Here is a 1153433-nt window from a genome sequence, read left to right as displayed (position 1 = left end):
AAGAAGCACACCAACCTGTGTGATCATGAGGTGTCGATGGGATCAGGTATCAGGCATCAAAGACCACAAAAAAAATCTTATCATGTGAATGAGAGGGAGTGCAGAGTGGAGACCCAAAGCCCATCTGTAGGCAACTGGACATCCCCTTAAAGAAGGGTCACAAGGAAGAGATGAGCCAGTCAGGGTGCAGTATAGCACTGATGAAACATACAACTTTCCTCTAGTTCTTTAATGCTTCTTAACCCTCCCCCCCCCACACACACACACACTATCATGATCCCAATTCTACCTTACAAATCCGGCCAGACTGGAGCATTTATACTGGTACAGATAAGAGCTGGAAACATGGAATCCAGACAGATAAACCTCTCAGGACCATTAATGAAAGTAGCGATACCAAGAGGGGAAGGGGAAGGTGGGGGGAGAAAAGGGGAACCAATTATAATGATCTACATATAACCCCCTTCCTGGGGGATGGACACCAGAAAAATAGTTGATGAGAGACATCAGTAAGTGTAAGACATGAAAAAATATTAACAATTTATAAATTATCAAAGATTCATGAGGGAGGGTGGGGGTGGGAAGGGGAAAATGAGCTGATATCAAGGACTAAAGTAGAAAGAAAATGTTTTGAGAATGATGATGGCAACAAATGTACAAATGTGCTTTACACAATGGATGGATGTATGGATTGTGATAATAGCTGTATGAACCCCCAATAAAATGATTTTCTTAAAGTAGTTACTTAGAGTTATGGCAAGGGTGACTGAGCCTAACTGGGAAGCTAATGATGACAAAATGCTCTGAAATTGATTGTGATGGTGATTGCACAAATCTTCCTCATATGATTGAATGATTAAGTTGTATGGTATGTGAGACATATGCCAATAAAACTATTAAGAATTTTTAAAAAGGATTCCATACAAGGAGAGAAATAGGAGATGGAGCAGATGGTAGAAAGTATTGGCTTAGAAAGAGAAGTGTAGTAACTAGTCTACCGGCCCCCTACTCCAAGGCACAAGGTTCTTGAAAAGACATTCAATTGACTCTTGATATCCATTCTCCCCTCCCCTTTTTTTTAAATGATCAAACTCCCCAAATTCTGGCAGAGCAGTGGCTGCCCCCCTAAAGGTTATCTTTCATCCACAACTCTGGCAGTAGCAAGCCTCTCATTGATCAGAGTCTGATCAATGAGTGTAAGCCTGAGTGCTGTGTGAAACTTGTGGGTGACAGTTCTAAAATGAATCTACTTGCCCCACTGAGGGCTGCTCTCTCACTGAGGACTGGATGTGGGACTGATGGGCCATGTTTGATAATGTACATCCAGATCCTAACCACACTTGAGAAGGAGTATGGGTCTCTGGACTAAGACACAGAGCAAAGGCAGGTGCCACTCTGGACAGCCATACGGTTCAGACTTCCATATAAAAGATAAATCATCTCTCTGACATAAACCTCTTTTTTTTTTTTTGGTTCCCATTAAAACCACCACACCAATATACTAACTAATGAAAGTGCCCTCCAATTAAAGTGTTCTGCAAATCCAGGTGATCCACTCCATGTTTGGCCTTCATACAGAGGAAGTTCTTATAATATTATCAAAGTCAACAGTAATTTCACTTATCTATCTATCTATCTATCTATCTATTTATTTATTTTCTAACAAAAGATTCCTTGTCCTACAACTCTGGAGGGCGGGTTAGGAACACTTAGAAGAGCCTGAAAGCTTTTTAAAATATTTTTTTTAAACCAGGCTCTCCAGATAAGTCTGATTATAACACATATCCCAGGTAGCTACCCAGAATGCTCTCTCACTACCTCCCTGCTCTCCACTCCCTGTGTTTCCAAAGTGTCGACTAGCTGCCAATGGGGTCAATTTTGTCTCCTAATAACCTCTGAGTTTCAGCATAGAACTGTTACATGGGCTTCTCAATGTCTGAGTTTGGGGCATAGATTGCCAGGCCTTTATTCTGAGGTACTTTAAGATGGACTCAAACCTTTAACTTTCAATTAGCAGTTGAGCTTGTTAGTTGTTTGTACATCCTAGCAGCTCCTCCCCAAGGGTATGTTTAGCATCAGCTTCTGCTTTGCTTCTCTCTTTGGGGGTATGTTTGGGTGCTGTCCTCTGGCTTATTGTTCTTTACTTTCTACTTGCCTCTCAACAATTTCACACCCTCCCCAAAGGTTCCATCACCTACATAATCAAATAAGAGAGCTTCCCCCACCCCTGACAACAGCCTCAGCCTCTCCCTACGCAGGGAAGCCAGTCCCCCTGCATAGCGCCAGCCTCCTGCCAGGAAGACTCACATGCCTGAGGGGACAGTGAGAGGGAAAGCCTGAGGCAGATGACTTAGCACTGGTGATGGTAACCCAGGGTGGATACAGTTTATCACGTCCAGAGGGAGCCCAGATGGAAGTTAACCATGGATCATCTTTCATGGTCAACCCTTCCATCCCACCTCCTTGACTCATGCAGAAGTCCGTATGGCCAGGTGATGATTTGTCAATCCAGGCTAGCCAAAAGGGCAAGTTTATTCTGTCTTGTAGGGTTGCTATGAGTCAGAATTGACTCAATGACAGTGAGTTTGGTGTGGGGATTTTAATATGCTTGGCTGATAAAGAAGTCTACTCATAGAATTTCGAAACATCAGTCATTGAATACCCTATGGAGCACAATTTCACTCTGATACACATGGGTCACTTGTTTTACATCTTAGAGATGCCTGAGCACAGAACACCAAGGAATGTCTTTAAGTTGGTGTTTTCCTCAGAATCATCTGGAGAACTGGTTGAAACACAAATGGCTAGACCCCCAGTCCTAGAGTTCCATGTGTAGTAGTTTTGGGGGTAGAGCCTGATAATTTGCATTTCTAACAAGTTCCCAGAGGAGTCCAGGCAGTGAACTTCCTGACACACTGAGCTAACAATAAGGTCAGCAGTTCAAAACCGCCAGCCACTCCTGGGGAGAAAGATGAGGATTTCTATTCCCAGAAATAAATTAGTCTTTGAAACCACAGGAGCAGTTCTACCGTCTTACAGGGTTGCAGTGAGTCAGAATGAACTTGATGGCAGGTGTGTGTGCGTGTATGCCTGCGTGTGTGTGTGTTTAATAAGTTCTCAAGTGATCTCAAGGCTGCTGGTTGAAGGGACCACTCAAAGAACCACAAATCTTAATGCCTGAAGATGATGGCAATGGAGGGAACTTGTTAGACAGTTCATAAGATTTAGAAAGAGTCATTTTATACCTATGTAAAGGATAAAGCAGAGGAAAGGGAACTGAGAACAAAAAACAATACCATACCACAGACTATGGCTTTTGAATCTGATTTGGTGCTAGACTAGTTGGTAGTAAGGGTCAGTTACCAAATTTTCTAATCTCAAGTTTTCTTTAAATCATTCCCTTCATCCAATCTAACTTCAGTCTTAGCAATTTTCACACTTGAACCACACCATTTGATAGGATAGGTGTGAAGATTAAATGAGATCGCTTCCATGAAGCTCCATGTCTGGCCCAAGTAAACAGTAGGTGCCCAGCTCATTGGAAATGATACTTCCACCTTCTGCATCAATTAATCATTCGATACACAGTTTTATGACATTTTCCAGGAAATACCAAAGCACTGGATGCCAGATCCAGATTGATCCCTTTTGCATCACTGAGCCCCAAATTTAAAGCAAGCCTCACCTCCTTAATTTACACTGTGAAATTCTGTAAACATTATTTTCCACTTTATTTCAAGAGCTTCATGTAATCAATTCACCCACTAGACAGAGAAAATTAATTTCCCTTTCTCTAAAATTGTGCAAAAAGGACATCCAGGATGATGCCTTTAGAGTGGTTGGAATTTACCTCAGCAGCGTGCTTGCCAGGTGGGGAGTATAAGACATCCTTTCCAGGGTCTCGAGGAGGAGATGAGCCAGTCAGGGTGCAATATAGCAACGATGAAACATGCAACTTTCCTTTAGTTCCTAAATGCTTCCTACTCCCCCACTATCACGATCCCAATTCTCCCTTACAAATATGGCTGGACCAGAGGATGTACACTGGTACAGATAGGAACTGGAAACACAGGGAATCCAGGATGGATGATCCCTTCAGAACCAGTGGTGTGAGTGGCGATACTGGGAGCGTAGCGGAATGGTGGGTTGGAAAGGGGGAACCGATTACAAGGATCTACTTGTGACCTCCTCCCTGGGGGGATGGACAACAGAAAAGTGGGTGAAGAGAGACATCGGACAGGGCAAGATGTGACAAAATAATAATTTATAAATTATTAAGGGTTCATGAAGGAGGTGGTGGCAGAGAGGGAGGGGAAAAATGAGAAGCTGATGCCAGGGGCTTAGGTGGAGAGCAAATATTTTGAGAATGATGAGAGCAATGAATGTACAAATGTGCTTTACACAATTGATGTATGTATGGATTGTGATAAGAGTTGTATGAGCCCCTAATAAAACGACTAAAAAAAATCCTTTCCAGTGAAAAAGTGCAGAGAAGTAGCTCACGTCTGTATAACTGTAGAATCAATATGACCTAGTAGTTTCAAGTGGCCTGCCAGCCTTCCCTCCTGAAATATTAAAACAGGTGGCTCAGTTGTCTCTCTCTGCTGAACTCCCTCCTCGCTTCTGCATGTGCAACCTTCTAGTTACAGGGCATATGTTTCTCAGCCCTTTGGAGTGGACAATATGGTTTGTGGACTAGTCAATTCTTTGTTTTCACTCTTTCTTTACCTGATGAGATAGTTAAGATTATTGTGAGAACCTGGCCGACCAACACATGTGGGATTAATTGAAGGGCAGAGGGATAAATGGCTCAGTGAGCCTCACCTTTCTGTTTTCTCGGGTCTCTTGCTCTCTGATGGTTGGACTAGGATGCAGCTGCCCTAGCCAGTTCCCTGCTTCAGCTGGCAAGGCTCACTTCCTGCAAGACATCCCTGAGGAAAAGCCACATGGACCTACCGGATGCAGCCCTGGGTGCTGGAGCAGCTGTGTGGAGACCCTGCCAGCACTGAGATGCTTACACACTCACTGATTTGGCTTTCCTCCTGCAGTAGACGTCATTGTGTGTGCTTTGTGAGACGGAGGATTTTGTAGATTGGTGTTGGCCATGTGGGCTAATGTTGGACTTATGGGCTTGGGCAACAGTAGTTTAGGAAGCTTTCTTAATGTACACTTACTCTTTATATAAAACTCTCTCTTATACATAAGAGTTTCTGTGGATTTGTTTCCCTAGTTTACCCAGACTAACACACTTGGTAATGAACTTTTTCTTGTTCTGTTAAGAACAAATAATCAAAAATAATTAGTGTGGTGTTTTGTTCATAGTAGACTCAGTAACATCACAGACTGACTGAATCATGTCTTCTGACATCCTTTCAGGCATTTCTCCAGGGAGTAATAAATAACGAAAAACACCAAATAAAAAGAAACTCAAAACCCTCGGTGCATGTTAGTCAACGGTGATACATGTGTGAGAATGGATATGAGTATGACAGTTGGAAAGATTGGTGCTAATGACTTAACATCCATGTTGAAGTTTACAAGACTAAACCAGTTCTTCCCTTGCCACCATTGCTGGACTGGGACTTGATAATTTCGCACTTCTCCCAGTCGTTTTACCCAATGGTTTACCCTGTACTGATCAACTACCAGTTTAGGAACCTTTGTTTGTTTTGTTTTGTTTTTTGGTCAGAGTAGGGTTCTGAACCATAGATTGATCCTTTGTGAAGAAGAGTGCACGTGGAAATAACAAAAGTGTGGTTATTTGGAGGCAACAGAGGCCAGAAATGGATTAATCATAAGCATCAACCAATTTCCAGTGTTTTCTATCTCAGTGAATTATACCATCAACCAGTTGCTGAAGTTGCTGAGTGATTCCTGATACACCCTGCTTTTCTCATCCACCACCCACATCCAATCTAGTGTCATGCCTTACCAATTTAACCACTTAAATATTTCTCACATCTGTTCCATTTTCCCTACTTCCATGCCACCCCAGTCCAAGACACCACCATCTTTCATCTAGAAATTGTGGTAGCTGTCCATCTGTCCTGCCTGCAGCCATGCTGACTATCCTCCCCTCCCCTCTCTCCACACACATTCCCACAGAGTGCCAGCTGATTTTGTGACACCTCTTTTTGCACTGTTCAGTGGCTTCCACTTGCTCTTGGGATGAAGACAAAATGTAACCTGTCAGATACCGCCTGGCACCTGCCTCTTCAATCTTGCCATTTGCACATTGCTAGGTACAAAGTGCAGCTACAGAGTCACTGTGAGTTGGAATCAATTTGATGGCAGTGGGTTTGGGGTTTTTGTTTTGGGCTTTTAGGGATGTAGACTCATGAGTCAGAATCAACTTGATTTCAACAAGCTTGTGGTTTTAGAGGCATATAGGAGGTATATAGACCTTGAATGGCACAAATTGTTTGTCCCCAAACACTAACCAAAAGATTGACAGTTTGAATTTACCCAATAGTGCCGTGGAAGTAAGGTCTTGTGACCTGCTTTATATGATTATAGCTATTTCTCAGGACCGAACCTTGTGGCATTTCAAGTCTCATTGGTATATGATAGTCCACAAAAACAATGTTCTATATCCTACTTTGCTGAGTAGTGATTAAGGTCTTAAAGTTTGAGAGGGGCCATCAGGACTAGTGGACCATATGAATCCCAGTTTCCATAACACTGAAACCCGAACAACTAGATAGTGCCCGGCTACAACAGCTGACTATTCTGAAGGGATCACACAGGAAACCCTTGATAGAGTCAGACAAAAACATACAGCAAAACTCAAATCATAAAAAGAAGATCAGCTTTAAGGATCTGATAGACACCGGTGGGGCCCCTGTGACTATATGGCCCTTAGTCACTCTTCAAGCTTGGAACTGAACTCATACCCCTGCTCAATGTCACCCAAATGATAGAGAGGCCTATAAAGGCCAATGATACCGGGAGGTACACACTCCTTAGACCAATCAGACACACAAGCTCTAAAAGGCAGCATTAGTCCAGGGATAAACTCCAGACGGCAGGAAGAGACAGGAAAGAAAGACAATGGCAATGGGAAGCTAAGGTAGGAAGTGTACAGAGTGATGTTGCATCGTGATAGTTGCAATACATGTCACAAAACAAAATGTGTACCAATTAGGGAATTGAAAACCAATTTACTCTGTCACCTCTCCCCCAAATCACTGTAAAAGTTTTGCTTTGTTTTAATTGCACCCATTAAAAGCCCTTTGAAATAGTTCTACTCTGTAACACAATGTGTCAGGGAAAACAAAAATCCACTGCCATGGTGTCAACTTCAACTTGAGTGATGACTATACTACATCTAGCTTCAGATTAAATGAATGAATTTATGAACGAACATGTGAGTGAATAGACTATGTTCCCCTTAGGACTTCACAACATAACCTATCTGGTCGCTTTTGGCAGGGTGGCACCTCGAAGAGGTCTTCCTACAAGGCTCTAAAAGTTAACTTCTACTGTGATCCACTGTTCTAGACCTTTGTGCCCCTTTCACAATCCTGTATGTATCTGACTCCTGGATTCTCGTTTCACAGTGCCCCCCTCCACCACCCCTCAGCCATTCTATTATCTCATGAACTCATCTTGATCCAAAACCTGTCTCGGTTCCTCCGCCCTCAGCTGGCCTCCAAACCTGTTTTCACTTCTCATTGCAGCTCAAACCATTCAAAGGGCACTACTAGGAAGGGCCCTCGAGTACCAGTCATCTTTTGCATCCTCCTTTTCTTCCTCCTACGTGGGGAACCACCACCTGCTCTGTCCTATACTTACAGGAAACCACTAACTGAGCCGTAAACCTTTCAGACTGCTGGGCCCCAAGCCCAGAGACACTAGTGCAGTGCCTTTGGGAAGGAATCCAGATTCTGCATTTTAATGAACTCTCTAAGTAGACTATGCGGTCTCTGGGTCATAGCACCAGCCTTGGGTATTTTCCTAGACGCGCCCTCTGCTGGTGGGCAATGGTGGTTCAGGGGTAAAATGCTAGCTTTCCACAGGGGTCAATTCCTGGCCAGTACCCTCAGGTGCAGCCATCACTTACTTGTCATTGGAAACTTGTGTTTTAATGACACTGAAAAGGTTTCAGAGGACGTTACAGATTAAGACAAAGAAAAATATCTTGTACGTATACTCCTGAAAATCAGCCAATGAATTGAAGGCGAGGAGGGTATAGAACACCTGGGAGGGTTTGATCTAGTGCAATGTAGCCGAGAGGAATCACTGAGAGCCGAATGAAGGTTGAACATGTGGTGGGACAGGAAAAAAGTAAAAGCAAATAGAGGAAAGAAGTAGGAGGCAAAATATGCATAAATATGGACATGTATATATGTAAATATATTAAAATATAACGATAGGGTTATAGGTCTATATACATATTTATGTTAAGCATCAAGGTAGCAGATGGACATTGGACCTCTACTCAAGTACTTCCTCAATGCAAGAACACTTTGTTCTAATACCCTGGCATTTGGTGATACTCACCTTCCTGACATCATCACTGAAGTAAAAATGGGTACGTAAGCAAATGTGGTGAAGAAAGCTGATGGTGCCCAGTTATTAGAAAATATAGTGTCTGGAATCTTAAAAGCTTGAAGTTAAATAAGTAGGCATCTAGCAGGGGAGCAACTAAGCCCACATGGAAGAAGCACACCAGCCTGTCTGATCATGAAGTGTCATTGGGATCAGATACCAAACATCAGAAGACCCAAAACAAACAACCATATCAATGCAAACAAGAGGGGGTGGGTTGGAATGGAGACCCAAAGCCCCATCCTCTTACAGAAATGTCACAAGGAAGAGATGAGCTAGCCAGCATGCAGTGTAGCACTGATGAAACACACAACATTCCTCTAGTTCTTTAATGCTTCCTGCCCCCCCCCCACTTCATGACCCAAATTCTACCTTACAAATTCGGCTAGATCAGAGCATGTACATGGGTACAGATAAGAGCTCTCGACACACAGAATCCAGGACAGATAAACCCCTTAGGAACAATAAGGGGAGTAGCGATACCATGAGGATAGGAGGAATGTGGAGGGAGAAAGGGGGAACTTTTGCAATGATCTACGTATAACCACCACCACCCCCTACCAGGGGACGAACCCAGAAATGTGGGTGAAAGGTATGAAAATAATAATAATAATATATAATTTATCAAGAGTTCACAAGAGTGAGAGGTGGGGGAGGAGAAAAAAGAGTTGATACCAAGGGCTGAAATAGAAACTGTTTTGAAAATGATGATGGCAACATATGTACAAATGTCCTTGATACAATTGATGTATGGATTGTTATAAGAGCTGTAAGAGCCCCCAAGAAAGATGATTTTTTTTTAAAAAAAAAGAAAGAAAATGACATTGGACTGATGGTGTTTTGTCTCATTGTGTATGGAGTTGCCGTGAGTCGAGGGCTGACTAAACAATAGTTAACAGCACCAACAGCCCTCCGCCTCCTCTTGGCTCTCAGCTTCCATGCTTCCAGGCCAAGATGCCACCATTTCCCTCTGTCTGAATAGGAAAGGGGTAGTCCAAAGAAAGAGGCACCCATTCAGTTCAGTACTTCTAGAGACACCAAGGTGTTACTGAGCTGAAATTTCATGGCTAACTGTGGGGTACCAGCCCCACGATCGAGCGAGTCCAAGGGGTGGCTATGTAATTGAGGGGTAAAATTAGAGACATAAGACAATATAAGGCATGCAATTGCTCACCTCAGGATGGCCATGATCTCAGCAGCCAGGTCCACACAGAGAGCAAGTATATATATTTCCAATCATGGCTTATATTTAGGGGACATGCAAGTCACCCTGATTACAGGTAACCACATGCGGGAAGGGGCTGTACAATAGGCATACACAGGACATGAGTGGGACAAGTTAGCGGTGTACCCCAAATAGGAAAGGGAGGTATTAGGGTACACATGTGACAAGAGGGGCAGACCCTAGATTCAAGATGGCAGCTTAACCCTGGTCTTCATTGAGTTGGCTTGACCTTGTCTCTGGGCTCTTCTTCAGGGAAACAATCCACGATCCTTATGAGCAGGGAGTGGGACCTACTTAGGATGGGACAGACAATAGGGTCTTCTTGCTCTAGATGGTTCATAGCCTCAGGGAGATAACCTCTAAGCAGCTGACCTCCAAGTGTACAGTCATTTACTATGTGTCATATAATATGGGGGGGATAACCGAGGCAAAACCTTTCTCTATCCCACAGATAAGGTAGTCTAAATTTGAGTATTGGCCTAGAATTTTAATAGGACCTGAGAACAACAAGGCTCCTTCAGACCAGACGCCCATTGTTATAGGATGGTTGCTTGATAAGTTTATATTTTTTAAACTCGGGGTATTGGTCTGACACAAGTAGTGCATAGCAAATATAGGAGTTTTTTTCCCCTATTTTTAAAAATCATTTTATTGGGGAGCTCTTATCACAATCCATACATCCATTTTGTCAAGCACATTTGTACATTTATTGCCATCATCATTTTCAAAACATTTTCTTTCTACTTCAGCCCTTTGTATCAGCTCCTCATTTTCTTTCCTCCCTCCCCCACCCTCCATCCCTCATGAACGCTTGATAATTTATAAATTATCATTATTTTGTCGTGTCTTACACAGACCGATGTCTCCCTTCACCCACTTTTCTATTGTCCGTCCCTCTGGGAGGGGGTTATGTTGATCATTGTGTTCGGTTCCCCCTTTCCCCACCTCACCCCCTTCCTCTTCCTCTCCTAGTAGCACTACTCTCATCATTGGTCCTGAGGGGTTTATCTGTCCTGGATTCCCTGTGTTTCCAGCTCTTATCTGTACCCATGTACATGCTCTGGTTTAGTCAGATTTGTAAGGTAGAATTGGGATCATGATAGTGGGAAGAAGCATTAAAGAACTAGAGGAAAGTTGTATGTTTCATCAGTGCTATACTGCACCCTGACTGGTTCTTCTCATCCTTGTGACCCTTCTGTAAGGGATGACCAATTGTCCACAGATGGGCGTTCGGTCTCCACTCTGCACTCCCTCTCATTCACATTGATACGATTTTTTGTTCTGGGTCTTTGATGCCTGATACCTGATACCATCGACACCTCATGATCACACAGGCTAGTGTGTTTTTTCCATGTTGCTTCTCAGCTAGATGGCAGCTTGTTTACCTTCAAGCCTTTAAGACCCCAGACCCTATATCTTTTTATAACCGGGCACCATCAGCTTTCTTCACCTCATTTGCTTATGTACCCATTTTGTCTTCAGAGATTGTGTCATGAAGGTGAGCATCATGGAATGCCAGGTTATTAGAACAAAGTGTTCTTGCATTGAGGGAGTATTTGAGTAGACAAAGAAACTATTCCAAATTATCTTTTTTCACCAAAAAGCATCTCTCCACTATTTGTATTGCTTTTTAAATCATGACAGACAATCCTATAGATAGATGTACACATAGGTGTGTTCTCACTTTACTTATTTGCATGTTGAGTCTCCAAATCCAACCAATTAAATCCTAGCTGACTGAAAGCAACATTAGTGGTTGAGTTTAGTGAATGGACTTCTATGGAGATGACCTATTAATTAGAACAATTGATTAGATTTTGACATTATCTCTTTTTGTACATTAAAATACATTTAAAAATCTCATGACTTGCACATTTTATTCTGAATGTCTTCCCAATCAAATATTAGAACTGCCTTGGTTTAAGTCAAATTTCATAATTGTAAAGACAAATGACAATATGTTAATATTGAAAAATAGCAAACTAGCACAGCTGCTGATGCCTCTGAGTCTCACCCTTGGTGGAGGCACCCCAGAAGAGATGGGAGGTTGGGGTTGAAGGACCACGAAGCTGAGCTCAGCAGGGGGTAATGGGGTCCAGGGTAGGAGTGGGCCACAGGCTTTCTTCTTTCCAGTTGTGCCCTTTGCCCTCACTTGCACACTTCTTAGTGATCACTTTGTACAACAAAACTAGCCCAGCACCACTTGAAACTGAAAGGTCATATCAGGACAGCATCAGTACCTGCTGCAGCTATGAGTCCAGGCAGGCTATCTGGACTTGGAGCGTCTTCTCCCTGATTTCTAAAACCACCTTCTCTGGGACAGAAGGACTAGGAGAGTCCCTGAGAAACATGATGTCTAGAGCAAGGAAAGCAATGAGTGACCGAGCAGGAGTGTAATACAAGGTATCCTGCCAATCACCTTGAGGAGCAGCCCCCAGGACTGAAAACTAAACTAGCCTGGAAAGCACAAGCAAGCCTTTCTTCAACACAGTGATAGATAATTCCATTGAGATTCCCAGTGGAACAAAAAGGTGAACTCGTGGGGTAGGGGTGGGGGTGGGGGTGGGGGTGGGGGTGGGGGTGGGGGTGGGGGTACCACGGAAAGTGAAAGGAAAGGAAAAGAAAACAAGAATTTTAAGTGAACACAATAAATAGTTCCACTGTAAAGGAGGAGGCTGTGTACCTGTAAGAGGGATGATGCTCTTAGTCACAGAATAGCTAAAGCAAATGGAAGAAATGATGAAGTCAAAGAGTTGAATTGAAAATTTCACAGGGCAAATTGAGAAGACACAGTAAAATATTATAATGAAAAGTACAAAGACCTAGAGTTAGAAGGCCAAAAAGGAAACACACTCTCGGCATATTGTAAGCTGAAAGAACTCCAGAAAATATTCAAGTTTCAAGTTGCAATTTTGAAAGCTTCTATGGGCATGATATTGAATGACCCAGGAAGCATCAAAAGAAGCTAGAACGAATATACAGTCACTGTGCCAAAAATAACGAGTTGATATTGCACCATTTCCAAAGGTAGCATATGATCAAGGGCCAATACTGAAGGAAGAAGTCCAAGCTGCACAGAAAGCATTGGCCAAGAACAAGACTCTAGGAATGAATGGAATAACAATGGAAATGTTTCAACAAGCTGATGTAACACAGGAGCACTCACTCATCAAAACCAGGAAGTTTAGAAGACAGCTACTTGGCCAGCTGACCGGAAGAGATCTTTTTAAAAAAACAAAACATTTTATTAGGGGCTCATACAACTCTTATCACAATCCATACATATACATACATCAATTGTGTAAAGCACATCCGTACATTCTTTGCCCTAATCATTTTCTTTCTTTTTTTTTCCTTTTCTTTTTTTACATTTTATTAGGGGCTCATACAACTCTTATCACAATCCACACATATACATACATCAATTGTATAAAGCACATCCGCACATTCCCTGCCCCAATCATTCTCAATGCATTTGCTCTCCACTTAAGCCCTTTGCATCAGGTCCTCTTTTTTTTTCCCCTCCCTCCCCGCTCCTCCCTCCCTCATGTGGAAGAGATCTATATTTGTATCCACTCCAAAGAAAGGTAACCCAACAGAATGATCAAATTATAGAACTATATCATTAATATCACATAAAAGTAAAAATTTGCTCAAGATCATCCAATAATGGTTGCAGCAGTATTCTGACAGGGGCTGCCAGAGATTCAGGCCATTCAGAAGAGGATGTGGAATAAGATATCATTACTGACATCAGATGGATCTTGACTGAAAGCAGAGAATGCAACAGAGATGTTCATCTATCTGTGTTTTATTGATTATGCTAGGGTGTTTTGTTGTGTGGGCCATAACAAAGTTTAGATAGTCTTAAGAAGACTTGGAATCCAAGAACTCTTCATTATACTCATGCAGTCTTGTGCGTGCATCAGGAGGCGGTTGTGTGAACAAAATAAGGAAATATCCATGGTTTAGAATCAGGAAATGTGTGCAGCAGAGTTGTATCTTCTCACCATAACTATTCAATCTGTCTGCTGAGTAAATAATCAAAGAAGTTGGATTTTATGAAGAAGAATGCAGTATCAAGATTGGAGGAAGGCTTAACAACCTGTGACGTGCAGATGACACAGCCTTGCTTTCTGAAAGTGAGGAGGAACTGAAGCACTTGCTGATGACGATCAAGGCTTGCAGCCATCAGTATGGATTACACCTCAATGTAAAGACCCAAATCCTCACAACTGAAGCCAATAAGTAATATCATGATAAATGGTGTGTGGTAGTTACATAATTTCATGTCAACTTGAAGATAGACATATAAAAGTGTAGGGGTGATATGCAACTTGTCAATCAGGTCGCAGTCTGATGTTGCCTTCTCATAAGGAAGGTTCTAGGATCCTCCCCCTCTCTCTGCCTTCACCTTCCTCCTGGCTGACCCGGAATGCTGCCAGAGCCCTGTGATGCGTCCACCACCATTGGATCCACAGGACTTTGCACCCATCAACCTGGGATCTTCCTGCATTCTGCATCATTGCTTGTGACTGCGTTTGAGCCTGAAGAGGGACTTGTGGACTAGTACCAGACTTGTGGTCTTGAGTTGGACTAGGCTGGGATGCTTTCTGGATCTATAATTACTTCTTGATATAAAGCTCTCTCTTACACATATATGTGTCACTGGATTTGCTTCTCCAGTCAACTCAGCCTAACACATATTTTACCTTGTTGGCTCCACAGTTTCATAGAAGAGATCAAACAAAGCATTGCATTGGGTAACAACTGCTGCACAAGACCTCGTTAGAGTACGGAAAAGCAAAGATGTTACCTTGACGACAAAGGTACACCCAATCCAAGCCATGATATTTTCAATTGCCCATATGTATGTAAAAGTTGGACACTGAATAAGGAAGACCGAAGGAAAAGGATACATTTGAACTATGATGTTAGAGAAGACTCTGGAAAGTACCATGGACTGCCAAAAGAACAAACAGATCTATCTTGGGAGACGTACAACCTGCATGCTCCTTAGAGGCAAAGATGGCAAGACTTCATCTAACGTACTTCGGACATAGTGTCAGGAGGGATCAATTCCAGGAGGACATAATGCTGGTAAAGTAAGAGGCAGCAGTAAAGAGGAAGACCCTGGGCAAGATGGATTGACACAGTGGCTGCCACGATGGGCTCAACCTAAGAACCACTGGGCAGACGAGCATGGTCAGGCAGTGTTTTGTTCTGGTATACAAAGGGTAGCCGTGAGTTATAACCTTCTCAATGGTACCTAACAAGAAAAGATAAACAAGTGAATATAAAGACAACATTATTACATTTACTATACGTAGGAAACTGCAATTGTTCAAATACAGAATGTTATGAGTTGGTTAAGTATCAGAATGGATATGTCTGACAAAAGAGTTTGTAGTTTGGGAGATCAGGTCAAGGAATTTTCAGAGAAAGCCTCAGTAAAGAAAAAACTGAGAGATAACTTTAAAGGTATAGAAAACAGAAGTTAGGCCCTGACAGGGTCAAGGGTTAAGGAACGTGTTGGAGTCTGGAAGAGAGAGTGGAGCACATCCTGGCCCACCAAGCCCTGAGGACGATATTCCTGCTCAGAGCAGCCAATGCAGAGAGGACCATAGGGTCAGCCCCACCATGAGACAGGACAACCCTCACTGACCCATAGAGCTATAGAGGACAACACTGGAGACATAGTGCAGAAATGGTGCCCGATCTGACCCTACCACACCGAGGTGAAACTCTAAAGGTATACAACAGAACAGCAAGGGGTGCAGAGCAATGAAGTCCCCAGCAAATACCAAAAATAAGATTTGGAGGCCAGGACATGGCACTCCATCAAACTTGACTGGAAAACACTCATAAAGATCAACAAACAGACTTTGAAATATTTATAGGCTTTTCTTTTTTATGTCGTTGGTTTTTTATTGTTGTTGTTGTTGCTTTGTTTTGCTCTGTCTTGTTTTTTTGTGAATATTATTATTTCTGCATGTCTATGTAGATAAGATAGGCAAGATAAGCAATCTGGAGGAGAAAACTGGGGTGAAATAGTTAAGGTTATTGTGTCAACCTGGCTAAGAAACACATTGAAAGGCAGAGTGATAATGGCTTGGTGAGCCTTGCCTTTCTAGTTCTCTGGTCTCTTGCTCTCTGATAATCAGACCAGTGTGCGGCTGCCTTGGCTAGTTCTCTGCCTCAGCTGGCAAGACTCACTTCCTGAGAGACATCCCTGAGGAGAAGCCACATGGACTTACTCTGATGCAGCCCTGGGTGCTGGAGAAGCCGTGTGGAGATCCCTGCCAGTGCTGAGATGCTTACACCTCCATTGGATTCAAAGACTTTCTATCCACTGCATTTGGCATAATTCTGTGTGGTTTGTGAATTTGAGGAGAATTTTGTAGTTCAGTGTTGGACATATGGATTAATTTCCAGCTTATGGGCTTGGACTGGATGGGATTCAGATGCTTTCTGAATGTACACTTACACTTTATATAAAACTGTCTCTTACACATTTATGAATGTCTATGGATTTGTTTCCCTAGTTTACCCAGACGAACACATGGGGGGACATGGGAGAGGGGGAGGCTGGGGAAAGGAAGTGGGTATAAACAAACCCAGAAACAGGGAACAATAAGTGATCTAAAATTGATGACAAGGAAGGTGTAGGAGGCCTGGCAGGACTTGATCCAGGGCAATGTAACCGAGAGGAATTACTGAAACCCAAATGAAGGCTGAACATGATAGTGGGACAAGAGGAAAGTCAAAGGAAATAGAGGAAAGAACTAGGAGACAAAGGGTATTTATAGAGATATAAATACAGACATGTACATATGTAAATATATTTATGTGGGATGAAAGGGACATAGATCTATGTGCATATATGTATAGGTTTAGTATTAAGGAAGAACATGGACATTGGGCCTCCACTCAAGTACTCTCTCAATGCAAGAACACTTTGTTCTTTTAACCTAGCATTCCATCATGCACACCTTCCTGACACGATCGATCACTGAATATAAACCTGATGAGAGGCAACAAAGCCCACGTGAAAGAAGCACACCAGCCTGTGTGATCACGAGGTGTCAATAGGATCAGGTTTCAGCCATCAAAACCCTAAAAATCATGTCATTGTGAGTGAGGGGGAGTGCAGAGTGGAGACCCAAAGTCCATCTGAAGGCAACTGGACATCCCCTTACAGAAAGGTCATAGGAAGGAGACCCGCCACTCAGGGTGCAGTATAGCACCAATGAAACATACAACTTTCCTCTAGTTCTTTAATGCTTCCTCCCACTATCATGATCCCAAATCTACCTTTCAAATCTGGTTAGACTAGAGGATGTACACCAGTACAGATAAGAGCTTGTAACACAGGGAATCCAGGACAGATAAACCCCTCAGGACCAGTATTGAGAGTAGCCATACCAGGACGGTATGAGGGGGAACTGATCACAATGATCTATCTATATACCCTTTCCAGGGGGGATGGACAACAAAAAAAAATGGGTGAGGGATTCATCAGTCAGTGTAAGACATGAAAAAATAACAATGATTTATAAATTCTCAAGGGTTCATGAAGGAGGGAGGGTGAAGAAGGGAGGACAAAAAAATGAGGAGCTGATACCAAGGGCTAAAGTAGAAAGAAAATGTGTTGAAATGATGATGGCAACAAATGTACAAATGTGCTTTACACAGTGGATGGATCTATGGATTGTGATAAGAGTTGTATGAGCCCCCAATAAAATGATTTACAAAAATAAAGAATTTACAATACACACACAAGGGAGAACTAAAAACCACAATGAGATTCCATTTCATTCTCACTAGGATGGCTAAGATCAATAATAGTAATAATAACATTATGTGGTAGTTACATAATCTGTTGTCAATTTGAGACTTAAGAGTGAAGGGGTGGAGTTTAGCCTGTCAATCAGGTTGCTGCTTGATAACCTCATTTGGAGGCACTAAGGAGATAAATAGCTCATTGGAGGCAGGACACATGCTCCCTCCCTGGGAAACATCACAGCTGACAAGATACATGGAGCTACCCTAGAGCCCTGGAGCTTCAGGACCCACGTGGAGACCCCTGCCAGGGCTGAGATGCCTCTACCACCACTGGATCCACAAGACTTTCCACTCTGTGATTTTCCTGCATTTGGCATCATAGCATGTGTTTCATGAATCTGAAAAGGAATTTGTGGATTGGTATCAGACATATGGGCTAATGTCTGACTTATGGACTTGATCTGGACTGCGCTGGTATGCTTTCTCAATATTCAATTGCTCTTGTATACAAAACTTTTTCTCATACACATATGAGTGTCTATGAATTTGTTTCCCTAGTCAACCCAGACTAACATACATTGTTCTCCCTTTCAGAACAGTCAGCAGTGGTAGTCATCTAGTTCTTCTGGACTCAGGGTTGCATAGGACAGGATTCACTTGGTTCATGAGTCCTGTGCACTAATTGTTCCCTTGAGTCTTTAATTTTCTTCACTCTTCTTTGCTTCAAAATAGGAGAGACCATTAATTGCACCTTCGCTGGCTGCTCACAAAGCTTTAAGACCATAATGGCTATTCACCAAGTAGGATGCAAAACTTTGTCTTTGTGGATTGTTAAGCCAAATGACCTTGATGTCCCTTGAATCTTCAGGTCCAGCAACTCATTTTCTCAAGATGTTTGGTTATAGCTAAAACATTTTTGTTATTTTGTCCCTGTATGCTCTACTATATTCGTTGTGATATTTGCAGCACATATAAACACATATGTAAAAATATCCTTGTTCAGACATATGTATGTTCATGTATGTAGATCCATTTCCCTTCCCTCTCTTGCTTATCTGAGAGTGTCTTTTTTATGTATCCACTCATAGAAAAAAATGTGGAACAAAGCTCAAAATATTTTTAAAACTTACTGATCTAATAGAGGATCCCTGGTGGTTCTACCTAGTAAATGTTGGTACATGCCAAAAGGTCAGTGGTTCAAGTTGAAAGATGAGGCTATCTGCTCTCATGAAGATTTACAACTTTAGAAACCTCTAGGGTCACTGTGAGTTGTGGCAGTGGTGATAGTCTTAACCCAGATGGGTAGAAACCCTCAGGTTATGGGTGTTACATGCACGGAACCACCTTTGATGCTCAACTTTTAGCCAAGCAATATTGTTACTGCTGTTAGTGCTGTGTTAGTCTGGGTTCTCTAGTCAGGTTTTGTTTCAACCTAACTGGGTTCTCTAGAGAAGCACAACGAGTGATATATATATATATATATATACCAGTGAGATATATATCTATCAACCAGTGATATAGATACCAGTGAGATATGTATCTATCAACCAGCGAAATATATATATATATAGATGTGTGTGTGTATGTATACTTGGCTGGTCCAGGAGATGTACATATATACATATATATACTTTAGATATATAAGATTATATAATTTATATATAATCAGTTCTTTAGATATATAAATTATATACATCTCCTAATCCAGCCAAGTAGATACCAAAACCTAACTATATCACAGGTGTACTGAAGGGTTTTTTTCCCAAATATAGTGAACCACTGGCCAGTCCTGCATCTCCTCACAACCATTGTTAAACCTGAGCCAGTTGTTAACAAGCATTATGTCAATTCACCTTATCAAAGGTCTTCTTATATGCCAAACCTCCACTTTACTAAGCAAGCTGTCCGTTTCCCGAAGCTGGCCTCTCCTGGTAACATGTTCAAGGTACACAAGAACACGTGATGCATTCCTGCAATGCTCAGGCCAAAGAGCACCCTGGGCGTACTTCTCTCAAGATGGGGTGTTCTTCTGGCAGTCCATGACATTTTATGTTCCTTACCATGAAAGGCAGGACAGATGGAAGACTGGTCTTTGATTCTTGTTAGCACTTACTTCATGTCTTCCTCGCTTGCAGCAAGGAAGATTGTGTCGTCTTTATATAGCATGAGCCTTTCTCCATTCCTGATGCTGCATTCTTCTTCATAAAATCCAACTTCTCAGATTATTGGCTCAGCATATGGATTGAATAAGTAGGGTGAGAGGATACAACCCTGATGTGCACCTTGCCTGATTGTAAGCCATAAATTATTTTCTTGCTCTGTTAAAACTACTGCCTTTTGGTATATGTAGAGGTGTCTCATGAGCATCAGGCAAAGTTCTGGAATTCCCTTTCTTCTCAATGTTACCCAAAGATTGCTTTGATTTATGTAGTCAAATGTCTTTGCGTAGTCAATAAAGCACAAGTAAACATCTTTATGGTATTCTCTGCTTTTGCATCCTCTTCTGCAGCTCCTTGCCAATTAACTGCTACAACTGTTGTTGAATAATCCTCAGCAATATTTTACTTGGATAGTATATTAATGATAATTCTTGATAATTCCTGCATTCTCTTAGGCCACCTTATTTTAATTGGGCACAAATATGGATCTCTTCACCTCGTTTGGCCTTCCCAATTTTTGGCATAGATAAGTGAGTTCTTCCGGTGCATCATGAGCTTGTTGAAACATTTTATTTTTAATGTGTCCTAGGCATGAAACAGCTCTGGCCACGATTTAGGCATCAAGCTAGGATGAACAAAGGGCTGCCAGTCTACTCTGCCCCTGACTGATATAAGAGCACCACCACCAATCAGGTGTCTCTTGCCCATAGCCAAGGGTAATTGTTGAAACATTTTAATTGCTATCTTGTCAATTCCTAGTCTTGGTTTTGCTACTGTTCTCACTGCAACTTGGACTTCTTCTTTCAATAGCACTGATTCTTAATTATAAACTACCTCTTTTTTCTCAAGGATTATAAATTATATAATGCAAGTCTGAAGGAGGGAATGGTATCAGAGCTTAAATTGTGAAATTCTGGTTTGCAGAAGATGGATAACAGTGAAAGCCCAAAATATATTTGCAGTACCTCCGCATTGAATAAGCCTCCGGTGACTTCCCTCTGACCATAATTGAGGGTGGAAATAACCTGGTGATCCAACAGAGAGTATGGTAGAGATGATTATAGTAGATTAAAATGATAACTCTGACTTGAATGGTTAAAACCTTGTCATTTGATCTCCTTTTTGATATACTTTGAGCTTGATCTGGTTTTCAATATTTTCATTTGTTTTCTCAAATTGGAGTTTATCTCTGCTTTGTTTTGTTTTGTTTTGTTTTTTTTTTGCTTTGTTTTGTTATTGTTGGTAGCCTTCTTGACTCTCTGTTAGGTATTTTTCTATGTTTTTTGGTACCATATATACTCGAGTAGAAGCCAACCCGAATATCAGCTGAGGCTCCTAATTTTACCACAAAACTTCATTAAAGATGTACTGAAAAATTCAGCTTAAGCAGATGGACATTGGGCCTCCACTCAAGTACTCTCTCATACAAGAATACTTTGTTCTATTAAACTGGCATTCCATGATGCTCACTTTCCTGACACGATTGCTGAAAACAAAGGGTGCATAAGCAAATGTGGTGAAGAGAGTTGATGGAGCCTGGCTATCAAAAGATATAGTATCTGGGGTCTTAAAGACTTGAAGATAAACAAGCGGCCATCTAGCTCAGAAGCAATAAAGCCCACATGGAAGAAGCACACCAGCCTGTGTGATAATGAGGTCCTGAAGGGATCAAGCATCAAAGAACAAAAAATCATATCATTGTGAATGAGGGGGAGTACGGAGTGGGGACCCAAAGCCCATCTGTAGGCAACTGGACATCCCCTTAAGGAAGCGTCATGGGGAGATAATCCAGTCAGGGTGCAGTGCAGCAATGATGAAAAATACAACTTTCCTCTAGTTCCTAAATCCTTCTCCCCCTCTCCCCCCCAGCCGACTATCATGATCCCAATTCTATCTTACAAATCTGGCTGGACCAGAGGATGTCCACTGGTACAGATAGGAACTGGAAACACAGGGAACAGATGACCCCTTCAGGGCCAGCGCTTGGAGTGGCAATACCAGAAGGGTAGAGGGAGAGTGGGGTGGAAAGGGGGAACTGATTATAAGGATCTACATATAACCTCCTCCCTGGGGGATGGACAACAGAAAAGTAGGTGAAGGATTATGTTGGACAGTATAAGATGAGACAAAATAATAATTTATAAATTATCAAGGGTTCATGAGGGAGAGGGGAACAGGGAGGGAGGGGGAAATGAGGAGCTGATACCAAGGGTTCAAGTAGAAAGCGTATGTTTTGAGAATGATGATGGAAACAAATGTACAAATGTGCTTGACACAATGGATGGATGTATAGATTGTGATAAGAGTTATATGAGCCCCCCAAGAAAGTGATTAAAAAAGAAAGAAAATGCAACTTATACATGAGTATATACGGTATATGAAACCCAGGATCTGTCAATCTAAAGCGACAATAACTAGAATAAGATTTACTGGGGATACAGCAGGGGAGGTTGGGGGGGGATAGTAAAGGGGAGCTGATATCAAGGAGTATAAGAAGGAAGAAAATGTTTTAAAACTGATTGTGAGAGGGAATGATTGTGCAATACTGTTTGATTTCACTGAACAATTGAATGGTATGATGTCTGGATTATTTCCTAATAAAATAATTGGGAAAAATAGCATCTGGAGTCTTAAAGACTTTCTGAAAACAAAGAGCCATGTAAGTGAGGTGTCAGCTGAGGCCACGTGGAAGAAGTACATCAGCCTATGTGAACACCTCTTTTGTACATCTACTACCTGTTGAAATGATTGAATATCATCCAATTATTTTTGGTAGAGTGATTCTTTGTATTCCTTCCATCTTCTTTCAATAATTTGCCCATGGAATCCTTCAATATTGCAATCTGTTGAGAATCCTCCCCCAGTTAAGCTGAAATAAAACCTGGCTATTACAGTATGGATCAACACTATTAAAACCACAACAGAAATCCTTACAAATGTACCAATAGAAAACACCACAATAAAACAGAGAAAAGATTGACATTGTCAGGGATTTCATCTTGTTTGGTCTACAATCAATGCTCATGAAAGCAGCAGTCAAGAAATCAAATGACAGTTTGCATTGGGCATATCTGCTGCAAAAGACTTCTTTAAAGTGTTGAACTGCAAGGACGTCACTTTGAGGACTAAGGTGTGCCTGACCCAGGCAATGGCATTTTTTAATTTATAGGCATATGAAAGTTGGCCACTGAGTAAGGAAGACCGAAGAATAATTGATGTATTTGAATTATGGTGCTGGCAAAGAATAAGAAACAAACAAATCAGTCCTGGAAGAAGTACAGCCAGAATGCTCCTTAGAAGCAAGGATGGTTAGATTTCCTCTCATGTACCTTGAAGAAACTGCCAGGAGAAACCCATCCCTGGAACAGGATGTCATGCTTGGCCAAATGGAGGGGTACTGAAAAGAGGGAGATCTTTAAAAACAAACAGTTTATTGGTATATAATGCACATATTATATCATTCAATGGTTAAATCACATCACGAGGTGTTAAATAATCATCACCACAATCAGTTTTAGAACATTTTCTTCATTTTTGTCCTCATCATTATTAGCTCCCCTTCCCCAGCCCCACCCCCTAACCACTGAACCTCCCCTGCCATACCCTCAAGAAATGATTGATCCAGTTACTGAATCTATAGACTTACCTATCCTGGATTTTATATACATGAAAGCATGTTTAACTAACAACAGCAACAAAGTCAATCAGATAAAAATCTCAATTAAGAGGAAAGCTGAAAACATTAAAAACTAGAGCAAATTTAAAATGGATCATAAAAAAAACCCAACTCAGTCAATACTGATTCAAAATGGATCATAAAGGAGATCAAATGATAAGGTGCCAGAGTTGAACCTAACTGCATCTGCAATCATACACTGTAAAAGAGGAAGACCTTGAATGAGATGTATTGACACGGTGGCTGCAACAATGGATTCAAATATAACAACCGTGAGGGCAGGGCTGAACCAGTCAATGTTTTGTTCTGCGGGCACAGGGTTGTTATGAGTCTACATGACTTGAACAGTATTTAACAGCAGCGTAAGTCAGGATCAGCTCAATGGCCATAGTTTTGTTCTTAATAAAATCTTATTGTGTTTTCAGTGAAAGTTTTCACCGGTTTTCATTTAAATGGGTTTGGTTTTATATGGGATCAGGGGGGCATCAGGAACTCAAACAATTTTGGAGGAAACTGAGGGGGCAGTGAGTTTATGCTAGTGAGGGAGAAGCAACTCAGAAAAGAAGGGTGGCAGTGGTAGCCCAACTTGAAGAAGATAATCTACATTGTAAATGTAGAGACTATTGAGTTGGTGTATGTGCTGTTGTATAGTATCAAAAACAACAATAAAAATAAAATCAAGTCTCTTGGACTTAGGTTGAAACTCCCTAGTGTGAGAAGAATTAGATGACTGCTAATTCAAGGGCATGGAACTGGTGGGGGTTGGACTTTGGTTTGAGTCTCTTGCTTTGAGGGAGCTACCATGACTCACTACATTAATGCCCGCCTGGCTTCACTTGGCACGCATTAAACTGGTGGTCACGGCTTACTGCTGTTGTGAATGGGAATTATTGCAAGTTCTGCCCTATCACCAACACCTATGATTTGTGTAGTGTTGTGGCAGTCACCTAAATGGTGTCAATTTAAGGATTAAGAGTGTAGGAGTGGAATCTAGGCTGTCAATCTGGAGATAGCCAATGAGATTTCTGTGTGGGCATGGCCTTCTGAGAATTCTGAGAAATCTGGTACTTCTTTCTTAGAGACAGATGACTTTCTCTCTCTCTCTCTCTCTCTCTCTCTCTCTCTCTCTCTCTCTCTCTCTCTCTCTCTCTCTCTCTTTCTCTCTCTCTCTCTTCAACTCCCTGGGAGACATTGCAGAAGACAAACCACGTGGATGCAACCAGATCTCTGAAACCTGCCAGCGCTGAAATGCTTACAACACCACTGGGTCCTAAGACTTTCTACCCACTGGCTTGTGATCTTCTGCATTTGGTGTCATTGCATGTTTTTTGTGAGTCTGAAGAGGACTTTATAGATTGGTATCAGACATATGGGCTAATATCAGACTTATGGCCTTGGACTGGACTGGGTTGGGATGTTTTCTCAATGTTCAATACCTCTTGTATATAAAACTCTTTCTTATATACATATGTGTGTCCATGGATTTGCTTCTCTAGTCTACCCAGACTAACACAAGTGTCCAGGGGTTTCTGTGTTTCATTTGTACAAGGCAACAATTCATCTTTTTCGGTGTATAGCTGGCCTATATTCACATAATTTCCTTTTCTCAACAATGTTTTAAATTCTATATCACTGAGTAAACTAATGACACTATCAATCTGTAGTGGTTATCCATTGGGCCGCTAACCACAGGTCAGCAGTTTGAAACCACCAGCCAGCTCCTCGAACGGGGAAGGATGACACTTTCTACTCCTGTGAATACTTGCAGGCTTGGAGACACGCAGGGGCAGTTTTACCCTGTCCTATAAAATCTCTATGAGTCAGCATTGACTCGATGGCAGTGGAAGTGATGGCCAAAGGGCATAATTGATAAGGTTCTCTAGCATATAATGACAATGATGTTTCTAATGTGAACCAGAGACATACGTAAACCATAGATACATGGCTGGATTTGGGGCTTGCGTATAATTCTATCCCCAAACTCAAAACAATTCGTTCCTTTGGCAGGACCCTGCTTGATATTTTCCCTCATGAAGAGGTCACTGATGTGGGTGCTATACCAAAGTGTGCTGAAGAAACCAGATGATGCTCAGCTATCAGAAAGAATAGCATCAGGGGGTCTTAAAGGCTTGTCTTCAAACAAGCAACCATCTAAATGAAAGGTCATCTAAACCCACATGGGAGAAGCACACTAGCCTGTGGGACCCAGGGATGGTAAATAATAAAATCCAAAACCAAAGGAGGGAATATTATCAGAGCTTAAATTGTGAACACCTGATTGGGAGAAGGTTATGAGTGACACTGGATGACCAAAATCCATTTGCAGGGTCCACACGTGGATTAAGCCTCCGGAGAATTCCCTCTGATCACAGTGGAGGGCTGTATATAGACTCGTTATCAGACAAAGAACAGGTAAACTCGATTATGGCAGATGTTAAATGTACTATTTGATGGTTTGACCTCCCTTTTGACCAAGTCTAAAGTTGTTTCAGTTATTTTTTTTTAAGTGAAGGGGAAATCATGGGGATTAAAGCCTCTGGTGAATCCCCGGGACAATGGATCAGGGATGTAAGTACCCTTGCTATCACCCAGAAAGCATTGGGAAGTGGGTTGTTGAAAGTGCAGTTAGGTTAAAATTTAGCACCTTCTCACCTGGTCCTCTCTATGATCCATTTTTAATTTGTTCCAGTTGTTAATATTTTCTGCTTTCCTTTCAGTTGAAGTTTTCATCTGTTTCACCTTGTTATTCTTGTTAGTGCTTAAAAGAATGCTTTTCTGTATATGAGATCCAGGATAGGCAAATCGATAGAGAGAGTAACTGGATAAATGGTTTCTTGGGGCTACGGCAGGGGCAATTGGGGGGAAACAGGGTGTTAATAATGATGAGGGAAAGAATGCGGAAAAGGTTCTAAAAGTGATTGTGGGGATGATTGTATGACTCTTCTTGATGAGACTGAACTATTGAATTGCATGATATGTGAATTATTTGCCAATAAAACTGTTATTAAAATAAATTGTGTATATTAAAAGATGAAGGAATGTGCTATTCAATGTCTTATACGTAGTTGTCAGACTTGGAAATGAATCCAGAAAATCTGGTTTCACGATGAGCTTTTGGCCATTACGTTCTACTATTGACCAGGAAGAAATCTGTGCCACCTGTAGCTGTGTATACGTGAATGTGTGCGTGTCCATACAATATCTGAATGAGCGGGTTTCAATCTATGAACAGTAATAGCCTCTGAGAGAAATGTCTCTGAAAAACATCTTTTCACTTAGTGCAGTTTTATTCTATTTGAGTGTTTGCTTGCTTGTTCATTTTGCAGTGAGCTATGTTGGAAGTAGCATCCCTGGGGGTGCTTTGAGTTAGGTGTTGGGCTGCTAATCACAAGGTTAGCAGTTCAAACCCACCAACCACTCCATGAAAGAAAAGCGAAGCTGTCACAATCAACTAAGGCAATAAATAGGTTGTGCTTGATTACCCGGTGCAAGAAAGGGGTCTTTGTGGCACAGTGGTTAGGTGCTAGACCACTGACTTTCAAGTCAGTGAGATGAACCTACCAGCCACTCCTCATAAGGAAGATGTAGGCATTTGTATTCCTATTTGCAGCCATAGAAACCACAAAGGGCCAGCCTATTCTGTTGTATAAGCCACTATGGGTCAGTACTCACTCGCTTTTTTTTTTTAATTTTAACAATTTATTGGGGCTGATACAATTCTTTTCACAGTTCATACATATACATACATCAATTGTATAAAGCACATCTGTACAGTCTTTGCCCTAATCATTTTTTTCTCTTTTCTTCTTTTACATTTTATTAGGGACTCAAACAACTCTTACCACAATCCATACATATACATACATCAATTGTATAAAGCACATCCATACATTCCCTGCCCCAATCATTCTCAAGGCATTTGCTCTCCACTTAAGCCCCTTGCATCAGGTCCTCTTTTCTCCCCGCCCTTCCTCCTCATTCCCCCCTCCCTCATATGCCCTTGGTAATTTATACCTCGTTATTTTGTCATATCTTGCCCTATCCGGAGTCTCCCTTCCCCCCTTCTCTGCTGTCCTTCTCCCAGGGAAGAGGTCACATGTGGATCCTTGTAATCAGTTCCCCCTTTCCAACCCACTCACCCTCCACTCTCCCAGCATCGTCCCTCACACCCTTGGTCCTGAAGGTATCATCCACCCTGGATTCCCTGTACCTCCAACCCTCATATGTACCAGTGTACAGCCTCTGTCCTATCCAGCCCTGCAAGGTAGAATTCGGATCATGGTAGTTGGGGGGAGGAAGCATCCAGGATCTGGGGGAAAGCTGTGTTCTTCATCAATACTACCTCACACCCTAATTAACCCATCTCCTCTCCTAAACCCCTCTATGAGGGGATCTCCATTGGCCGACACTTGGGCCTTGGGTCTCCACTCTGCACTTCCCCCTTTATTTAATATGATATATATACATATATACACATACATATATACATATACACATACATACACATACATACACACACTTATATCTTTTTTTTTTGCATGATGCCTTATACCTGGTCCCTTGGGCACGTCGTGATCGCACTGGCCTGTGTGCTTCTTCCATGTGGGCTTATTTGCTTCTGAGCTAGATGGCCGCTTGTTCACCTTCAAGCCTTTAAGACCCCAGACACTATCTCTTTTGATAGCTGGGCACCATCAGCTTTCTTCACCACATTTGCTTATGCACCCATTTGTCTTCAGCGATCCTATCATGGAGGTGTGCAGTCAATGATATGATTTTTTGTTCTTTGATGCCTGGTAACTGATCCCTTTGGGACCACTCGATCACACAGGCTGGTGTGTTCTTCCATGTGGGCTTTGTTGCTTCTGAGCTAGATGGCCGCTTGTTTATCTTCAAGCCTTTAAGACCCCAGTCACTGTCTCTTTTGATAGCCGGGCACCATCAGCTTTCTTCACCACATTTACTTGTTCACCCACTTTGGCACCAGCCGTTGTGTTGGGAGAGTGAGCATCATAGAGTTCCAATTTAATAAAAGAAGGTATTCATGCATTGAGGGAGTGTTTGAGTAGAGGCCCAAGGTCCTTCCGCCACCTTAATACTTGACCTATAAATATAGACACATAGATCTATTTCCCCATCCTCCTATATATATTTGCATGTACATGTCTTTGTCTAGACCTCCATGAATGCCCTTTGACTCCTAGCTCTTTCCTCCATCTCCCTTGACCTTCCTCCTGCCCTACTACCATGCTTCATCGCCACCTGGGCTAGAGTATACCTCTTCTCTAAGCAACCTTACCCTTGATCATTTCCCACCAGGCCTGCCACTCCCCCTTCTCTACCATTTGGGGTCCCATGTTTTTCCCTTGTCCCTGGGTTTGTTAACACCACTTCCTTACCCCCCCTACCCCCCCACCCCAAGTCCCCCCGGAACTGTCGGTCCCGTTGTTTTTCATCCAGATAGTTCATCCAGCCTGTCCTATTCAGACAGACCTGTGGAGTCACTAACATGCACGAAAACTAGACAGAGGAACACAAAGCAACAGTATACAACCAGACAACAAAACAACCAAAACAAACCACTGAAAAAGAACAGAACAAAACAGTTCACAAGAGAAAAGCTTGTAGTTAGTTCAGGGATCGTTTGCTGGCCCTTAGGAGCGTTTTCCAGTCCAGTCTGTTGGGGCACCACGCCCTGGCCCCAAAGTCCACTTTCAGCATTCCCTGGGGACCTTGCCACTCCATTCCCTTGCTGTTCCGCTGCACTCCCCCAGTGATTTGCCTCGGTGTGGTGGGATCAGGTCAGGTGCAATTCCCACACTGTGTCTCCGGAGCTGTCCCCTGTATCGCCCTTAGTCACTGAGGGGCATCATGTCTCATAGTAGGGCCAGCCATGTTGTTCTCTCTGTGGACTGGCTGCTCTACTCAGGAACATCATCATCACGGCCTGGTGGGCCAGGCTGTGCTCCACTCTCTCCTCCTGCCCCTTCATCTGCTCCCGTGTGCTCTGATCAAATATGTCCATCTCCCATAGCTGCAGAGTCAATGCCGTCCTTTGGAACAAATTCTTTTCGGGGGAGGGGCAGTAATCCACTTAATTTATGGTGCTGGGACCAGCCTCCCAGACCTCTCCACCGGTTCTCTCCTCCACGCCGGGATATTGCATTCACACCTACTCATTCGCTTTATTATGATTTTTTATTATTATTGTGTTGCAAGAGAAAGAGAGAGAGGGGAAAGACGGTGGGCGTGATGGGAAGGAGAAAGGAGAAGAGGGGAGAGTACTTAACTATGAATGTCAATGTAGCATAAACTTAAAGTAGTAAAAAATCATCTGACTGTTTCTAATTGCCCTCTTCCTAGTTTTCTTTTGATAGTAACTTGCCTTAAATTAACAGTTGAAGAAGCATATTTTATACGGATAAATATGGTCACCTGGAATGTGACTATAAAGTGTTTTCTGATTAGCCCCACCTACTGGGAATGCAGTTACCTGGGATGATTGTTCAGCTGGAGGCAGATATCTCAATATCAGTAGGAGAGACAGGAAATCTGGGAATGCTAGAGTCCCTGGGCACAAATGGTGAACTCGCTGGCTGCTAAACGAAAAGGTGGAGATTCTAGTTCACCCAGAGGCACCGGCGCAGAAAGATCTCTCAATCTACTTCCCCAAATATAAGCCACTGAAAACCCTATGGTGCACAATTCTACTCCGACACGCACGGGTCACCATGAGTTGGAATAGTTACCACGGCGATTGTTTGTTTTTTAACAAGCCTACAGCATCTCAACACATATCACAGGGAGTGTAGTTGCTCCATATGCTAACCTCACAGATTAAGAATGGCTCCAAACTTATCTAAATTTCACTTTAAAATGCACTATGGGTTCATCATCATAAATGCATCTGAACCCTTCATAAATTTAGAGTTCTCTGCAATTGCCAGGAAAATGAATTTGTATACAATAAATTCACTTTGGGAAATAAAAGGATTCTTCACTTATACAAAAAACAGGGTGGAATTTCTTTTAAAATGGAATTTTAAAAAATCGCTTATACGACAAATCTATTTATACCCATTTTCCTGAGAAAATATAATCCTTCAAGTGAGTCACTGTATGCATATTATATGTAATACATATTAATATATTAAGTATTTTAATTATGTAAAAACGGTGAGTGAATGCTCACTACCACAGTTTTACATGTCACGCATGCATGTTACACAAAGAAAGCTGACGTGAAAAGGAGTTGCATGGTTTGCAAAATATGCATAATCGCATTACCTGTGGAAAGCTAGAGTACTTCACTGAAGGAAATGAAAAGAAATTTGCTTAATTACACGAGGAAGGACTTAATGCAGGCATAAGAAAATGTACATTGATATTAGAGGCAATCATAAGCACACACAAAATTAACAATTAAATGTTATGTGAAAACCTTAATAGAAGGACAATTAAAACTACCAAAGTAGTCCTCTGACTCTTAGTGAGTTTGAATATTTTTTTAAATTGTAAATTGGGTGAAGATTTTCAAAGAACATCAATTTTCCATTCCACAATTCTTACACATTTTGCTTCATTTCACTGATTGCAATCCTCACACTATAACTTCAGTGGGTTATTTTGAAATCAAGAGGATAAAAGAATTAATGATGGTTCCCTGATATGTGTGATGTCAATATTTCACAAATGCACTTCAAATCTAGTTATTGCAAAATTTTAAATCTGAAAGGAAGCCAACTGATTATTTCATTACACCCAGGGCTGGAATCCAATTCTCCCAAACACCATTCTGATGCCCTTTGTAACACGTTGCTTTATTCCCATCTTTTTCCTCTTTTCATTCCTGTTTCTTTGTTCATTCAGGTAGGTTCTATGTATTAGATCCAAATTGGACCAAACACCTTTCTTTTCCAACACTGTGGCTTAAGAGCAATGTTACCTCACTGGTTGGTACCATTTCATTTTACTTTGCTGAGATAATAGTTTTACAGGTAGGGGTCCCATCTTCTCCAATATTACTCTTAAGAGAAAATATATTCTGTCAGCTCAATCATAATAGTCATAATTCGGTATGCTAGTAATAAGGTGTTGCAGGTATAAATTATGACTTTTTCTAATGAGACCTTCAGTGTTAGGAATCGGAAGAGGGATGCAGAAAAATATTCTCACCACTGGGTTTTTAAAATCACGTTTTCACAGGGTTTGCAAACAGGGAAATATTTGTGGTTTTGTCTCATATGTTTTGATTTTTTTCCTTTTTGGCAAAAGCAAAAGGCAGTTTTCTTTGCAATGAAAGCGGCCTTTCGTTTTTTCGCCAATGCTTCACATCCATTTTTGCCAAGCAAAAAGCTGTTTTCCCAGGAGAAAACAGCTCAAGCTGAAATAAAAGTGGAGCACAATTTGTAAAATTCACTCTTTGAAAACAAAAATCACTTCACTCAATACAAATGCCATCTAAGGGGTCTTACAGAGAGAAAAGTAATAGGAAATTCATGTTAAAATATATATATATATCTAAACAAGCTTATGTAGTACATATAAAAATAACTCTGAAGTCATATGGACAGAGATTTTAAAATCATGCTCAGAATTTAACACTAGGAATCCAGTTTTCACTTCTGTAATACAAAAAGTCCTCAAGAATAATGCTTCAAACCCTTTTTACCATGCTTGTTCATTTTATAATACCATTTTAATACTTAATAAAACCCTTCACATTAAGAAGAGCAAACATTCTTCCCATTTTATGTAAGTCCACCAGATATTTAGAAAGACAATTGAAATGTAATTGCTGGTGACTTTTAAAAATTATTATTATTAAAGCAAAAACTGTGCCCAACTTTGAAACACAAATTGTAAACAGATAACAAACCACCCTAAACTCTTTGTTCATTTAAAATAAAATTTTCTTCATTTGAGAATTTCCCATTTTTAGAGCTGTTTTATAGTGTCTTGTCTCAAGCAGTCAGAAGAGACAAGAATAAATATTTTGCACCAATTCCCCCCAAGATGATGGCATTCCGACAGATAGCTTGCACGCACATCTTAACTTTTCCCATTTCTATGCAAGTCCTAGCCATCTGCTTTGAACATGAACCCAGGTCACACTTCCCTGGAGGGCATTACCTTTCTCTGACCTTCCATCTTTCCCAATTCCGATATCTTTTTTAGTCTACGCCACAAAATTAACCACTTAACTATGGTATTGATTAGCTTGTTTACACGTGTACATGAGGTCCTCCTAGTAAGACGGATGATAAGTTTCCTAAAAGCTGAAACCACGTCTGGAACTTTTCTAAGCCTCTCTCAAGCTTTATATCAGTGCTACAGGCAGTGTATAATGTATTAATAATTATTGATTGATTCAGAAGTACTTTCATATAGCAGGACACACAGTAATTTGATGCTTCCCTTAAAGCTTAAAATACATATTTGGAAGACACCCACAAGGAAAGTCACTAAACCTTAACTTTCAGCATTTTATCTAAAAAAATTTCCATGAATGCTTCTTAATCTCTTACTTCTTTGTCGATAGAAGAAAGATTGACCGAAGCAAAAAATGGAGCACTCTCTGGTAGTAGGCAGAAATTTGTAGTCATTACATAGGATGTGGTGCCTTGGACAGCGCCCTGCGTTGTATGATTCATCACTCATTCAATTTGCTGAGTAGGATATTTGATTAAGAGAGACGTCAGCAAGCCAACAACTAGGGAAAGAGGAACAAGAAGGGATGGAAGCAGCATGCCAGACAGCAGAACAGTGATACTCAATTAGTCATTAGTGCATCTCAGAAGCCCAGTAGCATCACTGGGAGCCTTGGGCTTCCTGTCTCTGTCTATCATGGGAAGCTGACTGCGTGAGTTAACGACGTGATCAGGAGAGAGTGGTCTCTGGAAAAGGGCCGTACTTGGTGCAGTAGAGGGGCGTTGAAGAGAAGGAAGGCCCTCAACAAGATAGATTGACCCAGTAGCTGCAACAAGGGGCTCAAACATGGAAATAATTGAGACAGCACAAGGCCAGCCATTGTTTCACTCTGTTGTGCAAAGAGTCCTATGAGTTGGAATCAACTCAACAGCACTTAACAAACAGCAGATCAGCCGATGATGGCAGGGCATCTGGGGCATGTCAGTCCATGCCAAGTTGTCCCTAACTCGATGAGGGAGGGGAGGCTATAGGGTATGTAAGTAACTCACCCTTCACTAGGCACCACAAAAGGGCCTTCAGTCCGGTGAGGGTAGGATCAGCATTTGTCACCCAAATTGAGTAGTCTCCAAATTGAATGTTGCGAAACTGACATTTATCAAAATGAACCAACACCTGCTGCCCCTGCGTCCTGCGCTGCACACACAGATGCACACAAGAGCGACTAGCGAGCTCGTGGGGAGAACCAGAAGCTCCTGGTACCGAGTCCCTCCACCAGGAAGCTTTCATCCCACTGTGCAAGGCATTTCATTAAAACCAGTGAGATCCCTACAGGAGGGGAATCCTGGTGTCCAGGATCTTACTTTAGGGAAGCAGAGGTGAGTAAATGGATGCAAGTTCCTTCCTGAGATATGTCAGTATGTCCCAGAGCCTGTCTGTTGTTCCTTATTTCTCATATACATACAGCAGTTCATTTATATTCCACTGGGCTTCTGCTTCATCTCTGTGTGGGTGGAAGTAGCCCCAACTTACTTCTGTGCTGTTCACAGAGTTATTTTCATTATTGGTACATCATGTGCTATCTCTGTAACTCACTGTACTTGGAGAAACAAATGTTGAACTCTGGGTAAGATCTAGTTTAATCGTCTTAACTCTCTTGTTGCCATCAAGATAAGCATTGTTTTCCAGCACCTCTGATCTAATCTCTGTATTACCAAACTTGGACCTACACCTTCAACAATAAAGCTGGGTGGATTCGGTTTGTTTGTGCTAGTTTCCATCAAGCCTAGTGTGGCAACTCCGTATGTGCGTGGGACTGTCTTCTACAGGACTTTCAAGGGGCGGCCTTTGGAAGTGGATTGCTAGGTCCACCTTCCAACAAGCCTCTGGGTGACTTTAAACCACTTTCTTTCAGCTAATGGTCAAGCACAGGGCTGCTTCCACCACCCCAGGCTTCCTGAGAGACTTGCAATTGTCATCCTGGCCTGTCATTGCCATCACACGATAGCAATTAGTAGGTCAGTCTTGATAGTGGTATTTGGCGCATTTCATAGCCCTGCTGAAGAACTTAGTCTGTTGTCATTTCAGTGATCTATCGCTAAGGGTTTGGGGGAGATGCTTTCCATGTGCTAGGTGCTTTTCACAGCCTTTATTTCATTAATTATGCTCACAATAGCCTTCGAAGGTAAATATCACTAACCTCATCTTGTGCGTGAGAAGACTTGAGCCATAGGGAGGTTAAATACCTTGCCCACAGCCACACAGGGAATAAACAGAACACTCAGGATTTAAATCTAGGTTTGATGCGTTCCAGAATCTTTTTTTTTTTTTTTCAGTTCCACTGCACTGCCCCTTAATGAGTGCAGGACCAGGGGGACAAGTGCTGAGTCCAAGCATCAGCTGTGAAGTAAAAGCAAAAGTTGGTGGACCTTTTCCAGGGAGTACTAAATGCTTGCCGTTCTGACCTGTAGGTAATGTGGGGTCTCCTTTTCATCAAACCCCTTCGAAAGTAACTGAGGCACAGCTGCATCCTGCACATCCATTCCATCCCCTATCTCAGGAGTACTAAGGTTGGAGGTTTGAGTCTACCCAGAGATACCTTGGGAGAAAGCTCTGGCAACCTGCATTCAAAAGGTCACCACAGTAAAAACCCAGTAGGGCATAAATCTACTATGCCACACCTGGACTCACCATAAATGGAGTCAATTTGGCAGCAAGCGGTTTTTATTTTTGATGTGGGGGCGTAAGTCGGCACCCGTCTGTCAGTAAGTAGGTAATGCTGTGATGGCTTGCATGATGCTGGAAGCCACGTCACTGATGTTCCAACTACTAACAGGTCACCCATGATAGATAGGTTTCATTGGCATTTCCAGATTAAGACAGACGATGGAAAACGTGATGGATCACAACATAACATTGTCTGATATAATCATGGAAAACTAGCCTCCCAGATCGGAAGGCACTCCACATGCCCAGTGGCAGCAATAATGGACTCAGGTGTCCCAATGAGCATGAAGACGACTCAGGAGCGGGGCAGCATTGTGTTCTATGAGACCTAGCCTACTCAGTGGTAACTAAGAACAACAAAGACTTAACTTAGGCATTAGTTCCTGACTCTGGTTTTCCTACTTCCACAGGTAATCCAATAACTTGAATTGGATGCACACTCAAAAAAACTCTCTTTTTAAAAGCAAGCTCTCAGAATAAACAGCTTGAGAGTTCCTGGTTGTCAGAGGCTGGGTCCAAATGACAGTTCTGCCTCTTAGTAGCTGACTGGTCTTAGATCAGTTACATCTCCTCTCTGTGTGTATTTCCTCCTGTGTAAAATGGAGGTAAGAACAGTACTCACATTGCAAAGTTGTGGAGGGAATTTAAGGGACTACTATATCAAAGCACTGAGAATTATTCCTGGCCCTTAGTAATGATCTATAACTATAATTGCCCCATAGGCAAATTTTCTCCCTTGCACTTGTGGCAATGACTCACAAACTCACTGCCACCAAGTGGATTGAGACTCACAGAGACCTTGTAGGGTGTAGTAGAACCCACCTTTGGATTTCTCAGACTTAAAAGTCTTTATGGGCATGAACAGCCCCATCTTTTTCTTATGGCACCGCTGATGGGTTTGAACCACTGACCTGGCAGTTAGTAGCTCAATCTGTAGGTCTATGACTGGCATGTTTGAACTAAGCATTGTGCTCCTCCACGGATGAATGCAAAGAGTAAAGCAGGTAAGCTCACAGTTCTCCTCAAAGGTGCACTAGTGAAGGAAGCAGTCGATGAAAAAGGGACCCAACAAGCAGGGTATTATTAAATTTTGTTGAATGCTAATAATCCCTAGTGGTGCTATTGGGTAAGCATTGGACTGTTAATTGTAAGGTCAGCAATTCAAACCCATAGCTGCTCTGAGAAGAAAGAGGAACTATTTGCTCCATTAAAAAAATGAAAGCCTTAGAACGCTTCTGTTGGGTCACTGTGAGTGGGAATACACTTGATGGCAGTGGATTTCATTTTATGGAAAAAGATGAGAAGGAGGGGAAGGAAAGTGCGATAAGGAAGAAAGGAGAAAGCACAAGGCAATATGATCATTCAAGCCGTAACATTACACCCTTTGACAACCAAACCTTCATGCCCTTGCCACATGCAAAACACATTCACCACATTACATCATCCTCAAAATCTAACTGCCAAAATCTCATCTTCTGGATCATTTAAATAAATATGGGCGAGACTTCATGTTTCATCTAAGATAATAGATATTTTCTCTATAGGTTTCCTACCTTCCTCTGAAGGCCTCACCAGAATTGCCTTTGATGGCCATAATTCTACCAACGCTTCACCGTAGTCTATACTTTTGCTATTGGACACCGTAGAACTCTTCCAACCTCTATCCAATTCCAATTCCAAAGCAACATCACATTATAGGTATCTACTAGAGCAGCACCCCACTCCCAGTACCAAATTCTACCCTAGTCATCTGGTGCTGCTGTAACAGAAATTACACAGTGGGTGGCCTTATGGAACAGAAATTTATTTTAAGAAGCTAGCCTGAATTCATGATGCTGACTTTGAGGGAAAGCTTTCTCTCGGTGTCTACTGAGCAGGAAGTTCCACGTCCCTTTGGGTTTCTGCTTTTGGGTGATCTTCACATAACTTGGCGTCTCTATTTCCCAATCTCTGCTTTCTTGTTGAATCTGTTTTATAAGAGATTGACTCAAGATACATCCTACACTAACCCTGTCTCATTACTATAAAAGAGAACACATTCCCTAATGGGATTATAACAAAAGGCATAGAGGTTAGGCTTTATAACACATAATTTGGGAAGGCATTATTTAATCCATTATCTGAGATTGGGTAAGTGGTAAAGTTCTTTTCTAAGCAGTGGCATTGAAATTGAGACCAGAGAGGAGAGAGCCAGACAGTTAAAGAGTATTCTTGGCAAAAAGAATAGAAAATGCTAAGGCCCTGAGTCAGGGAGAAAAAAAACCAAAACAAACAAAAAAAGCAGTCCACTAACAAAAATAAATAAAACTAAATTAAAAAAAAGAAAACAACAACAACAAAAAAGACAAAAAAGCAGCCCGACAGACATGATATTCAAGCCAGAGTTAATGTATGTAATGCATGTGGAAAACATCCCATGTGGCCGAAGCTTAGTGAGCTAGGAAGGAATGTTGTAAATTGGAGATGCAGACAGTTATCAGGTCCACCAGGGCCTTAGAGTCATTTTCACTTGACCGAGAAAGCTTGGCCAGCATGTTAACCCCTCATACGATATACTAGGCTAGGCTAGGCACTAAGATATTTCCTTCCTTTGATGTGCTATATTATTTTCCCAATTTTAATAGCAATTTGCTAAGCACGGGATTTTTCAACAACGTGAAGAACCACTTAAAGGCTCAAACTCTGGAGAAACTGCCAGCTCTGAATGAGAAGGGAAGAATGATCTTTAGTCCAAGTCACTCTGCTTTGTTTCTCAGGCTGTGCTGGCCGTCATCAGGTCTGTTGTGAAGACAACGTTGGGCGGTAAACAGCAATTTAACTTCCTGTGAGTAATATCTTCACTGCTTTAAAATGAGGTGTTGGTAACAGAAATGGTAAAGTGTTTCTTTTATTGACGCATTCAAAATCCTCGACACACACATCGATTTATTCATCTAAAAGGACATTGCTTTTTCCTTGTTACTGTATCTGAACTTAAATTGAAACAAGCCTGGGGAAGTCAGAGCCCTGATTTCTCTATTATGTGCTCATAAACAAAACCCATTGCCAGGAAGAAAAATCTAGGGTAGCATAAGTCCTTACATAAACTATATATTAAACTAGACTTTAGATAGATGCTTGGTATAATTTATTTTAGGAATTAAGAGTATCTATTCTTCTCGAAAGTGGTCAGAGTTGTTATTTTAAATAACTAGTCAAATAACATTTAGTAAATTAATGCCATTCATATTTCAAAGTCTTTCTGTTACTGTTGGATTTGATTTATCTGAAGATACTGCTCTACTTTTTGTAACACTCAAAAAAAGAGTAAGAAAAATTCTTCTTCTATTCTTCTATAATCAGACCACATGAGAACAATCCCCTCTCCACACTTTATTAGTGAGCAGAAACAAGAGAAACCTTAAGAACTTTCTCTCAGACAGATTTAATCAAATATATAGATATGAATTTGTCAGTTTACTATTTAATTACTTTGAAAGCAATACATGTCCCATATTTACTTTCTAGATGAAAAAAAATGGAGAGTTATAAGATTTTGGACATAATCTCTAGGACAATACATTTCATACTTTACTGTCAGGAAGACATCAGCTCACTCTTTCTCTTCCTCATCAAACTAATGCTCATCATTGTCTTTCCATGCATTTACAGCAAAGAAGTAGAGCTCTCCCTGAATTAAGAGAATAAAATTGACTTTTCTAAACAGATCCTTTTAGAATGGGTTCCAATTTGCAAAATTAAAAAATATATACAGCATACATCTTTTCTCCATATTTATATCTTCTGTATTTACATCAGAGTGAATTTTAATTTAGGAAGCAAAGCAGCTTGTATTTTAAGAACAAATTAGCTTCATTAGCTCATACAAAATGCTGTTCCTCCAGCTATCATTTTAAGATTTTTTTAAATTAGATTCATTTTTCCTTGCCATCTGAAAGCCATCCTCAAATTAAATGACAACCTGCAGTCACACATAGATAAAATGTGACAAATGCTTTGCTGCTTCTGATCACTGCTTTTGCAAACACGAGGAGCAACCCAAAAGATGGAAAAAAATCACCATCTAACACCAGCTTTATATAGGGTATGTACTCAAAGCAAATTGAAAAGTGACCACCCCTGAGTGGAATTTTGTAGAAGAACAAGCATTCAGGAAAATGTCTGGGCTTCTAACAGATATGCAGTTTCAGCTAATTTTTCAGTGATAAATGGTCAGGGCCTAGATAAATTTATTAAGTTTAAAATAAAAAGCAAGGCAATCATGTAAGCTAATATTTTAACCACATGAAAGGCTCTCCTTTCACACAGCTAAAGATATAATTTCATAACCTCGTAGCTTTTATGGTCTGAAGTTTTCCTTCTTGAAATGTTCATCCTCCACATTAAACGATCGTCTCCACCACTCATCTGTCAATTGCTGTTCTGTGGGGGTTGCTATGAGGCTGGAAGTTATGCCGCCAGTATTTCAAATACCAGCCTGGTGGTCGCGTTTCCGTGACGCTCCCAGATGACGATAGTCTGCAAAGAAGGCCCTGGTATTCACCTCTTGAAGGGGGAAAATGGGCCATGAAAAGCTTCGGGGCAGCGGTGGAATATTGCAGATGTCTGATACAGTGCCAGCAGGTGAGCCCCTAAGGTTGGAAGGAACTCAGAACAGAAGTGGAGAAGAGCTGCCTCCTCAACGTAGAGCTGGCTTTACTACATGATGAAGTAAAGCTGCCAGGCCCTCAGTGGTAACTGACAGGACTCGGAAGAAGAAAGGCATGCAGTCATCCCTTAATAATCAGGATGTGGGCTGCATGAAGTACGAATCAAAGAAAATTGGAAGTAGTTAAAATGAAATGAAATACTTCAAGATCTGTTTCCGAGTACTCGTGCACTGAAATGAGCTGGTATTGTCCATTTTAAGCCAGACACTCCTATGGTCTAATATGCCAGGAATGACAAATTAGATAGGAATAGCATCGCACTCATCATCAAAAACAACATTGTAAGTCCCATCCAAAAGCACAATACTGTCAGTGATAGGCGAGAAACAGTATGCTTACAAGGAAGACCAGTTAACATGACTGTAATGTGACTAATTTCCAAATTTACACATCAAATCAAGCGTTTCATAAATTATTAGAGTGTTAAATTGATTAACCACATAACCAAAATTCACTAATAATGACTAGTGACTGGAATTCAGAAACTGGAAACAAGGAAGAAGGGCCAGTAGCTAGAAAATGTGATCTTGATGATAGAAACAACAGCTAAGATCTCATGATTTAACTTTGTGAGACCAACAGCTTATTCATTGCAAATACCTTATTGTAACAACATGAGTGTGTACTTTATTGAATATAATATACAGGAATCAAACTGACTACATCTGTGGAGACACTGGTGCAGTTCAATATCATCAGGAGCAGACAAAGCCAGGAGCTTACTGTAGAACGGACCATCAATTTCTCTTATGCAAATTCCAGTTGAAACTGAACACAATACTAGTTTGCAAAAGCAAAGTACTACCTTAAATATATTCTTTGAATTTAGAGACCACCTCAAGAATAAATTTGATTCACTGAACACTGATGACTGAAGGCCAGATGAGTTGGGGGATGACATTAAGGACATCAAACATGTGGAAAGCAAAAAAAAACATAGAAAATATGTCTGGGGGACGAAGAGAAAGTGGAGTATATCCTGGCCCACCAAACCCTGAGGATGATATTCCTGCTCAGAGCAGCCCATGCACAGAGAGGGGCTGTGCATTGGAGGGCCGGCTGCCCTACGAGACACGATGTTCCTCACTGACCCATAGTGCTACAATCACAAGGATCTGCACATATCCCCCTTCCTGGGGGATGGACAACAGAAAAGTGGGTGAAGGGAGACATCAGTCAGTGTAAGACATGAAAAAATAATAATAATTTATAAATTATCAAGGGTTCTGGAGGGAGGGGAAAATGAGGAGCTGATACCAAGGGCTCAAGTAGAAAGCAACTGTTTTGAGAATGATGATGGCAACACATGTACAAATGTGCTTGACACGATGGATGGATGTATGTATGGATTGTGATAAGAGTTGCATGAGCCCCCGAAAAATTAGTTTTTTTAAAAAAAGAAAATATGTCTGAAGAGACTGTGAGACATGCTCTTGAACAGAGAATAGCTGGAGAAAACTGGGAGAAGGAATTATGACGAATGAGAGCTGAACAGAAGATTTCAAAGGGCAACTTGAGAAGAACAAGTATTATAATGAACTGTGAAAGGACCTGAAGTTAGAAAACCAAAAGGGAAGAACACGCTCAGTTGAGTTGCAATACTGAGGGAGTCTGTGGGCAAAATAGTGAACAATGCAGGGAGTGCCCAAAGAACATGCAGAGGATACATACTCACAGGACCAAAATGACTCCGTCTATCTCCAACCATTTCAAAAAGTAGAATATGATCAAGAACTGATAGCACTGAAGGGAAAAGTCCAAATTGCGCTGAAGGGATTGGCAAGAAGCACAGTTCAAGCAATTTACAGAATACCAATTGAAGTGTTTCAACCAACAGCCTAGCCAACTGACTGGAGGAGATGCATACTTGTGCCCATTCCAAAGAAAGGCGACCTAACTGAACGTGGGAATTATCAAACAATATTATTAATATCACATATAAGTCCAATTTTGCTGTACATAATTTTTAAAATGACATTAATTGGGAATTGTCAGAAATTCAAGCGGGATTTTGAAGAGGATGTGGTACAAGTGATATCACAGCCAATGTAAAGTGGATCTTGGCTGAAAGCAGAGAATACCAGGAAGATGCAAAGGCAGTAGACTAAATGGATTCATAACAGACTGTGAAGGAAAACCATTTCAGATCACCTGTGCTGATGAGAAACCTACACATAGACAAAGAGGTAGGTGTTTGAACAGAAGAGCAGGACAGTGGTGGCCTAAAATCAGGAAATTCCTTCAGGGTTGTATCCTTTCACCCATTGTTCCATCTGTCTGCTGAGCAAATAATCTCTGAAACGGATTATATGAAGAAGAACGTGGCATTCAGATTGGAGAAAGGCTCATTAACAGCCATCAATCTTCACATGACAAGCGTTGCTTGCTAAAAGGGAGAAAGACTTGAAACACTTAGTGATAAAGAGCAAAGGCTCTAGTCCTCCATGTGGATTTCATCACAACATAAAAAACAATCTCAAAAACATCACGCTGGACCGATAACGATGGACTGAAAAGATTCAAGTTGTCAAGGATTTCATTTTACTTGGATCCATAATTGGCACTCACAGAAGTTGCGATCAAGACATCAGATGATGTACTGCATTGGACCAGTCTGCTGCAAAAGAGCTCATTGAAAGGTTAAGGAGCAAAGATGTCACATTGAGGACCAAGGTAGACCTGGCTCAAGCCATGGTGTTTTGAATCACCTCACGTGCATGCAAACACTGGATAACGCATACGGAAGACCCAAGAAGACATCATGCATTTGAAGTATGGTGTCGATGAGGCATATATCTTGGATGACTAGAAGAGTGGACATAACGGTCTGGGAAAGAGTATAGCCAGAATGCGTCGTAGAAGAGAGGAAGCCTAGATCTTGTCTCACTTACTTTGGACATTATATCAGGAGAAAATAGTCCCTGAAAAAGGATGCATGCTTGGTAGGAGGTCAGTGAAGAAGAAGAAAAGTCTCTAATGAGATTGTGAGGTTGTCCGGGGACCGAGCAGTGTCCTTCCTGCTGTATTGATTTCTCTGAGTTAGGATGGCCTTGCTGGTCTTGCTGGAAGAGATGGTTGTCTAAAAACATAACATCTTTGGTCATTTTTCCCCCGATGGTATAGAGTGGCGTCTTTTCTCATATCAAAGAAAATTTTGCACACACCATGCCCGGTGTTAGCTTATGTGGGGACGGGGAACCTACTGCATTTCTCTTGCCTGACATTAGGATTATTGCTGGGTTGTAAATACCCATGTAACCAAAGTTTTCTGACTCTATCTTCCAAGTTTCTGCAATGGGAGTCTGAAATGTTTGAAATGACTAATAGTCTGTGGAGGTGCTAAGAATACTCACGGCCAACATCTAATCTTTAGGGGCCCAAAGAATTGTTTTTATTTCCACTTTCATGTTTCTACACAGCAAACCATCCAACTGCTGCCATATGGTGCTGCTGCCTCTGTAAGTCTTCCTCCATCCTATGAGCCTGATTGACTCACATGGTCAAGATTCTAGGGGAAATTAAGTAATGCTAATAGCATTTTCAGACTCTAAATCTCCTAGTTCCTTTAGGCTGCATCTTAAAATTCGAAGGAAAATATCCCCGTGTAACTTTAGATTTTCTTTTTCTTAAGAAATCTCTAGCACACTGAATTTAATGATAACCCTTTCTATGACTCCATCTATTTAAAAGACAAAGTCCAAAAAACTGAAGTTTCCTTCCTTCCCCTAAACTTGTACATTGGATGTTGGGTTCCTGATATAGTGTTTACATGAAGGGTTTATAAACACCTATCATTCTCAATGGAGTCCCTGCTAACCAAAATGTTGGCAGTCAAATGAAGGGTTACTGGTTCATCTTGGGGGGGGGAAATGTCGTTTTGGGGAGAGAATCAAATAAACTACCCATTTTACCAGTCCTCTAAAAGAGTTGATGGCATAGCTATCAGTTATTGTTTTTGAATCAGGGAGGTTTCATCCCTCCCTCTCCCTCAGGTGCCTTCCCTGTAATTAGGATAGATCGCCTCTAGGTGGCTGATGATGCCTTGTTCAGATGGTGAAACATAAATCATGAATTTTGCCCAAAATTCATCCCCCTTTTCCCGTCCTTCCTCCCTCCCTTCTTTTCTCCCCTGCAATCCTAAATTAACTAATATTAAAACAGATAAACATATTGTTGGTGTTAGGTACCATCAAGTTGGCTCCAACTCACAGCAACCTAAATCCAGCAGAATGAAACCCTGACCAGGCCTGCATCGTGCTCACGTTGTGGTCATGTTTGAACTCAATGTAGCCATGGGGTCAATTCAGCTTGTTGAAGGAGTTTCTCTTTTCACTGACCCTCTGCTTCACCAATCATAGTATCTTTTTCCAAGTTTCTCTTGATAACATGTCCAAAGTGCATGAGAAAGTCTAATTAACCTCAATTCAAAGAAGCAGTCTGATTGTACTTCCTCTAAGATGGATTTGTTTGGTCTTCTGGAAGCCCATGTGCATGATATGCTCAATATTCTTCATGAATACCGTAATTCAAATACATCAGTTCTCTGGTCTTCTTTATTCCTTATTAATTGTGGCAGGATCATCTCCTTTGAGCTCAGAAGAACTAAATGTTGTCTGACTTCTACCAACTGTTTAGCAGGGGAGGAGGGGTGTTGAGTCAATCTCTTGGAATATAAAGAATAGGAGAAAAATTGGAATAAAACTCAAATTCTTTAAAAGCTCAGAGTTACTAGACCAGTAGAGACTAAAGGATTCCCTAAGATTATCGCCCTGAGACACTCTTTCAAATGTGAATACAAACTATCCTGAGATCACCTTTTACATGGCACACAAAATTAAAAAAAAAACAAACCCTTTATGAGACCAAAAGGTCAACGTTTACTATGCTTTAGCAATGATGAAAATAGGAGGGGCTGGAAAACTAGAGTTCTAGAAATAGAACAATCAGAACACAGAAAGAATGTTGACACACTGTAAAAAAATGTAACTAATGTTCCTGAACAACCTGTATGGACATTGTCAAGGGAGAACCTATTGTACCATGCAAACTATCACCAAAGATACCATCAAATATTTTTTAAACCAACAAATACATTATATAAATAAATAGTCATTCAATCTCCAAATAAATAAATAAAACAGCCCCCAAATACAAAGATAGAGAGCTATTCTAGATTAAGATACTAAAGAGATGGGATGCTGAACTACAATAAGGGTGTAGACTCCTGGAGAGGGGGAACATCTCTAAAGAACATTTTTATGAATAATTGGGGGGATTTGAATGTGAACTATTTATTAAATGGCAGTGGAGTCCTGCTGATTTTCTTAAGGTGGGGCAACAGTATTATGACTGTCTGGAGGACATTTTTTCTTAAGGATACAAGACCAAATATTTAGGGTTGAAATTGCATGATGTCTTTAATTTTCAAATGATTCTCAAGAAAGAAAACTTAAAGAGAAAGCAAATGTAGCCAAATGCAGACAATTTTCAGGTGTAGATAAGTGGGGTTTGGATATTCATTATGACAATTTTCAATCTATTTGAAATTTTTCAAAGTAAAAATTCGGTTGGCATTGCTTCTGGAACCCTAAGATTGTGCTAAGGTTGATGGGAAAATTTCTAAACAGATTATAATGATGGTGAAGCAGCATGATGGACATAATTAATGTTCTCCAAAGGCACATGTTACAAATGTTGAATGGGCAAATGCTTTGTTGCATAGACACAAACTAGTTCAAATGAAAGTGCTTTAGAAACAAACAGGAAGGCCGCCCTCTCTTTCATGAAATAGTCACCATAGAGGAAAGTTGCTTTAGTTAATATCCAGAATAAAAGACGAGAACAGCATAACTGAATAATCGACGAGAATAAGTTAAAATCGTGGAAATCTTTATTAAACAAAATGTTAAGCTATTGTGTCTTGATATTCCCTCCATCTAAGTCTAGACACTTCTGAAGTCAGTGTTGTCTCTTTAGTCTTTCCCTGGAGAATTCTGAAATTCTACTTAACATCAAAACAGCAGTTTGAGGAGCTCTGTGTTCTTTGAATTTGGAATTTGGAGTACAAAAAGCATATCTGAAGGGGTATGATCAGGGCTGTAGGGCGGATGGAGTAAGGTTGCCAACATAGTCTCACAGGACAGCCCTTGCTACCCTGCTTCCGGGGGCTGAAATTCTGTGACACAATTTTCCTGGCCTTTTTCTCACAAATGTAGTTTTCTGTTTTCTTAAAACCTCTTCCAAAATGCCCCCTGATCATCCCGTGTCCTTTGACAAAATCAGTTAAGATGATCCCTTTGGAATTCAAAACCATGACCACTAGAACCTTCTGAAATGACCTTTCTGCCTTGGATTTAAAATCTAACTGGCCCGGCGGATCCCCTCAGATCCTCTTTTTCACTCTGTTTGAAGGTGCCCGATGGAGACTAAGACAAGGATATTCCCGAGAGAACTTGTTTGCGGCGATCCAATGATCCCAAAGACATGATCATATATTTTTGATTTCGAATAAACTCCTGTTTATATAAACTGGAACCCTATTAGCAACACATTTTTATTTCCCCTCATGTACACACACAAACAGACACACACACAGGTATTTATTCATTTATACTACTGGTCCATAAAATCCAGATATCTGGAGCGTGCTGCTCCAATGTTTGGCCTGTGTTATTCCATGTTCTCCAACATTCTTCATGCCACGGCACATATAGAAAATGGTCATATTTGTGTGGTTCATGTGGAGAGATTCCTTATGCGTGGCAGCAACTAGCTCAGAAGTGCTCCCAGAATGGAGGAAGTCAGCCTTGGGACACCCAAACAAGTGCCCCGTGGTCCGTGGGTTGAGGAAATGCTCCCATGCATAAAACAGCTTTTGGCGTGATTTTAAACATTAGCTTAAGAGCTATAGAGTAGACAGCGTGTCCAACACACTATGAATTCATATTTACAATATTAGGAGTGAGGCGTAGGTATCACAGCGTATTTATGATAGCGCTAACACTGTCACCGTGACCCACCTCTCTAACATGCTTCTGTCTGGGGTGTCACTCAGCACAGCACTTGTTTGGATGAATTTGAGTCAGAGCAAGGTTAACAATGAGGCAGCCTCCTGCAGGAACATATGGAGCAAGCTCAGGAGTTGATGTTCTCTCTCTGGCTGCTGCGATTCAGTCCAGCTTGAATGTACTGTGCTGAAGCAAGATGTGGTTCTGAAAACAGATGCCTAGAAAGGGAATGTTCACCCGGTTTAACCCCAAACCCCATTTCATTTCATGTCTGAAGCTCAAATTTCTGAAGTTTGAAATAATAAATGTAAGTTTATGTGCACCTCTCTTTTCGGAGGCCGCCTTAGGGAATGACTTAGCAACCTAGTTCTTTACCCTCCCAGTGCTTCAGAAAAGCCAGGTGAGACTCTTCCCCACCAGATGCTCATTCTGCTGGTCGGGCATCTCATGTTTCCAAAGCCCTTGCACCCAGGTCATTTCAGTGCACCTGCCAGGCCAAGGACCACTCCTCTGGAGTCAGAGGATGATAGAAAATAAGTTGAAATGTATAAAGTGCTTTACAAATTTAAGGCTAGCGTTTTATTATGTAACTACTATAATTTTATTTCTGTCTTTTCCTCCTAATGTCTCAATGTAACTACTATAATTTTATTTCTGTCTCTTCCTCCTAATGTCCCAACATGGTTAACTCGTACCATCTGAAGAGTATATATTTTTTCCTGTCTGGAATCCCCATGACCTCCTTCTTTCATTTCTCAGTGAAGGCCCAGGTACCGGTGAGCGGCACATAAAAGGTAACTGGAAAGTGACTGCACAAGTATTTGTGCGTGTGCTACCAACTGAGGGTGGACTTGCCAGATGCCACTGTTTGCTTGTTATTTACTGGTCTAACAGTCAGGCTTTTGCTCCATTCCTTTGCTTGAGCACCTCAGCTCTCTGCATTGACCTGTCTTGTGTACCAAGTAATATACAGAAAATCAAGTCCATGAAATTGGGTCACTCATACTCTCATTGGCTATTTTACCAAACATGATAACTTCCTCTTGCAATTGATCCCAGCCAATGCCATGCCCAAAACAAGCATGCAAAAAAAAAAAAAAAAAGTTCTGCTGTAATCTGCAAGGCTTTCTCGGCTAATTTTTAAAGTAGATCACCAGGGATGTCCGCCTTGACGGTCAGTTTGGAAGCGCCCACTGAAACCGCCCACCCCGGGTGACTGCTGGAATTTGGAATACCAATGGCATCACTGCCCGCATCACAACAGTCAAGCCACCACCACGGTACAACAAACTCCCAGGGTGGCATGGTAGTATAACCCTGGGTCACAGAGTAAGTAAAACTCACGCTGAGATTTCCATGCCTTTCCAGTGTGATTCTAACCAAAATGAAAAAAAAACTCACTGCCATCGGGTCAATGCCAACTCATAGCAACTCTATAGGACAGAGTAGACGTGCCCCTAGGACTTTCCCAGACTGCCACTGTTTACGGGAGTAGTCGCCCCGTGATTCTAGACAGGTATAACTTACTCAGGCTCACGCATCCTAATGATGGTGATGATAACTAGCACATGGCATCGACTCTCTGTGAGACGTTGTTCTAAGTGCTTTACACCGCTTGACTCGTTTAGTCGCCATAACAACTCTCGAGAGCAAGCTCTATTGCAGTCGCTCGCCTTTACAGAGGAGCAAGAGAGAGCAAGCTCTATTGCAGTCGCTCGCCTTTACAGAGGAGCAAGAGAGAGCAAGCTCTATTGCAGTCACTCGCCTTTACAGAGGAGCAAGTTGAGGCATGGACAGTCTGGTTCTATGCGTCATTTTGCTCGTTCCGAATTTAGGGCTGTGGAGAAGTCGTGCAACCTCTCCGGACCACCCTGTTCCCTTGCAATTTAATGGCTCATTTAGTTTGTGAATCAAGATTTCCTGGTGAACTTTCCTCTCATTAGTTTATCTAATTACACTCTCCACCCATTAATTTTCTTGATTAAGTATAGTTATTCATTCTTTTTTATCCATTGCCCTACTTTGTTTACGCGTAACTTCTTTCCCTGCTCTCTCAAACTCTTCTATGTTGAGATAAGTTCCAGTTCTCAATCCGAACGCCCATTTGCTGTGAAAGTCGCTGAAGAGCTTACTTACATACAGCAACACTGGAATTTGGGGACTGCCACTTAGGAGCTGAATGTAAATCTGGCAACATTAGTTAGTCAAGTAATGTCATTTGCCAGAAAATAACAGCGGATAGAATGAGTGAGAAAACTGTAGTAAGTGAAGTGCCACTCGGGCCATGGTGCCTGCGTGAATGCTACTGCCACCTTTTAGACTACTTTCATGAATGTTGGTCAGACATTTGCTATGTTTGTGATTTCAAGAATGATACTTAAGAGTGTTTTAGTGCATCCCAATAACGCAGCAGCTAAAAAGCTTAGAGTTCCGTTCCCTTTTCAAATTGTGGAATTTTGAACAGCGAGATTCGGAAAGCAGGCAGAAAAATATTCAGGAAATCTTACATAGTGTAGAATACTGTTTCTTCCAAATGGCTAGGGCCACTATGCACTCTACTCTCCTGAAAAGTGACTCACTTATTCCAGGCTAGCAACTACTGAAAAAAACAAACGAACCTCGTCATCACAAGTTCGTTCTGACTCATGGCAGTGCCATGTGGTACAAGATAAGCCTGTCTTCCAGAGGCTTTCTTTGACTCTGATCTTGATGGAAGCAGAGCACCAGAACTTTCTTCTCTAGGGCCACTGTGTGGGTTCCAAAGCACCGGGTCTTTTTCTCTGCTTTGCCATTGGAACCTTAAAATGGGTGTGTTTTCTCCCAAAATCCACTGGCAGACTCCACACATGGATAAAGCCGCCAGTGAATTCCCCCTGACCATAGTCAAGGGAAGCGACGAGACTTGTTATCAGAAAAAGAGCATTGTAAAGTCTCATATGGCAGATGCAGTTAGGGTACAACATAATACCTTATCATTCGATCTCCCTTTAGACCCATTTAAATTTTGTTCTGGTTATTGATACTTTCTGATTTCTTTTTGACTGAGGTTATCCTGTTTTACTTTGTTACTGTTGTTGGGTTTCTGGTTGTTGCCACGGTTGTTACTGTTGTTTTAGATATGTTTTCTGCATATTAAATGCAGGATAACTCTACAGACTATAACTGGACCAATGGTTTCTTGGGGATATGACAGGGGAGATTGGGGGAAATAGGGAACAAATAACGAGTGCGAGAATGAAGAAAATGTTCCAAAGTTGATTTCTGTGACGATTGCACAACTTTAAAAAAAATACTTTATTGGGGGCTCTTAACAATCCATGAATAAATTATATCAAGGAAATTTGTACATATGTTGCCATCACCATTTTCAAACATTATCTTTCTACTTTAACCCTTGTTATCAGCTCTTTTTTTCCTACCCTCCTGCTCTCGTGAATCCTTTATAAAATTATATTTTTTCATATCTTACAACTCTTTTTCATATGATACAACTATTGAGTTGTGTGCTATGTGAATTATGTGCCAGTAAAACTATTTAAAATGTTTTTCTATCTTTATTTTCAAGTGTAATGGTTTGCATGCTCACCACACATTTGTTGGGAACTCATGAGAGCAACCAGTTACATAATGAGGCCTATTTCAGCTGTGAATGCCTACCTGGTCATTCTAAACATTCAATTCTATTTTATAGGAAACTATGAAATTTGTGGATTCCTCCAAGTATTCAAGTGACTCACATCAATGAAGGCGGTAAACATGTTGGGCCAAAACACCATTGGAAACATCTTTGTCAGCAGGGAGCAGAAGTTATATTAATTAAAATGTTCTGAAAATGTACAGGGTGCACTCCAACGAGTCACATAACTATTTTCATCCTAATTAAGGATGTTCCTTCCTGGCATCTTGCAAAGTAGGCAATTGGAATTTTAAAATCCATGGCATTTCTAGAAGTAGGGTCAATAGACCCAGCTGTATCCCTCAAGCTGGGAATGGAATTTGATAGAAATTCTATCATATTTTGATAGAATTCTACCATTTCATTAAAACTCTCATGTTCAAGAAGGATTAGGATTAAATGTGTGGCAGGAGACTGAGATTCTTCAGAAGCTAGTGAGAAATAATCACTGATCCGCTAAAGGAAAAGTATGCTTCAGGGGAAGACATCCTCCCCACATAGCAATGCAGTCCTGGATTGACAATGTTGTTTACCATCAGCATCTGAAGCCTCTCCATAAAGACCATTTGCTCTGGGAAGATAGGACTTCACTAAGACTTTCCATCTAATATCATTGATGTTAGAACAATTTCTTGGCTCACTATGGAAGCTCGGTGGTTTGATTTATCAGAAAGACCTGCTGATCTACTAAGAATTCATTTCAGAAGACAGCACTGGAGCTACAACTCAAGGAGAGGGACGTGTCTGATCAGAACACACAAGAGCAAATGAGTGAGGAGGAAAAAAGAGTGAAGCACATCCTGGCCCACCAAGCCCTGAGGACAATATTACTGTTAAGAGCAGCCAATGCACAGAGAGGATCATAGGGCCAGCCGCATCACTAGACATGACCTTCTTCACTGACCCATATCACCACGGGGGTCACTGGAGACACACAGCAGGAATTGTGCCCGTCCTGATCCCACCACCCCGAGGCCAGACACTGGGGGCGTGCAACAGAGCAGGAGGGGGAGCAGAGCAATGAAGTCCCCAGGGAACACCAAAAATAGACTGTGGGACCAGGGTGTGGTGCCCCATCAGACTCGACTGGAAAACACTCATAAGGGACAACAAGTAGACCTTGAACTGTTTATAGGCTTTTCTTTCTTCTTTTTTTTGTCATTGCCTTTTTGTTGTTGTTGTTCTAGCTATTGTTTTATTTTGTATTGTTGCTTTGTTGTGCTCGGTCTTGTGTTTGTGCATATTGTTGTCTCTGCCTGTCTATCTGGATAGGATAGGCGGGATAAACAAGCTTGAAGAGAGAACAAGACGACAGTTCTGGGGGACATGTGCGAGGGGAGGCAGGGGAGAGGAAGTGGGTGTGAACCAACCCAGGGACAAGGGAACAATAAGTGATCCAAAATCATGGTGAGGAGGGTGAAAGAGGTTTGGTAGGGCTTGATCAAGGGAAATGTAACCAAGAGAAACTACTGAAACCCAGATGGAGGCTGAACATGCTAGTGGGGCAAGAGGAAAGTAAAAGGAAATAGAGGAAAGAACTAGGAGGCAAAGGGCATGTATAGAGATCTAAATACAGGCATGTATATCTATAAATATATTTTATATGATGATGGAGAAATAGATCTATGTACATATATTTATAGGTTTAGTATTAAGGAAGCAGATGGACATTAGGCTTCTACTCAAGTACTCTCTCAACACAAGAACACTTGGTTCTAATAATCCAGCACTCTGAGGTGCTTACCTTCCCTGCACCATCGTTGAAGATAAAATGGCTGCATAAGCAAATGTGGCGAAGAAAGCTGATGGTGCCCAGCTATCAAAAGATATAGTGTCTAGGGTATTAAAGGCTTGAAGATAAACAAGTGGCCATCTAGCTGAGAAGCAACAAAGCCTACGTGGAAGAAGCACACCAGCCTGTGTGATCATGAGGTGTCGATGGTATCAGGTATCAGGCATCAAAGACCCAGAGCAAAAAAATCATAATGTGAATGAGGAGTGTAGTGTGGAGTGGAGGCCCAAAGCCAATCTGTAAGCAATTGGATATCTCCTTATAGAAGGATGGTGGGGAGAAGACGAGCCAGTAAGGGTGCAGTATAGCACTAATGAAACATACAGCTTTCCTCCACTTCTTTAATGCGTCCTCCCCCCACTATCATGACCCTAATCCTACCTTACAAATCTGGCTAGATCAGAGCATGTACACTGGTACAGATAAGAGCTGGAAACACAGGGAATACAAGACAGATAAACTCCTCTGGAGTAGCCATATCAGGAGGGTAAGGGGAAGGTGGGGGAGAAAGGGGGAACATATCACAATGCTCTACTTATAACCCCCTCCCAGGGGGATGGATAACAGACAAGGGGGTAAAGGGGAGACATCAGACAATGCAAGGCATGAAAAACTAATAATAATTTGTAAATTATCAAGAGTTCATGAGGGAGGGAAATGAGGAGCTGATACCAAGGGCTCAAGTAGAAAGAAAAGTAGAAATAAATGTTTTGAAAACAATAATGACAACATATGTATAAATGTGCTTGACACAATGGATGGTTGTATGGATTGTGATAAGAGTTATACAAGCCCCCAATAAAATGATTTTTAAAGAAACAAAACAAAAAAACATTTCAGATTGGTACCAATAAATAAATAAAGTTGTTGAGACATGCCCTTTTGGTATCTCACCACATCACAATTATGAACTTTTGTTTTCTCCATTGTTTAACAAGCAATTCATCATTCTCAAGCACTTTCTTTCATGAACATTCAAGAATGGTTGTCAATGTCATCAGTATAAAGGACAAGTTAAATAGACCCAGGTTGAATAAATCAGAGGTAGATCACCTTCTATTGAGCTCACACGCTTGGAAAGCCATCACTTTTGAAATGCGAGCTGCTGGACTCATCTTCCACATCTGAAAATGATTTAGAAGAAATTGGTTTAAAAATGAGGCTCTTAAAAAAAAACCTTTCTCAAGTGGTTAAGGGATGATGAGGAAAAAAAGAAAGACATTATTTATTTACTTTTATGATTGTGATGCTGTAGATATTGAGGTTAGGGGTATGATATTTCCGCTTTTCAATTTTAAAGCTGAATAAGAATAGGAATAAGAATGGTTTGTGTTGGCACCAGCAGAACTGACATTTGGAGAAACAAGAAGAAAAACTAGGTTCTAGCTGAAGACCCAGCCCCTTAGCTTGCTTCATTCTCCCACGTATCCACAAATGCACTAGTCTGATCCTCCCACCTGTGTGCACCCTTGCTTAATACTCTCTCGAGCGGAACCCAGAAAATGAGAGTATTTGAAATGCATATTGATCTGCGTGTATGGTTCTGTCAACTACAAGACTAATAAATCAGCAGCTTAATAGAACATTATGCCACACGTTAACCTGTTCAACATATTGATTTTAATCATTTTTTTCAATTTGTTTATCAGGACAAAATTTACTCTTTTTAATTACTCTTCCAATTCATTGCTGAGTTTCATCACTCTTATTTGCCCCGATGTAGTTGTACATGGTAGGAAATACTCTCTCGCCATTACTGTTGAACTGGTCATCATGAGCAAGGATAAAATATTTTCAAAATAACAATGGCCTACTTTTGTTGTCAGATAAAGTTATGATTGCCAAAAGATGGATATGTAGATGTAGAAATGTATTAATGGGGGTTTTTCCTGGTTTCCATCGAAATACATCTCAAAAAATTGTAAAATAGAATCTACCAGCTAAAACTAATGAGCACAAAACTGCATTGATTTGGCCCACAGTGGACAAATAGAACATCTGGCATCTTTGGCACCAATGACACAGCTGGCATTGTTGGAAACGTTTCTGCAGAAGGTGCAGATGCAGAAATGGGAGAATTGGTACAAACAGTGCAGATGGAGCAGTTGGAACAGATGACAGTGGGCAGAGCTGGCGATGCTGGCACAGGTGTCATAACCTCAACAGCTGGCACAAGTTGTGACAATCCTGGGATTTCTTAGTACAAGGCACATGTTCATTTTGGCTTTGGCTGCAGAGAGATAAGAGCATTTTATAATTAGTAAATGTGCCATTTAAAAAAAAACTTTTTTTTCCCCTCCATCCTTAAGGACATCCACCTCCAACTGTTAAAGCTTGGAATATGGAGCATTTTTGCAAATTAGAATTTCCCTGAGAAAGCCATAATTGATAAATACAGATTTCATAGAAGAGGCAATTAGATATTTTTGTTCTGATATAGATAAAATTTGTGAATGGGATGTCTTCATAGGAGTTTCGTGGGAAATAAAGGTCGGATTTTTGGAAGTCAAAGTACACTTTATGCGTGAACCAAAATTTATTTGCGGTCAAATTAGAGGGTTATTTTGGAAGCACAAGGGACATTTCTCAAATACATGAAATTTCATATAGAATTACACTTGGAGATATGGTACAGAATTGGAAACGTAGCTACAGAACAGGTTGGGAAAAGAGAAAAATGCAGGAGTATGAAATATGGAGAAATCATGATACTGCCACTTCAAATACCACTGGAACTTGGCTCTAATTTAATCTAAAATGCCATAATTTGGCTTGAATTAAAAATACAATATACTATAATCTCATAGGCAACTACATTTAATAGCAGATGAAAAGTTGAACGAACAAAGTAACTTGCTTGTTCACTAACTAGAAATCACGATTTCCTTCTACGTCTTTACTCTAATTAAAGTCTTCATGTATTGGGAAAGCCAAAACTATGAAAAACTATTAAATATTATTATGAAAACATTGATTATTTTATTCAAATACTGGAAACATTCAAAGGTTAAGTAATGAGTTCTGAAATCTATGAGTACATTTCCTTGACTCTAGTAGGGGGCTGAAAATTCTTCTTGAATAAATGTCTATAGTCTAACAGATAGTAACATTCAGAATTATTAAAAACATAAATACCATGCTCAATATTAATGACTATTTTTTTTCATGACGTGGAATCAAAGCAAACCAAGCCAGCTTGTAAGCATTCAATCTGACCTATGCATACTGGTCAACTTCCTCCCACCAAGAGAAATCATAACTGGAAAAGATTGTTTGGATATAACCTATTATCTGTTAGCAGATAAATCCAAAATTCTTCAGGTTTCTCTGTTTATCTTAAAACTAAAATCAACATGATCAGTCAGCTTCTCTTCATACTCAACCGTGAATGTTTTATATGTGTTTTAAGATCCTTAGTGAAACATTACGTAAGGGTTCGTCAGTTTTCACTGGATGTGAAGTTCTCACCTCTTGAAAACATGCCATCCTTGTTCCCACAAGTCCCACATATTGTTACCTATAGTAAAAATAGCTGCTTGGAGTCATAAATATACTTGATTTTAGCCTTGTCATTACTCCTGCTCTGCTATAACCTCACCTTGAACCCTACTAAACTATTCCTATTATTCAGAACTTAATTCTATCATTTAACTTTGCTTTGTTTCCTGACTGAAGTGACAAAGATGTTTCTGTGTAAAATAGATAAAATACCTTACCTTGTTAACCGTACTGTTGTGTCACAGAGCTAGAAGGAGAGCTAAGCGAGCTTACTGTCCCTTTGAGCATAAAGATGATGGCAGATGATTCTGCTAAGATGAACAGTCTGAAACTGTCCCCTATGCCCAGATGTATTCTCATGGTTTGAAAGATGCTCTTGTAGGTAAGGTTGCTTAGAGAAGAGGTATACTCTAGCCCAGGTGGCGATGAAGCATGGTAGTAGGGCAGGAGGAAAGTCAAGGGAGATGGAGGAAAGAGCTAGGAGTCAAAGGGCATTCATGGAGGTCTAGACAAAGACATGTACATGCAAATATATATAGGAGGATGGGGAAATAGATCTATGTGTCTATATTTATAGGTCAAGTATTAAGGTGGTGGAAGGACCTTGGGCCTCTACTCAAACACTCCCTCAATGCATGAATACCTTCTTTTATTAAATTGGAACTCTGTGATGCTCACTCTCCCAACACAACGGCTGGAGCCAAAGTGGGTGAACAAGTAAATGTGGTGAAGAAAGCTGATGGTGCCCGGCTATCAAAAGAGATAGTGACTGGGGTCTTAAAGGCTTGAAGATAAACAAGCGGCCATGTAGCTCAGAAGGAACAAAGTCCACATGGAAGAACACACCAGCCTGTGTGATCAAGTGGTCCCAAAGGGATCAGTTACCAGGCATCAAAGAACAAAAAATCATATCATTGACTGCACACCTCCATGATAGGATCGCTGAAGACAAATGGGTGCATAAGCAAATGTGGTGAAGAAAGCTGATGGTGCCCGGCTATCAAAAGAGATAGTGTCTGGGGTCTTAAAGGCTTGAAGGTGAACAAGCGGCCATCTAGCTCAGAAGCAAAAAAGCCCACATGGAAGAAGCACACCGGCCAGTGCGATCACGAGGTGCCAAGGGACCAGGTATAAGGCATCATGCAAAAAAAAACAACGATATAAGTGTGTGTATGTATGTGTATATATGTGTATATGTATATGTATATATATACCATATTAAATGAAGGGGGAAGTGCAGAGTGGAGACCCAAGGCCCAAGTGTTGGCCAATGGAGATCCCCTCATAGAGGCGTTTAGGAGAGGAGATGGGTCAGTCAGGGTGCGATGTAGTACCGATGAAGAACACAGCTTTCCCCCAGATCCTGGATGCTTCCTCCCCCCAACTACCATGATCCAAATTCTACCTTGCAGGCCTGGATAGGACAGAGGCTGTACACTGGTACATATGAGGACTGGAGGTACAGGGAATCCAGGGTGGATGATACCTTCAGGACCAAGGGTGTGAGGGACGATGCTGGGAGAGTGAGGGTGAGTGGGTTGGAAAGGGGGAACTGATTACAAGGATCCACATGTGACCTCTTCCCTGGGAGAGGGACAGCAGAGAAGGGGGGAAGGGAGACTCCGGATAGGGCAAGATATGACAAAATAACGAGGTATAAATTACCAAGGGCACATGAGGGAGAGGGGAAAGGGGAGGGAGGGGGAAAAAAAAAAAGAGGACCTGATGCAAGGGGCTTAAGTGGAGAGCAAATGCCTTGAGAATGATTGGGGCAGGGAATGTATGGATGTGCTTTATACAATTGATGTATGTATATGTATGGATGGTGATAAGAGTTGTATGAGTCCCTAATAAAATGTAAAAAAAGAAAAGAGGAGAAAAAATGATTAGGGCAAAGACTGTACAGGTGTGCTTTATACAATTGATGTATGTATATGTATGAACTGTGATAAGAATTGTATGAGCCCCTAATAAATTGTTAAAATTTAAAAGAAAAAAAATTTTTATCTTTAGTAGCTTTATGAATCACACTTTTGCCAATTCAATTTTTTTCACGTATTCAACTTTATTGACAGCAATTACGTCAATCAGATGTGCAACCTTAACCTTAAGGAATGCATATTTTCCATCACTATGAACTAAAACTCAGTACTCGAAGAGTCCTTCTCTTGGCTCTGGTAACCATTAATAAACTTTGGTCTCTCTAAAAAAAAAAAAAAGATGCTCTTGTAGCTGAAACCCATATAAATATTGCTTCTAACCAACAAGTACCCTGTGAAAGCTGATCGATTCTGGAGAGTAACAAGACATTTTGCCAGGCTGTGGCATCTGAGAGCTTTGCAACGTTTTTCTGAAGGATGAGGCTTAGGGTGAGTCATTCCTTTGAGCCTCTGCCTCCTTCAGGAATTAAATGAAAATTAAACAGAAAGATGCAATCTGCTGCAGCAATTTGCCTCCTCTTTCATTGTCCCCACCACTGTCTATTTCTAAGCACATTGAACTTTCCAGTTTTTTGGCATCTCCTCTTATGTAAATATCCCTTTCCTTCTCTGAGCTCCAAGACATCAGGACGTGCTTGCATGCCACCCTTCCAACAGTTGCTCCACAGTATGTCTTGCTCATCCCTGAGGGACTTCGGAGGGCTGTGTGGGCTGGGATTGTTGGCCAGGGGATCTTGAGTGGCTCCCCTTCTCCAGACATTGCAACCTAGGGTATAAGTACAAAAAGCAGAAAATCAATATATTGTCACTTAGAAGTAGCTTTCCTGTATTCTCCTGTAGGTCAGCTATAGGCTTCTAGGAAGATAGTTAACACGCTCAGTTGCAACCCAAAGGTGCCTCAGAAGGAATGTCTCGTCACCAACTTCCGGAAAATCAGCCACTGAAGCCCTGTGGAGCATAGTTTTACTCTGGCACGTATCTGGGGAGTTGGAGTTGACTCAATGGCAACTGATTTGATGAACTTGACCCTTGTACTGGCTCCTTTTTAGAGTTATGAACATCAACTCAAGCCCTGAGTAGAGAACCAACCTGTGTGTCAATGCCAAGGCTGTTTGTGTGAGGGCCATGCCTCTCCCCGCATGATGTGAGGTGATAAGCTCTAATCTTTGAAGGGGTTAAAGTGGGAGCACCATCCTCACTCAAGTCAGCCCCACATGATGTAAAGGGAGTTTCCTCAGGGGTCTTGTTTCCATCCAATCCATATGGATATCCTGCGAAACTCTCCAGTTGTTTTTGCTGGTCGTGAATCCTGGATACCCAGCTCTTAATATCTGACTCCAGTTCTTGGAAGTTTGGGCAGCAACCTGCCATGTTGCCTGACAATCTTGGATCCATCAGCCTCTGCAACCTGTGCTGCTATCTGACCTGTTACCTTGGGTTCTGCAGTCTCTGAGGTTATAGGAGTCAGCCTTCTGAGAAGTTTCCAATTTGACAGCTGACTCGTGGACTTGGGATTTACCAACCTTAAACCACCATGAGAGCCATTTCCTTGAGGCAAATCTCTCTATATAAGCTTCACTTATGTTGTTTTTCTAGAGGATCCAGTCTAAGACACCCTTTGGCAATTTCCACAAAAAAATCAATCGATCACATAAATTCAATTCTCCACATTTTGTCGGCCTTCTCATTAATTGTGTTCTGGCTGTTCCATTTCCAGTACTCTCTGAGTCTTTATCTTCTCTTTGGTTTGGTTCCCCTTGCTTTGGTTCCACCGTTGACCTGTTGAACTCATATAGATATTTTTTGTTTGTTTAGTTCTGTGGTGTGTTTGCTTGTTTCAATATAACACTGGTTTAATGGATAATATCCTTTATTCTGCGTGTCACTCTGCTTTTCTGTTAGGAGGTGAGGTCAAGTATAGCTTTGATTCAAAGTTTTAAGAGTGTTTCACAGTGATAGTCTTTAGAGTCCTCTGGACTCAGGTGGCCAATTAGTCTGGTCATATATAAGAATCGTGGTGGGGGGGATGTTCTGAATTTTCTTCCCATTCTAACCAGGATCATCTATTGTGCCCACCTCAGTTTTCATTTGGGTCAGTGGTGGTAGACAGGTACCATCTGGTTCTTCTAACCTCAGGAAAATTGAGGTCATGGTTTATGTATGCATATGATTGTTATTTCTGTCTCTTATCCTATATGTATACACTTATATCTACCTGTATCTATATATGACTATATCCATTTGTTTATAATCCTAGACTTGTTTTTTTAATTTTTGTTGCATCTATTGCCCTCTAATATATGTCAGATTCTTTAGTATAGAGGCCCTTTTTATCACAGATGCTTCTTAGGTGCCTTTACTTTTTTTCCCATAAAACCAGCTTTTGTGGAGCTAATACGGATATCATTCCATAGTTCAATCAGATCAAGCAGTATTGTACAATTGCTACAATAATCCATTTCAAAACTTTCTCTTCCCTCTTGAAGTTCTTGATATCGGCTCCCCTTTACTGGCCCCCTCCCCTGGTGTACCCACCAAGAACCCTTACTCTACTCACTGTCTCTATAGGTTCATCAATCCTGGGTTTATATACCAAGACCAGAAAAGCATAGAACCAAAATTCAAGAGGGTTGCCTGCGGTGTTAGGCCGGGTTGACTAGAGAAACAAATTCAGTGACACTCATAAATGTGTAAGAGAAAACTTCATATCAAGAATTAATTATATATCAAGCAAACATCCCAGTCCAGTCCAGATCAAGGCTATAAGTCCAACACTAGTTCATAAATCTCTCTTCAGAGTCATGCAGCCACAATGATGCAATGATGCAAAATGCTAGAAGATCCCAGGCCAGTGGGTGAAAAGTATTGTGGATCCAATGGCAGTGGATGCATCTCCAGGGCTTGCACAGATCCCCAGCAGGTCTCCAAGTGACTCACCAGCAGGTAGGCAAAGCAGAGAGAGGGGGGGGGGGTGGGGCACAGGCTCCAGGGAGCCATTTATCTCAGTTGCCCTCTGATCAAGCTTTGACCTAATTGACACCTAAACTCTGCCCACATGTTCCTCTGGGAGCCATGTTGACATACACAAAAAAAACCTATCACACTCCCAATGACAAAATACATCTGAGATAAACCCTAATATGAAAATACACACACACACAGAGCAAATCTTGAAAACCATATCAGGCCCAATGTGCATCAGACAAAGTTTTAACCCTTCAAATCAGGTTTCTTATTTTGATGTTATAGTCATCTCTCCAATGCAGTTTAGTAACAGGGTTCTTTCAATCCCTGTATTATGGATAGAGGGAAGCCATGAGGTGCTGTGTAGATGTCATGAATGTATCTTGGGCTTCCACTGTCATCCATAGACTTCTGTAAACCAGAATCTCACAATTTAGGCTCTGCTACTGTTCTTTCAACTTCAGATTACATGATTTATAATTCTTCGATCACTGATGTTGATGTGCTCCGTCCATGTGGAGTTAGTAGACATCTCACTCATAAGCCTGCTTGTTTGGAAACAAGCCTTTAAGACCCCAGATGCTATTTTATCTGATAGCTGGGCACCATCTGATTTCTTCACACACTTCACTATAACACCCACATCTTCTGTGTTCTCTTCCTGGGGGAACGTATTGAGCAGGGCCATGATGTAAGAACTAATTGTTCTTAAATTGGAGCTAGGATTTAGTAGGAGTCCAAAACCCATTCCTGAGTCTGTTTTTTTTTTTTTTAATCTGCCCTTGGCTCCCTTTAGAGACCCTCTTGTTAATTGATTGTAGAGAGTCTGATCGATCATCTTCCAGGAGCATAAAGAACTTCTGTTAATATTGCCATTGATTAGTTCCTGGTGTTAACTTTTTAAAACACAATTGAGAGGGGATATTGGGGAAATGTGGGCTAACTCCATCTCCTAATACCTGAATTATTCACGTGTACAGAATAAACCCTTTCCTGGCTAGACAGCATTGACACCACCAGTGGGGGTTGGTTGTCAGGGAAATGTTACAATAACATTAACCGAGAATGTCAGACACAGGATTGCCAGAATAATATGTATCATAATATAGTATCAAGGGCATTGATGCAGTAAGTCAATGGTTGTTTGCCTACCAACAGTTCATTATTCTTTTAAAAAATATGAATTTTCATCTTAAGTCCTCAGGGTACAAGTGTGCTTAGAGTCCAGTTCATCCAGTGGGGTTTCTGCATCAGATCTCTCTGGAGTGACCTTTGGAGCATGTAGTGACCTTGGAGATCCAGAATACCTGTGTCTTCTAGGGCACTTGGCCGAGATCCCCAGGATGTGTACAGAAACTTGGGCCAGTGTGGCTTGTTCAGTGCATACTACCAGGAGAACTCCAACTTTAGGGGCCTTAAAAGTAGTTTTATACATCTTTCCCTCTACCTAAAGGTTGGTCTTCACCCTTTTTCAACCAAAGGTCTTGCACTTGTGTTCTCCAAGATGTATCTGTTCCCTTTCCCCTTTCCTGACTTGACTTTCCCTCATCCCTCCTCCCTCTGATAAGGATGTCTACCTTCCCCAGGGGGACCTTATCATAACTTTCCACTCACTCAGTAGTCAGCATCCCCTCCCCCTCCCTGGACAATTTGATCCCAGCTGATATGAGGAATCTTCCACCAAAGTGACCTTCAAGATACAATGGAATGGCCAATAGAATCCAACAACCTATCAAAAAAGTAGTACACTGTGAGCAATATCTAGAAGGAATGTGTACTGTCCATTGGCAGCATTTTTTATTCAATACCTACCTACAGTTAGATTCTCTACCAGACTGTCTGGCTACCTGGTCAGCTGACTGGATGCCCTGTAAGCCTGAGCTTGTACCCATCCTGTTGCTTGTCCCTACAGCAGTGGACTCAGCCAGTATTTGTCCTTTTGTGACTGACTAGCTTCACTCAGCAGAATGTTTTTCAGATCCCTGTGAGCTGTTACATGGTTTCATCACTGTTTTTTAGGGAGGTGTAGTGTTCCATTGTGTATCTATACCAGAGGTTGTTTGCTTTTTCTTTTATCCAATTTTCTATCGCCGGGCATTTAGGTTGTTTCCAATTTCTTGCTATTGTTGCTGTGCTGCTGTGAACAGGGGGAGTATACATCGGTTCATGATGTGTTTCTTATTTCTTTGGGGTATATGCCCAATAATGGTATTGCTGGATAATGTGGTATTTCTATTGTCATCTGTTTTAGGAACCTCTGTGTCACTTTCCACAGTGGCCGTATATATTTACAAGCCCGCCAGCAGAGTTCCAGTCTCTCCATGCTCTCTCTAGCATTTGTTGTTCTCAGATTTTTTTTAATTGGGCTACAGCTATGGGGTCAACTGGTATCTCATGGTTATTTTGACTTGCATTTCCCAAATGGCTAGTGAACAAGAGCAATTCCTCATGTGTTTATCAGCCATTTGTGTGTCATCCTTTGTGAATCGTCTGTTCAGGTCCTTCCCAGAGGGTTATTAGCGTTTTTCTTGTTGTAGGCTTGTAGTAGACCGTAGATTTTAGTAATGTAGATTTGTATACTGTAGATTTTAGTAATGAGTCCTTTGTCCATTATGTCATTGCTAAACTTTTTATCCCAGTCTGCGGGCTCTCCTTTAATGAAATCTTTAAGTGTACACCAGTGTTTTATTTTTAAACATTTTATTAGGGGCTCATACAACTCTTATCACAATCCATACATATACATACATCAATTGTATAAAGCACATCTGTACATTCTTTGCCCTAATCATTTTCAAATCATTTGCTCTCCACTTAAGCCCTTCGCATCAGGTCCTCTTTTTTACCCTCCTTCCCCACTCCCCCCTCCCTTATGTGCCCTGATAATTTATTGATTATTATTTTGTCATATCTTGCCCTATCCAGCGTCTCCCTTCACCCCCTTCTCTGTTATCCATCCCCCAGGGAGGAGGTCACATGTAGATCCTTGTAATCAGTTCCCCCTTTCCAACCCACTCACCCTCTACTCTCCCAGTATCGCCCCTCACACCCCTGGTCCTGAAGGTATCATCCACCCTGGATTCCCTGTGCTTCCAGATCGGCTTTCTTCACCACATTTACTTGTTCACCTGCTTTGGCTTCAGCAGCTGTGTCGGGAGGGTGAGCATCAATGAATGGCAATTTAATAGAAGAAAGTATTCATGCATTGAGTATACTGTTGCTTTGTTTTCCTCTGTCTTGTTTTTGTGCATGTTATTATCTCCACAGGTCTGTCTAAATAAGACAGGCTGGATGAACTATCTGGAGGAAAAACAATGGGACCGACAGTTCCAGGGGGACTTGGGATAGGAGGAGGTGGGGGGGGGGGTAAGGAAGTCATGTTAACAAACCCAGGGACAAGGGAACAACATGGGATCCAAATTGGTGGTGAGAGGAGAGTGGCAGGCCTGGTAGGGGATGTAAGGTAACGTAAAGAAGAGATATAGCTGTAACCCAGGTGGGGACGGAGCATGATAGTGGGGCAGGAGGAAAGTCAAGGGAAATAGAGGAAAAAGCGAGGAGACAAAGGGCATTTATAGAGGTCTAGACAAAGACATGTAAATGAAAATATATATATGAGGATGGGGAAATAGATCTATGTGTCTATATTTATACATTTAGTATTAAGGTGGCAGAAGGACCTTGGGCCTCTACTCAAGCACTCCCTCAATACAGTGCTTTATTTTTAAGAAGACTCATTCATCTATTTTGTCTTCCATGGTGTGTGCGTCCTTTGTTATAGCTGGACCTGTATAGGGGCCTTAGATTTGTTCCAATTTTCTCATTGATGATCCTGATAGCTTTTGGTTTTACATTTATGTCTTTGATCCACCTTGAGTTTGTTTTTGTACATAGGGTCTGTTTCATTCTTCCACAGATGGATATCCGGTTTTCCCAGCACCATTTATTGAAGAGGGCATCCCCTTCCTATTTAATGCTTATTGGCCCTAAAGAGTCCCCAATACAATTATTTTTTTAAATCAGTTGTTTGTATGTGGATACAAGTATTAGCCTGTTTTGATGGACAACTGTGGCCATGTAGTAGGTTTAGGTGAATTATTCTAGAATATAGAAAGGGACAGAAAACTCCCAAACTCATCTTATGAAGCCAGTATAACCTTGATACCCAAACCAGGAAAATCCCTAAAAAAAAAATTAGAAAACTACAGACCAATATCCCTCATGATCATAAATGCAAAAATTCTCAACAAAATCCTGGCCAACAGAATCCAACGACATACCAAAAAAGTAATACATTGTGACCAAGTGTGATTCATACCAGGGATGCAAGGATGGTTCAACATTCAAAAACGATGTAATTCCCCACACAAACAAGAAAAAAGGATAGGAACCATATGATCATATCAATTGAAGCAGAAAAAAAAAACAGTTGACAATATCCAAAACCAATTCCTAATAAAAGCTCTTCAGAAGATGGGAATAGAAAGGAAAATCCTCAACACAATAAAGGTCATATATGAACAAATCAATCGCCAATATTACACTCAATGGAGAAAAGCTGAAACCATTTCCACTGAATAAGGGAATCCAGCAAGGATGGCCCTTAGCCCTACTCTTATTCAACACTGTGCTGGAAGACCTAGCTGGAACCGTCATACACCAGCAAGAAATCAAGGGAGAATAATTGGGCAAGGAAGTTTTATGAAAGCTATTTGTATAGCCATGTCTACAATTGATAAGCTTTCCCTTACTCCTATGATCTTTCAAGGATTCACTTCAGACGATTTGATTGATAATGTGCTGCAAATAGTTGCTGCTCCTCTAGTCTATTAATTTTTAAATATACGAGTAGCTGACACACACAAAAATCTAACCATCACAGACGGGTTGGCACAGCATCTGCAATGATGGACTCAACGTAACAACAATTGTGAGGATGGCACAGGACGGGCAGTTTCTCATCCATTGTGCACAGGGCTGCTATCAGACAGAACAAAATCAATGGCACCCGACAACAGCAACTCTTGATCTTTAAGACTATTCATCTAGTCTCTAGTCTTGTTTTTTTTTTTAAGTGATGACTGTACAGCTCTTTTTAATGACTGGATGATTGAATTGTACAATATAAGAATTATAAGTCAATAAAACTAGTTTCTTTTAAAGCATTGTCGTTTAGAGAAAGTTTCTCAGGCACTGCTACCTACAAACTAGGTCTTCTGTGAGTTCTTTTTACAAACCTGATATTTTAAAATTGTATTTATGAGACACATCAAGCCAATAAACCTTTGCTTTCAGTGGCATAACCCCCTGTAGGATACCTGATACCTACTTTACATGTAAGTTTTGCTTCTGTCTCCCTCAGCACACAAACCTCATGAACATAGAGTTAAATCCATATTTTCCAAAATATAAAACTATTGAGATTGTCAAAACAATACACACCTATTTACTGTGTAAATAGAGATTGTGAATTTTGTCTCAACTTTTTTCCTAGTCACCTAAATACCCATCAATTCTGGAGAAAAATGTGTATATATGTTGATATTGATATTTACCATTGCCAATCTCTGGTAAAGGAATTGTTGTTGTTGTTGTTGTGATGGTATGTAAGAGCCCTGGTGGCACAGATTTGAGACTTGGCCTTTTAACTACAAGGTCAACAGTTTAAATCCACCAGTTCCTTCTCTGGAGAAAGGCAAGACTTTCTACTTCCGTAAAAAAATTACAGAAATCCACAGAGGCGGTCTACTCTCTCCTGGAGAGAGTAGTTGATTTGATGGCAATGAATCTGAGTTTTTGTTTGATGTCTGTATGTAGTTGTTGCTATCAAGTTGATTTTAATTGATTGCATCTGACTGTAGCTTTTTATGGGCGTAGAAAGCCTTGGCTTTCTCCCTTGGAGATTACTACTGAATAAATAAAATTAGAAATGTATGCAATTAAGTATTTTTAGCATTTCAAGTATATTATTATTTTTCATATGTATCTATTATCTAGTCTGTTCTAAAATTAAAGCATTAATATCCCTGGTCAATGATTAATGAATATAAAATTGAATATCTTTCTGGTGGTTATTAATATTAATGATAAATATTAGTAGTAGTAATTAAGTACTTCAAGGTTTTGTGGAATTTTAATGTTGAAAAATGTCTTATTTCTGTATGGAATTTGAAGTTTCACTTGGACCGTTTCTAATGATCATTGCTAGATCCTGTGTGAGAAGATACTTGAACAGTAGGGAAAGCTCAAATGGCATCTTCAAATTCCCACAGCCAATAAAATAAAAGCCAGTGGTATCACTGCTGAATCCACTTTCAACTCACTGCATTCTGCTATAGAAAGAAATAGTTCATTTACTTTTACTTAGGGGACTTCAGGTATTCTAAAGTGTTGGTCCTTCTGAAAGCATTCTGGTAACTTTGTTTTCTCGTGCCCTTCTTGCTCCAAGAACCTTTGGTGTCAGAGACTTTGTGTGAACTATTTTCAATTTACTTGACAAAGGACCCTTAGCTGCCTTCATAATTCTCCTGGGAGATCTCTATCTAGAAATGTTTTACTCCTTTTTCACTCACAGGAAAACTGGGCTCTCGCCTGGTTTCCCCCTTTGTCTTTCCTTGTTGTGTAAGGACAGCAAAAGTTGGAGAGAAACAATGTACAGTACTTAGAATATATAGTCATATGGCCCTCTATTGTCAGCTGTGATTCTCTTCTTACCCCCAACTACGAAAAAAGAAAAAAACGCCCCAGGAGCCATTCTTCTAGTTAGTTTCTCTCTCCTTCTGATGCATGTTAGCATCCACGCTGAGAAGGACGTCTTTACCGAGCTCCACCAATTTTTAACGTGGCTTCTTCTGACCAGATTTTACTGCCATTTTTATTCTCCAAGGACCATAATAAAAAAATTAGAAATCATTCAAATTGAGATAGCAGTTGTTTCATCCCTATGATACTACTTATCAGTCTACAGCCATTAAAATAGGAAAAATTAATATTTTTTCATTGTTCATTATCTGCCCTCCCACAAAAACAAAGCAAAACAACCCTGACCACCAAGCAGGCTTGATGCCTCTTCCTAGCGACCTCACAAGACAGAGGAGAACGACTGTAGGAGTTCTCAAGAATATATGATGTTCTTGAGATAACTGGCTAAGTGGATTTTGGGAAAGAGCAATAATTTGGAATTAGTGAACTTGAAGAAGAAACAGTAAAGAACATCTCTTAAAACCCTGTATCCTTGGTATTCATGGTTTAAAAGTCATTTTATTTGCTTTAAAAGGCAAAGTGAAATACTTAAGTCATTATAAAACATCCAGAGATGGAAGGGAACACCTTAAGAATAATTGTTTAAATATCAAAACATGAGTTTAAGAAACGCTTGGAAGCTTTAGAATGACACACACAAAAATTACTTTTTGAAGGACCAGCGGATCAAGAGATGGGCTGGAGGCTTAAGGAACCAGGTGTATCTTTTTAGCAACCAGAATTTAGGAGTCTCGTTGCTTTCCAGAGTTCCCCACTTTGTACCCATTCCCTCTATGGGAATCTTTTTTTAAAATCATCTGCCTCTAAACTTTGGGCCAGTTCTTATTTCCTCTTCCTCCTCTCAAGCTCCGTCTTCACAATGACAGGCTGCACTCAGTAATTGCTGTCTTTTGGAATTGTTCTAGCTCCAAACTGGCTGATTATGGGAGAGCCACAGCTGTCGATCAAAAAAGTGTAAAGTGGCTGAAGCAGCCATCCCCGGAGCTGGAGAAGTTCATTGCACTTTCTGAGGTTATCCCAGCGGACAAGAGACTGAGAAGGACTCTGGGAACCTGCAGACTCATACTTCCCTCTCTCCCCCACCTCCCCTCCCCCTCCCCCGCCCCAGCATGTCCATTTGTAACATAAGGGGGGAAAATTGTAAACAGCATGTTAATTAGATTTGCAGTTGAAATTAAATCAGGAAGCATTGGAAACACCAGTGAATGAAGAGAAATGTTACACAGGATTTCTGAGGTTAAAAAGAAGTGATCAAACACAATGAGAATTAACGCAAACAGGTGTAACCCCAAAGGTTTGGGTCAGGGGAGAAGGTCAAGGGAGCTGTAAAGGTAAGCAACAAGAGAGAAATGCAGAAAACAGTAATGGCAGAGAGTCCAGGGGGAGAGTGGACAACAAATTAGCTGTGTTTGCAATATGCCATGGAAGCTAATGTGACCTGGAACTCTGTGTGCAGAAGCCTGGCATCATGTGGACGAGGAGGAGTAATTTAGTGCGTTTGGCAGAAACACACCTGGAATATTATGTTCAAGTCTGAGCATCTTGGGAACAGACAGATATAAAGGAAATAGAGGGAAATCAGCATAAAGAAATAAAAGTGATTAACAAGTGATGGACTGATTGATGAGAAACAATGGACTGTAATTTGACTAAATGAGTATTAAGGATGGACCATTTAATTTTGTTAAGAGTGTTTTTCTGATCCCCCATCCCACCCTGAGTAAAATCCAATGTAATTGCCACAAAGTATGTGTTGCTGCTGCTGCTGCTGCTGCTGCTGTTGTCAGGTGCCTCTAGCTTCGCCCTGACAGTGTTCTGCATAGCACAAACTAAACAGCACAAAGCATGACCTGCAATAAGGCACTCCAGGGTGGAATTTCCCCTTAGTCATCTCTGTACCCCCTGGGCCTAACTCATTGTCTGACCCTTACTAACAGTATTGGATCAGTGAAAACAATTCTAGAAAATGTAGTCTATGAAGCCCTTACAATAAGAGTATAAATTCTCATTTTGCAGTTTATCAAAGTACTTATCTCACAAGTCACTAAAGGAATGAGATGTGATTGATTGGGTGCAAATAATTCCACAAGAATAACAGGAGTAATGTTAAAGCTTGTAGATCTAGTAAGGAAAAGTATAGGTTTAACAGAAAATGTCAGTCAACTGGGTAGGGTGAGGTTTGGGTGGGTGTGGCTGGTCTTTAGAACTAGCTGAGGATACTAGGAGCTTAAAAAGTAGGCTGAGCAATGCATAGAGAGGACTATAGGGCCAGCCCCACTATGAGACATGATGTCCCTCACTGACCCATAGCACTAGGGGGACAACACTGAGACAGTGGGGGACCTGTGCCCGACCTGACCTACTACACCTAGGTGAAACATTAAGAGTGTGCCACAGAACAGCAAGGTGAGCACAGCAATGAAGTCCCCAGGGAATACCAAAAATAGACTGTGGGGCCAGGGCCATCAGACTCCTAAAAGTCAGAAAACCGACCTGGAACTGTTTATAGGCTTTTCTTCTTTTTGTCATTGTTTGTTTTTCTTTGTTGTTGTTGTTTTCTTTTGTTGCTTTGTTTTGCTTTGTCTTGTTTTTGTGTATATTATTATCTCTGCATGCCTATCTAGATAAAATAGGCGGGATAAATAATCTGGAGGAGAAAACAGCAGGACCAACAGTTCTGGGGGGACATGGAGAAGGGGAGGCAGGGCAAAGGAAGTGCATGTTAACAAACCCAGGGGCAAGGGAACAATAACTGATCTAACATCGACGGTGAACAGGACATAAGAGGCCTGGTAGGGATTTGTAACTGAGAGGAATAACTGAAACTCAAATGAAGGTTGAGCATGATAATGGGACAAGAGGAAAGTCAAAGGAAATAGAAGAAATAACTAGAAGTCAAAGGGCACTTATAGAGGTCTAAATACAGGCATGCACATATGTAAATAACTATATATCATAATGGGAAAATAGATATATGTACATATATTTGTAGGTTTAGAATTAAGGTAGCAGATGGGCCTCTGTAGTAGTATTGGGCCTCTCTACTCAAGTACTCTCTCAACGCAAGAACTTTGTTCTATTAACCTGGCATTCCATGATGCTCACCTTCACAGCATGATTGCTAACACGCTCGCTAACACGATCGCTGAAGACAAATGGGTGCATAAGCAAATGTGGTGAAGAAAGCTGATGGTGCCCAGCTATCAAAAGATATAGTGCCTCGGGTCTTAAAGGCTTGAAGATAAACAAGCCGCCATCTAGCTGAGAAGCAACAAAATCCACGTGAAAGTAGCACACTAGCTTGTGTGACCACGTGGTGCTGATAGGATCAGGTATTAGACATCAAAGGCTCAGAACAAAAAATCTTATTATTGTGAATGACGGGGAGTGTGGAGTGGAGACCCAAAGCCCATCTGTAGGCAACTGGACATCCCTTTACAGAAGGGTCGTGGGGAGGAGACAAGCCAGTCAGGGTGCAGTTTAGCATTGTTGAAACATACTACTTTCCTCTAGTTATTTAATGCTTTTTCCCCAACCCCCCTCACTATCATGACCCCAATTCTACCTTACAAATCTGGCTAGACCAGAGCATATACAGATAAGAGCTGGAAACACAGGGAATCCAGGACAGATATTGAGATTATCTCAGAACAATATTGAGAGTAAACCTACTAGGAAGCTAAGGGGAAGAAAGGGTAGATAGGGGGAACCGATCACAATGATCTACATATAACCCTCTCCCAGGGGGATAGACAACAGAAAAGTGGATAAAGGGAGACATCAGTCAGTGTAAGACATGAAAAAATAATAATAATTTATAAATTATCAAGGGTTCATGAGAGAGGAAGGGTGGAAGAGCAAGAGGGGAAATAAGGAGCTGATAAGAAAGGCTCGAGTAGAAAGCAAATGTTTGGAATGATGATAGCAACAAATGTACAAATGTGCTTGACACAATGGATGGATGGATGGATTGTGATACATTGTATGAGACCCCCAATAAAATTTATATATATATATATATATATTCCCATTTGTTTAAGGAAGTGCCATACTGCTTTCCACAGTGGCTATACAATTCTACAATCCCATCAGGAGTATATGAGAGTAGCATCTGTACATTCTCCTCAGCATTTGCTATTTTCTATTGGTTTCCATTTTGCTATTGATGCCAATGTGAGCTGATATTTCATTGTTGTTTTATTAAGTTGCATTTCTTTTAAAAAAAAAAAAAAGTAGGCTGAGACTTCATGATAGGGGAGGAAAGGGACATTGAGAACAAACATTTGCCCCAGGACGATGGGATCCTAACATGCTCTCTACATTGTGCCACCTAAGATATTACTTAAAAACAAAAACAAACAAACCAAAAACCGTTCTATTGAGCCAATCCTAACTCGTAGCCTGAGGTATATCTAAAAAAGGGTTGTTGTATATCTAAAAAAAACAACAACAAAAAAAAAAACCCCACCACTTCTGACTCATAAAAGTGTTCCCACTCCCATGTGTCAGAATAGAACTCCATAAAGTTTTCAATGGCTGATTGTTTTTCAAAGCAGATCTTCCAAAGTGCTTCTGGGGGACTCCAATCTCCATTCCTTCCTTTAGCGCCAAATGGCTTAACCATTTGCATCACCTAGCTATACTTATCTTATGCTAATTATTCGTGGCCTGAGTGGCCAAGGTTTCCTGGCTGCCATTGAACAGAAAAGGCTGGAGTTGCTCATCACTTGTTGGCTTGATGCTTTCTCACCATCCTTCCGCTGTGACTTTATCTCAGGTTTATCCCAGTGGCTGGCCACTCTGCTCCACCACCAGAGCTCACTACTGATCTTGCCCATAGGCAGAGGTAATGTGAAGTGAGTGGTTAAAATCCAAGACCGCTCACTTGCCCAGGTCTCTTCTAAGGCTCTGGTGTATTCAGAAGTGTACTTTCACTCGAGTTACCTCTGGGTGGGTTCAAACCAGCAAATTCTAGGTTAGTAGTGAAGCGCTTAATTATTGTACCCCATTTTTACGTGTGTAATCCTGTGAACTTTAGCCCCTACACAGGGCTTTACCTAGTCTCAGAGGTGGGGCCTTCAGAAAGTTTGCAGGGGCAGGGAGGGTGGGGCCTGGAATGAAAAATAAATAAATAAAAGTTTTCCACAAACTTTTTGAATCTTTCATATAAAAACAATCAGAGCCCTTTTCAGACTAACTAAGCTGTGAGCCTGGCCTGGCCTAGAAAATTCCATTCTCCAAATCTAATCCCCCAGGCTCTTTTTAGGCCCCACCTCTGACCTCTCAGTCTCCCCATCTGCTTATCATAGATTACAATTTAGCTCTGCTCTCTCCGGGCTTTTCTTGACCAGAATCTGGAGCTGTGTAGATAAGACCTTTGTCTCTGTCTTGGCTTGCTTCTTTGTTGTTTTATTTTTCCCTAAGACTTGCTCTTTCTAGTCACTTATATTTCCACCTCAATGTGAACATAGCTTTCTTCTGCTCTTAAAGGCGCAGGTCATAGTGCCAATAGAATTCTAATTCCAAGCAAAATCACAGCCCTACTTGAAGTCTTAATGTAAAAGGAGGCATCAGTCTGATGAGATCGATTCCTAAGCATTTAGACCAGAGGTTCTCAACCTGTGGGTCTCAACCCTTTTGGGGGTTGAACAACCCTTTCATAGGGATCATCCAATTCATAACAGCAGTAAAATGACAGTGATGAAATAGCAACAAAAATAATTTTGTGGTTGGGGGGTCACCACCACATGAGGAACTGTATTAAAGGGCCACAGCATTAGGAAGGTTGAGAACCACTGATTTAGACTTTCCTTTGATCTATTCCATGTTAACTTGGATTAAACTAGTTAACTTCAGTCTCATGTGCAGGGATTGCCCATTAGTCCATCTTTATTTGGGCCTTTCTCCCTGTTGTTTTGGGATTTGGGGAGGCAATTCTCATCACCTCATCTTACAGAAGCTTTCTTCGTGTTCTTCAAGAGCAAGCTCTCGCCGACCTCTGGTCATTTTTACCTCTTGTCTAAATCGTCTTCAATGGGCTAATTTTTTCATCCTTCGTAATCCAGTGCGGTTGAGTCAAACCTAACTCACAGTGATCCCTTGTGTCATGGCTGATGCTTTTTTTAATAGCCTTTCTTCTGAAGTCCTCCTGGACGGACTCAAACCTCCACACCTTTGATGGGCCGTCCTCATTGTTTGCCTCACCCAGTGATTCCCATCCTTCATAGTTCAGAATTAAGTATCAGCTCTTAAAAGAGGTGTCCCCGAAAGCCCTCTCATTAAAGTAGGTCCTACCTCTCCTACTGTCCCTCTATTGAAGCTCAGTTTGTTTCCTTATCGCAGGAGGTAATTATATATTTATTTATTTCCTTCTTATTAGTCTCTGTTTCTTATTTTCTTCTTCCTGTCACCCTTCAAACCACAAGTTCCATGAAGGCAAGAACTATGTCCATCTTTTTTTTGGGGGGGGGCGGTTTTGTTTTGTTTGGGGTTTTTTTTGTTTTAAACGTTTTATTAGGGGCTCATACAACTCTCATCACAGTCCATGCATATACATACATCAATTGTATAAAGCACATCTGTACATTCTTTGCCCTAATCATTTTCTTTTCTTTCTTTCTTTTTTTTCCCTTTTCTTTTTTTACATTTTATTAGGGACTCATACAACTCTTATCACAATCCATACATATACATACATCAATTGTATAAAGCACATCCATACATTCCCTGCCCCAATCATTCTCAAAGCATTTGCTCTCCACTTAAGCCCTTTGCATCAGGTCCTCTTTTTTTATTCCCCCTCCCTCCCAGTCCATCTTTTTTACAATCGTATTTGCAGCACAAAACACAGCGCCTCGCCTAGCCTAAACAAACAAACAAACAAATGCACTACCCTCAAGTCCCTTTCGACTCATAGTGACCGGATAGGACCGGCAGAACTGCCTGTGGGTTTCCGTAACTTTTGATGGGAGTAGAAGCTTCATCTTTCTCCTGCAAGGGGCTGGACAGTTCTAACTGTTGCCCTTGCAGTTAGCTGTCCACTGTGTAACACGACACCATCACTCCTAGTCATCCTGAAGGCTGACTACTGTGGCCATTGACAACAAACCGGGTCTCCTTGCTTGTCCTGGCTTTTCTCACAATCCAGCTACGAGAAGCACAGAATACCTTTCCCAGGCTCCTGGCAGAACCTGCTAAGTCGACAGGAGCGAGGGGATTCAGCTATGGTCACGATCTCTTACCGAGCTCAGGAGTTTCCCTTTGGCAGTTTTCTGGCCATCCTGTGGCATCTCCAAAGCCTCTATTTCCTTCCCCATCCAGACTAGCTGACAAGCTGGCTGTCTTGCGCTCTCACAGTGACTCATAAAGGGTAGGGGACATCATGCGGGACTGAATAGGTTTACCAAGTTCCATGTTCGGGCAACTCTCCACTTTGGGCAATGCAGTTATCTAGAGAGAAGGGCACTGTTTACACACTCCTATAAAAGAGCAGGCCGTGGGCGACTTCCGTCAACACCAAGGACAACTCTGCGACTGAGGGAGGCAGAGGGTCTTCTTTTTCTATGCAGGTGTCGAACAATAACTCAAAGCCATTGAGACAATGCTCATTTATAGTGGCCCTTATAGGCCAAGGCAGAACTGCCCCTGCGAGTTTCCGACTGTAACTGTTGATGGGCGTAGAAAGCCCCATCTTTCTCCCGGGTGTTATACAAGGTTTCTGGAATTCATTCCCCAGCCCCATGCCTGCTTTTGTTACATTGCAAACCACTATTTCTTTGTCCTAACTTTAGAGGTTCACTGAAGGTCATTTGAAGGTTGTACTGGGCTCAAGACCAGGTTTCCCTCAGCCCAAGAGCGCAGGGACTTTCCTCTGGAGTTCTAAAAGCTGCTGAGACTTCTACCTGATACTGTAGGACAGGCAGGAGGGCAGTGAGGAGAATCCCAGTGTGTACCATCCGGAATTTACAATCCAGTCCCGTCTGGGTTAGGTTTGGCAAAGTATCAGCTCAAAATATCTTGGTTCATGTGGTTTTTCTTTTTTACCATGCCTATAGAATCGGGACCTAAGTGAAAGCTGGCTCAGGAGACCTTCGAAACTAGAGTTGACTTCTCACACTAGAGGTGGAACAATGTAGAATCCTCAAATTTCCTGGAAATCTCCAGGACCCAAGTCTTCCATTGATCTTTATAGATGTGGACATCTCAGAGACTTGGATTTGTACTTCCTTATTCCTATGCTATGAGGAAAAACAAAATTTCTATTTGTTACCACCCTAGAAGCCCAGGTGGCATAGTCATTACTCATTGGACTGTACCCTTCAAGTCAGCAGTTCAAAACCACCAGCCACTCCTCAAGAGAAAGAGGAGGCTTTCTACTCATATAAATAGTTACAGTCTCAGAAACTCCCAGGGGGTAGTTCTACCCTGTCCCAGAGGGTCACTGTGAGTCAGCATTGACTCAATGGCAGTGAGTTTGGTTTTTTATTTTGAAAGCCATCCTGAAGGTGCGTTGGTGGTGCCAACAGGTGGCAATTTGGACTCATTGGCCATTCTATGGGAGAAGATGTGGCCGTCTGTTTCCATAACGACTACAGGAAAAAATACCCAGCGAAGTGTCACAGTCGATGAGGAGTGGATTGCTCCTTAGGAGTTCTGCACTGGCACCCAAGGGAGTTAACTGACTAGTGAGCTCAGGTTAGTGAAGAAAATGACTGCAAACCAGGCCAACTTGATTCTCACCATTGTACTGCCTTGTATTTATGTTTTGGAATTTGTTGATAGAGAAGATCCATAATGGCAAAAAGAGACGATGAATTCCGTGATGCTTTTAAATGTGTTGGCATCTAATTAAATCAGGTGCAGAAGCGCCTACCCACATTTTAAAAACATGATATATGTAGTTACAGAAGACATTGCACATTCAGTGCAGGCAAGGCTCAGCGGACGTAAGGGTGCCTCAACCTCTTGCATCCCGCTGACACCACACAGGCATCTATAGCTCTAGCCATCAGTCCAAACTACAGTGTCAGAAGGCCCTGTCTGCTCGGATATTATGCTGACTGTCGTCAGTATGATGACTAAGCCAGTCGGTAGTTATGTCCTCAGGAATCGGAAACCAGGGGACACCGAGGTAGATGACCAGGGTATAGTACAGTCCAGGGAGGAGGGCTGACAAAAGCCACAGAGTCTCTACTGTTCCTTATAACTAAAGTGCTTAGAATTCAGGGCACATCCTACAAGGGTAGGGTCATGTTAACATAACAAACGAACCTCAGTACCATACAAAATTACACTCATAGTATAAGGATTAGGATGCCAACATTTATTTTAGGATGATACAATTTAGGTCATACCAGTGAAGAGAGGACTCAACATCTATTTCTGAAACTCAGCCAATGAAAAGCCTATGAATGACAACGGTCTGATCTTCAACCCACTGTGGAGATGGCTCAGAACCAGGCAGCAATTTATTTTGGTGTGCATGGGGTCACGACGAGTCAGGCACTACTTTGGCAGCAGTGGCCCACAACGTGAGCTAGATGCAGGGGACTGCATGAGGCAGGGTGTTGGTCTAATGAATGAAGTGTCATGGGGAGAGGGAGAAGAGGGTAGGCAATCCCTGGTGAACTGACCTCCAGTATACTCACTCTTGGGCCTGACTGGAAGTGTTTGGTTTAATTCTCAGAGCTACTAGATCAGTGGTTCTCAACCTTCCTCATGCCGTGACCCTTTAATTTAGTTCCTCATGTTGTGGTCCCCTCCGACCATAACATTATTTTCATTGCTACTTCATCACTGTAATTTTGCTACTGTTGTGAATCACAATGTAAATATCTGATATGCAAGATAAATTTCATTGTTCCAAACTGAACATAATTAAAGAATAGTGATTAATCACAATAACAATATGTCATTATATATTGTGAAATGTTTATTTCTAATGACAAATCAGTGACATTTTGTCGTGTAGCATGGGTAACAATCTTCACACCGGGTACTCACATGTAGGCATATGTGCATGTGGGTGGACCTGCCTGGAGACAGGATAGAGGAGCGGTGTCTCGGTTCCTTAGGCGACCCTGGTGAAAGGGTCCTTCAACCCCCAAAGGGATCATGACCCACAGGTTGAGAACCGCTGTACTAGATGGTAGATAAATACGGCTGAGATGGCAGTCGGGTGGATTCAGGACTTGCGACCTGACCAGGTGAACCAGCAGGGACATCAGAACACTCAGCAGCAGGCACTGAGACAGCAGTACCACAGGCAACAAGCCTGTAGAAATTACAGGACACCCCAGCCTCAAAACTCTGTGCACACTCCCCAAAGAGTCTGAGGACTCAATGAAGTTATTAAAAAGAGGGGGGAGTGGCAAAAAATGGAATACCTTCTTAGCCTCCCTCTTTTTTGCACTGTACATGCATAATTACATTCAGTGGGGAAAACATTAATGCATGGAGAGTCACATTCAAAAGAAAAAAGGGAAACAGCTTTATGGGCAGAATCCTTGTGGGCTCTGTAGATTCAAATCCTTATTGTAATTCAGGAGCCAAAAGCGTTTCCACACCGCCCCCACACCTCAGACTAAAGCTGCTTCTCCAGACTGCCAGGCTGAGCCGGGAGGCAGCCCCCTCCCCGAACCTTTCCAGAAACGGTTCTCGTCTTTTGTCCTTGCTTGGAAAACAGGATGATTCATGGAGATGGTGCTGATGCTTTCAAAAGCCCACTGAGACCCAGGGACAGCATCTAACTGCAAGTTTCTCCAAAATGCTTTTCACCCATCTCAAAGCACACCCCATGAAACACCCCCAGAGGAGCAAACCAAGGAAGGCCAGGACAATCCATTGAGATAAGTGGTGTTCAGAATAGCTAAATAGCTCTAGGAATGGCCTGTAGTCAAAACAAGGCATCTTGGCAGGGATTCTGTCTTGCGACCAGCATTCTGGTAATAAATGAAAACTTGCGAAAGAAGGAAGGCACAGCCCAAGACTAGCGCATCTGTGTGGCTGGTTGTGAGCCTCGTTATCACTTAGATATTTGGCACGTTCTGAAAACCCACCTGAGTAGAGTGACTTCCTATCAGGAGAGTGTAATGGTCAAGTCAGGAAGAAATGATCAAGCGAAGCCTCCAGTCTCTTGCCCTGTGCTATTCCAATCCCTTTGAAGCAGGAAGGATCCTTCTAGTGGTGGAGTTAATTGTATATCCCCAAGGTATGTGTTAGGTGCCTAGCCTGTATAGCTGTGAGTGAAATCTGGTCTAATATAATCAACTTCCATGTTGCATGCCATCAGTTAGTTGAGGCCATCATATACCAGTGTCGGGCAGATTCTAACCCAAAATAACTTCTGAGTTCTATAAACAGTACCCTGGGCACATAAAGATGCCAGGGGAGGATCACCTGTACCCTGGGCACATAAAGATGCCAGGGAGGATCACTATGAACCCAAGAAGCAAGGAATACTCAAGACTCCCTCCAAGGAAGGAAACTATCTGGCTGAGACCCTGATTTGGACTTTGGTCTCCAGAACCATGAAAAAATAAATGCCTATTTTATAAAGCCATTCACTTGAGGTTATTTGTGTTTCAGCAGCACTAGAAATGGAGTCACCTACTGAGACTCACATTGCTGGAAGGTGGTACCCAGTTCCATCCTGACCCTGATGCAGGCAACCCTTCTACAACTCGGATGGGGAAGCCTCCCGAAGGAATATAGAGAAAAATCTCACCCTACCCAACAGCCTGTTGTTTTTCCTGGCCAGGCCACAGGAGGCATCACAGGCCTTCTTCTCCATCCTCGGCTCACTTCCCTACATGGATAGAATTCAAAAGGTAGAGTGCCTCCCACAAGTCACCAGGCTTTAAGAGGTGGTAATAAGAATGGGGAGGCTTGGGGGCAGTGGCGGTTCAGTGGTAGAATTCTCACCTTCCGTTCAGGAGATCTGGGTTCAGTTCTCAGCCAGTGCCCCTCATGCCCAACCACCCTCTATCTGTCAGCTTGTGCTTGAGTGTTACTGTGCGGTCATTTCGGCAGAGCTTCCAGACGAAATACAAACGACAAATCAAGGCCTGGTGATGTTCTCCTGAAAATCTGCCAGTGAAATCCCTGTGGGGATGACACAGGACCAGACAACATTTCATCCCATCCTACATGGAGTGGCCATGAAGCAGGAGCCAACTAGAGGGCAGCTAAGAACATGGAGAAGATCAGGGCCAAGATCCATCAAGTATTGTCTACCACGTGCTTTGCATATGAAGTGTGGCAGTCTAATGGACTCTGGTGTGCGAACTCATTTGGTTGCGGACCTAGACTAATCACTCCTCCCTTTTTGCTTTCTAATTCAAGCCTGATCAAGTTCCTTCCCCATGAAGTAATACCTGGGAAATTAACCTCATCCCTATCTGAAGCTATAGGGACTGGTGGTCTAAATATAAATTCCCAAATTTATTTTGGCAACCACCATCTTTGAGGGAAAAATAAATTACTCAGTCACCTCCTGGTAGCTAAAAACGTTTGGACTATAAACTATAATCCAGGGTAACATATACGTATCTGCAGCCCTCCTGGATCATACTAGTGTCCCCAGGGTTGGTATCATCCACGTTGGGAAACAATGTTCTAAATGAATCATAGTAAGCCCATTCTGCTGGCCAGTCATTGGTTCAGGAATACACATACAAACTTATGGCATTTAGTCTGTGTGGGCCACCTAATCTAATCTTGTCTAATCAACCTGGAGGAGGAGGGCTTTCAACCTATGCTGCTGCTTCTCTCTCCACCTGGATAAGAACTGCTTGTTGCTGCTAGCTGTCATCTCGGGGCCAGGAGGTAAGCCATCACAGAGAAGTAGAACCAGAGTCCTAACATAAGACACCTGGAACCTGCTCTTCTTCAGAACTTCTTGATATGTGTAACAATAAATGTCCTAATGGTTTAACACAGTTTGAGTCAAATGCTCTGTTAGTTGAAGCCAAAAACATCCTATTTGATGTATTTAGAGCAAAATTCTTTCTTTCTCTCTCTCTCTCTCTTTCTTTCTCTCTCTTTCTTTCTTTCTTTCTTTCTTTCTTTCTTTCTTTCTTTCTTTCTTTCTTTCTGTCTTTCTTTCTAGGTGGCAGGATAGCCCTGCTAGCTTTTCAGTTGCATAACCTTAGGCAAATCCCTCAACCTCCTTGGTCTTTTGTTTCCTCATATTTAATTCTTATAAACCATTGCCATCAAGTCAATTCCAACTCATAGTGACCTTTTATGGGATGTCCTGGGCTGTAACTCTTTACAATAGCGGTCAACTTCATCTTTCTTCCAAGAAGCAGCTAGTAAGTTTGAACCATTGACCTTGAAGTTAGCAGCCCAATGTATATCTCACTGGGCCACCAAGGCACCTTCTAATTAATGTAAGATCCCTTTAAAGTCTAAAAATTATTTCATAAAGGTGGTATTGTGGTTCTTTTTGTTGTTAGGTCCATCAAGTAGATTCCAACTCGTCAATGATGAGTGTAACAATGCTTCTTAAAAAAAGCAAGCATCATACTAAGTGGAAAGTCACTGAGATTAACTCAAAATAAAAGGAGAGTTCAAGTTGAAAGCAGAGTTGCCAAGGCAGAAAAAAAAAATGGCTCTTGAAGACATGAAGCAACCTCCAGTAAACAACAGACTTCAAGTCAGTGAGGCGAAAACCATGTGCCCCTGAGAAGGAATGAGGTGAAAATAAATTGACCACAAGTCATGTTCCTTTTTATACTCAGCTAAATAAAAACTATATTCCCAATCGCTCTATTATGCCTCCTTGCTCTTGTCTACCAAAGAAGACAAGGAGAACGAGCCCCAATGTCTATTCGCGTGGAAAGCACTGGCATGACTGGGGAAAGAAGGAATGCTATGTGGCCAAGGGCTTAGAGGGAGTGTTGCCTTTTACAGTCTCGTGGATGTGATGATCATTTAGAGTCTCCACTTATTGTGTCCTCAATGACCAAAGATCGTCTCAACTCAGAGTAGTTTTGCCCCAATAAAGGATTGGTGAAGAAGGCTCCTTGGCCCTGTATGTTTCTAAGACTTGGATGCAGCAGGAGACTCATGAGCAGAAAGTATTGGATGGCAGACAATTTGCATATAACAAGGGCATGCAAGACATCAAGGACTCAGGATTAAGCAGGACATTCAATGCCCCTCAGGGAGCAATGGCAGTGAAAGCTTAGGGAGCAGAGTCTTTGGTCCTTAACTGGAAAAGGGAAGAAAATAATTAGTTACATTGTCTGGGATACCGCACAGTGAAAGTTGTCCATCCTTTAGCGTGGTTCTGGCAGGGAAAGCTCTACAAATAGTTGTTTCATTGATGAATACATTGGGTGAACACACACCTAAGTGAATGAAGGTACTTTATGGGTAATGAGACGTGGGGATTGAACAAAGGTAAGAGTACTTTGGGATAGTGTCTGGAAGGTATAATAAAAGGGGGTTTGGTATAGCAGAAAAAGATGTTTATACTAGGGGGTCTCAGCATTGGTTGCATTTTAAATTACCTGGAAAATTAAAGGCAAAAGCAGCAAATAAACTTGATAATTGCGTACCTCTCTAATAAATTTGGAGTGGAATAAAATTGGGCCCACTGGAAGAAGTGGTTAGACCATTTACCACTTTGATCGTTTCTAAGTGTATAACTTTGCAGTATTAAGTACATTTATCAAGTTGTGCAAGCATCACCACCATTCATTTACAAATGTTTTCCTCCCCCAACTGTATTGCCTTTACACTGCTCACCCCTGGCAAACATTAAAGTAGTTTACATAACTAGATCATGTGATATGGATTTCTTTGTGTCCAATTTATTTCAGTTTCCGTAACGTTCTCAAGGTTACTCTATGTTCTCAAGGTTACTCTATGTTGCCACATGCATCAGAACTTCATTTTCTTATGATGGCCACATATGTACCCATGAGCTTGATACAATGGATGAATGGATTGTTATAAGAGCAGTCAGAACCCCCAATAAAATGATCTTTTAAGAAAAATAACTTCATACTTACCTGGCAGGGGAGATACCATAATCACGAAGGTGGTTTTCCCAGGGCGAGGCTTATCCATTGCACTCCGGATGTGCTGAGCCCTGCGATTTTCCCAAATGTGGGACACTCCACTGCATCATTGGTGGCAGTGGGGGCTGCGTTCGCGCTCTCCCCTGAAGAAAAAAAAGCAAAAGAACTTCATTTTCTCTTTATGGCTGCGTAATAGTCGATCCTATGTACGTACCACGCTTTGTGTCACCATTCACCTGCTGATGAACCCTTGGGCCATTTTCACCTTTTAGCTGTTGTGAATCGTTTGCTATGAACAATCCCAGACTATATTCTGTTGGAGTCCTTTCTTTCAAATATTTTGGGTCCATACCTAGAATTACAGAATCATACGGCAGTCCTAAGTTTAACTTTCTGAGGACTCAACAAACCGTTGATCATAGTAGCTACATTTTCATTTCTGCCAGCTTTGGGTGAGGGTTCCAATTTCCCAGGAAGAGTATTTTTATGATAGGAGCACATCTATACTTTTGTCTCTACTACTGCACACGACTACTTGAATGCCTTCCCGCATGACCGTAACAGTCCCCACCGCCAATGTAAAACTCTATAAAAATTAACAGCTTTCTTATAACTTCCCTCATTTGTAACTCATCAACAATGACCCCATTCTTCGCAAGTAGATCTGTCCCAGGGAAATTCCTGAACTCCAGAAATAAAACTTAAGGAGAAAAATACTTTCCAGAAAATGGAATTATGAGCACAAACCAAAGTTGTCTTTCAAATGTGCTGCAAAGAAAATAAATACAGAAACAGATGGATTGAAAGATTCCTCTCTTGATAAAGACATCTAGAGGGGGGGGGTCTAGAAAAGAAGAGCTGAAGAAAGATCATTAGATTCTTGATTGGCAATCAGCTGAGTGGATAGGAAGCTAATTTCCCAGAGGCAGACTCTCTTTAAGGTCATTATAGTTTATTTAAAAATTGTTAAAGCGTTTTATCAAGAGCATTAATTTCTTCCCAGAAGGAAGTTAGCAAACAAATTGAGAAAATAAATTTTTTTAATTCAGACCAGATCTGGGGCAATTCTTCTTTTACAAGAGAAGCTTACAACTCTCAAACAGAATACTCCTCTTATGAAACCTAATAATTGATGTTATCACCATCTCACACTCGATATATGTAATGGTTATGAACTTTGAGCCTAACCCAGAGATTGGTGGGTCACACTGATCCTTCAGAGAAAGGTGGGACAGTCTAGGAAGAGATTATAACTTAAGAAACCCTGTGGGGCAGTTCTGCTCTGTTCTAGTTAGTTGCCATGAGTTGGAACTGACTCCATGACAACACCTTTGGTGTTGGATTTTCAGACTCAATCCTCAAGCCAGAGGACAACGAGCAATGTTTCTAGGCTGTCTACAGAAAAGTTATCTGATCTAAGATTTCTATGTTACTGTGTAGCGTCAACTACATCATGGCATATAGTGATCCTGTTGGATAAAGCCCATTGGGTTTCCTAGTCTTTAATATTTACAAGGGTAAAATAACGGGTCTTTCTGCCCCCTGAGGAGCCACTGATGGGTTTTGACTCTTGACTCTTCTGCTAGCAGTTGAATATTTAACTGCACTATTAGGATTCCTAAGATTTCTATACCTGACAATAAATCACTGAATTTTTAAAATTTAAAGATCATTTTATTGGGGGCTCTTACAGCTCTTATAACAATCCATATATCAATTTTATCAAGCATATTTGTATATATGTTTCCATCATTATTTTCTAGATATTTACTTCCTATTGAACTCTTGGCATCAGCTCCTCTTTTTCCCCTCCCTCCCCACCCCCACTTCTACCCTGATGATTCCTTGATAAATTATAAATTATTATTATTTTCATTTCTTACACTGACCGCTGCCTCCCTTCCCCCGTGGTTTCTGTTGTTCATCCCCCTGGAGGGGGAGTGTGTGGCTCTGTGTCGATCACTGCAATTGGCTCCCCCTTCCTCCCCTCCTCTCCCCACCTTTACCCTAGCCTTCTGGTGTCACTACTTCCATTCCTGTTCCGGATTCCGTGTGTCATGGGCTCTTATCTCTTAGCTGTGCCTGTGCACATGCTCCCGTCTAGCCTGCAGTGACAAGCAGTACTGGGGTCAAAATAGTGGGGGGTGAGGAAGCCTCAAGGAATCAGAGGAGTATGTTGTGTTTTATCGGTGCTTTACTGTGCCAAATCATTGAAATTTTAGGGCAAAATAAAAATATTTACTTTTGTTAGGTAAAAATTCTAGATGGATCCCACTTCATTGTCTTCCTGAAAGGCTCATTCAAGGAAGTCCTCTAGCAGAAGAAAAATTAAAGTGCAACAAAATTTTCTAGCAAGAGGAAAGTAAACGGAGAAGTAGCTTAAGGGGTTTATTACGAGCATTTATTGTTAAATAAGTGAGACAATGTTATGTACGCACAGCAGATAGGAAGAAACAGCAACACCACACCCTCCATTAGCTATTGTGTTATCATTCCTTCTCTGCCATTTTGCAGTAAGGCAAGAGGGGGTAGAGATAGCAACTCATGCATCTACTTCCTGGCCCAGTAAACGTTTTTTCTTAGCATATTGATCTTAGCTTTTATCAAAACGCCTCTTCCCTCAAGTGGCACCAAAGTTTGAGAGGTTCTTAACTCTCTCTTAAGCATGGCGCTCCTTAAGAATAACCCTTCGAAGAAATCAGATGATGCCCCGCTATCAGAAAGAAGAGCATCTGGGATCTTAAAGGCTTATCTTTACAGCAAGCACCCCTCTAAGTTCAAGGTCAGCTAAATCCACATGGAAGAACCACCCCCACCTATATAGTCCAAGGATTGTAAGAAATAAAATCCAAAGCCAGCAGAAGGAACTGTATTACAGTTTAATTCCTGAGCCCTTTGTTTTCAGAAAGCTAGCTCAGCAGTTCAAAACCACCACCCACTCCTTGTGAAAAAGACAGGGCTTTACTCCGGTAAAGAGTTACAGTCTCAGAAACTCACAGAGGCAGTTCTACCCTGTTATATAGGATCTCTTTGAATCGGAATCAATGGAAGTGAGTTGGGGAGTTTGGGATGGATGATAGTGGAGCCCAAAATCCATTTTCAGGTTCCTTATGAATACTGAACCTCCAGGGAATCCCCTCTGACCAATGCTAGACTTATGTAATCCCATGAGTCATGTTCTCAAAATCTCTCTACATATTCATACATAGCTTCACTGTCTTCTGTAAACATGTTTGACTGCTAATTGAAAGGTTGGCAATTCAAGTGCACCCAGATGTGCCTTTGAAGAAAAGCCTGTGTGTTAGTCCAGGTAGACTGAACAAACAAAACCATAGGAACTCATATGTGTATCAGAAAGAGTTTTATATAAAGGGTAACTGTGCTTTAAGAAAGCATCCTAACCCATTTCAGTCCAAGCCTGATATTAGCCCATATGTCTGATACCAAACTTTTCAGACTCATGAAACACATGCAATGATGCTGAATGCAGGAACATCACGGGCCAGTGGGTGTAAAGTCAGTGGCAGTAGAAGCATCTTAGTGCTGGCAGGGGTCTCCATGTGGCTCCTCTAGTTCCCAGGGCTGCATCAGGGTAGGTCCATGTGGCTTCTCTTCAGGGATGTTTCGCAGGAAGTGAGCAGAGAGAGAAAGTGTCTCCCACCTCCAAGGAGGAAATCCAGGAATTCTCAGAATCCTTAGGGGAAGGCCATGCCCACACAGAGGCCTCATTGACTATATCCCAATTGACGCCTAGACTCCACTCCTACACTCTTCTTCTTCTTCTTTTTTAATCATTTCATTGGGGGCTTATACAATTCTTATCACAATCCATACATTCATCCATTGTGTCAAGCACATTTGTACATTTGTTGCCATCCTCATTCTCAAAACATTTGCTCTCCACCTAAGCCCCTGGCATCAGCTCCTCATTTTTCCCTCTCCCTCCCCACTTCCCCCTCCCTCATGAACCGTTGATAATTTATAAATTATTAGTTTGTCATATCTTACAGTGTCCTGTCCGATGTCTCCCTTCACCCACTTTTCTGTTGTCCGTCCCCGAGAGAGGAGGTTATATGTAGATCCTTGTAATCGGTTCCCCAACTCCTACACTCTGAATCCTCAAATTGACACCAGCTTATGTAACTACGACAGCATGGTAATCTACTTCACCAAACAGCAGCCATTGAAAACTCTACGGAGACTAGTTCTATTTAGACACACGTGGAGTGGCCAAGAGTTGGAGTCTACTGTATGGCAACTGCTTGTAAATATGAAATGTTCCAGAGCAAACTCAAGAGTCTCTTCTGGCATATGTTGTATATGTTTTTTGTTTGTTTTGTTTTCCTCTCTCTCTTTTTCTTTAATCATTTTATTGGGGGCTCTCGCAACTCTTATAACAATCCCATACATATATCCATTATGTCAAGCACATCTGTACTTATGTTGCCATCATCTTTTTCGAAACATTTTCTTTCTACTTGAGCCCTTGGTATCAGCTCCTCAATTTTTTGCCCTCTTTTTAAAAATATGATTTTACGTGGATCCATGAGCAATGCTTCTGGAAGCTGTCAAGAAAACTCACGGCTCTCTAGTCAATAGGCTGACTCCTTGCTCATGGAAGCAGCTGGCAAGAAATCAAATGACATTGGATAAATCTGCCACAAAAGACCTCATTAAAGTGTCAACGAGGAAAAACTGTCACATTGAGGACTAAAGTGTGCCTGCCACAAGCTATATGCTTGCACTCATATGCTTGAGAAAACTGGACAACAAATAAGTAAGACTAAAGAAGAACTGATGCATTTAAATCAGGGTGCTTGCGCAGAATATTGAAAGTCCCATGGGCTACTATAAGAACAACCAAATCTGTCTTGGAAGAGGTACAGCCAGAATATTCCTTAGAAATGAGGTTGGAGAGGCTTCATATCTATTGGGCACACTGTCAAGGGGGATCAGTCCCTGGAGAAACACATGATGCTTGGTAAAATATCATTTAAAAAGAAGATCCTTAATGAGACGGACTGACACGGTGGCTGCGACAATGGGCTCAAACATAACAATTGTGAGGATGATGCACCACTGGGCAGTGTTTTGCTCTGTTGGTCATAGGGTTACTACGCTTGAGAACCAACTCGGCAGCAGTCAACAATTGTGAAACAAGAAGCCTTTTACGCAGCGTGTTTCAAGTGCTTGCATGCTAACCTAGAGCCGGTGCTTGGAACCCACCAGCCACTCAGCTGGCGAAAAATGTGCAGTCGGCCTCATAGAGATACAAGCAAACACAAAAGAAACATGCCCCTGCCATCAACTTGATTCCAACTCATCAATCCTGGCGACGTAGTGGGTGGTGCATTGGGTTGCTAACCACAAGGTCAGCCACCAAAACCACCAGCCACTCTTTGGGAGAATGGTAAGGCTTTCTGTACCAGTAAAGATTTACAATCTTGGAAGCCCACAGGGGCAGTTCTACTCTGTCCTGTAAGGTCACTATGAGTCCATAAAGATTTTAGCCCTGGAAATTGAAGCAAAATGGCAGGGCAGTCTACTCCATCCTATAGAGTTGTGGTCAATTAGAATGGATTCAGTGACAGTAAGAATCCCCAACCGTGGAGTGAAGTTCAACTTCTCCAAAGCACCACCCACAGAGCTCCAAGGGGGAAATGACCTGACACCAAAAAGCAATGCTTTTTTTCTTTTCACTTTTTGAGAAAATAAGTAGAACTAACTTAGCTGATTTATCTTTCTACTGGAGGACATTAATAAGGAAGGATATGGTAAGTGATTATAAAGATAGCTTATTTACCTGTCTGATCAGAAATCATAAGATTTGAGAGCAAAGACAGGGGGACATCCGTGCTCTGGACAGTTAAGGTCTGGGGCGCGCAACGAAAGCGTGAACTCCTGATGGGTAATACAGAGGAAGGCTAGAAGATTTCTGTTCAGAAGTATACCCAGTGCCACACTGGGGAAAGATGGGGACAAACACAAGACTGCCAAATCTACATGGTGTGCTTGGGCCGAAGACCCACCAAGCTCCTGGATTCACTTACACGGATGCCAATAGAGTAAAGGTATCTGGGAGAGGGCACACTGATGGAGTATTTGGAGAATCCCAAGAAGTACATCCCTGGGTGTACTTTGCCGGCACTAAGAAGGGAGAAAGGGCAGATTTGATAGATTTTTCTCAAGAGAGCTACTAACGAGTAATAGTTGGCCACTGCCATGTTTATTATAAAATAAGAATGTTTAGTGACTTTTTAAAAGCATATTTAAATTGATCTCATACACCAGAAATCAGATCAAGAATGACTGAATAAGAATCTTTTGTTTGGACAGTCTTAAATTAAAAATTGGTTGTGGTTAAATGACTCTGATCAAACTTTTGAATTTTTGTTAGAAATTTCTGTTCCACAAGTTGTTAGCGCTGCTTTTCCCTAAGGTGTGATTGGACTTTGGATGCTAGGTCGGATTGGTAATGCTGAATTTTTCACAAAGATGGTGAATGCCATCTTATAACCTACGATAGATTTTTTATTTAAATTTCTGTATCTGATTATATGAATATATTGGAATATTGGGAAGTCTCTACACTGCCTCATGGAACAGAACAGAGTAAGACATACCTACTTCAATTTGTATTCATGAGCCTGTTTAAATGCAAGGGTTGAAGATAAGGTAGCAATGGCCACTTTATCTTTTCGCTCGTAGATGTGTTAATCTAATGAAAGTTTTCTGTCTAAAATACTGTCTTTTACTTAACAAAAAGCATTTCAATGTGATTTGTGCTTGATATCAAATAAAGAATATCTAACACTTAAAAATTAATGTTTGAGATCCAAGACTATATTCATGACCACATATTTACGAGCTGTAGAGAACCATTGTGAGCTCTGAGGAAATCCAATGAGCCAAACAGAGATGTCTCCTTCAGGTTCTGTGCTCCTAACCCATGGGTGACTCAGGAGGGGTGGGGCAGGGCTGCCCCCCAGAGTGTCTGAGACTGTTAAGTTACCAGAGCAGCCAGCCTCACCAGTCTTGGCGTTAGCAGCCCAATGTGCCCTGAGGGCTCCTTTGGGGTTTGCATTTCTCAAGTTTATCCCAGTGGAACAACGTAGTAAGTCCTGCTCTGACATAATTCATTTTAGCAAATGCTTTTTGAGGCCATATTCAGTGCAAATGTAGAGCTGGGAACTTAATCACGTCATGTTTTTGAACTGTGCCCACATATGCCTAGTCGTCGGAGCCTCTTAGAACCTGCGAAGGTGGAGGTGAGATGCAGTTGGGCAAGTATCTTGTCCAGGGTTATTCTGTAGACCCAAGGTTAGAGGTGGAGTTTGGGCGCATAGTCTAACAGTTAGAAGGAAACTCAATGAACAGAAAGCTGTACTTGAGTGACCCAACTACCCAGAGACCCAGGAAGGCGATCACAGAACTTCAAATGCATGCACGCTCACTACATGCCTCAGAACCTGAAACTCGCCTGAAACTGGAATCTAATGAACAGCTTTGCACATATTATGTTCCAAGCACAAAGTCATAATTCCATCAGCATTATCCCCATTTAAACTGATCATCCTTTCCCACCTGTGTTCTCCAGGTTCCTTTTGTGTAATGCTCTTCCTTTCTTTATTTTTTGTTTTAAATTCTTTTATTGAGGACTCTTAACATCTCTTATCACAATCCATACATTCCTCCAGTGTGTCAAGCACGCTTGCACATATGCCACCATCATCATTTTCAAAGCATTCTCTTCCCACTTGAGCCCCTGATATCCGCTCCCCATTTCTTCCCTCTCCTCCCCCAGCCCTCCTTCATGAACCCTTGATAAGTTATAGATTATTTTTTCCATATCTTACCTCGTCCTCTGTTGACCCTCACCCACTTTTCCATTATTCATCCTTCTGGGGGGGGATCAAGATTGATCCTTGTATCAGTTCCCTCTTTCTCTCCCCCACCCCAACCCTCCCCTAATCCTCCTGGTATCTCTACTCTCCTTGTTGGCCCTGAGGGGTTTATCTATCCTGGATTCCCTGTGCTGCGGGCTCTTAGCTGTAGCAATGTACATATTCTGGTCTAATCTGATTTGTAAGGTAGAATTGAGGTCATGATAGTGGGGTGAAGGAAGCACCAAAGAATTAGAGGACAGTGGTATGTTTCATCGGTGCTATACTGCAGCCTGACTGGCTCATCTCTTCCCTGTGATCCCTCTGTGAGGGGATGGATGTCCAACTGTCTACAGATGGGCATTGGGTATCATTTTATTCTGGATCTTAGATGCCTAATACCTGATCCCATTGACACCTCATGATCACACAGGCTGGTGTGCTTCTACCATGTGGGCTTTGTTGCTTCTCAGGTAGATGGCTGCTTGTTTACCTTCAAGCCTTTAAGACCCCAGACACTATATCTTTTGATAGCCGGGCACCATCAACTTTCTTCACCACATTTACTTATGCACCCATTTTGTCTTCAGTGATTGTGTGGGGAAGGTGAGCATCACAGAATGCCAGATTGTTACAACAAAGTGTTCTTGCATTCAGGAAGTACTTGAGTCGAGGCCCAATGTCCATCTGCAACTTTAATTCTTAACATATACCTATGAGTACATAGTTCTATTCCCCTCTCATTATATATACATTTATATAACTCATTATATATATGTTTATTATGTACATGCCTATATTGGGGCCTCTATAAATGTCCTTTGCCTCCTGGTTCTTTCCTCTATTTCCTTTTTACTTCCCTCTTGTCCCATCATCATGTTTGGCCTTCATTCAGGTTTAGTAATTCCTCACTGCTACATTGCCCTTGATTGAGCCCCACTAGGCATCCTACAACCTTTCTTCCATTGATTTTAGTTCACTCGTTGTTCCTTTGTGCCTGGGTTACCCCCCTCCCCTCCTTTCTCCCATCTCCCCTTCTCCCGTATCCCGTATCCCCCCAACCATTGGTCCCGTTCTTTTCATCTCTGAATTATTTTCCCACCTATCTTATGTAAGTAGACATACAGATACATTAATAAGTGCAAAAAACAGGTACAGCCAAATCAAACAACGAAGGAAGTCAAAACCAACAAAATAATAACAATAACAACACAAAAACAAAATAACAATAACAAAAAGAAAGCCACTGACAAAAATTGAAAAGCTATAAATAGTTCAAGGTCTGTTTGTTGGTCTTTAAGAGTGCTTTCTAGTCGAGTCTGATGGGGTGCCACACTCTGTCTCCCAAGTCTATTTTTGGAATTCCCCGGGGGTTTCATCACTCTGCTCCCCCTGCTGCTCTGCTGCGTGCCCTCAGTGCCTCGTCCCAGCGTGATGGGGACTGACCGTGCACTATTCCCACACTGTGTCTCCAGTGCTGTCCCCCACAGCGGCATGGTTCAGTACAGAACACCGTGTCCCATGGTGGGGTCAGCCCTATGGTCCTCCCGTGCGTTGTCTACTCTGAGCAGGAACATCATCCCTGGGGCTTGGTGGGCCAGGATGTCCTCTCCTCCCTCTCCATCCCTTTGTGTTTCTCCCGTGTGTACTCTAATCCAATGTGACTCTCTCCCCAAGCTGTAGCTCCAGTGCTGTCATCTGAAGTGCATTCTTCTGAAGGGAGTGAGTGAGGGGTGGGTGTCCACACAGTTGGAATTGGGGCCAACCCTGCAGACCTCTCTATTGGTTCCCTGATACATGCTGGTATATTGTATTCTCGTCTTGGTGCCTCAGGTTGAAGACTGGTCTCTCTCTCCCTTTCCCGTGGAAATATAAACAATACCCTGTCCTTGGGTGGATTAGTGCTCCCCCTCTACCCATGTCTTTCTCTCTCTCTCTCTCTCTTTCCCTCTCTTATTTAGTTGGCTGCCATATGTATCCCTGGATTGGGTTTGGCCCCTGCCAGAGTTGCTGGACCTCAACCCACGGATATACATATATAGTAGCTTTTCCCCTATCCCCCATTTTGTTTGTTTGTTTTAACTTCCCTCAGTGGACTCATGTTGTACTTGGCCTTTTGCGCTTGACTTACTTCGCTTAGCATGATTTCCTCCAGTTCTTCCCATGAGGTGATGTGCTTCATACGTTCATCACTGCTTTTTAGTGATGCGTAGTACTCCATTGCATGTATGTACCACAGTTTTTTAATCCAATCATCAGTTGATAGAAATTTGGGTTGTTTCCAACTCCTTGCAATTATGAACTGTGCTACAATGAACATTGGAGCACAGATGTCTGGCCGTGGTTTGTTTCTTGCCTCTTCTGTGTATATGTCCAATAGGGGGATTGCTGGGTCCTATGGTAGCTCAATCTCCATCTGTTTTAGATATTGCCAGATCGATTTCCATGGTGGCTGTACATACCTACAGGTCCACCAGCAGTTGATGAGAGTTCCTATTTCTCCACAGCCCCTCCAACACTTATTGCTTTCTGATTTTTTGAATTGGGCTATCTTTGAGGGTGTTAGGTGGTATCGCATTGTTTTAATTTGCATTTCTCTTATGGCTAATGATCAGGAACATTTTCTCATATGTTTATTGGCCATTCGGATTTCTGCCCCTGTGAAACTTCTGTTCAGGTCCTTTGCCCACCTCTTTAGTGGGCAGCTAGTGTTTTTCTTATTGTAAGCTAGCAGAGTACTGTAGATTTTAGTAATAAGGCATTTGTCTGGTGTGCAATTGCTAAAGATGTTTTCCCAATCTGTGGGCTCTCTTATTACTCTCTTGGTGAATTCTTTTGATGTAAATAGGTGTTTTATCTTCAGTATATCCCACTTGTCCATTTGTGCCTCCTCTGTGTGTGTGTCCTTTCCTATTGTTACCTTCTCCTTGGAATGACCCCTAGCAGACACAGTTCTTAAGTATTTGGGCCTCAGGACCCTTTACTATTAAAAGTAGACAGAAATGTTGTATATAGGTCAAATACATTTGATATAAAAATTTAAACGGAGAAAATGTGAAGGTATATATTCATATTAATTTAAATATGTTCATATTAATATAAAATGTTGAGGTATGTATTCATATTAATTTAAAATAATAAATGCATTATATGGTATTAAAAGATTTTCATGGAAAATAGTTTTATTTGTCCAAGACAATCATTGAGAATAATGGCATCAGTTTCCGGTGTGATTCTCTTTCATGTCTAGCTTAAGGGTAGACAGCTAGATTCTCCTATCACTTTCACCATTCAGTCTGATGGGATTTATTGTTTTGTTCGAGGTACATAAAGAAAAACTGGCCTCATGAAGTTTCATAGTTGGAAAAAGTAAGAGGATGGTCACAGCCTTTTCATATAGTTGCTCATATTCTTTGTTGTGATACCAACATTGACTATGTGATGTGGCCAGGCGGGAGCTCTGGTGGCACTGTGGGTTAAACGTTGGGGTGCTAACAGAAAACCCAGTTCAAACCCACCAACTGCTCCACGGGAGAAAAAATGTGGAAGTCTGCTTCCATAAAGATCTGTAGTCGTGAAAACTTTATAGACAGTTCTATAAGGAGCCCTGGTGGTGCCGTCTAGTTGGACTGCAAACTGCAAGGTCAGGGGTTCAAACTCAATAGTCTCTCCCTGGGGAGAAAGATGAGGCTAGCTGTTCCCATAAAGATTTGCTGTCTCAGAAACCTTCTACATAAGGTTGCTATGAATCAGAGTCAACTAGGTGGCAACGGGTGTAGGTATTTTGGAAGGCTAAGATTCGAAACAGCCTCCTGCTAACTCTTATTTCCTCCATAAACAACATTAGGAAGGAGCTGTCACAAAGTTCAGAGTTCTGATGGTGCTGTCAGGTAAATGTGGAACAGCTAGTTGTAAGACGTGAGGCTCAAGACCACCAGGTGCTTCTCTGATGAAAGATAAGGTTCTTTGCTCCCCCAAAAGCCTTGGAAACACTATGTAGGATTGTTAGGTAAGCTGGTAGGGAGTTGTCCCTCTCTATGTCAAAGCGCCCCCTAAAGGAGGTGGCTGCAGAGAATCAGGTGAGGCCAGTCAGCCATAAAGGTTAGAGGGCATGCACAAATCCAAGCCTTTGAGACAGGAAACCTATAAAGGCTAGAGGGAGGGCATGAACAAATTCAGGTCCGTGAGCCAGGAAGCAGGTACACTTAGGAGGGCCTAACCTAGGCCAGGTGGGCTTAATTCAGCCAATGGGGTCAACCAGTACCTTCGACCACACCTCCCATCAGAGGGCCCTGAAAAGCCAGAAACTTGAAGACCCTCTTTCCCAGGTGTTCCTCAGCAGTGCTGTGGTTTCTCTGGCCTGAGGTCGCCAAGTGCGGGGTGATATAGGGAGTGGGTGGGGGGATGCAGTGCCCTGAGGATGCCTGTGTAAAGCCTGGAACTGCTTCTCTCCTCTTCAAAAACTCCCTTGGATCACACCCCAGGCGTTTGAAGCAAAGCACTGAGGTATTTCTCACCTGAGAAACTGAACAGGATCCCCATGAGTGGGAATCAACTTGATGGTCATGGGTTTGGGGTTCCGCAAAATTGAATTCAATCCCTGGCTCCAATAGAGAGCAGATTTCCATAACTGCAAGACTTCAGTGATGACTTCGTGACTTTTGCTTTAGCTTGGCCGCTGTTATGATAGGAAGTGTTTTCATGCCAGTCAGAAGCCCAGGTTTTCTCTTCTGAGTAGCCTGGAACAGAGATGTTTGGGTAGGAAGAACAGGTGGGAAGAAGATGGTTAGGTTCCGGGACTGAAAAGGTTGCATCTCCACCCATCAACATTTAAACTCAGCCCCGTCAGGGCACACACAAGCTCTACTGGCCACTGTTTACAATCACCTGTGCTAGCCAAAAGGGAAATTTTCTACTGGCATAATGGCTAAGCACTTGACTGCTAACCAAATGGTCAGTGGTTCAAACCCACCAGTGGCTCCACAACTTGGCCATCTGTTCCTGTAAAGATTGCAGCTCAGGAAACTATATTGGGACATGTCTATGCTGTCACGTGAGGACACGATGTGTTTTATAAGGTCACTAGGGTACACAAGCTAAAGGGAATGTGACACTCAGCGGATCTCCGGGAATGCAGCCATAGAGGGAAGCTACCAAGTTATCTTTCTTCATACCATGCACAGGCATTTACTACTCCCTCCCCAGTAAAATATTCTGTTCCAGAGTTTTGAATGACCAAAGGTTACACTGACAGAGTCACAAAGTAATCTAAACTCAAGTGCCTCTGGGGTAAAGAATGTACCCAAAGAATGTAGTCCTTGGATCCTGAGAGATAACCTCTAAAACCTTGCAATTCCCTCCCACCCCCACAGAGACTGAAGCCTCTTTGATGAAGCCTCCAGGCCACCCCTGAAGGTTTATGCTAATACAATGGTTCTTTGGGTAGGAGCTGTCCTGACCGAAAGACCCACCCTGTGATAGGAGAAAGAACACATGACTCCAGGGGAGAAGTACATGATTCAAACTATCACTCCCTGCCTCCAAGTCAATTCTGACCTGTAGCAACCTTCAATGGGGTTTCCGAGACCAAAAAGCTTTACTGTATCAGACAACCTCATTTTTCTTCCTCCAAGTGGCTCAAAAAAAAACAACAACATGAAAAACAACCAAACTCATTGCCATGGAGTCAATTCTGACTCACAGTGACCCTATAGGACCAAGTAGCACGGCCCCTGTGGGTTTCCGGGACTGTAAATCGTCACTGGAGTGGAAGGCCTTTCTTTCTCCCTCAGAGTGGCTGCCGGCTTTGACTTGCTGGAGGGTAACAGTCCTGTAATAAGGCCCCACCGAAGGCTCTGGAAGAAGCCTCCTGGGCTCCCTGGCCGAGGAAGGACATCACGCACATGGGAGGGGAGTGAGTGCCTTTGTGAGGCGTGGAGGCTCCTCCTGGAGCTCCCAGACCTCCCCTTACACATTTTTTGGATATCTTTTTTTTCCTGTCATAAACTGTAGTCATCAGTCTAGCACATTCCTTGAGGTCTGTGAGTCATTCTAACAAAGTATCAACCCAAGGTAACAGTAGGAGCCAGCAATTCAGAAAGAAGGGGAGCCTGAGGACTCCCCCGCTTACTGGAAACTAAAATCTTGGGTGGATTTGGCAGTCTGGTGGGTTAGGTCTTTCCAATTTTGGAATCTGACTTAGTTCCAGGTGGTCAGATTAGAAAGTGCTTGTTAAGGTAGTTGAACGGGGACTGAATTGAATCGATTGGAATTGCACCTGATACGGTTTCCTTCCAATGGCCAGTGTGCAAATTCAATATGTTAGTAGGTGTCAAAACTCCCAGTCGCCCTGCGGGAGAAAGACAGGGATTTCTACTTCAATCGTTACTTCCAGTAAGAACTATGCTTCAAGATATCAAAAAAAAATTATGAGAAAAAAAATTATCTCTATGGACGCATTCCAGCTAGTAAATAAAGATATGGTAATTTTTTAAAAGTTAGGGTAATACTGCTTTACAAATTCATAAGCAAATTCTGGATCTGGGAAGTAATTACCAGGAGTGGCTAACATTACAGAAGTGGACAACAGGACATGATGCATCTCTTAATGAAAGTATAGAGAACAATCTGTAACAAACAGTGTGGTCAAAAATACAAACTGAGTCTAATTGATCCAACCACCAGTACCTGGAATACATAGACTGAAGGAATCAGTTTTTAAAGAAAGGAAATGTAATCAGTCATATGCAGAAAGCATGAAAAAATTATCAATGAAAATAAATGAAAAAAGAGTTGTTGATTCTACTTCGTAGGGATATTGGACAGAGAACTGGCCCATGGGATTTCCTGGACTATAATCTCGATGGAAGAAGACTGCGGAGTTCTTCCTCCAATGGCGGAGCCAAGCCATGGACTTTTCAGTCAGCAGCCCCGTGCTTTACCACTTCCGCCACAGGGATCCTTTGAAAGGGAGAGTAACCTATAAACTACGCTTTAAATTTTCTACATGTGCACCTGTTTGGATCCTGATTAAAACAACTCAACAACATAAAATAAGCAAATAAAACATGTGGTAGATCCCACCCCCAAAAAAGCACTACCTGTCAATCTCAGACACTCACAGGGGCAGTTCCACCTTGTCTTGGAGGGTCGCTATGAGTCAGCAGTGAGAGGAGGAGAGTAGCAGGTGTCCAATAGCCCCTAAAGGAGGCCTGGTGGCGCAGTGGGTAAAGGCCTGGGCTGCTAACCCAAAAAGCTGACAGTTTGAGCCCACGGGCCATGCAGTGGAAACCCTATGGGTCAGTTCTACGCTGCACCGAGGGTCGCCATGAGCACGACAGAAGCCACCACAACGTTGGGGCCGGTTCTAATCCTTCCTCCGGCTCACAAGGACCGGCCGCTGCGTGTGACAGCACAGTGACTGCATTTTCCCCAGTCAGTGCTCTTATCTCTGAACTGAGAGCATCTCTATACAAAGTGCTTTCCCTCTGGAATCACTCCAAGGTCCGCTAGCCCAGGGAGAAGACTGAAGGCGCTCTTACTGTCAACTCAGTCTGCATATTGAGAAGATCCAAATGCACACTGGGCATTTTCTCCCTCTACCTCTTTCAGATTCGGTTCTCCATAAACATTCAGCCGTTTATCTGCTATGTCCCTGTAGCTAACAGACACAGTTAAGAACTCAGGAAGAAAGAAAGAAACAAGAAATTAGCCCATGGCTTCCCTCCCACTTGCACTGGGGCAGTTTCAGGCCTGGAGGGCTGGGCAGAGGCCTGGGTGCCTGGGTGGGGAGCCCCCTGTCCTCGGGCTCCACAGCCCACCCCCCCACCCCCCATCCACACACCCCCACCCCACCTCCTGTGGGTCTGGCCTGGTGCTTGCGCTGCCTTTGGGTAGTTGTTTGAGTCGCCCTGCTCAGCACCAGGGAAATCTTCAAAGGAATGAGAAGAATGAGCCGAGGTTACAGCAGTGCATTATCGGCCTTTCACCACCACAGTCATAATCCCCTCTTTGTGCTCTCAGCAGGCACCCAGTCATTGATAATTTCTCTCCCTTTTCCAAGTGCAAAAGAGGCTCCGCAGATCAGCCTGGCTTGTGCAGCAGCCTCGAGCAAGCTGCCGGCAAGCGGGTGAGCGGCAGATTCTGCCTGGTCTTCCAGTGTCCTGTCTCCTCCAAAGCACCCAGCCTGGTCCCTGCTTCCCACACTGCTGGGGAGGTGGGGGGGGGTGCCTTCAGATGAAAGGAGAGCCTGCCCCCCTCGGAGGACGCTGAGGTGGAAGTCTCCAGACTGCCGCCCCTGGCTGGCCCTCTATTCGGGACTCTTAAAAGTGAACATGGTTCTGCTTAAATTTTTTTAAAATTCGGAATCCTTGCTCACAGGTCCCTGGGGAATGGGTTTGTTTTAGCTCTGTTTTTCCAATCCACTGAATGCTCAGGAAGCTAGGAATGGGTCCACGTTGTGAGGTTGGAGTAGATGGGAGACCTGGGAACAGAGTTTTCTGCTGTCGGGTGACTGTGGGTCTGTGTTGTCCTATCTAATGCTATAAGGTAAAATGTGGTTACAACTCAGTCGTTAAGAGCGAGCTCAAGAGCACTCTGCTAACAGAAGGCTGCCTGGTTTGCGCTTCCCTGGAGAAAATTGAAGACTCACTTACCATGGAGTCCTATCTGGCTCATCAACTCTCACTCCTAAGCCAGGACAGAACTGCCCCAGTGGGCTTCATAGACTGTAACTCATTCATGGAGTAGAAAGCCTCATCTCTCTACCACAGAGGAGTTGCTGGTTTCCAGCTGCTGACCTCGTGGTTGGCAACCCAACAAGAAACCTGGCTGGCTACCAGGGGTCCAGTCCACTGTCAGCAGGGGCAGTCAACCTCAAAACCAGACTTCCAGAATTGCTCCTGTGGAGGTCCAGGACTGAAACTGCTTTTAAATCCCTGATACTTTCCGTCTTTGTGGTAATGGGCAATTTCACCTTTCACCTGGGGAGCACCTGGCAGGCTCAAGTGCTGGTCTTGTAACCAGCTGGTCTTGTAACTGCATCGTCCGTTAGACCACAAACTCAAAAACCACGCTCAGGGCTGTCATGTTCATAATAACTCACAGCTACCCTACACTACAGGACAGAATTGCCCTTATGGGTTTCTGAGACGGTAAATTTTTGTAGGAGTGGAAAGCTTCATCTTTCACCAGTGAGGCAGCTGGTGGTTTTGAATTGCAGACCTTTCAGTTAGCAACCCAATAGGTAACCTGCTAAGCCATCAGGGTTCCAGTCTTCTGTAAAGATAACACCCTTGGAAACTACCCTGAAGGGGTAATGTTGACAGACTGATGTCTGGGTTTGTCTATACACTAGGTGCTAGTCTAAACTGCACAAACACAATAGATTATTCAATCTTATAACAGTTTCTATGAGCCTGACATAGAAAAAAGTTATCCCCACTTGTAAACAAGGATTTTGGAGCACAGCAGTGTTAAACAACCTGCCATTGAGTGGACATTTGTACCCAGACAGTCGAGCTCCAGAGCTAAAGGAAACTTCCCTGAGTATTGTAGGCCTGCAAGAATTTACATGGTTCCAGGTAAATTCTAGCTCTATTACTTAATATCTCTGAGTCTGCTTCCTTATCAGGAATAAGGGCAACAATTCTTAGCTTTTCGGGAATGTAGTGAAAATCAAATGGCATCATGTGTTTCTGGTTACCTTGTGAAGTAAAAAAAGCATTACTTTTACTTTCATCAGTAGCCAGGAGCCCTGGTGGCATAGTGGTTACTTGTGGGGCTGCGAACCTCAAAGCTAGCAGATAGAAACCACCAGCTGCTCCTCAGGGTCAAGATGAGGCTTTCTACTGCCGTGAAGAGTGACCGTCTCAGAAAGCTCTACTCTGTCCAGTAAGGTGGCTGTAAGTCAGAATCAACTGATGGCAGTGAGTTTGGTTTGGGGAGTTTCCTTGAGTGAACTCTGACTCATAGCAACCCCACGTGAGTCACTGCAGATCTGGGCTCCATGGGGTTTTCCATGGCTGGGGTTTTAAAACTAGACAATCAGGTCTTTCTTCTGTGATGCCTCCAGGTGGACTCTAGCCTTTTGGTGACCAGCAGAGTGCATGAACTGCTTATCGACCCAGGGACTCCCAAAAGATGGCGTCTACATTATCCTTGGCCATCTCTGAAATGGAGGCCTTAAAAACATCCCCCGAGAAGGACGCCCACGGAGCCCCTGGGTCATACAAGGAGTTAACGGAAATGAAAGCGTTAACTACTAAATGAAAGGCTGCAGCTTCCCGTCAACCCACAAGATGCTGGCAATCTGCTTCCAAAGGGGTGGGAATCAGCTCCACACTGATTTGGGTGTTTTGTCCAGGAAACTTAGATCCAAATTTGTCAGTTTCTTTGCAGTTTTAAGGTTTATGACCTATATGGTAGGGTTGCCATGAGTCAGTGTCAATTTGATGGCAGTATGGTATTGTTTTGACCATTATAATACCACATTTTCTTGGATCGAGGTCTTCTGAGCCTATTGTTATTTTCCATAGCCCTGATTCTATATTTGTATTTCCTATTTCACAATACGTATTCTAGATACTCTATCTAATCCATTGTGGACTGGGGTAAGGAATATACATGGATAAATGACGCTTGCTCAAACCCTGTAGCTGGTGCCTACTCATTAATACACATCACCTACAGGACAGCTGCCTGGTGACCAGGAGCTTGGCCTCTCCTTTGCCTGTGAAGACACTGACTTACAGGCGTTCACTAAGAACTCAGCAGAGAGCAGTGCGAGAGCACTGGCAGCTGTTCCAGAAGCAGAAATGGTATCAATAAAGCCACAGCCACGAAGGACGTTAATATTCTTCTGGAACAGGCAATAGTTCGGCTCTAGGGGAGTATTATCGCCCTCACCCCAGCCCCACCCTGCTCTGCTCCTTCCACTCACCCCACTTCCAGAGTTCCTAGGACTTTTCTCCCACAAGATTTTTTTCAGAACAACTTGCAAAATTGTCCTTTGAGGTTCTAAATTCAGAATACATAAGTGGCCAAGCCTAACTCCAATGATCAGACCCCATATTTGTTTTTATGGCAAGGATACTGGAGAATCTTTGCATTTGTTTTGTAGCAGATTACAAACAAGAAAGTTCTACTGTCCAAATATTTTCCATTAAGGTGGCATGAGATCAGACAGCACCAGGGCTGATGCCACCTGAAGCTCAATTATCCCTTAATATACATAGAGAGCAGCTAATGTCCAGAAGTCAGCATCGAGCTTCTTGCTAGCATGATGAGCAATGGCCATCTGTCCCCACAAAGCCAGGCAGCGTGACCTTCAGTCCCAGGCAATGCTAGCATCACTCTTTCCAGTGATGATGCACGAGAGAAAGAAATGCTCTAATAACTTTGTTATAAGCAACCACGCACACAAATGCTTGTCCCTATTTTTATATCAAATATCCTCTTAAAAAGAAAAAATAGGAAGAAGTAAACAAAGCCTGCCTGGACAGCGAGTTAAGGTGTGTGTGATTCAGAGTTGTGTGTGATTCTATTTTCTTAGAGGAAAGATGTATGCATGTAATTAACATGCAATCAAAGAGCAAAGAAGAGCACATATATTAAACTAGAAATTCCTTCATGTTTTATTAAGCTAAACTATATGAGAATACCTAGCTGGAACAAAAGTCACGGCTCAAAACCTAAGGCCGCTAGGTCTCTATTGACAAACAGCAATAGTCTCACTAATCTCTCGGACTATTGCTTTTGGCATAGAGAAAATAAACAGGAAAAGAGGTAGGTAAGAACAAATCACCACAATGATAGAGCCTTGCCAGTGAGGGGTTTGTCATCTTGACTAACTCATTAAATCCTTATGTGAATTGAATGCATTCCCCCATTTGTCTCCTGCATTCTTTCCTGTGTCTGGCATGCAAGAGATCTTTAGCATCATCAGAAAGAAAAGGGAGGGGGGAGGGGGGCATAAGCTAGCGGCTGCTTCTCAGTGGGAATCCATCATCTGACAGGGAGTAAGACAACCAAGTCCAAGATCAACATTGTAAAATGTTGCTCTAAGCCTGAGTGGTTCTCATAATATCAAGCAAATATGTATGTGTGTGTTATTTTAGTCAAGAATTCCATCTTTCTATAATCTTTTACTTAGTTTCAGGATTACAAATTTAAAAGTTGTTTTATGGTTTTATTATTTTTTGAATATGTCATTTCCTAAAAACTTGGTTTAATAAAACACTCAAAGCAGTGGTTCTCAACCAGTGGGTCGTGACCCCTTTGGGGGTCAAGCAACTCTTTCACAGGGGTTGCCCGATTCATAACTGTAGCAAAATTACAATTATGAAGTAGCAACGAAGATAATTTTATGGTTGGGGGGGGTCACCCCAACATGAGGAGCTGTATCGAAGGGTCGCAACATGAGGCAGGTTGAGAACCGCTGACTTAAATGAATAGGAGATGCACACGCAGGAGTTGGCTGGCATGTGTGCTAGCATGAGTTTGACTCTCTTTAAAGGACACAGTAACCAGTTACGACTGAGACCATAAGTGTGTTTGTTGGAGGTGGACGGCTCCAGGGTAGGCCAGCAGCTCAAGGAGCATCTCAAAGGCCGCAATTCTTTCCATCCCTCTGCGTTGCACTCTCCGTACATTGGCTTTCATTCTCGTGTTTGCCATCTCCAAATGTGTCCGGAGATGGCTAAGAAAGCTTCAGACACCGTCTCTCACTGGCATCCCAAAAGGGACAGGACCCAGAGGCAATACATTTTATCCTTTTCGTTTACGGAGGACAACCCAGTGGAGACTCCCCCTTACTCTATATAGTATTGGCAGAATGGAGTTTCCTGTCCGTCCCTAGACCACTCACTTGTGAAAATAAAAAACATTAGTAGAGGATGCTTAGAACCAATCATGATCCACTCTCCAAAATGATTTCTCTGCAATGCCTGCAAGCGGAGCTTGTAGGGAACAGCTTGCATGGCGTTGACTCAACTTCACGGTGAATACATGTGTGTCCGAGTAAAACTGTGCTCTGTGGGACTTTTGATGGCTGGGTTGTCAGAAGTGGGTTGCCAGGTTTTTCTTCCTAGGTGCCTCAGGGTGAACTTGAATCCCCATCCTTTTGGTTAACAGCAGCCAAGCACTTTAACCAATTGCACCATCCAGGGAGAGGCCAGTGGGACACTATCGGAATGCGGGCTAACCTGAATGGCTAAGTCTCTCCCTTCACCACCAGTTTCATGAATTCAACCATTAAAAGGAATGTCCCCGGAGCTTCTCAAGAACCACCTAAAATAAAATGTAAAAGTAAAATTAAAGAGCTGCACACCATATCTGGTATTATATTAAATATGTGGGGTTTTTTTTAGGTCTTTCTAGGCATTTTCCTAATAATGTTTCACTCTTCTATTGGTCTAGCTATGTGCTATTTATTACTCTTTATGTGGTATTTGGGTCTCTTCTATTTCCTCCCAGGTTAGCATAAACCTTACACGTATCCATTAGTCCAGTCACTGCTATTTTGCTTTAAAAATTCAAGTAACTATGTAAAATAAGCAAATGTATACCGTATACCAACCACAGCAGATACGTGGTTCCCAGGAGTTGGGGGGAGGAAGGAATACAGAGTTGGTTGCTCCTAGGGTTTGGAGTTACTAGTTAAGGGTATGCAAAGGTTTGGGTTGTGGCACAACATGAATGTAATTAATTTCTCTGAATTGTGAACTTAAAATGACTAAACTAGAAAGGGTTATGGCGTATGCTTGGTAGAGAGCCAGAGAAAAGGAAGCCCTTCCCCTAGCTAGTCTGATGGGGTCAAACATGGCAGGAGGATCCAGTATTTCTTTCTGTCGCACACAGAGTTGCTGTGAGTTGGAGCCAACTCAGTGGCACCTAACAACAACAACACATAAGAAAACTGAAAACCAAATAAACACCCAAAACCTTGGTGAGTGTGCCTGCAGACCAATAGGTGTCCATTGTTGCTGCTGTGACTTCAGCTTCAGATCAGCGCTGACGACTGAGAGGCATGATTCTGGCTCACTTGGACAACGTCCTTAATTAGAAGCAGAGACAAAGGCAACCACGTAGACATCAGGACTCACATAAGGACACCTGTGACTAAGCCGAGAAACTCATAACCCCTTGGTCACAAATGGTTCTTCCATCAGCCAATAGAGATCAAAACCCAACCTTCTTTAAAAGAAGAATTCCTGGTTGTCCTATCCAGTTACCAATGTCTACTTTCTGCTCTCCCTTTCAGGGACAAACGGCACCAAGTCTAAGGAAGGCCATACATAACCAGCCCCACTCCAGGTGCCATGGTTCAGTGTAAAGGTACCCTCCCCTACCCCCACTCCCAATTTTTAATCAACTCCCTCTTTTGTTGTAAGACTGAAATAATTAGATGGTTTTGAGTTACTGCTCCTGAATATTTTGATAAAAAGGTGCAATAGAAGGATCCTGGTCAAAAGGGAGAAATGCAGAACTTCAGCTTCTCATGGAATCCAGACTCTGTGGAGGTATGAAAGCTGGATACACCCCTGAAATGATTGCCCTGAGATAACCTTTAAACCTAAACCCAAAAATATCTCTTGAGGTTGTCTTAAAACCAAACAATAGAAAAAAATGCTAATTAGAAAAAAAGGTCTGCCTTGAGCATGATGCCTTTTGGAGAACTACCTGCATGAAATCAGCCTGCCAACAGCAAGTCTAAAGATTAGACAGGAACCCGAAGGGCAAGGAATTTGTGTTCAGGGAGAAAAGAGCTCAGTAAAACAGGGTGTAAGTGGTGGCACAACTCAAAGAATGAGATCAACGTCACGGAATTGTACGTGTCGAAATTAAATTGGTGAGTATTTTGCTGTGTACATTCTCAATGAGAGCAACAATAAAGTCAGTCTCTTTTTTTCTCCCCCTTGAAGAGAGAAACTCTGCCCTAGAGAAAAGCATGAGTCCATCTTTGGAGGGAAAGTGGGCCACTATGAGTTTGGTTCCGCCAGTATTACTCCATCAGCTCCCTGGAGGCTCACAGGGACCTGAAAGAGGGGTGAAAAGGATGGTTCCTTAGAACACCAGTGATGATCCTGCTGTTCTTGGGAGAGCAGGGGCCAGTTCCTCTCTCTTTAAGCCGGAGTCCCACCCAGAGCCAGCCTCTAGCACAGAGGTGACTGCTCCTGTGGGTTTCCGAGGCTGTACGTCTTTGTGGGGGCAGGCAGACTCGTCTTTCTCCCTAAGCCTGAGTAGGACAGGTGTTAAGAAGCCAGTGATGAGTGTGAGCCCTCTGACATTCAGGGGAAAGAAGAGCTCTTACAGAGTGGAAATCGAATGTCAAAGGCAGACGAGAGATGACAGAGCAGAGAGGAAGGACTGCATACTGGACGGCTACCAACAAGAGATGTCAGGGGATTGTCTTTCTAAAAAAGTCACAACATGCTCTTTGGGGACAGACTTCTCCGCCACGGGAAGAGGAGATCCTGAGCACGATGAACACATGAGCAAGAAACAGCAGTGGAGAGGAGATGCGTAGTCACAGACAGAAATCCCAAGAAGCAATTTCTGAAGAACCCAGGAAGAACAAGGGATTTGGGACACAGAGAGGCCCAGTGCCACTGTCAATGGCGTCTCTGTAGCTCTCCTCCTTCAGCCCCAGGCTTGGACGTAGATGAACCCTAACCACCGCCGCGGAGTGTGAGGAGATTCGGAGAGGCTTACTTTTAAGTGTCACCTTGGCTGGGCTACAAAACGAAAGCAGATTGTCCTCACGTGGATTCCAACTTATAGAAACCCCGTAGGGCAGGTTTCAAGCCCAGCCAAACACACTGCCATTGGGTCAACTTTTTTAAGACAGTAAACCCGTTCTGTGGGGCTTCAAGGGCCCTCGTTTCCACAGAGGCAGGCTGCCATGCTTGCTCGTGCAGACAGGCTAATCTGTTTCAACTGCTGCCCTGCAGGTTAGCAACTGAGTGCTTACCCACTGCTCCACCAGGACACGTTTCCAAAGGCCTCGGCATGCCCTTAGTCAATGTGGAGGTACTTGGCAGATGTGGTTAATACCTACAATCAGTTGGCCTTAGGTAAAGAAGATGATCTTCAGTAATGTGAGCTGCCCTTGTTGGAAAACCTTGAGAGCAAAACCAAGGGTGTCCCGAGGTAGAAGCAGTTCTGCCTCACTTCATGACTGGAGCTGCAGATCGATCGGTGAATGTGGTCGAGCGTACAGGGGGCAACATGATGAGAACATCTTAGATACAACCAAACACCCAGTCACTGGACCTGGAGGCTCAGGACCATTGCCTCAGAAGACACCAAGGTCTTACTGAACAGGTTGAGACTGGTGGACCTAGAACCACCACGCGGACTTCTCAGCCATTTCAGATACCGAGGGTAGCATTTACCCACGGACAAAGTGCAGAAGGGTCAGGAAGTAAGGAGAAATGGCAACCGGGATGCAGGGAGGAAGGAGGACAAATGATGATATTTTGGGAGGATTACAGTGGAGGAGTTTGAGCAAAATGTGTACGAATTGTAGAATGTAAAACTGATGATCGATCTGCTTGGTAAGCCTTCACCTAACTCACAATTTAAAAGTTTGAAAAACAAAATAAAGGGGCGAAAGCAAAGGAAAGAAAAAGGGGTGCAGCTTCACCTCCTGCTTGAGTGTTTCCAACCCCCTGATCTGTCCTCTTTCCTTCAGACTTGCCAGACCCCACAATCACATGGCCCATTCCTGATAATCAATCTCTGACTGATTTACTGATTTAGGTGAAACAAGGAAAGGGAGAACAAGCCATCCCTGGCCCTGCCCTACAGGTTAAGTGAGAAGGAAGCTTGAGCTGCAAGAGGGGGGTGTTGTTAAAGCACAAAAATGTGGCATTGTGCAATGACACTAGGCTGGTCTGGAGACGTGCTCGTTTGGGTGGACTGGTTTGGGTTATCTAAGACAGTCATCAGTGTATGTGAGCTGAAGATGATTTCGCCCAAAGGGCAGGGAAGGATGAGCCATAAAGTCAGTTTAATGGCGTCAACAGGAAAAATGACCAAGCCAGTTTTTACCTGCACCCTGGGAAATCTCAACCTGTTCATATACCTGTGACTTCTTTTTAAACCCCTGCCACTGTCTGTACAGGACCTCAGTCACCTTGAGTCCAAGCCGCCCTCTCTGTTGGTCTCAGACCTACCTTCTAGTTCTGATGTCTGAACAGGACCTGCATGTCCTTGGATACTTGTCCTGACCGGCGCTGAGCTCATGAAAAAAACCACATTTCTTCCCCCCTCCCCCCCTCCCAGGGCTGAGGCCTTGTGCTCTGGGCTCAGCTGGGCGACTCTATTCCATTTCTATTTCATACAGTGGCACACACATCTTTGCAGACAAACACATCTGGGGGCACACAAATGCATGTCTGTTGGTAAGAAAAGAGGGAGGACTCACTTCCAGTTGGGGGGAAGAATGACTGGAAGTGCTTTTGGGGACACTAGTGGGGGAATGTCTTTGGTGATATGCACCGAATGGGCCACATTGACCTGGGCTTCTGGGTGCATCCTGGGCACCCAGGCCAGGTGCAGTGGATCCTGGAACACTGAATCCTGGATCTTCAAGGAGCACAGCATGCTCCAGAGGCTGCATCAGTGGCAGGCATCCCTTGCTTCCAGAAACTCCACTGGGTGAACTGGACTCTTCCTTAGACACCCTTGTAACTTGAGGGTTTAAGTTGGAAAATACATGGTGTCGGAGGAAGTGGAAGGCAGCTGCACTAAGATTGTTGAACTGTTGGTAGGTGGACAAATGGGGCCTTGCTGTATCAATGTCCTATATGCTGTATTAAGATATGTATTATTTCAGCCAACTGTGACAGACATTCTGTTCTATTTTGTTTTTGTTTGTTCATATAAGGGTGCTTCTCAGAGGTGTTATATCATTGAGGGTCACCCTCTTAAAGTTGTGTTATGTGTTTTTCAGTAAATGAAACTCAGGATTGATGAAACTATAGGAACAGCAAACAGAATAAGGGTTGGGGGGGGCAGATAAAGTACAAGGATGGTGGTTGGGTAAAAGGGGGGCAATGGTAAGGAATCCAGGAAGAAAAAGTATGTTTGGAAACGGTGGAAGCAATTATACAATTCTTCTTGATGTGATTAAGCTATGGAATGATATGATATACGTAATAACTCCCAATTAACAATAAATTTAAAACAAACAACAACAAAGACATCGATCCAGGAATGGGTTTTGGGCTTACACTAAATCCTAGCTCCAATTTCAGAACAACTTGTTCTTACATCATGACCCTGCTCGATACTCCCCCTCAGGAAGGGAACACAGAAGACTGTAGCAAAATGTGCTGAAGAAATTAGATGGTGCCAACTATCAGATAAAATAGTGTCTGGGTCTTAAAGGCTTGTCTCCAAACAAGCAGCCATCTACGTGAGATGTCAACTGAGGCCACATGGAAGAAGCACACCATCAACAGTCACCGAAGGAGTATAAATCATATAATCCAAAGTCAAAGGAGGGATCAGTATCAGAGACTAAATTGTGAGAATCTGGTTTGCAGAAAGCTGTGGATGACAGTAGGAGCCCAAGATTCATTTGTGGGAAGGACAGGAAATAAGCCTCTGGTGAAACATATCTATCCACAGTTGAGGGATGGGAGGAAATTGGTTACACAGTGCATTGGATAAATAAATAGAAATAGAAATAAATATAGAAGATCAAAGGTCTAAGTCTGACTTGAACAGTTAAAACTCTGTCAGTTGATCCCTCTCTGATGCATGTGGACCTGATCTGGTTTTCAACATTTCCTTTATGAGATAGTTTATTTTTGTTTGTTCATATTAGGGTGTGTGGTAGTTACATAATCACCTGTCAACTTGAAGGAAAGGGTGGAGTCTAACCTGTCAATCAGTTCATAACCAATAATGCCGCTGTGTGGGCATGGCCTTCTCCTGAGGATTCTGGGAACTCCTGTCTTCATCCCTGGAGGCAGGACACACACTCTCCCTGCTACACATTCCTGTTGACGAGCCACATGGAGCCACACTGATGACAGCCAGAGACCTGGAACTGGAGGAGCTACATGGAAACTCACACGAGTGCTGAGATGCTTCCACAAGACTTTTCATCCACTGGCCTGTGATCTTCCTGCTTTCTGCATCATTACATGTGCTGTGTGAATCTGTAGAATTTATGGACTGGTATCAGACATTTGGGCTAAAATCGGACGTATGAGCTAATATTGAATTTATGGATGTAATCTGGACTGGGCCGGGATGTTTTCTTAATAATCACTCTTTGATGTAAAGCTGTCTCTTATACACATGAGTGTCTCTGGATTTTTTTTCTCTAGTCAACCCTGACTAACACAGGGTGTATCTCAGAGCTGTTGTGTAATTGGAGGTCACCCTCATGAAGTTGCGTTATATATTTTTATGTGTTTCAGTATATGAAACCCAGGTTTGATGAACCGATAGGGACAGCAAGTAGAATAAGGGTTTCAGGGAGACCTAAAAAGAGACAATGTCAAGGTGTCCAGGAAGAAAAAGAATCTTTGGGAACTGACTGTGGTAGCAATTATACAATCTGTCTGACATGAGTGAACTATGGAATGATTTATGTATTACTCCCAAGTAATAATAAATTAAAAATATAAATTAAAAGACCGTCAGATGACTGAGAACTTTTCCATGTACAAATCTGTGAATGAGTTTCAGGAGTGATACATGAGCTTTATTATCATTATCATTATTTTGGTGGTAAAATCTCTATCACCAAACAACTGCCATTTCAACCATTTTATGTTACATTACTTACGTTCATCGTTATCCATTTCTCCCTCCCACCTTCCCCTGGTAACTCTGCTGTACTTTTAAAGTCACAATGATAGGGGAACCCCTTTGTCATGTGGGGTCAGGAACCACGGAGAGTACCTAACAGAAGCAGTCCCTAGAGGCACAAAGGATTAAAGCACTTGGCTGTTAACTGAAAGGTGGGCGATTGGAGTCCATCCAGAGGAGCCAACTCATGAGTCTAAGTGGACTCCACAGCAGCAGGTCCATTGAAGCTAACATAACCCCAAACACCAAGCTCACTGTCCCTTCTGACAGGGTAGAACTACCCTGAGAATTCCCCAGACTGCAAGCACTTTATGGGAGTAGAAAGCGTCATCTTTCTCCCATGGAGCTGCGGCCTGAAGGGAACCCATGGACTTTCAATGCATAGGGCTTTTTTCTGATCCTACCTGAGCTGATTATAGGGAAATACACAAGGAGGGCTTCAAACGTTTGTGTGTGTGTGTGGGGAAATTTCATATTTTCATGAACTTTTTGAAATTCCCTTGTGTATGTGTATATAATTCGGCTCTAATGTCCAGCCAAATAAAGTGCTCCCCAGTGCCACATATATTCATATGTTTACTAGGATGCTTTCAGTTACAAGAAGAAAAAAAAAAAAAGAAAGAAAAGTGCTTTGGTCTGGATTCAAATCCTGACTCTGCTACTTACTAGCAAGGAGCTTGAACTTGAAGTCTTTGTGCTTCAGATTTTTCACCTGCAAAGTATACAGTTGTTATGGAGCTAAAGCACTCGGCACAGAATAGGTCCCTGGGCTCTGCATGGCTCTGGCTTACTTTACATGTCTTATTATCCGTCTCCTTATGACAAAAACCAGTATCAATCAACCTCTGGGGTATAGGTGATTCCATTGATAATATGAATAATTCATCCAATGGCACAGAATTTAAGATACTGCTGAAAAGAGGAAGTTATTTGAGTATAGTTCACTGCAAACCACAACCCATGAGTTGTGAATTTGTACAGATTGAATTATTTTTATTATTCAATACTTTTATTGGTGGCTCCTACATCTCTTATCACAATCCATCCATCCATCCATCCATTGGGTCAAGCACATTTGTAGTACATATGCTGCCATCATCATTTTCAAATCATTTTCTACTTAAGCTCTTGATATCATCTCCTCCCCTTCCCTCCCCCACCCTCCCTACCTTATGAACTCTTGATAAATTATAGATTATTATTTTCATATCTTACTTCGTCCTCTGTGACCCTTCACCTACTTTTCTGTTGTTTGTCCCCCTGGAAGGGGGTTATATATGGATTCTTGTGATCTTTTCCCCCTTTCTTCCCGCACCTGCCCCTTCTCCTCCTGGTATCCCTATTCTCACTGTCCTGGATTCCCTGTGTTGCGGGCTCTTATCCGTAGCACTGAAAACATCCAGGGAAACTAGGTTTGTGGTGATGTTCTGAAGGGATCTAGATGTTTGGAATTTGTCGAACCTTCTCTCTTCCACGTTTCCTCGTTGACAGTAGCAGGTCACCCCCGTGTCTCGCCTAATTCAGAGTCAAATGCCCAGAAAACTTTCCTTTTCTTGTTGACCAGGAGTGGGGGGGGGGTTTACCGCATTAAGAATTCACCAACAGCGAACTTCTAATTATGAAAATTGCAGCCTGGAGATCCCAGGTTCTGAAACATATCAAGGGAAGGGCGGGAGGAACGTGTAATTTGGGACTTCCACAAACAACATAATACGCTTGTCATTTTCTGAGAATTAGCTGCTCAATTAGATGTGTCTGGAAAATTGCCTACTTGCAATCTTCGGAAAGCCCCGCCAGTGTACGGGAAGGCAAAATGGTCGAGGGAGGAAAGGAGACCTCACCCGGGGAGAGCTGTGTGTAAACAAACACACTCCCCACTCCCGAGGGCTGAGTGTGCGCCTATGGGAGGCGTCTTCCGCAGCACTTGAGCCCAGGCTGCGAGGAGAATGACTAAACGGGGGGCACCGTGCCCTCTGCAGAAGGAAAGCGACGTGAGAAAGAGCAACGCGGCGCGGACGTAGCTGTTTAGGCATGCCTGCATCGCCGTCCTTGACCAGCGCAGGGCTGCAGCCTGGGCGTTCGCGCGGTAAACAGGAGGATTAGAGCGACCCCCGCCCAAAAGACGGGAGCCGTCCGGGGGAAGCTCGGGTTACCGTGCCTCCTGAGCAGCCTGCCCGGGGTGACAAATGGTCCCGATTCGGGCATGCTTTTGTAGTGCGTGGGAAAGCGCGGCTAATCCGTGCGGCCCCGCGCGCACAGCCCGGCTCCATTCAGAAGGCCCGCACAATGCGCTGGCCAGCCTCCCGGGCCCCCGGCGCCCACCGCCGCCGCCCCGCCCCCGCCCGCGTCGCCCCGCCCCCGACCGCGGCGCCCCGCCCCCGACCGCCCCGCCCCGCCCCCGACCGCGGCGCCCCGCCCCCGCGTGCGCGCCCGCCGGTGGGGCCTCGGCCCAGAGCGCGCGTGGGGCAAGTAGAGCGCAAAGTAGGCGCTGCATTCCCTTCTGGCGGGCGGGGCGGCTGGCTTGAGACGCTAGAAAATACTGGGAGGGGTCCCCCTGACTCCTTTCTCCGTCCCACCGGTCCTTCACCCCACTTTTTAAGACTGTCCTTCCCTCGGGGCCCGTCGCTTCTTTGCCATGCTCGTGGTTCCGTTAGCGCCTCGCAAGCGCCCGGTTCTGTCCGACGAGCCTTACAGGGAGACACTGACTGCCCACCGGGAACCACGCGGTGGAGACGCGCTGCTGCTGCGACGCACGCGGGAACAGCCCCCGCGGCCCGAGACGGAGGCCAGGCCCGAGCGCAAGTTGTGCACCGCGCGGCGACGCAGGCCCGCCGCTACTGCCAGCTTAGCTGTGCCACCTGCCCAGGAGTCGCCGCAGTGCAGCGATTTTGTTTGGGAAGTTCCGCATCGGTTAAATGGAGACGAGCTGGCAGGAGAGGCTGGGGAAGCCAGTTACACGGCATTTTCCACGAAGAAGCTTGGGCATTGGGTGGCGAGTTCTTTCCGCTGGAAGGATGCAGGTTTAATGAGAGCCTGCTCGCAGCAGCAGCTCCACTTCAACATTTAAGTCAAGGGGCAACATCTGAGACCACCACCACCGGTTGCAATCAGTGGATTCCGACTTATGGGCACCTCATGTAGGTCACGGTTGAAACTGAGCTCCTGGGAGTTTTCAGTGCCTGTTTTTTTAAAAAGATAGATTTCCAGACCATTCTTCCCAGGAATCTCTGGGTTCACTTAGCAACTGGATGTACTGAACTACCCCTCTGAAAAATTAAGTGTAAAAACACAGCCAAATGCCCCGGGCATTTTTGGTTAGGTAGGTAAAAAGAGAGTCAGGGTTTGCAACAAGTGGATGCCTTGAGATGCTGAAAAGTTCCTGAAACATTATCCTAGATACATCATTGGATAATTTGGGAGATGGCAAGGCCGCCAACAAAATCTGAATCTCCCAGACACATTTGTTAAGGTGTCGGGTATACTATTGTACCTACTGTAGGGATGATATTTGGAGGGAGGAGAGGGTGATACAGTTTCAATACCTCCAACGCAAGCCCACTGGTGTAGTCAAGTGTGACTCACAGCAACCCCATCAGACAGAGTGAAAACGCTCCTTGGGCGTTCTGAAGCTCTGTTCCGGGGAGCAGAAAGGCATCTCTTTCTCCCAGGGAGTAGCTAATGGAGTCAAACTGCTGAACTTTCAGTTAGCAACCCAACGTGTAACCCAGTCAATAGTGATGAAAAAAAAAAATAAACACCCAAGGAGATACAAAATTTTACCTCTTAAACTGGCAAAAAAATATGATGCATAATAATGTAAAGTATACTGTCTTATATTCTGTTATATACTGTCTTATATTCCAAATCATTTCTTGTAAATTTGCTCCAACTTGCTCTATTGGTATACCGTCTTCCTTGATGAGATTTCTTTCTCTGAATCCAAGATAGCTCTTATTCACAGAGGAATAGCTTTAATGGAATCGTGGTTTTTGTCTTTCAGCAAAAATATGAGGTAGTACAAAAAAAGTAATTTTTTAATCAAAGCTATATTTTTAATTTAAAAAAAGACATAAAACCTTATCACCTTCAAAGTACTCTCCATTACCTGTAAAACATTTGTCAAATCTCAGATTCTACCCTTCAGAATCATCTGTTTGGATGGCTGACAGCACCTTCCTCCTTTTTTTCTTCACCTCTTCTACAGCCTCAAATTGCTGTCCTGTCATGTTCCTCTTCATTTGTGGAAACAAAAAGAAGTTGCACGGAGCGAGGTCTGGTGAGTCAGGTGCGTGGGACAAGAGAGACATGTTGTTTTTTGCCCAAAACTGGCTTACTGAAATGGCTGCGTGAGCAGGTGCATTGTCATGGTGGCAAAACCAGTGCCCTGTCTGCCACAAATCAGGCCTTTTTGTTGCACACTGTTATATAATCTTTTAGAACTTCTAAACAGAAAACTTGATTAACAGTCTGACCTGGTGGAACGAACTCCAAATGCACTATCCCCCTCACATAAAAAACAAACAAACAAATGAGCATCAGCTTTGGGGGATACCCCCTCATATTCCAAAGGAAACAAGGGTAGTGATTTGGTTCACACCCTCTAATGAGCAGACTCAGAATACCTCTGACCTTAATCCTGCCCAAAAGCATAGCAGAGAACTCCAAAATGGGATTAAAACCACAGGCACAGATGCTAGGATTTATGTTACCATATAAGGAAGAAAAGCTAGAAGGCCTGTAGTAACTAACTACATCTCATATAAAAGCACGGAGACTGGCCTAGATGGAAAAGCTAACAAATGCTCGTTAGTTACTCTGTTCTGGTTCTCATTCAGTCCAGCTGTTCTCCAAGGGGCTTTCAGTGGCAGATGTTTCAGAAATAGATCGCCAGACCTATCTTTTAAGGAACTTCTCGGTAGACTTAAATCTCCACCTTTTGGTTAATGGCTGAGTGCGTTCACTGTCCATCAATAACACCACTCAGGACTTTCTCCACTAACATGCAGCTGCCTAAATACTTCTAGTAGAAGCATTCAAAGAAAAATGCCCGTCAACAAAAACAAAGACAGCGTTGTCTTGTCTGTTTGGATTCCCAGTAAACCGATGTGTGTCAGGGTAGAACTGTGCTCCCTAGGATTTTCAATGGTTCATTTTTTTAAAAAAGAGGATAAAAGCGCATTTCAATAGAGCATGCAATATCATAAGATCATGGTGACATTTAGATAGATAGGTAGTATTGTCTGGAACAGCGCACACATTTTTAAGTGTGCTCTCCTGTAATGGAAAAATGAAAGCAGCCTCTGATTCACATATTGGACAGTCCTCCAATCAAGAGAGAGTTCTCATCAGGCTTTATAATTTTCATGATGGAATGTGAATTTTGTCACATGAGTGTGGTACCCAAGCGTAAGTATACCCTTCAGCCAATAATGTAGTGCCCAGGTCATAGGTTCTCACCAAGGAATTTAACAGAAAAGTGTTGTTATCCAATGCTCGGTCAATGGCTGTTCAACAGAGGTGATATTCAAAGAAGACAGGATAAGGGACTTGCTTGTCACCAGATCTTGGAGGCATTCAATTGATACTATTTATGAAGTGGCAAAGGACTTGTCTGAATGACATTCAAATGTTTGGTGGAGGGTGAAACTTTTAAGCAATAAACTTGACTATCTGGCAGATAGACTTCTAAAGAAGATCTTAAAGGGGCTGTGTAGTTTATCTTCATCTATAGTGAAATTTAGGAGGAAAGAGATGGACTTAAAGAGATTTCTACATGAAACCAAAACTAAATCTTCCCCAGCTACTACTAGCAACTACTTTGGAAAGGATCACATTAGACCCTCCTGGGTAGAGTGGGAGAACGATTTGGAGCAAAACTCAAAATATCAGACTTACTTTGTCCAATGGAGACTGGTAGAAACCCAATACTATGGTTCTTTGTCACCCTTCACATCTGGAACTTAAGTAACTCACCCTTGTGGCTCAAGTTTCAGCCAATCAATAGACATGTTTATATGGGGAACAAATAATAGTCATGAAGTATGCACACCTTAGACAAATCAACTGTGTAAGATCCAAAGGGCAACATTTACCTAAGCACCAAGTTCAGAGCACGAGGAAAGAAGAAGTAGAAAAAGGAAACACAGAGAGGAAGTGAGTTAAGGGATGGGACATTACAGGGATTGCAATCAATGACACGCAACAAAATGTGAATGTTGGTTGTAAAACTATTGATCTTCTCTATGCAGCTTCACTCAATTCACAACAAAAAGTTGTTTTGTCTTGAATGAACTGAGCAAAATAAAGACAGAACTTAAAGAGCTGGAAAATTCTGTTGTACAAACTAAGACCACATTTTCTAGTGTGTTCACCAACAACATGCTGCATGATGTTTTGTTAAAGAGAGGAAGACTGAGACTGATGAAGCTAACCCACTACCATAGTGGAAAGCCCATCAGCCTAGATCGAAGGGGACAGAGAGAGAACACTGCTTACCTCTTGGAATTCTACAGGTAGGACACAGCCCAGGAGCCTCTCTGTTGTCCTTCAAGAAAAGAAAGGTCTATCCCTGGAGCAGCTCAGATTCCAGCAAAATTGTTCGAACGATCACAGGCCTTCTTGGCTTCAAAGGGGGGAGCCACGACCTCCTGGGTTTCACAAAGTTACATCTTCTACTGAGGTCCAAAGTATGGGGCTCCTGGAAAGCTGTGCTTGGAGGATGGGGCTGCCACCCAAACCGGAGGGGGCAAAGCTACTGCAAATGGCAAAAGAACAGAACCTGTCAAGGCCTATGGGGTGCGGTTGCCACTCAGATGTGTTAGGACAGTGTTGTCACGCAAACCCGAGTAAGCAGAAAATGGGGCTGAAGTTCAGGGCCAAAGGATCTCCACTGAAAAGCCAAAGAGCCCGGCCGACACCCGAAGTCTAGAGGTCAGGGCCAGTCTCAGAGAACAGAATTCTTGTTAAGCCTTGACTACTAAAGCAAATTAGTCTATTGGGCTTTAGACTTGCCTGGTTATACCTTCTGTTATACCTTCTTTCCCTTCAAATTCACACATTTGTAATAGAAATATATACTTGTGTCTGTTTCACCATTGTATTTTGGAAGATGATCACCTGGATTCTAGAGTTCACAGTTTCTCAGATAAGGGAATTTTGCTCCAGGGTGGACTATGCCTAACATCTCACTCATATTTAATTTAAATGACTCAGAGATGAGATTTTACACTTGGAGTTGATTTAAGACTTCAGGGGTGATGGATTGGAGTGAAAGTGCTTTGTATGTAGCAAAGACTTGAATTCTGGAGGGGGAATGTTATGTATTAAAATATTCTCTCAAAATACATGTTGTAAATCCTGTGTTCATAATTTCACTTGAGAACCTGCTGTGTTGATATTGAGATAGGCATTCGGTAGGGTGTGTCTTGAGTCCCATCTCTTCAGAGATGTCAACAAGATTAAACACAAGCTAGCCTGGAAAGACAGGGGAAGGGAAATGCCTAGCACATGAACATGATCCAGGAGAAGCAGCTTAGGAAAGACAAGGGCCTTCCTCTGAGCTCCCAGAGAGAGCCTTCCTCCAGAGCTCGTATTCTGAATTAGGATGTCTAGCTTCCTAAGCTCTGAGAAAACAAACTTCTCTGTGAGTCATCCACTTGTGACATTTCTGTTAGTAGTATTAAATAACTAAGACATACAGAGAATGATTCTGGAATAAATTGGATATGAATCCAGGAAATGTTTGTTGCTCTTGAAAAACCTTTATGTATCTATTTCTGAAATTGTTAGGCTTGCCTAAAGCTATTTTTTAGTTTTATTTATTCTGAATACCAGGAAACCCAGATACGACTAGTTATGTTGTCCTAATTTCTTAGTATCTATAGTTTTCTCCCTGATTTTGATTTTAAAATTATATAATTTGTTCATTTGCTTATTAGCTATTTATTGAAAGCTTCCTATATTTGAAAAAGTACTAGGTTAGACACAGGAAATCAATAATAAATAAAGCAGACACACTTACTTCTCTTACTCAGGTCTCATTATTTTTTAACTGAAAATTTCCTTTACTTCTGTCTCAAAAAAACCCCCACCAAACTCACTTTCATCAACTCAATGCCAACTCATAGTGCCCCTATAGGGCAGGGTAGAATTGCCCCTCTGAGTTTCTGACTCATTACAGGAGTAGAAAGCCCCGTCTTTCTCCTTTAATTCTGTCTATAAGTGGATAAATTAGCATATTAGGAGCAATTAGAGAAAAACAAAGGAGTTTATGAAAAGAAAGCACGATTGAATGCAATATTATTGATAAACAATAATTAGTGGCCTCACACTACTAATTTTTAGAAAGCAGTGTTTGGCACTCCATAACTAACCTCTGCAAAGATGGGCTAGTCTAGGGGAATAAAGCAAGCAATCCATTAAAACAAACCTCGAAGCCACATCCATGAACACAGGAGTGAGGCAATCCTCAGGGCTGATAGACTCAACAATTTGGATTCCAAAGTCCCTGGTCTGACTACAGAGCCCACTTGCACCTTTTCATCATCTTCTTCTTCATCCACTAATATCTAAATGTATGTATATATGTATATATATATATATCAAGCCTATTATTTCAGTATTGTCCTTGACAGAAAAGGGCATCACCATCTATAATATTATAGTTTCCAGAATGGTCTAGTAACTTATGGTGACCCCATGTATGTCAGAATTGACTGATGTCCTGTAAAGAATCGAGGTTTATTCTTTTAGGGTTGAGTATTTTTAATAATTTATTTTTTGTTGTTAAAAATATACACAGCAGAGCATACATCAATTTGTGCATTGTCATAGATTAAATTGTATCCTCTGCAAACCCCTGCCAAAATGGTTCAACTCAACTAGGCTATGATTCCCATTTGTTTGGCAGGTGAGTAATGAGGTAATTTGGTAGTTAAGAAATAATATAATCATTCTACTATGTGATCTTATGTACTATCTTCCATTTTTGAAGTGTTATAAATCCTGATTACTCTGGGTGAATGAAGAAGAAAGAGGCTATCAGAGGAATTAGCCACTAAAAACCTTCTGGATAACATCAAAACATTGTGAGATACTGAACAGCTCGTGCATAGAAGCAGAATGTTGTCAGAGAGTGCCAGAAGATGAGCCCCTGAGATCAGCAGGCACTGAAAATCTGACTGAGGAAGAGCTGCCTTCTCAGAGTAGAGTCCATAATGATGATGTAGATGGAGGAAAGCCTTTGGACTCTTCCTTTGCTGCTGGGGCAGGACTCAAAATGAAAAGAAACAACTGCAGACATCAATTAATAATTGGAACATGGAATGCACAAAGGAGGAATCTAGGAATGCTGGAAGTTGTCAAAAATAAAATCGAATGCATTAAGAGTGACATCTTAGGCATTAGTGAGCTGAAATGCACTGGTATCAGCCATTCTGAATTTTAAAAATCATGTGATTAACTATGCTGGGGATGACAGATTCAATAGAAATGGTATTGTGTTCATTGTCATGTGTGAATGAGGCAGAACTGTTGTTGTTGCTGCTGCTGCTGCTGTTGTTTTTACATCCATCAACTCACCTTCAGCTCATAGAGACCCGCTGCACACAGAATGAAACACTGCCCAGACCCGCACTATCTTCACACTCATTGGTATGTCTAAGCCCGTTGCTGCAGTCCCTGTGTCGATCCATCTCAGTGAGGGTATTCCGCTACTTTGCTGACCTTCTACTTTATCAAGCATTCTGCCATTCTCAAGGGGCTGCTCTCTTATAGCATGCCCAATGTACTTGAGATAAAGTTTCATCATCTTTCAAGGAACATTCTTCATGTACTTATTCGATGACAGACTTGTTTCTTCTCCTGAAAGTCCATGATATTTTCAATATTCTTTACCAACACCATAATACAAATGCACCAATTCTTTCAGTATTCTTTACTCATTGTCTAACTTGCACACACATAGTGTTATTGAAAATACCATGACTTGGCCAAGTTCACCTTAATCTTCAAAGTGATATCCTTTCTCTTCAACACTTTAACCAGGTCTTGTGCAGCATATTTAACTAATCCAATGCCTTATTTGATCTCTTGACCGCTGCTTCTAGGGGCATTGATTGTAGATCCAAGCTAGATGAACCTCAACAACTTCAATCTTTTCTCCATTCATCATAATGTTATACCTATTGGTCACGTGAGAATTTTGGTTTTCTTTTTGCTTTGTTTTTTTAAATCATTTTACTAGGGGCTCATACAACTCTTATCACAATCCATACATACATCAATTGTGTAAAGCACATTTGTACATCCATTACCCTTATCATTCTCAGAACATTTGCTCTCCACTTAAGCTCCTGGCATAAGGTCCTCATATTTTCTCCTCTCTCCTACCACCCCCTCCCTCATGAACCCTTAATAATTTATAAATTATTATTTTGTCATATTGTCCCACATCTCCCTTCAACCACTTTTCTGTTGTCCATCCCCCAGGGAGGAGGTCACATGTAGATCCTTGAAATCAGTTCCCCCTTTCCAACCCACCCTCCCTATGTCCTCCCAGTATCACCACTCACACCACTGGTCCTGAGGGGATCACCCACCCTGGATTCCCTGTGTTTCCAGTTCCCATCTGTACCAGTGTACATCCTCTGGTCTAGCCAGACTTGCAAGGTAGGATTTGGATCATGACAGTGGGGACGGAGGGGTGGGGGGGAGAGGAAGCATTTGGGAACTAGAGTATTTTTCTTTACATTGAATTGTAAACCACATTGAAGGCTGCAGTCCTTGACCTTCAGCATCACATGCTTTGGTTCCTCTCATTTTCAGAAAGCAAGATTATGTCACCTACATATTGCAGGTAGTTAATACGTCTTCCTCCAATCCCACGGCCACGTTCTTTTTCATCTAGTCAAGTTTCTCTGATGCTTTGCTTGACATACAGATTGAATAAGTATGATAAGATGATACAACCCTGACACATACCTTTACTGATTTTAAACCAATATTGTTCCATTCAAACAACTGGCTCTGGATCTGTGTATAGATTCTGCATGAGTATAACTAAGTATTCTAGAATTTCTCTTCTCTTAATATGATACATAGTTCCTTAGAAATTCTACTAATTTCTTAATTTGAAATTGATCAAACATGCAATCAAGATGCATTGATGATTATTGGTGATTAGCATGTGAACGTTGGAAACAAAGAGGAAGGATTAGTGTTTAGTAAATACAGTCTTGGTGAGAAAATGCAGCTGGAGATTTTGTGATAGGATCTTTCAAGACCAACAACACTGTAAAAACCTTTTTTCAACAACATAAATAATGACTGTACACATGGACCTAGTCAGATGGAATACACAGGAATCAAACTAATTACATTTGCAGCCAAAACAAGGCCAAGGAATAACCCATCAATTGCACATATGTAAATCCAGGTTGAAATTGAATAAAATTAAAGCACGTCCACAAGGACGTATTTTCCACCTAAATTTTGAGACCATGTCAAGAACAGATTTGATCCATTGAACACTAATGACAGAAAACCTGATGAACTGTGGGATGGCACCAAGAGGCAGAGTGAGGTAACATTAATGACTAGATTATGTTATAGTAAGGTTGTTATGTTAGTGAGGGAGAATTGCGTAGTATGAAACACCCCTGCATCACATTGTGGCCTGCATCACATTTTATCTTACACATGACTAAAGTTGATAGAGGTGAGCAGAGAAGAAGGAACGTAAGTACACCAAGAAAGAAGAGCCAGGAGCAGAGAGTGCTTTGGACCCAGGTTCTCTGCACTGAGAACCTCTTAGACTCTAAGAAAGGTTTATGGCAAGATGCGTGGGATGTCCATGTGTTTCTGTTATAGTAACATTAGAAAACTAAGAAACACATATGCAATTTCTTGATATTCATTAAATTCTTTAAGTTGTATAACCATTCTCATCCTTTTTCTGAATTATGCCTGCCACATCAACATAAATTCATTGCTTCCCAGTTTCCTACCTGACCTTTGAAGTTGCTGTTGTCAATTTGACCAAATAGAGATTTTTAAGAGTACAACGATGTTCAGGGCAGACACTCTTTGTAATTTTGGTTCAGGATTCACAGAATATCACAGGGCAATAGTGACAGGAGTTTATATGGCATTAACAGTTCTAGTATATCTGGATTTCACAAGAATTTAAAATTTGATCCTGCATTTCCCTTCTGTTGATCAAAATGTTCAGTAATGATAGTCGAATATCATCTAATTCTTCAGGTCTCATGACAAAGGAGATATGTATTAGAATTAAACCACATAGTTTAATTCCTCCTTCTGTTCCTGATTCTTCCTCTTCCTCTACATCTCCAGTTGAATAGAGACCAGCTGTACCTTGGATGACCTCTTGCAAGCATTTAAAACCCCAGGCATTACACAACAAACTAGAGGGCATATCAGAAGCAATAAGCATAATATTAGGCAGTTAACTGGTATATACAATGAAGCCATGACCCTAATCTCCAAAACAATGCCTCCTCCTTTCCCCTGCCCGTCTCCCACCATCTCTCCTCTCTTCCACCCTGTCCTCTCAGTATTCTTTCTATGTCATATCTTAGGGTTCTGTAAATTGCTGCGACATTTCATAGAGCCCAACTGTCACAGAAATGAGTTATGGAAGCTGAGACATCAGGTACAGGATCCAGAGAATTAGTGAAGACTTTGCCAGGATGATCTCTCAGGTCTCACTAGGCACTGCTATAAAGAAACAAAATGGCTGAAAGTGAAAGAAGTTCATACTTGGTTGGCCAAGCAAAGGAGTGCATGCAGACTTATGCTACAAAAATGACTTTCCAAATCCTGGGCCAGGGTTTTTTTAATTAGAGCCTACTAGGGATTGCAACTCAATGTTAAGAAAACCAAAGTCCTCACAACTGGACCAATAGACAGCATCATGATAAAGGAAAGAGTGACACTGCCAAAGCTTTCACTTTACTTGAATCCACAATCAACACTCAAAAAATGAAATGATGTAAAGTGTTAAAGAGCAATAATGTCACTTTGAAGACTAAGGTGAACCTGACCTAAGTCATGATATTTCTAATCCATTATATGCATGTGAAGATTGGACAATGAATGAGAATGGTTGAAGAATCGCTGCGATTGAATTATGGTGCTGATACAGAGTTTTCAAAGTACCAGGGACTGCCTGGTAATCAACAAACAAATCTGTGTGGGAAGTACAGCCAGATTTTTTGTTAGAAGTGAGAATGGTAAACTTCATTTCACGTACTTTGGACATATCAAGAGAGACCAGTTCCTGGAAACGTACATTATGCTATATAAAGTCCACACACAAAAAGGAAGACCATCAAGGAAAGGGAATAACAGAGACTACAGCAGTGAGCTCACACCTAACAACTGTGAGGACAGCGCAGGACTGGGCAATGGTTCACTCTGTTGCACATTGGGTCACTGCATTAGACTCTACGCATAGTGGTTTTCAACCTGTGGGTTGCGACCCCTCTGGGGGTCGAATGACCCTTTCACAGGGATTTTCCAATTCAAACGTAGCAAAATTACAGTTATGAAGTAGTAACAAAATTAATTTTATGGTTGGGGAGGCCACTACAACATGAGGAACTATATTAAAGGGTCACGGCATTAGGAAGGTTGAGAACCACTCCATTATTAGAGCCAACTCAGCAACACCTAACAAGGACAACAGGATTGTAACTGGCACCTGATGTTTATTATGGTGATTCAGCCCCCATTTGGACGCGACTGAATAGGTCACAAGAATGGCATTTTGCTCACCTCTGGGACAATAATGGAGGTGTATTTTCAGCCTTGTGTTATGAAAATGTCAGGTAGAGCACACATTGGTCATTGCTGCAAATGTTAGGTAAGCCATATCTGCTCGCTGGCCGTCCTTCTTCCAAGATCAAACTTATTTGTTCTTCTGGCAGTCCATCAACTTTCAAAATTCTTCACCAATACCTCCACTCAAATGAATCAATTCTTCTTCAGTCTTCCTTATTCATTGTCCAACTGTCACATGCATATAAATTGATCCAAAAAGTCATGGCTTGGGTTGCTCAACTTAATCCTCAGTGACATCCCACTAACTCAGCCTTCTGTGTTTCTTAATTAGGCAGGAAGCTGGTGGTTTGCCTACTAAGGGAACAGCTTAAAATAGGAAGTTATTGTTTTAATGCAGATATCAAAGAGGATGGCTAATTTGCAGACCACATCTCCACAAAACTTCTAGTAAGGCAAGGACACAAGGTACGTAGTATCTTAACCCTGCTTATTAACATAACAAATAATTTACCCCAACATGGGACCTTACCCACAGGCATAGAAGCTGGGAAATCCAATATACCAGAAAATGGGGGACTATGGCTAGGAGAACCATCACACGACTAATAAAATTTGATCCCTGAACATAAGCCTGTTCCTGTCTTTAATATAAGTGAGATCCCACAATATTTGTCCTTTTGTGGTGACTTATTTCACTCATCACGAGGTCTGTCCTCAGTAGATTCATCACTGATTGCAGTACGTATGGGCCTTTGTTTCTCTTTCTGCCTGAGCAGTATTCCACTGTAGGTATGCATCACACTTTGGTTATCCATTTACCTCTTGATGAGTATTTGGGTTGTTTCTATCTCTCGATCATTGTGGGTAATGCTCCAATGAACATTGGTGTTCACACCAGTATGAGAGTTCATGTCAGAGCTTTCAAGTTCTCTGATTAGCATTTGAATCTCCTCATGAATGAAATGTCTAATCCGACCTTTCACCCATTTTTATTTATTAGATTCTTTGCCCTTTCCTTCCTAAATTATTGAAGTTTTCTATGTATTTTGGATATCAGATTACTTTATGTATTACATTAAGAACCAATACGATTGAAGAAAGAAGTCTAAGTTGCACTAAAGGCATTGGAGTAAAACGAGGCTCCAGAAGTTGACAAAGTGCCAATTGAAATGCTTTGGCAAGTTAATGAAACCCTGGAAGTACTCACTTGTCTGTGCTGAGAAATTGGGAAAACAGTGACTGGCCAACCAGAAGAGCTCCACCTCTATGCCCATTGCAAACAAAAGTGACCCAACAGAATACGGAAATCATCTAACAATATCATTAATAATACATGCAAGTGACATTTTACTGAAGCTCATTTTTTTTAATAGACTTTTTTTTAAATTTTAACAATTTATTAGGGGCTCATACAATTCTTATCACAGTTCATACATATACATACATCAATTGTATAGAGCACATCTGTACAGTCCCTGCCCTAATCATTTTTTTCTCCTCTTTTCTTTTTTTACATTTTATTAGGGACCCATACAACTCTTATCACCATCCATACATATACATACATCAATTGTATAAAGCACATCCATACATTCCCTGCCCCAATCATTCTCAAAGCATTTGCTCTCCACTTAAGCCCCTTGCATCAGGTCCTCTTTTTTTTTCCCCTCCCTCCCCTTTCCCCTCTCCCTCATGTGCCCTTGGTAATTTATACATCGTTGTTTTGTCATATCTTGCCCTATCCGGAGTCTCCCTTCCCCCCTTCTCTGCTGTCCCTCTCCCAGGGAAGAGGTCACATGTGGATCCTTGTAATCAGTTCCCCCCTTCCAACCCACTCACCCTCCACTCTCCCAGCATTGCCCCTCACACCCTTGGTCCTGAAGGTATCATCCACCCTGGATTCCCTGTACCTCCAGCCCTCATATGTACCAGTGTACAGCCTCTGCCCTATCCAGTCCTGCAAGGTAGAATTCGGATCATGGTAGTTGGGGGGAGGAAGCATCCAGGATCTGGGGGAAAGCTGTGTTCTTCATCGGTACTACCTCACACCCTAATTAACCCATCAAGGGAGATGGAGGAAAGAGCTAGGAGTCAAAGGGCATTCATGGAGGTCTAGACAAAGACATGTACATGCAAATATATATAGGAAGATGGGGAAATAGATCTATGTGTCTATATTTATCGGTCAAGTATTAAGGTGGCGGAAGGACCTTGGGCCTCTACTCAAACACTCCCTCAATGCATGAATACCTTCTTTTATTAAATTGGAACTCTATGATGCTCACTCTCCCGACACAACGGCTGGAGCCAAAGTGGGTGAACAAGTAAATGTGGTGAAGAAAGCTGATGGTGCCCGGCTATCAAAAGAGATAATGACTGGGGTCTTAAAGGCTTGAAGATAAACAAGCAGCCACCTAGCTCAGAAGCAACAAAGTCCACATGGAAGAACACACCAGCCTGTGTGATCGAGTGGTCCCAAAGGGATCAATTACCAGGCATCAAAGAACAAAAAATCATATCATTGACTGCACACCTCCATGATAGGATCGCTGAAGACAAATGGGTGCATAAGCAAATGTGGTGAAGAAAGCTGATGGTGCCCGGCTATCAAAAGAGATAGTGTCTGGGGTCTTAAAGGCTTGAAGGTGAACAAGCGGCCATCAAGCTCAGAAGCAAAAAAGCCCACATGGAAAAAGCACACTGGCCAGTGCGATCACGAGGTGCCAAGGGACCAGGTATAAGGCATCATGCAAAAAAAACAACGATATAAGTGTGTGTATATATGTGTATATATGTGTATATGTATATATATACCATATTAAATGAAGGGGGAAGTGCAGAGTGGAGACCCAAGGCCCAAGTGTCGGCCAATGGAGATCCCCTCATAGAGGGGTTTAGGAGAGGAGATGAAGCTCATTTTTAAATGGTTGCAACAGCACATCAACAGGGAGCTGTCAGCAATTCAAGGCAGACTCAGAAAAGGATATGGAATAAGGGATATCATTGCTGATGTCAAATGCTGGCTATCTTGGCTGAAAGCAAAGAATACTAGAAAGATCCGTACTTGTGTTTCATTGACTATGCAACGGTATTCTACTGTGTGGATTATAACAAACTACACATAACATTGAGAAGATTGAGAATTCCAGAACACTTCATTATGCTCATACTTTCTACATAGACCAAGAGGCAATTGTTCAAACAGAATAAGGCAATGCTGCATTGTTTAAACTCAGGCAAGGTGTGTGTCAGAGTTGTAGAATTTCACCATATTTACTTGATCTGTGTGCTGAGTGAATCATTTGAGAAGCTGGACTACATGAAGAAGAGTCCAGCATCAGAATGGAAGGAAGGTTTATTAACAAGCTGCAATATGCAGGTGACACAATCTTCATTGCTGAAAATCAGGAGAACTTGAAGTACTTGCTGATGAATATTAAAAAACTACAGTTTTCAGTGTGGATTGCAACTCAGCATAACCAGAATCCTTACACCTGGACCATGAGACAACATCATGATAAATGGGGAAAAGTTTGACATCATGAATTTCATTTTGCTTGGATCCACAATCAATACTCATGGAAAAGGCAGTCAAGAAATCAAACGGTGATTTGCATTGAACAAAACTGCTGCACAAACCCTCTGTGAAGTGAAGTACCATGGACTGCCAGAAGAACAAACAAATCTATCTGGGACGAAGTACAGCCAGAATGCTCCTTAGATGTGAGGATGATCCAACTTTGTCTCATGTACTTTGGACACGTTATCAGACACGTTGTCCCTGGAAAAGGGCAACATGGTTGGGGTGAATGAACAAGAGAAGGCACTTAATGAGCTGGAGTGACACAGTGACTGCAGCAATATTCTCACACATAAAAATTGTGAGGACGGTACAGGATGGGGCAGTGTTCCATTCTGCTGAACATCGGGTAACTATGTTTTGGAACTAACTCAACAGCACCCAACAACATCAGCAGACCCTTGTTCAGTTATATGGTTTCTGAAGTTATTCTTCAGTAGCTTGTAATTTCACTTTTTTGGTAACATCTTTGAATAAAAGTATCTGATTTGGGGTTACAGTCTCAGAAAATCAGAGGGGCAGTTCTATTCTGTCCTATAAGGCTGCTAAGACTTGACATTGATTCGATGGCAGTGAATATTTGATTGTTATGAGGCTCTATTTTTTGCTGCTTATACTTTTGTTATTGTATTAGATATTCTATATTTTAAATTTCTATTCTTAAAAACTAGGTCAGATATCCTTGGCCCTACATTTTCTTCTAAGAAGGTAATGATTTTTAAAAATTTAAACGTAGGTCTTTAATACATTTTGAAGTTGATTTTGTGTATGGCGTGAAGCATCCATCCTGCTTCCTTTCTGCATGTAAAAATCCAATCTTCCCACACCACTTACTGAAGAACCTCTTGTTTCCATAGATGTGCTCTTTCGGGTTTTTAATGGCTGATTTTCTAGAAGTATATCATCAGGTCTTCCTAGGTGCCTCCTGACAGACTCAAATCACCAGCTTTTGGTTACCCTTCGAGCATTTTGACCATTTGTATCAAGTGTTGTACTGGTACTACATTTCTCACACCTCGTTGCCCCTCTTTTCCATTTCTGCTTTCATCCAATAGTTTTGTTTTCTTAGAGAAATTAGAAAATGCCAAATCTATCCATGCTTTAATCAGTATCTGTCTTGCTGTTTCTCTAGTTGTAATGGAAGAAGTGCCCTCCCCTGCTCTTAGAAAATTCTTACTCTGGAATCCAACAGAGCTCTGTGGAGAACATTTGGGAGTTTTTTCAACTTTTAGATGAAAAATAATACATCGTAATTTTCACTAATTGAACAAACGAGTGTATTATTTACTTTTAAAAAATCATTTTGTTGGGGGCTCTTACAACTCTATCACAAACCATCCATCCATCCCTTGTGTCAAGCACGTTTGTACATTGGTTGCCATCATCATTTTCAAAACATTTGCTTTCTACTTGAGCCCTTAGTTTCAGCTCCTCATTTTTTTCCTTCCCTCCCTCACCCTCGTGCCCTCCCTCACCCTTGATCAAACTGTAGTGTATTAGCAATAACTTTTTTCTTTTTTTAAAGACTTTTATCTTTATCAGCAATAGAAATCTCAGTTGTTATATGGCATTATAGTTTTTCAAATATCTTAAAATTATATTTATGCTTTATCACAACTTCAGAGTTACAGTCATTATTTGAATACTGTTAGATCTTGTAACTCAATGCATTATGAATTTGTAATATTTTTTACTATTCTGACAATTATATTTCACTATAATTGAATTTTCTTAGTAATACTATGTACTTTATGTTATGCATGTAAAAGCATTACTATGAGAAAGAGCCAATAGAATCCATCTGCCATCTGCTTGAGACATTCATAAGCTAGAAATCTTTTGGTCAAAGACAAATTATTTTATTTTGGTCCCCTCTCCTCACATTTTCATAAGGCCCATGTAATGAAGTAGTCCTTTTTTCCCCCAGAACTATCAAAGTCTCCCTCATTTTAACCTGTGTTGTTTCCATCAGCATTCAAAGCTATCATATTCAGTCTTTACCAACACCGCCAAGCTTCAGTCTTTACCAACAACAACAATACCCCACAACCACCTCCAGTAAGCACCATCTTTTCTCTTTTCCTTTATAATAAAAGGTCCTTAGTTGCTATGGCCATTGCTGGTACTTCCTCACTTCAGGTGCTTCTATCCCCAGTTTATGACATTGCACTTGTTTTGATTAAGGGTCTTTACCCATGTTGCTGAGGTCAATAGATCAGTTTTCTGTCCTTATCTCCCTGGGATTCTCCAAGCAGTGAAACAGCTGAGTTTGTCTATTTCTTGAGACAATGCCCACTCTTGGCATCTTTTATGGATTGAATTTTGTCCTCTATCATAGCATGCATTGTAATACTAATGCATATTCTCGTAGATGTAATCTAATCTACTGTGATTACTGTGTCTAATCTCATGACCTTCCTTAATGCAATTAAATATAACTCAATTAATTAGCTTAGGCAAACCAGTATTGAGTGGATCCTAAACCTAATAATTTCTGAGTTATATTAAGAGCAGCATAAACTCATACCCAATAGAGTGTAGGGGAGGCAAATGCCATTTGAAGGTTGATTAAAGTCAGGGAACCAAGGAATGACCAATACTTCTTGTAAGGAAGCAAGCAATAGGCTAAGACTCTGATTTTTACTGCTGATATTCAGAATAGGTGAGAAAGTCAATTCTGATGTCTAGTATTTGGGTTATTGCAGCACTAAGAAATTAGAGTACCAGGTAACCTTCCACTTCACTGGCTCTATCTTTTGGGTCTACTTTGCTGGCAGATCTCAGAGAATCAAAGCCTTTCTACTCATCATGCCACTTAAATACTGGCTTTAAATATCATCTACTTGTTAATGATTCTAAAGTTTCTCTCCGTTTTAAATCCCTTCCCTGAGCTCGGTATTTGTCGAGTTAATTGCTTTGTGTCATCTCCATTTGTATGTCTAAGAAACAATTCAAAATTAATATATCCCAAATATAGCTCTTGATTTTCCTCGCCACACCTGTTGCTCTCTTGGTCATCCACATCTCAATAGATGACACCACAACCTATTTAATTGTATATGTCAAAAACATTGAGATTGAACTTCACTTCTCTCTTCTCTCTCAGTCCCCGTTACCTAGCACTGTAAATGTTATCTGTGGTCCTTCTGGATCTTGACACTCCAGTTTCACTGCAGATCTCTTTGTCTCCCGGGTCTTACAGGTTTGCTCTCCTCTTGGGACCTTTATCCTCCTGTTGTTCTGTTTGCAAATCCAGGCTGGTCCCTCCTTATCTTTTGGGCCCTACATGCTCATATGTTCTTCACTTGGTTTTTCCCTGTCTCCTCTATAGAATAGGAGCCCCACAAGAGGAAGCATCTTGTGTGTCTCATTCATTACTGTATTCCCAGAACCTGGACACCGACTACATGTAGGCAGTCCCCGGATTACAAATGTAGAACATATATATTTATGAACCAGCCTCCATAAAACCTATTATGTTAAAATTTCAAGGTATGTACAATAATAGCAAATAGGTACTACTTTGTAATGCTCATCAAAGAATTATTATAATAATAATTATTATTATATTATTTTGTCAAAGATGTTTTGGCACAAGTGCTTTTCTTTCTTTTTTTAAGTGTTTTCTTTTATGTTTTCAACATTTAGTAAAGTCACTATACTATACAGTAAGATAAATACTGGTGTGAGATATAAACGGTACCTAATTACTCTGACTTGCATACAAATTAAACTTTAAAAAATATTAAGTTTTATTGATTAATAATTCACATACTACATTGTCCAATGGTTTAAATATATTGGAAAGAATTGTGCATTCATCAACACAATCCACTGTAAAATATTTTCTTCATTAGGACTCTTAAGTTAGGACTTATGGTTAAGTGCGAGCTCAATTCCGTTCATCTTTCTAAGATTTATATCTATCCCTAGTCCACTTTAGTAAAAGCATTATCAGTTTTTTGAGAGCTAATATAAGTAACCTTTATGGGAACTTTGGTAATTATTATAATTATCATTTAAAATTTTCTAACTTACCTACTTTCAATTGGATGGAGGTTTTTCCGTGTCTTTGTTTGTTCATTTTTGTATGATTTTCTTTATATGCAATCCAGGAGAGGTAAATCTATGGAGACAGCAACTAGATTAATAATTTCTTAGAATTATAGCAGGGCAGGTTGGGAGAACAGGGGAGCTAATTATGATGAGGGTATCATTAAACTATCCAATGGTATAAAATTAAAAGTGCTATTAAGAAAAGGGGCATATTTATATGTAGGAAAGTTCCTTAGGCTAAAACACTTGGGATGTTAACTTCTATATATTTAAAATTTTAAGTGACAGCATTCTGTTTAAGAAAACAACAATGGTTAGACACAGGACACAAAATTCAGTAGCACTTATCCGTGCACCACAACTGCATCTGCAGAACTTAGATTTGTTATAAAAGCTACGGAAATATGAAAGTGTCTAATATACAGTAGTCTTATGTTGCCTATTATTGAACTATTGAGAAATCTCAAAAACAAGAGGCTTGAACCAAAGTCTGATGACTTCTAAATCCAAGACCCGTGGTAGGAGTTCTGCTGTTCTCTCAAAAGGGCACCACAGTTTTAAGTCCAAAGGAGTCGATCAGTTCCTTTAATCTACAACAGGTATGTTTATGGTAAAGTCCAGTTCCCCTAGTGGATTGCCCAACTCAGATCCTTCTGATGTGGCCTACATACAAATCAACTTAACGACACATTTAAGAACAGAACTCACTCATCATCTGCAATTACTTGTAATAAAAACCAGCTGACATGTAGACCATTTAGACACATGGTGACCCTGTGTGTCAGAGTAGAACTTTGCTCCACAGGATTTTCAGTGGCTGATTCTTCAGAGGTAGATTACCAGGCCGTTCTTCTGAGGCACCTGGGTTGGATTCAAACAGCCAACCTTTCTGTTAGCAGCCTTAGTAAGCCGAGTGCATTAACCATTTGCATGCCCAGGAATATAAATTAATTTTAAAGTATATTAAATGACGAAAGGCTGAATCCATTAATTACCAAATGGTTATTATGAGGATTAACAAAAATAATGCAAGTCTATCACTCAGAATGATCCCATTGTGTTGAGAGTGTTCAATCAACTTTCCCCAGTGAGCCTTGCTCTCTCACAATAATGCCACCCTGGGGATGATCCATAAGGCTGGTGTGACAAACATGTCCTCCAGACGACACAGACAGAAAGCTGGAAGTAAATGTCAATCAAAGAGGAGCACACTGTGTGCACCAATAGAATGTATTCGGACAAAATTAAAATAAATCCAAGGTGTGTCAGAAGAAGTACAGGCTTTGGAAGTAAGTGGTCCTGGATTCAAGGCCCTGTTCCTTTCCTATCCATGCCCCTGACACTCTGTTCTTACCTATAGTCATGTCTCAGGATAGTAATATATCCCTCACAGGTTTGGAGAGCTGAATGAGTACTTGATATATAGCAAACCCTCTCTACATTATCATTTTTATTTACCACAACAGTGAATCCCCTTAAAAAAAAAAGCAAGTGTTTAGAGTTGGAAAAAACCCAACAGAGCTCCTAGTTTGCATCACGTTTTGGTCTTTAATGTCAGAGATAATGAAGACTATTTAAAACAAATTCACAGATGTCACAATACAGGCTCGTGCAAAAAAGGAGAATATACCAAGTATTCCTTCATGCCATAAAAAAATATGTTTCTCCCTTGCCAGTGTTGCATTTGAATGCACCCTTTCCACGGTGATGACACTGACACGGTCTCATATCTGTATTCAGCTGAAACTCCCACTGTGCTTTCAGGGTAATTTTCAAATCTTTCCATAAACACCAGCATTCCGTTCCCATTGATAAATAACAGGCTCGGTGCTTTTATTTTCTGAACACTATTTTGATAAATAACCACCCTGAAGAAGTTTTTGTGTTTAAGAAAAGTAATTTCTCTAACAGAAGAGGGTATTTCCCAACCACCCTTCTCAAACATGTCAAACAGCAAGAATTAAGGAAGAAATGAGTTTTTGGAGTAAAAGAACAACAACAAAAAGAAAACATTGGAATAAAAGAAATTTGAGTCACCAAGACTAGAAAGGACCAAGTAAGACAACTTAAAAATGAAAACTAAAATCTAAACATGTATTGGAAGTAGGAAAAGAAATTGTAACGGCATTCTTATTCAATAGCAAAAGTGTTGAAATGATATAAAATGTTAATGAAACAGTGGACGTGATCTTTCAAGTCAGAAGTTTCACACTTTGAAAAACTGTCTAGTTAGAAATGTCAAGATAATGAGACCCAATTGATAGCACTAATACACAGACATAAGTTCTTCATTGTCAGTGATTTTCCATTAGGAATGTTAATGAAATTTGTTATAATTTCAAATAAATAGAGCTAAGAGGTCAAGTCATACTCTAAGCCCTGACTATACTGAAATGTGAAATCTGAACAGAATGAGGAACCAGATCATTTGTTGGCATGCTGAGTAAAGGCTTAAGTCCGACATCAATTAATCCTATACACTTTTGGCCTGCAGCTCTTGATCTTATACACGACGGTAAGGTGTTCTTGTTTTTGTTTGTATTTAAGGAATCCAATATGGCTGTTGACTTTAGAAGAGAGTTTCTTACTTATCAAAGCCCTTGAAACCAGTTTCTTAAATAAATGGAAACCCTGTCCTCAAGCAATGCCATCATATTTTATGTGAATCTATCCTAAACTTTCCTTTTTTAAAATCACTTGTTGTCCCAATGTTTGTTTGTTATTGTCTTCAATGTTTGTTTGATTCTATTGTGGATGCTGTTCCACATTCGACTCTCTGTACTGCAAATAAATTACCTCTCTATTGTAGACACCCTCTCCTATCTATGGGAGTAAACTAGGACTTGCCTCCCAAGTATCCCATTGCGGCAGCATTAAATCTCCAGGCTCAGTTCTCTTTGTACATGTTGGTGGTGGCGGCTATGACATTGATTCCAACCTATGGTGACCTCATGTGTGCAGAGTTGTGTTTATAAGGCTGTGACCTTTCACAGGCACATAGCCAGGCCTGCCTGCCAAAGCCCTTCTGGGTGTGTTGGAGCCATCAGACTTCAGATTGGTTGTCACATACTGTGTAAGACAGGATTCCCTAGAGAAACAAAACCAGGACATTTATGATTATAGATATAGAGATAGACAACACAAAGAAATATAACAGCTAATTAGTCCACAAAGCTATACAGAGGGCTCAGTTCACTCACTTCTTTGAAACAGTTAATATACTGGAAGCCCTTCAATTCATCAGGACTGCTTGGTCCAAGGTCAAGGAAGCAGACAACTGAGTCTTCTGTAGAGCAATGCAGGCAGTCCAGCCACCAGCAGCAAACAACAGGGCGGGTCACACCTGTGTACATCCAAAGAATTCACCAAGAGAATAATAAGAGAGCCCACAGACTGGGAAAACATCCTTAGCAATGACACATCAGACAAAGGCCTTATTACTAAAATCTACAATACTCTGCTAGCCTCCAAAAAGAAAAAAACTAATTGCCCACTGAGGAGGTGGGCAAAGGACCTGAACAAGAGTTTCACAAGGGCAGAAATCTGAATGGCCAATAAACATATGAGAAAATGTTGCTGATCATTAGCCATAAGAGAAATGTAAATTAAAACAACAATGAGATACCACCTAACACCCTCAAAGATAGCCTAATTCAAAAAAATTAGAAAGAAACAAGTGTTGGAGGGGCTGTGGGGAAATAGGAACACTCGTCCACAGTTGGTGGACCTGCAGGTATGTACAGTCATTATGGAAATCAATCTGCCGACATCTAAAACAGATGGAGATTGAGCTACCATAAGACCCAGCAATCCCCCTACTGGGCATATACCCAGAAGAGTCAAGAAACAAACCACGGCCAGACATCTGTGCTACAATATTTATCGCGGCACAGTTCACGATTGCAAGGAGTTGGGAACAACCCAAATTTCCATCAACTGACGATTGGATTAAAAAGCTGTGGTACATACATGCAATGGAGTACTACACATCACTAAAAAGCAGTGATGAATGCATGAAGCGCATTACCTCATGGGAAGAACGGGAGGAAATCATGCTAAGCGAAGTAAGCCAAGCACAAAAGGCCAAGTACAACATGAGTCTGCTGAGGTAAGCTTTAAAATGCAAAATGAGCATAGGGAAAAAGCTACTGTGTACAATCATTCCTGGGATGAGGTCCAGGTAGTATGGCAAGGGCCACACCAAATCCAGGGTTACAGATGGTAGCCAACTATAAAGGAGAGGGAAGAAAGAAAAAAAAAAAACAAGAAAACAAAACAACATGGGTAGCGAGGGAACAGGGAACAATACCCAAGGGGAGGATATTGTTCATATCTCCACAGGGGAAAAGGGACCAGACTTCAACCAGCATGAAGCAGGGAACCAATAGAGAGATCTGAGGGGCCGGCCCCAATCCAACTATGTGGGCAGCTCCCCCTCCCCACAGAAGAATTCACACCAGAGGACAGCACTGAAGCTACAGCTCAGGGAGAGGGACATATCTGATCAGAGCACACAGGAGCAAATGAAGGGAGTGGAACACATCCTGGCCCACCAAACCCTGAGGACGATATTCCTGCTTAGTTCAGCCAATTCACAGAGAGGACCATAGGGCCAGACCCACTATGAGACACAATGTCCCTCAATGACCCATAGCGCTAAGGGGGATAACACTGGAGAGACAGTATGGGAATTGCACCTGATCTGACCCCACCACACTGAAGCAAAACACTAAGGGCGTGCAACAGAACAGCAAGGGGAACAGAGTAATAAAGTCCCCAGGGAATACAAAAAATAGACTGTGGGTCCAGGGGGCACCCCATCAGATTCCACCGGAAAACACTCCTAAAGGTCAACAAACAGACTTTGAACTGTTTATAGGCTATGTTTTCTCCATTGGTTTTGTTGGTTGCTTTGTTTTGCTCAGTGTGTGTGTGTGTGTGTGTGTGTGTGTGTGTGTGCATATTATTTCTCTGCAGGTCTATCTAGATAAGATAGGCAGGATAAACCATCTGGAGGAGAAAACAACAGACCAATGGTTCTGGGGGGACATGGGAGAAGGGGAGGTGGGGAAAAGGAAGTGGGTGTTAACAAACCCAAGGACAAGGGAACACCAAGTGATCCAGAATCAATGGCAAGGAGGGTGTAGGATGCCTGGTAGGGCTTTATCAAGGGCAATGTAACTGAGAGGAATTACTGAAACCCAAATAAAGGCTGAACATGATAGTGGAACAAGAGGAAAGTAAAAGAAAATAGAGGAAAGAGCTAGGAGGCAAAAGGCATTTATAGAGACTTAAATACAGGCATGTACATATGTAAATATATTTCTATATGATGATGGGGAGATAGATCTATGTGCATATATTTATATCTTCAGTATTAAGGTAGCAGATGGACTTTGTGCCTCTCTTCAAGTACTCCCTCAATGCAAGAACACTTTGTTCTATTAACCTGGCATTCCATGATGCTCACCTTTGCAACAGGATCTCCGAAGACAAAGCATGTGCATTAGCAAATGTGGTGAAGAAAACTGATGGTGCCTGGCTATCAAAAGATATAGCATCTGGGGTCTTAAAGGCTTGAAGATAAACAAATGGCCATCTAGCTGAGAAGCAACAAAGCCTACGTGGAAGAAGCACACCAGCCTGTGTGATCACAGGTGCATATAGGATCAGGTATCAGGCATCAAAGAACAACAACAACAAAAATCTTATCATTGTGAATGAGGGGGAATACAGAGTGGAGACCCAAAACCTTCTGTAGGCAACTGGACATCCCCTTACAGAAGGGTCACAGGGAGGAGACGAGCCAGTCAGAGTGCAGTATAACACTGATAAAACATGTAACTTCCCTCTAGTTCTTTAATGCTCCTTACCCCCACACTATCATGATCCCAAGTCTACCTTAAAAATCCAGATAGACAAGAGGATGTACACTGGTACAGATAAGAGCTGGAAATACAGGGAATCCAGGACAGATAAACTACTCAGGACCACTAATGACAATAGATATACCAGGAGGATAAGAGGAAGGTGGGGGAAAACAGGGGAACCAATCACAAAGATCTACATGTAACCCCTTCCCTGGGGGATGGACAACAGAAAAGTGAGTGAAGGGAGACATCAGACAGTGTAAGACATGACAAAATAATAATTTATAAATTATAAAGGGTTGATGAGGGAGGGAGGGTGGGGCAGGGAGGAGAATAAAATGAGGAGCTGATACCAAGGGCACAATAGAAAGCAAATGTTTTGAGAATGATGATGGCAACAGATGTACAAATGAGCTTGACACAATGAATGGATGTATGGATTGTGATAAGAGTTATATGAGCCCCCAATCAAATGATTTTTAAAATAATAGTCAAATCTAAATAAAGTAAAAATTAAAAGTGCACCTTTACAACAGCTATATAGACCTTCAGGATCTCTAATGGTTTAATGGGTTAAAAATTGGACAGCAAATTGAAAGGTTGGTGCCTCCAACCCACAAAATATTCTGCAGCTGGAAGGAAAGCCTGTCTGCTCCTGAGGAGGGTTAGACCCCAGGCCCTCAGGAGCAGTTCTGCCCTGTGCTGTAGGTTTGCTCCTAGTAGGGATGGGTTGGGTAGCAGGGGGTTGGGTGGTTTTGTGAGATCCAATAATCTGAGAGAAAACCCAACAGCCATGTCAGACTATAAAGCAATAAACTGAACCGAAGCTTGGAGGTTTTAAAAAAATAATATTTAAAGATCCGAGTGTCAGATGCAGGAGGATCATATTGATACTACTATCTCTATGTAGTTTATAGTTCTCACAAACAAATGATTTTTATAACTAACATCTATTAGTCGAAACTGATTTCTACCATACACAGTGATCTTTTCTATAAAATTATTTCAGTTGGCCCTAAGGCACAGTGCAATTAGATAGATTACCACAGAAGTGGCTGGAAGAGTGTAGATGCCACTCAGTTCTTTGTGGGGAAGCAAGTGGAGACATTTACAAACAGGAAAGGCAGACACGAAAACAGACTAGTTAGGACCAGTACTCATTAGCATCAAGAGTTTATAATAGGATATTTTTAAGGACACATAGACCTCAAGGATTCTGTATCTGTAGTATGCATGTATTGCTGAAGTACCACATTGCAATTTAAAAATTAAATTATTATTTTTTATTATCATTTTATTGCATGCTCATACAAGTCTTATCACAATCAATCCATCCATCCATTGTGTCAAGCATATTTGTACATTTGTTGCCATCATCATTTTCAATATGTTTTCTTTTGTTTTTTAATCGTTTTATTAGGGGCTCATACAACTCTTATCACAATCCATACATACATCAATTGTGTAAAGCACATCTGTACACTCATTTCCCTCATCATTCTCAAAACACTTGCTCTCCACTTAAGCCCCTGGCATTAGGTTCTCATTTTCCATCTCCCTCCCCATACCCCTCCCTCATGAGCCCTTGATAATTTATAAATTATTATTTTGTCATATCTTGCCCTGTCCTACGTCTCCGTTCACCCACTTTTCTGTTGTTCCCCCCCCGCCCAGGGAGGAGGTCACATGTAGATCCATGTAATCGGTTTCCCTCTTTCCAACTCACTTTCCCTCTACATTCCCAGTATTGCCACTCACACCACTGATCCTGAAGGGATTATCCGCCCTGCATTCCCTGTGTTTCCAGTTCCTATCTGTACCAATGTACATCCTCTGGTCTACTCAGACTTGCAAGGTAGAATTCAGATAATGATAGTGGGGGAAGCATTTATGAACTAGAGGAAAGTTGTATTTTTCATCGTTGCTACATCACACCCTGTCTGGGTTTCCTCCCCGCGACCCCTCTGCAAGGGGATGTCCAGTGGCCGACAAATGGGCTTTGGGTCTCCACTCTGCACTCCCTACCTCATTCACTATGGTAAGATTTTTTTTTTTGTACTGATGATACCTGATATTTTCAACACCTCATGATCACACAGACTGGTGTGCTTCTTCCAAGAGGGCTTTGTTTCTTCTGAGCTAGATGGCTGTTTATTTACCTTCAAGCCTCTAAGACCCGAGACGCTATACCTTTTGATAGCCGGGCATTATCAGCTTTCTTTTGCGACATTTGCTTATGCACCCATTTGTCTTCAGTGATCTTTTTTTTTTTCTCTTTTCTTCTTTTACATTTTATTAGGGACTCATACAACTCTTACCACAATCCATACATATACATACATCAATTGTATAAAGCACATCCATACATTCCCTGCCCCAATCATTCTCAAGGCATTTGCTCTCCACTTAAGTCCCTTGCATCAGGTCCTCTTTTTTTCCCCCCTCCCTCCCCATTCCCCCCTCCCTCATATGCCCTTGGTAATTTATACCTCGTTATTTTGTCATATCTTGCCCTATCCGGAGTCTCCCTTCCCCCCTTCTCTGCTGTCCCTCTCCCAGGGAAGAGGTCACATGTGGATCCTTGTAATCAGTTCCCCCTTTCCAACCCACTCACCCTCCACTCTCCCAGCATCGTCCCTCACACCCTTGGTCCTGAAGGTATCATCCACCCTGGATTCCCTGTACCTCCAACTCTCATATGTACCAGTGTACAGCCTCTGTCCTATCCAGCCCTGCAAGGTAGAATTTGGATCATGGTAGTTGGGGGGAGGAAGCATCCAGGATCTGGGGGAAAGCTGTGTTCTTCATCGATACTACCTCACACCCTAATTAACCCATCTCCTCTCCTAAACCCCTATATGAGGGGATCTCCATTGGCCGACACTTGGGCCTTGGGTCTCCACTCTGCACTTCCCCCTTCATTTGATATGATATATATATATACATATATACACATACATATATACATATACACATATATACACATACTTACACACACTTATATCTTTTTTTTTTTGCATGATGCCTTATACCTGGTCCCTTGGGCACCTCGTGATCACACTGGCCGGTGTGCTTCTTCCATGTGGGCTTCTTTGCTTCTGAGCTAGATGGCCGCTTGTTCACCTTCAAGCCTTTAAGACCCCAGACACTATCTCTTTTGATAGCCGGGCACCATCAGCTTTCTTCACCACATTTGCTTATGCACCCATTTGTCTTCAGCGATCCCATCATGGAGGTGTGCAGTCAATGATATGATTTTTTGTTCTTTGATGCCTGGTAACTGATCCCTTTGGGACCACTTGATCACACAGGCTGGTGTGTTCTTCCATGTGGACTTTGTTGCTTCTGCGCTAGATGGCCGCTTGTTTATCTTCAAGCCTTTAAGACCCCAGTCACTATCTCTTTTGATAGCCGGGCACCATCAGCTTTCTTCACCACATTTACTTGTTCACCCACTTTGGCTCCAGCTGTTGTGTCGGGAGAGTGAGCATCGTAGAGTTCCAATTTAATAAAAGAAGGTATTCATGCATTGAGGGAGTGTTTGAGTAGAGGCCCAAGGTCCTTCTGCCACCTTAATACTTGACCTATAAATATAGACACATAGATCTATTTCCCCATCCTCCTATATATATTTGCATGTACATGTCTTTGTCTAGACCTCCATGAATGCCCTTTGACTCCTAGCTCTTTCCTCCATCTCCCTTGACTTTCCTCCTGTCCTACTACCATGCTTCATCGCCACCTGGGCTAGAGTATACCTCTTTTCTAAGCAACCTTACCCTTGATCATTTCCCACCAGGCCTGCCACTCCCCCTTCTCTACCATTTGGTGTCCCATGTTTTTCCCTTGTCCCTGGGTTTGTTAACACCACTTCCTTACCCCCCCTTACCCCCCCACCCCAGTCCCCCCGGAACTGTCGGTCCCGTTGTTTTTCCTCCAGATAGTTCATCAAGCTTGTCCTATTCAGACAGACCTGTGGAGTCACTAACATGCACGAAAACTAGACAGAGGAAAACAAAGCTACAGTATACAACCAGATAACAAAACAACAAAAACAAACCACTGACAAAGAACAGAACAAAACAGTTCACAAGAGAAAAGCTTGTAGTTAGTTCAGGGATCGTTTGCTGGCCCTTAGGAGCGTTTTCCAGTCCAGTCTGTTGGGGCACCACGCCCTGGCCCCAAAGTCCACTTTCAGCATTCCCTGGGGACCTTGCCACTCCATTCCCTTGCTGTTCCGCTGCACTCCCCCAGTGATTTGCCTCGGTGTGGTGGGATCAGGTCAGGTGCAATTCCCACACTGTGTCTCCGGTGCTGTCCCCTGTATCGCCCTTAGTCACTGAGGGGCATCATGTGTCATAGTAGGGCCAGCCATGTTGTTCTCTCTGTGGACTGGCTGCTCTACTCAGGAACATCATCATCACGGCCTGGTGGGCCAGGCTGTGCTCCACTCTCTCCTCCTGCCCCTTCATCTGCTCCCATGTGCTCTGATCAAATATGTCCATCTCCCATAGCTGCAGAGTCAATGTCGTCCTTTGGAACAAATTCTTTTTGGGGGAGGGGCAGGAATCCACTTAATTTATGGTGCTGGGGCCAGCCTCCCAGACCTCTCCACCGGTTCCCTCCTCCACGCCGGGATATTGCATTCACACCTTGCGACACTGGGTTGAAGTCTGGTCCCACTTTCCCTGTGGATCTTTTTTAAAAAAATATTTTTATTGGGACTCATAAGGCTCTTATCACAATCTGTACGTACATCAATTGAGCAAAGCACCCTTTTACATTCGTTGCACTCGTCATTCTCATAATTCACCTTCCACTTGGGTTCCTGGAATCAGCTCGGTTTCCCTTTTTTCCCCCGTTCCCCTCCCTCCCCGATCCCACCTCTGGTCCCTTGATAGTTTATAAATAATTATTATACCTTATCTTACACTCCCCGGCGTCTCCCCTCACCCGCCTCCCCATTGCCCATCTCCCAGAGAGGAGGTTACACATAGATCTCCGAGATCGGTTCTCCCTTTCTACACCCTCTTCCCTCCTGGTGTCGCCACTCCCACCGCTGGTCCTTCACTATTTAGATTAAACAAAAAATAATTAGGTATCTGGAAACATCATTTAATGCTATGAAAATGGAAACAACTAAAGTGTATTAGTTAAACCTTGCCAGCCTTCCTGCCTCTTGATAGTTAAGGAATACTCTCTCACTGAAGTAACTAAAAATCTATTGAGTATTTTCTTTCTTGATGGAATGGCATATGTCATAGTCTAGAGTTTCACTAACAAATTCTGCCACCTTTATGTATTTTTGTGTTGTTGTTTTTTTGTTTGTTATTGTACTCATGGTACTATACTGTTTTAGGTTGGGTTGTCTAGAGAAACAAAATCAATGACACTCATATATATTGGAAAAATTTTTGTATCAATACATAATCTTATATCCAAAAAATTATGTTAACCTAGTCTAACTTAGTCTATGGGCCCAGTGCTAGCTGGAGCCTGATCCAGCCTCAGGGTGCTGCAGGGTGATGACTCAGAAAGGTGAACTGAGATGCAGGAAGATCACAAGCCATTGGGAACAGTCTTGCATGAATCCAAGGTTGGTGGAAACATGTCAGGGTACTGACAGCTTTAAGGTTCAGGTGGGGCCACTCAATGAAGTCCCAGTGAGGAAGAAGGTGAAGAGGCAGAAAGAGGAAGAGAAAGAAGGGGTCCCCAGGTCCTATATCAAGGTCTCCCTGTATGCATCATCAGGCTGTGACTTGATTGGCAGCTTGGACTCCATTCCCCCATCAATGCAAGTTGACATAAAATCGAATTACCACAAAGGGTAAGTTGTATACAGTAACACTTGAACATGTCTGCCTATGTATAGTAGAAAGCTGTCAGAGAAGGGAAAATATTATCAACTTAAAATGAGTGACAGAGAAGTGAAAAGGTAAGAAGACATGGAAGAATGGATGGATTTGAATTATGGCCTTGACTAGAAATATTGAAAGTGCCACGGATTGCCAGTACTAGCAAATCTGTCTTGAAGATGCACAGCCAGAATGCTCCTTAGAATTGAAGATAGTGGGACTCATCTCATGTGCTTTTGACACGCTATCAGGAAATCACAGTCCCTGGAAAAGGACATCATGCTTGGTGAAGTGTAGGGACAGTGAAAAAGAGGTCCCTCACTGAGGTGGACTGAGACAGTGGCCGCAACAATGGGCTCAAGCCTGACAACAATTGCCAGGATGGCACAGGCGTGGGCAGTTTCCATCATTGTACCTAGAATTGCCATGAGTCAGCGTCCACTCAATGGCCCTAACCACAACATATAGACCTAGCACATTATAATTACCAAGTCATCTGTTGGGTTATTGCCACAATTTGACTATCATGAGTAGTGCTGTAGTGAAAATTAACGTGCGCATATCTGTCTGAACCCCTGCTTTCAAATATTTCGGGTATGGAGTTGGTGGTAGGATTAGAGTTGCTATGTCATATGATAATTGTATGTTTACTTTTTTGAGGAACCACCAAACTTTTACACAGCAGCTGAACCAGTTTACACTCCCACTAGACATGGATAAAAGCTTCGATTTATCCACATCCTCAACAGCACTTGCTATTTTCCATTTTATGGTAAGAGCCATCCTAGTGGGAATGAAGTGATATCTCTCTGTTGTTTTTATTTGCATATCTACATAATTTACGTGCCTGATAATCATTTGTTTATCTTCTTTGGGGAAAATGCTTGTTCAAGTCCTTCACCCGCTTTCTGGGATTCTTATCTTCTGGCTTTTGAGTTGTACAAGTGGTTTAGATATTACTGATACTAAGCTTTTATCATGTATGTACATCATTGATCCATTTTGAGTAAATTTTCATTTGAGGTATGAGGTATAAATTCAATTATTAAGTTCAGCTTAATTCTTTGCATGTGAAAACCAAGTTGTTTTACCCGAATTTGTTAAAGAGATTATTATTTTGTTCCATTGAATGTATTTGGCACTCTTTGCAAAAATCAATTTATTATAGAGATAGATACAGATTTATTTGTGCACCTTCAGTCCAATTCTGTTGGCCTATTTGTTTGTGTTTACACCGGTGCCATAATGTTTTGACTACTGTAGCTTTGCAGTCAGTTTTGTATTTGGAAATATGACTCTACTATGTCCTTGAAAAAGATCTTTTTTCCTATTCCATATCCCTTGTGATTTCATGTAAATTGGAGAATTTGTGTGTCTGTTGTCTGACAAAAGGCTGTTGGAACTTTGATCGTAATGGCACTGAATCTGTAGATCGCTTTGGATAGAATTGACACCTTAACAATAGTAAGTCTTCCAGTCCACGAACATGGATGGTTTTCCATTTAATTGAGTGCCTGTTAGCTTGATTATTTTCCTCTTTCATTTTGAAATATCTCATTTTCATCAGTCTCTCTCTCTCTTCAGTAACAATCATCTTAAGGCTGTTTTGTTGTTCGTTTACATTAATAGGCTTTATTTTTCACAGCAGTGATAGGTTTAGAGAAATTGGCCACATACTACAGAAGTTTTCATATTCTTTCTCTGTTTCACTCAATTTCTCTTATTCTTAATATTTTACATTGGTGTGGTACATTTATCATAACTGATGAACCAATGCTGACACTTCATTATTAAGTTCAATCCTTTTTTTTCTGGGTAGCTTGGATGTCTTTCTACCTCTTTTTTATATAATTTTATTAGGGGATCATACAACTCTTATCACAATCCATACATCCTTCCATTGTGTCGAGCACATTTGTACATTTGTTGCCATCATCATTCTCAAAACATTTGCTTTCTACTTGAGCCCTTGGTATCAGCTCCTCATTTTCCCCTCCCTCCCCACTGCCCCCACCAAAGGTCAATACTTTAGATTATGGTTTACTCAGTGTTATACTTTGAGTTTTGATAAATGCATAATGCTATGTGTTCACCATTACAACATTGTAGAATATACTTTTACAGCCCTAAAAATATCCTATGTCCCATTAATTTATATTTCCCCCAGTCTCCCCTTCCACTTGCAACCACGAATATCTCTTAAGTGTCTCTATAGTTTTGCCTTTTCCAGAATGTCATATACTAGGAACCATATCTTATGGAGCTTTTTCAGACCGGCTTCTATAATTCAGCAGAGGCTCCTCAGTGTCATTTCCATGCTTGAAAGTGCATTTCTTTGAATCATCTAATAGTATTCCATTGTGTGAATGTATTGCCATTTCTTCTTCCACTCATCTATTGGGGTGCATCTTGGTTGCTTCTAGTTTGGGGCAATTATTAATAAAATTGCTACAAGCGTTTGTGTGCAGAGTTTTCTGTGGACATACGCTTTCAATTCATTTGGTTAGTGCCTCGCAGAGGATACGTGATGGTGTAGCGGCTCTTCATAGGGGCTGCTATCTGAAAAGTCAGCAGTCGAAACCACCAGCCACCCCATGGGAGAAATACAGGGCTTTCCTCTACTTTAAAATGCTACAACCTCAGAATCCCACAGGGGCAATTCCACCCTGCCCAATAGAGTCACTATGAGTTGGAATTGACTTGATGGCAGTGTGTTTGTTTGTTTGTTTGTTTGTTTGTTTTTTCAGACTACCCAGCAGAATGATTGCTGGATCATATGGTTAAAACTCTGCTGCACTTTGTAAGAAACTGTTAGACTATCTCTCAAATTGGCTGGACCATTTTACATTTTATCACTTTAAGAAAAAAAATGCTACTAAACTCAAACCATGCCCACTGCCATCGAGTTGATTCTAACTCATAGTGTTCACATATAGGATTTCCAAGAGCAGGTGTCTTCACCATTCTTGCCTAAATGACTAATAGGAGCTAATATGTGTTGAACACTCAGTACATTCCAGGTATGGTGCACTAATTACTTTCACTCATTCTCTTACTCTCACTGCCATTGCATCCATTCCAGTTCATAGCATCTTAGAGGATCGAGTAGAACTGCCCCAGTGGGTCTCTGAAATGGCGCCTCTGTCCAGGAGTAGAAAGCCCCATCTTTCTCCTATGGAGTAGCTGGAACCACTTGGAACCACTGCTCAGTAATCCAATGCATGATCCACTAGGCCACAAGGGCTCCTACTCAAAACTTCAAATGCACTTCTTTTTCACCTATTATAGTTTCCATTCACAAATAAGAGGTCAAAGGTGTTTAGAGAGTAAATCAATTGTAATGGTTACCAGCTTTGAAATGATGGAATGGGGATTTGAGTCTCTAGTGAGATTCTTAGCTTCAAATAATTGAACTAAAACTGGTTTTAGTAGGGTAGGGGATGATATTGAAATGATATCAGGCTACTTATTTAATTTCCAGGATGGCTACAGAAACAGCTACAAGGAAATGGGCGGGAGCAACGGGAAGCTTGTGAGTAAAATAATGCCACCTAAGCAGCTTGGTTGAATCCACTCTGCAGTTCCATTAGGTATGAGCCACAGCCACTTGCACTGCTGCTCCTGTAGCTCTTAGAAATGAACTGTGTGGCTACTACCATCACTTTCTTTGTTTTTTTTTTTTTTAGATTTTTATTACCAGATCCTGACCAGAAATCTGTGCTGGGTGAGTTGAGCTGGCCAAGTCTGGGTCATGTGCTTGGGTTCCAGCTGCTAGGGAAGTTGGAGATAAGCAGCCTGGTCCTCTTAGCTTCAATAGTGACAGGCTGGCTTTTTCTTGTACTAAGATTTCTATGACCAAAAAATCCAGAGGAAAAGAACCATGTCTTTTCATTCTTCACTCTATCTCAAAGCACTTAGTGATTCAACCAGTAAAGCGTGTGTGAAATGAAACGAACAATGGCTCAGTAGCCTCGTGGAAGGCGCATGCAGGAAAGCAGGAAGATGCTATCAATCGTTACGAGCACCGTGAAAATGGGCACACAGTAGAACCACATTTGAGTGAACGGCCTGGATAGTAGAGGAGTCTGGATGGCACCCCTGCTCCAGAACAAGAAATTGAAAATAACCAGATGGAAGCTGGACTGCTTCTTCACTCCTGGGATATATCATCTCTCTGGGGATCCCAGATCCCCTATCATGGCAAGAGAAAAAAAATATTTTTTTAAAAAACCCTTAAGTACTGGTGACTGTAGAGATGGCCAGCTATGTCAGAAAGAGTTTATTAGCAAGCCTGGAGAAAGAACTGAGTGCTTAGTGTGTGCTCAGAATTACGTCTACACTGTCTCCCAGAGTCAGCACAACAGTCCTTTGTAAGAGTTACAGTCTCTAGTGACATATACAGAAGGGAAGAACTATGCTTTAGGGAGTTTGACTTGCCCAACGTTTTATAACTAGCAGCAGGCAGAGCCAGGCTTTGAACTCATGTCTTATAGACTCCCATCCACCCTCCTGTAGGTAATTATAGAACTGATTTCTGTTACAAAACTTACTAGCTTGCCTGTCAACTTATTCCATTATTTCTTATTTCACATTTTAAACAGGAGAAATTAATCTACACTTGAGCTGGCTCCAGTGAGGGAAATGGAAGGGCTGTGCATGCTGCTCTCCAAGGTTCTGAAAACCAATGTTTGAAATTTAAAATTTAACTGCCAGAGTAAAGGTAACATCACTTTATATTGGCTCTTCAATTTTTACACTCAGGGCACAGCCATCTGTGAGCAGATGAAAATGAAATAATTATGAAATTTAGGCAGTTCTTAAGAAATTTAAGTTCTCAATACACCCACATCCATTCACTAAAATTAAGGGATATGAACACTGAAAACAGACTTCCTTTATACATTTTTTTGGCTTCCCTCCATAGTTATGAAAGTCAATCCACGCCAGTAATGTCTACAATCACGATGGGGATTTTCTGAGTGCTGCCGCAAACCTCTTCTCTGGGATATGCATCAGCAGTCCTGGAACGTTGGTGAGGCCAGGGTTAGCATCTGGAAGCAAGATACCTGGTGGCACAGGCAAGAAAGAGCCAGTGGGCTGAGGATCCGAGCTAGTGCTTGCAGCCAGAGAGTCTGGAATATGAGAGAAAATCAAAAGGAAAGAGGAGGAAAAGAGGAAAGGTCGTAAATAAGGATGAGGGAAATATAAAAGCTAAAAAGCTTGAATGGGGCCAGTCCGAAAGGAGATGAGGCTTTGGCCAGTGGCATGTCATGGCTTTCACTTCCTGGGGAGAAGGTCTCATCTGGTGTCTCTTTACTCTGATACCCACTGCAGTGAGGCTGTTTCCTTCCAAGTCTTTCGACATAGCTCCACGGGGGTTGACATTGGGCTGGACTGACATCTGCTGCTACTTCTTGCTGCATTCTGTGCTATTTGGAGATACTCTATTGATATCATCCTTCCCTGACCTTGCTTCACTCTCCCCCTCCCAGCTCTCCTTCCGCTGTCCTATTTGTAGCAACCGCTTCAGCCCACTCACAAGGGTCCTTTTATCTATTGGTCCTGCTCTCGCTTTTGTTTCGCTTGTCTATTTGGAGTTAGTTCCTTGATAGAAAGCCAGCACGGATTCTCTGTCATCCTTGGGAAACTGTTGAACGTGGCTGACTCATTAGAACCAGCAGGTAGAAGTAGTCTCTTGAGTAGTCTGAAACTTTAGCAAATAACCATTTTCCTCTGCAGAAATTGATGTTCTGCCCTTATCATCACAGTCCCAAGCCAGTGCATTACGGAGACCACCTGTGTTTAGAATAAATAAATACAAAAAAACGGGGCTTCTGTCATATGGACCCTGGCGTGGGCTGTTTGGATCCTGCCCTAGCAGCTGATGATGGGCCGCTGCTTACAGAATACCAATTGCCATCCTTTTCTGGACTGAGCTCTTGTGTGGAAGAAAAACTATGAGAGAAAAGCTTATTCGAGGTTGGCCACTCAAAATCATAAGCTGAGTTGGGAGAAATGTTATGTGTCACCAAAAATATAATATATATTTTTTCCAAATTAAAAAAAAATTGTGTGTGTGTGTGTGTGTGTGTGTGTTTCAGAATTGAACTGAGATGGTTCCTTTCGGGTGTGTCTAATGACTTTTTAGCTATGATTTCATTTTTGTGTGCTAACTTTCTCACCACAGTCAGCCAGTCACAGTCATAGGCTCAGAGGGCTCATCATTTCAGAGAAGAGTAGAGGGTCTACCTTATTGTTTGTTTGACTCTATTTAGATTAAATGAATTGATTGAAAGGCCTGTTGAACCAGAGATTTGCCATTGATCGTGTATTCTTGGAAATCCCTTTTCTTCGGTCGCTTTAACTTCACATCTTTGCAAACTTGAAGATAAGAGGGGAAGTGTTAATCCGCATACCTAGACAGGGATTTTTATAGTGTGGTAGAAAAGCTGCACATTTGGAGTCAGGGAGCTGGGACTGAAGAGTGACCCAGACACTTACACGTTCCCTAACTGGGAGCAAGTGACTTATCATCTAGTTCAAGTTCACTTATCCTGAAATAAAGTCAGCACAAAATACTGCCCTGCCTACCTTGGAGGATTGTTGTAAGGATTAAGCGAAGGCATAATGTAAACCAGTTGTCTAAACTGTAAAATACAAAACCAGAGAATAATTACTATGATAATAATTTAACAGTGTGCCTAGGAAGTGGGGCAAGCTATCAGGATTAAGGGTTACAGTTTAGAAGATGGCCACTTTCAATTATTGTCAACTTATTCACACCAAGTACAAGTTCATGCGTACTGCTATAATAAATTCAAAATGTGCATCAGTATTCTCCTCACTGGATTTTCATTCCATTTGACTGGTTCTACACAACTGAAATATCATTAGGGGAGCCTGTAATACAATTTGGTTAAAAGAAAATCTTCATTTTAATAATACTCTTTTATAATTCATATCCTGTAAGGAGAAAATGCCAAACCAGTTGCCACCCAGTCAGTTCTGACCATGGAGGCCTCCTGTGTGTCAGAGTTGACCCGTGCTCCGTAGCATTCTCAATGCTTGTGATCTTTCAGAAGGGGATCACCAGGCCTTTCTTCTGAGGAGCCCCTGGGTGAAGTTGCAGCTTTGGGCTAGCTGGTTGTTTCACTATTTAGTGCCATCCAGGGAACTAGCTGGAAATGAGGCTCCAGTCCATCAACAGTACCTTGGAATAAAAGTGTGGAATTCTATGTCCAAAACTCAGCCATTGAAAATCAATGGAGTGCAGGTCTACTCTGACAGATAGGGGGTCACAATGAGTGGAGTTAACTCAATGGCAACCATTGATATGTTTTATGAACTTGTTAAAATAATCTAGAATCTGTCTCTGTAGCTCTCTGTCTCTCTGTCTCTCTCTCTCTGTCACACACACACACACACACACACACACGAAGCAATCCTACACCTGTTCTAATTAGTTACCTCATCTAAGCACCAAATGTGTAATAAACCCTGGCGGTGACTTCTCGAGCCCTTCTCAATGCGGACGGAGCATTCTAACATTCTCAGCACCTGTACACAGTGCTCTGAGGCCATTCTGAGACCATTCTCTTCAACCGCTCTTACTCCAGGAGCGCGCACCTTCTGTGTTTCTGGCAGTGATCTGGCAAAGCCGAATGAATTTACTGCAGAAGAAATGAGGAGGGCATTCAACTTCTATACTGAGGTTTGGACAAGGCCTGTGGCTTCCAAATTAGGGTTGCCAATATTTCTCCCCAAGTTAAAAAAAATATGTACCATGCCTTCATTTATCAAAAGTAAACAAGGTTATCTTACCCCCAAAGAAGTGAGATCGCTATAGTGGCAGGTTAGAAAAGCAGTCCTATAAACATAATATTTAGCTTATTGGGACAACTCACTACATTAGTCTTTTTAAAATCACTTTATTGAGGGCTCATACAACTCTTATCACAATCCATACATCCATCCATTGTGCCAAGCACATTCGTACATTTGTTGCCATCATCATTTTAAAAACATTTTCTTTCTACTTGAGCCCTTGGTATACTACCTTGTTCTTATAATCATTTCACTGTGAACCAGCAAGGTTTTCTGAGACCAGTTTTTGGGTCAATATGTGGAAATAAACAAGGAGTACATTTTCAACCGTGAGCTACTAAGAACACAAAAGCTTTTTAAACTCAAAGTCGTTTATTAATCTCCTAGAACACCCCCTCCCCGCCCACTTTCTGATGGAGATTATGCGTGCCAATTTGTAAAGCTATGGGCAATTTCAAAATTTGGGAACACTTGCCATTACTCTGAGTTTCAATGATTTGATATTTTTTGTCACTCAATTCTGGTCACTCACCATTATCCCACTAACTCAGTTAAATTGCTAGCAGAAGTACAGGAAGAGAAAACCTAAGGAGAAAAAAAAATCAATGGCAGAGTTTCTGAAATGATAAAATTGCACAAGCTGTTCAGATATTGTAAGAGAGTGTATTTGACATTTCCCCCCCAGGTGCAAGGAGGTGGAACGTTCATTTTCTCAGGATGTTGCACCAGTGATTTCAGTTGCTCTTTGCCAGGGGCGTAGGATTCGTCTGTTATTTTCTAGTTCTATTATCTGTGAGTTTCTCCTAATTCAAGTTCCTTTTGGGAACTTGACAAAGTTTAGCTCGTGTCGGGAAGAGCAGCTCCCACTGATAAGGTATTAGTGGTTCAAGGCTGGTGACCCAGGTTTCTGAAGACTATTAGCTCTGCTGTGTAGTTCACAAAAAAAATAAAAATAATCCATCTATCTTTGTTAGGAACCCTGGTTATGTGTTGAGCCCCTAACTACAAGGTCAGCAGTTTGAAATTACCAGCTCCTCAGAGGGAGAAAAATGAGGCATTCTACTCCCATAAAGAGTTACAATCTCAGACCCCTCCAGGGACAGTTCTAACTTGTCCTCTCGGGTCACTGTGTGTCAGAATGGACTTGATGGCAGTGAGGTATGTCTGGATTATCCCTAGCCACAAACTGCTATTCACTAAGCTGAGCCAGGAAGCTCAAGAATCAGAATGAATTGTTTCTTAAGAGAGTAGGAACCCCGAACAGAACACAGAACTTTTTTTTAAGTGATATATTTCTTACAAATGGGATGAACAAGATTGTGGCTGTGTAACAATATGTCAACACTTTAAAACATGCTACATATAGAAGTTCCATTGAGTATTTTGGCTATCCTCTGCCCAGTCGTTGGCTGAAGTGCATAATTGTTTCTGTCAACATCAGATTCCTGTGTATAAAGCTCCTGAAGGCATGGAGTTGGTTTCCTGTCCTTATTTTACCCCCGCATCACAGCCTCTCCCGAGTAACAGCAAAGGTAAAGTAATTCGTTCTGGGGATTAGCCGGTACTGTATTAACGCTAAGTACAGGAAGACAGGAAAAGAATTGGTGCACTCAGAACCTTAAATGTGCTATGGACTTCCAGCAGAACAGACAAAAATCAGTCGTAGAAGAAATACGACCAAGATTCTCCTTGGTCATGTGGATGGTAAGATTTTGACTTGCGTACTTTGGACTTGTCATCGGGAAAGACCTAGGACTGGGCCAGGATATCATGTTTGACCAAGCAGAGGGTCAGCAAAACTGAGGGAAATACTATTTGGGATGGATTTATGTAAACATGCAAGAATGAGTTCAGGCATGAAGATAGGGCAGAACTAGGCCACAATTCATTGTTATATGTGTCAAAATGTGTCCATGAGTCAGAGCCAACTCAATGACGGCTACCAACAACAAACAACACACTTGGGCTCATACACGCATTCACATACTCCTTTATTCGACATAGTTCCTGAGTGTCTACCCCGTGCAAGATGCTATGCTAAACCCTGGGCTTACTAAAATGGGGAAACATGTGATGGGGTCCTAACTCAGTGTTTACCAATGGTTACCAACCTCAAAGTGGTCTAGGACAGTGTTTTGAAAAACCAAAACTTTGTTCTTCCTACAACCCATAATAGGGAATACATTTTACTTACAACTCTGTACTCATGTACACAAACACCCTCCTGCACCCCACATGCTTGCAAAAATTCAGGCATCTAACATTGGACTGAGCCAAAAAATTCACAGTACAAGTATACCCTTTCTACATGCGATACCCTGTAATATTTTCCTCTTTGGTTTAGTTTATTGATTTATCTTTAAAGGGCTGATAGAGCCAACTAAATTGCTTCACAGTTTACTATATGGACCACAGCCTGAAATTTGAAGGATGGTGGTTGAGAGTCTTCCTGTCACTCAGGATAGGAACAATTTTATCCAGAAAGTTGTTAAGAAGGTTATCTATAAAAAATAACAACAATAATACAAAAGGCATTGCTAAAATAGCATTGGGATATTTAGGATGCTGTACCTACAGAAAGATATTGACCAAAGGAAAATATAGGACACGCTACTTTTAGATCTTTGTGAGTTCCTGTGTATAAAAACAGAACAAACTAGTGGCAGTCTAATTGATTCCAACTACTGGTTACCTCATGTGTGTCAGAGGAGAATGGTGCTACGTAGCGATGGCTTTTGGCAAGTCGATTGCCAGGTCTTTCTTCTGAGGCACCATTGAATAGATTTGAACTGCTAACCTTTCAGATAGGAGCTGAGTGTTTAACCATGTGCACCACTCTGGGACTCCATATTACTTTGTAAAGGGTAATAAATTTAAGACCTTGATTGCACCCCAAAATGATGACAGATGTAGAAAAAATGAATAGCTAAAATATACTCAACTTAAAATATCCATACATTGCACACTACATCCTTTATAGTGCAAGGGAAGACAAACAGATTCCTGAAGCCAATTTAAAAAGTGTTTTATGCCGCAAAACCCCACACCCTGGACTCAGCAGATGAAAGAATTAGACCCAAGGGGGAGGTCCAGCATTAGAGACCTGACCACCCAGGGCTCCACACCAGAAGGAAACTGGCAACCAGTCAACCCCAGCGCCCCCCCTCCCACTCACCTCCCCCTCCGGGAGCAGAGAGAGCAGAGAAGCTGTCAGCAAGCAGTGGCAGAAACAAGGCCAGAGAGCAGCTGTGACCAAGATCCAGAGCTGTGTGACACGGGGGACAGTGCGGCTCCGGTTTTCATGAGGTCTGCCTATGCAGTGGCTGGGGTCATTTTAGGTCTTCCCTCCATTCCCCATAAATATTTCTAATCACCTTCCATGAACGAAGTCAGTATATTGCTTAAAAATTGGGCAAGACCAGCACTCACTCACTTGAACCAATTCTATTTCTCAAATGGCAAACGAGTCTCCAAAATACATGCCTCGTTACCCAGTTAGACAAAATCCTAAAGCCGTAATTCTAGTCTGTCTGAACACATCTTTTGTCCATGGACCTCAGATTCTGTCTATGAACCAGCCCAGGTAAGCTCTAGTCTGTGCTATGTTCTCTCACAGGGTCGAACTACTTCCCAGACCCGCACCATTCCAACAGACAGTTTGGGGTGTTAGGCCATTGTGATCCATGGAGCTTTTAGGGGTTGGCTTTCAAGGCCTCTCTTCCTAGTACATCTGAGTCTGGAAGTTCTGTGGAAACCTGTTTGGGACATAGTCTCCACTCACAGGTGGTGGCTACGCATGAGGTGCCTTGGTCAGGAAACACACCCAGGTATTCCCGCATAAAGGTAAGAATTCTAACTCTGAAGCACCACTTCTCATGACTTCTCACATTCAGACTCAAGGTGTCATGTTCCCTCGGCTTTAATCGCACTCTGGTGTCCCTGAGACATTCCTATCCATTTGTCATAGTTCACACACTTTCCCCCCAAGTCGGTCTCTCCTGTCTTCCAGACACTGCCTTCTACAAACTTCCACTAAAGCAGTCATCATGGGGATTTAAAACATGCGCTACGCTGTCTCTCAGCGAAGCCCGTCTTTTAGCTTTTGAATTCTGACCAATCCTTGATTCTTTTTTTATCGTTTTATTAGGGGCTCATACAACTCTTATCACAATCCATACATCAATTGTGTAAAGCACATTTGTACATTCATTGCCCTCATCATTCTTAAAATATTTGCTCTCCACCTAAGCCCCTGGCATCAGCTCCTCATTTCCCCCCTCTCTTCCTGCTCCCCTCTCCCTAATGAACCCTTGATAATTTATAAATTAGTATTTGGTCATATCTTTCCCTGTCCGACGTCTCCCTTCACCCACTTTTCTGTTGTCCGTCCCCCAGGGAGGAGGTCCCATGCAGTACATCCTTGTAATTGGTTCCCCCTTTCCACCCCACCCTCCCTCTATGCTCCCAGTATCGCCATTCACACCACTGGTCCCGAAGGAGTCATCTGTCCTGGATTCCTCGTGTTTCCAGTTCCTATCTGTACCAGTGAACATCCTCTGGTCTAGCCAGACTTGCAAGGTAGAATTTGGATCATGATAGGGGCGGGGGCGGGGGGAAGGAAGCATTTATTCTTTCCTTTATTGAGCAAAGATGTATTAAACACCTACTGTGGACTAGTACTATGTACTCTGAAGATCTAACAATAAACAAGGTAGGCATAGCCAGTGTCGGATTGCCCAGTAAGCAAGGTAAACATAGGCTTATTTATACTTACTACTCTGTGGTAACTACCATGTTCATGATAGGTTAATAAGCAAGTACAAATAAGCCTACCCTATCTTGATTATTGAATAATCTGACAGTGAAACTCTTCACTACAGTGTAGCAAGTAATCACATATAAGTCCATACTAATCTTGTTTACTGGGCAATCTACCCTATATCAGTCTACAGTTAAGTGCTCAACCAACCAAGTTCCAAATTGTCACAGCCTCGTCTGCTTCCAAAAGGTCATGGGCTTGAAAACCATAAGGGGCTTAGTTCTACCCTGTACATGTGAGGTTTCCAGGCGGTGGAGTCAATTCACTGGCAACTAACAACAAAAATCTATAGCTCTAGGCATCTGAAGTAAGAGGCTTCATGGTGCAGTGGGTTTCAAGTTGGGTTGCTAACCACAAGGTTGTCGGTTGGAAACCAACAGCCACTCCACAGAAGAAAGATGAGACTTCATAAGTGCATTAAGAAATATAGTTTCAGAAAACCACACAGGCAGTTTTCTCCATCCTATAGGGTTGCTATAAGTCAGAATTGGCTAGATGGTGGTGAGTTTGAGATATTCTAGGTATCATAAACAGTTTGGCCCACTAAGCAGAGACACCTTAGAAGATAGGTCTGGCTGGGGATCTGCTTCCAATCACAGCCATTGAAAACCCTACTCAGAAATACATGGGACCACTATGCGTCAGAAAGTTCATTCACTGGCAACTGAGTTTTGGGGTTTTATAAAAAGAAAAAATGGTTATCTATCTATCATCTTTCTATCTATACAGACACGTATATTTTCTGGTGATTCTGCTCTCTAATTAAGCCTTGACTGATTCAGTAGAAATTGAGAAAGAGATGCAAATGAACAATAATATCTATGTTTCAGATTTGGGCAAATACGTGGGTGGCTATGTCATTTAGTGATATAGGAACCCTGGATGAAGAACATATGTAAAGGAATGTTGAAGAATGTCTTTTGAGACAAGTTGAGCTCAAGGTACTTGTGAGATAATCATTTCCTCAGCTAATGGAACAGGGCATAAGACTTAGGCTTAGAGTATCAAAATACCCCATTTCAATAGCAGAATTCCAAACTCAAAAGAACCCAACCCGCAGACTTTTTAATAAAATGTTGAAAAATTGAAAGGTGCACTTAGTGCTTTAGATCACCATAATTGTGCTTAGTTTGTTATTAGGTATTAAGAACCCAATTTTTTCATTTTCATAATTTACCAGAACACACATCTATTGAGTTTACAAAAATCATATCAATTTTCACATTTACTAAATAATAGCATTCCTCTTCCCTGACGAGTTAGAGTCTCAGAAACCCACAGGGTAGTTCTACTCTGTCCTGTAAGGTCATTCTGAGTCAGGCTCAATGGCACTGAGTTGTTTTTTTTTTTTAATCACCCTTCTCTCTCATCAATAGGTCCATGGGTAGCTCGAACGATTTGTGCTTGACCACTAACCTGAAGGTAAGTGGTTCAAGCCTACCCATTAGTCCCACAAAATAAAGATATAGCGATTTACTTCCACAAAGATTACAGCAAAGAAAACCCTGTAGAACATAGCTCAACTCTATACATGGGGTCATCCTGAGTCAAGGTCAAGTCTACAGCAGCTATTATGGTTTGGGTTTCGCGATCCCAAACCAATCTTTTTTTTTTTTAAAGATCATTTTATTGGGGGCTCTTACAACTCTTGTTACATCATCATACATCAATACACCCATACAACAATTATATCCAACATATTACTACATACAGTCCATCGTTCTTTTCTAGACATTTACTTTCCATTGAGCCCTTGGGATCTATCAGCTCCTCTTTTTTTCCCCTCCCTACTCCCCATTTCCCACCCCCCAAACCCTGTAGGCCCCTTAATAGATTATAGATTACTAATTATTTTCAAATCTCACACCGACTGCTGTCTCCCTTCCCCTCTGGTTTCTGTTGTTCTCACCCCTGCATGGGGGTGCGTGGTTATCTGCCACTCATTGCAATTTCCCCCTTCCCACTACCCTTTCAGTATCGCTATTCCCATTCCTGTTCTTGGGTTCCATGTGTTGTGAGTTTCCTGTCTTGCCTACACCTATGTACGTGCTCCTATCTAGTCCAGAGTGGGAAGCAGAACTGGGGTCACGATAGCAAGGGGCTGAGGAGGCCTCAAGGGATCAGAGATATATTGTGTGATCCATTGGTGCGCTACTGTATCCTGATTGACTCATTGCTTCCCTGCGACCCCTCTGTGAAGGGACGTTCCATTGGCCACTAATGGGCTTTGGGTCTCTGCTCCAACCCCCACCCCACCCCCATTCTCACCAATACATTTTTGTTTTTTTTCACTGTTTGTTGTGAATCTTCTGATGCCCTTTGCCCAGTCTTGATGACACCTCACAATTGCACTGGCTTCTGTGCTTCTTCCATGTGGACTTTGTTGCTTCACTGTTGGATGGCCACTTGTTTACCTTCAAGCCTTTAAGACCCCAGACGCTATATCTTTTAATAGCCAGGCACCATCAGCTTTCTTCCCCACATCTGCTATACACCCACTGTGTCTTCAGCGATCATATGGGGTGGGGAGGGAGGATGCAAGGTGACCATCACAGAATGCCAAATTGGTAGAACAAACTTCCCAACAAATCTTTTTAACTTCATCATGCTCTTGTTGATCTCAGGCCTTTTCCAAGTGACAATAATAGCCCAGCAATCTAGATAACTTACTCTGCCTTTGTCAATGTGCCCCTCATTCTAAAGGAATAACAAACACTTGGAGAACGTGTCTTATTATAAACATGCTCTTGAGAATAGTTGTATGGTTCACATTTGCACATACATGTGTAATGTCAGGATTCCAATATAAAAATAACACCACTTTAATACATTTAAAAAATTTATTCAATTTTAACGTTAATGAATTTTAACAACCACTTCAATAAATTTTAACAGTTCTTTACAATATAAACCTGAAGGCATAGGTTTTTCTTCTATGTTTTTCAGAGTAGAAATACTGTATGATCTCAGTATATGTTATAACAGTTATGTGGTTTATTAGTCAGCACCTTGTTGCCCAAGTAGCACAAGGGCTACGCTAATAATTCAAAGGTTGGTGGTTTGAACTCACTCAGTGGCTCCATAGAAGAAAGACCAAGAGATCTGCTTCCATCAAGATTTCATCAAGAAAACCCGGGGAGCAGTTTGTCCCTGTCACTTGTGGTTGCTACGCATCAGAATAGAAGCAATGGCACCCAACGCCCACCAGGAACACACGGAAGTTAGGTGACAGGAGGTAACAATATAAGCAGCTGTGTCAAAACTTGAGCGTTTAAATCTCAGGATCCAGGACATTCAAGCCATAGTCATGCAAATTCTACTTTTCCTGTAATAAATGTTCAATATTGTTATATATTTGAATTTTATACTAAAGTCTACTATAGAATTCTGTTTCCCATTTCAGTGGTAAATTGTAAAGCACAATCCAGGATCATGAAAATTAAAACTATAGATAATCTCTTTACAAGTTGCAAATGGCTAATTGAACCAAGAAAGAAGGTAAGGTCATCTTGTTATTGAATGACCACCCGCAGTGGTTTGAAATAGGGATCTTAATAATCAATCCCATGTTGCCACTCTAACCTAGCATTTATTTTAAGGGATGCCTTGTTTTGAACCATCATTTTAAATCCTAGTAAACTGAAGAATTAATTAGCAACTACGGAGGCTCAGCAAACTAATGCTTTAGTCTGTCAAGCCATCTGCTCAGGAGCACCCTCCTCAAATCTTGGCATTATTGAGGATGGAGGAGCCAGTACTTTTGATTCTTAAGCAGGCAGATAAGTTGCTTCTTCATGTTTAATCATTCCATTTTGCAAATACACATGAAGAAAGTCAGTCTGAAAAACAAACTCATAAATGTTCCTGGTCCCTTTTTATTAAAGTCAGACCACAGTGAGGCCACACTTTCTGTAAGAGCAACAAACAGATGGAAACTATGCTGGCTTATATATTGTCCTTTTCAACAGTGGTGCCTTGGAAATGTCTATTCTTTACATGGTAATTGTTCTATTCGGGTAATTCTTAAGATTGAAGTTTGCAATTTCTTTAATGGCTTTGGGCATATTGTTTGGCATTTTCAGTCTCAAGCACTGGAAAAGAATCCTCATCTATTTAATAGGTTGGCTATTTCTTTTAAAATGTGACATAACTATACATGAATTAGGTAAATTACGCTTTCTGGCTTTTAAACAGACTTGGAATACAATTCAAACAGGCATTCTGGAAAAGGTGGAGTGAAAGGTGGCACGAATTGCATACACATACTGCTTCCTAGGGGCTCTGCTCTGATGGTGGCAGCTCACGTTTGTGTGTAAAAGATGGGTTAAAAAGCAAAAACCTCACTGGCATCGAGTCATTTCTGATAGAAGCCCAGTGGGCTTACCACAGGGATATACTTGCTCTAAAAAAAAACATCAAAAGGATATTATCTCTTTACAGAAGCTCAATAGATGTACCAACTGAAGTGTGGACCTTTTGCTTGTCTACCACGCATTTATGCTTCCTTCTACTATCATGCCAATGAAATGCAGTAGCTGAAATACTGGGAGAGCGAGGCGTGCCTTCTTTTGGAGATTCCGAGGATGTCAGTGGATAGCTGCCTGGAGCCGTCAAACCGAGAGAGCTTCCCTGAAAATGAAGAAGGAGCTGAAAGATGGACAGAATGAATCCCGAGGCTATCAGCTCTGTCTGAAGCTGAACTCTGAGCTTAATGAAATTTATATATGCGAATTACTTTATTTTGTCTTGAGATGGGTTTTCACGTGTCTGAATGCAGCCCAGGGAAAGCATCACAATTGAAGTAGGCAGTGTCATAGCTTACTTATATACCAATATAATGTTCATTCTGTGTTCAAGGAGCCAAGGGGGTCCGATCATTAAGACCTTGACTGCTAACCAAAAAGCGGGTGGTTCAAACCCACTAAAGGCCCCATGGAAGAAAAGGCTCGGCATTCCACCTTGGAAACCCTAAGAGGCAGGTCTACTTTGTCCAGAAGGTCACTATGAGTCACAATCTACTTGGTGGCACACAAGCACAGTGCCTATCTCCCTTGTCTTTAAGTTTTAGTTTGAAATCTTTTTTGGTACATTTCATCTTTCAATTGCATAGCTACATGCTACGTCTTTAATATTTGTCCCAATTGGGTGGGCACGGAGTGGGGAAAGTGATTCATCTCTGCAGTTATTTTCACTAGTGAATCCTTCACGTCCGCCTTTTAACAGTGTGCTATACAAGGGGGCTTTAGAAAGTTCATGGGAAATTGGAATGAAAAGATAATAAAATATTTCCCACAAACCATTTGAAGCCCCCACTTCACTCAGTTTCAAGTACGATATCTCCCCGCCCAGCAATAATATCTTAAGAGAATGTAAACCAGACATCAACCCTGACACGTAGCTCCTGTGTGTACCCTCCCTTTGCCTTGCAAGTTAGCAGTCCCTTGGCATTTCTCTGGCAGGCTGATTCTGGGGCTCTCATAAAGGCACCCCCAGTCTATCATATTCCAGCACAGTGAACCCATTACAAGGTGTTTTTCTCTGAAAATCTGGAAAATACATTGCTCTCCCCAGGAGAAGAGAAAGAGCCAACAGTAAGTCCTGATAAGCCTTTTCTGCCTTGCTCATTTCCTCAAATGCACATGACACACACTTACTACTGTATCCTCTGCTATTAGAAAGTCTATCTTGAGAAAAACTAAGACCTCTAATTCCATCCAGCTGCAAGCCATGTGCACCACCTCATCCCTGATGGTTTTTGTTTTTTCATCAAAACCACTAAGGAAGCATCCTGTCTCAGACATTTGAAAGTGAGCTTCTCCATCCTGAAGTTGGAGTCCAGAGGAAGGGGAACAGGTTGCCTTTGGGCAGTTTACTTTTGAGCTCCTGTAACTCATACCATGTCATTGCAATACGCTCTCTCCTCCCAGAGGATGCCAGTTCCCATTGAAGGATTAGCTCAGGAGTTCAGCACCACATCCTAAAGTCCCTCGGAGGAAAAATTATAATACCCTATGTTGCAAGCCCAAAGCACTAAGAGAAAATGGCAAGGAATCAGAAGCATTGTTCTCCCAGCTCTTAGGGCCGACTTGAAACTACACAGGAAGGTACAAAACCTTGAGGTACAGATGCAACGATCCACCCATGATTTCCATCTTTTCCCCTTTTCTACCGGAAACTCGATCTCTTATTTATCGATTGGTTGGTGAAAGTTGCTCCTCTTTTCTTTCTCTCACTTCGCGTCTATAGCGATATTTTGGCTATTGATGCCTTCTGAGATGCCAGAGCACTGAATAATTTTTGGACACTTTTCAAAAAGAGTGTTCTGGAACCTTAGTGAAGCAAGTTTTGTGAAAGGATATTTCAACCATTAAAGTTTTAAAATTTTAATAGCTTCATTGGCATCTCATTCACACATCCTACAATTCAATACTTAATCATACTAAAAAGACTTGTGCAATCGTCGCCACAGTCAATTTTAAAACATTTTCTTCCTTCTTGTATTCATTGTTGTTAGCTCCCATTTCCCTCTCAACCTCCCCTGCTATCCCCCTAGCTAGATATTAATCTAGTTACTGTCCTGATAGATTCACCTATCCTGGATTTACACACAGAAAAACAAAAAACAAAAATAAGAAACAAACAAATCAACAACAACGATGAAATAAAACAGAGAACATCTCAATTGTAAAGAAAACAGAAAATATTAAGGACGAAAAGTTTTTGCTTAAGGGGCATTGTGTTGTTCTTTTTTAAAAATCATTTTATTAGGGCCTCACGCAACTCTTATCACAGTCCATGCATACATCAATTGTGTAAAGCACATTTGTACATTCATTGCCCTCATCATTCTCAAAACATTTGCTGTCCAAATAAGCTCCTGGCATCAGCTCCTCATTTTCCCCTCCCTCCCAACTCCCTCATGAACCCTTGATAATTTATAAAGTACTATTTTGTCATATCTTTCCCTGCCTGATGTCTCCCCTCACCCATTCTTCTGTTGTCCGTCCCCCAGGGAGGAGGTCACATGTAGGTCCTTGTAATCGGTTCCCCCTTTCCAACCAACCCTCCCTCAACCCTCCTGGTATCGCCACTCACACCATTGGTCCTGAAGGGATCATCTGCCCTGGATGCCCTGTGTTTCCAGTTCATATCTGTACCAGTGTACATCCTCTGGTCTTCTAGCCAGATTTGTAAGGTAGAATTAGGATCATTATGGGGGGGGGGAGGGAGTAAGCATTTAGGAACTAGAGGAAAGTTGTATGTTTCATTCTTGCTACATCACACCCTGACTGGATCATCTCCTCCCCGAGACCCTTCTGTAAGGAGATGTCCAGTGGCCTACACATGGGCTTTGGATCTCTACTCCGCACTCCCCGCCTCATTCAATATATGATTTTTTGTCTGATGATGCCTGATACCTGATCTCTTCGACACCTTGTGATCGCACAGGCTGGTGTGCTTCTTCCCTGTGGGCTTTGTTGCTTCTGAGCAAGATGGCTGCTTGTATACCTTCAAGCCTTTAAGACCCTAGACACTATATCTTTTGATAGCCAGGCACCATCAGCTTTCTTTACCACATTTGCTTATTCACTCACTTTGTCTTCAGCGGTTGTGTCAGGAAGGTGAGCATCATAGAATGCTAATTTAATAAAACAAAGTATTCTTGCATTGAGAGAGTACTTGAGTGGAGGCCCAATGCCCTTCTGCTACCTTAATACCAAACCTAGAAATATATGCACAGAGATCTATTTCCCCATCCTCATATATAAATATATTTGCATATGTACGTGCCTTTATTTAGATCTCTATAAATGTCCTTTGCCTCCTGGTTCTTTCCTCTATTTCCTTTGACTTTCCTCTTGTCCCACTATCATGCTCAGTCTTCATTTGGGTTTCAGTAATTCCTCTTGGTTACATTACCCTTGTACCATTGATCACACCCTACCAGGCCTCCTACACCCTCCTCACCACCAATTTGGATCACTTGTTGTTCCCTTGTCCCTGGGTTTGTTAACACCACTACCTTTCCCCCCATCTCCTCCTCTCCCATGTCCCCCCCGGAACTGTCAGTCCCATTGTTTTCTCCTCCAGATTGTTCATCCAGCCTATCTTATTTAGACAGACCTGCAGAGATAATAACATGCACAAAAACAAGACAGAGCAAAACCAAGTAACAATATACAACAAAACAACAACCAAGGACAAACATACAAAACACAACGAGAAAGAAAAGCTTGTAGTTAGTTCAAGGATTGCCCGTTGGCCTTTAGGAGTGTCTTCCAGTCCAGTCTGTTGGAGCACCACGTCCTGGCCCCAAACTCCACCTTCAGCATTCACTGGGGATCTCGCCGCTCCATTCCCTTGCTGTTCTGTTGCACCCCCTTAGTATTTTGCCTCGGTGTGGCGGAATCAGGGCACAATTCCCACACTGTGTCTCCGGTGTTGTCCCCTGTAGGGCTATGGGCCAGTGAGGGACGTCATGTCGCATATGGGGCCGACCATGTGGACCTCTCTGAGGACTGGCTGCTCTAACCAGGAACATCATCTTCAAGGCCTGGTGGACCAGGGTGTGCTCCACTCTCTCCTCCTCCCCCATCATCTACTCCTGTGTGCTCTGATCAGACATGTCCCTCTCCTGGAGCTCCAGATACAATGCTGTCCTTTGAAATAAATTCTTCTGGGGGGCGGGGAAAGTGTCCATGTAGTAGTTGGGATTGGGGCCGGCCCCTCAGACCTCTCCGCTGGTTCCCTACTGGAGCATTGAGTTTATAACGGTGGAATAACTTGGAAAAGGCTATTAATAATGGAGAGTATAATCAATGGCACTGAATTATTCATGTGAATTTGTTGAATCAGAGAATGTTTGTCGCATGTATTTTTGCCACAATAAATAATAAATAAATACTTAAAGATGCTGTAAAAAAACGAACAAATTTAAAATGGGTCAAAAGGGAGATTCAATGAAAAGGTGTTCAATTTTTTAACCTAATTACATCGGCCATAATCAACTTTACAAGGCTCTCTGACTGCCAGCAAGAGTACTCATATACTTCAGCCATGATCAGATAGGAGTCGTTAGAGGATTAATCCATGTGGAACTGAAAATGGATCGGGTGCTTCCACTGTATTCACAACCTTCTGTAAACTGGGTGTTCAGAATTTACGTTCTGATACCGTTCCCTCCTCTGGACTTGGATTTTATTATTTATGATACTTGAATCACTCAGGCTGGTGTACACTTTCATGTGGACTTAGTTGATGCCTCACTTAGATTGTTACTTATTTAAAGACAAGACTCTAAGACCTCAGATGCTATTCTTTCTGATAATTGACACCATCTGGTTTCTTCTGATTTCTTTATCACACTATAGCACCCATATCTTTAGTGATCTCTTCATGAAGGCGAGTTATCGATAGGGCGATACCTAGTTTGTGCTTAGGTTAGTGCTAATAGTGTCCATGAAGCATGTATCACCTCTTTATTTGTACATCTTAAAAACCACTTCAAGAGAAAACCCTCACTTCAGCTGGGGTCAGTTTCTCAAGATACAGGGAGAGGGAGAAGACCAATCTGTTCCCGTCATATAACATTGTGCCATGGTTGCCCCCAAATTGACAGACACTCCTACAAGAGCTATTAGTGAGCCTTGCTGGAAATTCAAGTCAAGAGATGAAGGGCATGTCTGTCTCGGAGATGGTGATTACACTCTTTTGTTTGTGGGTAATCTTGTAGGGCAACCTGTCATTGGGGAAAATATTTATAATAATTTATATAGACCCAAATGGGAGAATGTGCCTGGCATTATGTTATTAATTGGACACTTCGACCTAGCTTCTATGCAGCCCTTGGTGACATAGGCCATATACTATAGACAACTGGGACTTTACTCTGTCCTTCCAAGGTGCACAATAGCCTTCACAGGCCGTACCTATGAGAACTGGACTTTAGCTTAAACTCACTTGTAGCAGATTTAAAGAACCGACATATACCCTTGGGCTTAAGACTACAGTTTTTTTATATGAAGAATGTATCCAGGTTCTTGCTGTTCCTAAGTAAGCAGTTGCCATGGCGTCACCGGTGTCGGAACAGAACTATGCTCGATAAGCATTTTGCTTACTTTTGTTTTATTATTGTACGAAGATGCATAACCCATTTGTCAGATCAAGCTAGTTTTTCATACGTAAAATTTAATGGCATCCGTTACATTAATCATGTTGTGCAATCGATAGAGTTTTCAGTGATTGATTTTTCTGAAGTAGATCTCCAGGCCTTTCTTTCAAGGCGTCTGTAAGTAGACGCAAATCTCTAACCTTTCAAGCTTAGCAGGCAAGCCCATTTACAATTTGCACCACCCCAAGTAAGATTACGTTAAAGGAGGGTCTGACTGGTTGGAAGAAAAATAAGTAGAAGGGAAACTGCTGCTTCTGCTTTGGAATAATCACTGGCTGTTTGAATAAGATTATAGCTGGCTGAGGCAGATAGTAATCTCAGGGAAGTTTGAAAAGGGCAGGATTTTTCTAGAACACCCTTTTCCCTTTGAAATCTATTTTGAAGAGAGCATGAAGTGGGGTGGTAAAAGTTTTACTAAGAAAGTGGACAGGACCTGATGCAGAGGGCTTAAGTGTCGAGCAAATGCTTTGAGAGTGATTAGGGCAAATGTGATAAGAGTTGTATGAGCCCCTAATAAAATGTAAAAAAAGAAAAAAAAAGAAAATGATTAGGGCAAAGAATGTACAGATGTGCTTTATACAATTGATGTATGTATATGCATGGATTGTGATAAGAGTTGTATGAGTCCCTAATAAATTGTTTTAAAAAAAAGTGGATATTGGTAGAAAAAGTTGTTAGGGAAACATTGCTTAGAGGAAAAGATGCTCCTTTATTTTCAATTCCATTTAGAACAAGTTTCTCTGTTTAAGATATGCAAAAGGAGAATCCCCAATAAAATGATCTAAAAAAAAAAATCTACGAAAGGAAATAGTTGGTTTGAGCTTTCTTTTGCCATGGGGTCATTTCCTACTTTGAGGAAAACACTAGAATGTATTTGTGGATAGTATTTGCAAGGTATGTAAATAGAAAATATAATAGACCTTTTTCACATCATGTAGCATGTGTTCTTTTTCAAATTAGTAGAGGAATTTAGAACTGTGACTCAGTGAGTACTTCACTCTGAGGAACAAAAATGTACGTTTCCCCCAGATGGCCTGTGCTTTAATTTAAAAATATTTATTAAAATGTATTTGATTTGTGTGTAGAATTTGCTGCTAGTTCTACTCTATATGCAATTAAACTGTTCAGTATGCTGTAGTGCTTATTTTTTAATTTAATTGTATTTATTTTTAATTTTTTATTAATTGGGTTCTGATACATATATCAAAACCTTCTAAAGTTCAGTCACATTCTGTAGAATTGTACAATTTCTACCACGGTCAGTTTCCAGACACTTTTTTCTTCCTGGACTCCTTGACATCATCTCCCTATTATCCCCACCATCACTGTACCCCTCCTACCGGCACTTTTAATTCTGCTTACTATCCCCACAGGTTCATCCATCCTGCATTTTCTGTACTGGAAAACATATAATACAGCTTCAAGAGGGTGACCTCCAATGACATAACACCTCTGAAATATGCCCTAGTATGTACAAACAAAACATTAAAAACCAAAAATACAGAAAAACTTGGAAACCAGATCAGGTCCAGCTGCATCATAGGGGAAATCCACTGACAGAGTCTTAACTGTCCACGTCAGCTTATGCCCGTGCTCTTCTATCCTCATCTCTCCAAAGCTCTCTGCTTAGCAGCCACTTCCCTCCCATCCCTCGGTCGCAGGTAGAGGGAATTCTCTGGAGGCGTATTATCTCTGTAGTCCTACCAATGAATCCTGGGCTCCCACTCTCACCCAGAGCCTTCTGCCAACTGGATTCTCCCCAGTCAGGCTCTGATACTGATCCCTCCATCGACTTTGGATGATATGAATTACAATTCTTTGGTGACTGATGATGGTTGCAGTGGTTATTGTATAAGGGATCCAAACTCATTATCTTGTCAGGCCCAAGAGAAAGAAATGAGTCTGTGCCAGGCACACTTTTATGTGTGGAAAGAGCAGGCTCTGCCTTCACGGAGGTGTAGCAGAGTGAGCCATGGCCACGCAAGCAGCTGTGGTCCTGGATCATTCTGCTCAGAAGGAACAGCTCTGATTCAAAGGTCAAAGTACTAAGCGCTAGAGAGACTGGCCGAGTCTCCTAGTGCAACCCTCCCAAAAGTCATAATGCAAACAGTTCTGCGGTGAGAAGTCCACACAGGCCATTAACTGTGCCAATACCTTCTGAGGATCTGAGAGAGAAACTGTCCCAGCTCTCTCCCCTAGCTTCTAGCTAGACGTCTGCCTTCCTCCGGTGTATCACTCTTTTTGTGTTAGTTTGTCCCTTTTAGGAAACACTTTCAGAAAGGATTGAGATTAGGACCCATCACACTCTGTTATGGCCTAGCTCCACTGAACTGATAGTCAAGGAAAAATGCTATTTCTGAATAGCATCACATTCACCACCGGTACAGGGGTGAGGACTTCAAAATATTTGGGGGAGAGGGGCACAGTTCAGTCAATAAGAGGGCCAGTAGGACCAATTTTTTAAAAAAAGAAATGCACCGAGATCCTTGTGACAGACATGGAGATTAATGGTGTTTCCACCATCTTGCCTTAATCCTTTCAAGGCTATATTATCGTCGACTTTGATTTTTTTTGAGTGTGAAATCATGTATTTTCAGTAATGAAAAGCATTTTAAACTAAATGAAAAATTTTCAAAGTAATATGGGTTTTCATACAATTAATGGGACACATATGTTCAAGAGATCTGGTAGGACGAGGCCTGTTTCCTCGGATTTACACAGTTATTCAGGTGGGCTTTGTATCACAGGTTCAGTAGTTTGAAGCCACCTGGTGTTCCAGTGGAGAAAGCTGAGGCTTTCTATTCCTGTAAAGATGTATCGTCCCGGAAACTCACCGGGGCACCTCTAGCCTGTTCGTTAGGGCTGCAGTGAGTTTTTCAGCCAGCCATGGCGGCATGCACCAAAAGGAGAATGGAAGCTGCCCACCAAATCCCGAAGGCAAAGTTGTAGGTGGGCACTATAGATCCCAGAGGTTGGTGAAGGGTTAAAGAGAAAAGTTGACATCCAGAGGGAAAGATGCTCCAAAATCTCAGGGAATTATTTTAGAAGCAAAGTGAAGGAAAACCCGAGAAAGCATGTAACTAGCACTATGCAGGAGCCTGCGGGGACGTTAGCTCCAAAATTCAGGAGCTGTATAGAAACTCAAGTAGATTCCACACTTAAGTAGATGAGAGCAGTAGACTGAAGAGAGTAATACAGACACCTTTTCATTAGGACAGCTGAGGATTGGGTAGCCCAGAAACCTTTTCCTGCAGGCCTGGCGGAAAGTCTCAGAACTCTCTTAGAAGTGGTCTCATTCCAAAAGACACGAAAACCGTTTGAGGTCCTTTGTTTTATTACTGGTTGAATCCTAAAGGGAAACAGAATGGGACAAATAGTGATTGCAAACAGATCATAGGAAGGAGTTACATTTCCTTGGGTATTTAAGATATCTTTAATTTTTACTTTAATGCAGCCCGGTTAAATGCACTGTTTTCATGTACATGTCCAAAGTCATTGCTATAAAGAAACTCATTTGTATAAAAGTACGTGATTAAGACTAATGATAACTCTAGTTATGTTTATGGAGTGCTGTATCTTTGGATCATAGTATCAGAAATCAACACCCCCATCTGCACGCACATACAGCCAGCTAATATTAAATGCAGGCCGGATAAGCAACAGGAACACTTAATACTAATTGAATTTTGCTCTACACCAGACACTGTGTTAAGTATTTTGCATGTTGTATTTGAATTCTCTCAACTACCCTACAATTAAGGAACAATGTGAAATCCATCTTATATAAAGGAATAGGGTCCCTGAATGGTGCAAATGGTGTGCGTGCTTGGCTGCTCACCAAAAGGTGAAGGTTTGCATTCACTCAGAAATGCCTTAGAAAAAAGGCCTAGTAATCCACCCCTGAAAACGGCAGCCATTTGAAAACCCTGTAGAGCGCAGTTCTACTCTGATACCCGTGGGTTCACAATGAGTCAGAATCAACTCTGTGGCATACAACACTCATATAAGCAAGAGGGAATTTTCCCAAGGTTGCATGGGCGGTAAGTAGAGAAGCCAGGCATATAGGCTAGAAGAGATCTGGCCCCAGAGCCCACCCACTCACTCCAGCCCATGCAACAGAGACTAGTCTCCAAGTCTGGGCAATAAGCAGTAGATTGGTGCTGTCTATTGAGGAGTAAAGAAATGAGAAAGCAAATAGGGGGTTAGTAACCTGTGTTAGTCTGGGTACTTTGGAGGAACAAATCCACAAAAACTCATGTATAAGAGAGAGTTTTATATAAAGTTTAAGTGCACAACAAGAAAACATTCCAACCCAGTGCTGCCCAAGCCCACAAGTCCAACATTAACTCATTAACCCTTATGTCCAACACCAATCCACTAAATCCTCCTCCATCTCACAAAACATACGCAATGACGCTGACTGCAGGAGAAAAGATGAGTCAGTGAATGTGTAAGCATCTCAGCGCTGGCAGGGGTCTCCACAGGGCTACTCCAGCACCCAGGGCTGCATCGGGGTAGGTCCATGTGGCTTCTCCTTGGGATGTCTTCAGGAAGTGAGCCTTGCCAGCTGGAGCAGGAAACTGGCTAAGGCAGCTGCACCCTGGTCTGACCATCACAAAGCAAGAGACCTGAGAACTTAAAAGGCAAGGCTCACTGAGCCATGTATCCCTCCGCCCTTCAATTAACCCCACATGTGTTTATGGGCCAGGTTGGCACAATAAACTAACTACCTCATCGCCTAACGTGAAATAGGAATGGAAGTCATGAAGAATAGAGTGACCAAGAATAAAAATATTAAAAGTAAAATAGTCCAAATATGGTCACTGCCAATAACTGTAGGGAGGCTTCTCCTGACCACCTTACTCCCTTCTCTCCTTATGTCCCATCCCTGAACTCTCTTCATTCTCTTCAAAACATTTACCAATTTACCACCTTCTGCACTTTCTCATTTTAACCTGGAAAGCTTGCGTCCAGTAACGTCCATATAAGCCAAAGCAGTGTCTATCACATAACAGGCAAGCAAAAAACAACATTAATGTAATTAATATTTGAACCAATTCAGTGAACAATGTAATTTTCAAAATAGGAAATTAAGTTCTCAATAACATTTTCTGCTGTGTGTTTGCTTGTTTGTTACCACCTGCTAAGAATCTTTGCTACTCATCATGGGCCACATGCTCTTGAACATTGTCGTGGACTGAGTGGGCTCATGATTCCTACTGCTTAGCAGCCAAGACCAGGAAACGAATGGAAAGGGGGGATTGTGCTTCAGGGGGCGAATACGGATCTCCTGGAGATCAAAGAGAGACTACTTTGAGCAGTAGATTCTGTGCTGCATGCATTTGTAATGAAAGTTGTTTCGGAATTGCCCTCCCAGAAGAGGAGAGCATTTGCGGAGGAAGATGTAGGAGAAAGGTGATGGCAGATGGAGCGGAGAACGTGGTTCCACCACGTAGGGCCATGTGGAAGCGCATGAGGAGGTGGACGTATAGGGCAGAGTGGGAGCAGTAAGCAGTGGCGATGGAAGAAAGTGGAGGTAGCAAATGTGGGAAGAGAAGGAAATGACAGCGCTCGGTTGGGCAGTGGGTTTAGCAATCTGGCAATAAACTGGGCGCTAACAAGGCCCACCTGGAGAGGTTAGTGACAAAAGAAACATTCGTGGCTCGCAAGAAGATTTAATTGAGGAGAAAATAATATGTTTGACTAGCATGCGACTCATGCTGTAGCTTGGACCTGACTTCTTTTGGAGTTTTTTAATAGGGAAGAAATGGCAGACACGTGTGTGTTTCCGGACTGAAAATTCATTTCTTTGGTGATGTTTTTGTATCGATGCCATCTTATCATTATTTGTTCCGCAGTGATTTTCATCTTGACGTGCATGTTTCTTAACATGAGCCATTTATTATTACTATCGGCCTTATTAAAATTGTTTCATTATGTTTTTTGATTAACTTCTTGGCACAGATATACGTCTTGATGCTAATCATAGACTGCTTCTGTTTCACTTTTTAGTTTGCATCTCTTACATGAACTTTGCTTAGTTATTCAACTTTGCATAGTTATTTCTTTTGCCATAAACCTGTCTTCCATTTTTAGTCAGAAAGGATTCATTCACCTTTTAGATTCCAGTATTCATTTTCTTTAAAGCCTACAGTCCATCTGTTACCAGCGTCTCAGATATTAAATTTTATTACCCCTTGTTGCTGCCTCCAGCTTTTGGCAGAGAGACCATTCTCCAATAAGCCCACTTGTTTTGTATGACAAGAAACGGATCAAGAACTTGTCAGTCTTTGCTGCAGACAAATCATTAAGCATTCTCATAAACAAAATGTTTATACTTATGTCCCAGATCCACAGTGTAGGCTGGACGAGATGGAGATCACAGATTGTGTAAAGAAAAGATGTGTGAATGTACAGCAATATACCACGAACTTCAGTGGCTTCAAACAGCATACATTTCTGATCTCGCAGTTCTGTGTGGGTTCCGAAGCCAGGTGTCCCTTCCTCAGAGCTGCGCGGAGGCTGCAATCAAGGTTCCCGCTGGGTTGTGTTCCTTCCTGGAATTTAGGCCTCTTCTAAGCTCATGTGGTTGTTGGCAGAATCTGCTTTCTTGCAGCTAGAGGATCGAGGTCTCTGCTTTCTTGTTGACTGTCAGCAGAGCTGCTCACAGCTCCAGAGGTCACGAGCATCTTCCTGCCACTTGTTTCCCTCAAAGACCCTCTTCCAACATAGCAGCTTTCCTCTTCAAGGAAAAGCAGGGGAACGTCGTGTCATTCAAATGAGCCAGCGTCTTCTACCACCTAACACAATCCCAAGAGTGACCACCATTGTCATCTTTACCATATAACGTCATGTGATCAGGAGAGCGGCGCCCAGATCAGAGAGTGAAGATGATGGGGCGTCACAGAATTTTGTCTACACAATGCCCATAGAGGGAAGAGGCTGGCAGTACCTAAGGAAGTGTCAACGAGACCTAGAATTAGGCTCACAACATTTTACAGCAGCAACAGCAACAACAACAACAACAAAGTGCCATCAATTTCATTCCCACGAATGGCAGCTCTGCTGTTGCCGAATAGGACAGCAGTTCATAGAGTTTCCAGTGGCTGTGATCTTTCAGTCTGATTTCCCCTACACCTCTGCGTGGGTTCAGGTCGCCAACCTTTAGGTAAATAGTTAAGCACAAACTATTTTGCTTAATAGGAACTCTTGCAGCAAACAACTACAAAAATAGGGTAACATTAGCAATTATAATTCAAAAAGAAGTGTTTCTTGCTCCCCTAACAATTCTTAATAGGTGTCTCTGGTTGGTGGTAGCCTTCACCAAGTGAATCAGGAACCCAAATTCTTTTCAGCTGTGACTCGGCTCTCCTCTAAGGGTTCCTGCACTTCAGCAACTCTCTGCCTTCGAGTCAATGGCGGTTTCTGAGACTAACTCTTTACAGGAATAGAAAGCCCACCTTTCTCCCGTGGAGCTGCTGGTGGTTTTGAACTGCAGGTCACAGTCACCGCCTAACCACTGAACCACCAGGGCTGTTGAGAAAACACTCTTAACTGCGTTGGCTGAGAAGGAGTACTCATCATTTCCACGCATGTCTCAGCAGTGAAAATTAATTACATGATACCTACAGACACAAATATAACCTAGAGCCCTGCTGAGAAGCTGCTTCCATACAGCCCTGCAGTGGAAGGGGAAGCATGCCTCTGATTATCGCTACCCCAAATCTTTGCAGAAGGTCGCCATGCTTGATGAAGCAGAGGCTCGGCACAAAAGAGGAAGACCCTCAACTAGCTGCGTCGACCCAGTGCCTGCAACAAAGAGCTCCAACAGAACAGTAATTTCAAAGGTCAGCGGTGTTTGTTTGGGGGTTTATATCAATTATAGACATATACAAGGAAAAATATGCTATGCATAGTTGCCACACCCATTGAACCCAAAGTAACAGCACCCCAGTAGCCTACCCCCATCTGACCCCACGTGTATGTGGCTCTTAAAGTCCTTGCTGTTTTAAATCCTTGCTGAGCCCATGTTGCAGTCACCATTGTCAATCCATCTCATTAAAGGTCTCCTTTTTTCTTTTTCTTCTTTTTTTCGGACCCTTCACTTTACCAGGCATGATAGTCTTCTCCAGGGACTGATTATTCCTGCTAACATGTCCAAAGCATGTGAGACAAAGTCTCATCATCCTGCCTCGGTTTCTTCCTGTACTTCTTCCATGATGAAAAGATACAAGCTTTATGCACACATTTCCTGATGTTATTTATTTTAAAAATCACTTTATTGGGGACTTGTACAGCTCTTATTACAATCCATGCATACACCCATTGTGTCAAGCACATTTGTACATTTGTTGCCATCAACATTCTCAAAACATTTTCTTTCTACCTGAGCCCTTGGTATCAGCTCCTCATTTTTACTCCTCCCTCCCTTCCTCATGAACCCATGATAATTTATACATTATTATTATTTTTCATGTCTTATATGGATCAATGTCTCCCTTCAACCACTTTTCTGTTGTCCATACTCCTGGGAGGGGGTTATATGTAGATCATTGTGATTGGTTCCCTTTTTGACCCCCCACCTTCCCCTTACTCTCCTGGTATCCCTACTCTCAATATTGGTCCAAAGGGAGTTATCTGTCCTGGGTTCGCTGTGTTTCCAGCTCTGCTCTGTACCCGAGTAAATGCTCTAGTCTAGCCAGATTTGTAAGGTAGAATTGGGATCATGATGGTGGGGGAAAGAAAACATTAAAGAACTAGAGGAAAATTGTATGTTTCAATGGTGCTATACTGCACCCTGACCGGCTCGTCTCTTCCTTGTGGGCCTTCTATAAGAGGATGTCCAGTTGTTACATATGGGCTTTGGGTCTCCACTCTGCACTCTCCCTCATTCACAATGATATGATTTTTTGTTCCGGGTCTTTGATGCCTGATTCCTGATCCCATAGACACCTCATGATCACACAGGTTGGTTTGCTTCTTTCATGTGGACTTTGTTGCTTCTCAGCTGGATGACCGCTTGCTTATCTTGAGCCTTTAAGACCCCAGATGCTATATATTTTTTAATTTATTTTAAATTTTTTGCACTATATCTTGTGATAGCCGGACACTATCAGTTTTCTTCACCACATTTGCTTATACACCCATTTTGTCTTCAATGATCATGTTGGGAAGATGAGCATCATGGAATACCAGGTTATTAGAGCAAAGTGTTTTTGCATTGAGGGAGTACTTGAGTAGAGGCTCAATGTCTGTCTGCTACCTTAATTCTAAACCTATAAATATATGTACATAGATCTATTTCCCTATCATTATATATAAATATATTTACATGTGTGCATGCTTGTATTCAGACCTCTATAAATGCCCTTTGCCTTCTTTGCTCTATTTCCTTTTACTTTTCTCTTGTTGCACTATCATGTTCAGCCTTCATTCGGGTTTCAGTAATTCCTCTCGGTTACATTGCCCTCGATCAAACCCTACCAGGCCTCGTACAACCTCCTTGCTATCAATTTTAAATCATTTGTTGTTCCCTTGTCCCTGGGTTTGTTAACACCCACTTCCTTTCCCTCTACCCTCCCCCTCTCCTGTGTACCCTCCAGAACCATCGGCCCAGTTTTTTTTCTTCTCTGGATTGTTTATTCCCCCTATCTTATCTAGACAGACATGCAGAGACAATAATAAGCACAAACACAAGACAAAGCAACAAAACAACAACAACAACAAAAAAGACAAGCCTATAAATAGTTCAAGGCCTGTTTGTTGACCTTTAGGAGTGTTTTCCAGTCGAGTCTGATGGGGTGTCATGCCCTCGACTCACTGTCTATTTTTGTTATCCCCCAGGAACTTCTCCTCTTGCTGTTCCGTTGCATGCCCTTAGTGCTTTGCTCCGGTGACATTTCCTAATTTTCAGCCATGTAGTGTCCCCTTGTTCTGCTAGAATGATTGCCTCTTGGTCTATGTATAGATTCAGCATGGGCACAATTAACTGTTCCAAAATCCCCATTGTTTGCCATGTTATTCATAATTTGTTATGATCCACACAGTTTACTGCTGAGTTAAAATTATTGAATTAGGCATCATCAGAAGTTTTATAGAGCTTTTCTCTTTCTCCTCAAAATTGTCTTATCACAGATGAGCCCTTAGATAACATTGCGATAATCTTTGTTTTTAAGTACTTAATGATAGTTTTATTTTTAACATTTTATTGGCATATAATTCACATACTATACAATTCAATAGTTTAGTTATAGTAAAAAGAGTTGTGTGATCATCAGCACCATCAGTTTTACAACATTTTCTTCATTCTTGTACCCCTTAATATTATTTATCTTGTAATTCCCAACCTCCACTGCCATAGTCCTAAGAAACTATTAATCTATTCACTGTCTCTATGGATGACCTATCCTGCATTTCATGCATAGTTACAAGCTTTGAGGATTCTCCCTGCATTAGGATTTGCTCCTCTAACTTTTATCATTCCGACCTTAATGAGATAAAAGTTTTCAGTTAACTCATTCATCAAAATATTTTTCAGTTCTGGAGTTTTGAGAACTCAGTCTTCTTCATATGCTGTCATCTACTACTCCATAAAGCCTTCACTGGGGAGTTCTTTTGTGTGTGTGTGTGCAGTGGATGTTTTTTTTTTTAATTTTATTAGGGACTCATACAACCCTTATCACAATCCATATATACATCAATTGTGTGAAGCACATCTGTACATTCATTGCCCTCATCATTTTCAAAGCATTTGCTCTCAACTTAAGCCCTTTGCATCAGGTCCTCTTTTTTTCCCCTCCCTCCCCATACCCACCTCCCTCATAAACCCTTTATAATTTATAAATCATTATTTTTTCACATCTTGCCCTGTCCGACATCTCCCTTCACCCCTTTTCTGTTGTCCATCCCCATTGGGGAGTTCTTTAACAGTGGAATCTATGACTTCATTTTCACTGATGTCTAATTGTAGTTGACTACCAATATTTACCTTATTTCATGATGTCAACTCTACACCCCTGAAAAGCATATGCAAATGTTACTTTCATATTTGACTACTTCACTTCGTCCTAAGCCCCAGCAATATTTTAAGTGGTATCTTAATGTTATAATTCCTCTAGATTTCCCTTAAACTAAGTGCATTCTCTTTGGTAGCCCTGTCTCCTTGTGAGAAGTCTTTGAAGGATTCCCTGAGCCATTTGACTGAAGTAGAATTGACTTTTACATTGAGGTAAAGATCTTCAAGAGGGCTTAGATGTCCAGGTGTATTGTCAAGCCCAAGGAGAATCTTAATAGGAATTTTTGGGTCAGGCAATAATTTTCAATAGCAGGGACACAATTATTAAAGAACTAATATTCCTAAACGGTTATTATAACTCTAGCCTTTTCATTTGCCTTCTAAAAAAATCAGAAAACCTTCCTAATGATAAGGAGACGTGCCTTCAGATGTAGGATGTGATACAGAAACAAAGGTTTGAACTTGAACCCCTGTATGCATTTCCCCCAAGTAATAATGTTAGCCTATCCTTCCATTCCAATCACCTCATATACATGTGAAAGTTGGACATTGAATAAGGAAGACTGATGAAGAAATGATGCATTTGAATTATGGTGCTGGCCAAGAATATTGAAAGTGCCATGGGCTGCCATAAGAGCAAACAAATCTGTCTCGTAAGAAGTACAGCTAGATTGTTCCTTAGAGGTTACATATAGTGAACCTTCATCTCACGTCCTTTGGACATGTTGTTGGAGAGAGACCGGTCTCTGGAGAATGACATCATGCTTGGTAAAGTAAAAGTGTTTCAAAACGAGGAAAGCCCTCAATAAGATGGTTTGGCATGATGGCTACAACAAAGGGCTCAAACATCAGACCAATTGTGAGGATGGTGCTGGACCAGGCTGTATTTAGTTCTATTGCACATAAGGTTGCTGTGAGTGGGAACTAACTCCACAGCACCTAACAACAACAAGAACAACATCTTTTTATGCATTTTTCATCTTTTGAAGTGAAGGTCCTTTGAGAGGGTTTCCAAAAACATAAAATATAATAAGCCAGGCTTGTGTACATTAAATATTTGGTCTGACAAATAACTCCCTTCAGAATTTTCTTCCAACATTTCAAGAAAAATGTCCACTGCATTTTCGCTGACACTAGCTATTTCATCTTGTACTTTTCTATTGTGCAAATGTCCCCTCACTTTGAAACAATTGAATCAGCCCCTACTTACAGCAAAGTCTTCATAATAATCACCTTTACTCGATCTATGCACAGCCTTTAAATCACTGAAGACGCTTTCAGACTTTCCTTGCACTGAAATAAGGCTAATAAACATGTGGTGGTTACATAATCTGGTGTCAATTTGGGACTTGAGAGGATGAAGAGTGAAGGGGTGGAGTCTAGTTTGTCCATCGGGTTGTAGCCAATGAGGCTTCTGTGTGGGCATGGCCTTCTCCAGAGAATTCTGGGAAGGCCTGTATTTTCTCCTTGGAGGCAGGAGACACTCCTCTCTCGGCTCACTCCCTGGGAGACATTGTAGCTGACAAGGCACATGGAACTACGCCCGTGCCCTGAGCTGGAGAAGCCACATGGGCCTACCCTGATGCAACCAAACCTCTGAAGGCAGAGAAGTGACAGAGAGACCCTTGCCAGTGCTGAAATGCTTACAAGGCCACTGGATCCAAAGACTTTCTACCCACTGGCCTCTCATTGCACAGGCATGTGCAAATGTGTTTCATGAGTCTGAAGAGGACTTTATAGATTGGTATTGGACATATGGGCTAATAGCGGACTCATGGGCTTCGACTGGACTGGGTTGAGATGCTCTCTTAATGTACAATTAGCCTTTATATAAACCTCTTTTCATACACATATGAGAGTGTCCATGGATTTGTTTCTCTAGTTTTCCCAGACTAACACACATTATAATGATTTTGATCTTCTAATGAAATGATCAATGTCTTTTCCTCTTTGATAATTAAACCCTTGCATTGCTTATTAACAGTTATCAGTTTTATCAGGCCCGGCCTTTCACATGCTCCAGTATGTTCACTGTATCCTGTAAAATTATTGTGATCCTTTTCTGATCCTTTGTAATGGACGGTGGCATTTTACTTCTTTCTGATTGCTCTATCGTTTCCACTTTATTTTCAATTGTGATCATTTTCTCTTTCTTTGATGCGTCACTATCCCTTGCCTGGCACATAAGAAGGTAAATAGAAAGAAACTGTATGCCAACTACACACTACCATGCTAAGTACAGTATTCGATGCAATGTGCTCTCACTTTAAACGGCTGTGCTCTTTTTCCATGAATTGAGGGCCCACTGAAGCCATGAAGTATTCTTGTGAGTGCCACAAGGCAGGGCATGTGTTCATTATTATGAACCACTGTATTGAGCAAAAATTCCGTACAACAGATTTTATGGCAGTCCATTGATAAATACAATTTGTCCATAAGTCAGATGTTCTTAACCTAGGAAGTTAGGCAGGGTTATCTAGAGAAACAAAACCAGGACACTTATGAATATATGTACATATATATTTATATAGCAAGAAGGACTGTAACATCTAATTAGTTCATATAGCAGTTCAGAGGACTCAGCTTAATTCACTTTTGGGAACAATTAATACACTGAAGGTCCTTGAACTCACTGGGGATGCTGGTCCAAGTTCAAGGAAGCAGACAGCAGTCTGCCCTCAGGGAAGACAAGCAGGGTGGGGCAGCAAGAGCAGGAAAATGAGAAGTTGAGGCATAGCAGAGGCCTATGCTCCAGTGATCCGATGGATCCTCAAGAAGCTTGGTGACAAGGAGGGTGTAAGATGCCTGGTAAGGATTGATCAAGGAAAGTATAAATGAGAGGAATTACTGAAACCCAAATGAAAGCTGAACATGATAGTGGGACAAGAGGAAAGTAAAAGGAAATAGAAGAAAGAACTAGCAGGCAAAGGGCATTTATAGAGGTCTAAATACAGGCATGTGCAAATGTAAATATATTTATATATGATGACGAGGAAATAGATCTATGTGCATCTATTTATAGATTTAGTATTAAGGTAACAGATGGACATTAGGCCTCCACTCAAGTACTCCCTCAATTCAAGAACACTGTTCTATTAAATTGGCATTCTATGATGCTCACCTTCTTGACTCGATCGTTGAAGACAAATGTGTGCATAAGCAAATGTGATGAAAGTTGATGGTGTCCAGCTATCAAAAGATATAGTGTCTGGGGTCTTAAAGGCTTGAAGTGAAACAAGCAGCCATCTAGCTCAGAAGCAACAAAGTCCACATGGAAGAAGCATACCAGTCTGTGTGATCATGAGGTGTCGAAGAGATCAGGTATTAGGAATCAAAGAAGAAAAAAATCACATCATTGTGAATGAGGGGTGTGTGAAGTGGGGACCCAAAGCCCACCTGTAGGCAACTGGATATACCCTTACATAAGGGTCGTGGGGAGGAGACAAGCCAGTCAGGGTGCAGTGTAACAATGATGAAACATAGAACTTTCCTCTAGTTCTTAAATGCTTCCCCCCACCTCCACTATCATGATCCCAATTTTACTTACAAATCTGGCTAGACCAGAGGATTTTCACTGATACAGATAGGAACTGGAAACACAGGGAACCCAGGACAGATGATCCCTTCGGGACCAGTGGTGAGAGTGGCAATATCGGGAGGGTGCAGGGAAAGTGGGGTTAAAAGGGGGAACCGATTACAAGGATCTACATATAACCTGCTCCCTGGTGGGGGTGGCGAACAACAGAAAAGTGGGTGAAGGGAGACATTGGACAGTGTAAGATATGACAAAATAATAATTTATACATTTTCAAGGGTTCATGAGGGAGGGGATAGTGGGGAGGGAATGAAAAAATGAGCTGATACCAAGGGCTCAAGTAGAAAGCAAATGTTTTGAGAATGATGAGGGCAACAAATGTACAAATGTGCTTGACACATAATGGATGGATGTATAGATTGTGATAAGAGTTGTTTGAGCCCCCAATAAAATGATTAAAAAAAAAGAAGCAGCTTGGTGAAGCAGGTCTCGATGGAACCTCAAACTCTAGGATGCATGGCGACACAACCCACGGGTTGCCTCAGTCCACAGTAGCACAGCACACAGTTGAGGCAAAGGACTAGCTCAGGCAGCAGAGCACTGGTTCAGTCACCAAGTATAAAGAGGGAAGGGGACTGGCCATGCAGAGCCATTTATCTCATTGCTCTCCAGTCAAGCTGCGACATAATTAAACTCTGCCCACATGTTCCTATGGAAGCCTAGTTGGCACAATAAACTTAACTGTCACACCTGGAACTTACTGTATTATCATTTAATTCCATTTTCCCATGAACTTTTTGATGGTATCTTGTATATACAGTGTATTTCCTGACCACAGTAGAATCAAAATGGAAATCATAGCAGAAATGTAACAGAAAAATCACCAAAAATTTGGAAAGTAAACAACACACATTTAATAATCCACGAATCAAGGGGGAATCTCAAAAAATTAAAAATACACAGAGCTGAGTGAAAATGAATGTACAACATATCAAATCTATTGGGACATAGCTACAGCAATGTTAAGAGGGAAATTCATAGCATTAAAATGATTACATTTTTAAAACATCTCAGATGGATCTAAGATGCTATCTTGTGATGGTTAATTTTCTGTGGTAACTTGGTTGCACTAAAGTTTGTTGGGAATGTGTCCTCCCTCCAGAATATAAATGGGTATTCCCACATAGCTCATTCTCTCATGACCCTAAGCTCTTCTTTTTGCCTGACCATCAGGTTTTGATTTACCTGTCTCCACGATCTTGCAAGTCAGCAGAGTTATTCAACCTGCTACCTGTTTGACCCATGAGTTTGGGTATTTCCATCCTCCAGAGCTGAATGACTCATTTCTTTGAAGTAAATCTGAATCTCTCTCTCTCTCTCTCTCTCTCTCTCTCTCTCTCTGTCTCTCTCTCTATCTCTATCTCTATCTCTATCTGTCTAGTTTTGCTCCTCTAGAGAATCAAACCAAATTACATCTCAAGACACTTGAAAACAAAGAACAAAAAACAGAAAAGAAAAAGAAACTATAAATAGTATATAAATAAAACTGGATAAAGAAAAGCAATAGAGAAGAAATCAAGGAAACAAAGCTATCGTGACCCCAGTTTTACCTTACAAAACCCAGCTAGACTGTAGCATGTACACTAGTACAGATAATAGCTCTCGACACATGGAATCCAGGGCAGATAAACCCCTTAGGAACAGTAACAGGAGTAGTGATACTATGAGGGTAGGGGAAATTATGGGGGAAAAGGGGAGAGATGGGGAACCACCTACAATGATAGACATATACCATGCCCTCCCCTACCAACAGCAGAAATGTGGGTGAAGGGAGACCACAGATGGTGTAAGATATGAAAATAATAATAATTTATAATTTATCAAAGGTCCATGAGGGTGAGAGGGTGGGGGAGGGAGGGGAAAAAGGGGACCTGATACCAAGGGCTCAAGCAGAAAAAAAATGTTTTGAAAATGATGATAATATATGTATAAATGTGTTTGATACAGTTGATGTATGGATTGTTATAAGAGCTGTAAGTGCCCCCAATAAAATTATTATTTTTTAAAAATATAATGCTTCTAAGTACAGGTAGATATATTAAATATAAAAATATTTGGACAAAGTGAATGAAAAGTTATAGGAATATTGGTTCCAAGTCTTGCTCAGAAAAATCTAAAATATCTCTGTGTGTCATAAAATATCAAAACCATCGGGAGCTCCAGTGGCATAGGGTGACACACTAGCCTGCTCACCACCCACAGTACCAAGGATGAATGGGATCATGTCAAAAGGAAACAGAAGCGATACTGAATGTGTTTCTGCAGGTATAGCAAGTGGACAGAGAAATAATGAGCAAGAAAATAGCACCGGAGGAAGTCTAGCTTTTAATCTCCCTAAAGTCTTCCATGAAAAACAGTGTATTAGTCTGCGTACTTTAGAGAAACAAATCCACAGAGACTCATGTATAAGAGAGTTTTATATAAAGGTTAAGTGTCCATCAAGAAAACATTCCAACCCAGTGCTGCCCAAGCCCACAAGTCCAACATTAACTCATATGTCCAACACCAACCACAAAGTCCTACTCCATCTCACAAAACACACACGATGATGCTGACTGCAGGAGTAAAGCTGAATCAGTGAATGTGCAAGCATCTCAGTGCTGGCAGGGGTCTCCACATGGGCTGCTCCAGCACCCAGGGCTGCATCAGGGTAGGTCCATATGGCTTCTCATATGGGATGTCTTGCAGGAAGTGAGCCTTGCAAGCTGAAGCAGGGAACTGGCTAAGGCAGCTGCATCCTGGTCCAACCGTCAGAAAGCAAGAGACCTGAGAACTCCAAGGGTGAGGCTCACTGAGCCATTTATCATCTCTCCACCCTTCAATTAACCCCACCTGTGTTTATGGGCCAGGTTGGCCCAATAAGCTTAACTAACTCAAATAGGAAGAGAAAATGGAATAGCAAAACAAAAGACTCATGCACCACAAACCTAGCTCTACTGCACACAACATAGTGTGCTTTTACAGATTGAAGGTTTGCGGCAACCTGGTGTCACGCAGGTTTGTTGGTGAAATTTTTTCTAATAGCATGAGCTCACTTCATGTTTCTGTGTCACATTTTAGCAATTATCCCAATATTCCAGATTTTTCATGTTATTACATATGCAATAAACTAAAGCATAATGTAAACAAAACTTTTATTTGTACTGAACTCACTGCCATTGAGTCAACCCTCACTCACAGTGACCCCTGTGAGTTTCCAAGACTGTAACTGTTTACAGGAGCAGAAAGCTCAGTCTTTCTCCCACCGAGCTGCTGGTGGTTTTGAACTTCTAAGCATACAGATCCCAGTGATCTGCACCCTCACCCACAATATCTCTAAGGCCTGTCTGAACCACAAGTCCCCAAGTACACAGCACCCTCTCCTAAAAAGGCTCGAACACTATCAGATCAGTGTGGGAGGAAAACTAGAAATGAATGAGTTTCTAATGGCCCCTGAGACTTGGAGAAACCCCAATATCCGTCTGAGACCAGCTGACACTGAGGAGGTTTCACAGGATAAAATTCATAGATGAGTTCAGGGAAATTACACTTGCAAAAGGACTAATAGTGTAATAAGGTCTAACAGATCAGTTGGACTCCACAGGCATTCAAAATTAACAAACCAAATCTCCTGTCTAAGCGGACCCTACTGAAAGGAGAATCCAAACTAAGTCGAGGGCAAACTATAAGATATAAAAGATAAACATAAAAATTCAGTTGATTCCCAAAGTTATTTATTTTTAAAGAGAGAATAAGTGTAGATTAATAACCTTCTAGACAAATAAATCATTCCAGGAAAACTCATTTCAAGTGTGAAGGTCATAGATACACTAACATGGGAAAGCTCACAGAATACTGTTCTTCTGAAGACTTCTGGAGGATTGGCTTGAACTTAAAAGATAAACCTCAACCTAGAGTGACATTAAGACAAGGACTCGGGCTGAGCATTAAATAAATAGTTACTTTCCTGTAGTTCTAAGACATAAGAAAATACCTCATAATATTAAAAACTAAAAAAAATATTAAAAGCTAAAATCACAATGAGGAGAGAAGCATTTATATACTCAATAAAACTGCAATAATGTCTATGGAGCAGAAATTTCTCCCAAACCAAAGTTCCTTTACTTAGGAATTTCTTAATGATTTCTCTCACTTCCTATTTAATAGGATTACACTTTCTTTTATGTCGCATGCTGTCAAATAAGTGTAACATGATAGTTTAGGTTCTAACCCACATGATTTTCAAAAAACATAAAAACCAGAATGAAACCCATTGCCATCTAATCTATTCTGAGTCATAACAGCTCTGTAGGACAGCAGAACTGCGCCAAAGGCTGTCGAAGATCGCAATCTCTTTAAAAACAGATAGCCACATGTTTTTCCATGAAGTAACTGGTGAGTTTGAACCATTGTCCTTGTAGTCAGCAGCGTTTAATAAATGCACCAGCATAAGGAAGTATAAAATACTACATAATTATTTTTTTATCTTCAGGAAAAACACTACTTCTCTATACTATACTGATGAAGGCAAGCCGCTTGTAGTTACGTATCAAATGGCAAAATAATATTCATTAATAAGGCAAATATAACAATTTATCTGTAAATTGTTATGCTCATAAATATGTATTTGCATATGTGCTGCAGAATTATTTTACTCACAACACATTTAGAACTTGATAGCATGTATATTAAAGCTCTGAATATATTTCTTTGTAAGAAGTATTAATCAGTCTAGAAAATGCCAAAAATGTCTTCTGATATGAAATACAAATATACCAACAGAAGTTCCAGTTTGTGGTACAGATGGATTGGATTATTTGAATTGCATACAGGAGGACAGCGAAGGTGAACACACATGGATAATTCCATTTCCAGCTATTTATCCCCAAAGAAATACATGCATACAAGGGAGCTTCAAAAACTTCATAGGGAAAATGGATTTAAAAGATAATGGGCACACGATCACTGAAGACAAAAATGGGTGCATAAGCAAATGTGGTGAAGAAAACCGATCGTTTCCGGCTATTAGAAGATAGAGCGTCTGGGTCTTAAAGGCTTGAAGGTAAATAAGTGGCCATGTAGCAGGGAAGCCACAAAGGCCACATGGAAGAAGCACACCAGCCTGTATGATCACGAGGTGTTGGCAGGGTCAGGTATCAGGCATCAGAAAACCTAAAACAAACAATCATATTGATGCAAATGAGGCGGGTCAGAATGGGGAACAAAAGCTCATCTGTAGACAATTGGACACCCCCTTACACAGGGTCAGAAGGAAGGAACAAGACAACCAGGATGTAATATGGCACCAAGGAAACACACAACATTCCTCTAGTTCTTTAATGCACCTCCCACCCACCACTATCATGACCCCAGTTCTACCTTACGCATCTGGCTAGGCATGTACTCTGGTACAGACAAGATCTCTTGACACACAGAATCCAGGACAGATAAGCCCGTCAGGAACAGTAATGGGAATAATGATACCGTGAGGGTAGGGTAGGGGGACAGTGGGGAGAAGGAGGAACCTATCACAATGATGAATGTATAGCCCACCCACCCCACCCGCCAGGGTGACAAACACCAGGAACATGGGTTAAGGGAGACAGCAGATAGTGTAAGATATAAAAATAATAATACTTTATAATTTGTCAAGGATTCACAAGGGTGGGAGGTTGGGGGAGGGAAGGGAAAAAAGAGGAGCTGATATCAAGGGCTCAAGTAGAAAATGTTTTGAAAATGATGATGGCAACATATGTATAAATGTGTTTGACACAATTGATGTATGAATTGTTATAAAAGCAGTAAGAACCCTCAATAAAATTATATATAAAGATAACGGGTGTTTGAAACCGAATCATATGTACACTTAATGGCATACAAGGATATTCATACAGGTAATATTTATAAAATCTTGAAAATGAACACAATCCAGCAAGAGTAGCATGAATTTTTTAAGTGACATATCCATCCAATGGGATACAATATGGTGATGGAAATCAATAAAATGCCGATAAAAGCAGTATAACACAGATAAATCTCACAAACATAGTATTGAGAGAAACAGACCAGATTTTAAAATACCATGTAATCTCCCTCACAGAAACTTAAAAAGCAGGCACAATGAATTTATGATGTTAATCGTAAGATCTTGTTACCTTTGAGGGGAAAGGTAGGGAGTGCTGGTAATGCAGCACGTTGTCATAAATTATTATGCAGCATCTTTGGTAGGTGTAATTTTCTCTAAATAGGTTGCATTTTTTAATTTCAAAAAGACATTTCAGACACATGAAGTGGTGTCTGTTATGGGCAGATCCTCAGCTCAGAAAGCATCCAGGCAGTGCTATTCAAAGTGAAGTCCATGGACTAATGACAGTATACGACACGAGTGTACGCCACCGGGGCGGGTAGGAGAAGTTCAGAACTGAGCACTTCACTTCAGACAATGTTACCGTGCGTTTGACACAGTCTACGGAATCTAATAATAAAAACATGGGACTTGCATTTTGTATGTCTCTGGGTATTTTATTTTTATTTTTTTTGGAATTCATTTTATGATACTGTATAAAAGCATGCATCTGTGATGAGGCCAAGGAAAACAAGAGTATGTTCTTCCCCATCGATCATTTGAGTAGCATTGTTCTAAAGAAGGTCCTGCAGGAAGAAGGAAGTGATACGATGTGGAAAATCCAAGATGCACAAATGAATGGAGAGAAAAGAAAGTGGCAAATAACATTTGCATCCATAGAGATATCTCTGACTTTATAGACATTAATAGTAATCATTAATATTAATATCTTATGGAAATTTTATTTTTAAACTCTATTTAGTTTCGATACACACTGTCAAAAGCACATTCAAATGTTGGGTGTGAAGGAAATGCAGTTCCAACATTGTTTTTTATTTGTTTTTCTATCACCCCACGAGGAAGGGACAAGTACTGATTACCTTCAGATTCTGATGTGTTATTTTTGCATATGGTAAGTTCTACAGTTATTATAAAAATAATAGACAAGGAGACTGATTTCCATACCAATAGATGCCATGAATAAGTGGGAAATAATAATCAATAGTAATAAAAAAGAAAGGTATTGGCAAAGTATCCTGCACACATTTGAGACATATGCCACTGGTACTGCAGAAAGTAAGCTTAAAGTCTTGTTTATTAGGCAAATTTTTAGACTGAGAGCAGCTGAGACAGATGGGTCCAGTTTCTCCTTCTCCCACATCTAATTCTCCTTGAGGAACAGAGCCCCAGTAGGAGGACCCCGATCTGGACTTGTCTACATTTCCATGGGGGACTGAGATGAGGTCGTGGATTTCTAGCAGCGGGCACCTCTCTGTGAAGAAAGGAGGAGTTTCTGAGCCTCGGCTATTGGCATATGTCACAGACTGTGTGTCTTTCCATTGAGCTAAGATCGCTGAGTCAGCTTCTTGGAAAGTGTCAGAAAGTGAGGGTGAAAATCAGGGCCATATCTTTAATTTAATTTCATATTTTACTTTAACAAACAGGAATTTATTTTCTCACAGTTTGTCCCGTTGTCATAGGAATCATACATAAGGTGTCTGAGACTGTAAGTCTGTATGTGAGCAGACACCTATCTTGTACTAGGCAGCTCACTGCCTTACCCACATTGTCTCATAGTTGTTGTTGGGAGGCAGAATACAGTCAATTCCAAGTGCAACTTCCCAGTCCTGGATTTTGAGGTGCTCATTATGTTTGTTTTGTTTGACTTGGTTGGTGGTCACCTAAATGTTTGCTTTAAAATTACCGGTCAGTCTGTACTTATGCATTTTATAGACTCCGTACATAAATATTTCTCAGTTTAAAGAAGAAAAACTAAATGAAGATAAAAATTAATGCTGTGATAAAGAGAAAGACATGAGTTCATTCTTTACTTCACACAACTGTTTCAATCTCACTCTCTCAGGCCAATATAATATGGGGCATCCTCTAGCTAATGCCCTCTAAGAAAAGCACTGGAGCTTTCCTTTTGTCTCCTCTTGAAATTAGAACTTCAGTGATCATAAGATAGTGCATACCAAAGGCTTATCTTTTTAAATTTTTTTTGCTTTTATTTATTTATTTTTATTTTTAAACAATTTATTAGGGGCTCATACAACTCTTATCACAGTCCATACATATACATACATCAATTGTATAAAGCACATCTGTACATTCTTTTCCCTAATCATTTTTTTCTCCTCTTTTCTTTTTTTAAATTTTATTAGGGACTCATAGAACTCTTATCACAATCCATACATATACATACATCAATTGTATAAAGCACATCAGTACATTCCCTGCCCCAATCATTCTCGCAGGATTTGCTTCCACTTAAGCCCCTTGCATCAGGTCCTCTTTTTTTTCCCCTCCCTCCCTTCTCCCCCCTCCCTCATGTGCCCTTGGTAATTTATACATTGTTATTTTGTCATATCTTGCCCTATCCGGAGTCTCCCTTCCCCCCCTTCTCTGCTGTCCCTCTCCCAGGGAAGAGGTCACATGTGGATCCTTGTAATCAGTTCCCCCTTTCCAACCCACTCACCCTCCACTCTCCCAGCATCGTCCCTCACACCCTTGGTCCTGAAGGTATCATCCACCCTAGATTCCCTGTGTCTCCAGCCCTCATATGTACCAGTGTACAGCCTCTGCCCTATCCAGCCCTGCAAGGTAGAATTCGGATCATGGTAGTTGGGGGGAGGAAGCATCCAGGATCTGGGGGAAAGCAGTGTTCTTCATCAGTACTATCTTGCACCCTAATTAACCCATCTCCTCTCCTAAACCCCTCTATGAGGGGATCTCCATTGGCCGACATTTGGGCCTTGGGTCTCCACTCTGCACTTCCCCCTTCATTTAATATGGTATATATATATATATATATACACACACACACATATATATACATATATATACATATACACATACATACACACACACATATATCTTTTTTTTTTTTGCATGATGCCTTATACCTGGTCCCTTGGCACCTCGTGATCGCACTGGCCGGTGTGCTTCTTCCATATGGGCTTCTTTGCTTCTGAGCTAAATGGCCGCTTGTTCACCTTCAAGCCTTTAAGACCCCAGACACTATCTCTTTTGATAGCTGGGCACCATCAGCTTTCTTCACCACATTTGCTTATGCACCCATTTGTCTTCAGCGATCCTATCATGGAGGTGTGCAGTCAATGATATGATTTTTTTGTTCTTTGATGCCTGGTAACTGATCCCTTCGGGACCACTCGATCACACAGGCTGGTGTGTTCTTCCATGTGGACTTTGTTGCTTCTGAGCTAGATGGCCGCTTGTTTATCTTCAAGCCCCAAAGGCTTATCTTAACCTAAGGAAGTCCTTTTAATAAAGACAACAAAACTCATATGCTAATTTACAAATATGTAAATATCACTAGAAGTGAAGATATCGACACTCAGCCTCGTGTACTTTGAAGAAATCAATCTCTGGAAAAGGCCCTCATACTTGGTAGAGTAGATGGGCAGTGAAAAAGAGATCGGCTTATAAGAAAGTGACAGAGAAGTGTAATACAGCTAAGGAACACCAAAGAGCATCCATATGGCCCAGACCATGAGAGAAGGATGATACAGACTAGATAAGAAAGAATCTTATTTTAGCCACACTGGCTATGCATTTACATCAGTTCTTTAATGCAGAGAAGTTGGGACTTAATATGAAACCTCTAATATATGTAATTTATCGTGATAGTTGCTGTTACATGCTGTTGAGTCAGTTCCAACTCACAGTGGTGTTATGTACAACCTAACAAAACAACTATATCAACCCATCTTTGCAAGGGCCTACATATTTTTCAGTGCCCCTCTTTCCAGAGACTGGTCTCTCTTGATGACAAGGCCAGAGGTCACTAGTCTGTCTTGCCATCTCTGCTTCTAATAATATTTACATATGCGTAAATCAACAATGGTTTTTTTATTGTCTTTATAAACTATTATAGATGATTCAAAGACTAAGGTATTCTAGAAATCTCTTAAACTGAAGGTTTAAGTAAAGAGTAGATGTAAAATCCTGGTCCCCCTGACATCTGACTCCTTGGCACTTCCTTGTCAGTTCCCTGTGGGCTTCCCACTTAACCCTATCACTTTCACAACATAGTCCCACAGCACTCTCACTGAACATTTGGGGTTTGCTTCTGTGCACATTTTCATATATTAAACATTAATTAAATTGGAGAAAGGCATCAGGCTAATCATGAAGAAAACTGAGAAGTATATACATTGATAAAAATGTCTCATTTACATATGTTTATGGTTGACACATAAGTCAGATTATAGGTCTCGATTTCATGGCACACAGTCCTGTATTTTCTTTCAGAACATTAACCATGTAGCTGGTAAATGGACTCGAAAATTAGTCTGTGGTTAGGATCAAACAAATTTTTTTTGATGAACATAGAACCAAGGAAAGAAAAAGTGAGGGGAAAAGATTCCAGTTTTAAACATGGCTTTTTTGATAAGAAAGGATAACTTGGGACGGCAGCTTTCTAAGCAGTCGGTACGCAGCCAGAGGAGTATCTGAAAGCATTTCGTGACAGTGCGAAAGGACCTCTGGAATGCTCAGTGAACTGAGGTTCATATGGGGAAGCAAACTTGTCTCCTTCAATTTTCCACAGTGCCAGGATGTTCATTTAAGACTAACTGGTGATGGATTCAGTATTATTATTTAATTTATAATGATTCCTTACAGAGCTGCTAAGTAGCTTGTGTATTAGACATGACCTCTTGCTCTTTCTGAAGTTAGGATAGTGTGATCTGGAAACACATTGAATTTAGAGCAGGACTCAAAGGCGAGCAGAAGCTAACACAAAATGGATGGGTTGACAAATGAGGACACCGTTACCAGTTTAATCCCCATATGAGCCAATTAGTTTCACATAGAGAAGAACTCTGTTCCAAAGCCACAGATTGCACCATTAACCCCAGTCAGCCGTCTCCAAATCGTGTGTCATTGATCACAAGAGGCCCAGGTATGAATGTCAACAGCTCAGAACAAACCCATCCCCATCTCGAGTGCTGTTATCGCATACATTTTCCATCTCGTACAGGACAAAGAATGTTACCGTGGGATAATACAGTTGAAGTTCTCCCTGTGCCCACACACTTCTCAAACACTACCATCTGATTCTAATAAAAACAATTGCAGAGCTCCCTATCTTGTTTAAAATCTGTATGCTTTAGAATAAGCCAATAATAGTCTTATTGATAAGCAATATCACTGACGGACAACAAGTGACTTACAAACTCCCTTCATCAATACTTAATAGTACCTTAGGAATTCCAACACTGGCCCAAACAGAAGATAAACATCAAATACATATTTTCTCACTTTTGTAATCTCTTTACTCTGATTAGTTTATGGAGAAATAAAAATGATGAGCATTAGGATCATCTTGAATGTGAAATCTGTAAAAGCTGACACCTGAAGCGGGTCTTAAATATACATTTTTATTCATCTACAACCCAAATTTTGCTTAATCTCTCTCCTTTAAAAAAATCATTTTACCTGGGGTTCTTACAGCTCTTATCACAATCCACACATACATCCATTGTCTTGAGCACATTTGTACCTATGTTGCCATCATTGTTTTCAAAGCATTTTCTTTCCGAGCCCGTTGTATCAGCTCCTCATTTTTCACCCTTTCTCCCCCTCCCTCCCTCCCTCATGAACCCTTGAAAATTTATAAATTATTACTATTTTTTCATGTCTTGCACTGTCCGATGTCTCCCTTTAGCCCCTTGTCTGTTGTCCATCCCCCTGGGAAGGGGTTATATATAGATCATTGTAATCAGTTCACCTTTTCTCCCCCTACCTTCCCCTTCCCCTCCTGGTATTGGTACTCTCCTTATTGATCATGAAGGGTTTGTCTGTACTGGATTCCCTATGTTGCCAGCTCTTATCTGTACTAGTTTGCATGCTCTGGTCCAGCCAGATTTGTAAGGTAGAATTGGGGTCATGATAGTGGGGTGGGGGGGAGGAAGCATTAAAGAACTAGAGGGAAGTTGTACATTATATCGGTGCTGTACTGCACCCTGACTGGCTCATCTCGGTTTTTTACTTAATCTCTTCCCATTGAAAATGTTTCAGAGGCTTCCCTAACTTGGGAATAAGCCTTAAAAATTATCTCAGTGGGTAATTTGGGGGGAAATGGGGTCAAAATAATTTTAAAATAAACATTAATAAAAGTTGTCACCTTACCATCGCTTCTGAAAATCAATAATAGATGTTTTCATATGTGTATTCATTTAACATACTTATCATTTTGGTAATAAAATGTAATTAAGTCGATGCTAAAACTGATTTTAGCAAAAAGCTAAAGCAGTTCTTCTTTGTAACAGTGCCAACATTCTTGCTTCTTTATGCACCTTTTGAATTGAGCCCAAAATCTAGAGAATAAAGGAACAATGATCTAAATCTAATGACTAGGAGCTTGGGTAGGTTCCATGAGGGACTGGCACACACTGCTTCGCATACAGGATTAGAGTTCATGGACATTGTCTGAACACTGGAGCCATTACAATTTCCTTTATTTCATAGTCCACATCGTATTTAATGTTATACACGTTCCCATGCCTTAGTGGCCATTTTCCACCCTAACTAGATGCAAATATGCACGGTGCTCATTTTCCTCCCCAAATACTAGAGGGGAAGAGGTTGCAGAGTTCCTGAGTGGCGCAAACGCAGAGAGGTTGGTCATCTGAGTTCCTCCAGAGGCATCTGGGGAGAAAGAATGGCAGAATCGGCCCCAGACCATCATCCCTACAGAGCCCAGAGCTACTCGGACACAGGGGCTCGCCATGCAAATGAACTCCTTGATAACAGGCTTTTAAAGGTCCCAGAGGGTAAAATAACGCCTTTCCCTTCGTGGATTTAAATTCAATTTGAGAAATAAAATGCCAAAAAAAAAAACCATGGGAAAAGAAAGTATCAGCTGAAAAGCTGAGTTGGAAAATATGCACTTAGTCTTGCAGACAAGTGGACTTAACTTAAAACACTGTCCAGAAAACCAAAATCAAACTCACTGTCCTCAAACTGATTTCAACTCATAGCAAGCAGAGTAGAACGGTCCCTGAGGGTTTCCGAGACTGTGATTCTTTGCAGGATTCCAAAGCCGCAGTTGGGAGTAAAATGCCTACTCCTCTCCCACAACACCACCTGACTCCCAGAATCTAGCTGCTATACTCACTTATGGCCGTCAGTCCTTTCCGATATCACTGGCAAGCCCCGAAAAGTACCTGCCACACCCAAGGGACAGGCCTCTTGTGGCTTGCCAGAGTGCATGCATTCAGCCAAATATCTAAATGGGGAACCCAGAATGGGCTAAGTGCCCAGTTACTTCCCCTGCCCCTCAAAATCCTCAATCAGATAAGCCCTTAGGAGGAAGAAGCAAAGGACAGAGAGAGGTCAGAAATCTAACTCTAATTCACATGGGAACACGAGGGCAGGGAGCAAGGCTGTTGTGTCACCACAGCGCTGGTCTTGGACTGACTCATCCACCCACTCTCATTTCAGCCCACAGCGTGACCGTGCTTTCAGGTAACTTACACTCCTTACCTTTGTGTCTTTCTCAGGTTGCATTCCCAGTGAGGCAGACTCTGAGATAAACTGGTTTGCTGGAAGTTTATAGGGAATACTCTCAGAGAAGTACTTGTGGGGCAAATGAGGAAGCAGGATGTTGACCATGGCGAAACGTCTGTAATCACAATAGCCTCAACCCGCCCTATCAGCAGGGCTGGAGGGGAGGTCCAAAAACATGGGGTCTGAGTTGGAGGTAGGATGAATTTGCAGACATGTCCTGAACTCGGGCAAGGGGCTGATGCTACACCCGGGATTGGACAGTCATCACAGGCAAGTTGTGACTGGAAGAGGGGGGTGCAAACTGGAGTAAAATGTTCTCTTGTTGTTCGGCCCCACTGAGTAAACTTTGACACATAGTGACTGAATAGAACTGCCCTATAGAGTTTTCTTGGCTGTAGTCTTCATGGAAGCTAGGTCTTTCTCCCATGAAGCTATTGAGTGGGTTGAACTGCCAACCTTTCTAGTCACAATTGTTTCACCAGAGTCCCTTAAAGTGACTCTCCTAGAAAAGGGCAATTTGTGGACAGGGGACTTAATGAAGAATCATCAGCAACCCCCAAGCTGTAGGAATGCCTGCTTTAGTCTTGGGTGGTGGCTGATTTTGACAGTCACTGTGGCATACACTACAGTATGGAAGGAACTCAAATGCAACACATTATGACTCGGACTTCATCCTACACATATGCTACTGTGGCAGTGACATTATGTCACGTCAACTTGAAGATATATGAAAGTGTGGAGGTGGTGTACAACCTGTTGATCAGGTCACAGCCTGATGGTGCCTCCTTGCTGGCATGGCTTTCTCATAAGGAAGGCTCTGGGAACCTCCCTACCTCTCTCTGTCTTCACCTTGTTGCTGGTGAGCCACTCTGGGACCTGCCAGAGTCCTGGAGATGCGTTCTCGGCCATTGGGTTCACAAGACTTTACACCCAGTGGCCTGTAATATTCCTGTGTTCTCATTGTTGCACGGGTTCCGTGAGTCAAAAGAGGGACTTTTGGACCTGTGTCACACTTATGGACTTGCGTTAGGCTGGGATGTTTTCTCAAAATATAATTACTTCTTGATATAAAGCTCATTCTTACACACAAGTGTCACTGGATTCGATTCTCCAGTTAACTCAGATGAACACACCTATAAACATTGCCACTTCATCCTTCTTCCTTCATGCTATGCCAAAGGGAGCATGAATACTATTAGATTTCTCCTACCTGCCTACAAACTTCTATCGAAGTCATTTCTTTGTATTTTTTCTCTTATCTTAGGAAAGTAATTACATTCTACACAAGGTTTAACTCTTTATGTAATTATTTCCCCTCTGCCCTCTCCCCATTTATCCTGCAGAATTCTTCCTCAATAAATCTACTCTTTCCTTCTCAATCTCTTAGCTTAACTGAAAATGCTTCAGCAAACTGATACAGCACTGTAAGTGCTCACTCAATAATGCCAAGAAATTTGGAAAACAGTTATCTGGCCCAAAGACAAGAAGAGATCCATATTTGTGCCCATTCCAAGAAAAGGTAACCAAACAGAATGTGGAAGTTATTGAACAATATCACTAATATAACAAGCTAATAAACTTCTGCTGGAGATAAATAATAAACAGGAGTACATTGACAGAGAGAGAGAGATCCAAGAAATTCAAGCTGGACTCAGAAGAGGACAGGGAATGAGAGATGTCAGATGGATCTTGGCTGGAAGTCGAGAATGCCAGAGAGATGTTTACTTGTACTTTATTGCATATACAAAGGCATTTGACTGTGTGGATCATAATAAACTATAGATAATATTGAAGAGAATGGAAATTCCACAACATTTAAGTATATTCTGCAGAACTTGTACATAGCATTTGGACAGATCAAGGGCATGCTGCATGGCTTAACACTGGCAAAAGTGTATGTATCCTTTCACCATACTTATTCGATCTGTATGATGAACAAAGAATTTGAGAACGTGTACTATATGAAGAGCATCAGCGTCAGGATTGGAAGAAGGCTCCTTAACAACCTGTGATATGAAAAGGACACTGCCTCACTGCTGAAATCAAAGAGGACTTAACGCCTTCCTGGTGGCCGTCAAAGACTATAGACAGCCATTTGGATCACACCCTCATGTAACTTCTCACTGCCATTGAGTCAGTTTTGACTCATAAATCCTCAAAGTTGAACCTATAAATAGCATCATAATACACAGAGAAAGTCATGAAGTTGACAAAAGCAATTTATTTTCTGGATCCACCATCAACACTCACAGGAGCAGTAGTCAAGGCATTAAATGATGTATTGCATTGGGGCCTAATGTTAGGAAGAAGATAATTTCCTGTGCTCAGAAGAGTTGAGCTGATGTACAGATGTGTTTGATACAATTGATACAAGTGATGGCTGGAATGTTATGAGAGCTCTAAGAGCCCCCAATGAAATGATTTTAAAAAAAGAAGAGCTGAGTTGTGAGGACAGAGGACACCTATATCCCACTTTCTAAAACAGAACAAATTAATGCATACATACTTTGGCACCTGTAGGTGTACTTTACCTGGTTTATTCCTTGCATAGAATGAAACATATTTATGGATTTTCCCCCACCATGGTCTGTAAAATGAGCTTGCACTTGGACTCGAGCAGTCACATAGTGGAAAATAAACCATAAACGTTGCTGTAAAAATTTAAATAAATAAAGGATGTATTGCATTGGGTAAATCTGCTGCAAAAGGTCTCTTGAAAGTGTTAAAGAACAAAGGTGTCACTTTAAGGACGAAAATGCACGTGACCCAAACCATGGGATTTTCCATCGCTTTATATGTGTGCGAACTCTGGACAATGAATAAAGAAGATCAAAGGAGAATTGATGCATTCGAATTACTTGCTGGTGAAGATTATTGACTATACCAGAGGTAGCTAGAAAAAGGAACAATTTATCTTGGGAGATAAAGAGTCCGAATGTTCCTTAGAAGCAATGTTCCTTAGAAGTCTGAATGTTCCTTATTTGCTGGTGAGACTTTGCTTCATGTGCTTTGGACCGTCAAGATGGACCATGGCTACAACAATGGGCTCAAGCATAGAGCAACTGTGGGGATGACACAGGACCGGGCAAAGTTTCATTCTGTTGTGCGAAGGGTCCTTATGAGTCAACACATGTAGCAACAGCCACAATCTCGACTGGTCCTTTCCATTTTCTCACTGATCTCATCTAGTTTTGCCCATTCTAAAAAACAAAACCCAAACCTCGCATGTCTCTCTTTTCCCAACTTTTTTTTGGAAAGAGTGAGGTGGAATAGTTGGCTGTAGCGTAAGACAGGGTGTATGTAGTGTGAGTCCTGGCTTTGCCAAATGGTAGAGAGACATTAGTTAAGTCCAATGGTAGAATTCTCCCTTTCCAGGTGAGAGACCTGGATTTAATTTCCAACCAATGAATTTCACATTCAGCTTTCACCTGCTTTTCAGTGGAAACTGGCATATTGAAGGAGTTTGCAGCCTAAAGTGGACTAAAGAAAATGGTCAATCACTTCCCAAAATCAGCCAAGGAAAAGCCTATGGATTGCATCAAATCAATCCACCATAGATTATGGAGACGGTGGAGCACCAGGCAGCATGTCTCTGTGGAACCACATGAGAATGAAGGTACAAATCACTAGTACATTGAGCTGCTAACCAGAGAGTTGGCGGTTTGAGACTGCCCCAGAGGGACCTGGGGGGAAGGCCTGATGAGCTACTTCTGGAAATCCTACGTGGCCCAGTTCTGCTAGGGCTCTCATAGGCCCATCATGCGTTGGAGCAGACTCGGCAGCAAATGTCATCTGGATTTCAAATATGGGGATATTAATTTCGTATTTATGACGTCATAATTAGAATCAACTGTCATTTATCACGGGTAACTCAAAAATTCACTGCCAACAAGTTAATGCACTCATAGTGACCTGATAGACTAACTCTTCATGAGAGTAGAAAGCCTCTTCTTTCTCCCATGGAAGGGTTGGTGATTTCTAACTGCTGAGCAGCCCCACACATGACCACATGCCACCAGGGCGTCCTGAACATGGAATAAGCATTCATGTAATTCCCCAATCCAAGTGTATATACAATGTAACTTTAATTCTACCACTCAGGCTAATTTCTGTTTTGAGTCTCCATTTAACTGTATTGGAAATTTCTGCTTGAGCTGGAAAAGAACGCGAGTAGTGAGAATAGTGTACACAGGAGCGAGTCATTAGGGAAGAGAAGGGCGTAGGGACTGTTGTCATGCACACAGAGATGTCAGTCATCTCCAAGGTCCCTTCATTGCTAGTCCTTGAAAGTTACTGTTGAGCTCTCTCTCAGGCCCTTTGGTGCCATTTGTTGATGCCCTGAAATCCCAGTGCTGACCCACATCAGAGTTGTTGGTAGGTGCCTTCAAGTTGGTTCCAATTCTTAGTGACCTGATGTGCATCACCAAGGTTAAGCAGGGGGATTTCAGAAGTTGCTAATTACCTCCCACCCCCGAATCCTGATCACACAGGGATCATCGGTCTGCTGTCCACATCCCACTGGGTCCCTGAATGCAGAATAACCATAGGAGAATGTCAACTACTGAGCTATAGATTGCTAGAATGAACAAACCTCACACAGAAAAGCAGGACAACTTCTTTCTTCCTTTGGAATCCTCAAACCTACTCATCTTGCTCTCTCTTTTTCCCCCTTGAACTGACTCCCTGGCATAGGACATAGGACTGACCCTGCCCAGAAATTCACCTACTTCTCTACTCTCCTTTACCTCCAAACCTGGAATATCTTCTAGCTATGAGAGTGGTGCAGTGAAGCTTTGTTCTTCCTGCATCGCGCATGCTCCCAAAATCTACTGTCATTTCCTAAACGGAGTTATTTCCATTTTTGCCTGAGGGTTAGACTTTTGAAACTCAAAAGCCAGGAAAAGAATCCTTATCTCCTTAATAGTTCCTCCATCTTTTCCTTAGGCAATAAATTTCTGGTTTATTTTGGGTTTGTGTAAAGAACCTGCAGGAAACCGTGCAGGGGCCATAGCTGCCTCCGCCTGGCTTCCCTATGGCCACAAGGCAGGGTCAGGCTGCTTTCATCCTTTCTACCAATCCTGACATCAACCATTCCTTCCACGACGCTCTCCATCGTTGCTGGATTTGACCATTCTTTGCAATGCAGCACAGAACTCACAGAGAGTACTTGAAATTAAGGGGCTTCCCTCCCCTACCCTCCCACATCCCGTTTCTCTCTGCCTCACAGTCTCAGCGCTGTTCCTTCTGTTCTGTCCCGTAGCCTTCCATGCCACAGTCTCAGGTGCCTCTAAACTCAGCTTCTGTCACTTCAGACAGAGATCTGGAACATGCTTTTCAGATGGTCTTGGGCGTTCTTTCTCTGCTCCTGCTTCAAAGATGGCTCGTCCTTATAGTCAGGGGACTGGTAACTAAAACGGACTAACCCCCTCTATTAGTGCTACACACGCCCTGTTTGCATAGCCCCACCCAATCATTTGGTGGTAGTTATACAAACATGCGTGGAAGAGCCATATGGAGAATTTCCCCACTATCGCAGAGCCCTAGTGGGTTCCTAATTTGGCTGTTAATAGCTAAATCAGCAGTTCTAACCCACCAGCTACTGTGCAGGAGAAAGATGAGGCTTTTGGCTCCTTTAAGGATGTACATCCCCAGAAAACCCACAGGGGCAGGTCTACTCTGACCTCCAGGGTTGCAGTGAGTCAGTCATTGGCCATGAGTTTGACAGGACTCCATGGCAGTGCCTTTGATCGTTGAGGACTGGAGGGAATCAGAAACACCTGTGCAGCAAAAACAACAAGGTAACGAAGTGAAAGAACGTGGTATGGCTCTTCGATCCATAGTCTTTGTAACTCTCACCAAATGATTGGGTGAGAGCACGCAAACAGGGCAACTGTCATATGAGGGGATTGATCAGTCTTACTATTCCACTGGGTATCAAGGGAGCCATGTTAGAGGTTGGACGGGCGAATCTCAAGACCATCAAGACAAGCCTTGAGTGGAGCACGTCCAAGACCCTGTGCAGAGACACGGCAGTGATGCGGCCGAGACAGCCGAGGTGGCAGCACTGAGATCATGAGACAGGGCAGCAGATCCCCCAGCCCGTAGAATGAGTAAAGCTGAGTGCCTTCAGACAGAAAATCCTAGTTTCAGTGTTGGGTGCCATTTGGACCCTATCACTTTATGACATTTGCCTGAATAGGGCAGAGGCCAAAGGTGTATATGGCTGAAGCCATGAACCATAGAGAGATATGCCTCCTAGAGACCTACCTTTGACCACGACTGAGAAGAGGTGCTGTGGACAAAAACAACAACCAAAATCTGTATCCTTAACACTTTTGGTTCCTGCTTATAACCACTTAGCTTCCCTAATAAAATGCATTATCATGAAAATTGCATTCTTTGTCAGTTAAGTATGGTTATTGCAATAGATGCTTGAACTCAGCAGAGAAGTAGGGTGCTATGGGAGGGACTGTTGGTGGCAGAATAGGGTAAAGAAGGTGGAGGCATATCTGACCCCTGCCTAGGGGAATCAACCTTGGGCTAGTGATTTTCTTATTTTTCCCTTGTGAAGGAGGAGGTTAGATGTAACCCCCATACCATTCCAGCAAATAGCTATGTCCCCAGAGAGTATCCTGCCACTGCCTTCAACAGAGGGCCAGCAGAGAACTTAGCTGATGGTACCAAAAAAACAAGCCAAACTAGTCACTGTGGTTGAGTTGGCTCTGGCTCATAGTGATTCTCTGGGTGCTACGCTGGAACTGTGCTTTGTTGGGCAGTGCAGAAGCAGATCACCGGGCATTTCTGCTGAGGTGCCTCTGGGTGATTCAAACTGCCAACCTTTTGATTAGCAACTCACTGTGTGAGCTGCTTTCATTCATGGTCCAAACCAAACACAAACCCATTGTTGTCTGGTCAATCCCGACACATATTTACACAGACACAATGCCCCAGAAGGTTTCCAAGGTTACGAATTTTTTTGGAAGCCGTATCTTTTCTCAGGTAGAATCACCTGGAATAACCACTCTTCAAGTTAGAAGTCCAGAGCTTAACCACCGTACCACCAGGATTCCTAGATCATAGTAACCAAAAGAACCCACTGCCACCAAGTTGGTTCCCATTCCCAGGACCCCTGTAGAACAGAAGAGAATTGCACTTTAGGATTTCTGAGATTATACATCTTTATGGGAGCAGACAGTCTCAGTTTTCTCCAGTAGTTCATAGTAGGGCTTGAGAAATATTTGCTCTCCTCGATCCCTGCTCCGATCATTCCACTGTCCCCTTTTCCTCAATGTGTAATTTTCTCCTTAATTCACGTTATTAAAATTAATGTTTAAATCCTATTGCATCATTAAATGACTAGCACCAGTGCAAAAACAACCAATGCCGTCTCACTGGCAAAATGCAACAGGCACGGAGGAGAACCTGTCATTTCTTTGGCCTGTGGGCAGCATTTCACACTGTGGAACAGGTTTTCCTTTTTGAAACTCAATTCTACCTTGACTTTCATAAGACCTTTGCTTCTTTCCTTAACTATTTGACTTTTTCTTCCTCTTCCTCTTCTTCTGCTCTCTACTGTTAGTGCTCCCCAAGTTCATTATTTCTGTCAGCGCAGATATTGCTGTTGAGTACCACTGCATCATGCTCTGCATGTGCAGACCACACTTTCCAGGCAGACTTCTCATATCTCTAAATACGTCTGGTATTAAGTCAGCTCATTCCTATAGAGCAGCGCTTTTCAACCTGTGGATCGTGACCCCTTTGGGGATTGAACGACTCTTTCACAGGGGTCACCCAAGACCATTGGAAAACACATAAATATTTCATAATCTATAATTACAAATTGTTTTGTAATTAATCACCATGCTTTGTTTGTGTTCAATTTGTAACAATGAAAATACATCCTGCATATCAGATATTTACATTACAATTCCTAACAGTAGCAAAATTACAGTTATGAAGTAGCAACAAAAATCATTTGATGGTTGGGGGGTCACCCCAACATGAGAAACTGTATTAAAGGGTCGCTGCATTGGGAAGGTTGGAACCACTGATATAGACTCACATTTCTTCTCACAAAAGTCATCGCTCTCGCTTGCAGCTCAACTATCCTTGTCTTCACTGGATGATGCCCTGCATACACTTCTCTTCTTGGAGACGAGGTTGTAGCTCTATCCCTCCTTTTCTCTGTGTTCCTCTCACTTCCCCGTCTGACCAATTTCTGTCCTCATTTCAAAATCCATAGAAAATGTCACTGACTTTTCTTTAGGTTTACCTGAGACTTTCCCGCTCATCGCTGAATTTCTCTTGGAATGTGTTCTCAAACCTTTTATACATACATCTCATGTAGTACTTTTTTTGTACTATAGTTGCTTATTTATTCTTGACTCCCAAGTAGGTAGGCCATCTTGAAGCTAGACACCACGATGTCCTTATATCTCTCTAGAAACCTCTTTATATAAAGAGTCAATAAGTGTTAATGGAATCGGATACTAAAATGTGAACACTATTACCTGGGACTTAAAACATTGTATCAGGAATAGATGACTAGGTAAATACACTAATATATATGCCTTATGAAAACTTGGTTCGATCTTTGAGAAGAAATGTGAGGGTAGCCAGGCACCATCCAGTTCTGCTGTTCTCATGGCAAAGAAGATAGCTATTCATGGAGGCAATCAGTCACACATTCCTTCTTTTCCTCCTATTCCCGACCCTTCTTTCTCTGTTGCTCCAGGTGGTGAGGGGCCAATTGTGCCTTGGATGGCCCATTGCCAGCTCTCGATATGAAACCGACTAGGCACTATGGGACAGGCTGGGAGGTAGACCAAAAGTACTAAACACATTGTGAGGCCACTGAACTGGAATATTCATGACCCTAAATCTCCAAATCAAGGAACCAAATTCCATGAGGTGTTTGGTGGTACATAAGCAGAAGCAGCCTCAGCAGCTTCTTTGTGGGTGTGTTTCTTGTAAATTTATATATCAGGGAACCTTTGCCAATTCAACTGTGTAAAACTTATTGACAGCAATTACAATACTGTGTTGTGCAAACCTACCCTTGATGAATGCAATTTTCCCATCAGTGTTAGCCCTTTCTCCTTTCCCTCAGACTTCTGGTAACAACTAATAAACTTTAGGATCTATGTACTTGCCTTTTCTTATCTTTTATGGAAGTGAATCCACGTAGTATATAATGTCCTTTCGTGTTTGACTGCTTTCACTCTGTATAATGTCTTCAGTCTCCATCCATATATAGTATGTATCAAGAGTTCATTTCTCCTTCTGAGTAACATTTCATTGAATGTATGTACTACCCTTTTTAAAAACAGTTTATCAACACTTAATCCACATATCACACAAGCCAATAGTTCAATCATATCGAGAAGAGTTGTACAATCATTACCACAATCAATTTTCTGTCCTGCCCTCCACCCTCACCATGGTTAAAACACTTTTAAAATGAGTTGTGTAATCATCATCAGTTCTAATGACTGCTCCCTCCTCCCTCCTACATAGATTGTTTGTTCCCCTAACCCCTTCACCCTCCCTGTCTCCACTCCCAACCCCTGCCTCCCCGCTCCCCCCTTGGATTAGTTCCTATCTCTGTGCCTTACTCTCGTTTCTATAACTGGAAACCCAACAGAAACAAACAAACAGAAGAAAAAAAATAAAGTGGTAAAGATAAAATAATAATAAGAGATAAAAATACAAATCGTAAGAAATAAAAGACCACCATAAATATTTAAAAGGCAAAGTAAGATGTTTCTGTCCTGGGACAAGCAAGAAATATTTGCACCTAGAAAAATCATATGGGGATCTGCCAGCAGCTTAATCAGGCTAGATACTCTGCAGATGGGATTTGAGCAACCACTGTCCTCCAGAGCTTTGTACAAACTGGATGTTCATAATTTAGTCTCTGATACTTTTCACTATGTCATATTTAAAGTTTGATACGGTCATCACTGGGTCACACAAGCTGGTGTGCTTCTTTAATGTGGGCTTAGGTGACTGCGTATTTGAATACAAGCCTTTAAGACTCCATATACTATTCCAATCGATAACTGGGCGCATCTGCTTTCTTCACCACGTTTTGCTGTAGCACCCTTGTCTTCAATGAACATTTCATGAAGGTATCAGTATTGAGCAGGGCCATGTTATCAGAACTGTTCTTGGATTAGGACTAGATTTCAGTGGGGGCCCATAATCTATCTGCTTGTCCCTAGGATATGTATGAGTCAGGTTTCCTTTGGCAGTTATATTATGACAAATTCAAAACCCTGTAAGACCAATACCCCATCAAAGGCAACAAACCAACTAACAGAAAGCAAGAGACAAACAAACAAAACCAAGCAAACAAAAGGCCGGGAAACAAAAACCCCATAGAAACAGAAAAGTAAATCATTGTTAATCATCCCCTTGGGGTAAAAGGCGATTGCACTTGCAACATCACCCATTTTCCCAATGACACATCACTCTGGTCACTGTAGGTCTGAGATGTCTATAGCAAGTACAAATCCACCGGGAGCCGCAACCCCTGCGTCGTTGCTCCCCACACTTTGCTATTCACACATCTGTTTATGGGTATTTGGGCTAGTTCCATCTTTGGGCTATTATGAATAGTGCTGCAATGAATATTCGTGTACAAGTCTTTTTTTGACTCTCTTCTTCCAAGTCTTTGGGATCTAAACCTAGGAGCAGAATTTCCGGATCATATAGCAGTTATTAGTTTGTTGAGACATTGCCCCACTGGCTTCCGCAGGGGCTGGACCATTTTGCCAGTTTGCTTTCCTCCCAGCAATGGATAAGGGTTCCAATAGCCTCACATCTTTGTCAAAATTTGTTATTTTTGGTAGGAGTTCACTTTTCTTTTTATCTTCGCCACCCTAGTGTGCCTTTCTCCTAACTCTTTAGAGGTTTTCCCTAATGAATTATCTAAAGAAGCTTTGGTCACAAATAAGATGCACCTTGAGGACTTTCTCAGATATTTAGAAGACCACTGTAAAAAGAAGTAACTTTTAAAGGACGAGGGTAAAAATAGATCTTAAGTAACTGAGTATGACATGCATTTAGTAAATTATTATTCTCTGACTTTATGCTGAAGGTTCACAATAGCACCTTGAATGGTTCTAAAGAAAAAGTCAAGACATTTAAACTACCAACCCCAATCCAGTCGTTTTTTTTAAAAATTATACTTTAATTTATGGATTTGTCTATTTCTCTCTTTAGTTTTGCTTTTAATCATTTTATTGGGAACTCTTACAGATATCATAACATTCTATAGTTCAATCACATCAAGCAGTCGTGTACAATTGCTACCACAATCAGTTTTAAAACATTTTCTTTCTTCTTGAACTCCTTGATATCAGCTGTTCTTTATCCCCACCCTCCCCCTCCCAGAGCCCCAAGAACCCTTAATTTTTTTCTATTATGGGTGTGCTTTTTTTGCCATAGAAAAAGTTATACTCTGATATAAGGTAAACAAAGGCAACTCCCCTTTGGTAATCACAGACTTTAAAGGGAAATCAAAGTCGCATAAATATAGAGAGATGATGGTAGCTAGGTTAATGGACCCCTGGGGGTATGGCTAGGTGGTACGTGGACGGAGAAATGGGGAGCTAACAAGTACAAGAAAAAAGAAAATGTTTTAAATTTGATCGTGGTTATGATTTGATTGTACAACCCTTCTTTGTATGATTGAACTATATGATATGAGGTTTATGTGCCAATGGAAATGCGGTAAAACAAATTCCATCTGATTTGTGGATTCAGAGTTGTATAGGGAGTTTTCATGGCTCCACGTAATCTTTGTCCAAGTGACTGACTCAATACAAATGACATTTCTTTCTTTTATTCTTGATTTTGTGCCACATTTACATCTCAAAGGATCTCCAGAGATAAAATAGCAGTGTTCAATTCTTAGTGTAAAAAGTAAATAAATTTTAGGAGCTAACCAAGGGCAAGAATATTTTAAAAATTTAACATCATTAATACAGGCAATAATGTACATAAAAGGCAATTTGTTTGGGCACATATTTGTCAAACAGAAATACAAACATATGTAGAGATGATACTATTTAATATTGTACCATAAATACCTGTTAACCTAAATATATTTTATTGCCAATAGCTGATCATTTTTCCCCACACGTGAGCACATTTTGAAATAAGAAATGGAAGATATTTATGCTTTAGAGTGAAAGTGCTTTGCAATGGGACTTTTAAAATGATGTTTCACAGAGGCACAATCTAGGAAGTAAATCTATGGATAGAGGTCTAAGCATAGGTGTGTACATATGTAAATACATTAATTTATAAAAATAGAGGTGCACATATTTACATGGCAATACACTGAAGTAGTGGACAGACTTAGGGCCTCTGCTCATACCCTCCCTCAATGCAAGAACACTTTGTTCTAACAACCTGGCATCTGTGATGCTCACCTTCCCAGCACAATCGCTGAAGACAAAATGGGTGCATAAGCAAATGTGGTGAAAAAAGCAGATGGTGCTGAGCCATTAAAAGATCTAGCATCTGGGGTCTTAAAGGCTTGAAGTTAACCAATGACCATCTAGCTGAGAAGCAACAAGGCCACATGGAAGAAGCACAGCAGCCTGTGTGATCACGGAGTGTCATCAGGACTGGGTAACAGGCATCAGAAGACCACAAACAAACAAAAAACATATTGTAAAGAACGAGGAGTTCAGAGCAGAGACCCAAAGCCCGACTATAAACAATGGGGCATCTCCTCTTATAAGGGTCACAAGGAAAGAATGAGTCGAAGGCACAGTAGAGCACCGATGGAACACACAACACTCCTCTGGTTCCGTGAAGATTCCTTAGCCCACTATCATTACCCCTGTCCTTTCACTGTGGGCTAGACTGGAACATGTATACAGGTACAGATAAGAGATATGAGCTCACAAAACACAGAATCCAGGAACAGGAATGGGAGTAGCAATACCGGAAGAGTAGGGGTGAGGTGGGAAAGGAGGGGAGGAAGGGGGGACAGGTCGCAATGATAGACTCATTACCACACACACTCCTCCAGGGGGACAAACACCAGAAAATGGGGTCGGTGTAAGATATGAAAATAATGAAAAAGTGGTCGGTGTAAGATATGAAAATAATAATTTATGATTTATCAAGGGGTCACTAGGGTCAGGGGGAGGGAGGGAAAAACGAGGAGTTGATATCAAAGGCTCAATAGAAAGTAAATGTCTAGAAAAGAATAATGGATACATATGTAGAAATATGCGTGATACAATTGATGTATGGATTTTTATAACAGCTGTAAGAGCCCCCAATAAAATGATCTTTAAAAAAAATAAAATGGACGTTTCAGCTGAGGTCCCCAAGATACAAAAAAAGTATAGCCTTTCCATGAGGTCATGATGAAGGACTAGTCAAAGCCTGTTCTGTAATGTGAGTGCACTCATCTACTTTAGGAATACAAAATAGTGGAGACAGCACGAGTGAGAGATCTGGGAAGTGAATATGGAGAGACCTGGGATCTCTACTCATCAGCCTGGGTGGAGGGCACTTTTTCATCTCATGTCAGGGGGTTTTCCTTGATCCAGAGGGGAGTATGGAATGTGTTCCCTGCAACTGGGGGACGCTGTGGACTACGGGGTCTGAGTTCTCCTCAGCGGGTAGGGAAGCAGGCTGCCCCACTGCTTTGGCAGAGAACTGAGAGACAAGTCTGCAAGGAAAGCCCTGTGGCAGCGACAGAGCTGGCTTAGGACCAGGCTGAGTTGTACCTAAGAGACTGTGTGCCACCGAGTGAGAGGCCTTCAATCTGGAGACTCCATAGCACTGAGCAAACAAGCTGAGGGGTGGTCAGGGGAACCAAGAAGTGGTTTTCCTAAGACCCTTCGAGAATCTTCTAACATGGGCCAGCAGCTCCAGGGGCCTGCAGCATGCATAACTGTATGAGGTACTGGGCGTGGCTTACTTTTCTAGTGGTACTATGGATTAGGTGCTCAACTGCTAATTTCAAGGCCAGCTGTTCAAACCCACTATCTGTTCCGAAGGAGAATGATAAGGCTGTCTGTTCTAGCTAAGATTTACAGTTTCAAAAACCCTATATGTGGACACTGAGTTGATAGAGAATCGGGATGGGCAGTTGAAACACTTGTTTTCCAAAATAGGGAGCGATGAGGGCATAGGGTAAAACTGCCCCTGTGAGTTTGTGAGGCTGTAACTCTTTGAAGGAGCAGAAAGACTAAGCTCCTGTTCACAGATTTAACATGGTTATTTCAGAAACCACGTGCAGTGTAACCTGGCTGGCCGGTCAGCAAACATGCTTTCTTTTCTTCCTGGGCTAGACCTCATTTCTTGTTGTCTTGTTAGGTGGCTGGCTAGTCAGTGAAATGTGAGTGGAAGTGATATGCATAAAACTTTCCGTTGGAAAATTTCCCTGTCTTTTCTTTCTGCCAGCTTGATGATGTTTCGAACATGTCAGAACTTTACAGAATCCCTGGGCCTTTGAAGAAATGCTTACAGGAGACTTGTCCACAATTCAGGATTTATGAATGAGAAATATACTATTGTTTTGTGCCAGTATATATTTTTGGATTGCTGTAGCAAAAAATGTTTGTATTTCATAGCTAACTGCTTAAATATACCTTTACAAATATATTTGCATTGTGGTAAAAGAAAAAAGAGCACTGGGGAATAGTAGGTTTCATGTAGGCGTGTTAACTGCAAGGTCAGCAGTGTGAAACCCACCATGGGAGAAAGATGAGGCTTTCTACTCTCTTAGGGAGTTACAGTCTTGGAAACCCACAGGGACCGTTTTACTTTCTTAAAGGGTCGCTCTGAGTCTAAATCGATTTGATGGCAGTGAGTTTGTAGTCCTGAGTTGTCGTAAGGGAATTTTAGTTGGTTTACAAATTTAGTTTGCTATGTTTTCGATACTAGCTAATATTTAACTTTCCTATTAACCTGTTGCTGTAGCTGGAATGGCCATTATACAAACGAAGAAATGAAGGTTTATACAAGTTAAACAATTAGTCTTGATGAAACAGTCTGCGAATTAGCAGAGAGAGGATTTGAATTTAGGTATGCAAAGCGCTAAGCCTCATTTGTGTTTTTTAAAATAAACTTTTATTTCATCTCAAGAGGAAAGTACTGTACAAACTGTTCTTTAATTTATTAAACTAATATTCATCCTGTGCTGACTTTGTGCCATCTCTTATCCTAGGCATTAGAGATAAGATATTCTATTACGATAGAGTAGTAATTTAATTGTTGTTAAATGTCTTGTAAAAGTGCAGTGATTAACTTCTTTGCCTGTTAACCAAAAGGTTAGCTGTACTGTGGGAGAAAGATGTGGCTTCATCAAGGTTCCAGTTTTAAAAATCATAAGGGACAGCTCAACTCTGTCCTACAGGGTCACTGTGAATAGGAATTAACTCAGCAGCAACAGGTTTTGAATGACCTAGAAGTCTAAGTGTACTTTCTAGTTTGTTATGATCAGAATATGGTGGAAGTATTCAGAAATAGCTCTTATTTCTAGTTTATGCATAATTTACTAGGAACCAAACAGTTACAGAGCATTCCTACATTACTGCGACTGAGAAATGTTAGCCTTAGGAATAGCTTGCTTAATGAAAAATGAGGGATTTCTCTCTGAAATTCCCATCAATGAGTAATGCAAATTCTACATTCTGATTGGGAATATGACACGGACAAGAGTTGTCTAGTGAACACTGCATTGTTGTCATACTATAACTGACAGATTCTGCCAAATCCATAGTAGCACAATCTCACAGAAAGAACTATGATATTTAAATACGAGTACAATGTGCTAACATCGTACAGAAGAGCAAACACGAGCCAAAAAAAACTTAAAATTTTTCAAATACACGAATAGTTTTGTGATATACTTAGATATAGGACTCCATCTATTTAAGATTTAATATAATTTTATGAGATCAGGAGATATCTTCAACGTTAAACTTGGAAACGAAAAAAGATTCCATTTGGTCAGAGATATCTTGTAATTCGAGACACCACTGAAATTCTGAGTTAAGTTTTTAAAAGTGTTGGATTGAGTTGCTACAGAACACAAATTTGACCCTGTTTTGCGTTTTATACTAAACAAACTGCTACTGAATAATTTTACCAAGGGCTTTTATAAATCTGACAATTATGGGAATCACTTATTTCATACATGGAGAGGGAACAGAATTAGGGCAGGGACAATGTTTATTTATCAATTCACGACTTACTGGAAAAAAAGGAAAAAGAAAAGGCAGCAAACAAGGACTTTACTCTGATGTTTTCTTAATGTGGCAAATTTGATTTTGGAATGGCTGGAGAAACATGAGTTTCCCTCCCAAATGGAAAAAAAATGACTTAAAAACATCTTTCCTTTATTTCTTCCCTACTCTTGTCCACAGTTCCAATAGCTGTGCATTTATCAAAGACTTAGACATGTATATATGTGACACGTATGTATAAATACAATACAAACCAGTGGAAATAGTATTAAAGTCAGTCTTGAAAATATTTCGTAAAGACTTAAAAATTTTTTTTCCACTCCCCCGGCATGGCATTGAGCTTAAGGACATGGAAAAGCAGAGAAGGAAGTACATGTCAGAAATAGGAAGTGGCATCTCCTACAGAAAGAAGCCAAAGTCATTCAACAGTAATTTTGCTTTGGGAGTAAATAACGGTACTTCAACAAGGCTAGAGCCACGGGGCAGAATAATAAAAAAGGACGGCCAGGTCCTTCCAGGACCGACAAAATATGGTATCAGTCAATAGTAAACTTCTTCTTTGAGAACTTTCTGAAGTGTGATGCAGGGTAAAGAAACACTGCCATTTTGCAAACACCGTCTCCACCGCAGTTGTTTTGAGGACATAGGCATTCAAACAGAAATGGAATAAGGCATGGCTTCCCCAAAGTCGGTGAAAACGAATGCTTTCCATAAAGCCTGTAATTGTAAAGCCTGCATTCCGCCCCCCACCCCGCGACCTGTCTCCTAGGTGGGCTGCTGGTCTGAAAGGTGTTCCTGGGCTGCAGGACCACGTCTTCCAGGCTCCTTCGATTGGTTCCAGGATTGGGTAGGGTCGGGAGCCCAGCTTCCAGAGGCCCCCCCCGGGGGGCATCCCTGGCGCAGCCTCAGTTCCCCCGCGCCCCCTCCGTCCCGCTCGGCCCAGCCCAGGGGTTCCCAGGGGTGCACGCGCCCTCCCCGTGGGAGCCGCGGTCGTCGCGAGGAGCAGCTGTGCCCCCGCGCGCGGCGGCGGCGCGGCAGCAGGGGGCTCGGGCGGCGCGGGCGCTACACCCGGAAAGCCGCCCGCCCGGAGGGGTGCCGCAGCCTCTGGGCCTCGGGTGCCCGCCTGGGGCCACGAGGGCGGCGGGGAAACCCTGAACTTCCCGCTCGGGAACGGCGGCCCCGCTCCCGGCCCTGGCTGGTTAGGGGGATGTTCTCGCGAGAGGAGAGGGGGCGCCGGGGCGCGCGGGCTCGGGGGGCCCGGCCCGTCGGGGAGTAGGGGCGGCGGGCTGGACCCGGGGCGCGGGGAAGCCGCTCCCGCCCGTCGCCGAGACCCAGCCACTGACGTCAGGAGTTTTCCTCAAAGTCAACAACTAGCCCTGCGGCGGCGGCGGCGGCGAGCGCCTAGCGGCTGCTCGGACCCAGCGGGAGAGGGGGGCGGGGAGGCGGCGGCGGGGTCCCCCGGGCGAGGCCCGGCCCAGCCCCGGAGGCCGCCGACCCGCCGACCCCTCGGGGCACGCGCCTCGGCGCCCCGCCGCCAGCCCCGGCCCCCGCCCCCGCCGGAGCGCTGTTTGTGGTGATGAATCGAATTTGTAGTCAAGATCCGATTCCCACGTAGAGTCTCCGCCTCCTCCTCCCCCCGCCGCCGCCCTCCTCGCTCTCCCGGCTCCCTCCTCCCCCCGCCGCCGCCGCCGCCGCCGCCGCCTCCCGCTCCAGCTCCGCGGCCCGGCCGGGCCGGCTCCCTCCCGCCCACCCCTGCAGCCCTCCTCTGGCCCACCCGCCGGCCGCCCCGGGCTCCAGGGGGGCCAACGGCTCTGTGGGGTGGGGGGAGGATTGGAGGGGAGGAGGAGGGAGGGGGGACCCCCGAGTCGCCCCCTCTCCTCCCCCCGCCCCCCCAGCTCCATCCTCCGCCGCCGCCCGAGCAGCTGCGGGGCCGCCACCGCCGCCTTTGCAGGTAACAGCCACCGCCCCCCACTCTGGCTCCCCTCTCAGCATCTGCTGCGCTCCCTCCGAGCCCCCGGCCCGGTCCTCCTTCCCCGCCCCCCTCGAGCCGGGGCTGGCGGCGGGGGCGTCTGGGTTGTCACTGCGCCGGTGAGGTGGGCGCCGGAGGCGTGGGCGGGGGCTGGGTCCCTGGAGGCTTGGGCGGCGGGGGGGTGTCTCTGGTGGGGAGGCCCGGGCGCGGCCGGCGTGGATGACACTGGCAGCCCCTCGCTTTGCGGGGGGAGCTGGGGAGTAGCTGTGCGCGGGGGGCCGGGGGAGGGGGTGTTCCTGGCCTAGCGGTACCGTCCGCGTCTGCACCGCCCCGGCCCCGGCGCCTCCGGTCTCTGCGCAACTCGCGCTCCCGGCCCGCGCCCCTCCCCGCCCGGCCGGGCTGTGTGGGGAGGGGGCGCCGGCCTGGCCCGGGGTGCGGCGAGGTTACGTAACGGGTAGAGCTCCCGGGGTCCGTGTGTTTGGGTTTGGGGGGAGGGGGCTGTCTGAGCCTTCGGGGCGGGGCGGGGTGGGGTGGGGTGAAGGCGAGGATGCACCGGTGTCCCTCGGGTCTCCTTCCTCCCCACCCTACCCCGCGGGCGGCGCTCAGGAAAAGACAGCCCTGGTGGGGTGGGGTGGGGTGTGTGTGGGGGAGGTGGGTAACGTGCTTGTCTGTGTTTTTAATAGTAGTGGGGTTTTGATCCGCTTGGGAGTTGTGTGCTAAGAATAGAAATGTGCGGAAGATGCTGGGTTTGGCTGATCCAGAGATGCTGTCGCTGCTGGCGGCCGCGGCTCTGGCTGCAAGTAAACAAACCAGCCTCTTCCTAGTCCACCTCCTGCGCATCGGTCTGCATCAGCCATGATGCTGATGGGGCCCTTTAGAGGCAAAGTTAAAGCACAGCTGGCCGCTGTGCTCCTCACTCCTGGAAGGGTCCCCCCTTGTTTGGACCTCACCAGCAATCCACAGCTAGGCATGAGAGGAGGACTTCTTTTGGGTGGCAGGTTTTCAAATACCAGACAGATTGTTTGTTTATATTCTGGAAGCAGAGGAGGGGCTTATCCATAAGTCAAGGTTAACATGCATACATTTTGATGCTTACATCAAAGTAGGGTATTATGAGAATAAAATTTAATTCATTTCACCTGTGTGGTCTTTTGGTCGACAGTCCAAAAGGTTAATTGACGAGCTTCCAAATAGAAATTGCACATCGGAATCTATGTATTGATTAGTTTCTTCTAATAAAACGTTCGAACTTTGTTCATTCATCTTGGTGCTAAAGAGTATAAAATGATTATTTTTGCAGTTAATACCTTGGCAGCTGTTTGCAATAATCTGTTTAGGTGTGTTCCATATTTGATGGCATGGGTGTATTACGTCTTTCAGTAGGGTGATAAATTATTTAGACAACCACTGGATTTTATTTTTGATAGAAGCTTCTAGGATTAGGTTATACAATTAGGAAATCGTTGAAAAGGCTAAAGCTAGAAGGGTCCAGTAAAGGTGATTTAGGGCATAATAAGAATAGTCTTTAAAACTTGAGTGTCATTTGTGTTATATATATATCACATATCTCAAAGGTGGTTGTCTACAATATGAAAATATTTTGATCAAAATATCTGGAAGGCTACTAGCTTTTTAAGTTATACAAGGACCCCAGTGTCTTTTATTTGAACTCATTTTGAAATGAGAGTGCATATATCACATGAATGAGACAAACATAGGAATTTAGAGAAGTGTAGGATTTTTAACTTTTCAGATATGTTTTCATTTTGTATTTGCAATAGCAAGTTTTCTAAAAGTATTTCTTACACTGTTTTAGGTAATTCTGCAACAAAAACAAAAAAAGCCAACCCAAAAAACTTCGAAGAATTTTGCTCTCATGCAGTCCCTTCTTTTTACTAATTCTTAGTTTGTGACTTTTTTTTCCAATTTAGAATTATTTTAATTTTTAATTGAACAATTTTGACATTGACTCTTAGTTTAAGTTATGTCTCACCTTCTAAGGATACTGCTTTGGCTTTTGTTTTTATAATCATCTAGCTGCAAAATACTTTGAAATAAGGTTTCATTCATTCATTTTGCGTGAACTGTGTTCGGATTTGAATAACAACTTTTAATATTTCATTCAGAAGGTCAAAATCATTAAGAAGAGTATTTGCTTTCAGAATTATTGGAAATCCAAGCATGTTATAGTTAAATTTACTATCAGATAACTGCATCAAGCTTGGAGTTTTGTGCTAAGTACAGACTAAATCTTTTAAAAACCTAATTTTTGATTTAAACATTTAAGAATTTTCCTTAAAACATTAAATAGAAATTTTCCATTATTAGGATTTCTTTTAAAAAGAGAACCTATAGTACAAATTGAGTTGGTAGAAGTTGAAAGTTTACTTAAACTTTGCTTTGTGAAAGGGTAGCTACCCTAACTTTGGTTGTTATACAGAATTCAATCATGAGAAGTTCAGACAATTACTGTTATTAATTTTTTTAAAGTAAAATTGAATGAGGCCTTACCTGTGTAGTATGTTTAGCTCTCAAGTATTAAAAAGATAAAATTATTGAAATTTCAAAGCATTTAGTTTTAAATAACATGCCGGAATAAGGAAGACAGCCTTTTTCATTTTGATTTGACCAAACCAGTCTTGCAATTGGATTTACATGGTCATTTAATGTAAATTAATGCACAACATTAATTTTGTATAACATTTTAAGAATATGTAAATCATTTAAAATTACTGTGTTCTTAACCCCAGATACGAGTATACATCAGTATTCTAATTTCTGGCATCACTTTTCTATAGTTAGCTGAAGATTACCCTGATACTTTATCGTCAGTTTTATGTATGGTAGGCAAGATTCAGTTTCACGTTAATTAGAACTGATATAGAACAACTCCTGCTCACTTTGAAAGTGATTTTCACATAAGGAAAAAACACTTATTATGAAAATGCACTTTAGGTTACCTAATTTTAAAACGTTTCTTAAAAATTTTAGTTTTTTCTTCATAGCTTGATTGTACCACACTTAGAGTTTGCAATAACATTGCTAAATTTAGATAACAGTGCAATAATTTCTAGATTAAAATAAATACAGTAAATGAAATATCTTGAAACTGAATACTGATATATTAATATTCTTTTTTCTGTTATTTCAAATGTCAAATGCATATTTTATTATAGTATTCCATCTGAATCTGATTGGATGTAATCACATTTCCTTTACTAGGTAACCATCAAATTGTAGTCAGGATACACTTCTTGGCCTATAGATTTGTTTTCAGCTGCCTTGTTTTATACCTTGTTTACATTTATATATTTATCAGCAACTATAGAGATTTTACACGGAGTCCAGGTAGCCACAAGGTCAGCAGTTCAAACTCACCAGCTACTGTGTAGGATAAAAATGAGGCTGTATGCTTTTGAAAAGATTTAGCTTCTGAAACCCTAAGAAGCAGTTGTAACTCTTGTCCTATAGGGTCCCTGTCAGTCAGAATCTGCTCCTTGCCAGTGAAGTTGGGGTTCATAGATTTCACATACCTAAATAACTGTATTTTACTAATATTAAGGGGGAAAGTCAAGAAAACAAGATTTTCACATGAGGAATTTCACCTCTATACTTAACAAAGCCTCTAAGTCTGTTTTATTGGTGGTGAGGATGTGATGAGTGTTTGGTCGACAGCTCGAATTTTATCTAAGTTGACTTGTTTGAATTTTTAATCTCAATTATATATTAAACCTTGAGTACAGGAAATATGTATAAAGGTGATAATAAACCTACAATGCTATCTATACATAAGGTAGATTCAGTAGATTTTAGCAGAGACACTTAAATACTAGCTCTGGAAGAGCTGTAGAACTTTTTGGAGTTCATCTGATTCTCTCTTCTTTATTGCTAAGGAAACAGGCACGGAGTTCAAGTGATCATTTAATACATTCACCACTCCGAGTCAGAATTAAGAACAAAGACCCATGCTTCTTGACCCGGCTAGTGCTCATTCTCACATTATTACCACTGCTTGAATGTTGCTATAGAATTACTTACCTACTGGCTAGTTGTCAGTTTCCCCACTAACATTGAGTCAGTTCTGACTCAGCAACCCTATATAGGGTGTACATTTTTATGGGAGCAGACAACCTCAGTTTTCTCCCACAGAGCAGCTGGTGGGTTTGAACTAGGGCTCCTTACAGGGCCTAAAATCTGTCAGGCTTATTTTATGGGCATCTAATGGACCATATATTCATATTGTATTTTGTGTGATGTATTTTGTTTTTATTTTGTAATCAGGGAGTTCTCCAAAGCAGATTTTAGAAAGATTTCACATGTGCATCAGTAAAATATTTCCAACTATGCAGCCAGAATCCTTTTAGTTGTGACCCTTACCCTGTCCAGATTGTTGCAGGAGCAACCACACAGGGACAAATCAGACTTACATGAGAAACAGAGTGGATTTATCATTAGCTTAGTGTCAGTAGTTTAGGTGAACCAGAGCATACCAATGAGTATTTTCCTATTAGATTCAGATTAGGACATTAAATATGTCATCCAGCCCACATTGCTATTTTTAATTTGATCAACTAATGAGCTGAACTGGAACACAAATGACCCCAAACATCTGTAGGGAAATGGAGAAAATAATGCTTTATGTTATTGTACATATTTTAAAAAATTTTATTATAGCTGAATTAATAGAATTTACTTGGCAATTTGGAAAAACTAGTGTTTTGTTTGAAACGTAAAAGTTTTCTCCTTATTAAGTTTCCTTGCCATAGTGTGAAATTCAGCAAAGATGACCCATAGAAAGGGTTTTAAGAATCAGCTTGCAAAGTGCATTAATGTACTATGAGGAAAGGAATCTATATCTAAATTATGAACTGACTCACTTCCATGTATGACGTTTTAAACAGCATAGTGCTCTTTAAAGGAACAGACTGATGTAGAACAATTTGTCCTGAATTTCTCTCTTTTCCTCAGTGCTTTTCTTCTGCAAGCCCTGTTTACAAGTTTGATACAGCCCCATGTCTTAGTTAGGAAGGTGTTGGTTTCACCTATTTCTTGAAATCAGCAAGTACCATAGAATTGTATAATGGATGTCCTGGATGATCATTTATATTTCAAAGTACTAACATTCTACAGCTCACAGAGGTCATCAGTTTTACGTATAGAAATTTATACACATACATTTGAATATTAGTTGTCTTTACTACAATTTGGTGAGCATATTGAAAACAATATATTCGACACCAAATTATTTATTGCAAGAATTTATATTTTACAGAAAGTTGTAGTTTAGAATTATAGTGTGCTTTTAAGATTAAAGTATAAAAAATTATTACCCTTTGAGTTTTGTTCTTATTTTCAAAAATGAATTATTGCTGGAGTGCCTTTTAATTTTTATAGTAAACTGCATTTAATCATCTGTTGTTTAAATTGAGTGTATAATGTGCTAGTATTTACCTTTTGCCTTATTTGATAGTAGTGTGTTTTACTGTACTGCTGGGAACAAAACATGACACAGGAAGAAGTGTTGAGAACGATTTGAAATGTTAACTATATGTTTTGGCGAGCCCCTAGTATGATCCTTGGTAGAAAGTACCCCGGAGTGACATGTAGGAAGTTACTCAGCCATTAATTTGCTATCGTAACTTTGGGGGAAAAGAGAGTAGGTAAAAAAGTATAACTATAAGCATTCTGGTTCTTACAAGCAAGGGTTTATGCCAAACAAAACATGTTTTAAAATATTTCTCTGTGACCAGTGAATGACTACAGACAAATTCTGTCGGTAATATACTTGTCTTCTTAAGGTACCGTCAACATTTTTTTTAAACAAGGATACTATTGTGCATTATTAGATATAGTTGGGGCTTATATCAAATTTTTAGCAAAGCTCAAGTGGATATCTCCCCAAATTAATAAAAACTAGCAAGAATCTTTCGGGAATGCTCCCCACATGAAATGGCAGTTTTTAGATGGATCAATAATTTTGACAGTCAGGAAGACCTCTCAGAAGACTATGGCAACTATCACCTTGATAGATTTTTTCCAAGGAGACCAGGAGGATCTTGGGGGCTATTGAGAAGCTCTAAGAAAATGGAAAGCTGTGTTGGAAAAGAAAAGGCCAAGCAAATTGCACTGAGGGTTCCCCTTACCCCACCATGACAGTGTATTCACTCATTCTTTGAGGATTGTTCTATGAAAATTTTGTTGGAAAACCATACCCCATCCACCCTACAGCCTTGTTCTTGCCTCTTTAGACTACTTTTTGTTCCTCAGGCTTGAAAACATTGAATGGGAATATGATTTGAATCCCTTGACGCCCAGATTGCTGTTTTGAACTGGTGTGATTCAGAGAGTGCAGAACTCGTTAGGGAAGGGCTGTTGTTGTTAGGTGCCATTGAGCGACAGACAGAACACTTACCTATCATGCATCCTGCTCACAGTTGTTCCTGTGCTAGAGCCTGCGGTTGCAGTCATTTTGTCAGTCCAGCTTGTTGAGGGCCCTCCTTTACCAACCATGATGTCCTTCTCCAGGGATTGGTTTTTCCTGACATGTTCAAAATATGTAAGACAAAGTCTCACTATCATCCTTGCCACTGCCATACTTGCAACAATTTGGGAAAATTAAAAAAAATGTATATTGGATGACAGCTCAGAGATCATCAGTTTTAATTTAACAATTCATACAGATTGTCTTAAAATTGTGCTTTCTGTGAAGGTTTACAAAGCCGACGAGGCTTTCATTTTATCATTTTTTATACAGCTTGTTCAGTGACATTGGCCACACTTTTTTTACATTCCAAAAGAAAGCTGAAAATAATAAACAATAGGAAAAATTAAAAATGAATTAAAAGGGAAAAAAGGAGATACTAGATTTAACCCAACTCTTTCTGTGACGATTGACTCTGATGAACTTTGTGGGCAGGGCTTTCCCCTCCCGGTCAGTGCTCCAAGGGGCTGCAGGGGAGGCTTTCCCCTTGTGGGCTCAGCAAACAGGCTGTGGCTTTTGACTGTCATCCAGAGCCTTCTGCACACTGGGTGCTCAGAATTTAGTCTCTGTATTTCCTTCCCCTGATCTTGAACTTTGTTATTTACAATCCTTGGATTATACAAGCCCATAGGCTTGTGAACTTAGATGGCTGCTTGTTTTAATACAAGCTGTTAAAACTCCAGTTGTCATTCTTTCTGATAGCTGGGCACCATCTGCTTTCTTCCCCACCCTCTGCTGTGGTGCTCTGATTCTTAGCATTCATTTTGTCTTATCTCCATCATTTTAACCTCCTGTTTCCATTCCTTCTTTCCTGACCCTTCTGAACTTGGCCCTTGGGTAAATGCTGCCCTTTTAATCTTAAATAATTGATTATTCTAAGGGGTGTATACCTCATTAGTGTTACTATTCCTTTTATAGACCTGTCTGTTTCTTGGTTGAAAATTGATCCAAGCGTGTGTTTAGCTTTAGATCTGAATGATGACTAAGGTCTGTTCTCACAGTGGTGCCACAGGCTTTAATTTGACCAGGAAGTATGGTGCCTCTTAGGACTTTGTGTTTTGTTTCACATTATTTCCCACTCTCCCCCAAACTTTTTAATGTGATCCTTATCAGCGCAGTTGATAGTGGTATACCAGCGCCATGTACTTCTTGTCTCAGGGTCATGAAGACTGATGTTTACTTGGTCTATTATTTCATTGGATTGTTCCCATGTTTTTGATTTTCCTCATTCTTCTTTCCTCCAGACAGGGAGAGATCACTAGTACCTTAGGTAACTGCTCATCAAGATGTGTTGTATCACATTGTCTTTATGAGCCAAGTGAAGGTTATGCTTATTGACCTTGGTACCTCCCAAGACTGTGTTCCCGAAATCCCAGGTCCATTTAATCATTTCTTTATGGTATTTGGTTGTATTTTAAGAAGTTTGCATAACTTTGACCCCTGTGTGCTTCACCACATTCATGGCTATGTTTGCAGCAAAAGTAAATAGACATACACAAACCAAAACAAACTCATTGCCCTCTAGTTGGTTCTGACTCATAGGATGTGATAGTATAGTAGAACAGCCCCTGTGGGTTTCTGAGACTGCCCAGTTTTCTTTCACAGGTAATGATAGCCGCTGCTAAACTGATGTATCTTTGTGGATATGCTCCCACTCTTCCTCCCACAAAAATCATTCAGCATGCACATCTATCCGTGCATCTACCTTGGAGATCACTGCTATACATGTACCTGACAGTGTCTACCTTTATTGCCTTTAAATCTTGCACTCCTCCCTGGTTCTATCATTTTTTGCCAACCTCCCTCTTACTGTCTATTTCTTTCCTCTTCACGCAAATTAACGTGTCTACCCACTAGCCAGTAATTTAACACTCCTTGATAACTATCAAAGATTATGTATGTATGTGTGTATATATATGTATACATACACACACATATATCTATATATATATGTGAAACCCTATTCTTGGCATTTTGCAATAGTGGTTCCATAGAAAATTTATCCTTTTGTGATTGGATAACTACACTCAACATAAGGTCTTCCAGGTTCATCCATGTTAAGATGTTTTGTAGTTTACTCTTTGAAATTGTGCAGTCTTCCATTGTATATATGAACCAAAGTTTGTTTATCCATCCTTCTATTGATGGCCATTTAGGTTGTTTTCATCTTTTTGCTGTTGTGAATAGTGTTGTAATAAACATATCTATTCATATTGTGACTCATACTTCTATGTAAATTAAAGATATTGCTAGGTCATATGGTATTTCTATTCCCAACTTCTCAGAAAGCTCCATACCATTTTCTATAGTGTTTGCATCATTTTACCCTCCTACCCACAGTGTATAAGAGCGCCAGTCTCTGTACACACTTGCCAGCAATTCTTGTTTTCTGTTTTTTTGAGATTTGCTATTGATGCTGAGAGAGATAGTATCTCATTGTTGTTTTCATTACATCTCTAATGAGTAATGATCATGACCATTCATATATTTCTTGGCATATGTACAGTGAAGTATCTATTTATGTCTTCTTGCTTTTATATAGAATTTTTACCTTTTTTCTGGATAAGACGTTGAAACTTTCTATAAATTTTGGAGATTATTCCCTTTATATTTCTTTAAAAATTCATTTTACTAGGGGCTCATCCAACTCTTATCACAATCCATACATACATCAATTGTGTAAAGCACATTTGTACATTCATTGCCCTCATCCTCAAAACATTTGCTCTCCACTTAAGCCCCTGGCATCATATCCTCATTTTTCCCCTCCCTCCCCGCTCCCCCCTCCTTCATGAATCCTTGATAATTTATAAATTATTATTTTGTCATATCTTGCCCTGTCCGACGTCTCCCTTCACCCACTTTTCTGTTGTCTGTCCCCCAGGGAGGAGGTCACATGTAGATCCTTGTAATTGGTCCCCCCTTTCCAACCCACCCTCCCTCAACCCTCTCAGTATCACCACTCACACCATTGGTTCTGAAGGGATCATCCACCCTGATTCCCTGTGTTTCCAGTTCTTATCTGTACCACTGTATATCCTCTGGTCCAGCCAGATTTGTAAGGTAGAATTGGGATCATGATAGTGGGGGTGGGGTGGGGGGAGGAAGCATTTAGGAACTAGAGGAAAGCTGTATTTTTCATCGTTGCTACATCGCACCCTGACTGGCTCGTTTCCTCCCGAGATCTCTCTGCCAGGGGATCTCCAGTGGCTGACAAATGGCCTGTGGGTCTCTACTCCACACTCCCCCGCCTCATTCACTATGGTAAAATTTTTTGTTCTGATGATGCCTGATACCTGATCCCTTTGACAACTTGTGATTGCACAGGCTGGTGTGCTTCTTCCACGTGGGCTTTGTTGCTTCTGAGCTAGATGGCCACTTGTTTACCTTCAAGCCTTTTAAGACCCCTGATGCTATATCTTTTGATAGCTGGGCACCATCTGCTTTCTTCGGCACATTTGCTTATGCACCCATTTGTCTTCAGTGATAGCATCATGGAAATAAGCACCCATGATATGATTTTTTGTTCTTTGATGTCTGATAACTGATCCTTTCAGCACCACGTGATCACACAGGCTGGTGTGCTCCTTCCATGTGCACTTTGTTTGCCTCTGAGCTAGATGGCCGCTTGTTTACCTTCAGGTTTTTAAGACCCCAGATGCTATATCTTTCAATAGCCAGGCACCATCAGCTTTCTTCACCATATTTGCTTATTCATCTGCTTTGTCTTCAGCGGTTGTGTCGGGAAGGTGAGCATCATAGAATGCCATTTTAATCGAAGAAAGTATTTTTGCATTGAGGGAGTACTTGAGTGGAGGCCCAATGTCCTACTGATGCCTTAATACTAAACCTATAAGTATATGCACATAGATCGATTTCCCCATCCTCATGTATAAATTTATTTGCATATGTACATGTCTTTATCTAGACCTCTATAAATGCCCTTTGCCTCCCAGTTCTTTCCTCTATTTCCCTTGACCTTCCTCCTGTCCCACTATCATGCTCAGTCCCCACCAGGGTTTCAGCAATTCCTCTTGGTTACATTACCCTTGATCATGCCCTACCAGGCCTCCCATACCCTCCTCACCACCAATTTGGATCATTTATTGTTCCCTTGTCCCTGGGTTATTCCTTTTGCCAATTTTCCCTCTGGTCTGTGTTTTATCTTTTCCCGTGTTTAGTGCAATCTTTGATGGATGCAAGTGTTTAATATGTAGGAGATCCTATCCTTTAGTTTGTATTTTCTGTTTGTTTACATAGTATATTTATACAAGTATTAGGTATCCTAAATTTATCCCTATTTTTCTTTTAAAAAATCACTTTAGTAGGAGCTCGTACAACTCTTACCACAACCTGTATATCCATCCATTGTGTCAAGCACATGTGTACATTTGCTGCCCTCATCATTCTGAAATTCTATTTGAGCCCTTGGTATCAGCTCCTCATTTGTCCCCTCCACTCTTTCTCCCTCTTGAACCCTTGATAATTTATAAATTATTATTTTTTCATGTCTTACACTGTCTGATTTCTCCCATCACCCACTCCTCTGTTTTCCGTCCCCCAGGGAGGGATTTATATGTAGATCCTTACCCTCCTGGTATCTCTACTCTTATTATTGGTCCTGAGCGGTTTATTTGTTCTGTATTCCCTGTGTTTCCAGCTCTTACCTGTACCAGTGTACATCCTCTGGTCTGGCTGGATTTGTACGGTAGAACTGGGATCATGATAGTGGGAGTGGGGGAAGGAAGCATTAAAGAACTAGAAGAAAGTTGTGTTTCATCAGTGCTATACTGCACCCTGACTGGCTCGTCTCCTCCCTGCGACCTTTCTGTAAGGGGATTTCCAGCTGCCTACAGATGGGCTTTGGGTCTCCACTCCGCACTACCCCTCATTCACAATGATATGATTTTTTTGTTCTGGGTCTTTGATGCTTGATACTTGAACCTATTGGCACTCTGTGATCACACAGGCTGGTGTACTTCTTCCATGTGGTCTTTGTTGCTTCTCAGCTTGATGGCCACTTGTTTATCTTTAATCCTTTAAGACCCCATATGCTATATCTTTTGTTAGCCGGACACTGTCAGCTTTCTTTACCGCATATGCTTATGCATACATTTGTCTTCAGCGATCATGTCAGGAAGGTGAGCATAATGGAATCCCAGTTTAATAAAATGTTCTTACATTGAGGGAATACTGAAATAGAGACCCAATGTCCAACTGATACCTTAATACTAAACCTATAAATATATACACACAGGTCTATTTCCCCATTGTATGTAGATATATGACATTCCTTTATTTAGACCTTTATAAATGCCCGTTGTCTCCTAGTTCTTTCCTCTGTTTCCTTTTACATACTTTCCTCTTGTCCCACAGTCATGTTCAATCTTCATTTGGGTTTCAGTAATTCTTCTGGGTTACATTGTCTTTGATCAAGCCCTACCAGGCCTCCTCTACCCTCCTTGTCATTGATTTTGGATTACTTGTTATTCCCTTGTCCTTAGGGTTGTTAACACTCAATTCCTTTCCCCAGCTTCCCCCTCTCCCATGTCCCCTGGAACCATCAGTCCCGCTGTTTTCTCCTCCAGATCGTTTATCCTGCCTATCTTATCTAGATAGACCTGCAAAGATAATAATATGTACAAAAAACAAGACAGCAAAACAAAACAACAAACCAACAACAAAATATTTAAAGAAAAGCCTGTAAATAGTTCAAGGTCTGTTTGTTAACCTTTAGGAATGTTTTCCAGTGAAGTCTGATGGGGTGCCACGCCCTTGCCCCAAAGTCTATATTTGGTATTCCCTGGGGAATTTATTCCTTTGTTCACCTTTTCTGTTGCACACCCTTAGTGTTTCACTTCAGTGTTGTGGGGCCAAATTAGGTGCAATTCCCACACTGTGTCTCCAGTGTTGTTGTCCTAATGCTATGGGTCAGTGAGGGCTGTCATGCCTCATAATGAGGCTGGCCCTATGGTCCTCTCTGTTCTTTGACTCCTCTGAATGGGAATATCATCTTCAGGGTTGGTGGGCCATGATGTGCTCCACTCTCTCTTCCTCCCCCTTCATTTGTTCCTGTGTGCTCTGATCAGACATGTCCCTCTCCCTGAGCTGTAGCATCAGTGCTGTCCTCTGAAGTGAATTCTTCTGTGGGGAGGGGGAGCTGCCCACGTAGTTGGGATTGGGGCCGGCCCCTTAGACCACTTTATTGGTTCCCTGCTTCATGCTGGCATGTTGCATTCATGTCTTGGAGCACTGTACTACTATTTTTCATTGATCTTTACAGTTACAGGTTTTATAGTTTGGCCTTTGATCCATTTTGAATTTATTTATGGTTTCAGATTGGAATCTTGTTTTATTATTCTGCAAATGGATATCTAGTTTCGCCAAGACCGTTTGTTAAAAAGACGAAAGAACTCTTCCTCATTAAAAGCATTTGAATTTTAGTACATTGTTCAAAGATTAGGTATCAATAAGTAGATAGATTTATTTTGGGTTTTCTTGGTCTGTGTGCTTATTGTTATCCCAGGCCATGTTTGCATACATCTCTGCACATAGAATTTTACTCGTTTGCCAATTTGATTATCCTCGATTTTCTTTTCATGCCACTTAGCTTTTGCTAAGACTTCCTGCACAATAGTGAATAGCAGTGGCATCTTTGTCCGGTTCCTGTTCGAATGGGGGATGCTTTCAGCTTTCTTCCAATGATAGTAATGGTGACCATTGTGGGATACTCTCTCTCTCTGTTACCTTGCCATAGTTGTGGTGTGGAATTTCTATTCTTATTTTGTTATATGTTTGTATCAGGAATGGGTGTTGGAATTTGTCAAAGGCCTTTTCTGAATGGATCAAAATGATCATATTTTTTCTCCCTTTGTTGTATTTATGTGATGATTTATACTGAGGTTTTTACCCCCCTAAGGGGCCCTAGTAGCCCTATTACTACAGTGGTTACACATTGGGCTATGATCTGCAAGGTCCACAGTTTGAAACCACCAGTTGCTCCCCAGGAGAAAGACAGGTTATCTATTTCTGTGAACAGTTAAAATTTTGGAAACTCATGGGGCAGTTCTGTGTCCCGTAATGGTTGCTATGAGTTAATATCCACTCTATGGCAGATGTTGAACCATCTCTGCTGCAGCAATGTGAAATTACTTGTTATGGCTCTTGTATCTAGTCTTTGTACGTCCTACTAAATGACAGGGTGGGACCATGTAAATAAGGTGGAGAGAACTCTAAGGAAAGGATTGGTAATTTTTGCCAATCCACTGGGTATAAAATGAGCCCTCTCAAAATCAAAAATGGAGAATCCCAGGACCATTAAGAAGGAAGAGCCTTGAATGAAATGTATCCCAGAAGTAGTAGAGGAGCAGTAACGAGACTGTGAGAGGCAGGGCAGAGGAGTAGCATCTAGACCAGTGGTTCTCAACCTGTGGGTCACTACCCTTTTGGGGCTCGAATGACCCTCTCACAGGGGTTGCCTGATTCATAACAGTAGCAAAATTACAGTTATGAAGTAGTAATGAAAATAATTTTATGGTTGGGGGGGTCATCACACATGAGGAACTGTATTAAAGGTTCACGGCATTAGGAAGGTTGAGAACTACTGATCTAGATTATGAGGTAATGTAGAGGATTTCCCAGGTCAAAGAATTAGTAAAACTAAGTGCTTTCAAATAAGAGCCTGGATTGAACAGAGGGGTGCTTTTTTGACTTGGTCAGTGCTGAAGGAGCTTTGTAATACTTGCTTGAGTAGGGCAGAGAGAGGCCCAACAGTCATGTTGCTGAGGACCCGGATCAGAGAGAGATGTGCCTGCTAGGTGCCTGAGAAGACATTCTGCAGATACAAGAAGTAGATTCTTACTGTCTAATCCTGACATAACTTGCTGACTTTCTGTAGTAACCCTCATAATTGTGAGCAATATCTGTGACTTCTCTGTGGTCATTGCCATGGATTATTGAACCCAGCAGAGAAGCAGAATGTTTAGAGACAGATAAGGTTAGTGTCAGAATAGAGTAAAGAAAGTTGGAGGGTGGAGGCATGCCTGACCTCTGCCTCATAGGAATCAACCTTAGACTGGTAAAGAGTTGGATTCTTATGCTTATTGAAGCTTATTAATAGCCTCCATGCTATTTCCTCACTTGCATGCCTGATATGAACCCAACTTGGCCACAATTTTTGTTTTTGTTATATTGTTGGAGTCTGCCGTCTGTGAGTTTGTTGAGAATTTTTACATTTATGTTCATGGTGTATATTGATCTGTAATTTTCTCTTTTTAGTGATGTTTTTTCTAGTTTGTGGACTGTGAAATCTTAATGTTGTCCATTTTGCCTATCGGTTTCTAATATCCTTTGCAATGGCTACAAAGAACTCAGACAAAATTCATGATTAAAGTGTTTAAGTTAACAAGTTGTAATACCAGTGAGAAATTTTCAAGGTTGAGTTGTTTATCAGAATATGTTACAAAATTCTGTCAAGTCTGCTAATAAATGCCAAAAGGCATATTGCTTTGTTATAAACTGCAACATGAAAGCATACAGATTGAGCTCCATGGGTCAGCAAACCCAGCTCCCTGAATTAAATGCCCAAAGGCATCCCCCTCCAGTAAGCTTCCTCACAAAGGCAATCAGCTTCACTTCCGTGGCTCAAGGAGTCCAACTTCCCCAATTAAATGCCTAGAAGCACTGTACTCTGCAAGCCAGCCTCCCACACCAAAAAGCTCTCAGCTTTACTTGATCCTTGGGTTGGGGAATCTATTACTCAGTTCCATGCACTGGCTCTGCTGCCACTCTCCAATGGTGTAACCGTCTTCTGAATCCAGGAGGTTCACTGTGCAAAGATCTTGGGTCCAGGGGTTGTGCTCCACACCTGCCTTTTCTTAATAATGAAATTCCTTCTCAGAGGGCTCATTTTATACACACAGCAGGATGGTGCTCTAGGGAATCCTTTTGAAAATACTCAGGTGAATCCTATCAGTATCTTTCCCACCTTCTTTCCATACCCGTAGGGAACGGTCCTTTGCTGGGAGACTTTGTCTAGAAGCGACACATTAAATAATTCACTGCCCATGCAGGGACCAGGGTTACACGTACTTCATAAAATGAACTCCAGAGTTTTCTGTTCTTTTCTGTACTCTAGTTTTGAGTAAAATTTGTGAGCATTCTTCTCTGCATGTTTGATAGAATTCACCAGTGAGGAAGTCTGGGCCCAGACTTTTTCTTGTTAGGTGTTTTTGAATGACCCGATCAATTAATTTTTTTGTTAAAGGTCTGTTCATATTTTCCACTTCAGCCTGTGGTAGTTTAGGTACGCAGTGTGTTTCTAGAAATATGGCCATTTCTTCTAGGTTTTCAAATTTATTGAAGTATAGATCTTCATAGTGTTCTGTTAATTATCCTTTTAATTTTAGTTGGATCTTTTGTGATATTACCCATTTTATTTCTTATCAATGATAATTGCATTTTCTCTTTTTTATTGGTTACATTTGTTAGTGGTTTGGAATCTTCTCAAAGATTTGTCTATGTGCCGCTCAAGCAAGCACTAAAGAACTACTTGTCTGTTGAGTCTTTGTGTTGTTTTTCTGTTTAATTTATTGCTGTCTGAGTTTTATTTTTATTTCCGTCTTATGGTTGTAGGTTTATTTTACTGCTTTTTTTCTAATGGCTGGAGATGTTGAGATACGGATTTGGTTTTTCCTTTTTTGTTGATGAGTGTGTATATTGCTATAAAGTGCCCTCTGAGCACTGCTTTTGTCATAGCCTAAATATTTTGGTATGTCGTATTGTTAACATCATTTAATTCAAGGAATTTTTTGTTTTTATTTTTTATTACCCATTAGTTTTATGAAAGATGTTATTTAATTTCCTCTATTTCTAATTTTGTAATATTGTGATCTGAGAAGATGTTCTGTAATATTTCAGTGCTTTAAACTTTACCAAGACTTGCTTTGTGATTAACATGATTAATTCTGGAGAATGTTGCATGTACACTAGAAAAGAATATAGATTGGCTCCTTTTGAATGGAATATTGTTGAGTTTCCCTCTGAAAGTGATGTATTAAAATCTTCTATTTTAGAGTTGTCTGTTTATTCAGTACTTTAAAGTTTTGTTTTATTTATATATTTTGAGGCTCTTTCATTGGGTGCATAGTTATTTATTATTAGTAGTATTTTTGTTCATTAGACCCTTTAATCTTTCCTTGTCTTTTAAGTTAACTTTTGCCTAAAAGTCTGTTTTATTAGAAATTAATACTGTCATGCTTTCTCTTATATAATTGCCAGTAACTTGACAACATCTTTTTTTTTTCTGTCCTTTGCTTTTTAGTCTCTTTTTGTCTTTGTGTCTAAGATGTGTTTCTTTTAGAGAGAATTTTCATTGGGTCCTGCTTTATTATTTGTTCTTTTTTATCTACACTCTTTCTCCTGCCTGGTGCATATAATCCATTTATCATTCAGTGTAATTATTGGTAGGTCTGAATTTATCAATGCACGTAGCTGCGGGCTTTTTGATGCTACTGGCATCCTTGTTCCACATAATTTCTGAATTCATTTTGCTTGTGTGCCTCTTTTTAACTTTTTGTAGATTTTTAATTGTAAAATGTGTTTTATATTTAAGTTATATACACATTTTGTTTTATCTAATTCATTGCAATCCTATTAGTATATCCTCACCTACTCCACTTCCTTCCTGTATTCCTTGTTTGCATTCAGCTTCTTTTCTTAACTCTCTTAACTTGAGGTAAACATCACTCTTTTGGTCTTAAATTTGGGTGAGTTCAGTTCCAGGCCTGAAGGGTGACTAAAGGCTATAGTCCTGGGGGTTTCATTTTCCTCTTTTCAAATAGTAAATAGGTTTCGTTTATGATTTTGAATTTTGTTCCACATTTTCCTCCCACTCTATGTAGGACCTTATAATGGGATCCTTTTCAGAGCAGTTGGTAACATTAAATGGGCACCATCTAGTTCTTTTGGTCTCAAAGTTATGGAGACTGATGTTTGCGTGGTCCATTAGCCAATTGGACTAATTCTTTCCATATGATTTTTGATTTTCATGACTACCCTTTCCTCTGGATGGAAATGGCTGCTCACGAGCTTTTAAGACCTCAGTTGCTAACCACCAAAGAACATTGTCTTTGTAAAGTATATTATGCCAGCTGACCTCGGTATCTTCTGTTAGGTCTAAGACGTATTCATGACTTTCTCTATATATTTCAACACATTAATTAATTTGTTTTTGTGTAAGTGGGTGGGGGGAGTGGGGATTTAATAGACTTTGTTACTATTGACTTTGTGTTTAGACATCTTTTAAAATTTCTTTTTCCATTTTGAGGAGGAGGTTTATTTTCTTTGAGATTACTCTGTAATTTATTGATTCCCCCCCCCCCCCCGAAGTTTAAAATCATCTGTTTTATCTCAAAATTGACTTCTCCATTTGGAATTTCTGTATCCACACTGTTCCTTCTTTTAAATTTGTAATTGCCTTACAAATTGATATGTCTTTGATCCTGTATTTTAACTCTAGGCTTCTTTTACTTTGTATACTACTATATTTGAGTTGATTCTGGGTGATGTTATGGTGCTACTCACAGGTTGTTGTCTATTATTGGTTCTCAATTTAAATAACTCCTTTAATAGTTCTTTTTTCTAGCTGCTGTTTTTTTAAAATCATTTTATTAGGGGCTCATACAACTCTTATCACAATTCATACATATATCAATTGTGTAAAGGACATTTGTACATTCATTGCCCTCATCATTTGCAAAACATTTGCTCTCCATTTAAGCCCTGGCATCAGCTCCTCATTTTTTCCCTTCCCTTCCTGCTCCCCCTTCCCCTCATGAACCCTTGATAATTTATAAATTATTATTTTGTCATATATTATACTGTCCGACGTCTCCCTTCACCCACTTTTCTGTTGTCTGTCCCCAGGGAGGAGGTTATATGTAGATCCTAGTATTCGGTTCCCTCTTTCCAACCCACCCTCCCCCACTACCCTCCTGGTATTGCGACTCTTACCACTGGGTCCTGAAGGGATCATCTGGCCTGGATTCTCTGTTTTTCCAGTTCTTATCTGTACCAGTGTACATCCTCTGGTTTAGCTAGATTTGTAAGGTAGAATTGGGATCATGATAGTGGGGGGGGGTCATTTAGGAACAAGAGGAAAGTTGTATATTTCATCGTTGCTACACTGCACCCTGAATGACTCATCTCCTCCCTGCGACCCTTCTGTAAGGAGATGTCCAATTGCCTACAGATGGACTTTGGGTCTCCACTCTGCACTCCCCCTCATTCACAATGATATGATTTTTGTCCTGATAATGCCTGATACCTGATCCCTTTGACAACTTGTGATCATACAGGCTGGTGTGCTTCTTCCATGTGGGCTTTGTTGCTTCTGAGCTCGATGGCCGCTTACTTACCTTCAAACCTTTAAGACCCCAGACACTATATCTTTTGATAGCCGGGCACCATCAGCTTTCTTCACCACATTTGCTTATTCACCCGCTTTGTCACAGCGATTGTGTTGGGGTGAACATTATGAAATGCCAGTTTAATTCAACAAAGTATTCTTGCATTGAGGGAGTACTTGAGTGAAGGCCCAATGTCTATCTGCTACCTTAATACTAAACCTATGCATATATGCACAAAGATCTATTTCCACATCCTCATATAAATATATTTATATATGTACATGCCTTTATTTAGACCTCTGTAAATGCCCTTTGTCTCCTAGCTCTTTCCTCTATTTCCTTTTACTTTCCTCTTGTCCCGCTATCATGTTCAGCCTTCATTTGAGTTTCAGTAGTTCCTCTCAGTTACTTTACCCTTGGTCATGCCCTACCAGGCCTCCTACACTCTCCTTATCACCGTAATATTTCTTATAAGGTTGGTTTGATATTTACAAATTGATGTAATTTCTCTGTATCTGGAAATGTTCTGATTTTACCATTGTATTTGAGGGACACCGTTACTGGGTATGTGATCTTTAGTTGACTTATTTTCCTTTCAGAGTTTCCGTATATGTCATACCATTGCTTTCTTGTTTGCATGGTTTCTACTAAGAAATCAAGAGTTTAGTCTGGCTGGTTCTTATTTGTAGGTAACTTTTTTGCCTTTTGTGAATTTCTTAATGGATTCTTACCTTGTCTTTGATTTGAATATGTTTGATTATGATATATGTTGGTGATTTTCTTTTGGGGGACTAATGTTTCAGAACCATTCAACTTCCAGAATGCGTACCTTTCAGTCAGCCATGATGTTAGAGAAGTTTTCTTTAAAAAAACCTCTCTGACAATTTTATGTGTGTGTGTGTTTTTCCTTTCTAGTTGTCGAATTCTGGGGACATGTAAATTATTCCTCTATATCATTGGTTCTCAACCTTCCTAATGTTGTGATCCTTTAATACAGTTCTTCATGTGTGGTGACCCCAACCATAAAATTATTTTCATTGCTACTTCATAACTGTAATTTTGCGAGTTATGAATCAAAATGTAAATATCTGATATGTAGGATGTATTTTCATTGGTACAAATTGAACATAATTAAAGCATAGTGATTAATCACAAAAACAATACATAATTATATATTATAAAATATTTATTTCTAAATACAAATAAATGAATTTGGGCTTGAAGCATGGTATAGCATGGGTGCCAATCTTCACCCCAGGTTTTCTCTGTGGGTGTATCTGCATGTGGGCTGCCCTGCCTGGAGACCGATAGAGGAGACTATGGTAAATATGTGTTTTCCGTTGGTCTTAGGTGACCTCTGTGAAAGGGTCATTAGACCCCCAAAGGGGTCGTGACCCACAGGTTGAGAACTGCTTCTCTAGATGGTATCCCACATACTTTTTAGATTTCCTTTAGATTTATTTTTAATTTATTCTTTTAAAACAATTGTACCTCTAGCAGATTAGTAATTATTCTTTTAGCATTGAGATTCTTTATGCTCCCTAATCGAACTTTTATTTAATTACTTTCTACTCCTATATCCTTTCAATATATTATCTATAGTATCTGTTTCTGAAATGTTAGTGCTAATATTCTGGATTCCTATTTGCATTTTTTTCAGTTTCTATTTTTTCATTTAGTGTTAATTTGTTCTTGTAGTTTTTTCCTGATTTTTAAAAAATAGGAATTTATTTAAATTCAGGACTGTAGTGGTTTATCCTAAGATCATCTATCCAGCTGTCTGCAAAAACAAAGATACCTGGTTTAGTCATACATATTGATACCAACTTTTAGTTTGTTTATTGTACACAGAATACTAGATCCTATTATCAGGTAATTTCCTGAATTCTTGTAAAGTTTTGCCTGTTTTACCTTGATTTGTCTGTAGCTTTTTTGATCGTTATCTCAATCCATGGGCAGTACCTACGTATCATTCTTTATAATTTCTCATCCAGGAGTCCTTATGGAATTTCTTAATAAGATTGGTTTCCTGGTTTTGTAATTAAGCCACTTGTTTGAGCCACTGCCTCGTTTATTTGTGTGAACTGAAACTGTCTTTTGTCTGAGTTATTGTGATGTTATATTTGTATTTACTTGATGAGATTATATTCCTGCTACTTAAGGCATTCACCACCTGTCTCTTGGTGGGTAGGAAAAGAATGTAAGCATGTACGTGTTTCTGTTAGCTCTTCATGCGGCACATTTGAGTGATGGTTTGGCTGGTGGCTGCTGGTGGTACAAGAGACTATTCTTGTTGGCTGGTGGCAAACAGGAAAGCAAATGGTATGCCATATACGAAACTCTGAAAGAGAAAAAGTCAACCAACGATCACGTACCCAGCAGTAGGCAGTGTTAGCCTTTGCCCAGTTGTTAGTTGTTGAGGCTGCAGGAGACAGTGATATGGTTAGGCTGTGTGGGCAAGTTGTTAACTCCCATTAGATGTGTCAAGAAAAAAAAAACAGCAATAGAGAGAAAAACGAAACCATATAAGAGCTAAAAAGGAAATATTAAAGATAAAAAAAACCAAGTGGAGGAGGCAGGTAAACAGTGTTGTTGTTAGGTTCCATGAAGTTGGTTTCAACCCATAGCGACTCTATGTATAAAAGAACTAAACAGTGCCTTGTCCTGTGTCATCCTCGACATTATTCCTATGCTAGATCTTATTATTTCAGCCACTGTGTCAATTCATCTCATTGAGAGCTTTCTTTTTCACTGCCCCTCCACTTTACCAAGCATCATGTCCTTCTCCAGGGACTTGTCTCTCCTGACAATGTGTCCAAAGTATATAAGACTGTGTCATAGTATGTAAGACTTGGTCAAAGTATATATGTCTCTCCATCCTTGCCTCTACGGAGGCTCTTTGGCCTTACTTCTAAGAAAGATCAGTTTGTTCCTTTAGCAGTTCATGGTACTTTCAATATTTTCTAGTGCCACAATTTAAATGTATTTTTTTGGTATTGTTTTTAAAGGTCAGGGAAGAAGTTTTTGTCTTGGAACAAGCAAGAACTATTTGTACCTAGAATAGTTTCTGGTTGGGCCAAGGAAGTGGTGAACTGACCAAGTATCAAATTCAATCAAGTATAATCACAATTACAACAATCTCTGTCTAAAGTAAAGCTGTTTGAGACCCTTGCCTGTGGCTCGAGGGGATCTGCCAGAAATTTAATCTGATGAAATGCTCTGCAGGTCAGTGTTGGACTCCCACTGTCCTCGATAGCCTTCTACAAAATTGGTGTTTGCAATTTAGACTCATATATTTCCCTTTGTCATAATTGAATTTTGTTATTAAATTTTCTTTGGATCACACAAACTGGTGTGCTTCTTCCATGTGGATGATTGACATTCAGATGCATTGATTCTTTTTCAGTCTTCCTTATTCAGTGTCTAACTTTCACATGCATTTGGGGGCAATTGAAGAATACTATGGCGTGGGTCAATTGCCCCTCAGTCCTCCATGTAGCATCCTTGTTTGTCAATACTCTCAAGAGGTTTAGTGTAGCAGATTTCCCAGTGCAACTTGTCTTTTAATCTCTTTACTGTTGCTTCCATAAACATTGATTGTGGTATTTTGGTTTTTATATTGAGTTATAATCCACACTAAAAGCTACAATCCTTGATCTTCATCAGCAAGTGCGACAAGTCTTCACTTTCAGCAAGAAGATTGTGTCATCTGTAATAAGCCTTCCTCCAATCTGAGGCTTAATTCTTCTTCATATAAACCGGCTTCTCTGATTGCCTTTTCAGCATACAGATTGAACAAGTATGGTGAAAGGACATAACTCTGACACACACCTTTCCTGATTTTAAACCATGCAGTATGCCTTTGTTCTGCTAGCACAACTGCCTCCTGATCCATGTGCAAGTTCCACATAAGGATTATGGAGTGTTCTGGAATTCCCATTCTTTTCAAGGTTATCCATAGTTTGTTATGATCCACACAGTCAAATGCTTTGGCACATAGTAAGTAAAATACGAGTAAACATCTTTTTTGTATTCTTTGCATTGAGCCAAGATCTGTCTGACATCAGCAAGTGGTATCTCTTGTTTCACATTCTTTTCTGAATCCAACCTTCAGCTGCAATTATTGTTGGATGATCATCAGAAAATTCTACTTCCATGTGACATCAGTGATACCATTCTATAATTTGAGCATTGTGTTGGGTCGGTCACCTTTTTTTTGGAATTGGTACAGATATGGAACTCTTCCAGTCAGTTGGATGAGTAGCTGTCTTCCAAATTTCCCAGCATCCACAATTAAGTGCTTCCAGGGCTTCATCAGCCTGTTAAAACATTTCAGTGGACATCCCTCACAGAAGGGTCACAAGGAAGGGGGACGAGTCAGCCAGGGTGCAGTATAGCACCAAGGAAACATATAACATCCTCTAGTTCTTTAATGTTTCCCCACTCCAACCCCTGACTATCACGATCCCAGTTCTACCGTACAAATCTGGCTAGACCAGAGCGTGTACACTGGCGCAGATTAGAGCTCTCGACACATGGAATCCAGGACATATAAACCCCTCAGGAATAATAATGGAAGTAGTGATAGCATGAAGGTAGGGGGAACATGGGGTGAAAAGGGGGCCCCTATCGCAATGATTGACATATAACTCCCCCCACCCCCATCCAGGGTGACAAACAACAGAAACATGGGTGAAGGGAGACAGGGGAGAGTGTAAGATATGATAATAATTTATAATTTATCAAGTTTTCATGAGGGCAGGAGGGTGGGGGAGGGAGGGGAATAAAAGCTGATACCAAGGGCTGAAGTAGAAAGAAAATGTTTTGAAAATGATGATGGCAATATATGTATACATGTGCTTGACACAATGGGTGTATGGATTGTGAGAAGAGCTGTAAGAGCTCCCAATAAAATGATTATAAAACAAAACCAAAAGCATTTCAATTGGTATTCCATCCTGGAGCCTTGTTTTTGGCTAATGCTTTCAATGTACCTTGAACTTTCTTCAGCACCATTGGTCCTTGCTCATCTGTTACCTCTTGAAATGGTGGAATGTGGAATACTTCTTTTTGATACAGTGGCCCTGGGCTCTATTTCCACAGTCTTATGACGCTTCCTGCATCATTCAATATTTTTCTCATAGAATCCTAAAATATTGCAACTCCAGGTTTTAAATTTTTCTTTTTTTTCATGTTATTTTAAATTTTATGTTTCCCATCATTTTATTGGGGGCTCTTACTGTTCTTATAACATTCCATACATCAATTGTATCAAGCATATTTGTACATATGTTGCCATCTTCATTTCCAAGACATTTTCTGCTTGAGCCCTTTAAGTTTTTCTTTTAAGATATACTGAGTGTGTTCTTCCATTTTGATTCTAACTCTACATCTTTGCATATTTCATTTTAATGTTTTATTTTGCCCTTATAAACTGTCCTTTGAAAATTTTTGTTCCTATATTCTTGTATCTTGTGTTCAGATCTTCATCATTTCTTGTATTTGCCTTATCTGTTCTGTAAGAGCAAGTTTCACAGTCTCTCCTGACATCCACTTTGATCTTTTTTTTTCTTATATTTTTAATGACCTTTTGCTTTCTTCATAAATGATGTTCTTGATGTCCGCCCATAGCTCATCAGGTCTCTGTTATTAGCGTTCAATGCATCAAATCTGTTCTTGAGATGATCTTGAAAGGTGGGATGAATTCAAGGTCATATTTTGGCTCTTGTGGACTTGTTTTGATTTCCTTCAGCTGTAACTTGAACTAAAGAATGAGTAATTGATGATCTGTTCCACAGTCAGCCTGTAGCTTGGTTTTAGCTTCTGATATTGGGCTTCTCGATTATGTCTTCCCACAGATGTAGTCAGATGGATTTCTGTGTTTTCCATCTGGAGAAGTCTACATGTATAGTTAACTGTTTGTGTTGTTGAAAAAAACAACAAAATTTTCTGCAATCAAGTTGTTAGTTTTGGAAATTTGTAGCATGCAATCTTCAGCTTTGTTTCTGTCACTAAGACCATATATTCCTTCCTCGTTGTTTCTAACTTTTGCATTCCAATCACCAGTAATTATCACTACATCCGATTGCATGTTTGATCAATTTAAAACTGAAGACACTGGGGAATTCTTCAGTTTCTTCATCACTAGCTTTGTGGTTGTTGCATAAATTTGAATAATGGTTATATTGACTGGGTTTCCTTGAAGGCATATAAATGTAGCCCTTGTACTTCAAGACAGATTTTGAAATGCCCTTTTTGACAATGAATGCAATGCCACCCTTCTTGATTGTGTCATTCCCTGCATAGTAAATCATATGTTTTTTGATTCAAAATGGCCAATACCAGTCTATTTCAGCTCAGGAATGCGTAGGAAGGATATTGATCTTTATGCATTCCATATCATTTTTGACTTCCAATTTTCCTAGATTCATACTTCATACATTCCAACTTCTGATTATTAGTTATTTACAACTGCTTCGATCTGATCCCACCTTTCTCATCCACTACCTCCTGTGTGTTTTTGTGTTGTCAGGTATCTGTCTTCAACTAATGCTACTTTAAAAAGTTAAAGATGCCCTGTCAGGCCTACTAACATTTCACCTGTCTCATTGCATTTGTTCAACTTCTTATCCTAATGAATATTTAATCTACTTCTCTATCCTTTTCTCTGAAGATCAATGTTCCAAGATTGTCATCTATATTTGTTTCAGTCATCTCTTGTGTCTTTGTTATTCTGCTGGTATTTTCAGATTTGGTAATTTTTTAAATAATAACTTTGTTTTGCTCCCTTCTCTGTACACTAAGTATAGTCCTTGTTACAGATTACACAATCAATACATATTCATTGACCGAATAATCATGTATATATGATATACCTTTTTTATAGCATTGTTTCAAAACAATGGTTATAAAAGTCTTATTTATTATTTAAAATTGAATGGTTAGCAGCTATAAATAAATGTTTTGGTTTTTAATTCTTAAAACTATCATTAAGAAAATATGACATTCTTTTCCTCTTATTTTATAGTGGAAATTTTAGTAATGTTAATACATGTATTATTTTAGATTTGAAACCTAACATTCTCAATAGGCAGCCAGAAAAACTGAATATTTAGAGCCCCCAACTACAACAGCACCAAAAATAAACAACAAGTAAGGAGGCTACGTATGTACAACCAAACACCTTATGATTTTTGGTGCTGATGTTTGGTTCCTGGTTTCATGATACTTTCCTACTTAATTGACCTAATACCGCTTTATAGTGCTCTTGTTCTCTCTCTGCATTGTCTAGTGCCGAGGGTCTTAAGAGCTTGTAAACAGCTGTCTAAGGTAAATAGTTGGCTTCTGTTCTGGGAAACAGGAAAAAGGAGAATCAGGCAGGACTAGGCAGAGGATCTACAGTGCATGGTTAATCGCCTCCAGGAAACTTGACTTCTTGATCCTTTTCTGGTTCATAAGCATGAGGATTGGGTCTTCACGAGTCTGTGGTATGTGCCTCCCTTAATCCTTGTTATGACTCGGCACATTACCCGTCTGACACGGAAAAAAAGAAAAAGAAAATTGACTTCTTTGCTCTGAGACCAATATAGGATAGCATTATTGAACATTTTGATTTGAAAGATGGAAAATGTATAACAGTTTTAATTTCTCATAGAATTCAATCATTCTGGATTTCTGGAGGTTGGATGAACTTCCTGGAACGCCCTCAGATAATCTTTAAATCTTCAGCCTTAATTATTCCCTATGAAATCTCTAAACCAGTCAACACAACAAAAACCAACCCAAACTCACGGCCATGTAGTCATCAACAAAAAACCAACCCAAACTCACGGCCATGTAGTCATCGCCGACTCATAGTGACCCTATATGACAGGATAGAACTGTCCCTGTTTCCCAGATGGTAACTCTTTAATGGGAGTAGAAAACCCATCTTTCTACCTCGCTGTGGCTGGTGGTTTCAAATTACTGACCTTGTAGTTAGAAATCCAATGAGTAAGCACACACTACACCATCAGGGCTCCTAACAATACCCAGACATTAAGACTGTCTGCCTGGAACATTGAAATCTTTTAGGAGTTATCTATATAGAATAAAATTGACCGCAGCCATTTGAAAGATTAGATTGGAAATTTAGGGGGTAGTGAGTTAATGTTACTGTTAGGACGAACAATGCAGAAAAGGAGGATGTGAGCAATTGCTTAACTTGAAGAATCATTGTCCATAAACTACATGTAGACATTGAATTAGTGCATGTTCTGTTATATTCACAATAAAAAATAACGTAAGAACAAACACAAACAAGTCAAGAATGTTGAGGGTAAAGAACATTTTATGTGTTGCTCTCTTTGGAGGCCTACAGGAAACATAGTTTAATCGCTAGGAAAGGATATTTATTGTAATTTTAATTATTTAGCTTAGGTACTTCTCTAAACCTTAAACTTAATTTTGTCTTTATGATTTAACGCTATTCTCTGCTGACTTACAATATTGCTTTGCCTGTTCTTTATTAGTTGTAGAAAGCTGCATCCTTTTTCTTTCATTCATTGATTTATTTTTACTGACTTGCTCAGAATCTTTTTTTTTCTAGTTCTTTTTTTAAATAAATCATTTTATTGGGGCTCATACAACTCTTATCACTCAGAATCTCTTACGTGCCAAGCATTTGTCAAATTGTCTGCCTAAATTATAATGAGACTGAATGAGGTAAATGATGTGAAAATGTTTTGTAAATTCAAAATGACATTGAAATGCAATTATTATCAAATAATTCTTAATGAAGAATCAAATCTGCCAAAGATTTTGTGTGAAATGTTTTATACAAGTGTACAAAATAGATGACTGAATATTGAAATGGTTAATGGAATAGGCTTTAAAGAAAAATGAATCAGATTTTGTCTGTTATGGCTTATTGGATGGAGTACAATTCCAGAGAAGTTAGGACTGTAGGAGTTGAAATTTACTCTACCTGAGGAAATATTACAAAGTTAATATCCATTTTATCATTTTCCAAAGACAAGTAGTATTTTTGTAAAGACAGTGGAAGTGATTCTCAACTTTCCTAATGCTGTGACCCTTTAATACAGTTCCTCATGTGGTGATGACCCCCAATCATAAAATTATTTTTGTTGCTACTTCATAAGTGTAATTTTGCTGCTGTTTTGAATCTGGCAACCCATGTAAAAGGGTCGTTTGACCCCCAAAGGGGTCACGACCCACAGGTTGAGAATCCATGCTGTAGGTACCCCTGAGTTGAGAGAATATATAGCTATATAATTTTTCTGGTTACCTAAAATTTATGCCTGTACCTCCTGGACCATCGTTTTGGATTCCCTTCTATGGAAATGATTGAACTCAATTGTATATTGCCATTTTGTTTTTCGTTTGCTCATTCCATTTGCGGGTGTTTTGAGGATTTTAATACACATCTCCAAAACAGTTGTTTTCCTTTTGAGCAACTCCCTTTCGCCCCATTTTAAATTATGAATACCGGAAAAATGGAAATTGGATTGTCTTAGTTGAAATTACTCTGTCTTTCTGAAAGCTTTGGGCCAGATTCGTGGCCCTCCTTTTACAAATTCAGGCTCCCTGGCGGTGCTGCGAGTTAGGCGATTGGGTTTAGGACTGCACGGTGGGCTGTGCAAATCCACCAGTCAGCCGCGTCTCAGGAGTAAGTGGTTGGCTGCTTTCGGAAAGATTTACTGTCCCGGAAATCGAGCCAGCAGTTCTGCTCTCCCCTACGGACTCGCCGAGAGTCGGAATAGATTCGCCAAGGTAGACCGCGTGCGTGCGTGCGTGCGTGTGTGCATGTGTGAGATGATTTCACAAATATGTAGCCTCTCTCGCAACTTTTTTCTTAAGGCGGTATAATTTTAGCTCAACAAGACCTGGAGTCCGACAGTCTGGGTTCCGATCTTGGCGCCATCTTTGGGCGTCCAGATTGGGCAAGTTGGTTGATCTCCGGCAAGCCAGTGGTTTCAGGAGAGCTAGGGGTGGTGGCCTGCCCTAGGGACATTGTCTGAGGAGGCGACATCAAGATGACCCCAAGGTCCATGGAGATGGACTGACAGGCGCCACAAGGGGAGTGGACATTTTTAAGAGGCTTGGTGTCACCTGTTATCCAGTGCAGACATCTGCAGGGGTAACTGGCGTGCACGGCCTCCGCCGCCGCCAGTCTGGCTACAGTAAGTAATGCTGCACGTCCACAGCGGGCCGGCGGTCTCTGACCAATGGGAGCCTTCTGGTGGTGGCGACTGCCCCGCGGGCAGTGCAGCAGTGGACGTTCTGGTCCCTGAGTGGAACGCTTAGGGTACAACTGGCCGCTCCCTGACCTTCGGCACCCTACGTGACACCAGGAGTTACTACCCTGGTGACGCCATTATTGCAAGCCTCAGATTTTGCTCTATGGAAAATGGAATTAACAGTGCACACTTAGAATAGCCAACATAAGAGAATAATTGATGAAAGCCCCTATAGCAGGTCTTCCTATATCTTGAATACTCATTTTTTCCGATGGCATTCCCTGTATTTTATCTACTTAAATAATTGATTTTGTATTATGTATTTATTATATCTGATCTAAAATATGTCTTGGGACAAGGCAGTGTAGAAATACTTAAATGTTGGTTTCTTGGCACAACATAATTTACCTAAAGTATGAACATTAAAAGGATTCATAATTGCTTTACCATAATTTTTTGAAAATACGCATATATGAAAATTTACTTTCAGACCATTTTCATCTCAAACATGTATCACTATACAACTAACTGTTCTATACAGGTAGGTGTGATTGGTTTTCTTAAGATATTTTCTGTTGCATTCTTTTTTCCGTAAAAGTTTTGTTATCATTTGAAAACTGTCACAAGACTAGGGAAGAGCATTCCTTATAGAACTATTTAATAAATAGGTCCCCCAGTTTGAAGAGCTAGACTTTTATGTGAGGTCAGGCCAGTTGAAGACATTTACAAAGAATCAGTTGTTTGTTATTGCTATGTGAGTTGCAAGAATGGAAAAAAAAAAAAGAAATTCTTTCTTCAATACTTCCTTCCAGGCTGAGTCATCACTGAGGAGTGGGAAGGGCAGCAGCAGCAACAGCAGCAGCAGAAAGCAGCAGAGGATCCAGACTCCAAAGCTGATTATCACAAAGTACCATTTCTCTAAGTTGGGGCTCAGAGGGGAGCCATCATGAGCGATGTTACCATTGTGAAAGAAGGTTGGGTTCAGAAGAGGGGTAAGTGTCCAACAAAACCAAAAATCATGTGGTTGGTAAGAGCACTAATAGTGGTGGTCTGAAAATGCACGTTTTTAGGGTGTCTGTGTATTGTTGTGTTAGCAAAGTAAATTGTTACATGTTATGTCCCATAAGTGTGCATTACTACTTAGGAGTTTTTTATAATGATCAATTTTAATAATTGATAAGTCCGATTTAACTTTTGTTACATGTGTGCATGCATGCTGTATACTTAGGGTAGTCTTTTTCTGTGGTACATACATATTCTATAATATGAAGCTGTATCTTAAACATGATTTACAATTTAGAAAAATATTTGTATGCCTTTCAAAACTTGTAATAAATGCATAAATAAAGGTTTTCTGTTACATGAAGCTTATTTTCGTGGTGACAGGGGCAGGCATTAAGTAGTAAAGGGTGGAAAGTTTGCCCCCAAATTTGTAGATTAAACTATTTGGTAAATCAGGTAAAGTCCTATAATAGAAAGCCAGATGACAAATAATTTTTATTTTAAATATATGTTTTAAGGGTATTTTTTATAATCTATTTTAGAAATTTATTATTCACTGTTTCGATAACTCAAATGCTTCTTTTTAAAAGGGGTGAATTCTCCGATACATGGCTTACTCTGTGAAACCACCTGCTTATGTGGTCAATGTGTTTATTAGAAATCTGGAGTTCAGACTAGTAGCTAGGCAACTACTGTTTACCCAAATGGCCAAATTAAATAAAATGAAGACTGTTTCATTACCTGTACATGTATTGTCTGGTTAAAAGTTACGTTTTAGACATTTGTTTTAATAATATTCAATTTTAAAATAATTGTGAACAGTTCACAATAGTTAAATGTGATTATTACATTTTTCAAAATCAACTAATGGTATTATTTACTTAGAATAAAATTGACCAATTTTAATTCTGCACTTTGATGAACTTTTGGTCTCCGTCTTACCTCAGCCCTAATAAGCACTGCTTTCTGTTACTATACTATTATTTTTCGAGAATTCCACCTAGAGGGACTCCGTACATAGTGTTTTGTGTCTGGTTTCTTTCACTTAGAATAATACTTTTAAGATACTTCCGCACTACTTATTTAAAGACTTAGTTCTCTTTTTGTTGTTAACTAGTATTCCATTATCTGGATATACCACAATTTGTTTTTTTCATTTACTAGTTGGTGGACGTTTGGGTTGTTACTTAATGGTAAAATGTTTTCAGTTTTTGACTTTTCAATAAAGCTGCTCTGAACATTCAATTACACATCTTTGTATGCTGGGCTGCATAGCATATATATGTTTAACTTTGTGAGATGTGTATGTTTTAATGTAAGGAGAACTATTTTTCTGTTTTGCTGGAGGAAGATGGGGCTTTCTACTCCCGTAAACAGTTCAATCTCAGAAATTCACTGGGGCAGTTCTTCCCTGTCCTGTAACGTTGCTATTGAATGGACATCAACTCAGAGGTAGTGATATGGTTGCTTTTGTTGTTGTTTTTCTTTTCCCTTAGAGTTACAGCCTTGGAAACCCACAGGGGCAGGTCTCATCTGCCCTATGGGGTTGTTATGAGTCAGCATCAGCTCAGAGCAGTGAGTCGTTTGAGTTTACCAAACAGTTTAGGAGTACGGGTGGTGTAGTTATGCATTAAGTTGTGAGCTGTGTCCTCTGGTGAACAACCGAGTTTTTTGTTTCTATGAGGAGTTACAGTCTTGGAACCTCACAGAGGCAGTTCAATCCTTTCTTGTAGGGCTAGTATTAGTTAGCATTAATTGGATGGCAGTGAGTTAGATGTTTTGTTTTATTTTTCTCCTAATTTTAGTTCTACTTTTGGAAAGAGCTATAGTCTCAGAACCCCACAAGGGCAGTTTTACCTTGTCCTTTTAGGGTTGCTGTCAGGAGACCGGGTGATGTAGTGAGTGTATAGGTTGGACTATGATACACGTGGTTGGCAGTTTGAAACCATCAGTAGCTCCATGGGAGAAAGATGGGGCTTTCTCCTCTAGTAAACAGTTACAGCCTCAGAAACTCCCAGGAAGGTTGCCATGAGTTGGCATCAACTTGGTGGTAGTGAGTTTTGAGTTTTTTGGACCAAACTATTTACTCAAGTGGCTGATAGTATTGGCTTTCCTTTGGGAAGCATTTTCAGATTTTCATGCCATATGATGTTTTGTTTTGGTGGTGGTGATTTTTTTAACTCGTCTAGTTTTATTTTTCCTCCTCTGTTTTATTGGAGAGGTGATAAATCACATGAACTTTTTAGAATGTACTTATTTCTAAAATCTGGTCTCACAAGATTGTTGTTAGGATTACATGAGCTAATAGATGTGAATATACTCTGACAATTCAAACACAAATATAAGTCACATCTCCACATCGTATCAAATGAGTAGGGTGGCTGTTGACTCTGATTGTGTCTGGACTGACATACTGGAACAGAAGGTAGCGATTAGTGCATGGGATACAGAAAGGGGAATAAATGAACGAGGATTTGTTGTGTTTTCTGCACTAGTCAAAGGTGTGTGTGTAATGATTTTGTGAATGTGTGGATGCGTTTAGAGACTTAGTGGCCATATAAAAATTCAAATATCAGTAATACACAAAAGTATAAAATGATAAGAAGTCTTTCTACTCTGTCTTTTCTAGTTTTATTCTTCAAAGTGTACAATTTTAGACCTTTTCCATGCTTAAATGCTTCTGCTATTATCTTATTTATATATAACCTTCTAAACTTTGTATTTTGACTAATCCATTTTAATCTAGTGTTTTCTCTGCTATGAACAGTGGATTTAACTCTTAATATCTTCTCTATTTTATCTCAACACTTTTTGGTGTATTGTTATTTTTGCTGTTTTATTTTTGTGTTGATTACCTTCAGAAGTTTTGCTTATTGTTAAAACTCTAGTTCTTGGACAATTAACTTTAGAAAGTATTTTGTTGCCATCTTTAAACATTCCATTTTGTAAACTGAAGAAATATCTCCCTTGAATTCCTCACATGCTTTTGCTGATTTATATCAGCTGTAACATTTATTTAATATTGTCAACATTTATCATAGTTGCATTTGTTGAGCCCCAAAAGCAGTGAGGAATATTATGATTATATAAGTAATTCATAGTCAGAAATCCCACTGGCATGCCACAGGTAGATTCTGACTATATATAGGGTTTTTAAGGCTATAAATCCCTATGGGAACAAACAGCCTCATTATTCTCTCTCAGAGGCTGATGGGTTTGAACTGCTGACCTTACGATTAGCAGCCCAACACTTACCTGATAGCACCACCAAGGCTCCGTTATCTAATTGTTACTGATACATAAAGTATTATGATGAGATCTACAATGAATTTCTTATGTTGTTATTCAAGATTACCACATACCTTAATTGGGTTCTAGTTTAGCCCATGACTTTATTTTTCCTAATTGCGATGTTAAAAAAATTTTTTTTCATTAATGGTAGAAAAATATATGCCTTCTTTAACGTATCACTTGCTTATCTGGCTTCTAAATCATAGTATTTATAATGACCGATGCACAGTATTATGCTATTTAATTCCATCCTTAGACAAGCTGTATGCATTCTTAGATCTCATCTTTTTGTCTGTATTTTCTTCTGGATTTCTTTTTCAGTTTTTCTAGAGTAATACTTGAAATATTTTTTTCCAGAAAAAATGTGTGGGTACAGCTTTTGAAAATGTCTTTTACACTTTCATACCAGATAGATTCCTTGGTTGGGGAAAGAATTCAAGGTTAAAATAGTTCAGAATCTTAAAGGTTGCATTCCATTGCCTTTTAGTACCCATCTTACTTATATGTTTGATGTCAGTATGAATCATCTCTTTGTAAATAATCTGTTACTGTTTTCTGTAAGCTTTTAATATCAGTGAATTTTGAAGTTTAAGGCGGGTGAGTTAAAATTGTTTTGTTATTCACAGAGTAAAGCATTGGCAGACCCTTTAAATCTGATTTTTTTAGTTCAGGGAAATCTATATTTCTTTTATAATTTTCTGTCTCTTCTACATTTTTAATATTTTTTTCTTCCTCAAACTTTTCGTGTTAATCTTCTTTTTCTTAATTTAAAATTGTTCCCCATGCATTTGTGTTTTTTTCACTATGTCCTAGAAGAGTTGCTTGACTGTTTCTTCTAGACCTTTATTCAATTTTTTGTTTTAACTATAACTTTATATTGCAAGGAGCTCTTTCTAGCTAAGAGAGTGCCTGGCTTGTGCAAGCAGTTCAGACTCTTAATGCTGACTTCAGGATTGGTGGTCCAGCTCCATCAGACAGAGATACCTTGAAGGAAAGGACTAGAGGGCTCCTTCCAAAAATCATCTGCTGAAACCCCTGTGGAAAATGGCTCTACTCTGATGCACAGGTGGTTGCCATGAAATGAAATGGGGCTGACAATTTCCCCCTCCCTTTTCTACTCACCTCTTACTTGATAGACACAATATATTCTTGAATCTCAGGACACTAACTATATTTCAACTTTTTTTTCTTTTTGAGAAGAAACTTTTGGCAACATGCTCCTTTCCCCCCACCCCTTGTGTTTGACTTGTGTCTGTTTATATTTATAAGTGAAGGAATGATTTTACCGGTCGCTTCCTCTTCTGTTAGGTGGGTCTTGCTACCAGCTCTGTGCATCTTTTACCTACTTTTACAATTTACTTATATTTCCTTCTATGTTAGACAACTTGAATTTAGTAAATGAGGATTTGTGATGCTAATATTTATGATAATCTTTAACCCTACTCTTCAAAACATTAATTGAAATAGGAGGAGGAAACCTAATTTGGCATGTTTTATTCTCCAGCATCCTATAATTTATTCCTTTTGCAGTTTTCAGTGTTATTTTGATGATTCAAAAATATGTGTAAGTGTTGCTTGACTACATTTATATCAAAGAATTTTCTCATAAAAGCATTATTATTTACTGCCTGTATAACCAGAGCATTTACTGTTACCTGAACTTTGGTGTATTCCTTTAAAAGAAGTATGGTAATTAAGTACCTTTTGTGGCCGCGTCTGAAAGTGTTTCTGAACCATAATGTGTTTAATCACTAGACAGAAAGCAGGCAAAGCAAGCTCATTACCATCGAGTCTATTCCAACTCATAGCAACCCCCTTTAGGGGTTTCAAGCCTGTACGTCTTTTTGGAACAGATGGCTTCAACTTTGTCCTGTGGAGCTACTGATGGGCTTCAATTGCTGACCCTGGGGTTAGCAGTCCGACATTTACTCTACTCCTTACTTTTATCAGAAGATATTAATGTGAAGATCACACACACACACACACACACACACACACACACCCCTGGTTTGAATATTAGTCTTATTTTTTTTAGTCTATTTTCTTAAACCCTGTATTTACAAATGAGTTCTTAGTAGCTCCTTTTTAGATAAAATCTCACTTTATTTTTACTTCTAGTATGAATAAAGTACTTTTCTGTTTCTTAGATAAATATTGATTTTGTGTAGAACATAACCTTGCTTATTAATGATATATGAAAAATATAAAACTATTTCCATTTCTGTACTGGTTGGAAAACAGTGAGCAATAATTGAGATAACACATTAGCCTAGTATTGTTAGAAATAACAATGATTGAAGCTTCAGCTTAATGAGCTTGGAGTACTGGTATTGTTCTAGATTCCTCTCCTTGATAGACTCAAAAGAGCATTTCACTCAAGAGTTTGGCTGACTGTGTCAGTAGAGATGTCCAAGGCCAGTCTGTAGGTCTACTCTATGTTGCTGTCACTCCCTAAACTAGATGCCAAAGTTTTATTCTCTTATTTGTTTCTCTATAGAGAGTAGTGATTTTGCTATGCAGAAATTATTTCATTTTTCCAAATATGCATTTCGATCTAAGGCTTTATCAATATATTAATAATGTGTGATTTTAACGGGTTTAAAAGGTCTGCACTATGATCAGTATGCTGTAATACTGTATATGAACTTAATTGTAATTTATAACATTTAATTTATTTGATAAGACTAACTTTAAAAACTAAGTTTTCGCTTATAAATGTGAGAAGCCAGTTTCTTCATAACAATTCAAATTTATAATGTATTTAAAAAATAATATATGTATATTCTGTAAACTGAGTCATAGTAAAATGTTAAAAAATTTAATGGAATTGGTTAAGTACAATTAAAATATTATTATCTTGAAATCTATTTAAGTATAAGATTTGAAGTTAGCATTAAGAAGATCCTGAGTGATGAAAGTACTGCAAGCATGTGTTCATTTTCTTTTTAAAAAATAATTTTATTGGGTGTGTTCATTTTCTATAGACTTTGTTGCATTACTAGTGAGTGAAACTTTTGTGTCTGTTTTGTGTAGCCAATTGGTACTTTTAAATAATTTTTACTTAGCCTGCCTTATGGTTACCATTTCTAGTTTAGTGACGTGTATACTTTTTGTTGTACATTCTATCATATAATGTGCTTAGATGAACTAGAGTGGTGTTTGGTATTCCCTTGTCGATTCCAATTCAAAGTGAATTAAGCAAAACAGAGAAAAATGCAGACTGGTCCTATGCCTCCTCACAATCAAGGCTATTTTTGAACCCATTGTTACAATTAGAAGGTTGTTTTTAGGTGATGTTGAGTCAGTTTTGACTCACACTTTCCAGTCCTGCGCCATCTTTTTAATTGTTATATTTGAATCCACGGTTGCAGCCAGTATGCCAATCCAACTCATTGAAGATCCTCCTCTTTTCCCTGACTTTCTACTCTACCAAGCTTGAAGTGCTTTTCCAGAGACTAATCTCTCTTGCTAATATGTTCCAAGTATGTGCAGCAAAGTCTCTTCATCTTCATTTCTAAGGAGCAGATTCTAGCCGTACTTCTTTCAAGACAAATTTGTTCTTTTGGCAGTTCATGATACTTTGAATGTTCTTCAACACCATAATTCAAATGCATCCAAAACCAAGCCAAACTCACTGCCCTTGATTCAGTTCTAATCCAAAGTGACACTAGCTCAATTTCATAAATCTGTGTGATATCCTATAAAATAGCTTAATCTTTTTATGAACAATACATTTAAAAATGTAAAACTTGTGAGCCATTTGTATTTTATTGAGGGATAGTTGTGGTTTAGTCAAATTTTATAAGTTATTATAGATAACAGAATATATTTCCCCCACCCCCCCAGTCCTTACTTAGAAACTCAGGCCTTTTTTCTCTTTTACTTCATATGTACGTTCTCATGTTTTATTCACAGTGTGGCTTTAGATATAAATTATACAGTGGCTCAGGAGACAGAAAATGACTATGATTTCCTGTTGACTCCCAGCAGCAAGCGTAAAGGACTGTGGTCGTGACTGTGTAAACCACATGAGAGATTACAGACACTCAACTTTACTGTGGATACTATGAATGAAGACTAAATGTGGACGCTTTATTTTCTAATGGCTCTGAAATTTAACTGTTGTTTTTGCTATAATGCAAAATTGGTAGTTTTCATAATTTCAGTATATTTTCCTGAAGCATTTTAACCAAAAGAGCATCTAATGAGGAGAGCACCATCACATAATGACAAGCATTCAAAAGTTATATAATTTTTTTAGTTCAATCATTTTATTGGGGACTTTTACAGCTCTAATAACAATCCATATATCCATTGTGTCAAGTACATTTGTTCATGTATCGCCATCATCCTTTTCAAAACATTTTCTTTATATTTGAGCCCTTGGTATTAGCTTGGTTTTTTTTTTTCTCCCTGCCCACTCTCCCAACCTCATGAACCCTTGATAAATTATAAATTGCCGTTTTCATATCTTAAACTTCCCGCTGTCTTCCTTCACCCATGTTTCTGTTGTTAGTTACCCTGGGGGTGGGTGTTATACATGGAGCATTGCAGTCAGTTCTCTCTTTCTCCCCCAACCTTCCCCTTCGCCTCATGGTACTGCGACTCCCATTATTGTTCCGGAGGGGTTTATCTGTCCTGGATTCCATGTGTCGAGAGCTCTTATTTGTACCAGTGTACATGCTCTGGTCTAGCTGGATTTGTAAGGTAGAACTGGGGTCATGATAACGGCGGGGAGGAAGCATTAAAAAACTAGAGGAATGTTGTGTGTTTCGTAGGTATGTTACTCTGGGTAGTCTAGAGAACCAAATTCATAAACATGCATATGTGTATAAGAGAGTTTATATAAAAGGTAATTGTACATTAAGAAAATATCCCAGTCCAGATCAAGTCAAGTCAGATATTAGCCCATATGCCCGATTCCAATCTATAAAGACCTTTTCAGACTCACAAAACACAATTGGACGATCACAGGCCAGTGGGTAGAAAATCTTTGGATCCAGTGGCAGTGTAAGCTTCTCAGTGCTGGCAGGTGGCTTCTCCAGCACCCACGGATGCAACAGCCTAGGTCCATGTGGCTTCTTCTCAGGGATGTCTCTCAGGGAGTCAGCCTTGTCAGTAGAGTGGCTCCAAGGGAGTGAGCAGAGACAGAGAAGTGTCTTCTAGAATTCTCAGGAGAAAGCCATGCCCACACAGAGGCCTCATTGGCTATGACCTAGTTGACAGACTAGACTCTACCCCTTCACTCTTAATCCTTTTAAGTCCCAAATTGACACCTGATGATATAACTACCACAGTAGGTGAAGGTGTGATACTGCACCCTGGCTGGCTTGTGTCCCTATCTCTGAGGGGATGACCAATTGTCTACAGATGGGCTTTGGGTCTCTACTCCGCCCCCCTCATTTGCATCATTATGATTGTTTTGGGTCTTCTGATGTCCGATACATGATCCTGTTGATGCCTCATGATCACATAGGCTGGTGTGCTTCTTCCATGTGGGCATTTTTGCTTCTCAGCTAGATGGCCACTTGTTTACATTCAAGCCTTTAAGACCCCAGTGCTGTATCTTCTAATAGCCTGGCACCATCAGCTTTCTCCACTACAATTGCTTATGCACTGCTTTTGTCTTCAGCAATTGAGTCAGGAAGGTGAGCATCACAGAATGCCAGGTTTTTAGAACAAAGACTTCCTGTGTTGAGGGAGTACTTGAGTAGAGACTCAATGTCCATTTGCTACCTTAATACTTAAAATAAAAATATATGTACATAGACCTAAACCCCTATCATTATAATATTAATATATTTACATATGTTTGTGTCTGTATTTATACCTCTATAAATGACCTTTACTTCCTAGTTCTTTCCTTTATTTCCTACAGAATTTGAAGTTATTGTCTTACATAATACCTTTGCCCCTTTCCAATCAACAACTTTTTCATTTATAGATCTTGTATATTGTAACTTTAAACATTTTTATTTAATAGTTTAATTTTAGTAGTTACTTTTTAAAGAAATGTAGTCTAGTCATCTGCAAAGAGCAACAATTCTGGTTTTTCTTTTCAATCTTAGACCGTTAGCATTTTCTGTTCTTATTTCACTGACTATGACCTCTGGTACATTGTTGAATACAAGTAGTGAAAATAGGTGTTTTCACATTATTTCTTATTTTATTGGCAGCATTTAATACTTAACCACTCAGAAACAAAATATCATTTAACTATAGGTTTTCAAAGCAGGAGCAAGATGGGGCTTTCTATTACCATAAAAAAATTGTCATCTCAGAAACCTACAGGGCAGTTCCACCCTATGCTGTAGGGTTGCTATGAGTTGGCATTGACTTGATGGCAGTGAAGGCTTTTCATTACTGGCCTCCATCAGGTTGAGACATTTCCTTCTATTTCTGTTTAATTCAGGGTTTTTATCTTGCATGGATATTGGATTTTGTAAAATGATATCTTTCACCCATATCTGTTGAAATGGCCATTTGGTTTTTCATTTAATTTTGTTGCTATGATTTTGTTTTATTGCTAGAAAAATCTCTTTTGGTCATCATATAGTATCAACTTTTTAATGTATAACTAGCTTTGATTTGCTAATACTTTGTTTTTTTCATTTATAATTTTCTTTCAAGTTTGGATATCATGTTTATCATAATTACATATTATACAGAGATTAGAAGAGCACCCACTTCCTTTACTTAAAATTATATAAAACCTGATTTTATGTCCTTCGATGTGTTTCATAAAATTCACTGATGAAGCCATCTGGGTTGGAGACTTTTTGTGGAAAGATTCTTAAATTGATAATAAAATTCAATTTTAAAAATAGAGAATGGGCTCTTCATTTGGATAAAATATAGATTTTTAAAGGAGTGTAGTGCTTCATTCAAGTTGTTGGCATTATTGGACAAGGCATTAGTTCTTTCTTTAAAAAATCATTTTATTGGAGGCTCATACCACTATTATCACAATCCATACATACTTCCATGTGTCAAGCACATATGTACATATGTACATTCGATGCCCTCTCAAAACATTAGTTTTCCACTTAAGCTCGTGGTATCAGCTAAAGCATTAGTTCTTAATGTTCCCTGACCCTTTTGATGTTTATAAGATCTGTAATAATATCCCCTTAAGAAATTCTGATAAGCGTATTACAATAACCTTTCATTAAATATTGGTAATTTCTATATTTTTTGTTTTCCATGATCAAACTTGATAGGGATTTGTCTATTAATCTTTTCAAAGAACTCTTTAGGTTGTTAATTTTCTTCATTGTTTGTTTTCTATTTCAATACTTTTTGTTATGTTTATTTTTTCAACTTTGGGTTTAAATTGCTTCTCTTTTTCTGACTTCTTAAGTAGAAATACACAAAATTGATTTTGATTCTTTTTTCTTACTGTACGTATTTAAGGTATGGGTTTCTCTTACTATACTGCGTAATTCGATCTCTTAAGTTTTGATATAATGTGTTTTCACTATCATTTAGTACAAAATGTTAAAAAATTTTCCTGTGATTTAAAAAAAAACTGGTACAAATGTTATTCAGAGCAGTGTTTTTTTATTTCCAGATTTGTGATGCTTTTCTAGGTATATTATTTACTTTATTTATATTTATTTTTAGTTGAATCTATTTGTGGAACATAAATAGATTTCAGTCTTAATGAAAAAAATTGTTCCTTTTTATGATCTAGCATATAATTTATCTTGATTTTTATTGTGGGTGTGATGCTTTATAAATTTTCAATGATGGTTGTTAATTTTTCTTTCTCCTTTTTAGTTCTACCTATTTTGCTTTATAAATATATAAAATATTAAAGCTGTTATTAGGTGACGATATTGATGCCTATTGTCTTGATGAGTTGCATGTTTTATTTCATGAAATAGTCATCTTTAATTTGATAATAATATCTTTCTTTCTGCATTTCTGATATTAATATAACCACTCCAGGTTTTTTTTAAGTTTACTATTTATTTGCACATCTTTTCCAAACATTTTTCTTCAAGTCTGTCTATATCTTTTAAAGTGCCACTCTTGACTCTCTCACTATCTCAGTCACTCACTCCCTCCTTCCCTCCCTCCCTCCCTCCTTCCCTCACTCACTCATTCACTCCCTCACTGACTCACTCACTCTCTCTGTCTCACTGACTCACTCACTCACTCACTCACTCACTCACTCCCTCACTGACTCACTCACTCACTCACTCACTCACTCACTCACTCACTCACTCACTCACTCACTCACTCACCCACTCACTCCCTCACTGACTCACTCACTCTCTCAAAAAAAAAAAAGTGCCACTCTTGATGGCAGCATATTGTGGCGGTTGTTACTTTTTCTTTTAGAAGATGTTTTATTGTTTTTTAGGTGAAAGTTTGTAGCTATTGCCACCAGGGTTGAAGGCACTTTTCCTGGTAGGTAAGATTATGAAGACGAAGAAGGAGGCTTTCAGAATAGGCACAGGGGAAATTTATTAACGAAAGATAGCCTGGCAAGAGGGAGATGATGGGCCGTAAGGCTACCTAGTCCATGTTCTCCACTAGGCACTTTGCTATTAGAACAAAGCAGCCTGGTAGTTACTTTAAGAGCTGGGGAATTTGATAACAAAGATGTGAAATTATTTTGAGGGGCTTATAATTAGAGGAGGAATTTGGAGATTAGGTGCACTGGCAGTTGGTCTTCTAAGATGGAGTCCATTGCCAGAGTCTCTGGGAGGGACGATGTCACTATTATGAGATAGCACCTACCTGTTGGACCAGATTCCTGGGTTTGAATCCCCAGTTGGTTACAGGAATAAACTCCAACTCAAACTAACCTCAGACTTTAGCCCTTCAGTATGAGGAAGCTTGGCTAAAGATACCAAGTTATTGGCTTAAGATAATGGAAAAACAGTATGAAGTAGGAGAGTAAAATGTCACAAGATAATAAAATGGCAGAGTATGTACTTTTTTATTTTATTATATAAATCTTTTTATTGGAGCTCATATAAGTCTTATCACAATCCATACATGCATCAATTGAGTGTATGTACTTTTTAAACAAAATAATAATCTTGACAATTTCAAAATCCATCTTCAGTGTCTCTTCTACTCTACCTCAAGTTTTTATAGCAAATTTGATCCCACTTAATAATTTTTATACAAATTGTACCATAACATTGTACGTTGTGTTCACAGTGTGTCAGTCTTCTCATTAATTCCATTCTGTTTGTTCTGTTTCCATTGATCTACCCGATAGGTGAATTTAGGCTTAATAATAATTATTTGTTAACTTATTTTTTGTGTTTCATTAAAAAATGTTTATCCTTTCTTGTCTTTTATAGAATGAGTTATTTTAGAATTCTGTTTGAATTCTTCTATTAGCAAGCAGTCTCAATAAGTTGAGATCATCCCCCAAGGGGCAAAAATTGGTTGGTGGGGAGCTGCCCCTTTGGTTTCTGAGGTTGTCAGTCTTCGTAGGAGTAGAAAACCTCATCTTTCTCTCACAGTGTGACTGTTCGGTTTGAACTGTTGACCCAGGGCTCCTTTGTGGGGTGGTGGTAAAATATAAAATTAAGATATTTTAGTTGTTTGTGGCTTTTCAAGGACCTTATTATGTAAGGAGATTCACGGTATTATATAAACAGATAAATGGTATTTTATATGGGAGCAAAATGAGTAGAAATAAAAAAGTCTAAGAAAGCTCTTTAGCTGAATGGTAATGGAAAAAAGGTTTTAGAAGCACAGCCTTTGTCATCATTTTAGCTATAATTCTGTGCTTGCTTTTTTAGTGTTTGTTCCAGAGAAGTCATTTTCACCCCAGGTTATTTGCTCCCAAGAGGATGTTTGGCAATACCTAAAGAGGGTGTGTTTTGTTGAGAGTGGGCACGCTGCTGGTATCTAGTGGGTGAAGTCACAGGAGATGCCCTCATGGGTTTCAAGTGAGCATCATTCAATTATTATACTGTATGTAAGGTTCGTCTGAGGGGCTTTTAGAAGTTCATGGAAAAGTGGAATTGAGGTGATGCTATTTTCCCACGAACTTTTTGAATCTTCCTTGTGTTGTTTCATGTAAAATCTAAAATCTTTTTGATACTACAGATATTTTACTTCCCAAATCTTACAAACCCTAAATCCTTTGTGCTGTTCTTAACTCAAATTGAAAGGACTTCAACAATTATACCGAAAAACTAATTTTATTTTTCCATGAACTTTTTGTTGGTCCCTCATATTTTGGAGATCCTGGCTGTATTATACATTTCTGCAGAGGTTGTTTAGCTGGTTAAATCCCAAAGTTTGTTTGTTTGTGTGATTTTTCCCCTGTTGTGGGAAGCAGTTGGAATGCCTGCATTTTTCTCCTCTGTGGCATTTTTCTTGTGCAAGCGGGGTTCAGAAGTTAGCCAAGAGAAAGGTAGAGTTTATATGTAGACGTGGGGGCTTTTCTCATGTATGTCTCTCCTTTGTGGGATATCCTTTTCACTTCTCAGCAATCAACCATGCCCTTAACTACACCTCAGTCCCTAACACTAGAAACCTGTGACTGCTGCCTGCCTTCTAGTTCTGCTTCCCTAATCTTAGGGGATGAAGGAGTTCCTCAGGCACAAAAGCCAGATAAATGCAAATCTCACATAGTGTATTTGTCTTTCTTCAAGAGTCATCTTATGTCCAGCTTCTATCCGCTTTCAGATAATTTCCACTGCCTTCACTTAGTTGTTTCTATATAGTATACAGACTTTATAATTTTATATATGGGAGGGTTAACTTAATGTAAGCTGCTTTACTGCTCATTATATGTTTTACCGTATAGGTATGAACTTTTGTTTAAATTTGTTTGCAGTTTGTGAATTGTAAAATTCACATTGGGTTATTATTTTTATCTAATGCTCATAACAGGCTATGAGGACTTGGCTTTACTCTCTGTGCAAACTAGTCACCGGGGTTTTCCCCTGTGGTTCTGGACATTAAAACCAAACCGAACAAAACCAAAACAACCCCAAGTTTATTACTGTTGAGTGTATTTCAGCTCATGACAATCCTATTGGACAGAATAAAATGCTTCACGAAGTGTTTGCAATGCAGTCTTGATGGAAGCAGGCTGCCACATCTTTGTCCCAGACTGGCCAGTGGGGTTAAACTACTGACCTTTTAGGTGGCAACTGTACGATGAACCACCCTGCCACCAGTGCTTCCTGTTGGACATTACTCTCAAAAAAATAACAGCAACCCAAAACCCAAACCCTAACTCACCACCATTCATTGATGTTTGTTAGTGATGTTTAATTTTTTTAAATAAAAAAATTTTATTGGGGACTCTTAAAGCTCTTATAACAATTCGTACATCAGTTGTACGAAACACATTTGTACATTTGTTGCCATTATAATTTAAAAAACATTTTCATTCTACTTGAGCCCTTGGTATCAGCTCTTTTTTTCCCCTCCCTCCCCCATCCTCCCACGCTCCTGAACCCTGGATAAATTATAAATTATTATTTTCATAGCTTACACTGTCCACTGTCTCCCTTCACCCACACTTCTGTTGTTCAGCCCCTCGGTGGTGGTGGTGGGGAGGGTGATGTTTAATTTTTGTGTTAATGCTTTTTAGCATTTTTTCCCCTCAAATTAACAGTGCGTTTTTGTTCTAAGTCAAATATCTTGAGTCAGGTTTACATAATTGTATGTTGTTTATTTGTGAACTTTTTGTGTATTCACAATACCTTTGTTCTTTTTTGCTGTGACTGCACATATTTTTCCCATTTGAATATGACTTTTGACTTTTTGGTACTTTTTTCCATATAGACTAGTTTTTAATTCTTATGTAATACATCCTGCCCAAGCAGGCCTTAGAGCTTATCCTCAGAAATACTTTTTCTGACATTTTTCGGCCTCTGTCTTTATGCTTTAACTATAGTGTATCGCCTAAGTAATATGAGAGATATAAAACAGTTCACAGAAAGTGGAGCTTTAAGACAACGGGCTCTTTCCTGGAAGTCCTGGTGGCTCTGTCAGCGAAGGGTTGAGCTGTTAACCACAAGGGGTTCAAGCCCCAGCTGGTCTGCTGGAGGAAGGTAAAGCTGCCTGCCCCTGCAGAGATTCCCAGTCTCTCAGAAACCCTATGCAGGGTTGCTATGAGGTGGCAGTGACTCTAGGGCAGTGGATGTACTTTGGGTTTGGAAATCTTTACATGAACCTCTTGAATCTGCTTGAATATGAGTTTCCTTTTTAAAAAACGTAATCTGTAAATTAATATTCAGAGAAAATTGTGACTTCTTCACTCTGATTTTCTTTCTCAGAAATAGCCACCGTTGAATGTGTTGTGTTAATACAAAGGTAAGTAAAAATATAAAAATAACAGGAAAGCCAGAGCGAATGATCCCTTCAGGACCAGTGATGAGAGTGGTGATACGGGAGGGTGAAGGGAGGGTAGGGTAGAGAGGGGGAACTGATTACAAGGATCTACATATAACCTCCTCCCTCGGGGGTGGGCAACAGAAAAGTGGGTGAAGGAAGATATTGCACAGGGCAAGATATGACAAGATAATAGTTTATAAATTATAAAAGGGTTCCGAGAGAGGGGGAAGTGGGGAGGGAGGGGAAAAATGAGGAGCTGATGCCAAGGGCTTAAGTGGGGAGCAACTGTTTTGAGAATGTTGAGGGCAATGAATGTACAAATGTGCTTTACACAATTGATGTATGTGTGGATTGCGTTGAGTTGTATGAGCCCCTAGTAAAATGACTTAAAAAGAAAACAAAAACAAAGAAATACAAAATTAAAAAAATATTGTTTCTAAATCATAGAAACCTTTATTAAGTATAAATGTAAAGTTACTGTTTCTTGACATATCCATCTAGGTTTATTCTAGAGGTGCCATTTTCCATCTATGAATTCTGTGGTCTTCAATTTACACCATGTCAGAATGGCAGTTTGGGCATCCTCCAAATTTGAGGGGAACAAGAAATATGACAATGTAAGATCAGGACTGTGAGGTAGATGGAGTAAGCATTCCCAACAAAAATTTGTAGGACAGCCTTTGCTACTGTCCTGAAAGAAAGAGCAAGCACATTGTTGTGATGGGGTTAAACAACATGTGAGTGCAACTTTCCTGTTTTCCCCCCTCCCCTATGAAGTTGATTTTCCTAGAAATTTCTTGAGTAAGCGTCTGTGGTCTTATTGGGTCCTTCAGGAAAACCTATTGAAATTATTCCTTAAAAACCCCAAGAAACGGTTGCCATAACCTCGTGACCTCATCTCTATCTTGAATATTACGGGTCCCACAGATCTCTTTGGAAACCATTGTTTTGATTAGACTTTACTCTCTAGATTGTATTGAAAGATCCATAACTTTTGTAGCACACAGTGTCCTTTTCTCTCTAATAAGACTGCAAGGCAAGTGAATTGATGCGAGAACTTGCCTTTAGCCATTTAGTAATTGTAGGGACATGTTTGGATACATTTTGTTTGGAATTAAACTGTGTATGTATGGGCTGGAATATTAATATATTCTAAAGTGAATTTATGACTTTCATAGTAAGGAAAAATAGTTTTCCACAAATTTTGCCTCTTGGTTGTTAGAACAAGTTAATAATGCATGGTTTAGAATTAGGAAAGTTGTATTCTTAAATGATACTTAGTCAATCTGTATACCGACAAATAATCAGAGAATCTAGGCTATATGAAAAAGAAGGCAATGTTCAATATTGAATGAAGATTCAGTAGCAAATGACACCACTTTGCTTGCTGACAGGGAAGGCTTGAGACACTTACTGATGAATATTAGACTGCAGCCTTCAGTATGTGTTACAACTCCATGTAAAGAAAACAAAACTACTCACAATTGGACAAATCAGTAACATCAAGCCAAGAAGACTGGTGTTGTAGATTTCACTTTGCTTGGATCCATAATAAATGCTCATAAAAGCAGCAGTCAGGAAATCAAGTGATTGCATTGGGCAGATCTGCTGCACAAGATCTTGTTAATGTGTTAAAAACAAAGATGTCACTTAGAAGACAGGTGTTCACACCTAAGCCATTGTCTTCTTAGTTACTTCATGTGCATGTGGAAGTGGACAAGGAGTACAGGACACTGAAGAATTACTGTTGCCACTGCATTGTGGTGTTGGTGAAACACATTAAATCTACCATGGACTTCCAGAAAAGAGAACACATTTTGTTGGAGGAAAACAGCCAGAATGCTCCTGAGAAGTGACGTTGTTAAGGCTTCATTTTGCTTACCACCTTTGGAATTGGTATTCACAGGGACCAGGACATGGAGAATGTCATTATTGCTGGGTCAATAGAAGGGTCAGAGAAACGAGAGAGGTTTGACAGCGTCTGCGACAGCAGATGTACACGTCTATGACGGAGGGCACTGTGCAGCACTGGCTGCTGGTTGGCTCCTTCTGTTTTACATAAGGTCACTGTGAGAACACCTAACAAAGAACAATTTTTTTGCATACCTTTATTTTTATGTATATATGTTTTATTGTGCTTTATTTTTTTAATGAAAGGAAATATTTACCATATTTCCTAAATGCTGTATTAGTAAGACATAATTCTGGTAAAAATGAGGGGGGTGAAAAACCCCAGCTAAAAGTAACCGAATGAGTGCAAGTTTAATAGTTTCCACATAAGAAGGGGAAAGACAGACCTTTGCTATTAGTTAGCAGATCAGGATAAAATCATCAAAGCATAAAACTTGCTCTGCTTTATCACCCTTTTTACTGTGTTAACTTTGTTATTCTTTCAAGGTTTCAATAAGGTTGTAACAGCATTTCCTGTTTGCAAGGCATACAGATGGTAGATGGGTGATTTGAGTGACAATTTCTTTTTATTAGGAAAGCAAAAACTTTCTTAGAAGCTCCCTATCAGACATCTCCTTATGTCCTGTTGTCCAGAAGTAGGTTATGTGGTCACTTGTAGCTATGAAACAGTGGGTATCTGGCTTTTTAGTTTCCTAGTGGTTTCTGTAGTTGTCATTTGGATATTTATTTATGAACTTCAGCATTAAAATGGTACTTAATGAAATGGTGCTCTTTAATTAGACTTGTTTATAAAACTTTAGGTCCTACTAATTCTATGAATAAACTTTATACGTGTGTAAATTTTTTTACCATTTATTTACAATAGTTTATTTAGCACTAAGCGATTTTTTTCTTAGTTCAAAAAGGTAAATTGACTTATACTTAGATGAATGAAAAGTTGTGCTTTGAAAAAGTAAAGAAACATAAAACTATGTATTCATAGAACTTAGATATGCTACTCATTTTATTATCAAGAAATACCTCCTGTGCTATGGAGGATGTGCAGATGAAAAGAAGTCATCTGTTCTCATGGAGCCTTGAGTGTACAGTACCCTTAAAGACTCCTTCACCACTCTCAGGAAAACAGGGTCTAAAGCTGAAACTGAAGGTACAACTTTAAAATCCTTTAAGATTTCAGAGAGTTCCAAGGCATTACCTCTTAGAACTGTCCTACTATAAGGGCTTTCAGAACTTTGGTAGAGTTAAGCCTCAGTAGTCTCAGGAGAAACTCAAGATAGAGAAGAGCTTGAAGAGATTATGGGTGTGGGCTTTGTGTACTCGAGTAAAGCCATTTGATTCACCTGAGATCTACATAAGTTTTTTCCCTTTAATCATTTTATTGGGGGCCCTTACAGCTCTTATAACACTCCATTGGAGCGACAAGGTCCCCAGGGAATGCTGAAGGTGGCCAGGGCGTGGTGCCCCAACAGATTGGACTGGAAAACACTCCTAAAGGTCAACAAACGATACTTGAACTAACTATAAGCTTTTCTTTCTTGTTGTGTTTTGTTCTTTGTCAGTGGTTTGTTGTTGTTGTATATTGTTGCTTGGTTTTGCTCTGTATTGTCTTTGTGCATGTTATTATCACCCCAGGTCTGTCTAAATAAGATAGGCTGGATGAACAATCTGGAGGAGACAACAATGGGATCGACAGTTCTGGGGGGACATGGGAGAGGGCGATGTGGGAGGTAAGGCAGTGGTTTCAACAAATCCAGGGGAAAGGGAACAACAAGGGAGTTAGGAAAGGAGGAAGGGAGAACTGATTTCAATGATGGATGCATAGCCCCAACCCCGGGGTGGACAAACAACAGAAAGGAGACAGCGGTATTATAAGACATGGGACAGGGGGAGGTGGGGGGAAAGGTAGTGGTGTTAACAAACCCAGGGACAAGGAAACAAGTGATCCAAATAGGTGGTGAGGTGGGCGTGGGAGGCCTGGTAGAGCATGATCAAGGGTAATGTAATCAAGAGGAATTGCTGAAACCCATGTGGGGACTGAGCATGATAGTGGGACAGGAGGAAAATCAAGGGAAATAGAGGAAAGAGCTGGGAGGCAAAGGGCATTTATAGAGGTCTAGATAAAGACATGTACATATGCAAATATATTTATATATGAGGACGGGGAAATAGATCTATGTGCCTATGTTTATAGATTTAGTGTTAAGGTGGCAGAAGGACATTGGACCTCCACTCAAGTACTCCCTCAATGCAAGAATACTTTATTCTATTAAATTGGCATTCTATGATGCTCACCTTCCCAACACAACCGCTGAAGAGAAAGTGGGTGAATAAGCAAATGTGGTAAGGAAAGCTGATGGTGCCCTGCTATCAAAAGATAGAACTCTGGGGTCTTGAAAGCTTGAAGGTAAACAAGCGGCCATCTACCTCAGAAGCAACAAAGCCCACATGGAAGAAGCACACCAGCCTGTGTGATCATGTGGTTCCGAAGGGATCAGTTATCAGGCATCAAAGAACAAAAAAATATCATTGGGTGCACACCTCCATGATATGATCACTGAAGATAGATAGATACATAAGCAAATGTAGCGAAGAAAGCGGATGATGCCTGGCTATCAAAAGGTATAGCGCCTGGAGTCTTAAAGGCTTGAAGGTACACAAGCGGCCATCTAGCTCAGAAGCAACAAAGCCCACATGGAAGAGCAACAAAACCCACACAAGCCTGTGCGATCATGAGGTGTCGAAGGGATCAGGTATAAGGCATCATCAGAACAAAAAAAAGTCTTACCATAGTGAATGAGGGGGGGAAAGTGCAGACTGCAGACCCAAAGTCCATTTGTCGGCCACTGGAGATCCCCTTGCAGAGGGGTCTAGGGGAGGAGACGAGCCAATCAAGGTGCGATGTAGCAACAATGAAAAATATAACTTTCCTCTAGTTCCTAAATGCTCCCCCCTCCCATCCCCTACACTATCATGATCCGAATTCTCCCTTGCAAGTCTGGCTAGATCAGAGGATGTACACTGGTACAGATAGGAACTGGAAACAGGGAATCCAGGGCGGATGATCCCTTCAGGACGAGTAGTGAGAGTGGCGATACTGGGAGGGTAGAGGGAGAGTGGTTTGGATCTATATGTGACTTCCTCCCCGGGGAACGGACAACAGAAAAGTGGGTGAAGGGACATGTTGGACAGGGCAAGATAGGACAAAATAATTTATAAATTATCAAGGGTTCATGAGGGAGGGGTAGCGGGGAGGGAGGGTGAAAAATGAGCTGATGCCAGGGGCTTAAGTGAAGAGCAAATATTTTGAGAATGATGAGGGCAATGAATGTACAGATGTGCTTTACACAATTGATGTATGTATGTATTGTAATAAGAGTTGTATGAGCCCTAATAGAATGATGTAAAAAAAAAAAAAGAAAATCAAAAGACACATGGAAAAAGAAACATTCCATACATCAATTTTATCAATAATATTTGTATATATGTTAATGTCATTTACTTTGTATCTGAGTCCTTGGTATCAACTACCCCCCTACCCCTTGTGACACTTCGAAAAATGATAAATTATTATTTTCATGTCTTACAATACCGCTGTCTCCTTTCTGTTGTTTGTCCACCCCGGGGTTGGGGCTATGCATCCATCATTGAGATCAGTTCTCCCTTCCTCCTTTCCTAACTCCATCTTCTCTGTACCCTTCTGGTGGTGCTATTCCCATTTCTGTACCTGAGAGGTATCTCTGACCTGGATTCCTTGTGTCGTGAGCTCTTATCTGTACCAGTATATAAGCTCCGGTCTAGCCAGAACTAAAAGGCAGGACTGGGGTCATGGTAGTGAGGGGTGAGGAAGTGTCAGAGAACCAGAGGGATATTGTGTCTTTCATTGGTGTTATACTGCGTCCTGGTTGACTCATCCCTTCCTTGTGACCCTTCTGTGAGGGGATGTCCTATTGTCCACAGATGGATTTTGAGTCTCTGCTTTGACTCCCCTCGTTCTCAATAATATGCTATGTTTTTGTTTGTTTTTAAAGATAACTGGATTGGCAGAAAAGCTGCCAACTGGGACTGAAAGGGAAAGAGATACTAAAAAATAAAAAGCAGTCTTTGGAATCCCACAGTTCTGGAGGTGGGGAGCTGTCTGGCAAAACTACAATTTCAAACATGGGCTATGCTTCATTAGAAAGCAGAACCAAGAGCCCAAAGGCTTTTAGAGATAAGCCTTGAATCGCACTTAGTAAAGGAATTGTTGATTCTCTGCTGGTTATCAGAATTACTGTACACAAGTGACTCTCCTTGTGCCACTCCTGTTTTTTTTCCCTTTTTGAATATGAGTATATGCGTAGTTGCTTTCTTAGGCCTTTCTTGCCATTGCTTCTGAAATTGCTGACCAATAGAAATGGTGGGATAACAAGTTTATTGTTCCTTTGAGTAACATTTTATTAGGGACTCATACAACTCTTACCACAATCCATATGAGTAAATAAGTCTTATGGTAATTTGTTATGCAATAGTAGATTGATGACATTTAAGATGAAGTTTGAAGATTTAGAAGAGGACACTACAAAGAAGGCTGGTCGTGTTGGTTGGGGAGAAGAAATGTGAGGCCTCTGATTCAAAGTTCATGAATTTTAGCATTGTGAGAGAGCTGTATATGTTTAAGAAAAAGATGTACACATTTTCTCTACATTTACTTTTTTTTTCTTGTTTGAACCATTTAAAAGGAAGTTGCATGTATTAATGCTTAATTCCTAATCCTACCAGCATGATTTGCCAAGAATAAGATATTCATAACTACAATATCATTAACACAAAACATTCCGTACTGTTCAATGAAACTTAATATGACAATAAAAAAGTATACATTTTAATTTTTGTTCAGAATACAGGTTTCATACAATGTAGTTGGTTTTAGCTTTTTAGTTTCTGTGTATATTTTAGAACATAAAAAGCTGACATTGCTTTTCATGATAATTTTTCTGGAGTTTTAGGTCAGTTTCCTTGTAGATTATCCCATATTCTGTATTTTCCCTAGTTTTCTTCTTGATTAGTTATAGGTTGAACCTTTTTGTGGGAAAGAATATTCCCTAGATGATAAAGTATTGGGTCATTAAGGTGAGTGCTAGATCTGTGTATTGTAGAGGTATATATTTTTTCATTTATAAATCTGTGGAGCTGATAATTCCCAACAGCCTTTTACTTTAATTAAAAAACCTCTATTTATGATTCTTGCCTGCATTACATTGCCATTGGTTGGGAAAAAGCTTTTTAATGGCCATGTTTTTGAAGAAAAAATCCACATTTGAATGAATGAATATTCATTTTCATTAATTTGAAGAAATTTATTGAGTCTTATGTGTGCTTATATTTCTTAATGATTAATTTTGATAAATTTATTGAATTAAAAAAATAACTGTACATTTAAAATAGTAAGTTAGTACCCATTTTATTTTATTTTATTTTTAAGAACCCTGGTGGCTTGGGTGCTAACTGTAAGTTTGAACCACCAGCTGTTCCACAGGAGAAGAATGAGGCTCTCTGCTTGCATAAAGATACATAGCCTCAGAATCCCACAGAGCTAGTTTGCTTTGTGCCCTATAATGCCACTGTGAGCCACAGTCAGCTCAATGACAGTGAGCTTGGTTTGGGTTTATCCATTTTTTAGACTTCCTCATAGTGATTATTCTGAGCCAGTCCAACTATTTTTCCTTGCTTAGTAAGTTCAAGGAATCATTTATGTTTAGCTTTTTCAACTGTGTGCTTAAGTCAGGAGTGGGGAACCCAGTCTCTGTGCTATGAACACCCTTTGAAATCATTGATACCAGTTAACATCACTTAACTAACTAAAGATAAGCAATTCCAGCTATCACATTAAAAACTCACGGACACTGAGCCAATTCTGACTCATATCAACTGTATAGGACAGGGTAGAACGTGCGTGTCTGAGACTGTAACTCATTATAGGATTAGAAAGCCTCATATTTTTTCTCTGTGGCGTGGCTGGTGGTTTCAAACTGCTGATCTTGAAGTTAGCCACACATGTAACCACTACATGAGTTAAATGAATGTTTGACCAGTATGGCCTGTGGATGATATTATAAATATGCAAATGGGCCTTGGCTGATAAAAGGCCTCTCACTGTTGCCTTTGCCAGTTAAGGAGAGGCACATACTATTTTTCTTATGAACATTTTGAAGCCCTCATAGTGACCATAGAAGAATACTTGTAGCCCGAAGCTACTATTGCTGAATAACTGGTATAGTCAACTTTTTCCCCAGTGTTTAGAAAGGTATTACTTTGACCCTTGATATGTGCAAAATAGCCCAATTGTTTTAAGTGGCTCAAGATATCACTGACAGACTGAACCTGAGCATTTTACACATTTTTCTACTCTGTATCTAGTGTTTACCATGTTTGAACAGCCCAAGAAACAAAAGTAATGCCCCTTACTCCTAAAACATAGCTATTGAGTGAATGGAAAACACAAAAATGTATACTATATAATATTATACAAGTATTATAGTAAAGTCATCTACTTGGTGCCACGATTGTATAGAAGAGGAATAGGAATTCCTTTTCCTTGGGCAGTGGGTTGTGACAGGAAAGACTTACAAAGGGGTGTTATTTGAATCTGATAAAACTTGTTTAGGGTGAAGATTTGAAGAAGATTCTACTGAAACAGAATAGACAAAAATGTGCAAAGCTGTGATTGTACATGTCATAGTTTTCAAGCAGTAGTGCAGCCTTTTCAAATCTCATGATTTGAGGAGTGATGATAGAAATAGTTATTCATCAGTTGCAAGTAAGAATTGAACTCTGGAAGATTTATTCGGAGGTATGTGTGCAGTTTTTTTCTTACAGTGCAGGAAAAATATAATCTTCATGTCTCTTTCACATTTTGGTAATTCTAACAATACTTCAAATTTTTTCATAATGCTATTGTACACTTAATAGATTATGAAGCCAAATCAAACCCAGTTCCATTGAGTGGATTCCAATTCATGACAACCTGACAATCAGCCTTCCAGGGAAATAAATTTTATAGGAACAGACAGCTTTATCATTTCTCATGGGGCAATTTGTGGGTTTGGACCACTGACCTTGTGATTAGCAATCCAAAGCCTAACCTGAAGCACTACCAGGACACCTTTCTATAGACTTTTATATGTAAGGGAAAACAACAAAAAAAGTGACATCTTTATATTGTGATACTTGCTTTATTACAGTGGTCTGGAACCCAAGCAGCAGTATCTCTGAGGTCTGCCTGTATAAAAAGACCCTTTATGAACAATGAGAGCTAAAATATTTGTGTCAATACAATCAGTGATAAGTGCGATTACAGTAAGAGTGTTAATACTATTGTATCTAATAGATTAAATAAAGGAAATGAAGACTTAAAGTCATTGTGATTTCGGTTTCAGTGGTTTGGGGGAAAGTAGAGAACCCAGATTTCTAGGGAATAAGGTGAGAGTGAATGATGCTTAAATATCAGATTTAGACCATTTTGGGGGGACAAATTGGCAAAAGTAAGATAGAAAGGGAATAAGGGCAGCAGAGTGTCAAGTAGTGTATTATAAATGTTAGAGAAAACCTGTGTTATATATGTGGCAGCAGAGGGAGACAGGCTGCTATCCCAGTGATGAGCTGGCCCATATGGTTGCAGTGGCTGATGAATCCAAAATCTGCAGGCCAGACAGTAGACCAGAGGTCTCTGTTGGCTTACATCGCAAGGTCAAGAAAGTAAGAGCTTTACCAGAATCGGCACTGGAGGTGCGCCAGACTCCTAAAGAAACTCCCTTTCCAGCTGAGTAAGCTGCTCCCAACAGATCACCAACTGAGAGATAATCACACAATGTCTTGCCAAACCACTGAGAGTACTAGCCAGGCCAAGTTGACAGTTCCCATTAGCCGTCACAGGGATGATGGGCGTGTTCATTTTTGGATTATCTCTGAGAAAAACTAAATAGTACGCTTTTAAATAACAAGAACCCAACTTAAACAAGCTTAGACCATGAAGCAGATTTTCTTTAAGGTTATTTTATTTGATGATGTAGCTGGAGAGCAACAGCTGAACTGCTCTGAGGCATGCCTGAACCCTAAACCTCCAGTGATGACATTAGGAGCGTCACCTGCTTCACTGACTTCTGCTATTACATCCGAGGTTACTGGCAATCCTAGAGCAAACTCATCATGGACACTTTTCCTTCAGCCATTTAGTAAATATCAGGTTGCTTCTGTTTGTGATTTTTTTTTTGGTATGCCTTTTTCCAACTTTGTCTAGCCTAGAAGATGAGGTCCCCATGAGTGTGAGTTGGAGGAGTCATTGTTCTTCAGTACAATTTAGCGTGCCTTCTCTGAGAGGAGAGATTTCCTATTTCAGGGCTGGGTGGTGGGAAAGGGATACAAGGGAAACAAGGGTGGAAGGAAAGTGGGAACATGAAAAGCAACACATCTCCTTGGATGGTGCAAAATGTTGGATGCGGTGATGAGTATGGACTTCTTGGTGATGCAAATGGTTCAGTGTGCTTGGCTCCTTTATGAACCATTGCCCAAAGTACCTCGGCTGGAAGACCTGGTGACTGACTTCTAAAAAGCCTCAGGGACAAAAACCCTGTAGAGCAGATTTTATTCTGAAAGAGACTGCAAAAAATGAAGACCGCAGTGGCATGTGGATCGTAGCTTTAAAGCTAGCTCACGTGTGTATCCTGATACTGCAACATCCAGAAACTGAGAGACAGGCAGAACAGCCACAGAAAGTACCACGAGAGGTCAGAGAGAACACTACTGTGTTGATACAGTGAAGAAACTGACCTTGAAATACCATTTGGGCAAGGGAATCTAGGATAGCAAGAAGAGGACCAGTAACTGATTTGGAGAGGAAGTAGTTGATTTGGGCAAGTAATTATTTCAATGGTATAGAAGGAAGAATGGTAGGTAGAAAAGTTATACTATTAAGGGAGGGAGACTACACATGGGAATCTTGTTAATTGGCGTCAAGTTTGCTTCCACTCATGGCACCCTTCTGTCTGCATAACAGAATGCAATATTTCCCAGTTCTACTACATTTTCATTGTCAATATTTTTGAACCCATTGTTGAAGCCACTGTGTCAATTCCCTCATTTCTACTGACCCACTACTTTACCTAATGTAGTGCTCGTTTCTAGTTATTGGTCTATCCTGGTGATATGTTTAAAGTAAACAAGATGGGAATCTGGCCATCCTTGCTTGAAAGGAGCATTCTGTTTGTCCTCAAAATTTGACAGTCCATAAAATAATCAGTATTCTTCAACACTTCAATTTAGGTGCATCAATTTAATGCGATAACTGGACCCAGTTAGTTGTCCTGCTTTGGTTTCAATTAATTGTATGACGATTAAAATTAACAAAGTTATGTGAAGGAAAGAACCATAAATCAAATGGTCTCATTGCGACTTAAGTGCTAAGTGGTTGAGGAGGATAGTAAAAGAATTGAGAGGAACAATCAGGACCAAATTCTTCATTGTTTATTCAAGTAATGGAGATGATGGTACTGGAGGAAGGTGAGGATTTGGAACAAATTATTCAATTGTATGGCTCAATTTCCCATAATGAGAAGCAAGATAGCCCGCTCAAGTAGTATATAGCGATTTTCAAATGCTATTTCTGAAGCTTATCATAATTAATAAAGATACTAAATCAGAGCTTAAACCTACAGTGATACTGATTTGAATCATCCCAAATCTATTGATCATGGATTGCAGAAAATATAATCTTCCTATTCTCCTCTGGTTTCCTACTCTACACCTTTACATCTGACTTTGAGAACGAACTCAAGATACTTGTTATCATTTGCTGTATTAAGCATAACATTTTATAAGTTGTTGTTAGGTACCATCAAGTTGTTCCAACTGATAATGGCCCTTTGCATAATGAAAAAACACTGCCTGCGCTTCGTGGGCCACTTTCACAATTGTTATATGCGAGTCAGTTTAGCCATTTTACAAGTCAGAAAAGAATGAATGCTACACTTAGGAAATTTAAAACTCAGACTCACTGCATGGAGTTGATTCTGACTCATAGTGACCCAGTGAGTTAAATTGCCCCTGTGGGTTCCCAAGACTGTAAATTCCAGAGGAATGGAAAGCCTTACCTTTCCCCTAAGGAGCACCTGGTGGTTTCGAATTGCTGATGTTATGGTTAGCAGTCAAACACATAACTCCCTATGGTACCAAGGTTCCTTAGGGAATTTAAATAAGGTTAACGTCTATATAGTATGGAAGAGACAAAACATAATATTTTTGAAAATGTTAATTAGAAACATTTGTTTTTTATTTAATTTACATAATTAGAATGCTTGGGTATATAGAAATAATTCCATTTCAACCTGTCAGATATATTGTTTACAGAATATGTAAAATTTTGAAGTAGTTTAACACACACGAATGATATAGTGGTAGATTTACATCTGTTACCCTGGTATGAAAAGTGGTATAATTGGTTTCACTGCTTGGTTTGTATTATCTTTTAACAGCTGAAGATAGGTAAGCTTTTTAAAATTGCTTGCTGTTTTCGGATAATACAACTTGCAAATACGGGCTTTCTGTCATGTGTGAGAGTAAAAATCATGAGATCTTTAATAAAAATATCAAAATGTGACATTGTTTTTCAACATATATTCCTTCTAGATCTTTATACCTATGTAAGTCATGCTTCCATTTTAAACACTTCCCTCAAATTTCATGCTTTTTGGTTTACAAAATGGCAATTTGGGCATCCTCAAGGGACTCAGTCATGTTTTTGGTTTTGTTTTTCCTCCTCAGTTTTCTTTGAGTTTTAGAAACAAGACGTTTGAAGGGGCAAGATCAGGGCTGGAGGGTGGATGGGGGTACGTTTTCCTAAGTAACCTCGATGAATGAGCTGGTGCATTGTGGTGGGGAATATTTCCACAAGCAACTTCTCTGGCCTTTTTCCTCACTGATGCTGTTTTCAATTCTATTGACACTTTTGCCCAATAAACCCTGCAATCATCTTGTGCTTTTCTAATAAATCCGTGCATGAGAATTGCAGGATTTTTATTCATTCGGTGTTTGTTGAAACTCAAAAATAGTTAAATCATTTATTAAGAAAAAAATATATTGAATGCTTTCTTATCATATTCTTATTTTGCCATATTGTGTACATATTATTAGAGGATGACCCAGGTGCTTACTCTGTGGTTAGAGGCCAGGTACACGAAACAAGTAGTTAAGATAATGTCATATAGTGATACGTTCTATGGAGAAAGAGAAAAATAGATATCCTGGCAGGAGAGGGAGACAGCTTTTCAGAAGGTCCTCCTAGAAGGACTCTTTATAAAGAGGTAACCTTAGAGATCAGACCTGATCAATGACAAGGAAACAATGACAGCTTCCAATACATACTTGCTTAATGAATGAATTAAATTGCTTCTGAGTCTCAACAAACCCACTACATGAAAATTCCTGCAGTTCTTACACATGAATTTATTGCAAGAGAAAAGTTGCTATTTATGGCCCAAATAGTACCTTCTAGCTCGTGACAATTTGATACATGTAACCTTTATAATATTCTCTTCACTTGCCATTAATGACCTATGTGCTTTTGATTGAAGAGTTAGACAATAAGTATGAACAAGGTGAGTTTTTAATATGAGGATAAGTTAACCAGAGGAAAGAGCCAAGTGTAAAGGGAGAGGTTAAAATAAACTTGATATATTTTTAAAACAAGATGGAAGGCAAGGCCAATACAGTCAGGAAATAGTAGGAAAGTGGTGAAAGGGACAGGAAAATTAAGATTAAATAAGGTCTGTTGACAGGCAAGTCATGCCTGATTTTGAAAGCTCTTGGGTTTTATTCTAAGTATAGCAGGAAGCTACTGAATAGTTTTAAACAGGGTAGTGACTCAGTTTGATGTTTAGTGGGTGAGCATCCCAGCATCCCAGTGGACCCTGATAGAGGCCTGTGGTCACATTTTGAGAAGCACTAATCTAGACCTTGTAATGAGCTGTCTCAAAGCTCTGTCAGGGCTTCTGACTAAAAATGACAGATTGACTACACTTTTGTGGCATGTCTTTCCTCAAGCTGTACTGAAATGGGAGAAAAACAAAGAAAATATAACAGGAGAATAGAAATTGCTGTAGTTTTTGTAATAAAGCAGATGAATCAGTGGCAGCTGATAGAGCAGAGAGGAAAAATTACAGCGTGTCTATAGTGCATAACACCTCTAACAAGTATGATGCTCTGTCTTTTTGAAGCTCTCAAGAGATTCAGCATTTTGAAACCCCAGAAAATAAGGAAAATGGGGGTCTGAAGGGATTGGAAAATCTTTGTACACTGATAGGTTGAATCCTCAGGGTCTTTCCTGTGTGTCCTTGCACAGAGGTCACTTCCTCCATCACTAAACCCCCGGCCTCAGGAAACCAAGGCTTAATTTTTTTTAAGTACAAAAAGAGATGCTTGGTCTGGGAAGTCAGAGACAAGGAAAGGCTATTGGTGTAGTATAGTTTTTCGAAGCTATGTATAAGGTTTTCTTGCTTGGATCCATAAACAATGTTCATGGAAGCAGCAGTCAAGACCTCTTTAGAATATTGAAAAGCAGGGCGTTACTTTGAGGACTAAGGTGTGCCTGACCCAAGCCATGGTATTTTCAGTCGCTTCATATGCATGTGAAAATTGGACATTGAATAAAGATGACAAAGACCAGTGAAGAATTGGGGTATTTGAATTATGCTGAAGAATATCTACAGTACCATGGACTGCTAAAGAGACAAACCAATTTGTCTTGGAAGAAGTATGGCCAGAGTGCTCCTTAGAGTCAAGAATGGCCAGGCTTCATCTTACATACTTTGGATTTGTTGTAAGGAAAGACCAGTCCTTGGAGGAGGACATCATGCTTGGTAGAGAGGAAGCAAAAAAGAGGCAGGCCGTCAAGGAGATGGCTGGTGACTGACTGCAACAATGGGCGCAAGCATAGGAACATTTCGGAGAATGCCAGAGGACAGGGGATTGATTGTTTTCTTCTGTTGTGCATAAGGCCAGTATGGGTCGGAACCAATTTGATGGCACCTAACAACCACCACCACTGTAACACATGAACTGTAGGGGCAAAATGAACTACTTTTATAAACAAGCAGACAATTTTGAAGTCAAACTTTGCCTCTACCATTTTTCTCCTCTGTGACCTTATTTAAATTATTTAATGTTTCTGAGTCTCAGGAATGTGAACTTAATATTAACTCAAAAGATAGTGTGATGACTCAGTGAAGTTAAAGTAAGTAAAACAATAAATAATAGTTTGTTTCACTTTCACCTTTCTGTGGCAAGAAGAAAATGTTGCTTTTCTAGAATTTAGGGCATATTCAGAGCAACTTGGTGATGCTCTCTGTAACTATTGGACTGCTAATTGCAAGAACAGCAGTTCAAAACCACCAACTTCTCCAAGGAAGAAAGATGAGCCTATCTGCCCCTCCCTCCCCCCAATGATTTATAGCCTCAGAAAACCGTGTGTGTAGGGTCACTGAGAGTTGTAATTGACTCAATGACTGAGGTTTTTTTGGTTTTTGATGTGGCTTGTCATTGGATCTCTCTCTTCCCAACCAGACTGAACATTCTGGGAGGGCAGTGACCACACCTCCTTTGGCTGACTTATTTCTATAATGCCTGGCACAAGTTGGCATTCAGGACCATATTTTTTGAATAAATGAGTAAACATTGCTTTACCATAAACAACAGATGATAGAAATATAATGGTAAAAAGAAAACCGCATGCCATTGATGGGCTGGCGAGGAGAGGCCTTCACACAGGTTTCTTCCGTTCGCCCCTTTTGCTAAGAATTTGCCTCTCCAACCCAGATATACTGAATCAATCTACATTTTAACAAATCCCCAGCTGATTTATGTATACATAAGAATCACTTGGAGATCTGAAAGTATCACATCTGAATGTAGATTCTGATCCAGTATATGTGAGCTGTAAAGGCACATTCTAGCAGTGGTTTGGTTACTATTATAGTCTTTACTATAAACAAACAATGAATTTAAAAGCAAAGAATAATCAAGGTGGTTGCATAAATGACTTTTATTATTGTCTGTGTAAGAACAGTGAACATTCCCTGGTACAGGAAACAACTTTTTAAAACTTCTGGCAGAGCTAAGATGTCAAACTGACCTTGACCCTCACATCAAATGTTTTAGAACTTTTGAGTTTCCTTAACTCTTCTTCAGCTGAGTAATAAATATTTTGACGTGATGAAAGATTTTATTCTATTAATTTTTGGTCGTCATAAACAAAGAACTTGCCTACAAATACTCCAAAAAAAAAAAAACCCTTTAAAAGTTTTACTAGTTCCTAAAGAAAAAAAAAGTTTCCTTTCAAGTACATAACACTTTAATATGAGCTCAGCTGTATTAGCAGATAAACATGTTGATTCATTTGACTCAAAGCTCCTGAATGAAGCCCGGAGGGGCACAATTTGTTCTTACCCTGCCCAGTGGCAGAGTGTTTTTCTTCCCCTCCTCCCTTTTGAAGGAAGAGGATTGGAATAGCTGACTCCCTGTATTTAGGGCCACATAAATTGGGTAGGAGGGAGGGAAAAGGTTTATTTACTCTCACTTCTCCTTTTTAAAAAGTGTTTGTTATTAACACTGTAGTGAGCATGTTGAATAATAACTTAGTGTTACATATGAGGAGCTTAAAAATATGTTGGAAATTTGAAGTACTCTGTTTTGAGTAATAGGAACCCTGGTGGCATAGTGGGTTACCTGTTGAACTGCTAACCACAAGGTAAGCAATTCCAGGTCACCTGTCTCTCCATGGGGAAAGAAGAGGCTGTCTGCTGCTATGAAGATCTATAGCTTTGGAAACATTAGGGATCATTGCTACTCTGCCCTTATAAGGTCTCTCTCAGAATCAACTTTATAGCAGAGGGTAAAGCAACATAAGGAACCCTTGTGGTGCAATGATTAAGTACTTGGCTGCTAACTGAATGGTTGGTGGATAAAACCCACCAGATGCTCCTAGGAATAAAAATAGTGAGATCCTGTACAGGTAAAAATTATAGCCTTGGTGATACCAGGAGGGGAAGGGGAAGGTCGGGGAGAAAGAGGGACTGATCACAACGATCTACATATAACCCCCTCCTTGGTGGGTGAACAACAGAAAAGTGGATGAAGGGAGACATCAGACAGTATAAGGCATGAAAAATTAATTTTAAATTATCAAGGGTTTGTGAGGGAGGGATGATGGGGAGGTAGGGGACAAATGAGCTGATACCAAGGGCTCAAGTAGAAAGAAAATGTTTTGAGAATGATGATGGCAACAAATGTACAAATGTGCTTGGCACGATGGATGGATGGATGGATTGTGATAAGAGTTGTACAAGCCCCCAGTAAAATGATAAGAAAAAAAAAGAGCTATCTCAGAAGCAGGAAGGACATCGATCTTACAACCAGCAAGAGAGAAGGGCCAGGAGTGGAGTACATCCTTTGGACCTTCAGATCCCTGTGCATTGAACCTTCTGGATCCACCAACAGAAAACTGTGACATTGGAAAATGACAGAGGAGTGGAAGCAGTCCAACTGGGAGACAGCTCTAGACTTCCCAGCACACTGAATAATTGAAACTGCGTGCCTCTGGGCTTGTGTAATGGAGTGCCTCTCAGCTAGTAGTTAAGGGAACTAGGGCTGACCCATGGGGCTAGACCTGCAGGTTTATGGTGGAGTGATGTGCCCTTTGGACATTTATTGGCAGCCCTTAAAGTGGCTTTGAAATATTGCCGAAATAGGAGAATGGCCAGGCCAAGGGCTACCTGAGGGCACAGCAGAGAAAAGACTGTCCTGTCTGAACAACTGTATTCAGAGCAAGTAGATGGACACAGTAGCTGCGAAATGGCTCAAACCTAAGAACTACTTAATTGTGATAACGGTGCAGGATTGGACAGTGTTTCATTCTGTTGTTCATAAGGTTGCTATGAGTGGGACTGACTAGAGGGCACCTGACAACAACTTGCCTAATAAACCCCATAATTATATGTATCAGAAAGACAAAAACAAAACCAAAAAAAAGACGACAGCTCAGAAGCCCTGTGGAACTGTTCTACTCTGTTCTACATGCTTGCTACAAGTCAGAGTTGACTAGATTGCAACAGGTTGTTTTAGTTTTTGAAGGCACCAGTCAGGTGTCATGAGGTTTATTGTATTTTGAGGTTGGAGTTAATTTTGGAAGCAAAAGTAAATATTCTATGGTTAGTGGGATTGGATAATAACAATGTTCACATTTATAGTAGAGGTTTTGTAAGGTATGCATTTTTATAATAAACTTACAGAGAGACTTGGTATTTTGAAATAACTTAGATCTGAATGCTGTCTCAGAAGTCTAGCATTTGAAAAATCTATGTGTTTTAATCTTTTATTTATAGGGTGAGGGGACTTGGTCCTTCTGATTGAATTATTGAAAGGAGATAATTAAATATGAAAAATGGCAGTTGTTACAACAGATCAAGACCAATGATTTCTTCCAATGCAGTTGTACATTCTAGCCTTTTCTTTCTTTTTCTTTTTTTTTTTTTGATTATGTGGTTTCATCTTTTCTAGGTACTTAGGTTTGAGATCAAGAGCCCTGGTGACACAGCGTGCTATGTGTTGGGCAGCTAATCACAGGGGCATCACTCTGAAACCACAGCTGCTCTGCTGGAAAAAAATGAAGCCCTTTAATCCTGTAAAGCTTTACAGTCTCTAAAACCCAGAGGGATGCTTCAACTCTGTTCTACAAGGCCACTATGAGTTGGATTCAACTCAGTGCCAGTGAGTGACAGGTGTCTGTCTTGTAGGAAGAAGAGGTAGCAGTTTTGGTTAACACATGTCAGTTTAAAAAGTGCTTAAAAGCTTGGATTCTGAAGTTAGACAAACCTAGATTTTAATTCTGGCCATATTATTAAGCAGCTTATGTGATCTTAGAAAAATTACATATATTCTTATCTTGTGATATTTAGTAAGATTATGGAGGTAAAATGTTTAGGTTAGTTACTCAAATCTTATTACCACACCATCTTCCTCAGTGACATGTGCCTCTGTTAAATTTTAAAATGTCTACGGAGTTTCTTGTGTCATGATTTCTTTGCCTTTTAGTTGATAATATGGTGAGAACTTTTATGAGATCTCTGAAGTTTTGAAGAGATTCACCCTATTTTCGGAAGGGTAGAAGATACAAGTATGGAAAATTTCTCAGAAGTGGAGCAAAAAGAAAATTATGGATATAAGAGAAAAAGTTAAGACAACTAGAAGATGCCACCCGTTGTTCCCAATATCAGAATGTTTGACGTTTGGTGTTATTCTTACAGATCATTCTGAAATTTAAGAAGTAGACCACATGTAAAAGGTTAGGAATCAGAAGAGCTTTAGATTATGCAACAACAAAGAAGCAGGAAGACAGAGCAGCACTGTCTTCAAAATTCTGATGAAAAATTATACCCCAAATGATCTAGGAGCTCTATTAACCGAGTTGAAGGGCAGAATAAAGATGTTCTCAGAAAGATAAACTCTAAAAGAATTTAACTCCCACAGACCTTTGTTAAGAAAGTTGGGGGATAGTTTTCATCAAAACAAGGGAACTTATATCAAATAAGAATATCTGGGAGAGGAGTTTTATGTCTTGAGGTGGTATGATCAGAGAGTTCAGAATTCTCCAGGGAAGTAATAGATAGATAGAAACACTGCTTTCAGATGTATACAGACCTAGATGGAGGATATGTCAAGAAACAACAGTTTTTGATAATTCTGTTTAATAAAGATTTCTATGATTTTGTAGCAGCTCTTATTGACTTAACCTCATATATAGAAAATTAACAAGTGAGAAATTTGGGTTTTCTAAGGAAAGCAAAATGTTATGCAGGAAAAGAAAGGTAATCATTGTTTATTACTTAACGCTTATTATATAGCCACAATAAGAAAACTGAAGTGAAGATCACTTGGTATGGAGTCTGTTCCAACTCTTGGTGACGCCATATGTTACAAAGTAGAATTGCTCTGCTGGGTTTTCTTGGCTGTGACCTTTGGCAAGCAGATTGTCAGGCCTTTTATGACGTCAATGAATGTGTTAGAACCACCAACTCTTATGTTGAGTGCTTAAACAAGTATGCAGGGACCTGATCATAGTAATAAATGCTTTAAATGTTTAATTGAAACTACAAGAGAACTGTTGAGAGGATGGAGTAAGAAGGGTGGCAGACCTAGGAAAGGTAGTTAAATCTTAGAATTACTCAGTCAGTCTGCAGATAATACTCTAAGCTGAATGTTTAAGAAGGAGCAATACAAACACAAATTATTTGGAGATAGAGAGGCCCATTCTAAAACAACTAGCTAAAGTTTTTGGGGAAAGGACGTATTTGTGAGGGATGCTGTAGACTAGTTCTTAGCAAGTTTTATGCATCCAGTACATTTTGAAAAGCTACATATACACATGTAACAATGGGTATAAATAAAACCTGGAAACAACATCAGCACAGTGATCCTACTCGATTTCTGAAGCCTTAGATAGTTATGTTCTATAGTGTATAACTGAACTTGAAACAGTTAAAATCAACCTTGTTTATAATCTTCATTATTAAGCTATGAAGGTCCTTATTACTGGGGGAGATGGCTGGCTATTCTTGCACACCAGTACTCTTTGTTCTGGGGCATTGAGTTGCTTCCAACTCAGAGTGACCTGTAGGACAGAGTAGAACTGCTTCACAGGGTTTTTAAGACTAAAATCTTTACAGATGCAGATTGCTACAGCTTTCTGCTGTGGAGCGGCTAGTGCATTAGACTTTTGGTCAGCAACTCAGTGCTTAATCATTGTGCCACCAGGGTTCCTTCCTTCCAACCACTCGAGTGTGAAAATGTCCCATATGAAATTAGCCTTACAGTGCTTTCATTCTGTCTTCCAATCGTAATTTATTTATTCTATTTGAATTCTACTCTTCTGTACATGTTACTTTATGCTGTAAGTGTTCTCAAATGGAATCCTGCATGGACTTCTTTTTCTTTCTTTGTTTTTTTTTTTTTTTTGCCTTAATTTCCTTTTCTTTAGTATTTCAGTAGCAGGGATAACTGTGTGGTGAGAAGCTGCTGTGCTCCTCTCATGACACCTCTCTCCAAAGCATGGATTGAAGGGCAGAACAGGAGACCTGTCTGTGGGTGAGTTGCAAGGGCGGAGCAATGCCGGCCACCTCCAGCATGTCTGGTTCAATAGCTTCTAATCGTTCTTGCCATCTCCACTCTCAGTGCTTTTATTAATTTCAAGATTCATGATTGACTGGTTTACTATGATTTGCTTATCACATGCCTACTAGGTTCAGAGTTCTTCATTGTTAGTAAACATGAAGATAGTAGCTAGCAGAAAGAGGATTCATTAATGATAGAGAGGTTTTTCTGAAATCAAGAGCAAAGGGCAAGCTGTCATATTTGGTGCCTGGGAGTGCCCCCATTTCTGATAGATTTGTAGAAGAATACTTCAAACTCAGTATCCTGTATTTTTTTGAAGGTTGCTTTTTTTATATGACGTAACTGTTACACTGTTTTGATGCTAAACATAAAAGGTGAGAAATTATCAGGATCCCAACCCACAGCCCCTGTCCGGTGGAGTTCTTTGGGGTAAATGATGGCAGTACCGGATGTGTATATTCTGAGGTTTTAAATCCAGAGATAGGGATAAATAGGAAATGCAAAAGTACAGGAGATAAAAGCATCACTTGGTTGACTCTGTGCTTGGAAACCACTGTCTGAGTAGTTAAAAGAATGGCCTTATGCCATTGCACTTCTCAGGCGTTGTTGAAACATAATTCCTACCCCCTGATTGAAACCTACAATGGTGTTCTGACTCATGTAGAATCAAAACCAAATTTCTTTTGATAGTCTTAAGTTTCAGAAGTACCTGGATAGAGTTACATTCCCAGTCTCTTTCCAAGGCTTGACTAATTGGTTTAAGGCTCCTATAGTCCCCACTTTGACTTCCTCCCTGTCACACTCCCCGTCCCATTAGGTGAGCACAAGCATTTGGAGTGGCCACAGGCATTTTTGGAGTCCTGAGGAGAGGTGAGTGGGATTGGTGGGATCCACTTATATAATTTGCAATTTCATGTATGGTTTAGTAATTGCCAGCTGACCCAGTATAGGAATATTTCCCACGAATCTTTTGACTGCCTACTCTGCCAGCTCAACTGACATTGTCATATGAAGGTGCGGGACCAAGTGTTGAATGCCAATATAGACTTGTCCTATGGCACTGGATAATGGAGGAGAAAAACAGTTTAAGATGGGTTGAGCCATTTGAAATTTTATTGAATATTTTCATATGTGAAGGAACTTTGAAAGAGCTTTTCACAAATTTAATATTTTGAAATATTTGCATGACAATAATAGCAAGTTATGAAGATGAAAAGAAACTTTAAAAAACTAAATTGTTTTAAAAAACAAAACAAAAACCACATACCTATTTTTTAGATGAAATATCTATCTTGTCAGTCCTTATAAAATATTATTAGGAAAGCATCCAAAATATGTAGGCAAATTAAGGTTAAGAGTTATTTTATTTAATATATGATTTACTTTGGGTTCTTTGATGTGATGCCAACTTTTAAAATTTGTAATTTTTTGGTATAATTTCCTTCTCATTCTAATTACCCAATTTTGAACCTAATATAATTTTCATAATTTTATGTACTTTCCTAAAGAGGACAACCAGTTATGTAAACTTCACGTTCCTTTGAGACCCTTGGGTTTTCACTTGTCTGCCTCTTTAAGCTTATCTCATATACTCAACCTCCTCACTGATTACCATCCAGTCACAGTAATATTTTTCTCTTCCAATGACTTATACTTACTTTCATATTAGGACTTTTGCAAATGCCTGGTACATGCTTCTATTCACCTTCTTTCTTTATTATTTTTAAAATTTAAATCATTTTATTAGGGGCTCGAATAACTCTTATCACAATCCATATATTCATCCATTGTTGTCAAGCACATTTGTACATTTGTTGCCCTCATCATTCTCAAAACATTTGCTTTCTACTTGAGCCCTTGGCATCAAGGGCTCCTCATTTTCCTCTCTCCTTCATGAACTTTGATAATTTATAAATTATTGTTTTGTCATATCTTATACCGTTGGGCTTACCTATTTGACTAAGTATTTACTAGTGTAATTTCTTCATGTATAAGTTGTCTTCTTGTGTCATTTGTGTAATTTACTGGTTAGTCTTACTAATGTTCCTAACTTTCTTTTTGCTTGTTTGTACAGTAAATATTGGGCAATATATTTGAGTCAGTATTTCCATAGTTTAGCAATTAGAAAAACAGTAATGAAATGAATTCCTATGCACTTATCCCCTACTTTCGTCATACAGCAGCAGTAGTTTGACGGGTAGTTGTTGACTCTGTCGGCCTTTAGATTGCAAGCAGGTTTAGGTTCATTGCTGAGGTACTGTGCTGACTTCTCTCCCCTCCGGTGTTAGGATTGAACGTGCCCCCCACCCCCACCCCAATGTGTGTTGTAAATCCTGACCTGTGCTTATATCTCATTTGGTCATGGATTGATTGTCTTGTGTTATGTTGATGAGACAGGGTGATGTAGGGTGTGTCCTCAGTCAATCTCTTTTGAGATATAAAAGACAATAAGCAAGCAAATGAGAGGCAGAGGTGGGGGAAGAGAAATGCCAAGCTTCATGAAAGTTGTTGCCCAGGAGCAGAAGCTCAAAGAGAGAAGGAGACTTCCTTCAAAAGTCTTTAGAGAAAGTGCATCTTCCCTAGAGCCAGTACTTTAATGTTGGACTGTAGCCTCCTGAACTATGAGAAAATGATGTTTTGTTTGCTAAAGCTACCCACTTCTGCTACGTCCCTGATAGCACTAGATAACTAAAAGCTCACTGCCATCGAGTTGACTCTGGCTCTTAGCACCCTGTGGGGAGAACGATGGGGCTTTCTACTTCTGTAAAGATTTATAGTCTCAAATCCACAGGGGGCAGTTCATCCCCTCATAGGTCTCTATTAGTCATGAGTTTGGTTTGGGTTTTGAGTAATAATTTCAGCACTGGACTTAAGGGCGCTATCTATGCATATAAGATTTACATAGGGAACTATGAGTCAGAGCTGACTCAGTGGCACCTTACAATAGATAAGACACTGGATATCTCCCTCACCCTTATTGGCTCTCTACCCCACCAAACATGGTGCCATTCTGTTGTACTTGACCCTTCTAGGTGATGTTTCTAAAGCACAGAGTCATGTTTTTCATGTGCTAACTTTCAGAAGTAGATTGCCAGGCTTGGTCTGGAAGCGTCACGGAAACCCGTGCACCACGGGTAATCCTGCAGGCATATTAAGTACTAGCAGCATCACTTCCAACAGCACAGCATCCCACAAGCCCAACTGACCAATAGTAGATTTCAACAATAGATGCTTCCTTAATTACCAAAAAAATTACAAGACTTTCATTCCCTAGGGAGGTTGCATGTTCTTTTAAATATGTTTACCGGCTATTACAATTTAGTTTATTTTTGTTGTTGAGAATATATATTGCAGAAGATACATTTCTACATATTGAACAAATTCTACATGTACTATGTAGGGACATTCCTTACATTCTTCCTACCCTCCCTACTTCATTGTTCCTTCCTGATCATCATAAACTTATTGTTCCTTAAACATCCCTATCTAATTTTTGAGTTGTCATTGTCATTTTGATCCCATTCTTAAAAGGACACATGTTCTAGGTAGATATTCTTTACTAGTTAAGCCAAACTATTGTTTGGGTTTAAGAAGACTGGGGGTATTTTGGGTTCACATGGTAGATTGTCAGAGATTATCTCAGGGAGATGCTTTCAGGATTTATCCAACCTCCAAAGCTCCAGAAAGATTGAATTCCACGAGAATTGAATATTTTGTTGTAAGTTTTCTTCCTTTTGATCAGGATTCTCCTATAGCAGTGATTCTCAACCTTTCAAATACATGGCCCTTTAATATAGTTCCTCACGTTGTTGTGGTGACCCCCAACCATAAATGATTTTTGTTGCTACTTCATAACTAATTTTGCTACTGTTATGAATCGGAAAACCCTTGTGAAAGGGGTCACGACCCACAGGTTGAGAACCACTCCACTATTCTATAGGATCTTTGATCAGAATGTTTCATAATAGTAGCCATCAAGACCTGCATGGCAAAGGAGGAAGTTTTTCATGGAGGTAATTATCTACAGGATCCATTTTCTCCTTCTAGTCCTGATTGTCCTTTTCCCTCTGTTGTTCCAGGTAATAGAGACCATTTGTTGTCCCTTGAATGAGGACTTGAAAGCTTTTAATACCCCAGGAACTATCTGATAAGATATGAGGTAGAATGGTAGTGCTGAACACTTTATTAGGCTAATTAGCTTGTATGTTCCATGAACGGATCCCCCTAAACCTACAAACGAAGCAATCAAATTCTGTGAGGTATTTAGCTGTACAAAAGAAGCCCCAACAGCTACTCTTTGTTGTTCTCATTGTAAATGACATTGATGTTATAATTACAACTTTTCCAATTCAGCTTTTTATAGCTGTATAACCTGCATCAGTTACACTAATTGACTTTATAGCTGTATCCTTAATGTGATTTTCCCATGTTTGTAACTGAAATTCAGTACTCCATAAATACTAACTTCCATTTACTTCCCCCATCTCTGATAACCACTAATAAATTATGTTCTCTGTATATTTGCCTATTTTTGTCTTTTTATATAAGTGCTTTAGTAAAGTATGTGCCCATTTGTGATTGACATATTTAACTCTTTAACTGAAGAGTAAATGTCTTCAATCTCTCTACCCATACTGCAGCATGAATCAAGACTTCATTTCTCCTTTTGGCTGAATAGAATTCCATTTTATGTATATGTCTCATTTTATTTATTGCTTTTTATACATTTAGGTTGTTTCTACTTTTGGGATCTTGTGAATAGTGATGCAGGGAACAGTCTTAACATAAATAAATAAATAAATAAATAAATAAATAAATAAATAAATAAATAAATAAATAAATAAATAAATAAATAAATAAATAAATAAATAAATAAATAAATAAATAAATAAATAAATAAATAAATAAATAAATAAATAAATAAATAAATAAATAAATAAATAAATAAATAAATAAATAAATAAATAAATAAATAAATAAATAAATAAATAAATAAATAAATAAATAAATAAATAAATAAATAAATAAATAAATAAATAAATAAATAAATAAATAAATAAATAAATAAATAAATAAATAAATAAATAAATAAATAAATAAATAAATAAATAAATAAATAAATAAATAAATAAATAAATAAATAAATAAATAAATAAATAAATAAATAAATAAATAAATAAATAAATAAATAAATAAATAAATAAATAAATAATATATATATATATATATATATATATATATATATATATATATATATATATATATATATATATATATATATATATATATATATATATATATATATATATATATATATATATATATATATATATATATATATATATATATATATATATATATATATATATATAGTAGTTAGTTCAAGGATCATTTGTTGGCCCAGAAATACATATTTGAGTCTCAGCTTTTAAGGCTTTTGGTTATATACCTAGGACTGGAATTTCTGGGTAAAATAGGGTAAAAATAAAGTAATTCTACTTTAGTTTATTTTTAGAAACTGCCACACTTTCCAAAATGTTGATACCTTTTTGCATTCCCACCAGCAGGGGATAAGGGTTTCGATTTCTCATATCCTCACCAACATGTGTTGTTTTTCTAGTGTACTAAAAAGTTGAAGTGAAATCTTTTTTCATTATGGCTTTGATTTACATACATCTGATAGCTAATGGCATTGAGACTTTTCATGTCCTTACTGTGGACATGTCATCAAGAATAATCAATTGCTAGCAAGGACATTGTGTGTGGTAACATACAAGGTCAGAGAAAACAAAGGGCCTTCCATGAAAAGGAGTCATTCAGTGGCTATAACAGCAGACTCGAACAAATGAGGATGGTAAAGGTCTTGGTGAAGGTGCATGGTGCAGGTAAGATATCATTTGGTTATATATAAGTTGAAGCTGACTCACATCACCATGAATAGTGTGTGTGTATGTGTATGTGAATCAATCAAAAAAGGAATGGGGAAATAAGTGCATCTGTGTAATTCCAAGCAGTCATTAAAAATGTGTGTTATTCTGTTATATGTTAACACAGAAAAATATATAAAGCATAATGTTGAATGAAATATGTAAATTAAGGGATGTTTTAACATAATGCATTTATATAAAAATGAATACACATATTCATAAAAATATTCTCCAAGTCTGTGTGTACATCTATTAAGAGTAGTTAGACAAAGGACTAGGGTATGTAAGAGAAGAGACTTTAATTCTGTATTATTTGCATTTTATTTTCAAAAATCATGTGTTTCATACATAGAATGAAATATGACAGAGTAATTGCTCATTAAGTGTTAACTGCTATCATCATCACCATCAATATCATCTGTTTTCTCCACATTTCTTCAAACCCATTAATAAGTTTTTAGTGTGGTTTTAATATTCTAATTAAAAGACGTATTATGATTCTACTTGTTTTCTTATTGTTAGGTGAGTATAATTTTTCACCATTGTGTATGTGATATGTTAAGAAATAGATTAAACTTACTATAGAACATTTATGTGATAAAGTAATATATGTATATATCATTTCTGAAAATTTGAGGAATATGGAACATTTTTTCAGTAGAAAATAAGAGTTACCTAAATGCTTCCCCAAGCATAACAACATTTTATTGGATTTCCTGTGGGTCTGCACCTATTTTTTGATAACAGCTTTATTGAAACATAATTCTTGTACCATTTAAATCGTGCAGTTCATTGACTCTTCGTGTATTTATAGAGTGGTGCAGCTATCACTGGGATACATTTTAGAACATTTTCATCACCCTAGGAAGTAGCCCTCTCCCCTTAATAGCAGGTACCCTCTCCTTCATCACTGTTTCCTCCAACTTCCCCAAGTTGAGAGCTTATTACCAACTCTCAGTCTACTTTGTGCCTACAGATTTCCATCTTGCGAACATTTCATCTAACTGTAAAAATACAACGAATAGTCTCTTTTTAACTGACTTCTTTAACTTTCATGTGTTGCATAGTGTTTATTAGCACTTTTTGTTTATTTCCAAATTTATTGCATGCTGTAATAAATTAGCACAGATTTGGTGGCTTTAAACACAGCTTTATCATATTACAATGCTGTAGGCCGGAAGTCTGAGATGGGTCTCACTGGGCTGGATTCCTTTCTGGAGGCTGTGGGGCAGCCCTTTCTAGCTTCTAGAGAGCACTTGCATTATTCCACTTGTGGCTGTCTTCAAAGCCAACAATGGTGGCTTGAGTCCTTCTCAGATCACGTCACTTTGATCTTGTGTTTCTCATCACATCTCTTTTATCTGACTCTCTTATACCTCCTCTACCACTTTAAAGAACCCTTGTGGTTACATTGCACCACTTGGATGATCCCAGTTTTAATATCAGTTGATTTGTAGCCTTAATTCCATATGCAAACTCAGTTACTTTTTGCAGAGTAAACTAATGTCCAGGTGTTAAGGGTTAAACAATAGACATCTTTTGGGGGCCATTACTCTTTCCATCACATAGGGATACAGGGTAAGTCAAATACTGTAGAGTTGTGGTTTAAACATTTAAAAAAAATGTACTGTAGTAACCTTTCTGCCTTTGAGTCCATTCAACTCAGAGTGACCCGTAGGGTATAGTAGACCATCTCTTTGGGTATCTGAGACTGTAAATCTTTAGGGAAGTGCAAAGCTTTATCTTCCTCCTGCTGAGTGGCTGGTTGTTTATAACTGCTGCCTGTGTAACCCACTGCCATCAGGGTTTATTTCAGACAGTGTGTAAACATGCCTGCTATCAGTGGATGGGTGCAGGCAGACAAGTTCTTTCAGGTTTTAGTTTGGTGCTATTCAATAAAGGATTAATGAAAACAGCATCCGAGTCTGTTAAATTCAATGCAGAAGTCAGTTCAGAGGTTGCGGCGACTGCTTTTAGTATTACTTTTCTAAAGGTCGATTTTGGTACATTTTTTCAAAGGAAACAAGATAATCATGGGTGCGTATTAGGAAGAAGTAAAGAAAATTTAAAATTTCATTGGCTAGGAAAGTTGTACTGAAGACTGTCCTATGAATATATTATAGAGAAATCTTACTTCTCTCCCTCAGCCCTGATCTTAACTGTTTAGGATTCTTACTGTTCCGCAAACTCAAAAAACACTGAAAAGGAATATGATTTGAATCCCTCATAGTTACCAAAACTGCAATTTTTGTGTTATAAGTTGAAGAGTGCAGAATTCTTGGGGGAAGGTTTAGAGAGATGGCACCTTCAGAAGTGACTAGAACTAGGTGGAGGATATGCTGAAAATCAGTAGCTTCACATTTTGTTATTGCTGTCTAATGAAGGTTTTCTATCATGATATTTTTTGAGTCACCCTTGTACATACCACATTTTATTTATTTATTTATTTATAATCAACTGGTGGACATTTGGATTGTTTCAGATCCCCACACCCTTTTAATGAAGAAAGAAAATAGTTGTTGTAATATAAAATAAAGTATCATTTTTGGTATGACTAGTTAAAATTAGAAAGCATGCCATAATTTCTTCATACTTTCATGCACAAGATACAAATAATAACCATTTTATTTATACCCTTAGAAAAATTCATTTGAGGTAGAGAATAATATTAGTTTTTGTATGTACATGCATATATAAATGCTTTCCTATAAGGAAGTATACTTCCTTTAAAATTTTCTGTTCATATCCTTTGTATATTTGTCACTAACATTTATTTCTAGGCTGTATTTGCCATAATGATTAGTACTTTATTACTATTGCTGTAAATTCTGAATTTTTTATGTACTTTTGTTTTGAGTTTAGGTACCGCTTTTTGGCCTGTGAGCTTCTTTCTTAGTCTAAAGAGCTTGCCTTTGTGTGGCACATCTGTTTTAGTTTCCTTCCTTTCCCTCTTCCCTTTTAACAGGCATGCCCTGGGCTATGAATGAGGGCCGTTCCTAAGTGTATCTTTAAGTTGAATTTGTAGGTAAGTTTTAGCGCAAAGACTCCAAGCACTTTCAGTGACTTAAAAGTGCAAATGTAACAAGTGGAAATGATTGCTAGAGAAAATTTGTTCCAAGTAGGGGTTGATTCACTTGTTTCAAAATTAGGACAAATTAGCATAAAAGGTGAATTGTCTATAATTTGAACAAAAAGTTCATAACCTGGGCACTTTATCACCCTGAAATCTGCTTCTTACATTTAGTCAGAAAGTCTTTTCTATTTCTGAATGATTTGACAGCTATTTTTACTGTACCATACTGTGCTTTTAAAACATGGGTTTTCTTTTATATTTTAAAGACATTTTGTGAATAGTGAGTTGTGTCATCCACCTGTCTGTCATTTGGTTATAATGTGGTGCCTTGCATGTTGCTGTGATACCAGAAGTTCTGCTGTTACTATTTCATGTATCAGCAGTGTCATCTTTGGTAGACAGCAGAACATCCAGATTAAAACTAGGAAGAAGGACCAAACGGTCTACTTCTAAAAAAAAGTCCAGTGAAATAGTGTGCATCAGGATTGTATCATTTTAGCATACTTATTTAGTCAGTATGCTGAGCAAATAATCTGAGAAGTTTGTGAAAATAATCCACTGTCTTTTAATTCCATTATTTCACAAACCCTTTGAAGTCTACTTGTATATGAAGCATCACATATTAGTGTTGGAGAGACACTCATTAAGAACATGTGATGTGTAAAAAATGAAGACGTGAAGCACTTACTGATGAAGATAAAGACTAGAGCCTTCAGAATGGATTGCACCTCAACCCAAGGTAAAGAAAATCCATAACCTGACCAGTAAACAGGAAAGGCCTTCATTCTACTTGAATCCATCATCAATGTCCATGGAAGCTGCAGTCAAGAAATCAAATGGCATATTACATTTGGAAAATTTGCTGCAAAATTTTTTTGAAGTGTTAAAAGTGAAAATGTGACTGCTGCAACTGGTGCAAGCTGTGGTATTTTCAGTCACCTCGTGTGCATGGGAAAGCTGGATTATTGAGTCAGGAAAACCGAAGACTCCATGCATTTGAACTCTGGTTTTGTGAAGAATATTGAATATTTCATGGAATTTCAGAAGAATTAACAAATATGTCTTGAAAAAGTAAAATCAAGAGAATAGTCCTTATCTAATGGACTTTAGCCCTGTTATCAGGAAGCCCCACTCCTTGGAGAAGGACATTGTGCTTGGTCAAGGAGAGGGTCTATGAAAAAGGGGGAGGTCCTTGAGGAACTGGATCGATACAGTGGCTGCAGTGGTGGCTCAAACACAGTAATGGTTTTGAGGATGGGGCGGAACCAGCCATGAGTTGGACTCTTACTTACTCCAAGAATGATTCCTGTAAGGCAGAGTTCAAACATGGTTCCACCATCCAACCTTCTTCATCCTATTCTGACACCAACCACCTCTCCCATGGCACTCTACTTCTCTGAGTGGTTTGATAAGTCATTGCACTGGCCACGCTGAACCAGTAGGCATGTCTCTCTGGTCCACAGCCTTTCAGCCACATTGTCCCCTGTTGTTCTGTCTCACAGACTTAGGTTGACTCATCTGTTTGTCTCATGCTCCTTGTGTTGTGCGCTTTGTTTCCTCTCTGCCTCTACCACTTCAGGCAAGGATTTCACATGCACTTTGCTCAGGGTTTCCTTCTTGATGATTATAAAATTCTCTGTTCCTGCGTCTGAGTTGGCTCATATTAAGCCAATCGAGAGGCAGAACTGAGCAAGCCCTGTGTTAGGGTCCTCTGCCTCTTGCATGATCCCACCCAGTCATTTGGTGGGAATTACGAAAAATTGAATCCAAAAGCCATATCAAGTAATTCAGTTCACTACAAGGCCTTTCTTTGACTGGGTGGAATCAAACCTCCAACCTTTTGGTTAGCAGCGTTCTGTGTTAACTATTTACAACACCCAGAGTTCTGTGCCCTCTAAAAACCCATATTTCCCTCAATTTCTTTGAATGTTGATTAATTATCCTTTGGATTCTTCTACCATTAAGAGTTTAAAGGGTAAAGGTCCCTAGAATTTGTACCCTTGTTCTGAAGAACCAGGTATTATTAGGCAGTGCTGGAGGGGAATCTAAATTGGTTTTATCCTTCAGGGTCAATTTGGCAAAATACAATGAAATTATAAGTGTATATAACCATTCCTGTGAATGTATGCTATTGGTGTATTTCTACATGTTCCTCATGATGTATGGGACCTTGGTGGTATAGTATTTATGTGTTGGGCGAGAATCCACGAGGTCAGCAGTGCAGATCATCAGCTAGCGCGTCGGGAGAAAGATAGGGCTTTTTATTCCCACTCGGGGGAGTGCTGCCCTGTCCTACAGCGTTGCTCTGAATCTGCGCCAACTCTATGGCAGTGGGGTTGTTTTGGTGTAATGATGAGTAAGCTTACTCATAGGAGCTTTACAGTAGCACACAGATTGAAGATTATCCACAATACAAATAGTTTGTTAATATGTGAAAGTAGGTAAAAAAAGTATTTCTCTGAGAATTACAGTGTATACTTAAACCAAAAAGCCAAACTCACTACCATGGTGTTGATTCCAACTCCTCGTGACCCTATAAAACGGTAGAAAAACTCTTGAGGGTTTCTGACCCTGGAACTCGTTATGGGAGTAGCAGCTGGTGGCTTTGAACTCCTGACCTTGGGTTTAGCAGCCCAGCCCATAACCACTGTGCCAACAGGTTAACATACATGGTGTATTACCCAAAAACACAACATTTTGAAAAGTCTTAGATATCAGCGGATGGTTATCAACGAATGCTCTCACTAGTACGCTGGTCTCAGTCTTGTTAGAATGTCTTAAAAAACAAATCAAAACAATCATTTCTGCGAAAATCTGGTGGGCTAAAAGAGAAGTCACTTTAGAAGGTGATAGTAATTTTTTATTTAGGTCCCAAAGGATAATCTTGATTGATCTGAAATCCATAGGATAATTACAGGGTCTGACCATGAAAAAGGAGCTCTGGTGGTGTAGTGCTTACATATTGGGTCACCATGAGTCGGAATGAACTCGATGGCAGTGAATTTGATTTTGGGTTATTATGAAGAAACTTTAAGATTGAAGACTGCATGGGTGAGAAAAAATCCAGGAAAGTTGTTGTGAGAATTATTCTTCCATCGCCATAATGTACCTCTTCATTTTAAAAAAGTCTCAAGGACTACCCTACTTCCCCCATTAATTATGATCTTACTCCTTCAGATTTCTTTTTATTCCCCAAACTCAAGAACATTGAAGACAATTTGAGTACCTTGATGATACAAAAATTCCCATTTGACATGGTGTAAATGAAAAAGTGAAGAATGTTTTGAGATAGAGTTAGAAAGATGGAAAAATCACCTTCAGCAGTGTATAGAACTAGACTTAGATGGAGAATATGTTGAGAAACAGTAGCTTCACATTTTTATGTTTTTGTTTAATAAAAGGTTCTGTGATCTTGCAGCAATACTTTTTGACTTTCCCTTGTATTATGTTTGTCAACCAAAAGAACATATTGCAATCCAGAAGGGAAAACCTGAAATAGGAGATTGACTTAGTAAGTTATGATACAGTACATGGTGGAATATTAAGCTGTTAAAAAAGAATTGGAGGGGGAAAGCAGGTGGTATTGACCAACCCAGGGACAAGGGGACAATAAGTGATCCAAAATTAGTGACAAGGGCGATATGAGAGCCCTGGTAGGGATCCATCAAGGGCAATGCAACCGAGAGAAATTACTGAAACCCAAATGAAGGCTGAGCATGATAGTGGGACAAGAGGAAAGGAAATAGAGGAAAGAACTTGGAGGCAAAGGGCATTTTTAGAGATCTAAATACAGGCATGTACATATGTAAATATGTTTATATAGGATGATGGGGAAATAGATATACGTGCATATATTTATAGGTTTAGTATTAAGGCAGCAGATGGACATTGGACCTCCACTCAAGTACTTCCTCAATGCAAGGAACATTTTGTGCTATTAAATTGGAATTCTGTGATGCACACCTTCCTGACACGATCGCTGAAGACAAATGTGTGCATAAACAAATGTGGTGAAGAAAGCTGATGGTGCTGAGAAAGCATCTGGGGTCTTAAAGGCTTGCAGGTAAACAAGCGGCCATTTAGCTGAGAAGCAACAAAGCCCAAATGAAAGAAGCACACCAGCCTGTATGACCACGAGGTGTCGAAGGGATCAGGTATCAGGCATCAAAGAACAAAAAAAAATCTATGATTGTGAATGAGGGAGAGTGCAAGGTGGAGACCCAAAGCCCATCAGCAGGTAAAGGTACACCCCTTTACAGAAGGGTCGCTGGGAGAAGATGTCAGTGTGCAGTGTAGCAACAATGAAACATACAGCTTTCCTGTAATTCTTAAGTGCTTCCTCCCCACACTATCATGATCCCAGTTCTACCTTACAAATCTGGCTAGAGCAGAGGATGTACACTCGTACAGGTAGGAACTGGAAACACAGGGAATCCAGGACAGATGACCCTTTCAGGACCAGTGGTGAGAATGGTGATACCAGAGGGTAGAGGGAAGTTGGGGTAGAAATGGGGAGCTGATTATAAGGATCTACATAAAACTTCCTCCCTGGGGGACGGACTACAGAAAAGTGGGTGAAGAGAGACGTCGGACAGTGTATGACATGAAAAAAATAATTTATAAGTTATGAAGGGTTCCTGAGGGAGTAAGAATGGGAAAGGAACGGGGAAAATGAGCCGACACCAACGGCCTAAGTGGAGAGCAAATGTTTTGAGAACGATGCGGGCAACGAATGTACAAATGTGCTTGACACAACTGATGGATCTATGGATTGTGATCAGAGTTGTACGAGCCCCCAAGAAAATGATTTAAAAAAAGAAAGAATTGGAAATGCTTTTATTTACTTATTATATATTTATTTGGAAAAGTCACCATCATAAAGCCGGAAAAGAGCAAGGTATAGATCATATTATACATTTTGCATAAGAGGGGAGAAAAGATTATAAAATTGCATTTGTGTGCACAAAAGGGACTTCAGAAAGTTTGTGTAAACATGAAATGGAAAGGGAATGGATTTTTTCCATGAGCTTTTGAAGCCTTTTTGTATTGGCATAAAAGGACTATGGAAGGGTAAACAAGAGATTACTAACTGCAGGAAGCAGTCCATGAACTTGGCAGGATGAGAGTAGACTTTTAAAATTGCTTTTATTTTTGATATATGTATAATTAAATGTTAAAAATGAGTTTCAGGTAGAGTTGAACCTGTTTTGGTGTAACATGCGTTTTTCTTTGTAGTTCTTGTCCACAGGCTCACCATGTCTTAACACAGTATATAAAGCTCACTCTTTTCAGCCTCACACTTGGCCATGTTCAGGTTCCTATTCTCTATTCTAGCAACATCACATAAAGCAGTGGTTGTTCTTTGTTTGCGTTTTGTTTATAGCTTCTTCACAGTCTTGTAAGAAGGAGTTTGTGTGGTCTTTGATGGTAAGTCATCCGGAACTTTCGTAGGCTGAGTTGGGTAATGCTCTCTCAAGAGTACTCTGTTTGTGTCTGCTATGGCTTCTGCCATGCTGCATTGTAATGATCAGTCTTTCTAGTACCTAGCCCTAGTACTCAGAAAGTTTCTGTAATGCTTTGTCATTTACCTGTAAGGTAGGGGTCATCTCTCAAATAGCTTCTAGTCAGCAACAGAGACAGATAAACCACAAATGTAGATTACATAAGACAGAGTTTAATAGGTCAGATAATAGGAATATGGAAAGGCTGTATTTCCAAGGGAAGTCTTTGACATGTGTCTTTAAGATGGGCCAGAGTCCAGAAGCTGCAAATAATCTGACATAACAGTGTAGAAGAATCACGACTCAAAGTGCATCAGGGGAAAACAGGGGCAGAGTGTGAGAGGTCGAGTCTTCCAGTCTAAGGAATTTTAGTAATAGCTTGTAGGCAAACTAGTACTGTTGAATGTTTTTGAAGAAAGAATCCGCAGGTTAAGATCTCTGATGTAGTATGATTACATTAATGTTCTATGTAGAGTGGTTTAAAAAGACAAATGGTTAAAGTAATCTAGTCCCACTTAAATATGGGCGTAAACTACATTGTTGAATATGGGATTTAAAAATACCCAGCAAGCTACATTTTCATGCTGCGTTTTTTTGGTTCCATTCAGCCCCCAGGCATTCACAGCGTGAGATCCCATCAGTCTTTGAAGAGAGGGCTTCTGTGTTAGATCCACTAATCTTATAAGCAATAAACTTCTTTTCAATTTTCATAAATTTTATATTCTTAGGACTGAATTCCATTTTCATTTCTCTTATGACTTCATATACACTCTCTTGTCTTATGAGTTATTGCCTTAATCAGTTCCAGGATTAATTATTCTATCCTGGAAATATCCTAACATCCCTGTTACATTATATAACAGTTACCACTCATATAACAGTTACCAAAATGTAATACTATGTTATTTAAAAAATTTATTTCGGTGAACATTTCTTGGGTGCCAGAACTTGGAAAATAATATGTTTTGACTGTCCATCCCTGGCAGTTAGGGTGTTTGTACTATAAGATTAGATGGGTAATTTCCTTGAGGGACAATCTATTTTTACTCCTTATATTTAGCACAGTGATACATGTACACTGCACATACAAGAGTGAGAATTATATCTGTGGACTAGTAATGGTTAAGAACTATTAACAAGGGCTTTAAGCCCATTTGTCGGCCACTGGAGATCCCCTTGCACAGGGATCTAGGGGAGGAGATGAGTCAGTCAGGGTGCGATGCAGCACCGACGAAGAATACAGCTTTCCTCTAGTTCCTAAATGCTTCCTCCCCACCCCACCTCCCACTATCATGATCCAAATTCTACCTTGCAAGTCTGGATAGAGCAGAGGTTGTACACTGGTGCATATAGGAGCTGGAGGCACAGGGAATCCAGGGCGGATGATACCTTTAGAACCAGGGGTGTGAGGGGCGATACTGGGATGGTAGAGGGAGAGTGGGTTGGAATGAGGGAACCGATTACAAGGATCTATATGTGACCTCCCTGGGGTATGGACAACAGAAAAGGGGGTGAAGGGAGATGTTGGACAGGGCAAGATATGACAAAATAATAATTTATAAATTATCAAGGGCTCATGAGAAAGGGGGTAGTGGGGAGGAAGGGGAAATAAAAGAGGACCTGATGCCAAGCGCTTAAGTGGAGAGCAAATGCTTTGAAAATGATGAGGGCAAAGAATGTACAAATGTGCTTTACACAATTGATGTATGTATGGGTTGTGATAAGAGTTGTATGAGCCCCTAATAAAACGTTAAAAAAATTTTTAAAATAAATAAATGGCTCCCTCCCCCCCAAATAAAACTACGGGGCCCACTACCTTCCAGCTTTAACTGGAAACTTAATTAATTTAGAATGAAAATAAATAGATTCTAGGACCAAAAAAAAGGGGGGGGCGGCTTTAAGCCAGGTTTAAGTTTGGCTCTACCACTGAGGGCTAATTAGCCATCATGTTCTCAAGTGGAAACTGGGGAAATAAGAGTACCTTTCCTGTATGGTAGTTTTGAGGATTACATAATTCACTGAAAGCACTCATCCATCTGCTTGGAACATAAAAAGTGCTGTGTTTATTTAACATTATTTGGACTTGGCATACATTTTACGTATGATAATAGAAGAAAATTAGAAATAATTTAGGGATTTTGATTTTTGTTGACAGAGTTGGTGATTAATTAAGAGAAAGAGAGGAAGAACAGTAGTGCATTGTGCTGTTGACAGATGCTTTCTTAGTTGTAACAGAAGAGACTGTAGATGTAAATGCTAGTAGGCTCATAGATGCGTGTGTAGATACATTTATAGAAAATAGGATAGAATCCTATGTGAGCATGGAAGAATTTCAGTACCATTTAGATATTTTTCCACATATATGATCACATTACTTTTATTTCAAACATTGCTAATCATAGGCATATTTGCTATTTTGAAGTTGGAGCAAAATCTGTTCCTGTTCCATAGATGTTGAGTTTAGGTTTTCTCCTTTGTAGTTTAATGAATCCAGGGCTTATTTTGTTAGCCTTTCAAGAATAAGAACTCCTAGTTATTTGATGTTTGGCAATAATTATCTCCATATTTACTTTATAGAATCTTGGCAGAATAAGAATGATGTTAGTATGAGAATATGGTTCATGTCTTAATCTTTATATTTGTCATTGTGATAAACTTAGACTTTGCTTTTGCGTTGATTCCCACTTACTGTGCCATAGTTGACAGAGTAGAACATCTCCCTAGGATTTCCTAGGCAGGCATCTTTAGGGGGAGGAGCCCTGGGCCATAGTGATTACGCATTGGGATGCTAACCATAAAGTCAGCAGTTTAAACCACTGGCTGCTTATGAAAGAAAGACCGGGCTTCCTACCCCTATCAAGAGTTATAGTCTCACTGAGACTCACGGAGGCAGTTCTACCCTGCCTTGTAGGATTATTATGAGTCAGTATGGACTCGATAGCAGTGAGTTTGGTTTTCGGTGTGGAAGCGATGAGCGAATTTGAACAACAGACTGTATGGGTAGCAATGGAGTTCTTAACCAGTGTGTCATCTAGAACTTCAACTTAGTAAAACTCAACACAGCCAAACTCTTTTAATATATTGTAACGCACTCCTTTCGCCTTTTGGACGCAGCTATACCCAGGAACACTGACTACTACAGAATGCCTGCTTGTTATTGAAACATGCCTCTCCCCCGGCTTCCCTGACATTTGGCTTTCTAGGCACAACTTGTGTTTTTAAAATCAAATTGTATTGGTTTTAAATCAAATAAAAATAGTTAATTTTATTTTTTTGCAATGTTCAAGGTGATATTTATGTAAATATTCTCAGTCACTTTAAATTATTTTTAAAACTGCTGGTAACATGTAACGTTTTTAGAAGTGAAATGTTCCCTTTAGGTTTCTTTTTAAAATTAACTTTTATAATCATTAGTTTTATTTATTATCAAAGTAATATCATCTTAATTTTTTAAACTTTTTATAGGTTAAAGAGAATTAAAAGTATTTTTCTTTGTGGCCTAAATGCAACTGCAAAATTGAATACATTATTAAAAATATTATACCAATATGTGGTTTTTTATCTCAGATTAGCTTTTTTTTATGATTAATAAACAACTCTACACCAAAAGCAAATACGTGTGTAAATGATATTACATTATTCAGAGTTCTAGAATTAGACATCTGTGTAACCAGTGCTGTTCTGAGTGCTGCTAAATGATTAGCAGTAATTAAAAGGTTAACTATCAGCTCAAGAATGCTGCAGATTTTGAAATGTTTGCACAGCTAGTCATCTGACTGATGCAGACGTTTTTGTCAAAGTTGAAAAAGTTAGAGCTAATTAATTTCTTGGGAGACATATGATGAAATTATAGGTGTGATAACATATTTGAGTAACATATGGTAGTTATGGGGCACCTTTCTAATGACTGAGCAGCCAGTTAAATATAGACTTTTTTGGTTTCTTTTCTTTCATTACAATTCTTTGTTACTTTGTATTTTGAAGCTGATTTTATTCCTTAGGAGTCAGTAGTTAGAATTTAATGGTTTGTATTTAAAACGTTAGTATGGACCTTTAAAAACCATTATAAATTAGCACAAATTTAATAAAAATTTTCTTTAAAATATAGCCAGTTAATTTTTCCCTTAGCCATATAAATTATTTCTGTGATTAAGTCAAATATAGAGGGCATTGTACTCTTAACATCCAACATCAATTTAGTCTTATTATACTTAAAAGAAACAAAAAATGAAAATAGTAGCTATAGTTAAATATTTTAAAATTATTTTCTTTCTATTTGTATTTTGACTGATTTCCACATTGTCACCTTTTCTTTATAAAGTTACCATGCTACTTCCTGGAATATTGTTTATTTATGGCAGCAGATTAAAAGGAGATTCAAATTACTTTCACACCAATCTGTTACTAAAATAGTATGTGCAGCATACATAGAGAAAATTGAGTCTTAATTAAAAAGTAAGGCAAAGTTGCTAATGCGCAATTTAAAATAATGATCTAGTACTTATATTTGCATATTTTAGATGTTATATTTTCCTCCTATAGTTTAAGATTGTAATCTGGAATACAAGTCTCAAATTCACTGTCATCCCAAAGTACCCACAGTGAAATGAGCTCAGGATTCGAATGATTTCTCTTGTGCTGCAGAACCGTCCACTGGAGGGTGTTGAAGTTAATTTCTTAGATTCTCAATATTCTGCTGGCTAGATTGATGAAATTAAGAAGTAAATTTTACAGTCTTCTGAAATTAAATGAAAACATAAAAGTAGTGCTTGTGCTTCAAATAAAAATAAATGGAATTTTAAACCTTAAAGAAAAAAATGACAAATTCTAGAATTATGAAGCAGGTAACTATAATATTTCTTTGGTTTCTACCCTACGTTACTACTCAGAATAATACTGTATTTTAAAATATGCTTACCTTTTTAGGTTTTACCAAGTGTACAAAGACTCAGAAATTTGCTAACTTTTTTTATGTTGTCAGAATTGTTTTCTTTTTTAAAACTTTATTGTGCTTGAAGAGAATATTTACTTGTTTTCCATTAAACTTGAGTATCCTACAAAGCTTTTTGATATGGCTATCTTTGATAGGATTCCTTCATCACTGTAAATATATTTTTAATATTTCTGTGTTAATTAATGATGCTTTTAGCCAGTGGTCTTAAATACAAATATCCATGAGGAATTGTTGGAATATTTTTGTCCCATTTGGGCTTTAAATTCAGCCTTAAATTAAATAATAGAGGGAAACATTGAAATGACGACTTCTTTATATTATAAAATTTATAGAATGTGAACTTTTACGAACTTAACTCTCCAGGAGCCCTGGTGGCGCAGTGGTTAAGTACTTGGCTTTCATGCAAAAAGTCAGTGGTTTGAACCCTCCAGCTGCTCCATGGGAGAAGAAACAGTCAGTGCCTGTAGCGAGGGCAACCTGGAAATCCTGTGCAGCCGTTCTACTCTGCCCTCGTAGGGTCACTGTGAGTCAGAGTCAGCACCAATGGGCCTTTCTGAACTGCGTTCCTAACAGTGTGCCCTGAAAGAAAAGTGTATCTGTTTGAAAAACGAACTGTTAAGTTTTTCGTGGGGTTATAAACTTCAAATAATTTAATTGGTAAGATTGTTCTATAATGATCTGGATTTCCAGAATCGATGTGTTTTTAGAAGGCCATTTATTCACTTGAAAAGACTATTGGGTGTTTTTAGTAGAGCAAAAATAATAATTTTGAGTTTGGCTGCTATAAGTTATTAGTTACCAACAATAATATAAACTTTGAAGTGGGTCATTAAACAATTATGTACTATGTCATATAAAACAATGTGACTAGTAAATGGCAATATTTAATGAAGATTGGAAAGATGATAAGTTTTCATTCAACACAAACATTTGATTTATAGCCGAGTAATAGCACTTACAATTAGCAGTTTTTTGCTTTAATTAGTTGTTAAAATATTTTCTATTAAGATTAGTCTGTCTTTATGTCATAAATTAAGTAAATAACAGACACCAGACCTATAAGCCAACATTTAAAATGTAATATAAAAGCTTGCCTCAATCCTGAAAGCTGTGGTTTGTTTTAGAAATGCTTCTGGAACAGTGGGTGTATGATTTTGGAAGATTAGAAAATTTAAGTACAGTGTCAATCATCTTTACCTTGCAATGTCAGCTATGTTAAGACCATTTATATTTTAACAAATCGTTTATTTGTCTTCTGAAATCACCTAATAAGTCTTGAAGGAATTCAGGATAGAAAAGAATTTTGGAGCAAGTATGTTGCTATCTTATTAATAGTCTAGAAAACTTTTAGTTTGTGGATCATCATGCACTCTTGTCATACGGCAAACAGTATTTCTGTGTGTTTTCTTACCTATTTGCTGTGGCTAGATCATTAATTTTACATCAGTCAGATAAAAAGGTAAATTTGACATTCTCTTTCTTTTACTAAGTACCTTTTTACTTGAAAATGTTTTAGTTTAATCAAATCATTACTGAGAAGTTTTCAAAGGAGGACAGTTAAATATTGTGCTATTTTATTAGTGTTTTCTGTTGACATAAAACCTTTAAGAGGAGAAAATCAGTAGTCTATCCTGTGAATAAGTCGTTATTTTTTGCCTCATGGATGGAAAGATTAATTTTAATAAACATGGCTGAATTTTACCCACTTAACATTCTATTCCAAAACTTTTCTTCAGAACTCAGAATGACTATTAAGATTCTAAACTTATTCTTTAGGAATTTGGGAGCAGTACTGATTCATTTATAATTGCTAGTCTGAACAAAATCCATGTTTTTGATGAAAGAAACTAGCATCATAATTTTTATGGGATACTAGATTTGTATTAATAACAGTAGTTGAGCCAAGTAAAGCGATTTTTGGACAAAATGAACCGAAGCTTTGTTCATTTTGCTTCAACACAAAACATACTGTATTTCTTAAAATGTACACATACATATTGTATTTATTAAAATATATTCATAATGTTTTTCTAAAACACATTTAGTATTTTCAAATTGGCATTCATCTTCCCAGATAATATTGGTTAAATCTTTACTATATGTCAGTGATAACATTTTTCATGTAATATGCCATTTAATGTGTTTAAAATGGCTAAAGATAGAGCAAAGGTCATTATATCCCTAATTATAGTCACGGAGATGGTCTGACATGCCATCTCCAGATGACCCAGGCATCCAGGTAACTTCATTGGAGCTTGCTGAATGTTGACTCTGGAGTGGACAAAAAAGCGTGGAAGCTTATTTCAATTATTTCTCCTTGCTTGTCTGTGTTTTCAGGAACAGGAAAGATGCTACAGAAACTCCTAACTAATAAAACTCAGTTGCTGGAATGCAGTAAGTCTTTGAGAGAGGTGATGAGAGTTAAAAAGTTGTGTGCTGGGTGTTGTGGCTGAAAGTTGCTTGTGGAAATTTGAAGCCTTGGCTAATGCTATTCCCCATCCCACCCCATTCTCCAAGTGGATTTTGCTTTGTCTGTCTGTCTGTCAGATGTGCTGGGGGCATTAGTGGTCTAGGACGTGGCCAGTAATCCAAGCCTGAGATTTTCTGATCTCCACTGATCACATGAAGCCAGATGCAAACCTAGGCAAGATCTAGATTACTTTTTGGCTCCCTGTTCACATTAGAAAACAGCTATTGTGACCAAGCTTAAAGTGGAGCTGGTTTATCAGAGCCCCCTATTTTGTCGCAAGCCCCTGGGTGGTACAAATGGTTAATGTGTTGAATTTCCAACTGTGAACTGTATGAGGTTTGCATTCTCCCCGAGGCACCACGGAGGAAAGGGTTGGTAATCTACTTCTGAAACTCTATGAAGGATCTTTGTTCACTTTGACACACAGGTCACCGTAGTTGGTATCAATTTGAGGTCATGTGGTATTTTTTTGGTTTTCATTTTGTTCAATATGTTAAGTTGCTTTCAGTATGGTGTTCTTCGGAATTATCTGATCTGATAGCTATGGAAGTAAACTCTCTTTCCCTGCCTCTTAATTTTAATGTCTCCTGCCTTCTTCCCATGGTTACCACATTAGCACTTTCTTTACTTTTGCTCTGGTTTTTGAAATGTTCAGTTTAATATATCAGATTGAGTGACTTTAATCAATTAGGGACTTTTTTGAGCATCATGCTAAATTGTGTTTTGTAGTTTGTTTTAGTAATTTTAGAAGTAAACTTCTTGATTAAAAAAATTAATTTGGGCGTCAGAACAGGAAAAACAATTTAAATTCACGGTAAAGTTAATCTTCAGCTTCCTTATCAGTTTTGAAAAATATATATAGAAAATAGCTAGCTGAGTTTTCAATTAAGGCTCTACTGTGTTTTATCATAAGTGAATGATAACAGAAATTAAATTTGATTAATGTTGTGATAGCTTTCTTTCTTTTCAGATCTGCCTTTGCTCCTCGTAACTAGATTATCAAGGCTAGACACACCATGCCCTACTAAATGAGAATGTGACTCCTCGCTCAGGTGCTGCGATTCTTCACTCAAAAACCTCTCCTGGTTTCCCATCTCACACAGAGTAGAAAAGACAGTCTTTGCTTTTTCCCCTTTCTGAGTTGTACAAGCCTCCTGATGCCCTGGCTCCTCCTCCTCGGACCTTCTTTCCTGCTGGTCTCAACTGTGTTTCCTGTGCCAGCCATTCCAGAGCTTTTCCATGCCTGGCAAGTGTCAGCTGTGCTCCCAACTCAGAGCCCTGCTGCTCTCTAGGCCAAGGAAGTTCTAGCTTTATCATGTTTTTGGAATCTTCCTTAAAAGTCACCTTTTCATTGAAGCTTTCTTTATCTGAAACTTCTGTCCCCCCATTTTTTGCTTTGTATTCATAATTTTAAACTTTTTAAAAAAGTCCTAAGAATAATATATGTTTTTCCTGCTTCATTTGACAGTAATATGCACCATTATTGTTGAATACAGTAGTGTATTTTTGTTTCAAACAAGGGTACTCTACTATGTAAGGACAGTATAGCTATTAAGTCAAGACCTTAACATTGATATGTGACTAACTACCATCAGACCTCATTCAAATTTTGACAGTTTTCCCAATAATGTTGTTTTTTTTAAAAAAAAGTTCGGATCTAGAATCTTATTGCATTTGGTTATAAGGCCTATTTATCTGGAATGGGTCCACTTGTTATCTTTACTTTTATAGCCTTGAAGATTACCTCTTTCTCAATTTGTGTTTGTCTGATGTTTCTTTATGATTAGAGTTAGATTGTATGACTTTCTAGCAACATTATACCAAGCAATGGTATAGTCTCATTGTATTTGATGAAGTCGCATTCTGTTTTGATTCATTATGTTAGCAGTTGAGATAGTTTATTGTGCCAGCTTTGCCTGTAAACACAAGTGGGATAAATTGACGACCCGAGAGATAAGTGGCTCAGTGAGCCTTGCCTTTCTTGTCTCTCGCTCTTTAATCATCCGACCAGTGTGCGGCTGCCTTGCTTGTTCTGTGCTTCGATTTCCAGGCTACACTACCCACGTGGGACGCCTAGCCTGTGAACTGTGTCACTATAAGTTGAGGTCCCTTTAAGACCACACGATTGGAATTTACATCTCTGGAGCTGGGGACTGACAGTTGGTAACCTGACTGACTGTTGGTGACCTGCCTTGCTGTTTGCTGCCTGTGCTGGGATAGCCTAGCTCTATCTACAGAGGACTACCTGGCGGCTCTCAAGACTTGAAGGACAGCTAGTGTCTCACAACTCTCACGGGAGTTAACTGTTAAATGAACTTAACTGTTCATTTCTTGTGTTATATATCTTTGTAAATATATATGTAAAATTATCAGCAGTCTGGTTTTATCTCCCTAGAGAACCCTGTCTAGCACAGCAGTGCTAGCTAACCTTGTTGGTGGGATTAAGGTGGTATCTGCCACTTTTCTTCACTGGAAAGTATTCTTTTCTCTCTTGTTCTGATTAAAGTTTTATAATGAGATAATTTTTTATGTCAACTTTTCTATAGTTTATGGGTCAGAACCAACTCGAAACACAGTAATAATTTCCAATTTAATTACGGCATAATTATGAGTAACATGGGTACCAAGTGGTGATTTTCTGACTTCATTATCATTTTTGTTTTCAAAACCATTTCATTGGGAGTTAATACATTATATCTTCATATCATTCCATAGTTCACTCACATCAAGAAATATTGTACAATTGGTACTACAGTCAGTTTCAGAACATTCTCTTTCTTCCTGAATTCCTTGACATAAGCAACCTGTTACCCTCCCCCAGCCCCCCCTCACCTAACTTCATGATTTCTGCTACATTAGTTGCAATTCTACTCTAATGTGTCTCCCCATTTATCGATCAATTTATGTATATCATATGCACTCAAATACACTTGTTTTATTTAGTGTATTCACAATCTTTATGTATCTGTTCTGAAAAACATTTTATCATTCACACACATTGCTGTATCTCTTTAGTTAATTTTAAGGATAATTTAAAAAATAGATTTTGATATTATGTTTATTAAAAAGGGAGGAAAATGTAAGAAGCTAAAAAGTTGACTTCAGGTCAGGGTTGAACTGTTTTTACAGGAACCTTTCTTTTTTTTAATTATTTTATTGTGGCTTGTCCAATTCTTACCATAATCCATACATCCATCAATTGTGTCAAACACATATGTACATTTGCTGCCATCATCATTCTCAAAACATACACTTTCTACTTAAGCCCTTAATATTGGCTCCTCCTTTTTCCCCTTTCCCCTCCCCCCTCCCTCATGACCCCTTCATCATTCATAAATTATTATTACTTTGTCATATGTTACACTGTCCGACATCTCTCCCTGCCTTCTTCTCTGCTATCCATCCCCCAAGGAGGAGGAGGCTATACGTAGATTCTTGTTATGGGTTCCCCTTTTCCACCCAACATTCCCTCCACCCTCCCGGCATCGCCACTCTCACCACTGGTCCTGAAAGGGTCATCTGTCCTGGATTCCCTGTTTTTCTGGTTGCTATCTGTACCAATGTTACAACCTCTGGTCTAGCCAGATTTTTAAGGTAGAATTGGGATCATGATAGTGGGGGGAGGAAGCATTTAAGAACTAGAGGAAAATTTTATGTTTCATCGTTGCTACCCTGCACCCTGACTGACTCATCTCCTCCCCACAGCCCTTCAGTAAGGGGGTGTCCAGTTGCCTATTGATGGGTTTTGAGTCTCCACTCTGCATTCACCCTCATTTACAATGAGATGATTTTTTTGTTCTTTGATGCCTGATAACTGATCCCTTCGGCACCTTGTGGTTACACACGCTGGTGTGCTTCTTCCATGTGGGCTTTGTTGCTTCTGAGCCAGATGGCCGCTTGTTTACCTTCAAGCCTTTAAGACCCCAGATGCTATATCTTTTGATAGCTGGGCACCATCAGCTTTCTTCACCACATTTAGTTGTTCGCCCACTTTGTCTTCAGCGGTTGTGTCGGGAAGGTGAGCATCATAGAATGCCAATTTAATAGAATAAAGTATTCTTGCATTGAGGGAGTACTTGAGTGGAGGTCCAATGTCCCCCTGCTACCTTAATAATAACTCTATAATATATGCACACAGATCTATTTCCCCATCCTCTTGTATAAATATATTTGCATATGTACATATCTTTATCTAGACTTCTATAAATGCTCCCTGCCTCCCAGCTCTTTCCTCTATTTCCTTTGACTTTGCTCCTGTCCCACTATCATGCTCAGTCCCCACCAGCATTTCAGCAATTCCTCTTAGTTACATTACCCTCGATCATGCCCATATAGGCCTCCCACACTCAGTGGTGAGAGTGGCGATACTGGGAGGGCATAGGGAGTGTAGGTTGGAAAAGGGGAATCGATTTCAAGGATCTACATGTGACCTCCTCCCTGGGGGACAGACAGCAGAAAAGTGGGGGAAGGGAGACATGGGACAGAGCAAAATATGACAAAATAATAATTTATAAATTATTAAGAGTTCATGAGGGAGGGGGGAATTGGGAGGGAGGGGAAAAGTGAGGACCTGATGCTAGGGGTTTGGGTGGAGAGCAAATGTTTTGAGAATTATGAGGGCAACTAATGTACAAATGTGCTTTACACAATTGATGTATGTATGGATTGTGATAAGAGTTGTATGAGCCCCTAATAAAATGATTAAAAAAATAGAAAAAAAGAAGAAAAAGTAAAAAAGCTAATCAAGTGAAATTTTAAAAAGATACATAGATGCTTAAAATGTATTATTGTGTTACTTGCTTCTAGAAATTATTTCTTCTCATTAGTTATTTTTCATTTTTGAAGTATTTAAAATTATATCCAGTTTTGTGTAAATTGGAAATATAAATTGTAGAACAAATTTTACAAGTTAATTTGGGTCAGATAGAATTAGAAGCTAGATTTTTTTAAAATGTGGCATCACCATTATTACAGGTCCTATATTTGATTATGACATAATAGTATCACTCCCAGAAGCTAAAATAAAAGGAATGTCAGTTTTCCTCCTCCTTGTTCCTTAAAAATTACTTTACTATTTCTTTTTTTTAAGGAATTGACCAATTACTGAAATATTATTTAGTCTCAATCAACAAACGTATACAAAGAAACTACCTAAAGAGTAGTATCTTCAGATTGCAAGCATTTCGAAGCAGCTGATTGGAGGCAAGGACATTGCTCTTATATCACTTGTAATATAAACAGAGATGGAGACGAGAGAAGAAGAGAAAGGAGGAAGGGGACAATGAGGGAAAGGAGGGAAGGCTGAGAGAAGAAAGGAAGAAACACACGTGAGGGTGGGATATATAGGACTTGTGCAAGTAGACCTCAAATTGGGAAGACCCAGATAACAGCTAAAGATTATTTAAATCTATGCTTAGAATTTGGCTTATTGGAGACAAATAATTATGATTGGAAATAAGCAGGAAAAGTTTATTGAAAATTTAAAGCAGAATTTTTGCAAGAAGGGAGGATAGATTAGCACAGTGTAAGTTTGAGCCAAGTATTCAGGCCAATTAAATCCCACTTATTAACTGAATCGATTGTTTTATTACAACAAAGCTGTTGTCTCATTATTTTAGTGGTATATATATGAAGCCATTTATATTTAAGGGAAAATTTTTGATGAAAACAAAACAAAAAAGGTTTTGTTATAGTAGCCAAGAAAACATTTTTTATCATATTTTGTATTGATTTAGAACAATGAGACCTGGGAAGGGATCATTGCTGACTTCACTAGTGACCTTCTGCAGATCAGTTTTAATAGTGATGATAAATGTCAAATTTTAAGGAGTTGAATAATTAGTGGATATTGAAGAAGTGGTGAAAGTTTCTATATTATTATTTTGTGTTCTGTGATAAAAGAAAAAAATGGGTTGCAGCAATTGTGGATGTTTTAAAAAGTAAGTGAAGTTTTCCATTTAACCAGATTACAATCACCACAGTGTAACATTACTTACCCAGCTTCTTCCCTTTGCTTCCTAATTCAATTCTTCATCCTTTCTTAACCCTTCTGTACTTTATCCTTGGAAAAATGCGATCCCTTTGCCTCAATTGGTTGATGATTCTAAGTAGTGCATACCTCTCTATGTCATTGTTCACCTTTTAGACCTATTTTTTTGGCTGAGAATTGAACCCAGAGAGGTGAGTTCAGTTCCAGACATAAGCATGATCAAGGGCTTGAGAGGGCCACTAGTCTACCCAGACTAATAAGCCCGGCCTTTTAAAAATGGAGTTGAGTTTTCCTCTCACATTCTTTCCTTTACTCCATCCAGAACTTTCTATTATGATCCTTTTTAGAGCAGTTGGTAGCTGTAGCCAGACACCAGCTAGGTCATGAAGCTGAGGTTCATGTATACATTAGTCATGTGCCCATTAGTTCATCGGACTAATTATTTTCATGTGTCTTCAATTTTTTCATGCTTCTTTTGCTCCAGAAAGGGTGAAGCCAGTAACTGTACCTTAGATGGCTGCTCACAAGCTTTTAAGACCCCAGTTGCCATGCACCAAAACAGGATTTAGAACTCTGTCCTTGTGGACTCTGTTATTCCAATTGCCCTTAGTATTCTGAGCCCTGTAGGTATTTGATGATTGCTAAGCCATTTTCATAACTTGGCCCTTGTATCCTCTCATATAGGTAGCTGATATGTGATAGAGGTGTGTTGAACATTTTCAGAGGTTATCAAGAAGCTGTCACAATACAGAGGGAAAGTTTGAAGATCAAGAGAGATGTAATCATTACTGTAACCGAATCTTAAGAGTTTGCAGTAAAAGTGGGACACCAAACAAAGGGACCAGCCTTTGAAAAAGAATGGTGTGTTACTCTCTTTGTAATACGGAAAATAGAGTATGCTAAATAAAATGTTTCAAATGGAGAGTTGAGAAGCTGGAGTTACTAACATTCAGTGGTTCCCCTGTTCTCCAGGAGACAAGATTGTAATAGAATGAGAGCGAGAATTAGAGGTGAAGGTTGAATAAAGAGTTGGCATGATTGCCTTTGTAGGTAATCATATGGTCAAGTCAATTAGAGATAGATAAAAAGTTAATTCCAGTAGTGCATGGATTATGGTGGATTCATTGGGCTTACTTAAAAGATTTAATGTATCACAGGATTTTGGAAAGCAGATTTTATAATATATTTAGGATGAAGTTGGATAAAATCTGGACAATGAACGAAATAGATAAAAAATAGAGGCTAATTCAAGAGAATGAGATAAGCACGTGAAGATTGGGAGAATCTGGAGAGAGCAAAGGCTTAAAGGCTGTAAAGAAAAGAGGAATTTCAGTAGAGGTTAATGGAAAGGAAACCATTTTTGAGTGCCTTCCTTGTGCTAGGTACTATTCATTTGTACCAAGTTCATACTGTTCCGTGGATTTGCCACTAGATGTCACTCTGACTCATATGGCAAGACTAACCTTGACATATTCTTAAGATAATATGGTTTTGAAAATCAGACTTTTATAAACTGGCAAATGTTCAGGACTGAAGCAGATTGATTATTCATTTATACAGAAATTCATGTGATTATTATGTCTTAGCGTCTATTTTCTTTGTTAACCACACTAAATATTAGTATTCTTCTAGTGAACTTAAACATTTTCTGAAAGTCTGACTAAAATTTTTTGAAGTCACTTTCTTCTCTTGATATTGTTTTATCCACTTGTGCCCTAAATTGTCTCTAGTTTTGGAGTCACTTATTTTTTTGTCCACGTTAATTAAGTTGCTTATTTCTAGTGGCCAACGAAGTGCCTAGCAACAACGTAAGTTTTGCGTCCCTCTAGTTTATAAGTACTCAGCAATACAGAAGAGCATAGTGTCTCTCTGCTTCTTCTTTTCATCCAGTTATTGTTTCCTTCCCCAGCCAGATAGCATCACCAAGTATAGTTTTGCTGTATTTTCACATTCAAATGAAGGGGTCATGTGTTGAAACTGTGTCACACTTTTGCCCCACCCACAGCTTTTTCCAGCCTTCTTTCACAACTTTTGAACAACGTTGGAAAGCGTGGCAGTATCAACAAACACAGAGAAACCATGTTGATTTCCCCAGAAACACATATATGAGCAATACCCTGGCACACTATACATCTTAGGATGCTCATGTTCGTGTTTGTATTCATTTGTGTGTATTTTCCTCTTCATTTTAATAGCAAGCTAAGATTATGCAGTGTTGCCAGAATGGTTGAATCTCAACTACGCCAATTTGAAGATTGGAACAGTAGTCGAAAGACCCTAGCATCACATTGTCACATGTGAGGTGCCTTACCATGTATCCCAGTGTTTTGGCTCCCCTCATTTCATTGCCCTCCTTAGCTTGTGATCCATTATGATATTAAAAATAAATTTTAGCCTTATTGTCAACCCCCCTCCAAAATCTCTACGATGCCTCACTTATGTGAACCGTTTTAAATGGTTTTCTGCTGAATTTTATTGTGTTTATGGACAAGATCAATATTTTAGTGTCCCCAATCATAATACCAGAGTGTTCATTTGGAAAGTTATCTGCTTGCATCATTTTAGCACAAAACAATGCCTTTGTATAAACTCTGACTCATGACAGCCTTAGGTGCAGAGGAGTGACCTGCTGCATAGGCTTTTCTTGGCTGTAATCTACGGCCCGGTTCCCGGGCTTTTTTCTGTAACCCTGCTGAGTGGGTGGTAACCACCAACCTTTAGGCTAGTAGTCCAGTGCAAACCATTGTGCCATCCAGGTACCTAACATTATTATTGTTTATGTAAAAAATAGTAATCCGGTAAGCCATTGTATCAAGCATATTTGTACATATGTTGCCATCATTATTTACTAAACATTTGCTTTCTATTTGAGCCCTTGATATCAGCTCCTCTTTTTTCCCTCCCTTGCCCCCCCCAGGCTCGTGACCCCTCGATGAATTATAAGCTATTATTATTTTTATATTTTACATGGACCGCTGTCTCCCTTCCCTAATAGTTTTGTTTTTGTCCCCCTGGCGTGGGGGGTTGTGTTTGTTATGTGTCGATCGTTGCCATAGGTTTCCCCTTCCTCCCCTTCTCTCCCCATCTAGTTGCTTTTCAAGGCTATGTATTTTTAAGTAATATTTGTACACATTAGTTAAAAGTGTTCATAATTATTAAATTATCCATGGTAAATAGCTACCTATAAAATTGTCATACTTCTCAGAGGAGAAAAAATGTTTTTCCTTTTGGATAAGCGAATGCTGAAAGGCTGCATTTATACTACGTAGAGTGCTAAGCAAGAGAGAGTGTCATTAAAACTTCTCGGTTAGTGGCATTCAATTCACCTTTCTTAAAATTGTGCTGACCTAATTTTTATTAATTACATCTACCATGACAAAAACCATTAAAATACTTTATGAACTGCTTCTATAATGAAATTCCTCTTGGAATTATCTTGCAATTTCCTTTTCAGACTTAAATTTATTTTACCATATAGTTTTCAAAATGAAGCTTCTTTCAGACTTTGAAACATTTTGTTCCATGAAAAAAAGTGTTTATTTTTCTGGACGTTTACAGTGAAAAAATGATATATTCCTTCCTAGGACTGTATTTCTTTATTGTGCTTAGAACAATCTATCTAGATAATAGGCCGTCTATATTCTCAAGTTCTAATCCTGAAAGACCTTAATCTCTATTAGGTACAAATGAATATTTTTGTTTGCTTGAAATAGCTTCCTGGGTGTGTAAAAACCCCTTTGACATCATTATTCAGTGACTCCCATCCACCCAAAGGAATCACAGTTTAATACAAAACTTTGCAGCTGGTGAGCTCCCAAAGCCTCTTTTGATGATTGTTTTTAAACCCAGCATGGCTGCATGCAGTTGTTTCTTTCCTGTACTGTCTCCCCCACCCCACCCCCACGTCATACTCTTCATGGCGATAAGAATTCTACAGAGGAGGTCAAACACAGGACCGAAAATTGCTGATGCCTTCTATTTCGACAATTCATTTCTGTTCTGAGTATTCAGAATGTGTACTGGAGGTTTCAAGGGAAAGAGCTTGGTCTCTGTCCCTCTTTGTGTCTCTCTTCTGGATGTCTCACTGGCTCTAATAAAGGTCTCACTAAAGTGCTACGGAGTATCTCTTCTGCTCTGTATAGGAGTATATACTTTTTATTCCGCCTGCTCAAAATGTGCAAGTGTTATAATCTCTTATATTCTCTATTGATAAAATGGAATGCAAGTGAGTGGCAGTTAATGATTTACAGAAAGCTAATTGACACACTGATTGGCAAGAAAGCCTCTGAAGTTGTTTTTGTTTTATTTTCATTGTAACTGGCTTTATCAAATATCAGCTTGTATTGTTATTATCTAGAGAAAAGAACAAATTTCTTACTCGAGGTAAATCATGTTCAGCTCATTGAAGTGTAACGATGTAATACATTTTAATGGAGTAATTAAGAGGATGATTCGGATAGGAAAAAACTAATACAACATAATTAGGAAATATCTGAAAAGACATGGGACTTAGAGGCTGAGTTAGAGACAGATGTTAAATGACTGAAAAAGATTTACAGAGAAGTCTGTTAAAATGTAAAATATTAGCTATATTTTCAATTTGTTAAAAATAAGCACTGAACTAGCAACAACTGGAAATTGAAAAAAAATTGAAGTGAAAGTTTCCAGTGAACTGGAAAAGCTTCCACTTTAATTCTGTGTAGGAAAGTTAGATTTTTTGCAGTTTTTGATATTTGCACTGAATTTGTATTCTATACATTTTGCTAAATTAATATTTTTTGAGGTCTGCCTAATACATGAAAAAATAGAAATAGCTTATTTTTAAAATGACTACTAGTGCAGTAGTCCCTCACTTTATATAATAATTTTGTGTCAGATTCACCTTCATTAAATTCAGCTTCAAAAGCATTCGTTAGTGAGCTCCTTTCCCTAGTACAATGTCTAGTTCTAGTGCCAGCAATTAAGGCAGCAGCCTACCCTAGAGGGAAGAGACACAAACACTTATTCTAGAGAGCTGAGGCCAAATGCTGTCTATAACCAGATCCTTTTGACCTTGGGCATGTCACTTTTGCCTGCTCCCCTCCCCCACCTGTGTGTGTGTGTGTGTGTGTGTGTGTGTGTGTGTGTGTGTGAGAGAGAGAGAGAGAGAGAGAGAGAGAGAGCGAGAGCGCGAGCGAACGAACTAAGAGGGACTGATCTAAATCATCTCTTAAGATCTTGCCATGTTTTAACATACTGTGATATTTTAAAATCAGTGTTTTTGGTGACATCTCATTTTCTTAAAAACTGATAGGTCTCTTCTCTTTCAGTAACTGAGACTTTCTACAAGAGCATTATAAGAAAATATAAACGTGCTACCATTCCTTGTAAAAGGGCACTCTTTTAGAGAAATTGATGAAAATATTTTAAATGAGTAGCTCTAATGAAAGTTATATTTACCCCAAGTGAAATAGCCAAATGTTTACAAGACTTTCGGTTCAAAATTGTCATTGTTTATTAAGGAGTGCTGGAATTACTAGATAATGATACAAATATAACAAATCAAGAGTCTAATTCTGCTACCAATAATAAGGTACTTTTGATTTTGGGGGGTAAACCTTTTTTACCGTATATAGTAAATGTATAAGGGTAAAATGAAGTCATAAGAATATTACTATGAATTACTACAAAGGAATGTTCTCCTTGTAATCTGCATCTACATGTAGAAACAGAACATTCCATAAGTTTCCCTCTGTACCCCTCCTGGTGACTGCCACTTACCAGTTAGGAGGGTAACTTCTAGCTCATGGATTGCTTTTGCCTGCTCTTGAGCATGAAATGATATGAACTCCTTCCCTCACATTAAATTTGTGAGCTTCACCTATGTTGTCTATGTGCACTGCATGCTCATCGCTTTCCCAAGTGCTGCTGATGTGATTCTAACTCATGATAGCCCCTTATAGACCGAATAGCCCCTCCTAGGGTTTTTATGGCTGTGACCTTTCCGAAGACCACCAGACTTTTCTCTTAAGGGTTCTGAGTAGTGGGTTTGACCACCAACTTTTCAGTTAGTGTTTGAATGAATAACTTTATTTTGCCTACCAAAGCCCCTGGGTATTAAATTCTGTTGTCATGGTGACCTTGGAGACTTTGTGCTTTATAATATGTATATGGAGTATTTGTCGTAGCACTCTGCTAACCTCAGATAACTTCACTTCTTTAAGTGATCATCACATTCTTTTAAAGATACTCTGAAGCCCCTAGAATATTTGATGTTCATAATTTTAATTATTATTATCACTTCATCTGCATAATACACAATTCAATAATTCACTCATATCAAGAAGAGTTATACCATTGTCATCATATTCAATTCTAGAACAGTTTCTTCTTTCTTGTACTCATTGTTATTCAGGTAATCATTTTTCTAATTGTGGCAAAAATATATAAAATAAAACATTCTCCAATTCCACAACTTCCACTTGTATAATTCAGTGCCATTGATTATATGCTTCGTGTTTTAAAACCATTATTGATATCCTTTTCCAAATTATTTCACCACCATTAACATAAACTCAATGCCCCCGAGGCAAAGTCCATAGTTTTTGTGAGCAATGTGCTGTCTTTCTTAAAGTCTGGAGTTCAAAGTACCTATTTACAAGGGGAACTAGATTTCTGATGGGAAAAGAAAACAAGTTCCAAAATTTTTTGTCATTCTAAATGAGAAAACATGAAAGTAAATGTTTAATCTTTTTGATCACTAGCATCATATTAATCATTTACATGAAGTTCTATGATTCTCATAACATTTAATATGATTTTAACTGGTTTACATATGTTTTAAAATACTTTAAACTTAGGTCAGTGACAAGTCTATCAAAAGAGGCAAGTGTCACAGAACAAGTAGAGACTTTAAAATGTTCACTGGAAATTCCATTATCCTCTAAATTTTTTGGAAGCACCCTCACATATTGAAGTATTATGAAAAAATATTGTAATCTACAAGTAATTGTTCAGTGATCTAAATACAAAAAAACCCCAATAGTCTAATTGAGATGAAAAAGTCTTTAGACACTCTTCAGGCGAAAGATGATGATTTCTGCTCCGAAGGGGCAGTTCTACTCTGTCTTCCAGGGTGACTCACAGCAACCCTAGGTGAGCCACAACCAGTTCAATGACAGTGGGTAACATTTTGGTTAGGTAGGTTTAAAACATTAGATTTCAAACTTGTGATATTAAAAGGGATATAGGTTGTCTCAGTAATTTTGCATCAATTACATGTTGAAGTAGCCAACATTTTTTGATCTTTGGGTTAAATAAATGTTTTATTCAAGTTAATTTTCCCTGATACATGACTCATGTGATGCATTTGTTGGATTCCACTGGCCTAGGGATGAATTAGGAAGCTATTGCCAGAATCCAGGTGAAAGATCATGGAGACCTACCTACATGATTGATGGTGGTGGCGGCTGGAATTAAGATGGAAGGATTTGAAGGTTATTTTACTTTATTTTTAATTAACCCATTATGATAGGCCAGAGAGGATTCAGGTAGTAAAGCTTCTACTGGTCTTCCAATTTCCTCAGTCTTCTGCTGGCAGACTTTCCTGTGTCCGCAGAGGTGGTGGTGTAGGTCCAGGCCCCGCCACCAGCTCCTGTCTTCATGCAGGAACCGCACTGCCAGATTGTCTCTTCACTTTGGTTTTGCCGCAGATGGAGCAAGTGTACTTAACATGTTGGCTGATTTCAGTTTTCTTCATCATTTTCCTGAGGGAGGCACCGTAATGGGTCCCTTATTTACCCATGATCCTGACCTTCTTAGGTGCGTTTGGCTGGCAGCTCAGGGAGAGGGACACATCTGATCAGAGCACACGGGAGCATATGAAAGGGGAGGGAGAGAGTGGAGCACATCCTGGCCCGCCAAGCCTTGAGGATGATATCCCCGCTCAGAGCAGCCAATCCACAGAGAAGACCATATGGCCGGCCCCACTAGGAGACACGACATCCCTCACTGACCCTTAGCCCTATAGAGGACAACATTGGAGACTCAGTGTCAGGATTGTGCCCAATCTGACCCCACCACACCGAGGCAAAACACTAAGGGCAAACTAGTCCCAAGCCAGAGAGCCTGAAGGTTATCTTTGCAGGAGGTAAAAACAAACAGGATTTGTTATTTGATTAAATAATAGGGATGATAAATTAGTTTTAAGGAAGTACTAAATATATCAGGAAATGTCTAGTAGTTAAGGAACCTTTGGGGTTGAGGTGGGTAAAATGTTGAATTGCTGACCAAAAGATCCATGTTTCAATGGATCATCAGCCACTCTTTGGATGCGAGGTGAGTCTGTTTCTGTAAGGAGCTACATTCTCAGAAACCCTATGTAGGGTCTCTAAGAGTCAGAATCATTTGATGGAGGTAATTTTTTGTGGGGGACAGGAGAGAGATGTAGTTTAGTAGCTGAATTCAGACGTGTAAAAAAATAGCCATGTGCCTTAGTTTTCTTTGACAGTGTAGTTATGTGTTTAAAACAGTGTTACTCCGCTTCCACTATTTGATTTTTTATTAGCATTTAAAATCTTTGTTGTAAATAATAATAAAAAACTAACAAAAAAACTTTGTTGCTTAGTAGGTACTACTTTTTGATTCTTTAGAGTTTTAACATTTCTTAGATTTTAGATGAATAATTTTATATTGCGCAGGCATACCTCATTTTATTGCACTTTGCAGATACTGGATTTCTTAGAAATTGAAGGCTTGTGGCAACCCTGCATAGACAGCCAGTCTATTGGTGCCATGTTTCCAACAGCATGTGCTTACTTTATGTCTCTGTGTCACACTTTGGTAATTCTCACAATACTATCAGACTTTTTCGTGATGCAGTTACACACTACAGTATGGTGTAAACATAACTTACATGCACTAGGAAAGAAAGAAATTCTATGAGTCATTTTATTCTGACACTGTCAGCTTTATTGGGTCGGTCTGGAACGAAACACACAATATAAGGTGTATCTGTAATGGTTACCATTGTCTTCTTTATTTATTTGTTGCCATAATCTTTTTATCTCTTTGGACCAATTAGCAATTAGACACAAAGGTTTTTATATAATTTTCACTGTAGGCTCTCAAAATGTTTTCAAATTTAGTGTCACAGTAGCATAGAATTTGCTTACATTTTTAAGATTAGGAAAGAGTAAACATTTAAAAATTTACTAGACTCTTCCCTAACTAAAGTTGACACCATGAAGTATCTGATGATGTCGACCATTTACTACTTTTCCCTATTGTCCTCCTAAGAAATAAGATGCATTTCTAGCTTCATTTTCCAGTCTCTTAAACTTGTGAAAGTAGTCAGACAGTTTGTTGACCCCAATGAGACCTTTTAGTCTCTGTCTTGTTAGACAACAGGGCCTGTGCTCTTCATTGGCATTCTGATCACAGGCAGCCACTGGGCTCAGTGTATAGCCAAGCACAGCTTTAGGATTTAGACAAAGCCACTCTGGCAAAGGAACCCAGTTGTCAAGGTAGCTGGCTGTATTGTAAAGAACTGTTGCATAATGGGGAGACCAAAGAAAACTATTAGGATGCAAATGTGGAAAAAATGGTGAAGCTAACTTGCAAAAACAAACACTTCTTTTTTTCATGAAGAGTCTATTCAGTTTTGCTTTCTTGTGTTTAACTTCTCTGAGCCATAGATGTAGTTGGTGGAATTTGAGTATATTAGTTTGTCCAAATCTCTTGCTATAATACTAGCCTACATTACTTAAAAATGGATAATTAATTTGCAGGAAGAGACCAAATTATATTCATTGCTTTGGAATCTTGTCATATTTTGAGATTAAAAATATAATAATGATTAAATTTTGAGGATAGTGTGTGCCCCACTTCAGCCTAGGCCATTTTTAATGAGGGTAAATGAAAAATATTGCTACAAAATTATATAGACCTTTATTAAAACAAGAACAGCAAAGTGTGAAGATCAGTGCTGTAGGCTGGCCAGGGCAATTTCACCACTTCTCTGAGCTTTTTCTCATCAATGCAGCAATGCTTTTTTACTTAGTCTCATGTCATTCTTACTTTTCGTTCTAGATGTGAAGGAGAGGTATCTTTAGTTTCTTTTTACTGTCTACTTTGTTAGTTTTTATTTTTCTCTTTGTGCTCTTTTCATCTTTGGAAAACTAATAGGGAATTGAAGAGCATATAAAAAGTTGTATTTATTTAAATATTTTTCAGCCAAAAATATAGGTATGTTAGACACTATACTAGTGATTGGCTATAGAAAAAAGGAAAGTAAAAATTACACCTTCAAGAGCTGTTATTGTAATAGTGGTAACTATAATGTCTATTTTGTTATATACTTAATCCTTCCAGCAAGGATTAGGAGTACCTATTTATGGATGTGAAAAATTGAAGAATTGAGAGCTTGAAAATACACAGTTCAAGAGCTAAAGTTGAATTTGAAACCCAGGCAACTTTCCAGAATCCAAAATTACTATACTGTGCTCCCATGCCCATAAATAATAAGATGCTATCTTCCTGTCTCCCTCTTGTCTTATCTTTGCTCATTTCATTTTAAACTTTTAAGTAGGCTTTTGGTATTCTAGGCAGTGAGGATACAGCAATTAGCAAAATAGACCTCATGGAGCTTAATTGTAATGGAGGATAGACAGTTAATAAACAAACAAGTAGATGCACAATGCTAGATTACAATAAGTGCTATCAAGGGGAGAAAGGGGGAGAGGATAGAAAGTGACGGAGGATGTTATTTTCATTGAGATGTCTGGCAAGAACTCTCTGGGAAGGTAATATTTGAGGAGAGAAGATAATTGAACAAAGTGTGGGAGTAAAACTTGAATATTTTGAGTGGGGACACATTCCATAAAAGGGATTAACTAGAATAACTAATTCAACTACCCCGAGATAAGAATGTGTTTCTTGTCTTGGATGGGCATGGACTGGGAATAAAGTATCAGGAGAGTGATGGGAAAAGTTAGGGAGATCTTGTATGTCGTTGCATACATTGGTTTTATTCGGAGTACAATGAGAGGATTGAGAATAGGAAACACTCATACATTTCATTAGTATCACTCTTGTTTCTATGGGGTAGTAAATTTTGGGGCATGGGCAGGTGAAGTGGGAGAAACAATAAAAAGTGTTGAAGAAACAAAACGGGATGAAGGTATTGAGGGTTAGGAAGTGGGCAGAAGTAAGAAATAGTCAAGACTTGGAATTTATTTTTAAGGTAGAAGTATGCAAGTGAATTGGACATGGGATATAAGAGAGAGAAGGGTCAGGTAGTAAATGAAATTTATTGTAACTAGACTGGTGTACATTGTGCATATCGTTTATTTAGCAGATATCTATAGAGGTCTACCAAATGCCATTTACATGAGTGCTAAGTATCAGAAAGATAAAAAGATAGATGGCATCCATCTGAATGGAATTACCATATATACTTGAGTATAAGCCGACCCAATTATCCACAGAGGCACCTAATTTTACCACCAGAACTGCATTAAAAATGTGCTGAAAAACTCAGCTTATACTTGAGTATATGTGGTAGATGGGCTTTGGGCATTTTTGTGGTATTTCTTGAGCACAGTCATTGTACCTGCCTGTTTTGTTCTGTTTTAAACTAGCATATGCCCTGATCTCTCTTTGTAGTTAATCTCCGATTTCTTTATCTGAGCACCTAACACTTTGATAATTTATCTTTCCCCCGCCATGTCTTACACTTACAGCTGTCTCCCTTCACCCACTTATATGTTGTTTGTTCCCCTGAGAGGGGGTTATATGTCGATCATTGTCATCAGTTTCCCCTTTATCCCCCCACCTTTCCCCCACCCTCCTGGTATCGCTATTCTCCTAACAGCCCTGAGGGGTTTATCTGTCCTGGATTTCCTGTGTTGTGAGCTCATATCTGTACCAGTGTGCGTGCTCTGGTCTCTCTGGATTTGCAAGATAGAATTGGAGTCATGATAGTGGGGACGGTGGGGAGGAGGAAGCATTAAAGAACTAGAGGAAAGTTGTATGTTTTGTCAGAGCTATACTGTACCCTGACTAGCTCAGTTCTTCCTTGTGACCCTTCTGTGAGAGGATGTCCAATTGTTACAGATGGGCTTTGCGTCTCCACTCTATGCTCCCCCTCATTCATATCAATAAGATTTTTTGATCTAGGTTTTTGAGGGCTGATCCCTGAGCCCATTGATACCTCATGATCACACAGACGGGTGTGCTTATTCCATATGGGTTTTGTTGCTTCTCAGCTAGATGGACATTTTTTTTTAAATCTTCAAGCCTTTAAGACCCCAGACGCTATCTGTTTTGTTAGCCAGGCATCATCAGCTTTCTTCACCACATTTGCTTATGCACCCATTTTGTCTTTAGCCATTGTGTCGGGAAGGTGAGTATCATAAAATGCCAAATTACTAGAACAAAGTGTTCTTGCATGAGGGAGTACTTGAGTAGAGGCCCAATGTCTGTCTGCTACATTAATACTTATAAATATATGTACTTAGATCTATTTCCCTATTGTTATATGTAAATATATTTACATATGCATATACCAGTATTGAGGTCTCCATAAATGTCCTTTGCCTCCTAGTTCTTTCGTGTATTCCTTTTACTTACCCCTTGTCCCACCATCATGCTCAACCTTCATTCCTCTTGGCTACATTGCACTTGATCAAGCCCCACCAGACAGGTTATGCTTTCTTTATCCCCTCTTCAGACCTTTTTATTCTCCAATAACACCCCTTAACCTTGTACATTCATTGCCGAATGTGGGTGTTTTTTGTTTTTTTCTGTATCTCAGTTTTTGGAAACTGAACATTGACTATTACTATGGGCAATGATTGATGATTGTAATTCTTAACATATATTGATCACTTTGGGGCATATGTACCAAATACTTGGCTAAGTGTTTTATTTATAGTATGTAATTTTAGTCTTGAAACTTTTATTTGGTAGGAATTGTTATTCAATGTACAGTGAAAGGAAAGGCACTTTGAAAGTGAATAACTACACTAATGTTCAATGGCTGATTTGCATTTTGAATCCTGGTATAATTTTGCTTGCTTCTGTAATATCTACATTATGATAGAGAAAATACTGAAGTTGTTAAGGATTTCGTTTTGTTTGGGTCCACTATAAATGCTTACAAAACCAAAGGCTGTATTGCATTGGACAGCTCTGTTGCACAAGGTCTCTTTAAAGTGTTGGAGAAGAAGGATGTCACTTTGAGGAGGAAGGTGTGCCTGATGTAGCCATGGTATTTTCTGCCTCCTCATAGACATGTGAAAGTTGAACAATGAATACGGAAAACCGCAGAAGAATGGATGCATTTGAATTAGGGTATTCATAAAGAATAGTGAAAGTACCGTGGACTGCTAGAAAAATAAATTCTATCTTTCAAGAAGTACAGCCAGAATGTTCATTAATTGAGCTTGGTAGATCTGTCTCATGTACTTTGAACACGTTATTAGGAGAGACCAATCCCTAAAATGACATTGTGCTTGGTAAAGTGGTGTGTCTGAAAAAAAGGAATAACCTCAATGGATAGATTGATCCAGTGCCTGCAACAGTAGACTCCAACATAACAATTGTGAGGTTGACACAGGACTGGGCAGGATTTTGCCAGAAGTGGAGCCAACTCAGCTGCATCCAACAACGTCATCAGTAATGTTGAATTGTTAAGTAAGTATATTATGTTACGTAAAGGAAGCTCCTTTATGAGATGGATTGACATGATAGCCTTAATAACAGGCCCAAACATACCAAAAGCTATTAGGCTCAGGACTGGAGAGTGTTTGTTCTGTTATACATAAAGTTGCTCTTTTTGGAGCCCACATGATGACAACTAACAATATTTCTGACTACAACACACATACATTTTATCTCCATCTTAAGTGTTATAGAATTTTTAAAAATAGGTTCAAAAATACTTGTCAAATTCTTTAGGCTAAATATAAAAACAAAATCCATTCGTCGTTGAGTTGACTCTGACTCTTTGTGTGTTGCATAGCATTGCATTCCATAGAGTTGGAAAGGGCTGTGGGTATTTTTTAATTAACATTAGTTTAGCTTTTACTATTATTTTTATTAATCATTTAATGGCTGTTTTTAAGAGTAGATTGTCAGCATCCTCTTCTCCCTTGCTAAATTACTTCTATACTTAGGAAGTATTAACATGGGATATATTTAGTGTTAAATACAAGAAAAACTGTATGACTTCACTTTTTTAAAAATCATTTTATTGGGGTCCCATACAACACTTATCACAATCCATACATATATTAATTGTATAAAGCACATTTGTACATTCATTGCCCTTATCATTCTCAAAACATTAGCTCTCCACATAAGCCCCTGGCATCAGCTCCTTATTTTTCCCCTTTCCTCCTCCACTCCCCGCTCCCTCATGAACCCTCGATAATTTATAAATTACTATTCTGTCATATCTTGCCCTGTCTAATGTCTCCCTTACCAACTCTTCTGTTGTCCAATCACCAAGGAGGAGGTCACATGTAGATCCTTGTAATCGGTTCCCCCTTTCCAGCCCACCCTCCCTCCACCCTCCCAATATCGCCACTCATACCACTAGTCCTGAAGGCATCATCCACCCTGGATTCCCTGTGTTTCCAGTTCCTATCTGTACCAGTGTACATCCTCTTCTGGTCCAGCCAGGTTTGTAAGGTAGAATTGGGATCATGATAGTGGGGGAGGAGGAAGCATTTAGGAATTAGAGGAAAGTTGTATATTTCATTGTTACTATATCGCACCCTGACTGGCTCATCTCCCTGAGAGCCTTCTGTAAGAGGATGTCCAGTAGCCTATAAATGGGCTTTGGGTCTCGACTCCTCACTACCCTCCTCATTGAATATGATACGATTTTTTTTTGTTCTGATGATGCCTGATACCTGATCCCTTGACACCTGAGCTAGATGCCGCTTGTTTACCTTCAATCCTTTAAGACCCCAGAAGTTATGTCTTTTGATAGCCTGGCACCATCAGCTTTATTCGTCACATTTGCTTATGTACCCATTTGTTTTCAGCAATCGTATCAGGGAGATGAGCACGTGATATGATTTTTTGTTCTTTGATACCTGATAACTGATCCTGTCAGCACCTCGTGATCACACAGGTGGGTGTGCTTTTTCTATGTGGGCTTTGTTGCTTCTGAGCTAGATGGCATCTTGTTTACCTTCAAGCCTTTAAGATCCCAGATGCTATATCTTTTGATAGCTGGGCACCATCAGCTTTCTTCACCACATTTGCTTATTCACCCACTTTGTCTTTAGCAGTTGTGTTGGGAAAGTGAGCATCACAGAATGCCAATTTAATAGGACATAGTATTCTTGCATTGAGGAAATACTTGAGTGGAGGCCCAATGTCCTTCTGCTACCTTAATACTAAACCTACAAATATATGCACATAGATCTATTTCCCCATCCTCATATGTAAATATAGTTGCATATGTACATGCCTTTATTTAGACCTCTATGTATGCTCTTTGCCTCCTAGCTCTTTTCCTCTATTTCCTTTGACATTCCTCTTGTCCCACTATCATGCTCAGTCTTCATTTGGGTTTCAGTAATTCCTCTTGGTTACATTACCCTTGGTCACGCCCTACCAGGCCTCCTACACCCACCTCACCACCGATTTGGATCATTTGTTGTTCCCTTGTCCCTGGGTTTGTTAACGCCACTACCTTTCCCCCCACATCCCCCTGTCCCATGTCCCCCCGGAACTGTTGTCCCATTGTTTATTCCTCCAGATTGTTCATCCAGCCTATCTTATTTAGACAGACCTGCGGAGATAATAACATACACAAAAACAAGACAGAATAAAACCAAGCAATAATATACAATAAAACAACAACAAACCAATGCCAAAAAACAAAACACAACAAGAAAGAAAAGCTTGTAGTTAGTTCAAGGATTGTTTGTTGGCCTTTAGTAGTGTTTTTTTTTCAGTCCAGTCTGTTGGGGCACCATGCCCTGGCCCCAAAGTCCACCTTCAGCATTACCTGGGTACCTTGCTGCTCGTTCCCTTGCTTTTCTGTTGCACCCCATTCTTGTTTTGCCTCAGTGTGGGGTGTCAGATTGGGCACAATTTCCACAGTGTGTCTCCGGTGTTGTCCCCTGTAGGGCTATGGGTCACTCAGGATATCATGTCTCTTAGTGGGGCCGGCCATGTGGTCCTCTCTATGGACCAGCTGCTCTAATTGGGAGCATTGTTCTCAAGGCCTGTTGGGTCAGGATGTGCTCCACTCTCTTTTCCTCCCACTTCATCTGCTCCTGTGTGCTCTGATCAGATATGTCCCTCTCCTGGATCTGCAGATTCAATGCTGTCCTTTGAAATAAATTCTTCTGGGGGAAGGGGCAAGTGTCCACATAGTAGTTGGGATTGGGGCCGGCCCCTCAGACCTCTCCACTGGTTCCCTACTCCACGCCAACATGTTGCCTTGACATCTTAGAACACTGGGTTGAAGTCTGGTCCCTCTTTTCCTTTGGAGATATAAACCATCCCCCCTCCCCACTTGGGTGCGTTAGTGCCCTGTGCCCCCGGTACCCATTTATTTTTTAGTATTATTTTTTCCTACCCCACTCCTTTTTAGTTGTTTACCATACATATCCCTGTATTTGGTTTGGTCCCTGCCATACTACCTGGTCCTCACTCCAAGAATGTTTGTATACAGTAGCTTTTACCCTTTGCCCCTTCCGCATTTTTATTTTTTCGAGCTTACCTTAGCGGACTCATGATGTACTTGTCCTTTTGTACTTGGCTTACTTCGCTTAGCATGATGTCCTCCAGTTCTGCCCAGTGATGTGTTTCACACGATCATCACTGCTTTTTAGCGACGCGTAGTACTCCATTGTATGTATGTACTACAGCTTTTTAATCTACTTGTCAGTTGATGGAAATTTGAGTTGTTTCCAACTCCTTGCAATTGTAAACTGTGCTGCAGTGAACATTGGAGCACAGATGTCTGGTCTTGGTTTGTTTCTTGCCTCTTCTTGGGATATGCCCAGTAGGGGGATTGCTGAGTCATGTGATAACTCGATTTCCATCTGTTTTACAGATCGCCAGATCAATTTCTATATTGGCTGTACATACTTACAGGTCCACCAGCAGTGGATGAGAGTTCCTGTCTCCCCACAACCCCTCCAGCACTTGTTGCTTTCTGAATTTTCGAATTGCGCTGCCTTTGAGGGTGTTGGGTGGTACCTCCTTATTGTTTTGATTTTCATTTCTCTTTTGGCTAAAGATGGGGAACATTTTCTCTTATGTTTGTTGGCCATTCGGATTTCTGCCCTTGTGAAAATTCTGTTCAGGTCCTTTTACCACGTCCTCAGTGGGCAATTAATTTTTTTTCTTTTTGGAATCTAGCAGAGTATTGTAGATTTTAATAATAAGGCCTTTGTTTGATGTGTCATTGCTAAAGAATTTTTCCCAGTCTGTGATCTCTCTTATTACTCTCTTGGTGAATTCTTTCTATGTATATCATCAGTATATCCCATTTGTCAATTTTGTGTCTCCTCTGTGTTTGTGTCCTTCCCTATTTCTGATAGCCTATGTATTCCCTGTGCCAAAGTTCTCAAGATGGTCCTAATTCCCTCATGGATGGCCTTAATAGTTTTGTTGTTTAACTTCAAGGTCTGTGATCCACCTTGAGTTTATTCTTGTGCATGGAGTGAGATAAGGGTCTTACTTAATTTTTATGCAGGTCAATATCCGTTTTTTCCAGCACCACCTGTTAAAGAGGGCATCTACTTCCCATTGGATATTTTTGGGACCCTTATCAAAGATCAGTTGTCTGTATGCTGCTGATTTTATTTCTGGGTTTTAAATTCATTTCCGTTGGTCTGAGTATCTGTCATTGTACCAATACCATGTGGTTTTGACAACTCTGGCCTTATAGTATGTGCTGAAGTCAGGTGAGGTAGTTTAGTGTGCCAGCCTGGCCGATAAACACTGGGATTAATTGAAGGGCAGAGAGATAAGTGGTTCAGTGAGGTAAAGCAAGCCTCCCAATGTGTCCTTCTTCTTGAAGCGTTCTCTGCTAATTATTGGCTTCTTCCCTCTCCATATGAAGTTGTTAATCAGTTTTTCCATTTCTTTGAAGAAAGATGAGGGCAGTTTCATTGGGATTGCATTAAACATATGTAGTGCCTTAGGCAGAACTGACATCTTGACTACATTGAGTCTTCCAGCCCACGAGCGTGGGATGGTCTTCCATTTGTTGAGGTTGCTCTTGGTTTCTTGTGATAGTGTTCTGTATTTTCCCCCATATAGAACTTTTGTTCTTATATTCAGGTACATCCCTAGACACTGCATTTTGTGTTTGGCTATTGTCAAGGGTACCTCCTTTTTGATCTCCTCTTCTGTGGTCTTATCTGATGTGTATAATAGTCCGATGGACTTCTGTTTGTTGATCTTGTATCCTGCCACTCTGCCAAACTTCTCTATTGCTTCCAGTACTCCACTTGTGGAACTTTTGGGATTTTCCATATGTAAAATCATATCATCTGCAAATAACGATAGTTTCACCTCTTCCTTGCCGAGACGAGTACCTTTGATGTCTTTTCTTTACCTTAAGCTGTTAGCTAAAACTTCCAGCACAATATTAATTAAGAGTGAGGACAAGGGGCATCCATGTCTTGTCCCGTTTTTCAGTGGGATTGTGTTAGTCTTTTCTCCATTGACTACCATGTTGGCTGTTGGTTTTTCATATATATCTTGTATTGTCTTGAGTTTTCTTTCCCTTCCTATCTTCTCAAGTGTCTTAAACAGAAATTGGTTTGGGTGTTGTCGAATGCTTTTTCTGCATCTATCGATATTATCATGTGGTTCTTAAAATAGTTTTTCATGTCAATGTAACGAATAATACTAATGGTCTTTCGTATGTTGAACCATCCCTTCATCCCAGTTATGAATCCCACTTAGTCATGGTGATTTTTTTGTTTTTTATACTTTTGTATTCTGTTGGATAGTATTTGGTTAGGGATTTTTGCATTGATGATTATTAGGGAGATTGGTCTGTAGTTCTCTATTCTTGTGGGATCTTTACCTGGTTTTGGTATCAGAGTTATACTGGCTTCATAGATTGAGTTTGGGAATTTGCCGCCTTTTTTTTAATTTAAAATTTTTTTTATGTTCTTGAAGAGTTTGTGTAAGATTGGTGTTATTGCTCCCCTAAATGCTTGGTAAAATTCTCCAGTGACGCCATCTGGCCCAAGGGAGTTTTTTGTTGGTAATTCCTTGATAACCTTGTCTATTTCTTCTATTGCTATGGGTCTGTTGAGATTCTTGACATCCTCTGGGGACAGTCTAGGGAGGGATTCTTTTTCCAAGAATTTGTCCATGTCTTCCAAGTTGTTGAATTCATAGGAGTACAATCATGTGCACTACTGTGTAATTATCCTTTTAATTTCATTAGGGTCTGTTGTAATGTCCCCTTTTTCCTCCCTCATTCTTGAAATTTGTTTCCTTCTGTATTTGGTTAGGTTTGACAGCGGTCTGTTGATTCTGTTTATCCTTTCAAAGCACCAACTTTTTAGTAGCATTATTGTTTTCCATAGTTTTCTTACTTTCTCTCTCCTGGATCTCAGCCCTGATCTTTTTTTATTTCTTTTCTTTTGCTATTAGTAGGACTGTCCTGCTGACTCTGCTCTAGATGTAAATTTAGTGCCAGCATTTCAGTCATAGTCTCTCTTCCTTTCTCACGTGTGCATGTATTGCTGTGAAACTTCCTCTGATCACTGCCTTTCTTCTCTCCTATAAGTTTTGGTACGTCATGTGCCTATTCTCCTTGGTTTCTAGAAATTTCCCAATTTCATTTCTGATCTGTGCCATTATGCACTCCTTGTGCAGTGGAGAGTTATTCATCCTCCAATTGTTTGCTCTTGTGTTCTTCATCTTCCTGTAGTTGATTTCCAGCCTTATGGGATAGTGGTCAGAGAGAGAGGTCTGTATGATAGCAATGTGCTTAAATTTACGTAGATTTGCCTTCTGCCCCAGCATGTGGTCTATATTAGAATATGTGCCATGCAGACTTGAAAATAATGTAAACTCTTTTTGTATTTGGGTGAAAATCTCTGAAATTAACTATCAGGTCAAATTGTCTAATTTTAGTATTTAGATCTCTAGTCTCCTTGTTGAGTTTCTTTCTCTGTGACCTATCTGGCTCAGAGAGCGGTGTATTCAAGTCACCCACTATAATTGTTGAGCTTGTGATTTCTTTTTTCCTCTTTTGGAGTGTTTGGTTGACGTATACACCGGGTTTCTCATTCAGGGAATATATGTTTACAATGTTTAGTGGTTCTATGTCTACCATTCCCTTGAGCATTATATTGTGTCCCTCCTTATCTTTTTGTGGTTTGCACTTTGAGGTCAATTTTATCCGAGATTAGGATTGCAACCCCTGCTTTTTTATAATTGCTGTTTGCTTGGTATGCCTTTCTCCAGCCTTTGATTCTCAGCCTATTTTTGTCTGTAGCCTTGAGATGTGTCTCTTGTAGGCAGCAGATTGATGGAATGTGTTTTCAAGCCAGTCTTCTAGTCTCAGTCTTTTTAATGTCTGAGTTCAGGCCATAGATATTCAGGGTTATTAGCTCCATCTGCAGATGCTGTGATATCATCTTATACCTTTTGTGTTGGGTGTTTTCCTACCTTCCTTTCTCATTAGTGTGTTGTGAGTGTGTGTGTGTGTGTGTGTGTGTGTGTGTGTGTGAATCTTGACTTCTTTCCATCCTTAAGACAATGCCCTTTTGGGGTCTGTTTTCTCTTTATTGCCCTCTGGATGAGGTTATTGTATGTGGTGGTCTTTTATTTATTCTTGGTGAGTGTTGTTCTTCTGCCCATTCTGTGTTGACAAGGATTTTTTGTAGGACTGGGTTTCTTCTAACGTATTTTTTTTGAGTTTTTTTTCTTGTCTGGGAAGACGCTTCTCCATCTATCTTGATTGATAATTTTGTTGGGTAGAGTATTCTTGGGTTTGCGGTGTTTTTGTTCAATTTTTGGAATATGTTACTGTATTCTCTCCTTTATAGTTTCTGCTGATAGGTCTGAGCATATTCTTATTTGGGAACCTTTATAAGTAATTGTTTGTTTTTCTCTAGCTGCTCTCATGATTTTCTTCTTTTCCTCAAAGTTGGATAGTTTAACTATTATGTGTCTCTGTGACTTCTTTGGGTACAGTCTAACTGATGTTCTTTCAGCCTCCTGAATGATTGCCTTGTTTTTATTAATTAAACTGGGAAAGTTTTCCTCCAAGAATTCTCTCACTATTGTTGCAGATGACTTTTTTGTTTTGTCTTCCTCTGCGAGGCCAATAATTCTAATGTTGGTCCTCTGTATAGGATCAGATTTAGCTCTTAGGTTTTCCTCAGCTTCTCTGATGATCTTATTAGATTTTTGTTCACGTTAGATAAAGTCTGCTTGGCTCTCCTCCACGTCACTGGTGCAGTTCTCTGATTCCTCCAGTTGATTATCGAGGTCCGTGTTTCTGCTACTGGTTTTTGTTATTTCCTCCCTAAACTCCTGTATTTCCCTTTGGTATATGGCCTTTATCTCTTCTATCATTTCTTCCTTTTCTGTATTGTTTCTCCCATATTCTCTATGACTCCAAGCGGCATTCTTAAATTTTCTTTCTGTGGCAACTCAATGTCTGCTTCTTCTATGCATGTCGTTATGTTCAGGACATCTTCTGCTGTTGCCTTTTCTTTCTCCTGTTTTTTCGTTGAGGTCGTTGGGACTTATGGCTGTTAATGTTGTGTTGCTTTAGAGGAGCCAGGTGCCATTTTCTAGGGAGTCGAAGAGCACTGGCTGTCCCTGGGAGTCTTGTAGGAATGCTTCTTCAAATTGCCTACAGGTAATTTCACTATGGAACTAACCTACCACTTTATCCTCCTGTGACTTTCCTCTCAGGGGAGTGCCCCAGAAGGCTGGTGGGTTGCCTACTTTGGTGCTGTGGAGGTTGGACAGAGGTTCCTACAGCAGCTTGGAATGTTGACGAATGTTGGCAGAGCTGCCTTAGACCCCCAGCACACAGGCAGGAATTCCCCGGTAAGAAGTTGGGCAGAGTATCCCCTGGTAGAGGAAGGTAGGGCTTTCCCTAGGTCTCCAGCTCCCTGCACAGGGTAGAACCCAATTAGTTGGGTGTGGCGCAGGCCTACTTTTCCTAGGCTAAGGGAAGTGGTCTGGAGGTCAGCAGTGTAGTGTGAGAGAACAGGAAAGAGACAAACAGGAGGGAAAAAATTTAAAAAGTAAGCCCACTGAGACTGTGTGGGAATATAGAGAAGAGAGGGAAACAAAAGTAACAATGTAGCTGAAACCCAATCCCTGCTGTGGAGATGCAAGGGTTTAGTCCCTGCCCTGAGGCAACAGCAAGCTGTGGCTGTGTTGAGAACAAGTCCTGGTGCAGCCAGCTGAGACTGTAGAGGGATATATAGACTCTGAAGGGATATATAGAAGGTGGAGGGATATATGGAAGAGAGGGAAACAAAAGTAACAATGTAGATGAACCCTGATCCCTGCGTCCGGCTGCAGTGGTTTAGTCCCTGCCCCAAGCAGTGGCAAGGTGTGGCTGACTGTGTTGAGATTAAGCCCCGGAGCAGGCTCCAAATGGTCCCGGCTCCGGCAGAGACAGTGACGGGACCAAGGTCAAGCCCCAGCTGGCCTCCACTATGGTAAGCCAAAAGCCCCCAGACCCTCACAACCTTGTGGGTCTGTGCCTACATATCTTTATGACCCTCCTCATGCGTTCCAGCAGTGTTGAATTTCCCTCCAAGCAACTCTACTGGGCTGAATTCTGCCAAGTCCTTCTGGCATGTGTGACTCCGTCGTCATCTTCTCGGATGTCCTGACTTCGCTTCTTAATAGTTTTTGAGTTCTTTTCACTCGCAAATTCAACCTGATATTTTACTTTTTTCTCATTTTTACCATTTCACTCCCTCCCATTGAGTCAGTGCCAACACACGTCTGCTGTTGTCTTCCTTTTTTTCCCGATTGTCTAAGGGTACAAAAGAGACTCTTGAGTTGAAACTATAGTTTAAGGAGAACAAGTATTAAATTTTAAACAAGAAAAGACAAAACAAAGATAAAGGCATATCATCTGGATGAGGGAGATCATCAACATGAGAGTGTAATGGTATCTTAGGGTTTGCAGAGATTCAGACATTTAAAAGGGTCCTGGGAGCGTAAAATAAACTGTTAACAAAGCATGATTGGTGGCAGAACAATACAGGAACAGATATAGTTGGGTCTACTGAAGCAGGTAGGGGTGGTTGGGACAGATACATTATTTTAGTTAGAAGATCTTACAAGATTCAGGACCCTCCAAACAAATCAGCCAGTATGTGACTCAAGACCCCTACCATCCTAATTTCCATTAAAGGCACCACCAGGCAAATCCTTCAAGACCATGTTTATTCCCTTCCTCAGTAATCTGCCCTGAGGGCAAGGTTTCAATGCTCTGAATGAATTCAACAGAGAATGAATTTATGTGGATACTCCTAAATTGATTTAGGACTTCCTTGGTGAGCCATAGCTTTTTGAATATAGCATTTGAAAATAGAACACTTTAAAAATGTTTTTCCTTTGTCCCATTTATTCACTCTAGAAGTTTCAGTTTCATTATTTAAATCAAACAACAATAATCTGTTAGCACAATGAGTGCCTGGCTACTGATCAAAAAGTTGGTGTTTTGAAGCCACCAGCCCCAAGGTTTTAAGGAAATTTGCATTGTAGTTGGTTATGAATTGGGCTGCTAACCGTAAGGTTAGCAGTGGGATCAGCAGTTTGAATCCAAGACCTGCTTTGATGGAGGAAGATGAGGCTTTTTGCTCCTGTAAAAATGTAGAGTCTTGGAAAAACCCACAAGGGCAGTTGTACTCTGTCCTCTAAAGAAAGTCACTCTGAGTTGGAATCCATTCAGTTTGGTTGTTTGGTTCACAGTCTTCTGAAACTTCTGAGTAGTCAAAACTTAACAGTCTGAAAAATAACCTGCCCCTTTCTCATTAATTTATGTATATGTATGTGTATATTTAATTTTAATAAATCATTTTATTGGGGGCTCTTACAGTTCATATAACAATCTGTACAAAAATTGTATCAAGCACATTTGACATATGTTGCCATCAATTAATTTTTATTTTCAAATGTAAAATTTTGAGTTATTACCTTTAATGAGTTATTGTAGAGAACTTTTGTTGAAAACATGATTCAAATCAGATGAAAGTGCCTGCAGTCTTTCCTCTCTCTGAACCTTTAAGAGTGAAAATCCTTGGTCATTTTCCTTGCAGTTTATAAAATGACATGTAATACAGTGCTGAACAGGTAAAAGGAAAACAAAGTATAGGAAAGCAGCTAATTATAGTAATTGCAGCTGGTTTCAAAGTACTTCTAACAGTTTGTGCATAATGCTTACTTGAAAGCATCAAATGGTTGCTAGTTGTGAAATAGAACACCTGCTTGTTGTTGAGCATGTGTTTATGCAGATGATTGTTGTTGTCAAAGCACCTTGATGTCGAGTAGTCCTGTTTACATTTACATTCTCCCCAAAGGATTAACAGTGTTCTCTCAATACATTTGCAGTCTATTCTCTGCTCCGAGGCTGCTGTTTGGAGGGTGGTGTGAAAGAGGCAACAAGTGCTTGCTAATCACTTGCATATACATAATTAGCTGCAGTCTGGTGCACTGGATTCTTTGTAGAATCTTAACAATTCTGATTGGCAAAAGCACCTAATAATACATGTGTCACCATATTGCTATTGAGGGCACTTGCTTGTTCATTGATATCCTTTATTTTTCTGGGTTAAGGTTTTATTGTCAGTATACAAACTTCTTTTTTTATGAAGAAGTAGTACTGCAACTTGTTAAGCGCTGAGGTTATTATTTTAAAATGTAATAATTGGCAGTTCCAAAGATTGAGAAGCATTGAAGTTTTTTTGATAGTTAAATTTAGCTTCTTTAAAAAAAACTTTTATTATGAACTGGGTTAGGGTTTACAGGGTAGATTAGGTTTTTCATTCAATATTGATAAACTGTTTTTCATCAGTGTTAGCAATCCCCACAATGTAACATCACTTATCTGAATTTTCTGTTTTTCCTGTTTTTTCCCTTCCTTTACTTCTGAATTTTGTTCTTGATGGGTAATATTGACCTTTTCATTTCAAATGGTTAATTATTCTAATATATGCATGCCTGTGGTAGATATATAATCGTTTGTCAATTTGAGGATTAAGAGTGTAGGGGTGGAGTCTAGCTTATTAATCAGATCATGGCCAGTGAGTTCTCTGTGTGGGCATGGTCTTCTCCTGAGAATTCTGGAAAATCTATTACTTCCTCTTGGGAGGAGGGAGACACTTCTCTCTCTGCCACTCCCTGGGAGACATTGCAGCTGACAAACCACATGGACCTACTCTGATGCAACCAGCCCTGAAGCGGGAGAAACCATGTAGAGACCCTTGCCTGTGCTGAGATGTTTACAATGCCACTGGGTCCAAAGACTTTCTACCCACTGGCCTGTGATCGTCCTGCATTCAGCATTATTGCATGTGTTTCATGAGTCTGAAGAGGACTTTATAGATTGGTATTGGACATATGGACTAATAGCGGACTTATGGCCTTGACCTGCACTGGGCTGGTATATTTTCTCAATGTTCAGTTCTCTTTTATGTAAGTCTCTTTCTTATACACATATATATGTCCATGAATTTGTTTCTCTAGTCTACCCAGACTAACACAATACCGTACTACTGTTACTGTCCCACTTATAGATCTATTGTTTAGCTGAAAATTTAGCCATTAGAGCGAATTTTGTTTCAGACCTGAGGGGTGATTAATGGCTTTAATCTTTTCGGAGTACCACCAATCTCTATCTGACAGGTAAACCTGGGTATTTTTTTGGATTATGAGTTGGTCGTGGTTGCTGTCCTGTGTACTTCTTTTGGTCTCAGGGTCAGGTCCAGTTAGTCCACTGGACTTAATGTTTCCATGCATCTTCTGGTTTTTTTTTCAATATTCTTCTGGACAAGGGAAGATGAGTATGAACTCAACTTCTTGCAACACAGATATATTTCTTCTGTTAGCCCATGGCATATTTAATATTCTTTGCAAAAACCATAGTTCAAAGGTTTCAGTTCTTCTTTGGTCTTCCTTACATTGTACAAGAGTACAGCTAGAATTTTCTTTAGAAGGCAAGAGGACAAGCTTTTGTTAGTCCCTGTAGAAAGACATAATGCTTGGTAGAGGGTCCTCCAAAAAGAAGACGACTCTCAATTTGATGAATTAACACAGTGGTCATAACTGTAGCAGACGTAGGAATGATTGTGAGGATGATAGAGGACCACACAACATTTAATACCAACAAAAAATTCAACAATGGTGGATTTTTAAGGTGATTACAACAAATGAAGGAATTAAGACATAAGAGACCTAACCTACATACAAGCAAAGATACAGAATACATTCTCTAATTTCCTAATGTTCTTGCTTGTGGCAGATAAGAATAGTAACATGTAGGCATACAAGGGGGTGCCCCCCCCCCAAAAAATGCAATTGCACCAGGCAGAGCAGAGCTCTCGTAGTGTGCATTTCCCCCTCTAGGCAGCCTCAAGCAACTCCACACTGAGTTTGTGCACCAGCAGCATCACCTGGGAAGGTTCTCTTGGGTCAGAGTGAATTTTTCCATAAAAGCAGTTTCTCTTGAACTTCCTTTTTTTGTGATGGCCAATTTAAGAGAACTGCATGCGGCTGTGAAATTTTCTTTTCTGCTCAGGAAAAATGCCAAAGAAACTGCTGTGATGTTGAACACATCCTACCAGGGCAATACTGTGGCAAAAACTCAAGTGTAGAAGTTATTTTCTTGATTCAAAAAAGGTGAAATGTCAATGATTACAAACCTCATTGGGAACGTCTGTCAACTTGTCAAATGGACAAAAATGTTGATTCGTAATGCATTTGGAATTCATTCCACCAGGTCAGACTGTTAATCAAGCTTTCTATTTAGAGGCTCTAAACATGTTAGATAATAGTATATGACCCAAAAGTCCTGATTTGTGGCAGACGGGGACTGGTTTTGCCACCTTGACAATATACCTGCCCACACAGCCATCTCAGTGTGTAAGTCTTTGGTAAAAAACAGCATGCCTCTCTTGTGCTACACACCTGACTCACCTGACCTTACTTTGTGAGACTTGTTTTTGTTTCCATAAATGAAGAAGGACTTGAAAAGACAGTGATTTGAGGACATTGAAGAGGTGAAGAAAAAATAAGCTGTGCTGTCAGCCATCCAAACCAGATGAGTTTGAATATGTTTCCAAGAATGGAATCACAGATTTGCAAATGTTTTGAGTGAAATGGAAAGTACTTTGAAGGTGATGAGGTTGTTTTGGGGGAAAAATTTATATACATAACTTTGTAAAAAAGTTTCCGCTTTTTTTGGGGGGGGGGAGCGGAAGGTATCCCTTGTATTTAGACTTCTTAATTTTGTATATTTAAATCTGAACGCAGATGAAGTGTACAGACATTTCATACAGCCTTCCATAGGAGCTATCTACTCAAGTCTTTCTACCTGTTCCCTTGAAGAAATGTTTGCAGATGGTTACTCACTAACCTCATGCTAGAAGTCTAAGTTCTCTTTTTCTCCTTCCATAAAACAATTATGCTTCATTTTTCAACTTTAGAAATTTAGACTCTTAAGTGTACTAAAGACTTTTTATAGATTAGAAAGGTTAACTTTCTCTTTCATAGGGGTTATACTTTTGGCCTGTTTACTGAGAATCTTCCTTAATTTCCAGCAGTCCTGTGCATAAGTGAAGTACAGTATAGTGTCTTTCAGTGTATAATATTTGAGATGGCTTTATTTATTTATTTAAAAATCATTTTATTAGGGGCTCATACAACTCCTATCACAATCCATATATATATAAATTGTGTAAAGCACATTTGTTTATTCGTTGCCCTCATCGTTCTCAAAACATTTGCTCTCCACCCAAACCCCTCTGGCATCAGGTCCTCATTTTTCCCCTTCCCTCCTCCACTCCCCCCTCCCTCTTGAGCCCTTGATAATTTATAAATTATTGTTTTGTCTTATCTTGCCCTGTCCCACGTCTCCCTTCCCCCAATTTTCTGTTGTCTGTCCCTTAGGGAGGAGGTCACATGTAGATTCTTGAAATTGGTTCCCCCTTTCCAACCAACCCTCCCTATGCCCTCCTAGTATCACCACTCACACCACTCGTCCTGAGGGGATCACCCGCCCTGGATTCCCTGTGTTTCCAGTTTCCATCTGTACCAGTGTACATCCTCTGGTGTAGTCAGACTTGCAAAGTAGGATTCGGATCATGACAGTGGGAGGCGGGGAGAGGAAGCATTTAGGAACTAGAGGAAAGTTGTATTTTTCATCATTGCTACATTACACCTGACTGTCTTGTCTCCTCCCCAAGACCATTCTGTAAGGGGATGTCCAGTTGCCTACAAATGGGCTTTGGGTCTCCACTCCACACTCCCCTGCTCATTCACTAGGCTAAGATTTTTTGTTCTGATGATGCTTGACACCTGATCCCTTGATACCTTGTGATCACACAGGCTGGTGTGCTTTTTCTATGTGGGCTTTGTTGCTTCTTAGCTAGATGGCCGCTTGTTTACCTTCAAGCCTTTAAGACCCCAGGCTCTATATCTTTTGATAGCTGGGCACCATTAGCTTTCTTCCCCACATTTGCTTATGCACCCATTTGTCTTCAGGGGTCATATCAGGGAGGTAAGCACCCAATGATAAGATTTTTTTGTTCTTTGGTGCCTGATAACTGATGGCTTCAGCACCTGGTGATTACACAGGCTGGTGTCCTTCCATGCGGGCTTTATTGCTTCTGAGAAAGATGGCTGCTTGTTTACCTTCAAGCCCTTAAGACCCCAGATACTATATCTTTTTATAGCCTGGCACTATCAGCTTTCATCACCACATTTAGTTGTTCACTCACTTTGTCTTCAGCTGTTGTGTCGGGAAGGTGAGCATGATAGAATGCAAATTTAATAGAACAAAGTATTTTTGCATTGAGGGAGTGCTTGAGTGGAGGTCCAATGTCCCTCTGCTACCTTAATACTAAGCCTATAAATATATGCACGTAGATCTAGTTCCCCATCCTCATGCATAAATATATTTGCATATGTACATGTCTTTATCTAGACTTCTATAAATGCTCTCTGCCTCCCAGCTCTTTCCTCTATTTCCTTTGACTTTGCTCCTGTCCCACTATCATGCTCAGTCCCCACCAGAGTTTCAGCAATTCCTCTTAGTTACATTACCCTTGATCATACCCAACCCTCCTCACCACCTATTTGGATCGCTTTTTGTTCCCTTGTCCCTGGTTTTATTAATACCACTACCTTTCTCCCCAACTCCCCATATCCCTTGTCCCCATGGAACTATCGGTCCCGTTGTTTTCTCCTCCAATTGTTCAGCCTATCTAATTTAGACAGACCTGTGGAGATAATAACATTCACAAAAGCAAGACAGAGCACAACCAAGCAACAATATACAACAAAACAACAATAAACCAATGACAGAAACAAAACACAACAAGAAAGAAAAGCTTGTAGTTAGTTCAAGGATTGTTTGTTGGCCTTTAGGAGTGTTTTCCAGTCCAGTCTGTTGGGGAACGACTCCCTGACCCCAAAGTATACCTTCAGCATTCCCTGGGGACCTCGCTGCTCCATTCCCTTGCTGTTCTCTTGCACCCCCTTAATGTTTTGCCTCGGTGTGGCGGGATCCAATTGAGTGCAATTCCCTCACTGTGGCTCCAGTGTTGTCCCCTGTAGGGCTGTGGGTCAGTGAGGGATGTCATGTTTCAGAGTGGGGCCAGCCATGTGGTCCTTGAGATGGTTTTAGGTAATACATTATTATGGAGAACATAAAAAATTGAACCATTTAGATATTAAATTTAAATTTTAGACAAGTACCTCATATTTATGTTTTCATGGTATGGACAAAAAGATCACTCAAATGATTACCAAGCAGAGCTGCATGACTATGAAACATAGTAGACCTGTTCCATGGGGTTTCCAAGGCTGTAAATCTTTACCAGAGCAAATGAGAATAGAGATTATTTATTGAGAATTTGCTGTAGCAAGGAAATCAGCCACCATCACTTGTATTTCACAGAATTTCAAAGGCAAGTAGAGAAGTAGAACAGCTTTCCAGTGGGAAGGAAAAAGGGAGCACTACAGCATGCTCTAATTTGAAGTTGTTGGAAGCTAGCAGAGGACATAGGATGTCATTGGCGTGGAAAACATACTTGTCTTTCTGTGGTCTTACTTGCAATGGGAATGAAAATTCAGAAAGTGGTAGATATTTATCAAGTCCTAACTCTCTAGGCCAGTTGTCACAGAGACTGTAGTATGGTTTTTCACAATGTTTGCTGCAAAGGCTGTGGATCAGAGTTCTATTGTTTTACTGTGGCCTGGCCTTTGTCTGCTTTGTGTGTTCATCCTCTCAGTGGGTATTAAGGGAAGGCTAAACTTATTTACATAAAACAGGTGACCCAATATGAAGAGGCATACTAAGGAAATAACAATATACATTACATAAATATGAAATTGTGCATCTGGTAAATAAATGAAATTTTGCTAGGTATTCTCTATATTCATTTATTCCTATTGACAGATCTCTAAGTAGGATATTGCCAGAAACTAAAACCAGACCCACTGATTTCAAGTTGATTCTGACTCTTAATGATCCGCTCTAAAATTTCTGAGGCTGTAGTCTTTATGAGAGCAGAGCGCCCATCTTTCTTCATGGAGAGGCTGTTGGGTTTCCACCACTCCCATTTTGATAGCAGTTCAGTGCATACCCAATTGCCCCACCAGGGCTATTTAAGTCATATATTACAATCCCCACAATTGCCACACACAGAAAAACAAACGAGGATACTGATGTTAAGGTCCAACTGTATATAGAAGGGCTAGGATTCTATTCACTAGCATTCTTAATATACAAGTACAGTAATTTCAGGTGCTGAGGTGTTGGCTATATAATCCCCTCTCTTCAGAGAACACTACCTTTTGATGTTGCTGATTGCTATTAAGTTGATTCTGAGTCATGGTGACCCTATATGTACAGAACAAAACTATCCTATGAAAAAAACAAAACAACTATATTATGGGGTTTCAAAGTTTGTGACCTTCTGGAGCAGATCTCCAGGTCTGTCTGCTGAGGCTCCTCTGGATGGATTTAAGTCATCAACCTTTCCATTAGTATTCTAGAGCTTAACAATTTCTGCCACACGGGGACTTTAGGATAAGGGGGCATAAAAATATTCTTTCCATTAACTTGTCAATGTCAGTGGCTGTAGTATCTATCCTGTGACTACTTCCCTATTTAAAGTGGCCTTCCTTGTGCTATAGGAAATTCTAGTGTATTCTATTGCTATTGCGTTACTGAGATTATTCCAGTGAGTGAGGTTGACTTTGGTCTTACTGTTGCTTATCTCTCATCCACAGTTCTCCCTGTTTCTGAATCAAAACAGATATTGTTTAAACTCTTGTAGATGATCTTCTCATTGACTTTGCCACTGGTGGTGCTTTTGTTAACTATTTAATATAAAACTAGAGTTTGTAGGAAATACAAATGAAGTGCTACGATAATGTAATTTTTATCTATAGCTGGTCAGTGCATGCTTTTGGGTTTATGTTGGCATATGGTAGATTGCTTTTAATGTCCCAGAGATTAAATTACTAATTTTAATGCTATAAACAGAAGACATCTAAATGTATTTTTAAAATATTTAAGTACTTAATGCTTTTACAAAGGAGCCAGTAGAGAAATACAGGCAAGATAAAGATAAATTGTTTTATTCCGACCTTAAAAAGACCCATTCTCAGTGTACAAAATTTAAAATATGCATAAAGTTATCACTATAATTTTCCTATTCTGTGCTGTTATTAGCATTTTATGTTTGTATCTTTTGTCAATCTGTATATTTTATGTATTTAAAGTTCAAATTTGGGAGTTCTTAATGAAATGGGTCTATTTTCTAAAATGTGTATATTTTCTAAAATTGTTAAGGACTTTCCATAAGTATTTGAACTACAATTTTGTAACACTTGTTCTTAATCATTAGATAATTAAGACACAGAGTTGAAATATTTTTTAAAGGTTTCTTTTTTAAATACCATATATACTCGTGTATAAGCTGAGTTTTTCAGCACAAAAAAATGTGCTGAAACACTGGGGTTCAGCTTATACACGGGTCAGTGGTACCCCAGCAAGGTGTAACATCTTGCTGGGCCACCCCCTTACAGCCCCCCAAACAACCCTCCCAACAGGATGAGCGCCCGTTATCTTGCGGGTGATTGCCATTTCTCCGCTGTTCATTCAAAGCCCCACTGACACTGCAGGACTTTGAATGTTTGTTTACTTACATCTAACCAATCAGAGCCGTCCTATGATGTGTATATTTGAATAAGCCTTTTAAAGACCGTGTGTGAAGGATGTGGCATGAATGGATGTCATCTGGTCAAGCCCGACTAACAAAAGCAGGAAATCTCATGAAACCTGACATAGAGTGAATAGCAAAGTGGGTTCGAGATGCGTGGGAAGACATTCCAGAAGACATGGTGCGACGTGCCTTCCAGAAATGTAGTATTAGTAATGCTATGGATGGCAGTGAAGACTGCACTTTGTATGAAAATGACAGCAGTGATGGTGATGACGGCGATCTCAGTGAGGACAGCGTCTATGATGACCTCACACCAGCTGAAATTCTGCATTGGGATACAGATGATGATGAGGAATCAATATTGAAATACATTACCCCTCTGATGTCTCAATTTTTAGTAATTTCATTTTCATTTGTTTTGATTATTGATACTCACCAATAGCTTCTGCATTTTCTACCCTAGGCTTATACTCGAGTCAGTCAGTTTTTCTGGTTTCCCAGGTAATAATTAGGTACCTCAGCTTATACTCGGGTCGGCTTATATTTGAGTATGTACGGTAGTGGAAATTATTGCTTCAATAGACAGAGGTATTGCAAAACTCCTTACAATCTAAAACGTACCCAAGTTTTTTGTGTTTGTCTTGTAAAGCCTGTACCAGTTTGTCTTCTCATCATACTTTGGTACTTTAAGCTCAGGGAGTGTTCTTTCTTTTCACTTGCATTTTGGATTCCATCCTGTTCCATCTTATCAAAACCATTTTAATTTAATGATCTCTTTTTCTGGATCCCCAGTGTTCCCCTGCTGTATTACATCCACATTAGTGCATGTTTAATGCACTAGTATCTTCCACCTTAAAAAAAAATTTTTTTAAGAAGCCCTCCCTAGACATTTTGCTATTTTAGCAACTTGCCTTTATTTCTCTGCTAACTCTTTTAATCAGACTTCTTGGCTGATTCATCTACCTCATCAGCTTATACTTTCTCACCTTGTAGTGACTTTTGTAAACCGCATGGGTCGGACTGTAGTCCTCCCCACATGGCGGAAAGACTCTTGTTAGAATCGTTGATGACATGTTTGTTTTCCAATCCAGTGAATACTTTTCTGCATTTTTTCTCAGTGCAATTAGCAACTCAGCCCTTCTCGAAATGTTCTCTTATCTTGCCTTCTCCCAACTCTCTGGCTATTTCTTTTTAATTTAGTTTTGACTCTTAAAATTTTCCTCGATGCTTAAATATTGAAAACCTTTAATCTAGTGTCTTGTTTTCTGGGAAAAGCTGGATTGCTTGTACATGCTTTCTGGTCTTACAGCTACCTCTTTCCCCTGGGATGTCTGCCATAGGACTCTTACCTTAAAGTTGAGTAACTTGAATATGCAGTATGGTTTTTCGTTTTTGACATTTTATTAAAATTGGTGTTCTTTGAAACTTTGACAAACTGACAGTGTTTGTCCAGAATAGTTTTTCCAGAAGAGCCTTTTAATTACCCCGGTTTCATAAAGTTTAGGGTAAATTGAATTAAGAGGGTTCATATCCAAATTCACAATTGCTTGAATGATGCTTCAGCAAGCTAAAGTTATTACGTTTTCTTAATTTTAAATATATAACTGAAATGGTTAAAATTTATGCAATGATGAAATAATATATCAAATCTTGCTTCTAAAAAGCACTAAAACAATATCTTGAAAAGAGAAATCGGGGTTTATTGCTACTGCAGTGTCTTGGAAGGTGTATGGTTGCTCTTAGTGAACTTGAGGAGGGTGTCTTAGGTAGGAACCCTGGTGGCATAGTGGCTATGCATTGGGCTGCTGCCCGATTAAATCAGCAATTAGATACCACCAGCCGCTCCATCAGAGAAAGGCGTGGCTCTCTACTCCTATAAATGGTTACAGATTGGAAACTCACAGAGCCAGTTCTACCCTATTGTACAAGGTTGCTATGACTCAGCATTGACTCAATGGCAGTGAGTTGTTTTTTTTTTTAATGTGCTTACAATGCTGGACTACTAACTGAAAGGTTGGCCATTCAGTCTCGCTCAAGAGTTGCTTCTGAAGAAAGGTCTGGATATCTATTTCCAAATATCAACCATTGAACACCATATGGCAGGGGTCCTCAAACTTTTTAAACAAGGGGCCAGTTCTCACTGTCCCTCAGACCTGTTTGAGGGCCAGACTAAAGTTAAAAAAAAAACTATGAACAAATTCCTATGCACACTGCACATATCTTATTTTGAAGTAAAAAAACAAATGGGGCAAAAACACCCGGTGGGCCGGATAAATGTCCTCAGTGGGCCACATGTGGCCCGTGGGCCATAGTTTGAGGACGCCTGCCATATGGTATCCAGTTTTATATTAATTAATTTAAAATTTTCTATTTACTTATTTATTTTTTGGTATGCAGTTTTATACTTTGGAATCATTGTGAATTGAGTTAATTTGATAGCAACTTTTTGTTTATTTGCTTTAAATTTGTTGTAACATGAATCTTTCATCCTTGTGGTCGGGGATTTATTAGGATTGGGTAAGGATGGGGTATAACAGTTTAGGATTATAATGGGGAAACAGCAAGGCGAGTAAATGGAAAAAGCAAGGAAAGAAGTTGAAATTTTTAGGGAGCAAACTACTGATGGTTGATAGGTCTTCTAGGAAGTTCTGTTTAGAGCAATCATACCATCTGCCTAAGTCAGTCTCCTGAAATAATGAAGTCATGCTTTTGAGAAAGTGGAATAGTAAAACCATTTTAATTTGGATGGTAAATTGATAAAGGAGTTGCTAGTGTAAGTTTCCGATGTTCAGATTGTGCGTGTGGTTAGGTAATTTCTATTACAGTACTAATATCACAGTCTTAACAGTGTTGTGACTTCAAGCTGCTGTTATGGTGATTTTTTACCTATTTTAGAGAACTCTAGCCCAGTGCCATATAGTTAATTCATATAGAATGTCAACATCCTTCAATGGATAAAATCAGTATTGTAATTCTCATATTTTGTTGTTTCATTTTTAGTTTTGCTAGAAATATTCTCAAATATTTGGGTAGAGGTTCTTTTTCTGAAGTCGAAGAGGATGTGATTCTTAGCTTCATGAGGTCTAACAATAAGGTGGTATGGTGGGTTAAGCATTGGACTGTTAGCATCAAGATTTCAGTTCAGACCTATAAGGTGCTCTGTGCAAGAATGATGAGGCTGGCTTCCCCATTATTTACTGTCTTGGAAACTTCAAAGCTCAGTTCTGTTCCACTCTATGGGGTTGCTGTGGGTAGAATTTTACCATTTGACAATGTTTTTTGTTGTTGTTTTTTGGGTTGTTTTAAATTATTCTTTCCAGAAGAAAAGCATTTTTACCTTTGCATGTGACAGCCGATAAATTACAATTAAGGACAGGAATTCTTATTATACATTTTCAGAATTACAGGGTGATTTATGCAGACTGACCTTGGGATTAGATGTCAGTTTTCATTCTGCCCTTTATTTTTCCCTCCTTTAACAGATGTCAGGTGGAAGTGCCTTGTCCTTTTGCACTCTGATTTTTACCAGTAGTCTGTACGTGGCCTCAGGATCTATTATGTAGGTTTGGCTCCTTTTAAATGTTAATGTGTGCACATTAACTGAAACCGTTTATACTTGTGTGAATTGCTCATTCTCTATCATAACCTGGGGGCCTAGAAAGAATCTGTTGAAGACTGAGTGGGGTCCTTGACTGGAGGCAGGTTTCATGTAATGCTGACATTTCTACAGTCAGCTCCAGTCGGGAGCCTTGGCTAGGCTTCCTATTGCCACTGCCTAAATGGGCCTAAAACTTCACTGAATTGATAGAGTCCTGTCTGCTGGTTTGTTGAGGATGCCCCGGGTTTGGGTTCCTTTGTGCGGGCGGTCCTCATTTCTTTTAAGAAACTACCTGCTGTTTTCCTAACTATGCTCTGATACTAGAAGGTTGGGAGAATCATAAAAAGGGCATATTTGATTTTTAACTTAAGTATTTGACCCATATTTCCTTTGTCTGCATTTTATGGCCTTGGTTTGTGCCCCACCCCCCATTTTAAACATTATTATTATTAACTTGAAAAGTGGAATAAGTTTATTTAGCAAATTAGGTTCTCATTAACAGTTTCTAAACAATTTGTTCAGAGATATTGGTTAGGTTTTACATGTGTATGCTTTCTCATTTGCATTTTGGCTGTGCCATTTCCTGTAATCTATTTTCCCTCCTCTCTTACCCTTGTCGTTGCTTTAGAATAAGTACTGATCAATAAGTTTCATATAAATGATTTGTTAAAGGGAAGGGTTCACAATAGTCACTGGTGATAGTGGTTATTGTGAGTCTCTCTCTCTCTCTTGTAGGAGAAAGATGAGGCTTTCTACTCAGGTAAAGAGTCACAGTGTTGGAAACCCACCAGGGGGAATTCTACCCTTTCCTCTGGGGATGCTAAGAGTCAGCATCGAATCGTTGGCTGTGAGTTTGGTTTTTAGTTTGGTATGTTATGTGGCTGAAAGATTGCCTCATGAGATAGTTATGGGTCAGGGTTTAAAGAGTATCTCAGTGTGATAGTCTTGGGGAATCCTCCAATTTTAACATTAACTCTGGACTTTTTAAGTATTTGAGTGTGTTTCACATTTTGTTCTCATTCTGTCAGGGTTTATCAGTTACATATATTCCTAAAATTATTTGGCCTATTACCTATTTTCAGAGGAAATACAATTATGCAGCACCCCTCCCACCCCCACAATTAAAATCTTTTCTAGTATAGCCCCCACCCCTCCCACATTGTTATAGCATCCCCAGGGGTTACTGTCACCCACTTTGGGAAACATGGATCTATTATGGTGTTTCTTATGAGAACAGTTGTTAATGGTAGCCAACTACCATCTGGTCTCAGGGTAGAGGAGGCCTTGGCTTATATGGCCCATTTCCATGCTTTTCACATATAACACACCCACATATATAATTATCATACGTATATAACACACAGTGAACATACATAATTGAGACATAATGTATGATTGTACATTTTGAAAAAACAGTGTAACACACTCATTTGGGTAAAAGTACAGTAGTCCTGTGGATTAGTTTTTCCTCATGAGTCTTTGATTTCCCTCATCTTAAGTGGTTGTATGTTAGGTAGCCACTCACAACATTTTAAGAAACTAAGTATTACCCGCGGAAATAAGATATACAAGAGGGTATCTCCCCCAAAGTGGAAAAAGCCCAACAGTGCTTCCATCATACACATTTTTCCTGCTAGAGGAGCATCAAGCAACTCGCTCTGAGTTAGTACACCCTTTGGCATCACCTGGGAAGGTTCTCTGGTCACAGTGAATTTTTTCATAAAAGCAGTTTCACATAAACCTCATTTGTTTGTGATGGCCAATTTAAGAGAATAGCATGTGGCTATAAAATTTTGTTTCCTGCTCAGGAAAACTGCCGCAGAAACTGTTGTGATGTTGAACACAGCTTATAAGGACAGCACTTTGGGAAAACTCCAGTGTGCGAGTAGTTTTCTCATTTCAAAAAAAGGTGAGATGTTGATTGATGAGAAACCTCATTCTGGACATCATTCAACTTCCCAAACAGTCGAAAATGCCAACAAAATTCATGTGTGGTGCTTGAAGACAGACAACAGATTCTTCAAGAGATGGGGCAGTTATATGGACTATTTTGGAGATTGGGTCAGCAAATTTTAATGGCAGATTTGGGAATGAGAAGGGCTCCTGTGAAATTGTCCCTTGGGTTCTGACTGACTAGGAAAAAGAGCATTGAGTGTTGAGTGCCTTGAAAGAACGACTCCGAAGTGACCCAGACTTTTTTCCAAAGTGATGAGACAGTGCTATTCTTACAACCCCGAAAGCAAACATCAAGTAAGCCAGTGGAAGATGTCATCGTCACCTCGCCCCCAAAAGGCTCGTCAAGTGAAATAAAAGATCAAGACGATAGTCATTACTTTTTAAACTTTTTTTAATGTGAGGGGGATAGTGCATTTGACTTTCATTCCACCTGGTCAGACTGTTAATCAAGCGTTCTATTTAGAGGTTCTGGAAAGACTGCCTACCAGGGAGCAACAAAACAAGGCCAGATCTGCGGCAGACGGGACCGGATTGGCCGCCACAACAACGCACCTGCTCACGTGGCCGTTGCAATGCGCCAGTTTTGGGCAAAAACCAGCATGCCTCTCTTGCCCCACACACTTGACTCACCTGACTTAGCTTCATGAGACTTGTTCTTGCTTCCCCCAATGGAGAGGCACAGGGAAGGACAGTGATTTGATGATGTAGAAGTGAAGGTGCTGTCAGCCATCCAAATAGATGAGTTTGAAAAAGGTTTCCAAGAATGGAATCACAGATTGACAAATGTATTAATTGTAGTAGAGAGTACTTAGAAGGTGATATGGTTGTTTTGGAAAAAAATTTAAATACGTTGCTTTGAAAAAAAAATTCAGGGGTTTTTTTGGTAACCCCTTACAATCCATAAATGTTATGTACTATATTACGGCAGTTGACAAAATTGTCCCACGAGATTTTGGCCCCAAACCTTGAAACTGTATAAACCAATCCTGCCAGATGTTTGCTGAGTGCCCATGTCTTCCCTTGTTTTGTTTTGACAACTCTTTGAGGCCTGGGCTGTAAGCCTATGGGCCCAAGTGCTTGTCCATAGAAAATTAACTTTTTTCAGGATAATAATTAGGAGAGTGTTGATTGGTAAACTGAATAGTTGAAATTGTCAAGAAAAATTTTATACCCAATCTTCCCTAGAAATTACTGTTGTAAAGAAACCAAACTTAATTATCACTAAAAAAAACCCCTCTGAAACCCAAATTCACTGCCATCAAGGAGTGGATTCTGACTCATAGAGCCCATATAGGATAGAGAGAACTGCCCCAGGGGTTTCTAAGATTGTTAATCTTTACAGGAGTAGAAAGCCTCCTCATCCTGAGGGGAGCTCTTGGTGGTTTTGAACTGCTGTCTGTGATTCGTAGCCCAAAAGGAATGTGAAATATATATTCTGACATACATAATTTATTGTTTTTAAGGAGTTTTAGTGTTCCTGTCCCTTTTACCCTGGTTAACTAACCACTGGGTACACTGTCACTATTGGATTGTATTATTTTTGTCTGTAAAGTCGAAGTAGAAAAAAAGGCTAAAAACTGATTTCTTTATCCATCCAGATTGACCATCACCTTTGAACAAAGCAGCTTGTTGTGATTTCTTTCCTTGTGCCTTTGAAGAAAGCACCTTACCCTCCTGAAGTACTCTCTCCCCCCGCCCCGCCCCCACTTTGCTTCTAGAACTCTGCAGCACATGTCAAACTGTTCTTTGTTGCATTTTAATAGTTTTTTCAATTGTGAATCTGTTCAGTTTATCTTTTCATATCATAAGATATTTGACAACAGTACTTGCCTTAAGTCATTCCCCTCCCCCACAACACCTTCTAAGCAATTTGCTGAAACAACGTGGTATAGATTTTGTTTTATCATTCCTCCGTAAGTAGAAATTTAGCTTTTAAGTGAGTGTTTGTTAAAGAGTGGCCTGTAGTCCACTTGTTTCAGACTCCAGGAATGTTTGTTAAAAATAAAATTTTCCAGAAAGCGGAATTAGAATTTCTATTCTAATTATAATGGAAACTTTTGCATCAAGTACCCCTGGTAATTTGTTTAAACTAAAATTTAAGGCAGATTCTTTTACATTATACTGGAAATCAATAAGAAATGCATTTCAGGCAGATAATTATTTTAGATTTAATTTTGTCAAAAAATATCCACAATTGATATTCCACCATCAAGCACTGCTGTCTAGTCGATTCTATGTCACAGGACCCTGTATGGCAAAGTAGACCAGCCCTCTGTAGGGTTTCTGTGGCTGTACATCTTTATGGAAGTCTGCTTCATCCTTTCCAACAGGCACCGGGGCATTTCAACCTCTGACTCTTTGGTGAGCCGCCAAGCACTTAACCACGTCATCTGCAGAGCTTCTTCCAAAGAGTAATAGTGAACAGGAAAATTAAAAATATTATTCATCTTTTGCATTTTTTAGAAACTATCTTCCTAGTTGATTCTTAACGTTTGTTCTTTTTTGTTATAAATATTTGTTACTCTTTTTTGTTCTAATGTATGTATGTTTGACACACCTAAAACTACAGATATAACCAACTGAGTTTATTACTATGCAGAAAACCTTACTACTAAGGAAGTGGCATTTTTTGCTGAATTCTTAGTGTCTTTCTCCCCAGATTTTCTTGCCTCTGTCCTGCCTTGCCTTGTCCCAGTTATTGCCTTGAGTATAGATTTTTATTTTGAGGACCTCAGGGACAAGGGCTGGTCTCACACAGCAGTGGCACACTGGGCTCAAAAAAACATTTCTTTTTGGGGAAGATTTAAAGGGTTATTTATATGTGTGTCATAAATGGAATTTGTTGTGTCCAAATGGGAAAAAAGAATATATTTCATAGGCACTGATTTTAAATGAAGCTTCTGGAGAGAGAACGGCCTTTATTTTTATCTTAAATTTTGCAAGATTATCTTAAGTTCCTATCCTCTTTTTGACTTTTTTCTTATGGGTAGATGGCTTGATTGTGCTTTTTATCTGTATCTAAATAGAGTTCATGTGTATTGGGATCAGATTCTTTAGTCAGTAGCAGTGGAATGTAGAGAGTATGTAATTTGCATTCTCACATGTGGAGATGGACTAGCAGGTGAGTTCGGGTAGACCAGCTTTAATGTGATCAATTCTAACTACTAGGACATGTAGAAAAAGAAAATAGCTTTGAAAGTACGAATTCTTTCTTTCCTCTTTGAATAGTGACAGGCATCCATGAATAGTGATGAATCCAGGAAAACTTCTAGGCACGACAGTATCTTGGCAGTTGGTGGACAGATGCTCCTGATTTGAGTGAGAGACTGAGGTATTCAGAAAGCACTTCAAAACACTCTCCTGTGCCAGCCAACTTTATTTTCCTTATATTGGATTGAATTTTTAGCTGCTTTATAATAATGTTTTATGATAAGGGGCCTGGTGAGAGCTGGGTAAAATACTTATGGTTTACTTTGAATACAGTAACATCTAACCATTTTTAGAAATCGTCTTTCAGGTCTTCTTACTTACAGTCTGATGTATATGGAGAGAAAGTGGACATGTTAATGCCAAAAATGTTACCTTGATTTCAAAATGAAAATGATAACATTTAAATGAAAAGTGGCTTTCAATTTGAAAATAGATGCCCAGACTTATTTTGTTGGTTTCTTGAAAAAGAGAGCTTTCCTAGACAAGGTCCCTGTATTGTAACATTTGTATTTCTTTTTCTTATGTGTTATAATATTTGAGGTGTTATTTATCCTATTTATTTTTGGGAGTAAGCTGATATTTTAATTGAAGACTATTTTAAATTCATTGTCCCCTTTTCCCCCTTGGGATTGGACACATATTCTCATCCAGGGCTCTCCAGGTTGGCATTCATTCATCCTGTTCGTGTGGTAGAATGTGAAGACCTTGTAGATTGAGTGGAAGGGGCTCATTGTTGACTTTGGCTTGGCCTGAGTAGCCTCGAGTACTGAAATTAGTGATGGAGGGTTCCTTTTGTAAAACGAATTTCATCATTTTCATCACTTGTACTTATATTTTGGCCATCCTGTTATAAGCATGCACAGAATGTTGTTTAGAAATGTGAAAAAAACTTAGATGAAATTGCTTGGATGAAATTATAATTTTATGTTATAAAATAAATTTAGATTATTGCTGTTGCTACCCATATTTTATATCAGTGTTTTTAGTATGTTCAAGTGTAAGCATGATACAATAATAAAAACTTAAGTCAGCAGTCAAATACGTGAACATAGCAGATGTACCAAATTTTTGAATTGTTCTTAGGATTAAGCACTTTTTCCCGAGAATAACATTACACCTGCTGTGACCTTTTAAGCTATGTAACTTTTAGTGGCTTTAAAATCAAAATGTATCTCTTTCCAATGTTTGAAAATTATTTAGACATTTGGAATGGCTTATGTATGCTCAGCTCTTTTAAAGATTCTGTTCAGTAATATGTAGAGATGTAAATCTGATACTAAGTTGAGGATGTACCATATTGCCTAGATTTCTTTTACTTTTTTAGAAAAGTGACCTATAGTCATTCCACCTTTTTTGTACCTTGCTCAGGAGTAATATAATTTCCAGTACTGTATTAATGTTTAACACTGAATTTTTTTTAAATTTTATGAATAGATAGGATTTAATTGAAAAAATAAACTTCCCATTGTTATTAATTCCAATTTCTCTCCATGATGTAAAAAAATAGTAAGCAAATATAAGAATCATGAAGATATTATTTGTCTTCAGTAATCCTGTTTGCCAGCAGAATGTGTTGTGTGACATGATACAATTTAAGAGATAGTTTACATGCTATTTTCATCATAGATATCACAGTGTGAACTTTTGCAAGTAGAAGGAACTTCCAGGAAATTAAAAAATAAATAAAAAGGATAACAGATGATTGGCACCCTTTTTGATTTAAAAATATATTTATATTGGAGAAGATCACATCTTTTAGCTGGTTGAAATTAAGCTCTTGAGTTAAGGTGTAATTAGTGATGTAAACCAATCTGCCCACCCTCCCCCATCTTTTAGATCAGTGCAACTATGTAAAGAATCAGGTTGAAATCCTATCATTTAAGATGAAAACCTTACAGCCCTATAGAATAGAACACATGAAATTTGTGTTTTATTTATAATATGATCTTGTGCATGTTTGATGTACTACTTTCCTGTATTAAAATATGCCTTTTTATTATTTCATGAGTGAGTGAATACGAGGGGACTTCGAAGGTTCATGGGAAAAAATCCCATCACATTTTAATTCCACTTCATACAGACATTTAAAGCCTCCTTGATATATATTTGGTTTCGCCAAAAGGATTCTGAGCTCTTAGAGGCTATTTTCCTTTCCTTATTTTTATTTCTACTTAAGTAGTTAAGTAAGAACTGATTAGAACATACAATTAAAAAAGAAAGAAAGAACAATTACTGGGAACCTAACTTACTGTGTAAACTTTCTCCCAAAACATAATAAAATATTATTTAACAAAACCCTCAAAACAACCCCAGTTGCTATTGTCAGCTGACTCCTGGTGAGCCTACGTGTGTGAGAGTAGAACTGCTCTTCATGGCAGACTCCAGCCTCCTACCTTCAGATTCACAGGTGAGTGTTAACCATTTGTGCCACCCAAGGACTCTGAGTCTACAATAGATGTTCAACATAGCAGAGAATGGCTATTTGTTATCTTAAATCTGCCCCTCTTTGGCACCTACCTCCCAGCAATATTGGAAGTGCTGGCACTGAAATATGAACAACATTAATGCATGCCACTACCAGGCCTGGACCACAAATGCATTCATCTCTAGTTGTCCTTATCTTAGCCCTTCTGATAGCAGCGACCTTGACACGAAAGGCGAATACGAGTGAAGGAGTCTGAGCCTCTGAATCTCTGGTTGGAGAGAGCATTTGTTTTGGCTTAAATTGAACCAGAGAAAACTTCAGTTGTTAAACTAGTAGGATCTCATGGTTTATTTAGCTCCTTCAGTAGTTAGCATTAACTAGCACACTCAGCTTTGGTTAGGATAAATAGTTTAGTCAAAATTTATTTCTCATTCGCTCTCACTCACATAGGGAAGTAAAAGTAACAAAGGTAAATTAGCTGTAACTCAAAATTGGAGAAATGCCTCCATGGAGAAAAAAACTCCAAACTCACTGCCATCAAGCCTTTGACAATACAGAGCAACTCTGTAGGACAGAGTAAAACTACCCCTGTGAGTCTCCAAGACTAACTCTTTACAAGAGTGGAAAGCTCTGCCAACCACCCCAGCATCAGTGAAGAAAAGTTAGAAATAAATAAAGGAGAAACATTAAGAACCTTGTTAGGGAAATGATATAAAGAAACTTAAGATAAATAGGAAGGAGTTATAATATAAGCAAATTTGAAGGAAAATTCATGTGAACTGGATAAGTAAGGGACATTGTGAACTAATGTCAAATCGAAGCATTCGGTTGAATTTTTGGCATTATTAGTTAGATTTTTTAATGCCTTATTCCATATCAATTTACAAATATATTTCCTACTTATTGCAGTTTTAGTTAATGCATATCTTGGCAAACATTCAGAAAAAGGTGGCATATTTATTTAAATGAACAGTTGCAAACTTGTATTTCTTGTGTGTCAGGACACGAGACACACTCGAATTATTTTTCTCATGAGTTCATTTTCTAATGTCATCTGTAAAAATTTAATTGTGGCTTTGTATTATACTTATATAAAGTTCAGTGTATCATGTTTTAACGATTCCTAAATAATTGAGGAAAAAATTAACTTTTACCTGTAAAATATTTGATAGAATATTTAAAAGTAAAACATTAAAAAAATCATTTTATTGGGGTCTCGTACAACTCTTATCACAATCCATACATACATCCATTGTGTGTCAAGCACATTTGTACATTTGTTGCCCCCATCACTCTCAAAACGTTTTCTTTCCACTTGAGCCCTTGGTATCAGTTCCTTATTTTTCCCCTCCTTCCCTGCACCCCTCTCCTTCATGAACCCATGAGAAATTTTAAATTATTATTGTTTTGTCATATCTTACACTGTCTGATATATCCCTTCACCCACTTTTCTATTGTCCATCCCCCAGGGAGAAGGCTATAATGTAGATTCTTGTAATCAGTTCCCCCTTTCTACCCCACCTTCCCTCTCACCACTGGTCCCGAAGGGGTCATCTGTCCTGGATTCCCTGTATTTCCTGTTCCTATCTGTACCAGTGAACATGTTCTTCTGGTCTAGCTGGATTTGTAAGGTAGAATTGGAGTCATGATAGTGGGGGAGAGGAAGCAACTAGGAACTAGAGGACAGTTGTATGTTTCATCATTGCTACACTGCACCCTGACTGGCTGTCTCCTCCCCGCAACCCTTCCCTAAGGGGATGTCCAGTTGCCTACAGATGGGCTTTGGGTTTCCACTATGCACTCCCCCTCATTCACAATGATATGATTTTTTGTTCTTTGATGCCTGATACCTGATCTCTTCAACACCTCGTGATTACACAGGCTGGTGTGCTTCTTCCATGTGGGCTTTTTAAAAATTCCTTTTCCTAAAACTTTGTATCCATATTTTAGGCTCTTATCATTTAGCCTTTTGGATTCCAAATCTGGATTTTATGAGCCAATTAAAAAAAAGATTGGTAAAAGCTTATGGCTTGGATAGCTTTTTAAAAAAAACCTTAAAAAAGAAAGAATTAATAGTAGTTATAAGTTGAAATGTAGTATATGACTGATTTTTATTTCCTTATAAAGACGGCAGCTACTCTAGAGAAAGATGAGGATGTCTGCTCTATTAAAGATCTCCAGCCTTGGAAATCCTATATAGTGTTACTATCAGTTAGAATTGACTAGATGGCAGTGGGATTGGTTTATTTGCTTGCTTGTAATTAATAAAGATAGCATAGGAGGTGAATGATAACATGGTATATGTGTTATCTTACTTATGAACACCAATGTCCTAAATCCTGCATAGATTGACAGAAGTTAGGATTATAAAATGCGGAGATTTTCTACCCTCTATTCATAGCATCTTTAGATGCAGTTGTAAGTCTCTTTTAACCAAAAGGGAAGAGATCATCTCAACAGCCTTGAATGCTGTTGAATTATAGGTAGCCCCTAACTTACAAAGGGGTCAGTCTAACAACTACATTGTAATATATTTCTGATCTAAATTGAATACTTCTTAACATTAAAAAAAACACTTTTATGGGCACATAATTTACATATACAATTCAGTAGTTCAATCGTTCAATCATATCAAAGAGATTGTACAATCATTACCACACCAATTTTAGAACATCTCTTCATGGTTAAATTGCCTTTAGAATGAGTTGTGCACTCACAGTCAGTTCTAGTAGTCCCACTCCCCCCAACATTTTTTCTTTAGTTGTCATTGTTATTGTCATTTATGTATCAATCTTTATATATCTGATATTTATTTTAGGGGTTAAAATGACTAAATACATAACATAAATTTATTTTCATACGTATAAAATGCACATAAAAATTTACTCTGATGCTAAAGGAGAGTTGCTGTAATACTTCCACTTGTGGAAAGTTCTAGAGCATCTGGCTTATCTCTGGGAATGAGGATGGCGTTTTGAATCAGAGAGAGAGCTGCCTATATAGTCCTTTTTTCATTGTCTTCAGCTATTTCATAGTAGCAGCTCACTACTTCCTGAGTGTGCCTATTTACTTTTCAAAAGGGATCAGTGAGTTCAAGTTTTCAAGAAACTGAAGATGCTGATTTAGTTTGGGAATCAGTCTGTTTCCCCATTGTGAACAGTATATCATAAAATTGAACATCTGTGAGTGAACATCTGAAAATGATAACATCATCAAATTACCCCTTGCATCATTTAAGGAGCACAATTAACATTAAAGTTTACAAAACAACAAGCAAAAAACCAGAGTAAGTACTGTTCCTTGTAACTTGAATATGTCTTAAGTTAGGGACGACTTGTATCTCTAATTGAAGTAGAAAGTTCTTTTTTTTCTGTAGCTAGTTTTCTGCATAAAAGGAACATACTGCTTTCTTTTGCCCTGCTCATACTTCAGTGTAAAGGGACATATATATGTTGTATAGTTAGTAGTATGGATTAGATAATAATACATTAAAAAAGAGAAATGTAAAAATTATGTGAGCTCCAGAATTTCCCACAAGTATAATTTAGAATATAACGCATCATAATAGGATGATTCGTTAGAGGATCATTGGACTTGAAGTCAAAAGAATTGGCCCCGAAAGAATTGAGCATGTTTCTTAATGACTTGGTTTTGGATTGCCCTAATCTGTGAAAGCATCATATCCTAGAATCTTAGCATTGAAAAGCATCTAAAGGACAATTTGCACAACCTTTCAGCCAGCACTTAAATATCTTTTATATTGTCTGTGTCCATCCAATGATAGGGGGAGGGTTTCATTATCTCATTTTCACATTTTGACAGGTGGCTTTGACCGTTATAGAGGATTAGTCTCCCAGATACAAACGAGAGCCATTCCTAACTGGCTTTAGATCTTTAAATTGAACATATAGGTGAGTCACAACATGTATGTACAGTTCTTATTTAGCCTTGTTTTAGTTCTAGGGAAGCCTCTAAGCCTTTCTAATGTCCATGCAGATCAGGTCTCAGGCACCTAAGACCCAGAACAAGATCATACCCAAGGTGAAGGCTGGGGGCATGAAGTGGAGACCCAGTGCCCATCTGTAGAATTGGACAGTCCCTTACAGAGGGGTCACAGGGAAGAAATGGGCCAGTCAGGGTGCAGTATAGCACTGATGAAACTCACAACTTTCCTCCAGTTCTTTGGTGCTTCCTTCCCCATGACCTCAATTCCACCTTACGATTCAGATTAGAACAGAAGATGCACACTGCTACAGACAGGAGCCCACAACACAGGAAATCCAGGATAGATAATGCCCCCCCCCAGGGGCAGCATTGAGAGTAGAGATAACAGGAGGATTAGGGGAAGGTGGGGGAGAAAGGGGAAATCGATCACAGGGATCAACCTAGAACCCCCTCTCAGGGTGACGAAGATCACAAAAGTGGGTGAGTGGTGACAGAGGATGATATAAGATATGAAAATAATAATCTATAACTTATCAAAGGTTTGTGAGGGAGGGCGGACAGAGGAGAGAGGGGGAAGAAATGGAGAGGTGATACCAGGCTCAAGTGGGAAGAGAATGCTTTGAAAATGATGATGGTGGCATATGTGCAAATGTGCTTGACACACTGGATGAATGTATGGATTGTGATAAGAGATGTAAGAGCCCCCAATAAAAGTATTTAATAAAAGCTGCCCATGCAGCAAGTACAGGTGATTATGATGATGAATTTGTTGCTTCATTCATTTCAAAGGGAAGGGAAATTTACATAACATCAATGGGAAAGTACAAGTGGTCCATAATTCAGGGACTTCCTGTATTTAGTGTGCCATCTAGAGACTCAGAGAAGGTGTCAGTTTTAATACCTGCCAAGTATCTGCTAGATTGAAGGGAGGATCAAATGAGATAAGAGCACTGAAGGCTGCAAGCTATGAGTATATTGTAAGAATGTCAAAGAATATGGGGCAGTGATTTTTCAACTAACGACTTAGTAAGATTTTCACGACTGCTTCCATTAGTATTTTTTCCATGATAAAATGTTTCAGTGGCTGATCATTTACTTTTGGAAATGTACCCATTTGTCAGGTACTTCCAATGTTTCCAGTACCTAGCCCATGAAAATTAAAAATCCTGGCACACAGTTTAAAAACCAGTCGTCAAGACTTTTTTTCTGGAAGACGTTTAGATCGCCTACAATAGTGGTTGATGGTTTAAACCTGCCAGATGCTTTAGGGGGACAAGATAAGGCTGTCAGCTTCCCTAAAGATTTGTAGTCGCAGAAACCCATATAGCAAGCATCCTCAAACTATGGCCCGTGGGTCACATGCGGCCCACTGAGGACATTTATCCGGCCTGCCGGGTGTTTTTGCCTGTTTGGTTTTTTTAACTTCAAAATAAGATACGTGCAGTGTGCATAGGAATTTGTTCATAGTTTTTTTTTTAAACTATAGTCTAGCCCTCCATCAGGTCTGAGGGACAGTGAACTGGCCCCTGTTTAAAAAGTTTGAGGACCCCTGCCTTATAGGGTCACTATGAATTGAAATTGACTCCATGGTAGTAAGTTTATTATAAAGAAGCACTAATTAAAAGGATATAATGCAAGTTGACTTTTTGTGGAAGCTATATACTTCTGCCATAGGATTAACATTCTTCTTAAATAAATTACATATATGAAAAACGATTTAGAAGTATAAAAATATAACCATTGTATGTATTAACTGTGAACGGCAGACTCACATAAGTACTAGCTAACAGAAATCTTAAATCATAAAGCACAAAAGCAGTTTTTTAAAAAAGTTTTGTTTTTACCATTTTCATTAACTTATCCCCCTTCAATTATTAAGATTTATTTTCCATGTGTTAAACTTCAACCCTGTAAACTCAAATGTGCTTCTTAAATGCAGCACACACAGGAAATCCTGGGAAGGAAAGATGTTACTTTAGAATAGTACTCAGAATCAGGTATCAGTCAAAGTTATGACCATGATACTTCATCTCTAACATTAGTGCTCTATTAGAACTCTTTAAGGTACAAAGGAAAAGACCCAATCAAGCTACAGGGGACTTTTAAAAATTCATGAAAAAAGTCCATTATCTTTCAATCCCATGTTTCCAGGAACTTCTTGAAGACCCCTGGTAATACATGTAAAAGGTCAGTTATTTAGGAATACAACAAGCTCTTTGCCCAAGGAAAGCAGCTGCATAGGCAGACATTATGCAAATTAACCTAGAAAGTATTAAAGAAAGTATCCAAGAAATCACTGCTCAAGCATAGGACTCTGCATGGTGTGGTACCTCATACTGTCTCACGGTGTCCCTTGCACTTCATTTTGCCCCATGCCCTTATATATCTGTCTCAGCATGTCTACTGCATTTCCCACATTCTCTCTTTCCACCAGCTCCGTAGCTTGCACACAGGATTTGTTCTCTCATAGCTCTTTCATAACGGCAATTCTAACTTTGATAAAATGCTATGGCTTCATTTCTCTCTTTGGTATTTTAGTCTTTTGTCTTCCCTATATCTTGAAGATGCCCCATTCATCAGTTTGACTGGAAGCAAGGAGTGTATATCCCAAGCTATAGAAGGTGTCGACAGAGCAGTTTACCTTAGAAGGGGTTAGAGGTGGAGCAAAAAGCCTTGGTGTCTCTAGTACCTTTAGTCATGTTGGGTAAGTGTGTTTGTGTGTCTTAGTAACGTATATAACAAAAATCTCAGTGTATGGCTTCAACAAACATTTATTATCTCACAGTTTAAGAGGTTAGAAGTCTTAATTCAGGGTGTCAGGTGTATGGGGAGACTTTTCTTTCTGCTGTTTCTGGGGAGAAGATCCTTGTCATGAATCTTTTCTGAGGTCTAGAAATTTCCTAGTGCAGGGACTCTGGGTCCAAAGGACACATTATCTGCTCACTTGTTTAATCTCAAAGGAGGTTAGCCAAGATACAATCTAATCCTGTAAATTGTATCCTTCATTAAATAACTGCTCCTAATTCTACTTCATTAGCATAATAGAGGTTAGGATTCCCAATATGTAGGATAATTACATCAGTGCACAAAGTGGAGGTTAGTTAATATACTGAGAATCATGGACTAACCAAATTGACATATTTTAGGGAGACACAATTCAGTCTATAACACTACTTAGATAAAGATGTCTTAGAAATGTTATTACACAAAGGAATCATTCTCTTTAACTACTATTCTATTTGTACTCTTGTAATGTTTCTTTTTAGAAGATACTTTAAAATAAGAGTGTTTTTTTTCTCTTCTATATATTGACCCTCTTATCACTTAACACCAGATAGTGCTCTGATTTGTTAATACAGTGGGGTTAACCTGGTTTGAAATTATACACAGCAGACATAATTGTGCAGATATTTTCCAAATAAGACATTTGCATATATCAAACCAACTTCTCAGTCATCACAGTGAGCTTTTTTAAAAAAATTTTTTTCACAGTAAGCTTTTGAGACCCAGCTTAACATTTGAAATGTTAGTACACTATAAAGCAATATCCAAAAATGAGGTAATTTGATCTGAAGGTCATTTGGTCCTTTGGCTCAAAAACATGAGCATAAAGGTAATCCACTGTACCACACTGGACCAGTAAGGGAGTAAAGTTTCTACCTCCTAAGCTAAGTTACAGAGATTTCTTACAGAAAATTATTGGTGGTGTTTTTGGGGTAGGGCTTGCCTTTCAGAATATATGCTTGCCTTCCTTGGTGGGGACAAACATAATTTTCTAGGGTGATATATAGATACTACTACCATTAGTACATATTCCAGAGTGATTATTTTATTCCTGAGTAGGTACTAGAGTTCCTTGACATATTTGAGTACTTTTAGGTCTTGAAACTATCCGCCATATGGGTGCTTGTGGTCGAATGTAAATTGTATCAATTCAGATGTATGGTTTTACTTCACTTGATATTTCAAGGATTCATGTGTGTCCTAGTTAAGTGTGCCTGAGTTTAACAACACAGTATATGGCAGGTAGATTAAATACTTTACAGTTTTATCTAAAGGAGCACACATCTGGCAATAAAATTGATTTGTTTCTGATTAGGGAAAAGCTACTTTTACAGTGGTTTTTATACTTTTGCTTTTGCGCTTCACTACCTTGTGCGGCCAGATACATAGTTATTGGAGTTATTTTTTCCCCCAAGTGGTAGGCAGATTCTTAGAGAATTTTGAAATAGACAGACAAATAATAAATTTATGTTTCGATTGTATTTCACGATGTGGTATCTTTAGCTGTTGCATCTTCCTCCTTGTGTCTAGCACGGTGTTTGGCAGAGAGCTCTTAACAAGGAATTACTGAAAACAACTCTGGGAAATTGTATGTATGGACACCTACCCGGAGACACTCAGACATGAGTCTCACCACCTGCTTACTCAGTTTTGGAATTGAACCAGGTGGTCTTCATGAAACGTCTCATGCTGGGTGATAACAGTGTCTTTGAAATGGGTCAGTAGAATCTTAACCAACCTACCTAGCTAATTATTTAAAATTTTTCTTGTGTACTATCCTGTAAGTTCGAAAATACTTCATGCATTTGTTATTGAACTGAAGGAACAAATTTTTTCACAAAGTGGACACATTGTTTAATTTTGTTTTGCATTTTACTAGATTGCAGTGCAAAGCCAATAAATTAAACTCGGGCAGTTCTGTTGCTAATTACACACAACTTCTCTTGAGTATCAGATATTCAAATCCATGTTATGAATATGGTAGAGAGAATAACAACTGTAAAACAAAGCAGTGTGCATGTAAGTGACTGCTAGCGCGCATTTCAGAAAGGATAAATGCTCACCATATGGTACAATTACTGTGTCCAAGTTTTCAAATTAGCTTCTCTCATCCTCCTTATTACTGTCTTTAAAAAGATAGAAAAAACCCAACATGATTTATCTACTCTGCAGCAGAACTCTTGCCTCAAAACAGCAGCCCAGTTCTGTCCAGTTTTTTTCCCCCTTAGCATAATAGAGGCTGTCGGACTTTTTTATACTAATTACTGTGTGAGCCTCAGATGAACCCCCTTCAATTCACAAGGCTTTGTTAAGGGAGGAGCTGTCAATGTGTCTGCCCGTTTGCAGCTGTGCTGTGGCTTTAGCTTGCTTAACATTATGCTGCTTTTTAGACTTGACAGAAGGGATTTTTTTTTTAAGGCAAAGCAGCCTTGTAGCGAAATGGTTTAAGCAGCTGCATTGTAGGGAAGCACAAAGAAGTTATTATTATGTCTGTTTAGGGGGGTCGGATGGAGGGGGAGATATTCGGCTGCTGTTGATGCCGATTGTTGACTTGCCATCTGCCAGATAGGGAGAAGAAAAAAATGACAGCTCCAGCAGGGTGTTCAAGAGGTTGTTTGGAGAGACGCATAAACATGTGCAGATGTCGAACTGAATAATGGCTAGAACTTGAGACGGTTTATGATGCTGCTGATGTTTGTGCACATACAGAATGAATGTATGTGTGGATTTGGTTAACTGAGGGTACATACTAATTATCATTGTTTTCCCGAGTGCTACCCCCCTCCCACCTATTTCGTTAATTAGTTTAGGGGTTTAATACTTCCCCTTCCCTCCCTTATTCCTCCCCAGTTTTAGAAAGCAAGTTCTTTAAATAGCATTACAAACTTTATTTCTCCATATAGATGATAGCCAATCTATTTTCGATGTGAACTGCTAGAAAATCAGGTGAATCACCATGCTTATAAGGCAGAGGTTAAAGCTGAACCCTTATTGAGCAGCTACTTGAATGGATTTGTGTTACAGCCTACCACTAGGGGTCAGAGAGTGCTGAATTTATCTTACTAAGTACTTTGATCAGACTTTGAAGGAGGATGTTCGAGTGGTGTAATGAAGTAACACACTGACCTGTCTGCTTGGTTTGTGCTCTTGTTCTTTTGGTATCTTTGACTTTATGAATGGCAGGCATGGTTTGCATATTCATTGTGTATTGTTGAGCGGGTTGTGTATTGCCTTCTGATCTAGTCTTGTTATGAGGTAGTAGAGATTTTATTTCGAGTTTTACCAGCTGCAGCATTTCTATTTAGTTTGAAATGAAAATGCTTGTATAGGTGTCAGCTTTCCTGCACTTGACCTTAAATCACTGAGAAGAGGCTGTTGTGTTTGGTAAAAATCTTTCAAAAGTGCTTATTTATTAGAGCATTACACTTTAAAGCCAACCACAATAAGAGTTAAAAGAGTGAAACCTAAAAGAGAAACTGACTTTTCTTTTTCTCTTTTATTCCCTCCCCATGGCACCATTTGCTTTTATATTTTAAAAATATAATTAGTTTATATTTTGACCTTTGGTGAACTTGTTTTATCTAAGAACATTTAGGGTTTTACTGCATGATTGTTCTGCAAAATATATATACAATGTAGTTGACAGCGCGTCCTATCCAGATTGTCTTTCTGAAAGGAGTAACGATCGATGTAGAAAAGGCCCTCTCTCATCGTGCAGTGTGCATCAGACCTGGGCTAGCCTGAATGACATAAAGGCCTACCACTAGGTCAGCCCCACAGCTGCTTACTTTCCTTTTCACGTGGAAGGCCTTACTGTGTGCACAGTTTTTCATGTAGAATTAATTATGTGTGTTTATAGTTTCATAGTCTTCATCTCTCTGCTCAGTTTGGGAGCAAGCAGCATGTGATTTTGTGGGTTACAGGTATTATTAAGTTCTAGAAGAGTTTGACTTGCCCCCTGATCAGGAGGCTAGTTGGTGGCTGAACACCACCAAGCCTGTATTAAAGCAAACTTGCATTTCCGTGCTTTAATAATCATAACATTACCTCACAGTTTTTCAGAGCCATTTGGCAAATCTTAATAATACAGGCAAGAATCTATATTAAAGAGATTGAAATATCTTTTTATATAGAGTGCCTTTGAATGTACACAGAACAGATTTAAATATCATTTAACTTGAGTTAAATGATATTTAAACATGATTAAGTTAGCTGTGTTTCAGTTTCTTCATCTATAAAAAGAAGGAAACAACTGCTGTTCAAAGATTTTGTAAGGACTGGATGACTATATATATATATATATATATATAGTCATTTATATGTGTGTGTACATATAGTCTGGAACATGCTGTCAGTAACACTTGATCTTGTTAGGTGGTGTTGTGGGTGAGTCTAGAAGGTTGTACTGCTGCCTCGGGAACACTCACAAATTTATCTGACCTGTTACAAAATGAGCATGCAAAGTTCTAGGGGCCATTTGAGAATGTGTACAGAAATCGGGATGCTTGTCATAGATGATGGCTCGTAAACCTTGAGTCAGTTAGTGATTTAAAGAGAATCTGAGAACTATTGAATATATTCACTTTTGTGATGAGAGTGTTGTTAGCTGCTATATAGTTGACTCCAGTAAACCCCATGTACGACTGGGCTGCTTGGTCTTGGGCCATTCCCACCCTGAATTGTAGGTTGGGCTGTTGTGATCATAGGCGAAGCTTCTTCTACTCCATCTTAGTCTGAAACCTTGACTGAAGCCTGTTCATCATCAGAGGAACATGCAAGCCTCCACTGACAGAAGAGTGAGGACAGCAGATGAAGCATATTGTTTAGGGATGGAACTTGAATCTCCTGCATGGAGAGGGAGAACTCTGCCACCAAACTACTGCCGCTGTAGTGCCTCCCCATTGATGGGGTGTGAATGCTCCAGTCATTGAGTTTCTGAGAGTGGTTAGTAGGACTGGGTATAGTGGTGAGGACTCCTATTTTGGCTTCAAAGAAAAAACTGGTTGTACTAGAGAAAAAGAAACTTCAGTTTGCATGCTGTAAAATGCAATGCTTATTTCATCTAAGGCTATTTTAATGTTTAATTGCACATGGTGATAGAAATCATGATTCATACACAGAAAAGAGTTATACTCTTTTCTTTCCTTTTTCTAAGTAATGGTTTCATGTTTACTAAAAACAAAGAATTGGAAATATTCCATTATCTGTGAAATGTTGTGCTGCAGATGAGGGTGAAATTATTTAACTAGGACCCATTATCTGATATGAATGAAACAGTTTTATTTGTAAAAAAATCAGAGAAACCTTAGGAACTTTTGCATAATGGTACATAGACGGATTTAAATAGTGTCTCAGAAAAATGCTGCATGAATAGTAATTTTTAAAAATATTGGCCAGTATGTTAAAAACAGAGTATTTCACTGTCTGACATATTCTTTAAGGCATCTTGCTAAGTGTTTTGGCTTAAAATTTTTAATGTGTTTCAGTTTCGAGGAAATCTGATTAAAGATGTTGGTAAACTTGGTAACACTCTTTAGAACAGAAGATGATTAAGATACAAAGGCAGGAAACCATAAACCGGGAAGTACATGCATTTTTTTGGCTAGAAAAGTCACTTATTTGCTTGAGGGTGGAATACAGCATCAGAGTTCATAATTTTATACTTTAAGCGAAAGCACATAGAACAACAGCTGTTGTTTCCTGGCATCTTTCTGAAGAGATAGTTAAACATATCTATCTATCTCACTGTCTGTCTTATCTGTCTAATAACCTTCTTTTCTTCCTTTGCTTTATGTCCAACTGATGGTTTAGGATGTACTTTTAAATTTTGGTTAAAAAGAAATCTTTGGAATCTAAAATATTTTTATGACCTTCGCATTCTAAACTTCAAAACAAAACAATCCCAAATCATGCTTAATTATTAGAGTACAAATTTTGAAATCCTGATTTACTCAGTTATACTGGCATATTTGCAGAGTAGAGAACTATATCCTAACCTACAGAAGCAAGTACTTAACTGAAAAGTAAATACAAATTCTAAATAAAAACATGTTTCTAATAAATGGCAGCTATGTGTTAGGTCATTTTTTCTGAGTAAAGGTAGACTTGCTAGGAGCTGATACCAGGGGCTTAAGTGGCGAGCAAATGTTTTGAGAATGATGAGGGCAATTAATGTACAAATGTGCTTTATACAATTGATGTATGTATATGTATGCATTGTGATAAGAGTTGTATGAGCCCCTAATAAAGTGATTTTAAATAAAGGTAGATTTGTTAATTTACCTTTTGATAATAAATTCATCTACTATTAGAATTTAGACATCTATTCATTCTAAGATAGATTTTAATTTTTTAAGACAGTGTTGGTTTTTTAAGAGGGGGTTACAGTTTAGATTTAGATAATCACTAATTAATTTACAAATAAAACTCAGAGACAAAGATTAATACTTTATATATTCTTTAATTATAGGTATGTCTTATCAGTGGATTATATAGGAGTAGTTATTTAGTGTTTGTGTATTAGAAAACTATTTGAGAAGTAATTAGAATGCTTTTATAAACTTGGTGTTCACTGTGTGCTTTTTGAGACGGAATAGAGCATTCAGTGCATATTGACTTAGATACTGTAAGTGAACTGATGAATTGTATGCTATGGGAAGAGTTTTACAGCTTCAGATTATGAAAACTAAATAGATACTGTGGCCTTCCCCTGTCAACCTGTCGTTTGCATGTGTTTCTGTAGGAAATGAGTGATTAAACATGGTCACCTCTAGTTTGGGTCTGAGTGCTAATCTCGTAGAACTAGTTTATGTTCCCTGATGTCATAGATTTAAAAAATGTTATTGTATGGACACTTTGCAAAAGAAACTTCATAGTGTATTTGTACAATCTAGAATCATCTATATAATTTTTTGTTTCACTATGTGCATATTTTAGGTGACTTCCGTGATGTTAAGTTTTCCAGGCGTTTTCCTGTATGGTGCCTTGGTTATAAGAGAATATTTTCAAAAAAGAAAAAGAAAGAAAGTATTTTGTAGGTGTAATCTGGCAGGTTTCAAAGGATTGATATATCAGTAGGTAGTTTATAATGAAGAGGAAAAGAATGTATATGATGGACAAATGCCTATTTCAGGTTTTAGGGTTAAAATGTTTTTTTGTTTTTAATGAGAATATTAGGAAAAGATAGTTTTCTGGAATTTCTGCCTATGTGTTAGGTAATACTGCCCTCAGAGGGCCAAGGTAAGTAAATTCATTTTTAACATTTAGAAGCAGTCTCCCCCAACCCCCTGCATTTATCTGTTCGATTGCCTTGCTTTAGGGAGTTGTAATAGACTTCCTTGAATAACTGAAACATTTTTGATATGTGATGATATTTCTTTGGTTTCTTCTTTTAAAAATATATCTCAATTTTATGATGTAATTTAAGCACGTTGATTTCAAAGAAAATGATAATAGATAATTGTGTACAAATTGACAAATTAGATCTTTTTACAAAAAGGGTAAGAAAATTTCTTAGGAAAGTTAGGGTGATTTTACTTTTTTCTCTTTGATAACAGATAATCTGGTACTAAAATTACTGGAAGCCAGACTTGAGTATACAGTATACCAGAATTCAGTGAAGTATCATTTTCTTCAGTGATCATAAATTTAAGCATAACTAGCATCTTTAAAATGCAATACAAATAAGAATAATTTCACTGCTTATGCAGTTTTATGTAAATATACACATATTAATTTACATATGCTATTATTTTTCAGGACTTATAAAAGCCTTGTTTTGTTATGTTTTTAAAATCATTTTATTGGGGGCTCATACAATTCTTATCACAATCCGTACATACATCCATTGTGTCAAGCACATTTGTAAATTTGTTGCCATCATCATTCTCAAAACATTTGCTTTCTACTTGAGCCCTTGATATCAGCTCCTCATTTCTCCTCCTCCCTCCCTGCTGCCCCCTGCCTCATGAACCCTTGATAATTTATAAATTATTACTTTGTCATATCTTGCACTGTCTGACTTCTCCTTTCACCCACTTTTCTGTTGTTCCGTCCATGAGGGAGGAGGTTAAATGTAGATCATTGTAGTCGGTTACCCCTTTCTACCCCACCTTACCTCCACTCTCCAGGAATCGCCACTCTCACTACTGGTCCTGAAGGGATCATCTGTCCTGGATTCCCTGTTTTCCCAGTTCCTATCTGTGCCAGTGTACATCCACTAGTCTAGCCATATTTGTAAGGTTGAATTGGGATCTTAATAGTGGGGGGAGTAAGCATGTAAGAACTAGAGGAAAGTTCTTTGTTTAATTGTTACTACCCTGAACCCTGACTCGCTCCTCTACTCCACATGAACCTTCCATAAGGGGATGTCCAGTTGCCTACAGATGGGCTTTGGGTCTCCACTCTGCACTCATCCTAATTTACAATGATATGATTTCTTGTTCTTTGATGCCTGATACCTGATCCCATTGACACCTCGTGGTCACACAGACTGGTGTGCTGTAGGGAAAGCCTTGTTTTAATGTGTGACTTAGCATGTTTCTGTATCCAGACTGTTTAAGATTAATAGTGTTTAACTTGTGCAATACAAAGAAATGTGAAGAAGGATTGATATGTGTGCTTTTGCTTTCCCCTCTCACCTTTTGTATTCATGGCTTTCTTATGAATTCATTTGAAAGAAGTACTGCACGTGTTTGGTAGTAAATGCAGTGGTGTGATTTTGATTTGTTTTCCTCCTAGAGTGACTCGATATTAAGTTAAGGAAGATAATTTTTATGATAGACCTGTTATTTTTTAAATAAAGAATTCAGTTGGTTCAGCATAAATAATTTGTTCTTTATGATTATCAGCAATAATAGGGCAATTGAAATAAAAACAAGCAAAGTAGAAAACAAAAAGCAAAACAATTTCTACAAAAAAGCATATACTTTGCTAAATTAATGTGAAATAAACAAAAAAACCAAACTCATTACCATAGTGAGACATTTGTTCTTTAGACCATAACAATCAGGTGTGTAATGACTGAAAATGGATGGACAATTATGGCTAGACAATGTCTACCGGGAGACATCTCTGTTTAAGAACACTTTCCTTACTTTGAATTGTGGATTGTGGTAGACTTTTTAATTCAGGTATTGGTTATTGCCAATTTGTTCTGTTGTCTGGCCATTTGGTGGGTGTTGGGAATATAAGATGGTTGTTTTGTATAAGGGACTCATTATTTCCAATTTTGATATTAAGATTATTTACATATATATATATAATAGAGTGATATAGTGGTTATGTGTTGGACTGCTAACCCCACCAAGTTCAGCAGTTCAAACTCCCAGCTGCCCCATAGGAGAAAGATGTGGCCTTTGACTCCTATAGAGAGTTACAGTCTCAGAAACCCTCAGAGACAACGCTATACTATAGGGTTACCATGAGTCGCCATCATCTCAATGGCAGTGAATATATAGGTAATGTTTCCTAGGCTATAAACTCTATATAACACAATATATAAATAATATTCCATTGATGTGAATATGGTGAGGTAAAATGGAAATATTTATAGAAATGAAATTTTAAAATTACAAAATTGCATTTCAGTTGACCCATTTATTTGAAATGAAACAATTCTGTGACCATGATTACTTGGTTAAAATAATGCATGAACTGTGTGTTCAGTGCAGTGTGTGGAGGAGTTTGGAGTGTTTTCCTATAATGCAGAAAGCAGATTAAAAAGAAAACAGTCTTCACAATCTACAAGGGTGTAAATGTAAGAAAAATAATAATTTAGCTCACATTTAACCCAGCAGGGAGCTGTATAAAGCTTCTCCACACATGTCTTCTACCAATCAACTAATCTCTCAGTTTAATTTTCATTAAATGGCAAGATGCTATTTTTCTGTTGGCTAGTTTTTAGCAATCCTTTTTTCCCCTCTCTCCTTTCCTCCCTCTCTAAATAAATACCCATCTTGCTTTGCTTTTCTTTTAGAATAAAACTTAATACTACAACTCTTTTAAGATGTTCTTTTTTTAATAAAAATTCAAGTTGAGTGAAAGTTTACAGGGCAAATCTGTTTTTATTTGTACATATTTTGTTTCATGTCTTGGATTGCAGTCCCCTCATTTATTCTACTTCATTCTGTTCTTCCTTCTTACCTGACTCTTCTGAACTTTGTTCATGAGTTAAAAAAAGAATTAATAAATAGCATTTTTAATATTTCCTAAAATAATATAAACCTGTTTTGATTAGCAAATTTACAGAATAGCTTGAAATAATTATTAGAATACTTAAAGGTAATGATAACTGTGCAGTTTTCTGGATACTCAAAGGAAACTAGAAGGCAAGCAAATACCGACAGACCAGTCATGCTAAGGTCGCAAGGCATTTGGCATCCTAACATCTTGTGATAGTGTGTGGTATTTTCCTCATCATTGCTTCAACTTCAGAGCAAAGCATGGACTCCACCCTTCTTAGGAAGTAGAGATAAAAACTGTACTTGATATAAAATGACAAGTTCATGTATTAGGCAGTGGAAGCAAAGTTTCTTGACTATAATATACTTTTCAAAATAATCACGAAGGAGCATATGGGGTAAAACATAGGAATGTGGGTGCATCTGGAAAGCTTTTAAGGCATCTTGGAAGCAGTGAAAAATCACCCAAATTGTAAACACTTTTCATCTGGCCAGTTGCAGTGGTGACATTGACCAGTGGAGGAGCAGACAGATCTCCCAGTGATGGTATGCAGTAGCCAGGTAACCTGGGCGAAACCATCTAGAAAGAAGCATTTAAGTGTTTGGAAATAGGGCTTCATTAATCAATGTTATGCAGAAAGCTGTGAGAGAAAAAGGTGAGTGTGATCAGTATCCTAAAACCTGAAAGCCGAGATCTGTCATTTTGTGCTAGATAAAGTATCATCATCATCAAGCTTACTGTGTTACTGCTTCCCTTGTCCTGAAGCTTCAGAGAGGAATGGGTGGTGCGTCATCTTGAAGCCACATAGCAGCCAACGATAGCTTTTTCGGGAAATATTGGAGGATCATATGTTGACATTTGTCCCACTCCCTTTCTCCACAGTAATGCATCAAAACAGCACAGATGATTGAACACTTTCGTTTTGTTTTTGCAAGGCACATAAGATACTACTTGGAAATGTCAATGAATCGGAGATATTGTCCCCCCTCAGTATGACTTCCTAGACTACTAGAATGGATCAAAGGAATATTCATTATTAATTTGAACTGCTCAAATCACCACATCTCTAGTGTTTTGCTCTCTCTCAATTGCCTACTAGTCGAAAGTTCCATGAGACTTGTTTGTGGCTCTCCAGGTATCATTCATTACTACTTTCTCGGTACTTGTACATACTTTGACACTTAAGTATTTGTTGAATTAATGGATCTATTAGTAATCCATTTCCACCAATTTAAAATAATAAGCGGTTAAAGGACTCTATTCTGTGATAATAGAATCCTCATGGGTGAGCTGGGCAGGAGTCTGCATGCTTTTTGGCATGTTTTGTAGACATCACTCAATTTTCAGAGACTATCACTGCTCATCCAAAGCTAGTTGTTGATAATTGGTTCAGGAGATTGTTTAGCTGGCACAATAGAATATAAAACGTGTAATTTGCCTGAGGCGGAGGCAAGAACATGCTTGAACTGACTACATAAAGAGGGAATGATAACCTGAACATTGAAATTTGCAAGAGCTGGAAATTTTACTCTGTGTGTGTATGTGTGTGTGTGTGTGTGTGTGTGTGTGTAAAACACACCCAGTCACATCAGGTATATCCCAACTGACAGTGAACATATAAGAAAGAACAGGACGTAGGACTACTCAATAGGGCTTCCAAGTCTGGAATCTACAGTAGCAGGAAGAGCAACTAGTAGATTTGAACCCTAAGCCTTTTGGCTAGTAGCTGAATGTTTAACTACATGTCACAGGGTTCCTTAGGCTTGGTATAAACACCCGTAATGCGTAATTAAGAGTCCTGATGGCACTGTGGGTTGGGTGCTGCAATATAGGCAGTTCAAACCCACCAACCTGTTGGGGAGAATGATGAAGCATTCTCTTTCCGTAAAGATTTATAGGCTCAATGACCCAACGTTTCTGTGAATCAGAATCAACTTGATGACAGTACACTTTGGGTTTGATAATCTACTAAAGCATGTTTCATTTTTTCTTGTAAGTTGCATTTCAGATTGTTTCTTGCTGTTGAAAAATTGTTACATTAGTTTTAAAATGTAGAGATGAGAGTAAAAAAGTATTGCTTTCAGGGTTGTAGTTAATATATGCATTTCAAAAAAAAGCATCTTTAAACATGTCTCTGTGATCAGTGCATGGCTGCACACAAATTCTGCCCATGATAATATACCTGTCTTAATTGCACTAGGATGTCTTTAAAAGAAGTCTAATTAAAGATCAAAAAGAAACTTACAAGGGAATCTGTTGAACTAGCTTAATTCAAGGCAAAGAGGTCAAGGTTATGGAGATTCTGTATGGCATTTCAAAAGAATCATCTTGATAGATCTTCTTGAAGGACACATAGACCATGAGGCATATGAGACAATTTTAAGAAAACGGTAAACTGCATTGATGAGTAAAAGGCCAGCCAAGTTTTGCCTAGTGTTTTTTTTCCCTTCGTGACAATGTACCTTTCATTCCACCAGGGTAAAAAGAGCTGTCCTATGGGTATTGTATTGAGAAACCTTAACCTGTTCTTGCCTTGTTTTTATTCTCAAAGCACCAGGATATATAAAGGGAGCATGGTTTTGGATCCCTTGTGGATCACTTAACTGCTGTTGTCAAGTAGTATAAATCAAAAGAGCGCAGTACTCATTTGGAGAGAGGGAGACGAAAACAGTGCCTTCACAAACTATGATTAAGCTTTTTGTCTTTCTAAATGATCATGGCTTTATGTGATTTGTGCAAATGAGATTTTCAGAAGCAGGTCACCAAACTTTTCTTCCTGGAGGCTTTGGGTGGGTTTAAAATACCACCCTGTCATTAACTGTTTACACCTCCCAGGAAGTACCTCTCAACACATTCTACCCTTGTAATGGAATCAAATATTCCTAAATTAAATCATTTGTGGAAATGTTACAATAGAATTTTCTATGTGAATGTCTAACCACATGTAAACTCTCCCTAGATTCTCTAGATGCAAGATGGTTTGAACATTTTACTCAAGCCATTTTTAGTTCACAGAAAGGCATTCTTGTTTCTAGCTCTTGCCATGACACTTTCTGATAATTTCAGTTTTTACAAAATTCAAATGTGATTCTAAACAAAGTCTTAATGGAATTAATGAACTAGGTCTGCAGTAGTTTGAAATAAAATAAGAATTTGAAGTTAAGTGAACAGAAAATGAGTACTGCCAACTTTGTCAGATAATTCTGAGTTGTGTATGCTTACCATTCTTGAAAAATATGATCCATTTGAGTATCAGAAATTTTATTTTGAAAGAGCATGAATTGAATATAAGTCCATGCCATCTTCCATGTTAAGTTGAAGATTAAGCCTGAGAGCCAAAATAAAGTCTTATTTGTACTGAGGCAGGGGAAATCAGAATGTTTCCTGTGAGCAGCACTCACTCAGTAACACTCTTTGTATGAAAGATTTCAGGGAAAAATGAGCTGATATTAAGGGCTGAAGTGGAGAGCAAATGTTTTGAGAATGATGAAGGCAATGAATGTACAAATGTGCTCGACACAATGGATGTATGTATGGATTGTGATGAGTTGTATAATCCCTCAATAAAATGATTTAAAAGAGAAATCTCAGGAAATTACTAAACTAGGTGAGAAAGTAAAAAGTTCTGAATATGTTATAATGAGTAAAATTGAACTCTGTTCAACTTCCTTTTCCAAGTCTACAATTCTCAAACGAGATGCTCTACCACTTGCAGAGAGGTATGGCGTTTGCTGTTTTCCAACAGAAGATGTTAACTGTTAACTCTTCCTAACTCCCTTGCCAAGAATGTGATCCACTAGTAGATTTTTGGTTGTTGTTGAAAGAGGTATTGTCAGTCAACCATTGGTTGCAGTGTTTAGAAACTATGTTTTTCAATATTGTGTCCCCACTCTTAGAACAAATTTTAAAAATCTCTTATAAGCAACCATAGTTATTATAGATGAAAATTAATAAATTCCAAAGTCCTCACTGAAAGTTTGATATTCACTAGCACAGTATAATACAATTGTTGATTAATTTTCTTGAAACAACCAAAAAGTATTCAGACAGTTTTACAAGAAATAATACTTACTTTTCTTTTATCAAGAAGGGAAAGTATTACTTACATTTTTTTCCCTTGTACAACTGAATGACTTTCTCACTATTTTTGTACAATAGGTTGTTTAAGGGATATGTAGTATCTTTATTTTAAAATAAATTTTAGTAACTACAAGTCCTTCTATAGAGTAAATAAAATGCTTTTTATTTTCTAAGATTTGTTTAATAAAGAAGGTTAAGATTTATGTGGTTGTTAGTGTTTTATGTTTTTCATCTGAGGGTATAAATTAGGGGGCTTTAAAAACTTTGTGGAAAAATTCCATTTTCTTTTCATTCCATTATCTATGAACTTTTGGGGCCTCCTTGTACTTAGACACAAAAGGGAAATTAGATATGGAAATTGGTTTATCATTTATTTTAACTTACTTATTTAGTTTAAAAAGTTTTATCTTAATTTATTTTTAATGTCATATTTCTTGGGTCAGTGTATTCAGTACTGTTTCAATTTAAGAAATAATACTCCATTTTGTTCTATATTTTCCATGTGATTTTTGGTTTTATTTTTAACTAATTTCATTTCAAACTATTACTGTTGCCGTTTAGCTTGATAGACTTACAGCATGATTGACCAATGAAAATTTGTTATTGTTTAATATCACTTGAAATCTAAGTACATATCACTAATTAAGGAATTAATATCTAATGATTAAAAATTTTATATAGCAGTACAGAAAGATGGAGAAACAAAATGTTATGAACAATTCAACAGAGCTTTTATTTATTTTTCATTGGCCCTATGAGTTTAGTACTTTGGTTTTATAAATTTTATTTATTAAGCCATGCATTTCTGTTTTTTTAATACATGAGAGTAAGTAAAAAAAGTATTTCTCCTCAGGTACCAGTTTATGTAAGCTTGGCTTTTCCAAACAAAACATTTCTAAACCTGTTTTCCTTATTGTAAAGTGGATGACAGCAGACGAGTTCTTTTTTATTTTTAAATCCTTTTATTGGGGACACATACAGCTCTTCTCACAATCCATACATCCATCCATTGTGTCAAGCGCATTTGTACATATGTTTCCATCATCATTTTCAAAACATTTTCTTTCTACTTGAGCCCTTGGTATCAGCTAATTTGCCCCTCCCCTCCCCTCCCTCCATCATGAACCCATGATAATTTGTCAATTTTTTCCATGTCTTACACCGACCACTGTCTTCCTTACCCATATTTCTGTTGTCCATCCTCCTAGGAGGGGTTTATATGTAGATCATTGTGATCAGTTCCTCCTTTCTGCCCCCACCTTTCCCTTACCCTCCTGGTATTGCTCCTGTCATTAATGGTCCTGAAGGGATCTGTCCTATGTTTCATGTGTTTTGAGCTCTTATCTGTACCTGTGTACATGCTCTGATCTAATCAGATTTGTAAGATATAATTGGGTTCATAATAGTGTGTGTGTGTGGTTGGGGGGTGGGCAGAGGGATGAAGCATTAAAGAACTAGAGGAAAATTGTGTGTTTCATCAGTGCTTTACTGCACCCTGGCTGGCTCATCTCTTCCTTGTGACCTTTCTGTAGGGGATGTCCAATTGTCTACAGATGGACTCTGGGTCTCCACTCCATGCTCCCCCTCATTCACATTGATATGATTTTTTGTTCTGAGTCTTTGATGCCTGATAACTGATTCCATCACTACCTCGTGATCACACAGGCCGGTGTGCTTCTTCCATGTGGGCTTTGTTGCTTCTCAGCTAGAGGGCTGCTTGTTTATCTTGAAGCTTTTAAGACCCCAAAGGACAATAGACAAGTTCTATCAATATTGTCTTATTCTTGTTGAACCAAAACCAAACTCACTGAGATGGAGTCAGTGCTGATTCCCAGTGGGTTTCTGAGACTGACTGTTCACAGGAGTAGAAAGCCCAGTCTTTCTGTTGAGGAGGTGCTGGTGCTTTCTCGCTGCCCTTGTGAGCTACCTACCAGCTGTGTGGTTCTCAGCCCCACATGCAACCAGGACACCAGGGCTCCTTTAGTCTTCGTAAGGTGCAGTCAAATAAATGGCCCAAAGAAGGCAGTGTCTTCCAAAGGGACCTGATGGGACAGTTAAAAGTTAAGGCAGAGCAGTCACCTCAGAAAGTTTTGGGGCTTCCAAAAGAGTGATCTTGATAGTGAAAGGCACAAGACAATCAGGGCTTATTAGGAAAGGTTTAAGAAAATTGAAAACTGCATTGGTGAGAAAAAGGCCAGGAAAGTTGTACTGAGGAGCTTTCTTCCTTTAGAACAGTGTACCTACCTAGTCACGAGGGTAGCAAGGGTTGTCCTTGAGAATTGGTGTTTGGAAGCCTATCCTATTGCCCCATTCACTCTATATCCCTGATCTTAGTTAGCCCTTTAGGTTTCTTATTCCCAAAGCTCAAAGAACATTTGAAAGTAACATGATTTGAGTTTCTTTTGGATGCCCAGACTATCATTTTGATTTAAGCCTAGATGAAGTATATGTTGAGAAACAGTTGCTTCATATATTAATATTTTGTTTAGTAAATCTGTGATTTGTAACTATATATATTTTAATTGGGTGCTCTTATAGCTCTTATAATCATCCATACATAAATTGTTTCAAGCACAATTGTGCATATGTTGCCATCATCATTTCCAAAACATTTTCTTTGTACTTGAGTCCTTGGTATCAGCTCCTCTTTTTACCCTTCCCTCCCCCGCCCTCCCACTCTCGTGAACCCTTGATAATTTATAGATTACTTTTATTTTCATATTTTACACCGTCCACTATCTCCCTGCACCCATGTTTCTGTTGTTCATCCCCCTGGTGGTGAGAGGGGTTATATGTCAATCATTGAGATCAGTTCCCCTGTTCTCTCTCTTCTCCCACGACTTTCCCTCTACCCTCATGGTATCGCTCACTATTGGTCTGAGGGGGTTATCTGGCTTGGATTCCCTGTGTTACGAGCTCTTACCTGTATGCTCCAGTCCATCCAGATTTGTAAGCTAGGACTGTGGTCATGATAATGGGCAGGGAGTAGGATTGGATGGGAAGTGTTGAAGAACTCGAGAAATGTGTGTTTTCTCCATTCTGCTACACTGCACCCTGGCTAGTTCTTCCCTTCTTTGTTCTGTGATGGGATGTCCAATTGTCTACAGATGGGCTTTATGTCTCCACTCTGGGGGACCCTCTTTCCATCTATGTGATTGTTTTGGGTCTTTTTTGGTGCCTGATAACCTGATCATGTCCACACCTTGTGATGACACAGGCTGGTGTACTTCTTCCATGTGGACTTTTCAGCTAGATGGCCGCTTACTTATCTTCAAGCCTTTAAGACCCTAAGTTGCTATATATTTTACTAGGCGGGCACCTTCAGCTTTCTTTATATTTGCTTATGTACGCATTTTGTCTTCAGCAATAGTGTCGGGAGGTGAGCATCACAGAATGCCAGGTTATTAGAACAAAGTGTTTTGTGTTGAGGAAGGACTTGCATAGAAACCCAATGTCAATCTGCTACCTTAATACTTACTATAAATAGATGTATATGGTAGAAATTTAAAAATTACTATGCTATAATATATATATATAATTTAATTTACTATAAAAGGAAAAGAAGAGGAACACAGAGATTGTCCCCCCACCCCCATGAGCTTTACTTCTAGGAATGATGTCCATACATATCTTGTATTTATTCATTCTCTTATTTTTTATTGATCCCAAGTACATGGGTAGACTATTGATCCCTATTAGTCTGGACACTTGGAGAGTATCTTCACAAGGACACACTGACAGTGGATGCCAGTGATGAAATTGAATTTGGAAATGAAAATTAAACTTTTGGGAACATACCTTCTAAAATGAGCTTGTTAGCTTCCCAGTGCTTAAAAACTTCTGATGAGATTGTTAGTGATAACAAATGTGATTGGATAGTGAAAAGTGTTACAGTTTAAAAGGTCAGTATAATTAAGTGAGCCAATGTTTATAGATCGATGGATTTTTATATAATTAAGCATGGAAAGTTTATTGATAGAGTTTCAAATTCCACATTGTCACTAACCTTTTAGAAAGTACTACTTGTTGAACTCTGGTGTAGTATCAAAGAAGACTATTCATAACTTTATGAAAAGGCTATTAAAAAACTTCCAGTTACATATCTCTGGGATCCAGATTTTCCCCTATACTTCAATAAAAACAACATACTGTAACAGATTGAATGCAGAAGCAGCTATGAGAATCCAGCTGTCTTGTATTAAGCCAGACTTTAAAGAGATTTGCAAAAATGTAAAGCAGTGCTGCTCTTCTCATGAATACTTTTTTGTTTTAGAAAAATTAGTTTTCATAAAAATATTGTTATATGTAGTACATTCCATGTTATTTTAAAATGAAATAAATTTTAGTTTCAATTTATAGTACAAGGTGTATTGATATAATTTATGTAAACAAGACCTTTTTTTGGTTTTCAGTAGTCTTTTGAGAGTCTACAGAAGTTTCAATAGGAAAAAGTTTGGGGATTACTGATTGAGAGGAATGATTATATAAGTATATAACATAGTATATGTTAGTAAGATTTTGGAGGGTTTTACATTTTATGCTAAGAGATCTGTACTGGATTTTTATCCTAAACTATAAAGAGTCTAGAGTATTTTTTAGTAGAAAAATGATACTAAGTGGTATATAGCTAAGTAAGATTAACTAGTTGTAAACAATAAGGTACGTTAGGATGGAAGTGGAACGTGAGACTGGCAATTAATTACAGACCATCAGCCTAAGGACTGATGAAAGGTCAAAAGGGGGGCCTACTTTAGACTGGGTTGGAGTCTCTGGGTTGTACATAACACATGATAACCAAAAGGATGAAGGCCAATCTCCCGAAGGCACTTCAAGAAAATTCTGGCTGTCTACTTCTGAAAAATTATTCATTAAAAACACAGTGGAGCATGAGCCTATTTTACATACAAGGACTTGTCATTGAATTAGAATCTACTGAATGGCATTTGGTTCATTAAACAAGAAACATAAACAAACACGCAAAGCTACCACCATCAAGTCATTCCATCCCTTAGCAACCTCCTTCCTGTAGGGTTCTGAGACAATCACTCTTTCCAGGATAGTCAATCAGACTTTAGGCATTGCTGACTCTCACTGTCCCAGTGGGTTCTCTAAAATGACTCACAGAAAGGGGTTTACACACTTGCTTACTATCACCAAGAAGAAAAGTATAGTTGAGATTGGGAAAGATATTTGTCATAGAGTTTCATGTCCCCAGACATGAAGGAAACTCAAAAGGAAGCTCCCAGAACCCAGATCCTTTATCATAGCTATTGGGGCCTCAATATAGATTTATGATCAGAACTTTAATGCACATAAATAAATGATTGATTGCATCACTGAAAATGTATAGCTTTTTCCACCTTGCCTCAGTGTTTTCCTAAAGTGATGCTTCCACTTCATTTACATACACGTGCTGCCTGGCTATTTCAGAAAATACCAGAACACCCTGGATTGCGGTTGATTTGCAAGGACTGTTGTCAGAAACCAGATACAAAAGTCCAAACTGAGTTCTTTGTCACATACTTAGATAATCAAGTAGTGATCTGGTTGTTAAAAATTTGTATTCTAGTGAATGGATTATAACATCAAAATTTGATAACATACATTTATTGATAATTTTTGTTCTTACAGTTTTTGTGTTTCTGTTTGTGTATGAGGGTGGGATTTTAAGCCGTGTTCTAACCTGTGTTCATTTTCATTATTTACTTATAGCAATGTACAAAAGATCAAGTGCTTATATAGAATAGAATGTTGTTAAAGCAATTTATGAAAAAAATTAATAGTGAAAATAAACTTTTCCCTCTTAAAAAATTACCCAATTAGTGGTACATAGAAGAGAAACTTCAATTTCATTTCCCTCTTAAGATAAGTGTTGTTCATTGAAATGCATTGAAAGTGTGTGGATGATTTAACTAGGCTTTTTTAAATGGATGAATATACGCGCTAACAACCATCTGATAAAATGAAAAACTGGAAAAAATGTGTACTCAGATGGATGATTCTCTGAAGGAATAATGGTGCAAATGAATTATCAAAGTGTGAAATCATTAAAAACAAAAACATGTTTGGGTTTTTATTGAATCTTAATTGTAGGCTCATGTATTTTCTTTTGTAAGGTAAGTTAAAAGAAAATTGCCTAACTACAATTTTGGAAGCCAGTGTTGTAGGACATGTATTATACAATAATTTATTTCACACATGCGTTGCTGTTCATTTTTTAGCATTAACATGTGTGCTTTCCTTATGTAGGAGAATATATAAAAAACTGGAGGCCAAGATACTTCCTTCTGAAGACAGATGGCTCATTCATAGGATATAAAGAGAAACCTCAAGATGTGGATTTACCTTATCCTCTCAACAACTTTTCAGTGGCAAGTAAGTTAATTATAATTCTTGATTCACATTGTAGTTATTTCTTTGAATGACCTTATGTTTCAGATATCTCAGGATCTATGAGAAGCCTGTGAAATTATTTGAACTTGTATTTAATAGCAAAGCATTTTTAGCTTAGATAGTCTTTCAATTTCTTAGCATAGAGATTTTCAATAATATGTAGTCTTAGGTAATGTAATATCATTTATTGTTTTTGTTGTTAGAATTTTAATGGATGAATAAAGTTTCCCAAATATGTACTTGTAGATTTTCTTTATAAAGTCTAAACAAAGACCATTTAACTCGTTTACTATGTTGAAATTGGTTGTAAAATATTGTACTACTTGGTGCGATTCTAATCAAATCCTTATTATAATTTTAACTCTTCTGACAGACAGTATCATGAGAAAAGGCGAGTCACGTTAGATTTTTTTCTGGAAGATATTTTGCTTATAGTCAAAATTTGCTTTTTTAGAATAATAAAAATGCTTGTGATGTAAAGTTATTTGGAAATGTTTAATTTGCTTAAGCACAATTGAAAAACCTGGATGAAGATGATAATGGTGATGCTAACAAGTTTTATTTTTAGTCTTTTCAGGATTTTTAGATATATTGATAATCAGCAAAAGGCCCTTTTTGTGTTAATTCAGAAATAAAACATTTAAAAAGTGTGTTAAATTAAAATAGACCTGTATGAGAGCTAGAAGATATACCATTAGATAAAATCATTAATTAGATAGCATCCTTAATTTTGAATTATGGTTATATCTTGTCATCTATTAGCTATATTTGTATATAAGGGAAAATTTCCCTACTACAAAACAGATAAAGTGAAATATTCAAAACAACAACCCAAAATTTTAAAAAGCAAAAGTTCTTGACCATTATATAATGTATTTTACTGTTTTTGCCCCTACTGTTTTCAGGAGGTTAGAGTGGATAGTCTGTATTTCATTTCCTTAGAATGAAAAATAATTAATTAAAGGAATTATGAAGTCATTTGAATGATGAGCATATTAACTTAAATTTGTTTCTATATTAGTGGTCCGTTTAGAGATTTTTGTTTTTAATAAAATGAGATGGCTATCATATTAGTTGAAGAAAACATCTTTTTTGCAAATACCCAAAATATGACTTTCCCCATTAGAATAGTATTTTAAAATCCAATTTTCATGTGAAATATTTTGCATTTTGAATGAACATAAGAACACGTTTTCAGCAGGACGGTGGCCATGGAAGTTGGAATCCGCTAAGGAGTGTGTAACAACTCACCTGCCAAATCAAAAAACAAACAAACAAACAAACAAACGCATTTTGATTCTAATGATCTTATGAGTAAATTTTGTTTTATAATGATAAATACTGTATCTGAAACACTTAACAGCATACATCATCATGTCCTACCCAAACTTAACATAGTCATTACTTTGTCCATTACACTAACATGCTATTAGTTTGTCTGAAAGAATTTCTGAAAGTACAGAGCTTCTGTATTTGCTGATCAAAAATGCAGCATTTTTTGACCTTATGAAATTTCACACCCCAGCAAGTTTTAAAGACATACTGTATGTCACAGTCTGCCAACATCTGCTCCAACACTTCCACTGGCAGAGGCTGAAATACATGCTGTACTCTTGGGGAGAGAGCCTGTTCAGTGACTGACAGCGCATCCATGAAACAAACAGTAGTCTACATCTGTAATCTTTACTCATATCACCAAGTTGTTATGGCTGCTGATGCAAATGAACAAGTAAAGTTGTAGACAAACTCCTTAGTTTTCAGAAGTGTTATTGACCTTACATTAAAATACACTTCCAACCTTACACTAAATAATTACAAATCGATTAGCCTTATAGCTTGACTTATTACAAATTAAACTTTAAAACTAATGATTACCTTAAGTGACAAAATGAGTGTAGTGAAATGGACATTGAAGGAAGAAAGAAATTATTCAAATTTCAGATTTGTCACAACTAAAAATATGACACTGGGTAGATCATTTTCCCTAACTCTCTTATTAGTTGCTTTAACAGCATTGTGAAAACATTTGGATTCAATTGTGTATAATCCTTTCTGTTTCTTAAGGAGTCTATGTGGCTCAGTGAGTTAAGTGTTGGGCTGTTAACTGCAATATTGGCAGTTCAAGCCCACCATCCACTCCATGGGAGAAAGATGTGGCTATCTGGTCCCGTAAAGATTTTGAGCAGCTGCTCTCAACCTGTGGGTCATGACCTCTTTGGGGGTCAAGCGACCCTTTCACAGGGACCACCTGATTCATAACAGTAGCAAAATTACAGTTATGAAGTAGCAACGAAAATAACTGTATGGTTGGAGAGTCACCACAACATGCAGAACTATATTAAATGGTTGTGGCATTAGGAAGGTTGAGAGCCACTGATTTAGAGTCTCAGGAATCATGGGAAGAAGTTCTCTGCCCTGTAGGAGTACTGTGATTCAGAATTAACTCCATACCTGTGGGTTTGGTTTTTGTGGTGTTTTTTTTTTCTGGTATTATGAGGTGGAGTTTGATCAGGTCCTTGAAGAGTGAATAATAATTAAACAAATTATTAAAATAAAGAAGGACATTCCAGACCAAGAGGGACAAAGAATGTTTTTCTTTAAGAGAAGATAAAATAATAATTTATAAATTATTAAGGGTTCATGAGGGTAGAGGGAGCGGCAAGGGGGAGGGGAAGGGAAAAAGAAATGAATGAGCTGATTCCAAGAACCCAAGCAGAAAGCCAATTTTGAGAGTGATGAGGGCAACGGATGTATAAGTGTGCTTTACACAATTGATGTATATATGGATTGTGACAAGAGTTTTATGAGCCCCAATAAAATGGTTTTTAAAATCTCACTTCACAATCTATGTGTTTTCAAGGGAGTTTTACTAAAATATGCTTTTTATCTTTATGTAAAGGACAGTAGGAGAACTGGAAGGGACTTTATAATTGATTATTCCAATCTTTATTACATTTCAAATTCTTTTCCTTCTGTTAAAAACAAAATGAGTCTGCAGTTTACTTCTCAACCCACTGCAGTCTAGTTTCCTCCATTATCCACTTGATTTCATGCACGTTTAATAAGTTTCCCAGGGACTATTTAATCACTAAACCTAGTAGACATTTTTCACTTCTTATTTTTCTTGGATTTGCGCTGGGCTGTTGGGCACCACCTCCTTCTTGGGCAACCTCTCCCATTGTTCTCTGGTATGCCTCTCAGTCCTGGCTTAATTCCTTTATCTAACTCATTTGTGTTAACAGCCTAGTGTTTAACTGGGTTCTGACCAAGAACTCTCACTTTGTGCCATGTGCCTGGACAGTTGCATACACTTCCATAGTTACAGCCCATATACAGGTTACTTACACTCATCTGTGCTCGAGCCAGGACTCTCCAGCATTAGGTGACTATATTCAACTCATGGCTGGATAGCTCTACCTAGATGTTTGTCAGAATCAACATCTCTAAAGTTGTATTCAAGATAACTCTTTCTTTCGTATTTCAGTTCTCTCTCTACCCTATCAACAACTTGGATCTTTATCCCTTTCCCAATCCATTTCTGTGGTTGTTAAGTGTCAGTGAGTCAATTGTTGACTCTGAGTGACCCCATGTAACAGTCGCACTACCACATGTCGCACTCCCGTAGTCTTTGTGGGAGCCACCCTTGAGCCTCCAGGGCTGCCTTTACAACTTTGCTGATTTTCCTTATTTCTTGAACCTATTAAGGTCTTTCCAGTACTTGTTTGTAGTATAGTTGCCGAAACTAGCATTCAGTATCTCTGGTCCAGGTTCCTATTAGATGCGCTATCTCTCATTGTTCCCTTTATTTTCTTGACTTAAAGTAATATTTCTAAAATTAAGTTCCAAATATGTCATTCCCTATGAAAACCCGTCTTTTGACCTCCAATGCCTCTTGGACAAAGTTCCATCTTCTTTAATGTATCATAAAGGATCTGGACTCTACTCTCAACGGTTACATCATCTTCTCTTCTACTTTGTGATTATGCTTCAGTAGTACTGAAATGTTTACAGGACTCTGCACAGTACTCTCATCCCTCATTCCTTCCCATCACCATCTCTAGTGCCTTGACCTCTTCCACCCCAATTCTCCTAGTCTTCATATATTTAGCTCATTCTCTACAGAATCCATGGTCCAAGTATATTTTTGTCTGCTTTTTCTCATTATATATCTTTTATCACTTTTTATCCTCGGATACGGAGTCCCTGAGTGGTACAATGGTACAGCGCTCTCCTATTAGTCAGAGATTATGGCTTCACCACCCCTAAGGCACCTTGACAGCTGAGCTTTGCACTCTGCCTTGGAAGGGTCACAGCCTTGAAAACCTTATGGAGCACAGTTCTACGCTGCACACATAGGGTTGTCATGAGTAGGAATCGACCCGATGGCAATGAACAAACTACACACAAACCATCTCCCTTTCCCTACGAGCCTTTGTGCTGATACTCCTTCTGACTGGAAGGTTCTGTCTTCTATTTGCCGAGATAACTTTCTTTTACCTATTGGATTCAGATTTAAACTCCCACCTTCTCTCATGCTAAATTCTCTTTACACTTCACAAAGTTACTATTTTAAGTTGTTATTTCATTGTTAACTTGGTTATCATTCCCATTTATGATCGTTTCCTAAGGATGTCATAACAAATTCCACAATCTAGGTGACTGAAGAGAAGAGGACTTTTATTTCTCTCATAGTTTTGGTGTTTTGAAGACTGAAATCAAGATGTCATCAGCGCCATGCTCCCCTTGAAGGCTCACGGGCACACACTGCCCTACTCCCCTTGCCTGACTTCTCATGGGTTCAAGCATTCCGTGGTTTGCGTGTACTCTCCATCTTCATGTGACATTCACTTCTCTGGGTGTGCCTGTGTCCATTTAGCTCTTTTTAGAAAGACAGCTGTCACATTTGATTTGGGACTCACTGTGCTCCAGAATGACCTCATCTTAACTTGATTATATCTGAACAAATCCTAGTTTCAAAAAGATCATAGTCACAAGTTCTGGATGGACATGAATTGTGGGGGGACATTATTCAACCCAATATAATGTATATGTCACATCCACTAATCTCAGTTCTTTTAAGGAAAGAGGCTGTTCTTTATCTTTCATTTTCCAGTACTATATTTTAGAAATTAATAATTATGCTTGAATGAATGTCTGAGGACATCGAGTCCAGATTTCTTCATTTTCAAATGTGCAAAATTAGGCATTTGTAAATTCGAAGTCTTATTTGTGATCATCTCACTCTAGGTAGTGATAGTTAAGTATCAAGATTAAAATCCAAATCTTTTCACTCATTTCAGTATCCTTCCCAATACAATGACACTATCACCAGATTTATAGTCAAGGGACCTGAATTTGACTTTTAATTCTATCACTTAAATTGTTAAATATCCTTGGCATGTAGAATGTATAAATTATGCAAACCTTATAAAACATAGGTAATAGTATGAGGTTCCCATGGCAAAGCAGTTTGATATGACTGCATTGGTCACCAGCGGGAAAACGATGCGGTGATCTGCTTCTGTTAGGATTACAGAAAGAAAAAAATAAATAAAATGCACACACAGAACTATTGAGTGCTTCAGTTCTGCAGCACATGGAGTCTCCTTCAGTCAGAATCAACTCTCTGACAACTCATAACAATTACAACATCCTACTTTAGGTAGATTAAATATGAACTATATGTGGAGGTACCTTGGAAATATAATGCCATAAAGATATAAATAAAAGCATGTTTTTCCTTCTAACAATTTGATTGTTTGCTAATGATCTAAGGTTGAGGCCCTCTATGATCTGTTTACAGAAACATTGCATTTTGACAGAAAATTATTTAATGTAAGATACATACATATGTTGTTAGACTATAAATCAAGGTACATTGTACATCATAATAGCTTATTGACTTTCAAATAAAAATTTCTTTCAAATAAAGTGCCTTGTCCAAGTCAAAAAGGGGTCTAACTTCTTTATGGAGAACTTAAGCTGTTGTCCATATTTCTAGAGTGGGGCAGCTCAACTGTTAAGCAAAACGTTGGTGGTTTGAAGCCAGGCAGAGACACATCAGAAGGCAGTCCTGCCGATCTGCTTCCAGAAGCAGGTCTGAATTTTACAGAAAATAGATGTTGTAGAGCGAAATTGGTGAAGTTAAGGTGAGCCTTGAAGGACAAAAAATACTTTAAAAAAAAGTTATTTATTGGGGGCTCTTATACATACTCTTATCACAATCCATACATGCATTCTTGTGTGAAACGCTTTTGTACATATGTTGCCATCATTTTCAAAGTATTTTCTTTCTACTTGAGCCTTTTGTATCAACTCATTTTCCCCCTCCCTCATAACCCCTTGATAAATTGTAAATTATTATTTTCATATCTTATATCGTCCGCTGTTTCCCTTCACCCACTTTTCTGTTGTTCATCCCCCTGGGAGTGGGGATGGTTATATGTCAATTATTTATGATAGGTTCCCCCATTCTTCCCCCACCTTCCACTACCCTCCTGATATCGCCACTGTCATTAATTGGTCCTGAGAGACTTATCTGTCCTGGATTCCCTGTGTTGCGAGCTCTTATCTGTAGCAGTGTATATGCTCTAGTCTAGTCAAATTTGTAAGGTAGAATTGGGGTCATGATAGTGGAGAGAGGAAGCATTAAAGAACTAGATGAAAATTGTATGTTTCATTGGTGCTATACTGCACCCTGACAGGCTCATCTCTTCCTTGTGACTCTGTGAGGGGATTTCCAATTGTCTACAGATGGGCTTTTGGTCTCCACTCCGCACTCCCCCTCATTCACAATGATGTTTTGTTCTTGGTCTTTGATGCCTGATAACGGATTCAATCGATACCTCATGATCACATAGGCTGGTGTGCTTCTTCCATGTGGGCTTTGTTGCTTCTCAGCTAGATGGCCGCTTGTTTATCTTCATGCCTTTAAGACCTCAGATGCTATATCTTTTGATAGCTGGGTACCACCAGCTTTCTTCATTACATTTGCTTATACACCCATTTGGGACAGACGATAGTTAATTAAGTGTTTATATGGCCACCAGGAAGGCCATTCTCAGTGAGGTTTGTCAGTTCCCACATGATTCTGTCCAGACAACTCTCAGATTTTCTCCATTTTCCACGTTAAAGTTAAAACTCCTTTGTGTTCCCTTCATCTGATGCTTACCTAAATTTCTCAAGTGCCCCAGATGGTCTGCTACTCATTTTCTCACCTCTTTTCCTGCTCAAGCCAGCCATTCTTTCTATCCAGAATCCCTTTAACATAAGTTCCTGGATGTCAAAGGTGATTGTATTAATATCTAGTGGTAAAATCAAAATAAAAAAAGAAAAGCCCCAAGTTTTTCAGTAAGTTGGCTATGAAAAGAATTAATTCCTTCAACATCTTAAGTAATAAAGGAGCCTTAGGTATTTCAGTTCAGATTCTCTTAAGTCCCCACTTTGTTTAAAGTTGTAGAGTATTTCAAAAGTTTGAACTGTGCTTGACAGTAAATTTTAGTTTTTGTTTATGCTCTTTTGCTCCCATGCCTTTAAGCCTCCTTATTCTCCCTGTCTCCACATATAATCATGTTTGGGATTGAATCAGCTTTTGTAGGATGGTATGGAAAGTAACTGCCATTTGTAACAGTGCTTCTAAGGAATAATTACTTTCAATGCTCAAAACACTCATTCCCCTCAAAATATACAAGAATCTCTACCTAATGGACTTGAAGTGAGCAGGAGTGTCTTGTATTTCTACAATGAAACACATCCCAGAAATATAACTGTGCTTATACCCTATCGTGTTGTCAGTATTCCTCTTTCATTCTTACATTTTCTTTATACATTGGTTAGGCTCACTTTCCTATAAAATTCCTAACTTTGTTTTTGTTTTGCATGATTTTTAGACCATTGTGCATACTTGATCATTTGAAATCTGATGCTTTCTGATCCCTGTTGGGGCCCAGGCCTTTGAACTGTTCCTTCCTCATAGGGGCAGGACATTGCTTTGCCCCTGAGGCTTCCACTCTGCCCCGGTGTGTGCCCTATCCTTTTCTTGGTGACTGAGAACCCACTTGTCCTTGGAGACCTTACGTAGTCTGGGTGTATTGCTCATCACGTGGTAAAGCCACTTCCCTCAGGTCCCACATTTATGGACCCAGATAAATGCCATGTACATGGTGAGGAAGCTGTGCTTTTGGCTGTGCCAGGACCGGCTCACTTTTATAGATTACCATGTGGACCTTACTGAGAAGAAACCTTTACCAAAGCTCTCAGTATGGTCTGTGGCTTTCTGATAGAACAGAGCCATGACTGCTCTCCTTCAGAGACGACTGCAGCAGAAGAAATCAGCTATTTTCTCAGCCCTTCCACATGTGTTATTTCATTTTACAGTACTGTAAAGTAAGGATTAGCCTCTCCATTTAAGAAAATCTTTTTATTGGGGGCTCATGCCACAATCCATATATACATCCATTGTGTCAAGCATCTTTGTACACCTGTTGCCTCATCATTTTCAAAACATTTCTTCTTAAGCCCTTGGTGCCTGCTCATTTCCCCCTCCCCCACCCTCCAGCCTTCATAAACCCTTGATAATTTATTAATCCCCCCCCCCCGTCTGATTGATGTCTCTCTTCACCACTTTCCTGTTGTCCATCCCCCTGGGTGGGGGTTCTATGTAGATCATTGTGATCAGTCCCTCTCTCTCCCCCTACCTTCCCCTTCTTATATTGCTACTCATTGTCGATAGTCTCCATTGTAAGTGACTTCTGCTTTAGGTCACTGGCACATGGCAGGGGCAGAATTTGAACTCATGTCTGGTAGGATGCTAACTTCAAAGCCTTTGCTCATTTCATTATTCCACAAATGCATGATATAGCCCTTGGCTTTGAATATTTTATTTTCTGATAGCAAAAATCTGCCACAAAGCTGTGGGATTGGTATTTTGAGGTCTTTTATTGGTTAAGTTCTGAAATAAGTTTACTTAATAATTTAGGAAACAGGTGGCATCATTAAAGGGCTATCATTGAGGCCTGAATCATCAAGAAAAATTATATTGGAAATTGAGACTTTCTGAGAACTATGTAATAGTTCAAAGATGAGATATATTCTCGGTAAAATGGCCATCATTAATTTGAAAATTGTTTCTCAGGAATAATTACTTGTCAGAAACCTTGGCTGATTCTCTCATTGTTGAAGTAAGTGGATAGAAAATCTTCAGAAATGAATGGAATCCCTCGATGGTATGTTAGTCCTCTTTCCCTGGTATAGAGTGGAGGATATCGAGAGGAAGGGGAATAAATGATAGCAATAAGTGTGATACTTGAGCTGTTGAAGAGAATACCATAATTAAGTTACTACTTGATTTTCTCAGCCTTGGAGGTAAACACTAGGCATCCTGCTAAATTACCTGGAATTTCATAGCAGCCTTGCTTCTTGTCCTTCCTCTCAGAAGAATTTGAAAAAGATTTACTGACTCATGTAAATATTCAATTTTAAAATTTTACTTTAAAAGTTTTTCAATTTTTGTCATTAGCTATAACAAATGGTTGATTATTTACTAGAGACCTTGTATGTAATACTGAGCTATTAACTTCCTTCGACTCAAGAATATTAACACGTGTGTTATTGCTGTGTGCCATTGATTGGATCCTGACTTTTAGTGAGTGTCGAGGATACAACAGAATTGCCCCATCGTGTTTGCAAGGCTGTAGATCTTCGTGAAAGTGAACTGCCACATCTTTCTACCTGAGAGCGGCTTGCAGTTAGCAGCAGTGTACTTCATCATTGTGCTGCCAAGGCTCCTTGATGTCATCGTACAATAAGGGAATTAAGTTAAAGGATCTCCAAGTCTTTTCTTCTAAAAAGTCAATAATTTATCTATCAGCAGCAAATGGTAATTTTTTGAAACTTTCAGCCCATTGAGTAGAAATGATGATAATTTTACCACACTCCAATAAGCATCTATGTACTTTAAATACACATCATTAATATTAATAAGCATCTGTATACCATATACTTCACATGCACCTTGCTAATTGTAACATATTTATAGGATAAATAATATCTCTATAACTTGAGAGACTGGGTTCATAATAATATCTCTATAACTGGAGAAACTAGGCTCATAGAATTTGCTGTGGGTCAGAAGTATCGTGTGTGTGTGTGTGTGTGTGTGTGTGAAAAAGATCATGAAGAAATGGAATTTAGAAGGTAACGGAAACTTTCCACAGACATTGAAACCTTCGGTTCCAAGGTCAGTGCCTTTTCCACACCACTGTGTAACTAAAGCTGCTGTGGTTACGGCAGGACCTCCAGATGAGAGCGTGTCTAGTGTGAGCAGTTCAGAGGGGATGTGCCTTCCATACCTGCCTACAAGTTACATATCTGCTGAAGACTCACTCGCATGCTCTTCCACTTATGTCAAAGAAGTCATAGGAAAACCCTGGTTCTTAGAGTTAGAGCATGTATATATTTCACATGGATTACATCATCATTACACATTTCACAAACTGGACTTTATGAACATGTATTTATGTTGCTGTCTTTGTAGTTGTGTTATCGCTGTAGTGTGCTGAAGCACTGCCTCTCTGCCTCACCCTCCCCACGGATCATTCTTTTAATTTAAAAGCTTTATTATATTTTGAGTAAAGTTAAATGAGGTCCAAGGCCATGGTGTGGGGAAGAACTTTAAGCTGCGGAATTTAGGAAAGGGATAGAGGTATTCTTTTGGGGTGGAAATAATACATAATCAAGCAGATGATAATGAGAAAATGAAATGCAGGGGAAGAGAAAAGAGACAGGGTGCCTGTTTGAAAGTTTTATTGAGGAGAGTACATTACCCCTTTATTACAATAATGTTTCAGTACTATAATAAGGTCTTTCATTGCAAGTTCAGCTCTTTTCATTCATTGGTTTTGTGCTCTGCTTCCTCTGTTACTAATTGTCAGCACAATAGTCCTCTGACTGTGAAGTCTCTGTGTCCTTTTGGACCAATTTGTCATTGTCTTTCTCGCCCACCCTCCAACCCATGCACACAGAATCTAATAACTATGGTTGCATTTTTAGACATATTTTATTTTTTTAATGGCAGTGCTTTTGAAACATGCCAAAATAGTTCATGAGAATTGAATCATCCAGCCAGCAACAGTTCCAAAAGTGCACCGACAATGTTTCTTACAAGGTAATTAAAAATATATATGTAACACTTTCCTCAAAAGATTATTTATAAGCATTATTTCTTTTGAGTTTTATAATAACCCACTGCCATCCAGTAGATTCTGACTCATATCTTCACAATAACCCTGTGGAAGTAGGATATTTGCTAAAAGATTTTTGTTAAATTGTAATTTTTATAGATTTACTATTGACTTAGAATATTATTTGGAGTTTCTGTGACTGTATAAGTTGCGGCTCTGTTCTTTTCTTATCAGCAGCTCTTTTTGCTTATAGTCATGTTACTTGATCATGACAGGCAACAGTTGTGTGTTGAGCTGCTAACCACAGGACAGCAGTTTGAAATCACCAGCCAGTCCATGGGGTAATCATGAGGTTGTCCGCTCCCATAAAGAGTTACAGCCTCAGAAACAATCAGGGCAGTTCTACCCGGTCGATGAGTCAGAATCAACTCGTGACCACGAGTTTTATGTGTGTTTGGTCAGCAGAATTGGCATAAGCTAACAAAACAGAATATAGTTACTTACTAATTGAACATTTTATCCTGTACTTTTATCCAGTGTTTCAAATGCCCTCTCAGTCATGTACCAATAATTTAACAGTGACTGGCATGTTTTAGAGGTAATATCTATAAGGAAATCCAGAAATATTACTATTGAAATTAATGAAATTCTCCTACTTTATAGTCATATCATCAAAATCTGTGGGTAGTTTCAAACGTAATATTCATTAGGTAAATGGCAATTTTTTAGCACATGTTTATTATGAATATCACCTGTTAAGTCAGTTGTCTAGGGGGGAAATCATGTCTGTCTACATGATACTCTACATGTCACCTGTGTGTATCACTAATTTGCACAGAGCTAGAAAGAACTATGTATATGAAGTTTCATTATCTAGAAATAAATTTTACTTCCTCCTTGGAAGTTACCAACATCCCCCAACCAGCATATGATATAATGGGAAGAGCCAAGAATTAGGGGCTGGAAAACCCAGGTTTGAGATTTGGTTTTACCATCATAATAGTTGTGATTTTGAACAAGTGCCCTAAAACTGCTAGTTTTGAGGGATTTTTTTTATTTTCAAGCTGAAAACAGTGTTGGCACCTTAGAACTTTACTAGTGGTTTCAATGAGATGTAAGTATCTGAAATCTTATTTTGTGGTGAAAGAACTCTTACTGAGCTGAAATCATTACTTAGCATGTAAGTCTTTAAAAATAATATATTTTGGAGAAGGATATAATGGAAACTACTGGCTTAAGGTGAAGGGTTTTTTTTCTTGTTCCTTTAGAGATTAGTGAGCAGATTATTCTAAAGTAAGCTCTACATTTACCTTTCTATAAAACAAGTTTTTAAATGATTTTTTACCCACCCCTTGCTTTAAAGTATAGAAATCTCTTTATGGCTGTTTATTGAAGACCTTTAAAAAATAGGCAGGCTGACTTATTTGGAATCAAAATTCTTGAATGTAAATAAAATATCAATATTTTCCCCCTAAGATTTCAAGAAATTTAGAGTGTTGGTTTTTTTTACAGAAAGGTCAGACTGCAATGTTGATTCCCCTAAATGTAGGCATTTGATTAAATTGCCATGCTGATTATTTATAATTCTACAAAGTATAGTGTTTATTTGAACAATTTTTATGCTTTATTCTGAATGATAAATAGGTCTACCTTTTACTTTTAATTTTTTTGAGGGAAAAATTTTTCATGTATTCCATAAATTCAGTCATTTCTACCACTTTTCATAGGGAAAAATGGATAAATTTTAAGTGTCAGAGTTGTTGCTCTGAAACCAGGAATGTGACTAACCTTTAAATATATTTAATGCTTATAATGAATGAAACTAGGATTTCTTTATACAGAAATACATATTTAGATGCATCAAGCATAGTTTTCTTTTGAAATATTACTAAGATTTTAAAAAATTTTCTAAACTGGAAAATATTGATTTATGAGGAAATAAAAATGTTAGTTTTTTATAGAGGGGTGGGAAGGAACTGGTTATGAACCTGAGGGCATTGAAGAGATGGCTATGAAAGATAGATTCAACTTGAAAGGCTAAATAAACCCTTGTCAGTTGATGCCCCTCCTCTGAGGAATTTTAGACCTGGTCTGGTTTTCAACACTTTCTGTATTTTGTTGTTGTTTGTTCATTTGGGGGTTTATCTCAAATGTCATTTGTTATTGGGGTTACCTTCTTGAATTCTTGTTATATGTTTGTCTTTCAGTACATGAAACATAGGATTGATGAACTTATATGGACGACAAAGTAGATTAAGGATTGGGGGGCAGGCACAGTCATGATGGTGGGGAGGGTGGTAAAAGGGAGCCGATGGCAAGGAGTTCAGGAAGGAAAAGAGTATTTGTGGCGGCGATCGTACAGCACTGCTTGACGGGATGGGACCATGGAATGACGGGATGTCTGTATAACTGCCAATAAAAGGGCTTTGAAAAATGTTAGATTTGTGAGCACAAAGAGATCATAGTAGATTTGGATTCTGTCAGACTGTAACCATTCAAACACTTAGGTTATGTTAAGAGGAAAAAAAGAATTTGTTCTGGTACTGACCCCAAAATATTTCCTGAAGCTTCTTTCTTTAGTATTTTCTTTTGCGTGTGCTAAACACAGAAGTATTATGGGGTGCTTTCCAAATTTCTCAGGGATTGCAAAATTTTTGTGCAGATGTATGTGACAGATAGCATATGGTCATGTATGAGGAAATAGGTGTGCATACCATGTGCAGTAGAGTAGTTCACTAGAAGTGGAATAATGGAATAATTGGAGGAGATCTTGAATGGCTGAAATGTAGTTAGTAGGGAAGAAATAAAAGTACCTCAAAATCTTGAAATTAAGAATAATCTAGGGCTGTTTAGAGAAAGTATTGAGAGTTTCACTGATGAAGAATAGAGTTTGAATTCCAAACTAAGGGATTTGAGCTCCCTCATGCTGTAAATATGCATTATTTGCCAAGGGGAATGACGTCTGGATTGAGTTTGAGTCAGCATAGCCTATCTCGTAGTCAGTCTGTGGGCAGTGTGGACAGAGGGATGGAAGGCCGCTCAGTGGTGTGTAATGAGTTGGATGTTAGCTGAGAGAAGAGATGACTGTGAGAGACATTATAAAGCCCAGTAACATCAATGTTGCAGGTTTAACCATATGATTTGAAGATAGGGATGGGATGCTAGGGTGATTAGAAAAAGGATACAGAAATAAAATGATGGGAACAGCTACACTGGTTAGTTTTTAGTTTGAAAGTGTGGTAGTAATAAAAAAGACCCTTGGGCTATGAGAAGGAGTTAATGATGGGCCCTTGCAGGAGAGGAGCTAGTTGTGTCATATGAGGTGGGAGCTTCATCAGAGTGAAGTTTAAGATTTATAAATTAAGGCAAATCCATGAAGGAGCCTTATCAGAGTCAATCCCAAAGTCATTGTCAGGTCCTTTTGGATATTTCTGACCTTACCTCCTACCGCGTCCCTAACTTATTTTACTCATTCCAGTCACACTGGGCTTCGTGAGGTTCCTCAAACATACCGATAGGCTCTTTGCAGCTGTGGTTCTTTGTTCTTATTATTCCCGCGGCCCAGATAATTCTTTCCACAGATACTTGTAATGTTCAGTCCTTCGTTGCCGTAAGAGGGACACATGTATTGACCCCAATCATGGTCCCAACCTGCTTCTGTATGTAGTCCCACCTGTTTACCTCGATGAGTTTCTCTGCCACCAACCATGCTTTTGTGACAGTTTCCTTACCGCGCCCCCTCCCCCCGCCCAGCTCTATCGTGAGTCTCAATGGTGCGTGCACCCTTGGGTGCCATTTCAGCTTTGGGTTGGTCTTCTCCCTCATCCCGATGATGTCTCTATGTCTTTGTGCTGTATTCTCTTTTAAGACTTAATAGATGTCCTTTAAGTTAAAAAAGGAAAAGTAGTACCCTTTGTAATGATCTCTGTGCTAAAACAGCCCTCCAGATTGCTCTCTTCATACCTTTCCTAGTTTTTCTAAATAGTGTATGTACCTAGATCCACTGCCATTGAGTCCATTTCCCCTCTTACTAGAAACCCCCCAACAAACCCACCATCATTGAGTTGATTCCAACTCTTAGTGAATCTGTGAGACTGAGTGGGACTGCCCCCTTAGGTTTCCAAGACTATGCACCTTCATAGGAGAGACAGCCTCATCTTTCCACTGTGGAGTGGCTGGCGGGCTCAGTCACTGCCCTTGTTGCTAGCAGTTCAACCCTGATCTACACCACGAGAGTTCCTCTGTATGGGGTTTTCGAGACTAAATCTTGTAAATCTTTATGGGAGCAGAGAGCCCTATCTCTTTCTTGCAGAATGGCTGGTGGGTTTGAACAGCCACCCAAGCAGTTAGCAGCCCACTGCTTCTCTAGCGTCACCAGGGCCCCTTTCATAGCACATACGTTGTGAACCCAGTCTGTACTGATTTTAGGTAGTAAATAATTCACACCACCAAGTGGGCCTGGATGCAGTGCAAGTTTGGTAAGTGCGTTTTCATCACTATTTGTTTTTAACTGCAACCAACCATTTTGCTGTATCGCAAGGTATGAGAATCATCACTAACAAGAGGCTCTGCTGCCTTCCTTCTGTCCTTCGTACTATCATCTTCTTTCTCTTCAGCCAAACTCGCCTCATTTCATATCACAGACCTTCTGTTGTCCTACCTGGAATTATTTACCAATAAATCCCCTAACTTTGAGTCTTACCTGAGTTGTGTGTGTGTGTGGCCATTGCAACTGTGAGGAGATAGATGTGCCTTAAAAAGTACATAATTTCTGTCATCAAAGGGATGAGAGTATGTGCTGTTTTTATACCTTCCCTTTTCTAATTGTCCTCCGCCTGTTCTCCTTGTAAGAACTCCAGGATACTTTTCTCTTGGGTAAACATTTGAGATGTGCGTGAGTCTCATTGTATTTGCTCTGGGTTCTGAACACTGTAAAAATGAATAGGATGAGGATTATCCAATAGTAGTATCCTGGTCGATGGTATCTGTTTTTACACTGAACTCACAGAGAGTACTCACAGGTACAAGTTTACTAAAGAAGTAACAGTTTATAATTCCAAGTTCAGAAATGACTCAGTGTACAGTTCGTCAATCATCCAATCCTCGTGGCCCTTTGACCTCTGCCCTGCTTGAGCAAGTGTCACACAGCTCGTTTAGCTCTGCTGATGAAAGCTCTGAGCTACCCACACCACCAGTAAACATTGACCAGAAGACAACCCATTCTCTGGCTTCATGAACCAGGAAGCCCATCATGCCAGTGCCTGCCCATCCCTTGGTCCTGTGCTACCTTTGCTGTCACTGCTCCTTGCTCTCTCACTGTCTTGGTGTCATAGCTCTCTGCCAACCTGGATTAAGGGACCTTGGGTCCAAAGGACATATCCATTGCTGCTCTTCATTTTTGGTGGTAGTGAGATCCTCCATTCTTCTTCTGGGACCATTTGTTTTAAGCCTAGTCGTATGGCAAAACTGACCAGTGTCCCATTTCCACACCCTACTTGCTTGCTCCCATTCTCACATGGTGCCATGCATTTACATTATTAGCCAGCTTTCCAGTCCCTTTGGACAAGCACTTCATATTTGCATAATCCTGTCCAGAGAAGTATATGAATTATGGTGTTGGCAAAGAATATTGGAATCACCAGGATCTGCCAGAAGAACAAACCAATCAGCAAAAATGCTCCTTAGATGTTAGGAAGGTGAGACTTTGTCTCCTGCACTTTGGATATATTGTCAGGAGAGACCAGCCCGTGAAAAAAAAAGACACCATGCTTGGTAAAGTAGTGGATTAGCAAAAAAAGAGGAAGATACTAAAGGAGATGGATTGGCCTAGTGCCTGCAACAGTGGACTCAAGCATGACAAGGGTGAGGATGGCACAGGACTGGGCATTGTTTTGCTGTGTTGCATGTAGGGTCACTATGAGTTGAAACTGACTCAACGGCAACTAACCACAAGGACCCAGTCATTTTGTGGGAGTTAGAAAGATTGGGTCGAAGGGCCGTGTTAAAACACTATGCTGACTGGTTATGAGTATACACTTGTTTTCATGCCTGAGTGACGTGACTGTCCATCAGTTAATGCCTATTTTCACTTAGATTAGTTTATTCAGTCTGTAAGTCTGAAAGCAGTAAAGATCATATAGGAGCCAGCTGCGTGGGATTGTTTTTTTTTTTTTTTTTGCGGGGGACTTGAAATAGCTGGTCAGCAAAGTGTTAAATAATTCACTTTATTGCATAAATAAACCAAAACTTACTGCTGTTGTTGAGACTCATAGAGGAGAATTGGCCCTTAGGGTTTCAGAGACAGGCTATAATGTCTTTCTCCCATATAGTGGTGGGTGGTTTGAATCACCAACCTTTCAATTAGCCACTGGGTGCTTTAACCACTGTGTCACCAGGGGTCCTCTAATTATAGATAGAATCTTTTTTATGCCTTTGTTGTTTAATGTGGAATGTTGTAGAATTTATTTTAGAAGAATCAAATCAGCATTTTAAGGGTTAAAAAGGTTGAAATAAAATGTTAAACGTTTTAATAAAATCTGAACAGATGATCTCCCAAAAAATACTTTTTGGTATATTTTTTTTGAACTGGCATGTTGCAGACTCTCTAATTGGTTTTCAGGCTTTAGAGAGTAATTACTGCTTCAACAAACTTTGTCATCTGTGGTTCTGAATGGTGTAAAGTAAATAGAACATTTGAAATTCAGCTTGTAGTTAAAGTTTCTCCAGAGAGTTTAACTAGTGTAACTATCACATTTAAGTACTAGTGTAGCAGACTTTACTGAAAAGCATCACAAATTGTTAGCACATAGTAAAAGTTACCTACCTGGCATTTTCTATAAAAACACTTATATTTAAATCATGTGAATTAAACAGCTCCCCAAATGTTAGGTCACCATTCAGCTAGTAGCGCTGTACAAAGTTTCTATTTTTATTTCCTTGCATGAGTTGGTCTTCACATAATTAGGAGGAAATTAATCTTTTAAATAAATACTGGCTTAGCTGTTTATTAACCACTACCCAATTATGAAGCTGAATTGTTGTAAACAACATGTTCAGAGAACTTAGAACTTTCATGACACATTTTTTCATCATACAGAGAGCTGTATAATGTGTTGATGACCTCTTCTTATGGCTAATATATAAGAATCCAAAACTGAATATTTTTCTATTTATTGGCTCACTTATTTTAAAGTTAGAGTTCCAACTGTTTTGAATTTACATTCAGTACTTTAATTATTTATGAAGAGCCCCCAAACCTGAAACATAGAGCAAAATAGCCTCATATTTTGCAAGTGGCCCAACTACTGCATAAAGCCCACGTTGGTAGTGCCTTCTTTCATCTACAGTGGTTTTGCTTAGATATTAGATTTATAGAATGATTTACATAGAAAGCTATAAAATAGGGATTTGTCTGTTATCATATTTGTTCTTAATTCCAGGCAGTATTTTGTTGTTGTTGTTGGACTAACAGCTTCAAAAAGACGTGATTAAAACCAGTGTCCAGAAAGCTAACCTCAAATCCATCCAGTTAATTCTGATTCACAGTGGCCCTATAGGACAGGGTAGAACTCTGCATGTGGGTTTCTGAGGCGGTAACTGTTTATGGGAGCAGAAAGCCTCATCTTTCTCTTGAGAAGCAGCTGGTGGCTTCAAACTGTTGATTTTATAGTTAGCAGCCAAATGCATAACCACTATCACATCCAGGCTCCTTTAAAGCTGATATTCCCTCTCATCAAGGGCTTCTCTCTTTTTTGTTCACTTTCTGCCCTACCTAGGTAGTTATGTAGTATCTTACTGGTTTGACTGTTCATATATTCAGTATTATATAAAAAATCAGTCATGGGCCTAGCACTATACAAGATTCTGGGCATACTAAGATGAGTAAGAAACTCTGTGAACTTATAGTACATAGTACACTTTATTGTGCTGAAACTGATACAGCTTCAGTGAACCAAAAAGAGGACCCTTCAATGAGATGAATTGACAGAGTAACTGTAATAATGGATCCAAATATTAATGATTGCGAGGGTGGCAGTATTTTGTTTTGTTACATTAGAGCCACTGTGGGTCTGAGTGGACTCAATAGCAACTACACAGTTACTTAGATTACTTTATCATTTAGAAAATTTTTTTCCCAGTTCACTTAGAATATGATAAAAAAGAGTCCTGGTGGTATTAACTACAAGGACAACAGTTCAAATCCATCCTCTGCTCCTTAGAAGAAAGCTCAAGTTTTTTGTTCCCATAAAGATTTACAGCCTTAGAAACTCGGGTAGCATTTCCACCCTGTCCTGTAGGGTCCCTAGAAATTGTAATCAATTTGATGCCAGTGAGTATAGTTTTAGGTGTAGAATATGGTATATTTTAAATAACTCTTGAAAATCCAGCTTTGAGGTGTTCTTTAAATTACAACATTTAAACCATGTAGCTATGGTATTGAAAATATACCTACTTGAAATTTTTTTACATTAATTCTTAATCGTACGTCTGCAAAATGTGCAATTTGTGGTTTAGAAATGTGTACTTTTCCTAGGATCTTAAAGTATTTAGCCAGAAGTTGAAATAAACATATATTAAACAAGTATCCACTACTATCCTCTCAGGTGGTTGTGATGTGGTAGTTTGGTGTTGTCATGTTGTTGAAAGCTGTCACTGGTATTTCAAATACCAGTTAGAGACCTATGGTGGACAGGTGTCAGGGGCAGCTTCTCACTAAAACAAACCAGGAAGAAGCACCTGATGATCTACTTCTCAAAAAAATATTAGCCAGTGAAAAGCTTATGAGTAGCAGCTGAATATTGTCTAATCTTGTAGCCATGAATGAAGTAATATTTTGGAGACCTTCATTTACTGATGTGGCACAACTCAAAATGAGAGGAAACAGCTGCAAGCTAATAATAAGAATGTGGAATATGGGGAGTACGATCCTGGGGAAATTGGGAGTCATTAAAAAGGAACTATAACTCATAAAGATTTCCAGACCAGGCATTAGTGAGGTGAAGTGGGCTGCTATTGCCAGCATTCTCCAGAACTAATCCTGCCAACTATCCCAATTGTATCAGGCCATTTTAAGGAAGTTGAGATTATCTTTTTCTGAAGCCAAATTTGTGGTCACTGAATCCCATTCCACACATCCACTGCATCTTCCCCCCTCACAATAGTTTTATTGATATAATATTCACATACTGTACACTTCCATAGTTAAGTTACTTTTAAAAAGAGTTGTACATTTCATCATAATCAGGTCTAGTTCATTCTTCCACTTTCCAGTTTCATGATTTGCTCCTCAATTTCCCTCAGCTTGCCCCACCACTCCGTATTCCCAATCAGTTATTGTCTCTATACATCCACTCCTATATTTCATAATCTGGGAAGCATAACAGAAACAATAAAGACAAAAAACAAAACAAAAAAATAAAACGAAGAGGAAAGAAAAGACCACCAGCTATAATAAGCCAGAGAGAAAATTTCCTTTCTACCTACTTTATCTTGTAGAACCCTTGACCTCGCCTTCCTCATCATTTCCCATGCTAGCTGCTCCATAAGGCTTTTTTCCCTCTCTCATCCCCATTCACGTAGGGCTAGGTCAGTGGGTACTGGACCTTTTTCCCCCTTAAGTCTAATTTGTTGGAACTAGGGCTTTGAACTGATAGAAAAATCACCTGATTAAACATGTGTGTGTGTACATTTGTGTGCCTTTATGTCTTCAGGAGGCGTTAAACTGGAGTAAACTGGAATGACTCACAAACTGTAAGGCATGGGCTATCTTTCACTCCCTGCTTCCATCGAATCAATTCTGACTCAGCGGCCCTACAGACAGCAGAACGCCTATAGGTTTTAGCGGCTATTTTTTTTTAATCTTTAAATAATTTTATTTTATTTTTTACTTTTAAATTCGTGAAAGCATGGAAAATTAAGCCACTCAACTCTTCCCCTTTGTTAAGGGAAAGAAAACAACCAAAGTCATTAATATCACATCACTTTGAGAGAACTGGACCTCAGCAGGAAGTACCTGAATTCTCTAAACTGCAGTTCAAAATTGTATTCAGTGATGATGGTAAACACCCAAATTGGGCAATTGAATAGTTTGATTCTGTTTATATCTTCCTTAAAAGACAGTAAGGTAATGGGGAAAAAAATAGTTGCTTTGCCCCGAAAGTTAGATATTTCTGTAATTGGCTATATTCTTTTTCTCCTCTCAATTGTTAGATTGAATGTTTGGTGAAAGTTTACACAATTTGGGTTTCCTTCAGATGATGTCCACACAAATTGTCCACTGGCTTTCATTACACATCCCACAACAAACCAACATTCTGTCTCATGGTGTTCACTCTGTGTCCTTTCTTGTCCTCTAGTCTCCCTGCCCTCTCATGTTCTCCTCTTTGCTTTTGAGTGACTGTTGACCTTTTGATATCATGCAAATGGCAGTTAAGCAGGACAAGAATGGGCTCTAAGTCTTCATGGGAGCAGAAAGGCTCATCTCTCTCCGTGGGAGCTACTCATGGGTTCTAACTGACCTTGTGGTTAGACAATCAACTCTTCATCCAAAGCCTTTATTGACCTCCTCACCTGGCCATGATAGTTTACATCATACCTCCTGATTATTATCATCTGGCCCATAGAGGTCCTTCTTGGACAGGTAGGCCTCTACTCATTGGCCTCAGGTGTGTTTCAGTGCTCAAGAACCAAGACCAAAGACCAAATTGTTACCACAACCTTGTACTGGACAATACTTTAAATCCTGACACATTAAATTCAAGTGGGCCCTTACTGTTGGTCAGCGATCTTGGTATATTTCTGTAGTTAGCTTGCTCTTCCATTCTACTGGAGGATTGTTTCCTTTCTTCTCGCCTCCAATTCCTCAGTGCACTAGCTTCCATCTTGGTTCACAACTTTAAAAAAAAATCATTTTCTTTAGGGTTTACAGACACAACTTATTTCTTTGCGAACTCGTAGAAACTGATTATAAGCATCAAAAATAATTTGTGTAGTCTCTCTAGTTGCATTTATATCGCTAACTGCATTCAGAAACTTTAATCTTATTTTCTCTCCTGTTACAGCTCTAAACTCTTTGTACACTTGCCTAGAGTCATGCCTTCTACTGGTCTAGTAAATTCCATCTTTTCTTACCTAAGAGAAAATTGGTTCTTTTTTTTTTTAACTTTTTATTAAGGGTTCATACAACTCTTACCACAATCCATACATACATCAATTGTGTAAAGCACATCTGTACATTCATTGCCCTCATCATTTTCAAAGCATTTGCTCTCCACTTAAGCCCTTGGCATCAGATCCTCTTTTTGCCCCCTCCCTCCTTTTTCCCTACTCCCTCATGAGCCCTTAATAATTTATAAATATTTTGTCATATCCTTCCCTGTCCGACATCTCCGTTCAACTCCCTTTCTGTTGTCTGTCCCCCAGGGAGGAGGTCACATGTAGATCCTTGTAATCAGTTCCCTCTACCCTCCCAGTATCGCCACACACACCCCTGGTCCTGAAGGTATCATCCACCCTGGATTCCCTGTGCCTCTAGTCCTATCTGCACCAGTGTACATCCTCTGCTCTATCCAGATGTGCAAGGTAGAATTCGATCATGATAGTGGGGGGGGGGGGAGCATTTAGAAACTAGAGGAAAGCTGTATTCTTCATTGGTGCTACATTGCACTCTGACTGACTCATCTCCTCCCCTAGACCCTTCTGTGAGGGGATCTACAGTGGCCGACAAATGGGCTTTGGGTCTCCACTCTGCACTTCCCCCTTCATTCACTATGGTAAGCTTTTTTGTTCTGATGATGCCTTGTACCTGATCCCTTCAACACCTCATGATCGCACAGGCTGGTGTGCTTCTTCCATGTGGGTTTTGTTGCTTCTGAGCTAGATGGCCACTTGTTCACCTTCAAGCCTTTAAGACCCCAGACACTATCTCTTTTGATAGCCGGGCACCATAAGATTTCTTCGCCATATTTGCTTATGCACCCGTTTGTCCTCAGTGATTGTATCATGGAGGTGTGCACCCAATGATATGATTTTTTGTTCTTTGATGCCTGATAACCGATCCCTTTGGAACCACGTGATCACACAGGCTGGTGTGTTCTTCCATGTGGGCTTTGTTGCTTCTCAGCTAGATGGACGCTTGTTTATCTTCAAGCCTTTAGGACCCCAGACTGTATATCTTTTGATATCTGGGCACCATCAGCTTTCTTCACCACATTTGCTTATTCACCCACTTTGTCTTCAGCGATTGTGTCGGGAGGGTGAGCATCATAGAGTGCCAATTTAATCGAAGAAAATAATTCATGCATTGAGGGAGTACTTGAGTGGAGGCCCAATGTCCTTCCACCACCTAATACTAAACCTATAAATATAGGCACATAGATCTGTTTCCCCATCCTCATGTATATATTTGCATATGTACATGTCTTCGTCTAGACCTCTATAAATGCCCTTTGCCTCCCAGCTCTTTCCTCTATTTCCCTTGACTTTCTTCCTGTCCCACTATCATGCTCCGTCCCCACCTGGGTTTCAGCAATACCTCTTCATTACATTACCCTTGATCATGCCCTACCCGGCCTGCCACAACCACCTCACCACCAATTTGGATCACTTGTTGTTCCCTTGACCCTGGGTTTGTTAACACCACTTCCTTACCCCCCACTTCCCCATATCCCATGTCCTCCTAAAACTGTCAGTCCTGTTGTTTTTCCTCCAGAATTTTCATCCAGCCTCTCTTATTTAGACAGACCTGTGGAGATAACATGCACAAAAACAAGACAGAGCAAAACCAAGCAACAATATACAACAAATGGCTGACAACAAACCAAAACACAAAAAGAAAGAAGTACTTGTAGTTAGTTCTAGGATCCTTTGCTGGCCCTTAGGAGTGTTTTCCAGTCCAGTTTGTTGGGGCATCACGCCCTGGCCCCAAAGTCCACTTTCAGCATTCCCTGGGGACCTTGCCGCTCCATTCCCTTGCTGTTCTGCTGCACTCCCCCAGTGCTTTGCCTCGGTGTGGTGGGATCGGTTTGGGTGCAATTAAAATATCTCCTTTATCTTATAAAATCAGAATTACCTTCTCTGTTGTATTATTAGTCTATAATCATACATTGGAATGTGTGTATTGAGTATTCTATTCTAGATGCTGATCATAGGTTAGTGGGACATTTATTCTAATTTGGGCAACAGAAAACAAAAATGGTAAGAAATAAGTGGTATTCTGATATGTTAGGAGGTGTTAACATGCTATGGAAAAGAAAAAAAGGTAGGAGGAGTTAGGAGTTTTATGTTAAGGATACAGTTTGTGTTCAATAAGATGGTCAAGGTGAGTGTCAATGTGAAGATGAAAATGAATGAAAAAAATCTAAGGAGGTGTGCAAGTTATCCAAGAAAATACGTAAGAGGATTGAATACGAGGTAGAGTGAATGGCTAAGCCAAAGGCTCTAAACCAGTAGTTCCCAACCTTTCTAGTCCCCAAACCCTTTAATACAGTTCCTCATGTTGTGGTGATCTCCCCAACCACAAAATTATTTTCGTTGTTACGTCATAACTGTAATTTTGCTACTGTTATGAATCGGGCAACCCCCATGAAAGGGTCGTTTGACCCCCCAAAGGGGTTGTCCTCTGCAGGTTGAGAACCGCTGCTTAAGCAAAGAGAATGCAGAGCACTGCTGAGGAAATACAGGAAAGCTGGGTAGTTGCAGAATGTACCTTAGAGAGAACAGTAGGGAAGAGGTCATAAACTTAGAGGGGAATGTGGGAGAGTCTGTGTGACTCTGATTGTGACAATATTGTAGAATGATTTTGGGTTTTGCAGACATTTAAGATTTCTGACTACTATGGTGACAGCCAAATGCAGTGCTAGGCAGGAGAGAAGTGTTAGTCAGTTATTGGAGTTATTAATTGAGATATGATGATGGTATAATCCATAGTATTAGAAGTAATGGGAAGTGGGCAAGTTCTGAGTATATTGCAGATGTAGAGCCAATGGGATTTCCGGAAGAAGTGATGTGAGAGAATACACAACCAAGGATGATTCTAAGATTGTTTACTTGAACAATCAAAATGCCTGATTAGTCATTGTCTGAGATGGAGAGAGCTATTGGTAGAGGTTGGGTGGGGATTGGTTGGAAGAGAGCAAGTGATCACTTTGATACATTGAGTTATTTCTTAGGACACAGTTTTTATGGTAACTTTATCTCAAAACACTCAGTTCATTTCTATCTAGTCACTTCCAACTCATAACAATCCTGTAAGACAGGGTAGACCTGCCTTTGTGAGTTTCTGAGACTGCAAATTGTTTACAGCAGTAGAAAGCCCCATCTTTCTTCCATGAAGCAGCTGGTGGTTTCAAACTAGAGCTTTTGAAGCCCGACTCATAACCACTGTGCTACCGGGGCTCCTTTACTCTAAACATTTCTGGCAGTATTTTTGACAGATGGACAGGTTTAATCATTGGGCAATTGGAGTCTAAAGTAGAATGTATCTCTGGAAAGCCAGATGATGCCAATTTCTACCCATACAAAAGTGGAAGATCACTCCATATTTTAAATCTAGATGACAGAAAAAATAGGGAAGCCAGGAGAAGAAACTGACTTATAGGCAGAGTGATACTGAATTTGGTTTGGAATGTGGTACCAATGTTTCAACCAAGTAGAAATAGTTATTATATAGTGTGGAAAGACTTTTGATTTGTGCACTGAGAGTTGATGGCTAACCATGGAAGATGGTTAGAAAAGAGAAAGCTAAATAGAGACCCTTCGGTATAAAGGATCAATAAAGAATTAATCAAATGTGAATAATGATGACCAAAGACATGGAAGTGGCAGCTGATACTTCCTAATAATGGAAAGAGAACAAAACAAGTTAGCACTGAGAAAAGACTTGTGAATTTTATCAACTCAGAGAAAGTAGGGTAGGGCTGATTCCTGACACTAATCTCTTGGTGGGGGTGGAGTGGGGTGGGGAACAGATTCCTTATGTTAGTCTGGGTACTTTAGAGAAACAAATCCACCGAAATTCATACATGAGAGATTTTTATATAAGGGTTAGGTACACATCAAGAAAACATCCCAACCCAGTGCTGCCCAAGCCCACAAATCCAATATTAACCCATTAATCCATGTCTGACACCAATCCACAAAGTCCTCCTCCATCTCACAAAACAGACTCAATGATATTGACTGAAGGAGGAAAGCTGAGTCAGTGAGCATGTAAGCATCTCAGCGCTGGCAGGGGTCTCCACACTCGTGTTCCAGCACCCAGGGCTGCATCGGGGTAGGTCCATTGTGGCTTCTCCTCAGGGATGTCTTGCAGGAAGTGAGCCTTGCCAGCTGAAGCAGGGAACTGGGTAAGGCAGCTGCACCCTAGTCCAACCATCAGAAAGCAAGAGATCTGAGAATTCGAAAGGCAAGGCTCACCAAGCCATTTATCTCTCTGCCCTTCAATTAACCCCACATGTGTTTACTTTTTTTGTTGTCTAATACTACCTAGCCTTTAAAAAGCTCAGCTTCTACCTAATAATAGTTAGCATATGTTGATAGTTTATTATATGTCTCACACTGTGTGCTGTTACATGAATTTACTAAAGACAGAATATGCTCTCAAACTCAGACTTAAATTTTAGGTTGTGAAAATGATACCTTCTTCAAATAATTAGTACTAATACATGATAGTCAATGCTACTGAAAAAATAAGTGAATCAGTCACAAGTAATGAGACTATAGAGACAGAAGTCAGTCTAGGACTATGTTGTTGTAAAGGTTTTGTGAATGGGTAGGATTTGATCTGGGCTTTCAAGGAATAGGTATTGGTTAGACTGTTGGCAGTGGCATATGGATAGGGGTCGAAGGAGTGGAAGCATTTCAAATTATGAGGACAACTTGGAGCCAAAGTATAAAAAATAAATCGCAAGATGTGCTTGGGGAAAATTAAGCAGCATTGTTTAGTGGATTCCTAGAGCATGCCATTAGAGTGGGAGAAGCACTTTGAAAGTTCACTGTGATCATGTTTGTCTGTTTTTAAACCTTGAGTAGAGATGCATAGAAAGCTGTGAGGTTGCATTCAGTCTTGTTTACAAAAGAAAGCTATAGTTCTCAACTATTTACTGCTTGGTTTAAATGTATATATTTAAAGAGATATCTTAATTTTATTTCTAGAATGCCAGTTAATGAAAACAGAACGACCAAAACCAAATACATTTATTATCAGATGTCTCCAGTGGACCACCGTTATAGAGAGAACATTTCATGTAGATACTCCAGAGGAAAGGTAAGAAACCCATTTTCTAGTTGTTTCAGAAAGCAAGAGTTACTCAAAAGATGTGTTTGTATCTGACTTCACCATCTGTAGATACATTTAAGCACATTTATGCAATGCTATAGTACCTTCAATATTGAGCGATGCAGGAATCTTAAAAGGAAAAAAGGACTACACAGAACCACTGTAACAAAAAGAAGTGGTTGACATTCAACCATTTAAAAGATAGTATATGATCAAGAACTAATGGTATTGCAGGAAGAAGTCCAAGCTCCCTGAAAGCATGGGAGAAAAATAAGGCTTCAGGAATTCATGGGATACTATTTAAAACGTTTCCACTTATTGAGTGCTGGGGTTGCTTACTTGACTATGCCAAGACATTTGGAAGACAACTACATTGCCAACTAATTGGAAGAGATCCATATTTGTGCCCATCCCAAAAGAAGGTGATCCTACATAATGCAGAAAATACTCAGCAACATCTTTACTATCACACATGCAAGTCAAATTTTGTCAAATATAATGCAAAATTGGTTGTAGCAGTCTAGTTATTGGGAAATAACAGAAACTCAAGCTAGATTCAGAAGAGAATTCATATAGAACAAGGGAAATCATTACGGATGTCAGATGGATCTTAGCTGAAAGCAGAGGATACCAGAAAAAGACATGTTTATGTTTTATTGATTATGCAATGCATTTGACTATGTGGATCATGACAACTATGGATAATATAAAGAATGGGAATTCTAGAATATTTCATTATGCTCATGTGGAACTTGTACATAGATGCTAGGTGCTCAAACATAATATGAAATACTATGTGATTTGAAATTGAAAGGGTATATGATGGAGTGTTTTCTTTAACCATATTTATTCAGTCTGTATACTGAGCAAATAATCTGAAAATCTGAACTACATGAAGTCAAGATTGAAGGAAGACCAAGAGGCACTCATTCAAACAAAACAAGGGAAAACCAATTTCTCTAAAATCGGGAGAGATGCATCTTTTCACCATACTGATTCAGTTTGTATGCTGAGCAAATCACCCAGTAAGTAGGAATATGTGTAGAACATACTACAATAGGATTGGAGGAAAATTTGTTTATAACCCGAAAAATTCACATCATGCAACCTGAAACAAAAGGAACTTAAATCATTTACTGATAAAGTTCAAAGATTATGAACCTCAGTATGAATTGCAACTCAATTTAAATAAAACAAGACTTCAGCAACTGGACTAATAAACACCCTGGTAAACGAAGGCAAGATTGATGTTGTCAAAGATTTTATTTTATTTGAATTCACAAGCAATGCTCATGGAATTGGCAGTCACAAAATCAAATGACATTAACATTGGACCAGTCAGCTGGAAAATAACTCTTTAAAGTGTTAAAAAGCAAAGATGTCACTTTGATGACTAAGGTGCGCCTGACTCAAACCATGATATGTTCAGTCACTTTCTATGCGTGCAAAAATTGTACAATGAATAAGGAAGACCAAAGATGAAGTGATGCCATTGAAGTAAGGACTTAGTGAAGAATATTGAATATGTCACGGATTGCCAGAAGAATGAACAAATCTGTCTTTGAAAAAGTATAACTCAAATGATCCTTATAAATCTGACTAATAAGACTCCCTCTCATATACTGTAGCAATGTCAGCAGGAGAGGGGCTAGTCTCTGAAGAAGGACATGATGCTAGGTAAAGTAGATGGGTCGGTGAAAAAGGGGAAGACTATCAACAAGATAGAATGATGCAGTGCCTGCAAAAATGGGATCAAACAGAGAAACGCTTATGATGATTACAGAGGATGAGGTAGCTATGAGTATTAACTGACTTGACACCTAACAACGACATATCCCTTTATTTGTTGAATTAAAGAGCTTCATGAATGAATAATTGATGGACAACCGTGGTTTATAAAATTGATTAATAACAGTGGTTTACAAAATACTAAATTAGTCACTAAAAGCCAACTTCTTTTATTATAAATTATAGACTGTATTAAGTTTATATTTGAAATGCTGAGGCAAAAGATTTTCAGTAGCAGGCGATCTGCATATAAGTGCAAATGACAGCTCTGAAGTATTATGTTAGAGATATCATATGATCCAGCAATCCTGATACTTGGTATATATCCTAGAGAAATAGGAGCTTTAATACAAATAGAAAATCAAGAGAGCTTCCACAAAGTAGTATACACATGCATTAAATGATAATGAAATTCGGGTTTCAGTAATTACTCTCGGTTACATTGCCCTTGATCAAGCCCTACCAGACCTCCTACACCCTCCTTGCCATCAAATTTTGGTCACTTGCTCCCATGTCCTGTCAATCCCAGTTGTTCTCTCTTCCGGCTTCTTTATCCCACCTATCCCATCTAGATGGACATGCAACAACAACAATATGCACAAACATAACAAAGCAACAATAGAAAATAAAACAGCTACAACAACAACAACAAAAAGGTAACGACAAAAAAAAGATAAGCCTATAAATAGTTCAAGGACTTTTTGTTGTCCTTTACAAGTGTTTTCCAGTTGAGTCGAGGAAATACTGAAACTCCAGTGAAGGCCAAACATGATGGCGGGACAAGAGGAAAGTAAAAGGAAATAGAGGAAAGAACTAGGAGGCAAAGGGCATTTATAGAGGTCTAAATACAGGCATGTACGTATGTAAATACATTTATATAGGATGACGGGGAAATAGATCTATGTACATATATTTATAGGTTTAGTATTAAGGTAGCAGTTGGACTTTGGGCCTCCTCAAGTACTCCTTCAACACAAGAACACTTTGTTCTAATAATCCGGCACTCTGAGATGTTCACCTTCCTGACATGATTGCTGAAGACAAAGCGGGTGCATAAGCAAATGTGATGAAGAAAGCTGATGGTGCCCGCTTATCAAAAAAGATGTAGCATCTGGGGTCTTAAAGGCTTGATGGTAAACAAGTGGCCATCTAGCTCAGAAGCAACAAAGCCCACATGGAAGAAGCACCAGCCTGTGTGACCACGAGGTGTCGATGGGATCAGGTATCAGGCATCAAAGACCCAGAGCAAAAAATCATAAAGTGAATGTTGAGGGGGAGTGCGGAGTGGAGACCCTATCTATAAGCAATTGGACATCCCCTTACAGAAGGATCGTGGAGAGAAGATGGGCCAGTCAGGGTGTAGTATAGCACCGATGAAACATACAGCTTTTCTCTGGTTCTTTAATGCTTCCCCCACCCCCACTATCATGACCTTAATTTTACCTTACAAATCTGGCTAGACAAGAGCATGTACATAGGTTCAGATAAGAGATGGAAACACAGGAAATATAGGACAAACTTCTCGGGACCAATATTGAGAGTAGCCATACCAGGAGGGTAAAAGGAAGGTGGGGGTACAAAAGGGGAACTCATCACAATGACCTACATATATAACCCCTTCCCAGAGTAAATAAAAATAATATTTTCAAAGAATATTTATTGACCTAAGAAAAGGGAAATTGGTAAACAGACAGTGTATACAACTATGTGAGGCCCTGAACTACCTGATAAAAGTAAAATAAAGAGCAAGGGAGGCAGGGGTAAGTTTACTTTTTCCCTGTGAGTGTCTGTCTACCAATTCTGGAAGAAATGTTGGAAATATTGGGAAGCTGAGTTAAAACTTGAGTAGTTCTCAGAGCTGCAAGCCATATTGTAGAACTGAGGTCACATTAAAAGGAGCAAGGCGCACATGATGTTTCAGCTGGCATCCTAAAGGACACCATTTCACAAGAAAAGGCAAACAGAATAGACTGACCAAGCTCATTTTAATTATTTTTATACCATAAATGGGATTAAGGTCAATCTGGTTTTCTAGTCTCCTCAGAGCCTGCTGAAAACAACTGTAAATACTTACTAATCATCAACAAATTTGCTTTTTCCTGGATTAAAAATAACCAAAAACTGGTTGTAGCCATATAGTGAAAAGCAATTGCCAGAAGTTAAAGCTGAATTCACAGGAGAACATGGAATGGAGGATATCATTTCTAATGTCAGATGAATCTCTTCTGAATACAGAGAATACCTGAAAGATGTTTACTTGTGTTTTATTGACAATGCATTCAACTGGGTTGATCATAACAAATTATGAATATCATTGTCAAAAATGCAAAATCCATAACAAGTAGAACCTGTAAATATATCAAAAGTTAATTCAAACAGATCAAAGGGTTATTAATTAGTTGAAATAGAAGGGGGCATGTGTCATTTTGCCCCCTTCCCCCTTAAACATATTTATTCAGTTTGTATGTTGAGCAAATAATCATAGAAGCTGGACTATATGAAGAAGGATGTAGTGTCAGGATTGAAAGAGTTTTCAATAACTTGTGCTGCACAGATGTCACGCCCTTGCTGTTGATGCACTATTTGATGAAGGTCAAAGACTACAATGTTCAATACAGGTCATACTGGAGCATAAAGAAAATGAAAATCCTCACAACTCGACCGAAGAAGAGCATTATAATAAATAGCCAAAGTATTGAAATTGTTAGGAATTTCATCCTATTGAGATCAGCAATCATTGCTCATGGAAGCAGCAGTCAGAATCCAATAATGCCCTGCATGTAGTTAAGAAAGCAAATGGTGTTTTGCATTCGATAAATTTGTTGCCACAGACCTTTTAAGAGTATTAAAAGTAAAGCTGTCACTTTGTTAATTAAAGCACACCTGACCCAAGCTATGTTTTTCAGTCACATCATATGGATATGAAAATGAACAAGGAAAATTGAAGAAGAGTTAATGCATTTGAATTATTTTGGTGAAGAATATTGATTACATTGTAGACTTCTAGAAAAATGAACAAATCTATCTCAGAGGAAATATATAGCCAGAATGCTCCTTAGACACCAGAATGGTGAGACTTCCTTTTGTTTATTTGGACATGTCAAAAGGAAAGACAAGTTGCTAGAAAAGGGCATCATGCTTGTTAATATAGTGGATCAATGAAAATGAGAGAAACTTACTGTGAGATGGAGTGACATGGGTGGCTGCAACAATGGGTTCACCTACCAAATAATAGGATGGCACAGGACTGTGCAATGCCTTGCTTTGTTAAACAGGTCACCTTGAATCACAGATGACTTCGTGGTCAATAATAAGCGGTCTCGAATTATCTCTGTAACTCTTTATGAACAGTGTCCAGCACTCACTCGAAAAATAGAGAAACACACAAGAATTCAACATAAAGAGGCCAAACCTCCAGAGAGAGAACACATAAAAGAATTCAATCCAAGGGGCTCAAAATAATCTAATTATTAGAGATTCAAAAGAATTATATGTTGGTATTTTCCAGGAATAAAAGTTAATGTTTCAGCAGAGAGCTAAGAACTAGGAATTTCTGATTTTAATTCCAAATGGACATTTTAATTAAAATTCAAATATTATTGAAATTAAGAAGGAAGCTATTTTAATAGTAAATTGGTCCTAACTGAATGGAAAGTTAATGAACTAGCGACAGGTTAAAAGAGAATGAACCCTATGGAGATGAGGATCAAAGTGATCATTGTTAACAGCAGGGTATGAGACGAAGGAAACCTTGTGAGAAGCTCTTTTATACATTTAAGTGGGCGTCTCAACAAGAAGGGCGGATAGAAGTCATTTCAAGGAATAGTGACTAAAATATTTTAAATGGTTAAAGATATTAAACCCCAGATTCAAGAAGTACTACAAATGCTAAAAAGATAAAACAGAAAGAACACCTCAACTGGTTTGATCAGACTGGAGAAAAAGTAATATGATGGGAGCATCCTCAAAGCACAGAATTTAAAAAGAGATTTCACTTTCAATGGAGCAACAGTAAACCTATCACAAAACCATCAACACCAGAAAAGAAATGATTGAGATCCTCAAAGTATTGAAAGAAAGTAACTTATGATAAAAAGAAAGACATATTCTCCCCAAAGAGAAGTAGAATTAAAATATTTTCAGTCCACAATGGGTCGAATTTGTCATAAGCAGACCTGCGTAGAGGAGATGCTGGTGGTCTTCTTGAACAGACTAAGAAGACTCTTGAGTTCAGGAAGTGATACAGGCGAAGATGGAGAACAATTACAGTGGGAAGGGGATAAATCCAAACGAACACGGAATCTGTAAAACAGTAATGTCGTGTGTTTTAAATATCCACACATAAAGGATGAAAAAATGTATGACCGCAATAAAATAGAGGAAAAAGCAGTTAAGATTTTCTGAGGTCATTGGATTTCCTGGGAGAATTAAAAGTACCTTCATGCTAGACCAGTGGTTCTCAACCTGTGGGTTGCGACCCCTTTGGGGGTTGAACAATCCTTTCACAGGGGTCGCCCAATTCAGAACAGTAGCAAAATTACAGTTATGAAGTAGCAACAAAACTAATTTTATGGTGGGGGGTCACCACACCATGAGGAACTATATTAAAGGGTTGTGGAATTAGGAAGGTTGAGAACCACTGATTATGAAAAAATCTCACGTGATACAGTGTGAGGACGTCCAAATTAATAGAGATAATGTATATACTTGAGGATAACCTGAGTTTTTCAGCACCTTTTTAATGTAGCTTTTGTGGTAAAATTACATGCTTCAGCTGATATTCAGATTGGCTTATCCTCAAGTATATACGGTAAGTGGAATAATAAAAATATTAATCCAGTGTGCATTATGTAAGTAAATTATATAAAGTTAAGACTATATATTAAAGCAATGCACAGAAAAAATGTTTGCAGAGCTTGGCGGAATGTAGAGGGGAGCCAGTGGAGGGGCCTCAGGGCTCGGCCCCATACCAGCTATATGAACAACTGCCCCTCCCCCAGAAGAATTTACTTTAGAGGAAGGCACTGAGCTGAAGCTAGGGGAGAGGGACATGTCTGATGAGAGCACATGGGAGCAAATGAATGGGGGGAGGAAGAGAGAGTAGAGCACATCCTGACCCACTAGGCCTGGAGAACAATATCCCCGCTCTGAACAGCCAATGTCAAGAGTGCACCACATGGCTGATCCCACTATGAGACATGACATCCCTCACTGACCAATGGCCCTATGGGGAACAACACTGGAGATTCAGTGTCGGGATTGGCCAGGATTGGCCCCACAACACTGAAGCAAAACACTAAAGGCATGGGGCAGAGCAACGGGGCAGCAGAACAGGGAGCTCCCGAGGTAGTACATAGGATAGACTCTGGGGCCAGAGCATGGCACCCCATCAGACTTGACTGGAGGACAAGCCTAGAGTTCAAAAATCAGACCTTGATCTATTATAGGTTTTTCTTTTTTAATATTTTTTAAAAATTATTCTTTTATGGGTCATTGGTTCTCTTTTTGTTGTAATCATTATGTTCGCTTTTGTCGCTTTGTCTTGTTATGCCTTGTTTTTTGGTGCATAATATTATCCCTGCAGTCTAGCTAGATAAGATAGGCTCGATGAACAGTCTGGAGGAGAAAACAACAGACTGATGGTTCCAGGGACATGGGAGAGGGGGAGGCGGGGGTAAGGAGGTGATGTTGACCAACCCAGGGACAAGGGAGTAACAAATGATCCAAAATTAGTGATAAGGAGGATATGAGAGGCCTGGTAGGGATCCATCAAGGGCAATGTCACCCAGAGAAAATACTGAAACCCAAATGAAGGCTGAGCATGATAGTGGGACAAGAGGAAAGTAAATGGAAATAGAGACAAGAACTAGGAGACAAAAGGTATTTATAGAGGTCTAAATACAGACATGTAAATATGTAAATATATTTATATAGGATGGTGGGGAAATAGATCTACGTGCATGTATTTATAAGTTTAGTATTAAGGCAGTGGATGGACATTGGACCTCTACTCAAGTACTTTTAAATACAAGAACACATTCTAATAAGTTGGCATTCCATGATGCATACCTTCCCGACACAATCCCTTAAGACAAATGTCTGCATAAGCAAACGTAGTGAAGAAAGCCGATTGGGCCTATCAAGAGATATAGCGTAGGGTCTTAAAGTCTTGCAAGTAAACAAGCAGCCCTCTAACTCAGAAGCATCAAAGCCTACATGGAAGAAGCACACCAGCCTGTGTGACCATGAGGTGTAGAAGGGACCAGGTATTAGACATCAAAGAATAAAAATATCAGTGAGTGCCCATTGTCCCGATATGATCACTAAAGACACGTGTGCATAAGCAAATGTGGTGAAGAAAGCTGATGGTGCCTGGCTATCAAAAGATATAGCATCTGGGGGTCTTAAAGGCTTGAAAGTAAAAAAGAGGCTATCTAACTGAGAAACAACAAAGACCACATGGAAGAAGCACACCAGCCTGTGTGACCACAAGATGTTGAAGGGATCAGGTATCAGGCATCAAAGAACAAAAAATCATATCATTGTGAATGAGGTGAGTGCAGAGTGAAGACCCAAAGCCCATCTGTAGGCAACTAGACACCTCCTTACTGAAGGGTAGCTGGGAGGAGATGAGTCAGTCGGTGCAGGGTAGCAACGATGAAACATGCAACTTTCCTCTAGTTCTTAAATGCTTTCTTCCCCCACTATCATGATCCCAGTTCTACCTTACAAATATGGCTAGACCAGAGGATGTACACTGGTACAGATAGGAACTGGTAACACAGGGAATCCAGGATGGATGATCCCTTCAGGACCAGTGGTGAAGTGGCGATACCAGGAGTTTGCAGGGAATGTGAGGTGGAAAGGGGGAACCGATTATAAGGATCTACATATAGCCCCTTCCCTGGGGGATGGATAACAGAAAAGTGGGTGAAGGGAGACATCGGACAGTGTAAGATATCACAAAATAATAATAATTTATAAATTATTAAGGGTTCATGAGGGAGGGGACGTGGGGAGAGAGGGGGAAATTGAGGAGCTGATAATCAAGGGCTCAAGTAGATAGCAAATGTTTTGAGAATGACGATGGCAACAAATGTACAAATGTGCTTGACACAATGGATATATGTATGGATTGTGATAAGAGTTTGTACGAGCTCCCAATAAAATGATTTAAAAAATCGTTGTAGAATCAACAGGAAAGTTAACATGGAGTTTTAATAAATTTTAAATAATAAAAAATGCAGGATGGAGACCAGAAGAGACAAGTTTACAAAAATAAAATAATAGACACAGAAGCAAGCATACAATTACATCAGATATTAATGGATTCAGGTTTGCAACTAAAAAGCAAAGAATGTTGAATTTGGTGAAAATAGAATTTTTCCAAAGTATGTGAAACTACTTCTATCTTCGGCATGGTACTTTCAATATTATTTGCCAACATCATAATTCAAATGCATCAATTCTTCTCAGGTTTTTTTTTTCACTCATTGTCTAACATGCACTTGTATATGAGGTGATTGAAAATACCATGAATCAGCCAGATGTACCTCAGTTCTCAAAGTAACATCTTTGTTCTTTAGTACGTTAAAGCGGTTCTTGGGCAGCAGATTTTCCCAGTGTCATACATCATCATGCTGCCAGGAGTGTTGACTATGATGTTGTCTATTGGCCCAGTTGTAAGGATTTTGTTTTGTTTTACATTGAGTTGTAATCCATTCTGACAGCTGAGATCTTTGATCTTTATCAGTAAGTTCCTCAAGTCCTCCTTGCCTTCAGCAAGCATGGTTGTGTCATCTGCATATTGCAGCTTGTTAATGAGCCTTCCTCCAGTGCTGAAATCATATTCTTCTGGAAACCTGTCCACCATTGCCAATATTTGAATTAACAGTGGCACAACTTCCAGCATCGCAGCAACATACAAGCCACCACAGTAAACAAAGTGACAGATAGCAATAGTATAAAAGAATACACCTATCCACCAAAAAGGAAACTCTGATAGACAGTGATTAAAGTGCTTGGCTGCCAACAGGAAGGTTGGCACTTGGAAACTCCTGTACTATCCATTCCACGTGGGAAGGATGTGGCAATCAGCTTCCTGTGTTAAGGATTACAGCCTTGGAAACCCTGCAAAACTGGTCTACTCTGTCCAGTGGGGTTCCTAAGAGTTGGAACTTAGTAGATGGCAGCTAGATGATAAGAGGGATTGGCATAGTGGCTGCAACAACGGACTCAACATAGGAATACCTTGGATATACATGTGTTACTGTGAGTCAGAATCAACAGCGCCTAACAACAGCAGACGGCAATGGGTTTGGGTTTACCACCCCCAAACAACAAAGTACGCATTCTTTTCAGGTACATGTGCTTTATTTACAAGGATACACCATATACTATCACAAAGTTAATCTCAGTTAATTTAGAAAGTTTGAAATTGTACAGAGTATATTCTTTTAGTACAGTGAAATTAGTTAGAAATTAGTAACAGTAAGATAGCTGGGAAAACTCTATTAGATGGGGTAACATACTTCTTAATAAATTGAGTCAAAAAGAAGAGAGAGCATTAGAGTAGTGGTTTTCAGCCTTCCTGACGCCACAACCCTTTAATAAAGTTCCTCATGTTGTGGTGACCCCCAACCAAAAAATTATTTTTTGTTGCTATTTCATAACTCTGATTTTGCTACTATTATGAATTGGGCAACCCGTGTGAAAGGGTCGTTCGACCCCCAAAGGGGTCGCAACCCACAGATTGAGCACTGCTGCATTAGAGAATCTTTTGAAGTGAATGGTAGTGAAAGCCAAACTTAGAAAATTTTGTGAAGTACAGTGACAGGAGTGCTTACAGAGAAGTTTCTAACCTTAAATGCCTACCTATGAAATGAAGAAATGTCTTAAGTAAATAACCTAAGCTTTTATCTTGAGAAACTTGTAAAGGCACAGAAAATTAAGTCTAAAGCAAACAAAAGCAGTAAGTAATAAAGATGACATCAAAGCCAGTGGCATAGGAGAAAACCCAAACAATTGAGAATAGTCAATAAAGCCAAAGCCAGTACTTTTTGTGGTAATGGTGACAGGAAGAGGGGGTGGCAGAATCAAAAGAATTGAGAAAACATATTAAAAATTTGATCAAAGAAGAAAAAAGGAAGCCACAGATAACCAATGCTGACATGAATGGAGAAAACTAAAATGTTAATTTAGTATATATCAATTCAAGAAATTCAATGAGTAATTAAAAGCCTTTCTCCAAAAACAAACAAACTACAGACCTGAGTACTTTCACTGGTGATTTCTGTCAAACCTTTTGCAGAGATATAATACCAATCCTTCACAAAGTATCTCAAAACAGTATGAGGGAATATTTCATATTTCCTTTTATAAGGCCAGGAGTTTATAAAATCATATAATGATATTATAAGGAAAGGGAAATATTGGTTAATATCACTCTGTATATAGATGCAAATTTCTTAACAAAATATCAAATTGTATCAATATAAAAAATAAGGCATCATTAATCAAAATGGATTTATTTCAGGAATTTAAATTTCACTGATGTCTGAAAATCAGTCATCTACAAAACTTAACCACATTAAATGAGGAAATGATCATATGACTATTTCAACACATTGAAAAGTGTCAGAAAAGGTCCATATTTTTCAAAACAAAACACATAGAAGACTGAAAATGGAAGGGCACTTCTGCAACCTGATTGAAAGTGTCAATAAAAACCCGACAGCTTTCATAATATTCAAAGATAAAAGGCACATTTTTTTATTCCTAAGATCCAGAACAAAGCAAGATAGCTTCTTTCATCATTTTTACCTAACATACGAAAGCCTGATCAAGAGCAGTAAATAAAAGGCATTTGGATTTGAAGGGAAGAAGTAAAGCTCTTTATTGTCAAGCAACATGATTGCGTGTGTTGAAAATTCAAAAAAATTAAAGCTACCGGAATGAATAAGTTCAATAGTAGTATAAAATATAAGGTCTGTATATAAAGTCGGTTTGCATATCTAAATAATGAGAAAAAGTAGAAAATGAAAATTTACAAAAGATCTCCACTAACATAAAAATGCTTGGAACAAATTCATTTATAGGTAGATGTGTGAGACCTTTATACAGAACAATATGAAAGATTGCTTTGGGAAATTAAAGACTTAGAGAAGTATACTATGTTCATGGATTGGAAGACTTACATTATTAAGATAACTCAAACTCACTGTGAGCAAGTCAATTCTGATAGCGATTATTCCCCTAAAATAATTTATAGACCTAATGTCAATATATTTCCAGTCAAAATCCTCACAGACTTTTGAGGAAGAAAACAAGGAGATTTTAAATCTACATGGGGGAGAGGGGGAAGAACTTTGACCGTTTAGCCCACCTATAAAATGAAAAGCCTGATACCCATTTAAGCTACAAACTGTGCTGATCTTAAAAAATAAAATAAGTAAATATAAATACAACTTATCTGAGGATAGTCAAAGATTTGGGCTTAGTAAAGCTTTCTTTGGAACTCCTGTTAAACTTAATGTTGATATTGATGGATGAGTGGTTAGTTTGTAATAGCTAAAGTAAATATTACAAACATTTAACAAAAAAACCCCACAAGCATTTAGGGTTAATTTTAAATTATAAGTGGAATACATACAAGTAAAAGTTAACTATACTTCTAAACTATCTTAAGAGAATTTTAAAAGTAGTCCTATCTTGTCTCTGCCATCTATCCATTCTTTCAGATAAATGCTACTGAAAATATTAGGCCTGTGGTGAAAATTACTTTGAGTTATATTTACCTTGGGGTGAGGATTGTGTGTATTTGTGTGTGTGTGTGATGCGAGTTTGGACTATGTTTCTGTTAATTTTATATTTTATAAAAACATATAAATAATTATCCTTGTCTATTATTGGGAGAAGGTCCCTAGTTAAGGACATAACTACTAACCTAAAGATTGGTGATTTGAACTTCCTCAGTGGAGCTAAGAAAGGCCTAACAAGGCCTAACAATCTGTTTCTTTAAAGATTGTAGCCAAGAAAACCCTGTGAAACAGTCTTACTGTGTAACACATGGGGTTCCTATGAGTCAGAACTGATGAACTTGATGGCAACAGTTTTGCTTTGGTTTGTTTTATTAATGGGAATTTTGTCCTCATTTTTCATAGGGAAGAATGGACAGAAGCTATCCAGGCTGTAGCTGACAGACTGCAGAGGCAAGAAGAAGAGAGAATGAATTGTAGTCCAACCTCACAAATAGATAACATAGGGGAGGAAGAAATGGATGCATCTACAACACATCATAAAAGAAAGGTAGAACTTTATGATAACGTATTTCCTTCCTAGGCACATTGAGTAGGAAGAACTATGCAAAAAGTCTTCAGATTATCTTATGATAAGTAATCATGAATGGTTTTTATTCTGTTCAATCTGAAATATCTTTTGTTGTTTAAAGCCAAATAATTGAACCCCCTTATAACAAAACATCAAATAGTGGTCTTCCTTCTTATTCTGGATCCTGACTCATACTGACCCTTTTGAACAGAGTTGAGCTGCTTCTTAGGGTTTCTGAAACTATATTTTTCATAGGAGCAGACAATTTCATCTTTTCCCAGAGACAAACTGGTGCTTCTGAGCCACTGACCTTGTGGTTGGCAGCCCAACACTTAACCCTCTGTACCACCAAGATGCCTCCAGAGTGATGGTAGTGTTTGTTATTCTGGAGTTTATGGTTAATATTGCATTGTACTACTTATAATGTGTATGCTTTTACATTATTTTATGAACTTGGGAAAGGAAGTCCTGTCCTTTTTCATTTGACATTCTCTGTTTTCCTGAAGGCAGACACAGAAACGGCACTGGCATACTTCCTGTTTGGTGCCCAGCCTCGATAATGTCAGGAGGCTAAGTGAGCAGTCTTGAGCAATGAGAACTTCTCACTGAATTGGCTGCTTTGGAGCCAGTGAGGGAAACAAATTTTCTTTCCTCTGTGTTCCAGAAAATATGTGCCAATATATATTTTTATGAGAATTGTAGGTTTTTCACAGTTATAGAAAATCTGCTTTCTTATGTTAAAAATGGACTTTCAAGATTAACTTAAGGCTGTAGGTATCATTTTAGAATATATAGATAGATACCGTTACCATTTTATGATATAGATATTCACACATGATATATGTAATTTTCAATTATAAAATTATTTAATCTATATTTCACATAGAAAACCTTTTAAAAGTACTGCTGTTAGTTGTTATGTGCACAGTGGTGAAGAACTTCTCTGGAATTAGGCTACTTGAGTTCAAGTGCTGCCTATCATACTTGCTGAGAAACTTGAGATGGTGTAGTCAAAGCCTGTTCATTGTTAGAGGCCATTGGTGTGGTTCTGACTCATAGGAGTCCTGTGTGCAACAGAGAGAAACCTACCCGGTTCTTCACCATCCTCACTCCTCTCAGGGGTTGCATATGATCGTCCTGCACTCTACAGCCTTGCATGTGGCTGCATGAGTCTGAAGAGGGACTCATGGACTACATTGCAACGGGCCTTCACACTCTCTGTTCATACTTCCAGTAATCATTTGTCAAACATATTATCAATAACAGTAGTTTTAGAAATCAATATAAGTCTAGTGCAGCCAGATCCTAAACACATTCTTAAAGCAGTCAAATTCCATCCTTCTCTAAACTTTTCCATTCATGTATAATATGACCTTGGACCCCTGACTGCATCAAGCAAGGGCCAGGCCTGCTGCCCGCCATTTTGACTAAGCAGCACGGTCTCGGAGGAGAAGTTCAATGGGTGATTTCGCCCTGAGTTCCAAATTTACACTTATCACACTCATTTTCACCATTTCAGGAAGGAAAAACCAAAGACAACAACGAAAGAAACTAACTCTCCCTATTCTTTATAGAATTCACTAAACAGTGGGGGCCCATCTGACCTCTGGCTAAACAAAAAGGAAGTAAAAACTACCATACAGCAGAGATCAGACAAGAATCCACTCTCCATCTTCATGATTTGTTTCTCTGGTACCCCATTCTAAGGTACCATAATGGGTTAGGCCAGGTAGACTAGAAAAATCAGAGACACTCATGTATGTATTAGAAAGAGCTTTAGATCAAGAAGTAATTATGTATCAAAAAACAGCCCAGCCCAGTCCAGATTAAATATATATAAGTCCAATATCAGCCCATACTCCTATCCTAGTCCATAACCTGTCTTCAGACTCATGCAGCCACAGGCAGTGAAACAGAATGCAGGAAAATCACAGGCCTGTGGGTGCAAAGTCTGTGAGGCTGTAGACTCCTCAGAGTGCTCAGGAGGTCTCAGCGAGGCTCCACGATGGACCGGTGAAGTCAGAGAGAGGGGAGGTTCCCAGACCCTCCTTGGGAGAGAGTCACACCCACAGGAGGCCCCGTCAGGCTGTGACCTGATGGACAGACTAGAGTCCACCCCTACACTTTTATATCTTCAAGTTAATATGAAATTTATGTAACTAACACAGCAACTATTCTTTGAGATTCCATAGGGGTAATTTTGATAAAAGTTCCTTAAAAGGACATATGATGATCACAAGGGATGACATTTTAGAAAATGGATAACGACATTGTTGAGACAAAGTTCAGGAAGTTAGTTATACCAAGGAATCGCTTTCCATTATGATAATCCACTTGTTATTCTATAAAGATATCAAGGGCTGTCCTATGAGAATTTACTTGGGAAACCTTACTCCATCCACCCACTAACCCCACTCAGACTTTTGTTCTCCAAGACTCAATAATAAAAGAAATACAATGTGAATCTCTTAAGGATTCAAAGCCATTATTTTGATGTGGTGTAAATTGAAGGATACATAATTCTTCAGGGAAGGGTGAGAGAGAGGGGAGAAGAAAGAAGAATAAACACCTTCAGAAGAGAAGCAGTAGCTTCATATTTTGATTTTCTATGTAATTAAGGCTTATGATTTTACAGCAGTACTTTTTGTTTACTCTCATAAAAGTTCTCTTAATTATTATACTTTACAATTTCATTATGCAACAGTTATTTTTCTTGGTTTATAAATTCTGATCCTCTAATCTCAATCTCATACAAACACACACACGTATATAAACATTACTCATTACCATTGAGCAAGTTCTAACTCACAGTGACCCTGAGTCATTATATTAGACACAAAATTAGACCTATACATTCTCCCTATATTTCTCTGTCACTTGAAATATTATGAAAAACTGTTGCACTCCCATAGTGCTTGGGTACTAGTTTATCTCATTTTATTCTAGAATATTTTCATTCATCAAGAACATTTTAATATTAGGGAGTAATGGTAATCTTCCTGTCCTTTAGTTTCCTAATCTACAAAGATGGGATAAACATCACATAGAATTATGAGAATTTAAGTGATAGGTAGGATAGGGTAAGGTGCTTATATAGTAAGTGATCACTAAGTGTTAGCTGTCGTTAACTAGTAGTATACTGCAGCTATATACACATTACGTAACATCTTTCTAAAACAGATGGTTTTATAATTATCTTTCTATAATAAAAATTGACAGGAGAATCTGAGGTATTTTGAATGTATTTGGACTCCACTGTCCTATTTTCCCTATAGCTGATTTTCTTTGTTCCTCAAAATTTTATTTAGGTTTATGAATTTTTAGTTTAAATAAAAAATAAAATTTATACCATCACTTGTTTCATAATGGTCCTAATGCTTTCATTAAAATCGTGAAATAGTACTGTTCCTCCTTTAAAATAAGTAGCTTTAGGACTATTCTTTGTGCTTATCAATTATAATGAAAAGAATGATGGAAGTCCAGATTAATTTTGTTCTCTGAAAGAAAATTAGTCTTCCTTTCCCCTTTATCAGATACATCTTTCTGTTTACACATGGGTCACCATAAGTCGGAACCCACTCTGCCACTGCTAAAACAACATGCCCTACTTACTTTCCCTCTCTGTAGAAATTTTACTTGTAGTAGAATATATGTAATAAAATATTGCCATTTTAAGTGTATATTACAGTGGCAGGTACAGTCACCATATTATGTGATCACTATCCTCATCACTATTTCCAATACAACATTAACATGTTAGAGATTATGTAAAGGGAAGGATATATGTAAACCATTTCCCTCTTCAATTCTTAGATAAAGTTTGGAAGATCATTTTTTCTGGAATCATATCCATGCTTCTGTTTTTAATCTAAGTCATATGGTATCTTTCCCCTTGAAAACATCCAGAAGAGGAAAACAATTTGTAATAGGTTATATTTAATTTGTAAAGACTAGATTATTTCTGTGTATACTAAGCTGAATTTGAGCATTTGGTATCAGAGATACTTTAAAATTTTTTCTGAAGTTTTGTCAAAACATATTAAATATATTTCTGATTTAATCACATAAAATGCTTTTGACTATTAATTTCTATGCAGTTTTTTTAAGTTGACAATCAAACTGACAGAAGTTGTGAAATTTCGAGTTAAGACTGTCATACTTAAAAAAAAGCCTATTGTCCCTAAGAATTGTAATCCTTAAGGAGCATTATAATGTATTTTATAATCATCTATTGCTTTTCATATAAAAATATAATTAAGGCAGTTTAAAACTCTTTTATAATTCTTCCTTCCTAGAATTCAGTTTTATTTTATGTATATAGTGATGAAAAATGAGAAAGGTACCACATAAAAGAAATTTTGAACAATAAAATGTTATTACAGTCTTGATGTAGAATATTTTCTTGGACAAAATATCCAGGCAAACTGAATGGCTTCTAACAACAGTGTATGATTTCTCATGGTTTTTGTGGTATGATTGGGTGATTCTGCTGGTCCCATGTGGATCTCAAGCAGCTGCGTTTAAGTGGCATATGAACTAGCCTGGAACATCTAAGAAAACCTTCTTGCATGTCTGGGACCTTGGCGCTGTTGGCTGTGGTGCCTTGGTTCTCCTCCATGTGACTTCTTTCTCCATGTGGTGTCTCATTCCCCAGGGCCTTTCCACATGGCCTCAGTCTCCAGCAAAATAGCCTGGACTTGCTTATAACATGAAAGCTGGCTTCTAAGAGTGAATTTTCCAAGGGGAAAAGCATAAGCTGCCAGGTTTCCTTAAAGCTGGGTCTGGAACTGGCATGTTATCACTTTGATTTCAGTCTGTCTTCACAGCCAGATACAAGGCTAGCTCAGAAAAGTAGACTCTTCCTCTTCCTGGGAAGGAAAGCATATGCATACAAGAAGTATGAGAATTAGTTAATAGCCATCTTAGATAACTTTATCATAGATAGCCGTGTGGCTCTATATTTCTTGGTTTTTGAATATATTCAGAAAAATTAAATTTACCTGATACATATCACCAGTTATTTGTTCAAATGACTTATGATTTCTTAGTGTCATGTTTGGTCTTTTGTTGAATTAGGAAATGTATTTTTCATTAATCTTACAAATTCTTTGCTGATTTTCTTTTAAATTAGAGATATTATTGACAAGTTAGGACATGATAGCCTGCCAGTTGGTGTAAATGATACAAATTGTAGCCATTGAAAACTAGGACATAGGTTGAGGAGCTGACAGCAAGGGCTCAAGTAAAAAGCAAATGTTTTGAGAATGATGATGGCAACAAATGTACAAATGTGCTTGACACACAATGGATGGATGTATGGATTGTGATAAGAGTTGTAAAAGCCCCTAATAAAATGATTTTTAAAAGAATTAAATTATATAAATGCTTAGAATTAAAACATGAAGCTATTGTTTATTTAAAAAGCAAAGAAAACTAGGACGTAGGTGATTATAAATAACTTTGGCAATGCTATGATGGAAATTTCCAGAACCACTGCCTTTATTCATTGCAAATACCTTCTTTAACAGCATCAATAGTGACTGTGCACGGAGCCTCCAAAATATACAGGAACCAGATTAACTATATCTGTGGAAAGAGGCAGTGAATAAAGAAGCTCGATATCCTCAATCAAAACAAGACCAGGAGCTGATTCTGACACAGTCCATCAATTCTCATATGCAAGTTCAACTTGAAGCTCAAGAGAACTACAACAGTTTCATAAGTGCCAATGCACGACGTGATTATATCTCATTTTATACACTATCTCAAGAATAGATTTGATACAGTGAATATTAATAACTCAAAACTAGGGGAGGCGTGATATGCCATCAAAGACACCATATGTGAAGAAATCAAGTATCGTTAGAAAGAAAAGAAACTTAAGAGACCAACGTGGAAGTCAGAAGAGACTGAAACTTCCCCTTGAATCAGAAGACCTAAGGGGAAGGGGAGATACCACAACATAGAAGATTTAAACAGAAAATTTCAAGGGCAACTTAAGAAGACAGAGTACAAGGGACCTTTACAAAGTTCATGGGAAAAGGGAATTAGAAGGCAATGGAATCTCCCCACAAACTTTTTGAAGTCCTCTTGCATTATAATAAAATGTGCAAAGACTTAGCATCAGAAAACCAAAAGGGGAAAACACCATCACCTGTTCTCAAGCTGCAAGAACTGAAGGACACATTTTAATTTGCAGTATTAAAGAATTCTACGGTAAATATTGAAAGACATGGGCAGCATCAAAAGATAGACTATTACATAGTCAATGTACCTGCTAAAAATGGTTGGCGTTCACCCATCAGCAACATATAATCGGTAACTGGTGTTATTGAAGGGGAAAATCCAAGAGGTACTGAAGGCATTTGCAGAAAGGAAGGCTCCAGGCATTGATGGAATACCGATTGAGTTGTGTCACCTGGGGCATTCAATGTCTATGACAAGGAATTTGGAAGACAGTTACATGGCCAAAAATCCATATCCATGCCCACCCCAAAGAAAGGTGATCTAGTAGAATGCAGAAATTATTGAACAATATCATTAATATCACATAAGGAAAATGTTGCTGGTGAAAATTCAGTTAACAGTTGTAGTGGCATTGACAGGGAATTTCAAGTTTTCAGGAGAGCACAGGGTAGAAGAGATATCACTGGTAATATCAGATGGATCTTGGCTGAAAGCAAAGAATTCCAAAAATATTTTTTATAAGATGATCAATTTTGTAGATCATAACAAGTTATTGATAACATCAAGAACACTTGGGGATCCTAAGATTCTTAATTGTACTCATTCAGAACCTGTACATAGACTAAGAGGCAGTCATTAGAACAGAACAAAGAGGCATCGTGCTATTTCAAATCAGGAAATGTATGTATTGTCTCACCTTACTTATTCAATATGTTGGAGCCCTAGTGAGGTAGTTCTGTGTTGTGCTGCTAACCCCAAGGTCAACAGTTTAAAACCAGCAGTTTTGCTCTAGAATGATGAGGTTTTCTACTTCTGTGAAGAGTTAAAGTTTTGGAAACTAACAGGGGCTATTTTAACATGTTTTGGGTCACTGTGAGTTGGAATTGACAAGATGGTAGTGAGAGTTTAAATACTCAGAATGTATGCTGAGCAAATCTGAGAAGCTGAACTATATGGTGAAGAATGTAACATTAAAGAGGAAGACTCATTAACAATCTACAGTTTGCAAATGACACAACGTTGCTTGCTGAAGTGAAGTGGACTTGAAACACTTATTGATGAAGTTCAAAGACTATAGATTTCAATATTGATTATATATTAATATAAAGAAAACAAAAATTCTCGCAACTGGAGGACCAGTAAGCAACATCATGATAAATGGAAAAACTATTGAAGTTGTCAGAAATTTCATTTTACCTTGCTCCACAGTTAGCCTTCATGAAACTAGCAGTCAAGAAATCAAATGATGTATTTCTTTGGGAAAAACTGAAAAAAGCATCTTAAAAGTGTAAAATAGCACAAGATGTCACTTTGTGAACTAAGGTGCACCCGATCCAAGTTAAGGCATATCAGTGGCATACTCATGTCAAAATAGGCCAAGGCAAATACAGTATCGATGCCTTTGAACTGTGGTGTTACTGAAGACTATTACATATACCATGGATTTCCAGAAGAAGAAACAGTTCCGTTGTGGATAAAGTATAGCCTTAATAGTTGTTAGAAATGTGGCTGGTGAGACTTTTCCTCACATATTTTGGACCTGTGATCAGGAGGGACCTAAGGAGCCCTGGTAGGTAGCGTAGTGGGCTCTGTGTTGTGCTGCTATGTGCCAGCAGTTCCAAACTACCAGCCACTCCTCAGGAGGAAGAGGAGGCATTCTCCCGTGCAGATTTACAGTCCCAGAAACCCACACAGGCAGTTCTGCTCTGTCCTACAAGATTACTAGGTGAGAATCGACTTGCTGGCAGTGAGGCTTTCTGGAGCAAAAAAAGCTGTATTTCCACAGTGGCTAGTCACAACAGTGACTCAAACACAGCAAGAATTGTGAGGATGGCACTGGACTGGGTAATGTCTCTTTTTGTGAAGTGTACAGCATTGCTGTGAGTTGTAACCATCTGGACAGCACCTAACAACAATAGGAAGTGATATTGAAAATGAGTGTAAGCATGCATGTCTAACATTGATACTTTTTACATCTGTGCTCACGAGGGATATGGTCTGTAGTTTTCTTTTTAGGTGATATATTTGCAGAGTGAATTGGGCAGTATCTCCTTTTAATTTTCTGCAAGAGTGTATATAGAATTGGTATAATTTTGTTCATAAATGTTTCTCATATTTGCCAGTGAAAGGGCCTGAAGTTTCCTTTGTTGAAAGTTTTTTAATTATTATTATTACAGATTCAATTTTCTTAGTAGATCAAGGACTATTCAGGTCATTTATTTCTTCTTGACTGAGGTTTCGGATTGAGACTTTCAAGGATTTTGTTCATTTCACCAATGATGTGGCTTTTATTCTGCATAACCCCCTAATACACACACAAACACACACACACACTCACACACACTCACATACACAAACAAAAAACCCCATCCCATTACCGTTAAGTCAACGATGACCCATAATTAGCTCTCTGAGACTAAAAAGCTTTAACAAGCAGCCAGCCTCCCTTTCTCCTGTGCTGTGGCTAGTGTTCTGCAGTGCCCCGCTGGTTAGCAGTCCATTACTCATCTCAGAATGCCTCAGAGCTGCTAGTGGATAAATGCTGTCTGTCTCATTCCTCATATTAAGGATTTATGTTTCATGTCTCGCCCCGTGATTAATCTGGCTAGAGGTTTATGAATATTATTGATCTTAAAGGACCAGCTTTTATTCTCATTAATTTTCTTCTTTTCCCTTTAAATTGTCTTGATATCACCACTCATCTAGTATTTTCTTTCTTTAATTCTTTTGGATTAAATTTACTCATCTTTCTCTCTGGCAGATGGTAATAAAGTTGTTAAAATTAATTTCAAATGGATGATACACCGGAAAAAATAGTTATAAAAAGTCACAAATATATCTATGACTTGTGGTTTTCTGTAGTATAAAACACTGGTTCTTTAATTTTATTACTTATAAACCATTAAGTGCCCTTTAAACTTAATATGGCAATTGAGCACACATATTTACGTTCCCTTCCTTCCAAAGGACCAGAAAAAAATTACATTTAAGGGATTTTGAAAAGGAAATAATATTTAAAGAATGATAATCTGGGTAGGGAATGACGTAAATGTATGGAAGAGTGATGCACCACACAAACACAGTGGTTTGTAGAGAAGGGAGTCAGCAGAGCAGGGAAAACACCCCCCTCCCACACACACACCACTCCTACCCCCACCACACACACACACACACACACACACACACACACACACACACACACACACACACACACACACACACACACACCACTCCTACCCCCACCCCATCCCATCCCACCCCCAAGCAGGACTGGTAAGATCTTGGGAATCACCTTAGAAGTGGGAATGAAACTGACAGTGAGAAGGATGATGAAAAGTTGTTTTTCTTAGCGCTTTCTTTCCGCTCTGAATTGTAGGAATTGCTACCACAGAAACTGTTCTGCTGTCTTCCTTGTATTTTTCACTAGACTCCAAGATTATTTTCAACATTTCTTATTTTTTCATTTCTTAGCTTTTCTGTCTTGGATTCCTTCTTTGTCCTTCTGGGGTACACTCTTAACTAGCTCCTTCCAAAAGCATTTCTCCCTTAGGCATATTTAGAAATGTTTATGGGGGACATTTTTTATTGTATTGCCTAAAAGGGAGGGACACTACTAAATCGTTGTGAACTTGCGTTCCTATAAATTATTATTTTTCTTTTCCGCTAATACTTGACTGGTCATTTGAATGGCAAACACAAATTTTAAATTCAAAATAATTTCTTTGCTGATATTTGAAAACTCTAACTTAGTTCTAACATCTGTGATCATTTAAGAGTGTTTAAGAATTGGTACAATTTTTAAGTGACTATTGAAGATGTGCATAATATTTGAAAATAGATTGCTTAAATTTCATATTACATTGTGTTTCCTTTATATTTTTCAGACTATGAATGATTTTGACTATTTGAAACTGTTAGGTAAAGGCACTTTTGGGAAAGTCATTTTGGTTCGAGAGAAGGCAAGTGGGAAATACTATGCTATGAAAATTCTCAAGAAAGAAGTTATTATCGCAAAGGTAACTTTTATTGCTAGATTTCTGTGTGCCATATTCTTGCGTGTGTATGCTACTAAATGTATATGTTAAAGTATAGAGATTTTACTAAAATATCAAAATAGTGATTATAGACTTCTGCTCCTGTGGTATCTGTTTAAATATTTGTTTATAACGTTAAAATTCTTCACGAGTTAGTGGTATCATCTGACTAGTATCTTTTAAGCTATTTCATTTTCTTGAGGAAATGGAGGTGTTTATGCGTGTTTAAATCGTTTTTGCTATAATTTCTGACCTGTGTCACTGTCCTAGTGCTGCTTTAAAAATATTTCTGCCCAAAGTTCTCAGTTGCTACAATAGTCATTAGAATAGTATAGAATATTTAGTGCCTGTGTACTGTAGAGGTTATGATAGACTGTATCATATTATATGGGAAGCAACCTATATAAATTTGTAAAAAAAACTAGAATTTGAAACCAAAAAGAATAGCAATCTGTGAAATTCTTCCAAGAGATCTTGTGAGCCTCACTTCTCTAAGACTGTCTGGTTTAGACTTCTAAGAAAATTAATATCTTTTAAAAAAATCATTTTATTGGAGGCTCGTACAACTCTTATCACAATCCATATGTACATCCATTGTGTCAAGAACATATGTACATTTGTTGCCATCATCATTCTCAAAACATTTGCCTTCTACTTGAGCCCTTAATATCTGCTGCTCATTTTCTCCTTCCCTCCCCACCCCCCTACCTCGTGAACCCTTCATCATTCATATATTACTGTTATTTTGTGGAAATTAATATCTTAATGATGCCAATTCTCACTCAGAATTTCTGAGTTGAATCCAGGTTCCCTCAATTAAAATAAAAAGTTTATATAAGCTACAAATTAATTAATGCTTTTGTTTTACTCCATTCAAACAATAGTAGTTGTTATACTTCATGAACTACTTCTTAGTTATTTTCCACTTGAGTTTCTCATACACTTTGTGAAAATGTATTCTATCTTTGTTTCTTGAGTTTAATCTCAACTCATTCACAATTCTAGTATTGGAAATAAGATCACGGTGGGATTCATAGAGACCTAGTTCACGCCCACACTTTGCATATTTCTACCTTTAGCATCCAGCATGCGGAGGAGCGGGGCCCCTCCCCTAGGAGCATTGTGAAATGTTTGTGGGAGCACTTTTGCATATCACAGTGCCCATGGGAGAAGTGACATGACAGAGTGCCAGGGACTCTACTGAGAGCTAGCCAAGTAGAGGTCAAGCTTGGATGGAAAATATCTTACACTATGTTTTACAGTTCAGCAGAGTCTTACTTTTTTCTTTTATAAAAAAGATAAAACGTGCTGGACATGAATGTTTATGAAGATTAAAATACATTTTCACAGTATCTGACACTCATTAGTAGCAGAGCTGGCATTTTCTCGAAGGTGTGCTGTAGCTTCCTCATCTGCAAAATAGACATGTACCGCACCTCCTTCATTGGTGTTAGGGTTAAATGAACAAAAATATGTAATAGCATTTGCCCTCAGTACTAACTAAATATTAAAAAGACTTAATGCATAATATGTTATTAGATACATATAATTAACACAAAATAGTATTAAATTAAAATATATTGTTATAATATTTTCTATTATCAATAGCTACTGTGTATTAAGCATCAGTAAGTACATCTATCATTCTCTCATTTAATTAGCCTCCTACCCCTTTATTTTTTATTCACATGAGACTATCTTTCTAGGTACTTATAACCTTATTGATTTTTCATACTTTTTCTACATAATGGCATATTTCATCAAAAACAGAATATCCTGATTGATGGGTTTCTTACTATTTATTAGTTTCTGGAGGTCAGCAGTTTGAAACCACCAGTAGTCACTCCATGAGAGAAAGGCAAAGCTTTCTACTCCCATAAAGTATTGTAGTATAGGAAACCTACAGGGGTGATTTTACTCTGTCCAGTCGAGTCACTGTGGGTCAGACTCAACTCAATGACATTGAAATTTTTTTTCTTGAAAGGAAATATACTTATTCATAGCAAAATTATTAACAGTATGCACTCTTGGTGTGTGAGAAATTGTACCCTTTCACAGTAGTATATTGGTGTTAGTGATATCTACATCTCATTATTGGTGGTTTGTAAAACCTTGATCACTTTATTAAAGTGATATCTACTGAATCTATCTACAGTGAAGTTACTCTTTCCTTTGTAATTAATAAATATCCTAGATTAAATACTCTGAGAGTATGAAAATGTTCTATTTCTTCTTAAAGTTTTATCTAGTAATTTTTAGCACTAATTAGTAAACTGTCTAAAATGAACATTTCTATTTTTATCCTGATAGCCTTCTGGTGTTCTAATGGTGACTTTGTACTTCCCCCTCTTCTACATTTACTAATTAGAATTTATCTGTAAGGAAGAATTGATCTTTTCCCTCATTTATTTGTGTATTGAATTACGGTATAACCTCATGTATAAGCTAAGCTTTTCAGCACATCTTTTTAAATTACTATACTGGGGGTTCATAAAACTCTTATCACAATCCATACATACACCCATTGTGTCAAGCACATTTGTACATTTGTTGCCATCATCATTCTCAAAACATTTGCTTTCTACTTGAGTCCTTGGTATCGGCTCCACATTTTTCCCTTCTCTCCCCGCCCCCTCCATGAACCCTTGATAATTTATAAATTATTATTATTTTGTCATGTCTTACATTATCCATTGTCTCCCCTCCTTTTCTGTTGTCAGTCCCCCAGGGCGGGGGTTATATGTAGGTCCTTGTAATATGTTCCCCCTTTCCACCCCACCTTCCCTCCCCCTTCCCAATATTACCACTCTCAACCACTGGGCTTGAGGGGTTCATTTGTCTGGATTCCCTGTGTTTCCAGCTCTTATCTGCACCAGTGTACATCCTCTGGTCAAGCTGGATTTGTAAGGTAGAATTGGGATCATCATAGTTGGGGGAGGAAGCATTAAAGAACTAGAGGAAAGTTGTATGTTTGATCGTTGCTACCCTGCACCCTGACTGGCTCATCTCCTCCCTGTCACCCTTCTGTAAGGGGATGTCCAGTTGCCTACAGATGGGCTTTGGGTCCCCACTCCACACTCCCCCACATTCACAATGATATGATTTTTTGTTCTTTGATGCCTGATACCTAATCCCTTCCACACCTCGTGGTCACACAGGCTGGTGTACTTCTTCTATGTGGGCTTTGTTGCTTCTGAGTTAGATGGCCTCTTGTTTATCCTCAAGCCCTTATGACCCCAGACACTGTATTTTTTTTTTTTTGATATCTGGACACCATCAGCTTTCATCACCACATTTGCTTCTGCTCACCTTAAGCGATCGTGTCAGGAAGGTGACCATCATGGAATGCCAGTTTAATAGAAGAAAGTATTCTTGCATTGAGGGAGTACTTGAGTGGAGGCCCAATGTCCGTCTGCTACCTTAATACTAAAGCTATAAATATATGCATATAGAGCTATTTCCCCATCATCATATATAAATATTTTTACATATATACATGCCTATATCTAGACCTCTATAAATGCTCTTTGCCTCCTAGTTCTTTCCTTTATTTCCTTTTACTTTCCTCTGTCCTACTATCATGTTCAGCCTTCATTTGGGTTTCAGTAATTACTTTTTGTTAAATTGCCCTTGACGAATCCCTACCAGGCCTCTTACACCCTCCTTGCCAACTAATTTTGAATCCATTGTTGTTCCCTTGTCTCTGGGTTTGTTAACACCACTTCCTTTCCCCTATCTTGCCTCTCATGTCCCCAAGGAACTGTCAGTCCCATTGTTTTCTCCTCCATATTGTTTATCCAGCCTACCTTATCGATGTAGACCTGCAGAGATAATAATGCGCACAAAAAGAAGACAAAAGAAAACAAAACAGCAGCAAAAAACCAATGACCAAAAAAGAAAGTAAAGCCTGTACATAGTTGAAGGTCTGTTTGTTGACCTAGAGTCTGTTTTTGGTATTCCCTCAGGCGTTCCTTGCTCTGCTCCCTTTGCTGTTCTGTTGCACACCCTTGGTGTTTTACTTCGGAGTGGTGGGGTCAGATCGGGCACAGTTCCCACACTGTGTCTCTAGTTTTATCCCCTGTAGGGTTTTGGGTCAGTGAGGGATGTCTTGTCCCAGTGGGGCCAGCATGGATATTGTCCTCAAGGTTTGGTGGGCCAGAATGTCAGCACATTTTTAATGCAGTTTTTTGGGTAAAATTCAGTGCCTCAGCTGATGTCCGGGTCGGCTTATACTCGAGTGTTTATTTATGTACATATGGAGTCGAGTATTTTTTATTATGGTTCATAATCCAAAGCCATCCATTTGCCTGGGGAAGCTCCTTCACTCCTTGTGCTGGTTTAGCCTCTTTTTTTTAGCATTTTCCCCCCCAGCTAAATGGGGAAGAGTAGGACAAAGTAAAATAAGGCTATTGGACTTGTAAAATTATACAAGGTTGGAATGGGCAGATACCCTACTCAGTTGCCAATGTAGGCTACTCCACAAGAAAAGGAAAGATTCTGCTGAGGTTGAAAGTGGGTATGTGGAGTGAGAGCCAAGTGAGCCACCCTGGGACACAAAGACAGAGGTTGACCAAGTCACTGTCGTTGTAAAGGGACCCGCAGTGGACCCAAGGTGCAGAGTTGGGAGTTAAAAGATTACATCGGGCCTTCTAACCTAATAGAGAATTAGCCCTTCTGGGTTTGAACTCTCGAACAGTGGCTTCATTCTTACTGCTAGTCTTTCCCTTGTACTGAGAATGCCTATCCAGTGATCTCTATATTGTTGGAGCAGATGCTGCTGATGTGACTGTGAGATTTGTCAGTCACTCAGAGTTAGTGCTAGAGGAAAAGAAGATACCTTCTGCTTCTGAATATGATGAATACCTCCAGTACTATGTACCTGTGTGGGCTAGTTCTATGTTGACATTGAACTGTTCTTTACTCTGTCTTAACACCTTATTTTTTAACATTACTCAAGATGATATTATGGATATTTCATATTTCAAAATACAATTAAGATGCATTCTTGCCACCAGATTTTTATAATGGACAAACAAGTGTTCATGAGGTTGTAGAGAAATGGGAGCCCTGACAATTGCTGGTGATCATGAAATAGTATAGTTCCCGTGGGAAAAGATTTCAGTGATTCCTCAAAAAGTTGAGCATAGAACTCCTCTATGACCAGCAATCCCAACCCTTTATTTGTCTTCCAAAGAAATAAGAGCAGGAATACAAACAGCATCCTACAAGTCAGTGTTCATTGTAGCACTTTTCACACAAAATGTGGAAACAAATCAATGCCCATCAAAAGATGAATGGATAATCAAAATGAATATACAAAGGCTCTTCAAAAAGTTCTTGGACAAATGGAATTAAAATGGAATTGAATTTTTCCATGAGCTTTTGAAAATCCCTTCTGGATGCAGTAGAATAATAGTAATAATATAAGGGTTATGTACAAGATAAGATGGGTTCTGTCCACAAGAGACTTGAGTGCCTAACTAGAGGCGGACTGGGTAGAATAAACATACTTGGATAGCAAATTTCCTGGAAATGCTTATTGGAACCCATTATCTCATACAAAAATCACTTCATCCTTTACAGATTGGACATGTTTTTTCCCTAGGTCTGCTGCAGGTGTTTTTGTATGTGTACATTAAGTATGTAAACCCATAACCTGTGCTGCCATGGCACATTTGACACATCACTGTTTCTCGATGACAGGTATTTAGCATAGAACCCTGCCAAGTTCCATAACAAAAGCAAGATCTGATTTCCTTGGTTTTTCCGACCTCTTTTTTGTCCCTCCCACCCCTAGTCTGACCTGTGCCCCTGGGAGCCAATCCTGCTGCTGGTCTGGTGGGTGAACACATGACGGATGAAGTTTCTATGCATGCTGTAACTGGGGAAAAATTGTTGCTAAGGGACACATACTCTATGATCTCACAAGAAATAAGCAAATACATAGAAACCAATGATTATTAGTGGTTTACAGGTATAGAAAGAAGGGAGAGGCAGAATTGTTGCTAATGGATCATTGAGTTTGTGTTAATGGTGGTGGAGTGATTTTGAAAAGAATAATTAGAATGGTTGTATAACAAAGAATAATCAGTGCTACTGATTTACACATATAAATTGGTGAAGGTTTTGTTTTGTATACCTCTACCACAAAGAGAAACCACAACAAAACAAATAGTAATAATTATAAAGCTCTTGGGAAAGCTTAACAAAAAAGATTATATTATATCCTTTAGCCAGCCATTTCAAATACTACCCAATAGCAAGCTAATATTGTCTGTTAAATGACATATACTTTGCCACCATCTGGAAATTTCTTAACCTCAAATCCAAGCAATACCACTAGGCAGCACCGCTTTTTACCATAAGCTTCAGTCTACATGAGTGTTACAGGTCTTCCAGAATCATATTGCAGATAAGCGTCTGAAAGTGTTGATTGCGTCGTCATGATTCAGATGTAGCCTGCCATTGCTCATGTATCTATTGAAATACAGTATTCTTTTGAGTATTTTTATGGCTTCGTATGCTAGTAATATTCTTATATGTGGAATATGTGTCCTCCAACTTGACCAGGCACTGTTTTCTAGCTGATTTAATTCATGGGGATGCAATAATAGCTGTTTCGTTGACTGTGGCATAGCACACATGGCTTCTGCTTGTTCTGAGAATTTTAGTTTGACTGGTAACTTGGGTAATTGTGTAATCTTTACCATAAATATACCCCAACAACAACAGAAAAAGAGATCGATTAACCACCCTCTGGGAGTCATGAACAGAAAGGAGCCTTGGTGGTTATGGTCAAGCATATGGGGCTGTTAACCTCAAGGTCAGCAGTTGAAAATCACCAGCACTCCTGTAAAATGACAGTTTTGGAAACTCAGAGGGGCTGTTCTGTCTTGTCTTATAGGGCTGCTATATGTTGGCATCAATTTGATGTCAGAGAGTTTAGAGTTTTGGTTTTTAGTACTCATGTATTTGCCTTGGTAGGACTGCCTAGAAACACCAGACTGTTAACCCCAAGCTCATTCTTCCAGTCCACTAGCTTCTCCACCAGACAAAGCTAAGGTGGTGCGCTTCCATTAGTATTTACAGCCTCAGAGATGTTATGTATTAGAATTTACTCCATGGCAGTGGATTTTTAGTCATGAGTGTCACCACTATATTTAAGCCATCCCTATTTTGTTTTAAAATTTCTGATATCAGTATAGCATAGAATGTTTACTACCTACATTAAGTGTAAATACTTTCTAACCAAGTTTGACAGTTATGAATTCAAATAATCCTGGGGTAATACTAAAACAATCTGTGGTAAAACGAGGGGGTACACTCCCCCAAAAAACAGAATCCCCCTCCCCCAAAGCTATGTATTTAATATTTTTATTTTACAAAACAACTTTATCACCTTCAATGTATTCTCCATTACACTTAATACATTTTTTTAATTTGCAATTTCATTCTTGGAAACATTTTTCAAACTCATCAGTTTGAATGGCTGACATCATCTCCCTCGTTTTTTTCTTCACCTCTTTTATGTCATCAAATTGCTGTCCTTTCATATCCTTTTGCATTCATGGAAACAAAAAGAAGTTACATGGAGTGAGGTCAGGTGAATAAGGTGTGTGGGGCAAGAGAGGTATGCTGGTTTTTGCCAAAAACCTGGACAATGAGGTGGCTGCAATGAGCAGGTATATTGTTGTGGTTGCAAAATCCATCCCCATCTGCCAGAAATCAAACCTTTTTTTGTTGCCCACTGTTACGCAAGCTTTTCGGAGCCTCTAAATAGAAACTGTAACAATCTGACCTAGTGGAACAGACTCAAAATATACTATGAATCGACATTTTCAGTTGTTCGGGAAGTTGACAGACATCCAGAACAAGGTTTGTCATCAATCGACATTTCACCTGTTTGTAAACAAGAAAACCACTCGTACACGTGAGTTTTTCCCATTGTGGTGTCCTTGTGAACTGTGTTCAACATCACCGAAGTTTCTACAGCCTTTTTACCGAGGAGGAAACAAAGTTCCACAGCTACACACGGTTCATGTAAGACAGCTATCATAATAAACAAATTTCGAGGAAAACTGCTTTTACAAAACAATTCACTGTGACCAGAAAGAAACCTTCTCAGGTGTTGCCACTGGGTGTACTAACTCAGAGTGAGTTGCTTGATTCTCACCTATTGGCAACAATACATACGAAGAAAGATCCATTTTGCCAGCACAATTCTGGTTTTGTAGGGGTATCCCCTCATAATCTTTTTAAAGAGAGTTAGTACAGGCTAGTCCTGGTGGTAGTGGTCACACGTTGGGCCACTAACCGGGAGGTCATCAGTTTGAAACCACCAGCTGCTCTGAATTAGAAACATGAGGTTTTCCACTCCTGTAAAGTGTGATAGTCTTGAAACCCCCTGGGGCTCTTCTGTCCTGCCTTATTGGGGTGCCATGAGTCAGGATTAACTCAATGGCAGTGTTTTTTGTGTTAGTCCCAAGGGATTAAGGATTGATGATACCCCAATGTCCAACTTTTCCATGATGCTATTCAGCTCCATTTGCTCCACAATATTCCTCGCATTTATGGGTTCTGTGAATCACTGCAGTGTCCACAGAAATTCAGGAAAGTTCAAAGAAATGTCTTACTTGATGGTGAATATTGCTCAGTCCAAAATCCGAAGGTCAGGCAGGAGTAAGCTAGATGCTGGGGCCAGAGAAGCACTCCAATTCTGCTTCTTAACCAGTGCTTTTCAAAGGTCTCATTTCATACACAGGATGGCTTTATAGGGAATCCTGTTCACAATCACTCACAGGTGAATTCTATCCATATCTTCCCAAACCTCCTTACCAGATCCATTCAGGAAAAGGTTGTCTGAGGAGAGTTACATTGAGTATTAATAGTGCAATAAAATTAATATTTTAATGTTATCCGAATGCAATAATCTATCTCATTTATGCATATATTACCTGCGGCCTCTGGCAGGATGTTCCCAGTTGGCATTGGCCTCTTATTAGCCCTAATGAGCCAGGCTTTTCCCATGGTCATTCCAGAAGCAGCTTTTCTCCTCCAGCTCTAGCAGTCCCCTTCCTTACATCCATAACAAGCACCAGTACCCAAGATAACCAGGAAACAGGGAGTATGGCCCGACTCATACCCTCTAGTAAAGTCAGAGCTTGACCTCATCCTATTCTTTATCAGTTAATTAGCTCCAAAATGGGACTACAGTCACAGGGATATCAAGGCCAGAATTATAATATATCACACAGGGATTATGGCTGGAAGGACCTTGTTATTTGACTTTAACTCAAATTCCCAAACCAAAGTCACTACCTATGGTAAATATAAATTAGGATCTTTTTTCACCAGAAAGCTAACTGCAGTTGATGCTTTTCTGAGAATGGAATGAAAAAAAAAATATATATATATATATATATATATATATATGTAAAATAAATCTGAGAATCAATCACCTTTGAAATATTTTATAGCACTGCAATAATAACTGGAACTGCTAATATTATAGGTGCTGCTACTATATCCAAACTATGCTAATCTGTTAGTCTTTGTGAGTCATCTCCCTTTCCACTTGCACATCGGGCTATTGCCATCATGTCTATCAGATAATTTTACTGTGGAGGCTTGCTTGGTTCTATAGTACTAGAAGCTAGAAGAACACCAGTATTTTAGATAATAGCAGGACAACCTGTGGTGGACAGGGTTCAGCATTGTTTCACAACTAAAACTAGTAAAAAAGACCTGGTGATTTACTTTCAGAAATTAGTCAATTCAACCCCTGTGAATTATACGCTTGCTTTCATATACTTGCTTCCAACCTGTCATCAGAGAAATCAGTTTCTGGATGTAGATATGATGTTCTGTAAAGTAAAAGGCCACAGGCCAAAGGAGACCCAGGGCCTGATGGATTGGTACAGTGGCTGCAACAGTAGACCAAAGATTCTCTGATTTTCATGATGACAAAGACCAGATAATGTTTGGTTCTATTGTACATAAGGTTACCATGATTTGGAATTAGAGGCCCTCGTCTATCGATAGAACAATTGCACAGATAATTTGCTGATTTAGCATTCTAAATAGTAATTAAAGTGTCAGTCTTGTTTTTGTCCACTGTTTTGAATGTTCTTACAAATTAACACCTGTGAGTCCAGGCCGTACTGTAGGTTACCATTTAACACATGCAGTTAATACCAGCCAAAGGAAAACTAAAATGTCTTCTGGTTTGGTTTTTTTTTTTTGGAAAAATTTCATTCATTTATGTACTTTCATCATACCCAAACTTCATAATCTATTACATTTTACAGCTGACTTTCCCCTGAAACAATCAAATTAATGTAAATAGTAGATTTTAAAAACATTTTATTAGGGGCTCATACATCTCTTATCACAATCCATACATATACATACATCAATTGTATAAAGCATATCTGTACATTCTTTACCCTAATCATTTTTTTTTTACATTTTATTAGGGGCTCATACAACTCTTATCACAATCCATACATATACATACATCAATTGTATAAAGCACAGCTGCACATTCCCTGCCCCAATCATTCTCAAAGCATTTGCTCTCCACTTAAGCCCTTTGCATCAGGTCCTCTTTTTTTTCCCCCTTCCTCCCTGCTCCCCCCTCCCTCATGTGCCCTTGGTAATGAGGAAGTGCAGAGTGAAGACCCAAGGCCCAAGTGTCTGCCACTGGAGATCCCCTCATAGAGGGGTTTAGGAGAGGAGATGGGTCAGTCAGGGTGCGATGTAGTACCGATGAAGAACACAGCTTTCCCCCAGATGCTGGATGCTTCCTCCCCCCAACTACCATGATACGAATTCTACCTTGCAGGGCTGGATAGGGCAGAGGTTGTACACTGGTACATATGGGGGCTGGAGGCACAGGGAATCCAGGGTGGATGATACCTCCAGGACCAGGGGTGTGAGGGGCGATGCTGGGAGAGTGGAGCGTGAGTGGGTTGGAAAGGGGGAACTGATTACAAGGATCCACATGTGACCTCCTCCCTGGGAGATGTACGGCAGAGAAGGGGGGAAGGGAGACTCCGGATAGGACAAGATATGACAAAATAACAATGTATAAATTATCTTCTGTTTTACACGAGTAGGTAACACGTATTCCTCAGTCATCTATATTGTCTATTCCTCTAATAGAGCAGTTCTCAACCTGTGGGTCGCGACCCCTTGGGGGGGGTGTCAAACAACCCTTTCATAGGGGTCACCGATTTATAACAGTAAAAAAATCACAGTTAGAAGTAGCAACGAATACTTACCTGGCAGGGGAGATACCATGATCACGAAGGTGGTTTTCCCAGGGCGAGGCTTATCCATTGCACTCCGGATGTGCTGACCCCTGCGATTTCCCCAAATGTGGGAAACTCGACTGCATAATTTGTGGTATTGGGGGACTGCGTTCGCGCTCTCCCCTTAAATAAAAAAAAAAAAAGAAAAGAAAAGAAAAAAAGAAGTAGCAACGAAAATAATTTTACCGTTGGGGGGGGTCACCACAACATGAAGAACTGTATTAAAGGGTTACGGCACTAGGAAGGTTGAGGGCTGCTGCTCTAATACATGCAGGAAGAAGCCTGGTAATGCAGTGATGAACTGTTCAACTACTGAAGGGCAGCAGTTTGAGCCCACCTACCACTCCTTGGGAGGAAGATGTGGCAGTTGCTTTTATAAAGATTTATAGCCTTGGAAACTCTGAGGCAGTTATACTTGGTCTGTTAGGGTCTGTATAAGTCAGAATTGACTCAACAGCAATCTGTTTGGTTTGGAATACATTCAGGTAAGCCATTTCACATAATACCAGTGCAAATATTTCAAGTGTCATTTACATTTTTCCATAACTCCATCAAGTGTTTTCTTTATACCATCCCAATCCAGTTGTAGCCTCCATAAGTACTTTACCAAGATGTTTTGGTATCACAGTGCATTGAACTTCTACTTTAAGGTACACAGGGAGAGTTTTTTTAATCTCGACCATTTCATTCATGCATGTGCATATGACTTTGGTTCTCCAGCCAGGGATCAGGACCTTTCATTAGTCATCATTTGGATTAATTTGATAAACCATTCTTCCTGGTGGCTTGAAGTCAAGTATCTTTCCTTTGTGGATTACTTAGGAGCCTGTCATTTTGGGCACCAGGAGGGACTCTTAAATCAAACCACCCAAACTCCTATAGTACTACTTTAAGCCCTTTATGTCAACTTCAACAACAGAAAGGGATAGGAAAGAAAAATGGAAATGGAGGGAAAAGTGCTCTTACATTATAGGGTGCTCCAAATCAGAAATAATGTAAAAAATGTTGAGTGGAAAACCAGTTTTCTCTGTAAACTTTCAGACAAATATCAAGCTAAATAGTAGTAATAAGCAGGAAATTATCTCCCCTAATCACAATAGTTCTCAAGTCTTGGGTGTCACAAATCCAAATCCACTTCTATTGAGTTGATTCTAACTCTTAGTGACCCCATAGGGCAAAGCAGAATTGTGCTATAGGGTTTCTGAGGCTGTAAATCTTCACAGAAGCAGACTGCCTCATCTTTCACGCAGAGAGCAGCTAGTGGGTTCAAATTTCTGACCTTTCATTTAGCAGCCACCAGGATTCCTTATGTTTGGGGTATTATATCCTAAATATCCCAGGGCTAACCCAGAATGGCTCACGTCCACTGTACATAGCGACTAAAGAGTTTTTGGCATTAAGAGGAGAAGGTGTGTAATGTGTTGTTCTAACACACATCTCCAGTTGGGTGGGTGACCTGAAGCTAGTGGCTATGACTTGGATTGGCCAAAATCTGTGGTTGGCTTAGTTCTAGGCCTTTTGCTATATTTTCCTTTACTTTCATTTTAGGTATTTCAGATAAATGTAATCAACAGACTGTATATTTAGTTTGTTTCACGTGTTTGTGTGTATCTTGTGAGCCAATTCCCTGGGAGTTGGTCATGTGATTTCAAAATTAATTAGTAACTTATTGCAATAACTGATCACAGTGCAGCCACTGTGGTGATAGCACAGGATGATTTGGGACTTGGCTACGCATCAAAGATTCATCATCACTCTCCCATCATTTTCCTTATTCAAAACTATCCTTTTTCCATGTCCCTTGAGCCTTCAGTGCATCAGTAACTGTGGTAGGGAGCAGATAACGAATGTGATTTATTTGATCTGCTGTACATTCATCAACTGCCATTGTACTATTAGAAGTGAAATTTCATTGATAAATGCTCAGGGTCTGCTGCTTGCAGTTGATTTTGCTTCTGCATTCGTCAGTAACATCCACTTAAAGTCACCATTAATTCATTCATAATTTGCTCATTCATTCTTTTGGTAAATATATACTGAATACTTAATTAATTGCTAGATACTATTCTAGGCTGTGGTGCTGTGTGAATGGATAAAACTGACAAAAATTTAATTTCTTTTGTGTGTTACATTCTGTCCAGATAATAAGAAACACGTATAATAAATGAATAAACTATATCATTTATAATTATATAGTATACATTTTGTAGAGAAACATGAAGCAGAGTTGGGAAATAAGGAATAGTGGTGATAGTACTTTTTGTGTGTTTAGGGGCTCAAATAAAATGAACCTAGAAAACATCAGTGGCATGGTGGAATTTCAGCAAAGATTTTAAGAGGTGAAGAAGCCAGCCATTCAGATAAAATTAATGGGAAGAGGGAAATAGCAGACACAGGGAACTGCAGTGAAAAGGGCCCTGAAGGAGGCTCATGCTTAGTATGGGCTAAGTGTATCATAGCTGGTCTAGAATAAAAATAGTGTGGGGAACTTATTTCAGTCCTTGATCGTAATGCAAGGATATTGGGTTTTACTCTGAATAAACTTTGGAACTATTGCAAGTTTTTAAGCAGAGCCATGACATGATTTTTATTTTAATACTACTGCTTTGGGTTCAGAATAAACTGGGTTAAGGGAGCTTATTAACAATAACAATAGTGATATTAATCCAGGTAATTACTGGTAGTGGCTTTTAACAGGAGAATTGCTGGTCAGTTGATGCGATATAATCAGATTTTTTATGTGTTTTCATGTAGAATTGAAGGATTTTCTGACATTTAATATAGTATATGTTAGACTGGGTTGACTAGAGAAACAATCCAGTGACACTCATATATGTATAAGAAAGAACTTTATATCAAGAAGTAATTATATATCAAGAAAACATCCCAGCCCAGTCCATCTCAAGTCCATAAGTCTGATACTAGTCCATAAGTCCCTCTTCAGACTCACACAGCCACATGAATGATGCAGAATGCAGGAAGATCACAGGTTGATGGGTGCAGAATGATGTGGATCCAATGGTGAGTGGACACATCACAGGATTCTGGCAGCAAGAAGGTGAAGGCAGAGAGGGAAAGGGAGCTTCCCAGTGCCCTCCTTATAAGCAGGCCATACCTACAAGGAGGCACCACCAGGCTGTGACCTGACGGACAGGTTGAATACTATCCCTTCACTTTTATATACCTTCAAGTGACATGAAATTAAGTCACTACCACAGTGAGGCAGGAGGAGGGGTTGAAAATCATTCTAAGTTTTTGACCTAAGTAGGTTGGAAAGATAGCATTGTTGTGCATGGAGATGATGTGGAGAAACTTGCTTTTGCTCTTGGTTTGAGAATTAGGTTTGAAATTTATTCCTATTTTATATATTTTTTATTTATCCCAGGTTTGAGGGTTAACATTTGCTTTACAGGCTTTTCTTATATACCTTTCTCTAAACATATCAAATTAGCATGTGGATGAAACCACACATTTTCTTTAAAAACAAATTATTTTACTTAAAGACAACATAATTATACATCATTAACTTATAAATGACACTATGATACTACATATTTATATAAAAGTTATAATATTTAACACTACAACATTTGAGATACTGGGTTCGACTTAACATATAAGGATCACTTAGCTCTGTCAGTATGACAATCTCCACTGCATTGTTTATCTTTACATTTGATGTTTACTTTCTAAGAACTCTTGACTATGCTTATTTTTATTAGTGAAATAATGTTTTCATGAATAAAACTGATTTACAGGAATTAATACTCAATTTATAGTCACATCAAATTGACGTATATCTGTAGAGATAGCTATATCACAGAGAAGTTCAAGATTAAAAGGCTTAGAAGAAAATTAATTTATATATATATATATTTATTTATCCCATTAGATGAATAAGAGTCAGCATAAATAGTAGGAGGTAAATGTAAAAATGTTTCTGTAATTTTCATGGAGGAATCTAAATGCCTCAAAATGACGCGTCCCATAAATGTAGTGTTAGCATCTATGTTGAACAGGCATCTCTTGAATTTCTGAAGATTAACTTGGAGGCCCATCAGTACAGAGCCAGTCTTTAGTCATTGTTCTGATTGACGTCGCCATGGAAACGAGTGTCCCTGGAGTGAGAGGAAATGTGAGTCCTGAGTGTTAGAAGAAAGGATTGCTGAACAGGAGCCTGCAAGAGACTTTTTTTAAAAAAGAGAAGGAAAATTAAGAGATTACAATGTCCTGTAAATGAAAGAATTTGTTTTCAGGAGGAGGGAGTGATTTAGTGGGTAAAATTGTATCAGTAATTTGTGTTCTCTTGAATAGGAAGTAAGATCTCATTTTAAAATCGTGAGGGACTGATGGTGAGATACAGACAACTTAATGCAAAGCTTCTAGACTTGAAATTCAAGCAGACCTGTATTCAAATCCCAGCACCTAAGCTGGGCAAGATAACTTTGCAGAATTAATACGTATAGTCAAGATAACCTTCCAGACATGGTAGGAGGCCTAGAACAGAATGGAAATGACTATCCTGAAGATTGAAAAAAAATGGCCTAAGTAGAGATGAATGAAAGAATCTCATGGTTTAGCTGGGATTGGAGGGAAAATTAATGGTACTAGCCAATATGTTTTGGTTTCCAACTCAACAATTGAGAGGATGGTGCAAGACGAGCCAGTGTTTCTTTCTGTTGTATGTAGTCACTGAGTTGGAACCAACACAGTGACACCTAACAACAATAATCAATGTGTCTCTGTGATTTTTTTTGTAGACATTGGATCTAAAGAGACAACAGAATAGATTGACCTATTGAAATGATGAGAATTGGGAGAGGTAGAAGGAAAGAAAAGTAATACTAACAAATGCCAAACTACAGCTTACGGAAAACTAGGGTCAAACAAGATGCTAGCCCCGTGGAAGACAAGGCCAGATGCCTGCAGTCCTCCACCCAGACAGTATTTGAAACGAGCATCAAGAACAAAGTATCAGGTCCACTAGTTGAGAAAGGTGATATTGTACATAGTTAACAGAGAAAATTGTGTCTTAATTTTCTCCCCTAAAGTAGAAAAATCTTTTAACAGAATAGAAATAGCAATCAATGCTCAACGAGAAGAGAACCCGACAGCTGGAGAGTGGGAGAAATATTAGAAGTCAGCATCCGGCTAGTGCTCAGTTTCTGAAAGGTGGGGGGAAGTGAGATCCTAGAAATGCAGAGATTGATAAGTGTGACATCTCTCCTTTGAAAAAAAATATAGATTGCTAACATATGGCTTGTGAACACAGAGTAAAAAGTAAATACTGATCACTGGTAATCATTGTAGTTTAAGCCTACAGTGTGGCAAAATAACACCTTTTTTTCTGTTCTTCCTGTTTCCCCAGCTCCTCTTCTAGGTCTTATTTATTTCTCTTGATTTTGTTGTTGCTGTGGGACTGACTATGACTCATGGCAACACATGTGTTTCAGAGTTAGAACTGCTCCATAATGTTTTTGTCTGTAATTTTTACGGAAGCAGATCGCCAGACCTTTCCTCTATGACATTGCTGTGTGGGTTCACGCCAACAACCGTTAGGTTGGTTGTTGAGTGCGAAGTATTTTTGGCACCCAACCAGTGAAGGAATATGTTAGGCATAAGGTGCCTTGTTCTCAGCCAGCTTCTTGACAAGCGCAGCCATTGTAGTCTTGCCGTCGGTATGAAGAAAATAACGTGAACAGAGTGAAGGTCCCTCTTGAAGTAGATGCTCTGCTGTTTGAGAGCAGCCCTGGTGGCAGAGTGCTTGCATGTTGGGTTCTAAGTGCAGAGTCAGCACGTTGAAAGAAAGAAAGGGCTTTCTTAGTACCCTGAGTTAACAGTTACAGTCTCAGAAACGGCCCTCTCTCATAGTCACTGTGAGTCGCATGGACTCTAGTGCACCGATGTAGTAATAAGCTGTTTCCACCTACAGATAGAGCAACCTAACTTCAACAAAAACCCTTGATTCCTCATATAAAATTGGACTAAGAAACCTGACCTACCCAGTTGCTACAGAGATGGAAAGAGCTGACAACCTTGGTGCCTTCGGATCATGAGATAGAGATGCACGTTCTCCTCTTCTCTCCTACCTCTTCCCTTCCACACTCCCCAACACAAACAAACAACAACAACTAAATAACCCAAACTGTCGATGGAGCAAATAAAGAGAGAATCCTACACCATGTATATTAGAGAATGAGTGATAAATGGCAGTGTTAGGAAGATTAAGAAGTCTATTCTCCTGCTTCCTTCCCCCTCAAATTCCATTCCCCCTCAATTTTTTTTCTATGAAAGAAATTTGATTTTTATAGCACTAGTTATTTAATATTTTACCATGATGAATATATCTGTATTTCAAAAACCTTTTTAATGATAATACTATTATATTTTATATACTCAAGCATTTATAGCACTCTTCGCTTATAATTGTGATAAAGGAATTGTTTTTGGTTTTCAAAACCATCACATTGTTCTAGCCACTAACTTTTAGCACTGTTACTTTTAACTTTTGGCATGTTGCTTTTAACTGTAATTAAAAATTATTGGCATCTGTGTTTACTTTTCAGCTTGAACATACCTTATCTTCATAGCAGAAACTAATTAGTATGTGAAATACAGTATCATTACATTTGCATTAACAGGAAAAAATTAAACTGATCAGAGGTAAAATATGGTAGAAAATGCATTTTCATATATGAAAAACATGCACATGGTTCTAATTCCAGTTCCAGGAGTGCAACAAAGAAATCCTTTTTTTCTTTTGTCTTCAGGCATCTCTACCTGTCTCTTTTGATGTGCTTAGGCAGACTAAAGCGTATTTAACAACAAAAAGGAATATTTGCTCATGAAATTTAAATGATTTGGGGGAAAACAAACTATTGATTATTATATGTAATCAAAAAGCAAGCATCTTTTCTGTTTTCAAAAAGGATTTCATACTTACTCTTAAAAAAATTGTTTTTCTAGTTTTACTGACCCAAATGCCTTGGCATCCCAATGTATTTTAGACATTTTATTTCTTCTGTGAATATCTTTCTGATCACCTAAAGAAATATTTAACTGGATTCACCCTCATGTAAGAAATGATATGGCAGAGGCAGGAGCATCTGACCTCTTCTTCACAAAGGGATGAGTATCAGACTCAAAATAAGCCAAAGGCTGAATCCTCTGCTCAGACATGTGTCCACCCAGTTTCCTCCTTCATCAGTTCTATCCTGTGTTAGTTTGGGTTGACTAGTGTCATCACAAGTCTAATACTAGTCCATAGTCCCAGTTCAGACTCACAGCCACATGCAGTGATGCTGAATGTAGAAAGGAGCACAGGTTGGTGGGTACAGAGTCATTTGGATCCAATGGTGAGGGACGTGTCACAGGGCTCTGGCAGCACTCAGGGTCCCCAACAGGAAGGTGAAGGCAGCGAGGGAAGGAGAGGTTCCCAGGATCCTCCTGATGAGAAGGCCACACACTTAACGAGGTACCATCAGCCTGTCACCTGATGGACAGTTTGAATACCACACATACACTTTTTTATATCTTCCAGTAGATAGGAACTTATGTAATGACCACATATTCCTCTCACAGCACTCTCAGCTTCTTAGCTGGGGTCAAGAATTCATTGCAATGGCCACACAACTCATACACCATACTTGGAATTATTGGGTTTATTAGGGAAGTTAAGGTAACTCATGATAAAAAATGCTCAGGATACTCAGTCAGAACAGCCCCTCTATCCTTGACCTCTGCCCTCTCACATAATGTTACAAAGAAAGCTCTTTTAGCACTGCTGAGAATTGCCCAAAGGGTGCACTATTCCACCATAAGCCTCAGCTCACAGGAGCTCAGCTCTAGAAACCTAGCTCCTGATGCTGTCTGGAGGTGCCTCTCTCGAGTGCATGTCTTTACGTGCTTTCGAGCCAGGAAGGCCAACTTTCTGTTTCATTCTTTGGAGTTTAATCCTGTTGCAATCACTCCTCTGCCCCTTTTGTGTCACAGTTTACGTTATGCTCCTAGGAAGATTTACAGCCTCAGAAACCCAAAGGGACAGTTCTACTTTATACTAAAGGGTTGCTTTGAGTAGAATTGACTCCATTGTAGTGAGTTTGTTTTGGGTTTTGTGTGTGTGTGTGTGTGTGTGTGTGTGTGTTTGTGTTTTGTTTTCCCTTTTCCTATGTCTTCACCTTTATTGTAGTGAGATCCTTCTTCTGAGATGGCTTATTTTACACACAGTTGGATGTGAGGCTGATTTATCCCCACATCAGAGCTCCAAGTTTCTATAATAACAGTTAACTCTATTAACAATTTTTCATCTTCTCTTACTCAGATGCATCAGAAAAAAAGACCTTTTGGTGTGAGTTACAAACTGTATGGTTAGAAGTGCTTTAAGAAGTAAATCACTGTACCACAGAGGCATATATCTACCTTTTACATTAGTACTTTTGATTTTAAATCTCAAACATAGCTTTAAACTGTCTCCCCCTTTCCCTTTTTTCTATTAGTCTAAGCCAGTGGTTCTCAACCAGTGGGTCACAACCCCTTTGGCGGTTGAAGGACCCTTTTGCCTAAGACCATCAGAAAACACAAATATTTTACAATATATAATTACATATTGTTTTGTGATTAATCACTATGCTTTAATTATGTTTAGTTATGTTCAATTTGTAACAATGAAAATACATCCTGCATATATCCTGCAGACATCATTTACATTACAATTCATATCAGTAGCAAAATGACAGTTAGGACGTAGCAATGAAAATAATTTGATGGTTGGGGGTCACCACCACATGAGGAACTGTGTGAAAGTGTCGCGGCATGAGGAAGGTTGAGAACCACTGGTCTAAGCAATGCTCATTTATTTCCTGGCATACTTCTGTACTACCTCCTGGTTTTGCTGTCCTTCTCAGGGAAGCCTGAGTAAGCTTGCTAAAACATAAATGCACTTTACCCAACTTAAACTCTTTTGGGACTTTCCCATTGCATTGCTTTTCTTTCACTACTTGTTTGAGTAATGGATCCCCTTAACCCACTTTTCTTTACCACTTAATGGAATTGATCATTATACATTAGCTTGGATATTTACTGTTTACTATCCCTTCTCCACTAGCCTATGAACTCCATAAGCAAAGGGACCAGGTCTTTTTATTATTTTAACTATTTTTAAGCTGCATGGTCCTTAGGATTTATTTAAATGCATATAAAAGGTTTAGTTTATCCTCTGAGTGTATTAAATTTTTCAGACACAAATATAATATGCCTTTCCTTATTGCTTATCTATTTCATATTGATAATCTGTAGTATCCCCTTCTGTTTTGTTTTTCATTAACATTGATTACCATTTAGCTCAAATGAAAATCCATGAAGACAGACTTTTGAGCTTTTTTCATTTCTCTATCATCAATATCTAGAATAATGCCCAGCCTTATTTGTTACATATTTGTTCAATGGAGGAATGAATGGATTCCCATATACTTCACTTTTAAAAAATTCATTCCTACAATAAATAGTTCAACAAATATTTGTTAGGTGCTTATTGATGCTAAGCCTCTACTAGGTAGGCACTATGAACATAAAAAAATCAATGTTATGGTATTTTTGCTTCTGATTCATTTCATATAAAGCTGTTTTCTATTCTTTTACTTAATTTGGGAATTATAGTAATAAAACTGATTTTGAATTACTTGAATGCTTAAACCTGCCATCTCTGTAAAATAAAATAAAATATAACCTGTAACAGTTTCATATGCCCATGTAGCTTCATTGGTTTAAAATACTATGTTAATTGTATTTTCCGTTCAAACATACATGTAGTGTTAGGTTCTTTGATCAGTCTACTCAATCATTTTCTGTCTTTAAGGTCATATGAATTTGTAAAGATGTTAACCGCTCATATGATGTAGTGTTCTGGTGTTCTGCCTTCCACATCTTATTTTCATTTGACAATAGTATTTTAAAAATTGCTCCAGAAAGACCTTTGTTTAGGATCTTGCCTGAAGCCAGTAGTTCTTCATTTTCTTTTTTCCTGAAGATTGTTTCACTTCTGAGATTAGAAACCACCCACCTTTTCACCCCCCACCCTGGTTCTCCATATATTAAGGAAATTTACTTTTTAAGAGACTTAACTGGAAAGTAAATGTTTTATGGATTTTTGGTTTTAAGTACAATTTTGTCACCATAGGCAGAGAACACATTGAAAAGCCACTAACAGGCAGATGCAATTTTTATGTTCTTTCCTTTATTCTAAAAATTTTGAATTAGAATTAAATTTTGTATCACTTTTCTGTTTGCCTTTTGATACTTTGTTTTCTTTTAAGTAGGTAATTTATGGATTCTCTAAATTTTACTTAAATATATTTACTATGTTCCCATGAATAAAATGTATTCCAGACATGGAAATGTTAACTATCTCATGTCTCAAATATTAGGTGAAAGGCATTCCTTTTAAGGAGAAAAGCTTGCTATTTAATTATGTCTGTAATAGAACTTTTCTGTTGTTATCATTATTTGATATACATTAAATCGGACTGATTTTTACATGTTAATATTTTACAAACATGAAAAATTAAATTATAAATTATCAAGGGTTCGTGAGGGAGGGAGGGAAGGAAGGAGGGAAAAATGAGCTGATACCAAGGGCTCAAGTAGAAAGAAAAATTTTTGAGACTGATGATGGCAACAAATGTTCTTTACACAATGGATGGATGTATGGATTGTGATAACAGCTGTATGAGCTCCCAATAAATGATTAAAAAATATTTTACAACCATCTGAATGGGTTAATTTAAATAAACATGTATGCATGTATATATGCACAAGGGGCTTCCAAAGTTTGTGGAAAATTCCATTGTCTTTCTGTTTTATTTTCCATGAGCTTTATTTTAGAAACCGTCTCACGTGTGCCTTTGTGGGTGTGTATACACCGTAACATACATTTTACTGGAAGCTTAGCCATAAAAAAGCCATACTCTACTTTAAAATCTATTTTTGACAATTTCTTTAGCTTTAACCTAAATTGGTCTTAGAGAAATAGTGAAAATTTTAGATTTCAAGTACTTATAACAAATAAAAATTTGCCTTTTTCTTTCTTAGGATGAAGTGGCACATACTCTAACTGAAAGCAGAGTATTAAAGAACACTAGACATCCCTTTTTAACAGTAAGTGGCTAGAAGACAGACACAGTGATCTTAACATTAGAGTGTGAGGAGGTCTGCTATAGAGACTTACGTGATGGACAGTAGTTTTAATTCATACCATGCAAGCATGCCATTTTCTTTGTGGAAATTCCATAGTCAAATTTCTTTGAAATGATTTAATTGTATGAATTATGTTAATAATATATACATTTATAAACACTCCATTTAATGTTTTCATCATCCATTGCATTTTAAAGACTTTATTTGCTCATGAATTTCATTTTTTTTTTGTTTTAGTTAGCGCCACAAAAATTAGAGTAAATAAAATCACCTGTGCCATTTTACAGCAACCACTTAGAGGGTAGACTTTGAAAAACAGTCTCTTAAAATTTAATCTAAAAGTTTTTTGTTTCTCTTGTTAATTGGCTTCTGGTTAATATTAAAATGATCAGGTTCCATGGTATTAAAATATGAAGAGTGAAAATATTTTTGGAATACTTTTAGAGAAATAGGCTTATTTTAGGAATGAGTACAATACAATTTGCAATAAATATTGACTATGTTAAATTTTAGACAGTATAAATTATTATGTTTTCCTAACTAATCAGAAACTAAACTAAACTGAGTTATATTCATATAACTTAGTTACTTTGGAATCAATGACTCTTTTTAATTCTCTCTTTAGAGTCTTTATAATAGAGCTATCCTTTGCCAAGTTTCCATTGATGTGCTCAGTAAGATTAAAAATTACAGTCTTTTGGAAGGCCAAATTTTATTAATTTAGGATTCTATAAAGTAGATATTTTCAGAAGTATAATAAGTAGACTGCTTCTGTAACATCATCATTTTCATTTTTCAGTGTAGCCAGGCAGCTCTAAAGTTTTGAAGTAGTACGAATAAGAACTTCAGGGAACAGTACAGTTTCAAACAGATAGCATAGTAGATGAAAGTTCTTGTCACAAGTATTAAGTTCATTTTTAATTAAAATTTTAATTTTAATCCCCACCTCTTTACTCATAACTATTGCTGAGTTTAGCCAAATGAGTTTCATGTGTCTCATTTAAGCATTGCCAGTAGACAAAGAGCACTAATAATCCATTTAATCAATTATGCGTTTCTATTTCTAAGTATTCTACTTTTAATATTATAATGATATGAATATAGGATGATAATACAGTGTTTTTTCTTTTTCATTTCAAGTCTTTGAAATATTCCTTCCAGACAAAAGATCGTTTGTGTTTTGTGATGGAATATGTTAATGGGGGAGAGGTGAGTCGAACAAGTAAATCTAGCACTTGGATTTGCATGATAGTATTGTCATTATTTAAAAGTGAATTATTTAATAATGTAGTAATACTCCACTTCTTCAAAGCGATTTATTTTCCCCTTTCTTTTACAGAGTAGATAAGAGATGAATAATTTCTAATAATCCTTTAAAATATAATTACAAATATATTGACAAGCATAATCCTATCTTCTTTTTTATATATTGATGTATATATTTTATTTTTATTTTTGAAAATCATTTTATTGGAAGCTTGTACAACTCTTATCACAATCCTGTATCGTATGTATTTCTGAAATAATGTTATTAAGTTTTGAAATCTAGAAGTACATTTTACTTAATTCTCTTATTTATACGCTTAGATTTTGATGAAAGTTAATGTGAGGAAAAAATTAATTTACTGGAAATATTTTACAATGTAACTTTCTGAAATAAATTTTATTACTATTAGGGGCTTGTATCTCGTGAAATTAAAATAGTCTTATTTTACAAAATTAATTAATTAATTATCTTCTACAGCCTATTTTTCCCTACAGAATTTTCTTTTTCTAAGAATGAGTTCAATGCTCATTTATTCTTTCATTCTTTCAAACACATGGGAGTACCTTTGTCAGTGTGAATTTATCTAAATCCTTGCAAAGGTTTTTGTAAGTTGTCTTACAAGTCTATTATAAATTAGAACATGCTATCCAAAAGCTAAGTACTAACTAAAGTGGTTAACAGAAATCACTTTTTGGATGATCTAGTATATCGGGTAAGACCTACATCTCATCAAATGCTTGATGAGAATCAACAGAGAAAGTGATTTGAGAAGGTCTTTCAGGCAGAGAGAGTAATGTGCACAGAATCATTGGTGAGTGTAAGCAATAAGGCCAGAAGAATTGGAGTTATCGGATATGATCTATACATGCACAGATAAACCTTCCTAGTCAGAAGTACAGATCGTAAGTGTACTGTGATAGAAATACTGGGTTTGAAAGCTAATGGGCACTGCTCAGCATGCCAAATACAAGGCAGTCACCTCTTTCCAAACACCAAACCAATCCCAGTGCCCTCGAGTCCGTTTTGATGTGTAGCAACCCTCCAGGACAATGAGAATGACTCCTGGAGTTCCCAAGACTGTCATCTGTACAGGAGCAGACTGCCCTATCTTTCCCGTGTGGAGCGTCTGGTGGGTGTGAACTGCCCACCTTGGTTAGCAGCCAGATGCTTAACCACTGTGCCACCAGGGCTCTGCTTGTCTCATATTTGCCTTACATTTTCATGAATTTAACTAAACGGGCTTAGAGAGTATTATTAGATATATTAGATTCCTAGATAGGGAATATAAATGTCTGATCATTCTAACACCCTTTCCTCTCTACATAAATTCACAGTACCCTCAAAATGAGAAACAAAAACCTCATTATTATTTTTTGCTTCATGTCAATTCATTCCATTAGAGGGATCTTTTTAAGCTTTTTGTTGTGATTTGGGTAATTTTACAAAGCAAGTTGTTTTCTTCCCTGTGGTTATAGTCGCTATTCCTCCTCCATTTATATCCAGTTCTGGCTTCTGAGCTTCATTCCTGGGCATAATGATCTCGTACAGTAGGTAATTGTAAGAAGAGTGTACCTATTGGTGTTACTGTTCACCTTATAGACATGGCTGTCTTTTTTCTGCATGTTAAATAGGGGCATTGTCTCAAATGTTCCACCAGTCTCTGTTAGACCAGTAAGCCTAGTCTTTTGTTATAATTTTAGTTTTGTTCCATATAATTCACCCACTCTACGCAGGACCTCCTATTGTGATCCTTTCAGGAAACAAACAGAGGGAAAAAAAGTGGACAGCCATTTTTTTAGAGAGGTGAAAATCCATCGTTGTTTTGATTTTCATCTCTCTACTGACTGCCAACACTTACGATGACATGTACAAGGAGAAACATAAGTGATTTCTTACTTGCTGGCCTGGGGATACTGTTGCTGTGCATAAAGAAGACACTTGACGGGGAATTCATCTCAGGATGATCATCTTATATTTAAGGTGCCAGGTGGGGATATAAAGAGGCCGAAGGGTTAGGTCAGAGATTCAAATAAGTATCATCTTTAATGCTAAAACCAAGGAAGTGAAGATGTGAAAGAAAAGTACGTAGTTAAACATGTCCAAGAATGGTGCCTTTGACATACTGGTAACGAGAAAAACTTGAGGATCCTGGGCAGAAAGAAACCTTTGCACTTAAAAGAGGCATTTTAAGTGTAACTGAGCGTATGAAATCTGCAGGATAACCGAGGAAGTCTGCTTGTTTGATTTGCTCTCTCTCTCGAGTCTCCATCAGAAGATTAGCGTTGTCCTTCTCTTCGTCCGTCCTTGGCTACTGTGTAAAGGTTGGTTTAGAGTCTAGTAGAACAGTACTGTGGAAGTGAGTTCCATGTAAATTTTGGTAAATGGTTGTCAGCATCTATAGGAATTATTTTAAAACAACTTTACTAATGTGGTCAATGATATTGTTCCTAACATATCCAAGCCACTTTCTTTCTGTGGCTTAGGTGTTAATAAATTTCCATTGGAAGCAGAACCAATCTGAGGAAGAAGTAAACTGAAAATTGAATCAGATGGTGGTGGTACTGTTTGGTTAAGAAAGTCTACATTTAGGATTCTTCCTCAAAATCTTACTGAGAACATCATGTCTCTTAGACCTGTACATTGGGCCTCTGTAAATTCCTCACAAGCCAAAATCGTCATTAGGGGACAGAGGAAATTGTTGTTCATCTCATAAACTATTCCCATTCTTCTGATATTATTCTGGACTACGACTGAACTAGCTTTGAAATGTTTACAATTTTTGCCCACATTTCATTTTTTGTTCTATAGTTCTTTAATAATGCTTTTATAGATAAGACTTTCATATTCTTGAGATCTTTTCATATTTATTTCATATATCTCATTATTTGGGTGACATTTTATCGTAAGTGAACAAAAATCCTCTCATTTAAAATTCATATAAGGCAGAAGTGTGCTGGCAGTTAGCTTTCTAGTTCTACTGACTAATTTATGGAGGTGTGATTTGGGTGATTTTAAAATAAAAAATATTTCATATTCATAGTGATGATTTTTAAAACTTTACTAAACTCATAGAGATATAAATATCATTATTGTCAGGAATCTGGCAAGCTAATTTCTTTACTAACTATTTTACGCATTAACATACTATGTAGGTTATATCAAAATTCTATTATTTTCAACCAAAGCATTTCAAAAATTTCCAAAGCAAAAATCATGCATTTTAATATTTAAATTAATGTATAAAGCTAACAGCAAAATTAATTTGGAATATTTTTAGTGTGTAATTTGAATCTTGTAAGATCCCAGCTTCCAGTAACTCATGCATCAATTGTAATTCTGTGGTCTTCCTTCATTCACCAAAGTTGATGGTCTTTACTCGCTTGGCTCATATTTGCGGTCTTCCCAACTTTCTATAAAACGTTTGATCTAACTGAAAACTGTTAATTTATGTTTATGTGGGGCAGCACCCACATAGACTTGTTTCAACGTTTCAGTGACTTGAAAATGTCCACTTGGGTTTTGTTAAAAATTTGATACTGGCCCTGATCTCAAAATGTTCTTTTCTGTGACGAAGTATTTTTAATTGGAAGGTGTCATTGGAGAAACATGAGCCTGTTTGCTCCTGTAAAGATTTAGTCACAGAAACCCTCTAAAGGTTCTCTGTGAGTTGGTATTGACTCAGTGGCAGTGGGTTTTCAGTTTGAATGAGACTAAGACAATTATACTACTGAAAAAACACCTGCAGCTATCCACGGATCACAGAGATATATTTAAACATGTTTTGCTTAGAATTAGCATGTGTGTGTATGAACTCGAACCTTATGAATTTTCTTACCCTTTTAATAATAGACTGAGAATTTTTAATGGAAATAAAACTATATTACACTATTTATCTACTTAAGTGGCATTTGGTAGTTTATATGTTTCCAGGTAATTATTTTAGCTGGAAATAATTTTTTTGACTTCATCAAAATTACTGAGTTTATCTTATATGCATATTACTAATGATGTTTTCTTATACTATTAATCAGTACTGGATCTGTGAAAACTTTCATGATATAATGTATTGGTATCCTGAATTCTTTTCCTCTCAATGTTTTTGATCTAGCTATCTATCTAAAAGTTGGTAGTTTTGTGTGTGTTTTTTTAATTTGTAGTTTTTCATTGAGTTTTTAAAGGAATAGTGTTAGATTTCATTGATGTTTTTTCTATCAATTTTGGGTTTTCTATTTTATTCATTTCTGTTCTTTATTATTTTTTTCTTATGGTTGTTGTTTAGGCGCTTTCAAGTCCACTCTGGCTCCTATTACATTTATTTCAATGATTGAGCTACTGTGTCAATTAAACCCAATGGGTGGTCTTCCTCCTTTCACTAATTTCTACTCTCCCAAGAATGATTACATTTTTCTTGATGACATGTTCAAAGATTGTGAGATGAAGCTATTGTGAGCCTGGCTATTATTGCTCCTAACGAGCCCTCTGACATATACTTCGTAAAAGACAGATTTATTTGTTTTTCTAGTCAACCAAAACCAAACTTGCTGCCATGGAATCATTCCAACTCATGGAGACACTATAGGACAAAGTAGAACTGCCCCTGTGCATTTCTACAACTGTAACTTTTTGTGGAAGTAGAAAGCCTCATCTCTCTCTATATATTCCATTTTATTCAGAGCTCTAAAGATATTATAACAATCCATAGTTCAATTAGATGAAGCATGATTGTATAATTGTCACCACTATCATTTTCAAAACATTTTCTTTCTTCTTGTACTCTTTGATATCATTCCCCCTTAATCTCCACTGTTCCCCATCCAACCCCCAAAGAACCCTTTTTATTACATGAATTATTGTTGTTGTTGTTGTTATCCACCCCACCCCTGCATCTTATACCAGCCAATGTATCTGTTCACCTGACATTCTGTATTGGTTCCTCTGGAGTGGGGTGATATAGTCGTCATTACTATCAGGTCCCCGTTTCCCCCCACCTCTCTCTGTACCCTCAGGGAATCACTACCCCTGTCACAATTCCTGAAAAGTTTATCTAGCTTGGATTTCATACGTAGAGCAACCTTATTCTGCACATGAACATATACAGGTCTAACATGATGAATGAGGTAAAACTAAGCCCATAATAATAGGGGGAGGAAATATTATTAAGGAATTAGAGAAAAGTTATGAGTTTCAATGGTGCTGTACTACACCCTGGATATATCATCACTTCTTTGTGGCCCTTATGTGAGGGGCTGCCCCATTACACGTAGTTTTGTGGTCTCCACATTGTCTATGCTTCTTCACGTCACTTTAGTTGCTTGTTTTTGAACTTCTGATACCTATTCCCATTGATACATTTTGATCACACAGGCTGCTGTGCTTCTTCCATGTAGACCTTGTTGCTTCCTTACTTGGTGGCCGCTTATTTAACTTCAAGCCTTTAAGCCTAGAGACTATATCTTTTAATTGCTGGGCACCATCAGCTTTCTTCACTACACTTGTCTTCAGTGATCTTATCAGGAAGGTAAGTATCATACATTGCCACATTATTAGAACATATCGTTCTTGTACCGAGGTAAGATTAAAGTAGAGGCCCAAAGTCTGCCTGCTTCTTGGTTGTATATATATGTATACACACAAATATAGCTATCTATATATATACATATCTATATTTATGTCTATATATATAATTTTTACTTTCTTGTTCTTTACTTGTTTCTTTTTTTCTTTCCTCCTGCCCCACTATCATATTTACCCATCATTCGCCTCTCAGTCATTTCTCTCAGATACATTTATATCAATCAAACACAATCAGAAATGCTATCCTCTCCTCACCATCACTTTTTGATCTCTTGCTATCCCCTGTCCCTGTTGTTACTGGTTTATTGCTCCCCTTCTCTCTCCTCTCCATTGACCCCTCCACCACCCTGGAATCTTTGGTCCCATTGTCATCTCCTGGGAATTGATTATTTTGCCTATCTTATATAGACACCAAAGGGCTCTTATGTTCTTCTGGCAGTCTGTGGTATATTTATTCAGTATTCTTTATCAACACCATAATTCAGAGGCATCAATTATTCTTTAATCTTATTTATTCATTGGCTTTTTTTTGCTTGTATATGAGATGAATGCATGCTTAAATCATGGCTAATCCTCAAAATGATATCTTTGCTTTTGAACACTTTAAACAGGAATTTTGCGGCAGATTTACCCAATCTAATACATTGTTTAATTTCTTGACTGCATAGTCAATGGACATTGCTTTTGAATTCAAGTAAGAGGAAATCCTTGAAAACTTTAGTCTTTTTTTCTGTTTTGCCTGGTGTTGCTTTATGGATCCAAATATAAGGATTTTGATTTTTTTCATGTTGAATTATAATCTATCCTAATTCTATACTATAATCTATACTGTTCTTTGATTTTCATCAATAAATACTCCATGTCTTCTTCACTTCTAGCATGCAAGCTTGTATCATCAACATGTTGCAGGTCATTGATGAGTGCTCCTCCATCTAACACTCACCTGTTGCCATCAATTTAATTCCAACTTATAGTAACCCTGTGCAAGGTTTCTGAGGCTAAATCCATTTTATAGCAAAGCAGTTCTGACTTTTCCATTCCACTGTAGTATCCCTTTAGGTTTAATTTCTATTGATTTTTTTACATTGAACTGTTTTTTTTAACAAAGTACTCCTTTATATTTATATCTTAGATATGTATCACTCTGTTTTCTGAAAAAAATCTAACTTACAAAACCAAAAGTAACATGTTGATTTTGCATGAGTTTTCTTTTTTTTTATTAAACATTTTATTAGGGGCTCATACAACTCTTATCACAATCCATACATATACATACATCAGTTGTATAAAGCACATCTGTACATTCTTTGCCCTAATCATTTTCTTTTTTTTCCCCTCTTTTCTTTTTTTAAATTTTATTAGGGGCTCATACAACTCTTATCACAACCCATACATATACATACATCAATTGTATAAAGCACATCCGCACATTCCCTGCTCAATCATTCTCAAAGCATTTGCTCTCCACTTAAGCTCTTTGCATCAAGTCCTCTTTTTTTTCCCCTCCCTCCCCGCTCCTCCTTCCCCCCTCCCCCCCTCCCCTCCCTCATTTGCCCTTGGTAATTTATACATTGTTTTTTTTTTGTCATATCTTGCCCTATCCGGCGTCTCTTTGCATGAGTTTTCACTCTAAAACATAACTGAAATTATGAGCACAGATTATTAAAGAGGTAAGAATCATTTGGAAGATGATTAATATGAAGTATTTGTTAAATGTAAGGAAACTTTATTTGACCTTATAAAAGTAAATATTTTAATGTTCATTTCACAGTGTCACCAGCACTATTTCTAATTGTGTAGTGTGATATTGTTGATTAATTTCCTTTTGGATAGCTTGAGTCATTCTCTTCATCTCAGGTCTTTTTGTTTACCCAAGGGAAGTGTTAATAAGCATTATTGCCCAGACTGCCATAACTTATTGCTTAATTAATTAGTTGTCTTTAGGATACTCAAGTTCTAAGCTCAAGCAATATTATGATAATGAATCTAATCACTGAAGTTAATGAGACTTGTATTAAGCATATTTTGTAACTCTCTAGATAGCTAATCTTTTACTATTACAAAGAAATTATTTAAAATTTTTCTAGGCAGTATTTCTGAGAAGTAAGATAACCAAGTTGAAAAACCTTAGCTTGCAGTGATAGATTTATAGATAGATGGGTCTTTTTTAAGGTCAAGATAGACCACCTTAATGTACAGATGTGCTCTATACAATTGATGTATGTGTATGTATGGAAGTGATAAGAGTTGTATGAGCCTGTAATAAAATGTTTTTTAAAAAAAGATAGACCACCTTACCTTTCCCCCTCCTTCTTCCCATTTTTCCCTCCCCTTCCTCATAATGCTTCCTTTGCATGCTTTTGAGAATACAAAGATAAAGAATACTTGCATATTCTTTCTCTTTCCCCTATGCGTAGATAGGGGAAATTTTAATGGATTATTGAAGTTGTATAAGCCTACATCAGTACATGGATTTATAGTACACTTATTAGAAACTTTTAAGTATTTTTATTATAAACATAACAAGACATGATTACTAGAGAATTTTGAAAAGATAGAATTTTCTTTCAATAAATTGAAAAATACTGAATTCTTGCTTTAATCACAGCATTATGTACTTAGTATACTACTAACAAGACAAGATGGTGCCTCTTTTAAAGAGAACATAGTGTTCTGTGGAACATATATTATTAGATAAATCATTAAAATAATTTTAAGGTATAAAACAGAATATGAAAATTGCTCTACATGTCACTGTTTAGCAATCACTTGCCTGTCACTTTGTCACACGTTTATGTCTTGAGTGGCGCTCTCTGAGTTGTGCCAGCAGTATTTCAGATATTAGCAGGATCACCCTCGGTGAGTTTCAGTACAATTTCCAGAGTAAAATCGACAAGTCAGAAAGGCCTTACAATCTACTTCCAAATATTAGCCAATAAAAACCCTGTGGATCACAAAATAATTTTGTTCAATATAGCGCTGGAATACGAACATCCTAGGATGGAGGTCCGTCAGATTACACAGCAAGGGGTTGGGCATACCAAAGGCTGTGAATGTGGTGCAGGACCAGGCATGTTTGTCTCTTGTACACATGAAGTCTCCATGAATATGAGCCAGCTCAACCACAGCTAACAACAGCACATCAATGAATGTATCTTCTTGTTTTAATACTATACACATATTTTTGTTTTACTTAATACTAAAATGTATGCTACTTGGGTAGCAGTTTCTAGGTGGTGGAAATTTATTATGTAAATATAATTTATCAAATGCTTCCCAAATTGTTCAACATTTAGGAGGCTTCTATTTTAAAATCAACTTTTTAGGTATCATTTATATATAATGAAATACATTCATATTAAGTGTATCGCTCGAAGACAATGCTCACATGTCCGTATCACAATAAAGATAAAGAATTTTCCATCACCTCAGAAAATTCTGTGCCTTTTTGCAGTCAACCCTATTTCCTTGTACCCTCATCCTACACACTAAACATTTGATTTACCTTGTGCAAAATTCCACAGAATGGGATCATACAGAATTTACTCTTTTTTGCCTGCATCTTTTGCTTAGCATTATGTTTTTTGAGATTCATTCATTTCATTGTATTTTTCAGTAGTTTGATTTATTGCTAACTATGATTCTCTGTGTAATTATGACACCATTTGTTAATTATTTTGCTGGCTATGTACATTCGAATCGTTTCCAGTTATTATTTAATATGAATGAAGCTAATAATGCATATTCATATACAAGTTTTTTGTGAACACTCATTTTCTTTCTTTCTTTTTTTTTTAACTCATGTTCAATTGACTAAACACTTCAGAGTTTAACTCTTAGGTTCAATGTAAGCATGTTTACACAAAACAAAAGTGGTTTACTAAAGTAGTGAAATTTTACATTCCAACAGCTATTTTTTGATAGTTTGAGTAGTTCTACATCCTCACTAGTTCTTGAGATAGTCAGTCTTTTTCATTTTAGCCACTCTAATAATTCTATAGGAGTAAATAACTTTACTGAGTTACCTGTCTCTTATGAGTATGATATTAAACATCATTTTGCCTCCATCTTTGCCACTTGCATACTTTTCGTGAATTCCCTGTTCAAATATTTTACGTGTTTATAAATTTAGTTTATCTTCTTATTGAATTTGCAAGAATTCTTTATATGCATTATATTCTGATTATAAATATCAGTGATGACCAAATGCACAATCCATAAAAGGAAAAAAAGATATTTAAGACTTTAGTAAAGTTAGAAATTTTTTCTCTGTGAAAGCGATTATTAAGAGAAGGATAAGAAACGCCACAAAGGTAGAGAAAACACCTCAAAAACACGTATTTGGTCAAATTTTGTATCCAAAATATACAAAGAACTCTTAAAACTCAGCAATAAGAAAAGAAACCCAATTACAAAAACGTTATGAAGGTACACCTTGCTAAAATATATATACATAAATATATAGGGGTGGCTGGGGGAAGTCTAGGAAAAGAGGCTCAGCATGTCATTCCAAATCAAAACCAAACTTCCTGCTATCAAATCAGTTCCCACTCATAGACAATCCACCAGCCAGGGTAGAACTGCCCACTTCGGATTTCTGAGGCTGCAAATACTGACGGATGCAGAAAGCCCTTCTTTCTCCCACTGAGGGGTTGCTGGTTTCAAACTGTTCATCTGGAGGCCGGCAACCCTACTGATGCCCTCTACACCACCAGGCCTCCTGGAGTGTGTCATTAGGGCTTGGCAAATTAAAAGACGGGAGATCCACCACTGATGTATCCAGTCTTTTGTAGCTAAGTGTATCCGTTTTTTTTAATCTATACCCAGTATCAGGCTGAAGTGGTACTCTTCTATTCCTGTTTGTTAAAAGCATTATCTGTGGACATCGACTTTTTAAAAACACAACGTTTGCTTTGTCAGTTGAGATGGCATGCATTTTTTTTAGTCTGCTAACATTGTAAGTTACATTGGTTAATTTTCAGATATTTCTTCCGTTTCTGAGATTCACCATCTTTAGTCATGAGGTATTAAGCTCTTTAGATTTTGATTTGGTAAATTTTTGTTGAGACTTTACATCTCTGATTATGAGGGTTATGGACCATGGTGAAATTCAAATAACTGGTTCACTACCCTAATGATACTTTTGCATATATATAATTTATAATTTCATACAGTTAATCCTTAAATAAGAAAAATAAGAGATGCGCAAAACTAGATGATGTTAAAAGAAAGAGTTTTAAAAGATCAATGAAAAATATTACATAATACCTGATTGAAAAGTATTTCCATAGTGCTGCTGCTTTTATTTCCCCATAGTACTTCTTGACCTCCAGCCTCACTTGCAATATTCTCCCCTTTCATCTAGCGTCACCCGCTGTGTGACTTATCCTGAACCACCTTAACCATTGTAGGAGAAGGATCCCTTTCCTCTGGGTAGGCCAGTTAGACAATAGTCATTGTGTGTGATCTCTTAGAAACAGGTGACTTCTGTTCTCTGGACATACTCTGTTCATCTTTGAACAAACCCGGCTGCTCCTGCTGAACTTACAGCAATTATTCTGACAATATTTTTTTTAGCTCTTTAGACACTTTCAGGAATTGTATCATTCACTCACAATATCTTGCGGGAATTCGGAGCATAACACAAACAAATGACAGTGTGTCATCTTCTGATTGTTTTAACACTGTTTCTCTTTATGTTCTCTCTTTATTTTTTCTTGCGGGAATTCGGAGCATAACACAAACAAATGACAGTGTGTCATCTTCTGATTGTTTTAACACTGTTTCTCTTTATGTTCTCTCTTTATTTTTACCAAAGTGACGGTGCAAGGGAATAAAAATGTAGTATTTCACCAAAAGTAGAATGAGCTTTAAGAAATGAATGAATACATAAATATTACAGGCATAGTTCTAATTCTTTATACCTGTTGATGGAGTAAACATTTCTGTGGGTGCTTAGAATACAGTGTTGGACAAATGAATGTTAAGAAAAGTAAGGAATGTAAATTTTTAATTCCCACATAGGACAGCTGCTCAGCCGCCACCTTCGCGAGAACCCTGATGACAAGGGCAGTTTTATAAAGCAGTTGCTGAACTCAAACCTAGGTTATCAGTTCTACCAAATTGGTGTGCAGTGGCGGAATCACAGCACTAGTTATTGGTCTCTCCTCCTCATGCAGCGCTCTTTGTGTGCTACTGCTTTAAGCTGTGTCTAGCCTCACAAGTCGGAAAGTACTACTTTCACTCTTACATTTTGGAAGAATTTCCGTAAATTGTTATTATTTTCTTTAAAATATTGACAGAATTCAGCAGAAAAAAATTTGAGCTGCCGTTTTATTTGTAGTACAAACTTATTGTTAACAATACATTTTATATTCAATTTATACCAGTTCACATATGAGGGGGCTTCACAAAATACATGGAAAAATTTAATTAAAGTATTATAGAATTTTTCCATATACTTTATGAAGCCTCCTCATATTTTACAACATCTTCTTACCAGTACGCTTCCATTGTATCCTGTTTAACCTTTGAGCTATTATGTATTTTGACTCAATATATGTTAAAAATCTCACAATTCATTGCTATTTTTATTTGGTGCAGTGAATTATCCTTTAATGACATTGAACACATTAAAATATAAATTTATATTTGTGCATTTAATGATCATTTCAAATATTTTCTTAACCTTGTGTATGTCCAGTTTTCCATCTGGTCTCATTTTTCCCAAGCCTTCAGTGTTCCCTTGAACATTTCTCGTAGAGCAGTTTTTCTGGGGATGAATTACCTAATCTTTTGTTTTTCTGGCAAAGGCTCTATTTATTTATACTTTTTTGAAAGTCATTTAACCTTGTAGTTTGATACTTTTGTCTTTCACTATTATAAACTGTCACTCTACTATCTTCTCACTAGTGTAGTTTCTGTCTTGGTCTACTCTCATTTTCATCTTTGTTTATTTGTGTTTAATAAGTTACCTCTCCCTCTGCCTGCTTAAGTTTTTCCATATCACTAATTTCTAACTATTTTATTTTAATGTGCTATACTATAATCTTCCTTATCATTCTTTTATTTAAAAATATTTAACCTTGTATAAGGATATTGTTTACATTGAATTTGAAATATTTTACATTATTAAGTATTGCTGGAGTAACATTTGCTTTTCCTATGCTGAGAGTCCAGTTACATATGACTCAGGCTTGGCATCCAAGAGTTTGTCTCTTTATTTTTCATACTCATTTTTTCTACCTTTAATTTTGAATTGTTTTTTTCGTTGGTCTTTATGAAAACTTTATTGTCTTATATCTGTGGTTAACTCCGTCAATTATATTTTTCCTCTGTGGAAGTTTGACTTGGAACCTTCTTATATTTACATTTATTTTATTATTCTTTATCATTTTGAAGAATATATTTTAATAGCCATTTTGTCATGGTAGTCTTATCACTTTATCATTCATTTTCTGTATTTCTAAGTATTTATTTGTCTTCTGGTTATGGGTCACATTTTTCTGCTTTTTAATGCCTGGTAATACATTGCTATAGTCCAGACATTATTAATTTTACATTATTGACCACTGAAATTTATAAAATTAAAGATACATTACACATGCATTATTCTTCCATATAATCACTATGATCCTTTGGAGTCTTTGTTTTATGCTCTGTAAATTTGGTCTAGTGACTGTTAAGTCTTGGGCTAATACTGAGGCAGTGCCCTTGAGAACTCTGCTAGATACTGTATTTGTTACATAGTCTTTCAGTTTTTCCTGATGAGAGCCTGAGCTATGTTTGACTTGGGTGAGCCTGGTGAATTTCCCACCTGATCCTTTGCAGTAACTTTCCCTGGCCTTGACATTTTCATTCATATACATGCACTGAGATCATGGATATCCATAGCTACTTGTCAATATCTGGAGCTCTCTGTTTTTGGAAATTATTTTTCTCTAATTTTCTGCCTCATGAATTCTAGGTACTGTCTTTTCCTCACAGTCTGACCTCTTCATGCCAAACTCCAGAATCCCAGTAGGCCTGTGTCTGTTTCCCACTCCATACCATGAGGAGGGTCTATGACTTTTCTCCTCCCTTTTTGACTAGGGTCCCTGTATTTTACTGCTTACTGCTTAACGTAAACAACATATATTTTTAACTCCTTGTTTCATGTATTTTATATAAAGGAAGAAATTTAATCTGGTTTCATGATACCTGATAATTGTCAAATAAGAAATCTCTAATCTTTTGTTCTTGTTCTTATTGGATATTTACACTGAATCCTATTTGTAAACTGCATTTTTTCTTTCAGCAACTTGCACTGATTTTTCTTTTTTTAAAAAAACATTTTATTAGGGGCTCATACAACTCTGATCACAATCCATGCATATACAAACAGCAGTTGTATAAAGCACATCTGTACATTCTTTACCCTAATCATTTTCTTTTTTACATGTTATTAGGGGCTCATACAACTCTTATCACAATCCATACATATGCATACATCAATTGTATAAAGCACATCCGTACATTCTTTGCCCTAATCACTCTCAAAGCATTTGCTCTCCACTTAAGCCCTTTGCATCAGGTCCTCTTTTTTTTCCCCCTCCCTCCCCGTTCCCCCCTCCCTCATGAGCCCTTGATAATCCACAGATTGTTATTTTGTCATATCTTGCCCTATCCAGAGTCTCCCTTCCCCCACTTCTCTGCCGTCCATCTCCCAGGGAGGAGGTCACATGTGGATCCTTGTAATCAGTTCTCCCTTTCCAACCCACTCACCTTCCACTCTCCCAGCATCGCCCCCTCACACCCCTGGTCCTGAAGGTATTGTCCACCCTGGATTCCCTGTGCCTCCAGCTCCCCTATGCACCAGTGCACAACCTCTGCCCTATCCAGTCCTGCAAGGTGGAATTCGGATCATGGTAGTTGGGGGAGGAAGCATCCAGGATCTGGGGGAAAGCTGTGTTCTTCATCGGTACTACCTCGCGCCCTAATTAACCCATCTCATCTCCTAAACCCCTCTATGAGGGGATCTCCAGTGGTCGACACTTGGACCTCGGGTCTCCACTCTGCATTTCCCCCTTCATTCACTATGGTATGTGTGTATATATATATATATATATATATATATATATATATATATACTTTTTTTTTTTTGCATGATGCCTTATACCTGGTCCCTTTGGCACCTCTTGATTGCACCAGCTGGTGTGCTTCTTCCATATGGGCTTTATTGCTTCTGAGCTAGATGGCCGCTTGTTAACCTTCAAGACTTTAAGACTCCAGACACTATCTCTTTTGATAGCCGGGCACCATCAGCTTTCTTCACCACATTTACTTGTTCACCCACTTTGGCTTCAGCAGTTGTGTTGGGAGAGGGAGCATCATAGAGCTTTCACTGATTTTTTCATTGTCCATTTGCTTATATGTAGACTGAGAAGCATCATGGACAACTTTAATTTTCCACCTCTGAGTTTTGACTTACAATGACCCTGTAGGGCAAATAAAACTTCTCCATAAAATGTCCTGGGCTATAATATCGACAGGAGCAGGTTACCAGTATTTGCTCTTGTGGCGCCATTAGTGGGTTCGAGCATTGAATTTTTTAGTTAGCAGCTGAGCACTTAATTATTGTGATAATAAGAGCTCCTTTGTATTGTTTCTTATTTTATCATATTTTTTCCTTATTACTAGTTTTTCAGATATTTAAATATACTATAATTTGTTATGTTTTATGCATGTGCACTTGTTTATCTTTTATCTTGTTTGGTTTGTTTGTTAAGTTTCATATATTCTGTATGTACTGTGATAAGAGTTGTATGAGCCCCTAATAAAACGTTTAAAAAAAAGTTTCATATATTCATGCACGATAATTTTCACTCAGTTTTAAAACTTTTCGCATTTTTTGCAAATGTGCCTCTAGTATCTTCTTGCGGTTTCTGCAGTTATGCATATGCTTGATTTCTGGAAACTGTCTAAAGGTCATTGAAGCTTCATTCATTCATTTGTGCTTTGTAGAGTTCCGATTGCTGTGCCTTCGTGTTCACTGAGCTGTTCTCTTTCTATGACTTTTTAATCACATTCAATGAATTTTTATTTTAGATAATGCATGCTTTATCTTTATTCTTCTCTTCCTGTATATTTCTCGCTGTGTTAAATTTATATGCTTTCATAATTCTGTTATCTTTTGCTTTTTTATAATGACTGATTTTTAAAATTTTGATTATGGGTCCTGTTTTTTACATTTTCTTAGTTATAATAATTGTTGACTGGATACTAAACTATTTGAACTTTACATTTTCCATTTTCTATATTTTATTGTCTTCCTTCAATTAACTTCTGACAGTTAAATAATTTGCAAATGTAATTGATACTTTGCAATATTGTGTGTTTTATTAGTATAGGTTGAGCTTTCAGTGTGACTCGCTTGAAATTTAAGCCTGGTTGTTCATTGCTGACTCTCCACTCTGGCAGAAATCAGACAACTCTTAGCTCTGTGTGAGCTCTGAAAATGATTTGGCGTACAGCTCTTCATTTCGTCTCTATTTGTATTGAAAGAGTTTACCAGAACAATACACTGGCTTTGCTTAGTGTTCAGCTTTGAGCTCAGCTCTGAAGATCGCTATAGTGCATGCTATTCTTTTAAAGTGCCATCCCATCCCACCTTCTTCAAAATCTGACAGTGGCTCTCCAACACTGCGACTGGAGACCATACTATGCTAGAAAATACCCCCTAACAGCATGTGAGGTGATTTTAGGGATGACCTTTTTATTTTCATTTTTTCAGGAATCATTGTCTGTTTTTTATTTTAAAAATATATTTCACCCAGTACTTATTGTTCTGTAATTGATAATGGTAGAACTCTTTATTTTTCATATTATTTATTTCTATAATTATATGAACACTGTCATTTTATATAGAATTTTTAATACATTTAGTATATTTTATAATTCTACAAGTTTTCAGTTTTCCTTTTTACATTTCTTTTCTACTTAGACATTCCTTCTTTATTATGCTATCAAATAACTTTTAATATTTTGTATATTAAAAATTAATTTGTATTTTATATTTAACTATCCCATCTTAAATTTATTTTAAAATTAGCATTTAAAATTTTCCTAAGGCTAAACCATTTTCATGGCATTATATATTAATAATAATTTTATCCATTTAATCATATTATATACTTATCATACATTAAATTCTTATAAGATAACCTATTTCTGGGCTACTTGATTTTTTATTGTTTTGAAGAATAATCTCAATATTATTCTTTGCTGCTTATTCCTGTCCTTAAGTGTAGTGTAGTCTACCTTTAGATTCGGACATTATCTCTCTTTTAAGTTTTTAATGAATTCCTGGCTGTATTGTGCATTGTAGCAATATTTTCTATGACATAGCAGTGTATTTTGTGTCATAATTTCCAAATTTATTTGCCTGAAGTGCCCCCTTTCAAAAACAAAAGTTAATCAGGGCCCCTGACAATTAAAAACGTTTGTGTACTGCAGTCCGTGCCCCAGGATAAAGTGTATGTCTCCACATTTGTAGCTGGGTCACAATGTTGCCTGTAAGGAAACATGGCTTTATATAAACAACTGCACAACCATTTCTATAATGTTGAGACCCATCGTTTCAAGGCTGTGCTAGCAATATTTTTTAAGGTCAGTGTGTAGAATAAAACCCACTGCTTCCTCTATCGCCACCCACTTTCTTTTCCTTTCTATTACACGCATAGCAACTACATCTCAGTGAACCATAGAGAGATGTCAACAATGTTATTCGCTCCTTTGCTCCACATTCTGCAGGCTTGTTATCCCCTGGAAATTTCTATCTTGGCATGTTGATGTTTCTACGTTTTCTATTTCAACTGTGATTTCTGATATTGTTATACTTACTCAATCACTTCTTAACTATGTTCTCTATTTTATAATAGTGACCATATTTATTTATTTGAATTATTTAATTGGGGGCTCATACAACTCTTATCAGAATCCATCCATCCATCCATTGTGTCAAGAACATTTGTACATTTGTTGCCTTCATCATTTTGAAAACATTTACTTTCTACTTGAACACTTGGTATCAGCTCCTTATTTTTTTCTTCCTTCCTCCTTCCCTCATGAACCCTTAATAATTTATAAATTAATATTTTTTATGTCTTACATGGATCAATATCTCCCTTCACCCACTTTTGTGTTGTCCATCCCCCTGGAAGAGGGTTATAGGTTGATCATTGTGATTGGTTCTCTCTGTCTCCCCTCATATTTCCCTTACCTTCCTGGTATAGCTACTCTCAATATTGGGTCTGAGGGGTTAATCTGTCCTAGATTTCCTGTGTTTCCAACTCTTATCTGTATCCATTTACATGCTCTGATCTAGTCAGACTTGAATGGTAGAATATGAGTCATGATAGTGCAGGAGAGGAAGCATTAAAGAACTAGAGGAAAGTTGTATGTTTCATCGGTGGTTTACTGCACCCTGACTGGCTCGTCTCCTCCCCATGACCCTTATATAAGGGGATATCCAGATGCCTACAGATGGCTTTGGGTCTCCAGTCTGCATTCCCCCTCATTCACAATAGAATTTTTGTTCTTTGATGCCTGATACCTGTTCCTATTGACACCTCATGATCACACAGGCTGGTGTGCTTATTTCATGTAGGCTTTGTTGCTTTTCAGCTAGGTAGCCACTTGTTTATCTTCAAGACTTTAAGACCCCAGGCCTGTATCTTTTGATAGCCAGCCATCAGCAGTTTTCTTCACCACATTTTCTTAGGCACCCACTATGTCTTCAGCGATCATATTGGGAATATGAGTATCATGGAATGCCACGTTAATAGAACAAAGTGTTCCTGCATTGAGGGAGTACTTGAGTGGAGGCCCAATGTCCATCTGCTACCTTAATACTAAGCCTGTAAATAAATATATGTACATAAATCTATTTCTCCATTGTCATATATAAATATACTTACATATGTACATACCTGTATTTAGACCTCTATAAATGCCCTTTGCCTCCTAGTTCTTTCTTCTATTTCCTTTTACTTTCTTCTTGTCATGCTCAGCCTTCATTTGTGTTTCAGTAATTCCTCTCGGTTACATTGCTCTTGATCAAGCCTTAACAGGCCTCCTACACCCTCCTCACCATCAATTTTAGATCACTTGTTGTTCCCATATTTTACAGATAACTATTTATATATCTGACTGTTCTACCCACAGGGTTTTCTCTGTATCATTAAATCTTTTCATAATAGGTAGCACTAAATAGGTGCTCATTAATTGTATTTATGTTGTATATGATCAATTGGTTACCTTACTGTGGTCTCAGATTGTTTATTTGGTCATCTATTTGCTGCCATGATTGACTTTTAAAAATTATTCCAGAAATTGCTCTTATTTACTTTTTAACAAAACTTCTTAATGCTTTCTTCTTTATAGACTAAAGTTCAAACTCATTTTCATGACAATTAAAGTCTTAATCTATCCTGATCATTTTTTCTTTAATATTTTTGACAATTGTTCTAAATGTAGTATTTCTTCAACTACATATATTGTATATACTCTCTATGTGTCCCTTCACTATTGCAGTTTTCTCTTTGTATTATTTATACCCATATTTTTATACTTACTTTGTGCAGGTAATGTGCTAGGGTTTGTTAGAAATAAAGATGCGTACAAACATGAATAGAAATAGTTTGCACTTTCACATTTTACTTTCCTCATTTTTGAAAACTCCACTTTTTAAATCTTAAGTGAGATATATTGCTTTATTTGTGAATTATCCAAAATAGTCCAAATAAAGATTAATCACACTTGAAATCAAATATAATTGAAGCAACCATAATAAAATATAACAGTTATTTTGTATTCCCTTCATAATGTCTCTCAATAGTGGTTCCTTGGAAGAGTGAAGCAACTGTATCATGAGGAACAAATGCAATTTGATGATATATACTTTTTTCCTTTGGTAACTGAAGGTTAAATGGGGAGCAAACAGAATGCCTTAAACAAGATTGGTATATTGATTAAAACGCTGATTTAACAGCTCAGTCTCCCCTTGGAAACCTGGCAAAGCTGAGCCAGCTGCTGTCTAAGAGTTCTCAGTGTCCACTGAGAGTACACTATCTATCATCACAATATGGTGATGAGAGGTGTTTTATGTTTGTGTTAATTTCCCCCACTAAATCAGTAATTATTACAATCCTGTCCCTGCTGTTTACCCTGCAGCTGTTTTTCCATTTGTCGAGAGAGCGGGTGTTCTCTGAGGACCGCACACGCTTCTATGGTGCAGAAATTGTCTCTGCTTTGGACTATCTACATTCCGGAAAGATTGTATACCGGGATCTCAAGGTAAAAAAAAAAGTAATCAAAATTTGTTTTTACAGAGACTATAGGGACAAACACAAAGTAATTACAAAGTTACACAGTTTAGAGAAAAATCGATTTAGTTGGGAAATAAAAAAGCAGTCTGTTGAAGACTACGTTTTACTGTATTTGACAGGAAATTTCAGTAACCTGTATGTATGTAGTTCTTTTATGTCTGAGTTTTTCATCTGCAAAATTATTTCCTCTTGACTGCCTTGAGGAATTGAGACCTACCAATAATAGTTTAATTTTCTATAGATGTTATAATTAGAGATACGTTAAATACCTGATTAAAGTCAAGAGTAGCTTCAAAAGTGATATTTTTACAATTAAATTTTATTAATTGTATTCTAGCATCCTGTATGAAATACCCTCTGCAGAGAGTTTTAGAGTAAATAAGGCTGTTTACTCGTATGGAAAGTAATTTTATACTGCTTTAAACTTTTTGATACTTTAAATATCAGAAATATCTTAACTCCATCTTTTGTTGATTCATTTTGTCTTTTCATTTTGAAAAAGAACAACTTTAAAATAATTAATTAGTGCCATTAGTTTTCTAAGTTTCCTTATAATAAGTCTTTTAGGTAATAAATATGCCAGTACAGTCTCTATTGAGCTTCCCAGCTTGACCATTGTATTGTAAAAACAGCCAAGACTGTATGTAAATGATTGAGTGTAATTGTATCAATACCAAAAAAAGTGACAGTAAACTAGATTTGATCTATGGACCATCCCTGAAGTAGCTTATCAAAAGTTGTAATAATTCTCATGACACCGTTAAGGAATTAGATTGGCTATTGTTTGAAAAAATTATGCCATGAGACCTTTTGAACAAATTCTAAATGTGACTATCTTACTTTCTAAAAAGGAGCTCATGTTGTTTTCTTGACCTATTAAAATTAACAGTGTATTTCATTGATCAACTATTGATTTATCTAAACTATAATTTTATTTGCTAATAGAAATTACACAAAACTTCTAAGAAATTCTTTTTTGCATGGAATTATATGTATGCATATTTTAAAACAAGTTTTTCCATCAATTTCTTCTTGTTTATTTTAACTGCCATTCATTCTTAAGGATGGCTAATTACTTATAAATAACTGGTGATGCACATTTAACTTGTGAGTAATCCAATAAGAAGTCCACAAGGGATTATTTCAAACTGTGGTTGTGAAATACTAAGGAGCTTCATAGAGCTCACACATGGAATTAAAAGAGAATGGAACTTTCCTATGAACTTTCTGTAGTTTCCTCATATAATATGTTTATTTATACAACATACTATGTATTTAAAGATATTTAAGTATACAATACTATGCTTAGGAAAATGTAAACCATGGAATATAAAGCATTTTGATGAAGGAATCATGTAAACCATGGAATATAAAGCATCTTGACCAACCATTTAAGTGCCAAAGTAGGCTGGACATGAATTTAATGATTCTACATAGCATGATTGTTCTTAGTAACTATCGACTGACTTCAGCATCCTTGTACTGGTAATAGCATAATCATATAGTTCTAAATGTTTAGATGTTTTGAATATAGATGTTTTAAAACGAAATTTGTTGTTTGTCAGGGCAAAATGTGTATTAAATTTCCAAATTTTATAGAAATTGTTTCCTTTTCAAAAAAAGAAAGAAAAGGAAAGAAACTGTTTACTTTTCTCTGTTTTAACCCAATTTCTAATCCTACTTTTTGCCCTCATTTTAGAGAGTGAGGAAGAGAGGGTAGAACATTTGGTCTGGATTAGAGAAATGAGAATAATTTTGCAGTACTCAGTAAAGTATTTAGAATGTTTAAAACTGGAAGGTAGAATTATCAACTTAAAGAAGCCAAAAGGAAAAAAGGTTGATTTTCAGCATAGAGTAAGGAGTGATATCATTGATCCATACTCTCCACTTCTTATTTAATGAATCAACTCTTGCTTAGTACATTGAAGTTTATTAAACATGAGTTTCTTTACCCTGCCCTTGCTGATGATGGAATTACAGTAATGTTATTAAACTGCAGCAGTCATACAATTACCATATACATAGATCACTAAACTTTACTAAGCAATGAACTTGATCTTTTTGTCTGAGTTTATCATTTATTTATTAATCATTTTACTGGGCGGGGTGGATCTTACAGATCTTATAACATTAAGTACACTTGTACATTAAGCACACTTGTACATCGTTGTTTTCAAAACATTTTCTTTCTATTTGAACCCTTGGTATCAGCTCCTCTTTTTCCCTCCTCCCCCACTGAGTTTTTTTTAATATAGATTTAAATTAACTGTCACTGCCAATGAGTTGATTCCTTTGAGTCCTTTGACTCAAGGCAACCGTATAGGACAGGGTAGAATTGCCCCTGTGGGTTTCCAAAACTCAAACTCTTTATGGGAGTAGAAAGATCCATCTTTCTCCACAGAGGAGCCTGGTGGCTTTGGGCTGCCAGTGACAAGGTCAGTAGCTTTCTGCACAAATAAAAATATACAGCCTTGGAAACCCAGAGGGGACAGTTCTGCTTTGTCTTATAAAGTTACTACGAGTCAGAATTAACCCTATGCCAGTGAGTTTGGGCTTAGTGTTTTTGTTGCCTTTTAAATTTTAATATATAATGAGCCAAATATTCAAAATTTGTGTCCAAGTAAGCAAGATTACGATATCCTTTGGATAGGCATATGGAAATTTAGAGCTAGTCCATATTTTGTAGGTGTAGGGATCGGAGCCTACAAGTCTGCTAGGTCTCTTCCTCACAGTAATGAACCGCCTTGGCGGCACTGTCATGATTCTGGGAACCCATGACTCCTAGCTTCAAGCCTAGTGTTTTTCCCATGACAGCATTCTCCCTTCTTTAGAATGAAATAAAATACAGATGGGGATATATATTGGATAAGAGGATGACTGTTTCAAATATACTTATACCACTTGTATGAGGGGCCTTCAAAAGTTCATGGGAAAAATTCCATCTTTCAATTCCATTTTCTACGGACTTTCTGAAGCTCCATCATATTTAAAAAATGGTATCAAAAATTGATTTAGTGTCCCACTTTTGAACTGTCTAAATTTTGTTTCTAAGGTGTTATTATTAATCATTATTCAACTGAAAAGCCATTTGAGATACCAATGGCAGCTGTACTTCACAAGTAAATTGCTACTCTAGCCTCCCTGGCGGTAATCTTGAGTGTGGCTTGGGGTAAATGTTAACTGTCTAAGAAGTTTATCATACCTGGAATGTCTACTAAAGAGATTAAAATGAGTAATTGCTTAAGAATTACAGGCCTACAATATAAAAAAACAAATTTTATGCAAAACAATGTATCGCTTTGGGTACAAAATTACTGACATAATTAGAACTCCAGGTAGGCTAGGCTGCTGCCCCATTTAACATCAGAGGCAAAGCCTTTTTTTCACATGCATGTTAATTCACAATATTTTATATATCCGTTCATATGTTCTAATAACTTGATATACATATGAACAGATAAATTTCTAAAGCTTTTGTTTTACGTTAGAAAGTAAATTTGTTTAATTTATCAATGCAGGACATGATGTCAAAGTTTGTTTGGTTAATAACCCAGGTTCCTTAAGATTATTGAGGAAAAATTGATGGCACTTCACTGTTGAACAATAATGTTAGAAATTTTTTCTAGGACTTTTTCAATAATGTAAATTATATGAGGATAAGTCAAAAAAAGATAATGTTACTAAGGTACCAAAAATTATTACTGAAGTTTACATTGAGGCACACAGGTTCTCAGTAATGTTTTGTCTTAGTTTTATTGGGATGTCTTCAAAAAGATACTTTTGGTGCCATAAGAAAAAAATATATTTTGAGGTCAGGTCTAATTTCAAATGTTTTAACAATAGTAAAGTGGACATCTTCACAGATCATAGAAACTTTGCAACGAGATTATGGGAATTCTGGCCCACATAAAACAACAGTTTTTAGAATGCATTTGAAGGAAAGTCAGGAAAACCGCAAAGATGAGCTAAGACATTCAACCTTAACTAGCCTATGAAGCCAATGTGGCTAACATCCAGAAAGGACTTCGTGGGCGGAGGTTGTAGAATTGCCAATGATGCATTAGTTTCTGAAGTCGACTCTCATATGCTTCATCGTTTTCAACTTTAAGCAAACATCTTGACCTCAGCAAGCTGTAGGCTCAATAAAGGTCAAAAGCACTGTGTGAAGTTCATCTAGCTCAAAGAGCTAATCTTTCCATTAATTTGTGAAGCTGGATCAACGCTAATTAAGGCAACTTTGTGGAACCAATCATAGCTGAGGTTGAGTCTTCTTAGATTTACCAATGCCATCCACAGAGCAAGGTTGGTTCAAAACAGTGGTCTCCAAGGGGATCTGCTGAGCCAGTTATATTTAAGGCAGAGAGGTCGAACTCTTTGGGGATAGGGAGATTACCAAGGGATTATCTTGGTATATTTTTCCTAAAGGACACAGGATGATCATCGGTGCATATTAAAAAGTTTTAAGAAATTCGAAAATTGCGTTGGTGAGAAAAACATCAAGTAAGTTGTACTGAGGAATTTTTTATATATGTATTTGTTTAATAAAGATTTCCATGATGCTATAACAGTGCAATTTTACTTACCCTCATCTATTAGAGCAGAGCTTCCCAGCCTATCTGCCAAAAATAGGTTACAAATGTACCTCTGATATATGGCCTTCCGCATTCCCCAAGATAATCAAGACAACCTCCAGGCTGCGTTTCTTCTATTGCAGAGTGACTTGTTCATTTACCTTTGTGTACTCTACAAATTTCACTTTTTGCTCTGCGTGAAAGGTATAAACGAGTTTGGGTGGTGCTAAGCTAATAACCCAAAGGTTGATGTGTCAAACCCACTAGCCACTCCATGGAGAAAGATGGGGCTGTCTAGTCCTATAAATATTTCATTTCAGGATCTTCGTATAGGGTCATAATTTTGAGTCAGGATCAACTCCATACGGAGGGTTTGGTTTTTGAAGCTAAAACTGAAAGGTTGGAAGCCATACTTTAAAGACACTTAGTACTTTTAGAGTTTAACTTTATTCTCTGCACCAGGGAGAGCAGAAAGGAGCGTAGTACTTTCTTGTCGTAATTGCTCTGTCTAACCATACAAGTGAGCACAGAGGAAATATTTCAACATCTGCCATTTCTTCAGAATAACTGTGAACCCACAGCATTTATCAATTAGAGCCTGTTCATTTCAACTGTCTAGAGCATGTTGGTATTTTTTATGGAAGTTCTATCGTGTGTGTCAAATATTTTTCTCTTTTCCAAAGCACTAGGTGTTAGGCAACAGCCTCTACCTGATACAGACACTCACTGTTTAATCATAGCACATTATTACTACCTATTTGACTTCGTCCTGGTTTTTGCACTATATGCATTAGGCATTCTCATACCGCCTTGCTCTCGAGACTCACAGTGGGGATAACACAAATGCAGGAAACATTTCATGAATAGGCACAGGAACAGTTTCATATTCATATCATAGATAAGAAAGCCATGCAATTTAGAAGAGTGCAAAATATATTATAATTTTAGATTTTTTCCTCCAATGTATAACTAAATACTCAAAATTGAAAACACCAAAGAAATAATTTTCAGGTTTAAAAAAATATGGTGCAATGTACTTCACTTGACAGCTTTTGCTTTTAGCAGTTATCAACTGTACAATCCAGGGACTTGAATCACACAGTAGCAACCATTTCTCTTTATATTTTAAAAATATGTAGATATATTAAAACATTTTATCCTTATATATTTTAATATATTGATATATTAAAACAGCTTTTAAAAATAAAAATAGAGCATATAAATTTTTATTCCATATCTAGCTCTTTTTCCTGTTGCTTCCTATAGAGGACCGAGGAAGAAGAGAGTTGTTTGAATGAGAAGTAAAAACGGAGCAAAAACTGGAATCAGAGCTTGTGAGGGAGACGAGCAGAGGCCAAAGCCAAGAGCACAGCAGTGCTAGACAGGAAGCTAGAGAATAGTAGACAGCTTTCTCACTGCTCTTGACCGCTTTCACTTTTCACGTCGTCTACTGCATCGTAGGCTTGGTTTCTAGATTTGAATTAGTAGAAAAGCTTCAGAGGGATGTAAAGCATCTTCGTTTATATACAGTAGACCTTTTTCTTTTTAAGGATTCAAGAATACAATCTTCATTTAGTTTTTGTTGCCAACTGGAAAACTTGACTGATTTTCTTTGTAGTTTGCTGTGCATGGAACAATATTGAATATTTAATTCATTTGGCGAGCAGATTTAAGCAGACTTAACAAAAGGGATCATGTGTCTTTTAATCTTTACTTCAGTCAACATGCTTAATTATTTAGTTTCTAGCTTTAAAAGACATTTAATAATACGGCAGTCACTTATTTGGTGTCTGTTTATGTTCTGTGGAGTTCTGCTTTTAATTGGATAGTGACTTTAAAAAACTTTTCAATGGCATCATTTTAAGGAGTATTTAAATGTTTCTTAAATAAATTTTTTTCATCCTGCTGATGTTTTTTTCACATGCACATTTCTTATGCTTGATAAGAAAAAGTTTCTATTTGGTACATTTGTAGGTTGTAGGTACAAGGTTAGGCCAAGTTAGCGTGCTCATCTCCATAAGGCTCTAGGACCACAAATCTGAATTGATGTGCATCTTGTTCTAATATTGCTATTATTTGTAATGGTGCTGTCTTTGGACAAACTTCCTCTCTCCTTGCATAGCATAATGTTCATTTGAGACAGATGATTTTGTTACATGGTTAAATCTCAGATAACAGCATTCACGTAGATCAGTGGTTCTCAACCTTCCTAATGCCGCGACCCTTTAATACAGTTCCTCATGTTGTGGTGACCCCCAACCATAAAATTATCTTCATTGCTACTTCATAACTGTCATTTTGCTACCGTTATGAATCGGGTGATTCCTGTGAAAAGGTCATTTGATCCCCTAAGGGGTTGCAGCTCACAAGTTGAGAACCGCTGCCTTACATGTTTCTGAAGTCATGTATATAGTCAATGGGACTCTAAATTTACAGTATATGTGTTATGCATCTAAATTGACTGCTGAGTGTTCAAGATAAGATTTAGGTTTTCTTTACAACACCTACCCTGCCCCCGAAAGACATTTCTGTAGTTGAATATTTTATCATTTCAGTAGCTTCCTAAGACAAATGTTCAAAAATTATTTATATCTGAAGAAGATGCTCATCTCTTTGGAATTGGTTAGATCACACTCTATTTTAAAAAGAGGATTTTTGTTTACTTTTAAAAAATGATTAGGCTTTAGTTTTCAGAACTTACACAATAACAGCTCTTCAAGCATAGCATACGTTTTCAATGATTTAAAAATTAATAATTTTATCATTATAAGGTATCTTATAAAACATGTTTCTTTTCAGACAAACTAGGAATCTAAAGGGTTTATAAGTACCCGGTCCTCTGTGCATACTACCTTATTCAGCATCCAATCATTTTCAAAACAGTATTTTCCTGTTATTGAAGAATGTCGAAAAATTGTGTTATTTTTCTTAATATACAGCTGGAGAATTTGATGCTGGATAAAGATGGACACATAAAAATTACCGACTTTGGGCTTTGCAAAGAGGGGATCACAGACGCAGCCACCATGAAGACGTTCTGTGGTACACCAGAGTATCTGGCACCAGAGGTAGGTTTCCGTCTCACATGTCGAACATGTTATTGTTGACATAATTTGCAAAATAAACCACTTGACCATTTGAGAAATTGCATTACTTACTACTTGTGCCTGGATTTGAAACTTAAATTTAGTTTATTCATACTGGTTGAATGGGAGTTATAGGGGTAAGAACATAGAAAAATTAATTCTTATGAGGATTAGGCTAATACAAAGGTAGATGACCTCTTTATTGGCCTTATATGATTTTATCTGTTGGTCATATCCACTTGGATTCATTTATTAAACTATAGTAATTAAATTATTTCATCAAGAATGTTTATAGTTTTATAAACCAGCTTGGACTTTCCTTAGAAACAAAAGAAACAATGATTATTTGAATGTGTAGTTTTATGTGCTTTGATACATAATTATAGGAAATTATTTCACTGGGAAGTTAACGAAATGACAGAAGCTACATTTTGGAATTCACATCTAGGAAACTCGACCCATATGGCCTTACCGAAACTCGACCCATATGGCCTTACCATGCTGAGGGTTTGTAATAATTTATCCATTTGTTTATCCAGCACATTTTTCTTGTGTATGGACTACACATTCAGTATTATGCTGGTGATGATACAGGAACAAGACCTAAAAGGACCCTGCTTTCCAGGGACTTCTAAAGGAGGGAGCCGGAATGAAAATAAAAACACAGAATAGTGCTATATAATGAATAAGTACAGTGAAGGAAGAAATAAAAAGCTCAAGATACAGAAATAGTTTGGTGTGATGCTCTTTTAGGTAGTGTTCCTAGGTATTGTTGGTGCCTAACTTACCACCCCTAAACTTAATGATGAAAAATAACCATTTCTTGAATTCTGTGTCAGGAATGCAGATGGGGCTGGCATTTTCCCCCTGCTACAGTACAAGGGGGTACCCCAGAAAAAAATGGAAAAGAGCTTCGCTTGGTGGAGCTTTCATAGTACGCATCCCTTCCCACCCCACCCAATCCCCACTAGGTGAGCATCAGCAACTCTGAGTTAGTGCACCCAGTGGGGTAACCTGGGAACGTTCTCTCTGGTCACAGTGAATTTTTTCGTGAAAGCAGTTTCACTTTTGAACCTCTTTTTTGTAATGGCCAGTTTAAGAGAACAGCATATAGCTGTGAAATTTTGTTTCCTGCTTGGGAAAAATGCTGCAAAAATTGTTGTGCTGTTGAACACAGTTTACAAGGACAGTGCTGTGGGGAAAACTCAAGTTTATGAGTGATTTTCTCATTTTAAAAGAGGTTAAATGATGATTGATGACAAACCTCATTCTGGACATCTGTCAACTCCCAAAGGGATGAAAATGTTGACTCCTAGTGTGTTCCACCAGGTCAGACTGTTAATCAAGCTTTCTATTTAGAGGTTCTGAAAAGATTGCATACAGTGTGTGACCTGAAAGGCCTTATTTTTGGCAGGTGGAGGAATGCTTTTGCCACCACGGCAATGCACTTGCTCATGCAGCAATCTCAGTGCGCCAGTTTTTGGCAGAAACAGCATGCCTCTCTTGTCCCAGGTACTTACCTGATCTCGCTCCGTGCAACTTCTTTTTGTTTCCACAAATGAAGAGGGGCATGAAAAGACAGCGCTTTGACCACGTAGAAGAGGTGAAGCGAAAAACTTGGAAGGTGCTGTCAGCCACCCAAACAGATGCGTTTGAAAAATGTTTCCAAGAATGGAAGCACAGTTTTGACAAATGTATTAAGTATAATCGAGAGTACTTTGAAGGTGATGAGATTGTTTTGTAAAAAAATTTAAACATAGCTTTGGGGAAAAAATTCCATTTTGTGCGGGATACCCCTTTGTATATGGTGCCTCTATGAGAAAACTTTGGCTATGACAGTAGTGCTGGCCATCAGAGGGGACTGTGGCATTGTTGATACAAAGCTCCTCTGTATCATCTGGACATGAAATTTCCAAGAAGTAAGGTAAAAACTATGTGACAATTTTTTCCCCCTTAGCATAAAAGCTCATCAGAAAATGTTTTTCTAATTTTAATAGTCATTTTTAAAATATCTTCTAAAGTGTAAAATTCTATGTTTTTAGTATATTCAGAGTTCTTTTAACTATCACCACTAATTCAATAATATTCTCATTACTCCGCCCCACAAAAGGAGCCTCATACCCATTAGCAGTCTATCTCTAATTTTACCTCCCTCCAGACCCTGGCCATCAGTAATCAAGTGTCTGTTTCTATGAATGCACATATTATAGACATCGCATATAAATGGAATCATATAAATTTGGTTTTAGTGCCTGGCCTCTTTAACTCAGCAACATGTTTTCAAGGTTCATCCATGTGTCCACGAACTATCCATACTTCATTCTTTTCCTGTGGCTATTACAATAGGAATTCATTCCTTTTTTTCTATACAATATTTCATTGTGTGGTATACCACATTTTGATCGTTCATCCATTAGTTGCAGAACATTTGGGTTGTGTCCACTTTTAGGCAATTATGAATAATGCTACTGTGAATATTCATGTGTGCATCTACTATTATGACCTAGTTTCAAAAGTTATACAAAATTTCCATTGCGTGCTATTGATTGAAGCCTGCACAGATTTTTTTTTCCCCTCACAGATTTTAAAAGTAGACATCTGCCTGTTGTAGAAGAGCATGTGGGATGGGAGATAATGTTGCAGCTATCTCTGGAAAATAGAATCTTTCATAGATAGAATTTTGGGGACAGAGATCTGAATGAAAAGAAAGGCGTAGCTATTGTATAAGATAGGAAGAAAGCACTTTGCAAATCTAAGAAACAACTAATATAAAAAATTTAAAAATTCAGTTCTTCCTCACAAGACCCATCAAAGTTATCAAGACCCATCACTGTTATTGTGGTTAGAGACAAATATGGGCAGAAATGACAAAATTTTGTTAAAAAGTGTTCTGGCTTTTACATTCATTGTTCAGGTCATGTGGCATTTCCAGAAGTGAATTTCAGCTTTATTCAATATTCTAAAAGCTTTACTCTTGACCATATTTCTAAAATAAAGATACAAGCTATGTCCAGTAAGTCATGGATTGAGTTTGTTCGTGCCTTGGCATTCCTCCCATGCAACTCCACTTTTCTGTTGGGTTCAATAATCCGTTAGAGTGGCCACACAGAAATACTCATGATTAAGAAAGCTTATTAGGGAATTAGCAGGTTACCACAAGCCAGAATCCGAAAACATTAATGAGACAGTCAATGGTTCACAACAGCTCTCCTCAGGCAACAGCTAAATTCTCTTTCTAGTCCTCAGCCTCTCAGCCATGTGAATCCCTTGGCCTCTGCTTCTGCAGGCCAGGAGGCCAGGCCTTTGCTCTGCATCAGAGTTTCAAAGTCTCCTCACAGATCCTCTGTTCTCTCTCATGGTTTCCTTACCATGGTCTCTGCTCTCAGCCTGCTCTGGTGCCTCTGGTCTCAGCCTCTGCCACTTCAGACAGAGATCTTCAATATCTTCTATTGGTTTTCTCAATTCCCAAGATAGCTTCCCCCCCCCCACTTCTGACATGGCTCATCTTTATAGCCAGAGAAGTGGTAACTAAAACTGACCAGTCTTCCCTATTAGTACTACAGATGCCCTTTTTGCATTGTTCCACTCAATTATTTGGTGGGAGTTACAGAGACATGGATAGAACAATTATATTAAAAAATTTCACTTCCCCACATGGTAATAAAAAATAAGAAATTGGAAGTATATCTTTGCTGTGGGGCAATTCTAGATTTTGAGGGTGAGTCTGAGAGAAATGAAATTCCTTGTAGACAATCTCCTTTGTACATCATTCTGGAGACAAAGAGGGCTGCGTGCTGAGCTGCCCCAGCATGAAGGATGGGCTGGCCCTGTGCTGGGGTGTGGAGGGTAGCCTTTGCATGTCTGAGGCCTGCAGGGCTGGCCTCAGGTGAGGCTGTGTGGGGTGAGTATAGTATCCAATCTCTTGTCACTATTTCAGACCGTGTTCGGCTATTTCTAGGATTTTCAGTGGCATAGTCTCTCAGAAGTAGATCTCCAGGTCCTCTGTCCTGGTTTGTCTTAGGCTTGTAGGTGTGCTGAAACCTGCGCACAATGGGTAACCTTCATGGTATTTGAAATATCAGTGGTATAATTTACACCATCACAGTAAAAGTGACTGCAGCATGCGAAACTAACAGATGAGTGGTACTTTTTTTTTGTAATTTTTTAAAACATTTTATTAGGGGCTCATACAACTCTTATCACAATCCATACATATACATACATCAATTGTATGAAGCACAACTGTACATTCTTTGCCCTAATCATTTTCAAAGCATTTGCTCTCCACTTAAGCCCTTTGCATCAGGTCCTCTTTTTTTTTTCTCTCCCTCCCTACTCCCCCCTCTCTCATGAGCCCTTGATAATTTATAGATTGTTAATTTGTCATATCTTGCTCTATCCGGAGTCTCCCTTTCCCCTCTTCTCTGCCGTCCATCTCCCAGGGAGGAGGTCACATGTGGATCCTTGCAATCAGTTCCCCCTTTCCAGCCCACTCACCCTCTACTCTCCCAGCATCGCCCCTCCCACCCCTGGTCCTGAAGGTACCACACCCTGGATTCCCTGTGCCTCCAGCTCCCATATGCACCACTGTACAACCTCTGCCCTATCCAGTCCTGCAAAGTAGAATTCGGATCAGGGTAGTTGGGGGCAGGAAGCATCCAGGATCTGGGGGAAAGCTGTGTTCTTCATCGGTACTACATCGCACCCTGACTGACCCATCTCTCCTAAACCCCTCTATGAGGTGATCTCCAGTGGCCGACACTTGAGCCTTGGGTCTCCACTCTGTACTTCCCCCTTCATTCACTATGGTGTGTGTGTGTGTGTGTGTGTGTATTGCATGATGCCTTATGCCTGGTCCCTTTGGCACCTCGTGATCACACAGGCTGGTGCGCTTCTTCCATGTGGGCTTTATTGCTTCTGAGCTAGATGACTGCTTGTTAACCTTCAAGCCTTTAAGACCCCAAACACTATCTCTTTCGATAGCTGGGCACCATCAGCTTTCTTCGCCACATTTACTTATGCACCTGTTTATCTTCGGCGATCGTATCATGGAGGTGTGCAGCCAATCATATGAGTTTTTGTTCTTTGATGCCTGATAACTGATCCCTTCGAGACCACTCGATCACACAAGCTGGTGTGTTCTTCCATGTGGACTTTGTTGCTTCTGAGCTAGATGGCCGCTTGTTTATCTTCAAGCCTTTAAGACCCCAGTCACTATCTCTTTTGATAGCCGAGCACCCTCAGCTTTCTTCACCACAATCACTTGTTCACCCGCTTTGGCTTCAGCAGTTGTGTCGGGAGGGTGAGCATCGTAGAGTGCCAATTTAATAAAAGAAAGAGTGGTACTTTTTAAATGGATACTTAGTAAATGCTCAACAAGAAAATACAATTAGAGTAACTCACTCTCTCACTCACTAACTCACTCTCTCACTCACTCACTCACTCTCTCACTCACTAACTCACAAAAAAAAAGAAAATACAATTAAAAGGAATTAAGAAGTAAGAATAAGTTCGCCATGTTACTAATGGCCCTTATACATATGGTCTTAGCCTGTAAGCAAAGCCAGATACACATATAAGTGAGGGTGAGTGAAAAAATATATTGCTACATTTAATATAACACTTTATTAAACAAAATAGTAAAGTGTAAATTTACTGTTTATTGACACACTCCCCCTCTAGTACTATACAAATCGAAAACAGCTTCTGTCTGTACCCCTTCCTTGAATGATTTACATGACATCAAATGTCAGTTTTGAAATCCTCAACGAACTCCAATCAGATTTCTTTTACATGTTTTTTGAGTTTGAGAATAAAGAAGTATGCCTGGGCACCAAAGATCAGGGATTGGAGAGTGCATCGTGTACGATTTACTAAGAACGTTCTCACAGGGCAGTCTTTGCTACGATAGGAAACAATTTCTTAGTGCGGCTTTTCTGTTATTTTCTCTCTAATGCAGTTTTAAATTTTCTTCAAACTTCCTCTCACTAAGCGTTAGTGACTATTCTGTGTTGTTTGAGAAAATCTATTCAAAAAAACCAGTTACCATAAGCTTTTGAGCTGCCCTCTCTGCCTTGAATGTACCTGGCCTAGCAGATAACCTCAGAATCTACTTTTTTCCCCCCCAATCATTCTATTGGGGCTCGTACAACTCTTATCACAATCCATTCATCTATTCATTGTGTCAGGCACATTTGTACATTTGTTGCCATCATCATTTTCAAAACATTTTCTTTCTACTTTTCCCCATCCCTCCACCTTGCTAATTTATAAATTATTTTTTCATGTCTTACACTGACCAGTATCTACCTTCACTCACTTTTCTGTTGTCTATCCCACAGTGAGGGGGTTATTTGTAGATCCTTGTGATTGGTTCCCCCTTTCTCCCTCTACCTTTCCCTTACCCTCCTGGTATGGCTACTCCCATTATTGGTCCTGAGGGGTTTATCTGTCCTGGATTTCCTGTGTTTCTAGCTCTACTCTGTACCAGTGTACATGTTCTTGTCTAGCCAGATTTGTAAAGTCTACTTGAGGTCATGATAGTGGTAGGGAGGAAGCATTAAAGAACTAGAGGTGTGTTGTATGTTTCATCAGCGCTGTACTGCACCCTGACGGGCTTGTCTCCTCTACGTGACCCTTCGGCAAGGGGATGTCCACCAGAATCTGCTTTTGAAATTGGAACTGTGTTTTGAAAGTACCCTAATTAAATTAAATTAAGACAAATGTATTACCGAGAAAGCGTGTCTGCAGTCATCCCCTGATGCAGAAACACGCTTAAGCACATTTTGTGCAGACTATACCTGTGCATGTATGTACTGGAACCCTAGTAGCAATCCTTTTTGACATAATATCTCACTTAAGTAGGTATATTTCAAGCATTTGGCTCACATAGTTGTGGAGGCTGGAATGTTCCAAATTTGTGGGCCAGACACCAGTCTAGAGACTTCTCCTAACTCACATGATTATAAGTGGTCAGGCGCTTGTGAACTAGCCAGTGTCAAAAATCCCTTTGTCAGATGGTAGGCTATTGGCTCATATTCTAGCCCGAGGACAGAGAAGGACGAGTTGGATGCAGGATCGAGAGTAGGTTGCCAAATATTACTAAAGATTGGATGCAGGGCATCCACCAAGAAAACTCATCTCTCATATGATTGGCTGCTCACATCATACCACAAAATGGAAAAAGATCAGATAATATCTACCAAGTCACTGAGTTTATGTCTATCCAATTTGATATATAACCTGATCAATTTGGCACCTGTATACAGTTCCTTAAATCATATATATTATCTAAATAAACATAAGTTATATTATAAAGTTATACTTGTGTATGACATGATACAGTGACTATATCTACAACCAAAAGCACATAACAAAGCTCAACAAGTGATGAACCTTAGAACAGTAACGCTCCTCACTCTGCAGCTTGTCACATGGCCATTGTTAGTATTTAGAACTGTCGTCTTCAACCACCCATTCTGCATTCTCTTTCCCCTCAGCAAACACTGAAGATGGTCAGGGTTCTATATCCAACGAGAGGATACAAACTTTTATTTTGTAAGAATCCAGACTAATAGTAGTTATGGCATAATTGCATTGGTTTATTTTCCCATTGATTTTAATCACAGGGCATGGCATCATTAACAGATGTCGTAAGGTATCTCTTATACTCTGGACATATTCTTCTTTTAACATTAATCTATTTTTCAGGATCCATTGGTCAGGGTCAATCATACCAGTTATTAAAGGGCTCCTTTCCCTTCCTGTTGTTTCAGAGCACAATATATTGAACCTTGGCCTCCTGGAGAATATTGCCCCAACTAGCTGGCCCTTGATATCAGCTCCTCATTTTCCCCCTCCCTCCCCACTCTCCTCTCCCTCAGGAACCCTTGATTATTTATAAATTAATATTGTTTTGTCATATCTTACATTGTCCGATGTCTCCCTTCACCCACTTTTCTGTTGTCGTTCCCCCTTTCTACTCCACCTCCCCTGCACCCTGCCGGTATCACCACTCTCACCACTGGTCCTGAAGGGATCATCTGTCACAGATTCCTTGTGTTTCCAGTTCCTATCTGTGCCGGTGTACATTCTCTGGTCTAGCCAGATTTGTAAGGTAGAATTGGGATCGTGATAGTGGGAGAGAGGAAGAATTTTAGAACTAGCGGAAAGTTGTATGTTTCATTGTTGCTACCTTGCACCCTGAATGGCTCGTCTCCTCCCTGCGACCCTTCTGTAAGGGGGTATCCAGTTGCCTAAAGATGGGCACTCTGCACTCACCCTCATTTACAATGATATGATTAATTGTTCTTTGATACCTGCTACCTGCTCCCTTTGACACCTCGTGGTCACACAGGCTGGTGTGCTTCTTCCATGTGGGCTTTGTTGCTTCTGAGCTAGGTGGTTGCTTGTCTATCTTCAAGTCTTTAAGACCATAGACCTGGGCTTCTCAAACTTTTTAAACAGTGAGCCAGTTCACTGTCCCTCACACCCGTTGGACAGACTATATTAATAAAAAACAACAACTATGAACAAATTCCTGTGCACACTGAACATACCTTATTTTGAAGTAAAAAAATCAAAACAGGGCAAAAACACCCGGTGGGCTGGATAAATGTCCTCGGCGGACTGCTTGTGGCCCACAGGCTGTAGTTTGAAGACGCCTGCGCCAGATGCTATATCTTTTGATAGCCGGGTACCATCAGCTTTCTTCATTCACCACATTTGCTTATGCACACATTTGTCTTCTGTGAACATATCGGGACGGTGGGCACCCACTGATATGATTTTTTTCTTCTTTGATGCCTGATATCTGGTCCCTTCTACACCTCATGGTCACACAGGCTGGTGTGCTTCTTCCATGTGGGCTTTGTTGCTTCTGAGCTAGATGGCTGCTTGTTTACTTGCAAGCCTTTAAGACCCCAGATGCTGTATATTTTGATAGCCGGGCACCGTCAGCTTTCTTCGGCACATTTGCTTGTGCATAGAAGGCCATTCTTTCATTCGCTTCTGCTGTGTGCTTGTTAGAACATACATCCATGGGAGCATCAATGAATTCCATGAACATGAACCCATTGCCACACTGCATTTGCAATGAAGCAAGTTCCTTCATCTTAAGGCAATTAAATGTGGGATACCATGCTGGTGGATAGGATGATCTATAAATCCATACCTGGTATTGTTAGCAGAAACATTACTGCAAGAGAAGGTAAATCAGTACCCAGAATAAGTGTCTCTCCAAGTAAGAGGGAAAAATATTGCCTTTTCCCAAAAAATCATATCATTGACAATGTGGTGAGTGCAGAGTGACGACTCAAAGCCCATTGGTAGCCAACCGGACACCCCTTACTGAAGGGTTGTGGGGAGGAGATGAACCAGTCAGAGAGCAAGGTAGCAGCAATGAAACATGTAACTTTTCTCTAGTTCTTAAATGCTTCCTCCCCCCCACTATCATGATCCCAATTCTACCTTACAAATCTGGCTAGACCAGAGGATATACACTGGTACAGAAAGCAACTGGAAACACAGGGAATCCAGGACAGATGATTCCTTCAGGGCCAGTGGTGAGAGTGGCGATGCCTGGAGGGTGGACAGAATGTGGGGTAGGAAGGAGGAACTGATTACAAGAATCTACGTATAGTTTCCTCCCTGGGGAAGGGACAGCAGAGAAGAAGGCGGGAGGAGACATTGGACAGTGTAATATATGACAAAATAATAACTTTTGAATTATGAAGGGTTCATGAGGTAGGGGGGAGTGGGGAAAGAAGGGAAAAATGAGCAGCAGATATTAAAGGGCTCGGGGGAATGCAATTGTTTTGAGATTGAAGATGGCAACAAATGTACATATGTTGTTGACACAATGGAGGGATGTATGGATAGTGATAGGAATTGTACGAGTCCCCCAAAAATGATTAAAAAATAATTACCTTTTCCATATGCATATGATCCAGTATAATCATGCTGCTACCAACTGGATGAGTGATTGCCCTGAAGAATGGCTTCATATCGGGATACAGTATTGCTCTCTGCTACTGACATTCAGCACTCAGCGGTGGCTTTAGCTAGGTCAGTGTTCGTGACAATAAGTCCATTTTTCTCAGGCCATGCATAACCCGTCCATCTGTGCCACCACGGTCACCTTGCTCATGAACCCATTAGGTAATAAAATGAGTGGCTAGGGGAAAAGAATGACTCTTCCATAGAATGTGCCATCCTATCCACTGGCTGGTAAAATCCTCACCAGATTGTTAAAGTCTTCCTCGATCAGGTTCTCAAAAGAAGCATCTAAAAGTCCATAGCTATAGACTGGGAGAAGGATTGTAATATAACATAGATGTAGGCCTTGAGCATTTAGACTATTTTCTCATTCAATTTACTTTGCCTTTATGTTCTTCTCAAGCCAACCTCATATATACCATTTCATTCAATGATGGAGGGGCTGCTGCTATGCACATCCAACTTTATGACTCTGAACAATTCGTTTATGATGGATAGCTTGGGCCACAAGGTGACTGGGTTGCCAATGGTTAGTTGTTCCATCTCTACTGAGACCCAGTAAGAAGCCAAAAGCTGTTTGTAAAAGGAAAAAAAAAGGAATCATCTCCAGAGGATGGCAGGGCTTTACCTCCACTTCTAAGAGTCAGTGTTGTAATTCACAAATCAGACCTGTCAAAGACTCCAGAGAAGACTTCTAAGTGTCACTGATCCTTCAGGAACTATTGAATTAGTCATCTTTTACAGTCACATTGCATTGGCAGGGTAGCTCCCATGAAATGCTTATTTTTTTCAGGCCCCACTCCAAACACTTAAAAACACTTGATGGATAGCTTAGCTCTAACACACCTAGAAGTAGTATCTGTAAGTGGTTTACATCCCTGGATCCCTAGAAATTTCATGGAAAGAAAGTTTCTTGAAGAGTCATTCGGTTAATTTCCCGCCCTCTGGCACTGAGATGTCTTACCAATAAGTTGAGGCATTTATGCTTCTTCCTTACAAGGACCAATCAATGTCACCCATGTAATAAACCAATAGGACATCTTGTGGAAGAGAAAGAGGATCAAAGTCCTAACAGATTATGACATAGTGCCAGGTAGTTGATACAGTCGTGAGATAGGACAGGAGAAGTGTAATTATGACCTTGCCAATTGAAGGCCACTTGGCCCTGGTTATCCTTCAAAACAGATAAGGAGAAAAGGGCATTGGCCAGATTGATAGCTGCATACCAGATGCCAGGAGATTTATAAATTTTCTCAAGCAAAAGCCACATCTGGAACAGCTGCTGCCATGGGAGTCACCACCTGGTTAAGCTTATGGTAGTCCAGTGTCATGTTTCCACATCCATCTGTTTTGGGCATCTGTCACTGGCAACTTGCATAAGGATGTGGTGGGAATAACTAAGCCTTCATACTTCATGTGCTGGATGGTAACACTGTTCTGCAGGCCCTCCAAGAATGCAGTGCTGCTGTTGGTTTACCGTGTTCTGAGGCACAGTTCTTAGAGACATTCAGCCATGCCTTGCCAGGGAGTTTGGATGCGGTAGCCTTTGTCTTAGATGAAAACACTTCAGACAAAACTAGGTTGAACTCATCAGGTGGGAGCGGAAGGTGGTGCGGTTTTATTAGGGAAGATGGCTTAGCAGACAAAGATGGAATACTCTCTTCAGATGTGTATAAAAGGCAAGCTCTGTGGCAAGGAGTGATTCATTGGGATTTGGGAGCTCAGTGATCCCGGCTTATGTACTGGTCATCCCAGATTTCCTGACCGGTTTCTTCCCAATCAATGTTCTCACTGTAACAAACACCACTTCATGTTTGGAAGTCAATTGGTGCTATAATTCAGCAAGAGTCTCGGTTTATTTTTTCAACAGTATCAGCTCTATTACTATAAAAAAATAAGGCTTTCTTTCCAGGCACTAATGACAACTCTCAAGACTTGTGTGCAGCATTTTAGCTGTGACTCTAAAACTTGGAGTTCAACCCTATCTTTCACCTTTTTGTCTCGTGAAAGTAAAACCAACCCACCAACTTCCTTATACCTCTCATTCTGACAATTGTAGAAAAGTATCAAATAGTCGATCACCTAGAGCCTTCTATGATTCATTGGTGGTAGTATTTTGCTGTTTATATTGCCAACTAGCTCTCCCTTGGTTTAGCAGTGGATGCGGATTAGTTAGACTTAAGAATCAATTCAGAATACTTTTTGTAGAACTCTTGATATCAGCTGTCTTAGGCTGGGTTCCTTAGAGGTGAAAACCCAGGGAATTGTGCATGTGTATATATGGATGGTGGTGGAGAGAGAAATTTTCTTTTAAGGTAGTGAGTCATGCTATTGTGGCTGCTGTGCCAAATTCAAGGGTCCATGAACCAGCCTGGAGGCTTCTCCATACTTATGGTTTCGGGGCTGATCAATTCAAAATCTTCAGGCCAGAAGATAGATTGCTGGCTCATTCCCCTAAAACCTGTGATCTAGCGATGATGTGTTGAATACAGTATCAAAATATGGTGAGGTTTCCCATATACCCACACTTAGTCAAGCACTACATGGTATACATTTAGGCAAGTTCTAACCAAATACATGTCTGTTGTGGTCCCATCCTGTCATGTAAATGCTGTGCACACACCCACCAGACTGAAGTTCATTTCAGAGGGCCCACTGCTTTGCCAAAAGTGGTTTTAAATATATCAGGCAAAGTAGTGTGCCCTTTAAATTCAAAAGTGGCATCAATTTTGATTTCATTGAGTGTAGCAACACTTAGGTATGTACAGCACCAACCTGAAATGATAGGATCATAGACATGTACACATTTCAACATGAATATTATGCAGTGCCTCACTGTATCGTGTTTGCACAGTACGCAAATCACATAATGTCCTATTTCAAGAATATATCATGGATATTAAGCGGCACATGTGTGTATATTATATGCAGGCTGTCTCCCCAAGGAAACTCCTTGCACCTGATTGGCTGCTCATATCAACTTTACCGAGTGGAAGATGATTGTGTAATATCTGCCAAACCACTGAGAGTCATGGCCTACCCAAGTTGAAGCAAATCCTTAACCATAATAAATAGAGTAACTCATGTCTGTCTGTTATCATCATATTTTTTTCAATTTGGGGTTGTTTACACTTTTAAAATGTTATTAAAATAATTGTTAACATTGATATACTGTGAATTTCTACTGTTTACTTTCTTCAGAATGACCAAAAAATACGACTTTCTCTATTACAATTTCTACTAGAGCTTAAAATTCACCATACCATTTTTGTCACTGGAATAGATAAAATTTTATAAGTGCCGTTTCTTGTTTATTTAAATGGAAGATCACATTTTCTAGAGTAAGACTGTTTTGTGACTGTCATGAAAAACAAAGTCTTTGTTTCTTGGCAGTTCAATTACCCCTGCTGTACATTTTCTGTGAATGATGATCTACCATATTTAGAATAAAATTAGTTGTGTCACAATTAAGGGACAATTATTTCTGAAGAAGATAAATACAACTCATTTCAGAAACAGATGATCTCCCAAGAAACAATGATACTGTTTTCTATGCAAATGTCATTAATTGAAAGACAAAAGGAAGAATTTAATGCAGGAGGAGTCTAATTGTTTCCAAGTAGAAAGTTTACAGTTCACAAGAAAATAGCAATTTCTTTTTCGACAAGTAAGAAAACAATTTCTGTATATCTTTTATTTTTAACATTGCAAAAGACTGGTTTTTAAAACAATGTATACCCTTTGTTGATGCTTATTGACCAATCACATGTTAGTTCTTGCCACTTTATTTTTATAGGAAAAAGCATGTTTTGGTTACTATTTGAGGATCACAAATCTTGACACAACTACATTTTTGTGCATCTTTAATCCTTAGGATTTTATTTTAAGGATTTGTGTCATATACTGTATTTTGTCAAATCAGGTAACTTTGAATAAATTCACCCCCTTTTAATAATAAGAACACATGAAATGTGCTTATACTGTTGGAAGGCTTCCACTAGCAGCAAAGAGGAAGCAGGAAGAGCAAGGTAAGACGTACTGGTAGTAACTGGAATGCAAAGGCGTTCATATGTTAGCCTATGAGTAAGGAAATTTCACTTGAATTTGGGGCAAGACAGTAAATCATGCAATTATACATACATGGCCGTTGTGAGAGAGGACTTGACAAGAGCAGACATGAGTCTGTTCCCTTACGTCAGGTGACACTTCTCACTTTTGTGCGACCTAGACGTTTCTAATACATGCCATGATTAATTCCACCTTCTTGATAGTCATAGCAGTACGAGTGATTTGTCAAACCTGAAATACGTTCTTGGATGAGTATTATTCTTAGGAAGAAATCACTGTTAACATTTTCCCTTCTGTTCTTGTCTAAGAATTGTTTACTCATGATCTTGTTGCAATCTTTACTTCACCTGTACTTCAGCAATCATCTTTTACCCTTTAAATTGTTGTACTATGATAGAAATATTTGGCTATTAAAAGATATTTCAGAGTATCCCTAAGAAGATATTTTCAAAAATTATTTAAAATCAGTTCAAAACTAGTTCATTAAAATTATACATTTATATTTATATACGGTTTTAAAATAAACTTAAGTTTTAAATGAACTTCTGTTTATTCTTGGTGCAAAGATCACTAGGAATGATAAGACTTGTATTTTAGACAATCCATTTGTTGAAAAAGAATCTTTTAAAACATTATTTGTTCTGTTATCTACTTACAGTGTACTTTTTTCCCAACATGGGAAGAATTAAAGATCTTTCTTGTTAACAGGGGAAAATATACATATGTTTTGTTAGCTTGCTTTAAAAGCAATTGCAGAGACCCACCCCTAGCAGACACATCAGCTATTCATTTAATGTGTTAGACCTAAAAACTGCATGTGAATGTATAGTTTTAAAAGAGCCTATTTTTGCTCTTATATTAGAAAGGAATAACCTTGACTTACAGTAAATTATGGATCATAAAGTATCTTGAAGTGATTGTTTTTTAATGTAGAGAGTCTTTTCACACTCAGAAGTTATAAAAGAAATAAGAAATTGCATATAAACTCTTGCTGTTAAATTCTATTATTTGACTTGGCTCTCATTGAATCCAGACCATTTTATGCAGTGCTAATTATTTAGAGTCTCAGCTTTGCTCTTGAGTTAACAGTACCTGATCAACTTTCCAACTGTAAAACAGTTTGAAAATCAAATGTAGCTTACATGCAAGACCCAACAAAATTAAAAGTGTTAAGTACGTTTTGGCAGTTCACTTTTATTATGCCCAGTCCTCAAATGTACCAGCAGATAATCATCTGAATGTTAGTTATTTTTCACATGCTTATGTGATCACACAAAAAGTACATGCTAAAAAGAAGCAGATGGTGACAGATGGGGAAGGTTGAATAAGGTGGTTTTGGAAACCTAGAGAAATGCACTTCTGTAATAGTGTAAAAATAAAAATTATTTGATAATCAAGTTAGAACTAACAAAAAGATTGCAGAAAAATCACTTGGCTGTTGGGAAATATGTAGTATTTAGAATATATGTGTATATAATTTTATTTCATTTAAGTGTGAAATGGAATTTTTTTTTTGCCCATGACTGAAAATGCTTTATTTTATGGTTCCCTTTTGATTTCCAAACCTCATTTTTCAAAGCATTCACTTGCTGTAATATTGTTCAATTTTTCTTCTGGAGCATACCATCTCTGATATTTCTTCAATGCAATAATTTAGAAATACTGTAATCTGAAATGGATCAGAATGTTTTGTTAATTATTTAAGTTCTTCACAATGAGTTATAAGTTGCATGAGTTAATAGTAACAGTAGTGCTAATAAGAAATTAGTGTCAATGGAGGGAATAGTTAGAACTTGATTTAAATATAATTTGATGTATTTTAAATCCAATAATGAATGAATATAAATGATGTCATTTTAAAGACCCTCTTCAATTTTTCCTTTGGGAAAGCTTACGAAAAGTGAATGAGGCCAACGTTACATATGTTTGCACTTGTAATCTGTAGGTGAAAATGCTAGCATTCTGAGTTACCTTTTGATACAAACTCTGTTGTATCTCAAGAACTTCTAAGTTTTTGGTAAAAAGGAAAAGTTGCTTTAGTCTCCCTTACAAAATTGATTATGCACAAATAATATTTAATATGAATAATTCTTATAAGCAGTCATCTTCTTGATAGTTCCAAAAAAACATAGCCAATATTTAAGAAAACATTGAGTAAGGGAGCATTGTTAAGCAGTTAGGATAAAGGTTGTCCTCTCAATATTTAATTGATTATGTTTAATCTCTTTTCTTTATGACAGTGCTGTTTTAGCTACTGTTATATAATGGTAAAAATTATCCTACTTTGTTTCCCAACTGGATAGTTCTTAAATATGAACTAAAATTATAGTTCAGTTTAATGCTGATATTTACCAATGTTTCTATGTCAATGTTTTCTTACCTAGGAGTCAGTTAGTTGTAACAATAGCTATTTCTACCTGAAGATCTTTTAAATATTGTATGATTTTTGGGCTTTAGCATGTAGTACTTTGATATGATTTTAGTTTAAGCACAGGCTCATTTTAAAATGTATACAACAGTAACCACTCATTGAGACTATTGGTAACTTGGTAGTGTTTTACTATGGTTCTTTTTGACTTAGATTTCAGATTCGGTTTCTTAGAGTCCCTCCCATCCTGTATGTTGATTCAGGGGTGGAGGTGTGGGGGGAAGGAAGTTTTAAGTCTATTGGAAAATAACATGTGTAATCACTAGTCTTATATCCTATTTAGTCTTTTTCGTTGAAAGATTTTGCCTGTTCACACCAGTTTTCTGCCTGAAAGTGTGATGTCATCTGCATATGATGATTTATGTGTATATGCTTGCAAGTAGCCATTGCTTATTGCATTTAATTAACAGAAAAAGGCATTTACAGTTTGAGCCTCTTAAGAAATTATTAATGTACTTGAGACTTGGTTGTAAAATGCGTATTTATGAAAAATACTAACCATAGAATTTGCACTTCTTAGGAATTGAATGTATACTTCTGGAAGTTACATCAATACATTCTAAGATCCAAATTAGAAGGTTTATTGGTTTGGGTTGTTCTTAATTTCTTTCTTTCTTCATTTTTCAGAAAATACTTGTGATGTTAAGAATATTTTAAAGTATTCTGTAAATGACAGAGTATATATATATGTATGTTTGTATTTCAAACACAAATATCAGCTAGCTGAAATGTAAGGTTACGGGGGGTGGGGCGCGAATTAATTGAATTAGTGGTAAATTGGTGCTTCCAACATCGCAGTTTACTTTCACAACATAGGTGTGCAGACAGTTTGTTTAGATGTTTAATTCTCCCCTCCCCATCCCCCCATCTGTTCTGTCAGCATTATTGATTGAGCAGTAAGCCACTCCAGGGTATACATAGTTTTCTTATAATTGCTTACCTTGGGTGTATTGTATGGCCTGGTGAGCAAACAGAGAGATTTTCCTTCAACCTCCCAATAAATCCTAATTGGTAAAGAATGTTGGAATGAATATGTTCTTTTATACAAGGCCATTAACCAAATGAATATTTCATTGGAAATTTTAATTGATAGTGTCATTTAAAAGTACATCACTCATTATTCAATACCATTCTTTGAGGTGCATAATAATTAAAAACTATTCATGGTGATTTTTAAAATTCACTTGTTGGTGTTTTAGAAGTGGAAGTACCTACATCAAATGTTGCCAGAATATTTAATAGTAATTGGCACCTGCTGTGACTTCCTTGAATTTTAGGTTTTATTCTATCAGAAGCCTAAGCAATCGCTGCTCAGAGTAGAAAACTAAACTTTATTTCCTTGAGCTGGTGTTCTGTTGAGGCTCTGATTGGATATATCATCATTGTTAACCTTTGCAATTATTTTAGTGTTTTAAATTCCATCCTTTTATCTCTGTTTGGGGCTTTCTTGTTTGTTTGTTTTTATAATGTAGATTTAATGCAAAGCTACTTAATCCTGAGTGTAATGTAGAAGTTAGTGATAATTATTTCAGTGAAAAAAGGCATTTTCTTTGAATTTATTCTTTATGATGGAAGCTTTTACCAGATTATTTCTCCAAGAGCATGTTTGGCTTGTGAATGTCATATGATGCATTGCATGTAAATCAAGTTGAAATGAACTTTATAGTTTTTTCACTTCTACTATACATTATTTCAACCATGTATGGTCTTTGAATCAGCTCTGTGAGAGGATACCAAAAGTGGCCTAAAATAATTGATCCACTTATGTTCAATTAATGTAAATTTTTGTTAGTGTAATCTTAGAAATAGAAGTGCTTAAAAGATGACACTGATCTCTTTAATATATACATTATATATATATGCCTGTTGTGTTTGAATTAGTGTGACTCCGATTTACACAGTATCTCAAAATCCGTTGGCTATAAGCAGGGAGAAAGGAAAATGTTACTGGATGAAGCGTGGTTTGTATTATATGTGCACATGTAGAATATTGCAATCATTTTGATTTTGTATCTCATTTATTTCATCTACCTGCTCTTATGGTAGGAGTATCTGATTGAGCAAAAATCTTCCTTCTTATTTGATAGTAAAGACTCTGGGAAAGAGGGCTAGTTTAGTGGTTACGGGGTTTCTCAGACTTGCTCAAGCTTACGTGTCAGTAACAATACAGTACATCAGTTTCGTTCAATACAACGTACTGTAAAAACCAGTTCTAGTTAGAGGATTACCTATGTCTGTATCACTTAATGCATGTATGTTCAGAAACAAATCCACTTATTTTAAGAGTTAGTATTCATTTTATGAAGATAAGTAAAATGTAGTTTATTATCAGTATTTTTAACAATGCAGTTTTATTTTTCAGTTGCTTATTCCTCTTCAAAAATATCCCCCCCCCCCTTTTTTATGTACTCACTTTCCCTTCTGGCTGCAAACCAGGTATTTAAACAAAAATAAAGGAGTGCCAGTTTTGCCAGCTGGGATGAGAACCCGGCTGGCGAAATGTGGGTTTGGGAAGCAGTTAATCCAGCTTTTATGCATTTTATGGTTTTATGAAAAAAAGAGGTTAAAAACCACATTTGGCTCTTTTTGCATGTGTGCTACTGTTTGTTGGTGCTGTAGGAATGCAGTAAAAGATGGCTTAGATTTTAGAATGTTTTGTTATTAAGTTAAATCCTTTATCAGCTATATAAAGCTGTACTCATTGACCATGTGACAGATTCTTTAAGCAGTATACTAATTTTAAAGCTCAGTGATATTTGGAAGTTAAATATATAGTACTTTATTTACGTCAAGTAAAATTGCTTTTTGTTTTTGGTTTCCTATTTTTTTCTCATAGTACTTATTTCAAATACATATATATTTGAGGGTTTTTTTTAACTAAAGGTAGCTTGTGTGTGTGCATGTGTGTTGTAACTATATCACACAACTTTTGCCAATTCACCTTTTTGCATGTGTACGATTCACTGACATCCATGAAAATAATTAGCTGGGAAGGCAGGCCTAACTTAAACAAATGCGCTGCTCCTCTTGCCCTAGCAACGTCTGACTGCCGCCTCCTCTCTTCTTCTCTTAGTAACCACTAATAAACTCTATTAGCTACATATACATTTGCCTTTTCTTCTATTTTTATATAAGTGAGGTGATATGTTTTATATTATATAAATGTGAATGCATATGTGTGTATATGTGTGTTGTGCTTGGCTTACTTGGAAATTATAATTTACTGTATTCTTTCAGAAAATATTTGTATTGGTTTGTGACTTACAAAAGAATTTTGGAAAAATGTGGAAACTAGAATTGTTTATACTTTGCCAATACAGTTCCAAATAGTCCTTAGTCACAAAACAAATAGTGATACAACCAAATAAAACTCATTTCATAACATTCCTAATAGATGTCCTGAATAGATCTTTTAAGGAGCTATTTTTTCTGGTAGGAGAGATAAGATGGTATCCTGGAAACAGGTTCAGCCTCATCCCTCTAAAGCAGATACCAGAAAAATGGAGTAACACACAAGATAATTCTGGAACTCTGAACATTAGAGGAGAAGATCCAGAATTGGGTTAAACATCTATTGAAAATGGGAAGAGGAAAAACAAGCAAACAATGATAGAAGCAAGAGATAGTGAGGGGCCCTGTACACATTCAGCGATCTGGGGACATAGAAGGCACACACACAGGCAAGAAAAAGCTAACTTCACAGAATCTCTCTCATGACAGAGACAGAATGTAGGCAGACCCCAAGTGAAACAAGGTGACGAGGAGAGCAGCTGGATCTGGGGCAGGAAAGTACTGCCAGTGTGAATGCTGGTTGCACTAGCAACCGTAGTGTCAGGAAGGAGCCAGTAAGGAGAATGAAACCACCTGCTGGTGGAGCGCCTTTGACATTTGGTCTGAGACCTTTTGCAGAAGGGAAGGTCTTGGAGTGACAGCTAGAGACAGTAAACTTAGGGTGACTCCCCTACCTCCATCCCATTGGGTCTAAGAAGGAATCAACTGAATAATTAGCTGCACTGCTCAAAAGTATACCAGGCCCACAGCACTGCGCTGAGACCAGAAACATACTTTGTTATCCTGCTCTCCCCATCCTACCCTCCCAGTACTGAGGGTTGAGTCTCTCCCAGCTCCCACCAACTCAGTGTCTAGGGACAACTCTCCCAGATGCCCCAAACTCACCTGGTTAATTCAGGCCCCTCCTACCAGCAGCAACCACCTATTAGAATGATTCTTTTAAAAAAATTATTTTATTGGGGGCTCTTACAGCTTTTCTAACATTCCATACATAAGTTATATCAAGCATATTTGTACATATGTTGCCATTGGCATTTTTAAAACATTTACTTTATATTTTTGAGCCCTTGGTATCAACTCTTTTTCCCTCCCTAACCCCTCCCACCTTCATGACCCCTTGATAAATTATAAGTTATTATTGTTTTCATATCTTACACGGACTGCTGTCTCCCTTCACCCATGTTTTTGTTGTTCATCCCCCCCCCACCCCCGGGGCAGGGGGGGGAGGACTTATGTGCCGATCATTGGATCATTATGATCAGTTACCCTCTCCTCCCCCCAGCTTCCTCCTACCCTCTTGGTATTGCTACTCCCATTTCTGTACCTGAGGGGTTTATATAACCTAGATTCCATGTGTCATGGGCTCTTATCTGTTCCAGTGTACATGCTCCAGTCTACCCAGAACTGAAAGGCATGACTACGTCATGAAAGTGAGAGATGAGGAAGTCTCAAAGAACCAGAGGAATATTGTGCATTTCATCAGTGCTATACTGTTCACTGGTTGACTCATTCCTTCCTTGTGACCCTTCTGTGAGTGGGATACCCTATTGTCTACAGTTGGGTTTTGGGTCTCTGCTGTGACCCCTTTCATTCTCAGCAATATGGGGGGGCTGTTTTGGTTTTGTTTTGGGTCTTCTATTGCCTGCTACCTGATCACTTCAACACCTCATGATCGCACAGAATGGTGTGTTTCTTCCATGTGGGCTTGTTGTTTCTCTGCTAGATGCCCACTTGTTTAACTTCAAGCCTTTAAGACCCAAGACTTTCTATCTTGATAGCCGGGCACCATCAGCTTTCTTCACCACGTTTGCTTATGCACCCAATTTTTTTTCAGCTCTCCTGTTGGGAGGGTGAGCATCACAGAATGCCAGGTTGTTAGCACAAAGTATACTTGTATTGCGGGAGGGCTTGAACAGAGATCCGAAGTCCATTCATTTCCTCAATGTATTGCCATATAAATATGTTCATAGAACAATACCTCTATTTTTATGAATTAATGTATTTATATAGGTGCATACCTGTGTTTATACCTCCATTGATTGCTTTGTGTCCTGGATCTTTCTTCTGTTTTCTTTACCTTCCTCCTGCCCCACCATCACACTGGTCTTTCTTCTGCCTCTTAGTAATTTCTCTTAGCTAGATTGCTGTTGCTCCAACACCACCCGAATCTGTACACCCTCCTCATTGGTGCTTCTTAAGCTGACCAACTCCAGCAACTGTAGCACTCCTGAAATTGACAGGTCATACTCTTAGGAAACTTGACTCCCACTCCTACCAAGGTATCCATTTATCACAGGTACACACAAGTGCAGACCAAGTCTCATACCACTTCCTGATGGAGATGGAAGAATTGGGGACTGATTCTTGCCCTTGGTGGGTTCAGCATGGACTAGATTGAATATATTTTCTTCCTTCTGGCTGCTGATTCTCGAACTCCTGTCATTGGGTCACTTATGACTCCTATCGGTAGATTAAAGTAGAGCTGTAGAGTAAGGCAGGGTAGGCTGCCTGGGTGTTTCCCAAATTGTAACTTTTTAGGGGCATCGAGAGCTTCATCTTCTTCACAAGTAGTTGGTAGGTTAAAACTGCTGAGCTTGAGGTTCACAGCCCAACATGTAATCTAGTATGCCAGCGCTATGCACATTCTAACTTCTACAGGTTACCAAATTCTTCTGAACTGCTGTATTTGAGGGAGCTATGAAAAGAGCCCTATTCCATAGCTAAAAAGAAACATGAAAGGGGAGAGAAACTTCAAGGTGATGAAGTTCTCCTATTTCCACAGGCATCTAGGCTTACGTAGCTGGCACTTCCCCAATGCCACAAAGCCAGAACTTATAGGCACTGACACCTGCCAAGTCCAGAAGGTAGAAAAACTTTGTGCACCTGGGTCTCCTTGCTTCAACTCAATCCCTTCTTGCCTTTAATACGTGTGCATGTCATCTGGGTGGAAGAACTAGCAAATCAAATACAGTGCCAATTAGACCATCACAACCCTTGACCACGTTCTAGCTTGTGGTAGCAGTGGAGACCCACTCCATTTTCACCCATTAGGTCTACAGTCCCCAAAGCTACGAGGAGCCTGGGTGATCTGAGATCACCTGCCAGAGTTCCCTCTTGCTTCCCTGTGCTCAGAGCAGAAAGTAAAAGGGAGAGATCTGGAGATGGAATGCCTCATGGGATTGTAAGTGGGACTTAGAAGTCACAGAGAGCAGAGACACGGGGATTGGAACAGATAGGCCTGCCTATCCTCCTTCCTATCCCCCACTCCCTTCTGTGTAATATCTAAGCCTTGCCACAGCCTCCACAAAGACTTATATGTTCTTTTCTTCTGCTAACCCTGAAAAGGCCCTGAGAAGAAGACTTCCCACTTATTTTTACTCATGCTGGAAAACGTTAGCTTGAACCCTCTCATCCCATCACCCCAGAAAGCCACAGCTTTCCTTGTTAATACCAAGAACCTTAATCTGGAAAGGGGGCAAGGGTCACTCTGCCAGGTATAATTTGGACTCCTATGTTATGTTCTTGGTCCTAAGTATATCATTACACATGAAGAGATATTACCAGAAATATAATAAGGTTTAATGTTTAGAAGTTAAAAAAATGGAAGTGAAAAAATATCAATCAATAAATGTATTTTAATTGAATTAGCACTAGAAGTACTTACTAGTCTGTATCAAGAAATTTAGAAGAAAGTGGTCCACTGACTAGAAGAGATCTATATTTGTGTCCATTCCCATGTAAGGTGACCCAAAAGAATGATGAGAGAGCTGTTGAACAATGTCATTGAAGGTCATTTAAAAATTGGGAACAGTGCATGGACAAGGAGTTACCATAAACTCAAGCTGCATTCAGAAGAGGACATGGAACAAGGGATGTTGCTGGTGTCACAAGGATCTTAGCTGAAAGTAGAGAATACCAGAAAGATGTTTACTTGTGTTTCTTTGTCTATGCAACCTCATTCAGCTGTGTGGATGATAACAAACTATGAATAGTCTTGAGAAGAAACTACATACCAACCAAGCAACAGTCACTAGAATAGCAAAGGGGAATATTGAGTGGCTGAAAATGAGGAAGGGTGTGCATTATGGTTGTATCCTTTCACCATATGTATGCAGTCTGCATTCTAAGCAACTGACCCAATCAGCTGGACTAGATGAAGAAAACTGTGGCCTCTGTCTCATGGTCTCTGTGCCCCAGCGTGCCTCTGCTTACGTCCACCACGTCTCTGTTCCTGCTCCCAGTGGAACTGCAAAACTGAGTGATCCCATTTGTTAGTGTTGCACACACAGTATTTGCATGCTCCCACCCAATCATTTAGTTGGAGTTTTAGAGAAGCGGATAGAAGAATCATAAGTAATTCCACTTCACCACACTGGCTTTTCTCAATCTGCTTTACTAAACTGAGAGGATAAAATAAAATAAGGTCTACGAATTTTTTTAATAATTGAAAAATATTGAAAATCGAATATTGCAAATATTGAAAGTTTTATATAGTTTTACATAGATGAAGAAAATGCCAATATATGAGACGCAACTAACTGAACTGATAAGAAAATGGATTTTTTTTTTCTGAGAAAATGGCAAGCGGTTATATTTTTATTTGAGCAGATTGCTCCATGTAATCTAACGAATAATTTCATTAACTTCTTACTACACTTGTTCTGGATGTTAAATATTTTAAGAAACAAATTTAAGGCTATGTACCCACAAATATTGAGTATGATTTTTATTGAAAGACATTTTTGAACTTTTGGATACTAAAGCTTAGTGTAACACAAACAACAAACCTAAGTATTGACTCTCTTGCTTAAATAGTTCTTGAAAAAGTTTAAACATATACAGGCTTCTGATAGCTTTGAAATTTCTTTTATCAGTTACTATACTTTCTTATTACATTTTACTGGTTTACTCTATCTTTACTATTCAATTTGTATTACCACTTTTAAATACAAGAATGTGTACAACCTATTGTATGCTCTTTAATCAGCATGGCTGAGCAGCTGTCAGTTGTTACTTAAAGTTCGCGATAGTAGAATCAGATGAAAACTCAATAGGCTAAGACACAAAATGAAAACAGACTCTTTGCGCTCAATCCTTAGTGCTTTTCATATGCTCATTTATTTGGACTTTTGTTTTCTCACCTGCCCTCCTCCCCCTTTTATATACAAATCATTTCTAGCTATATATTGAACATTTCATATATTTGACATGGTTTGTATCTTTTCAAGGATGGATCATAGTGTAAATGTTCTTAAAAGTTGGCATTTATTTTTATGTCAAAATCTTATATTTTATGTATAATGCTTTACCACTTAAAGAACAGTAATCAATTTTTTTACTGGTTTCCTTTTTAGGTCTTAGAAGATAATGACTATGGTCGAGCAGTGGACTGGTGGGGCCTAGGAGTTGTCATGTATGAGATGATGTGTGGGAGGTTACCTTTCTACAATCAGGACCATGAGAAACTTTTTGAACTGATACTAATGGAAGACATTAAATTCCCTCGAACACTCTCTTCAGATGCAAAATCATTGCTTTCAGGGCTCTTAATAAAGGATCCAAATAAGCGGTGAGTCTCATATTATGCACAGTTGAGTTAGTTAAACATAAACATGGTTAAAAATTATGATGTATAAGCGAACCCATATATAACTTACTCCACAGTGTAGTGTGTTTGGTGTAGATATCTTCCCACTGAATTACTATTTAACTGTGTAATATCGAACATTAAATTTTGTTTTAATTTCCTCAACTTTTTATACTTTGAAAATCAGATTTTTTGAAAACAGGATATCGAGTTTTATTATGAGTCAGCTTCTCAGTTATATATTTATACACGTGTTTTATAAATCATACATGAACACTATTAATTTATACAATGTCCCTTATTATTTGTGTGTATTAATATATGTTGGTCCCCACTTCAATGGATAGCACATAGTTGATGCTTTGTAACTTTTTAAATAAATGTGAGATAAATTCCTAGAATGTAAGTAGTCCTGCGTGGAGGACAATTTGTAATAATTTGTCCACTGGGAAGATTGGTCCGGGAAGATTGGTCTTGTCTCAAAGAGGAGATTAGGCATTTTCAAGTTTCTAATATTTCCTTTTATAGTAGATGTATCAAGTTTGTCCACTGCTACATCAAATAGTGGGGCTGTGTGGGTTAAAAAGATGAACAGGTCTCTCTCTGGCAGTTCACAAAACATGAAGAAGGAAATACTCAGGTCAAATAAGTACAGATTGCTGTTGAAATTACTAAACTTCTCAAGGGACTTGAGTTGGTTCATGAAGGAGTTGGAGTGTATAGAAAGAAAAGTGTCATTCCAAGCAGAAAAATATACATGTAAAGTTCAGCCAGAATCATAAATGAGCCTGGCATTTGAGAAGTTCAGTGACCTGAGTGTGGGATATGAGTTAGGTAGCATTGAGAGATGAAGCTGATGTGTTAGATTGTTGAGGACCTTAGGTTTCTGGGGAAATATTTCATCTTTATTCAGAAAGGGATGCGTACTAAGTGAAATAGTTAAAGCCAGGAATGGTGTAATCAGAACTGTGTTACATAAAGGTAACTCTGTCAGTTTTGTCTTGAATGGACTAGAAGACTGGAGGGTCAGGGGAGGTAAGCAGAGTGGCTAGGGAGATGTCCATCTTATAACTGAGGCCCCTCTTGAAGAAATGGTAAAAGAGTAACAATTATAGCTTTCTGAATGATTAAATAGGAATGGTAAAGGGAGTGGAAGGAGGAGTTAGGAAGGTCTGGTGGTTTCCGGCTTGGTTTTGACTACTGTAGTTTGGGAACATGGAGAGAAAGCACCAAAATGTAAAAGGTAGAAAGAAAAGAGAGAGCCAACATATGACCCTTAAAGTCTTAGATAGCGTGAAAGTTTGCCAATAATATTTATTATTCTTTTTCAACTCTTTTAAATACTGATCCAATTTTTCTGATGCTTTTTACTGTAATCCTAATAGTTCTATCAAAGAACTACCTTCCACTTTGCTTTTATTTATTTTCTGATTACTTTATGGTCATCTCTTTCATGTTTCTTTTTTAATCTTCCCATGCAAACTTCATGGGAAACGGGGCCTCTATGAAGTTCTTGCTAGTGAATAATCCATAGTAATGATTTAGTTTGGCATTCTGAATTGGAGTTTCATATTCTTCACTATAAATGCCTTTTCAGGGCACACTTTGAAGTCTTAAATTTTATATTAGAGAGCCACTGACATGGAACATTTTGACAGTTTCACATTTTGAGGAAGTTTATGTTAAAGACTCTCCCAGCTTCTGAAATAGAAGCTGACGTTCATGTTCTGAGACTTTACATCATGTTTATGGCTTATACTTTCATATGTACTGATAAACATAGATGAAGTGTTAGTGATGGCCAGAGACTGGAGGGATTCTATCAGAATGAGTACGGAAGGCTGGAGTCACACCTTGAGGACCCTAAAGAACAAACTGATGCTCATCCTCCTCCCTGCCTTCCATCTCATCCACCCTGCAAGCCCCACTCAAAACGAGGGCGATGTTGAAACAAAGAAGAGCATAAATACAAAAAATGCTACAAAGTTCTAATTTTTCACATGCAGAATACTTTGATGTATAGTTTCACATATTACATTCCCCCATGAAAGTTTGTGTGGCTGTGCTATTCAGATTCCCTAAGCACAAATCTTTGCCCTCAAAGGAATTCGCAGTGTACTATGGGAAGAAACATAAACTACTTATAGGACGTGCTGAGCCTCTGCTAAATACAGTTACTGATCGAAGGTTTCAAGTGCGAGCATTGCTATTGTGGTCTGATTTAATCTAACAGTCTGTATCAGAGTGGTGCAATTAGTGAGTACTCCATGGATCTGGAGGTAGGAGATTCGGGTTGTGGGAATCATTTATCATTGGAGGGTTTTTGTAGATTATCAGCTGACTCTTTCATTTTCCATTTTGACAAAGTGTAGGAGGGTTTTAGGTACCTCTTAATCCTGGTTTTCCTACACAGGATAACACTAGAACTCGTTAGGATTGACTAATTGTTGTATCTTCTAGGGCCCATTTAGTTTGCTTCCTATTCAGAGATCTATGGGAACTGCCTCATTTCAAATCAGGAGAACCAATCATATAAACTTAAATGGTGTGAATTGTTTATTAAACCCAATCATTATAGAGAATTAAATTACATAACCAAAAAGCCAAGCGCACTGCTGTTGAGTCAATTCTTACTCAGAGTGACTATGTAGGACTAGGTGGATCTATCCCTGTACGTTTCCAAGATTATAACTCTTTATAAGAGTAGAAACCTTATCTTTCTCCATAAATCATTAAACTTAAGAGTAAATATATTAAAAGCAAGGATAATATCAAAACTCATCTCTTCTTTAGACTGTTGTTACATTTTTCCATCCTGGGTGCCCTCAGGCTACTCGCCTCTCGTGTCTGTGCATCTCTTACCACGTCTGTGTTGCATAACATCATGTGCATAGTTTGATATTGGCCATAGTGGGAGTATTTACATCTGGGAAATCAGCAAACGCTGTAAATCATCAGGAGTTTGATTTCTTCTTTCATTTTTTAATTTTAAACTTAAAGAAATCAGTTTTAATTTTAAACTTAAAATGTTAGTATTAAAAATTAAATTTTAAAGTTTGTTGGGTCTGCAGCCATTCCATTGTGACTAGCACAAATATTTTAGAAACGTTTTCCTTCACCCTTCAAAAACTATTACCCATTCAACAACAAAGTCACCCATGCCACTGACAAACAAATGATGCTCTGACACGTGACTCCTATTGTATCACATTCATCTTACTTTTTTAACATAAAAATATTAACCAGGATTTATATCTGAGCTACTTTTAAGCCACTTAGATCCTCGGATTTTCTTTGAACATAAGTTAACAAAAATTGACAAAATCAATAAAAGTGTTCTGGAAGAATCAATTGGCTAATTAAAACAATGAACATTGTTCATTTTATTATTCTTTATAAACATGCTACACATCCTTTGTGTCAGTAAAATATAATAAAACGTATGTATTACTTATGCATAATTTCCCCTAGAAGGCTGGTTGTTCAGTATACCACCATTCCTAATCATGAGCACGTGCAAATAAGGTTGCTGTGAGTTGGTTCTGATTCAGCAATTAACAGGGATGCGCATGATGACCTTAACACACATCAAACTTAGAGGCCTCCTTTGTATTGCTTTCCTCCTGCCCCTTTGTTCTTTCCCTTTCCTACCCTTCCCTCCCTCCTTTTTCTGCCTCCACTCATGCTTTTCTCATCCTTCCTCCTTCCCTCCCAACCTTCCTCCTTTCCAGGTATATTGTATATTGTTAGGTAAGGAATTAGCCATTTTTATAAGGATTTAAGGTAGAGCCAGTAATTCATACAAAGTGAAGTAAATCATTATATTGTTTGATTTCAAACTGTATTTTCCAAAACATATGTTGTTGTAAAACTAAATTCAGGAAGGCTTGAATGAATACTGTAAAAATAAATCCAAAAACCTTTACTACTGTGACAGATACCAGTTAATAAATAAAAGTGACTTTAAAAAATTGAGACATGAGTTACATTACTTAAATTTTAAAAAATTTATTAAAAGATCATTGTATTGGGGGCTCCTACAACTCAGTACAATCCATACAGTGATTGCATCAGGCATATTTGTATATATGTTGCTATCATTCTTTGCTAGACATTAATTTCTGTTGAGCCCTTGGTATCTGCTCCTCTTTTTTCTCTCTCCCTCTTGCCCACCACTTTAAATTTTTTAAATTTGCAATGCAGTAGTAGATACTTTATAGATTATGAATACTGTTTCTGGGAAATTTGAGAAAAGAACATAATCCATGAGTCTCAGCTATTAACAATGCTCTGTTAACTGTTTTTCCTAACCAATTATTTGGTCATTTCTGAATTTCTGTTAACTAGGGTATATTTTTAGTTGAATAATTCTTAAAGAAAACTAGTATATCAAATTGATAATATTGATAAATATCATTTATTGCTCAAGGTATATAACTATTATTTTTTTAAACAATTTATTAGGGGCTCATACAGCTCTTATCACTGTCCATACATATACATACATCAATTGTATAAAGCACATCTGTACATTCTTTGCCCTAATCATTTTCTTTTTTTTCTCCTCTTTTCTTTTTTTACATTTTATTAGGGGTCATACAACTCTTATCACAATCCATACATATACATACATCAATTGTATAAAGCACATCCATACATTCCCTGCCACAATCATTCTCAAAGCATTTGCTCTCCACTTAAGCCCTTTGCATCAGGTCCTCTTTTTTTTTCCCCTCCCTCCCCGCTCCCCCTCTGAATGTGCCCTTGGTAATTTATACATCGTTATTTTGTCATATCTTGCCCTATCCGGAGTCTCCCCCCCCCCTTCTCTGCCATCCCTCTCCCAGTGAGGAGGTCACATGTGGATCCTTGTAATCAGTTCCCCCTTTCCAACCCACTCGCCCTCCACTCTCCCAGCATCGCCCCTCACACCCTTGGTCCTGAAGGTATCATCCACCCTGGATTCCCTGTGCCTCCAGCCCTCATATGTACCAGTGTACAACCTCTGCCCTATCCAGCCCTGCAAGGTAGAATTCGGATCATGGTAGTTGGGGGGAGGAAGCATCCAGGATCAGGGGGAAAGCTGTGTTCTTCATCAGTACTACCTTGCACCCTCATTGACCCATCTCCTCTCCTGAACCCCTCTGTGAGGGAATCTCCATTGGCTGACCCTTGGGCCTTGGGTCTCCACTCTGCACTTCCCCCTCCATTCAATATTGTGTGTGTATATATATATATATACACACACACACACACACATACATACATATATAGACACACACAGATATATACACATACACACACATATATATATTTTTTTGCATGATGCCTTTATACCTGGCCCCTTTTGCACCTCGTGATCACACTGGCCGGTGTGCTTCTTCCATGTGGGCTTTTTTGCTTCTGAGCTAGATGGCCGCTTGTTCACCTTCAAGCCTTTAAGACCCCAGACACTATCTCTTTTGATAGCTGGGCACCATCAGCTTTCTTCACCACATTTGCTTATGCACCCATTTGTCTTCAGCGATCCTATCATGGAGGTGTGCAGTCAATGATATGATTTTTTTTTCTTTGATGCCTGATAACTGATCCCTTCGGGACCACTATTATTCTTAATACTTGCACTAACCCATGAGGTTGGTGTTAAGATTTCCACATTGCAGATAAGAAAACTGAAGTTAAGCACCATTTCTATTGTCACACTTCCAATAAGCTGGGGGGTTTTTTGTTTGTGTTTTTCCTTTCATGGCTGTCTACATAATCTATGTTCTTTTCCAAACACCTTACTGTTCTGAGGATAGTTCTTCTTAACAGCTTATTATGTGTATTAGAGAGGAAGGCAACATTTTTTATTCTTGCAGATATTTACCACACAATCTATAACAAACAAAATTATAATTATGTACACCACACACACACACACAACAACAGCCACTGTAGTGTTTAGGGCTTATGTAGATATTTTATACTCATTTGATTTTATTTGTGTCCTTACAGCCTTGGTGGAGGACCAGATGATGCAAAAGAAATTATGAGACACAGTTTCTTTTCTGGAGTAAATTGGCAAGATGTATATGATAAAAAGGTAGGATATATTTATGGTGTGATTACATTTTGGCTTCTTTGCTAAACTGAATTTGTAGCAAAAGCATTTTAATTGAATAAAATTTGCCGAAGTAATGATATTTTCATTTTATGTTGACATTTAAGTGATTCTTGAACTTAAAAAAAAGGTTATGTTAATTTTGACTCACAGATGCAATGTGACATTTTATTAAGAATAGTCAAAAAATGATGTTCTATTAATGATTTTTTAAAATAATTTATTAGTTTCCCACTCTTGTTTCTTTAATTACAAAAGATAAAACCATCTTATATTGTAGCAAAACATAAAAGTAACATTTTTTTGCTTATATCTTTTTTATTTTAAAGTGAGAACTTCAGATTTATTTATACAAGTCCTTATAATAAAAGAAACTTAGAGTTAATTTTAATCTCCAGTAATGTATTAAATTCAGTTGTCTTAATTGGAAATTCTCTGATATTTCAAACAGAACTTTATAAACTACAAAACAGAGGCTGCTAATTTTATGACTTTATTTTGTATTATAATGTGCTTCTTACTTTTGTGTTTAATATACTGCAATTTTGCTTAAGTCTAAGAACAGGATGTTATTGTATCTATCATGTCCTTTTTTAAAACAAATCATACTAGTCATGACGAATTTTAACACAAAAGTTAGATAATCCCAGAGTTGACGTGGAGTCACACCCTTTTCATATTTAAAAACTCCTGTGGTTTTGCTTTTTATTTTTTATTCTGTGTCAGAGAATATTATCTATAGTTTTATGTTGAGATATTGGTTGATTATTCACTTATTACCTCAAGTATTACTAAGTATATAGATTTTTTATTACTTAAAAAAATCATTTTATTGGGGGCTCGTACAATTCTTATCACAATCCATGTATTCCTCCAATGTGTCAAGCACATTTGAACATATGCCGCCATCATCATTTTCAAAGCATTATCTTCCCACTTGAGTCCCTGATATCAGCTCCCCATTTCTTCCTCCTTGCTCCCCAGCCTGCCCTCCATCATGAACCCTTAATAAGTTATAGGTTATTTTTTCATATCTTGCATCGTCCTCCCTTGCCCCTTATCCACTTTTCCATTAATCGTCCCCCTGGGAGGGGGTTATAGGTTGATCCTTGTGATCGATTCCCCTTTTCTACCCCACCCTCCCTAATCCTTCAAGTATCCCTACTATCATTGTTGGCACTGAGGGGTTTATCTATCCTGGATTCCTTGTGTTGTGGGTTCTTGCCTGTAGCAGTGTGTATGTTCTTGTCTAATCTGATTTGTAAGGTAGAATTGAAGTCATGATAGTGGAGGGAAGGAAGGAAGCACCAAAGAACTACAGGAAAGTTGTGTGTTTCATTGGTGCTATACTGCACCCTGACCTACTCATCTCTCTCCTGTGACCCCTCTGTAAGGGCATGTACAATTGTCTACACATGGACATCGGGTCTCCACTCCTTGACGCACCCCTCCACCACCCCCATTCACCTTGGGTATGGTTTTGTTCTGGGTCTTACATGCCTGATACTTTATCCTATTGACACCTCATGATGACACAGGCTGATGATCTTCCTTGTGGGCTTTGTTGCTTCTCAGATAGATGGACGCTTGTTTATTTTCAAGCCTTTAAGACCCCAGATCTTTTGATAACTGGGCACCATCAGCTTTCTTCATCACATTTGCTTATGCACCCATTTTGTCTTTGGCAATTGTGTTGGGAAAGTGAGCATCACAGAATGCCGGATTGTTAGAAAAAAGTGTTCTTGTGTTGAGGGAGTACTGAGTCGAGGCCTAATGTTCATCTGCAACCTTAATTCTTAACATATAGATATGAGTACATAGTTCTATTCCCCTCTCGTTATATATATATATTTACATATGTACATGCCTGTATTTAGACCTCTATAAATGTCCTCTTGCTGCTCTGTTGCATGCCCTTAGTATTTCGCCCCAGCATGATATGGTAAGATTGTGCCCAATTCCTGCACTGTGTCTCCAGTGTTATCCCCCGCAGCACTATGGTTTAGTGAGGGACGTTGTGTCTCGCAGTGGGGCCGGCCCTATGGTCCTCTCTGTGTGTTGTCTGCTCTAAGCAGGACTATCATCCTTGGGGCTCGGTGGGCCAGGATGTCCTCCTCTCCCTCTCCACCCCTTTTCATTTCTCCCATGTGCTCTAATCAGACACACTCCTCTTCCCAAGTTATAATCCCAGTGCTGTCCTCTGAAGTGCATTCTTATGGGGGGGGGGTCCACATAGTTGGGATTGGGGCCAGCCCCGCCGACCTCTATTGGTTCCCTGGTACATGCCGGTATGTTGCATTCACGCCTTGGTGCATCGGGTTGAAGCCTGGTCTCTCTCTCCCTCTACTGTAGGGATATAAGCAATACCCTACCATTTGGTGGATTAGTACCCTGCCCCCCCCCCAACACCTCCACCACCCATGTCTCTCTCTCCCTCTTTTTTTCCCTCTTTCTTTGCCCTTCTTATTTAGTTGGCTGCCTATATGTATCCCTGGATTGGGTTTGGCTCCTGCCATAGTTGCTGGACTTCACCCCTAGGGATATATGTATATAGTAGCTTTTCCCCTGTGCCTCATTATGTTTTGCTTTTAAGCTTACCTCAGTGGACTCTTGTACTTGTCCTTTTGTGCTTGGCTTATTTCACTTGGCATGATTTCCTCCAGTTCTTCCCATGCTGCGATGTGCTTCATGCATTCATCATTGCTTTTTAGGGATGCGTAGTTCTCCATGGTATGTATGCACCACAGTTTTTTGGTCTATTTAGCTGTTGATGGAAATTTGGGTTGTTTCCAACTCCTTGCGATTGTGAACTCTGCCATGATGAACATTGGAGCACTGGTGTCTGGCCGTGGTTTGTTTCTTGCCTCTTCTGGGTATATGCCCAGTAGGGGGATTGCTGAGTCCTATGGTAGCTCAATCTCCATCTGTTTTAGATATCGCCAAATTGATTTCCGTAAGTATATTGATTGTGATCTTTAGATTTTCAAGTGCTTATGTAAAAAAATTTTATAGTGACATTTTCAGGTAACTCAGTAATTTGTTTAAAACTTTTTTCTGGTTAATCAGTTTATTCACTTTATTATTTCTCTGAAGTATTTATCAATCAGCACATTTATGTAATACTTCTTTTGTGTCTTCTCATATAGTGATCCATAAAGTAAAGATAGAATAAGAATATGCATTTTAAATAAGTAAAATAAATACATTGTTTTTCTATTATTTGTTATGGTAATAGTGTGTTATTATTCTTTTTTTAAATTATTTTATTGCGGACTCATACACCTCTTATCACAATCCATACATACATCAATTGTGTAAAGCACATTTGTACATTCCTTGCCCTCATCATTCTCAAAACATTTGCTCTCCACTGAAGCCCCTGGCATCAGCTCCTCATTGTTAATAGTATGTTAATATTCTATCCACTTCTTGTGACATGGAATTTAAAATAGTTGCACCATATATTCAGTATGCTTAAATACTCAGTTCAATTTCACTAAACATTTCCTGAGTTTCCACTGGGTGTAAGACAGAGTGAACATTGCAACCTTCAGAATTCTAAAGACGGGATTTGAAGATTCTTAGATGTACTAAATGTTTATTAACCTCATATTGGCTTTTGTTTGTTTTTTATTTTGTCAATTGAATTAAACCTTACAGAGCAAATCAGTTTTCTATTCAATAACACATGCACATTGTATTTCATATCATTGATTGAAATTCTCACAGTGTAACATCACTCCTTCCACTTTTTCCATGTTTTTTGTTTTCTTTCTTCTTCCTTTCCTAACTCTTCCTGCCTTCTGAAGTTGTCCTCAGACAAAAGCTGCCTTTTAAAATCATAAATGGTTAATTTTTTTCTAAGGAGTTAATATTCACCGTATCTATCTGTCTGGTTTGGGCCCAAAAGGCATCCAGTGGGGTGAGTTCATTACTTAGCCTGCAAGGCGATGATATCCAGGGTTCCATCAGTCTCCGTTCTGCATTTTGTCCCGCTCTATCAGCTCTATCCCAGACCTTCTAATATAATAATCCCTTCAGAGTGGGTGGTGGTGGTAACCGGGCACCATCTAGTTCTTCTGATCTCAGGATCATGGATGCTGATGTTCATAATGTCTGTTTATTCTTTGGACTAATTGTTTCCATGCACCTCTGATTTTCTCCGTTGTTTTTAACTCCAAACAGGGCAGTACCTTTTTGTTATACCTTAGGTGGTTGTTCCCTGGCTTTGAAGACCCCGGGTGCTACTCACCAAAGTAGGTTGGGAACCATGTTCTTTATGGATTATATCATGCCATACACCTTGGTGCCCTTGAGACTCTGTCCTGAATTCCTAGGCTCAGTGACACATTCCCGTAAGGATTTGATGGTTGTGAAGATTCTGTAACTTTTCCGCCTCATTCTCTTATTACATTTATGGAGAGATTTGTAACACTTGTACCGTATGTACTTGTGTATAAGCCGAGTTTTTCAGCACATTTTTAATGCAGTTTTTGTGATAAAATTACGTGCCTCAGCTGATATTCGGGTTGGCTTATACCTGAGTATATACAGTAACTATATGTAGAAATACCATCTGTCAAATACACATACCTATGTACAAAAATACATACAACACAGACATATGCAGTCTCATTCCCTTGCCACACCTGGTTATCGTAGGTGTTTTAGTAACTACGTGTAGTTTATTATTATTAGTGTTATTGTGTAATTGCATCTGTAATTGTACTTTCCTTTGCTGCTTTTAATTCTTGTCCTCCTCCCAGGGTTTTGCTTTGCCATGATCATTGGGTGCTGACTTCCTCCTTGTTATATGTTGCCTTCCCCTTCATCCAAGTTCCTATGTGTCCATTGTCTACTCAGTGCCCTACCTTCACCTTCCGCTTCCACCCTGGGCACTCTCAAAAAATGTTTTTCTTTTTGTGTGAAGGTCTTTATTTTTCTGGTTTTGATAATAGTGGTCTTATACGTATTTATCCTTTTGTGACTGACTAATTTCAGCATAGTTTCTCCAAGTTGATACTTGTTGCAAGTGCTTCATAGATTTCACCATTATTATTTCGGACATTTAGGTTGTTTCCATTTTTTCATACAGACATTTTAAAATCTGCTTCATTCGTGAAGATCTTTATTAGTAGCAGGCACTTTTAAGAAGGCTTGTGTACTGTGTGTATCTGAAGGGCCCCTTGGTAATACAAACTACCAGCCTATGTCTACTGAGTGATTCCATAGATGGAAGACATTGCAATCTTCTTCCAAATTCAGCCATTGAAAACATTGTAGAGCACAATTCTGCACTGACATTGTGAGTTGAAAGCAACAACAATGAGGGGTGTGTGTGTGTGTGTGTGTGTGTGTGTGTGTGTTCAAAAATACTACCAAAGAACCTGAAAAAGATCAAAGTTTCACTTTGTTTTCCAGATAAATAATAGATGGTCAGAAGTTTTCATTAGCTCACAAAGCTGTCAGCTACAGATGTGCTTCTTCAAAACACCTTGTATAGGAAAGGATTCAATCAAAGTAAGGAAATGGTTCTTTAAGAGTCAAAATGGTTAGGACACCAGTATGACATTACCAACGCAAAGACGGGGATAAACACGAGCCATCTTCTGTCCTACGATGAGATGAAGATACACCGCCAAGGTTTTCTGTCCAGCGCTGTTATTCAGGTTGCACGGTAGTTTGGTACCACCTAGAGAGAGCTCTTGAGAAACCCTCATCGGTGAAGATGCATGGCTTACTCTAGCTAGACATGCTCAGAGTATAGGATGAAGGCTCTGAAAGCTTGAATGGGTCTCTTTGGAATCAAAGGTAAATATGAAATCATGACAACTATCCTGATATCAGTAGCTCTTTTAATGAAATCAGTTAGATTTCTGGTCCACTGAATAGTAAACATTAAATTATTTAAAAACTAACCACTATGAGCCCCCAATGTCTGTAAAATATTTAATTTATCTATAAGAGGTTGATTCATTTCTAAGATCAGATTTTTTTTAGAGTTCTTAGTGGGTTTAGAAGATTCATTATTTTTATAAGTTTATTACTGCATATTTAGTGGCTATGTTTCTATGTGCTGTGACAACTCTAGACATAAAACTTATCTTGCAACACTTTGTTCTAACAATCTGGCATTCTGTGATGCTCACCTTCCCAACACGATCACTGATGACAAAATGGGTCCAGAAGCAAATGTGGTGAAGAAAGCTGATGGTGCCTGGCTATCAAAAGATATTGCATCTGGGGTCTTAAAAGGGTTGAAGATAAACAAACGGCCATCTGTCTGAGAAGCAACAAAGCCCACGTGGAAGAAGCACACCAGTCTGAGGTATCATCAGGTGTCGATGGGATCAGGTATCAGGCATCTAAGACTCAACAAAATCATACCCAATGTGAATGGGGGGAGGGGCGTGGAATGGAGACCATCTGTAGACAATTGGATTTTTTAAATAAAAAAATCACAGGGAAGAGATGAACCAGTCAGGGTGCAGTGTAGCACTAATGAAACACACAACTTTGCTCTTGCTCTTTGGTGCTTCCTTCCCCCTACTATCATGACCTCAATTCTCCCTTACAAATTGGATTAGACCAGAGCATGCACACTGCCACAGATAAGAGCCTGCAACACGGAATCCAGGATAGATAAACCCCTCAGTTCCAACAATGAGAGTGGAGATACCAGGAGGATTAGGGGAGAGTGGGGGTAGAAAGGGGGAATCAATCACAAGGATCAATCTATAACCCCCTCCCAGGGGGACCATTAACGGCAAAGTGGGTGGAGGGGCAAGGAAGGACGATGTAAGATATGAAAAAATAATCTATAATTTATCAAGGTTTCGTGAGGGAGGGTGGGTGGGGGAGTGAGGAGGAACAAATGGGGAGCTGATATCAGGGGCTCAAGTGGGGAAGAAATGCTTTGAAAATGATGATGGTGGCATATGTGCAAATGTGCTCGACATATTAAGAGGATGCATGGATTGTTATAAGAGATGTAAGAGCCCCCAATAAAGGTAGTTTAAAAAACCAACAACGTATCTTGCAATACTGATATCTTTAGAAGGGATCTAAGTTCTGGCAAAGTTAAAAATTAACTTAAAAAAAAAGAACTAATCTTAAATGAGTAAGACGATGTGTTGTTCTAAGGAATACATTCGTCTTGAGGACTGCATCCTCTCCCGGATTTCTTCTTCTTTTCCTATTTGGCAATGAAAATTATTATCCCAGAAGTTCCTTCACATTTTTTGACAGGATATTTTAGAATATGAACATACCCAGATAAGTTCCTATACTAAATTCTATATGGATTTTTACACTGTATGTTAACTTGTACCAAAAAAAAAAAAGTCTGTTGGGACTTTATGTGAGACTGTGTTATATCTATAAATAAAATTGGGGAGATTGACATTCTAGCATATTGGGTCCTCTGATACATAAACACAGCTTATCTGCCCATTTATAGAGATCTTGAATTTTTCTGAATAACGTGTCATATAAAAACAAAACAAAGAGGATCAAAATCAAATTATTCAAAACTAGTGATAGGAAATAAGTACTAGGGGGAAATACACATGTTTACCTTTTGAAGACAAAAGGCAAGAATGATGATAAAAGTTGGAAGACAGAAGAGTCCCATCTTTTGAAGAACAAATGAAAAAAGTATCAATCTAGAATTCTAAACCTGGATAATAATACTTTAAAAAAATTAAAGCAAAATATAGACTCCACCAAAAAGTTGCGGAGAATCAATTGACAGTAGAAAAGAATGTTGAAGGATGTTCTCCAGGCCAAAGAAAAATGAGTCTTCTTGAGTCTGTGGTGTTCGTTTGTTTGTTTGTTTTGACCTCAGAATCATTTATTTGCTGATTAGTTTTGAATTTTGCAATATTTGTTTTTAGGCTTCTTTAGGGTGTATATGGAATCCTTAAGTGAGACAAACAGCTAAATGTTTGCTTACTAAGCAAAAGTATGTGGGTTCTAATCCACCCAGAAGCACCTCTTTGAAGATAAGCCTGAGGATACATTCCAAAATACCACAGCCATTGAAATCTGCTGTAGTACAGGTTTATGCTGAAATATATGGGATAGCTATGACCCAGACTGCATTCAGTGGGACCCCTTTGGGTTTTATTGGTTAGTGGGCATTTAAAGTAGCTTCTATCCTATGCCTGGAGTCCTCGAGAGGTGCAAATGCCTAAGTGCTAGCTAGGCTGCTAACCAGAAGATTTGCTGCTTGCGTTTAGGCAGAGGTGCTATAGAACAAAGACCTGGCCACTCAGCATATATTAATGGAAGCATTCCAAGTCAGAATTAGTTTAGTGGCATTTGGTTTGATTTCATGTTATGGTTAATTGAACTCTGCTTCAAAGGCTAGCTGCCAGGGCCTGCTGATTCAAACCTAGAGTGTAGTAAGGTTTGAAAAGATTCACAGCAAAACACAGACTCTGAATTGATGGATATGTGACATTTCAGATGGGAAGAACAGTGTGAGATAAACAAAAGTAATAAGGAGTTAAGTGTACACAGATAAGCTGACTAGAGGGACCAGAATAAGGTAGACAGAAAGAAATTGGACAGCAACCACAACAAATGGAGAAATGTACCTGTATGTTAGTCTGGGAAGACTAAAGAAACAAGTCATAGATACTCATATGTGTGTAAGAAAGAACTTTATATCAAAGAGCAATTGTACATTAAAACATCCCAGCCCAGTCCAGATTAAGTCTATAAGTCCGATATTAACTCATATGTCCGATACCAATCTATAAATTCCTCTTCAGACTCACAGTCATGCAAATGATGCTGAAAACAGGAAGATCACAGGCCAGTAGGTGGAAAGTCTTGTGGATCAGGTGGTAGTGGAAGCATCTTACTGCTGGCGTGGGTCTCCAGATGGCTCCTCCAGCCCAGGGCATGGTTCCATCAGTGTAGCACATTTGTCAGCAGGAAGATGAAGCAGAGAGTGTGTCTACCCTCCAGTGAGCTTTTTATATCCTTTGGGCCTCCAAACGAGGCATCAAGTTGCCATCTGATCAACAGGCCAGACCCCACCCTTTTTCAAGGTGACAGGAGATTATGTAACTACCACAACCTGCTCATGTGCAATTTCTTAAAAGCACCGCTTTGAATAAAACTCCGAGATGAGGGGATTGTATTGGAGCTTAAATTCTGAGCACTCAGTGTATATGGATGGCAGTGAAAGGCCAAAGTCCATTTGCAGACTCCCCGTCTGGATTGCTTAGCCTTCATTGGGTTCCCGGAGACCATTGACCAGGGATGTAAATAGTCTTGTCCTCAGACAGAGTGCATTGGAAAGTGGATTTCTGTAGAGATAGTTATGTTAAAATTTAACAGATCACCCTTTGTTTTCCTTTTTAACACTTTTTAATTCTTGTTTTCATTACCTTCTGCTTTCACTTGGATTGAGGTTTTTCTGTTTTATTTTGTTGGAGTTTCCTACAGCCTTCTCAGAAATGGGCAAATTGTCTTCCCTAAGAGGCAGAGGAGTTTTCTCTCCCTCTCCCAGTAGTTTGTCTGTTCATACGGAAGAAGATGGAAGTGGTAAAGAGGATAAGATGTTTTTTATCCACTTGGATGTGCTGGTACCTCTCCCCGTTGTCTTGCCCTGGCCTTGATCTTTCTCACGAACACCCTATAAAAGCCTGTAGAAGAGAACCTTTGATTGGGTGTATGTAGCCACTCTCTTGAGCCTCCCATGAAGTCTAAGCTGTGAGACTAGCCCGCACTATCAGGACCTTCCAGGATTCTTAAAACTTAGCTCCTTTCTTATGGCCATTTATTTGGTGATCACTGCTTCGTTTTATGCTTGCAGAGATTAAACAATCCATGTCTCCCTTTTCTTTTCAGAGAGAATTTTAACTCTTTCTGACTCAAGTCTAATTTGTTACCCTGCTACCTTAGTTCTGTGATTCACTCAAGAAAGGTCATCATTTCATAGCTCCATGACCTTTTTACATTGTCGGGTGGAAAGACAATTCTTTTAGCCTTCTGTATGCAGTCTAAGCAGAAGCTAAATTATAAATTCTCTTTATTGATCTGGCATTACTATTATTTCTAAGCCCTGACAAAGTTTTAATAATAATAACACAAAAGAACTAGCCAATTACTATAGATTTGATCATTCTAAATTAAATATTGTATTAAAAAGAAGCTGGTTCTTTAAAAGAAAATTTAAAGAAAATTGATTTTAAATGAATACTAATCAATACATTTATGATTCTTAAAATGATTAATTTAAAATTAATGCTTATCCATACAATTAAGTGCTAGAGTTGTTTGCAGGATGGGGGAATACTGAGGAATACCATGAACAAGTAAGATTCTAATCCTGGTGTGTGATTGTTATATTCAACAGAGAAGAGGCACATTCTTAACAAATCAAGAAACAAAGCTGATAATTTTTGTGATAGTAAGACCTAGAAAGATAATTTAAACAAGGTAATGAGCTAGAACTTGATGGGTAAGAGGTTCTATTTTTAATAAAAGGACTATGCAAACCCTCCTTGAAGATGCCAAAGTAATGGGAAGAAACTCTGTAGGCAAGTAAAAGAATCAACGTAAACACCCCCAAGCAAGAAAAAGCAAACAAGAAGAATAGAAAAGGCATTTATGCCTAATGCAAAAGGTGAGAGATTTGTCATAAAGGAAAAAGCAAGCAAATGAACAAAAATCACATTAATGAAACTCAAAAACCACTTGTAAAAAGCTGATGAAAATTTCCTGTTATAACTCAAGTATGCTACGTTGAAATTTCACTAAAATAGTTTTAAAAATTTTAAATATAAGGCAGATCAAATGTGGTCAACAAAACTAAAATATTGCTATTTGGTACTCAAAATGCTTGCTGACCCCTGAATTAAACCACAGATTCTGGTGATGGAAAATTTGGCAATGAATATTAGCAACCCAGGCCTTCAAGGAGGGGGCAGCCAGCTTTTGCCACAGCCTCCAGACCTCAAATTATCCCCACTGCCCTTCTCACCACAGACTTCGTTTCCCCAGAACACTTGAGTGAGAGGGCAGTATCCAGAACCTTCCCCAAACCAGCTTCTTCCTGGGCTCCTCTTGCCATTTACAGGTCCTTCTGGTAATTGGTCTCTCAAAGTCTGTCTCAGTTGCCTCTTTTGCACACAACAGTGATTATGTGGAGGGGGTCAGCAAAAGGTTTCAGCTTAGAGCTTGACTTAACATGTGTGACTCTGTGGGCTAGTGGGACACTGGGATGAAACCCAAGTGATTATGCAAAGTGGTTGGACATTCTATTTTTTTACATTTGTAAATGTGAATAGGAAATTTGGGGTAATAACATAGTTGATAAGTGAGAAATAGGTGTACTAGGCCAATTGACTAGAAAACTACATTTTGAAAACCTTGGAACCAAGATAATAAATCCCAAGAGATAATTTGGTTGTGTATAAACAGAAGTCTGTTTTTCTTGTAAAAATACATATAACATATTTGCAAATTCAACATTCTCAGGTATAAAACTTAATGGTATCATAACATTAATCATGTTGTACAAATATGACCTTAATGTCAACTTTTCCATCACCATAACACTGCTTCTCAAACAATGGCTAAGACCCAGTATTTGACGGTGACTTCTTAGATGACACCCAAAATTCAAGCAACAAAAGGCAAAATAGGTAAATTGTACTTTATCAAAATAAAAATGTTATGCATCAAAATTATTTTTAAAAACTAAGAGATAATGGGAGAAAAAATTTAGTAGCCGTTTATTTAGTATTAGGCTTAACAACTTAACAACCCAAAGACAGACAAACTAGTTGGAAAAAAAATTGGCAAGTCAGTGAGGATGTGGCTAGAGAAGAATACTCACTCACTGCCCGTGTGAATGAGAAATGGTGCAGAAACTATGGAAAGCAGTTTGATAGGTTCTTAAAGTATTAAACAGAATTACCATATGGTCTAGCAATTACAGTATAAACTCCAGCGTAGAAGCAGGTATTCAGATTCTTTGCACCAGTGTTCCTAGAACCAGGATTCAAATAGCCAAAAGGTAGAAACGACCAAATTGTTCCTTAGCAGATGAATATATGAGACGGTTCCAAAACGTTTATGGACAAGTTCCATTCTATTAATTTCATTTTACCATAAACCTTTTTGAAGTCCCCTCATAAAAGCAAAATGAGCCATGTACATACAAGGAAATATTAATCCACCCTTAAAAAGTGAAATTCTGATACAGTCTACAATACAGATGCCTCTTTAAAATGTTATGCTGAGTAAAACAAGTCAAATACAAAATGGAAACTCACATGCTCCCACTTACATGAAGTATCTAGAATAAATAGATGATGCATAGATGCACAAGATTACCGTAGATTGTGAGCTGCTGAGGTCAGCCTGACGGCAGGAAGCAAGGTTGCTGTTCGAATGGTACGGTTTAAGGTAAGGAAAAACATTTGGAAATAAATAGTAGTAATGGTTGCACAGTGTGGTGAATATTTTGTCATATCTATATTTTATCACAATTTATATATATATTTTAAAACCCATGGAAACGATACAAGGTCATTTCTAGGGCACTTTGTTGGAGTTGTATGTAATTATCATTTTTAACAGTTAAAAATAGTTGAACGTTAGTATGTTACATGGCTCACCCTCTCACTCCTTGCATCTATGTGCTTGTATTTATATCTTCAGAAGTGAAAGTTTGAAAGCACATATGGCAAAATGGTAACATCTGTTAGGTCTGGATGTCTGTTATATTATTTTCTGTTCTTTTTTTTTTTACACTTGAAATAGTTTTTTTGTTGTGTTTTTTTTAAGTCACATGGAAGGTGAAAGAAAAAGAAACCAGGCAAAGGTTCCTGTCAAAAAACAAAAACTTAAAGAAAGAGGAACCCAGTCTGTGGACTAAAAGCGCCTCTATGGCTGTGACAGTCCAGGTACACTGTGGAAAGTAATCTGGAGCAAGAGCTCTGCAGCATCACTGAAGGGGGTTAGCAGAGATGACACCTGTGTAGGGATAACATTTGGGAAGAAATAAGAATGGCGATTAAAGCCAATGTGCTTATGGGCATTTGGGCAGGAAGTTGGCTTAGTTTGCCTGAAAGCCCTAGTTTCTTTTTTTTCTTCCAATTACCCATACGATACATGCACAGTGTGTGTGTGAATATATATATATATATATATATATATATATATATATATTACATATCAAACAAGTCCCTGGGGCTCTATTTATTAGAGGTTCTTTTAGTTATTTTTTTAATTAATAAATCTTTTTATTGGGGCTCATACAACTCTTATTGTAATCCATACATACATCAATTGAGCAAAGCACCCTTATACATTCGTTGCACTCGTCATTCTCAAAATTCACCTTCCACTTGGGTTCCTGGAATCAGCTTGGTTTCCCTTTTTTCCCCCTCCCCCTCCCTCCCTGCTCCCACCTTCCTGGTCCCTTGATAGTTTATAAATAATTATTATATATTATCTTACACTCCCCGGTGTCTCCCCTCGCCCACCTCCCCATTGCCCATCTCCCAGAGAGGAGGTTACACATAGATCTCCAAGATCGGTTCTCCCATTCTACACCCCCTTCCCTCCTGGTGTCGCCACTCCTACCGTGGGTGTTGAGGGGTTCGTCTGTCCTAGATTCCCTGTGTTTCCCGATCCCTACTGCACCGCTGTACATCCTCTGGTATAACCAGGTCCGCAAGGTAGAATTGGGGTCATGATAATTGGGAGGGGAGGAAGCGTTCAGGAACTAGAGGAGGGTTTTGAGTTTCATTGTTGCTACACTGAACCCTGAGTGACTCCTCTTGTCCCCACTACCCCTCTGGAAGGGATGTCCAGCTGTCTACAGATGGGCATTGAGTCCCCATCACGCACTCCCCCTCATTCGCGGTGATGTGATTCTCACCACCACCCCGCCTTTGTTGTTTGAGACCTGGTCTCCTCTGCCCTTCACGATCACCTATCTTGGTGTGCTGCTTCCGTGTGGGCTTTGTTGCTTCTGGGCTAGATGCCCTAGTTTCTTTATCATCGGAGTCGTGCCTTCTTAGAGTGGGAAGAAGGTGGTCAAAGTCGGAAACTAGATTAGAGTGATTTTCTCCTGTAAGGAAGAGAGAGGAACTAGAGAGAAACTCAATTCACTGACATCGATTCTGACTTGTAGCAACTCTATAGGACAGAATAGAACTGCTCCATAAAATTTCCAAGACTGTAAATCTTCTCTCAAGTAGACTGCCTCGTCTATATCCTGAAGAGCACCTAGTGGATTTGAACTGCCAACCTGGTGTCCCTTTGTAGTTAACTTTTTGTTTTTCTTGAGTTTCTTTTAGGTTTATTTGCTTGATTTTGGTTTGGGAAAGTTTGATAATGATATGTGTTGGTCATTTTCTTTTGAGGTCTATCCTGAATTGGGTTCATTTTACTTCTTAAAAGAATAGCTTCTTGTCGTTCATGATGTTAGGGATCCAACAACTCTAAATCACCTCAGAGCTTTGCTTTGTTTCTTCCTGCTCTGCAATTCCAATCACAGGTAAGTTAGCCCTCTTGATTGGGTCCCCTGATTCTCGGGTTCTTTACATTACTTTGATTTTTGTTTGTTTTGTTTTGGATTGTTCCTGTTGCAGTTTAGTATTAAAGAGATTTGTCTTTAAGCTGTTTCAGTGTTCCATTGATTAAATTCTGTTTCTGAAATTGTATTAATCTTCTGTATTTCTTTTTTTTTTTTTGCTTTCTCTGATGATTTATCATAATTGAAAGTGAAAAGTTCCAGGAAGTCAATGTCATATTATCTTTTTTTTTTTTTATCTTCTGTATTTCTATTTGAAGTTTTTGTTTGGGTTCTACTTTTTCCTTCATTTTGTTACTTTCTGATAGTATTTTTATGAATTCTTCTAAAGATTTTTCTGTGTTTTCCTTGCTTTCATCTGCTGATTTCTTGATCTTTTTCATAATCCATCGATGGAACCTGAATACCATTCTTTTGAATTCCTTACCAGGTAGTTTTAATGCCATTTCTTTCCAAGAAAGATCTTTGTAGTTAGCTGTATTTTCATGCCTTGTTTGAGCTACTCTGCTTTGTTTCTTCATGTGTATTTGAATTGTTGTTGCCTGCAGTATTGTTGTATATGTATGTGATTGATAAAGATAAGTTGGTTACACCTGAGCCCCTCCTTACCTGTCTCCCAGTAGACGTGAGAGAGAACGGGACAGTTGGTACAGTGCTCTGCTGTTTGTTTAGTGAATCTGGGCTGCTTTGACGTCTGTTTTCTTCACTCAGTGATCAGCTGGTGCAGGTGTAAGTTATGGTCCTTACTCAGCAGGTTGACTGCAGGACATACCAGTGTGATGTAAGGTTGCTGTTTCCCATCAGGTGGGTCGAGGACCCTATAGGGCGGGGTAGAACTAGCCTTTTGTGTTTCTGAGCCTGTTTCTGAATCTTTACCGGAGAAGAAAGTCCCAGATTTCTCCTGGGGAGTGGTGGGTGGCTTCCACAGTTGACTTTGTGGTTAGCAGCCCGGCACTCCACGACCAAGGTTCCTTCAGCCAACCCCCACTCAGAACAAGCTCCTCGCCATAGTCTTAGTCCCCTTCACTTTTCACGTGTTACAGGGGCAGCTTGTACATCCTTGAAAAGAACTTGAACCTGTCTTGCACACAAGAAAAGCAAAATAAGACACCTGGTCTGGCCTACAAATTCTTATAGACACAGGAATGTATCTCGTTCCTAATCCAGGGACTGCTGTGGTTTGTATCAAGCATTATGCTAAGTGCCAGGCAATCAAAGATAAATAAAATAGAGCCCGTGCCCTCCAGTTGCTCACAAGCTTAGCAGAAGAAGTGCATAAATAAGCAGTTTTCATTTCAGTATGGAGGGCTATGTTTCCGGTGTGGTAGGAATATTTCAGAAGACACCAAACCTAGACTCCAGAAGTAAAACTCCTTGTTTGATTAAATTAACTGGATCTTAGCTCTTTCTAGTTCCATCACGAAGTCCCAGTTAATACAATTCTAGACAGAACAGCTCCCAGTAAATCCAGCTTCTTGTTCCCATTGGTTCCCGGACCTGCCATAGGATTTCTTTCTGCATTGCTCTTCCCACTCAGCCTGGACTTCCATGTCCTCCTCTTCAGCTGGTAAACCTTTCTCCCCTGAAGTAGCCATCAAAATGTGAGGTGACAGCTGAGTCCACTTGGAAGAAGCACATGAGCCTGTGTAATCCAAAGATTGTAAATAATAAAATCCAAGACCAGAGAAGGAAACAATATTAGAGCTTAAATTTTGAGCACCCAGTTTGCAGAAGGCTACGGAGGACAGTGAAAGCCCCAAACCTGCTAATTCTGGATAAAATCTATAGAGTCAGCTGAAGTAGGGACCATGTAGATAAATGCAATGCTCTACCCCTCTTACCATTGAATCCATAAGGGTGCCTTCCTTAGATTTGATCTAACTCTTAGTTAGATGATCTTTGTGCACTGCTCTGGTCACCCATCATGCTGCAAGTTGGCTCTGGCCAAAGTGTTCGCTTAGAAATGCTAACCATGTGAGACAGTAGCATCGATAATTATAGCATCAGTGGTAACTGTGGCCTTCTTCCGCTAATTTCTGGACTTCAGCCATAGTTTCTTCCTTCTTTGGGATTGATGGTTATCCCTTCTTGGCTCATCTTTGAGGTTTTCCCATTCTTCCTTAACACTAGCTTTACAGACATTTGGCATGTGAACAGAACCACACATTTTCTTCAAAAAACAATTATTTTTTATTTACAAACAACATAATTGTACAATATATACGTATATAAAATTTATAGTATTTAACATTATGTAACATTTTCGGTAATTGGGCCAAACATGTCATAAAGGTCTCTTGGGTCAGTCAGTCTGACGATCTATGCTGCATTGTTTGTCTACATTTGATGCTTACTTTCTAAGAACTTTTGACTACATTTATATTTATTACCGAAGTGATATTTTCTTGAATGAAACCGATTTATCTGCATCAATACTCAGTTTAGATTATGTCAAATTGACACGTATCTGTAGAGGTGTATATATCACAAGGAGAATTTTAAGATAAGAAGGTTTAGAAGGGCATCATGCAAAAAAAAAAGAATATATGTATGTGTATATATGTGTGTGTGTGTGTGTGTGTGTGTGTATACCATATTGAATGAAGGGGGAAGTGCAGAGTGGAGACCCAAGGCCCAAGTGTCGGCCACTGGAGATCCCCTCATAGAGGGATTTAGGAGAGGAGATGGGTCAGTCAGGGTGCGAGGTAGTACCGATGAAGAACACAGCTTTCCCACAGATCCTGGATGCTTCCTCCCCCCAACTACCATGATCCGAAGTCTACCTTGCAGGGCTGGATGGGACAGAGGTTGTACACTGGTACATATGAGGGCTAGAGGCACAGGGAATCCAGGGTGGATGATACCTTCAGCACCAAGGGTATGAGGAGCGATGCTGGGAGAGTGGAGGGTGAGTGGGTTGGAAAGGGGGAACTGATTACAAGGATCCACATGTGACCTCCTCCCTGGGAGAGGGACAACAGAGAAGGGGGGGAAGGGAGACTCCGGATAGGGCAAGATATGACAAAATAACGAGGTATAAATTACCAAGGGCACATGAGGGAGGGGGGAGTGGGGAGGGAGGGGGAAAAAAAAGAGGACCTGATGCAAAGGGCTTAAGTGGAGAGCAAATGCTTTGAGAATGATTGGGGCAGGGAATGTATGGATGTGCTTTATACAATTGATGTATGTATATGTATGGATTGTGATAAGAGTTGTATGAGTCCCTAATAAAATGTAAAAAAAAAAAAAAAGAAGGTTTAGAAGAAAATAAACTTAGAAAATAATAAGTGAATAAAAGTCAGTATAAATGGTAGGAGGTATATGTAAACACTTTATGTAATTTTTGTTGAGGAAACAGAAATGTGCGTCCCATAAACCTAATCTTAAAATGCTTGATTCATCTAAAAATTTGCAAACTCGGTGCAAAGCTTCTAAGACTTGGGAAGATATGTGCCTTTGTTATTTGCGAGGCACAAAAAAGCCCCTCCTTTTTTAAAGCCCCCTGCTGTCACTGAGCCAAGTGTGTGGCAGAGGGACCTCGTCTGCGGCCACCCCCAGTATTTATGTGTGGTGTGGAATGAAGCACCGCGTGCGTGAGCAGGAATCCCGACCCCAATACTCTTTTACTTAGCTTTGTAAATCACACCGCTTGGTTCTCATTGCGGTCCTTAGGTTTATAATCACTACAACTTGCCCATAAACACTATTTTAGAAGCAAAATCTTTCTACTACCTTTCCTTATCTTTCCAAAGGGTCCTGGGTTTCATTACGGAGAGCACGTTTCCTTTTAGAAACGACTTCTCTCCAAGATAACGGAGGCGTTCAGCTATGGTAGTTGTCTGTCTGTGACTAAGCACCGTTCCTCAGACCGACCATGGGCCGCGTGTCTTGCGTCCTTGTGAAGCGCTTTGTAAACAGGCAAGAGAACCTGGGTTCAAATGTCTGGGGATTGTGTGAAAGCAGTCCAAATGCACCTGGATCCTGCGTTACAAAGCCTCCTTGAATGTCTGCAGAGAAAGCAGATGTATACAACTTTTGTTATAGCCAAAATATTCATCTAAATGGATCCGATACATGATAAATCCTACTTTGGGTCACGCCTATTGAGCCCGTTTCAACTCATGGACAGAGTAGAGCTGCCCCATCAGCTCTCCGAGGCTGGAAACCATTGCAGAAGCACCCCCACCTCGCTCTCCCACGAGTGTAGCAGCAGCGGCCTGTCTGTTGAACAGCCAGGGTCTTACCCACTGTGCCAGCCACGATGGCGCGCCAATTTGTGACACAATGCTTGTATAGCAGTGTGATGTATACTTGGGCATGTGGTCACTTTTCTTGTATAAGATCAAGGTCGGCATTATGAATGTCAGTTAATTTTGGGTGGTTTTGCATAAATAGATGCAGTAATTCTAGTTTCCCTATCTTGTGTTAAAAAGGTTAATGCCTTACAACACTTAGTAGCTAATGTGATTGTGATTCGGTGCGTCCATGCGACAGCTCTGTCAGTATTGCTAGACTCAATCATCCGACCCTGCTCTCAGCACTCAGTTCCCTACCACAGGACCCCTTGCCCTTAAAATGCGTTGTCCGTTTCTGGCACGTCAGTAGTCATTTTCCAGATTCCTTTGTGCTGTTTTTTGTATGAGTTCTATTTTTTAAATCAATTTAGACAGTTTTTGTTGTATTACTTTCTTGAATTCTTCTAGAATTTTATCTGTGTTTGTCCCCAATTTTTCTCTGGATTCTATGGTATTGCCTTTGTTTCCTTTGATCTCTTTCTTAACCTGCTGAAATGACCTAAGGGTAGACCATTGGAATTCCTTAGTGGTTAGTTCTCAAAGGATAGCTTCCTCTGGAAGATTTTCTGTACCTGTACTTAGGTCACTTGTTTGAGCCATCTGTCTGTCTGGGGACAGGGTGGGGTGTGCGCGTGCGCGCGCGCGCGCGTGTGTGTGTGTGTGTGTGTGTGTGTGTGTGTGTGTGTGTGTGTGAGAGAGAGAGAGAGAGAGAGAGAGAGAGAGAGAGAGAGAGATTTGAAGTTGTCTGCTGGCTATGAGGCATCGTGGTGGTAGTGTATTAATTTGTTAGTTGTATGTTGGCTTATTTCACTGGGATTTTTAAAAAAAATATTCAGACAACAGGGTGGGCGTGCTACAGTGGTTGCTACTTTGGTAGCACATAGCCCGCCTCCGGGTGGACTCAGTAATGATTGGGAGTGTGGACTTAACGTCACTGCCACAGCTTCAGTGCTGACCATAGCAACCCTGTAGGGCAGGGTAGAACTGCCCCTAGTCTCCAAGACTGACTGTGCACAGGGATAAAAAGCCCCCCTTTTTCCCACAGCACTGGGTGGACCTTGGGGGTTGCAGCCCAACATACAGCCACCCCGCCACTAGGGATCCTCGGGAGTGGACAGTCGTCCCTAATTGCTAGTTGTGTGGAGCCGCTGAGGGGCGGGGGAATGGGTGCTGACTACTGTCATCATCAATTCAGAGATGGTGCAGTGTGTGGGGCACTCACCCAATGTTTGGGTGGCAGATGTGGGTCTGTTAGCTGACTTCAAACTGGCAAGGGGAAAGACATTTTAAAAGGTGGTGTGGAAGAAAAAAAGTAGGGGGGGTGGGCAATTTAAGGGAAAACAAAAACAAAAAAACCAAAAAGGCACCATGAGACCAGTGTAAGCACTAGGTGCTCAGAACGTGGCACTCACTGTGCAAGAGGAGCGCCCAGCCACAGGGACAGCGGCCCTGCTGATCCTGGAAACAGTGGGGTGAGGCGCCTATTCGGCAGGAGGAAACCCTTAACCAGATTCAGCCGCCCAATTTTCTGTGCACACAAAAGAAAAGAATACATTTATTTCTGAACAGAAAGGGCAATATTTCCAACAGGGTAGCTAACTGCTTGACTGTGTTAAGTCATCCTTATGGGACAAATAAGAGAACACTGAGCTGGCCTGTACCTCTTCATCGCTGGCCCAAAAGCTTATGCCAGGTAGGAGGTGACAGGGAGCCCCAGTAGGAGCCATATTACTCTGTAGGGCCTGTTTCTTGATGACCAATGGTACTAGAATTTAGTTTGCTCCCAGAAAAATACTTGTTCATTTTGAAGGCTGTAGAATGGCTGTGAACTGGGGCAAATAGACATCGAAGATAAGCAAAGAGCTTGGAACACATGCCATGAGCTGCAGTGTGGTCCTTTATTTTGAAAACATGCTTTAACTACACTCACCTCCCACTTTTTAAAAACATGGTCTGTTTAGAGACTAATTTAAAGATTTTTGCCTACTTATTTAACATAAATTTGGTGACAGTGAAAGTGGGAAAATGCATTGATCTAAAGCCAATTGTGTGGTTTTGTTTTAGTAAAATCTTTATAAAACATACTAATTTCTGTCATTCTATTTTCTGTTTTCATATCCACACGAGAGTTTTATTCCAAAAAGTGGTATCTTCTGTCCTGAATTGCAATCAACAGAGCATGCGCACACTCCAAGCTCTGAGACAGGGTTTTCTATCTTGAAAGGAGACTTGCAGGATACACCTGCCCCCTCAAGGCCGGCACTGTAGACAGGGGATCAGCTTCCTCCAGGCTGGGGGAGGCAACAGCTGCAGGGTTTGCATGACCCACCGTAAAACCTCCAGCTCCAGCAGCCCAGGACAGCCCTTCCCATCCCGCACCCCACCCCAGGCAGTGACTTTAGCCATTCCAATTTCCAGAATCATCTCTCTGCATCTCCTTAGAGACCACCGCCGCCACTGAGAAGCTGACGAAGCTGTGGACGAAACATTTTGCATTTCATTCTCACCAGGGACTGCCAAGAATCCCGGGCAGGGTTAGACAGTGACTTTCCCCTCTCGTGGAATTACAGCTTTTTGCAGAGTAAGGAGAGAGCACTTTCTCTGCAGAGGGAAGAGTTGCGTTATTAAAATGTGCTTTTAATAATAACCTGCTCAGCCAGGCGCACCCGGAAAAGCCTGCATCTTGTTGCAGAGATCTGTCTGTCCGTATGGCTTCGTCTGTGCAGGCGTTGGGGGGAAAGAGGAGATTTCTCCTCTGTGGCTCTCCCTTGTTCTGTTTTACATAATCTCTCAGGTTTTGTGCCAGGCACCCACTGGTCTGTGTTAGACTGCTAATGGGGAAGTCTAGTATCGACCAGCCTTCTAGATATTGCACTGTTTATGTGTTTATTTTCTCTCTGGTTTTACCATGGGTGTGAATTTTCCTAAAATACAATGTTAACAGTATCTTTTTTTCTTCTTTCCTTCTATAGCTTTTACCTCCTTTTAAGCCTCAAGTAACATCTGAGACAGACACCAGATATTTTGATGAAGAATTTACAGCTCAGACAATTACAATAACACCACCTGAAAAATGTAAGTAAATAAGGAAGGTCGTGAGACTTTCTAATATACCTAATTAGTCATTTAAAATTCATTGGCTGGTATTGAAATCAAATTCCACAGTGACTTACTTCTTTTAAGGATGTACCTCTCCCGATGTGAAAATCTGCAGCGGCAGGGACTGGCGAGGAAAGCATGTCTGGTCGGAACAATCATTTAGAGAGGAATCGCACACAGGGGATGGCAGTCGTGATTTCAGTCTCATTAGCCCCCTTTCCTTTGATTTTCCCAATAGATTCTTTTGACATTTGCTGAAAGAATTCTGAAATAGATATTTACCACTTTCCCCAGGCCTTGTGCATTGACACACCACCATCACGGCTTTTGCCACTCCCGGTATCCTACTTAATTGTTTCTCAATTCACTTCTAATGGAGTTACGTTTTTCTTTAGCTTTGTTGTAACCAGTATTATCTATGAAGTCGTAATTTATTTTACTAGTGATATTTTATATCTGTGAGGGTAAAAAAATTCTTGCTACAGAATCATAGAAAACTTTATTAAACAAAAGTATCAAAACAGGAAGCAATTTTCTCTCAACATATCCTCCATACAGACCTTCTGAAGGCCATGGCCCCATCACTCTAATTCTTCCCGAAGGTTTTGACATACTCCAGGGACTTAGATCCTTTAAATCTTTGAGTTGGAGAACAAAACGAAGCCTGAGAGGGTAAGATCCGGGCTAGAGCGTGGGTGGGTAAAGTTTTCCACCACTTTCCTGGGGTGCAGCCCTTACCCCGTTCAGTCAGTGACCAACTATGTTGTTAGGATGGGAGACATGCCTCAGCACATCTCTCCTGACCAAAGAAGCCTGCAGGCAGATTGCAGTTCAGGAAAGGCCAATGCAATTTTTAATTTTCTTACAGCTTCTCCTAATAGCCCCGGGATTGTCCTGTGTCCTTGAGGAGTATCTGTCAACATCCCCTGGAGGGTCTGCAAAATCAGCTATCATAGCCTTGCTGCCTTGAGTTTAACTGGCCCAACAGATCCCCTTAGAAGCCACGATTCTGATTGAAACTGGTTTTTAATGCATCCTAATGAGACCATGGAAAAAGGCAGGGCTTTCTATTCCCATACAGAGCTACAGCCTTGGAAACCAATAGGGGCAGTTAGTTGTAGCCTGTCACTATGAGTCAGAATCGACTGTTGACAGTGAGTTTGGTTTTTTTTTGGAATGAGACTAAGACAAGTGTCTGAGAGAACTCGTCTGCAGCCATTCACTGATGGCAGAGACATGCTTAAATATGTTTTGTTTGGAGTAAACCCATATATGTCTAAACTAGAACCCGAGTAGCAATGCTTTTTGACTGACCCACCTGTGTGTAAATGAGGTGATATAGCCATTAAAGTGTTCATGTTCAGATTACAATCATTTCATGTCCGTATCCCATACTTTGCTATTGGGTGTGGGGTGGCACCTAAATAAGTAAATCTAATGGAAGAAAAGTATTTCCAAATGTAATTTATAAACACTGCTGACAAGTGTTATTCTCAAAAGTCTTAGTTCAGACTGCAAGTGCTGACTGGGAAGTCCAGTACACATCTGCCAGTTTCCAAGTCTTAGGAAGGAAAATTAGACTGAGATTTAGGGCGATAAATTGATGGTTAAAAATAGTCTTCAAGTCACACATCCTTTGGCTCACCCAATAGCATCATGTTTTTCTTTTCTTTTCCTGTGTTTCCTTCGATGTTTCTTCCCTCCGGTGTCCTTCCCTTTTTCTAGTTAAAACAAGTTAGTTGCCAGTGCTAATTCCTGTACGCTGTGTGTCCGTGATGGAAGGCACAGAGGTGCTCAATAGGTTTGGTCATTGGAAGGCACACCAGGAGGCAGACATGTAGGCCAAGAGAGCCTCAACCAGAAGACATGACTGAAATGAAAAACACCCTGAAGTTTAAAATATCATATTTGGGCAGATATGTACTTGGGGAAAAGCCTATGCCTGTATTTAGAGTCACCAGAAACTGTTCATTTTCACTTTAGAAATAAGGGCATTGAAATCCAGCGGAGAGGGTGGGGAGAGGGGGTAGAATCCAGTGAAAGCAGAGCTGCTCAAGGCCCAGTCACTGTCAACCACAGACAGGAGCAGTGCCCGTCAGCGCAGCAGATGCCCAGGTTAAGTTGCGAAGTGCTGCCGACCGTACAGCCTCGTGGTGGGGCAGTGAGCTTCCCTTCTGTCTTAGGGGCCATGGGTAGAAGCTTTGGCTTCTGCAGGTTAAGTCACAGTGCTAGAAAGACTTTGAAGTTGGGGGCTGGGCTATCGGAGTGCCAACAGTGAGCATAGACATGAATATATGAGGGCCTTCTAAAACATCATGGGAAAAGATGAATTCTTTTTATTACACTTCCCCACAAACTTTTTGGAGCCCCTTCTAGTTCCTCTGACCCCTCCATGGCTTGTCTGAAATGCTGGATTGGGCCAGGGAAGCTCCCCCTCTACAGCATCCAGGAAGCTCCCTTCTGTGGGTATCGTTCTAATTGTAATCCAGCTCCAGCAGGCCCCTGGGGAAACCCTCCATTGGCTTCCCATTGCAGTGTAATTCTAAGCACCCAGCTGGTTTGCTAGTTTGGACCCTATCCCGTGCCTTCATTCTGTGCCACCTCTGCTCCTTGCTTCTGGGCTCCAAACAGACCTCGAGCATGCTCCCCTTCACCTCCCTTGGGACTTTCTGTGTCTAGAATTCTCTTTCCCCAGATATTTCCATGATTATCTGGCTCCTTGTGCTTCAAATCACATTTCATTAGAGATTCTTCTCTGACTCCCCAATCTACAGAACATTGCATCCACGTGCTAATAACTTCACTTTTAACGCTGCATGTTAGCACCTCTAACTTGCTAATAATTTTTCTGGGATAATTTGTGTTTTTGTTTATTGTTTGCTTCTGCCACTAGAATGCAGTTCTTTCGAGAGAGAGGGAGCTTATTTGCATTATTCACTGCTAGCCTCAGTTCCTCTCTGGATTCCTAGTCGTCCTAGTTTCCAATAAATACTTCTTAGATGAATGATTAAACAGACCCCACAAAGGAATGAGCCTTCAGGGATGGGATGCCTGCCTTACAAGGGTGCCACTGCCTATTGGGGCTTGGAGATGAGCTGGACTTTCTTGCTCCCTACTCGGTTTCCAGCACGAGCATCAGGAGAGCCAGGTCTTGTCTCTGCCCTCTGCCTTGCTGTACTTGAGATCATTCTTTCTCTTAAATAGAGTTGTCTGGCATTTCTGGACTCTTCAGGGGATTCAAGTACGGCGTTTTGGAACTCATAGGTAGAGGTAGACTCTGTAAGTACAAAGCTATAGCTAGATAGTGCACTTGAGAACCATCCAAGTAAAATCTCAGTTTGGGAGACAAGGATGACATTGGCAGACTCATGGGCTCAGCCCTTCTCTCTCCTGCCCACTAGGTCTGGGCCTGTGGTCCCAGTCAGGTTCCTCATCCTTCCCCTTCCATGACTTGAGAAGCAGCCATAGCTTCAACCAAAACACTGAGCATCTTACAAAGTGTAACTACTTATCTATCTGCAAGTATGACTTTTAAAATGCATTTCAACACCTTGTTTTACATTTTCATCCACTACATGAGGGTGCAGATGGACCCAGCCGACTATCTAACGGAAAAGAGTTGTTGTGAGGGAACTCAGGGGGCGGGGAAAGGGCTGACAGAAAAAGGATGCTTGGAAACACAAGATATGAAAGACTACTGAGGGACAGTTGACAAATCCAGTGTGACCATAAATAAGTTAAACTAAAACTTAAAAGATATGAAGGGACTTCAAAAAGTTAATGAGAAAACTGTATCATAATCTTTTAATTCGTGTTCCAAGAACTTGTTGAAATCCCTGTATACCTACTTTGCTAGTATCTCATCTTCCTGTGGTTCACGGGCATCACAGCCGAACTCTCCGTGACCACAATCTGTGTGAAACTGCCCCGCTGCCTGGCCCTCGCTCCAGGCTTTCGTGGCGCACATCAGGATAAGGGTAGCCATATTATCAGCGCTCAGTTTCTAGAACATGTAAAACAAGATACTCAGGAAGGTTAGAGGATGTTTTGAATCTCCCCACACAGGTTTTAGAGCTTAATTTGAACCTAGTGTCGTGTGTTCCTGATCAACAGTTCAGCCTCTCATAAAACATGTTTTCCTGACATGTCACATTTTAGCATTTCATCAACTCTTTCTCAAACAAGTGTGTGTAGTTTGGGTTTGGGCCACACACACACACACTACATAAACATACGCTCTACGTCACGGCAGTCCTATAGCGGTCAGAGTGGAGCCTGTGCCAGAGTGGTTTCAGTGTCTGACTTTTGGAAGGCAGAGCTCCAGGCCTCTTTGCTGCGGTGCCTTTGGGTGGGTTCAAACCACAGACCTTGTCATTAGTAGACCAGTGTTTTACTGTTTGCACAACCCATGGCCTTCAAAAGGAAGCCCACGCACTGTAGAAATTCCTGTGCTGGGTACTGCCCGTGGCTGCGGGGAAGCGTGTGGGGGCTGGTGTCGGTGTGAGGCAGTTGAGAGAGATGAGTGTCCAGCATTGAGTCACAGGGCCGTCCGTGGTCTGCGAGGAGCTAGTGGCGGCCTGCTCTCTGTCTTGATTCAGCCTCTCTGGACAGAGCAGCCAGATGAAAGAGCTCCCCAGCCTGTGTGAGGGCGGACTGGCAGCAGCAGGTCTGCTGGCCCCCCAGCCAGTGGCCAGCACAATGTGCCCTCTGCCTCTCCAGTGCAGCCTAGCTCCGCACCGGGGCTGCAGTGCGCTGCGGTGGACCTGCGTCTGTCCACCCTCTGTGACTCCCGCCCCTGGCTTCCAGGGACCGGCGGTGGAGGTACTCTGCCTTCCCATAAGGGGAAGGTAGAGGGGAGAACCAGCGAAATCATGAGCGGGGACTACGTTGAACAACATCTCTTCTTACCGCTTCAACAATGGCGCAGCTTTCCAGCTGCCGAAGGACAGAAGTTAGTGCAGAAAGCCCACAGTAGTAACATTAGTTAGCACTTGTCTGCCTACTTGCCACCTTGCTGTTATGGAACAGAATGGAGTTGTTGTTATTATTATTTTTTAGAACAAATCAGCATGTAGGAAGGCAAAATGTTCCATTTTCTACAAACAGCTGCAGTAACATGCCAGATTGTCCTCACTGGTGTTAATTAATTGAACAGATTTTGGAATATGTCGTCTTGTGTTACAGCCATTAATGGTTCTCTGCCTTCCTCTGATAGGAAAATAGGATTTCTCTGCGAGCTGGTAGCTTTGCTGCCACATAATTCCATTGCTTGGAACACCCCTAGAAGGTGAAGTCGCTGATGCTCCTTGGGCTCGGCCGTTCCGGCGCACCGTCAGTTATTAGCTTCCTTTCCCAGAGGGGTTGGAAACAGGCATCTCCTCGTTGTCCCCACTGCTCTCTGTGCGCGTCCTTCCTTCCAGAGCAAGGCCTTACCTGTGGTTCTGCCCTTGCCAGGGTCGGCCTCAGTCCCTCTGCCAGGCTCATGGGCCCACTTCGGTTCAGGAGCTTATATCTTCCTCCTTCTATTACCAAGAACGAAGGAAGAAGAAGTGGGTGGTTTCAAAGACTATCAGGGTCTTCACGGGGTTATTTCTGAAATTCAGATTTCTTTTTTTAATTTAGAGAGGTGATTAATTTGTTAAAAAGACTTAATTTTCAGCTGCCCCCAGCCTCGGTACCCGGCTCCTGAAGGAAAGCCAGTGTACTTCCCCGGCCTCGCAGCCCCGCCTGGGCCAGGTCATCTGGGAGCCCAGCTTCCCCCTCCCGCGGGTGCTGTCCTGGGCGCGGCGCATTTGCGGTGCCGAAACACACTCGACAAAACAAAGCTGTTAATGGGGGAAAACTGTTTCTCTGAGACGTGATTGACACACGTCAGAATCTGAGCCTGAAGACTTTAGCAGCCCTTTGGTAGATTTCTAGAGAAATTTTAGAAGCTGTGACTCAGAACTGATTGACTCGCCACCATTTCCCAGCTCCTACAGTCTCTAGCAGATTAAAAAAATACTGGTGAAGGTATTTGAGCTAAGAGATGCACGTGTGTTACTTGGTATCGAACACGTGATGAAACGAAGTCTTCCATAAAACTTGATACTATCAAGAAAAACCAACTACAGTGGGTGTAGTCTACTTCCAGAACAGCGGTTCTCAACCTGTGGATCGTGACCCTTTGGAGCTTGGGGTTGAACGACCCTTTCACACAGGGGTCACCTAAGACCATCAGAAAACACATATTTCCCATGATCCGAGACGCCGCTCCTCTGTCCGTCTCCAGGCGGGTCCGCCCACAGGCAGATACACCCACATATGAGTACCCAGTGTGAGACTGTTACCCATGATACACCATGCTTCAAGACAAAACTCCATTTATTTATAAATAAAAATGACTATTTCACAATATATAATGACATTGTTTTTGTGATTAATCACTATGTTTTTTTTTAAACATATGCCTTTATTGTGGAGCAAGTTGACTTTTTGGGAAAGTTGCAAAGCTAGTGTGTAGAATTTCTGCGGACCTCTGATCCCGTTTCCCCCAGTGGGAACGCGGAAGCTCATCCTGGTACAGTGATGGAAACTAGGAAAGCAGCTTTGCTGCAGTGTTGTTAACCAACACAAACCAACATTCAGCTTCCACCCTGGGGCCGGCTGAGGCCCGTTCGTTTCCTGTTCCGGGACCCGGTCCAGGGTATCATGTTGCCCTTACTTATCTTATCCCCTGTGTGCCTCTCCTCTGTGGCAGTTTCGCCATCTCTGATTTTTATGACCTGGCAGCTTTGAAGAGTGCTGCTCAGATGCCCTGGTGGCGTGGCCTGGATGAGTGTTGGAAGGTCAGCGGTTCGAACCCACAGCCACTCCATGAGAGGCTATTAAGGCTGCCTGCCCCCCTACAGATGTACAGCCGTGGAAACCCTAGATGGGCCTCTGAATTGGAATTGATCCGATGGCAGTGGGTGGGTCAGATGGAGGGCACGTGATGTCCACGTGAATTTTGACTGACGATGGTCACTTAGTTGGGATGATGTTTGCTATGTATGCATCTTCCCCAGGAAAGTTACTGTTTTTCCTTTGTCCTATTCAGTGTTTTTCTCCTCCTTCATTTTTAAGTCGGTTCCTACTATTGTCTGACTTGAATCCAGACCAAGAGGTTCATTCTCGCCTTCCATCCTGGCCTTTGGACTTGCTTTCTCTTGATAGTGAGGAGCCTGGCTCTCCGTGTCCACCACGGATTTACAGATTGGCTCCACCCCAGTGTACTGCAAAGGAGCCGGTGGCACACCTGCTAGCCGAAAGGTTGGTGGTTCTCCTCAGCAGGAAGATGTGGCGTCGGCTTGCACAAAAGCGACACATACAGCAACTGCAAACACCCCTCCGCAGTTCCGCTCCAGCCTTCCGGTGCAGTGAGTCGGAAAGGGCTGGAGGCAGTGGGCTTTTGGTTAGTACACTTGTAAAATAGTTCCAGAACTGTCACACCATCCTTCTGGCAGAAAGAAATTGGCTGACAGCATTTATTTATATTCCTTTTTTGTTTTCTTGCCTTACCATTTTCAGTCACAAAAATGTCTCCCACGGTTGGCCAAGTCAGCATCTTTTTTCACCCAGAGGTGGTGTCCTTCATCTGTAACAGTGAGCTATGTCTGTCCCAATCCGCATCCTCGTTGACATTCTAAGAGTGTCGTACACTGTGATGTGCAGCTTGGGGATCTGATCGTGAGTGGTGGCCCGGAGCTGGGAGGTGCCCTACTACCGACCCTCTGTCCTCCTCTCGGCCGCTGGCCGGTTAAGGGGGGCAGGCGAAGGAAGCTAAGCTCTGGCCATCATTGCAGCGTTGCTGCTTTTTCTTTCTCTTGATCTCTTTTGACCATGGGTCCTTGTAGCTGGCTGCCAGTTAGCCTTGTTCCTTTCTTTCTCAGGGCCTGCCATGTTTCAGGCGCAGAGCCAGGTGCTCTCCTGTTGGCTTCCGCGTGAATCCTCTTCACCACTGTGCAGTCACTTAAGATGAGGAAGAAGCGAAGGGCACTTGTCATTTGTCTCCCTTCTTGATGCTGTACACTGACTCCCACTGGGTGGCACTGGCCAGATCCAGACAAACTGGGTCCCGGAGCCCACGGCCCCTGAGTTGGTTCCGGCGCATAGCAGCTCTGTAGCACAAAGTGGGACTCCCCAGGGCGTCCACGGTGGTAAATCTTTCTGGAAGTAAACTACCTCATTTTGCTCCCAAGGAGCAACTGCTGGGTTTGAACCACCGACATCTCAGCAGCCAATGTTTCACTCACTGCGCCATCTGTGGTCTGAAAACCAGGCTGACTCTAGGTCTTCTCCTCGGCACCACCAACCAGACCCAGACTCAAGGCCATCCAGTGTCCACGCTTAGCTCACAGCGACCTGTGGGCCAGCGTAGAGCAGCCCCGGCAGGTTTCTGAGACTGGGACTCTCTTAGGCGAGTAGAACGTCTTGTTTTTCTCCCCTCAGTACCCACAAGTCATAGAGCATGAGAGAGAGGGGAGCGAGGGTAAGACAAAAGAGTCAGACACGTTTCATGGTCGCATGCTCGCCTCCTGGATGGCCATGATGTCAGCAGCCAGATCCGCGCACAGCACAGGCGGAGAGGGGCTAATCACTATGTTTTAATGATGTTCCGTTTGTAACAGTGAAAATAGCTCCTGCATATCAGATGTTTGCGTTATGATTCCTAACAGCAGCAAGATGACAGTGATGAAGTAGCAATGAAAACAATGTTACGCTTGGGGGTCCCCACCTCCTGAGGACCTGTTTTTAAGGGTCGCGGCGTGAGGAAGGTTGAGAACCACTGCTCTGGAGAGATTGAGGGGCCTCACTCACAGGTCAACAGATGGGAGCCACGAAGGCTTTTCAGTTGGTTGATTCCTACTTCATTCAGTTTTAGTTTGCTAACAGTTCTTAGGAACTTGTTTTAAGAATATGGCCACAAACAGAGGGACAGTGAGCAAAGGAAACCAGCGAGCCGGTTGCCGCCTGCATTTCAGACAAATGCAGAGCTCCGCCATTGTCAGGTATCCGTCAGTGCCCGCCATATGGCGAGACTGGGCCAGTGTCCGCTCCCATGGCGTGAGATTAGGGCCAGAAAGTGAAACTATTTGGTAACTGCATGAGGGTTGCTACAGGATGAGAGAAACATTTGTGGACCAAACATGAAAATGTGAAGCTGTTGTTTCTTGACGAAGCCACCACACACTTCTGAGAGCAGCAGTGCCGGGCTGGGGCTGGGTGGGCCCCTCGGCCCGCCTCGCGAGGCTGACAGAATTCGTGTGGCACAAGCACGCTGTCCACCCAAGTGGTTTTTGTGAGGGAAGGGGGCGTTTCAGGCAGGCCAGCCTCAGAAGGTACATTCTACCTGAAAGCTGGCAGGCCCCGTGGCAGGGCCTGGGAAAGTGCCCAAGGGCATGCCTGCTTCCCAGGAGCGTGGAACCAGAGGCGGAAGGAAGCAGGGAATCCCGCCGGGCGAGCGAGCCAGCGAGGGCACGGAGGGAGCTCACCCTCCGCTCGCAGAGCCCGGAACGGGAGGCGCACCCGGTGATGGGGCACGAACAAGTGACCGCCTGGAAAGAAAGGCCCTGCCCGGCCAGGGTGCTGAGCCGCAGCACTGCTGCGGAAGAGGCCGGGAGAGCAGCTGTGATCCCTTCTCTGCCGGAACCGGAACCGGGGAGATGAAGGGGAAAGGCGGCTGCTTTGTAAACGGCCCCTGGTAAGCCAGGGCTTCCCTGCGGGGGGCGCACACGCACGCACCCCTTTGCCTTATGTTTGTATTGGGTTTTATCACAAGAAAATTGGGAACAGGGTGTTAAGGCAGATCGGACATGTTGAATAGAGACAATAAAAATCTTACAAATACAAACACAGCAAAGACACCTGAAATAGGGCCATGGTTATCTCAAGTTTGCATTCTCAGTTTAAAATTCTCTGTGGACATTAACGTTTTCACTGTAGTGCCTTAACATTCATGACTTCTGTCAGTTTGGCAAACGGGCGCCCTGGTGGTGTGGGGTTTAGGGATGCTGATTTGTGAGGTTAGCAGTTAGAAACCACCCACTACCCCAGGGAGAAAGGTTTTTCGACTCTTGTTGAGTTACATTCTCAAAAACCAAAAGGGGCAGCTTTCCCTGTCCTCGAGGGTTGCTAAGAACCCGAATCGGCTTGAGGGAATGGATTTGATTTGACAATTCCATGAAATTAAAGGTTATTGTAGGTGGCTTGTTCCTTTTAAGAAAGTCCTGTTTCCTTCAATATTCTTTTTTCTCAGTTTTGTTCAGACTTGAAGGTTTAGTGCCTTGAGAGAGAGGGATTTGATAGTCTTCTCTACCCATTGACCACACGTTTATGAAAATTAGAACTTTAAAAAATGTAATTACTGAGCATCCCATTGACAAATGTTAGTTTATGTGAGTCTTATTGCCCCTGTATTTGTAGTAAGGACAATATAGACCAGAGATCGTAATTGACCACAATCTAACGAAGCTGTTTCCTGCCCACAGATGATGAGGATGGGATGGACTGCGCTGACAATGAGAGGCGGCCTCATTTCCCTCAGTTCTCCTACTCCGCAAGCGGCCGAGAATAAATCGCTTTCATTCCACTACTTCATGTCATCTTCGACTGAGTACTGAAAATGGCTCCTGGACATCACCAACGGTCCTAGCTCTTGCAGACAGTGGGAACAAAAGTCCCCGACCAATCAAGGGTCTTTCACCCTAACCTCTCACCCACATGACAACACACATATATGCAAACACACTCAACTTTTTGTTTTTGCATGAAATTGTATCTCAGTCTAAGATCTCATGCTGTTGCTGCTACTGTCTTACTATTATAGCAACTCTCAGAGGTAATTTTCTAATCTTTGTGGATCATGAGTTCACCATGGTTGATTTGTGCACCAACTATCATCTTTGTTGTCTTCTGGTTTTTGTTTTCCCTAACAATGAAGGCTGGGAGGGATCCATTGACTCTAGGTACCTTTTAAAACTTTCTAGCAGCTAAATCAAAAACGAATGACGTGAAGAAGATTTAGTATGTGATTCTCAGCACGTGGGAAAGGATGGTCATGTGCATCGGATGCAGGATGGTAGTGAGACACACCAGTAGGGAGAGATCACCAAGGTCTGGCTGGGACTTGTTAAGAAGAAGGTGAGAGGACTAAGCAACTGTTGATTAGTATACACACACACACACACACACATATATATTTAAATTCCTGTTGAATACTGCAGAAGAAGCCTGTGTCACACATGGACGTCCAGACTTCACGGGCAGTCATGGACACTGTTCAGACATGAAGGCGCACGTGCATGGCAGAGGTAAAGTCACGGAGAGGTCTCGTGGTCCAGTTCATGCCAGAGAGCATTTTTGGTGCCTGCGCTTGGAAACGTCTTCCTTTCCTTGGTATTTATCACCTTTGATGGCTGAAGAATGTAGACAGATACGATGATCCTGCTTTTCACCAAAATTTGTACACCCAGGTAAACAGGTGTTTGCCTTATTTGTTTTAATTTTCTGCTTTCAATTTTTCACGATTTCACTTTTTTCCTCAGATGTTAAAACTTGGAGTGGCCTTTGTGGTTTTGTCGGTACTGCAGTAGTGTCATTTTTAGTAATGAGGCTCGCATGTCATGTAGCCGATGCAGCTCCAACTCACACAAGGTAGACAGCATGCGGCGGCTTTTGACCCACGGGCAAGGGGCGTGCAAGCTGATGAGAATCATGCACTTTTTCTCCTGTGTTTAAAATATATGTATAGATAGATAAAAGGCTCTGACGTTGTACATATTGGTTAGAATTTGGCTTTGGGAGAAGAAATGCTGTCGTTTAACCCCTTGGTGCTGAAAATATCCATCCATGCCAAGGGGTTAAGGCAACCTGTGGGCGTTGATGTGCGCTCCCTCGGGGACTGGCCGCGGAGGGTCTGCAGCACGGTGCGATGAAGTCAGCCGAGACTTGCACGGTGGTGAGCAAAGAGCGTTCCTGGGCGGCGTGCACTCAGCTCATCTGTTTCCTGTGTAGGCGGGCAGAGGACAAGGACCGGTGTGTTCATTCTGATCATGGTACACTATCGCTGAATTAAGCCATCAGGGAAACAAAACAACACAAAACAGAATAGCTCCAACCTTTTCTTTCTCTGTATATACTCGTGTCCCTCCGTTCCCACAGTTCTCACTGAATGGGGGGGACATGTATGCAAACCTCATCTTCTCCTTCATCAATGATGATCTTCACATTCAACCCTTTGGTGCTAGGAGCTGACATTTTCCAAAGCAGCCTCTGAAGTCCAGGGAGCAGGGGACCATTCTTGCGGCAAGCAGGCGGCAGCCCAGACTCCCTGGAGTGATCATGGAAATGTATGTTAGTTAAACTATCTGACAGCTCCCAAAATGGAAGGCTACAGCGTCATGTGGTATTGGGGTTGCACTGTATGAAAGAGCAGGTGACTTACAGCAAGATGGATCACATTCATGTGCAGATGTCTTAGCCTCTAGATGCTGGAAGTGTGGATTTTATACATAAGAAACCACTGCTGGCAGTGGGTGGGCCACTGGGACTGACGGGGGTCAAAGGGCATTTTATTAAGGCAGCTAAGACATATTCAGACTTAGATTTTGTCCTGATTTTTCATATTTTTATCTGAGTGAAGTTCATCTTTACTATTGAGTGGGAAGTTACAGTACGTGGTAGTTCACTCAACACATGTAGCTCAACCTTCTGTTGTTATGAAACTTGCATTGATGTTGCCTCTTTCACTTCGACAAGAAAGTGACCTAGAAGGTGTGTCCTGGGGGTTGCTTTGCATCCATTCATAAGAAAGAAACAGGTGGGAGGAAGGAACTGGGAGCCTGGCTACAGGTCAGAGCCCTTGTTCCTGCAGGGGGAAAGTGCAACACCACACACACACACACACACCGAGCACATGGATTTTGTGTGTGTGTGTGTGTGTGTGTGTTTTAAATCGTGAGGTGATTCCATGACCTTGGCAAACAATGCCCTCCTAAAGATTAATGGCGGGCACTGACGGCCGCAGGCGGCCCTCCTCACAGCTGGCTCTCTCCCCTCCCCCACGCCCCAGCCAAAGCCCAGGCTTCAGGCACACAAGGGTTCCCCTGGCTCCAATTCCCTTCTTTTTGCTCCCAGATCTCAGCCAGCTGGTGTGGAGGAAAACTAGAAAGAAATGAGAATGTGTGGAGCAGGGACTCCTGGAAGTTCCGCACATTGGCCCAGAGCTGTAGCCGTGGGTTCTGGCAGGTGGAGCGGCCTGAAGCCTGGAACCGTTCTGTGGACTCCAGCTTGTCCCTGCTCCCTCAGCCCCCCCCCCCCCCCCCACCATCACACAGCCATCGTGGAGGACCTGGCTGTTTCTCCTCGGGTCTCCAGCAGGGCTGTTCACAGCTTTGCTTTCTACCCTGCTGCACAGTTACTCCAGTATCGTCCGCCACTTCCCAGCCCGATGGCCGCTTCTTACGCCGACTGTTCTCGCAGGGGCCACTTGCTTGTCCTGGAGTACAAAAGTAAGGCCCTTCCTTACGAGCTGCAGGGTCTCTGTTACACCTCAACGTACACACTTTGCTGCTCCTGTTTGTACTGTCAACAGTAGAACTTCCTTCTCTTGATCCTGGTAGTGCATTACAGGCAAGCATGAAATGTAAAATATTTATTTAAAGAAAAAGAAAACCTCTCAATTGGTAAGTGAATTACCTCTCTGTAGCTTTATAGTTTGTGACATTTCTCGACCTTGCTAGTTCTTTCATTAGACCCGTGCAAGATCCAGTCATCTGGTGAAGGGTTTTAAGCAAACGCAACTTTGAACCCAAGAAAAACTGTATTACTGTTGGTCAGACTCAAACTGTTTTATTTCCTTAAGTATATGACCCACAAGGATGTGAAATAACTACAAGACACTGTTTTTGTACACTGTACATCCTTAGTATTTTTACACGTATATGAGAGGGATGCACATTATTTTCCTTCGTACAGACAGCTGAAATAAAGCACTATGTCAATCTGCTACTTCTCTGTTTATTGTTGTTGGACGTGGTTCTGTAAGCTCAGGAAAAAAAAAGTTTTTAATAGCCCCCCGTGGTATTCACCTAGCCTCTGTAAAATGTGATAGGAACATATGTACATTCCTTGCCGTTTAAAACACACGGGTGGTTTTCTTCCTTCCCTGTGAGCGCACTGGTGCGGCGATCCCAACCTGACGGAGGGCTGCTTCCACATGCACAGGGCCCGGAGCTAGGAAGGGCAGAGGCAGATTTGCTGACACCCTAACAATCCTCACAGCAAGTGGTTTGGGGACTAGAATTCTTGGGGAGAATAGCTCATCAGCTGACATCTTCCTGATATTGTCCTGCTCTGCACACTTCTTTCCTCAGAGTGTATTTTTAAAACTTTCTGGCAAATGAACCGACTTGGACATGGGGAGTAGAGGGAGGTTGAGTGAACTACAATCTCACTGACCTAGAAACCCTTTGGAAGGGGCCTTTTTCTGTTTTACCTCAGAGACCAGTGTAACCTACTCTTTTGGACCCTTGGCTTCGCTCCTGTGACTAAGGCAGGTGAAGGAATGGCTTCTGGGACCAGAGTCCGCCAGGGGTGTCGTGCGTGTGCGCACGCCGGCGGGACTGCCAGGGCCGAGCGCGCTCTTCGCACGGTCTGTTCTCAGAACCACTAGGTGGACAGTTCCAGGCGGCTAAAATACAGTGACCTCCATAATTCTTTAAAGGTGCTATTTTTAAAAGATTGTGTGATTTAGTCACGGTATTCCTAAAGCAGAATTAGGGACAATTATCGTATCTTATGTGGCAGTCTCGATGTCTAGCATAGTAGATGAAGTACAGAACTTCTGAATTGGAGTAGAAGTTCTGTTTCAGGCTGGACCCTTTTCCACGCTCCAGAGACTCAGGGGCTCTGTGTTCATCGTGCCACCGCCTCCCAAGGAGCCCGAACCATGTGGATTTGAGAGGGGACACTGAGCTTATGGCAAAGTCAGATCTGTGTCAGAAAAACACTTCTGGTGATGATGATGATGATGACGGTGGTGGTGGTGGTCGTGTGGTGATTGATCACTGGTGGGGAAAACTGCCAGCGGTCAATGACGTCCCAAGAGCAGTCCTGCCCTTAGCATTTTATTGTCATTCTCAAAAGACAACACGACATTTTCAGGGTCCCATTTTTATTACTTCAAAGCATTTGCAGGCTTAACTATGTACAGTAGAAATACTATTTTAAGCTAAAATATTGATCTTTGTACAGAAATTCGATATACTGTTAGGTTAAACTTTCTGATTTCTCGGTGTACATATTTTTAGGCTCTTCTCAAATACTGCATATTGAAGAAGAAAACTGACACCACAAGGCCAATGATGCGTTCTGTTTTTCCCTACTCTTCTCTTGAGGTTGGAGCAGAGAGAGTAATGTCTAGCGCCCCGGTGTCTCTCTACTGCGCATGTCCAGGGAGGATCACAAAGGACACCAGAATCGTATGGGTCGTGGCAAAGTTGAAGGGAGATTCCCCAGATCAAGCATAAGAAAGCCAAACGGATGACAGTGAGCTGCAGCCGTGACTTAGGAAGGGCCCTTTTAGCCAGTCTGATTCCCATCCAAAGATGAACTCGGCCAGTAAGTTGCGTATGGCCCGCCCAGAGTGCTGGGCAGTTTGCAGCTAATGCAAGTGGAAGTGCCTGGGGCCCTTTTGGTGGTGGGATCACACCAGTAAGAGGTGTGGGGCCCTAACAAGGGCTGAGAGAGGAGATAAGGAAAGGGCGCGTGGGCATGGAGCCGTCACACACCAGGCAGCACAGGGCAGTGTGCAGTGGCAGAGAACTGCCCCCGGCAGCTGTGGGGGGCTTGCTGACTGTGAGGCAGAGAGGTAACGGTTGTCTGAGAGGACACAGCTGGTCCCCGCAGCAGAGGGACATAAGCTGTCCTGCTCAAGAACGGTGTCCCGAGTTGTTCCTCTTTTTCCAGAGTTATTTCCTGAGCCCAAGCTGTACTGGTACGTCCCTAAGAACCCCCTTAAAAAGTACGGGACACGAGTTCTGTGAGACGGTGCAGCAAATGCTGGAGCCCAAAGACTGGAGGAAGACGCTAGGGGCGGGTGAGACCCTGGACACGAGCAGAGGGACTGACTGTGCCCAGGCGTGGGGAAGGGGGAGACTGCAACACCTTGACCATCTGCCTCATGGGGTCCAGCTTTGTGCAGATCCTTGTATAAAAGAAATTATTCGTCTAGGCAGAAAAAAAAGGTTGATATGTGCTTCATTACACTTTGGCCTAATTAAACTATGTGCCTTTTTGTTGTGTTCTGTTCATCACAAGGTAAAAAAAGGAAGACATTATAATTCAAGTCTTAAAAATGTATTTATTGAAATTCACGTGTAACAGCATACAAATGAGCAGGTTTTAAATGTATAATTACCTGCAAAACCTTTATGAAAACATGCACAGGGAGATAGCTGTCCTCAATTGAAGCAAGCTTCTGCTCCAGCCCTTCTGTCCATAGTGCAGGCGGCCCTCCGGGACCACATGACACTTGTGCCACTGTGGTGTGAGGTGGCGCCCCACTAGACAGGCCATGGTGAGGGGCGGCGTGTTAAAGGAGACGACTGTAAATATCTCTGTAAATCACTGGTTCCACCTCTGTGTCATCCGGCTCAGCATTCAGATTGTGGCATGCTGGGCAACTGGAGAAAACAAAGATAATAAAGAATGAGTTTAAATATATCCCGTTCTTCAGTGTGACGTGTCTTCTCATTTACGGACCTGAGCCCCTCTTGTGAGAACAGGTTTCGGAGAAAACATTTCTGTTGCTAAAAACTGTGGACACATGGAAGCACTTGTATACAATTCTTGAGCCTTATCTTGACCGCAGATCAAGCTAAGCCTTTGGCACCTACTAATATGACGTTCATAATTTTGTTTCGGTGGTTTAAACCTGCAAACAACTTTCAGGCACTCGTATGCCTTTTGAATAAGAGCAGCCTGGCTTTAGGATACAGCCAGCCGGCTGTCTCCTCTCTGTCAAGCATTGGAGAGACTCTTGTGGGCCTGCATCTCGTTACTGGGGGTTGTTGCAGGCACACGGTAGGAGAAGCCGGCACAAAAACAGGGTGGGCCTGGGGCCTCGAGGAGATCCCTGGTGAAGCCATAGCAGCTGCAGACAATTGGGCATAGCATATATTAAAAGGCATCGTAATGCAAAAACCTGTTTGCTGGGAGAGGGAATTTGGTATACATAGTCTCTTAGTTATGTTCCAAAACTAGCTTGTAAAAATTGGGCTGCGGGGAGGGGTGATCCTTAGGGAAGCAGTCAACTCTACGACTGACCTCTGCTGAGGAGCTATGCAGACTGGTTTGACATGACCTGAGTTGGACCAGCAGCCATGAGAACGAGTTCTGTTTCACCAAACAGTTGCCGAGTGCCTTCCGAGGCCCCATGGGAAGAGAGAGCAACTCAGGTGATCATGACCCAGACCCTCACCTTCCTACCTGAAAGCCCCCGCGAGGCTGCTGCTGTCAAGACCCTTAAGACCCAGCCACAGGATGGCCACTCTGCCCGGTGCGCCTACCCTGTGGCCCTTTATCCTCAAGGGAACACAGCCAGTCTAGAGAGGGACAACAGCTCCATCTCACCATCCAACACAGGCTCTCCTACTCCCCACCTCCCCCCAGCTGATAATGGCCACTTTTATCTCAACCTGACCCTGCCCTGGGCCAGTTTGTGACATGATCCCCTGCCCTGCTCACTGGGCTGGCCAAGCAAGGCCGCGGTGCAGTATCCGGTGCTCTGGAGAGCCAGTCAGCCTGTCCCATGTGACAAACCCAAGGGTCTTTTGGATACAGCTAGGTTAAGCATAAACGCAACATTCAAAAGAAACATTTAATCCTTGGGCAGAAACCCTCACGCCCACACACACACAGTACAGTTCTTCAGACCCAACCTATGAAGGGGCTTCCAAAATTCTGTGGGAAAAATCCCATGATCTTTTTTAAGTTCCACTTCCCAACAGATTCTGAAGCCCCCTCTAGATGTGTGTGTGTGTGTGTGTGTGTGTGTGTGTAATTTGTTTTCAACTAAGCTACAGAAAACTGACATTTCTTAAAGTGAGCCTTCATCGCGCCCCTGGGCTGCAGGACTCTGGTCACCTAGCATCAGCCAGTCATTGCTTGTCGGCTCCTGGGCGCTGCTGCACCAGGACCTCCCTCGGAGTCACGGGGGAGCAACAGCAGCAGGCCCTCCACAGGAAATTCTCCCTGCAGCCAGGCAGCGTTTGCGCGCTCTCCCTCGGGTTCCCAGGCATTCACCCTCACTGTGGGTGGTGCTGGTTCCACTCCAGGGCCTGCCCCGTCCTTGGCCGGTGGGTAAGCCTTCAGTCACGGCTTGACAGAACAAGTTGCCCTGGTATGTCACTGTTTCGTCGAGAAGTGCAAGCATTCTAAAGTAGCGTCTCCCTCCATTTGCTGAGTCTCCTAAGGACCTTGCTCCTCCCATCCCCTCTGGTCAAACGGCCCACCCAGAGATGATGGACTCTCGGGTCACTACCAACATCTGGCAGCTCAGAAGTGATCTGCCTTTCCGTCTTAGGGATGCTCAGGATGCCTATTCCCAGACACACTCTTGCGACAGGAGTGATGAGGATGTGCAGGAGTGATGAGGATGTGCAGGCTCCCTTGCGACAGGAGTGATGAGGATGTGCAGGCTCCTACAGCCAGTTGCACGGTGCGTGCTTGGCCCCATCCCTCCATCCTTCCTTCTACCTTCTGAGTGTCCCCTGGCCCTGGCTGTGGTCCCCTCGGGGAGTGGCCGCATCTGCAATTGTCTGGTGTTCTCAGATCACAAGGAGACTGGCGGGCGCCCTGGCAGCTGCGCTGCTGAAGTACTGTCCACAGACGGCACAAGCTCTGCCCATCTGCAAGCCACTTTGCTGACCCATTTTCTTTGTTCTCATTCAATTCTGAACAGGGCCAGGGCTACTCTCCACAAACTCAGACGTTCGTGTCTAATTTATTTCTGAAGTTTGACTTAAAATTCAGAGTTTTAAAAAATGATTTGCTCTGATGACCTGCATTGGTTCCCCAGGCAACGGCGCTGGGGGGTCTGAGCCTTTTCTTCTGCTTTGTTCCTCAGCAGGCCTGAAAGGCCTGGCAGGGCTATTGTGGCACCCGCCCCACCCCTCCTGGAGAGCTTGCAGCCTCAGGTCTGGCCCTTGCTTTCTCTGCTTGGTGCAGCTCCACGGGGCCACTTGGCAGCTCCTCTGAATGGACCATCCTCCCTCCCTCCCTCCCTCCTTGCTCTCTCAGACCAACCAATCCATTTTCCATGAGCGGGTTTCATCTAATGACTTTACTGTGTGTGCAGAGAGCTGCCCCATCGGGTTCCCAAGGCTGTGAATTTTTCAAAGCAGACCGTTAGGCCTCTGGGTGGATTTGAACCACCAACCTGTCAGTTGGTCATCAAGCACTTACCTGGCAGTGCTACTCAGGGATATAGTCAGGGACCCAGGGTCCGTCTTGCTCGCTGCTTTGCTCAGTGGCACATTTGCCAGGTTTTCAAAGTGATCTTGTCCCTTGTTCCTCTGGCAGTAAACAGCTCCTTGTAACTAGAAAGTGCAGAGGCCCTCCTGGAGCCTCCCTCTGTGTGGGGAATTCCCAAGTCTTGCCCTGAAGTGACCGAGCCACTGGTATCTCCTCTCAGGCTGCCCCCTCCATGTTGGGCGCCAGGGCCACTGAGCTGCACCAACCTTCCACCCTCCTTACCAAGGGCAGGCTCCAGACAACACTGGGCGGTGCCCTCCCCCGCCACCCCCCCCCCACCCGTCATCCAACCTCTACCAGAGCCTGTGGCCTATGGAATTTCTCTACAAGAAATTTGTTTCCCTATCCAACTCTATTCAAATTGTGGCGGGTCTTATTTTTCTATGTACTGAAGAAAGATCTTCCTCCTCTCCAATGGCCTTGCAGTCACCTTCATACCGATCCTGTTCCCTTCATCATCCTGGGCTCTGGGTAAGGTGGGGTGGGTGGGTGAGGGTGCCTTTCCAGGAAAGATAGCCTGGTTCTAGTATTAATTGTTGACTTTGCCAGAAACTGTGCGATATGGAAGCTAAAGCCTACACCTGGAGTGGTACCGAGCTGAGTTTTATATTCAGGCTAGCTGACCTCCGAGTCTGGACTCCTAACACCTGCTCTGACCAAACATGAAAGCGTGTCTAAGCTGCCACGCTTGATGTCTGCGGAATGAAGTAGGAGTCAAACCTGGAGAAGCAAGCCAAGTGGTCACTGCGCTGTTCCACTTTGAAGTCACCAACCAATCCTATGGGACCTGTGTAAATGTGGCTTTCCCTGCGGACAGCCCCCTGTGAGAAGGCAGACTTCCCACGCAGGCCCTGGGCCGCAGCTGGCGGGCTGCTCTCCCTCCCAGCACCAGGGAAAGACAGACACGCCTGCAGAGCTCCCTGCCCACCCTGACTCGTCTCTCTGGGAATCTGCCTATTGCCAGCTGCAAAGCGGGACAGGAGTTCACGGCAAGGTCACCACTCCCACCAGCAATTCATTCTCCCCCCTAACAGCCTGACAATGGCAGGGCTGCACAGAGTTCAAAGCCAGGGTCCCTGGGCCCAGGGCCTGGCTGGGCTGCCTTGGGTTCTGGGAGAGCAGCACCACTGTGGAATCAGAGGGATGGGAAGGCAGGCACAGGGTAGGAGGCGTCCTTGCAGGCAAAAAGTGGGAGAAACAGGCGGGGGGGCTCTCCCCTGAGTGGGCGGCAGCCTTGCCACACACAGGAGGCAAGGCAAGCCCGCCCCGGGCCCGCTGCTTGCACTCTTCTCCTCTCCCGGAGCTCCCGCAGCCTCGGTCGGGTTCCTTCCACACCTCGGGGGAACCCAACTTTGTCGTCCTCCAGCTTGCTAGAATCGCAGGAGTCACGAGAGCGTCCTCAGCACATGGGCAGGTGTCTGTGTTTTAGATGAATCACGTTACCATGGCAAACAGAGTTTAAGAATTCCCAAAGGACAGACAGTGTCACCAACAGCAGAGAGGGGAGCCTCTGGCTGCCTTGTGTTTGAAAGTGTTAAAAATAAAGACAACATTGACATTTGGGGTTGTAATGTGACGGCATTACAGTCTTTTAAAGGCAAGAACCACTTATCTACAGTACATGTAATATTCAGTGTTTTGTTCACTTGTCTAATTGGATTAAAATATTTAGCTCCCTTTAAACTCCTGATTGTGAATTTCTATAGCAAAATGTAATGTCTGCCTTGGGAAGCAATAGGCGCAGCAAATGCATCTGCAGCATTGTAGAATTCAATGTATTTTCTTCCATGATTCTTATTCGGAAGTGATTCACGCTTGGACAAGATGAAGTGTAAAAGGAAGCGCAAGCCTGGCTCAAGTGAACCCCGCGTGCTTTCCAGTATTATGCACAGAGCTCTCAACTGAAAACCACAACAAGGAAAGCTGACCGCTGCTGAGTGGCTGGAGGAGGTCCCTGTGAGGGCCGTGCAGGAATGCGGCCCCAGGGGTCTGACGTCATTCTGTAGCAGCGCACAGGCAGCAGGGAGTGAATGACATTTCAGCTGCATATGTTCAAGTTTATTTAAAAAATATGCAAGTCACTTTGGTTGACAGTGTCTTACACACAGTTTTGAAAGAATCAGGGCAAACTTTAACAGAGTCAGTTTTTATTTGAAAAATATTTTCTGGGAATGTATCAGTGTTTATTTTTGAGAGTGACAATTCGGGTGAAAATCAGGATAAAAACAAAAAAACAATTTGGTTGAAATCAAATTGTTTGTTTTCATCTATTTAGAACTCTTTCCAAAAATTCTTGGTTCAAGAGGAGGCTTTTCAAAAAAAAATTTTTTTTTAATTCAGTATATTTGCTGTTCTATTTAAGCACCATCTGTCTTGCAGGTAGCTAACTTTGGGGAAACTCCTGAGTTGTCTGGGCCAAGAAGCCAAGGCTCTGGGAAGGACCACTGAGTGCGCAAACTCCTCCACATCCCAGCGGGCTTGGCCACACTAGCACGTCCCTTCAGGCCCCGAGCGCTCAGTGACCCCGGCCCAGCCACCTACGTTGGGCTGCCTCCTTCCTCCAGCTGCTCGGTTGCCCTGCGGCCTTGCCGCCCTGGAGCGCCATCTGGGCCTCCGCTTCCTGTGCTTGGTTTCAGCTCTATTCTCTGAGTCTTTGGGAGTAATGAGATAATGTCGACAATCTTGAATATAATCACATATGGAGGCTGGATCCACGCACAAGTTTAAATCAGATTAGAAAGGAAATTCACTGCCAAGAACGCTTAAGAGTCCTAGGTGCAGCTGAGGAACCATTGCTACGTCAGTTGCAGACGGTTTCTGAACTGTAGAAGTGACTCCTACGGAGGGGCTGACAGGATCTCACTCCCTGGTTGAACGCAGCCCGCCGAGCCAGACAGCCTGCTTGGCATGAGGGCGCCTAGACAAGGTAAACCGTAGAAACCGTGTTCATTACCAAATGCATGTGTCCACAAACAGTCTTCGTGATGAGAGGGGGCTCCTCTCAGTGGGCAGATCTTTCTGTTCTCCCGTCTCCCAGAGGCCAGCCTTCCCACTTTGCTCCCCGTTCCTGGCCAGAGGTCTGGACCTCCAGGCTCTGGGTCACACACAGCCCTGACCCTCCTCCCAGCTGCCAGGCCTGGCCTGACCTCCCCTGGGACAAAAGCTCCTCACCAGCCCTCCAGCACCCCCGCCCCTCAGCCCCTAATAAGAGGCTCATGCACAGCCGACAGCCCTCGCACAAAAGGCTGAGGGGCGACTGCCTGTCAGAAGACACCGGGACTGAATTGGGGCTGCAGGGGGATGTGTTTGGGGCAGAGTCAAATTCATCTGTTCACGTCTCTGTGCCTCCTCCGAGCACACAAATAACCATTACATGCGGTCATAAAAGCTGCTTTCTGGAAGTTCCTTTATCCACCAGAGCGAGGCAGAAATGAAGGAAAAGCCATCGTTGCCCGGCTATTACAAGGTATTGTGCATCTGGGGTCCTAAAGGCTTGAAACAACAAGCAGCCATCTAGCAGGGAACCCACAAAGCCCACATGGAAGAAGCACGCCAGCCAGCCTGTGTGATCACAAGGTGTCGAACGAGGTGTTGACAGGATCGGGTATCAGGCATTAAAGACCCAGAACAACCATTTCGATGTGAACGCAGGAGGTTGGAGTGAGACCCAAAGCCCACATATAGACAACCGGACATCCCCTCACAGAAGGGTCACAAGGAAGGGTCGAGCCAGCCAGGGTGCAGTGTAGCACTGACAACACACAAAGTTCCTCTAGTTCTTTAATGCTTCCCCCCTACCCCCCACTATCATGACCCCAGTTTTACCTTACAAATCTAGCTAGCCCAGAGCATGTACACGGAAACAGATAAGAGCTCTTGACACACAGAATCCAGGACAGATAAACCCCTCAGGACCAATAATAAGAGTAGCGATACCATGAGGGGAGGGGGAGGGTGGGAGGGTGGGAGGGAGAAGAGGGTGAAAGGGGTACCGATCGCAATGATCGATGTACAACTCCACCCCACCTCCTCCAGGGGTATGACCAACAGAAATGTGGTTGAAGGGAGACACAGGATGGTATAAAATATGAAAATAAAAATATAAATTATCAAGGATTCATGAGGGTGGGAGGGTGGGAGAGGGAGGGGGAAAAGGAGCTGATACCAAGGGCTCAAGTAGAAAAAGGTTTTGGAAATGATGGCAACATGTACAAATATGCTTGATGCAATTGGTGTATGGATTGTTATAAGAACTGTTAAGCCCCCCTAAAATTTATTAAAATTAAAAAATGTAATTTCTTAAAATTAAAAAAAAATTGAAGCCATTGTTTTAATCCAGTCTTAAGGTAAGAACAAACCAAAGCACAAGCCTTGAACTTGGTGGTTAATGCCCAAGCCCTGCCCATTGTCAGCCCACAGGCTGGTTCACCACCCAGCAGTGGTGCTGAAGGGAAAAATGGGAATTCTCATGGCCAAAACTTCCATGGGGGCATACTTAGGACTATGAAGATCACCCTCTGCCAGGCATGCCCTGCTCACGTTTCGGAATGAAATTAGAAACAATTTGGAATACCAGAGCCGCCTCGGCAGGTAAGGGTAGGCCCTGGGCAGAGGCAGCCCTGGAAGCGGGAAGTGCAGGCTGTGGTGTGGGTGTTCAGCGGGGAGCGTGCCTGCAGGCCTGGCCCCCGCCTCCCATTTGAACGTGAGTGTTTGCTGTAGAAAGCCAGCATTTTCTCGACCACATTTCTTTTGTCATCTTCATATTAAAGTGACTCCAAATGTATGATTTGAATCTGAAGGTCCCTGGAGAGACAAGCCAGATGGGCCAGTATCAGATAGCACACTCTGGTCACATCACTTCTGTTGCTTCAGGCAAGGGAAGAAAGACTTGCTAGTTTCTCTTCAGATTTGTTTGTAATGCATTTTGTGAAAATTTCCCCATTCATTTGGCAATCATCAGATTTGTCAAGCCCTGGAAAAGGTTTCTCGGTATTGACGGCCCGTGTGCTGTGCTGTGGGCAGACAGGGAGGTAAATGGAAACCCCACACTGAACGAGGAGAGGAGGCCACCATGTGCTCAAGGAGTGAGGGACGGACAGCGGAGTGAGCCTTTGTCCACGCATCCATGCGGCCCATTAGAGGAGAGGGGAGGGACACCAGCCCAGCAGCGCCTTAGCCTACGGGGCGCACAAGGCCTGCCCAGCACCAGCACCAGCACCAGCACTGCAGAGCCATGCTCTTTGAACACGACCAGTATCCCTTGGAGTTAGGCTGGGAGAACCCAGTAGGCTTCCTGCTGTGCTGGAGTGGGAAACAGGCTTAGAAGGGCGTACGGGATTTGCCCAGGGTCTCACCACCACGATAGTCCGGAATCACGCTCTGCCCCCTCCGGGGTCTCAAGCATGGGTGACCTCCAGCATTTTGGGAGCAGTTAGTTAAATTAGAGGTGGACTAGGTGTAGGTGTGAGGAAAAGCCCTGGATGCCATTCTCAAGGGCCCAGATGACCGGGGGGGGGGGGGGGGGGGGGAGGGGGAGGGGGGTAAGGGGTGGCCGGTGGTGCAGACTTGGGGCCACGTGCACTGCACATTTTTCTGAGGGTAGTTTCAGAACCACCCGGAGGGACAGAGCCCAAGCCAACCCACTCCTCTCTTCCTCCAGACCTGGGGTACTCAGATCCCCCCGTGTGATGGAGGTGTGCTTTGCAGTAGGGTTTGATCATCTGAGTAGAAGTCAGTATTTAGAAGTTCCCCAATAACCTAGTTGGCACGTGGTCATTTTGAAAGGAGAACACGACAGATACTTTGTCATCACATTTATCCCAGTTCTTCATTCACCGTAACCAGCACTTCCTGCAGGACGCCGGGTGTGCACTCAAGAGCGGCCGGGTGCAATCCTAATTCAAGACCAACACCCTGGCCAGCCCGGAGACCCACAATATCCTCATAAATTGCTTGCTGGGGCAAGAAGCACAGCCTGCCTGACAGGAATACGTCGTTTAGCATTAAAAGGTTCAATGCCATGTTCTGAACTCACCAGGCGCGCTCTTTCCTACTTTATCCCTGTGACCTGGGGAGGCAGACCCAGGCTCCCTGGTTACTGTGCACGTTAGCTTACTTCCTTGTAAAATAGAGACCATCATCTGACCCAGGCAGGCTTGTTCAAAGAGAAAGAGCTATCATCTGAGTGCCATACATGTAACACAGGTCGCAGAGCTCTGCCTGCGCTCAAAGCAGCAGCCCAGTAAGAGCCAGCTGGTTGAGGACAGGATTCATCCTGCGCCCCATCCGCAGTGTCTCCCTCCTTGAAAACACTGCTTTCCTCCACCAGTTTGAATCAGCTACATCATTCAAGGGCAGTTCACCCACCCCAAGCACCCTTCTGTAGCCTGGCCTCTTCTCCTTCCCTAGCTCCATCTTGCTGTTCCTTGCCACAGTTACATACATGTTACACAGGCTCAAACCCAGCCAGCCCGAGTCTATTGATGCAGTGGAGACGGAGGCAGTGAGTTTCACTCCTCGTGTGTTGTCTTATCATTCTGAACTCGTGCCTGTGGCAATGCCCCCATTGGGGAGGGAATTCTCCGTTACCCAATTCAGGTGGGGTGTGCACCAAGTCACAGCCTCTGTTTCCGTGGGGGGTGTCTTTAAGACTGCTTTCCTGGAGGGGGTGATCTTAGACACCATCCTTTATGATCCTTGGGGGTACGGTCGGCCACAAGACAAAGCACCCTCAGCAAAGCCACTCCTCAGGACCTCAGTGCCATCGGACACAGGACAATCCATGGCCATTTGAAAGAGCACCCCAAGATCTCTGAAGTGGTGGAGGCCACCGAGAACCTGTGAACTCCCCTCACCAGCCCCACATTGGGAGCACTGTCTGTGAGCTGTGTGTGTCCACTGCAACCAAGCACTGAACCCATCACGGAAGTGCCGTGTCCCAGGAGTGAAACTGTTGGTGTCAGAGCAGGTGAAGAAAGTGGGAGTGTGCAGGCGTGTCTGGCACTGGCCCTCCAGCAATAGGGGAGCTTGTGGGGGCGAGCTAGGGCTGGAATGGTGTTCACAGCAGCGGCCAAGGGGTGTTCTGAGGGCTTTCCACCTTAGGAGCCTCATCTTCCGGTGTGCTATCGAGCTACCCTCTGCTGTGACCCAGGGGTTTTTGCTGACTGATCTTTGGGAGGAGCTGGCCAGGCCAGGCTTCCTGGAAGCTCTGGAGAAACCTGCTTGGCATGAGAGACCCAGCTGGGGTGTGAAACACTTGCATTTCCAGCTTTCCAGCCCCACCACAGCTCGACCACCAGGGCTGGTCGTCCCTGACTCCAGTGCTCTTTAAAGTGCCTTTGCCCACTGTGTCCCGCAGTCTCCAGACCTCGCCCCGCGTATCAGAAGAACAGTATGGTTGATCACTGGGCATCTGCTTCTATCCTGAAGATTCATCTATTCGGAAACGGAGAACGTGAAAACGACCCAGCTGCAGGTGCTTTGGGCCTTCGCAGTCAGACCTACCTGAGCTTGCAGGTGCTCCACCTCTTCGGCCAGGCTCTGTCTCTCCAGGAGCAGCTGGTTCTGCCTGTGGAGGAGCTGCACCAGCTGCTGAGCGGTGGCCTGACTGTGCTGGTCCAGCTGCATTAGCCTGGAGAAAAACCCACCGCAGAATGAGAGTGGGGTCTGTGACAGGGGCCCACCAACTTCAGACGTAGTCCTGTGAACGCCCGCCACTGCTGTGTGCATTTGAACTGTGATTCCAGCGTGTGACCAGCTGGAAGCCCAGCGTGGCCCTGAGGTGCTGGGTTTGCTCTCGCCCAGAAGGGGGCTCACAGCATTCTCAAGGAGTTATCCAAGAGCACCTGCGCCGAGACGCCAAAGCACCCACTGCCGCCGTGGGGATTCTGACTCGCTGGGCCCGATGGGTGGAACTGCTCCTTAGGGTGTTGCAGACATGCCTGGTCTTTCTCCCATGGAGCAGCTGGCTAGTTGGAAAGGCTGGCTCTGTGGTTAACAGCCAGTCTGGTGCTTAAACCACAGCACCACCAGAGTGCCTGCATATGCTGGCTAAGGAGAAGAAAAGCCAACACGTACAGTTCACAGGCGGAGGTCACAGGAGGGTTTGCACGCCTCCAGGGTTCGGCTGAGCAGCCAGGTGGGGGATCGGGAGAGGGAGGATGGAAGGGAAGCTCTCAAGTCAGGGCTTTTCATTATTAATCACCCAGACCTCTGACCAGATGTCTTCAACAATCCTAAATTTGCCAGTCTGTGGACGGGCTCTCCTCTCCAGACCTGCTAATCCCCTCGACACTTCTTCTCCTTTGTCCACAGGCAGCGTCTGGTGGCCAGGAGCGCACGGGGACACGGGGGCAGAGGGGATGAAATGTAGAGTCGAGCAGTGGCCCAGACTGCGCTGGAGTGGAAGCGGAACGTTGGTCCTGCCCCTTCTTCACGCCCAGCTCGGAGTACAAGCAGCCACCAGGAAATGAGCTGGCGTTTCCGTAGAAACGGCCTGGTACGTTTCAAACCCCGGTCACAGGTGCGGCACCCAGTCAAGGGCTTTGCTTTATCTGAGGACAGAGTTCCTGACTGGGTGCCCCACACCCAGATCTTTGCAAGGCTACCGAGGAGAACTCCAGGTCGGAGCAAGCTGGCTTTACCACATATGGCAACTGGAACAACTGCTTTGCAAGATGCGAGCACGTTCTAGCACCATGGTCATGCTCTCCTCAGACGCTTCCAGAGAGTCATACCTTCTGCATTGCCAGGGCCCTTTTCAACTGTGTTGCTGGGTGGAGTCTCTGCCAGCTGCCAGAGCAGACAGCCCTTCCTTCAGCCCCCCCACCCTCTTCTGCATAAGCCGTGTCCCCGCCCTGCCCCACCTTCTCCTACTCTTCACTTGCAAGAGTGAGTGGGGCAACTTTCATCAAACCACCAGAAATCCCTGGCACCCACTTGCATCCTGATTCCTGCTTGTCTGCGAAAGATCTGCAGGGACTTGGGGCCACTGGTCCCATCTGGAGCTGTCCAGGACTGGGGTCCCTCCACTCTAGGCTGGGCTGCCATGTTGCCAGTCCCTGGATCGCCCGATGCTAAACAGCAGAGGTCTTCTGTCCAATTAGGAAAGTGTTCCTGCTTCTGTATTGTAGCCATGATACTTACCCAACCACCTACACCCGCTCACACACACACACACACACCAACACTGTACTCCTTCCTCGGATTGGAGAAGAGGAGGAAACAAGGTCCCGCTGGGGGTACCCACCCCTGACAGTCACACGTGTAAGGTGAAGCCAGCTTTGCCCCAAAGGGTCTGCATTCCCACCCCTCCTTAGGGGCAGACCAAACCACAGCGTCTCCTGCTCTGGCTCCTTGCATCCCACCATGCTGAGCCAGCAGGCCTGGGAGAGACAGCCCCTGGCCAGCAGCCTCGGGGACAAGGGCCCTAGCGCTCGGGAGCCTGTGGGGCTGCCAGGGCAGTCGGCTGGCACACCTGCCACTGGCTCACTGACAGGTGCACACCATCCACACTTACTTGAGCAGGTTTTCCCAGGGGGCTCTGCTCACCTCAGTGGTGCTGTAGAATACAGGCAATGCCTTCCTACTCCCCCACCCCACCCCACCTCAACACACACATGCACACACACACGAAGCAGACAGAGAGAATGTTTGAACATTTAAACCCGCAGGTGACAATCACTGCCAGCAGACCCTGAGACTATCAAAGAGCCATAGGACCAACAGCCACTGAGGACATAGCCCATTGGCTTGACACTTGCCCCAAAGGGATGGAACGGAGGGGAGCCCACGGTTAGAGTCAATTGTGACTCACAGTGATCCTTCATCGGAGTCATGAGGCTGAACATCTCTCCAGGAGCAGTCTGCCTCAGTAACTCAACTCCACTAAAGGAGGCCTGGGCCCCGAGGCGGAAGTGACACGGTGGCTTTGGGTTTGGTTTTTCAAAGGCAGCCGTGGTGGCAGCATGTGTGACGTCAAGGACAGCACTTGAAACCACCAGCCACTCCGTGGGAGAAAGACAAGGCCTTCTAGTCCCATAAAGTGTTACGGTCTTAGAAACCCAGTGGGGCAATCCTACCCTGTCCAGTGGGGTCGCTGTGAGTCAGCACTGACTCACTGGCAATGGGCATTAGCACTCAGTGGCAAATAGAACACCCGAGTGGCCATTCTGCCTGAGGTGTCATGCCTGGGCTTTGATGATTGGGCCAAGAGGCCCAGTAGGTGGCTCTGGGTTCCAGAAGAGGGGTGCTGCACGATCTAGAGCCATCAGCCTCCTTGCAGGCTCGACAAAAGGCCAGCAATGGGCTGGCCAACCCTCTTGGCCACGTGAAGTGGGCCCACTTTCCAGTCAGACGACTCCGTGGCAGTGAGTTTGGTTTGCCTGTGGTGCCCTGAGAACACAGACTGGGCTCCCTGGGGGCCTGGGCGTTGCCAGCTGAGAGCCTCTGCCCTGCAGCAGGTCTCTGAGGGCCCAGGCCCTGCCCAGGGTGTCCTGTGAGCTCAGCGGGGGGCTCCCCATCAGAAAGGCACTGCACCAGCACTGCCCATCTGGGCAAAGGCTAGGGCCGAAGTTGCAGCCGACTCGCTCCTCCCCCGTGAACAGGCCAGGCCGTCCCGCTTCTGAGTCTTTTCTTTCCTTCCAACCCATGCGCCTCCAGAAGGGGGTGTCAGTCTCCTCTCTGCCGTCCCACACACGGCCGTGAAATCCATCAGGCCGCCACATGTCCAGACACCCCCGACATGGAAAATAACAGCATCAAGCAGATTTTAGATAAAAGTGGCACACAGAAATGGCAGCTTCTTCCATGGCCAGTATGAAAAGTCGGGGAGAAAATTTTAAATTAAAACGGTGTTTACGGAAGAGTTCTGTCCCAAACACTGCACAACCCAACTGGCACCTTACCGTCACTGAGAAGAGACTCCCCCTGCCCTGCAGACACAGGACCTGGGCTTGTCACAGTCCGCTGATTCTCTCACTTAGGTTCATATATAAATTCTATCAATATCTGCTAGTAGTATCCTATTTTACAGATGATAAAACAGGCTAAAAGAGGTTCAATTAACTTGTGCCAAGTCACATAGCATGTTAAGTGGTATATTCAAATCCAGGTGGAGATCAGTGTTCACAACTATTGTTCATTCGTGAAACGGATTCAGCAAACTGAGCAGCCTCTTTATTTGTTAAACCCTCTCAACGCTGGGAGATACTGTGCACTGCCAGTGACTCGATGCTGACCCATAGTGACCCTACAGGACAGGGTGGAACTGCCCCTGGGAGCTTCAGAGACTGTCACTCTTTACCGGAGTAGAACACCCAGTCTTCCTCCCATGGAGCAGCAAGTGGTTTTGAACTGCTGACCTTGCAGTTAGCAGCCCAATACATAACAACTATTTCACAGGGCTCCTTTCCATCTTGGTTAATGCATCACACCTGACAAACAGTTCCTGCCCTGGGGTGGGTAGGGGGGTTCCCAATGAATGTTTAGAAATAAGGACTGGATTCAATAGGCTACTCCAAAGGCAAGGAGGCCGTCAATGAGGCAGGCAGGAGGTCCAGGAAAGGGCTACTTAGGAGACAGTTCACAAAGACCGTAAGAGTCATGACATCTACTGAGCATTCTTAGTGGTCATGGCAATCCCTTCAGGTAGGAGCTACTCCCCCCATGTTAAAGGTGAGTCCCTGAGGCAAAGGCAAGACAGAGGTCTAGTCAGTCTTCTAAGACAATGGGGTGTGAGGAGACAAGTGGGTGTTGAACTGGCAGGAACTTGGGCAGGAAGCTGATGGGCCAATCAATGGCAGTGTCAAGTACCTGGGAGCTGCAGTTGGAATTGTAAGGGGCCCAGAACCTGAGGACTGTTGAGAGGAAGGTACTGATGAATGGTGTAAAGCTCTGTCAGCCAAACTGACAGTTATCCTACAGCCAGTGGTGTGGCCCATTGCTTCTGGAAAGGGCAGCAGAAGGCCCTCACCTGGAGCTAAGAGAAGTCTGAGTGAGGGTGAATCTGAGGCACCTGTGGGCCCTGCAGCTGGGGGTGCCCACAGGCCATTAAATATATTGGGGTTAAAGGCAGGTCAGAGCCCAATGAGGCCAGGTGAGTAGGGGTCAGGTTCTTCCAGGAAAGACTGGCAGAGATCTAGAACCCGAGGATTTGTAACAACTATTGATAGTGGTGTCCTGGACAAGAACTGCTGCTGGTGTGAGAATGGGCCAAGGATGGGGCCTTGGGGAACAGAGACACTAAAATGCTGCCAGAGGACAAAAAGTCAGCGAGACATCAGTGCAGATGAAGACAGGCTGAGGAATCCAGGGGTGGAGAACTTGGAGGTCCAGAAAGGTCAGGCTCTCAAGCAGTGGTCAATCTATGTGAAATGGCCCCTTATGGTAGGTCATATGAAGAGGTGCTTGGGCCCTGCCAGGTAGGTGGGAGGAGGCAGTGGCCTGCTTATAGGGCAGGGAGAGGATAGGCTGAGGGCAAGGTAGCTGGGGGCCTGCACTGGTGGGAGAGACTTGAGCCAAGGGAAGGCAGCCTGGAGGAGCGGGGGAAATCCTCAAGGCAGATGTTGGTTGAATGGATGGTGGGCAGGCACCTGGGGCAGAAAACTGGAAGTGCTTCATTGAGGCTGGAAGGAAGGTGAGCAAAGAGGACGAAGGCCCTGGCTGAGGTCAGGAACATAGCTACCACACCGAGGGGAGACAGGTCCTGTGCTACAGCCAATCCCATTGGCCTATATCCCTTCTCCCAACCGGGGAAGGCCTGGCTCTGCCCAGCTCTCTCTTCTCACTTCTGCCTTCTCCTCGTGCCTTGAGACCTTCCAACTGTCTTTTCCTCTGCCTGGAAACTTCCAAGTTTCTGATCATAATGGCCACGTTGCCAGGGTGCAATAGTTTGGACCGCTGTTGATTTTAGCCATTTGTCTGTCTACAGTAGCAGCGGCCCGCCCTGCCCCGACCTCGGGCACGGCCATGCTATCCATGTGGAGCTCAAGCCCTGCTCCGAGTTCTTCCTCCTCAAGGGCTCTATGTCTTGCAGAGACACCATAACTCACTGGGTGTCTGCGCTATCATGTCATGATTGATACTGTGCTAACTGAGACCAGGTCCTGACCCGGCAGGGTGACAGGGTTGGGGTTCGCCATTCTCCCATGAAGCACTGCAGGGTATGGCAGGCTGGCCAGGGCATGAGGAAGGACGTTTCCAGTTCACTCTGCAATCCAGGTTGGTGTTGCCCCTGGGGAACCAGGGTCCACTTTCTTAGGGACCTGCAGGTGCACACTTGCCCCTCTTGGGGCAGAACTGAACAATCTGTGGTGGGCAGCATGGGGTCTTCTAGGCAAGGCCATTCGGGAACTACAGGGAGTGAAAGGGACAGCAGTTTCCATGGGAGCAGGACAGGCATAGAACTCCTTGTGTGGGTCTGAGCGATGCTCTATTGGTCCAACAGCGATCTCTGCCACATCCCACAAGTGTGATCAGAACCAGCGTGTTTTTTTTTTTAAAGCAAGAGATGAAGCAAGTGGTGAAATACAAAACAACTTTATAGATGGCAGTGGGCTGGGGAAAATATCTTATGCAAAACAGAAGCAGTGCAAGCTGCCAGCTCTGGTCCTCTGCTTCAGACACTCATTTGCTATGAATACTGTGAAAGCAAGTGAGTACATATATTTGAATTTTTTTATTATGTTGTATGTGATACATACAAAATATATGCAGTGTGTAAATACGTTATGAGGTATAATAATCAAATGAACATTTGTGAACCCAGCACCAGCTTCCGGGGTGACAACCCTGGATTGCCTCACCCCCAACCCTGCTCTCCCCAGGAGCCTCGCAGCCTCCTGCTCATGTGTTTACTTAACTGGGTTTTAGTTGTGTTCAGGCATTTCACCTGGAGATTTGATGTTGCTTTTTTGTTGTTGTTGTTGTTGTTTTTTTTTAGTGACGAATGTCTTTCCCTTCAGTTAATCCTACTTGTGTTTATCGGCCAGGCTGGCACAATAAACTATAGCACGGTCTCACATAGCTGTCAGACCAGAATGCCCTTCTGTGGTCATGCTGGCAACAGTAAACCTTCTTCCCTTGGACTTCGCAGGACTAAACCAAACCAACCCAAAGCCCCACACGACAGCCATCCCACCTATGCTAACTCGCAATGCTCCTGTGTGGGCTTCTGGGGCTGGAGATCTTCCCAGGAGCACACAGCCTTCTCTTTTCTCGCTGGGAGCTGCTGGGGGGTTAACCACCGGCCTTGGGGGCAGCAGTCTTAACCTTACTCCACTTGCCCCTGGGATCAGACTCGGAATTTCCCTGGAAGAAGGGGCCTCCTCTTGGAAACCAAGGAAAGTCTCAACCAATGGAATGGGTTTAAAGATGCAAATACTTTCATCGTAGACTATGTGCACTGTTTTGCTACTACCAGTGGTGGCCGCTAATCTTTACTGAACCCTTATTCGTCCCTGAGCCGAGTGTGTACAGTCATTAGCTAACATCAACTTCCTAACAATACTTCAAGTTAGGCACTTTTCTCGTCTGCATTTGATGCCGAGCAAAGAAGGCACTGGGGAATAAGCCCCTTTCTGGCAGGTTACTGGGATGGGGACAGGGAGGACTGCTGAAGTCCGAAGGCCAATGGCCCAGGCCAGTGACAACTCCACACACAGCACTCTCCTCCTTGGACTAAAGCACGCCAGTTCTCTGGTCTCTCTCTCTCTCACTCCCTACCTCGTTAGTTCTGCCTTCTGGAGCATTTCCGCTTCCTCCCCTGGACCTTCAAATGTGTGCCGGGAGTGTGTCTTCTACTTCAAACACAGCCCAGGAGTTCCTTTATGTACCCTCAGGCTCTGCAGACCAGGAACGGCTGCCCTTAGTCTAAAACCGGACCGTCGTCGCGGTGTCTCCTCTGCATGATAAGCTAGTTGGATGTCCCACCAGCCTTCCCCACCTCACGGTGCACGTATTGGATTCATTCGTCAAAGCTCCTCCCTCAGTTTCCCTTTCATTGATGGGTCAGTCCGAATCACCCCGTCTGTCTCCCACATCCCCCCTTGCCTGCCCCTTCTCCCTCACCATTCTCTTCTCATCAGCCACCCAGTTCTGCAGATCAGCAAGCCTTCCAAAGCTCTCCTGAGCGAGCCCAGGTCACCTGCCCCCTCGGAGCCCGGTTGTCAGTCTTCCTCACCCAGCGTCCACAAACGCCTTTCCCGGGCAGTCTGCTGCAACTTGCCCTCCCTGAGTCCGCACTCAGCACGGCTGGGTTCTCTCTGGGAGACAACACGTTGGTCATGTTCACTGTGGAGCCACCTAAAGAGGTAAGCATAAGCCCAAACGCCCTTGCAGTGGTGACAAGCACCCTCACTACCTGTCACACGTCCTCCCTCCCCACCTGTGCCCTGCATCCCAGCCCCACCGGACCCCACTACAGAGATGTCCCCTCTCCAGCTGCTCAGATGGGGCTTTGACCTCAGAATGCCCTCGGCCTCTGCTGGAGCACCCTTGCTTCTGACCTCGCCTGAGCTAGCCGCTCTCCATCTCCACCGCCGAGCAAAGTGCCTGACGTGGACGGCATATTGTGCTCAGTCTGTGTGTCCAGAGGCGGAAACAACTGGCCAGTGGGAGACTGTCCAAAAAAATGGAATTGAAAGATGGTGACATTTTTCCACGAACCTTTCGAAACTCCCTCTTAAGACCTACAATTCCATCTTTAGTACAAGTACCCTTTAACAAGTAGTGTCTGCATTCCTGACAAAGCACCCATTTATTAATTTTAAGGACCCGAATGGAATTTGCCATGGAAGGTACATAAGACTCACTAGCTATTTTACCGTAGACAAGCAGCTGAGCTTTCTCCCTTCATAGAAGTGGAAAGGCAATGCCGCAGGCCTCCTCGACCAGAAACTCGGGGAGTGAGGTCCAACACTATGAGAAGTGCTCATGTGTGTGATCTCACACCAAACGCACTGCCATCTCTTTGATTCCAACTGCCCCTGTGGGTTTCCCAGACTGTAACTCCTTACAGGAATGGAAAGCCTGGCCTTTCTCCGGGGGAGGGGCAGGTCGTTCCACACTGCTGAGCTGTGGTTAGCAGCCCAATGTGTAATCCTTATATGAATCTCCAGCTTCGGTGATGAATCATTTTTGTGTCACTCCAACGTTGACTGTGAAAGCAGCCAGCGCCCCCCCCCCCCCGAGACCTGGACTAGTTAGCTCCCCAAATGCTTGGGCAGCATCTGACTGTCAGACGCCGGTGTCCTCAGAGACAAAGGAGAGGAGAAACAAGAACACGGGCCACATCTGGCCCACCGCCTACTTCTGTACAATTCGAAAGTTGGGATGGTTGCTAGATTTAGAAATGGTTGAAAAAAATTGGAAAAAATGATTACTTGTGACATGTTTATATTATATGAACTTAAACTTTCGACATCTACATATAAAGTTTTATTGAAACAGCCATGCCATGCTATTGTCATTGCATTGCTGCATTATCTACTGCTGTGTTTGCACCACAGCGGCATGTTGAGTAGTTGAGACCAGATGGACCTCAAAGTCTAAAATATTCCCTGGCCCTTGACAGAAAAAAAACCCCCCAAAAACGCTATCCCCTTTGCTAAAGGATGACTAAGATCCAACTCCAAGTGCCTGTAATACAAGGACTTCACAGGACTTACAGAATTTTAAGATTTTTCCTTATCTTATATAATCCTAACACTACATCTAGATTTTCCACGTGTAAGATTTTGAAAACCCAGTTATTCTAGTTACTGCCCTAGGAAATTAATTTTGGTGAATTAAAAAAACTAACTCACGGCCATCAAGTCCTCCCCAATTCATAGAAACCACGAGGATAAGGTAGAACTGCTCCCCCATGTCTTGAGACTTTAAATCTTTCTGAGAAGAGCAAGCCTCATTTTTTTTCTCACGGAGAGCCTGGGGGGTTTGAGCTGCTGATCTTGAGGTTAGCAGCTCCACTCACCAACCAGTAGGCCACCAAGGCACCCCAATTCTGGTTAATAAACCATCTTTAAGTTGTATCTTCTTTCAACATATGAAAATTGCTGCCGCATGGACACTCTTACGATGCTGACAGGGTTGCAGAATGACCTAGTCACTATGGAAGACAATATGGCGCCTCTTTTAAAAATGCAAACAAATATCATACAAGCTGAAATCTTCTACTCATGTTACACAGCAAAGAAATAAAGAACAAAACATGAACAGAAATATGCACATGCAGGTTTACGGCAGCACGAACAGCAAAAAGATAGAAACAGAATGTCCACCTGTGGAGGAATAGATAAACACTAGTACATACAGACAATAGAATATACACAATCATGAAACTATCAAACGCCTCATGACATAGGTAGATTTGGAAGGCAATACGCTCCACAAAGTTAGTCAATCTCTTAAAGGCAAGTATTGCACGACTGTGAGGCTATCAGAAAAGACCAAGAAAGATGGCTTTCACACCAAAAGCAGCAGACTTTGAAGGCTACGGTGAAACCTGAGGGAAGGGGAGATAGGTGGCAGGGGAGACAGGCCACATGCACAGGGGACTCTGAGATACTGGCAGTGTTCTGATGTGCTGGGCCAGGCAACAGTGTTTTTTTTTTGGCATGCTTTCCCCTGTATTTTGTGTTATATTCCACAATTAAAATGTAAATTGCATTTTTTGTAATTTCATAAGTCTCCTTAATATGGTCATGCAGAGCCAATAAGGATACACGATATGCTGAAAGAAGCCAGACTTAACGAGTTAGATATTAACCAATGGGATCCTGAGAGTGTGGCCCTTAGTCACTCTTCAAGTCTGGAACTGAAGTCGCTCCTGTGGCTCACTTTCAGCCAAATAATAAACAGACCCATCAGGGGAAGAGTAACACTAGTGAGGTCTGACTACCTTAGAATACATACTCAGCCATGTGAGATCCAAAGGGGAATATTAACCCAAGGACAAAAGTCAGAAGGGTCAGGAAAGAATGAAAAACAGAAACAGGAAACCCAGGGAGGAAGTGGGATACATGGTGTCACATGAAGGGGATTGCATTCAACTAAATGAGATAAGTCCAGATGAAGTGTATGAATTGCTGAGTGGAAAACTGATGGTCTGCTCTCTAAGCCTAGGGCCCAATTCACAATGAAAAGTTAAACCACAAAACAAGTAGTTGTACTCAGGAGGCCAGAAGACGCTCCAACTGGTTATCCTCATTCAGAGATTGGGGGTTGTTTCAATAGTTAATGTTCCATTTAAATTTTCTTTACCTAAATCTATCATATTCAATAACAATTTCAGAAGAGTGGTTTATTCTGAGGACGATGCAACTTTGGAAAGAGTTTACACCGTCAAGGCAATTCCAACGCACAGCAACCCTATAGGACAGTGTAGAATTGCCCCACTGGGTTTGCTCCTGTACTGCCCCTTTCATTTTTCACTCCCAGCCCCAACTAGCCTTGGCTGCTTCAAGAGGTGGAGCAGAGAGCTGCCTAGGAGCAGTCATTGGAAAAACGTCCCCTTCTGTAGCAAACCGACTGCTGGAACCCATTCCTCTGCCCTCTCAATGCAGCGTCCTTCACAGCATCTCAAATCCATTCTTCAGAAAGCCTGGAAAGTCATCTAGCCCATACTGAGCAGCTCTGAGTTACGGTCAGCTATTTGAGAAAGGCAGCAGGAGGACACTCCCAGGAGCATTTCCGAGAGCTGGGGGAAGGCAGGAGAGGAAGAAATCCTTCCACTTGAGTTTCCCACACCGGCTTAGTGAAGTGACCCAGTTTTTGAATGGGTTTTAAATCTCCAATTTCTTATAGAAGGAAATTTTTGTGAAATGCAATTTAAAAAGATAGCGCAATCTCTCATCGCTATAAACCTTTCTCAGCACTCCCCAAGCAGTAGCCATGTGAAGATGGGTAATGACTGGAAGCCACGTTTCGAATGGCACGGGCCCGTCTGTCCTGAGTTGGGGAGGGCTGGCGAGACAGTGGTCAGCTGTGATCCACAAGGACAGCAGGGCCGCCCAGCCACTCTGCGGGTGAGCGGAAGGGCGCGCTACTCCTAGAAAAAGTCAGACACCAGGAGCTTGAAGTTCACCACCTTGAATGTAGCACCATTTGATCTTCCTTATGAGCCACCTAAGTCTGTCCTAGGTTTTAATACTTTGTGCTTTTCGATTGAGGCCTTTTTTCTGTTTTACTTTGTTATACTTTTTTTGCTTTGTTACTCTTACTGTTGTTTGTTTTTAAACATTTTCCCGCATATGGAATCCAGGATAGGTAAATCTACCGAGACAGAAATTGGAATAGCGGTCTCTAGGGTATATGGCGGGGAAGGGTGAGAAAGGGGAAGCTAATAACGATGAGGACAAGACTGAATACAATGCTCTAAAACCGATTGTGGTGATCACAATTCTTCTTGATATAACTGAACTACTGAATTGTGTGATATGTGAATTGTATGCCTATAAAACTGTTGGGAAAAAGTAAAATTCAAATATAAAAGAAAGAAGAAAAAAGAGTTACCATCTTGAAAACTCAGAGGCAGTTCGATCTGGTCCTGTAAGATCACGATGCATCGGCATGGACTTGATGGCAGTGGGTAAGGGAGGGAGGGAGGGAGCCCACCAGCTGGGCTGGCTATGAGAACGCACAGTTGGGGAGTTGGAAGACGGATCGGGAAAATGTTACACAGGATGTAACTCGGTGTCCACCCATTAAGTGAACAAATGGTTAAGGCAACACATTCAGCCATCAACTCCTTGGGGACTCTGGCAATGTCATCCAGAGTCTCTGATGGGCCAATTTCTCTAAAAACTGCCTCTCCTAGAAACAGAGGTACAGGCTCACAGTTGTTCTGAAAGGAACACTGACTGCACTGCTGCCTTGTAAACTTAAAAGTGTAAGCACTAGCTGACCACGAAGCAGCTTGTATACCATTGGAGGTGCATGGCGGCGTGAACAAAAGGGGCAGGGGCTGATATGCCTGGAATCTGACTCGGGCCCAGGAGAGCTGGAAGCAGAGCCCACGTTGGGTCTCAGACAGTACTTGTCCCCTGCCTAAAAGTTAGCACCCCCCTCGCTTTTAAAATGTCTCTCTGAAAATAATAGAAAGTAAAGGCAGAAGAATTATAAAGGATATCCATATATCCTTAACCCAGATTCACCTAGTGTTATTATTCTACCCCGTTTGATTTATCACACTCTTTCTCTCACCTTCAGTATCATATACAGGATATTTCCAATCACTTCGGAATGCCTATGAAAGTCGGGCGCCGAACAAGAAAGACGGAAGAAGAAGCGATGCGTTTGCGTTGTGGTGCTGGTGAGGACTATTGAAAGTACTATGGACTGCCGAAAGAGCAGACACGTCTGTCTTGGAAGAACTACAACCAGAATGCTCCTTCCAGGCCAGGATGGCGAGACGTCCTCTCGCCTATTGGGACGTGTGTCAGCAGAGACCAGTGCTGGAGAAGGCCATCATGCTTGTTAACGTGGAGGGGCAGCCAAAAGGAGAAAGACCCTTGGTGAGCTGGACTGACACGAAGGCTGCGAGCGTGGCCTCGAGCCTAGGAACAATGGGAGGCTGGTGCGGGAGCAGGCCGTGTGGCCTTCTCTGCTCACAGGCCACTGTGAGTCACAGCAGCCCCAAGAGCGCCTCCCAACAGCAGCAACACTGTAGAGAGAGTAATTTTTTCCTGACCCATCAGACAGTGAGTTGTACAGATCACGGCCCTTTGTCCCTACATACTTCAGTATGTACTTCCTAGGTACATATTCCAGTATATACCCATAGTATGTTCTCAACTACAGTAAAGGTAACGATGACTTAATATTTTTAACTTACTGAATAAAATTTTGTCAAATGACCCGATAATACACTCCACGAGGATTTAAGCTTACCCGTTACAGTCTCTTTCGTTCCTTTTATCTGATACAACCAACAGAGCTGTTTTTGATAAACACTGTTTACAATCAAAGCAACCCTAGTCTTAAAAGAAGACATGGAAGTAATAGAACATGAGGGTGTTGCATAACTATCATCCTCCAGGTGTTGCCCAAGTTGTGCCTTCTGGAAGACTCTCCCCTGGTAAGCTCCCTCCGGTGCCCCAGAGTGCCGAAGCCGGGCCCAGGGCACACTGAGTCTCACACCATGGTGAGACCTGCCTCCACCTCCCCCAAATTGGACCAGCCTCGGGGGGAGCAAACTGGTCAGAGAAGTGTTATCAAATAAGAAGGGGCCTACAGCAGCCCAGTAACCAGATTCAATCACTCGGTGCACTTACTGGCACATATCTTAATTAGGTTTTAATGCAAGTAATTTGATAACGACTCCTGGCTGTCCACAGCAGAACTGCCAGTGCGGGAAGCTTTTTATTTAGCTCCTCTTCCATCTATACTGAGGCGGCCTCCCCGCCGACCCTTGTCAAAGAACCCCATCTGCTGGTTGCCACGGTAACTGGAGGCGACCAATTGAGCTGAACAGAGTGACTCAGAAATACAGTCTGCAGCCAAAGGAAGTCTGCTAAGAGTAATAAATCATTTAGTAAAAGGGGGTCCTCCACGCGGTGAGTACTGGGAGAATATGATGGCATAGCTCTTCCAGCTAGAAGGTCCGTGACAGACCAGAGTGCTTTGGCTTGCTGGAGGGCTTACTGGGTTTCCGGTGGGTGCCAACAGCAGAAGAGATGAATCCTGCTCACTTATGTGCTACCGTTGGAAAGAAAGGAACAAGCTGGGTCAATTTTTAGTATCTGGGCCGCTAAATTCCGGGATTTCAAAGAGTGGTAATAAAAGCAATCTAGCACTCCCAACACTCCTCGCTCTGTTTTCTTTGTCTTGTAGAAGTGGCACAAGTAAGCATAATGCCCACAGACCTCAAGAAACCACTCAGGCCTCGGGGAAGTGGGCAAAGAGAACAAAGATTCCAATGACTTTGGAAGACGACAGTCTTGCAGCATCTCTCTGGCATAAACCAGCTTTTAGGTGCTTCACCCAAAACCATCTCTATGCACAAATCTCGCATCCCTTCAGGAAAGTAGGGGAGATGGACTTGAGCCCGGAGGGCTGGCCCTTGGATACAGCATGCTCTCCGAGAGGGTCAGCACTTTCTCTCTCCTAATAGGTCCTGTCGGGTGCTCTTTATAAAGCAACAACAACAACAACATGCACTTTTACCTAAAGGAGGGCAGATATACTGAGGGCAGCGTCAGGGCCCTTCACTGGGGCTCCTCTCTGAGACAGCCAGCTGCCTACGTACAGCACACACTCACCAGCACAGGCTGCCCTTCCCAGCCATGTCCCCACTCCTGGGGAGCCCTGCTCTGAAAACACGGGAACCCCCTGCACAAAGGTGCCAAGGTGTTAGTAAATTCTAAGGGATCGGGGCTACAGGACATGGAGGCAGTAGGGCATGTGTGCTTTAGTGGGGTAGGAGGGACTGGGGGCACTTATCCTGCCAGCCTTTCTCTTCCCAGGCTCTATGCTACCATGCTAGGAGATGCATGGGGGGCAGAGGCAAGTGGCCCACATGACACTGACAGTGCCCTCTCTGTATCTAAGTTCTCTGTATCTAAGACAATTTTCTACTTAAGAGTAATTGCCAGACAGGACACACATTCCCACCTCATACCCCAATCTTAGATGCTGCCAAAAAACTCAGTCTTAAGAGTTTTAGTGAAATGCAGTTGATGGAATTTGTGCATAAGTATGCCTGGACCAGCCTCCCCAGATACTCAGCTAGCACAAAACCCAGCTCTCAGGCATCACTCTGCGTCCTGGGAACTCCAGCCCCACCTCCCACCCCCCACACTGCTCAACTGGGCTTCTTTCTGCACGCTGAATCTTCGCCAGAGTTCATTGTGTACCTCCCACACATCAGCACCTGCTCTGGGGCCACCTCTGAGCCAGCAGACCGCCAGCGCCCTGGGCCCTGGCCCACACCCTCTCCCTGCTGGGTCACGGGCTGTACAGGGATGGGCACCCGCCCCAGCCTGCCTGTGTTACCCGCGGGTTCCTAGCCCATCAAGACCGACCTCACGGCGGCCCCAGGTTTGGACATGCCTGTCTGCTGTCTGCGGGAGGGGGGTGGGGGCTCCTCGCAGCCTCAGAGCAGAGCCTGCACCTGGAGGCGGGACGGGGGCAGCCTGCTGCCGGGCAGCGGGAAGCTGGGTGCAAGCATCTGGTTGGAGAGACTCCGCGGGAGTGCACAGGGCCTCTGGACTTTGGCAGGAGGAGAGGATTAAACCTAGGTGGCAGTTGAGGGAAGGAGGTGGGTGAAAGCTTCATTAACTCCATGTTCATGTCCCAATTTCTTTCCCTGGAGAAACAATGAGAAAGTTTGATTTCCCTGTATGTATTCGATTTCTTTCCTTCTGATGCCTTATTTTCAAACAAATAAATGAATCACTGTATGTTGACGATCATGCAAGACTCACATTTTAATTAAACAGGAAAAAAACAATCTTGGCTGATAAAGCCCAAAGAAATGGTCAATTCCATTTTAATTTCAGTTAGCGATTTATCTTCTGGTAGGACATAAATAAAACTGGCAAGAGTCGTTAAGAACTCAAAGAAGTGAAAACCAAAAAGTAATGGGCATGGTGTTTATTTCATTTTATTTTCTCCTTCTTGTTGAATTAGCAAATGGATGTTTAAGAGCAACCTTAAAATATGCCAAGGAAAACGGGGCTTTGGGATTCCATTAAAAACATTTTTCAGAGTATCCCTTCAGGGCGCAGTTGTTCATACTTGAATCCCCTCCCCTCTTTACAAAGTTACCATTAGTTTCACTTCTAAGCCCTACATTTAATGCTTTGTCTCTGCTCACTCTCCCGATTTCTCCATATTTCAGTTCCCAGACACTCTTGAACTTTTACACACGCTGCCAGTTTGAGCCTGCACAGAATAATCAGTATATTAATTCCACTCTGAGACAGTGAGATTTTTCTAACACAATCTGCCCAACCTGAACTCTGCTTCAGAAACACTTAGCCTTAAAAAGAAACTCTCAGCATGAACCTCATAAGAAGCGACATGTAACAGACAGTACATGTGGCGCTGGGCATGCATCTCAGAATTGAGAGAGTTTTTTACTTTGTTTCTTCCGTGCCATGTGCATAATGTGCATGTGGACCAAACTGACATCAGACATTTAAAGCAAGAGAGGAGGGGCAGGGGGGATGTGCCGGTGGCAGGAAAGAGAGAGAAAATATGTTGATAAAAACAGCAACTTCTGTTAATCTACATATTTTCAGTCACTGTCTTAATTTTTTAAAAATGTCACTGTTTAATTGCATTGTTTTAAGGAATTCTAATGCTGACAAATGTGGGACCATATACACTTGAAAGGGCCTCAATAGCTCATAATCCACATTCTTCTTACATAGACCCCACCCCAATAAAGCTTACACTTAGAGAATACACTAACACTTAACATCCTCAGCCTCCTGAATGCACTAGTTCTGAAAGAAAAACACAGACAAACAAAGAGAGTGTTTTTTTCACCTGTTCATGTTTAAAGAGGCTACCGTGATCTCATAAACAGGAGTTTGGAAACCCCCCTGGGATTGCTGTCCACTGGAATTGACTGGAAGGCAGTGGTGTTTGTGTTTCTTTTGATGGGGCGTTTATATGAGGCGAGAACAAAATTATCCTGCCAAGGGTTCACAAAAACACAATGGTATTTTAATTGCAATTTCTGGGTGACATCTTTATCCTTGCAGAAAATAGTTATTTCTAACACAGTTGGTAACACTCTTCAAATGATTCTCAGGTGATCCTGTTTAGGCTGGTAAAATCGTTCTTCTTGACCCATGGTCACATAGTCTCCTGGTTTTGTTGTTTGTTTTTGGTGGTGGTGGTGGTGGTGTTTGTTTGTTTTTTTGGCAGTCTTTCCATCATCACATGGCAAAGAAAGAATGTGTTTTCATTGCTCAAAGCATCTTTGAGAGAAGTGGCAATGCGCACATGCACTGCCGCTTCAGTGGGCCTGCTACAGTTGACCAGAGGGGACTCACTGTTAATTTGATTTATTTTCTGGGGCCTATCCAACTGGGGTCACTGCCCTTGAGGAGGTTTTGGTTCCGTGGTGTGTAGCCCAAAATACACTGGTCCACCCACCACCCTCCATGACCTCGCCTATTTACTGCAAACAGATTTGATGGTTTTATTGGACCCAGTGACCTGACCTTTGCCTGAATCAAACTAGTGCCTTCGTCTTCCGCTACACCTGGAGCTTCGGAGTCAGCTGTCATTACCACTGTGGAGGTGAGTGGAACTTTTCTGAATAGATGCATTTGATATGCAATGGCCCCAAACAGCAACAGAATAAGAGCTGCTTGCCTGAAACGAGGCTGAAGGGCACAAAGAGCGTGGCTAAGGAAGCAAACAGTGACGCTGTACTCTGGTTGGGGTGCGCAGGGGCCTCACAGCGCCTTCTGCTTCTATCCGATCAAAGCGAGAGAAAGTCTGAGGACTGGCCAGAGCGGAGCTCGTGCTGGTGCACTGCCAAGAGCCTGGTGTCTCAATTCTTAACACTTAATCATTTTAGGTTTGCTTTTTTATTATCAAGTAGAATCACAAGGTCTCAAACTGCTATGGACTTGGCATAATTAAATGATTATATATCCCTCTCTTTCTCTCTGGATATGCATGCATATATGTATGTTTCTATCTTTATCTATTAAAACTGTGCCACAGGGCTTCTGAGACTGTAAGCCATCCAGGGAGCAGACAGCCTCATCTTTCTCCCGAAGAGCAGCTGGTAGATTCAAACCTGCTGACCTTGCTGTTAGCAACCCACTGCTTAACTGATTGCACCACCAGTGTCCCTGGTTTACAGCTATAGCTATTTACTTAGGTATTTGAAAAGATTCTGTATGAGGGAGCTCATGCATGCCAACTCACACTTTAAATGTACATCTTAACACCTACGCTGTGGGTGAGAAGTAAATGGTCTTCCTTCTGTTCAGAGGCAGAATCATGGCTTAGAGACAGACGTGTTTCCAGGTCAGCCTGGCTGTAGGCAAGCACCACTAAACCGAGGTAACAAACCCACTGCAGCCTCCCGCAGCCACACACAAAATGCTTCAGCAAGAGGGTTCCTCGCCTCAGCTCACCCTGCTTGCCACACACAAGGTCCACAACAGTGAAGGGACCCGCCCTCATTCAGTGTTGGGTTACCCCAAGAGCCAGGTGAGCATGGGCTTACTTATCCTTGCTACTAATCTGTAGTAATAGTCTCGCATTTTCACTACATCTTGATGTGGCTGGCATCCATCCCTCTCCCAACCCCACAACACCTTGCTGCAGAAGTAGAGCCTCATTTCAAATGTACAGTTCCTGCCAGGGCAGGGAAACTCAGTAAGCAACGTAAGCACAGGCTGACCTGTGCTTACTTACTAATTTATAGTGAGCAGTTTCAAATGTTTTTCATCCTATCTTTGATGGAGTTGTCCACGACCACATAAAAGTCTCAGCTGACTCACTAAGAAATAAAAGATTTCCCGTCTTCTGGGGGTTTGGGGCAATTCTGAGAGAAGAGTACAGACCGGCCAATAGCTTGGCCCTAGCGTGAGCACTGAAGGAGGTTGGCACACTGTGTGTGTCTGGACTTTCTACAGAGTGAATGAGGGACTTCTTAATTACCATGTGAGAGAAGGAGAGAGGGGGAGGAAGCGGGGGAAAAAATCAAGCAGACAAGAAGGTTGGGAAGAGCCCACGAGTGCAATTATCAGTTGAAAAGTTCTGAGTCAGTTCCCGGAGTTGAAGAACATTCAAAGAAGAATACATAATACTGGGGGAGAAAAGGGAAGCAGTACCCGCCTGAGGGCCAATTGCCTCTCCAGCAGCGGCAAGGCTGTTCCTGGGCTCACAGGACCATTTGTTCCATTACACAATCTCCTGAAGCCATTTAGAGAGAGCTCAAACAACTGCCTGTACCAACACGACACATGGCTTCCCATCCCGACTCTTTGCTAATCCAGACGCTCCAACCATCTTTCTTTAAGATGCCATATGGTTGGCAGAAGCCTGTGGATCTAGCAGCACATCTGCTTGTACGTTTCTTCTTCCCTCCATCCCCCCAACAAAAGAGGGCTAGAGAGACAGACAGAGAGGAGGCTGTGCATGGAGACCTCTGCCTCCACAGAGCGTGCCTTAAGCATTATTACAAAACAAAATAAATGTCCAAAGGATGACTGGGAGTGGTTCGGGGCCAGATCATTTCTAACTAGACAACAAGACAATGTCATTTGCTTATCAATGATTTCAAGCATGATCAGGAAACAAAGGACGATGGCTGTTTCTACAAATAATCCCTTTCGAATCCCTCCCAAGCACTCGTAGGGTGGTGCTTTTGAGTCACAGGACCAGAACGGCACCTTTCTGGAAGCTTTCTCTCTCCTCTTCTTTTCGGTCAAGGGAGACAGACAAGCTGAGAAACTAGCAAATACTTGAAGCCTGCTTTGTTAGCAAGCACAGCTCGGCTGTATGCTAATGAGTCGGCACTGACACACTGCTTTTCTGGTATGATGAGCAAAGATTGTTGACACTGTTGAAATCCTGCCTCTCCTGGCCTGTGAGCGCACGGGCTGCCTCCTTGGAATCCAGCTCCCAGTGAGACAGGCTGCAGAAATAATGCATTGACCCTCCTGAGGACTGAAATCTGCTCATTTGTAACTTAAAGCTGTTCAAGGGTGGGGGGGGGGCGGGAAACACATTGGAAAATATGCTACAAATACTATCAAAGCAGTACTCTAAAACACACAGGTAAAAATCCAAAAGGAAAGGTAAACCTGACAGATGCATGTGTGTGATCAAGGCCAGGAACTAAATAAAGCCTGAAGGGCCAGGGTGAGGGGTGATCAGGGCTTGTCTGGGCATTCAGCCTGGAGCCGAGCACAGTGCTGCCCCCTCAGTCAGGTGAAGCACAGCGTGGCTGACCTCTTTGTAAGTCTGGAGAACTCTGGACTGGCTTTCCGAGACAATGTGCAGCCCAAAGAGGTTGAAAAAGTAGATTTTGTAAATCAAAGGAGGGTGAAAAGCTAAGTCACAGGTGTTGGAGTGCTGAGCACATACTGTAAAGCATCTTTTACCAACCCAGAAACTCTTAGAGGTAAGTATGGGTATCCCAATTTTGCAGATGAGGGGACTGGGGCTTAGAGAGATTTAAAGAACCCCAAAGTTACTCCAGGAGGAAGTAGCCAAATTCAACAGTCCAGGCTTCTCTCCGTAGATCGCCCTAAGTTCCAGATTCTCGGTTCACCACCATACACATCTGCACCTCCCGATTATGACCCCTTGGATCCCTTATGGTGACCCCTGCAGATCATGGCTAACTAGTGAGCAACAGACCAGTTACAATTAGTATGCAAGTTGGGGGTTCAAACTGTCCATTCAGCTCATTGATAATCTATAGTATGGATGAAAAATCCTATCACTGAAGTGTAAGCACTGGAAAAATGACTAAAGAACATTGATGATTGTAATTAAAAACATCAGAAATGATCCATTCAAAAAGCAATGCCCTTCAGAGTATTCGCCTTGGAGAGAGCACAGGCAGGCTGGCCACACTCCCCTGATGAGGAAATTACGGACCTGTTCCTCCTTGGGAAATGCCTTTAGAGTCCAAGGACTCAGTGATACAAATAGCTGTCTTTTGTGAGTGGGTGAATACGCCAGTTTGAGAACGTATGTGTATGAAGTGCCCTTCACCAAAAGCACACAGTGGATGTTATACAACTAAAAGATGACATATCCACTCAGGCTAGATAATATGAGCCCAATTTTACCATCAATAAGAGTAAATATTATTAACAACTACCAGGGCGGTGATTCTCACTGAGATACAAGTGCAGAATAAAGAATCTGGATGGGGGCGAAATGTGAGTTCTTTTGAACCTGTTGCCTTATCTATAATATGAACTATTACCTACTCTTATAAGAATTTGATATTCTATTGTGAGAATGAAGGTGTGGGAAGTGATTGGCACTTAGTAGGTCCTCAACAAATGAGAATATCGTCACCACAGCCATTGATTTTAATGTAGTGCTCCAGTGTTTACAAAGTTCTTTTTAGCTCATATGACTCTGAAAACAGTTCTGTAATTCTTATTTGTTATGAATGCAGTCATTGAGATTCAGCAATAAAAATAATTAAAGTAATTAACAACATGTATTGAGTCCTTGCTATGTGCAGTTGCTATGGTGAGCTCTTTAAACATTCATTTTGTAACCTTCACACCAGTCTTTTGTAAAAGGTATTACGGGTATTGCTGTGAACCTGTGTTGGCAACAAGAAACTAGAGGAGAGAGGTGTTACCGAGATCTTGCATAAATTCACATAGTAGGTTGTAGCTGGCAGAGAGGAGGAGGCATATAATGCCAGGTGTGTCTCTTCTGCGCATGAGCCTAATGATCATGATAAAATAGTGAAGACAGAGCTGAAAGTCACTGTCGTTATTTGATTGCTTCGTTTAAAATCCTCAACCCTTTTGCCTGTACCACATTGTCCTTGGGCTAAGCTTGTCTAAAGCTATTGGGCATGTGACAAGAAGTTTCCTAGCCCAAAAGCACTGTCCTTACCAAATTCCATGCCAAATGCTCCCAAACTGGACAGGACCCTGGTCCAGGACGTTTTGTGACCCAAGAGTTCTAAATCCCTAAGGGTCTTAATGCTGGGGGCTCCTTGGGGCACAGTTAGACCACAGGCTGTGTTCTTTAGAGGGCGACAGGACTTGAAGTAAGCATTTGAACGCATCTCACACATAAATATGCACATGCCAATGAAACTGTTATTACGTGTTTGGATTCTAATTTAACATCAGAAATGTATCACAAGAATAGCCTTTCAATAAAAATTAACTACCAACAGAAGTCCCCCGAATCAAAATGATCTGCAAGAGACGCTAGAACATTTGGAGGTTGCTAACAGTTCGAAATTTGAGCGGGTGTAACTGAAATCGGGATTTATGGTCCCCATATGTGCTGTACCAGATAGCTCTCCTCAAATAAAGCTCCGGAGCGTCTCTGTGAACTTTCCTCCTAATACTGAGGTCCCAGCACAAGGACGCTGGGATCGCAGGGGCTTCCCTCTCACTCTCTCCTTACCATCGCCGAGTCTCCATCAGGGCTGATTGCCCTATACCAAGTCAGTCTCTTCTTGGGCCGTTTCCTCTAGTGCCACAGCTTCCCTGCCCTTGGGTTTGCAGTCAACTTAGGTCCAGTTCAAAGAGGATCAGGGCTTAAAACAAACAAAAATAGCCTTTTCCATCAAGGCAATTCTTCCAGTTTTATAAATATTTGAGCATGTCATCAATCAATGGTCAGGAGCAGTTTCACTAAGGGTCTGAGCATAATAGATTGTGATTGGAGATAGGTTTCTTGGAATTTAACAGCAAAGGGCCCTGTGGTTTCAACATAAGGGTATAGATTTTGAAAGCCTCTCCTGAGACTGTCTGAAGTAGCTCTCTGGTGTCTGCACATTAACTGCCCCACCGAGAGCGAAACCAGGATTCCTCAGAGGCATACATAATCTAAAATGATTTATCCATCCTTCATTCAACAGGCTGAAGTGGTCCTGGTAAGTACACTAGAACTAAAATTCCATGTCAGTCTTTCTGAAAATATGGGTCAAACAAACTTTCCTCAGCCAGCTTGCCCCTTTTGGACGGGATCAATTTAACATTTGCCTCCTAGAAAGTTATACAACCCCTGCTTCAAATTACACACTGTCCCCTGTGTTCAACACTTCATCAAATATACACAGAGAATGTTTATTAGGCCTTATTATGTACCAGCAATGGTTCTGAACATTTCTTTGTAATAACCCATTTACTTGGTATCAGAACGCTGTGAGGTAAGTAATACAATAGTCGTAACTTTACAGATGAAGCTGGGCAGGCCCATAGAGTAAGGGTTTGAACCCAAGCAGGCTTCCTGCAGGAGCCATATTCCTAACTACCCCTCCCTGTGACGAATCTAGGGATTCAGGCTTGTCTCCTAGCCATGAGAACTCAGTAATAGTTAGCCTGATGGGCCTGAAGTTCCTTAAATTAAAAGGGGAATTTGAGTCATTTTTCTCACTCCTACCTCGCAGGGTTGAAATATCAAATTATACAAACGGTGAGATCCAGAATATGATGGACAGGACAGGTTTTTCTGTCCAGATGTTTCAAGATTTCTGTCTTTGGCAGGGTACATTTTTTGTATTGTTCTCTATTAATGGATTAGTAGAACATATTTGAGTTTCTCTTCTCTGACAGCTTTCTATTTTACACAGGTTCTTGTTTCTGTATATGCATATATGTATACACACAGTGTATACAATGGGCCATTAAAAGTTCATGGAAATGCGTATTAGGAGAAAACTATGCCTGGCTTTACCAGGATGATCCTGAGGACAAGGCCTGGTCAGAACAATGACGACCAAGACATGGAAGGGATTCAGGCAGCGCAAAAGTGTGAAAGTCAAGGGCAAAGGTCATGGCAATAGTTTCTTGGGATGTTTAATGAATGCATTTTGCTTTTGACTCTCTGGAGGGCCAAAGAATTATAACATCAGCTTTATTACAAGAGTGCTTATTTTGAGAAAAGTAACCCAGGCTTGAGCAGAAAAATGCCCAGAAAAACTTCCCAGAGTCCTTTTCCACCATGATATGCTCCTGCTCATTCCTCTCATAAAAAACGGAATTTTGTAAGATACGCCTGATTTGGCTCCTTCTGACTTCTTTTTGTTCCCTAAATTAAAAAAACAATCTTGAAATGACATCTTTTTTTTTTCACAATGTAAAAAGGACTGCACTGAAATGGTGTCTGCACATTAACCGAGTTCCTAGGAACTCAGTTCTTTAAGGATGAGACAAATGGTTGGTGTCACTGATAAAAGTGTCTCAATGTTGACGTCATTTTCCCATGATCTTTTTGAAGCTCCGCTTCCGTGTGTGTGTGCATGTGTCTATATATAAACTTAAAATTTCACCCAAAATTTCCATTATCTTTTCCTTAAATTTTCCTATAAACTTTTTGAAAGCTCCGTTGTATGTATGTTTGTATGTATGTGTGTGTATATACACATGGAGAGAGAGAGAGAGAGAGGTAGAAAGAGAGTGAACAAGCGAGACCTGGTGGCCCAGTAGGTTAAGCATTGGGCTGCTAACCACCAGCTGGGTGGTTCAAACCCACCAGCTGTTGTGTGGGAGTGGCAGAAAGATCACGCTGTTTGCTCCCGTAAAGGGCTACAGTTACGGAAACCCGGCTCTGTCCTATAGGATCACTATGAGTTGGAATCAACTTGATGGCAGTGGCTTAGGTTTGATTTAATACACACACACATTCACTTACTCACATAAATGTTAGCCTCACTATCACCCCATAAATTGTCATCTTTCAGGGTACTAATTAACACCCACAAAGTGAAAATGAAGACTCCTATGCCTTTATCGAAATGGCTTCAGAGTAATAGAAAAGTAATGAAATTAGCCATAGCCAATAAGTTCTTGCTCCTGTGCAGACTAGATGAGGGATGGGCTGAGCTGGGGTCGGCAAGTGCAGGACAAGTGGAACTTCCTCTCCTTGAGCTCAGGTTCACAGATGGCTCCAGTGCACAGAGTCATTACAATGACGCCGCTACGGAAGACTGGACATGGCTAACATGACGGAAAGGGTGATGAGATTGTATACAGAAAAATACATGCTGCCCTACTAAAGACAGAGAAAATTGTTCATACAAATGAACCGCTGTTTGGGAAGAAAACATTATTTCCAAAACCTAGACAAAGCTCTATTTATAGTCCAGAGGCACGTAAATTATCATGTCTGAAAACTATGCTTTGATGGGTCATTTGTCACACCCTAAATTATCTGAAAATCTGAAAGGTTTAATCAAGAGAAACTTTATTGAGAAAAAGTTCCTCTTTTTCCTCAAAAAATCAGTTGTATCAATACAATGTGAACAGAACTGAAAGAGTGCTAAGTGCTAGCACTGAAGTTTTTGAAAGTCCAACAGACTATGTTAAAATTTTAATGAAAGGTGATATTTTAAAATCCATGATATTTTATAATTCTCAATTCCAAAGTCGCTATTCAGATTGGCCCGCTGACAGTCTTATATTGAAATTGGCTCTTCTCTCCAGTTGACACCAAGCTTCAGGCCCGCCGCAGTGGCCACAGTGCTGCCACCATCTCTGTGCTCCGATGACCACTACTGGGGAGGTGCTGGGCATGGAAGCCTGGGAAACAAGCCTCAGGTCTACTTCCTTTCCGTCAGCCATGGCCCTCCCAGAGAGGCCCAAGTTCACCAGTGACGTTCCCATGAACTAGAATGTGACTGGCCACCCCTTGTCATTTCCTGAGAATGAACTGTCAGAGTTGGATAAAAAATTCTAGGGTAAAGAAGCAGAAACAGTAGTGGGCTGGTCATAAACCCTAACAACACAGTGCTGTGGGGTTGATTCCTCCTCAGGGCGACCCCAGGTTACGGAGTAGAACTTCCATCAGGCCTTCATGGCTGTACCTTTTTTTTTTTTTTTTTACTTTTTATTATGAATTGGGTGAAGATTTATAGAGCAAATCATCAGTTTTTCATTTGAAAATTCATACAATTTACTTGTTTCAGCCCATCCATGTCAATGTCCCACCACTACTTCCTGCCCGGGTGACCTGTTCTTGGGTAAATGCTGTCCTTTTGATCTCAACTGGTTGATGATCCCAACAAGGGGGTGGTTCAGTTCCGTAGTCTTTTTTTAGAATTTTTTTTAAAGATGTTGCAGGTGTGACATAAGGCCGGGCCACTGGGTTGCACAGCCTTTTGGATTGCCTGCCATCTCGGTAGCTTTCACCCAGAGCTTGGTGGCCTTTAGAGCACGGCCACCAAGGGTTTAGGGATGAATGCAATCCATAGCCTTAATGGTACCTCATTGCCAGCCCTTTCTTCTGTTAAATCGCTGGGTGGGTTTGAACTGCCAACTTTCAGTTTCATAGTCATGACCTACGGACCTCAGTGGATCAAATGACCAGATTAGGAATCGCTGTGTTAGCTCAGTGTCAGCTCACCACTACAGTCAGTTCAACAAAAATAAAAGACAGACCGGTCTGATTGGGCAACAATAAAAAGAACATAAAAACATGCTCAAATCCATATTCGCCTATGACAGTTACAAGCACTTTCATCCATATATGTCCATAGTGTGGAGTACCCTGAAGTTGAATGCTAAAGGGCTAGCCAGCACTTGCCTTTCTCTTGTCATCAATTTCTTGTTTATTATTGTACCTTACTTCTTACACACCTCGTGGCATGTTGCACAGTTTAGTTAGCAAAGGCTTGAGATTTTTCTAATGAAAGGTGTTAGAGTGTTATGTAAATACACAGTATTATTTTGTCTTTATTCCAGCATTACTGGTTTGAAATAGTTTGGTGTGTGTAAATATGCTTAATAATGTGTATTAATTTGATTTTTTTAGTAATTCCCTGGCATTCCATTCAACAACTAAGTGGTAGCAGCTCACTTGCATGATGGAATATTAAGGACAGTCTTAGACCACCATTAACTAGCTGGTCTTTTCCCTGTCTAGTCAAGTTCTAGCTAGATAAATCTGCTGCACAGTCATCATCTGCTTGAATATTAAAGTTTAAGTTGTGACCGCTCATGAATGTAAACAGAAACACATGCAAACATTAGACTTCACAATCTAGCAAGTAGCCCATTCCAGAGATGGGGATAAATCTGTGAACTCCCTGGAAACAATGAACACAACTGAAATGCCGAAGTAGAAGTGTGTGTGTTAAATTTTTTTACAGTACCACCAACAAACACCACCATACACTTTGAATTTAAATTTACAAAAATATATATCACTCTGAGGATCAAGTGTCAATCAGGATCTTGTTAGCTCTTCATAGTCAAAGTTGTTTCATTCTCTGAACATCATCTTGTCAACCACTTTAGCAGTCCCTGATCAAGACCTGCCCAGGGCAACTCAACTGTCTCCATGAGGCTCGGAATAGTACTCTCTCTAACCAATAGCCACCTATACCTGCTGACTTTCATGAATACTGAGCCAATTCCTCGGACAGATATTTTCAGGAGAGATCATTATTTACAAAGCCTATGTGAGCATGTGCCCATTTGGCAGACTAAGCTTGCTCTCTCTCCTCTCACAGGAGGCAGAGAGTGTATCCGATGCAAAAGGAGTCAAAGGTATGTGCTCTAGGATTATAGAGATGGTGGGAAGGTATCAAGCAATTACTGAAAATTCTTGCAAAACTCATCAAACTCATCAAATGGTGAATTTAATGAGTATTTTGGCTATAGATAACATTATAGATAACATTTTTGTTATCTATGCTATTTTCCCCTAACATTAAAATTTCTCTATTGACCCATGTTGTGATTGGACTGTGCTGGTAGTAGCTTGAGTCAGAAGAGTCTTGGAGCTGTGCAGGCCCATTTCCAGGCTCACCAAGAAGGCAAAGGACTATGTCATGATATTGAGAACATAAGAGTGGTTACTTTGAGGTCATGTTCTGCTTCTCATCTTGGGTTGCAACTCTTAAATGGTCTTCTGAATTGTGGGACACAAAGACTATCAGTGGAACTCTTAGTCAAGTAGTTGACTGCATGCTGCAACACCAGAGGAGTCAAGCACCATTACTCTGCAGCACCTTTTGGATATCTTACTTACTTGTTCCTTCTCCTGGGCTCTTCATCGTGGCTCCTATCACAGTGCAAAGACTGCCTGCAACTCTGTCTTCACCACTAACATGCTGGCTCCATTATGGCCAAACCTCACAGAATATAACAAACCACAGACTGTAACAACACCGCCTGGCACGTGTAAGTGTTAAATGAAGTAATAAATTTCAATGATTGTATCATAGAGCATTTGACTCTTTCTTTTTTTAGGAGGAAGCAGTACAGAAAGTTTATTAAGCAATAAAGTCAGGATATACTGGGGACCCCCAGCAGGTCTATACCACCAAAGGGTAAAAGTAGTGAGACCATGACTCTTGCTAAAGCACCCATTGTTCCTCAATCAGAGGGCACCACAATGTAAGTTAAATACGTGCTTATGCTTGTTTATATAGATGGCTTTCAAAGAACCACAAAGTAAACCTGCTTGTACCACTTTCTACTGAAGTAAAGCTGGCTGCATTCGTGTCTGTTATGTTACTTACGCCTTTCAAAGAATTTGAGACACACACACACACGCATGACAAAAGAGGGTAATGCCTTGGTGCACAAAAAGCCTTGGGGACTTTCTAGAACAAACATTTCACTGGTAGTAAGTGGAGGCACTAGGATTTTGCTAAAGGTGTACAATACAGATGCTAGCATTTTCTAACTGACCAAGACACAGGAACTTTAAGGCAAAAGAAAAGAAACACCAAGTACAGCAAGGGAAGGTGGGGGGAAATTGGGAGCTAATAACAGTAAGTTCAAAAAAGAAGAAAATGTTCTAAAACCGATTGTGGTAATAATTGTACAACTCTTGATGTGGCTGAACAATGAATTGTATGCTATGTGGATTAAATGCCAATGAAACTGTTAAAAAAGAAATAAAATAAAAGGTATTACAATAGTCACCTTTTGTATTATTTGTCCAACAGATATTTAAGGAGGACCGAACATTTCTCCCCTGCTGGGTATTGGGATACAGTGGGGCAGACAGACAAGATTCCGTTCTCAGCGAGTTGTTAACAAGAGGCACACCTGTGGGAATTTCACAAAGACCCTTCTATGAATGTCCAGGAGAGCAACCTCGCTACTCACTGTCCTCACCTGCCGAGCCAGGCAGCTCGTCACCAAACCATTCTTGCTTTCTGCCCAGCTCTCTGTGGCGATCACTTGATTCAACGGCGTCTTTCCCCCTGGGGGCAGATGTGGGGCCAGACGTGGTAGGGGAAAGAAAGCTGCCATTCACCACTATCCAGTTTCTAGACCATTATGTCTGGCCCCAGAGTGTTGGATGGAACCATGTGACTGAGTTCTGGCCGGTCGGGTGTGTGCAGCCAGCACTGGGTCCACACCTGGGCCTGGCTCCAAACGCTCTCACGCGATCCTCATTATTAGACAAATGAAGCTAGAAAAGGGCTTGAGAAGCCCTGGAGAAGAAGCCAGTTAAATCTAAAATTTAAATCCATGAATTACTTAACGGTTTCATCCCAAATATGTTATGTCTGGTACCTTTTTTAAGCAGGTGTCCACAATACATTTTGTGGAACATGGCTCCAAAATGCACTGGATGTTAGCTCCTTCCTGAGACAAGGTCGCAATCTGTTCTGGCCTAGATCAGGCCTTCGCATATGGAGCGAAAACGCAGTGAATGTGTGTGAGAGGGGAATGGCCCAGGAGTGAGCGAGTTAGTTGTCTTAGAATGAAGAAGAATAATTCAAAACCCTTCCCCTCTGAGTCTAAGGCATTAAGCGTTATTAATAAAAATGCAAGGGGGGAGGGAGAGGATAAAGGGGAGCTGATATCAGAGTTCAAGAAGAAAAAAAATGTTTTGAAACTGATGGGGCAGCAACTGTATAATTATGCAACTGTACAATTCTAATTGAATTATGGACTGTGATAGTATCTGTAAGAGATCCCAATAAAATCCTTAAAAATAACAAAGTAAAATAAAAATGCAAGAAATGAGGAATAGGATGGAAACTAAATGAATTGTTCCACTGGTAACAAAGCTTTCTATGCAAAAAATGTCAAAACACAGTAGAATAGGATTGCTCAAATTAGACAGTATGCCTGTTCCCCCCCCCAAAAAAAAAAACTAAAAAAGTTTCCCATGAATTCAAATCTTTTTAGAGATGAAAAAAATTGATTCTAAGCTTCTTAAAGACTCTGCAACCATTGGCACAATCAATCACAAGGAATTGGTAACCTCTGAAAACCACTGGGCGGAATTAAAACAGACCTCGATGCTGCTCCCCAACCAGAATGCCTGGGGCAGGAGGGGGCAGCGATCCCTTCAGATCACACACTGGAATAAACAGGCAAGCTGACCCAGTGTACTTTCTCTTTTATCAACCTTCTATTTGACTGTATTTTAGTAAATTATCCATGTAGTTGTATTTTGACAGCTCTCTTTACAGCAGTAAAACAAAATGTGTGCATCGCAAATGGCAAAGATTCAAATTTCAGCTATGTTTATCCCAAATAGCACTGAACTGCTTCTGTACTTATGCTATACTGCCTACAGCTTTACGGAAGGGAAGACAGATGGGATGAATTTAGCAGGAAAACAGCTGTGGCTTGAAGAAGAGACAAGCAAAAGTTTTGCTATCAGGCTTCATTATGTATCAAGGTAGCAGTAAAATGTGTATCGTAAGGCAGCCAAAAAAGTGTTTTTCAACTGACTAGTGATAATTACCTTTTCTCAACAGCTGACAGTGTTCTAAGTAGCATTAAATAGGTAGAATAATTAAGCAATAAGACACAACAAGCAGTGACGCGCTGGGAATTGTGATTCTCCTCAGGTATGTTCGGAGGTATAGGTTCAGGGGCCACTGACTTCAAGCACCTGGGAAATGGAGCCAGCCCAAGAAGTGGTGGTGGTGGGACACACAACAAGGAAAAAGAGGAAAAAGCTATTCGGGAAACTGGAAGTCAGAATTTATTTGTGTGCCCAGGCCATTAGTGAAAGGAAGTCAAGTGAGTTCCCACCTGCAACCTGTTCATACACATCATTCACGTGTTGCCACCAATCCATTGGAGCTGCAGTCCCTTTAGCTCAAGTTGGGCTGTTTATTTTCAGTCATCTTCTTCCATATTAAAATGTCCAGCTAGACGTTCTTCAGAGTTGATCTGCTCCATCTGCCTGAAAATAGGCTATTCACCACCCCCCCTTTTTCCCCCATGTTGAGGCGGTGATGGAGCATTGGCAAGCTCAGAGCACCCAATTCTGCCTGTCACCTCTTCCATGCTCACATGTGACTCGGGGAAAACTGACAAGCATGCGGCTGCAAATCTTCACATGAGTTCTCCTCTAGAACGCAGTGCTCACTACACACATTTTGTGCTTAAAATAAAAAGCATGCATTTGGGGGAAATTGTGCCTCTGCTAATTACCAAAGGTTGAGGCCTCTCTACTAGATAAAGCCTATGAGCATTATTAACACCTTCTAAGCTGCTCTAGTAAATAGAGAGTTTATAAATCTAGCCGATGACAAGATGATGAATAGTATCAGAGTCTACTCAGGTCGATGGCATTAATATTGCCATGGTAACAGAAAGCAGAGCAAATCTTTTAAAAAGCACACAAGACAAACAAAAATTAGACATATGGAATAAACCCTAGTGTGACTGTGATAGTTGATGGTACAAAGTCCTTTCTGCAAAGTTGGAAATTATCACAACACCATAGAGTAGTAATAAATGAAAAGCAAGAATATATTTTAACAACAAACTCTGAGTCATAAAGACCCTGTAGGACACAGTAAAACTGCCTCAGTGGGTTTCCAAAGTTGTACATCTTTATGGTTAGAGGAAGCCTCATCTTTCTCTCATGGAGCGGCTACTGGTTTTGAATTGCTTACCTTGTGGTTACCAACCCAACTTGTAACCTGCAATGCCACCAAGGCTCCAACATACTTAAAAGCATGTGACAGCAGATTTAAAGCAGCTGCCTTCAAGTTGACTGACTCATGGAGACCCTGTGTGTGTCAAAGAAGAATGGAGATCCATAGGGTTTACAACGGATGACTTTTTAGGAGGTAAAACACTAGGCCTTTCTTCCAAGGCCCTGCTGAATGGACTTGCACCTCCAGTCTTTCAGTGAGTGGGTAAACACATTAACTGTTTGCACTACTACAGGATTGTGCTAACTGATTATAAATGTATTCATTTTCTTACATATTTTGACATGATGTTCTATTCCCACTATGTGATGGGTTGAAATTTTTATTTCCTTTTATGTCCAACTGTTTTCTTCCCACTTTAGCCTTTTTGAAGGTTTTGCACTGCTAACCACACGTTCAGCAGTTCAAACCCACCAGCCCTTCTGTGGAAGAAAAAGGAGGCTATCTGGTCCCATAAAGGTTCATAGCCTCTGACACCCTGTAAAAAGTTGCTATGAATTAGAATCCACTTGGGTTTGGTTGTGATTGGTTAACCTTTGTGTAACACTTCTCCTTTCTAATTTTCCATGACTCCCCCTACCCCCAGTATTGCTTGACGAAGCTCAGTCCTTCATTTAACTCTATCTGGACAGACTCATGGGAGTCACTTGTTTGGGTTCCAATGGCCCATCTTATCTTGAGAGGCTGAATGACAGCATTGCATCAAGAAGAAAGCAGAGTCCTGGGAGGCAAGCAAACCTGATGACGTTCTAGTGTTACCTCTTGAGGACAGAGCCACTGTGCTCTCCTGATCTCCTCATCCTCAGTTTAAATCAGAGTCCACCATGGAGTACTGTGGTAAAACATAGTGTGATGCCACAGTACAATTACCTGTTATTATAGCAGGAACACATGAATGAATTTCTGTTTCCACTATTATTTCCACCTATTGCTCCTTTTCTTTTCATTATTAATATTAATTGCAACCTGCCTTAAATTTAAAGTAACATCAACACATTGGGATTGTGAAAATTTTACTATCTCAACTATATTTATAGTCTATGTAACAAAAAAAATCAGAATTTCACCCAAGACAGACATTATTCATCCTTAATATATGTATGCAACAGTATGCTGAAGTATGTTGGGACTCATTCAGAAACTGAGGAGGTGCTTCCTGTGGGACAATAATAGTGGGTTAATGGTGAGGAAACAGCTCAGCGAGCATGGAAGATAGGAACCAAGAATAGCCATATCTAACTGAAACTACAGGAGGAACTTTTTTTAAAGTGTGCTATTGTGGGAACCAAAATAATCCCATGATTTTTCAAATCAACATCTTTTCTCCATAGATTCGAGTTGTACTTCCTCGGTTCCAGTTCTACTCTGTCACATACTAGCTGTGTGACCTTGAGTGTACCACTTACCCACACTGTGCCTCAGTTTCCTCATTGGTAAAATGTGCACACTGTTAGCATTTGCCTCATAGGGTGTAATGGGAATTAAATGGCTTAATAAAGGCACATAGAACAGTGGTTGGAATACAGCAAGCATTACCTCAAGCTAGCTGCTGTCATAACAGAACAAGAACAATATTGTAAAGGGTATCCACGAGTTTTTTACGTGGTAGTAAGATGTACAATACAACGCTAAATACCATCTAATTTTGGAAATTGGGGAGGCAAGAGGATGGCCAGGAACCAAGAAGTCTTAAAGCACAAAAGGAAAGCAGGAAGAGGGTCTTGGACTAGAAAGTCTAAAGACACGCCTGCACTTCTCTACAAGAAAAAAAAAATCTTAAAATCGTGTACGTTAAGAAGCTGTAATTGTTCTTCAGAAGTAGAGTCCTGAAATTAGTAGCAGGCTCTAATGAATACAAAAGTCAAGAGCAGGTAACTATCTTTGTGCTTCCTGTCGTGATGGATCGCCAAAGGCTCTTCAACGGAGATCTCTAGTCATCCCTAAACCTGCGAGGAGTACATTTGGGATGAGGAGAGACACCCTGGGTACTGCAGCTAGGAATTTTTCATCTATTGAGAAAAGAGAAGAATGCACATAACATGACCAACCGCAGCGCTGTCTTCCAACATAAGTGGATAAATATTCCTGCTTCTTTGTTTCCTCATATGGTAGATGGTAATAACCACCCTTAATAACTACTTCACAGAGGGGTTGGAGAGCGCCAAATGAAACCCATAAAGCACACTTGAGATTGCAATTATGCAAACACAGAAACAGCCTCTCTTTTAAGAGTCAATTTTGAGTGACTTAAATAAATGTGTTAATGACAGAAGCCCTATAAAAACCAATGAAAAATTGGACTTTAATACTATACTTTGACATTAGCCATCAGCATTACAAATATGTTTCACAAAGACTGTTACCAGTAGGCAGCTCTGCAATAAATACATTTGAAATGTAAATATATTTGAAAAACGACTTCTCCATGACAGTCAATGCTGGAAAGCGGTTGCCAGGATGGAGACTGGTAGGACAAGCAAAGGAAATATATTTTCACTTCGTGGCTGAGTTCCTCCAATTTACCACATAGTGCCGGCATTACGTTCGCCATGCCAGCCCCGAATGGCCAACCTAAAAAGAACGAACGAGGATTTGAACCTACAATAAATTATTAAATGATTTGGACATTCAAATGAATTATTGTTGGTTTTGTGGTAATTTTCTCTATTAATTGGACAAAAAGTAAGAATTCTTCATGATTTCAGGATCAACACAATAGACATTTGCCGACTATGAATATTCAGAAGTGTTTTTCCATAAAGAAAAAGCCGAAATAATCAATAAAAGGAGTCCTAGTGGCATAACAGAGATCTGCTCCTGGAAAAACCACAGCCCAGGAAACCCTGTTCTGTCCTATGGGGTGGTCTACACTGCTCCATAGGGTAGCTCTGTCCTCCGAATCATCTCTGTGATACAACACAACAACAACAGATAAACTAATTCAGGGGTCTTCAAACTTTTTAAACAGGGGCCTGATTCACTGTCCCTCAGACCCGTTAGAGGGCTGGACTATAGTTAAAAAAAAAAACTATGAACAAATTCCTATGCACACTGCACATATCTTATTTTGAAGTAAAAACACAAATGGGGCAAAAACACCTGGCAGGCCGGATAAATGTCCTCGGCGGGCCGCATGTGGCCCACGGGCCATAGTTTGAGGACCTGTGAACTAATTGCTATACAGTTAGATGCATCTAACTGAAAGAAGATAGAAGGACCATTTATTACACCAAAAGCATTACTATATTTGGCATGTGTGATAAATATCTATAATTCCTCCAACCAAGGTTTCCTTTCTGGAAGTTCATCATAATATGTTCTGTGACAATCTACTCCCATAGAATTCGGAACTTGAATTAAGCTTATTTGGTCGTATTGTTACTATTTGGCTGCACAAAGATCCATAAAACAAACACTCTCAAGAGGACAGCGTGGTAAATGTATTTAACATTTATTAAAAATATAGCATCTTGAGATGAGCAAATCTCCAGGCTGAATGCTAGCTCTTCCAGCTCAATTCCATAATGGAAAACTAAATACGGTCAGGGCAAAAGGCTCAGGGAAAGATCAATAACAAAGAAAGGATAAAGATTGCTTCTAAAACAAACAAAACAAACAACAACAACAAAAAGATTGCTTCCAAAATAAAAAAGAAAGAAAAAGAACTTCATTCCACCAAAAATAAACAAAAATTCCCTCCTCCTTTTAATGTTGGAAATGACCTTTGTCCTAGGCATATCGGTAAAAATAAAATCTAAAAGACCAGGTTTCCTTATGTATTTGCATGGAAATACTCATAGGAACAGGTAACATCTCATTCTAATAGCTCTTACCACCTTCTTCCTAAGTAGATTCTCACAGAACAGTTTACCAAATGATTTAGCTGAATACAATTCTTGCATCCATTAAAAATATATACAACTTACTCTGCCACTACATCCCCATTTGTCATCTGTGACTGTATTTCTAAATTTTCATTTAGACTAATCTCTTGACGTGCTCCATGGGTTTAGCTTTCACCGATATAAACATCCTAGTGGCCTTGAGTCACTGCATGACCTGGGATAGGTCAGTGTCAATAAGAGAAGTGCCTCATTGGTCGGTACAGGACTCAGATGAGAACGGAGCTTGGCGACTCTTCTCTGAGCAGATCATGCCAAGCTTCCCCTTTTAATGGATGAAACCAAAGAGAGGAGGCAGAAAAGCAGGGCTTCCCACAAAGGTAACTGTGCATTCTCCTGGTTCACCCAGTGGAAAGGGAATTGGAAGAGACAGAATATTCAGATGATGAAGTGGAAAGAAAGGAGCCTGTGCACTGAACACCCCCAAACCCTGAAACAGCCAACACTGTCCTTATTCCCCTCGACCAGCCCTCACTCCCTGAATATGCACTGAGTCCCTTTTTGTTTCCTCAAAGCCCAGGGCCCAGAGTTTAGAAGGTACTTAATGAAATTATTTTATTTACACATACACATATAGCCACATACAAAAATGAAAACAGAGTCCTGATGGCATTATCGTTAAGAGCCTGGCACCTATCTGAAATGGTCAGCAGTTTGAACCCCCAGTCACTTCAAGGGAAAATGTGATGGTCTGCTTACTTAGATTTACAGCCTTAGAAATCCTATAGGCAATTGTACTCAGTCCTGTAGGGTCTTTATGAGTCAGAATTAACTAGACAGCAGTGAGTATGGTTTCATTTTAAAAATGAATACTGAGCCCTGGTGGTGCAATGGTTAAGTGCTCAGCTGCACTTAACTGAAAGGGTGGTGGTTCAAACCCCTTCAATGACTCCAAGAAGAGAGATCTGGTGATCTGCTCCCATAGAGACTACAGCCAAGAAAATCCTACGGGGCAACACTACTCTGCACAGGAGCCTGCTATGAGTGAGGATCAGCTCGATGGCACCCGACAACAAGAATAACAGAAACAAATATCTTGACAACTATAAACTGCTAGTCTGTTGGGGAACATTATCAAATGCACTTTGTTCTTGCAATGTGCCATAGAAAGAGAGTTCTAATAAGCTGAAGTACTTCACAAGCATTACAGAGAGAATTTGCTAGAATGATTGCATTGCTACATAAAGAATGACCACTTAGCTAGTCTATTTGGCACATTTGGATTTACACTATTAGGCTTGCGTACAGTGAAATACAATAGCTTGGCTTTCTGTCAGGCTGAATTTGAAATATTTTGAATGAGGGTCATTCATTAAATTTTGGAGTCATCAGTTGTTCTAATATCTGTAAGAGCCTCAATAAAATGAGTAAAAAATGTTTTTTGAGTCACAGTTTTGGAAGAGAATTGAGTGAGGCCAATATGAAAATACCCTCCTTTTAAAATTATACTTTTAAAAAGTAACCTAGATTTTTCTTGCCTTATAAATTATGGCATTTCTCTCCTAAGTAGCATAGTTTAAAATTAATCTGTATTTTGATTGCTGAAGCCTGAACCCACACTGCATGAGGTCATATTGTGGCAGAGTCAATTCTCTTGATCAGTACTTATTTGCAGCTCCCCTAGGAAGCTCTCTGACCACCCTAGACTCCCAGCGTGGGCTGGGCATGATTGCTTTGTCTGACACCCAGGACAGATGGGCAGCCTACCTGGAGCATGGGACTGTGCTACTCACGGTGGAATACACAGTGACAAATAAGAGCGCTGTTCTCTAGTTGCGCACCATCTCATGGGAAACACATTTCGAAGCAACCAGGAAGACAGTGCAGGACAGCAGGAAGGACAGAGGCTTTAGTCAACCTCAAACCAAAGCCAAACCCACTGCCATCGAGTGAATTCAACTCATGGTGGCCTTGTATAGGGTTTCTGAAGCCATAAACCTTTATGGGAGCCGATAGCACCCGCGTTCTCCCCTGGCATGACTGCTGGGTTTAAGCTGCCCTCGTGGTTGGCACCATCAGGACTCCTTTTAATAACCTAGTGAGTGGATAATTCAACCACCGCAAGGCTACATTGCTCTTTGAAGAATAGGAGGATTAATAGGAGATATAATAGTGAAATCGGATATGGGACAATCTATTTAAAGCATTTAGAAGGAACCAGTAAAAGTTACGTCTTTACTTAAAGTTACAAAATAAATCTGAAAAACCCCAAAGAGGCACACAGGTAATTGGACAACAACATAGACAGACTTTGGGGTATTGGAGCTTCAGTGGAAGATTCAATGGTTTTAGGCAGCTATGTCACCTCTCACAGCCCCAAGAGAGTCGCATGCAAAAGAGGCTGCCCTGCACTGCTGACCAGCTGTGAACCCATGAACAGGAAACTGCATTTTTGTTTTCTTGAAATTAGCTCCCCGGTGCTCTGCTAAGCCTCTGTGTCCCTTAGGGGAAAGACAATACTAATAACCAATCTCACACAGTCTATATGAAAAGAAGTATCTATTCCATGTTTTAAAGGTCATTGAATATAAAGCAGCTCAATAGTTGAAGCAAATACCATATTCATCAGTGAAACAGAAAAGTTTAGCAGCATTCATCTGTCCTCGTTTTAAATTTACCACAGCATGTAAATTAGAGGATTTAAAAAAGCATCAGGCATAGATCTGAGCTAGGTGCGAATGAAAAGCACAATCAGAAGCAAATTTGTGACTGCTTGAAGTGTAAGAGTTTGCCAAATGGTATGGTGCTTAGATTTTACTACTTATCTGAGTTTATGTAAAGCCAATAGAAAGATCCCAATTATTGTTAAATACCCAGCGTAGAAATTTGCTGCTAAACTGCTGTGTAGGATCGGTCTCAGGTTGGCTTTTGTGAACATCTTATTTTATGTGCTGGAAATTGTCACAGGAATACCACACAAAGCTGAACTTTAAACACACAATCCCAGGCATATATACACAGTCTGAAGAAAATTAAGCAAATGCCATTTCGGTTGGAGATGGCAGTATCTGATTTCTAAAATACGTTGCTGTCGTTGAAAGAATGTATTTACCCTGAAGCAGCAGCTATTCTTCCAACTAAACATTTTAAAATGTGAGAGATGACAAAATGAAGTAACCTGATCATTCTTAACAGGATTTTCTTACATCCAGAACATTCACACTCTACCAGAAATTTACAGAGGCGGGTTTGTGATTCACACTCTTTGTAGATCTCAGTGGGCCAATATGTTACATTGAGAATATTGAGCCTACTATTTAAACATTATGCTGTCTGGTTTCTATGGAACAGCTATCTCCCCAAATAAAAGGAAGCACACTAGATGAAGGCACAAGGAGGGCCGAACCTAGGAAGGCTGCCTCCTTGCTTCATCTGCCCCAAGCGCTAGACTTGAGCTTTTGGGTTGCACTGGCCCTGGCGTGGAGGGGGGCTATCAAGTCTGTCAAGAACAGAGTCACAGCAGAATCCAAGAACAGAGACCACAGTACAGCCTGAGAGGTAAGGAAATAGGCGCTCACTCAGAGACCAACCTGAACCCTTCTCCAAGACCAAACGGATCAGGATGAAACGTAAAGCCCAGTAGAAAGTCTTAATATTAGAATGTGTTTAATAATTCTTGCTTCAGGCCTGGTGGGGAATGATCAAGGGTAAGGTTGCGTAGAGAAGAGGTATAGCTGTAGCCCAGGTGGGGACGGAGCATGGTGGTAGGGCAGGAGGAAACTCAAGGGAGATGGAAGAAGGAGCTGGGAGTCAAGGGGCATTTATGGAGGTCTAGACAAAGACATGTACATGCAAATATATATATGAGGATGGGGAAAGAGATCTATGTGTCTATATTTATAGGTTCAGTATTAAGGTGGTGGAAGGATCTTGGGCCTCTACTCAAGCACCCCCTCAATGCACGAATACTTTCTTTTATTAAATTTGCACTCTATGATGCTCACTCTCCCGACACAACTGCTGAAGCCAAAGTGGATGAACAAGTAAATATGGTGAAGAAAGCTGATGGTGCCCGGCTATCAAAAGAGATAGTGACTGGGGTCTTAAAGGCTTGAAGATAAACAAGCGGCCATCTAGCTCAGAAGCAACAAAACCCACATGGAAGAACACACCAGCCTGTGTGATCGCGTGGTCCCGAAGGGATCAGTTATCAGGCATCAGAGAACAAAAAATCATATCATTGGCTGCACACCTCCATGATACGATCGCTGAAGACAAACGGGTGCATAAGCAAATGTGGCGAAGAAAGCTGATGGTGCCCGGCTATCGAAAGAGATAGTGTCTGGGGTCTTAAAGGCTTGAAGGTGGAAAAGCGGCCATCTAACTCAGAAGCAATAAAGCCCACATGGAAGAAGCACATCAGCCAGTGTGATCACAAGGTGCCCAAGGGACCAGGTATAAGGCATCATGCAAAAAAAAAAAGTGTGTGTGTGTGTGTATATATATATATGTATATATATGTATATATATATATACATATATATACATATATATACCATATTGAATGAAGGGGGAAGTGCAGAGTGGAGACCCAAGGCCCAAGTGTTGACCACTGGAGATCCCCTCATAGAGGGGTTTAGGAGAGGAGATGGGTCAGTCAGGGTGCGATGTAGTACCGATGAAGAACACAGCTTTCCCCCAGATCCTGGATGCTTCCTCTCCCCAACTACCATGATCCGAATTCTACCTTGCAGGACTGGATAGGGCAGAGGTTGTATACTGGTGCTGGAGGCACAGGGAATCCAGGGTGGATGATACCTTCAGGACCAAGGGTGTGAGGGGCGATGCTGGGAGAGTGGAGGGTGAGTGGGTTGAAAAGGGGGAACTGATTACAAGGATCCACATGTGACCTCCTCCCTGAGAGATGGACGGCAGAGGGGGGGGGTGGAGGGAGACTCCGGATAGGGCAAGATATGACAAAATAACAATCTGTGGATTATCAAGGGCTCATGAGGGAGGGAGGAGTGGGGAGGGAGGGGAAAAAAAGAGAGGACCTGATGCAGAGGGCTTAAGTGGAGAGCAAATGCTTTGAGAGTGATTAGGGCAAAGAATGTACGGATGTGCTTTATACAATTGAAGTATGTATATGTGTGGATTGTGATAAGAGTTGTATGAGCCCCTAATAAAATTTAAAAAAAAAAAAGAAAGGTGGTGTTCACAGTCACCCCTTACCGCTCGCCTTCTAAGTCCTTCCCACACCACACTGCTAGTCTGGAATTTCCCCTCCCTCTAGCTAGCATTTTGATTCCTTTAACTCTCATGCTCCTGGGAGCTATGGCTCCTTTCCCCTTTATTAATCAGAATAATACAACTCTACTCCAGTTCTTACCCCAAATGTACTTTTACTCAAGCTAGCCTAATTCTTGAGTGAAAGTAACTAACATTGTAGCCTTAGCACATATGTGTATATATGTGCACATGCTTGTGTACACACAACAGGGTATGGAATAGACACACACTAGGACATGCTTGTGCATCCATAACAGGGCATACAATAGACTAGAACGTGTGCACATTCTTGTGGGGCTGAACAGAAACCACACTGGAACATTGCTGGCTCTGAGTGCTAGGGTGATGAGTGCGTTGTTCCTTCTTCACTCTGTAATAATTTCTCAGTTTTCTGTATTGGCTATGTGTGACTTTCATAAAAGGAAACACAAACGCCCTCCAAGCACAGTTAGTTCCCTCCATCTGTGTTTCCATTTTGCCCTTTGAGTTCCCTATGCATGCACTCATCATGACCTTATAATTATCTTTTTTTAAATAAAGCATACTTTCCTCCTGATTCTTCAACCCTTCCTCCTCAGTGTCATTGACTCATGATTATCATGGGTCTCTTCTCACTCTCTGCAACCAAACTATTAATTGGCATACCACACATGGGCAGTGAACTTCAGAAAACATATAAGGAATTTCAGAGTTTTTTTGCTTCCCCAGCCCTGCCTGTGGAAGTAAATCCATCTACTATCAATAATGAGGGCTTACATTATTGCAGGCAAATTGCTAGGGGGTTGGCCTTTCAACAGGCTCTTGAAACATAAGCTCTGTGCCCCTGTTCTCTCTCCTCCCCCGTCTAGTTCACTGTTGGGTTTTCATCTCTAGACTGTGAGCTCCATGAAGCAAGACCTTGTCTGTCTTGATCGCCACTGAATTTCTCCTGGCTGGAACAGGGCCTAGAACATAAAGCACATCCGTACATTCTTTGCCCTAATCATTTTCAAAGCATCTGCTCTCCATCCAAGCCCCTTGCATCAGGTCCTCTTTTTTTCCCCCTCCCTCCCCACTCCTCCCTCCCTCATGAGCCCTTGATAATCCACAGATTGTTATTTTGTCATATCTTGCCCTATCCGGAGTCTCCCTCCCCGCCCCCTCTGCCATCCATCTCCCAGGGAGGAGGTCACATGTGGATCCTGGTAATCAGTTCCCCCTTTTCAACCCACTCACCCTCCACTCTCCCAGCATCGCCCCTCACACCCTTGGTCCTGAAGGTATCATCCACCCTGGATTCCCTGTACCTCCAACCCTCATATGTACCAGTATACAGCCTCTGTCCTATCCAGCCCTGCAAGGTAGGATTCGGATCATGGTAGTTGGGGGGAGGAAGCATCCAGGACCTGGGGGAAAGCTGTGTTCTTCATCGATACTACCTCACACCCTAATTAACCCATCTCCTCTCCTAAACGCCTCTATGAGGGGATCTCCATTGGCCGACACTTGGGCCTTGGGTCTCCACTCTGCACTTCCCCCTTCATTCAATATGGTATATATATATATATATACATACACACACACACACACACACACACACACACACACACACACTTTTTTTTTTTGCATGATGCCTTGTACCTGGTCCCTTGGGCACCTCGTGATCGCACCGGCTGATGTGCTTCTTCCATGTGGGCTTTATTGCTTCTGAGTTAGATGGCCGCTTTTTCACCTTCAAGCCTTTAAGACCCCAGACACTATCTCTTTCGATAGCCGGGCACCATCAGCTTTCTTCGCCACATTTGCTTATGCACCCGTTTGTCTTCAGCGATCGTATCATGGAGGTGTGCAGCCAATGATATGATTTTTTGTTCTCTGATGCCTGATAACTGATCCCTTCGGGACCACGCGATCACACAGGCTGGTGTGTTCTTCCATGTGGGTTTTGTTGCTTCTGAGCTAGATGGCCGCTTGTTTATCTTCAAGCCTTTAAGACCCCAGTCACTATCTCTTTTGATAGCCGGGCACCATCAGCTTTCTTCACCATATTTACTTGTTCATCCACTTTGGCTTCAGCAGTTGTGTCGGGAGAGTGAGCATCACAGAGTCCAAATTTAATAAAAGAAAGTATTCATGCATTGAGGGGGTGCTTGAGTAGAGGTCCAAGATCCTTCCACCACCTTAATACTGAACCTATAAATATAGACACATAGATCTATTTCCCCATCCTCATATATATATTTGCATGTACATGTCTTTGTCTAGACCTCCATAAATGCCCCTTGACTCCCAGCTCCTTCCTCCATCTCCCTTGACTTTCCTCCTGCCCTACCACCATGCTCCGTCCCCACCTGGGCTACAGCTATACCTCTTCTCTACGCAACCTTACCTTGATCATTCCCCACCAGCTCTGCCACTCCCCCATCTCTACCATTTTGGGTCCTATGTTGTTCCCTTGTCCTTGTGTTTGTTGACACCACTTCCTTAGCCCCCCACACCCCCCCCACCAAATCCCCCAGGAACTGTCAGTCCCATTGTTTTTCCTCCAGATAGTTCATCCAGCCTGTCCTATTCAGACAGACCTGTGGAGACACTAACATGCACGAAAACAAGACAGAGGAAAACAAAGCAACAGTATACAACCAGACAACAAAACAAATAAAACAAACCACTGACAAAGAACCAAACAAAACACTTCACAAAAGAAAAGCTTGTAGTTAGTTCAAGGATCGTTTGTTGGCCCTTAGGAGTGTTCTCCAGTCCAGTCTGTTGGGGCACCAAGCCCTGGCCCCAAAGTCCACTTTCAGCATTCCCTGGGGATCTTGCCACTCCATTCCCTTGCTGTTCCGCTGCATTCCCCCAGTGCTTTGCCTCGGTGTGGTGGGATCAGGTCAGGTGCAATTCCCACACTGTGTCTCTGGTGCTGTCCCCTGTATCGCCCTTAGTCACTGAGGGGAATCATGTCTCATAGTGGGGCCAGCCATGTGAACACCACCTTTCTTAGACACTCAGAAAGTCCATAGAGATCAGCTGTACTTATGCAGATATGAGGACATCGGGGGAGTTCATGGAGATCCTGAGGTTTGTACACAAGTTGGCATGGGGAAACTTGGAAATTCACATCGTGCTAATATGCAAGCTAGAGTATAAAGATTATTCACGTTTCCCCAGCTGCCTGAAAACAGTGTTCCCGAAACCATTTGCAAGCCACAGTGGTGTAAAGCACATAGAAATTACCAATAAATATTTTAATGTGAGCATTCCCAGGCCCCTAAAATAATCTACCTAATCATACTGAATGCCACAGAATACTCAAGATAACACTAAGTGATAGTGTGCATGCGCAATTCAAAGCTATGGTGGCTCCATGCTGAGAAGCTGAATGCAGTTCTCAGGGAAGGCGGTAGGCGGCGCCACTCTCTCTGCTCAGGCTGTGCGATGCCTCTGTTATCTACGTGCTGCCTCCTTATTAACTTGCTGCAAAACAAATGCTGAAGCTAATTTTGCTTCAGAAAGTGAAACTTCTCTTAGGATTTCTTTCAGCTATCACAAAACAGTCCTAACGGAGATCTTTCATAAAGACCAAGAGGCATAAAGTGAGCTTTTGAACAGCGGGGCACATCTCTATGGCATTTTTGCGTGCACATGTAATCTATGTACATCGTAAACATGGAATCACACATACTACTTGGATCCTGCTTCCCCGTGGAAGCATATTTTGTACATTTTGTCACTCTTCCCCACTCCCCACTCCATATGATTTTAATGGCATTTTAGAATTCCATGAAATAAATTTAGGTAACTAATAAATTGAAATTGATGTAATTAATCTGATGATGGAAATTTTGGATACTTAGATTATTATCAATGTTCTTTTCTGAGAAATAATATGGCTTTGGAGTCATAATTAGTAGAACTGACCAAAAATAAGTATTATACTTACCACATTCTATTTTATTATTTATGAGCCTGTCCAATAAGAGAGGACTTCTTACCTTGCCAGTTTCCAGCCAGTTTGTTCTAGTTGGACCGCCTGGTGAGAATATTTTTTTCCACTCCAGATATCCTGAGCCAGACTCTACATATTTAACCAGACCCCCAGGTGCTCCTGTATATGTGTAGATTCTGATTCACTATATCTGGGGTCACTACCGCTACACCCACCGCTGTCAAGTTAATTCTGACTCATAACCACCCTATCCCAGAACAGGCAGCCTCTTTTTCCTCTCCCGGAGTGGCTGGTGAGTTTGAAATGCTGATCTGTGGTTAGCAATCCAACCTTACTAGGTCAGGTAAGTAGAAAATTAAATTTTCAGCCGAAGTCAAACGGAACGATCTAGTTTATGGCCCTGCCTTGCACGCAGGGCAGTGTTAATGGCAGTGCACTACATAAATGAACAGATGGGAAATAGTGACCGTCACAGTGGAGGGAGGTGAGATCAACCCAGTGGGGGTGATGAGGAAGGTGGTATATATGCCAGGTGAGCACTTAAAATAATCAGCAACCCTCTTCTGAATATATCTATATGTCTATCTATAATGTTTTGTATTTAAGGTGAAAGTTTACACAGCAAGTTAGGTTCCTGTGGTGAAATAAAATGCGTGTTTTTTTAAGTAAAATGTCTTAATATGACTCTTCTATCCATGTTTCTGTGACTGCTATCCAATGATTGGGTGAAACTATGCAAATACAGCATATGAAACACTAGTACAGGGGATTGGTCAGTTTAGCTGCCATTGCTCTGGCTGTAAGAAAACTATCTCAGAAGCAAGAAAATAATCCCTAAGTCCATCCAGGAAGGAAAGCCATAGGGAAGCTCTTGATATCCCTTTCTGCCAAGATCAGAGGCACCAGAAGGTGCTGCATGGAGACCAGGGAACACAGCAAGGAAGCACTGCAGAGACAGAGCAGAGGGGCTACACTCCATGTTCAGAGACTGTGAAAGTGAGAGATGCAGTCACAGGCAGGCTTCCTAGCACACAGAGGCAGAAACCAAGGGACTATGCAGCTGAGAGGCTGAAGGACCAGAGAAAGAAAGACTTGGCTGCCAGCTAAGAAGGGGTGCTGCTTTGGACCAATGACTGTATCCTTACTGTTTACTGATCCTGCTTGTGGTCATCTATTAACTGCCTCGATAAAGCCCCTTAACAGTGAGTTTTGTTCTGCCCACTTCCTCTCTGAGTTCACCTTTTCATTTGCCCATCTTTCCGGACTTTTGTACTTTGCTTTTGGGCAAATGATGCCCTTTTGGCCTCGTATGATTGTGTTATTCACTTTATAGGCCCGTGTATTGTTTGGCTGGAAGATAATCTCTGGGCATAGATTCAGTTCCAGGTGAAGGATGGTCTAAAGTCTTGGAGGTTCTACCAGTCTCTAGCAGATGAATACATCTGTTTTTGTTCTTGTTTTATGAATTTGAGTGTTGTTCTTTTTCTCCATTTTGTCCAAGACCCTCTCTTGTTATCCCAGTCAGGGTTGCTGGTAATGGTAGTGGGGCACCATCTAGTTCTTCTGGTCTTGGGCTAGTGGAGGCTATAGTTTATGAAGTCCTTTAGTCCTCTGAACTAATTTTTCCTTGAGTCTTTGATTTTCTTCACTCTTCTTTGCTATGGACACCTGATCCAATCCTTGAGACACACATATCTATGGATTTAAAATGCTATAAGCACTATAAAGCTAAGTTTAAGTGACGGTAGCTATTGAAAAACATGAATTTGGAAATTAAAAATATAGACTGTTTTCAGGAAAATTTAAACTAGATGAAAACGCTATCAATAAACATCATTTTAAAACTGCAGACTTTAAAGTCATTCTGCAGGTACAAACAGAATTCTTAAAAAAATTTTTAATTACTTGATTCCTCCCTTTTGATCATCTCTCAAAGCCTGTCATTCACTAACCAATTTTACCTCTTAAACATTTCTTCAGCCCACTCTCTCCTCTCCCCCTTATTACAAGCACTTGTCATTTCTCAACTGGTTTTCCCGCCTATCTTCCTAAAACCTATCATCATGCTGCCACCAGAGTGAGCTAGTGGAATGATAAAGCTACCACGAAGCCCTATTTAAAATCCTTTCTTAACTTCCCACCACTGAGCGATAAAGAGTCAGATCCCTGGTGTGGGCCCACAGTGTACTTCCTGCTTCCACCTTCTAGTCCTCCAACTAGTCCTCCAACACTCACCAGCACATTGTTCCTAGCTGTGTAATATTGTTTCTCTTCTCTGGAATCTTCTTCAGTTTTCCTTACTGCCTGGTGTGAATACTTGCCCTTTCTATAGTTTAAAATTCTATACATCCTCTAAGGCAGTGTTTCCCAAAGCAGATTATACTGCCTCTTTGGGGTTCTGGAGTGATCCAGAGGGGCTGCGAAAGCAGATACTTACACTTTGCTTTGGATTATGGGATATAGTGTACATTTTTAATTACCAGAGGGTGCTGAGTAATTTTTGTTGTTGTTGTGTGAGTGAGTGTGGAGGGAGACAGGTCAAATAAGTTTGGAAACCTAAGCTGTAAAGCTGAGCTCTGACATCCCTTCTTCCAAGAAGTTACTATGGTCCCGCAGGCTGGGTTTGTGCCTCTTGCATGATCCTCTCCTACTACAGCTATTGAACTTTGGAGGTAGAGTAAGGGCTTTATACTTCTCCAGCTCACACTAACCATGAATTCCTGAAAGTCCATGATTATTTAACTTACCTTCCAGGTGTGGAATGGTAGAGTTACAATCATGTAATAGGTTTTCAATCACTTGTTGTTGTAATTGATATATCATAGCTTCAAAGGTTTAAAATATAGCTTATAAGGCCAGTTACCTTCAAATCATAAAGGCATGGTTGAAATAACTGAAGACACAAGAAACAGCAAATAGTAATCCCAACCAGAAGCTAAAAGCACCGAAGGAAAAAATTTTCAGTTCCTTGATTCAACGTAGTATTATGTGCTAGGCATCAGAGATTGATAACACATGGTTCTCATTCAATCTCTCACAATCTGAGAGGAGGGCGTAACAATGTGACAAAGGCTAGAACTCTAAATGCCATCTAAATAAGGGTATTTACTACAAACAACAGGGTGTGATTACTAGTCATTAGAATTAGGGATCGTGGATTAAGTGGTGGGCTGATAAACACAAGATCTGCAGTTCAAATCCACCAGCTTCATGAGAAAGATTAGGCTGCCTGCTTCGGTAAAGATTTACAGTTTGAGAAATCCTAAGAAGTCATTCTGCTCCATCCAGATAGGCTCTATATGAGTCAGAATCAACTCAACAGCAGCGGGTTAGTTGATTTGTCACTAGTGAAAGCTCAAGTTTTCTGTGAAGCTCAAATCCCTGTAGTCTCCCAAATCTCGCCTCTTATGAGTAGTTTGGATGAGTGCTATCTAGAAATCAATGATCTTAATAGATTTCTCTTCGGAGTAATTTTCTGTCCATACTGGAATGAGGAGTCCTAAGATGCCAAGAGCGGTCTAAGGAAAAGGGATCCAGGAGGCTGCTTGGGCTGCCCCCCTTACAGTTACATAGGCCTCTCTGTTGTAGGCAAAGAGCCAAGAGGAACCCAGACGTTCCATCTGTTCCAACTGGGCCCAGAAGGAGATCACACTGCTGGTAAGCAAAGTTGGCACAATTCAAGCTAAGAAATGCAACACTCACACTATATGTTAAGGGTCAGGTAAAAAAACCCAGCACTCCAGACATGGTCATCAAAACTATTCTAAAGTGGAAGGGATACAGTAGTTAAGTGTATTTGGTTTGAATTTTAAAAGTTGAGCTCTTTCCAAGGATCAGCTTCCAAGCACTGTTCTGCCTGGCCATGTAAAAGAATACTTTTCCTCATTTATCTACAGTGCTGAAATCATTAGCACTGTGTAAAAAGGTAAATGGAGATGATTTTTTAAAAAAATTAAACCTCCCTAAATTTGCAATCTAATACTTTAATATACTAAGTCACTAGGGAAACCAAAAAAAGCTTGGAAAAGTATACAGTTAATTCCAAATGACGGTCATAAAATTTGTCAAGTCAAAGTCATTTATGTAACTGCTAACAAGCAGCTCCATTAAACATGACCTATAAACCTTGAAAAAGAAGAACCAACTAATAACACCAGGAGTCATTAAGTGGCCATTCTAGCTTTTATGAGATCAAAGCATAGTTAACACTTGTGCTTAATATTTATTGAGTGCTCATTGGATACACATCATTATCCAATAAAACTTGTAGAGTTTTATTACTTAATGATAATAATTAAATATACATATATTAAGGAGATTTTTCAAATGTGAGAATATGCATGAGAGTTTTTAAAATACATTTTTAAAAGATGTTCTACGTACACACCAAGTTCTGCTTTTGTTTCATTGTTTTCCTCTTCCTCAATTTTATAAGACTGAAAAAGAGGAGTAAGAGGATAAGAAAGATTAAAAATTCATATTCTCATTCAGAAGCATGCCTTTAGTAAATGCCCAGTACTGTGCTATGTGTTAGAGATGCAAAGATGTATGATTCCTGTCCTTAAGGAACTCATAGGTGAATTAGTTAGGCATCCCAAGAATAAGTATGATATGTAATCAAAGCATTGTAGGAACAAAGCATTGAGTGATTCAGAGGGTATAGTTGAGGAAGGCTTCACTGAACAGATGGTCACTAAGCTGGCTCTTGAGAAAAAAGGCTCTAAGCGAAGAAGGGAGTCACTCTTGGTACAAAAGGTTAGCATACTTATAAATATACTAGCTGCAAGGTTGGAGGTTCAAATTTAACTAGAGAAGCCTCAGAAGAAAGGCCTGATGCTTTATTTTCTAAAAACCAGCCAGTCACGGAAAAGAATGGGGAGCACAGTTCTACTCTGAAGCACATGAGGCTGCCATGAGTCAGAATCAACTCACTGGCAGTTGAGGAAGACAGAATGGAAAGGTATTCCAGATCGTGGGAACTCAGGTAAGACATCAGTGTCTGAGTTCTCAAGGACAAACGAATTCTTATGCATTTCTTCAGCCCCCTACATCACAGTTGGCACTGGCTAGATGTCTGAAAAGTTTCTGTAAACAGTGAATGAACAAATTAATAAATATGTGGACATTATAAAAGGAAAGAAGTGCATAACAATAGCAATTTGTTAAAATATTTTTGAGAACTCATGAACTGAGACAAAAACCCTGATACTCACCTTCCTTGCTCATCATAGCCAGAGAGATGGGAACTGTGATAACCACGTTCTCCACAACCTTTTCATCCTAGCAGGATGGCTAAGGTACAAATAAACTACCACTACCAACAACACACACACACACACACACACACACACGGAAATAACAACTCTTAGTAAGATGTGGGGAAACGGGACCCCTTATCCACTGTTGGTAGGAATGTAAAATGACATTGTATCAAACAGTGTGGTAGTTCCCCCAAATCCTAAAAATAGAACTACCGATGACCGGGACTTGAGAGCAGAAACAGATTTGTATTTGTACACCAATGTTCATTATAGGCCTATTCACGACAGTCAAAGGGTAGAAACAGCCTAAATGCCTGCCAATGAATGAATGGCTACACAAAGTAGGTGGGATGCAATTCAGTGAGGAAAAAAGAAGTAACGGCCTATCACCTAGAAGTAACTTGAAGGATGACATTATAGTGAGTGAAATATGACAATCATAAAATGACAAATATTGTATGACCTAATAGAAACAGCCAAGGACAGGCAAATGCATAGAGGCCAAAGTTTATTGGTACTAAGGGGAAGGGGCACAGGAGTTACTGTTTATGAAGTACTGAATTTCAGTTTATGGTGATAGAAAAATCACATTGATTAAGGGTAGGATTGCAAGGTTGATTAATGTAATTGCTGTCAATAAATCATATACCGGTAAAAAGTTGGAATGGCACAAGTTATATGATAGATATACTTACAATAATAATAAGCAAAAATTAATAATGGCTGAGGCTCCTCATGCTTCATGGAGCATCCCAGTTAATTGGCCCCATCGCCTTAGGTCTACCTCCTAGAGGGCACTACCTGGTGCCTGGGGTCTTGAAAGATTACAAGTGCCATCTAAGTCACAGAAACTGCTCTCTATTCCACCTGGAACAAAAGAGGAAAGAGAGGCCAGACCAGGGGGAATAGGGTTTGGGAAATGGAGTATTTGACTACTTGCTTCCAGGAACAATTACCTTATTTTTGTTTGCTTTTTAATACTTTTTTTCTAGTTCTTTTTTAAAAATCATGTTATTGTGGACTTGTACAACTCTTATCACAATACATCCATCCATTGTGTCAAGCACATTTGCACATGTTGCCATCATCTTTCTCAAAACATTTGCTTTCTACTTGAGCCCTTGGTATCAACTCATTTTCCCCCTCCCTCCCTGATCCCCCCTTCCTCATGAACCCTTCATAATTTATAAATTATTATTATTTAGTCATATCATACACTGTCCGACGTCTCCCTTCACCTACTTTTCTGTTGTCTGTCCCCCAGGGAGGAGGTTATATGCAGATCCTTGTAATTGGTTCCCCCTTCCTACCCAACCTTTGCTCCACCCTCCTGGCATCGCCACTCTTGCCACTGGTCCTGAAGGAATCATCTGTCCTGGATTTATTCACGAGACCAGAACTTGTTGGTGCCTTGCTACTACTTACTGAAAATTTTAAAATAAAAGATTCTATAAATTAATTCTGATTAAAAAGGGGATGTGCCAAGCAGAATTTTATATATTCATGGTATCCAGATTTCTGGATCCATGGAACTTGGAAGAACTTCTGAAACTACTGCCCTGAAATAATAAAAGTATTTCCTGAAGTCTTCTTCAAACCAAACAATGGTTTATCTAAATAAGGAAGGAGTGTATGTCTTGAGCCTTTAATGTATATTTTAAAGATAGATCTTTTATTAAGATTTGCCCTTTTAAGATTTATCAACATGAGATCAAATTGACAATGGTGACTCAAACTACCCAAAGCAACAAATGTCGTCTTCTTTTAAAACCTAACTGCAACAGAAGGAAAATCAAAAGCTAAGCTCAAGACACAATCTTTGTCACAACTGTACTTCATCAGAAATGTCGCTTGTCAAAAATGTTTACTGCTTAACATACTGCTGTTACATTTCTTTCTGAAGTTAATAACAGATTAAAATGGTGCCTCTGTACAAAAATTAGAAAACCCACACTTGCATACCATGATAAGAAATTTAAAATTTAAGTAGCTCTCATCTTTTGAAACTATCATTTGCTATTTGTGAGTAGAAAAATGATGCCAGTGTAATATTCCATTTATATTCTGCCTTTGAGTCTATATCAATTCAAGTTTTTTTTATGATTCAACAGTTCTGAGAATTCCAAGAGTCTGAAAATATTTCATTAAAAATTAATGTGTTATCCACACAAATGACAAATATTGAAAAATGGAAATATAAATAAAAATAATAAAAATAGTAAGTCTACCAATACTGAGGAGGAAGGAAGACAGGAGGGGGAAGAGAGCATGTGAGAGGGAGAGAGATTTTAAACATCCGGTTTCTATTCTGGACCGTTTATGGAAACAGACAGACACAGCAAGCGGAAAGCCAAATATATTCTCAGGCTCTGACAGGATTTGTTTTTTGTCGTGTCATTATTTTTACTATAGTCTTCTTAATAATATTTCTCTAGTGTTCTAGATTTCCTGACCAACAAAACAAGTCTCAGTAAGAGCTTACAGGTAAAAGGCAGAATACACCAGAGAGGGCCCAAGACACTATCGTGATGTACGGCTGTCAAGCAAATATGCTCGCAGGTGCTTCCAAAGTGCTCTTGGTACAAGGCGCAGACCATGGAAACTCCATTATCCCGTCCTGTGCAGCTTTCCCAATGTTTTAAAAATGATTTTCTTAAGAACCAACATAGGATCTCTGTTCAAGTGATCTGTACCTTGTCAATTATAAAAAGGTAACAAGGAATGAAGGACGCCCACTGCTGCCGCAAGCCTAGCCAGCACACATGCCCCCTGTCTGCTCTTCGTATTAGAAACATTACATATTAAATAGCAACTGAGTGCTTACCTTCCTTTACCTCACCCCTTTCGAGTGCAATGCCACTGAAAGAAAAACATGTTGCTTTCCAACCCTGCGATCTGGAAGATGCACTTGTCTCTAATGGAACACAATAGAGCTCCCCTGCACCAAAATAATCAGGGGACTATTTTGAAAATATGGAAGATTTGTTTAATTCAGACTATAAAAACACCCTTTTGCATCAAAATAAGTGTCCCTTTTTATGGCACACTGATTATTTTCTATAGAATTCCAATTGTACATAAAATTATAACTGTTCCTTGTTTAATGCAAATTGATTGTCTCAATTATTGGGAAAGGATTTGAATTTTAATGGACTATTTTGTTGGAGATGTGCCAAGCAATTCAGCAAAAACTCTTAATAGCTCTGACTGAAGGTACCCAGCTAGAGTTGGTTAAATCAGAAAGGGCTATTCGGCCTCACAAGTTGATCCTACGATGGTTCTAAAAGATTAGTAAGTTTTTCCCGTGAAAAGGAAACCCACCCTGAACTTCCATACTAGAAAATTCCGTGGCAGTGAGGTTGTAAGAACTTGTTATCGTCTCTCTGGAAAACAGGAGAGCAGCTACAGATTACTCGGAAGGGTTTTGGGGCGCTTCTTTTTCTTTTTCATGTTCTTTCCCTCAACTGATGAGGCTATTTTTGAAAATCAGGGCTTTACTCTGAATGCAGAAATAATGGACATACAACCCAATGACAATGTGTGACCAAGGCCCAGAATGATGCCATCGGTGAGGGTGTCAGAGAAAGATCTCCTCAGGATGTTTACAGCAGACACAACCCGGCTCTATGACACACAGTTACTGCCTGACATCGCTCCTGTAACAAACCCAGCACCTGTGAAGTCAAACGAATCCTTTCTCATCCTTGCCATAAGGGGCTAGAGCAGACTCGGGTCATTTTGATACCCACGTACTGCGACATTTTCATAGTTAAATTGCAGCCAGTGATGCTCAGGTGTAGTTGCACGTTTGCCACCAATTGTAGCCCTCTGCCTTCTTTTTCTCAGGTTGTCAGCCCCAAGACACACTGTTGGTAGAGGTGCAAAAGTGACTAGTGTTTAGAATGTGGTGGGCCCTTTACTACACAGCCAACTGCATTCCTCAATTAGAACCCATCGTGGATTTATTTGAAATACTATCTAATTGACATTATTTTAGAAACTGAAAATACCAGGTTTTAAAAATCATTGCAATATTGAAAGAGACTATTTATGTCCTGAAAAACAGGTACTGATAATGTAGGCACCATACAGATGCTATGCAAGGAGTATAAATTAAAATTCAAGTCATTAAATACAGATTTCGGCTCCTATTCATCAAATTTACCAAATGAATTTCTATGATTCTAAAGAGTCAAGCCAAAATTTCTTTGATAACAAAGTCCAGAAGAGGCAATGACTTATGATCAGACACAGCTGTGACTAGTTTCTTCCTCAGTGCTGATCTGACTTGCATAAAACCACCTTAATGTTAAGATTATTCAAAGTCTAAATGTATTTTTTAAGAACCCAGAGATGTATGACAAGTGTTTCATTAAGATTCCAGGCTTTCTAATGTGTATGGCTCAGTTTGGGGGTTATATAGTTTATGTGGGTGAATTTTAATAAAATTCCATACCCACCCATACACCATTCCAAAACTCAAAACTAAACTCACTACCCTAGAGTTGATTCCAACTCATAGCCACTCTGTAGGATAGGACAGAACTTCTCCTGTGGGTTTGGAGACTGTAACTTTTCTTTTGGAGACTGTAAATTTTTATGGGAGTAGAAAACCTCATCTTTTTTCCTTGGAGGGGCTGGGGGATTTGAACTGTTAACCTTGCAATTAACAGTTTAATGTGTAATAAACTATGCCAAAATTTGGCCATATGTGGCTATTCTAAAAATGAAAATGTATAGCAAATCAACAGATCCATGTAAAAGAGAGAGAGAGAGAGAGAGAGAGAGAGAGAGAGAGAGAGAGAGAGAGAGAGAGAGAGAGAGAGGAAGTAATGTGGTGAGGGGAGTAAGACACCTAGAAGAAAGAGAGGAAAGAAATGGCAAAGATATAGTGCTGCCTAGTTAAAAACACTTCCGCGTTAATGGCATGCTTGGCACCTTATTACTCCCCTGAACCCGCATTTGCAGAGAACTGAATGAGTTTCACTTAGCAGCCAGAGTCAGCAATACATCATCAGCTAGATGGATGTATACTATCTTTTAATGCCATAGTTGTCTAGCAAATTGTTAGATGCTGTACAGTCAGTGGCGACTCATCGAAATCTCCTGAAGAAGAGCATAACAGAACACTGCCTAATCCTGTGCTATCCTCATAGCACTTCTTGTGCGTGAGCAGGTCTTCCTTTGATTCTGCGCACCCCCGATCAAGCATGACATTCTTCGCCAGCTACTGGTCTCTCTTGGCAACATGTCCAAAGTACAAGAGATAAAGTCTTGCCATTCTCACTTCTAAGGAGCATTCTGGCTGTACTTCTTCCAAGACAGATTTGCTCATTCTTCTGGCAGTACATGCTATATTTAATAGTCTTTGATAATCCCCAAACCAACCAACCTGCTGCCATCGAGTCAATTCAGACTCATAGCAATGCTACAGGACAGAGGAGAATTGTCCCCTTTGAGCATTCATGAATTCAAGTAAAATGAAATCATTGACAACTTCCATATATTTTCCATTTATCATGATATTGCTTATAGATTTAGCTGCAAGAATTTTTTATGTTGAAGTGTAATCCATACATAAGGTTATAATCTTTTATCTTCATTAGTAAGTGCTTCCAGTTCTCTTCACTTTAAGCAAGCAATGCGATGTCCTCCCACAGTTCATCTGGATTTCAGTCATTAGTGTCCAATGTGTTAAATATACTCTTGAGATAATTTTTAAATTCATTGGAATACACTCAAGGTCATAATCTGGCTCTCTTGTTTTAATTTTCTTCATCTTCACCTTGAGCAATTGATGGTGTGCTCTCAACTTGTCCCTGGCTTTGTTCTGACTCTTGACACTGAGTTTCTCTGTCATTTTTGGCATAGATGTAGTCTAATTTGATTTCTGTGTTTTCCATCTAGTGAAGTTTCCTGGATTAGTTACAATTCATGTTGTTGCAAAAATGGTGTCCCAATGAGTAAGTTGTTGGCCTTGGAAAATTTCATCTCGTGATCCATAACATAATTTCTATCACCAGGCTATATTTTACAACAATTGATCCTTCTTCTGTTTCTTTCATATTCCAATCGCCAGTAATTAACAATGCATCTGAATTGCGTTTTTGGTCAATTCAAGACTGCATAAATTGAAGTTGGTAAAAATATTCAATTTTCTCATATTTGCCATTATTGATGGGTGTGTAAATTTGATTAATATTCATATTAACGGGTCTTCCCTAGAGACATATTAGTATTATCTTATTAGTGGCAGTGTTATACTGAAGACTAGATTTTGAAATGTTCTTTGGAATGATTAATATAATTCCTCTCCAATTTGTCATTCCTGGCACAGTAGATGATGTTGTTGTAGTTGTTCTTAGGTGTCATCCAGTCATTTATGACCCATAGCGACCCAATGCACAACAGAACGAAGCTCTGCCTGGTCCTGTGCCATCCTCACAATTATTTCTACACTTTAGACCACTGTTACAGCCATTGTGTCAATTCATCTCCTTGAAGGCCTGCCTCTCTTCCGCTGCCCCTCTACTTTTCTAAGCACGATGTCCTTCTCCAGGGAACTCCTGAACTCCTGAAAACATGTCCAATGTATATAAGATGAAAACCTGGCCATTCTTCCTTTAAGGAGAATTCTGGCCAAGCTTCTTCCAAGAAAGATTGCTTTGTCTTTTTACTAGTCCATGGTACTTTCAATATTCGCCTCCAGGACCACAATTCAAAGGCATCACTTCTTCAGTCTTCCCTATTCAGTGTCCAACTTTCACATGCATATGAGGGCAACCTGTGTACAAACATGCCTGATTCAACTGCTGTATGGATTGTGATAAGAGTTGTATAAGCTCCAAATAAAAGGATTTTTTTAAATAATAAAAATTTAAAATGAAATAATCAACTGCTAGGGAAAAGGGTTTGTCCATCTTACACACACAAAATTTTATAATTTTAGAAAACATGAACACAGTAAATATATAGATATTATCATAAAACTAAAGAGAAATATTTTCTTTAGTCTGTTAAATTTAGCTAGAAGGGGAAAAAAGGTCTCTATGAGTTAGAATCAACTTGATGGCAGTGAGTTTGAGGCTGATTTTGTTTTGTTTTGTTGTTTTGGGGAAGTAAAGAAAAAACATTTTAGAAGACCCACTGTCATTACTCCTCTAATATAACCACCTCAGGATCTGTTTTGTTGAAAATTACCAGCGAAATGTCACTGACAACATGGTGTTCTACAGGAGTTATTTTATCCTGTTCCACCGATTGTAGATTCCAATCTTTCAGTAAGCAGTGAAAGGGCAACATGACTGCTGCCATAGGGCCACACGCACATATTTTTCTCCTCAATGGCCCCTCTAACATTTCGGGTAATTCTGACAATTATTCCCTTAAACGGTAAATAGATTCTCTGATAGAATTAACATAACTTTCCAGGTTAGGTGAAAAATGTCTGCCTTAGAACAAAACCCAATCAAAGCAGCTTAAAATTAAGGATTCCTGAGATGAAAGTAAAGTTCTATTAGTGGAGGTATTTAATTTAATAGAAAAACCAATTTTTTGCTTTTTTTCTTTTCATTGCTTTATTTTTCATTTAACAATGATATAAAATTAAGTTCAAATTATAAATTCAAACCCAAGAACTCTTATTTAATAAAAATATATTGATTTTTATGTGCTAGGCCTTTTTAGAAATTCAATTAAGTTTAGTAAAAACTCCATGACGTGGGAGCTCTTAATTTTCTCCATTTATAGATACAGAGACTGAGTCACTGATGGGTACTGATGGGTGAAATAGCTTGCCCAGGGTCACAGAAGGTTTAGTCATGGGACTGGGATTAGAACTCAGGCAGAATTATTTCAGAAACTATATTTTTGTTTACATTGTTAAGTGTTTAACATGGAATTTAGGAAAATGGTATGGTTATACAATAAAAATTCTCCAGTATGTAAAAAAAAGAAAAACAAAATGCCCTGAAAAGTTTGTATCTTCCATGAATTAGATCAACAACTATTTTAAAACAGAAAAGGCATAGGATGGCTGGGTGTTAGGTGGTGATAACAGCTAGAATTAAAAACAATCTCCATCAGAAAGTTAATGGCTCTTGGTATGTATGAAAGTATTGCTTATGGAAGTTCACATCTATAGAAACTAATTCATTATATGCCACAAAATCCTAAAACGCTTTTTTTCCTTCTTAAGAATCCATCATCATACAAACAATAAAATGACAAACTTTTACAGGGGAAAAATGTGTGTTTATTTGGTGGGTGAGAGAAAACTGCATAAAAATAGGAAAGGAAATAATCAAAATTCAAGTGTGAACTTCACTTAATCTGTCACTGTCACTCTGAACAAATTCCTTAGTCCCTCTGACCTAGAGTTTTCCCATCTAAAAAAAATGTGGCAGGGGATGGGGGTGGAGAGACATCCTTGATGTCTCTTAGGATGTAAATATTACTTCACATATATCTATCTGGCCTTTACATCAAACCACAAAGCAGATATTATTTAATTATATAGATGAAGTACCTTATACTCAGAGAACTTGAGTCATTTGTCTAAATTATTACCACTAGATTAAGGGTAGTTCTACTTTGCCCTGTAGGATCACTGTGAATCACCATTGACCTCATGGAAGCGGAGGGGATGATTGATAATGTTCTTTAACACAGAATGACAATGATGTCTCTAAGGTGAACCAGAGGCATACATAAACTATAAATACATGAATCAATTTGGGGCTTTCACTTAATTCTAGTCCCAATCAAAGACTAATTAAGTTTTTATGACATAGCCCTGCTGGATGCTCAACCTCATGAAAACATTAACGAAGGTATGGGTGCTAGATGAATGTTTGGTGAAGAAATTCGATGGTGCCTGGCTATCAGAAAGAATGGCAGCATCTGGGGTCTTCATGCAATCTAAGTGAGGAATCAATGAAGCTCACATGGAAGAGGCACACCAGCTTATGTAATCCAAGGATTGTAAATAATAAAACCCAAATCCAAAAGAGGGAATGGTATCAGAGCTTAAATTGTGAGCACCTATAGTTTGCAGAACGCTGTGGAGGACAGTGGAAGCTCAAAACACATTTGCAGCATCCACACAGGGATTAAGCCTCTGGTCACAGTTGAAGAATGTAAATAGTCCAGTTATCTGACAGAGAGCATTGTAAAGTGAATTAAGGCAGGATGTACTTAAGTCAAAACATTAGTATCTTATCATTGGATAACACTTTTACTCAGTTTTAAGCTGTTTCAATTTTTTTGTTTTGTTTTTAAGTGAAGGAGAAATATACATGGATCAGTCCCCTAGGGAATCTCCTATAACCATGGACCAGAGATGTGAATGGCCTTGCTATCATGCAGAATGCATTGTAAAGTAGATTACTGAAGATATTGTTAGGTTAAAATTTAGCACCCTATCATTTGATATCCCTTGTGATCCATTTACATTTGTTCTAGTTTTTAATATTTTCAGTTTTATTTTCAATTATTTTCTTTTATTTTGTTACTGTTAGTTTTGTTAATTTGTTTTTTAATGTTTTTCTGTATATGAAATCTAGGATAGGCAAATCTATAGAGATAGTAACTGGATTAAAGGTCCCTTGAGGCTATGGCAAGGGAGGTTTGGGAGCTAATAATGATGAGTACAAGAATGAAGAGAATGTTCTAAAACTGATTGTAGACTTCTGGGGAAGATGGTGTCCAGGTAGGAACAAGTATGCACAGCTCTTTATGAGTAGTCACTGGATTGTGGGTGGGTGCCAATTCAGGGGATTCCAACCTAGCCCTGGTCTGAGAGTGCCCCGGGGACCTTATAGTCCTTCTTCCACAGTTGGCACAGCTATACTGGCCACAACATGAGTCCCCATTGGATTTCCCTGCACCAGAGACCCATGCACCATGGACTCTATTGTTTCCTAGCAAAGCAGTGTATGCCAGTGCTCCCTGGCTCTTCCCAGTCCCGGAAACCCCTTCCCGCCCTGTTGCCCTGCAACCCCCATCTCCCACTCCCACATGTTTCGTGTTCTTGGCATGCTTGCAACCAGCCTGGGGCTGCTGTACCTGACCAGTGCCTAAGACCGGCTCCTTCGATGGGTTGGCACACAGGTCCCCTGAATGGGTGCTTTTCCTGCCATGAGCATGAGGCCTTATGATCAACTTGATAGGTGCCGGCATGGTCCAAATTGGGTCCACCTGAGCAGTTCCTTTTCCAGCTGCGTACGCCAAGCCCTGCGACTGGCCTGACCAGCACCTGCATGGCCTGGGCACAGGTCCCCTGAGTGGCTCCACCAGGCAATGTGTTTGGCCTTACCAGCACCTGCACAGCCTGGGTATAGGCCCCCTAAGCAGCTCCCACCCCTGCAGTGGACTCTAAATGCTGGTCTACCTGTGAGCAATCCACTCAACCAGTGCCAGCGATTGGGCTGAATAGTGCCTGCGACCAGCCTGTGAACAGATCCTTTGGGTGGCTCCCACCTGGACTAGTGAATGCCAGTCAGCGTGCATGTGAAATGGCCTGCCCAGCGCCACCCAATGTGATTGGCCTGGCTCAGCTGCTCTCGACCAGCGCCTGTGACCAGCTGGCACACATTCCTGAGTTGCTCCCTCCCCCACTGCAGTCTGTGAAAACCAGACCAACTGAATGCAATCGGCCTGCCCAGTGCCATCACCTCACTGCTCTAAACCATCTTGGTGCTGCTGCATGTGACCAGCGCCTGAGACTGGCCTGCACATGGGTCCCCCTGAGTGGCCCTCTACCCATTAAAGTTGGTCTGGCTGTGTGTGAGTGGCCTTCCCAGTGCCACCCCACTGCTAATGGCATGTGCAACTTGCTGGCATATAGGTCCCCAGAGTTGCTCCCTGTTCCCCATGGCCCATGATCACTGCCCTGCACTGCATGTTATTGGTCAGTTCAGTGCCTCCCTCACTTCTCATGACTTACCTGGAGCTGAGGATTGCTACTGGCACCAGTGACTGGCCTGCATACAGGTTCCCTGAGGTGCTCTCTCACCCTGTGGCCTATGAGTACTGGCCCGCACTGAGTGTGATTGGCAGGCCCAGCACTCTCCTCAGTGCCTGTGATTTGCCTGTCTTCACTGCCCTTCAAATAGATAACTGTGGCTGTCTAGGGCCTAACGAGACAGAGACACAGTCTAAACCAGTAGCACAGCTGGCTCTAGGTAGTCCCTCAAGCTAATCTTACTAGCCTCTGAGCAAGAAAACACAGGGCTCCTGGACTCCCGGGAAAATGGTGCCGAGGTCCATTAAAACACCATGTAGAAAACAACCCACATCAGCAGTCACTACACAAAAGGAAGAGAAACAAAATGCATTGTCTGAGGAGGACCTGAACCTAGTGACATAGATAGAGAAAGCAGACTTCGAACCACCACAGGAAGAAACGTTCATAATGCTGTTTAGAGTCATACAGGATATGAGGGAATCAATAAAGGAAAATGATTAAATAATAGAGAGGGTAGAGGTCACATACCAAAGGGAAATTCAAGAGTTAAGGGATGAGGCAACAGAATCAAAGAATATGAGAAGAGATCTTACCAACAGACTGGAAGAAGCAGAGAACCATATCAGCGACCTCAAATATAGCCAAGCAGAATTCAAAAACAGGCAAAGCAATCATATAAAATAATCAAAGGAGTTGAAGGAAATCTGAAAAGAACGAGTGATTCTATGAAGAGGAACAATATTAAAATAATTGGGTTACCAGAACAAGACATAACAAAGAAATCAACAGCCAAAATAGCAAGGGAATTCCTGGAAGAAAACTTCCCTAATTTAATGAATGAGAATCACACAATCATCCAGGGAGCAGAAAGGACACCAATGAGACTGAATCCCAAGATGAATACACCAAGGTATATAGTAGTCACTCTAAACATCAATGGTCTTAATTCACCCATTAAAGGACAAAGGCTAGAAAAATGGATTAGGAAACAAGACCCATCAATCTGTTGTCTGCAAGAGACAGGTTGAGGATCAAAGGCTGGTGAAAAGTATACCAAGCTAACAGCAATTTTTTTAAAATAGGAGTTACATTCTTAATCTCTGCCAAAATCAATCTTAAGGAGCCCAATATACTAAGAGATAAGGATGGGCACAATATAATGCTGAAGGCACCAGTGGACCAAGAGCCAGTAAACATAATGAACATATACACACCCAACAAGATACCCTTGAAATTTGTCAGTCAAATCCTTCAAAGGATGAAAAAAGAAATCACAGGGTGAACAACCACAGCAGGAGACTTCAACACACCGCTCTCCTGAAAGACAGATCAATGGGAAAGAAGCACAACCAGAAAGCCACAGAGCTAAATTCTACAATTAGACAACTCGATCTGATAGACATACTCAGAGCTCTACATGAAACATTAAGAAAATTCACATTCTTTTCAAGTGTACATGGCACATATTAAAAAATAGATCACACGCTGGGGCACAAGTCAAGTTTAAGTAAACTGAAACATATAGAATGTCACTCAGACCCCCTTCTCTATCCAATATCCCCTAAACTGGAAATCAACAAAAGAAAGGGGAAAAAAAGTACAAACACATGGAGGATGAGGAGCTTTCTTCTTCAAAAGGAGTGGGTACTGGTCTAAATTAGAGATGAAATTCATAAGTTTTGAGAAACTGATGAGAATACAACATACTACAACTTATGGGATAAAGCAAAGGCAGTTATCAGAAGATATTTGACAGTGATAAGTGAGCATATGAAGAAGGAAGAGACTTATGATTGATACTCTATCATAAAACCTTCAGCAGTTGGAACAGAATCAACAGAATGATCCTTCTAACAGAAAAAGAAAAGAAATGATAAGAATCAGGGTAAAGACAAACGGGTGGGAAAACAAGAAAAAAAGAATTAACAGATTTAACAAACCGTTTGCAAATTTGACATAAGATAGGAAAGAGAAGATGACAATATCCAGGATGAGGGATGAAAGAGGAGAAGTTACAATGGACCCTAATGTAATTAAAAGACTAATTACACAGTACTATGAAGGTCTGTACTCCAGTGAATACAACTTGGAAGATATGGATCAACATTTTGAAAAAGAAACCCTTCCCAGATTATCTCATATAGACATCAAGAACCTGAACAGACCCATAATAAAAGAAGCAATAGATAAGGTTATCAAGGAACTACTAACTAAAAAAAGTCCTGGCCCAGATGGCTTCACAGAATTCTTCCAATCATTCAGGAAAGAGCTGACACCAATTCTACACAAGCTCTTCCAGAGCATAATAAAGGATGGAAAACCAGGCAAGGATCCCATAAGAATAGAGAACTACAGACCAGTATATCTAATGAATATTGATGCAAAAGTCCCTAACAAAATTTTATCCAATAAACTACAAAAGTATATAAAAAGAAAAATTCACCATGACCAAGTGGGATTCATACCAGGGATTCCGGGGTGGCTCAACATTCAAAAATCCATCAACTTTATCCATCAGTTTGACAAGAAAAAGGACAAGATCACATGATAATATCATTGGATACAGAAAAAACATTTGACAACATTTAACACCCATTCCTAATTAAGACACTCAAGAAGATAGGATTGGAAGGAATTTACCTCAATAAAGTACAAGCTACATATGAAAATCCAACAGCTAGCATTACAATCAATGGTGAAAAGATGAAAACATTCCCAACAAAACGGGGAAGCAGACAGGATGCCTCTTGCCGTGACTTTTTATTAACATTACCCTGGAAGTCTCAGTTAATAACATAAGGCAACAGAAGGACATCAAAGCTATTTGCCTGCGGAAAGAAGGGAAACGGTAGTTACTTGCAGATGATATGATTTTTATATATTGAGAACCACAAGGGCTCTACAACATTAGGGCTGGAATTGAGGGAGGAATATGGTAGAGTGGCAGGATACAAGATCATCAAGCAGAAATCAACTGGATTGTTATCCACAACTGATGGGATTACAGAAAAAGAGATCAAGAAAGTAGAACCCTTCATAGCAGCCAATCATAAATTGAGATATCTAGGGATATACCTACCCCCCAAAAAATTTTTTTAAAGGATCTATATGAGGAAAACTGCAGAACATTACAAGAAACCAAAAGTGACCTTTAGAAACGGATAAATATCCCATGCTGGTGGATTGGAACTCAATATTGTCAAGATGACAATCCTACTTAAGTCACTATATACATTCAATACAATCCCAATGTAAATACCATCATCCTTTTTCAAACAAATGGGAAAATTGATGACCAACTTCATATGGAAATGGAAGAAGCCCAGAACTAGCAAAGAATGCCTTAAGAAGTAGAAGAAAGTGGAAGAGCTTGCATTACCTGACTTTAAAACTTATTATATAGCCACTGTTACACAAAACAGCATGGTACTGGTATAACGAAAGATAAATGGACCAATGGATAGGAACAGAAAGCCCCTAAATAAAATCAGCAGCATACAGGTAACTGACTTTGATAGGGGCTTCAAAAATATCAATTGGGGAACAGATGCCTTCTTTAACAAATGATGCTGGAAAAATTGGATATCTACTTGTAGAAAAATGAAGCAAGGTCTATCCCTGACTCCTTATAGAAAAGCAAATTCAAAGTGGATCACAGACCTTGAGGTAAAACCCTAAATCAATGAGAAAATTGGGATAAAGTTAAGAACCTTAGCACAGTGAATACATAGGCTATCTGATATAAGGAAGGATACATAATCAGAGGAAGATGAACTAGATGAGTGGGACATACTAAAGATAAAAGACGTGTATATCAAAAGACTTCATCAAGAGGGTAAAAAGAGAGCCCACATACTGGGAAACGATATTTAGCAATGACACATTAGACAAGGGGCATACTACTAAAATCTACAAAACTCCACAAGTCAGCAATAAGAAAAAAAAACCTAATTGTTCCCTGAGGAGATGGTCAAAAGACCTGAACAGAACATTCACAAGGGAGGAAAATCAAATGACAAATAAACATATGAGAAAATGTTCCCAATCATTAGCCAGGAAATGCAAATTAAACCAACTAGGAGATACCACCTAACACTCCCAAACATAGTCAAATTAAAATAAATCAGAAAGCAACAAATGTTGCTGGGGTTGCAGCGAGATATGAACTCTCATCCACTGCTGGTGGTCTTGTAGATATATACAGACAGTGTGGAAAGCAATTTGTCAATACCTAAAACAGATAGAAATCAAGCTACCCTAACGGCCCAGCAATTCCACTACTGAGCATACACCCAGAAGACATAAGAAACAGAACACAACCAGGTATCTGCACTCCAGTGCTCATCACAGTGCAGTTCACAATTGCAGAGTATTGTATACTGCCTACATTTCCATCAATAGATTAATGATTTTAAAAACTCTGATATGTACACACAATGGAGTACTATGCATCCCTAAAAAATAGGGATGAAAATATGAAGTACTTCATCTCATGGGAAGAGCTGGAGGATATTATGTTGCATGAAGAAAGACAAGCACAAAAGGGCAAGTACAACATGAGTCCACTGAGGTAAATTCAAACAACCAAATGGGTATAAAGGGAAATATACATATCACACAGTTTCGGGCTGAGGACCAGATACTTTGTCAATAGGCAGACCAAACCCAATGATCCATATGTCTAAATAAATAAGGATGCAGATAGCATCTGTGTAGAAAGACAGCCCCCACCAATATGCCTTTAAGGCTCACAGAGGGGTTGGGGAAGAAGAAAGATGGCAGTGGGGAGCCAGGGCACTAAACCACCCAAGGAGAGGGTACTGTTTATATCTCTACAGGAAAGGGAGAGAGAGAGTAGACCTCATTCTAGCATGATAACCCTTGAGGGTTACACTGCTTCTCAGAGCAGCTTCTCAAAGCAGCTCATTCACAGAGAGGACTTCAGGGCCGGACTCAGCTCGGAATATGACATCCCCTCCCTAGATGACAGCATTGCAGAGGCCAGCACTTAAGCTACAGTTTTGGGAGAGTGGGTGGTCTGACTCACCCACATGGGGTCAAACCAAGAGGAGAGTGCAACGAATCAGCAATGGGAGCAGAGCAAAGACATAGAGTTCCTGAGAAATTCCGATGGTAGACTTCTGAATGTGGGGGGCAGTGCTTGGCACCTCATCTGAACTGCTCGGGCATTATTCACAAGGGGGCCACATTGAATGTATAAAGGTATAATGAGGTGGGGGTGGCACCAGACTACTCCATCCCTGACTGCAGGAAGAGCAATAGAATCTGTAGGGGGCACACCTCTTGGTCACAAATGCTGTGGACTAAAAGGGTATAAGTGCTATTAGGGAAACAGGTCCTGGGATGTGGAACCCTGAAAGCAAAGGGGATTGGACTGATGGATTCTAACAGGGCCTGCTCACTATTTAGGGGAGAGAAATTCATCTACTTTGGGTCAGGATATCAGTTAGATTTAGAAATATTTATATGGTCTTTCTTTTTTGTTGTTTTTTGCTTTGTTTTGTTGTTTGTATTTTTGTCTTGTTTTGCTTTTCTATGTATATAACATAGGCAGGATAAGCAATCCAAAGAGGACAGCAATGGGACCAACAGTTTCGGAGTGGGTGGCATTGGAGGGGAGGAGGCAGGGGCAGGGGAGCAGTGAGCCAATAATGACAGGGACAGGGGAATAGCAAAGGCTCTAAAATTGATGGTGAGGAGAGTGTAGAGTTCCTGGTTGTGCTTGATTCACTGAAATGTATCCAAGGAAAATTATTGAGAGGTGAACACTGGGTAAACATAATAGCGGGGCAGGAGGAAAGAAGAAAGTAAAAATTATATATTTAGGTAAAAGTATAGATATGTGCACATGTACTTATATAAATATATAAAGATAGGTGTGTTTGTGTTTATATATATATAAATATAACACATACACACAACACTTATATATTTAAATCATACTTAAATCCTACTTTCAGTTAACAAACCCAGGGACAAGAGAACAACAAGCGATCTAAAATCAATGGTGAGGGTGTAGGTCTAGTAGAGCTTGAACAAGGGCAATGTAACCTAGAGGAATTAATGAAACCCATGTGAAGGATGAACAAGACTGTGGGACAAAAGGAAAGTAAAAGGAAGTAGGGCATTTATAGAGGTCTAAATACAGGCATGTACATATGTAAATATATTTATATATTACAATGGGGAAATAGATCTATGTGCATATATTTATAGGTTTAGTATTAAGGTAACAGATGGGCATTGGGCCTCTACTCAAGTACTCCCTCAATGCAAGAACACTTTGTTCTATTAACCTGGCATTCCATGATGCTCACCTTCCTGACAGAATCACTGAAGACAAAGCGGGTGCATTAGCAAATGTGGGGAAGAAAGCTAATGGTGCCCAACTATCAAAAGATATAGTGCCTGGGGTCTTAAAGGCTTGAAGATAAACAAGAGGCCATCTAGCCCTGAAGCAACAAAGCCCACATGGAAGAAGCACATCAGCCTGTGTGATCAAGAGGTGTCAATAGCATCAGATATCAGGCATCAAAGACCCAGAACACCCCCAAAAAATTATCATTGTGAATGAAGGAGAGTGTAGAGTAGAGACCCAAAGACTATCTGTAGGCAACTGGACACCCACTTACAGAAGGGTCACGGGGAGGATACGAGCCACTCAGGGTGCATTAATGAAACATACAACTTTCCTCTAGTTCTTTAATGTTTCCTAACCCCCGACTATCATGACCCCAATTCTACCTGACAAATCTGACTAGACCAGAACATGTACACAGGCACAGATACGAGCTGGAAACACAGGGAATCCAGGACGGATAAACCCCTCAGGACCAATATTGACAGTAGCCACACCAGGAGGGGAAGGAGAAGGTGGGGAAAGATGCGGGGAACCTATCATAATGATCTACCTATAACCCTTTCCCAGGGGGATGGACAACAGACAGACAAGTGGGTGAAGGGAGACATTGGTCAGTATAAGACATGAAAAATAATAAAAATTTATAAATTATTAAGGGTTCATGGGGAGGGAGGGAGAGGGAGGGGGGGAAATGAGAAGCTGATACCAAGGGTTCAAGTAGAAAGAAAATGTTCTGAAAATGATGATGGCAAAAAATGTACAAATGTGCTTGACACAATGGATGAATGTATAGATTATGATGAGTTGTATGAGCCCCCAATAAAATGATTTAAAAAAATAAATAAATCCTACCTTAGTACAAGAACAGTTCATTCTAATAATGTGACACTGCATGATACTCACCTTCCTGACACAATCACTGAAGACAAAACGGGTGTATAAGCAAATGTGATGAAGAAAGCTGATGGTGCCCGGCTATTAAAAGATATAGCATCTGGGATCTTAAAGGCTTGAAGTTGAACAAGTGGCCATTAAGCAGGGAAATAACAAAACCCACATGGAAGAAGCACATCAGCCTATGTTATCTTAAGGTGTCAATGGGAATAGGTATCAGAAGTTCAAAAACAAGCAATCAAAATTGATGTGAAGGAGAGTGGACAAAGTGGAGATCCAAAACCCACCTGTAAGATAATTGGACAGTCCCTCACAGTAGGCCACACTGACGGGATGATATTTCCAGGGTTTAGTATAGCACTAATGAAACACATAACTATCCCCTAATTCTTTAATATTTCCCCCTTACTTTTATGGTTTTAGTTTTACCTCACTAATCTTGTTAGATCTGCCTATGTTAATTTGTATACTTAAGATTGTTCTTTGTATGCAAATCAAGATAGATAACCTTTCAGAAACAGTAATGGGAGTATCATTACACCCTGAGGGTATGGGAAGAGGTGGAGGGGGGAGCTTATAACAATGATGTCAGTATAACTCCACTAGAGGGGAATGAGTAACAGAATTGTAGGTAACAGATCCACTAGCTGGTGTAAAATATATAGCATACACAAACACACACACACACACACACATAAAATAACAAAGGGTCTTTGGGGGGTAGAGTGGAAGAGAGAGAGCATAAAGAGGAGCTGATATCAAGGAGTTAAAGAAGAAAGCAAATGAGTTGTAACTGATGGTGGCAGCAATTGTACAATTATGCTCAATCTCATTGAATTATGGATTGTTATAATATCTGTCAGAGCTCCCAATAAAATTAAACTGTGGTGAAAATTGTACAATTCTTGATGTGACTGAACTATTGAATCATATATGTAAATTAGATGCTAATAAAGCAACTGAAAATAAGTAAATGTCACTAGAAAGAAGCAAAGGATTTAAAGGCAAATTCTGACTCTAGCAATGCTCATTCAACCTCTAATAAGATATTTTACCCACGGTACTTGAGCCAAGTGCATATCTCATCTTACAAAAAGCACATAAAGCCTAGGTTCTGAGACCACTCCCAACCTGCGTATCCCTGTGTAATGTTATAAATGCCACAGCTTTCCCAAGGAACTTACACCTAGGATATGACTTTTCATTGCTGGATGTAGGAATATACCTCATCAATTCCCCCATAACGAACCTGTACTTTCCTAATACCTTTTTTTTTTTTTTTTTAGCTGTTTTCTGTTTTCCTCCAGGGAAAGCATCCTACTACAACAAGTGAATATCAGTTATATCCTACTAGAACAAGTGAATATCAGTTTTGGCCAGACTTGTCCTGCTGAACATTCACAGAAAGAATAGTCATCACCTTCAGGTTATCCCAGAACAAAAGTACTTTGGTTAAGAAAGCAAAAGTCACCAGGAAGATATCATCAATCCAACTCCAGAAGACATTTGAAAGTGATGGGTCTGATGAGCCATCTACTATCAAGAATCATAACCTTGCCTTAATGCATATTCATGATTGTGTCTAAGAAATCTGTTACAGATTCATAAGGTCATAAATGTATCTTCTGGAGTGCACGTATAAGACTGCAAACCTCCCTTTACAGGAGTTTGCCTTGGAGCTCAACTTGGGTTGGTTAAATTTCTAAAAGAAAAGTTAAAAAATTCCTCCATAATATAATATTAGCAACTTCCCTATAATATTTTATATTAAATCTGAGTCTATACCTTTAAAGAATAGTACAGTTTTTCACACGCTCCTCTCTGGACCTTAAGAACAATGTTAAATTCAGAAAGCATACACAAACAAAATAAAGGCAGTAAGATTTTGCACACCTCCCTTGAGTAGCATAATAAGCATAAATTGTATCTGTTCCTCAGGAACAGTACGTGAAACAAAACATTTTCAACTTATGGCAAATTTGCTAATTATTAAACCTTTATTACCTTTGCTTCATCATCTCATGGACTCTCCCATGCTGAACACACTGTTTCTCCAGTTCATCATTTCTCTTCTGTAACTTTGCCAGTTTGTCATTTGTGTATATTTTTTCTTGGTTGAGCTGAGCAAGTTCACATCTAGAGAGGTGAAAATACAAAAATGATAGTTGATAAAGTTTTTTAAATACTAGAACTTATTTACTATACATCCTTAACATTATTCTAAATTCCATGCTTAATCATAACTGTAAAACAAATATTATTTCATGGAAAAGAAAAAATTTCAGAAATTAAAAAATGTTTAATAGACGCCTATGTGGATTGTAGGGATTCAGGTCTTAGAGAAATGAAATACAATAATACTAGGTGGTGATATAGTGGTTAAAGTGCTTGACTGCTACTGAACGGTCAGTGTTCAAGCCTTCTACCTGCTTTGTGGGAGAAAGAATGGCAGTCAGCTTCCATAAAAATCAAAGTCTTGTCAAACACATGGGCCGTTCTACTCTGTCACATAGGATTGTTACGAGTCAAAATTAAGTCAACAGCATTGGGGTTAATGGGATGAGTAAAGTATGAAATACTAAATAGCAACTTATTCCAAGAGCGATGGCATTTCCATGGAAAACCACACAAGTGATAATGTTCAAATCCCCTCCCTTTAACGGCAATCATTCATATAACTAATACTTACTAAAGACTTATTAAAAACCAGTCACCATAGGGTTAGGATTAAGAAAAAAGAGAAAAAAAACCAAAACAGTCACCAAATTACTAAATGAGCAACCTTTGGATTAATTTCTCTAACAGAGAGATAGTCCTCTGAATTAACCTAGTCAGTGTAAGATGCCCTTGGTGATGCCGTGGGATTAGCACTGTGCCGTTCTCTGCAAGGTCAACAGTTCCAACACACCAGCCAGTGCGAGGGAGAAAGATGAAGCAATCTGTCGCTGTAAAGATTTACAGTCTTGTGGTCATTATCAGTCAGAATTAGTGTGATGGTAGTTACGGACTTGAGCTGAACTTGATGACACTTTGTTAAAAGCAAACAGCGATCCTCAACCCTCTGACTCCTAAACCAGCTAAACACAACAACTGCTTTTAATTTTTAAAAATTGATTTACTCTGCTATTGACATCCACATTGATAAACATGCTTACACTGCTATCTCTGGTTCTATCGATGAAAAAGTTAAAATGGGAGATAAAATTAAACTCTTTTACATGTTCCATTCCTTTTCCTCCATCTCCATCTTGTCAATATAATTACAAATATACCACAGTTTAGGCAAAATCATCAAATGCACTTACATTATAACAGCTATGTACCATATATATTCAAGTAAAAGTTGACCCGAATATAAGCTGAGGTACCTAATCTACAACAAAAACTGCATTAAGAAGGTGTTGAATGATCCCAAATGGTAGAAGGGATCAGTATCAACCATCAAAGAACAAAAAAATCTATCATTGTGAATAAGGGGGATTGCGGAGTGGGGACCCAAAGCCCATCTGTAGGCAACTGGACATCCCCTTATGGAAGAGTCCCAGGGAGGAGACCAGCTAGTCAGGGTGCAGTGTAGCAACGATGAAACACACAACTTTCCTCAAGTTCCTAAATGCTTCTCCTCCCCCCCACTATCATGATCCCAAATCTACCTTACAAATCTGGCTAGACCAGAGGATGTACACTGGTACAGATAGGAACTGGAAACACAGGGAATCCAGGGCAGATGAACCCTTTAGGACTAGTGGTGGGTGAGAATGGTGATACTGGGAGGGTGGAAGGCAGGTGAGGTAAAAAGGGGGAACCGATCACAAGGATCTACATATAATCCCCTCCCTGGGGGATGGGCAACAGAAAAATGGGTGAAGGGAGATGTTGGACAGTGTAAGACATGATAAAATTATAATAATTTATAAATTGTCAAGGGTTCATGGGGTGGGGGCAGGGAGGGAGGGGGGAAAATGAGGATGTGATAGCAAGGGCTCAAGTAGAAAGCAAATGTTTTGAGAATGATGATAACAACAAATGTATAAATGTGTTTGACTTAATGGATGGATGTATTAATTGTGATAAGAGTTGTACAAGCCCCCAATAAAATAATTTTTTAAATGTTCTGAAAAGCTTGGCTTATACTCGAGTATATACAGTAAATATTGCTCCTTGCTATACTACTACTTGGTGTATTATTATCCCACTGATCAGGTGTACTACGATTGCATTTGCACCTGAGTACAAAACAAGTGGGCTTTAGTAGAGGGTGACTGAGTAGGAAGCTATCACTTCCAAGGGGAGATTCTAAATAGCAGTATTTATAATGGAAAAAATGGTGTAGAGCCCACATCTGTCCTCCTCTAGCTCCACAAAGGAGGAGAAAGAATCCAATGCCACAGCACCTTAAGGCTGGTTGCCACAAGGCAGAGGTCAAACATGCCTCCACCACCCATCCTTTTTGAATCTAGTCATGACGCAAACCATTCCTCCCACTCACTCTACTTCTCTGATGGGGTCTATAATCCTTTGCGATGATTATACAGAACTTATTGACAATATTTCAGATTATAGGGGTTTCTTATGGAAGTTAATAGGCTACTATAAATTAGTATCGGGAAACAGTAAGGATACAGTCTTCTGTCCAATGCCTCATCTCAAACAGCAGCCAAGTCTCCCTCTGGTCCTCAGCCTTCCAAGCCAGGAGCCTATCACTCTGCCATGTGATCGCAGCACCGCTCCTCTGCTCTGTCTAGTAGTCTCAGCAGGGTGCAGTCTTTGGTGCCTACTGCCTCCACCCCTTTAGGTAAGGATCTCCACTGGTAGCTCTACTTTCTTGATGATCATGGAATTCCCTATTCCTGCTTCTGAGATGTCTCACATACCCAGAGGAATGGCAGAAGGTTCCAATCCATGAGTTAAGAGTCCTCTATACTTAGCTGTTTGCTCCCACCCAATCACTGGGTGGGAGTTATAAAGACAAGTAGCTTCACTTCACCACAGTATTTTTTTCCTTTTGGACAACCCTTATTTCTCAATAGAACAACTCCCCAGTTTCTGCTTGTCATATACAACTATTTTCCCCAGCAGTCTAGGATTTGGGGGGAATATGAGAATGGGGAAGCTACCCTCAGAATTTGCTGGTTTATTCTTTTGGGAGAGAAAACCCTTGGGCTTCTGGGTAGAGGAAGAACCTGCTTATATGGAGTGGGGATACAAGCCTGAAGTTTGGTCCCACACTACCTTCCAATTTTTCACTCTCCTGGAATTCTGAAAGCAGTAAACTTGCTTAAGATACATGTACCACCTGCCACAGGCACTTAGACCATTTTCACTTTCTTCCACTACATCCCCTCCATCTTCTGTCTTTGCATATGTCATCTGGGATCACGGATATCTTCTTTGGTGATAGCTAATGTCCCTCAGGAAATAATAGTGTCTTGAATGATTCGCTCAAGTTTTAGAATTTGAAAATCAAAAGCTATCTGTCCTTTTTATTAAAATCTGTCCTATAGGGTTGCTATGATTTTGGTTTTGGTTATTCTCACTGCCAGGGTCTCCTCGTGTTCTACTTATTGGTTAGAGCTGAAACCTGAAAAATAAAATCTTCTCATATTATAATATACATAGTTACCTGCTTAATGTTAGAAGTTTGCTGCCTGCTTTTAAAGTAAAACTCTTGAAGAGGCACCCTAAGATGACAGCCATATAGTAGCACCAGTCCTAGACAGACTCTTAATAGCACAGTTCACAATCACAAGAAGTTGGAAACACCCCAAATTCCCATCAATAGAAGTACGAATAAAAATACTTCCATATATACACACTATGGAATACTATGCATCCCTGAAAAAAGTGATGCCACCATGAAACATGACATGGAGGGATCTAGAAATCATTATGCTGAATAAAGTTAGTCAACCACAAAAGGACAAATATTATATAAGTGCACTTCCATAAGGATACACAATAAGATTAAGGGAAACTCATGCTTTCAAGCCATGCAATCCACTAACCAACTAAGTAGAGAGCCTGACTAGTGCCCATGAAACATATACTATCCACTCCATATGCTTATCTTCAAAACCAATCTGACAGAGGAGACTTCACTTTAACTAGGATCAGATTTTCAAGCTAAGATGACCATTTAGTGGCTGCCATGCACAAATGTGATGAGGTCCCCCCAAACCTGCTGACATTTCAACCAGAAATGGTAAGTGGTAGTAATGGGAAAAATCAAGTCAAGAGGGGGGACAGGGAACATACACATCTGGGAGAAGACAAGTGCATTTCTGTTGGTAGGTAAAGGGGAAGGAACAACCTCCTAGTGGGAAAACAATGACTAACAATATTTATACAAACCCCAAGGGGAGAGGGTGCCTAATATCATGCTCCTTATTGGGCACATTGGTTTGAATTTTTCTTTTGCTGTTTAAAAATTTTATTATTTTTAAAAATTAAATCATTTTATTGGGGGCTCTTACAACTCTTATAACAATCCATACTCATCTGAGTTTCTGTACAGACCCTGCGGACCCAAGCCATGTGCCATAGACTACTGGGACATTGAACCCTGGATCTTCGAAGCACACAAAATACTCTAAAGGCCACGCCAGATGGGGGTGATATGATACTAGGTGAACTTGGCTCTTCCACAAACACACCTGTAGCCTGAAGATTTAGGGTTGAAACTACATGGTGTGTGAAGAAGCAGAAGACAGCTTTATCAAGAGTATTTAACTGTCGATAGGCGGTCTACCATTTACTTACTACTTTAAGGCACTACTTGCTTTACTAAGATATGTATTATTCTGGCAGGCCTGGGTATGATATTGTTAGTGAATATTATTATAAGTTTTGGCTGACCATCAACTCCCACATTGTGTGTAAAGAGTATCCAGTCACATAAGGTTATCATCTGTACAAGTCAATAATCCATGTATTCCAATGTATTCATTTGCCTATACTTGTTTCATCTCTGTTTCTCAATTGTATTTTAAACATATTACCATGAGCTAAAATCAATGACACTATAAAAAGAAGGACTTTATGCATCAGGGAGATGATCAATAAAGTCCTCTGATACAAAAGCACAAAAGTCTCTTAGATGAATCAGAGGCAGACAGATATAGTAGGAATGGATTTGGGGCTCACAGTTAACCCTTGCTCCAATCTGTTACATGGCCCTGCTTGATACTTGCCTCATGAAGGACACATGGAAGATATGGGTGCTACAGAAAAGTGTGGTGAAGAAATTAAATGGTGCCCAACTATCAGAAAGAACAGCATCTATAATCTTAAAGGCTTGTTTTCAAACAAGCTGCCATTTAAGTGAGACATCAGCTAAGCCCACATGGAAGAAGCACACCAACATGTGTGACCCAAGAATTGTAAATAATATAATCCAAATCCAAAGGAGGGAATGGTATTAACACTTAAATTGTGAAATTCTGGCTTGCAGAAGGCTATGAATGACAGTGGATGCCCACAATACATTTATAGGATCTACACATGAAATAAGCCTCCAGTGATTTCCCTCTGACCATAATTGAGGGATGGGAATAGCCTGGTTATCAGATAGGGAGCATTGTAGAGATGATTAAAGTAGATTAAAATGAAAACTCTGTGTATATATATATGTGTGTGTGTGTATATATATATATACATATACATACCATATTAAATGAAGGGGGAAGTGCAGAGTGGAGACCCAAGGCCCAAGTGTCGGCCAATGGAGATCCCCTCATAGAGGGGTTTAGGAGAGGAGATGGGTTAATTAGGGTGCGAGGTAGTACCGATGAAGAACACAGCTTTCCCCCAGATCCTGGATGCTTCCTCCCCCCAACTACCATGATCCGAATTCTACCTTGCAGGGCTGGATAGGGCAGAGGTTGTACACTGATACATATGAGGGCTGGAGGCACAGGGAATCCAGGGTGGATGATACCTTCAGGACCAAAGGTGTGAGGGGCGATCCTGGGAGAGTGGAGGGCGAGTGGGTTGGAGAGGGGGAACTGATTGCAGGGATCCACGTGTGACTTCTTTCCTGGGAGAGGGACAGCAGAGAAGGGGGGGAAGGGAGAATCTGGATAGGGCAAGATATGACAAAATAGCGATGTATAAATTACCAGGGGCACATGAGGGAGGGGGGAAAGGGGAGGGAGGGGAAAAAAAAGAGGACCTGATGCAAGGGGCTTGAGTGGAGAGCAAATGCTTTGAGAATGATTGGGGCAGGGAATGTATGGATGTGCTTTATACAACTGATGTATGTATATGTATGGATTGTGATAAGAGTTGTATGAGTCCCTAATAAAATGTAAAAAAAAAGAAAGAAAACTCTATGACTTGAATGGTTAAAGCCTTATCATTTGATCTCCCTTTGACACACTTTTGAGCTTGATTCAGTTTTTAATATTTTGTTTTTCCAAACTGGGGCCTATCGTTTTAATTTTTTATTGTTAGTAGTAGACTTTTGACTTTCTATTATGTATTTTTCTGTTTTCCAGTATATGAAACTCAGGGTGGGTGAATCTGTAGAGACAATAACTAAATGAAGAGTTTCTAGAGGGTACAGCAGGTGAGATGGAAATGTAATAGGGAGTTAATGTCCAGGAGTACAAAAGGAAGGAAATGTTCTGAAACTGATTATGGCAGTGATTGTGCAACACTTCTTGATATGACTGAATTACTGAATGGTATGGTTTCTGGAATATGTCCTAATAAAATGGTTTGACAAAAATTAAGTAAGACTCTTGACATAATTATTTGTCTCAAAGCAAGGATTCCTCCCATGGTGAAATAAGAGTGCTTTTTTCCTGGTCATCTGGAGAGGATTTGGATTTGCAAAGGGAAATTGTACCTCCCCAGTTTTTCATTTCAAGGACCAAGATACTTTACATGTCTTGAATAATCTTTCACTGTCATTCACCTCCTTCCTAATTTTGTTTTTAATAGGATCAAGTGCAATCTCAAGGAAGCTTGCCCTGATTCATTATTTCCCTGTTCTCAATATGTTAGCATATTTTTGGAACTACCTCTAGCCTTTATGCATATATTAGTTTATAATTTATGCCTCTGACTCAGGCTCCATGCCTGTCTTTCTTAATAGATCATACACAGGCATAGGTTATCTACTTTTCAAATTTACATTCAATACTCAATCTACATTTGCTCTAGTTAATAAGAATTTAGCTAAATTTAAAATGTATCAAAAACTATTGATATTGACTTACATTACTTCTTTCAAAACTACATATAATACAAAAGAGTTGGGCTGCTAACCTTCAAACTTATCAGCTGTTCTACTGGAGAAAGATGAGGCTTTCTGATGACCCCTTAAGGATTTGCAGCCTCAGCCACCCGCGTGGGCAGTTCTACCCTGTCTTACGGTAGCTCTAAATCAGAAATGTCTCAAAGGCAGTGTGTAGAAGAGACTATTAATTTAGAACTATTCCAAGAGTGGTATTTCCTATCACATCATGCACTAAACTAAAATTTAAAAAGAAAACAAGCATACTGTAAGCATATCGATTATGAATGAAATGCAGAAGAATATTTATAGGCTCTCAGGTATGTTACAAGCAAAAAGGGAATTTTAAAATGAAATGTACGTGAAAGCTAAAAATCAATTAGTAATATAAAATATTAAAGTTACATTATAAAAATCATATGTTTTGTGAGACTATTCATTGTAGCATTGTTTCCGTAGGTAGTTTGCTCCTCATTCCAACCTCTGGACACCCAATCTAGAACTCTGTCAATTACAGATGCGTTATCTCACCTATATTATAGACTATAATATATAATAGACAAAGTACCATTTTGATGTCATCATTGCTTATGGCTGTTATTTATGGACCTAAAATATGACATATTGGTAAGAAACAAAAAACATTAAAAATCAACACATATAGAATAATCAATGAGTATGATTACTTTACAATTTTAATATATTACAAAATATTTGATTATTTCTGGGTGGTTAGGAATGATTTCCCTTTATTTATCCTTTTCCATATTTTTTGATCTTTACAGTGGACAAATAATGTATTTTTAGTAAATAATCAATGCATTAAAAAGTTTATAGTTAAATAAATTTCAAAGAACAAGAAGAGTATTTATAAAAATTTAGACCAACAAAGCTAAAAGTAGTATCATTAAATAAAGTGCTAATACCCTTCCACCATCTAACTCTCAGTTTTAAATAAATGTACAAAACCCAAACTCACTGTTATCAAGTTGACTCTGATTCAAGAATATGAACATATTATATTCAGGTTGGAAGACACACAAATGGCAAAAAAAAAATCCAAAGCCCTAAGCATATTCAATTTCATTATTAGTCAATGAAATGAAACTCACAACCCTGGTGACAGATTAGAATTCAAATGTTAATGATCAGTTTACAACCAATAAGTAGAAGTAAAACCAGATACTTAATTAAAAATCAAATATTTGTTGTTTGGCTACTCTGTGCCAGTTAGCATAATCCATCCTTTACATTAACGCCTCCATTAAACCCTACCAGATATGTCTTCATTTCCTTTTCTGGGTAAGGTAAATATGAGGCTTGGCTGTTTCCTGCCTCCCCCTCCTCTCATTCCCACCAAGTCAATTCCTACTCACAGTGACCCAGTGGAGCAGGACAGAACTGCTCCTGTGGGTTTCTGAGACTGTCACTCTTATTGGGGGTAGAAACTCTCATCTTTCTCCCATGGAGCAGCTGGTGTTTCAAACTGTTGACTCTGCCCTGATCTTCAATGTCATCAATATGAGTACATAGATAATGAGCAGAACTTCGTGTAGTATTTGAGTAATCTACAGTAACAGTCTGTAAAAGGTTCACAGTCTGTGAACTGGCTTTCTCTTTGTATACATTTTGACTAACAGAATGATCAGAAATTCAGATTTATGTACTAGGATTACACTATCCATAAGAGTTAAACATTGGACACACCTTACATAGCTAACAAATTATTATCATACCTATGAGTCAATTACAATTGTTTTCAGAACATATGAAGGTATGGAAAATGCTCATTAGATGATATTAAATGGAAAAATCAGGATGTAAAATTAGATATGTAATATCATTTCAGTTACATATAAATGTATATGTACACACATTTACCTACACATACCAAACCAAACCAAACTCGCTGCCATCGATTCAATGCTGACTTACAGTGATAGCCCCCTCCTCCCTCCGCTACCTCACCCCCGTGGGTTTCCGACACTCTTTATGGAAGGAGCTGCTAGGTTTCAAACTGCAGACCATGCAGATCACAGTCCACTGTGAAACAATTATACCACCTGGGCTCGTGATAAAAATGATACAGGTCAACAATCAGCCACAGTTATCTCTAGGTGTTAAGGTTAATTCCTCAATTCTTCTTTGAATTTTCCCAATTCTCTATATTCAGTATGTATTACTTCAATACATAAAAATATAAATGTTATTTGTAAAGCACATAGTACTATTAGTGTGTTATTCAATAATATTTTTTTTCGGGTTTGTAGATATATCTGAGGAGTATTGTGTATATGTATTTCTTTCTTTATAATGTAATTACAATTATCTGATGACTTGCAAGGTCAATAGTTATTTGGTATGTGTGCAGAGACATTATCCTTTATCTATCTAGAATCCATGATATGTTCATAGAACTAGGAGTAGTTTGTTAAATTTAAGGAGTACATGCAAGTATGCTCTTCTGGTTTTGAGATTACATTTGTGACATGACTTTCCTAGTGTCAAGTAAAGGATAATCCATTTTCATACAAAAATCTAATTTTACAAAAGCACGAACTTTTCTCTGTAATTCTGTACACCAGTGATAGAGTATAATTGTATTTGCATGAAGCGTAAGATACTCTGTTACTACTGTAATTGGGATTTCAATGGCTATTGCTTTCTAGAAGAAAATATGCTGCTGTAAGTTTTATTCTTCTCATTTTTGGTTGAATGTTTTGGTAACAGTTAGCAGAGGCCAACATCAGTGTCCTCGTGTAGAATATAATTTCTGTACTACCCCACACAAACAACAACTGAACATGCAAGGGGAGAAAAATAGTTCAACCGGGTCTGTGTTCTTTACTTCAATTAAGCTCACACAGTTGGATACCTACTGTTGCCAACACAGTAATATAATTTATACATTATAGTCCACACAGTAAAACTACACTAAAAGTCATTTAACAATATTTATAACACCATAAAATACAGTGTTAAAATATATGAACTGCAATATGTACCAAAATTATAAAATTTGTTTCTCATCATCAGTGATTAAAACCAGGATCATTGCTCTAGCCTCAATACTCACAGCCCTGGTGACAGATTAGAATTCAAATCTTAATGATCAATTTACAATTAACAAGATAGAAGTGAAACAAATTAAACCAACCATTATATATAACGAGACCCAATGGACTCCCATTGTTCCTCTTAATTACAAAACGCAAATCACAAATACACAATGGGCAGTGTTAGACATCAATCCACAAGCTTAGCAACCCAGAAAGTGACAGTGACAGAAAAGAAAAAAGAGAATCACAACCACGCAGACCCTGCTTATGTGCTACAGAGTGTTCTCTTCGACTTGCAGGGCTGAGGCAACGCCGCCAGCCTCTGTGGCTAGCAGGGGTTTCCCCACCAGCACCCCTCCAGCAGCGCTCTTCCCCAGGCCAGGTTTTAGCTCACCCTGCAAATCACATTTACTGCTGATCCATCTAAGCGCCCAGGGGAGTTGGAACACTTCCTTCCCTTTGATGAAGGAAATCACAACTGCACCAAAGATATTTAAATGTCACCATTTACCTCCCTTAAAAACAAACCAGCCATTCAAATACCAATACCTCTCAGAGTAGTGGGGAACACCGTGAAAATGAGAATCAAATGTTTAAGCAAGTTTTGACTACAATCAACCAGACTGTCTGCCTGGTGCCAAATAAAAGCAAAATGGAATTAATCATCTTGTTTGATGGTCAAAAACAGATTATATAAAATGCACAAAATCAGCAGTTCCACTATTTAAAATGGAACCGCCGGGTTAAAGACTGGCTAAGTGTGCAGTATGGGATACAAGGGCTACCCGTGGGAACCATGGTGGGAGGTTCTAGGCAGCAGAAGAAACAATAGTTTTTGCCATTATTCAATTTTCAGACAAACTGTGGAGAAAGGGAACCTGCGTGGTGCTGTGAGTTAAACTTGGGTTGCTAACCTACCAAAGGTCAGCAGTTCGAAACCACCAGTAGATCTGTGGAGAAAGAGGGCACTATCTGTTCTGGTAAAGATTAAGCAACTTGGAAACCCTGTGGGAGGAGTTCTTTCCTGGCTCACACAGTTACTATGCATTGCAATAGCCTCAGTGGCAGTGAGTTTGGGCTTTGGTGAGAAAATCAGGGGCTTCCTTGTGCTTATGTACTAACAGATGAGTAAACATACCTTCTGTCTCTGTCTCCTATCAGGGACTTTAAATTTGAGACAAAGCTTTGATTCTATAGAAAGGTGCTGTGGGGTTAGGAGAGAGACAGATGCCAGGCAGACCTAGAATCAGAGACTTGATGGGTTAAAATATTGCATGCTACAGATTCATAGGTAAGCACAAGCAAGCCCATGATTACCTTGCTTATTAGATCATCAGAGACTGCTCAGAAAACACAGTCAAGAGACAAGTGCACAGAGGACCCATATCAAAATGCTGTGGCAGCGGGGCCCATCAAGATGTGGGGCCAAGCATTGTAATGACAGGGCAAGAAGAGTACTTGCTGTTACACTCCCTTATGTCTCAGCCCCGGCCTTAAGCACATCACTAGGTCTGGGAGTAAAGATCACCTTGTTTGGATGAGCTCCTGAGTAACACAGAACTCTCAGCAGAAGTGCTGCTATCAAGGAAGGGATGGGGATAGTCATATTATCAAACAAAGAGCATAGTGAAGTCAATTATGGCAGATGAGTGGGGTTGAAATGTAATATCGCTGATCTGCCTGTTAACACATTTTAGAGTTGCTCTGTTTAAAAAAAAAGTGAAGGGGAACTACACATGGATTAAGCCTCAGGTGAATCCAATCTGATCATACAGTGGGTTATCTCCCTACTACCCCCCCCCCAAAAAAAAAACAAAAACAAGCCACCACTGGGTGGAGCTTTTGTAGCACACATTTTCCCTGCCAGGGAAGCATCAAGCAACTGGCTCCAAGTACCCGCAGTGGTGTTGCCTGAAAAGGTTCTCTCAGGTCACAGTGAATTTTTTCATAAAGCAGTTTCACCCGATCTGGTTTTTTATGGTGGCTGATTTAAAATAACAGTATGCAGCTGTAAAATATTGTTTTCTGCTTGGGAAAAATGCCACAGAAACAATGAAATGTCAATTGATGACAAATCTCATTCTGGGCATCTATCAACTTCCAAAGGGGAAGAAAATGTTGACTGATAGTACATGTGGAGTTCATTTCACCAGGTCAGACTGTTAACCAGCTTCCTATTTAGATATTCTGAAAAGATAGCGTACAACAAAAAAAGGCCTGGTTTGTGGCAGATGGGGAGGGGACTGGTTCTGCCGCCACGACAATGCACCTGCTAACGCAACCATCTCAGTGTGCCAGTTTGGGGCAAAGAAACCAGCATGCCTCACGTGACCTCACCTCCATGCAATTCCTTTTTGTTTCTGTGAATGAAGAGGAACATGAAAGGACAGAGATTTGATGAGGTAGAAAAGGTGAAGAAAAAATTGAGGAAGGTGCTATCAACCATCCAAACAGATGAGTTTGAAAAATGTTTCCAAGAATGGAATCGCAAATTTGACAAGTATATTAAGTGTAACGGAGAGTACTTTGAAGGTGATAAGGTTGTTTTGTTAAAAAAAATTTTTAATACAAAGCTTTGCAAAAAAATACTTCCCATTTTTCGGGGGTACCCCCTCGTAGACCAGGGCTGTGAAGAGCCTTGCTATCAAGCAGAGTGCTTTGGAAAGTGGATTGTTGCAGACGCCGTTAGGTTAAACCTTAACACTTACCATGTGACCTCCCTTTTGACCTATTTTAAATTTGTTCTAGTTTCTAATATATTTTTTTCAATTGAAGATTTCTGTTTGGCTTTATTATTGTTATTGGCTTTGGTTTTTGTGGGGTTTTTTTGGTATGCTTTTCTGTCTATGAAATCCAGGAGAGGTAATGTTGTAGAGACAGCAAATGGATTAATGGTTCCTTTGGGGCTATGGCAGGAGAGCTAATAATAATGAATATAAGACAGAAGACAATGTTCTAAAATTGATTTTAGTGATAACTATACAGCTCTTTTTAATATGTCTGAACTATTGAATTGTATGTGAATCATACCAATTATATACCAATAAAACTGCTCATTAAAAAAAGGAAAGGGGCTAAAATGTTTGCTCTGAATTATTGACTAATAAAAAATAAACATTTATTTTCATGAAAATTCTTATTATAACACCTGAGGAGAATCTCAGCCAAAATCCCTATGGTGTAAAAAATTATTTTGAATACTTAGCTTCCACAATGATGAAATTCTGAAAATTAAAAAAAAACAACCTCCAAGATTCCTATTTCAAAAGTTTGATAGAAGAGTGCACAGAGCCATTTTCTTGGAGGACTTCTATACGGCTCAAAACATTTATAATTTTTATATTGAAAGATTAAGAAATCATTTCAAATCGTATAGGTGGCATCAAAGCAGACATTAACATTAAAATGGAATGTTAATTTTGCCTGAGTGATTCATTGCATATGCTACAATCTTCATATGAGACAAGAAATTAAGACTAACAAACAGATAAATTATTCTTTTTTTAAAAAACACCTTTAAAATCACAATTTATCCTATCTTTCTTATAGGCACACAATGTAAAATATCGCATGCATCGTTAAGAGTTTTAAAAGGTCTCTGGGTGGCATAAATGATTTGTGCTCCATTCTTAGACCAAAAGCTGGCAGGATGAACCCAGCCAACAGCACCATGAGACAGAGGCCTGGCTATCTGCTTCCACAAAGATTGCAGCCAAGAGAACTGGATGAAGCTATTCTACAGTAAAACACACAGAATTGCTGGAGTCAGAACTGGCTCAAAGACAATGGGTTTAACATTTTTAAAAATAATGACTGTTAACATAATTTATGCTTGCTAGTCTTAGTTCTGATCAACTTACAGAGTTATGGTAGATGCTTATTTTAATTTTTTGGATTTATAAGACAAAGTGCCGGACCATGACCTGAAACACAATAAGATCCATTTTTTTCAATAGTAACTCATGGAAGTGATATCAAAATTACCAGTCGAAACTTAACAATCTAACAGTTATTATGAATCACTCTAAGAGCAGCTGGTGGGTTATACGTTGCCTCAGCCTTTCATAATCACAGGAAAAAAATGAAGCCTTTTACTCCCATGAAAAGTTACAATCTCAGAAACCCATAGGAACAATACTATTCTGTCCTAGGGGGTTTCAATGAGTTGGAACCAACTCAATGCTAGTAGGGTCTTTTTTAATGCTTCAATCTGTGTCGTCCATTGTGACTACATGGTTTTTCATTGCTCCAACAATTCTGTTACATAGTTTTAGAAAACTTTTTTTAAAAACAGTATTCATATTTTCTCCCCCCACCCCCCGCAAAAAAAAAGAAACCATTTTATTAGGAACAAATCCAGACATCCTATCATTCCACAGTTCAATTACAATAAGCAGTATGGTACAATTGTTCCCACAGTCAGTTTCAAGAGCTTTTCTTCCTTCTTGAACCCTTTAAGGATGGCAACACTGAGATCTGGAGATATTAGGCAATGTACCCAGGACTACCTAGCTAAGAGGCAGAGTGAGAAGCAAAATGAATTATTTCTCAATTGTCAAATGCCCTTTCATTGCCTGCCACAGAAACAGGCTTCTTTCAGAATAATTAACCAGGGGAGACCAACAGGGTAGCCTTTGCCCAAAAACAAAGCTATAAAGGCAGAAAAGGGCAGGAAAGAAGGATGAATGAAAAAGGAAGCAGGAAGAATTGCAAATGTTATGAAACAAGTGGTGTATAAATTGAATGGAAAAGTAAAATTTTCTGTTAACTTTCATCCACTTGTTTCCTTCTTCACTTAGCATTTATTTGTTCAAAACTAGTTATTAAATGTCATCCATGTATAAGCCATAAGAGAATAACTTTCAATTTATCAACTCGTGGTCAGGAGCTGGAATAGAATTCAAAATTTGTTGGAGAGCTGCTCAGGTTCGCTACCTCCATTAACTAGGTGTGGTTCACCTGTCAGAGTCAACCTGAGCTTCCAGGTTAACATGCAAACTACACCTACCGCTCCACAAGAATTTAAAAGGTTACATTTTCTCTCTTACATTTTCCAGTCGGAAATATTTCACTCTTGATTTTCTTTAGTAGTAAACATAAAATATATAATTATTATATGAAAATCCATAGGCTTTGAAACCAGAAATATACCTAGGCTAAAATTCTAGTTCAGTCGCTCAGCAGTTATTTAAATCCTCTCTGTGAATGTTGGTTTTTCCATCTGTGAAAGGAGATAATAATTCCTGTCTCAGGCTGTTGTGAGAGCTGAATAATATATGCCAAGGAATGTAGCACCTTCATTTCTATAGACTTTAATTTTTCTAATTATGATTCCTTAGAGAGCAAGATGATAATCATTCACAAGGCCATCATTTTCTTTGTGGCCTTTGATTGTGAATTGGTTGAATGAAGGCTGACGGAGCACATTGGTTTCCATTCAATAACTCATACACAGTTTGTTTCATGCCGCTGACTGCAGCCCCCACAATGTAACCTCATTTGCTCCCTGTTTCCAGCTCTCCTCCTTTCCCAATCCTTTCTGTCATAAAACAATCTTAACAGAATACCTATTAAAGGGATTTTCTCCTAAATGAAATAATTTCTGGTTAGGAATAGCTACTGTTAATGTTTTATAAGGAACTCTCTCATGAACAACAAACAGTTTTCCTTACTAAATTTCCTAAAAATATCTGGTACTTCTCCCTCCTCCAACACCACCCCCAGCCCTTGAAGCTTTCCCCTCACTCAAACAAGACACTCATTTCGTATATGAAAGAATGTGTGTAAAATTTAGAGCATTCTCTGTCAGGTGGCAGGGACCTCTGCCTTCTTGTTAGCCAAAAGAATCAGGCTCACAAACTCTCTGATTTCCCACAGTATTCCATCAGCTAAAATTGCCATTTGATGCAGGAACCCAAGATAGGGCTAGGAGGGATCAGATATGCTTTGATTTTCCTGGAAATTCTTTCCGATTGAAACTGAGAAATCATTAGTTTGTTGGGGGAGCCATATTGTTTGCTTCTGAAAAAATGCAGCAATGAAGCTATAGAGATTGTTTTTCCATTAGATATAATGAGATCTTTTATCATATAATGGGATATTTGACATCTAGATAGTTATAGGATGTTACCTTTTATAATTCATTTCAAAGCAGCTCTGTCCAATATCATTCATTTAGAAAAAAAGAAACTATAGTCTGAATAGATCAAATAAACTTGTCCAAAGCTGCACAGTAACATAGATTGAGAACTCAGGCCTCTCATACTTTAGAATATAAAATAGTTTACTCACTGAGATGACCTGACAATAAAATATGCAGGGCAAACAATCATTAAGGTCCCAAGAAGTGGATTTGAGGTTTCCCAAATCCATAGATGACTAAGTTCCTTAGATAAAACGACATAGTATTTACGTAAGAGGGGGCCACAAAACATTTGTGGAAAAATGGAATTAAAATGTAACGGAGCTTTCCCATTAACTTTTTGAAGCCCCGTTAGATAACCTCCTGCATGTTTTAAATAATCATTAAATTACTCATAAAAGCTAATATAATGAAATATACTATAGTTAGCATTTTATACTTCCTTGTAGTATTTTAGTGATTGCTTCCCTTATCTCCCTGAAGAATTTTTATCTGAAATTTGCTGAATCCACAGATGTGGAACCGATGGAGATGGAGGGCTGACTGTGTATATGTTTGGTTCATTCTCATTTTACCTAAAGAAATCTTCTATGTGTTTATTGAGAACTGTGGTAATAGATAAAAAACAGTTAACTAGATCAACTTGAGATTTTAAAAACTGACTTATCCATATTCCTTGTTAGAATTGCCATCTTGATTGACTTTTGTTTTCTGAAATGTCAGAGTCTGAAGTTCTAATACGTTAAAAAAAGTTAAATTATAGTATGCTCACATAATCATGAAAAAATCATTAAGATATGTATATGGGCAATTGATGAAGTATCCATACAAAGAAAATACTTTCACAGAGAACTAATGCCAACAGATTTTTGTATATTAAAACTATAAAATAGCAGAAAGTGATTTTTAAAGGGAAAATTATACTATTCATACAAACAGTGCTATTGTATAAATATTACCTACCTGCTCTTCTGAGAGATATCTTCCAGTCTCTTGGCTAATGTACAGCACTCTTTCCTTAACTTTGTCAAAAATGTATTCTGGGAGGTCATCAATAAATACTGTTCCTTTTCTGGAAATAGAAATAACTCCCACCAATATAAGATATTTACAGTTATAATATTGCAATGCTTAGATATATAGAGTGGAAAAAGCATGAAGACCACTACACATTTACTATAAGCCAATAGCTTACTTTGATGTCCTGAATTACAGGACCTCTCATCTAGCAAAACACTGAATCTTGTGAAGCATATACTCATAATTACACACTAGAAACATTTTTTATTATGCAAGGTTGGTGTAACATTAAAAAATTGTCAGATACTTTAAATGGCATCACAGACACATTTTTATAATACATAAGCTATTATAGACATATCTCACAAATTTACTATACATAGTTTCAAAAGTGATTACAACCACCTAATTTAAAACCCCCTAGGAGATCTCTTCTGCCCTATAATCCATGCTTTATGTTTGATATTTGCTCTGATATTTCATCCCCCTGTCTTGCAAATACTTATATAATTATGAAAGTGAGATGTGCAATTTTCCTTAGGCTGAATTCATTGCTAACAGCATGAGTTGCAATGAAGATTTGGGTGAAAAAAAATTGGAGAGGGGTGTTTTTGGTAGTCTTTGGTGGTTCTGACTGCTAAACACTTTTATATACAACATTTAGTGATGTTATCCAAGACTCTTTGATCAATACTATGAGCAATTAAGGTCAAACAATAATATATTCTATAATCTCCTCCTTTTCTGTTTAGTGGAGAAACACTAAGTCTGGTGGATTTTCTTTTTTTTTTTGTTCCAGCCAAGGTTGTTAGAAGAAAATCTCCACTGAGTATGCTGGAGGGAATTCTATGAGTCAACATGGCTTAGTTAGCAATTTGTAAGCGAAGAGACTATTTAATAAACTTTAAGTCAGCATTTTTACACTTAGAGCCTAAGAGGTCATTTTTTTCTTTTGTACCGTGTCATCAAGTACAGTACACATTAAATCGTGAGGAAATTACCTTTAAGTGACAGATTAAACAAAGCCTTTTACTTCTTTTTAATATTAGATAGGCAAAAAGCGTATAGCACACAAAACAAAATAAATCAAGACACTAAAATTAGGCAGCATTTTCCTGGAAGAGACAGGATCAATAAAACTTTTGTTTTAATAGTACAATCAACTTGGAATATGTGGTGTGGAATTATAATGATTGACACTGTTTTGTTTTGACTAACACTGTCTGTGAATACACAACTCAAAAGTGAAAGGAGCTACATAATGCTCCCACGGAACAAATCAAACTGCCTATTTCCAAAGTGCATTTTACTTTCAAATTAAAGGTAAAGAGTTACTGGCCAACTCCGTCTGCAAAATCACGCCAATGTGATGAAAGATGGCAATTTTTAGCCAAGCTGCCAGCTGTGGTCAATGCCTTGTATTAGTGAATTTTAACAGCAGTTGTGAGAACTTGAAGAATGCAAAGGATTAAACATCACTCTAGATTGGGGTGGGGGAGGTGGGAAAATCATACAAATGCTAAAAATGTTCGAAGCTGCAAAGATTAAATAAAGGAACATATCAATTTAGAGCCACTGAATTACATCCAGCTGCGACAGTGAATTAAGAACCGATTAATGGCTAAAGCTTTTCTCCAGTTTGGATGCTGAAGCAAACTCATTAGGCTTTTAGAGTGGCTGTAATGTGTGTACTGTGGGAACTGTTCAGTGCTATTCAGGAGACTCTAACTGTACGCTCAGAGCGTTTCCCGCAGAGCTTCTGATGCTATTTTCTTTATATAACATGTGTGCCTGAAAACCCAGCCAAAAATAAGCCCTTTGTTTTTCTACTTTGTTGTGGTCTCTCTCAGCTTTACGTTTCTTGAACACAGGTAAATAAACTCATAATCCAGATGGTGCAACAGATGTGAGAGCAGCACTCTGAAATCAACAGACAGTGGGCAATACTTTCCATTTTCTCTTTTAAACGCTAACTAATATGTAATTCGGAATCTCCGGTGTAGTTAGCATCTGCTCCCTTCGGCCAGCCAAAGGTTACAGGTGTTCCTGATGTCATTTCACAGTGAGGCGTGGGCCTGACTTGTGAGCCAGTGCCCAGGCTCTAATCTTTCCCTACCACCTACCAGTTTTGTCATGCTGGGCCTCCATTTGCTGTATCTTCTGTGTCAGCTCCTGCTCTCTTTGCTGGGCCTGAAGGGCTTGGGCCTCTGCTTCGTTGGTAAAGCTCTGCTGAATGCTATCTTTTTCCAGCCTACACAACAGAGAGGAGACATGCAGGAATTTAATCTGCAGATGAACAACCCTCATCGTATCCCCTACAGGCCACGGAGGGCTGAGGTGCAGGAAACTGTGAAGGTGACAACAATCTTTTTTTTGAGACCTGTTTTAGAGGGAAATCCAAACGCCCTTTCCACATAATGCAAAATTCATGCCATAAATTCAATGGAGAAAAGTAGACACGGGTTAAAAAGGAATTACAACAAAATGATGCATATACATAATAACTTTTATAACAACTTCTAAAAAAGTATCCTTTTTTCTGTAACATTGTAAACATTTAGTTTGTCACACTTCTCAATCTGTTATCTTCTGAATGGTCAATATTTTTCAAGATTCTAGAATTATAGGAGAAACATGACTCAATATATCAAAATGAAGATTTAAAGACTATCTTCCTTTTGCCTCTCACACTGAAAATGAAATCTAGAATGTTTGGTAAGAGCTGATATCTACAGGCAAGTAATAAATGATTCTATTGTACAAAATGCAGGCATTCATGATACATCTTCAGACATTAGGCCATATAATATGAATGTGAGAATGAATATGAAAAATTAATTTCTTTTTTTCCCCTTTGGGGTAGCGCGAACACAGTCCCCCACTACCACAAATTATGCAGTCGAGTTTCCCACATTGGGGGAAATCGCAGGGGTCAGCACATCCGGAGTGCAATGGGTGAGTCTCGCCCTGGGAAAACCACCTTCGTGATCATGGTATCTCCCCTGCCAGATAAGTATGAAAAATTAATTTCATCAGTTGTAACTTCATTATGAAGTAATAACTTCATAATAAAAATTTTTGAGGGTCATATAGAAATACTGAATTTAAACAAAAAAGCTTCCATAGTCAAGGAGACAGCATCCCATCTCACTGTGACGTAATACTGACCTTATCCCTTTGGGTCAATATCTAATCACAGTGACAAAGATAGGAACTTCCTAAGAACCAAAGGCATTCAAAGAACCTCATCTATGACAGCACAGTGGATACTGACACAGTAAGCAAACACATTGATTGAGCTAGTTTTTTAAGTGATATGAGAGCATCCTTCAATTAACTGACACAGTTATTTCTAACTCCTGATCTCCTTGTGGGCATTTCTCATTCATGCTGCTTTAGTTTACTGATTGAGATATTTTACCACCTACTCTTTGCCAAATGATAAATAAACAATTCTATAAAGCCATCACTACTTGTATATGTACCGCTGTGGAACTTCAAATTCACTGACTTCTAATTATAAAGCAACAAAAGGAAAGGCAGTACTGAAACTGGTCAAGGTGTGTAGCAATGTAATATACAATTTCAGATTGAAAATACACCCATACCTTGCTGAAATGAAAGCATCAGGAGGCTATGCTAAATGTTTAGTAGGGTCCTTCTGTCACTTTTAATAACACCACCTTCCTGGATGTTGTCCAAGGTCTTGCCTCACACTCAGTTCCAAACTCATATATTGCAAAAAGTGGATAGTCATCCTAGGCAACTTTTTGCCTCCCCGGTCACACGCCATGTCTTCTGACGCTGAACATACTGCTACTTCTTCCCTTTGTCTCTCAGCACAGTGTATGGCCTGCTTCACAATCCATCCCAATTCCTCCCTAGTCTAAATGAACTAGTCAATCCTCGGTGAGCTCAATATATGCTGTGAGTCTGCAACTTGGGTAGCATTACTCACCTTTTACTTAGTGGATTATGTCTGCTTCTCTATAACTCTGAAGCTAACTCAGGATTTGGCACAAGGAAATAGACGGTGCATGTCTAATGACAGTCTTATAGCCTAGCCAGAATGAAGAAGACTCAGTGAAGCCCGCTAAGTGATGCTGGCGAATCTGCTTAAGTCTTCTAAAAGGAGGCAAAAATGATTGCAGACAGATGAGAAAAGAAGACCACTAACTAAAGAGCAGTCTCTCAAGGGAGTCTGATTAAAGAAGCAGCCTGTGCCAACTTTAACTGAGAATCAACCTTCAAGTCAAGCCCCTAGAGTAAAGAATACACTGGGGCTCCAAGAACATCCACAATAGGTGGCCATGTAACACACTGTCCACAACTAAATCCACTTGAGAGTGTAGGAGGGGACTAGTAATAGTTATGTTGAGAAAGCAGTCATCAATTGGGATTTATGGATCCCTTATAGAAAGATGCTGTGAATTTTTAGAATGAGTAAATCAAACTCAGATTCACTGCCATAGAGTAGCTTTCAACTCATAGCAACCCTATAGGACGGGGCAGAAATGCCCTGGAGGGCTCCCTAATTACTGACACCCCAAATTTACTACAGAAAAAACTGGTGTCATATTGCAGTTGTTCACAAAGACCCCTCCATTAATAGCTGTTGAGTTACACATCAACTTAAGTTTCTTGAATGCTCCAACTTTCATTCTTTTACGAAATAACACATTTACTTTTCATTGCTGAAAGCCAGGGCATAAAATAAAATAAAATCATGGCATATTCTTTCTTTCCTCAATCCTTCTTAGCTCTTTTCCTATCAGGTGGCTCTCTCTTCTTACAGGTTCTTTCTGACTTAATAGACTTTGTATAAAACTTATGAATGACGGAATAAAAGGGAACCACACATTTGTTTAATTTTACTTTATAATGGAGGAAAATGAGAGCTATAAAGAATTAGAAATCTCAAAGGTTTCATGGTGAGTAATTTAGAGGCAGAGGTAGGATTCAAAATATCTTGATTTAGGGAAATCCATTTTATAACACTATAGAGGCAATACAACAATGGATTGAAATGATTATTAAAAAGCCACTCAGGTAAACAAGGAAATAAAAAATTCTAATCAGTTCATTACATACTTTCCATAACTCTGCTATGTAAGATTCTACTATATACTGTATTATCAAATCAACAGGGCACAGTTCTTACTGTTAAAGAGGTTTATGGTTTCATGAGAACTTTAAAATGGCCAAGAGAATTTAGAAGATAAAATGCAACATGTGGAAGGAAGGGGGATAAAATAAAATTAGGAAAGCACAGACACAATCAAACCAGTTGCCACTGGGCCTGTTGTGACTCCTGCACTGCTGTGTGTGTCACAGTAGAACCGTGTTCTCTAGAGTCTTCACCGGCTCCTTTCTCGGCAGTAGATGACCAGGCCTTTCTTCTATGGAGCCTTTGGGTGACTCAAGCTTTCAACTTTCGATGAATAAGCAAGTGAAATTAGCTATTTGAGCTATGTGGAAGCATAACCAAAAAGAAGGTTGATTCAAGCTGGGGAGAAGAACCTCATGAAGGCTAGTCACACTGACTCAATCCTCCCTTAAAACATGAATGGCCTCATTTGAGTGGCTGCGTATAAAACTAATTTGCTCTTTAAACTTTCAGTGAAATTATAATATAAAGATTTGTTAAAGACTTCATGTAATTAAACCTTAATCCATCTTATATTACAGAGTAAAACCAAATGATATAGAAAGCCTTAGAAGTCTTAGATATAAAAATGTAGATATTAAAATAAGACTGAAGCCTTTATTTGTAAGTAGTCAAAAATTGAAAACAACCCAAATGTCAACTACTAATGCATTTTTTATTGTGGCATATCTTTTAGTGAAATATTACTCATCAGTAAGAAAGAAATGGCTTCTGGTACAACTCAAAAATGAACTTCAAAAGCAATATGCCAAATTAAGGACGTTTGAATAAAATGCTGTACTTTTATGGTTACGCCTATATGAAATTCTAGAAAGACAAACACTAGAGTGACATAAAGCCAAACAGTTTTGTCAGGAACTAGAAGTAGAGGTAAGGGTTGACTACAAAGAGGCAACAGGGAACCTTTTTGATTGATGAGAATGTTCGTGTCATAATAGCGATATATAGATATGTCAAAACACACTGAATTACACAATGAAAATAGTTAAACTATATTATATTTACACTTACCTGAGTGACGCTGCTTTTTTTTAAACAACAGCAAGTGCCCTAGAATAGGAGCTTCCACCTTATAACTCCAGTTATAACTATTATCTGTAATCATTGTATTTATAGCGCAGTCAATTAAAAAATAATAACAATACAGAGTTAAAGGGAGTGACCAGACATTGGATAGGCCTCAAACATGGCTAAATGTATACAATAGTTTAGTCCCTCTTGTCAGCATTTTCCAAAAATAGGTCACACTGATATTTAAGTTCCTATTTTAAGCTGGGCTGCTAAGGTCAGTAGTTCAAAACCACCAGCCAGCTCTTGAGGAGAAAGATGAGGCTTTCTATTTTTATAGAGTTACAGTTTTGAAAATTGACAGGGGAAATTCTATCCTGTCCTATAGGCTCACTGTGAGTGTACATCAACCTGATGGCAGTGTTAGTTTGTTTTAGTATTTTTAAAGAATGCAATTGAATTAATTTTACATTTCTGATTTCCTAAATTTCTATATGCCATATATACTCATGTATAAGCTGAAAAATGTGCTGAAAAACTGAGGTTCGGCTTATACACGGGTCAGTGGTAACCCAGCGAGGACATCGTCTATGATGACCTCACATCAGCTGAAGCTCTGCATTGGGATACGGAAGATGATGAGGAGGAATCCAGTTTTGAAGGATTTTAAGTCTTTACATTTTAGCTTGGTTGCTGATTGGGCTCAGGGAATAGTACTCTTAAGGTATCATTGTTGATACCTTATTGTTTTTGTTGAACCAATTTTCCACTTACTGTGCTGGTTTACTAATGTTAAATGATTTGTCCTTTTATTTATGTTTTTTATTTAAAATAAATATTTAAATACATTACCCCACTGATGTCTCAATTTTTAGTAATTTTATTTTCATTTGTTTTGATTACTGAAACTCACCAAGAGCTTCTGCACTTTCCACCCTAGGCTTATACTTGAGTCAATCAGTTTTTTTGGTTTCCCAGGTAATAATTAGGTACCTCCACTTATACTCTGGTCGGCTTATATTTTGGTATATTCGGTAATATTTTACTTTAAAATGTGTTATCTTACTATTGTATCTTATATAAGGATTTAACAAAGTGGCACGGCAAAAGATCAATGAAAAAAAAATCTGCTGAATCCCTCTTCGCCACCAAAAAGAATGTCAAGAAGGAAACCAGACAAAGCACCACCACCAATCCTCTGTCAGTTTGTCACCCGTAGTGGCCTGCAGACTGCTGCGGTGCTGGAAGCTATGCCACCAGTATTTCCAATGCCAGCAGGGTCGCCGAGGGCGCGACATCGTCAGCAGATCTTTCACACAACGATAAACTAGAAGAATAAAGATCCACTTCCAAGGGACTAACCTGACAACTTTACGAATGGCTGTGGAACACTGTCTGATATAGTGTCTAAAGATGATGTTTAAAGACACTTTAAAGACATAGATGGAACAAAGCTTTGCTGATAAAACATGTCTCAAAATAAGAAGAAACAACTGAAAATATCCATAAAAATTGGAATGTGAAATGTACCAAGAATAAACCTAGGAAAATTAAAAGTTGTCAAAAGTCAAATGGAACACAGAAAGATTGATATCATAGGCATGAGTGAGTTGAAAGAGACTGCTGCTGGCCTTTTGAATCAGACAATCTTATTGTTCATAAACACAGGAGAAATAAGTTCAAGAGGAATGGTGTTGTTTTAATCAAGAAAAAAGATAAAACATTTCAAGATGTATCTTGGGAAAAAAGGTGTATCTTGAAGGATGATGCTGTCTATGATAGGATAATATCTACATGTCTACAAAGAAGACATATTTACATACCTACTCAGGGGGTTAAATAACTTTATGTCAACTTGAAGATGGATGAAGTGCAGGGGAGGGATCCAACCAGTCAACCAGGCCACAGCCTGATGCTGTTTCCTGGGGTGCGGTGTTTTATAGAAGGGTCCTGGGAATTTCCCCCTCTCTCAGCCACTGATTCCGAGAGCTGCACAGCCCTGCCTTGTTCCTCCCACCTCGGATCCACGACCCGGCACCCACTGCCCCATGATCTTCCTGTGTTCTGCAACACTGCATGTGACAGCGATCTGAAGAGGGACTTACAGACTAGGACTGTGCTTATGGATTTGATATATAATTACTTCTTGATATAAAGCTCTTTCTTATAAATATAAAAGTGTCACTGGATTTGTTTCTCTAGTCAACCCAGCCTACCACACCTACCACTAAAGCAAAAGATGAAGAAATTGTAGAATGCTGCCAGTTTATTCAGTCAGAAGTTGATCAGACATACATTTAAGAAGCATTGATAATGACTGGTAATTGCCATGTGATAGTTAAAAACAAAGAGGAAGGGTCAGTAGCTGAAATATATGACTTTGGTTATAAAACTACACTGGAGGCCACATGATAATTTTTTTTCTAGATCAACAACTTCATCATGGAAAATATTTTTTATAAAAACATATACAGCAACTATACTTGTGGACCTCAGTAGGAGTCAAATTGACTATATTTGTGGGAACAAACAACAGAGAAACTCAATATCATCTTCCAAAACAAGACCAGGGGCTAATGGTGGGGAAAGATCATCCTTTATTCATATGTAAGCTCAAACTGAAGATGAAGAAAAAGTCCATGAGAACCAAAATAGGACATCAAGTATATCCTATCTGAGTGAGATGTCAAGAACAGCTGTGTGGTAGTTACATAATTTCATGCTGTGGTAGTTACAAAATCTCTTGTAAACTTAAGGATAATAAGAGTGAAGGGGTGGAGTCCAGCCTATCAATCAGGTCACATGGACATCTCATGAGATTTCTGGGAACTTCACCTTCTTGATTCTGCCATCAGAAGAGGTGGGCCTACTGTGTGATCATGAGGTATCAAAGAGATCAGATACCAAGTATCCAGCAACAAAAATCGCATCATTGTGAATGAGGAGGAGTGCAGAGTAGGGACCCAAAGGCCATTTGTGGGCAACTGGACACCCCTTTACAAAAGGGTCTCAGGGAGGAGACAAGACGGTCAGGGGACAGTGTAGCGATGATGAAACATACAACTTTCCTCTAGTTCTTAAATGCTTCCTCCCCCCAACTATCATGATCCCATTTCTACCTTACAAATCCAACCGGACTAGAGGATGTACACTGGTATAGAAAGAAACAGTTAAAACAGGGAATACAGAACAGATAAACCCCTCAGGACCAGGGGTGAGAGTGGTGATACCGGGAGGGTGGAGGGAAAGTGGGGGACCAATTACAAGGGTCTAGATATAACCTATTCTCTGGAGTCCAGTCAACAGAAAAGTGGGTGAAGGGAGACATGGGATAGTGTAAGAAATGACAAAATAAAAATGACTTGTAAATTATCAAGGTTCATGAGGGAGGGGAGAATGCGGAGGGAGGGGAAAATGAGGAGGAGCTGATGCCAGGGGCTCGAGTGGAAAGAAGATGTTTTGAGAATGATGATGGCAACAAATGTGCTTGACACAATGTATGTATGTATGGATTGTGATAAGCATTGTATGAATCCCCAATAAAAGGATTATTAAAAAAAGAGGTGGGCCTATCTCTCCCTCTGTGTGTCTTCATCTTCCTGTTGGCAAGTCATGTGGAGCCACACTGAGACCTGAATGAATCATGTGGTGTAGACTCACGCCAACGCTGAGATGCTTCCACCACCACTGGATCCACAAGACTTTTCACCCACTGGCCTGTGATCTTTCTGTATTTGGCATCATTGTGAATGGCTACGTGAGTCTGAAGAGGAATTTATGGACTAGTATTGGATTTATGGGCTAATATCAGACTTTTGGACTTGATCTGGACAGGGCTGGGATGTTTTGTTAATATACAATTACTCTTCCATATAAAGCTTTTTTTATAAAGCTCTTACGGCTCTTATAACAATCCATACATCAATTGTATCGAGCACATTTGTACATATGTTGCCATCATCATTCCCAAAACATGGTCTTTGTCCTTAAGCCTTAGGATCATCTCTTTTTACCCTCCCTACCTCATCCACGAACCCTTGATAATTTATAAACTATTTAAATATTTTACACTATCCGCTGTCTCCCTTCACCCACATTTATGTTGTTCAACCCCCTGGGCAGGGGGTTGTTGTGTGTCAATCATTGTGATCAGTTTCCCTAAAGCTCTTTCTTATATGGACATGAGTGTCGCTGGATTTATTTTCTGATCACCCCGGAATAACAGCTGTAATGCATTGAACAGTAAACAACCACACACCAGATGAGTTGCAGGATGACAACAAGAACATCATTCATGAAAAGAGTGAAGGGTCACTGAAAAGACTGTAAAGGAAGAAAATATCAAAGTGAATGTCAAAAAGACTCTGAAACTAGCTTTGGAATGTAGACTAGCTAAAGTGATCGGAAGAAATTATGAAATAATAAAAAGAACCGGAGAGAAAATTTCAAAGGTCAGCTCAAGAAGACAAAGTAAAATATTCGAACGCAGCAGCAGTTCTCAACCGGTAGGTCGTGACACCTTATTTCCGATGGTCTTAGGAACCAAGACGTTGGCTTTTTACACATACTGTTGCAAAATGTAGCAATGTAGTCTACCGTTGTTGTATTAAGACCGTTCCCCAAGCTACACCACGCTTCAAGACAAAATTTCATTTGCTTGTAATTAGAAATGAATCTTTCACAATATATAATTAAATATTGTTTTGTGATTAATCTGTATGCTTTCATAATGTTCAATTTGTAACAATGAAAATACATCCTGTATATCATATATTTATATTATGATTCATAACAGTAGCAAAATGACAGTTATGAAGTAGCAACGAGTATGATAGTATGGGGGGGGACACCATCACATGGGGAAGTGTCGCGGCCTTAGGACGGTTGAGAACCACGGTTTTAATGGAATATGCCAAGACCTGGCGTTAGAAAGCGCAGTACTTCTTAAGAAGCAACAAATGAAGAAAAATTCAAGCCTCAAGCTGAAATATTGATTTCAAAGGGGAGCTTGAGAAGACAAAATACAGTGAAATATGTAAAGATTTGGAGTTTAAAAAACCAAAGGGAAGTTGAAATAAATTTAAAAGTTAAATCCCGGAGTTTCAATATTAAAGGACACCACAGGCAAAATATTGAATGCTGCAGGAGTACAAAAGGAAGACTGAATGAACATATAGCGCCATTGTACCAACAAGAATTGTCGATAGTCAACCATTCCAAGAGGTAGCATATGATCAGTGCTACTGAAGGAAGATGTTCGAGCAGCACTGAAAATATTAACAAAAACAAGCCTTCAGGAATTTACAGCACATCAGTAAAAATGTTTCAACGACAACAGAAACCATGGAAGGGAGACAGCAGTAGGTGTAAGATATGAAAATAATCATTTATAATTTATCAAGGGGTCCCGAGGGTAGGGTGGGGGAGGAAGGGGGAAAAGAGGAGCTGGTACTAAGGGTTCAATATAAAGTAAATGTCTAGAAAAGAATTATGGCAACATATGCACAAATATCCTTGATTTACAATTGATGTATGGATTGTTATAAGTCTGAAATAAAATAATCCTTTAATTGAAAAACTAAGAAAGAAAGAAAAAGAAATATTTCAATGCATTGTAGTGGTGGATGCTAAGAAATTTGGAAGACAGCTACCTCGTCAACCAACTGTAAGAAATCCGTATTTGAAGAAAAGTGACCCAATAGAATGCAGACATTATAGAACAATATTATATGCAAGGACAATTTTATTGGAAATAACTTAAAATTGCAACAGTACATCATCAGGGAACTGCCAGAAATTCGAGCTGGATTCATGAGGAAATAGAATGTAAGTTATCATTGCTGATGCCAGACAGCTCTTCGCTGAAGGCACAGAATACCTGAGATATTCAACTATGTGTGTCATAACAAACTGTGGAGAACTTTGTGAATAATGGTAATTCCAAAACAATTGTGTTTATGTGGAACCTGCACATAGATCAAGAAGCAGTTTTTCAAACAGACCAAGGGAATACTCTGGTTTAAAATCAGGAAACATGAGCATCAAAATTATATCCTTTCATCATACTTACTACATTTTTACATTGAGCAATTAATCCCACACCAGGAATAGATGAAAAAGAATGCAGCACCAGGTTTGGAGGAAAGTTAAAAAAAACAACAACTCATGTCATTGAGTTGATGCGAACTCACAGCGACCTTGTAGGATAAGGTAGAACTGCCCTGTGAGTTTCTGAGACTGTAACTATGGCAGTAGAAAGCCCCATCTTTCTACTGAGAAGTGACTGGTAGCTTCAAATTGCTGACCTGTGCATGACTTCTACTTTATCAGGGCTCCTCGAGGTTTGGAGGAAAGCTCATTATATAATCCCTGAAATGGAGCTGACAAAATTTTGATTGCTATAAATGAAGCAGACTTAAGGTATTCACTGATGAAGATCAAAGACTAAAGCTTTCTGTATAGTTTAGAATTCAGGTAAAGAAAACCAAAATCCTCACAGCTTAACCAACAGACATATAATAAATGGAAAAGAGATTGAAGTCAAAGATTTAATTTTACTTAGATCCACGACCAGCACTCATGGAAGTCGTAGTCAAGAAATAAAAGAGTGAATAGAGAACCCACAGACTTGAGGGAGGGGGATATTGGCAATGACATATTGGACAAATAACTAATCTCTAAAATTAAAAAAAAAACATCAACATCTCAACAACAAAAAGACAAGTGATATAATTTTAAAATGAGCAGAGAACATTCAAATGTCCAACAAACATGTCAAGGGATGTTCATGATCTTTAGCCATTCAAAAGATGTGAGTCAAAACAACGAGATATCACCTCATCCCAGAATTAATAGGAAAGTTAAAGAACAACAGAAAATGCTGGCAAAAGTGTGGAGAAGCGGGAAGCTTTGCACACTGCACTTGGAATTATAAAATAGTGCAGCCGCTGTGGGAAGTAGGATCGTGCTTCCTTAAAAAGCAAGAAGCAGACATGTTAATCTAACACAAAGAGGGGAAAGGGGGGAGGGGTGGGAGGAAAGGGGTGGGGGTGATGGCATGTGGGTAGCAGGACACTAACTCTCCCAGGGGGAGAGTATTGGTTATGTCTCCACAGATTTGGGAGCGGGCATACAGACCACACCACAGCGCACCAAACCACGAGGGCAATGTAAGCACATGAAGAAAGGCATGAAAAGATTGGGCTACAGGGCCAGCCCCAGTCAGAGCCAAACGGACCCCCAGTGCAGAAGTATGTGTGACAGAGCACAGCACTAAGCCTACAGGTTGGGGAGAGGGGCTGGCATACCACGCCCACACGGAAGCAAACCAAGGAGGAAAAGGAAAAAGGAGTGGTCTAGACCCCATATCAGCATACCAACCCAGGAGGACAATGTCCCTTCATGGAGCTGATCAGGCATGATATCCCCTCACTGGAACATACCCGGACAGAGCACAATACTGGGACACAGAGTGGGGACTTAGTCCGGTCTGAACCCCCTGCAGCAGGGTAAACCAAGAAGGGAACATCGCAGATCAGCAATGGGAACTAAATAAAGCCACAAAGCCCCTAAAAAGCCCCCCAAATAGACTTCAGGCTAGGAAGGACAGCTCCTGGAATCCCCACCTGACCAGTGGGGAGATAGTCATAAGGGTCAGTAGACAGACCTAGAAGTATGTATGTTTTTTGTTGCTGTTTTAAATATTTTGTTTTCTTTTTGTTTGGTCCGTTATTGTTGGTTTGCTTACTTATGTAAGATAGGCATGGGAAACAAGCTTGAGGAGAAAGCAAGAGGACTGATGGTCCCAGAGGGACTGGGGGGAGAAGGAGATGGGGGAAGGGAGCGGGGAGCAAACAGCGCCTTTGACAGGGAATAACTAGGGAATAGAAATCAACAACAAGGAGGGAATAGAGATCCTGGGGGTGCTGGAGCAATAACAATGTAGCTGAGAGGAGTCTCTAAGGGGAGGAAATAGAACAAATGTGATGGTGGGGCAGGAGGAAGGGAAAAGGAAACAGAGGAACAATCTAGGAAGCAAAGTTATGAATAGAGGTATAAGCATAGGTATGTCCATACATAAGTAAATACATTAATTCGTAAAAATAGAGGTACTGTCCTATCTACATATATTTATATGGCTAAACACTGAGGTAGTGGACGGGCTTTGGGCCTCTGCTCATACCCTCCCTCATACAAGAACACTTGTTCTGACAAACTGGCATTCTATGATGCACACCCTCCAGCACAATCACTGATGACAAAATGGGTGTATAAGCAAATGTGGTGAAGAAAGCAGATGGTATCCAGCTATTAAAAGATATAGTGTCTGGAGTCTTAAAGGCTTGAAGGTAAACAAGCAGTCATCTAGCAGAAAATCAACACGCCCGCATGGAAGAAGCACACCAGCCGGTGTGGTGTGATCATGGCATCGCTGGAACCGGCTAACAGACACTGGAAGACCCATAACAAACAAACAAACAAACAAAAACCATATAATTGAAAACGAGAGGGGTCCAAGCAGAGACCCAGAGCCCATCTGTAAAAAATGAGACATCCCCCCACAGAGGGGTCATAGGGAAGGGATGAGTCAACCAGGGCACAGTAAAGCACAGGTGAAACCCACAATATTCCTCTGGTTCCCGGAGGCTTCCTTACCACCCACTATCATGACCCCAGTCCTGCCTTTCACTGCGGGCTAGATCGGAAGATGTGCACCGGTACAGATAAGAGATAATGGCTCACGACACATGGAATCCGGGAACAAGAATGGGAACAGCAATACCAGGAGGGTAGGGGGAAATGGGAAGAGGAGGGGAAGAAGAGGGAACCAATCACAGTGATCAACACATAAATAACCACAACTCCCCCTCCAGGGGGAAGCATAACGGAAACCATGGGGGAAGGGAGACAGTGGAAGGTGTAAGACATGAAAAAATAATTTATAATTTATCAAGGGGTCAAAAGGGTGGGGGGTGGTAAAAAAGAGGAGCTGATACCAAGGGCTCAATAGAAAGTAAGTGTCTAGAAAAGAATAATGGAAACATTTGCACAAATATGCTTGATACAGTTGAGGTACGGATTGCTATGAGTTTTAAGAGCCCCCAATAAAATGATGTTAAAAAGAATGGTAAAAAGTAAAAACATCATTTGATTCAGCAATCCCACTACTAGTATATAACCTAGAGCAGTGTTTCTCAACCTGTGAGTTGTGACCTCTTTGGGGCTTGAAAAACCCTTTCACAGGGTTCACCTGATTCACAACAGTAGCAAAATTACACTTATGAAGTAGCAACAAAAATAATTTTATGGTTGGGGGGTCACCACAACATGAGGAACTGTATTAAAGGATCGCGACATTAGGAAGGTGGATGACCACTGCCCTCGAGGAATAAGAACGACTATGATACAAACAACTGAGAGAGTACTTCAGAAAGATTATAGATCCCCTTGAAGTGATTACACAAGTGAATTGTTCAATTGTATGAGATATGAATTAATGTGCCAACAAAACTGTTTTTTTGGGGGGGAGGGAAGATCATGGAAATATTTCATTATCTTTTAATTCCACTTTCCATGAACCTTTTGAAGGCTTTTCACATGTAAACGTCCATGTTCTTTGCAGCATAATTCATAACAGCAAAGAAATGGAAACAACCTAAGCACCCATTGATAGATGAACCAATTAAGAAAGCATGGTCCATATACACATTGGAAGACTACAAAACATTAAAGATTACTAATGAATTTATGAAATACCTCATAACACAATAAACCTAGAAAGCAATATGCTAAATAAAACTAGCCAATCACAAAATGACACATATTTTTTGAGACCACTACTATAAAAATCTAAGAAAAGATTTACAAACAGGAAAAAAAATTCTTTGAAGATAAGCAGAGCTAATGATCACTGAAAACAAAATGGGTGCATAAGCAAATATGGTAAAGAAAGCTGATGGTGCCCAGCTATCAAAAGATAAAGCGTCTGGGGTCTTGGGGGCTTAAAGATAGACAAGTGGCTATCTAGCTCAGAAGCAGCTGAGCCTACATGGAAGAAGCACACTAGCCTGTGTGACCACGAGGTGTCAAAGTATCAGGCATCAAAGAACAAAAAATCATATCAATGTTAATGAGGGTGAGTGTAGAGTGGAGACCCAAAACCCATCTGTAGGAAACTGGACACCCCCTTACAGAAGGGTCACAGGGAGTAGAAGAGCCAGTCAGGGTACAGGGTAGCAACAATGAAACATTCAACTTTCCTCTAGCTCTTAAATACTCCTCCCCCACTATGATGATCCCAATTCTACCTTACAAATCTGGCTAGACCACAGGACATACACTAGTAGATAGAAACTGGAAACACAGGGAATCCAGGATAGATGTTCCCTTCAGGACCAGCAGTGAGAGAGGCAATACTGGGAGAGTGGAGGGAAGGTGGGGTAGAAAGGGTTAACCAATTACAAGGATCTACATATAACCTGCCTGGGGGATAGGCAACAGAAAAATGGGTGAAGGGAGACATCGGACAGTGTAAGATATGACATAATAATAATAATCTATAAATTATCAAGGCTTCATGAGGGAGGAGGAAGCAGTGTGGGAGGGGGAAAATTAGGAGCTGATATCAAGGACACAAGTAGAAAACAAATGTTTTGAGAATGATGAGGGCAACAAATATACAAATATGCTTGACACAATGGATGTATGTATGGATTGTAATAAGAATTATACAAGCCCCCAATAAAATGATTTTAAAAAAAGATTAAGGGAGGGTAAATCACTAACTATAGGATATACTTATATTAACTTGGGTAAAGTGAAAGCTAATATAAACGGGCATCAAAAAAGGTGAGAATTCCATTATCTTTAAATTCCATTTTTTCATGAACTTTTTGAAGTCCCTCACCCCTTATCCAGTAAGGGAGAGTTAGGCACTAAATAATCAAGGCAGATACTGAGAGGAAAACTAGAATGAAAGGAAACAAAGGTAAAAAAATATTACATACATAATCCTGAAATAACCACAATTATTTGAGTGGTTACACAGACACGTAAACGGATCGGGGGTGGAAAGTGAATGAGATGATACCCTCGAATATACCCGAGGATGAGTATAGTAAAACACATAGGGAGCAGTTATGAAAACTTCTTAGCCATACAGACATCTTAAGGAAATGAATCACTAGATCCAGGGGCTCAAGGTCATAGTTCCAAGGGACACCAAGGTCAGTTGGCATAACATAGTCCACAAAGGCAATATTCTATATACAATTTTGGTGAGTAGGGCTTTAAAAGCCAACAGTAGCTATCAAAGGTGTTAACTATTAGTCTCTCGCCATCTGGAACAAAGAATAATAAACTAATTTAAAGATTTAAGAAAACAATTAGTCCAAAGGACTGATGGATCATGCAAACTCCAGCTTCCACAATGATGAGACCATTAGAAGTAGGTGGTGCCTGGTTATCATGCCTGACGACTCTGAAAAAAGTCACAATTGGAGGTCCTGGGTAGAATGAGAGAAGAGTATGCACTAAAACTCATAAATAATAGAGACCAGGTTTATTGATTTAATTACTACTTGTAGAATCCCGAGGCTGTGGCCCGTATACATCCTGGAGGTCTTTAATCAAACTTACCCTTGTGATAGTTCAGTCTGGGCCAAATGTTTCTGGGCCAGGATCCTCAGTAGTTTGGCAGATACAGTAATTCCCTGTGATAAGACCTAGCATACTATAATCAACTTCTTGATGAGGGCTGTACTGCTGTGAGTAGTCAATTAATTGAAAGAAAGTTTCCTCAGGACTGTGTCCTGCTTACAATATAAGTGGACAATGAGGAGAAGCTTGCAAGTTTTTTGCTGGGTCTAGATCCTGAAACTGGCTTATTATCTGACCTCTGCTACTTTGAACTTAAGCCTGCTGTATTACCTGCTGAACTTGGTAGTTATCAGCAGCCTGCTAGCTTACCTGCCAATTTTGGATTCATCCACCTGTGTAGCTATGCGAGTTAGGAGAAGCTTCCAGCATGATATCACATTGATATTTTCAGTGTCCAGGACAGCATAGATCTGAGTCGTACTGCTTTTTATAATTGTATCCTTCTTCTTCATCAGTGAGAAATCTGCCTCCCCTTATCTAAATATATGCACTCATTTACTCAAACTTAAAATACACAGTTATTTCAAAATTGCCAATACACTATAAAAAAATCAAGATTAAACTACTAGTGACTAAAATAAAATATTCATTTATATATTTTTCTTTGTTTTTCAAAAATTCCTACATGCCATTTTCATTGGATTCTTTTTGGTGTTCTGGGAAGATTATGTGTTAAGTGAAAGTAAAATAAAGAAAATTCACAGTTAGAGGATCTAAATATGCACATATTTTCTAATTATTGTGGTCATAGACAGGTGATGTAAGTCCTTTAATCCTGACTTTCTTGTGAAAACGGGCAGATAGAAATATTCTACGTAATGGTTGATAATATAAGTAAAGTATTATGTATTATGTTTACTATAAACTTAGTTTTTTATTATATGATTTGGGTTATTTTATTTAAATTTACACAACAACCCTTTGTGGTAAATTCTCCCATTACCCTCATTTTAGAAATGAGAAAATTGAGACACAGAGAAGTAATTATACATCTCCAAAATAACCTACTTATTCATTGACAAACCCAGAAAATGCAAGACTATATAAATCCAAAGTCTGCAGTATAAACCACTGTGCTTCAATTTCTTATTTTGCCTAGGATGTAAATAAATGAGAAAAGATTGACAAGACAAAAAAACCTATTTCAATTATCTGTGTGACTGTGTATGACTTCGTACCTCCATTATTACTTCTGGACAGCCAAATTTAAAAAAATTTTGTGTGGAATTTTTCCAATATGCTATTTGATCACTTATTCTAACACGATGTCATTAGTTAGCAGTATCTTGTTCAAACAAATGTGAGGGGACTTCAACAAGTTCATAGAAAAATGTTAGTATCTTTTAATCTCAGTATTCCATAATTTTCTTTATTCCCCCTTGTATGTTGACCTTTTCTAAAACTATAAAAGGAATCCAATCTCAAGACAAAGAATCACAGAATCTGAGGAAAGTTAAGACTTGTGTACCTTCTCTGAAATGTTAGATACTTTGCCATACTTACCAATTTATGCCAATATCGTAGTTGCCAGGTCAATGACTATTACTGGATGAATGGATGAACAACCATTAAGACACAGGCAGTACTAAAGATGCCCCTGTTTGCTACCAATCTAAAAGAGTGTCAAAACTATTGACCTTGTTCCTTATATCAAGTCATAGTACTCAACTGTAGAGCCATGGCTAGACATACAATGATGCAAGCAAAATCATTATTTACACACAGTCTGTAGACAGAAAATTCCTTATTCATATAGAGGAGGCAGAGCAAGGTCAGCATCAATAGTGGGTACCAGTCATGTGTGGCCAGTGGGTTACCCCAATGTCTGGCACAGAATAGGTGGTTTGTCCTCCTGTCCTGCAGTTGAACAACTTTGCTCCATGCCAACCAAGAGCAGAGACAGAAGTGGGGTTGGTTAGGTGCCATATAACATCTATGCATGAACAGACAAGAGAAAGTCACAGTGTACCTGAAGAGAGAATTCCTCAGGAGAGGAAATTTGGAAAGAAAGCCTCTATTTCCAGGTATCCTTTTGAGGCCCCAAGGCTTCTGATTGGACCAGTTAGGTGGAGACTGTGTAATAAAATGCTTTTAAATATTTCCTAGCAGGATGGATTATAATAAAAGAATCTGTATTTTGGCCTAGAATTTAATTTAGTTTTATGTTATTATTATGAATGAAAATAGGACAAAACAATAATAAGTTATTAGACAGTATGATGCCTTTTGTGTTTAAAAGGAATAAAAATAAGATAAATTTAAAAATAAAACACAAAATGGAAGGAATCAAAATTTCTATGACTTTATTGATAATACAGGTAAGATATACCTGAACAAATGTCAAAAAATGGGAGGGAATCAACAGGAAAAGGAACTGCAGTGCAGTGGATTACTTGATATGGCCTATAGCCCTTCTAGCTATAGTAACTCCCACCACATGACTGGATAGGACACTGCTTGTAGTCCACCAAAGGGTTTGGACAGCTTGCTAAGAGCGCAAGCAAGTATACGGAACCCTAATGTGGTCTCTAGGCTTAAAATGAGCCAATTCAGAAGTGGAAGGGGATATCTCACAACTGTCAAGAAAGCCTGCAGTGGAGTGCATCCTTTGGACTAGGGACCCCTGTGCTTAGAACCTCCTTGATTCAGGAGTTAGAGAGCTGTGACATTAGAGTTGATGAGAAGCAGTAGCAGAGAAATAGAAACAGTAGAGGCAGAAGAGCCAATACACCAGCATAAGACAGAGCAGTGGGCTTCCTGGACCATGGAGCAAGGAAACTAAGTGCCTTTGGTCTCCTGTTTACTAGAAGAGTAGGTGCCTTTGTAAACATATTGGTGGAGTGAAAAGAGCTTTGTTCCAAAGGCCACAGGCCAAGAGGCTGGGGGCCAAAGAGAGGCCAAAGAGACCTGTGGGTCCTGCTGAGAAGAGACTACCCTGATTAAAGTAATGTTCTGAGACTGTCCTACACTGAGTCATACCTGGTCCTGAATTAAACCTGTTATTTCCATCATAAACTCCATGATCATGAGTTTTATCTGTAAGTTCTGTGTAGCTGTTGTAAGAAATCATGAAACCCAGAAAAAATGAAGAAGAATATGGTGGGCAGGACAGTTGGTGTCAGAATAGGTGTAAAGTTGGAGTATGAAAGCATGTCTGCGTCCACTTCATCAGAATCAGGCTTGGGGACATGCAGCAAGACAGCGACTGAGTAACACACACCAGAGGGACTCTGTAGAAATCACCACAAGAGAACTACTGAGAGGGAAATTCCAGTCTGCTGGGTCACAGGAGGTAATCATAAAGATAAGTAGGTACAGATCCACTAGGTTTTGAAGCGCTGTGGGCTTTGGACTTACCACTACAGAGGCTGGCTAGGAGCCTTAGCCCTGCGAGTCTTGGCCGGAGCCGGGCTCCTTCAGCCGGCTCAAGGGTTTTACTTCAACACAATCACAAATTACCACTGTCTCCAGTCACCCTGGTCAGGCAGTGGGGCTCAGCTATTTATTTTTTCACTTTCTCTCTCTCTTCTCTCATTCCCCCCACAGCCTCACAGGACTCAGTTTTGCTTGATTTTTCCCCCTCTGGTTTTTTTTTTTTTAGTGTATCTTCCGTTCAAGCACCACTGCCAGCCCCAGGCTACACCCCGTTGCATACAGAAATTATGCCTTCCCTCCAACCAGCTAAGGGAGCACCCTCTAGCACACACTCTGACTACACATGGCTGGGGATGTCCCACCTGCCTTCCACCACAGGGAAACTCCCGCCTACCATCCAAGGTCCTTTAAGCTGCTAGGGAAACATCTACCCATCCTTTGTGGTGCTCCACTTGGTTGGAGGAAACTCTGCCCACCCTCCACAGTCACGCGTGGCTGAGGGAACTTCCGTCTGCCTGCTGTAGTACTTCACACAGCTTAAAGCAGCTTCACCAGTGCTCCCCAGCTCTACATGCTGCTGTGGAAACCTTTGTGTGTGTGTGGGGGGGGGGGACACAGGAGAGGAGGATACAGGGCAAGGAAAGGTGGGGGGGGTGTCAACTAGCGACAAGGGAATAAGATGTGATCCAAAATTGATGGTGAAGAGGGCATAGGATCCCTGGCATTCTATGATGCTCAACTTCTTGACAGGATCATTAAAGACAAAATGGGTGCAGAAGCAAATGTTGTGAAGAAAGCTGATGGTGCCCAGCTATCAAAAGATATAGCATCTGGAGTCTTAAAGGCTTGAAGATAAACAAATGGCCATGTAGCTGAGAAGCACAAAAGCCCACATGGAAGAAGCACATCAGCCTGTGTGATCATGAGGTGTCAACGGGATCAAGGATCAGGTATTAAGACCCAGAACAAAAAAAATCATATCAATGTGAATGAGTGGAGACCCAAAACCCATCTGTAGTCAATTGGACATTCCCTTACAGAAAGGTCACAAGGAAGAGACGAGACAGCTAGGGGGCAGTATAGTACCAATGAAATATACTATTTCCTCTATTTCTTTAAGGGTTCCTCCCGCCCACCCTTCCCCACTATCATGACCCCAATTCTACCTTACAAATCTGGCTAGACCAGAGAATGTACAGGGGTACAGATAAGAACTGGAAACACAGGGAATCCAGGACATATAAATCTCTCAGTACCAATAATGGGAGTAGCAATACCAGGATAAGGGGAAGGTGGGGGTTGAAAGGGAGAACCGATCACAGTGATCTATATATAACCCCATCCCAGGGTGACAAACAATAGAAAAGTGGGTGAAGGGAGACAGCGGTCGGTGTAAGACATGAAAAAAAAATTATCAAGGGTTCACGAGGAACGGTGGGTGGGGGAGGAGGGAAAGTGAGTTGATAACAAGGGCTCAAGTAGAAAGAAAATATTTTGAAAATAATGATGGCAACATATGTACAAATGTGCTTGACACGATGGATGGATGTGTGGATTGTGATAGGAGCTATATGAACCCCCAATAAAATGACCCTCCTTCTCCCTTGTGAGGTCAGGGTAGGATAGAGGCCTCCATCAAATCTTTTTACTGGAACCTAGGCTTCAATAACCTCTATTTCTTCAAGTATTTTTAAAAAACCTAATGGAATCCTAAATATTTCCTAGAGTAAATCACTTCCATTTTCATCATGTCATAACTTTAAGATCAATGTTGAAAGATGAATGATCAGATCCCAGCATGCATGCAACACTTCTAAGAAGAAAACAAGAAACAAAAGGTTAGCTTCTTTCAAGGAAACAAACACAAAGGAAAGGAAATATTTTAACAGAAACATTCTAAAAAGTAGTTTTCCTCCCATAATTTTCTCTTTTTTACTTCCAAAATAATTTGAAAAGCTCTTGCCTTCAAGACAAAGGTTGGCATCCTTGATGAAATACTTACTTCTATTACATTCTCTATACAATGTAAATCACATTCTCCTTTATAATTATCTACACTTTTTCTATTTTACAAAGCACATTTAAATACATTGACCTCTCTCTTCATAGAAACTCAGTGAAGCAGAGAAATGGAGCAGATATTTTGGTTTGACAGATGAGGCATCTTACTCAGAGAATGAAGAGATTTTGCTTAGTCACTTTGTGCAGAGCTGGATCCAGAATCTGTGTTCTCACTTCAAGTTCAATGTTCTTTCCATTCCATCGCACTACCTTGAATAGGGACTTTTTAAATAAACCATTGCACTGCTCATCCATTCATCAAATACTTCCAACCAATACTTAAGCACCTACTTTTGCCAAGCACAAATACAAGTACTATAGTAGAGGAAATCTGATGGCACAGTGGTTGAGGGCTTGGGTGCTAACTGAAAGGTCGGCAGATTGAACCCACCAATCACTCAGCAGGAGAGAGATAAAGCGGTGTACTTTCATAAAGAGCACTAGCCTTGGAATACCTATGGGACATTTCCACTTTGCCCTATAAGATCACTAAAAAGCTCAAACCAAACTCACTGCCAAGTCAAAGCTGACTCCTAGTGACCCTATAAGGGCAGGTAGAACTGCCCCAGTGAGTTTCTCAGACTGCAACTGTTTGCAGGAAAAGAAAAGCCCAGTCTTTCTTCCAAGGAGTGGGGGGTGGTTTTGAATTGTGAACCTTGAGGCTTGCAGCTCACTGTGTAGCCGTTATACCACCAGGCTTGCATAGGGTCACTACGAGTAGGGAAAACTTGACAGCATATAGCAGTACTGAAGAGTGCAAGATACAGACCCTGCCCACAAAGAATCTAAGATCTCATGAAGACAATGGCTAACAAAGAACAGACACAACAAAATTATATAGTAAACATTAAGCGGGGACTGCACTTCTGCTATTAACAAGGTGCACAGTACAAAAGTTGGAGGGTAGATAGGGGCAAGGAGGAAGGGTTTTTTAAACTTTTAAATGAGAGGCTCAAAAAATATAGTTATATGTGATGGGAACAGCATATGCAAAGATCCGGGAAGGGGAAATGACCAGGTGCCTTTGGAAAGTTGCAGACAGTTTGGCATGATTGGAGGGTGGAGTGTATATGTTGTGGGGTAGAAGTAAGCAGTTGGCAGAGGGGAGATTGAAGAGAAATGAGACTCAAGATGCAGGCAGGAACCAGAGCGTGGAGCTATTTTTAAGGACTTTATCCTGAGGGACCTAGGGAGCCAATGTAGGGTTTTAAGCAGGGGAGTGTTGTGATCACACTCCTGCTTCAGAAAGAGCACTCTGGCTGCAGTGTGGGGAACAGATGGGGCAGGGACAACATTAGACGCAGAGAGAGCACTTATTACTACAGCACTAGTAAGAGCAATTTCTATAATTATTTCATCAGATATAGTAGACACCATAGGTAGATAATGAGACTGAACAGCCATCAAGTGTGCTTTTCACTGATTTTCCGTCTTCTTCTTATTATTTTCATTAGCTCAGAAGGCCCCGGTGAATTAAGTGATTGGGTGGAGAAAAGTTCCTGTGAGATAGTATGACATTTCTAGGAGCTCCTTTGCAATACCATGTGCCCATTCTACGGGTTATAGAACAACGACTATTATTTGACTCTGTAGCCTCCAACTGCCAAAATATTTATAGTTTACATCTCTGATTTGTCTGTGTAAACTAATCAGTTGGTCAAGTCTTGTCTTTCCACTCTGAAAATTACATCTCTTTTATCTGTATATCTCTAGTAATTAATCTCTCTGATGAATAAGCTCCAATCAGCTATCAGTAGGGCCAGTATGTATTTTAATGGCATTTCTGCAATTTGCCAATGAATACGTGTCCGTGTTAAATTGTATTACAAATGACTGAAAATAGTTCCTATTGTTTCTGAAATTAGCTTCTAAGATCAATTTTTCAACAGAACATGTTGGTTGCTACCAAGCCTTTATGTTTATTCAGGAATATGCCATAAGAGTAATATTTACAATTACTAAGTGCATGATAGTTATCTTATTTTGTAAATATAATAGAGTAAGGATTCATTAATCTAGACTTGTCAGTAGATTAAATGCTCCACACAAAAGATGTGCCTAGCATTCAGCCCAAAAGATTTCAAGTGTTTGCTGTAGAACTATATCTAAAATATATTACTTATGTGTCTGCTTCCTTATGCAAAATTCACCAAATTTCACCAAAATTCAACAAACACTTCTAATAACTATGGTTCCTAACTTAAAAATGAATCAGGCTCACTCACTACTGCTATTCCCTCTGCTAGGGAGCACATTGTTTTATCTATGAGTGTCTAACGCAGCCACTGGAAACAAAAGACATTCAAAAAGTTTGTCCCATCAAAGGTCCCAGATGCTATCCTGAGCCAGCATAAAGCCTACAGAAGCATACCTATCTGCTCTTACAATTTTTTTAAATTGCTGTGAATTTGGCTGCCATGTTGAGTGGCTGCTATGATGTGTTTAATGCCTAACAGTATGCCTTATGATTGTGCTTTTAAATTTATATCTTAATAATGGCTATGTTCAAATGGCTGAACTTGACAGACGTCTTAAGTTAGAGTATGTGGAAAACAGCTGCAATAACAGTAGAATTTTCACCGCTGCTGAAATATAAAGCTGTAGAGTTGGGGTTTTTGCACACAATTCTGGAGCTGAAAAGGATTCCATTTACAGAACAGAAACCTGGCCTGATCTCAAGTCTTCCCATTCTTTTTCTTTCTTTTTACCATTTCTAAGGAGCCCTAATGGCACTGTCAATAAATGTTGGATTGCTAACCAAAAGGTCTACAGCACAAACCCACCAGGAACTCTGAGGTAGAAAGATGAGGGGGAAGCCAACAAATGCAGGGACAAGGGAAAAACAAGAGATCTAAAGTCAATGGCAAGGAGGGCATTGAATGCCTGTAAGGGTTTGTTTAAGTGCAATGTAACTGAGAAGAATTACTGAGAAGCCAATGAAGGTCAAACAAGATAATGGGACAGGAGGAAAGTATAAGGAAATAGAAGAAACAACTAGGAGGCAAAAGACATTTATAGAGGTATAAATATAGGCATATACATATGTAAATATATTAATATATAATAATAGGGATATAGGTCTATGTACACATATTTATATGGTAATTATTAAGTTAGCATATGGACATTGGACCTCTACTCAAGTACTCCCTCAACACAAGCATACTTTGTTCTAAAAACCTGGTAATCTGTAATGCTCACCTTCTCAACATGATCACTGAAGACAAATTGGGTGCAGAAGCAAATGTGAAGAAAACTGATGGTGCCCGGCTATTAAAAGACACAGCATCTTAAAGGCTTGAAGTTAAACAAGCAGCCAACTAGCAGGGGAGCAAATAAACATACATGGAAGCACACCAACCTGTGTGATAACAAGGTGGTGACAGGACCAGGTATCGGAATTCAGAAGACTCAAAACAACCAACCATATCGATACAAACAAGGGCGGGGTGGGGGGTGGTGGTTGGAGTGGAAACCCAAAGCCCATATGTAGACAATTGGATATTCTCTCACAGAAGGGTCACAAAGAAGAGACGAGTCAGCCAGGGTGCAGTACAGCACCAATAAAACACACAACATTCTTCTAGCTCTTTAATGCTTCCTCCCCACCAATATCATGACCCCAGCTTTACCTTACAAATCCAGCTAGACCAGAGCATGCACACTAGTTTTCAACACATGGAATCCAGGACAAATAAACCCTTCAGGAACAGTAATAGAAGTAGTGATACCATGAGGGTAGAGGGAAAGTGGGAGTGGGGGGGAGAAAGTGAAGAACGGGGAATTTAATCGAAAGGATTAGTGTTTACCTGCCCCTTACAGTCCCTCCACCAAGGAGGGAAGCACAACAGAAGTATGTGTGAAGGGAGATAGCAGATGGTGTAAGATATGAAAATACTTTATAATTTATCAAGGATCAATGAGGGGGGAGGGGGGGAAAAGGAGCTGATAGCATGTGTAGCTAAGAGCTATAAGAGCCTCCAATAAAATGATTTATTTAAAAATATTTACAGTGTTGGAAATTATAAAGGACAATTATGAGTTTGCATTGGCTTAATGGCATTGAGGTGTTTGTTTGCTTTTTTGGAGGGGCGCTGGGATGGATAGCCGTTTCTAGCCTTTCCCCAGAACCTTCCTGCAGCTGCAGAGCTGTCGAACCATGACTGAAGACCTACTTCTTTTCTTTTAAAGTCAACTTCACACTTATTTTAATCAAGAATCTACCCTGAGAAATTGATACCCTGAATAAGGAATATAAGCTAGTGAATTCCTAAAACCAAACAAACCCATTGCTGTCGAGTGGATTCTGACTCACAGTGGCCCTGAAGGACAGAGTAGAACTGCCCCACGGGGTTTCCAAGGCTGGAAATCTTTATGGAAACAGTACCACATCTTTCTCCTGTTGAGCAGCTGGTTTGTTCAAATTGCCAACCTTTCTTTTAGCAGCCACGCACGTAACCACTATCACCAGGGCTCCTTTTCTGAAATCCTAAAGCACCCCTAAAAAGATCTGCCTGCTTTCAGCCTTTAGTCTTTAGCTCATCAACAACAGCGCCAGCACTTGGACTAAGGAGGCAGAGGGTGAGGTAGACCCTTTGGTGTCAGTCGGACTTGACACCAATATCTTACTCAGCTTTCCCTGTGTGCTCTAAGCAAGTGAGTTACTCTCCCTAGGAATCAAATGTTCAATGGGGTTAAAAATAGTATCTTTCCCTCTAAGATTACCAGGATATTATACGTATGTTAAATACAGGGCTAACACATAGTAAGGACTCAGAAATATTATGTAGTACTATATCAATATTGTCATTATTTCCTAGATTATAATGACTCAAAGTGTAAGAATCAAAACAATTAGCTCAATAACACATAGGCATGTGGAAAGAAGAAAGGCTTTCCTCCATTTGTTGCTGAATGCTACCTAGGGGAGGTAGTGATGCATTATACGGATGTGAGCTTGGCTTTGAAGACGTACAAACCTAAATGGGAACACTGGTGCCCCATGAACAGAATGTGATTTCAGAGAGGGGAATTTCACCTCAGTCCCGACCTCAGTTCTCACTCACAAAATGGTACCTTCAGGGTTATATGAGGTACCCCGTACAAAAACCAAAACTGACCTCACAGTCATCGAGTTGATTCCAACTCATCACAGCCGAAGTTAGGGGTTCTGAGCTTGTAAATCGTTACCACTCTCCAAGAGTGGGGGTGGGTTTGAACAGCCCATGTTTCGGTTAGCTGTGCAACATGTACCTGAGAGTGCCATGTGCAGGCCATATAATCATCATAAGGTGCCAAAGTCAATTCATTCCTTATCTGTTTAATTGCCAGATGTATTTACAACAGCTATTAATATGTAAGACCAAACATAAGAACTTATTGCAATATGATGCTGTTACCATCAGTGGATAACTCTTAAGTTACTTTTCACTGCACCAGAAAGTGGAGCTTCCTCCATCTCCATACTCTTCAAAGTGTCAAATCTTCAAAACGGGTAAGTCGAAGGGAGTCCTGGCTACCGACTCTATGTATATATGTATGTATTTAAACTGAAAGGATTTTCTCGGTTATGTAAAGTGATTTTCATTGTTGTAGAAACAGTATTTAGGATTTATGCTCATGAGAAACCACTGCATTTATATGTGGGCAAGTTAGAAAAACTGAAACGGTCTGGTGGCGTTGTCCAATGCAGTAGCCACACTGGTATGAAGCACTTGAAATGTGGCTAGTTTAAACTGAGATGTTGCTAATCATAAAATACCTACTGGGTTTTGAAAATTTAATTTTTAAAAGGTTATAAAGTTACTTCATTAATAATTTAATATATTCAATACATGTGGATAAGATACTACTTTCTATATACTGGATTCAATAAGCTATTATTAAAATTAATTTTACCTTCTCCTTCTTTTTACCCTTTCCCCCCCCCACTGTGATCATTGGAATGTTTTAAATTTCATTGCATGTGGTTCACATTTTGGGCTCTCATTATATTTCTGTTGGACAGTACAAGTCTAAGCTTACCTCCTATTTCTTCCTTCCTGTGCCAACACATCACTTTAAATTATAATGCTCCACAAGTCAAAATAATCAGGTTCCCAAAATGACAAAATTTAAATGCTTCGTAAAAATTTAAAGCTCATAATTTTTATAAAAAGCAAAAACTATTAAAATTACATTCTTTGACTTTGATGAATTTCTCATCTAAGTCGGCCCAAATAGCCATTACTTTAAAGGAGAAACAAAGGAGAGATATTCTGATACAAGTACAACACTAAGAGCGGCTGTAGCTAGAGTGAGTAGTCACCAAATTACACAAATTTATGTGGGACAACCTTTTTATGTTTTTCTCCTGTAAATCATATATGATTTGAAGCAACAATCTAAATACATACTCATTATGACCCATTTATATTTGTCCTAGAATTTAATGTTTTCTGCTTTCTTTTCAATTGAAGTTTTTATCTGTTTTACTGTAAGTTTTGTTTTTAAAATATTTTTCTTTTTATAAAATCCAGGATTGGTAAAGCTCTGGAGATAGTGATTATACAACTCTTACTAATGTGACTGAACTAATGAATTGCATGATATGTAAATTATATTCTAATAAAATTGTTGAGAAAAAATTCAAATAAAACTCAAAAAACCCAAATACATACTCATATCTAAAATTGACTTAAGAAGCATTTAAAAAAGTTATTTCGTACAATTAAGCTGGCAAATATTAAAAACATTGATTTATATACATGGAGTAGATGCCACCTGATAAATTAATACACATACAATTGGAAAATCTCTAATTGTTACAAGAGAAAAAAAAATTCTGAGGAATGTTTCTCCAAAGGTTTCTTTCCTAATTCGACGAATCAATCTCATATCATTGCTCATAGCTAGAAAGAAAGAAACACTTGCAAAAATTTATCTTGAGGATAATGTGGATAAAATTAGTAAGCCTGCCAATCTGTCAGTGTCACAAACTATTCTGCTGTCTGGTGAGTTAATATGATGTCTCTGTAGTTTTCACTTCCTACTAAACATTATCTGCATGTTGTAGAATGCAAAGAAGGCCAATGAATGACTTTAAACTTCTCTACAAATTGCTGAAGTTCTTTTGTTGGAAAGAAATATCACCCAATGAAAAGGGAAGAGGGGAAACCAGAACCACACATAGTAAACACTCCGGAGAATCATGCCAGTTATTGTTATTTCTATAAGGTCAATATTTATAGATAAATCTCACCTGAAGAAGCTTTTTGAGAGAACCAAAATTCTAGATGTGCTTAGAAGCCCTGGGGTTGCAGTGGTTATGCATTGGGTGGTAAACTGCAAGGTCAACAGATCTAAACCACCAATGGTGAAAGAGAAGGCTTTCTACTCCTGTGAAGAGTTATAATCTTGGAATTCCCCGGGGATAGTTCTACCTGTTCTTATAGGGTCACCATGAGTCAAAATTGACTCGATTACAATGGGCTTGCTCCCCCCCAATGTATTTACAGAAGAAGTAGCACATTATGAATGCTAAAATTCTAATCTTCTAGTGCTTACTGTCCAGAGCTGGGTCATTTCTTCAGAGCAGGAAAGGAAATGTAAAAAAGGGAGGACATGTTGATATATTATGGGTTAAAGTAGAACAAAATTGGTTGCAGTGTCTGACATAGGAGCCCAAGCTTTCAACTGGTGACAATAATTGCTGGCAGAAGATTGTCTTTAAAAGAATTATTTAAGATAGAAGGGACAAACAATCTGGAGGAGAAAACAAAAGGACCAACAATGGGGGACATGGGAGATGGGGAAGTGGATGTGGGTGTTAACAAACCCAGGGACAAGGGAACAACAAGTGATCCAAAATTGGTGGCAAGTGGGGTGTAGGCGGCCTGGTAGGGCTTGATCAAGGGCAATATAACCGAGAGTAATTACTGAAACCCAAATGAAGGCTGAGCATGATAGTGGGACAAGAGGAAAGTAAACAGAAATAGAGGAAAGAACTAGGAGGCAAAGGGCATTTATACAGGTCTAAATATAGATGTGTACATATGTAAATATATTTATATATAATGATGGGGAAATATATCTATGTACACATATTTATAGGTTTAGTGTTAATGTAGCAGGTGGACATTGGGCCTCCACTCAAGTACTCCCTCAATGCAAGAACACTTTGCTGCATTAAACAGGCATTCCATGATGTTCACCATCCCGACATGATCACTGAAGACAAAGTGGGTGCATGAGCAAATGTGGTGAAGAGAGCTGATGGTACCCGGCTATCAAAAGAGATAGCATCTGGGGTCTTAAAGGCTTGAAGATAAACAACCGGCCATCTGGCTGAGAAGCAGCTAAGCCCACATGGAAGAAGCACACCAGCCTGTGATCACGAGGTGTCAATGGGATCAGGTATAAGGCATCAAAGAACAAAAAAAAATCTTATCATTGTGAATGAGGGGGAGTGTGGAGTGGAGACCCAAAGCCCATCTGTAGGCAACTAGACATTCCCTTACAGAAGAGTTGAGGGGAGGAGATGAGTCAATTCAGGGTGCAGGGTAAAAATGATGAAACATACAACTTTCCTCTAGTTCTTTAATGTTCCCCCCCACCCACTATCATGATCCCAATTTTACCTTACAAATCCAGCTAGACCAGAGGATGTACACTGGTACAGATAGGAACTGGAAACAGGGAATCCAGGACACATGAATTCCTCAGAACCAGTGGTGAGAGTGGCGATACCGGAGGATGGAGAGAAGGTGGGGTAGAAAGGGGGAACTGATCACAAGGATCTACATATAACCCCCTCCCTGGGGAAAGGCAACAGAAAAGTGGGTGAAGGGAGATATCAGACAGTATAAGACATGACAAAATAATAATAATTTATAAATTATCAAGGGTTTCTGAGGGAGTAGGGCGGGGAGCGAGGGGAAAAATGAGGCACTGATACCAAGGGCTCAAGTAAAAAGAAAATGTTTTGAGAATGATGATGGCAACAAAGGTACACATGTGCTTGACACAATGGATGGATGGATAGATTGTGATAAGAGTTGTACGAGCCCCCAATAGAATGATTAAAAAAAAGAATAATATCGAAAACTATACAGGACAATGCTTTATTCTATGAAATGTTACTCCAAGGGTCAAGCTCAACTCATTTAATTGGCATCAAGTTATTTGCTCAACTCATTTAATTGGCATCCAGTTATTTGTCATATTTATTCTCAACAACAGTGTGAAAGTGGCACAGTGAGATATGGAAGAACTGAACTGTAATGTAACTGTGGCAGTTTCTCAAGCGAAGATCAAAATACTCTCCCTTCTCCTTTACTTTAGAAGAAAGACTAAATCTGGTAGGAAAGTCAACTACCTGTGCTTATCATTAACCACGTGTATTACACAGTGTGAAAGGGTGTGGGAGTAGAGAATAATGTTCCACAGACCCCGATGAGATAGAAAAGCAAGCCACTTTCACATGATGATGCTCAGTTGTTTTACCTAAATTTAATTTAGATCAGGTTTTTTTTCAGCACACTTAATGGCAAGAGCACATAATGAAAGAAACTGTAGTCTGGAGTCTAACTGGCTAGTCTTGAATCCCAACAGGACAATTTAGTAGTTTTGTGGATTTGGTCAAGTCATTAACCTTTGAATACCTCAGTTTATGTCTCTGTAAATGGGTTATATCAGAGTCTACCTCATAGGTCTACATAGGAATTAGAGGAGTTAAGATATGTAATATTAGAGTAAGCAGTGTATGCTGGGAGCTGCTATGCTATCAACATTCTAAGAAATTTAATTTTGGTAAATGCTGTTAGTTAGGATAAACTTCTTCTACTTTTTGTCAAGAATTGGCAGCCATATGTCAAAGTCCAAAAATAAAATTATTTTCCCTTTTAGCAAAAAGCTGGTATTTATACAGAAAGATTTTAATAGGATTATTTAGGTAAGTCGTTACTAATAAGTGCAAAGGAGTATAATGGAGAATAAAGGAAAGAACACTAGATTACAAGGAGATGGAGATTCTAAGTTTAGCTACTACCAACTGAGTTAACCTTGAGCAAGTCACTTCACTTCTCAGCAGCTTTGTCTTTACATCCTAAAATGAACATTGAGGAAGACAGATAATTTATTATTTCATTCATTTACAATGATCTTGAGTTATAGAAAACAGAAGTTTACATACTGCAAACTAGAGTTTTCACATACATGTAATTAATTAGATCTTCATTTGAAAATTGGACACAGTATGTAGTGTAGCTGAAATAGACCACCTGCTCCAAAAAAAAAAACAACATTTTGAGTGAATCAGTTTAAAAGCAATCAACCCATTGTCCCTTCATTAAAATAAAATCCAAGATCCCAATGATGTAATATTCTAGGTTGTATACAACTGAATTTAGTTATACCTTGATACACATTTATAAAGAGCTTATGTAGAACTAATAGCTTCCCAGAAATTATGAAGAGTTTAAGGAGCCTAGTGGCATAGTGATTACATGCTGGGCTGCCAACTGCAAGGTCAGCAGTTCACAACAGCCAGTCACTCCACAGAAGAGAGATGAGGTTCTCTACTCCTGTAACTCCTGTAAAAAGTTATAGCTGGATGGATGTATGGATTATTTTAAGAGTTGTATGAGCCCCCAATAAAATGATTTTTTAAAAAAGTTACAGCTTCAGAAATCTATAGGATTTACTATGAGTTTGAATAGACTCAATAGAAGTTGAGTTTTTGTTTTTAAATAAAGGTTTGCAATTTAATTTGTGGTATAAATATAAAATAATATTGATTTTCACTGATTTGATTTTCAATTTAAATCTTATATGTGGTTGAGTTTATGTTATTATTTTACACAACAGGACTGGGCTATGAGGAGTCTCTGGGTAGTATGAATGGCTAAGTGCTTGGCTGGTAATCCAAAGGTTGGTGGCTCAAATCTACCCTGAGGTATCTCTGAAGTCAGTCCTGATCACGGACTTGAAAACTCTGGAGCAGTTCCCCTTAGACACAATGGAGTTGGAATCAATGTGTGGGCCCCCACCACCACCACCAAGTATGCTAGTAGCATTCTTATATGAAAGTATACAGGTGCTGTGAAGGAAGGGGTGACAAAATCAGAATATTACAATGAAAACAATACGCACCAGGCGATCGGTTTTCAGCAATATTTTATATGACTAAGAATTGTTACTAATTGAAAACTTAACAAATGGGAGAAGGAAGCACATTCTGGAACTGACTTTAAAATGCAGAGGATCAATTTCTTTTTATTAGAAGAAACAATTTCCTACTACTTTCCCTTTGAAATACTGTCATGTAGACAAAAACAAATGGAAGTGACCAAAGATGTTGATCTCTATAAACAACAGAGGTGTAAATAAAACATCTTCCATAACTGCTGGTCAAAAGTATGCTACGGATTACAGACATTGCCCCTAAAACAAAAATATCGCTAAACCCAAGTTGAGTGAAATGTACTCGATTTAATCTACGCTGTTCTGAGGCAGAGTATGTGAATATGGGCCTCATTTAATTTACTCTGGATTGTTAATGTTTGTGAAATGTGTGCAGAAACTTTGAGATCTTTAGAGCCTCAAAATAATTGTGCAATTTTAATTCCTCTCCCTCCCACGCCCCCCTACCCTGTGCACTGTGATTGCTTTGTAATAATTACTTCTCTATTGACATTTCCTTATAAATTACACAGTATGATACAGGGAAGTTTTCCAAAACAAATGTAGTCAGCAAGGGCCCACAAAATGGTGTCCATGCATCCTCTTACGGAAAGGTCATGTGGAGGAGATAAGCCAGTCAGGGTGCAGTGTAGCAACAATGAAACATACAACTTTCCTCTAGTTCCTAAATGCTTCCTCCTCCCCGCCAGTCCCCAACTATCATGATCCCAACTCAATCTTACAAATCCGGCTAGACCAGAGGATGTACACTAGTACAGATAGGAACTGGAAACACAGGGTATCCAGGACAGATGATCCCTTCAGGACCAGTGCTGAGAGTGGTGATATCAGGAGGGTAGAGGGAGGGTAGGTTGGAAAGGGAGAGCCGATTATAGGGATCTACATATAACCTCCTCCCTGGGGGGTGGACAACAGAAAAGTGAGTGAAGGGAGACGTCGGACAGCATAAGATATGCCAAAATAATAATTTAAAAATTATCAAGGGTTCATGAGGGAGAGGGGAGGGGGAGGGAGGGGGAAAATGAGGAGCTGATGCCAGGGGCTTAAGTGGAGAGCAAATGTTTTGAGAATGATGAGGGCAACAAATGTACAAATGTGCTTTACACAACTGATGTATGTATGGATTGTGATAAGCGTTGTACGAGTCCCCAATAAAATGATTAAAAAACATGGTGTCCATGATGTGACCACACAAAATCTTACTAAGTATGCAGAGGAGAAAGTTCTGTTATAAAAGCCCTAAGAAAATGGGAGCATTCTGCTTGTCACACTGCTTACTGCTCTCATTTAAAATCCTCATTGAGTTTGCAGGTGTCTGCCCAAAGGCAGGTCGCTGAAAGTCGGTAGAAATCAGGACAAACTCAGCAGCAGCAATTAACCTGCAACTCATGGAAGACATAGGTGTCTTTTAGAGAGCATCATTCCAACCGAAACACTCAAACTAGACTTCTCAAAAATGAAAACAGACTCTTCTAAAAACAAAAGCAGTCAATGGCATCATAATTCTAAGATGGCAAATTTCTTAGATATTACAGATGTCACCCAACAGTGCCTGCATTTGCTTCCCATATGTGAACAAAACTGAGGCATCACAAGATATATCTGAATGGAATGTTAACCTTCGCTTTAAAATTTCATCTTTTCCTAGCGGACGATACAATTTTAGTACTATCACAACCGAGCTTCTGGCTGGAAAAAAATTAAATTAATTGGTGGATAAAAAAAGCTTAGAAACTTCAAAAAATAAACAACTTTTAAATATCCATACTTGATGGTGTCAAGCGCCAAGATGAATGTATTTCAATTGCAACTTCCAAACTCAACTCACAAATTACTACCATTATGCTAAGTGCGAGCTACCCCACTGTGCAGTTTTGCTTTGTGAATTTTTACCTTCCTCTATGAACACTTTTAGCCACTGATCGCACAGCCTTTCAATGTTTTCTGCCTTTTCCTTTAAATAAACTGGCTCTGGCTCCTTCCATCTGGTTCCCCTTCCGTCAGCAACCCTGCACCTGTTCACACCTCCTCTCCTGTTGGATTCCACTGAACATTTCCTCCTCTGCCAGGCCTATTCTGGCACTCGCAACCTTTCTGTCATTCAATCCATCTGTCAGAAGTGAACTTTGTTTACCGCAAGCTTCTGCTTTCTTCTTCAAGAAGCAAAGCCCCTCAAGGTCATTGTCAAATGAACTGTCGGCATGGATTTAAATCCTCGACTGCTAACCAGCAGAAGACGACGAAGTTCTGTGGTGTGATGTACTTGTGAAAATTACTTTGGGGTTCAGGAAGACAATCGCTGGGAGTCAACGTAGTAAGACACAGTGTTTTAATGATCATTTGTAAAAGCAGGCAGCTGATAAGTATTTTCTTCGTATGTGTCTGCACTTCTCATTATACTGAGTATGAACTAAGTGTATAAGAAGCAAAATAAAAGTTTTAAAGTGAAATCAAAATATCGTAAACAAGTTTACACTATGTAAAAAAAAATCACTGCATACTATATAGCATTAACTTGAAGAGTAAATATTTTCACTAATGAATTAGCCAAGGGAGAGAGTATTCCAATTAAGAAATTTTTTGCTGAAATGCTTAATTTGTACAAATATGTATCATCTCCATTATAAGCTATATATTAACAAACAGCTCCATTACTGCTTTGCAAAATTTAACCCATCATATACAAATTAATTCATATTTGTATATTTAAGTTTCCATCATTTTAAAGATACACAGTCCTGATTAAATAATATTTGAATATATGTTTGCCAATCAATTACATGATCTACTGAAAGAAATATGAATTACATCAATAAGCTAGTTCTGTGAAGAAAAACAAAATTCATAGAAATTAAGTAAAATATAAAATCCCAAATGAATGTATTCTTTCACCTATTACTCTGCAACTACTCATTCTTCATAAATCAGACACTAAATAACTTACGTTCAATTATTTACCATTATTTTAGATAATCATTCTTTTATGGGGAAAGGCAAACCAAAGGACCAGTGACTTAATCCAAATTTCTTAAAACAAAAGGAGGACAATATTTTAGGGGAAAATAAGTGGCAAAAATATTAGCCAAAATACTGTTTACACGTGTGAACATGACATATGCACCTAAAGGGCACTTCATCCGTGATGCTGCCTCTATACTTTGAAGGATGGTCTCAAGATCTCACCTTCTTACATAGACTTCTATCAGATAAAACATCTTCTTTCATTGACATGAAATTAAAAGCTGGTTTTATTAATAAAAGTGGTTCAGAAAGCACGGAAATTTGATGTTTGAAAATATAGTTCTGACCAAATATAATTTATAAAACTCTATTTTATCAATGCAGTTTTTGATGTGTTAAGGAAAATTACTGTGATGTTAAATTAAAAAGCCAAAATGAAAGCAAAAGAAATGGTTTGAAATCCAAGTGTAGAATATTCTACGTAGCTATAGTTGCATTTTGTGACTAGCCTCAAAGATATACTATCTACCACGAGTATAAATCACTCCTATGTAATATATGACAATTTAAAACATGGATTTTGAACTCAAAATATGAATTGTGAGAGGTGCTTTCTCTGTGATCTTCTAAAGCAAAATTTCTAAATAATTTCTGCTTATGTGGAGAATGTGTTAAAAACATTATGGAATTTACTCAGGAAGTTTGTTAACCCTTCTCTGGATTGCATTTCCCTTCAGTGTAATCTGCGCTTGAGAGTTGTTTGGTTACCTGGATACCTGCTTCTGAATAGCATTGAAAGAGCATTGGTAATGTGATCATTTCATGATGGTCTGATTTGCTATATAAAAGAAAGGAGCATTTAGTAGAGGCTTCTTAAATCACCATGAAAGCACTCTTCATTCTTAACAAATTACATTTCAAAAGGATAATAGTAGCATTCTTTTGGAAAATTTGTATGAGGAGAGCATAAATGAAAAAAAACCCAGTTTAATATCACGTATAGTCACATAAATGCACTAGTATGTGTGTGCACGTATACACACACGTACTGCTCCCTAAATATTTAAGAAAGAGGAAAGGGAAAAGATGTTATGTTAATTCTACAAATGAATCAATTTAGGAATTCAAGAAACACAGTTAACATTTATCTGCCTAATGTGTAATATGCTTATTTTATCTTTTAAAGAGAAAACAAGAAAAAGTTTTAGACAGCTTGACACCAACACCTGAAACACAAATTTTACAGGGGAAACCAAAAGGCACTGACACGATGTTGCCAGATTATACGACAGAGCCGCAGCCGTTTCTAAGGGCACTGCTGGTGAAGACGAAGAGCTGATGTCAATTTACATCCTTTCATAGCCGTTTCTTAAAACAGCAAACAGAAGAAAGACAGAGGAAAAAATATTTAAATTCCTTAACAAAATAAAACTGCCCTTAATTTATCTCCATTCTGAATGAGACCAACAGTCCTGCTTTTCTAAGAACTGTAAGTAACGGGGAAGGAACTATTTTTTCCCTCTGGCTTATTGATTTTCCTGCCTATGTATTCATGAAATCTTTCAATTACAGAAGATTTTAATTTATCCACCCCCTTCCTCAATTACCTTAAGACAAGACCTCCTTTCAGATGTGGAAATATTTGCAGGACTGCAGGACAAAGAACTGAGATATTTCCACAGAGTTGATCAAGGGGGGAAAAATGGATATGCAATATTCTGTTAAGAATACGAGGAGACTAAATGACAACTTCAAATCTGCCACAATCATTTACTAATGTGCTGCTATATCAAATAAGTCTAATTTTTTGACAGCACTAAATTAGATTTATTGCAGAAACTGCTGCATAAATAGCATATGGCTATGTTATACCACCTATCTCAAATCCTGGTAATGTTCCCCCCACCTCCTCCAAAATGAATAAATTGAGCCAAGCTCTAAACCTTCTGCAGAAAAGAAAGAAAGAAACATACAAGTTCAAAAACAGATGTAGGATATGTGGATTTATTTGTTAAAGTAATAATTCTAACATTAATGTCTCCACTCTACATCTTAAAAAAGATTCCTTAATTAGTTATTACAGTTAGTAAGTTAGTTTTCTCTTTCACTCCTTTCACAATGATTTAACTTGATTTTAGTTTTAACATTTCTTTGACTCAAATTATGCTTACATTACATGGGGGAAGAGAGTCAGGCAAGTGCCTCTGAATCAAACATAGCTAGGTTATGAAGCATTATTAAGTATAAATGCATGTACTGTGTGGTTGTTGTATTTAGTTCTCATTTATGAAATTACATGGAAACATTCATATCAAAAGTCTTCACTAATTTCAACAATAGCTTAGCTATTGCAAAGTCTTTGACGCAGGAAATACATAAAGTGATCATTCTGTGTGCCACACAATATACATTAGAATGGCAGAACCATGTACAGACAGCAACCGTGCGAGTCCCACGAAAGCTGGAATGGAAAACTCACACAACAAATCCTGAGATGGACAATTCTTCCTTTCCCTGTGTCTACCCCAATATCCGGGAAACTCCAATTTTGAGATCGTTCTACTCAATTTTCCTTTTTAAACAAAAGTTTCACTCCTTCCATAGACAGGAAAGACATTGCAAGGTCTTATCTCACACCAATGGGCACACCACTGCAAACATCATGGCACTCCGCTACCCCGCAGACTCCCTCTCTGTGGTCAGTCTTCCCAGCTGCCCTATCTGTTACTGTCTGATTAGTTCTGCTAAGGAGCCCCTCCCCTGCCAGCTTTCAGTGCCATCTGTTCTACACAAGATGGCTGCTGCCCAGCAACCTAACACTGCCCTCCTACCTGGCACCCGGCTACCATCCTTACCCCAAAGTGCTAACACAGGTTCTCACTGCTGGCAGAGTCAGGATTTCATTACTACTACTTTGACAAGTGCAGGGTTGTTTGTAATTTCTCTTTTATCCTGATTTTGATTGTACAACCACCTCCCACTGATTCAGTTTGCTTCAGTTTTGTTGCTCACAGATTTTACTCTCCACATTAATCTCCCTCTGGCATGTTACTGCATCTGTTCCCTTTTTTATTATTAATTTTCAAATTCCCACCATTTTTGACAAAAAAGGAGGTAATCTACACTCTGTTTCTGCCCATTTCATTTTCTTTAATTTGGAAGATAAGTATGAAAGCATGCCAAAGAAGTTAATTCTCCGTTAACAGTTTATTTTTTGGCATCCTGAAGCCTTTGTATATGAAAAACAGATAGGAATCGATGTTGACTGAATCACAACAACATAGTCGCAACCATTTCTGAATTTAATGAAAAGCAAACATATGAAACAGCATCTAAAAAGTTTATTAGTTACATGAGTTGTCTCCTGCTGCTACTCTTTCTTCCATTTTTCACAGACAATTCTTTGTGCAAACCCGCCTGGGTACATGGTCTGATTGTGAGTTCCTCTACAATTTTGAGATGAGCTCTCTTTTCACTCGAGCTGAATCTTATTATTTCTTCATATAACTACAATCTTTCCTCAACCCAAACACTGTCGGCTAATGCAATAGAGAATGATTCTGAGTAAATACCTTACTGCACAAATAAGAATACAGAATCACCATCGGTACAACAAAGCAGAACTTAAAGAGCCTCCAGTTGCAAAGCTGCTTCCATTAGATATTGTTGTGGCAAAGAGTTCACATCAGGGATGGTTAGATGGTTTTCCCTCTACAGACAAAGGGGGCCATGTGAGATTGATAAAATAAGAAGTGATCTATTTAGCAATAGATTTTTTTATGTGGGCCTAGTTCATCAACACCTCCACCCTGGCAACAACAACAACAACAAAAAAAGAGTAATTTAATCATGCCCTCAACTGCCCTGAAGTTTTCTAGATTTGATCAATGCAGTGTGACTACAAATTAAATTATTACACGAGTTTCTATTACTAGCAGTGGAATCCCTAAAAACAGTACCTCAAATGAACAACGAACTTGTGAGTTAAAGTGATTCCGTATACTTATATATACTGAAAAAAAAAACCCCACACATTTAAGATTTTCCCAAGATGACCAAAGATAATCCCAAAGTTGGAACTAATTTCAAAGTCAAATTCGCCACTGGAAAATAGGCAAATCTTTAACAATGCTAAAACCCTCATTTAGTGCCTCATCTTGAAAACCCTCACTCTGCCCCTTGTTTATTCCAACAGTGAGTGTTTACTTCATTTCATGAACTTCATTTTTCAGCATAGTTATATTTATAATAATTACTCCCTAAAACAGGGTGCACTCCTTGTCAGAAATGCACTTCTCAGAGGGAGACACAACATAGGTAACACAGGCTATTGGCTACAACACTAGCATTTCCCAGCAGAAGGTATTTCTTAGATCCTGGGAACCTAGACAAATCATGGACTGGTCAAGGCAAGAGATACTGGGCCCTCTGCTAGGCTAACCCCACACCTCCTGGGGAGAGACCACACAGTGCCAAGGAGAAGCAGAGTGGTCCCTTAATGACATGATACCTCAATGGGCTCCTTCCACATGCTTTCTGAGCCATTTGGCCCTCTGAGTTCTTGAATTCAGGTGACTGGATCTTCTGCTTAGTTGATCTAGCAAAATAGTTGCTTAATAAAAATGGTTTACTGAATTGGATGCTGGTGCCATATAAGACATGGGCTGAGGTATCACACTGAAAATATGGGCTATTTTCCAAGCCTCTTCATTTCTGGGGATGCTTAAAATGAGCTTTGAGTCTAAGTTTTATTAGTCAGTGAATGACTGTACAATATACTAGTGGGCATCAGGGAAACATTAAGTAACAAATGAGCAAACTCAAAAACCAAACTCACTGCCATCAAGTCTGGATGCATACAAAAAGAAAAGGTATTTTAGAAGAAATTCAATGCTACTAAGTTGATAGCGTTTAGTTTTTAATATTTTTTACCCTAAGGTCATATGGAAGATCAAAACTTCTTTGGAAAAAAAAACAACAAAAACAAACTGAGACTGACTGAGATGACAATTCTGTTTCTTCTTTCCCATTTTTCTTGAACTTGATGCTTAGTATTGTTAAGTCAGGCAAGTGCTGTGGGCAATATTTGGATTGGCTTTCTCTGAGCTTATTCCAAAAATGAGCTGGCCTGTATGGCCACCATGCCGCAGGCTGTGGGCCTGTGTGGCAGGGGGGAAGAGTGCATCCCAAGTGGTGATTTTCAATATACATATTTGGGCTTCACAGAAATGAGAGAAGTGAGCCAAGGAACAGTAAGCAGGCAGAACCTGCAAAGGCACGTTTCCTGGCAGCTTCTGACTCTAACCTTTCCTGCCCCAGGCTTACGGAGACCAGGGTTCCCAGCCCATCAAATAGGTGGGCCAGACAGGCACAGGCAGTATGGTGTCCAACCAAGGCAAGAGCAGGGCGCCTTTTCTTTTCTGACAGCCTGGTCTCTGCTGTAGAGTGAGGGAAGGAGAAGGGAATGCGATTTAAAACAGCACCACGGCCATCTATTTCAAGACTTGAAGTTGTTGGTTGCACATACATCCATTTAAAATTATTTTCGACACATTTTTGTCTTAATTTATTCATGAAAGGGAAAAATGAGCTTAACTTTTAAATGGAAACTTTAGGCTAAAAAATTCCTGAATAAAACTCAGGAGGAAAAAATTAAAAGCTAAGTTCAGTATGGAACTGCAAGAGTAGAGTCTGTGTTATAACACTCTCTTGAAAGGAAGAGTGAAAGAGAAAGTTTGTAGCTTTGACCTCATTTAGTTGTTTCTTGAAATTGATTGTGGTTCCTTCTTAATCTTGCCTATCCACCAAAAGCAAAGGCAAATTGATTCTGAATTTGTAGAAAACCTGCTAAATGCCTGATGACTAATTCGGTGCTGAAGACCCACATTAAAATAGGTTTTTGCATTTATTTGTGAACATGAGTTTCGGCACACAGGGTAATGAGCTGATGGACTCAGTTCAAACCTTGCCTCTCCCATCCTTTCCTTCCATCCCCTTCCCAGCTGTGGGATTTTCCAATTCATCTTTCTGAGACTCAGCTTCCTCATCAATAAAGCACAGCTCTTCCTCCTGCTTTCTTTGCTATAAGTCTTTAAAAGGCAGGGTTTCTCAATGTAACTGAAGTTTTTAAAATATCAACTTTTCTTCCCTTTTTAATATTTAATCATTTAAAACAACAAAAAATTCCTACAACATCGTTTAATAAAATGACTTACTAGAAAAATCATAAATTTTAAAAGATAAAAGAAAAGGATTACGGTAACCAATGTCGCTGAATAATCTGTATAGTAATTGTTAGAGATCTAATTTCTGCATCACCTTCATCAAACATGTACGTGTATTTATGTAAACATATATGCACATAAATATTTCAAAAGCCCACTGATCATACTTTTGAATAATAAAGCAATTTAACATTGATTTGAGTTTCCAAACACTTACACTTGATTTTTGTACTTACCATCTACTTGTTGTTTTTTACCTTGTTGCAAACTGGTAATACACAACCCACCAGAGACCATACTTGTGTGCCACAGGGAGCCCAGCACAGTACTTGCAGCACACACCACCTTCGTTTATACATTCTTTACATCGCTCTTTTATATTCTCAGAGCTCTCTAAATACAACAAACCACCCTGTGAAGAACTGACTATGCCACATTGGACTTACCACATGTTGGCCAAGGACAAAAATTACTCTCAAACTAGCATGGAGAAAGATGTACTCTTTTCCCCTCTCATTCCACTTAAAACAATTCCTAGAATCAAAGGGAAAGCAAGGATTGATTTTTTATTTTTTCCAAGATAAAACAGGAGTAACAGGGTGGGCAACTTGTGTTTTATGTAATCAAAATTCCCAACACCCTTTGATTCCCTAGTATAACTCTTCTCCCCATACTTCTGCTGAGACCAAGAGCCACAGTGCCAGCAGAGAAATGTGAGTATGTGACTGACAGATGTGTCTCTATGGAATGGAAGAGTCTGAAAGAGTAAGTCAACATTCCCAAAAGAATGACCGAATGAAAGCATACTAGTCCTGTGTTGATCCAAGAGACCCTGAGGCCAGCTGCACCTGGACCTTACATGGTCTGGTTAAAAAATGAATAAGCTTTCTCTTTTTTAATTTTTGTCATCTCAACCAAAGAGTCTTGACACTCTGAGAAGTCAAGCAATTCCATTCAGGGAGGATTTTATATTAGCTACTTGATGGAAGCTAAATGTCAATAAGCTCTGGAAAGAAGTGTTAATCACTTCTCCCCAAGCAGTTTACCCATCACCTTAAGATAATCTGGTGACTGCTTTGTTATATACTCTCTCGTGAAAAAGATAAAAAATACTTCAGTTCAAGGTGCTATCTCGCTAGGTCACAGGTCCGATCTCCCTATTTGGATTGCAAAAGTAGGTCACAGTTTATCTCAATCTAGATGCCTACTCTGCTAAGTTCTTTGAAGCATAAATCATTGAAAATAGCATTTATATAAAAGTGAAAATAAAAATTTTAATGGTGGGCCCTGCTGATATAAAGTAGGACTTCACTAAAAGTGCAATGGCAGGTGGGTTTCCTTTGTGCACCTAGGAGCCATGTACATTCTAAACTCTCTGGAAATGAAACAAAAGAAGCCTTCATGCAATGTTTCCCTACAAATCATTGACAGATGCTCTCTGAGAAAAAGATGCAGGATTCAAAAGGAAATGTTTCAACACACACACAATAGGCATGGAGCAGAGTGCTTACCTCAGGAAGTGGTTAAAAACAGTTACATAAACAATTGTGACCTGCCCACATATAATCGACTGGGAGAGAGATTTAAAACCCCCAGCTCTGTGAAAGCATGTGGACATCTCAATGACAAATATGTGAAGAAATGTCTACTTAAAATAGAGTCCCTCTCCCCTCTTAAGTAAAACTGAAGTAAAGCAGGAAAGGAGGGGAGGAAAAAGAAGCAAAAGAGAAAGTTGTGAAATGTCACAGGGCTACGGCACATTATGGGCAAAAGCCAAGACTAATGCCCACTGATATGTATTTATATCTATGTGAAAGGGAGCAGTTAATACTTCTGCTATAAATTTGTTACCCCTTCTCTCAGTTGTCCTTTTAGGAACAATCACATTAGTCCATTTCCCTAATATTTAAAGAAAACTAGAGCCTGATGGCTAAGGATATGGGCTTTACAGACAAATTACTGGGCTTCCCAGCCAGTGTCCACAATGGATCAGCTGTCTGACGTTAGATAAACAATTTTACTTCTCGGTGCCTTCATTTTCTCAGTCCTAAAAGAAGGACAACGATAGGCTGTATTTCACAGAGCTATGGGACAGACTAAATGAAAATGTATTGGGCTTGGTTCCTGAAACTGCATGTGAAGAGTCTAATAGTGATGTAAGAGGAAAGGACTAGTTGTAGGTGGTGCAATAACATGGGAAGTGGCTTAAATTTATTGAGTTTATTGAGAATTAGCTTAAATTGCCACCTGGGTGGTTTGAACATTCTAGAATGGGTGGTGCACTACAAGGAAGACTTCCCAAATAGGATGACACAGTCGAAACAGTGCTTGATGAACGGCCACTTGGCAATGCTAATAAGAGATCACAAAGGCATGGGGAGACATTTTCAGAGCTTGATAAGTCAAAAGAGACTATATTGTGATGAATGTCAGTGAGCAGTATGAAGGACATTTCTGTAAAGCAGCAGTTCTCAACCTGTGGGTCATGACCCCTTTGGGGGTCGAACGACCATTTCACAGGGTTTGCCTGATTAGTAACAGTAGCAAAATTACAGTTATGAAGTAGCAACGAAAATAATTTTATGGTTGGTGAGATCACCACAATATGAGGAACTGTATTGAAGGGTCTCAGCTGTAAAGTCTCTCTGAAGTTCACACTTAGAAGGTATTGTAGATAAAGGATATGCTAAGTACTTTAAATGTCTACCGTGCAGAAACAAGAACTTAATAATCATCTCAAATCACAATTAAAATTCTTGACTATCAGAAATAAAAGAAAATCTAGAAATACACGCCTACTTTTATTTGACAGATACGTAAGCAGGCACAGTGGATCACAGAATGGCTGCAACGATGGCCTGGAACCTAACAAGTGTGAGGCGGGCCCAGGCTGGGGCCGTGTTGTACACAGGAGCAGTCGGAATTAAAGCCACCGGACAGCGCCTAACAACAGCAATTAGAAGCAGGCCTAAAGAAGCCAGTAATTTGTCAAACACTGCAAAGATAGTGAAAGCTCGGGAATATATTCCTCAAACTCATCCTTCCTAGACCCTAGCAGACTTGTGCTTGCCCCAAAGAAGAAAGGCCTGCCCACTGCCATCCAGACAACCCTAAGGCTATACATCTTTATGGGAGCAGTTAGCCTAAAAGCAGCTGGTGGATTTGAACCTCTGACCTTGTGGTTTAGCAATTCAATGCTAACCCAAGTGCCACCAGGACTCCTTATGAAGAAAATAGTAAGATTTTTTTATCGCTACTTTGTCAAAACAACCTTCGAATGATTCCCCTTTTTATGGGTCCTTGAACAGTATTTTTAAAAATATTCTCTGGAAGGCTCCGTTTCAGTCTTTCCTCAGGTGATGGTCTTACTTTGAAAGAATGATACTCTACATACTTTTTGCCCAATCTCTTGATTACAACTAATAACACTATGAAAAACAACTATGATGGACATCTCACCTGAATGCCAAAATAAAGTTATTATTTTCTTCTGGTAACTCTTTTAGGATCTATCTTTGGATTGACTGATCATCTAGTCAATTTAGGTTAAAAAGTGTGGATCCACCTGTAATTCTGTGTTCACTAAGTGTTTTTGGTATATACAGCTTCCTTTTCTGTGTCATTGGCAGACCACAGGTCAAACTTCATTGTTATTCTCCTGGGTTATTGTACCCATATTCAAATTGAAATCCCTGACAATAATGTCTCCCTCAAACAATTGCTTTTCCATAACACCTTTCCATAGGCCATCTATTAAAAACACACTTGATGTGGCCTTAGTTCAGCTCTTTGATCACATTACTTGAATGAACAAAACCTAACCAACTGCTGCTGAGTCCATTACAACCGATAGTAACCCTAGAGCCAGTGCAGAATTATTCCATAGGGGTTCTGAAACTATAAGTCTCTAAGGAAACAGACAGCCACCTCTTTCTCCATTGTAGCTGGTGTGCTTGAACTGCCAATTTTGTGGTAAGTAGCTCAATGCTTCATCCCCTGGGCCACGGGATCCTTAGGATTAATCTTTAAGATTAGTTGAATTAAAACTCAAAGACAAACAAAACCCACTGCCACTGAGTCATTTCTTACTCAGAGCAGCTATATAGAACAAAGCAGAACTGCACCTTTGGCTTTCGAAGGCTTCAAATCTTGACTGGAGCTGACAGCTTCTCCTGGCAAAGCAATGGGTAAGTTCCAACTGGTGACCTTACTATGTTACCATGGCTCCTTTACTTAAATTAAAGAGTCTCTTAATCAGGAGTTGCTAAGAATTTTCTATCAAGTGCTAGAGTAAGCACGGAGACCATTGAAACCACTCAATTCTACCATGGCACTGAGCAAAGCGCCACAGCTAACAGATGAAGGGTAACTGACGGTCTCAAGAAAATGTCCACTTGGATAAGCACTGTCCATGAACTCCTTCATCAACACTCCTACCAAGCACCCCTGTCAGAGAGCTTTCACTATCATCGGCATCGCGGTGCAGAACATGCCAGCTCTCCCCCTGTGCCCCTTACTGCTTTCAATGCACCTATAACCATGTTCGGTTATTTTGCTACAAAGAGGTCCGGCACCTTTACTAATATGTGACCAACTATCGGTAGAAACGGAATCTTCCCTCCCTTTCTCCAGGGCCAAGCAAAGTACTGAAACAATATTAAGTGCACCACAAATATTTGCTGAATAATTAATATTATGGTTACCAATTGGTCCTTTCTGTGAGTAAACACTGAAATTCTATTTCCCATATTCATTTCAGTTCAATAAAGGAAAACACCAAAAAAGAGTAGACAATATTTCTTTCCAAAAGCTCTTTAGATTTCTACTCCAATTTTTTAAAATGTTTTTGGCCCCAAAGATTTAGATCCTTGTTTCATCATTACTTTATCACATGGGTTCCATATTCAATTTTATCTTCTATTTAGGACATGTTCAAAATGTTTAAGTTCAAACTAAATATTGAGGAATGACCTGCTTTACTGGGGAGTTATTTATTTCATTTGAGCTACAAAAAAGAGAGAGAGAGAGAGAGAGTCTAAGTTTTCATAGTCAGACACTTAAAAATCAATATAGAATGGTAAGGGAAAGTAACATTTTGAAATCCAAGAAAGTATTATCAGAACTATTTCCCCCCAATAACCAAGTCACATACTCAGTGCAAGGGAGCTACGTACACTGTTCCTTGCATGTAAAATCATCATCTTTAAATTTATGGTAACAAAATTTTTAAAATCGGCTAAGAAGGACATGCTTACAAAAAGTGCTCTATTTAGAAGATAGGTAATTAAGCTTTATTTCTGGTAGAACTAAGTTTAAGTTTTTGTAGAACTGCTGTGAATAAAACTCAACAGAAAAAGCTTTCCATGGAATTAAGCAAAACCATGTTTTCCTTAAGAACAAAGGAATTAGTTACCACTCGTCCATTTTCAGCAGTTGCTGCATCTTAATATGCTCTACTTGCAAGAAACTGATCTTGTCAGACAGTACAAATTGACACTGCACAAGAAAACTCTCTACGGACTGTGACTTCAGAAATTAACTCTCTGAATAAGACAGAATGGCAAAAGGGGCAAAACCAGCATTAATATTTATTTACTGAAGCTCAGCCACACTGAGACATTAAAAGCTCCGTGGCTTAGTAGCGCTTAGCACACAAATGGCTGATTTTCAATAGAAGACTGACAGAGAAGAAAAATTATTAACATTCTCATGATTAAGCTCAAATCTGAAACTTCTGAGATTAAATAACCGATTAAATACCCACAGGAACTATGCTAACATTACATTCTCAATTCTACAACAATAATACTTTAAATGAGCATTCAAAGAATAATTATTCTGCAGTATTAAGCAGTACTTTCTCATAAAAATGTTTTATCTATTGGAAATTTCCCAAAATATCACACACATATAGATGACTTCCTTCCTCTCTTCTTTATTTCTCTGTCTCTCTCTTTCCTTCCTCTCTCCAGTCCTCCTTTTCCTTCTTTCTTCCTTCTCTTTCTCTTTCATTGTGTGAAAGGGGAAGTTGGCAAACCATTTGGAGTATTACCATAACAAAATGTTTGAACAAACTTTGATTTTAACAGGACTAGAGGCATCTTAACACTAACCCAAAACTTTGGGAGGTTCATCAACCTCTAGAATATTTTTTCCTCCGAATGCAGGCTGTTCAAGTGGTGCCTTTCTCCATCTGTTATCATACCGTGCTCAGAATTACATTGTCATATTTAATGCAAAAGGGATCAGTCCTCTTTTCATAGCTTAAAATCAACAAATTATTATGATTGGAAGATCACTATTTTTCTAATTTATGAGCCAAGGCAAATACCATAAACGTACATGTGTATTTTGAGAAAGTTCTCTCTAAAAACTGAACAAACCCATAGGCTTGACCTATAAATTGAAAAATCATACTAAAATTCAAAGTGAGAAAAAACTACTTATTAGTAATGTGATAGAATCATTTTCCTTTTCCTGTGTTTGTGTACATGTATGTGAGTGTGCACACACGCACTCGATTTTCCAATACTGCAAATTAACATTGCTTGCTAGCTGAAGTATTCCTATGATTTAGGGTTGAGCTATATGTTTACTGAAGTTTCATGACAACATGAATCACCTCACAATGTTTTAGGATGGAGGCAATGCAATTTTAAAATATAATAGTATCTGCATGGTTATAATGATTTGAACATGAGACGTGCCACTCAATTTCATCTCTAAATTTTATATACCTTTGGAACTAGATTTCTTATTTTACAGCAGTCCCATTGCAACCTGCATTTTGGGATGTCTTTTATTTTTTCTCTTTTGCCACTGACAATATCTGATTATTTTTCTAAATATATTTCTCAGTTTAACAATTTTATTAGACATAGAATTAGCAGGAGAGGTAGTGGTAGGAGAAATATGTCACTGTGTCTACACTGAGAGAGAATCACCTAAATATTTGAACACTGTAGATGAAAGGTTTTGTAATAGATCAGTAAATCCCCTGCCACACTTATCCGTCACATGTCTGCGTGTTTTGCTTATCACATCCCCACTTTTCTTAATATGCCTGAAATCTGTGTGTGAATTGAATGACTAAGACTAACTCTAACAACGGCTTGGAAGCCTGTGGCAAAAATGAGTGCAATGAAATCGGTGCTAGGGCACATAATGGGATTAGGGAGTACCTGGTGAGGTGCAGTTGGTGTTCAGATTCGCCCAGCAGTTCCGTCAGTTTCAGGCACTCCTCTCTGGCTCCAGCTCCCTTCTGCTGCTCCTGTTCCAAACGCTGCTTGCTTTCACTCAGTTCTAATCTCAATTTCTCTATTTCCTTAGGCAGAGAGAACAGTGGGGAAAAGCATCCACATAAAATATATGTGCTTGAATTCAAAATTATTCCATTTTTCTTTTTGTCTTAATTTTCAAAGGTGATTTTAAATTATTTGAAAATTTAGGCGAGCTTCCATTTTATAACAAAGGGAATTAACACATCCAAAAATGCACATTAGTGAGGGTGTTTTTGATCATTAGATGAATTCTCATTTCAAAAATGAAATGATTAAATGAGAATGGTCAAAATGGATTTAGCTACACTTTCATTTTAAGGCTCAGTCCCTTTAGAAAAGTAATATTGACTTAGAATGCCACTACTTTTAAAATTTAGCTTTTTTGTTTGTGAGATTATACAAGATATTTCCAGGGACTGACATCAAATATTTGTGTCTCTTTATCCTGAATTACAATTCTATTTTGGATGCTTTGAAAGCCAAATTAAAAGGTAAACTCATTTAAGATACGCTTTAGTTTTAGAAAAATGTCAAGTGGAAAGGAAGGCATCATTATGAGCCTCAATATTTTGTTGAAAAACAAACTTGGAGAAAAAATACAGCATAAAAATCTTTACACATTTAGAGTGTGTGGGATATCTGAGCTAAAGTAAAATCATATTACATTAAAATTTATATTAGAAAAAGGTAATGGAAGTGCATTGAGAAAAGTAATATAAGTAAAAATATATGAACATTTATGATAGCCTATTTCTTGGTTTCAGGATAGAACCATCCTTATTATACTGAAATTCAAATATGTCCACGAAAAAAATCCTATGTAGAATATACGTTAAACGATTTGTACATTAAAGCAGAAATACATTTATTATTAAAATAGGTAACCAAATAAAAAAGGAAAAGATAATATAAGAGATGAACATTTTTAAAATATTTACACTATTACAACAAGAAAAAGCCAAAGGGACAGTAAATACCAGCAGTGTTTTCAAGTTCAGTCAAAATCAAGAAGCAATTTCAATACAGCAAAATGCAAACTTCTTTTGGAGAACAAAATCATGTCAAAGTAGATTTTAAACTCAGTAGTTAAGCACATTTTTAAAATGTCCTTGTGTCATTTCTCAATACTCTGAACAAATTCTGACTATTTAGTCTTGTAGGCAAAAATAAACGAGGCAATTCATCTATATAGTTTTCCTTTGCTCATAGCCTAGAAATATTGTTCATCTCCATCAGAAACTGCATCACCAGCGCTATAATAAATCATGAAAACTTATTTCAAGTTCTCAAATATTTCTTTTATTTTAAAAAACATATGTGGTAACAAGTTTATTTTAATTTAAAGTAGATTCTCAATATATTTCAGGAGATTCATTATTAAATGAATCACACTTATTCCTTTAAAATATTTTTGGTTATGAAAATTATCCCAATATATTCACGTGCTACATATAATGTCCTTGGACCAATATCCAACCTCCTATACTAGGGTTCCAATCCCTGTAAAGCCTATTATATTAAAAGTTCGAGGTCCAAACAATGGTTTGTTACAGCAAGCACCACTTTTCCAATGTACATCAAAACACTATTATCATTACTGTGTTATTATGTTAAAATATTTTAGTGTATCTCACAGCATTTTGTTTTTAAAAAATATGTTTTACACATCGAAGGTACACTATGTACTATGACGAGTACTTGACTTTCTAGGGTTAGGTATGAACAGTGCCAAACAGTTCCAATTTAAACACCACAGATGTGGAAGTGAAACTCTTTATTTTTAATCTGGGCACTTCAGAAAATGTATTGAGAAGTAAAATTAAAGATAATGGAATTTTTGTACAAACTTTTGGAAGCCTTCTCATGTGGTAATTCAATAATGTCCAAATCGTATGTTCTATTTCAAAGAATGTACTATAACTATTAAGCAATGCATGATTGCCCTTACAGTTATACATATAATTAAAGGGTAAAAGCACATAACAGAAAAGTCCAATAACTTCATTAAATGATATTTATGAAATCCAATAAACAAAAATGTATACAATTAGCATTATATGCGGGCTTTAAAATTAGAGAAATGCAAACGCTGTGCTATATGCAAGGCACTGTAATCAATGTGGTGGACTCTGAGAGCCTCCATCTCTACACCTACCACTTAACAATCAGTGAAAGAAATGAGACGCATACACATGAAAGTACAATACATATGAAAACGCTTAATGAGTGGAGAAAAACAATACATGACCAGGTAAGAGGTATATCAGCAAGATAAGAAAAAGAAAATATGTAAGAATATTAAGGGGGCATAAACTCAAAATGCCAAAGTTAGACCACATTATAAAAGGTCTTTAATTTTAGATTAATAAAGTTTATTTTTCTTCTTATAGATAATAAGGGGATATTAATGGTTTCAGCAGGCACATAGTAAGATAGAAGCTGCAATTAAAGTAACAGGATCAGTGTGTATAATCAATTTAAGGTAGCAGAGAGACCTATGAAATAATAGTTGCAATATTCCAAACATCAGGAGTATTTATGGAATTAAAAGGAAAGGTATTTGGAGAAACCAAAGAGTTCACAGAATTTTGAATTGAGAGGATACAAAATAGTGACAGAAAATTATGAAATCCTAAATTTAATTTTTAAAATGTTTGATTGTACTTTGGTTGAAAGCTTACATAGCAAATTAGTTTTCCATTCATAATGTATACACATTGTTTAATGACATTGATTGCCATCCCTTTAATTTAACAATGCTCTTCCCAATTGTTCCCTTTGTTTCCTGTTTCCCTTTGCCCTTCTTTCTTATCCCTTCCTGCCTTTGGAACTTGATTTCTGGGCAAATGCTGCTCTTTTGACCATGTATAATTGATTAGTCTACCTCACTGGTATTACTGCTTATTTCATAGGCCTGTCTACTGTTTGGCTGAATGTTAGGCTTCCAGGTTTGATGGGTGTCTAAGGGCCATAGTCTCACGTGTTTCACTGTTATCTATCATATCAATAAACCTCATCTTTTAAAATTATTTTCAGTTTAATTCAACATTTATTCCTCCCAGTCTATCCAATACTTTCTATTGTAATTCCTTTCCGAGTGGTCAGGAGTGGTACTAGGGTAACTTCTTGTCCTTCTGGTCTCAGAGCCATGGACAGGGAGGTTCACGTGGCCCACTAGCCCTTTGGACTAATTATTTCCTTGAAGGTCTTGACCCTTCTTTTCTCCAAACAGGGAGAGGTCAATAGTTACATCTTAGCTGGTCACTAGGAAGCACTTAAGACCCCAGTCATTACTGAACAATGTACAGTTAAGAGACAAAACTCACTGCTATCAAGTTGATACCAACTCAGAGATCCTCTATAGGGTTTCAGAGATTTATAGTGTCTTACAGGAGCAGGTAACTTCATGTACCTCCCACAGAGAAGTTTGTGGGTTTGAACTACTGACCTTAGAATTATCAGCCCAATGCTTGCCCACCAGCATCAATAGGGATTCTTACTCACTCAAGAGGGTAGAGATGATACTAATAGGGTTCACCTGTGAGTAACTAGGAACAGAATTCCCTGGAATGCCATCCTGCTGTGTATATAATGAGCCCTCTGAGAAGCAGGGGAAAGGCTCTCATTACCAAGAAGAGCCGGTAGTGGCACGCAGATCTTCTGGACCCCAGATCCCTGCTCAGTGAACCTCCTGGATCCAGAAGACAGCTATATCAGAGTTGCAGCAGCAGAACCAAACTCAGAGCAAAGAACAGAGTGGTGAACGTCCCAACCCAAGTAAAAATGAGTGCTTTTGTGCAGGAGTCAGATTTGCAGAGTGGGGTACCTCTGGGGCACTTAATTGGCAAAGCTGAGATTGCTGATCCACTGAAGTGGTGCTGAATACCTTCTGGTTGAGACTTCCAGCAATATGGCATGCCTTTTTGTGCATTTGTTAGCAGAACTGAAAGAACTTTATAACATTTTATGATAAACAACTATTATTTCTCTGTGATATAACAACTTATTAACTTCCTTAATAAATCCTTTATTTATGAATTTTATCTGTGATAACAGAACCTAGAGAAGTAAAATAGAGAACATTAATTAAGACAACACATTTATATAAAAGTCACATACCCAAAGAGATATCATTTTACTGTGACCTGATGAAGGGTAGGCTCCCCAGCTACACTTTTGCAAGTTGACATAAATTCTAACAAACACAATGTTCCACCACATACATGAATATATTTGTACCAAAGATAAATACACACATGCAAATATCCTCTGTCAAATCTATCTATATATATATATATATATATATATATATATATATATATATATATATATATATATATGGTTATATTGTCTCTCTCTGGCCCAAACCTGTCCAGCCTGGATGTCAATGCACACATCTACTCATAGATCACAGATATTATAGAGTTGTGCATTTAACAGTAGTTACCTGTTTCCTTTAACAATTGCGAAATTCCCAGCATCTTAGCCTGCCACCATCATTTTTTTTACCTTTGAAAACCTCCCTCTTACTGTAGTCTGTCTTCTCCTTTGCCCAAATTAACAGAAGTCTAATTTATAACCAGTAACTTCGCCCTTCATTCTCCGCCAGCCCCTGGTAACCATAAAATAACAATTTGGGGTTGTTTTTGTTTTTTAATGTAAACACTTTTTCTTGATTTTTTACATTAAGGATTTTGTTCTAAACTTTCTTTAGGAAAATGGTGGACCAATTTTTATAAGAACTGTTCAACAATACATATGTACTTCACATTGAAAAACAAAAACAAAATATCAGAAAAAAGGCTGCAAAATTCATTGAAAGCTAGTCAAATGGGTAGGTAAAAAACATGTGTCCTAGAGTTCACATTCTGATCGGGACTGTAGAAACAGCTGTGGCACCATCCAGGTATGTAAGCTTAGACAAGTCACTCAACCTCTCTTTATAGATTCAATTTCTTCCATTTCAAATGGAAGTGGCAACTGTAGCAGTCATCTAAGACTATTGTGAACATTTACTGTTATGATGAATACACAGATGAGTGACTGGCACACAGAGCTGTGGTACAGTCTTTAAGCACTTGGCTATTAATCGAATTATCAGGTGGTTTGAACTCACTAGCTGCTCCACAGGAAGATTTAGCAGCCTCCTTCCTTAAAAATTACAGCCTTGATTCTGTGATGCTCACCTTCCTGACACAATCGCTGAAGAATAAATGGGTGGATAATCAAACGTGGTAAAGAAAGCTGATGGTGCCTGGCTATTAGAAGATATGGTGTCTGGGGTCCTAGAGAATTGAAGATAAAAAAGCAGATATCTATTAGGGTAGTAACAAGCCTACATGGAAGAAGCACACCAATCTATGTGATCATGAGGTGTCTACAGGATCAGGTATCAGGCATCAGAAGACCCAAAACAAACAATCATATCGATATAAATGGGGTGCAAATTGGAGACCCAAAGCCCATCTGTAGACAATTGGACATCCCCTCATAGAAGGGTCACCAGGGAGCAGTATAGCACCGACGAAACACACAACATTCTTCTAGCTCTTTAATGTTTCCTTCCCTCCCCACTATTATGACCCCAGGTCTACATTACAAATCGACTAGACCAGAGCAGGTACAGTGGTACAAATAAGAGCTCTCCACACATGGAATCCAGGACAGATAAACCCCTCAGGAACAACAAGGGGAGTAGCAATACCACTAAGGTAAGGGGAGAAAGAGGGAATACCACTAAGAGGGGGAGAAAGAGGGAACCTAGCGCAAAGATCAACATATAACCTGTCCCACCCCCACCCCCGACCACCACCACCCAGGGTGACGAACAACAGAAACATGGGTGAAGGGCGACAACAGTCGGTGTAATATATGAAAATAATAATAATTTATAATTTATAAAGGGTTCATAAGGGTGGAAGGGTGGGGGAGAGAGGGAAAAATGAGTAGCTGATACCAAGGGCTCAATTAAAAAGAAAACGTTTTGAAAAGGATGATGGCAACATAAGTATAAATGTACTTGATACAATTGATGTATGGATTGTTATAAGAGCTGTAAGAGCCCCCAATAAATTTTTTTTTAATTTACTGTCTTGGAAACACTCTGGGCCAGTTTTCTGTCTGGTAGGGTCACTATGTCTCAAAATCAACTCAATGACAATGAGTTTTTAAAATTATCAACATCACTATTAATGTCTATCAAAAAGCAAAATGATAACTTGGAAAAGAAAAAAATCTGTCTAAGGAGATATAGCTATCATTGAGGACCGAAGGGGTTCCAATTTTTTTTAAATAAAAATTTCCCTCATTTTCATAAAGCACTAGTTTGGTGAAAATTGAATAAAACTTTACCTGGTGTGATTTTAAAATCTAGAAATTATTTTTATTTAAAAATTTTGAAAAGCACTATCTGTTTCTTATTATCCATGCCAGCAAAGGAGCTTACTGGTGCAGATAATCAAAATCAACAGATAATCTAACCAGTTGGATCAGGACTCAACACTTAGTCCCTGAGTCAGAAAAATCTGCCATGGCACCAACGCCAACAGTTAGGAGAGAAATCTCTTGCCAGAAATACCAGGCTCCCACTGGCAGGATAGCCCTTTGCCTCACCCAAACTAGGTCAGGGCTGATTCCTTGGCTGTATTAAAGTGCTCCAGGAATGAAAAACCATTAGGAGTCAAAGGCCAATTGCACATTCCTGTCAAAGAACACGATTAACCTGCAATGTCTACAATGTAGTTTGAAGTGGCCAACTAAGCACCGTTTGGCGAACTAGGCAAAGACAAGTCCAGACAGCTTTACACTTTATCAAAAAGATACACTTCAAATCATGGAGGTAAAAACCACTAGAAGAAGCAATAGTAGTAACTGTTAAAATAGTTACTTTAGAAGAATAGTACTAGTGATGGAGTATGAAAGAAGGGAGACCAATTAGTGTTCATCTTTCTAACTATCAACTGAAAGGTTGGCAGTTCAAATCCTTCCAGAGATGTTTCAGAAGATGTAGCCTGCAATCTGTTTCCAAAGTTTACAGCCTTGAAAACTCAAAAGAGACCAACCAAAATGAACATCTTAACCCAACAAGTCCAACAATTAGGAAAAGAGAAACAAAATAAGCCAGCAGCCACCAAAAAGAAACAATAAAGATTAGAGCAGAAATCAATATAACAGAACACAATAGAAAGGATTAACAAAAGATGAAATTGATTCTTTGAAAGGATTAACAAAATCCACAAACCACGGACAAGTCTAACAAAGGGAAAAAAGGAGATGCATATAGCCCAAAGAAGAAACGAAGTGGCAACTAACAGAAACAAAATGGATATAACAGAATATTATAAAGAACTATACTACCACAAATTTGGAAATGCAGAAGAAATGGACACATTTCTAGAGATACTTACCTATCTAAACTAACATGGGCTGACAAAAAATCTGAACAGATCTAAAACAAAAGAAGAAATTGAACAGGTCTTTAAAAATCTCCTGACAAAATAATGCCCAGGCCTGCACAGCTTCCTGGTGAATTCCACCAAACATTCAGAGAAGAGCCGGCACTACCTCTACTCCAAACTATTGCAGAACACAAAAAGGTGCCAAACTCCTAATTCATTTTATGAAGTGCGCATAACCCTGGTACCCAAACAAGACAGAAACATCACTAAAAAAGACAATTACACATCAATATCCCTCATGCACGGCGATGATATCATTCTCAATTAATCTGAGCCAACAGACTCCAACAATGTATAACCAAAAAAACCCAAAAAACATTTGTGACCAAGTGGATTCACACCAGAATGCAATTCAGCATTAGAAAAATAATCAATGTAATCCATCACATAAATAAAATAACCATATGATAATATCAATTGACCCAGAAAAAGCATTTGACAAAAATCAGAACACACATTTCAGATAAAAACATTCAACAAAATAAAAATAGCTCAACAGAATAAAGGGCATACATATAAAACCAATGACCAACATCAATTTCGACAAAGAGAAACTGTAAATATTCCTCCTGCAAATAGGAAAACCTTCTAAATGTCTTAGAGCTATAATACAAAAGAGAGAAACTAAAAGCATCCAATTTTGCAAAGAAGTAAAACTCCCCTTACTTACAGATGATATTATTCTAGAAATTCAAAAGATCCCTAAGGTCTGACAAGAAAATTGTTAGAACTCATTGAAAAATAAAGTTAAGTGGCAGGGTATAAGTTCAACATACAGAATCAGTTGGGCTTATTTAAGCTAGCAGAGAGAACTCTGGAAAGGCAATCAAGTAATATCCTTTACAACAGCCATTTAAAAGATGAAATACATAGGAATAAACCTAAGCAAAAGAAACAAAAGACGTGTAAAAAGAAAACTACAAAACACTACTAGAAGAAACCAAAAGAAAATCAAAACCAAATTCACTGCCATTGAGTCAATGCTGACTCATATCAATTCCCCTGTGAGTTTCTGAAACTATAACTGTTCAAAGAGTACAAAGCCCAGCCTTTCTCTCTCAGAGCTACTGATGATTTCAAACTGCCAACCATGCCAATTGCAGTTCAAGGCATAACCATTACACCAGCGGTTCTCAACATGTAGGTTGTGACCCCTTTGGGTGGGGGTCAAATGACCCTTTCACAGGGGTTGCCCAATTCCTAACAGTAGCAAAATTACAGTTATAAAGTAGCAGCTAAAATAATTTTATGGTTGGGAGATCCTCACAACATTTGGAACTGTATTAATGGGTTGTGGCATTAGGAAGGTTGAGAACCACTGCATTACACCATCAGGAAACCAAAAGAGACCTACAAAAAGGAAGAATATACCATGTTCAAGGAGAGGAAGATGCATCATCAAAATATCTACTACTGCCCATATTGATCTGAATATTCTTTAAAGAGATGGAAAAACTAACCATCACCTTTATATGGATATGCAAGAGACCCTGGATAAGCAAAGGCTTACTAAAGAAGAAAAAAGGAAAATAGAGGGGAAAAGTAGGAGGCAAAATCTATTTATAGAGGTATAGCTATAGTCATGTATATATGTAAATATATTAATTTATAATGAAATGGACAGAGGCCAATGTACATATATTTATATGTGAAGTATTAAGATAACAGACAGACTTTGGGACTCTACTCAAGGCACCTCCCTAAACACAAGCACACATTGTTCTAATGACCTGGCATTCTGTGATGCTCACCTTCCCAACACGATCACTGAAGACAAATGGGTACATAAACAAATGTGATGAAGAAAGTGGATGGTGCCCGACTATCAAAAGATATAGTATCTGGGGTCTTAAAGGCTTTAAGTTCAACACACAGCCACCTAGCACGGAAGCAAATAAGCCCACATGGAAGAAGCACACCAGCTTGTATGATTATGAGGTGTCAATGGGATCAGGTATCAGCTACCAAAAGATCCAAAACAAACAATTATATCTATGTGAATGAAGGGGGTCAGAATGGAAACCCAAAGCCCATCTGTAGATAACTGGACATCCCCCAACAGAAGCAACAACCAAGGTGCAGTATAGCACTGATGAAACATACCTCATTCCTCTAGCTCCGGAACGCTTCCCCCCTTCCACTACCATGACCCAGTTCACCTTACAAATCTGGCTAGACAGGATTTATACATATACTGATATAGATAAGAGCTCTCAACACCTGGACTTCAGGACAGATAAAACCCTCAGGAATAGTAGTGGGAGTAGCCATATCATGAGCATAGGGCAGGGATTGGGAGGGAGAGAGGGGGTACCATCACAAGGTTGAATATATAGCCCACCTCACCAGAGGACAAATAACAGAAATGAAGGTGAAGTGAGACAACAGACAGTGTAAGACACAAAATAACCACAATAATATATAATTGATCAAAGATTCACAAGGGCAGGAGAGTGGGAGCGGGACGGAGGAAAAAAGGAACTGATATCAAGGACTCACGCAGGAAATGTTTTGGAAATGTTGATGGCAACATATGTACAAGTGTGCTTAATACAACTGAATGATGGATTGTCATAAGGTTTGTAAGACCCCATTTATTATTTTAAAATAAAACAATTAAAAAGCTTTTCACATACAAAGAAAAATTCTTTGACAACATGGATGAGTAGAGAAGGGAAGGAGGGGAAGTCACAGGCTAGAGGGGAGACGAGTGTTAACTTAGGTGAAGGGAGAGGCAACATACAATAAGATGGAGGTTAGGGGAAAATTCATAAAATATATTTTGAAAAACAAGGTGGTAGAGGATAAAAGAGTGGGTCAACTATCATACTATCAAACATATATCTCAAATATATATAGATCATCACAGAAAACACTACTGGATAGTACTGGTTAAAAGTATCAAGGAATTTATTTGTAAAATATGCTTCCACATTAGATTCATGGAGATCCATCCTATGAGAATAAAATTACTATTAATAAATGCATCATTTTAGAAATGTTTCAAATGATTGTCTTCTTTTCAGCGGGTGTTAAACATTGTTTATACCATTCTAGAAGTCATGTGCATGGTTCCCATTGTTGAGGGCACATAACACTGATTTGCTAAGTTTTTACTGTGGACTTTACAGTAATGCCGACACTAGCTGTCATTTTTTGAGTGCTTCCCATGTGCTAGGCACTGTCTTAGCATTTTGTAGTTTAAAAGTCTCATGTTATGCTCATAACAATCATAAAAATAAGTATCCTAATTTTGTTTTAGAAATGAGAAAAATGAAGTACCAGTCTAGTCTCACTGCCATTGAGTTAATTCTACACAACAGAGAACTCTACGGCACTAGAAAGCTGCACATTTCTCCCAGGGAGCAGCGAGTGACTTTGAATGGCTGCCCTTGTGTAACCCACTGTGCCAACAGGGCTACTTCTAGACATTAAATAATTGACATAAGATTATCCAGTTAGAAAGTGGTAGAGTGGAATTCAACCCGAATGACCCTGATTTCAAGTCCCATAATCTTCCCAGTGTATGCAGCGTCCCCTAAACATATCCCTGAGATACACTAGAAGACACAGAGGAATTGAAACATTCTTTCTAAAATCCTTGGGCCTGCCATTTAGAATGGGCTCTGATTTTTACATTTGTCAGCTCATCCACAATTAATAGTTGTACCATGCACCATGAAATGAAATGCTGTCCGGCATTGTGCTATCTCCGTGACCGATTGAGGATTGGGCCATTGTAATTGACAGGAACTTTATTGGCTGATTTTTGGAAGTAGAATGCTAGCCCTTTCTTATTTCAGTTCATTTTAGTCTGGAATCTTGCCTGAACATAACCTTAGTGTTAGTACTTTCAATTTCAGCAATTTTAATAAATGTGTAGTGAAATCTCATTGTTTTCATTTGAAATTCCTTAATGATATGAATTTGACCATCTTATCATATGCTTATTTATGACAGTTCTTTAATTCCATTGTGTTCTGTAGTGAAGTGTCTACTCAAATAAATATTTTGTCCAGACTATAACTGGGCTATTTCCTTATTGCTGACTGTTAAGATTCTTTTGTATATTTTGAATGTAAGTCCAAAACAAGGCATGTGTTTTAAAATATAATCTCACAGTCTATGACTTATCTTTTCTTTCTCATAAGAGCCTCTCTTGCAGAGTAGAATTTTTCATTTTAATAATGTCTAAATTATCAAATTTTTTATTTTATGGATTGTGTTTTGGTGTTTTATCAAAAAAAAAAAGTAATCATCTCTCACTTCTGTGGACGACTAAAGGGATGTGCCGCTTGCACTTGGAAGAAGCACTTGGCATTGCTTTTATTAAGACCCAAGAGAGAGAATCCACCCTATATTATATGGTTAATGAAGCATTTTAAACCAAGTTTCTTTTCAGCCCTTGGTGATCCAAGACCCATACTATAAGCTACCAGGACATTAGAATTTGTCTTCTTGAGTGTAACACAAAACATAGGTCACATCAGAAAGAGTTCTGTCACAAAATCCACTAAGTAAACCAGATTCTCCCTTAAACAAAACTGTTGCAGATTAACGGAATGGATAAACTCCTTTGGATTTAAAACTGTAAAGTTCTAGTGAGAGAAAAAGAGAAGGGATGCTATACTAAGGTTGTGGATTTAGAAGTCATAGGACCTCAATTATTCAAATCTCTTTGTTTGAGGTTCCCCAATAGCAGGCAACTTCAGCCTACCATCTATTGCCCCTTTTATGTTTTCATACCTTTGAAGACATGTTTTAGTTATGTAGAAATAATTCTGCCATAGTAAATGAGTGCTGTTGAGTTTTGTGTCCTGTGTCTTAAAGAGGATTAAGTCACCTAAATTTATAAACATGTATAAGTGAACATCTCATGTATTTTAGTCTAAAAAGCTTTCCCATATATGACTATGCTCCTATTTCAATAGTATTTTAAATTCTATACTGATACTATTATTAGAATTACCAAAGGTCCCTTGGAGGTTATTTATATGATCTCTTATAAATCTGATAATGCTGCCGTTAAAGTAGAACAGGAGCATATGTAAACCTTAGAGATAGAAACAGATTTAGAGCTTGCACTTAACTGTAATCCCTAACCTAAGAACAATCCATTTTATTATGTGGACTTGCTCAATATGTACTGTCATTAAAGACTCACTGGAGGTATGGGTGCTATAAATCAGACAGTGCCCAGCAAACTGAAAGAATAGCATCTGAGTCTTAAAAATGTATCTTAAAACAGTGAGGAAGGACACTGGGAAGATGGCTCAGAGATAGAGTACCCTGCCTAGAACTCCCATTGCTTCGACCATAGATCAACAGGTAAGAAGGCCAAGTTTGGGACCTGGATTATTAGCACTCCAGGAATATCTTGGATTTCCTTTTTTTTTTTTTTTTTTGCCCTCTAAAAACACAGTTGAGATCACCACAGTGTCACAAGTGTGTGCTATCTTTTCTAAATAAGCTGGTAGGTAGGGTCACCTCTCTCTTGACTCAGAGACCTGCCAATGCAAGGGAACCCTGGAAGCTGGATATCGCAGAACAGAACCTTCAGAATTTCATGCCCTTGTCTAATCCCCACTCCCTGCCTTCTTGAAAGAGTTCAACTCTGATGACTGCCAGGTAGAAACCCCCTCCTAACTGTACCAGGGATCCAAACACTGGTAATCCAGGAACATATCTTGAACTCTCTGGGTGCTTCAAGATTATCTTAGATATTTTCCAATTTTCTTTTTAGATGAAAACCACAAAATACTTTTCCCATGGGAGGAAATGGAACTCAGCATTCCAGTGTATCTTGGTGGTTCCCCCTCTGCCAGGTAGGTGTCTTGCTGACGCTGACATTTACTGTCCTTAGCAGAACTTCCACCTAATTGCAAGCCCCATTCCACTTTGGGCCTCTACTCCTATGGTCAATGTTCACCTTGGGACCCCAATGGAAAGGGCAGATAGTACTGAGTGATGCAGAACTCAATACTGCTCCACAATATAACTCGAGACTTTCCCTACTTGAAAATGGTGAAACAGTGTGTCACTGAAATAAAATCCTCCTGCCATTAACACAATAACAGACTGATTTCACTCTCCCTATATTATATACAGGGTCAATAAGTGATTCTGGAAGACTTCTTAATATACCCCTCTGACCTACCCCAACCACCATTACCTCAAGACCACACTCCCCCACCTCAGTGAGCTACACTCTCTTATCATCTACTAAGTAATAGTACACTTCTATAATCTCCTCTTCCAATTAATCAAAAATTACTACATTTAACAGGAAGGCTTCCTATGATTAATGCCATCACTTAAAATTCATTTTCACGCACCTATCTCCTATTAATACTAGCACCCAAGTATCACTCCTTCCTCATCTCCACATAATACGATTTCCAATACCTATCTGATCCTCTTCCTCTAACCAAAAGACTGCCCTCCACCCCCGTCATTTTACACAACCCAGAAGCCTACCCATCATCCACAGATTGGCTACTATGCTACAGAAACAACAGCCAACAGCACTTACCACCAAAAAATCAGGAGGGGGGAAAAGGCCCAAAGCTGAAAATTATCCAAACCCAATGGAAATACACAGAAAAAGAAGGCCTTGTATGTCATAAAGAGAATACAAAAGAATGATCTTTAGAGCCATACAACAGTTCAGGAGATCAATCCTGAACTCAGGAGGAAATTGAGATATTAAAAGTCACACTCAAAGGAAACCCAGAAATTAAGTAAAAAGTTAGCAGAAATAAAAACATAGTTCAAAATGTGAACATTAGAATGGAAGAAAAGGAAAATTAAATCAGTGAATTCAAAGACAATCAAGCAGACTTCAGCAAATGAAAGGAACAATCAAACAAAAAAGTATGATGTGTGATGCCATGAAGAAAAAGAATTAAAAAATAATAATAATTTAAGGCCTATTGGGATTCCAGAGTAGGAAGAAACCAAGAAGCCTCCAGATAAAATAGTAAGGGAATTCTTGAAAGAAAATTACCCCAATATCACAAAGGAGAAGATGACAACCATGCAAGAAGCAAAAAAAAAAAAAAAAACCCATGAAATAGATTAAACAAACAACAACAAATACACATTAAGACATACAGTTTTCAATTTACCTAACTGCATGAAAAAAGAGAGATTCCTGAGAACAGCTAAAAAGAAAAAAGCAGTTACATAGATAGGTAAATAGATAAGAATAAGTTCAGACATCTCTGCAGAAAACCATGCAGCAAAGAGCAAATTGGAGCAACATATTCAAAAAGTTGAAAGACAAAAATTGCCAACCAAAAATCCTATATCCAGCAAAACTATCCATCAATTTTGAAGTAGAAATAAAAGTATTATCAAACAAGGAAATATTTAGAGAATTCATAAAAACAAAAGCAGCATTACCAAAAAATACTATGAGTTTTTTATGATCAGAAAACCAATAGCAGTACTAAAACATGTGACCACCACAGGGTGTAACACCACCCAGAAATTAACACACTGATAACAGTATCCAAAATAATACAGATCTGGTGGGTAAACAAAGACATGAATAAACAACACACATACACACCCCAAAGCACACACACACACACACACACACACACACCCCATAAAAGGAAGGAGGAAAATATACAACACAAATACCTTATAGACTCAAGTAAAAGCCAACCTGAATATAAGCCAAGGCATCTAATATTACCACAAAAACTAGGAAAACGTATTAACTGGAGTATAAGCCTATGGTGAGAAATGAAGCAGCTACTGGTAAATTTCAAAATAAAAATAGATACCAATAAAATTACATTAATTGAGGCATTAGTAGGTTAAATGTTTTTGAATATTTATTACAAAGAAAAACAGTAAACTAGCTCTGTAATTGGAAAAGAGGGTCAACCAAAACAATATGGTATCTTGTCCCACTATCGTGCTCAGTCTTCATTTGGGTTTCAGTATTCCTCTTGGTTAAATTACCCTTGATCACACCTTACCAGGCCTCCTATATCCTCCTCACCATCAATTTGGATCACTTGTTGTTCCCTTGTCTCTGGGTTTGTTAACACCACTACCTTTTCCCCCACCTCCCCCAATCCCATGTCCCCCCAGAACTGTCGGTCCCGATGTTTTCTCCTGACAAAGGACATTTATAGGGGTCTAAATAAAGGCATATACACATGCAAATATATTTATATATGATGGGGAAATAGATCTATGTGCGTATATTTATAGGTTTAGTATTAAGGTAGCAGAAGGACATTGGGCCTCCACTCACGTACTCCTTCAATGCAAGAATACTTTCTTCTATTAAATTGGCATTCTATGATGCTCACCTTCCTGACACAACCGCTGAAGACAAAGTGGGTGAATAAGCAAATGTGGTGAAGAAAGCTGATGGTGCCCAGCTATCCAAAGATATAATGTCTGGGGTCTTAAAAGCTTGAATGTAAACAAGTGGCCATCTAGCTCAGAAGCAACAAAGCCCACACAGAAGAAACACGCCAGCCTGTGTGATCACGAGGTGCCAAAGGGATCAGTTACCAGGCATCAAAGAGCAAAAACCATTATCATTGTGTGCTCACCTCCACGATAAGATCGCTGAAGACAAATGGGTGCATACGCAAATGTGGCATCATCGGAACAAAAAATCTTAGCATAGTGAATGATGGGGAGAGTGTGGAGTGGAGACCCAAAGCCCATTTGTATGCCATGGATATCCCCTTATAGAAGGGTATTAGGGAGGAGAGAGCCAGTCAGGGTGCGACGTAGCAACGATGGATCATACAGCTTTCCTCTAGTTCCTAAATGCTTCCTCCTCGCCCACCACATGATTCCAATTCTACCTTACAAATCTGGCTAGACCAGAGGATGTACACTATTACAGAATAGGAACTGGTAATGTAGGGAATCCAGGGTGGATGATCCCTTCAGGACCAGTGATGTGAGTGGCAATACTGGGAGGGTAAAGGAAGGGTGGGGTAGAAAGGAGGTACTGGTTATAGGGATCTACATATGACCTTCTCCCTGGGGGACAAACAACAGAAAATTAGGTGAAGGGAGACATCAGACAGGGCAAGATATGATAAAATAATAATTTATAAATTATCAAGGGGTCATAAGGAAAGGAGGAGCAGGGAAGGAGGGGAAAATGAGGAGCTGGTGCCAGGGGCTTAAGTGGAGAGCAAATGTTTTGAGAATGGTGAAGGCAATGAATGTACAAAAGTGCTTTACACAATTGATGTATGTATAGATTGTAATAAGAATTGTATGAGCCCCTAATAAAACAATTTTAAAAAAACAATATGGTATCACCAATAAATTTAAAAGTATAAAAACCTTAGCTCAATCAGCAACCAAGCTAAAACACAAGAGTTGAAATCCTTCTAAAGTGGATTCCTACTCCTCATCTGTCTGTCCACACAGATTCAGCTTTAGCTGGTGTGAGGTTATCAGTGCAGACATTGTCATCATCAGAGTTCGCAGTCATCACCGTCACTGGTGGTGTTCTCACACAAAGGCCCATCTTCACTGCCATGCAGAGCACTACTGATGCCACATTTCTTGAAGGCGCGTTGCACCATGTCCTCTGGAATCTCTTCCCATGTATTACGAACCCACTGTGCTATCAATTCTATGTCGAACTTCATCAGATTTCCAACTTTTGGCAGTCGGGCTTGACCAGATGACATCAATTCATGTCATATCTTCTGTGAAAGGGTTATTTAAACACACATCTAGGGGCTGCGATACAGATGTAAACCCTCCTGGAATAAGGGCCAAAGGAACTTGAGAAGACTTTGCCAGTTTTTTATGTCATCAGATGTGTGAGCTTTGAACATATCCCAAACTAGCAGTGATGTTTTTCCCTTTAAGGCTGATCCTGGTCGACCATTCCAAATTTCTTCCAGCCATTTTTTTGTTCTGTCTTCATCCATTTAGCCTTTAATATGTGCATGCACTGTAATTTGTGGTGGGACTTTGACCTTTTTAGGCAAGGTCTTTCTTTTACAAACAATGACAGGCCACATCTTATGGAATGTTTTTTTTTTTTTTCATTTCCCATGGTTCTGAGTAAGATAGTTTTGTCTCCCAAACTTGCCCCAGTTCTGTTGCTTGGAAGATCAAAGGTCAGAGGTGTTCCATCCTTATTCCCAATATCTCCCAAGTCATAGTTATGGATCTTTCTTTGTTTTATGATGAATGAATGGAATAACATCATTTTTTATCAAGGTTTTATTGGCAACTTTTGTGAAATCTTTGTCCTTTGCTGCAAATATAGGACAAACCTATTCATGAAGCGGTACACCAACCTGCTGACACAACAAAATCTTCAATTCCTGGTACTTTTAATTTGTCATCTTTAGACATTTGAAGGGCACATAAGGGAATTCCCATATGTGTTAGGCAGTGACCATTTTGACAACACTCCATAACCCATTTATGCAATTCACTTTCTAGAGCCCCAGATGAAGTCGTTAATCCACGTCAAGCTTTTTTTTCCCTTTGGAATCTTTTCCAAGTCAGGTTTCATTTTCTACCACTTTCTCACTTGTTTTTCGTCAACACAAAATTCCCCACGTGCAATATTATTGCGTTCTTCTGCTCTTGACACAACCTTAAGTTTGAAACCAGCTTTGTATGATGTGCATTTTTGTTTTGGTCCAGGATTTGAAATATTGGAATCCATTTCTAACAGGATAAAAAAGACTTTGAAAAATAATGCCATACCACAGTGATTGAATTATCAAAATATACCATAAGCCCTACTCCAAAACTAAGCCCTAGTTATAGTTCTTTAAAAAAATGGTGGTGTCCAAACAACTACTAGTATACATATAAACAGTAAAATCAATTGGCAGTAGAACGCAGCAAGACAGATTGACTTCACCACGGAAAACAGATACCCACCAAAAGAATCACACTCAAAAGACACCATGAGATGGAAAAACATGCGGAATCACCAAGGGAGCCTACAGTAATTCAGGGTTTGGAGAGTTTGGTATGATAATATTCCAAACGTGATGACATGACTATGTTTGCATAGAGCAGCCTGTGTTAGGGCTCTACTATACACGTTGTGTTACTGCATGTGCTGCCTTACTACATACGCTGCCTTACCGCATGTACACAACGCGGCTTGTATAGTTTGAGGCCTAACGCAGGGTGATGATATTCCAGAATGTGATGACATGACTGTTAGCATAGAGCTAGGCTCATAATATACACGCTGCATTGTGTATGCACTGTGTTACTGCATGCGCTGCGTTACTGCATGCACGGCGTTACCGCATATGTATGAGACGTGCTATGCATGCAGTAACACAGTGCATACATAATGCACTGTGTATATTATGAGCCCTAACAGAGGCTGTTCTATGCAAGCATAGTCAACATTGGGTCGAGATAGGGGTTAATAAGAAAATAACAAATATATATAGCAGACTAAGTACTGTAAATAAACATACTACATATCCAAGACCAGAGATATACAAGTACTTGTATTCAGCAATACTTGGGTAGAGCAAGGGCATGTGACCAAGCATGGGTAAAACTGTAAAGGCTACGTCATTGGTCACAGCCCTGGAGAAGAGCGGGAGAAGAAGAGGGGCCTCATCAACATTCATCTGACAAGGATGTGGTGCACTCCAGGTACCAGCACACAGAAGTGGGCAAGTTCTTGTCCAGTACAGCACGGACAACAGAGGCTGCCGGCATGCAGGAGAAAAGAAGAGTGGTGATATTATCAGTCATCGGACCAGGATAGGATACAAGAGACACCTCAATTTTCTGTCTTCAAAAGGCAAACCTCAAACACACAAATAAAAATAGACTGAGAGTAAAAGAATAGTGAAATTTTTACTAATTTTTTTACTAATCTTATGGTAAAGAAAAAAAACAGAGGTGGCAATATTAATCTTCAACAAAATAGATTTCAAACTACAGGATATAACAAAAAACAAGAATTGGCATTACAACAGGAAGGGGAGAGCAGGAGTGGACCTATTATGGTGTGCCAATCCACGAGGGCAATGTTCCTGAGCAGAGCAGCTCATTCCCAGAGATGACTGTGGGGCTAGACTCAACCTGAGACATGACGGCCTTTCCATAGACGACAGTGTTTCAGAGGACAACCCTGAAGATACAGTTCAGGGAGCACAACCAGTCTGACCTGCCACATGGGAGTAGACTAGGAGGGGAGTGTAACTGACCAGTGATGAGAGCAAAGACATAAAGACCCCAAGACACACCGATTATGAGCTTCTGACTTGGGGGCAGCACTTTGCACCTCTCTGGACTGGTTGGGGGTTACTCACAAGGGGACCACATTGAAAGTCTAAGGTGTAAAGCGTGTGGGGGAGAGGGAAAGAAAAGGGACACACATGAGACCATTTGATCCCAGAATGCAGGAACAACAACATGGATCCTTGGGAAACTCACCTTTTGGACATGAATGCAGCTCTAGGTCATGATCCACCCTGTTAGTCAGGTGGCTATCCATTTGTTGTGCTTTTTTAAAAAAAAAATCTTTTATCTTATTTTATTATTTTGTGTTTTCATATTGATTTATACATCAAAAGCAGGATGGGCAGTCTTTTGGAGATAGCAGCCAGGCCGACAGTTCCTGGGGGCATGGGTGGGGAGAAGTAGGGAGAGGTAAGAAGGACCCAGAAATGATGGGTACAGGGGAAGAATAAGAGTCCTACACAGGACTGTGAGGATAGTGTAGTTTTTCTGAGTGTTTGATCAATTGAACTGTATCTGAGAGGAATGACTGAGAGGTGAATGACAGACAAGCATAATAGTGGGGTAGGAAGGAAAAACAAAACCCAATATATAATATGTGTGTATGAAATATACATATATGAATATGTTTGTTTATGTATGTACATGTACATAAATACAACTAGGAAAAAGATGGACCTTGGGCCTTTACTTAAATCTTACCTTTGTACAAGAATGATTTGTTCTACACCATAGATGGGGGAATAACTAGGGAATTAAAATCAACAAGGAGGATGCAGGGTTCCTCAAACTTTTTGAACAGGGGGCCAGTTCACTGTCCTTCAGAGCAGTTGGAAGACCGGACTATAGTTTAAAAAAAGAAACCTATGAACAAATTCCTATGCACACTGCATACATCTTATTTTGAAATCTAAAAAAAGGGGGAGGCAAAAACACCCGGCGGGCCGGATAAATGTCTTCGGTGGGCCACACGTGCCCCACGAGCCATAGTTTGAGGACCCCTGATATAGAGTACATGGGGTTGTTGGAGCAATAGCAATCTAGCTGAGAGGAATTACTAAGAGGCAGTAGAAGGTGAAGTGTGAGGTGGGGTAGGAGAAAGGTAAACGGAAACCGAAGAAAAATCTAGGAAGCAAAGTGATGGACAGAGGTATAAGCACAGGTGTGTATATATGTAAATACATTAACTTATTAAAATAGAGATATTAGCCTATGTATATACATATATGTATATAGGAATGCACTGAGGTAGTGGACAGACTTTGGGCCTCTGCTCATACAATAACACTTTGCTCTAACAAACTGCAACAGAAGATCCAAAACAAACAAATAACAACAAAAAACATATTGTTGAGAACGAGAGGGGTTAGAGCAGAGACTGTAGAGAATGGGATCCTATCAACCAGGGAGCAATGTAGCACTGATGAAATACACAGTATTCTTCTGGTTCCTTGGGGCTTCCTCTCCCCTCCCCCACTATCATGACTCCAATCCTACCTTTCACTGCAGACTAGACCAGAGCATGTGCACAGGTAAAGATAAGAGATAAGAGCTCACAACACATGGAATCCAGGAACAGGAATGGGAGTAGTGATACCAGGAGGATAGGGGGAAGGTGAGGAAGGGAGGAAGAGGGAACCAATTGCAATTACAAAAACCGAGGGGGAAGAGAGACAGTGGTCAGTATAAGATATGAACATAATAATAATTTATAACTTATCAAGGGGTCATAGCAGGGTGGAGGAAGGAGGGAAAAAAGAGGAGCTGATACCAAGGGCTCAATAGAAAGTAAATTTTTAGAAATTAATGATGGCAACATATGTACAAATGTGCTTGATACAATTGATGATGGATTGTTTAAGAGCCCCCAATAAAATGATCTTTTAATTAAAAAAAGAATGATTTGTTCTAATAATGTGGCATTGTATGATACCCATATCCTGACACAATGAAGAAAGCTGATAGTCCCCGGCTATCAGGAGCTATAACATCTAGGGTCTTAAAGGCTTTTAATTAAGCAAGCGGCCATCTAGCAGGTAAGCAACAAAGCCCACATGGAAGAAGCACATCTAGCTGTGTGATCATAAGGTGTAGATGGGAAGAGATATGAGAAGTTCAAAAAACATGCATCCAAATTGATATGAAGGGTACTGGATATAGTGGAGACCCAAAATCCACCAGCAAAAAAATTGGAAGGTCCCTAATAGAAGGGCCGTATATAATGGAGGATAAATCCAGGGTATGATGTGGCACTGATGAACCACATAACTACCCTCTAGTTCTTTAAGATTTTCTCCCCTTTCTATTATGGTCTGTATGTGATAGACCTCATTGGTCATGTTAGACTTGTGTGTGTTCATTTGGACATTAAGATTGCTTGGTACATGGGAGTCAAGATAGATGGCACTGACAGGTGTAAGGGTTCCCTGAGGGTACAAGAAGTGACATGGGGTGGGAGGAGGAGAGGAAAGGGAGGGAGAGCAGATTTAATAACATTGATGATTGTATAGCCATAGCCAGTGGGATTGAACAACAGAAGGGAAGGGATATACTGGAATGATAAATCAAAAAAATATTATTCCGAAAAATAAAAGGTTGTAAATGCCTGTGGGTATGATCCCATTTAGAAATGGATTGTATTTGTTATGTTAATGAGGCCAGGTTAGAGTATGTCTTGAGTCAATCACTACTGAAATATAAAAGAAATTAAACAAGTACACAGGCAGAAATGGGGAAGATTGATGCCCAGCAACAGGGAAATCTCCAAGGAATCAAGAAACAGAAGCTAAAGAAACAGGGGCCTTACCCCAGAGCTAACAATGAGGAAAAACCTTCTCCAAGAGCCAGTCCCCTGAATTCAACCTTGCCACTGAAACTGAGAAAATAAATTTCTGGGTTTTTTTTTTAAAGGTCATTACACAATGTTCAAGGGATCATTAGAACAAGAACACACTACCATAATAAACAATGTATGCACCCAACAAAAGATCCTAGAAATTCACCAACCAAATTCTCAAAGAGAAATGACCAGAGCAACAATAGTAGGAAACTTCAATACGCCACTCTGAAGGATAACAACAAGTAAAAAAATCAAAAGAGAAGTTGAAGATCTGAACAAGTTGACCTCCTAGATATTTATAGAGTTCTCCAACCAACAACCAAAAATACACATTTGTCTCTAATGCACTTGATTCATATTATAAAATAGACCACATGCAAGGTCATAAAGCCAGCCTTAGCAAATTCAAATACACAGATCATTCAAACAATCTTCTCAGACCACAGTGCCATAAAACCGGAAATCAACAATAGAAAGGATAAGAAAACAAAGACAAATACTTGGACACTCAACAACACACTCCAAAAAAACACAACTGGGTATTAGCCCAAATAAGAGATGAAATTAGTCAAATCTAGAAACAAATGAGAATGGTTTGAAACAAATAGGTTTCATACCCAAACCTATGGGACACAGCAAAAGCAGTTCTCAGAGGTCAATTCATAGCAATTAATGCACACGTGAAAAAGGGGAGAGAATGAAGTTCAACACTTTAACACAACACCTCCAACAATTAGAGCCATGTCAACAGCATAGGACCTCCAACAACAAAAGAAAATAAATCATAAAAATTAGAGCTGAAATAAATAAGCTGTAAAACAGAAAAACAGTGGGAAAATCAACAAAGAAAGAAGTTAGTGATTTGAAAGGATCAACAAAAATTGATAAACCACTAGCAAACTTAACAAAAGACAGATGGTCGACAATATCTTGAATTAGGATGAAACAAGTAGTGTCACAACAGATCCAATGAAATAAAATGAATAATGAATGCAGTATTATGAAAGCTCGTATTCCAACAAATTTGATGATCTAGATGACAGGGACAAATACCTAGAAAATATCCTATTCCCAAATTAATGCAGATGGACGTTAAAGACTGAAACATAGCAAAAGGAAAAATAGACAAGGTCATCAAGAAACTCCCAACCAAAAAAAGTGCAGGACCAGTTGGTTTCACAGGATAATTCTATCAAGTATTCAGAGAGGAGCTGACACCAATTCTACAAACTATTCCACAATATTGAAAGGGATTGTAAACTTCCAAACTCATTGTTTGATGCTAGTATAGCCCTGACACCCAAACCAAGCAAAGACCCCACAAAAATAGAAACCTATAGACTGCTATCCCTCATGGGCATAGATGCAACAGTCCTAAACAAAATCCTGGCCAATAGAATCCAACAACATATCAAAAAAATACATCATGACCAAGTGCTATTCATATCAGGAATGGAAGTATGGTTCAAAATTCAAAAACAATTACTATAATTCACCGTACCAACAAGAAAAGGATAAGAACCATAAAGTCATATCAACTGATGTATAAAAGCATTACATAATATCCAACACACATTCCAAATAAAAGCTCTTGAGAAGATAGAAATAGAAGGGATAGATAGACACGAAATGTCGTATATGAAAAAACCAATAGCCAATATTACATTTAATGGAGAAAAGCTGAAAATATTTCCACTGAATAAGGGAACCTGACAAGGGTGTCCCTTTAGACTTCCTCTTATTCAACATTGTGCTGGAAGCTCTAAACAGAACCATAAAACAACAGAAGTTAAAGGAGTACTATAGAGCCAAGAAGAATTGAAACTTTTGCTAATTGCAGATGATATCATTTCATAGAGAATTGTAAAGTGTCTACAATAGGATTGTTGAAGACAATGGAGGAGTTTAGTAGAGTAGCAGGATAGAAGATTCACAAGAAGTAATCAATTTGATTCCTATATACTAGCGATGGGAATTCAGAAAAAAGACATCAAGAAAACAATACTACCACAATAGCCATACCAAAGCTGAAATACCTAAGAATAAACTTAACCAAAGAAACAAAGAAGAAAATTACAGACTATTAGTACAAGAATTACAACAGAATTCTTTACAGAAATGGAAAAACTAATTACCAACTTCATATGGAGACGGGGGGAAGCCCGGGATAAGCAAATAACTCCTCAACAAAGTACAACAAAGTAGGTGGTCTTTCACAATCTGACCTCAAAACATACTACACATCCACTTATGTCAAAACACCGCAATACTGGTATAACGATAAGACACAACAATATATCAATGGAGCAGGACTGAAAACCCCAAAATAAAAACATCTACATACAGATAACTGATTTTGACAAAAGCCCAATAAACATTACATGGAAATGGGATGTCCTCTTCCATAAATGGTGCTGGGAAAATTAGATATCCATCTGCAAAAGAATGAGACAAGACCCATACCTCACCTCATGCACAAAACAAACTCAAGGTGGATCAAAGACTTCAATGTAAAACCCAAAGTTATCAGGATCATCAATGAGAAAATTGGGACAAATTTAAGGGCCCTAGTACAGCGCATACACAGCTAACATATATCAAAGGAAGTGCACACCATGGAACACAAAATAGATGAGTGGGACCTATTAAAAATAAAACACTTGCGTACATCGAGAGATTTCATTAAAAGAGTAAAACGAGGGACCACAGAATACAAAAAAATATTTGGCAATGAAATAATGGACAAAGGACTAATTACTAAAATCTACAATATGCTACAAGCCTAAAACAAGAAGAAAAGCAAGCAAATAACACTGATACAGCGGGCAAAGGACCTAAAGAGATGATTCAAAGAATAGCACCCAAATGGCTAACAAACACAGGAGAAAATGCTCTCGTCCACTGGCTGTCTGGGAAATACGAGTCAAAACAACCATGAGATACCAGCCGACAGCCATAACTGTAGCCCAATTAAAAAATAGTAATTGACAGGCCAACACTTACCCAACAGCATTACCATGGCTAACATCCTATTTTAACTGTAGTCATTGAAATTGTTAAGCAAGAGGAAATGTAGTAATGATTATATCTAATTAAGTATTTAATTGATTAAAAATAAAGGTCTTCTGTTCTATACAATATTATTCAGAAAGAAGTGCTTAGAAATTACTTTAAGCCTATTCTCTTATATCATCATGTATCAAAAGACCTAGAATAGTTGGTTTGTTAGAAGTATAAAAATCAGAATTCCAGATAGATACCTGATCAGAAATACAATATTGTTTTAAACTATTTATGAGGCTTCATTGCAGCTTAGTTTTGGTCTGCATAGATCTTCTCTTTAATATGAGATATGGAGTTCCTAAACCAAATATATAATTCTGGAATTGCTTTATCAGTTGCTAAATGTTCCTAAAAATTAATTTAGGACAAATCAAGTACTATAAATTATCTTAATATAAAGTTGATCAAACAACTTATAGTATCAATTATGTAGAAAATATCTAAATTAGTCAAATAGCATTAATATTATTAAATATTTAATAAGATGAACTTACACTGTAATCTTTTATAATAAATTTATATCTTACTAAAAAATTTTCAGGTCAGGACTTTACTATATAATATTAAAATAGGAAATACTTTAAAAGTTGCTATTGTGGCTCTGACAAAGTAGTTCACAAATTAACAAATCCATGGGAAGGGCTTTTCTAATGCATTGTACATTACTTGAAATTGACAGCCAGATAATTTAAGCTTTATACCCCCAATTTGCATAATTCCTTCAACTCACTACACAATTTGTTCTTAGAACACATGACTTGTTTGTCACAAAAACATGTTTTATAGAATTATATAATGTTTGTAAAAAAATAATTATCTAAGGAAAATGAGCTGATTCCAGGAACCCAAGTGGAAGGCGAATTTTGAGAATGACGAGGGCAACAAATGTATAAGGGTGCTTTACTCAATTGATGTATGTATGGATTGTGATAAGAGTTCTATGAGTCCCAATAAAATGAATTATTAAATTAAAAAAAGAATTATATAAAGTTTTTAAAGCTTAAATAATAATAATCGAGGATAACAAATGCTGGAGAGGGTGTGAAGAGATTGGAACTCATATAAACTGTGGAAAACGATATGGCGATTCCCAAAGTTGATGGCAATAGAAATATCATATGATCCAGTAATACTATTACTGGGCACATACTCCTCAAAATAGATCATGAACAGACATATCTTCCCCTATGTTTATTGCAGCAGAGTTCACAATAGCAAGAAGTTTGAAATTGCTCAAATTCCCATCAATAGAACATTGGATACAATAACTCTGGTATGTACACACAATAGAATACTATGCATCCCTAAAAAACAGCAATGAAACCATGCAGTACTTCACAACATGGAGGGATCTAAGCATTATAGGTGAAGTTAGTCAATCACAGAAGGTCAAATAAACTGTATGAGTTCACTGCTGTAGGAAAAAGCAACAGGATGGCACAAGTTCAGGCATACAGGGCATCGAGTCTGCTGGCCAAGGTGCTTGGTAAGACAGCCTGGTAGAGAGCCTCAGCGGTGCCAATGAACCATATGCTATCCTCTCTAGGCATGCATTTTGAAAGTCACTTTGGCGAAGGGCTCCTCACGCCAGCTGGGATCAAATTGTCAAGGGAGGAGGAGGGGATGTTGACCACTTAGTGGCTGCCATGCAAAGTATTGATGAGGTCTTCCCAGACAGGTGGACATCCCTAGAAGAGGGATGAGGGATATGGATATTAAGGTCAAGTCAGGAGAGAGGTAAGGGAGTAGATATGTCTGGGAGAACACAGTACACGTCTGTTGGTAGAAAAGGGGGAAGACTGACCTTCAAATAAGGGGGAAATGACGAAAAATCATTCAAGGACGCTAAGGAGGGAGTATGTCTGGTAATACGCACTGAGTAGGTCACACTGACCTGAGTTTCTGGATGCATCTTGAGGACCCAGGGCAAGTGTCAAAGAACATTGGGGCATTACATGCTGAACATTCAAGGTCACAACACACTCCAAAGAGAGATCCAATGAGAAACTCCACTAGATAACTGAACTATAGTGCAAACACATCAGTAACCTGAGGACTTAAGATAGAAAATTCATGGTTTTTGACGATATCATTGACTTATCACATCAATGCCCTATATGCTGTATTAAGATAAATATTATTCTGTTAAACCTGTGACTGATATTATCGATGAATATTATTGTAAATTTTCCTGACAACCAATTCCAATTGTTTACGTAAATATAGTCCAGCTATGAAAGTATTGATTCTGTACAAATGAATGATTCAGGTATTGCATAATGGAGTTAGTCCAATATTCCTCTCTCAACACTTTAAAAAAATTAGTACCAGGGCTAAGTAATGACATACTAGCAAAGATCTTTATGCTCAAGATAGATGGTCGATAAGACTCTTTACCATAAATAAACAAGGAAGTCTCTGAAAGGGAGCCAAAGGTAGATCTAAAAAACTCCAAAAACAAAAACATAGATCCAGGAATGGGGTTTTGGCGGGCACTAAATCCTAACACCAATTTAAGAACAATTAGTTCTTACATCATGGCCCTGCCCATACTCACCTTCAGGCAGGAACACAGAATATATATAGTGTGATAGGGAAATGTGTGAAGAAATTAGATGGTGCCTGGATATCAGATAAAAGTGTCTAGAGTCTTAAAGGCTTATTTCCAACTAAGCAGCTGTCTAAGATGTTGACTAAGTCCACATGGAAGAAGCACAACATCAGTGACCCAAACATTGTAAATCATATATTCTGAGAACAAAGGAGGGAATAGAATCAGAGCCTAAAGTTTCAGTTTCTGGTGTGAATGATAGTGGGACCCCAAGATACATTTGTGAGATCTACAAGAGGAAATAAGCCTCCAGTGACTTCCCCTGCATCCATAATGGAGGGATGAGAATACACTTGTTAACAAACAGAGTACATCAGAGAGATTACTCTAAGAGATCAAAATGATAAATCTGACGTGAATAGTTAAAATTTTGTTAGTTGATTCCCCATCAGATACATATTGGGCCTTATCTGGTTTTCAACATTTTCTCTGGGCTTTTTTCCCCACTTGGTATTTATTTCATGTATTTTGTCACTGGGGGTGACCTTCTTGAATTTTTGTTACATGCTTTTCTGGTCTTTGAAATATGAAAACGAGGACTGATGAAACTATAGAGGCAGCAAATAGAATAAAGATTTCTGTGGGGTGCAGTGGGGGAGGGGGAAAGAGGAGCTGATATCAAGGAGCTCAAGAAGGAAGAAAATGTTTTGAAACTGATTGTGGTAGCAACTGTACAATACTACTTGATTTGACTGAACTATGGAATAATGTTATATCTATCTAGCTACCAATAAAATGGTTGGGGACACAAACAGTGATCTAGGTGAGGTGTCAGCTAAGCTCATGTAGAAGGAGCACACCAGCCAGCATGATTCAAGAATTGTAAACAATAAAATACAAGTTCATAAATGGGTATTGTATTTGAGTTTAAATTCTGAGCAGCCCATTTGTAGAAGTCTGCAGGTAACAGTGATAGCCCAAAAATCCATTTGCAGAGTTCCTATGGTAATTAGATTCCCTAATACCATTGACCAGAAATGTAAAAGGCCCTGCCTTTAAACAGAGTATATCATAACGTTACTTATTGCACATTAGAGTTACGTTAAAATTTCAAATCTTATTATTTGTTTTCTCTTTTGACCCATTTATAATTTGTTCTAGTTTCTATCTATTATTTTCTACTTTCTTGGATGGAAGCTTTTCTTTGTTTTATTTTGTTACTATCATTGGGGAGGGGATCAGTATGGTTTTAATTCAATGAAAACTATAGTAACTAATAGTTTCTTAGGGTTATGGAAGGGGAGATTAGGGAAGGGGAGGTGAGGGAGGAAATGGGGAGCTAATACTAATGAGTAAAAAAAGGAAGAAAATGTTCTAAAATTGATTGTGATGATGCTTGCACAACGTTTTCATATATCCAAAACAACTGAATTATATATGTTAATTATATGTCAATAAATCTTTTAAAAAGTAAAGACAAAAAAGTAATCATCATGCCTACGGTCACCTGGAATTCCTGTTATCCTTTAGAAGTTCTGTCATTGCATCACACATTTACATGTAAGATTTAATTTGGACTTCGGGAAGATGGCAACTTAGTAACACAAACCAGAGGGACTCCACAGAAAACAGCGCTGGAGAGTTACTAAGAGGGAAATCCCACACTTCCAGGTCACAGGAGGAACATTATAAAGGTAAGTAGGCACAGATTCACTAGATTTTGAGGAGCTGGGGGCTTTTGGATTACCACACTGGTGGCCTGCTAGAGTTTGTCTCAGCTATATTGTTATTTTTGTTTCCCTTTCTTCTCTCTAACCCCCATAGTGTCAGGGGGCTTGTTCTTTATCTTTTATTTCTTTTTCTCTTCCCTTTTCTCTCACATGTCACTGCCAACCTCTAGACCACTCCCATTAGCATTGGGAATTTATGTCTGCCTTCCACCCATGTGGGAGCTTTCCACCCTCTGCAGCATAACATGAGTCTGGGGAATGTCCGCCCTCCTACAAGGGATATCACGCCCAACTTCTTCCCAGGGAAATTGTGCCCCCGATCCCTGCAGTGCTTAACACTTGGATGAGATAATCCCACCCACCTTCTTCGAGGGAAATTCTGCTTGAGTGACTTGGGGAGCTTTTATCCATCCTCTGTGGTCCCATGTGACTCAGGAACCTTCTTCCCGCCAGCCATAGTGCCTCATACAGCCTAAGGCAGCTTGGCTAATACCCACCAACGCTCCACACTGCTGTGGGAACTTCTGCTCAACCTCTGGAGCAATCTACCTGAACATGGCAATTCCCCCGCCATTCTTGGTGCTCTGCACCAAAGCAGGCAACCCACCAACTTTCTGTGGCATTCCCGTTGCAGCGGGCACACCCGCATGCCCTCTGTGGCACCCCAAGCTTCCATGAGCCACACCATCACAATTTCTTGTGAGATCACCCAGTACAGCACCATCCTCATGGGTCCACAACAACCCTCATGAGAAGACCATGCAATTTGCTCTCCAAATAACAGAATACTAGTTGACTAGGGAAAGAGTAAAACCACGGGAGGATAAAATTGTAGGCTAATTCCATAATGAAATTAGCTGCAGGCTGTTAGAATAAGCATTCCTATGAGTCTCCCAGAGAGAGTAAGTGCTATTCAACTCTCTTGGAAATAGCACCTGGTTCCTCTAAAACATCACAATGCAAACAGCAATCAGCCCCAATGACCTCAACAACAACAAAAAAACAAAACAGAAGAAACAAAAGGTAATGGCAGAAGATGTCCTGAACCTAACAACGTGCATAGAAGAAGCAGGTATTTATCTGCCAGAGAAATAAATTTTCACAATGCTGTTTGGAGTCATGCAGGATATAAGGGAAACAATATGGGAAAAGGATGAAATGATGGAGGAGATAAAGGCCATACACCAAAGGGAAATACACGAGCTTAGGGATGAGATAACAAAAACCAGTAGCAGACTCATAGACTTTGCAAATCAACCGGAGGAGGCAGAGAACTGCACTAGTGACTTAGAGGACAGCCAATCAGACTTTAACAAACACGAACAAAAATCTAATAAGATCATCAAAGAAGCTGAAGAAAACCTAAGAGCATTGTCTGATGCTATGAAGAGGAACAACATCAGAATAAATGGATTACCAGAGGAAGACACAACAAAGAAGTCATCTACAATGACAGAGAATACTTGGAGGAAAACTTCCCCAGCTTAACGAAGGAAAACCAGGCAAACATTCAGGAGGCTGAAAGAACACCAGATAGACTGAATCGCAAGAAGAAATAACCAAGGCAAAAAATAGTTAAACTATCCAACTTTGAGGAAAAGGAGAAAATCATGAGAGTAGCTAGGGAAAGACAAGAAATCACATATAAAGGTTCCCATATAAGAATATACTCAGACTTAGCAGTGGACAATATGAAGAAGAGGAGAGAATGGAGTAATGTATTCCAAATTTTGAAACCAAATAATGCAAACCCAAGAATACTTTACCCAGCCAAATTATCAATCAAGATAGAAGGTGTTTCCCAGCAAGTGTTTCCCAGCAAAGAAACACTCAGAGAATACATTAGAAGGAATCCAGCCCTAAAACAAGATTCTTGCCAGCACAATATGGGCAGAAAAACAATACTCACCAATCATAAATAAGAAACCTCTACATAGAACAACCCCATCCAGAGGGCAACAAAGAGAAGACAGCCCTCAAAACAGCATTGGCTTAAGGGTGGAATGAAGTCAAGCATGATCCATACACACATGCATAACACACTGATAAAAAAGGGAAGAGGGAAAACACACAATACAAAAGGTATAAGATGACATCACAGAGTCAACAGATGGCGATGATAACCCAGAATATCAATGGACTGAACCCAGGCATTAAAAGACTGAGGCTAACAGACTGGCTTAGAAAACACAACCCATCAATCTGCTGCCTACAGGAGACACATCTCAAGATTTCAGACAAAAAATAGGCTGAGAATCAAAGGCTGGAGAAGCAGGGGTTGCAATCCTCCTCTCGGATAAAATTGACCTTAAAATGAAAACCATAAAAAAAGATAAATAGGGACACTATATAATTCTCAAAGAAATGGTAGACAAAGAACAACTAAGAATTGTAAACATACATTCCCCAAACATGAGACAAGCTGAAGACGTCAACCAAATGCTCCAAATATTAAAAATAAAACACAGCTTCAACAATTATAGTAGGTGACTTCAATACTCCACTCTCTGAGAAAGATAGATAACAGGGAAAGAAACTCAACAAGGAGACTAGAGATCTAAACACTACAATTAGACAATTTCACCTGATAGGTATTTACTCAGCTTTACATCCAAATACAAAAATAAATTCACATTCTTCTCAATCCCACATGGCACATATTCGAAGACAGACCACATGCTGGGGCACAAGGCAAATCAACATAAATTTAAGCACATTGATATCATACAAACCTCTCTCTCTGACCACTGTGCCATAAGGCTTGGAACCAACAAAAGGAAGATGAACAAAACTAGAGCAAACAATTGAAGTGTAAATAACTCTCTATTTCTTAACGAGTGTGTACTGACCTAGATCAAAGAGGAAATTAGGAAATTTCTAGAAACCAATGAAAATAAGAACACGACATACCAAAAATGGGACAGAGCAAAGGTAGTTATCATAGCAAGACATGCACACATGAAAAAGGAAGAGAGACTTAGGATTGATATGCTGGCACAAAATTTACAGCGACTAGAGTCAAGTCAACAGGAAAATCCGGCTAATAGAAAAACAAAAGAAATAATAAAAACCAGGGCTGAGATTCGGGAGAGGGAAAATGAGAAAACTACTGAAAAAATTCTGCTAATAGTTGCTTCTTTGAAATGATAAACAGAATAGACAGACCACTGGCAAACCTAACCAAAGAAAGGAGGGAACACATTTCAACAGCAAGGATAAGGGATGAAAGAGGGGACATTACAACAGACACTAATGAAATCAAAAGGATAATTACACAGTACTATGAAGGACTGTATTCCAATGAATTCAACAACTTGGAAGACATGGACAAATTCTTGGAAAAGCTGTACCTCCCTAGACTATCCCTGATGGATGTCGAGAATTTCAACAGACCCACAGCAATAGAAGAATTACCAACCAAAAAACTCCCCTGGACCAGATGGCTTCACAGGAGAATTCTACCAAGTATTCAGGTAAGAATTGACACAAATCCTACACAAACTCCTCCAGAAGTTAGAAAAAGACGGCAAATTCCCGAACTCTTTCTATGAAGCTACTATATAACCCTGATACCGAAACCAGACAGGGATCCCACAAGGATTAAGAACTACAAACCAACTCTTTCACTAGTATTTGTCTGTATCATTATAGTTTAACAGTATGTCTTGAAGTGGGGTGGTGTTGGTTCTCCAACTCTTCTTTAGAATAGTGTTGGCTATTATTATCTTCTTTCTGTCTAAATGTTATAGTCAGTTTTTATGGTTACAAAATCACTTCCTGGGATTTTGATTCAGAGTGCATTGACTCTATAGATAGAGTTAGGAAGAATTGATATTCTAATCATATTAAATCTTCCTACAAAAACATGGATGATCTCTCCATGTATGTGAATTCTTTTCACCAGAGTGTTATTGTTTTTTGTATTCACTATTTATTAGGGCTATACTTATGTATTTAATTGATTAATGGTAGCATAGCTGTGTTGTTTTTATTTTTTATTTCAACTTGCAATTTTTCATTGCTAGTGTAGAGGAAAGCAATTGAATTTTGTATATTAGTCTTGTATCCTGCAATCTTGCAGTTGTTGTTTACAGGTGACATTTAAGTTGGTTCTGACTTATAGTGATCCTACATATAAGAGAATGAAGCACTGCCTTGTCCTGTGTCATCCTCACAATTTTTTTAAGCCCATTGATGCAGCAGCCTATCCATCTCATTACGGGTCTTCCTCTTTGCCTATCCATCTCATTACGGGTCTTCTTCTTTTTCATTCACTCTTTATGGTAAATATGGTAAAAACCATGCTGTTCTTCTCCAAGGACTGATCTTTCCTAATGACATATCCAAAGTAGGTGAGATGAAATATTACCATCCTCACTTCTAATGAATATTCTGTCTGTACTTCCATCAAGACAAATTTGTTCTTCTTCACAAATACCATAATTCAAATGCATAATTTCTTCTGTAGTAAGTATTCCTTATTCATTGTCTAGCTTTCACATGCATATGAGGTGGTTGAAACTACCATGACTTAGGTCAAGAGCACGATAGTCCTCAAAGTTAGATCCTTTGTTCTTTTCTACTTTAAATCTCACTGTCCATTTATTACTTCCAGTAAATTGTGTTGTTTTACTTCATTTGTTTTTATTGATGATTCTTTGGGATTCGTTACATCGACAATCATAGCTACAAACAAGGGCAGTTTTAATTCTTCCTAACCAATCTCATTTTGTCTAATTGAATTAACTAGAATTTTTAGTATGATGTTGAAGAGCAGTAGTAAAGGGGAATAACTTTGTCTTATTCCTGATATCAGGAAGAAAGCATCTAATGTCTTGTTTCTGATATCAGGAATAAAGTATTTTAAACAAATTTGAATACATGTTTTTCCCTTTCTTTCCATTATATTAAGAGAAGTGACAATTGATCACTGAAATTCAGAACCACTTCACCAGAAGTACAGTAGCCTGTGTTCTAAACAGATGAGCTAAGAATGTGAAAGAAGTACCTTTCTAAAAGTATGTAGCTAAAAGAAAGAAGAATTTAAGATATCTGCTATAGAGGTGATTCTATTATATCATGATCATTTGGCCAACTTTAAGAAAAAAACATGCTTGTGATGACAGAAGAGTCAGGGGTAAAATATTAATCAGTGCAATTCTATAATCAGCTCACTAAAAAAAATTCAGATGATAGCACGTTTTTTTTGGACTGATTTAGTCAACATTTAATGTTGTCCACAAGTGAAGGAAAGGATTGCTTTGCACTATATCAACTGTAGATGTTTTCTTCTTTTGTCATAGAAAATATATGAGGGTCTTTACTATAATTAATGGGGGTAATTATTTGCAGCTATTACCCCTGCTGACATGTTGGGCTGTGATTCACAAGGTCAGCAGTTCAAAGCTACCAGTAACTGTGTGAGAGAAAGATGGGGCTTTCTATGCCTATTAAGTGTTAGAGTCTCAGAAACCCACAGGGGTAGTTGTACCAGTCGCATAGGGTTGTTGTGAGTAGGCATCTACTCGATGGTGAGTTGAGTTGAATTGAAGGTGTAAAACATGTCCTCGAAAATTTCAAGTGTCAACTGAGACAAAGTATTTGAAACCAATTTCTTAAAACTATCCTACTCCCTGCCTTTCCCTACTTCACCAACCCTGAGTTGACTACTGAAGGATCTACTAATGTAAATATAACTTAGGGGAAAATTCCCAGAAATGGTTGCTTTATCATTACAAATCCACCTACTGAACTAATATCTAAAAGAATATTTCTATATTTTGTGCATAGCTTTATCATGTAAGCTATGTTAATAAACTCAGTGCCTTTTCACTTTTGTAAGTCTATGGTTTTAGCAGCTAGCCATTGTATGGTAAGTGTTCTAACACACATATATAAAATGTCATATCAATATATTTAAATATGACAGTCACTTATGGAAAGAATACAGCTGAGGAGACTGATGCTGGTCTATATTCCTCTTCTTGCTGTACCTATAAAGGCGGTCCTTTAACACGCTATAGGAACTACAAGTTATAATTTTTAATACAAAAATGAAACATGTGAGGCAAAGTAGAGCCATGCTCCATTGGGTTCCCAATGGTTGATTTTTGACAAGTAGATTTGCAGACCTTTTTGGCAAGGCATCTCGGGTAGACACAATTCTCCAACCTTTTGGTTAGTAGCCAGGCAGAGTACCTGTTTGAACCAGTCAGGGACTCCAAATAGAGCCTCCCTGAAAGAAACATACATGCATTTGACATTCTAACTTAAAATTTTAAAGTTAACAAATAAGATATATTTACATATTTATACCGTATTTGTATAATACAATTATATACATAAAACCTGTTGCCATTGAGTCCCTTCCAATTCATAGGACAGAGTAGAATTGCCTCATAGGATTTCCAAGGCTGTAAAAGCAGCCTTAGAGAAGCAGGCTGCCACATCTTTCTCTTGCAGAGCAGCTGGTGGATTATAATCACTGACCTTTTGGTTAGCAGTCTAACCAAAGGTGTCAAAAGGACTCCTTCATTTAAATATAGCTTAATCACTGTGCCAAAAGGACTCCTTCATTTAAATATACAAGTATTTAATATATATCTATATAACATATTATATTATACTAAAATTCTATTCAAATGAATTTCTATATATTCAAATGAATTTCTAGTGTTAGTTAATCAGAGATCCCTGGAGTAATTAGTGAACAATAACAACCAAAAAATGAGCCAAGGAGAAATTGCAACTTCTTCCCTGAGAACAGGACTCTGATGCTCTGATAGAGAGGCAGGCAAGGGTGACTGCTAAAGATAACCCCACTGCCTTTTGATGCAAGTCACTACTGGAAATGAGGTGTTGTTTTTTTTTGCCTGTGTTTGCTTAACAAATTAACTCAATTATTTTTATAGCAATTCATAATTTTCTTAAAATAAAAAATAAATGTTAGACCTGACTCTGATCCAATCTTTTGAATATATTTCCAAACTATTTTTCTCACTAAAATACCACATTCAAAAGAAAATGAATTGTTTATCTCAAAATAAACTGTAATAAAAACAGGAATATCCTTTTTCTGGTGAGATACCAGCATATAAAAACAGGAGCATATCAAAAGCCAAGTAATTGTTTCATGTGCTTTTTTTCTCTTATTAAAGAAGAAAAATGTAATCAGTACTAAATCTAGAAAATAAAAAATTATTAAGAAAAATAAAAATAAGATACTAACCCAGACTCAAGGGAGTGTATCAAAGTGTATTCTTTACAGTGGTTGGTGTTTATTTATTACCATTTAAAAATTGTTTAGTCACAAATTGAGAAATAATCCAAATAAAATTAACTTCAATTTGGAAAGCAATTGTGACTTTTGGTTAAACAATCCTTCCCTATAGTTACAATCAGTATAGTAATTACTTCTGCATATCTATTATGTGCTTACGATTTGCCAAGCATATCTGGTTATAAGTATATACATACCTCTACTTCTCTCTTTCTCTCTCTCTCACTCACACACACACACACACACACACACACACAAAATCTTCAATCCTACTCCACACCTACAACCCTCACTCTTGCCTTTCATTACTATTAAAGCATAAACATCATTCCAATCATTTCATTTCTAAATTTAAAACAATGATACATCTAATTATTTACATAATTTCCTAAAATTCATAATCAGGAAACAAAGTAATTATTATACTATTCTTCTAAAAACTAGGAGCTAACATAAATGTACAGCAGGGAATATCTTTCTCAATATTCATGATAAATGAACTCTACCCATTATCTTCTCTTATCAGTTTATTTTGAGGTAATTTTATTTCTCTTTTATCTCTGGGCATTAAAGGTCTTCTTTTTTTCTAGTGGAATAATTCAATAAAAATTGACTGAAATACCAAGGGCTGAATAAAGAAAAAGTTTATGACATAATAATGGCAACATATGTACAAATATGCTTGATACAACTGGTGTATGGATTATTATGAGTTGTAAGAACCCCCAATAAAATGATCTTTTAGCTAAAAATTAAAATTAAGATTAAAATATTTTTGTCATGTTGCTCATTATAATTATGTTGTTGCTACTAAATCAGGAGACTGCAACATTCCCCATCTGTAGATATATGATTAAAGACAAGAATGATATAATTCTAAATATAAGAACCATACGATGATCATTTTAATAAACAAGAGTATGAAAGGCCTATTCTTGTGTTGTTTTTTTAAGGAATTTTCATGCTTTTCTGATCTGTAAAAATAAAATGAACTGAAAATATTGCTATCCAAAATGCTACATTTGATAGTCATAGGAAAACTTTATAAGCAAATTTAAACATGTGAAATCTATTCTTTTTCATTGTGTAAGTCACACTTTTTAGTCTTTATATTCATATTTGCTATTTACTTAGTATTTATAACACTTCCAAGTTCGCATTCTGAGATTTGAAATATCTAAAAGATAATGAGAATACTTATTTATAATTCTAAGGTAAGCAAATAGCTCTGATTTTTAAAAGCATGTCATGTCAAATTTGGCACCATTATCTTAAATGAATAGCACTACAAACACCATTGAAGTGAGGAATATCAATAATTCACTAAGTTTCTAGTGTATGCATCAAACATAACATGTTAATATAAACATATAATTATAAGAACATCAAAATAACACTTCAGCATGCTTTTCAAAACGAACATTTTATTGGATATAAATTACTGACATATTTACAAGAATCACAATTTTTAAAATCTAGAAATTAGTAGGTCTATTATTATTTCAATAATAAACACAACCTATTTATTCTTAACCAGAAAAACAGGCAAGTCTAACAAAACTGTTTAGTCTCTCAGACAATAAATACATTTTTTTAATCATATTTCAAGTAGGAAAATAAAAACTCAGGTTTTTTTATAAGAATTATCTGAAAAAGTAACAGTCAAATATTCTGACTCCTAAATGGAAAACTACAATGAATGCTTTGCATCTAACTTTCAAAACTTCAATAGAAACTTTTTAATTTAGCATATAAAATTCCTCTTCCTTGCATACTAGCTTGGTAAAAAATGCCCTAAGCTATTTGAGGATTAACTTTCTTGCTTACACTGAAAATTCGGTTTCTTTGCTTAAGAAAAAACCCTCTAAAGAACTCCACAGTTAGAGATGTAAGACACACCTCCCCGCCACCATTAGTCATTTTAATCCATCCCCTCTTCTCTTTCAGATGAAAACATAGGGATCCAATGAAATTGAATAAGTCACAGACACCCACACAAGTGGACTAGAACCAAGCTCCAGCCTCTTTGCTTGATCCTATTTTCTTCAAATGTGGATTAACACAATCACAATGCTAACTAAGTTACATGCATAAACACGCTTCTATGTGCAATAATTAATTTCAATGCATTAAAGAAAATACATCACCTGTTTCTCCTCTCACAAGTGTTTTTCAATAACTTTTTTCTATTTTTTTCTTTATTCTTTGTTAGTCAAATTCTGTCTTTCTCTGACAATCAGAAGAAACTGAAGCCTCCTTTTGAAGAATTAGTCTCATAAAAGTATATGTTATTTTTAGTTGAGAGAAAAACACATTTTATTGAATTTTGCATTTATCAATATTATTGATTCATAAAAATACGGGAGCACAATAAAACATTTACTTTTCTGTATTTCTCATCTCAAACCATAACACTTCAAACATTTGTACCCATTCAAACATCTAGGGTTTTGTTTCAAACAATAATTGTATTTTATATGAAGCCATAGTTTATTTTTCAGCAAATCAGCCTTAAATGACTGAAAAGGCAACCCTCTTTTTTGCAATCTGGAGCACTTCACAGTATACACATTGGAAAACATTTCCTTCTCGTATAAATTTACTAGAGCTGTGAGGTCACTTTTTTTTTTTTTTTTTTGCCTACCCCTGTTCCTCTTTGGTGTATCCGATTACTGAGACCATCAACATCGCTGCTTTTGGCTCTAAAGCCATAGAGAGAGTAGGAGAGGCATGAAGGATTATGAAAAGCATACCAACAGACTCTCACCTGCGTACTTCACACTCTGAAAATATTCTGACCACCTAAGCAGTGTGGCTGTGGGCAACTTACCTCGAGAACTGCTGCTGTGGAGCTGCTCGTAGGTGACACACAGTGGAGCGGCTGCCACTGCAAAACTGGTCAATTTAACCTTATTTTGTAGAAGGTTTTCATCAAAATTAATGAGATGTTCTTATGTGAGGAGGAAACAGCAAATTTTAACAACAAAATTGGTTTATTTTTAGGCACATAACTGATTGAAGAAGAAAAAATTCCTTCTGTACTGAGACATGGCATACGTGCTCTCACCTTATGGAGAGTTTTTAGAAAGCTCACTTTAGCTGTGATTTATATAAATATTTCTGCAAAATTCTATTTGAGGAACTTGAGAATGTATTGACTTCACTTTAACCCCCCAATAGCCTGTATTTTCTAACTAATTGTGGCAAGTAGCTTCCAATGTGGAGTAGATGATTAGGTTAATTAATGTATTTCTAGACTCTCACATACAAAGAAGTAAATTACCCTATTAATTTATTGACAATCTATTCCATGATAAGAGTGCTATGTGGGAATATAGTTTTTCATGCTTCATAAACACTTTGACATATATTATTGAATTTATATGCTGTGACAGAATCCTAACATTGAAATATGGGCTTAACATTTTTTAAAAATCAGGCCAACAGAAGGAACAGAAGAATGCTCTTCTTTTATAGATGCTATTTCCTCAAATCTCAAATTTAACCCATTTATCCAGATTAGTTTGATAAACAAATTGACATTGTAGGCAGTCCACTTTAATTTCTCCCTCCCATTGGGAGCTTCCTAGTACAGATTTAAATTCTGCAAACTACATATTCCTTCCAAATTTATAGAGGCACATTGAGTGCTTAACCATCCATTTAAAATTTACTTGTAACTTGTGATCAATATAATCTTTCACATGACTTAGTGGGACCTTAATATATATAGATACATGTGGGTGTCTTCGAGTTAACTTTGCCTCTAGTGATGGTATGAACTATTGCCCACTCCTGCACCATCCTCACAATTATTGCTCTGCTTGAACCCATTGTTGTAGCCACTGTGTCAATCCTCTCACTTAGTCTTCTCTTTTGCACTATCTACTTTACCAGATATGAGGTCCTTCTCCAGGGAATGGTCTCTCCTGATAACCTACAAAGTACAAACAACCAAGTCTCACCATCCTCCCTTCTAATGGACCATTCTGGATGTGCTCCCAGGGCAGATTTATTTGTTCTTCTGGCAGTCCGAGATACTTTTAGTATTTTATGCCAACCTCATCATTCAAATGCATCCACTCATCTCAAGTCTTCCTTATTCACTGTCCAGCTTTCAAACACATAGGTGGTTACTGAAAATACCATGGCTGGAATATATACAGGGCAATACATCATTGCATGTATTCACTGCTGCTTCCATGAGCATTGATTGTGGATCCAAGAAAAGGAAATACATAGGCAGTACAATTTTCTTTTATTCTCTTCATTTTCACTTAACTAAAATGTCACTTTTACTTTATTCAAAATGACCAATATATGTAACATCATGTTAAGTGGAGAGAAGGTTGAGGTTGTCAAGGATTTTGTCTTACATGATCTACAGTCAATGCTCACGATAACAGCAGTCAAGAGATCAAAAGACATATTGCATTAGGTAAATCGGCTGCACAAGACCTGAGTTAGTTTATTGTGCCAACCTGGCCGATAAACACATGTGGGATTAATTGAAGGGCGGAGGGATAAATGGTCCAGTGACCCTCGCCTTTCTAGTTCTCGGGTCTCTTGCTTTGTGGTGGTCCCACCAGTGTGCAGCTGCCTTAGCAGTTCCCTGCTTCAGCTTGCAAGGCTGACTTCCTGCAAGACACCCCCAAGGAGAAGCCACATGGACCTACCCCGATGCAGCCCTGGGTGCTGGAGCAGCCGTGTGGAGACCCCTGCCAGCGCTGAGATGCTTACACATTCACTGACTCGGCTTTCCTCTTGCAGTCAGCATTATTGCCTGTTTTGTGAAATGGAGGAGGACTTTGTGGATTGGTGTTGGACATAAGGGTTAATGTTGGACGTGTGGGCTTGGGCAGCACTGGGTTGAGATGTTTTCTTGATGCACACTTACCCTTCATATAAAATTCTCTCTTATACATGAGTTTCTGTGGATTTGTTTCTCTAAAGCACCCAGACTAACATAAGACCTCTTCAGAGTGTTGAAGAGCAAGGGTTTCACTTTGAGGACTAAGGTGGGCCTGTCCCAAGCCATGGTATTCTCCATTGTACCATATGCATGTGAAAGTTAGACACTGAATAAGAAAGACGGAAGAAAAATCTATGCATTTGAATTGTGGTGCTGGAGAAGAATATTGAAAGTACCATGGACTGCTAAAAGGTAAAACTGACCTATCATGGAAGAAGTTAAGGTCGGAGTGCTCTTTTTTTTAATTAATAAATCTTTTTATTAGGGCTCATACAACTCTTATCACAATCCATACATACATCAGTTGAGCAAAGCACCCTTATACATTCGTAGCCCTCATCACTCTCAAAATTCGCCTTACACTTGGGTTCCTGGAATCAGCTCGGTTTCCCTTTATTTCCCCTCTCCCTCCCTCCCTGCTCCCCCCTCCCCCCTGGTCCCTTAATAATTTATAAATAATTATTTTATCTTATCTTACACTGCCCGACGTCTCCCCTCACCCACCTTCCCATTGCCCATCTCCCAGAGAGGAGGTTACACATAGACCTTCAAGATCGGTTCTCCCTTTCTGCACTCCCTTCCCTCCTGGTGTCGCCACTCCCACCGCTGGTGTTGAGGGGTTCGTCAGTCCTAGATTCCCTGTGTTTCCAGATCCCTACTGCACCGCTGTACATCCTCTGGTATAACCAGGTCCGCAAGGTAGAATTGGGGTCATGATAATTGGGAGGGAAGGAAGCATTCAGGAACTAGAGGAAGGTTTTGAGTTTCATTGTTGCTACACTGAACCCTGAGTGACTCATCTCCTCCCCACTACCCCTCTGGAAGGGATGTCTAGCTGTCTACAGATGGGCATTGAGTCCCCATCACGCACTCCCCCTCATTCACGGTGATGTGATTCCCACCCCCCACCCCCTCACCCCACCTTTGTGGTCTCCTCTGCCCTTCATGATCACCCATGTTGGTGTGCTGCGTCCATGTGGGCTTTGTTGCTTCTGGGCTAGATGGCCACTTGTTTGCTTTCAGAGTGCTCTTTTAGAAGCAAGGATGACATGACTTTACCTTAAAATAATTTGGACATACTGTTAAGAGAGACCAGTCCCTGGAAGAGAACATAGTGTTTGGTAAAGTGGAAGGATAGGATAAAAGAGGAAGGCCCTCAATGAGCTGCATTGGTACAGTGGCTACATCAGTGTTCTCAGGCACAGGGACAATTGTGAAGATGGCACAGGATCATTCAGTGTTTCATTCTGTTGTGCATAGGGTCACTGTGGGTCAGAGCTGGCCTGATGGCACCTCACAACAACTACAAATTTATTTTGAAAAGATAAAGAATCTGGTCTTTAAATAGGAAAACACATGTGAGTTACAATAAATAATATGGGAAACAATAGAAAATACACATGGATTAAAAATGTGTGGAAAATTCCCACTATATTTTAATTCCATTTTTCCATAAACATTTTGAAATCCCCTCCCAAAATGATATCAAAATGTCTTCAGATAGGCTCTGTCCTATGACTGGTATTATATTGTTTAAACCACTGAGTTAAGAGACCACCAATTATATGTCTATCAAATCTGCTGTGTTCAAATTTGAGAGGAATCATTTATTGTGGTGAGATTTCAAAATAGCATCCAAAAGGATTAGACAAGATAGAGCTGCAAGTACTAGCTAAAATGATTAAGTTCCAAAGTAATAAATGTAAATGCCTTTATTTTCTGCCTGTTTGGTGGCAGATACATGCCATGAGAAATAGTAATTGAAATTTATGGTCAGTAAGGATTCACAATGTGACATGTTTGGAAAGCACATAACCCAAAAGGTTATAAGCACTGGAGCTGAATTAATATAAGCCAAGGTGATAACTTCACTTCTATGTACAGGTTGGGTCAAAACAAAAGTTTCAAGTTACTTAGCATGACTCTGGAAAGGAACTATAGAGATAAAATGTAAGAGATACAAGAGAGACGTGAGGATGGTGAATGTGAAAAATCATCACATCAATAAAATAATTATTAATCTTTGGTTATATGCCACACACTGTTAGTTATAAAGCTACATAGATTATTTTAAATTACCCAGATACCCATAAGGTAGGAGTTATATTCACCCGAATTTAGTAAACGGAGGCTAAGAAGTTTTATGTAACTTTCCCAGGTTAACGAGGTAGTAGGTAGTGAAGTGAGAGTATGACTCAGGCAATCTACTTTTCAGAGCCTGATCTCTTGGCCCTGCAGCCACCCATTCACCCATCCAGCCACAGCAGCAGTTCTCAATCTATGGGTCGTGACCCCTTTGGGGGTTTGAACAAACCTTTCACAGAAGTCCCCTTAGACCATCAGAAAACACATATTTCACAATATATAATTCCTTATTGTTTTGTGAGTAATCACTATGCTTTAATTATGTTTAATTGTAATAATGAAAATATATCCTGCATATCAGATTCATAACAGTAGCAACAAAAATAATGTTATGATTGGGGATCAGCACAACATGAGAAACTATATTAAAGGGCCGTGGCATTAGGAAGGTTGAGAACCACTGACTTACAGAAAAACTAAAGGGACCCTACTTATGCTAGGCCCTGAGCACTGGAATACAAAAATGAATAAAACAAGTAGAGACTCTGCTCTCAAACAGTTTACATTTGAATGGAAGAGACTAACTTTTTCTTTAAGTTTTATTGTAGCTTAACAAAAATTTTGCTAATTTTATCATTTGTAAGTATACAATTCAGTGACATTAATTACATTCATATATGTAACCGTCACCACTGAGTATTTCCAAAACTTCTTTTGTCATGTCAAACTGAAACTCAGTAATAACCTGTCAGCAATCATTTCCCCTTCACCCCTCCCCTCCAGCCATTCACTCTTGTTATTGGCAACTTCATAGGGCAGACTAGAAATGCCCCCTGGGGTTTCCTAGGCTTTGATCTTCATGAGAGCATACTGCCAGGTTTTTTATCCTGCAGAGGAGCTGGTGAGTTCAAATCATTTAGCTTGCAGGTAGCACAAAGCTTTTAGATTTAACCAGGGTTTCTCTTAGTCACTGGTAACCACTGGTAACCACTGGTAATCACTAATAAACCCTGGCTTCTATGAATTGGTTTTTTTCATGATATAGGTCCTCTTTTCACTTTCTTGATAATATTCTTTGGCTCACGAATTTTCCAGTCTAGTAAAGTGATATATTGTTTGTCTTTGGTTTTGGTTCGTTTGTGTCCAATTAAAAATCCATTATTAAAACAATCCTCACTCCTGTTTTCCTTACAGTTTTGTAAGTTTATTAGGTCATTGGTATATTTTGAGCTCATTTTCATATATTATGCATGGTTTGGTTGACCATAGATTTATTGGTTTATCTCTATAATCTCTATCTCTATTATATTCTATTCATCTATACTAGTATCATACTTTTTGATTACTGTAGAACATTTTGATATCAATAAGTTTGAATTCTCCAAGTTTATTAATTTTTACAAGAGTTTTTCTTTTATGATCATTTTGGACCCTTTGCAATTTCTTATGAATTTGAGATAGGCCTTGCATTCAACATACACACACACACACACACACACATACACAAGCTCATCAGATTTTGAGAGTGGTTTTGTAAAACCTGAAAAAATTACTTCAGATAATATTGACATCTAACAATATTGAATTTTCTAATCTATAAATACAAGATCTCTGTGATTTGTTTGTCTTTTTACATTTCTTTCAACAATGTTTTCAGTATGCAAGTCTATCACCTCTTGGGGTAAATTTATTCCAAAATATTTTATTCTTTTACATGCTCTTATAAATAGAATTGTTTTCTAAAATTTTCTTTTAAATTGTTCATGGTGGCATATGTGCCACAGCTGATTTTTGCATGTCAATCCTGAACCCTGCAACTCTTCAGAATTCATTTACAGGTTTGAATAGCATTTTTTGGTAATCTTTAGGATTTTCCATGTAAAGGATCAGGAGTCATGCTAGCACAGTGGTTATGCATTGGGCTGCTATCCCCAAGGTCAGGCATTCAAAGTCACCAGCTGCTCTGAGGGAGAAAGATGAGGCTTTCTACTCCCATAAAGAGTTACAGTCTCAGAGAACTACAGTTCTACCCGGTTCTACAGAGCCACTATGAGTTGGAATCGACTTGATGGCAGTGAGTATATAAAGGATCAAATCGACAAAAAGAAATACTTTCACTTCTTCCATCCTCATTTGGATGTCTTTTGTCCATTTTTCTTTTGATCTGTTCTGGCTAGAACTTTCAGTACCGTGTTGACTAGGAGTGATGAAAATAGACATCCTGGACTTATTATTGATCTAAAATTCAAAAGTGAGACCACATAGTTGTCCTTTAGTATCTGAGTTTTTTCACTTTAAAGTGAAATAGAATATAGTTATATAATATTTTTATCCATTTCTGTCTTTCCCTTTTATTGGATAAATTAAACAATTTAAAGTAACTACCAGTAAGATTCAAATGCCTATACTTTTATGTTTTATGTATCTATTAAAATGATACATTTTAAAGAAAAAACTATACATATTATACACACATGGAGGCTTCAAAATGTCCATCAAAATTGAATTAAAAGATAGTGGAATTTAAAAAAAATCATACCTATATTTAAAAATCATATATAGATATTCCCTCCTTTTTTCCAATAATGCTTTTCTTGTGTTTAGCTGATTTTCTGTACTGCACCACTTAACATCTCTTTTTTTATTCCTTTTTAGGGGTATTTAAAAAAAATTTTTGTAGTATCATAAAAATAACATTTAACATCCTAAATTTAATAAAATCTAGTTTAAATTGATACTAGTTTATTCCAATAGCATAGAAAAACTCCATTCTTACATGGCGAGTCCCATCTTCACGTCATGTTATTATTGTCACTGGTTTTATTTATATAAATATCTCAAGTAATTGTGATCCAATAGCATCACTAAAAATTTATAATTTTATGGTTTTTTCTTTAAGTAACATGATATATTGCAAGTAACTTACAAAACAAAAATATTATAAAACTTTCTTTCAAAGTTGCTTCTGAAATGTCCTTTACTGGAAATATTATGTTCTTTTTGTGGCTTCAAGTTAATGTCTAGTGTCGTTTAAGTTCAATCAGAAGGACTTCTTTTACCTTTCTATTTTTTGATGGAGAGGATCTCTGCGACAAAACAAAAACTCCCTTTTTGTTTATATGAAAATGCCTTAATTGCATTTTTATGTAAAAAAACAGCTTTGCTGGATATAGAATTTCTAGTATTAACAGTTTTCTGTCACTACTTTAAATATGTCAACCCACTGCCTTCTGTCCTCCCAGGTTTCTGAAGAAACATTGTCATTTAATTTTATTAAGGATCCTTTGTATATTGCAATTCTTACCTCCTTTGCAGCTTTCAAGATTTTCTCTGTATCCTTTGGTTTGGGGGAGTTTTATTATAACCTGTCTTGCTTCAGATCTTTCCAGGTTTGTTCTACTTGGAAATCACTGAGCTTCTTGGATATGTATATTTTAATGGTAAGTTTTAAATGATTATTTATTAAAATATTTTCCTCTCTATCTTCTCCCTCTGAGATTACCATAATGTATATATTGCTCCACTTAAGAGTGTTTCACAAATTCCTAAGGATTATTCAATTTCTTCATTCTTTTTAGCTTCTTAGACTCAGTCATTTTAATTGTTTTAGGTGTTTGGCTTGGTCTTCTAGTTTGCTAATCTTCCTTCTCCACATCAAATCTGCTCTTAATCAGTAATTTCTTTTCCATTTCAGTTATTGCATTTTCAGTTTCACTATCCTATTTTATTTCTTGTTATACTTTTTATCTCTTGATTGATATCTTCAATTTGGTCCTGTATTTTTCCATGATTTCCTTTATTCCTTGTTATTACTCTCCTCTAGCTTTTGGAGCATATTTAACATTACTGCTTTAAAGTCTTTATCTAGTGAGTTCATTATCTGGGTGTGCACCGGGACCTTTGCTATCATTTTATTGTATTCCTTTGAATAGTACATATTTTCTTGTTTTTTTTAATATCATGTGGCATATTGTTTAAATTGCGAGATATGCATACTATAATATGGTAACTCTTGCTGGTTTTCTATTTTCTAATTATTGAATGGTATATTCATCCATTTGTTCAATGACTTAACTATTTTTGTACAGATTGTCTTGCTGTAGATGCTGAAGTTGTTGCTCCTTCGCTTGTTCAGCTCTTGTTAGAAGGGAAACAATGAACAAAAGAGTGATCTCCCAGTCTTCCCAGCACTGGCTATGTGCAAGGAGCTCCTTCAACATTTAGCCATGCTTCCCCTAAACCTAGGGACCAGCCTAAGTGAAAACGCAGAGTCTCTGTGGGTAGTTTATGATCATATATGTTTTCCTGTGTGACAATCGTGGGTTGTGTACTGGGGTGTTAACTTTGAAGTCAGCAATTGAAAGCCACCAAGGAAGTTGGAGAAAGATGAGGCTTTCTGCTCCTACAATGATTCACAGTCTCAGAAACCCAAAGGGGGGCATTCTACTGGGTCCTAAAGAGTCACCATCAATTGGAATAGAGTAGATGGCAATGGTTTTTTGATCTTTGCTTCAACTTGCATGTGGCTTGTTCATTCCCTCTTAGACGTAGTGTCTTTTGAAAGCCTTATTTCTAAAAGAAACTCTCTCCCTGGTGTCTGCTTCAAGTCCCTGGCTGTTATTATAGGCATAAAGAATTTAAAATGTATATTTTTTAAAATGCATTTTTGTTTAAGTCATGTACAACATTGAAAATTGTATCGTAAGTCACTTAGATGAGGTATTAACTCCCTGCTATCCCCCCAGCACTGTAGGGACTCTGATACTGAATGCTAAACTGAGACAAAGGTCTTGCTCTAGGCCTCTAAGCAGCCCCCGGACAGGTTATACAGAAACACATAATAATTTGCAGGTAAAGTCTTCTTTGGCCCATCTAGAGCCAGAGACCAGGCTCTTCTCTCAAAGTACAAGCTGTCATCCCTATAAGGTCAGACTGAGCTGGGAATTGTGTGAGAGATAGGTGAGTAAAAAAAACCCCCAAACAACTAAGGATAGCCCATCTGTGGGCAACTGGACATCCCCGTACAGAACGGTCATGGGGAGCAGATGAGCCACTCAGGGTGCCACATAGCAATGATGGTACATACAAATTTCCTCTAGTTCTTAAACACTTCCCCCTCCCCAGCCCCCACTATCATGATCCCAATTCTACCTTACAAATCTGGCTAGACCAGAGAATGTACACTGGTGCAGATAGGAACTGGAAACTCAGGGAATCCAGGACAGATGAAGCCCTCAGTGCCAGTGGTGAAAGTTGCAATACCGGGAGAGTGGAGCGAAGGTGGGGTAGAAAAGGGGAACCAATTACAAGGATCTACATATAACCTCCTCTCTGGGGGATGTACCACAGAAAAGTGGGTGAAGGGAGACATTGGGCAGTGTAAGATATGACAAAATAATAATTTATGAATTATTAAGGTTCATGAGGGAGGGGGGAGCAAAGAGGGAGGGGTAAAATAAGCAGGGCTCAGGTAGAAAGCAAATGTTTTAAGGATGATGATGGCAACAAATGTGCAAATGTGCTAGACACAATGGATGGATGTATGGATTGTGAGAAGTGTTGTACGGGCCCCCAATAAAATGATTTTTTTTTAAATCTAAGGTTTCTGCTCTTATAGAAATTGCCTTTGTCTTGATTCAACATTTACTTAATTGCTTTAACTCTTGGATTGGTTTCTAGATTGTGACAAAAATAGTTCTGGAAGTTTATACAGTTCTTTCTTGTCATGTGTGTGTGTGAGTGTGTGTGTGTGTGTGTGTGTGTGTGTGTGTTCTACACTGGGATAGAGAGCAGGAAGCTGTTCACCCTAACCTCTTGCTCCAGACTTTCCCTTCACAGACTTAAAAAAATTAACAAATGACAAAATAGTAAGAAATTATAATAACTCACCATAAGGGAAATAAGACATTAGTAGAGAATACAAAAAGTGATATACTTTATTGTATATATCTCTTAGTTAATGGCATTTAAATGAAAACTAAAAGAAAGAGAGATTTCCTAAAGCAAAAGGAAGAGTAGGAAGAACACAAAGGGCAGATATTTGTTCAGAGGCTTTCAAATATTTTAGAAGCTAAAAGAAAATTATGAGGCTAAAGTGCATGGTGAGAGAAGAAAAGAGGGTAAGAACAGGATAGAAAGATGGGTGTGATTCTGCAGGGTCTTATAAGCCATGGAAAGGAGGAGTTTGGATTTTTGTTCCTAAATGCAAATGGTGAGCCACACAAAGAAAAACAGCATGATTCAATGTACATTTTGCTTTTGCTAATGTGCAGAGTATGAACTAAAGGGCACACACTTTTAGGACACTAAAATGACAATGTAAGATGACTGTGGTAATTTCTTTTGTAAGAATTAAAAACAAACTTGTCCCATGGAGTTGAAAGTTGAAAATATTACAAAACTCCAACTCTTGAAAAATGACAAGTCTGCTCCATCTTCACCCGTCCTTTCTTGAGCATATTCACTCGTGGAATTGCTGCATGTCCCTCAGAACTCAAGGAAAGATCTCATGTGGCTGTGGGTCCAAGGTCCAAGGGTCAGGCCAGATGCTGTGGCCAGAGGATACACTCCACTCCTGGCTCTTGTCGTTGATGAGATCGTACCGCCTGCTTCTCAATGGCTCGTTTTTTATGCAATAGGATGGCACTGCAGGAAATCCTGCTCACAATTACTCCCAGGTGAGGCCCATCAGGATCTTGCCCTACCTTCTTACCAGACAGATGTCGGGAAAGGGCATTTGGGGGGAGTTATATTGTGCAATGAAATTTCACCCAAATGTAATGATCTCTTCTCCATTGTATCTTTTTTTATACATATATGATCTGGGGCCTCTTGCAAGATATTTCCAGTAGGCATTGGATTCTTACTAATCTTAATGAGCGAGGCTTTCCCCCAGCTCACCTCAGAAACCGTTTTCTTTCTCCTCTCATCTATAGCTTATAATTCCTTACATCCATTGTAAGTAACTGTAACCAAGATAACCATTAACCAGAGAGTAAGGTCTGACTCACAACCTCTACTAAGGTCAGCACTTAGTCTCATCCTAGTCCTGGTTTGTGTTGTTTTTCAGATAATGCCCTCCAAAATGGGATTAAAAGGTGTCTGAAATCCAGATTTATATCATGTATGGGATTATGGCTGGAAGGGCCATATTAACTGAGTATAGCTAAAAGGATAACAAGTGTCGAGTGAAGTAAAGCAGAAAGGGAAAAAGAGAATAATGGGGAAATAGAGCCTTAATGGTGTAGTGGTTACACTTTAGGCTGTGATCCACATGCTCAGCAGATTGAAACCAGCAGCAGCACTGTGGGAGAAAGGCTGGGCTTCCTACTCCCGTAAACAGTTACAGTCTCAGAAACCCACGGGCTTTCACTATGAGTCAGCAATGACTTGATGACAGTGAGTTTGGATTTAGTATGAGTGTACACTTTTTAAAAAGATGGTCAGTGTAGCAATAATGAAACCCACAACATTCTCTAGTTCTTAAATGCTTCCTCCCCCTCAACTATCATGATCCCAATTCTACCTTGCAAACCTGGTTAGACCAGAGGATGCACAGCGGTGCAGCAGGGATCTGGAAACACAGGGAATCTAAGGCAGATGAACCCCTCAGGACCCACGGTGAGAGTGATGATACCGGAGGGAAGGGAGTGTAGAAAGGGGGAACCGATCTTGGAGATCTATGTGTAACCTCCTCTCTGGGGGATGGGATACAGGAAAGTGGGTGAAGGGAGATGCCGGGCAGTGTTTAAGATAATATAAAATAATAATTTATAAATTATTAAGGGTTCATGAGGGAGGGGCAAGAGGGGAGGGAGGGGGAGGGAAAAAATGAAAATGAGCTGATTTCAGGAATCCAAGTAGAAAGCGAATTTTGAAAATGATGAGGGCAACAAATGTGCAAGTGTGCTTTATTCAATTGATGTATGTATGGATTGTGATATGAGTTGTATAAGCCCCAATAAAATGATTTTTTTAAAAGATGGTCAAAAATAGCTTACAGATGATACTTACACAATGGCTGAAAGGCATTAAACCAGTGATTTAAAGGACTGGCATTCCACTACTATAAGAAGTGAAAAGACACCTACACAAATGGAAGAATGTGGCGTGTACATCAATGGAAAGAGCTAACATTGTGAAAATGCCAACACTATACAAAGCAATCTATAAATATAATGCAATTCCAATTCATATCCTAGCATCATTCTTTAAAAAAAGTTGAAAACTCATCACCAATTTTATATGGAAAGGAAAGAGGCTCAGGATAAGCAAAGCGCTACTGAAGAAGATCAACAAAGTAGGAAGCATCTCACATCACAACCTCAAAACTGCCTGCACAGCCGCGGTAGTCAAAAACCAGCCTGGGGCTGGCTACAATGATAGATACACAGACCAATGGAACAGAAAAGAGAACTCAGAACTAAGTCCATTTACCTACAAACAACTGATTTTTGACAACAGACTGAAATACATTAAGCGGGGAAGAGAAAGTCCCTTCAAAAATGATTTTTCATTTACAGTAAAATGAAACAGGACACATAACGCACACCATATACAAAATGAGCTCAATATGGACTAAAGGCCTAAATGTAAATCCTGGAACTATTATGGTCATCCAAGAAAAAATAGGGACAAGCTTATGGGCCACAATGCACAGCAAAAACATACTGTGGATCATAATGAAAAGCACACACATAGTCAAAGACAAAATAGATACCTAGGACCCCTAAAAATTAAAACACGCATGTGCATCAAAAGACTTTATCCAGAGAATGAAAAGAGAATGCACAGACTGAAAGAAAAAGATTTAGCAATTACATATCAGGTAAGGCAGGGAGCAAGTGATCTGCTGGGCAGGAGGCAATAAGGGACAAGCACTTAGTCCCAGAAAGACTGTCTGTTGGCTCAGGTGGCTGGGTCCAAGGAACCTTGTTCAAGAAGGAGTTGCTGGGTTGGTCACCTAGCCCCAGCAGGAGGAACATATATTTTCAATTTCTTTTTTTTTCTTTCAATTTCTTGGTTAAATACCTAAGAGTGGAATTTCTGGGTCCTACTGTAACTCTGCTTAAATAATTGGCATAATGTTTTCAAAATTGGCTGTATCATTTTATAATCACATCAGTAGTAAATGAAGGCTTCAATTTTTCTAGATTCTTATCAATACTTGCTGTTATCTGTCCTTTTTTGATATAGCCATCCTACATAGTACTAGGAGTTTCTGGTTTTGTGCTGGGCTGGCACTTAAGAGGACAGCAGATCAAATCAACACCAGTGTATGGAGGAAAAAAGGCCCAATGCTCTAATTCTGGAAAACCAGCCACTGAAAAGCCCCTAGGGGAACAGCTCTGCTCTGTGGTAACTGAGCCAGATCAACTCAATCAGAACAGGTGTGCTTTGTTTTTGTTTGTTTAGTGGGTATAAAGGATATTTCGTTATGGTATTTGATTTGCAGTTCCCTGATAAGTTACCATTTATACTCGAGTATAAGTTGACCCAAATATCAGCAGAGGTAGCTAATTTTACCACAAAAACTGCATGAAAAACGTGCTGAAAAACCCGGTTTATAAGTATAGCGCCAAAAACATACACCTTTCCTCTAGTTCTTTGGTGCTTCCTTCTACCCACTATCATGACCTCAATTCTACCTTACAAATCTGATTAGACCAGAACATGAACACTGCTACAGACAAGAGCCTGCATCACAGGGAATCTAGGATAGAAAACCCCTCCAGGGCCAACAATGAGAGTAGAGATACCAAGAGAATAAGGGGAGGGTGGGAAGAGAAAGGAGGAATTGAGCACAAGGATCAACCTATAATCTCCTCTCAGGGGACACACAACAGAAAAGTGGGTGAGGAGCGATGGAGGATGATGCACGACATAAAAATAATACTCTATAACTTATCAAGGGTTCATGAGAGGTGGAAGGCAAGGGAGGGAGGGGGAAAAATGGGGAGCTGATATCAGGGACTCAAGTGGGAAGAGAATGCTTTGAAAACGATGATGGCAGCATATGTGCAAATGTGCTTGACACACTGGATGAATATATGGATGGTGATAAGAGATGTAAGAGCCCCTGATTAAAGTATTTAATAATAATAAAAAACTCAGTTTATGCATAAGTATATATGGTAAATAATGAATGTATACAGATAGAGAACTGCGATTAAACACACTCATAGACTCACACTCCAATTTTATGCCATTGAGCCAATTCCCACTCCTAGCAAACGACAGAACTGGGAAGAAGTATTCTTGTTGGTTTCTGAGACTATAAATCTTTTTTTTAATATAATAATATTTGATTGACATATCTTGCTCATTCCAATATATCCCTTCCCTTCCCATACAGTTCTGTTGGTCAATCCCATTGGGTGGGGCTATACAATCATCAATACTATCAACTCCCCTCTCTCTCCTTCACGTCCCCCCTTCCCTCCTCACTTCCCATACCATCAGGGAGCTATCACTCCTGTGAGTGTCTCTGAGGGATCATCTATCTTAACTACCATGTACCAAACGATCTTAAATGTAGAAATGAGCATATACAAATCTAACATTACCAATGAGATATATCACATACAGAGCATAACAGTAAGGGGAGGAAATCTTAAGTAACTAGAGGATATTTATGTGCCACACCACACCCTGGATTTATTCTCCATTCTGTTAGGTCCTTCAAGGACTGTACAATTGTCTTGATGGCGGACTTTGGGTCTCCACTATTTCAAGTAAGAGACTGTAAATCTTTACGGGGGTAGAAAGCCTCATCTTTCTCCTGCAGAGAGGCTGGTAGTTTCAAACTGCTGACTTTGTGTAGCCTATTAAATTCTCGGGCTCCTTTTCATAGTCTACATTATCTCTAAATTTCAAGGAACAAGTCAATCAAGTCTTTTGACTTGAAGCCCCACCACACCACTGTTCTTTATGACCTGGAGCCCTCCCGTTAGTCTTTCCTGCAAGCCTTTGCAAAAGAGACTAAATATACCTTTCCATACAAAGGGTCTTCAAAAAGTGTACAGAAAAAAGGAAATAATGGGATTTCCCAACAAACTTTTTGAAGACCTCTCATTGCTGTTGTGGTTGTGGTCGTTATGTAATTTCATGTCAACTTGAAGATATATAAAAGTGTAGGGATGGTATTAAACTTGTCAATCAGCTGGCTTCCAGAGCCCTGTGATGCATCATCCACCGCCACTGGCTCCAAACTCTGCACCCGCCAACCTGTGATCTTCTTGGTATTCTGTATCATTGCATGTGGCTGTGTGAGTCTGAGGAAGGACTCATGGACAAGTATCCAACTTATGGACTTGATTTGGACTGGGCTGTGATGTTTCCTTGATATATAATTACTTTTTTACATAAAGCTCTTTCTTACCCATATATGAGTGTCCCTGCATTTGTTTCTAGAGTCCACCCAGCCTACCACATTATGGTGCCAGGTTTGCAGTAGTAAAAAATCAGAAAGATGAAGAGTGGGGACTAGTCTGACCTCTGCCTTGTGGTAGTTTTTCTTCTTTGGCTAGCCAGAGGTCAGATATGGCCATGCAGTTTACTGGTTTGTTTTCTGGAGAGGGAAGGGGAAGTGAAGGTTTTGATTTCTAGAACTTGTCTTTGATTATGCATAACTGAACTGGTGAAAATGAATGTGGTGAACTTCTCTGAGGGCATGTTGCTTAATTACATGGCTGACAAAGGCCAGGCCCTGGCTTGATAAAGAGGCCTAAGGTCTAATTTGTATATGAATAGGATAGATTAGATAAGAACTGAATTTGAATGTTTTAAGATTTGTGTTTAGGATCTGGTTGTACTAAGACTATATTGCTTTCTTCTACTTATTGTTATTGATATAATGTGATAGGAATGATTATTAAGAAGTATCAATAGAAAGAGTTTATAAGCCCACTGCCTTTAGCCATTAAATTGGGTCTGTCACATGGGTTAGCAGGAAATGCCAGCAAAGAGGTTTAGAAAAGGTTAAGCCTCACCCAGTGCCTTGAGTGCACACTACATTTGCCTTTGAAAAAACTTGCCTAGAGAATTGTTGGCAAAGCAATTTGGCCTTTTTGAAGTATGAACTGGCTGTTTGCTCCTCAAGCTGGTAAAATCTCTTCTCTAGGACTGAACATTAAAGAGAACCTGTGGGCAGCCTGAAATGTTTGCTAGGCGACCACCTGGGCTTGTTGAATAGAAATGGAAGAAACGCAGCAATAGACAGGTTGAATCTGTCCATTGACACCCATGGACCTGGTTCACAGGGACTAGAAGAGAGTAGGCTGGCTAGTCAGAACTTCAAAGAGTTGTGTGGAACCTGAGCCTAAGGAATGACCTAGCTCTAGGAGACTAGGGTTCTTGAGAATTTGTAAAGAGGCCCATGGTCCAAAGGTGAGGCAGCCAATGGTTACCCTGATAAGGAAAAGCCAAGCAACCCACACTGAGTTGCCCAGAATCCAACCAGAGAAAGATACAATTTCTGAGCTTGTGAATTGATGCATATTGCTGATGACTTTTTGGATGACCTGTCCTGATTTGACTTTGCTTATGGATGCAGACTTAGAAGGTTCCACCTGGAATGAAAATTCTTCACCTCAAAGATCATGCTTGTCTCCTCAAAGCACTGGGTTGATATAAATGGGCAGTATTAGATACCCCAAATTGGGGGGGGGGATAAAGGCATGAAGTGGCTGGTTTACAAACTTTCATGGCAGAGAAACATGTTGATAGGATTGTGGTGTAAGTTGTCACATAACTGTAATTGTTAGGTATATATAGAATATTTATGTTCACTTATAGAATATTATGTTTATATAGGGCTGGCACATTTTGAGTTGTATGCATTTTAGATTTATCCTGTTAGGAACAAATATGACTTTTACTATTGTTTTGTTTTAAAAGTTATGTGTGGCTAAAGACTTGTGTAAAGGTGTCAAGCTGGCAAGGGGTGGTTTGTGGTAGTTACATAATTTCATGATAACTTGAAGATATATAAAAGTATAGGGGTGCTATTCAACCAGTCAATTAGGTCACAGTCTGAAGGTGCCGCCTTGTGGGTGTGGCCTTCTCAGAAGGAGAGCCCTGGGAACCTCCCTCCCTCTCTTTACCCTCACCTTCCTGCTGGCTGACTTTGCTGCCAAAGCCCTAAGATGTTAACACCACCATTGAACCCACATGACTTTGCCCCCATCAACCTGTGATCTTCCTGCATTCTGTATCATTCCAAGTGGCTGGATGAGTCTGAAGAGGCATTTATGGCCTAGTATAAGACTTGTATAGTCTTGAATTAGACTAGGCTGGGATGTTTTCCTGAAATATAAATATTTCTTGATATACAGCTCTTTCTCACACATAATAGATTTGTTATTGGATCTATTTCTTTAGTCAACCCGGCCTAACAGTGGTTTAAAAATGTCCTTTGAAAAAACACCAAGCTACATGAAGATACTCTCAACTGTCAGGTACAAGGGTGCCATAATATTATAGCAATTAGAGTTTTAAAGAATTCATTATTGTAGATCCCTACTAAGATACTGATCGATCTACTTTTGAAAAATAATTACTCAAGTTATGATTACACTCATGAATTTTGAATTACAGTTTGATGTTCAATAGAGTTGAGAGGCAATAACCAGTTCCATTTTGTGCAAATGACGTTTGTAATGCCTTCTAAATAATTTTCCTTTTTTTTTTCTTACTTCTTTTTCTTTTCTATTCCCTGACCTCCTTCCCTCTGCCACCCCCCCTTTTCTCCTTCTCCTTTTCCCTCTTCTTCTTTAATACATGGAAAACTCTGGGAATCTTCTTGCACTCCTAGTTAATGATATAATCTGAAGTATTCAAATTGAACATTTAAAGACTTCAGATTTGAGGATATGCTCCAAAAAATAATCAGTATATCACATTTCTAGGATTAAATATTTTTATGTTAGGATATTATTTATTGTGCTTATTTAATTACTCACACTTATCTCTTTAATTTTTAAATTTTCTTCAAAAGTATAGAGTTTGAGAAATCCCTATATCCCATGGCATTTAAAAATCTTCAAGTAAAAAAACAGCAGTCTTCTGCCCCAAACCTCTGTATTTAATAATTTTGCTTCTTAAAGGTAACCAACTGCTTTTTCCCATGGGCTATATTCATGTGTCTAAATGCCATGCATTTCTAGTTAGATTATTGAGCATTTGGCCTTCTTTTTCATCCTCCCAAGTGGGACTGCAATCGGAAAGGTCTGATGTTCCAAACCACCAGCCACTCCGAGGGAGAAAGAGAGGGCTTTCTACTTCTGTCCACAGTTCCAATCTTGGAAACTCACAGGAACAGTTCTAGCCTGCCCCACAGGGTCGGTCGGCATTGATGGTAGTGAGTTTGGGTTTGAGCTTTTCACCTTCCCAGAATTACTTTATCCTTTCATCTCCCAACATAATTATACAGTAAGATAAACGTCAAGAGTCATCCCTCACCCTCAAAAAGTCAATAATCATTGTTTATATGTTCTATTCATATAGGAATAAATATTGTAAGATATATCTAAAGATAGAGTATATGAGGGTTCCACATATAGATTATTAATACAAACATATTTGATACTTATATTTGTTTGTCTTGACTGCTTATTGGCCTAAAACATGCCTACTTCTTATTATATAAATCCTTTTAGGGCTTAAATTGGAGTCCCTGGGTAGCACACACAATCAAGCATTTGGCTGCTAGCTGCAAGGATTGGTGGCATGAATCCACATAGAAGGACTTCTTTAGAAAGATGTGGTGGTTTGCTTCCAAAAGGTCAAGTCATGAAAATTACAGCGCAGTACTACTATGTAAACACGGGGTCACCATGATGCAAAACCCACTCAATGGAAGCAGGTTTGGTTTTACTGGTTTGAGCTTAAGTCACTATGTACACCATAGACATCCAGTTATCAGGGAAGAAGCACTAGCCATCTGACAGCTCCAGTATTCTAGGATGAAATAAAGTTTGGAGACAAGTTAAAATTAAGAACCAAACGTTTCTAATTCAAACCAGGATATGAAATTTGTCTAATATGACTTCAGAAAACCTCTATGAAGAAAATTTGGAGCGAGCTAAGAAATGGTGCAGTAGAAAAGCACAGATGGAGCTAGCTTTCTAATGGAACAATTAACTCCTCCTCTTCCATCTTTTTGGGTCTCTCAAACAGTTTATCTTTACCTTCCCTTTTTCCCTGACTTGCCACTGTGTCTGAGAAGACATGACCCTGGTTTCCGAAAGCATGCGAACGCTATTGCATGCATGACTTACCGCGATGAAGAAAGAGAGACACCATTAGAACTTCAGTTTGAAGGAGCTAGGTTTTATACAGACAGGAATTGCTTGTTCTTCGTAGGGGACTGCAGAAATCTTGGTAATGGCTGAAGGAAGGCCCAAAATAAGGACACCACTTATTTCTCTCTTTTCCTTAAAGGTTGAAATTATTTTAACTAGTCCAGTGAAGCATATATGATAAAACAAAAGGGAATTAATAACTTGACTGTTTGCTAAATAGAGTAACATGAAAGTTTGAATACTGTGCAATATATTAACAGTTATATCTAGAATCTCAGCCTAAGGAAATCTCACACTGGACTCCAGTGAGGGTCAGGGGGAATATGCTAGGGATCTGTGAAATCTCTAACAGAATTTTTTTTTCATGGTTACTATTTTGACAATTAAAAGAAGGGAAAAATCCCACAAGCAACAACATCTTCTCAGGAGCACATTCTAGGTCACCTGGATCAAGAGTTGTCACAGTACTTCATTCCATGCTGCATTGATGAAGGCACCAACGAAAACACTGAAAGTGCAAACATTAGCTATGGAAGCAGCAAGTGCGAGTCCACGTGGGTGAGAAACTCTGATCCAGGGCACTGCATTTCATAGATTTTGTGAAAACTCTCTAAAACATCTCTATTTGACACATTATTGGTGTCTGTAATTGTTACAGTAGAATATCACTCTTAATTCAAGGGGCTGTGATCCTTATTGCACATTAAACAATGTCTGCTTTGTGCTTATACTGAACTACTTAAAAAGAAAAAGATTTTATTTTTCAATTATCAATTATAATTGAAAAAATGTTATCCAAATTTTACTGTGACTGGCAGTAAAATTCCATTCCTATAATCTTAACAAAAATTTTGCTTTTATAAAACTAGAATAACTAACTATAAAATGTACAATGGTCACTGAAATTCTGTAAAATTTTATTGATTTTATTAATAACATGATTCATCATTAAGAAACCAAACCAAAATCACTGTGCTTGAGTCTATGTCCACCCAGAGTGACCTTACAGGACAAGGTAGAACTGTCCCTGTGGCTTTCCTAGAGTGACTCCTTATGAGAGTCGAAAGCCCCATCAGGAGAAAGAGGGTACTTCCTACTCCCCATAAGAGTCACAGTCTCAGATACCCACAGGGGTAAGAAAAGCATTTACTATTTTTCTAGAACCATAGGAATTTAGAGTTAGAGAAAGACTTAGACATAATTTACCCTCCTCATTTTGAGAGGAATTGAGGCTCAGAGAGGGTTGCCCATGTTAGCCTAATCAAGACATCTTGTCTAGACTTCTAAATCCATTACTAGACATAGTAACACAGATAGATACGGTGTGTTTCACCTTCCATCATTAGTCCCGTAGAACTGTACAATAAGTTATCAATGCTTTATTTCTAGAAAATTAATTCTACTTGTTGGTAACATATTTAATAAATGATATTTGATCCTGTTATCTGAAACATGAAAATCTGAAATATTTTCTACTACATAGATCAGGGGTGGACCATATTAGACCTTCAAAATCATTAATACCAGCTAACATCACACATTTCACTAAAGAGAAACAATTCCAGCCATCACATTAGGGATGAATTAAATGTTTAACCGGTAATGTTCCATGAATGAGATTATAAATATCCAAATGAGCCTAAGCAGAAAAAAAAAGTTCCCATCACTGACAGATGATATGATACTATTGAAAAAATTAAAAACTTATCTGCTTGACTGTACAGCCTGCCATATAAGTAGGCATATATTGTCTATATGAGCCATAAACTCCCATGTCTATGGGCAATGTATTAAAACAGAAATGGAGCACCTGAAGTACTGACGTCAGCCACACCTGAATGCTATGGAATGAAAAGGCACATCTGTTCCTTGAACATGCCTACTTTCCTACCACCACCACCCTCAATTCATTTGTTCAAGCAACTACGCTGGATATTCAAGCCAAATGCCTTCCCCTCCCTATGCCCCTCCCTGGGCAAGACATTAACCTTCCTCCAAGGCTGACCTCACACTCTTCCCTAAACCCTGATCTCCTTGTTCAGCTTGCTGATACTTATCATGTTCTCTGTGACACGTATTTATTTGCATACTTTTACATATTCTCCTTCTTAAGGCAGAAATTTATTACAGGCCAGTATAGTGTACTCAAGATCTAGCTTTTGAATGAAAGTCGCCAATGAAGCTTAGGAAAAGGAGTTCTACAATTGTAACGCTATGTGCTCTCTTTGAAAGCAGAGCTATTGTAATTTTCCTTTGCAAATGCATGTCAATGGCCATATAAAAGTGATTATGAAGAGTCAGCAGCAACCAAAATAATGCTTTAGCTAATGTGAGGTGAAACCAGCAGAAATCAGAATTATATTTATGCAATGGTTATTACTTACAAGTACTATATACACAGCAACCAAGAGATCCAATGATGCATTGTACTGGGTAAATCCACTCCACAAGATCTCTTTAAAGTGGTGTAAAGCAAAGATGTTACTTTGAGGAATTAGGCAAGTCTGACCCAAATCATGGTATTTTCAATTGCCTCATATGCATGTGAAAGTTGGACATTAAAAAAGGAACAAAGAAGAATCAATACATTTGAGTTATGTTGCTGGCAAAGAATATTCAAAGCACCATGGACTACCAAAAGAACAAACAAATCTGTCTTGGAAGAAGTACAGCCAGAATGCTCCTCAAGATGCAAGGATGGAGAGACATCATCTCACGTACTTTGGACATGATGTCAGAAACTAGTCCCAAGAGAAGGACATCATGCTTGGTAGAGGGGCTGTGAAAGAGGCAGGCCCGTTACAGATGGACTGACACAGTGGCTGCAACAAGGGGCTCAAACCTAACAGTTGTGAGGATGGCACAGGATCAGGGTTGGGGTGTTTTGTACACAGGGTTGTTAGGACTTGGAACAGACTCAAGGGCACATAAAATCAACATGTGGACAAAAATGGAAGATAAACAACAGAAAGACAAAATGTTTGCAATTTGGGGTGATAGAATTATTGGATTTTGTGAATGTGCTTATAATTGTATAATACATATTATTTTAAAGTGTTGTCATTGTTAGGTACCATGTAGCTGTTCCAGCTTATTGTAACCCTCTGCACAGCGGAAGGAAACACTTGCCTGGCCCTCACAATGGTTAAGCTTGAGCCCATTGTTGCAGGCACTGTATTAGTCCATCTCCTGGATGGACTAACCATCCAGGTTAGTCTATTTTTCTCTAATCCTCCACTTTACCAAGCATGACATTCTTTTCCAAGACTGATCTCTTCTGATAACAGGCCCAAAGTATGTATCACAAAGTCTTACCACCTTTCTTCTAAAGAGCATTGTAGTTGTGCTTCTTCCAAGACTGGATTGTTTGTTCTTGTAGCAGTCCACGGTGCTTCCAATATTCTTTGCCAAGAACATACATAATTCAAAGGTATCAACTCTTCTCCCATCTTCATTATCCATATCCTAGTGGTATAGCAGGTTACAAGTTGGACTTTTAACTAGAAGATCAGAAGTTTGAACTCACCAGCAGCCACTGGGAGAAAGATGAGGTTTTCTGCTCCCATAAACCTTGGAAACCCAAAAGAATGGTTTCACTTGGCCGCCATTGCTGGAGCCGCCGCCGCCGGTGGGCCCCCCCTGAGCCGCCGCCATGGGGATCCTGGAGAAGATCTCGGAGATCGAGAAGGAGATCGCTCGAACTCAGGAGAACAAGGCCACTGAGTATCATCTGGGCCTGCTGAAAGCCAAACTCGCCAAGTATCGGGTGCAGCTCCTGGAACCTTCCAAGTCGGCCTCATCCAAAGGAGAGGGCTTCGATGTGATGAAGTCAGGCGACGCCCGGGTGGCGCTGATTGGATTTCCATCTGTGGGTAAGTCCACCTTCCTGAGCTTAATGACCTCCATCGCCAGCGAAGCGGCATCCTATGAATTCGCCACCCTGACGTGCATCCCCGGAGTCATTGAATACAAAGGAGCCAACATCCAGTTACTGGACCTGCCTGGAATCATCGAAGGAGCAGCACAAGGGAAAGGCCGTGGCCGACAGGTGATTGCCGTGGTTCGAACCGCCGACGTCGTCATCATGATGTTAATGCCACCAAAGGAGAGGTGTAGAGGGCACTGCTGGAGAAGGAGCTGGAGTCGGTGGGCATCGCCTCAACAAGCACAAGCCCAACATCTACTTCAAGCCCACGAAAGGCGGCGGCATCTCCTTCAACTCGACCGTCACGCTGACTCAGTGCTCTGAGAAGCCGGTGCAGCTCATCCTCACAAGATCTTCAACGCGGAAGTGCTTTTCCGGGAGGACTGCTCCCCAGACAAGTTCATCGATGTGATTGTGGGAAACCGCGCGTACATGCCCTGCTTGTATGTGTACAACAAAATTGACCAGATCTCCATGGAGGAAGTAGACCGCCTGGCCCGAAAACCCAACAGTGTGGTCATCAGCTGCGGGATGAAGCTGAATCTGGACTACTTGCTGGAGAAGCTGTGGGAATACTTGACCCTGACCTGCATCTACACCAAGAAAAGAGGACAGAGACCTGACTTCACAGACGCCATCATCCTCCGGAAAGGGGCTTCCGTGGAACATGTGTGCTATCGGATCCACCGGTCGCTGGCCAGCCAGTTCAAATACGCCCTGGTGTGGGGCACCAGCACCAAGTACAGCCCGCAGCAGGTGGGGCTGTCCCACACCATGGAGCATGAGGACGTCATCCAGATCGTCAAGAAGTGAGGGCAGTGGTGTCCCCCCATCTCCCGAGGGAGGCCCACCCCTGAGACACCAGCGCCCAAACAAGAAAATACAAATAAACACATCCCAGGAGGGGAAAAAAAAAAGAATAGTTTCACTCTGACAGTTGGAATAGAAGGACAGTGAATTTTTAAAATATAGATATTGTTACTAATATTTCTATTATAAAAATTATGTAGCTGTCCTATGCCTCCTTCCTGACAGCCTACATAAACACATATTCAAAGAATTGCTATCACCTGGAAAGTTATCAGAGCTGCAGACTTGATAATTAAGAAGACATTCTACGAGGTTTGCAGGTTGGCCTCTTGAGTCTAAATTTTAAAGTTACAATAAGTATGGAATGTTTAAAGGAATAAAATATATATTACTATTCACTGAAGTTGAAAATACATTGTTTAAAGCCTTGGAAACATTTTATGAAATATGATGTCATGTGACTTGGACACTATGTGAAAACCATACCAATCGTCTACTCTTGTTTTTTAAAAGAACACCTGGAATAAACTTCACGATTAGCAATTTGCTAAGAATAATTCACTTTTGTGTTTAATCCTCAATCCACATTCATATCTGAGAGGCCCCTCTCACATTTTCCTCAGTCTTGTAGTTTTAAGTGAAGCCTGTCCCTTAATATTGTTCTGTATGCTTCAACTGTTTCATTTTGATGATTGTCAATATTGTCCAATGCAACACGCCTAAATCACAACAGCAGCATTGAGTGATTTCACACCTCAATGTTTTTAAAAACCTTTTTGTTTAATTTCCAAATCATCATTCCTCCTGTGCCCCTTGCTGCTGCTAGTGTTACCACTGGTTTAGCTAGGTTGCAACACAGTAACATTTTCTAAAGAAAATTAAACAGAGAGATAACACTACAACTTTCAAGAGATATACAATACAAAACACTGGATAACGCTGCCTCAAAGCGGAAGCATATACTGCTACACAGTGAACATTTTAATAGTAAGTACCATACAGCTCATACATAAGTAAATAACATAGGTCTTTATCACAATTATCCTGAACATATGTACTATCTAATACTATGCCACTGTACTCCTGGCAGTACAACCACTTTAGATACAGGAGACATGAGATACACACGTTGCATGTGGGCAGCTGTTACAATTGATGCATCCTGTTCTCCAATCAAGATTTCTGAACCTTATTATGACTTATAGCAATCACAGATGTATATGCAATTGGACATTGCTCAACTGACATTAAAGGACACATGCTTGTATTCCTATAGTAAAGATAGCAGAGGAACATTATGACTTCCTGAAAATATAAAAATATTACTTGGGTTTGTTTACAGTTTTATGGTCACATATTGAAACAAAAGCAAACATTTATTTCCATATTTTTATTCCATAAAGAATATTATTTCTATAAAATGTATTATATATCTTATTTGTGACCTTCATAAATAAGACATAAAGAAAACGTTATTGCTTTTGGAGATATTGCTTATACTTACACATTTTATTTTAAAAATTATTATAGTGGAAACAAATATTTTCTGGAAAATCAGATGATAAGTACACATTATCAGGCTCTCTATTGAGCATATCAATTTCTACATAGGGTTCCTGGAATTATATATATATACACATACACACACACACACACCACCATTTCAATCCACAGACAAAATTATTGCCCAAGTTACTGTTAAATCTTCAAAAGATTTTCAGCTTTGTATTTTTTCACTGACTGGTTTCTAAATGGTTGCTTTCTGTTTAAAAATAATAACACAATTTTTACAGCTAATTTTGTAGATTTACCAACAAAATTATTGTTTAAAGTGAAGAAACTAATTTAACATGGTATTTTAGAAAAATAAGCTCAGTAATTTAAGACTTTTATTAAATGGGGATAATTTAAGTTATTTGCCTAATCAAATAACTCCAGTTTGTTCCATTCAAGCATCACACGGGACAGGAACAAAAGACACTGATTTATTAGACATATGACAGGCAGAAGGATTTTCTGAAAAATCTTGGGTAGGCTGTGATAAGAACACAAATTTATCTAAGTATGCTGAACAATGCTTGAGGGCATACTTAGGGAAGATGCTATTTAAGATTTAAAAAAAAAGCTTCATTGCATCACACACACTGAACCAGATTCTCCCTCTCATGGGCTGTAGCCAGCATGAAGTTCACACTACATTAATTTGCACTTGTCGATATGCTGCTTTGCAACTATTCTTAAGGCATGTTCATGTGTGCTCTGTCTCTCCACTAGAACATAAACTCCCTAAGGGCAGGACCTGGGTCTTCCAGTTATTAGCCCCCACAGTATCTAGTGTACTGGTCTAGGTGAGCCAGACCCCCTTTAACTGCTATCAGCTGAGTGAGGAGCAGGGACAGGATTGTGCTAAGCCTCACAGCACTGAAATAGGGTGTGAAGAACACTGGAGAGCTTCTCTGTCATCACCGGCACAGTGTGATTACATGTGCTAAAGGCATGTACAAGTGGCCTCTCTCCCAGTCATGCTTCAGAGACAGAAGTGCAACTGTAGGTGGTAGTTGGGTACGTCTCTGGTCTAGCTATGGAGAATCCACCAATACCTCAGTATATTCCTAAAAGGTCAGCTTAAGAGAGTATATAGATTTACAAACACAAAGCAGAGAACAGAGATGAATGGGAGTCGACTTTCGTGTCACCTGCTGGTGCCAGTTTTAAGTAAGGGGGGGAGGAAAAAAGGTTGTTATTCACTTTTAACAGATGCAATAGTAAATTTCTAGGAACTTTCCAGAATAAAGTAGATGACAGTAGACCATAAGAGGTCTATTAGCGATTTCTTCAGGTAAAAAGCATATTGCTACAATTTAAAACTAAAAATTACAGTGAAGAAAGTAGCATTGTATGCTGTAGCAATCTATTTAAATCCTTCAACTGTCAGAACATTATTATTTCAGCCTATTGTGGTTTCCAACTGTGGGATTCAATATCTTTGATCTTGTTCTTCCATACTGAAGATCTAGAACAGATGTTTACCTCTCTTCTTGAAATAATGTGTCAAGTCCTTGAAGAGTTGAGTGATACTTGTCTTCTCTGTACAATTCTTCCACTTTTCTTTACTACATTTGTTTCTCTGGCCTTAAGTGACTTGTTATGTTAAGGACTTACAGACTTTCATCTTATACAAAGCCATGCACATAAAAAATAATCACCTTTCTTTCTCTCAGCACACCTACCAGTTAGGCCAACTGATCTGAGAACGTCACTGCTGTGCTGACACAGTTCAGGTTCCTGTTGACTGCCAGTATTACATTGTCAGATCATGCTGCTGCAAATATAAACAAATCTCACAACCTTTTCTGCTCTAATTCTTCTAGACAAATCTTCCTTATTTATTTCTTTTCCATCTGTGCTCCCCTTTTAAATATTTGCTTTGATTACCCCACTAAGGGATTTCTGAACTTCAATGCTCCACACTTAATAGTTGCTACAATTCCAGATTTATAACAGAGAGTACTTGTAAGTAAGCCTTTTGTGCCATTCTTCTTATCTTTGCATGGTGGTGGGTGGGGTGGGGTTGGGTTATAAAAACATTGCTGTAAATATAACACAGCATTTTATCCAATTATTCATCAAGCCAGGTGTCACAAATAAGATAATGACCTTGCAGCCAGTCAAATTACTCAATTGACGGAGAGTCCGGAGACGCGGCATATTTTCTCTGCTGCAAAGTATTCAAAAACCACTTAAGTTATAACTTAAAATTAATGAATGTTCAAACTCAAATTCCCATAGTCTAGTAAGATAGAGAGAACATTAAAATACAGTTTTACATTCTATACTTAACATACAAACCAACTCACTGCCATCCAATCGATTCCAAACTCATAGTGATCCTAACGGACAGGGTAGAACTACCCCTGTGGGATTCCAAGACTAAATCTTTATGAAAGTAGAAAACTTTGTCTTTCTCTTTCAGAGCAGCTGTTGGTTTCAAACTGCTGACCTGTGGTTAGGAGCAGAATGAGTAACCATTATGTCACCAGGGCACCTTATACTTCAAATAGGGAGAATGGGTCCAAGGGAAATATTTTCAGCTGTGTAAATTCTATGGTTTCTGCCACAACTCCACAACTACAGTGATTTAGTACAAAAACAGGCAGACAAGAATAAAAATCATCAAGTGTGGCTACTTCCAAATGAAACTGGAACTGTGAAAGGTACCGGGCCAGAAGTGGTCCATGAGTAGTAGTTTACAAAACTATAAGACACGGGGTTCAGGACATGTTAAATATACGTGCAGGATTGAATAGAGAATGGAGGTAGGTATACACACACACACACACACACACACATTGCCCTAACAGATCGTCTATCCCCATAGTCTGGGCATTTTCATGGGCAGGTGACTAACACTAGCACAAGGTTTTATATTCATAAGGGCCCTACACTGGAAGTTTAATGCTTTGTGGTTGACATCTTGAAAATCTTAAAACATTTTATCTGGGAATATATGTTTTGTGAGTAAAACCTGATGGGATATTTTCTGGGACCTTGGAGCTGGAGCTTTGACTTGCCTGCAGCCTTGCCTCTCCATTGACTCCCTGTAGCCTGCGCCAGTTCTTGGAAACATCTTCTCCATACAACTTCCTTCTTCCTGCCCCCATCCTCTACCATGGTCAGGTTGCTAGTGGGAGTGGGTACGGAGAAGTGTATCTTTGGTCCCCACCCCATTTCCTTTGCCCCTGGAGGAAGTTTATATGTGAATCTAAGTGTGTACACCTCGAAATCTTAGAACGGAGCATGTAATGGCCATCCTTGCTCCAGGCTGATAGCACCACAGTGTACTCAATAGACAACACAAAGTCTAGCTTCATGCACAGTCCTGATAAAGGTACCAAGCATTTAACAGTGTAGTCTCTTGGGAGTCACCAGTCTGGAAGCTTGCGGAAAGAGAGATTGAATGTGAAGGCCTTCAGTCCCAGTGTCTAGGTCCAATGGCTGGCAGGAAGGGTAACTATGAAGAAGCCACATGAACACGCCCACACCTCGATATCTGTGGGGGTCTCTACTCACCTATGAGTATCCCTGTGCTGAAGGGAAACTGATAAGGAGAAGGTTTTATATTTTAATACCTTTGTTGTTATTTTTATTAAGTGCCTTTGAGTTAGTTCCAACTCATAGCAACCATATGTACAACAGAAGGAAACACCGCCTGGGGCTGTGCCATCCTCACAATTGGTTTTAGGTTTGAGCCCATTGCTGCCACCAGCGTCTCAATCCATCTAGTTGAGGGTCGTCCTCTCTTTCACTGGCCCTCCACTTTATCTAGCATGATGTCCTTATCTACGAACTGGTTTCTCCAAATAACATGTCCAAAGTGCATGAGACAAAGTCTTGCCACCCTTGCTTCTAAGGAGCATTCTGGCTGTACTTCTTCCAAGACAGAAGAGTACCTTTAATCAATATGTGTGTGTGATTAAATTAAACATATATAAAATTATATACACAAGTAAATAGTTATTGAACGCAATTAAACAAGAGACCTGCAGAATCATCCTCTACCAAGATGGAGATTGACAAAGAAAATGCCACTCATGCATCACTCAGTTCAAAGTTAGCTAACCCTTGCAATGACAGGGTAAAGCAGGGTTTTCTGCAGTGTCCATGATTCTGGAATGTAAGGTACTTTAGTATGTATTTCATAGTTTCAGGCTCTAAGGAGCTGTTTTCTGGATATGTGTAAAAATCAGGAATGCTACATGTAACCCTTTCTCCCAAAGAGTTCACGATAGGATTCGTATTTCTTTAGAATGACTAACAGCCATCTTATAAATGTAGAACACAATCCAAATATTATATCTGATTCAATAAAATAACAGACAAAGAAAGCTGAATTTTTACCGAGATTTTCCTCTATTTCCTACTGATAATAACATAGTATGCTAACATATAAAAGTATATGATTTTCTGATTTAAGTAACCACCTGTAAAACAAATACTTTGGGAGCATCCAAGGAAAAAATCTGAGCTGCATATGATATGATATTCAAAAATTATGGTTTAATATTTTTAGGTGTAATACTGATCATGTTTATGTAAAAACATGCTTTATAGATACACACTGAAGCACTTATGGGAAAAATAACAATGTCTGAAAATTAATTTTAAAATTTTAGAAAAAGTGTAGTAAGTACACAGAGAGGAAGAGGATGATGAAGAAGGCAAAAGATGGCAAAGGAAAAACAAAGAAGATGAAACAGAAGAGAAAACTGTGACATGGGTGGAATAGGACTGGCAAATAATGATAAGCCTAAATGATGGCAATGTGGGAGTTCATTGTAATATTTTTTTACTTTTTTCACTCTCTTTATATGTATATATATATGTCCATGCACATACATGTGTGTATATATGTATATGTGTATGTGTGCATGCCTGTTGTCTACAAAATATTTCTAATAAAAATCAGTGCACAGATTTCTCATTCTGCTCCAAACTAAATGTCTTTTTGTGTGCTTGTGCAATAAGCATCGTCTGGGGCTGAAGAGCTACAAAGGATCACCCACCCATCAGGCCTGACACAATATCAAAAAGAAAAGGAGAAAGCGGGAGGAATAGACTGCCATTGTTGCTCTCCTAACCTTTCCTTCTAATTATGCCAGAGTCATGGCTCAGGTCACAAGGAAAATTATTTTGGTGGTCAACCATTTGCTCTGTTTTGTCTACATCAAAAAGCTCTTGTTCTCCCCACATTCCAATCTCAGTTTCCCACTTACTCTAAAAATGGATCAAGCAGTCAGATTAACTAAAATATGGATAAAATGGCTATATTACGAAGGGCACCTTGTATATAAACCTGGAAATGCCTTTCCTGTTGTTTGGAATTTCATTATATAACAAAATCGTAAGCATGCTTTATATTATTAGAGGTATTTCTAATAAACGCCGAGCATCCCAGCTTGGAAAAGTTAAATGTAAATTTTTCTGAGGGCAGATGGTGGCCAAGCAATGTAGCTCTTTGGTCATACAGACAGAAGGTCAGGTCATGGCTGAAAGACCAAAGAACAATTGCTGCTTCGGTAGTCTAAATCATCCATGGAATGAGACAGCACTACTCTCTTTTCTGAAATTGTCTGCTCAATACAAAATAGTTACAAAGCATAACTACGAGATTTCCTCACTTTCCGTGCAAGAAAAATGGTAACAAGAACATCACATCACAAACATCTTTTAACTCTTCCAGGATTTTTATTCCTAATGCTATGACCCAAAAAGGCACATCCATGTAAAAACATCATTCAAAACTGTTAAGAAAATTGGCCATGATTCACTACTAATTAGAAAAGTTGTACAAAGAAAAGCTGCTGTTTTTAAAATCTGCCACTTTAGCTTCCACACCATTACTGATTAATTAAAATTAAATCCGCACTAATAATGTATTGCTAAGATTTTGGTTTTTTTATTGTTTCCTATAGTGTTTTTCTCTCCAGAAAATTGTTATTCTAAATAACTCTGAGTTTATTCTTTGCTATATTTTTCTAGTTAGTCCAAAATAGTACCATGCTAGGATATGGTAGAATAAGACAAAGTCATATAATATTTACACACTGGTGAGTAAGAAAAATTCTATTACGTCAGGAAAGAAAAGTTCTCTATTTGACTTGGCAGTCCTAGGCCGCCAGCTACTAAAAGGATTTTCAATTTCTCTACCACGGACGCCCCCAACTGGATCAAGTAAGTTTCCCTATTTGTACACTGTTAACAATGAAATATCTTTGGAAAGATAAAAACTTATTAAAACACTGTAAGTATAGTGGTCTGAGTGCAGAACTTTATTTTAGTAATCTAGATTTTAATTAAGTGGTAAGTTGATTACATCAAATGGAAAACAAGTTGAAAATATGATATAGTAACCCCTCCCAGGGGAACAAACAACAGAAAAGCGGTGAGGGGCAACAGATAATGTAAAATATGAAAATAATAATCTATAACTTATCAAGGGTTTCAAGGGGAAGGTGGGGGGAGGGAAGAAATGGGAAACTGATATCAAGGGTTCAAGTGTGAAGAGAATGCTTTGAAAATGATGATGATGGCAGCATAGGTGCAAGTGTACTTGACACACTGGATGAGTGCAGGGACTGTGATAAGAGAAGTAAAAGCCCCCAATAAAATATTTTTTTAAAGGAAAGAAAAATATGATATAGCTCTCTGAACCAGAAATATATGTGAAATAAATTTACTTGAGGCTGTACATTTTACTAAAATTGTAGCAATTTCTTTAAAATATTGACACTAAGAACTTCATCTTATTATTTTAATTTGAGTAGCTCAAACAGTCTGCTTTCATTGAATATAAAACAGTAGCCTACAAAGTCTGTACTGTCACACGAAAAGAGCAAATCAAGTCAGCTATTAGAATTGCCTCTCTAAAAATTTGATCCATATTGTCAATTAAAATTGGACTATCTAAATTATTTCAACAAAGATATAACAGAAAACATCTGCTCACACTGAAATTAAAGTACACTGTCCTCCTCCCCCTAAGACTTATAATTTAACTGTATTTAAGCTTCCTGAACAAAAATATTCATGGTTATCTTAGTTAAAACTGGTTTCACTCTGCCAACGATCAATTTGATTGACATATTTACATATCAACCCATCTCATCTAAGAAATTTAAACTTTTTCATTTAAAATTGGATTCAAGTTGTCATCTTTCAAGAAGTTTATGTATGTATATTTTAGGTTCACAATGTGCATTAGGACTTTTTTTCTTAACTTTGTAAGTAATAGATATACATATCCAAATGTATATTTATGACTTCTCAAAGTGGATTTTTATATCATGCAGTTGTATTCTCACCATTTCATATGAAAGGTGATAATTTTAGGAAACTGTAAATTAAATTCTTTTAATAGTATAAACTGGATGATTACATTTGGTAGATACATTAAAACCACATTAGCTTCAGAAAGGTAGTTATGTAATTAGTTGCTCTACTAATCTTTTGTCACCTCTTACCTGATCTTTCATTTCAAGATCCCTTTTAGTTTTTGTTCTGTAGTCTCTGTGCTCCTTTTCTGCCTCATCCTTCTCCATTTTTGTTCTATTCAATTGATAGCGCATTTCTCCACACACCTGTTGGATTGTAAAAACAAGATCAATAGCTGCTGGAATCCACCAGGCAATGCCTGCAATCAGATCCTTTGGTGCCCCCTAGAGGTCATACAAATAAATGCAATCATTTTCTAAGAAAAGCATTTTTCTATTAGTAGAGCCTAAAATATAGACAGTATCAAGGATTATCAAATGTAATAACTTCTACTTACAGATAAATTAATTCATAACCAAGGAAGGCAAGTAACATGTTCAAGATTTTTAATGTAAAATAAGTACTTCAATTTCCTATCATCATACAAAACATACTATCAAATTTTAACTACAGGAAATAAATTCACTATATGTTTAGCAACATTATGATCAAATCATTTTATTACAGTTAAATTAAGTAGGAAATTTAATGAAAATGTTACATAACATACAGAATGTAATTTATATTACTGAATTGTACATGAGCAAATTAAGAGAGTATGTTTTTGTTATGTATACTTTCACAATAAAATATTTTTAAAATAAAATATAACATGTCCCTTTTAAGACTTCATCATTTAAATTTTAATGAAATGTATACAAATACGTTTCTCTTTCTCTGCTAATAGACTATATATATAAGACTATATATGTATAATTTATATTTGATATTTAAATATACAGTACCAAGCATTTACTGTAAAGTTTGTAGAAAGATTCAGTTTTATCACAAATGATACTATGTAAGCAAAGTCAGAGGGATTTCTGACAAAAGTAAAACACATGTACTAATCACAGATAACATTTAAGTAAAATTATTTTAATATAACATTACATGATGAACAAATATGGTATCTTTAAAACAGTTGTGTATTATCCTTTATATAATTTATTTTACTTATTTTATAATCCGGGCTGTCTACAAACAGGGAAGTATATTTTGAAAATGCAATTAGCAAATCAATTCAATTTAAATAAAGAGATTATGTATCTTCATAGAGAACTAAAAACCAGATAGTGCACAGGTCTGCTACATCTGCTTCTAGTTTACAAATACAAGGTTAAGAAAAAAAACAACTTGGCATTCAATAGTTATACTTGCTTAAAACTTTTCAGTTTGGATACTTCGTTAACAATGGTGGTTCGGGGACTTTAAAATTCTGTTTCAACAACAAAAAATTCAGTTTCATCATTATTGAGGCACTAGAATCTTATACTATATTAATGCACTTCCAATGTTCCAATAAAAATATTTTTTAAACTACTTTGGATTTTAAAGTTATAGTGACAGTACAAAAGAAAACTCAGTAAGTTTCTCTCGACAAATCTTAGAGAGCTAGGACAAAAATTGAATTAGAACTCTATTTGAAATTCAAATGTCTTTTTAATATGAGAGCTAAAACTGTCCATTTAAAAGTTAGCAACTTACAAAATGATACTATTGTTTAAATTAAGTAATATTAACAATTAAAAGAGTGAGAAAATGAAAAGGACCTTAACTTCCTTTCTTTCTCAATTTTTCTATTATGTCTATGAATTAAATAAAAAATCCCTAATTTGTGATATTAGAAAATAATCATTAAACATATCTAAAATGGATTTTATACCACAAGTGCCCATATTTAATTTCTTAGTTTTATTACAATTAACTATTGAAATCTAGATTGACTTCTGTTTCTTAAATGTTTATTTATGTGCCTTATGATAGTAATCCAGACCTTTAAACTTACACCTTACAGCTTGCTTATTTTATCTCTACCACCTTCTCTTTAAGTTTTGTAAGGGAATGTAATTCATCTATTTCAGCATGCGTCAAAGGGCCTTCTGATACTAAGTTAATGTTTATTGAATAATTATCATTAGCTGTCTTTTATTATTCTTTTTTAAAAATCATTTTGTCGGGGGCTTGTACAACTCTTATTACAATCCATACATACATCCATTGTGTCAAGAACATTTGTACATTTGTTGCCATCATTATTCTCAAAACTTTGCTTTCTACTTGAGCCCTTGGTATCAGCTCATTCTTCCCCTCACCCCCCCCCGTAACCCCTTGACAATTTATAAATTATTATTATTTTGTCATGTCTTACACTGTCCGATGTCTCCCTTCACCTACTTTTCTGTTGTCTGTCCCCCAGGGAGGTGGCTATATGTAGATCCTTGTGATCGGTTCCCCCTTTCTACCCCACCTTCTTTCCACCCTCCTGTTATCACCACTCTCACCACTGGTCCTGAAGGGATCATCTGTCCTGGATTCCCTGTGTTTCCAGTTCCTATCTGTACCAGTGTACATCCTCTAGTCTATCCAGATTTTTAAGGTAAAATTGGGATCATGATAGTGGGCGGAAGAAGCATTTAAGAACTAGAGGAAAGTTGCATGTTTTATTGTTGCGACACTGCTCCGACTGGCTTGTCTCCTCCCGCAACCTTTCTGTAAGGGGATGCCCAGTGACCTACTGATAGGCTTTGGGTCCTTAATTTGCACTCCCTCTGATTCACAATGATACGATTTTTTGTTCTTTAATGCCTGATAGCTAATCCCTTTGGCACCTCGTGATCACACAGGCTGGTGCGCTTTTTCCATGTGGGCTTTATTGCTTCTGAACTAGATGGCTGCTTGTTTACCTTCAAGCCTTTAAGACCCCAGACGCTATATATTTTGATAGCTGGGCTCCATCGGCTTTCTTCACATTTGCTTATGCACCCATTTTTCTTCAGCGATCGTGTCAGGAAGGTGAACATCATGGAATGCCAGTTTAATAGAACAAAGTGTTCTTGCATTAAGGAGTACTTGAGTGGAGACCCAATGTCAATCTGCTACCTTAATTCTAAACCTATAGATATATGCACATAGATCTAGTTCTCTATCATCAGATATAAAAACTATTCTTGAAATTTTAAAAAATCTATTCCAAAATTTTTCCTGATACCAGTAAAAGTTTTGCACATGCATTGAGGAAACATTAAAAAATATATCTATCAAAGTAACTCTTCCACTAAGATTTCCTTTGTGGCCTCCACTCAAGACATCAAAGAACTAAAAATAATATCAATGGGTGCTGACCTTCCTGATATGATCAATAAAGACAAGCGTGAGCATAAGAAAATGTGGTGAAGAAAGCTGTTGGTCCCCAGCTATAAAAAGATATAGCATCTGGGGTATTAAAGGCTCGAAGATAAACAAGTGGCCATCTAGTTCAGAAGCAACAAAGCCCACATGGAAGAAACACATCACCCTGTGTGACCACAAGCTGTTGAAGGGATCAGGTATCAAGCATCAAGGAACAAAAATCATATCATTGTAAAAGTAGTAGGTGAGCGCAGTGTGGAGACTCAAAGCCCATCCATAGGCAACTGGACACCCCCTTACTGGAGGGTTGTGGGGAGGAGATGAGCCAGTCAGGGTGCAGGGTAGTAACGATGAAACATATAAATTTCCTCAAGTTCTTAAATGGTTCCTCCCCACCCACTATCATGACCCCAATTCTACCTTACAAATCTGGCTAGACCAGAGCATGTACACTGGTACAGATAGCAACTGGAAACACAGAGAATCCAGGAATATGATTCCTTCAGGACCAGTGGTGAGAGTGGCAATGCCTGGAGGGTAGAGGGAATGTGGGGTTGAAAGGGGGAACTGATTATAAGAATCTACGTACAGCCTCCTCCCTGGTGGAGGGACAGAGAAGAAGGCGGGGGGAGATGTCGAACAGTGTAATATATGACAAAATAATAATAATTTATGAATGATGAAGGGTTCATGAGGTAGGGAGGAGTGGAGAGAGAGGGGGGGAAATGAACAGCCAATATTAAGGGCTCAAGTAGAAGGCAAATGCTTTGAGAATGATGATGGCAACTAATGTACATATGTGCTTGACACAATGGATGCATGTATGGATTGTGATAAGAATTGTACAAGCCCCCAATAAAATGATTAAAAATTTTTTTTCCTTTGTACCTGTGTGACATCCATTTCCCTAGAAGCGAGCTGGTGTTGCATTTCCTCTAGTTGATTAGTAGCTGAAGTCTTCTCTCTTAAAGTCTTTTCCACCTGGGCCTCCAGTTGGGCAATATTCTGAGACAAAGCCATCACCTGCAAGAAGAAATAATTTAATTATTTCACAAAATAAATACTAAACGTTTCTTGAGTGCAGAGTCTCAGCATAGTCACCAGGCTTTCTATATGGATTGCATATGTCCATTTCTCCATCTCCCCATCTCATCTAACTCCCATGACAATTCGGCGGCCTGAAGCTCACTTTGGTAAGATCTCAGCTTTAACTGGAATCTTAATGTGATGGAGATCAAACAACTAATTAAGCTAAGAATAAATTTCGGGGGAGGTGCTGAGAAATCAAACAACACTTAACTCTCCTCCCACCTGGGAGGCATACAAAAGGTTGATTGGGTCAATCAATCCTCCCCAAGCAATTCTTTCATTATCTAACCAGCTACCTCCTACTTCCTCTACCACAGTGGTTCTCAACCCTTTAATACAGTTCCTCGTGTTGTGGTTGACCCCCCAACCATAAAATTATTTTCATTGCTACTTCCTAACGGTAATTTTGCTCCTGTTATGAATCATAATGTAAATATCTGATATGCAGGATGTATTTTCATTGTTACAAATTGAATATAATGAAAGCATAGTGATTGATCACAAAAACAATATGTAATTATATATTGTGAAATATTTATTTCTAATTACAAATCAATGAAATTTTGTCTTGAAACATGGTGTAGCATGGGTAACAGTCTTCACGCCAGGTACTCGTATGTGGGTGTATCTTCATGTGGGTGGACCCGCCTGGAGAAAGATAGGGAGTGGTGTCTTTGCGCCTAAGACCATCAGAAATATGTGTCTTCCATGATCTTAAGCGACCCCTGTGAAAGGGTGGTTCAACCCCAAAGGGGTCGCGACCCACAGATTGAGAACCACTGCTCTACCAGATTTGGCTCAGGTTTAATCTCCACTCCCCCAGGAAGCCTTCATTGACCGCTGGGTTCCCATACTAAATAGATGCCCTTCCATACATTCAAGTTGATATCCAACTAATGTGCACTGGGATCGCAATCTCTGTGGTTTATAGCTGCCATCCATTTTCATGGTCATTGTACTGTACTGATTGTTTAATATTTTGACTATCACTCTGGCGTGTGTTTCTACAGCAACCTGTGTATACTTCTATCATAGTAATTATCTACTATGAATTGAATTTTATCCCCCAAAATATATATGTTGAAGTCTTAAATCCTGGGCTTGTATAGATCAAGTTTGCAACAAAGTTTTCCTTTTCCTATTAGTGAGCTCACACCACAGTAGGGTAGATCCTAAACAGAATGGTGTCTTATAAAAGGTGAGGAAAGTTACACCAAGGGAGATATACAGGGGGAAATGCCATGTAGTGACAGAGGCAGATGCATTGATCAGCAACAAAAAATGCCAGATTAACAGCAGCCACTAGGACGTTGAACAGATGCACAGAGACGTAATAATCTCTGTGGCCAAGACACTGGGTTGGACTTTGAGCATCCAAAACGGTTCTCTAAATTTTAGCTTACTATTTTGAGGGCCTGTTTGTTCCCTTAGTTGAAAAATCCTCAAGCTCTTCACTAGGCACTTAACATTTGATTAATCAATTAACAATTAGCATAAATGGCTCTTTTAGGGACTCTGAAAGTATCCCAAACCAAAACAATCAAACTCAGTGGCATCAAGTCAATTCTGATTGACAGCAAACCAACTGGGGATTCTGAAGATTCAATCTTTATGGGAGCAGATCACCTTATCTTTTTCCCTCGGTGGGTTTGAACTGCCAACCTCTCAGTTAGCTGTCCAATGCCTTCCTGACAGTGCCACCAGAGCTTCTTCTGTAAATATCAGGTTGCTAATTTTTCTTCTCAGGGTTAAACAAGCTTTGTAGATGATAAATATAATAGCTTTCTGTACATGTGTGTTTAAGCAAAACTTCAGATATTTATTTTTCTAATTGCAAAATTTGCATCAGTTTCTATTATAAGACATGTATCAAGGCATACCCTTTCCACACAATTCCCTCTTTGTGCTACCCGCTACATCTTCCCTCTGTCCACTACCTGTCTTTTCCCTCCCGTCACCCATTTCCTGAGGTCTCCCCTCCTGTTGTCACAGCTTCTTTTCCCCACGCCCACCATCTGGAAGTCAACATTACCCGGCAGGAGTTTCTCCAACCACATCTGTTGTGGAGACAGAAGTAACACAGACACAGCTGCAGCACTGCTGGATGTCCAGGGCACTGACATCAGATAAGTCCTTTAAACTTTGACAGGAGCAAGGAAGAGGCAAGGACACCCAGACTGGGAGTATTTAACAGAAATTTCTGTACGGAAGTAGTCCCTAAACCCTTAAACATGGTATGAAGCAATGCTCCCTACACACTTTCGAAGAATTAAGTATTCTAGCAACTGACTATTACACAGGAAACTGAGGAACTGTCTGAGCTTTACACAGTGCTCAATAAATATATGAATAACGATTAAAAAAACTAACAAACATGAGTGGCTCAGTGCAGCCAAGCGCTATTACTGATGACAGTAGACCAACTTACAGAAAGTATTATTCATAGATGAACGGCTCAATCTGTCTAGGTGGAAGAAATCTACTCTTCTAGAGTTAATGCTGAATGTCAATACAAATGGAATTTTTAAAATAAAAAAATAGAAGGAATGAACTAAGAGGGAAGCAAATGAAAGAAACTCTGGTCCCGCAAGGGGCCCTGCCTGTAGGGAAAGCATGGCTATTTGCTCTAGCAGCAACCACATAGCAATGCTAACAGTAACTTGTCAGTCTCCCTCCTGGATTAAGGTCCTGTGCTAGAAGGTCTGATATTGATTCTCTTCTTTAATGCTCTTCAAGAAAGCTTTATATTAGACTCATTTTATATTTGCAAAATCTGAGATTCAGAGAATTAAGTACTTTTCCCAAGTTCATCCAAGATAATAAAAGCTGGGCGTCATATCTAAGTCTGTCTGCTTTTGACAGAAAAGGACCTAAAAAATCTCTCCAATAAGGCTACTAGTTTTACTCTCTAAGTCAGAATAGCAACGGTCAAAAGTTAAAATGATTAAATACCCAATCTAATCCAGGCCTTATGTTAGGTATTTTCAAAACATTATCTAATTTAAGTCTATCAATTGTTTAAAGTACTTGGTATCCAAATTTCTCAAGCAAGCTCACTACCACCCAGTCAATTCTGACTGAAGGTCCCTGGGGGGCAGAGTAGCGCTGGCCTGTGGATTTCTGAGACTGAATCTTTACAGGCATAGCAGACCAACATGCAACCCATTACACCACCAGGGCTCCTCATCCATTATTTACTCCTCTGAAATTTAGGAAGGTGAAAGGAAGTTGTTTAAGGTCACAGAAAGATCAACTTGAACTTCATTTTGATTCTAAAATCACTTTCTTTCCTCAACATCCACTGTCTCTAAGCCACTGCCATTTCTGGGCTAGAATACGTTCTCTGCCCTGAGGTCTTTATCACTCCTAAGGGTTCATATTGGGCAAAAGAAGCTTTGAAAAGTCATGCATTGCAGCTCCAAGACTACTTTTATTCATGAAGTCATTGTTTCAGTCTTTCTTTTCACTATCACATCAGCAATTCTCATTGGGTATTTTATAGAGAACACTTCGGCAAGATAAAAGATTTCTAGTTTATAAACCAAGAAAATAAAAATCCCCTATTTCTGAACAATATCATGTCTTTGCTTTTAATAACATTTTATCTCACATACAATATTCAATTCACAACTTTGCATCCATTTATGTCTTATTCATGTTGGTTATAATCAGTATATCCTTCCAAATATTCTGGATCTCCAATTCCTACCTATTCTTTAGTGCTTAAATGCCACAAAGTCTTCCATGATCTCTTGGGATAGGGTTACATTCTGTTCCTTTGAATTCTCATTACTTTAGGTATACCTTTCTAATGCCACAGGCCTTACCAGTAAAATAATATTAGGGAGAGACAGAGAGTGCATCTGTATCAGAGCATATACTGAGCAATGAGTATGCTGATATGTTGGAGAGACAATAAATCTGAGGAAACTGTCCATTCAACATGCATTTGAATTGGTAGAAGTAGCTACCAAGTCAGCATTATGAAGCTCTGAGAAGAAACATTATGAAGATGAACCATGAAAGATCAGAGAGCAGAAGATGATTATTCTAGGCAGATAGCAAAGAACAGCACATGCAAAACCTGAAATGGAAACATAGTGTGGCAAATTGGCATGCTTGCATGTTTAGGGATGTGCAAACAGGTGGTTATATTGGGAATGCAAGAAATATCGAAGATCCAGTGCAAGTAATTGTCACCCTAATTTAAAAACAATTAAGTCTTATGATGTGGCCCTATTCAATAATGGTCCTCATAAAGAGATCACTAAAGATATGGGAGCTATAGCAAAGTGTGGTGAAAAAATCAGACGGTGCGTGGCTATAAAAAATAAGAGAATTAAAAAATAAAATAAGAGAATTTGACTCTTAAAGGCTTATCTGAAAATAAGCAGCCAGATAAGTGAGGTATCAACCAAGTACACACAGAAGAAGCATGCCAACCTGTGTGATCCAAGGACTGTAAATAATAAATTTCAGGATTGGGGGAGGGAACTATATTAGAGCTTAAATTCTGAGCATCAGTTTGCCGATGGCTATGATTAACAGTGAAAGCCCAAATTCCAACTGCAATCTCCCCAAGTGAATTAAACAGCCTTGCTGTCAGAGAGCATTGGAATATAGATTAATGCAAATGCAATTAGGTTAACGTTTACCAACTTATCATTTGTTCTCTCTTTTGACCTATTTTAAATTTATTCTAATTTTCATTTTTTCTGCTTTATTTTCTATTGAGGATTTTCTGTTTTATTGTTGTTTGAAAAAAATTTTTATATGAATCCATGAGAGTTAAATCTATAGGGACAGTAATTGGATTAATAGTTTCTTATGGTTATGTCAGGGGAAGTTGTGGGGAAACGGGGAATTAAAAATGGTAAGTAAAAGAATGAAGAAAATTTCCTAAAATTGATTGTGGGGATAATTGCACAGCTCTCTTTAATATGCTTAAAACACTGAATTGTATGATATGTGAATTATATGTCAATAAAACAGTTTTCAGGTTTTTTTAAAAAGAAGAATGGAGAGACAAAAAAAGCTATAATAATATAGAATCTATGTGCTCGGTTAAAAGAGCCTAAATTTTATCCAAGAGGTCACAGGGAGAGATTAAAGCATATTGAAGTCAAAATTTTAAAATATTTAATTCTCCAAAGTTTTGTTGTTGCTGTGTACCTTTGAGTAGCTGATGACTCACAGTAACCTTATAAAACAGAGCAGCACTGTCCCTTGGTGAGAAGCTCCTTTTGGAAAGATCACCCTGGACCTAGCTTAGGGAACAGTTGAGAAGGAGCCACGATTGACTGCATGGAGTCCACTAGTGACTGCGGGGACAATGCAAGGGTACACTATGGGCAGCAGAGGGACAGAGACAGGGTAATGCAAATGTTTAGGAGACGGAGTCACCAGAACTGAAGGGTGGCTGCAGAAATGTTTACACTGCGGAAAGGGAGGAGACAAGGACGACAGCAAAATTTCTGAGTTAGGCAACTAGATGCACCACAGTATTGGCCCTGAGATGAACAGGGGTTCCATTGGGAAGATGGAAAGATAAACTTGTTTGGAACAGAAAAAAGAAACCTACAGATGCAGGCAACAAGGGCACCCACAGTAAAAACTGTGAGGGTGGGAATTTGAGGGGTCTGTCTTAGTTTTCAAGGACTTGCAAGTTTTCTGCCTTTGAAAAGTCTTACCATTTTTCTATCACTCCTTTTGGTTGAAAATATTTGAGTTTTCCTTCTCTGACAGGTTTCCATTTACAGAGAAGCTAACTTCCACAGGTTTACCTAGCTATGGAATAAAAGACACCCGAGTCGCTAATTCTCTGCTGAATTCTAGAAACTTCTATTAAGCTGCTTTCTAAATGTCTATTTCATTCATCTCAAAAATTACTTGAAACTCTATTTCTCCCAAATCTAGAAATATGGATTAAGAGATATCAAGGAAAGAGAACCTCTCAGGATGAGGATTAAGAATTTAAAAACATTAGTCAACAAGTAGTCCATGGATGTGTTTAGTATACATGTCATTGGTCATGTTATAGGCTGTGGGTAAGGCCCACAAATACAGTGAGCTGAAGCGAAAACAGAGGTAACAAAGTACCTGGACAAATCTTTCAAGAACCTTGAATATTAAGGAGAATAAAAGGAAGGATATGGGATTAACAAGGTCATTTTCAACCTTGGCTGCATATTGGAATCACCTAAGTAACTTTCAAAACTAGTGCGGTGTGGATCTCAAAAGTTCAGAAGTAATGTTTTAAAGTAGTTTGCACAATGTGACTTCCAGAAACCTTGTGTATCTAAAATCGAGGGTCACTAGATTAGAAAAAAATGATGATTACTTTCAGCAGATGAAATGAATCTGAAACTATTTTTCTGTTTATGGGAGAGGCTGTCATGGAAGAAATAACTCCATGCAAACAGTGAACTTGTTCTGTTGCTACCTGGAAGGTCGGTGGCTCAACACTGGAAAACTTACTCTGACACGCAAGCTGTCACCGTGAATTTGAGTCAGCCTGACGGCAACTGGCTGGTAGTAACAGAAAGGTTAAAGGTTCAGAAGATGTGGGGAGAAGGGAGATAATGGAATGAAGTGCCTGAGATGGTGGAAGAGGACAGGGAGCTACAACAAAAGGGAAAGAACTAGGACTGAGCCTCTTCCCTTTGGGAATGCAGGTGAAATTTTATTTTAAGGCAGATGTGAAAGGAAGATAAATGGTAAAGGTAGTTACCATGTGATGTGTTTTTTTTTATTTTCCTTGTTAGGTATGTAAGGCTCTCTGCTGTGAATTGGGGGTGGGGAGGTGGTATAGTTGAGATTCCATGAAGACGAAAAGTGATTTTAAATAAATGGGTCAAAGATACCATCAGTTCCCCACCAGAGTACTATAATTATCTCCCACATGATCTCCAGGCATCTGTTCTGGTTTTCGCTCCAATTTATTGACAATGGTGCAAGTAGGATAATTTTTCCCCAAATATAAATAATATCATGTCACTGACCAAGTTAGAGAAATTCTGATGTCCTATCACTTTCTAAGTAAATTTGAAATCCTTAATATGGTTGTTAAGGTTTTCATAATTTGGTTCCTGAATAATTTCCCAAACATTCTTTATTATTCTGCCCCTCACTCCCTATGCTCTAGTTATCTCGACCTACGTTCCAAGAGAGTATTATATACCTAGCTTCAGAGTCCTAGGTGCATTGTTGTCCTGGGCCTAAAACTCCTCCCTTAATTCTGTACCTGCCAACTCCTACTTACCCCCTTTTCAACTATCATATTCAAAGGCTCTTTCTTAGGAAAGTCTTTCCATACTGTGTAGACTAGGTCAGAGTTTACAGTTGTGATGGTTAATTTTATGTGTCAACTTACATAGGCTATAGTTCCATTAGGTAGCTTAGCATAGGGCCTGGGGCATCCACTACGCATGCTCAGAGGTTCCAGCTTCCAGCTAGGAATGGTCAGAGGTTCAAGTGGGCATTACATCTGGGTTGACCCATCTAAGCCAGATGAATTCGATTCAGCCAATGAGGTCAGCCAGTATTGTTGACCACAACTCCCACTGGGGACCCAGCGGCTCCAACACAGTGCAGTGGGAATCGGGGTGTGGTCCAAGAGCACCCGGGCTGCGGCCCGAGTTGCTGAACCGCTGCCCCACGCACTTGTGCCACTTCTGTTCTCTATAAACTCACTTGGATCGCAAACCGGGCTTTGGAGTGAATTCTTCCTCGCGTGGAGCCAAGGACCAAGGTATATCTCTCCCACGAGAGATCTAACATATTGGTTCCATGACTCAGATATGTAAGGTAAGCTGGCTCCAGATATTTTCCTGGAGTGGGCCCTCACATGCGACTCTGACAGGTTTTCGGGCACCTTCTGGACTCTTTTGCACCTCACCACCCTTGGGAGATGGCACATAGCTGGAAAGGAAGCTGGACTGTACTCCTCTCACCAAAACACCATGGAGGTGGATGGTCCCCGGAACTGACTCACACGGACACTCACACTCGTAATGTATTATCACACCCCCATTTTTGTGTCTGTCTCTCCATTAGTTCTACTGGTACTTTACATCTGCCTTCCTGAGAGCTTGCATGCCTTCCCCAGTGTTGATTTCTGGGGGGGTGGGGGGGGATTGGGGGACTGTTGCCTGCAGGGCTGGAGAATTTCGATTCCCAGAGCTTTTTTGAGTCTCAGTGGTATGCCTTGTGTTCCAGCCAGCTAGATGGCAGGGTGTGCCCATGTAAACCCTGTTGGTTTCTTTCTGAAGGACTCTGGCTCCGGTGGCTGGCCCCTGCTGACTTTTGGCTAGGCCACAGCTGTGGATGCCATTTTCCCAACCACGTGACGGTCCGTTCCCTGGCAAGATGGCACCACTCAGTGTCCGCCATTTTGGCTGTGGTGCAATGGAGCACGTGACCCTGGCCAAGATGGCACTCGCCACTCCAGACACATGGGGGAGGGCAGTGCCTAGGTCACTGGTTGCTTGGGCCTGGGAGTCAGCCCCGCCTAGTCCTGGGAGCCGAATGTCTCCCTTTTCCCCTCCATTCCTTTTCGTTTTCTCCTGGTGTTACAAACAAGCTGCTTTAGTGCTCTGCCAGTGTGGGTTTGCTCTTTTCCTACCAGCTGGTTTTTCATTGTTCGGGCCTAGGCTAAAGGCATTTGGAAGCTTAGCCCAAGTGACTGTTAACTTTCGGCTTTCAGCGATAGAGCTTCCAACACTTTTGGGGACAGCTCTGCCACCACGATGTTCCAGTCAGAAATTCCAATTTCCCTAAAGATTCTCCAAGCTGCTGGACAGATGCTCCTCCCCTTCAGAGTTTTGAGGATCTTCTCCTGCAAGCAAGCATCTTTGAAGGCCATGGGCCACCGCAAACAGTGGCCCTCCTAGCTTGTGGTCCAGAGAATGGTCAGGCCTACATCAACTGCAGTGACTGGCCTTTGACCCCTCCGCTGGGGATGGGCACCTGCCTGAGGCCTCAGATTCATGGCACCCTAGACGTGCGCACTCACTGAAGCTGTGGTTATTGACCTTGATGCACCAAGCTCTCGATAACCTCTTTGTTTTATGTTTTCTAGATGGGACTTACCAACTCAATACCCAGGAATTTCCCCCTCTGATGTACCCTGTCTAATAGGGATAGATTTGATCCGGTGAGGCTAGACAAACAGAAGCTGTTTTCGTTTTGCAACTCTATTTGGCCACAATATCTTTAAGAAAAAGGACCACTGTGGTCAGAGAATGGTACACTTCCCTTCCAACCCTGATTCAGGAAGAACATTTCTGTGGAAGGATGGGGAAGTGGGCGGAGATGCCATTTTTCCTTCTGAGGAGCAGTAGAGACTTTTGTTCCCAGTGTACCCAGGACCCCTAAGGGATCTGGAGTTAGGGGCAAATTTTCCCCCAACCCTGAACTTGCCAATGTTCTACCTATAGTAGAGGCAGCTGGGGAGTTTGGTCCCCAGGCAGTCTAAAAGCCTTTCACTATAATTGAACTCAAGCAAATTAAAAATTACTTGGGCAATTACTCTAACAAACCCGAACAGTATATAGAACACTTCCAGCACCTCACCCTAGCCTATGATTTAACTTTGAAGGATGTGATGGTCACACTGGGACAGACTATGACAGACTTTGAGAGAGAATGAGTGCTCAAAGGTGCTAGGAAGTTTACAGAGGAATCACATGTGATGAATAAGTACCCAGTAGGGGAAACAGCTGTACCTTTAACTGACCCTGCTTGGAATCATAGTGAGCCTCAGGACAAGTGAGCATTGGAACATTTCCTGGTGTGCATCACAAATGGCCTAAAATCAGGTAGGCAAAAGGCCATTAATTATGCCAAAGTGACAGTGATCCGCCAGGGACCTGCGGAGCCTCCTATAAGCTTTTTAGAGTGGCTAAAGGAGACCCTGAAAAATAATACTGTTGTAGATTTAGATTCATACGAGGGACAAGTGTCACACAGGGACAAGTTTCTCACACAGGCTGCGCCGGACATTCACAAGAAGCTCCAAAAACTAGTGCAGAATCCTAAAGGAGCTACCCTAGAGGACATGGTTGCTTATGCTAATACAGCCTTTTGCAATAGGGAGCAGGAAGAGGAGGATCATGCCCAGGAGGAAAGAAGGAGGGACATCGGCATGCCCAAGTATTGGCTGCACTTAATAACTGATGCCCGTCAAATGCCTCCCAGGTTTCTCAGACCTTTGAACCAGGGACCAAATGCTACATTTGCCAGCAACCAGGTCATTGGGCTAAGAACTGCCCTAACCGGAACAAGTTTTCTCGGACACCATGTTTCCATTGCAAGCAGACTGGCCACTGGGCTGGCCTCTGTCCTAATGCCAAAAACCTGGAGGAGGGGGGCCCACAGGCCAATAAGCAGCTGATAACGGAGGAGGATTGAAGGTGCCCAGTCTGGATGGCCCAGCAGCAAGAGATAGCTATTACCAGTCTGGAGCCTAGGGTGAGCATCAAAGTGGCAGGTAGGTCAGTAAATTTCATTTTAGCTACTGGGGCCACCCATTCTGTCCTTACCTCTTTCCCCAAACTCCTGCTCCATCCTGGGAGTGTCAGGAAAACCTGTAGTTAAACATTTTACTGAAACCCTCAGGTGCCTATGGGATAACTTATATTTTTCTCATAACTTCCTAGTAGTCCCTGAATATCCAGTTTCTCTCCTAGGCTGAGATATGCTGTCTAAGCTACATACCTGCATAGTCATCGGGCCTCATCCTCGTCCCTCTACAGCTTTCCAAATGTTCTTCACAGTGTAGGAGACACAGATTCCCCCAAAGGAACTGTGGGGAAAATCCTTAACTCCTGAAGTTTGTGACACAAACTGGACTGGCGTATCAAAGCCAGGTGAATTCGATTCAGCCAATGAGGTCAGCCAGTCTTGTTGACCACAACTCCCAATGGGGCCCCTGAAATGCCAGAGGTTTTGCTCTGGTGCTCTCTTTCCTAGAAGCTCCAGGATGCAGCCTGAGTTCATGAGCCGCTGTCCCAAGCACTTGTGCCACTTCAATTCCCTATAAACTCACTTGGATCACAAAACAGGCTTTGGCGTGAATTCTTTCTCACAGAGCCAAGGACCGAGGTATATCTCTCCCTTGAAAGATCTAAGATAATCACATTCCACCTTGTGATTTGTTTTAAGCCGTTGGAAAGGTAGTTTCCATAGGGGTATGGACTGAATCCATATTCTAAATAGCTGTTGTAGGAAAGCTGTCTCTCTTGATCATACCTTCATCTTCCTTTAGTCTGACTTCCAGTTCTGAATTTCATCCGTGACTGAAACCACGTGAGTAGGCCTGTTCCCTGATCCTTGCATTTGGGACTTGCTAGTCCCACCAATTGAAATATTTCCTTCCTTGAAACAAATCTGTCTATATATGCTTCATTGTTCCTCAATTGGACCCAGTTTAAGACAAGAGTAAATCCCCAGCTTCCCCACACACGATTTAAAACTCAGTGAGTAGAATTAGGGAATCTTCTCTTTTATATGTTCTCAGGATTTCACATTGCTTAGTAGAAAGTGGATCCTCAGTAGAAACTTGCCGAATGAGTCAATTTACCTTACATTTAATATTTTAATAACACTACAATCTGAGCACAAGCTGTGAGTCCACAAGGTGGGGGAGGAATATTATATAACAGTTTTGTTGGTGACTTCATGCTCAATTCTGCTTTGTTGCCAGCAATTTGAAAGGTAGGTTCCAGTCAACTCCTATTCAAATTCACTGCTTTTCAAATACTGCATTTCAAGTTCTCGGTCCTTCTCCCTTTATTCTCTCCCTTCCAGTTCATCCAGTTCATAATTATCCGTCATGTAATTTATTAAAACCTATACTTACTAGAAAATGAGTATGATTAATTACATAATAAGACAAAGAGAGATGGAAAACCCTGCTTCTTCCGATGCATATAATCATGTCCTTTCAGTTGTTTACTTTTTATGAGTGTATTATCTTCTAGTTTTCTTTTGGGATGAGAGATAAGGTAGGGGGTGATCTTTCTCTGATTTATCCAAGTTTGAAATTTTTGAAATAAAATCTGGGTATCTGTTGATTACTTGCTATCCTCAGGCTAACCATAACAGAATAAATCAAACAGAAGGGAAGGATTAAAGTCAATTTTGTAATTCATAATATATTATCTTTTATTATTTATTATAACAGATTACCTCATTGTTTTGTTTGAAAAGATCAGAGAATAGAAACATATATAAAATAAGAAATGAAGTCTAAATTTTAAGAAATTTGACTGCTAAAAAGGTTTTAAAAGTTAAAGTTCATTCAAGAACTACAGTCACATAATCATCCACATTACTATAAATCTTCTGCAATATGGACAGCAACCTGAGCACTTATGTACCTTTACTTCCATGTTTTCTCTCTCCTTTGTCATTTCTTTTTTCATCATTTCTTTCTCAAGAGCCCTTTTCTCTTGCTGAGCTACAAGTTCTTTTCCAAGTCGCTCTGACTGCCTGTCCAGCTCATTCTTCAACTGCTCACACTGGATCAGAGCCTGCCAGGATCAAACAGAGTAGAGTGGAAGCTTAGCATTTGGAAAGGGGGTAAATGGGACAATTAGGGTTACTTTTATTTAAAATTGGTAACATTTAGTGCAAAATCCATTAGGATAACTGTACCTTTATCAACTCCACTTACTGATAATAAAAAGGTATTCAAATACTTATATTTTTCTTCTTCACAAAAAAGGGTAAATATTCAAATATTTACTTTTTCACAAAAATGAGTTCAATAGCTAATCACTTAAGAAAATTCAGGTATTAGATCTTTCGGAGGGTCACAGATAAATCAGAATGCTTTAAATAAAGGAATCTACTCTAAGAAATATATAAGCATCCACATTGATTGGCTTTCACTTGCTCATGATTAAAAATTATTGACTACTTTAAATGAGAAACACCATATATTTACAGACAACTGGTCTTTAACAAAGGGCTAAAATGCATTAAATGGAGAAGTCTCTTTAACAAAAGGTAAAGCTGGACATCCATTTGCAGATCAATGAGACAGCATCATTATTTCATGGCACATACAAAACCAACTCAAGATGGATCAAAGTCTTAAATGGAAAGCCTAAACTAAACAAATTATTAGTGAAAAGATAAGGACAAAAATAAGGCCCCTATACCAGGAGGGTGGGGTGGAAAGGGGGAACCAACTACAGGGATGTGCATATAACCTCCTCCCTTGAGGATGGACAACAGAAAAGTGGGTGAAGGGAGACCTCAGACAGTATAAGATGTGACAAAATAATAATTTATACATTATCAGGAGTTCATGAGGGAGAGGGGAGTGGAAAGGGAAGGGGGAAAATGAGGAGCTGATGCCAAGGGCTTAAGTGGAAAGCAAATGTTTTGAGAATGATGAGGGCAATGAATGTACAAATGTGCTTGACACAATTGATGTATGTATGGATTGTGAAATGAGTTGTATGAGCCCCCAATAAAATGATAAACAAAACAAAACAAATAAAGAAAATAAGCACGCTAGGTGTAACAAAGATGAAACATACAACTTTCCTCTAGTTCTTAAATGCTTCCTATCCCCCACTATCATGATCCCAATTCTACTTTATAAATCTGGTTAGACCAGGGGATGTACACTGGAACAGATAGGAACTGGAAACACAGGGAATCCAGGACAGATGAACCCCTTAGGACCAGTGGTAAAAGTGGCCATGCCAAGAGGGTAGAGGGAAGGTGGGGCAGAAAGAGGGAGCAAATCATAACGATCCCCTTCCTGGGGGATGGACAACAGAAAAGTGGGTGAAGGAAGATGTCAGACTGTAATACATAACAAAATAATAATAATTTCTAAATTATCAAGGGTGAGGGAGGGAGGGTGGTTGGGGAAAGGGGGGCAAAATATGAGGAGCTGATACCAAGGGCTCAAGTAGAAAGAAAATGTTTTGAGAATGATGATGACAACAAATATATAAATGTACTTGACACAATGATGGATGGATGGATTGTGATAAGAGTTGTACGAGCCCCCAATAAAATGATTAAAAAAGAAGAAGCAGCCTCCAGATGCATGGGATAATTACTCTGAAAATGAACTGCAGAAGATAAATTAGATGAGTAGGACCTACTAAAAATTGAACATTTGTGTGAATGAAAATAGTTCACTACATTATAGAAAAGAGAACCCACAGACAGAAAATATTTTAGAAATGATATATTGGGCATGGAATGAATCTCTAAAATTTATGGAAAATTTCACCAAAGAAGACATTCAGGCAGCTAACAAACATATGAACAAAAATTCTCATTATCATTATCCATTAGGATGATGTAAATTAAAACATCAATAAGATAACACCTTACCTCACTCTTCATTGTGAAGTTCAAAAAAATTGAAAAAAAGAAATAGTGACAATGATAATGAAAACCCAATAACTACTGCTAGTGGGACTGTAAGATAGTATTTCTTCTAGAAGTTGGCAATTGAAATACCATATGATCCAGCAATCCCATTACTTGGTATATATCGTAGGGAAATAAGAGCTAGGACATGAATAAATATATGCACACTAATAATCTTCACAGCACTATTCACAAAGCAAAAAGATGGAAACAATCTAAATGCACACCAATGGAAGATCAGGTAAATGAACTTTTGTACATATACAAATGGAAAAAAAACTGTGATGTTAAGGAATAATGAATTTGTGAAATACTTTATAACATGAATTAATCTGGTGAAATAAGGAGTGAAATTAGTCAACCACAAAAGGACAAATACTGCATCACATCAGTATCATAAAAAAGTCAGCAAAAAGGTTTTAACACTAAAACTGATGGTTCAATTCCTCTCCCAAGGTGGGTGAGGAAGAGAGGGGAGCCACTGGCTACAGGTTAACTTGGATGAAGGGAAAGGCAATATACAATAGGAGGGAGGTTAGCAAACATGGAGGCAGAGGTTTTTGATAGTTAAAAGTTAAGAGTAGGAGAATGTTTTGAAAGTGATTGTGGCAGCAATTGTACAATACTCCTTGATGTGACTAGACTGTGGAATGATATGATATCTGTATTGGCTCCCAATAAAATGGTTTGAGATAGTATAAGTTAGTGACGATTGTGTTTCAGAATGCAATTTTCCTTGTGAAAAATGTTTTACTAAAAGCTAATAAATATGTTCATATTATGGGTATGAAAAAATAAAATGATTATTGAATATACAGCAGTATATCTATCAGAAGGCTTTTAATTGGGCAAAAGCCCAAGAGTCAGCATCACTGAGGACAATGAGAACAGGAACAATGAAAGGAACTGCTGAGAAGCTGAAGCTCAGGCTCACATAAACAACAGCAAGACCCAATTCAAATAATTCTATCTAGGAATAAAAAATGTAAAAGACCATGGTAGGATAAGAGGCTTGACAGAGTAATGTTAAAACAGAAACCATAAAGAAGCTGTAAATCACTTAGATAAAATCAATGCTGGAGCCGAGGTTTTGTGGGTCGCCTTTTCATGTCACCAGTACTGCCCAGCAGCTATAAGTGATGATGAATAAAAACGAAAGGGTAAATGAAACACTGAAAGTAATTATGAAGTTAGAAACTGGTCATCTAGGCCTCTTGGTATATAATCAATGATTATTAATTATAAATTTTTTGTTTTTACTTGCTTTGATTTTAATATACATGCCCAGTCACAAAGAAGAAACTATTAAGGATTAGTAATTCCTGGAATTATAAAAGTAATTTAATATTTCCAATGCTAGTTCTCTTTTAATTGAACTCACACACTAAAAGTCTTGGGACTACCAAACAAACATCTAATTACAATTCACAATAATGTTGTCTCATTTAACTCTAGGGTACCCAGAATTCTAGCTGATTGATTGTCATCATCTATATAATCATTCAGTAAGACATAACTGAAACTCAGGGGTTAAGTCAATAATTCAAACCAAACTCAGTGTCATCGAGTCAATGCCAACTCATAGTAACCTCCTGTGGGGTTTCTGAGACTGTAATGCTTACAGGACGAGAAAGCCCAGGTTTTCTCCAGAGGAGCTGCTGGTGGTTTCGAACAGTGAACCATGTGGATAGTAACCCAAAGTCTAACCAGTACACCATCAGGGCTCCTCTCAGTTCAGTAACTGGTCAGTAGTAAGTAATTGATAGAAATTTGTAATTGGCCAACCTAAGCTGAGACCATTTCCCACATAGTGTATGTGGGGCTTTCTCCCCTTTCTTGAACATAAATCATTCCTTGCTAGAAATGGCTTCAGGTCTTGGGGAGAAAGCTATATAGAATTATACTTCCTCCCACCCACTCTTTTAGGGTATGTACCTTAGCCACCGATATAAAAAATCACTTATTAAGATGTTATCCTGAAAGGGTAATCTAGAATGTGGAGAATTCATCCTTTAATTAGTTCCAGTCACAATTCCATTCAAGTCTCCAGTATAATGAGCTCTTTACTCTTTTTGAAATCTGCCAACACTTGTGATTTCAGACAAGTTCTCTTCCCTTACCTTTACATCAAGATACAGTTGTATTATTCTAACAATATACAGTGTTTCATAAAAGCATTTTTAAATGATTTGGATTATGAACAATAACCGAAGTCTAGTTAGTAGTTTAGTAATTAATAGTTAAAGCTCAGATTAGTTGAAATGGTTAATTTCCAGAGAAATAGCCAAACATTACATTATAATTTTCCAACGCCATATATTATGATTTTACAAAATTTTCAGGCTCTTTTACAAAATCAGTGTCTTCTACTTATTTAAGATGTAATACACAAATGCAACACTAGATGGCAACATACATCAAGGAAATACAAGAACAAAAAGCCAAAACCAAACTCACTGCCATTGAATGGACCATGACTCACAGCAGCGTATCACTTGATAGCACATGAATGAATTAGCTGTTTTTTAAATAAAAATATCTCTGCCTTTGGAATTTTTTAACTCTCAAAATGAAAACTTCCTAATATACTTAGTATACCTTCAACAAAAAGACTACTAGATCTCTATTATATATTGTAAACTGTGTAGTAATCACTCATTTCATTCATTATTATTAATCCAGTGAAAAATGCTGTAGATTTGTAATCCCAATATCCTCTCTAGTTCTTAACTGTGTAATTTATAAAAAGGGTAATTATAAAAACTCACATTAACATTTAAAACAAATAATTTTGCTTAATTAAATTCATCAAGCATTTATTGTGCGATTAATATGTAAATAATCATGTGAGGAATACACTGATAGATGTCACAAATCCTGATTTTAAAGAGTTTATCAATCTTTGGTGGAAAAAACTATGCATTCAGCCAGTGAAAATCAACATAACCTTAACAGGAAAATAGAGGAGGCAGGGATTCTCCAATTTAAACAGGATTGGGGAAGTTTTTAGGAAGAGTGACCTCTGAATTGAGCCTCCAAAGATTGAAATGTTATTTCACAGATAAAACTATAAATATAATAGTACAGAATGAGAAAATTCATGGAAGTGGTCAGTCATAGGTCATGTTCTAAAACTGCATAAGTTATATTAAAGAATGAGTGAAAATACAGCTATAAAAATGAGTGTAGCAGATTATGAAAGATCTGCAAAGTCATGGTAAGGAATTTATCTTTTATTCTACTGGAAAATGAGAAGCTACTTGAATATGGAGATTTCCAATATTGAATATACAGCAGCAAGATGACGTATATATAGTGGAACTGGTAGACCTATGGGAGACCAGTTAGAGTAGATGAAATATTGAACCGGGATTGGGGTATCGGAAAGGAAGAGTGCAGTACAGATAATTAAGGGGCACTGAAGACAGAAGGCTGGCAACTGATTGGATGCTGAGAGGGATAAAGAAGAGCCAAAGTATTTTAGGAGAGCAGGCCAGGTCTACTTGAAAGGCAATGACACTATTCCCCGGGGCTGAGTGTGTGTGGGAGGGGGTGTGGAAGCATTAAAGACGGTGGCAAAAAGTAAAGGAGCATCAGAGGGTAGAGAATTAGGAGCTTTGTGGGAATTTCAGATACTAGTGAAATATCATCCAAGCAGAAGCAAGAAAGGTGGGTCTGGGGCTCAGAAGATCAGTTACAACTAAAGACATAAAGTGGGAGTATCATTAAAATGAAGGTGATTGTTTGGCCATCAGAGGAGATAGAGAGCTTCGGAAATCAGGGCAACACGGGAATGGCTGTAAGGTTTAAGGTCTTTAAGATTTGTGTGAAATAAGTTGAGAGAGACTTAAAAGTAGGTAAGAGAAGACACATGAGGGCACAATGTCAGAGGAATCAAGTCAAAGAGAATGCAATGATATAGTTAATGGTTGCCACACTGCAGGCATCGAGTCTAATGAGGATAGAGATGAGGTCATTAGTCTTGGTAATCAGGAAATGACTGTGGCCAGTAAAGAGCAAGTCAATAGTATGAAATCAGACTACAGGTTGCTCAAAGCCTATCTTCAACGCTTTGAATAAATGGAAAGCTGCAAGGACAGACAACTGGTTTGAAAGGTCTGCAGTGAAATAATGGACAAAGGACAGTAAACTGAGTGGAATCTCATCACAGGATGGCTGCATTTTTGTTTGTTTAAATAAGAAAAACAGCTGTAGATAGGTTAAGAAGGGAAACTCATGGGAAGGGATTGAAAATGCAAGAAAGAGGTGATGACAAGTGTCTCAGGGTCTCTGAAATCCTAGAAGTAAGAAACGCCAGAAAGTTAGAGTGAGTGACACTCATATTAGAAAACAGAGGGCAAGATAATCAAGGAAAAATTTTAAAAAGTAAAAGACACATTGGAGAGAAGAAAAGAGGTTCTGGTCAGTTGGTCTTGTGCTGAGAGTAGAATTCAGGAAGTGAGGAAGATGGAAAGGCTCAGGAAAGTTCTTCGTGCAGCATAAGAGAGTGTCAGTCAATTGTCAAGAAAGAACCGTGGAGCTGTACTAATAACCACAGAAAGCCAAAAAACCAAACTCACTGCTTGGAAGTCAATGCTGACTCATAGGAACCCCCTGAGGATTTCCAAGATTGAAACCATTTGCTGGAGTATGAAGCCCAGTCTTACTCCAAAGGAGCTGCTGGTGGGTTTAAACTTCCAACCACTTGGATTTCAGTCTTACACATAACCACTACACCAGCAGGGCTCCTAATAACCACAGAATAATTCTACTACTACTCTGCAGAGGAATTCATTCAATAGTTTGATTAAATGAAATTCCTCAACAATGCTTGCTAAGTAACAGTAGCAAAAACCTGTGATTTAGTTTCACTTTCATTGGGAATGAGCGAAGTAGGTAAACTGGAAAAAATAAGGGGGAACAAATTTCAGAGTGTTAGTGAGAAGAGAGTTGAAATATCTTTAGTAGATGGGTATGTACAGATTACCTGTTCTGTGCCAGTGTCATGCAAATTTATAGATAACATTCACTAAAACGTAGTAGCAACTGAAATTAGGTGTCAAAAACAGAGTCCAAAAATGGAAAAACCAAACTCACAGTCTTCAAATCATTCCTGATTCATAAGGACCCTCAAGGGCAGGGTAGAACTGTCCCTGTGGGTTTCCAAGACTTAACTCTTAATGGGAGTAGAAAGCCCATCGTTCTCCCATGGAGCAACTGGTGTCTTTGAACTGCTGACCTTGTGGTTAGCAGTCCAATTTGTAAGCACTACAATCAGGGCTCTTTTAAGGAGGGCAAGGAGTGAAATTAATGCTACATCCCCCATCATATACAAGTCTCTCAAAGTCCTTTACCTTGCGGTACTATTCAGAAGAAAAAGAATCCTTCAAATAGTACATTTGTTTTAATTGGAAGAAGTCAACATTAACATATTGGTATGCACTAGATGCCTTTAGAAGAGAGAATTTAGTTCTGGAAAAATAGCCGAAGAATTATTCAAACAAAAAGCAGCAACTATGCCATGCCTTTAAAGTTTTATTGGACTTGCCTTGGTTTTTTCAAAATTAGCTTCCTCGGTCATTTGCACAGCTTGCTTCACCTGCTCATTGGCACTTGCTTCTCTTCCCTGCACATCTGTCAAGCTGCTCCTCATGGAGACCAGCGCAGACATTAAGTCATCTCTCTCTCTGTTGGCAACAAATGAAAATTTGCAACGAGAAATGATCAAACAATCGTGTACTCATAAGTCAGGAAAAGACGAGCATTAACAGGTATTAGAAGAGCCAGAGAAGGCCCATTCAGAACATAAGAAAGCAAACCCAGAAAGATCCAGTGTGCTTTTATGGTGAGAAGCAAGCTGGAGCAGCGAGAATGCCGAGAACATGCGTGGCAGGCCTGCATCTGGGTAGGACAATAATCTATTGTAGAAGGGGCTGGCACACTCAACAGTTGCAGATGAAAGCCCAGAAAAAAATGGAAGTTAGTCAAAAAGGAGAGAAGGGGGTGGAGTGAAGGAGCTAGAGAGTTAAAAGGCAGCAAAATAGAAAAGGCAAGGATTAAACCTCAATGTGAAAGTATGAATTTTTCCTATTTTAAAAAGAAGGGACTATTAAAGTTTTCTTTACTTTGCTGATTCTCTCTCTCTCTTGTTAACTTGATCAAAATACATCCTTTCTTTTTCATACTCCTCTACAATCCTCTATTTTGCCTTTCCTTTCAATTAAATTCTATTCTTCTATTTAGCAAGCCATTCTCTTCTTCACTGAGCAGTCCTGGCCATGCCTATATACCGCTCACCATTTAACAAGATTGCATTCCACTGGGTTTGCTTGTTGCCTAGCCCTATCCCTTCCTCAGCAACCCTCAGAAGTATCTAAACTAACATATTTATGGGGAGTAGAAGTGATACCAATGTCATCATGCTTTGGTATGTAGCTGGCAAAGAGCTGATTGGTAGTTTCATAACACTCTTCATTGTTGAAAAACATAATAGATTGCTTCAAATATTATAAAATTCATGAGAGCATTGGGAGCTCCATTTTATAATTCTCTGACTTGTTTTTGTTTCAAATTGAGAAATATAACTTAGTTTAGCTAATTTAATTATAAAGAAAATGATCAAACAATTGATCAAATATAATCAGATATTATAAAATGAAAAGGTGAGTACATTAAAAAGCTCTCTAACATAAAAGAATCTACTTTCATCCAGAATATGCTATTTAACAAGGAAAAAAAATTAAAATTTACTTTTTAAGAGCCTCAAGTCAATATGGGAATTGTCTTGCTGCTTTTCTTAAAGCTGTAAAATCTAGTTTAGAATAAAAATTACTATTCAATGATATTCTTACTTATTGCTGACACTATGCCCTCCTCAATTCCAAGATACAAAGAATTAACCAAAAAACTCTGTGCTTATAAAGGTAGGAGATAAGGTCCAGAAGGATTACAAAATAACAAATTTCTTCTTAAAGGAGATTTATATTTAATACACTTAATCTCTTTCTGAGTAGCTTCTTGCCCAGAGCAGTATCAGCCAGACAGGAGATTTTCAGTAAAATCGGTAGCAAAAGAACAAATGAAAACAGAATTTGCTACAGGAGGGTAACAGAAGTGGACATATTACACTTCTTTAACAGATCTAAAATTTTACTACCTAAATGGGAAAAGCCACTAGCTTTTTTGGAATTAGAGTTGAAAATGAGAGTGTTTCATGTGGTACTTCTGGATTAAATTTTTTTCTGAATATCAACTCATCATCTTCTTACTATTAAACACCATATGGCAATTTTAAAAATCCACGTAACTACTAGATTAAAATACTCCCAATTTCTGCAAATACTTTATGAGTACATACATCAGGTAGCCCTCAGACCATCTGAGTGGTTCAGAAGAAATTCTTCAATAACATACATGCTTGCAGATACAGGTAAGCCATTCTGGCAAGCTAAGAGTATCCACTTTGTAGTGAGACTTTGGTTTTGCTTTGATTTAATGTATTCTATATTAAATAGCAAGTACGCTCAAAAAAGCAGCAGCAACAATAGTTCAGGCCTGGCAGATTTGTCCACATATTCTTAAGGCTGCTGGCTTCTTAATTTATTTCCTATTTTCAGCCCCATGCATCTCTCTTGGGTCTAACAACATACTCATTATCTGGCTCTAAATCCACTGTGCTGTCCCTCAGAAGCAGTCTGTTCCAGCCAGCCACGGTAATAAGGCCGTCCACAGGCCATCCCAGAGTCATGGCTGGGCGAGTCTTTCACAATTTCACAATTTGAAATTGTACAAATACACGAAATGCATCCATGAGTGAGTGAGAGGGCATGCCTTCAACTTCCCATATTCTACAGCAAAAATCGTGTGGTTGCTCAACAGTGTCATGTGGCTGTTTTGATGGGTGTGATCAAGAAGTTTTTTGGAGCAAAGCAAGCAAATCAGTTTTTTTTATTGCTGCAATATTTCATGATCCAAATGAAAGAGCAGCTAAAGCAGAAAGATGAAGTAAGGAGTTTAGTATTAGTTTTGGAATGAAAAAGCATGTACTTACACAACATGAGTGAACATGTAATATTTAAGGAATTTAGTTCAATAATGAGAACAAAGAGAATCAAGAAAGGCCCTGAATAATCTGGGCAAAATGTTTAAGATTGAATAGAAAGAGTTGGTCTTAGAAGTATGCAATAGGAAAAAAAGTATGCAATAGTTTTATCTTGATATAAGGACTATCCAAAGAGGCCTTATGATTTCTATTATTCCACAATTATTACTATTTTAATGCATTACTAAACATTTTTAGATTAATTATATTTTTACTAAGCATTGTTAATCAGTATTATCATAATTGTTTTTAAGAATGTATAGAAAGCTGACTACACATTTTCCTGTTCTTCATTTCTGGGAATTTCTTAAACAATCTTTCAAAACCAACTATACATAACACTGCAATGATCCGTCCCAAAATCACAAGCTGGACTAAGGCACCAGAGAGTACACTACATTTTTGAAAAGTGCCCTGAGACATCTGCAAGGTATTATGTACTACAGAAAGAATTTTGAACATTTTAAGGTATTTTGAACATTAAGAAAACTGCTATTCGTGGCATACTGAGGCCTGAGTGAGAATTGGAAACTCAGAACCCCATGAAGACATCAATGTCAATTTTAAAATACATTCAATGTTGTCAATAAATTAATAGTTGTTATATATAATCTCCACAAATTCCCTAAGGTTCTAGTCAAACACCATAAACATTTGGTGATCTTATCTCCAAGTGGGACCTGATCCCTTTCTTGTCAGCTTTCTTATACTATTCATTCTTACGTGGTACATTACTACCAGAAACCAAACCCGCCGCCATCAGGAAATTCCAATTCATAGCAACCCTGTGCAGAGTTGTCAAGGGTGTAAATCATTAAGGGAGCAGAGAGCCTCCTCTTACTCCCATGAGCTGCGAGTGGGTCTGAAAGGAGTTGCAGCTGGTGGTGTCACAATACCACACTTTCAACATTGGTCAGGAAACTCTTCTCATTTTCCTACTGAAGCTTTGGTTTTTGTTTTAATTCCATACAGAAGTAGTACAGGAAATGCTATAACAACAGCTTCCTGAGGGGATCGGATTTCTAATTCCACATAAAAGAGAGGAAAAACTAAAATGTATTGGCTACTCTCCAAAGTCAGTAGAGCACTCAATCTTCAACATCAATGTGGGGGAGGTCAGGCTGCTATCTCACCCCACCACAGGGGTAGGGCCTGCTCCCTGCTGCTGGAGACAATGGACAGGCCCCTGTAGGTGGAGTTCACACCCTACCAATAATGGTCTCTATCAGCTGAGCCAGGAACAAGTCAAATAGGCTCTGTGACATCCAAAGTTAAGCTGCCATCCTAATTCTAGGATCTGCCCATCTTGTGACTTGTATACCCCCAATCCCTCTTCCTATTGCATGTGTGTCCCTAGACCACCCCCTCTCATTGCTGTATAAGCTACAGTGCAACCCCTTCCTGTGACATGTCTTTACCTGTCATTAGTGAGCTTGCATGCCCCTATATAGGCCCCTATATAGGCCTAAATTAGCAAGAGGTCTCTCTCACTGGTCTCCCTTGCCTCTCTCTCTTCCCTGACTCCTCTCCTGTACTCTCTCCCTTGTTCCCTTTCCTTCCCTTCCCCCTCTCTCCACATGGATCACCAAGCGGGGCTGAGGTGAGCATGCTACCATGTAATGTGTCTGATTGCATTATTGTAATATGTCTTCTATTGCTCATGCTCTCGATGACTTTAATATAATATATATACATCTCAACCGTACAATTGTGCTTCCTGAACCCCTGAGTAGCGGTGGGGGGCTGGCTCTCCCTCACCATATACTACACATCAATAAGCTAACAGGATACACAATCTTAGGCTGAGTCATAGAGTCAGAAATTTCGATAGGAAAAAAATAGAAATATTTCTCTGCATTTGGTTATTAACAAAGAACATGAAACGACGATATACTTACTGACAAGTAGAGCATTAATTTAAGTAGGTTTCTTTAAGAGACTAAGAGCACAAATTTAGTATAACTGAGAAAGAATCTAATTTCTTAATGACTACCAGATATAGAATCAATGCAAATATTGCAACTTAAAATTTTTAAATATTTTTCTCATTATCTTTAAAAGGGATTTTTAAAAAGGACTATTATAATATGTAAAAAGAAAGAAAGAAAATGTAAGCAAAATTTGTTTTATATCTTGGTTAGTTTGGTTAAACTGGTATTAAACTTATTCTTTTTCATTTATGTGATTTTAAAGCAGCTTTTTCTTTTTAACATAATTTTCATTATATTTTCCTCATAAAATTGACTACCAATAGAGTTAAGGATCCATTTGATTCATACTTTGAATTCTAATATCTTCTTCCACTTCTCAGTGGTAACCACAGTTAAATATGTGGCATTAAGCCTTTTACATCGTTGTCGATGATTTCTATGCATAGGGAATGACCCTATAGAAAATTCGTTGTATGGTTGTGTGTGGACTTCTTTCTTTTTTCATGAAATGTGGAACAAAACACAAAATCATAAAATAGACAAGGTCTACAGGTCAGTATAGGGTCAGGTGGGACCCCTGAGACAAAAATTCTTAGTCAACTTTCAGTTGTGGGTCTGAACTCACTCTGAGATGAATACTCACTATTTAAGATCAAAGGACAGCATTTAGTCAATAACAAAGTAAAGAAGGCTAGGTACAAAGAAAAATGGAAATAGAAAAAAAGGAGAGAGAAGAGGGATAAATGATGGTATTTTGAAAGGACTGCAATAGATTCAACAAAATGTGTATGAATGTACGAATTGTTGAATGTGAAATGGATGATCTACTCCAGAGATCCTCAAACTTTTAAAACAAGAGGCCACTTCACTTTCCCTCAGACCCGTTGGAGGGCCGGACTATAGTTTAAAAAAATATATGAACAAATTCCTATGCACACTGCACATATCTTATTTTGAAGTAAAAAACAAAATGGGGCTTAAACACCTGGTGGGCTGGATAAATATTCTCGGTGGGCCGCATGTGGCCCGTGGGCCATTGAGGACGCCTGATACTCAATAAACAAACCTTCAACTAAATCACAAGAAAAAGTTTATAAACAAATGATTTCATACTGTGAAGGGTTAGCCATCTTGACTTGTTTTATCTTGTTGTTTTATTCTTTCAACAATAAGTGTTGGAGAAAACTCCATATTAGTACATATAAACCAACCTTATATGTTGGTTTATATGTACTTTTTGTTTATTTGCTGGCTGATTTTTGCTATGTAACGTATTCCGTAGTTTCACCAAATCATGTTTAGCCATTCTGCCTGAAGGATATTTAGACTGTTCACATTATTACAAACAATGCTAGCATCATGCCCATCATACACATGCCTGACTTATTTTTCTAGGATATTTTGAAAGGTGAAAAGCATAAGTTTAATATTACTGGATAACACTAACTTGCCTTCCAAAGTAACTACAACCACCAGAATCTGAAGCCAGCCAGCTGCTCATGCTCTTACCAACTTTTGTTCTTATCATTCCTCTTTCATTTTTGTCCACCAGGTGTTTTAAGTTTCAGTTGCACTTTCGAGAGTCACAAACTGAATTCCTTTCCCTATTTATTAATGAAGAGTCACAAAATGAACACCCTCCTCTTTTATTCGTTAAGTTCTACTCCCTACGTCCTTTGAAACAGGGTGGTGCTTGTGGATGGCACAGTTGGTGCTCAACTTTACAGGATTTGATGTTCAAACCATTCAGCATTACCATGGAAGCAGTCTCCTACCAAAATGTCACAACCATGAGAAGCCTAATGAGCAGCATTCTCTATAACATTTTGCTCATGGACAGCCATGAGTTGGGAGTCAACTTGACAGCAACAAGTTTGGCTTGTGTTTAGTTTTACTTTTTGCTTGAAAGGAAATTCTTCATACATAAAACCAAGAGAAGGAAAATTGCTTGTCCAAAGTGACAAGGCTACCTAGAGTTCGCAGAACCCACCTACTCTTGACATCAGCAAAGCTATACACTGAAGGAAATTTACAGAATCCATTTTATTTGAAGCTTAATTAAATCTGATTTTAGCATAGTGATTAAAGCAGAACACAAAGCCCCTTTTAAAGACACAAGTTTCCATGTTGCCAAAGAGGCCATGTATAGAAGCATACTTACTTGGTCAGTCTTTCAATGGTCTGTATGTGAACATTATTATGTGTTTGGGAAAGGATAGCTTCATGCTGAGCACATTTCAAACAAAGCCCACCAACACGATTAGAACTATTAGCAGCAAGAAGACTCTCTTTATGCTTTAGTCGCTCTTGAAGATCTTCACATTTTTTCTGATATTCAGCTAGGTCTTTCCTAAAAAGAGGGAAAAGGTAGAAAATCATCTTTAATAAATGGTTCCATAAAGCTCCACTACTTTTCAGTGTATCACTATAAGAGTGGCAATTACTACTAGCATTGATGAGATAACCAAGGTGCTGTACATATAATAATTGACTCTTACTGCAATCCTGAGAAATAGGTGTGGAATGGTTGAATATATATACTTTTTGATGCACTGAGAAAAAGGATATTCAGATATAATAATTAGCCCAAGTTCTTTTTTTTTTTGGTTGAAAAGTTGGTTTATTTGATTAAATCAGAAATAACTCAATGAAATAGCGTATATAAGACAGCAAGAAGGGAGAAGGCTAAAAGCCTCCTTAGTGATTTAAAGTCCTGGGAAATTAATTTATAAGTATAAATTCTGGGGATCAGAACCAATTATTTAATTTGCCATTATTTCTTAGATAAAAATATATTTAGTTCTTGACCCTTTCAGTGTTTGACACATATTTAGAATGGATTGAGTTTGACAACTGAGTTATCATTGTTTAGATTTATTTATTTATATTCTTTTTTGTGTATATGTATATATATGTATGTGTATGTATGTGTGTATATATATGTGTGTGTGTGTGTGTATATATATACCATATTGAATGAAGGGGAAGTGCAGAGTGGAGACCCAAGGCCCAAGTGTAGGCCAATGGAGATCCCCTCATAGAGGGGTTTAGGAGAGGAGATGGGTTAATTAGGGTGCGAGGTAGTACCGATGAAGAACACAGCTTTCCCCCAGATCCTGGATGCTTCCTCCCCCCAACTACCATGATCCGAATTCTACCTTGCAGGGCTGGATAGGGCAGAGGTTGTACACTGGTACATATGAGGGCTGGAGGCACAGGGAATCCAGGGTGGATGATACCTTCAGGACCAAGGGTGTGAGGGACGATGCTGGGAGAGTGGAGGGTGAGTGGGTTGGAAAGGGGGAACTGGTTACAAGGATCCACATGTGACCTCCTCCCTGGGAGAGGGACAGCAGAGAAGGGGGGGAAGGGAGACTCCGGATAGGGCAAGATATGACAAAATAATGATGTATAAATTACCAAGGGCACATGAGGGAGGGGGGAGCAGGGAGGGAGGGGAAAAAAAAGAGGACCTGATGCAAAGGGCTTAAGTGGAGAGCAAATGCTTTGAGAATGATTGGGGCAGGGAATGTATGGATGTGCTTTATACAATTGATGTATATATATATATATATATGTATAGACTGTGATAAGAGCTGTATGAGCCCCTAATAAATTGTTTTAAAAAAAAGAAAAAATTTTATTTTATTGGGGGCTCTTACAGCTCTTATCACAACCCATACATATTTTATTGGGGCTCTTACAGCGCTTATCATAATCCATACATATATCCATACATCTGTACATATGTTGCCATCATCCTTTTCAAAACATTTTCTTTCTATGCTGAGCCCTTGGTATCAGCTCCTCATTTTTTTTCCCATGCTCCGCAATGAACCTTGATAATTTATAAAAGTTTTCCCTCATATATTACACTTACCATTGTCTCCCTTCACTCACTTTTCTGTGGAGGGGACCATGCATCAATCATTGTGATCGGGTCCCCTTTTCTCTCCACCCCCGTTTCCCTACCCTCCTAGTTTCACTACTCCCCTTATTGGTCCTGAGGAGTTTATCTGTTCTGGATTCCCTGTGTTGCAAGCTCTTAACTGTATCAGTATACATGTTCTGGTCTAGCCAGATTTGTAAGGTAGAATTGGGGTCTTGATAGTGGAGGGTGGGGAGTATTAAAGAACTAGAGGAAAGCTGTGTGTTTCATTGGTGCTATCTTGCACCCTGACTGGCTTGTCTCTTCCTTGTGGCCCTTCTGACAGGGGTGTTCAATTGACTACTGATGGGCTCTGGTTCTCCACTCTGCCCTCTTCCTCATTCACACTGATATGACTTTGTTTTGGCTTGTTTGGGGCCTTTGATGCCTGATGCCTGATCCCTTTGATAACTCATGATCACACATGCTGGTGTGCCTCTTCCATGTGGGCAACTATGTTGCTTCTCAGCTAGATAGCCGTTTATTTATCTTCAAACCTTTAAGACCCCAGATGCTATATCTTTGATAGCCGGGCACCATCAGCTTTCTTCACCACATTAGCTTATGCACCCATTTTGTCTTCAGCAATTATGTCAGGGAATAGCGCAAGTTCTTATAAGGATTTAACACAGATTGGTCTACATCTGATACTGGATCTCTTCCCACAGGTTCCCACCTCTGTTCCATTAAACAACAAACAAAAATCCTCATGTCATTGTCAAGTCAATACCAATCATGGTCACTCAATAGGACAGGGCAGAACTGCCCCTGTGGGTTTATAAGAGTGTAACTCTTTACGGAAGTAGAAAGCCCTGGGGAAGATATAACATTCTTGATATAAGGGAAGTGCCCTATTTCAAATGAAAACAGCTTTAAGTACAATTTGTAGAGAATAAACAATCACCATAAAGATCATGAATTTTTCTCTATGACTAATCTATTACTGCTCATGTTTTTCAAGGGCTGCATCCGCAAGGGTCAGCAGTTTGAAACCACCAGCCTGCTCCACAGGACAAAGATGAGGCTTTCTACACATGTAAAGATTCACAACCCACAGGGACAGTTTTACCCTGTTCTATAGGGGCGTTATGAGTCACCATGGACTCAATGGTTACAAGGCTTTGTTTTCATTTCCTCAGCAAAGCTTTATTAACATTGAATTGGGCAGTGGAGTTTTCTTGCCTAACCTCTCTTTCTTTCTTTTTTTAAAAAATGTATTTACCTTTATTCCAACTAACCTCTTTCCAACAGTTTTATTGGCACAGGATTTACATATCAAACAATTGAGTAGTACAATTGTTCAATCATATCAAGGGAAGACCTCTCTTTCTTTGGGTATATTTTAAAAGCAAACTGATTTCCTGGGCTCAAATATGAGAAAATTAACCCCAAACTGCTAAATTACCACAGGCAGACACTTTACTCCAGCTTAAGGGCTCACTGGTTCACTAAGCTCAACATGTCTAGTACTCTCAGGGACCCTTAGCTACCCTAACTTGCTCGCTATCTTAGAAGAGACTCTATTTCCATCTTACAAATCTAGCTATACCAGAGCACTAATCTAGCCAGAACACTGGTATAGATAAGACCTCTGGAACAACACTTTATGTCTGTCTATGCTGGGTTTGATAATTCTTTACAATGGTCACGCGGAACTCACAGACAAGACTTACAATTAATGGAGTTTATTTGGGAAGTTGTTAGAAAAATCAGGGTTTCTAGCCTCATAATAAGAAAAGTGTCATTTGGGAAAGTGACAAAGATAGTTGTACTCTATCCTTTAGGATCACTATGAATTAGAATCAACTTTATAGCAGTCGGTCTTTACCATTAGAGAGGTTAATCTCTCTAACACAATCATCGTGTTAGGCTGGGTTGATAAACAAATTCATTGACACTCATATATGTATAAGAAAGAGCTTCATTTCAAGAAGTAATCACATATCAAGAACATATCCCAGCCCAACTCAAATCCATAAGCTCGATACTAGTCCATAAGTACCTTTCAGCCTCATATAAAAGAGACCCCAATAAAAGTATTTAATAAATACTTTTGCAATTCAATGACAGAGAAAGGTGATGCAGAGTAGAGGAAGACCACTGTCTTAAAGGTGCAGAGTCTCATAAAAAAAAAAGACCTCTGGAAACACAGAATCCAGGACAGATGAACCCCTCAGGACCAGTAATGAGAATAGCAATACCATGAGGGTAGGGGTAAGATAGGGGAGAAGGGGGAGAAAGGGAGGACCAATCAAAATGATCAACATACAACCCCCTCTCCCCAGGGGTACAAACAGCAGAAATATTGGTGAAGAAAGACAGCAGATGGTGTAAAACAAGAAAATGAAAATAATTTATAAATTATCACAGGTTCACAAGGATGGAAGAGTGGGGGAGGGAGGGGGTAAAAGAGGATCCGATACCAAGGGCTCAAGTAGAAAGAAAATGTTTTGGAAATAATAATGGCAACTGTGTTCGTCTAGATAGACTAGAGAAACAAACCCATGGACACACATATGTGTATAAGAAAGAGATTTATATACATGAGCAACTGAACATTGAGAAAATATCCCTGCCCAGTCCAGATCAATTTTATAAGTCCAATATCAGCCCATGTGTCTGATACCAATCTATAAAGTCCTATTCAGATTCACGAAACACATGCAATGACGTGAAATGTAGAAGATCACAGGCCAGTGGGTAGAAAGTCTTAGATCCAGTGGCACTGGAAACATCTCAGTGCTGGCAGGGGTCTCTACATGGCTTCTCAAGCACCCAGGGCTGCATCAGGGTAGGTCCATGTGTCTTGTCAGCTGCTCTGTTTCCCAGGGTGTGAGCAGAGAGTCTCCCACCTCCAAGGAGGAAATACCAGAAATCCCAGAATCCTTAGAGGAAGGCTATGCCCACACAGAAACCTCATTGGCTATGACCTGATTGACAGGCTAGACTCCACCCCTACACGTGGAATCTTTAAATTGACAATGATACAACTACCACAACAACATATGTACAAATGTGCTTGATACAGTTGATGTGTAGATTGTTATATGAGTTGTAAGAGCCCTAATAAAATGATTTATTAAAATAAATAGATAAAGTAATCTTTAACAAAGAAAATAGTTAACTGTTTTTCTGGTTTTATGTATAATAAATCATTAATGATTAAACTACAACATATACGTCTTATTTGGATTTTGAAAACATTAAAATATGTGAAAATTAATCATGTATAATCAAATTCATTGTGTAGGTATTCAAATTATTGTAGTATTATAATTTTAAAATTAAATGAAGAGTAACTACATAGAAAGGACACTTATTTAAAATTAGAAAACTACACTCTTTTACTTTATCATTATATTTACTCTAGAATAGCTATTTCTATCAGGTTAGCCAATAATTCTTTTTTATTAATAATTCTTATTTTAAAGAAAAAACACAAATATTTCAAAACTGTGAAGGATGAGGCTTATGGTTTAGCATATGGTTCTCTAAAATGGAATTTGAAAAAGAACTTTATAATTCTAGACCTCAATATACTACAATGATGTATTTCATTGGACAAACTTCCTATAAAAAACCCACTTAAGGGGCAGAAGGAAAGTCAAGGGAAACAGAGGAAAGAGCTAGGAGGCAAAGGGCATTTACAGAGGTCTAGACAAAGACATGTACATGCAAATATATATATGAGGGTTGGGAAATAGATCTATGCGTCTATTTTTATAGGTTTAGTATTAAGGTAGCGAAAGGACCTTGGGCCTCTACTCAAGCACTCCCTCAACGCATGAATACTTTCTGCTATTAAATTGGCATTCTATGATGCTCACCCTCCCAATACAACTGCTGAAGCCAAACTGGATGAACAAGTAAATGTGGTGAAGAAAGCTGATGGTGCCCGGCTATCAAAAGAGATAGTGTTTGGGGTCTTAAAGGCTTGAAGATAAACAAACGGCCATCTAGCTCAGAAGCAACAAAGCCACATGGAAGAAAACACCAGCCTGTGTGATCACGTGGCCCCGAAGGGATCAGTTACCAGGCATCAAAGAACAAAAAAATCCTATCATTGGCTACACACCTCCATGATACGATTGCTGAGGACAAATGGGTGCATAAGCAAATGTGGCGAAGAAAGCTGATGGTGCCTGGCTGATTGTGTCTGGGGTCTTAAAGGCTTGAAGATAAACAAGCGGCCATCTAGCTCAGAAGCAACAAAGCCCACATGGATGAAGCACATCAGCCTGTGCCATCACGAGGTGTTGAAGGGATCAGGTATAAGGCATCATCCACAAAAAAAAAATACCATAGTGAATGAAGAGGGAAGTGCAGAGTGGAGACCCAAAGCCCATTTGTCAGCCATTGGAGATCCCCTCACAGAGGGGTCTAGGGAGGAGATGAGTCAGTCAGGGTGTGATGTAGCACCGATGAAGAATACAGCTTTCCCCCAGATCCTGGATGTTTCCTCACCCCCAATTACCATGATCAGAATTCTGCCTTACAGGACTGGATAGAGCAGAGGTTGTACACTGGTGCATATGGGAGCTGGAGGCACAGGGAATCCAGGATAGATGATACCTTCAGGACCAGGGGTGTGAGGGGCGATGCTGGGAGAGTGGACAGTGAGTGGGTGGGAAAGGGGGAACCGATTACAAGGATCTGCAAGTGACCTCCTCCCTGGGGGACGGACAACAGAGAAGGGGGTGAAGGGAGATGCCGGATAGGGCAAGATATGACAAAATAATAATCTATAAATTATCAAGGGCTCATAAGGGAAGGGGGAGCGGGGAGGGAGGGGAAAAAAGAGGATCTAATGCAAAGGGCTTAAGTGGAGAGCAAATGCTTTGAGAATGATTAGGGCAAGGAATTTACAGATGTGCTTTATACAATTGATGTATGTATATATATGGATTGTGATAAGAGGTGTATGAGCCCCTAATAAAATGTTTTTTTTTAAAACCCCACTTAAAATGATGAAGAGCAAGGATGTTATTTTGATGTCTAAGGTACACCTGACTGAATCCATGGTATTTTCAATCACCTCACATACATGTGAAAGTTGGACAAAGAATAAGGAATACTGCAGGAGAAATGATGAGTTTCAATTATGCTGTTTGTGAACAATCTATACAGTATCTTGCATTGACCAAAGAGCAAATAACAGAGCAATGACTTGGAAGAAGCATCATCAGAATGCTCTTTAGAAGAAAGGAAGGCAAGACTTGGCTCATGTACTTAGGACTTGTTATCGAGAGAGACCAGCCCTTGGGAAGGATATTATGCTTTGTAGAGTGAAAGACCAGTGAAAGAGAGGAAGACCCTTGAGGAGATAGATTGCCATATGGCTGCAGCAACGGGCTCAAACATAAAGAACAAATGCGAGGCTGGCAGAGGGGCAGGCAGTGCTTTAGTTTGTTGCTCAGAGTGGCTGTGAGTTGGAACCTAACAATAGCAACACCATGTCAAATAATCTGAGGAAAAGATTATATTGCATATTATATGAAATACTATAAAATGTTCTGATATTGAGTACAACTAGCATGTCAATAAATATTTAAGCATAAGATTTTGGTATGAATTTAAATGGATGATTTCACTTTACCTTAATAAAATCATTTGAGATTCCAGGATTTCATTCTTGTCCATATAAGTAAGTTTGAGTCTTTCCTTTAGAAAAGAAAAAAGGATTATACTTCCCCGTGTGCTGTTTTATAATCAAATTTTTATCATTAACATTAAACTTGATATATTTTTTACTTTTACCCAAGAGGAGGGAAATGTATCTTTTAAACACAGACTTTTCCTAAGCCAACCAAAATGTTCAATTTTTCTTGGGTAAATACAAAGGTGTAAAAATGACTATTAATGATAGGGGTGGGGGAGTTTACAAAACTGCACAGATCAAATTTTACCACTAAAAGGAAATATTCTATTATAATTTTTAAGATTCACAAGGGTAAGGCTCAGATTTTACATACATATTGAAATAAGTCATTGTGTCTACTGTATTTTAACAAAAAATAAATATGTGCTAGATAATTTATTATAAATATTTATTAGAAACATATATATAAAGGAGGGAAAAAAGATAATTAATTTCAAATACAAATCAATCCTCTACTGTGATCTGTGGTTAACTGATGTTGAGTAGAAATTTCATTGACCTAAAAAGCCTTTATCTTGTCTTAAAACAAGCAGCATCTAAGAGAGATGTCAGCTAAGCCCACAGAGAAGGAGCATATCAGCTCATGTGATCCAAGGATTGTAAAAAATAAACGACAGAATCAGAGAGTGGAATTGTATTAGAGCTTAAATTCTCAGCACCGGTTTACAGAAGGGTGACAATCTAAGCCCACGTCCATTTGCAGAATTTCCACACAGATTAAGCTGCCATGGAATCTTCTCAGACCACTGACCAGGGCAATGACTAGTCATGCCCTCAGACAAAGAGCATTTCAAACTGGATTACTGGAAAAATAGGTGAGGTCAGATGAGTAAGGTGCATGGGGCAAGAAAGGCGTGCTGATTTTTTGCCAAAAACTGGAGCACTGAGATGGCTGTGTGACCAGGGCATTGTGTGATAGCAAAACCAGTCCCACATCTGCCACAATTCAGGCCTTTATTGTCTCACACTGTTTTGCAATATTTCCAGAACCTCTAAATAGAAATCTTGATACACAGTCTGACCTGGAGGAATGAACTCCAAATGCACTATCCCCCTCACATCAAAAAGAAAAGGAGTGTAGTCTTGTTCTTTGAGTTCACTTGTGGAGCTTTTTGGGGGTGAGGTGACAATGGTGTCTTACACTGGCTTTATTGATGTTTGCTTTCAAGGTCGTAAGAATAGCACCATGCCCCTCACCAACTATGACCTTGGGAGAAAAAAAAGCCTGGTTGCTTTGGAGCAATTCTTTCAAAGCACAGCATGCTTCCACTTCATGCTCTTTTCCCTAGTCAGTCAGAACCCAAGGCACAAGTCTCACAATGACCCTTCTCATTCCCAAATCTTCTGTAAAATTTGCTGAAGCAAACTCTGATAGTCCAGGTAATTTTCCCTATCTTCAGTCATTGGTCTTTGAGCATGAGTGCACGAATTCTGTCGACATTTATGTCTGTTTGGGAAGTTGATGGGGCGTCCAGAATGAGGTTTATCTCCAGTTCACCATTTTTGAAATGAGAAAACCACTCTTCCACTTGAGTTTTTCCATAGTGCTGTCCTTGTAAGCTGTGTTCACATCACAACAGGTTTCTGTGGCATGTTTTTCTGAGCAGGAAACAAAATTTCACAGCCACATGCTGTTCTCTTAAATTGGCCATCACAAAAAGCGAGGATCAAGTGAAACTGATTTTATAAAAAAATTCTATGTGAACAGAGAGAACCTTCCCAGGAGACGCCACTGGGTGCACTGACTCAGAGGGAGTTGCTCAATCAATAACATGAAAGCTCCACCCACTGTAACTTTTTTCTGTTTTTAGATGCCCCCTTGTATATAAAGAACCCTATAAATAGGATAATTCCATAAAAGTAATTAACAGGATATGAGAACAGACATCTCACAATGGAGGATATCAAATGACCACTAAGTATATTAAAAACCACTCTAACAATGAGGGAATGTAAAATAGAAACCTTAAAGAGATAGCATTGCAGACACAGAAGAGAAACTGAAAATACCATGTTTTGACAGAAATGTAGAACAATGGTATCACTCATATGCTGTTGTAAGAGTAAAAACAATCATAAAATGACCTTGGAAATGCCTGTTATTATCTATTCAAGTTGAACATAGTATCCTAATACGAAAACTCCACTGTGAGCTACACATCTAACATGAATGTGCATAATACACACCAAGACAAGTTGTTCACAGATGTAATATTCACAATAGTCTCAAGTTGGAAACACCAGTAGATTTGATACATAATTGGTCCAGTTGTGAGGATTTTGATTTTCTTTGCACTGAGTTGTAATGATACTAAGATTGCTGAATAGAGGTGGTGTATTACAGTGAATAACAGTGAACAGAGCAAAGTCAGGAGGAGTAATGAATATGCTACTTAATTTTAATATAAACGAAACTAGACACCTAGGGTTTCAGTTTAATTTAGTTTTGCTGTTGTTGTTATTGTTTTTAATAAAAATTTGTCTGCTATTTACTTAGAGTAATATGAACTCTTACATATAATGAGTGTACAACTAAGACTCCTAACAAGCAATGCTATTTCTTAAAATTATTAATACAGTTCTACTTGTGTAAGGAGTCCTGATGACGAAATGGTTAAGCACTCAGCTGCTACCTGCGAAGGTCAGTGGTTTGAACCCACCAGCTGCTCTGTGGAAGAAAGATGCAGAAGTCTGCTTCTGTAAAGACGTATAGCCTTAAAAATCCTATGAGGTAGTGTTAGAGGATCTCTTTAAATTGACTATGAAGCAACTGTTTTATTTTTATGGGTAACATTATATATATATAATTGCCATCATATAAATTCCAACTCATAGCCACCCTATAGGACAGAGTATAACTGCCCTTGTGGATTTCCAAGGTTGTAAACAGTTACCATCTCGGAAACTCACAGGGGCAGTTCTAACCTGTCTTATAGGAATGCTGTGAGTTGGCATTGACTTGAAGGCAGTGAGTCTGGGGGTTGTTTTTTTGTTAACTCTTTACAGGAGCAGAAAACCTCCTCTTTCTCCCTTAGAGCTGCTGGTACTTTTGAACTGCTGACCATGCAGTTAGCAACCCAATTCATAACTTGCTATGCAACCAAGGCTCCTTAGTGAACCAAAATACTCACTTTAGTGATGTTTCCATTTATAATTTAAATTCATCCCTGCCCCCATGTATAATGTTTTATTTTACTGTTACTGAAAAGAGAGTTTTATGTGTTCCAAAATTTGTATCTTTAAAAATAGATCACAGCACACTGAGTTAAGAGTATCTGGCAAGTACATTCTCATGCGGTTAAGACAGCAATCATTTGAATCTTAAAACCAATACCTCTTTATCTGACTTTAAGAAGCTGCTGGAAAAAAAAAAAAAAAGAAGCTGCTGGTAGCCTAACTTCCCGTTTCAGTTTTCCTATAGAAATAGAAAGCAAGACTGTCTCACTCACTTTTTCACTGTCTCACTCACTCACTCACTCACTCACTCAGAGTCTCACTCACTCACTCACTCACTCACTCACTCACTCACTCACTCACTCACTCACTCACTCAGTGTCTCACTCACTCAGTGTCTCACTCACTCACTGTCTCACTCACTCGCTGACTTACTCACTCACTGACACACTTACTCACTCTCTGATTCACTCACTGTCTCACTTACTCACGGTCTCACTCATGGTCTCACTGACACACTCATTCACTGACTCACTCACTCGCTGACTCACTCACTCTCTGATTCATTCACTGTCTCACTCACTCACTGTCTCACTCACTCGCTGACTCACTCACTCACTGACTCACTCACTCTCTGATTCACTCACTGTCTCACTCACTCGCTGACTCACTCACTCACTGACTCACTCACTCACTGTCTCACTCACTCGCTGACTCACTCACTCACTGTCTCACTCACTCACTGTCTCACTCACTCAATGTCTCACTCACTCGCTGTCTCACTCACTCGCTGACTCACTCACTCACTGTCTCACTCACTCTCTGATAACTCACTGTCTCGCTCACTCACTGTCTCACTCACTCAATGTCTCACTCACTCACTGTCTCACTCACTCGCTGACTCACTCACTCACTGTCTCACTCACTCACTGTCTCACTCACTCAATGTCTCACTCACTCGCTGTCTCACTCACTCACTGTCTCACTCACTCTCTGATTCACTCACTGTCTCACTCACTCGCTGTCTCACTCACTCGCTGTCTCACTCACTCACTGTCTCACTCACTCACTGTCTCACTCACTCACTGTCTCACTCACTCGCTGTCTCACTCACTCACTGTCTCACTCACTCACTCTCTGATTCACTCACTCTCTGATTCATTCACTGTCTCACTCACTCGCTGACTCACTCACTCACTGTCTCACTCACTCACTGTCTCACTCACTCGCTGTCTCACTCACTCGCTGTCTCACTCACTCACTCTGATTCACTCACTGTCTCACTCACTCGCTGACTCACTCACTCACTGTCTCACTCACTCACTGTCTCACTCACTCACTCTCTGATTCACTCGCTGTCTCACTCACTCGCTGACTCACTGTCTCACTCACTCACTGTCTCACTCACTCACTCTCTGATTCATTCACTGTCTCACTCACTCGCTGACTCACTCACTCACTGTCTCGCTCACTCACTGTCTTACTCACTCGCTGACTCACTCACTCTCTGATTCATTCACTGTCTCACTCACTCACTGTCTCACTCACTCGCTGTCTCACTCACTCGCTGTCTCACTCACTCGCTGTCTCACTCACTCGCTGTCTCACTCACTCGCTGTCTCACTCACTCGCTGTCTCACTCACTCGCTGTCTCACTCACAAAAAGAATGAAAAGAAGAAATAGAAAGCAAGAAGCCAAAACAACCTATAAGCTTGGTAGTTATACTTTCCTCTAAATTGTAACTCTGCCTCATTTTATAAAATAAAGTGATTTCATCTCCTATTTACTAAAAACACTTGTGTTGAAACCATCCTTAAGTTTGAGGGTAAAAATACAATTTTTCACAAACTGTAGTGTCTATATTTAGATCACTAACGACTTAAAGAGGTGACACAGAGATGGCAAATCCTATGCAATCCTGTAAATGAAAAGCACCCACTCACCAGTTCTAGTTTGCATTTTTCAGCCTCAGCGTTGACCCAATCTGTGTTGCCATGGGACAGTGGTCTCTTTGCAGTTTCATCCACCCCAGCACCTTCGCCTGGTATAATCCAAGAATTCTGCATATTTCCCTAAAATACAATGTGCCACTTACTGCAATTGCTATCCAATTTAATACACACCTGCATGCTTTACAAATGGAATGTTGCTATCTACCAATGAGGAAAAGAAAACTATATGCCTCTAAATGTCCAAGAACTGAGCATGGGTACTCAAAAGCATATGTCTCACAGTTCAGAATCATTTCATAACTTTAGACTGTTAGGACACTATTCAACAAAAGGTAATACAAGTTAAATACCTATGGCTACATACAATCATATAAATGAGTAATGAAGGTGAGAGATAAGTATACTCATCCAAAGAACAGAATAATTATTCTTAACTCTTCTGAAGTACACTCTTGAAAGCACTCTCTTGATTTTCCAGCATCTTTCCACATTTTCAAGAGGCATGAATACTACTACTACTAATTGTTAAGATATGTGGTATTTATTGCATCCCAGACATAATTTTATGTGCTTTGTTTATATTAACTCATTTAATCATGTCAACAATCAAGTGAGGTTCTATTATTATTTCCAATTTATAGATGAGGAAACTAAGCCACACAGTAATTTGGTAAATATGTAGAAAAAAATTCTTAGTTTCTTGAGTGAATACACACTACAAAATTTCTAATAATTAGCATATTTGTAATAATTTTCTGTTTAAATTTTTGAGAAAAGTCCTCCGTGAAGGAAAAATCTATAGGAAAGAAAAGGAATTTAAGAGTGAAGATAGACATGACATATAACATAATTCTAATGGTTTAAGGGTTTCTCTTTTGTTTTTAAAGAATCTGCTCACTCCTTAAACTTCAAGGTCATAAACTCAGCTAAAAGCTAAATCATGTAGTCAGCCATCCAATTCCAAGGCTTGACTGAGGGGCAACAATGACAAAACTTTCTTCTCCTTGGATGGTAGTGCACTTCTATCCCCTGGCAAACAAAGATGATTTCATTCAGGATTGATAGCTTTCCGTAATTTATGCACACAGATGGCATTAGAAGCCAGAAGAATGAATTTAAAGAATTTCCTATTCCTAGGTTTGACTCCTTCCTGAATTTGCCTTTTTCTACCTTTGTGACAATAGACCAGTTACTTAGATTACTTAACCTCTGTGTACATTAACTTAATCATCTGATACAGATATCTGCCTCTCATGGCTATTGTGAAAATTTAGAGATAATGTAGACAAAGCATAAGTACAGTGCCTGGAACATTAAAACCATCAACAATAGTCATCTGTACATGTTCATTATTACTACAAACTGCTTAATTTTCTATAGAAAGCATTATGATTTATATTACTTGAGATTTACATTCAAATAAGTCAACTGATTTAACAAATTCTAACATCAACATAGTTGACTCATTAACAGGGTCTAAAAAAAAAGTAAACGGGACCCTGCTGCTGTAATGGGTTACAGTTTAGACCACTAACTACAAGGGTGGTGGTTCAAATGCACAAGCTGCTCCATGGAACAAAGGTGAGGTTTTCTACTCCTGTCTAGAGGCATACCCCACAGGGGCAGTTCAACTCTGTTTTACAAGGTCACTATGAGTTGAAATTGACTTGATGTCAATGAGTTGAGAAAAAAGTAAACAGTATCTATTGATCTATTTAAAGTAGTCTAAAAAAGTTTTATTCAAGTTAAACTCCAAGGTATATGCTTTAGTTCAACTACATAAGCAATAAGTGGGCATAACAATTCTGAAAGTGACACAGAAAAACCTTAAAACAAGTATTAAGACGATCCTTGAACTAACTACAAGCTTTTCTTTCTTGATTTGTTTTGTTCTTTGTCAGTGGTTTGCTGTTGTTTTGTTGTATATTGTTGCTTTGTTTTCCTCTTTCTTGTTTCTGTGCATGTTATTATCTCCACAGGTCTGTCTAAATAAGATAGGCTGGATGAACTATCTGGAGGAAAAACAACAGGACCAAGAGTTCCGAGGGGACTTGGGATAAGGGGAGGTGGAGGGTGAGGAAGTGGTGTTAACAAACCCAGGGACAAGGGAACAACATGGGATCCAAATTGGTGGTGAGGTGGCAGGCCTGGTAGGTAATGATCAAGGGTAAGGTAACAAAGAGGTATAGCTGTAACCCAGGTGGGGACGGAGCATGATAGTGGGACAGGAGGAAAGTCAAGGGAAATAGAGGAAAGAGCTAGGAGGCAAAGGGCATTTATAGAGCTCTAGACAAAGACACGTACATATGCAAGTACATATATATATGGATGGGGAAATAGAGCTATGTGTCTATATTTATAGGTTTAGTATTAAGGTGGCAAAAGGACCTTGGGCCTCTACTCAAGCACTCCCTCAACGCATGAATACTTTCTGCTATTAAATTGGCATTCTATGATGCTCACCCTCCCAACACAACCGCTGAAGCCAAAGTGGATGAACAAGTAAATGTGGTGAAGAAAGCTGATGGTGCCCGGCTATCAAAAGAGATAGTGTCTGGGGTCTTAAAGGCTTGAAGGTGAACAAGCGGCCATCTAGCTTAGAAGCCCACATGGATGAAGCACAACAGCCTGTGCCATCACGAGGTATCGAAGGGATCAGGTACAAGGCATCATCAGAACAAAAAAAGCTTACCATAGTGAATGAAGGGGGAAGTGCAGAGTGGAGACCCAAAGCCCATTTGTCGGCCACTGGAGATCCCCTCACAGAGGGGTCTAGGGGAGGAGATGAGTCAGTCAGGGTGCGATGTAGCACCGATGAAGAATACAGCTTTCCTCCAATTCCTAAATGCTTCCTCCACCCCAACTATCATGATCCGAATTCCAGAGCAGAGAATGTACACTGGTGCAGATAGGAGTTGGAGGCACAGGGAATCCAGAGTGGATGATACCTTCAGGACCAGGGGTGTGAGGAGTGATATTGGGAGGGGAGAGGGTGAGTGGGTTGGAATGAGGGAACCGATTACAAGGATCTACATATGACCTCCTCCCTGGGGGATGGACAACAGAAAAGGGGGTAAAGGGAGACACCGGACAGGACAAGATATGACAAAATAATAATTAATAAATTATCTAGGGCTCATGAGGGAGGGAGGGAGAAAAAAGAGGGCTTGATGCAAAGGGCTTAAGTGGAGAGCAAAAGCTTTGAAAATGATTAGGGCAAAGACTGTACAGATGTGCTTTAAACAACTGATGTATGTATAGATTGTGATAAGAGTTGTATGAGTCCCTAATAAAATATTTTAAAAAACAAGAATTAAGATTATGACCCAGTTAGATACATCATGTTGTCTATCTATAACATAGATTTGAGAAACCAAATGAAATAGATACAAATGATAATCTTGAAACTCTAAACATAAAATAAAAAGTTAAACAATAAGATCAAACCCTTATTGGAGGAAGAAACTGAACAAAAATAGCAACAACAACAACAAAAATTTAAGAGCGATATGGAATGGAGTAAAAGTGAACAGCGGTTCTGTGTGAGGAATGCGGGAAGACTGCTTCACAAATTCCCTAACAAGCAAACGCATAATGAAGCAAAATAAGAACATGAAGAGATGTAAAGAGGGAAAGGACAGGGAGAATGGCAAGAGTCAAGGAGCCAGATGACCACAGCACAGAGAGGAGGCCTGGGAATGCGTCTATGAAGTGGTCTTGGCCATTCGTGCTGAAGAACCACCTAATCGGAAACTGAAGACACTCTCAAAGGCCACCTTAAGTCTAAATAATAGACAAGACTATATAACAAACACCCCAGCTGTGAAGAACGTGCACCTTGGGACACTCATCTAAAGAAGACCAAAAGGGCAACATTTGCCCAGAGCCCAAATTAAGAAGACAAGTTGGTACAAGAAAACTGGATGCATGAACATGAGAAATCTGTGGGGAAATAGGGAGAAGGCTGACACGTATGGGGACTGTCATAGAGCAATGTGCATGAAACCTAATTTGATGAGAAAACTAATTTGATACGTAAGCTTTTGCCTACAACACAATAATATGTTTTTTAAAAGTAAATTAAAACAAATAAGCTGATACCAAATTCAATACAAAATTTGATCAAAGGAGGAAAATGAAGAACAAATTCAAAGTTGCCATTGGAATTCATATTTTCTAGAATCATTGAGGATGAATGAACCCCTGTAACTACTGCCCTGAGATAATATTTGCCCTTCTTTGAAGAATACACACACACACACACACACACGCACGCACACACACACACACACACACGCACGCACACACCCAAAACCAACTTCCTTAGTTAAGAAAGCATGTCTGCTTTGAGCACTGTGCTCTTTTAAAGAATTATCAGTGTAAGCTCGAATTGACTGGAGAGGGTAGATGGAGAGCTTAGGAAGTGGTAAGGTTAATAGTAGTAGAATGATTTGGAAAAGGATTTTAAGAATGGTAGTACAACTTGCATAATATGATCAACGTTCCTGAATTATATATGTAGAAATTGCTGGAATTGTGTAGTCTTGATTGTATAATTTCACCAAAATGAAAAAAATATATATTTGAAATGACAATCTCTGTGTGTACTTGTGTCCTCTCAAGGTGACATGATACCTCAGCAACTATCATTTACATCTTTGCATTGTATTTTAGCTTATGTGGACGCTTCAAAAAATAAAGACAATTCTTTAAGATCTGGTCCTTTCTGTACTTTTGCCTGCAGTTTTCTTTGATAAGTTTTGTTCATACTGCAAAGCGTGTGTGCCTTCACCATCATTTCCTTCCCCTTTCACATTAATACTCACTTCTCCTGCCCTCTAATTCACTTGTCTGCCTTGTTTCCTTTCAGCGTTCACTTCCCTTCTTTGCCATTCAACAAATATTGAAAACTATACTTGAATCACTGCTTGCTAAGTGACAATATAGTTGAAACAAAATCAACCGAATAATTTTAAAGTTAGTACATCTAATTATTTTGTAAATGACTAATCATCTTCAAATTGCATAGAAGCAAGTAAAATTTAAAATTTCAATCATTAATATTAATTACTATGTAAACCTTCAGAAACAAATTTTTACAGTGAAGAGACTTAAAACCTCAGAAACTGTAGGAGGTATTTTACTCTGTCCTACAGGGACACTATAAGTCAAAATCGACTTGATGGCAATAGATAGGTATAGCAAGAGTGAAAAAAAAAAGTTTAGGCAAACTTGATAAGTCCAAAATAAACTTAAATGCTACATATATAATCAACGCAAGAACACTAGTAGTGTAGTGGGTTATGTTAGTTATATTAGATGTTGGACTGTCACCCTAAAGGTCAGCAGTTTGAAACCCTCAGTAGTCTTGAAAACCCACAGGGGCAATTCCACCCTTTATATGGGGTCAGTATGAGTCATAATTGTCTCAGTGGCAGTAAGTTTGGAGCTTGAGTATATATCACTAGTAGAACTTCGTATCACAAATTATAGATCATCTAGTCCATGTTCCACAAACTGTGGTCTACCAGTATTAGAATCACTTGGATCATTTGCTAAAAGTTCATAGCTGACCCAGAATCTCTAGAGACAGAGTCTGAAATATACACTGTTGACACAAACCCCAAATATTCATATTAAGGTCTGAGAATTCCTACTGTAGGTCAGTCAATCTTCTGTAGCAATGTCAGATCATTTGGACTAACAACAATGTTTGTGGTTAAAAGCTACCCTATAGCATGTAAATTTGGCTAAAAAACCAGTAGGTTTGGATTTAGTTTCTCAAATTACTACTAAAGAAACTGAGAATTAAACCATGGAAAACCCTCCAAAGGTACTAGCTAAAAATTGTCCCTTGTTAACGACGATGCCAAGATTAATATTTTAATCCTCTGGTCATCTGACCAATATTCTTTCTACTACATCATTCTGCTAATAAGACTTAATGAATTTTAGCACACAAGAGAAATGTGGAGAACTACAACCTATATCTAAGCTAAGGCTTTGAGCAGCATCTAGATTTAGCTCAAAGTGTCAAAAGGCCTTCCTGCATAACACACTCCTTAATGACCAGTGTCGACATATTGCTATAAAAATGAAAAATAACAAGAGCAATTTTTTGTGCAATGAAAAATTAATATGTAACTTTAACATAGGTAAGTTAATTAAACTTTCAATAAGACACTTACCTTGCAGAACTTTACTTCTGCCTCTAAATGATGAATGTACTGAGACTAGTCATGAATGATAGGGACAAATTGTGCAAATGCAAGCTTTCCATATTGGGGGTGGGGGTTGGGGACCAAGAAACATCACTCTGTTCTGAGAGGACACTGGAGTAGACCTGAGGCAACATAAAGTCATTGGATTGCAGAACTCATTCCACCACAGTGAACGTTAATTTTTGAGCCCTCAACGAATTCTGGCCTAGTACTTCTGTTACACTCCTAATAGTTTAGAAACTGAGGTGGAAGGGATAGAAAGGAGCATTTAGGGCACGAGGGAGAAAGTGAAAGCAGGTAGGGCAAAGCACCCTATTGTCTTCTGACTTCAAGTCTTCTCTCTCCCAGCATCATTGTACACTATTGTTTTCTGTTTGTGCTGCTTTTATAGTAAATTTTAGGTTTGGATGTTTTTCCCAATGAAGTAAACTGATATATAATTTACAGCTTTTTAAAATGCTCACAGAGGCATCTAGAAGTGTCTGCTCTCTCATGGTCTCTTCTCCTCTTTCAGATTTCAGTGCTTGCTGGAGCCTGTCATTTTCAAGCACCACTACTTGAACTCTAGTTTTCATTCCAGAGAGCTCCTCCTGTAAGAAGCAGGAAAACACAAACACGTTCAGCATTTTTATGCAGTGCTTTTATTTGTTGAATACTAATGGGTTCAACATAACATAAAACAAGGGAGACCCATGGGCTCTATTTCTGAAAATACTATAATTACATTTAGACCAAAAGGCAACTCAAACATCAGTTACAACACAAAGAGACACTGGCGGTAAGTAGTAAGTACAGTACTTGCTGAGAGCCGTAGCTCGCAGTGTCTGATTTCTGATAATTTTTTACTCCAAGAAACTGAGACTTATAGAAAAGTCTTAGTTAAAAGATTTTTTTTTAACAGAACAAGTTACACTGCCAAAAAATAAGAAAATATCATCCACGATCAAATGTCAATAACTAGTTGAAAGTCAACGGAGAACTAAAAGCAGGGCACTCTGGGATAGAGAGGCATAAGAAGTTAAATTAGCTCACTATGAATGGGTAGACAGATGGAGGGAAATTGTGAATAAATAATTCCTCAGAGAGATACAGATAATGGTCTGACAGAGCATAGTATATGGAATTATAAATAAAAATTTAACTTACTGTTGTATGGTAAATAACTGAAAAATAACAAAATAAATAATAAAAGGAAAAAAGAAAGTGAGATAGTGATATAGTCACATTAGAAATAATTACTTCAAGTAACTTTGAAACACTGAATTTTGATAGTATCATCTTAGAAAAATGTGGTCTGAGGATAAATAGATGTGTATTAATAATTAAAAACTGTGAAAACAGATTGATAATAAATTACTTAATCTGCATTTCTAGTGTAATCAAAAGCTGTTATGCACCAAGTACAAATTCCTTCTTATTTTATTCAGGAAAAAAATTCGCAACTGTAATTACCCAAGATTTCTAGGCCACTGAAACATTACTCCCTTGTTAAAATGTTTCAAATGAAAAAGACCTGACTTTCAAGGCTGCATAATCATCTATTTTACCAGTTCATCTATAGTTTACTTATTCCTACGTGATGTCCTCCATTTGGGGAAGATAGAAAAGATACCTGTTGGCTCCCATAAACACACCATAATTCAGCCTACACATATTCTTTTGTTGATGCTCTTTTGTTTACCTTACATCTCCTTTCTGTTCATCTAAATGACCCTTTTCCTTTAAAAGTGGCTCAAGGACTTGCATTCACATGAAAACATAAAGGTTAGCATTCTTTAATTTTGGTAGCCTTGTTCTCTTACAATTATAGTTTGGGTCATGGACTAAAGGACCCCATATTACCCTCTACTATCCTGCTGGCTCTGGTGTTTGTAGGCAATAGATGGTAAATTTATTCTATCTGCTATTCTAATGGGATATTTTAGCCACAATATCTTGTAGAATGATTAGTGGAAAAATCCCTAAAATATTAATTCAGCTACACTGGTAATCCAAGAGCACTGCATATTAATGGTTGTATCCTCCAGGTATAATGGGCAAATTGACAAGATCAGGAACCTCTTTGAACAGTCAAGAAATGAATTTTTTAAAGGCTCCTGGTGCTGTACACTGACATTATACTCTAACAACATCCAAATATTAAAAATAAAATGTTGTTTTCATGCAGTGTTGTCAAATAGTCCCAAGTCATATCAACACTCTGTACCATAAAATGAAACATTGTCCAGTCCTGTGTCAATCAACCTCATTGAGTGGCTTCGTCTTTTTCACTCACTCTACCAACTATGAAGTCTTTCTCCAGAAATCTCCTGGTAATATATCCAACTTACATGAAACAAAGCCACATCAACTTTACTTCTACAGAGTATTCTTGCTATACTTCTTTCAAAACAGATTTATTCATTCTTCTGGGAGTCCAATGTATTTTTAATATTCTTCAACAATACCACAATTCAAAGGCATCAATTTTTCTCTGGACTTCCTTATTCATTGTCCAACTTTCACATGCATTTTAGGTGACTAAAAATAACCTGGTTTGGATAAGGCATACCTGTCTTCAGAGCGATTTCTTTTCAATACTTTAAAGACATATTTTACAGAACATTCATCCAATATAAAACATCGTTTGATTGTTAATTGTGAATCTATGCAAAATAAAATCTTTGACAACTTCAATCTTTTCCCCATTTATTATGATGTTGTTTACTGGCCCAATTTTGAGGATTTTTTGCTCTCTTTCAATTGAAGTACAGTCCAAATCGAGAAATTGATCTTTATCAATAAGAACTTCAAGTCCTCTTTACTTTCAGAAAGGGAGGTTGTACCATATACATATCACAGATAGTGAATGAGTCTTCACCCAATTCTGATGTCAGATTCTTCTTCTAGCCCATCTTCTAAGATTATTTGCTGAACATACAGATCAAATAGGTATGGTGAAAAGATTCACTCTTGATACACACCCTCCTGATTTTACATCAATTAATATTCCCTTCTTGGTTTCTATATAGGTTCTGGCTGAGTACGCTTTTCTAAAATATCAATAGATAGTATAAAAATTACCACACTGTCTGCTGATCTGCTGACCTACTGGTATTGAGAAGGAAAGATATCCAAAGAATAGAAAAGAAATCAAGGGAGAAAGAAGAAACAAAAGCTCCAACATGCTTTGGAGAGTCAGAAAGACTACAATGGCACGAATGGCAGACTACAGTGCATAGAGCCGAGGAATAGAACATTTCAACACTAAAAGTCACTTGGTTTCTATATGAGTCATTATTATGCTTACAGATCAAAGCAAGACACTTAATATCGACAATACAACAACTTTAGCTTAGAAATTTAGAACCCCCACCTATCATGCTAGTTTTAGCAAGTTGACAAGTTTGAAAGAATGACTGGTATTAGTATTCTAAGACAGCTGACACGTGCTCAGGTAGAGTGTATGGGATAAAAAGGAAAAATTACAAAACATGAGAACATATTACCAAACAATTAAACACAGGTAGGGGCTACTTTGAAATGAGCAATCAGAAATGGCACAGTTAAAAGTCATCATCCCCAAGCTTCTATAACATGATGTCATTGCTTTTGTTAGCTGCTATCAAGTTGATTTTAAGTTACGGTGACTCCAGGCATACAGAGTAGAGCTGCTCCAAAGGGTTTTCAAAACTGTAACCTTTTGGAAGAAGATAACAAGGCCTTACTTCGGAGGCACCTCTGGGTGAGTTTAAACTACCAGCCTTTCAGTTATTAATCTAGTACCTTATGATTCGTCCCTCCAAGAACTTCCTTCGATCATATAATGATAACCAATGTCAACATATTGCTATAAAAATGAAAAATAACAATAGCAATTTTTTGTACCATGAATAATTAATATGTAACTTTAACATAGGTTATTTAAACTTTCAAGAAGACACTTACCTTGCAGAACTTTACCTCTGCCTCTAAATGATGAATGTACTGAGACTGGTCATGAATGATAGGGACAAGATTGTGCACAGTAGGCATGTTGTTTTCTTCATCTGCTGATGAATTCTAAGGTAAAAAAGGCCAGATTAAACATGTTTAGACTTAGGAAACAATAAGTATAAATGCTCCATATTCAATTTAGTACTGCTGTGAGAGATACAAGAGTAGCTCAAAAAACATTGCTACTGGGGTTCCAATTCATCCATACACAAGTTTACTCAAAGTAAAATGTGCTTAAACACATCTCAGCAAGTACTGGATGGCTACAGGCAAGTTCTTCCAAGAATACACGTGTCTTATTGTTAGGTGCCACCGAGTTGAGTCAGGTGCATAGCAAGCCCATGGACAACAGAACAATACACTGCCCAGCCTGGTGCCAGTCATATCAACACAATACTTTGAAAGAGATATGGTGAATCAATTAAATTCTAGGCAGAGAGATCAGTTCAGAAGGTTAAGGCAATTGTTTTATGTGATTCCAAAGCAGTAATCTTGATAGATTTTCTCAAAGGACACAAGACAGTTATGAAACTTGAAAAGTGATTTGGTGAGAAAAAGGCCAGGAAAGTTGTTCTGAGGACATTTTTTTTTCCCATTACAAAACTCTCTGAGGATAGCAAGGACTATCGGACAAGAACACTGTTGAGAAACCTTACTCCAGCTGCACTACAGCCCTGATCTTGCTCCTTCATGCACCTTTTGTTCCCCAAACAAACAAACAAAACATTGAAGAGGAACTTTGAAAAGGAGCATGATTTAACATGACATGTGGTCCACATCACAGAGCTTGGAATTCTTTCGGGGGAAGCATTAGGGAGATGGAAATACCATCTTCAGAAGTGTACATTCCTACTTGGAGGATATGTAGAGAAACAACTTCACATTTTGATGCTTTTATTTAATAAAGATTTCCATGATTTTGGAGTAATACTTATTGACTTACCCTAGTACATTGACAGGAAACAGATCATTATATAGTAATGGTATTAATGTCTCTATCATAAGCATTTTACAAATGAACTATATTTAGGATGCTAATATTTTTTACAGAAATTGAAAATAGTTTTAGGAGTAAATGGAAAATATATAGAGAGGGTTAAATATCTACATTGTAGCAGAGGCGCTGCTATTTCTGTTGGCGGGTATGGTGGGTAAATGGGGAGAAGCAACCTCATATCAGAAAAAGATACTTAACAACAATTTTAAGGAACCTAAATAGACAATAAACCAATTTTATGTTCCTTAGTGGACACTACGAATATGTTTCTACCTAATCCTCAGTGAACTACTCCATGGACTACGCACCATGATGACCTTACACGCTGGCCTTACAGGCAACCTAGCATTCCCCAGGGTCACACCAGAAAGACTCAAGGTAGAAGCCTGAGTGAATGAACTGCTCCCCTTGTATTAATAAGACAGGTTTTAATCTGATAGGCAAGGTTCTGCACTTGTAAGAATTGATATGGGAAAATTTTCCCCGAGTACCAATCCCAATGCTCAGTGTAAACGGAATTCAATCAATTAAGAAATCAATCTGTACAAAGCAACAACTCATGGATTGCGGCTCACAACGGAACTGTATTTGTATATCTTTTCATATCAACAGTATCTCAATTTCTATGTCATTGGAAAAATTATTGTTATCAATGCAATCGCCTCCAGGAGAATGATTGACAATGTTTTTCTTTTTAATTTATTTTTTGTTTGTTTTTGTGCTTCTTGGTTTTGGATTTAATCATAATATGAGCACCAAACTAAGTCAGAGTCAGTCATAACTCGTGGACAAGTAGATGGATTCTGGGCACCCAATAAACTCTAGCCCTAATCCAAGAAGAGTTCGTTCTTATAACATGGCCCGGCTTGGTACTCTCTTTCATGAAATGATCACTGAAGATAAGGGTGCTACAGCAAAGTGTGTTGAAGAAAACAGGTGGTGGCCGGCCAACAATTGGAATATTGTCTGGGGTCTTAAAGGTTTGTATTCAAAGAAGCAACCATCTAAATGGGCCATCAACTTAGTCTACATGGATGAAGCATTATCAGCCCCTGTGATACAAAGGAGAAGGTAACAAAAGCCATTTATGACAAAGGGAAAAGTATGAGAGTTTACGTTGTGAATTTATAGAAGGCTATGGAAGCTAGTGGAGTCCAAAGTCCATCTGCAGAATATATAGTCAGATTAAGCATCTGGTAGATCTTCTCTAGCTACAGGCAAGGGACCCAAACAACTTTACTATGAGACAGAGATTATTACAATCTGGATTATGGTGGATCCAACCATGGCATAAAATGATACTTGGTCATGACCTCCCTCTTGACCCAACCTGAATTTGCTCTGGGCTCCAGTATTTCTCATTTATTCCAGGACAAAAATATCCTGTCTGACTTTTAAAAAATTGATGATAGCCTTTTCTTGCTTACTCTTTATTTGTATTTTTATATTATTCTTATTGCTGTTTTTAAAAGTTATTTTTTAGGTTTCCCATTTTGGGAAGCACAGAAGGAATGGACGCAAAGAGACATTAACTAATGCAATGGTTTATCAGGGATGTAGTGGAGGAGGTAGGGGTTGAGAGTGTGAGGGGATTTGGGAAGCAAACAATGCATCCAGTAGTGGGGAAGGAGCATTAGAACTGATTATGATGATGTATATACAACTCTTAAAAAGCAGTTTAACCATGGAAGTGTCTGATATGTGAATACTATATAAAGAAAACTACTTAAAAAAAAGAAACTAATAGAAAGAAACCAAACTTGACCAATGGTTACCATGGGTGAAGGAGAAAGAATTATTGCTTAAGGGGTACTGAGTTTATATTAATGGTGGTGGAATAATTTGGAAAAGGATATCAATAATGATTGTATACACAAAGAGTATAATTAATGACACTGAATTATACATGTACAAATTGTGGACTTGGAGAATATTTTATTGTGTATATTTTTCCACAATTAAAAAAATTATATGAATAGCAATGAGTACAAGGAGAACATGTTCTAGAACTGACTTATGCTAACTGTACAACTCTTCTTGCTATGATTAAATTATTGAAGTATGCGCCATGTGAATGAGGAGTTAATAAAGCTTTTAAAAATAAAGTACTTTTCTCCAAAGTAGGAGTTAAACATAAAAGGTTGGGATGAGAAGTTAATATGGGACTATGATATTTCAGCTTTGAGTAAAGAAAATAAATGTTTCTATATTTTCCAATACGAAGTCCTGGTGGAATAATGGTTATGGACAATTCACCACGATCCACCAGGTCAGCAGTTTGAAACCACCAGCCACCCGGTGGGAGAAAGAACAGGCTTTCTACTCCCATAAAATCAGAGAAGCATTTCTATCCTGTCCTATAGGGTTGCTATGAGATGGCAATGACTCGATGGCATTGAGTTTTTTGGTTTCCAATATATAAACTTTGTGTCCTACTATCATCACACACAGAAAATGCAAAATACTCTCTTTAAAATAAATAAGTTTTATAAAGCTTAGAATTCCTTCTGCTATAAAATCTCTCTTCTTTTGAGATAAGATCATTTATTACTCTTTCTTTTAATGTTTTACTTCATTTGCATGCCCTGCTTAGATTAGAATTCACCTACAACATGCACTGCTAAAATGGCACTGTAACGTTAAAAAACAGCTAGAAAAGTAATGCTTTTTAATCAAGTTGTATACATTGATACTCACTGAAGGGGGCATTTTTCGTCTTCCTGTTGGAGATACCTTGCTTTCCTTAGCTGCTTGTTGGCGCAACAAAGCTTTGAGTTGATTAACTGCAGAAAAAAAAATAAGACGTTCATTAACCATAAGTTTCACATAGTTGAGATCCATGGTTTATCATCACACATCTAACCTTCCATCCATTCAGCAAGTATTGCTTAAACATATTTACACATTAATAACTTTGCTATTGACAATGAGAATATAAGAACATCTCTGCTACTTATGAGCTAAGAACCTGAGAGCAGAAATAGGTATAAATACAAAGCAATAACATATATTTGTACATAGAACTAGAGTTATACATAGGGTACACTATGTCTATGTTTCACTATGAAGGGTAAACAGGAATCATCAGCAAAAAAGGATGAGAAACATTCCAGTTACATTGTATAGAACATGCAAAAGATGAAAGTACCACCAAGAGGTCAGCATGAGTAGAACATGCTTGTGATGGGAAAATGAGGCTACAGAAGCAAGCTGGAGTCATCTTCATCTTAGGAAAATATTGCCAAATCATTTAAATATTTTTGAACCTAACCCTATAGGAATTGGAATGGCAAAGGGTAGGGGAAGGAAAAAACAAAGAATTATATAACTTGTGTTTCAGAAATAAAATCCTAGCAGTAGAATAAAAGATATACTGGAGCTATTACTCTATGGAGGTTAAAGAATTGTTCTGGCTAAATATTGATGGTGGCTTTATCTTTCTGACTATTTGCATTTTTATCTTTATATTATTATTATTATTTTCTTGTTGTTTTATTTTTTTATGTTGCGTTTCCCCATTGGTAAAGTATAGGAGTAGATTCATACAGACAATAATTGATGCAGTGGTTTATGGGGATATAGGGGGTATTGGGGTAGGGTATGTGAGGGATTTGGGGAACAAACGATGAGTGGGGGAGATGGGAGAAGCACTAGAAGTGATTGTGATGGTATACAACTCTTTTAAAAAGTGATTTAACCATGGAAGTGTCTAATATGTGAATACTATATCAAGAAAACTACTAAAAAGAAAAAGAAAGAAACCAAACCAATGGTTACCATGGGTGAAGAAGAAAGAATTGTTGTTTAGGGGGTATGTTATGTTAATGGTGGTGGAACAATTTGGAAAATATTATCAATAATGGTTGTACAACATGAAAAAATTAATCAATGATACTGCATTACACATATAGAAGTTGTGGACTTGGAGAATGTTTTGTTGTGTGTATTTTTTCCAGTTAGAAAAATAATAATTAAATGAATAACAATGAGTACAAGGAAGAAGAAAATGTTCTAGAATTACTGTTGTCATAATTGTAGAACTCTTTCTGATATGACTGAACTATTGAATTGAATGACATGTTGATAGAGTGCTAATAAAACTGGTTTTAAAAAAGAAAAAAGAATTGTTCTGGCTAGGGCTGATTTTTCACACTCACTCACCAGCATGGCTGTGTTGCAATTCCCGCCAGGCAGTGCCAGTGTCCTCAGGTCCTACACTGGTGCTTAAACAAGGATCCGGTGCATCTTCTACAATGGTGCCATCACCTTCTCTCAGAGCACATTTCAGTTGATGGATGCTTTCATTGGCACGTTCTACAGTGACAATACAATGACAGTCAAGGCTAATGAAATGTGGGTCTGCTACATGGACTCTTGCTCAAGAAAGCAGTTTCTAAAAGAGAAGCAATTGTTTTGTGCGCTTTCTAGGGTTAAAATGCACAGTCTGATGGTTAGCTTGAGGAGGTAGTAAGATCAGATAAAGTTCATGGATTTGATGGTTTCAGTTCCCTGACACTTCAATATGTGTGTATATGTGTGTGTATCTATCTATCTATCTATCTATCTATCTATCTATCTATCTATCTATCTATCTACACATATATAGATATACACACATTTCTAGATATACACACACATATACAAATATATACCATCCCCAGCAAGGAGATCCAACCCTTTCTAGAATTAAGTGACTATAGGAAGTAATCTTTCCCTCCTAGACTAAGAGCCTACTACCATATCTAGAGACACTGCAGTCAAAAAGGCAGAAGTGACAGGAGGCATCTTGCCACACTAGGTCTTCAACCAGAAAACCAATCCTCATTAGCCTGTCACACCCTGACATCCCCAACAAGAGATATTCAACTGTATGGCCTAATTTTGTGCCTTTTCTTTTAAAGACCCAGTATTTTATTGAGAGAGTAGATAAGAAAATCATGAAGAGAAAATTGTATTGCCATTGAGGTATACCACAAGAAAAACATTTTCACGTTGTAACCAATTCTGAAACTGGTCTCAATAAACATTATGTTGGCATCTCTCAATTGTTTTTCTCTTTCCTCTGCAGAGATTTGCCTTTTGTTACTCAGATCAATCTTGTTAACCAGCAACATGATATCAACATCGTCATATCATTCTGTTCCTACATCTTCTATCTGCCTCCTTGAAAGAACAGATGCTTGTGATGTCATAGAGAACTACTACAACAGTTTACTTATGACTACAGCTAGGAGTTGGGCCTCAAGAGTTCTCTTAGCCAGCTGTGTCCAGGAACTGCAAGGGAATTGCTTAATCCTCTAAATAGATGATCTGACATAAGAAGTTAATTCTGATAGTTGTCAAAGCTGCCATACATGAAGTGAGTGATAATGGCTAACTTCCCCATACCACAGTTCTGACTGGTTTCTAGCTCTTGGCCCTCCACTCCCTGATTTCATGTTGTACTTTGTGACTCTAACCCTGGCTCGTGACTACCTCTCTGCCTCGGTTGTAATCAAAATTTGAATTGAAGTGAGTATAGTGGCAGCCTCTTTTTGTATGTTACTGACAGGTGCTCTCAAGAGGATTCCGACTCAGAGCAGCCCCGAGTACAACCCAACGAAACACTGCCCAGGTCTGCACCATCCTTAACAATCGTTCCTGTATTTTAACCTACTGTTGCAACCACTTAACCAATCCCCTTCATTGAGGACCTTAAACTCTGCTTCACTGACCCTCCACCATGAGGCTCTTCTCTCAGAACTGGTCCCTTTTGATGACATTTCCAAAGTATGCTATCCTTTCTTCTCGGGAGCATTCTGGCTGTACTGCAAAACTAGACTTGTGTGTTATTCTGGCAGTCATATTTAATACTCGTTGCCAGTAGTCTTTGTTATCATAGTTGACAGCCATTTAGAGTACACGAGGCCGGAGGCACAGTGAGCTAGGTGTTGGGCTGCTAACCCAAAAGTCAGCAGTTTGCCCTCACCAGCTGCTCTGCAGGAGAAAGTTAGGACTTTCTGCTCTTGTAGACATACAGCTATGGAAACATTACATAGGGTCACTATGGTCAGCCCTGAGTTGAGGGCAGTGGTTTGGGTTGGGAAAATTCTTCTTATACAGTGCAGGCTGACCTCACCTCACATAGATTTATCACTCTAAAAAACCAACACTCACTGCCATGGAGCTGATTCTGGTTCCTGGTGACCCCACATTGTGTTTCCAAGATGGTTAGCAATAGATGGTTACAGGAACAGAAAGGCTCATCTTTCTCTCACAGAGCAGCTGTTGGTTTCAAACTGCTAACCTTCTGGGTAGCAGCCAAAGACACACACATAACACTTTGTGTCGCAGGTAAAATATTGCTAGGCATGCAGTTGTAGGAGTAGAAGACCACGATTTACCCTAATTAAGATGCCCTTTTCCCTTGGTTCTGGAGAAAACCACTCGAGTAATTGTGATGCACTTGCTTGAGACTTGCAGTGATCCCTCAGAATTTGTGTGAGAGCTGACCACACTAGGTAAGACTCACCCGAGAAGTATCTAAGAACTAGCCCCAGGTGGCCTGATTGAATCTACCATGCAGGACTGGTCAATACAAGTCCTGAATACAGATCTTAGTTTCCTGATGGGTGAGAACATCTGCTCTTGGAAGAGCAGTGTATATCTTGGGACGTGGTAGCCGCAAACCATGAACACTCCCAAACCTTGCCCTAGGAGTCTCCTCATTTTTATCCCTTTTGGCTAGAATAAACCTGTAGATGTACAACATAACAAAAACAACAACAAAATGTCAAGTCAGTTCTAAGTTACAGTGACCCTATACAACACAACAGGACTGCCCACACAGGCTTTCCAAGGCCACAATCTTTACAGAAAGCAGCCATGACAGAGCTATTGGTTAAGCCTTAGGCTGCTAACCCCACGGTCAGTGGTTCAAACCCATCAGGTCCTCCGCAGAAGAAATATGAGGCTGTCTGCTGCTGTAAAGATTTACCATCTTAGAAAACCTGTGTAGGGTCATTGTGGGTCAGAATTGACTTGATGGCAGTGTGTTTTTCTTTTGTTTAATCGTTACAGAAACAGACTGCTACATCTTTCTCCCATGGAGTACATACTTGGTGGGTTCAAACCAGCACTTAACTACTGTGCCACCAGGGCCCCTGAAAACCCAAACCTAAGTCATTGCTGTCTAATTTATTAGACTCATAGGACCCTACAGGAGGACCCTATAGAACAGCCCCTCTGGGTTTTTGAGACTCACTCTTTACAGCTGTAAGAAGTCTCATGTTTCTCCCTTGAAGCAGCTGGGGGTTTTAAACTACCAACCTTGTGGTTAGCAACCAAACGTGTAACTACTACAACACCAGGAGTCCTTAGAATATTATATTATCTGTGAATTCTGTGAGTTGTTACAGGGAATTAGAGAGGCCAAGGTAGTTGGAGGAGCCAGTAGGTCAGAAGGAAAGTGTCATGTGGATGCTCAAGCTTGCCATTGGCATCCTCAAGGTACTGAGGGAAACCAGCCCTGAATCTGCAGCCAGCAGGTTAGAAGTTTAGGTTGTGAACTTGTATGTGCTGCTCTACCTCCAGGTGGCTAGAGCCACCAAAAGCAAATGCTGCAAGGCTGACTGTGCCAAGGAAATGAGAACGTGGATACTCCACTCAATCTCCACATTTTGGGAATGGATTCATACGGATCCTTACTATACAATCACTATGTAAGGAATGTGACTACTCTAGACACTATGTACACAGACCACAGGGAGAGGACGTGTCCTGAGAATACATAGAAAAGGAAACATACCACCACCACCAGCCCATCTAGTCTCCAACACTCCAGTGTCACAGGCCATCTAAATGTAATCATATGCAAAGTACGTGAGAACTGCCTACTTAAGCCTAGCCAATCAACAGATTGGGAGAGATAATGGTTGTAGCTGTTGTTTTTAGCTCCTAAAGTTTGGGGACTGGAGTTTGTTACATAGCAAAAGATAACTAAAAGTTATTCAATGAAATACTAAAATAAATTTTACGCAAACACTTGCAGTGATTTCTTCCTTATATACTAATAGATCTAAATTAAGTATGCTGGAAGAAGTCCTGGTGGGCCAGGGGACTATGCATTGGGCTGTTAAATGCAAGGTGAGAAATTCAAAACCACCAGCCTCTGCTCCAGTACAGATTTATAGCCTTGGAAACCAACAGAGGCAGTTCTACTGTACTAGACTACATCGCAGTGAGTTAAGCATACTAGTGATGGCATTACTCAAAATTTTATCTCATATTTGGGATATTTTTACATTATAAACAACTGGAGAACTAAGCAATCAATTGATAACTCCATTAGTTAAGGTTCAGTTATTTTTTTGGGTTTACATAGTCTGTGGGAAAAAAATATGAAGCTTTCTACTCCTGAAAAGAGTTAAAATCTCAGAAAACCACAGGAGCTAACTGGTCACCATGAGTCAGAATTGTGTGGATGGCAGAGAGTTGGGTTTTGGTATTGCTTCTGTTAAAATTAATCTCTTATGATTAATTTCACTGGGTTATATGTCGCAGACAATAACAAACAAAATGCTTTGCACAGGACAGAAGAGATCCAGATTTCAATCACCATTTTCCAATGCTGACACCTGCATTTGTATGACATGTGTATAAGCTATTTTAAATTAATTGATCCATTAAGTCAATGTTCATATACACATAACTTAGACACTCATATTTTTTAAAGATGCCCAATGAGTCACAAAACTATTTCAGGTGAATTCCATCTAATTTTTAGAATCGTTAGAGGAGGTACTTTCCTGAAGAGGGCTATATAACAATGAAGACCAAGCTTTTGCTCTCTCTGCCCTTCACCCTTTTTGAACAATCAAGAATTATTTCTTCTTGTGCCCTCTATAGGAAGAGCGCCTACGAAGCCTAAGAAAGCTAAAAGCACACCTATATTTTCATTGCCAATCACAATACAAATCTATAAACATACATTCTGCAGGACTATAACAAACAGGTCCCATTTTCTCCAGCCTTACTCACTTTAGGTTTGGAATATAAACCGTACACTAAAATTAAAAATACACCCTAGGTTATAAAATACCTTACATGTTTGTTTTTCTTACTTAGAGCAGTTCTTTCCAGTCAGCAGGTCTTTCAGATCAAGGTTCCTATTACTCAACTACACCAGAGATCCAGTGAGTTTATCACTATATTTTTCTCCAAACCAGTTATATTTGTACACACAGATCTCCGTCTGACTCAAATTTGGTGTTGTTTATTAACTAATCCTGTCCTCCTCTTACTCATCAAGGATTTAAGGGAAGTTCAGATATGCTGTTTGAACAAAATAAAAAGCATGAAATGGTTTTCTAGTAATGTAGTATTTTCTAAAGCAGTGGCTCTCAACCTTCCTAATGCTGCAACCCTTAAATACAGTTCCTAATGTTGTGGTAACCACCAAACCATAAAATTATTTTTGTTGCTACTTCATAACTGTAATTTTTGCTACTATTATGAATCAAGCGACCCCTGAAAGGGTCGTTTGACCCCCAAAGGGGTTGTGACCCACAGGTTGTGACCCACAGGTTGAGAACCGCTGTAAAGAGATTTATTCACAGAAAAAGGAACTCAAAGTGATACACGATAGCAATTTAGCACACAAAACCTTAGATTTCTGCACTTAAGCCTATAAATCAAGCGCTGTCCTGTGTGTTCAATGGAAAGGAAACAGGATTTGACTGCCATTAAAAGTGTTCCATGGTTCTAGGAAGTGATTTCACACGTGAGATAAAGAATAATTATTTATTTTTACCTAATCTGATTAAGAGTTAATAAATTATATTGTGTTGTCAGATCACAATGATGTCAGCCTTTTATGATCCCTTAATCCATTTTCTAATATTCTTGTTTAATCTTTCAGAATTTATAGTTAAACTGCACTATGAAAAGGGTATTAAGTAAATTATTGGCATACTGAACAAGTTTCAGGAAAGGACAAAGGAAATACTGGATTAAAAAATTAATCCACAAGAAGAATAGGAATTTGCAAGGATGGAGCAAAAAGAACTAAAGAGGTGAGTTGTTATTTTAAGCAACTTCAGTACAGTATTTCAAAACATACTACGTACTATCAAATACATACATAGTAATTTCATTACACGCTGTAACAAACAAACAGTTAATTCTGATGGGTAATAATTTTCATGACTCAGATGAACTACTATTGTTCTTCAACTGGAGCCGCTGTAATTGGAGACCCCATGGTCCTAAGAAGCCCAGCTGCAGTCAGTTACCTGGAGTTTGTGCTAGGCAACCAGATTAGACAGGAGAGGCAGCAGGTACCATTTCCCATCCCACTGCTAACAAGGCACTGTTTTCTCTTTCTACGGCCCAAAGCAGCAGCAACAGTACTCATTTGATTCTTCCACTGAGAGGGCAATAAGATCTTTCACAATGTATACTAATCTCTTCTCTCAACACCACCCACTGCAGTCCACCTCATGCTACATATAAAGATAATTATAAATACAAATGAAATCACAGGAACATATGTAAATAAAGATTACTGCCATTCTGCTATCCACAATTTGATTAAGTTTGAACACTGGTATTTGGGCTGATGACTGCCAACCACCTTAAGTTTGCATCATTTGACTTCCTAATGTAGTTGTCCTCTATTCTAAATCCTGACTGCTCACTGATAGGCCTCTCTTCATCAAGACATTTCCAACAAAGTGAACATGTGTCTCAGTCAAAGAAGGATCACAATTTATATATGGATTGTGAATTATTCATTTCTGCCTCACCCATTTATATATGGATTGTGAATTATTAATTTCTGTATCGCCCAGTTCTACTGGAAGATGTGAAAGCTAATTGCCCTGGTGACCTGGAGGGGAAACCACACCGTGAGAAGTGCCCAGCTGTCTCTCAGAAATGAAGCTCAGTTCTTAGGCTGAGAAACAAGAGGCAGGACAGTTCCCTCACAAACTCAGGCTAGCAGAACAATGAAGCCAAGCAAGACAAGAGAGTCACATGTCTTTCCACATTTGCCTGGGGTAGAGTCTAGTTCAGAGGGTTGCTACTAGTAGCTAGCACACCAAGATAAAAACAGCATAATCCAAGGCCCGACAAACTCAGCTATGGAAACAGCAATCACAACAAGCAAAGTGAATTCAAAGTACCTCCAGAAAAAGAAAAAAAACTAAGAAAATCCTAAGACTCTTACAGAAAAAAAAAATCTGCTAAAGTACTTGGCACCACTAAGAATGAAACATAATCTGAACAAGAAGGGAAATCTCTAAAGAAAGCAGTCTCTAGGAGATCATTAATAATGTACGGTGTTAGCAAATCCAGTAGATTGGCTATCTACAGTATGAGTTATTTCCTTGGCTCCCACTGAGAAGAAATACACACATCACTTTTCATAACAAAAAAGCCATGATGGCAAAAGCACACAGGTAAAACCACCAGCCCAAACAGCCGGTGCCCTTATTGTACCTACTCTCCATTATGGCTGTTGCATGATAACTACAGGGAAAAATGATGCTGCTGAAGGTTTCATTTCATTTGGATTAGCAGTCAAGACACCCAAGGACACGTTGGGCAAATCTGCTGTACAAAACATCTTTTAAAAGGAAAGCTGTCACTTTGAGGACTAAGGTACACCTGGAGCTAGCCACTGTTTTTTTTCAGTTGCCTCATATGAATGCAAACCCTGGACAATGAATGAGGAAGACGACAGAATAGATGTCTTTGAAGTATTTCACCACTATAGTGGTGTTGAGTAGGGCATAACTTGCCACCTTGGCTGTCATCAGGGTTTTATAATTATTGTAATCAAGAGTTTAGGATTATTTTGTTTCAAGGTCTGACAGATGAAGCAAGTTTTACTCAAAGGCCGTTTTTCAAACTTACTTAGTTACTCCTTCTTTTAAATATCCCATTGGTCTTTGAAAGGAGCCTGACTGGTGCATTGCTTAAGTGTGTGGCTGCCAATCAGAAAGTTGGTGGGTGAACCTCACCAGCTGGTTCAGGGAAAAAAGATGTAGCAGTTTACTTGTGTACAGACTACACCCTTGGAAAACCAATGGGGCAGTTCTTTTCTGTCTTAAGATTCACTATGAGTCAGAATCAACTCAACAGCAATGGATTTTTTGTTTGTTTGGAGAAGTGGGCTTTTTTTTTCTTTGGGGGAGGCCCCCATAATGAAGGTCACTTAGGAAATACACAGCACATTTCAAACCAACTTGTCTATTTTTTTACTCTCAGAGGAATAATACACAGTAAAAAGGTGAAAAATCTTAACTAATGATATATTCAGGGTGGAAATCCTTAAACACCAAAAGAGAATGTCATTCATACAGTAGCTTGAGATCAACTTAGCCTATTTATTTTTATGTTCAAGAAAAAGTGAAAATGACCCGACAATGTCTTAATGCTGGAACGCCTAGTTTTTAGTCTAGGTTATTCCAGGAATGACTATTTTTTGGCAAAACATCCTTTGCTGGTCTTCTTTCTCAAAAAAACCTCATTGCCATTGGGTCTATGTTGACTCAAAGACTCTATAGGATAGAAAGGAACTGTCCCTGTGGGTTTCAAAGACTGTAATTCTTTACAGGAGTAGAAAGCCTCATCTTTCTTCTGTGGAGTGGCTAGTTGTTTTGAACTGCTGATCTTGAGGGTGACAGCCCAATGCATAACCACTACACCACCAGGGCTCCTTTGCTGGTCTGCTAGATCCTGTCTTTCTGGAATTAAGACTGACTTGTCGTTATTCTGGTAGTCATAAAAATGAAAACTAATAACCCCACTTTTAGAGCAAAGTTCAAATAAACATAAAACAACAAATGCTAGCGAGAATGTGGAGAGACTAAAATGATAAAATTGCTGTGGAAAGCAGTATGATACTCCCTTTGAAGTTAGAAATAGAAAGCCCTATGTGCCATCAATCCCACCACTGGTTCTATAACTGAAAGGAATCCGTGTTGTGTGAAAGATAAACATATGCAGGTCCATGCTCACTGAAGCACCACTCACAAGAGCAAAATGATGAAAACCACCTAAATGTCCATCAACAGGAGAATGATAAACCACCATTGCTATGTCCACACAATGAAACACTACCAATAGTCAAGAATATTCATTATCTGCAAAATATCTTTAAACATGGATGAACCTGGAGTACATTATATTTAGTAAAATAAGTCAATTATAAAAGAGCAAATATTTTATGACAGCACTATTAGAAAAAGCAAATAAAAGATTTTCACACAAAAAGAGCCATTCTTTCTTTGGTTGTTTCCAAGGGTTAGAGGGGAAAAAGTGTAAAAGGGTAGACACATTTTAACTTGAAAAGGAAGGTAATATACAATAAGGAGTTGGTCTGCCAGAAAATATGGAGGTAGGGGATGACACGAGGAAGGCAAGAATAAAGACAACAGAGGTAAATGCTGTCACACACAAACCCCTGCAATAAAATGATCTAGGAGTAGATGCGCAAATAGACAAGTAGGAGAGAAAGTAGCACTATATACTCACAAATATAAACAGGTCTGACAGGATATTTCTACTTGTGTTCTTACCTATGCCACAAAACTATCTATGAATGTAATGAAGCATCCAAGGGGAGAAAGTTATGAAAACTTCTTAGACATAACCAAACACTTTGAAGAGGTGAGTGGCTGAGCCCGGGGGATCAGGACTGTGAGACCAGCATCAATTGGCACAGCACAGTTCACAAAGGCACTGTTCTGCATTCTCCTGTGAAGAGTATGATGGGGGTTCTGAAAGTTCATGAGTGGTCATCCAAAGTGCAACTATTGGCCTTTCCCTGCCCAGGTAAAGAAGAGTTAAAAAATGGGCGACACGGGAACGATTATTACAAAAGATGAATGAGCCACACAAACATCCTTCTCCATGGCCCTGACAACAGAACTAGAGCAGCAGTTCTCAACCTGTGGGTCACGACCCTTTTCACAGGGGTCCCCTAAGAGCATCGGTAAACATATATTTCCGATTTCCAATGTTCTTAGGAACTGAGACACTACTCCTCTACATGCTTCAAGACAAAATTTCATTTATTTGTAATTAGAAATAAATATTTCACAATGTAACAATGAAAATAATCCTGCATCTCAGATATTTACATTATGATTCATAACAGTAGCAAAATTAGTTATGAAGTTGCAACAAAAATCATTTTATGGTTGGGAGTCACAACATGAGGAACTGTATCGAAAGGGTCGCAGCATTAGAAAGATTGAGAACCTTACTAAAGGGTGCCCAGCTACTTTTCTCAACTGCTGTGAGAGGGCACACAATGAAAGATTCTGGATAGAGGGGCAGAGAAATTCGGAGCAAAATTACAATCATAAAGACCAGGTTACTGGTGATGTAAAAACTGGTTGGACCCACAGGAGAAAGTCTCTTCGAACTCACCCCTTTGGCTCAATATTCAGCCAAAGAAAGAGTAGATCTATAAAGAGAAGTGTAACACTGGAGAAATCACATTTCTTAGAATAATCAACAATTTGAGATTTTAAAAAAGGCATCATTTGCCCATGGCCGAAGTTCAGAAGGTTTAGGGAAGGTGGATTGAAAAAAGGAAACACAGGATGGATATGGGATAGGTGATACAATTGCTACATTGTAGATATTGAAATCACAGGTATGAAACAAAATATGTATGAATTGTTGAATGGAGAACTTAACAGCTATGTAAACCTTCACCTAATTCACAAACCATGAGAAGGCTCCAAAATGTTGTGCACAAACAAAATTTTTAAAAAGTGAATTTTCCATGAATTATCTGAAGCCCCCTTGTATTGCAAAAATACATGTAAATATAAGGATGTATATGTGTATGTCACATATACATACATAATGTACATTTTATAAATAAAATATAAATTCAGATGTTTAGAAATTTCATTATTATTTAGTGATAATAAAATTTCACTTAACAATCATAAACATTTTATACAGAAATGCTAAAATGGTATTGTCAGTTCAGAAGAAATACTTCCATTGTTGATTCTTAGTCTCAGATGGATAATAATAAAAAGTAGTTACTATGGAAAATATATTTTTATATTCCTTATAAATAATTTTTTAAATGCAGAACACATTTGAGGAAAGCAAAAGACACTTTAAGAGAAGAAATGTAAGTTGTACAAGTAAAACTGAGAAACAATATTTTTTCTCATAAAGTAACATAATTATACCAAAGGTCCAGATAACCTAACTGTTGGCTAATTTACTAAATTATTGGTTCATGTGATTAAAACAACCTTTCCTACAGATGTGAGCCTTTCCCTAGTAATATAAAACTACTTTGCAAGCACTAGATCTATATGCCAATCATATATCAGGGTATTTTAAAAAGTTCATAGAAACTGGGAATTAAAGATAAGAGAATATTTCCATGAACTTTTAGAAGTTCCTTCATACAACTAAAACATAATTTTTATTATTATCATTTTCTTGAACTAGATCAATTTACAAAGTTAAAGGGCCATTCCCAAATTATTTATCCTCTTTCCATAATCATCATCTGACTTCATATGTATCTAGTTACACTCCTTACTCTCATTTGTGTGAGACAGAAGCCCAGTCTTTATCTTCCATGTGACTTCAGTTTTAATTCAGAGGATATTAAAGATGCAAGAGTTGGACAAAGGGGCCTGGAGGCTGAATGTGGCCCTTAGTGTTTTTCCTTGGCCAGAACACCGTGGAAGAAAGGGGAGCAGGAGAGAAGATGGGAAAAGGCAGGGAAAGACAATAGAGGAGCAAAAAATAACTAAACATGTTTAGAGAATATAAACCGTCTAGGTTGGACAAAAGCCGACTGTCTTCCACTGACCCCATCACATATTTTGTCAGTTGTTTGACTTCTAAAGGCAATAATTCTCACATCTAGTTCAAACTTTTCATTGGGAGATGACATTGGAATCCAAGAATAGTTCACCTGAGGCCACAAAGACAGTTAAGAACAAGCCAACAAAGGTTTTAGTGACTTGGCTCTTAGTCTTAACATCTCTCCTTGGACTGCATTGAATTTCTTCCTCTTAAACAAATTCTTAAAACACCAAAATACTGAATGAAAAGGGGGAACCAGAACATAAAATGTAAAAATAAATTACGTATTCTTGTCATAATATTACATGCTTATTTCATTTCCCCTCATCTCATATCCACCCTTGAAAGGTGGATAGGAGCTGGACAAACAGGTTATTTGTACATGAGGATAAGAGAAAAATTATTGCTACAAAATCAAAGAAACATTTATTAGACAAAAATATCAAAATATGAAATTATGTGTTTTTTTGACATAAACTCCATCTAGGTTTATACACTTCTTAAAGTAGTGTTTCCATCTCTGTAATCCTTCCCCTTAGATTTACTCCTTGTAAATATGGCAGTTTGGGCATCTTCAGGGACACCAATCCTGCTCTTTTAAAATGTTCTTTGACTCTTGTGTTGCTTTGTTTGGCTTGTTTTTGTGATTATTGTCTCTGAATGTCTATCTAGATAAGATAGATGAGAAAAACAATCCAGAGAAAACAACAGGACCAAATGTTCTGGGGGGACATGGGAGAGGGATGGTGGGGAAAGGAAGTAGGTGCTAACAAACCCAGGGACAACAAGTGATCTAAAATCAATGGTGCAGTGGGCATAGGATGCCAGATAGGACTTGATCAAGGGCAATGTCACCAAGAGAAATTACTGAAACCCGAATGAAAGCTGAACATGATAGTGGGACAAGAGGAAAGTAAAAGGAAATAGAGGAAAAAACTAGGAGGCAAAGAGCATTTATAGAGGTCTAAATACAGGTATGTATATATGTAAATATATTTATAAATAATGATAGGGAAATAGATCTATGTCCATATATTTATATGTTAAGTATCAAGGTAGCAGATGTACATTGGGCCTCGACTCAAGTACTCCCTCAACACAAAAACACTTTTGTTCTAATAACCTGGCATTCCATGATGCTCACCTTCCCGACATGATCACTGAACACAAAATGGGCGCATAAGCAAATGTGGTGCCTGACTATCAAAATATATAATACCTGGGGTCTTAAAGACTTGAAGATAAACAAGCAGCCATCTAGCTGAGAATCAGCAAAGTCCACATGGAAGAAGTACACTAGCATGTGTGATAATGAGGTATTGATAGGATCGGTATCAGGCATCAAAGACCCAGAACAGAAAAATCATATCAATGTGAATGATGGGGAGTGCAGAGTGGAGACCCAAAGCCCATCTGTAGACAACTGGACATCTCCTTACAGAAGAGTCACAGGAAGAGATGAGTCAGTCAGGGTGCAGTATATCACCAACGAAACACACAACTTTCCTCTAGTTCTTTAATGCTTCCTCGCCCCCAACTATCATGATCCCAAATCTACCTTACAAATCTGGCTAGACCAGAGTATGTACACGGGTACAGATAAGAGCTGGAAACACAGGGAATCCAGGACAGATGAACCCCTCGGGGACAATAATGAGAGTGCCAGGAGAGGAAGGAGAAAGTGGGGGGAGAAAGTGAGAACTGATAACAATGATCGACATATAACCCCCTCCCTGGAAGAGACAACAGCAAAATGGGTGAAGGGAGACATCAGTCAGTGTAAGACATGAAAAAATAATTATTATTTATAAATTATCAAGGGTTCGTGAAAGAGGGAGGGTGGGAAAACTTGAGGAGCTGCTACTGAGGGCTCAAGTAGAAAGAAAATGTTTTTAAAATGATGATGGCAACAAATGTACAAATGTGCTTGATACAATGGATGTATTGTGGATTGTGATAAGAGCTGTATAAGCCCCCAATGAAATGATTTAAGAATAAATAAATAAATAAATAAATGTTCTTTGAATTAAGGGAACAGAGAGTCTGGAGTAGGTGAGATCAGGTAATTAAGGGTGGTTGGGTATGGTTTTCCAATGCAATGTCATAGGGCAGCCCTGCTACCCTCCAATAAAAGGATAAGATACATTGATGTGATAGGGGCAAAAATTCCTCAGGACAACTTTCCTGGCCTTTTTTCTCACTAATACTTTTTAATTTTCTTAAAGTTTCTTCCTAATACGCCCCCGTGATCTGTGTCCTTCAAGAAAATCTTGTGACCACTTTGGAATTTCAAATAGCTGTTGCCATCATTATTTTCTGTGCTAACCTGTAACTTGAATTTAACTGACCCAGCCGATCCCCTTCGAAGTCACTGTTTTGATTAGACGCTGTTTTTTTTTTTTGAAGGCACCCCAATGAAGCTAAGACAAGTGTATTACTGAAAGAAGTTTTCTGCAATAGTGATCACAGAGACATATTTAAGCATATTTTGCTTTGAATAATCCTTTGCAAGTATGAACTAGAAACTCACAGAAATACTTTTTCACCTACCCTTGCACGATTGTGTCACACTGAATTGCTTGTCTATGGTTTTTCCTCATCATAGTGTTGTAACCTCCACAAAATGATTAGTAGGAACATGCAGATAAGTTGTAAAGAAACCTAACAAGGGATTGGTCAGCTTTGCCATTTTACAAGGCTCTGAGCCAGTCCTAAGCAGAATTCCACTCTTACCACCAAGAAGAGATGACAGCAGCCTACATCTTTTGTACCCAGGTTATCTGCGCTAAGAGCTAACTAGAGCCAAGAAATAGAGAGATCTGAAACACTAGAGCCAGTGAAAAGTGTTGACAAGCACAGTAGAATCCAGTGGCAGAGAAATGGCGGCAACACATCCAGAAGAGAGTTGTGGTAGGCTTCCCAGCCTACTGAGGGAGGCAGCTACAGAATGTGTCGATCTATAGAGTCAGTTTTCCTACTTCTAAGTTTTCGTAGGAATCAGCCTAGGTTGTTGATCTTTATTCTCCACCCTGTTTGTGAAGTTAGAGGAGGTCAGATGCCACCAGAACTCCATTTTCACAAGGTATATTTTTGGTAAAATGGTATCCATCCCTAATACTGCAGCATCTAATAATGTCATATCCCCACATTCAAGTCTATAGGCCTTAAAAAGAGACCCTGGATCGCCTGTTATTTTTGATTTTTCTAATCTTTTGTTATCCTGGAAGCACATACTATACAGACTCGTTTTTGTACATTTTTAAGTACGTACCACAAAAAACTGCATGAAAAATGTGCTGAAAAACTCGGCTTATACACGAGTATATACAGTAGTTTACCTAATACCTTATGACCTTTTCATAATGGTGAATTTAATTAGAGCAGGGCCATTTGCTATATTTTCCTGTTAGTAAAATAGTTCTCAGCCATTCTGCGCCCCTGGAAGTATAAACTCACCCATTGTTCTGGAGTTGATTCCACCTTATAGAGGGCTCCTTAGACTATAAATCTTTATAGGAGTAGAGCAGTTACTGAGTTAGAGGAGCCTACCTTGCATTAGCAACCCAATGCCTAACCCACTGTGCCACCAGGACTCTTTTTAATATAACTGCAAACTTACATTTAAAGTAAAGCAATAAGGAAATCTATAAAAATGGAGAACTTATCATGGAAAATTGTTTAGTGTATTGCATAAATGAACATAAATGAAGGAAATTAGTAATCTTTACACGTAGTTATTTATTAACACAGGAGTAACTTGTGAGAGGAGACCAAGGTCAATTATCAATATTTCTTTAAGTATGAAGGAGCCGGGTGGCATAGTGGCTATGAGTTGGGCTTCAATCCACAGTGTCCGCAAATTGAAACCACTCGCAGCTCCGTAGGAGAAAGCCTGGGTTTTTCCTCCTCCCATAAACAATTACAGTCTCAGAAACCCACAAAGGGGTCACTATGAGTCAGCCAGGGCAGTGAGTTTTTAAAGTATGAAGTGGGTAAGACACTTCGGAGAAGTAATGGTGATTGCACAAAACCAAATAAACCAACAGAACCCAAAGCAATATAAGATGAATGAACTCTAAAATTATATTCCAGTTGATTGTACTCATCTACTATAAACCTTAAATTATTAAGCTTAACATTCAAAATAATTAAGTGTCATATATAAAACAAATCCATCATACTTTGCTTACTGAGGAATACAAATTTTGATTTGGTGGTTCAAACTCATACACCAGCACTTTAGAAGAAATGGCTGGCGATTTGTTTCTACAGTGATGACAGACAAGAGACCTTCTACAGCGACCACAGCAAGAAAGCTGCAGAAAAGAGTTGTACTCTATCATGGGGTGCCAAGAACAGGAAGAGTCTTAAAGGCAACAGGTTATTCCTTAATAGGTGGTAATTTGCATTTATTAAGTGAACTTGTAATTGTGTTGAAATGTTTTGCTTCCTTCCAGAAGTCATTATATAAATGAATAAAACTTAAACCATTATAAATAAATAATAAATCCTAAAAACCTATGGAAAATTCAGATTCATTTCTTGAAAAACTGTTAAAACTAGGAGTTAAAAATCTAAAGAAATGTTATTTTCTATGTCTTTATGATTGCAGTTGGTTATGTTTTTACTATTATCGCAATGAAAAAAGGACTTCAAAAGTTACTATATCTGAAAGGAAATTATTTACTCTATCATTACTGAATGCAGTACCACTAGGATTAAACATATTACTACAACATGAATTTACAACGAACTCCTTTAGTACATACATAAAAATACCTAATATTAAATAGTTTCTCTGTTTAAGGTTCAAAATAAAGTTAAAGGTATTAAAGGGATACTTATAATGGAAATCAAAACATGTTAGTAAAGTACTTTTTGTACTTTCAATGAAAATTTGTAACTGGTTAGTTATCTAACAGCTTTGAAAACATCATTAAACCATATCTTTTACTCCTACACTTTGACTAATGAGAATGTTGACTATAACACTTGTCAGATGTAAACATAAAATAGCCTTTTAAGGTCTAGACTCCAGTCACTGGAAAACATACCTTTGAAATCTCTTGGAAAATCTTTACTTTTTTGTCAGTTTTTTCCCCCAAGCATTGATTTTTGCCCTTATTTTGTTATAGTGATCTGTTATTATTTTATTATTTTTCTCCCTGACTAACCAGAGACTCTACTGGGAAAGAAATAGTGCTTATCCTTCACTGTCTTCCAGCATCTTCTATGCCATATACATAGTAGACAGTAAGCTAAATAAGTTGATATTTTAAAAAGTTGATATTCTAAATGGCTGAAATCATAAACTGTCCATTATGAAAATGGAAAATAGTCTCCTGTAACAGAGCACATTTTTTTCATGAAAATATTTACCTCATGAAGATGGTCTCATGTAAAATAGTTTTTACTATAGGTGACTAGGAAAACATATGAAGATCTCTACTTTACATGGATTATTTAATTTGTTTCATATAAGAATTCAACCCTACACTTATAACAAAAATTGACCTCTCTAGGGTTACATATGTTGTCCAAGATGGCAGAGTCACTGACTAAAAGTATGGCAATCACCCATTGAAAAAATGTACCATGAATATCTGAATTGAATAAGGTTTTGATAATAGTGACTATGATTTGGGTTAATAAAGAAAAATATATATGAAAACATAGACTTGAAGGAAAGCAGGACTAAACTCAATCTCTGGATTGGTCAGTAAACAGCTGTGTGGCCTTTAGCATGTAATTTAACCTCTCTTAACCTCGATTTTTCTGTGTGTAAAATAGGAATAATTGAAAGGTTTTTAGTTTTATATGAGCAAATGTGGGTTGCTAACTGCAACTGTAGCTGAAATCCATCAGGCCCACATTGACAGAAACCTGAGGCTGTCTACTCTTGTAAAGATTTATAATCTCAGAAACCCTATATAGGGTCATTATGAGTCAGAATTGAAGTGGGTTTAGTTTTAGTCATGTGTGCAAATAATTGGAAGCTATTTCGATTGAAATAATTATTAACTTCCCCTTTCTAGTATGTCACTTACATTCCACTTTATTTGGGTGTGTGAAAAGTGAGAATCATAACCAAATTGGTTTAAAAAGCAAAGTATGAGAACTGGACAAAAGTGACATAAAGCTGTCCATGAGTTTCTTCTGACACTGGTTGAGAGAAATGCCCGAGCAGAGAGCTGGTACAGGTTACCATGAGAATCAAAGCAAACGCTTCCGCTTAACCGTCATACAAAATAAAAATATTTCCTCCTTCCTTAAAGATGAGAGCAAGATCCACGTTCCTCGTAAGCAGCCAGGCTGGAGCCAAACCAAGGTGTCAGGAACGCACCTGGCCAGCTCCCACCCACTAGGACCTGGGAAGCAAGGGGCTGGGGCGCTGTGGTTCGGTGCAACTCACCCCGGAGACTCCGCTGATATTGCCCTAGAATCTCCTCCAGGGCACAGTTCCCTGGGGACTTCTCCATGCAGGGACCCGGGGCCCAGAGGTGGGAGCTACGTGGGGATGAGCCCAGAGCGGTCCCCTCCAAGAACAGGCCTAAAGCCAGGAAAGCGCCCGCTGCTTCCTGCCGCTCCTGTCACAGCGAGCCTGGAACCGGGACGGAGTTCTTTATGGTGGACGTAGGGAGTGGTAGTCTAAAGGTCCAGCGCCTCCAGCCGCGAAACAGGAAGAGGCCTCCCCAAGACACTACATATCCCAGAGGGCAGCGCGACGAAACTTCCGCGGCTCAGTCGCCAGAGTCTGTTGCCAAGAAACTGCTCGGAGGACCCGCCTTTTTCTTCCAGCCCAGCACGCTTCATCCCGCCTTCATCTTTCCCTCTCGATCTACTGAAGTAAAGCGCTCTGAAGGCTGCGGGTCTTCAAAACGTGTTCAGACACAACTGATTCCTCAAACTTCGAAAGGACTTAGCTGACAAGTTCCGGATTCGGTTTCACTTGTGAAATCTGTCACAATGGCCAAACAAGTTCTCAAGGAAAAACAGCTCTAAACCTTCCGAACACCCTGGATGGTCTATATTGTGAGGTGGACAACCATATAAACCGGAGCGCGCCAGGCGAGTGGCGCTCCCGTTGGAGTTGGCGCGTTGCCTTCTGGGAATTGTAGTCCTCATTGGTTGCGGTTCCGCGAAGGCCGGCGACCTCTTTATTGTTCCAGTTGGTTTGGGGGCACGCCTGCGCAGTGGGCGGCTGAAAAGGCGTGTGGGTGAGCCGCTCTGCACAGCCCCCTTTTCATTGTCTGTTCTTGGCGTCTGCGCAGTCCGAGGTTGTCGGGGCCGGGCTGGAGGAGGGGACCAGCGTCGGCTGGTCGCCCTTTCCCCAGGCGCCTGCGCACTAGGCGGCCGCTCTCTGCCGTTACCGCTATGTGTGGGGCGTGTGTGGAATAACGTTATTGCCCAGCGGAGCTGAGAGGCCTCGGAGCTCGGTCGCGGCGGCAGCGACGAGGACGACGACGGGGAGGGGTGAGGAGGGCGTGCGACAGACTCTCGGGACGCGAAGCACCCAGCCTCTCCCGTCTGGTCCCTCTCCCCACGGTGAGGGGTAAGTGATGCACTGGGGCTGCGCTGGCCCCGCGCTGCAGATGCCGCCGCCGCCGCCGCCGCTTCGTCAGCTACTCTTCCTGCGGGGTCTTCGGGTTTGCAAAGGGGCCGGGCGGTGCGGGGCCTGGCGGCTAAGGGGGCGCATCCCGGATGCTCCGCGCGGCGCCGCCACCCCCACCCGCGCCGCCCAGGGGCTCGGCTGGGCCGCCCTTCCCTTCCCCCCACCCGCCCCCACCCACGAGCCCCCTGCCTCCAGCGCCTCAGCCGGGCTGCCTGCGGGGCTCCCGTGGGCCTCGGCCGCGCCTCCCGCCCCTCCTTGCACAGTTTTGCTTCCAGCGCCCTCCCGGCTTTGTGCAGCCCGGTCTCTCCTTCCGCCATAGCAGTTCGGGAAGGCTGCGGGCGCGAGGCTGGAGGAAAATTTTCCCTGCGTCTCTGCTCCGCTGAGCAGAGCCCGTTTTTTGTGTGTGGGGGGTTGCTTTTGGGGCGATGAACTGGTTGGGGGAGGTGGGGCGTGGAGCCCTGGGGACGTGGTTGGAGGGTGTGGAAGACGTGGTGTCACGCACCCACCCGCCTGGCGATGTCACCCCGAGTAGGCTTCGGCCCCGTGGTAAACCGGGGGAGGAGGGTGGCTTCCTCCCCGCTTCATTGTCCTGAAATGCAAGCGCTGGGTTTGTTAGGTTTCCTCCCTTTTAAGCAAGAGGCAGGGGGGCAAACAGCCCCCAAAATGGACTATCGTAGAGCGTGAAGAAGTGTACACCATGTCTATAGTATCTGTTGTTGGTGTTTGAGAGTTTTATATATTTGAAGAAGAGAAGATCCTAAAAAAAGCAAGGACTATGCCTGTAGGAGTTAGCGCTGTCAAGGTGATCAATATGAAATTACTAAACGGAGAGTGGGCTAAACTGACAATGAAGCTGTTGTGTAGCAGGGAAATGAGCCAACAGTATTTTTTTTCCCCATTGGGCGGGTAATGCATTCATATTCCCAAGGGAATAGCGTAGGAAACATCTTTCCGTTGTATATTTTAGGCAAAACAAAAAAGCAGGACAAAATAGGCCTGGAATATTACTATGCTGAAGTTTTGTCTGTTAATAATTTTTGTGCTCTAAAAGGAAATTCACCCATTTGGGAGGAATTTTTAAAATAATTTGATCCTTAAACTTAAAACATTTCTACTTTTGAAACTAACAGGAGAGACTTAAACAGGATGCAAAGGAGCAGGTGGGAGAAAAATAGTAAGATTGATTGTAGGAGTTAAATTTCGAACAAAGTATCTAGGTTTCATCTGATACAACACAAGTTGAGTATCCTTCCCAGACTTAGGAATTCTGTTCTGGAAACAATTAAATTGATGGATAGCATATTCCAACCATTTTGTATTTTTCTGACCATGATTTTATAATCAACAGGGCTGCTGTTAATTCTTCCAATATTTTTATAGAGTTTTGGTGTTTTTAAACTGAGGATTCTGAGTGCACTTGACAAAAGACTCTATAACTTGGAAAGTTAGCCGACTTGTCCTCAAGCCAAACTGTTAACGGAAGCCAGAGGCAAATAATACCAAAATCTGTTCTGAAGGCCTCCAGCTGTTATTTCTACCCGTAGTATGCCTCTGTTCAGGACATTTAAGAATTCTCTTCATGCGTTTTGGGTTGTCTCTAGAACCAGGTTCACTGATACTGCAGTTAAATCGCTCAGGTTCTTTTTCCTAATTTTGCAAGTAATTCAACTGAAATGAAACTTTGGTTTTTTAAAGTAACTTTCTGGTATGAGGAAAGATGCCCCAACAGTTGGCTTTTCAAAAGATGCTGTCGGAATTAGCGAACTTCTTTTAACATTCTTTCATGGTATTCCATAGCAATTTACAGTATGATCAATTGCAAACTGTATTGAAGCGAAAACTAGCTCATAATAGTCATTTTTTCTGATGACTAGATTATAGTACTTTCGATTTAAGAAGATGCTACCTTTTGTGGAAAAACAAAAACATGATGGATTTTTTTCAAAATGCATGCCCTTTTTTGGGGGGGGTGAGTTTTCACAAATATACTTTTATTTATAATTTTTATTTTCAATTCCACTTGAATTTCAATGTAGCTTTAGAAGAGTAGCTTTCACATTCAGTATACGGAATTATATTAGACTTTTAATATATTTTATTGATACATTTCTTGAGGTTCTAAAATTGTATAAAAACGGGAAGTATATCTGCTTGTACATTCACATACATATATACATATATTCTGCATTTGTATTGATACATATAGTACTAAATACTGTACATGTTTAAGCTTAGTGCCAACATTCTTAAAAGATACATTGGATTGTAAAAACAAAAGCTTGTGGGTTTAGCCATTTTAAATGTACAGTTCAGTGACAGTAACTTTACCATGTTGCTCTAGCAATACCACTGTCCCTACCTGAAAGTTTTACATCACCCCAGATCAAGATCACAATGTTCCCATTCCTTTGCATCAGCCTTAGTAACCAGCCACTCACAGACTTCTGCGTCTATGCATTTGCCTAGTCTAGATATTTCCTACTTGTGGGAGCATATAGTAATTAACCTTTTGTATCAAGCTTATCTCATTCAATGGGTTACGTTTATCCCTGTTCCTAAGGTTTATTCATTCCTATTTATAGATGAATAATATTCCATTGTGTTTATTTTCATCAACTTTTTATTCAGCAAAATTCTCTTCCTGAAAAATAATTCTATTATAATAAATTTATCATGGTGGTGGTCTTGCTCAGTCTTGAACATTGGAATGTGAAGAATACATGTGCTATTCTAATAATAGCCAGTGTGAGATGGATTCTTTTTATATGTGGATTCTGTATTTGTGAATTCTGCTAAGTAATTTGGATCCTCAAATCAATACTTGTGATACTTTATAGTCATTTCTGAATACAAAAATGACTCAGGACCACATCTGACCTCCTCTGCCTTCTCTATTGCCATGCTGCAGAGATCAGACTTGCCTCCAACCCTCCATCCTTTTTTACCTTATTCTAGTGACAACCGTTCCTTCCATAGCACTTTACATCTAGGCTGTGTTCAATAATTCATTGCAATGGACACACAAAATTCACAAACAAAACTCAAAATTATGCAGGGTTAATTAAGGGAAGTTGACAGGCTACCACAAATTGGGATCATTAAGCAGTTAAAGATACAATCATGGGTCCAGAACCACAACTCTTCTGAGTCAGTAGCCAAGTTTTCTCTTTGAATCTCAGCTTCTCAGGTGGTCCTTTTGTTGCTGCCACTTGGGGCCGTGAAGTCTCCTGTTGCTCTGCCTCACAGACTCATAGGAAAATATGAAACCTATCTCAGCTAGAGTTCTATCAGAAAAAAAATTGCAAGGGCAGTGAATCATTTAATGTGGCTTATCTAGCCAAAATCTACAACTTTCCCCAAACACCCTTTTCCTGCATGGGTATAGTTTAAAAAAAAAATTAAAAAGTGGAGGAAGATACTGAGAAGATTCACCTGTGAGTAACTGACTAGAATTCTTTGGAATGCCGTCCTGTTGACCAAAAATGTAGCCACTGTCCTGTTGACCAAAAATGTAGCCCACTGAGAAGTAGGAGGAGAGATCTCATTGTGAGCAAGAACTGGGATTTGATGGCATCCTAGACCTGAGATCCCTGTGCAGTGATCCTCCTGGATCCAGAAACAACACAGGAGTAACAACAGCAGCAGAACCAGAAGCCAGAATGTGAAACAGTGGTGGGTTTCCAAGCCCACAGAAAAGTATAGCTGAGTGTTTGGGGGCAGGAGGCTAGCTTTTGAGTGGGGTGCCTTTGGGCACTTAATTCAGGGAGTTGGGTTTGCTGACCCATGGAGCTTGAACTGAAGAAAGCCTTCGGTCGAGGATTCCAGTGAAGTACTGTGCCCTTTTGGGCATTTAGTTACAGACCTGAAAGAACATTGGAACATGTTCTGATCAACAATTCAGTATCCTGAGCATTTCCCACTGGCTGTACAATTTGGCAACCTCCTTAATAAACCCTTCAATCATGAATATTATCTGTCAGTTCTGTGTAGCCATTGCAATGGATATCAGAATCCAGAGAGGTAAAACAGAACAGTAAGACAACAAAGAAATAATGAATAAAATTTAATATATCTATATATATATAAAGTAAATAAACCAAGCTACCATCAAGTCAATTGTGAGTCATAGGGACCTGCTGATATATATAGTATTGACTGAATGAATGGATAATGCCTATCATTTATTGAATACTTACTAAGTCAGGCTATCTGCTCACAAATTTGAGGCTCAGAGTTAGTGGATAAGGTTGCTTCTGTATCACAAATCACTGAAGCTTTTTTCTTTTTTTTTTCATTAAAGTCAGAAAGCTTTCTAATTTTCTCTACTGCCCCCAGCACATTTTAAAGGCAACATGTATGTAAACATGATTGTTAATCACAAGACAGTAGAATGAGAGGGGAATTAGGCTATCCCAGAACTCTTACTGAATCCAACTTTTCCATGAGCATGTAATAACCCATTGCTGTGGTGTTGATTCTGATTCATAGTGACCATATAAAGGACAAGAGTAGAATTAGTCCTTCGGATTTCCAAGGCTGCAATGCTTTTTTGTTTAACCATTTCTACATGTCTAATTCAATGACACTGATTAACATATTTATGCAATTCTAGAGACTTTTTTCACAAATCTGCGCCAATAATTTTCTAATGTTAAAAAGATCTTTATGATAGTGTTACATGGTGATTAACATGATAAGTGGTTTTGTTTAGTTGGTATAACTAGTATTTGGAGTGTTGGGTTTTGGACACACACACTTACCCCCATGTTCTCTTACTTATTCATTAACACTTGACAACCTTAAATTGTTTATTTTGTCTTTTGGAAAATGTTTGGTCTGGAACCACTCATGTAGCCATTTTAAATGTAATTTCTTTGTCACATTAAGCTAATTCTCCCCTATATACATATACATGATAATTAGAAACAGTATTTTTCCATTGTCCCCTATTAAATTTCATGTCATAAATATAGGCATAGTTAAAACTTGTTGAGGTCCTCTTGAATTATGATTCTATCATCCAAATGGTTAGCTTTCTCTTGGCTTTTTTACAGCTCTCAGTCATGATGGAATATAGACTATCCTCTATATTCTGGATATAGCTAAGGATAAAGCCATGCAATTGTATAAATAGAATAAAGATTGTACAGAGTATGTTAGGCAAAAAGGCAAAACAAAGATAACTAAAACCATTTAAATGTTCTATTTATTTTTATATTATTTCCTTATCCTTTGTTATTTTTAACAATTTTATTGACATGCAATTGACATTTTCTATAAATCAATAGATCAAATACATCAGAAAAGAGTAGTTGTGCAATCACTGTCACAAGTAATTTTAGAACATTTTCTTCATTCTTTCATCTGCTGCTGTTAGTATCTCCTGGCCCCCCAAGCTTCCCTGCATAACTTCAAGGAACTATTTACCATCTCTCTCTGTATACATCTGTCCTGGATGTCAATAGATGTTATTTTAAATAGGCTGAAAGTTGTATGCTCTAGTGATAAGGGAATTAGGTGAAGTTTACCATCTTGGTAATTATGTATTTACCAAGTCAAATTGGGATGGATGCTGTAAAGAAAAATCGGGGTAAAGGTTTGGGTAGTTATTAAGGCATATTTAAAATTTGTTCTTACATGGTCACTACATTCAAATGTTTTTCTAAAGTTCTAGTAAGATTTTTAAAAGAAACTTGTGAAAAGTCCTCCCATGCATGTTCCTTATTTGCTAAATTATCACTCCACTTTATTAGATGCCTTTTTATTCTGTAGGACTAGATCAGTGGTTCTCAGCCTTCCTCATGCCGCAACCCTTTAATACAGTTCCTCATGTGGTAGTGACCGCCACCCATAAAATTATTTTCGTTGCTACTTCATAACTGTAATTTGGCTGCTGTTATGAATAGTAATGTAAATATCTGATGCAGGATGTATTTTCATTGTTATAAATTGAACATAAAGCATAGTGATTAATCACAAAAACAATATGTAATTATATGTTGTGAAATATTCATTTCTAATTACAAATAAATGAAAGTTTGTCTTGAAGCATGATGTAGCATGGGTAAGAGTCTTCATGTTGGGTATTCATAGGTGGGCGTATCTACATGTGGGTGGAACCACATGGAGACAGATAGAGATATGTTTTCCGATGGTCTTTGGCGACCCCATTGAAAGGGTTGTTTGACCCCAAAAGGGTTCATGACCACAGGTTGAGAACCTCTGGACTAGATTATATTTTTAAAGGAACATAGCCTTGGTGGTATGGAGTTGGTCTGCTAACTGGGAGGGGGCAGTTCAAACCCACCAGCTGCTCTGTGTGAGAAAGATGAGACTGTTTCTGTAAAGATGTACAGTCTCAGAAACCCTATATCAGGGTGACTATGAGTTGGAATAAGCTCCATTGCAGTGATTTCAGTTTTTTGGCTTTTTTTTTTTTAATGGGTAATAGACTAGAGGGGGCAAAGGTGTGAGCAGGCAGATGAGCAAAGAAATTATTGGAAAAATCCAGGATGATTGTTCAGTTAGTTAAGAATGAGAGTGGTGAAGAAAGTAAAAAGGTTATCAGGTTCTGTGTTTTGGGCTTTTTTTTTCATTCTTAACTTTAAAATGTCTATTAAAGCATCCAAGTTGAGATCTCATAGGTAGTTGGATATTACAAACCAAGAGTTCAGAAGAAAGGTTAAGAGTAAAGATACTAAAATGTGAAAACATCACCAGTGGCCCACACTTAAAATGGTAGGACTGGAAGAGATCACTTAGCTACAGATTAATTGGTTTGAGAAGTCCAAGGATTGAATCCTGACTTTCTTCAACACTGATAGCTTAGAGAACAAGAAGCTGTCAAGAAAGATTTGTGGGGAGGGGGAAAGCAAAGGGGTGAAGTGACCATTGAGGTCTGAAAACTCTAGAAGATGGGAACAAGAGCTGTCTGAAAATTATTTTTACAGGTGAAGTATGATGGATCACCAGACTACCTATTGTCACCTAACAATTTCTGAGAAAAGGGAATTTTCTTTGTAAACTGTCTCTGAAAAATAGTTTTACTATACCTTTGTGTTTTCTTGAAGATTTATTTATTAACAATTCCTATCTTTATCCTAGTTTATTGACAGAGTTCAGAGTAGAAACTACCACTCATTTGTCAGTTTGTGGTATTGTGGCAACTTGTACGTTACTATGATGCTAAACTTGTGATGCTACTTGTATTTCAAATACCAGCAAGTCACTCATTGTGATAGCTAGGTTTATTGTGACAACTAGACCTCCATAGGAACTTGTGGGCAGAATTTAATCAGGATGCATCTTGATTGGAGGGCTACCAAGGTTAAATATTTTCCTACAGGCTTCAGCTCCCCATCTCTTTCTCCCTGGCCATCAGACCAGCATGCTGCTGCTTGAGCTAGTTCTTTGCCTCAACCTGTGCTGCACTACCTATGGGCCTAGCCAACCATCATATTGCTAGAGTTTTAGACCTGCTTTGCTGCTGGGTATATGCTTGAGTTAAAGAGATCCATGGGGCCTGCTTTGTTAAGCTTCAGGTACTGCTGACTGTTGCTGCCCCACCCTGTTGTCTTCTGCCTTCAGGGATGACTTTCCCTGTCTTGCCTGAGGGCAGATTCCCCTTTCTACTTCCTTTACCTTGGACTGGTAGCCTGCTTGGGTTCAGTGTATTAACAGTTGGAAAGTAAGTTGAACTGAGCCTTGTGTACTGCTGTGTGGACTAATTAGCCATTATATTCTTCTCACTGTATTATCCCATATTTTTACTGTATCTAACTATAATCATAAAAGTTTCATGGTTTTGTTTCTATAGAGAACCCTGTCTAACACACTCATGCTGAACAAGTTTCAGCAGAACTTCTAAGAGCAGACAAGGAACAAGAAATAGATGATCCATTTCTGAATAGCTGCTGAAATCCTTCTAAACAGCAGCAGAGCACTGATAAAGTTTCAGAAGAACCTCTCACCTTGGAAGGCACTCTTAAGACTGGGGAGAATTCCCCACTCAAAGTAGAATTGACCTTAATGACATAAATGAAGTTTTTGGAACCTTCACCTGCTAACAGGGCACAACTCAAAATGATAAGAAATGGCTGCAAACATTCATTAATAACTAGACTTGGAAATGTACAGATTCATAAACATCAATATGCTAAGTACTAGTAGCTAAAATGTATTGTTTCAGCCATTTTGAATTAGAAAATTATATGATAGATACTTTGCTGGGAATGACAAACTCAAGAGGAATGAATGCCTTCACATTCCTTGATAATAAGAACTTAATATGAGAGGGAGCTGATAGCAAGGATGACTAATAACCCCACTCGAGGGGAACAAATGACAATATAGTAGGTGCATGGATAATACTGGATGGGGTAATATAAGGCAAAAAATAAAACAAACAAAAATATATATAAGAATAAGAGTTTGTGGGGGTAGAGTGAGGGAGAGAGGGGATAAAAGGGAGCTGATAGCAAAGAGTTCAAGAAGAAAGGAAGGGTTTTGAAACTTTGTGGTAGCAATTGTACAATTATGCTTGATCTAATTGGATTAGGGAATGTTATGATATCTGTAAGATCTCCCAATAAAATGATTCATTTTTAAAAAATAAAAAAATAGAACTTGGTAAGATCAAAATTGAAGAACAATGCTGTTTCTAATAAAGTATATGTTAATAATTTCTTTTAGAAGAATTAATACCAGACCAGACCCAAGGAATTGGAGTTGAAAGTTGTGTCAAATGTCCAAATCTTCCAAATGTTATTCTGCCCCATTTTTCCTTTACTCTTCCCTTGTATTTCCTGAGTTCTGTGATTCACTGCAGGGTCCCACAGACACTCAAGACACACTTTTAGGAGTTGTTTTACATGTTTGTAGATGCTGTTTAATCCCAAATCTGAAGACCAATTAGAGACAGCCAAATGTGGGGTCCAGAGCCCAAAGCCCCAAATGTCCAAAAGTAAAAGTTGGTCATCTTGCTTCAACCAAAGCTCAGTCAGGAAATAGAGGTATGGTTTTGCTAGAGGTTTAGGGTTTGTGTTAGTCAACCATATTCCCATAAGGAAATACGAAGTCACTTGACTGTCTCTGCTGAAGTCAGGTCTTGTTGCCACCCTAATCCAGTTCATTAGTAAAGGAGAGACGTCCTCCAAAATGAGATGATAGCCACAGGCATTGAGGGCATTGAGTCCACAGTTTTGTATCATGTAAGGAATTATGGCTAGAAGGCCTCTATTGTCTATAATTCAGAATATCTGTTCCCATACAACTATATTGAAATTTATGTACCAACTAGTGAAGAAGAAATTGAAGAATTCTACCAACTTCTTCATTGTGAAATTAATCAAACAAGCCATTCAAATGCCTTGATAATTACTGGCAATTGGTATTAGAAAGTCAGAAACAATGAGAGAAGGCCTAGTAGGTGGTGAAGGTCAGAATTTTGCAAGAAGACTTAAACCTTCATTGCAAATGCCTTTTTTCAAGAACAAGTGGCAATAAGGCTTGACTGGAACAGGCCATAAACTACTTTTAAGCTATGTTAGGGTGAAGCTGAAGAAAATTAAAATAAGCATGCAAAAGCCAGCTTAAGGTCTTGAGTATATACCACCTGAAATTAGAGATCATTTTAGGAATAGATTTGAAATATAAAACACTGAAGACCAGATGTGCTTTGGGATGACATCAAGAACAAATATATGAACAAAGTAAAAAGGTCATTAAAGTCGACAGGAAAGAAAAGATCAAGTGGATATCATAAAGGACTGTGAAACTTGGTAAAGCAAGTGAAAGATATGATGTAGTAATAATAGAAAATTTCAAAATGTATCGTAAGAAATGCGTAGATCACAAGGTCTGATATCAGGCATCAGAAGACCCAAAACAACCATTTTGAGGCAAACAAGGGGGGTCAGAGTGGAAACCCTAAGCCCATCCGGAGATAATTGGAGATCCCCTCACAGAATGGTCACAAGGAAGGGACAAGCCAACCAGGGTGCTGTATATCACTGATGAAACACAACATTCTTCTAGTGCTTTAATGCTTTCCCTCTACTCTCCCTCCACTATCATGACCCAGTTCTAACCTACAAATCTTGCTAGGCTAGAGCATGTACACAGGTACAGATATGAGCTCTCAACACAGAATCCAGGACAGATAAACCCCTCAGGACCAATAATGAGAGTAATGTTACCAGGAGGTATGGAGAAGATCAAGGAGAAAGGGAACCGATGACAATGATGGAGTGAAAGAGTGAGGGAAGGAGAGGGGAAAAAAAGCTGATACCAAGGTCTCAAGCAGAAAGAAAATGTTTTGGAAATGATGGCAACATATGAACCAATATGCTTGATACAATTGGTGTACTGATTGTTATAAAAGCTGTAAGAGCCCCCAATAAAAAAGATTTACTAAAAGAAAAACAAATGTGCAAAGACATGGATTTAGAAAAACAAAAGAGAAGGAAATTCTTAGTATGTCTCAACCTTAAAGAACTGAAGAAAAATGCAGGTCTTGAGTTTCAATATTGAAGGATTTTGTGAGCAAAATATTGAATGATGCAAGGAGGATGAAAGGACTACACAGAGTGACTTACACAAATAAGTAGTTGACCTTCAGCCATTCCAAGAGGTTACATATGATTAAGAATCATTGGTATTGAAGGAATAAGGCCAAGCTAAACTGAAGGCATTTGTGAATAGCAAGGTTCCAGGGCCAGCTGGAATGTTTCAACAAACTGATGTAGTGTTGAAAGTACTCATTAGTCTATGTCAAAAGATTTATTTGAAAGACATCTAGCTAGCCAACCAATTGGAAGAGATCCATAATTGTGCTCATTCTAAAGAAAGCTGGCCCAACAGAAGGCAGAAATTATCAGATATTATAAGCTGTATAACATGCAGGTAATTTTTTTTTAATTTGAAGACACCCCTAACTGACAAATGTTACAGAGAGAATTTGTTTCCAGCCACTCCCTGATTGCAGATGCGTTAAATGTCATTAGTATAAATTCATGCATATATGAACTGAACCCTAATAATAATACCTTTTGACATAATCTTGCATTGTCTGGAGTGACTTGAAAAAATCATTCTAATAATGTAGAAATAGTTCTTTTTATGTTGTATTCCCTATAGGTAGCTTGCACTTCATCTTATTCTTGGGAGAAAAGACATGAAGCTGAAAAGAGGGGAAGTACAAGTAGGCTTTGAGATACGGCCTCTCCTTATTCCTAAACACATTTTTCAATTAGAAGTAGTGTTTAAGTAATTTAGAAAGAAGGCAGAGAAAAGTAAGCTGGTCACTTGGCAAACAAGTATTTCCCCTTGATCAGCTTCTTTTTCTGGAAGTTCTATTGAAAAAGGGTTATGTCATATGGTTCCTCATAAGTTATGTGGAATACAAAAAATACAGATTCAAAGCTTGTTAGTAAAGGTCTTGAACTTTAGGCAGTCAGCTATAAATGACTTGAGGAAGTAGATGATAGGGGAAATGAATCTACTTGATGTAAAGTATACAATATTTATTTTGGTGAAAAGGGAACATTGTAAATAGAGCACTTTGTGTTCTATTTCATAGTTTTATGAAGCAATAGGATTATAATTTGCAATACGTACCTGGAGGAGCCTACATACTGCTATTTGCAATGAATGTTCAACAGATGTTTTTATTGGATGCTATCAAGTTGATTCCAATTCAAAGGGACTCCATGTCACACAGAAGAACTTCCCAAACCATTTTCTTGATTGCGGTTTTTACGTAAGCAGATCCACAGATCCTGGATGAGTTCAATCACCAACTTTTTACTTAACAGCCAAATGCTTAACTGTGCTTATGCCACTAGGGCTTCTTTGCTTCATAAATAATTCTCATTAGTTACAGAATGTTCTGTAAATCAAAGGCCACTTTATTTCTAATGATTTTTATTTTTTGCAAACCTTTGTATATTGCAGAATATTTAGAAAACCATTAAGTCAAAATAAGAGCACATCTTTATTTTCCCACAAATCACTGAGATCACTGCTACATATCTTGACCAAAAATAAAGCGTGCTTACTGGCTTAACTTGTGTGCATAGTGGATTAACCTGGTAGTATTTTACCACTAGATAGTTTTTTTAATTTGAATTTTTCATGGTAGTATAGGAGTACATGTATATTTTCAAATTATTTATAGTAATTTTTTAAGAATTATAAACAACTGCAGTATATATTTTAAAACTGCCTTTCTATTCAGATCACTGCTTTTCTTTGGAAATATTTAGAAACTTATATCAAAGAATTTGAAGAATTCTAAAACATGTCTAGTTTTCAGGTTTTTTAAAGTCATTTTATTGGGGGCTTATACAACTCTTATCACAATCCATCCATCCATCCATCCATCCATCCATCCATCCATCCATTGTGTCAAACACATTTGTGCATTTGTTGCCATCATCATTCTCAAAACATTTGCTTTCTGCTTGAGCCCTTGGTATTAGCTCCTCATTTTTTCTCCTCTCTCTCCTCACTCTAATGAACCCTTAGTAATTTATAAATGATTATTATTTTGTCATATCTTACACTGTCAGACATCTTCCTTCACCTACTTTTCTGTTGTCCCCCAGGGAGGAGGTTATATGTAGATCCTTGTAATCGGTTTTTCCTTTCCACTCCACACTCCCTCCATCCTCCTGGAATTACCACTTTCAGCACTGATCCTGAGGGGATCATCTGCCCTGGATTCCCTGTGTTTCCATTTCTTATCTGTACCAGTGTACATCCTTTGGTCTAGCCAAATTTGTAAGGGAGAATTGGGATCATGATAGTAGGGGGAGTGGGGGAGCTGAAGCATTTAGGAACTAGACTAGAGGAAAGTTGTATGTTTCATCATTGCTACACTGTACCCTGACTGGCTCATCTCCTTCCCACGACCCTTCTGTGAGGGGATGTCCAGTTGCCTACAGATGGGTCTTGGGTCCCCAATATGCACTCCCCCTCATTCACAATGATTTGATTTTTTTGTTCTTTGATGCCTGATACCTGATCCCTTCGACACCTCGTGATCACACAGTCAGGTGTGCTTCTTCCATGTGTGATTACCCTGTGATCACACAGGCTGGTGTTGATTCTGAGCTAGGTGACCACTTGTTTACCTTCAAGCCTTTAAGACCCCAAATGCTGTATCTTTTGATAGCTGGACACCATCAGCTTTCTTCACTACTTTTGCTTATGCACCTGTTTGTCATCAGTGATCATATTAGGAAGGTGAGCACAAATGGTATGATTTTTTTCTTTGATGCCTGATAACTGATCCCTTTAACATGTCTAGTTTTCTAATGAAACTGCCGTCCTGTCCTCATACAAATTTCCACCATTGGTCTTTTAGAGTGTTTCTTCAAACCTTCATCAATGCCAGATAATACATACCTATTTTATCTTTTCCCAATTTAATTGACTAAAATCCTATTTACATTTTTCTTTATCAATGACTTATATATTTAAATATTTATTTCCCATTATATTTCTAATAAAAATTCTTATGTGTTTACCCTTTGTTCAATTTTTTTCCCCAGGAAGTGCTTATATTCATTTTGACAACTCCCTTTTTCCTCCAGGTTGTCATTTTATACCTGTTTAGTTACTTTAACCGAGCAAGGATTTTAACTTATACATAGCCAGATTTTCCATTTCCTTTTGAAGTATATAGATTTGTTTATAAACAGAATTTTTTATACTATACTACCTTTTCATAATTTACTTAGTTATTTATACATATTTTTCCTGATGTGTTTTTAAATTATTTCGACAAGTTTGTTAAAAATATTATTTTGATTTTGATTGAGGTAGTATTGAGATTATTGTTTTGTTTTGTTTTTTACCTGAAATAAGATAAAGGGACCTCTAAAGAGGGTGCTTGGGTACCCTGATTTTTAAAAAATTGAAAGGGGATCCAGAGCACTGGGTTGAAGTCTGGTCCCTCTTTCCCTGTGGAGATATAAGCAATACCTTCCCCTTGGGTGGGGTAGTGCCCTGTGCCCCAACCCGGTGGTCCAAGATGTGAATGCAACATGCCGGCATAGAGTAAAGAACCAGTGGAAAGGTCTGAGGGGCCGGCCCCAATCCCAACTATGTGGACAGGTGCCCCTCCCCCCAAAAGAATTAATTTCAGAGGACAGCACTGAAGCTGCAGCTCAGGGAGAGGGACATGTCTGATCAGAGCACACGGGAGCAAATGAAGGGGAGGAAGAGAGAGGGGAGCACATCCTGGTCCACCAAGCCTTGAGGACAATATTCCCACTCAGAGCAGCCACTTCACAGAGAAGACCATATGGCCGGCCCCACTATGAGACATGACATCCCTCACTGACCCATACCCCTACAGGGGACAACACTGGAGACACAGTGTGGGAAATGTGCCCAATCTGATCCCACCACACTGAGGCAAAACACTAAGGGCATGCAACAGAACAGCAAAGGAACAGAGCAACGAAGTCCCCAGGGAATACCAAAAGTAGACTTTGGGGCCAGGGCTTGGCACCCCATCAGACTCGACCAGGAAAACACTTCTAAAGGCCAACAAACAGTCCTTGAACTAACTACAAGCTTTTCCTTTTTTGTTTGTGTGTGTGTGTGTGTGTGTGTGTGTGTGTGTGTGTGTGTGATTGGCTTTTTGTTGTTCTTGTTGTTAGGTTTTCTTTTGTTGCTTGGTTTTTCTCTGCCTTGTTTTTGTGCATGTTATTATCTCCACAGGTCTGTTTAAATAAGATAGGCTGAGGCTGCCCTGGTGGCATAGTGGGGTGTGCACTGAGCTACTCACCTAAATAAGATAGGCTGGATGAACAATCTGGAAGAGAAAACAATGGAACCATCAGCTCCAGGGGAACATGGGAGAGGGGAAAGTAGGGGGAAAGGAAGTGGTGTTAACAAACCCAGGACAAGGGAACAAGTGATACAAATCAGTGGTGAGGAGGGTGTAGGAGACCTGGTAGGGTGTGATCAAGGGTAATGTAACTGAGAGGAATTACTGAAACTCAAGGCTGATCATGATAGTGGGAGAAGAGGAACATAAAAGGAAAATAGAGGAAAGAGCTAGGAGAGAAAGGGCATTTATAGAGGTCTAAATAAAGGCATGTGCATCTGTAAAAATGTATGAGGATGGAGAAATAGATTTATGTGCATATACTTATTTATAGGTTTAATATTAAGGTAGCATATGGACATTGGGCCTCCACTCAAGTACTCCCTCCATGCAAGAATACTTTGTTCTATTAAACTGGCATTCCATGATGCTCACCTTCCCGACACAATCGCTGAAGACAAATGGGTACATAAGCAAATATGTTGAAGAAAGCTGATGGAGCCTCGCTATCAAAAGAAATAGTGTCTAGGGCAGGGGTTCTCAAACTTTTTAAGAAGGGGACCAGTTCACTGCCCATCAGACGTGTTGGAGGGCCAGACCATAGTTTTAAAAAAAGCTGAACAAATTTCTATGCACACTGCACATATCTTATTTTGAAATAAAAAAACGGCAAACACTCCCGGCGGACTGGATAAATTCCTTGGTGGGCCATATGTGGCCTGGGGGCTGTAGTTTGAGGATGCTTGGTCTAGGGTCTTAAAGATTTGAAGCAGCTATCTAAATCAGAATCAACAAAGCCCACATGGATGCATCACACCAGATTATGTGATCACGAGGTGCCAAAGGGATCAGTTATCAGGCATCAAAGAACCAAAAAATCATATCATGTGTGATCACCTCCCCGATACTATCACTGAAGACAAATGGGTTTATAAGCAAATGTGAAGAAAGCTGATGGTGCCCAGCTATCAAAAAATAAAGTGTCTGGGGTCTTAAGGCTTGAAGATAAACAAGCGGCCATCTAGCTCAGAAGCAACAAAGCCCACATGGAAGAAGCACACAAGCCTGTGTGATCATGAGGTGTCGAAGGGATAAGGTAGCAGGTATCAGAACAAAAAGCCTATTATTATGGATGAGGGGAGTGTGCAGTGGGAACCCAAAGCCGATCTGTAGGCAACTGCACATCCCATAACAAGGATCGCGGGGAGGAGACAAGCCAGTCAGGGTGTATTGTAGCAACAATGAAATAATACAACTTTCCTCTAGTTTCTATATGCCCCCCCTTCCCCCACTATCATGAGCCTACTTCTACCTTAAAAATCTAGCTATACCAGAGGATGTACACTGGTACAGATAGGAACTGGAAACACAGGGAATCCAGGACAGATAATCCCTTCCAGACCAGTGGTGATAATGGAAGGTTGGAGGGAAAGTAGGGTAAAAAGGGGGAACCAATTACAGGGATCTACATATAACCTTCCTGGGGAATGGACAACAGAGAAGTGGGTAAAGGGAGATGTCCGACAGTGTAAGATATGGCAAAATAATAATTTATAAATTATCAAGGGTTTATGAGGGAGGGGTAGCGGGGAGGGAGGGGGAAAAATGAGGAGCTGATGCCAGGGGCTTAAGTGGAGACCAAGTGTTTTAAGAATGATGAAGGTAATGAATGTACAAATGTGCTTTATACAATTGATGTATGTATGGATTATGATAAGAGTTGTATGAGCCCCCAATAAAATGATTTTTAAAAGGGGGTGATCCAGAACCATTATATTTAATACCTCAGTGCTTCCTTTGCATTAATTTGACAGGTTTTTGTCTTAGAGGCAAGGATCTGCACTTGTAAGAATTGATACAGGAAATTTTCCCTAGCAGCGGTCTCTATGCTCAGTGCAAATCGATCTCAATCTATTTAGAAATCAGTCTGAACAGAGCAACGGCTCATGGACTGCAGCTTATAGTTGGGCTTTATTCACTTAAACTCCTCGAATTAACAGTATCTTAAATTCTGTGTCATTGGAAAACTGATTGATTTTATTAGTACAATCGTTTTATACCCCAGGGGGATAATTGACAGTGTTTTTGTCTTTTGGGAGAGATGATGTCAAGGAGCCCAGGAAGGAAAAGAATGTTTGGAAACTGATTGTGGTAGCAATTGTACAACTGCTTGATGTGATTGAACCATGGAATGATATAATAAATATATTAACTCCCAACTAATATTAAAAATTTTTTTGAAGAGTCCAGTCTCAGAAATCCACAAGGACAGTTCAGCCCTGTCTTATAGGGCCATTATGAGTTGGTGATATTTGGTTTTTTTTTAGTTTGGGTAACCCTGTCTGTAGTATAGCAGAGAGCTCTGTTCAAAATAAGTATATAGACACAGGTATAATATATTGAATTAGAATACATCTTATAAAAATTATGGCCAGAAGGACCATATTAATTGACTACATCTCATCTCTCACTCCTGAAAGGATTTAAAGTGGAGGGTAAGAATATTTCTTTAAAGAATACTGCCTTAGAGAAGGAGGAAACAGGGAGGGTGAGTTCCTCTTGCTCAGTGCAGGCCTGCTGCCTCTGCTAAGGTATCAGGACAGCCGCGCTCCCCTCTGTCCCCCATCACTGGCCCTCTGTCCCCTATCACTGAGCATCTGCCCCACACCTCCCCACCAAGGCTCCCACTAAACTCATCAAAGTGCCATCTCAAATGGAACATGCCATGGAAGTGATACTGTTCACACTTCACAGATTTGCTGGGAACAAATGCTACTTAACAAAGGGGAGGACCTGAGAGTACCCATGGAAAAGGAGTTCTCTGGATTTTTTGAAAACCAAAAGCCCCTCTGGCCGTGGACAACATAAAGGACTCGGATCAGTGTGGAGATGGCAAAGTGGGCTTTGGAGTTTTTCACTAATCACCAGGCTTACCATCTCCTGCAATGACTATTTTGTAGTACACCTAAGGCAAGAGGGAAAGAAGTAGGAGTTGGCAGAATTGAAGAATCAATCCCACCCGGACAAGAGTGATTCCAAAGAACTGCTCAAGGAATCTGTCTCATAGCTTCTCCCCTGGATGCGTAGTTCATGGGCAGACTGGGGCCCTTTAGAATACTGGGTACAAATAAAAGCCAAATACCATGTGCTAAGAAAGGAAGTCAATTCAGTGCCAAATGAGCTTTTGATTTTTATATTGTTTGTGTCCTCTTACCTACAATACATTCATTTTTTAGTACCCAACATGGAAAAAACAAAGAATACTGCCTTGATAGTCTTGCCTTTCATCTACTGCTCATGTAATCAGTTTGGATGACTAGGACTCTTACTCTCTGCCTCGTTCTTTCTCTCTCTTGTTCTTGGCCTCAATTTGTAGTTTACACCTCCAACCTCTGCATTATGAATCAACCTACCTATATTTCTTGTGCCGTGGTATCTTTCTGTTTCTTCTATTTTTACTTCTTTGAAATTACAACCTATTCTCCCATGCTTTCCTGTTGTCACCTTTTCTAGTTCAAAGACTTTTTGAACTATTATATATACTGTGGGGCTAAAGATAAGATCATTTTTGTATAGCTTCTTATGTCTTTTATCTTTTAAAATAGTTGCATATTACATCTTAACTGTAAATTAAGTCCACACTGGTTTTTTTGAGAGAGCATTTTCAACCATGTATTTAATCCCTAAAACAAATTTCAGTAATAATACTATTTCTGTAACAAATGAATATTAATACTGTATTCAAAGGTGATTAAATTAGGGCCACCTTTTTTGTTATTGTTTATCTTGGTTTGTAGTCTTAAGCATACCATTAGTTTGCCAAAAAAATTCTGAAATGTCTCATAAATATGTATTCTTATTGTCTACATGGTTTTTACCCTGGGACTAAATTAGCTATTTGACTTGACCATTTGAATAAAATTATTTGATATTGCTATGTTGCAATTTAACAAGATTAATATATTTAATCCTCAATTTAAAATTAAAATGATATAAGCATTGACATGTAGACCACCTTTCAGTGCTATAATTGCAAATTAGTTGAGGTTAATCTTTCTTACTCAGATTTCCCTATTTTGATACTAAAGCTAAGAAAACCTTCACTTCAAAATTTCAAGATAGCTATTAGCTGCATTGTGTTTATGCAAGATCAGAATTTACATGGTGTTCTAGAACTTCATTTCTATTTAAATTTTCCATTTAAAACTTTAAGTTTGTATGTATTAACTATTAAATGCCAACCATGAGCGAGACCCTTAAGAAGTCTCTATAAATGTACAGTGAGTGATTCTTTCTTCAAAAGTGGTAAGTCCAGTAATATAAATTAAAATACAAGTGAGCTTAAAAATGTTCACGGACAAATTGACTTGAAAGGTAATAAAATTCTTCCATCACATTTTGAACCCCTTGTTTATAGTCTTCAGTATTCTACCATAAGGCAATATATGCAGTTATATAAATCAAGTAGAAATCCAGTGTACTAGTGGTGTTAAAGTAAGCTATTATCAGGGAAGAAGTATCATTTTCTCTGAAGGATAAAGTGATGTTCTGATTGTAGTTGGAACTGTTAAAACAGAAGATATTCTAGGCATAAGAAATGACATGGTAATATGTCTAAAGTCTGTGAGGAATTATTGCCATCCTTCCTTTGAAGGAACATTCTGGCTATACTTATGGCATATTCAATATTCTTTACAATACCATAATTCAGTGCATCTATTCGTTGTTTTCCTTATTCAGTATCCAGTGTTCATATGCATCTGAGGCAATGAAAACACCCATTATTTGGGTCAGGAGCAGCTTAGTCTTCAAAGTGACTTTGCTGCTCTGTAGCAATTTTCAAAATGTCTTTGGCAGCTAATTTCCTCAATACAATATGTCATTTGATTTTTTGACTACTGCATTCCATGAGTATTGATTGTATATAAATTTGAGAAATACATTGAGGAAAGACTCAAAACTTGATGTCTGAAGGCCCAGGCTGAAATCCAGATGACTCTGTTTTACTAATACAAGAGGATTTCATAAAGTACATAGACAAATGCCATTTTTAAAATTCTTTTCCATAGACTTTTTAAAGCTCTTTCATACTAGAGTTGTGGGCGTGGATAGGTCATTTAACTTCACCTTTTCTTCAGTGGGAAAGTTGACGTGCTTGTTTTAGTAGTTGAAAGAAAATGGAAGTACTCACCTAACCGGCATAGAGGTACATGTTAAATGTTGGAACCGAAGTTTTAGTTGATTTGTATTTTAACGGTAGTGTGAGCTTAAGGACACAAGTCAGAGCTCTTGTTTTGCGTGAACTGGTAGAGAAAACTTGGTAGGATATTTAATACTTAGAAAACTTATCAACAAGCAAAACTTGCTTTCTTAGGTAGTCAGGCATTTATGACATGAATTTTTGAAGAAATGTTTTAGTAAATCATTTACTTATCCCATAAAATTTGAATACTTTCGATGTGTCCCTCGCTTCCTGAGTGGTGGCACAGAGCCAAGCATGGATCAGGTAATGCAGTTTGTGAAGGATTCTATTCGGCTGGTAAAAAGATGCACCAAACCTGATAGAAAAGAATTTCAAAAGATTGCCATGGCAATGATGATAGGATTTGCTATAATGGGATTCATCAGCTTCTTTGTGAAATTCATCCATATTCCTATTAATAACAACATATTTGGAGGCTGAGTAGCTTTTTGGAAGAGTCTATCATCTTGGGGATTGGTGAACAAGTGAGAATTTCAGAAGACCATGGAGTAAAAGTGTCCTATGTATTTTGCATTTATTTCATTTTCTTTTCCTTCCAGGATGTTTTCTATTTCTAAATTAAAATGATTTCAAAATTTACCCCCAAAATTGAATACTTTCATTTGAAAAGATATAATAAACTAGGCCATAGAATATGTGACTTTATCGTTTTTGGACTGGTAGCTTCACTTTTATGAAAAATGTTTTTTCTTTTTTAAAAAATTATTTTATTGGGAGCTCATACAACTCATCACAATCCATACATACATGCAATGTGCCACGCACATTTGTACACTTGTTGCCATCATAATTCTCAAAACATTTTCTTTTTACTTGAGCCCTTGGTATCATCAGCCTCTCATTTTCCCCCTTTTCCCTCCCTCATGAATCCTTGATAATTTATAAATTAATTTCTCATGTCTTAATACTGTCCTATGTCTCCCTTTACTCTTTTTTCTGTTGTCTGTCTCTCAGGGAGGGGCTCATATGTAGATCATTGAGATCAGTTCTCTCTTTCTCCCCCACCTCCCCTTTATCCTCTTGTTATCACTACTCTCATTATTGGTCATGGATTACCTGTGCTTCCTGCTCTGATCCATACCAGTGTACATCCTCTGGTCTAGCTGGATTTGTAAGGTAGAATTGGGATCATGATAGTGGGGGGTGGGGGGAAGCATTAAGGAACTAGAGGAAAGTTGTATGTTTCATCTGCGCTATACTGCACCCTGATTGATCCGTCTCTTTCCTGCGACCCTTCTATAAGAGGATGTCTAATTGTCTACAGATGGGCTTTGAGTCTCCACTCCACACTCCCCCTCATTCACAATGATAGGATCTTTTGTTCTTTGATGCCTGCTGCCTGATGCCTTCAACTCCTTGCGATCGCACAGGCTGGTGTGCTTCTTATATGTGGGCTTTGTTGCTTCTCAGCTACATGACCACTTGTTTATCTCCAAGGAAAAATGTTTTTCCTTAATGGTATTTTAGATGAGAGAGTTTTAAATTACATTTTCTCAGTGCATATTTTCTTTAATCCCTTCTTAAAGATTTATTTGTTAATGTACGTGACAGGTATTAAAAGTGAAATTCTAAGCACCCATTCTAAAAAAAATCATGAGTAAATATGAAAGCAAAAATTTCCTCAATACAAAGTTTGTTCATGTGAACATGGAACAAATATTTTGGTAGGTCTCCAAAACAAGCACAGCTGTGGATTTTTTTTATTAATCGCACAGTTTCACTTGGGCGTGGGGACTTAGAAGAAATCAATTTTTCCCAAGAGAGCATTTCATTATGTGTCCCTGCACATGTAAATTCCACACCACAGCTGACTTTTAATATCCTCTTGAGTCTGTCACTTTCTCAGATAGTTCCTTGGACTTCCTAGCCTAAAAGAGAACCACCCTAAAATTGTGCTCTCTGTTTTTTCATGTTGCTTTCTTCTCATTGTTACTGAAGTTGTCCTTTTCGTGTATTTAGTTCTTACTTGTCTACTTTTGCTTTCATAATATTGGGGATGATCTATTGATCACTATACTGCTTTCTGTATGCAGTATTTACCACGTAAGCCCTTGTGGATGATGAAGAGAGTTCATTTTAATGCACTCTATAAATTGGAGACTTCTTATATGATCAGTGCATATGTTAACACCTAGTACCTAAGTTTATAATTATTATAGATAAAGCTATTATCTATTAAAACTACAGGAAAGTTTTAGAACATAATAACAAAGGATTATAGAAGACCTCGAGTCTGTATTTTCTTTTATAGCATACAATTAGTTCTATATATACTTCATTTGGTCCCGACTTCTAGTAGAAATTTATAATTAAATATAATATTAACGATCACTGAAGACAAATGGATGCATAAGCAAATGTGGCGAAGGAAGCTGATGGTGCCCAGCTATCAAAAGTTGTAGCGTCTGGGATCTTAAGGGCTTGAAGGTAAACAAGCAGCCATCTAGCTCAGAAGCAACAAAGCCCACATATATGAAGCACACCAGCCTGTGAAATCAAGAGGTGTCGAAGGGAGCAGGTATAAGGCATCATCAGAACAAAAAAACTTACCATAGTGAATGAAGGGGGAAGTGCAGAGTGGAGACCCAAAGCCCATTTATCGGCCACTGGAGACTTGCAGAGGAGTCTAGGGGAGGAGATGAGTCAGACAGGGTGCGATATAGCACCGATGAACAATACAGCTTTCCTCTAGTTTCTAAATGCTTCCTCCCCCAACTCCCCCCAACCCCACACTCTCATGATCCGAATTCTACCTTGCAAGTCTAGCTAGACCCCAGGATGTACACTGGTGCAGATAGGAGCTGGAGGCACAGGGAATCCAGGGCGGATGATACCTTCAGGACCAGGGGTGTGAGTGGCGATACTGGGAGGGTAGAGGGAGAGTGGGTTGGAAAGGGGGAACCAATTACAAGGATCTACATGTGACATCCTCCCTGGGGGATGGACAACAGAAAAGTGGGTGAAGGGAGACGTCGGACAAGGCATATTGGATTGTGATAAGAGTTGTATGAGCCCATAATAAAACGTTAAAATATATATATATATATAATATTCTTTCATTTCTAGAAATGTATCCAAAGGCAGAGACTTTAGTTTTGAGGATACTTTATTTTAAGAAGTTATCCCACTGTCATCAGGTTGATTCCGAGGCTGTACATCTTAATGGGACCAGAAGTGGCTAGTGGGTTTGCCAATGTTAGGGTTAACAGTGTAACAGTTACCCAGCAGCACCACCAAGGCCCATTACTAAGGATATAGCTTGGGAGTGGGGTATGTGGAAAATTTTTTAAAAGTGAAATGGGGATCCGGAATGTACACTCTTTTTTTGGGAATTGTTACTCCTTTTTGATATGACAGACTAAAAAGATATTTTACCAGTTAAGGAAGCCTGTTACAATGGCTTAGTTCATTTTAGTGCTTATAAGCTTCATTGATTCAGATTACAATTTTGGGAGGTAAAATTTGTCACTTCTCATTTGTTTTAAATTTTTATTTATTTTATTAGGGATACCACATCTTTTTCCTACTATTTACTCAGGAAACAGAGGTAGGCATTGGGCCAAGCTCATGAGATTGTTAAATCTTTTCATGCAGCATGGTACCACAGGAAAAGTTGACAGTATGGGTAAATTAATAATATAAACAGATAGTATCTTATTAAAACGACAATTGCACAGGTTAGAGGAATGTATTTTCAACAGTGTACATAGATAGTCCTAATGTGAGGCCGTCGTGTTTTACCCTGCAATAGCTCATTCCCTGTAATGCCATCTGGTGTTGAATCAGCCAGCTGATTGCCAGGAGCATAAGGATGAACTGCCCTACCATGTGTTTTAGCTCAAATAACTACATACACCTATCTTTTTTGTGGTAACTCCCCCTCTTCCATCCCACTAAAATGAGTCACATATTTCTTTGCTGTGTGGTTTGTGTTGTTTCATTTTGTAGTTCGAGTATAAGATTTTAATGCTGTTTTCACACTCAAATACACTAGTGTTGCCACTTTCTCAACTCTTGCAGTTTAGTAATTAAGGTCTCTCAAACTCTTCATACCATCGGGCCTTAGTTTGAATCACAAGTGATTGAAAGCAACATCTTAAAGTATAAATAAACACAAATAGTAAAAAATATAAGCGTCTCCACGGTTATCAAAGCCTGATTTATGTACAATCCGTAGTTACAAATGAACCTCTGAAAGTGTCCAGTAACAATTCCTGGATTGTTGAATGAACTAGTACCAGAGTTCTGTTAAGAACAAGGTCTCCCTCATTATCAGGATTTATTCTCACTCTTAGTGACCCTACAGGACAGAGTAGAACTGCCCCTGTGGATTTTTAAGACTGCAAATCTTTTCAGAAATGGAAAGCCTCATTTTTCTCCCAGAGAATGGCTGGTGAGTTGGAAGTTAGTAGCCCAATAAATGTATAACACATTAAGCCACATAGGTCTGTCTAAATATGTCAATTCCTACCTTCTCTCATTCATTCCCCATAGGCTGCTGTGCCGTGTGAAAGTAATAAGGGAAATCCACTGCAATTGATTAGAGTCAAGACTTTTGAGATAAGAAAAAAGGAGAGTGGTGTACTTTTGAGATAAGAAAAAGAGAGTGGTGTACTTAGCACCAAGCTTTTCAGACACAGCTCAAAAAAACCAGAGACAAGGACTCAGTGAGAGAAATGAATTCAACCCCAGCCCAGGTTCTGTTTTCCCGCCTTTGGCTAGGCCACATCTTGCTCTGTTGGCCATGCCCTTTACATATAGAAGGTCTGCATGTGGTGTTACTTGGGTGACCCAAGCATACAGTGCAGGTCAGCCTTCTTTCTCACTGCCTGAATCAGGACTGTACAGCAGAAGGAAGGTCCATGGGTCCCAGGCTGCGCTTCTCTGTCAGCTCCAGTCTCTCATATATCTTGTCCAGCTCTCTGTGGCAGCAGCCTGCCATAGCCACCCACACCTTATCATACACGTAACAAATACTGATTTCTAATAATAAATGGGGTACTACTTTGCAATTGCACCAAAACATTATGACTATATTATTATGTTAAAATTATTTTAGTACATCTGGAAGTATCTTGTTTTTAATGCATTAGAAGGTACACTGTACTAGGGAAAGTAAAAACTATGGCTACAAAATCATAGAAACCTTGTATTAAATATTAAATAAAAATAAACAGAATGTCAAGTTACTGTTCTTGGAATAGCCTCCATTTCTAAAGGCAGTGTTACCAACTAAACTTTCCCTAATTATGGAATACAACTCAGTGTAAAGAAAACAGTAATATTCAGAACTGGACTAATGGGTAACAGAAAGTGTTGAAAAGGAAGGATTTCCTTTGATGACTGAACCAAGCCCTTATATTTTCCATTGCCTCATATGCATGTGAAAGTTGGACATTGAATAAGGAAGAGAAAAGACAAATTGATGCATTTGAATTATGTTGCTGGTGAAGAATCTTAAAAGTTCCACAGACTGCCAAACAAACAAGGAAAGTTGTATTGGAAGAAGTACAGCCAGAATATACTTTAAAGGCAAGGATGGTGAGACTTTGTCTCATGTCCTTTAGACATGTTGTCTGGAGAAGTACATTAATACTTGGTAAAGCAAAAAAGAGGAAGTCCTCTAGCCAACTGAATTGACACATCGGCTGCATGGCTGGGCTCTCAGTCATAAGAGAACAGTTGTGATGATGGCTCGGGACCTTGTAGTAGTTTGTTCTGTTGTACATTGGGTTACTGTGAGGTAATAGACTCGATGGCCCCTAACAACATCAGCAACCTTTCCCTGAAGAGTTCCACACTTTTCAGTGTGCACTGGCAGTTTGGGCATTCTCAAGGGGACTCAAATTATGTTCCTTTAAAATGTTATCTGACTTTGGAGGGCATGAAAAGAAGTCTGCAATGGCAAAGATCAGTGCTAGAGGGTGGATGTGTTAGGGTTTTTCAATAAGATTATTTCTAGGACAGACAGTCCTTGCTTATTCTTGAAGTGTGTGTTATCAAGATGGAAAATAGTTTCTGGGCAAAATTTTCCTGCCCTTTTCCTCACCCATGCAGTTCTCAATTTTTAAAACTTCATTATAAGCCCAATGGTTATCCTATGTCCTTCAAGAAAAATCGTTGTGATCCCCAAAAATAGTTACCATAATTTTCTGAGCTGAACTCTGCCTAACTGGCATAGCAGATCCTAGGGAAAAGCACCGTTTTTATTGAACTATTTTTTTAAGTCACCCAAGTGAGACCAAGACAAATGTATCACTGAGAGAATTTCTTCGCAGCCATCCACTGATCACAGACATAATTAAACACATTTTCTTTAGAGCAAACCCTTGCAAAATGAACTCTAGAGCTGTAGTGACTCTCCTTTTTTAGTTAACCTTGTTAATCTAAGACACACCTTTTCCTCTCTTCTCTCTTTATTTTGGTGTTTAAAGAGAAACATACTCTGTAGTTGCACAGCCCGCCTCATCAAGTCAGTAGTAGTAGTTTCCAGTTAACCCCCATCAATGTGGTTCTCGTTTTGTCTCCTCCTACCCTCCCTTCCCTCCCTTTTCACACCCCATCCCGTCCCTGAGCTGTCCCTGAGCTCGTATTCTTCCTTCCTCGTATTTATCCTTCCATGTGAAAACCACTTTCCTTTCTCTTTGTTTTTCCTTAGAATAACAGCTTCATTAAATATTTGTCTTTATGCGTTTGACTAACTTGCTAAATGTAAAGTTCTCTTGTTCTGGCCTTGTCTTGCTGTGTTTAAGAGAGTCGTCACTTTTTTATTGGTGCATAATATTGAATGCACCGAAGTTTGTTTGTTCATTCCTCTACAACTGGAGTTTCCGACTGTTTCCATGGGTTTTGCTATTATGGAAATTGCTGTAATGAACTTTGTAAGTGTGCACATGTCTGTTCGTGTTGTATTCTTTATTTCTTTGGGGTATAGACCCAATAAGAGGAATTGTAGGTTCATAAGGTAATAGTATTTGTATTCTTGTTGATGTTGTTTCTGGTTTTTATTTTAAATCATTTTATTGGGGCTATTTATTACAGCTCTTAGCACAATCCATACATATATCCATTGTGTCAAGCACATTTGTACATTGCTTGCCACCATCACCTTCAAAACATTCTCCCTCGCCCTGAGCCCCTGGCATCAGCTCATTTTTTTCTCTCCCTCGCAGGGACCCTTGATAATTCATAAATTATTATTATTATTTCACGTCCTAAATTGACCGATGTCTCACTTCACCCACTTTTCTGACATCCGCCCCCCCTGGGAGGGGACTATATGTAGATCATTGTGATCGGTTTCCCCTCTCTCCCACCACCTTCCCCCTACTCTCCTGGTATCGCCACTCCCAGCACTGGTCCCAAGGGGTTTATCTGTCCTGGATTCCCTGTGTTTCCAGTTCTTATCTGACCCCCCCCCCCCCCGTCCATGTACATGCTCTGGTCTAGCTGGATTTGTAAGGTAGAATTGGGATCATGATAGTGAGGGGTAGGGGGGAGGGAAGCATTAAGGAACCAGAGGAAAGTTGTATGTTTCATCGGTGCTGTGCTGCACCCTGACTGGCTGGTCTCTTCCTTGTGGTCCTTCTTCTGTAAGAGGAAGTCCAATTATCTAAGACAAACATTTTGGTTACTGATCTTAGATACAAACAGTGTTCTTATACTTTTATACAAAAACATTTTCATAACTGATGTTAGATACTTATGTACAAATTTGACTTAAAGACGGTATATAAAGGAATAGAACTTTTATATGGAAATTGTCACAGAAACAATCCCTTTACTCTATTAGATACAAAAGTAAAAGGATCTTTGTTAAGGAATAAATAGTTTGAACTGGGTAGCATATAAAGTATAATAATAGGCCCCCAAAACCAGAAAACTAAAACTACTGCCACAGTTGATTTTGGCTCATTGGGTTTCTGATGCTATAGAGCTTTATGGGAGCAGATAGCATCACCTTTGTTTTTCCTCAAGGAGCAGCTGATGGGTTAGAACCATCAACCTTGTACTTACCCTAGAGTGCTACCAGGCCAAGCTAAATAGGGGTCATTTATACATGCTTAGTCACTATAACCACAAAGTTCTAAAGTAACTTGCCCTTTGATATATTTTCCACACATTACCTAATCTATTTTACATCTAAGAACAGCCCGAGTTACCATTTTGTGATTAACTTTCTTCTCAGAAGGTTCTTAGGGTATGCACTTACAGGAACAAACCTGCTATCATACCTCTTTTTCCCTCCCCCACACCCTTGGATTCTCAGAATCTGCCCGTAGCAATCCTTTACTGGAACCCTGCCCTCAAATGTCTCTGGATTTTAGGGTCCACTACTGCAAAAGCTTAAAGTTTAGTCAACTGCTCGACTTAGCATCTGTAGCAGAATTTCAAAAAAAAATGTAAAGCTTAAATATTAAAATTTTAGTCCACTGGATCCTGAAATGAACTGTGATAGAGCAAGAGGTTCAGTTTTCAATGCTAATTATAGCTTTTAGTAACATGGAAATGGGACTGTGGTGTTGGGTCTGTGTTTATCTCCAGATGACCTCCAAGTGTCTGAACTCCAAACTTTCCCCAGATAACTGCTAAAAAGAAAGCTTTAGCATCAGAAGATAAAGAGTAAGAAACCACTGACCAAAAACTCCAAACCCACTGGCATAGTAGTAACAAGGGGTTAATTGCTAACAAAGGTTAGGTGATTCTCCCGTCTTATCCCTGGAGGTTTCCAAGTCATCCTCTTCTGTAGGAAACCTAGTAGCTCCATTCATTCACCCACTCAAAAATGCTTGTCAAAACACTCTGAAGCACTGGGTGAGCATTGTATTTTAGCACTGCATTGACGTACACTACCTGTCATGTCTTCTACAGTGATGGATGACAACATATACACTCCCTTAACTTCCATCTAATGGAGTCCAGCTAAATAATTTACACATGTATATAGCGTAAATAGGAAATTAATATGGCATTTGGCCTTGGGCTGCTGTGGAGATTGATCCTCCTCCAGATCTTGCATTCTCTATGTGTAGCCAGAGGAGACAAGATTAGGCCTCCATGCCATTTTCACAACACCATAAACTAAACTGTGCACCATACACGTGATACCTTTCCTGATGAATGGGTCCACATATATTATATGGTCTAATCCCTAAAATTGTATTAATAAGTTTTGATGTTTTAACTTTTAAATTCCTCACTAAAATAAATATTGTTTCAGGTAGTAGGTAGGTAGCACCTATGATCCGGAACAGTGATAGTTGTTTTTACAGTAACGTCTCGACACAGGAATCCTGGGATAATTTCATTGGTAGGCAGAATTCTTAACCAGGTTACTAATGAAATTTCCAAGAATGAATTAGTTAACACATTGAGTGATACAATTGATGGTAAATGGTCAGTAAATGAAAGCTCGTGTAGTTTATTCATAGACACTCCTGTTTAGACTTTTCTTTTGAGCTTCGTCTCAGTATGCTTCATACACTATTTTAAAAAGGGAGACTTTATAATAAAACAAAAGACTACTAATATGAAGAAAAAAGACAGAAAATAAAACCATATGAGTGCCAAGTCTCAGAAAAGTAGAACTAGATTTTATTAGGACTGATTACACCCATATTCTTTAATACATTCTGAAGACAATTGCTTTACAAAGATTATTTCATTTATGTTTTCTTGCTGCTCAGAATATATACAGCAGAACATATAGTTGAAGAGTTCCTACATGTATGCACATTTCATTACCATTATGTACACCAGTGGTCCTCAACTTTCCTCATGCCGTGACCCCTGAATATAGTTCCTCATGTTGTGCTGACCCCCCAACCTTAACATTATTTTCATTGCTACTTCATAACTGTCATTTTGCTACTGTGATGAATTGGGCGACCCCTGTGAAAGGGTCATTTGACCCCCCCAAAGGGGTCATGACCTACATGTTGAGAACTGCTGATCTGCACTGTTCATTTTGTTTATCCATTCTCAACCTTTTCCAATGTGTTTCTCCATCATTAATGTAATGTTATTTATTGCTCTCTGTTTTCTATCTAATCATTTTAAGTTTCCTAACTTTTAAGTGGCTGTTGTCAGTTTGGTCCCTTATACACCTTAAAAGAAGATAATACACAAAGCAGACAGTCTTTAGTAACTAATACTTTAGGTAAGCTAAAGTATTGTGTGGTTTAAAAAAGACTAACAGGGATTCTTTTTATTTCAGGTGTAAAGATTATTTTAAAGGTAATAACTTGGGGGCCCATCTGTGGCTTCAGAAAATCTTTATGCCAGGAGACTTTTGAAACTGAGTTGTGTACTTTCTCCTTTTTCTTCAGGTTTCTTCTTTAGATCTTTGATTGAAATACTCAGTAATGGTAACTGGGCACCATCCAGTTCTTCTGGACTCAGGACAAAGGAGATCATTGTTTAAGGAGGCATTGTTCCATGCATCCCATTTCCTCATATTCCCCACTCTCCTTTCTATGTTCTAGGTAAATTGAAAGAAACCAATTGTAACTTAAATGGATTTCTTACCAACTTGCAAGCTTTTAAGGTCCCAGATACTACATAAGAAGCTAGCAAGTACTAAACACACCATTAGGCCCAGTTAACTGGAATGCCCTATGAAATCATGCTCCTTAGACCATCAAAGAAAGGAACAGATCCCATTGGATATTTAGATGTACATAAGCAATTTCAGCAGTTCCTCTTTGTGTATTCTATCATTTTAAATATAACTATCACACTACTTTTTCCAATTCAACTTTTTGTAGCTATACAATTTAATGCCAGCAATTACAGTAACATCTGTTCAATCCTACCCTTAGTTTGATTTTTCCATCACTGTAAAACAAAACTTGGTGCTCCATAAATAGTCACCACCCTTCAACTCCTAGTAACCACTAGTAGACTTTAGCCTCTATATGGCTACCTGTTTGTTTTATTGAAGTGAGGTCTTTTGCGATTTCCTTATTTCATTCAGGATATCACTATTTTACTGCATTGTTAAATATAATGATCAATATTCTGAGTTGTAAAGAGAACGTAGGTAAAGCGATATAAATTTCAGTCTTTTCATGACACTATAAAACTAAAAACTGTTATTGATACTTTAAGGTAGGTAGAAGTAGCAAATGTTTTCATAAGTGAAGAGACCACGTGGTCTCCTTTATAACTACTCATCTCTACTGTTGTGACCCCAAAGCAGCCATAGACAACACATGGATAGGAGTGTCTTTTTTTTTTTTTAATAGTAGTCCTTGAGTAGTGCAGATGGTAACACATTACATTGCTAAACTGAAAGGTTGTGTGAATTCATCCAGAAGCTCCTTGGAAGAATGGCCCAGTATTTCTTTTTCAAATCTGCTGTTAATCTTTGACACTTGGGGTTGCTATGAGTCAGAATCAAATCTAGGACAAATGGGTTTTCTTTGTTTCTTGAACAGGGATAGGTCAAGGTTTGCTGAGCCCTACTTTAAGTGACAGTAGAGGTGGCTTGAGCAAAGGGAGGTAAAAGGCAAAACGGGTGCTGTTTCACTGTTTCTTTGAGGTAAAGTAGAGAATCATGGAAGAGAGATGGCTAACTTTTATAAGCTTTCTTTCAAGATAGGTAAATCTAAGGCAGCGGTTCTCAATTTGTGGGTTGTAATCCCTTTGGGGGTCGAATGACCCTTTCACAGGGGTCACCCAATTCATAACAGTAGCAAAATTACAGTTGTGAAGTAGCAACAAAAATAATTTTATGGTTAGGGGGGGGGTCACCACAATATGAGGAACTGTATTAAAGGTTCGCGGCATTAGGAAGGTTGAGAACCACTGATCGAAGGGGACATGATGACATATTGAAAATATATATATAACAATCTTGATACATTTATATATAATTTCACTAGAACGTTAATTCCATGAAGACAAGGAGATTTTGTTACTGATTTATTGCAGCTAAAATAATCCTTGCCTCATGTTAGCGACATTGTAAAAATTTTGTAACAAATTAAAGTATTTTCTTTAAAACCCAAGTTTCTGAACTGATCCACAAGTTTTCACCTAGCTTTGATTCAAATTTTATGAAACTACCAAGAATATTCTCTTTCCCATTTTATCTGATTATAAGGAAATATTATATTTAGCCTATCATGTCATATGATAAACCACAGTATCCTCATTACTTACTGCTTAGAGGCATCTCAGGAATTAGACTACTTGACTATGGAGATATTTGCCTCATATATTTAGTTTCTCATTGCAATATTAATTAGTATCTAACCTGAAATTTGAACTCACTAAAATAAGACTGAAGTAGCTACACTACAAATATGGAGAGCAGATAGAATCAAGTGGAAATTTGTAAAAGCTGAAATTCTTAAATAAAATCTTCAAAAAAGAAATGAAACCAAAAACGATTATAACTCTTATTCCAACATGAATAGTATCGCAGTCACTTAAATACTTTAATATATACTGGATAGCTATTCTATTTTGGTACTTCTGTATTTTATTTAAAAATCATATGCAAATAAAAGCTGTTTTCTAGCCTAGAAAGTTCTGAACTTTTAATGTTTTGGCGCCTAATAGATCAAGATTATCAGGACATATTAAAAGAAGAAAATGAGAAATGGTTTGTATCAGGGTTGTATTGTTTCACCATACTGAGTCAATCTATATGCTGAGCAATTATAATCTGAGAAGAATGAGGCATCAGGATGTGAAGAAGGGTTGTAAACAACTTTGAATGTGCAGCTGACACAACCTTGCTTGCTTAAAGTGAGGATTACGTGAAGCCTTTGCTGGCAATGATTGAAGACTGCAGTCTTCTGTATGGATTGCAACTAAATGCAATAAAAACCAATACTCAACTGGATTAAGAAGATAACATCATGATCATTGGAAAAAAGATTAAAGTCATGAAGGATTTAATTTTCTTTGGATCCACAGTCAATGTTCATGGAAGCAGCAGTCAAGAAATCTAATGTCACATTGTATTGGGTAAATCTACTGCACAAGACCTCCCCAAAGTATTGAGGAGCAAGGATGCCCCTTTGAAGAGTAAGGTCCTCACCCTGACCCAAGCCAAGGTATTTTCAGTCACCACCTATGCATATGAAAGTTTGACAATGAATAAGGAAGTCTGAAGAAGAATCAGTGAATTTGAATTATGGTTTGGACAATAATTATTGACAGTACCAAGGACTACCAAAGGAACAGACATATGTCTTGGTAGAAGTACAGCTAGAATGAGCCTTCAATGCAAGCACGGTGAGACTTTGTATCCTGTATTTTGGACATGTTATCAGGAGGGACCAATTCCTGGAGAAGGAAAAGACATCATTGCTGCGTAACTGGCCCAAACATTTTGACGATGACACAGGACAGAGTAGAATTTTTTTTTCTTTTTAGTAACAGCAAGCAATAAATTGCAGTTATTTAATTTAGAAAGTTTATTTTAAAGCCTGCATCTTTTCAGCTAATCTAGAATCTCTGGGAAGGGAATCATGTGATTATTGTTAAATTTGACCAAGACCTTGGGCTAATTCTGTACAGGTTGTAAACCCAAAGCCCCCTTTATCTACCTTTTGGAGGATTCTGAGCTAGAACATATAAATGGGTCCTGAGCTTTGCCATAGAAGAGTACTCTTAAAAAGATTTTACAAACTGAAAGGGTATAAAGTGAAGCAAATACCATAAATTTTAGAGGGAAAAAATTTTAGCACTCATAGACCCTCAATAACCTCCCAAATCACACAAAAAATTTAAATAACACTTACATCCAGTGTTCACAGACACCGTTCAGAGCTGTGGCTTCTTGATGCTGACAGGTTGAGTGTAGTTTCCTGAAAAGGAGCCTGATGCTGCTGCTCCCACTGTTCTGGCTGCCTCTTTAATAGCAAAACAAAAGATGAACACTAGTTTCTTTTTTTGTCTTTTTGGGGCACACTGGGCAAACCTTACAAACAGTTTTTAATTTTACCCTTATGTTTCTCAAGTACAAGGTGTCTCTGGATTAAGAACTAGTTCAATTCATAAATCTGTCTTTGAATTGAATTTATATGTGTAATTCTGTCTGCAGCTAATGTCAGTCAAATGTTTTCCTTAATATATAATCTGCCTTTCTCTGCATAATAAAAAATACACTAAAACATCTTTAACATAATAAATAGTAATGTTAGATATATGTCACAGAGTAGCAATTGTAACAGGCATTGTACGTATCTTGGTTGTTTTTTTTTGACTAAAGACTTTACAAGGGTTGGTTTGTAACTACAAATTGTATGTATACAGAACTTTCATAATCTAGAGATGTCTGTATTCTCTGGGCAGGAAACCCACTACTCACTACTGCAAGTTGATTCTGACTTACACTGCAGGACATAGTGTAACATTTCTATGTGACATAGAACTCTGCTCTCCAGGACTTTCAGGGTTGTGAATCTACAGAAGTAGAAAATTTCTTTCTCCTGTGGCGTGGCAGCTTTGGTTAAAATGTTGGCAAAGAAATTGAAAGTACCATGGACTGCCAAAAGAACCAACAGATCTGTCTTAGAAAAAATATATCCAAGAATGCTCAAGGCAAGAATGGCAAGACTTCCTTGCATATACCCTGGACATGTTGCCAGGAGAGAACAGTTACTGGTAAACTAGCAAGACAGTGAAAAAGAGGAAGACCTTCGACAAGATTGATTGACAGAGTGCCTACATCGGACTCAAACATAAGGACAATTGGGAGGATGGCACAAGACATGGTAGTCTCCACAGTCTCTCAATTGTACATAGGGTCACTGAGTCAGAAGCAACCGTGGCCTTAACAGTCACCCCTACTACAATGTCTGCATGTTCATGACTTGTATTCTGACTATCATGGTCAAAGGAACTGGAACCAATCTTGTATATTTTCTATATAGAATAGTGTATGCATTCCCATTGTGGCCCCTTTCCTGCTTCTGTAGTCCTGCCTCTAACTGTGATGCTCTTGTGACAGTTTTCCTTATACTTCCATGTTATATTTATACGTTGCTGTGTTTCATATATCCTTTTACTTCATTGTGGCCTCTGCTGATGGTCACCCTCATCCAGATGATGTGTTTTGTCTTTGTCCAGTTTAAGACATAATAAATGTGTCTCTATATTTGGAATTAGGGTCTCATTTGTCCCTTAGAACAGTGGTTAGACATGGAAGAAGCACACCAACTCTTGTGATCATGAGATGTCAACAGGACAGGTATCAGAGACCCAAAACAACCATTTCAATGCGAATGAGGGAGTTTGGAGTGAAGACCCAAAGCCCATCTGTAGGCAAGTGTACATCCCCTCACAGAAGGTTAAAAGGAAGGGGCAAGCCAGCCAGGGTGCCATATAGCACTGACAAAACACAGAACATTCCTCTAGTTCTTTAATGCTTCTCTCCTTTCTCTCCACTCAGATTATCATGACCCTGGTTTTATCTGACAAGTCGGTTAGATCAGAGTGTGTACATTGGTACAGTTAAGAGCTCTTGACACACACAATCCAGGACAGATAAATCCCCTCAGGACCAATAATGAGAGTAGCAATACCTCGAGGGTAGGGGGAAGAGGGGCGGGGAAGAAAGAAGGAACCGATCTCAATGATCGACATACAACCACCCGGGGCAGGACGAACAACAAACATGGGTGAAGAGAGACAGCGGATGATGTAAAATATGAAAATAAAAATAATTTATAAATCATCAAGAGTTCACGAGGATGGAAGGGAGGGGGAAATAACGAGCTGGTACCAAGGGCTCAAGCAGCAAGAAAATGTTTTGGAAATGATGATAGTAACATAGCAACATATGGACAAATGAGCTTGATACAATTGATAAATGTATTTTTATGAGAGCTGTAAGAGCCCCCAATAAAATGATTTATTAAAATAATGATAAAGGCAGTGGTTAGCAGGCCAGTATGTAACCCCCAACAGGTCTTCTTGTGGGTAGGAAAACTAAATTATTAATACGTTTATAAAAGTTGCCATTGAGTAGATTCTGACTCATAGCCACTGTATAGGACAGAGAACAACTGCTCCTGAGGACTCCTAAGCTTATTCATTTTTATGGAAGGAGCAAGCTTCACATGATGGGTTTGAACTGCCAAACTGTGGCTAGCAGCCCAATGTGTCTTCCATTAAACCACCAGGGTTCCTTTTTGCGGGGTGGGGTGGGCAGTAAGGGTTTGTAGGAAAAGAGCAGCCTCAACTGTAAGAACCAGTAAGAAATGTGATAAAAACAGACTGTGCGATAGCTTTATGCTTTTCTACATTCTTACCTATTGTAGAAATGCTGTAAAAGGAGTAAAGGGCATTGGCCTTTCCCTCTAATAAATAAAACATCTCTATCAAAACGTATTTTATGTTTTCCAGAACATATGTATTCTTTAGTTCCTCCTTAAGGCTCATTGAAAGCAAAATAACAATAAAATAATACTTTATATAATACAGTTGATTCTTGAACAACACATTTTAAGTGTGTGGACCCATTTATAAGCCAGTCCACCTGTTATTTTAGTGAACTCAAATTTTAATTATTTGCTTAAAACATAGTGTGTGATATTAATCATCTCCAAGTCAGTGATGGTTTCTCTTGTGAAAGGGGAAATATTCCTCACATTTGAGCTCACAGGAGCAGCAATAGAAATTCACACCCCAGTTTTTTGAGGGTCTTCTGTACTGTTGGTTGATGTTATAGGGTTATATAATATACTTATTATCTGTAAAATATACATTGTCCAAAGATTAAACTCTTTGACATCACATGAATATATGATTTTGAAGAACCACAAAGTAATTTGTCCAACATTGACTCTAATGTTTTAATTAACTGCATTAGGCTAATTTAATTTCACCAGGCTTTCGATAGTTCTTTCCCAGTTTCATTGCTTAGCAATACAAGTATTGACCTGCATAATGTTGGTATTTTTTGCCTTCCAAGAGACAGTATGCAAATTATATTGTATATTTAGAATGGATTTTTTTTCTTGTGTAAAAGTGTGTTTTGATTTTCTGTTGACTGAGCCAGAAAATACATGCTATTAATTGGAGATAAAAAAGCTAAAAGCCAACTTGACACAAAGGAAACAGATGAACTAATAATCTCACATAAGGAGTTTTGGTGAATGAGAGATCTAAGGTTCCATATAAATGGCTGTCAGATAAGATGAGAAGAAAGAAGGCTTGCTTGTTTCTAGCTTTATGGAAGCAGATTTGTCTATCTCATTTAAACCCATTGTTTTTGTTTACAGGTAATTCATAATATACACAATATTACTTTCATATGTCTGTATTTTATAGGAGTTTCCTTTATCAGATAGATACATTTATTATTGTAGAATGTTTTATTTCACTTTAATGTGGTCCGCTAATTCATAGTTAGAAAAATAGGCCATCTCTTGGGAAAAAGATTTATAGATACTATTTTTTGATTCATAAGAAAAGCTGTTGCATTAGAAAGTGTCAATTACTCCCTTTCATAGTTGAGGAAACTGAAGGACATTGGATAAATCATTTGCCCAGGGTCACACAGACTAAAAAAGTGGTGTGACCAGAACTCAGACTTGTAACCTCTCAATCTGTCTGTCCAAAACCTCTTAATGACCACACCATATTTCCTCTAGGTCTAGGAGAATAGTTCTCAAAGTTCAGTCCACAGACCTCTGGGAGTCTCTGCCAAACATTCCAAAACCTACAAGGTCAAACATATTTTCATAGTATTAGAACATTATCTTTTTACTGTGTTGATATTTACACTCACAGTACAAGAGCAACATGGATAAAGCTTAGATCAAGGCAGTGGTACCAAATTGTCCTTGGAGTACATTCCTTCCTCTTTATATGGGGGTGGGGAGATTAGCTCCAGCACTCCCACCTGCCTCTTAATAACAAACTATGCAGATGTTCAATTCTCCAATATAAAACGATATACTCTTTATATGTAACCTATAAATATCCTCCTGTTTAAATCATTTCTTGATTACTTATAATGCCTAATAAAGTGTTGATGTTCGATGAATAGCACTTTGTGCTTTTAGAGCCGTTGAGAGTTTGCTTTAATGACTTAACTGCATGGTCCCCACTTCCACCCTCACTCACCAACCCCTCCCTGAATATTTTCTATCTGATTGGCTAAATCCAAAGATTCAGAGCCCAGTGATAGGGAAGACTAATTCTAATTGTATTCTTCACCGCTATGCATTTTCAGAGAAAAAAAAAGCTGATTCAATTTAAGGACATCCTAAATTAAGCAGGAAATTAGTTTTAAATTATTGATTATTTTTAACGTGCATTGCAATCATACAGATAGTACTTGCGATGCGTACCAGAATACCATGGTTGTCTCAGGACAAAGTGTATGTGTCCTTACTTGAGTTGTGAGCTGAAATAGTAGCCATTTGCTTCATAAAACACTATTTTTACTTGAAAGAATGACAGACAAATCATTTTGTTACCTAGCAGACGAAGAGTGTTTATTACTCTTGAGAAAAAAATAAACTCCATTTGAAATGATAAAATATGTACTTTCAAGAGAAAGTTATACTTTTGGAAAAGCTTGGACCTGCCACCCAGAGCTCCCTAAAAAACTTTCCATTAGATTAAAGACTTTTCTGGTGAGATCAGTGGTTATGATAATGAATGTAATGTTTTTAAGTACTGTAATGAATGTGGGAACATTTGAAAATGTACATAGCTCTGAGAACCAATATTTTCCAGGTGATCCATGAATGATAGCACAAAATCCATACCTGTGACTATTCATGTTCAGAATATGAAAATTAATTGAATTTATTTTGGATCCCATCGTACTAATAACCTTCTGAGATTTTGGTATCATATCAAATGAATTGTAATTATTTTAAAAGACTTTAAAATGCATCTCCCTTCTCCAGATACATGTTTCTGGGTGGCGCAGATGCTTTGAACTTGAGTATTAGCCTAAAGATGGAGCCTTTTTGGCGCAGTGGTTACATGTTGGGCTGCCAACAGCAAGATCAGCAGCTTGAAATTATCAAGGGATCCCTGGGAAAAAGAGGAGGCTTTCTATGCCCGGACGCTCTTTCTTGGAAACCCATGGGGACAGTTCTACCCTTCCTACATGGTTGTTATGAGTCGAAATCAGCTCAGTGGCAATGAGATTAACCCATGAGGCTGGCAGTTTGAACCAGTAGTACAAGGCAGACTTGGAAATGTGCTTAAATAAAGATGGTTGTAAGTTTCTGTGGAGCCGGTTCCAGTTCACAGCTAACCAGCATACAACAGAATGAATCAGGGCGCAGTCCTGTGCCATCCTCACAGTTGTTATTGTCCAAGCCCATCATTGCAGCCACTGTGTCCATCCATCTTGTCTAGGGTCTTCCTCTTTTTCTGCCCATTCTAGTTTACCAACGTGATGTCCTTATCTAGAGACTGGACTCTGCTAACAATATGTCTAAAGATGTGAGATGAAGTCTTGCCATCCTTCTGAGAATCATTCTGCTGGACTAATTTTTCCAAGACAGATTTATTTGTTCTTTTGGCAGTCCATAGTACTTTAAAAATTCTTTGCCAATACCATCATTCAAATATATCATTTATTCTTCAGTCTTTATTTAATGCCCAACTTTCACATGAATTTGAGGCAATTGAAAATAGCAGAGCTTGGGTCAGGTACACCTTAGTCTTCAAAGGGACATCTTTGCTTTTTTTAATGAAATATGGTTATTGGGTATGTAATAACCCACAGGACTAAATAGTTTTCACAGGATTGTAATAGAAATTTAACATAGAATAGATGCTGAAGTAAATGTTACATATTGTCATCATCAGACTCCTTTTCCTTCTTTGAAGATTCCTTAGCACATTTCTCTGTTTCTTCCCTAAAATCTTGAAGTACAATTTCATGTCTTCCTTTGGTTAATTCACCAGCCCAGCTGAGCTCTAGTTCAAAAGCTTTATCCTTAACTTCATGCACTTTGTAGATCATTTCTGCAACTTCTTTGTCATCATGACGTGTCATTTCCTTCATGTGAAGCTTCTCAATTTTTTTATGCAGCTTGCCTCTCTTTACCAATAGCACAACCCCAATACCCATAAGAACCACCTGTTAGATCAATCATGTAGAGTTGTGCACCATCATTCGCACTATAAGAGCCTAACTGCAGGCTGGCAGCACTGTAGAGTGTATATGCATATACAAACATCGCCACTCTGCAAGATGTTTTAGTGGAATGTTATAGCCAAAGTTTGAAGTGAAGTTGGAAGCTTCTTTTGCTATGTCTGCTGAAGAACGAGCATCTGCCAATGAGCCAGCTTCAACTGCCTTTCCAACCTGCCGATCAACATTCAAAAGCCGTTTGTTGGAACCTACTTCATAGAGTTTAGAGAAGACCCGTTTCTCTACCCCAAAGACAGCACCATGTTTACACCGGATTCCAATAGCCATACTACTATTTTCCAGTCTTCATAGCATATTCCACTTGAAAAACTCTCCCATCAGTAAGAATGTAGAGGTCATAACCGGTCCCGATAGAGCTCATCATGCTTAAAACAACTGGAACACTTACGACTTGTCCACATCTTTGCTTTTCAGCAACTTAAAGAAGTCTTGTGCAGCAGATTTACTCAGTGCAGTGAGTCATTTGATCTCAACGGCTGCTTTCATTAGCACTGATTGTGGATCCACGCAAGACAAGATCCTTGACAACATCAATCTTTATTCCACTTCTCATGATGGTAACCCATTGGTCCAGTTGTGGGAGATTTTGTTTTCTTTACATTAAATTTTAATCCCTTTTGAAGGCTGCAGTCCTTAATCTTCATAAGCAAAGGCTTGAAGTCCTCATTTTCAGCAAACAGGGTTGTGCTGTTAGCATATCACAGGTTGTTAATTCGCCTTCCTCCAATCCTGATGCTGCATTCTCCTTCATGTAGTCTGCCAGCTCTGATTATTTGCTCGGCAGACAGATCCTTGACCCACCCTTCCTGATTTTAAACACTGTGCTTCCATTCATACAGATTAGAGCCCGGAAAATGCTCTGAAACACATGGTGTAGCCATGGCAAGGGTTTAACACCCCATTATTTAGCTATCTGAAGTGACATTTTCTTCAAATCAAATTAAATAATACATGGCAACAGAGCGAATGCAGAAGCAAATGTGAGAATCTATTAAGTCAGCCTATTTTTTTAAATATAAAATGATACTACTCTTTTTAAATGTACGAGATTTAACAAGTGATTAAAGCCGTTTTCTTTATATAATTCTTCTGAGACTACATTTGATTGTATGATAGTAAATATTTGAATTTCATAATGTTAATTGCCATACAATCATGTCTTCCTCATCATTTTTTCTGTACATTTATTGGGGGCTCTTATCACAATCCATACATTCCTCCAGTGTGTCCAGCATTTTTGCCCATATGCCACCATCATCATTTTCAGAGCATTCTCTTCCCACTTGAGCCCCTGATATCAGTTCCCCATTTCTTCCCCTTCTCTTCCCCGCCCACCCTCTCTCACGGACCCTTGATAAGTTATAGATTATTTTCATATCTTACATCGTTCTCCATCGCCCTTCACCCACTTTTCCATTATTCATTCTCCTGGGAGGGGGTTCTAGGTTGATTCTTGTGACCTTTTTCCCCAGTCCCTCCCCTAATCATCCTTGTATCCTCAAGAAGGACAAAATGGGATATTACTTTTTGACTAGTTATTTTAGTTTTGAATGTTGTGATTTTTAAAATTAAAACGTTAAATATGTTTATATGAAATTGCTTTATTTAAGGTTAATTAATACAGCTTTTGGTTTAGTTTCTAATATTGTATAAATAGTAATACACCAAATCTCTGTAAACAAATACCCTTTGCGGTCTTTATTTATAGACTATAAAAGAGTCCTAAGGTCAAAATATTTAATAATTGATGCTCTAGGACAGTGGTTCTCAACCTTCCTAATGCTGCGACCCTTTAATGTAGTTCCTCATTGTTGTGGTGACCCCCAACCACAAAATTATTTTTGTTGCAACTTCATAACTGTCATTTTGCGACTGTTGTGAATCGTGTGACCCCTGTATCAAGATGTATAGTGCATGTGAGAAAATATAAAATCAAGAGATGGCTTTGAAGAAAGACCTAGTGAGCCTACGTTCTGAAACATCGCCCATTGAAAATCCCACTGAGCACAGTTGTGCTCGTCCACGTTGGGTGGTGATGGGAGTTCACCATGAAGTGGAATCCACTTCACCACAAGGAACAGATGTTTTTGAAATGTTTCTTTTTCTTTCACTAATTTCATCTAGGACAGGCAAGCAATTTGCTTAGTCTCCATTATTCTTAATCAATTATCAGACACAATCATTTTAGATTCAACATTTTTCTAAAATAATTTCTAGGTTAGGTATTTATTTATACTACATTGCTATTTCTTTCTGCTATTAGCATTATACTAATTTGGTAATTTATTTGAGGGTTTTATCTCATTGCTATCCAGGAAATTCCTACTCATAGTGACATAGAGTTTTGAAGGATATAATTTTTACAGAAGCAGAGTGCCACAGCTTTCTCCAACAGAGAAGCTGGAGGATTCAAACCTATGACCTTTCAGTGAATAGACCGGTGTTTTACCACTCTTTAGGATCATACCAAACACCAAATCTACTGCCATAGAGTTGATTCCAACTAGGATTTCTAAGCATGTAAATCTCTATGGGAGTAGATAGTCTTAACTGTTTGGTGGGTTTGAATCACAGATTTTGTGGTATCGGCCCTATAACTGTACCTAACTCGCTGTGCCACTAGGGCTGCTACTTAAGGATTAAAGACTTTTATAGACTTGTCTACACCACAAACCCATTGCCACCAAATTGATGCTTAATCATTACAGAGTAAAACTGCCCCATGGGCATTCTTGGTTCTGAAGTCATCTTGGCTATAATCTTTACAGAATCAGATAACCAACCTTTTGTCCTGGTGCCCCTGGGTACATTTGAACCCCTAGCCTTTACTCACTAAGTATAAGTCTTTTGTACTTCCTGGGGACCTCACACACATTTTTATAAGCTATGCAAAAAGCCTTTCAGCAAATGTTTGCTATCGACTAGCTATTTAATTCATTTAATGTATGCTTATTGATGAGTATGAGTCAATTGAAAAGGTTTGCTAATGGGTTCTAATTCCTACATGCATGGACAAACAAAACATGTTTAAACATATCTGTGTGATCAGTGTATGGCCAGAGGTAAGTTCTCTTCATAGTACAGTTAGCTTCTTTGGGTTTCTTTTTTTTTTAAGGCACATGTTAAGCCATAGAAAAACATGATGTATCAGATTTGTAACAAAACTCGAATGGACATCCTTTAAAATCTAGAAGCTTTGCAACAAGTTTAATGGAATTATACCCCACATAAGACAACAGATTTTAGATGGACGAAGCATTTTAAGGAAGGTGGGGAAGACCTGACAACTGAACAAGGAAGACCATCAACCCCAATGAATGAAGACATTAAGGATAAAGAATAGAAACGAATGAAATAAGACAGTAGATTTATCATGGCTGCACTAGCTACTAAAGTTGGTCTCTCACATGATTTGGCATTTTCAGTTTTAAGCAAACACATTGACCCTACCAAGTCTTTCCTCAGAGGATGCTAAAGTACTGCTAGTGCTAATAGGTAATCTTTCTATCAGTCTTTTAAGCAGGATTAAAGCTAATGAAGATAACTTTATGCAATAAATCATAATTAGGTACTACTGTTGGAGTTATCAATATGATACAAAAAGCAGGGTCGAGTCAAAACTATGACTTCTGATGAGATGTACGGGGTCAATTAAATTCAAGGCAGAGTTTAGGTGAGAAATTATGGTGACTGTTTTTTTACTATTATATCAAGATGTAGTAAGATTAAAAGAATAATCATGGGGCTCATTTTGAAGAAGTCAGAGGGAAATTGAAAACTGCCTTGGCAAGGGAAAGGTCAGGAAAATTGTGCTGAGGACTTTTTCCCACTTGCTGTCCACTTGCTGTCCACTCACCACAAAGCCCCAATCCTGTCTCCTCAGACTCGAGTACACTGTAAAGGAACATGACCTAAACCCTTCAAGGGCACTGGGCACATCTTTTTTGGAATCTTAATCCACATAAAACAACCGTTTTATGCCTTTTTCAGTTGTTGCTTGCAGAATTATTTGGGGGAAGTGTTAAAGATATGGAAACACCATCTTCAGAAGTATATATCCCCCTCCCTAACCTCCCCCCCCCCCACACACGCTATCATGAGCCCAGTTCTACCTTACAAATCTAGCTAGACCAGAACATGTGCACTGGTACAGATAAGAGCTCTACACACAGGATCCAGGACAGATAAACCCCTGAGGATCAATAATGAGAGGAGCGATACCATGAGGGTTGAAGGAAGATGAGGGGAGAAGGGGGAGAAAAGGAGAACCAATCACAATGATGGATGTACAACACACACTGCCCGGCCACACCCAGAGGGGCGACGGAAACGTGGGTGAAGGGAGACAACAGATGGTGTAAAATATGAAAATAAAAATAATTTATAAATTATCAAGGGTTCACGAGGGTGCAGGAGGGAGGGAAAAAACAAACTGATACCAAGAGCTCAAGTATAAACAAAAGTTTTGAAAATGATGATGTTAATATCTGTACAAATGTGCTTGATACAATTGATGTATGGACTGTTATAAGAGATATAAAAGCCCCCAATAAAATGATTTTTTTAAGTATGGTGGACCTCAATAGAGATTATATTGAGAAATGATAGATTTTTATTTTTATACTTTTGCTTAACAAAGGTTTCTATGATATTGTAGCCATTCTTTTTGAGTTCTATATTTGGTAGGAATGTCATTTCCTAGGACCCACGGACACTCGTATAGTCAGGGATAAATGTTGGTGATTGCAGATCTATGGTGATAGAGACTAAAGAAGAAAAATGTCTGAATGTGTATTTTTCTACATTCTCTCTCTGCAGGATGACGTAGTTTTGCCAAAGACTTAGAAGCTAATCAGAAAATGAGCGTAACATCCTGGTTTTTGGTGAGCAGTGGAGGCACTCGCCACAGGCTGCCGCGAGAAATGATTTTTGTTGGAAGAGATGACTGTGAGCTCATGTTGCAGGTAATTGCATCAGCCTTCAATGTTTGTCTACTCAAAACGTAGAATTGGTGTGGAAATTTGTCTACCCCTTTGGAGACAGCACTACTTTGATATGAGTTTCCTGGCTGTCTTGCCCTCTTGGCTCTTGTTACTAGTTTAGTAAATTTCTTCCTCTTGCAGCTTTAAAGATTGTATTTTGGAGCTGAAAAATGAGATCTCAGAATAAAGTTTATTCTTACGGAGTAAAAAGCTTCACATTGAGCACTTTTAAAATAAGACTTGCAAGTAATTTATAATATTAAAAGTAAAAATTAACCTGGCCAGGAGTTACACTGAATTTGGATCCTCGATTTAGGTATTGAAATTAATTCTAGTGCTTCTTATTACTGATGCTTATTTGGATGCCTTCCAATAATTTGAATATCACTGATGTTCACTTAATCATGTGTAATGGAGTATTTTATTAAAATATATGTACAAATTACTTAACCACCTCAGGCTCAATGTCCTCATTTGTCAAATAGAGAAAATTTAGTAGTCATTGAAATATTATTATTCAGGGACACAGAGTTATTGACACAATTAGAAAAAAGAATGAAGTGCTCTACGTACCACGCACCCTCAGTAAAGGCCAGCTGTCCAGAATATGACTATAAGATTGGTTCATTTAAATTGTGACATCTGGGGAATTCAATGATTGCATTCTGTATTATAATCTTCGTCCTGTAAAACCTTATCAAATCTCAATTGCTGCCCTTCTTGGACTTGGAATGTCCTTTGAAGTCATGTGTATACCATTACTGCCAACAATGACCATACCCCACTTCTGTACAATGAAAATTACAGCAACCAAAAAATATATATTTGTATGTATATATATATATTTAAATTATCTTTGAGTAAGATTATTAGAAAAAGGGATATTCAGATGAGTGAGAATTTAGTTATCATAACTAGTTTTTATATACTAGTTGAATGGAACCAAATATATAATTATTAAATTTAGTCTTTGAGGTAGATCAAGAGGCAAATCTGACAAATCTTGGAAATGTAGAAGAAAATATTACTCCCCTCTTCCCATTTTTTGATTAATAACTATACATAGGCTATAACATTTCATTAACCCAGCTGTTAATGCAGAGAAACCAAAAGGTAAAATTAACATTTTTCTGATATGGGCCTCTGTTCTGTATTTATGACAGTTTTTATTTTTGTTATATTTTTAAAACAATGTAAAGTTAGTGAGGCAATTGCATGACTAGGCAAGAAAAAACCCGCATTTTGCCTCTTCCACAGACTCCATCTCTAAAAATATGTCTGGTCTTTATCTGATAGTAGAGAGTAGTGCTTTTAGCACTGCCCCAGAGACAGTGTACTGTCTGACAAATTTCCATAATTAGATTGGCATGCTAGTTATCTGGTAGTCTGACTCAGTGTGACAAATTAATGAAACTCTTAGTACACTGGGCTACATCTTATATAAGGAAATAATAAAATTATATAAATTATACTTAGTTTCTAATGGTTGTATGTTAATTTTGACTCTATTCTCATGGTATACCAACAAATTATTTAGAAACATCCTATATTTTTAAATATTGTTTCTCAGAAAAGATTTTAAGATTATGTATTGCAGTCTTTGAAAAATAAGGGATTTTACAATTATATAATTACTTCTTTTGAAAGATGAGAGCTAGAGATTTAGTTGATGGATTTATGTAAGGTGCTTCAAAAAGTGCCTGGAATTTAAAAAAATCTTTTAATTATGTTTTTCCTCAGACTTTTCAAAGCCCTATTGTATTTTCATTTTAAGGTTAAAGCTTAAATGATTTCATGTTGGTTAGATTGGTGTGATAAATAAGTGTTAGAGGTAAAACTAGTATTTGATTGTTTTAAACAATGAAAAAAAAGGGATATTTTAAAGTTTGGTTTTCCAAATTCAACATTTATTTCTGTTTCTCATTTTTTAAATATGCCAGAAACCAGATGGCTAGGCTTTGGAATATCAGCTTCAGTTTAATTTTTACAGTTCCTTACTGTAAAGACTGAAACTACAAATAGACATACTGATTCTCTTTAAAATACTTGTAAGACTGTGTTTTATTACCTAGTCCACCAAAGAAACTAGTAATTCATAAGGTCACATGATCTATTTGATTACAATTTAGACCATTTTTCTCAAAAGTAGTGGATATACTTGCATTTGCATCTTGAGTTTCATGTGCTTTATTTCACTTCATTCTAAAATGTGCAGTCTAACGAATATGATAGTTGGGAACAAAATGTACTTGAAGATTTAAAAAGTAGTTGATTGAGGGGGAAATTTTTAAATTTGCGTTCTGCCACTGACCAAGTAGGAAGGATGTGGCAAATTAGATTTGGTGGACTATAGAAGGATGGTTTGTATTATGTTTCATATGACTTTATGTGTAATGAACCTTTAGTGAGAGAGAGATAAAAAGTAAAAAATTTAATTATCACTTAAAAACTGTACTTGCCTGTATTTCAAGTAGCACAATGATATCACTGCTACAATTATAAAGTATTTTACACTTGAATAAGTTTCTGCTTTCCGGTACCCATTTGTATTATTTCAGTTGTTCCTCTCAACAGTTATCTGGAAGATATAATTATCTTAACTATACATAAGATTTAGGAAGACATTGAGACTGACACAAGGTAATACAACTATTAATCCAAAGCAGACTCACTGCCATCAAATCATTGCTGACTCATAGTGACTCCCTGTGGGTTTCTGAGACACTAAGTGTTAGAGAAGAAAGCTCAGTCTGGTGGTTGATGGTTTTGAACCACAGACCATGTGGTTTCAGCTATCATGTGGATGGCAGACCAACTTATTAAGTGGTGGGAAGTCAATATCTTGACTCAGAATCAAATAATCTTTTCAGTTTACCACTTCACTAATGCTGTTGCATTCATATACCTTAAAATTAATTTGATAATGTAATACAAATGCAAGTAAATGTTCAAATTTTCGCTGTATTAGATACTTGTTTTATAGAGTTACATTATGAAAAAGTTAGCAAATAAATTCTTTTTAATTTTATATTCATGAACTTCTAATTATTTTGTAAACTTGAACTTTGAACTTTATTTGTAGAAATACCATCATACTAAATAAACAGTTTGAAAGTAGAAAAATATAAAGAAAAGTTGAAAGTATAATGAAATTATGGCTGATTTTTTTATTCAAAACTCATTGCCATCAAGTCAGTTCTGACTCAGTCACCCTACAACACTGGTTCTCAACCTTCCTAATGCCGCGCCCCTTTAATTCAGTTCCTCATTGTTGTGGGGACCCCCAACTGTAAAATTATTTTAGTTGCTACTTCATAACTGTAATTTTGCTACTGTTATGAATTGGGCAACCCCTGTGAAAGGGTCATTCGACACACCCCCAATCCCCCCAAAAAGGGTCGCCAACCACAGGTTGAGTACGGCTGCCTTATAGGAAAGGGTAGAACTCTCCTGTGTTTCCAAGACTAACTCTTTACAAAAATAGAACATTTCCTTTTTTTCTCATGGAGCAGCTAATAGTTTTGAACTTCTGAACTTTTAGTTAGTAGGCCAACATGTCACCACTGTTCCACCAGGGCTCCTGTTTTAATATTTCCTGGGAGGACCGTGGAATGTGAAGATTAATTATGATTTGTTTTCATTAATTGTTTGTGACACAGAGAAGGCTAAATCCATTTATTACTATTATAAAAATGATTGGGCTTTTTAAAAGTTGTTTACCTATAACACACACACAAAAAGAAACCCATTGTCATTGAGTCTATTCCAATTCATAGCAACCATGTATTGGATTTCTGAGGCCTTGTATAAAACTTTATGGGAGCAAACAGCCTCATCTTCCTCCCTTTGAAAGTCTCATAGGCTTGAACCATAACCATTCCTTCTTTCTTTATTTTAAAAAACTAAGCAGGGAGACTGTTGATTTCTAAAGAATTTTGCAATAATCATACTTAATAGACTGAAGGCAGCTTTTCTATTCTTCCCCTTATCCTTGTCCTCATAGGAGCTGATGCCCACCTCTTCATAACCCTGCAGGGCAGCTTTATCCTCTAGGGCCTCAGAGAAATTGCCTTTTTCCACGTGCCCTGACCCACATGTCAGTGCACAAATGCTCTCTTAGCCTACATCAGGTCAAACTTGTAGTCCAGGTGGACCCAGGTTTTGGCAATGGTGATCAGGTTGCTCATGTGCAAATGGCACACTGCATCTTGGACAGGTCACCCCAACACACCACATTGGGTGCTTGGTAATTGAAACCAGCCTTTTGAAGCCTGTTGTATACCAGTCCACAAACTGGATGATACTGTCCTTGGCAGCAGTGGCAGTGTTGACATCTTGGGCACAAGATCTCCATGGTACAACAGACCTCAGGCCATGTACTTACCATGGCACCAGTTGCACTTTACCATTTGTTTGGCAGGCCCAAAACAGACATCTCTGGTCTCTGCCACTGCAAAGATGGCTGGTGAATATGTGGCCAGGAGGAAGGGGATGTGAGGGTAAGACACCAGGTTGGTCTGAAACTCTTTCAGGTCCATCAAAGTGTACAGAAGCTATGATAAATAGAAGAACATTTGGCTGTTGAGGTTGATGTAGGTTAGGTACTCTATGTCCAGGTTGTAGTGGTAGATGTCATAGATGGCCTCGTTGTTTACCACGAAGGCACAATCTTAGTGCTCCAGAGTGTTGTAGGTAATCCAGGATGGAGATGTTGCTCGATCATGGCTGTGGGCACCTGGGGTATTGGGTAGGTGGAAAACTCCAGCTTGGACTTCTTGCCATAGTTAGTAAAGAGCCTCTCTTTCAGGAGTGAGGTAAAGCCAGAGCCAGCACCCCTTCCAAAACTGTGGAATACCAGTTAGTGCTCAAGTTCTGTACACTGGTCAGACAGTTTATGGATTTGGTCCAGCACTGGATCATTCTCATTATCAGTGGTATAGTGACCATGGACATAGTTCCTAGCAGCTCTTTTCCAGTAATGAACTGCTTTGGATGGAAAAATGATCAGCATCGGCCATTTGTGAACTTGTCAATTGCAATGGACTCCCAACCCACAAAAATGGCTGGGGCGCATGCTTTCCATCACCTGTTCCACAAAAGAGGTTGGTAAGGAGTTATCTTCTCTAGCCACCAATGGTCTTGCCACTGAGCATTTGCCCATCAGTCTGAATCTCATGTTCCTTACAGTAGAGCTTCCAGCAGACACTGCCTACCTAGACACTTATCTGCCTTACATGGATTGAGATACATTCATGTATGGTGAGTCTGCGGATATGTCCTACATAGAGTCAGGCTGGTGGTTCTCAGTAAGAACAAAGAACTAGGGGGAAGGAAAGGAAAGAAATGGGGAGCTAATATCAGGAGCTCAAGTGGAAAGAGAATACTTTGAAAATGATGATAGCGGCATATGTGCAATTGTGCTTGACATATTGGAAGAATGTATTGATTGTGATAAGAGATGTAAGAACCCCCAACAAAAGAATTTTAAAGAAGCAAAAAAAAAAACCTCAAAGAACCAAAACCTTTCTTTTGGCTTACCTGGAATGCCACCATAATTTAGAAATACTGATGAGTGGAAATCTGTTGTTTTCTTTTAGTTTGCGTGTTAGTGTTTGTATCCATGTCTTTTTGTTTCTTTCCCCCTTTTTTAGTTCTTTAGTGGTAAAAGGAATCTTAGTAGTGGTAATAATAATGTTCTTCATTAGCCATTTCATAACCTAAATTTCTGTGACACATACTTGATAATCATTTGAACCATTTCATGTGTTTATTTTTTATTTAGGTATTAACTGATTTGAGTCCTTGATCTTTTCTTCTTCTTGCTTTGAAATAGTTTTTTTATAGTTTGACTTTATTTGGTGTTAGGCTTTTTCTTGTTTTGTAAGGAAGAAAATAATAAGGGAACATCAAGAGGTTCTTTCATTTATAGTTGTCCTCAAATTTTTGGAGATCCTTCATAATTCCTAAAACAAATGAGTAGCTGTTTATGGGTTTTTTAAAGTTCCTTTTTAAAAACTTACAAGCTTCTGGTTTCCTAATGATTATATCGCAGTGTCATAATTTATTATTCTTTTGGTTTCTTAAATTATGTGTACCTTGAAGAACTATTCCTCCTAGTTCTAGAAAAGTAGCCCTGGGAAAGTATAATATGGAGCTGTATAAAGTAGGTACTCTATTCCACTTACATAGCAAATTACTCCAGAATTCAGGAGTTTAAAATGAACAATTCTATAAGCGCACAAATAATAATTGGTCAAAATTGCACCACCATGTGGCCTTGGTTGCTTTGCACCAAGGTTCCTTTATTTCTTTTTTAATCATTTTATTGGGAGCTCGTACAATTCTTATCACAATCCATATATACATCCATTATGTCAAGCACCTTTGTACATTTGTTGCCATCCTCATTCTCAAAACATGTGCTTTCTACTTGAGCCCTTAATATTAACTCCACCTCTCTTCTCGCTCCCCCCTCCCTCACGAACCCTTGATAATTTATTATTATTTTGTCATGTCTTACACTGTCTGACATCTCCCTTCACCCACTTTTCTGTTTTCCATCCCCCAGGGAGGATCCTTGTAATTGGTTCCCATTTTCCACCCCACCCTCCCTCCACCCTCCTACTATCACCACTTTCAGCACTGGTCTTGAAGGGATCATCTGTCCTGGATTCCCTGTGTCTCTGGTTTCTATCTGTACCAAGGTATATCCTCTTGTCTAGCCAGATTTGTAAGGTAGAATTGGGACCATGATAGTAGGGGCGGGGGGAGGCATTTAAGAAATAGAGGAAAGTTATGTTTCATCGTTGCTATCCTGCACTCTGACTGGTTCGTCTCCTTCCCTTGACCCTTCAGTAAGGGGGTGTCAATTTGCCTAGAGATGGGCTTTGGGTCTCCACTCATCACTGACCCTCATTTACAATGATAAGATTTTTTGTTCTCTGATACCTGATCCCTTGGACACCTCGTAGTCACACAGGCTGGTGTGCTTCTTCCATGTGGGCTTTGTTGCTTTTGAGCTAGATAGCTGCTTGGTACCGTCAAGCCTTTAAGACCCTAGACGCTATATCGTTTGATAGCTGAGCACCATCATTTTTCTTCACCACATTTGCTTCTGCACCCATTTGTCTTCAGTGATCATATCTGGAAGGTGGGCACCCACTGATAAGATTTCTTTTGTTCTTTGATGTCTGATACCTGGTTCCTTCTATATTTTCTGGTCACACAGGCTGGTGTGCTGCTTCCATGTGGGCTTTCATGCTTCTGAGCTAGATGGCTGCTTGTTTACCTACAAGCCTTTTAGACCCCAGATGCTTTATCTTTTGATAGCCGGGCACCATCAGCTTTCTTCACCACATTTGCTTATGCACAAATTTGTCTTCAGTGATCGTGTTGAGAAGGTATGCATCATGGAATGCCAATTAAATAGTACAAAGTGTTCTTGCATTGAGTAAGTACTTGGGTGGAGGTCCAATCTCCATCGGCTGCCTTAATACTAAACCTATAAATATATGCATGTAGATCTATTTCCCCACCATCCTACATAAATATATTATATATGTACATGACTGTATTTAGACCTCTATAAATTAGACCTTGATCCATTTACAGGTTTTTCTTTCTTTTTAAATATTTTTTCTTTTTTTAAAATTAATTTACTCTTCTCGGTCATTGGTTTTCTTTTCTGTTGTCATCGTGTGTTCTCTTTTTTTGCTTTGTCTTGCTATGTCTTGTTTTTTGGTGCATATTATTATCTCTTCAGATCTATCTACATAAGATAGGCTGGAGGAGAAAACAACAGGACCGATGGTTCTGGGGGGACATGGGAGAGGGACAGGCAGGGAAAAGGAGGTGGTGTTGGCCAACCCAGGGCCAAGGGAGCAAAAAGTGATCCAAAATTAGTGGCAAGGAGGGTGTAAGAGGCCTGGTAGCAAGGGCAATGTAAACAAGAGAAATTACTGAAACCCAAATGAAGTCTGAGCATGATAGTGGGACAAAAGGAAAGTGAAAGGAAATAGAGGAAAGAACTAGGAGGCAAGTGGGTATTTATAGAGACCTTTGTTTCCTTTGAAAGCAAAATGGGGGAAAAGATATAGGGGAAGGTGATTAGAAGAGGAGGTTTTAGATATCCTTTGAACTACATCTTATCCCCAGATTATACTCCATTGAAAACCAGCAAATCACAAGGGATTTCATTAGATACATTGTTGATGTGGTCCATGATTAAAACTCAAGGACATGTATGGTGGTAAACGTTGCATGATGAGCATAGTTTCATGGTATCAGATACAGCATTGGAAGGATTAGGGGCAAATTGGAATGTTTCACTTTGGTGTATTTGACTACTATCATCATTAATTGTGAGGAACAGAAATCTGGCAGTAATTGATGCTCATTAGGATGAGGTGTAGGATTGAGTTAAGATAGGAGAAAGACTAGCTGGTACTTGCTATGTATAATACATTCATTTGGATAAATATTATGAAGAATTGTCAGTTAGTATAAGAGTACCCATTTCTGTGGGTGATAGAAAATAAGTTACAGTGGGTATCAATACTGAATTAACCATTAGTTGAATTCCTTAGTTATATCCTGAAATTTTAATGATTGCTAAAAGAGAATTGTCAAATCTAGAAGTAATGTTTTGCTTTTACAATACAGTTACTTGTAGACAGTTGAATTTTTATTTTGAGAAATATACTTCAGTGGCAAGAAATAAAAAATGTGGTTTAAACTTTGTAACTTCAGTACTTCTGCCTTATCTAGAAACACTTTTTCTGTCTTCATTCTTTATGACATAGAGTTAATTGAATAGCATATATTATTTTCTTTGCCGAATAAGCACTTATTAGTAAAGCACCTTTACTAATAAGCACTTGCTCCATGCTAGGAGTCAACATGAGTACAAATAGTATTTCTCTCCTTTTGAGGGTTTAGAGTCTGTAGAAGGTTACAGGCATATAAACTTACAGGTTTCATAGTATGGGAGTTTATATTGGGTGCACAAAAGAGATTGATCAGTTATGCTTGGAGAGGACTGGGAATATGAAATCTGGAAAAGAAGCCAACTGATTTGGGAGTCCTGGGATAAAGGGAATAGTTGACAGAGGTTATACAGAAAAATTAAACCCACCGCAGTGCATGGATTCTAAAGAAAGTAACCTTGGGATAACAGGGTCTAGTTTCTTAAGAGAAAGTTATAAAATATGAGGTGCCTTGAAAGAAACAAATTACTGTCAAAGAGAAATACTGCAAAAAAAGAGAAAAATCTTGCAATTTAGAATTCCATGGGTAGAAATAATTTTGTTATAAGGTTTAGCAGTGGGAGCAATGTGCTCAGTAAGATGTCAGCGATTTTGGTTGTGGGAATTGATGAGGCCATGGTTTGAGGTTTTTTAATTGGTTATCTATAGGTATATTCAAAATCATTTATGAGAAAATATGACTTTGAATTAAGAGAAAAACTGAACCAAACTCAAAATCTTTTGTCTAAAATGTTGAAAGTGAAAGATGGTATGGACATAGGGAGATGACAAGAACTTAAAAATGTAAAAGGATTTTTATCGAAGGAGTGAGGTAATGATTTAGAAGCCTCAGAAACAAACTGGAAGAATTCAGACGCCATCTCTGAAAACTCAGTAGGATGTGGAGTTTTCAGAAAGGCAGTATTCACTTTAATGGAATGTAGGAAACACTGAATTATCAGGGAAGAGCCAGGTATCCTATCTGTCGAAAGAAGGAAGTAGAAGGTGACTCTATGAAGAGTTTGAGAATGAAGAATTTCAGTTAAGGCAAGGTCACAAGACATTGCCTTCTGCGGGAGAAAACCCATTATAAGGGGAAATAACTGGAGGGTCTTGAATTTATGATCAGAGGCCTAAACTGATAGGATTAGGTTGTGGTCACATTGATTGAGGCTTTAAACTTGGATTGGGGTTTCCCATTAGCTTGAGAGACTTGATTAATCTGGTGCCAAACCTCTCTTTGGATACTCCCTTTGTGTTTATCAAGGTTTACATAGTAACCCTGTAATAAATGGTTATTAAGTTCAAGTTTATTGGTTCTCAAACTGTCTTCCTGTAACAAAAATAGTTTTTTCTTTAATTAAAAGTGCCCATGAACTTAAAATCCATCTTTGAGCTGTTTCCATGTGCAAACAACTCAGATGAATTCTAATATGTATGTGCATGTTCTTAAAAAGTATTGAATTATAGTTATTTGTGGGGTGACTTAGGAAATGTAATATTTAAACTTAGGAGAAATCAGTTTGCCATTATTGTCTTTATTTAGCTAATTTTGACTCTCTCTCTCCTAATATTCCCCCATAAATTCCAAGTTTAGACCCAGTTTTTTAAGTAAGGGTGATTTATTCATGAACAAATTATATTGACTATTTTCTCTAAATCTTTGGACTCACATTTGACAATTTCTATATAAATGTTCATTAATACTATGTTTTTCACATTGTACCAACTTTCTCTTTAGTTCTGTTTTGGTTTTTAATATTCTGATTTTCCTACCCCCTTTCCTCGTCATCTTTTTTAGAGTAAATGTTGACCTTTTGGTCACAGATAGATGGTTTTTTAGTAGCTCACCATAATTAAGTTTTATATTTTCTTTTTTGTATGTAAGTTTATAGTTTCCTTATACATTTTGTATTACAGTTTTCACTTAAAAGAAGAAAGTCCTAAAAGGTAACTTAAAAAAACTTTAGACACACAAAATACTATAAAATTATAATTCACGTGAATTCCATATAACAGTTTCAAAATAAAAATTGTCATTTAATACATTCATCAAAACCAGCTGACCTAGATCTTCTCAAAAGATAATAGTAGAAAGGAATATATACTGTTTTCTTGTCTTTATTGACTTAAAATTTTCTTTCAGTCTCGCAGTGTGGATAAGCAACATGCTGTCATCAATTATGATGCCTCTACAGATGAACACTTGGTGAAAGATTTGGGCAGTCTAAATGGGGTAAGTTATTTGTATAACATTGTAAGAGGATAAAAGTTTATTACTTTTAAATGCTTACTAGGTGTGTAGCACACAGGGGACCAAACAAGAGCATTATGACACTGATGTTCCCAGGAAACTGTGTAGGCATCAAGTACAGGAATGCAGAAGGCTCTGGCTGCTAAATTTGTAATGGTAGAAGTTATTCCTTGAAGTATTTTAAAACCTTAACTTGACCTTAACATGACTTAAATTTTTATGTGAGACAGCAGTGGAAAGTCATGACAAACAGTAAAGCACTCTTGACAAACAAAAAGTCTGTGTAAACTCTAGGAATAAAAGTGGGAAAGTAGTTTCATGGCAAATTGCAGGAGGATCTTCTCTAAGATAAAAAGAAGCAAACATCCAACTGCTTCAAGACAAATGCAATACTATTCTTGCTAGCTTTGATAAATTGAGTTGTTAGTTGACTTGGTTGTGACTTATAACAACCCTATGTACACCAAAATGAAATATAACTCAGTCCTGCACCATCCTTAAAATTGTTCCAGTGCTTGAGCCTATTGTTGCAGGCACTGTATCAGTTCATCCTGTCTTCATTATTGCTTACTTCCTATGACATGGGGGCCATGTCTGACATTCTTCTGCTATACAAGAGGGGAGGAGAATCCAACTTCACGTCTCCCAAAGGATGATTCCTATGAGGCAGAGGTCAGAAATGCCTCTAACCTTCAATGTTTTTATCCTCTGCTAACACCAAGCATTCTTTCCATTGTACTCCCACTTTTCTGATAGATTTGATAGTCCATTGCAATGCTCAAACAGAAGAACTCATAGATAGTACTCATGATTACGAGATTTATTAGCAATGCTAACAGGTTATGAATCAGGAGCAGAAATATTAAGGATGTAGCTCTTTTGTTGTGTATATTTTCTTAAAAAAAACATTTTATTGGGGACTCTTACAGCTCTTATCACAATCTATACATCCATCCATTGTATCAAGCACATTTGTACATATGTTGCCATCATCATATTCAAAACACTTTCATTTTACTTGAGCCTTTGGTATTAGCTCATATTTTTCTCCCTCCCTCATGAACCCTTGATAATTTATATATATTTTTTCATGTCTTACACCGACCACTATCTCTCTTCACCCTCTTTTCTGTTGTTTGTCCCCCCGGGAGGGGGTTATATGTCAATCATTGGGATTGGTTTCCCCTTTCTTCCCCCACCTTACCCTTATCCTCCTGATATTGCTACTCTCATCATTGATCCTAAGGAGTTTGTCTTGGATTCCCTGTGTTTACCAGTGTATATGCTCTGGTCTCCAGATTTGTAAGGTAGGATTGGGATCATGATAGTGGGGGGGAGAAAATATTAAAGAGCTAGAGGAAAATTGTATGTTTCACAGTGCTATACTGCACCCTGACTGGTTCATCTCTCCCTTGTGACCCTTTTGTGAAGGGATGTTCAATTGCCTATAGATATGCTTTGAGTCTCCACTTGCACTCCCCCTCATTCACATTGATAAGATTTTTTGTTCTGGGTATTTGATACCTGATCCCATCGACACCACATGATCACACAGTCAGGTGTGCTTCTTCCATGTGGGTTTTGTTGCTTCTTAGCTAGATAGCCACTTATTATCTTCAAGCCTTTAAGACCCCAGATGCTATATCTTTTGATAGCCAGGCACTATGACCTTTCTTTACCACATTTGCTTATGAACCCATTTTGTCTTCAGAGATTCTTTCAGGGAAGGTGAGCATCACAGAATGCCAGGTTATTAGAACAAAGTGTTCTTGTGTTGAGGGAGTACTTGAGTAGAGGCTCAGTGTTCGTATGCTACCTTAATACTTAACATATAAATATATGTACATAGATCTATTTTCCTATTATTATATATAAATATATTTACATAAGTATGTGCCTGTATTTAGACCTCTGTAGTAGTGTATATTTTTAGTCATGCCTGCAAACATGTCTTCTCTGTTCTTGAGCCACATGACTCTGGTCTCTGCCCTGCACAGGTGTTACAAAATCCCTTTAATGTTGATTAAATGCCCAAAGGCACTCCACTGTGCCAACCAGCCTTCAACCTCAGAGCATTTCTTGTCACTTCCAAATTGATCCTGTACCCAAGTTATAGCCTGTTACTCTATTAAACCCATAACTGAGTGTGGTCTGTGATTTCTTATGACCATTGCAACAAATTTTTGAATCCAGAGAAACAGAGTATTTTGTGTATGTGTAGTGGTTTGGGGGTGGGAAGGATGAGTTAGGGTTGAGGAGGAAGGCAATGTCAGAAATTGTGTAAAAATCACACAGTGAAGGTATGTCTGACCTCCACTGCATAGGAGAGTTCTGCTTATCTTGAGTCTTACCCCTCATGGATATAGGAGATTTCAGACTCTAGATTATTCACATAAATAAAGACAAATCAGTCTTCACTCTTACTCCATTTAATACTACCCTGAAATACATTCTTTCGATGTCCTCTTAATAGTGTTACCTGTGGAAATGAAGTGGTTTTTATCTGGGGGAAATAGGATGGTTCTCTTGCTAAAGGGTCATTTAGTAGAATGTTAACAGGCCTTTTGCTTGGAAGTCTGTAAAAGCTGCTGTTTCTTTCAACCTCTTTGTTTGCCTTCAGTTCTTCCTGAATTCTCCCTTCACTGATTAAGCACTTGCCCCGCTGGTGCCACCATGGTCTGTGCTACACCACTCTCATCCTGTTCTATCCCTGAATTGTGTTGCTATGCTACCTCCTCAGCTAGCTGTTAGAACATTTACTATGTACTTTTCACACTTCTACCAACATCCAACCAAATCATTTAGAGTAGGGAATGATGATCACTGAAGGTGTGAAATAAAGGGTTAGTGATTGAGGTAGCTGTGGTTTTGGCCACTCTATACAGTTTTCCCGTGTTGTTAAGTGCCATTGAGTCAACTGATTCCTAGCAACCTTATGTAAACAACAAAACACTGCCCAGTCCTCGATCATCCTCAAAATTGTTATCTTGGAGCCTGTTATTGTGGACACTGTTATTTCATCACCTTGAGAATCAACCTTGAGATTCATTTTTGCTGACCCTCTATCAATGAGATGCCCTTTTCTAGGGACTGTTAGCTCCTGGTAGAATGTCCACAGCACATGAGATGATGTTTTGCTATTCTTGCTTTTAAGGGGCATTCTGCTTGTACTTCTTCAAAACAGTTCTTTTGTCCTTCTGGCAGTATAGAATATATCTGATATTTTCCACTAACACCATAATTAAAATGCATCAATTCTGTAGTCTGTTATTCATTACTTAACTTTCACATGCATCTGAGGTGTTAAAAATACCAAGGATTTGGTCAAATGCACCATAATCCTCAAAGTGAGATTCTTGTTTTTTTACTCTTTAAAGAAATCTTGTACAACAATATGCCCATTGCAGTGTACCATGTGATTTCTTGACTGCTGCATCCATGAGCATTGATTGTGGATTCAAGCAAAAAGAAATCATTCAATAGTCTTTTCTCAGTTTAGCATGGTGTCTCTTGTTCCAATTATGTGCATTTGGTTTTTTTCACAATGAGTTACAACCTATTCTGAAGGCTGCAGTCCTTGGTCGTCATCAACAAGTGCTTCAACTCCTTCTCACTTTTAGCCAGCAAGGTTATGTCATCTGCACACTGCAGGTTAATAAGACTTCCTCCAAGCCTAAAGCCACATTCTTTATACAATCTAATTTCTCGGGTTATTTTCTCAGCATTGAGTCTGAATGAATAAGTATTATAGAAGGATACAGACCTGACACAGTCCTTACCTGATTTTAAACCACACAGTATTTCCTTGTTCTTTTCAAATGACTGTCTCTTCGTCCATGTACAGATACCCACCAGCTCAATGAAGTGTTCTAGAAGTCCCATTCTTCTCCATGTTGGCCATAGCTTATTGTGAGCCACACAGTCAAATGCTTTTGCATAGTCAATGAAACACAAGCAAATCTTTCTGGTTTTCTCTGCTTTCAGCCAACATCCATCAGACATCAGCAGTGAGGATACCTCATTCCATGTCCTGTCCAGAATCCAGTTTGAATTTCTGGCAGCTCCCTGTCAATTGATTGCTATAACTGTTGTTGAATTATATTTGGCAAAATTATACTTGCATGCAATATTAATGATACAGGTTGATCAATACCACATTCTCTTGGCTCACCTTTCTTTGGAATGGACACAACTCTTGGTGTCAGTTGGCCAAGTATAGCTGTCTTCCAAATTTCTTGGCATGGACAAGTGCTTCCCATGATTGATCAGCTTGTTGAATCATTTCAACTGGCATTCCTTCAATTCCGGGAGCCTTGTTTGGTCTTACCTTTATTGTAGCTTGGATTTCTTCCTTCAGTGACATTGGATTTTGATCATATGCTACCTCTTGAAATGGTTCTTGTTTATTACAGTGACTCGTATTCTTTTTATCTTATTTTAATGCTTCCTGCATCATTCATTAATTTGTCCCAAGAATCCTTCAATATTTCCACTTGAGACTTGAATTTTTGTAAATTTCTTCATCTTGAGATATACTGAGTATGTTCTTTCTTTTGACTTTCCAACTCCAGGTCTTCTTTATAATACTTTTTCTTCTTACGCTGCTCTTTGACATTTGTTGTCCAGCTCTTTTACTTCATTTTTCCATTTGCTTTAAATACTTTATATTCAACAGCAAGTTTTAGCGTCTCTTCTGATATCCACTTTGACTTTTTCTTGTCTTTTTAATGACCTTTATGCTTTCTTTGTGTATGATGCTTCTTTTGTCATCCCACTTTACCAGTCCTTCTATCATTAGTGTTCAGTGCATCAAATTTGTTCTTGAGACGTTCTTGGTGGGATACACTAAAGGTCTTATTTTGGTCCTTATAGACTTGTTTTAATTTTCTTCAGCTTCAAACTCAGCTTGCAAAGGAGTAATTGACTATCTGTTCATGTGTCTTTCATTGGCATTGTTTTGACTGATGATACTGAGCTTATTTAGTGTCTCTTCCCATAGATTTTGCTGAGTTTGATTCTTGGTGTATATCATCTGATGAGGTTCATGTGTACAGTTGCCAATTATATTGTTGGAAAAAGGTACTTGCAAGGAAGAAGTCATTGGTATTGTGAATGCAATCATGTGAAATCCAGCTTCAATTCTATCACCACGACCATATTTTCCAACTACGGTTCCTTCGTCTTTGTTTCCATCTTCCGCATTTCGATCAACAATAATTTTCAGTGCTTCTAGATTGCATATTTTTCCATTTCAGACCAACAAAGTTGGTAGAATTCTTCTATTTTCTTCACCATTAGCTTAAGTGGTTTGCTGCTTAAATTTAAAACTAGTTATATTAATTGGTATTGTCTTAGAAATTTATTTGTCATATTTTAAGTGCTCAATAAACACAAATGTCTTGTTGCTAATGTGGTAGAAAGCAGAGACATATAATAGTGATGCAACAGTGAAGTGAATCATTACTATTCCCTCAGTTTTCTTATTATATTGTTCAAAGTATTGCATCACTTTTCTAAGATATAAGACATCTGGAGTGTTAGCAGTGACCACAGCAAAAAATTCAAAATTTATATTTCATGTCTACAAAGGCAAAGAGGAAAAACTCGCAAGAAGACAACTCATATTTAAACAATGAATATGGATAGACATATAATAGCCTAGACCCTCATAATGATCATGAAATTGATACGTCTCTAGATGAATATATGCTAAATGAATTTTAGCACAAAATTAAAAAAAAATTTTAAAGGAAGAATCAAAAGAAAATATGGTATTTTCCGGCATCTTGTCATTCAATGAAAGACATTCATGCAATATAAAAACAATTTTAATTGTATTTAGATGGGGTTTACATTTCATATTATCAACTTTATCATCAGCAAATTATACTACTAATCAAACCCTCCAATATTTACCCTTTATTCAATCCTTGATTTCTTCTTATGAACTACTATCTTCCATTTCACCACATTAACACCTGTCCACACTATATCGTATTGCTTTATTTTCTCTCTGTCTCCTAGCAATCTCCAGATGTTCTCTTTGGTATAATGTTTTGGTCTAATGTTTTGTGATTGACTAATTTCACTCAGCAAAATGTTCTCCAAGTCTATTAATGCCATGAGGCATTTTGTCATTGTGTTTTATCACTATTTTTTAGATTCACTGATAGATACTTGGTTGTTTCCATATTCTTGTTACATGAACAGTTCATTTAATATTTTAAATAGGAACCACATCGTTCTGGGGTTTTTTTTAATGAATTGTGGTAATCTTTAATTTCCTTGCTTTGTATACAGCAAAAACTTGTTATGATTAGTAAGTAGATAAATCCTCAAGACAGTTATTTGTACAAAGCTAAGAAGAAGGAATTGATGTAAAGATTACATTGATTGGATTGATGGTCTTACTGTAGGTCATAAATATAGCAATAAAAGCTTCAGGGCCGGCCTCAACTACAGCTATGTCAACCCCCTCCCCAGAAGATTTCACTCCAGAAGATGACACTAAGCATTCAGCCCGGGGAGAGTGATGGTCTGCCCAGACCACACAGGAGCAAACTAAGCGGGAAAGAGTGAGAGAGTAGATTACATCTTCTCTCACCAAGCCTGGAGGACAACATTCCTGCTCAGAGCAGCCAGTGCACTGAGAGGACTGTAGGGCCAGCCCCACCACAAGACGCATTGTTTCCTCACTGACTCATCACGCTATGGGGACAGTACTGGATACACGGTGTGGGAATTGTGCCTGGTCTAACTCCTTCACACTGGGTGAAACGTGAAGGGAGCACAACAGAACAGAGCAGCAAGGGGAGCAAAACAACAACGCTTCTGAGAAATCCTGAAATAGACTTGTAATTTGAGCACCAGGGCATCAGACCTGATCAGAAAACATAAGGTCAGCAAACAGACCTGGAACTATTTATAGGCTATTTTTCTTTCTCTCTTTTTTTTCCTTCTGTCTATATGATAGGCATACGTGTCAGTTCAGGTTGACTAGAGAAACAAATTCATAGGCATTAATGTATATAAGAAAAAATTTTATATGCAGGAGCAATTGAATATTGAGAAAACATCCCAGCTCAATCCAGATCAAGTCCGTAAGTCCAATATTAGCCCATATGTCTGACACTAATCTATAAATTCCTCTGCAGACTCACAAAACACATGCAATCATCGAATGCAGGAAGATCACAGGCCAGTGGGTGGAAAGTCTTGTAGATCCAATGGCAGTAGAAGCATCTCAACACTGGCAGGGTCTCCACATGGATCCTCCAGCTCCAGGGCTCTGTCTACATCTGCATAGTTTCATCAGGCTTCCTATCAAGAATGTCTCGCAGGGAGTGAGTGTCCTGCCTCTAACAAGCAATTTATCTCCTTAGCGCCTCCTCCTGAGGTCATCAAGCTGTGACCTGATAGACAAGCTAGACTCCACCCCTCCACAAGTTGACACCAGATTCCGTAACTACCACAGCAGAATAAACAAATCCTGTGGAAAAAACAATAGGACCTATGGTTCCTGGGGGGCATGGTAGATAAGGAAGCAGGGAAATGGTGGTGGGAACCAACAAATTCGGGGACAAGGGAACAACAAGACATCTAAAATCGTTGAAGAAGAGGGCATAGAATGCCTGGTGGGGTTTGATCAAGTGCAATGTAGTCAAGAGGAATTATGGAGAGCTGAGTGAATGTGGAACATAATTGTGGGACAGGAGGAAAGTAAAAGGAAATAGAGGAAAGAATTAGGAGGCAATGGTCATGTATAGAGGTATAACTATAGGCATGTATATATGTAAATAGATTAGTATATAGTGATAGGGATATGGTTTCATGCACGTATATTTATAAGTTAAGGATTATGTAGCAGTTGGACATTGAGCCTATACTCAAGATCTCCCTCAATGCAGAACTCTTTGTTCTAGTAACCTGGCATTCTGTGGTGCTCACTTTCCCAAAATGATGGCTGAAGACAAAATGGGTGCAAAAGCAAATGTGAAGACAGCTGATCATGACCTGCTATTAGAAGATACAGCATCTGGGATCTTAAAGGATTGAAGTTAAACCAGTGTCCATCTAACAGGGAGACAACAAAGCCCATATGGAAGAAGCATACCAGCCTGTGTGATCATGAGGTCTTGACAGTTTAAAATACCAGGCACCAAAATGGCCAGAGCCAACAATTATATCGGTGCAAATGAGGATCGTTGGAGTGGAGACCCACAGCCTGTCCATAGACAGTTGGACATCCCCTCACAGAAGGATCACAAGGAAGGAATGAGTCAGCCAGGGTGCAGTAGCACTGATGACACACAACATTCCTCTAGTACTTTAATGCTTCCTTCCCGCCACTGTCGTGACTCAATTCTTTCTACCTTACAAATCCAGCTAGACCAGGGCATGTATATTGGTATAGATAAGAGCCCTGGATCCAGGACAGATAAAACTGTCAGGAACAGTAATGGGAGTAGCGATCCCATGAGGGGAGGGGGAAGGTGGAGGAAGAAAGGGAGAACTGATCACAATCATCAACATATTATCCCTACCCCCACCCCCCAAAGAGAGAAAAAACAAACATGGGTGAAGGGAGACAGTGGATGGCATAAGCTAGGAGAATAACAATAATTCATAATTTATCAAGGGTTCATGAGGGAGGGAAGGATGGAGGGAGGGGAAAAAGGAGGAGCTAATAGCAAGGGCTCAAGTAGAAAAAAATGATTTGCAAATGATGATGGTAATATATGCACAAATGTGATAGATACAGTTGATGTATGGATTGTTAGAGGAGTTATAAGAGCCCCCAATAAAATGTTTTTTAAGTATTGTAATAATGTAATAAAGACAGCCAGTCATTCTCTGAAAAAATATAAAGTGTTAAAGTTTTCAAAAGTACCATAACTTGAGATTTCAAGAGCAAGGGAAACTAGAAATAATGCTAAAACTAGAACCAATTAAAGATGTACCATATATACACACGTATAAGCCAAGTTTTTCAGCACATTTTTAATGCAGTTTTGTGGTAAAATTAGGTGCCTTGGCTGATATTTGAGTCGACTTATATTCGAGGATATACGGTAACTGAAATCTGGAATCAGTATTTGAAAATTGTTCTATATAGTCCTGTTATGTAGTGGCTACACTGGACTGCGATCAACATGGTCAAAACCACCAGCAGCATCAAAGGAGAAAGACTGCTTTCTGCTCCCGCAAACGGTTACAGTCTCAGAAACCTCAGAGGGGTCACTATGTAGTCAGCATTGAATCGATGGCAATGAGTTTTGATATGTTAGGCAAGATAATCAATATGCAGTTAAGTGCATTCAAAGTATTGAGCACACTGCATTATATACCTTTTAAAAATATATATTGAATTAATTTCAATTTGCTGCATATATTTTTTTACTGAAATTTAAAGGTGTCCTGAACTAATTTTTTTGTTATTCTAGAAACTTATTAGTAAAAGACTGCTAATATTGTTAAGTGCTTTCAAACCAGTTCCCAATGCATAGTACCCTCTGTACAACAGAATAAAACTAGACCTCGTCCTGCTCAATTCTTAGAATCACTGCTGTGTTTGAGCCCATGGTTGAAACCATTCTGTTGGTCCCTGTTGAGGGTCTTCCTCTTCTTTTGCTGACACTCTACCAAGCATGATATCCTTCCTCAGGAACTGATCCCTCCTGATAACATGTCCAGATTACTTGACACAAAGCTCCCCATACTTGCTTCTAAGAAATATTCTGACTGTACTTGGAAGTCATACAGTCATCCATATCTGTCTGATATCACACTAATATCTAGCTACATAGTATCTGTCTAGATAAAGAGATATATCTAGATGTAGATGTAGCTATATACACTGAAGTTAAAGTTCTCCTAGATTTATAGAACACAGGGAAGTTTTATACTTAATTGCCTGATATATAGATGTCAAAATACCTAACAAAATTTCCTTTGACAAGTAAAACTTAAGGAGCCCTGTTGGTACAGTGAGTTACATATTGACCTGCTGACTGCCAGGTTGGTGGTACAAACCCAATAAGCACTCTGCAGGAGAAATATGAGTCTATGTATACTCCAAAAGATTTAATCAAGGGAACCCTCTGAACTATAGGTTTGCGATGAATTGAAATCCATCTGACATCAGTGGGTTTAAATTAAAACTTAAAAATTATATCAAGCTTTGCTTTTGAATTTCATCCTTCCCATTACATTTTAAGAGACTGCAGTTGAACGGACATACCTTATTTATAAAGCGTATTACCATGGTGAGGAAATCTAGAAGGATCTTGCAGGATATGAAGGAAATTTTTTCTATGGTATTAATGTCAAATTCCAATGTACAATTGGCCCTTTGTAATATGCCGTATTAAATACACACATATTGCACACACAGATTAATGGATGCAGTGGAATACTGCTAGAATTTTAAAGCACACCTCAGTAAGGTTTATGAGTAATCTTAAATCATGAGCTTCCAGTATACTTCATAGAAACATTGAAATTGTAACACAGAAAATTCTGTCTCACTAGAATTATTAACTCTACTTTCATATTCATTTCCAAAATAACTATTTGAATGTTTTACAACATAAATCCATTTACTGATGCAGTTAGGAAAACAAACTCACTGCCATGTAGTTAATTCCAACTCATAGCGACACTATAGAACGAACTGTCCCTGGAGGTTTCTGAGACTGTAACTCTTGCTAGTAGTAGAAACTCCACGGTCCGGTAGGCGCAATGGTACAGAGATAATAAGTAAAGATTATAGTAAAGTCATAGGGAATATGAGAGATAGCAAAGAGATTGAAATAATGGAGTCAACACATTTCATAGTATCACTCTCAATTCAGCTTCTCTTGATGGTACAGGGCAGGAGAGAGAGATGTGTTGCTAAAGAAGGCTTATATATCTTTTGGGGATGTGCAAGCCCCCTAATTACAGGTAAAGGCATACATCACAGCAAAGGGTTGTACTATAAGTAATACAGTAATGGGAGGGGGATAATCGGGGTATACACCCACAGGACAAGGAGGGATTAAGGGTACACATGTGACAAGATGGGCGGATCCTTGATTCTTGATGATGGCCTAACCTAGATTGCCCTAGAGCTGGAGACTTTATTTAGCCTAAGCTTTCAGGGGAAGCAATCCACTGTCCCTAACAGCAGGGAGTGAGCCCTACCTATTGCTGGAGAAACAGTGGTGTTTGCTTGCTCTGGATGGCTGGAGTCTTCAGGGAGATAACTTGACAATCATTTACCATTAGTTGCAAGCCTAACATATATATTTGGGGGGTCGAGCTGGGGAACTGTCTTTATGTATTACACACATATGGGAGTAGAAACCTAGTCGTTTTCCCCGCCAGAAGTCAATCGCTTTGTTAAATGACCAAATCTACCACTTGTCATTTTGTCATACATATGGTAGCTGGTGTTTCCGGAACCTATGTCGGAATATACCATCAGAATCACCCACTGAACAGGTTTTAGCGAAACTTTGGGACAAAGAACAGATTGCAAAGAATAAATAGGCTACACTTCTGAGGAATTAGAAATGGACAACCTTATGAATTTCAGAATATTGTCTAATATAGTGCCAGAAGATGAAACTCACAGATTAAAAGGCACTCAAAATACAACATAGGAACTGCTATTTCCTCAAAGTAGAGCTCAGTATGAGGATGGAGTAGAACTTCTGGAATATCAATCTGCTGCTATGGCACAGCTCAAAATTAGAAGAAAAAGGTGCACCCATCCATTAATAGGAGCATGACATGTATGAGATATGAATATAGTAAAATTGGAAGTTGTCAAGAACAAGATGGACTACGTAATGATCCGTGTTCTAAGCCTTTATGTGCTGAAATGGAATAATATTGTTCGTTTTGAATAAGATAGTCATATGGTTTATTGTAGCAGGAATAGCAATTTTAAGAGGAATGGAATCTCATTCATTGTCAAAAAGAAAATTTCAGATAGTTTAAAATGAGAGGAAGACAAGCGTTTCTACTCCTGTATTAACAGTCCTGCAAACACAGTGGCCACTCTGCATTGTCCTACCGGCCTGTTATGAGTCAGAACGGACTCTGGTTAAGTTTGGAGTGTTTTCTTTTTATTTATTATTTTTATGTTGAGATACCGTGCTACTTGTGATAGGGTAATATATTTAAATAAAATTATTATTTATTTTTGTACCAATCACTAAAGCTAGCTATGAAAATGAAAGATTTCTAACAGTTTTTCAATCTAAAATTATTTAAATGCAACTAAGAAGAATTGATAATTATTGGAAATTGGGAACAAAAAGGACTAGTAGCTGGAAAATATGATAGAAAAAACCCCAGGAGATCAAATATGAAAATTGATTGGGGGGGGGGATTAAAAAAACCTCACTAATAGCAACTTGATGGATTATAAATTAGGAGGACCACAGAATTGATGCATATGAATTGTGATGTTGGTGAAGAATATTGGAAATATTTATTCTATACTGCCAGAAGGACAAATCTGTTCTGGAAGAAGTACAACCAGCATGCCCTTTAAAAGCAAGTATAGCAAAACATCATCCCATATACTATAGACACTGTTATCAGGAGATAACAGTCCCTGGAAAGGGGCCCCAAGCTTGATAAAGTAGACCGCCAAAAATAGGAAGGCTCTAAAGGAGATGAGTTGATAACAGTGTCTGCAACAATTGGCTCCAAGATAGCAATTGTGAGGATGCTACAGGACCTGGGCAGTGTTTTGATCTATTGTTCACAATGGTCTCTTTTATTCAGGACTGGATTGACAGCATCCAACAATAATAATAGTACCAAAACAACAACAATGATAGGTCCAAAACAAAACAAAAAGTAAAATGGAATTTTTTAATGTTAACTCTATATTGAAGTGATGTTTGGAACATATTGGGTTACATAAAATATATTAAAATTAGTCACTATGGTCAGAATCAACTCAATAGCAGTGAATGTGAGCATATTAAAATTTTTAATATATGTGGGTAGCATTTGTGGTGTTCAGTGTATTTCTGCTGGCTAGGGATGTTCTCGAACGCCTGGTTCTTTATGTCACACCAGTAGCAGTAACAGAGGACTTAGTATGAACTCATTTATTAGCTTATGCCATAGGGAACACATTTTATAGTATTCAAACTGTATTATCAGGATGATAGGTACTTTTAAGGACCAGGTTTGAAATTTCAGTTGTCTGATATATGGGAATATTTTGTATGTAATCTTAACATCTTTTTTTTTTCTTACAGACATTTGTGAATGATATAAGAATTCCAGAACAAACTTATATCACCTTGAAACTTGAAGATAAACTGAGATTTGGATATGATATCCTTATGGAATTTTGTACATTTATTAATATGTTGAGAAATGTCCACTCTTATATGTGTACCATTTCTTGAATTTATAGTATTATTATAAATTTACAGATGCGCTATAATATTCATTATTGGTTGCCTTTCCATATGTTTAAAAATTATATTTTCTTTTTAGGAAAAATCAAGGAATTCAGTTAAAATTTAGACTATATATTTTTATTATTTCTGCAGGGATCTGTACACAGTGCTGTTTTATATGTAACTTGGGTATCAAAAGTGTAACTGGGTAAACAAGGGAATGTTTAATTTTAGCCTAACCCAGAAATTGTTTTTCGGTGCATTATAGTCACACCTGAACATCTGGGAGGGGTAGAATGTAATAATCTAAACCTACCGTATATACACAAATATAAGCCGACCCGAGTATAAGCCGAGATACCTAATTATTACCTGGGAAACCAGAAAAATTGATTGACTTGAGTATAAGCCTAGGGTGAAAAATGCAGAAGCTATTGGTGAGTTTCAATAATCAAAACAAATGAAAATAAAATTACTAAAAATTGAGACTATCGGTGGGGTAATGTATTTAAATATTTATTTAAAATAAAAAACATAAATCAAAGGACAAGTCATTTAACATTAGTAAACCAGCCCAGTAAGTGGAAAATAGGTTCAACAAAAACAATAAGATAGCAACAATGATACCTTAAGAGTGCTGTTCCCTGAGCTCAATCAGCAACCAAGCTAAAATGTAAAGACATAAAATCCTTCAAAACTGGATTCCTCCTCCTCATCCGTATTCCAGTGCAGAGCTTCAGCTGGTGTGAGGTCATCATAGATGCTGTCCTCACTGAGATCGCCGTCATCACCATCACTGCTGTCATTTTCATACAAAGTGCAGTCTTCACTGCCATCCATAGCATTACTAACACTACATTTCTGGAAGGCACGTCGCACCATGTCTTCTGGAATGTCTTCCCATGCATCTCGAGCCCACTTTGCTATTCACTCTATGTCAGGCTTCATGAGATTTCCTCCTTTTGTTAGTCGGGCTTGACCAGGTGACATCCATTCATGCCACTGGCCCGTGTTTAAGCTGAACCCCAGTTCTTCTGAAAAACTCGGCTGATACACGAGTATAGACGGTACTTTTCTTTCCGTTTCTGGAGCCCTCGTGGCATAGTGGGTTGCTTATTTTAACTGCAAAATTAGCAGTTAGTAGCCACCAGCTGCTGCTCTGTCGAATAAAGACAAGGCTTTCTGCTCCCATAAAGATACACAGCCTCAGAGACCCCTGGAAGCAATTCTACTCTGACCTAAAGGGTTGCTCTCACATCAGAATGTAAACGACGGCACTCGATTGGTTTCTTTCCATCTCTAGCTTTACTCCAGTTTATGTTGGAAGGTAAGTCAGAGAGTCTTGCTACTATGGTTCCCGTTCATATGTGCACAGGTTTATTTCCAGCAAAACCTATTTAAACATGTCTATGAAAACTGAATGGCTGCAGAAAAGTTATCTCACTAATAATCCTTCAAGATGTATAGTCTCAGACAAACAGCAACAACAAAACCATATTGTTGAGAATGATGGGTGTTGGAGCAGAGACCCAAAACCCATTTGTAGACAGTGGAACATCTCCCACAGAGGGGTCACGGACGAGATGAGTCACCAGGGTGCAGTAAAGCACCGAGGAAACACACAGTGTTCCTCTGGTTCCTTGAGGCTTCCTCACCCCCCACTATTTTGACCCCTTTGCCGCCTCTCACTTCGGACTAGACCGGAGCATGTACACAGGTTCAGATAAGACATAAGAGTACACAACACACGGAATCCAGGAACAGTTATAGTAATACCAGGAGGAGGGTAGGCGGTAGATGAGCAGAGGGGAGGAAGGGGGAGAACCGATTGCAGTGATGGACACACAACCACATACACATCCTTCAGGGGAATAAAAACAACAGGAACCATGGGAGAAGGGAGACAGCAGCCGGTGTAAGATGAAAATAATAATAACATAATTTATCAAGGAGTTTTGGGGGCAGTTGAGGCTGATACCAAGGGCTTAATAGAAAGTAAATGTCTAGAATAAATGATGGCAACATATATACAAATATGCTTGATATAATTGATGTATGGATTTTTATAAGAGCCCCAATAAAATTATCTTTTAATAAAAAATTTTTAAACCATTTATACCCTCAGAAATCCTATGGGCAGTTTTCTTCTCACTCCCTATTAATAGATTTCTGCCCATTGTTGAAGCTCAGCAGTCTGTAAGTTGATGGATTTACTTCTGGGTTCTCAATTTGTTGCATCGGGCTAGGGGCCTGTTGTTGTACCAGTACCAAGCTGTTTTGATTATTGCGGTTGTATAGTAGGTTTTGAGAATGGTTCACAGAAAGCCCTCCAACTTGATGCTTTCATGGGGCCTCTTTCCTTTAGTCAAGGAACCCTGGGAGTAGGTTACATGTTGGGCTACTAAGAAAAAGTCAAGAGTTTGAACCTGCCCATTGCTTCATAGGAAAAGGTTGAGTCTGTCTGCTCCCATAACGATTTTTAGCTTCAGAAATTCAAAGGGGCAGTTCTGCTCTGCTCTGCTCTGCTCTAGAGAGTCAGTATGAGTCTAGTGTATTCCTGGTTTTTATATTTTGGAGGGCTCTTGTTAAGTGGTCATACTTTTCTTCTGGTTTACTATTCAGAATTCTGTTAGTGTAGAGGAATTCAACTGGTTTTTGTATGTTGATATTGTATCCTTCCACTTTGCTGAAACCATCTATTAGTCCTAGTAACTTTCTTGAGGAGACTTTGGGTATTTCTATATATATGATCATGTCATCTACAAAAAAGAGTAGTCTTACCTCTTACCAATTTTTTATAGCCACTACTTCCGTTTCTTGCTTTATTGCTCTAACGGAGAGAGAAAAAGACATCTTTGACTTGTTCATAATCTTTGGGGTAATGCTTTCATTTCTTTCTGTTAATATAATGTTGGCGTTTTCTTTTGTATGTGTGCCCTTAATTATGTTGAGGAATTTGTTTCATTCCTATTTTCCTGAGAGTTTTAATCAGGAGTGATTGTTGGACTTACTTCATCAAATGCTTTTTCTGTATCAATTGAGATGCATGGAATCCTTGTGTTTTGTTTTATATATGGAAATGGAGAGAACAGGCTCCTCCACTTGCTGGTGTGTGACATACTGTCATACTCATTTTGTGAGCCAATGCACAGTAGTGTGGTCCCTGCTAGAATCCATTGGCTCTGCCATCACTCCGTAGATTCTTCCTCTACGTAATTCTGTCCAAAGACCAGGGACCACTGCTAGTAGTTTTATCTTTCTTTCTGTCTTTCTCTTGGCAATATGATTATCTGGCGGCACCGGCACCTAAGAGCACTTTTTCTTTCTTGTACTACTTAAGTCTAGTGCATACTCTGCTCCCCTTGCTTCACTCCAGATTTATCACCCACGGTCCTTTCCTCGGGGGTTATGTAAAGTTGCTTCTTATGCTCATTACCTAGAAAAGCTGCTTGCTTTCTTTTTCATGATGGCCACACCGTGACAGGCAGGCTGGTACTGCTAGTCCACATCACCTCCTTAGATAGGCTGTTCACTTCCTGCTTCAAATTGGTGTTTGATTTAATTATTTTATTTATAGCTTACGGTTTCCAGTTTATCATCCATATCTGTATAAATTATTTTCTCAGATCTTTGTTTTAAGGTTACAGTGTGCTGTGTCACCATCTTAGGACCTGGAAATTATTTAATTAAAATGCCACAATAGAACTTTTTATCGTGGATTGGGGATAGAACTGGGAAACAAAATTTATATGCCAAAGCAGCCTTTTTTTCCCCCAACTAAATAAATTGAGGATTTCTAAAAGCAAGTGCTTTATAGGATGTTCAGATTCTTAAAAGGACAATAAATGAGAAAAGTAATTTAAAAATACAGCCATTAATAAATAATAAGTTTCCAAGTGGGCCAATACTGTGGGAGATGCACAGTGACTTCTTAAATGTGTTCTTTATGCCAAACATAGTCCCAGTGCCCTATGAATATAGTAATGAATAAAACAGACAACCTTCTCTCCTCCCAAAAATCTCTGTTTTCTTAGAGATTGGGTTAATCGGTTACAGAGAGTATACAGCAAATAGGAGGGATTGGGGGATGTTAGCAGTGGTGGTGAGTAAACTAGAGGGTCAGAGAAAAAGGACAACTTCAACAAGTTGGACTGAGTGGCTGTGCAACAATGTACTCAGACAGCAGTGATTATGAGGGTGAATTAGAATCATAACAGCTGTCCTTGTAGTCACCGTGCTTGGGAAGAACAATAGAATTTAGTGCCTGGTTATAAAAAACCGCTTTCATTATAGGGTAACATATAATAAGAAATGTAAACTCTACTGTGTCCTGAACAGATCTTTAATAAACAAAAGCATTGTTCATTTTTATTTAACAAAATCATTATTTTGTCTATCATTTTACGCCAACCTGTATGGGATTAGTTGCTAAATAATGTCCTAGGACCCTCTTTGCAATTCCTAGTAAAGGGCTGGTTATGGTTTCTGTAAACATCCTAATATTGCATTTCTTTTGCACTTATAACATAGACTTCATTTTTATCAGTGTTGTTGCTGAGTAATCACTGATTATATATGTCCTTTCATATACTCATGTATAAGCCAAGTTTCCCAGCACGTTTTTAATGCCATTTTTGTGGTAAAATTAGGTGCCTCAGCTGATAGTCGGGTCGGCTTATATATATATATTCTTTTTCAACATAATTCGATCCAGTTGCTTTTTTCATTGTTACAGTTAGTAAAAATGGAAAGTGTCTTTTGTGTTCTTACTCACCCGGTTGTTTACTTAAAAGCAAAATTACCACATATGAGGGGGTAACCAAAAAATACTAGAAAACTCTTTTTTCCCACTAGGCAAGCATTGAGCACCTCGCTCTGAGTTAGTGCACCTCATGGTGTTGCCTGGGAAAGTTCTCTCTGGTCACAGTAAATTTTTTCATAAAAGCAGTTTTGCTCAGACCTCATTTTTTTGTGATAACTGATTTAAGAGAACAGTGTGCAGCTGTAAAATCTTGTTTCATGCTCGGGAAAAGTGCAGCAAAAATTGTTGTGATGTTGCATGTAGCTTACGAGGACAGTGATATGGGAAAAACTCAAGTGTATGAGTGGTTTTCTCCTTTGAAAAAAGGTGAATATTGATTGATGACACACCTCATTCTGGACGTCTGCCTACCTCCCAAAAGGATGAAAATGTAGACTTGTAGTGCATTTGGAGTTCCTTCCACCAGGTCAGACTGTAAATCAAGCTTTCTATTTAGAAGTTCTGAAAAGATGGCGTAACTGTGCGACAAAAGATTGGTGGCAGATGAGGCACTGTTTTTGCCACCACAACAATGCACCTGCTCACACAACCCTCTCGGTGCACCAATTTTTGGCAAAGAACAGCTTGACTCTCTTCCCTCATGTACCTTGTTCACCTGAGCTTGCTGTGTGCAACTAATTTGAATGAAGAGGACATGAAAGGACAGTAACTTCACTATGTAGAAGAGGTGAAGAAAAAAATGAGGGAGATGCTGTCAGCCATCCAAACAAATGAGTTTGAAAAATGTTTCCAAGAATGAAATCACAGATTTGACAAATGTATTAAGTATAATGGAGGGTACTTTGTAATAAGGTTTTTTGGTTTAAAAAAATTAAATAGCTATGAAAAAATTTTGATTTTTAGGAGGTACCCACTTGTAAATTTAGTCATACTTGCTGGATGTTAAGAATATTTTTCTTTAGCATTCCATTGTGAAAAACTTCGTGCTTTTATTTATTTTTAAACATTTTGCTATTAAGAATATAGTAAGTCTGTTGTGTTTGTTAAAAGTAGGCTAAAAGTTTTTAAGTTACATTGTTTATTATTTTAAGCTTCATGACTAGAATTTGGAAATCATATTCTTCCTTAGCCCTATTTACATACAAATCTTTTCACTGTGGTTCGTGGAGAGATGAGGGTCCCTGAAGAAGCACTTAAGGTGAAAAAAAAATACTACTTTTACCACCCTAAAACTTACTAAGTGTGATTTCATTCATGGATATTTCACTTTTGTTTATAAATGTTTTATAGCATGAGAAGTTTACCATTCAGCTTCAGTTGTCCCAAAAATCTTCAGAATCAGAATTATCCAAATCTGCATGTGCCAAAAACGTAGACGTAAAAGTAGCTGATCCTGCAGCAGAAGTACAGCACAAATCTACAGAAGCTCTAAAGTCTGAGGAAAAAGCCATGGGTAGGTTATAACCTCTTTGAAGACACTGTTACTTATATATGATGGTAAATAAATAACATGTTCTGCTCATGAAAATTTATCCAAGTCATTTTGCAAAGTCATTTAAAATAACGATGGGTTAAGAATTATACACGTTTTACCTCTTTGAGTTTTAATGCAGCCAATATTATCATAGAAGATATAATAAAGTAATTATTTATGGCATGTGCATATAGGTGTGTTTAATACATAGAAGTACTTGAGGAAAATATACTCAGCTCATTGCCATTGAGTGAATGGTCTGAGTCAGTGACATGGATCTTTGGGTTTCCAAAGCTGTATGTCTTTATGGGAGCTGAAAGCCTCATCCTTCTCTTGTGGAACATCTCTCGGTTTGAACTGCTGGCCTTGTGGTTAGCAGCCTAATGTGTAACCCTCTATGCTAGTAGGGCTTTGAAGAAAAGAAAGTTTACCACATAATGTTTTTATTGTTTCACATTTGCTTTTCTGAATTATAGCTTAAATGCAACTTAAAAGTCAATTTAAGATGCCAAGTAATGCTACATGAAGTTATCATATTTAACAAGTTGTGTGCACTGTGAAAAATGTTTTACATAAATCATTTCATTTAAACAAAATAATTTTATTGTTATTAATAGATGCTACTAGATTTACGGAAGTAAAAATACATTTGTCCTGATAAAAGTATAAATATGGTTACCATGCAATACCGTTGGAGTTTTTAAAATTGATAAGTGGTTGCTCATACAAAGATTTAATTTTCCTTTTTATATTGTTCCCTATCTGATTATTGCCTAGATTTTCTAAATTTGCTCCAGTGAGGCCACTGCCTACTTAAAATTTCAAGGCTGTTATCACCTCTTTCCAGATATTTGTGCCATGCCCCGTGGTACTCCACTGTATGGACAGCCATCGTGGTGGGGGGAAGATGAGGTCGAACAAAGTGCTGCCAAGTCCAGTAGCAAACCTGAAGAAAAAGCCCATGCAGCTGGGATAGCAGGTAAAAGATCGTTCTAGGCGCTGGGAAGAATTTATAATCTTTCTACTCTGATCAAGTGAAAACGATAGTTATTTGTGAAGATAGTTGATACATATTTTAATGGCAATGTTATTCTAATGTTACATTCTTGAGTGTTTCTCACTTTATATAGTATTAATATCTTTATGATATACTTTTATTTAAAGTACTTTTTATAGTTTGAGATTATTAAAACTTGACAAATTACTAACACCTTTGTAATTTTGGCACTTTAAAATGATTATTAAGCTGTATCAAAGAGACAAAAATAATATGTTCAAACATTTAAAAATTATCCTTCATCACACATATCATATATTTAAATAATTTTTATATTCAGATATATGAAATCAATATTTCTTTAAATCTCAGTTTACTCTGTTGATATATAATAGCAACAAGATTCACTGAATTTGGTAGCCAGCAAAAGTAAATAATTTTTGGCTAGATTCTCAGATTAATAATCAGAAAGCATCTTTTTTTTGTTGGCTGACCATGTTTAGTAGTGACTTAAGTGTCCCTATGTCAGAAAATAGTTCTAGGAAATAAGTGAACTATCAGTTGTCTGTCACTTATGGAAAGGATCCATTAAAGACAATATGACCAAAGGATGGAGCACCAAGAGCAGATGAGGACCCAAAATTTGAGAAATTAAGCTTGAGCTCTAGGTATCAATGTGGAAAACTCAGTCTAAGCTTTCCTCGGTTTTCTAGTCCTGCCACCATTCGTACAAGCTCATTAAGAAATTTTCCAGAGCTGGAAAATAAGAACAATGTTTCTTAAATATATTCTATATTATAACAAGTTTAGTAAAGCTGGTATTATCAATTAATCATACTGTGTCCCAAACACAAGTCAACTTTGCCATCAACTGTTTTCTTCATGCCTACTCTCACAGGACGTTAGTATCATTTAGCTTGCCTTCATATACAAATTACAGAAATGCTACCCAAGACTGAACAGGAAGGGAATTTACTGGCTCACATAATGAACCACTTGAAGGTTGGTGAATTCAGCATCTCCACAGCATCATCAAGTGCATACTTTCTTTGCATCTCTCAGCCCTGCCGTGCTGTCTACTGTGGCTGCTTCCTGAGATGGCTTCCTCTCAGTCAAAGATTACTTGTATGCAGCAATCAGGAAAGCAATCAGCAAAGCTTCCAGTTGACCTACCAGAAGATGAAAGAAGAGCTTTCCCTAAAGATTTTAACACTTTCTACATTGGCTTCTCATAGGTTTGGGTGTAGATCACCTATTAATTTCTGATCCAAACTCTGGCAGTGTTAATATCCTTAACACTAATCTGGTTCATCCTGAAGCCAAATAATGAGATTAGTTATGCATTCAGGAACGTGAGCCTGTCTCAAGAAAGAGTGGATACTCTTAGGAAGGAAGAAAACAAACGGATATTGGAAAGCTATCAGATATGCTGCTTTATTTGAAATCTTTATCTCTTCCATTGCCTTCTCTTAATATGCCGAACTGTATTATCTAATTCTCTTGACTGTTTTTTCTCACTGAGTCATAATTGCACTTCCTACTTCCAGTTTCAACCCTGCTTGTGGTTTATTTTCCATGACAAATCTAAACCTCCTTTTAGTTCCTTTTTTTAAGAAACTGCGGTAGCTGCTTATTGCTTGCTAAATAAATTTTAACCTTTTAAAGTCTTGTTTTTCAGTGTTCTAATTTTGCCCCACTTTCTCTAATGAGCCTTATATCCTGCTTCTATATTTTTTTGTGTTATACCCAGTGCCTCCCCACATGCATTGTGCTAGTTCCTGCCTGCTCATTTCCCACAAACAGATGAACAGTACATCAGCGATACACAGTACATCAAGTGGTATAACAATATGTCTATATACAAGTATTGCTGTAATATGTAACATCATTTAATTCTATGAAGAGCCGTACTATTAATTTCTCTGATTAATTGGTAGGGTACTAGATAAAAGGTTAAATGTTTCACATCCTGTCAGCTGCTTCAGGGGAAAGAGCTGGCAATCAGCTTCATAAAAAATGACTCCACTGTCGTCAACTGACAGTGATTCTCTGGCAGAGTCAAACAGCTCCTGAACTCTGGAGTTCATAATTGTGACAATACAATAAAATAGCTATATTTTTTTGTACTGGAGCCTGAACTTGATTTATAATTATACCTAAAGCTTACTTCAGCCACATACTTTTCTAGCCCTGTCTTACGTTTAACCTTCAATGCAGTACTGGAAGATAGGTACTGCTGGGCTTTGCTTTGTTTTTTTCTTCTCCATTTTATAGATTAAAAAATTGAGATTTGGCAATATTAGCTTAATTCCAGGTAGACACACACACACAAATCACTATCACTTCACAATGACAACTTCATAGAATACAAAGATTTAAACAAATTGTGAAAGCTAGGCACAAAAAATTTGGTCTTTTATATCTAATAAAATAAGTTTCAAACTGTAAAACATCCATCAGCAATTTTAGCTATGTGCATGAAACTGAATTCTTAAACAGTTGTGTGGTCTGTCTCAGTATAATTTTTGCAGATGACCCAAAGCTGTCTTATAACCTTTATTAATTTTGAGTAATAAAGCATTGAATTATGTCATGCTAACAGCTTAAAGAGCTATTCAGATAAAGGGGATTTATATATGCTAGATATAAGTGAAATAATAACCTTATAAGAGTCTCTTGTTAGATTACTATTAGGATGTTATTTTTTCAGATTTATAATTTAGAAGTTTCTTAAAATGTAGTGTGAGGGAAGCCATTATCTAACCTAGAATTATTTCTTAGGTGAGAAGAAATAGAGTGCCTGATGTATACGAATCTTTTTCTCTTTGAGTTCATATATATCCAGAATATTCTAATGGCATACCTAAATATTCTCAAGGAATACCCTAAAAAGGCATACTAGAAGCACCTGTGTACATTAGAGCAGTCCAGTGTCCCTGAAAGTATGTGAATATCTTGAATCCTAATAAGAAAGATAGGTGCCTAGGTTGCAAATGGGTTGCTTTTGTTTATCTTTTTAACAAAATTACTAAAAGTTGGTAGTTCTAACCCACTGAGCAGTACTTCAGAAGAAAGACCTCGTATTCTACTTCTATAAAGAATACTGACCAAAGAACCTAAGGATACACAGGGTTTGCTATTAGTCTGCATTGACTTGATGGCAGTGGGGTTTTTAATATAACAAAAGGAAATCTGCCCTCAGTTTCAGTGCAGCTGTGCTCAGGTGGTTCATGAATCGGGCTGCTACCATAGGTCAGCAGTTAGAACCACTACCTAGTTAAAAAAAGACTACTACCTAGCTGCCCCTCAGGAGAAAGATGATCTTGTCTGCTCCTTTAAAGATTATAGCTTCAGAAACCCACAAACACAGTTCTGCCCTGTCTTATAGGGTCCCTAAGACTCAAAATTGACTTGTGAGGATGGTTTTTAGAGTGCTTTTCAACCTTCCTAATGCTATGACCCTTTAATATAGTTCCACATGTGGTGGTGACCCCACAAACATAAAATTATTTCGTTGTTTCTTCATAACTGTAATTTTGCTACTGTTATGACTCAGACAACCCCTGTGAAAGGATTGGTCAACCCCCCCAAAGGGGTTGCAGCCCATATGTTGACAACCTCTGATTTAAGAACTTAGTTACCCTATACACTCATGTAAAAGCCGAGTTTTTCAGTACACTTTTATGCAGATTTTTGTGGTAAAATTAGGTGCCGTGGCTGTTAATGAATTCGCTTACACGGTAGGTAGGTTACGTTAGACTGTTGCATACATTTTAAATAGGTATTTATGTGGGTACAACTGTGAGGAATATATTTTAATCTAAGCAAACTAATTTTTTCAGCTTTCAGTTTTCAGTTTCCTTTTTGGCAAATAGAATTTTCCAGCTCTTTGTAACTTCAAGTATTTGGAATAGACTAGATTGGATGAATTTCATATTGTGAAACGCCTCTGACTCATTTAATATTTTACAATGTAAAAAATAAAATGAAGGGAACATATTGTAGATACATTTATTTTGTTTACCCCTTAGAGGTCACCCAATTATTTTTTTTTAATTTATTTTAACAATTTATTGGGGCTCATATAATTCTTTTCACAGTTCATACATATACATACATCAATTGTATAAAGCACATCTGTACAGTCTTTGCCCTAATCATTTTTTTCTCTTTTCTTCTTTTATATTTTATTAGGGACTCAAACAACTCTTACCACAATCCATACATATACATACATCAATTGTATAAAGCACATCCATACATTCCCTGCCCCAATCATTCTCAAGGCATTTGCTCTCCACTTAAGCCCCTTGCATCAGGTCCTCTTTTTTTTTCCCCTCCCTCCCCATTCCCCCCTCCCTCATATGCCCTTGGTAATTTATACCTCGTTATTTTGTCATATCTTGCCCTATCCGGAGTCTCCCTTCCCCCCTTCTCTGCTGTCCCTCTCCCAGGGAAGAGGTCACATGTGGAACCTTGTAATCAGTTCCCCCTTTCCAACCCACTCACCCTCCACTCTCCCAGCATCGTCCCTCACACCCTTGGTCCTGAAGGTATCATCCACCCTGGATTCCCTGTACCTCCAGCCCTCATATGTACCAGTGTACAGCCTCTGTCCTATCCAGCCCTGCAAGGTAGAATTCGGATCATGGTAGTTGGGGGGAGGAAGCATCCAGGATCGGGGGAAAGCTGTGTTCTTCATCGGTACTACCTCACACCCTAATTAACCCATCTCCTCTCCTAAACCCCTCTATGAGGGGATCTCCATTGGCCGACACTTGGGCCTTGGGTCTCCACTCTGCACTTCCCCCTTCATTTAATATGATATATATATACATATATACATATACACATACATACACACACTTATATCTTTTTTTTTTTTTTTGCATGATGCCTTATACCTGGTCCCTTGGAGGTCACCCAATTATTAAATACAGTTACACATTTTTATGTCTTAGAATCATTATGAGCCTCAGTTTCTGCAGGTTAGCAGTTAAGCATGCCTGCGGGTTCAGAGGAGTAAGATGTAGCTATCTGTTTTTGTAAAGATTGCCAAACCAAACTCACTGCCTTCAGTGCTGATTCACAGTGACCCTGTAAGACAGGGTAGGACTGCCCCTGTGAGTTTCCAAGACTGTAACTGTTGACCAGAGTAGAAAGCTTCGTTTTTATATTGAGGAGCGGCTGATGGTTTTTAGGGGCAGTTCTACTCTGTCCAGTAGAGTTGCTATGATTCAGAATCAGCTTAATCGCAATAGATGATAGGCCTTACATTCTCTGTGTCTGCTCTTTATTTTTGTTTATCGCTACCACTGAACTGTTAGTTGGTGCAATTCCGATTTTTGTCTTCATTTGTCTACACTTCCAGATTTTTACCTGTTGTCTGAGTAATGAGTAAAAAGACACTCCATGGGAGACTTCCACGTTAGGAAAGTTTACATTTCAAGAGTATAGGTGTTGTCATAACTGTCTCAAGTTTCTTAAACTTGGGATATTTTGTTAGATATTATTTCCTGATTCTTCCTGTGTTGGAGAGTAAAGAGAGGACAAGAAAAATGAAAGTTTGTGTGCCCGCTTTATACTAGGCTTTGTTCTAAACTTTGTCATTTAATTCTCATGTAATACTTATGTACAATACTGTGGTAAATATTATCTCCCATTTTATTGATTAGGAAAGCGCTGGTAAGGAACTGAGATAAACAGGATTTGTCTGATTTCAGATTTCACAGCTTTTCACTAACTGAATCATAACATGTTGCTTTTCCATTCCCTTGTGCCTCTTGATTTTGTTATATAACTGAATTCTAAATAAATTATTTAGATATTAACTTGTTCAAAGGTGACTTTAAAGTAAGACTAGCTTAGGAATTAGCACTCCTTCCTCCCCCCAAACCCAACCCTTCTGAGTGCATGGGGTTGTTTTTTGTTTTTGTTTTTAAGATCATTTTATTGGGGGCTCTTACAGCTCTTATAACAATCCATGCATCATCAATTATATCACACATATTTGTACATCTGTTGCCATCATTACTTTCTAAACATTTACTTCTATTTGAACCCTAGGTATCAGCTCCTCTTTTTATACCCCCACCCCATGTGTGATCCCTTGATAAATTATAAATTGTTACTATTTTCATATCTTACACTGACCACTGTATCCTTTCCTGTGAGGTGGTTCCTCCCCCCACCTTCCCCTCATTATATCACCATTTCCATTTCTTTGCCTGAAGGATTTATATGACCTGGATTCCATGTGTCCTGAGTCTGTACCTGTGTACATGCATGCTCCAGCCTAGCCTACAGTGAAAGGCAGGGTTGGAGTCAGGATGGTGTGGAGTGAGGAATCCTCAAGGAACCAGAGGAATATTGTGTGTTTCACAGATGCTTTATTTCAATCTGGTTGACTCATCCCTTCCTTGTGACCCTGAGGTTATGCCCCATTGCTACAGAAGGTCCAAATAGAAGTGACTAGCAACCATAGTCTCATGAGTTCTAACAATTTCTAATTAGACCAGCAAGCCTAGTCTTGTTAAAGTTTCAGTTTTATTCTACATTTTCTCATGATGTTTCTATCCCCACCTATTGTGGTCCCTTTCAGATCAGTCAGTAGTGGTAGTTGATTACCATCTAAGGCTTCTGTGTTGTGGAGACTGAGCTTCATGTGGCCTTTTAGTTCTCTTGATTGTCTTTGACTTTTTGTCATTCATCTTCACTCCAAATAGGGAGAGACTAAAAGTTGTACCTTAGATGTCTGTTCACAATCTTTTATGAACCAGCCACTACTCAATAAAGTAGAATATAAAATTGTAGACTATGGTAGAGGAAATATATCCTTTTAAAAGTGGTTCAAAATTATACATCACTCACTTTTAAATATACTGTAAAATGTTGAATGTGCGTATTGATTGTGAACTTTTGCTTCATAGCTCAACCCCACATCACTTTTATTTGAGTATTGCGATGGTTTGTAGTAGGAAACTGTACTCTTTGTTCCCACTGTTACTCTAATACCCTAATAATAAGCAAAACCCAAAGAGGATTGATGGGCTTATGTACTAATTGTACTGTATGACATTTAAAAAGAACAGTGCACAGTGAATAAGTGTGTGACTGAAAAATAAATTATATTCATCAATGAGCTTTCATATGTACAGGGAGTAGTTAATTCATTTTACTCTTAGACATCTTAAGTTACAAGCTAGTCTTCATAGTAAACGTTCACCAAGTAGACATTTCGATAAAAAGAAAAAGACATTAATTTTTTTAATAAGGAAATACTAAAAACTTGGATCTAGGGTATTATCTAACATGGTATTATTGCTATGATGATGAAGAATTTTTCTAGTAATTTTTCATTTTGGTAGAAAGAAAAACTAGATTTTGAAAAAATTTTATATAAAATTTTTTACCAGTAGATAATTCTCTTCAACCCCTGTTTAATTGTTGGGGGGGAGGGCAACGATTTAGGATGATTATTTTTAGAAACAATTTCTATTCATGTGGTTACATAGATTAACTGACCATTCTTTTACAACTTAAACAGGAAACCATTTTTTTATTGTTTCATATTGAGAGTACTGCCAAGAAACCAATTATCACACTTGATGAATCCCAGTAAGATATATGTCTTTTTTTAATATATATGTCTTAAAAATGCATTTTGAAAGACTAAATACTTTTTAATTAGAAAACAATACAAAGCAACTTAGTTTTGGGTTTTTTTAATCATTCTATTGGGGGCTCATACAACTCTTATCACAATCCATACATGCATCCATTGTGTTAAGCACATTTGTATATTTGTTGTCATCATCATTTTCAAAACATTTCTTTCTATTTGAGCCCTTGTTAACAGCTCCTCATTTTTCCCCTCCCTCCCTCCCTTATGAACCCTTGATAAATCATAAATTATCATTTCTTCATGTCTTACACTGACTGATATCTCCCTTCACCCACTTTTATGTTCTCCCCACACCTTCCCCTGCCCCTCCTGGTATCGCTACTCTCAATGTCAGTCCTGAGGGGTTTATCTGTCCTGGATTCCCTGTGTTTCCAGCTCTTATCTGTACCTGTGTACGTGCGCTGGTCTAGCTGGATTTGTATGGTAGACTTGGGGTTATGATAATGGGAAGGAAGCATTAAGGAACTAGAAAGTTGTATGTTTCTTCGGTGCTATACTGCACCCTGCCTGGCTCGTCTCTTTCTTGTGACCCTTCTGTAAGGGGATGTCCAATTGTCTACAGATGGGCTTTGGGTCTGCACTCCTCCTCATTCACAATGATATGATTTTTTGTTCTGGGTCTTTGATGCCTAATACCTGATCCTATCAACACCTCATGATCACACAAGCTGGTGTGCTTCTTCATAGGGGCTTTGTTGCTTCTCAGCTAGATGACCTGTTGTTTATCTTCAATCCTTTATGACCCCAGACACTATATCTTTTGAAAGCTGGGCACCATCAGCTTTCTTCACATTTACTTATGCATGCATTTTGTCTTCAGCAATCATGCTAGTAAGGTGAGCATCACAGAATGCCAGATTATTAGAACAAAGTGTTCTTGTGTTGAGGGAGTAGTTGAGTAAACACCCAATGTCCGTCTGCTACCTTAATACATAACATAAAAATATATGTTAGTAGATCTGTTTCCCTATCGTCATATATAAATATATTTACATGTGTACATGCCTGTATTTAGACCTCTATAAATGTCCTTTGCCTCCTAGTTCTTTCCGCTATTTCCTTTTACTTTTCCTCTTGTCCCACCATCATATTCGACCTTCATTCGGGTTTCAGTAATTCCTCTCAGTGACACTGCCCTTGATCAAGCCTCTCAGGCATCCTATGCCCTCCTCGCCATCAATTTTAGGTCCCTGGGTCCCTTTATCCCTGGGTTACCTTGTCCCACTTCCTTCACCTCCACCCCCCGCCGACTTCTCTTCCTCCACCCCCTGGAACCTTTGGTCTTGTTTTCTCCTCCAAATTGTTTGCCCTGCCTATCTTTTCTAGACAAACATGCCGTGATAATATTAAGCAGCAAAACAACAAACAAATGAACAACAGCAACAACAAAAAACCCAAAGACAAAAAAAGGAAAGCCTATAAATAGTTCCACGTCTATTTGTTGCACGTCTATTAGGAGTGTTTACCAGTCAAGTCTTATGAAGTGCCACACTCTGGCCCCAAATCCTATTTTTGGTATTCCCTGTGACTTCATTGCTTTGCTTCCCATGCTGCTCTGTTTCATGCTCTTAGCGTTTTGGCCTGGAGTGGTGGGGTCAGATCGTGCATAATTCCCTCACTGTGCCTCCAGTGTTGTCTCTTGAGTACTATGGGTCAATGAGGGATGTCGTGTCTCGTGGTGGGGCCAGTCCTATGGTCCGCTCTGTACATTGGCTGCTTTGAGCAGGAATATTGTCTTGGTGAACCAGGGTGTGTTCCACACTCTCCCCTTCCCTCGTTGTTTCCTCCTGTGTGCTCTGATCAGAAGTACCCCTCTCCCTGAGCTGGAGATTCAGTGCTATCCTCTCAAGTGAATTCTTCTTTGGAGGAGGTGGGGGGTGGGGTATTGTTCACATAGTTGACATTGGAGCCTGCCCCGCAGACCTCTCTATTGTTGCCCTGCTTCATGCCAGTATGTTGCATTCATGTTTTGGCACACCGAGTTCACTGGTCCCTCTCTCCTCTTGTGAAGATATAAACAACACCCTCCCCTTGGGTGGGTTAGTTCCCTGTTCCCTCACTACTCATGTCATGGATCCCCCACCCCCCTCCTTTTTAGAGCGACTTAGTTTCATATTGCCTGTTTTTCCTAGAAAACTTCTTAAGCAGATGAATTCTCTATCAACTTATTTAAAACAGTGCTTTTCTGACCTTTAGGGAAATGTGTCTCATTTGAACTCTTCACTGTCTCAATAGCAGACTTGGTTCTTTTGCTTCCTGAGCAACAGCAAGTTTAATCTTTATTTACATTTGCACTGTCTGGTAACATGTAAAACTTTCTATCATGCTCACGTCAATACCTTTAATTTGTAAATGCATTATATCTCTTCGATAGTTTTTTGTGGAAACACAAGAATGAATGGTAGTAGTGTCCTTGAGTGGCTTGCCAAATTCTTAGATCTGAGATTTATAAAATTTTTTGACATTCTATGTACAATTTTCTGTTAATTAGCAAATGTGAACTAAATTTCCTCAAGAATTCTCATATGGTGATTGAATTTTCTGTTTTTACCTTATTTCTTTCACACGCTGCTTGGATTGCAATGTTTCAAACAAACCATGTGTTTTATTTTTAACCATCCTTTTATTCTTTATAAAATGTATCCATCTCCTTGTAAGGATCATACATCAAGACTTTTATTTTATATCTTCCTAAAAGTAATGTCTCTTAATATGATGTTGAAGATTGGTAAGTGTTACTTCTAGAACATCACCTGTATATTTACATCATGTCTGTATCCTCTTTTAAGTTTATGTTCCTTGAAGCTCTACTTGTATTCATAGTTATTTCATATATCTCATCCTGATGACTTGATAAGGGTATTCATGCTTTTTCAATCATTCTTTATATATACATTGAACACGAATCTTATCTGCATTTGATTTCAGTTCCTTTGTACTTTGATTTCTAGCTCCTACTTGGAAAAGATCAGAGTCTAACCATGCAAGGTTCATCTCTTTAACTACTTTACTGACCCTTTGCCATTGCTTCTGCTTATCTTGCATATGCTGCTGGTAATTGAATACTGCATAGGCTCCATCAGATTCACATTAAGGATGCTGTTTATAATCTATATTCTTTTAGGTGACTTTCATTCTCAGATATAAAAATCATTGTTTTTCATCCATATTGATCTGCCATTTGATTCTCATGGAGTAATACAAATGGTCTTTACTGGACTCCCTAAAGTCCTGGAAGCTTCCAAATATTTTGAATTTTCTCTTATTTTCTCATTAGGGTGCAGCACAGATTCCAAGCAAGTTGAGGAACAATCTGCAGCTGCAAATGAAGACGTACTCTTTCCTTTCTGTAGGGAACCAAGTTATTTTGAAATCCCTACTAAAGAATTCCAGCAACCATCACAAATAACAGAGAGCACTATTCATGAAATTCCAACAAAAGACACACCAAGTCCCCATACAACAGGTGCAGGGCATGCGTCATTTACCATTGAATTTGATGACAGTACCCCAGGAAAGGTAACAATTAGAGACCATGTGACAAAGTTTACTTCTGATCAGCGCCACAAATCAAAGAAGGCCTCTCCTGGAACTCAAGACCTCCTGGGAATTCAGACAGGGATGATGGCACCAGAAAACAAAGTGGCTGACTGGCTAGCCCAGAACAACCCTCCTCAAATGACGTGGGAAAGAACAGAAGTGGATTCCAAAAGTATTAAAAGTGATGTTCCAGTTTACTTGAAAAGGTTGAAAGGTAAAGTGAATTGATCATTTGAGAATTTCCTGTTTTATGATAAAGAACTTTCTCTCTTCACAGTTATCAAACTATTTGATAGAAAATTTCTGCTTAGTCAAAATTATTATTTAATTTTTAAAAATTAAAGCTGCACTATCTGTGCCCAACTTACCCATTCAAAGTAGAGTCTCTTTTATTTTCTTGCCAAAATCAGATTGGTTTTGTGAATTTGTATTTGCAGTATTAAATGTATTTAATTTTTCTGTAGAAATGTAAGATTTTTGTAGTTCACTAGTGGAATTCCCTACATGATAATTCCATAATTCTTTTCATTTTAAGGATAAGAAATGTCTATCCTTCTCTCTTAGGATGCTTTGAACAAAATGTTAATATCTAGAGTTTGAATAAAATATTAAGCCTTTCGATATGGACCCAAATTTCCACAATGGTAATATTGTTAATAAGTGTTTTAAGCTGTTCTCATACACTATAAAGATTTCTGGTTTAATGATACTAAGAATTTATTGATCTGATTAATTTTTGCATATGTTTGTGTGAACATCAAAATTGTTTCTTTTGTGAAATAATTTAACACTTGGCCAAAGTTAGTAAAATCTTTGTTCCTGGACAATGAGCTATTAGCTGATCACTTTCCCCCCCATTATTTTACCAATTAGATATGTTTTAGAATTGACTGCAGATTTATTTTGCTTTCTTTTAAAAAATTGGGGAAAAATTGTTTGGAGCATATTGTGTTCTCATGTTAGTCTGTGATACCGGCTTTAAAATAAATGTTCTCTGAGGTCATGCCATTACTTATCTGATAGCTCCAATACTTACCTCACTTGGGACTTTTGTATATTCTTCATATGCTCCATGTTCAATAATGTGAAAAGTAATGAATAACTTCATTATCAATGACAAGCTGAACCTTGGCTTCCCGAGGACCGTGGTATTCCTATGCTTATTCCTGATCTTCTTTTAAGGTACCACATGCACTCAAGTATAAGCCGACCCGAAGATCAGCTGAGGCAGTTTTACCACAAAGCGGCATATAAAATGTGCTGAAAAGCTCAGCTTATAGAAGAGAGAGTATGGTATTGCATGAGAGTGAGATAGTTGATTAATTCTTACCTGGGGCCTTGACATGTGTATTAGAAAGACAGGGCCATCAGCTTCCATAAAGATTATCGCCAAGAACACACCGGGTTTGTCTGTCAAATGAAGTCACTGACTTGAAACAGCTTGAAAGCAAACAGCAACAATAAATGATCTTTTATTAGACAATATTAAACTTGTAATTGAGACCTATAAATTGTGTGTACAGGTAAAAGTACACATATAAGGATAATGGATTATAAACTGGCCAAAAGTTTTTAGAGATTTAATACATATAATAACGTATATCCTAGTATAATAAATGAGACTGTGACTCTTCAAAAAATTTAGAAATAATTCAGTTGTACTTTTTAAATCACTCTCTCTGTACCAAAAAAAGAATGAGTGATGAAAGGGTCCTTTAAAAAAATACGTTTAGTGAACCATTTTACATTACCGTCGTCTTCTGGTTACAAAACATCTGCCAGACAATTCTTACTGTAATTGCCCTTGAAAGTTATGTGTATGTTGCCATCACTTTGAAACTATTGAGCCTACTCATAAAATATTATTCATTATGGTTACTGTAATGTCCTATAAATCACTGAGAAGACTTCTGAACAGTTTTTTTACACTAAACCACAAACAAGCATTAAAAACAAAAAACCTCTCTGCCACCAAGTCAGTTCTGACCCACAGTGACTTTATAGGGCTGATCTTGTTCGTACCAGGGACTGCCTGTGGAACTATTTTTCACTCATTGTAGCTGCAGTGAAACAGGTGAACACCAAAACTCGATGAGACCGCCACTTTTCCCCAGGTCACATGATTTTCCCACCTTTACAGAGTGCAGTTTGCCAGTTTTCTATTTTCACAAATAGTACAAAATACAGGGAAACATATAAGAGTTGATACTTGATGCAAAACTGCCTTGCTTTTCTGGGTCTTTCAAATTTTCCACTTTTTATAGGGTGAAGGCTTACCACTTTTCTATTGACTTTTAGTGGAAAATATTTCAGTTTTCTTTCTCTGACTGATTCTACGTTATACAGGTTCTAGCTTCTCTTGTTTTCTTATATTTCCTTTGAGCCATTTAAAAAAATGATTTGTATTATGTTCTTTGTTCTCAAGCCCCATAGATGAGTCAGCCTGATTCTAAATAGAGGTATTAGTGCCCCTGTACACACTGTGGTGTGTGGATAAATTAGATTAGATAGATAGATAGATAGATAGATAGATAGATAGATAGATAGATAGATAGATAGATAAATAAATTTAAAAGCCCTTACCAGAAATAGATAAGCAAATTAATATTCTTCAGAGTTGATTTATCGGTACTTGTATAGTCCACTATGTTCCCGTTGCTTGAATTTGGATTAGTACCTTCCTTTTGAATTTGTTTTCAGAACATGTTACCAGCCATCTGAACACTACCTTTATGGATACAACTCAGTTTTGATCCCAGATAGATCCATTTTACTTCTACAGACATTTGTACAAGAAATAGTTGACTTTTTCTAGAAGTCAGATTTGCCACCAAAAGTATAAAGCATACTTTAACAACAACCATTTTACACCATTAAAAATTTAGTCACCATTTAGATCAGTAAATTACTTGAAAGTAGGTAAAACAAAAGCAAAAAACTTTGCTCCTACAAGAGTGAAGTGCACGCGCTTTGGGACAGTGAGGAAGATAATGTTCACCAAGCCCATATACTTTTACCCTTTCGGAGAGTGGCAGCTTCTTTCGGGTACAGCTACTGGTGGGTTGCCAGGCGTCAGGAATCAGCTCAGTGGCAACTAATAGTAACAATAACAATTGATTTGGAACAGCTAAAATAACCTCACCCTGATTAATGATAGAAAAAACCTGAAAGAAACTTCTTGACGCAAGTTTTCTAGACATCTTTTCGTCGAATGAGAACAGAAAATTGCAGTTTTCAATAGCTGTTTTACTTTGTGTAATATTGAGAAATGCAAGAAGGAATAATCTAAGAAGATTTAAATGACTAATAGGAATAATCCTGAAAGAGGCCATCAGCACACATAAGGGTCAAATTGTATATGTTGGTCTTAGAGTTTAATCCTATAAAGATGGTATTTTTAATTAAAAGTTTGCTTACATGTGTAATCCTTATGTAAGATTATAAAAATTTACTTTCAGATGTCCTAAGAAGAGCTTCAGAAAGTTCGTGAAAAATTACACTATTAATTCCATTTTTCCATGAACCTTTTGAAGCTTCTTCATGTGAGGATCCTTGTGGCAACGTGGGTTAAGCAGTGGGCTGCTAACTGCAAAGTCAGTAGTTCGAAACCACCAATCTCAGCAGGATAAAGAGAGACTTCCTTCGCCCATCAAGAGCTATAGCCTCAGAAATATACATGGGCAGTTCTACTCTGTCCTAGAAGACAGTGAATTCTGAATTCTTCTATCTCATTATTATAAAAAACACTGGATTAATTCTAGTTCTTATTTATTGGATATAAAATAATGAAATTGGTTATAAGATAAAATGTTTGAAATTGCTTTCTGGGTTAATTCTCTGTGGTGCCGAGGTTCCATGTATTAAATGTTTTCTTTTCTGATTGCATTCTGAGTAGTTTTAAGAAAGATTGTCAGATTTGTTGTCATACTTGATTTTTAGAGTATGAATCACTGAGTCTCTGTGAGGAGTACTTTACCGCGTCTTCATTTCAGTTTTGCTGCCTGTGTTCTCTTCCTGCATGTCAATTTTCCAAATGCCTCCCTTTTCTGTGTACTGTACCATTCTCTCTTCTGAGTCTCTTTGCCCTTTTATATACATTTTTCCATCATTTGCTTTGTTCAAGTCACTTAGCCCCAATTGATAAGCCCTAAATCCATTATAAACAAACTCATAAGTATTAAATTAAAACTCTTTGTTTTAGCCTCCTTGTATCGCTTAAATCTTTCAGGTCAATTAACCATCTTGTTCAGTGCCATAATATTCAGCAGATGTACAAAATAAAACTTGTAGCCTGGAAAATCTGAGAACTAGATTTAGGCTGAGAACCATTAGAATATAACCAATGGCTAGATTCATTTACAATTCATGAAGAAGCTCTGGCTTGTGTGTGTTCTAAAGCATGAACAGACTAACTTTTTTTGACTTGGTACTAATTTCATACTGTAATATAATAGTCATCATTTGATTATGTCTTGTACTTAAGTAATGAGAATTTCTAAATCAAGAAAAAACAAAAACAAGTGAAAAAACAAGTTTCACAAAGCTTCACATCTATTCAATAACGAAGCAATAAGTTACTTAAATAGTTCCTGTTGACACAGAAAAAGTCATGGTTAAGAAGCTAGTATTTCAAAACTTAAGTATATTCTCACTTGGCTCCAGTTTACAGAGAAGAAAGTAGATTTTTAAATATGGTTTTATTTAACATTCTGACATTTGCTCAGCAATTACTTAAATTTATATAGTTATTGAATAGATTACACTTTTCTTCGATAAGCCTTTGGCAGCATACTTTAGTTTTCGCTGAAATTATGTTTTGAGCACAAAATTGTAAGTTTTTAAAAAGTCATGGCTACAAAGGCATTTTGGGGTGCAATGCAGTAGTAAATAGAAGCTAAAAGTTTTACTAAAGGTGAAATAAATATAATTTTGGAAGTATTAAACATTATGTAAAAGTTAGTCATCATGCTTTTAACATTTCTTTCTTGTACTCATTAACTCTCTCATTTCCTCTCATTCTTCCCTGCCATAACCCTAAGAAAGTATTAAACCAGTTACTGTCTTTTTTTTTCTTCAAAACCATTTTTTGGGAGTTAATACAGGTATCCTTATCATTCTATAGTTCAGTTACATCAAGCAGTATTTTTATAACTGTCACCACAATCAGTTTCAAAATGCTCTCTTCCTTCTTGAACCCCTTGGCCTCAGCTTCCTTTTACATAGTTCCTCTCCCTCAACATATACACTTTATCCTTCAAAAACCCTTATTGTACTTGCTGTCTCTAATGGTCATCAATCCTGGGTTTCATATACTAAAAAATAGAAAAGCATAGAACAACAATTAAAGAGGATTACTCCCAATAACAAAAATAATCCCAAACCCCAAAATGAGTATACAAGAAAATACAGAAAATGTTGAAAACCAGATCAGGGCCAATAGCAATTCACGCCAGGCTTATTTAGATCTCCTGTAGTAATCTCTCCAGTGCACTGTTTGGTAACCACTTTCCATCTGTCTGTTACGGATAAAGGGAAATCACCAGAGGATTATTTCTGATGTAGTTCTCATAAATGTTTCTTGGCTTCCCCAATCATCCATACCCTTCTGCAAACTAGAGTCTCACAGCTTAGCCTCTGATACTATTTCCTACTTCGGCTTCAAATTATATGATTAACAATCTTTGAGTCACTGATGTTTGTGTGCTTCTTCCATGTGGACTTAGTTGACATCTCACTTTTAAATGGCTGCTTTTTTTGAAGCAAGCCTTTAATTAAGACTTCAGATGCTGTTTTGTCTGAAGACCGGGCACTTTGCAATAGCACCGTATCTTCTGTGTTCATATTGAGCAGGGCCAAGGTGGAAGAACTCGTTCTTAAATTGGAGTTAGGATATAGTGTGAGCCCCAAACCCATTCCTGGATCTTCTTTCATCTGCCTTTGGCTCCCTTTAGAGACCTGCTTGTTAATATATGGTAGATCATCTCCCTGGGGCAAAAAAATCGTCTATTAATATTGTCATTGATTAGCTCCTGGTACTAATTTTTGAAAGCACTGTTGAGAGAGAGATGTTGGGGCAATGTAGGCAAACTCCAGATTGCAAAACCCGAATTACCCACTTGTACAAAATCAACTCTTTTGTAGCTGAATGGTATTTAACCAAACAATGAGAGTTGGTTATCAAGGAAATTTTGCAATAATATTTACTGAAAATGTTAGTCAAAGGTTTTCCAGGATAATAAACATCTTAATTCAGCATATTGGACATTGATGTAGTAAGTCAGTGATTGTCCACCTTCCAACAGTTCAGTGTTCTTGGTATAGCTGTCTTCTGCTTCCTCACACACCATCCATTTTCAGTCTTTTAACTCCTCAAGTTACAAGTATGTTTGAGGTAGAATCCAGTTCACCTTGTGGAGTTTCCTCATCAGATCTCTCTGGTACAGACTTTGAAACATGTGCACCTTGAAGATCCAGGATTCAATAATGCCGTGTTCTATGGAACTTGGCCTGGGTCCCCAGGATATGCCCAGAAACTCTGGCCAGTATGGCTTATTGCATGCATATTACCCTGCCCGCCCCCCGGCCTTTAGGTTCTCTAATAAAAGTGTTTTTTGAAATTTTTCCCTTAGTACTTTCACTTTTCCTACCAACCATCATGCACTTGTGCTCCCTCAAGACAGGTCTACTACCATTCTCCTCTTCTGACAGCTTTCCCATCAGTATCCCTCATCCCTTTGATAGAGGTGTCTACCTGTCTGGGAGGACCTCCTCATACCAGTAGTCAGCATCCCCTCCCCCTCCCTTGACAATTTGATCCCAGCTGACGTGAGGAGCCCTCTGCCAAAGTGACCTTCAAGATACATAACTAGAGAGGATGGTGTGTGGTTCATTGGCACCAGTCAGTTTTTCTACCAGACTGTCCACCCTGGGCCAGCAGCCGGGATGCCCTCCAAGTCGGAGCTTTCCCCTTCCTGCTGCGTGTTCCTAGAGCAGTGGAATCACGCAGTATTTGTCCATTTGTGATTGACTAACTTCATTCACGATGATGTTTTCCAGATCCCTCCATCTCATGAGGTGTTTCACGGTGTTTGAGGGATGTGTAGTATTCTATTGTGTGTATATACCAGTTTTTTTATCCAGTTTTCTACTGATGGGAATTTAGGCCATTTCCAACTTCTTGCTATTGTGAACTGTGCTTCAGTGAACATGGGGAGCATATGTCTATTCATGATGTGTTTTTTATTTCTTTGGGGTATATGCCCATCAATGGTATTACTGGATCATCTGGTATTTCTTTTGCCATCTGTTTTAGGAATTGCCATATTGCTTTCTGCGGTGGTTGTATTTACAAGCCTATCAGCAATGTATAAGGGTTTGAATCTCTACACATGCTTTCCAGCATTTGTTTTCAATTTTTTTAATTGGACCACAGAATGGTTATTAGATGGTATCTCTTGGTTTTTTGGATTTGCATTGAAGGCTGGTAAGCAAGAAGAGCGTTTCCTCGTGTGTTTATTAGCCTTTCAGGTGCCATCCTTTTGAATCGTCTGTTCAGGCCCTTTGCGCACCTCCTCTGTGTTACTTGTTTTTTTTCTTATGTTAGGCTTGTAGTACTATACTGTAGATTTTAGTGATTAGTCCTTTGTTCACTATGTCATTGCTAATTGTCTTCTCCCAGTGTGTGGGCTCTGTTTACTTTCTTAATGAAATCTTTCAATTTACACAAGTGTTTTATTTTTAATAGGTCCCAGTCATCTAATTTGTCTTCCACGGTGTCTGCTTCCTTTGTTATATCTTATAGCCTGTGTGTGCCCATGTACTAGGGCATTTAGAATTTTTTCCAGTTTTCTCGATGATCCTGATAGGTTTGGGTTTTACACTTAGGGCTTTGATCTACCTTGATTGTGTTTTGTGCATAGGGGTCTGCTGCAGATGGTTATCCAGTTTTCCCAGAACCATGTATTGAAGACGGCTTCCCTTTCCTATTTAATGCTTTGTCAAAAATCTGTTGTCTGTATGTGGATGTTTTTATTTCTGGGTTTTCTGCCCTGATCTATTGGTCTATGTAATCTATTATTATACCAACACCAAGTTGTTTTGACAACTGTGGCCGTGTAATAGGTTTTGATGTCAGGTAGTGTAAGACCACCTACTTTGTTCTTATTTTGAAGAATTCTTTGTCTATCCTTGGCAGTCTCTCTTATCTTCTATAGATTTTACTAATAATATTTTATACTATTATAGATGATATAACATTGTTTTTCCGTAAGGCATTGGTAAACTCATTATAAAGTTAAAATTTAAAGAAAAACCAACCCATTACTGTCTAGTTGATTCTAGCTCATTGCAGAGTACAGCTGTTTCCTGAGGCTGTAATTCATAATGGAAATAGGCTGCCTCATCTTTCTCCTACGAAGCAGCTGGTGGATTTGACCTGCTGACCTCAGTTTGCAACCCGACACCTAACCCACTGTGCCACTAGGGCTCTTTGAAAGATAGACAATCTATTCAGTTTTGTATAAAGGACCTCATTATTGGTGGATAAAATTTGAATGTAGGCCTTACAATTGAGGGAAGTTTGCAGAGCCTGAAAATAATATGACTCTAGATTGAAAAGAGAGAAGGGCAAAGCAAGTAGCACTTGTGTATATGTGTCTGATTTTCTACGTGGGATATTTTTCCTTTTTCTATTATTCGGTTTCTTTTTGTATCTAGGAAATAAGCATGATGATGGCACACAAAGTGATTCAGAGAATGCTGGAGCCCACAGGCGCTGCAGCAAACGAGCCACTCTAGAGGAACACTTAAGGCGCCACCATTCAGAACAGAAAAAGCTGCATAAGGCACAGGCTACTGAAAAGCATCAAGACCAAACTGTTGTAAGTCAAACTGCCTTTATGATTGCATTCTTTGATGAAGATAATCCCAGAAAAAGACGGTCATGTTCTTTTACTCAAAGTGCGGGAATCTTGTGTCAGGAAACTACTTACTCAGCACCACATACAAAACTTGAAAAAGCAAACTCTCCAACAGCAGATGCCAAAGTGGTTTCTTTGTCTTTACAGACTAGCTCTTCGCATCACAGAGGGGGGCATGGTGTTCCACATGGGACCTTGTTAAAACAGAAATCAGAGGAGCCCTCGGTGTCAATACCCTTCCTACAAACTGCATTATTAAGAAGTTCAGGGAGTCTTGGGCACAGACCAAGCCAGGAGATGGATAAAATGCTAAAAAACCAAGCTACTTCTGCTACTTCTGAAAAGGATAATGATGATGACCAAAGTGACAAGGGTACTTATACCATTGAGTTAGAGAATCCCAACAGTGAGGAGGTGGAAGCAAGAAAGATGATTGACAAGGTAAATAATTGAAATTTGGGCATGTTCTTAGTTTTCATATGACATTTGACAGTGGGAAATTATCGGAGAGTCACATGAAGTGTCATTATGTAGTCTATAATATTGGATCTGTAGGGTTTTGCTAGATAATAGCAAAACGAACAAGACCAATAACTTTGGATTTTATTTTGTTTATATTCCAAATTTTCATGAGTTTCAAATGTAAAATGCTGTACATTTGAACTGGTTAGATAATTTAAAGTTGTATAAATTTAAGATAGAATTTAGAAATAGATTCTTGGACTTTCTTGCTTTTCACTTGTTAAGCTCTTAAAAACTTAACCAAAATATCAGATTGCTGGCTTTACTGTAAACATAAATGTTAGGTATTAATATTTAACTATAGGTTTCCTGCCTTCAAATTCCATATTGGAAGCAGATGAAAATGCATATGCTTAAATTAATTTTGCTCTTTGATGCTTTTTTTCTTAATTTCCATTCATCATTGTCTTTGGTGATGAGAAAAGAAATGAAGAAAACAGAACTAGTTTGTTTGATACTTTCAGTTTAGCTACATATATGCCTAGTAATAATAATTACTTACATTTCAGATTAGTTCTTTGGTATTTTGTGTCTGTGAGTATGATAGTTGTTGTTTTATCTAAAAGTAGTTTTCACCAGTTTTGCCCATGAAAATAGAAAGTTGACTTCAGAATCCTAGAATCCTTTGAAATCAGCTATTTACCTCTTCTGCCATTGGCTTAGTTCTAGCAAATATATGTTTGACTCAACATTAGTCTGTTAAGTTCTTTTATTTAAAAATATTGGGTTGTATTCTGCATTAAAAATAAAATGTCCAGTGATTTGTTTATATAAAACTGGAGATGCCCTCGCTTAGATTATGTGTTTCTGGAGTGGTCACTCAGAAACTGGCCAAGAGCACAGTTTAGGATACAGGGGGAAAAGTAGGTCTTTGATTTGCTTTTGATTTCAATTTTGTACTGCACTGATATATACGTTTAATTTCTAAACATACTTTTATTGAGTAGTGCATACTTTAAACATTTTACTATTGAGGTAAATGACTCCAAACATTTGGGAAACCCATTAATCTAGGAATGGATGTCATGTAACAAATATTAATACAACTTTCTGCTGTTGAGTCAATTCTGACTCATGGCAACCTCCTAGGGCAGGGTAGAACTACCCTTGAGGATTTCTAAGGCTGTAACTCTTTATGGGAGTAAAGCCTTGTCTTTCTCTTGAGGAGCTGCTGTTGGTTTTGAACTGCTGAACTTGTAGTTAGCAGCCCAGTATGTAACCACTGTGCCACCAGGGACCCGAGATTACTATAGTGGTTAATACAAATGAAATACAGGATTTGATATTATTAAATGAATAAAGCAAACGTGTTTATATTTAAAGAAACTAATAAGATGTGCTCGCTTCAGCAGCACATATACTAGAAAGTCTAATGAGATCACACTGTTAACATGGAAAATGATCCTTCATGATTTTGCATGATCTGTATCATAAGTTGTTAATGGTATATTAAATTATCTTAAAAATCCTTAATTTTCACTCATTGTTTATTAATAATGAATATTTTGCTATTTTAAATTCTCTTCGGCTGGAAATAAAAGTTTGGGTTTTTTTAAGGATATAGTGAGAAGCTTAAAAATTTAGGTTCGTATTAATTTTTTAATAGTTTTATTGGCATATAATAGACACGTCATAAAATCTAATCATTTGCTTATATTAAGATGAATTGTACGATCGTTACCACAGTCTGCTTTAGAACATTTTCTTCTTGTACTTAACTGTTGTTAGCTCCCAATGCCCCATAGAGCCTCTCTGAGATTAATTTTATTTGAATTTCTATGCCCTTGTTTGGCTTATGGCTATTTCATTCATAATGACTGGTATAATTCCTTTTCAAAGTTTCTTTTCCAATGAAAGATTATATTTTAGTGTTTGTAGACATGGACTTTTGCAACCAAATAAATGTGAAGTAAAATATAAACTCTGAAAAAAATATATATAAACTCTGCATAAATTAAGAGTGTGCCCTTGGGTTAATCTGGTTTTCTTTTGCCTGTACAATTGGGAAATTTTTCACTTAAGTTATTAAAAGAATTCTAGAAGACATGTAAAAAACCTTATCACAATGCCAGGTTTATAATATAGTTAAATAGCATTTATAAATGTTAGCTATGGTGATTATTGCCCATATTGGTTTTTTTCTCTTTATCAGTGTCCACTCAAGATACTGACAAGTCCTTAAAAACGCTCTTAAAACTGTAAGAGTCAAATGCCCAAAGGGAAATTACAGTGCAAAGGACCAGCCAGGCCAGGACAGCAGAAAACCAAAAACAAGTTATTATAGAGGAGACTCTGTTGGAAAGTCCTGGATAGACAAGATGACCACAAAATCTGTTTCATGCCATATCTGAATTGTAGTATAAAAGCATCCTTTTCATTCTCAAGGAGTCCTTAGTTTGATGACATATTATATGGTCACACTATGGATACAGGAAACCCATTATTTTATAGCAGAATATTTTTAAGTAATAGCAGCATGTGATTGGATAGCTGGTAGTTGATTCTTAGTTTCAGAAACTAGAAAACAAATTTAGGCAATAAATATAGGAAAAGCCTGCATTGTTTTATTGTCTTTTTTCTTTTTTTTTTAAGCAAAAGGGAAGAAATTTATTGGAGCCCATACGGGAAACCCTTGAGGGGCCCAGCATACCTTACTGTGTAGGCATGCCCAGCAAAGGGTCACACCATTCACTGCACCCCATGTCACAGAGGGACTCCCCTTGAGCCAAGCCCCAAAGCCCAGGACTGGCTTGGGGTGGGGATGCATTATTACATTGTCTTGTGAATACCAAAGAAAGAGAGATATCAACTACCTGTTGTTAAAAAAAGAAAGACCAAATTCTCCAGTCTGTGGAAACAAAATCCAGAGACCCAGGAATCCATTTTCAGAAGAAAGTGAAGTAATCTGTGGTTGTAGAGAAAATAAAGGCCAAGAATAGTCAGAATTAGGCATAAGAAGCTGATAAAAGTGTCATATCAAATTGCTTGGCTGAGCTCTATCATCCATTTCCCCCCTTTCAAGTTTAGGTATGTTGGGTGGGATTGGGGCCATCAGCTGTTGTCCATTTGTATTTAAATGTTCTTTGGTGCTAAAAATTTGCCTGTGATCTTATTACTCTCTGATTTTTTCACTCCATCATTTGATGGCTAGTTTATTTTCTGGACTCATTCATTAAATAACTTTGATTCATTATCAACTATGTGCCAGGCTTTGAGTAAGAATTGTGATTCTTTTTCATGGTGACTCCATGTGACAGCAGAATTGTTCCATTGAGTTTTCTAAGATATAATTTTAGAACAATATTAAAATTACCATGGACTGCCAGAAGAACAAACAAATCTGTCTTAGAAGTTTAGTCAAAATGTTCCATAGGAGCAAGGATGCTGAGACTTGGTTTTTTAACTTTGAACCTGTTATCAGGAGATAACAATCCCTAAAGAAGGATATTATGCTAAGTTATCGAAAAAGATAAAGACAGCATGATGGACCAACATGGTGACATCAACAATGGGTTTCAGACATAACAGTTGTGAGGATGGCACAGACCTTGGGCAGTGTTTTTGTTGGTGGTGGTGGTGGTGTGTGAACCAACTTGACTGCATATCAATCACAACAAGAACATTTGCCGGGTCTTTTCTCTTACTGAACGGCTGGTATGTCTGAATCAGTCATCTCTCGGTGAGCTGCTATTTAGCAGCTGAGCAAGCTCTTAACCATGGGAGCAATAGGATCCTTTGTGCCACGAGATCAGAACTGAAACCCATCAAGTCCATTACTACCCACAGCAATCTTAGAGGCTAAGTAGAACTTCCCCTTTTGGGTTTCTGAGACTTTAAATCTGAACAGGAGTAGACAGTCTCATCTTCCACCAAGTGGCTGGAAGGTTTAGACCCCTTAGTTTGTTGTTAGCAGCTCAATTCCCAGGACACTATGCCACCAGGGCTCCTTGGAATAGGAGAGGGAGATTCAAATAGAAAAGACAGAGCTCTTTTCCTCAAGAATTGGGGTAGTAAAACAAGTAAAATAGATAAACTGAAAATAGTTTAAGTAATACTTTGATAGACATAAGTGTTTAAAGGAAGAGTCGTACCAATAGCTATCAAGAGGATATCTCAGCTTAATCATCTCCTCCTCAGAGAACTTTGTAGTAATTCAACATAGACACCCCTCCCAGTCAAGGTATTTGATTGTTTATTTTATTTCCACTCTCTCCACCAAAAATACCCCCTGACAAGAATGTAAACCTCATAAAATGTGTAATTTGTAACTGAACTGGCTTTAAATGGAATGCAATTAATATCATAGCAGGCATAGTCATGAATATGGTTATCAAAAAAAATATTTTTAATGGAGTAGCCTGTAGAAGAACATTCAAGTAGGAAAATAGGGAGCTTGTTCAGGGCACCAAAATTACTTTTAAAGGAGAAATGAACTTGGATTTCATATTGAAGACACTAAAGTATTATACGAGGGGGTACCCCCTTAAAAAGAAATTTTTTTACAAAATCACTATCACCTTTAAAATACTCCCCATTACTTACACTTAATATATTTGTTCAATCTGTAATTCCATTCTTGGTGGAAACAGTTTTCAAACTCATCTATTTGGATGGCTGACAGCACCTCCTTCATTTTTTTCTTCACCTCTTCTATCTCTTCAAATTGCTGTTCTTTCATGTCCTCTGCATTCACAGAAACAGAAGTTGCACAGAGCGAGGCCAGGTGAGTAAGGTGCGTGGGGCAAAGAGGCTTGCTGATTATTATTTTTTTTTTTTTGCCAAAAACTGGCACACTGACTGCGTGAGCAGATGCATTATCATGGTGGCAAAACCAGTCCCCTCTCTGCCACAAATAAGGCCTTTTTTGTCACATTGCTACAGAATCTTTTTAGACCCTCTAAATACTCCAAATGCACTATCCACATCACATCAAAAAAAGAAATGAGCATCACACTGATATGAGATTTCATTTGATGAGCTTTTCTGGAGCAAGGTGACAATGGCATGTTCCCCTGGCTTGATTGATGTCTGCTTTTGGGGTCTAATACCCCATGTTCTTTCAAAGCACGGCATGTTTCCCCCGACGCTCTTCTTGCTGGTCAGTCAAAACCCGAGGCACAAATTTCACGGTGATCCTTCTCTTTCTCAAATCCTCCATTAACTGAGCTCCAGGATAATCCAGATAACTTCCCATCTCTTCAATGGTTATAGTCAGTCTTCACGCACAAGTGCATGAATTTGGTCAACATTTCCTTTCGTTTAGAAAGTTGATGGGTGTCCAGAACGAGGTTTGTCATCAGCATTTCACTTCTATTGAAACATGAAGACTACTTGTACATTTGAGTTTTCTCTATCTGTTGGTCTCTTATTTGTACTTGGTGAGTGTTGTTTTTCTGCCCATACTGAGTCGGCGAGGATCTTTTGTAATGCTGGGTTTGTTGTAACGTGTTTTTTGAGTTTTTCCTTGTCTGGGAAGACTTTTACTTCTCCATCGATCTTGATCAATAATTTGGCTGGGTAGAGTATTCTTGGATTTGCGTTTTTTTCTTTCAATTTTTGGAATATGTTACTCCACTCTCTCCTTTTTTTCATAGTTTCTGCTGATAGGTCTGAGCATATCCTTATGTGGGAACCTTTATATGTGATCGCTTGCTTTTCCCTAGCTGCTCTCATGATTTTCTCCTTTTCCTCAAAGTTGGATAGTTTAACTATTATGTGCCTTGGTGATTTCTTCTTGGGGTCCCGTCGTGCTGGTGTTCTTTCAGCCTCCTGGATGGTTGCTTGGTTTTCATTCATTAGACTGGGTAAGTTTTCCTCCAAGAATTCTCTCGCTATTGTTGCAGATGACTTCTTTGTTGTGTCTTCCTCCGGTAGGCCAATAATTCTAATGTTGTTCCGCTTCATAGCATCAGACATAGCTCTTAGGTTTTCTTCGGCTTCTCTGATGCTCTTATTAGATTTTTGTTCACGTTTATTAAAGTCTGCTTGGTTGTCCTCCAAGACACTGATGCGGTTCTCTGATTCCTCCAATCGATTCTCAAGGAACATGATTCTACTATTGTTTTTCGTTATCTGCTCCTTAAGCTCCTGTATTTCCCTTTGGTGTATGTCTTTTATCTCCTTTTTCTGTATTGTTTCCCTCATATCCTGCATGGCTCCAAGCAGCATTCTGAGAGTTTCTTTGTATGGCATCTCAATGTCTGCTTCTTCTATGTATGTTGCTATGTTCAGGACATCTTCTGCCTTTGTCTTTTGTTTCTCCTGTTTTTTCGTTGAGGTCATTGGGGGTGATGGCTGTTTGCGTTGAGTTGTTTTTGAGGGACCAGGTGCCATTTTCTAGTCTATCTCTGGAAGACTTATAGGAATGCTTCTTCGATCTGCCCACAGCTGATTTTGCTGCTGGATTAACCTACAGCTGATTTTGCTATGGGGTTAACCTACCACTTTATCTTCCTGTGGCTTCCCTATCAGGGGAGTGCCCCAGATGGCAGGTCGACTGCTTGCCCCAGTGTTGCAGAGGCTGGGCTAAAGTTCCCGCTATTGGTTTGAATATTGATAAGTGTTGGCTGAGCTGCCTTATGTCCCCAGGTACACAGGCAGAAACTCCCTGGTGAGAAGTCTGAGGAGTATCCCCTGGAGAGCAAGCAGGCCTTACCCTAGCCTTGGGCTATCTATGCAGGGTGGAGCTCACCTAGCTGGGTGTGGCCCAGGCGCAAATGCCCTAGGGCAATGGGAGTGCCCCGTAAGTCCGCAATGGAGTGTGAGAGAGCAGGGCAGGAACAAAGTGGGTAGAAAAATCAAAAAGTGAGACTAGACTGTGCAGGGGTACAGGGAAGCGAGAAAAGCAAAAGAAACTATGTAGCTGAGTCCCCCTCCCTGCCTGTGGATCTGCAAGGGCTTACTCCCTGCCCCAAGCCCCAGTGGTAGTCCGCAGCTGAGCCCCAAGAAGGGTCGCAAGAAAACTGCTGAGCAGCCCCCAGAGAAGTGGGGGGACAGAGAGCAGAGATGATAACAGACGCCGCAGTGTAGCTGAAGCTTGATCCCTGCCTATGGAGCTGTGGGGCTTTGAGTTTAGTCCCTGCTCAGACCACGCGGTGTGGCTGAGGCTGTGACTTGAAAAAGCCCCTGCGCAGCCCTCCAAGGCTGTGTGGGAATATAGAGCAGAGATGCAAACAGAAGCAACAATGTAGTTGAACCCCGATCCCTGCCAGTGGAGCCGCAATTGTCCTGTCCCTGCCCTGAGGCAGGTAGGGGAAAACTGTGGCTGTGCTGAGACCAAGCCCTGCTACAGGCTCCAAATGGTCCCGGCTTGGGCAGATCCGGCAGCTGGACCAGGGTCGAGCCCCAGCCGGCTTCCACTGAGGTAAGCCAAAAGCCCCCAGCCCCTCAAAACCCCGTGGATCTGTGCCTACTTTATGATGCACCTCTTGCGATCCAGTGGCGTTGAATTTCCCTCTGAGCAACTCTCCTGGGCTGGATTCTGCGGAGTCCGTCTGGTGTGTGTCCATTTGAGTTTTCTCAAAGCAATCTTTGTAAACCTTTTGTTCAAAATCACAGGTTTCTGCAGCATTTTTCCCTAGCAGGAAATAAAATGTATCAGCCATTCTTTGAAATCCAGCCATCACAAAGAAAATGAGGTTCAAGTGAAACTGATTTTTTTTTTTCCGAAACTGCTTTTACAAAAAAATTCACCGTGACCAGGGAGAACGTTCCTAGGCGACACCACTGGGTACACTAAATTACTCAGTGCTCACTTAATAGGAAAAATGCATACTATGAAAGCTACGGTCAGCAGAACTTTTTTTCCATTTTTGAAGGGGTACTCCCATGTATTTAAGATTTTTTTATGCTGAGTATAATAGGGCATCGTGAAAAATTTATCAGGACTATTATCTAATCACATCACTATGGAAGTATAAAGAATGAATTATAAATATGAAAGTCAGTGAGTAGTACAGAAGGTAATTAGAAAGTCATTTACATGTTAATAGCTAATCTCTGGATTTCATATAACAGGTCTAGAAGACTAGAAATAAAGATTGGGAAGTTACTAGAAAACAAGATGGGTGAGGGCAAAAAAAGACATGAGAGCATTAAGGAGAATGTATGCAGGGGAAAGGCAAAAGACGAAATTCATGGCAACATATTTTGGGTGGACTAAAAAATAATACTGAGAAAGATCAGCGAGGTGAGTAGTAAGGGAAAAGAGTTTTATCCAAATGCTGTAAGTGCTAATGCCAGTTTTTTTCCTAAAATAAATTTTATTCCTGAGTCTAAAAGACAATAAACATTTGTTTCTTAACTTGGGCATAGTTGCATTGAAATTAGGATCCTTGTTTTTCTGGTAAAGGCTAATAGGCACTTAAATGTCTAGTACTACTGTAAGGGCAATACAAGTATATGGCTATAACAAATTTATTCCTCAAATTGTAAAGGTTATACCTCAGGATTTAGGATGTTATCTCTAGGGGAAGGCATTCTCTACATTCCCTGTGGGAAGGTCTTTGTCTCTACAGCTACTGTTTCTAGTTGTTCGAGGAAATCAAATCTTGGGGTATAGATTGGTATTCAATATCTTTAGATATTTACTTAAACATTAAAATGGCAAGCAGATACAAAAAATATTGGTAATCAAATGAAGTTTTTACTTTTTACAAGTTTTCCCTTTATCCTAAGTGGAATGTTCTTATGGAACCTTTTGTAAGTTAAAATGGCATAAAGTGAACATGCAATTACTAATTTATACATTGTAAATTTTTTATAATGTCCCCAAACCCAATAGGTAACATACTAATTTATACAAACTAGCACATAATACCTGAAATAACACTAATATAGTGTTCACAGGCACAGTTTAAATCTGTAATGACTTGATGCTGAAAATAGTTCCTGGGTGCTTGGTGGTAAACTCTTGCGGCTCCATAAACACACTGTGTCTTTAATGACCTGCTGCCCCCAAAATGCTGAGCTCCCATTTTTGCCTGTTTTCATAAGCCAAGATCATCTTCAGATTTCTTTCAGTTAGCAAAAGAGGTATTTTGCCAGTGCGCAGTGGCATATAGCAAACTTCTGAAAAGTAGGGGATCCTTGTACTTTCAAACTTGAGGTAAATTTTCTATTAATTATTAAAGTAAGGAAACAAATTTTAGTAAATTTAGGGTAAGAATATTACTTGTGTTAGCAAAAGACAAACACTGAAAGCTTTCTTTACAAAAGAAGTTAAAGGTACGCGGCATGGAAAAGTTACTTTATTTACTACTATTAAATAGGTAAACAACTCATTCTAACGTTTAGCAAAATGAAAGTTTTTGCCCTTCTACACACTGTGCTCTCGTGTATTAAAATTTGCACTTTAAATCAAGAGTTGACAATGCACAATTTTCCTAATAACTTATTCAGTAAAACAGTAAATCATAATTTTTTGAAATAGTTATTTTGAATTAAATAATAAGGCACTCTAGTGAAATTTCCACATTTTCATGAATTTGCTTTACTAAACATGGATATACTATTTATCAGGTTGCTCTATTATAGCAAAATTTGTTAAAAAAAAAAAAAGATTAGTCTAACATGTTTTTTCTTTCCATAGAAAATGAATGTTCTTTGAATATGTCCCAAGGATCTTTTCTACACACTATTCAAATGGATAACACAGTTTATAAGCCATCAAATCTATAACTAATTGGCTGTTAATAATAAGCCCTGGGAACTACGTAGAGTTTTCATAGTAAGATGGGAGTGTTACTTTACGTGTCCAAACCTTTGCACTGCTTACTGGATTAATCCCAAGGGCAGGTTAGGTGCCAGAAATGAGTAAATCTCAGGCACTGCCCTTAAAAGAAGCTTATAATTGTTGGTCATTTGTATTTTGGGTATTTCAAAAGTTTTGATCAAGACAATCTGCTTATGAAAAAAAGGAATTTGTGTCAATAAGCCCAGAAATACTCAGGGTGAATAAAGGTATTTAGTTGTTGAGTACAATATAGTTTGAGACTAAATTTTATATTAGCATAGGTTAAAAAGCATTGCTATAAAATCATAGAAACCTTTATTTTAAAAATATCAAAAAGGAAAGTTAGTTTCTTTTAATATCCTCCATGCTAGTCTGTATACTTCTGAAAAGTTATTTATCAGATGTATCCTTTTATTGTGCTCATTCAATCTGTATACTGAGCAAATAATCGAGAAGTTGGTTTAATTGAAGAAGCACAGAAGCATGCAGCATCGGGATTGCAGGAAGACTCTCAACAGCCTGTCATACGCAGATGAGACAAGCTTGCTTGTTGAAATGAAAATGACTTAAAGCACTTACTGAGAAATACCAAAGAATACAGTCTTGTTGTGGATTACACTCAACATAAACAGAAATCCTCACAACTGGACTAATAAGCGACAACGTGATAAATAGAGAAAAGATTGAGGTTGTCAAAGGTTTCATATTACGTGAATCCACAGTCCCCATAGAAGCGTCAGTTAGGAAATCCAATGACTTGGACTGGGCAAAATTGCTTCAAAAGATCTCTATAAAGACTTAGAGAGCAAATGCATCACACTGAAAACTAAGGTGTGTCAGACTCAAGCCATAGTAATTCTAGTCACCTCACATGCAGAAAGCTGGACAGTGAATAATAAGGAAGACCCAAAAATTGGCATAGCCAAACACCTTGATTAGGGAATGCATTTCTTGGCCTGGATACTCTGGCCCATAGTCTCGGGCACTATGATATTAAAAAAAAACATTTAAAAATTGAAGCATTGATACCTTGGAATCATAGGGTTAATGAATAAATCTGTCTTGGACGAAATACAGTTAAATTGTTATCTAGAAGCGAAGCAAGGATGACACGACTTAGTCTCACATACTTAGAACATGTTATCAGGACGGGTCCATTCCCTGGAAGAGGAAGAAGAGGGCATCATGCTTGATCAAGTAAAGGGTTAGCAATAAAAAAATGGAAGACCCTCAAGGAGAAGGAATGGCACCGGGTTGCAGCAGTGGACTTACAGCTAAAAACAACTTTGAGGGTGGTGCAGGACGAGGCACTGCTTTGGTCTGCTGTGCATAGGGGTTGCTGTATGTAGAATCAGATTGAACAGCACGGAACCACCACCATTCTTTCATGAAGAATTCTTTGTTCTGCAGTTTTAAAACTGTCATGTCAGAAAGGCAGTTCTGGCCTCATGGGACTCTCATGCATTCCCCATCAATGTGCTTTCAGTTTGGGGAACAAAAACTCTGAAGGAGCAAGATCAGCGCTGGAGGGTGAATGAGTAATTTCCCAATTCAATCCTCGTAGGATAGTCCTTGTTACCCTGGAAAATAAGCAGTTGCATTGCCCTGGTGTAACAAAATTTCTTGCCACAACTTTCCTGCCTTTTTTCTCATCAAAATAGTTTCTAATTTCTTAAAATTGAAAAGATCTTTCTTAATAAATCCCCTATGAGAGTCCTGTTTCAAGATCACCCCTTTGAAATTCCCAAAAGCAATTATAAGAATACTATCTGAACTTCCATCTTGAGTGTTACTTGCCTTGTAGATTGTGAGGTATGAGTTCCCACAATCGAATGGATCCAAAGAGTCCTTGTGTAATTGAGAAGTAAAATTAGAGACTTCAGACAAGATAAGGCGTGCAATTGCTCTCCATCCAGAGGGCCATGATCTCAGCAGCCAGGGTCCACACACTGCTTATATATACTTCAGGGACATGCAAGTCCCCCTAATTACATCATAACAGGAAGGGGTTGTACCATAGGCATACATGCAATAGGAGGTGAACAAGCTGGGGGTGTATACGCAATAGGAAGGGGAAGCAGTAGGCATATACATGTGACAAGATGGGCAGCCTAACCTTGATCTTCCTAGAGTTAGCTTAACCTAGTCTTTGGGCTCTCCTTCAGGGGGAATAATCCACTATCCTTATCAGCAAGGAGTAGGCTCCACCTAGCGTGGGACAGATAGTGGTGTCTGATTGCTCTAGATGGCTGATAACTCTCAGGAAGATTACCTTTAAGCAGTTGACTTCCAAGTGTATAGCCATTGGCCATGTGTTAGTAAGCAGCATCTTAGGTTTGGCATGTAATATGGGGGGGGAGGGGAGGACAACTGGGGGATAACCTTTATGTATCCCACAATAGACACCCTACTGAGACTAAACTAAGAAAAAACAAACCCACAGTCATTCAGTCAATTCTGACTCACAGGAATCCTATACGAGCAGTGCTTCTCATCCTGTGGGTCACAACCCCTTTGGGGGGTGGACAGCACTTTTACAGGGTTGCCCAATTCATAACAGTAGCAAAATGACCGTTATGAAGTGGCAATGAAAATAATTTTATGGTTGGGGGTCACCACAACATGAGGTACTGTATTAAAGGGTCGTAGCATCAGGAAGGTTGAGAACCACAGCTACAGAGTATAACTGCGCCTTTGGGTGTTTGAGAATAAATCTTTACAGGACCAGAAATGGCTGATGGATTTGAACAGCTGATGTTGCAGGTAGCAGCCTAATAATGCCTAACCCAGTGTGCCACCAGGGCTCCTTTCTCTTGTACATAGGAGCTGAAACCATAATGGCAATACTTTTATTACCCTCATATTTACAAAGATCATACAGTGAAATCTGTTATTTGGGCCCTTAGAAATATATATGTTTAACTTATATATTAATGTTAGTTATTAGGGAAGGCACAAATAAAATTAGCCCTGTGTTTATAGTTTTCCATCATACTTCTCAAAAATTGTAAACCAAAGAAACAAGCTGAGTAGGTTCTCTTTCCTGCCTACCTGTTTGCTTTATGGTTGTATTTTACAGCATTGTTAGCATCTCTTAAGAAACTATATGTAATATCCTAAATATTTCTTATTTGTATCAAATTTATATTTTAAATTATATTTTATATTCTTAAAAATAGCTATGTTTACATCAGCTGTCACTTTCCTCTTTTTCCTCCATCCATCACAGTAGTTGGTTACTACCCTGTCATTAAAGCATTCTTCATTACTGAAATTACCCAGTGAAATTAATTTTGTATATTTTTACTTGCCTGTGATGTTAAGGATAATAACTGCATCTTAATCTGGTGCTCAGATTTTCCATCTTCATTTTTAAAATAATTTCTCCCCTTAGGTATTTGGAGTAGATGACAGTCAGGATTACAATAGGCCTACTATCAATGAAAAACATAAAGATCTGATAAAAGATTGGGCTTTAAATTCTGCTGCAGTAGAAATGGATGAAAGGAAACCACTGAGTACACCTGGATTCCACAACTCAGAGGTATAAATCTCTCTCTTCCTAAACTTTTTACATGTGTTAAAGTACCTTTTTTGTCTTATGTAATTGATAAATTTCCTTGTAAAACACTCTAAAAGCCGATTTTCACAATTATTTCTAATGAAAGCTTAGGACAGTTTTACAGTAATTTTAAGTTTTTAAAATTAGTATCCTTTAGTCAGTATAGAAAATGTTAAACAGTTATTGGGCTGTATGCTTACTGCTCTAAGTGGCATTATGAAATAAAATAAGGAATATTATTGTCTTAGTTTCTTTCTGCTATCACAGAAATATCACATGTTTTGAAAAAGACGAAATTTATCTTCTTACATTTTAGGACTCTGGAAGTCAATCTCTAGAGCACCAGTTCTGAGGACTCTCTCTCTGTTGGCTGTGAGGGAGGTCCTTGTGTCTTCCAGCTCTGCCCGTTGGTTCCTTGACTGTCTTTCTTCATGTCTCAAGGCCCCTATCTTTGTCCATCCTTGATTCCAAGCCTAATCTCTTTATCTCTAAAGCAGTGGTTATCAACCTTTGGGTCATGACCCCTTTGGGGATCAAATAATCCTTTCACAGGGATCGCCTAAGACCATCAGAAAACACATATTAACACATTATATTAAGACTGTTACCCATGCTACACCATGCTTCAAGACAAAATTTCAATTATTTGTAATTAGAAGAAAATTAAAATACATAGAAATATTTCACAATATATAACTACATTATTGTTTATGTGATTAATCACTATGCTTTAATTATCCTCAATTTATAGCAATGAAAACACATCCTGCATATCAGATATTTACATTATGATTTATAACGGCAGCAAAATTACAGTTATGAAGTAGCAACGAAAATAATTTTATGGTTGGGGGGTCACCACAGCATGAGGAATTTAAGACATTAGGAAGGTTGAGAACCACTGCTCTAAAGTAACTGGTTTAAGACATACCCCACAATCGTAATGACATTATTAACAAAGAAAACACCCCAAATATATGTTATAAGTAGTAGCCCATATACACCCCCAGGTATTTAACTATTGTTTATAATGTACTTTTGTGGGATGCAATTCCATTCATAACAGTTGTACATTGCATATATCTCTTAGGAAATCATGCATTTGGACTGTAATGACCTGAACTTCATGCTATTAAGTGTGGGTAGGTAGTACCTGATAGATAGAACTTAAAAAACAAAACCATACTCAACTGCCATCGAGTCAATTTTGACTCATAATGGACAGAGTACATCTGCCCCTAGGGGTTCCCAAGACTGTTTATGGGAGTAGAAAGCTTCATCTTTAGCCTGCAGAGCAGCCAATAGTTTCAAACTGCTGACCTTAGAGTTAGCAGCCGAGTGCGCAACCACTATACCATACCACCAGGGCCCATAGATAGAACATGTATACTAATTAATTGCCAGAGCACTATATCCTAGGATCTAATTAGAATAATGTCAAATTAAGGGAGGCTTGATTAATATAGTACAGTCAGGATGATACAGTAGAGCTAGAAAGACATGACCAAATGTAGTTCAGCTCTTTTGTTTAATTTTTTTTTTTGCCAAAAAAAATTGAATGAAATTTAATGAAGTATAAGAAGTCTTGGTGTCACAGTAGTTAATCCCTGGGTTTCCAACCACCAAAATGCTGGGTTCTGAACCGCCGGCACTATAAGGGAGGACGATGGTGTAGTCTGCCCATAGAGATCACAGCCTAGAAATCCTGTAGGGCAGTTCTACGCTTAGATGGTCACTATGAGTCTGTTCTTACAGGGTCACTATGAGTCTGAATTGACTGGGAATAAACAAGGAAGCTTCAGAATAGGTGGGAAATTCTGTTACCTTTTGTGTTTCTATTTGTTTTCTATTATCTTAAATTCCACTTTCCCACTAAGCTTATTATAAAGCCCCGTCATAGAATACCCAGCATGGTGCTTGTTTCTAATACATGTATTCAACAAATATCTATTGCCTCAGTAAAAAGTAAATAAACCTTTATGTTAAAGGTATACCTTTATGTCTTGCCATTTCCTAAATACTGTCAAAGCGATTATTGTATATTAGTGATCTTTTCCCCCACCTTGCTCTTGGCAAATTTTTTCCTGATTCCACACCAAAGTACAGAAAATAAATGTAGTAAAAAATGTATATAGCTTAGGTGTATTAATAAGCTCATTCAAATAATTACTAATGTTCAGTGAGGGTTTTCACTGTGTTATGAATAAAGAAACTGAATTACATAATGATTTACTTGTGTAAGTCTCATAACTAATTCCTGGTGCAACGAAATTTAAACAATAAGTAGCCTGGATTTCTCAGCTCTTAGTCATTATGCTAACACTTTCTCTTGGGAAATGAGGTCATTTAAATATATACATTTATATGTATACATGCATATATGGATGGATGTGTATACTTGTATATATACATATTTCATATATGTGAAATAAATATGAATAGAAAACCATCTTTTAAAAATATCTCAAAATATACTATATAGGCCAAATGGCTTAAATAAAATAAATTAATTTTATAGGAAAGTAAATAAACCTTTATGCTAAAGGTATACCTTTATGTCTTGCCATTTCCTAAATACTGTCAAAGCGATTTTTGTATATTAGTGATCTTTTTCCCCACCTTGCTCTTGGCGAATTTTTTCCTGATTTTTAATCTATAAGGTATTTCATTTCCTTATTGAAAGTAGGTGATAATCATTGAAGGCAATACTTGATTCATGCAGGAAATACTTTGGTGAATATGGTCTTAAATAAACTATTTTGCTTGTTTCTACCCACTCAATCAAACCAAGTAATATTTATATGTAGCCCCGTATATCCTTGCCTGTGTAGGTTTGGCCTAAACAGGGTATTTTAATATTTACACAGAATAGCTTTAATAAAAGTCTGCCTTTTCTGAGATGGCTGGTTTTATATCCAACAGGGTGGCAATCACAGTTCACCCTCTTAACAATCACTTCATAGAATACAATCAGTATATTCCCCACCTTCCTCCCCAGATCCATAAAGAAAGGAAAAGTTATGTTGTGGAAGTAACAAAGACCAGGATTAGAATGGACATATTAAGTAATTAACTTCATTGTAGCTTCTTACAAGCGAGGAAGGTAAGACTTTGTTGCACATACTTGGACATGTTATCAGGATAGACGAGTCCCTGGCCTATCATGCTTGATTATGGATGAGCAAAGTAGAGGGCTCGGTGAGATAGACTGACACAGTGTCTACCACAATAGGCTCAAACATAGGAACTCTTGTGAGGAAGCCTGGAGGCACCTTGTTGGTGCCACATCAAGAGCTGGCTTTCAGGGACTGGCAATGAAGTTAATTTTTTTACATTACATTCCCACAATGTCCCGGGTTCCTGGCCCTTCCTGCATACCTCGCTGTTGTTCCTATAATATGCTGTTGGGACAACATTCCAGTCACATAATATCCTATCACAGATAGTATTGTGGACATTACATGGCATGCCTGTATTTCTAATAGTTCAAAATAATTTTCCAATCAGACTTTATATTCTGTAGTTTTCATTCTAGTTTTGGTATTAAGCTTTGGCTTAGATTTGTGGTGAAGTAAAGCACATAGGTACATACATACATTGCATACATATACACTGGAGCCCTGGTGGCATAGTGGTTGCACATTGGGATGCTAATCTCAAATCTGCTGTTGAAACCATAGCTGCTCCACAGAAGAAGCATAAGGTTTTCTGCTCATGTAAAGAGTAATAGTCTTGGAAATCCATGGGGTGGGGGGCAGTTCTACACTCTCCTGTATGGCCACTATAAGTCAGATTTAACTCCATAGCACTGATGTGTGTGTGTGTGTGTGTGTGTGTGTGTATATACAATTTTTTATTATATTATGCTATGTATATAATTTAGGTCTTCCAAGGTCTAGATTTCCTTGATTTTAAGAATTATCAATAATGTTCATATGTCTTTGGAACCATATCATGAGTTAAATTTTTTTTCAAAGTTCAAGGAGTGCTTACCTGAAGTGTATGGAAGGATTCTTAAAGGTTGAGTGTTTTTAGCTTCTATAGATATAGAGAGAGACCTAAAGGTCAAGTTTATTGGTGAAATCCTGAAGATGTGATTTACATGATTTAATATTTCTTGAGACTCTGGAATGGTTCTGACTTCTAAAGATATTTGAAGGGCTAGAAAATAACTTTGAGATAAACCTTTAGACCTCCTGTTCTTGGACTGGAGAATTAGCTTCGTGATGTGTCCACAAAGCCATGATACACATCTGAATTTGCCAGTATCATCCTAAGAAATACAAAGTTCTGAGAGTATTTGTGTAACATTATTAATATCAAATATAGAAAAGTATGTTGTCAACAACAATAGTAAAATGTTATCCTTAAACCAAAACAAAAATTCTTCTTTACAAGTCAATTCTGACTCATAGTGACTCTATAGGATAGGGTTGCCTTTAGGTTTCTGCGATTATAACTCTTTACAGGAGTAGAAAGCCTCATCTTTCACCAGCAGAGCAGCTGGTGGTTTTGAACTGTTGCTCTTGAGGTTAGTAGCCCAACACATCACATACTACACAGTCAGAGGAGGTCCTTTAAAAAGTCTTCATTTTGGAGGGTATAAGAGGACTGATAGGACTTGATCAAGGGCAGTGTTACCGAGAAGAATTACTCAGCCAAATGAAAGCTGAGCATGATCGTGGGACATGAGGAAAGTAAAAGGAAATAGAGGAAAGAATGAGGAGGTAAAGGCATTTATAGAGGTCTAAATAAAGGCATGTACATATATAAATATATGTGTGAGGATGGGGAAATAGATCTGTGTGCATATATTTATAGGTTTAGTATTAAGGTAGCAGATGGACATTGAGTCTCAACTTAGTACTCCCTCAATGCAAGCAAACTTTGTTCTATTAAACTGGCATTCCATGATGCTCACCTTCCCGACACAATTGCTGAAGACAAAGCAGATGCATAAGCAAACATGGTGAAAAGAGCACATAATGTCCGCTAACAAAAGATATAGCATCTGGGGTCTTAAAGGCTTGAAGATGAACAAGCAGCCATCTAGCTGAGAAGCAACAAAGCTCACTTGGAAGAAGCACACCAGCCTATGCGATCATGGAGGTGTTGATGGGATCAGGTATTATCAGGCATCAAAGAACAAAAAATATCATCATTGTGAATGGGGGAGCGCAGAGTGAGGACCCAAAACCAACTGTAGGCAACTGGACATCCCTTACAAAAAGGTCACGGGGAGGAGATGAGCCAGTCAGGGTACAGTATATCACCGATGAAAGATACAACTCTCCTCTAGTTCTTTAATGCTTCCTCCCCTACTATCATAATCCCAGTTCTACCTTACAAATCCAGCTAGACCAGAGGGATGTACACTGGTACAGATAGGAACTGGAAACAGGGAATCCAGGACAGATGAACCCCTCAGGACCAGTGGTCAGAGTGGCAATACTGGGAGAGTTGAGGGAGCATGGGGTAGAAAGAGGGAACCGATCAGAAAGATCTACATATAAGCCCTTCTCTGGGGGACAGACAGAAAAGTGAGTAAAGGGAGATGCTGGACAATGTAAGACATGAAAACATAATTTATAAATTGTAAATTATCAAGGGTTCATGAAGGAGGGGGGGCGGAAAAGGAGGGGGGGAAATAAGCTGATACCAAGGGCTCAAGCTGAAAGAAAATGCTTTGAGAATGATGATGGCACATATGTGCAATTGTGCTTAACACAATGGATGTATGTATGGATTGTGATAAGAGTTGTACGAGCGCCCAATGATTTAAAAAACAAACCATTTTATATATAACCAAATTTTATAAATTATAATATGGTAATAGGAGTTTAATACATAACATTAAATTGACTACATAGTATTTTACTTAGTGAAAATCATATCACTTCAAATATGTTGTTTCATTCTCTTGGTTTTTGTTTGCCTTTAGGGAAGCACATCTTCACCTAGAACTAAACGTTGGGTTTCACAGTGGGCTAGTTTGGCTGCTAATCATACAAGACATGATCAAGATGAAAAGATAGTGGATGTCTCTGCACCTGCTTCTGTCGAACATGGTATTCTTTTTCATTTCTAAAATCGTATATCATAGTGTTAAAAGCAAACTATTAGTGTGAACTAAGTTAATTTGTTATGTTTACTTATAGTCTATGTTCATATTAGTTTATTTTGACTAATTCAAAAGTAATTAAAGTATAATTCTAACTGAAGATAGAAAAAGGAGGAGAGAATTTGTAGGTGATGCTCCTTTATCAGTTTCACTTTATTTCTCAGGAACTGCACTAAATATTACGGTTTTATTGTCTTGAACAATCTTAAGAGTCTCACCAGTTTTACTACCCTCTCCATTTACTCTCCAGTGAGAGGAGTTTGCAGAGTGGTTCACATAAATGAGTCACCACCATTGGAGTGGATGGAGCGTGGAAGGACAGGCATATCAAGTATTAAATATTAAAGGCAAAATTCGACTCTTATAATTTTACTTGACCTTCATTTTCTTATTACTGTACATTTAAATAAATCTATTTACATAAGTTACTTAAGCTAAAAATTCCATTAAATCTGAAAACGCATTCTTTTGAAAATATATTTATCAGGTGTCTAGTATAAGCAGAGCAGATAAGGGAAATGGTAAAAAATAAAATAGTTTTTGCATTTCACTTGACTGACTTCACATTAAAGAGCTAAGGTATGTATATAAGTCAATATAGTAATATATAATTAAATGCTAAATTAAAGCTAATCAGTAAGGTGTGTTTTGCACAGTACCCATTGTATTGCAATGACATCTAAATGCCAAACTTGTAGAGCTATAAAGGGAAAAACAAAGATCCACCCATTCTACACTATCTTTTTTTCCACGTATCCCTAAAATCCTAGAGTACTGTATGTTTGTTTATGTTTTCATTAAAACACCATTTTCTAGAAATTATTTCATTTTAAACAATTAATAAACTCAATTTCCTCACATTGAGGAAATGTAAACTAAAGTATACATTTTCTCTTTAGCTTCTACCTAGTTGTAACAAAAAAAGTCATGTGTTGTAATGTGAGACCTTCATTTGCCAGAATGCCATAATTTAAAAATCTGTGTGTAAAATTATAATGGTCTTAAATTTTCTCATTCTTTTAATCAGCTTTAGAAGGTAAAATCATTTTCTGAAAGTATTCTGCATTTTCCATTTTAATTATGTCATTTCCTTTTGTGATTGAGAGTACAGCAAACCACGTTTATTAAGTATTATCTGTGCTGTTTTTTATCTGTGCTATTCTATAATATCCTAATTCTAGTTTGTTTCCAGGATGGGAAAAGTTATGAGCAAGAATGAGCATAGTAAACTGCCTAGACATAAAACACATTAAAAGAAGAATCAGTGGGGACATGGGAACAATTAGTTCCATGGACTGATGGCCCACAGAAACATCAGTCCATAACCTTGAAACCAGAAGAAGTAGATGTTGCCTGGCTACTCTGTGCTCTAAAAGGAATCTCATTAGAAAGTCCAAGAGAGAGTAGGAGGAAAATGTGGAACAAAAACTCAAAATTATAAAGCATCCAGGCTTATTGATAACGACTCCCAAGACTGTGGCCTATAGTTACCCTTTCGGTCTCAAACTGAACTCCCACCAAGGCGTAGATTTTAGCCAAATGATAAACAAACATATATTACTGTGTTATACTAAGTGTACATTATAGTACATTACAAGGTGGTACCCTCAAAACTGAAAAGAGCTCTGCTGTGTGGAGCTTTTATTTTTTTTAAATAAATCTTTTTATTGGGGTTCATACAACTCTTATCACAATCCATATATATATCAATTGAGTAAAGCACCCTTATACATTCATTGCTCTCGTCATTCTCAAAATTCGCCTTCTGCTTGGGTTCCTGGAATCAGCTCGTTTTCCTTTTTTTCCCTCCCCCTCCCTCCCCGATCCCCCCTTCCCCCTGAACCCTTACTAGTCTATAAATAACTACTTTATCTTATCTCACACTGCCCGACATCTCCCCTCACCCACCTTCCTATTGCCCATCTTCCAGAGAGGAGGTTACACATAGATCCCCAAAGTGTGGAACTTTTGTAGTATTCGTTTTTCCCACTAAGCGAGCATTGAGCAACCCACTCTAAGTTCATGCACCCACTGGTGTCACCTGGTAAGGTCCTCTCTGGTCAGTGAATTTTTCATAAAAGCAGTGTGTTAGGGTTCTCTAGAAAAACAAAACCATAATGCTAATAATTTTGTATATATTTATACAGATAGCTATGTATCATAAGAAATAAAGAGTTAATTAAATTATAAAGCAGTACAAATATTTGGGTCAGTGCAACTCACTCTCATTAGACAGTTGTGAGACACTGGCAGTCCTTCAAGTCTTGAGGGCCGCCGGGTAGTCCTCTGTAGAGCAATTCAGGCTATCTGGACACAGGCAGCAAACAGCAAGGTAGGTCACCAAAAGTCAGCTAGATAACCAGGTCCGACAATCCCCAGCTCAAGAGATGTAAATTCCAATGGTGTAGCGAAGCAGGTCTTGAAGGAACCTCACATTACAGCAGCACAGTCCACGGGTTAGGTGTCCTATAGGTAGTGAGGCTTGCAAATTGAGGCAAAAAGCAAGGCAGCTGCACACTGGTCCGGTGATCAAAAAGCAAGAGACAAAAGCAAGGCTTGCCAAGCCATTTAATCCAATTTGTGTTTATCGGCCAGGTTGGCACAATAAGCTAACTACCTCAGAGTGTTAGAGACCAGTGAGTGGGTGCCTGTGAAATTTTGTTTCCTATTCAGGAAAAATGCTGCAGAAACTGTTGTGGTGTTGAACACAGCTGACAAGGACAGCGCTATGGAGAAAAATCAAGTGTACAAGTGGTTTTTTCATTTCAATAAAGGTGAAATGTTGATTGATGAGAAACCTCATTCTGGACGCCCATCACTTCCCAAATGGATCAAAAAGTTGACAGAAGTCATGCACTTGTGCTTGAAGACTGAAGACAGACAATTAAAGAGATGGGAAAGTTTTCTGGACTATCTTGGAGCTTGGCTCAACAAATTTTAACCGGAGAATTGGGGATGAGAAAGGTAGCTGCGAAATTTGTGCCTCAGATTCTGACTGGCCGGCAAAAAGAGCATTGACTGGAAACATGCCGTGCTTTGAAAGAACAGCTCGAAAGGGACCCAGACTTTTTCCCCAAGGCCAGGTGGTGCGACCCCAAAAGCAAACATCAAGCCAGTGGAAGATACCTTGCCCCAAAAAAGCTCGCCAAATAAAATCACAGATCAGTGCAATCTCATTTGGTTTTTTTTTATTTATTTTTTTATGTGAAGGTGAGAGTGCATTTGGCGTTTGTTCCACCAGATTAATCAGACTGTTAATCAAGCTTTCTATTTAGAGGTTCTGAAAAGATTGTGTAACAGTGTGTGACACAGAGGCCTTATGTGTGGCACACGGGGCTGGTTTTGCCACCACAACAGTGCACCTGCTCTTGCAGTCATCTCAGTGTGCCAGTTTGGGGCAAAAGTCAGCATGCCTCACTTGCCCCGTACACCTGACTCACCTGACCTCACTCATGCTACTTCTTTCTGTTTCTGCAAATGAAGAGGGACATGAAAGAACAGAGATTTTACTACACAGAGGAGGTGAAGAAACAATGAGGGAGGTGCTGTCAGACATCCAAAGAGATGAGTTTAAAAGGTGTTTTCAGGAATGAAACTGAAAAATTAATAAGTGTATTAAGTGTAATGGGGACTACATTGAAGGTGATAAGGTTGTTTTGTTAAAAAAATTTAAATATGTAGCTTGGGGGGGAAACTCCAGTTTTTTGTGGGGGTACCCCCTCATATAGTCACAATAACACTAGTGATGTGCACACATCGCAGAATAATCTACCCACTTCAGATTTTTTTAAAAGCGTCATTTACCCAGTGGCAAAGTTCAGAAGAGTTAGGAGAGTGGAAACTGGAAAAAGAAGTGAGATCAGTGATGTTACATTGAAGGGATTTCAATCGATGAGTTGGTAGAAAATGTATGAATTTGGGGATTTAAAACTGATGGTCTGTTCTGTAAATATTCACACACCACACCCCCCCCAAAAATAATGAAAATGTAAATAAAATGACTTGATCGCAATACTAGATTATTTATTTTTAAAGTTTTTCTTTTTATCCTAATGGCTTTTATTTGTGGTTTTTATTTTATCAATACAGACGTTGGTGAATCTGGCATTTCACTGAGAAATACTGGCGCACTAACTTCTTTGGCTGGTCAAGGAGAGAGAAGGAGAAGAGCCCTTCCCCAGCTTCCACACGAAGAAAAGCCTCTTGAAAACCCCAGGACAAAGCTTATAGCACATAGGTCAGAGATAGGAGAGAAACAAGACACGGAACTTCAGGAGAAAGAAACACCCACACAGGTATCTCAGAAAGGTAAACAAGATGCCGAGAGAGCCCTGAGTAAAATGAACAGGACAATAAATGGTGAGACTCTTAAGAATACTGGAGACAACAAAATGTTTCACTTAGGCAGCTCTTCTCCTGGAGGAGAGAAAAACGAGGCTGATAAGGAAACTTCTTTAGTAAAGCAAACTTTAGCTAAAATTCAGCAGCAAGAACAAAAGGAGCAGACAGAGTGGACGCCCACTAAATTGTCATCTTCAAAAAATGTTTCCAGTCAAATCGACAAATGCAGGGAAGAGTCTCTTAAACAAGAGCCACAGCCTCAAGAAAAAATTGCTGGTCATTGTACGGGCAAAGGAGAAAGGATGGTACAGAATGAGGGGAAAAGAAGAAAAGCTGAGGACATCCTAAAAAACCAAACTTCCAAGGGAGGAGACAAGAAGGAATCTTCCAAGTCACTCGTGCGACAAGGAAGCTTCACCATAGAAAAGCCTAGCTCAAACATACCCATAGAACTTATTCCCCATATAAATAAGCAGTCTTCAGTCACTCCCTCTTCTTTACCATTAGCTTCTGCAAGTAGAATTCGAGATAGAAGTGACTCTATGGATACTGATTCTAGTATGGACACAACCCTTATTCTCAAAGACACAGAAGCAGTAATGGCTTTTCTAGAAGCTAAACTGCGTGAAGATAATAAAACCGACGAAGGCCCAGATACTCCCAGTTATAATAGAGACAATTCCATTTCACCAGAATCAGATGTGGATACAGCTAGTACGATCAGTCTGGTTACTGGAGAGACTGAAAGAAAGTCAACTCAAAAGCGAAAGAGTTTCACTAGCCTCTATAAAGATAGGTGTTCTTCAGGTTCCCCTTCCAAAGATGTCACAAAACCATCCTCTTCAGGTGCTAGGGAGAAGATTGAAAAGAAAACAAAAAGCCGATCCACTGATGTAGGTTCAAGAGCAGATGGTCGTAAATTTGTACAATCCAGTGGAAGAATACGACAGCCTTCAGTAGACTTAACAGATGATGATCAAACCTCTAGTGTACCTCATTCTGCTATCTCAGATATTATGTCATCTGATCAGGAAACATACTCTTCTAAACCTCATGGAAGGACTCCACTTACCTCAACCGATGAACATGTACATTCCAAACTGGAAGGAAGTAAAGTAACTAAATCTAAGACATCTCCTGTTGCATCTGGTTCATCCAGTAAATCAACCACTCTTCCAAGGCCACGACCTACCAGGACCTCCCTGTTGCGCCGAGCACGGCTTGGTGAAGCTTCAGACAGTGAGCTAGCTGATGCTGACAAAGCATCTGTTGCTTCTGAGGTCTCCACCACAAGTTCAACATCAAAACCTCCCACAGGAAGGCGCAACATCTCTCGGATTGATTTATTGGCTCAGCCTCGTAGAACAAGGCTCGGCTCATTATCAGCTCGTAGTGACTCTGAAGCAACAATATCTAGAAGTAGTGCCGCTTCACGTACTGCAGAAGCCATCATTAGAAGTGGAGCCAGATTGCTACCATCAGATAAATTTTCTCCTAGAGTTAGAGCTAACAGTATCTCTCGGCTATCAGACTCCAAGGTCAAAAGTATGGCCTCATCACATGGCTCTCCTTCAGGTAAATTGGTTCCTAACTTTTAATAATATTAACATATTATGCGTTTCATCTGTCTTTATTTTTAAAATAATAACTTTCTAGTTGGTGTATTTCCAAAATATTTAGCAGAGTTGGTGATACAGAGCAGTTTTTTGTTTTTCTATAAAAATTGATTACTTTTTGCTTAACTTAATAAATGAAAACTTCAGACATTATTAGTTTCCAATTAGCCATGGGGTAAAATAGTGATTTCAAAATTGGAATTACATTGAGGTGATTTATAAATGTCGACCATTGAATTGGCCAACTGTCTGGATTTGTGTGTCAAAAGTAGGTTTGGAATTTTATTATCTGGTTTAAATTGTACGGCTTAACATTGTGCTTCTTAAAGCATGTTTTTAACTTTTAAATATCCTTTCATAGTCCAGAGTCCTTTTAACCCTGAAGAAATATAATATATCCTTGGAGTAAGCTATTTTTCCTTTCAGAACTAAATGAAATTATCTATATTTACATACATACCCCTTCCCACCACCTATTTATGATTAGTTTGGAATGGGTCATTTACCTTACTTACACTTTTTAAAGTTGAAAACTAAGCCTGTTTATGGTTAGCCAGGTAGAAACTACCCCTTAATTTATTCAGCAAAAGATGGTGGATATAGGGTAGTCACATAAAGCATGTGATTCAAAATGATCTGTAGGAATTTTAAACTGGACTATGTGCTTTATCTCATGAGGTACAGTTACAGTATTGAGATGTAGTAATTCTCACTCTGCCATCAAGTCAGTGCTGACTCATAGCGACCCTCTGTGGGTTTGTCATTGTTTACGGGAGTGAAAAGCCCAGTTTTTCTCCCTTGGAACTCCTGGTGTTTCGAACTGCTGATCATGTGGATCGCAGCCCAGCTTTTAACCACCATACCACCAACAGCTCCTAGATGTGACAATTAGATGCAATTAAATATTATAAAGCTCCCTATCAGAATCTAGTTGTTTGGTTATCTTTGTCTTTGTGTGTACTTTATAGCTACTAAGTGTACATGTGTGATCAGAGTAATGAGACAAGTAATTGTGTGTGCCTTGTACGCATGGTCTCATTACGTCATAATCAGCTTCATGTGGGGTGTAGTTAAAAAGACCAGTGGCAGAAACAGCTGTTTATAAGACTTTGAAGATTTATAGTTACTTTCTGTCTTCAAGCCTCTAAATGAGCTGTAAGTCTTCATTGGAAGGAGAGGTGGTATGCAATCTTATCTTTATTTATAGTTTGTTTCTCTCATAATATGTCCTAGTAATCTTAAAACTCCTGGAACTTCACACATATTTCAGATTTCACTTTTTCTTCCATCCCCCTTCATTGCTGATTTCCTCCATTCTAATTATTCTTACATCTCTGCTGGTCAGAGGGTTGAATGATGATGGCTGTAGCTGAAGGCTGAATATAGCATATGATTATAGTTCCAAACACAATAGATAGAATTTCCCTGATAACTCAGGGTTTTTTTGTTTCCACGTGTCCAATGTTTTGTTTTCATTGGTGGCTAATGAACTTATTACCAAGTATATACTTTTTAAATGTGTATTTATCCTATCTTGTCATTGTATTCTTTATAGCTCTACCTTTCATACTTTATTTGAATTGAATTCTTTATGTGTGCTCTGATAAACTTTCTTCTGCCAATGATTTGTTTAGTCATTTTTGTCTCTATTAGGTATGTTAAAATCTTTCTTCCCCTGTCCTAACATAAGCTGCATCTAAGTGGTATGTTACCACATGACACGGAGCACCTCTTCCTTCTGTGCTGGTAGATTGCTCCTAACACATGAGTGATCTGGTTTTCTCAGTATTTACCATGAGGGCTTACATGAAATTCAAATAAAATACTACATTAGCACTTCTGAAGTAAAAAGCTAGAAAATGCAATGTTCTATTATATCTTTAAAGATAAAATGTGTTTTCTGTTCCTTTCAATGTAAGAAAAAGACGAGGCTTTCTGCTCTCATAAAGATTTACAGCCTGGAAACCAAATGGGCAATTTTGCTGTGTCTTCTAGGGTCACTATGAGTCAGAATTGACTGAACAGCCATAAGTTTGGGTTTAAATGTAGAACTTGGTAAGCACTCTTTGTGTCTAAAAAGTGCATTGAATTGCTTAATGAAATTTCTTAGGGAAGATTATAAAAACGACGTTTGATTTCCTCAGTCTTGGCATCAGTGTATTAAATAGAATCACCAAATTTAAGAGCTTGAAGGCTATGTTATTTGTAATAGTTATTCAGTTAGTGAACTAAGGTTAAGAGATTAATTGACTTGTCTAGTTCACATAGTTACGAAGCCCTGGTGGTGACCGATAGGCTGGTGGTTACTTGTTGGGCTGTGGGCTGTTAAACACAGTGTTAACAGAAGTGTGAAAACAAGAAGGACCAGTTCTGTGGGAGAAAGTCTTTCTGCTGTTGGAAAGATTTACAGCCTCCCTCAACCAAAGAAGCAGTTTTACTCTGCCCTGTAGAACCACTGTGAGTTGGAATCTGCGTAATGGCAGGAGAGGAGGACAAGATAAAATACAGCTTTCTGAATTTATAGCCACTTGCCTTTTCTACCACCTCCATTCCAGCTCTGCAAACTAATCTGAGTGCTGATTTCTGTACCTGCGCTCAGAGGATGGCCAGACTATCAAATTGTAACTAGGAGTAAAGTCATTGTGCCAATGAAGGCTTTGTTGTTGTCCACATGAGTATCTGTGAGTTTCTCTGCCTTATGGGCCTAAAACCACATTGTGATCCAGGCTGTGTATTCAGATTCTCCCAGTGAGCAGTCAGTCAGTGGGGATGTACTAAATAATCACAATGGATAGGTAATTTCAAACAAAAAAAATGGGCCTTTTTGATACCTCTAAATAAAGTATCTTTAAAATGATGATTTCTGTTTAATATGAAATAAAACTGATCATTATTGCTATACCAGAATAAACTTTGAAGATCTTGAAATGAGCTAAACTCAGAGCCTGTTGGCATATGTAAACATAACTATACTGTTTCAAATTCTACATTTCAGACTTTGATGAAAAAAATGAAACATTTCTTTTTTTAAATAAATGTATATGCAAAATAATAAGAGAATCAGAAATCTCTGACTTAGCCAAATGAAAGATAAGAATGATTTCATGTCTCTTTAGCACTGATGTGATTTGCTGTTTAGGGTTAATGCTTTTCCCTGCAGCTTTCTTCAGTAGTCTGTCAGTATCAAGTTGCAGTGCATAACTATCATGTCATTTTATGAAATTAACAGTATGGTGTACATTTATAATTGCCTTTTAACGAAATATATTGAAATAATAATTTAAGAAGAGATTCAGATTTTTAACAAGATAGGTTTAAAATTATATACCCTAGATTATTAAAATAAAGCAGTTAGTTTTCATAATAGTTTCAATGCATATCCTAGAAAAGGAAAACATGTTAATTCCTTTAAATATTTTTTAGACGGTTTACTTTCTCTTTTTATTCTGGCCCTCAACATTGATAGATGGTAGGAACCTTATATGAGCATGCAGGGCTTGAATTGTTTCTTCCTCTGGATCAACATATAAAACGGAAAACTTACTGGGATCTCCCTAAATTATCTTACTTCTATGTGCACTTAAATTTACTTGTAAACATGTTTTTAATTTAATTTCCAACTGAAATATTCTGATGTAAAGTATAAAATGTTATGTTTGCTTTCTGAAAGGTATTGTTTAAATCTGAAGATGTGTATGTGTGTTAATGTCAAAGATGTTTTGCTTAACACTAAAAGAAATAATAGCATTCACACATGGATGACTCTAAAAACTTTTTCTGCCTTTTAATTCTTTTGAGCTCATGAATGATGCTTACATAGTGAATATATTCTTAATACCTCCACAAGAGGGATTATGGCATAAGGTTCAGGTACTCTTGTAAGATTAAGATAAGTAAAGCTATCTCAGAACTTTATCTCAGTTTAATAGATGTTAAAGTCTCTGCTTGCCCGCGTTTTACCAACCAAGGCATCGACTCCAACTCACAGCAATGCTATTGACAAGGTGCAACAGCCCCTGTGAGTTTCTGAGACGGTCATTCTTTATGGGAGTAGAAAGCCCTGTCTTTTTCCTGAGGAGTGGCTGGTGGTTCCGAACTGCTGGCCTGGTAGCTAGCTGCCCAATGCATAACCACTAGGGCTCCTTCAAGTCATCTCTTAAAAACTGACATTTCAAATCCCTTCAATATACATTTTCTAATTTAGTGTATCTTAAATCCCTTATTAATATTTGTGTTATTATCAAATGAGCCTAATTATATGAAATTATGGTTAATTTTATAAATGATTTTATTAAACATTAAAATTCAGTAGGAAAAAGTAAAAAGGTTTTCCAAACTTCCATCAAGAAAATCTGCCTTTCTATGAGAGGTTGCAAATGTTTTATTTAAATCTAATTAGATAAATCTGAGTGAGGTTTTAATAACATTTAATTATAAAGCACTTGTGTGTTGAGAGATCTTACACTATGATTTTTTTTTCCTTATACTAGGATTTTAACAAGTCAAGTTAGATGGGCAGTTTGAAGGACCCAGGCTGTCATATTTAAGATCATTCTAGTAGTAACAACATAAAATAAGGTTTGGGGAAAATTAAAAACATTCTGATTTGAGGTTTTCTCTCCTTTAATTGACAGTTATTAGTTCTTTGTAAATTGTAGTTACTATGGTTTAAAAGCAAAGATAAAGCAAAAGGTTTTTAAAGAACTGAAGAAAAACAATAAGAGGCTAGAGTTCCTAGCTGTAAACACCCTTTCCCAGCCCTTTTTTCATTGATAATTGTCATTTCACTCAATCTCATCTTTTACTCCCTGCTACTGGAGATGGGAGGTAGCTTGGGTTTTACTTCCTAGAACACTATGTAAAACGTGTTTCCCTTTGGTATTCGCATACCTTAGTAACCTGAAGCGGTATTAAGAGTAGTTCCTTTACTGTGCTCTACCCTCCTGTGTTTCATGCTGTCCTGTGTCCTTACTTATCAGAGAACAAACATAAAGATGATCTGTTTTTTAAAATAGGCTTTCTTCCTTGACTGTATTTCTTTTTTGAATGTATCTTTAGAACGTTAGTTCAACTTATAAAAATAGGTAAAAAGTTTGATTATCTTTTGAATAGGAAATTTTTTTCTCTCTACCTCCCACAGTGTTATGTGATTATTTTCTGATTCTCACTACAGGTAGTCCAAAATTTATAACACATGCACTTTCCTATCACCTATTATTTTGGAGGGTGGGTATCTTTTAATTTTATTATCAGTTGGATGAATTTTTAGAAAATTGTTTCATTGTCATATAATTCAGATTATCAAAGACTTCAAGAAGAGTTGTGCAGTTATCACCACATTTGCTTCGAAGTACACAATTTTACAACATTCTCTTCTTTCTTTGCTCTTAGCTCCCTATTTTTTTCTTCCATTGTTCTTAGTTCTCTGTTGCCCTCGTGCCCCCACCCCCCAACCTCCCTGCGCATACTCCTAGGTAATTATTAATCTAATTATTCTTTCTAGAGTTGCCTATCCTGGATTCCATATACAGAATAGCATACATAATAAGAAACAGATAAAAAGTACTAAATTGGTTGAATGTCTACAGAACAGATCCCCAGTTTCCTATTCCATTCGTACACAGTTTGTTTCATCTCATTCATTACAATCCCTTCAATGTACCATCATGTAGCTCACTTCCCTGTGTTTTCAGTTTCTGTTCAGCCTTCTTCCTAGCGCTTCCCACATTTGTCCTTGGGTCATTGCTGCCCTTTTTATCTTAGTCTAGCATGAGGATGAGGTTGGTTTCAGATCTGAAGGGTGAGTATGAGCCATTGTCTCAGCAGTTCCACCTTCTGTTCAGCCCGTAAACTTGGTTTCCTTTAATGTTTTTGAGTTCTGTTTCAACATTTTTCTTACACCCTCTCCAGAAACTTCTAATGAGATCTTTTTCGGGGCATTTGGTACTAGTAGCAGGATACCACCTTAATTCTTTCAAAGCTAGTTTGTGTCTTTGGATTTTCATTTCTCTTCTTTGTTCTAGTCAGCGAAAGACCAATATGGTTCCACCTTAGTATCTGAGCTTTGAGCTACTTCCCAAAGTGGATGTAGAACATTGTCTCTGTGATCTATGTTATGCCACTTGACTTTGCTATAGCTAGAGACTGTAGTCCTGAAGCTCCCCACCTTCCCTAACCCCCGCCCCCAGACATTTAGTTTCTTAGGGTGTTTTGTTATCTCTAAGAAATTTTCATAACTATGTCCTCTGTGTACTCTGCCACATTCATTGATAACACTTGATACTCAGTTTCTCCTTCTGTTTTCATGTCCTTTGTCATTCATATAACATGCCAGTCATTGATAACATTCTTATTAAATTACTTGTAAATAAGCCACCTTAGTTCCATCATATTTACTTATGTTTTAGTGTCTTATCTAATTTACTATGCTTCTGTTACTATGTTTTTCAATCTTCAGTCATAGGCTTAGTGATTATGGTTGTCCAATCAAAAATAAGGAAACTTAATCTAAAAGGAAAAATCTGGCAGTTCGATTGCTACATTCATAATTTTATTCCTGAACCTCTTTCCTTTTGTTTTTAAACTTTAATGTTACAAAATATACACATTTAACACATGTATCTTGAGGTTAAATCAGTTCATAAAATTTTTAGTTGTTTGAAAATGAGTAAAATCAGAAATTATACTTCAGCTCCCTGGAAAAAATCTGATTACTTACCTATTACTCTGTATATGTATTTGCATGTACTTTTTCAGAAAGTAATGAGCTTTCTGTGTATGCCTTTCCTTTCTTAGCCATGATCTCAAGCCTCAGGTGGTGGAGATAGGAAAAAACAATAAAGAATGTGAAGCAGAACAAATTGGTAACCACTAATGTTTAGATTTCTGTTTCCTAAACCAACTTTAGTGGCAACATGTCTTATATGAATAACTTAGAGGGCCTCAGCCCTTCTCTGCAGAAAAACTATGAGGAAGAAACATGAAAGATACAAAATACTAGTAGCTCTGTGGGCTAAGCACTACACTGCTAACTGGAAGGTCAGCTATGTGTATGCACCAACTACTTTATGGAAGAAAGGCGGTCTATTTCTGTAAAGACAACACTGCCACAAAAATTCTGTGGAGCAGTTTTTCTACTCTCCCCCGTGGGGTTGTTATGAGTAGTAATTGCCTTCATGGGACCATGTGGTTTTTTGTTTATTTTGTTTTTTTAAGATAAAGGGATCTTGGAATAGACCAGCATACTACACTAGCATACTACACTAGTGAGTTTGTGTTAGAGAATGAAAAAAAATAACTTTTCTAATATTTTAAAAACAGCATAACTTACTTTAGCAGAAGCTAAGCTTTCATATAAACCACCAAAAGCATTTATATAGCCTAGTAGATTTCTCCTCATTTTACAAATGCAGATGTTCACTGTATCCATTGTATCATTCATTCACTCAGAAACATTTATTGAATAGATACCTGTTGGGCAGATTTACTTCTGAGTGCTAGGTGTATATGACCACTGACAAGATACACTTGGTTTCTGGCCTCGTGTTCTCCATGAAGTAACTATTACCTCCCTGTTTTATTTTTTTTTATCTTTAGTTACACATAAAAAATTATTTATATGCCTGATTCTCATATTAACAGAAGTGTCTGCGCTGTCTTCTAATTTTTCAACATGTCACCAGTAACAGTTTTTAATCTGTCTTAACCATAAAGAAGAAAGTGCTTCCACTTTCTGTAGTGTGTTCCTTTGCTTAATGTCAGTGGCTGTGAGACTAACATGTAAAGATCCGCTTCTTGTAGGTTTCTTAACCGTTGTCTCTATCTCACCATGTCTATATGCTTTCAGTGTCAAAGCAGCAGAGTTATACCGAAGATGCTTTGTTGTGTTGCTATTATTTTTTACCATGTAAAAAGATTTTTTCCAACCGTAGCATAGCAGGATGTTGAATGACAGAGGTAATGTTTTTTGTTTTCGCCTTTTTTTTTGCCATAAAGGCATAATTTCCAGAGCAGGAATTATGCACATTTGTATGTTGGGAAAAGAAAGTTTTTATCATCTCCATTTTGAAAGTCTATGTGGCATGAGGATATCTTTTCCCTTGTTGTTTTGGTGGTGGTGACGGTGTTTTGTGGTGTTGCTTTCATTTTTTTTTAAAACAAAATCTACATATTCACTCACATGAGATTAAGTATTTGCTATTAGACAGTATCCAAGTAAACACTTTGAATAGAGCTTACTAGCTGCTTATCATTAATAAAATTTTTCATCCTGAATGTCTGTTTACCATTCTACAGAAAACACAGTCTTTCAATTGGTTTAAATTATTCATTATTTTATTTCACAACGTGTGATGTTCCTCTCTTTAATGGTTAGTAGATTGATCAGTTTTTGTGAGGTATGTGTATGTTATTAAAAGTTGTGGTGTGTGTACTCTCATGGTGCTTTTGAAATCGTGATTTTTATTTTATCGCCTTTAAAAGATAACATAATAACTCTTTTTTTAATAATTAAACTAATTTAGTAAATTCAAGATGGAGGCGCTTTCCTACTGATTATGCTTCCACCTCAGAAGATGAATTTGGATCAAACCGTAATTCCCCTAAACATACTCGTCTACGTACTTCTCCAGCCCTGAAAACTACTCGATTGCAGAGCACTGGGTCCGCTATGCCTACTAGTTCTTCATTCAAGCACCGGATAAAAGAGCAGGAAGACTACATCCGAGATTGGACTGCTCATCGAGAAGAGATAGCCAGGTTGGTTTTAGTGAATTGATTTGACCAGCTGTCATGTTTTGCTATTTCAGCTAGTACTAACATTTAACTTGTACTTGATCTATACTAATAATCCAAAAATGAAATTCACTGATAATGATAAGCTGAGTTTTACCTGTAGCTACATTCCATCCAGCATTTTTTCTTCTTTTTTTTTGAATGTCAGTGCTATCAACATATTGTATTTTGTTTGTTTGTTTGTTTGTTCTGGTCTTTTTCCTCCTTTTATTTCTAGTAGAGAATGCTGATGAGTCAGTAAAAGTATTGAAAGGCAATCAGTAACAGCTCTCCAAACTTTGAGAGTTACAGAGTTAAATTCATTATTTTAGAAGTCTAAAAAGATAACAAACTACTTGTAATGTTTTCTGGGGAGAATTATGATAGGCAGATTTTTACTAGTATTTTATGAGTTTATTAAATTTGGTAATTCAACATTTTTACTTACAATATACTTACTTTGAGTATTAAATCAGATTATATAAAACAAAGTGTGTTACAGGTGAAGGTTTTAATTTATAGTATTATAGTTGAACATTGAGGAGAGGTTTTGCTCAAACAGGTGCTATAGGAATTAAGTTGTTTTTTTAAATGTGTGTGATAATAAATTTTATTATGGTGTATATTTTGTACTTGAACAGTGCAAGCAGTTAAGTACTCAGACACTACATGAAAGGTTGGCAATTCAGGTTCCCAGAGGTGTTTTCTAAAACCTCACCCATTAAAAACCCTGTGTTCTGCTCTGATAGACCTGGGATTGTCATGAATAGGAGTTGACTTAGTGGGGGTTCCCAGGAGTCAACAATTCAATGGCAACTGATGTTTATTTCATACCATGTTTTAGATGTCATCTAATCAACAATTTCCACCATAGTAAAATTATTTCTACCTTTACTACTCTTTGAATTTTATACCCAGTAACATTATTAAGGGCTTTATATATAGTAGTCTTATAAATGTTTTTAAAAAGAAACTTTTGCCATCATTTGATAGGTATTCTTTTTCTTTCTTCACTCTATTAACTTCTATGAATTGTATATTTTCTGGCTCAATTCATTAGTTTAATATAGTGTTTATTTTTTTTCATTTTTAATGACTACTCGCTTGTGGCTGCTTTTATTGGAGAAAATGTTCTTCTGTTCCCATTAGAGAGCCCTGATGGTGAAGTGGGTTATGAGTTGGCCTGCTAAGCAGAGGGCCGTCCACTCGGTGGTAGAAGGATGACGCTTGCTTCTCCTGAAAAGACTAGTCACTGTGAATTGAGTTCTGGGGATACAACATACAATGTATTCTCTTGCTGACCAAAATGTGTGTGGTTCAAATCCACCAGCCACTCTTGGAGAAAGATGTGGCAGTCTGCTTTGGTAAAGATTTCCAGCCATGGAAACACTATTAGAAAGTCCAACTCTGTCTTACGGTTCCTATGAGTCAGAATGTGATGCCAGTGGGCTTTTTGGTTCTGTTTTCATTTTACTGCTTAAAACATTTTTGGTGTACCATACGAATACTTTTTTATTGAAAGTAATTGTGGAAGCATTTTCTATCAGTTCTTTGAGTTAGAAGGGGAGCGTGTATGTTCTTTGGGATTATGGGTCATTATAGGCTCACCAAATGCCTGTAGTGAGAGAATCTTGACGCCTTTTCTTCTGCTGGGCAGTGTCAATAGCAGGTCTTCCTCTGCTCTCGTTTCCGTGGGAAAGTAGAGGGGCAGTGAAGGCTCTTAAGGAGATGGATTGACACAGTGGCTGGAACAATTGTGAGGATGGCATAGGACTGGATAGTGTTTTGTCCTGTTGTGCACAGGACAGTCACAATGAACTCAGTGGCACCTAACAACATCTAAAACATGAAGGAAAGGAGATGTCTGCCTGCGCAAGGGCAAATGGTGTCTCAGGAACTACAGCTTTCAGACGCTCCCCTCTCAAATTTTACCCTACACTAGAAAGACCAACAATTGTAGTCTCAGTCTAAGCCAAACTCAGTCCCTTCGCCCAAATAGAACGGTGTTAATACAAAGAGGAAGGCGTATTGGGGTGCACATTTTCTACTGGGTTTCATTTGGTGATTATGCATTATCACTATCTGTACCAAGAATCAAAGGCCAGACTTTACTCTGTAATGATTTTTTGCCTCCAGTTTATTTGTAGTACTGCTCTAGTAACAAAACAATAAAATTTGCCTTTGAGATTTTAGGTGTTCAAGACATATTTATCAGCCATTTTATCTCAAAGCCAAAGTTGTTCTTTTTAACGAGGAGAAAGGATGGGGTTGGAAGAAGGAAAGCTAGAAAACATGGGAGGAAGCATAGGTAATATTTATGACTTACATTCCCTCAGACTGATAAGCTTGCTTAACATGAGGAAATTTAGTTGTAAATGTCTATGCATCACAAACTATAAGAGTGAGATAATTTTCTTTCTTTAAAAAGTTTACCGTTAGCCATCACTTAAGAGAAACACATGCTGAAGATACTTTATTAAAAGACTCATAGATACCAAGGACTCAAGTAGAAAGAAAATATGTTGAATCTGATGATGGCAACAAATATACAAATGTGCTTGACACAATGGATTAATGTATGGTTTGTGATAAGAGTTGTACGAGCCCCCATTAAAATGATGTATTAAAAAATTTAAATAAATCAATCATAGGTCATACTTTTGTATTTTGGCTTTTTTTCCTTTCTATTTTTAATTTAGGGCTGTGCCATTTAATCAGAACTCTTTAAATTTGCATGCAGTAATTATGTACCTCCACTTAAACTCAAAGCAGATAAACTTGATCCATCAGGAATATAAAGTCTACAAAAAGCATAGTGCATGTGCTCTTTCAGCGTGAGGAAGAAACTTTCATATATATATATGTATAGATCATGCTTCAGTTTTTTTGTTATTCCCATCCATTGCCATCAAGTCAATAGGACAGAGTGTAATTGGTCCCCAAGATTCCCATGGCTGTGCATTTTTATAGGAATAGGACAACCATATCTTACTCCCCCAGAGCAGCTGGTGTGTAATTCACTATGCCATAAATTCCTTACATTAGGAATTTTAACTGAATATCCTGGTTTTATGACTATTAGTGTAAACAAGCTAAGGTATCATTTTCATAGATGAATAAATAAAATTAATTAACCCCAGAAGTTAACGCCGGAAGATTGCATTATACAATTACCATTTGAAATAGAAAACATTTAACATTTTTTTCAGTGCAGTAATAAATATCCCATTGTGCCATTGAAATGTTTCTTTCAGAGCATGCTAGTTTGTAAGGTCCAACATACACTCTCTTCCTGGTCTCAGTTTCCCACATTTCCCCCTTTTGTTTTTTGTTTTAAATTTTAAAGGACCACACAGGCAACATTGTTTTTCTCAACACATTGGAAGCCTTCTGACTGCAAGGCAAAAATAATGACAATAAGTAATACAATCAGACCAGAACTTAAGCTATGCGAGATTCTTTGAACACAGGTTTGTGGGTCAAGCTCCCCCAGCCCATCCACCGATTGTTTAATCACGTCAGAAATAGGGGTTGTTTTTAAACCATCCTTAAGTGTATTGAAAATCTCCTCTTTTAGCTGTTTGATATCTAATGAGATATTGCCCTTAAACCCCTGCAAATGGTTTCTAATTAAAGCCCAGTTAAGGAAGGGTACAGTATATAGATAGAGGTTACATAATTTTTTCAATGCTCTAGTTCATTTTAGCATCAATTGATGTTATAAGTGCATAATTTTGATCTTCTAGCAAATGAACAGTTTGCAGCATAGAATGTTGGGTCATTTTTGCATAGAATGTTCAGTTTACATGGAGGCCTGGAATGCCCTTCCGGCAGCAGCAGCAATGGTATAGAAGTATTTGTAAGGCTCAGAAAGGCACCAATTGCCATTCTCATGAATCTGCAAGGTTCTTTTGACGTTTTTTGCTGGCACGTGCAACAGGAATGAGGTCTCTGGGTTCTCTTTCCAACTCACTGTCAGCTGCTGCTGATTCCAAGGTCGCATCTGCTGAAGAGGGATCCATCACTCTCTTTCTCCTGCAAAAACCCCGTGCACATAACCCTGCTTATAGGCAGTTGGTATCCTTGGGGAAAGCATCAGTCTTAGAGAGGATTGTGATGTTTTCTCTTCTGCTCCCTGTTCTTCATTTTTCTCCACACAGGGTAACACTCCCCCAAAGGTAAATCCATCTGTTTTTTCTGCCATCTGAAATGTGATCATAATATTCGGCTCCTAGAAATTAGTAATCCTGGCTTCCAGACTCCACTGTTCTTCCACCAGATCTTTTCTGGATCATCTTTCCCTGGAAGGGTAGAAAAAATGTTTCTCTGGCTTACTTATGTTAAAACATTTGTAAGGGGGGGGGGGGAAATTAGAGTTAATTAAGCTAAATTAAGTTTGTCATGTAATGTATTGCCTTTTGTCTCTCCCTTCTGCTTTAGTAATTGAGATTTTAGAATGCCCTGTGCCCATTCAAAGAGGGCCTTTCCCTGAGAGTTGGAGGGAATGAGTGTTATGTGATGAATATTCCAATCTTGACAAAAATTGGGAAATAGTTTGCTAGTGGAAACAGGGCCATTGTCCATATTCAGATGTGTTGGAGTGCCCATTAGAGCAAAACAAGACAGTAAATGGCTGCTGACATCCTTTGTGGACTTGCCAGTCGTGACTGAAGCCCATAAAAAAATCCTAAGAAAATATCTATAGTAACATGCACAGCTCGTATGTATCCAAATGAGGGTAAGTGAGTGACATCCATTTGCCAGAGTGCATTTGACTGCTGTCCTCATGGATTAATTCCATCAGGTCCCTCTTAAGTGAGGTTTGCTGAGAGTCCATTCTATGATGATTTGGACCACGTTAGATGATACCTATGCCATAGGCCAGCAGCATTATTGTGTAAATTATTATGTTCTGTCTTTGGTGGTGTAAGAGCAGGGAGTGCTTTTTGAGTTAACATGTCTTCATTAGTAGTTCCTATAGCAGTTGGCCCTGGCAATTGGATGTGAGCCTGATGAAGACTGAGTGGAGGTGGGACTTTGAGTCAGCAGGTGATAAATAACTTACCAATGTCAGAGTGTGGATCTGATTTTAGTTTTCCTGTCTCAATGAAAGAGCACATTTGCACTGCATCTACTGAGATGCTGATTATATTAGTAGGCATTTTACATTTTTGAACAATAGAATGATTATGAATATTTCTGTCTTCTGAGCATAGGTATAGCAAGTTTGAAAGGATTGAGAAGAGGGGCCCCAGGAGGCAGCAGTGCCATTACTTGAACCATCTGTGAAATAAGTGGTGCTCCTTCAAGTGACTTGAGGGTGAACCTTTGTAATGATCCATGGTGTTCATTTTAGGAACTCCCAGAACCTTCCTACTAACAATCTAATTTCCCCCAAATTGAGCTAACGCTATCTGAAATTTCCAAGAGTTTTTATCTGAGCTGGGAGTAAGCCAAGATTATTATTGATGGATCATAGCCACTCAGTTGTTGGCAGCGATGCCAGCCTCTGCTAATCATCTATACTCTGTGCCCAATAAGACCAACAACTTTGAGGCCAGTGTTGCCTCAATGTAGCCACGATAGAGGCTTATCCTCTTGGGGAATGTAGCGGTGGAGTGACTGGTATGTGGAAAATGACAAGGTGATGACTATAGCTGGATCAAAGTGATAAATATCCCCTTAACTGATGCATTCTACAAATTATAACTTGCAGTGAGCCTAAGGAGTGAGCTCTTTATGACTGTTTAGCCACAGGGCCCCTTTTAATGTGTCAAGCAAGTGTTGGACTTCCTGCTTAGAGATGCCCGGCAAAGCTCTGAGTCAATATATATCTCTGCTTTTGAAAATCATTTAATGTTTTTAGATGGTCTATTCTAATGTCACATTTCTGAGGTCTAATAGTTGTCCAGTCTGCTACTGTCCCTAGGTATAAGGGCTAGTTGTCTGAATTTTAATAGGAACAATTACTAATCCTGCCTGAGAGAGGTTTTCATCTCTCTGCATACGTGTTTGTTGCAGCATTTCATTATCAGGTGCAACTTTTAAAATATCTATGTAGGGGATGACATAAGCTTCGGAGAAGTGCTTTCTATGTTGTTCTAAATTTAATTTTAAATCTAATTTTTAAAACTGGACGCATGGTGGCGCAATTCACCATGTCCTGAGTCAAAGTTTGTAGGTGGTACCTTTTAGGAGCTTTTTGGTTTGATTCAGGGACGGTGAATGCAAACCTTACATAATCAGCAGGCTCTAAGTGGATAATGTGAAAACAATTCTTCAAATCTCTGATGATGAGAGCCCAATCTTTTGGAATCCTGCTAGGTAAGGGAAGCCCTGGTTGGAAGGAGGCTTCCTATGAGCTATCTGATAGAATTGACTGCTCTCAGGTCTATCAGCCTCCTCCATTTGCCTGGTAGCTTTCTAAGTACAAATACAGGAGAATTCCAAGTGCTGAGACTCTTCAGTATGACCTCTCAGCTACTCATGGAGAGCCTGCCTGTTTTTCTTTATTAAAGGGACCACTGTTCTATCCATATTGGGTTGTTTGACTTCCAGGATAGTTTCATAGGTGCAGGCCTTACAATAGCAGTGTCAATTAAAAATTTGAATATCCTACTCCAGGGTGGTTATTTTTGGAAGTGAACTCAATTGGAGAAGGATCTCATTGTCCATTTTTTCCAAGTCTGCTTCCCTGTTCTTTGCTATGGAATTCTGGTGAGGAATATGCAGACTAATAAAAAGCCCTGTTGTTCCTTTTGGCTTGCCGACCACAAGTCGATTGCAGTCCAACACATAACCACTACACCACCAGGGCTTCTTTGTTGTTCTCTTTTGGCAGTGGTCCCCACATACCAGTCCTAATAGCTGCTGGTGGTTCTGGTGTAAGCTAAACACCTTCCCTAGTTAAACCTATCTTTGCGCTCCCTCTGGTGGCGGGACTAAGTGATAGGACTGACTGAGGTTCAGTGCATTGTCTGCCAAGCTGGGTAGTCTGTGTCTGTTGTGCTTTATTCTTTAATTCCACAGTCACACCTCAGAACCCATTTGGTTGTAAGGCACTGTTGGGCAGGGCTCGAAGTATGCCCTGCTCCCTGTTTCTCAGCTGGGAAGTGTTCAACAATGGAACCCCTTCACTGTTGAACTTTGAGTGGCATGGATTTGCCCAGTGATGCCCATTTTTGCAGTGGGGTCAAAGTCGGGGTTCTCTTGAACCTGACATTGGCCCCAGCCTTGGGCCACTTTTAGCTGCTTGGCTGATTGGTTGGCATTGTCAGGAGTCTCTTTGAAAATATGTCTGACTTATCTGCAGTTAAAACATTTCCTTTTAGGCTTGGCATAATTAGCCATAGCAGCAGCTACAAAGTCTGCTTAATACTTCTTCATAGCAAATACTTTTTTTCAACAACACACGGCTATACATATGGACTTCTTCAGATAGAATTACAGAAATCAAATTGACTGCATCTGTGGGAAGAGACGATAGATAGAGAAGCTTAATATCAGCAGCTAAAGCCAGGTCAGGGGCTGACTGGAACCAGACCATCAATTTCTCATATGTAAGTTCAAGTTGAAACTGAATAAAATTAAGACATGCCCATGAGCGCCAAAATACAACTTGTCTATTCCATGTGAATTTTGAGAACATCCCAAGACTAGATTGGATGCATTGAACATTCAGTGAGCTGTGCAGTGACATCAAGAGCATCAAACGTGAAGAAAGCAAAAGGTCATTAAAAAGATAGGACAGAAACAAAAGATCAGAGTGGATGTCAGAAGAGACTCTGAAACTTGCTCTTAATTTGAGAGTAGTTGAGGCACATGGAAGAAATAGTGATGTCAGAGAGCTAAAGAGAAAATTTCACAGGGAAGCTCAAGAAAAAGTAAAATATTATCATGAAATGTGCAAAGACATAGAAAGCCAAATCAGAAGAACATGCTCAGCCTAACTTAAACTGAAAGACACGAAGAAAAAAAGTCAGGCCTTGAGTTGCAATATTGAAAGATTATATAGACAAATTTCTGAATGATACAGATGCATCAAAAGATTGAAAAAATGCACAAAGTCAGTATTCCACCACTTGAAGAGGTAGCGTATGATCAAGAACCACGGTACTGAAGGAAGTTCAAGCAGTTCTGAAAGCATTAGCCAAAAACAAGGTTTTTACATTATCCTTATGCATATATAAATATTTATGCATTATAACGTGAGATACAGATATGATAAAAAGATTTTGTTATATCACTTATTATTACCTTCTTCCCCCAAAAAAGACCACATCAATTTCTGTATGATGGAATAATAATTGAAATATTTCAACAAACTGGAAGCACCCATCATGCTTTGCCAAGAAATTTGGAAGATAGCTGCTACTGGGCCAACTGACTGGAAGAGACCCATATATGTACCCATTCCAAAGAAAGGTGATCCAACAGAATGCGCAAATTATAGAACAAGATCATTAATATCACATGCAAGTAAAATTTTGCTGACCATCTTACAGCACTTGCAGCAGTACATTGACAGGGAGTTGCGAGAGGTTCAGGCTAAATCAGAAGAGGATGTGGAACAAGGGTATCATTGCTGATGTCAGATGGATCTTGACTGAAAGCAGAGAATACCAGAAAGATGTTTACTTTGGTTTCATTGATTCTGCTAAGGTTTTCAAGTGTATGGAATATAACAAACTATGGGGAGTCTTGAGAAAAATGGAAATTCCAAAACACTTTATTGTGCTCATGTATATCTTAAAAATGAATCAAGAGGCAGTTGTGTGAAAAGAACATGGTTTAAAATCAGAAAAAGTATGTGTTGGAATTGTATTTTCTTAACCATACTGCACAAGGCTTCTTTAGAGTCGTGAAAAGCAAAGGTGTAGTGTACTCTAAGGACTAAGGTGCACCTGACCCATGTCATGGTATTTGCCACATAGGCACTTTGAATAAGGAAGCCTGGGAAAAGAAATCATTATGGTGTTGGTGAAAAATATTTAAAGTACTATATATCATCAAAAGAACAGGTAGGTCTGTCCTGGAGGAAGTACAGCCAAGCTACTCCTTAGAGGCATAGATGGCAGGCTTCGTCTCGTGTACTTTGGATATGCTGTCAGGAGTGACCAGTTCCTGGAGAAAGGGTGTCACGCATGATAAAGTAGCAGGCAGGGCACTGAAAAACATGAAGGCCCTTGGACAAGATGGATGGACACAGTGACTGCAACAATGGGCTCCAACAGGACAGTTGTGAGGCGGGCACAGGTCTAGGCAGTGTTTCCTTCTGGGGGCGGGGTGGTGTGTGTGTGTAGTCACTAGGAGTCAGAATCAACATCTAACAAGTATCATGTTTCTCATCTGTAAACCAAGATGATGTACGCTTAATAAAAAGTTGTGAGAATTAAATGAAGTAATGAATCTAGAGATTTTTTTATAATGGTGCTCAATTATATTTTATTATAATTGTTCTTATTATATTTTGGTTTGCTTATTTTATTTATTCTGAATCCATGAGGCCAAGGACCTGGAATTCCAGCATCACTGTTGTAGTCCTCAGTGCCGGGTACAGAGTAAGGACTTAGAAATCTTTCTTGGTTTTCTTCCTGCCTTTTTGTATTGGTAAATAAGAGGATTATCATCTATGACTTGCTATAAATTGTATACATGAAAACCTATGAAAGCTGGAACCTATGTAAGTAAGAAACTTACCAGAGAATGAAAATTCAATTATTTTCCACTAAAAGGAGACATAGAAAAGTGGCAAGTGTGTGTGTACCCTATCAAAGTCAGAAAACTTGCAGGACCTGGGAAAATACGACAATAGTGCAGAGAGCCAGCTGTTACAGGTTTTACCATATATTGATCATAAATTGTTCCTGTTGGGCTTTAGCTTTATTTTAAGGTTACAGAAATTTTTACATGTGCTTTTAAAAATATTCTGTCATTCCAAAGCCTTCCTATGAATGTAAATTTGGTTCATGTGAAGTAGAAATGGAGAAATTCAAGTGTCCTTGAATTAAAGTAATTGTAGGAGGAAAGTAGATGTCAATAACTGACTCTCTTTAGATTTTACCCCCCTATTTTATTCTTTGATTATCACTGCTAATTATTTTGTTGTTTTGTTCATGTGGCCAAAAAGCGCAAATGACTTCATAGAAATTAGGTCTACCTTTGGGATATGGTTTTAGTATCGGTTAAGTTTTGTGTGACTGCTGGGAAAGTTGTGTAACTACTGGCAAGTTATTTGACTTCTTGGAAAAAATCAATAGCTAAAGTCCTATCTCACAAGAACATGATGAGCCTTAATTGTTTATTACAAAGCATATTATGAAGCATATAATAGCATAACATCCTAATTTTCTTGGTACTTTTAGTCTCATGATACTGACAATAATGTTCCTAAATGTATAAATATAAAATACTTAGTTACAAAGAAATTCAATTATATTTAAATAGTTATCAAAATATTAAAAACTATATTAATAATGTGGTTCTTTCACAACTTATAAATATTACTCCTTTGTTTTTGGTGGTAGCAATAATTTTGATGGTATGCATATAATTGATGTTTTGAAATACTCATAGTAAAACTCACCTGTATTCCTACTATTAGTATGGTTTATTGTCTGTAATTGAAAGAAATTATAAACATTGCTTAAAGGTAAATCTAGCATTGTGATTTTTCCTTTCTCATTCAAATTCATTGTCCCCTGGAATTCTAATCACCACCTTAATATTTTAACACCTCTTTCATATATTAATAGTCACACTAATAACATATTAGAATATGGCATAGCACTATTTCAGGCTGTTTACTATATATTTCTCAAGGTGGTATGCTATAGATTATTTGGGATTTCTTTTCATTAATTTATGAAAGATTTTGAATATCAAAACAATGAATAGCATTTCCAGAGACTCTTTAAGTTTTACATACAAAACTAATTTGATATTAAACCAGTGTAACTGATTCTGTCATAAATGATTTTTTTTCTAGGCTGTTATTTAAAAGAATTAAACTTCTTTTCTAAAATTATTCCCAGGATCAGCCAAGATCTTGCTCTCATTGCTCGGGAAATCAACGATGTAGCAGGAGAGATAGATTCAGTGACTTCATCAGGCACTGCCCCTAGTACCACAGTAAGCACTGCTGCCACCACCCCTGGCTCTGCCATAGACACTAGAGAAGAGGTAGGAGATCTTCATGGAGAAATGCATAAGGTTCTTTCTTTTCTTTATTTCTTTTGCTTTTAGCATTTCGCTTAGTTTATTTTAGTTATACCCATCTTCCCTGTTTGCATGAAGCACTGCATTTTCCAACTTTGCTTTAAAATTTTTTGTTCTGTTTGTGTAACAAAACTAGTAAAGGCTAAAATTTAAGGAAACTTAAAATATTTGAAATAAATACTTTGCTTCTTATGGGTCTATACTTTCACTTAAAATATGAATATAAAGTATACCTGAAAAGTAAAATTGGCAAGTTACTATAAGAAAATTTGGCTATGAAAATAATTGTAATTAAATAGCTATTTTCATAGAGAGGTAGCTATATTTCTCATAGTAAATAAATAATTATCCCATATTCTCCACTTTAAATAATCCCATTAGTGAATTATATATGTATACACGTATATAGAGAAATAAACTTTGAAAATTAAAAGAAGTGTATTCCCACACAAGAAGTGTACCATGGAAATACTGCAGGTTCTGTTCTAGACCACTGAATAAGAAGACAAGTCTTTTGTTTGTTTGTTTCCTAGGACATGTAAAAGTTATTTGTACATTACACTGCATTCTGTGCAGTGTGCAGTAGTGTAGTGAAGACGCTAGGAATATGGTAAGAGCTACCAGAATGTGACAAAGACGCAAAGTGAGCTTATGCTGTTGGACAAATGATGCCGCTAGCGTTATTTGACGCAGGGTTGCCACAAAGCCGCTAATTAGTAAAAGATGCAGAAATGCGTTGTCTGCAAAGCGCAGTAAAACAAGGTCGATCTGCATATGCACACACACACCTATTTAGTTTTGAAATATTTTTGTCAGCTTTGGAACTTAAGTTAATGTGTATAGACTATTGCTCATGTAAAAGCAGAATTTCCTGTTTTACAATTCTGAGGGATACTCATAATATTTCCTTTAAGTGGTGGCTTTTAGCTTAGAATACAAATGCATGGTCGTCTTCGGCCAAGTTGGCCATCTTTACTTGGAGCACCAGTGCAAGCAAAAGCTGAGTGTTTGAAAGAATCTCTGAGTTTCCTGGGTCAACAATTTAAATCCATCACTTGTTTCTGTGACTCAAAAGCTGGAAATGGTTCTTACATTTTGAAATGTTTTGTAAAAAATCAAAACAAAAATAATTTGTGATATAAAAGTTGTTTGAAATTTGAACTTTACTATCCCTAAATAAAAAGTTTTTTTCAGAACCCAGTCCCTCACGTGTCATGTATGACAAATGAGGTTGCTGTAAGTTCAAATTTACTGGACAGAACCTAACAACATAATTGCTTCAGTGCTTCAGCGATAAGTAATTGAGACAGAGAATGCTATTTGGCAGCAAAACTTTAAATTTTTATTACTTAGTGTTTACCAGCCCCTGATATAGACCATTCCACTCCCTTATTTTATATAATAATAATGTCCTGAATGATAGCCAAAAACGAGTATCCTTTTTACAAATTCTGGTAACCTGTTAAGATAGTTCTTTCGTTGTTATTTATCACAGGATTTTTTTTTTTAAGCCTAGTTCTTTCATGACCACTGTTTTATTTAAATTTTTTTTCATTTGCTATCTAATTTGGTAAATGTTTTGCCAATCTCTTTGTGTAGTTTTGTTACCACATTGATCCATTACAAATATGTATAAAATCATCTTTATTGATGAAAAACAAAAGGTTCTTCACGGTAGCAAGACATACACAATTCTTCTACATTTAAAAGATTATTTTCTCAGCTGCCTAACAATTGTACATAGCATAATTATACATTCACTAGACTTTAGTGAAATTATTCAACCATTTCATTGAATGTACTTTCATCTTCCCTTTTTATTTTTAATTATACTATAGTTTTATTTTCTCTTTAGTAAAACCAGTTCCTTTGTATTGTGTTGGTACAATTACCACTGTAAATAGCAGTATATAATTTGGACAGAAATGTATCATTTTTACAGCTTTATTAAAAGCTTATCTGGCAGAGATTGAATTATGTATTTTGTAGATTACTTTTTCCTTTTGTAAACTTAATTACAGTTTATCTTGTGAAGAAATTTAGTGCCTGGATTTGGGGAGGAAAATAAGAAAGAAAAAAAAGATAGGAAAGTAAAAGAAAAAGAAACATTTTATCGGTAAGGCAATGAATTCAGTGTCCATCTATGATGGCTCATTTTTTTTTTCTTTCTCCATCTAGTTTCCAAAGATGGATATTTCTATCCATGGAAGAATCTAATTTAAAATAGTTATATAAGGTTAAGTCAAATAGTATTGCTAAACCTGTTAGGTACCTTTAAGGCATCAAAATGTGAAGCTGTTCCTTTTCAACATGCCCTCCTTCTAGGTGCGTACACTTCTGAAGGGGATGCTTCCATCTTGTTGACCCTTCCCAAAGAATCCTGTACTCTTCGATTTAACCACATCAAATGACAGTTTTAGCATCCTCAAGGGACTCAAATAATGTTCCTTTTAAACAGTGGTTCTCAACCTTCCTAATGCAGCGACCCTTTGATACAGTTCCTCATGGCGTGGTGACCCCAACCATAACATTATTTTCGTTGCCACTTCATAACTGTAATTTTGCTACTGTTGTGAAACGGGTGAGAGAGACCTGTGAAAGGGTTGAGAACCTCTGCTTTTAAAGATCCTTTGAGTCTAGGGAACAATAAGATGTCTGAAGGAGCCAGGTTAGCACTGTAAGGTGAATGGGGTAGGGTTTCTCCTTCACATGGACAGCCCTTGCTACCCTTAGAGAATGGGCCATGTGTCATGAGGAAAAATTCATCTACAACTTTCCTGGCATTTTACTCACCAGTACAGTTTTCGGTTTTCTCAACAACTTATTAAGAAGCTCCCACCATCATATTGTGTCCTTAGAAGGATCTATCAAGGTTACTAGTATGTAATACCCTGCCCCTTTCTAAAATCACCATCACCTCTGAGCTGATGTCTCTGCCGTGAATTCATCTTTTCAGGTTTTCCTGATCTTCCTTTAAATGTTTGATCCATCAAGAAGCTGTTGCTTTATGTGGGGCTTCATTCCCATTAATTTGTTGCAACACTTCAGTGATTTGAGAAGAGGTCCACTTGAGTTTCATTAAATTTTGATGTTAGCCTTGACCTTGAAATCATCTTTTTTCCTAGCACAAAAGAAGTATCTTTTTAAAAAAATTTTCTGAAGGTGTCCTAATGAGATTAAGACAGATGTATCAACCTCATCTGTTACAAACCACTGCTTGCACAGACATGCTTAAACATTTAGTAGAGAATTAACCTGTGAATATATGAACTGGAACCCTAGTAGCAATACATTTTGATTTACCCTCATATTTTAGATTATAAAAATAAAATCAATGTAGAGGAGCATAAATTTTATAGACTAAATGAAAAAGTAATTGGTTTATTGAAGGCGTCATGTTTCTATTAGTACTTGAGAATTTAATAATAACACGTCTAGTCATCAGTATTATTATGCCATTATCTATACTTTTGAAAAATCATTCTGTTCTCCTAAGGTTTTGCTTTTGTTCCATTAGTTGGTTGATCGTGTTTTTGATGAAAGCCTCAACTTCCGAAAAATCCCTCCATTAGTTCATTCTAAACCACCAGAAGGAAACAACGGTCGATCTGGTGAAGCAAGATCTCAACCAGCAGAGACTCCTGATCACTTAACAATTACAAGGCGGAGAACATGGAGCAGAGATGAAGTAAGTCATCATAGTGTATAAGTCATGACAAACAGTTACTGAAAGAGATTACTGATTAAGAAGTGATTTATTTGTTAATTTAAAATATCTATATATATTCATCTGATTCCATACTGAAAGAGAGAGCACTATCAACATGTTATTTTAGGCTTTATGGGGAATTGGTTGAAAAAAAAAAAGATAGTTACAGCACTCTGTACAAATAAGCAAATTAAGGTACAAAAAGATAAAGTAAATTGTCAAAATATGACAGTAAATGATGAAGTCAAAATTTAAAATAGGGAATTTACTTGCAGAATCTTCTCTCATAACTAAGTTGTTCTAACCATGACAGTACTTTTCTATTTCTTTCTTCATTTTTTAATATATAGGTACATGCAATCTCTAGTATTGCATGGTATGAGCACAAGGGGTACCCCCCTCCAAAAAAAAAAAAAAAGAAACGTTCATAGTACGCATTTTTCCTGCTAGGCGAGCATCAAGGTACTAGATAGTGCACCCAAGTGGCATTGCCTGGGATGGTTCTCTCTGATTGCAGTGAATTTTTTCATAAAAGCAGTTCATTTGAAACTCGTTTTTTGTGGTGGCTGATTTAAGAGAACAGCATGCGGCTGTGAAATATTGTTTCCTGATTCAGAAAAATACCACAGAAACTGTTGCGCTATTGACACAGCTTACAAGGACACTGCTAGGGGGAAAACTCAAGTGTACAATTGGTTTTCTTATTTTAAAAAAGATGAAATATCGATTGATGACCAACCTCATTCTGGAAATCGGTCACCTTCCCAAACAGACGGAAATGTGTACATGTAGTACATTTGGAATTCATTCCACCAGGTCATACTGTTAATCAGCTTTCTAGATAGAGGTTATGAGAAAGTAGCATAACAGTTGTGACCAAAAAGGCCAGATTTGTGTCAGACGGGGGACTGGTTTTGCCACATGACAATACACCTGCTCACACAGCCATGTCAGTGTGCCTGTTTTTTGCAAAAAGAAGCATCCTCTCTTACCTCCACGCACCTTACTCACCTGACCTTTTTTTGTTTCTGCTAATGAAGAGGGGCATGACAGGACAGCAATATGACGAAGTAGAAGAGATGAAGAAAAAAATGAGGGAGGTGCTGTCAGCCATCCAAACAGATGAGTTTGAGAAATGTTTCCAAGAATGGAACACGCAGATTTGACAAATGTGTTAAGTGTAATGGAGAGTACTTTACAGGTGATAAGGTTTTATAAAAAAAAATTAAATACATAGCTTTGGGAAGTTAAGGGGATTCCAGGTGGTGGGATTGTTGGTATCTCCTAGTATGCTAAAAAGGATTTATTTTTTAAAAAATTTTAACATAGCAATTACTCCTCCAGAATTAATCATCTTATCTACTTGTCTTAGTTCTCATTATGAGGTTTTCAGTGCTTTGTAATTGAAGTGTATGGAATCTTACATCATTACTTTTAATCACTCAGATTTGGGGCAATTTTCTTACAACTTTGAAAACCGTGTGTTTAAAGAAATCACCCTAAAGAAAAATTCAGTGATCAGAGAAATGCATGTCAAAACTACAAAAGCATTATTTTGTTTCTATTCAAATTGCAACACATTAAAATCACAAACTATTGCTGCTGCCAAAGATGTGGAACCATAAGGTCTCTAATTAAAGATGCTGGTAGAAGGGTAAATAGGAAAACAATTGGACGTTTTCTCTTAAAGTGATCCCTGTAGTGTGGCTAGAAAGTGGGATTGTGCCACAAATATCCATGGGTTTGGCAGAGGATATTTATATGTATGTATTACCTGTACTTCACATATATCCATGGATGTGCTGAAGCATACTGAAGGTAAAGTTATGAAAACATCTTGAACATTGCCAAACACCTAGAGAGAATGAGTCACTGGGCTTAGGGGGTCAAGACCTTGGCCTCAAGGGACACCGAGGTCAATTAGTCTAACGTAATTCACAAAGACAATGTTCCACGTCCTACTTCGGTGAGTTTGCGTAGTGACTAGAGTCTTAAAAGTTCATAATTGGCCACCTAAGGTGCAATTTTTGGCCTTTCTCATTCAGAAGAAAGCAGCATAGTAAAAATTAAAAGACACATGGAAACAATTAGTACAGAGGACTTATTGACCACATAGGCCCTGAACCAAGAATAATCTAATGGTGTCCCCTACATACCAATTGTTCTGAAAGGGATCACAGAAAATTTTAAATACGGGGAAGGTGAGAGGAGAAAGAGGGAACCAATCACAGTGATCTACATATAGCCCCCTCCCAGGGGGATGGACTAACGAAAAGTAGGTGAAGGAAGACAGCGGTAGATGTAAGATATGAAAAGAAAATTATAAATTATCAAGGGTTCGTGGGGGAAGGTGGGGAAAATGAGCTGATACCAAAGGCTCAAGTAGAAAGAAAATGTTTTGAAAATGATGAGGGCAACATATGTACGAATGTGTTTGACACAATGGATAGATGGGTAGGTTGTGATAAGATCTGTAAGATCCCTCCCCCAATAAAATGATTTTTTTTTAATTCTAAATAGAGTAGGAGAAAAATGAACAAAATCTCAAAAGAGACACTGATAACTGGCAGGACAGAGTTTGGTAGAACCCCCAAAACTCTGGCACACAGACACCATTCAGGTTTAGAATTGAATTATCCCATGTTAGAATCCTTTGCTTTAAGGGCAGAAGGTACTGTTTACCCAAGGACAAGGTTCAGAAAGTTAGAAAGAAAGCGGAAGGGAGGCAGGGAGCACATAGAGGAAGTGGGCTAAGTGTTAAAACACATTAAAGGAATATTGCAGTGGATGATTTGAAACAACGAATAGGAGTCATTGAATGTAAAACTGAAGATCTGCCCTGTAGCCCTTCACCCAACTCACAAAACAGTGTTTTAAAGACTTTGAAAGTTGAAACAATACATACTGCATGACCCAGTAGTTTTACTCCTATTGTAACACTGGAGAAACCCTTTTACAGTCATAATAGAAGGCATAGGCACGAGAACATTTATAACAGCAATATTCACAATAACAAACACCTGGAAACAGTGTCAACAGAAAGTTGAGGTGTAAACTGATATACTCACAAACTGAACCATTATAAAATTATTGGGACATTGAACCTCTAGCAACATGTAGTTATGTAGATGAATCTTAGCACAATTTTGTACTACCCAAGCAAAAAAGTTTAAGTCTCAAAAACTATATATTTGGGGATATCAGAAAGTTTGTGGGAAAATGAAATGAACAGATAATGGAATTTTTTCACACACTTTCTTAAGTTCCATCATGCAGCATGATTCTCATTCCTAAATCTAAAAGAAAAATGAAAATAAGCATACATACTTAAAACAAAAGAATAGCTAATTAAGTTAGAAAGCAAGAGTGGTTCAAGATGAGATATAATCAGTTACTTAATATGGCCCTACTAGCTTTAATTCCTTATGGCACAGTCCATAAGTGGTGTATTATAAAGTCTGGCCTTTCTGTCCTTGGTGACAATCACATTGGAGGGAGTTCTGTGCAACAAGATTAAGGTGGGATTATCCTTAGTCTACTTTACTTGAGTGTGTGACTTAAGTCACACCCTGCTTTCCTTGGGGGTATGGACTGCTAAAAGACTATAACCACACCTCCATATAGGAACCCTCAAAATTAGAAACAGAGAGAGAAATCCCAAGAGCATTGGAAGAAAATCTCCCAGTGCATGTTTAAGAACTCTGAAGTGCCCGAAGCTGGAGGCAGCAGAGTCCAAGTCAAGAAGGCCATGGGACCACAGAACAGAGTAGCAGTGTGGAAACTGAGGCTGTGAGCTGACTTCATGTCCCGCAGAGGCCAAGGGACCACGTGGCTGTGAGACTGAGGACTAAAGAGAGAGATGGCTACTGGCTGAAGTGAGCTGTTGCAATGGACCAATGACTGCATCTTTAATGTTTTCCAAACCTGGTTTGTGGGTCTACCGTATATACTCGAGTATAAGCTGACCCGAATATCAACCAATGCACCTAATTTTACCACAAAAACTTCATTAAAAATGTGCTGGAAAAACAGCTTATACACGAGTATATATGGTATTTACTTCCTTAACCTCCTTAATTGTGAGTATTGTCTATAGAGTACTGTGAGAGGAACAGTTAGTGTTGGAATAGGGTAAAAGAAAGATGCAGCATGGAGGCATATCTGACCTCTGCCTCATGGCAATATTCTACTGCACAATATAATACTTATCCTGCATTGGGAAGACACAGGCAGATGGGATGGAGGAAATTATAGATAAAGACTATCAGTCAAGTATTTCTGCACAAAAAAAGCAAACTCACTGCCACTGAATTGATTGTGCCTCATAGTAAACCTGTAACAACCACAAAAATCTCCATCACATCAAGCAATAAGTACTTTCTTATCACTCACGGCAGGTTCAATTAGATAACTTAGCTGGACATTTCAAAATTGCAGCTAGGTCTACATTTACTGTGTTCTCTTGTACCAGTGGGCAAACGGATTTGTTTTTGTCATTTTTGAAGCACAAGAGCACAAACTCCACTAGGCAAGCTCTTTACACGTCTTGTTTTGTGTCATAGCTGACAGCATTCTGCTGGCTGGAACACACCGCTTGTTAGTGGAGGGAGTGAATAATTTTTACCAGTATCTACGCTGCCATACCGATTATGGTTAAGCTTTACCTTTGTTCTGTGTGGTAGATTCATGGGGGGTTATGGCATTATAAAAAGGAAAGAAAACAAATGACCCAGGGTTATATCATTGTGTGTATGTCATGAACCAGAGTAGGAAAAAATGAAAGTGACTCTCCTAGGTTGTCTTTTCTCTCCCAGTAAGGGTCAAGTTGCTGGGCCATGATTCTCAGTGGTTTCACCATTATGTAAAGCTCCCTCGTGATGTGATCAATGGAGGGATGTAATGTCCTTAATCTGGTTACAGCCCTGGTCCCATGTAAGGAGCGTTTCTTTTTATCCTACAAGAAATAAAAGGAGCAGCAAGCAGAGAGAGACCTGCTGCTACCAAAAAGGAAACGACTGGAGCTGGAGGCCGCATTTGGACCAGGTCCCTAGACTAGGAACTTGCCGGATCCAAGGGAAGATTAACACCAAGACACATAGGGATCTCCAAGTCATTCTGGACCTACAGATGCTGAAGGGAGACAAGATCTTAAGACGTGAGATAATGAGTCAGGAAAAAGAAGTTTATTGAAAATGTGTCTGTTAATAGCAGATAGGATGAAAAGAGTTCTGACAATATGAGCTGATTTTGGACCTCATCTCTAGCTCAGAATGTAGGGTCTGTTCTAACATATTACTCTAGTTATACCTTTTATGCTTGAGCCCAGGTGTTGGCATACATAATGCACCACCACAGACTGATTCCAGTTTGCCACCTGCTCTTGTAAATAAAGTTTTCTCAGAATGTAATCTTGTTCTTTTGTTGCGTGTTGCCTATGGCTGCTTTAATACTGCAGAGAAGTTGCTCTCAACCTTCCTAATGCTGCCACCCTTTCATACAGTTCCTCATGTTGTGGTGACCCCCCAACCACAACATTGTTTTTGTTGCTACTTCATAACTAATTTTGCTACTTTTATGTATCGGGCGACCCCAAAGGGGTCGTGACCCACAGGTTGAGAACTGCTGCTGTAGTGGGAGAGTTGAATAGTTGTGACAAAGACCAGGTTTTTACCCACGTGACACTGGGATGACCATCACCAAATATATCCTTTTGAGAAAAAAAATTGTGCATATCTTAAATTATTTGCTGATTTCTCTGGATTGTATTATTCTTTATGGATTGCGTATTCATAATATTCAATGAAAGGATAAATAATATAATACTCTAAACTACACTATTCCTTTATGATTATTTTAATTGAACGATAAGAGACTGGGTTAGATAGTAATTGAAAATAGAATGAAATTGATTTTTTTAAAAGACTATTATCAACATAATTTTTAAAGCTTTACAATAACCCGTAGGTTATTAATATTTATTTCTCTCAGCATAGGTACAATATTCTAATTGTATTTTAAGAAAATTATCATTAATGTTAAAAGCATTGTAAATAATTAAGGTTATATAATACAGTGGTAATGTTTTAATTCTTTTTTTTTTTTTTTGGATGTTTCAGGTCATGGGAGATAATTTGCTGCTGTCATCTGTCTTTCAATTCTCCAAGAAAATAAGACAATCTATAGATAAAACAGCTGGAAAGATAAGGTACTGTTGTGTTCCACAAACATTTTAAATTAAATTGGTACTCACCACTTGTTCAACTTTTTTTCCCACAACTACTACGATAGCTGTTAAGAACTAATAAAATCAGTGGTACTCACTCAGTCTTACTATTTCCATGTTCCTTACATCTTGAATTTAAGTAATAGCTATGAAGAGGATAAAAAATTTCTAGATAATTAGATTTATAATAAAGAATTAAACAATTATAATCACTTAGGTGAGTTTTATTAGCAAAAAGAATATTTGAACAGTTTTATTGGCATATAATCCACAAGACACACAATTCCATAGTTCATTTGTATCAAGAAAATTTGTCCAAACAGATACTTTTCTTTTACTCTTCAAAAAATATAGTACAAATTTTAAATTAACAGATTTTTGAGGTTTCTTTAATGAAACCTCAAACTTTAGTTTCATCTTCTTCATCAGTAATTGGAATAATGTGTGAACTCTTGAAAACTAAAACACTATGGGTGGTGTAGTTTTAGTTCCATATTTTTAATACCTTTATATTGGATTATAACAATTTTTCCAGTATCTGATACCTTCACTAGACTGAATTCTTATGAATAGGGACTATGTAATTTTGAACTTTGTGAATTCAATAACTTGGAAGACATGGACAAATACTTGGAAAAACAATCCCTCCCTAGATTAGCCTAAGTGGACACCAAGAACCTCAACACACCTATGCCAATAGACACAGACAAGTTTATCAAGGGATTAGCAACACAAAAATCCCGTGGACCAGACTGCTTCACAGGAGAATTCTACCAAGCATTCAGGAAAGAACTGACACCGATCCTACACAAACTCTTCCAGAGCAGAGAAAAAGACGGCAAACTCCAGAACTCCTATGGAGCTAGTGTTACACTGATACCTAAAGTTGGCAATGGTCCCATAAGAATTGAGAACTTTAGACTGATACTCTAATGAACTTCAATGCAAACGTCTTTAGCAAAATACTGGCAAATAGAATTTAGAACATTGTATTCCTTTGTTCCCTGTTATGAAATACGTATCACTGCCATCAAGGTGATTAGACTCATAGCTCACAACCCTATCCCAAGTTTCAGAGAGTAAATTTTTACTAGAACTGACGGCCTCATCTTTCTCCTTTGGGGTAGCCGGTCAGTTTAAAATGTTGACCGGTGATTAGCAGCCCATTATATAACCTACAGTGCCACCAGTAATCTTTAGGAATTGTGTACTTCTTAAATATTTGTTGAACTAAATGGGTGAAGAAATAGCATTGTTTCTTTATACTCTGCAGCTACAAAAGTCATTAGAAATGGGGCTAATCTTGGTTTTTGGAGAGAGGACTATAGTTGATTAAAATGATCAACGTGGCTTGAATGGTTAAAACCTTATTTGATCTCCCTTTGGATATTTTGGGGGGGGGGTGATTTTTTTTGTTTTTCCCAGATGGGGCTTTATCTCTGCTGTTGCATTCTTGATGCCGTTACTTATCCGTCTGTGTTTTCGGCATATGAAGCCCAGCTCGGTTGGCTCTAAAAAGTACAGTAGGAGAGGGAGAAGGGAATAGGCAACCGCTATCAAGAAGTACAAGGAAGAAAGAAAATTTTTTGAAAATGACTGTGGTGGCGATTTTACAGCACTGCTTGATATGACTAAAATATTGAATGGTACTTCTGGAGTATGGGCTAATAAATCTATTTTTAAATAAGAAGGCTAGAGAAAGTAGAATTGTTGAAGAGTTGAGAATGGAAAAAAAGAGACTCTTCAGAAGTGCAAAGGATAGAGGAGTAAAATAGCAGGCAGAAAACTTGAGGGTAGGTTTCACCGCTGTCCTTTATCATGTGACATTAAACTGTTACCTGTTGGCTCTGAGCCCCAATTTCGTCATCTTCAGCAGTTAGTTCCCAGAATGGTGATACTGCCCCCTGGGGGATGCTGGACCAATCCAGGGGGAGGGCTGCAACAGATACCTACACTTTATTCCACATTGTGGACTATAGTACAAAAGTTTTTAGTTGCCTGAAGGGAACTGAGTAATTCTTGTTTATCTTCCTGAAAAGGGGGTGGTAGGCCAAATAAGTTTAGGAACCGATGGTGCACAGGAATTAGCATACTTTAACTTTTTTATATCATAGATTCCCAAACTTATTTGCCCTACTGCCTCCTGATCAGAAAAATGTTATTCAAACCCTTCCCCCCTTTGGCCATTAAAAACTTTTGCCCTTTGTCCCATCCAGGATAGTGTGTAGCTATGTATCTGCTTTAGCAGCACCCTGGGTCATTCTTTCCAGTCTCCAACCCCAAGGGACAGTGCCACCCACTTTGGGAAACACTGGTTTCCACAACAGGATTATTGTGAGGAGGAAAAATTATTTCTAATATATATACATATACACATACTTTAATATGTATGCATAATAATGTCTTTTATGTTTTAAATGAAATACCTGTTTGCTTTTTTTTCAAAATTAAATTTCTACAGGTGGAATCAATGTGTTTTCCTTGGAAAATGTTAACTTCAAAGTAAATTATCCAGTATTATTTTACAACTGTAAATTCATTAATAATTTAAAGCACAGACATTGTCTAAAAGCTCCATATAAATATATTGATGCTTAATTCATTTCTTAACACTATAACAGTGCCAATGTCTGAACATGCTGTGTGAATTACAGTATTCTATATTGCTTTTATGTTCACATAAGGTAGTCTGTCGGTATTTGATGAATACAAGTGAAAGCTTATTAAACAGTGTTTCTAATGAATTATAAGGCCGATTTTCTAGTGTCAGAGAACTCATTTGTTTTAGAAGCCATGATAATTGTTTTCAAAATTATTTTTTAAATTTCTTTAAAAAATAGATTTAATATATTCTAAAAGAACAGCCATTTTAAGAAAATATGTTTCAAGTTTGATATAAAAGAAACTCGATTTATCTTCCAATCAAATATGGAAGGCTGACGTTTTACTTGGCATGTTAAGTGGGTTGTGCCTCCTTTAACCCTTTTCCGTATCGTCCTTAAAAATGTATCCAGATGTACTGCTTACCTCATTGTCTTTTAGTAAAATTTTAATCTACAACTTAGTATGTTAAAAATTACATTCCATCTGTCTTTTCCTTTTTTCTCTTTGTTTTTAAAGGAAAAACAGTACGTGATGCATATACTACATGATACATATGTGTACATGTAACATATTTCACTTTGTCTTTTTTGCTTAATTATATTTTTTTTCCAGAAAAGTGTCAGTAAAATATGTAGACCCACCCCAAAACCCACTGCTATTCAATAGTATAGGATTTCCAAGGCTATAAATCTTCATGGAAGCAGACTGCCACATCTTTTGCCTACAGCGTGGCTGGTGGGTTTGAACCAGCAATGTTTTAGTTAGTAGCCAAATACTGCAACCACTGCAATACCAGAACTAGCTAATATAGAGAATTCTCTCCTAGTGAAATGCAGTTGTGTATTAGCCTCTCATAAGGAGTATCTTCTACATATAAATAACTTTAAAAGCTATATTATTTAAACATTGAACAAAACAGGTATCCCTGATCTTGGGGAATCTATATTCTAGCCCATTCATTGAGCCAATAAACATGTGCTAAACTTAACTGTTTATTCTATTTAACTGTAAGTTATCTTAATTTCATTTTACTTGTATCTTTTATGTTGAGAATTAGATAATAAGGTGCATTTCAAGTTTTTAGTTGGTTTAGACGCCGATACATTCTTCATAAATAATACATTGTATAAAGTTGGATTGGACTTATAAATTAATCCGTTGCTTTTAATCTAATATATCCATTGGTTAATTAATAAGTACTCTAAAACCATCTTCAGCAAGGTATCATATGGATATATGTGTATATATACATATCATATGTATTTCATCTATGACCACATCACTTTCAAGTTTGTTGATATCATACTATTCTTACATATAAAAGAGAACTCTCCTGTACTATGACATACATCAGATAACCAGAGCCAGGTGCGAACCACCATTCCCTAGTGTAATGCCCAACTAAAATTTGCTAGAAAACATTTTTTAATGATAATTAAGTAGTTGAATTCTTTTAAAAAGCTTTAGTGCCCAGTTACCTGGCTTTTGTTTTTAGCAGGGTCACACCTCAGGTTTGGCTCAAAAAGCCAATGTGGTTGAATGATGATATATGATGGTAAGTCAGAAAATATGGCCATTAGGATTCCAATTCACGCATATGATGGGTTCATTCCAAATAAAATGTCTATGTGATCGGTGGATGGCTATGGACAAGTTTTCTCATTAATATCTTTGTCTTAGTCAAAACAGTAGCTTCCCAAAATTTTAAGAAAATTTGAAAATTGCATTGATTAGGAAAATTCCATCAAAAGATTTTTTTTCATCACAATAATGGACCTATAATGAGGGCCATCTTAAGAGAATTCCTAAAACATTATCTCATTCTCCCCACCCCCAGCTCTAATCTTACTCCTTAAGGCTTATTTTTGTTCCTAAAACTCCAGGAAAAATAACTTTTTAAAAGGATTTGAACATTGAAAACATTTTGGGGATGCCCAACCTGCTGTTGTGATATCGTGTAAATTGAAGAGCAAAGAATTCTTAGAGGAAGGATTACTTGATGATAACATAAGAAAGTTGCTAGAATCAAATAAAGAAGGAAAACACAAATGTCAAAGTCTTTGGAACACAGTCAAAACAGTATTCACAGGAAATTTTATAGCAATAAATAACACATCAACAAAGAAGAAATAACTCAAATCAACACCTTAACTTAGAATTTCCAACAATTAGGAAAATAACAGCAAAAAATTACTGTTAGGTGTACCATCAAGTTGGTTCTGACTGATAGCGACTGTGTTGGTCTGGGTTGACTAGAGAAATAAACTCATGGACACTCGTGTATAAGAAAGCTTTATATACAAGAGCAGTTATATATTGAGAAAACATTCCAGCCCGGTCCAAACCCAGTCCATAAGTCCGAAATTAGCCATATGTCCGATTCTAGACCATAAACTTCTCTTTAGACTCAAGCACCCATCCAATGACACCAAATGCAGGAAGAGCACAGGCCAGTGGGTGGAAAGTCTTGTGGATCCAGTGGTGGTGAAAGCATCTCTGCTGGCAGGGGTCTCCACGTGGCTGTTCCAGGGCACTAGCTTAAGCTCCCTGTGTCTTGTCAACAGGAATGTCTTCCAGGGAGTGAGCATCTTGTCAGAAAGAAGACAAAGCAGAGAGTTTATCTTTCCCACCTCCAGTGATCTATTTATCTCCGTAGCACCTCCAAATAAGGTCATCAAGCTGCAACCTGATTGACAGGCTAAACTCCACCCCTCCACAAGTTGACACCAGATTATATAGCTACCACAGTGACCTTGTGTACAACAGAGTGAAACACTGCGCCATCCTCACCATTGTTGTTATGTTAGGGCTCATTGTTGCAGCCACTCTGTCAGTGCTTCTTGTGGAGGGCCGTACTCTCTTTCCCTGCCCCTCTACTGTGCCTAATTTGATGTCCTGCTCCAAAGACTGGTCCAAAATAAGATGACAAACCACTGGCAAATTCAACAAAGGAAAAGGAGGTGCAAATCACACAAATCAGAAGTGAAATAGGTAATCTCACAGCAGAAACTGTTAAATACAAAAGCATAATATAATGGAACACTAAAACTCTGTCTTCCAACAAATGTGAAAACCTAGAAGAATGGACAAATTTATGCAAACATAGCTTATGCAAGCAACATACAATTTGAGATAGAACATTTGAATGGTCACATCTCAAAAGAAGAAACTGAACAGGTCATAAAAATAACTCCCAACCAAAAATATTACTGGCCCAGACAAATTCTCTAGAGGACTTTACCAGACAGTCAGTGAAGAGCTGATACCAATTCTCTTCAAACTATCTCAGAACACAGAAAAGGGTTGACTACACCTGAACAAATCCTTCAAAGCAAACATTCCCAATATCGCCAGAAAAAGACATTGCTGAAAAAGAAAATTGTTTAAAATATTCCTCATGTACATTGATGTAAATTTTTTCAACCACATATTAGCAAACAGTATCCAATAGCATAATGAAAAAGTAATAAAACATGACCAAGTGGGAATCATATCAGATTTGCAAGGATGGTTTAACTTAACATTAAAAAAAGATTCAATGACTTAATCTACCATAACAAAACTAAGGAAAAGAGCCACATGATCATATCAGTTGAAGCAGAAAATGCATTTGACCATCACCCATTCGTAAATAAAAATGCGCAGTAATAGAAGGGAAATTTCTCAACATACTTTAAGGACATACACACAAAAATCAGTGGCCAACATTATTCTCAATAGAGATAGACTGATGGAAAACATTCCCCTTATGAATAGGAGCCAGGCAAGGATAGCCCTAATCACCATTCCTATAAAATACTTTATTGGAAGACCTGGCCAGGGAAATAAGGCAAAAAAAAGGAAGTTAAGGCATCCAATTAGGCAAAGAGGTAAAACATTTTCAGGTAATATGATCTGATACATAAAAAAATCAGTGCATCAAAAATAAAACTACAACCAATAGAAGAGTCCTTCAGCATAGTGTAAGGGTACAAGATAAAAAATTAGTTGGATTCCTCCACATAATAGGTTTCCAAACTTATTTGGCCTGTCATCCTCTTTTCAGAAAAAAATAACTTTGTGTCCCACTGACAGTGAAAAACTTTCACTGTAGCCCTATAATCCAGGACAAAGTGTAGATATTTGCTTTTGTAGCTCACAGCACACGCACGCACGCGTGCACCGACCTGAGGGTGGTATGGCCCACTTTGGGAAACAGCTCTACACTAACAAAGAGAACTCTAAAAAGGAAAACAATGCCATTTACAATAACCACCGCCCCTAAAGATGAATTAGAAATAAGCCTACCCTGAGTTGCACAAAACCTATAGAATATAAAACCCCACTATAGCAAACTAAAGGAAGCTTACATAAATGAAAATATATACTGTGCCCATGGATAGAAAGACTTCACGTTGTGAAAATACCGTTACTCCCCCAAATGACCTACAAATAAAATGCAATCCCAATACAAATTTCATCATCATTCTTACAGAAATTGAAAAATGAATTACCAACTTCATATGGAGTGGAAAGAACCCGTATAATCAAAGCACTACTAAAGGAAAAGTAACAGTGTCACACTCCCTGATGTCCCAGCCCGCTACAGAGCCTGGTGGTGGCTTAATGGCTGACACAGTCCAATGGGACAGATTTGAAAACCTAGAGGCTGTGGGGCCAAACCAGAATACCCATTTTCAGAACGATGGAACTGGCTTTTCACTCATGTAAAAGCGAACTCAAGATGGATCTGATCCCTCAATGTAAAAAATAGAGGCAAACTTAGGGGGCCAACTACATGGCATAAAACTCATTGCCCTCAAGTTGATTCCAACTTACCATGACACGATAGGACAGGAAAGAACCTGCCCCATGGGTTTCCAAGACTAATTTTCTACTGGCATACAAAGCCTTGCCTTTCACCCATAGAGCGGTTAGTGGTTTCAAACTGCTGACCTTGTAGTTAGCAACCCAACATGTAAACACTATCCTACCAAGGTCCTAATAATGCCATACATTCACTCTCGAGTATAACTGAAAGCAGACAATCGAAAACAAAACTAGATCCCTGAAAGGTCCCTCTGAACTATTAGACATTTAGGGCATCAAAAGATTTCACCAAATCAATTTTAAAAAGCATCAAAGACTGGAGACATTATTTTTTTTAAGATTTATCAGACAAGGGACAAATCTTTAAAAATTATAGAAAACATAAGCACACTCTTAAAATGTATAGAAAACATAAGCAGACGACATTTAGGTAGCCTTGTTTGTGATCATTCGCTATTAAACTCAAAACCCAAACCCATGCCCCTCCAGCCAATTTCAACTCAAGGAAGCCCTCTAGCCATTAGAGAAGTGCAAATCAAAACAAAATGTGTTATTACCACTCCCCAACATTGATATAAAAGTTGAAAATAAATACTACTTCGTGTGTAGAGAGACAGAGTAGAACTCGCATACACCACTAGTTGGACTAAAGTGATCAAGTCGCTGTAAGAAATGATACAGTATTTTTTAGAAAAGTTGTAAATAAATATATGATCAGTAACCTGCTACTCAACATGCATCCTAGAGAAGTTAGAGCTGTAACATGACTAGACATATGCACATTCATGTTCATTACAAAACAAAATGTGTTTGAATTGTTGAATGGAAAACCAGATGACTCTGTAAACTTTCACCCACACCACGATAAATTTTTTAACTGCAATAAATAAAAAATTTTAAAAGACAATGCAAAAAAAGTGCTTAATCCTAAGTGAAGGACATTTTTGGAAACATTAGCTCTATATTTTCATATTTTTAATGACTTTTTGTTTCTATGATTGTAGCAATACTTTTGCATTTACCCCTACATTGTCATCATTTTGAAATTTCATTTGAATTCTACTCTAAAATAGAGTATTATAGAAAGAGTATTTATTATATTAATAAATTAATGAAATAACTAGAGGAATAAACAATTATGTCTTCTATAAGTATAAATTTTCCAAATTCATATAGTGATTTATTTATGTGATAATGTCATAGTGGGGTTCCCCCAGTAAAATTATTAATTAAAATTTTAAAAAATATTTACATATCATAAGTGGGGTTCATGGATGGTAGCATTGATTAATATACTTTACTAAACAGAATGTTAGAGGTTCTGGGTCACCCATAGATAACTCCTAAGAGAGGCCTCCCTATCTACTTCCGAAAAACCAGCCATTGAAACTTCTGGAAACCAGTTCTGCTCTGCCACATAGAGGGTTGCCCTGCCTATTCTAGCATACATAGGGTTGCCTTGAGTTGGAAGTGTCTTGACAGCAACTTCTTTTAAGTTTGTAATAGTCAGCACAGCACCTCTTAAAAAGATGGCTGGTAAAGATGTTTCCAGTTTAGAAAATAGGTCAAGAGAATTTCATGTTTTCATAAAGTAAACCTGCATAATGCCCTTGGAAGAAATACAAATATTATTAATTTAATTTACTATTTAATACTTAAAGCAGCTTCCGTTAGTAATTATTTACTTTCTTAATATTGTACTGTATTTGTTTTTATATAAGACAGTTGAAGTAGATTTTCAGACTCAAGAAATTTCAAAAACCTAAAAATTTACTACAATGTATATTTGCCTAATACTGCTGAATTACAGCTCATAAATCTGAAAATATGGGGATAAAAATATACCATATGTGAAAAATCAAGTCATGTTGTACTTCATTATTTTAACATATGAATAATTATCTTTATTGACAATTGCTTCATCAAAAGGAGAGCATCTTAACTCCTGATAGAATACTATTACTAAACTTAAATGAATTAAAGCTTTTAACGAAAAGCACAGTGAGTATTTCAATTTGCAACACTTAAATAATGTTTACATCTTGTTTTATCAGTGAGATATTTTTCTAAATTTATCACAATGTTTATGCCTAATTCATCTTAATTTCATCTTTTATAATATATATCTGAATGGAACTACTTTCACAACAAATGGTGGTTATTTATAGTGTTAATTAAAACGATTAGATAAAATTTTAGAATTATACCCGTGTCTACAACTTATTTTCAGTTATCAGTAAAGAATAAAATAAATAAGTGTTGCATGTATTGATCGTTTATTTCTTTTTAAATACAGATGTCAAATATTACTTTACTGTAAATATTCATTCAATAGTTTCCCTTGCATTTTTGTTTAGTATATTTCCTTTGTGTGACTTCTAAAAGATATATTGTTTTTGGTACTATAATTAACAAAGATTTGTGTTACATTTTTAAAATATGAAAAGTAAAATGCTCATATTTACTCAATTATAGAATATTATTTAAAGACAAAGATCGGAATTGGGATGAAATAGAAAGCAAATTAAGAACTGAAAGTGAAGTACCAATTGTGAAAACTTCAAGCATGGTATGGTAATTTTTTCCTTGAATATTAAAACATTTTATATCAAACTTTCATGTTTAAGAAAAGATTGCATGCCTACACTTGTACTATTTTAAAATATACATGAATGAAAAATATATATAAAGATACAAATATTGGAAGTTTTATGCCGTCCACTCTCTCACAGGGCTTTTAAAATATTGATTGCTTTAAAATAGCAGTGGATATAAAGGGGTAACCTTTTTATGTTTCTCATTATTATACATTCTTGTTTTTGTATTTTAAGGAAATTTCAAACCTCATTGCTCTCGAGTCTGTGCTGACTCATAGGCCCCCTCTAACCGAGACTGTAACTGTTTGCAGGAGTAGAAAGCTCAGTCTTTCTCTAGCGAAGCTCCTGGTGGTTTCCCAATACTGACCTTACTGATGGCAGCCTGACGCTTAAGCACTGTGTAACCTAGGCTCCACATTTTCAATATTCACTTTGTCAAAAGAGCCAAATAACTCAGGTATTCAGTTGGACTGACTTGTTTCCCTTTAATTAATGGAATGCTTATCTCTTCTTTTTTATTTGAATATATTTTTATCACTTAGGAGGTTACCCAAGTATTGAGGTTGCGGTCTATACATTTTTTCCCCAAAATTCATTCACACTTTTATAACACTGCTACAAGAGTTTTAAAATCTTTGGTCATGTAATGGTAAATTATCTTTAAAGTTTTCATCACCCACTACCATTGTTTCATTGAAAAGAATTATTTCAATAATTTAGAGATTTTCAATTTTTCTGAATGCATATCATAACTACTTTGTTAGTAGGGTATACTGATTAATATGAGGGGGCTTCAGAAAGTTAATATAAAATGGAATTGAATTATTAATAAAAAAATTTTGCATGGACTTTCGAAGACGCCTCATAACAGATAGGTGAGGTTAAATGTCAAAAATTAGTTTGAGCGTCATAACCTGTTAAACTAATGTTTGTCAATCCTTTCCTTATAGGAGATTTCTTCAATCTTACAGGAACTGAAAAGAGTTGAAAAGCAATTACAAGGTAAATCTATTGTTGAACTGAGAATTCATTATTTATGATATTTGTCTTCTAAGTAATATTTCTTAAAATATTCTTATTATAATATCATTCAGGTGAGTATAATAACATGTAGGTAAAAAGATGAGGGACTTTCAGAGGGTCCATGTAAAAATTGTATTATCTTTTACTTCTGTTTATTCATTAGCTTATTAAGGCATCCGTGACTAGGGTTCAGCGTATCCAAATTACTCCTCAAAAGGAAGTTTTAAAACCCAATGTAAAAGATCGTGAAATTAAATTTAGAGGATATTTTAGTACTTATATTTGAAAATAGGATAGATGTTATAAACATAATAGTCTATATCCTATAATATGTATTAAATACATGTAATATTGACTTAAAGTGTATATATGCTGTTGAACATTTCATTTAATCAAACCTGTTGTCTCTACTTGTCAAAATGCATTATATTGTTAATATTTTAGTACTAACATCTAGTGTTATGATTTGATTTGAAAATGTTGGTACTTGTGGTCTGTTGCTGGGGCCATTGAGTCCATTCCAACTCACACCACGCCTATCTATAGAGAGCAGAAGGAAACACTGCCCAGACCTACACCACCACCATCATCTTATATTTGAGCCCATTGTGCAGTCATTGTGTCAGTCCATTTCAGTGAGACTTGTCCTTCTCCCTGACCCACTATGTTACTAAGCATAATATTCTCTTACAGTGGTTTCTCCTGATCATGTGTCCAAAGTATATGAAACATTCAAATACATTTATACCCTAATACAAATCTTAGTTGCTTGGCCAAATTATAAGACGTAAATGCATATTGCCCATAGGACCAGGGTAAAAATGGATAGAGAAGAACGTGAAAAAGATATTTGCCTCCTAAGATCTTGCATGAATGGTGGGTTATGCATGTTTTTTTGACTTAGAAAAGTTCCTGCCGATATAACAAGAAGATTCTAGAATCACTGGCTAATTCTACTCAATCTTATTGATAATAGGTATAATGTGAGGATCCTATCCAAGTAATGCTCAATTTTTATTCTGTCCCAAAGCATCTGAAGTTAGTGATACGGGACCATTTGTAAAAATGGCTTCTCAATACAATAGACTTCATTGATAGCATGAAAGTGGGCCTGCTAAATGATTGTTATACCTGTAGTGTTTGCTTTTCTCAAGTCTCCACCCAATGTCATGTTGGAAATCATTGCCTAAAAACTACTTTTCATTCCACAGAAGATCTTTAGTATTGGAAGTTAGTCTTATACTGGTGCCTTGCCAAGGGAGATAGCAGAATCTATGTAGCTTCTTGGGGATGTCATGGAGTAATGAGTACTTAGGCAATAAAGGAACCCAGATGGCTCAGTGATACACACATACTTACACACGCCTGGTGTCCTAGCAGTCTCTCCAGGGTAAGCAGCAACATGCGTTGGAAAACAAACTATGCTGATAGCATTCTAGCACATCTCCAGCCTTTAAGTTTGTCTGAAACACCATCTTGTAACAATTCATCCTCTTGATAAATAGGGTTATAAGTATTTATATAAATTTTAACCAGTATTTCCACTATCCTTTCACATTAATGAAGGCAAGTTTTGAAAAAGTGTGTTTTCAATTTTACATCTCCTTAAGTGTGACTATCCAAATGACCAGAAAAGGCATTCAGACCTTTATATTTGATACTATAGGTCAGCCACATAATTATTGAGAAATTGACTTTAAAATACAATATTGGAAGGATTAATAAAGTTTAAGATTACATGAAGTACCAAATGTTAACGTGTTATCCAAATTACAAGTAATATTCATATCTAAATGTCCCTGTGCAGTTCTTTAATCCCACAATTCCTTTTGTTGCTGTTGTTCTTTCAGCAATCAATGCTATGATTGACCCAGATGGAACATTGGAGGCTCTGAATAACATGGGATTTCCCAGTGCTGTCTTGCCATCTCCACCAAAACAGAAGTCCAGTCCTGTGACTAACCACAGCAGCCCTGGTCAGACACCAACACTTTGCCAAGCAGAAACTAGGGGTCTTCATCCTGCTGCTAACTCGGTCTCAGCCGAGTTTGAGAATGCTGAATCTGAAGCTGACTTCAGTATACATTTCAATAGGTTCAATCCTGATGGAGAAGAAGAAGATGTAACAGTACAGGAATGACTTTCTTTTGAACGTTAAAAATTCTTACCTGTGGAATGACTAGGATTATGGAAGCAGCATAGTGTTGTTGATGTACACAAAACAAGACGGCTTGGTCAACTACCATTTTGTTAGCCCTGTCTTCTTAATTTTATTTATTTCTTTTGTCTATAATATAGTACCATATTAACCCTCTCGAGACATTTCGATAACCATTTTTGCACATATAGGGAAAAGGTGATATTGCAGTTTTGCCTTTTGTAGGTGTATGAAGTCTAAAATTGCATCCTTTCCTTTCATAGATCACTGTTTTGGTTTTAAGCCATGCTGTGACTTCCAAGCAAACTAAATACCAACATTTCCGAAACTTTTCCTCCTGTGCCAAGCTGCTCCCTGAAATAGACTTCCTCTGCATCTGTACAGCTTTGTTTAACAGTTACATTTGCTTCCTAACAATATCATTTATATTAGTGTTCATTTCCATCGGCTAAAATGACATATTACTCTTCACAGTAAAACAAACCTTTCAAAACATTCATTCTTGTCTTCTAAAATTTTCCAACCTCTGTGTGATTTATAAACTTCATTGCTACATAAATTGTCTCGGGGTTTACGGAGTTTATTATGTTTGCACTACGATTTACTGGGAATGGTAGATAGACATATCTATAGATCAGTAAGGACTAATTGTCTTTGTTTGTACATAGGAGATTGCTAATACTGTCTTTGTTTTAACCCCACAGTGTTTTACTCCACTTTCAAAAAGATCAATTTGGCACTTTTTCAATTTTTTTAATGGAAATAAAATTTTGTCTCATTTTAGTTCAAATAATAACTAGAAAGATTAAACTAGTTTAGGTGGAGTATATTTTTTAAAACTAAGAACATGTATATTGGTCCTGTGTTACCAAGTTTATATGTGACAATTTAAAATTTTTCCCTTGAAATGATCATGAGGTTAAAATTTTCTTTCTTAGGAAACTCGGAGAGAGCAAGTTGTCATAAGGTTAGTTGATAGTGTCATTCCCAAGCGACAGTTGCTTGTGTGTTTCCCTGTAGGACGCAATAGTAATTCCTGTGTCAGTCATGCATATAAGGACTCTGGAGAATGACAGTGACAAAGGCTTTGGGCCTATGTTACTAAACAAGCAACTTATGAAAATTATCTTCTCAAGACTTGTTTTTTCTTTCCCATAAGTTCACATTCTTTCCCATAAGTCTAATAAGGAAATCATTTCAGCAATTTGTGTTTCCAGAATACTATAATTTGGATAATCTTAATCCAATAGTATTATTAGACCAGGATTTCCCCCATAATATCCCATAAGTCTGTAAAGGTTAAAACTGCAACTTTTATGAGTGGTCTTTAATATTTCAGCTTAATCTTGTGTTCCATTTGTTTAAGAAACAAGCAAATTCTATGTTTTACAGTTTTACAGGATTTCTAAAATCCTGTGCACTAAAGAATCAATTAATAAAATTTTTTTTGTAGAGATGGAAAACTAAAAGTCTATTACATAATGAATTTTTTAATTTAAAAATGAAAAAGTCAATGAACTTTCTTTTGGTAAACTGAATTCCTCCCATTCCTTCTAAAGGAAGAAGGGGCATGGGGGGTTAGGGGGTTAGGGAGTTGTAAAGACCATGAATACAAAGATAAAAATGCATTGAAGAAACGAAAACATTGAAACAGGGTCAATCCATCTTTTTTTTTTCCTGAAGCAAAAAAATCACCATTATTGTTTCATTTAATATTTGGGTACTGATTATATCTACATGGAAGTAGAAGGTAAGGAGTTATTTAGAAAAAAACTAGAATATACTTACATTATTGTTTATGTGTTTACACAGTTTTGCTCATTGATAAACATTTGGCCTTTTACTGTTATTTTTATTTTGTATGAATACATTATTCTCCTTATTTATTTTTGTTACATTTATTACTTACGTTATTTTGTTATGCATTTACAACTCCATTTTTAAATAAAGTGTTTCTGGAACTTTATACAATGATTGCTTATTTTTTCTACCACCTAGATTGCTAATGCTTCATCAATTTACCAGATACCTGTTTATAAACTATTTTGAAGGTTTGGGTGTGGGGAATAAATAAATGATTTGATGATTTTGGAGAAATCCATGCTTGCTTCTCTCCTTTTTTAAGTGTTAGAATAGCCAGTAATGGAAGTCAAGGGGGAAATATGGAACCTAGGTAGCTCTCAGTTCAAAGGCTGTAATATCCTCCTTCAGCTGGTCTCAAGCACCATGTATACTCATGTACAAGCCAAGTCTTTCCGCACATTTTTAAGGCGAGTTTTGTGGTAAAATCAGGTGCCTCCGCTGTGTTTGGGTCAGCTTATACTAGAGTACATAAGGTAGTTCTCCATGTGCCCTTCTTGCCTGCAGGCATTGTGGTGGTGGTGTGGTTAGGTACTTTAAAATCAGTTGAAATTCAACCCAATGTACAGGAGAACAAAACATGACAGGTGGTCCTACACCATCATTTAAATCAATGTTTGAACCACTGTCTCAGCTCACCTCCTTGTGACTCCTCTTTTTTACTGACCCTTTACCAAACTCGAGGACTTCTCAGGGACTGGTCCCTCCTGATAACATGTCAAAAGCATGTAAGACAAAGTCTGGCCATCTTTGCATCTAAGGGACATTATGGCTGTGCCTCTTGATTTGTTTACTCAGTATTTTTCACCAAAGTATCAATTCTTTAATTTCTTACTCATTTTCCAGCTTTCATTACATACATAGGAGGCAATCAAAAGTATGGCTTCGGTCAGGTGCACCTTACTCTTGAAGGTAGCATCTGTGGTCCTTTTAAACACTAAAGTCTTATAGCAGATTTGACCAATGCATATGCTTTTATATTTCTTGACTGCTATTTTTCATGGGCATTGATTGTGCATCCCAGTAAAATGAAATCCCTGACAACTTCAGTCTTTTCTCATGATGTTTATCACAGTGTTTATTGATCCAACTGTGAGGATTGTTATTTTTAAATGGCGGCGTAATCCATATTGAGAGCTTCAGTCTCTTAGGTTCTACTCTTCACAGTAAGTACTTCTTCACAGCATGTCATTGCTGTATCTCAGATTGCTAATGATTCTTCTCCAGTTCTTATGCCACATTAGTCTACATTTAGTCCAGCTTCTCAGGTTATTTGGCCAGCATACAGATTGAATAATTATGGTGAAAATGCATCTTAAGTCACACCTTTCCTGGTTTCAAAGCACGTATTTTCTATCCCTTTGCTGGAATAACTACTACTTAATCTCTGGACAAATTCTGCAGGATCAGTAATGAAGTGTTCTGGAATTGTTGGGTTTTTCTATGCTATCAATAACCTTTAGGCATGTTCTGTTGGCCTCATACCTCCCCTTACAGTTCCTTGTTCTTGACCATAACAAAACTTTCCCTGGTGGTCCTACTCAACCTGAATAGCCTGACACTTCAAGCCAAGAGCCAGTTTTTTTGAATAGTAAATTAGGTACACCGGTTTTTAATTTTTTTAAAGAGTGGAGGCAAAGCATACAGTCACTTCAAAAGTGATGAAGCAGGACCCCCTAGCGAGTTAAGAAGGGCATCGTAAGCATAGTTGAGATACACTTTGCTGTGGGATCGAAGTGCCTCACCCACCCACCCAGTGAGTTGACCTGAGGATCTTGTCTAGGGGAATGCTTCTAGATCTTGTTTTTTGGATTTTTAATTATACATTGTTTTCATTGCCATATCTTACTCATTCCAATATCCCTGCCCTTCCCATACAGTTTGTTGTTCAGTGCCATTGGGTGGGTTTATACAATCATCGATTCTATCCATTTCCTGTTAGGTACACCATTTTTAGTGCTATTGTACATAAAGGATACCAAGCAAATATTCTCAAGTTTATAGCAGGCGCCGAGAGGTCAAATCTTCATTAGGAAAGCTTTTAAATTTTGAGGCATGGGATATTAGATCCTAACATGTCAGATAATGTACAACCACCTCATCCATATTTTCAGCAATCAGGGCTTATTGTTAGTTTCCATTAGTCTATTGGCAAATAGCACTAACAAAGTGATTAAATTGTTACAGGCAAGATGAGAGTAAGAAAAACATTACTACTAGGTTGCCAGGTCCTATATTCACAAGTTTATTCCAAATAAAACATTTAATTTTTAACAGACTTATTGACATAACTTATAGATCCAACTCAATCTTATTAAAAAGTGATAGAATTCACCACCAAAGAACATTGTCTGTCTTGTACTCATTGCTTACTCCCATGCCCCCCAAACCTCCCCTGCCACCCACGTGTCCCCCACAACCTCACCCATCTTAACACAGAACCAGCTGTGTAACCGCTGGCGAACCCTCTTAGTGACCGGGAGCATGGGCAGAGCACCGATGACTAGCCACAGAGCTGGGGGTCAGAATTACATGCCCCAAGCGGAACTGCCACCTGTCGTGACCGGTGTGTACTGGGTCTCTGGGGGTGTTTTGAGCCCCCCTAAAATACAGACATTATTGAACAATATCATTAATATTAAATGCAAATAAAGTTTTCCTAATGATTCTGCAACTTCAGTTGCAGCAATACATTGACAGAGCTGCCAGAAATTCAAACTGGATTCAGAAGAGGACACGGCATAAGGAATATTACTGCTGAAAGGAGAGACCACTTTAAGGATATTTACTTGTGTTTTATTTATCATGCACAGACAACTGTGAATTATAAAAAATATGTATAACACTGAAAAGAATGGGATTCCAGAACACTTAGCTGTGCTCATAAGGAACCTGCACATGGAACAAGAAGTAGTCCTGTGAACAGAACAAGGAAATACTGCATGGTTTAAAGTCAGGAAAGGAGTGTGTCGGGTATATCCTTTCACCATACTTGTTCAATCTATATGCTAAGCAAATAATCCTAGAAGCTAAACTGTATGAAGGGGGGGAAAAGGCGTCAGCACTGGAGGAAGACTTATGAACACCCTGTGATTTACAGGTGACACAATTTTGCTTGCTGAAAGTATAGAGAACTTGAAACACTAATGAAGATTGAGAACTGCAGCCAAAATCTTCATACCTGGATCAATAGAATAATGATAAATGGAGAAAAGATGAAAATTTTCAAGGATTTCAAGCACTGGTAAATGCTCATGGAAGCAGCAGCCCCAAAAAATCAGATGATGTTAATCGCATTAGGGAAATGTGCCCACAAAACCCAAACTCCCTGCCATGGAGTCGGTGCTGACGCATAGTGACCCCATAGCATAGAATAGAAAAGACCCCGTGGGTTTCCAAGACTAACTCTTTACAGGAGTAGAAAGCCTCGTCTTTTTCTGGAAGAGAGGCTGGTGGTTTCGAACTGCTGAACTTGTTAGCAATCCAACTCATAAGCACTACTACACCAGGGATCCACAAGACCTCTTAAAAGTGTTGAGGGACAAAGAAGTCACTTTGAGACTAAGGTATGCCTGATCCAAGACAATATGAGTGTGAAAGCTGAACAATGAACAAGGAAGACTGCAGAATTGATGCCTTTAAACTATTGGATCTTGAAAATACTGTGGACTTTCAGGAGACAAACACATCTATCTGTCTTATAGGAAGTACAGTCAGAACACTCCTTAGAAGTGAGGATGGCAATACTTTGTCTCATGAACTTTGGGCATGTTATCAGAATAGATTAGTCCCTGGAGAAGGGCATCATGTTTGGTATGTTAGAAGGTCATTGAACAAAGGGAAAGCACCATAAGCAAATGTGAAGAAAGCTGATGGTGCCTAGCCATAAAAAAATATAGCATCTGGGGTCTTGAAGGCTTGAAGATAAACAAGGGGCCATCTCGCTCCGAAGCAACAAAGTCCACATGGAAGAAGCACACAAGCCTATGTGACCACCAGGTGTTGAAGGGATCAGGTATCAGGCATCAAAGAACCAAAAATGTCATTGTGAATGAGGGGGAGTGCAGAGTAGAGACCCAAAGCCCATCTGTAGGTAACGGGACATCCCCTTACTGAAGGGTCTCAGGGAGGAAATGAGCCTAGGGCTTAAGTGGAAAGCAAATGTTTTGAGAATGATGAGGGCAATGAATAACAAATGTGTTTGACACAATGTATGTATGTATTGTGATAAGAGTTATATGAGCCCCCAATAAAATGATTTTTTTAAAGGGAAGGTTTTCAATGAGATGGAGTGACACAGTGGCAGCAACAATCGGCTCAAACATAGCAGTATTTCATTCTGTTGTAAGCAAGGTGGCTCTGAGCCAGAACTGACTTAGATGGCACCTAACAATGACTTATTTTCTCTAAGCTGCAAACATATCTGAGTGTGGTGGATCCTACAGGTGACCAATGAAAATTTCTTAGATATGGCCTAACACCTTGAGGGAATGAACCACTGGACTTGGTGGCTCAGAACTATGGTCTTGGGGGTCACCAAGGTCAACAGCTCTAAGAAAAGTTATGAAAACCTCTGAGTTATGACCTAACATCTTGAGGGAATGAATTATTGGGCCTAGTGGCTTAGAACCCTGGGTATGGGAGACACCAAGGTCAACTGGCATATCAGTGCACAAAGAAAATGTTCTACATCCTACTTTGGTGAATAGTGACTGGGGTCCTACAAGTTCATGAACAACCATCTAGAGTACAAGCATTAGTCGTTCCCATTCCAGAGTGATCCTGGCCACATTTCTTCCTAGAGATTTGTTTGTCCTTTTTACAAGCCATGGTACTTTCAATATTCTTCTCCAGCACCACAGTTCAAATGCATCAATTCCTCTATGGTCTTCCTTATTCAATATCCAACTTTCACACATAATGAGGCAACTAACAATACTATGGCTTGGGTCAGGTGCACCTTAGACATCAAAAGAACATCCTTTTCAATCCTCTAAAGAGGTCTTGTGTAGCAGATTTACCTCATGAAACGCATGCATATTTTGATCTCTTGACTGTTGCTTCTTTACACATTGATTGTGGATCCAAGCAAGATAAAATGCTTGACAAATTCAACCTTTTCTCCATTTGTCTTGATTTATATTGGTCAAGTCGTGAGGATTTTGGTTTTCTTCACATTGATTTGTAATCCATACGGAAGGCTACAAACCTTGATTTTCATCAGCAAGTGTTTCAGGTCCTCGCACTTTCAACACGCAAGGTGTGTCATCTGCATATCACAGATTATTTAGTAAGTCTTCCTCCAATCCTCATGCTGATTCTTCTTTCTCCAATCCTCGTGCCAATTCTTCTTTATATAATCCAGCTTCTCTGATGATTTGCTCTGCACACAGATTGAATAGGTATGGTGAGAGGATACAACCATGATACATACACCTTCCCTGATTTTAAATCATGCAGTATTTCCTTGTTTTTTTTCACACAACTAACTGCTTCTTGATCCATGTACAGGTTCTGCAGGAGCGCAATGAAGTGTTCTGAAATCCCCACTCTTCTCAAGGTTATCCATAGTCCATACAGTCAAATGCCTTGGCATGATCAATAAAACAGAAGTGAATAATTATCTCTCTGGTATTCTTTGCTTTCAGCCAAGATCTCTCTGACATCAACAGTGATATCCGTGATATCCTTTGTTCCACATCCTCTTCTGATCTAGTTTGAATCTCTGGCAACAAGCTGTCCATGTACTGCTACAATTGGATGATCATCAGCAAAATTTTACTTGCAGGCGATATCAGTGATATTGCTCTATTATTTGAGCACTCTGTTGTGTCACTTTTCTGTGGGATGAATACAAATAAGGATCTCTTCCAGTTGGCCAAGTGCCTTCCAAATTCCCTGCCATAGATGAGTGCGTGCTCCAGTGCTTCATCAGCTTGTTGAGACAATTCACTTGGGATGTCATCGATTCCAGGAGCCTTGTTCTTGGCTGATGCTTCAGTGCAGCTTGCAGTTCTTCCTTCAGAACCCTATGTAGCACTGTATGTTACCCCCTGAAGTGATGGAATGTCGACTGGTCCTTTCTGGTACAGTGATTTTGCATCTTGGATGCTTCCTGCACCATTCCGTATTTTGCCTATAGAATCTTTCATGATTGCAACTTAAGGCTTAAACTTCTTGGTTCTTTAAATTTAAGATATGCTGAACATGTTCTTCCTCTTTACTTTTCTAACTCTAGGTCTTTGCATGTTTCATTATAATATTTAACATTGTTTTCTCAAGCTGCCCTTTGGAATTTTCTATTCAGCTCTTTGCCTCATCATTTCTAACATTTGCGTCAGCTACTTACGGTTAAGAACAATTTTCAGTGTCTTTCCTGCTGTCAACTTTGATCTTTTCTTTCTGTCCTGTCATTTTAATGACTTTTGCTTTTTTTTAAATTAATTAATTTATTTACATTTTATTAGGGGCTCATACAACTCTTATCACAATCCATACATATACATATACATATACATACATCAATTGTATAAAGCACATCCGTACATTCTTTGCCCTAATCATTTTCTTTCTTTTTTTTTTAATCTTTTTATTGGGGCTCATAAGGCTCTTATCACAATCTGTGCATACATCAAATGAGCAAAGCACCCTTATACATTTGTTGCACTCGTCACTCTCATAATTCACCTTCCACTTGGGTTCCTGGAATCAGCTCGGTTTTCCTTTTTTTCCCCCCATCCCCCTCCCTCCCCGATCCCACCCCTGGTCCCTTGATAGTTTATAAATAATTATTATATCTTATCTTACACTCCCCGGCGTCTCCCCTCACCCGCCTCCCCCTTGACAATCTCCCAGAGAGGAGGTTACACATGAATGATGTTCTTGATGGCCTCCCACAGCTCGTCAGGTCTTCTGTCATTAGTGCTCAATGCATCAAAGCTGTTCTTGAGATGTTATCAAAATTCAGGAGGGTTAGCCTCAAGGTTATACTTTTGCTCTTGTGAACTTGTTTTCATTTTCTTCAGCTTGAACCTAGACTTACAGCAATGACCGGTCTGTTCCACAGTCAGCCCCTAGCCTGGTTTCAGCTGCTGATAGTGAGCTTCTACATTGAGTCTTCCTACCCACAGATGTTATCCATTTGGTTTCTGTGTACCCTAAAGACCTGCATGTAAGCTGAACTGACAGCCGAGGCACCCAATTTTACCACCAAAAAACTGCATTAAAAATGTGCTGAAAAACTCAGCTTATACGAGAGTATATCTGGTATGCCATCTGGAAAAGTTGATGAGTATAGCCACCGTTTGTGTTGTTGATAAAAAGTATTTGCTCTGAAAAAGTCACTAGTTTTTCAAAATTTACCGTATGATATCCAACTTGATATCAGCAAGTCCATATTTTCCAACTACTATTCCTCTTTGTTTCCAATTTTTGCATTCTAATCACCAATTATCAATACATCTTGATCGCATGTTTGGTCAATTTCTGACTGAACACATTGGTATAATTCTTCAATTTATCTATCACTAACTTTTGTGGTGGATGCATAGATTTCAATAATAGGTATATTGATTGGATTTCCTTGAAGGCAGACAGATATAATCCTATCACAGACAGCATTGTATTTGGAGATGGATTTCGAAATGTCTTTTTTTACAATGAATGCAACGCCATTCCTCTTGATTGTGGCATACCTGGCAAATCATACAGTTTTCTGATTCAAAATGGCTAATGCCAGTTCATTTCAACTCACAAATGCCTAGGATATTGATCTTTATTCATTTCATTTCATTTTTGATGATGTCAGTTTTCTTCGATTCATACTTTGCACATTCTGAGCATTAGCAGGCATTTGCAGCTGTTTCTCCTTACCTGGAGCCCTGCCTTGCCAGCAAATGAAGATCCAGCAGGCTCCTCTCCCACAGCCTTCACTCCGTCCTTTCTCTTCCTTGAGAAAGCAGCTCCCCTCCGTCTCCGCCGCCCAACCCGAGCGTCCCATCCTCTGGCACTGTCTCTGTCTCGGACAATGCTCGGCTTCCATTCACGAGGGCTGCAATGCTGAGTGTCTGACAGTGCTCTGAATCTAAGCATGTTTTTCAGCAGGTCCTTCTGAAGGGAGCAGCAAGTCCTTCTTTATTTTCTGCTCTTAATCTGGAAGCTCCGCTGAAACCTGCTCACTTCAATTGACCATGCTGACGTTTGCAAGACAAGGTACATCATTTCCAGCATTACAGCAACACACAGACACCACAGTATGAAAGACTGACAGCCAACTAGTATTGGAATAATAACTTGGGCTGAATAAATCTTTGCTGTGGAAGCTGTCCTATGCTTATTAGATAGCATTTTATGTCGTTTACAGAAGGAATAAATGTGTTCCAGATGCATGACTAAAGAGGTGAATAATAATCTTAACTGGTTTTTTTTGTTATATGCCATCCCAATCAGTCTTAACTCATAGTAACCCTAGGTATAACTGAAGGAAGCACCGCCTCGTCTGACACAGGCTCATAAATCACTATGTGAGTCCATTGTTCCTCTTTTTTGCTGACCCTGTACTTTACCAGACATGATGTTCTTCGCCAAGGGCTGGTGTCTCCTCATAACATGTCTCAAATACACGAGAAGAAATCTCAACATTCTTGCTTCTAATGAGTCTTCTGGCTGTCCTTCAATATTCTTTGCCAACACTATAATCCAAATGTGTTCATCCTTCTCTGGTTCTCCTTATTCATCACCCCACTTTCGCATACATATGACGTGATTCAAAAACTAGGGCTTGGGTTAGGTGCAACTTAGTCCTGAAAGTGACATCTTTGCTCTAAGACCCTTTAACAATACGGCCTATGATTTTGCATTGTACCTAAAAGGTGTGTTAAACAAATGACAAAATGAAATTATATTTGTAGCTGATATACCAATGTGTCTTAGAAACCTTCATTGTATAAAAGTCATAGTGCTCAGAGGTTAAGCAAAAAGTCACTGGATCAAATCACCAGTCACAGCACAGCCTGATACACAGCCTCAGAGACAGTCTGGGGAGCAGTGCTGCTCAGTCATTGTGAGTCAGAATTGACTCAATGGCAGTAACTATTATACAGCTGTAAGGCCACGTCATAGACCACATTACCAAGGAAGCAAACTCTGAGATGGAGATTGTGCACATAAGGTTTCCTCGACCCCACAGGATGAATACAGTGAAGAGTGGCATAGCATAGAATTGAGCAAAGGGAGGAGCTTGACTTCTAGTGTCCACCAGAGGGCACTGGACCTTTCTTCCCCAGCACTGATGAGTGGCTCATGAGTTACCTTGGGGACAGGGAGGAGGCAGGGGGGAAAATGAGGAGCCGATATTAAGGGCTCCAGTAGAAGGCAAATGTTTTGAGAATGATGGTGGCAACAAATGTGCTTGACACAATGGATGTATGTATGGATTGTGATAAGAATTATATGAGCCCCCAATAAAATGATTAAAATGTATATTTGAATTTAACGATATTTATTTTGTAAGTTCCGAGGTTTTAATATAACGAGAAAGACCTTAACCACTTTAGAATTAATTTTGTTAATTCTATGCTTTCTTACAGTATTCTAAAAAAAATTAAGCTTTGTTCTATTTGAAATTTAGATAGTGTTAATACTTGGATGGTGAACCCAGGTTTTTGTGGGTTTTTAAAAATGTTTTTCTAGTATAGAAATAATTTTTTATGACACATTTCTTCACCAATTTTATATCTTCTTTATCAATACTACATCTTAAGAAGTATTAAGATCTAACCATGAGCCTGTACCTCCCACAATACTTTATACTGTTACTTCATGATTTGATATCTGCATAGTTAAAATCCATAGTTTCTTTTTCTTATCTAATTGCATTAGGATTGGAGGAAGGCTTATTAACAAACTGTGAGATGCAGACGACACAACCTTCCTAGCTGAAAGCGAGGAGGGCTTGATGCACTTGCTGATGAGGTTCAAGGATAAAAGCCTTCAGTGTGGAGTATGTCTCAATGTAGATAAGACCAAAATCCCCACAACTGGACCAATGATAGATGGAGAAAAGACTGAAAGTGTCAAAGATTTCATCTTGCTTGGATTCGTGTTCATGGAACCATTGGAATCGGTGCTCGTGGAAGCAGCAGTCAAGGGTTTAAATGACACATTGCATTGGATAGATCTGCTATACATAACCTCTTTAAAGTGCTGAAAAGCAAGGAGGCTACCTTGAGAACTGAGGTGGGTCTGTCTCAAGCCAAGGTATTTTCTTTGTTAAAATTTGAATCATTTTATTGGGGCCTTGTACAGCTCTCATCACCATCCATCCAAGCATTGTGTCAAGCACATTTTTACATCTGTTACCATCATCATTTTGGAAACACTTTCTTTCTACTTGAGCCCTTGGTATCAGCTCCTTATTTTCCCTCTCTCTCCCCCATGCAATCTCTGTCATGAACCTTTGATAATTTATGTTATTATTTTTTCATGTCTTATACTGACCTATGTCTCCCTTCATCCACTTTTCTGTTGTCTGTTCCCCTGGGAAGGGGTTAGATGTATATCATTGTGATTAATTCCTCCTCTCTCCTCCCACCTTTCTCTTCCCCTCCTGGTATCACTACTCTCATTATTGGTCCTGAGGGATTTATCTGTCCTGGATTCCCTGTGTTTCCAGTTCCTATCTATACCAGTGTATATGCTTTGGTCTAGCCAGATTTGTAAGGTAGAATGGGGTCATGATAGTGGGGGGTGAGGGAGGGGTAGCATTAAAGAACTAGAGGAAAGTTGTATATTTCATTGGTGCTATACTGCACCCTGACTGAGCTAAGGTATTTTCAATGCTGTGCACAGGAAAATTAGACATTGAATAAAGAAGACTGAGAGAAGAGCCAATGGGTTTGAATTATGGTGCGGTTTCAGAATATTGAAAGTACCATGGTCTGCCTAAGGAACAAGCTAATCTGTCTTGGAAGAAGTACACTCACAATGCTCCTGGGAGGTAAGGATAGCAAGACTTCATCTCATGTACTTTGGACATGTTGTCAGAAAAGAACACTCCTTGACCTGATTTTAGCTGCTGATACTAAGTTTTTCCATCTTTTCTTCCCACAGATGTAGTCAATTTGATTTCTGTGTATTCCATCTGAAGAAGTCCATGTGTACAGTTCCCTTTTGTGTTATTCAAAAGAGGTATCAACAAGTCCTTGATTTTGCAAAATTCTATCATGTAATCTCCATCATCATTTTTACCAAGTCCATATTTTTTCCAACTACTTTTACTTCCACTTTGTCTCCCAATTTGTCATGCTAATCACTGATAATTATCAGTGAATCTTGATTACATGTTGATCAATTTCAGACTGAAGACAACTGAATTCTTCAATTTCTTCATCACTTGCTTTTGTGTTTGGTGCATATTTGAATATTAGTTGATTGATTGGATTTCCTTGGAGGCGGTGTAATCCTATCACACGTTGTACTTCAAGGTTGATTTTGTGATGTCCTTTTCGACAATGAATGCAACACTATTCCTCTTGCTTGTGTCATTTCCGGCATAGTAAATCATATTATTTTCTGTATCATAAGACTCATTTAATGAAAGGAAGGAAAAGCACTGAATTTTGAAATGATAAGACTTTTGCCTCATCTTACCAGCCAAACCCAAAGCAAGCCCACTGCTGTTGAGTTGATTTTACCTCATAACAACCCAATAGGACAGAGTTGAATTGAATCGCCCCTATGGTTTTTCAAGGCTGTAAATCTTTACAGAAGTAGATTGTCACATCTTTCTCCCATGGAGAGGCTGGCAGTTTCAAACCTTTCAGTTAGTACCAATTGCAAAGTCTCTGAGGAACTGACTGCCCCATCTGATAGAAAGTGGGTAGAACAGTCTACCCCACATGACCTCGGGAGCTACCTGCTCAAGATGCCTCATTGTCAGTGCTGCTAGGCTATAGAGGACTAAGGGTGCCCTGGCTCAAAACCCCCCACTAAGACCACCCATCTTGAACCCAGGGTAAAAATTGTCATCTCAGGTAAGCCTATTTCATTCCTTTTAGACATGGGAGCCACTTATTCTACACTACCTGAATATTCAGGACAATTTTAGGCTTTTCATCGTCCAGGTCCAGTAGGAAGTAACTACAGAAGAATGAGATCTTCAACCCTATTCCTGATTATCAAAAGGCAGGCATAATAAGTCTCCTTGAATGAAGAGCATTTTCCCCACCTGCTGTCCCCTTTCTACCTTTCCACCTGCAAATTCTTGTGCCCATAAAAGGCTACATTCATCACTTCATTCAAACTTCCCAATCAGGAGGATGGGAGGTACTTTTACAGATGAGATAATTAATTACTTCCTTGAAGGAATATAAGCACCAGAATTTCTTTGTCTGCTTCTTCCTCACCCTTTTGCTCTCTCTGTCTCCGTCTCCCTTATTCTGTGCTTTTTTGTTCTCAGGCATTGTCCCAATTCTCTGCTTGCCTCTCAGTAACCTTTGACTCCTCCTGCTGCCACCCCCTGAGCTCTATATCTCCATTCCTCCTCACTCTATCTCTTTCCATTTCCCTTCCCTTCTGGAAAAGTTCCTTAGGTGGCATTTCTAAATAAAGCCTGTTAACTGATATCCTCGCTTCATTCCCATCTCTAAAATTATTTCAAGGGGGAAAAAGAGAAAAGACAGGAAGGGAAGGAAGAAGTGTGGGTGGGAAAAACAAAGAAAGAAAGAACCACATAAATGGTCGGCAAGAGTGGGGGTCCAGGGGGCAGTGGGGGAGGGCAGTGGGGGTCAAGGGCAGTGGGGGTCGAGGGCAGTGGGGGTCGAGGGCAGTGGGGGCCGGGGGGCAGTGGGGGTCGAGGGCAGTGGGGGTCGGGGGGCAGTGGGGGTTGGGGGGCAGTGGGCTTACTGAGTACTATCCCTGTTCTGATGCAGTGGGCTGTGAAACTGTGCGCTGTCTGTTTTTCTTTGGTTGTGCTATATTCCATAAATAAAAGGAACTATATATATATTAAAAATAAATTTAGAATTAAAGAAAAGCGAGAGAAGAGTTGCAGGCTTAAACATTGTCCAGTTTTCTTATCTATCAGATCTAAACACTGGCCTCAGTGGTTAAAAAAGAAGAAAAAGTAAACATGAGACCAATTTCAATTCTTTTGTGACACACGAGCTAATTTCAAAATAAATAAATAAATAAGAAACTTACTCAATAATTATTTATCTTTGACTGTATAAGAAAATCTATCCTAAGAAGATTGGTTTTTTTAAAGTCAGGAAGAAATAAGAAAGGTCCTGACTTAGAACTAGAAGGGATCTTATCACCTGTGATAGTTACATAATCTGTTGTTCATTTGAGACTGAAGAATGAAGGGGTGGAGTCTAGCCTGTCAATCAGGTCTCAGCTTGATGATCTCATTTGGAGGCAGTAAGGAGATAAACAGCTCGCTGGAAGCAGGACACATGCTCTCTCACTCTCTCCCTGCTAGACATGCTTGCTGACAAGGCACATGGAGCTATGCTAGAACCCTGGAGCTGAAGGAGCCATATGGAGACCCCAGCCAGCGCTGAGATGCCTCTACCACCACTGGATCCACAAGATTTTCCACCCACTGGCCTGTGATCTTCCTGCATTTAGCATCATTGCATGTGTATTTTGAGTCTGAAGAGGAATTTAAAGATTGGTATCAGACATATGGGCTAATATCGGATTTATGGACTTGATCTGAACAGGGATGGGATGTTTTCTCAATATTCAATTGCTTTTGTATAGAAGGCTCTTTCTTATAAACATGTGAGTGTCTCTGGATTTGTTTCTCTAGTCAGCCCAGACTAACACATCACCCATCTCAACCCCCTTTGTGTTGCAAATGAGGATGCTAGTGCTCAGAGAGCCACTGTGATGTACCCACCATCACAGAACACCGTGACTGGCTGTACTTGACTCAGGTATAGTCTGCTTAAAAATAACTTTCTAGTTAATTAGTTCTGGGCATAATAACAAAAACAAGTTATCTGTCTTTAGATGGATGGTCTGTACTTAACTACAAAGTAAACATAAAGCATACTCATCTGAATATTTTCTATCATTGTTCAGAAACGCAGTAAACATGAGTAGGATCACAGACAGGATATGGCATGTCCTGTAGAGAGCTTCAGGTAGCTTTTTAATCTAGTGACTTGTGGATACCCAGGAAATGAAATCTTCCTTTTCCAGTTGGGGACTAGCAGTGCTGGGTCTCAAAGGTACCACAGACCAGAACATGTCTCATTGACTCAAACTCTTGCAGAGTGACAGCCATTGGGCCTCCCTGTGATGAGATTCTAGGGATTCTGGAGAAGTGGGTTAGGAGTTGGGCTGCTAACCAAACGGTGAGCAGTTTGAAACCACCAACTGCTCCCAAAAAGAAAGATGAGATTTTCTGAAAGTTAGAGACTGGCTCTTATCTTACATTACATATGGTTCAAGAGGGTACAATCTGCAGGAGAAAACTTATATACAAAAGGGATAGGCAAAAGTTAGGGTGCAAGGGCCCTGCAGTATAAACATTCCAAGGTCCCGGACTTTATTAAGGGCAGGTTTAAATACTCTTCCTGTCTCATAGCCTACATCTGGTGCCAGGACTAGACACAAAGGGGCAGTTCACAATTTGAAGATTTACAAAGAAGCATTAACACATCAGCCAAGTTATTCATGGATGAGCCTGGGAACATGAAGTAACTGATAAGTTTGCAGTCAGTTGGCTTTTGCAGCTTTAGTCAGGGAACAGGAAGCAAGTTTCCATTTATCTCAGGCAGAAAAACAGGCTAGTCATTGTTTCATCAGCTCCCATGGCTGGGCCACCAGCTTTTTCCCACAGGTCATGAAACCCGGAAGGTGGTGGTCCTGTCCTATTTGCCTAAGGAGTAAACAGTCCCCCACCCCATAAAGAGTTACAGTCTTGGATATCCAAAGAGTAGTCTGTCCTATAGTGTCAACTTGATGGCAGTGACCTTTCAGTATTTTTTGAGGGAAATGTCAACAGAGAACAGGTAGTTCAAGGCTAGACGCTCTAAATACAAACAAGAGATCAAACCCTCAAACATATCACACCAAAAGCCTATCACATCCTTACATATAAACTTATTGGACTTCTCTAGAACCTAGTTGCATCAGCTAGTGTTGTTCCAAAGATTTAAGACTTCTATTTTATGGGACACTGTGTGACCCAAAATAATTAATCACAAAGTAATATTTGCTCAGGGGGTTCTAGCTAGGTAGCTGACAGTAAATTACCCTTGAGTGTCTATTGGAATGATTTAAATGTCTAGTGCCTGCAGATGCCTGAGACAATTTTCATTCAGCTAAGTCATGTCTCCTAATAGTACATAAACCATTATCACCTGCCTCTTTACTCATCTACTCATTTGTTCCAGTGTCATCAAGAAATCACCACCGTCCGTATAGACCAGCCCCAGGTGTTTCCACCTCTAAATATTACTTAACTGGCATTATCCCAACTCACATTCTCTTGGAACTTCATTCTAGTAAAGCCAAGAATACTTCCACTTATTACAAAGGAAATAAAATCAACATTCCCCGATCAAAAACTTGGCCCCATTGAAAGAAGTTGCCTTGAATTAAATGAGAGCTTTTCAGAACTTATTCCTTTGTCCAAACTAATTTTGTTTGGGCTATGTCTTTTAAATGGTTGGATTGTTTTTTCTATTTTTCCAATAAACAGAGGTCACTATGTTGAATGTATGTTCCACTGGATATAAAACATAGTGGCCCCTCTGTGTGATCTAGTGAAGTGGGGTCCATTGTTGCGGCCAATTGATTGTGGCAACCAGAATCTGGAGGTGAGTTTATCTAAAAGTATTTACACTATTTCTGAGGCTTTCCTGGCATGGGAAGGCTTCAATCCAGCTGGTAACAAAGCCAACAATAAAAAGACATTGCCAGGCTTGGTTGGTGTGTGTGTGTGTGTGTGTGTGTGTGTGTGTGTGTGTGTGTGTGTGTGTGTGTGTTTATCAGTTGTTTGGGGGCTGTACCCCTTTTCACTGGATACTTAGAAAGACAATTGTACTATTTGAGTATTTTTGGGGGGTACAGATTATATATACACTGTTCTACTATTGCTTCTAATCCCAGGATAGATTCCTTGTCCAATAAAGTGTCTATTAGCTGAGAATCTCATCCATATTGAGTGGACTGATCTGTTTCACACATCACTGGAATCAATGGACTTTCAAGTAGAAAAATTTCCCTCTGACTTACAGCTATTTTTATTTGGTCTCAGTGGCAATGTGCTTGTCTTTTGACTCTAGCAGGAAACTTGCCCCCGGGGCAGCAGTGGCAGTTGAGGGACCAGGGGTGCTATTAACTTCTTTTATTCAGGCAATCTCTTTAGCTGCCGAATCAGCTTTGTGGTGTCTGTAATCAATGGAATTTCCTTTTTTTAAAAAAAAACAATTAAACCTCTGCAGAACAATACGGATACTACCAGGGCAGGAGAACTTCTTCCAGAATTTGGAGCATTTGCTGTTCATGTTTAATCTCTGGTCCCATGAACTGTTAGTCCTCTTTGGTTTTCATAGTACTTTGTATATGTGTGAAATGCTGAATACACACTTTGATTCGGTGTGTGTTTTTATTAACTTTTCTTCTTTCAAGTTCTTATGTACCTCCAGTTAGTCTGCTATCAGGGGTAAATATGCAACACCCTGGAGGCCTTCATTGGCAAAACCCTCCCATGTAATTTAGTCTCTGATTTATGGAAATATTTGGGGGAGGGAGATATGGTTGACTTCTGAAGGAGAAGCTTGGAAAACGGAAAGCTTCCTGCTGGAAAAAGTATGTCCTCTATAGTCTTGCAGAATGAAGAGCTTAGGGCTCCAGTGGGATACCCTTTAGTGAAAGAAGGAGAACGAAGACAAATAGGGATCTGGGCTTTAACAACAATGCCATCGTACACTGGCCCCCTGACAGGACGAGGACAGCCCTTCTTTGGTTGACAGATATATAGCCTGGCCGCTAAACATACTCAGCACGAACTGTTATAAGATAGAATTTGGTATGCTGAGTCTAAAGGAATCAGGAATCTTTTAAGTCCAGGAAAGAAAACCACTGCGTTTCAGAGGGCGTGTGTCTCAGAACGCTGTAAGGGTTTGGTAAGACAGAGCGTTTGGGAATGGCTGTCTCATAGATTTCCCTGAAATCCCGAACCATCCTCTAGGTCCCATTCTTTTTCCTGACTGGTAGGAAAGGAACACTGAAAGGGGAGTCGCAGGTCACTAGCAGCCTATGCTTTCGGAATCTGTCCACAATTCCCATTAGCCCTGCTCTGCCCTTTGGGAGGATGGGGTATTGTTTTCTGTCGGGGATATGGATAGGATCTTTCAGTCTAATCATAATGGATGTGGCAAAAAAATAAAAAATTAAAAAGCAGCACCTTTCCTGGAATTCCAGTTACCCATATCTATGTGACTATTTTACAGATCTCATTATCTATGTTAATTTCCCCTCATTCTCTTTTGACAAAGAATGCCAAAATAGGGATAGATTCTAGTGTTCACAGAGAAAAATCACTAGTTCAGTTGAACATTCAGGCATAACTGAACAAGGGTACATAAAAGGGGTGACTATTCATGAGCAATTAAGAGTATAATATCTTCTCAGGGTGTGCATTCCACTCCATGAATAACGGTGCTGTGAGAGGAGAGAGACATTCTATATAAGCCAAGGACAAACACTTGACTCCCCTGTAAACAGGGTATCAACATGCCTTCTGCTGTTTAAAAGGTTACCCTTGATGGGATTGGTTTTAGCAGGAGCTATTATCTGAGCCTGCCTCTTCTCCCCATTTCTTCCCTCCCTCCCACCCCTAGGGCCCTCTCCTTCTCCTCTATACCTCCTCTATACTTCTCAAAGTTCTCCTCTAAAGAACTTTGAGTAAGCAGCTTTTAATATATCTTTCATTAGAGTCGATGGACCCATTCTTAACTTTTGTAATTTCTCCCTGGGCCAATTTGAATTATACACTTTTCTTTCTCGGGGTCTAAGACTGTGCGGTTAGTTAGTGGCTCTCTCTGACATTCAAAAAAGGCAGTTGGATTCTCCTGAAGCCTTTGATCAGTGGTTGCTAATTTGTTATAACTAGTCAGCTTGGATTGAAAATCTTTCATTCCCTGTAAGAGACAAAAGAGCACGTAGTACCCTAGCCACTTCTTTCTATTGAATCATAATCCCTGTGGGTATCAGTATTGGGTATTACTTCTGTCCCTGGCAGATAATTATCGTGTTGAATATGCATTTCATTGGTGTGTGCAAGGCTGTCCTTTTCAAACCCTTCCTCTCAGAGCTGGCTAAAGCCTCTTGAAAGACCAGATTAACATTTTTTCTAAGACAACCCAAGGGTGGAGTGATCTGCCCCATTTCTTGATGAACTTGCTGGGGTCATCTGTGAAATTCCCTACTTTATCTTGAATGCTTAGTGCATGGTGAATGGGACGTGCACCCTGACAATGCCATTTGGCCCTGGGGTTTCTCAGAAAGGAAAAGCTGAGGGTGACTGGCCTTGTGCTCTATCTGCCATGCCCCTTTGCTTTCACCGGGGCTTGAGGGTTCTGATTTAAGCAGTGTGGCTCTGGGACTGATGGAGCCATTGCCTCCTGGGGTCCCACAAAGGGACACTGGGAGCTGGCTTTCACACTCTCATGTTCTGAGTGATTTTTTTCTGAAGGTCTGTAAAAATATAGGGTCAATTTTATACTTCTTACACAGTTGGGGAGCATTTAGCAAAGCCAAGAAAAGCTGTATATAGGGGACCTCTGTCCACTTTCCTTTTTGCAAAACAAGTACTTGGGAGATGGTATTATAATTTAGACTACCATTTTCAGGCCTAATTTCCTCCACTATCTAATTTATGCCGAGGCCATGCTGTGTGGCTGGGAAAAGAAATGGTCAGTTTCTCTTTAGGGTCTGAGGAGCAAGCTTGTCCCAGAGGTGATCCAGAGGCACTGCAGTTTGGGTTCCCATCTGAAGGACAACGGAGATCATGGTGGACACCTGAGTGTCCTCTTACTTCTCTGTCATGTTCAAAAACCTATTTGGGAAGGACCGTCCCCCTTGGAACCTGGACTTCCAGAATTGACTGGTACTTCATGGACAGCCCCACACTACCTCACCCCTATCTAGTGAGGCCTACCAGCCTCTATCTCCCAGGAAACCATTACTGTACCTCCTCATAGGAGCTAAAAACCTTAGGTGGCCTCCTGCTAAATTCCCTGGAGGTATAGGAATCAGCAAAGGGAGATGGAAAGGCCCAAGACCTCTTGCATGACTTCTGGGATTTACACCAAGTGCCAACCCAGTAAAGAGGATCAATTGAGGGTTGGGAAATTTTCCTAAGACTCACAAAGTAAACCTTGATCTTGCTCTACATGTTCCAATGCTTGTGGGGGAAAGTAGCCTGAGATGTTATGCTACATTTCTTTTAAAACAGCTTCTGGCTACTGTCACAAGGGCAAGACAGAACTGCAAATGCTCTTGAGGGAAGAAAGCATTCTCCCATGGAGGCCTAGTGGTCCTGAACTTCTGACCTCACAGTTCACACGGTCCATAGTGTAGTTCATGTGGGCTACTCATCCAAAAGTGTCCCTTCCCCTTCTGCCTAACAAAACAGCACACATTTTACATACATCCTAAGAGGTGGGTAAAATTGCAGATACAGCTGCTAAAGACTATGAGCAATTAGAGGATTGCTTTGGGGTGGCCAGCTTTGTGGCCTCAAGTGACTCCTACTTATTCCTTGTCATGTTTCAGAGACAGAATCTAGTGACATTGTGTAGTGGGTCTATGTGCTGTTTGTGGTAAGACTGCTAGAAAATGTCACTTCTCTAGTTGTCATTAACTTCATACATGTCTGGGGATAGAATACATTAGGACAATTCAAGAGTGCTTGGAAGACCAGACTTATTTAGTGCCCCTCCTCCCCTACATCCTGAAGAGTCTATTGGTTAAGTTACAGTGTCTTCTCATAAAGTTCCGTTTACATCGCAGGGTTCACCCCTGATGAACATTGAGGGATCTGCACTGTGAGAAGGGATATGCCTCTTCATTCTTTGGAATTCAGCAAGCCTGGATGCTCATACATGCAAACTCTCTGTCTCCAAACATACTCCTGCTTCCAAATTCTCCCCACTGCTCTTAAGCTTGTGAATGGAAAACAGGAATAAGAGAAAAGAGATGAGGAAATTAGAGTACATTTGTTCACTTATTGTGGGTTCATTGATGGGTGGAGATTTTCGTAACTCCTCTGCGTATCTGGGTCACCAGGGACCAAAATCACTACCAAGATTAGGCTCAGAGTTTCAGGCCTCTCCACTCCTTGGTTCTTGTGCTTAAAAAAAGAATTCAGGCCAGGTACAAAAACTCAGACCTGAGACAGAGAAAAAGTTTAAATAGAAAGCTTAAGTTTACTGAAGGGGATACTTCTTTTAAAAACTCAGTGTTTTTGAGTTCATGCTAACTCCAAGCGACCCTTTAGGGCAGAACAGAAGTAGCTCTGTGAATTTCAGAGACTGTAACTGTGCATGGTATTATAATGAAGGTTGAGGAGCAGCTGCTGGTTTTGAAATGCTGACTTTACAGTTAACAGACGGTGTTAGTCTGGATAGACTAGAGAAACAAGTTCATAGACACTCATATAAGAAAGAGCTTTATATAAAGCCCACCTGGATGAAGCCCACCAGCCTGTGTGACCGAGAGGTGTCCAAGGGATCAGGGATCAGGCATCAGAGAACAAAAAATCGTATCATTTTGAATGAGGGGGGTAGTGCGGAGTGAAGACCCAAAACCCATGGGTAGGCCACTGGACATCCCTTTACAGAAGGGTCTGGGGGAGGACACGAGGCAATCAGGGTGTGATGAAACTTACAACTTTCCTCTAGTTCCTAAATGCTTCCTCCCCACCCACTATCATGATCCCAATTCTACTTTATAACTCTGACTAGACCAGAGGATGTACACTGTACAGATGAAACACAGGGAATCCAGGGTGCATGATCCCTTCAGGACCAGTGGTGAGAGTGATGGTTCCAGGAGGGTGGAGAGAGGGTGGGTTGGAAAGGGGGAGCTGATTACAAGGATCTACATATAACCTCTCCCTGGGGGGCAGACAACAGAAAAGTGGGTAAAGGGAGATGTCAGACAGTGAAAGATATGACAAAATAATAACACAAATTATCAAGGGTCCATGAGGGAGGGAAGAGTGAGGATGGAGGGGGAAAAGTGAGCAACTGATGCCAGGGACCTATGTGGAGAACAAATGTTTTGAGAATGATGAGGGCAATGAATGTACAAATGTGCTTTACACGATTGATATATGTATGGATTGTGATGAGTTGTATGAACCCCTAATAAAATGATTAAAAAAATAAAGGGGGAAAAAAGAGCTTTATATACAAGAGCAATTGAATATTGAAAAAAAAATCCCAGCCCAGTCCAGATCAAGTCCCTAAGTCTGATATCAGCCCAAACGTCCAATACCAATCAATAGAATACTCTTCAGATCCACACAACACATGCAATGATACTGAATGCAGGAAGATGACAGGCCAATGGGTGGAAAGTATTGTGATCCAGTGGCACTATAAGCATCTCAGCACTGGTGTGGGTTTCCACATGGCTCCAGGGCTCTAGTGTATCTCCATGTGTCATGTCATCAGGAATACCAAGCAGAGAGTGAGTGTATGTCCCACCTCCAGCGAGCTATTTATCTCCTTACTGCTTCCAAGTGAGGTTGTGGAGCTGGGACCTGACAGGCTAAACTCCACTCACCAATACTATCAAGTTGACAACAGACTCTAACTACCACACAGGCCAATCCATATCCTCTACACCAGAGCTCTTTAATTCTAAAAACTTACTGCCATCGACTCAATGTTGACTCATAATAATCTCTTGTGGTTTTGAGATTATAACTGTTTACAGGAGGAGAAAGCCCAGTCTCAGTTCTGGCAGTTTCTGTCTTTCTAACTGTTTCTTTTGACTTTGAGACTAGTGCTCGCCAAATCAGACGCCTTGGGGGCTACCATGCGAGGGATCAGACTCCCTGCAACGTTCCGGATCAGAGACCCGAGGCAGTTGACTCCAGTGGAACCCGATGTCCGAGACCGTTGCAGTGGGCGGGTGGCGGCGTTGGGGGCGGCGAGTCCGTGGGTCTACCCGTGGCTTCTAGCCCTTTTGCGGTTACACGGCAAGAGGATGCTGGCCTCTGGCGTCTCAAATATGACAGGAAGCCCCTCTAGCTGATGGCTGGCCTCTCTTTTTTTTCTCCGCATCCTCCTCTCTCGTGCCTCTATTGCTCCCAAAGGTGCCTCTCTCACTTCCATCATCCCTTAGGCCTCCTTTGTCTTGCCCGGTGGTCCCTCTCCTGGGGACAGCGCTGAACCGGGAGGCCAGCTGGCTGCCCTACGACTCACTAGTCACGTTCCCGCTGGAGAAGTCTATGGATGGAGGTGCTGCGGGGGACTTTCAACGATGGCCTCCTGGGGACTGGTGGATGTGAACAGACGTCGGCCACTCTGCTGGTCACTTCCAAGATGCATGGGGCTTGTCTCCTGGGAGCCCAAACAGTGTCCGAGTAGGGGTTTCTGTGCCCCTTTGATGAGTGGTGCTGCTCCCACGGGCCCTTGGGGAGATAATTGCACTTATTAATTGCTCCCCAGAATGGAAGAGATCTTTCTGACCTTGAGAGGAGCAGAGCTGTCGGTGGCAGGAGTGGCCGTGGCAAATTTCAAGCTTCTCCGGACTGTGGATGGCGCCCCTCAGGAAGTTCAATGGCAGGAGCCCGGCGAGCTCTAAGGCTTCGGGAGTCTGCCGGCCTTTTCCCTTGGGGCCTCGAGGGGTCCTGAGGCTGGCTGGGCCAGCAGCAGCATGTCGGGCAGGGGCAGGAGCCGGCTGGTGCAGGCGATGGCCATGGTCACCATTTCTAGATGGTGATGGATGTCTAGAGCATAACCTTCACTGGTGACCAGCATGAAATCACCTTTGAACATGATGGTATCCTTCAAGGAGTCATATTCACCGTCATAGCTGCTGCTGCAGTTCTCCCAGGCGGGTGTGAAACGCTCTGGCCAAGAGGTTCCAGGCAGGAAAATTAGGCAACGTGTTGTTGCTGCTCATGCCGGCGACCTTGGCGCGGTGCAGCGGCACTGGAGCATGGGTCTAGGTCTTCAGTTCTCTAGGTGATGGTGAGTTCTGAATTGGTTTTTCGACCCCTACCCCCCACCCCGAATGGGGTGAGGGTCAGGGCGTGGATGGGGGCTCGGGGAAGGCTATAAGGGGTAAGGGAAAGGGGAAGACGAAGAAAACAATCGCTATGAAATCGGTGCGGTAAACTGCGGGAGAGGGCTTGCTCTTTAGGGATCTGTAATACAGTCCACACAAGAGAATCGCTAACCTCAGCCCCAACCCCCTTGGGCAGCCCTTGTTCAACTCTGCTGCCCTTGTGACTTGTTACTGCTGTCATATGACCCTTACCCTTTCCCTAGTCTCCCCTCAGGGGAGGGCTATCATCCTTCCCCCAAACACTCCTTGGTGCCCACAGAGGGGCCAACATAGAAGTTTAGAAATAGGAATACTTTGTGTTGATGTTTTTCCCCCCAAATTCAAAAGATTCGGCATCTCCACAGAAGCCAGATAGGAATATAAAGTGATGGGATAACTGAAAACACTTGCACTCATAGTTTACTTTTATTGAATAATCTAGAATTGTCAGTTTGGTCCTTAGACTGTTCTATAAAATCTCAGGTAATATGGACGATCAAGGCCAATAATAATATTAAAAATTGCTTCTTGGAGGTACCAGGCTATGTTCTTCACATGCATTGTCATAAGAAGCCATTATTGGATTTGGCACTGTCATTACTGTCTTTGTTTTACAGGTAAAGACACTCAGATGGAGTCCCTGGACCTAGGGGCTCAGGACCACAGACTTGCGGCACACCAAGGACAATTGGTATAGATAGTCCACAAAGGCAATGCTCTACATGCCACTTTGGTGAGTAGTGACTGCGGTCTTAAAAGTTTGTGTTCAAACAGCGAAGATGCAACTACTGAAAAAGAAACTAAAAAACCCATGCGAACAATTAGTTCATAGACTAATGGATCATATAAACATCAGCCTTTAAGACCAGAGTAACTAGCCTTTGAGACCAGAGTCACTAGATGGTGCCTGACTACCACTACCTACTACTCTGACAGGGATTACAATAGAAAGGCTTGGATAGAGTAGGAGAAAATTGTAGAGTAAAACTCAAAATCATGAAGAAAAAAATGCAACACCAGATTCTGAGTCAGACAGAGACTGGAGGAACCCGGAGGACTATGGCCCATAGTCACATGTTGGGCCTGGGTCAGAAATCACCCCCACGGTTCAATTTTCAGGAAAGTGGGGGACAGCATTATAAGGCACTAAGGAGATACACCGTTCTTGGAACAATGCAGCCATTTGTGGTCAAAAGGGCAGCATTTGCCCAAAGACACAATTTAGAAGGCAGGAAGGGTTAGGAAAGAAGGCTGATGAAAATGGGAAACAGGGATGTTACAATGTAGATGTTGCTGTCAATGACTTGGAGCAGGACCTGTATAAACTGTTGAATGGAAAACAGATTTGTTTTGTAAACCTCCACACGATTCACAATAAGTTTTAAAAGGGTTAATAAAAGAAAGCAATTGAGGTGGTATAGCTTGCCTACAGTCAGAGAACTAAGAGGTAGTAGAGACAGTATTTGAATTTAAGTCGACCACTGTCCCAGTGGCCTTCATGTTGATTTTAACTCATGGCAACCTATGTGCTCACAGAGTTGTCAAAATCTATGACTTTGGGAGATTATCAGGCCTGCCTTCTGGGGTGCCTTTGAACTGTCAGTCTTTCAGCTAGCCTAGCATTTCACCACTTGCCCCACATCTAGCTGATCCTAATGTTCTTGTTCGGAACTGCTGGAAGTAATTTGCTTCACCAAGAAGACTCGAGCCAGCCAGATGCTTTCAAACTATACTAATCTAACAACTTTCAAGAACTTGGTGCATTATGGGAAGCAATGCTCTCCTATCTATCTATCTATCTATCTATCTATCTATCTATCTATCTATCTATCTATCTATCATCTATCTTGAAGAACCCCATACAACCTTATTCATCAGTGGCTGCTCCTTCTCTCTAAGCTGCATGTACATAAGTGGCCTATTTTCCAGGATCTACTTATTTTCTCTTCAGTGAAATGAAGAGAAAAAACATGTAAGCTTAAATTCAAGAGACCCAACACAAGCCTCCTGTGCGACCCTCCCTACACGGCAGAAATGGCTTGCGAGGCATTTGCGGCTCTGGGAAGCTTGTTCCCTTCTCTTCTGCCATGTTGCCACCCTCAGCTCACTGAGAAATAAATGAGTTCAAAACTTTTCCTAGAAATGAATTTTAGACTCATTTTTTGAGGACAAAGGTTGCCTATAAAACACATCTGCCTGAGTTAGTTATCATGATTAAAAGGCATGTTGATGTTATTAAGTAACATGGAGTCTGACTCAGAGTGACCATGTGTATAACAGAACGGGACACTGCCAGGTGCTTTGCTGACTACACAATTGTTAGGTTTAAGCCCATTGTCACAGCCACTGTGCTAATGCATCTAAGGATCCTAAAGACTAAGATATAAACTTCTACTCTAGAAAGAGCACCAGGCTATCTTAACTCAGTTAATTACTTAACACTTCACTTCCTCCTCTGTCAAATGTGGATAGCAACAGCTGTCAAATGAAAACAAAATATCCATTTCCATTTAGTAGATTCCAGTTTACAGTGAGCCTGGTGTGTGCAGGGCAGAACTGTGCTCGCTGGGGTTGTCAACGTCCCTGATCTTTTGTGAGTCGGATTCAACTTGACAGCAGTGGGTCTGGTCTTGGATTTGTGGGGTGATCTCTTTTTTGTCAGTAGATTTCCAGGCCTTGAATTTGTTTCTGGGTGCATTAAAACCATTCACCTTTCATTTGGAGGCCTGGTGACAAAGTGGTTATGTGTTGGTCTATTAAGCACAATGTCAGCATTCCATGGGAGAAAGACAAGGCTTTCTACTTCCATGAAGAATTATAGTCTCAGAAACCCACAAGGGGAGTTCTGCACTGTCGTTTATAGTCACGGAGTCAGAATTGACTTAATGGCAGTGAATGAGTTTTCAGAACCTTTTTGTGTTATCAACAAAGCCCTTAACTGTTTGCACCACACATGGCTCATAATACCAACCTTACTGAGGATTACAGGACACAGAGCAGGTAAATTACAGACCAAATTGCCCGACTCAAAACTTTTAGGTATAGAACCCTGGTGGTCTAGTGGTTTCTCATTGGGCTGTGATCCGAATGGTCAGCAGTTCAAAATCACTGGGAGCTCTTTGGGAGAAAGACTGGGTTTTCTACTCTGGTTACCAGTTACAGTCTCAAAAATCCACAGGGGGGTCACTATGAGTCAGCATTGACACCATAGCATTAAGTTATAAGGTCCTGGTGGCTTAGTGATGACATGCTGAGCTGTGATCTGCAAGATCAGCAGTTCCAAACCATTGGCCGCTCCGAGGGAGAAAGATGAGGCTCTCTACTTCCATAAAGAGTTACAGTCTTTGAAACCCACAGGGGCCGTTCTACTGTACTCTGTTCTTAAAGGGCTGCCATGAGTCTGAATAGACTCCATTTCAGTGAGTTGGTTTTGTTTTTAGTTTTTATTGTTAGCATTAATCCTGAGCACTCTTTTTTACTCTAGTGTGAATTTGTTCCTGAGAAGGGACTTGTTTTCCTAATGGGGAAGCTTCTGTGTTCTCAGTGCAGAATGCTCCATAATGGACAAACCTGGCCTCCTTTGAGGTTCAGCCTCAGACTGTAAAAAGTACTAGTCACTTCACAGAGAAAGAGTGTATGCAGAATACAAACCACACCCTATAGGACAAGAAGGGATGCCAATGGAGAATGCAAATCAGAGAATATAGGACCAGTATGGTGCATTACATACCCCTCGTGGTGCCTTGAGTTAAGCATTGGGTTTTTAACCATAGAGTCAAACCCACCAGTTGCTCTGCAGAAGTGTGGCACCATGCTCTATACAGATCCAGAACCTCAAAACCTTATAGAGTTCTACTCTGTCCTATAGGGCTGTTGTGCATCAGGGTTGACTTGATGGCAGTGGGGTTGATTTTGTATTTTTAGGTATGGATTTCCAAGGGCTTATTCCATATCCAAGGGGAGACATTTAGATGAGATGAAAAATATTTAGCATTTTACTTTTTATTGGAAATTGAAATAAATCATCCATAAGCCCTAATCTTGTCAGGGCTAGACCAAAACCCATTCAAGCTTTTTAAACGGAGTGGTTGTCAGGCCAGATCTTAGGGATAGAAGAGCAGCAGGGTGCAGGCAGGAGGGGTGGCGGTGGGGTTTCCCAGATGTTCCACTATGACATCACCACCCAGCAGAGGCAGCCCTGTGAAAAGATAGAGTCACACTGGGTGGTGGACCGGTTTATTCTAGTGGAGGTCCTCCCCAAGTTTGCTTTCTTTGACTGCACCACACATCGGTACCTCTCCTTCAGAGGTGTAGCAAGAGGAACTAAACAACTTGAGAGGAAATGCACATCCATCCTTTAAAAAACATGCATTATTAAAGTATAAAAACGCAATGAACTTGACTACAGAAAGCAAATATATATAGTGCATTTGTTAAAAGAACACAGAGTTACACTACTAGAAACAGAGCATTTCTCAGATCCATTTTTCTTAGTCTAAATCCTAATGCCAGTTTCCTGCCTAATCTACTAGAAACCAGTGAGTAGACTGCTATGTTCACTGTGTGGCAACTTGCTGAGTGGAAATGGAGGCAATTCAGTAAAGGAGAGATAGGTTGAGTCTGGCGACTGACACCCATGGACCAAGTTTACAGAGACAAGAAGAAACGTGGGAATGGGCTTGTTGGTGGCTGGGAATCCAGAGTTGTACAGAAACTAAACTTATGAGCTGATGCTCGCTACAGGAGGCGAGGACTGATGAAGCTAGATGAAGGGACCGGATTGTCTGCCTGGTGCCCGTTGGACCTGGCAAAGACTTGGGAGGAGATGACCCAAACCTGACCTGATGAAGAGGAATCTGTTGACCCTGTGAACTGGTTGCATTCTGTAAATGGTTGCATTCTGATGGACTTTACCTTGCTTATGGTTGCAGATGCTCAAATTTTCAACTGGAATGAAGATTGTTGGCATCAAAGAACCTAGGTATCTCTCAGAGTACTGGGTTGTTAAAATAGGCAATTTAGAAATTGGATATCTAGAATGGGGAGAGATAAGAGCCTGAAGTTGTGGATTCACAAGCTTTCATGGGTGTGTTTATTCTTACAATAAGTAAAATAAGGGAGGATCCCCATTAAACAGTTTTCTCTTTGCCTAATGGGTCTGGAGAAGATAGGGTGGTGGCAGATGTTATTCAGATTATATGATTAAGGTGTCATTGTCAACAGGCTCACTGCTGATTCTGACATTGTAGTTGTAGAAAATGTAACTAAAAGATGGAGGGAAGCTAATTGTTCATATATGAAGAAGACATGGCTAGATGAGCCAGGGGGTGGCCTGTGGGAGAAGTGAAATTTCTTAATATGACTCAAGTCTCTGTACCGTTCCCCAAAGGACTGCATGGACTCTACAAACAGGGCATGCATAACATTAATTGAGGGGATTGTTCAGGTTTTGTTACCACCCCCTGGCTGTGAAGATGAGCTATCTTTGAAGCAGCAGAGAAGAGAGAAACCCCGAGGACCCTGGAAGAGCATGTTCAAGATCTCCAGTGGCGAGGCCACTGAGCCCAGGTGCAGCACAGACTGTGGCATCGATTTTCGGAGGATCAGCACTGAGACTGCAGGGCTTGAGATGATGGAACTGTAGGACAGAGCTACATGGCTGAGCGCCTAAGACCTGGCTGAAAGAGACAGACTCAGATGCTGGCTGAAGAGGCCAGTGAATATATCCTTGTTTGGAGAACCTGACTCATGATAATCTGTTAAATTACCTAATAAACTCCCTTAATTGGGAGTATTGTCTATGAATTCTGTACAGCCATTGCAATGAATTATAGAACCCAGCAGAGAGGTAGAGTGGTGTGGGAGGAACAGTTGGTGTAGGACTAGATTTGAAAAAGAATGGAACTTAGAGGCCTGTCTGACTCCTGCCTCAGGGCTCTAGGGAAGCTAGAGTAGGTAAGCTATGTCAACTTTCTCTTGCCATTAATTACACCTAGTTTTGAAACAAATGTCTTCTCCACAGTAAGAAGACATCCCCCACCCCCCCACCTGCCATGACGAACTCATTTTCATGAAGTTAATAGTGACCCTATAGGACACGGTAGAACTGACTATGTGGTTTTCTGAGACTGTAAATCTTTATGGAGTAGAAAGTATTTTTCTTCTACAGAGCTGGTGATGGTTCCAACTGCTGACCTTGAGGTTGGCAGCTCAGTGTTTAAACTTCTCTGCCAATAAGGAACCCATCTCACCGGGCACAAGGTATAGGACTGTCCAACAGCATGAGATAGCTTGGCACTTTAATTTCCCTTACAATCCCACTGCTGCCTGATTTGAATGGGTGAAGAGTCCTGAATCAGAAGCTGCGACATGACACCCAGTTAATGTGGCAATGGACCAAGCAATTGCCAGAGGCCCTGCACTGCATTCAAAATTGGGTTGACAGATAAATAGGGCATAGAACAAATAGAACTGCCACAAATTCATGCCTGGTGGCAGATCAATAAACTCATCACATTCACATGTGGGAATACCTAAGCAGGAGCAGGTCTGTGATCAGAACATTTTTAGAAGGGTTTCCAAGATTGCTTCAGGGACTTCCAACAAATGCAGTCATAATATTGATAGAGCATGATTATCTGACCCTTGAGTTGTCCCCAGTTTGATGACTTCTATTCAAGACACACCCAGGCAAGCCCCTAAAAGAGACTTCCCCTACCTGGCTGTCTGGAGAGGTGTGGAGGTAATCTACTTTCCAAGGCACTTTGCCTGAGAGCAAGAATATCTACATCCTTGGTGAATGATCAGAAAGAGTTCAATGGAAGACCAATCTATGTGAGGACTCTGGCAATGGATTTTGGGCTATCACTGTCAGCCACAGCCTTCTATAAACTGAGGTACTCAGAATGTAAGCTCTAATACTATCCCCCCCCACTCTGATAAAAGATGATGATGATTAATTCTTTAGTCACACAGGCTGGTGTGCTTCTCTGCGTGGACTTAACTGATATCTCATTTAGATGCTTCAAGAAAAGTCTGTAAGACCCCATATACTATTCTTTGGGATAGTGGGCACCATTGGATTTCTTTGTCAAACTTTGTTATGAGGGCTAGTATTGAGCAGGGCTAGAACCTGAGAACTAATTATTCTTAGATTAGGGTTTTGTTTAAGTGCAAGATCAAAATCCATTCGAATTTAAGGTTTATATACCTCTATGGTCTACTTCAGAGTCAGATTACTAGCTCTGTAAGAAATAACATAAATAACTTCCTTGGGGTATTTGGTAATTTTAAGATCAATTTCATTAATCTAGCCAATGGTAAAGAATTGAAAATACCAGTAAAAAATGAAAAAAAAATAGGAAATCCTTTTAGACTAAAATACATGGAACATTCACTTATAGTGCTCAAGAACTTAAGTGGCAGAATACTTTAAGAAAATAGGAAGAACTTTTGTAATAGAACACTGTTTAAGAAAAACAAGAGGAGTTAGACACAAGGCAGCTATTTCAATAACATTCACTGAGGCAAAACTATTTGTCTACAGGATTAGGATACATCACAAAAATCAAACAAAACATGAAAATAGCAAATATATAGTAGTTTCAAGTAGTCGATTGTTGGGCAACTTTAAAACAATAGGAGATTTGAACCAAAATCCAATGACTACCAAGTAGTACATGACCTTGGAATAGGAGCCTTCTGATTCTTTCCACACTAGGTCATTTCAGGTTTAGTGCAAAGGAATATTTCAGTTCCCTTAATCTACATATATTTAAGGTAAAGTCCATCTCACTTAGTGGGGTATGCAAAGCAGGTCCTTCTGACGGAACATGGGAAGAATTCTGTACATTTTGAAAAGACAAAATCGAGTCCAGGATCTTTAAGGCAGAAAATAACTTTTGTCAAAAATGCATAATTAACAACATACAAGGTGGTTCTTTTTAATTAGGGGTCCATATTAGGAATGCATAACAGTATGGTGGAATCTGGAAAACAGCTACTCAGAAGAGATCCATATTTGTGTCCATTCCAAAGAAAGGTGACCCAACAGGAGGCTCATCCTATAAAACTATAAATACCTTTGATATCCCACACAAGCAAAATTTTGCTTAAGATTGTCCAACAACAGTTGCAGCAATACTTTGACAGGAAACCGCCAGAGGTTCAGGCTAGATTCAGAAGAGAACATGGAACACAGGATATTGCTGGTGTCAGATGGATCTTGGTTGAAAGCAGAGAATACCAGAAAGATGCTTATTAATGTTTTCTTGATGATGCCAAGGCATTTGACGCTGTGGACCATAATAAACTATGGATAACTTTGCGAAGAATGAGAATTCCAGAACACTTCCTTGTGTTCATTTGAAACTCGTACATGAATCAAGTGGCAATTGTGAGAACAGAACAAGGGAATATTTATTGTCTGGTTTAAAATCAGGAAAGCTGTGCATCAGGGTTGAATCCTGTCACCACACTCATTCAGTCTGTGTGTTGAGCAAATCATTAGAGAAACTGCCTCGCAGGAAGAATGTGGCATCAGGATTGGAGGAAGGCTTCTTAACAACCTGATGCATGCAGATTACACAACCTTACTGGCTGAAATTAAAGACTTGAGGCACTTGTTAATGAAGATCAGGGTTGTAGCCTTTAGTATGGATTTCAACTCATTGTAAAGAAGACCAAAATGCTCATAATTAGACCAATAGTTAACATCATAATAAATGGAGAAAAAGCTGAAGTTGTCAAGGATTTTGTCTTGCTTAGCTCCACAGCCAATGCTCATGGAATTAGCAGTCAGGAGACCAAAAGATGTGTTTCATTACGTAAATCTGCTTACACGACCTCTTTAGAGTATTGAAAAGCAAGATGGTACTTTGACGATTAAGGCCCACCTGACCAAGTCATAGTATTTGCCATTGCTTCATAAGTAAGTGAAAGTTGGACATTGAATGAGGAAGACCAAAGAAAAATCAGTGCATCTGAATGGTGGTGCTGGAAGATATTGAAAGTACCATGGACTGCTAAAAGGACAAACATCTGTCTTGGAAGAAGTATGGCCAGAAGGCTCCTTAAAGGAAAGGAAGGCAGGCTTTTTCTTACATACTTTGGGCATAATGAGTTCTTCAAACAATGTTCTTATATGGCTATTATAGTTTCCTTTTAAAAGTAGAAAAAAATTAACAAAATTAAGCACACCATTTGGCAGACTCACATATAGATATCTTTCCTCCTAAAATATGAACTTCTAGTTGCAAAAACATGTATTAACTCAATTGTAATATCAGCAAATTGCTTCAAATATCTTAAATAATTTATTTATATAACATAAGATGCTACTCTGCTGGGTTTAATGTTTACCCTCTATGGAGATTTGAGGCAAAAATGATCTCATCTGTCGAGCTCATTTGAGACTAAAAGAAATTGTCAAGTTCATTTCTTTTTATTCCCTCTTGCCAGGATTATGAAGTACTTCACATGGCAAAATTAGGTAGTAGAAAAGGAATGATACAAAATAAACCAAGCTAAGACATCACTAGAATTGAAAACTATAGACCAATACCTCTAACAAATATGGAAGCCAAAATTTTCAACTGAATTGTAACTAATGGAATTCACGAAATAAACAGAAAATACATCATAATCAAGTGGGATTCATCCAGGTATACAAAGCTGGTTCAATATTAGAAAAAAATCAATGTAATCTACCAAATCAACAAAATGAGACAAAAGAACCATATGATTGTATCAATTAATGCAGAAAAGGCATTCGATAAAATTCCACATCCCTTCTTACCAAAAAGGGAATAGAAGGGATATTCCTCAACATAATAAAGACCGTACATGCAAAACCAATGGGTAGCATCCCACTTAATAGCAAGAACTTGAAAACATTTTCTCTCCAAATGAGAACCAGACAAGGCTGTCCTTTGTCACCACTCTTATTTAATATAGTCCTGGAATTCTTAGCTATATGACGTAATAAATATATATATTATGCCATGGAATGGATGCTGTCTCATAAATACCCTAAAGAACAAGGTAGAAGCGTCCCTTTGAGTTTCTGCGACTGTAACTCTTTATGGAAGTAGAAAGCCCTGTCTTAGTCCAAGGATCGCTGGTGGTTTCGAGCTGCTGACCTTGCAGATCACAACCCAACGTAACCACTACACCACCAGGGCTCCCTTGTGGAAATAAAGAGGAATTTTAAGTTTCTCGAGACCAGAGATTAAAGATTAATTGATAAGCAATCAATTTTCTAAGGCTAGAAGAAATCGTATTGCCGCTGGCAGTACCTGTAGTGCACTGCAGCGGCCAGATAAAAGAAAGACTGCCTTGGTGGTACAGTAGCCATGCACTGGGCTGCTAACCGCAAGGCCAGCAGTCGGAACGACCAGCCACTCTGGAGGAGAAAGATGGGACTTTCTACTCCCTTGCAGAGGTTCCATCTCAGACCTCCGCAAGGGCAGTTTACCCTGCCCTGTAAGTCAGCATCAATTCGATGGCCTTGAGTTTTGAGTGAGAGAAGAAACCACGAAGCAGATTAAAGAGGCTGCTGAAATCAGACAACCACAACTTATAGCATCCCTGGTCCCTCAGCTGCCACTGTTGCCTCAGGGACAAGTCCCTTGCTACAGAAAAGGAAAAGACAAAACAACAAAAATAACACATACTGCAATCCAGACCGAATAAAGATTAGCTAGAAATCAGAAGAAATTTATTTTCTATCTGAAGCTCTGATGATTTCCAGTCCAGTGAGAAGCACATCAGTCCACTCACTATGGAGGAGATTCTGGGCACAATATATTTTATTGGACAAGTAATCTAGATTAGAATTGGAAACAGTAGTGAAACAGTGTGTCCTATTGCCAAGAATACTCCTCCAAATAATACAACTGCCCTTCTAAGCATCCAGTGAAAAGGCACACAGTTAAAAGACTAGTAAGCAGACCTCACTGAGATACCAGCAACAGAACACACAAAAAGAACCTGGAAATGGCTTCTTTTTATTGCCTCCTCTACCAGCTGGATTGAAGCTTTCCCATGCCAGAAAGGACTCATAAAGACTTTTAGATGAACTTAGCCTTAAGTTCGGGTTGCCCCAGTCAACATTACTGCCAAGACATGCAGATGTGACCACAATTACTGATATTCAGTGGAATATACAGTCAGGTCATGGTGACCTCAGTTCAGTGGAAAACTAGAACCAGCAGTTTGAAATACATATAGTCAAACAGGCAGGAAAAAATAGTTTGAACAAAGGCTCTTTCTTCTCATGGTTCTGGCCCTATCTTGGCAGCCCCTGGAACAAAATTAAAAGTCTTAACCTTATGTTTTGTCACCCATTATGAATTAACTCAGAGGCAAGCTTTCTTTTTTAAAATCATTTTGCTGGGAGCTCTTACAGTCCTTATCAAAATCCAGACATACATTCATTGTGTCAAGAACATTTGTACATTTGTTGCCATCATCATCATTCTCAAAACATTTTCTATTTGAGCCCTTAGTATCGGTTCATTTTTGCCCTCCTCCCCCTTCATGAACTCTTGATAATTTATCTTTTTTTTTTCTTTCATGTCTTACACCTACTGCTGCCTCTCTTCACCCACTTTTCTGTTGTCCGTCCTCCTGGGAGGGGGTTATATGTCCATCATTGTGATCAGTTCCCCCTTTCTTCCCCCCACCATCCACTTCCCCTCTTTGTATCGCTACTCTCATTAGAGGTCCGGAGGGCTTTATCTGTCCTGGATTCCCTGTGTTGTAAGCTCTTATCTGTACCTGTGTACATGCTCTAGTCTAGCCAGATTTGTGAGGTAGAATTGGGGTCATGATAGTGGGGGGGGGGAGGAAGCATTAAAGAACTACAGTAGAACCCCGACCTCAACGCTAATCTATCCTAGAAGGAGCAGCTGAGATGCGATGCAAATTCCAAATCATTTTTCCCCATAAGAAATATGTAACTGAAAACTGATTCATTCTTGAGCACCAAGTTTTTACCCTAACCTTGCCTTTTTATACAAAACATTGCAATAAGAAACACAACACTTATTTTTTTCCCCTCTTCTTTGCCCTTTTTCACTAGGACCTGACTGCTTTTCTTTAAAAAAAAAAAAAAAATCTGTCTAATGTGGTCTGCTGTTTTTGTTTCCTTAACTATTTTCTAAAAGGGCTTACTAAATTATCATCAACAATATCGATAACACGGTTAACCAGTTCCTTATCATAATGGTTCCTTTAAAAAAAACACGCCTTCTTAGGCTCCATGTTTTAATCTAAAAACAGCACAAAAAGCCACAAAACTAAGAAAATTATAGCAAAACATTTGGAACATACCTGCAAAAGGTTTAAACAATGCACACTAACAACGCCAACTAATGCATAGTGACTGAAACACGAACTTTTGTTTACAAAACTCATGTGCATCGGGTCAGATTCCGATGTTTTGTTCGAGCTCCAATGCAAAATGTGCTCAATATTTCATGTTGCAATCCCATTATGTCGAGTACTGATGCGGTTGAAACTGATGGGTTTCTCTCAAAGGTTCTACTATAAAGTTGTATGTTTCATCGGTGCTATACTGCACCCTGACTGGCTCATCTCTTCCTTGTGACCCTACTATAAGGGGATGTCCACTTGTCTACAGATGGGCTTTGGGTGTCCACTCCACACTCCTCATTCACATTGATATGATTTTTTGATCCTGGTCTTTGATGTCTGACACCTGATCCCATCAACACTTCATAATCACGAAGGCTGGTGTGCTTCTTCCATGTGGGCTTTGTTGCTTCTCAGCCAGATGGCCACTTGTTTATCTTCAAGCCTTTAAGACCCCAGACACTATATCTCTTTGAATATGCATTTCATTGGTATATGCCAAACCTTTTCTTTTAATACCCTTACTCTCAATGGTGGCTAAAGCCTCTTGAAAGACCAGATTAACATTTTTCTAAGACAAACCAAGGGTGGAGTTATCTGCCCCATTCCTTGATGAACTTTCTGGGGTCATCTGTGAAAGTCCCTAATTTACCTTGAATGCTTAGTGCATGGTGAATGGGGCTTACACCCTACAATGCCATTTGGTCCTGGGGTTTCTCAGAAAGGAAAAGCTGAGGGTGACTGGCCTTGTGCTCTATCTGCCATGCCCCTTTACTTTCATCAGGACTTGAGGGTTCTGATTTAAGCAGTGTGGCTCTGGGACTGATGGAGCCATTGCCTCCTGGGGTCCCACAGAGGGACACTGGGAGCTGGCTTTCACACTCAGGCTTAATTTCCCCTGCTGTCTAATTTATGCCGAGGCCATGCTGTGTGGCTGGGAAAAGAAATGGTCAGTTTCTCTTTAGGGTCTGAGGAGCAAGCTTGTCCCAGAGGTGATCCAGAGGCACTGCAGTTTGGGTTCCCATCTGAAGGACAACGGAGATCATGGTGGACACCTGAGTGTCCTCTTCTCTGTCATGTTCAAAAACCTATTTGGGAAGGACTGTCCCCCTTGAAACCCAGGCTTCCAGAATTAGCTGGTCCTTCATGGGCAACCCCACACTACCTCACCCCTATCTAGTGAGGCCTACCAGCCTCTATCTCCCAGGAAACCATTACTGTACCTCCTCATAGGAGCTGAAAGCCTTAGGTGGCCTCCTGCTAAATTCCCTGGAGGTATAGGAATCAGCAAAGGGAGATGGAAAGGCCCAAGACCTCTTGCATGACTTCTGGGATTTACACCAAGTGCCAACCCAGTAAAGAGGATCAATTGAGGGTTGGGAAATTTTCCTAAGACTCACATAGTAAAGCTTTATCTTGGCTCTACATGTCCCAATGCTTGTGGGGGAAAAGTAGCCTGAGATGTTATGCTACATTTCTTTTAAAACGGCTTCTGGCTACTGTCACTAAGTCAATTCTGGCTATCATAGCACGTTAGGGCAAGACAGAACTGCAAATGCTCCTGAGGGAAGAAAGCATTCTCCCATGGAGTGCCTAGTGGTCCTGAACTTCTGACCTCACAGTTCACACAGTCCACAGTGTAATTCATGTGGGCTACTCATCCACAAGTGTCCCTTCCCCTTCTGCCTAACAAAACAGCACACATTTTACATACATCCTAAGAGGTGGGTAAAATTGCAGCAGAGACAGAATCCAGTGATATTGTGTAGTTTGTGCTGTTTGTGGGTAAGACTGTAAGAAAATGTCACTTCTCTGGTTGCCATTACCCTTTATACGTGTCTGGGGATATCCTGGACATAGAATACACCCAGGATAACTCAAGAGCGCTTGGAAGACCAGACTTACTTAGCACACAGCCCCCCCCCCCCAACATCCTGAAGAGTTTATTGGATAAGTTACAGTATCTTCTCATGTGCTCCTTTTACATAGTAGGGTTCACCCCTGATGAACATCGAGGTATCTGCACCGTGGAGAGGAAAATTCCTCTTTATTCTTTGGAATCCAGCAAGCCAGGAAACTCATGCATGTAAACTTTCTGTCTCTGAACATGCCCCAGCTTCTGAATTCTATCCCTTGTACCTCTTAAAAGCTGTGAAAGGAAAACGAGAATGAGAGAAAAATATGAGAAATCAGAGTAGATTTGTTCCCAGTGTTAATGGTTGCTCATGAAGGGTCTATGGATGGGTGTTGATGGTTTCAATGCTTCTGAATATCTGAGTCACCAGGGACCAAAAACATTACCAGAATTAGGATCAGAGTTTCAAGCCTCTCCACTCCTTGGCTTCTGACCAGCTTACAAGAAAGATTTCAATCATGGGACAAAATTCCAACCAAAACCAGAGATAAGGTTTGAATGGAAAGAGTAAATTTATTGAAGGGGAATGCTTTGGGAATGCAGTTCAAAAGGACCTTCCCTCACTCACCCATTGCCATGAACTCGATGCTGACTCATAGTAACTCTAGGACAAAGTAGAACAGCCCTGTGAATGTGAGACTCTACCTCTTTTGGGGAGCAGAAAACCCAGTCTTTTTCCCCCCTCAGTGGCTGGAGGTTTCAAACTGCAGACCATGCAGTTAGCAGCCCAATTGGTAACCCCTCCCCATGGATGCCCTTAGCTAGTCTATAAGGTCGGACAGAACGTAGAGCCAAATTTTTATATTCTGTAATAGTGGATGTTCCATCACCAACTGGCTGGTCTCCAATAGTGAATTTCCTCTTTCCAGCCATGTACATCCCAGCACTCCAGACTTCATTCTGAGCCCCTGTCTCAGACCACAAACTCAAGAGTCCATTCAGTCATTACAGGGCAGTAGTACCTTTCTCCACTAGGCCTCTTCACAATCACGAGGCTCTGTCATTGATAAGGACATGTCTTATCTGCCCCTCCCATTCCTTTGGGCTGCAGAGGTACTTACAGGGCACTGTGTCTACACTGCTCCTCGGTGTTACAATGTCTGCCAGACACTACCTCGACTCCCTTTGCCCCCACCCCAAGTGATACCATCCAAATTCTTTTGGAAGTTGCCGGGCAAAGACCATCCATCTATAATTACTTCCTGCTGAACAAGGGCACAAGAGCTGAGCTGATTTGGAGGGCACCACTTCTATCTATTCCCTATCTGGGCAAGTGGTTGAGTAATCACCACCACTCTTTGGTGCTACAGTTTCGGCCAGATCACCACCTTTTCTCCCTCTGTCAGCCTCTGTCTACCATTCCCATGGATGCCCAGCCTGGGCAATGACTCCCTTTCTTCCTCCCCTGGATGCTTTGATGGGTAATGCGTCTTCTTAGGGTGATCACAGTTTCCATGGAGTGTTCTTACACAAAACGTCAAGGAAAGACTTTGTTTTAAGGAGGAAGAAGGTAGGGGAGCTTCCTAGCCTCCACTTTGACTCTCACCCCTCACTTCAGAGACCTGCGCCAGAAAGGGACTGGGGCAGGGTGGAACGTTCAGGGTGGCTCTGCCGACCCTGGAAGGGAATGGGTGTCAGGCATGGGGCTCCCTCCTGCTCGCTGGGCACTGGGCTCTCAGGCAGCAGCAGAGTTGACAGCACAGAGTCACTGCGGCTGCCTCTACCCGAGCTGCGAGCTGCGGAAACGCACACCCAGGCCTCATGGGCCTTTGCTTTGTAAAATTCCTTAATAGTTTTCCATTTGAAGGCTGACTTGGGGATATTCGCCTGCGCTTAGTCAGAGTGGCGGCTGTGCTTGCCAGGGCTCCCTGTGTGCATGACAGCCCGGGGCGGGTTCCCCCGCTGCTCTCTCTACGACCCTCCCCCATGTGGCCGTGGCTCGGTTTGACCGCGCGGTCCCCTCTTTCCCGTGGGCACCCAGTCAGACTGACCTTCGCAGGGTCAGGCTGGCTTCAACAGTCCGGGTCAGAGGGCTGAGGCGATGGACGCTCCTCGTGGCCCTTGCCGTCCCAGAGTCCCTTGCGGGGGGCGGGGTTTGCGCGCGGAGGCGGGGTTTGCGCGCGGAGGCGGGGTTTGCGCGCGGAGGCGGGGTTTGCGCGCGGAGGCGGGGTTTGCGCGCGGAGGCGGGGTTTGCGCGCGGAGGCGGGGTTTGCGCGCGGAGGCGGGGTTTGCGCGCGGAGGCGGGGTTTGCGCGCGGAGGCGGGGTTTGCGCGCGGAGGCGGGGGCGGGGTTTGCGCGCGGAGGCCTGGGCGGGGTTTGTGCGCGGAGGCGGGGCGGTTCCCAGGGCGGCCTCTGGCCCTGCGCCGACTCGCGACGGGGCGGCTGGCTGGACGTTTGCCTGGCAAAACTAATGTAACCCTTGTCTTCTTTTCCCTCCGCGCTCTTTCCCCTTGTTCTCTCTCCCCCTCCGCCCTTGCCCCGCTCCTGTGTCTCTCCCCCGTTTCCCAGCCAGGTCGCAGCGCCAGCGGGCTTCCCCCCCCCCCCACGGCCCCTCCGGAGGCTGGGCAGCCTTCCTGTCTTGCGGGTTGGATCTGGCCCGTCGCCTCTTAAGGTGACCCTGCCGGAGCCGGTTGCGGGGCAGGGACTGGCGGACTACCCCGGACGCCAGCTTGCAACTCTGCCTGTAGCCACGTCAGTTTTGTTTGGCGCAATGGTAAGGCCAGATTGGCTCCGCGCTGTGGAGCCCTTCATGACTGCCCTGCCGCATACAGGACTGGTGGAAGACATCCCCGTGGTGTTGGCGCCCCTTGAATTGTTGGAGGTACCACTCCCACTGTCCCTTGGGGAGAGAATTTTATTTGCGGACCCCTTCCCATAAATAAACGAGGTCTTTCCGACCTTGAGGGGGGCAGCGCTGTGGGTAGCGGGAGCGGGCGGTGGCAGATTTGAGGCCTAGCTGCAGCTTCTCCCGGCTGTGAGGCTGTGATGGAGACCCTCCTGAACTTGGAGAGCAGGAGTCGGGTGAGTTCTAAGCCGTTGGTGGCTTTGCGGCTTTTTCCTTCGGGGACCTTATGCTGCCCTGAGGCTAGCTGGGCCAGCTGCAGCAGCACATCCGGCCAAGGTCGGGAGAAGGGTGGCTCAGGCTATGGTCACGGTCACCATTTCCACACAGTGGCGTCGGTCCGTCGGGGAACTGTCTGGCATAAAATTGCTTTCGAACATGCGTGCATTCCTAAATGGGCCCTTCGCAGTTGCGGCTGTACTCTTCCCATGGGAGTGTTAAATATGGTCTTGACCAAGCTGTCCTGGGCAGTAAGAGATGGCAACAGTGTGTTGCTGTTCATGCTGGCGATCTTTTGGCCACACAGTGGCACTGGATCGCGTATCTGGGTGTTCAGTTCTCTCGGTGATGGTGAGTACTGCATCGGTGTTCAACCCTACCCCCTGGTTGGGGTGAGGGTCACGGCGTGAATGGGGCTAGGGGAAGGCTATAGGGAATAGGGGGGTGAGGGGAATCTCTTATTTTTTGAAAGAAAAAATCTCTTTTAAAATTGTGGACTAGTCTGCAGAGGTTTTGCTCTTTGGGGATCCGTAGCTATCCTCCACATAAGAGAATCACTAACTTCAGCCCCAAGTCCCCTGCCCATGCTATGACTAAGTACTGTTGCCATATATCCATTTGTTCTTTATTCCCAGTCTCCCCTCAGGGCAGGGCTATCATCCTGCTCACAGCACTCCTTGGTTCCACAGAGGGGCCAAAATAGAACATTTGAAATAAGAAAATTTTGTGTTGATAATTTTTTCCCCAAATTTAAAAGATTGAGCAACTACACAAAAGTCATATAGGAATATAAGATGATGGAGTAACTTGAAACATTTATACACATAGTTTGCTATTATTGAATAGCCAAGAATTGTCAGTTAATATGGACAATAAAGGCCTTTAATAATATTAAAATCTGCTTCTTTGAGGTACCAGGCTATGATCTTCACACACATTATCATAAGACTCCTCCATTATAGGGGGTTGGCACTGTTATTACTGTCTTCATTTTTTCAGGTAAACTGAGATGGAGTCACTGGACTTCGGGCTCAGGACCATAGTCTTGGGGAGCACCAAGGGCAATTGACAAAGATAGTCCACAAAGGGATTGCTCTGCATGCCTTTTTGGTGAATAGTGGCTGAGGTCTTAAAAGCTTGTGTTCAAACAGCTATCTAAGATGCAACTACTGGGGTCTCTCTACTCAAAGCACAGATTGGGAAAGAAAACCACAGACCCATGGGAAAAATTAGTTCATTAGACGAATGGACCATGCAAACATCAGCCTTTAAGGCTTTGAGACCAGAGTCACTAGATGGTGCCTGGCTACCACTACCTACTACTATGACAGGGATTACAATAGAAAGGCTTGGATAGAGTAGGAGAAAATTATAGAGCAAAACTCAAAATCATAAAATAAAAATATAACACCAGCTTATGAGTTAGAGACTGGTGTAACCCCTCAGACTGGTCCATAGTCACACTTTGGGCCTGGGTCAGAAATCACCCCCACGGTTCAATTTTCAGGAAAGTGGGGGACAGCTTTATAAAGCATATAATAACACTAAGGAGATACACCGTTCTTGGAACAATGAAGCCATTTGTGGTCAAAGGGGCAGCATTTGCCCACAGACACAATTTAGAAGGCAGGAAGGGTTAGGAGAGAAGGGGTGATGAAAATGGGAAACAGGGATGTTACAATGTAGAGGTTGCTGTCAATGACTTGGAGCAGGACCTGTATAAATTGTTGAATGGAAAACAGATTTGCTCTGTAAACCTCCACTTGATTCACAATAAGTTTTAAAAGGGTTAATAAAAGAAAGCAACTGAGGTGGTATAGCTTGCCTATAGTCAGAGAACTAAGAGGTAGTGGAGACAGTATTTGAATTTAAGTTGACCACTGTCCCAGTGGCCTTCAAGTTGATTTTAACTCATGGTGACCTATGTGCTCACAGAGTTGTCAAAATCTATGATCTTAGGAGTAGATTTCCAAGCCTTTCTTCTGAGGTGCCTTTGGGTGGATTTGAACTGCCAGCCTTTCAGTGAAATTTCTTAATATGACTCTTCTACCCAAGACTAAATTCTCACCACATATGTGGGTGGGACTGTGAAGACTGTCCATGTGTAACACTAACAGAGAGGGGATTGTTGAGTTTTGTTACCACCCCGCAAGCGGTCCAGATGAGCCTTCTTTGAAGCAGCTGAGAGAGAGAAACCCCAACACCCTTGTAAGAGCATGTCCAAGATCTCTGTGAAGTGGCAGAGGCCAAGAGACCAAATGCACAGATACACAGAGGCACAGAGATTCAAAGAAGCGTGCCAAGGGGATGGGGTACATTCTCCTCATCTGGCCTGAGACTGTGGAACTGTCGGACAGAGCAACAGGAGGGCTGGCTTCTTGGCCCATGGGCACAAAGACCAAGGGACCATGTGGCTGAGAGAATTAAGAGACCAGTGACTGGATCCTTATTGTTTGCTGATCCTAACTTGTTAACTTGTGATATACCTGTTAACCTCCCAAATAAACTCCCTTCATTGTGAGTATTGTGGCTGAGTTCTGTGTGGCCACTGCAAAGAATGACTGAACTCAGAACAGATGTAGAGTGGCACGGGAGGAACACTTGGTTTAGAACAGGCTAAAAAGAAAGATGGACCATAGAAGCTTGTCTCATCCCTGCCTCATGGCAATAAAGAAGTCAGAATAGTCAGGTACACCAGTCCTCTATTGCTGTACATTGCAATTGCCAGAAGTGGAATTCCTTGCAATGGCCCCAGCCTCATTGGAGTGAGAAGCCTCCTATAGGAGAGAGTATCAGAGGCATAAGAAATGAAAAATTTGTTATTGTATGTTTTCTTTGGTTATTCTTACCTGAAAGTAATGGAATTAAAATTGCCCAAAGACAAAATGTAAATTAGGCAAAATGACCTAAGGCAGTGGTTCTCAACCTTCCCAGTTCCATGACCCTTTAGCACATTTCCTCATGTTGTGTTGACCTCCAGCCATAAAATTATTTTCATTATTATTTCATAACTGTAATTTAACTCCTGTTATGAATTGTAAGTATCTTATATGCAGGATGCACTTTCACTGTTACAAATTAAACATAATTAAAGCATAGTGATTAATCACAAAACAATATGTAATTATATATTGTGAAATATTTATGTGTTTACTGATGGTCTTAGGCAACCCCTATGAAAGGGTCATTTGACCCCCAATGGGGTTGAAACCCACAGGTTGAGAATCGCTGGCCTAATGCATGTGCATATGAATAGGATAAATAAGAAAACGATTAAATTTCAATTTTAAAAGGTTGTGTTTATAGTAGGAGTCCTGTTGCCCACGCATAGTGGCCACATGTTGGACTGGGAACTGCAAGGCTGGGAGAAAGGACTTTCCACTGCCTCGAGGAGTTAAGAGTCTCAGCAACTCACAGGGCATTTCTACTCTGTCCTATGGGGTCATGAAAAGTCTGCATCTACTCCTTGACAGTGAGTTTGGTTTTCAGTTCCTGGTGTTTAGAATGATATATTTAGTTGACTAGAGTTATATTGATCACTCTTACCTGGTGTTGTAGACATAATGTAAAACAAATGACTATTGGAAATTATGACTAGAGAGAGCTTGTAAGTCAGCACTTTTGCCTTGACAATCAGATTTGACAAAAGAGGGGTTAAGGAATTGCTTTTGTTTTTTAAGCTAAAGTAAAGAGGGCTTAGAAAAGCTGAACCACTTCTGTGAGGGTCCATATATTTGCACTTGAAAGGCATTGCATCTACAACTGTTGGGAGACTGACCAGAGAGGGGTGGGGTGGGAGGTGATTGTTGACTTTTTGAATTTGAACAAGAGGTTGCCTGTGGAAAGCCTAAACTGGATACCTCAGCTGAAAGAGTCTGTACCCATCACAGAAGACGCCTTTCTAGTAGTGAAAGTTAAAAAGAGCCAGTGAATAGACTGATATGATCAGTGTGTGACCACCTGGATTTATTTGTTGAGTGAAAGTGGAGGAAATGCAGCAACAGAGAGACATCTAAGTTTGGCCACTGATACCTGTGGACCACATTCGCAGGACTAGAGAAGAGGCGAGAACAGGCTGTCTGTCTTAAATTTAAAGAGTTGTGTGGATACTGAGCCTATGAGCATGACTTAGCCACAGGAGACTAGGTCTGATGAAGATCGATGAAGAGGCCAGATTGTCTGCCTGGTGCCCATTGGGCCTGGGAAAGACTAGCACTGAGATGACCAGAGCCTGACCAAATGAAGAGGGACATGCTGCCCTGTGAACTGGTGTCAGTAGTTGCATTCGGATGGACTTTCCCTTGCTCGGATGTGGGTACAGATGCTCAACGTTTCAACTGGAAGGAAGATTGTTTGGATCAAAGAACTTGACTGTCTTCCTAGAGTACTGGGTTGTTAGGATGGACAATTTAGAAATTAGATATCTAAAATGGGGAGAGATAAGGCCATGAAAGTTGCTGCCTTACAAGCTTTTATGGTGATCAATCCAATCCAAGCCAAACTAGTGCTATATCACCTCTGTAAACACTTCTAGGCCTAACTAATGCTACCTCCTTTCTGTAAGCATTGGCTTGTGTTAGGCACACCTGTAAATTACCACCTGAAAGGCAAGGGGTGCTAACAAACAATGCCTCCACCTGACACCTGCCCTCCTGCAGATAAGGCTGCCAGCAAGAACTGAAGAATGTGAGGGGGGGTGAACCTCTGAAACTGGTGTTGGAAATGCTTGATTAACTGCCTTGTGTAAAACTGTAGATGGATTAACTGCCTTGGGGTACAATTGTGAAAGTGTAAGTACCCGACTCTATCCGAGGCAAGAGGTTGCTTTCTCAAACCCCTGTGTTGGGCTGAGGCAGTCACTGGTCAGATAAATAAATACTCTTTGAATTTGAACTCTGATGGTTGATATGACAATTATTAACAGTCGAGACTCACAAAGAGAGTCTTAAAATGGGTATGTTTAACATGGCTGGCCCCACTATGAGAAATGATGCCCCTCAGTGACTAAGGGCGATACAGGGGACAGCACCAGAGACACAGTGTGGGAATTGCACCTGACCTGATCCCACCACACCGAGGCAAAGCACTGGGGGAGTGCAGTGGAACAGCAAGGGGATGGAGTGGCAAGGTCCCCAAGGATTGCTGAAAGTGGACTTTGGGGCCAGGGTGTGGTGTCCCAACAGACTGGACTGGAAAACGCTCCTAAGGGCCAGCAAACGATCCCTGAACTAACTACAAGTTTTTCTCTTGTGAAGTGTTTTGTTTTGTTCTTTGTCAGTGGTTTGTTTTTGTTGTTTTGTTGTCTGGTTGTATACTGTTGCTTTGTTTTCCTCTGTCTTGTTTTTGTGCATGTTAGTGTCTCCACAGGTCTGTCTGAATAGGACAGGCTGGATGAACTATCTGGAGGAAAAACAACGGGACCGACAGTTCCAGGGGGACTTGGGGTGGGGGATTAGGGGGGGTAAGGAAGTGGTGTTAACAAACACAGGGACAAGGGAACAACATGGGACCCAAAATGGTAGAGAGGGGGGAGTGGTAGGCCTGGTGGGGAATGATCAAGGGTAAGGTTTCATAGAGAAGAGGTATACTCTAGCCCAGGTGGTGACAAAGCATGGTAGTAGGGCAGGAGGAAAGTCAAGGGAGATGGAGGAAAAAACTAGGAGTCAAAGGGCATTTATGGAGGTCTAGACAAAGACATGTACATGCAAATATATATAGGAGGATAGGGAAATAGATCTATGTGTCTATATTTATAGGTTAAGTATTAAGGTGGTGGAAGGACCTTGGGCCTCTACTCAAACACTCCCTCAATGCATGAATACTTTCTTTTATTAAATTGGAATTCTATGATGCTCACTCTCCTGACACAACTGCTGAAGCCAAAGTGGGTGAACAAGTAAATGTGGTGAAGAAAGCTGATGGTGCCCGGCTATCAAAAGAGATAGTGACTGGGGTCTTAAAGGCTTGAAGATAAACAAGCGGCTAGCTAGCTCAGAAGCAACAAAGTCCACATGGAAGAACACAGCAGCCTGTGTGATCGAGTGGTCCCGAAGGGATCAGTTATCAGGCATCAAAGAACAAAAAATCATATCATTGGCTGCACACCTCCATGATAGGATCGCTGAAGACAAATGGGTGCATAAGCAAATGTGAAGAAAGCTGATGGTGCCCGGCTATCAAAAGAGATAGTGTCTGGGGTCTTAAAGGCTTGAAGGTAAACAAGCGGCCATCTAGCTCAGAAGCAAAAAAGCCCACATGGAAGAAGCACACCAGCCAGTGTGATCACGAGGTTCCAAAGGGACCAGGTATAAGGCATCATGCAAAAAAAAAAAAAAAGATATATGTGTGTATATGTATATATATGTGTGTGTGTGTGTGTGTATATATGTATATATATACCATATTGAATGAAGGGGGAAGTACAGAGTGGAGACCCAAGGCCCAAGTGTCGGCCAATGGAGATCCCCTCATAGAGGGGTTTAGGAGAGGAGATGGGTCAATCAGGGTGCGAGGTAGTACCAATGAAGAACACAGCTTTCCCCCAGATCCTGGATGCTTCCTCCCCCCAACTACCATGATCCGAATTCTACCTTGCAGGGCTGGATAGGGCAGAGGTTGTACACTGGTACATATGAGGGCTGGAGGTACAGGGAATCCAGGGTGGATGATACCTTCAGGACCAAGGGTGTGAGGGGCGATGCTGGGAGAGTGGAGGGTGAGTGGGTTGGAAAGGGGGAACTGATTACAAGGATCCACATGTGACCTCCTCCCTGGGAGAGGGACGGCAGAGAGGGGGGGGGAAGGGAGACTCCGGATTGGGCAAATATGACAAAATAACGATGTATAAATTACCAAGGGCACATGAGGGAGTGGGGAGCGGGGAGGGAGGGGAAAAAAAAGAGGACCTGATGCAAAGGGCTTAAGTGGAGAGCAAATGCTTTGAGAATGATTGGGGCAGGGAATGTGTGGATGTGCTTTATACAATTGATGTATGTATATGTATAGATTGTGATAAGAGTTGTATGAGTCCCTAATAAAATGTAAAAAAAGAAAAGAGGAGAAAAAAAAAGAAAATGATTAGGGTAAAGAATGTACAGATGTGCTTTATACAATTGATGTATGTATATGTATGGACTGTGATAAGAGTTGTATGAGCCCGTAATAAATTGTTTTTTAAAAAATGGTTATGTTTACTATTAGAATAAGTGAAATAAGGAAGGATTGAGCAATTTTCTCTTTTCCTGATGGGTCTGGAGAAGTGAGGGTAGAGGAAGATGTTGATCAGATGGTCACCAGGGTTAATGCTGATTCTAAACTGTAATATTGTAGAAAATGTTACTGAAAGAGGAGTAAGTCAACTTTTTTTTTTAATATATGAAGGTGACATTGTAAGGTCTCTTTCGCCGGGCTAAATTCCAACCTCGGTCCTCGGCTCCACACGAGAAAGAATTCACGCCGAAGCCGGGCTCGTGATCCAATTGAATTTAATGAGAGTTAAAAGAAGCTTCAGGTTTTGTTAGGTTTCTCTCTCCGGGCTAAATTTCAGCCTCGGTCCTTGGCTCCGCGCGAGAAAGATTTCACGCCGAAGCCGGGCTCGTGGTCCAAGTGAATGTAATGAAAGTTCAAAGAAGCATCAGGTTTTACGCGGCACCCATAGGATTCCTCTGACCATGCGGCCTGGCAGAGACTGCTCCGGGTCACGCAAGGATCTCTCCCCTCCCACGAAGACAACCAGACCGCCCAAGCAAGACAAGACAAGACCCTCTCCCTTCCGGTCCCTGCCTTTTCAAGGGTTCCCGGGGAGGCGTGGTGAACAACCCCAGGTTGATCCCATTGGCTGAATTGCAATCACCTGGCCCAGGTGGGCTGCTCCAGGTGTAACGCCCATCTGGGCCCACCAGCGGGAAAATCCAGCTTTGTCCTTTGCTGGCTCTCCTGGGCATGCGTAAATGGACTTCCCAATTCCCTAGGGTAAGCTACCTAACAGTTTTACACGGCACCCATAGGATTCCTTTGACCATGCGGCCTGGCAGAGACTGCTCAGGGTCACGCAAAGATCTCTCTCCCAAGTTTCCCTCTGAAACCAGAGGACCAGACAAGACAAACCCCTCTCCCTCTCCCTCTGGTCAATATCTAGGCTAAGCTACCTAACAACATGACCTGTGGGGGAGTGAAATTTCTTAATATGACTCTTGTGCCCAAGTCTCTAAACTCTCACCACATACATGGGTGGGACTGTGAAGATTGTCCAATAGAGAGGGGATTGTTGAGTTTTGTTACCACCCCGCCAGCTGTCAAGATGAGCCTTCTTTGAAGCAGCTGAGAGAGAGAAACCCCAACACCCTTGTAAGAGCATGTCCAAGATCTCTGTGAAGTGGCAGAGGCCAAAGAGACCAAATGCACAGATACACAGAGGCACAGAGATTCAAAGAAGCAGTGCCAAGGGGATGGGGTACCTTCTCCACATCTGGCCTGAGAATGTGGAACTGTCAGACATAGCAACAGGAGGGCTGGCTTCTTGGCCCATGGACACAAAGGCCAAGGGACCATGTGGCTGAGAGACTTAAAAGACCAGTGACTGGATCCTTATTGTTTGCTGATCCTAACTTGTTAACTTGTTAACTTCCCAAATAAACTCCCTTCATTGTGAGTATTGTGGCTGAGTTCTGTGTGACCACTGCAAAGAATGACTGAACTCAGAACAGATGTAGAGTGGCACGGGAGGAACAGTTGGTTTAGAACAGGCTAAAAAGAAAGATGAACTATGATAGCTTTACTCACCCCTGCCTCATGGCAGTAGATGAGGTCGTAGAGATGTGTCAACCCTCCATTGCAGTTCATTGCACCTAGTTTTGAAACAAATTCCTGGCATTTCTTCATACACACACATCCCAAACAAAACAAAAGCCCCCAATTAACTCACCACCAAATTAACTAAAGACAATTCCAGTTCCTAGTGACTCTATAGGAAAGGGGGTATAACTGCTCCTTTTGTTTTCAGAGACTAAATCTTTATGGGAGGAGAAAGTTATCTTTCTCCCACGGAGCTTGTAGTGATCTGAACTGCTGATCTTGAGATTAGCAGCCACCCTGTAAACCTTTACATCATCTGGCCTCTTTCAGGTTCTGTACTCAGGTTCAGGTCCCACTGCCACTATGGCCAATGCACAGAACCACTAATTAATTGTCTTTGTGATTCCATTTCCCTGACAAGTGATGAATGCCCCCGCCCAGGGCAGATACTTATATATAAATCCAAATCGTAAGACTCCTGTTTTTTTGTGGAATCTGGATGAAAGATCCTAACCAGGGGCTGCCTGAGCATCTAAAATGGCCAAAAAATGGTAAAGCTTAAAGCCTACAGTTGCAAACTGCACTTACCTTGGTTCAAAATCCACTTGGAGGCAAGGCAGAGAGGCCATGCTGAGTGACCCTAGCACCTCCTACCTTGGTGGATCTTCACGACTAGGATCCTAGAGGGGTACAGGAAGTCAGGTCTCCCATAGCCTCAGGGTTTGGAGTCTAAAGCATCAGGTCAAACAACCCTTTCACAGTCGTCACCTAAGACCACCGGGAAAACACATATTTTCTGATAGTCTTAGGAACTGAGACACGCTCCTCCACCTGATACCCCATTTGAACTTGCCAGAAGTCCATTCACAGTCACAGTTGAAGATGTTCCTGAGACAGCACAAGAGGAGTTCATTGAACTTATTAACAGCCATGCAGTGAGAACTGATTTCTCTACAATGCCATTTACAAAATTCTGGAACAAGTGTTTGCAGTTATTTCCTGTTCTGAGACTGTGTTGTGTCTTCTTCCATTTCCTATAACATATCTTTGTGAAATAAGGTTTTCCAACTTGTTGGTTATCAAGTCTAAATACAGAATTAGACTTGTGGAAGATGATCTTCGTTGTGCTCTTGCAAAGACTGCCCTGAGAATTTCTGATCTGGTGAGAATGAAGCTATCTCAACCTTCCCACTGATGTTGGCTTTTTACACACACTGCCACAAAATGTAGCAATGTAGTTTACTGTTGTTGTATTAAGACTGTTATTCATACTATACCATGCTTCATGACAAAATTTCATTTGTCATTAGAAATAAATATTTCACAATATATAATTATATATTGCTTTTGTGATTAATCACTATGCTTTCATTATGTTCAATTTTTAACAATGAAAATACATCCTGCATATCAGATAATTACATCACAATTCATCACAACAAAATTACAGTAGCAACGAAAATAATTCTATGGTTGGGGGTCACCACAACATGAGGAACTGTACTAAAGGGTTGTGGCATTAGGATGGTTGAGAACCGCTGGTCTAAAGGGAGGATTCAATGTGGAGGTCCCAGTTGACCCCATAGCACAGCTGCTTGGCTCTATATGTTCCTTCTAGCTGTTGGAAAAGGAGCTTTCTCTCATGCTGCAGAGCCTGCCCATGTTGAACCCTTACAGCACACGTGGGCTGCTGGACGTTGAGCATGTATGTCACATGCCACATCTTGTCTTTGAGCTCCTCAGTTTGAGCCCTCAGTTCGGTATTCAGTCTCCAGCTTTTCTGACTGGATGACAGCAACAGAGGCATCAGGAATGGAGTCAAAAAGGTAGCAAAGAGAGAAGGGTTGACTAGGGGGTGGGGTGGGGGTGGGGCTGGGTCCCTTAGGCCTCTTTCAGCAGGGTCTGGCCTTTTGGAGGGTACACTTGAGTTTAGCAGCCCAGTGCTTAATGCTGGGAGAGCCGTGCTACCTCTGGACCAATCTGGATCCTGTAGATGCCTTTGAAATTGAGAGATTCTTGGGATGCCCTTGAGTTTCTCCTGCAGAAGCAGGTTGTTACATTACTAGTAATACTTGGATAATGGTTCCGTACAGAGCCCAATAGCCCATGTGTAGGTCTTCTGGGATCAGGCTGTGCCCAAGCTTGTCCATAGTTGGGGAGGGGGTTGGCGGACACAACCATGGAAAGACTGTTGGCAGGCTGGCCTTTTGAGCTACCCAGTCTGCCCCTCTGATGTCCCTGGTGTTTCTCTCTTCACGAAGGAGAGTTGGTTGCCCTTATTTGGGAGCTCAGACTGCGGGATGAGTCAGGGGAAAGGGCTGTGGAGTTAAGTTTGGACAGGAACACCAAGGAAGTGGATTAAAGATTCACTTGAATGAAGAGACCGATTAAAGGATTTGCATAGAGTGCCAAATTAGAACTGCTAGCTTCATTTTTTCAGGAAAGGGGGCTACTGCAGACTCACTAACAGACTGATGTGTCCTGCAGCCTGGAAACGGATAGATGTGTGTATGGATCAGCTGAGGCTGCCGGGAATCTGGGCATCAGGTGAGCCCGTGCTTTTCATCCCCAGACCTGTCTTTCACACATCCAGTAACTAGTTCATTGTAGCCTCCTTATTCCCAAACTGGCATTTCTGCTACCAAGTGCAGTAGGCCCTTCTTGGGAAAACATTTTCCAGTAGCGTTTTTGACACTCCTTTTCTGATCTTAACAAGAGGTTAGGGGAGGGCAGGCATAAGCAAGTAGAGGAGGCAGGTTTGAAGGTATGCACCTTTTGCAGGCACTCTGCCTCCTCTTCCTTCCTGTACCTGATTCTCCCTTTCAGCTTCTTCAGTGGGCACCTTTAAAACCCCCAAAGTACATACTTAATAGCGAGCCTACTGTGCTTTCATCAAGTCAGTTCCAACTCATGGCAATCCCATGTGTTACAGAGCAGAACTTCTGTACAGGGTTTTCTGACTGTTCTCTTTAGGGAAGCAGATCACCAGCACTGACTTTGTGCGAACAAACCATTTGTTCCACCCAGGGACCTTCTTACACTAATTCCAATAGAAGACTCACACTGACTTTGAGTGAAATCCAACTCATAAAGACACAGTATAAGGTTTCTGAGACTAAGTCCTTCTAGGAGCCGACAGTCATCTTTCTTCAAAATGGCTGAGGGGTTTTGAATTACTGACATAGTTAATAGCCCAAGACTTACCTGATAGCTCCATCAGGACTCCCTAATCAAGTCAAAAGCCACTGCCATTGAGTTGATTCTGACTTGTAGCATTTAGAGGGGTTTTCTCCTCCTGTAGTTCGGTCTCAGAAACCCACTGGAACAGTCCTGTCCTGTCCTATATGACTCCAGCATTGACTTGATGACAGTGAGGTATGGCTCCCTCATAACTCAAAAACTGTAGCTTACTGCCAGCAAGTTCATGTCAACTCACAGAGGACACATAGGACAAACTAGAACTCCTGTGGGTTTCTGAGAATGTAACTCTACAGAAGTAGAAAGACTTGTCTTTCGCCTGTCAAGTGAATAGTGATTTTGAACTGCTGACCTGGTAGTTAGCAGCCTAGCATGTAAACACCATGTGTGATAGTCTGGATACATTAGAGAAACAAATCCACAGAAACTCATGATAAGAGAGAGTTTTATAGAAAGGGTAAGTGCACACCAAGAAACCATCCCAACCCAGTGCTGCCCAAACCCACAAGTCCAACACTAACCCATTAACGTATATGTCCAACACCAATCCACAAAGCCGCCCTCCATCTCACAAAACAGACGCAATGATCAGACTGCAGGAGGAAAGCCGAGTCAGTGAATGTGTAAACATCTCAGCGTTGGCAGGGGTCTCCACCCAGGTGCTCCAGCACCCAGGGCTGCATCGGGGTAGGTCTATGTGGCTTCTCCTCAGGGATGTCTTACAAGAAGTGAGTCTTGCCAGCTGAAGCAGGGAACTGGCTAAGGCAGCGGCACCCTGGTCTGACCATCAGAAAGCAAGAAACCCAAGAACTTGAAAGGCGAGGCTCACCAAGGCATTTATCTCCCCACCCTTCAAATAACCCCACATGTTTATCAGGCAGGTTGGCACAATAAACTTTAACTGTCTCACCATGCCACTAGAAATGTCACTCACTTCAACTGCGCTGCCTTTTACTGCCAGTGAAAACTGGCAAATCAGGAGGCCTCTCCATATCTTAATTATTGTGGGGGAAAAGCCTCTAGGGTTTCTTGTAAACTTCTCGCTACAAGCATGAGCACTTGAGAATGATAAATGAAAAAAAGAATGTTCATTAGAAGTAAAATTATATTGGCACTACTAGAAAATCAAAACGTTAATCTATTTTAAAATGTTTGGATTTTGAACTGAGTTTGATATTGATGACTATTGGTAGTGATGGTAATCATTTAGAGCAGAAAAGAAAGTATGTTTGTTTATATGCCCTTTCCCCTGGTGTGAAAAACAAAGTCAGGAACATAACCCCCCTTGATTAGTGGTGGGGCCACCGTTCCCTAGTCCTTGAATAAAGAGACTACTAGGGAACTAGAGGCTCCTGTAGAACTAACCATTCACTGGTCTCCAAAAAACAGACTTTTAACCTTGGATGCTAGTGCAGCCTGAACTTTGATTAATGGTAATATTCACAAGTTTCAGAGGCTACTTAGTACCACTGATGGGTATGAGGACACCTGTAACTTGGCCATCTGATCCCTCCACCCTGAGAATATAAAGTGTACATTTCTTCACTTCCTGAGTGCATTCTGAGAATAGATCTACTTGGGATCTTAATTCTCGTGACCACATTGGGTGAATTCCACTTGCAAGTCTAAATCCATGGTCCAGGAATGGGCCAAGAGGACTCACATCCACCTGCCTCCACCTCTCCAAGTGATGACAATACCATTTTCCCACAGGGCATGAAGAAAGCACAGCCACCATAGCTGAGCTGGCTAGGATTGGTACCATCCCACCCTCTCATAGTCCAGTCAACAGCTGTGGGAAAATGAATCATAGAGTATGACCATGGACTATCAAGAGTTCAATAAGGTATCTCCCCTCCACATGGCAATACCCAATATTGCCTCCCAGTGAAATAGCATCAGGGAAAACTTGGGGACCTATGGGGGATTAGCCTCTATAACTGAATTGGGTCCAAGGGAGGGTTGTGTAATTGAAGGGTCAATTAAAACATCAGACAAGGCATGCAAGGGCTCACCTCTTCCAGGATGACCGTGATAATGTATTCTCTTAATAGGCTTATATAACCTCTGGCATGCAAGCCGTGTCAGGCACATTCGTAACAGGGTTGTATTAGATGTATACAAGCTATAGAAGGGGGATGGGCACGTACAGGAAGGGGAGGTACTAGAGGTATACATGTGATAGGTCCATAGGTAACAAAATGGGTGGTTCTAGAATTGATAGCAGCTTAACCTTGGTAGTCTCTGAGCTGGCTTGACTTTAAGTGTTTCTGAGCTCTTCTGCAGGTGAACAATCAATCTATGATTCTTATCAGAAGGGAGTGGGCTGTACTTAGGATGCGTGGTCTGATCCCTTTTGATGGCAGACAACCTTCAGGCAGGTAGCCTTCAGATAACCTTCAAGGGTGTATGGTAGCAGCCATGTGCTTGCAAGCAGCAACTTCAGATTGGCATCATTACAGGAAGATATTGTAGGGAACAACTTTTAATTAGGAGAATATAATTTGGGTGCATCTCCCAACTCATGAGCGTGAAGGTCTCCCTCCATGAGAGTCTCGGCTTTCCAGACTCCTTAAAATATGAGCGTAGAGAATTTGTCCACAGGGACCACAGTTGGATTTACCAATGCTTACTTCAGAATCCAAATAGCCACTGAAAAGGGATAGCTTGTTCTTTTAATGGCATGGTGAATGCTGGACTTTAATTGTCATGCCAGGGGGTATTTCTCTTCCCCTTAGGGGTAGGCTATGCCCACACAGAAGCCTCATTGGTTATGACCTGATTGATAGGCTAGACTCCACCCCTACATGCTTAATCCTTAAATTGACAATTAAATTGATAACAGGATAAAACTAAAATGCATACAATTCAACATGTGCCACCTGTTTAGGCCAGGTCCAGATTATGCAGCTGCTTCCCCCAGCTCTCCCGAACGATAGCCTGCTGGACTGTGTGCCCCCGGCCCCCTTCCTCTCAAGGCCAGAGTTGGACTGTGCAGTTCCTGCCTCCAGCATCCCAAGGAGCTTATCGCTCAGGGCTGGGTCTGTACAGCCCCTTCCCTCAGTGATCCAGGACGATTTACTCACAGACCACATCCTGACTCAGACCCTGCAACTGCAGCACCAGAAGGCCTTCCTTCCCCTTATCAGTACATACGTCCTTGGCTCAAGTCCTATGTAAGTCCCAGTGCCAGGCGCGATTTCCCTGAACTAACTCCTTGGCTCTTGGAACCCGCCCAGGGCTCAAGATGCCCCCATCCCTTTCTCTGCTCTCCCTTCCCTCCCAGGAGTTCTTTCCCTGTCTCAATAAAATCTTTCTCAACTTCACATTCCTGGCTAAATTCTATTTTGTTCTGCGCCTTTGTCTCCAACCTCTCACCACCCTCATTTAAACATAACATTTTATAAGTGAACAAAACAAAAATATCCTATGCCTAACAATTGCAGTTAAGTAACACCTACACCTTGATCCTATAATCCTATGAATAGATTCCCCCACCTATGAAAGTTTGTAAGCCAACCACTTCCTGCCTTTATCCCCCCAATTTTGGGTATCCAGTTTCTGTATTGCTCACATCAACCCAGTGCTCTGAGGAGACAATCATATTTTTTGACGTGAAGAATCTTCATTCTAATTGGAACCTTGTGAAATCCGCATCCATAAGCAAAGTCAAATCAGGACAGGCCATTCATAAAGTCAATAGCAATATGTACCAGTGTGTCGACAGGCTCAAAAATCTTCATCTGGTCGAGTTCTGGTCAACTCAATATAGGCTGCCTTTCTTAGCCTCTCCGGATTGTCCATTGGATGCCTTGCCTTAGACCATGGCCCCATCACAAGTTCTCAACAACCCTAGCCCCTTGTGCTAGGTTATGAACTTCAGACCAGTCAACCCACTCTCGTCTTCTCCTCTAGTTCTTGTAAACCAGGTTCACGGGTGTCATTGGTCAGATCCAACCCATCTCTCTATTGCTGCTTTTCTCCCATTTCCACCCAACAAGTGGATCCAGGTGGTCACCTAGCAAGCATTTCAGTCTGCCCAGACTTCCTTTAACATTCAATCCTAGAGAGGAGTTTTCTTCATGGTTCCAGATTTTTTACAGCTTCTGACAAAACCACTAGAGTTGAAACTTCAAAGAGTTCAATTAAAAAAATTTTAATCTTCAACCTGTCAATCTTGTCCCCAGGCATGTCTTGGAATACAAATGTCCTCAGTACTCCAAAGTACTGGGTGGGGCTTATATTTTCAGGGCCTTCTCTGCTGGTGTCCTAACCCCATCTAAAGATCCAATTTTAATCCCTGATGACAAATGGGCTTACAAACTATTTTCATACTTCCCAATAAACATTTCTATTAATCATTATATCAATAATAATAAGCAGAGGAAATCAGTATAAACAAAGAAGAATCCAGTACTAAACTCAATTCTTACAACAGTCAAGTTTAATCCTTATTTGGCCAGTGTGGTAGTTATATAATTGTCAATATAAGGATTCAGCATGTAGGGGTAGAGTCTGGCCTGTCAATCAGGTGATAGCCAATGAGGCTTCTGTGTGGCCATAGCCTCCCCCTAAGGATTCTGGGAATTCTGATATTTCCTCCTTGGGGGTGGGAGACTCTTTGCTCACACCCTGGGAGATGACAAGACACATGGACCCACCCTGATGCAGCCCTGGGTGCTAGTGAAGTCATGCAGAGACCCTTGCCAGTGCTGAGATGTTTCCAATGCCACTGGATCCAAAGACTTTTTACCCACTGGCCTGGGATCTTCTACATTTGGCGTCATTGCCTTCTTTACTCCTCCACTGAGTCTTGCCATCCTCCTCAACCTGCTGGACAATTTCCGGTGAGAAACCCAGTCACCCAAGACTGTGCAACCTGATGGGACAATGGCACCCGGACAGCTCACGTTTAATTTCCTGCTCTTTAGTACCACTGACCTCCTCAACTGGAAAAATAGTACCCCCACCCCTTATACAGAGAAGCCCCAGACTGTGGTTGAATTAGTTGACTCATTGATCCAGACCCACATCTCCATATGGGATCACTGTCACCAGCTTCTCATCACCCTTTTTAATACAAGAGAGGTGATGTATCACTGTAGAGGAACAAAAGAACCCACAAACACTTGCCCCCAACCCCTGGACCCCCTTGATCCCACATAGTGGGGTGCCCAAGCATTCCCAGATACCTTGCCCTCCTCCTGGGACTTCTGTACTCTGGAGGGGCAGGCCACCCTGACTCAGTATGGGTCAGACCTTTTGCAGTGGGTCCCCCTTGCAGGATGAAACCCACATGACCATATCTAAAGCAGCCACAGTATTCCAGAAGCTAGACCAAAGCCCGGGAGATGGCAGAGACTCTGTGAGGCCTATTGCATCTACACCCTGGAAGCCCCTCAGCACAGACAGTGTCACTCTCCTCGGGGCTACTGGGAAAACCCCCCACTCAAGCCTTATGTCAGCCCCAAACCTGCTACCTGCTGGATGGCAGGGCACGAAGTAGTCCACAAGTTTGTCCCATGCCCCTCCTGGGTAAATATCTTCTGTCCAAACTGGGGGTAAGAATCACCTTTGTGCTAGATAGCCCCATAAGCTATCCCTGACTGACACATAGCCCTTATGGTCCCCTGGGAAGAGTAGAGGCTCCACTCAAGCCACTCCACCAGTCATGTGAACCCAGAAGAACTCCTCACTACCTTTCTCAATGTCTGGGCTGAGCACTCACCCCCAGGACTTGCAGCCAACCAGGTGCCAGTTTTGGTGAAACTTAAGCTAGGAGCCCAACCTGTTGGGGTCAGACCAAATCTCCAGAGAGGCTTGTATGGGGATACAAGAACACATCACAAGGCTCCAAGAGACTGGAATACATTGAGCATGCCAGTCTGCCTGGACACTCCCCTTCTTCCTGTGAAGAAGCCTTGGGGCAGGATGGGGGAACAGGGTACTGCCTTGTGAAAGACCTAAGGGCTATCAACAATGCTGCATCCTGCACCTCATAGCCCTGAACCCACATAACACTGTTGAGCTTCCTTCCACCCAAGGCTGCCCAGCTTACCTGTTTGGACCTGAAAGACACCTTCTGCCTAAGACTAGCACCCGTCAGTCAGCCCATCTTTGCCTTTGAGAATCCAGCTGCGGAGGTAAGTGTCAGTGGACTTGCTTACACCACAGGTACAAAAATTCACCTACCTTTTTCAGAGAGGCCCTAAAATCAGACTTGGCCAGCTTTCCTGGAGACAAGCTAACCTGCTTACTCCTCCAGTATGTGGATGATTTGTTCCTTGCAATCGAGACCAGGGAAGACTTGGACAGGATCACTTGTGCTCCTACAATTCTTGAATTCCCCAGGATACAATGTATCATGGAAAAAGGCACAAACGTGCCAGCACCGTGTTCAGTACCTGGGGTTTCACCTTGCCGAGGGATGCTGCTCACTGGGACCCAAGAGAAAACAGGTCATCTGCTCCATCCCTTGTCCTTCCACTCAGCCGCAGCTATGGGAGTTTCTGGAGGTGGCAGGATTTAGCAGCATTTGGATACTGGGCTTTTCACAAAAGGCAAAGCCTCTATGTTACATTGATAGGGCTAGACAGTACCTCTTTCAAGTGGACGCAGGCTCAAGATCAAGCCTTCACTGACATAAAACGCTCTCATTGAGGCCCCTGCCCTAGGTCTGCCAGACATTCGGGTAGACTTTACTGACATGCCCATAGCAGAAAAATATGGCTATCTGCTGGTTGATCGTCTGCACTTTCTCTGGATGTGTAGAGGCAAGATCCACCTGTACAGAAGCCTAAGAGGCGACCCAAATTCTCCTCTGTGAAATGATCCCTCGGTATGGAATACCTCTGCTTATTGGAAGTGACAATGGACTGCCATTTATAGCACAGGTGGTCCAACAACTAACCACCCTCTTGGGGATAAAGTGGAATTTACATGCAGCCTGCCACCCTCACAACTCAGGATAAACAGAGAGCATGAACCAGACCTTGACGGCAAAAATGGGAAAGTTTTGCCAGGAAGCTGGTTTCAAATGGCCTATGGTCCTGCCTTTCTAGCTTCTCCAGGCTTGGTGCACCCCAGGACCCAGCAGATATGCTCCTTTTGAAATATTTTATTATTGATTTGCTAAAAATTATATATGGCTAAAGAGTTTTGTAAGAGTGACAAGTTGACAAGGGGTGGTCTGTGTCAATTTCATAATCTGTCAACTTGTGAAGGGGTGGACTCTAGCCTGTCAATCAGGTCACAGCCAGTGAGGCCTCTGTGTGGGCAAGGCCTTCTCCTGAGGATTCTGGGAAATCCTATCTTCCTCCCTGGAGGTGGGACACATACTTACTGTGAGACATTCCTGTTGACAAGACACATGGAGCTACGCTTGATGGAGCCAAAGCCCTGGAGCTGGAGGAGCCACATGGAGACCCTTGCCAGCACTGAGATGCTTCTACCACCATTGGAACCACAAGACTTTCCACCCACTGGTCTATGAACTTCCTGCTTTCAGCATCATTGCATGTGCTGCATAAGTCTGAAGAGAAATTTATGGATTGGTATTGTACGTATGGGCTAATATGAGACATATGGACTTGATCTGGACTGGGCTGTGATGTTTTCTCAATATACAATTGCTCTTTTACATAAAGCTCTTTCTTATATACATATGAGTGTTTATGAATTTGTTTCTCTAGTCAACCCAGACTAACACATCATACCATAATATTGGTAACCCCAACAACTGCTGCTAAAGTTACAGGGTACTGTTTGTAGATTCATCACATGCAAGTAAAAGAATCTCATGCCTGAGGTGAACCACCAGCCAGACTCCTTTGAACCCCCTCTGACTCTGAGATGAGAGCCACCTACTGGGAAAGACTGCAGCCTCCACCTTGTCACAATACTGGAGGCTAACTAATCTACACCTGGCCAAAGCCCGAGGCTCTGCGGAGACTGAGCCCTCACTAACCTTGTCCCGACAGGAGCCCTTGCTGGTATATTTGCCTCAGGATTAGCCCTAACTGCTTTTTTACGGTCCATCTAAGGACAAAATTTATGGTCCATCTTTCAGTGGGTGCTCATAGGGAACATTTTACACCTTTGTTTAGCCCTGTTTGGATCTTTAACCTGCGTGTAGTCTCCACAGCCCCACACCTGGTACTCGGCTGCAGAGATTTGGCTGCCCAGCGGCAGCTAGCCGCCTCCACTATCCATGTGTGCCCACACACCCTCAATGGGGCCTGGGGTGGGTCTTGGAAAATGAGAACTGAGAGGTGGAGAAGGGACCTGTGTGTTAGCGTATCCTGAGGCCCGTGGGCTCACTGGATAGACATCTTCTGGACCACCACAGTATGGGGCTGGACGTCTGACGCTGGCAGTCAGAGTATCAAAACCAAGGTCCCTACGGTTAGGGGACAACAACCTCCTAGCTGTCAACCGCAATAGCAAAGCTGCCACCTCCGTACTCCAGGTACCTAGTTTACCCCAACCAAGAGGAGGACTTATCAGGTAGCTAGATTTAGGGACAGGGAAGTTGTCCCTCCCATGCCTGCAAAGGCCCCCTTAGAGGTGGTTGGAAAGAAGCCAGGCACCTCATTAGACACCTATGGGAGAAACCCAGAACTGAGCATGCTCAGACACAAGCTCCCTAGGCCCTGGTAAAACCAATACCTTGTGTACACCCACTTTAGGTACCAGCAAATGACATCACATAGGTGGGCCTAACACGGCCTATGAGATCAACAATACATTCAACTATGCCTCTCCCTCCCCACCCACCACCAGCCAGGGGCGGGATAGACTTAAGGCAGGAAGTGCAGCCCTGCACGCCTTCTTGACACTCCCTCTTGGCCTGCTGCCAGCCTCTTTTTGCTCTGCCCTAGCTCAGGGGCATGCTGTAAGCTAAGCAGGGCCTTTAGCGTGCCCCCTCTGGGCCTGCCCGGGGCCTCCTCGGGGCCCATATGTGCTTGGGCTCTCTTGCTCCCTTGACCTTTTGGTCCCCAGGGAGTCCCCAGTTCTGCATGTGTGGGTGTTCTTTTCCACGTGGTTTTTCATGCCCAGTAGTGAACCCCAGCATGGCTTCCATGAGGCTTGGCATGCTCTCCGGAAATAGCATGTACCCCTTTGAGATGGTAAAACCTGAAAGTTACCCTTTCCTTCATAAAAACCTGCTTCGGTGTGAATTCTTTCAGTGTGTGAAGCAAAGAACCGAGATATTACCCACTCCAGAACCCTAACCGACTCTTGAGAGATGCCCATAAGTAGCAAAGAATATTGGCATCAAAAGGGAGGAATTGTAAGGAGAATCTTAATAGAGAATTTTAAAAGAAGCGCAACACACTGCCTCACCCCACATACTTCATCATTCGTGGAATGCACCCATTCCCTGACTCCTGCTTCCTCCTTACTAACAACCTTGTCTGCATTAGAAATCCCTGCCTCCTCTGTTCTGTGACCTTAATCCTGAAGACAAAGCGTAAAAGCTACCCCCACCCACCATTCAGGGCCTAGATCTCCCAGAATGCTAGCTTCTCTGGGTCCCCACCTAATAAAGTTTTCCTCTTTCAAGGTCTCCAAGAGTGCTGCTTGGTCATTCCAGAGTCATGATTTTGCTGTTACACTAGAACAGATTGCAGTGATGATTACACAACTCTTTCAAATATAACTGAACTATGGAAGGGATATGAATATGAATTATGCCTCACTCAAACTATTTTGATAATTGGTTGTGGTTGTATAAGGAAAGGAATAATCCGGCTGATGGCTTCCTAAGACTGCTTAGTAATGTGCTGAAACATTTAACATGAATTAGCCCCTGGCTTCTATGTATTAAAATATTTACTGCATAATTGGAAGAAGAAAAATGCAGGTCTTCAGAATATTAATGAAAATTGCTAAGAATTCTAACATTTTCAACACTCTAAATTTCCTTCACATCATCCACAGTATATGCCTTTTCAATTTTTGTTCTTATTTTCCACTTTTCTCAAGCTGTGTTCTGGCTTGGCAGCATCCAGCTTGTCGTCTCTGTATATCACACAACCTTCCGTACCAAAAAGAAAAACCCACTCCCACCTAATCGGTTCTAACTCATAGTGGCCCTTTAGGATGGAGAAGAATTGCCCCTTAGGGATTTCTGAACCTTTAACTCTTTAGAAGGCTGCAGAACAACTGGTGGATTTGAATCACTGACCTTAGAATTGGAAGCTCAAAGTAACCGACTAGCCACCATGGGTCCATATACCACTTCCCTTGGAAGTCCCTTAACACCTAACTATTTTTCAAGTAGTTCATACATTTTTGGGGTCATTATGTATTTTTTGGGTTGGAATTCTTCTCATATTTAAACTCTTCACTCAACTATGCCACTGAGTCAATATTAACCCATGGTGACTCTATGGGATGGGTAGAAGTGCTCCTGGGAGTTTCTGAGACCTAACTCTGTGCAGGAATAGAGAGCCATAGCTTTCTCTCAGAGCAGCTAGTGGCTTTGAACTGCTGCCCTTGAAGCTAGCAGCCCAGCTCGAAACCACTAGGCCAACAGGGCTCCTCATTTAAAACTAGGATGATAAATTAGTACATTAATATAGCTTAATAGCTGAAAATACAGTGTAACACCATCTCTAAGAAACCAGAGCTGATGTGGTCGATCCAATGCAATTTTCCAAATCAGCACCTTAAGTAGCCATAGGAACAGGCCTAAAACCAAGACCCCAAGAAAAAAAATTTTCTTGTTGGGCTGTGTAATTCTGCGATCTCCTTCCATTGCCCTCTGGGCTTTAGTCACAATTTCCTCAGTCATTGAAGCTTACAGTCTTCCTTTGCTCGTCTCTCTTTTGGACTAATTGACCATCCTTAAAATGCTTGATCCATTAAAAAACCATTTGGATTCTTTTCATTGTATTTTTATGAAAGTTTACACAGCAAATTAATGTAAACTTTCACCAAAAATACAATGAAAAAAAAAAAGAGGCATCTGCCTACTATTGATCTCTCTAGGTGCCCATTTTCCTTTTGATTTTGAATGGGCAATTCCTTTCATCTTAAAAATTCTAACTTGGGAGAGCACATGCTTTGAATATGATGAGGACAATGAATGTACAGATGTGCTTTACACAATTGATGTATGTATGGATGGTGATAAGAGTTGTATGAGCCCCTAATAAAATGATTAAAAAATTCTAACTTTATTTTAAGGAAGCATAGTTTATATTTTATCTAAAATCTTAGCTGTTTCCTAAAAGTGGGTGGTTCAGATAACTTCACCCATTATTGCCAATTTGGTTTTTTTTCTTCCCCCTTCTTCTGTTGTGTCAGAAGACAAATGAGTATTATTAAAATGTTTTAATTTTTATAATGGATATGCATTCTACTTGTAATTAGAAAAACTAATAAAGATATTTCCAATTTAAAAAATCTAATAGTGGCTTTCTTTAAATGTATTCTAAAAATAAGCCTTTCCCTGCTCCCCCTGTAGTCTCATAGTGGAAGCTATGAGAAGTAGTTCCCCTATTTCCTTGGGAAGAACAAGCTTGTGTCCTGAAATGGGAGGAGAGACCAGAGCAGGGGTTGACTACCCAGGTTAGTGTGCACAAGCTAGATTAGTAGAGGAAACAATGCTAGGGTGTGCTATGAAGGAATAATTTCTTTCAAAGAATGGGCAAAGAGCTCAAATTTCAGCAGCAGATCGTACTGTTTCTGGTGTAGCATAAACTGCTGGGGTTGAAGAGGAAAGCCATCTATCACAAGTGTCCTCTGAGTTGCTGTGCCTTTGATGGTTTTGGTGTTCCTGGGCCACCCAGCTGGGGATGGGAGTGCTCTGAGTAGCAGAATTGCTGGCACTCTAGTAGACAAGTTGGGCTCCAGCAATAAGATCCTAGCATGTGCAGAAAGCACATCATAAGCATCTCTCTCTCTCGCACCTGAACTTAGTTTTGTATCTAGTGGAGACATAAACAGAGACTACTTCAAGGGGCTTTATATCTCAAAAGGGATGTACACTAAAGACAAAATGAACTACAAGAAAGTTTAATTTTTTAGTAATAATTTTGTCTACAATATGATTCAACAATTATGTTTTGCATAATCATACTGTTGGTAGTTCAAAATATAAATGTGAACACGGGAAATAGACAGCATAACTGGAAATCCATTCTTTTCCCCCCAAAACCATTTTTATTGAAAGCTAATACAGATATATCCTCAAGCATTATTGTGTAATTGCTCCCACAATCAGTTTCAAAACATTCTCTTCCTTCTTGAAGTCCTTGATAGCAGCTCCCCTTTACACTGCCCCTCATTGTACCCGCCAGGAACTCTTATTCTGCTTGCTGTCTCAATAGGTTCATCAATCCTGGATCTCATATACTGAAAAAAATATAAGAAAAGTTCAAGAGGGTTACCCCCAATGATGAAATACATCTGGGATAAACCCCAATATGAAAACAACAACACAGAATATGTTGAAAATACTGTGAATCAGATCAACTGACAAGGTTTTTACCATTCAAGTCATCTCTCCAATGCATTCTGGTAACTAGTTTCTTCCCATTTCTCTTTTATGGATAGAGGGAAATCACTGGAGGCTTATTTCCTTCATAGATCTCACAAGTGTATCTCGGGCTTCAACTGTCATCCATAGCCTTCTGCAAACCAGAATCTAATAATTTAGCCTCTGATACTATTTCCTCATTCAGCTTCGGATTATATGATTTACAATCCTTTGGTCACTGATGTTTGTTCCATGTGAACTTAGTTAACATCTCAGATAGCTGCTTGTTTGGAAACAAGCCTTTAAGATCTCAGGCACTATTTTATGTGATAGCCGGGCACCATCTAATTTCTTCATCACACTTTTCTATAGCACCCGTATTTTCTGAATTCCCTTCCGGAGGGCAAGTATCAAGCAGGGCAATGATGTGGGAACTCATTGTTCTTAAATTAGAGCTAGGATTTCGTGGGGGCCCAAAATCCATTCCTGGATCTACGTGGTTTTTTTCTTAAAGCTGTCTTTGGCTCCCTTTAGACACCTCCTTGTTAGTTTATGGTAGAAGGTCTAACTGATCATCTCCCTGGGCTATAAAGATCTTCCATTAATCTTGTCATTGCTTAGTCCCTGGTACTAATTTATTAAAAACACTGTTGAGAAAGAGATATTGGGCCAAGGTAGACTACATCCATATCGCAATACCTGCATTGTGAGGTGAGAAACCAGCTCTTTCACAAATTGTTCCAGGGTTGAGAGGGACATGGTCACAATTGAGAAAGATAGATTTAGAGATGCAAGACAAAAAGATAATCTACAGTTGGACCATAGGAGGCTTGAAGACTATAGACACTCCAAGGACCAGAACTGTATTCAAAGCAGGCTTATAGACCGTTCTTGCCATGTATCTTACATTCTGTGCCAAGTTCGCACACAAAGGATTTGTTGACAATTTCTTTGAAGGCAAACAAAGAAGCAAGACTAGCTTTAGCCAATTAGTCTATGGTCTGGAGGGGAGTATAACTGAACAACTGCTGAATGTTATGTTTCAGCCATTTCCTAGGGAACGAGAGAATGTTTACTTATCTTAATCAAAGATCAGACCTTCAGTTTCTCAGCTCCCTGGGTTTGAGCCAACTGTTTGTTCCCATGGGCCTTGCCTGTACTGTGGAATATGGTAATGGTCTTGTCTTCCTTGAGGAAGAAAATGAGTTACAGACCTTCCCATAAATGCACTCTGCTTCTTGGAAGCCTGGGCACCCCTTTCCCAGAGTACATCTTACGACAATCACCTGGATATGACTACTTCTTGGTGACCAGAGGTTGTAGAGATTCTGTTTGTTTGTTCCAGCACAACAACTCCCTATGGTAGAGGCATTGAAGCTAGTGGTCATAGTTTGGACTGATCAAAATCCAAGATTGACACAGCCCCAGAGTTCATTCATTACTATTATTTGCTAGATAAAAAATAACGAAGGGAAGGTAAACAAACAGCCATCTAGCTCAGAAGCAACAAAGCCCACATGGAAGAAGCACAGTGGCCTGTGTGATCATGAGGTGTCAAAGGGATCAAGTATCGGACATCAAAGAAAAAAACCCAAATCATTGTGAATCAGGTATCAAACATCAAAGAACAAAAAAAAAAATCAAGTAATTGCGAATGAGGGGGAGTGCAGATTGGGGACCCAAGACCATCTGTAGGCAACTAGAAATACCCTTAGAGAAGGGTTATGAGGAGGAGATGAGTCAGTCAGGGTGTATTGTAGCAATGATGAAACATACACGTTTACTCTAGTGCCTAAATGTTTCCTCCCCACCAACTATCATGATGCCAAGTCTACCTTACAAATATGGCTAGACCAGAGGATGTACACTGGTACAGATACAATGGATGGATGTATGGATTGTGATAAGAACTATACGAGCCCCAAATAAAATGATTAAATTAAACAAAACAAAAAAAATGAAGGGTTTGTATATTTAGATTATTTCTAGATATTTTACATTTCCTTTTGTATTGAGTGAGCCATGGATCTCAGTGTAGCTTATGTTTTATACCGTGGGGACACCATGACCATGTAAGAACCAACATGTCCACACTTATCCACTCCCCCGCCCTCCCCAAAAATAATGCTTCCACCATTGTTCAGTGAGTCAGGGTCATTCCAGAACAGCCCACTTTTGATGTCAACTATGGTGGGTTAGGGATTCCCTAAGATCACCATCAGGTTTGATGAGTCTTTGGAAGTTGTTATAGTTGCAGCTTGCTAGAATGAAAGAATATAGATTAAAATCAGCAAAGTAGAAAAGACTGTAGGGCAGGGTCCACAGAGGCCAGGCAAAAGCCTCCAGTTCTCACACGGACAATACTTCATTCTGCCAGAAATTATGTTTAAGTGGTGTCCAGGAAGCTCACTCAGGTCTTGGTGTTCCAAGTATTCATATAGATGTAGCACCCACATGGCTGACCTTAGCAACTCCGTTACTAGTCCCACCCCTCAGATGTCAAACTGATACAGTATGGATCATAACACCAGGTATACAAAAACAGGCACTCATTATAAACCACAATGCTAGTATCTGGCCTGGCTCTACTCCTTAGATATATAAAATAGTAAAGCTACTGCGTTAAATCTTATTAGACAATCATCTTTGGAAGATTGTTTCAAACCAGCTCCCTATTTTGAAAGCTGATAAATAAAAGGTAGGAAAGAAAACTTTGTGTGTCCTTTTCCTTTTCTTTATGAAGCACACCACTTGATAATCAAATAATATGCATCAGAAATTATCCATTTTTTGCAGCATTCTAGTTAATAAGGTATAAACAAGCAAAGAGAACCAAACTCCCTGCCATGAAGTCAATTTTGACTCACAGGATTGGATACAATTGTCCTTTGAGTTTCTGAGGCTGTAAATCTTTGTGGGATCAGAAAGCCTCATCTTCCTCCCTCAGAGTGACTGGTGGGATTGAACTACTGACTTTGTGGGTAACAGCTCAACACACAACCTCCTATACCACTAGGGCCCCAATAAATGATTTAAAAAGTGGTAATATTAGAATGCAATTGATTTCAACCCATAATGAATTCATGATCTAGCTATTGAATGTCAATGGTTGGTAGCATCAGATACATCACATAGTCTACTCTGTGTTATGTGTCTCCTGATCGAAAAAGAAAGGTCTTAACTTTCATTTGACCAAGGCTTTCACTCCAATTGCTGCTGCTTTATAGAAAAGTCAGAGAGCAGAAGGACCTATTAACACCAGAAATGCAAATTTCAATAGCCAGCCTGTGTGAAATTCTATACAACATGCAATGCAACCATATCAACCAATATATTCCAAAAGGAAAATGAGATGATGATGTGAAGAGAAAACCTAGAGATTAATGGAGACTAACTTTTATATTTTCACAATCTGTGAAATTAATTTCCAGCATGGTTCATCAAACAAACAAAAACAGTCCTTATCTTGTAGTGACACATACTAATACATTTATGAATAACATTGTATATAGTATCTTGAATTTTAAAAAATAGTGTGAAAGTGGTGGTAGAGGTGAACTGAAATGAGTCTTGAGTGACAGCTGCTGAAACAATCCAGCAGAGGCACTGGAGTATTTATTATACCAATCTATTTGTATTTGTTGTAATCACCAGCTTTGTTTCAATGAGCGAGGCTATGTTTTCCAGCTACTGATCCTTCCATGTGTAACGAAGATGCACTGAGAACAAGTGATTGGAATGCAATATTTGGAAACAAAGAAGAATCGGCAGTTGGGAAATTAGACCTTGGTGATAACATCAAAGCTGGTGGTTGCAATAAATATAGGTAGACAAGGACATGGAACAAGGAATGCCATTGATGATGTCAAGTAGGTCTTCACTGAAAGATGTTTACTTGTGTTTACTGACTATGAAAAGACATTCCACCTGTGGGGTCATAACAAGCTAAAACTATTTTGAAGAATGAGAATTTCAGAAAACTCCATTGTGGTCTAAAAGGACAAATACTGGGTGAGTCCACTGCGGTAGGAACAAACAGCAGAATGGCCACAAGCTCAAGTTGGTAGGGCATCCAGTTTCTGGCTGGGGACCAGACAGCCTGGTAAACAGCTGGACCAGTGCCGATGAATCACACACCATCTGCTCCAGGTAAGTACAGTGGAGGCCACTTGGCTGCAAGGCCCCTCCCAAGAGCTGGGATCCAATGGTCGGCAGATCTAGGGTGAGGTCCCCCGGAGAGGGCGGCCCTCTCAGAAGGATGAGACTGAATGATGGGAGGGGCAGCACAGGAACAGGGAGAGGGAATGGTCACATTTGGGTGAACATAGGTGTGTGCCTGTAGAGGGGAGGAAAAGCTGAACTCCAGGTCAGGGGAGGAGTGACAGGATGCTTTGGGGACCATTAGGTGGGGAGTGTACTTAGTGGGATACAGTGGGTGGGCAAAATTGAGCTAGGGCATCTGGAGGTATCCCAGAATGTTGGGACACTAAATCCTGGATCTTCGAGGTGCACAGTATACTCCGGAGGCTGCATCCGTGAGACTCTATGTGGGAACTCTACTGGGTGAAATGGATTCTACTTCAGACACACTTGTAACCTGAGGATGTGAGCCGGAAAATACATGGTGTCTGGGGAAGCAGAAGACAGCTGTCCCAAGGGTGGTGTACCATTGGTTGGAGGACAAATGAGGCCTTGCTGCATCAACGCCCTGTATGCTGAATTAAGATACATATTATTCTGACAATCCTATGAAGGTCATTCTGTTATATGTTGCTGAAGCTTGTTCATATTAGAGTGAATCTCAGAGGTGCATCGCTATTGGCAGTTACCCTCTTGAAGTTGTATTATTTGTTTCTCTGTTTTTCAGTAAATGAAACCCAGGATCACTGAGCCCATAAGGAAAGCAAACAGAACAAGGGTTACATGGAAGGGGGGATTGACAGAGGTCGGGGAAGTAAAAAGAAGATGATATCAAGGAGTCCAGGAACGAAGAGTATATTTGAAAACTGATTATGGAAGCAAATATGGTTGAACAATGGAATGATATGACAAAGGTATTAACTTCCAAGTTACGGCAAATTAAAAAAAAAAGCATAGATCCAGGAATGAGTTTTGGGTTCACACTAAATCCTAGTTCCAACTTAAGAACAATTAGTTCTTAAATCATGGCCCTGCTCAATACTCACCCCCAGCAAGGAAATACAGAAGGTACGGGTGCTATAGCCAAATGTGGCGAATAATTTAGATGCTGCTGCACTATCAGATAATAGTGTCTGGAGTCTTAAAGGATTATCTCCAAACAAGCAGCCATCTAAAAGAGATGTCAACTAAGTCCACATGGGAGAAGCACACCATCATCCGTCACTGAAGGATCAGAATCCATATAACCCAAGTTGAAGGAGTGATCAGTATCAGAGCCTAATGGCGAGAATCCGGTGTGCAGAAGGTGATGGCTGACAGTGGGAGCCAACAATTCACTTGTGGAACTACTTAGCACGTAAGCCTCCAGAGACCTCCCTCGATCTAAGCTTGAGGAATGGAAGGAAAGTGATCACTAGCAGAGGGCTAGGAAGAGAGGAGCATAGATCAAAGGCATAAATCTGACATGAACGGTTGGACCTGATCTGGTTTCCTAATGTTTCTGTACTTTTGGTTTGTATTGTTTGGTTTGGGTTTTGTTCTTTCTTAGTAGAGTGCATCTCAGAGGTGTTATGTCAATGGAGGTCACCCTCTTAAAGCTGTGTTATATGCATTTCCATTTTTGGTACATAAAATTCAGGATTGATGAACCTATAGGGATAGCAAGTAGATTAAAGTGTTCGGGGGGAGGGAGATAAAGCAGTGGGAGTGGCAGTGAAAGAGAGACGATATCAAGGAGTCCATGTGGAAAAAGGAAGGTCGGAAGCTGTGGTACAGCTGTGGTCGGTAGCAATTGTACAGTTCTATTGCACGTGATTGAAATATGGAATGATATATAACTTAATAAAAAAATTTTATTGTGCTCTTGTGCAACCTATACATAGTAAAAAGGCAATTACTCAACCATTTTTTGTGGCTTAAGGAGAATAAAGTTGACTATATTTTACATGAAATGCAGTTGTTCAGATAGAGTAAGGGAATAGTGTGTGATTTAAAATAAAAAACAGTATGCATCATGGTTATATTCTTTCACTATACTTATTCAATTTGTATGCTGAACAAATAATATGAGAAACTGAATATGTGGAAAAGATAGTGGCATTGGAAGAAGGTTCATAAACAACCTGTGATATGAAGATGGCACAGCCTTGCTTGCTGAAAGCAAAGAGAACTTGAAGCATTTATTGATGAAAATAAAATATCACAATCTTCAAAATAGATTACAATTCAATGTTAGAAAAAAACCACAAAAATCCTTAGCACTCAACCAATAGGAAACGTCATGATAAATGGAGAAAAGGTTGAAGTTGCTAAGGATTTTATTTTACTTGATCCACAATAAATGTTCATGGGAACAACAGTCAGAAATCAATCACCATATTGCACCGGGCAAATCTACCTCATAAGGCCTCTGTAAAGTGTTAAAGAACAAAGATGTCCCTTAGAGGACTAAGGTGCACCTGGCCAAGTCATGGTGTTTTCAATTGTTTCAAATGCATCTGAAGCTAGATAATGAATAAGGAATATTGGAAAATAATGGTGCATTTGAATTTTGGTGCTGGCAAAGAATATTGAACATACTATGGACCGCGCATCCGTCTTAGAAGAAATACCGTATATACTTTAATATAAGCCGACCCAAGTATAAGCCGAAGTACCGAATTATTACCTGGGAAACCAGAAAAACTGATTGAATTGAGTATAAGCCGAGGGTGGAAAATGCAGAAGCTATTGGTGAGTTTCAATAATCAAAACAAATGAAAATAAAATTACTAAAAATTGAGACATCAGTGGGGTAATGTATTTAAATATTTATTTTAAATAAAAGGACAAGTCATTTAACATAAGTAAACCAGCACAGTAAGTGGAAAATAGGTTCAACAAAAACAATAAGGCATCAACAATGATACCTTATTCCCTGAACTCAATCAGCAACCAAGCTAAAATGTAAAGAGTTAAAATCCTTCAAAACTGGATTCCTCATCATCATCCATATCCCAATGCAGAGCTTCAGCTGGTGTGAGGTCATCATAGACACTGACCTCTCTGGGGTACCACTGACCCGTGTATAAGCCGAACCCCAGTTTTTCAGCACATTTTTTTGTGCTGAAAAACTTGGCTTATACATGAGTATATACGGTAAATAGCCACAATGTTTCTTAGAAGTAAGGATGGCAGGTGCTGGCCTAACTACTATGTGGACTTCTGCCTCCTCTCCCCCACCCCCCAGAAGAATTCATTTCAAAGGATGGCACTGAATCTGCAGCTCCAGGAGAGGGACATATCTGATCAGAAAACACGGGAGCAGATGAAGGGGGAGGAGGAGAGAGTGGAGCATATCCTAGCATACCAGGCCATGAGGATGATGGTCCTGATTAGAACAGCCAGTCCACAAAGAGGACAACATGGCTGGCTCCACTATGAGACACGATGTCCCTCACTGACCCATAGCCCTGCAGGGGACAACACCGGAGACACAGTGTGGGAATTGTGCCCTATCTGATACTGTCACACCGAGGCAAAACACTAAGAGGGTGCAACAGAAAAGCAAGGGAATGGATCAGCGAGGTCTCCAGGGAATGCTGAAGGGGGACTTTGGGGTCAGGACTTGGTGCCCCAACAGATTGAACTGGAAAACACTCCTAAGGGCCAACAAGCAGTCCTTGAGCTAACTACAAGCTTTTCTTTCTTGTTGTGTTTTTATTTTGTCATTTGTTTTGCTCTGTCTTGGTTTTGCTCTGTCTTGTTTTTGTGCAGGTCTATCTAAATAAGATAGGCTAGCTGAACAATCTAGAGGAGAAAACAACAGGACTGACAGTTCTGGGGGACATGGGATAGGGGAAGGTGGGGGGAAAGGTAGTGGTGGGGGGAAAGGTAGTGGTAGGGACAAGGGAAAAACAGGAGATCCAAATCGGTGGTAGGGAAGGTATAGGAGGCCTGGTAGGGCATGATCAAGGGTAATGTAACCAAGAATTACTGAAACCCAAATGAAGACTGAGCATGATAGTGGGACAAGAGGAAAGTCAAAGGAAATAGAGGAAAGAGCTAGGAGGCAAAGGGAATTTATAGAGGTCTAAATAAAGGCATGTAAATAAGTAAATATATTTATATATGAGGATGGGGAAATAGATATACGTGCATATAGTTATAGGTTTAGTATTAAGGTAGCGGATGATATTGGACCTCCACTCAAGTACTCCCTCAATGCAAGAATACTTTCTTCTATTAAACTGGCATTCCATGATGCTCACCTTCCCGACACAACCGCTGAAGACAAAGCGGGTGAATAAGCATTTGTAGTGAAGAAAGCTGATGGTGCCCAGCTGTCAAAAGATATAGTATCTGGGGTTTTAAAGGTTTGAATGTAAACAAGCGGCCATCTACCTCAGAAGCAACAAAGCCCACATGGAAGAAGCACACCAGCCTGCATGATCACGAGATGCAGATGGGATCAGTTATCAGGCATCAAAGAACAAAAAAATCATATCATTGTGTGCTCACCTTCCTGATACAATCACTTAAGACAAATGGGTGCATAAACAAATGTGGCGAAGAAAGCTGATGGCGCTCGGCTATAAAAAGATATAGTGTCTGGGGTCTTAAAGGCTTGAAGGTAAATAAGTGGCCATCTAGCTCAGAAACAACAAAGCCCACATGGTAGAAGCACACCAACCTGGGTGATGACGAGGTGTTGAGAGGATCAGATACCAGAGGGTAAATAGAGGGATAGCAAAAAAAGAGGAAGACCAATGAGATAGATTGACACAGTGGCTGCAACAATGGGCTCCAACATCACGATTGAGAGGATGGTATGGGACTGGGCAGTGTTTTGCTCTGTTGTACATAGAGTCGCTTTCAGCTAGAGTCGACTCCATGGGACTTAACAACAATAATAGCGCCTATATTTGTATATAATAAGAGATTACTTAACATAGTCCAAAGGGTGATTGGATCAACATGTGCTTTTGTTCTTTACATGTGAACCTTAGGTGAGATACTGGAGTTAAATAAATGCAGGGTTTATGGTCCAAAAAAATTGCCTTGCTCAGTCTTGTCCCTGAAGGCTAGAAAGACTAGGAAATAGGATCAGAATTGATTAGGTTAAGAGTAGCCTACTGATGTCTCATAGCTCTGTAACCAAGGCGAAACAAGTGCCAGTTAACCAAACATCAGTTATAATTACTTGATGTCCAAATTAGGATTCATTCACTGCGGTCCTTGTCACATTCCTGTTGACTGTAAATTCCGAAAAACCTAAGTTTGTTGCTTGAATGTAAGGGAAAGGCAGTCTGCTGCTGTGACAAACACTAACTTCAATATCCTTGATAAAATGTCTTGTTAAATTTCTGAATGTAATAAACTTCAGTATGGAACTGATGTTACAATGTTTAAGATTATCCTTCAAAAAATGCTTGTCATTGTTTGCCTTGCTTCCCTTTCTGTGAAGCACAATCCTATTGTTTGCTTTACTAATAAAAACTTTGTGCTTTCTCTCTTTCTGCAAACAGGACACATTCTGCAGCCTTATGTCTGGATATGCTTATGTCTCCATATTTTGTGAAATGTTTCCTTTTTATACCCTTCAGTTGAATGCTTCATTTTAATTTGTTTTTGTTAGATGTCTTCAAGTCAGATCCAACTCAGAATACCACTCGTACAACAGAATGGAATCCTGCCAACTCCTGCACCATGCTTACAATCATGTTTCAGCCCAGTGCTAACCCATCTCATCAATGGTCTTTCTCTGTTTTTTGGTTTGTTTTTACAATCCTTCTACTTCAGTAAGCATGATTCTTTTCCAGGGACTGATAATGTGTTTTAAGTGTGTGTGACCACGTCTAGAAATACTTGCTTCTAAGATACTTGGCTGTGCTTCCTCCAAACAGATTTGAGTGGTTCTCCCAGTAGTTTGTGGTATTTTCAATATCCTTTGCCCACACTATAATTCAAAATTAAATTCTAGCTAACTGTAAGTTTTTTTATGTTTTCACTGAAACAGTTCCCTGAAGGTTTGCTTTAGAAGAAGAGTCCTCTAGCTTGAACAAGGACAAGTGTCCTTCTGTCTTATGTGGTCCTGGGCTGAGAAGAGATCCATGATCATTAGAGAACAATATTCCCTCTGTCTGTTGCTCCTCCATCCTCTGCACCTGGCTTTCTCCTTCGGGTTCACGCTTGATATGCTGACTTTCTCTTTCAAAGTGGGAGGTTCCTCACATTTAAATTTTAAGACTAATATTTTCTTTTCTTTTTTTTACATTTTATTAGGGGCTCATACAACTCTTATCACAATCCAACATATACATACATCAATTGTATAAATCACACCCGTACATTCTTTGCCCTAATCATTTTCAAAGCATTTGCTCTCCATGACTAATATTTTCTGGTAGCAATAAAATCCAACCTGACTTTTTCCCTGCCCCAATAGTCTTTGTCAGAGTGCTAGTAGAAACAGGCTCTGGCATTCAAATAAAGTGGCTTCTGGTGTGGAAAATGCAAGACAGCCCTTAAACCGGAACTCAAAGGGGTGTAAGAACTCCTAAAGAACACTTACAGCATTGAAAACGGAGTGGAAATATTAGAATTAAAACAGCCAAAGCTCTATGGCATTTTTATATGGATGTTTCAGTGGTAGTATCTTAAGACTAAACTAAAACAGACCGAATGTTTGTACATACACTTATCATGGGTAGTTTCTCCTGAATTGTCATCATCTTTAATTTTATTGTTCTGGAAAGGCTTATTATTCACCTCTGAGGCTCATTCTATAATGAGACTTTTCCAAATTTTTCTGGTTCAATGGCAATAATAAAAAAATAGTTTAAAACACCATTTTTAAAAAGTTCCAGAACAATCTTCTGTCTCAAGAGCATAGGATTAGTACTTAGTGAAGAGCATTTTCATAAAACATTGCCAGGGCTGAGGATAGCATACTTCAGTTCAGTCTGGAAGAGATTTCTAAGTGCTCACTCCCTAGTGCAAAGAAGCCACAATTTCCAAAAGCAAGTGGATAATTAGATTATTGTGGATAGTCTGGTCCTTGATCCAGAGGTGATCTCCAATATCTACAACTAGATGATGGTTAGACTGCAAGGAATAGCAGAATAAAATAAAACACATTCCAATCCCTTCAGGGGCTACACACCTCATTATTCTGTGCAAAGTTAAAAGTTTTTATCTGCATATGAAGGCTGAGCATGATAGTAGGAAAAGAGGAAAGTAAAAGGAAATAGAGGAAAGAACTAGGAGGCAAAGGGCATTAAAAGAGGTCTAAATACAGGCATATGCATATGTAAATATATTTATACATGATGATGGGGAAATAAATCTATGTCCCTATATTTATAGGTTTAGTATTAAGGTAGCAGATGGACATTGGGCCTCCACTCAATCACCCTCTCAATGCAAGAACACTCTGTTCTATTAAATTGGCATTACATGATGATCACTCTCCTGACACAATTGCTGAAGACAAAGTGGGTGCATAAGCAAATGTGGTGAAGAAAGCTGATGGTGCCTGTCTATCAAAAGATATAGCGTCTGGGGTCTTAAAGGCCTGAAGGTAAACAGTGACCATCTAAATCAGAAGCAACAAAGTCCACATGGGAGAAGCACACCAGCTTCTGTGTGATCATGAGGCGTCAAAGGGATCAGGGATCAGGCATCAAAGAACAAAAAATCATATCATTGTGAATAAGGGGAAGTGCAGATTGGGGACCCAAAGCCCATTGGTAGGCAACTGGACATTCACTTACAGAAAGGTCACGGGGAGGAGATGAGCCAGTCAGGGTGCATGGTAGCAATGATGAAACACAACTTTCCTCTAGTCCTTATATGCTTCCTCCCTCCCCACTATCATGATCCCAATTCTACTGTGCTAGTCTGGGTACATTAGAAAAACAAATCCACAGAAGCTCATATGTATAAAAGAGAATAATATAAAGGGTAAGTGCACATCAAGAAAACATCGCAACCCAGTGCTGCCCAACCCCACAAGTCCAACACTAGCCCATTTGTCTGACACTAATCCCCAAAGTCCTCCTCTATCACACAAAACACAAAATAATGCTGACTGCAGGAGGAAAGCTGAGACAGTGAATGTGTAAGCATCTCAGCGCTGGCAAGGGTCTCCACACGGGTGCTCCATTACCCAGGGCTGCATCGGGGTAGGTCCATGTAACTTCTCCTCAGGGATATCTTGCAGGAAGTGAGCCGTGCCATCTGAAGCAGGGAAATGGCTAAGGCAGCTGCACTCTGGTCCAACCATCAGAAAGCAAGAGACCCGAGAACTAGAAAAGCGAAGCTCACTGAGTCATTTAGCCCTCTACCTTTTAATTAACCTCACATGTGTTTATCAGCTATGTTGACACAATAAACTAACTACCTCATCTAACTTACAAATTTGGTTAGACCAGAGGATGTACACTGGTACAGATAGGAACTGGAAACACAGGGAATCCAACACAGATGATCCCTTCAGGACCAGTGGTGAAAGTGTGGTTACCAGGGAAGGTGGGGTAGAAAGGGGGAACCGATTACAAGGATCTACATATAACCTCCCTGGGGGATGGACAACAGAAAAGTGGGTGGAGGGAGATATCGGACAGTGTAAAATATGACAAAATAATAATAATTTATAAATTATCAAGGGTTCATGAAGGAGGGGGTGTTGGGAGGAAGGGGGAAAATGGGCTGATACCAAGGGCTCAAGTAGAAAGCAAATGTTTTGAGAAGGATGAGGGCAACAAATGTAAAAATATGCTTGACACACAATGGATGGATATATGGATTGTGATAAGAGTTGTATGAAACCCTAATAAAATGATTTTAAAAATAAAAGAAAGACACACAGAAAACCAACCAATTGCTTTACAGTCCTCTGTAGAGCAATTCAGGCTATCCCGGCACAGGCAGCAAACAGCAAGGCAGGTCAGCAATAGTCAGCCAGATGACAGGGTCCGACAGTCCCCGGCTGAAGAGATGTTAAGTTCTAATGGTGTGGCGAAGCAGGTCTTGAAGGAATCTCAAATTATAGCAACACAGTCCACGGATTAGCTGTCCCACAGGTAGTGTAGCTTGCAAATTGAGGCACAGAACAAGCAAGGCAGCCACACACTGGTCCGATGATCAAAGAGAGAGTCAAGAAAGGAGAGGCTCGCTGAGCCATTTATCTCTCCGTCCTTCAATTAATCCCACATATGGCTATAGGCCAGGTTTGCACAATAAACTAATTACCTCAATCAGCATAGAGCTTAACCCTTGTAATATTTATATATCAAAAATATTTTGTAGTTATAACTACAGGGATATTCTTATTAAAAATAATTATTTTCTGCTGAAACACTGCACAAAAATTTAGTAGGAAGTTTATTCTGCTGTCAACTCCTCTGACAGTGTCACCTAGTGCAGTCAGCACTTCCCTGCCTGCCACCTAATGATGCCACTCGGCAGGCCTGTCTACATGGACTTCAAATCCCTGGGTGAATCAGCAAAGGCATGACTTTGGGTACTGGCAGATGCCAGCTTATTGGTTCATTTAAAAAAAAACCATAGTTTGACCAAGTAAAGGGAAAAGGCTCAGATTTAGGTGCCCCCGATCCAGATCATACTGAATCAGAATCCTAAAATTAAAACAAAAATAAACACATTCTGAAATGACTTTTATGACGTTTTTGGAGAATCATAGACTTCCAGAAATTCTTTGATGCTTTCTTTTTCCTTTAAAAACAAACAAATAAATAAAAATCATTGAAAAGTGACCATTACTAAGAATTTCCATTACACTTTAGTCATATTACCTTATTAGAAATATGGTAATCATTGTTCATATTAGCACTGCTGATGAGCACAAAGAAGGAAGGTGGCACTTGAATCTGGAGTCTTCATGAGCCGGGAACTCTAATTTCTTGTGGATGGGCAGAATCTTCAGGTGAAAGTGGACTCCCTTAGGTCAGGGACTTATATCTTGCATAATTCTGTATGTTCAACTCCTAACTCATGTTTGGAATATTATGGAAGCTCCATAATTTTAAGCAGTAAGCTTTTTCTGCCTAACAAACAACCTCAAAACTCAGTGACTTGAAACAACTATCTTACTGTTGCTCCAAGTCTGTGGGCCAGCTAGAGATGGACTGATATGCTCTTATACTATTGACTCTGCTGCACTTGAATGTGAGCTGCAGGTTGTGCTCAGCTCTGCAACACATGTCTGTCATCCTCTTTGGACTAGCAGACTAGTTGGGGCTTATCCTTCTCATGGTGGTGGCAAAAATCCAAGAATAAAAGGGAAATTCATGTAGCCCCTTAACGTTTATGCATAGGTTGGCAAACTACCACTTCTGTGTCTATTCAATTAACCAAAGGAAATGAAATGGTGTGAGAGCTAAGGTTGTGGGTCAACTTGCCTGGGCTAAAATTTTCAGTGGTTTGACAGTTAAGACTTAGTAATCTCCAATGAGGAGATTTAATAAAATGTAATCACCTCCATTGTGAGATCTGCTATGCGTAGCCAGTCAATTGAAAGGAAGTTTGTTTGGGAATATGGCCTGCTTTCAATATATGTGGACTATGTAGAAAGTTTGCTTGTTTTAATTCTGGGTCTAGCGCTTGCATCTGGTTCATCATCTGACCTCTGATTCTTTGGACTTGAGCCAGTGGCCAACCATATTGTTTACAGACTCTGGGGGTTATTAGTAGCCTACCATCTTACTTACTGGATTTATTTGCCTCTACTATCATAAGTCTGTGGTTAGATCTGGTCATCTTGGATTTATCAACATTTGTGTCATTAGAAATCTCCAGGCTGACATAAGACCCACAAACATGAAACTTGGTTTCTACAACTGTGTGAGTAATTTCCTTGATATAAACCACTCTGTATGTATCCAGTAGTCCTGGTGGTGCTTTTGGGTAAGTGTTGGACTGCTAATTGTGACATCAGTGGCTCAAACCCTTTAGCTGCTCTATAGGAAAAAGATGGGGCTATCTATTTCTTTAGATAACCCAACTTAACATGTATGTCATTGTTGTTGTTAAGGTGTCGTTGAGTCCGTTCTGACCTATAGCAACACTATACACAACAGAATGAAACACTGTCAGGTCCTGTGCCATCCTCACAATTGTTCTATGCTTCAGCCCATTGTTGCAGCCACTGTGTCAATCCATATCTTTAAGTGGCTGTCTCCTTTTTGCTGCCCATCTACATTACTAAGCATAACGTCCTTCTCTAGGGACAATTCTCACCTGACAACACATTCAAAGTGCTTGAGACAAAGTCTTGTAACCTTGGCCTCTAAAGAGTACTCTGGTCATACTTCTTCCAAGACAAATGTGTTTGTTCATTTAGTAGTCTATGATATTGTCAATATTCTTCATCAACACCACAATTCAAACACATCAATTCTTCTTCGGTCTGCCTTATTCAATGTCCAGCTTTTACATGCAGACAGGGCAATTTGTGCTCAAAGTACCATCCCTGCTTTTCAATACTCTCAAGTGTTTTGTGAAGCAGATTTATAACTCATCTTTGATCTTTTGACTGCTACTTCCATAAGCATTGATTGTGGAGCCAAGCAAGACAAAATGCTGGACAACTTCAACCTTTTCTCTTTTTATAATGATGTTAACTATTGGTCCAGGTGTGAGGATTCTGGTTTTCTTTACATTGAGTTATAATCCATACTGGTCTGCGATCCTTGATCTTCGTCAGCAAGTGCCTCAAGTCTCCCTCGCTTTCAGCAAGCAAGGTTGTGTCATCTGCATGTAAGCCTTCGTCCAATACTGCTATTACATTCTTCGTTTAATCCAGAGTCTCTGATCATTTTTTTCAGCAAATAGTTTGAATACGTATTGTGGGAGGATACAACCCTGTTGCACACCTTTCCAGATTTTAAACATGCAGTAGGCCCTGTTTACACAACTGTCTCTTGATCCATGTACAGGTTCTGCATGAGTACAATGATGTGCTCTGGAATTCCCATTCTTCTCAATAAAACACAAGTAAACATCTTTCTTGTATTTTGTGCTTTCAGCCAAGATCCATCTAACATCAACAATTTTCCATATTTTTGTTCCACATTTTCTGAATCTGTCCAGAACCTCTGGCAGCTCCCAGTCAATGTTTTGCTGCAACCATTGTTGGGTGATCTTCAGGAAAAATTTACTTTCATGTGAAATAATTCTATAATCTGAGCAGTCTGTTGTGTCATTGTTCTTTGGATTGGGTACAAATATGGATCTTTTCCAGTCAATTGGCCAAATAGCTCTTTTCCTGGTGTTGACAAGTTTCCAGTGCTTTATCAGCTTATTAGAACATTTCAATTGATATTCCATCAATTCCTGGAGCCTTGTTTTTGGTTAATGCTTTCAGTGCAGCTTGAACTTCTTCCTTCAGCGATATTAACTCTTGTTCATATGTTACCTCTTGACATGGTTGAGTGTTGAGCAGTTCTTTGCTAGTGACCCTGTGCATTCTTTTCATTTTCTTTTGTTGCATCATTCAATGGTTTGTCCATGGAATCTTTCAAGATTGCAACTAGAGGCTTTAATTCTTCCTTGTGCACTTCATTTTAAGATATGCTGAGTGTGTTTTACCTTTTGGGTTTTCTAACTCTGTCTTTGCACATTTCATTATAATATTTTACGTTTTCTTCTTGAGCTGCCTTTGGGAAATTTCTATTTAGCACTTTGACTTTATCATTTCTTCCATTTGCCTTGGGTACTCTATGATTAAGAGCAAGTTTCAGTCCCTTCTGACATTCACTTTGATCTTTTCTTTTGTTCCTTCCTGTCTTTTTCATGACTTCTTGCTTTCTTCGTGAACATGTTCTTAATATCTTTCCACAGCTCACCCTGTCTTATGTCATTAATGTTCAACAGGTCAAATCTGTTCTTTAGGTTTAGGTGGAATAGAATCAAGATCCATTTTTGTCACTTGTGTACTTGTTCAAATTTTCTTAAGCTTCAACCTGAACTTACATAAGAACAATTGACCACCTGCTTCACAATCAACCACTGGCCTGGTTTTAGCTGATGACATTGAGCTTCTCCATCATCTCTTCCCACAGACATAGTCAATTTGACTTCTGTGTATACTATCTGGAGAAGTCCACTTGTATAATTGCCGTTTGTGTTGTTGAAAGATGGTATTTGCTATGAACAAGTCATTGGTCTTGAAAACTTCTATCATACAATCTCCAGATTCATTTCTATCACCAAGTCCATATTTTTCAACTACTGTTCCTTCTTCTTTGTTTCCCACTTTTGCATTTCAGTGGCTAATATTTACCAATGCGTCTTGATTGAATTTTGATCAATTTCAGACTGAAGATGTTGATAAACTTCTTCAAATTTCTTCATCACTAACTTAAGTTGGTAGGTAAATTTGAATAATAGTTTTATTGATTTTATTTCCTTGAATGTGGATAGATATAATCCTATCACAGACAGTATTGTATTTTAGGATAGATTTTTCCAATGTCTGTTTTTACAACGAATGCAGTGACATCCCTCTTGATTGTGTCATTCTCAGCATAGTAATTTGTATGACTTTCTGATTCAAAATGGCCAATCAGTCCATTTCAGTTCATAAATGCCTAGGATATTGAACTTTATCATGGGAAACTAATACTGGGGGAAATATGATGCGGACTATATTCCCTTACTTATAACAGAGAGAATCTGGAAAGCTTGTATTTCATGGTAGGACAGCCTCCACTTTAGAGATAAAGTCCAAGTACATTATTCTATTTTAAATATTTCCACAGATTCTCCCCTAACAGGTATGCTGCCTTTAAGTGAACACATGGTTGATTTTATCTCCCTATAGAAGCAGATATCCTTTTGCTATCTCCTACCACTGTGACAACAGCCCACCCCTCTTGTATCTTCCCCCGATGCAGGTATTTGGTTTTCTCGCCTATAAGCCTAGGGAACTTAATGTAGATACCACCCACCTTGTAACACATGTGATGACTGAATATGCATGTCTTATGGTTACCTATAAATGTCCCAAGATAGTAAAGACTCTCTTCTCCCAGTTCCATATGGACCATCAAGAGGAGCTGAGGTGAGCATGCTACCATAAAATGTGTCTGACTCCTTTATTTTATTCTCCTTTCTATCATTCCTATCCTCTATAACTTTACTATAATCTTTATATATTATCACTGTACCTACTGGTTATTGGAGGCTGGTTTCCTCTAACACTTTATATTTTTCATTTCATTTTTATCAAAAATTCTATTTTCCTATACTTTGAATATCATGCAATTCAATAGCTTTATCACACCAAGAAGAGTTGTACAATCATCTCTACAATCAATTTTAGAACATTTTCTTCATTATTGTACTCATTTTTGGCTTCCCATTCTCCCAAACCTTCCTTGCCATGCCCCAAATAAATCATTAATCTAGTTAGTCTTTATAGATTTACCTATCCTGGATTTCATATAACAAAAAAGACTAAAAGAAAACAAAAACTGACAACAATAAAAATGCAAAACAGATAAAAATTTCAATGGAAAAGAAAGAAGAAAATATTAAAAACTAGAACAGATTTAGAAGGATCATAAAGAAGATCAAATGATAGGGGGCTAAATTTTAACTTAACTGCACCTGCAACAATCCACTTTTCATTGCATTCTGCATGATATTCACAACTCGCTTTCCCTGTCAGGGGAGATTCACTAGGGGCTTCATTCACATGCTTTTCCTCTTCACATTTAAAAAAGTCATTTTATTAGGGGCTCATACAATTCTTTAAAAACTTTTTGCTCATACAATTCGTATCACAATCCACACATACATCAATTGTGTCAAGCACACTTTTACATTCATTGCCCTCATCAGTCTCAAAATATTTGCTCTTCACTTAAGCCCCTGGCATCAGATCCTCATTTTCCCCCTCCCTTCCCACTACCCCTTTCCTCACGAAGCTTTGATAATTTAGAAATTATTATTTTGTCATATTTTAAATCCGAAACAGTGTTAAAATGGGTCAAAAGGGAGATCAGTCCATTTCACTTTTGACCACTTCCAATTTTCCTAGATTCATATTTTGTATAAATTTCAAGTTCTGATTTTTGCAGCTGATTCTTACCTTGAGTTGTGCCCCACCTGCACATGCAGTTCTGGAAGGTTCCACTCCCCCAGGATTCACTCTATTTATGTCACCATGGAGGAATATACTTAGAGAAAGCAGCTTCTCCTCATTTGGAGGGCCTTCCAACTCAAGGGGCCCATCCTCTGGCACTATCTCTGACAATGTTCTCTTTCCATCCATTAGGCCTTCAGCATCTGACAATGTTTTGAATCTATTCATAAGATTTTCAGCAGATAATTCATTCAAAACAGGCAGTCGATTGATTCCTTTATTGTAGTCTGTTCTGAGTCTGCAAGCTCCACTGAAGCCTAATCATTTTGGGTGACCCTATTGGCATTTGAGATACCAGTGACATAGCTGCCAGTTCACAGAATCATACAAGCCAGCAGTCTGATAAACTTACAGATCAGTGATGGGATAAGAAACACAGCCAAGTCTGAAATGATGAGTTTGGGATATGTATACCATTAATATAAGTAATTGAAAGTTTATATGACATGCTTCCAGGCAGATGGTGCCTGAGTAACACATACCAGAGGGACTCCGCAGAAATCAGCTCAGGAGAGTTAATAAGAGGGAAATTCAACATAGCTGGATCACAGGAGGAGCACAATAAAGATAAGCAGGCACAGATCTACAAGGTTTTGAGGAGCTGGGGCCTTTTGGCTTACCACAGTGGAGACCAGCTAGGGTTTGACTTTAGTCCCGCCATTATCTCTGCTGGAGCCAGGATCTTTTGGAGCCGGTGCCAGAGCTTGCCACCGCCTCGGGGCAGGATTTAAAGCTTTCAGCCCCACGGGCTGGAATCAAGGCTCACTTATATTCTTACTTTTGTTTGCCTCTCCTCTCTCTATCCACCTAAAGTCTCAACAGGCTTAGAGATTTTTCTTTTCCTCTTTGTCTCTTCCCTTTTCTCTCACTCCACTGAAGACCTCTAGACCACTCCCCTTAGTCTAGGGAATTTATGCCTGCCCCCTACCCAGTTAGGTGAGCTCCACCCTGTTCAGTGTAGCCTGAGGGAAAGCCCGGCCAACCTCGACCAGGGGATACTCCACCCAAATTCTTAAGAGGGGATTCCTACCCGTGTGGGTGGAGAAGCTCCTATTTTTCCTCTCTGGGCCCAAGTGACTGAGAGAACTTCCTCCCAGCTTCCTTAGTGCCTCACACAGCCTAAGGCAGCTCAGCCAAGACTTATCAATGTTCCAAGCTGCTGCAGGAACCCCTGCCCAACCTCTGCAGTGATCTACCAGGCCAAGGCAATTCTGCCCACCATTTGCGGTGTTCTACGCCAAAGCAGGCAACCCACCAGCCTTCTGGGGCACTCCCTTGAGTGGGAAACCACAGAATGATAAAGTAGTAGGCTAATTCCATAATGAAATTAGCTGTAGGCAGTTTGATGAAGCATTCCTACAAGTCTCCCAAAGAGAGCCAGTGCTCTTCGACTCCCTGGAAAATGCACCTGGCTCCTACAAAACAACGCAACAACAACAACAACAAAAACAGCCATCAGCACCAATGACCTCAACCAAAAAAAAACATGAAAAACAAAGGCAACGGCAGAAGATGTCCTAAACCTAAGGACATGCATTGAAGAAGCAGACATTGAGCTGCCACAGAAAGAAATTTTCAGAATGCTGCTTGGAGTCATACAGGATGAGGGAAACAATACAGAAAAAGGATGAAATGATAGAGGAGATAGAGTCCATACACCAAAGGGAAATATAAGATCTTAGGGAGGAGATAACAAAATGAGTAGCAGACACGCGGACCTTGAGAATCGACTGGAGGAAGCAGAGAACTGCACCAGTGACTTGGAGGACAGCCAAGCAGACTAACAAGCGCAAACAAAAATATAATAAGATCAGAGAAGCAGAAGAAAACCTAAGCTATGTCTGATGCTATGAAGAGGAACAACATTAGAATTATTGGATTACTGGAGGAAGACACAACAAAGAAGTAATCTGCAACAATAGTAAGAGAATTCTTGGAGGAAAACTTCCCCAACTTTATGAATGAAAACCAAGCAACCATTCAAGAAGCTGAAAGAACACCAGCTAGACTGAATCCCAAGAAGAAGTCACCAAGGCATATAATAGTTAAATTATCCAAAGCACATAATAGTTAAATAATGAGAGCAGCTGAGGAAAAAACAAGCAATCACATATAAAGCTTTCCAAATAAGAATATGCTCAGATCTATCAGCAGAATCTATGAAGAAGAGAGAGTGGAGTAACATATTCCAAAAATTGAAGGAAAACAATGCAAACCCAAGAATACTTTACCCAGCCAAATTATCAATCAAGATAGATGGAGAAGTAAGAGTCTTCCCAAACAAGGGAAAACTCAAAGAATACGTTAGAAGAAACCAACCCCTACGAAAGATCCTTGCCAACCCAGTATGGGCAGAAGAACACTCACCAAGCACAAATAAGAGACCACCACATAGAACAACCTCACCCAGAGGGCAACAAAGAGAAAACAGACCCCAAGATAGCATTGGCTTAAGGATGGAAAGAAGTCAAGAATGATACACACACACACACACACACACACGCACACACACACACACACACACACACACAAACACACCCCACTAATAAGAAAGTAAGTTAGGGAAACACCCAACACAAAAGGTATAAGATGACATCACAGAGTTTTCAGATGGTAATAATAGCCCTGAATATCAATGGCCTCAACTCAGGAATTAAAAGACTAAGGCTAGCAGACTAGCTTAGGAAAATCAATCCATCAATCTGCTGCCTACAGGGGACACATCTGAGGGGACAGACAAAAATAGGTGGAGAATCAAAGGCTGGAGAAAGGTTTACCAAGCAAACAACAACCACAAAAAAGCAGGGGTTGCAATCCTAATCTCGGATAAAATTGACCTCAAAGTGAAAACCTTAAAAAGAGATAAAGAGGGACACTATATAATGCTCAAGGGAATGGGAGACAAATAAACATTAAGCATTGTAAACATATTCCCCAAATGAGAGACCCACTGAATACATCAACTAAACACCTCAAAAGATGAAAAAAGATATTACAGCCGCAACAATTATATTGGGTGGCTTCAATACACCACTCTCTGAGAAAGATAGATCACAGGGAAAGAAACTCAACAAGGAGACTAGAGATCTCAATAGTACAATTGGACAATTTGACCTGATATTTATAGAACTTTTCATCCAAATACAAAAGAATTAACCTTCTTTTCAATCCCACATGGCACATATTCGAAGAAAGACCACATACTGGGGCATAAGGTGAGTCCGCATAAATGTAAGCACTTTTAAGCACACTGATATCCTACAGAACTCTTTCTCTGGCCACTGTGCCATAAGGCCAGAAATCAACAAAAGGAAGACAAAGAAAAGAAGAGCAAACAATTAGAGGAGGGATAACTCTCTTGCCAAACGAGTGCTTACTGGCACAGATCAGAGATGAAATTAGGAAATTTCTAGAAAGCAACAAGAATGAGAACATGATGTACCAAAACTTATGGGACATAACAAAGGTTGTTATCAGAGGAAGTTTCATAGCAATACATGCACACCTGAAAAAGGAATAGAGACCCATGATTGATAATCTGGCACAAAATTTACAACAACTAGAGCAGAGTTAACAGGAAATCCTACTAACATCAAAATTAAATAAATAATAAAATCGGGGCTGAAATTCAGGAAAGGGAAAATAAGAAAACTATGGAAAAAATTAATGCTGCTAAAAGTTGGTTCTTTGAAAGGATAAAGAGAATTGACAGACCACTGGCAAACCTAATCAAAGACAGGAGGGAACAAAATTCAATAGCAAGAATGAGGGATGAAAGAGGGGACATTACAACAGACCCTAATGTAATCAAAAGAATAATTACACAGTAGGACCCAGGATTGTACTCCAATGAATTCAACAACTTGGAAGACATGGACAAAATCCTGGAAAAACAATCCCTCCCTAGACTATCCCCAAAGGACGTCAAGAATCTTAACAAACCCATAGCAATAGAAGAAATAGACAAGGTCTCCAAGGGATTACCAACAAAAAAGTTCCCTGGACCAGACGGCTTCACAGAAGAATTCTAGCAAGCATTTGGGGAAGAACTAACACCAAATCCTACACAAACTCTTCCAGAACATATAAAAAGATGGCAAACACCCGAACTCCTTCTGTGAAGCTAGTATACCTCTGATACCAAAACCGGGCTAAGATCCCTCAAGAATAAAGAACTACAGACCAATATCTGTAGTTCCCTAATGAACATCGATGTAAAAATCCTTAACAAAATAATGGCCAATAGAATACAGAGGCATACAAAACAAATAATTCACCATTACCAAGTGGGATTCATACTAGGATTGCAGGGATGGTTCATCATATGAAAGATCATTAGTATAATTTGCCACATTGATATGAAAAAGAATAAGAACCACATGATAATATCGATAGATGCAGAAAAAGCATTTGACAATACCCAACACCAATTCCTGTTTAAGACACTTGAGAAGGGAAGAATGGAAGGAAAATTCCTCAAGACAATGCAAGTTATATATGAAAAACCAACCCCCAATGTGGTAGTCAAAGGAGAAAAGACTATCTCAATCCCAGGAAAAAGGAGACCAGAAAAGGATGCCCCTTGTCCCCACTCTTATTTAATATCATACTGGAGGTTTTAGCTAACAGCATAAGGCAAAGAAAAGACATCATAGGCATTCATTTGTCTGGGGAAGGAAGAGGCAAAACTATGCTTATATGCAGATGATATGATTTTATATTTGGAAAATCCCAAAAGCTCCTCCAGGGGAGTACTGGAAGCAATAGAGGAATTTGGCAGAGTGGCAGGATACAAGATCAACAAACGGAAGTCCATCACACTGCTGTATACTTCAGATAAGACCACAAGAGAGGAGATAAAAAGGTGGTACCCTTTACAATAGCTAAGCACAAATTGAAATATCTAGGGATATACCTGATTAAAAGAATAAAAGATCTATATGAGGAAAACTACAGAATACTATTATAAGAAACCAAGAGAGACCTCAACAAAGGGAAGAATACTCGTGGATTGGAAGAGTCAATATAGTAAAGATATCAGTTCTGCCTAAGGCATTATATAAATTTAATGTAATCCTGATACAATTACCCTCATCTTTCTTCAAAGAAATGGAAAAACTGATTGCTAAGTTCATATGGAGAGGGAAGAAGCCCAGAATTAGCAGAGAACTCCTCAAGAAGAATGACATAGTGGAAGGGCTTGCTTTACCTGACTTTAGCACATATTATACAGTCACAGTTGTCAAAACCACATGGTATTGGTACAATGACAGATACTCAGACCAATGGAAACGAACTGAAAACCCAGAAATGAAAGCATCAGCATACAGACAACTGATCTTTGATAAGTGCCCCCAAAATATTCAATGAGAAGCAGATGCCCTCTTTAACAAGTGGTGCTGGAAAAAATGGATATCTACCTGCAGAAAAATGAAACAAGACCCTTACCTGAGTCTATGCACAAGAATAAACTCAAGGTGGATCACAGACCTTGAAGTTCAACCCCAAACTATTAGGGCCATCAATGAGGGAATTGGGACCAACTTGAGACTTTGGCACAGGAAATCCATAGACTATTAGAAATATGGAAGGACACAAACACAGAGGAGGCACAAATTGACAAGTGAGATGCACTGAAGATAAAACACTTGTGTACCTCAAAAGAATTCACCAAGAGAGTAATAAGTGAGTCCACGGACTGGGAAAACATATTTAGCAATGACATATCAGACAAAGGCATTATTTCTAAAATCTACAATATTGTGTTAGTTTCCAAAAGAAAAAAAACTAATTGCCCACTGAGGAGGTGGGCAAAGGACCTTAACAGAAGTTTCACGGGGGCATAAATCTGAATAGCCAACAAACATATGAGAAAATGTTCCTGATCTTTAGCCATAAGATAAATGCAAATTGAAACAACAATGAGGTACCACCTAACACCCTCAAAGATAGCCCAATTCAAAAAATCAGAAAGCAACAAGTTTTGGAGGGGTTGTGGGGAGACAGGAACTCTCATCCACTGCTGGTGGACCTGTATGTACAGCCACTATAGAAATCGATCTGGCAATAGCTAAAACAGATGGAAATTGAGCTACCACACGACCCCACAACCCCCCTACTGGACATATACCCAGAAGAGGCAAGAAACAAACCAAGGCCAGACATCTGTACTCCATTGTTCATTGCGGCACAGTTCACAATTGCAAGAAGTTGGAAACAACTCAAATTTCCATCAAATGATGAGTGGATTAAAAAACTGTGGTACATACATACAATGGAGTACTATGCATCACTAAAAAGCAGAGATGAAGGTATGAAGCACATCGCTGCATGGGAAGAACTGCTAAGCGAAGTAAGCCAAGCACAAAAGGAGAAGTACAACATGAGCCCGCTGAGGTAAGCTTAAAAAAAAAAAGTGCAAAAGGGGTATAGGGAAAAAGCTATTGTATAGAAACATTCCTGGGATGAGGACCAGATAGTATGGCAGGGACCAGACTAAATGCAGGGATACATATTGTAGCAACTGAAAAGGAGTGGGAGGCGGGGAGGGAAAAAAAAAAGAAATGGGTAGTGGGGACGCAGGGCACTGACCCACGCAAGGGGAGGGTATTGTTTATATCTCCGCAGGGAAAGAAGGACCAGACTTCAACCCTGTGCTTCAAGATGTGAATGCAACATGCCGACATGGAGTAGTGAACCAGTGGAGAGGTCTCAGGGGTCGGACCCATCTCCACTAGGTGGACACCTGCCCCTCCCCCCAGAAGAATTTATTTCAGAGGTCAGCACTGGAATCTGCATCTTCGGGAGAGGTGCATGTCTGATCAGAGCACGCAGGAGCAAATGAAGCTGGGAGGAAGAGAGAGTAGAGTGCCTCCTGGCCCACCCAGCCTTGAGGGTGATATTCCTCCTCAGAACAGTCAATTCACAGAGAAGATCGCATGGCCGGTCCCACTATGAGAAACCACATCTCTCACTGACCCATAGCCTTCCAAGGGACAACCCTGGAGACACAGTGTGGGAATTCCACCCGATCTGATCACACCTCACTGAGGCAAAACACTAAGGGTATGCAACAGAATAGCAAGGGAAGCAGAGCAACGGAATCCCCAGGGAATACCAAAAACAGACTTTGGGGCTAGGGCTTGGCACCCCAACAGACTTGACTTGAAAATACTCCTAAAGGCCAACAAACATTCCTTGAAATAACAATAAGCTTTTCTTTTTTGTTGTTGTGTTTTTTATTTTTTTTTGTCATTGGCTTGTTGTTGTTTTGTTTTATTTTGTTGCTTGGTTTAGCTCTGTCTTGTTTTTGTGCATGTTATTATCTCCACAGGTCTGTCTAAATAAGATAGGCTGGATGGAACAATCTGGAGGAGAAAACAATGGGACCGATATTTCCAGGGAAACATGGGAGAGGGGGCTGTGGGGGGAAAGGAAGTGGTGTTAACAAACCCAGGGACAAGGGAAAAACAAGTGATCCAAATCAGTGGTGAGGAGGCTGTAGGAGGCTTGGTTGGGTGTGACCAAGGGTAATGTAACCAAGAGGAATTAATGAAACCCTAATGAAGGCTGAACATGATAGTGGGACAAAAAGAAAGTAAAAGGGAATAGAGGAAAGAGCTGGGAGGCAAAAGGCATTTATAGAGGTCTAAATAAAGGCATGTATATATGTAAATATATTTATATTTGAGGATGTGGAAATAGATCTATGTGCATATATTTATAGGTTTAGTATTAAGGTAGCAGATGGATATTGGGCCTCCACTCATGTACTCCCTCAGCGAAAGAATACTTTGTTCTATTAAACTGGCATTCCATGATGCTCACCTTCCCAACACAACAGCTGAAGCTAAAGTGGGTGCATAAGCAAATGTGGTGAAGAAAGCTGATGGTGCCCAGTTATCAAAAGATATAGTGTCTGGGGTCTTAAAGGCTTGAAGGTAAACAAGCAACCATCTAGGTCAGAAGCAACAAAGCCCACATGGAAGAAGCACACCAGCCTGTGCGATCATGAGGTGTCGATAGGACTAGGTATCAGGCATTGTCAGAACAAAAAATCATATCATTGTGAATGAGGGGGGAGTGCAGAGTGGAGCCCCAAAGCCCTTTGTAGATCACTGGACATCCCCTTTACAGAAGGGTCTCGGGGAGGAGGTGAGCCAGTCAGGATGCGATGTAGCAATGATGAAAAACACAACTTTCCTCTAGTTCCTAAATGCTTCCCCCCTCCCCCACCACCACTGTCATGATCCCAATTCAACCTTACAAATCTGGCTGGACCAGAGGGTGTACACTGGTACAGACGGGACCTGGAAATGTTAGATCTCTCTGGAGATAGAGTTGTTCCTCGGTCCTTGGCTCCGCATGAGAAAGAATTCATGCTGAAGCCTGGTTCATGATCCAAGTGAGTTTTATGAGAATCAGAAGAAGTTTTACATTTACACGGCACCCATAGGACTCCTCTCAACCATACAACCTGGCTGCTCAGCATTACACAAAGTTCTCTCTCTCCCAACGGTAGGGTCCTGCCTTTTCAAGGATTCCATGGGAAGGTGTGGTGGATGACCCCTGATCGACCCCATTGGCTGAATTGAATTCACCTGTTCCAGGTGGGCCAATCCAGGTTTAGCGTCCACCCATGCCTACCAACAGGAAACCTGAGCCTCTGAGCATGTGCAGTGCGCTGTTCCTTGTTCCTGTGCTTGGCTCTCTGGGTGTGCGTTAACGGACATTCCCGTCCCTGTGCTAGTCTGCCTAACAGAAACACATGGAATCCAGGGCAGATGATCCTTTCAGGACCAGTGGTGAGAGTAGTGATACCGGGAGGGTGGGGTTGAAACTGGGACCTGATTACAGAGATCTACATATAACCTCCTCCCTAGGGGACAGACAATGGAAAAGTGGGTGAAGGGAGATTTTGGACAGAGAAAGATAATGCAAAATAATAATTTATAAATTATCAAGGGTTCGTGAAGGGGGTGGAATGGGAAGGGAGGGGAAAAATGAGGAGCTGATGCCAGGGGCTTAAGTGGAGCGCAAATGTTTTGAGATAGATGAGGGCAATGAATGTACAAATGTGCTTTACACAATCGATATATGTATGGATTGTGATAAGAGTTATATGAGCTCCTAATAAAATGATTTTAAAAATTTAAATGACACAATTACAGATTCGATGTACCATAGTTAGAGAATTCAAGACCAAAAGTAAGTTTGTACTCATGCTGGAGTATAGAATTGGGGAATGGGAGAATAAGACAGTTTAAATGGACAGTGAAAAACTTGCATCATAGATTCATTAGGAAGCCTAATGAACTTCACTTATGTTTGGTGAAGACTTTTAGTGATAATTCATAACACTTGACTTTTCTAAACAAGCTTTATATAAAAAGATATAGGGCCAACTAGTTTTAAGCAGAGATAAAAATGAATAAGTTCACTGTGCATAACTTAAGTGCATGCATCCAATCCATAATGTAGTTTTTGAAGTGGACTATCCGTACCTCTTGATTGAGGCTGGCTGATGACTTTGGCCTATTCTATCGTACAATGATCATCAGCATATCTCAATCACTTGAGATTAACTTGAATTGCTCTGAAATGGAGTTCTGATTACTTTAGAAGAATCTGCCTCAAGTTCTCTGCAATAATTATAGACAGTATCTTTTTGATTCTTTTAAAGTTTGAAGTATAAAAAGTAGAATTCTGCTGTAGCTCATTAACATAAAAATTGCCTTCAACTTTCCTTGCATTTCAAATAATCCAGGTCCCTGAATGACCTAATACAGGCCATTACTTCATCTTTATTGTCTTTTTAATGAAGGGAATTAAAGTAGAAAGTGTTAAAACCAATTCAGCTACAGTGTCCCTTTTACCGTTTAACAGAGATAATGGTGGGGGGAGGGTGGTTCAGTGGTAGGATTCTTGCCTTCCAAATGAGAGACTTGGTTCAATTCCCAGTCAGCACAAGTCACGTGTAGCTCACTTCTACAGAGCTGCACGGCTTTCAGCAGAGCTTCCAGACAGATTTCCCCCCATGAATATTATTCACTGAAAACTCTATGGAGCACAACAGTTCTATCCACATCCAATCACCAGGATGGTACAGGACTGGGCAGTGTTTCATTCAGTTGTGCCTGGGGTCTCTGAGTTGGAGCAATTCAATGATAGCTAACAACCACAATGATGGTGGTGTGGATGCTTGTCTTTCTACTTTGTGCTCAGAAGTTTTACTGCTGAGAAGATGCACCACATTGTCACTTGTTGCCAGCTGCTTGTCCTTGTGGGCCTGTTTCCACTGGTTATTTCTCTTTCAGGTGCTGTGGACTTCTCTTAGAGCCTATTGAAGTTTGTCTGGCTATCACTAGTGGAGCTCAATCGACATTACTTCCTTGAAGAACTCTGACTGCTTCTCTCATCAGTTTTTTAGCACCACTGAAACACCCGAATTAAGCTGTTTCCGGATCTTCCCCTCACTTGGTACGTTGACCTCTGAGCTATTCCCAAGGCATAGATTTTGTTATCTCCTTTTGTCAACCATTGAGATCTTTTCTGCATCAGACTGCCTTAACCTTCATAGCTCATGCTTGGAAAATTTTATCCTTTAGAGGCAGCCAAGACACAAGTTCATTAATTACTTAATTCCATTCTGGCTCTTCTGCAGTTTACTAATATTTTCCTTTTAGAGAGCAAGCACTCCCATCTCTTTCCTGCATCTCCTAAGCTATAGAAGGGGAATTCTCTAAAGACGCAATCTTTTTTTGTGGCTTTATTAAGTGAGTTTCTAATTTTTAATGTCTTTATGTAATATGTGACTTCTCCATTAAAAAGGCAGTGTGAACCATTAGTTCATGGTGAATCCAGCCCAGTTCTCTGGCAAGATTTCCACATACAAGAAAAGGTGATTATAAAACAATTTATTATGTAGTAAACTTGAATAGTCTGTTCACAGACACACTTGATTATCAATGCTAATTAGTACCAGAAAGAGCATGGATAATTGAAATTATGTCATTTCACAAGTGATACTTCAGTTATTGTGATAAGTTGTAATGTATCAATTTAACTAAATTTACTTAGATTCCTTCTTTTCCAATTGGTTTCTGCCAAGTGTGAGCCGAACAGAGACTCTTAGAAGACTTAGTGTAAGTTAAGATATAGCCATTCTGCAGTTCAGACAAGTTGTAAAGATGGTGTGGGCAACATCTAACCTCCCCTAACATTAAAGAGAGGAGATAGAATCCAAATCATCAGCATTAGCAATGCAAGGTTGATTCCCATGCCTGATTGCTATGACGAAGAGATCAGACATGCATCTAGCCTCCCATCTTTTTCCCAGTTCTGATGTCAGCTATTCCTCTCATATCAGTCTGCTTTTCTGCTGAATTTGATGTCATCACAATGGCCATTCTAAACACACAAACGAACCTTATTTATAGTTATGGGGTTTATGAAGGAAGTTACAGGTTACAATTCAGGCTCAGGAATGCTCAGGATATAGTTCTTCATTTAGGACAGCCTCCTCTCAGTCATGTTCTCCACCAAGTCAGGCATAGCTCTCTCAATGGCCTTTGACCTTTTGTTTTTGTTCCTGCTCTGGTTGAACAAGTGTCATAAAGCTTGTTTAGTACTGCTAATTAAGTTCCCAGAGATCTCCTATGCTGTCAGCAAGTCTTTTTGCCCAAAGTTACTTTACTTGATTATTTTGTGGTTTGGGAATCTCACTGTACCATCTCTGCTGGTATCCTGATCCTTTTGCCACTGCTGATACCATTTCTTTACTGCTGCTTCTCTAGTATCATGGCTCTCTGTTTCTTGGGTTAAAGAGGTTCAGTACAAAGATCTCAAGTTCCAAAGAACAGACTGAATTTTTGGCTTTTCTTAATGGTAGTGAGATCCTCCTTTCTACCTTCAGGATGGCTCATTTTAAGCCTAGTTAAATGGTGAAACTGACCAATTCCTTGTTAGAGTTTCATATATCTTAAATAGCACGATCCTATTCCCACAAGGGTGCCATGTACCTTATTTGCATTATTAGCAAACTATCCAATCCCCTTGATGGGTCACAGTACCTTACATTTGCATCGTCCTACCCATTAATTTGGTGGGAATTAAGCAAAGGCTACAAGAACCATCTCAAGTAATTCACAGCATTGTACATGCTGGCCCTTATTAATTGGTTCACCTTACAGACAGGACACAGCAGCCATCTTCCTCTAGATCTCCTTCAGCTTTAAGGCCAGGGTATGTATTTAGTTATATGATGAATGGTTTTGGTAACCGCAAAACACCTACACTACCCAGGGAAGGCATAATACAAGCTGACAAGAATTCCAATTTGCCTTCATAGGCTTTAACTTATGGTGAAAATACACAGAATGTTCCTTAGAAGTAAGAATGGCAAGACTTCATTATGAAGAATCATGATGGAGAAGGATGTCATGGTTTGTACAGTAGAGGGTCAGCATGAAAGAGGAAGACTCTTAATGAGATGTATTGACATAGTGGCTCCAACAATGATTTAACCGCAGCGATGATGATGAGTGTGCCACGGGACCAAGCAGTGTTTCTTTCTGTTGCACGTTGTGTCACTGTGCATTGTAAATGGCTCAACAGCACCTAAGAACAATGAGAATTTTGTACTTCAGACATGTATTTTTATCCTTAGAAGTTTTATCTTGGATATATCTATATCATCTATATCTCTATCTATATCTTTTCATCTTCCATGACTACTTTCCTTCACCTTGGACATATGAAATACAATTATGCAGAATTTAAAATTCTCATGGAATCTAACTTTTATGGAACCATGAAAGGATGAGAGAACTCTAAAAACAATTGCCCTGTTAAGATTTTTAAACTTAAAATACAAAAAATACCCAGAAGTTACCTTTAAACACAATAGTAATTCAGTTTAGCTAGTACAACGTCTGCCTGAAGTATTGTGCTGCTTTAAGAATCATCGATATAGGATTAAATTGACAACTCAAACTCAAAACAAACTCACTGTCATAGAAACAATGCCATCTCGCAGGGGAGAACAGCCCCTGTGGGTTTCTGAGACAATCACTCTCTACAGCAGTAGAAAGCCTCATCTTTCTCCCAAGGATTGGCTTGTGGTTTCAAACTGCAGACCTTTTGGTTAGCAGCCCAACACATAACCACCAAGCCACCAGATAACAGAAACTCAAAAACTAGATGTGAACCTTCAGGGGTGGTTACTTTATGTTAATGAGGGAGAAACAACCCAGAAAAGGAGGTGAGATAAGTTGCACAATTAAAATACTGTATTTTTCACCTAGGCCACATCACATAAATAATGTGCATACATGCAAGCATAACACATATAGTTTGCACAGGAAACCAACACATGGGAGTGGGTTGCACAGCCTGCAAACAATGATATAGAATGTGTGTTATTTGTGTGAAAATGCAATTATTGATGTCACTAACTGTACATGTAGACCCTGCAGAATTTTTGTGTTGTGCTGTGTATATTTTCAACATCAAAATAAATAAATTTAGAAAAAAGAAATATGATTATAATAACTATTTTGATGTTCTTTGCCCACTGATTCTTTCATCTTTGTAATTTTTTTCTGGACTAGTTTTAATTCATTTCTCCCTTATAATGGATCATATTTTCCTCTTGATTTGCTTGGCTAACAATGTTTGATATGGAGAAATGATTTTGAAGTCACGGCTGATCTCCTTAGGCTATAGAAAAGAGGAGATTCCAACTCCATCCAATCTTCTTTACTTGTTCTACACCAACTGCCCCCTTCAAGACTCTATACTTCTTGTCACCCAGGTTTGATAACACAGCCCAACATAAAAAAAGTTCTTTTCCTTGGTGTCTTGGTTTTTAGCACTGCTCTGGGTTTTTTTGGGGGGTACTGACTCAGAAATGATTGCATTGGTTCGATCACATCAGATCGAAGTTCTTAGATATGGTTATCTTTATAAAATGTACTCCACTCTATAAGATTTATATATTTAAATTCTCCATATTATTTTATATGTGTGTATACACTGACCTCTGGTTGCTAACTACTCACTTACCCCTTTCCTATAATGCACACTGCTGTGCACTCAGATCTTGTACCCGTTCTACTTTTTGGTGAACTGCCACAGCAGACTATGAGTCTACCGTGTCTGATATGGCACAAGGTAAAGGAAGTGGGGACAAGAGGGTTGTGTTGTCAAAAAAATTATGTTACCAGTGCAATGGCCTTATACCCTAGGGCAGCGGTCCTCAACCTGTGTGTCACAACCCCTTTCACAGGAGTTGCCTAAGACCATCAGAAAACACATAAACATCGCACAATATATAATTACATATTATTTTGTGATCAACCACTATTCTGTAATTATGTTCAATTTTTTTTTAACAATTTATTGGGGCTGATACAATTCTTTTCACAGTTCATACATATACATACATCAATTGTATAAAGCACATCTGTACAGTCTTTGCCCTAATCATTTTTTTCTCCTCTTTTCTTCTTTTACATTTTATTAGGGACTCCAACAACTCTTACCACAATCCATACATATACATACATCAATTGTATAAAGCACACCCATACATTCCCTGTCCCAATCATTCTCAAGGCATTTGCTCTTCACTTAAGCCCCTTGCATCAGGTCCTCTTTTTCCCCCCCCCTCCCTCCCTTTCCCCCCCCCTCATATGCCCTTGGTAATTTATACCTCGTTATTTTGTCATATCTTGCCCTATTCGGGGTCTCCCTTCCCCCCTTCTCTGCTGTCCCTCTCCCAGGGAAGAGGTCACATGTGGCTCCTTGTAATCAGTTCCCCCTTTCCAACCCACTCACCCTCCACTCTCCCAGCATCGTCCCTCACGCCCTTGGTCCTGGAGGTATCATCCACCCTGGATTCCCTGTATCTCCAACCCTCATATGTACCAGTGCACAGCCTCTGTCCTATCCAGCCCTGCAAGGTAGAATTCGGATCATGGTAGTTGGGGGGAGGAAGCATCCAGGATCTGGGGGAAAGCTGTGTTCTTCATCGATACTACCTCACACCCTAATTAACCCATCTCCTCTCCTAAGCCCCCCTATGAGGGGATCTCCATTGGTCGACACTTGGGCCTTGGGTCTCCACTCTGCACTTCCCCCTTCATTTAATATAATATATATATACACATACATATATACATATACACATAAATACACATACATACACACACTTATATCTTTTTTTTTTTTTTTTGCATGATGCCTTATATCTGGTCCCTTGGGCACCTCGTGATCGCACTGGCCGGTGTGCTTCTTCCATGTGGGCTTATTTGTTTCTGAGCGAGATGGCCGCTTGTTCACCCTCAAGCCCTCAAGACCCCAGACACTATCTCTTTTGCTAGCCGGGCACCATCAGCTTTCTTCACCACACCTGCTTGTGCACCCATTTGTCTTCAGCGATCCTATCATGGAGGTGTGCAGTCAATGATATGAATTTTTGTTCTTTGATGCCTGGTAACTGATCCCTTTGGGACCACTCGATCACACAGGCTGGTGTGTTCTTCCATGTGGACTTCGTTGCTTCTGAGTTAGATGGCCGCTTGTTTATCTTCAAGCCTTTAAGACCCCAGTCACTATCTCTTTTGATAGCCGGGCACCATCAGCTTTCTTCACCACATTTACTTGTTCACCCATTTTGGCTCCAGCTGTTGTGTCGGGAGAGTGAGCATCATAGAGTTCCAATTTAATAAAAGAAGGTATTCATGCATAGAGGGAGTGTTTGAGTAGAGGCCCAAGGTCCTTCCGCCACCTTAATACTTGACCTATAAATATAGACACAAAGATCTATTTCCCCAACCTCCTATATATATTTGCATGTACATGTCTTTGTCTAGACCTCCATGAATGCCCTTTGACTCCTAGCTCTTTCCTCCATCTCCCTTGACCTTCCTCCTGCCCTACTACCATGCTTCATTGCCACCTGGGCTAGAGTATACCTCTTCTCTAAGCAACCTTACCCTTGATCATTTCCCACCAGGCCTGCCACTCCCCCTTCTCTACCCTTTGGGATCCCATGTTTTTCCCTTGTCCTTGGGTTTGTTAACACCACTTCCTTACCCCCCCCTACCCCCCACCCCAAGTCCCCCCGGAACTGTCGGTCCCGTTGTTTTTCATCCAGATAGTTCATCCAGCCTGTCCTATTCAGACAGACCTGTGGAGTCACTAACATGCACGAAAACTAGACAGAGGAACACAAAGCAACAGTATACAACCAGACAACAAAACAACCAAAACAAACCACTGAAAAAGAACAGAACAAAACAGTTCACAAGAGAAAAGCTTGTAGTTAGTTCAGGGATCTTTGCTGGCCCTTAGGAGCATTTTCCAGTCCAGTCTGTTGGGGCACCACGCCCTGGCCCCAAAGTCCACTTTCAGCATTCCCTGGGGACCTTGCCACTCCATTCCCTTGCTGTTCCGCTGCACTCCCCCAGTGCATTGCCTCGGTGTGGTGGGATCAGGTCAGGTGCAATTCCCACACTGTGTCTCCGGTGCTGTCCCCTGTATCGCCCTTAGTCACTGAGGGGCATCATGTCTCATAGTAGGGCCAGCCATGTTGTTCTCTCTGTGGACTGGCTGCTCTGCTCAGGAACATCATCATCACGGCCTGGTGGGCCAGGCTGTGCTCCACTCTCTCCTCCTGCCACTTCATCTGCTCCCGTGTGCTCTGATCAAATATGTCCATCTCCCATAGCTGCAGGGTCAATGTCGTCCTTTGGAACAAGTTCTTTTCGGGGGAGGGGCAGGAATCCACTTAATTTATGGTGCTGGGGCCTGCCTCCCAGACCTCTCCACCGGTTCCGTCCTCCACGCCGGGATATTGCATTCACACCTTGCGACACTGGGTTGAAGTCTGGTCCCACTTTCCCTGTGGAGATATAAACCATACCCTCCCCTTGGGTGGATTAATGCCCCATTTCTGTCATGCTGATTGTACTTACCTCAGAGGACTCATGTTGTACCTGTCCCTTTGGGACTGGCTTACCTCGCTTAGCATAATTCCTTCCAGCTCTTCCCATGAAATAACGTGTTTCATGTGCTCATCGGTGCTTTTTAGTGCTGCATAATACTCCATTGTGTGTATGTGCCAAAGTTTGCTAATCCACTCGTCTATCGATGGAAACTTAGGCTGTTTCCAAGTCTTTGCTATTGTGAATTGTGCCGCAATAAACATTGGAGCGCATATGACTGGTCGTGTTTTATTTGCTGCTTCAACCGGGTATATGCCCAGTAGAGGGATGGCTGGGTCGTAAGGTAGATCAATTTCCATTTTCTTTAGGTATCGCCAGATTGCTTTCCACAGTGTCTGTACAAATCTGCACGACCACCAGCAGTGGAGGAGGGTTCCTATTTCACCACAGCCCCTCCAACACTTGTTGCTCTCTGATTTACTGATCTGGGCTAGCCTCAGGGGTGTTAGGTGGTATCTCATGGTTGTTTTGATTTGCATTTCTCTTATGGCAAGGGACTTCGAGCACTTTCTCATATATTTATTGGCCATATTGATCTCCTCTCTAGTGAAAGTTCTTCTCATTTCTTTTGCCCACTTCCTTAGGGGGTTAACTGTTTTCCTCTTTTTGCAGGTCATGATGGTGTTGTAGATTTTAGTAATGAGCCCTTTGTCTGACGTGTCATTACTAAAAATCTTCTCCCAGTCTGTGGGTTGCCTTGTCACCCTCTTGGCAAAGTCTTTCGAGGTGCACAGGTGTTTTATTCTTATTAGATCCCATTTGTCGATTTCCAGATCACCTGTGTGTGTCCCCTTCCCTGTTGCAGTGAGCCTATGTGCTCCCTGGGCCAGTGCTCTGAGATTAGTCCCGATTCCCTCCTTAATGGTCCTGATGGTTTGGGGTTTGACTTCTAGATCTGTGATCCACCTTGAGTGTATTCTTGTGCATGGGGTGAGGTAGGCGTCTTGTTTCAACTTTCTACATGTGGATATCCATTGTTTCCAGCACCACTTATTAAAGAGGGCATCTGCTTCCCACTTGACGTTTTTGGGACCCTTGTCGAAGATCAGTTGTCTATATGCTGATGATTTTACTCCTGGGCTTTCTATTCTTTTCCACTGGTCTGAGTGTCTATCATTGTGCCAGTACCATGCTGTTTTGACCACTGTAGCTGTGTAGTAGGCATTAAAATCAGGCAGGGCGAGTCCTCCAATTGTGTCCTTCTTCTTGAGGAGTTCTCTGCTAATTCTGGGTTTCTTCCCTCTCCATATGAAGTTGGTGGTCAGTTTTTCCAATTCTTTGAAGAAGGTTGATGGTAATTGGATTGGTATAGCATTGAACTTGTAGAGTGCTTTAGGAAGAACTGTCATCTTTACTATGTTCAGCCTACCTAACCATGAGCAGGGGAGCTTCATCCATTTGTGAAGGTCACTTTTGGTTTCCTGTAATAGGGTTTTATAATTATGCTTATATAGGTCTTTAGTATTTTTTGTTAAGTATATTCCTAGGTATTTCAGTTTGTTCTTGGCTACTGTGAAGGGTACTTCCCTCTTAATTGCCTCTTCCATGGCCCTGTCCGATGTGTATAGAAACCCTACCGACTTCTGTTTATTGATCTTGTATCCTGCTACCCTTCCGTATTCCTCTATTGCTGTAAGTATTCCAACTGTGGAGTTTTGGGGGTCTTCAATGTATAGGATCATGTCATCTGCAAATAACGATAGTTTCACCTCCTCCTCTCCCAACTGGATCCCTTTGATGTCCTTCCGCTGTCTTATGTTGTTAGCTAGGACCTCCAAAACGATATTGAATAGAAGAGGGGACAGGGGGCATCCTTGTCTTGTACCCTTTTTCAGTGGTATTGTTCTTGTCTTTTCTCCATTGACTATGATGTTGGCTGTTGGTCTTTCATAGATAGCTTGTATGAGCTTGAGGAACTTACCTTCCAATCCTATCTTCATGAGTGTTTTGATTAGGAATGGATGCTGGATGTTGTCAAATGCTTTTTCTGCATCTATGGATATTATCATATGGTTTTTATCCTTTTTCTTCTCGATGTGGTGTATGATATTGATGGATTTTTGGATGTTAAACCATCCCTGCATCGCTGGGATGAATCCTACTTGGTCGTGGTGAATGATATGTTTGATGTTCCTTTGTATTCTATTGGCCAATATTTTGTTAAGGATTTTTGCATCTATGTTCATTAGAGATATTGGTCTATAATTCTCTACACTTGTGGGGTCTTTTCCCTGTTTGGGTATCAAAGTAATGCTGGCTTCGTAAAATGAGTTTGGGAGCTTGCCGTTCTTTTCTATGTTCTGGAATACTTTGTGGAGGATCGGTGTCAGCTCTTCCCTGAATGTTTGGTAAAATTCTGCTGTGTAGCCATCTGGCCCTGGGGCCTTTTTCCTTGGTAGGTTTTTGATGACACTCTCTATTTCTTCCTTCGCTATGGGTTTGTTGAGGTTCTTGATCTCTGTCTCAGATAATCTAGGGATAGATTGTTTTTCTAAATATTTATCCATGTCTTCCAGGTTTCTGAATTCATTAGAATACAAACCTTCATAATACTTTGTGATTATCCTTTTTATCTCATTGGGGTCTGTTGTTATTGCCCCCGATTCATCCCTCATCCTGGCTATTGATGATTGTTCCTTTCTATCTTTGGTAAGCTTTGCCAGGGGAGTGTCAATTTTATTAATTCGTTCATAAAACCAGCTTCTAGTTGCGTTAATCCTTTGCATTGTTCTTTTGTCTTCCCACTGGTTTAACTCCGCCCTGATTTTTATTATTTCTTTTCTCTTGCTATTGGAGGGGTAGTTCTGTTGACTCTGTTCTAGTTGTTGGAGGTTTTGTGTTAACATATCTGTCATACGCCTTTCTTCTTTTTTCATGTATGCGTTCAGTGATATCAAGCTACCTCTGATAACTGCCTTTGCAGTGTCCCATTAGTTTTGATATGTTGTATGCTCGTTCTCATTAGTTTCTAGAAATTTCCTGATATCCTCTCTGATCTGGACCTTAACCCATTCATGTCGCAGGAGATCGTTGTTTATTCTCCAATTGGTGGCCCTTGCTTTTCTGGGTGCCCTTCTATTAATCTCCAGCTTTATGGCATGGTGGTCTGAGAAAGACGTCTGGATAATATCTATGTGTTTGAATTTACTCAGGCTGGCCTTGTGCCCCAGCATGTGATCTATTCTTGAGAAAGATCCGTGTGGATTGGAGAAGAATGTGAAACCTTTTGCTTTTGGATGAAAGGCTCTATAGATGTCTATCAGGCCCTGTTGCCTAATTACATTGTTTAGCTCTCTGGCCTCTTTGCTGAGCTTCTTTCCCTGTGACCTGTCTTTCTCTGATAGTGGAGTGTTGAAGTCCCCCACTATTATTGTTGTTTCCGTGATTTCTTCTGTCATTTTTTTTAATAGTTTGTTTGACGAAATTTGCCGCACCATTATTAGGTGCGTAAATATTCAGTATGCTTATTGCTTCCTGGTTTACTGAGCCTTTGAGCATTATGTAATGTCCCTCTTTGTCTCTTTTTATGTTTTGGATCTTGAGATCCATTTTGTCGGAGATTAAGATAGCCACTCCTGCCTTCTTGGAGTTACCATTTGCTTGGTAAACTTTCTGCCAGCCCTTTATTCTCAGCATATGCTTGTCTGCTTGCTTAAGGTGTGTCTCTTGCAGGCAGCAGATTGATGGGTTATGTTTTCTAATCCAATCCTCCAGCCTCTTTCTTTTAACATATGAATTGAGCCCATTTGTATTCAAAGTGATTATTACAATCTCTGGCTTCATGGTTGCCATATTCTGTTTTGTGTTTTGGGTCTTTGCCTATCTTCCTTCATATCAGTGTACTGCGTTTGAGTGGAGGGTTTCTATCATGTCCTCTTTTCCATCTGAGACCGTGTTGTCCTGGTACGTGTTGCTGGCATGTTGGCTTCTAGATGGAGATGGGCTATATGGTGGTCTCCTGGTGGTTCTAGTTGGAGCTTGATCTTCTGGCCATAGTGAGTCAGCCAGTATGTTCTGCAGGGTCGGGTGACTTGCAGTATATTTTTTGAGTTCTTCCTTGTCCTGGAAGACCCTTATCTTACCCTCTATCTTAATGGATAACTTGGCAGGGTATAGGATTCTGGGGTAGGCATTTTCATCTTTCAGTTTTTGGAAGATGCTGCTCCATTCTCTCCTCCTCTTCATGGTTTCAGCTGATAAGTCTGAGCATAACCTTACCTGCGCTCCTTTGTATGTGACTGTCTTCCTTTCTCTTGATGCTCGTAGAATTTTCTCTTTTTCCTCTAAGTTGGATAATTTTACAATTATATGCCTTGGCGTGTTCTTCTTGGTGTTTAGCTTAGCCGGCGTCCTCTCTGCTTCCTGTATGAGAGTCGGATTCTCCTTTGTTAGGTTGGGGAAATTTTCTTCCAGGAATTCCTTTGCTATCTTGGCGGTCGATTTGTGTGTTATGTTGTGTTCCGGTAGACCGATTATTCGAATATTATTCCTCTTCATAGCATCTGTCATTGATCTCAGGCTGTCTTCTGTTTCTTTAATTTTCCTATCTGATTGTTTTTCTCGCTTGCTTCGTTTGGTTTGAGCGTCCTCGAGTTCACTGATACGGTTCTCAGCCTCCTCAAGCCTAGATATAGCTTCTGTGACCTTTTGTGTGGCCTCTGCTACCTCCTCTGTTAGTTTCTGCAGTTCCTTTTGGTGGATAGTATTCATCCCCTCTATTGTGGACTTCATCCCCTCTATTGTGCATTTCATCCCTTCTACCGTTGCATCCTTATTTTGGTTTGCTTCTCTTAGCTCCTGTATTACTGCAAGCAGAGTTCTGAAGATTTCCTTTTGTGGCTGATCTATATCTGTTTCTTCTATGAGTGACGTTAGGTCTGTTAAAGTGCCTCGTTTTTCTGATTTTTTTGTTGGGAGTGATGTGGTCTGTTGATTTTTCCTTGATCCTTTAATAGGCCCCATGCTTCTGGGAGACAGGAGTAACCTTATTGTGTGGAGGCTCAGGCCACTGTGCCATCTCCTGGGGTGGCTGGGGCGGGCTGCGGCAGGCTTAGGGCTGGCACTGGGGACCCAACAGGGCCCCAGGTGGTGAGAGCTGGCTGGAGCTCACTGACGGCTCCTCAGGGACTGCAAAGCCGAGACCCAGGCTCCACTGCAGGTGCAGTGTTTGATCTGCCCGGGCTGTGAGCGGGCGCGGGGAGGCCCCTTGGATATCTGCTCAGGCAGCTGCGGGACACTGCAGGGAACAATGGTGTTTGCTCTCCGCCCTTTTGGCGCGAAACCGCAGGGGGTAATGGCGCCGGCAAAGGAGGCTTGGCGCGAAACCGCAGGGGGCAATGGCGCCCTTCCTCTGCTCAGGCTCAGAGTCGCGGCCGCCGGGGTCCCCGCAGCACCCTGGGAGGGCACCTACTCTTGTGCCTTGCGCAGGGGGGGGCCCTTGGTGGGCAGACTCAGCAGCGCGGGGCGCGGCGCTCAGCGGAAGCTCAGGGTCCGGGACAGGCGCGGGTTGGGCTATGGCTCCTGTTGGCGGGAGGTGCTCAGCGCAGGGTCCCCGCCAGGAGTGGAGCTGGCGCTAGGCTGCCAGGGGCTGGCGGGGGCGGGCGGGGGTGGGAGGCCGGCGCACGGAGGGCAGGTGGAGAGGTCCGCGGCAGCGGTGCAGGTGGATGGTCCCCCGTGGGGGTCGCCAGACAATCCGCGGGTCCGCTCCCCTGAGCTTGGATGAATGGAGGGAGGGACGTGGGCCCGAGGGCAGATCGCTGCCCTGCGGGGAGAGGGGAACTGCGGGAGAGGAAAGCTTCTCTCCCAGTGGAGATCCGCGAGTGGGGAGTGGGGAGTGGGCCGCTGGAGTAGGCAGGGCAGGCAAGCGGCTCTGGGCTGGCGTCCGGTTTGGGGATGGAGCCTAAGCCGGTCGCCAGTGAGCTCACGGCAGCTTAGTGGCCAGAGACGTCCCACGAGTCCGGTCCTCTTTCACCTAGACCCCAGCTAGGACTGGGGTGCTGTCCCAGGGGGATATTTCACTCACCAGACTCTTACTATTCAGCTACCTGGTCGCCAATCCCGCTTTGTTTGGAGGAGCTCTCAGAGTATGCGGGTGTCCCTGTCGGCCATCTTCGAAAAATCTATGTTCAATTTATAACAATGAAAAGACATCCTGCATATTAGATATTTACATTACGAGTCACAATAGTGGCAAAATTACAGTTATGAAGTAGCAACGAAAATAATTTTATGTTGGGGTCACCACAAAATGAGGAACTGTATTAAAGGGTCGTGGCATTAAGAAGGTTGAGAACCACTGACCTCAGGGAAAATTGACCATATTTTACTTTTCTGTTTCTATAGGGTTTTGTTTTTTAGCCTTCAGTTTGCTTGGTTTTTGTTGTCTGCTAGTTGGCTTGTTGATGTTGTTGAGGTTGTTGGTCTTATGAGCTTTTGATTTTAACACAATATTATGGCCAAAGTAAACTTGAGTCATGTGTATCCCAGGGACAAGCATATGGATTGTAGGCCCCCACTTAACTCTAGTCCCAACCCAAGAACAATTAGTTCTGATAACTTGGTCCTGCTCAAAACTCACCTTCATGAAATGATCACTGAAGATAAGAGTGCTATAGCAAAGTGTGGTGTAGGAAGCAGATGGTGCCTGGCTATCAATCAGAATAGTGTCTGGGGTCATAAGGGTTTATATTCAAACAAACAGTCATCTAAGCAAAGAGTCAACCAAACGAAGTCCACATCAAAGAAGCACATTAGCTTGTGTGATCCAAGACAACAATAACAAAATTCAAAAATGACAAAGGGAAATCAAAGCCTAAATTGCAGACACCCAATTTGTAAGAAGGCTATGGAGGACAGTGGGTGTCCCAAACCAATCTTCAGAGTGTCTAGTCAGATTACACCATTGGCTAATGTCCTCTAGCCACAAGCAAGGGTCTCAGACAGCTTTACTATTAGATAGAGATAACTGTAATCATGATTATCCTGGATTGAACTTCATAAGTGGTCAGTGGACCTCCCTCTTAACCCAAACTGAAATTGTTTTAGGTGCAAGCATTTCTTGCTTGTTTCATGACAAAAAGTTCTTCTCTGACAAAAATTTAATTATTGATGGTGGTCATTTCTTTCTAATACATAATTTGTATTTTAATCTTTGTACTATTATTATTTTATCCTCACCACTATATTTGTTCATTACTTATTATTTCTGTTTGGTTCTCCAGTGTGTGAAACACAAAAGGAGATGTATAGAGATAATAACTGATGCAGGGTTTATAGGGAGGTAAGGGGCTGCGGTTGGAGATCAGAAAGATGAGGGGGTTGGGGGAGCAAAGTATGCAGGAGGGGGGAGGGAGCACTAGATTACTTGATATGATTAAACTATTGAGTTATATGATATATGGTTTATGTGCCAATAAAACTGTAAAAAAGAAAGAAAGAAAGAAGGAAACAGTGACAGCGACTTCCAAACAACTTCACATAGTGAATGTTTTGACCAGAATGAATCGAGTCATCTGACTAGAGACTTAAATCTTTACAAGAAGTCTTCCTAATTGCTTGCCTCCAGAATAAATAATAAGAATATGCTTTAGCCTAAAACAAAAATTACATTTTTATCCAAGGAGAGAAAAAGATACACTGCCATTCTTTACCAAAGGCAACAACTTAAGTCTTCTGCAATGATATCAGAAACCTTCTGAAGAAAATTGGTCTTTCAGAATATAACCCAAGTTAGTGGCATCTTTTCATTGATAGTTCAAAGCATAATCTGAAATGGGTTCCTTTAATACCAGCAACTAATATGGTTCTATTCCAATCAATCACTCCACCAGGGTGAAAGAAAAATATAAGGCTACCTCTTTAGTTTTGGAAAAGATACATTACCAAGAACATCAATGGGGAGTTTGTGTAGACTTGAAAATGGTTCATTTTATACTTGATCAGTGAAGTGGCTACACGAAGTATCCTTGTTTTTATGCCTTTGGGATAGTAACCAAACATGATATTGGGCAAGAAAAGATTGGCTTCTGAGGAAATATATGGTGGTTGGAGGACAAAATGTAAACAATGAACCTTTGGTAGGATGGGATAGAATCATACTACCACCACTACATATAAATCTAGGCCTGATGAAACAATTTGTAAAGACTTTGAAGGTCATACATTAAAAGACTGGTCATAGATTAAATACTCACATATAGATTACCTGGGCTTAGCATGGAAAAATTTAAGGCAGGAATTTTGGATGGTCCACAGGTCAGACAACTTGTAAATGACCCACATTTAATAGCATCCATTAATGAAATAAAATAATGTGGCACATCCTCATTTGTTCTTCTTGTGAAAAACTTTCTTGGCAACAAGGCAGACAACTAGACACAGTAGAGGATTTGCTCTTTCATTTCCACAGGTTTGGATGTAACATGAGTGTTTAAGTCCATTATCTCCACAGTTACTTAAATCGCTTTCCAAGGAATCTTGGTGGCTTAAGTGAAGAGTAAGGTGAAAGATTTCACAAAGATATAAAACCACAGGAAGGCAGATACCAAGGAAGATGACAGACTACTGCTGGAATTGTATGTAGGATTGTCCTGGCAGATCCCATTTTCAGAATGACTGGAGAATTATCAGAGATCTGGTGTGAAATAAGTAGATTTTCTTTCTTTCTTTTTTCTCATTACTAACACTATTATTTATTGACATGCAACAGAACAGCAAGGGGAGCAAAGTGATGAAATCCCTGGGGAATACCAAAAATAAACTTTGGGGACAGAGTTTGACACCCCATTAAACTTGACTGGAAAACACTCCTAAAGGTCAAAAAACAGACCTGGAACTATTTATAGGCTTTTCCTTTTTTTGTCATTGGTTTCCTTTTTGTTGTTGTTGCTATTTTGTTTTGTTTTTTGTTGTTTTGTTTGGCTTTACTGGTTTTTGCACTTATTAATGTCTCTGCATGTCTATCTAGATAAACTAGGTGGGATAAAAAATTCAGAGATGAAAACAACAGGACTGGTGGTTCCCGGGGGACAAGGGAGAAGGGGAGGTGAGAGAAAGGAAGGGAGGGGCCGTCAACCAACCCAGGGACAAGGGAACAACTAGTGAACTAAAATAAATGGAGAGAAGGGTGTAGGATGCCTAGTGGGGCTTAATCAAGGGCAATGTAACAATGAGGAATTACTAAACATGAATGAAGGCTGAACATGATGGTGGGACAAGAGGAGAGTAAAAGGAAATAGAGGAAGGAACTCGGAGGCAAAGGATATTTATGGAGGTCTAAATACAGGCATGTACATATAGAAATACATTTATATGTAACAATATGGAAATAGATCTATGTGCATATATTTATATGTGAATATTAAGGTAGTAGATGGACATTGGGTCTCTACTCAAGTACCCCTCAATGCAAGAATACTTTGTTCTTTTAAACTGGCATTCCGTGATGCTCACCTTCCCCACATGATCATTGAAGACAAAATACGTGCATAAGCAAACATGGTAAAGAAAGATGATGGTGCCCAGCTATCAAAAGATATAGCATCTGGGGTCTTAAAGGCTTGAAGATTAATAAGTGGCCATCTAGCTCAGAAGCAACAAAGTCCACATGGAAGCAGCCCACCAGCCTGTGTGATCATGAGGTGTTGATGGGATCAGGTATCAGGCATCTAAGACCCAGAACAAAACCATACTAATATGAATGGGGGTGGGGGCACAGAGTGTAGACCCAAATCCATCTGTAGACAATTGGATATCCTCTTGTCACAAGGAAGAGACAAGCCAGTCAGGGTGCAGCATAGCGCCAATGAAACACACAACTTTCCTCTAGTTCTGTAATGCTTCCTCCCCTCCACTATCATGACCTCAATTCTACCTTACAAATCGGATTAGACCAGAACATGTACACTGCTACAGATAAGAGCCTGTAACACAGGGAATCCAAGACAGAGAAATCCCTCACAAGCAACAATGAGAATAGAGATACCACGGGGATAAGGGAAAGTTGGGGGAAAAGGGGGAACTGATCAGAAGGATCGACATATAACTCCCTCCCAAGGGGAAGACAACAGAAAAGTGGGTGAAGGGAGGCAGAGGATGATATAATATATGAAAATAATAATCTATAATTTACCAAGGGTTCATGAGGGAGGGAGGGGGAAATGAGGAGAAGATACTGTTTTTAAGTAGTATTGAGATATAGTAGTGTTTTCAAGGACCTTTGGTAGCATAGTGGGTTAAACATTGGGCTGAAAATGGAAAGATCTGTAATTCAAACTCATCAATTATTCCACTGGAGGAAGATGAGGCAGCCTGCTTTCATAGAGATTTATAGTCTCAGAAACCTTAGGGAGCAGTTCCACTCAATAGCATCTTGTTTGTCTACCCCCTCCTCCTCTCCCCATAGACTCTATGGAAACTGCTTCTGGAGGGTAGTTGCTAGAGAATTAACTGCATCCCCCCAAATCATATGTTTAAATCCTAGCCACTGTATCTGTAGATGTAATTCAATTGTGGAATAAGAGTTATTTTGTTAATGAGACCATATCACTGTAGGGTGTGCCTTAAACCTATCCCTTTTGGGAAAATAAAGGGCAACTTACACAGAAGAAGGCAGACACTATCTACAGACTACAGAGGCACATTGCAAAGCCCAGAAATGCCCTGGATGGCCAGCTAGGGACACAGAAAAGGGTTCCCACACAAAGCTGGGAAAAAGATCCCCTACATCTGGTGCTTGGCTGCTAACCAAAAGGTTGGTTGGTAGTTTGAGCCTACTGGTGGCTCTGCGAGAACAGACCTTGGGATCTGTTCTCGTAAAGATACAGTCTGCTAAACTCTAAGGAGAAGTTTTTTCTATCCTATAGGGTCTCTGAGTTGGAAACTATTTAATAAGACATACAATAACAATAACTCTTACATTGCAAGAAGTAAATTTGCATTTGTGAAAGGCACTCTGTGGTTTTTTGGTTTTACAGTACTAAGGAAACAAGGGTAAGGAATGAGGAAGTAATAGTGATAGAAAGAGAAAAATAATGATAGGGAAAAAATCAACATAACAACAAAGAATACATATCAAGTTCTAATGCTGTGTCCTGTCCTAGGTTCATTTCAGAGGAAATACTGCGTAGGTACATGATTGAAATTTTATTGTGTCAGTCACAGACAGCGATAGAGCATACTCCAACACCCCTGGAATTGTCATGAGTTAGAATTGATTTGACAGCCACTAGTTTGTTCTCTCCCTCAGCATTTATCAAGTTGTGTTTAAGGAGATTTTCCAAACACAGAGACATTAGTAGGTAGTCTGTACATAAGGATTCTAAAATTAATTAAGTTTGGGAGAACTGACTGGTGACAGTGTTCAGACATATGCCAGGGTTCTGTTCTGAAAACACCATTACAAGTCATTTATTCAGTAAGTAAGACAATTTTAATTTTTTTCGTTCTCATTGTCTTTTATAATTATGTTGTGTTTGTTAGTTGCCAATAAGTCACTTCCGATTCAAAGCAACTCTATACAACAGAGCAAGCACTGCCAGTTCCTTTGTCATCTTCACAATCACTGCTGTGTTTGAGCCTATTGTTGCTGCTACTATGTCAACCTATCTTCCTCTTTCCCACTGAAACTCTACTTTACCAAGCAGGTTGTCTTTCTCCATGGACTGGTTTCTCCTGATAACATATCTACACTACATGAGATGAAGTATTGGCATTCCTGTGTCTAAAGAACATTCTGGCTTTACTTCTTCCAAGTCAGATTTGTTCTTTCTGGTAGTGCATGGTATATTCAGTATTCTTTGCCAACACACAATTCAAAGGCAACAATTCAGTTTCCTAACTAATTGTGTAGCTTTTACATGCATGCGAGGTGATTGAAAATACCTTGACCTAGGTCAGGTGCATCTAAGTTCTCAGAATGACATATATATATAATTTTAACTTTTTAAAAAATAATTTTAACTCTTGAAGAGCTCTTTTGTAGCATATTTGTCCATGCAGTATGTCATTTGATTTTTTGAATACTACTTCTACGGGCATCAATTTGTGGATGGCATCCTTAACAAATTTGCTCCATTTATCATGATGCTGTCTATTAAACCAGTTATAAAGATTTTTGTTTTCATTGCATTGACTTTAATCCACACTAAATGCTGTAGTCTTCTTCTCAATCAATAAGTGCTTCAAGTTCATTTTGCTTCCAGCAAGTAGAGTTGTGTCATCTGCATATCAAATTTTGTTAATGAGTCATCCTCTAATTTTGATGCTGAATTCTTCCTCATGTAATCATTTCTAGGATTACTTACTAAACATATAGCTTGATTAAATATGGTGAAAGGATTTAACCCTGATTTTAAACCATAAATCATCCCCTTGTTCTGTTGTTTATTACCAGTATCTTTATATTAAATCACCCCCTTGTTTTGTTCTGTTTATTACCAGTATCCTTATACTAAATCATCCCCTTGTTCTGTTTATTACCAGTGTCTTTATACATCTGATCTTTGATCATCTGGGTGTGATCTAGTCCTGAAGGCTCACCTAGATTCCACAACCCCTGAGACTCTGCACTGCTCAGGAGAGTGTTTCAAAACTCTGCCCGTAAAGCCCACTCTGTCAATAACCCTCTGCCATAAGGCATTCGACTATAGCTCAATGGGTCAGTAAACCTAGCTCCCCATACCCCCACAGCCCCATTAAATGCCAGGAGGTAACCACTCTGTTAGCAAGCCTCCAGTCTGAATGCACGTAGCTGTCTAGTTCTGTGGGCCCCAACCCCCATCACTTCAGCCCACCTTCTGGTTCTGTTTTCTCTGCTCTTATGCTTATCTGCTGCCTCTTGCCATTTCTCACTGCAGGCTCACAGTTCTCTGTCTCCTGGATTGATTGAGGCGGTTCAGTGCAGGCATCTCAAGTGACATCAGTTTGGGTTCTTCTTTCTTGTTGGAAGTGAGATCCTTCTTTCAGCATCTGAGGTGGCTCATTGTAAACCTAGCAGGATCACAAATCAGACTAATCCCCCTGTTAGGGCTTCACCCACCTTATTTGCATGGTCCCATCCCATGCATGCATGGTGTCATGCATATTATCTATATTATTACCATGCCATCTCATCCTTTTAGTTGGTCACAAACACTTCATATTCTCATAGTCTTATCCAGTCATTTGATGGGAGTTGCAAAGATGATGGCTAGAAAAGCCTTATTAATTAATTGACTGCATTGCACATGGCAAATAGCTACTGTATAGAACATGGCTGCTCTTGAATTTGTTTTCCAGTGGACCAAAGTAGCTCAGTAATTCAAATCTTGTAGATTTCCCAAGCATGTAATTTTTGATCCAATTATCCAGAGTTTTCAGTTATTTTGGAAAACATTGATTTATTAATCTTCATAAATGCTTTGTGAAGTAGAAAGCATCATTCTTTCCTGTAGAGAGGATCTCAGGTGCTTTCATTTAAGGGAAATTTTAGCTACTGGCTTTAACTTAATTGCTCTATTAGTTATTTGTAAAAGTTCCCGGTGGCCCTCTGTATTTGCCATAAGCAAGCACTTGCTTTGGCCCAGATTTCGAGATTTACCTTGAACTTGAGCATTTCTTTTAGTGGGAACATTGCACTGTCCTTTACCCTGTTAGGAAGTGGTCATGTTTTTACCACGCCTCCTTCTCTCTGCACTTACACACTTCTGTCTGCAGTCCAGGTAGCAAGATGAAAATGGCAATAGCCACACCATTTTGTTGTGTACAGGAAAATATAGCTTGACTTCACCAAGCATCTCTACAACAATCAGGAGAAAATTGACAGGTAGGAAAGACAGTGCAACCTCAGATCTCTGAGCTGGGCTTTAAAGTTAAGTGATTCAAAATCCATACTTCCCAATGGTTGAGGGAGGGAGCAGAGAGAGGGGAGAAGGGGCCCAGTCCTCTGTGAGACACCCAGCACTTCTCCTGTCCCCAACTGTAGGCCAGCCACACTCTGAACAGACTTTCATGGAATCTACACCTTGATGTGACACCAACAAGCAGGCTGGGGAGCCAAGTGAAATTTTGTGGCGGTCATGTCCAAAGAGCTGCTTGGCTCCCACCCCAGTTTCTGGGGCTCTGAACTGGTAAGGGAGCAAGAAGCTTCATCTTTCTTCTTCAGAGGGGCTGGTGGGTTCAAACTGCTGAGTCTGGGGTTAGCAGTCCAACTTGCAACCCAGGGCTCCTTATTCAGGTTCCTAGGTAGTACAGAAACCATAACTGCTAACGTAAAGGCTGGTTGTTGTTGTTTTTATCTGTAATTCAAATTTAACGGAATGTCCTGAATTTGAATTGGCAGCCCTGCAGCATTCTTCACAGATACAAGGATACTTCTTGACCCCAGCCTAAGCTCACCTTGCTTATTGGGTAATCTATCCATTTGTATATGATTCCAAAAGACTACAATTTGTAGATGATTTGCTAGTGTGTTTAATCTCTGTAACACAGCTTTAATAAAACACTTAAGATTTAGAGGACATATCGTTTCCAAAGAAAAGCTTCAATTGACCAAACCTTCCATTAAATATTTAGGTAGACAATTTCCTAGGAAGTTATTTCTATTGACCTTAAGTGAAAGGAAGACATTTTTGCTTTTCTGTTGCTAGGACTAAGAAATAATCACATGGGTTTCTAGGGCTTGACGGCTACTATAGATACTTGGATTCCAACTTCTCCTTTTTGTCTCAAACTAAATATAAATAAATAATTGCAAACTTTTGAACCAAATTATTTTCCAATGACATCAGAAGACCAGGAGGTTTTAAATTAACTGAAAGAAACTAACAAACACAACTGTCTTCCTTTCATTTAGGGTCAATAGAAATAACTTCCTAGGAAATTGTCTACCTAAATATTTAATGGAAGGTTGGGGCAACTGAAGCTTTTCTTTGGAAACACTTGAGGCATTTTGATGTAGCAGAATGGGGATATCAAAGATCTAAAGGCTATTGTAGTCTTTCGCTTGGTCTTGTGGGCAAAGGTTCCCTCCTTGTGTGAATAGTAACTATTACTTTCATGTTGGAAGCATTGTAGTTGCAGTTGTTAGGTGCTGTCTAGTCAGTTGCAACTCAGCGACCCAAAGGCAGCTGCATGAACCATGGTCCTACCTTGCACCATCCTCACGATTGTTCTTATCTTGACACCATCACTGCCTCCGTTGTGTCAATCCATTTTTTAAACAAAGTTATTGACAAATAATTCACAAATTATACATTTCAATCATGTCAAGAGGAGCTGTACAATTGTCACTACAATCAATTCTAGAACATTTTCTTCATTCTCGTACTTATCGTTATTAGCTACCTATTTCCCCCAAGCACTCTACAATACTCCCAAGGAACCATTAATCCAGTTACTGTCTCTATAGATTTACCAATCCTGGATTTCATAGACAGAAAAACATTTAAATCCCATCTTCCCTAAACACTAACAATAACAAAGTAAATCAGAGAAAGCCTCAATGGAAAAGAAAGCAAAAATATTAAAAACCAGAACAAATTTAAAATGGGTCAAAAGGGAAATCAAAATATAAGGTGTCAAATTTTCACTTAGCTGCATCTGCAATAATTCACTTTCCAATGTACTGTGGATGAGAGCAAGGCCAGTTATAGCCCTGGTCTGCAATCAGCGAGGGCTCACCAGAGCTTTAACCCACATGCAGTTCCCCTTCACCTTTTTTTCAACTGAAACAACTTTAAAATGGGCCAAAAGGGAGATCAAATGATAAGACACTACACTTTAAGCTAGCTATATCTGCCAAGTTCATGTTTCAATCCATCTTGGTGAAGACCTTCCTGCTTTGGCTGCTTCCTACTTCACCAACCGATGTCCTTCTACAGAGACTGATCTCTCTTGACAACACACTCAAAGCATGCGAGACTAAATCACATCATGCCTGCCTTTAAGGAGCATTCTGGTTGTACTTCTTCCTAGACAGATTTGTTTATGCATTTAACAGCCTATGGTACTTTCAATATTCTTCACCAACACCAAAATCCAAAAGCATCCATTCTTCTTCAGTCTTCTTTATTTAATGTCCAACTTTCACACTTCCTATGAGGTGATTGAAAAAACCATGGCTTGGGTCCAAGGCACCTACCTTAGTCCTCCAAGTAACATCCTTGCTTTTCAATACTTTAAAGAGGTCTTGCGCATTGAGACTTATCCAGTGCAATTAGCCCTTTGATCTTTTGACTACTGCTTCGATGAGCATTGGCTATGGATCCAAGCAAGATGAAATCTGTGACAATTGCAGTCTTTTCTCCATTTACCATGATAGTGCCGATTGGTACAGTGGTGGGGAATTTGGTCTTCTTCACTTGTGTTGTAGTCCATACTGAGAGCTGTCATCCTTGATCTTCATCAGCCAGTCTTTGAAGTCCTCCTCACTTTCAGTATATGCATATCTCAGATTATAAAAGCCTTCCTCCAATTCTCATGCTTCATTCTACTTCCTATAATCCAGCTTCTCTGATTATTTACTCAGCATACAGATTTTATAAGCATAATGAGAAGCTACAACCCTGTCACACAGATATCCTGACTTTATTTTATCTTTATTTTTTTAAATTAATTAATTAATTTATTTATTTTAACAATTTATTGGGGCTCATACAATTCTTTTCACAGTTCATACATATACATACATCAATTGTATAAAGCACATCTATACAGTCTTTGCCCTAATCATTTTTTTCTCTTTTCTTCTTTTACATTTTATTAGGGACTCATACAACTCTTACCACAATCCATACATATACATAATCAATTGTATAAAGCACATCCATACATTCCCTGCCCCAATCATTCTCAAGGCATTTGCTCTCCACTTAAGCCCCTTGCATCAGGTCCTCTTTTTTTTTCCCCCTCCCTCCCCATTCCCCCCTCCCTCATATGCCCTTGGTAATTTATACATCGTTATTTTGTCATATCTTGCCCTATCCGGAGTCTCCCTTCCCCCCTTCTCTGCTGTCCCTCTCCCAGGGAAGAGGTCACATGTGGATCCTTGTAATCAGTTCCCCCTTTCCAACCCACTCACCCTCCACTCTCCCAGCATCGTCCCTCACACCCTTGGTCCTGAAGGTATCATCCACCCTGGATTCCCTGTACCTCCAACCCTCATATGCACCAATGTACAGCCTCTGTCCTATCCAGCCCTGCAAGGTAGAATTCGGATCATGGTAGTTGGGGGGAGGAAGCATCCAGGATCTGGGGGAAAGCTGTGTTCTTCATCGATACTACCTCACACCCTAATTAACCCATCTCCTCTCCTAAACCCCTCTATGAGGGGATCTCCATTGGTCGACACTTGGGCCTTGGGTCTCCACTCTGCACTTCCCCCTTCATTTAATATGATATATATATATATATATATATATATATACACATACATATATGCATATACACATACATACACACACTTATATCTTTTTTTTTTGCATGATGCCTTATACCTGGTCCCTTGGGTACCCCGTGATCGCACTGGCCGGTGTGCTTCTTCCATGTGGGCTTATTTGCTTCTGAGCTAGGTGGCCGCTTGTTCACCTTCAAGCCTTTAAGACCCCAGACACTATGTCTTTTGATAGCCGGGCACCATCAGCTTTCTTCACCACATTTGCTTATGCACCCATTTGTCTTCAGCGATCCTATCATGGAGGTGTGCAGTCAATGATATGATTTTTTGTTCTTTGATGCCTGGTAACTGATCCCTTTGGGACCACTCGATCACACAGGCTGGTGTGTTCTTCCATGTGGACTTTGTTTCTTCTGAGCTAGATGGCCGCTTGTTTATCTTCAAGCCTTTAAGACCCCAGTCACTATCTCTTTTGATAGCCGGGCACCATCAGCTTTCTTCACCACATTTACTTGTTCACCCACTTTGGCTCCAGCCGTTGTGTCGGGAGAGTGAGCATCATAGAGTTCCAATTTAATAAAAGAAGGTATTCATGCATTGAGGGAGTGTTTGAGTAGAGGCCCAAGGTCCTTCCGCCACCTTAATACTTGACCTATAAATATAGACACATAGATCTATTTCCCCCAGATTTCCTGACTTTAAACAATACAGTATTCCACGCCTGCCTCTAAGGATTGCATGTATAGAAAACATTTAAAAATAACAATAAAACCAGTAGCAACAAAGTAAAACAGAGGAAAACCACCTTAGTCCTCACAGCAACATCCTTGATTCTCAACACTTTAAAGAAGTCGTGTGCAGCAGATTTCCTCAGTGTGTGTTTTGATCTCTTCACTGTTGTTTCCATGAGCATTGATTGGGGATCCAAGGAAGATGAATCTTAACAACTTCGATCTTTGTTTCTGTTATCTTGATATTATCTATCGGTCCAGTTGGGAAGATTTTTGTTTTCTATACATTGAGTTGTAATCCATACTGAAAGTTGTGATCTTTGATCTTCATCAGCAAGTGGTTCAAGTCTTCCTCACGTTCATTAAACAAGATTACATCATCTGTATATTGTACATTGGTAATAAGCCTTCCTCTAATCCCAATGCTGCTTTATTCTTCACATAATCCAACTTCTTTGATTATTTTCTTAGCACATATGTTAGATTATGGCATTGCATTGACTGCAAATCCAACCTAAAGTACCTTGCTTAAATTTAAGCTGAATTGTAAGCAATGATTGCTGTGATAATTAAAGTAAATTTTTGATATCCATGCATGTAAACAAATTTAACAGTGTGTCTGAGAGGAACCTGGTTAAAATTTAGATCAAGTTTTAAGTTATTGGTTGGTTTTGTGGATGAGAACACTTTAAGATCAAAATAATATATTTGTTATTAATTTTCATATCAGCAAAACTCAGACAAATTTGACCCCAGAATTAATAATATTTCTAACACTTCTGAACCCAGGGAGCTTATTCTTCTTTCATTTAAAAAATACTTTTATTGGGGGCTCTTACATCTCTTATCACAATCCATATGTTCAATCGTTGTATCAAGCACATTTATATATATGTTGCCATCATCATTTTCAAAGCATTTTCTTTCTACTTGAACCCTTGGTATCAGCTCCTCATTTCCCCCCTCCACTGCCCTCCCTCCCTAATGAACCCTTGATAAGTTACAGATTATTATTTTCATATCTTACATCATCCTCTGTCGCCCTCCACCCACTTTTCTGTTGTTCGTCCCCCTGGGAGAGGGTTATATATTTATCCTTGTGGTCGATTCCACCTTTCTCCTCCCACCTCCCCCTGCCCCTCCTGGTATCTCTATTCTCATTGTTAGCCCTGAGGGGTTTATCTATCCTGGATTCCCTGTGTTGCGAGATATTATCTGTAGCAGTGTACATACTCTGGTCTAATCAAATTTGTAAGGTAGAATTATAGTGGGGTGAGGAAGCATTAAAGAACTAGAGGAAAGTTGTGTGATTCATTGGTGCTATACTGCACCTTGACTGGGTCATCTCTTTCTTGTGATCCTTCTGTGAGGGATGTCCAATTATCTACAGATGGTTTTGGGTTTACACTCCTTGTCCCCCACTCCCATTCACATTAGTATGATTTTGTTTTGCTTAGATGCCTGATATCTGATACCATTGACAACTCATGATTGCACAGGCTGGTATGCTTCTTCTATGTGGGCTTTGTTGCTTCTCAGCTTGATGGCCACTTGTTTATCTTCAAGACCTTTAAGACCCCAGATGCTATATCTTTTGATAGCTGGGCACCATTAGCTTTCTTCACCACATTTGCTTAAGCACCCACTTTGTCTTCAGTGATTGTGTCAGGAAGGTGAGCTTTATAGAATGCCAGATTATTAGAATGAAGTATTCTTGTGTTGAGGGAGTACTTGAGCTGAGACCCAATGTCCACCTGATATCTCAATTCTTAACATATAGATTTAAGTACATAGATCTATTCCCCTCTCATTATATAAAATACATTTACTTATGTATGTATCCATAGTTAGACCTTTAAAAATGTCCTTTGCCTCCTGGTTCTTTCCTTTAGTCCCACCATCATGTTTGGCCTTCATTCATGTTTAGTAATTCCTCACTGTTACATTGCCCTTGATTAAGCCCCACTAGGCATCCTATGCCCTTCTCTCCATTGATTTTAGTTTACTTGTTGTTCCCTTGTCCCTGGATTGGTTGACACCCCCTTCCTTTCTCCCACCTCCTCTTCTCTTACATCCCTCCCAGAATCATCAGTTCCGTTGTTTTTGTCTCTGAATTGTTTATCCTGCCTATCTAGATAGACATGCAGAGACACTAATAAGCACAAAAACCAGGCAAAGTCAAACAAAGCAACAAAGGAAGACAAAACCAACAAAACAATAACAACAACAAACAAATAAAAACAACAACAAAAAGAAAGTCAATGGAAAAAAAGGGAAAACCTATAAATAGTTCCAGGTCTGTTTTTGACCGTTAGCAGTGTTTTCCAATGGAGTCTGATGGGGCACCACACTCTGTCTCCAAAGTCTATTTTTGGTATTCCCTTGGGATTTCCTTGCTTTGCTCCCCTTACTGCTCTGTTGCATGCCCTTGGCGCTTCCAACCAGTGTGATGGGGCCAGATTGGGCACAATTCTCACACTGTGTCTCCAGTGTTGTCCCCCATAGTGCTCTGGTTCAGTGAGGGACATTGTATCTCATGGTGTGGCTGACCCTATGGTCCTTTCTATACATTGGGCGGTCTGAAGTTGGTGGACCCAGGTGTGTGCCTCTAGGTTCTTTCTCCTTTCTTTGCTTCAGCTTTCTTCTGGGTATGGTGGGTCAGTTTCTTTCCCACATCAGGCAATCTATTTTCATTTTCTGTGGCACTCCCTTCCATGGTGGGGGTCTGGCTGATTCTGGTTAGAGCTGGAGTATGGTCCAGTCTTTTTGTGGATTCCTCCGTGCATTATGTTGTGTTTCTGGTTTGGCATGTCACTGTGGGTCTGTATGCATGTTCCAGTTCTGTGGGGACACAACCAATACTCTCCCCCTGGGTGAGTTCGTGCCCTGTTCCCCCCGTGCCATCAACTCGGTTTCTCCCCACCCCGATTCTCCCTCCACTTGCCCCCATTCCCCTTCTTTATGTTGGACTCTCATGTACCTCCCTGGGTGTGGTCTGCCCTCCCTCCAACTATCTATGCTTCCACCTGTTTATTACAAGATAGGTGTTTATACGTCTATTCCTGCCGGGCTGATTGTACTTACCTCAGGGGATTCATGTTATACCTGTCCTTTTGAGATTGGCTTACCTTGCTTAACATGATTCCTTCCAGCTCTTCCCACGAAGCGATGTGTTTCATGTGATCGTCTGTGCTTTTCAGTGCTGCATAGTACTCCATTGTGTGTATGTGCCAGAGTTTACTAATCCACTCATCTATCGATGGAAACTAAGGCTGTTTCCAAGTCTTTGCGATTGTGAATTGTGCCACAATAAACATTGGAGTGCAGATGACTGGTCGTGTTTTGTTACCTCCACTGGGTATATGCGCAGTAGAGGGATGACTGGGTCATAAGGTATCAATTTTCATTTTAAGTATCGCCAGATTGCTTTCCACAGTGGCTGTACAACTCTACACGACCACCAGCAGTGGAGGGGGGTTTCTGCTTCACCACAGCCCCTCCAAGTCTTGTTGCTCTCTGATTTACTGATTTGGGATGGCCTCAGGGGTGTTAGTGGTATCTCATGGTTGTTTTAATTTGCATTTCTCTTATGACTAATGACCGGGAACACTTTCTCCTATGCTTGTTGGCCATATGGGTCTCCTCCCTAGTGAAAGTTCTTTTCAGTTCTTTTGCCCACTGCCTTAGGGGGTTAACTGTTTTCCTCTTTTTGCAGGTCATGATGGTGTTGTAGATTTTAGTAATGAGCCCTTTGTATGATGTGTCATTATTAAAAAATCTTCTCCCAGTCTTTGGGTTGTCTTGTCATCCTCTTGGTGAAGTCTTTCAAGGTGCACAGGTGCTTTATTCTTATTAAATCTCATTTGTCGATTTCCAGTTCACCTGTGTGTGTACCCTTCCCTATTGCAGTGAGCCTATGAATTCCCTAGGAAACTTCTTAAAGCATGCCTCTGGCAATGGAAAATAGCATGGCTTGGATCAGGTGCACCTTCATCTTCAAAGAAATATCCTTGCGTTTAAAACCTTAAAGAGGTCCTTGTGCAGCAGATTTACCCAATGTACTCTTGACTGCTTCTTCTTTGAGCCTTTATTATGGATCCAGGCAAGATGAAATTTTTGACAACTTCAATCTTTTCTCCATTTGTTATATAGCACCTATTGGTCCAGTTATGAATATTTGAGTTTTCTTTACAATGAGTTGTAATCCTGGAGGCTGCAATCCTTGATCTTCATCAGCAAGTCCTTCAAGCCTCCTAGCTTTCAGCATATATAGCAATAAGCATTTATAACAATATCTTAAGGAAGCACAATTCAATCAATAATTCCTACTAAAATTTTTACTAAATGAATTACTCTTTTTCATATATAAAAAATAAAACATGCTTCTGTAAGGAAGAATGCAATAATTTACAGACAAAGAGTTATTTTGGCCTTTAAGCAGACTCAAGATAGATACACTATAATACAATAATTCTAATATTAATTGAGAAAGATTTTGGAATTTAGTTGTGAGTTCATGAGTCAGGGTTATCTATATTTTTATTGTCTTTGATCAAGTTCTTTTACAATTCTGTGAAGATAGAAGTTAACTATAGAAACTTGATTGTAATGAAAATAATTTTTGTCATATAAATGTAAATTATATCTTTAGGATGTTCAATTGGCTTCCTATTCTGACTATACATGAATTCCGTTTATGAGCTATTAAGCAAATACATTTGAACATTCTTAATGGCCTACAATGCATTTGCTTAATGGTCATAAATTGACTTCTTGCAAGAACATCAATCATGAAGAAAGTAAAAGGTTATTAAAAAGACATGAAAGAAAGAAAAGATCAATATGAATGTTAGAAGAGACTCTGAATCTTGGTCTTAATCATAGAGTAGCTAAAAACAAATGGAGGAAATGATGAAGCCAAAGAGATGACTAGAAATTTTCAGAAGGCAGCTCAAGAAGGCAAAGTCATATAATGTAATAAAATCGACAGACATAGAATTAGAAAACTAAAAGGGAAGTACATATTCAGCATATCTTAAACTGAAATAACTCAAGAAAAAAATCAACCCTCTTGCTGAAATATTGAAAGATTCAATGGGCAAAATATTGATGTATGCAGGAAGTATCAAAAGAAGGTGGAAAGAATACAGATTCTCTGTACCAAAAATAACTAGTCAACATTCCACCATTTCAGGAGATAGCATATGGTGCTACCAATGAACCAATGGTGCTGAAGGAAGAACATTAAGCTGCACTGAAAGTATTAGCCAAAAACAAGGCTCCAGATTTGATGGAATACCAATGGAAATGTTTCAACAAACTGATGAGGCCGTGGAACCATTCACTCTTCTATGCCAAGAAATTTGGAAGACAACTACTTGGCCAACTGACTGGAAGAGATCCATATTTGTACCCATTCCAAAGAAAGGTGACCAAACAGAATGCTCAAATTATATAACAATATCACAGATAGCACATCAAAGTAAAATTTGCTGATGGTCATCCACCAACGGTTGCAGCAGTACATTGACAAGGATTTGCCAGTGGTTCAGGCCGATTTCAGAAGGAGTTGGAACAAGGGATATCATTGCTGATGTCAGATGGATCTTGGCTGAAAGCAGAAAATACCAGAAAGATGTTTACTTGTGTTTTACTGACTATGCAAAGGCATTTGGTTGTGTGGATACTAACAAACTATGGATAACCTTGAGAAGAATGGAAATTCCAGAACACTTCATTGTGCTCCTGCAGAACATGTACATAGATCAAGAGAGAGTTGTAGGAATGGAGCGAGAGAATAGGGCATGGTTTATAATCAGGAAAGGTGTGCATCAGGGTTGTATCCACCATTCAATCTGTATGTTGAGCAGATAATCAGGGAAACTGGATTATATGAAAAAGAATGTGGCACCAGGATTGGAGGAAGGCTTACGAACAACCTGCAAATATGCAGATGCCATAACCTTGCTTGCTGAGAGGTAGGAGAACTTGACACACTCTCTAAGGCAGAGGAAGGATTGCAGCTTCGGTGTGGATTCAACGTTATGTAAAGAAGACCAAAACCCTCATCACTGGACCAAGAGGTAACATCATGATAAATGGAGAAAAGATCGAAGTTGTCAAGGATTTTTTGCTAGTTCTTGTTTATGGAAGCATCAGTCAAGAGTTAAAGACCAGATGCATTATAAATCTGCTGCACATTACCTCATTAGAGTTCTGAAATGCAAGGATGTTACTTTGAGGACTAAGGTGCCCCTGACACACGCCATGGTTTTTCCTTTGCCTCATCTGTGTGTGAAAGTTGGACATTGATAAAGTAGGCTGAAGAAGACTTAATGCCTGTGGATTGTGGTGCTGGCAAGGAATATGGAAAGTAGCAAGGGCTGTTAAAAGGAAAAGCTGATCTGTCTTGGAAAAAGTGTGGCAACAGTACTCCTGAGAGTCAAGGATGGTGAGACTGCATCTTACATACTTTGGATATGCTGTGAAGAGAGACTGGTCCCTGGAGAAAGGCATCATGTTTGGTAAACTAGAGGGGCATCCAAGTAGAGGAAAGTCCTCAAGGAGATGGATTGACAATGGGCTGAAGCATAGGAACAATTGTGGGGATGGTGCATGACAGGTAGTGTTTCATTCTCTTGTGCATAGGGTTGCTTTGGTTTGAAACCAACTTGATGGCACCCAGCAACAACAACAATGACAATGACAACAACAACAACAATGACTTATAATTGTAGAGAACCATGACTTAGCCATTTTTTCCCTTCAAAACTGAATTTTCATTCTAGGTTGTCCTTAGTTTCAAATACCTGCATAATTATTTTTCTTTACTAGTATAACAGTAACTGTTATTGTTATTACTAAGTCATAAGAACATGGAGATAATGTGATGAAAAATTTGATCTTCTGCCCTGATGGAATAGAGAAAGGAACTGGAAGGTGGAGAAGAGAACTAGATAGGTCACTAGCATCCTTGTTTCCCCAAGAAATGAGCTTGCTGTGGGAATGGGCTACTTTGAACACTAAGGCATGTCTGCCCCAAGTTAAGGTATTTTCAGTTGTCTCATGTACTTGTGAAAGTTGGGACGTTGAATAAGAAAACCTATTAGACTGATGCTGTAGAAAAATTATGGTGCTGGAGAAGAATATTGAAAGTACCATGGACTGTCTGAAGAAATCTGTTTTGGATGAAGAACAGCCAGCATGGTCCTCAGAGGTAAGGATGGTGAAACTTCATCTCACATACTTTGGCTGTGTTTTCAGAAGAGACCAGGTTCTGGAGAAAGGATGTCATGCTTGGCAAAGTAGAGGGGTTGTTAAAAAGGGGAAGGTCCTTGACAAGATGGACTGACAGTGAGGCTCAAACATTACAATTGTGAGGATGGTACAGAACCAGGCAATGTTTCTCTCTGTTCATAGCTTCGCAACCACCTGGATGGCACCTACCAACAACCTGGGGATGGGTCTAAGGCAGGCCTGAGAACGTTCTAGTAGACCAAGTTCCTTTCTCTCCTGATTGACACCCACAATCCTGGGTAAATTTCATGTTCTGATGTAATGTTCGTGCTGACTGTTAAAAAGAAAAAATTAAATTTACATACTATAGAAAATATCATTATTCTATTAGGCATTTAAAAAAAGCAGGTGGTAGGTCTGATATGTCAGCACCGATTGGTGATATGAACTGTGAGGAGTTTCCTAGTTCCCAGGCATTAGTAAAGGAGAAGAGAACAATTGATGATACAATAGTACACGAGTTAAACACTACACGAATTATTGACTTGTATAATATGTGAATTATATGCCAAGAAAACTGTTAAAGAAAAACACAAAACTCAAACATGGTGCTTCTAACTGCAGAGTCAATGTATTAAAGCCACCCTCCTGGGGGGAAATGAGGCTGTCCATTCCTTTCAATATTGAAAAATCTCAGAAACCCAAATGGTGTAGCTCTACTTCAACTTATAGGGTTGCTGTTTGTCATAACAGAGTCAATGGCACTGAGTTTGCCTTTGTTGGGGTGACCTTGTGAGGGACAAATTAGCCAATGTTGGGCAGCACGTGGCAAAAATGACCAGATGCTCCAGTTAGCTCGATTTTCCAGTGTGCTTCAATACAAAATATGATGAACTGAGAGGCAATTTGTCTGATCACTGATACATTGCTGTTGCATTCCACAGAGCCACTTTTGACTCACTGTGAGCCTGTGTACAAGAGAATGAAGCCATGCTGGTCCTGTATCATCCTCATAATTGTTAGGTTTGAGCCCATTGGTACAGTTCTGTGTCAGCCCATCTTGCTGAGGGCCTTTTTCACCGATCCTCTACTTTACCAAGCATACTGTCCTTTTCCAGGGACGGGTGCCTCATTCAATCTGTGCTTTTTGTGAGACAGGTGTGTTCTTCTGGCAGGCTACATGATCACCAGCCTCCTGCGAGCCTCTCTTCTCGTCTTCCTTATTGACTTCCCTGGTTCCACTCGCATGTGAACGAGCCTCTCTTCTCGTCTTCCTTATTGACTTCCCTGGTTCCACTCGCATGTGAAGTGATTTAAAATACCACAATGTGGGTGAGGATGCCTTCTTTCTCAAAGACACATCTTCGTTTTTTAACGATCTAAGAGGCCATTTGCAGCAGACTTGCCCAATGCACTACATCATTTGATTTTCCACCTATCATTTCCAAGGGGTTTGGTGGTGGATTCAAGTGAAATGAATTCCTGGACAACATCCGTATTTTCTTTGATTATCATGATGTTGCTATTAATCCAGTTGTATTTCTATTTATTAAGTTAAATGTTAATTTATATTTAAAGCTGTATCTTTTGATCTTCATCAACAAGCTCTTCAGTTATAAAGTCAGATACTTGGTCAAAACCAAAGTGTGAATGTAAAGGAATGAAGTACCATTTCCCCCCCAAAATTGCAAAAGTCATAAATGCTTTACTAATATCAACTTAAAATGTACTGATTGTTTTAAGTATGTTAGCATTGATATACTGATAAAGTAAAGAATATAATGCATCTCTATAAAAAATAAATAAGCTCTTCAAGCCCCCTTTACATTCACTAAGCAAGCCAATGTCCTCTGCATACCGCAAATCGCTAAGGCGTCTGCATGAACATAATGCAGTGTTCTTGTTCATATGGTCCAGCATCTTTGATTGTTAGCTTGCCATACAGACTGAATAAGTATTGTAAACTATTATAACCCTTCCACACATCTTTCCTGAATCACTCAATATCCAATTGTCTTTTGGTCTATGTATAGGTTCTGGATGAGCACAAGGTGAAGTGTTCTGGGATTCCCACCCTTCTCAGGTTATCCATAGTTTGTTATGATGCACAGTTAAATACCTTTCCATAGTCAATAAAACACAAGTCAATATGATCCTGGCATTTTCTGCTTTCTGCCAAGATCCATCCAATGTCAGCAATGATTTTCCTCATGTCACATCCTCTTTTGAATTCTGCTTGGAATTCTGGCAGTTCCCTGTCGATGTCCTGCTGCAACCATTTAAAAATGATTTCCAGCAATGATAATAATGATAATGATAAGGTGTGATAATTCCACATTCTTTTGAATCACCTTTGGAATGAAAGCATATATGGATCTCTTCCAGTTGATTAATCAGGTAGCTGCTTCCAATGCTGCATCTGTTTGTTGAAATATTTCAATTGGTATACTGCCAATTCCTGAAACTTTGTCTTTTTGCTAATGCCTTCAGTGCAGCTTGGACTTATTCCTTCAATACCATCAGCTTTTGATTATATGTTGCTCTTAGAATGGTTGAACATCCATCAATTATTTTTGGCACGGTGATTGTGTGTATTCTATCTTTTTTTGATGCTTTCCTGTATCTTTCCATATTTTGCAACTTGAGGTTTGAATTCCCCCCCCCCTCGTTTCTTTCAGTCTGAGAAATGTTGAGCATATTCTTCTTTTGGAATTTTTTCAATTCTAGGCTTTGGGACATTATATTATATTACTTTGTTTCTTTACCTGTCCTTTAAAATCATCTTTTCAGCTTCTGTTCTTTATAATTTCTTCCATTCATTTTAGCTGCTTTACACTCAAGAACAAATGTCAGCGTACCTTCTAACATCTACTTTGTTTCTTTCCTGTCTGATTGACTGGTATATGTGTGTATATATATATATACACACACACACACACATATATATATTCACCACTTATTTATTGGCAAGTTGTACTGCAGTGGTTTGCAGGTTACTATGATGCTGGAAGATACCCTACTGTTATTTCAAAAACCATCATGGTCACCTATGGTGAAGAGGTTTGAGCAGAGTTTCAAGACTAAGAACAGACTGCAAAGAAAGAATAAGCTGTCCACTTACGATGGATTATCCATCGAAAAACTTTATAAATAGCAGCGGAACACTGTCAGATATTGTGTTAGGCCAGGTTAACTAGAGAAACAAATCCAGTGAAACACAGATATGTTTAAGAAAGAATTTTTATATAAAGAGTTGATTATATATCAAAAGAACATCCCAGCCCAATCCAGCTCAAGTCTATAAGTCTGATACTAGTTCAAACATCCTTCTTCAGGTTCACACAGTCACATGTAATGATACAGAATGCATGGATATCACAGGCTGGTCTGTGCAAAGTTGTGTGGATCCAAGGTTGGTGGAAAGCATGGTAGTGCTCCGGCAGCTCTCGGGGTGGCCAGCAAGCAGTGGGGTGAAGGTGGAGAGTGAGAGAGGCCAGCTTCCAAGTTCTATATATCTTAGTCGCAGCTCCAAATGAGGTCATCAGGCTGTGATCTGATTGACAGGCTAAACTCCATCTGTATACTTTTATATATCATCAAGTAGACATGAAGTCATGTAACTACCACAGATAAAATGCCTGAATATGAGCTCCTCAGGTTGGTAGTTCCTCAAAGTGCAACTTCAGAAGAGTTACTTCCTCAAAGTAGAGTCAGTCAACCTTAATGACATGGACAGATTAAAGCTTCTGGGACCTTCGTGAGACTTTTAAAATGATGAGAAAGCTGAAACATTCCATTAATAATTGGAGTATGCATTTAGCAAAATCACAAGTCATCAAAAATGAAATGGAATGCATAAAATTGTTATCTTAAGCATTACTGAGGTGAACTGGACTGATATTGGCCATCTTGAGTCAGATAATCAGCTGGTCTACTATGCTGGAAATGACATACCCAGGAGGTATTGTGTCAGATTCATCATCATAAAGAACACTTCAAGATAGGATAATATTGATAGACCTACAATGAAGTCCAGTTAATACCACTATTACTCAAAATTATATACCAATCATTAAACGTAGTGAGGAAAAAACTGAACAATTTTTCCAACTTCTTCATCCTGAAATTGACCAAACATGAAATCAAGGTGCACTCATAACAACTGACTGTTGGAATATGAAAGATGGAAGCAAAGAAGAAGGAAAAGTAGTTGGGGAATAGGACTTTGGTAGTAGACATGAAACTGGAGATTGCATGATAGAGGATCGCAAGACTAATGAGTTCTTCACCACAATTGCTTTTTTCAACCACACAATCAGCTATTATGAGTATATGTGGACCTCACCAGATGGAATACACAGGAATCAAATTGACTACATCTGTGGGAAGAGATTATGGGGAAGATGCATATAATCAGCCCAAACAAGGTCAGCAGCTAATTCTAGGACAGATTGCCAATTGCCCATATGCAAGCCCAGGTCCAAGCTGAAGAAAATGAAAACAAGTCCCCCAGAATAATAATACAACCTTGAAGTTATCCACCTAAATTTAGGGAACATTTCAAAAATGTATTTGAGACATTGAACACTAGTGACTGGAGATCTGATAATTTTGGGGATGCATTCAAAAGCCTCAAATATAGAAAAGAAAAAGGTCATTAAAAAGACAGGCAAGAAAAAATAGTCCAATGTGTAGGTTAGAAGAGACTCTGAAACTTGCTACGCAATGTGTTGTTGTTAGGTGTCATCAAGTTGGTTCTGACGCATAGCAACCCTATGTACAATAGAATGACATGCTGCCCAGTCCTGTGCCATTCTCAAAATTGTTTTTATGTTTGAACCCATTGTTGCAGCCACTGTGTCAATACATCTTATCAAGGGCCTTTAAAAAAAATTTTTTTTTTTTGCTGCCCCTCTACTTTACCAAGCATGATGTCCTTCTTCAGGGACTGGTCTGTCCTGTAGAGGAGCTAAAATGAATGAAAGAAATGGTGACATGAAGGAGCTGAACAGAACATTCCAAAGGGTATCCTGAGAAGATAAAGTAGAATATTATATAATGTTATATAATATTAAATAGAGCTTTTCAGTTAAAAATCCAGAAAGGAATATCACATTCAGCATATTTCACTCTAAGAGAATTGAAGAAAAAATTCGAGCCTCGAGGTGGAATGGAAGGATTCGATGTGAAAAATGTTGAAGGATGCAGGAAGTATCAAAAGAACATGGACAGAACACACAGTCATTGTATCAAGAGTTGATCAGCAACGAAATATTTCAAATGTTAGTAGATGATTAAGAACCAATAATATTGGATGGAAGGAAGGAACCTAAGTTTCACTGAAGACACTGGAGAAAAATGAAGTGTCAGGAACTGATAGCATACTAATTGAAAATTTCCAGCAGCTGATGAAGCATGGGAAAGACTCACTAGGTATGCCAAGAAATTCTCTGTTCAATAAAGTGGAAGAGATCCATGTTTGTACCAATTTCAAAGAAAGGTGAATTAACAGAATCACTGAACAATATCATTATTATTTCATTCAAGTAAAATTTTGCTTAAGATAAAAATATGATTGCCACAGGACATGGACGGGGAGATTCCAGGTGGACTCGAAGAGGAGTTGGCATGAAGGATACCACTGCTCACCTCAAATAGATCTTGGCTGAAGCAGAGAATACCAGGAACACATTTACTAGTTTTAATAACTATGCAAAGGAAGTAGACTGTATATATCTTAACAAATTATGGGTAATGTTGAGAAGAACGGGAATTTCAGAACACTTTGTTGTGCTCATTTGGAACCTGGACATGAACCAAGAGGCTGTCGTCCTAAAAGAAAAAAAGCAATACTGTGTGGTTTAAAGTCAGGAAAGGTTTGTGTGTCAGGGTTGTATCCTTTTACTATACTTATCCAATCTGTATGCTGAACAAATAATCTGAGAAACAATATGAAGGAAAACATGGTATCAGGATTGTAGGAAGGCCTTATTAAGAACAGCAGATGTGCAGATGACACCTTACTTGCTGAATTCATGGAGGATTTAAAGCACTTGCTGATGAAAGTCAAAGACTGCAGGCTTCAGTAGGGATTGTAATTTAAAGAAAATAAAAATCCCTATTCAATAAACAGACTCATGATAAACAGAAAATATTGGAGTTGTCAAGGATTTAATTTTAATTGGATACATGAAGAAGCAATCTGGAAAGCTTGGGCAAATTTTCTGGAAAAGAAATCTTTAGAGCAAAGATAGCACCTTGAAGACTAAGGGGCTCCTGATCCAAGTGATGGTATTTCCATTGCCTCATACACATGTGAAAGTTGGTCATTGTACAATGAGGACTGCAGAAGAATGAATGCATTTGGATTATGATGTTGGTGACGAAAATTGAAAGTGCCATTGCCTGCTAAAAATAAAGAAATTTGTCTTGGAATAAGTACAGCCAGAATGCTCCTTCGAAAAAAGGATAGTGAGACTAATATGACACTCTTTTGGCATGTTATCAGGAGAGACCAATCCTTGGACAAGGACATTGTGCTTAGGCAAGTGGAGGGCTATAATGTTCTCTATATTCCCTCTCTGGGTTATAATATCCACTAAAATGGCTACCCAGAACTCACAGACAAAACTTATGATTAAAGGTTTTAGCAAGGTAGTTAACAACTTGTAATGCCAGTGAGAAATGTTCAGGGTTCAGGTGTTCATCAGGACATGTTACAATTTTTTTTCAGGTCCGTTAATAAATGCTCCAAGGAGCATATCACTCTGAATAAACCTTAACCCAAAGCATTCAGCTCCACTGTCTAGGATTTGCAAGCCCAACCTCCTCAATTAAATACCCAGAGGCACCCTACTCCACAAGTCAGTCTCCTGCGAAAAGCACTCAGCTGTACTTGCTCTGTGTGTTAGGAAGCCCCCTACTCTGTTCCATGCTCTGGCTCCTGGTGCTCCTCTGATGTTGTAGCTATCTTCTGGATGCAAGAATTCACTGTGCAAGGGATCTTGGGGTCCAGAGGCCACACTCCACTCCTGGATCTTGCTGGTAATGAGATTCCCTCCTCTTGCTTCTCAAAGGGCTCATTTTATATACAGCAGAATGGCATTCAGTCCTGTTCACTATCATTCACAGGTTAATCTTACCAGACCTATGGAGTGAAAGGTTGTTTAGTGGGCATTAGAGACTTTTGCTAGAGGAGCCACATTAAATAATTCACTGCTCTTTCACCTTCAATGAGATGGATTTATACTGGGGCTGCAGTAATGGGCTCCAATATAGAAAAGGTGGTTTAGATGGTGCAGGACCAGGTGCAGTGTTTCATTCCGTTGTACACAGCACCACTGAGTCAGAACCAACTTGATGGCACCTAACAA

The 1153433-nt window shown here is 39.6% G+C and overlaps 3 protein-coding genes, 6 non-coding genes and 3 pseudogenes across 21 annotated transcripts; 7 read left to right on the top strand and 5 right to left on the bottom strand.

Annotated features, from left to right (window-relative positions):
* Positions 1-20295: 20295 nt before the first annotated feature.
* On the bottom strand, positions 20296-20438 carry LOC142437863 (small nucleolar RNA SNORA48). Its single transcript, XR_012782370.1, has one exon. It is a non-coding gene; the product is annotated as a small nucleolar RNA SNORA48 (small nucleolar RNA).
* Positions 20439-82629: 62191 nt separating this feature from the next.
* On the top strand, positions 82630-82792 carry LOC142437947 (U1 spliceosomal RNA). The gene has a single exon (XR_012782445.1). It is a non-coding gene; the product is annotated as a U1 spliceosomal RNA (small nuclear RNA).
* Positions 82793-212477: 129685 nt separating this feature from the next.
* On the top strand, positions 212478-548088 carry AKT3 (AKT serine/threonine kinase 3). Of its 2 annotated transcripts, XM_075531185.1 has the most exons (14): positions 212478-212699; positions 242656-242835; positions 378326-378451; positions 405802-405913; positions 418876-419020; positions 429112-429243; positions 451659-451724; positions 452904-452972; positions 472816-472938; positions 480481-480609; positions 505765-505979; positions 511995-512082; positions 533934-534036; positions 544569-548088. In XM_075531185.1, the coding sequence occupies exons 2-14, from the start codon at positions 242790-242792 to the stop codon at positions 544652-544654; spliced, it is 1440 nt and encodes a 479-aa protein (XP_075387300.1). In that variant the 5' UTR covers positions 212478-212699; positions 242656-242789; the 3' UTR covers positions 544655-548088. The 2 variants fall into 2 exon arrangements, with proteins under 2 accessions (XP_075387300.1, XP_075387310.1); XM_075531195.1 differs by lacking the exons at positions 451659-451724; positions 452904-452972.
* LOC142437924 (small nucleolar RNA U13) lies at positions 239044-239144 on the top strand. The gene has a single exon (XR_012782423.1). It is a non-coding gene; the product is annotated as a small nucleolar RNA U13 (small nucleolar RNA).
* Positions 440536-440699, top strand: LOC142438198 (U1 spliceosomal RNA). The gene has a single exon (XR_012782623.1). It is a non-coding gene; the product is annotated as a U1 spliceosomal RNA (small nuclear RNA).
* A 2341-nt stretch (positions 548089-550429) lies between the features above and the next one.
* Positions 550430-851101, bottom strand: SDCCAG8 (SHH signaling and ciliogenesis regulator SDCCAG8). Its single transcript, XM_075531174.1, has 18 exons — positions 850205-851101; positions 832117-832269; positions 830653-830738; positions 826911-827024; positions 823448-823573; positions 816754-816882; positions 811573-811637; positions 804210-804398; positions 797565-797703; positions 789994-790146; positions 777413-777547; positions 773383-773499; positions 700011-700153; positions 651318-651445; positions 649138-649246; positions 631740-631871; positions 561118-561244; positions 550430-550763 (listed from the first exon to the last, which is right to left on the bottom strand). Exons 1-18 carry the CDS (start codon positions 850269-850271, stop codon positions 550734-550736), a joined length of 2142 nt encoding a protein of 713 aa, XP_075387289.1. The 5' UTR covers positions 850272-851101; the 3' UTR covers positions 550430-550733.
* Positions 587356-587486, bottom strand: LOC142437694 (small nucleolar RNA SNORA14). The gene has a single exon (XR_012782227.1). It is a non-coding gene; the product is annotated as a small nucleolar RNA SNORA14 (small nucleolar RNA).
* Positions 652049-652211, bottom strand: LOC142437888 (U1 spliceosomal RNA). The gene has a single exon (XR_012782391.1). It is a non-coding gene; the product is annotated as a U1 spliceosomal RNA (small nuclear RNA).
* On the top strand, positions 763234-764451 carry LOC142437426 (developmentally-regulated GTP-binding protein 2 pseudogene; annotated as a pseudogene).
* On the top strand, positions 850650-1019399 carry CEP170 (centrosomal protein 170). 12 transcript variants are annotated; one of them, XM_075531107.1, is made up of 20 exons: positions 850656-851344; positions 896474-896619; positions 907528-907617; positions 920901-920982; positions 926952-927007; positions 927100-927262; positions 928131-928262; positions 939242-939718; positions 948220-948383; positions 948570-948863; positions 962072-962221; positions 968181-968307; positions 972450-974276; positions 982840-983074; positions 994123-994300; positions 997824-997994; positions 1004132-1004220; positions 1014127-1014220; positions 1015199-1015250; positions 1017122-1019395. In XM_075531107.1, exons 2-20 carry the CDS (start codon positions 896515-896517, stop codon positions 1017409-1017411), a joined length of 4776 nt encoding a protein of 1591 aa, XP_075387222.1. In that variant the 5' UTR covers positions 850656-851344; positions 896474-896514; the 3' UTR covers positions 1017412-1019395. The 12 variants fall into 12 exon arrangements, with proteins under 12 accessions (XP_075387214.1, XP_075387250.1, XP_075387206.1 ...); XM_075531143.1 differs by having other exon boundaries at positions 850657-851344; positions 994123-994270; positions 1017122-1019394; XM_075531099.1 differs by having other exon boundaries at positions 850650-851344; positions 948220-948863; positions 982948-983074; positions 1017122-1019399.
* Positions 851830-869232, top strand: LOC142440089 (protein S100-A10 pseudogene; annotated as a pseudogene).
* On the bottom strand, positions 891287-892016 carry LOC142437425 (proteasome subunit alpha type-3 pseudogene; annotated as a pseudogene).
* Positions 1019400-1153433: the final 134034 nt, after the last annotated feature.

Source organism: Tenrec ecaudatus, chromosome 1 (genome assembly GCF_050624435.1).
Source record: "Tenrec ecaudatus isolate mTenEca1 chromosome 1, mTenEca1.hap1, whole genome shotgun sequence".
NCBI lineage: Eukaryota > Metazoa > Chordata > Mammalia > Afrosoricida > Tenrecidae > Tenrec > Tenrec ecaudatus.
Note: the sequence above shows the minus strand (reverse complement) of the source record. Positions and strands in the feature narration are given on the sequence as shown.

Coding starts and splice junctions, on each gene's coding strand:
- AKT3 (XM_075531185.1), top strand. CDS start 242,790: ATGAGCGATGTTACCATTGTGAAAGAAGGTTGGGTTCAGAAGAGGG. Junction 242,836..378,325: donor AGGTTGGGTTCAGAAGAGGG/GTAAGTGTCCAA, acceptor TTCCTTATGTAG/GAGAATATATAAAAAACTGG. Junction 378,452..405,801: donor CAACAACTTTTCAGTGGCAA/GTAAGTTAATTA, acceptor TTTTATTTCTAG/AATGCCAGTTAATGAAAACA.
- SDCCAG8 (XM_075531174.1), bottom strand. CDS start 850,271: ATGGAGAAGTCCCCAGGGAACTGTGCCCTGGAGGAGATTCTAGGGCAA. Junction 827,025..830,652: donor GACGAAAAATGCCCCCTTCA/GTGAGTATCAAT, acceptor TTTTTACCTTAG/AATTCATCAGCAGATGAAGA. Junction 811,638..816,753: donor AAAAATGCAAACTAGAACTG/GTGAGTGGGTGC, acceptor TCTTTTCTAAAG/GAAAGACTCAAACTTACTTA.
- CEP170 (XM_075531075.1), top strand. CDS start 896,515: ATGAGCGTAACATCCTGGTTTTTGGTGAGCAGTGGAGGCACTCGCCAC. Junction 948,864..962,071: donor CAAGAAAGATGATTGACAAG/GTAAATAATTGA, acceptor TTCTCCCCTTAG/GTATTTGGAGTAGATGACAG. Junction 994,301..997,823: donor TTCATGGAGAAATGCATAAG/GTTCTTTCTTTT, acceptor TTGTTCCATTAG/TTGGTTGATCGTGTTTTTGA.